At 42.3% G+C, this 1153433-nt stretch overlaps 5 protein-coding genes, 1 long non-coding RNA gene, 1 other non-coding gene and 1 pseudogene across 10 annotated transcripts in view; 4 read left to right on the forward strand and 4 right to left on the reverse strand.

The window, feature by feature from the left end:
- LOC118888386 (non-histone chromosomal protein HMG-14-like) overlaps positions 1 to 1798 on the forward strand; it is a 1957-nt gene extending 159 nt beyond the window's left edge. The window contains exon 2 of the mRNA XM_036839340.1: positions 1508 to 1798. Coding sequence (XP_036695235.1) covers positions 1508 to 1798 — 291 coding nt within the window. The remainder of the gene's footprint in view (positions 1 to 1507) is intronic.
- Positions 1799 to 13996: 12198 nt separating this feature from the next.
- LOC118889365 lies at positions 13997 to 14103 on the reverse strand. Its single transcript, XR_005018501.1, has one exon. It is a non-coding gene; the product is annotated as a U6 spliceosomal RNA (small nuclear RNA).
- Positions 14104 to 23465: 9362 nt separating this feature from the next.
- Positions 23466 to 25217, forward strand: LOC118889253 (annotated as a pseudogene).
- A 302448-nt stretch (positions 25218 to 327665) lies between these two features.
- Positions 327666 to 815406, forward strand: AFF2 (AF4/FMR2 family member 2). Of its 2 annotated transcripts, XM_036840574.1 has the most exons (21): positions 327666 to 327768; positions 485660 to 485780; positions 494552 to 495412; positions 622199 to 622243; positions 656195 to 656281; positions 662220 to 662256; positions 662539 to 662572; positions 708192 to 708288; positions 725951 to 725988; positions 775417 to 775576; positions 777404 to 778402; positions 779863 to 779984; positions 783863 to 784085; positions 788785 to 789074; positions 789646 to 789709; positions 792354 to 792490; positions 796383 to 796454; positions 797573 to 797666; positions 800461 to 800513; positions 806610 to 806800; positions 810914 to 815406. In XM_036840574.1, exons 1-21 carry the CDS (start codon positions 327722 to 327724, stop codon positions 811033 to 811035), a joined length of 3894 nt encoding a protein of 1297 aa, XP_036696469.1. In that variant the 5' UTR covers positions 327666 to 327721; the 3' UTR covers positions 811036 to 815406. The 2 variants fall into 2 exon arrangements, with proteins under 2 accessions (XP_036696469.1, XP_036696470.1); XM_036840575.1 differs by lacking the exon at positions 656195 to 656281.
- On the reverse strand, positions 394438 to 403751 carry LOC118888918 (elongation factor 1-alpha 1-like). Its single transcript, XM_036840442.1, has 2 exons — positions 403670 to 403751; positions 394438 to 395914 (listed from the first exon to the last, which is right to left on the reverse strand). The coding sequence occupies exons 1-2, from the start codon at positions 403749 to 403751 to the stop codon at positions 394521 to 394523; spliced, it is 1476 nt and encodes a 491-aa protein (XP_036696337.1). The 3' UTR covers positions 394438 to 394520.
- Positions 815407 to 997864: 182458 nt separating the features above from the next.
- Positions 997865 to 998393, forward strand: LOC118888738 (mitochondrial import inner membrane translocase subunit TIM16-like). The gene has a single exon (XM_036840127.1). The coding sequence runs from the start codon at positions 997950 to 997952 to the stop codon at positions 998325 to 998327; it is 378 nt and encodes a 125-aa protein (XP_036696022.1). The 5' UTR covers positions 997865 to 997949; the 3' UTR covers positions 998328 to 998393.
- An 81617-nt stretch (positions 998394 to 1080010) lies between these two features.
- Positions 1080011 to 1086640, reverse strand: LOC118888455. Its single transcript, XR_005018296.1, has 3 exons — positions 1086625 to 1086640; positions 1084180 to 1084182; positions 1080011 to 1080101 (listed from the first exon to the last, which is right to left on the reverse strand). It is a non-coding gene; the product is annotated as an uncharacterized LOC118888455 (long non-coding RNA).
- A 63835-nt stretch (positions 1086641 to 1150475) lies between these two features.
- Positions 1150476 to 1153433, reverse strand: part of IDS (iduronate 2-sulfatase) — a 23049-nt gene continuing 20091 nt past the window's right edge. For 2 of the 3 annotated variants that reach the window (XM_036839814.1, XM_036839813.1), the window contains exon 10: positions 1150476 to 1152949. In XM_036839814.1, coding sequence (XP_036695709.1) covers positions 1152899 to 1152949 — 51 coding nt within the window. In that variant the 3' untranslated portion in view covers positions 1150476 to 1152898. The other variant, XM_036839812.1, reaches the window with a different exon arrangement.

The following is a 1153433-nucleotide window of genomic DNA, read 5'->3' on the forward strand; positions in this document are numbered from 1 at the left end:
TAGGAACAAAAGGTAGGGAAGATGGAATTTTTCTATAGTTCTATTACAGACTGGGAACATCTCCCAAATCTCCATGTTCCTCCTGTTCATTTTGATCCTCCCATTCTGTCTCCCTGTGTAGCTCTGCCTCCCTGAAGTCCTGTCAGAGAGCATACTACATCAGCTGTTCCTTTGAGGCAGGACAACGGGACTGTAGGAAGGAGAGTGAAATTCTCTCATCTCAGGAGTAGTTGCCTACATGAGGGTGGTTAGGACTCTGACAATGGAGATAGGTGAGGAAGAGCCTTACAGGTAGAGGGAATGGCAGAAGCAGAGACCAGAGGTGAAAAAGAGTGGAATGTGTTCATGGGCTGGTGACCAGAGAAATATGGCTAGAATGTAGGGTTTGTAGAGGGGAATGGAAGATTGGAAAGAAGACTGGGGAACCGCATGAAAAACAAAGATTGGCAAAATATGAATTCAAAAATATTTTTTCAGGAAATCTTATGAAACTAGTGAGAAATTACTTACAGTTTTCCATCTGATACCTTATTTGGGAAGAATCACTGGATTTTAGTAACTCCGAAAACATTTACCCTTAGAATTGGAACAGGTATCAAGAATTTTAAAAGTAAGATGTATTGTCAAAATAAATAAATAAATAAATAAAAGTAAGATGTATTTAGAAACAATTCAGTTATCAGAATAAAAGTTTTTACAAATGGAAATCATATATCTTCTTATACCTGTCCTGTAAAATAAATATGATTGGCTATGAAAAAGATGTCACTAAAGATGCCTCAGATATTAAAAAAAAATAAGAAATTATTATGAGGAATTGTATGTTGACAAATTAGAAAATGTAGATAAAATGGATGAATTCCTAGAAAATATAACATACCAAAACTCATTTGACAAGAGTTAGAAACCAAAGAATTGAATCACTAATCAGGAGCCTTTCCACAAAGAAAACTCCAGGCCCAGATGGCTTCACTGGCAAGTCCTATGAAATACTCAAGCAATAAAAAATTCCAGTTTTGCACAAAACCTTCCAGAGAACAGAAAATGTGTGAACATTCTCTGACTTGTTTCATGAGGCCAGCTTAATTCTGATGGACGAAAACATTAAAAGAAAGGAAAAATGGAGGGCGATCTCATTCATTGTGATACATATAAAAACTCTAACCAAATATTAGCTAATAGAATTCAGCAATATATAAATAGGATAAATCATCATGACAAAGTAGGATGTATCCCAGGAATACAAGATTACCATTAGAAAGCCAATGTAATTCACTACATCAACAAATTAAAGGGGAAAAATCATATGATCATCTCAAAAGATGCAGATGAATCAGGTGATAAAAACCAACATTCTTTTATGATAAAAATTCCTAGCAAACTAGGAATACAAGAAAATACCTAAGAGGCCAGGCACATGTGGTAAGCTGTAAGAAATCCTGACTTCAAACCAAACAGGATGAGGTATCACTTTTAGTGAGAATAGAAACTGACGTGACTGAGCAAGGTCAGTTCCGCCGAGGGGGCGGCGAAGGAGGAGCCCGAGAGGAGATCGGCGAGGTTGTCAGCCAAACCGGCTCCCGCAAAAGTGGAAACGAAGCCAAAAAAGGCGGCAGGAAAAGGTAAACCTTCAGACAAAAGAGTGCAAACAAAAGGGAAAAGGGGAGCAAAGGGAAAACAGGCCGAAGTGACTAACCAAGGGACTGAAGGAAGGTTACCTGCAGAAAACGGGGGAACTAAAAACGAGGAGAGCCCAGCCTCTGATGAAGCAGGAGAGAAAGAAGCCAAGTCTGATTAATATATCACACCCGGTCCTATCAACTGTTTTGTAAATGAAAGTTTTTTAGTGGCTCTAGAAGCAGTTTTAAAAAGGAGGGAATCCCATCTCATCCCATTTTTTTAAGTGTAAATGCTTTTTTTTTAAGAGGTGAAATCATTTGCTGGGTGTTTATTTTTTGGTACAACCAGAAAACAGTGGGATATTGAATACAGGAGGCTTTGGTTGTCTTGGGTGTCAGCTTAACATTCCATAGATGGGCGGTAGCTTTTATATCCTATAATACAAAGCATACTAAATGGCAGTTTGGAGTCAGTTGTGCATTTAAATGTCTTGAACACTTTAAATTACTTCTCTTCCCATGTTGCTTTTGGTAGAATTGTTTCCTAAGGCAAACCACTCACCCCTTGATCTTGGCTCTCCTGGTCAGAATTTTGTGCACTCTGTAACATCTTGGGTCGTGGCAGTCCAGTTCTTCTAGTAACTTTGTTAATGTGCTGTGAACGATTGACAATTTGAGTATGGACTTACGATGTAACAGCATATCAGTATTGGAAGATATTGGTACTTGATATCTTGTTAAGGAAAATTTGCCTCCACATTTTAAGCTGGAAAGTCACTAGGATAACTGTTCAGAAAAGAATCACAACTACATGAATTTTTAGATTTTTGGTACATATGTTAAGAATTGGGTACAAATTGAAATGTCTGTGTACTGATCCTCAAAACAACCAATAAAATCTCAATTATGAAAGAAAAAAACAACAAAAAACTGATATGACTACTTTGGAAAATAATTTGACATTTTCTAATGAAGTAGAAAATGAAGTACAGCTATGACTCAGAAAGGCTACTCCTATATATATTCCCTCATCAATACATGCTCATCGCCCTGGTAATGAAACAGGAGGGAAGGGGCCAGGGCACAACCTTTAAAAGAATGACATAGCCCAAGGACACGACATAAAATGATTAGAGACAAATAGGTCCAAGATGGCGGATGAGTTGACTTCCACTAGACCTTGAGGCTCATTATACGCTCATTGTAACACATCAACATGCTAAATGACACACCCACAGGCGCCATGACAGTTCCAAGGCCGACCATCAAGGTTAAAAAGTAGGCGGTGGTCCAATTTCTGGAAATCCCCACCCTTCCCCCAAAATAGCTGGAATACTCCTCCCACTCATTAGCCTATGAAATTACCCACCCCTATAAAAACTGACAACCCCATACCCTGGAGCCGCTCTCTCCTTCTGAGATGGCGCACGATCTATGGAGTGTGTTTCTCTCTAAATAAATCCACTTCTTACCTGTCACTTTGTCTCTCCCTGAATTCTTTCTGCAATGAGACATCAAGAACCTGAGCTTCATTAAGTCCTGAGACCAGGTGTGTGATCTCAGTTAAAAGAACGTGGGTTCAAGTCCCAATCTGAGTTGCACAGTTTCAGTAACATTATTCCAAATTTCGAAAAACTGGAAACAAACCAAATGACCATCAATAGATTGTATAAGTAAATTGTAGAATATTATACAACAATAAAAACTGAATTAACTACAGCAAAGCACAACATAGATGAATCTTATTACAACTATTATGCTGAGTGAAACAAAGCAAGACCAAAAGAAACATATAGTGATTCCATTTATAGAAAATTCAAAACTATGGAAAACTATACTGAAAGATTTGGAATTGCATACATATGTGATTAAACCATATAGAAAAGCAAGGAAATAGTTACTGTACAATTTGGGATAGTGACATCCTTCAAGGGGCAGTGGTGATCTGGAGGGGATACATAGGGGCTTCTGGGTACTGGAAATGATCTCTTATTTGGTTGATGTGATAGTGTGATTTATAAGAAATATATATTTGGTCATTCAGATGACCAAAATATATTTCTCATATATATTTAGTCTTCTTTGTCCATGGTTCCTGGCTCTCAGCTCCTAAAACCCTTGGAATTTCCTGTGATAAGAGCCATAAAGGTATCTTTTGTTATGTTAATTAGGTGACTTTTGGAAAGCCCTTAGGTAACCTAAGGGTAGGAGGTTGGTTGCCAGGAGAATCAACCAGTGATTAGAAGGTTGGAACTTTCAGTCCCTCCTCCCCCACCTCTAAGAAGGGGAGATGGGCTGTAGATTGTGTTCAGCTGCCAATGGCCAGTAATTTAGTCAATCATGCCTATGTAATGAAGCCTCCATAAAAACCTGAAAGGACAGGGTTCAGAGAGCTTCTGGCTCGGTGAACATGCGGAGGAGCTGGGAGAGTGGTGCACCTGGAGAAGGCATGGGAACTCTGCTCCCATTCCCCGTGCCTTGCCCTATGCATCCCTTTCATCTGGCTGTTCCTGAGTTATATCATTTTATGATCAACTGCGGATCTAGTAAGTAAAATGTTTTCTCTGAGTTCTGTGAGCTGCTGTAGCAAATTAATTGAACCTGAGGAGGTGGGTCATTGGAACCTCCAGTCTGTAGCTGATCGGTCAGAAGCACAGGTGATAACTTGGGCTTGAAACTGGCATCTGAAGTGGTGAGAAGGCATTCTTGTAGGACTGAACCCTTAACCTGCGGAACCTGATCCTATCCCTGGGTAGCTAGTATCAGAATTGAGTTGCACTGTAGGACACTCAGTTGGTGTCTGGAGAATTGCCTAGTGGTAGTGGGAAAGCACCTCCTCCCCACAATTTGTAATTGGCATCTGGACACTTCTAGTTGGTATCAGAACTGAGGTTTGCTATAAAAAGGTCCTGGCTCATGTAAACATGTGGTTTGGGAAGAAAAAGGATGAAAGGGTGGGGGATGAGGAACCTTTGATTCCTTGGTGGCTACATGGTCACGCGTGGTATGCAGCAGCAGCTGTGCTGCAATCAAGTACTAAGGGTAAAAGTTACCAATAGAATATAGAGGTGGATCCAACTCCTGGGAAGTTAGTTCACTGGATGCATAAGGAAATACATACTAATAAGACAACAGCAAAATATTCAGTCTCTTGGCTATTGTTATCTATAATAGCTAAACTAAAAGTAAAAGAAAATGCTGCGTCCAGCCTTGATGCTAAACCAAGCTCAGATTTGGGTCAGTCTGAGCTTGGGCCACTAGCCTCAGAGCCACCTAGAAAGGGAAAAATTATGTAGGGGCAACAGAAAGTACCTCTACGACCTCTGGTCACAAAGAAAGCCGTCATGTGGGGGAGAGCAAAACCAAGAAACTATTGAAACAAGGGGGGCTAACGTGAAGGAGTTGTTTCATTTTGCAGATTGGTATCATCAGCTTACTGAGGAAACTTTACTAAAATGGATCATGAGAGTAAGTAATTTAGGAGCTATGTCTTTGGTTTTGAACGCTACAGAGTGGAAGAGCAAACTTGGGTGACACAGGAGGTTACAGGTCACTATGGAACAGTCACAGATGGCTACCGTAGAACCAAACTAAAATGGAGTCACTTATGTCAAGGACAAAATGGAGACAGTCAATGCAGGCACATAAAGGAAACTTAACCTAACCTTGCAGGAATTGACAGCTCTTCTCAGAAGAGCATAGGACACCAGCCTATCCCCCAAAGCCAATTCTGTTCCTGTCATCTCTGGACTTCCTTGTTCCTCTGACTCAGCTATCCTGATCCAAATAGGGAAGAAGATCACTAGGCAACCAATCAGTTGAAAAAGCCAAATAACTTCAGCATTTACCCCCTAAAAATCCCTTAGTCTGTGAGCAACTCAGAACTCATTGCTCTTGTAGCCTTGAGTTTTCTGGCTTGCAGGTCAAAAGCCTTGCAAGAAACTCATCTTTCTGCTTTGTTTGATTTAGTATGCAGACTTTGGGTTTTGACACCATACATGATCCAGACACAAAGCAGGTTATTCCCAGGGGAACAGCCAGCCTGGTGGACTGGATAAAAGCCACTCTAAGGTCTGTTCACCCTGAGAAGGGGGACTGTCACCCTCTATGAATGCCAAGTGGAATTCCCCAAATGAAGCAGCTGATATGCTTCGTATACAAGCCATGTAGGACTGGTTTTTTGATGACCAGGATATTCACCCACTGAATATGCCCTTTACCCAGGTCATGGTAAATGTTGTGTTTCTTGGGGCCCCCTTCACATGGGCACCCCATATATAACCTTATTGCTGCAAAATCGAAAAACAGTTCTCGAGGATTTATCAAATTTGCCATCTCAGCTTCCCCTTATGGGTCTTACAGATGCTAATAAAAACATTAGTTTAATTAACAAGAGAATGGGAAGAGGCCTGGGGACAGTCAAGGGACTCTTCCCAACCAGGTGGAAACTTTTAAAAGATTGTTTAGAAATAAGGTGAAAAAAGCAAATACTGAAAGGGGCGGAACAAAGAGGAATCAGAAAGGGGAGAATCACAGGACTTTTCCCAGCAGGATGGAAATTTTTAGATGGTTATTAGGTAATGGGATGAAAACAATGAACATTGATGGGGTTAAAACAAAGGTTGGGCAAAGGGAAACCCTGCTGGTCCCCCAACATTAAAGGGCCCCAACAAGCTCGCTCTATTTACCCGTGTTTGGAGAAATTTTAAAAGCTGGAAGGCAAAAATTACAAGAAGAAACCTGACCAGCAGTTGCTTGGGGCAGCGGTTTGGCTGAACAACGACAAAAGGGCCTGCCTGGGTCCTTTGTCTCGACCGACCCCTTATAGCCGCAGAACTAGCCCAAACTGGCCCTATCCTGTTTCTAGCAAGATACTGAGTTGTTTTTCAGAGACAACAGAACAGAAGCGCGAGTCATGCAGCCAGAGCATGCGCAGAGGAGAAAATTTTGACCTCAAGTCACACCCGGAACCAAAGGACCCCCCCACCCCCCACCCCACGAACCAAAGGACCAGGACATGACCAGAACCTGAACATCGGAACCCTTTCAAACCCTTTCAGAAGCAAAGGGTCCCTTGTCCAGGGAGATCCGGTGCTAAAGCCCCCTTTAACCATACCTTACCATAAATGGCCAAGTTCCAAAGCCCTCCAATCAAAACTTGCCCCGCCAGCGCTTCTGCATACCAACCCATCCTCACCTAACCTAACTCCAGATCAGGGAGACAGCTTTGATCCCTGCCTCCTGTCTCCTTACCAGTGGACCTTGCAATCAAGCTTTTTCTTTTCTCAAAAGCCCGTGGCACAGTATTGGCTTCTGTGTGCATCAGGCAGGGAGACTTTGCTGTAACACCCTCCCTGGGGACCCAAAGCCTTTTGCACAAGGGCAGGTCAAATAATGGTCGGGGTGGAGAAGAGAAGCTTCCAACAACTGTGGTACCAAAACCCATTGATGAAGCCCTGACTCAGGCTACAATTTGATTGAGAGAATTTAAAAGTGTAAGAGTAAATAGGATTATGGAAGTTGGAACGTTTAAGCAGGTATTATGTACAGGAGTTGTGTCAACTTTACCTGAATATTTTATAGGAATAGATATCACATCTGGCTGGGGAACACTTCCGCTACCTGGTATTTTAAAACCCAAACCTGTTGAGGAAGTCCTAACAGAGGCTACAGTTAGGAACGTAATGGTTGATGGAATTAAAGTAAATGTTTGTAGGAGAATTGGAATGTTTGAACCGCCTTTATGTGAAGTGGTTGTGTCTCTTTTACCTGATTGTATTATGGGGATGGACGTTGTATCTGACTGGGGAACACTTCCCTTACCTAATATTGAAAAGCAGAAGGCATGTGAGTCCACCCTTCCAAGCAATATTAATTGGACATGCTAAATGGGAACCAGTAAGATTGCCAGAACCCACACAGTGTAGCATGGAAGCTGGAGTGCTGGTGGGAACAAATTCTCTGTGCGCTAACCCTATGTGGAGTATGGACTGGGGCTTATGGCAAAAACCTGTGAGTGCCTCCAAGTGACAGCTACTGGGACTTTGGACTAGAGAATTTCCATTGGAGTGGCATTTACTACCTCGCTGTTGGACGTTATTAATTAAAGCTACCCCCATGACGGAAGGACATAAAATGATCTTAAAACAGGAAATACAATGTCTTGGGTGATGTTAGAGAAACACTCTAATGGGGATGGCAGTGCCCAGAAGAGTTCCATAATAAAATGGAGATTGTTTATACAGGATCATGCTGCCTGGGGAATGCAAGGAGGAGATACTCACTCTAGCACGGAGCCTCTTTTCCCCCAGGACTGACTCTGGAACTGCAGAAGGAGCTGCCGAATTCTGTTGTCACTTGGATAGTGCCCCATGAACAGCTCTTGACAAAGAGTTGCTTGGTTTGTAGACTGCAGTTCCAAGGTGAATGGACCTCCCTGTTTGGGAGGCCTCCACTCCAGTAGAAGAAGGTAAAAATAAATCGATCAGCTCAGTGGGCTGAATTGCCTGCTGTTTCCCCAGCAGTGATGGAAGAGTTGAACAGTGGTAAAAGCCCACTTTTATGCTTGGCTCTTTACTGATTCATGGGCAGTGGCCAGTGGTCTGTCCATGTGGTCAAGCAGGAGGGCAGTGGAAACCTGACCTATTAAAGGGATGCCCGTGTGGGGCACAGCCCTATGGAAATTTGAGGGTTGCATCAAAGTAGGGCATGTTGATGCCCATCAGAAGAACCCCCTTCCAGGTTAGGAAGGTGATTGGAATTGATAGGCAGATATCCCTGTGTGCTCACTTAAGGTAGCTACTTGGGTCCATGAAATGAGTGGCCATTGGGGGTCTGCAGCAATGCAGAGATGGACTGAATCTAGACATATTCCTCTTGCACCCTTTGAGGCACAAAATGCCAGTAAGAGCTGTTCTATCTGCCAGCAAAAGAGACAGAGAATGCAGATGACTCTATGGCAGATTCCCTGGGGGGGAAGGCCCCGAGCATAGCTGGCAGGTCAGACTGATGCTGGTAGCCCTGGGGGCTGCAAGTGGTCCTGACCGGAATAGACACTGACCCTAGACTGGGCTTTGCTTACCTGGTGGTAGATGCAGATGCTGTGAGTGCCATAAAAGAACCAGAACAGAAGATATTGCGCCAATTTGGGACAGTTAAGCGTCATTTCTTCAGACCAGCCGATCTGGTCTGAATACAGAAATAATATCGGCTGTATTATTACAACTGATAATTTCCAGCAGTGGGCAGAGAGATCTCCTCAGAGTAATAGTTTGGTGAGAATTGGAACGGGTAGTTGAAACATTGGTTGTCTGAAGTGGGGGAGAAATAAAGGCATGAAGGGCTGGGTTATACGCCTTCACGAGTATGTGCTCACCCTCAACGTGAATATGAGTGGGGCTACAGGACTGTCCCCGCTGGATAGATTCTGTTTTTCTGATTGATCTGGGGAAGAGGGAGTGAGGAAGGTCCTGGTGTACTTTCTTCCCTATATCACCCCAACTTTTTCTTTTTTCCCTGCTTGGTGCAGTGGTCATAGAACCAGGGCTGCAACTACAAGGTCTGGAAGCAAGGATGATTCCTCAGCAAAAAATTTAGGATCCCTTACCGCAAGACAATCATAGAAGTCAAAAGATACTGACACATTACTAGACTCTCATTCAGTCATTAATGACTATCCAATCCATCATCACATCTTATGAAAGTGTCTCCCAGGGTGAGGCCACTCAGGTTTGCAGGTTTCTATTTGCTCTGGTCAGGTTCCAAAAGCAGGAGTGGTCTCAGCAATATATGTGTTTTTAACCTTTATGTCACAATTCCTAAGGGCCTGATGGGGCAGGATGTGCCTTCACCCCAAATGCCAAATTGGGACTAACAGTGAATTCAGCTATATTGCCTGGTGGTAAAAATAGCCCGCTAGTTGCACCTATGTAACCTATGTAACGTTAACGTTACTTTATGTGAACAGGAGTGGACTGGGCAGGGAGGAACTTTCTAGACTAGTATTGCTGCCTACTATTGCTTGTTATTGCTATTACTTGCTAGACTACTGTTGTTGCCAGCACAATGACCAAACCTAATGTCTCTTCCAAAGGTGGAAAAGTTTGGGTACAAGTGGAGAAAAGGAAAAATAGTAGCTGATGAATAAATGTTATGTAATGAGGGAAACCCAGTATTACATTAACATCTATCTCAAAAGGGGATCAGAGCAAGAGATGATATTATCTCTTAGCTGGAATATACCAGGTGCCTGAAAGAGTAAAGCCATATATTGCTGAGAACACTCCTGCTTTTGGAACCTAACCTAGAGGGCAGGGTAGACAGGTCATACTCATGAGTGAGGCCTTTTAATGGAGGGATCATTGCTTTTAATGTATCTAACCATTGCACTCAGAATCCCACTTGTAACTCTTCTGATTTCTAGTACATATAAAACACTTTATAAAATGCTCTTGAGGGCAGCCAGGAAGATTACTATAAAAAGCATGAGCATTTTTCAGCACTGGCCCTAAGGAATTCTCAGGGGAGAGATGTCTGGATGTAAAGGCATTATCTTTAAGACCCCGGCTTGCACTATGTGATTTTGCCCTTTCCAGCATTCACAGTTGTAAAAAGTTCAACTGCAGATAATGCCTGCCTGTCCACTTTTAGTTTCTGATCTTCAGCTACTAAAGCAGTCCTGGAGACTGAAACACAAATGAAAACACATTTTTTTCCACCATGCACACCTCTTGCCAGGCTGCATCCACTTAGTAACCAATCTGGTTGGCTCTAGGTGTCTTTTGAGCACAATTTCATTCTTCTTTGAATGTCCAGAGAGAGAATTATCTCTTGGCTGGGGTTAAACTGGTAAGGATTTCATGCTCTCAAGTCTGATCCCTTGAAAATCTTCGGCACATCCATAAGTTTTTTCCCTTGATCTTCAAATAGGCACTGATTAGATTTGTGATGGCGAGTAACAGGGCATGGGCAGAGGCATGGCCACGGGCAGATATAAGTTGGGGGACCAAGCAGGGGCCATAGCATTGGAATATCCTCTCACTTCACACAGTGCAAGCCACTAATGGAATGTGAATGATCAAACTGAAAAGAGGATGGGTCCTGGGGTCAACATACATCCCTCACACCCCTGTCATGGCCAGTCATATTCTCTTTCTCTCCTGGGGAAATGTAAATGGATGAAAATGACTCTGAGACAAAATACACTGATTTCTTTGCTGATATCCGGTATTAGTACTTTGCTTTTTCCTCTTCCCTTTAAAAAATCCATTGCAGGATCACAGTCTGGTAGATAAGGGAAGGATCATAGGGAACTTCTAATCTGGTGGTTATCCAATTGTGCTCTTGGGAGACTTCTCAGAACCATCACAGAGGAGACTCTGGGGACACCCTCTATCCCAATATAATCAGAACAACTCCACTTCCTTCATTTATTCACTGAGGAGGTATTTTCTTAATGACTATTATATGCTGGTCCCCTCTCTCTCTGTATGTACGTGTTTGTGTGTGTGTATGTGAGAAGACCCAGTGGCAAGAGAGAACACTGAAAGGTGGGTCAGGATGACTCAGTGTAGAGTAACCCTGGGGAAGGTGAGAGGGAGCAGTGAAAGTCTGTTTTATGTGGTGGATCCCAGGTCTTTGGACTCACTAGATGTCATTTTCTTTCTTTCTAAAAATATTTATTTATTTATTTGGTTGCACCGGGTCTTAGTTGCGGCAGGCAGCCTCCTTAGTTGCGGCTTGCCAGCTGCTTACTTGCAGCACGTGGGCTCCTTAGTTGTGGCAGGCGGGCTTCTTAGTTGTGGCAGGCAGGCTCCTTAGTTGTGGCATGAGAAATCTCAGTTGCGGCATGTGACCTCTTAGTTGCAGCATGTGGAATCTAGTTCCCTGACCAGGGATCGAATCTGGGCCCCCTGCATTGGGAGCGCGGAGAGCCTTATACACTACGCCACCAGGGAAGTCCCCAGATGTTATTTTCTTGGCAAAATTTGTTTGGGGACTACTGTGACTTATCCATGTCTATCTCAATAGCCCATTATCTCAGACAGCAGATACATTATCAACTGAGCATTTGAGAGAATACCTAGGAGGGGGTGAGGTGCCTTCAATAAAAGTGATTTATTATACTTTAAAATTAAATCATGTTTAAAATTTTATTTATAACTAATTCATTTTCCTTGATTGAGACTTTATGCCCACTGATTAGTAACTTCCCCCTTTCTTGGCAACTACCATTCTATGCTTTTTTTAAAAATTTATTTTATTTATTTTTGGTTGCGTTGGGTCTTTGTTGCTGCACATGGGCTTTCTCTAGTTGCGTTGAGCGGGGGCTACTCTTCGTTGCGGTGCGCGGGCTTCTCATTGCAGTGGCTTCTCTTGTTGCGGAGCATGGGCTCTAGGTGCGCGGGCTTCAGTAGTTGTGGCACACGGGCTCAGTAGTTGTGGCTCACGGGCTCTAGAGCGCAGCCTTAGTAGTTGTGGCGCATGGGCTTAGTTGCTCCACAGCATGTGGGATCTTCCCGGACCAGAGCTCGAACCCGTGTCCCCTGCATTGGCAGGAAGATTCTTAACCACTGTGCCACCAGGGAAGCCCTACTATTCTATGCTTTGATCCTATGAATTTGACTATTTTGATACCTCATATAAGGAAAATCATGCCATATTTGTCTTTCTGTGACCGGCTTATTTCACTTAGCATGATGTCCTCAAGGTTCATCCATGTTGTTGCATATTGCAAAATTTCCTTATTTTTCAAGGATGAATAATGTTCCATTGTCAGAAAAAATCAAAGCTAATAGGTTTTGGTACGGATGTGGAGAAACTGGAATACTTGCACTGTTGGGAGGGAATGCAAAATGGTGCAGCTGCTATGGAAAACAGTGTGGAGGTTTCTCAAAAAATTAAAAACAGAACTACCATATGATCTAGCATTCCCACTTCTAGGCATTTATCCAAAAGAATTGAAAATCTCGAGGCAATATTAGCACTCCCTTGTTCATTGTAGCACTGACTGTTCACAGTAGCCAAGATGTGGAAACAACCTAGATGTCCATCAGCAGAGGAATGGATAAAAGTGCTCTTGATAATAAGGAGGTAGTGTGTAGACAGGGAGAGATCTTACCCTCCAAGTCCTGGCTTCTAATGATGTGAATTTTTCAACAGTTAGTTCAAATCCAGGTATTATTTCTAGAAATTGATTCCATGGGAATCATGTGCCAAAGTGGGAATACGTTGCTTTGGAGCAATAATAGCTATTATATATGGGTGGTAGGCACTTTGCACTCATCTCACTTAATCCTGACAATAACCCTCTGAGGGACACAATATTATTATTATTATTTTACAGATTTTGCAGGGATTAATTAGCTTGCCCAAAGTCCCATAGTGAGTGTGTTGCAGAGCAGGGGTTTGAACTTAGACTGTCTTGGCCTTGACAAGGAAAATACATTTTTTTAAAAAATTAATTAATTAATTTATTTATTTATTTATTTTTGGCTGTGCTGGTTCTTCGTTTCTGTGTGAGGGCTTTCTCCAGTTGTGGCGAGCGGGGGCCACTCTTCATCACGGTGCGCGGGCCTCTCACTGTCGCGGCCTCTCGTTGCGGAGCACAGCTCCAGAGGCGCAGGCTCAGTAGTTGTGGCGCACGGGCCTAGTTGCTCCGCGGCATGTGGGATCTTCCCAGACCAGGGCTCAAACCCGTGTCCCCTGCATCGGCAGGCAGACTCTCAACCACTGCGCCACCAGGGAAGCCCCGAAAATACATTTTTTAAAAATGCTATCACTTCAAAAAAATATTTATTTATTTATTTATTTATTTATTTAATTTCTTTATTTTCTTTATTTTTTTGGCTGCGTCAGGTCTTTTTTTAAAATAAATTTATTTATTTATTTTTGGCTGTGTTGGGTCTTCGTTGCTGTGCGCGGGCTTTCTCTAGTTGTGGCGAGTGGGGGCTACTCTTCGTTGCAGTGCGCAGGCTTCTTATTGTGGTGACTTCTCCTGTTGCAGAGCACGGGCTCTAGGCACATGGGCTTCAGTAGCTGCAGCATGCAGGCTCAGTAGTTGTGGCTCGTGGGCTCTAGAGCACAGGCTCAGTAGTTGTGGCGCACGGGCTTAGTTGCTCCACAGCATGTGGGATCTTCCCGGACCAGGGCTCCAACCTGTGTCCCCTGCATTGGCAGGTGGATTCTTAACCACTGCGCCACCAGGGAAGTCCCTTTTTTTTTTTTAACATCTTTATTGGAGTATAATTCCTTTACAATGGCGTGTTAGTTTCTGCTTTATAAAAGTGAATCAGCTATACATATACATATATCCCCATATCCCCTCCCTCTTGTGTCTCCCTCCCTCCCTCCTTATCCCACCCCTCTAAGTGGTCACAAAAAATATGGAACGCTTCACGAATATGCATGCCATCTTTGAGCAGGGGCCATGCTAATCTTCTCTGTATTGTTCCAATTTTAGTATATGTGCTGCCGAAGCAAGCACTGCGTCAGGTCTTAGTTGTGGCATGCGGAGTCTTCGTTGAGGCACGCGGGATCTTTTGTTGCAGCACGGGCTCTTTGTTGTGGCTCACGGGCTTCTCTCTAGTTATGGCGTGCGGGCTCCAGAGTGCGTGGGCTCTGTAGTTTGCCTCACGCAGGCTCTCTCGTTGAGGCACGTGGGCTCAGTAGTTGTGGTGCGTGGGCTTAGTTGCCCCGCGGCGTGTGGGATCTTAGTTCCCCAACCAAGCATCGAACCCATGTCCCCTGCATTGGAAGGTGGATTCTTTACTACTGGACCACCAGGGAAGTCCCCCAAAATATATTTAATTGAAACACATGAACAGTAACAATGTCAGTAACTCCCGTACTGCAGCTCAGTGTGCCTGGTTTTCTTAGCTTGTGAGCTCAGGCAAATCTATACTCTGAAGTCTGCAGTTACAGCTGCAGAAAGACATGCACGTGGTGTCCTTGGCTGAAAAGACCTTCCATAGAGGAGTTAGTGACATTTTGGTTCTTCTACTTTGCCTGCCTTTGGACTGTTTATGCCCCGCCTCTGGCCTGGCTTCCTGAACCTTTACTGAGGAGTGCTGTAGAGTGGTGGAGAAAAGCATGGACTCTGGCATTGGATGGACCTGGGCTGAACTCTCATTTCTGCCATTCTCAGACTGAATCTCAACGTCCTCATCTGTAAAATGGGGCTCCTTTGAAACAAAGGGCACCTTCTTCATGTGGCTGCCTTGAGAATTGAATGAGATAATATATGTAAAGTGCCTAGCATGGTCTAGAGCAGCACTGTCCAATGGAACTTTCTACATCGATGGAAATGTTCTATATTCGCACAGTCCAATATAGTAGTAATTGGCCACATATGGTATTAAGCACTTGAAATGTGGCTAGCATGCCTAAGGAACTAAATTTCTTATTTTAATGTGAATTTAAAATATAAATATAAATTTAAATAGCCACATGTAGCTACTGGCCACCATATCGGATAGTGCAGCTGTAGATACAGAGCTAAATCATCAATGAATAAATTTTTATTATTATGCAGATATTTTGCTTAGTTCACTGATCTAACTTACTTCCTGGACTCTGGACCTATTTCTTGCGTAAATGGAGTAAGCACAGGATTTCAGGGAAAACTTCATCAAGGAGGGGATGGCTGAGCTGAGTTTTAAAAAGTAAGAAGGAGTCAGGCTGGTAGAAAGGATGGTCCAAGGAGTGGCAAGGAAGGGCATACCAGCATGTGCCAAGGTGTGGGGCATATGGGACAATATGGTGTGCTCAAGGAATTGCAAGGAGCTTGGGATGGCGCCCAAGAGGAAAGGGGACAGAGGCGAGACTGGAGAGGTGGTAAAGGCCAGATCGTGGCCTTGATGCCACATCTCGAGCAACACGGAGCCACTGAAAAGTGTTTTAACCATGAGAATGACACAATCACATTTGTGTTTAAGAAAGATCTTTATGAATGTAAGGTGGAGAGTATATTGATTTCATAGGAAAAGGGCAAGACTGGAGGCAGAGAGAATAATTACGAATCTAGGGCAGTGCTATAGGCAAGAGTTCTGTTTTGGACATATTCAGTTTTATTTGCCTATGTAACAGTAACATGGAGATATCTAGTACTCTGTTGGATATTTTGATAAAGGCTTGTAGTGCTCACCCATACCTGGTTCTCCTATTCTTATCAGCACACTGGAGGATTCCACTTGAAGATGGGATCTTGTGACTACTTCTAACCAATGGGCTGTGAGTGGTAATAATGTGAGTTGCTTCTGGGCCAAAGTATTTATTTAGCAGTATAATTCTCCAGTCTGTCTTCCCCTGTTGCATTGACCAAGCTGGCTGAGTATCCCATCATGTGTAGGTACAGGATAATGGCATTTCCATCAGCCTGAATGCTGGAGGACAGTGCTTTTTAATGTTACCGGATCTATATTTCCCATACAGCATATGTAAGAAATCAACTTTTGTTAAACCACTGAGGTTTTTGAACAATTTGTTTTTAAAACAAATTTGTAACCTATTCCATCCTGACTAATACAAAGCTGCATGTCTAAAGCTCAGGAATGATATCTGGGCTACACATGGAGATTGGGAATCACTGATATATAGGTGTAACTGAAGCCATGGAAATGTATGGGACCACCCAGGGGGGATGAGTAGAATGGAAGCGAAATGGGCTGAGGACAGGAACAAGAACTCCAGAATTTAAGGGCAAGGTAGAGGAAGATAAGCCTACAAAGAAGAATTAGAAAGATTTGTCAGAGAGATAGGAAGAAAGAAAAGAGGAGTGTGGTGTCATGGGAATGAAGTGAGGAGAGTTTCCAGACTGCCAAACATGCAAATGATTTGGCAGCAAGGAGGTGTTTAAAGGTCTGGGTGAGACCATTTTCGGAGGAGGACTGACCTGTAGAATCTAAGTTAACTTTGAACCGGTGATTGGGAAGCATGATAGTTAATTTTATGTGTCAACTTGACTGGGCTAAGGGATACCTATAAGGCTGGTAAAACCTTATTTCTGGATGTGTCTGTGAGGGTGTTTATGGGAGATATTTACATTGGACTCAGTAGACTAAGTAAAGAGATCCACCCTCACCAATGTGGGTGGGAATCATGTGATCCACTGAGGACCCAAATAGAACAAAAAGGTGGAGCAAGGGCTAATTTGCTATGTGTTCTTGAGCTGGGACATCCATATTCTCCTGCCGTCAGTCACTGGAGCTCCTGGTTCTCGGGCTTTCAGACACTGGGGCTTACACCAGTGCCTTCCCTCCCCTCCTCCCAGATTCTCAGACCTTTGGACTCTGATTGAATTACACCACCCACTCTCCTGGTTCTCTATATTCCAGATGGCAGATTATAGAACTTACCTGCATCCGTAGTCATGTGAGCTAATTCCCATAATCTCCTATCTATCTATCTATCTATCTATCTGTCTATCTATCTATCTATCTATCTATATTGGTTCTATTTTTCTGGAGAATGCTGTTTAATATAGGAAGTGAGTATGGCAAGAAAATAAATGTGGGCTATACATTTAGGAAGATTAATTTCAAGTGGAAAGAAAGGGGGGTTGAGAAAAAAAAAGAGGGAGAAAAAGAATGTCATTTCACTAGCTAGAGAAGGATGTAGGGAGGAAGAAGTTGATGATACCATAGTTATTACTCATATAGTCCTGCTGGCATTGAGTTTGGGGCAGTAGTCCAATGTGGCCCTGAGAGGTTTCCATGGTGAACACTCCTGAACCAAGAGGGAGGTTTAGTAGCTGGGAGGAATCTACACAGAGGACTGATCTTTATCAAAAAGATGATCCCTAAGAAGGAGCCCGGGATCTGTCTGCCATGAGAGTAGTACCGAGGATTTAAGGTCATGGGTTGAGAGCCAGGAAGCAGTGACAAGAATGAGCTCTCTACGCACCAAACTGAAGAGCTGCTGGGTCATACAGTTTTCAAACTGGGACAAGTCAGCCTGTGGAGGGAGGACTAGAAGGGCTGAAATCACAAAGCTTAACAAATAGGAGCAAGGGGTGAGCCTGGAACCTAACTGATGATGTATGAGTCAGAGAACAGATCAAGAAGCGGGCCAGGTAGGGACAGGAGGGGCAAGTGAGGAATGACTCATTGGAAGGAGATTTTGAAGTGGGGGCAGTGCCCTTGGCTCCTCCCTTTTTGGCTCTTAAGGTCCTGGCTCCAGGTGTTATGGCACAAGTGAAAGGCACGCAGCAGGACTGTGGAAACTGAGGACTCCGATATAGCTTTGGCATTGCCCTATCAATTAGAACATTTCCCTCAAATGTTAAAAATTTCTGAAATAATACATAATGTAAAAATTGCTTTAAATTTTGGCCAAATTAATAATAGAAATTAGGTAGATATTCTGACTAGACCACAAGCCCCATAAGGGCAGGGCTTTTGTCCATCGGGTTCATCCCTGTATCCTTACTGCTAGGAATAGTACCTGGCTACAAGTAGGTGATCAATAAATGCTGAATGAATTAGCAGCGTGGGTGAATCAGCTTCAATGAAGAAAGGGGATTTGAGGAAACAGTGTGAAGAGAAAATGGACCAAGATGCTGAGAGATAAACTAGCTTAGAAACAGCAATAGCAAAGCCTTCAGATGGATGTTGTGGAAGAAGGTAGAATTTAAGATCAAGAACAGGGAATTGTAGGAATTGTAGCATCTTCTAGAACAGCTGAAAGCCAGGAATGACAATAGCAGCCTAAAGCAGACCAGAGAGAACACAAAAAGGAGATGATTCAGCTAAAGCAAAAAGAAATACCCAATATCCATTCCCTCTCCCAGTAAACTTTGTGTATTTCAAGTACCATCACTGGATGGTCATATAGGTCTTTAACAATGATCTGGAGTTTCAGCTTTGGTGATCTTAAAGAAGAACGTTCTCAAGTAGGAAGTCTTAAACTGAGGAAGAGAGGGAACAGATTGTATTGACAAATGAGTGGCTGCACACGTGTCATACCAACACTAGCCACACTTGACAGACTTCGATGTGTCAGGCTCTTTATATACATTATTTCTAATCCCTTTGGCAGTCCTCCGGCAGTCCTCCAAGGTGAATGTTATTATCCCTGTTATACAGATGGAGAAACTGTGAGGCTCCGAAGGAATAAGTACCTTGCCTCAGGGCCTGCACTAAGAAGTGGTGGAGCTGAGATTCTCAGCCACTGTGTTGGGCTCCTGCCTTACACCCAGACAGTTCTCCCACGAAGAAGGAACAGCAATAGCTGGAATCACCTCATGGATTTCCCTTGTACAGGTTTCTAGGGGATCAGCAATTCACGAGTATGGCTATGATTGTCACAGTTGAACTTCTACTTACTTCTGAAAACACAGGGGTCTTGTGGGATAATGTCAGAGGATGGGGGAGCAAGTACCAGGTTAAATCACCATGATTTCTGGACTCATCCCCCAGAGAGGCTTTCCCTACACAGCAGAGGACACTGGTGCCACATGGCACACAGAAAAAGAAAATGGTTGAAGAAGTACTATTAATCAAGAGCCCTATGCACCCACTTTGTAGAGTTGTCATGAGCATTAAATGAGTTAATACAAGTAAAGCATTTATTGGGTTAGCCAAAAAGTTCGTTCGTTTTTTTCCATAAGATGACTCTAGTAGCCCTTAGTTGTCTTTAACTTCATTTGAAACAATTTTGGTGGTTGTATTGTGACAGCTGTCATATCGGCGTGCATGAAAAAAAAAAGCTTATCAAAATTGGTGAATTTTTGTGTAGCCATTTTAATATTGAAGATGGAAGAAAAAAAGCAGCATTTTTGGCATATTATGCTTTATTATTTCAAGAAAGGTAAAAACGCAACTGAAACGCAAAAAAAAAAAAAGATTTGTGTAGTGTATGGAGAAGGTGCTTTGATCAAACGTGTCAAAAGTGGTTTGTGAAGTTTCGCACTGGAGATTTCTCCCTGGACAATGCTCCATGGTCGGGTAGACCAGTTGAAGTTGATAGCGATCAAATCGAGACATTAACTGAGAACAGTCAACGTTATACCACGCAGGAGATGGCCGACATACTCAAAATATCCAAATCAAGCATTGAAAATCATTTACACCAGCTTGGTTATGTGAATCGCTTTGATGTTTGGGTTCCACATAAGTTAAGCAAAAAACCTTCTTGACCGTATTTCCACAGGCGATTCTTTACTTAAACGTAACAAAAACGTTCCAGTTTATAAAACAAATTGTGACAGGCAATGAAATGTGGATACTGTACAATAATGTGGAACGGAAGAGATCGTGGGGCAAGTGAAATGAACAACCACCAACCACACCAAAGGCCGGTCTTCATCCAAAGAAGGTGATGTTGTGTACACGGTGGGATTGGAAGGGAGTCCTCTATTATGAGCTCCTTCTGGAAAACCAAACGATTAATTCCAACAAGTACTGCTCCCAATTAGACCAAGTGAAAGCAGCACTCGATGAAAAGCGTCTGGAATTAGTCAACAGAAAACGCATAATCTTCCATCAGAATAACACAAGACCGCATGTTTCTTTGATGACCAGACAAAAACGGTTACAGCTTGGCTGTGAAGTTCTGATTCATCCGCCGTATTCACCAGACATTGCACCTTCGGATTTCCATTTACTTCGGTCTTTACAAAATTCTCTTAATGGAAAAAATTTCAATTCCATGGAAGACTGTAAAAGGCACCTGGAACAGTTCTTTGCTCAAAAAGATAAAAAGTTTTGGGAAGATGGAATTATGAAGTTGCCTGAAAAATGGCAGAAGGTAGTGAAACAAAATGGTGAATATGTTGTTCAATAAATTTCCTGGTGAAAAGGAAAAATGTGTCATATTTTTACTTTAAAACTGAACGAACTTTTGGGCCAACCCAATAGAACAGTGCCTGGCACACAGTAAGCCCCCGATAAGTGTTAGCGGTTGTCATTGTCATTGTCATTGTCGCCACCATCATCATCGTCATTGCCAACCAAGCACAAACTGAGCAAGGCTGTACTGAATGTACATTTTTTCACTTGGCATCTCCGGCAAGGGTCCTGATTGACAGCAGCAGAGGCTTCTTCACAAGGTAAGGAAGTGCCTTGGGCAATAGGAGGAAAACTGTGAAAACAGTGGCACTGCACCCAAGTAGAAGTGTTGGAGTGAAGCAGTGGAGAGTTCTTGCCGAGACTGAGGATATCTCTGTCGTCCTGATACTAGGAGCTTGCTGTGCAATCTTGGGCAAAATATTTACCCTCTCTGAACCTCAGTTTTTTCATCTGTATGTTGGAGATAGTTATGGTTGGCGGTTAGAATTCTCTCTGCCCCTTGAAAATCTATGATATAATTATATTGGGTGTAGATCACAGCAAGATGGATTTGATAACCAAATATGATACACTCCTTATAATGGAAACTGCCAAAATCATTTGAACTATTGATTTATAAAGATGGTTTTGTCAAAGAGCTTGAGAAGGAGAATCAAACTGAAAAAAACAAGTAATTACAATGTACTGCATGTCAAAAATGTTATATATGTGGAATAATAATACAACATATAACCTTTTGGGACTGGCTTTTTTGACTAAGCGTAATGCCCTGGAGATTCATCCAAGACGTTGTATGTATTGCTGAATAGTATTCCATGGTATGGATGTACCACAGTTTGTTTGTCTATTCATTTGGTGGAGGGTATTTGAGTTTCCAGTTTGGGATTTTACAAATAAAGCTGCTATGAACATTTGTGTACCTGTTTTTGTGTGAACTTAAATTTTCACTTATTTGGGGGTAAATATCCACGGATGCAATTGCTGGGCTGTATGGTAACTGCATGGTTAGTTGTTGTTGTTGTTGTTGTTGTTTTGAGTGGTTAGATTTGTAGAATTTAATTTTAATATTTTTGAAAAAAAATTTAAATTGAGGTAACTTTGGTTTATAACTTTATATGTTTCATGTGTAGGCCTGTTTAGTTTTATAAGAAACTGCCAATATTTTATTCCAGCATGGCTGTATCATATTACATTCATATCATCAATGGATGAGTGATCCAATTTCTCCACATCCTTGCCACCATTTGGTGTTGTCACTTTTTAAAATTTTAGCTATTCTGATAGGTGTTTAGTGACATCTCAACGTGGTTTTAATTTGTATTTCCCTGATGGTTAATGATGTCGAACATATTTTTATGTGCTTATTTGTCATCTTTATATCCTCTTCCCTGAAATGTCTCTTCATATCTTTTGCCCATTTGTATATCCTGGAGAACAGATTAGTGGCTGCCAGGGGTTAGGGATGGGGTGGGGTGGGTGGAGGAGGAAGGTGGGTATGGTTGTAAATGACCAACACAAGAGATCCTTGTGGTGGTGGAACTAGTCTGTGTCTTGACTGTAGTGATTGTCACAAGAACCTACAAATTGATAAAATTACATAGAACTGAATACTCATGTACACACACACATGTGTGTACACACAAATGAGTACAAGTAAAATTGGAGAAATCTGAATAAGATAGGTAGACTATATCAATATCAGTATTCTGGTTGTGATCTTGTACTATAGTTCTGCAAAACATTACCATCGGGGGCACTGGGCAAAATACATGGTATCTTTCTGTATTATTTATTACAACTGCATGTGAATCTACAATTATCTCAATAAAATTTACAATTAAAAATTTAATTAGAGACAGTATCTGTATTAAATGCCTTGCTCATTTGTTCCATAAGACATCACCCTCTTACTATTAATAAAAATCTGGTAGATAGATTTTTTCAGTGGATTAGGATCATTTGACCTAGCCTAAACAGAGATGAAAGGAATAAGTAGAGTGTAGGTAACCACCTGTAATAGTTTAGGAGATCTTAGGCACCATTAATGATTAATTAATCATGTAATTTGCTTAAGATCTGTCTTCTTATGTAGCTTTTTGTATGCAAAGCCCATGTCTGCATATTTTACTTATTTATTGCCTGGCTACACGCTAGTAGATGCTCAATAAATATACTAGCTGGATGAATGAATGAATGAAAGAATGAATGGATGAATGAATGTTGTCCCAGAGAAATTTGTCAAATGCAAATGCGAACTTCCAGAGGACAATGGAGCACAAGATTAGCAATTACAATGAGACCAAGTTTATTTGGCACCAACATGACTAGCTTTCATTTTTCTCAGATCATAAAACTAAAATATACTCATTGTAGACAATGTGAAAAACACAAAGAGTATAAAGTCATAAATAAATGATTTAATAATTTCACCACTAAGAATTACTTGTTAATGCTTTGGCTTTTTCCCTCCAGTCTTATATATGTATATTGCATACATGCATACACATGTACACACACCTGTACACACATATTTTCTCTTTTGTGAACTGCTGTACCTGACCTTGATCTTTCTTTCCATTGGGGTCAGAGTGTTTTGCTTTTCAATTTGTATTAGCTCTTTATATATTAAGGATAACTACCTTTTGCCACATTTGTTATTAATCATTTTCTTAGTTTATTATTTGCATTTTAATTTTGTTTATGATCATGGGCATTCAGGAGTGTAAGATTTGCATTCAGGCAATGTATGGCTGTTTTTCTTAAAGAGGCAGTGCATCAGAGAGTGTAGCTTTGAGTTGGAAATTGGACTCTGCCAATTGTTAGCTGGGTGACCCTGGGCAACTAAATTACCTTATATTTCTAAGACTCAGTTTCATTACCTGTAAAATATGAATAATGATACCTAAATTATAGTTTGTCAGGGCTAGAAATAATGTCCTCATCAATAACATGGGGAATATACAGTCTCTACTTGATAGCTTTGATGTGAGAGATTCAATGAGATAATGCATACAAAAAGTTAGCACAGCTTTCAGAACCTTCCTGCCTCCGCGTTCAGACCTTGCCGCTCCAGCCTCCGGGCCCCGTCCCATCCTTCCAGCCTGCGACCAGCAGCAGAGAAAAACTAATTACATATCATTTTCTTGCCCCGTACACACTTTGAGGCGAGCAAAAAGATTACGATAAAATTTTTTTTTAATTAATTAATTTATTTTTGGCTGTGTTGGGTCTTCGTTTCTGTGTGAGGGCTTTCTCTAGTTGCGGCGAGCAGGGGCCACTCTTCATCGCGGTGCGCGGGCCTCTCTTGTTGCGGAGCACAGGCTCCAGACGCGCAGGCTCAGTCGTTGTGGCTCACGGGCCTAGTTGCTCCGCGGCATGTGGGATCTTCCCAGACCAGGGCTCGAACCCGTGTCCCCTGCATTGGCAGGCAGATTCTCAACCGCTGCGCCACCAGGGAAGCCCTACAATAAATTTAAAAATGAGGGAAATTGTGCACATCCAGGCCAGTCAGTGTGGCAATCAGATCGGTGCCAAGTTCTGGGAGGTGACCAGTGATGAACATGTCATTGAACCCACTGGCACCTATCATGGGGATAGCGACCTGCAGCTGGACCGCATCTCTGTGTACTACAATGAAGCCACAGGTGGCAAATATATTCCTCATGCTATCTTGGTGGATCTAGAACCCGGGACCATGGACTCTGTTCGCTCAGGTCCTTTTGGTCAGATCTTCAGACCAGACAACTTTGTTTTTGGTCAGTCTGGGGCAGGCAACAACTGGGCCAAGGGCCACTATAAAGAGGGGGCTGAGCTGGTTGGCTCAGTCCTGGATGTGGTTCGGAAGGAGGCTGAGAACTGTGACTGCCTACAGGGCTTCCAGCTGACCCACTCACTGGGCAGGGGCACAGGCTCTGGAATGGGCACCTTGCTCATCAGCAAGATCCGTGAAGAGCATCCTGACCGCAGCATGAACACCTTCAGTGTGGTGCCCTCACCCAAAGTGTCCGACACCGTGGTTGAGCTCTACAATGCCACCCTCTCCGTCCATCAGCTGGTGGAGAACACTATGAGACCTACTGCATTGACAACGAGGCCCTTTACGACATCCGCTTCCGCACCCTGAAGCTGGCCACGCCAACCTACGGGGACCTGAACCACCCCGTCCTGGCCACCATGAGTGGTGTCACCACCTGCCTCTGCTTCCCTGGCCAGCTCAGTGCTGACCTCCGCAAGCTGGCAGTCAACATGGTGCTCTTCCCATGTCTCCACTTTTTCATGCCTGGCTTTGCCCCTCTAACCAGCCGTGGAAGCCAGCAGTATCGGGCCCTCACTGTGCCGGAGCTCACCCAGCAGCTCTTCGATGCCGAGAACATGATGGCTGCCTGTGACCCCCGCCATGGCCGGTACCTCACTGTGGCTGCTGTCTTCCGTGGGCGGATGTCCATGAAGGAGGTGGATGAGCAGATGCTCAACGTGCAGAACAAGAACAGCAGCTACTTCGTGGAATGGATCCCCACCAATGTCAAGATGGCCGTCTGTGACATCCCACCCTGTGGCCTCAAGATGGTGGTCACCTTCGCTGGAAACAGCACAGCCATCCAGGAGCCGTTCAAGTGCATCTCAGAGGGGTTCATTGCCATGTTCCGCCGGAAGGCCTTCCTCCACTGGTACACAGGTGAGGGCATGGACGAGATGGAGTTCACCGAGGCTGAGAGCAACATGAATGACCTCGTCTCCGAGTACCAGCAGTACCAGGATGCCACCGCAGAAGAGGAGGAGGATTTCGGTGAGGAGGCCGAAGAGGAGGCCTAAGGCCGAGTCCCTCTCACCTCAGGCTTCTCAGTCCCCTCCGCCTTCTTCCTCAACCGCCCCTTTCCTCTCCCTCAGAATTTGCGTTTTCTGCCTCTGTCTTGTTTTTTCTTTTTCTGGGGGGGTGGTTCTAGAACAGTGCCTGGCACATAATAGGCGCTCAATAAATATCTGTTGTTTGTTGAATGTCTCCTCTCTCTTTCCACTCTAGGGAACCTAGAGTTCTGCCATTCTGGGTAACCCTGTATTTCCTTCTGGTGCCCACTCCTCTCATCTGTCCAGTTAACATTTCCCTCTCTGTTTTCGAGATAACCTTTCAAGAAGCTGGGTCTCATCAAATCCCATTCAGAACCATGTGCTGATAACCCGGATAGATGACCACCATCCTAGGCCCATGTGGTAGCCCAGGGGAAAGGAAACCAAGCAGCAGGTAGAAGTCCCTACCGGGAAGGGGTGGGGTTTTGGAGAGGGGTATCCAGGCTACTGAAGTCCTAGTTTCCAGATACCTCCCTGCTCCTCTCTCAGCTTCTGGGGAGGTGTTAACAGTATTATCTCCATTTTCAGTCTCCCTCCAAGGACTGTCCTGAGCTATTTCCTTTGCAAGGTTCTGGCCACCACCCTGTCAAGGGGGATCCTTCCCTCTTCCACTTTACCTCCTTCATAATGTTGGATTCCTTCCTTTCCCCTGGTCAGAAAAGGGGGTCAAGAGGAGCAAGAGAGAGACTAGCCTTGGTCTCTAAGCCTCCAGAAAGCCCCTCCCCAGCCTTATCTTTTCTTACAGAAAAAAATGAATATCAGCCCTTCTGTACCTATATGGAAAGCTATGTGCTGCCACCTAAATGTCATTCCCCAGAGAGGGGACAGGGCACCCTCCATCTTTTGGCAACATCTCATCTCTTACTTTTGCTATTGCCTTCCCCCTACCCTTGGTTTTGTCCTATTCTACACTTCAGATTTCTATTGTGTTGAACTTGCTGCTTTTTTTCATATTGAAAAGATGACATTGCCCCAAGAGCCAAAAATAAATGGAAATTGGAAAAAAAAAAGTTAGCACAGTACCTGGCACATGATGTGTTCAATGTTAGCTATTATTCCTCTACTGAATTTACCCATAGGAATTCTTTTTCATTCTGCTGGAGAATACCCATCTATATTTTTTATCATATATATATTTTTTAAACTGTTAACTATTTTTTCCTTTGTCTCTTTAATCCATTTGGAATTTGTTTTGGAGTGATGTTGTAGCTCTCCCACCTGGATCACTGCACAATTTATGGCTATCTTTTGTTGGTTGAAATATCCCCTAGCTTTTTTGTCATTTCTGAGAATCTGAGATGTTTTGTAAACTTTGCTTCTATGTTTCTGAGAGCTGATGCATCAGAATCTGGTGTGGGTATAGATTTGTGACAAGGTCTTCATGATGGAAGTTTTTTGCAACGTTACCTCAGTAAAAATAATTGTAAATGGTACAACACATTTTCTACTCAGAAGAACTGTTTGGTAATCGTTTGGGGTTTGGCTAAGCTAGAACCCTGCTCCCCAAAATGGACCTGCAATATCAGCATAGTGTGGGAGCTGGTTAGAAATGCAGAATCTCAGGCCCTGCTCCAGACCTGCTGAATCAGAATCTGCATTTTAGCAAGAGCACATAAAAGTCTCAGGAATACTAAGCTAGACCACACTTTAATATCTATAAAGACGCACATATACACACACACTTTTTTGCAAAGTAATGCGTATCATTGTATAATATTTGGAAATCCTAGTTAAGTGTAAAATAAAAATTACATAGAATCCAACCACCTAGCGTTAGCTCCTGTGAATATTGTATTTTTCTTGAGAATTTTATTCATTATTTTTTAGATTGGCATTTCAGTGTACATAAGGCTGTGCATCCAGATAATTACCTGGCATTTCCACATGTACCAAATATTCTTTGAAATAATGGTTTTTAGTGGCTGCCTGATGATCCATCCTATGGATAAGGCTTCATTTTCTCAGCCATAACTCCACTGTTAAACAGTCAAGTTGTTTCTATCTCTTTGGTATTGTGCTGTGAACATTCTTGTGCATGCATTTTGAATAAATATCTGCTTAACTCCTAAATATAGAGTCGTACAGGATTAAAGAGTAGGAATGATCGTAGGAATATTGATATATATAGACTAATGGGTGCAACAATTTACCCTTCACGGCAGTGAACAAACATGCCTGCTGTGGTATCTCTTCTGGCCAGCATTTCTTTTTTTTAAGTTCTTGATTTTGAAATGATTATAGATTCATAAGAAGTTGGAAAAGTAGTACTAGAGTCCCTTGAGCCCTTCACCCAGCCTCCCAATGGTGACATCTTATATAACCATAGTACAGTATCAAAGCCAAGAAATTGACATCCATTGGTACAGTACTGTTAATTAGACCACAGATCTTATTCAGATTCTCACCAGTTTTTATGTGCACTTGTGTGTGCGTGTGTGTGTGTGTAGCTCTAGGCCGTTTGATTCGTATATAGAGTTGTGTAATCACCATCGTTGTCAGGATATGGAAGTGTTCTCTCACTGCAAAGGAACTCCCTTGTACGGCCCCTTTAAAGTCACGCTCATCTCCTGCTTCAGTCCCTGTCCCCTGGCAACCATTAATCTCTTCTTCATCTTTATGGTTTTGTCATTTCAAGGGTGTTATATAAATGCAAGCATACAGTATGTAACCTTTTGAAATTGGCTTTTTTTCACTCAGAATGATGCACTTGAGATCCATTCAAGTTAATGCATGTATCAATATTTCATTGCTTTTTATTGCTGAGTAGTATTCCATTATGGGTATGTAACAGAGTTTGTACCAGGGATATTTTGGTTGCTTCCACTTTTCAACTACTATGAATAAAGCTTCATGAACATTCATGTATAGGTTTTTGAGTGGACATAAGTTTTCATTTCTCTGAGATAAATGCCCAAGAGTGCAATTGTTGGGTTGAATGGTAAATGGATATACAGTTTTATAAGACACTGCCATACTCCCTTCTAGAGTGGCTATTCCATTTTACATTCTCACCAGCAATGTATGAGTGATCCAGTTTCTCCACATTCTTACCACTTTTGGTGTTGTCACTGTTTTTGATTTTAGCCATTCTGATAGGTAGGTAGTAATACCTTAATGTACATTTCTCTACTGACCAACCTTGCATACTTTTCCATGTGTTTATTTGTCACCCACAGCTTCTCTTTGGTGAATTGTCTGTTCATTCCTTTTGTATAATTTCTCATTGGATTCTTTTCTTTTTACTGTTGAATGTTAATAGTATTTATATACTCTGTTTAAGGTCCGTAGTCTAGTTCACAGTGTTTTACTGATGTCAGTTTCCTGATTTTAATATTGTAGTAGAGTTATAGAAAATGTCGCCATTGGTGGAGACTGGGTTAATAGTTCTGAGGCTCTGATACTCAAGTGGTTAACTTTTTCAGATATGGCGTTTGCAGGTATTTTCCCTGGTTTGTAATTTTGGGTTTTATCCTCCTAACAGAGTCTTTGCTCTTTAAAAACAGAGCAAAATTTTTACACAGTTTACTGAGAAGAATAGACAAGAAGCTGCAAGTGGAGTGTGGAGAGATGCTCAACTGATAGCTCTTTTGTAGTGTATGTAAGCAGACGTGCAAATATTCCTCGTCACCTTAGTGGTATTGCTCTGATCTGGCCTCATCTGCCTCGGTTGCAGAGCCCACTCTGCTTTGAGATTCCTCTCTTGGGCAGGAAGTATATAAAGTCTCCCTACCTCAGACGGCCTTCAGCTTCTCGTCCAGTTCCATTCTTTCTGCTCGATGTTTTTCGATCTCTTGTTGTATAAGACTTCTGCTTGGCTTAATGCCTCCAGAAGCCTGGGTTCCCAGCCTCTCCCTGATGGCTGGCACTGACCCAATGCCAGTCTCCTTCCTTTGCTTACTCTTCTGGTCTTGGCTTCTAACACACCTGATCTGCAGTGTCTGCTAAGCTGAACTAGAATCACCAAAACCGTTGTAACATATAGCTGCACAGACTAGTAAAATGGTGAATTTAACACTAGACATCTTAGGCTGGGAAAAAGTGAAAGATTAAGTTCCAATCTATATGACAGTTAAAGTTGAGGATGGCATCTCTGCCTTATCCATCCATGATCAAGGATAAAAACACAGAGGGTATGTGAACAAGGCACTGCATCTTATAGCGTCCCTGCCATTCTCTACTTGAAAGAAGAGAAAATGTGTGAGAAAGGCAAGCAAATCAGTGGGGGACAATGATCATATTTATTCTCAGTTCAGTTGTCTTGAACCATATCCAGAGCCAGGATCAGCTTTTGTTGATGAACATGATAAATCCTACAAATGAACAGTCATTAATTAGAGGAAAATGCATTCCTCTTGCCTGTCTTCCAATTCCAGACTTAAAGCCATTCTGTGAATGGAAGAAATATTTCAAGAATGCCAGCAGATCTCTTCCCAACTCTGCCTTCAGTGACATGATGTTGGTAACTTGAATCACCCATGGTGGGAATATTTACACCATGAAATCAGCAAACACTATATATCAGGGCTTTATTTTCTCTTTGGGAGTCAGTTGATCAACATATAGCAGTTCACTACTGGGTGCCTACCAGTGGGTATTGTGTGCACTCTGGGAGATGAGACACAATCTTGCTCTTGCGGACCTCAACATCTAGGAGTCACAATCCCCTTCTGGAGCCCAAACCTCTTCTGTCAGCTCTTCTCTTCAGTGGTCTCACCCTGGCCCACCTTTTCCTTCCTTTCCCTCTTCTCAGCCTTTCCTCTTTGCTTTTGGGAGCTCCCTTTTCATTGTGAAGGAGCTTCCTTATAATCTCAGACTTTCTTTAACCACCTCTAGCATCTCCCTGCCTTGATTGAAGGTTGGATTTCTGAGGGTAACCCCCCCTTTTTTTTGCAAGCCTCTCAAGTGGAGCCCAGGCTCCCATGCCCCAGCCTATGGATCTCAAGGAGCAGCTTCCATTCTGTCGGCTTTCAGTGGCTGTTTCCAGACCATCATTACACCACTTTCATTCAACGGTCCCTCTTCGAGTTCTATCCAGTTAGACTACCTCCCTTTCATTAACCCAGAGAGGGAACACAGTAGGAGGAGCAGAAGATTTTGACGTGGGAGGTACTGGTGGGACCAGGTACTGGTGGGAGGTTCTGCTAGGATGTCCAGGTAGAAGATGTTCAGCCAGATATTGGCAGTGCAGCTACCAAGGGTCTTTGTAAGCCAGCAACTTTGTGGGATTTTCCTGGGATCAGTATGGGGGATTCATTTCCTCTTCCTACTTTTCTACCCATAGCACTGGATAAGGAAAAGACAATGGTCTGCCAGAGATAAGGCAAGATTTTGTTTTATTCTACAGATCATCAAGTTAAAATGAATTTATATTCAGTGATGTTTCAGTAATATATATTTTATTTTCACTTTTCAAAAATTGAGGATCCATTGGTATACGGCATACAGTGGTGGTTCACAAATCATATTGCCTTTCAGAATCATCTGGGGTATGTATAAAACAGTTCACATCCTTGGCAACAGAATATACTTAGCATTCCCAAGTGTTCACTTAACTGGAAATAATATTTTCTGGCTATTCTGATTAATTAAAGTACACTTCAGTGCATAGATCCAGGACAGCAGAATTAAAGATTGCACTTTGACAACCACAATCTTCCTGTTTCACCACAAATAACACAGGTAAGAAGAGAGGGAATCACAGTCTCCACTGGGACCTGTCCCCCTTTCAACACGTGCAAGCTCATCCTGAGAATGCCTACCCCAGTTTGATACAGGCACTTTAGCATCTCCCCTCTTGTTTTCCCTGGAGCACACTGGATGACATTATAACACCAAGAACTTTTTGACAGATTTCTTAGGGAAAAAATCCTCACCTAATAGCGTTATTTTCCCCATCCTACCAATTTCTGTCTAAATGCTTTCAAATTCTGAAAGAGCAAGGCAAGAACATGATACAGTTATCAGTCTAAGTACTTTCAATGCAATCTTCTGTCACCAAAGTGGTTTTTGTTGTTCTTTTATCAGCAATCCAGATTTTATAAAGTGTGTGCTATATTAATAATAGACCATGTTGATGAGTTCCCTTGCTATCAGTCCATTTACTGAGCAATCATCATTACAAACCACTTAATCTCCATTGTGACAGCTTGTGATAACGCCAGAAGAACTTCCATGATTAATTTACAATCAGTTTGCAATCCATATACATCAAACAGATAGTGCATGTAGTAACATTTGCCACAGTTAATGAAAGAAGTGAAGGCAGCAAAACAGCTTCATTATGATGTGGAAATGCACCATTCTAGGGAGAAATAAGGATTTGAAGTAGATTCATGTATCTAGCTCATAAGGAATTCTCCCTGTATCTTTTGGGTTGTACATGCCATTCAGCCTTACACATCATTACCTCATGAATATTTAGCATCCTAAAAGATATTGACCCCGTTTTATAAGTGTAGAAATCCAGGCACAGAAAAAAGTTTGTCAGCATCCTATAAATAAGTAGCATATAACTTTACATTCTTGATGCTAAGCTAGCTTCTGAGTGGTATTGATGTGATAGAAATGTAAACCCAGACGACAGTTGTAAAGGCTTGGAGGAAACCTGGAGACATTTTATTTTTCATTTCTTTTGCAAAAATCTATTAGGATGAGATGCAGTATAAAATAGTGGTTGAGAGCATGGCCTTGAACATGACACCATCTGGGTTCAGATTTTGGTTCCAACATTTCTTAGTTGTGTGATATTTGACAAGTAACTTGATTTCTATGTGCTTTAGTTTCCTCATCTGTAACAATAGGGAAGATGGTGATAATGGTGAAGACTGCATCATTGGATTGCTAAGAAAATTAAACAGTATTTGAGGTGCTTAGAACAGTGTCTGGCACATGTTAAGTGCTGTATAAGTATCAGCTTATATATATAAAGATTTTGCAGATCCCCTAACTCATTTAAGTGTCTTCTGATTGACTTTTGTAGCATGTCTAAACCGACTGTTTTGCTTTATTTGTCTTGTTCTATCCAGAAGAGATAGTCATTCTCATTGCTATGTAGTCCTCCTTCATGTACTTCTTCAAGTTCCCTCCTAGACTTTCTTGCTTCAAGTTTAAATAATTACAGATCTTTTCATTTTTCATTGTAGCACGTATTTTCCTATACCTTAATCATCTCTTTCTTGGGCCTCTAACTCATTCTCAGAAACTATTTTTCCCATTGAGTGAGTATGACTCTGGATGGCTTTTATAATGGAATAATGGCCTTTCAAAACTTATGAAAGGCCCATGAGAGATTGTGTAAGGCAGTGCTCCTCAAAATGTGGTGTGCGTCAGAATCTCCTGTGTCTCTCAATACAGATAAGGATTTTTTGGATCGACTCTGAAAATTCTGATTCAGGAGGTCTGTTGGGGGGCTCCGAAAGCAGTATTTTTCAAAAGCTTACAGGTGATTCTGAAGTATTGGGTTGGCCAAAAAGTGCGTTTGGGTTTTTCCATAAGATGTCACAAAAAACCCGAACGCACTTTTTGGCCAACCCAATAGAAGGGTTGAGAGCCACTGCACTAGGGTATATGCTTCCCTATAGACAGAACCATCCAGAACTACTGGGTTCAAATAGTCAAAAGAGACTCCTCCATGGGAAGCTGGAGCTTAATTAGTCAGCCATTACAGTCCTGTGTTCTCAAAGGCTCTGTGATTATTATCATCATTATTAACAGTATTTAAAATGGAATAATAAATGATTAACATTTATATAGTACTTAGTATGTATCATGCAATGTTCAAAGTACATTATGTTGACATACATAAATCAAGGCATTTAGTCTCCATAACCCTATGGAGGTAGGGGCTCCCTATCTTATCTTATTCAGCAGAACTACCTACCATCCTTGTTTTCAGGTACAGAAACAGAGATTCAGAGAAGATACTAGCTAACCTTATTGACCACTGACCCTCTGCCAGGTGCTGAGCTCAGTGATTCCTGAACAGGCACTTAATTCTCACAACAATTAATGAGGTGACACCACCATGATAGGAGCCCAGGCTTTCACTGATCTAAAAGTCTGTGGGCTTTGCTTATCAAAATAGGTTATTGGCTTTTCTTTCAATAATATGGAGAGTAATTATGGGAGTATAACTGTCACTGACTTGTAGACTCTTTCATGGTGAGATAAAGGAATTGGGAAAGATGACATTGTTTGAAGCCCTGTCTTGATGAAAGTGGGAGAAGTTTCATTCAATATATTCTGGAGACAGGTCCCCCTAAGTGCGAATCCAGTAACTTAAGGCAGAAACCTCTATCATGCCTCGTTCAAAGGGGTGCTTACAGAAATGTGCTTGAAACCCTGGACTTTTTTTTTTTATTAAAAAAAATTTTTTAAGATCTTTATTAGAGTATAATTGCTTTACAATGGTGTGTTAGTTTCTGCTGTATAACAAAGTGAATCAGCTATACCTATACATATATCCCCATAGCCTCTCCCTCTTGCATCTCCCTCCCACCCTCCCTATCCCACCCCTCTAGGTGGTCACAAAGCACCAAGCTGATCTCCCTGTGCTATGCAGCTGCTTCCCACTAGCTATCGATTTTACATTTGGTAGTATATATAAGTCCATGCCACTCTCTCACTTTGTCCCAGCTTACCCTTCCCCCCTCTATGTCCTCAAGTCCATTCTCTACGTCTGTGGAAACCCTGGCTTTTTAAGAGAATGAAACTGTAGAGGACGCTCCCTGGCTGAGAATTTTCACTTACTAAGTCCTGAAAATATCGTGAAACAAACCTCAGAACACATGACAAAAAGTGTTGTGATGCATCTAGTTATAAGAGGCAATACTGTTGGGTGACAAAATATTGAAATTTAGGGAAATATTTTTGATGGATTAAGGAGACAGAAAACCCTTGAACTTGGAACTGCACTGGGAAATCTATTCACTTATGCACTATTTGGGAGGCTTAGTCAGGATGAGAAGGATTTTGAATTTTTCCTCTAGGAATTGTGTGGTCTAGAGACAAGATAGGAAAGCTCTTGCTGTAGTTCTTGGAGTGCCTCGAAGACTAACGATACTGTTCTCTTGGGCAGAGTTTTGGATTGTGGGTAGCTGCATTTTGGGACTGTACATGATTCTACAGACTCAAAGTGGAAAAAATTTTCTTTGGGATACAGGCATTTGTTGTCCTCCAATAAAAATAATATCATAAAAAAGCATAGACAACATTAATAAGAAGTAATAATAGATAAATAGATATGTGGAATAGTATACAATAAATAAATAATCTGCCAATGCATAGAAGGAAGGAAGGGAGGGAGGGAGGGAGAGAGAGAGGGAGAGAGAGAGAGAGGGAGAGAGGGAGGGAGGGAGGGAGGGAGGGAGGAAAGAGAAAGAAAGAAAGAAAGAAAGAAAGAAAGAAAGAAAGAAAGAAAGAAAGAAAGAAAGAAAGAAAGAAAGAAAGAAAGAAAGAAAGAAAGAAAGAAAGAAAGAAAGAAAGAAAGGAGAAAAAAGAAAGAAAGAGAAGGAAGGAAGGAAGGAAGGAAAAGAAGCCCAACAGGGGAAAAAGAACAAATAAAGTGGCAAAGGTCACATCCATCTGTGGTGATGAACATGGGCTCCTTTGCAGGAAAGAGTGGTATTTTGGGGAGAGGGCAGACTCCTTCCTACCCAAAGTGTGATCTGCAGACTAGCCATATTGGCCTTACCTGGGAGCTTGTTACAATGCAGAATATCAGGCCCCATCCTAGACCTACTGAATCAGGCACCTGCATTTTAACAAGCTCGGCAGATGATTTGTTTTCACATTAAACTTTGAGAAGTACTGGGGTAGAAGACTTATTTAAGGTCTCTCTTATGTTTGTGTTTCCTCTAGGAGAAAATCCCGTTTTGTGGGGGGAAATGAACCTCTTGAGTGGTGATTGTGGAGACCAATCTTGGAAAAATCATGGAAGCCTATGCTGTCTCCTTTTCTGGTCCTGACAGTGAAAGAAAAACCAAGCAATGGCTAGGCCTTTCTATTTACATTACTCTACATTTTGTAAATAGGATATACAAAGATCCTCATTACCCTCATTCTCCACAAACATCTATTGGCAAGGCTTTGTGGACGTGGCAGTTACTTGGTTGTGACAGCTTTGTTCATAGCTGAAAAGTACTGAGAAGAATTGCTAAATTGGCTTCAGACTTGGGGTAGGTGAGGAACTGCTGGGGGGGGTTAAGTGAAGTTGGTAAAGAATCATTCTGACAGGATAGGTGTTAAGACTAAACAATTGTGTGATGGCGTGGGACCCTGGAGCATTGCTGTAATTGAAAACCTGAATCTCCCTTTTGTAACCCAAGTTGACAGTGATGGCTTCATAGTTGAAAGTATTCTAAAGTTGTTTTCAGAATATATAGGGATTTTGTCTTATAGTAAAAGGCACCAACATGAAACCTTTTGTTTTTATTCAGTAGACTGTTGATAAACGGGATGTGTGTGGCTTTCTCGTCACGGGAATGAATGAAAATACCAGCTACACGGTTTGGGTTCTGACTGTGGTTAAATGTATATTTTAGTAAAAAAGTGGTACTGGCAGTAAAAAATTCAAGGAATTTGGAATTCCCCCTAGCACTGGGAATGGAGCTGTGCTTCCAAATATGACACTATTTTGAAGGGCTTCCCAGAACCAAAGAATACCATGAAACATGACTTATATGTATAAGTCAATTGTTATATTGAGTCAGTTCCTAGATGGTATCTACAGATAATAGCTGGACTTAGGATCCTCAATAAAATTATAAAGTTTGTAGATAGTCTTGCTAAGTCTGTGACCTCCAGCTACTCAGCCAAGGCTGCAGTTTCTTAAGAATACTTTGGAGGATGAGATCAGGATTTGAATCCAGATCCAACTTACTTGAGACCTCACAATCATGTTTTCTATAAGAGAGTCATGAGCAATGAATGAATGACCTTATTTGGTTACACCTCCTGAAAAGAACTGAAGAATTATCTACTTACATCTAGGAAAACCTATCAGTCAACCAATGAGCCAATCTACCAATTATCCAGCCAATTTACCTGAATACCAATCAACCAACCAACCAACCAACCAAATCAGTTGAATCCCACAAGACAAATTCTTAAGCTCTTAAGATCCCTGCTCTTGAGGAGGAGATAGACATTTGAAGAAATCATCATAATATTATATGATAAATGGTAAAATAGAGGAAACCGTGTTTTCTGCCTGAAAATAGTGGTGAGGTAGAAGGGGACAGGTTCAGGTAAAACACAGAAAGGAGATGACATTTCAACTTTGCTTTGAAGAATGAATCTGAATGGTGAGATAAACCTTTTAAGACCTAGGTGACTGCATGAGCAAGATCATGGAGGCATCAAAGCCCATGGTTTAGAGAACAGTGAGGATTGTGGATAACATGGGTGTGAGAAAGTCATGTCCTGTAAGTGTCAAATTCCATGTGCCTAAATAGGTTAATCTGAGCTCACACTACAGCTGTTCTATGGCTGGATTTCTCTAGAATAACCTAATCAGGCTTGAAAAATTTGTCATTTCCCACATGGAAGGATTTAGACACCTACTAAGCCAAGTGTCTTCATCTGAATATTGAGGGGTTTGAGTAGCTAGATCAACTCGAAGCGCTCTTCCAGCCCTGCCATTTTCATACAAGTTTATATATGAAAGGTGGACAATTGCATAGAAACACTTAAACCTTAAAGGAAGGAAGGTATATTTCAAGCTGAAATGTATCACTAGACGTTTGAATCTGTTCTTGATTTCTGTCTCTGTGTCACAGCCCTAAGATATTAGTTTGAACTCTTTGGTAGTTCTTAACTTTTATAAAAATGCTAAGGAGTGTGTATTGCCAACTTTTTTCTCTATGTTTTGTTTACTTTTTCTGGTTTAAAGAATGGGTTGTAATGAAAATATATTCAAGTGTCCCTGGTGTGTATGGCATTGTGCTGATTTGCAGGAGACCTCTTAGCTGCATGATGATTAGAAATAAGAAAGAACTCAAGGCCATAGAATAGAGAGCTGTTATAAAATGTCAGTGAAGATGATTCATCATAGCAGATGACCAGGCTTATCTTCAGGCATATTGACCAAGAGGAAATTTACCTGTGATACCTTCTAACTTCCCCTTTCTATACTGTTGTCATGTTCATTTTCACTTCCCTTGGATAGTACCATGTAATCATCTGGAGAGAAGAGATATTTTTGGTAAGGAATTCATTGGAATCACTTGAATATCATTACATGGATAACTACTTATTATACCTACTTACATGTTGAGCCTTGGAGAGGCTGACCTGCTTACAAGATAGTCAGATGTCTTGAAAAAGATTCCCTCCTTAACCAGACTTTGATCAGATTCCTCTGAGCTCTCTTCTCCATTAGGCCTTGACCTTGGCCTGCCTAGCCCAGTTTTAGCAAAGAATCTTGCTAAGCCAATTTATTGAGAACACCCTCATTTTTGATATCTAATCAAGCTCTTTTCTCCCATCCCTTATGTATGATCAGGCTCCTCATCCTCCACCCTCTATATCTAAGTCTTTGGCCTGCCTTTAGCAAGAATTCTATTAAGTCAGTTTAGTAAGAATCTCCCTACCCTTGATATCTAGTTAAGTTACTTAGTAATTTATCCACTGACCTCTTCACTCTTCTCATTGGCTATAAATTCCCAACTGTCTTTGTTGTATTGGGAACTGAGTCCAGTTTCTCTTCCTTATTGTAATAGTCTCTCCCCTATTGCAATAATCTTGAATAAAGTCTTCATTACTATTTTAACAAGTGCCAGAATAATTTCTCTTTGACAGTCTGCATGAGTCTTTCCAGTAGGCAGAATTCTAAGATTAGCCTCCATGACCTTCACCTCCCACCCCCTGGGTGTTACTACCATGGTTATATTGTCACATGGCAAAAGGAATTTTGCAGGTGTAATTAAGGAAGGTTACGAACCAGTTGACCTTAAGATAAGGAAATTGTGGAGGCTGGCCTAACCTGATCATGTGAGTCCTTTAAAAGCAGAGAGTTTTTTCCACCTGGTAGCAGAAGAGGAAGTTGTACAGATTCAAAGAATGAGAAAGGATTCAATGTTCTACTGCTGATGTGAATATGGAGGAGCTGTGTAGGAAGGATCTGAGAGTGGCCTCTATGAGCTGAGAGTGGTCCATGGCCAATAGCCAGTAAGAAAATGGGACTTCAGTCCTATAGCTGCAAGGAACTGAATTCTGCCAACAACTTGAATGAACTTGGAGGTAGATTCTTCTGCCAGAACCTCCAGATAAGCGCCCAGCCCAGCTCACCTTGGTTTTCCAATTGTCGATACCTTGATTTTGACCTTGGGAGACCCTAAGCAGAGAACCCAGATGAGCCTGCCTAGACTTCTGAATTACAGAACAGTGAGGTAATAAATGGGTGTTGTTTTAAGCCACCACGTTTGTGGTAATTTGTTACACAGCAATAGAAAGCTAATGTATCTTGTTCATGTATCAGGGAGAGGATTGATTGACTGCCAAACTTCCAGTCAGCTCTGCAGTCCTCTCTATATGGCATGAAACCATAAGGCCAGGTTTTCCTTAAATTCAATCATCTCAGCTCCCTTATTTAAAAGATAGGTAAACTTCACTGTCTAGGATTTCTTGTGGCATGAGACATTGAAAATAGAAGTCAGCCATGTTTATAACAGAAACTCATTCACTGAAGAAATATTTATTGGAGGTCTACTATGTATCAGTACAAAGTGCTCAGTGATATATAAAATCATTCAGGATATGATTGGGGGTTTTATAGGCATTTAATATCTTATAGGTGCTTTTTTCCCCAGAATTGGAACCAACATGAGGATACCTAGCTTTTTGCTAGATGCAGCCTACCCTATCTCTATTAGTCAGGGTTATCCAGAGAAACAGAACCAACAGGACTGAGATATAGACATAGAGATTTAGATATAAATATATATCTAGATAAATTTAGATTAATATTTTAATTTATTTTTATCTCTATATCTGTATCTACCTGTCTGTCTGTCTGTCTATCTATCTATCAGGAGGTTTATTTTAAGGAATTGGCTCATGCAATCATAGAGGCTTGGCAAGTCCAAAATCTGCAGGGTAGGCCATCAGGCTGTAGATACATGGAAGAGTTGCAATTTAAGCTCAAAGGCAGTCTGCTGGCAGAATTTCTTATTCTTTTGGGTGAGGTTGTTCTTTTTCTCTTAAGGCCTTCAACTGATTGGATGAGGCCCAGCCATGTTATGGATGGTATTCTACTTTACTCACAGTCTACTGATTTCAATGTTAATCTCATTTTAAAAATACCTTCACAGAAACACCTAGAATAATGTTTGGCCAAATATCTGGGAACCATGGCCTGGCCAAGTTGACACATAATATTTACCATCACAATATCTATCATGGGTAGAGCAGCGGAAGAAGAGCAAGCTTCTGCCTTTTCCTAACAGTCAACAAGGAGAGCCTTGCTTTGTCTGCTTGCCAGAGAGATAGTAAGAGAATCCTCTTAACACAACACTGTTAATCAACTATACTCCAGTATAAAATAAAAATTAAAAAAAAAAGAGAATCTTCTTCTCTGCACAGTGACTTCTGTCCCATACTAGCACCCTGATGCTCTTCCTCTTTCCTTGGGGAGGATCAAGGGAAGGGCTGGAGAAAAGGATGGAAAGTTTCTCATAGGCTCCTGAGACAACAGAAATGTGCTGACTGAGACAGGAACTTGGAGGAAAGGAAAAGAAGAGTTCTTCCTAAAATCCAGTGCTTGCCTTCAAAGAGTTTATAACCTAATTGGAATAATACAGAGAGAACTGGGTGACCCTTGTCCCCTTTGTTCTTTGGAAGAGAAATCAAAGAATTTGTATAATCAACATTATAAATCATGTAGGGGAGAAATAATTCCAACTGTAAATTACAAACTCGGTGGTTCTCAGCTATCAGTTAGGACCCAGGAAAAGGACCCACTGCTACTGTGTTCAAGACCAACAGTCTTGGGTGTAAGAGCCTGAGCGCAAACAAACTTGAGTGCACATAGCAACTAGGGCCACCTGCTCCGTGTGTATGTGTGTCTAATCTATAAAACAAGGGTATGCATATCTACCTTGCAAGGCTTTTGTGAAGATGGTTTGAGATAGCGTATGAAAAGCACTTCAAACAGTGCCCAGAATATAGTAGGAGATCTATAAACTGGAGTTTCTCTTAAGTGAATTGTAGCAGCACCAGCAGGAGAGATACCAGAAATGGAGGGCGCGTGAAATGAGTCTATTCTCTAACACCTACTGATGAGCGTGGGCTTATTTATAGGCCCACTCACCTTTGCCAGTGGATAGCACATGGGGAGCAATGGATGTTTCCTCAATCCTTCCTTCTTGTCTCATAAGTGACATTAATAGGACCTGTACACAAGAAATAAATATGAAAAATCAAAAGTATATGTATAATTTACCCGTTACATTATTTGCTGCCTTATATTGTGCCATGACTTTTGTATCAAGCTCTGTGACCTTGAATGAAAACGGCAAGTTACTTTGGATTTAATTGTTATAATTTATTGCTTTTTCTGCCTTCAGCTGCTGACTGTAAATTTTTGCAGAGAAACACAAACTCGTTTCCTGTTCTTGACACATAAAGGGCTTTTTTCCCCTAGTTATGTTCATAATTTTTTGTTGGGTGACCTTTGCATCTGTGGCTTGGTTTCATGATTTAAAAACTGTGCTTTGGCTGACAGACAATTCTGGAAATGATTTTCTTTTACCTAATGCAAATTGCCTGAGCCCAAGACATAACGCAAGTTCCTCTCTTTATATTTCCTGTTAGTATTACCAGCATCGTGCTGACTATAAATCAGTTAATCTGCTCTGGATGAGAAGCTCAAGTCCTGTGAAAACTTTGCTTGAGAAAATACTTTTGTCTCTACCAACTTTCATTTCCAACATGGAATTCCTGTAAAATCACATTAAGGGCAGTTGGAAATGAAAAACCAGCAATTCATTTCTTGTTTAGATAAAAGGCTCTATTCTGATCCATAACAAGGTCTGTTGGAGTGGGGGAGAAGAATTCTGGTACTAACAGTACTTGCTTGTGTCTGAAGCTTTACCCTCTCTCTCTTCTCCTGTTGTGTGTGAAGAAAAGGAAGTATCATAGGTAATGGTTATGTGTAGCCCCACTGGCTTTTGATTGTGAAACACAGCCCAAGGCCTGAGCATCTTGCTGACTCAGTTGAACATATGGAAAGCATGGAGATTCACCCTCATCAGCAGTTTAAATTTGGCAATTTGAGTTTATGAAATTTAATATGTATATGAATAAATAATAACGAAAACACATATTTATCCCCAACAAACTTAAATATTTTTCCTTTCACAAAAATGCAATAAAAGCAAAATTAAAAGAAGTATTTTATTTCCTCATAAGCACTAATGAACAAGGGCAAAGTGGTCCTGGACTAGGAACTGTAGCTCATAAGTCCAGCTTAATGCCTATCACCCATAACCCCTTAGCAGGCCAATTTCCTGTTGAAATCCATGGGGAATTCACCGACTTCTGGAGGAGAAGATCAAGTCCTGGAGAAACTTCTGCTCGTGAATTCGTTCACTCCCCTCTCCTCTTTTTATGGTACATACATATGATGATCACTTGTTATTACTGCTAGAACCATTTAAGAGAAAATAGGCTGGCAGATGATAAAGGATGACCGTGTCTAATGATGAAGTTAGTTGAGGATATCTCAAAGGCCTTGCAAAGGCACAGTGCTAACTTACCCACAGACTCATGGGATTTTGCATTCATTTTAAAATATATTATACACTTACATGCGGAACAAAATATGAAAATAAGGGGGTAAAGCAGACATTAAGGGGTTGAAAACAGTTTCATAGCAGTGTCTTGTCAGCTTTCCAGCATCCTCTGACTTATCAAGATCCAAACACTCACAGCTGGTGCACATTTTGATGCCAAATGACTGGATTGGCTGGAATTGGAAGTCACCACATCTCCCTGTTATCAGTTTAGTCTCCTCATTGCCCCATGTAACTTCAGAACATAAGTTTGGATTTTAAATAGAAAAAAAATTTTTGAGGCTTTTTGAGCTTAAGTCTAGGCCAAGTGGATGTATGGCTGAGAAGTAAAGTGAAATGAAAATCCCGCTAAGTGCCTGCTTTAAAATTGTCAGCCAGGGATGTGCCAAAGCTATTGGCAGAATTTCAGGCTTTTCCAAACAAGGGCAACCTACCAATCCAAGAGCCAAGGACAGCAAAAGAACTATGTGCTTGCTCTCTCCCCATATGGCCCATTTAGGTTTGGGTCACCCATTTTTTAAAAAAAATTTTTATTTATGTATTTGATTTTTGGCTGCATTGGGTCTTCGTTGCTGCCTGCGGGCTTTCTCTAGTTGCAGCGCGCAGGGGCTACTCTTCGTTGCAGTGTGTGAACTTCTCATTGGGGTGGCTTCTCTTGCAGAGCACGGGCTCTAGGCTTGCGGGCTTCAGTAGTTGTGACACGCGGGCTCAGTAGTTGTGGTGCATGAGCTTGCTCCACAGCATGTGGCATCCTCCCGGACCAGGGCTCGAACCCATGTCCCCTGCATTGGCAGGCGGATTCTTAACCACTGCGCCACCAGGGAAGTCCAAGCGTCACCCATTTTTTTTTTTTTTTAATTCACAAGTTGGTTTTTTTTTAATTAATTAATTTATTTTATGGCTGTGTTGGGTCTTCGTTTCTGTGTGAGGGCTTTCTCTAGTTGTGGCAAGTGGGGGCCACTCTTCATCGCGGTGCATGGGCCTCTCACTATCGTGGCCTCTCTTGTTGCGGAGCACAGGCTCCAGACGCGCAGGCTCAGTAATTGTGGCTCACGGGCCCAGTTGCTCCGCGGCATGTGGGATCCTCCCAGACCAGGGCTCGAACCCGTGTTCCCTGCATTGGCAGGCAGATTCTCAACCACTGCGCCACCAGGGAAGCCCGGGTCACCCTTTTTTTTTCTTTTTTTTTTTTTAAATGATACTCATTTTTAAAAAATTAATTAATTAATTAATTAATTTATTTTTGGCTGTGTTGGGTCTTCGTTTCCGTGCAAGGGCCTTCTCTAGTCGCGGCGAGCAGGGGCCACTCTCCACCACGGTGCGCGGGCCTCTCACCGTCGCGGCCTCTCCTGTTGCGGAGCACAGGCTCCAGACGCGCAGGCTCAGTAGTTGTGGCTCACGGGCCCAGTCGCTCCGTGGCATGTGGGATCCTCCCAGAGCAGGGCTCGAACCCGTGTCCCCTGCATTGGCAGGCAGATTCTCAACCACTGCGCCACCAGGGAAGCCCCGGGTCACCCATTTTTAATAGGAATCATTCTCTAGGTGCTAACAATATCCACCTAAAAAGAGCATGCCCAAATTTAGGGTTCGTAAGGGCCATTAGGAGGACAAGGGAGCAACTACAACAATACCAACAGAGTGGTTGAGCTAGATGGGGACAAGAGTTGGGGTGTATGTATCTGAGAAAGGTGTTCTGAGTGTCTGTGATTCATGGAGTCAGTTTGAATAGTGAGAATGAAAGCATAAAATGATTTGGGAGGTTTCCAAATCATATGCACACTCATGATGTCTGTATTTACAAATGTGTGTATCTCATGATGTCCTGATGATGTCATCTTTTGGAGAGAAATATTTTTTTCAGCTGTCTATGGGGTTTTGAATGCTAAGTCCCGTCTAGTTTCTGAGCCCCTCCAATGTGAGCTGAGCCAAAAGATCCTTGTGGTTGCTGGATGCTAGAATTAGCCTTATTTTTGTTGACCCTGAACATCTAGTGTGCTTGGTGGTATTCCTTGTTCCCTCCGCCAAATCACATCCTTCCCATTTCCACCATGTTAGTCTAGTCTCTCTGCCTGAGTTCATGTTTCAGTTTCCAGTTCCCCACTGGGACTAGGTTCATTTTGAATAGTTGCCCACTTGGCTGGGTTCTTATACCCAGGTATTGACACTTTCCTTTAACAAGCCATGCATTTAAGAGCTCCTTTAAACTTAAGACATTGCTGTAATAAACACCCTGCAGTTGGATCAGTGCCCCCTTGCCCTGGTTGAACGTACTACAGTCTTCTTTTGCCTACTTACTTGAACAGGTTGAAGAAATCTTAGCGTGCCATTCACCTGAGACTTTCTGTTTGATGGCAATCGATATCTGAGAGTTCATACTTTGACAAAAAAGGGGATTTTTGGGTTAGAATACTTTGAAATGTCAAAACGAATAAAAGTATTTAATAACCACTAATCTTAGTGTGTTGTAGTAATATATAACCTAGTCACATATAATTCTTTTTTTAAAACAACTAATCACTAGTCTAATGTCTACTATCCCTAGTTCTGGCTCTGATTTAGTGATTAAGAATATCATTTCATATCAATTCCTCCATTTTTATATGTTACAAACTTTATTGCAATGCTCACAAGCAATAGTTGTCATAAGTATGCAAAAATGAGGTATATATTTTAATTAAATCTTTCACATATTTGTAATTAATCAAATAAAACAAGTAGGAAACATTGGTTTTATATAAACCAAAATTTAGAATTTAAAGAATTTCTAAGTTGGCGTTCTTCAGAAATGTACAGACCCGAGGGGCAGGGGATTAAAAAGATGAAGGAGTAAGGGCTTAATTATGATGACTTATTTTATTATCAGATAATACATTTCCCCATCATTTCTCTATTTTTCGGGGTTTTCATGTCTGTAAATATACCAAATGTGGTAATTTTATGGGCATGCCAGATTATAAATAAAACCTCGTAACATTGCTAAACAAACAAAGTACTTTTAAAATCTGTAATCAATACTAAAATATTACTTGTATTTCCATTTTCCCCAGATTAATCACTTGTTGCCAATTATTGCTAAAATCTTACAGAGGGACATAGATTTTCTAAATACCCAGAAGAAGGTGGGGTGTTCCAGAGCTACCAGATTTGCTTCTTCGGGGTCTCCTTAGGCATGGGAGGGGCTGATCAAGCAGGAAAAGTAACGAGGCAACTCTGGAGCCCAGCAGCACAGTTACTTGTGCTTTCTGCAGAACAATTTTTTTTGGTATATTTTATTTTAATTTTAAAAAATTTAATACAATTTTTAAAGGTTACTTTCCATTTACAGTTATTACAAAATATTGGCTATATTCCCTGTGTTGTACAATACACCCTTGAGCCTGTCTTACACCCAATAGTTTGTACCTCCCACTCTCCCCCACCCCTATCGTGCCCCTTCCCCCTTCCCTCTCCCCACTGGTAACCACTAGTTTGTTCTCTATATCTGTGAGTCTGCTTCTTTTTTGTTTGTTCTCTATATCTGTGAGTCTGCTTCTTTTCTGTTATATTCACTAGTTCATGGTATTTTTTAGATTCCACATATAAGTGAGATCATACAGTATTTGTCTTTCTCTGACTTATTTCACTTAGCATGATGCCCTCCAAGTCCATCCACGTTGTTGCAAATGGCAAAATTCCATTCTTTTTTTTTTGGTTGAATAGTTTTCCACTGTATATATATAGAACACCTTCTTTATCATTTACCTATTGATGGACACTTAGGTTGCTTCCATATCTTGGCAATTGTAAATAATGCTGCTATGAACATTGGGGTGTATGTACCTTTTCGAATTAGTGTTTTCTTGTTTGTTTGTTTGTTTTTTCGGATATATACCCAGGAGTGGAATTGCTGGGCCATAAGTTAGTTCTATTTTTAGTTTTTTGAGAAACCCGCATACTGTTTTCCACAATGGCTGCACCAATTTACATTCCCACCAACAGTGTGAAGGTTCCCTTTTCTCCACATCCATGCCAACATTTGTTATTTGTGGTCTTTTTGGTGATAGTCTTTCTGACAGGTGTGAGGTGATAACTCATTGTGGTTTTTTTTTTTTTTTTTTTTTTTTTTAATGTCTGAAACATTTATATTAACATATTTCCATACATATTTCCATACAAATACAAATATAAGATTTTTAGAAATTTCATGTAATGTCTGAAACATTTATATTAACATATTTCCATACATATTTCCATACAAATACAAATATAAGATTTTTAAAAATTTCATGTAATGTCTGAAACATTTATATTAACATATTTCCATACAAATAACCCAATGAAAGTTTAGTATTAGTTGTTTTGTTTGTTTTTTTATACTGCAGGTTCTTATTAGGCATCAGTTTCATACACATCAGTGTATACATGTCAATCCCAATTGCCCAATCCAGCACACCACCATCCCCACCTCACCGCAGTTTTCCCCCCTTGGTGTCCATATGACCATTCTCTACATTTGTGTCTCAACTTCTGCCCTGCAAACTGGCTCATCTGTACCATTTTTCTAGGTTCCGCATACATGCATTAATATACGATATTTGTTTTTCTCTTTCTGACTTACTTCACTCTGTATGACAGTCTCTAGATCCATCCATGTCTCAACAAATGACTCAATTTCGTTCCTTTTTATGGCTGAGTAATATTCCATTGTATATATGTACCACAACTTCTTTATCCATTCGTCTGTTGATGGGCATTTAGGTTGCTTCCATGACCTGGCTATTGTAAATAGTGCTGCAATGAACATTCGGGTGCATGTGTCTTTTTGAATTACGGTTTTCTCTGGGCATATGCCCAGTAGTGGGATTGCTGGGTCATATGGTAATTCTATTTTTAGTTTTTTAAGGAACCTCCATACTGTTCTCCATAGTGGCTGTATCAATTTACATTCCCACCAACAGTGCAAGAGGGTTCCCTTTTCTCCACACCCTCTCCAGCATTTGTTGTTTGTAGATTTTCTGATGATGCCCATTCTAACAGGAGTGAGGTGATACCTCATTGTAGTTTTGATTTGCATTTCTCTAATAATTAGTGATGTTGAGCATCTTTTCATGTGCTTCGTGGCCATCTGTATGTCTTCTTTGGAGAAATGTCTATTTAGGTCTTCTGCCCATTTTTGGATTGGGGTGTTTGTTTCTTTGATATTGAGCTGAATGAGCTGTTTATATATTTTGGAGATTAATCCTTTGTCCGTTGATTCATTTGCAAATATTTTCTCCCATTCTGAGGGTTGTCTTTTCGTCTTGTTTATGGTTTCCTTTGCTGTGCAAAAGCTTTGAAGTTTCATTAGGTCCCATTTGTTTATTTTTGTTTTTATTTCCATTACTCTAGGAGGTGGATCAAAAAAGATCTTGCTGTAATTTATGTCAAAGAGTGTTCTTCCTATGTTTTCCTCTAAGAGTTTTATAGTGTCCAGTCTTATATTTAGGTCTCTAATCCATTTTGAGTTTATTTTTGTGTATGGTGTTAGGGAGTATTCTAATTTCATTCTTTTACATGTAGCTGTCCAGTTTTCCCAGCACCACTTATTGAAGAGACTGTCTTTTCTCCATTGTATATCTTTGCCTCCTTTGTCATAGATTAGTTGACCATAGGTGCGTGGGTTAATCTCTGGGCTTTCTATCTTGTTCCATTGATCTATGTTTCTGTTTTTGTGCCAGTACCATACTGTCTTGATTACTGTAGCTTTGTAGTATAGTCTGAAGTCTGGGAGTCTGATTCCTCCAGCTCCATTTTTTTCCCTCAAGACTGCTTTGGCTATTCGGGGTCTTTTGTGTCTCCATACAAATTTTAAGATGATTTGTTCTAGCTCCGTAAAAAATGCCATTGGTAATTTGATAGGGATTGCATTGAATCTGTAGATTGCTTTGGGTAGTATACTCATTTTCACAATGTTGATTCTTCCAATCCAAGAACATGGTATATCTCTCCATCTGTTGGTATCATCTTTAATTTCTTTCATCAGTGTCTTATAGTTTTCTGCATACAGGTCTTTCGTCTCCCTAGGTAGGTTTATTCCTAGGTATTTTATTCTTTTTGTTGCAATGGTAAATGGGAGTGTTTCCATAATTTCTCTTTCAGATTTTTCATCATTAGTGTATAGGAATGCAAGAGATTTCTGTGCATTAATTTTGTATCCTGCAACTTTACCATATTCATTAATCAGCTCTAGCAGTTTTCTGGTGGAAGTTTTAGGATTCTCTATGTATAGTATCATGTCATCCGCAAACAGTGACAGTTTTACTTCTTCTTTTCCAATTTGTATTCCTTTTATTTCTTTTTCTTCTCTGATTGCCGTGGCTAGGACTTCCAGAACTATGTTGAATAATAGTGGTGAGAGTGGACATCCTTGTCTCGTTCCTGATCTTAGAGGAAATGCTTTCAGTTTTTCACCATTGAGAATGATGTTTGCTGTGGGTTTGTCATATATGGCCTTTATTATGTTGAGGTAGGTTCCCTCTATGCCCACTTTCTGGAGAGTTTTTATCAGAAATGGGTGTTGAATTTTGTCAAAAGCTTTTTCTGCATCTATTGAGATGATCATATGGTTTTTATTCTTCAATTTGTTAATATGGTGTATCACATTGATTGATTTGCGTATATTGAAGAATCCTTGCATCCCTGGGATAAATCCCACTTGATCGTGGTGTATGATCCTTTTAATGTGTTGCTGGATTCTGTTTGCTAGTATTTTGTTGAGGATTTTTGCATCTATATTCATCAGTGATATTGGTCTGTAATTTTCTTTTTTTGTAGTGTCTTTGTCTGGTTTTGGTATCAGGGTGATGGTGGCCTCATAGAATGAGTTTGGGAGTGTTCCTTCCTCTGCAATTTTTTGGAAGAGTTTGAGAAGGATGGGTGTTAGCTCTTCTCTAAATGTTTGATAGAATTCACCTGTGAAGCCATCTGGTCCTGGACTTTTGTTTGTTGGAAGATTTTTAATCACAGTTTCAATTTCATTACTTGTGATTGGTCTGTTCATATTTTCTGTTTCTTCCTGATTCAGTCTGGGAAGGTTATACCTTTCTAAGAATTTGTCCATTTCTTCCAGGTTGTCCATTTTATTGGCATAAAGTTGCTTGTAGTAGTCTGTTAGGATGCTTTGTATTTCTGCGGTGTCTGTTGTAACTTCTCCTTTTTCATTTCTGATTTTATTGATTTGAGTCCTCTCCCTCTTTTTCTTGATGAGTCTGGCTAATGGCTTATCAATTTTGTTTATCTTCTCAAAGAACCAACTTTTAGTTTTATTGATCTTTGCTATTGTTTTCTTTGTTTCTATTTCATTTATTTCTGCTCTGATCTTTATGATTTCTTTCCTTCTGCTAACTTTGGGTTTTGTTTGTTCTTCTTTCTCTAGTTTCTTTAGGTGTAAGGTTAGATTGTTTACTTGAGATTTTTCTTGTTTCTTTAGGTAGGCTTGTATAGCTATAAACTTCCCTCTTAGAACCGCTTTTGCTGCATCCCATAGGTTTTGGGTCGTCGTGTTTTCATTGTCATTTGTCTCTAGGTATTTTTTGATTTCCTCTTTGATTTCTTCAGTGATCTCTTGGTTATTTAGTAACGTATTGTTTAGCCTCCATGTGTTTGTCCTTTTTACGTTTTTTTCCCTGTAATTCATTTCTAATCTCATAGCGTTGTGGTCAGAAAAGATGCTTGATATGATTTCAATTTTCTTAAATTTACTGAGGCTTGATTTGTGACCCAAGATGTGATCTATCCTGGAGAATGTTCCGTGCGCACTTGAGAAGAACGTGTAATCTGCTGTTTTTGGATGGAATGTCCTATATATATCAATTAAATCTATCTGGTCTATTGTGTCATTTAAAGCTTCTGTTTCCTTATTTATTTTCATTTTGGATGATCTGTCCATTGGTGTAAGTGAGGTGTTAAAGTCCCCCACTATTATTGTGTTACTGTCGATTTCCTCTTTTATAGCTGTTAGCAGTTGCCTTATGTATTGAGGTGCTCCTATGTTGGGTGCATATATATTTATAATTGTTATATCTTCTTCTTGGATTGATCCCTGGATCATTATGTAGTGTCCTTCCTTGTCTCTTGTAACATTCTTTATTTTAAAGTCTATTTTATCTGATATGAGTATAGCTACTCCAGCTTTCTTTTGATTTCCATTTGCATGGAATATCTTTTTCCATCCCCTCACTTTCAGTCTGTATGTGTCCCTAGGTCTAAAGTGGGTCTCTTGTAGACAGCATATATATGGGTCTTGTTTTTGTATCCATTCAGCCAGTCTATGTCTTTTGGTTGGGGCATTTAATCCATTCACGTTTAAGGTAATTACCGATATGTATGTTCCTATGACCATTTTCTTAATTGTTTTGGGTTTGTCTTTGTAGGTCCTTTTCTTCTCTTGTGTTTCCCACTTAGAGAAGTTCCTTTAGCATTTGTTGTAGAGCTGGTTTGGTGGTGCTGAATTCTCTTAGCTTTTGCTTGTCTGCAAAGCTTTTGATTTCTCCATCAAATCTAAATGAGATCCTTGCCGGGTAGAGTAATCTTGGTTGTAGGTTCTTCCCTTTCATCACTTTAAGTATATCATGCCACTCCCTTCTGGCTTGCAGAGTTTCTGCTGAGAAATCAGCTGTTAACCTTATGGGAGTTCCCTTGTATGTTATTTGTCGTTTTTCCCTTGCTGCTTTCAATAATTTTTCTTTGTCTTTAATTTTTGCCACTTTGATTACTATGTGTCTCGGCGTGTTTCTCCTTGGGTTTATTCTGTATGGAACTCTCTGCGCTTCCTGGACTTGGGTGGCTATTTCCTTTCCCATGTTAGGGAAGTTTTCGACTATAATCTCTTCAAATATTTTCTCTGGTCCTTTCTCTCTCTCTTCTCCTTCTGGGACCCCTATAATGCGAATGTTGTTGCGTTTAATGTTGTCCCAGAGGTCTCTTAGGCTGTCTTCATTTCTTTTCATTCTTTTTTCTTTAGTCTGTTCTGCAGCAGTGAATTCCACCATTCTGTCTTCCAGGTCACTTATCCGTTCTTCTGCCTCAGTTATTCTGCTATTGATTCCTTCTAGTGTAGTTTTCATTTCAGTTATTGTATTGGTGATCTCTGTTTGTTTGTTCTTTAATTCTTCTAGGTCTTTGTTAATCATTTCTTGCATCTTCTCAATCTTTGCCTCCATTCTTATTCCGAGGTCCTGGATCATCTTCACTATCATTATTCTGAATTCTTTTTCTGGAAGGTTGCCTATCTCCACTTCATTTAGTTGTTTTTCTGGGGTTTTTTCTTGTTCCTTCATCTGGTGCATAGCCCTCTGCCTTTTCATCTTCTCTATCTTTCTGTAACTGTCCTCATTGTGGTTTTGATTTTCATTTCCCTGATGGTTAGCGCTGTTGAGCATCTTTTCATGTGCCTTTTGGCCATCTCTGCAGAACAATTTTTGTGCACTTTGCCATAAAACTCCTGCTCTCTGTGTGTATATATTTACTTATTTAAACTATTTGTATGTGTTGTTGATTAAGAGGAGCTAAAATTAAGATTAAGTGGGGCTAAAATGTCAAGCTGAGACATATCCATGAGCATGGAATTGTACATGTGAGGTCACTACTCTAGTACATGTGTGTTGGGCTCAATTAAATGTCAGGGGAGGCTCAGGTACATGCTCTCCTCCAGGTGCGAGGGGAGGGGAAGTTGTATAATAAGAACAAGAAGGTGGTAGTACATCCCATGGTGATAAAATAACATTTTACCAGTTAGTGCTGAGGCCCGTTTGGGATACTCTCGTCTGAATTTTAATAAGCAGAAGGAACCTGGTTAGGCAATCTGTGCTTATATTCTTACAAGGCTTATGGTTGTAATTTTAGCAATGAAATGAAAACCTAAAGTTGGAGTTATTATGGAAAACAAAATAAATTTGGCTGTTTTGAAATTTCCGGGGACTACCTGATAGATAGGCGCTGAAATATCTCATATATTTTTAAAAGGATGCTGTCAGAACAAGATATATCAGGAAACTAATTTTGCCAAATAGTGAAGATTTAAGCTGGTTCTGAGTTCCATTCATTGTTTAATTCCATATTTAGCATTTTTCATTTCAGGGGTTCTAGCAGTTGTTACATCTTGTTGGTGATTCAACTTCCAAAGAAGCATTTCCTCCATAGAAGGCAATGTACCAAAGTGGTTAAGAGCACAGATTCTAGCGCCAGACTAGCTGTGTCACCTTGCATATATTTCTTAATCTCCTTTGTCTGTTTCCTTATCTTTGAAAAATGGCGACTTTAGAAACACCTACCTCATTGGGTTATTAGTAGAATTCAGTGAGTTAATATACACGAAGTCCTTAGAAAAACACCTGGTACATAGGGAATAGTTTGAGCAGTAGCTATTATTATCACCCACTGTTCAAAGCTTCTGGATCATTTTAGTTGAAGTATAATGCTGACATTTCGAGGTGACTTTTAAAGAAAGCTATGTCATTTACAGATTTACATTTACATTTCATTTATCTATATGAATTATACTTTTCTGATACTAGGCAACCAAAGGAAGTCCAGAAACCAATTAGATATTGAGGCAAATGTCAGTTCAGTTGACAACCATGACCCAAGATTTCAAAACTTCATGTATATCCAGACAGTTTCATTCTTGTCATTAACTGACTTAATAATAAAGAAATAGTTACAGCTTTGAACTTGTACAATACACCTATACTAATAAAATCAGTTTGACATATTAAAGTTCCATGCAAGATTCTGCTTAAAAAAAATCCCACTGTTAAAAAACTAAAATGGTTTAAGGCTCACTGATCTAAAGAAAATAATGTCTTTTACTGTAATGATAATGATGATAATAATAATATTATTTTTACAAAGTATGATCTTACCTATGATTTCATCTGTTACAACAGCCCGATAAAATAGGTAAGGTGGGAATTATCATTCCTATTTTAGTGATGAGAAAATTAAAGCTCAAAAAGTTAAAATTACTTACTCAGAGTCACATGGCTATTGTGGCCCAAAGCCAGGATTCCAATCCAATTCTTGATTCCTCATTCAACGTTTTTTACCCTACTTGTCTTACAGCTAACCTGCCTAAATATTCCCATTCCAAAGTGGCGGACCTTTTTTTTCCTGGGTGCCTTTGATGCTATGGTTCACGGGGAGGTGCGCCTCTCTCCCCCTAACATGAGGGAGATTCTTGGTGCCCCCTGGTTCTGATTGCCCAGTGCAGTGAATTGGGTGGTGCCACGCTGGACTTAAATGGTAATGTGAGCATAAGATGAGAAGTTAATTAGGCCTTTCGATATCTAATGAGGTTTCACGTAATTTATCACCAGTAGGGAGCACTGTAAGATTAGAATTAATGGCAACCCTTGCATGAAGAAAGGATTGTTTGTATCATGAATGTATTACAAAGGTAGATTTAAAATGATTGATTTTAAGCAAGCATGATCTGCCCTTGTAATAGTAGATCATTTCCATCAGTTGAATCTTTAGAGAGCAGTCATTCAAAACTTGCATTTAAATGTAAAATCAGGGCTTCCCTGGTGGCACAGTGGTTAAGAATCTGCCTGCCAATGCAGGGAACACGGGTTCGAGCCCTAGTCTGGGAAGATCCCGCATGCCGCGGAGCAACTAAGCCCATGCGCCACAACTACTGAGCCTGTGCTCTAGAGCCCACGAGCCACAACTGCTGAGCCTGCGTGCCACAACTACTGAAGCCCATGCACCTAGAGCCCGTGCTCGGCAACAAGAGAAGCCACTGCAATGAAAAGCCCGCATACCGCAATGAAGAGTAGCCCCTGCTCACCACAGCTAGAGAAAGCCCGTGCACAGCAACGAAGACCCAACGCAGCCAAAAATAAAATAAATACAAAACAAAATAAATAAATTTAAATGTAATATCAACATTAAAAGAAGCATTGCTTGCTTGCTGAAGTTAAATTGAAGAGGTTCAATTCCGAATCAGAACCCAGGCTCGCCTGCTTTCTCCTGAATATCTTGCTTCCAAACCACTGTTGGAGTGTTCATAGCATAGAGCTCCTTCTCTCTCCCAGCTCCTGGGTTGCATATGGGACTTCACACACACAGAATAGGCTCTAACATCGGTTGGTTGAAAGTATTACAGGGCTTCATTCCGATTGCCTTTATTTCTCTCGCTTGGGATTTGCGACTGTTGGGTTTTCTTAAAACATTGTTCTGCTTGTAAATACAAAATGAAGATTCATTTCATAAGTAGCCTTCAGTGTATTCATTCATTGTATTCATAGAGTTTAGAGACATGCAGTAAATACAAATCAGTGCCCACAGTCGATGGACTGAAATATTGGCATTTAGTTGCAACCCTATTACAGTATTTTACTACACACTCAGATGCATCACACAATGACTTTTGTGCTGCAGAAAGCTTTGAAATGGATCTGCCTTAAAGATAGATGCATTTACACTTCATATGTTTTCCATCTTTTTTTTTTTTTTTTTATCATTTTGCCAGTTCCCCAAACTAGCTGTGTTTAAACAAATTCTTCCCCCACAGCCATTTTGGTCTCTGGTTTCACTCTGCCGTGAAGTCCAAATGTGAAATTGGCGATAGCATGATTGATCAGTTAGCTGACAGCATAATCATGAGCACGGGGTAGAGACTTAGCTTCACATCCAGTAAGAGGAGAAGCCGGAATGCAGAGGTATTAAAATATGAATATCTCAAACAAAAACAGAGGTAACCTGAGAGCTTTAATGTTTGAATAAATCTTTTCCCCCGTGATAAATTTGCTTTCCTCTTCAATTTTGTTTCAGTACTCAGGTTTTCTTATAAACAGTATATTTATTGAAAAACGCTCTCTCCCTTTACCCCCTCCTCTATCACAGCAGTAAAAGAATGACCCCCCAGCCGCCGCCTTGCAAAAAGAGCTTGCGAATGCTCTCTCCTCTGAGCCCTAAGTGACTTGCAAGGGGCACGTCTGGAGTAATATTGCATGTTGGATGAGCCCCATTCAGAAAACAATCACAGCCAGGTTTCTGTTTATACAAGTGCCATTAGGTGGACTTACTGTCACAGTCAGAGGTTAGTTAGCTAGCTAGCCAGGTGTACTGCACATGGAAGTGAGGATTTTGCATTTTAAAAAGTGCAGAGAAGCTAGCTGCAGGCACGAAAATCGGGTCCCCCAAACATAGGTTCTATTGTTTTATTTTCCCAAAGAGGCTCTACCCACACTTACCGCAGTATACTGAGCCACTATGCCCATTGTTGCTATTGAGTACCAAGTCCGTTAACAAAGATTTTTATGGCCTCCAACAGGGCTTTCAATTGAGGGTAGTGGTTGTTTTTAATTTTGCCTTTCCTGTAAGGACTGGCGTTTTAAGGCTACTGTGAAAGTTAATTTACTGACAGTAATAGATAGCACCTATGAAATACAGAATACATTTATCTAGAAAATGCTAGTGTGAATATCCACATATCAGAAGAATGTATATGAAAAGTTGCAAATTATTTGTGTTAAATATCCAGTGAGATAATGGCTACAAATGCCCTGTATATACTCTAGAGTGCCACCACAAGAAGATAGTCTTTTTTACAATGAGTTTTCGATCCTTTTATATTTTGAATTTATTATTTGGGACTGACAATTTTATGTATAAATGAGTGTCTCTGAAGTGAAGGTGTGATCAGAGGTTAACTGATAAGCCGACATGGTAAATTCTAGGCACATCCTTTCAGCCTGTGTGAAGAAAGAGGGTAAGGAAATCCGGAAGGTATTGCAAGGCTTTCTGTAAGGTTCAGAACCCCTGCTCTTTCCAGGCCCTTTTGAATTCACTTTTCCTCTTGTTCAAGTCGTTCAACAATTGCTTACTATTTTTGCTTTATATTTGACTTATTGTCTTGTTTTCATAGTGAGCTTATAAATGATAAATAAAAAGCATGAGCAGAGAAACTTACCAGAAGCTTCCATCACTGAGCAGAAGCTCGTGGATTTGGGGTGTGGTTCACTTGTTTCTTTTATGTAATTTTTGCTCTTTTTGCAGGCCAGCCTGGTTCCCCCAAGAACTTGTGGTTGCTGTTTTTTTAAGTAATTTCTTAGTTCAGGTTCCAGCCATACACATGTGTGGGGCTTCTTGTGCCTTATCCTCTAACATACAGCTCAAAGTCCCGGGCATCAGGAGCAGTGGATGCGCCTTGAGACAGCTCAACTTTTTTCTTGTCTGGAAGACCTTACATTACACGATAATATGAAAGTAGAAGATTTGGAATCAGAATACGACATACGGGTCTCCAAATATCATGTGATCCTCTCTATACAGTACATAGCATGGAATTTGGCATTACACACCTTGGACCAGGTCCAATGGTGTTCAGTTACTGGCAGTGCTAGAAACAATTTGGTGAATCATGAACTTGCCACTACTAAGCAGTTCCATGGCTCTGACCCTAAGGATGGTATAACAGTGGAACTTTAGTGTATTATATAGAAGGAAAGACAGAAAAAATATATATGGGAATGTAGGGAATGATCTTGTCTATCTCCTCTTTACTTCCCACCCCGTCCTCCACGGGGTTTAAACACATTCTTTTGTTTAGTCATTCACATTTGTAGACTAGTATTTATGTTTGTTTCAATGACCCTATGACTCTTAATGTTCCCTCAAAGTCGACTTCAGGAAGAATCTGTTGCATCATTCTGCCATGATAGGCAGGGCCACATAGTAGGTACTCATTAAATTTTCATTTTAGTAATTAATGAAGGCATCTGTCGAGATGAAAACAAGAATTTCCAAACTAGATGCGTTTTGTTGGTCTTTCACCTTTCGTACCTCTAAATTATTTTCTCCTTTGAAAGATCAGTCTTAAGCAATATTATTGCTGTTTCTAATTTAAAATGATCCACCTCCTATATTAACTGAGAAAATGTTTATGACGTGCCTGGCACAAATCTTGACGAAAGGTAGGCAGGCCCTGTTAGAATGAAAGTTTGTTGAAAATAATGTGACTTCTACTGGTAGGTTCAATTACATTAAGTAGAATGAAAAAACATAAAAGGTTCCTGATTATGGCATCTAGAAGCTGTAATGCAAACAAAGGAATTGTGGGGCTACAGATACTATAGAGAAAAAAAGATGAAAAGGAAGAAAAATCCAAGAAGAGGAAAGAAAAATTGTTTCGACCTCTTATTGATTAAAATTCCACCTCATTTTACACAAAAATATTGTCCTTTTTTTTTGACATTTAAAAATGTGATAAAATACACATAACATAGAATTTACCATTTTAACCATTTTAAAGTGTACAACTTAGCAGTATTTAGTAAATTCACAATGTTGTGCAACAATCACCACTATCTAGTTCCAGAACATTTTTATTACCCCAGAAGGAAACCCATACCCATGGAGCAGTCACTTCCCATTGTTCCTTCTCAGTCCCTAGTAACCACTAATCTGCTTTCTGTCTCTATGGATTTGCCTACTGTGAATATTTGATATAAACGGAATCATATATTATGGGAAATTTTGCGGCTGGGATTAGATAACATGGGAAATTTCAGATATATATATATATATATATATGTATGTGTATATATATATATATATATATATATATATATATATATATATACACATATATATGTATAAGAGTGGAATTGCTGGGGTCAAATGGTAACGCTATTAAAAGCTTATTGAGGAACTACCATAGTGTTTACAGCAGCTGAATCATTTTACATTCCCACCAGCAATGTATGAAGGTTCCAAATCCTCCACATCCTCATCCACACTTATTATTTTCTATTTTTAAAAAATTGTAGCCATCCTAGTGCATGTAATTCTTTCTTACACTAAATGTTTTCCCATACACGCACATCAGAAGTGTGTAGTATTGTACAGGGCACGCACGAGGTAGTACAGTTGGCCCTCTGTATCTGCAGGTTCTAAATCCTCGGATTAAACCAAGTGTGGATCAAAAATATTTTTTAAAAACTTCCAGAAAGTTCCCAAAAGCAAAACTTGATTTTGCTGTGCTCTGGCAACGACTTACATAGCATTTACATTGTATTTACAAGTATTTACATAGCATTTGCATTGTATTAGGTACTATAAGCAATCTAGAGATGATTTAAAGTATACAAGAGGATGTGCATAGGTTATATGCAAATACTACAGCATTTTATAGAAGGGACTTGAGCGTCTCGCATTTTGTTATCCTCGGGGGTCCTGGAACCAATTGCCCCCGTGGATACCAAGGGATGACTGTATATACCATCAGTGCTGGCTGAGGGCAAATGGTGAAGGTGGCATTGTTTGGCTTTCATGCCTCTACATCCATATTCTGTGTCCTTCCTTTATCCACCTTCATTGGTGCCTCTTCCCTTCTTTTTTCAGGTGCTTAGTGTCTGCCTTGGTCAAGGTCTGACATACTTCAGCAGACTTGTACAGCACCTCACTCACTAGACATTCCAGTGTCAGTCAGTAGACACGCTTTTTAGGAAGCAGGGAGTAGACAGTGGACTTGCTATGAGTGACTGTCATATACACTGGTCATGAGCTCATAGTCTGTTGACTGGATAAATGAGTGATGCCCAGTGTGAACAAGGCTCACACCACAAAGCACAGAAAGGAGTTTTGGTCAACTGTCAGGAGAGCAGTCAGTCATTCATTGAATAAGAATTGGCTGAATGCTTACTTTGTGCCAGAAACTGGGCGACACACTGCTGGTTGAATTTGTGCTGGATCCTGACCTCAAAGAGTTTGTGTTATACTTGTTTTTACAAGCAGGAGGGCTGGTGTTATGGGTATCCACGTTATCCTCTGATAGGGCTGCCTTGTGATTTGTGGAGAACACGTGTTCAATGACTAGCCAGGTATACAAATACAGTCTGTGCCCCTGGAAAAAGCAAAATGAACTCAGCAGTACTGTGAACCTGTGACTGATACAGCAACACTTTGACCCCCATTTCTCACACCCTAGACAGGCACTATCCAATGCAGTAACCTATGTGGCCTTTGAGCACCTGAGATGTGGATAGTGCAAATGAGGAATTGAATTTTGAATTATAACTAATTAAAACATTTTTAACTATACCATACAGTGTTATCAACTATAGTCACCATATTTTACATTAGATCCTCAGACCATATTCATCTTATAGCTGGAAGTTTGTACCCTTTTACCAACCTCTCTCCATTTCCCCTACCCCTCAATTCCTGGCAACCGCTTTTCTACGAGTTTGACTTTGATTTAGATTCCACATATAAGTGATACCATGAAATATTTGTCTTTCTCTCTCTGGCTTCTTTCACTTAGCATAATGCCCTCAGGGTCCATCCATGTTGCCACAAATGGCAGGATTTCCCTCTTTCTCAGGGCAGAATAATATTCCATTATATATAAATCACATCATCTTTATCCATTCATTCCCTGACAGACACTTGGGTTGTTTCCATATCTTGGCTGTTGTGAATAAGGCTGCAATGAACATGGTAGTGCAGATATCTGTTCAATATCCTGTTCTCATTTCCATGTAAGTAATTGTGATTAATTTAAGTTTTAAAACTGGTATTTGATTCAGTTAGTGGAAAACTTTTGTATTTAGAACAATTACATTGTATATTTAGAACAATTTGGGTACGTGAATCTCCTTTGTCAACTGTAAATGTTATGAAATCTAAATATAGATCAAATATTTCTGATGAGCATTTAGCATCTGAATTGGGGTGTGTTATAAAAATAGACTCCAGGTTTCAGAGACTTAGTGTGAAAAAAGAATGGAAATGGTCTCCTCAAATAATTTTTATATAAATTACATGTGAAATGATAATATTTTGGATATATTGAGTTAAAGAAAAAACAAAATTAATTTCTCCTGTTTCCTTTTACTTTTAAAAAATCCAGCTACTAGAATATTTAAAATTACTTCCGTGACTCACATTGAGTTTCTACTGGACAGTACTGCTCTAGAAGAACACTAGGGTCATCTAAATCTAATATTTAATGCAAGTATATCTGGAGTAAAACTCCCCTGTGGAATTCCAGCTTCTTCCATCATAACTTCCAAGGGTACCATCACCTTACCAAGCTTCTCAAGGCTGACTTCAAGCAAAATGACAAAGAAGTGAAGCTAGGTCTGGGGCTTTCTCAGAGCCAGCTCTCTGAACGTATCCTTTCCCTTTCAGTCCATGCCCAGGCTCACTTGTAAGTCCAGTGTGCTTAAATCAAGCTCCCCCAGGCTCCACTTTGGTGACAAAACCATCCAGTAGAGTAATTCACACTAAAATGACCTTAGTTGAATGTGTTGTTCCTCACAGGGATATTTGCATTTTAAAATTTATTGCCATGTTGTGACCTCTAAATTTGAGAGATACTCTGCAGAGGGGACCTTCCTGACCAGTTTCCTAGTTATAATCAAAACAAACAAAATCCCAGGTCTTCCTCAAGATTCTCTTTCTGTCCCACCTCCTGCCCCATGGGTAAGTAGCCATTGGTAGATAAATGATCCTTTGCTGTAGATAAATTTATCTTTTTCGTACTGATAAGTGGGATATTTATGCCTAATCAGAGGCAAGATGTGAAATAAATTAATGTGCCTTTAATTTCTTTCTTTGTTCTGGAAAGGATAATGATGACCAGTTTTCCTTTCATAAGACTGCCAGCTCCTCTAGGGTTGACTGCCTGGAACTGAAAATTCCAAATAAGTATTCAGTCAATTCATTTGACTTTACTTTATTACGAGCTCATTTCTAAAAAAAAAAACATCTAATCTCAGTGGAGCCCAACCTGTTAGCATGAAGAATTCAGGGGAAGGTGATGGTCCATTCTTTACTCTTTCCAAGATGATTTATGGCTGGAAGAACTGGACAACTATTTAAACTATAACCTACAGCATGGACTCTGTCTCCATATTTTATTAGGGAATATGTGATCATAGATATGACGAAATGGATATCATTCTTCCCAGTGTAGGATAAATGTGTAATCTAATTATGTATGTGAATTTCTCTTAGTTCCTTAGAACTCTTTCTTTGGATGGAAGACTGATCTTTTGTATTTTTCTGTGAGAGTTGACAGAGAATGAAAGAATTTATGTTTCTCTTCTTTGAGCTGAAATGGGGGGACCAGTTTGAACTGCAAAGGGAGGAACAGTCTTAGGACTTTGTGGTTATATTGTACCTGTCAAAAACACAAGAATGTGATTTGGCAGTACCCCTGGGAGTGTTCATTTTACTACCCCATTGCCAATGGAGAACTTGAGACAGAATAGGGTTAAGCAGTTTCCCAGTGTTCCACAGTAAATTGGCAGTTGAATAGGGATTAGAATCTAGGTCTCCAAACCTTGGGGACTTCTCCATTAGCTCAGATCATGTACGGCTCAGCAGTTTCTTTCACAAGATCCTCCTGACATGACACATGCCATCAGTCTTATTTTATAACAGATGTTTTGAGGGTGGAGCAGATGGTCTCTTCCCTTCACCCTCCCAGCCCTTGACTCCAGAGAGTCAGATCATGTCAGAGATGGCACTCACAGCCTTCTTTCCCCAGAGGTCCACCTCCCCTTCTGCTCGTCCTTTTTTGTGCGCTCATCTTTCCCATGCTCAGGAAAACACTGTTCTTACTGTTCCTTTTTCTTATGAGGCTGTGTACTTTCCCTTGAAGCTTTTCCTGTCACTCATGTTCTTGTTCTGACTCTTCTTGAGTTTTCGTAGTCTAGTCAATGGGAAGATCACTGACCTCTAAGACATCGGTCTCCACATCCCATCATGGCTCTTGATGTAATGGGTGACATGTGACACATTGCTTTCTACCTTTATGTCATGTACATTTTGGACTAACTTTGGATCTGTGGAGGACCCCTGTGGATACCACTTGGGGAGCCCCTGTCCTAAAGTACTTTGAAATTCAGAGAAAAAGAAACAAGGCTTCACCTACAAGTTCCTGATGATCCATTGGCTGTTTCAGCCATTGTTTACATATGGCTTACTTTTGTTCTTGAATGTCATTCTTTCTACATTATTCTTCTTGAACATCTTAAAATGACCTACTGACATTCATTTACTTTCTTTTTTGCTAACCAGTGAACCTCACTTTGTCTTGAGGGAACCCAGTGTGAGATTTTGTGTGTGTGTGTGTGTGTGTGTGTGCGCGTGCACGCGCGTGCGCACGTGCATGCCTGCATGCCTGCATGTTCATGTGTTCATATGCTTCTACTCATTTCAGGGGATTGTGTTTAGTTGTAGAAACATTGACTCTGGAGATGGCTTTTAGTGCCCATCTTGATACTCACAAGCTGTGTGCCTTTGAGAAGGTCAGTTTTCTTCTTGGTCCTATATAGGCACTCAGGACATTGCTGCTGTTGTGAGGAAGCAATAGAAGAAACAAGTTGTATTAGGAAACCATGCAAGGCAAAGAGAGGAAAAAGTTCCTCATTGGTGAGCCATTGTCCCCAGTAAGGAACTACTGTCCACTCCCCATCCCCCTGCCGCAAAGTGGGCAGTCCTGAGTGGATTGAGAGGCTAGGTTACATGTGAACTTGTTCCATTCTGAAAACTCCTCTTAGAGAACTAGTCATCCTTTCTTTCAGTACTATAGACACACTGTCTCATTAACATTTTAATGCAAGCAGTGGTTGGAAATGATGGCCATTTGCCTCTGACCATAACCAGACTCATTCAGTTTTTAAAAATTTCGTTATGTTAGGGGCTTCCCTGGTGGCGCAGTGGTTGAGAATCTGCCTGCCAATGCAGGGGACACGGGTTCGAGCCCTGGTCTGGGAAGATCCCACATGCCGCGGAACAACTGGGCCCGTGAGCCACAATTACTGAGCCTGCGCGTCTGGAGCCTGTGCTCCTCAACAAGAGAGGCCGCGATGGTGAGAGGCCCGCGCACCGCGATGAAGAGTGGCCCCCGCTTGCCACAACTAGAGAAAACCCTCGCACAGAAACGAAGACCCAACACAGCCATAAATTAAATAAATAAATAAAAATTTAAAAAAAATTTCGTTATGTTATTACAAACAGAACAACCTTATAATTAACCCCAATGTACTTTTCTGTGTTGGGCTGAGTGGATATAATCAGAATGGGGACATTGAATTATAAACTGAAAGATTCTCATTTTCCTGGTGAGTCTATCACAAAGCCCTCCTTTGCCCCTTTGTCTTAACATACTGCAATACTTTTATCTGCAGCCAGTAATGGGCCTTGTTTCTACTCTCTTCTGTCCTAACTTGGGATTCAGTTGCCTTTTACTCTCTGCTTATCTCTGTTTGAGGAAGTGCAGAATGCAGATGGAAAGTGCTGATTCTCCTTGGACATAACCTTGAAGTTGGACCCTAGAGGGTCCTAGGAATTTTCCAATTATTTATTCCAGTGTTAACACGTTTTATGATCTCCCTGGGCTCTTCTCTGCTCATACTAACTCTGTTTAGGAGATTGGATTAAGTGACCTCTCATTAAGTGAATACCATTGCCCTTGGTTTCTTAATTTGGCCACTAGCCAATATCTGTTCCTTTCTACCTTTGGGTCTGAAGTGTGTCAACTTTGGGTCTGAAGCTGACTCTGGAATTATTTCAAGTAAGAAAGGTTTGTTTAAAACAATTGAAGGGATCAATCATTTTTAAAGACTTCATATTATTTGGTCATTGCTTCATCCTCTTTTCAAAGTCTTTTTAAAAAATTCTGGTATAATGGCAGGGAAACCTTGTGGTAACATTGGCTCTCCTGAATATACAGCCACCTTGAAATATACTGATTTTTGTATGATCTTAGAACTAGAGGAAACTTCATGAGATCACTGAAACCAGATTCTGCTTTTAAGGCCTCTTCCTAAATTCTCCATGACAGATGATTGCTCTCAGAGTGTATAAAATTCTATAAGAACATTTGATAGCATATTCCAATGTCTGGGCAGTTGAGGAGTGGAGACCCCTAAAATCTTGTTGTGTTGCACTAGAAATTAAATGAGATTCTTGCTTTCCTAATTTGAGCTAACAAAATACCAGCCAGCATTCTACTCACAGAGCCTCAGATGTGAGGGTTGTGACATCTATCACCAGAGTTGATTCAGCTGCTCTAGCAGACTAAGAGGCTGTCCTCTTCCTCCCTCAGTGCTCTGGGCTCAGCCAAAGAGGACAACCTTCCTAGTTATTTGCAGTGTCGTGGTAATTGGTAGTAACGCCAAGCATCAGCTTGTGAGCTTGAGTTCACAAGAGTCGTCTTATCTTACATTAGGATATGCAAGGAGTTTGAGTTCTCGTAAGCACCAGAAAGGCTGCATAATGATGCCATCCTGCCAACATTGACTCCTGTGAGATGCATTTTGTGCACAGTTTTCTAATGATGCTCCAGGGACTTTCTATTCCATTAGTTCCCTTGGCACCTTCTAATATATTTACTGACTTGTGCCATGCCTCAGTGCTCCCAGAAAGAAGGGTTAGAATTGATTTCCATGTGCTAGGCTGCTTGGTGGGCAATTTAATACCCCAGAAGATTTTCCTTCTGGTCCTTTGTTAATTTCCACAACTTTCAATTTTCTGTGTCACCATGAGGAGATAACTTGAGTAAGCCTTGTCATTGCTGAGGGTATGGTGGAAATAAAGATGTGGCTGGCCCAAACTTGGCCGTGGATCCCTACTTTGGTGCCGATCTACCTCTCAAGGCACTTCTCTCCTCACTTTCTGCACTTGGGATCTTCCCATCATAGGCCTTCATACCTGTTGGTTTCCTATTTCCTAGTTTTTGAAGTGCTTTCCTTTTCTGTTACTTGACAATGTCATTTGCCTGGCTCCTTCACAGTCCCAACTTAAATGTCACCTCCTCAAGGCTGCCTTTCTTAACCTGAGGGATTATGTCAGGCCTTGCTGGATCTCCTTGGGAGGCCTTGTCTGAGAGGGCGATTACGCCTTTACTTGCATTATCACTTCACATGTTGAGGAACAGAGAGCAGCAAAGCTTCCTCCAAAGGCAGATGCTGGGCTGGGCAAAGGGACGTGCTTTTCTGGGAGGCCTTGTCTGAGAGGTCGATTATACCTTTACTTGCATTATCACTTCACATGTTGAGGAACAGAGAGCAGCAAAGCTTCCTCCAAAGGCAGATGCTGGGCTGGGCAAAGGGACGTGCTTTTCTGTAGCTTGTGCTATTCACACATACTTCTGAAAGATTCTTGGGTCACTGAAACCCAATGTTAAATCTATGAATGCCAACAGTCTTTGAGGGTCTGCTGCATGATTTTAATCTGGATGACATGTTGAAGAACATTTGATCCATTTCATATCAAGTTAAATCAGTGACTGTTTATCAAAACCCATGTGTAGTTCTGTGCTAGGTACTTTGAAGTAGAAACAAATGTATAAGACATAGGCCCTACCTTGTGCGCTGCTTGTGTTAGCTTTGTGATCTGGTTAAGATGAGACAGACAACACACTCAAAAATTAATGACTCCCCTACCCACTAAGATAGGTTATTTACTTTCATAGCACTTTGAGCTTTTCATTCATAACACTATTTCAGTTTGCTACTATGGTAAGCAGAATTCTAAGGTGCTCCCCATGATCCCCACCTCCTGGTGATCAGACTTTTCAATAAACTTCTCTCCTTGAACATGGGCATGGCTCATGACTTGCTTCTAGCCAAAAGAATATAGTAGCACAGGAGATAGGATGTCTGTGATTACATGTCCATGCTTGCGTAATCTAGCCTGGTCTTGCTAGGGTCTGTCTTTCTGTTGCTGGCTTTGAAGAACCAAGCTACCATGAATCCTATGGCCAGATGCAAAGAAATTAATTTTGTCAGCAACCTGAGGGACCTGGAAAGTGGATCCTTCCTCAGTGGAGCCTTTATATGAGATCCCAGCCCTGGTCAGCACGTTGGTTGCGACCTTATAAGAGACCCTGAGCAGAGGGCCCAAGGAAGCTGTGCCCATTCTCCTGACCCACAGAAACTGTGAGATAAGTGTGTGTTGTTTGAAGCCTCTAAGTTTGTGGTAATTTGTTACACAGCATAGAAAACTAATACTGCTATTGAATAACTATTTGCATAATTGCAGTCAAATGTTTATCTCACATTTTACAAGTCCCTTGTGGGAAGGAACCGTGTCTCTTTCTCACTGCTGTATCCTCCATGCATATTACAACGCCAGACAGAGTTACCACTAAGTAAATATTGGTTGAATGAATACATTTATGAATATATGAACAAATGAATTGGAACGTCAAGCTTGGTTCTGGGCACCACACATGGAGAGACACGCTTAGCCAATTTTTGGATCTTCAGTTGCAACTTGGAAGATGCTGGATGTAAGGAAAAGAGTGTGCATGGTGGTGGCAGTGGGGTTAACGATTATAGCTGCCCCTTTAGGATTATTCTGTGAGGTAGTAGTAAATTGTGTCACTTGAGGTGCTTAATCAGAGAAGGGCAGCTACTTTTTAAGGATGTTGTAAAGGGGATAACTTTATTTAAGTGACTTGCTGTCCAGTTGGGAAAGAAGACATGGAAAGACGATAAATGTCAACAAGATGTTATACTGAATGTCAGATATGCAGACAGCAAATCAAATCTAAAAGACTTTAGAGGATGACGTGACCCTTAAGGGTGAGCAATTAAAGGATAGTTTGTGGAAGAGACTCTGTTTGAAAGAAGAGTAAGCCTTGGATCTGTGAATCCCATGGGTTTTGGGGGGGATTTCATGCAGGAGTAAGAGTGTGGGCAAAAGGGCAAAGGCGAGCACACTCTAATCCACAAATGACTAGGTCCACCTAGCCATGTCTTGTTTAAAACCATTATAGGCTGCGTTCTCTATCCCTGATTACCAAGTCTTTCTGCAGATGCTAGGCCCAGGTGCCTCCTTCTTTCCACTCAGACACCCCAACTTCTCTCTGGGCCTAAAAGTGCACAGACTACCAGACCTACTGGTAGCTATGTGGGTTTCTTTTTCAATTATGAATGAGATTATATCAGAGCACTTTAACTGAAAACACAGAGTCATTAGTCAAGAGCTTTTCCAGCCTCAGCAGTGAATTAATGTGAAATTTGAACACATTTCTTAGCTTCTCAATTTTGTAATTTCTGCTACAAAATGATAATGCTTCTTGGTTTCTCATTGAAACTTCAGGGTGCCAAGTATTAACTAAGGAGAAATAGCAATAACTGGCATGCTCTGAGTTTACTCTATTAACAAAGATGTCACCAACAAAAACAGTTCCTAGACCTTCATTCTCATCCACCATGGTGGGTTTTTCAGAGAGCTGGGATGCCAGGGAGGGAATTGCTGAAGGCTGGTGATGAAGTATTCCTTTCAGATGGAAAAAAGAGTTCTCCCTATTTCAGAGTGATTTCTTGCCTTTTAACATTGGGTTAGTTACTGATTTATGGAGGAGCTTTTGACAACACCGAGGACTAGAATTCTCTTCACAGCATGGTTACCAGCAGCCTGAACTTTTTCCCTACCCTACTCCTAGGAACTTTGACCCCCAAAGGACCATCCTCATACTTCTCCAGGAGAAACACATATTTCATTCTATGCTGCCAGAACATTTTAAGGCAAGATAATGTAATTTAAGATCACCTGTCTGGGAAAATATCCATTTGAGTAACAGCCAAATCTTTCTTAATATATGGTCTTTCTCACTGATTTGAAATCTGGAACTGTCTTTTCTTGTGTGGCGGCAGGGGACTGTGCCTGGGACCCTAGATGAAGGGTCTTTGTTCAGAAACTTTCTCCATATTCACTTCCTTTGGCTCTCACCCCGATCTTGTTGACTTCATAATGTAGTTTTTATTGGTTTTCATATTTCTATCCCTGAAGTCAAGCACTCCTTGTACTATTTATACTTAGACGTGGTGGACTACCTTAGTATATCATGAGCTATTTTTTATGGAATAGGTTTCAATCCTATAGAAAGAAAAAAATTACTAATTGAGGATCAGTATGTAAACACAGGGATATTACCACTAAAGGCAAATAGGGCGGTCTGTTTGAGCACTACGGAACAAAGAGACGCATATAGGTGGGCCAAGATTAAGAAGGCAAGAATGCAGTCTATTGTTTGAGTTAAGCTAAATAAGCTTGATCTGGAAACACTTAGACTGGAAGATAGATGTCCCCCTACTAGGTCAAGTTTGATTCTTCAATGATGAAACACCATTCTTTAGTACTGAAACATTAGTCTATCTCCAGCATCTACCACAGTGTCTGGAACATAATAGGGGCTCAGTAAATATTCAAAGAAATAATGAATGAGTCAGTCTTTCAATTTATTTGTAGCCCTGACTGTGACTTCAACTTCAGTCTTGAAAGTACTTTAGGTCAAACGGTTTCTTTTTACAGGAAGTGGTGACTAAAATATGCTGATCTTTCAGTCTAAAACTAAAAGTAATTGGCACATAATAAGTGCTTGATAAATGTTTTCCAAATGCAGCTTTTAGTGAAGATTCATATTGCTGCTTTTCAACTTCCAATATAACCCTCTCCCCATTTTATTCAGTTATCTCTTGAATCTTTGTGGAAAGATCAAATGATCTTATACCCAAAGGGAGAAAGTCTCCGAATGCATTTGGTGTACAGTGTATATGGGCTGGATTGGCACTCCCACTCCAATGATAACATTAGAGTACACATACAAGTTATGTACAATTAAAATTAGGTGTGAGCCAGGGTGCTGGTGAGTTCAAAATAATGATGATGGCCAAAAGAAAAGAAGTGAGTGGAGAAATATTCTCTTTGTTGGAAAGTACTGGTCGTATAAATAGCATTTCATGAATAAGAATCATGTCCTTCAAAATGCTCTTTACATACATACCTGAGCTTACCATGTAATGAATGGGCAATGGTGAATGTCACTCATGGGTGATTTGAACTTGCACTTACACCATGCCAAGGGCTTTGTAACGAGAAAGTAATTGCAAAAAGTCAACATCCATTGCTAGACCAAGTATAGGAAATAAAAGTTCTTAGTGCCATGGTAACGTGGTAGGAAGGAGAGTCTTGGGTTTTCTTGTAGTATCTGTACTGAAAAGGCAGTGGCCACCTTCACTCCCCTCGTACTTGTTGAAAAACAGCAACCTCTGTTGACTTAGAGCAGTTTTTCTCAAAGTGTGATTTGGCATTGGAACCACCAGCAAGCATGTTAAAAATGCAGATCCATTTAGAGAATTAGAGAAATGCAAATAAAACTACTACACTTCACACCCATTAGGATACCTGCTATTTTTTTAAAAAGTCATAAAACAACAAGTCTTGGCAAGGATATGGAAAAATTGGGACCTTTGTGCACTGCTGGTGGGAATGTAAAATGGCACGGCTGCTATAGAAATCAGTATGGTGGTTCCTCAAAAAATTAAAAAGAAAAACTATCACATAATCTAGCAATCCTACTTCTGTGTATATATTCAAAATAATTAAAGGCAGGATCATGAAGAAATATTACATGTCTATGTTCATAGAAGCATTATTCACAGTGTTCAAGAGGTGGAAGCAACCCAAGTGTCCATCAACCAATGAATGGATAAATGAAAATGTGATATATATACAATGAAATATTATTCAACCTTAAAAACGAAGGAAATTCTGACACATCCTACAACCTGGATGGACTTTAAGGACGTTATGCTAAGTGAAATAAGCCAGTCACAAAAAGACAAATGCTGTATGATTACACTTGTATGAGGTATTGAAAGGAGTTCAAATTCATAAAAAGAGCAAGTAGAGTGGAGGTTGTCAGGGCCTGGTATACTTAGTACTACTGAGCTGTACACTAAAAAAAACAGTGAAGATGGGAATTTTTATGCTGTGTTTTTTAAAACCACAATTAAAATTAAAAAAAAAAAGAAGACCCCAGACCCTATTGCCAGCCTGCTAACCCAAATCTCTGGGGCAGTGGCACTGGCAATGTGCATTTAAACAAGCCCCCTGGTGATTTCCAGAGACACACCAACATCTGAGAAGAGCTAAGCTTGGCCTTTTCAATTCACAGGGTTCTTATCGCCTGCATTTTCTCATTTAATACACCAACTCTGTAGGTGGCTATTATTGTAATCACTATTTTGCCAATAAGAAAACTGAGGGTCAGAGAAGCTAAGTGAATTGCCTCAGGTCACAGAGCTAATAAGTGGTGGAGGCAGGGTTCACATCTGAGTTCACCTGGCATCACTCTCATCTTCTTTCCATGTGTATCTCAACTTGCTATGCCTGCATGCCTAAGTTTCATTTTGGACATAAAAGTTAGACTTGACCTGCCTTCATGTGTCTGACAAAATATTGAATGTCCCATAGCAGTTTTTGTTGATCTCTTGTGGTTACTCACATTAGCATTTTTAGAGGATGCTCATTCTTATTTATTACACTCTGACTGTCACCCGCTCTGATGTGCAGGTGTTTTTTGATTGTATCTGAGTTTTTCTTCTGTTTGGATTGATGATCTCCATTTTTAATCACTCCGTATATGTAACTTGTGTGGTTCCCTATGTAGATTCATCTGAGGTTTCCTGTATTTTTTCCCCCTAACTTTTGGATATAACTTTTGATTCTGTTGATCTCTCTCACAAGTCATTTATTGAGTTAGTTAATGTCAATCTTCTACTCACAAATCTTTAGTGGCTCCTGAGTAAAATTCTACCAAATTGACTACTTAATACAGGAGTGTCCAAATTCCTTAACCTGGTATGTGGGACCTCTATAATCTGCCTTCAAGACACCTTTCTAGTCTTTTCTTTTCCACATGCCTGACATCTAATTGGATCTGGAATATTTGTCATCTCATGAATATGCACTGGATTTTCCTACCTTCCTGCTTTTGCTCCTAGCATCCCCAGTGTTCAGAATGTGTCTTCCAACCATATTCATCCATTTTTAGAAATCTGGCCCAATTCTGTTTTCTTTGTGACTCTCTTTGCATATGACCCCATCCTAAAACGATTCCTCATCTTGTGTATTTTTATTGCATTTAATTTGTTCTATGCATAAGATACTTTTTATCAACTGCCTTGATTACTGCAATTTGCATGTGTGCCCAATTTCCACTATTAGATTACAGGAACTTCACAACACAGACCCTGAACTTATAGTTCTTAGTTGAACAGCAGTACTTTTGAACCTAGTATGTGTCACCCACTCTGCCCTGAGGGCCACTGAGATGAAAGACAGTTCCTGCCCTCACGGGGTTCAGAGTCTAAAAGAATAGGCAGAGAAGTAAGCAATTTTATATCTTACACAAGTATACCCCCTTGGATTCACCCTTAGAAATGCCACTCTGTACATATCTTTAACCTTTAACAGAGTGGTCAGTAATCTAATTTCTTGATAATTGATTAAATGTTTCCATCAAATCAAAAACTACTAGCCAGAAACAACTTGTAACTTCTGAGCTAAAACAAACTATAAGTGGAAATTCACTTAAGTGGCCTGTGATAATTTAATTCATGTTTCTAAACTTGGATGAGACCCACGAATTCCTCGTCAATAGTCAATAAACCTTTTGCAATGAGGAATAAACATAGGAGAGTGATTACTTCTTATGCACCAATAGATGGCTGTGGATTTTGTACTGACTTATTTAGCGGGATTTTCTTTGTAACCTATGATTGTGCTCATCTGTAACTATGAAAAACAAATCAATATGGTATTGGATTCGTTTTGGATGGGAGGAGGGTAGATTGGGGAAATAAGAAAAGATCAGACCCAAATGCAGTGACTTCATGAGAAAGAATGACAAACAGATACATACAGGCTGATAAAGTCCGAGAGTGAAACTGAAATCACTGCTGCATTCACGTGTTTTTTTTCCTAGCACTTATAGCGAAGCTTAACGAAACCTTTTTTAGGCCTAAGAAAATTGCCCCCATGGACCATACACTTAAGATACATCTGTCAGTTGAGCAGTATCTGTATTCTAAGTGATTTAAAGTTTATTGTAAAGTAAAAATAGCAAGAAGCGTGGAGTGTTTTGAGGCCTTTGTTACTGGAAACGACAATAGGTAGTGTTCTTGGGTGTTGCCCTGCTTTTTCTTTAAAAACAGTGAGGCTGTCATTTGGGCTCCTGGCCCACTGGGGGAGACGGTTGTTTCTGTTACTGTGCACTTGTTTAGCACTCCATGCTGTCAAAGCCCTATCTTTGTTCACCTGCTGGATATGTCAGATGTATTACTGAGATGTTTTAAGTCACAATTCTTTGGTTTCTTTCCATTTTTGGCTCTTGATTAATGTTAAAGGTGGAATTACTAACTGGGTATAAGATCACAATATTTTTAATTAATGGAGCGACTTGGCAAACAAACACTTTTTTGTTGTTGTTTTATAATTTTTTTTTTTTGGCTGTGTTGGGTCTTCGTTGCTGAGCACGGGCTTTCTCTAGTTGCGGCGAGCAGGGGCTACTCTTCGTTGTGGTGCGCGGGCTTCTCATTGCAGTGGCTTCTCTTGTCGCGAGGCACGGGCTCTAGGCGCACGGGCTTCAGTAGTTGTGGCTCTTGGGCTCTAGAGCACAGGCTCAGTAGTTGTGGCGCACGGGCTTAGTTGCTCCACAGCATGTGGGATCTTCCTGGACCAGGGATCAAACCCATGTCCCCTGCATTGGCAGGTGGATTCTTAACCACTGCGCCACCGGGGAAGTCCCAGAAACACTTCTGACACAAAGAAAACTGTATTTAATGATACTCCTCAGCTTGCTAAAACTCTTTTACACATTTTCCCAGGGAAACTGATTCTACTTTTAGGCTTCATGTTTGTCAACTTGTATTTGGCCCTTAATACTATTTGCTTAAATTTTAAAAGTCCAAGGTGAATGATGAATATACATGTTTTCTTAGGGTTTTTAACATGTACTTACATACATGCTTATATATGTATATGTACACACATATGCCTCTCTTGAAATTGTGGAGAAGCTTTGAAGATTCTAGATATTCCAGTGATCACCTAGGCTATCTCCCTGCCCATTCCCCATTTGATCTTGACCTTGACTCTTTTCTCCTTCATTCCATACTGTGCCTCCTTTCCTTTCTCTGGTCACCTTGGGCTTTGACATCCTTCCTTCTGGATCCTCCTCTCACCCTCATGTGTTGTGGTTTTCACCCAATGTTTTAGCTTTTGTGGGTTCTCTTGATTGTAGTGGTTTTGTTGCCTTATAAAAGAAACTTCCTGCTCTAGCCTTGCTGGTTGAACCAGATGCTGGGCATGCATGTCCCCTGGATTACTAGTGTGAGAAAATAAGAGGTGTAGGGGGTGAAAACAAGGAAAAATATGGCATTTCACTTTGTGTGGGGCCTGAATCTGTGTATGTAATTATTGATAAAATAATTTATTGAACTGAATGACCATCTGCAATACTACTGTCTTCCCTGCTTCAATCCTACAATCCAAGCACTATACAGCAGTAGAGTGATTTTGTAACACTATAAATCAGATAATGCCACTCACCTGAGTCAAAACCCTCCAATGGAAAGTGGGATAATAGCACATTCTTGACCGTGGTCTATGAAACTATATGATCTGGCCCCTGCCTACCTCTCCACCTCATCTCAGCCCTCTCTCCACTCTGCTAACTTTGCTTCAGCCTCCGTGGCCTTCTTGCTGTTCCACAAAAACACCAAACTCTTTCCCACTTGAAAGCTTTGCATTTGCTCTTTCTTCTTTCTGAAATACCCTGCCCTCTGATCTTCACACAACGGATTCCTTCTTGTCATTCAGATTTCAGGTCAGATGTCACCTCTTTGGAGAGTTTTCCAGCCACTCAGTTGGATGTGTCTCCTAGTCACTCTCTAGCACATCATCCTATTTTCATCATATGTTCTTGTTCATTCATATATTAAGCTGTTTACTATCACTAGTGTTTGAATTCTATAAGAGCAGACACCTTGTCTGGCTTATTCATTTATGAAAGCCCAGCAACTAGAACAATGCCTGGCATTGAGTGGGATTCAGCAAATATTTTTTATTAATACTTTACCTTTAAGTGATAGCTGGAGTGTATAAGTACTTAACATAGATTAAGTATGCTAACATACTTAACATATTAACATATTCGTTCATTGTTTCTCACAGTGGCCCTGTAAGGTGGTGTGATGAATTGGGAGATTGGGATTGACATATATACACTAATATGTATAAAATGGATAACTAATAAGAACCTGCTGTATAAAAAAATAAATAAAATAAAATTCAAAAAAAAATTAAGATAAATGGCATAATCTCCATTACATAGATTAGGAAACTAAGGTCCACAGTGATATACATACATAGAAGGAGGTGGTGCTAGTGTTGGACCCCAGGTGTATATGATGCTATGTTAATTTTCTGTTGCTGTGTAACAAATTACCACAAACTTAGCAACTTGAAATTACAGTCATTTATTATCTCAGTTTTTGTAGGACAGATATCCAGGCATAGCTTTGCTAGGTTCTCTGCTCAAGGTTTCACAAGGCTATCTATAATCAACGTATCATCTGTGCTGCATTCTCATCTGGAAGCTCAACTAGGGAAGGACCCACTCTCAAGCTCTAATTGTTGGCAGAATTCATGCCAGCTTGCTTCTTCTAAGCCAGCAATGGAGAGAAACAGAGTCTCTGCTCCTTCAAGTCTCTGATTTCCAGGAGGGTCTAGATCCTGTTTAAAGGGCTCACCTGATTAGGTCAGGTCCACCTAGGATTATGTCCCTTCCAACTAACTAAAAGTCAACTAATTAGGGACCTTAGTTACATAGGCAAAATTCTCTCACCTCTGCCATATTCTATTGGTTAGAAATAGGTTACAAGTCCTACTCATACTCAAGAGGAGGAGATTATACAGGGCTGTGCGTCACTGGGGGTCCTCTTAAAATTTTGCCTACCACATGGTGCCAAAGATCATGCTCTTTCTACTCTAATCTGAGTAGAAGATTGGGATCAAGATCCCTTAGAATTTTAAGATATTATAATTGCATAAATAAAAATGAGAAGGAATAACTCCCAAATGAATGAATGGTTTGAGAAGAGATTACCCAAACTGTTGTGCTTAAATATACAATGCAAATCACAAGAACTAAATGGAGCATTGCATAAGATCGAATCGAAGAGCTTGACCCTCACCTCTCATTTTGGATCACAGTTTGCTTTGCAGTTCTTCACTCCTCCTGCCCATCTCATTTTGTCATTCGGAATGGAGACACTCCACTTTAAAGGTAAACTCATGTTGTCAGATGTGTGCCTTACTGGAGCAAAAAGATGGCCTCTATGGGAAGTGAGCAGATTTAACCAGGCAGCTGCGGTAAAGACATGCTTTTGAAATGCCTTTTTGAATTTTCTGCTTTGAAGACTGGAAAAAAGGGATGAGCTGTGTCTAGAGAGTCCACATGTATTCATTCAGTGTCTCCATATATATGTCAATCCCAGTCTCCCAATTCATCTCACCACCTTACAGGGCCACTGTGAGAAGCAATGAACGAATATGTAAATATGTTAACATACTTAATGTATGTTAAGTACTTATACACTCCAGCTATCACTTAAAGGTAAAGTATTAATAAAAAATATTTGCTGAATCCCACTCAATGCCAGGCATTGTTCTAGTTGCTGGGCTTTCATAAATGAATAAGCCAGACAAGGGGTCTGCTCTTATAGAATTCAAACACTAGTGATAGTAAACAGCTTAATATATGAATGAACAAGAACATATGATGAAAATAGGATGATGTGCTAGAGAGTGACTAGGAGGTACCAGACCCACAGAGCCTAGACACAGAGGCCCAGTGATACACAGAAGAGGGCGCCTAGCTTGAGGAGCTTTCAGTTGAGTGGGAGAAATAGACGTGTCAGCTGAGTGGTGTAAAGATGTGTGTGAGCTCAGACATGGGAATGGGGGTGGAGAGCAAGCCCTTCTGCTGTCAAGCTGAGGACAGGGTGAGTATGGGGGACAGCAGGGCTGAGGTGAGACAGCTACACGGTATTTTTGGCACCGGTGCAAGCCACAGTGTGAGAAGAGATTTTACACTGTGGGAGTGTCCCTGGATTGTGTTATGAGTGGCCTCATTCAGAAGTAGGCACCCCGATCAGACTCAATGATGATGTGACATGGTCTGCCATTGTATACTTCTTATAAGCACTATTTGCTGATGTAAGTAGCATGGTGCTGGAGATGCCAAAGGACCCCCTGTGGAGGGTGTGTGATGTCTGGGACTTTCTTCTATAAAGCTAATCAGTGACAACCTGAGAAACTCCTAATGTTGCTTTTGCTTTTCGTACCATTTCAATGGAAATTATTTATTCGCTCAATCCTAAATAACCAACATTGACAGTTTTATAAAATTGGAGTATATGGGAAATAAAAGATACATTTTATTTTTATTCATTTCTTACCCAGTGAAGACCAAAAAAGTGATCCATTTGAATTTATAATATTAAATGTCTTTCAGCATGAATGTGCCTGCTTTTATATTAATATGAAATACATGAAATTGATGGAAGGAACTGAAAGAGCACGCAAGTCCCTTGTATGCCTCAATTCTCACTGGGTGATTCTCATGGCAGTGCTCTGAGTGAGTGATGCCGGGCTGGGTGTTTGCAGTGTGGGTTTCAAATGACGCTAAACCTGAAACCCAAGAGGCCAATAGCCTTGGCATGTGTGTCTGCATTTACGGGGGGGGAGTGGATGGCAGCAAAATTGAAAATGAACTCAAAAGACACCACTCCATCACTTAAAGTCATGTTCCACAAGGATTACTTTTTTTTTTTTTGGTGGCTGCGCCGCGAGGCATGTGGGGTCTTAGTTCCCCAACCAGGGATGGAACCTGCGCCCCCTGCAGTGGAAGTGTGGAGTCCTAACCACTGGACCACCAGGGAAGTTTCTTCTTTTTCTTAAATAGTAATTCATAATTGACAGATAACATGAATATCTTGTAATAAGGGCAGGATTTGGAACTCTCCAGATTCTCCCGCTTCCTAGCTATTTTTTTTAATTGAATAGTAATTCTTTTTTTAAAAAAAATAAATTTATTTATTTATTTATTTATTTTTGCTGTGTTGGGTCTTTCGTTTCTGTGCGAGGGCTTCCTCTAGTTGCGGCAAGCGGGGGCCACTCTTCATCGCGGTGCGCGGGCCTCTCACTGTCGCGGCCTCTCTTGTTGCGGAGCACAGGCTCCAGATGCGCAGGCTCAGTAGTTGTGGCTCACGGGCCCAGTTGCTCCGCGGCATGTGGGATCTTCCCAGACCAGGGCTCAAACCCGTGTCCCCTGCATTGGCAGGCAGATTCTCAACCACTGCGCCACCAGGGAAGCCCCTACCTATATTTATTTGTAGATTTGGGTAAGTCGCTCACCTTTAGCAAGTTCCAGTTTCCTCAATTCTAAAATGGGAATAATTATATTTGTCTCGAAGTTTCACTAAATGAATTATGTGAGCTATCATATATAAAGTGCCTAACATAATATCTGGAGCTAGAGTTAGAGATGGGTCTTAGACAAAAACAGCATGGAGAGTGGTGAGAGCACAAATTTTGGAATTATTTCTTCATTCAACAGGCACTGGTCGAATTAGGCTTTCAGTAAGTGCTAGGTATTGGGCTGGGTACTGGATGCGCAATGGTGAATAAGGTTACATGATCACCTCTATTAGAGTTTGAAGCCCAGTGAGTAGGGTACCAGCTCTGCCACTTAGTTGTGTGACCTTGGAAAACCATTTCATCTCTCTGAGCTTTACTTTGCACCTGTGTAAAGTAAGTATCATAATACCTGCACTGCAGTGTTCTTATGAGATAAAAGGAAACAATGTATGTAAAATACTAGGCTTATTGTAGGTACTCAGTAAATGGTGGCGCTAGATCATCATCATCATCAAAATCCCATTATCGCCATGAGAAATTTAAAGCAGTTGGGGTTGACACTACAGACCATTTTGAATTGAGGTTCTATGGGTTTTCCAATGCCTTCTTTGGTGTTTCAGCACACTGAGTCTTCCCCGTACTCTGCCCTCAGCCCATTTAGGCTCAGGGGATAAATATTAACGTCAACATTCTAAGACCATATAATTGTAGCCCTTGCAGAAGCTGAATACGGAATCTGTTCCAGCCTCCTTAATTAACCAATGAGAAACAAAAGGTAGCTGGTGCCAGTCAGGACCATAACCCTGCTCTTCTGACTCCAAGTTGACTGATCCTTCTACCTTCCCACTGCTGCCTTACAGAATGAAGGAACAATGCAGCAGACATACAGCAAACTGTATATAACACAAAGCGAATGGTGCCCTAAATATACCCGAGCGTGGACTGAGCAAAAAAGAAGGATTGCTTTATAAAGGGATGTTTGTCATCAAGGTTATTGTGGATCACGACTCTAGTTTTGTAGTTCTTGTGTTGGGGAGGTTCAAGTGCAGTTGGTTTCTGCTTTCCGTGTAGTTATTGGATTCTATGACATCAACATAAGTCTGGTTTGTGATCAGCTAATTTATATTTTCTGCTGCATATTTTACTTTGATCTTCAGCTGTAGAATGGCATCATGGAAACACACAGGTTCTGGAACCAGTGACGGTGGTGGACTCAAATCCCAGTGCTTGAAGGAGGAGATATGGGGATATATGTATATGTATAGCTGATTCACTTTGTTATAAAGCAGAAACTAACACACCATTGTAAAGCAATTATACTCCAATAAAGATGTTAAAAAAAAAATCCCAGTGCTCTCATTTATCCCCTGTGTGGATGACTTGAGGCATGTTTCATAACCTCTTGGAGCCTCAATTTCCACATAAGTAAAATCAAGGTAACAGTTTTTATATTGTGCAGTTGTGGTGAGGAATAGATGAATTAATCCATGTAATGTGGTTGGACTATTGCCTGATACCTAGTATGCACTCAATAAATATCAGCTATTGTTGTTGCACCCATATTTATGTGCAAGACTTTATCAATTGGCAGTTGCTACCATCTTAGATTTGATGCAAATATTGAGAAGCATGAGACATTTAAAATCTTTTGCTATGGCGATAATGCTCTAATATCACCCTATGCCTAGACAGCACTCTCACTTTCTAATCTTTCAATATGTGAATAAATATGGATCGAGTGCCTGTTCTGTGCCAGACACTGTTTTATCCCTGCGAAAAAGGCAGGATCAGTGTAATTATCTCCGTCTGAAAAAGGAGAAAGCATGTGTACCAAGAAGCTAGTGGATTTGCTTCATGTCACGCTGCTCTTAGTAGTTCAGGTGGGGCTGGAGCTCAGATCTTAGGACTTTCCATCCAAAGCCCTTCCAGCTTTATCCTGCTTTTGTGCCTAGCACAATGCGATTGGCCAGAGGCAAGCTAAGTGAGTATCAGGGATGCTCCAAGGGGGCTGATAAAAAAAGAAGGCTAGGAGCCACGAAGAGCTAGAGGAGAGTCAGAAATGTAAAGTCCAGGAGGGAAGCAGAGTTCAGAGGAGCGGGGAGAAGTCAGGTGGCCGGAGACCAGTGCGGGGAAGGTGGCAAGGTGCAGCCGAGGACTTTTACAGATGGCCTGGCTGACCCGAGTGGGCTTCCTGTCTCCATGGCAGCTTTTGTCCTGAGGCACCTTCAGTGCAGAGCTAGACTTCGAGCCCTGCGCAGGAGCTTGCTTTTCCTTCAGATGTTCCTCTGTGTAGAGGCAAACCTTTCTCTTGAAAGGGTTTCTCTTGTCTTGATCACAATAAAACAGACTAGCATCATTGTAAATCAATGAAGTTTATCATTACAGGTTAATCACAGGTGAGCACAGGAACCACAGACAACTTTGGCAGTAATTATGCCTGTGAATGGAGTTCAGTGTGGGAGAGGAAAATTCAGCAAAATGGAACGGGCTGTCCTGTGCATATCGAGATGGCCCTCTTGACTTCCCCACAGCCACGAGGATGGGCTGTACTGATCTGGCCACATTTTCCCCTTAGCTCCCGTGGTGACCAACTGCACCATTTGCCAGATGGTTCACTGGGGTGAGGGGACAGCATGAGGCTGTGACATGTGACAGACTGAAGTTAACTGACCCATGTGGGAATTGGACTGATAGCTTTCATACAAGGCTTTCAGGATCTCATTTCACATAAACTATAGAATTAAAAGGTTATGTAAACAGATCCAAACCAATTGACTTTGGAGTAAAAAACAGCATTCATTCTCATTTCTAATCCTCATCAATTTTTTAGACAGATGTCTGGGGTTAGGGGTTCACATGAAGACTTAGTTTGAAAACCACAGGGCCCTCAAATGGACTCCGAGAGGACTTGGGTACCTATCGATTGCTAGCTAGTGAGAATATACTGTTGGTCCTGAGCAGGCAACTTTAAATGTCAAGAGGTTCAGGAGTAAAGGGTTGACTATCCCCTAAGTCAGAGTCTCCAAGTCTCAGGATCCTCAATACGGTTGGTCTTGATCTGCAGCGCTTCCGCGGAAGAAAATGCTGGCTTTAAAGAGCTCCTTGAATGTCTTGAAGTATGAAATTCCTCTCCAGGTTGAAAGTTCTTTTCCATTTCTGTGCTTCAAATCTATGAAGCATAGGAATCAAAGTCAAACATGCTGTCGCACAGAAAGTTCAAGTTCCACCTTTTGCTGCGGATAAGGAGTCTGCTTTGCGGTTACCTCTGGTGCCTTCCCAGCCATACTCCTACTATCAGGGCTAACAACGCACAAAACCATCAGCATTCAGGCTTTCTGTGGTGTCACCCCTATCCCTGCCCTCCTCCTCCTTCTCCTCTGCAAACACCCCCCTCCTCCTCCGCGACTTGCAGGGGTGTAGACTATTGAAATTCACTTGCCCTTCCTTCTCTACATTGTCTCTAAGTCTAGCCCAATTTTTACATTAAGGCTCCCACCTGCTTTCGGTTGCAGAATGACCTTGGAATCTTTTGCTGCGGGAGCACAGCTCTCTTGCCTTCTAGCTAGTAATTAGTGTCAGGGGATGTAAACTGCACGGGTTACAAATAGAGCTAGGAAAGGTGAGACATGCTTTTTGCTTGGAAATGTTCACATCATGGAATAATTGGAAAACTTGAGTGGTGAGCCCATGCTATTATATATATAAGATAAACATGTATACATAATGTATACATGTAAATATACATATCTATATACATACACACCCATATATATATAATTTGTAATAGGATATGGCTAAGGTGCAACTCGCCCTCATTCTTCTATTTGGAGCTGAGTTTCTTCACACTGCAGTATTCGTTTTGATAACCGTGCGGAGACAGATGGCATTTTGTCCTTCTTCCAGAACAGAGGAATAGTTTGCCGAGCTATAGCTAGTATAATGAGAAGCCGTGTTAGATGAAGCTGAGGTAAAACCAGAGCATCTGTCGGTCCTTGCGTGCCAGATTGGAGATGCTGCAGACAAAGTAATATTTCAACAAAAAGTTGAAGTGAGTATAGATTTGTGACCAAAATGATTGCATTTGATAACAATGCCATAGCAGATGTCCTAGAGTTCATGCTTGGTTTTTATTACTGCTCTGTGAGTGTTTTTGGAAGCGAGACCTACCGGCACAGCTTGTATGGAGCGTGTTTGTTATAAAATTTTATTTTACAGAAAACAATGAGATGGAAAATTTGTAGCTAATTTGGTACTTTCCTACTCTATCATGTTTCTTCACTTATTTTATTTAGGGAAAGAGTCTATTCTTGCTTGATTTACTTTGGCGCTTTCTCGCCTAATGAAAGAACATCATGTTAATTTGAAATAGAGAATGAGAAACCCGCGTTAATGTTCATTATCTAATATTATGTTTCCAGTATGGACCATGGGAAGATGCACCTTAACCTATTCAGCACCCTCGTTTTCATCCATTCAGACTTTTGTTTTTTGTTACTGAGGGTAATTTTTTTAAAAGCCTTTTTAAAGGATCCCTGATTAGAAGAGAAACCGGAGAAAGATGATTTGCCGACTGTCTTTCATCTGTCGTTAGATTAATAGTTGATATTGCCTCAGGAAAGCAATTGTTTCAGATCCAGATGATTTAAGGTCTTTACATATGGTGACAAATGTGTTTTAAGTGTACATAACGCCTTTCTGGCCTGGGTGCTGCATAAGGCAGTGTTAACATGACCGTGCAGGAAAGTCCATTGCTCAGAAGCCAGCTCTCACAACGTGTGCATTATATGAAGGACCATTATTCTGGGTTTCGGTGGGATGGGAAACAGCGATATAACCTGATCACTTTATAACAGATTCCTTATTGGGAGAAGGCAATTATTTTCAAAGGTTGCTGAATGTTCATAAAAGGTTAAATGTAGTAGTCAAAATGTTATAGCATCGCGTTTACAGATTGGAAGATAGTCCAATTACATACCAGAATATTTCCTATTACAGGGGCTGTTAGGACCATTCCTGTGCCATCTCTTGTAAGTGAACTATATCCACGGACAAGCGTTCCTGTCTCCCTATACCTCAATGGCTCTTGGGAAACATATGTTTTAGTTTCTGGCACTCCTCTTTTTGCTTCCCTTTGAGGTCTTAACTTGGATTATTCTATTTCCTAGCATTTTGTGGTGTTGGAGTCTTTGGGTTACGATGAAAGCAGTAGCATGGTCGTGGGTTTGCCTGAATGGGTTGATCTGCAGTTGTTTTGTGGAGTGCTAAACCATACCCCTGGCAAGTCTCAGTTTGAATTGGAAATGTTATGATATAGTAACACACTAGTGTGTTAAAATAGATAGGCGTGTAATTAAATAAACATGTCTAAGCTGAAAGAAGAAAAATAACCCATTCAATTTTACTCTCATCTACTTAAAGGCAGTCTCTCGCTTGTCTGTTGTCCTTACATTGCCTGCTTTCTCAAAGCTCTTTTATTAAATGATTTTTTTGTTTTTGGTTTTTTTTTTTTAATTTTTATTTATTTATTTATTTATTTATGGCTGTGTTGGGTCTTCGTTTCTGTGTGAGGGCTTTCTCTAGTTGCGGCAAGTGGGGGCCACTCTTCATCGCGGTGCATGGGCCTCTCATTATCGCGGCCTCTCTTGTTGCGGAGCACAGGCTCCAGACGCGCAGGTTCAGTAATTGTGGCTCATGGGCCTAGTTGCTCCGTGGCATGTGGGATCTTCCCAGACCAGGGCTCGAACCCGTGTCCCCTGCATTGGCAGGCAGATTCTCAAACACTGCGCCACCAGGGAAGCCCCTGTTTTTGGTTTTTAAAGAGGCTTGAATTTTGTGTTTTTTTACAACACTGAATCTAATCTAAATAATTATCAAATACTTCTAATGTTATGAACGGCATATCCAAGGCATTAGGCTTCTGGGGCTTTTAAATTATTTAAATTTGTTTTTTGAAAATGTTTACATTGCATTGCAGAAAAGTTTGGTGTCGTTTTAACTGTCACACCACAGAGAATTTCCTTCTCCTCCCCCTGGCTCTGATCAGATCACTTGCTTGCTTATAATAATTCAAAGGCCCAGAGGAGAAACTTGGCCTAGAGGAGAAACTTCTTTGTATGGCATTCAAGGTCTTTCACATCTGCCCACCACCCCTCCCCATCCCTCTCCCACACTTCACACCCTACGCTCCAATCCTCAAAACCCAAGTCACACCAAGGCTTCCAAGTACTCCACACCACCCCGCCCCGGGCACGTGCCCTAGCCTCTGAGTAAATTCCCCACCCTCTGTTCCCTCCTTTAATTGCCCCTGTGAGACATGACACTCATATTCTGGCACTGAAATTCTTGAAATTCCCAAATAGGTATCCTCGTGTGAACTGTTCTACAAGTTCCAGGTGCAAATATAGCTATACCTCTCATTTTTTCCAGTTCATTGCTCAAGCTCCCACTTGCTCCTTAGCAGGAAATGCAGTATCTCCCTCTTGATACCCCTCCTCCCACTCCCATCACATGTCTAACAGCTCTGGGGGTTCCCACATTCCAGAGATGATGGGCATCCTGGCTTTTCCATCTGAATAAAAGGAAAACTGGAATCTAAGTTCACTCTTGCTATTGTCATGCAGGGGTGCTTTTGAAAGTTATCAAAATTCAAAGGTTTCAAGGTGATTTTTCTTGCACCTCTCACATAGGAAAAAAGAAAAATACACATTTGATTTCCATAGGCCATCCCGCTATCCTAGTATTTCAAAAAAAGAAGAATTTTAGTGGCAAAATATTTGTTCTTGATAACAGACAAGACCCTACATTTGAATAACTCTTTCAAAATATATTCATATGGTATCAACAGAGCAGGTCAAGTTGCCCCTTGGTATAGATGAAAAAAATTGAGGCTCAGGGAAGTTAAGTAACCTGTTTAAGGTTCTAAAGTAAGCTACGTCATAGATTTGGGCCCAGAGCCTGTTTTTTGACTGTGCCTCTCCTTTAGATTTCTCCTTTTGCATTTTGGATCGTATTTGTTCGCCCTTTGGCGGCCCGGCTCTGCCCTTCCCTCAAAGCTTGGGGCCATACTCCGGGCTCTCTTTGCTCTGAGCTACCTGGAAGGTGCACTCCATCTGGCTGGCCCCTCAAAATCCAGCTCTGACCACTGGACTCACAGCAGAGGCAGGGAGGGAAGAGTTAGGCCACTTTTAGACCCATTTTGATCAAAAAAAGATGCAACCAATTGAAAGACCACTGTCTCCTAAATGACTTTTCACGTTATGGTCAAACAGGCATCATTTGCCTTTTCCTACTTTTACTCTAATTATTTAAACCCAAGATAGAAAGTAAATTGTTTTTCTGTTTTACCTGCCCAGATGTGAGTATGCAACTAGCAACCAGGGTGACGATTCTATGTCCATGTGGAGAATTACTGCGCTCAGGAACTTACCTTTAGAATGACTTTTGCCATTATGCCACTTATTAAGCAAAATGTGCTAATTAAAAACAAGAAATCAAAGGACAGTTTGTGAAAGAAACTGCCTGCAGGGTACGAAGAGGGCAGACTGTACTCTCTCAGGGCCAACGCTTGGGTACTATTTCCTATTGGGTAAATAAATGGCGTAGGCACAAGGATGACCCAGGAAAACAGGAGCAACCTTATTTCATCTTCTGATAACTTAATCCTGTACATAATGCTAACCTCAGACCCTGCAGTGTTGCTTTTGCAAGACCAGGGTTGGCTTGAAAAACAGACAAAGAAATAGTAAATTAAACTCAAGATTGAAAGAAATTATTTGAATCCTTTTTTTGGTCAAAATAGGCATATTCACACCCCAAAAATAAGCTCAGTGAGACTAACAAAGTTTACAAATTAGTGACTTGGCAGAATCTATTTGTTCTTCCCTCAAAGAAACATTAACTTTAGAAAGGGTAAGATTCCCCTGGGATCGCTGTGAGGGAAGTTTAACATAAAAATGGGTAGCAATATTGAAGAGATATCTGTACCCCCAAGTTCATTACAGCATTATTCACAATAGCCAACATATGGAAACAACTTAAGTGTCCATCAGTGGGTGAATGGATAAAGAAAATGTGGTATATGTATACAATGGAATATTTTTCAGCTGTGAGAAAGAAGGAAATCCTGCTATTTGCAATAACATGGATAGACCTTGAGGGCCTTATGCTAAGTGAAATAAGCCATACAGAGAAAGACAAATACTGTGTGGTATCACGTATATGTGGAGTCTAAAAAAAAAAAAGTCAAAGTCATAGAAACACAGAGTAGAAAAGTGTTTGCCAGGGGGAAATTGGGAGAGCTTGGTAAAAAGGGTACAAACTTTCAGCTATAAGATGAACAAGGTCTGAGGATCTAATGTAAAAATTGTGACTATAGTTGATAACACTGTATTGTATAATTTGCTAAGAGTGTGGAATCTTTTCACAATGTATGTGTATATCAAATTATCACGATGCACACTTTAAATACCTTACAGTTCTGTCAATTACCCCTCAATAAAGCTGAAATAAAAACAAAAACAAAAAAATGGGTAGCAGATCCCAAAGTTATGTACTAAGTTTGGATGAGTCTCATTTCCAGGGGTCTGTTGAGGCAATCCTGGACTGTTTACAAGTAAGAGGTCACAGCTAGCCTTGTTCCATGTCACCATTCCTTATAATCCCTGTGCCTTAGTAGTGACTTGTGGCCAGTATTAGAAGAGTTTCCATTATTTAGATCACCGTTTTAGACTAATATTCAGATGACTCATTTGCATGCTGCTGACTTTGGGTAGATCAGATCTCTTCTTTGCACCAAGTATGGCTTTTCTACATTTTACTATGTTAACTCCTATTCTTAATAATACTTTTTATTAGTGTCCATTGAAAGAACTCGCAGTTTGTTAGGTTTGGCGCAAAGATATTAAGTGGTTCCAACAAATAATAACATATATACTGTGCAAATCTGTAGTTTTGTGCTTCAGAATGCCAAGTCACATAGATCTGTACACTATGTGCAAATCAGTGGAGAACCAGAGTGTGCACATATTTTACATAAATGGTAGCACACTATATATGTAATTCTGTAACCTACTTTCATCATTCAAAAAACTCAAAAAAAAAAAAAAAGATGGCGGCAGGAAATGGTTGCAGACATACTTCCATGTCCAAAAAAAAATCATCTTTTTTATCGGCTGCATGCTAGTCCAGTGTGTAGCTGTATGTTAATTTATTTAACCTGTCTCCTGTTGAGGTACATTTGGATTTCTTCCAGTTTTTCACTATTCCAAAAAGTGCTACAATAAACATTGTTATGAATACTGGCTTTTTGTATTTTGTGATTGTCTCCTTCAGGCTGACCTTGATCAACGTTGCTTACGTGGGAAGTAAGTGAGCAACGATATCTAATTGTAGTTTTTATTTGTGCTGTTTAGATGATTATTGAAGTTGAATATACTTTTATATGCTTTCCACTTGCTTTGCTATTCTCATTTTAAAAGATACCTTTTGCCATTTTTTTTGTTTTAATATTTTTTTTCCTTCCTAAATTTTCAGTTTGTAAGAGCTCATTGTATATTGGGAATATGTTCTTTTATATTATCATGTGGTTGAAAATATTTCCCCCAGTTTGTCATTTTTCTTTAAATTTTGAGATGTTGTTTTACTATATGTAAATTTTTAATTTTTAGTTTCTGTGTGTTCAAAATTTCCAGACTTTTAAGTTATGCCTTCTGGTTCTTGTGACATGTTAAACGTTTCTCACCTTAAGCAAATGATCTTTTATATCCTTTATGGTATTGCTTTTTGTTGTTATATTTTTGACCCATTTGAACTGAATTTGATATAAAGAGTCAGGCAGAGTTTCAACTAATAATGTAGCTTTTGATTTTATCTCATACACAAACTTTAGTGTTAGTTGGGGTTGATTTTTTTTTATCTTGATTTTTCTCCCATTTGTTATCCAGTTAACCAAATACCATTTATTAAATAATCCTTCTTTTCCTAAATGATTTATCATGTAGGCACATATGATAAAATTACCATATATAATAGGTTTTATTTCTAGAATGTAATGATAAAATTACCATATATAATACATTTTACTTCTAGAATGTATTTAATGTAATACTTATATTTACTTTTGGAGGCTGTGTCACTTATTAGAAAGAGCGTAACTTTGACGCCAGTCATACCTAGGCATGTTTAGATCATTTTGAAAGGAACTTTTTTGAGTGCCTACTATTTGCAGGTATCTTATATACAGTTCTATGATCTCTAAGCTGTTTGACCTTAACTTAACTTCTCTGATCTTCACCTGTGACATTTGGATCATATACCTACACCCTAGGGTTTTTGTGAGTCTCAAATGAAAAAATGTAAGGCAGTCCTAGCTTTGCACAGTAGTGCAGCACCATAAAAGTGACGATGTAAGCTGAAACCATGCCAAGTGTTCCCACTGATTAATGGGAAAAATTGTGATTGTTCCATGACCTTTAAAAATTTTGTCAAAACATTACAAACTCTTTTATTGTCAGTTAAAAATATATAGGGGAATTAAATAAAGCTATAAAATGAATATTTATTTAGTGTACTATAATTTAAAACAGTAGAAACATTGAAAATTAAAGTGTTTATTAAATTTTTCTTTATTAAAAAAAGGTATCAAGAGTAGTTTGAGCAGTATTTGCCTTCTTGTTGTGTAACTTACAATATGGAGCAACCATCTTTTCTATGCCTTGGTGAGTGGTCATACTCTTTTTTCAAGTTTGGGTCAGTTTTCAATATTTTAACCTTTGTGCTTTCAATATGGTGAAATATCTCCAAGAGTCTCTTCGATGTGAAAAATTTTGCCATTGTCACTTCCTCTGGGACTTCATCATCTTTTTCTCACAACTATTGTTTTCATATTTGCTGATTAACTCACCTTCACTGGGGTCCTCTGGCTGCATATCTAGGGTCTCTTGAGTTGCAGCAGTGTCAACAGTCCCGTGGTAAATAATTTCTTCTATAACTCCATTTATGTTTGATTCAGTTTTTACTTCCAGTGTTACCACATTTTGTTTCTTTGCTTCACTTTCATCTTTGTTGGCTGATTCCCTCTTCCGATTATCCATTTTTGTAAAATGTCACGCGGTTTATCAATGACCCACAAGGAGGCAACAAAACCATGACACACTTCGCTGTGTGTCCTTGAACTGAATAACAGACACTCGGTGACCAATCACAGACTTTGAAAGAAGTGACGTAATTGATCAGTAGTCATGATGCACATCTGTTATTTCTGTGGTGATTTATGGGGTGAAGAGCTAACAGTGAAGCTTGTACTTTATGCAATTATTCACAATTCCTATACTGTGATAACTGAAATTTGAACTGTGTTTTGGGGGATTGTTCCTTAACTAAACTGAGGTGACTGAAATTTGTGCATATCAGAATTATGTGAAATGAGGACTGCCTCTAAAGTATATACCATAGTGCTTGACATATAGTAGGTGCTCATGAAAGATAAGCTCCCTTTTCTTTTCCCTTCTGATGGACCTAAATAGCCCTACACAAAACTTTAGTGTTGATTGGGGTTACTCATTGAGTTCATTATTTGAGGAAAGGAGATGAATTTAGAAGGAAATCTGTGAATATATGACCTACACAATATGTTTTGATTTCCATATTTTTGCACCGTAACTATAGCCTTTTCCTTCAGCTGCTACTTATCTCCCCACACTCCCTCCTATCTTCAGGGTTTCCTTCCCCAGTTTGGGGAATTCGTTTATAATCTTTTCAGGTTGATTTCTGCTATCCACCCTGACAATTTTTGACAAAACTCAAACATTTATTGGGCTTCACATCTAATATTTCCAATTATTATTTATAAATATGTGAGTTTTAAAATTAAATCTTCTCTCTCAGAAAAAAAACAAATGTTCCCAAATCACACAGACATTGTTAAGAGAACAAGTGTGTTTTATCAGTAGGAGCAGAACTAGGTAGGTGACCAAGCAGAACGTTGATTCTAGTGATAATGTCTTAAAAATATTACTTTTAATGGTATTGGGTTTGAATTATTTATTGGCTCTAGGAGATTAGAATGTTGAATTTATTGTGGAACCTTGAAATGTGTTGCTCCCTCTTTTTGCTAGCACCTTGGGACAGGTACACCATTGTTGCATTCCACTTCTTCCCCTGTAGGTCTTAATTTAGTATGTGAAACGACTCCAAAATACCAGCTGTAGACACGTCATGGTTTATCTTCCACAAAAGATGGTAGACCACCATTTTGCCATTCTTCAGTGAGATTCCAATTGCTGTTAAGTTAAACTTGCTAGAAACAATAGTAGTTCTCTGGCATGATGACTCTTCATGGCCATCTGTCAGGGTGGCACCGTGCCCACCCATAGGGTGGTATGCCAGTTTCAACAGGGCACAGGTGCCAGCCAAACATAGGTTTAGAAGGATAGCCTGCAAGAACTCAGCAAGGAGATCCTCCAAGTGGTTAGTGATGCCAAATTAGACCCACATGCTTCATTACAAGGGATCACATCTGTTGATGCTTGTGGGCATTATATTGTCAATTAAGGCTTTCTTTTTCTGTTTCTTTATTCATTCCGACTCTGGACTGGGAATACAGAAAATCAGGGGCAAAATTTGTCCTCGACCAGCAAAACAATCAGTATTTCCCATGTCTTCCCCTGATGTCTGTCTTCCACAGTCCCAAACTTTATTCTAAATTATGTGAATACTAGGAGACACATGACGTTAGCTTATGAGGCTCTCTGTTATTAAAGATAACATTTAGGAAATAACCAACCAACTCAGTCTCAGATTATCAGCAACATTCGAAGAATTTATCTGCTGGAACTAGAGACTGTGATTCCAGTTAAGCCTGTGTCTTATGTGTTATCTGTTATTTCGTTATTGAAGGATTATTTTCAACCAAGAATGAGACAGACCATAATGAGTCATTCATTATCCAGTGTTCTTGTTCAGGTCTGGGCTGCAGTGCATGGCTTGAGTCCAGAATAGTGTTATTGCACCTTTGCGTGTTTCAAACTACATTACAGGTTAGGTACATGAGGCATGAGGGAAATACAGCTATCTATGCCATATAGAAAGACAGAAAGCTTGAAATAAACATTTTGGAGATTTAGGAGCAGAGGCAGAGCTGGGGTAGGAGGCCTTTATTGCTGTATAATAGAGACCGTGGTAGTAAGAAAGAGCCTGTCCTTTAATTATGGGGTGCAATTTTAAAGGTTACGTCAGCCACTTTCCTCTCCTCCAAATGTCTGTGCACCCAGATTACAGATAAATTCATGAAAAGTTAATAATATCATAGCTTTCATGGAAAAGAAGCTACAGATTTGGGAATATATTCCTGATTTTTGTGGTTGCTATCTTGCCATGGCAAGTTTTTCTTCTCTTTCCATTTTTCCCTTGGCAGCACTACCATAAGCAGAAATCAGAATTAGCATGGAAACAGCCTGAAGGGATGTGGATGGGGGCGGAGGAAGAGAAAGAGAGCAGAGTGGTAAGCACACCAGGCTTTGGAGTCACAGAGACCTGGGTTTGAAGCCCAGCTTTATTAATTATGAATGCTCCTATTAAGGCTACTAGCTGCTACTACCAGCTATATGACCTTGGGCCAACCATTGAAACTCTCTGGTCCTCAGTTTTCTCATCTGTAAAATAAAGATAATAATACATATATAAGGTACCTGGCACATGGTTGACACTCAACAAATGGTAGTTATTAGTATTAGGGTTATTATTTTTAGGGTGTAGAGTCAAGGAAAGGAAGGGGTGGCAAAGGATTTTATTTTGATTTTATTTTGTCAGCATAGAGCCTAAGAGGGCCCACTGGGCCCTTCCTCAGCCTTATTTTGGAGAGCTGGTGTTGATTTCCCACCACATTCACCACACCCGCAGTGGCTGTCCTATGTGCTCATCTTTCTCCCCCAGCCTCTAATCCCAGCATCATGCCCCTCACCATGCACAGCTGACCATCCTCCTTTTCTGCGTAATTACCCTTTCTCTTTTTTGTGCTATAGTTAAAACACAAATGAATGTATGTATGTATATGTGTGTATATATACAGATACAATAAGTTTTATGTTGGGTATAAAGAAAATTGTGAAGCACACCCATGTACCCACCCTGAAGCTTAAGAAACAAACGTTACAAACACTACTGAAGCTTCCTGTATGCCACCCCACCCTCATTTTGTCCCCTCTGTCCCCACAGTAGCCAACACTACACTACTCTGAGTGTTCTTTTTATCATTTCTATTGCTTCCCGTTATAATTTTATCACATATGTGTGAATACTTGTCAGTGCTTTTGAACATTATATGCATGGTGTCATACTGCCTGTTTTTCCTCCTGTAAGTTGTTTTTCTCACTCAACATTATGTTTGTGCAATTCATCCATGTCGATGCATGTAGTTCCGGTTCATCCATTCTCATTGACATAGTGTTTCATAAAATAAATGTAACATGCTTATTTATCCATTCTTCCTTTGATGGCCATTTGGACTGTTACCTGTTTTTTTGGCTGCTAGTGAACACTCTTAAGCATATCTCTTCATATTCATGTGCAAAAGTTTATTTAGGTATATACCTAGGAGAGAAACTGCTGAGTTTTAGGTTATGTTTACCAGCAACTTTTCAAGAAAAATTTAAAAAATTGTTTAAAAAAAAAGCAACATCGATTAATACATCCACCAGCATCACACAAACTTCTCTCAGCTCCACATCCTCACCAGATCTTAGCATTGTCAGACTTTAAAAGTTTTGCAAATCTGCTGCTGTAAAACTATACCTCATTTGTGGTTCTAATTTGCGTTTCCCTTATTGCTAAAGAGGGTGGGAGTTTTCCATGTTTACTGGCCGTTCATGTTTATTATTTGGTGAAATGCCTGTTAATGTCTTTTGCCTGCTTTTCTGCTGGCTTGTTTGAAGTGACTGTCTTTATCTTTAGTAACACTTTTTGCCTTAAAGTTGATTTTATCTGATATTAATGAGTGGTTCCAGCTTTCTTTGAGGTCACAGTAGCACAATGTAGCTTTTCCCTCTCTGTCACCCTATGTTTTAGATATGTCTCTTGTAACTAGCCGATAGTTTTTTAAAAATTCAGACAACAATCTTTATCTTTTAACTGAAGCATTTAGTTCATTTACATTTAATGCAATTAATGACATACTTGAGTTAAAAAAAACCTATAGTTTTTATACTTTCAATTAGTCTTGCCTGTTCTATTTAATTTTCCTTGCATTAATTGCTGCCTTTCAGAGTGCTTCCATCCCCCCACATCTACTTGTTTAGAAGTTATACACCCTATGTTTATTATTTTAATTATGTATTTTACTTCTATTAATTTAGGTTATCATATGCATATCTAACTTACTTATTAAAGCCTAATGACAATGAATAATTTTACCTTTCCCCTGGGGAACGCAAAGAACTTCAAACATTTTTACTCCATTCATCCTCCTCCCAGCTTATACTACCATCAAATATTTTATTTCTATCTTGTTTTTTAAGCCCACCGGATGTCATGACTAGTTTAATACAATCAGTGCTCATTACATTTGCCCACACATTTACTATTTCTTTTTTTAATACTTCTTGCAGCTCAGACCTTCCATCTGTGATCACTGTCCTTCTGCTTGAAGTATATGTTGTAGAATTTTCTTTAGTGAGGCTCTGCGGGTGGTAAGTTCTGTTTTGGCTTATTTTTAAATGTCTTTATTTCCCCTTCATTCTTGTAATATAGTTTTCTGGGTATGGCATTTTTTTAGCATGTTGAAGTTTTTATTACACTCTCCTCCAGCTTCCATTGTTGGTATTTCTCTGGCTTCTTTAAAGGATTTCTCTTTGTCCTGTGATGTGTCTGGGCATAGATTTCTGATTTTTCCCACTTAGGAGTTGTGCTTCTAGAATCTATGGATTAAGGTTTTTACTTATGGAAAATTCTCAGCCATTATTTTTTCAGATATTGCCTCTCCTCCATTCTCTCTAGTTTTTCCCTCTGAGTAGACTTATGCTAAACCTTTACACACTGCATTCCAGATCTCTTAGCTTCAATTTCATAATTTCTCTGTGCTCCAGTCTAGGTAATTTTTCCAATCAATATTTTAGTTCACCATTTCTGTCTTCAGCTATATTTAATCTGTAGTTTAAACCACCCATTGAGACAGTATCAGTGGTTGTATTTATTTTTAGTTCTGTTTTTAATTCTCAGCTCATTGTGCTGATTGTTGATAGTCTTATTTTCTGTTCATTTTTTTGCTTCTATCTTTTTTTTTGAAGATTCATGTTATTGTATATTCTCTCTTATCAGTAATACCTATAATCCTTAAAGGTTTAACTTTGTTCTTTCTTGTTTCTTCTGAGTCTTGTTCATGGTAACTTGTTCCTTTGTGTGTTTGGTGATTATTATTGTGTTACTATTTGACTGTACTTGTTAGTCTGTGCGACTCCTGTAGGTCTGGGTTGAGGACACTTTATTCATAGGTGACTTATGTGCTTTTGCTGGTTAACCGAGGTGCTACTATACTGAAATATCTTCTAGGCTTGGTGTTTCCCAGTCATGATAGTTGAATAAATTCAAATCTCAGTTCCTTCTAAAGCAGATCTCTAGAAACAAATCCATAATTGGATTTCCCCTTAAATGCTGCCCTTTGCTGAACATCCCGGCTCCAGACTAAAAATGCACACATGGGAGTGTTTCCAGTGTGTGCTGCGTTCTGTCGAAGACTAGACTCATAAGGCTCTATCATCACAGCCGAGGGTCTGTTACTGCTATTACTATTACTGTTACTATTGATTTCTGTTCATCTGCTACTGTGGTGAGGAGGGGTTTCCTTGTGGGCTTGCTCTGATGGCTACCAGGTTTTGTTTCGGGACTGTCTTTCACTGATGATGTACCACCTTCAGGAGGGCCAGATTTAAGTAAGGACCTCAGGTGCATTTTCTCCATTTGCCTAAGTCCAAGGGTTCAAGTTCATTTCCAGCTCCCAAAACTCTAGGTTGCTGGCTTATTGTCACCCTGAGCCCTCTTGCCCTTTTCTTACCACTCTGCTCTGGTTTCAGATTGCTCCTCCTTCTACTTCCCCCTCCTCCTGCCCTCCCCTGCCTCTCTTCATCCCCTACCTCCCCCCTTCCCCCTCCCCCCTATCCTCCCCCTACTCCACCCCCTTGGGTTTCCCTTACTTTCCTGTGAGCTCAGCAGCGCATTTAAAAACATATTGTTATAATTCATGCAGCATTTAGGAGTTTTGAAGTAGGAAAGCTATTTAGAATATCTTATTCATAATATTGCAAGAGCAGAAGTCTACCTTTCTCTTAATTTGCAACTCTCAAATTATAGTGCCTTTTTTCTTGCAAGTTAACACCTCTTCTCCCGTTCTTCACCTTGTCTCTGCCTACCTCTTCTGAAACCTGGTTTTATTATGTCTCTCACAAGTCTATTTCACCTTCAACCTTTCTTCCCTTCTGTATTCAAATACCCTTGGGTCTCCTCCCTCCCAAGATAATCTTCCCACAGCCCTGTTACCTCTCAAACTACTATTATCTCCCATTTATTTAACTAATTAATCAGTAAATATTATTATAAATTTGTCATGTACCAGGAACTACACTGGGTTTTAGATGTTGTCAAATAAGACAGTTAAGGTCCTTTCCAGAATTGGAACTCAGGTTTGTCCGACTCTGAGGTCTAGAATCTTTCTACTACAGCTCATTTCATGGCTTAAGAATGGTCAGATGTATTGATATATTAACTTCAGAAGCAAATATTTAATGAATACCTACTGTGTACCAGGTAATCTTCTAGGGGTTATGATACAACAGGAAGAAAAGGTGAAACATGACCCTCACTCTCATGGAGCTTGTGGTGAGCAGTTAAGCAGAGGAGATATACAGGGTAGCAGGAAATGATATAATAGAGAGATGTGATCTATTCTGGGGGTCAGAAAAGGCATCCCCAAGAGGTAACAAACTCACAGGGAGTGGTCAACCTTCTCTGCTTATACTTCCTCACTACTGGTTCAGCTTCATCTTGTCGCTAAAATGCTATCTTGAGGATTATTAATGACCCCCAAATATCTGAATCCCATGGCTGTTTTCCACATTTCTTTTTCTTTTTCTTTTTTTTTTGATGTGGACCATTTTTAAAGTCTTTATTGAATTTGTTACAATATTGCTTCTGTTCTATGTTTTGGTTTTTTGGCTGCGAGGCATGTGGGATCTTAGCTCCCTGACCAGGGATGGAACCCGCACCCCCTGCATTGGAAGGCAAAGTCTTAACCACTGGACCACCAGGGAAGTCCCTCCACTTTTCTTTTTAAATGTCTCTATAGCAGGCAGCGTTCTTTGACACCAACCCTCTCTCTTCCTTGAAGCCTTGAAATCAGTCTTTGAATTTCTCTCTTACTTTATGTGCAGATGGTGGCCCAATTCTATACGATAGGCCTTCCTCTGCAACATATTTCATAGCCAATGTTTTCTGTCCCAGGAAACGGCTCTAGTTAAGGACCTCATCATTCTTTGACTAACTTTTTGCAACACTGTCTGCCCATTCTCCATCCCCAGCTCTACCCTCACCAAAGCTGCTGCTTCAATTCAGTTGTTCTCAGCCCTGGTTTGCCATTAGAATCACCTGAGGTGCTTTAAAAGACGTTGATACCCAGATCTCACCCCCAGATTTCTGATTTAATGGATTTGCTGGGGGGCTTTGTGTGGCAGGGTTTTCTGAAAGCTCCCCAGGTGATTCTAACATGCGGCCATTATTATGACCTATTGCTCTAATCTCATGGTTCTCACACTTTGGAGCTATCAGAATCCCCTGGAGGGCTTACTCAGCCCGCTGGTCTCCACCCCCAGATTTTCTAGTTCAGTGAGCCTGCAGCAGGCCTGCAGTTCTAACAAGCTCTCAGGTGAAGAGGATGATGCTGGGCCAGGGACCACAGCTCTAATTCTATAGCCATTGTCAAATTTTCCTAAACAAGAGGTCTCAGAATATCAGTCCTCTGTAACAAAACCTTTAAGGGCTCCCTGTGATCTATCAAAATAAGTACAGACCACTCATCATGGACTTCAAAGCATTTTACCACCTGGTCCTCGATTCCTATCCCGCTATATTTCCCATTACTTCTCTGCACCAACCATACAGGACTACTGGCTCTTCTTTAAACATACCCACTACTGTCTTGCCTTTGTATATTTGCTTATGTTGTTATCCTGGCTGATGCTCTTATTTTCACGTGTTCACCCGTTGTAGTTCCATCCGTCCTTCAAGGTTATCTCATATACCTCTCACAGTGATGCTCCCTTACCTCACTCCCCAACTCCCAGCACACACACACTCATTCACTTCCTCTCTCAGTCACTCATTCACTTCACTCGGTATCAAAATTTCCCCATTCCCCACCTGGGTCTCCCCAAAATCTTTGTGCGAGGGCTGCCCAACAAGATCTACCTCATATGTCTTCCTGCTTTACCCTCCCCCAACCTAGCCAACTAAATTATACATGCCTTGAAGGTAAGGAATGCTTTGTATTTCTCTTTTTGTATCCTATAGCCTTGCTACTCAAAGTGTGGTCCAAGGCCCAGCAGCATTGACTGTGTCACCTGGGCGCTTATTAGGGATGTGAAATCTCAGATCCCACCCCAGAAATACTGAATCAGAATGTGCATTTAGAGAATCTATGGGTGATTCTTATGCACATTAAAGCTTGAGAAGGAGCTCTATAGTGCCTAGAACAGTTTGGCACATAGTGAGTACGTGGTAAATATTTGCTGACTTGAATTACCCGGAATAGACAGTACAGCAGAATAGATTAGTGTTTTTCCCACCTCCCTCAGGGATGCAGCTCTTCAAATTGCTTCCTGCATCTTTTTTGCAATAAACAGTAGGACTCACTGAGTCAAGACTGAGTCAGAACACAGGATTAGGTGCACTGGGGAGATATCAGAAAGCAGGAACACTTCTCTGGAAGAATTTGTAATCTAACTCAGCAGACGAGACGGGCTCGCTGGGAGGATAATCTGAGTTTGGGGTGACTAGATAATAGCCTGGTTACAGAACAATTCTGCCAAAATATGCAAAGCCCCCCACCACCTGTGGAGGCTGCAGCACAACGAGGAGTGTTTCTTTCTCTCCTTCTGGAGTTTTGGGCACCTCTCCTCTTGAACAGTTTGACTTCTTATTCAGAATCCTAGGAGGGAGATATTGATCAGGAGTATTGCCTGGTACCGTTAGTCGCCTCAGTGTAAGGGACTGCCCTGAATTTGTGCACATCAAGTCAATGAATAGGATTATCTGTCAGACATTTTCTTGTTCCACACTTGATGGTACAGTCTATGTACATAGTCCATTCCTGGCTTTCACTGACAGAGAGAAAATGTTCATTTAATCAGTAATTATTTTTAAAACATTTATTTAAACACTTACATTTAAAACACTTCATTCTGCAAAGGGTTTGAGACAATTTACAACATTAACATCTATGTGACTTATATGTGAGGAAAATAGAAATGGAAAATTTTAGAACTTAAATCTGTAGAAAGAATAACACTTATACATAGGCATTCTGAATGCATCCATATACGAGGCATAAATATTTTTATAAATGAAAGAATATTTGTGTGGAAATTTAAGTCAAAGTAGGTACTTCAAAACAGTTCATGCTTGTTGCTGGTATAATCACGGGAAAATACACTTAGGCCCTTCTGCAGCTGGGGCACTTTAATGGGAAAATTTAAGACAGACTGAAACAACCACTTGGAGATTACGCCTGTAGAAGTCATATTCCTTCCTTCATTCGTTTACCCGTTCCTCTATCTACCCAAACATGTAGTCAACAAAAATGTATCAAGTACCCAATTACTGGGGCTCCAAATGAGAACAAGTAAGTTTTGAATATCAGATATGTGCCTTTTGTTATAAATATGACCGGTAAGAATGGTGAAAAAATAAGCGAACTAGTTGTTTGATGTGCAAACAACTAGTTTGATGTATAAAATGACTGATCTTTTTCTCCTGTTGAGATGATTGGCCTCATACGGTCACCAAAATAACCTTCATTGGGTTTCTGTTTTTATTGTTACTTTTTAAGATGGCTCCCTTAACTGTTTTTCTCAATGTCATGGCTCTATCTCAATATTAGCAGAGACATTTCCATCTTTCATTGCCTGATATCCCCAAGTGTCTCCAATTAACTTGTGGAAGGTTGTGACTTTTTTTTTTTTTTTTACCATTTTTCATACCACAGAACTCATTTTCAATGGCTGTGTTTCTTAAATAACCACACGACATTTTTTGAGAGAGGAGATAAGTAGGGCATCAAATAAAATAACAACAAGATAAGGTGCTGCACTCTAAAAGATTGGAAATTACTCATGTTATCTTTTTAGAGTCAGCTTCCATCCACGATCCTCTCTCTCTCCTTTTTTCTCCGTCAAAAAAATCACAGCCTGACCCTGTCTGTAAACAATGAATATGTTACTCTAAATTCAATAATATTTCAGCTTAAATAATAATAAGCGATCACTTCTTTGTTGTTAATCACTTGTCCTACTTAATTCATTCATTATATTCTGAAGCTCTGAGATTAAGCCCCCAGGCTGGAGAGCTTCATATGAATCCTTTCTTTTTATCTATTCTAAGTTAGATTAAGTCTAGGTCCTGTTTAATGAGGTGCCACTTGCTAGGTTTTCATGCAGAAAGAATTCCTCATCCTCAATGGTATGTATATACAAAATAAACTATCATTTAAAAAAAATTTCTGTCTACTGCTTTCTGTAGGAATGACTATCACTATAAGCCCCCTGGGATCTGGGCAGCTGGATTTCTTTGATTTGGATTTTTTCTCCTTTCATGAAAACCATATCTTGTTTTTCATTATATTTCGGGGGTGTGAGATCATGAAGTGATTTCTAGATAGCATTAAGCACCATGCCGTGATGAACATGGGGAAGAGGGTATGGATATCAGAAATGAGTCAAGTTATGGGACCTCCCATGCTCCAGGCCATTTGTACTCTTTTTGGTATAACTTGCTTTAGAATGAGCGCAACTAGTTCATGTTTCTGCCCCAAATCCTCTCATATGTGTGTGTGTGTGTGTGTGTGCGCACGCACATATGTGTGTGCATGATTGTAACACAGAGTCCATAATTGGATTTCCCCTTAAATGCTGCCCTTTGCTGAACATCCCGGCTCCAGACTAAAAATGCACACATGGGAGTGTTTCCAGTGTGTACTGCATTCTGTCGAAGACTAGACTCATAAGGCTCTATCATCACAACCGAGAGTCATTCTCCTAGCACAACTGATGTGTTCATTGCAGCTGCTGAGATAATGGTATTACTTCCCCATAGGCCTGCTTGGCTAGACCGGGACTCAGCAGCCCCATAGTAAGGCTGGAAGTAGTCAGGGGGACAGGAAAAAGGAGACAGAAAACATAGAGCAAAAGGTCCCATGGGAGGCAACAAGACACCAGTAGTGCCAGCCGTAACCCCAATGGCGCCATTCCCAGACCATTCTAGCCAGCCTGGATCTTCAAGTCTGCTTATTGGGACAAACTAATGTGTTTGGTAAGAATCCACTAGTGATGAGGCCGGCGGCTTGGGTGATGTTATCATATGGTCCACTTGGCTTTGTATAAAGGAAAAATCATTTCCACACGCTGCTACTGCCACTAATCACCAACTAAGAAAACCAAGACTAAGTGTGAATGGCAGAGTGCAGCTTACTACTAACAACTGCAAATCAAACCTGAAGCAGGTTATATATGATTAAAGACTATTCTCACATATAATTGTAAAAGAACATATGGACTTTACCAGGTTTAATATTCTGCTATTTTACAGTTCTGTCCTAACAATGGCCTTCTAGAACAGTGCTTCCTAAACTTTTTCATGCCATGGAACAACTAGACTGTAATAATGTCTGTTCAGTCTCCTTGGGTAACCAGAAGAGGCTGTACATGATTGGAAAAGACAGGCCTAGGGGCTCTGGCTGGCCCAGGTCTCCCCCAACCGCCATGAAGACTGAAGGGATCAAAACAGGGCACTGTAACCACTAGTTGGGGTTCTACCACTCCATTGTGAAATCGATTTTGAAGTGATTACTCTACCAAGCATATTGATCTATTTAACCTTCTGGCTTGTGTGTGTGTGTGTATTTCTGTGAGTACGTTTTTATTTTTCCCTTAAATCATTCCCCTTTCAAATTTGTACTTCCAAGACTGAGTCAGTCATGAGGTTTATTGCCCCAAGGAAGGAGAGGGCAAAACCTGCCCAAAACAAAGAGGTTGTTGATCAGCTTTAAGTCTCAAAATTGATTATTTTGAGACCATAGAAGGACCATTGTTTTGAAAGCCCCGCTCTGTTGAGAGAGAAAATGATTTCCTAAATCCCTTTAGCTCTCATTTAACATATGACAAACTGGTCACAGCTGACTAGATCATGGATGTTTACTATGTTCTTAAAATAGAACTCAGGATATGAGAAAAGAAGTAGAAACTCTGTTCCGTCTGGTCCTGGTGGGTAGGGGAAAGAAGGAGAGGGAAGGAGAGGAAGGAATTCAGATGCTGGGGTCTCTGTTTTCCCTCTCTTTGGGGATGCAGGTTAGAGTAAGGAGGTTATTTAGATCTTTCCAGATTGGTATGAAGGAGCCTGAAAACATCAGGAGGCAGAGGGACAAGGTATTCTTGTCATAGTTTTGAGAGGCCTCAGACCTCTTGTCAGAGTAACAGTGAAGCACTAGCAAAGGAAGGCAGCCGGACAAGGATCCCCATGGACTGACTGCGGAAGCTGCAAGTTTCCTATACCCGAGTGAGGGAGTGAGGACAGGTTGAGGATGCCTGGAGCTAGAACAAAATTGACTCTGTGAATGAGGACTCAAGTCTGAAGGAGAACAACTATGGACTCTGCTGCTGGCTGTGAGCTGATTGGCCCAAAATGTCAGATGGAACACACTCTACCTTAGTAGATGTCACCAGTCCAAGGAGCAGAACAGACTGCTCTGCTATAGATACCAGCTAGGATCTAGGGGACACTGTATGGACCCCCGGACTCTTTCTTTTCTACTGCTATCATGAGTGTGGCAGAAAGGCTCTAAGATGGTCCCCCATGATCCCCAGCTGCTGGTGTTCACAACCTTGTATAATACCCTCCACTTGAGTGTGGGTGGGACCTGGGATTTGCTTCTATCCAACTTGATAGAATGGGGATGCTGCTCCCATGATAATGTCAAAGATGAAGTGATGCCACTGCTATGACAATGCTATATTACATAAGACTTCATCTTGCAGACTGTCTCTAGTCTCTTATTCTCTGTTGCTGACTGGGAAGAAGCAAGCTGTCACCAATTGTACTGCCCCAAAGAAGTAAATTCTGACAACAGCCTGAATGATCTTGGAAGTGGATCCTTCCCCAGTCGAGCCTCCAGATGAGGAGAAACTTTAGTTGTAGCCTTAAGGAACACCTTAATTGCAGTCTTGTGAGATCCTGAGCAAAGGACCCAGTTAAGCTGTACCCAGACCTCTGACCCACAGAAACAGTGAAATAATGAATGTGTGTTGTTTTAAGCCACTGAGCTTGTGGCATTTTGTTACACAGTATAGAAAACAAATATGCGTAGTATCACATAATCCTCAGCCCCCTTACACACCGTCTTTAAGAGAAGGAGAGGAGGAGAGAATCTAGAAGACGCAAGAGAGACTGAGTTAAAAAGAGACCATTAACATCAGAGGAGACTGGATCAGACTGAGTTTACTCAACTGCAGGAAATTTGTTGGAATATCCAGGAATGTGGGGTGGTTAGAATCATGGGGAAGTTTTTATAGACTCCAGAGAAATATGGCACTTTTTTGTACATCTGAGTCTAGTGGGGGTAAATTAGTAATACACACACACACACACACACACACACATTCAGACACAATATTAACATTATCTTGGAATTTATATCCCGAGTCATTTAGGGGGTTGCCATCCTTCTTGGATTCAGAGTGTTCATGTCTAGGATACCTCTTTACTATAATCTGATGTTAAATAGAGATCAACCTGTGAACATCAAGGAGAATGAAATAGATTAAAGAGCCCCATAAACATCCTGTTTCTTTGAACACAGTTCAATAAAATGAATAAAGCCCAGTATCGATGGCTTTTGTTTGTGAGGTTTGGACTGCTCAGTATAATGTGCCCTCATTTGGGAAATTGTATCTTCATTTGTAAGAAACCTTAAGATATGGAGAGAGCATTAAAATGGCCCAGTTGATTAATTACACTTGGATGGAGTTCAGATTTGTTCATGGCAATGCATCTGGGAAACGGTACCCAGTGACAGAGTTCAGGCATCCTTCAGCAGCCATGTGGCTCGTGTTGACAGTGTGAAATGAAGGCTTTGCCCTCTGACAGGGAAACCAGAATAGATCACGGGTAGAGTTCAAGAGACTGTTCACTTGGGCGTCCCTCGGCAGACTTGGATTTCTCCAAAAATATAGGCACTGATGGAGTTTTGTTAGATTCTGGCAAAATTAAGGTTGGCACAGTGTTTGGTTTTCCTTCCCAGCTCTGCCAGAGCCAATCATTCCTGAATAGCAACCTCCCTGTCACTTTTCAGCAGGGTCGCACCCTTGTTGGGTGCCAGATTCTGTGCCTCCCTGACACCTCGCTTTAGTGTGGACAAGATCACTGAGTTCCCATCCCTCTGATACCTGAGGAGAGATTCATCTCCAGACTCCTCAAGTGATGATCCAGCACTCCAGTGAGCCCTGGGCTAAGAAAATGTCTCTGGGCAAGCATTGCCTGGAACGAAACAAAAGGATGTATTGTTGTCCTTCCAGAAATGGACATGAAGGTGAGGTAGAAGGATTCCATTGTGGAGGGTGAGGTTTGGCAGTGGCTACACCAGCAGCTGGCAACAACATGGGGTGGCAAGCCATGGGTGCAACCCAGGGCCTTTAGTACAACAGAGCAAGGGGAGGATAAATCAAGCACCGGGTCGTGTTGTGAGGTTCTTCTCCCTTCCGGTTCGTTTTCAGCAAAGTTAAATAATCAACTGCTACATTTGATTTTTCTCACATTTGCACGCACCACTGGTGCACAGTAGATACGCCCTGAGTTCTGTTAATTTCCTCAAAAATAGTGCCTTGAAAGAGAAAATGGTCCTGTTGAGACAGTGTGATGGTAAGAAAGAGCTTCCTTTAATACATTTAAAGTGCGATGGATTGATTTATTTTTTACATGAAAAGGTTTAAGTTAGGGAGGGTAGGCATGAAGGTAGGGAAAGGAGAATTCCTTATATCTATGTGTCTGTGTCTGTGTCCGTGTGTGTGTGTGTGTGTGTGTGTGTGTGTGTGTGTGTGTGTCTGTTCTTAAAACAGCTACACTGGTTCGGCTCTTGCCCCATTCATATATTATCCTTCCTAGAGCTGAAGCAATCTGTTTGTTCAGGAGGAATAGCAAAGGCTTTGCATCACTCTGCATCTGGGTACTGTATTGGCGGCGCTGTGCGGGAGGCCTGCTTCCCACTGACTTCTTTATAGAAAAGAACAGTAGCATTTCAGCTCCACAGTGGGCTGTTATCAAATATTTTGAACTGTAATCTTGTAATTACTATTAATGTTGCATTAAAAGATTATTTAATGAAGGAGATCATGCCGGGAACAAGCGTTATAATGGCTCCAAGCTGCCTGCCTTTCACATGCCTGGAAAAATTCCCTGCTCTTGTGGAAAGCGAAGACGAGCCAGTTCTAAACAATAGGCTTCATACTAAATGTGTTAAGACCTGTGGTGCTTTTGGCAAACACACACACACACACACACACACAGACACACACACACACACCCCTTGAAGACATGAATAAAAAATTGATAGCGGTGGCTCAAGGCAAGTCAAGCAGAAGTTCTAGCTTCAAATACCACAGTGTTTAATCCGAGGCCGTGGAGTCAAAACTTCCCATGGAGAAAGTCTGTCTTCAGGTGTGTTTTATCTAGAGAACGATTTCCCCAGCTGATCTCCTACCAGTTTCCGGGTCCTGTTTGTTTTCAGAGCCGGGTTTTCAGCCATGGCCATGTATCTTACAGAGAAATTGGGTGACAAAGCAAGGAAATTGCCCAGTTGCAAACTAGTAGAGGTGCTTATTTGTGCAGAAATTGGGCTCCGTTTGGGGCAAAATGGCTTTTTAGGACATATATTTGATCAGTGTAGTCTACAATCCTTGTTTGGGAAACTCAGTTGAACATTCACCTGTGCAGGTCGAGAAACAGAATTTCTGCAGACCAAACCGGGAGTTTGGTTTCTGTAAGCAAGTCCTCCAAACACCAAGAGCTTGTCTGTCGGCGCCAAGGGAAAGGGACTATCCTTTACTGAACACTTACATGTTCAGTAGCTGAGCTCAGTGCCGTGCACATACCTGCTAAGTGCAGGGCTTCTTAGCTTCGGCCCTGTTGACGTCTGGGGCTGGCTGACACTTTATTGTGAGGAACTGTCATGTGCCTTGTAGGCTATTGAGTGGCATCCTTGACCTCCATCACTAGATGCCTGTAGCACCCCCTGCCCAGTATGACAACCAAAAATGTCTCCAGACATTGTCCCCTAGTGGGGGGAGCAAATTTGTCCCCAGTGGAGAACCACTGCTCTAGTATGGTCCTCCAATCCTTTGTAGCAGGTGCTATTATTCTCCGCATTTTCCAGATGGGGAAGCTGAAGCTCTAAGAGGTGGTGACTCACCAAGAGCACACCACTCGTGTGTGGCAGAGCCCCCAGCTCCTTAAGCTCTGCTGGTGTCTCCAGGTCATTAGGTCTTGAGACTAGCAGAGTGGGCCTGAGCATCAGCTTTCGGCCACCTGGGAAGTAGGTCAGTTCACAGGTTGAGGCCTGAGTTTTGTCCAGTGGAGTTGAGGTGACTGTCGCTTTAAAGGGAGAGTAGTAGAATTATGACTAGAAGCTTGAGGTCCTTCCCAGGACTCGCTGCTTCATATTTAGCAGTGGCCATCGTCATCATGATCATCATCATTGGGATGGAAGAGATTTCAGATTTTGAGGATGAATTCCTTTTTCGAGCTAAGCCCCACTATCTTTCTGGATGTCTGGGATTCACCTAGAGCCAAATAGAAAGAAGAGGGGTGAGGCCTCAGCAGGACTGGCTTCTAATCCTGTGTGACTTTGGGCAAGGCCTTGCCCCCCCACTCTGGACCTCATTTGGATGTGTGTATAAGGACAGGGTTAGATTGATCTCCAAAGGCCATTTCAGCTCTAACCCTCTTACAAGAAGGCTTAGCCAGTATTAATTGTAGCTTGTGTTATGTGCCCTTGGGATCCCGCATTCCTGGCTTACTGGCTATGGATTGGGTGAATGCCTTGGGGAAGACTTATTACAGAGGGGCTCAGGGATACCTTCCTTCAGCAGGACCTAGGCACAGTCCAGTTCTAAGGGGAAATGCACAGAGAGGGAAATTCTGTGTCACTGCTTGTTTTTCCACGTTTTAAAAACCATTGCCATCAACCTGGGGAAATGCCACTGATTTGGTGTCATAAAAAGAGTATAAAGAGGTTTGCTCACAGTGTTATGGTTTTTATTAGGGTGCTGGGGAAAGAACAACAGAGCATTCCTTATTATATATGTTCAGGTCAGAATTTTATTGCTTTTGGCCAAAGGCCATTGCAAGACTTATAGAGCAAAGGGTAGATGCAATGTGATTTTTAAAAAGAAATTATAAAGATCAAAACAGAATTAAGTTACAGTGAATCTCTGAGTGTAAGACCTGGCCACATTTTAGCATTGTTTTCAGAAAAGGAATCAGTACCCTCCGCTGTTTTAACTAGGGTCTACAGTAGCTTATGCTTTGGTAAGTGAAGAATTCAATACAAATAGGCACTTGAAATATATGCCTGCAAAATATAGTGAGTGGTTAAAATTATCCCCCAAACTTTTGGGTTATTTCCAGAAACAGATCATTTTGTGCACAACCAGGGGCTTCACCCACATGTGCCGGTTTCCAAGCTAGGAGATTCTGGCCGGCACTGTCTTCAGTCATGGAAGTGAGTGGGCTTTGGAAATAGAGTTCTGTAAAGCAGTGGTCCTCCACGTTGACTGCTCATCTGAACCCCCTGGGGAGCTTTAGAAGATATTGTTGCCTGGGTCCCACTACCTGCGATTCTGACTTCATTGGCCTGGCATGTGGCCTGGGCATCTGAACAGCCAACGTTAAGATTTGTATCAATACTATGAAGCTTTGTCTCTGAAAGGTAAGTTTTCCCAAGTGATTCCTTTTCATTATTCCACAACCACCTGGGAAATGGTACATGGCATGGTAGTAGTTCTGGGCACATAATAAGTACTGAGTCAATGTGTGTTCCGTCTGAATCTGAATCTAGAAGAATTGTACCTCTAAAAGAGCGAGGTCATCAAACGGAGTATCTGATCAAAGACCTCTTCGTATCGATTCTCTTTGCTTCCACTTCTCACCTCAACTCCATTTCTATACGTGCAGTTGTCCAATGGACACCCCCTTACATGTCCTACGAGGACCTCACATTCCGTATGCTTGAGCCCCAACTCGTCATCATGCTCCTCAAAACCTCTTTCTTTTTTTTGGTTCTCCATTGGCAGTGAGAGACACCACCATTCAACCAACATCTAACTCCTCTCTTTACTCTCTCTCAACTCTCACATCCATTCAGCCAGAGCCTTTTAAATTCCACATTAGAAATGTCTCTGTAGTCTGTCTCCTCCCTTCTTTCTTATTTTTTTTTCTCCATCACCATTATCACTGCTTTAATATAGGCGCCTCTCCTCCCTTGTTGGTAGAGCCCCTGGAGATCACATCTCTGGCTGTTCATTAGAACCATCTGGGGGAACTTTGAAACCATTGTATTGACTGAGATCACCTCCAGATACTAGTTTCAAATGCTCTGAGATGAGTTGGCAAATAGGCATGTTTTTGAAAACTCCCTACTTTCTAATATGGGGCCAGGGTTGAGGATCTCTGAGTCTTGTAAACTTCTCTTAACAGCCTCCCTGCCTCCAGACATGTATATTCTGTTACCTTCTGATATAATCTTAGGAAATTGCCATTTAAGCTCTTCCGTGTCTCCTCATGACCTCTGTGGTAAAGTCCCCACTCCTTTGCAAGGCACTGATGGTCCTTGGAGATCTGGTCCCAGCCAACTTTTGTGTCCCATCCCTTACCATTTCCTTTCTGCACTCTACTCCATGGGCTCACATACCTCTGAGTTTGTTCCTGCTGCTGGTTCTCCCCGAGTGCCTTTTCATCCTTCTCTGCTCAACCTTTCTTTTAGTAATGATCATACTGAAGACTAATTAAAATAGCTTACGTGTTTGTTTCCTCACCTCTCTCCACCCCAACTGGTTGTGGTCTCTTTGAGGACAGGGACCGTGTTGTATTCACTTTGTATCCCCACTGCCTGGGTCACTGCGTGGTGCACTGTAGAGATTCAATAAATTGATTCAACTAATAGGCTAGTGCCTACTTTGACCCTGTAAATCAAAGAAAATAGAATAGAATTGACACAGAACAAATTATTTATAAAATTTGTGCTTCCTATTGTGAAGCTGAAGCCAACATAAATTTGAGACCTAGTTCTCGAGGGAAAATGGGAGTTTCTTTAAGTATTTTATTATGGTCCCATGAATACAGAGTCTGATGCAAATCCAAAATGACTGAATTAGTGCCTCCGAGGTACTGAGAGGTGGTGGTGTTGGTAAATACAGGTGTTTTTCGGAGACTTTTTTGTAACGTTTCCAGGTTCGCACTTGGTTTATTGTCCCAATCCCATTCCTTTGTTCAGATAGAATTTGGGCCACTAAATTACACTGTGGAAGAGTTTTAGAGGAAGATCGATTAAGTGGCCCCCTTTGGTGCAAGAGAGTTTCTCTCTGGCTCCTACAGCTTTAGTGACTGTGGCCTTTAATGTCTTAGTATGTCATTTCCAGAAAGTGCTTAGTTAAAATAAATACCTAGCTATTTAAATACCCAGTACCAATCAATTGACTGATAATATAGAGCCCAACAAATTGCTGGTTTGCCCCCTCCCAAACATCAATTTTCTTTTTGGATAATTAATATTTAATGATGATTCTTTAAGTGAGTCATACCATCTAGAGATACACACACACACACACATACGCACACACACATGTGTATACTGAGGCTAAGTGAATGTTTTTAGATATATTTACACCACTCCTCATTTTACAGAGGACTTGAGGCAACTTATAAGAGGACAGAAAATTACATAAAAACTAGGATAAAATTTGAGGATTATAAAGGTTACAAGCTGTTACAAAATATTGGCAAACACAGGGATAGAGATTCTAGATAGAGCTGAGTCAGGAAAAACACTGAGCAAGAGAGCTTTTGACAATTTGGCATTAGATGGTTATCCTGGATCTTATAGAATAAATGTATGCTATTTTATAAAATATTTATTAAGAAGGAAAAAGTTTCACGACTGATTAGTCTGTATCTTTTTGATTTACAGATTAAAATTGTAAACAAGGATCATTAGCGGTATCCATTCGGGGTATTTCTAGGATCCCATGTCCAAGCAACAAGTTGCAACACTCCAGTGCTACATTGGCAGGACAGCTCAGGACCCAGGACTACCTCACTTTTTAAGAAAATAGAAATAGGCAGGAGAAAAGTCACCAGGAACAGCCACTGCAGTAAATAAACTGAATAATAAACGCAGGCCTAAAACTTTGAAGTTTATTGCTTACATACAACAGCGATTTAGAAATTGTATGGAGGTAATCAAATACCCTGTAATCTGATTTCAAGATTAAGTAGGTCATTAAGGTGAAGGTTGAATAGAAGCGGGACTAAGATATGCCCTTGCTTCACCCCTTGGTCAAAGAACTGGAAATTCCTGCCTTTATTTTATCAAGGGTGCCAGTGAGAACCTGCTGAAGCAGAAGTAAGAGATGCCCATCAATGATGGGGCAAGGCCGCAGGGCCGGAGCTGATTTCTGGCGCCGGAGCCAAAGGCTGCAGCGAAATCTTCAAATGCAGCAGAGTCGTGCTTAATAGCGCTTCATGTACTTTGCTGCACAAAAAGACAAAGAATTGTTTTATTATGTATAAAATTCTATGGGCACTGAGAGCAAGTCATGCTAAACTAAACTTAATGTCTTAAACGTCTATTTAAAAAGAGTTTAAAAGGCTATTACTAGATTCTTAGGTCAGGGGAATGCTATAGATGTAAAACATCAGGTTTTCCGCACAGTGTTTGATATTTATTCATTCAGCAAATATTTATTAAATGATTACTGTCTGCCGCTCTGTGCTACATACTTTTCTAGGCACTAGGGGTACAGCAGTGGACAAAGCAGTCCAAAATCCATGTTTCTTGGAGCTGACATTCCAGCGGGAAAGAGAGAAAACAATCAACTGAACAACTAAATCTTTTTTTTTTTAACATCTTTATTGGAGTATAATTGCTTTACAATGGTGTGTTAGTTTCTGCTTTATAACAAAGTGAATCAGTTATACATATACATATGTTCCCATACCTCTTCCCTCTTGTGTCTCCCTCCCTCCCACCCTCCCTATCCCACCCCTCTAGGTGGTCAAAAAGCACCAAGCTGATCTCCCTGTGCTATGCGGCTGCTTCCCACTAGCTATCTATTTTACATTTGGTAGTATATATATGTCCATGCCACTCTCTCACTTCGTCCCAGCTTACCCTTCCCCCTCCCCGTATCCTCAAGTCCATTCTCTAGTAGGTCTCTGTCTTTATTCCCGTCTTACCCCTAGGTTCTTCATGATCTTTTTTTTTTCTTAGATTACATATATATGTGTTAGCATACTGTATTTGTTTTTCTCCTTCTGACTTACTTCACTCTGTATGACAGACTCTACATCCATCCACCTCACTACAAATAACTCAATTTCGTTTCTTTTTATGGCTGAGTAATATTCCATTGTATATATGTGCCACATCTTCTTTATCCATTCATCTGTTGATGGACACTTCCATGTCCTGGCTATTGTAAATAGAGCTGCAATGAACATTTTGGTACATGACTCTTTTTGAATTATGGTTTTCTCTGGGTATATGCCCAGTAGTGGGATTGCTGGGTCGTATGGTAGTTCTATTTTTAGTTTTTTAAGGAACCTCCATACTGTTCTCCATAGTGGCTGTATCAATTTACATTCCCACCAACAGTGCAAGAGTGTTCCCTTTTCTCCACACCCTCTCCAGCATTTATTGTTTGTAGATTTTTTGATGATAGCCATTCTGACCGGTGTGAGATGATATCTCATTGTAGTTTTGATTTGCATTTCTCTAATGATTAATGATGTTGAGCATTCTTTCATGTGTTTGTTGGCAATCTGTATATCTTCTTTGGAGAAATGTCTATTTAGGTCTTCTGCCCATTTTTGGATTGGGTTGTTTGTTTTTTTGTTATTGAGCTGCATGAGCTGCTTGTAAATTTTGGAGATTAATCCTTTGTCAGTTGCTTCATTTGCAAATATTTTCTCCCATTCTGAGGGTTGTCTTTTGGTCTTGTTTATGGTTTCCTTTGCTGTGAACAACTAAATCTTATGTCTGCTGCTGTTAAGTGCTGGGGGCTAGAGGGACCACAGGGGCCTGGGGATGAAGCAGGGGATATTATTTAATATAGGATAACTGGGGCAGGCCCCTCTATTTTTTTTTATAGTCAATCTATTCTTTTTTTATTGATGTGGAGTTGATATACAATGTTTTATATGCTACAGGTGTACAATATAGTGATATACAATTTTTTTTGGTCAATCCCAAACTCCCTAACTATCCCTCCCCCCCACCCTTCCCCCCAGTAACCATAAGTCATTCTCTGAGTCTGTGAGTACATTTCTGTTTTGTAAATAAGTTCATTTATATCGTTTATTTTTAGATTCCACATATAAGTGATATCATACGATATTTCTCTTTCTCTGTCTGACTTATTTCACTCAGTATGAGAATCTCTAGGTCCATCCATGTTGCTGCAAATGGCATTATTTCATTCTTTTTAATGGCTGAGTAATACTCCATTGTGTATATGTACCACTACTTCTTTATCCACTTCTCTGTCGATGGAAATGTCAGTTGCTTCCTTGTCTTGGCGATTGTAATCAGAGCTGCAATGAATATTGGGGTGCACATATCTTTTTGGACCACGTTTTTCTACAGATACATGCCCAGGAATGGGATTGCAGGATCATATGGTAGTTCTATTTTTAGTTTTTTAAGGAACCTCCATACTGTTCTCCATAGTGGCTGTATCAATTTACATTCCCACCAACAGTGCAAGAGGGTTCCCTTTTCTCCACACCCTCTCCAGCATTTATTGTTTGTAGACTTTTTGATGATGGCCATTCCGACTGCTGAGAGGTGATATCTCATTGTAGTTTTGATTTGCATTTCTCTAATAATTAGCGATGTTGAACATCTTTTCATGTGCCTCTTGGCCTTCTGTATATCTTCTTTGGAGAAATGTCTATTTAGGTCTCCTCAGGCACCTCTATTAAGGTGATTGTGAGCTGAGACCTGAAGGAAGGGAGAGAACAAGCCATGTGTTTGCCTGGGTAGAGCATCCAGGGCAGAGGGAACAGCAAGTGCAGAGGTCCTGAAGTGTAAAGGTAGGTGTTTCTTTTTTTTAATTAATTAATTAAATTTATTTTTTGGCTGCATTGGGTCTTCAGTGCTGCACGTGGGCTTTCTCTAGTTGCGGTGAGCGGGGGCTACTCTAAGTTGCGGTGCGTGGGCTTCTCATTGTGGTGGCTTCTTTTGTTGTGGAGCGTGGGCTCTAGGCATGCGGGCTTCAGTAGTTGTGGCACGCGGGCTCCATAGTTGTGGCACACGGGCTCCGTAGTTGTGGCTCACGGGCTCTAGGGCGCAGGCTCAGTAGTTGTGGTGCATGGGCTTAGTTGCTCCATGGCATGTGGGATCTTCCCGGACCAGGGCTTGAACCCGTGTCCCCTGCATTGGCAGGCGTATTCTTAGCCACTGTGCCACCAGGGAAGTCCCAAAGGTGGGCGTTTCAAAACTGGCAAGGAGGCCAGCATGCCTGGAGCTAAATGAGCCAGGAGGAGAGTGAAGGGAGAGGAGGACAGTGATGCCAGAGGATGGGAAGTAGGGGGCACGTAATGGTGTTCAGTCGTGGTGAGGGCCTTGGAGTTTACTGTGAGTGGAACGGGAGGCTAGGGTCTCTTATGGCATCTTGAAGATGGAGAACTGAATACTGGATGGAAGTACAGTTCAGTAAGTTTCTGGCTAGTGGAGCCACTACATCCAAAGTGATGATTACTGGGTCAATGTTAAAAGTGGAGGGAGATCTTTAAGTGGCATTTCCTGCAGTTCTGCACTTGGCCGCACCATCATATGTGATGCTTTCCTTTGACTTAGGTTAAATAATCATGGTTATATTACTAATAGCTAATACTTAAATAGAAGCTAGTGCAAGCCAAGCACAGTTCCAATTGCTTTACGTGTATCTGCGCATTAAATTCTTACAACAGCTTTGTGAGTAAGCACTATTGTTACCATCACTTAACCGGTGAGGCAACTGAAGCACTGAAAGGCAAAATAAAGTGCCCAAGGTCACAAGGCTAGCAAGATGGTGGCCGGGTTCCAGAGTCCATACCAATCATCATACCATACTCTCAGTGTAGAACACAGATATGTTCACCAAATTTCCAGATAAAGCAATGCTAGACTAAGTGATAATATGTTAGTTGACAAAAGCAGGGCTCATGTGAAAGACACTTTTACATTGTCATCTAGAACACAAAACATACACACATAACCTCCCAAACACACGTCTATGTAACAGTACTTACTTTTACTATGTGAGATGTACTCTGATATCTTCTTTTCTAATTTTATTGTTTTTTAAAGAGGACATGACAACCAAATGAATTCCACATCACACTAATGGGTCCCAGCCCACAATTTGAAAAACACTGGCCTAGAGCAATGCGCTAGTGGAGCCTAACCCTCCCAGGATGCAAGGCACCGCTTGCATTTGTCACCTGACCCATGACACACACCTCCTGTCCAGGTATTTCCTGGGAATTGCATTCAGTAACCGAATAAAGAGGAGCTGATGAATGGACTGAGGGGAGAGCAGCATTTCGGCTATATAGAAATTTCCCCCATGGAGTAGAGGGACAATGACCAGTTTTCTCGTTAGGGAAACCTAGCATAGCTGAACCAGCGGGGACAGCAGGAAGGCGAATTCTGTATCCAGTTGTGTAGCACAGTCTGGGCCATGGAATGTATTGTCCAGTCCAGTGTCAATGACTTTGCAGTTGTACTTGGTAGGAATTCCCCCAGAATTTTGGCAGTAGACCTGCCAACAGCCTAGTGTTCCATCCTTTCTTGAGTGTCTTTATAGGAATTTTAAGAGAGAAAGTGTATCAAGGGCTGATGATCTCAATTGCGATGTGGTAGATGATTTTTGCTAAAGTTCAATATTTATTGTTGAATTTAGTAGTAGTATACTTTACTAGTTTTATATTCCAATTCCTTCCTTGCTTCCTTTCATTTCCTTCCCTTCCTCCCCCCTTCCTTCCTTCCTTCCCTCCTTCCTCCCTCCCTTTCTTCCTTCCTTCCTTCCTTCCTTCCTTCCTTCCTTCCTTCCTTCCTTCCTTCCCTCCCTCCCTCCCTCCCTCCTTCCTTCCCAGCATAGCAGACCATCATTTGGGTCCCAATCATTTATTATTATTTTTTAACAGAGAACTAGATTTGGGGTAATTATTGATTCCTTTGAGGAAACAGTAAATTTAATATCCCTAAATACAGCATTAAAATAGAAAAAAATATCACTTAAAGAGAAATTTATCTTTACATATTTAAAGTACCATTAATTTAACAACTTGGCAGGTACATCTTTTTGCAATGTGAGTGTGTAGTACCTTCTCTGCTGCAGGTTCTTGGGCACTTGCTGCACATGTAGGACCAAGGCCCCATGGCGTCTCCATCCTCCCAGCTCTTGCCCCTCTTTGAATTACCCTCTTTTCCCTTGGTCTTCCATCATGGCATTTGGGCTTCACTTGGTACCAAAGCTCTTGTACAAAAATGCAGGTGTGAGTTCTGAGCATATATTCTAGCACTTAGCTATGAGGTGGCCACCAGATGAAAGTGATTCTTTTAGATTATAATAACTAATGAAAATACACAACTAAAAAATTCTTATAAAACTTCAGGAGCCTGGAGATTTTGTCATCTGATCTCAGTTTCAGAATCATCTAGTTACAGAAATCATGTTTCTAATGAAAGACACTACTACCTCTTCAAGGGAAATAAAGTATTTCATGGTGAGGAATTTTAAGTTTCTCCTGTGGTTCTCCATGGTCGGCACAGCAAAAACAAGGCTGAGTGTCACATAGTTCTTTCTCATGACATTATGAGCTCATTGAGAGTGACTTTGATGGAGCAAAGGCAACATGGTTGAAGCATGCCCCATTCTGATGTCCAGGCTTGATCTCAGGGGAGAATGTGGAGAAGGTAGAAAGGTAGAAAGGTAGAAAGGTGGCTGGTAGGTCATTCAGCATGGTGTCTGGGGTGACACTGTGCTTTAAGAGCACAGGCTTCCAAAAAACAAACAAACAAACAAAAAAAAAAAACCATAGGCTGTAGAGTCACAGAGCTGGATTTTAAAACCCGGGTCTGCATCCTAGGCTGGTCTCTGTTATTTTATCTTTAGCCTGAGACACTTAAAATATTTCTAATTGGTACCAGGTGTGATTGTAAACACAAAAGCCAGCATGGGAGCTGAAACCAGAAGGCAGTGCCAAGCTATAGGTGGTCATCCAGATAGTCTCTAAAATGCTTATAGCTGATATAATTTTTAGATCTTCTGATTGAAATTAAAACTCCCACTTTAAGACATTATTATGGAACTACAGAACCCTAAGAATATGACAGTGGACTTTAGTTTAGGAAACAGTGCACAAGATAAGCCTTGCTAGACCCAGCAAAGTTGGATGACCAGGGTCTAGCTCTAGGGCTAAAAAGAAGATTTAGTCAACCCTGAAATGGATAGGGAGTGGGCTAGAGGAAGTCCCAACATTTTGTGGCAAACCTTGAGTCAGAAGGGACCTTGCCTTATTTGAGGATGAGATAACTAAGCTTAAGATCTAAGAAAACAATGCATTTAAACAAGACCGGGATAGAATGTACCTTACAGCTTGGTTTCTCACACTGTGCTGTGTACAGAAGTCTCCCCATCTTGCAAGATGCAGATTCTTGTTCTGTAAGACTGGGGCAGGGCCTGAGATCCTGAGATCCTACATTCTTGAGTTCCCAGGTCATGTTGGTGCTACTGGTCTGTAGACCATTCTTTTTTTTCTTTTGTAAATAAATTTATTTTATTTTTGGCTGCATTAGGTCTTTGTTGCTGCACACAGGCTTTCTCTAGTAGCGGCGAGCGGGGGCTACTCTTCATTGCGGTGTGTGGGCTTCTCATTGTGGTGGCTTCTCTTGTTGCGGAGCACGGGCTCTAGGCACATGGGCTTCAGTAGTTGTGGCACGTGGGCTCAGTAGTTGTGGCTCGCGGGCTCTAGAGTGCAGGCTCAGTAGTTGTGGTGCACGGGCTTAGTTGCTCTGTGGCATGTGGGATCTTCCCGGATGAGGGCTCAAACCTGTGTCCCCTGCATTGGCAGGTGGATTCTTAACCACTGCGCCACCAGGGAAGTCCCTGTAGACCATTCTTGTGTAGCGAGGGTTTAGAGCCCTGGTTCTTAAATTTGACTACCCATTTAAATCGCCTAGAAAGATTTAAAATACTGATACCTGGGGCCCATCTCCAACTGGTATGGAATTTGACCCGGGCATCATGATTTGTAAAAGAGCTGAGTGATTTTTATTATGCAGCCAAGTATGAGAAACACTGCATTATAGAGAGCTTCTAGAAGTGGATGTATGGAGGGGTGACAAAAGGTTTAGAAATCATGCCATGTTCATGCACAAGTTGATGTTTTCTGAACCACTGGGCTGTCCCACAGAGGAACGAGCTACCCCATGAGGTGGTAAGCTCCTCATCACTCAAAGTGTGGTCTGCTGGCTGGGTTTCAGAACAGTTCATTGCAAAGCACAAGGCTTTGGACTTGTGTGACCTCTCAGCTCCCTCCTGAGGGGCGGGGCTCATGGAAACCCCCGAGTGGACCCCAGCGTCTGCTCTAACCATGTCAGGCTGTGACTCTCGTAGTCACTTTATTCTTCAAAAGTTTTAGCAACTTGGAATATAGATATAGGCAAAGAGACCTCCTTATCTGACTTGGGCTTTAATTATAAGATGACTTTCTTTCCTTTTAACTTTGAATAGTATATCATTTTTATGCAGTTGATTAAATAATAAACCTACCTTCTCACCCTTATTTGTGATTGCATTCATAAGCCATGAATAATTAGAAATAATATTTGAAACAAAGGCCGTCTGGGCTTATCTCATAAAAATAATAATTAAACCATAATGAAACTTTGTAAGAATAATCAGCTTCCCTACCCCCAGCCCTAAAGACCACACACACCCCACTATGTTTAATATTTCTCAAAACCAGGAGAATCGGTGTAGGTAATTGTTCTTCCTTGTAAGGTGTATGTTCTCAGCACCATGGGTGATTCTATTTATCCCTGTTAGATGCACCCTCATTTTCTGTTGACCAAGTCATCAAATCTCAGACCTCTGCCCAGAAGTAGTGTAGAGGAAAGAGACAGGGCCGGGGGTCAGAGGGAACTGGAGTGAACCCTGGGGCTGCCATCTCTTTGTTGCCCCATGGTCTTGGGCACACTGCTTAACCCCTCTAAGTCATGGCAGTAATACTGCCCTTAAAGGGCTGTGGCCATGATCTCCAAGATAACACCTGTTAAGTATCTAGTGCAGTGCTGGGCACGTTTGGGAGCTCAACAAAGGGTACCTCTTGCTATACCAACAGTATGAGGTATAAACCCCTGACTCCCAGGCACCTCACACATATAAATGAGTGGTGGGTAATACTTAATAGTAGCTGCCCCTCCCATCTCAACGTGGCAGCTGTTCTTTGGTTGCTGATTGAGAACATCTGAAAAGTGATGAACCTAATGACATGACTTTTTTGTGCAGATATGGAAAATTAACAAATCCTCGTATCTAGGTCCCTTCCAGTTCCTACTGTTATGGAGGGCAGAAGTGATGCTAATGATGAACTCAGCAGCAGCAACCATGGACTTAGCATTTCTTTCTTTCTTTTTTTATTTTTTCAGTTTGATTGAGGTATAACTGATACACAGCACTGTGTGAGTTTCAGGTGTACAGCATAAAGGTTTTGACTTACTACATACATCGTGAAATGATTACCACAATAAGCTTAGTTAACATCCATCATTTCATATAGATAGAATGAAAAGAAATGGGAAAATTTTTTTTCTCCTTGTAATGAGAACTCTTAGGATCGACCCTCTTAACTTTCATGTAAAGCATACAGCAGTGTTAACCGTAGTCAGCATGTTATGCATTATGTCCCTGGTACTTATCTATCTTATAACTGGAAGTTTGTACATTTTGACCACCTTCATCCAATTCCCCCACTACTCACCCCCCCCCCACCATAACCACAAATCTGATCTCTTTTTATGAGTTTCTGTTTTTTAAGATCCCACGTATAAGTGAGAGCATATAGTATCTGTCTTTGTCTGTCTGGCTTATTTCACTTAGCATAATGCCCTCAAGGTTCCATTCATGTTGTTGCAAATGGCAGGATTTCCTCATTTTTTATGGCTGAATAATATTCCATTGTGTGTGTGTGTGTATATACACACACACACACACACACATATATGTATATATATATGCCACAACTTCTTTAACCGTTAGATGAATGGTTAAGTGTCAATAGATACTTAGGAGGCAAGCATATACAGTGGAGAAAAGACAGCCTCTTCAATAAGTGGTGCTGGGAAAATTGGACAGCTACATGTAAAAGTATGAAATTAGAACACTCCCTGACACCATGCACAAAAATAAACTCCAAATGGATTAAAGACCTAAGTGTAAGGCCAGACACTATCAAACTCTTAGAGGAAAACATAGGCAGAACACTCTATGACATACATCACAGCAAGATTCTTTTTGACCCAGCTCCCAGAGAAATGGAAATAAGAACACAAATAAACAAATGGGACCTAATGAAACTTAAAAGCTTTTGCACAGCAAAGGAAACCATAAACAAGACCAAAAGACAACCATCAGAATGGGAGAAAATATTTGCAAATGAAGCAACTGACAAAGGATTAATCTCCAAGATTTACAAGCAGCTCATGCAGCTCAATAACAAAAAAACGAACAACCCAATCCAAAAATGGGCAGAAGACCTAAATAGACATTTCTCCAAAGAAGATATACAGATGGCCTACAGACACATGAAAGAATGCTCAACATCATTAATCATTAGAGAAATGCAAATCAAAACTACAGTGAGATATCATCTCACACCGGTCAGAATGGCCATCATCAAAAAATCTAGAAACAATAAATGCTGGAGAGGGTGTGGAGGAAAGGGAACACTCTTGCACTGTTGGTGGGAATGTAAATTGATACAGCCACTATGGAGAACAGTATGGAGGTTCCTTAAAAAACTACAAATAGAACTACCATACGACCCAGCAATCCCACTACTGGGTATATACCCTGAGAAAACCATAGGTCAAAAAGTGTCATGTACCACAATGTTCATTGCAGCTCTATTTACAATAGCCAGGACCTGGAAGCAACCTAAATGTCCATCGACAGATGAATGGATAAAGAAGATGTGGCACATATATACAATGGAATATTACTCAGCCATAAAAAGAAATGAAATGGAGGTATTTGTAATGAGGTGGATGGAGTTAGAGTCTGTCATACAGAGTGAAGTAAGTCAGAAAGAGAAAAACAAATACAGTATGCTAACACATATATACGGAATCTAAGGAAAAAAAAAAAAAAGGCCATGAAGAACCTAGTGGCAAGACGGGAATAAAGACACAGACCTACTAGAGAATGGACTTGAGGATATGGGGAGGGGGTGGGGTGAGATGGGACAGGGTAAGAGAGTGTCATGGACATATATACACTACCAAATGTAAAATAGATAGCTAGTGGGAAGCAGCCACATAGCACAGGGAGATCAGCTCGGTGCTTTGTGACCACCTAGAGGGGTGGGATGGGGAGGGTGGGAGGGAGGGAGATGCAAGAGGGAAGAGAAATGGGAACATATTGTATATGTATAACTGATTCACTTTGTTATAAAGCAGAAGCTAACACACTATTGTAAGGCAATTATACTTCAATAAAGATGTTTAAAAAAAAAAAAATAGATACTTAGGTGAGATAACATTTCTTGAGCTCTTACCATGTGTCAGGCACTGCTCAAAGCTTTCTGTGCATTGGCTCTTTTATTATCTCATTTTACAGATGAGGAAAATGAGGCTCAATCAGGTGAGGAAATTGCCCAGGAGTACACAAGTGGTAATGTGTACATGAAGGTATACACAGTTCCTTATCCACAATTCTGATATCCAATACGGATTGGAAACTGAATATGTTTTGCAAGTTTCCAGCAAACAGGTTTCGTGGCAAAAGTTGACCTGAACTGACTACGAGTCTATTTACAATCTATTTATCCTATTTCACCTGAGAATTCATCTGCTTCACCTCAGACATGTTTTTTGTTGTCTTGATTATAGGATGCTACCCCAATGGGGGCATTACATCATATACAGTGTATACATTGAGTTCCATTTCTGAAATCCAAATAATTCTGATTTCTGAAACATTAGGCTCCAAGAATTTTAGGTGAAGAATCATGACCCTGCTATTGGAAATATCCATACTTAAGCTACCTGTGGATCAATTAACCATTTCTGAGCTGGACTGGTAAGCTCACCATGTAAGGGACTGACTGACCAATGGAATTTTGGAACAGAGCCATTCTCTAAATTAGCCTCTCCACCTGCAAAATCCAAGGAACAGAAATTGTCTAATCCCTGCCCTCTGTGATGTGCTGGTGTTGAAGAAAGCTCCTACTAAGATACAAGGTTAAGGACAAGGAAACCTAACTTGCAAACAGCTGCAAGCAACACAATCTAATTTCCATAATTAAAGTTAAATGAGAAATTTGGAGGACAAATATCATATGATATTGCTTATATGTGGAATCTAAATTTACAAAACAGAAATAGAGTTACAGATGTAGAAAACAATCTTATAGTTACCAGGGGGGAAAGGGTGGGAGGGATAAATCGGGTGGGATTGACATATACACACTGCTACATATAAAATAGATAACTTATAAGGACCTACTGTATAGCACAGGGAACTCTACTCAATACTCTGTAATAACCTATATGGGAAAAGAATCTAAAAAAGAGTGGATATATGTATCTGTATAACTGATTCACTGTGCTGTACAGCAGAAAGTAATACAACATTGTAAATCAACTATACTCCAATACAAAAAAGAAAAAAAAGAAATTTGGGGGATTTCTCTGGTGGCACAGTGGTTAAGAATCTGCCTGCCAATGCAGGGGACATGGGTTCAAGCCCTGGTCCGGGAAGATCCCACGTGCCGCGGCACAACTAAGCCCGTGTGCCACAACTACTGAGCCTGCGCTCTGGAGCCCGTGAGCCACAACTACTGAAGCCCGCATGCCACAACTGCTGAGCCCATGTGCCGCAACTACTGAAGCCCACGCGCCTAGAGCCCGTGCTCTGCAGCAAGAGAAGCCACCGCAATAAGAAGCCCGCACACTGCAGCAAAGAGTAGCACCCGCTCACCACAACTGGAGAAAGCCCGTGTGAAGACCCAACGCAGCCAAAAATAAATAAATAAATAAATTTATTTTAAAAAAAAAAGAAATTTGGGAAGGTTGGAAGTGCAGTTTCATTCCCCAGCTCCTTGGAGTGCTTCTACATTTCCTGTTGGCTTTTGCTGCTAGGATTAGGGTAGAAGCTCAGTGGTGAGCAGAGAGAAGCAGCACAGAGCTGTCCTTCTTTATTCCACAGCTACAGCCGTCCCTCAGCCAATCAACAGCTGCTTCTGGGGGATTCTTCAGTGCTTCACCTTGGACCAGGCACTAGGAAAGCTGCTGCAGTAGGTTGCTACTATCCTATATGTGGACTTCCGCTTTGCAGTTTTCAACATAAGTATTTATTTGGTTGAGGAAGTAACTAAACTTTCTGGAGGAGAGAGAGAGGGAGGGCAGGGCGTAGAGGAGGGACAGCGTGGGCAAGACACAGGCAGAGCATCTCCCTGATGATTAATCAATTCCTGAAACACAAACAGGATGAGGTATTTTCCCACCACAGTTGGTATTTCCCACCAAAATATTGGTTTTATTTTGCTTTTGTTTTCCTCTTATTTCTCCTGTGCAATTTGGCACTTCTAGCTGTGTGTTTCAGGTGATAGGATGAAGGGGACTTAACGACTTTCAGGAAAACGCAGTAAAATTGGGAGTGAAAATTAAATGTGATATCTTGTGGTGCCCAAACAAGAACCAATATCCTAAGTCTGTTCTGGTACATTCTTTCTAATCTTTTAAAGCATAAAAATAGCTAACTTGTATTCAGAGCTGAACATGTGTCAGGCACAGTTCTGGGCACTTAATTCATTTATGCCAAACAACAACCTTATGTGGTGTGGCAGTATTTTTTTAAAAACAGAGTTATTGAGATATAATTCACATACCATCTGATTCATCCATTAAAGTACACCATTCACTGGTTTTTAGTATATTCACAGATATGTGCAACAATCACCACAAGCAATTTTAGTGCAACTCATCAGCCCCCAAAGAAACCCCATACTCCTTAGCAGTCACTCCTTATTTCCCCTCCCCTCAGGCCCTAGAAAACACTAATCTATTTTCTTTCTCCGTACATTTCCCTACTCTGGACATTTCATATAACTGGAGTCATATAATATGTTACCTTTTGTGCCTGGCTTCTTTCACCTGGGATAATGTGTTTGAGGTTCATCCACGTTGTAGCATGTACCATACTTCATTCCTCTGTATGGCTGAATAATATTCCATTATATGGCTAGACCTCAATTTGTTTATCCATCCACCCACTGAAGGACATTTGGGTTGTTTCCAGTTTCTGGCCTTTGTCAGTAATGCTGCCATAAACATTCCTGTCCAAGTTTTTGTGTAAGTAAATGTTTTTATTTCTCTTGGGTATAGACCGAGGAGTGGAAGAGGCAGTATTTTCATTATCCTTATTTTACAGGTGAGGGAAGTGAACAGTTGAGAGCAAAAGACGTGGAGCTGGGCTTCAACCCAGGATGGCTGGTGCGGGAGCCTGTGCTGGCTTTGAACCACTAGGTTATACGTCTCTTTTTCATCAGAAAGGCAATGCATTGAGTGTCACTGATCTAGTTGAGCATACTGGCTTTAGAGTTACATGGATTTGAGTTCAAATCCTGGCTGCCCCACTTAATTACAGTGTGACCTTGGGCAAGTCAGTTAATCTCCGTGAGCCTTGGTTGCCTTTTCTGTAGAATTGTAGTGAAAACGACATTGCTGCATCATGGGCCACTGTTTCTGTGAGGATTAAAAGAAATACGACATGTGAAAGGCTGAGCATAAGACTTGCCTGGCACACGGTGCTCAGTAGGTTTTCGATATGATTATTTTAGCCTCTCCTGCAGCACCTAGGGCGGCACCAATAAAGCCTAGTTTGAACATTATCAATGTTGTCACTGAGTGCCAAGACAGAGTTGGAGTCTTTCAAAGGAAAATGGTCTTTATGAATTGCAGGAACTCGAGTAAGCCCCCTGTAAAGCTTGAAGAATGACCCAGAGGCAGAAGAGCCCATGATTGAGCCAGACGGACTTGGTGAGCAGGACCAGGAAGCCAGCTCTGAGCCATTGTAAAGCCTTTCCTTCCAGCGAATAGGTGTTTTCAGGAAGTCCAGGCACCTTGGTAAGGTTTCTCATACATGCTTGATGTACATAATCGACACGAGTGACTGCATAGTGTCATGACTAAAAGCAGGGACTCTGGCACCAGACTACATGCATCTAAATCCCACGCTCTCACTTACTTGCTGTGGGAGGTTGGGCAAGTCACTTAACATCCCTGTGCCTCAATTTCCTCATTGGTGAAGTGGGAATAATTATACTGCCTACTTCACAGGCCTGTTGTGTGGATTAAATGAGTTCGTAGACATAAATCACTAAGAACACTGCATAGCACAGATTAAGTCCTATATACTGGCCCACTGTCACTACAGTTCCTGTTACTATTCCCATCCTGTTGAATTGTAGCCAAGCGTCTTTCCAAAGGCTTGTTGGCCCAGTGAGATGATGTGTACACGGGTTGCTTCTTGTTTCTGTTACTATTACTGCATAACAAATGACCCCAAAACTTAGTGGCTTAAAATAACAACCATTTTATTAAGCTCACAGATTCTGTGGGCCAAGAATTAAGGTGATTCTTTTGTTCCTTATGGCATCAGTTAATGTCCCTCAGTGGCATTCAGCTGGTATATGGACTGGTCTGGAGGATCTATGATGCCGTTACTTCCCTCTCTGGTGGCTGGGCAGGGATGGCTCAGATCAGGACTGCCACCAGAGCACTTTCACCTTGCCTCCCCACGTGGCCTGGGCTTCCTCACAGCGCGGGACACTCTTACATGGTGGCTCAAGGCTCCAAATGTGAATGCTCCAATGCACAGGCCTTTATGACTTAGCCTTGGAAGTCACGCAGCATCACCTTGCCATGGAGCTTGTAGGTCGTAAAGCCAGGATTTGAACACACATCTGTTTGGCAGCAGAGCTTGTATTTGTAATGAGCCTTTCTTCTTGCTCTGGGGAAAAATAGGATGTGTAGAAAGATCTCTCATTGGTATGGTATAATGATAACTACATATGACAGTTTTCACTGAAATTATTCTCTTGATTTCCTCCCGTGGTCACTTTATTACAGATAAATTCAGCTGACACTTCCATTGCATATGATATGATTTTGAGAGAAGGGGAGGGAAACAAAAGGAATTCCTTTTTCTCAAAGACAGTCAGGTTTATTCTTGCTCCCAGAGAGCTCGTAGTTTTCACTTAACTCAAAAAGAAAGAAAGAAAGAGAAAAGAAAAGAAAAGAGAAACCCATGAGCCAATTTGAGGAAGCAGCAGCTGGGAGCCGCTAAGATACATTTCTCTGAATTACCAAGTGTTATGTGTAGGGGGAAAATGGGTTTATTGAAATGCAAAAATATACAGTACATGTTATGCTAAAAAGTGCCTATGGTGTAATTTAAATTTAGTATGCTACCGCCCCCCGAAAAATCTATTGTGGAGTAGGCTCACTTTTTCTATCTTGAGATTGTCTGCCCTTAATACATTACAGTGATTACACAGTCATTGTTTAGAGGGATCAATGATTTTAATACGACTGATGTCATATGTAGTGAGGTCTTTTGAAAACATCATGCTTGTGAATGACTCAAGGCCAAGTGCTGCTGAAAATCAGGTATGTGCAGGTTTCTTTGTTTCATTAAGACGACCTTGTCTGATAACATGGAAAAACGACAATTCACATCACCTGTTTGGCAATTTTAGTGCGTTCGGTCCTAAAAGTGAGCTTTACCAAGCCCTCAAGAAGAAGACAGTTGAGGATTTAAGGTTATCGTATTTTCTTAGGTGAGGGTTCAAGAGAGATTCTCAGTGAGTTGAGATTCAGGTAATATTTCTTGAGTACCTTCTCTGTGTCTGGCACCCTGCTAGGTATTTTCATCTCTGCTAGTTTAATGAATCTTCCTAACAACTGTTTGTGATCACCATGATTAGCTCCAGCTTTGTAGATGAGGCAACTGAGAGTACCCTTTGGAGGGAGGGGTACTGCCTTTGTGATCCTGAGCAGCCTCATTGCTCTCAGATGGGGCCAGGCTTTCCTTCTGTCTGCTTCCAGAAAGCCCATACTACATGTTCATTCCCAGTTCTTTGCATAATTATTAAAGTACCTGGGTGATTCCTTGGTTACTTTGTTTCTCTCGATAGCATTGAAACTCTAGCAGGTCAGGGGCCTGCCTTGTGCTTCACTGTATCCTCAGTACCTAATCCATTGCCTGGTACATAGTAGGTGCTCAATAAACATTAATTGGCAGACTGACCCACAGAGAATGATTGACTTGCCCGTGATCAAATAGTTGGCATCTGCAATAAGGAAGAACAATTAGCAAATTCACGATGCATGTTTCTGTTTGTACTCCAGCAAATAAACTAATAGTTTAAGGATTAGGTTCTGCCTGATCAGAAATATGAGTGTAAGTAGCAGTGGCTGAGTCAGGTTTTCTACTAAGAAGTGTTAAGGCACGAGAAATAGAAATCAAGTTTACTTTTTAAAAAAATTTTTATTTTATATTGGATTATAGTTGATTTACAGTGTTGTGTTACTTTCAGGTGTATAGCAAAGTGACTTAGTTATACATATGCGTGTATTGATTCTTTTTCAGATTCGTTTCCCATACAGGTTATTACAGAGTATTGGGTAGAGTTTCATGTGCTATGCAGTAGGTCCTTGTTGATTATCTATTTTATATATAGTAGTGTGTATCAGTTAATCCCAGCCTCTTAATTTATCCTTCCCCGTCACCTTTCCCCTTTGGTAACCATAAGTTTGTTTTCTGAGTCTGTGAATCTGTTTCTGTTTTGTAAATAAGTTCATTTGTATCATTTTTTAGATTCCAAGTTTGCTTTTGATAGTTATTCATAGTAGATTCTTGCATTGGTTTAGAACATGACCTTTGGAGCCAGACTGTCTGGGTTTGAATTCAGTGCTAGTATTTTCTCTGTGTGTGACCGCAGGCAAGTTACTTAACCTCACTCTACCTCAGTTTCCTCATCTGTAAAATGGGGATAATCATAATAGTATCTACCTCATAGGAAAGTTGTGAGGATAAAATGATTTAATACAAATAAAATGCTTAGAAACATACTTGACATAAAGTAAGTGCTATATAAGTGCTATTTGTAGTTCATTGCATAGTGTCCCCCCAAAACTCATGTCCAGCCAGAACCTCAGAATGTGACCTTATTTAGAAATAGGGTCTTTGCAGATGTAGCTAGCTAAGGATTTCGAGATGAAATAGTCCTGGCTTTTGTGTGGGCCCTGCATCCGGTGGCTGGTGTTCTTATAAGAAGGGGAGAGGATGCAGAGACACAGAAAAGAAGGCCACGTGGAGATGGAGGAAGAAATTGGAGTGACACATCTATAAACCATGGAACGCCAAGGATTGCTGGCAAGCACCAGAGCTAGGAGAGAGGCCTAGGGCAGACTTTCCCCGGCGAGGCAGAGGGGTAGCCAGAGTGCCAGCTGAGAACCCAGGGCCAGCTGCTCCCCCTGCGGCCTTGCCATCCCTGCCAGCGCCCAACTTGCAGGCCTCTCCAGCCCGCTGCTCTCTGCCCTCTTGTCACCACATCCCTGCTGTGTTTTCTTCTCCCACGGCCACCTGACCTTTCTTCCTGTGGTATTTTGCTGGGCCCGTTAGTGGCTTTGTCCTGAGCTTAACTGCTTTCCTTATGGAAGTAACCTCTTCATGGAATGTTCTCCTCCCCCTCCTGCCTCACCTGAATCCTGGCTCCAGTGCAAGCTGTCCATTCTCCACCGGGTTAGGAGTCGTTTCTTCAGCTCCCCATTGACACTTGCTGCCTCTGGCTGCTCTAACCAAGTGCCACCCATTTCGGGGCTTAGAACAAGAGAGATGTATTCTCTCACAGTTTTGGAGTCCAGAAGTGTGAAGTAAGTCTCACTGGGCTGAGGTCAAGATGTCGGCAGGTCTGCACACCCTGTGGAGGCTCTAGGGGAGAATCCATTCCTGGCCTCTTGCAGCTTCTGGTGCGATGGCATTTAGGGCCTGCCCAGATATTCCAGGCTAATCTCATCTCAAAATCTGTAATTTAGTCATATCGGTGGTATCCCTTTTTACAAATAAAGCAGCATTCGCAAACTCCAGGGATTAGTCTGCACATAGATGTTTGGGAGCCACTACAGCCTCTCACGCCACTTCTGACCCATCCTACTCCCTGCAGTCATCTGTGGTGTCTTGGTCATGTCCTCACAGCTCCTCCTCCAGGGCTTGCTCTCCATTCTAAGGCCGGCCATGTCCTGGGTGGTTTCAGTCTTCATGCCAACAGCTCACGTGCCAAGCTGGTCTCACAGCTCTCTGGCCCCTTACAGAGTTTCCAGTTTCATTCTCTGGCCACTCCACTCTTCCATCCGGCTTTCTCACATCCTTGCCTCTGTATTCCTGATTTTTTTTAAAAATTAATTTATTTTATTTTTATCATTATTATTTTTAATTTATTTTTGGCTGCGTTGGGTCTTCGTTGCTGCACGTGGGCTTTCTCTAGTTGTGGCGAGCGGGGGCTACTCTTCGTTGTGGTGCACGGGCTTCTCATTGTGGTGGCTTCTCTCGTTGTGGAGCACGGGCTCTAGGCGCGCGGGCTCAGTAGTTGTGGCGCACGGGCTTAGTTGCTCCGTGGCATGTGGGATCTTCCCGGACCAGGGCTCGAACCCACGTCCCCTGCATTGGCAGGCGGATTCTTAACCACTGCACCACCAGGGAAGTCTGATATTCCTGCTTTAAAAAAACCAAAACTTTAATAACTTTGAACCGAGTGTATCCAAAATATTATCATTTCCACCTGTAATCAATTTACAAAAGCATTATGAGGGATTTTACTCTTTCCTTTATGCAAAAATCCTCAAAATTCAGAGTGTATTTTATACTTATAGCATGTCTCAATTTGATGCTAAGTTTTCATTGGAAGTACTTGATCTGGTTTGAAATGTGGCTGGCTAGTGCACCCGAGGAACTATTTTTTAAATTTTAATTAAATTTAATTAAAGAAATTATAATTGGTTCCATTATTGGAAAACTTTTAAGTATATGTTTGGGACAGCTTGGCTATGTGGACCCATTCCTGCTTATTTGATCCCCGCTTGACCTGTGGTCCAGTTAGCGCCCCCGCGGCTTCACCTGGGGCCCGGCAGCCCTTCCTTGCTTGCTAGTCATCGTTCTTGTCCGTCCCCCAGAACAGTGAGTTTAGATACCCGCTCCCACCTGAAGCCTTATGCCCGTGGGCTACGAAGACCTTTCTAGGCATCTGAATTATCTGCACGAGGTTTTGTAAATAAGAACCCTAGACTCTACCTCTCATGTAGTCTGTACTGTCTCTAGACTTAGACATTCCTCGTGGCTTTTAATCATCCCTAATGTGTTTTATATAAGGAGGTTAATGCATTTACATTTTTCCAATAATCCTCTTACTATCCTATAGGGGAAAGTAGCAAGTTTGTTGCATTAAAATACAAAACAACAAAGCTGAACTCTCTGATATTTGAATCCCAGCCCAAGTTGGGTAAAGATTCAAATACTTGGAATCTCAATCTGGATGTTTAGCCTGTCCTTACCGGAGGAGAAAAATACACATGAGTAGGAAATGACTGTTCCTACTGTATGAAAGTAACCTTAATTTTATCAGGTTCTGTTTATAAAGCTTCCAAAGAAAGGTAATGTTTCTTTATTTTGCAGCCTCATTTTACTGCTGTAGGGAGAGGTGGGAATGTCGGAGTCCAAACAGTTTCTGATTGCATGGGAGCAGTGATCTGCTCCAACACCATCCGCTGTCCCTTTGACCCACCCCTACTGCTGGAATTGGTACATTTGAAACAGCAAGTGGAAGTTTCCTTATACAGTCTTACCTCATCCATTGCTTTCCCTGTTCCTTGATTTAGACCTGGGGACATTCCAACAAATGAAACAAAAATAACTCAAAGAATTCCTGCGGCGATAAAACCAGGCCTCCAAGACCAAGTTGCACTCTGTTCTGGCACTGAATTTACTGTGAGTCTCTGCCCAGCAATGCAGGCCCTTTCCTCCATTCTGCCAGAAACAGGACCTAAGCATTCTTGGTCTTTATGGATAGCTCGTTTTAGATCTTCCCTCAAGGATATGGATTCAGCTGTCCATATTGGGGTTAGGTTCCATGTATATGGCTTTCAGTATTCTAACATTTTAGTTAACCTGTCTTGTACAGGGTACTGAGCTGGGTGCACAGAGATGACTAAAGACATGGCATCTTTCTGCCAAGAGCTTATATAGTTATGTGGAAAGTAGTAGCAGAGGTGTGCTGGAACTAGTTTGAGCCAGCTCATAAGAGCTCATCATTATATTTTTAGGAATTTTTGAGAGCAGGTTGTTAAACACAACCATTATTGAGAATTAAATTATGTAGTCTATAATAAATAAATTTTATTAAAAACCAAGGTAATTCATTCATTTCTAATTGTTTTACTCTATTATTGTCTATGCTCTTGAGACTCTTTACCTCTATTGTATCTGTATGGTTGAAACACTATATAATTGTTTACTACAGAACATCTTTGTCTTCACAACTCTGTGTTCAGTGAGTGACATCAGATTGATGGCTTGAAATTGACCCTGATGGGAATATTTACACCATGGAAACTGGCAAACACTGTAAATAAGGGCTTTTTTTCAGAGTCCGGTGTTAAATATCTACAAGTGCACTGCTGGGTTGGGTGGTGAAGGAGTTAGAGAAACGCCTCTGTAAGCAGTAAGTGCCATTGTAGAAGTTCAGAGCAAGTTGTCCGTTAGAATTAGGGAAAATGCTTCAGGGAGGTGATGATATTTGAGAAAGACCTTGAAGGATGGGTCAGATTTTATCAGGCAGAGATTGAGAGGTCTGGTATCCTTGACAGAGGGAATAATGAGTAAGGTCATGGCAGGCAGAAAGCATTGGACATACTTGGGGAAAAGCTAGGAATGTATTTGGCTGACCTACGAGGCCAGTGTAAGGTGGTAGTGAAGATAAGGATGGGAAAGCCTGTTGAAGCCTAATTGTGGAGGGTTTAAAAGTCACAGTGAGGAACTTGTACAAAAGTCAGTGGGAAATGAGGAATCATAGGAGATTTATGAGCAGAAGCATAACATCTTGAGAGCTGTGCTTTTGAAAGATTATTATACAAGGTATATGCACTGGGGCCAGAAGTGGGCGGTCCTTGCCTAGTTAGGAAGTCATTGCTTCAGTGCTGTGCAGTTAATAAGGATGTGACTAGAGGTACTGGTTCAGGAAGGAGAAAGCAGAATCCGGATGCAAGAGACATTTTCAATGTAGATTTCACAAGTCTTGGCTTGTGATCATCTGTCTTCTGATGCCAGCATTTGTATAAGCTTCTACTATTATCTGGTCTCTTGGCCGTGTGATAAAAAAAAGTATATCAGCAGATAAAATGCATGCTTTTAATAGGAACTGTGGATGAGTGCTTCACTAGTCACTTTTTATTTCTAATTCCTGAAAGGAGATGTGCCTAATATCTTTAAGGTGCATTCAGGAGGATGAATAATAAGATTTAAAATGTTTTGTTTGGCTAAACTAATTCTAGGAGTCAATGTAATAGGCAGCTCCCATGGCCATGGTTCCACAGCTTGACCTTTAGAAAATCAGTATGGTAAAAGGTTAAAGTGGGACCTGGAAAAACCAATCTCTCTCTCTCTCTCCCCCTCTCTGTCTCTTTCTCTCCCTCCCCCTCTCCCCACCCCATTTATTTTTCTCTGAAAATTAAATCAATATTCTTTTTTCTTTAGCAATATCCATGAAATCTGGCTGTGGAGCCATGGGATTCCACGAGAGGTGTTTGGGTGCCCTCACTGTACCCTGAGAAGGAGAATTAAATCAAGTACCAAGAATTTCATTCCCAGGAGGATTTGTGTGTCCAATCTATCTTTTTTCCTTTCCCCCCCCCCTTTCTTCTTCTTTATTGAAAACTCAGGAGTATCATTTGTGTCAAAAGGTGCCTGAAAGTTCTCCAAGGTAGTGATTTGACAAATTCATGGTCAGACTTCAGCACACATGCAGTTGGTACATTAGGTCCCTCAAGAACACCAAGTTTAATGCCTTACTTCTGAGATTTCTTAGCAAAGGCAGCTCCCCATATTCCTCCATCTTGAAATACAAGAGAGATAAGACTGCTGCTGGCACCAGTTTAAGATGATTGTGCTTAAACGTGCCAAAGAGATTTGTATGTGGAATTTACCTTCATGCTGAGTGAGAAGAGTTTGTGGCGATCCATCACATGAGTTGGAGGGGACACTGGAAATGGGGGGTGGGTGGGAACAAGGATACCAGGAGGTGTCTGGAAGAGGCCGTGGGGGAGGATTGGAGTGGATATTGCAGAGGTAGAGCAGGAGAGGGCCTGGAGGAGGATGGATCCGATGAAGTGGTGTTGATGGGCTGAAGTGTGGTGAAAGGCACTGAGTGGGCATGGCTACTGCCCAGGGGGCAGTTGGTTATTTGCTTTATTGCTTGTGGGCAATGCCATGAAGGGAATGCTGGGGAAAGGATATAAGGGTGACCTGCTAGCCTGGTGGTCCCTTTGAAACTTGAGTCCTGGGACCTGGCATCCTGGGCATAGTTTTGCTTAGATAGTGGGTTGTTTTTAGAAGGTTAGTCTGGGAAATAGATTGGAGGAAGGATGCAATGGGCTGAATGTTTGTGTCCCTCCCGCCCAAATTCACACATCAAAATCCTAATCCCCAAGAGGATGGTATTTGGAGGTGGGGCCTTTGGGAGATGATTGGGTCAGGAAGGTGGTGCCCTCATGCATGGAATTAGGATTCTTAGAAGAAGAGGCCAGGGACTTCCCTGGCGGTCCAGTGGTTAAGGCTCCATGCTCCCAATGCGGGGAGCATGGGTTCGATGCCTGGTTGGGGAACTAGGATCCTGCATGCCTCACGGCGTGGCCAAAAAAAAAAAAAAAGAAGAGGCCAGAGAGCTCTGTTGCATTTTTCCACCCTGTGAAGATGCACTGTGAAGCTGGCAGTCTGCAACATGAAAGAGCATCCTTTCCAGAACCCGGCCACGGTGGCACCCTGATCTTGAACTCAGCCTCCAGAACTGTGTGAAATACATTTGTTATTTAGAAGCCACTCAGCCTGTGGTACTTTGTTACAGCAGCCTGAATGGACTAAGACAGAGGGCTTTAGGGGTTCAAGAAAACTCCTTTGTTGAAAGCACTCCTGTGCTCTCAAAGGTAACCCAGAGACAGGGTAACCCAGTTCTCTTACCCTGAAAAAAAGATTTGTGCCTGCCATCACTGTTTGTAATTCCAGGTGCAGGTTTCACACTCCAATTCCCAGAATAAAACTGTCATTCCAGTGGAAATCTCTCTGTGACAGAATCCCCGAGCCTAGTCAGTGGTGCACTTAGTCTGAGAAGCAGTCAGTGTGACCCCATCTTGACATTCCAGGACAACAGAAGCACCTGGACTGTGTCTTGGACTCCATTATAACCAAATTCAGTGTAAAGTAAGCCAACACCAAGCCAGCTTTTTGTTGTTGTTTTGTTTTGTTTTTTTGCTTTTATTTTTGGCTGCGCCCATCTTGCGGGATCTTAGTTCCCCGACCAGGGATCGAACCCAGGCCCCCTGCAGTGGAAGGGTCGAGTTTTAACCACTGGACCACCAGGGAAGTCCTGCCAAGCCAGCTTTGATCCTCCACTGTATTTGAGCGTGATTCTCACGTGGGGGTGAGGAAGCTTCTCATCTCCTGTCCCTGGATAGATAACTACTGTATAAAAGTTCGTCTTTTCCAACGTTGTGTTGGGCAGTGGAGACAGTTACCTAGTAACCTTTATTTCATCCTGAAGCCAGGCCTTGGATTGGCTTATGTTATTCCAATAGCGATACCAGAGGAGCAGTGAGAAGAGGGAACGGGGAGCTTGGCAGCAAGAGATATTAGTGGAGATTTCAGAGGAGGAAATAATTTGTGAACTACATCTTTTATAGTTGTTTTCCTTTGTTCTCATTATAAACCTTGCATTGTCGATTCTTAAGATCACCTATCCAGAGAAGATGGGGAATGTCTAACTCTTTGCTACTGTTCTCTGCCTTATGCTTTGGCCACCCATGTGCTGCTGTTTTATTTGGTGACTCTTCAGTGGTTGCTTCTTCATTGCCCCAGCACGCCAGCATTTATTTTGGCTTAATGGCCCATCACCCCATTTTATATTTCCTAACACCGTAAAACCTGAATTATTAGGTGAAAGAACTCGAATTTACTTTAGGGAATAGTTTGTTTCTCCATTCACAGTGATCCCTTACCCCTTTGCTGGAGGGACTGGTTTAGGTATATCCAGGCCCATAAACCACAGGTTTTAAGATGAGCTGGGTCAACAGAGTCCTTTATTCTTCCAAGGGAGTTAAAGTGAACAGTTGATTCTTTCTATCTGGGATGCCTTTCAGAGAGCAGCTTAAAGACAAAGTGCTATCATCTTTGGGTAAACATTAAAAATCCTAGGACACCTCTCCCAAGGATGTTCCTTACACCTCCCGATTTTGTCTTTCCCCAGATCACTGTGTTGGGAGCTTGTCATTGGTTGCTTGAGTCACGTGCCATTGGCCTCTCCAAAAGTAAATCGTGCCCTGGCTTTTTTGGCCAAAGCAATCCCTCAGCCCATATGTAGAAGTTCCAGTCCAGATGATGGTCACTGCTGTCCTGAGAGATGCTGAGGCAGGCTGGGCCACCCGGCAGGCTCCGCATAAATGGGCTGTGGCCACAGCAGTGCTGCAGCCTCGCTGGAGACTTGTGCACTTCCCAAAGGCTGTCCCATAAACTGTGGATTTCCTTGAGGACCGTTTGAAGAAGCCGACTCCAAAATGGGATATGTAGGCTGTTTTCTGACTGCACAGTTTTTCAGTAAGGGAAACTAATTTCATATCTCCTAAAGCCACTAAGCCTTGACTATGAGAACTTTAGGAACCCTGACTTCTAGCACTCAGCTCTTTGCTGCTCAGCAAACAAGATTGTTCTTGTTGTTGGCCTTGAATTCCCTTTTAGGTTTCTATAAATATATTTGTCCCATTTGTTTGAGTATAAGTGTGTCTCTCAGGAATATGATTTTCTTTTGCCTTATTCCTTTACTGGTGGTTATTATCGTGGTGAGCCTTACAGAAAGACATGATATCAATGGCAGGGGTGTGTTCATTTTCAGAGGAATGAAAGCACAGAATACCATCAAGCTCAGGCAGCCTATGATGTGAGCTTACAGCCGCAAATTTCTTATAACCTTAATTATGATCCTTTATGTTTTTCATCTTTTATCACCTTTCAGATGACATTGTCAAAGCAATTAAGACGCCCAGGACCGTAACTGTTTGAAGATCTCATTCTTGATATGAGGAGACTGACAAATGACATCATTTATTCTGAGAGCGGGTTGAATTTTAGCTTCCCAGTCAACATATTTGCAAGCATCCCTGGCCTTTCGGCTGTTAATTTTAGGGATTACCATAGTTAGTATTCTGCCATTCTTCACTAGAGAAATAAATGTCCTTCATGAAAGAGAAAGTGTGCACCAAACTGGAAACTGCTGGATAGCTATGAGGATTTGGAGGGTCAGGGAAACAAAAGTCCAAATCCTTGCTAAAGCAAACTGTTCTGATCTCTTTGCCACAAAATCTCTCCTCGCTGTTTCCTCTTAGCCCCAATCTTGTATATCCCTAAGCCAAATGCCTTATTGCTGTGAATAAGAAATCCTCTTTTAGAGTGTGCGTGTGTCCTGGCAGGGAGGAGAGAGCCTGGCCTGGCTGCAGCTGTGGGGACGCTGCAAGGCTGAGGTTCGTGGGGGAAGCGTGTCTTGCCCGGAACATCTGGGGCCAGGAAAATCAAGAAGGGGTGCATCCTGAGGGAGGTGGGTGGGGCTGAGGTCAGAATGCCAAAGAAGGGAATAAACCGTTCATTAGAAGAAAAGAAAGGTTGAGGAGCTACTGTGGAGACAGGGAAGAAGAGAGCCGGGGAGAGTGGGTCAGAGGCCATGGGTTGAGAGGTAAGTGAGTGGGTGGACCTGGGAAAACTCTTGTGTGGTAGGGGTAGGGAGCTGTGACTTGCATCTGGCTTTTTATTTGCTTTCCTTGCCAGGTGCCTGGGAGAACCAAGCACATTTCCAACCGTGATCACTGACCCTGATCAACTCTATCCTGGACTTGGGAAGCACATGCCTTCCTCCAGTGGTGAGCAGACTTTTGCTCGTGGGAAATAATTTTAGAAAATAGAAATCTCCATTGGCCTCACGTTTCCCTATTCAAAATGAAAATCGCTGTATGGAGTTCATGGTAAAAAAGGCAAAAACTTACAACTTAGCTTACCAACTTTATCGAAGAACATCTATGAGAAAATCAGTACTGCTTTTTTTTTTAACATCTTTATTGGAGTATAATTGCTTTACAGTGGTGTGTTAGTTTCTGCTGTATAACAAAGTAAATCAGCTATACGTATACATCTATCCCCATATCCCCTCCCTCTTGGGTCTCCCTCCCACCCTCCCTATCCCACCCCTCTAAGTGATCACAAAGCACCGAGCTCATCTCCCAGTGCTATGCGGCTGCTTCCCACTAGCTATCTATTTTACATTTGGTAGTGTATATATGTCCATGCCACTCTCTCACTTCGTCCCAGCTTACCCTTCCCCCTCCCCGTGTCCTCAAGTCCATTCTCAACGTCTGCATCTTTATTCCTGCCCTGCCCCTAGGTTCTTCAGAACCATTTTTTTCTTTTTTTTTTTAGATTCCGTATCTATGTGTTAGCATACGGTATTTGTTTTTCTCTTTCCAACTTACATCACTTATGACAGACTCTAAGTCCATCCACCTCACTACAAGTAATTCAATTTCGTTTCTTTTTATGGCTGAGTAATATTCCATTGTATATATGTGCCACATCTTCTTTATCCATTCATCTGTCGATGGACACTTAGGTTGCTTCCATGTCCTGGCTATTGTAAATAGAGCTGCAATGAACATTGTGGTACATGACTCTTTTTGAATTATGGTTTTCTCAGGGTATATGCCCAGGAGTGGGATTGCTGGGTCGTATGGTAGTTCTATTTTTAGTTTTTTAAGGAATCTCCATACTGTTCTCCATAGTGGCTGTATCAATGTACATTCCTACCAACAGTGCAAGAGGGTTCCCTTTTCTCCACACCCTCTCCAGCATTTGTTGTTTCCAGATTTTCTGATGATACCCATTCTAACTGGTGTAAGGTGATACCTCATTGTAGTTTTGATTTGCATTTCTCTAATGATTAGTGATGTTGAGCCACTTTTCATATGCTTCTTGGCCATCTGTATGTCTTCTTTGGAGAAATGTCTATTTAGGTCTTCTGCCCATTTTTTGATTGGGTTGTTTGTTTTCATAATATTGAGCTGCATGAGCTGTTTATATATTTTGCAGATTGATCCTTTCTCCATTGATTCATTTGCAAATATTCTCTCCCATTCTGAGGGTTTCTTTTCATCTTTTTTGTAGTTTCCTTTCCTTTGCAAAAGCTTTGAAGTTTCATTAGGTCCCATTTGTTTATTTTTGTTTTTATTTCCATTACTCTAGGAGGTGGATCAAAAAAGATCTTGCTGTGATTTATGTCAAAGAGTGTTCTTCTTATGTTTTCCTCTAAGAGTTTTACACTGTCCAGTCTTAAATTTAGGGCTCTAATCCATTTTGAGTTTATTTTTGTGTATGGTGTTAGGGAGTGTTCTAATTTCATTCTTTTACGTGTAGCTGTCCAGTTTTCCCAGCACCATTTATTGAAGAGACTGTCTTTTCTCCATTGTATATCCTTGCCTCCTTTGTCATAGATTAGTTGACCATAGGTGCATGGGTTTATCTCTGGGCTTTCTATCCTGTTCCATTGATCTATATTTCTGTTTTTGTGCCAGTACCATACTGTCTTGATTACTGTAGCTTTGTAGTATAGTCTGAAGTCAGGAAGCCTGATTCCTCCAGCTCCGTTTTTTCCCTCAAGACTGCTTTGGCTATTCAAGGTCTTTTGTGTATCCATACAAATTTTAAGATTTTTTTGTTCTAGTTCTCTAAAAAAATGCCATTGGTAATTTGATAGGGATTGCATTGAATCTGTAGATTGCTTTGGGTAGTATAGTCATTTTCACAATATTGATTCTTCGAATCCAAGAACATGGTATATCTCTCCATCTGTTTGTATCATCTTTAATTTCTTTCATCAGTGTCTTATAGTCTTCTGCACACAGGTCTTTTGTCTCCCTAGGTAGGTTTATTCCTAGGTATTTTATTCTTTTTCTTGCAATGGAAAATGGGAGTGTTTCCTTAATTTTTCTTTCAGATTTTTCATCATTAGTGTATAGGAATGCAAGAGATTTCTGTGCATTCATTTTGTATCCTGCAACTTTACCAAGTTCATTGATTAGCTCTAGTAGTTTTCTGGTGGCATCTTTAGGATTGTCTATGTATAGTATCATGTGATCTGCAAACAGTGACAGTTTTACTTCTTCCTTTCCAATTTGGATTCCTTTTATTTCTTTTTCTTCTCTGATTGCTGTGGCTAGGACTTCCAAAACTATGTTGAATAATAGTGGCGAGAGTGGGCATCCTTGTCTTGTTCCTGATCTTAGAAGAAATGCTTTCAGTTTTTCACCATTGAGAATGATGTTTGCTGTGGGTTTGTCATATATGGCCTTTATTATGTTGAGGTGGGTTCCCTCTATGCCCACTTTCTGGAGAGTTTTTATCATAAATGGGTGTTGAATTTTGTCGAGTGCTTTTTCTGCATCTATTGAGATGATCATATGGTTTTTATTCTTCAATTTGTTAATATGGTGTATCACATTGACTGATTTGCGTATATTGAAGAATCCTTGCATCCCTGGGATAAATCCCACTTGATCATGGTTTATGATCCTTTTAATGTGTTGTTGGATTCTGTTTGCTCGTATTTTGTTGAGGATTTTTGCATCTATATACATCAGTGATATTAGTCTGTAATTTTCTTTTTTTGTAGTATCTTTGACTGGTTTTGCTATCAGGGTGATGGTGGCCTCATAGAATGAGTATGGGAGTGTTCCTTCCTCTGCAATATTTTGGAAGAGTTTAAGAAGGATGGGTGTTAGCTCTTCTCTAAATGTTTGATACAATTCACCTGTGAAGCCATCTGGTCCTGGACTTTTGTTTGTTGGAAGAGTTTTAATCACAGTTTCAATTTCACTACTTGTGACTGGTCTGTTCATATATTCTGTTTCTTGCTGGTTCAGTCTTGGAAGGTTATACCTTTCTAAGAACTTGTCCATTTCTTCCAGGTTGTCCATTTTATTGGCATAGAGTTGCTTGTAGTAGTCTCTTAGGATGCTTTGTATTTCTGTGGTGTCTGTTGTAACTTCTCCTTTTTCGTTTCTAATTCTATTGATTTGAGTCTTCTCCCTTTTTTTCTTGATGAGTCTGGCTAATGGTTTATCAATTTTGTTTATCTTCTCAAAGAACCAGCTTTTAGTATTATTGATCTTAGCTATTGTTTCCATCATTGCTTTTTCCTTTATATCTGATCTGATATTTATGATTTGTTTCTTTCTGCTAGCTTTGGGGGTTTTTTGTTCTTCTTTCTCTAATTGCTTTAGGTGTAAGGTTAGGTTGTTTATTTGAGATTTTTCTTATTTCCTGAGGTAGGATTGTATTGCTATAAACTTCCCTCTTAGAACTGCTTTTGCTGTATCCCATAGGTTTTGGGTTGTTGTGTTTTCATTGTCATTTGTTTCTAGGTATTTTTTGATTTCCTCTTTGATTTCTTCAGTGATCTCTTGGTTATTTAGTAGTGTATTGTTTAGCCTCCATGTATTTGTAGTTTTTACAGATTTTTTCCTGTAATTGATATCTAGTCTCATAGCGTTGTGGTCGGAAAAGATACTTGATGCGATTTCAATTTTCTTAAATTTACCAAGGCTTGATTTGTGACCCAAGATATGGTCTATCCTGGAGAATGTTCCATGAGCACTTGAGAAGAAAGTGTATTCTGTCGTTTTTGGATGGAATGTCCTATAAATATCAGTTAAGTCCATCTTGTTTCATTTATCATTTAAAGCTTGTGTTTCCTTATTTATTTTCATTTTGGATGATCTGTCCATTGGTGAAAGTGGGGTGTTAAAGTCCCCTACTATGATTGTGTTACTGTCGATTTCCCCTTTTATGGCTGTTAGCGTTTACCTTATGTATGGAGGTGCTCCTATGTTGGGTGTGTAAATATTTACAATTGTTATATCTTCTTCTTGGATTGATCTCTTGATCATTATGTAGTGTCCTTCTTTGTCTCTTGCAATAGTCTTTATTTTAAAGTCCATTTTGTCTAACATAAGAATTGCTACTCCAGCTTTCTTTTGATTTCCATTTGCATGGAATATCTTTTTCCATCCCCTCCCTTTCAGTCTGTATGTGTCTTTAGGTCTGAAGTGGGTCTCTTGTAGACAGCATATATACGGGCCTTGTTTTTGTATCCATTCAGCAGTCTATGTCTTTTGGTGGGAGCATTTAATCCTTTTACATTTAATATTATTATCAATATGTATGTTCCTATTACCATTTTCTTAATTGTTTTGTGTTTGTTTTTGTAGGTCTTTTCCTTCTCTTGTGTTTCCTGCCTAGAGAAGTTCCTTTAGCATTTGCTGTAAAGCTGGTTTGGTGGTACTGAATTCTCTTAACTTTTGCTTGTCTGTAAAGGTTTTAATTTCTCCATCGAATATGAATGAGATCCTTGTTGGGTAGCGTCATCTTGGTTGTAGGTTTTTCCCTTTCATCACTTTAAACTCTCTGTGCTTCCTGGACTTGATTGACTATTTCCTTTCCCATGTTAGGGAAGTTTTCAGCTATAATCTCTTTAAATATTTGCTCAGACCCTTTCTTTTTCTCTTCTTCTTCTGGGACCCCTATAATTCGAATGTTTGTGCATTTAATGTTGTCCCAGAGGTCTCTGAGACTGTCTTCAATTCTTTTCATTCTTTTCTCTTTATTCTGCTCTGTGGTAGTTATTTACACTATTTTATCTTCCAGGTCACCTATCCGTTCTTCTGCCTCAGTTATTCTGCTATTGATTCCTTCTAGAGAATTTTTGATTTCATTTATTGTGTTGTTCATCATTGTTTGTTTGCTCTTTAGTTCTTCTAGGTCCTTGTTAAATGTTTCTTGTGTTTTCTCCATTCTATTTCCAAGATTTTGGGTCATCTTTACTATCATTATTCTGAATTCTTTTTCAGGTAGACTGCCTATTTCCTCTTCATTTGTTTGGTCTGCTGGGTTTTTACCTTGCTTGTTCATCTGCTGCCTATTTCTCTGTCTTCTCATTTTGTTTGACTTACTGTGTTTGGGGTCTCCTTTTTGCAGGCTGCCGGTTTGTAGTTCCTGTTGTTTTTGGTGTCTGCCCCCAGTTGGTGAGGTTGGTTCAGTGGCTTGTGTAGGCTTCCTGGTGGAGGGGAGTGATGCCTGTGTTCTGATGGGTGGGGCTACATCTTGTCTTTCTAGTGGGTAGGGTTGTGTCCAGTGGTGTGTTTTGGGGCATCTGTGAACTTAGTATGATTTTAGGCAGCCTCCCTGCTAGTGAGTGGGGTAGTGTTCCTGTTTTGCTAGTTGTTTGGCATGGGGCGTCCAGCACTGGAGCTTGCTGGCCGTTGGGTGGAGCTGGGTCTTAGCATTGAGACGGAGATCTCTGGGAGATCTCTCTCTGATCAATATTTTGTGGGACCAGGAGGTCTCTGGTGGTCCAGTGTCCTGAGCTCAGCTCTCCCACCTCGGAGGCTCACATCTGACACCAGGCTGGAGCACCAGGACCCTGTCAGCCACATGGCTCAGAAGAAAAGGGAGAAAAAAAGAAAGAAAAAAAATTTTTTAATAATAATAAATAAAAATTATTAAAATAAAAAAAGAAGAGGGCAACCAAACCAATAAACAATCCAACAATGATAACAAGTGCTAAAATCTATACTAAAATAAACCTAAAAATCAGAAACAAATCAGTCGCAGACAGCAAACCCCAAGTCTACAATTGCTCCCAAAGTCCACCGCCTCAATTTTGGGATGATTTGTTGTCTATTCAGGTATTCCAGAGATGCAGGGTACATCAAGTTGATTGTGGAGATTTAATCCACTGCTCCTAAGGCTGCTGGGAGAAATTTCCCTTTCTCTTCTTTGTTCGCACAGCTCCCGGGGTTCAGCTTTGGTTTTGGCTCCACCTCTGCGTGTAGGTCACCCTCAGGCATGTGTTCCCACCCAGACAGGACAGGGTTAAGGCAGCGGCTGATTAGGGGGCTCTGGCTAACTCAGGCCCGGGGGAGGGAAGGGTGAGGTAGTTATAATTGGAACGTGGGGAGAGCCTGCAGTGGCAGAGGCTTGTGTGACATTGCAATGGCCTGAGACGCACTGTGTAGTACTGCTTCTTAGTCACTGAAGTGAGTTAGTGTCTGGACACATTTGAGAAATAGCTCACTGGGCAACCACCTTGTAATATTTCCTCCTGAGATGGGAGAACAGGCTATAGTGTCAACACAGGCCCACCATTTCCCTACAGGTCCTGAGTTGCTCATCACTTCCGGGTACACCAGAATGAGTGCTGGATATACTCTGAAATGGTTCCTGATTGGCTGCTGCTAGGGCAGTAATGGTCTCCAGATTTCTGGAAAGTAGGCCTCAGTGAGAAGGTAACATTTGAGAAACATGTATAGGAAGTAAGGACATGACCCAAGAGGATATCTGTGGAAGAAAGTCCCAAGAAGAAAGAACAATAAGTGCAAAGGCCCTGAGACAGAAGCTTTCCTGGCCTTTTTGAGGAACAGTAAGGAGGCCAATGTGATGTGGTCCCTGGGCACTATCCATGGAGATGAGAGTGCTGCAAGGCAGGGAAATCCTTTGACCAAAGGCATTTTTCATTGTTGTCATTGGCACCATCTGAGGCCCTGAGTGGGTGAGAGATGGAGGACTCTGGAATTCAATGGTGACAGACAGTTAAAATGAAGAGATATAGAAAACTGGTGAAAAGCATAGGCTTTGTAAAAAATTTTTTCAAGTTGCTCTGTAAAAGACACTGTTAAGGAATGGAAAGACAAGCCAAGACTAAATGAAAATATTTGCAAGTCACATATCTGAAAAAAGACTTGTGCCAAGAACATGTAAAGAAACCCAACAGCAAGAAAAGAAACCAAGCAATTTTTACAAGGGCAAAATATCTGAGCAGACACCTCAACAAAATAGATATACAGGTGGCCAATAAGCACATGCAGATTAAAACAACAAGGAGATACTAGTACACACCTATTAGAATGGCTAAAATCCCAAACACTGTGACAACACGAAATGCTATGAGGATGCGGAGCAACAGGAACTCTCATTCATTGTTGGTGGAAATGCAAAATGGTGAAGCCATTTTGGAAGACAGTTTGGCAGTCTATTATAAGGTTGAACATATGACCTAGCAGTCACACTCCTAGATACTTATTCAAGTGAATTGAAAACTTATATCCACAGCTCTTGACTGTTGTTTCATTCATAACCACCAAAAACTGGAAGCGACCAAGATGTTTTTCAGTAGGTGAATGGATAAACAAACTATGGTACATCCAGACAATGATATACTATTCAGTGATAAAAAGGAATTAACTATTGATTCACTCAACAACCTGAATGAATCTTAAATGAATATTGCTAAGTGAAAGAAACCAGTTAGAAAAGCCATGATTCCATTTATGTGATATTCTGGGAAAGGCAAAACTACAGAAACAGAAAACAGATCAGGGGTTTCCAGGGGTTTGGGCAGTGATGAGGGTTAATAGATGAAGCACAGAGGATATTCTTGATGGTGGTGGAACTACTGTGTGCAATATTATAGTGGTGTATTTGACCCTACGCATTTGTCGAGACCCACAGAACTTTATGGCACGAAGAGTAAGCCTAATGTACCCAAATTTTAAAAAATCTTTTTGGAAGTGGGAGAATCCCAGGGTGGAATGCAGACCATCACAGGAGAATCTAACTGCATTTACAAGTATATGAAGCCACCTCACTGAAGGGGGTGGCGGGAAAGGTACCTATCTGAGTAACTTTGGAAATGAGTGGAGTTTTTAAGAATATGCACATAAGCATTAAATTCTAGTTAATAAGTTGTTTCCCACAGAGGCATGGATTTACAATTCTGATATGACTATACGTGTATACTGCAGCAGACCAACTAAGTGAATGGATGGCAGATGATGGGCACCGGGATTCTCACTGTTGGAGTGAGAGGAGTTTAGATGAGCAAAGGGAGGAAGCTAGAATGATCCGCATGGTACTGAATTGAAGTTGGAGACATCAGTAAGAACTCATGTTTAGCTTAATATATATACAGATGGTTACATACAGAGCTGTTTATAGATACGTGTATATCCATGGACGAGGTATCCCATCTCACTGGGCCTCCGTTTCCTCGTTCATAAAATGGAATTAGAAGAAATTTGGCCTGATAGAGTTGTGGTGAGAAAGGTCTTGAGGCATATGGGACAGCATATGTATTAATAATACACATGGCTATGTTAGAAAGCACTCAATGAGTGGCGGGTATGGGTACACGTCATGTGTGTGTCTGCTCCCCAGTGGGGAGGCAGGGGCTCGTGGGGTGCCTGAGGATCACCCTAGAATGGGGTCAAAGCAGGGAAGAGGGCCTACCGGCAGCACCTCCCTGGAAGAGAGTATGGAGCCAGGAAATGGGAATGGAGTTGAGAATCTGAGGCTGTGCTGTTGGCCAAGCCACACGTTTAGTTTCTCTCCAAGGTCTTGCTTCCTGGAAGGCCACCTGTGTTTAGGCGCTCCCAGGTGGGAGAGCCAGTAAGCAAGCCCCTTAAAGTGGCACTGTCATTGTCTCAATCAGTATTTCTCTCATCTGCTCCCTCTTTTATTATTCTTTAATCTTTTGGTCTCATGCGATCTGATGCCAATCTTTCCAGTGGGATGAAAATAAAGCCATGGCTCAGAGATCTGAAGATATGTTGCTTATTTATATTATTTGAAAGGAAGTGTTGCTGGCAGTATATTATCCAGTTCTGGCTTGGGTAATAGTAGCCAGGTTCCCAAAATATACGGAGGCCAGCCTCCAAATTTGCATGTACAGAGTTACTCTTTGAAAATGAGCTCTACCCGTCCCTGCTTCATTAATTTTGTGGTGCTTACTTCATTAACTAATTTCGTTTTCACTTCATTAATTTGCCCAGAATCTTTTTAACTTTTTCAATGCCGGTAGCAATTCCTCTTCCACATCTACATAATGAAAATGCATGCTTGCATTTCCCCTCCCCCCCTTTCTTCTGAAGTCTCGCATGCATACCACACTTGATTTTGCAACTTGCTAATTATCTGTGGGAAATGTTTGATCCCAGTGTTTATTCTCAGTGTTCCCAGGATAGTTTTCTGCAGTTTTTTCCTTCTACATTTAGTTTTCATGTTCAGGGGCAGAGCCTAAAAGAAGACCTAAAATGTTTTGGCTTTAAGATCAAGGTCAGTGCCCCTGAATTAGATGTTTCTGGGACCTTTGAATCTAGTTTCTTACCTCTTCTAAAGAAGAGACAATGTCATATTGCTCTTTTGAATTCACTCTGTGCCTATAATATAATAATGACCTATGCAGGTACTATGCACCAGGCACTAAATTCTAACAGGGGGAAGTCCCTTTACAAAATCCAAACCTAATTTGTAATGGGAATTATAGAAAAGCACTTGAAGATGACAGTGCAGACTGTGCTTTTCTAAAAAATGTGTGGCACTGGGTATGAGAAAATACAAAATAGGGAGAAGTCAGTTGTACAAGTTGAGCGCTGCATACCTATATGAACTCAGCCTGTGGGACAATATCCACCCTATGCTATGGAAAACATGTTGGTCTTCTGAGCTCTCATGGGATTCAAGTTGCCGAGGAGCAAAAGGAGTCCCTAGTTATCTCATTACTTCACAGTAAATGCTGTTCTTTGATAAAGAGCTGAGCCGAGACCTCCTTTGCTGGGCTTTCATAATTTAGACTTGATTATTCTTTGTCAGTTCTGCCAAGTTTTTTTGAAAGAACATTTTCTGATGTACCCCACAGCTGAAATCAAAGGCTGAACCTAGTACAAATTTTCAAAGAAATATCATCTGTTTTAAGAAATTACTACAGGAAGCCCCACATACCAGACTGGATGAATGATTTGCCTGACCCAGTAGGGCCTTTCCATCTGCGAAATAGCCCACCATAATGTGTGTTCCTCAGCAGGGGTGGTATATATGGGAGTTCGCAATAAATCTTTGTAAAACAAATGAGACTATCATACAATGAAATTTGGTGTTTGTTATATATGTTATGTATTATATATGTTTGTTATGTATGTTTGTTATATAAGTTATATATAATTTGAACATTTAAGAAGTTTTAGAAGAATTTGCATCCTGGCTAAAGACAGAATTAAGGAAGACAGTTATTAAGTAGCAACATAACAAATTTCTTTCCTGTACAAGTGAGAGTCTGTGCTGAGGACAGCCTCCTAGTCAGTGAAAGCTGCTTCATTTCCGAGGTAAGTTTGATAATCACAAGTCAAGCATTCATAATATAGGCAGGTTCATCCCATTTTTCTTTGGTTTATGACACTTCATAAGGCAGGAGGACCTAATTAAACAATGGTTAGCTTTTGGACTAGGAATATATTCTCAAACACAGTGAATTAATTAAATGCAACAAATTAATTTGATCATTTTTTTTCCTACTGTGGCTAATATTTGACATTTGGTATATTTGTTGTAAAATTATCAACTCCAAATTTTTACTACAAAATGAAAGGGCTGTTTTTCTTTCCTTTCCTTCCCTCTCCTCTCCTCCCCTCCCCTCCTCTCCCCTCCCCTCCCCTCTCCTTTCCTTTTCCTAAACAAATGCACCAGAATTTTTCTTACTCTAAATGAGTATTATCCTTCAGACTAGTCTCCTTGATAAAAACACACTTATTCCAATGATGTTGCAATTGGTCAAACCATTTTGGAGCTCTTCTCTTCATCCATTTATTCCATAAGTATTTATTAAGTGCCTATTTTGTGTCAGACACTTTGATAGGTCCTAAAGACAGAGTAGAGAACAAGGCCTGGCCTCTGACTTCCCACTTTTCTGTCTAGCCTCATGACACTGCCTTCAGACAGTTGTGGTCCTCATAAGAAAACCACTTCATCTAATACTTACTTTTTCTTGCCAAATCTTTTCTATCAGACTGATTCCCCACCTGATTCATTACACATGTATCTGAATGAATTTTTACAAAACAACAACAAAAAAAGAAATTACCACTTCAGTATCCTTGTTTCTGTCCTATACTCTGCCTCCTCTGGATTATTATGACTGGTCTCCCTGCCCACTACTTTAGTTCTCTACCATCTAAGATCCTTCAAAGGCTCCCATTACCCAAAAAATAAAGTCAGCATCACATTTCTGGTGTCATCTCTTGCCCCATCTCCTTATTTTCATTCTTAGTAATCTGGGCCACCTCTTTATTGGGCTGGTGCATTATCTAAGACCTTGCAAATCTCAGGCTACCCTTCTGTTACCTTTATATGTTTAAGACAGCTTTGCTGGGGCTAAATTCTTAGGTCACCAGTACTGTCCCTCAAAACCCTCTAGATATTGCTCCTTTGTCTTTTGGTAGTTTTTGTTGAGAAGAGCAAAGCCTGGATAATTTGATTTGAGTTTTTGTTTGTTACTTGAATGCTAACAGGAATCTTTTCAATAACAATTTTCCAGGACATATCTGGGTATATATTTATCTCTGTTTGGTAATTTTGTCTGTAATGTGTAACATGGTGAGATTCTCCAATATTCAATCTCAGTAATTTTTCTAAATGAGAAAGTTTTCTTCTATTGTAACTTTGATTATTGTTTCTAACCCACTTACTCCGTTTACTACCTCAGAGACATCTGGTACTGGTAGGTAGACTGTGTAACCTACCTTCCACAATGGTTATTTTTTTCTCTAATCTCTACAAAGCACGTCCTTCCATTCATTTCTTTACTTTGGTAATTCAGATTTCTGTGGTGTCAAGTCTATTCACTCCTTCTGATCCATTCTTTCATCTTGACTGTTACACTTTTTTGTTCAGTTGCATCTCAGGAACCTGGTATGGAAGACTGTATAAATTTCTAAATGAATATGGAATATACTTGTTTTTCATTTTCACTTTGGTTGCAGAGAAGACTCATTTTTTTCCTGACTGTTTCATAGCTGTATTAAAGGTGATCTGGGGAGGGATTTTCGGGTGACCTCACTCATGTCTCTGTCTTCCTGGAAGACATTTAAACACAATATAAATGCTGAATTCTGGGAATTTTTTTAGCATATATTAAAAGCACTAGCATGTATTTGCTGCTTTAGCCATAACCTGGATAGGGCTCCCATTTTCTGTAACTATATTGCTAGTTCTTCCCTGTAAGTTATAGTACTTTATGTTGGTTATTGTCTTTGGACAGAACATACACAGCTACAACTCATTTTTCTTCTCCATGTTCTTATTTTTTTCTTATCCTTTCCATGTCTGTTTTCCTTATTTCTTAATGAATTTAGCACCATAATGAATTCTGCTAATAGCTCAATTAAAATACTACATGAAATTTTGATCATTTATTTAACTTTTTTTTCAAATTGAAAATGACTTCATTGTTTTTCTGATTACAAAATTAATGCATACTCATCCTATCAAAACAAACAATACAGAAGCAGGTAACTTGTTCTAAAAAGAAGTTCATAGAAGGGATAAATGATATAATATAGATGATAATTTGACTTCTGGGGAGGTATTAACGGAAGTAAATTAGGATACCTAGGAAAGAAGTAGTTAGGTGGGTAGGTGCTGTTTTTATTCATTTTATGAAATTCTTAAGATAATGTTTGGACCCCTAGAATAAGTAGGAAAATCTTTTGTCTGATAACTCTCAGAAACTGCTAAATACTTAGAAAACACAATTATGTAATGCTCAAGAAGTATGTAGTTCAACTATCCATTTTAAACTCAGATGCTGTGCATGTTTCTAACTAGCTGGGATGCCTGCATGTTTATGATAGAGGGAGCATTTAAGGGGGTTGGACAGACTGGAGTTCTCGACTCCAAAATACGGATGATGAATTGCAAATTCCTCCACTTGATCCCTATGGGTTATGGTTTCCTCCTTAAAAGCTGTATTTGAATGATATATAGTGGCTGGTAATAGCATCTGGCTCAAACCTTGGAACTCCCTTTGGGACTTTGTAAAGCTTATGGTTTTTGTTCATATTCCTTTATTTTAAAAGCATAGCTTCCATGTTCTTCTCAAAAAGACCATTATTTGGGGCAGCAATTAGTTGGGCAATTAATAAGTCCTTTCAGACATAAATGTGTATGTATGCAGGTACAGATGTGAAGGTAAATGTGACTATATATATATAAATAATGTATATTTTCAAGAAAAATAGAAACTTACCTTTGACCAGCTACATGGTATCTTAGCACCAACCAAGTGACTGATGAAGCCATTCTGATTTTATTTCCATTTTTAATGTAAATGTATACCTTTAGCTACCTGATTGATTGTCCATCATTTCCAGAGAGAGTGAAATTCACTGTGGGAAGGTTGCTTCTATGCTCATTCATTCCTTCAGTCATCCATTAATTTAATGAGAACCTATTATGTGCCAGGCATGGTAGTAGCTTCTGGGTAAACAGACAGAAAGGGGGAGAAGGGGCTTTGTTTTCTATAAGCTAATAATACTCTAGTGGAGCCTACAGATAATTACAGCACAGTTTGGTAAATACAAAGACAAAGATGGTTCCATGGTGCCAGGGGAGCACATAGTAGGGACATCCAAGAATGATAGACTAGAATGTAAAATGCATTCTTATCAATGACAACCACTGGCTCAGTTTCTATCATAAGGAGAATTCCACGTGAGGTTCTCAGTATCCAGGGGGTATACGACCTCAAGTTGCTTAAGATCAAGTTGGTGAGAAGGAGGATTTTCATGTTTAAGGAATAATGAATAGAGCTAGTATACAGGACTCTTGTAGGATAATAGTAGGAAATAAAGTTGAGGAGGTAGTTTAGGGCCACACTGTGGAGAGCCTTGAATGTTACAGTAAGAGTTCTTATACTTTATTCAATGTATTAGCCAGTGGGGGCCATTGAAGTTTTTTGAGAGGGGATGAATGTGAATGACTAGCTTCCCTGCTATTATACAAGCTCAAAGAATCAAGAGGCCGTGCCTCCCTTGCTTATCACTGTCAGCCCAGAGCCCAGTGTAGTACTTAGCACATAGTATGTACTCAATAAGTACTTGTTGAGCAACTGCCTGTATACAAAATTACGTCTTAGGAAGACAAGCCTAGCTGTTGTTAATAGCATGTATTGAGTGACAGACTAGAGCCAGGAAAACCAGTGTGGCTGCCTTTGAGTAAAGTAATGAAGACCTGGCCTTCAGTGGGATTACTGGAAATAGAATAAGGAAATTATTGCAAAGAGGAAATGGATAGTACTTTATGACTGGATAGGTTAGTGGGCAAGGGAAATGGAGGAAACAAGCCTTATCCCAAAGTTTTGAGAGGGTAACAGAAAAGAGGTGTTGGCAGATATGTGGAGCCTAGTGAGGAAGCTAATTTTGGGAGAAGGATTATAAGCATGGGGTTTAAAAGCGCAAAAGACATAGTGTCGGACATGAGTCCGGAAGTTTTCAACTAACCTCCAATAAACTAGTCATGGAGATTACAAGTAACTTGTTTGTCTGTTCTCACATCACATAGTGCTTATGTCTGAGCCATCAGTTATAGGTGTGGCTTGATGCCAAGGCCATAGCATTTTCCACAGACGTGACAGTAGGCACAAAGGCCAATGTGCCTTCCAAGGTTGAAGCTTTTTAACTGTGAAGCAGACTAATCAGTTAGATGAAAGTGGAAGTGACTCCCACAGAAACTCGGTAATAAAAATAATAATAACAATAACAATAATAAAAATCACACAGGATATTTTGAATACCTAACCACTGAAATACTATCTTTTGAAATGCAGTACCGCAATTTCAAGGTCCAATTCCATTAACTAGCATAATGAGGAAAAAATGCTATGTATGTCCTTATAGAGAACTAGCAGTTGAATAGTATTTAAAAAATAGTAATAAAAAGACAATAGCGGGGCTTCCCTGGTGGCACAGTGGTTGAGAATCTGCCTGCCGATGCAGGGGACACGGGTTCGAGCCCTGGTCTGGGAGGATCCCACATGCCGCGGAGCAACTAGGCCCGTGAGCCACAACTACTGAGCCTGCGCGTCTGGAGCCTGTGCTCCGCAACAAGAGAGGCCGCGCTAATGAGAGGCCCCTGCACTGCGATGAAGAGTGGCCCCCACTTGCCACAACTAGAGAAAGCCCTCGCACAGAAACGAAGACCCAACACAGCCATAAATAAATAAATAAATAAAATAAATAAACCCAAAGTTTAAAAAAAAAAAAAGTAAGCTGAAATATTAAAAAAAAAAAGACAATAGCCATTTGCTAAAGCAATGTGTCATAACTTTGATTACACAAAAAGTGAAGTGGAGTGTAGTGAATTTGAGGTCAACTTTTTAAACAAGTCATCGGGGGAAAATAAGAAAAGTGCCGAAGACCTAAATATGCATGAAGCTGCTATTGAAGTTTAATGGAAAAATGGGGCTCTTGTCAGCTAGCTGAGTACTTAATAATGTTAACACCACTACAAACAAGTTGTGGTTTATTGCTTCAATTTCCTACGTACTGGCAAGAGAATTAAAAAGACTGATGCATTAAGATCTTAGATTTCAGTCAAATTAGGTGACTAAGAGGGTGATGAAAAAACACTTGTTCTCAAAGGGAACACAACTCTATCAGGAACTTGTTACATTCTGCATCAGATCATTGGATGAGCTGCTGATTTAACAGTTATGCTGAAAATGAAACCCCTTAATCAATTTTTTTTTTTTTGTACAGGAGCTATTATGTATTAGGTAATTTAAAGGAATAATATGCCGAAGTAGTAAGCACAGGTACACCTCTGAATATCTGTGTGTGAATTCAGAGAGATGAATAAAATAACAGAGCCTTTGTGAATACCCCTGTTTCATTTAGAATGTAAGATACTATCAAAGTAGATTTTTTAAAGGTGAACTTACTTTCATTTGCCCTCAGATTTAATGGGGGGAATCTCCAAGCAATTAAATGACCCATAGGGAATCTCTTGGTCAAATGGAAGCTTTCTCATTCAAGCTCTTTCTCAGAACCAATATGGATGACAATTGTCTCTGTTACCCTCAAACATCTACCTTTTCTGGCTTGTAAAACAGACAGAGAAAAAAGGGATTGGCCCATTACGAAATAGAGCATCCATCTGGCCTCTTCAGAAAAAGGGGAATGTGAACAAGAGATGGGAATAGTAGACTGATTGATGAAGGGTTGAAGATGTTGCTGAGACAGACAGCTTCAGCTTTTTCAGTGAAAAATATCTTTATTGTGTACTTGAATCAATTAAAAATCACTTAATCATAGTAAGTGGAGGAAAAAACAGACTGTCATTGTCCAGATATTAAGTTTCCCCTGCAGAATATGGAGACCTCTCCTCATTTGTAAGTTGATATTTTCTCCGGAAGATTTATCTTGTTTGATTCTTTTATTGGAATCAAAATTACAGATTCATTGAATCGTGAGTTGTTAGACCTTAAAGGCCAGTGGTTTAAAAGTTTTAGCAGCAGAATTCTTTGTAAAACAAGATCTTGTGTGAAAGCCCATTATATGTATGGATGAAAACAGAGATGCTTTGGGAAAAATGGGGACGAGAGCTGTATCCACCAGCTGTCACTCCAACTCTGCAGCATCTTAGAGGAACCCTAAAATAGCAGGTGTGAATAGAAAACACCAATTTCATACATGATCAAACTAAGTCTCGGAGTAGTGAAATGACTATGCCCAGGTCATACAACCAACAAGGCCGGGGTAGCAGTTAGAAGCCAGGTCTTCTAAGTTTGGCTAGAGCTAAGATGTTAACAGTCACCTGCTGGATGGTGAAAAGGTGGCTTAGCTCTTCAGCCTCTCAAGCTGGCAACTTTTAGAAATAATGAACACAAAGGGGAAAGATGCATTAATTTCTGTCCCCTTAAATAGCTGCTTTAGGAGTAAAAGGCAAAACAGCTTTAGACTAGTGCATGGTAGCTCTCAATTCCATGGAGGAAAGGAAGAGGTTAGGTACAGTCATTAGAAAGGCTTCTTACAGAAGCTGATGTTGCTTGGGAAATTACAGAACCATTGGCTAGAATACATCAAGTACAAATGGGAGATGTAATAATAGAAAAGAAGTTATGCACCTAAGTCCTGAAATGTCGCATTACATCCATCCTGAGAGGTAATCACTCCTGTCATTACTAAGCTCTGTGATCACTCAATCTGGCATGATAGATGGCTTCGAGCTCAATCCCATCACAGACGGATCTTGCTTCAGAACCCCGGGCTCTTATGGCTCAACCGGGGTTCAGGCAGAGGAGAGAAATAGCCACCTTGGCAGTTTTCCACTGACCTTTAGGTATTGGTTATAGGCCTACTTAATTGAAATAAAGATTTTTTTTCATTAGTGCTTTATGGAGCCATTTAAAATTATAATCTTTCCTGTCCGAGAGTTAGTTTAATATGATCCACTATGATTACTTCTAATTGGATTTAACTTAGATTGAAATGTTTGAGCTCCTATAATGGAGAGGACTCCATTGCAGTGTGTGTGTGTGTGTGTGTGTGTGTGTTTTCAAATTTCAGGAGATTGATTTTTCTTGCTATTGACTGCTGCAATTGTATGTTACTAAACCCTGGGCTAGCAAAACACCCAGAATGTTATTTTACTCCAAAGATAATTTGTCCTTGTTGAAAGTTGTAGTCAGAGAACATACAGTGTACTAAAATTCTATCTTTGGAAGGAACACAATCGAGTTGCATGATTCTCTTCTATCCCTTCTCCCATTCTCAGCCCTGAGGGTACACTGTAAATGTATTTTTGTATCTACACATCTCTCTAAAGCTCTTGACAGTTGGTTGACCATCCCTAGTGTGGATGCTGAAGAACTCTCATTAACAGGCAAAATGGTGAGTGGCATAAGCATTTAATTGGGGGAATAGACTTGGAGAAAATAGTCCGGGGCTCTAAACCCTGGGTGAAATGCTCTTGGTTGTAAACGACTAGGGTCTAATGGTCGGCGTCCTGTGAGAGGCCACTCCCGGCATCTAACAGCGCTGTTTGCTTTCTGCTTGCTTCTAGGTCCTGAGTGGATTTTTGCTTGTGTCTTGCTGCTTCCTTCCTCTATTAAGGCTATAAAATGACTTTTAGTCTTACTGTAATCAAGTGACTAAAACATTTTGGTGCTTTTCCAAACACGTATTTTAAAAGCCATTTACACAGTGACACTGTGTCTTCAGAGCTCAGAGTCTCACCGGGGGCCTGGCCCTCACAGCTCACTAATGCACTGGCCTGGTTCCCTTTCTAAGAGGAGGCATCGGTTAAAAGCCTGTTCCCACCTCAGGCTCCTTGGGTCTAAAATCTGACTGCCCCAGAGGAGCCTTGTTTTAGTGATTAAGACCTCAGATGGGTTACCCCCGACTCGGGTGCTGTGGATGGATTTGGTTATCACAGTGTGCAGATTTAAGGCTTGCTTTTGAAAACCACAGAGATGAGTTATCAGAACTGCTCCCTGTAGAACTGGAAGCGTTAATGTACCAACCAGACCTTCACGTGAAACCAAGAAGGAGCAGGATGAGCAAATCTGGTTCCAAACCGAATGGGTATAATGCCTCCTTCCTTTGGTGTCTATCCAATCTTTCCTAGCATTCTGGGAGCTAGAATTGACAGCCTTGGAACTCTATTAAAATGAGTTTCAGAATATTGTAGGATTGAAAAAATAAGGAGTTGGGGGAAACAGTGGTACCTTCTTGGAACCAGGCAAATTTACTACTGCTTCCTTCACTGTGATTTTGCTCCACCTGAAAACATCTAGACACTAGGGTAATAGAGAAATTGTCTCATCCAGACAACAAGTGAGCTGCTAATATTACTATGGAGAGGTTGGTCCTGAAAACCCAGAAGGGAGAGCTGGAAGTTGGTAATTTCTCTTTGATCCTTCAGAGACTGATTCTCCTTAGAAAGAGTTACCCTTAGGGTGAGATGTTGATTGTAACCAGACTTCGCACTTTACCATGGGATTTTTCTCTCTTGTTTAAGGATAGACAGGAGGCATCAAGGCAGATACCATTGTTGTTAAGAGGGATGGGTGATCCTCATTCACTCTCCAGAGAAAGGCGGAAGTCCAGTTTTCATTTCCTTCTGTGAGATAGAGTATATAAAAAACTGAACACCTCTCAAAGAGCCTCTGGACGCTTCTGTTTAGTCTACAGCCAAGGGTAGAAAGGTTCAGTATGAAAGGAAAGCCATCTATATATTTGGGAACTTATATAATTTAGTGAAGTAGCTCCTGAACAAAATAAATGAAGGTAAGTCCAGTGAGAATCTTAATAGTAGAGAGGAACTGGTAGCACAAATAAATAGTTTCCTGGATGGTCAGGACACTTATTTGTTCATATAAATCCAATCCAGATTGTGAACTGGGGATTCCCCAATTCTTCTGTTGTTGAGGTGCAGTATTCAGTACCCTTTCATGCCAGCTCCTTTCCTCTGAATCAAAGTAGTGAATGGCGTGTATTTTGTTAAGTGTCAGATTAAAATGAACATGCATTATTGTTAGGGTGGGAGAATAGAATTTCACAATGCTTAAGATAATTGGAGGCACTTGGAGGTGTCACGAAACCAATATTGGGAAACTGAACTAAGTCTTCCGTTAAATTTGGTTTAAAGGGTTGGCAACATTCAGATTTGTAATAAGTATGTTTAGAAATCATGAGGACAAACTTCCTTTGGGTTTTAACCAATTTCACCTTTTACTACAGCTCTTCCAACACTGCAACCATCTGTTTTGAGGTGGGGACCGATAAGTCTCATAGAGAACTTCAGATTTTTATCTATTGTTTTTGGTGTAAGAGACGTCCCGGCCTTGGATCCAGATCTTTAAATAATAGCATCCATATTAGAAATCACATTTGGTGATTTTCTGCACCTGAATGGACAAAATAAGAAACTGCTGTGTGGTATTGGTTGATTATTAGCGTAGCCAGTCAAAGAGACCACAGCCAGAGATCCATTGTTTGGTGAAAGGAAGGTGAAAATAGCCACTGGAAGCTGTTATTGTTCCTTTATCATCATCATCATCATCATCATCATTGTCGTAAAATAATACACATAACAAAAATTCTAATAAATCTTATAAAATAAAAAGTAAAGTCTCCCCAACTCTCACCCTCCTCCAGTTCCATTTCCTAGAGAAGCTACTTTTAACTGTTTTATTAAAGATTCTGGAAGATACCACCAAAATGCTAAATAATACAGCACTCTTTCTTGATTTGTCAATCTTTGATATTACATATTTATTGGCTGTATTTTCTATTGGTATGACAGATGAGGAATTTAGCAAACGACACTGTTTTCTACATCTCTCCTTCCTTCAACTTCTTTTTCTTTTAATTATCTATTTTTCTATCAGGTATATTGCAGACAGTTTTTTTTTTTTTTTTTTTTTTTTTGGCCACGCCATGAGGCACGCAGGATCTTAGTTCCCCGACCAGGGATCGAACCTGCACCCCCTGCAGTGGAAACGCCGAGTCCTAACCACTGGACCGCCAGGGAATTCCCTCTTCTTGGCTTTTGTTGATTACACTATTCTAAAAATTTCCTCCAGTGTTTTCATTTGCAAACTTTGAACAATGTATATCCAGTTCTATTTCTTGTTTCATCAAATGTTGACACTGTGTATTTGCTCCCTACCTTGTAAGCAGAGGAAGCTAGCACGTACACACTCACCTCCACTGCTCCTTCTCCCCCTCTGCCTCCTGACTGTTGTCTCCTATGTCATTACTTTTATGTTGTCAAGGTTTATAACATTTACAATCTATTCTGTAACTACTGAGTTGAACCATATGAAATTGTCATTTTTGTATATCAAAATAGCCAAATATCAGCAATTTCCTGTGGTTCAATCTAATATATTTTCTGTGCTTCTCTATAGCTTGATTCTAAAAATTGAAAACCAGTAAACATTCATAATAATAGATACATGTATATAAGTAGTGTCATTGGACTTGTGATTTTAAATGCCATTTAATGACTCCCAAATATAAATCCTCACACCCAACCTCTCCCCTGAAGTACAGGCTCATATCTAACTACCTACCTGATACCTCTGTATGTCCACCTGCCATCTGAAACTTAACCTGTCCAAAACAACTCTTCATTTCCAGCCGGCAAAACCATCTCTCCATCTCTTGCCAGTAAATGGCATTACTACCCATCAAATCCCAAACTTTGGGATCCGAATCATCTCAGATTCCTACCTTTCGCCCCCTACTCCACTCTTATATAAATCTATTGACTCCTCCTCTAAAATATAACCTGAATTGGTGAACTCTCAATCCTTCTAATACAACACCCTCATTCGACACACCGTCGTCTCTCGTATCACACTCCAGCAACAGTCACCTAGTTGGTCTCCCTGTTTCTATTCTTGTTCTCTTCCCTGCAGTCCCTCTACAGTACATGCTCCAGAGGGTAGTTGATGTGATCTTAAAGCAGAAATAAGATCATTTCCCTCCCTTGCTTAAACCACCCCCCCTTGCAAACTTTGCAGAATTCTGGCCCCAGCAAACCTCTCCGATCACATTTCCCATCACTAATGCCCCTCACTCGCTGTCTTCCAGCCCCCGTGGCCTTATGCTGTTTCTGTCCCGTACCACGATGGTTCCTGTCTTTACACCTTACAATGTGCTGTTTTCTCTGCCTGCACTACTCTGCTTCCAGATCTTTCCATGGTTGGCTGTTTTCTGTCATTCAAGTATCAGGTCAAATATCTCCTCCTTCCTGACCACCCATTCTTAAACAGTATATACCGTCCCACCACTTATCCAATTTTATTTTCTTCAGAATGCTTAAAAGTGAAATTTTCTTGTTTATTTTTTTGTGATCTCTCTTCCACCGTTTGAACGTTAACTCCATGAGGGTAGAAAAATTTTTTTCTGTTTCTGTTCACAGTCGTATATTCCCTGAGCATATAGGACACTGTCCAGCATATCATAGGTGCTCAATAAATTTCTTAAAGAATATACTTCATAGAGAAGGACATGTATGTCATCCTAGGTCATTGAGAAGCATCAAGATCAAATGGACTATCATTTCTTACACTCTGTTGCTCATTCAAAAAGGGCTACCTTTTGTTTTGCTTCATATTTGGATCATAGCTCTTTGTTTTGTGCAGCTTTTTTTAAGCCATAGTTTTTTTTTTATGCCCCCGTCTCTCTCTCTTTCTCTCTTTCTTCCTCCCTCTTTCCCTCCCTTTCTTCCTTCTCCCTCTCACCCCTTTCCTTTTCTGAAAGAAGAGACAATTTACCTTCATTTCATCAGTAAGAACGTTAAAGTTATTACACATACACTTTGTGGGATAGAATTTTTTAAATTCTTGAATATATTTTTGAGCATCTCTTCAACTTCCTGTTCATTTATATGCTGTCATTCTGGGATATGTGTGCCTGCCTCGTGGGTTTCAGAAACAGGGAGGAGGCTAGTTTGACCAGAGTGGAGTGAATGAAAGAGTTAGTAGGAGATGAGGTCACAGAGGTCACAGATATGTCATGGAGGACCATATAGGTTGGAATGAAGACTGTGATTTTAACTCTGAATGAGATATGAAGCCACTGTAGGGTTTTGAGCAAAGGCTCCCTTTGGCTGCTGGTTTGGGAATAGATTAAAACGTGGGCAAGAGCAGAAGCAGGGAGACTGGTGAGGCGGCTGCTTCGATAATCCAGGAGAGAGGTGATGATAGCTTGGATAGGGCTGGTGGCAGCAGAGGTAGTGACAGGATATATTTTAAGGTAGAGGCAACACTAGTTTCTGGATATGAGGTATGGGAGAAAGAGTGGAGTAAAGGATGAATTATAGGATTTTTAGCTGACAGATCGAGAACATGGAGGTACTAATTCTGTATGTGTGAGGAAAATTACAGGAGGATGCTTTCTCAAGGGTGAGGTGAATAGGGTGTCAGAAGCCCAGTTTTGGATATCAGTTTTGAGATATCAGGTAAGAACTTGGATATATAAATCTGGATTCAGGAGGGAAATCCAGGCTGGAGATATAAAGATAGGCCTCAGCCTATAAACTGTACTTAAATTCATGATAAATTCCTGGATGATCCTACCTAGAAATTCAGAATAGACAGAAAAGGGAAGAGGGACAGGAACTAAATCCTGGGTCACTTCACTGTTTTAGAGTTTGTGGAGATGGGGAACCAGCAGATGAGACTAGGAAGGAATGGCTAGTGACCTACGAGGGAATCCACTGTGAATGAGGCGTTCTGGAAGCCAAGTGATTTTCTATTTATCCTTCATAATCTAAAATTTCAACATGAGTAGATGTGGGTCATATTTTAAATCCTGTTCAGCATTTTGAGGGCCCTCTATTATAGCCTGCCCTCTAATGTTTCTTTCATTTTAGAACTCCTATTAGATAAATGTTGCACCTTCGGAATCTATGTTCAGTATTTCTTGCCTTTATGCTCATATTTTCCATCGTGTTGTCTTAAGCTGTAAAATTTTTATTATTTAGCCCTTCTACTTAAAACACTCTGTAGTCTTTTTTCTTATTTCCAAAAACTTTCTTACTGTTATTGCTGCCTTTCTCATAGGAGCTCACTCTTGGCTTCTGTTCCCGGCATAATCTATTGATATTTCCTCTGGGGTCATTTGTTTTGTTTATCCATGTTGGTCCTTCTCTTTCATGCTGTTGGATTTCCTCAAACAGCTGGTTATCTATGATGGACCATTTATATTTATGAATGAAGAAGTACATTGGTTAGAACAGTAGCTGGCATGAGTTTCTTTTATAGCTCTGTGTGTCCAGTTCTCCAACAGGCTACTCTCTGGACTGGGGGTGCTGAATGTAGATTCTGTGGAACTGGGCTGGACCTGTCAATTGGCAGTTTCTCTGTACCCTGCCTCTTTACTTACCTGCAACAGCTGTACTATTGGTCCTCTGCAGACGGATATTCTACTCTGATTAGGAAACAATTCTTGGCACTCGAGCTAGGAACAAGTATTACAGTTAACTACTTAGTATACATGAAGAGGGAGCAGAGGACAACTGGCTCTGTTACCCATTGACAGTCCTCTAAGGTGACCACCCTGATTGCTGCCCCACAGCCCACTTTTGCTCCTACCATCTGCTGACTCTGAATTCAGAGCCTCTCAGGGGCTTTGCCAAAGAAAGTGTCTCCCACCTCCCTTAAGTCTTCCGTATATATTTTGGCTGACACCAGGGACTTTGGTCTTAACCAATACACTGTGCTGCTTCCCAATATGGCATCGGGTTAGTTCCTATGTTCTCTGAGACTCTGCTTCCTCATCTGTAAAATGGGGATATTATTCACCTCATAAAGCTGCTAAGGATCTTAAATGAAATACCCTATGTAGCGCACAGACCAGTACTTGTCTCCCCAGCCCTGGCATCCATGTCATTCCCCAGCTAAAGGAAGCAAAGGTAAGCGTGTGGTGGTATCCATAGCTAGAGGTTAAGGACAGAATCTTAAAGAGAGTATATCATTGATAGTGGTTTGATACAGTAAACATATTATTAAATAAGCTGGAAAGTCGGGAAAATACTGCAGTTAAAGTTGGAAAATGGTCTCAGGACTCCTGGTTCCAGATGGCTGCCTGAGCACATGTGTTTACTTCTCTGTCCTGCAGGACAGAGTTTATTTACTGTCAGTGGTCCATCTGGGCCTGGAATCCAAGTCTATTTTACTTCACTTCTGTGCGCTTTCCATTACATCCCACTCCTTCCCCACCTCTTTGCCGTTGTCCTCCATCATAGGAAAGAACACTGGCCAACTTAACTGTAATCTTTGTAGGCATTCAGAATAAAAATTAGAGTGTGAGCTTGGTGTGTGTGAAAAGCATTGTTAGTTGTAAATTTTAATTGGTGATTATCTAGGTTTCTTAGTATTTTACCATCTTTTTTCTTCATCTATGAAACATCTATGAAAATTGTTTTTCAAATTTTATGGAATTTTTCTCAGTGGGGTGGCTGATACTCTGTGCCCCGTATTTCTTTCATAAGTTGAATTAATAATCAATAAAATTCTACCAAAGGGGGTGGTTGCATTAGTACTTTTGGTCGTGCATTGTCTGAGTTTGCATTTCAGTCAGTGACTCCTTTTCTCCAAGTAGACAGCTTTTATAGACTAGGAGAGTGGCTATCTTAAAAGACATTGACGGGGCTTCCCTGGAGGCGCAGTGGTTAAGAATCCGCCTGCCAATGCAGGGGACAAGGGTCCGAGCCCTGGTCCAGGAAGATCCCACATGCTGCGGAGCTACTAAGCCCGTGCGCCACAACTACTGAGCCTGCGCTCTAGAGCCCACGAGCCACAGCTACTGAGCCCACGTGCCACAACTACTGAAGCCTGCACGCCTAGAGCCCACGCTCTGCAACAAGAGAAGCCACCGCAATGAGAAGCCCACACACCGCAACGAAGAGCAGCCCCCGCTCGCCGCAGCTAGAGAAAGCCTGCACGCAGCAACGAAGACCCAACACAGCCAAAAAATAAATAAATAAATAAATAAATAAATAAATAAATAAATAAATAAATAAAAAGACATTGACGGTTCCTGTCCAACCATAACCAGCGAAATTCTGTGGACGTTTGCTCAGTTGTGGAGCTTTGGCTGTACCCGAGAAACAAAGGTCTGAACAGATCAAGAGAAGTGTGTCGTCTGACTCAAGAAAGCAGACCGCCTATAGCAGGAATGACCCTGCTAATCACTCTTTCTCTTCATTTTGCAGCCTCTTCTCCACTGACTGCTACCAGACCACCCCAGTTCCACATGCAAGGACCCAGAGAACACAGGGCAAACTTTACACTTAACTGCAGCAGTCACGCCTAGCTACTGGAAAGATGACATTTGGGTGCTGCTGAGGGTGCTTCTGGCCCTCTGTGACTCGCTTTCTGACCCCCACTTTCCTCTCCTTCAGTGAATTTGCCCATGTTATTGGGGACTGCAGAGCTCAGGTGCGATGTCCTTGCCTATGTGTTGGATCGCCTTATAAATACTTATTCAGTTCATGCTACTTGCCAGACACCACTCAGAATCAAGGCCAAGGCTAGGATGAGGTGAGTGAGGCACTCCACCCTGGGCCCAAAATTAAAGAAGTGCAAAAAAAAAAAACCCTCAATAATCAAGATGATTACCATCTAAGTGCAGTAAATTTTAAAAATCAAAATGAATGTAAAAAATTCCACGATGAACAAAAATACTACAAAGTTAAATAAAGACAGGATCTGACAGGGCTGGGATTTGGGGGAGGTGAGTGAGATGAGGCACACAAGTGCAGGGGCAGATCCTGTCAAAATGTTTTCTTAGAATTTGAAACAAGGGCAAGAAATATCCTCAGGATTGCTCTTTTGCCTTTTATCACTTTCAGTGAGAAAGAAATGCAGAAGTGTTTTCAAAAGAGCGTGAGTATGATATAAATGTAAAATCTGACTGTGTCGCTATTATCATTTGTTCCCAATAATGACGGCCTGGTTGGATTGACATTTTAAGCAAGTCTGTTCAGTTCTTTGAATCACTAAAGATTTACACTAATTTGACTCTTTTTTTGCTCTAAGTCATACAGAAAACAATGAGGTGGCAAACGTATGCCGTAAATGTCACTCTGAGCAGAAAGAATGCAACCTATTAGGGAGCCTTCGATTCAACTTTCTGCCTCTTCTTTCTTTTCTTAATGACCATTTACTTAAAACCCCAAACAGAGGGAAAGCCGGTGCCCAGCTGCCAATCACAGTTAGGCAGATGCTGTTTGCAGTCCCATACTGAGAACGGAGAAGATGGCAATTGCATTTTATACGCCATTAGAGGAACCTATGGCTTTCCACACACTCTGTGACTTGGCACCTTGGTAGAATCTAAAAGACTTTAATGTTATTGCTGAAAGATGGTAAGAATCATGTCTTGTGATGTAGAAAATGGAAGTTCCTTCCGAAGCCGCATCAATGAGCCTATTTCCCTAAACTTCATTAAGCCAACGGTAGATGCTGTTCAGTTCTGGCCTGTCCTGCAGTTATTAGAAAATGGTGTCAAAGCAGCAAAGATTTAGAATTTACAAGTTAGGACTTAGTGTTCAACTCCAGCCTTTGAACTACCTTGAAGTTATCTTCTAATTTAATTAAGGGTATTTGTGAATTCAACAAACTACATATCTCCTGTCCTGGAGTGCATTGCAGGTAGTCTAGGAAGGGAAAAGAGAAATGAAGAAATTATGTTTATATAAATACAACATAGTACAGGTGTTACTGGCTCTTAGAGATATTGGATTCCTGTGAATGAACATACCATAGCAGGGATTTTAGACAAGCCTAGAAAATTACAGATTAGATAATTATGAAATAGAAAAAACAGCTAAAGCCAATGTAAAGAAATCGAAATCAGCATTAGATTGGGGAAAGTGTTCACTGAAGTGTGTGTGGCCTGAAAGTACAAAATAAAACTGACCCCCTAATTGAGATAGCTCAAGTTTGTGTCTGTGGAAGCATGACCTTCTTCTCTGCTGTTTCCCTTGCGATCGATCACGTAGGAGAGTTCAGAAGGTAAGGATGAGGGTCAACCATTTTCCTTTACATTAATTCCAGTTCGAAGGAGGCCAGTTCTTAAAGGTGCTCATTTCTGTGTTCCTTTGTCCACATTTAGAAAAGAAAGGAACACTCCAAATACCCATTTAAACAATCCTATGTTTTACCGTGCTTTACAGTTTGCAAAGTCCTTTAACCTCTCATACGTTCATTTAATGCCACTCAGCAGGCTCTGGGGTCAACTGGCCCTGGGCGTGACTGCTGTCTGTCTCATAGCTGGGTACCCCTGGGAGAATCACAGAATCTGGCTGAGCCCTATTTCTTTGCTTGTTGAAAGGGGATCACAATACCTACCTGCAAGGATGGTTGTGAGGAGTAAAGGAGGGAATGCATGCCAAGTGTCTGGTGCTGTCCCTGGCATGGACTAAGCCCCAGCAAACATTAGCTGTCATTGTTAATGCTCCAAAGATCCCTGTAAGTTAGACATGATTATTTGAAATTTACAGATTGAGAAAGCAAGGCTGGGGAGGTGAGTGACTAGCCCAATTAACAGAACAAGGATTTGAACTCACATCTTCTGACTGAAGTTTGGAGTACAGCCCAGTCCCCATCCCACAACTGATAAGCTAGTATTAGTTTCCTGTAACCGCTGTAACAAATTAACACAAATTTGGTGGCTTCGATTAACAGAAATGTATTCTCTCACAGTTCTGGAGGCCAGAAGTTTTAAGTATCACTGGGCTGAAATCAAGGTGTCAGTAGGGCTCCACCCACTCCGGAGGCTGTAGGGGAGAATTCATTCCTTGCCTCTTCCAGCTTCTGGTGGTTGCTGGCAGTCCTTGGATTGTGGCCACATCACTCTAATTTCTGCTCCTGTGGACATGTTGCCTTCTCCTCTTCTTTCCTCTGCCTCTTTTTATAAGGCTACATGTGATTGTGTTTAGGGCCCACCTAGATAATCCAGTGTAATTTCTCCATCTCAAAATTCTTAATTTAATCGAAACTACAGAGTCCTTTTTCACCATATAAGGTAATATGCACAGGTTACAGGAATCGATTAGGAAGGGGATATCTTGCGGTGGGCGAGGGGGCATTATTCAACCTAGCACAGCTAGCATGGGAAATTTTCAGTCTGGGCAACCTGTGCCCACCTTGACTCATACCTCCTGCCAGTTTAGTCCGATGCAAGCCCTCCTTCTATTCTCCTGCTGGCTTGGGCATCTGGAACCCTGGTAGCCAATCTGGGCCCCTAAAACTGCCTTTGGATAAGCCTAGCACATCAAAGCCTGACTCCAGCTTCACCCTCAAGATCCATAATTGCCTTTCCATCTGGGCCTGGCCCTTGCGGGCTTGCCATGCCCCTCCCCGACATATGATCTATGTGGCCCAGGGGGTACCCTCCAAACTCAGGTTAGTTCCATCCTCACCCAAGGAGGGTTGATATGTATTCCACAGCTAGACAAGAGGATCCTAGTGGAAGGTTCTGATTCACTCAGCTTGGCTAGAATATGAGGCAGGGATTTCAGGGCCTACAACCCTGGGCACCTTCTCTACGGTTGCAATACTCTGAGGAAACCCTGTAGACAACTGCTGCACCATTGCCAGTGCTAGCTAGTCTATAGTTTCCTCTATGGTTTTATTGATGGTTCCAGAAGTATATTTTTATATATATTGTGTATGTGTATTTGTGTGTGTGTATATAATCATACATGCATATATGTGTGTGTTATATATTCTTTACTTTTCAGCAAGATAGCTCATTTATATATATATATATATATATTTTATTTTTGTATTGGAGTATAGTTGATTTACAATGTTGTGTTAGTTTCAGGTGTACAGCAAAGTCAATCAGTTATACATATACATATATCCATTCTTTTTTAGATTCTTTTCCCATATAGGTTATTATAGAATATTGAGTAGATGAAAACTCAGATAATACCTCTCACTGGTTCTCATGCATTCATGTAAAATTTACTGGGCACCTCCTCCATTCTGGACCCTTTGCTGGATGCTAGGCATACAGAGGTGAATCTGCAGTGGTCTAAACTTTTAAGGGGATCACAGTCTAAGGAGTAGACAGATCTAGAAATGGCTAAATTAAAGAATAGTGTGATTAGTTCTGTCAGTCGTTGCAAGGTTAGGACAAGGCTTAGGCACGTGAGGTGCTTGCCTAGGGCACACAATTGAAGGAAGCTTCAGAACTCACTATTGATCATTGAGTTGTTTCCCTTGATGGTAAACAACATTTTAATGCAATATTTTAAAAAAATCAAAATTACTGCCAAAAAATCCATGATGAACAGTAGTGCCCTTATTTGACTTATAAGGTAACACATTCACCGGTTCCAGGGATTAGGGACATCTTGGCTGGGAGGCATTATTCAGCCGACCACAGGTACTGAAATGAGTGAGATACTTTGAGGGACAGTGAGAGGGGGAGGTGGGAGGAGGGTGGCAGAAGCCAGGCCACCGCACCCGCTTACTGGCAGCACTTGTCCCCCTGTTGAGTCTTATAGCTGTCTGGGATGTTGGCTTAGCTTTGGGTGGAGGTCTGTAGGATCGTTTGTCTTGCCAAAAAAGACTAGGCACTGATCGAGTTTGGCAATGCTGCTCTGGGAAATTAAAGCAGGGGCTTGCTTAGAAATGCTCCACCTTGACAGGATGCTAGGCAAATGCAGCATTACGGCCATCTGGAGAGATGACTAGCGATGGGGGTTCCATATGTGCTCAGGGGAATATTTTTTTGGATTGGTCAAGGCAGCGACCGCCATGGTGTCTGAAAGGGGCAAGATTAAAATTTGTGAGTAGATCAGAACTGTTGCCTTCAGAATGACATCCTCGGGACTCGACGTTTCACCAGATTACTGAGGGCCACAGTGGACAAGGGGATTAGTGTGCTGCGAATTTTAGAGGAAGCTTCTAATAGGCAGCAGCTCAAATTGAACTCTCGAAGTTTATCTTGCTTGCATTGAAGAGAATTGGTCCTAGTTTGCTTTAATTTCAAGATAAGAACCACAGCAGTGCGACTCTTGATCCAGTTAGAGCCAGAGAAGAAATAGAAGGCTTAAGAGCTCGAAGAAGGGCCAGGTTCCCTCACCCACATTACCCCTGTCCTCTCCTGCCCTCCCCCACTCCATCCACATAGCATCCACCTGTTGGAGAAGTCTATCTGAAGGTACAAGTTTCATTTCCCAAACAGAAGTGATTTTCAGTCTTCGAGAAGATCCTTAGTCATACTAGTATTAGATCCTTAGTCTATACATACTATCTATTCCCAAGTCAGGGCCACATCAAGATCAGCTAAGAAATCTCTTATTTTTAATGTAGTTTTCCCTTATAAAAGTAATAAATATTCATTATAGAAAACGGGGAAAATATAGAAAAATGAGATAAAAGGAGAAATATATATGCATATGTGTACATGTGGGTATAGATTTGCCTGCATGTATATATGTATATGTGTGTGTCCATATAGTTTATAAACACACAAATATGTATAATTAAGGATGGTTCCAATTTCGTGCTCTAATTTATTTTTTTAATTACCATTCTTTGTTCTCATCTGTTTTGACCTATCAGCATCAACCACACAGTCAACCACTTCCTCCTTGAAACATTCACTTCCCTTGACTTCTCCTAGTTTTCCTCTGATTCACTTCCCACTTGTTCTTAGTGTCCTTTGTCAACATAGCTTCCTTTATCTGGCCGTCAAATGTTGGGATTCTGCAGAGCTAATGTCTTCTCTGTCTTCTCTTCTTACTTTGCATTCATGTTTTCGGTGATTTTACCCATCGCCATGACTTTAAATATGATTGACATGCAGATATTTTCCACATTTCTATCTCTAGCAAAAGCTTCTTCTTTAAGATCCAGGCTCACAAATCCAGCTGCCTACTTGACATCTTGACCTGAATGTTTCCTAGGCATCTCAAACCCAACAGGTCTGCAGAGAGCTCTTGACTTCCCCTTCCTGCACTTGCCTCCTCAGTCTTGTCCATCTCAGCAAATGGTACCACTCTCCACCAGTGACTCATCCAAAAACTAAGGAGTCATCCTTCATGCCTCTGTTTCCCTTATGTCTCACATCCAATCCATCACCAACTCCTGCCTATTCTACCCTACATTATATCTTGAATTGACTGACTCCTTTCTATCTCCATTGCTACCCCTTGGGCTTGACAATAGTCTCTAACTGTTGTCCGCTCCAACTGACTCCCTACACAGCATTCATAATCATCTTTCTAAAAGATAAATCATATTACGTGATAAAAATCCTTAAATAGCTAACTGTTGACTGGTTAAATGCATTTCGGTACAACTATGTGATGGAATACTATACAACTATAAAAATGAATAAAGAAGGCAGCCATGCAACGAAATGGAAAGAGCTCTAGGATATATTATCAAGTGAAAAAAAAATCAACGTCTAGAGTAGTATATATGGTATGTAACTTTTAGCATATGACCCAGAGACAAATCAACAATACGTATTTGTATCTGCATCAGAACTCTGAAAGGATTCATAAGAAACTAATGAAAATAGTTACTTGTGGATGAGTAAGGAAAACTATCCAGTGGGCTGGTGCAGAGGTAAGAGCAAGACTCATCACAGTAAACCCTTTTTATATTGTTTGGATTTTTGAACCATGTGGATATATTCCCTATCAAAAAATAAAAACAGAAATATCTTCCCATTGCACTTAGAAGTGAACTAATATTCCCTGACTTGGGCTACAAAACCCTGCCTGCTCAAGCCTCTGCTCACCTCTCCACTCTCGCCTCCTACCATCCCTGTCACTCTTTTACTACTCTCAAGTCCAAATGATCTTCTTTCAACTAATCAAACTCACTCTGTGTTTTTTCTTCTCAGTGCTTCTGTGTTGTATTTTTCCTTTGCCTTGACCGCCCTTTCAACTGGTCTTTACATGGGTGTCTCCTTCTCATCTGTAAATCTCTGTTAAAATGCCATCTCAGAGATATCTTTGTTGGCTGCTTTATCTCGGTATGTTCACCCCGTCTTACCTTTTATTCTCAATCGTGGTACCATGGTCTCTTCCTCCTTAGCCCTCCTCACCATTGTTTATTATTTGCTTAAATAAATTATTTATTTTGTTGTTCATCCACTAGAGACTAAACTTCATGAAGATTGGAACCATTTATATAATTTTCAGCCTCAGTTCAGTGCCTGGTGCATAGTAAGTGATCAATAAGTGTTTGTTGACTGAATGCATAATTGTAGATGCTTATGTCGTGAGCATTTATGCATGTCATTACAAAGTTTTCAGAAGTGTCCTTGTAATACTTGCATAATATTCCATCCAGTGGATATATCAATAGCACAGTTAACATAACCATTTTCATATTTATTGACACTTAGGTGGTTATTGAAACAATGTATAAAAGTAGATTTAGGGCTTCCCTGGTGGTGCAGTGGCTAAGAATCCACCTGCCAATGCAGAGGACATGGGTTTGAGCCCTGGTCCGGGAGGATCCCACATGCTGTGGAGCAACTAAGCCCATGTGCCACAACTACTGAGCCTGTGCTCTGGAGCCACGAATCACAACCACTGAGCCCACAGCCCACAGCTACTGAGGCTTGTGCACCTAGAGCCCGTGCTCTGCAACAAGAGAAGCCACCACGGGACTTCCCTGGTGGAGCAGTGGTTAAGAATCTGCCTGCCAATGCAGGGGACACAGGTTCGAGCCCTGGTCCGGGAAGATCCCACATGCCATGGAGCAACTAAGCCTGTGTGCCCCAACTACTGAGCCTGCGCTCTAGAGCCTGCGAGGCACAACTACTGAGCCCACGTGCCACAACTACTGAAGCCCAGGCACCTAGAGCCCGTGCTCTGCAACAAGAGAAGCCACCGCAGTGAGAAACCCATGCACCACAACAAAGAGTAGCCCCTGCTCGCCACAACTAGAGGAAACCCACGTGCAGCAACCAGGACCCAATGCAGCCAAAAATAAATAAATTAATTAATTAATTAATTTTAAAAAAAAAGAAGTCACCGCAATGAGAAGCCCACTCACCGCAATGAAGAGTAGCCCCCCGCTCGCCGCAACTAGAGAAAACCTGTGCACAGCGACGAAGACCCAACACAGCCAAAAATAAATAAAAGAAAAAAAGAAAAAAAAGAAAAGTAGATTTAACCTCAACATTGTTAGTATGGCATACTGTCAGGTTTAAAACATTTTGATTTATGTGATAGCTTGAAAAGTGCTATCTTTAAAATTTTTAATTTGTATTTCTTTGATTACTGATAGTTTTACATGTTTTCCATATTAGCCACTTGGATTTCTTTTTTGGATTGTCCTCAACACGTTTTGAATTACGTCCTTCTCCTTCCCCAGTGCTATTGTCTTAAACCAGGTTCTTACCATTTCTAACCTGAGTTGCTTTCACAACCTCCATATTGGTCTCAGGACCTCCGATCTTGCTGCCCTCCACTGTATCCTTTCTCCCAAAGCCAGAATTGTTTTTTCTAAAATGCATATGTGTTCACAGTTTTGCCTACTTACAACTCTTGGAGTCTCCATTGCCTAGAAAACAAACAGAAAGGTCTGCCATGTTTTGGCCTATAAGTATAACTTCAATGGCTTCAGCTAGAAGTCTCACCCCCATTCAACATCACGTGTCGTGTCTCTGGGTCTACTTAAAGTTGCTCTCTCTTTCTGAAATATCCTTATACAGCATCTCTTGTACAACTGTGGAACCTCTACTCATCTTTCAAAACTAGGCCAAGAGTTACTTCTTCCATGAAACTTGATTCCCCCAAACCTGGTAAAATTGACCACTACCTTCCTTTTGTTACACTTCTATTTCATTCAGGCTTCTATCATAGCAACTATGATGTTTGCTTGTGCCACCTTTTTTTTTTTTTTTTTTTAATTAATTAATTTATTTTATTTTTTTTGGCTGTGTTGGGTCTTCGTTTCTGTGCGAGGGCTTTCTCTAGTTGTGGCAAGTGGGGGCAGCTCTTCATCGCGGTGCGCGGGCCTCTCACTATCGTGGCCTCTCTTGTTGCGGAGCACAGGCTCCAGACGCGCAGGCTCAGTAGTTGTGGCTCACGGGCCTAGTTGCTCCACGGCATGTGGGATCTTCCCAGACCAGGGCTCGAACCCGTGTCCCCTGCATTGGCAGGCAGATTCTCAACCACTGCGCCACCAGGGAAGCCCCCACCTTTTTTAATGTTTGTCTCCCTGTAGATTTCAAGCACTTCATGAGGAAAATTAGTTCTTATAAACTTTACATTCTCTAGTGTCTAGCACATGTCTTGAAATATAGTCTGTATCCAATGAATATTTGTTCAGTATTTTGTCCAGTTATTTGAGTATTAGTATTTTCCTTATAGAGTTTTTATGAGTGAATTATATGTTAAAAATAGTAATTCTGGGCTTCCCTGGTGGCGCAGTGGTTGAGAGTCTGCCTGCCAATGCAGCGGACACGGGTTCGAGCCCTGGTCTGGGAAGATCCCACATGCCACGGAGCAGCTGAGCCCGTGAGCCACAACTACTGAGCTTGTGCGTCTGGAGCCTGTGCTCCGCAACGGGAGAGGCCGCGACAGTGAGTGGCCCGCGCACCGCGATGAAGAGTGGCCCCCACTTGCCGCAACTGGATAAAGCCCTCGCACAGAAACGAACACCTAACACAGCCAAAAATAAAGAAATAAATTAATTAATTAATTAATTAAAAAAAAATAGTAATTCTTTGTTTTATTTATTATGAATATTTTTTATCAGTTTTAAACTGCCTTTTAAGTTTGATTATGGTTGACTGAATGGTTTGGTTTTTTAGAGAAGTTTTTAATATGTATAAAGTCAAATTTATTAATGTTCTAAATTATTTCTTCCATTATTTCTAAATTTAGAAATTCCTATTCCTATTAGTGATTTGATAAATATTTATTTCTGTTTTCTTCTAGTTTTATGGTTTGAATTTTTTGAGCATTTAACTCAATAATTTTTCTAGAAATTACTTTATGACATATACTAATAATTTTATTTATTTTTCCCTAGATAGTTAACCACTTGTCCTAATACCATTTATTACTAACTTTTTTCTTCCCTTTTATTTGAGATGCCTTCTTTATCATATATTATTTTCATATACATAGTTGGATCGGCATGGGGGCTATATATGATTTCATTGATTTGTATATCTAAAATTGTTCAGGTATCCTAGTGCTTTAATAATTGTAGATTTATAACATGTATTTTTAATGCAGTAGACTATAAATAAAAATTTTAATATCTGATAGGGCTAATTCCTCTTCATTACTCTTCTTTTTCAAAAGTTTTCTGTGCAATTTTCTTCCATTTGTTTTTCCTACAAAATCTTTGGATTATTTTGTAATCAAGTCCCCAAAGAATCCTGTTGGTGTTTTGATTGGAATTCAACTAAAATTGTAAATAATTTAAGAGCAAATTGATTTCTCTTTACCACATTCAGCCTTCCAATTCAGGAACGTGGTATGTCTCCTTACTTATTCAAGTCTTTTTTATATTTTGTCAGTGAAGTTTTATAGTTCTCTTTTTATAGGTCTCACATGGTTCTAATTAAAGTTACTCCTAGGCATTTTGGATTTCGTTCAGCAAACTTCTCCAGTATGACTGAGAATGCCCACACAGCCCACTGATAAATCTAAACCAGGATATTGGGGCCCATATTTTCTAGGCCACGTGGTTTGACAGTAATTGAGGCCATATAGTGTAGTGGTTAAATGCTTGGGCCTTAGCGTCTAGACAGATCTGGTTCTGAATCCTCGTTCTGTCACTTATTAGCTATGTAACCTTGGGCAAAATATGTAAACTCTCTGTAAACTCTGTCTCAGTTGATTCATCTGTTGAACAGGGCTACTAATAGTACCTTTCCTCACAGGGGTTTGGGAGGCAATACGCAGGTTCATGAAAGTGCTCAACAAGTGTGAACTATGGTACTGGTGATGGTGACAGGAATTGGGCATTCAGAGAAAAATTGGAAACAAGACTGTCTTGAAAAGTTCAGACTGCCAAAACCATAGGGAAATGAAAACGAAGAACGATCCAAAGAAGAATGAAAGGTGAACAGAGAGAGGAAAGCAGGAAAAGGGAGTTGCTTGCGGTAGGGAGTTCTAAGACCCCCTCTTCTGTTGGGAAGAGTATGGAAAATGGCTGTGTCATTGTTGGCCCAGGTATGTGGACCATGCTGGGGAAACCTCCAGAGGCTGAGGAGAGGGAAAGGGAAGCAAACAAAATACGTGGATAGTTGTTCTTCACACATCTACCCTCCTGCCCACCCAGCTGGGCCGTAGTCCCAGGATGGGGAGAGAAGCTCGCCTGAGAACCACTGTATTGGAGGGATATGGCCTGGTGGCCATGGGAACCTGTGGAGCCAGAATTCTACTCGCAAGACATGCTTCTTTGGGATTGTGTAGGTCAGAGTGCAGCTGAGTGATTCTCTGAGAGCAGCCACAAAGGGAGGCGAGCGTGGTTCATGGAAAGAGATGGAAAAGTGTCTGATAAGCCAACCCCTTGAGCTGGGAGGTCATGGATTTGGCTCATTATTATTTTATTAATCGTAGCATATGTTGCTTGAGAGTGTTGGTGACATTTCACTAGAAGGCCAGATCACTTCTTAAATGGTGATGGGCATGAAGTGGGGGAGTGGGGAGGATGGAAGGGGGGAGGGGACAGAGCAAAGAAGAGGAGGGATTGGTGCCTCTATGTGAATGCTTACACAACTCTATACTCAATCGAGCTGTATGCACAGCACAGTGTGAGTTTCACGCTGTAGGTGTTTCTCCACAGCCACTCGCAAAGATGAAGCTTCATTTATTGTGTGTGGCATTGTTTGGGGACAAAAAGAACTACTATCCTTAATTTAGTCTGAGATACAAGTGGGAAGCCGAAGGGTGAAGATCCCTGTAAACAGAATATGAGAAATACCCTATTGCCTAATGATTCCTGTTCTAATTATTTTATATTCCCAAGGATATCCTCAAGATGCAAGTCAGCAATGCTGTTTCCCAATAAAATGCCCATTATTAAATAGCAGATATTTGAGATATTCTTGGATATCATCATATCCTGTAACATTAATGCTGGAAAAGCCTTTTGAGACCAACCAATAGAGCCACTGCTGCCCAGCAGAGGGAAACAACTCACGTGCGGTTGTGTGCTGAGCTGGTGGCAGAGCCAGAAGTGAAGCTGAGGTCTCCTGGCTCACAGTGCCCTTTCTTTCCTCCATAACATCCAGTCTGCCTACTTTTGGAAACTCCTAGGACAGCTGTCTTTTAGCACTTATTCAGCCTTTGCCTTGTGACCTTCTAGTGCATTTAGGACCTGTGTTATAAACCCACCAATGTGATTTTCTTTCTTCAGGGGAATAGGGTGATGGGAACATAATACAGCCCACATATGGAGGAGCAAGGAATATTTTCCAGAAGCTAAATTGTCTTCTTATCTTTTTTTCTTCCCTCTAGAGATATTTCTGAAAAGATACATTAAATTCTATAAACATTTCCATTTCACAGCATCTAAGACTGGCCTATATGGGTGAGGCCTTTGAGGTGGGCTCTGCCCATTCTGCTCCCCATTCAGGCTTCCCCCGGGATGTCGAACACACCTTCTGACATTACCTATCTCACCGTGTGGTAATTAGTTGAGTCTACAGCACCACAGCATTCTCGATCTCCAACCTAGCTGTGATCTCCTCCAGGACCAGGACTGGGCCCGATTCCCTATCCCCAATGAAGGGCAAGGACCCAGGAAATATCTCTGGATTGAATCCCCAGAGCAGAGAGGATATTAGGAAGAAGCTCAGGTTTTAGGCTCTGGGCCTGTAGGTTTGCCATGTAGCCTCAGGTCAGTCCATGAACCATTCTCAGCATTGGTCTCCTTTATGTAAGGGGATGGTGATACTAGCACCACCACTACCTCCCAGAGGAATGTGAGAATAAATGAGATCATGATTACCAAAATTCTCTGTGAACTGAAAGGCCCTACAGAAAAATAAAACATATGATAGTAGTGGCTAGCATTCTGGGAGAACTCGCTGAGTGCCAGAAAGCACGTTCAAACTGCACAACAGCCCTATGAGGAAAGGGCTACTGTTACCCCATTTTATAGATGGGAAAACTGAGGCACAGGGAAGCTAGATAATTTTTCCAGGATCCTACATCCCTAAGGACACACAGCTAGCAAATGATTATGATATTATAAGCTAATGAGGGGCTATAACTTGCTCAGCCTGACACAGCCAAGTTTCAGAGACAGAACTAAAATTTTGGTCTCTTGACTCCAAGTCCAGTGCTCTATCTACCGAGCCTAATGCATGATGTGCTGGGAAAACCATCCAGGTATCTCCTATGGAAGCATGCTTGGTGCATGGTATTGCTGCTCTGAATATGTCCTCTTGCCTGAGGAAAAGATGCAGAAAGTGGAAATGAAAGGTTCTCCCTGGGTTGAAGGACTTCAAATTATGGGTCAGTTTTCAAAACGAGCCACTGAGGGGCCTGGGGGAGGGTCTATCATCCCAGGTGGGTTGGTGAAAGTGAATAAGCACACTTGGCTTAGAAATAAGTGACACATTTCTCTCTCTTCTATATTTCTATCCTAAACAACCTAGATCTAGATCATATATATTTTTTCATGTCAACTTGCTGAAAGGTTATTTGTAAATAAGATATGACACAAATATTATTTGGCCAACAGCAAGCACCTTTGTAATACAATTTGACATTTCTAATAAACACCCAATGATGTGGGGCTTATTACCTGGCCTTTGTGTATGAAGCCAGGACCTTCATGCTGTTTCTGAAAATAAATCCCACTGCTCAGTGCTAATCTAGAGTCCTTTATGCACCAGTAGTCCACACTGTGTGCACATTTCTGGGCTGCCTACCTTGTACTCTGTGTGTGTGTTGAGGATACAAGGGTACAAGGAAGTGACATGTAGTTCCTGTCCTCACAAAGCTTAGCGTCAAGTGAGCCTGAAATGGATTATATCCACAGGACCCTGGTTTTCTTCAAAAAGTCTGTAATAATAATTATAATAATAGCCCTTACAGAAGGATTTACAGTTTTCAAAACACACGCATACTATTTTAAATAGCTGTATTGATTTTCTGGTTACACACGTGTTTGGTCTTTAAAAAAATCATGAAGACTATAGTAACATACAACATAAAACATGTCCCCTATAATCCCACACCATTTAAGGTAGCTATCTCTGTTAACCATTTAGCGTCTCTTTCCTGTAGACCTTGTTCTCTGCATATACACATATAGAAATATAGTTTACTGATATTACAAAAAGGGGAGCATCCAATGCAAAGAGTTTTATACTTACTTTCTTTCACTTGTCTCAGAATGTCTTAGGTGGCTTTCCATCCCCATAAAAGGTGGGAAGGCAAGAACAAGCAAATGGAAGAGATTGTGTCATTGATCTAAACAAGAGCAAAAAGACCTTAATGGCAGCCACCATTGGTGACCACTTCCCGTAAGCTTGGCACCGGGTCAAGTGTGTACCTGCATTACCTTAGTTAAGCAAATCCCGGCCTTGTGCTTTCATAGCAGAGTGGCCTCAGCTCAGTCACTTAGCCTATCTGAGCCTCCCTTTCCTCATCTATAAAATGGGAGTAATAATGGCACAGGCCTCACAGGTTAATGGTGAGGGTTAAATAAATAAAGTACTTCTAAAAGTGCTGAGAACATTGCTTGGCACATACACAATGCATGTTAGCCATTGTCATCTTTGTTGTTGTAGTTATTATTATTATTTTTGTTTGCCTATGACTTGGGTGCTTTTATTATCCCCATTTTACAGATGTTGAAACTGAGGTTCGGGTGGTGTGCATGACTTGTCCAAAGTCTCACGGCGAGTATGTTAGAGGAACGGTGATTCTGATCCTAAGTGACACTGCCCTCTACTCCAGGCCTTTTCCACCTTCAGTGTGCAGATATATCACCTAGGCGGCCTGTTAAAATACAGATCTTTGGGTCTTCAGGTCTGGGGAGGGGCCCAAGATTCTGCACTTCTAAGGGGCTACCAGGTGATGCTGAGGCTCTATTGGAGACCTAGGTCTTCACGCCGAGTAGACTCTTTTTAAGAACCTCTAGCTGAATTTCCCAACTCTCTTCTCATTGAGTTTAGAACATTGGCTGTCAGGGTTTCCGCACCTAGATATGGGTCTCACAGGATTCAATTTAGCTGATCCTGTAGCTTGTCTTCATTTTCAGACATGCCATTTGAATCAGCAATACATTGACACTCACCAAGTTATCCCAGCTTTGTCAGTCAACTGCTTGCAGTACTTATCAGATTCATTTCTGCAATGATAGTTTCGCATTGTTAATTATTACCTTTTTACTTTTCTGAAAGGTAATGTAGGTAACTTCTTTGGTTCTTTTCCTAATCATTGATTCGACAAATACATATTATGTCCCTACTATGGGCCAGGCACTGTTCCAGATAATGAACAGAGACAGAAGTGCCTATCTTTAGGGAGTTTACATTCTGTTGGCAGTGAAGGCAAGAAACAGATAAGCAAGAACACTGGATAGTGTGTTGGATGAGAAATCACAATGGAGATGATAAGTAAATCCAGGCAGGAGGGGAGAGAAGGCTGGGGCAGGAGATGCTCTTTCCTGTAGATGGTAGGGAAGGCCACACAGCTAACTGTGGTGTTTAAGCAGGACCCTCAGGGCGCTAAGAGAGCACAGCAAGTGGCTATTTGGGCAAAGAGTATTCTAGGCAGAAGGAGCAGCAAATGCAAAGACCCTGGGGCAGGAGAATATTTGGAGAACAGCCTGGAGGAGATTGTGGGAGTGAGAGGGAGGAGAGTAGCTGAAGTCATGGGTGGGGGGTCAGGCTGGGGAAGGACCTTAGAGAGCCTTGTGAGGATTGGACTTTCATTTTCCTGATATGGGAACCATGGCAGGATTTTGAACAGGCAAGTTTCTGCAAGATCACTCTGGCCTCTGTATTAAGAATAATGGGAGGGAGAGCTTGTCTTGTCTGGTAGGAATGGAATAGAGACAGCAGTCAGGAGGTTGGAAATATTTGCTTTACAATATTTCATGACATAAGTAAGCATTTAAAAACTGACAGGGTTACTGGGATGAACTCTGTCTAAAGAATCAACAGGAAGGATGTTAATAACAGCTACCGCTAACTGCGGACCTACTGTGTTCCAGGCACGTGGATTATGGCTTCACATGGTGTGGTCTCATGGAATCCTCACCACAACCTTATCAAGTAGGCCACTGCCCCTTTCGGAGACGTAAACTAAAGTTCAGAAAGGTTAAGCCACTTGTTCAAGGTCACACAGCAAAGAAAGGGCAGAATCAGGAGTCAAGCTTAGGTCTCCAGTTCTACAATGCTACCCTTCCTCCCCTAATCATAGGGATTGCAATTGAAGACAGGTTCAGACCACTCTCAACTCTGCAATTTATCTTTATTATCTGTCTTTAATACTTTAAAAAAATGTCTACTATTCCATGACTTTGTGACTAGCTTTTAACTTAACGTGCTGCAAAATAATATTGTGAGTGCAAGGTCCTAGATTGGGAATTAGGTCCAGTTTCATCAGGTGCTTCCCCTGGCAAAGAAGAAAAAGATTCTGTTCTTAGCTGACTGATCAGCTTTTCCAGGCCTTTCAGGACAAACTCATTTGTGTGTTTCCTTTCCTCTAATTCAGGTAATTTCATCACCTACTTATATTAAAAGTAACAGGCCAGTCCCCCGTCTAGACATTGCTGATTGGTTTATGCTGGAGGCCATCTCATCTTCTTTGCTGTGTAGGGTGTCTCACCTCTCTGAAATGACATTAAAGAAGACAAAAGCAAAGCAAAGTTTATACTGCTTTTCATGCCTGCTATTAGAATAGTATCCACAGTGGATCATATGCTCATGAAATTTGCTGCAACTTTTTTAGGAACTCTACAGTGCACACACTGTATCTTGGAAATTTAACTTAGTAGTCAGAAGAAAAAGTTGCTGCTGTAATGTTTAAGATCACATCCAATCGGGAAAAGCTGTGGTAACTTAAACAGGGAAAAGAACTTTTACTTCTAGGTAGAATAAATCTACTAATAGACCCACTTATTTCAATCCTTCCCTGCTCTCCCGAGCACGTGTGCACACTTGTGCACGTGTGTGTGCATGCGCGCACACACACACACACACACACACAGGAAAGGCTGCAAGCTGTCTTTATAGACTTTCTATTGCTTCAGAAGCCACTTCCTGACCTGTGCTTTCATCTGAAATCTCGGTGTGACATCTCAGCCCTGAAGGCAGTTATTTCTGTTGGCCTCTGGCTGGGAGATAGGCAACGTCCCATCTCTGAAGCTTCACTCTGTGGGTTGAGCAGCTACGCTGCCCTTCACCCGCCCCAATCTGCTCCCCGCCCAACAACCCAAAATGAAGAATGAAACTCTGGACTGTACACCTATTTTTTCTAAGACTGAAAATCCTTACTATTTATTGCCAGTGAAAAAGCATCCTGAGAATTTGTGTGCATTTTTCCGGCGAGTGCTCAGAGATACATGGCCAGCTGTTGCCCAAATTCAAGGGCATAAGGTGTTCCCTCTGGGCAAAAACTGCAAGCCCTTTATCTATAAGATGGCAAGCAAGCCTTAAGGCTTTGTCACTTAACTGACTGGTGACCACAAGCTTGTCACTTCAGCTCTCTGAGCCACACCGTCCTCATTGGTAAATGAGGGAAATGGCACTTCCCTCATTTCTACTTGTGCTGGCCCTTGTTTGCTCCAGTGCAGGTCTTCTGGTTTGGTGGTCAGTTTCCCACTGTGCCTTATCTTGAGTGCAGTCTGCAGATAATAGGAAGGGAGGAAGTGGCAGGCGAGAACAAAGACCCGGTGCTCCCCGACTCCGCAAGAATCCTTGGGCACACACCAAGCCCCTTGGTTAGAGCACGGGTCTCCTGCGACCTTGCAGAGACACTGAGACCAGCCTTTGGAAGAGGGTGTGCTGTCTCAAGTGGCCCGAGGGCAGAGCCCCACGGGCCAAGGTGGGTGCTTGCTGTGTAGCCTGGGCATCGTAAGTAAGGATATTCTGTACTTTTGTGCAGTGCTTTTCACTTTATCAAACCTTTTACCACCCACGATCTCGTCTAAGCCTTCCAGCAGTGTGTGACATAGGCAGGCCAGGTGTTACTAGGCCCATTTTTACAGATAAATAAACTGAGACCCGGAGGCTTGAAAGGATTTGCTCTTGGACACAATAGACCAGCTTTCTTTACCATAAACTAAGTGTTTTTTAATTGGATCCCTACCTTATTGCTAGCTCTGTCCATAAATTTGAAATAGGAATGTGGCTACTTTCCCTTCCTAAAGTGTGTGGGAGAAATGATTGGAGCTGAATGTCTTCTCTGTCTACATTTAGTCCTTCACAATTTCAGGGCTTTAAGTGCCATCTATGTACCGATGGCTCCTCCAGTGTGGACTCTTCTAGAACTCCAGATTCATCTATCCAACTGCCTACCTACTGGGCATCTCCACTGGGATTGCTAGGAGACATTTCAAATTTATCAGGTCCCAAACTGTAACCCTGATCTTCCCCACCCCCCTGCCCTCAGTGGGCCATTCTTACAGTTGCTCAGGCCAAAATCCCTGGAGTCACCTTTGTCACCTCAACTCTCACATCCCACATCCAGGCCATCAGCAAGTCCTTCTAAACATATTCCCCAGTCTAACCATTTCTCCGCCTTCCACTTGTACCAGCCTGGTCTGAACCACCATCATCTCTCACCTACATTGTGTAATAACCTCCTACTCTTCTGCCCTCTCCCCCTCTATACTTGATTCCTCCCATGGTCCCCCAATTCACTCAGAGTACAAGTCACCGTGGTGGCTGCTGAGGCCTAATATGATCCAGCCACCCTCTTACCTGGCAGACCTGCCCTCCTATTACTCCCCCTTCACTAGTCTTGCCACTCAATGTACACTGCCCATCTAGCCGTCCCTGGAACCCACCAGACATGCCGCTACATCAGGGCCTTTGCCTTACTTAGCTGGTTCCTCTGCCTGGCCCACTTACGCCCTTCACCCCAATGTCATCAGACCTACCTCCCCCAGCTCTTTCAACTATTTGCTCATGTCTCACCATCTCAGTGAGGTCCCCCCTAGTCACCCTATTTATAATGTCACCCACATCCAACCAGGCCTCTTACTGTGCTCTATTTTTCTCTTAGTACTTATAACTCTCTAACATATAGAATTAACTTGATTATTTATTGTCTGTCTTCCACCTCCCATTAAGGTATAAGATCCACTTACAGGGTTTTTTGGTTTTGTTTTGTTTTTTGTCTTGCTCACTGGTGTATCCCAAATGCTTAAAACAGTGTCTGCCAAAAAAATAGTGATTTGAGACATTTTGTTGAATGAATATTTGTTGGAGGTACTTAGAAAGATGGAGATAGACAGAAAGCCAGTAAGTGTCAGAGATGAAGAATTAGGGGCACCCGGTCATGCTATTCATGCTGATATCTTAGCACTTGCCCCGTTGCATTGTAATTCATGGGTTTGCATATGTGAGTGAGTCAAGTTTAGGGTCATGATTAGAGACAGGGACCTTCTAGGCTTCATCTTTGAAACCCTAGCTTCTAGCACAGTTATTAGGGTAGACTGAGCGCTGAAGGAAATTTTTAGGGAGTGCATGAAGGAGTGATGGATGATCCCATGGACAGAAAGGGTAATTATTACCTGAAGATCAAAACGGTGATGAGAGAGGGACTATATGCTGCATTTATTCCATGCCTGGCGCTGTTCTACATGCTTTACACATATTAACTCATTTAATTCTAAAGTAACCTTCTGAGGTCTATGTGTATTATTATCCTCATTTTTCCAATGAAGAAACACAAGTATTGTGGAGTTAAGAAACTTGACCATGACCACACAGCTAGTTAACTTTAGAGCTAGGATTTGAACCCAGGCAGTCTGATACAGAATAAATGTTCTTAACCCTCATACTATTTAGAAGTAAATATTGTTATTATTTCAAAGTTTATTTATTATAAAAATGATTATTATGAAAAGTATTAATACTATTTTCACATGCTAGAGAAGATTGAAGAGGTGGTAACACTAGTAGACTTCAGTGTTTTCCATTGTTTTTGATACCTTTATTACACCAGACTTTTAGGTTGCCTTCCTGACTAATGTTTGACAAGTTGTGGTATAATATATTATTCTACTTGCTGTTTTTTTTTTTTAAGACAATGATGATGACAACAATGACAGTGATGACAATGCTAATTCTTTTTTTTTTAAGTCTTTTTTATTTATTTATTTATTTATTTTTATTTTTGGCTGTGTTGGGTCTTCGTTTCTGTGCGAGGGCTTTCTCTAGTTGCGGCAAGCGGGGGCCACTCTTCATCGCAGTGCGTGGGCCTCTCACCATCGCGGCCTCTCCTGTTGCGGAGCACAGGCTCCAGACGCGCAGGCTCAGTAGTTGTGGCTCACGGGCCGAGTTGCTCCGCGGCATGTGGGATCTTCCCGGACCAGGGCTCGAACCCGTGTCCCCTGCCTTGGCAGGCAGATTCTCAACCACTGCGCCACCAGGGAAGTCCCTAGTATTTCTTTCAAGAGGAGCTCTTTAGGCTACAGCTCCTGAGTGTTTAATTTATTCATGTTTGAGAATATCTGCCTATTATTATTATTTTTTTTTAATTAATTAATTTATTTATTTATTTTTGGCTGTGTTGGATCTTCGTTTCTGTGCGAGGCCTTTCTCTAGTTGCAGCAAGCGGGGGCCACTCTTCATTGCGGTGCGCCAGCCTCTCACCATCGCGGCCTCTCTTGTTGCAGAGCACAAGCTCCAGACGCGCAGGCTCAGTAGTTGTGGCTCACGGGCCTAGTTGCTCCGCGGCATGTGGGATCTTCCCAGACCAGGGCTCGAACCCGTGTCCCCTGCATTAGCAGGCAGATTCTCAACCACCGCGCCACCAGGGAAGCCCCTACTTGCTGTTTTTTAAGCTCATTGCAACTTATGGGCTTGCATATCTCTGTGAGTCAAGGTTAGGGTAATAATTAGCAATAGGGTTAGGAGTTGCCCTTCAAGAGCAGGGACCTCATTTGCTTCATCTTTGAAACTGTAGCTTCTAGCACAGAGGAGATATTGTTCAAAGAAGGATATATAGACAGTGGTGAACTATAGGTCCAATAGGATGCAACCTAAGTTTTGTGATACAGTCTCTGTCTCTGTGGCCATCTATGTTTCAGTATAATTAAGTGACTGGACCAGGTGATTCTGACATAGGGGGTGTCCTGTGCCTTACGCTGAGAGACAGAAACAATGAAAGAGTTGAACAACATCCTTGGGTAGTGGTTCCCAGAACTTGCTACGGTTTTGCATTCCAAGGTACTGGACCTATGGACAATGTTTTACTAACTTGGCAGAACATATTTCTGTTTTGTGTAGTTTCTGATGCAGAGGTAGTCATCATATGGATATTGGAGAGAGACGGTGACATCATTCGGCACCATCCAACAGCCAGTTACATAGTGTCTGCTCTGTGCCAGGCCCTGTGCTGGGCCCTGGGGACACAGAGAAGAAAAGTCTTCGTCCTGGTCCAATTTGCAGCATTTCTTTGGGATTTGAAAGAGTATCTAACAGCTTTAGCATCCAATGGGAAGCTGATTTGTGGGTGTGGAAGGTAAAGGTTTTGTTTGCTTTGAGGAGGAAGGCCTCATCAGGGTGTTCTGATTTGATTGCTTGACATTTTCTCTTTCACGTTTTCACCAGTGAACAATGGCTTTCTGTGCGGAAATCAGATGGGTTGGCAATTTGTAATGTGGGTGATTAAGGATTTTCCTAAGAAATGTGGAGTTGACAACAGCTATAAATAAAGGTTTAACTACTCATAATTAATTTAGTCATAGTTTATGTATTACTACAAATGTTAGTAATGTCACTTGTAAATGTATCATTGACTTGGAAATGGAAACGACTTATTGAATTTTCTAGTCCGTTCTCTATCAATGCAAAATTGTTCCCTCCTGTATTTTCTTAATTGTTTAAGCCAATCAGTCATGTTCTTAATGACTTGATATATTAATAAATTAAGGTTTGGGGCCCACAGAGGGAAAATGTATACACATATTAGAGTAGATTATGTTCCTTACAGGAGGTTATATTCCTGGCAGTATACGAAATATTTGCTTTGAAAAAAAAACAAAGGAGACTTTAAATTTTAGAAGGGGATGTTGAGCTTAATATAAAGGCTAGCAAGCAAATTATAGTTATTTATAGGCCTTTTATTTGAGTAAAATGGACAGAGTTTAATACTTAGCCTAATCTTGTCACAATATTTTTGTTCCTTTTAGTATTGAAGTTACATTTTGGATACCATGTACTTTGGGAGTTTTCAAAATGTCCTTGAAGAAATGAAAGAACAATTGATTCCTTGGGGTATGGGGTGATTCTTCACCTTTAGTACCCCTGCCTTTATCTAAGACACAGTAAAGTTCCAGGTTTTTCATATCATTCTCCTGTTGTGAACTCCAGTATCCTAATTACCACCCCCAAAACACAGTCTGTTGTGTCCTATGGTCACTAATCAATCAATCTTTTTCTTTCTCTTTCTCTTTCTCCCTCTCTCTCTCTCTCAGTTGTTTCCCTTCTTCTTTCAGTACATCTTTCACCTTCTCAACTGGTGCCCAAGGTAGGAAAATAACCTCTGAACAGAGCCAATTAAACAACTATTAATACAAATCTCAAAAATTAGTCCAAGAATAAATGAATAGAAGATCAACAATTGGACTTGAGTATAATAGAAAATAGAAAACATGAATGAACTGGGGCACATGTAGTCTTTAAAACATGGGATGTTGCCCAATACCCCAAATCATTTGACATTTATATGAGACTTTGTTTTCTTGAACACTTTGAGTACAAAGAACTTCGTGAAAAAAAACAGACACATAGACTAATGGAATAGAATTGAAAGCCCAGAAATAAACCCACACATATACAGTCAACTAATATTTGACAGGGGAGTCAACAATATTCAATGGGGAAAAGATAATCTGTTCAATAAATGATGTTGGGAAAACTGGATATCCACATGCCAAAGAATGAAATTGAACCTCAGTCTTATGCCACTCAAAAAAATTAACATAAAATGGATTAAAGACTTAAATGTAAGACTTGAAACCGTAAAACTCCTAGAAGAAAACATAGGGGAAAAGCTCCGTGACCTTGGTCTTGGCAATGATTTTTTGGATATGACAATAAAACCAAAAATTATCAAGTGGGGCTACGTCAAACTAAAAACCTTCTGCACAGCAAAAGAAATGATCCACAAAATGAAAGGCAACATATGGAATGGGAGAAAATATTTGCAAATCATATATCTTATAAGGGTTAGTATTCAAAATATATAAGGAACTCATACAACTTAATGGAAAAAAAATATAATAATTTGATTGAAAAATGGCCAGAGGACCTGAATAGACAGTTTTCCAAAGAAGACATACAAATGGCCAACAGGTACATGAAAAGGTGTTCATCATAACTAATCATCAGGGAAATGCAAATCAAAACCACAATGAGTTATTGCCTCACATCTGTTGGAAATGGCTATCACCAAAAAGAGATTGTAGGTGCTGGTGACCGTATGGAGGAAAGGGAACCCTCCTGGACTGCTGATGGGATTGTAAATCGGTGCAGCCACTATGGAAAACAGTATGGAGGTTCCTCAAAAAATTAAAAATAGGACTACCATATGACTCAGCAATCCCACTTTTGGGTATTTATCTGAAGGAAGTGAAATCACTATCTAGAAGATATCTAGAAGAGATATCTATACTACCATGTTCGTTGCAGCATTGTTTACAATAGCCAAGACATGGAAACAACCTAAGTGTCTATCAACAGATGAAGGGATAAAGAGATTATATATATATGTGTGTATATATATATATATACACATATATATAATATATTCAGCCATAAAAAGAAGGAAATCCTGCTTCTGCCATTTGCAACAATATGGAAGAAATTAGAGGGTGTTATGCTAAGTTAAATAAGCCAGAAAGAGAGAGACAAATAGTGTATGATATCACTTTTATGTGTAATCTTTAAAAAAGTCAATTTCATAGAAACAGAATAGAATGGTGATTGCCAGGGGCTGGGAGGAGGGGGAAATGGGGTGATGTAGGTCAAAGGGTATAAATTTTCATTTATAAGAAAAATAAGTTCTACGGATCTAATGTGCAACATGTGGCTATAGTTAATAACATGGTGTTGTATACTTGAAAGTGGCTGAGAGTAGTCTTAAGCATTCCCATCAGACACACACAAAAAGAATTAACTATGTGAACTCTTGGATGTGCTAATTATCTTGATCTTAGTAATCATTCCACAATATATATGTATATGAAATCATGTTCTAGACTTTAAGTATATACAATTATATTTGTCAGTTATTCCAAATTATACCTCAATAAAGTTATAAAAAAGTATGTGTTATATAAACACAAGGGAATGCTATTCAGCCATAAAAAAGGAAGGAAATCCAGCCCTTTTTGACAACGTGGATGGACCTTGAGGACATTATGCTAAGTGAAATTAGACAGAGAAAGACAAAGACTGTATGATCTCACTTACATGTGAAATCTAAAAAAAACCAAACTCGTAGAAACAGAGAGTAGATTGGTTTACCAGGGATGGGGAGTGGGGGAAATGGGTGTAGATGGTCAAAGGATACAAACTTCCAGTTACAAGATGAATAAGTTCTGGGGAATCTAAGGTACACTGTCTATAGTTAACAATGCTGAAATGTATACCTGAAAGTTGCTAAGAGAATAGATCTTAAAAGTTATCACCCCCCAACCCCACAAAAGAAGTTAACTATGAGGTGATGGATTTCTTAACTAACCTTATTGTGGTAATCATTTCACAATATATATATGTATCAAATTATCACATTGTACACTTTAAACTTATACAGTATGTCATTATATCTCTATACAGCTGGGGGAAACAAAGAACTTTGTGATAATTACTAAGTTATTTACTTCCATGTTCTGTGTGGGAGTTCAGCATTATATCAAGATCTCTTTTACACAGGGGAACTTGGAGACTTACTTAGGAAGGCTGCACTTTTAGCATCACTGACTCAGGAAAATACAGAGGAAATCAAGGAAAATAGTAATATAGCCTGCTCCACCTCCTAACTTGGACACTGTTTTCATTGGGATCAGTAGATGAAAAGTATTACCAGTGGTTCATGTTCATTGCTTGAATTATGATGAAGGGAAAGGCAGTCTTTTCCCTTCTTGAGTTTGGAGAATAAGAACTTTGCATCCTTACATTCAGCTACAATATTTTCAGTTAACTCTATTCATCTTACTTCTGTATCTCTTTTTTCTCAAGCTGAAAATTCCAGTGATACAGAAGAAGCATGCAGGGTCCTGGCAGAGTTCATTATAATGGGAGAGACTGGAGTACATTTAAATAAATGAAAGAACCATTGTTCTATGTGTCTGTTTTTATGCCAGTAGCATGTCGTTTTGATTACTGTAGCTTTGTAGTATAGTCTGAAGACAGGTATTGTGATACCTCCAACTTTGTTCTTCTTTTTCAGGATTGTTTTGGCTATCCGGGGTGTTTTGTGGTTCCATATGAATTTTAGGATTATTTGTTCTAGTTCTGTGAAAAGTGTCATGGGTATTTTCATAGGGATTGCATTAAATCTGTAGATTGCTTGGGGTAGTATGGCCATTTTAACAATATTAATTCTTCCAATCCAAGAGCATGGGATATCTTTCCATTTCATTGTGTCATGTTCAATTTCCTTTGTCAGTGTTTTATAGTTTTCAGAGTATAAGTTTTTCACCTCCTTGGTAAAGTTTTTTCCCGGGTATCTTATTTTATTTTTTGATGTGAGTTTAAATGGGATTTTTAAAAAAACTTTCTCTTTCTGACATTACATTATTAGTGTATAGAAATATGACAGATTTCTGTATATTAATCTTGTATACAGAAACTTTGCTGAATTCATTTATTAGTTCTAGTTTTGGGGTGGAGACTAGGGTTTTCTATATAAAGTATCATGTCATCTGCAGATAGTGAGAGTTTTACTTCTTTCCTTCCAATTTGGATGCCTTTTATTTCTTTATCTTTTATGATTGCTGTGGCTAGGACTTCCAATACTATGTTAAATAAAAGCAATGAGAGTGGACATCTTTGTCTTGTTTTTGAATTTAGAGGAAATGCTTTCAGCTTTTCACCATTGAGTATGATGTTAGCTGTGGGTTTGTCATAAATGACCTTTATTATGTTGAGATATGTTCCTTCTGTACCCACTTTGATGAGAGTTTTTATCATGATCCAGCAATTCCACTCCTGAGTATATATCTGGAAAAAACAAAAACACTATTGGAAATGATACATGCACCCCAATGTTCATAGCAGCACTATTTACAATAGCCAAGATATGGAAGCAATCCAAGTGCCCATCAACAGATATGTGTGTGTGTGTGTATAAAATGGAATATTGAGGGGGGATATATATATATATATATATATATATATATATATATATATATATAATGGAATATTAATTAGCCATAAAAAAGAACAAAATTCTGCAATTTACAACAATGTGAATGGACCTAGAGAATATCATATTAAGTGAAATAAGTCAGACAGAGCAAGACAAATACTGTATGACATCAGTTATATGTGGAGTCTAAAAAATAAAACAAATTAGTGACTACAACAAAAAAGAAACAGACTCACAGATATAGAAAACAAATTAGTGGTTGCCAGTGGGGACAGGGAAGGGGCAAATTAGCAGTATGAGATTAAGAGATACAAACTACTGTGGATAAAATAGATAAGCTGCAAGGATATATTGTATAGCGCAAGGAATTATAGCCATTATCTTGTAATAACTGTTAAAAGAGTGTAATCTGTAAAAAATACTGAATCTCTATGCTTCACACCTGAAAGTAATATAATATTGTAAATCAACTACACTTAAATTAAGAAAAAAATAACTGAATGAGAGAGCCAGCACACCAGGGAAAGTTGAAAATAAAGGAAAGGAGGGGATAGTCAATGGTGTAAAATTCCTGATAAAGTAGGAAGAGGGATACTTCATCCATAGTATCACTAGGCAGCAAGTAGGATTCTAGGATACTGGTGCAGGAATCAAGCAAAGTCTTTGTCACTTGCATGGTCTCTTCCCTCCCCTGGATTCTGTGCAAAATGCAGATTTTCCATTATATTGATCTTGTCATGGTCATTAGGTTTAAGGAGGGCATCGTGTGTTGATTCTCTACTGCCCATGGCAGTGACACACTTCAGAATAGAACTGGCTTGGATTCCCAGGCCCATGTATTGTACTCTCCCCACATTATGCTGTTTCTGTTGAACACAGTGTTATTTTTTTTAATTATCTTCATTATTTTTAAATTGCTGATTAACAATTTTCTCTGTACTTTGTACATTCTGTCTAACAGTTTGATTTGGAGCTGGTTTCTGCATATGAAATCAATCTGAGGGCCCGGGTCCTCTGGCCCAGATGTCTAAAGCAGCCCTCCTTTTCTTCTCTGCCACCCATGTCCCTCTCATCACTCAGTTCTATTGTCTTTTAACACTTATTACCATTTGAAATTCTCTTAAGTTTTTTACTTATTAATGATCTGACTCCCCTACCAGACTTTGAGCCTCATGAAGATATGAAATTTCTCTGTTCTATTTCTACAACTATATCCAAAATTCCTAGAACAGTGCCTGGCACATAGGAAGCCTTGGATAAGGCCTTACCAGGAGTCTGTAAGAATTTAATACTTGTCCTTTCCCAAGGAATAGAATTTGTAATAAATAAATACTCCATAAAAAGAGTTTTTGTAATAGGGTTGTGTGTTTCATGTCTCACAGCCTGAAATTTAGATGACAAGACTGAATTACCAAATTACCAACTAAAAATCCTTCCCATCTCAGATGACTATTAATGTCTTACTATTTCTCTGCCTCCTGTTACTTCAGTAGGAGACAAGAGCTCTCTCATTCACTGATGATGACTATAGAAACTTAACAGGAGTAAAGCCAAATAAATGGTCAGGAAAGATGTCAAGAAAGAATAAAAGAAAGAATAATGGAGAGAAGGTAGCAGAGATGGTAGAGCTACAGAAATACAGAGAAGAAGTGGCAGTTCAGACTCAATAGACAACAGATCAGCACTCCCAAACCCTTATGCTCATCAGCATGACTGGGTCTTTATTAAAAACACAGACCTCTGGTCCCACCACCATAATCCAGTTCAGCAAGCCTATGCTGGGGCTGGAATCTGAATTTCCACATGGTCCCACCCAGATGCAAATGATCCCCAGCCCACACTTTGAGCAACCCTGCAATAGAGATGACCACGAGGGAACAACGGTACTAGTGACAAAAATGTTGTTTTGTAAACAAAGTATTTTCATGATTTTTTGTTGTTGTTCCTCATACGATCTTAGGAGATAGATTGGACAGATATTTGTCTTCCCCATTTTACAGATGAGTACACTGTAGTTCTAAGAAGTTAAATGATTTGCCCCAAGTTGCACTATAGTAGGTGAAATAGGTGATAGAGTCAGGACTGAAACCCAACTCTTTCTAATCTTAGATGGGCATCTGTTCTATTAAACCAAGAAAAGCACACTAGAATAGTGCAGTGATATGGAGCCATTTGGTGTAAAGGCAGGCATCTGTGCACACCACCCTACTCTCTGTGGGTACTGAACAATAATCGATGCTAAGGCCTGACTCATCAGGAAAATAGTCTTTAATTCAGGGTACTATATCAAGGTAGAAGATAATAGAATATATTGTGGAAAGGGTTTTTTTTAAGTTTTAACATTTTATAATTTAAGATACTTCACGTCCTTTCTTTACTTGGAGCCCTCACTTATATATCGATAGAATAACCTCATGAACATTTATTCATTTATTCAATAAATACACCACATAATTGAGATATTACTAGTATAACTTTCCCACAACTTTGCATTTGTGAATCTTTGGAAACATCCTCAGTTTTGTATATATTATTTCATCCTTATAATTATTATCCTTTATTATTATAAAATATATCTGCATATTAAACATATTTACACTTCAGTATTTTCCATATGTAAATTTAATAATAAGCCTGTGGATAGTATTCAGTAATTCCTTATTAAGTCAGTACTCTCCAGTACTCACTGTTTTCCTACTTCATCCACTAGATGATTTCCAGAATATGAGTCAGCCATTCAGGTGCTCATCATTTTTTCATCCTATAATTCTTTGTTTTTTTTTTTAACGTGATGATTTATTTATTTATTCATTCATTCATTCATTCATTCATTTATGGCTGTGTTGGGTCTTCGTTTCTGTGCAAGGGCTTTCTCTAGTTACGGCAAGTGGGGGCCACTCTTCATCGCGGTGCACCGGCCTCTCACTATCGCGGCCTCTCTTGTTGCGGAGCACAGGCTCCAGACGCGCAGGCTCAGTAATTGTGGCTCACGGGCCTAGTTGCTCCGTGGCGTGTGGGATCTTCCCAGACCAGGGCTCGAACCCGTGTCCACTGCATTGGCAGGCAGACTGTCAACCACTGCGCCACCAGGGAAGCCCCAATTCTTTGTTCTTAATTCTCATTCCTTTACTCTGTTTGAATAGGATCGTATAAACTCTTTGTATGGCCATTAACTTGTTTCTTTATTTTTTTCTCACAGAATCTTGGCTTAAAGGCTTTCTTGTGTGGCACATTCTGAGCCTATGTCACTAGATGGACTGGTGGGTAGACGCTAGCCCCCAGTTCCTTTCTTCTGCCTTCTTAACCTTGCAGTGCTAAAACATGAAGCTCTCAGGTAGTTCTGTACTGATAATTGTGAAGGATTCTGACGAGCCCTTCTACTTGTGCCTCTTATTCCTTGACACATTTCCTTTTGAGTCCCATGTTTATAACCCTATGCTATGTTTCACCAATTTGGGCTCCTTCTTTTTAAGCCTATTCTAGATATTATGAATCCACATTGCCTTTCTTCCGCTGCTCTTGCCCAAATGATGTAACACATCAGCTTGGTCAGCTGTGATTGGTGTGGTTGGCCAAAGGAGGCACCAATGTGGACCAAAATGGAAAACTCGTCGTACAAGTGCAAAAAAGCACAAGATTCAGCAAAGCCAGCATTTCAAGTTTTAATAAAAAGCAGACATTGGGCCCAGATATACACTCTGTATAATGTAAGTTGCCCCAGGGTGCTGAATACAAAATGTCTTAGTCAGTTCAGGCTGCCATAACAAAATACCACAGACTGGGTGGCTTAAACGACAGAAAGGTATTTTCTCACAGTTCTGGAGGCTGGAAGTCTGAGATCAGGGTGCCAGCAAGGTTGGGTTCTAGTGAGGACTCGCTTTCTGACTTGCAGATGGCCACCTTCTTGTGTGCACACATGGCCTTTCCTTTGAGTGCACGGAGAGAGGGAGAGTGAGCTCTCTAGTGTCTGGCACTAATCGCATCATGAGGGTGCCACCCTCGTGACCTCATCTAACCCTAATCACCTCCCAAAGACCCCATCTCTAAATACCATCACACTGCAGGTTAAGGCTTCAACGTGTGAATTTTAAGAGGACACAAACATTCAGTCTATGACACTAAGGGTGTTAAAGACAGCAAACCAAAAGTTCCCAACATCTCTGCCCTGCTGGATATCTTGCTCTGTTGGAAGTGAGCTTCCAACACTGCAGAACTTGAGGCAGGCCTCTGAGAGATGCAAAGGTGACCTGAGCAGCCACGTCCAGCCATGCATCCTTTGAGATTAAACCAAAGAGTGACCTTGGACCTGGACCAGACTTTATGGTTTTGTCTCATGCAACTGTTCAAATGTTCTTTTTTCTTTTATCTCCACTGGTGTATAGGCCGTATCAGCGGGTCCACAGGCAGCACATAGAGGAAGGGGCTCTGCAGGAGGCTCTGCTTCACTCCTCGCTTCACATTCATTTCTCTTCCCACCCCCTTTATTCTAACTTTTCTGTCGGTTGATCCTGGACATGTAATTGCATTGACACTGACTAAATCATTTATTTATTCATTGAATAAATCATTTAGTCTCTCTTGAAATATTTTAAGTGCCCACTATGTGCCAGGTATGGTTCTGGGCACTGAGTCTAGAGCAGTGAACAATAGAGGTAAAAACCCTGCCCTTGTGAAGCTGACATTAGACTATGAGATAGTGCAAAGTGCAGTGGGGAGTGATGCAAGTGGAAATGGGCGGTAAGGAGCGCTGGGGGTCACTTTAAACAGGGTGGTCACCTCACCACAGCTTGAAGAGAAAGTCAAGATTTGTTGAGGATCGAATGGATTTTCCTTCATTCACCCATAATAAATATCCTTTCTAACCTCCCTCTATGGACATTTTCTGCCATGTCTCCAGTCCAAGTCTACCAGTTATCTCTGGATAAGTCCCACTGATAGTCTTGCCTGTCTTGGGTATAAGTTTGCTGCTAATTTCATGTAGTTCACATTCAGTAATGCCAGTGGTATCCGGTTTCTAACATCCCTCATCTCTCTTTTAAAAGCCGTTGTTATACCCAATAGTAGTACCAAGAGCGATCATATAACGAGTGCCTACCATGTGCCAGATGCTTTACAGATGCTGTATCACTTAGTCACCCAACAATTAACCAACCAATTAACCTTTGAGATAAATATTATTATTAACCTCACTTTACAGATGAGCATTCTGGGGCCCCGGGAGGATGAACTCCTTGCCTCAGTGTATAAAGCCAGGGTGGAAACCTGTGCTCGAGTCAAAAGCCTTTTCTCTTTTCACCGCACGCTCTCTGGAGATGGGCCAATTCCCCCACGCTAGAGTTTCATAGATTCATCCCTGGGACTTGCTCTTGAAGGCACATATCTTGAGACCCTGACAACTTTGTCTTCTCATAGCAGGTCCTACCACTCCCTAACATCTTAGAAGACAGAGAGGCTCCACATTCCTTGATCTTTTCTATCACCATAATTTAAATCTTGCTCTGTTCTAATAGGAATATACACATCCTCCCTATATCCGTATCAGGTGTTCTGTCTTTTGATAAATTCATTTCAGTTACTACCAGAGTATAATCAGAAAAGTCAGTACCTTTCCCTTTTGACTATACAGCTCCTATTCTAGCACTTAGTTCCTAGCAATTCTGCTAACCTACTTATTTTTTGTAACTTTTTTCCCAGAGGATACTGGTAAGTAGCCTTCGTTCCTGATTCTTCTATGCCAATCTAAATCTTTGGCATGTTTTTGCTGCTTTCAACACTGTCGTCCTTTTTTCATTGATACAATTGATATTACCTCACACCATCACCCCTTAATCAAATAACCTGAGATATATTTTCTCTTTCCCATATATTTTAGGGGTCATATGGTCATATCCATTCCCAATGTTGATCTTTTCCACTCTCATAACTGTGTGTATGTGTGTCAGGTACCCAAGCAATATATCTTTCATTCTTCTTAAATCATGATGCCCTGTCACATCCTCCATCACCCTCTGCCATTAAATCAGTGGAGTTCAGTGTGTCAAGGAAGGGCAATACTTTTTAAAAACAGTCATTACTAGGCTTTAATCATCAAGTTAGATGTGTTTAAGTCCTCACGGAGCCAGTGGCCTTTGGAGTCAGGAATCTCTAAATTTCCAAAATTCCTCTTATATATCAAAAGGAAAAACTGTTATATTCACTTGGATGGCTATAGTAAAAAACTGATAATCCAAGTGCTGACGTGGATGCAGGGCTACAACTGCATTGCTGGTGGGAGTGTAAAATGTTGCAGCTACTTTGAAAAACAGTGTCACAGATCCTCAAAAATCAAACATAGAGTTTTCTGTGACCCAGCAGTTCAACTCCTTGATATATACCCCAGAGAAAGGAAAACCTATGTCCAAACAAAAGCCTGGATATGAATGCTCATAGAAGCATTATTTATACCAGCCAAAATGTGGAAACAATCCACGTGCCTATCAACTGATGAATGGATTAGCAATATGTGATCTGTCCGTACGGTGGAATGTTATTCAGCCATAAAAAGGAATGGAATTCGGTATAGGCTACAACAGGGATGATCCTTGAAAGCATTGTGCTAAGTGAAAGAAGTCAGTCACTAAAGGCCATGTATTGTGTGATTCCATTTACATGAAATGTCCAGAGTAGGAAAATCCATAAAGACAGAATGTAGAATAATGGTTGCCAAGGGTTGTAGGGAGAGGGTAATAAGGACTGCTAATGGATGTGGGATTTCTTTGGGGCTTATGAAATTGTTCTAAAATCAGATAGTGGTGATGGTTGTATAACTCTGTGAATATACTAAAAACCACTGAATTGTATACTTTAAAAGGGTGAATTTTATAGTAAGTGAATCATATCTCAATAAAGCTGTGAAGGAAGGAAGGAAGGGAGGGATGGAGGGAGGGAAGGAGGGAGGAAAGGAAGGAAGGGGTAAGCCTGGTTAACTGGGACTCTAGAGCTTTACTCTAAGGCATCAGTTGGGAAAACCCAGAATATGATCTATGATGCAAGCAAAGGAACCAAAGTGGAGCACACCGAGAGGTGGCCGAGGGAAAAATGAAAGACAGAAGTGTGACTAAGAAGCCAGGTACCGGTGTTCCACCTCTCCCTCCCACTGCATATTAAAAAGAGTGCAGCCTGGGCAGGGGGGTCGGGGGGAGGGTGGGTGTGGAGGTTTGACCAAAGTGTTCCGACAAGGTTTAAGGAGGAATTGACAACAGACTGGATTGAAGCCATCTTTGCTCTCTAGGACTCTGGGAGACCACCGTTCAGAGAGCTCCTCGTCAACAAGGAGCAATCATAATAGAGGAGAAATCCATGCAAGAGGGAAGGCCACTTCTCCTCCAGCTCCTACCTGGCATAGAGGGATCCAGACGTTTCCATAGGCTCCCAGTGGAGGACATGGAAGGTCACTGAATGTTGAGAGCCAACGGGCCTGCCAGGCGGCCACTGTGGTGAGGGGAAAGGTGGCCCCATGGCAGAGGCTGCAGGTGGACAGCTTAATCCAGGGGCTGAGTGGAGGATATGCTGAGACTCAGAAGACCTGAAGGGTAGTCATAGGCTGAGGCAGGGCCGGGTCAGCAAGGTGGAACACGACGTCGGGCCTGGACTGGCCTGAGAGAACCAACCCTACATTTTGCAAGCCTTGGACCTCATCGCTGGATGCCAGGAAGGTGCTCAGTGATGGAGTGACGGTATCTGGGGACACTACTGTAGAGGCCAGTGAGGAGCCGCACAGGGACCCCCATATCAACGTCCGTCGCCATCTTGTGGAGACTGAAATAGGGGTGGGCTCTGAAACCCTGGAACACTAAGCATTTTCCCAAAGCTACTAAGTTAACCCAGAAGAGACTCTTTTTGATGGACAGAGAACTGAGTTTCCCTTAATTAGGAGAATTTAAGATACCCCTCACCACCTCCGTCCATGGGAATAGGGACTTCAGATGGAGATGAGAGCACTTACCAAGGTTTCTTGTCCTTGGCCGCTGACGCTTTTAGTCGGACAAACCTTTGTTGTGCAGCTTGTCCTGGGCATCGTAAGACGTTGAGCAGCATCCGCGGCCCCTACTCACTAGATGCCAGTAGCTCCCAGTCAAGAACCATGTCCTTATAGCAATAAAGAAGGTTATGCATTGTAAACACATCTGGAGGCGGAGGATAAGTTTTTCACCCCTCTCTCTACATACATGTCCAGCTCAGGCCTCAGATATTCTACATGATGTGAACCGGGCAAACTCCCTCTCCTGTATGACCTCCTCCCCCTCTTGACCACTGCGAAGAGCCTGGAAGCCATGTCCTTTCATGCATAATACATGCCCTTCTTTGTATTCAGCCCTGTTTCTTACACTAAAATTATATCCTGTTTCTTTGCTCTCAGAGCCCCACAGGCTCTGTCTTGAGCTTCCTGTGTTCTTATATTATCTGTTTTACCTGTTCTGAGATGCGCTTACTGCCCCGCCTTGGTGTTATTTTAATTAGTCCTTCCAGGTTTCTTTTGAGCTCCCCCATCTTTCTTTCCTCCTCTACTGCCTCCCCTTACCTGCTACTCTTCCTTCTGCCTTTCTCTCTCTGGTTTCTTGGAGGCCCCGACCTGCCGCCCCTCTGCCCTGCTGCCTCCTCTATGGAATCTGATGAACTCCCTCTTCTGAAGGAAGCAAGGTTGAGCCTTCCCCGCCCGTCCCCACCTCTCCTCTTTCTCCCTAGCTTCTTTCTCTGTTTTTATTCTTTGTTTCACTACAAGCTGAAATCCAGCTTCTTCCTTCTTTTCTACACGTGTGACATGTCCGTGGCCCCCCGCCCCCATGCCCACAGCGAGAGGTGTTCAGCCTGGTGCCGGGAAGAGCACGGTGCTGGGCGTGGGTCACGCAGGGATGAGGACGGAGACCGTACCCTTGGCATCGAGTGGATGTGCAGTGAGTGTTTGTCAAGTAGCTGAAAAGTTGCATCACTGACGTCTGGTCCAAGGCCTGGGGCACAGGAAGTGCTCAAGGCAAAAATGCCCTTGAACTGACCTGAGTATAACTCTCCCCTCCCCCCATTAAATTCGACAGTCCAGACCACAAACCCGAATCTTAACTCTCTTCCTATGTCACAGCCTGTTCTTCAGGTTGAAACCTCTCCTACATCTATGATTTGACTCCTCAAGAAAACAAAGACGTTACCTGAACCTCCCACACAGAATCCTTCTTAAACCATCCTGCTGCCTTTTCTCCTAGTGCACTCTCCAAAATAAATCCAGTTTTTCTGCTGATCTGAAGCTTATATCAAACGCCTTTACTTTCTGGGAATTTAATTACGACAAATATGTCCCTAGGGTTCTTGCCAATTGGATTAGTAATCAGGGTCCCCAGCACAGGATCTCGGTGCAGCTTTTGAAGCAGATCCGCACACCAAATCTTCCCTTGGAGGACCGTCCCCACTCGCCGCCTCCCCCCTTTCCCGCTGTGCGAAGGCTTTCAGATCTTCTCTCTTTTTCTGGCTTCCTCTCTGCCTGCAGCTCTTGTGGAGGGCAGACGAGAGACGCTGCCAGCATTAGCTGCTTTCTTGTTACTTCCTTCTTCTTGCTCCTCATTCTTTACGTTCTCCTCCCTCCACCCTGCTGCCATTCTCCAGATTTTTTTCTTTTCCCTCTGATTTTTTTTAAATACATGTATTTATTTATTTATTTTTGGCTGCGTTGGGTCTTTGTTGCTGCACGCAGGCTTTCTCTAGTTGCGGCGAGCAGGGGCTACTCTTCGTTGCGGTGTGCGGGCTTCTCACTGCGGTGGCTTCCCTTGTTGCGGAGCATGGGCTCTAGGCATGTGGGCTTCAGTAGTTGTGGCTCACGGGCTCAGTAGTTGTGGCACAGGGGCTTAGTTGCTCCATGGCATGTGGGATATTCTTGTACCAGGGCTCGAACCCGTGTGCCCTGCATTGACAGGCGGACTCTTAACCACTGTGCCACCAGGGAAGTCCACCCTCTGATTTTTAAAGTCAATTTAAACCCATTGGATAAATTGAGCAGGTGGTATTAGCTCCACTGGCAGATGAGGAAACGGAACCAAGAAGCAGTTAAGTGACCTGGCACATCACTACCACAGCTGAGATTACAAGTAAAAGCCCCACCTCTTAGCCTGTGGCTTTTTCGCTTTGTTTAACCCATATTGACTTTAAAGATAGTATGGGGATGGCAGAAGTGGACGTTAGCTAGTCTCTCCAAAATCGATGAAATGCCATGTTTTTATCCTTGAAGGTTAATACCAATAATAAGGAAAGAATCTGCATGAGTTCCCTCTAATACTTGTATAGAGTTGTGCTCAAGATCATTAATCCTTTCCATCCACCTTTATCATTTGTTCTTTCAAAAATCATTTATATACTAAACAGGAAGCAGTCATTACAGATTTATAGCACTTCAGATCTATAAAGTCCTTTCAGAAGCCATCATTTCATTTGAATCCTCAAAACAATCTTGAAAGAGGGCCTTATTAACCCCATTGTACAGATCATTAAACTGAGGCTCAGAAAGCTTCAATGATTTAATGCAAGACACAGCCAGGTCATGGCAGTGCAGTGACTTACACTTCCTCTTGACTCTGAAGTTCATATTCTTTCAATTTTAGCATCCTACTTCACACATGAAGGGAGTGCATTTCTAAAACCCATTTAGCTTAGATTATGAATAGTTATTGTTAAGAGTAGAAATGCGTCAAATTTACAGACAAACAAGGTAAAGGCAAATATGTTTAGCTATTGATATGAGATGGAGCTGCTTGCAAAATTAGGATTCATTACAGGCAATAGACCTTCTTCATGACTAGGCTTTGCTGGATCTTATTATCTTGTAAATAGCATCAAAATAACAGACTTGGGTTTAATAGGGTAATGAAACAAGTTGATTTAGTCCCCAGTTGAGCACGGTGGGCCAAGGCCTGCCGGAATGTTCACTCACAGTACCCGAGAGAGCTGTGGCAGGACCTGGGGCACCAGACTGGGCTCTGCAAAGCTGTGTGTGAGTCACTTGCATTTTTGGCATTGGGAGCTTGATCAGGATTTCTGTAATGACGTAAGAAGCCAGGAAGATTGGAGCCTGGATTATACAGCTGTTTGAAAGTTCAAAGTTTGTTTCTTTGAATCACTGGCCTAGAATTATACCCCAAGTTAAAATACGAAATGCCTGAATCCACTTAGTACAAGGAGATATGGTTCTCTCTAAGCCAGAGATTCTTCATCTTGGGTCTGTGGATGGACTTCTGCTGGCCTGTGAGTGTGCTGAAGATCAGGGGCCCCACTGAGGGGTTATGCGCTTAAGTGTGTGTTTCTGCATTAGAGCCTTTGTACCTTTGGTAGGTTTCACAAGGGGGCAGAGAATGGTTAGCCACCGATAGAGAGGGCAGTGGGAGCCGAGGGAGTGAGTGAGCCCACCTGAAGGGAGTGGGGGCAGGCGAAGGTGCAGGCAGAACCTAGGCAATCAACCAACAATATGTCAGATGTTGTTTTTTAAATTTTATTTATTTATTTATTTATTTATTTATTTATTTATTTATTTATTTTTGGCTGTGTTGGGTCTTCGTTTCTGTGCGAGGGCTTTCTCTAGTTGTGGCAAGCGCGGGCCACTCTTCATCGTGATGCGCGGGCCTCTCACTATCGCGGCCTCTCTTGTTGCAGAGCACAGGCTCCAGACACGCAGGCTCAGCAACTGTGGCTCACAGGCCTAGTTGCTCCGCGGCATGTGGGATCTTCCCAGACCAGGGCTCGAACCCGTGTCCCCTGCATTGGCAGGCAGATTCTCAACCACTGCGCCACCAGGGAAGCCCTGCCAGATGTTTTAATAAAACGATTCTCATGTCAGTGTCACATGAATCACAGATGGTGTGATTGGATTTCATGATGAAGGGTGATTCTTGGTGACTTTTGACCTGGGCCCTATGGATGCACTGTGTGAGGTTCATAAATTCTCTGAAATCAGAGGCAACATTTTGCATGTGTGTGCATATGAACGTATTTCTAAGGAGAGGAGCTCCCACTTTCATTAGAGTCTTAGAGAGGGTCCTTGATCCCTGAAGGTTAATAACCACTGAGGTGGAAGAACTGTTCATTAAGCTTTGAGCTTCTGGCAATGACAGTGATTTGGGTTCCTTCCTATGTCCCAGTCCCACCTTTATATAATCTCTTTTCCATCTCTCTCTCTTTTTACTTGATGAAGCAGTGTGCTAAGTGCAGAATAATGCAGTCCAATCTCAGTATATGAGAGCTGAGAAGGGAGAGCTCAAGGGGGGAATTCTGAAGGGATTAATCCAAGAAGACTTCCCAGAAGAGGCCTCTTTGGAAGTGAGGTCTAGCGGGTCTGCTCAGTGCTTGAGTCCTGAACTGGCACGCGGGAAGAAGACCGCTTGGGCAGAGAGGCATGGACAGGAGAACTGGGGCTGACCACATAACTGAGTGTTGAGTTCACACTCAAGACGAGGGATTTCCCCTTTGATTGTGTAAGACACTGTAAATGAGGAAGGCCATTGCCAGACAGAGCACTTCACGGGCTATTTATCATTGTAAATCGGGCAGGAGGAATTGACTGACCTGGTGGGTTAATCAGAATTCTGAGCAATGGCTTCATTACATGATAATTCAGCACACAAGATTTATAGAGCCCCTGTCTTCATTAACAATATAAATATTTCTTTAAAGTAACATTTTGGAATTGAACACAGAATGTTTCAATGTTTCAATGTTTCTTCCCTCAACGAACTGCTATTGATTCTCACCTAGTTGTGTGGATGGCACTTCGGCTTCAGCACCCCCAAGAACCAGCTACAAGGCATGACTTAATGTGCTGTCATTCACACCTTGCCAGGGTTTCTAGCTCTCATAAAAGAAGCTGTCCTTGGCATCAGTGGGAAATCTCCAGGAAAAGACTGGATCTGTGACAGGACTGCCTCAGAATAACCTGGAATCCAAATGGTGCTCTCGAGCTTCCCAGTTCATTCCCACCAAGGGCTGGAGGCTGCTGCCGATATGCCCCCGTTTATGTCATAGGTGTGCTCCTGAAAATCATTGAGAAAATCATACACGTTGAGTAAATTACAAACAGATACATATATAATGAAGCTTTGAGTTGATGTAATATGGTCACTATTGCAGAAAAAGTTTTTGTGAAGTGAAATGTCTTTTGATGTGAATCTTACCACTGATTTTATAAACATGGGTTTTTGTGTATTGAGTTTGCTTAAACTGAAACCTAGTTGTATGTGAGCCTAGGGAACTAGTAATTGCTGTCTTCATGTGTTCAAGCTGATTGGGTCAATATTTTCATCGGGTGTCCAGTTCTTTTGAGTTGGGAGCAGATAGCACTGTTATATGAATAATAAGCTATGAAAATTGAGCACACAAGAAAAAATTAGTATTATAATCAAAACTTACAACAAAGTTAAAATAAGAGTTGTGTAATGATTTGTGTGGTAATTGCGTCAAGATATTAAGTGGTTTCTGTAAATGACTATCATTAGTGTGACTCCTGCTGGCCAGTGAAACATTTGTAGGGATAGAGGTTGTTGAAGAGAGTGTTAAACAAAACTGACTGGCGGCCTCTTCTAGGGCCCCCACATCCATGACTGAAGCCTTTCCTTCCTTCAGCTGGTCATTCCAATGGCCCAGCTTTCAAGGAGCTCCTGATGCAGAGATTTATTGTGTCAGACCTCACCCCCTGAGAGCAAACCAGAGTCACCCTGACCGTGGGCCTGTGCTTCCTCAACCTGAGCATGAGCCAGAATCCCCAGGAAAGCTTGCTGAGCCCCACTCCCAGAGCTCCTCATTCCATAAGGCCTAGGGTTGTACTCAAGACTTTGCATTTCTAACAAGTTCTCAGGTGATGCTCTTGCTGCTGGTCAGGGGAACCACTTTGAGAACCACTGGCTTAGAGGAAGGACTGAGAAGCTCAGGCTACAAAGGGTAGTCAAGAGAAGAGGCCCAAGTAGTGGTCACTTTTACCCCCTCCCCCTGGCATGGAGAGAGAACTGGGTCTATAGTGGGTGGGCTTCAGGGGCTACTAACACTCTTCACTGCCCCTCCTCTATTTGTTCAAAACTTAGTACTGAGCACCTACTAGGATAAAGCACAGAACTAGGCATGGGAGATGCAGCAGACATGGTACTCCAGCAGAGAAGTTTACAGTCTAGAAGGTGTCAAGAGACATACACACCAGTGAGGATCTAGGTGGGCAGTGCTAAGTGGATACAAGAGGTTCAACTGATCCAATGACACCCTCTTGCTTCATTCACCTCCCCTTTCCCAGGTGACAGTTTCCCACGTTCTCTTTCCATAGTCACTCAGCACCTCTTGCCCCATTCTCACTCTCAGCCGATGACTCTACTTTTTACTTCACTGAAAACAATCCAAAGAAGACTTTTGTAAGCTTCTGCGACCACCTCCCCGCAATGAACTGCACCTGAAGCAGGTAGCCACCATCTCTCCCGTTATACTGGATGGGTTAGTCAGGGCTCTCCAGAGAAACAGAACCAACGGGTGTGTGTGTGTGTGTGTGTGTGTGTGTGTGTGTGTGTGTGTGTATTATATATATGATTATATATATTTATATGTAAATATATTTTTAATATTTATTGTATTACATATGTGTATATGTGTGTATATATGTGTATAAATATATATCATATACATTTATATACTATATATGTGTGTATATATATTATATATAATATACATATTATATATATTTTATATATATTATATATATATAAAGAGAGGGAGAGAGGGAGAGGGAGAGAGAGATATTGAGACAGAGATTTATTTTAAGGAATTGGCTCACATGATTGGGGGGCTAACAAGTCCGAAATGTGCAGGGCAGGCTGGCGAGCTGGAGACCCAGGAAGGAATTGATGTTGCGATTGGACTGCCTTCAGACAGTATATAATATATATACACACAGAGAGAGAGGGAGAGGTCAGTCGTTCTTAGTCCTGCCCATAAAAGAGGGGAATACTATGATGTGTGGACCCTGAGGGGACACTACCCACTAAACTTGACTGATCACTTGTGAGAAGCAAGAGACCAGAAGCCAAGAGTGACTCTAGACTTGCCAGACTTTAGATTTGGGTAGCCAAACGAAAAATGGTTGTATGAACAGAAATAGGGGAAACAGGAATTTTTGGATACTATAATGAGTTCGGTTTAGAGTCTTTTGAGTTTAGCTGAACCTCCAGGACAACGTATCTAGATGGGAGATGGAAACAACTGATAGCTTAAAAAAAAAAAAAAGGTCAGTCTTTTTCTTAAGGCGTTCAACTGATTGGATGGGGCCCATCCACATTATGGAAGATAATCTGCTTTACTCACAGTCTGCAGACTGAAATGTTAATCTCACTCAAAACACCCTCACAGAAACATCCAGAATAATGTTTGACCAAATATCTGGGTACCACGGCCCAGCCAAGTTGCACATAAAATGAACTGTCACACTGGGTTAAGCAGTTGTGCTTTTGCCCAGGCCAGCCCTTCCAATGGTGCCCTAGATCCCATGCCCCTCACCTACTCAGGGGCTTCTCTCCTACTGTTGTTTCCTTGCTCTCCTTTCTCATCAATTTTTCTCACACTACTGGATCTTTCCCATAGCATGGGAACATGCTATAATACCTCTCATCATTAAAAACACTCTCTTGACCCTGTATCCTCCTCCAACTACTGCCCCGTGGCTCTGCTCCCCTTTACAGAGAAACTTACGCAGAGAGTTGTCTGTACTTATTAAAGAGCCTACTTTGACTCCTCTCATTCTCCTTTGAACCCACTACAATCAGGCTTTCCTCCCCCCAGACTACTCTTGTCAGGACTACCAATGACTCCCTTGGTGTCAAATACAATGATCATGGCTCAGTCTTCATCCAGCAATAGCATTTGGCACCCTTGGTCACTGTTTCCTTTTTCGCTTGGCTTTCAGGACACCACGCTCTTTGGGTTTTAGTCTTAACTCGCCGAGCGCTAACTTCTCAGTCTCTGTTGCTGGTTCCTCCTCCTCTTCCTGACCCCTAAACATGGGAGTACCCTTGGGATTAGTCCTTGGCCCTCTCTTTTCTAGTTATGTCCACCTCCTGGGTGATCTCATCAGGCCTGATGGCTTAAAATAGTTTGAACATACTGATGACTCCAAAGTTACTCTAATGAATGTATAACCGCAAACTGTGATCAGTGCTCTGAAGAAAAGGGGCACAGTGCTGTAAGATCATATTCCAGGGGTTCTCGTCCCAGTCTAGAACAGGGGGCTGCAAGCTTTGAGTTACACGCCATTCTTCAGCCTGGGACCTGTTTTTGCCAATAAAATTTTATTGGAATTCAGCCAGTCCCATTTGTTTGTATCATCTAAGACTACTTTTGCCCTACAGTGGCAGAGTTGAACTGTTCCAACAGAGACTACACAGCCTGCAAACCTGACAGTATTTACTCTCTGTCCCTTTATAAGAAAATCTGTTGACCTCTGGACTAGAAGATCAAGGAACAGATGATATTTGAGTTGAGGTCAAAAAGGCGAATATGAGTTATCCAGGCAAAGCAGGGGGAAGAGGGTTCCAGGCCACCAGAACAGCACCTGGTAGGAGGCTTGTGAGGGGAGGGAGCGTGGGGAATCAGAGGACCTGATGGAGAGCTGGTCAAAGATGGAGGCGGTTGTGTATTTCACAAACACTGCCTAAAGCAATGCTTCCAAAACTTCATTGTCTAAGAGCCACACTCTTAAAATGTGGATTCTGGTTCAACAGGTCTTGGATGGGGCCTGTGATTTGCATTTCAAACAATAAAGATGTTAAAAAACAAAAAAATACAAAAACAAGCTCCCAAGTGATGCCTAAGTAGCAAGTGCCCTATGCCACCTGGAAGGTAGAAGGGCATGATCTCATTAAAGCTGAATGCTTGGATGAGGAGCTTGAGGGGGAGGAAGGAATCAAGGATGATTCTACGTTTCTAACTTGAGTAGCTCTGCGGTGTCACTTACTGGGAAGGGCAGATTGGGGACCAAGAAAGTTTGAGTATGGAGAAGATGAGTTAAATCTTGGATGAGTTGAATGTGTGGTGTCCATGGGACATTTACATGTGGACCAGCAGGTAGCTGAATATTCAAGGTTGAAGCTGGAATGGGAGGTGGGGTGGGGATTAGGATTAAGGAATGTTTTTTCAAAAGTATTAGATGAGTGAGACTTGAATATTTTTATAGGCTTGAGGGAACTTATCAGTGAGGGGGCAAGGTGCTCCGGGGATGAGCCCAGAGGGATTGCTACCCATGGGCAGGAAAGGGTGGAGGTATGACAGGTAAGAATAGGTGTTTACACAGATGTGTTGGGTGGAGCTTGAGAACATTCTCACTGCTGGCCTCTAATTTTGTGGAAAAGGAAGCAAGGCCTATGAAGGCATAGGGTCGAGAAGAGAAGAAGGGGAGGAATGAATTTAGGGCACGTGTATGTATGTCAGTGTATGTGCAAAATATCAAAAATTTGCATCTTCTGATAAAATTGTATTTTATTGTCCTTCAAGGAACATGGTTAAGTGGTGTTTTGGAAAAAGCATGGAACTTAGAAAGAATCAACAAAACTGCTATTGTCTTACTGTTTGACCCTTGACAAATCCTTTCGCCTCTCCAGGCCTCAATTTCCTCATTTGTAAAATGAGAAGGGTTGGAATTGATCTCTAAAGTGTCATTCGGTTTTATGGTTCTGACTCAATACAACAAAAGATTTTTAAATTTAGCATATAGATAAAAAAATACTTAATGGAAATATTTACATATTATCTTGGATCTTAATGAGGAATACCTACTTTGCCTAGAATTGGATGAGAATCAAATAAACATTTCATTTCAAATCACCCTAAAGGGATTCAATGTATTATAAAGGATAAGAAATATGTAGGGATTTAGTTCTTGCAGAATTTCTGACTAAGCGTGCTTGATACTATACAACACTTATAATCTTCAAAGTGTTCGATAATTGTGAATCTATCTTCAAAAATTGCCCTGGGAGATTGTTACTTCCTTTTAAGATGGTGTGGAAACTGAAACAAGGAAATTGTGACTCGTCTAGTGCTCTGTAACGTAGGGCCTGAAGAAGAGTCACGTTTGGCTGATTTTCTTTACTTGAAGTGACAGGGCTCTGGAGGAAGCCCGTGGGGGACCTGGGCCACATCACCTTCACCTTCACCTTCACGTAATGACATAAATTAAATCCAATCAACAGGGTTTCCTTCTTTCGGGGGATATTTGAGAAGCTCCTGGAGAGAAAAAACCATGTACAATTCATCTTGGTATTTCCTCCAGTAGTTGCATAGGAATTTTTTTCTTTTTAAGCACTATTTTTTAGAATGAGAAAATTAGATTTTTCCCAAGTAAGGTCTGGCTACAATCAGAAAAGTAATGACTATTCTTCAGGTTCAGAGTTTTGCTTACAGAGAATGTGGTTCTTAAACTGAGTTCCTGGCCAGAAATTGGTTTTTGCCCAATCTGCTCTCTGGAATAAGAAAGTAGATCTTGGTCTTTCACTAAGTTCTGTTTTCCCATCTAGAAATCCAGACCAATAGTGCTTCCTCTTATCGACCTTAAAGGCTTTTGTGAAGATAACTCTTAAGTGTGCTGAGCTCTTAGAAAAAAGGTGTTATATATATGCAAAGTACTATCATATATACACGCTGGATACTTTATATGCAAGATAAATTTTAAAACCAAAATAAAAGGGAGTTTGTAGAGTACTTGTTAATAAATATAAATGGATATACTGGGACGTATCTGTTTCACAGGGGAGTTGAAAGAAGTAATTGATGCTTATAAAGTTCCTTGAAGTCTTTGAATTAAAGAGTCTAGAATTTGCAAGCTATGATTACCTTCTTTATTATAAATGTTATAATTAACACACACACATATTTTCCTCAGATGCAGAGCTGGGACTTGTTCAAAAATGAATAAACCCTTTAAAATGAGTATTTTGGGGAGTAGCCTCTATATCCTCCAGAGTTCTGACTCATTTGGGTGAGCACCAATTGATACGGACTCTGGTCTCACCCAAGTACATTTACCACCCGTATTTTGTAATTTTCGTAATCTGCCTTCCTTGCATTTGTGGCAGGAAGAACTGAAATAACCTTGTGTTATGATTTATTCAAGCTTGACAGAAATCAGGAGCCAAATAAAAGGGAAGACAGATATTTCTCTGTCTAACAAGGTTACCTCAGATTGCTTGATGTTCTCTATGACGTTTGCTTGAAAAATATTCTTCCAGCTTCATTAAACTGTCTTTGGTAGGTAGCAACTAAACATTCCCTGTAGTCTAGATTTTCACATTCCCAAATGACTGACGTAGAGTTGGAAGGAGAGGATGGATACACAAGTGGATGGGCTGGAATTGGGGCAGACAGTGGGGGCAGTCATGGGGCAGGGCAAGGGAGTGACCAGTGGTCCTTAAACAGCAAAGACCTTTGGAAATTTTAAGAAATATGCAGTATTAACATTCATATGCTGAGGAAGTAGATACAATTAGTTCAGATTACAAATGGCTGTCCCAATTAGGTACATACTGTTCAGAAGGACAGAGAACAAAATGCCTCTGCCCAAGCTCGCCTGGTCATAGTGTACTAGGGAAAACCAGAAGGAGATTCCTGTTTTTTTCGTTCCAAAACACTTGAATACTGTTCATTGTAAAAGTCTTTCAAGTTTGCTGTAGACTTGAAATTTTTCTAATGTTGGAGGGAAAAGATAAAGAAATGCCTCTTTACTCCTATTCCACGACCATGTCTCCCTGCCTCAGACACCATCAAATACACAGAATAGGAACTCCCCAGATCTATTTAATTGCATTGTAAATTATATATTCTAGAATGTTCTTTGCACTTCTAAAGTGAATATTAGGCATTTCTCTCCCATCATCTAAAGAAGTGACAATAAGGTTATTAGAGCTATGCATGGTTACGGGTCCTTAAACATGTTGAATCATACAGGAAATAGGAAAGATAATGACAGACCTTCACATACCCGTTATTATACACCTAAGTAGCCAAAGGTGACCTGAGATTTTCCTTTTTGGAGATGAGTGAGAAGGAAAGGGCAAGGGGAAAACAGTTGAAAGGAAATTGAAAGAGGTGGTGATCAGCACTTCTCTGGTGGTCCAGTGGTAAAGAATCCGCCTTCCAATGCAGTGGTCGTGGGTTCGATCCCTGGTCAGGGAACTAAGATCCCACATGCTGGGGGGGGGGGGCAACTAAGCCCACGCGCTACAACTACTGAGCCCGCATGCCTCCTCAACTAGAGCCCGTGTGCTGCAAACTACAGAGCCCAAATGCTCTGGAACCCACGTGCCACAGCTAGAGAAGAGAAAACCTGCATGCCACAACTAAGACCCGATGCAGCCAAAAATAAATAATAAATAAATCTTTTTTTTTTTTAAAAAGGCGGTGATCGTCATCATATAGTGTACCCAGTGGGTTCTTTAAAAATGTGGATTGACTATTTAAAAAGTGAATTAACCGAATCTCACTGTTGAATTATTTTTGAAATTATGAAGATTGTATTTTTTCAAACCCCAAACTGGGACACATGCTTTGAAACTTGGACTGCCTAGAAAATTCCGGATGGGTGATATACCAGCGCTCTGATTCCAGTCTCTCTCTTTGTACTTCCTAGGGCTGAAAGAAAACATTTGAGATGAAGTTCTAGGAAGATTTGTCATGAATCTCATTTTATGTTAAGGGACAATTGGCATTTTGAATTGGAGTCCTGGGGCTGAAAGCACACGTGCATAATGTAAATATCTTAATTATCATTCATTATGCATCTTCGGGAGGTACATTATTATACATAATTATGCATATGCCTCTAAAGAGGTAGGCTCCTACCTGCAAGTGACCACATTTCCCAAATCCCAAACTGAGAAGCCTAATTGGAAACGTGCTCTGACAAGGAGATTGGATTTTTTTCAAACTCTGGGCTGTGGTGGAAAAGTTCAAATATCCCTTGGCAGTCACTGTGCCCAATGTGCATGCACTTTTTAACTAAGTACTAGGAGACTTTAAGCTGGGCTCAAGTCTGCAAGATGCTAAAGCAAGGCGGAGAGGGCCTGTTCTTCACAGTGAAAAGGTCAGAAGGAGGTCATGACTGGGTGACCCCAGAGCCATTTGGTTGTGTATCTTTTGCAGCTGGGAGAGTGAGGGAGTCTCATAACGGAAGCTTCAGGAACAAAAGAACAAGGTCTCCATTTGTCAGGGGGAGGGGGGAGAGGAGGAAAAAGAAACTAGTATTTCCAAGGGCAGGCAGTGCCATGGGAGGATCCGCACTTAGACTGGGGGCTGGGGCCCTGGGCTCACTGTGTGTGGGCATGCAAGCTGTTATGCACCGAATCGTGCCCCCTCAAATTTATATGTGGAAGTCCTAATGCCCAGTACCTCAGAATGTGACTGTATCTGGATACAGGGTCTTTAAAGAGGTAATTAAGTTAAAATGACATCATTAGGGTGGGCCTAATCTGATTGGTGTCTTTAGAAGAAGAGGCTATTAGGACACAAACACAGAGGGAAGGCCACGTGAAGACACAGGGAGAAGTCTACAAGCCAAGGAGAGAGACCTCAGAAGAAACCAACCCTGCCAAACTTTGACTCAGACTTCCAGCTTCCAGAGCTTGGAGACAATACATTTCTGTCGTTTAAGCCACCCAGTCTGTGGGACTTTGTTACGAAGCCCTAGCGGACTAGTGCACAAGCATAATGTTGAAGCAATGGAGGGGGTCCAACAGGAAGGGAGCCACGCCCACCTGGCAGAGAATAGGCTGTTTGGGCTGGCTTGGCCCTGATGTTGTGCTCACCTGCTCCTTGGAGCAAGCTTCAAGGGGGAACTTACTAGAAAATGTGACACTCCCTGAGGCCTTACAGGCTGTGAGTTTTCTACCCTTGGCTTCAGCTTCTCCAGAGTGATTTGAGCATCATGTGCATCCAGTATGAAGCTGGACCAGGACCTACATGAAGCCAGCTTGCAAAGACTCCGAGAAGCTTATGTGGGGATACCTGATGATCGAAGTGATAGCTGTTACCCTCTAGTACCCTTAAAGAGGGCTACAGGATCATGAAACGGCATCGTCTTAACTGACACCCCAAGAACTGCGTGAGTTTGATCACACACAAGAACAATGTTCGGTTGTAGTTAGCTTGCTTTCATCTGTTCCTAGGATACCTGCTTTTTCCCTGAAGAAATGGGATGGAGGTTAACCAAGGCACCATCCCATCGGTTGTCTCTCGACTAGGCACAGTGTGAGGTCTGGACTTGTCAGCCTGAGAAGACAAAGGCTGAGAGGAGAAATTATCCGGGTATGCAGACAAAGAGGAAGGAAACAAGAGATGCCTCCTGACACCCTGTCTGTCCCTCCTACGCGTGTCCCCTGTACTAGGGCTGCTCTAGCTGTTGTACTACGTGCTCTGTCTCATTTCCTCCTCCCCTCCAGCATACGAGGTGGGGCCTATCAAGATCTACATATTTTAGGTGAGGAAACAGAGGCTCAGAGAGTGAAAGGACCAGGGGCAGAAGCCGGATTTGCATGACTCAAAGCTTATGCCCCTAATTACCCTACTTGCCATCCTCCCCGCTTAAAGGATATAAATAGATCATCCTGAACGTACTCATTAAATCCCGGGATGCTAAAACGAAAGACCAACTTCTTTCCTGGAACTCCTTGTACATATCCTGAAACTGAAAGGAGGTACTTGAGGACAAATTGAAGGTGGCCGTCTTTGCGTCATGGGGAACAAAAATACTACTTGTTTTTTTAACCTCAAGTTGTAGAGCCTGAAAATATTGGCTTGAGAAGGGTCTGGATCAGGTCCCTAGACACCTGGAGGGTAGAAATGGGGGGATGGCTCTTCTCAAAGCAAAACAAACAAAAATGCTCCCAGCCTGACAGAGAATTTATATATAATCCCCCTAGGACTGTGCAGGCGGTCAAAGCCACAAGTGCTTTGACCTTGGGGTGAGGTTTTGTCAAGTCCATCAATTCGAACTTTGGACTGGTAATTTAGCCTCGTCTTCGCAACCATCCTAGCTAACCCGTCCTGAGCTCTCACCGAGTGCCAGCCACTGTTCGACCTCACTGAATTTTCACATCAACCCTGAGAGACTGACTATCATCACTTCCATTTTACAGATGAGAAACTTGAGACCATCTCACACTGACAAGAAACTGATTGGGAGTTCTCTGATCCTTTTAGAATTCATTCGTTTAAAAGGGAAACTTTATTATTTCAGTTGCAGTTAGTAAAGAAAGTTATTCAAATAATGAATTGCAGTTTGATATGGTGAAATATTTTAAAATGTCTAGCTCCCAATGGGGAAATCCTAAAAAAAGACGCCGATGAGGAGATGGAGCTGCTTATTGGCTTAGATCATGTCATGAGTGATAGGCTTACCGTGGCTGGTAGAGAGGTCCAGGAAGCATAAAGTACACCCCAACCTTTGGGGGCCACCTCAAGGAGAGCAGTGACCACACTCGCTCACAACTCATCCCATGGAGTCTCTGAGCTGGCTGAGGCATTGGAATGACCTATTTCTGATGGACAAGCTCAGAACATAAGAAGTCAGTCATCCTGTTCCACTAAGATAACTCAAAAGTCCAGAAATATGCACAAAAGGGACACACCTGTACAATAAATCTGTGGCTTGGGCCCCACTCCTACACTAAAATGCACCGCTCTCACCTCCCTCCTATTCTACTCACTGTTGCAGGCTACACTTTGCTTGAAAGCTCAGATCCATTGGGGGTGGAAATCCCAAGCATAGCAACAGTGTCCAAGCAGAAGCAGCAGTCAAATGTCCTTAACTAACAGAGGAGAGGCCTGAGTAGCAATAACCAAGCTCAGAAGCCGAATCAGAAGTGGGTTCAGTTATAGCAGGCATTGCTGGGGGGTATGGGGGCAGCGAGGGGTAGGAATGGCAAGGAGGGGCAGGCAGGCCCTGGCTTTTAGGGTTTTGTACCAAACCTATGAAAATCTTGTGCTTCTTGGCAGCCAGTTGAATGCACCTCAGCTAGCCAAGAGAAACCACTGGCAGAGGGGGCCTGATTTTCCTCAGAAGTAACAATAGTTGCCATTGAGTGATAATTTATGCCAGATACTATTCTAAGCATACATTATCTCATTTAATTTTATTAAGGGGTAAACAACAACCCTAAGTGGCAGACACAGTTATTATACTCCATTTTACATATAGGGAAACTGAGGCTTAGGAAGGTTAAGTAACTTCTGAGGTGACACAACTTCAAAGTAGCAGGATTAGAATTTTAATCTTGGTATGTGTGAATTCTGAGTCCAACTCTTTACGCACTAGGCCAGGGGAGAGCAAGCTTTCCTGTAAAGGGCCAGATAGTAAGTATTTTCAGACTCACAGACCACATGGTCTCTGTCACAGCTACTCACCTCTGCTGTCACAGAGCAAAAGCAACCAGAGACAATACATAAACTGATAGGCATCATTATGTTCCAATAAAACTTTATTTAAAGAGATGGTGGTGAGCCAGCTTCGGCTGTAGTTTGCTGACCCCTGAGCTAGGCTATGACACTTCCCTAATTGCCTGCAGCAGCAAGTTGTTCTGGTCTCAGCATTAAGCACTCTAGAATCAGAGACAGTGATCTAATGGAAGGAAACAGAACTGAACCGAAGAGTTTGGGCTCGAACCCCAGTAGTACCATTAACTTTCTGTGGGATTTTGGTCAAGTTATGTAGAGCCTTTGTGCCTTAGTTACCCTGCTTGCAAATTAAAATGAGAATTACTCTCTGGAATATATGTTTCCAGGAGGATGGAGAAAACACAGATGGCCTGCCTGTTGAAAAATGGAATTACCATGCAAATCTTAGGTGCTTACTTTCCTTACACTGGGGAGTGGCCGCCTGGAGCCCCAAGCCATAATTTCCCCAGAGATCACATCCTAAGCCTGGTGCCTTTGGAGCAGCAGCAGGTGAGTCGGTGGCACTTGCATATCTGTATGAAACTCGATTCCTATGGCAACAAACAGAATAAGAAGCAGCTCCCACGCTGTGCAAAAGAACAATGGGAGGATAGCAAACCAGAAAGTGAAAATCAGACGAGATAGGGAATTGCAAGGAGAGACGGTTGAGTTCAGCTTGAGTGGCTAGTGCTGATACCAGAATAAACTGCTGATGTTGATAATGTGCCATCTCTCTCAGCAATAGGGATTGTTTTCATTGGGTGAGAGAGAGCTCTTGCTTTGTCAAAGCATGTGTTTGTGACACCATTAAACAGTCAAATAATACACTCCTTCCTGACAAGGAGCTCTCCTCAGTGCCAATCTCCAAATGATAGCACTTCCTTTTGCATTTCTCTCACATCTGGGCACAGGGAAGAAACTCTCCAACTAGTCCCAGAAAGCTCAGCCCCTAGAAAGAGGTTGCAGAGAGGGGCCCAGAGGACCAGTGCACTTGAGCTGTAATGGCCTGGAGAGATGATTTTGTCCAATGCTTCATGTTTCCAATAGGGAAACCGAGGCCTGAGAAATGGTTGGGTGAAGTCCCTTAGGTGTAAATAGTCCCTGCATTAGAACCCAGGTCTCCTGACTGTCCTGCCCAATGAGTTTTCCCATATTTGGAATCCGAAATGTCTACTTCAATATACTCCTGTGCATTGCAGCTATTTTCATTGACACACCCTGATATTGGCAAGGGAACCTGAGGCAAGAATTTCCTTACATATGATTTATTTTTGCAAATCTTCAATTCACAGCCAATTATTGGGCCTCTTTCCTTCAGAAGAAATAAAGGAAAAGGTCCTCTACCCCTCTGTGTTCCCATGAAATAGTTTGAACAATTAGGCTGTAAACAGTATCTTGTTCTTTTCTCTTTGGTCCAGTTGTTATTACTTAAGGTGATATTTAAATAGTTGAAACTACTCTTCAATGTTTTAAGAGAACAAGCAAGTGGTACTGATTGTAAGATAACTTTGCTAAAGCTTTCCTTTACTAATAATTTTTAGACCCAACCACTGTGTAGTACCTTTTAACTAATACTTGGTGAATTAGGCCATCGAAGTTACCAAACAATAAAGTATTTTCTTCCAGCTTTGCCAGTCTATGAAGAACTCAAACAACAAAACCTCTTAGTGCCTGAACATGGCAGGCAGTGAGAGTTCCCTTTTCCCCTAATTAGCTTCTTGACATCTATGCCTATTTGCACAGAGCTTTCTTTTTTTCTAATATTTCCAGGTATAGTATTTCCTCAGTATCACCAAGGTGTTCATTTGTATCTTATGCATTATACACTTGAGGAAACGTGGGGTCAACAAGAGGTTAAATACAGTGGTTAAATACATGGGATTTGGAATCAGAGTGGGTTTCAAGCCCCAGTTCCTCTATTTTCCTAGTTGTGTGACCGTGGGAGAATCACCCAAACTGCATCCTCAGTTTTCTCATTGATAAACTGGGGCAAAGAATGGTACCTGCCTTCTAGGATTGGGTTGCAGGTGAAATGAACCGATGCAGGCAGTACTTGGCAGAGGTGTGCTCAATAAGTGTTAGCCAGTATTTCCTTGGGGAGCCTGGGAAGTTATACTACTTATTTTCTATGATACAGGATGAAACAGAAAATATTTATTTTGAAGCCACGAATAATGTTAGATAAAAATACAGAAATGCCGATTGTTAGTGCTGACACACGCACTGTCTATGTTAAGCCTACTTAAAGTCAATTTCTCCATCAAAACTTCTGTGCTGCGAAACAATTCTTTTCTTTCTCTGCCAAATGCCTTCCCGTCTTCAATGTAACTGGTGTGTTTTATCATTGCTACATTATTTCCCACTGAAACACCTTTCCTCCAGAGTGTATGATGTCATTTATAGCTACTGGCACAAACATTTTTTCCATATATTGTCAATTAAGCACGTCACAGGATTTAATATTTACAGTCTTGTATGGTTCACTGAACTACTTGGAGGAAAAGAGAAATAATGACAAGGAGAACAAAATAAGAGATTCTACTTTCAGCACCAAAGAACTGAGGGTAGAATCCTACCCTGTTGATTTCATTATTGAATGTTAAATATAATTATGAGGCTTCTAATGAACATACTGATAACTTTGGTAAGCATTTCAAAGAACAGATTAATATTTACTATCTGGAACTCAAACTTTTGCACTGAAGCTTGCCAATTCTCTCATAACAGACAAGACTTGCCTTGGGAAGCAGACGGCACATCATGCTTGTGCAAGGTGAAGTTGCTTATTGCCAAAACCTAGGTGGTACAGAGGCAAACTCATTTGTGTTGGTGAGATTGGTGTGGTAACATGGGCAGGTCACAGAATTCCTTGGTTCTGATATAAGTGGGTATGTCTGAATTGTGTTCCCCTTAAATTCACATGTTGAAATCCTAATCCCCAGTTCTTCAGAATATAGCTGTATTTGGAGACAGGGTCTTTAAGAGGTGCTTGAGTTAAAATGAGGTCATTGGGATGGGCCCCGATCCAATATGGCTGGTGTCCTTATAATAAGAGATTAGGACACAGACACACACAGGGAAGACCACGTGAAGACACAGGGAGAAGACGGCCATCTACAAGCCAAGGAGAGAGGCCTCAGAAGAAATCAACCCTGCTGACACTTTGATCTGGGACTTCCAGCCTACAGAACTGTGAGGAAATAATAAATTTCTGTTGTTTAAGCCACCCAGTCTGTGGTACTTTGTTATGGTGGCCCCAGGAAACTAATATATAAGCCCAGTCACTGATGCCTTGATCACCTCACTTGAGGCAGAGAATCATATTAGTTTCGTATTTGTATATCCTTTTACCTCAGTGACTCAGTGGCTGCCCCTCGGGTAACAGAAGAGCTGGGATTTTCAAACAGAGGTCAGGCATGGGGCACCAGAGGAGGGTCAGGAGGTAAAAAATCTAGGCAGTCAAGGCACAGGGTAAGGGGACAGGAAGGTGTCAAGAGTCAAAGTAGACAGAAGGGCCATAATCCAGGGTCGGGGGGCGGGGAGACTGATGAAAGACTCTCCCCCATGTTAAATTTGGACCCCAAAGGATTATACTCTGATGGAAAGTAGGAACCAAAGGTACTGTTCTCCAGGGTTAACAAGAGCAGTGGAAGTAAAAGAAGAAAAACTTGTCACTGAGAATTATGGCCATGGGCCTGTTCTCACATAGAATTGTAGCCTGAATTTGCATTGCCTGGGTTGTCAAAGAAATATCAAGCTGTGAACTTGATCGAAGGTGGTCTTGGACTGGTAACGCCTCCAAGCACTTGGCAGAAATGTACACAAATCCTTCTGGAAGAAACTACCTTCATCTTCAGCCTAAAAATTTCCCACAAGTGATTCTTTTATCACAACAAGTTGTACACTCCTATCTTAGTTTAAAGAAAAATAGAGAAATATTTGAACAACACATTAAACAAATTTGACCTAATAGATTACATATGAAATATTAATATCCACAACTATAGAATGTATATTCTTTTCATGCACATATGGAACATTTAAAAACTTTGACAACACCTTGGGCCCAAAGCAAGTCTAAACACATTTCAAAGTATTGCAATCAGCTCAAGGCGGTAAGTAGAAATCAACAGGAGGGATTTCCCTGGTGGTCCAGTGGGTAAGACTTCGCTCCCAATGCAGGGGGCCCAGATTCGATCCCTGGTCGGGGAACTAGATCCCTCATGCATGCCACAACTAAGAAGTCTGCATGCCGCAACGAAAGATCCCGCATGCCACAATGAAGACCCGGTGCAGCCTAAATAAATAAATGTTAAAAAAAAAATTAATAGGAAAAAAACAACTAACACATCCCCATATGTATGACTTTTATATTTTTTCATCACTTAACTTTAAAACGTAGACATGAAAATATGGCACAATTTTTACATTCTTTTGGAATTTCTTCATTTTCCATTGAGTTACAATATGGATATAATAATGTATAAAGTACAATTATCTTTGGTGTATGGCTTTTATTTTTTATTTTTAGAATTAACATACAGTAAAATTGATTCTTTGGGTGTATAGTTCTATATACCATTTATAAATTCATATAACTACCACCACAATCAAAATACGGAATTGTTCTATCACCCTACCTCTAATCCCTGGCAACCACTCATCCCTTCTCCATTACTAGTTTTAGTTTTGTCTTTTCAAGAATGTCATTAAAATGTCATAAAAATAATACATGGCATAACCTTTGGAGATTGGCTTTTTTCATTCAGCATAAATCCCTCCAGATCCATCTAAATTGTTGTGTGTATCGATAGTTTGATTCTTTTGCGTTGCTGAGTGGTGTTCCATGGTATGGATGTACCACAGTTTTTAAAAAGTATTTGCTCATTGAAAGACGCCTGGGTTTTGTTTCAAGTTTGGGCTGTTATTAATAGAGTGACTCTAAACATTCATATACAAGTTTTTATTTGGATATACATTTTCATTTCTCTGAGCTAAATGCCCATGAATAATACAATTAGCTGTTTAATTACTGGGTTGTATGTCTTATGTATGTTTAATTTCGTGAGAAACTGTCAAACTGATTTCTAGAGTGGCTGTAACATTTTAAATTCCCACCAGCAATGTTTGAGTGATCCAGTTGTTCTGAATCCTTGCCAGCACTTGGAATTTTCAATATGCTTTTGAAAAACATTTTATTTTGAAATAATTTTGGACTAATAAAAGAGTTGCAAAAATAGTACAGAAATTTTTCATATATCCTTCCCCCAGCTTCTCCTAATGTTAACATCTCACAAACCATGATACATTTATCAAAGTTAAGACATTAACAGCAATGTGATACTCTTGACTACTGACTTTTTTTTGGACTTCACCAATTTTCCCACTAATGTTCTTTTTCTGTTTCAGGATCCAATCCAGGACACCACATTGCATTTAGTTGGTCATGCCTTCTTATTCTCCTATAATCTGGACAGTTCCTCAGTCTTTCCACATTTTATGTGATCTTGACAGTTTTGAAGAATGCTAGTCAGTTATTTGGTGGAATGTCTTTCAGTGTGAGTTTGCCTTATGTTTTCTCATGATTAGACTACTGTTATAGATTTCTCATCACATCATATTAGGGGGTACATGATATCAACATGACTTATTTCTCATCATATTAAACTTGACCACTTGTTGCAGGTGGTATCTGCCAGATTTCTCCTTTGTAAAGTTACTATTTTTCCCTTTATGTACTGTATTCCTTAGAAGCCAGTCATTCAGCCCAGCTCACACTCAAGAAGAGAGGGATTAAGCTCCACCTTCTGGATGCAGGAGTATCAAAAAATTTGTGGACATATGTTAAGGCCATTACAGTAATTAATAAATATTTGGGAGGAGATACCCTGGGAAAGCTATGTAACTATTCTGTTTCTACTTAAAATTTTACCCACTAATTTTAGCATTCATCAATGGATCTAACCTGCAGCAGTTATTGCTGTGGTGTTCGAATGGTGATTTTCTATTTCTCTCATTCCTTCTACATTTATTATTGATAATTCTCCTATAAGGAAGATCTCTCCCTTCTTCCTTATTAATTTATTTATTTATTCATTCATTCAATCATTTATTTAGATCAGTATGGACCCATGGATAATTAGTTCATTATTTGGGCTATATTCCAATACTATTATTATATAGTTATTTACTTTGTTGCTCACATTATTCTCGCTTTGGCAATTGAGAACACTTTCAAGTTGGCTCCTATGTCCTTTTGACATGTCCTCATCCTTTTTCTTGCATTTTCCCTGCCCCAGCCCTAGAACTGTCATTTCCCCAGGAAGCACTGGCTCTTTTGATTTGAGAATGATATTTATAAACTATAATGTGGGTTGGGGTGTGCTCATTGCTGCTGGAGTTTCACTGCTTCTAGGCCCCCTCAGCAGATGGAGCTAGGATAGGAGATATACATATTTATTAATATTCATATATATGTATATGTGTGTATACTAACCCATATATGTACTTACTTCTTTATCCATCTATATGCATATACGTGTGTATATATATACATTTATACATATATAAATGAGTTCACACTGGTGTCTCTGACTGCAGTCTAGCACCTTAAGGTTTATTCCTCTAACTTCCCACGTTGCTTATTTGTAAGTTCTTTCTCTGAATGTGAGAAACCTGACTCTCATCATCCATCCACCATCCATTTACTTATTTGTTCCATCCTAGTGTAGTTTCAGAAATGCTAACCTGTATCCCTGTGAGAAACAAATCTACCAACTGGAGTACATAGTTTATATACAGTTTTGTTTGTCTTTAGCCTTACAGCATCTATTCAAAATATTGTTTTCCAAAGTTACTTAGGTCAGCTACTTTTCCCCCGACTCCTTTCAGCAAAGTTATGTTATACATGTGTAATATAATTAGATTCATCTGCGATGATCTGCTTTCCACCCTAGTTTCTCCTGAAATCCTTTTTGATATTTTTAATTGGCATACACTCTTTGTGGTATACAGTTCTATGGATTTTGAAAGATGCACTCATGTATCCACCACCATTGTACAACAGAGAACATCCCATCACCCTAAAAATTCCCTTGTACAGCTCCGTCTGCACTCAGTCACTCCTCCTACCCCATCCCCTGACAATCATTGATATGTTTTCCATATCTAAGTTTTTGCCTTTTCTAGAATATCATATAAATGGAATCATACAACATGTAGTCTATCTGACTTTTTTCACTTTGCAAAGTACATTTATGATTCATCCATGTTGTTGTGTGGATTAATAGCTCATTCATTTTTATCACTGAATAATATTGCATTGGATGGATAGACAACAGTTTGTTTATACATTCACCTATCGAGTGATATCATTTTTTTTACTTCCAGCTTTTGGCAATTATGAATAAACTTGCTATAAACATCCACATACCCTCCAATAAAGGTATTAAAAAAAAATAACATCAAAGAAAAAGGGAAAAAAAAAACATCCACATACAGGTTTTGGCGTATACGTAAGTTTTCAATTCACTTGAGTAAATATGTAAGAGTGACATTGTTGGTTGTATGGCAAGTGTATTTTTAAATTTATAAGAAACTAACAAACCGTCTTGCAGAGTGACTGTAACATTTTACTTTCCCAACAGCAATGAATGAGAATTGTTACTCCACATCCTTTCCACATCAATTGTTGTCTTTTTTTTTTTAATTTTAGCAATTCTAAATAGGTGTGTAATGATTCTCACCAAGGTTTTAATTCGTATCTGCCTAATGGCTGATGCACATCTTTTCATGTGTTTATTTGCTTATATCCTCTTTGGTAAAGTTTCAGTCCAAGCATGTTGCCTATTTTTTAGTTGGGTAGTTGTTTTCCTACTGTAGAGTTTTGAGAGTTCTTTACATATTCTGGATTCAAGTCATTTGTTGAATATGTGGTTTACAGATATTTTCTCCCAATCTGTGGTTTGTCTTTTTATTTTACTGACAGTGTTTTTGACAGAGCAAAAGTTTTTCATTCTGACAAAGTCCAATGTATCATTTTTGCCATGTTTGAGAACTCGTCTCCTAACCCCATGTCATGCAGATTTTCTCCTAAGTTATCTATGAAAAGTTGTATGTTCTTACGTTATACATTTAAATTTATTATCCATTTTGAGCTAAGCTTACATAAGATATGAGATTTAGATTGAGAGTTATGTGGGGTGTTTTTGTTTTTTGTTTGTTTGTTTGTTTGGTTTTTGCCTATGGATGTCCAGTTGCTCCAGCACCATTTGTTGAAAAGACTATCCTTCTTCCATTGAATGCTTGTGTTCCTTTGTTAAAAGTCAGCTGGTCATACTTGTGGAGGTCTATTTCTGGGTTCTCTATTCTGTTCCATTGGTCTATGTGTTTATCCCTCTGCCATTACCATGCTGTCTTGAGTACTGTAGCTATACAGTAAGTCTTGAAACCAGGAGGAATGATTCCTCCACTTTATTCTTCTCTTTCAGAATTGTTTTGACTATTCAAGTTCCTTTACCTTTCCATATATATATATATTTTTTTTAATAAATTTATTTATTTATTTATTTATTTTTGGGTGTGTTGGGTCTTCGTTTCTGTGCGAGGGCTTTCTCTAGTTGCGGCGAGCGGGGGCCACTCTTCATCGCGGTGCGCGGGCCTCTTCACTGTCGCGGCCTCTCTTGTTGCGGAGCACAGGCTCCAGACGCGCAGGCTCAGTAGTTGTGGCTCACGGGCCTAGTTGCTCCGCGGCATGTGGGATCTTCCCAGACCAGGGCTCGAACCCGTGTCCCCTGCATTGGCAGGCAGATTCTCAACCACTGCGCCACCAGGGAAGCCCTCCATATATATTTTAAAATCCTCTTTTCTATATCTACAAAATGAGCATGCTGGGATTTTGATAGGAATTGTGTTAAACCTATATATGAATTTGGGGACCACTGACATCTTTACTAGGTAGACTCTTCCAATTCATGGACATAGTGTGTCTCTCCCTTTATTTAGGTTTTTTCGATTTCTTTCATCATCATTTTTTAGTTTTCAGAATATAGATTCTGTGCATTTTTCAATTGGATTTATACCTAAGTATAAAAAAGAGTAGGGTAACAGAGTTACAATTTCAGGTAGGGTAGTCAAGGTGATATTTGAGAAAAGACTTGAAACACATGAGGGAGTTAGTCATGCCAATATCTGGGAGAAGATCATGCCCAGTAGTGCAAAAGTTTACCAGTGCAGAATCTCTGAGGCAGGAGCATTCTAGCCTTGAGGACACCAAGGAGGCTAGGTGAGTGGGATAGGATGAATGAAAGAGAGAGTAGCAGGAGGGGCAGTCAACAGAGAGAATGGGAGGGCAGGGCTGTATAGGACATTCTAGTTCAGGCCTCATGTAAGACTTTGGCTTTTTTTTTTAACATCTTTATTGGAGTATAATTGCTTTACAATGGTGTTTTAGTTTCTGCTTTATAACAAAGTGAATCAGCTATACATATACATATATCCCCATATCTCTTCCCTCTTGCATCAAGATTTTGGCTTTTATCCCAAGTGAAACGTGAGCTCCTGGAGGAGAGGAGGGCCATGATCTGACTTTGATTTTAAGAGAAGCCCTCTGGCAGCTCTGTTGAGAATGAACTGTAAGTGATCAAGAATACAAGAAGCAAGACTAGTTTAGGAGGCTACTGCACTAAACCAGAAGCGGTTAGACTCTGAAGCATTTGTTCATTCAACAAATAAGCATTGACTGATGGTGGAGCCTGTAAGAAGTTATCAATATTGCCACCAAAGCTCAGGCAATGATCTGGTAAGTGACAACTGTGAAACCAAATTTGGGGAGGAAAAATACATTACAACAGTATGAATAAACCATCTAATTACAAGTGTTAAGACCTAATTAGTATTCAGTTTATCACACCTAGGGTGCAAACAGCAGCGTGTGGGAAGCCTAGCATGCTGTCGGACCCAGCCTCTTTGCTTGGATTAACAGCAGAGTCTCTATTGTCTGCAATGGGTGTCCACAGAAATATGTGTGGCATGTCTACCAGCTTTGCGAAATTATAAGGACTCGGTATGAGAAATTAGGCAACTGATTTGGCCAAAGTAGTACTATGCCACTGGTTTATTCCTTAAGAAAAGCAAAACTTGAATTAAACTGAGGCAATCCTGTTAACTGGAGAAGAGAAGCAGAATTTTACTTAGCTTTGTTTCTGCTATTCAGCCGATGATATCTGATCCCAAATCACACCTCTGGTTTTTGATGTGTGCATTAATAAATGCTTGTCATGGGGCCTGATATAATTAAATGGATTTTCAAATGTTTTTCGAGGTACATTGCCCCTCCATCCTCAGAGTACTATGACCATTATACCGTAGATCCTCATTAGGCAAAGGCTTACAAATCTTCAGTGACTGCATAAGGATGGATTATAAAATTGAATCAGGGTTTTTAATGTTGAAACTTATGAGCTGTAATTTTATTAGGGCATATTTTTCTTCCTCCTACTGCACATATCTGCAAATAGCATATATTCTTTGTATAATCCCAGTACTAGTTATAGACTATTTACTTCTTTTAAAAAGTAATTTAGACTGGAATGAATAACTGTGACTTAATGGATATAAAATACGTTGCAGTTATTCCTTTGATTAGTTCATCATTTTTTTTGGCATGGAATTATCCATAAGGTGACTTAAAACCTAATGGAAGCCTCCTGAAATAATGAAATAATAAATATGGATTCTCTAGCTTATTATAGAGTCATTGGGTAATATCATCTTAGAAGAACACTTAACTGTTGTCTAGACCCATATTTTCCAAAGGAACAAATTCTTTCCCCGGCTTCCCTAAGAATTGGTCATCAATCCTGTGTTCATACATCTTCATCATTGGGGAGCTCACTACATATTGGCACAATCCAGTTTTATCAAATCAGTCTCACCAGCCCTTCTACCTACTGGTCCCGCTGGAATAAATCAGAGCTGGTCTACTCCATGTTCCACTCGAGAACTCTTCAAATACTTGAAGCCCACTGTCACTGCCCTTGAGACCTTTCCCCAAGCTGGTTGCCTTTTTCTGGATGTGTACACAAAGTTTGTTCCTCACTATTGATATCCTTGATTTGAGGTTTTTTTGGGGTTTTTTTCAGTTTTATTGAAATGTAATTGACACAGCACTGTCTAAGTTTAAGGTGTACAGCATAATGATTTGACTTACATGTATCGTGATATCCTTGACTTTGAATACCAAACCTTTCTCAGTGGACCTTTCCTGGAGCTTCCTGAGGTTTCTGTTTCAGAAGTCCATTTACCTTAATAAGAAAAAAATCTCCACAACGTTTCTAGGTCTATGAGGGCTACAAGGGGAGGGAGCCCAATCATCTGGAAGCCAACCTAGCTCAGAATCATGCAGGATATTCTTCAAGTGTGGACAGGAAACCAAAAACTGCAAATACAATAAGGTTTTTGGGTACCCCTAAGCAGCCTGCCTCCTCAAGTCTAATCAGCCAAATGTATTTGCTTGAATTTTCTGAAACCTTGCCTTACTGTAGCTGACTAACTGCTAGCTGTTATATTTGATAGTAGTGAATAGGGCAAGTAAACATCCCATTTGATTAGTAAGATGATATAACTGGCCCACAAATAGGGTAAAGTTACCATAGACTTCTCAGGGGCTGAACTGGATCAATTCATCAACCATTTGATCTGCTGTTCAGTGACTGACCATCAGGAACAAATGCTAATTTGCTTGGTTTGGGTTCATTAATAATAGCTAATAATTATTTATTGCTTAGTATGTACAAGATAATGTGTTAAGCATTAGGTCATTTAATTCTCATAACAACTTTATTAGGGACATTTCATCATCCACATTTTACAGATGAAAAACTGAATATTCACAGAGGTCAAGGGACTTGCCCTGGGTCACACAGCCAGTCAATAGCAGACAGAGGATTCAAATCTGAATCTGTCTTACCGCAGAAGCTCAAGCTTTTGATCTTTACATATTCCATAGCAGTCTATGAATACAGAGCTATAGTTGTAATATTAGGCTTAAAGCTCATCATGCAAGTCTGTGGTGAGTGTAGAGTTCTGGTGGGTAAGTAGCAGAGATGGTGTTAGTTCACTATTAACTTTTTTTTTTTTTTTTTTTTTGGCTGTGCCACGCGGCTTGCGGGATCTTAGTTCCCAACCAGGGATTGAACCCGGGCCCTCGGCAGTGAAGGCGTGGAGTCCTAACCACTGGACCGCCAGGGAATTCCCAGTTCATTATTAATTCTTTTTCTATTTTCACCCTCAGTATCATTATCCAGGACCTGCTAGGGCATCATTTCCATTCCCACCCCCCATTACTGGATTTCATCCTTCACAGAAAAGTTCTTTCTGGATTCCAAAATGTGAAATATATCATAGGATAAACAAATTCATCCTGATATGTGAATAAGAGAGGGCTAGAGCACATATGACTCCGTGTTAGGTATCTAACCTTGAACAATTGGTGAGGGTTTAGGTGAGGGAAACTCCCCAGCAAGCAGGTGGAGGAGATATGCTGCATCAGTTATGACCTTGGGAGCTTCATTGATTGAAGCTCTTCATAGAGCTAAATCTATAGATGCCTGATGAAGGTCATCAGTTAAGAATTTGTATATCACATCCACTTGGCATAAGACCGTATGCTTTATGTGCAGAGTTTGGGCAATATTTTCATCTGTGGTAAAGCCACTGATCAAGCCACTTAACCAGGTCAATCAGGTTCTTTGGTTTCCTAACACAAAAAATTATACTGAATAATAATGCTAGCTTGTTGGTTACAGTATAAAAGATAAGATGCTGTGTGTGTGTGTGTGTTTAAATACATTTCAGATACCAAGATAACCAGATTACTATCACGAAATTCTAGGGTATATTGGCTGTAAAGTGATATACTAAATATTGCTTTCCAATTTTCAGTTGTAATGTGTGAAATAGATAAAGTACATACTTTTATCAACAGCAATACATAATGCAAATCTATTGGAATAGCAATAAGAAGTATGTGGTGTTAATGAACTCTTTGAAGGAAAGAATAGGTGTTGGGGACTCTTCCTCACCACAGATCTGTTTCAGAAGGTTAAAGTTTATTTTTGCAATTGACTCCATGTGGAGAACTCTTTTCCAGGAATGGTTTTCATGTTATTCCAAAGTGAGCAAAGGGGGGAATGTAGAAACTAGGGTTCTAAAGAAGCAGAGCAATTGTAAAAATGATAAATCAAGAGGAGTAGGTGGAATAAATTTAGCAAACAACAAATACTTTAGCTTGAAGGTCCAGTCTGCACAGTGGATATCTCTAGACAGTTTATTATGAATAAATGCTATAACATAATTAAAGCTTCACCCTAGTGTTTTTGAAAAGTGATGTGGTTACCCATTTTGGGTATCCATCCAGAATGGATTAGTATTAGAACTCCTTTCTTAAACAGAAGAGCCAAAATAATTTTTGTTCAATCGGACACTAACTTTGTTCCATAAGGCAAGCCAAAGCGCCTGTATCAATTTCCTAGGGTTGCCATAACAAATTGCTGCAAACTTGGTGGCTTAAAACAATAGAGATTTATTGTCTCACAGTACTAGAAGCTAGAAGTCTGAAATCAAGGTGTCGGCAGGGCCAAGCTCCTCTGAAGCCTTTAGGGGGAGGATCCTTCCTCTTCCAGCTCTTAGTGTTGCCAGCAATCCTTGGTATTCCTTGGCTTGGAGATGCATCGCTCTAATCTCTGCCTCTGTCATCACGTGGCCTTTTCCTCTGTGTGTCTGTTTCTGTGCCTGCATTTCCACTCTTATAACGATACCAGTCATTGGATTTAGGGCCCACACTATTCCACTATGACCTCTTCTTAACCTGATTACATCTGCAAAGACCCCATTTGCAAATAAGGTCACATTCATAGATCCTGGGGGTTAGGACTTCAGCATACCTTTTCAGGAGATACAATTCAGTCTACAACAGTGTCCTATAAAAGCACTATATTTTTGCAAACCTCTTTATTAAAGAGATGCCGACCAACTGCACTTCAACGATGGGATATCCGCAGGACAGACTTCAGAAACTTGAAGGTGAAATTAACAAAGGGCAAAACCAAGAACTTGGTGGAGAGAGTGGGTAATATCTTCTGAGCGACCACACATCCCATCCCTGAGCTTCATCTGATCCCATTTCTCACACTATCCCTGGTTAAGAGCACTGGCTCTAGAGTCTAATTATTTAAGTTCAAATTTCAGCTCCACCCTACCTGCTAACTGGCTGTGCCCCTCAGTACCAAGTACCAGGCAAATTGGAGAGGCTGGCACAATTTTTTTTAGTTGAGTTTCTTATAAATGAAGTTGTTTCGTGAATTCCATCCTTTGGTATCAAACTCACTGCCACAACCCTGTTATCTTTGGGATACTTTACTTTTTTATGTTTTTATCAAAAGAAAAATACACTACTTGATGCATTACATTCTTTTATTCATATATGACTGGATGTCTAGCTCTCCATTCTAAACCTACTGTTCAGCGTGGGGTCCGGCCCATTGACCTTTACAGTCTTGTGGAAATCAGCATAAAAATATTTTCTGGGAGTTCTTTTATCTAAGTATTATTTTTGACAAGTGCTGGACATTCTAACTGATCTTTGGCTTAAACCCTGGCAGTCTTATCTTTTATGTCCTCCTTTGCTCTTGTGGATGCGTTAGGGTAATTATTCTGAAAAGAATGTCAAAACACAGCAAATGGTTTAGAATAACTCTGTTTATATCCCTTAGCGTGAGAGGGGAAAGGTCTTGGGAGAGAATTAATAATGTCCTATAGCTGCTTGCAGGGGATATCAAACAAATTGATAGTGATCTTGTTTTTACTGCAAGATAGTGCTAAATTCATAAAGATAAACTAAAGCTGCAGAGGCAGAGGCTCAGACCAGATGAAGGGGGTGTTCTGTGGGTCTGGGCTGTTCATTAGCGTAGGATGGGAATTCAGAGACAAGACGGGTGGTCAGTAGACTCATTGGAAAAATGTATTTATGGTTGAGAATTTATAGTCAGCAGCAGAGTATATTTGCTTTTGTCTACATTGTGAAATTATTCTGAACAATTTTGAAAATCACTGGTCTCCATCTGCATCTCAAGGGAATGCTTCCAAGCCACTCGGAAAGGAGTTTTATCTCATTCTTCTCCCAGGTCACTGAGGATTAATGGGACAAATCATCACTCCATGGCACCAGTGTGTGTATCAGAAAGGAGGAAGCTGCCCTTTAACAAAATAAGAAGGCACCAATATTTTCTCAGAAGGAATCACAATTTTCATTTGTAATGTGTTCTGATAAAGTCGCAGAAGATTCAGGGCTTTCTTCACTTCTCTCACGTCAGTCAGGGTCCTTGACTATTATTTCCAGGGCTCTGGTGGAGCCCTTCTCCACCTTCTGGCCTCCCAAAGAACCCAACTTTTAGCCAGGAACCCTATTTTTAAAGCACAAAATGCAGTGAAGGCTTGACCTCTATGTACCCGCAGTAGATATTGTAGGAGGGCATTAGTTCTCATTTCCAAACAAAACTTGCCCCTGGATGGGGGCAGAGCAACAATTTCCAGAGACCTGGGTAGGGAGGCAGGTGACCAGGCTTCCCCATCCAGCTGTCTCAGCAGCGCCCTGTGTGACCACGAGCAGGCAGGCGTCCGTTTCCCACCTACAACAAGAACAGGTTTGACTAAATGAAGTAGGCGCTTTCTTGCTCTAAAGTTGAGGTGCAGCTGGTGTCCCCGTGTGGCTTCTTACATCCATTTCTGGGGCCAGGCTCTGTCCCACACTTCTTCAGTATACGTTTCTGTTTCCTCCCCTCCTCTGCTCCTTCCCTTTCTCAGCATTTTGCTGTTTCTCTTGGTTTTCCTGACCACTCTCCTTCCCTTACCCCTCACCCTAAATTTGGAACACGTCAGCTCCCTTCAGGCTCTGTTTAATGTTCAGGTGGCATTTTGCTCTAACGAGGCTATTGACCTCTGTTCTCTGGACAGTGCAGACTTTTAATTTCAAATAAAAAGTTCAGATATATTCAGGATGCTCCGAATACCGCCAGAAAGCTACTGCCGTAGCCCAGTTCTCGATGTAGCACACAGGGACCCTTTCACAAGGCCGCAGACATTACATCTGCAGTCACCGGTCTCCCCAACCTCATTGCCTACCCTCAGCCCAACTCAGGGAGTTTCCCAGGCCTGGAGAGACAGGCCGATTGTACGCGATTCTTCTCTGAAACCAAGAGTGCAAATGTTGCTTGGCCTGGAAGCTCCAGGGGCCTGTCCACCTCAGGAGGCACTTAGACAGAGTCACGGTGGGTGTCTCTACAAGCTGGCCCTTGCAGCCTTGGTGGTGCCACTACTGTGGACAGCTTGCTATTCTCTCTCTCTCTCTCTCTCTCTCAATCGCCAAGCAAATAGAATTCTGATTTGTTTCATCATTTGCACAGCAGATTTTTGTTGACTTTTAGGTTTCCAGCAATTAAAAGCACCCTCTCCCCTCTGATCCGGGACATTGGGACATGAATAACAGCTAACATGCATTTTCTAAGCACATCACAACTCCATGCAGTAGATGCTCTGATTATCAGCCCTATTCTGCAGCAGAGGAAGTTGAGGCATGGAGAAGTTATGCAGCGTGACAAAGCACATACAGCTGAGCCACAAGCTGAACTGGGTGTCAAGCCCAGGTAGCAAGGGCAAAACACCATCATACCAGTCCCACTTTCGCTTTCCCATAGTTCCACAAGTGGCCCGTGGTGGGGCTGGAATAAGAACACGTGTCTGTTTGGGGCCAGAGACCATGTCCTCAGCTACCACGTCCTGCTGGGGCATGGTGGAGAGAGGAAGGGCCTCACCATGCCCTGCCATTTTCTTGTGATTCTGTTGCTACGATAAGTGAAGTGTGGGGAAAATCCCCCCAGTACAGCCGAAAGTTGTAGACTGCTAGGCTCTGGAGCGTCACTCTGTAAAGGAGAAACCCCAAACTAGATGCATACCAGGAGAATCACAGAACTGCCAAACGAAAATGGCAGGGACATCATGATACCTAAACCCTGTGCTTGAGGCAGAAACTAATACGGGGTTAAAAAAGACTCAGAAAAATAGACTTTTAGCATTCATACAATAAACTATCAAATAAACTTGGCAATTGTCATAATATTTGGTTTCATTGAGAACACAGACTGTTAGCAACAGAGAATAACTTAATCTGTTAATTAAATGCAAAATTCAGTTCTCATAAAAACATAATAATTAGCCTTTTCTTACCTTAGTGTATCTGCGTCAGCAAATACGGGAATCTCTCAAGAAGGGAAAGAAGGGGGTTCTTACGTCTGCGGCACTTACCATGGCTTTGCCACTGTAGCTTTGCAAGGTCAGCGCTCAGGAGACTGATTTTTCCTTCTAGATGCTTTTCTTGCAATTAGGGTATGCTACTGTCTGGCGACAGTCGATGACTCAGTTAAATTCATGTTGCTTGATCTACAAAAGATTCATATGTTATCAGCAAGAGTCTCGCTGTGAATTTCTACTGCTTTAGACCCAACGGACTTCTGCCCACACCCTGAAATATTCCCACGCACCCGGGGAATCAGAAAGGCCTGCCTTCACAGTTGGGCCCTTCCACTTATTTAGCTGCAGGACCAAAGGTGGGCCATTTACTTAACATCTTGAAACCTCCTCCCCTTGTCTGTAGGTAATTATCTGTATGTTTTGTAGTACCATTGTTGTGAAATAAGCAAGATAGTATGAATGAGGGCCTTGGCTCAGAGCTGTAGGAGCACAGTGGGGGCCCCGTGTTCCCATCACTTAACTACTTGTGTTTTTCCACAAAATCGAGGCTCTCTCGTCCCTCTAAAGGTCTTATAGTCCCCTTCGCTCAGCCAGGAACGCAAACTGCTCTGCCTGTCACTTTCTCCTGGCTCACGCCTCCGTGTTCTCTAGGCGTGCATTCGGATGCCACCATCCTTAAGAAGTCTTCCTTATTGTTAATTGGGTAAAGCGTGATAGCAGTTATGTTAGAAGAAAGTCCTTATAGTTAAAGAAGCGTAATACAGTTTTATTTATAGGTGAAATGACATAATGTCTGTGATTTGCTTTGAAATACTTCAGGGAAAAAATGAGCGGAAGGGAATGGGTAAAAGAAGGTTGCAAGATGTTGATAACGTTTTTTTTAATTTATTTTTTGTCATCTGTTTTTTTTTAAATTGAAGTCTAGTTGATTTACAATGTTGTGATAGTTTCAGGTGTACAGCAAAAGTGATTCAGCTATACATGTACCTATATCTACTCTTTTTCAGATTCTTTTACCTTATATGTTATTACAGAATATTGAATAGAGTTCCCTGTGCTATACGGGAGGTCCTTGTTGGTTATCTATTTTATATATAGTAGTGCGTGTATGTTAATCCCAGACTCCTAAGATGTCGATAACTGTCGAGCCTGGGATATGTGTACCCAGGTTTAATATACATTTCTCTTTATTTTGGGGTGTATTTGAAATTTTCCATAAAAATGAACAAATCGTCCTTGAACTCCCTCCCCAAGCTGATTAGGTGTCCTTCCCAGATACTCCTTAACAACACTATGACATCGTCCCCGATGCTCTCCTAATTACCTGTTTCCTGGACTGTCTCCACTATTAGACCATGAACTCCTTCAAAGCAGAGACCTGCATATTGTTCATTATGTATCACCATACCTGGCACGAGACATGAAAATGTAAAAGGATCACTTGGGAACAAATTATTTGTTGAACTGAATATACATTTTGCCTCTTTCATGTTTTGAAGCTTCCTCCTCCAAGGAGCTTGTTTTCAGAACCATCCTAGAGCAATCTCAGGTGCTGATAATCCTCTCCTATTTCAGCCACTGGCTCTTAGAATTAATTAAAGAGAAAAGCCATTATAACACATCCTATGTTAGGAATCGAAAACGCTCCATCATTAGTTGTCTTTAAGCAGAAGGAGGTGATTTTCCACTTTGCTCAAAGAATGAAACATCCATCCACCTTCTCCCGACAGCTTTAAGCTGCAGCTTTGATTTAACAAATGTGTACAGAACACGTCGTTAACAGTTCCCCAGCAATGTCTGTGGTCTCCTAAACCATAATTTTCTAGGTATTGAATGTAAATTTAAGGCATATTTATGACAGTGTCAGTGACGCTGCCTATGGGTGTCCCACACATCCGCTGGCCCGGCGCTTTTAGATTCTGTATAAAAGTAAAGACATGTATTGAGAATACATAGTGTGTTTCCGAAGATCCAAATCTTGATGTTAGGACCCATTCCATTTAATTGTCAAAACTCTATAGCACCGTTCTGCCCATCTTGAAGCACGGAGGCCTTTCATTATCACATAATTAGAAGCAAGTTGGTCAGTCATTCAACAAATATCTTTAAGCTCTTACCACGTGTGCCAGGCCCTGTTCTAGGCACCGGGAAAACAGCAAAGGACCAACCGCACAAATACCTCTGCCCTTGTGGAGCTTACATTTTAGAGAGTCGCATTTTAGAGATACAAATAACTGGTATCAGAAGTTCTCAATGGAGGCTCTCAGTGAGAGTTGTTCATTCTTTTTTATTCTCTCTCTCTCTTTTTTTTCTTTTTTTGACTGTGCTGCGCAGCTTGTGGGATCTTAGATCCCGGACCAGGGATCAAATGTGGGCCCCGGCAGTGAAAGAGCCGAGTCCTAACCACTGGACCACCAGGGAATTCCCCAAGTTGTTCATTCATTCACTACACTCCTCCCTTCTCACCTGCTAGCTGAGGACCTTGTCATCATCATTCTGTCTCCCTCCTGCATCATCAATTTTCTTTTCACTACTGGATCGTTTTCATCAACACCCGCATGTCACAATTTCTCCCGATTAAGGAAACACTCTCAACCTCGCATTCCTCTCTAGTCGCCACTGTTTCTTTGTCCCTCTATACAGTAAAAACAGTAAAAACTCCCGAAAGAAGTTGCCTATGCTCACTGTCTCCATTTTTTTTTAACGTTCAAAAAAATATTGATTTATAAACAATACAATGGGATAAGTTTATGCTGAGAAATGCAGCAATAAATACAGTGGAAGAAAACAGAGCAACTCTACATCGATACATTGGCACAAACAGGAAGAGCAAACATACCCCCAGACCTCAATGTCTGCAGGCCGGCTTTGTCCACGCTCCTTTCGATACACCACTCGGAAGAGATCTTGTCGGCTTCGGTAAGAATCAGTACACATATAATCACAAATGCACACTGATCGGGACTTTATTTTAAAATTAGCAAACAATACTGTAGAAACATTGATATATAAATTTCTAAAATGCTGCATCTTAAATTTAGTTGGCAAAGACCACATTTAGCTATAAGCATGAGTTTAGTCTTCCATGTAGAAACCAGATACTAAACTGTAAAAAAAAAAGCTTCCTATTGTTTGAAAATACCAGTTTAAGTAGAGGATTGGGTTTCACTTCTCTCCTCCTGAGCGGTCACGTTTTCTCCTCTCATTGTCCCTGGAACCCAGTTATATCAGCCGTTCCCCTCCATACAAATGGCTTTTCTCAAGGTCCCTTATGACCTTTTACTGTGTTAAACCCACTCCAAGTCCTTATTTTGATTGACCCGTCAGAAGCATTTGACTCAGTTGATCGGTTTCTTCTCTCTGAAACACACTGAGGACACCACACTCTCCTGAGCTTTCTCTTCCCTCACTAGCCATTCCTCTCTGTCTCCTTTGCTGGTTCGTCCTCTTCTCCCCATCCTTTATCTTTACTCCATCTACGCTCACCCCCGTGCTGCTCTCATCAAATCTCATGGCCCTGAATATCATCTACGTGCCAATCACTCCCCAGTGCCTCTCTCTAGCCTAGACCTCTCCCCCAAACTCGGTGCAGACTTCCACCTGCAGGCGTACCATCCCTCCTTTGGTGTCTAGTAGACATCTTCAGCATCACAGAACCCCTACTGACCTCCTGATCCTTCACTCCCCAGATATGCTCCTTCTGGAGTGTCCTCCATCTCTATAAATGGCAATTCTGTCCTCCCATTTTCCCAGTCAAAAAACCTCAAGTCCTGCTTCAATTCTCTTTCCCTTGCCCGTGTCTGATCTTCTGGCAAATCCTTTCAACGTTCCCTTCAAAGTATATCTAGAACCTGACCATTCTCCTGACCTCTACTGCTTCCATGTTGGTCCAAGTCAGCCTCATCTCTTGCCTGAATTATTATTAATAAAATAGCCTCATAAATGACCTACCTGCCTTTACTCTGCCCTCTACACTCTATTCTCTTCATAGCAGCCAGAGTGGCTGTGTTAGAATATAAGTCAGATCCTCTCATGCCCCTCCTCAGAGCCCTCCCATGACTTCCTGTCTCATTTACAGTAAAAGTTAAGTTCCTTCAGTCACCTCTAAGAGCCCTTACACTTGTTCCTTCTGCCTCGAATACTTTTCCCACAGGTACCCATATGGCTTGCTCCTAACCCCTCCTTCTGGTCTTGGTTCAAATGTCACCTTCTCAGTAAGACTTCCCCTGACCATCCTATTGAAAACTACAACCTTCCTATCCACCACACTTCCTACCCCTTTCCCTGTTTCATTTTTATCCATAGCCCTTGCCATCATTTAACATACTGCATACTTTACTTTCTTGTTTATTGTCCACTCCCGTCCCCACCCCGAAACACACACTGAGAAGGGAAACACGAGGAGAGTCAGGGATTTTTATCTGTTTTATTCATTGCTGAATCCCCAGTGCATAGAACAATGCCGGGCACATGGTAGGCACTCAGTAACTAGTTATCGATTGCCTGAATGAATGAGTGAGCACTTATACTTAGCCAGGCACAGGAGATACAGTAATCAGCAAGACATGGTCCTTGCCCCAAGAAGCTCACAGTGTAAAGGGGAAAAATAGAAAAAGTCAACAGAATTTCTATTCAATATGTTAATTGCAATACTAGGGATGCGTGCCAAGAGGGCTATGGGACTACATGGTAGACATTCAATAAATGCTTGTTAAATGTTGAATGAATGATTTCCGGTTAGTTTTATTAATACCAACAGAAATACTTCTCTTGAAACACCTACACCCACCTAGTGACTTTTGTCCTTTTCAGCCCCTGGGGAAGGGCTGGAAGCTAAACAGACCCTGTTGATATAACCCTGTCCAGCTCTTTTCCGAAAAGCCTAAAGCATTGATCTTTGTTACTTGTTAAAATCACAAAGGAAAAATAGAGTTAAACTGAAAGCAAAAGACAAAAATGTGCCAGGTTAGGTAGTTCCCGAGAGAATTGCAATGAGCCATATTACTCCGCATTAAGATGTAAATTGCATAGTCCTTTGAGTCAATATTTGCTGCTTGTATATTTCTTTTAGCCAAAGGTGAGTTAGTTTGAGGAGGAGAAAAGAGAAAATAACAAAAGCATGAATTGCTGAAATGGAACCTTCCCTGCCCCACCTCCCGCCCTGGCTGCTAAAACTTTGCACTGAAGCTGTGTCCGACAACAAAGCCATAGACTGAAAAATGAAAAACTGAGTCAACCAATTGTTCTGTCCACATGACACATATTCTTTGACTTCTTTCCCCCACTGAACTGATATTGTGTATATGTGGTTTGAAGGTCAGAAAACGGGCCAGTGGAGGGGAGGGTATTATGAGAGGCATTTGGTTCCAGATCCTTCTCTGTTTCCCATTGACTGGCTTTTCCTGGGTGGTGGGAGATTGGGAGTCAACACAAAGTGTTCTGCAGCTATCTTGAACATGGTTTGCATACTGAGGTCCCAAATACTCCTGTTTCACTTTTCTTTACATCCTGGGACTAGTACGCCTTGATCTGTACTAGAAGCAGACAAATGTCACAGGGGCCCTTGGTAGTTGGTACTGTAGAATAGGGATGCCCATCTAAGCAGAGTGCAGGGACTGAAGAAAGAAGAGGACCAAGGCTGGGCTCTTGGGAACTCTGACATTGAAGGGGCCCATAAGAGAGAGAGTATGAGGAGAGAAGTCAGAGGAGGTGGAAGAGTGGTCCATTTCACTAGGCAGAGGAACAAAGGATTGATGATGGAGGTGAACAATGTCACATGCCTCTGAAAGGTCAAATAAGTTGAGGACTAGCCAAAGGGAGAAGAAACCTAAATACCCATCAACTGATGAATAGATACGAAACAGGTGGTATATCCGTACAGTGGAATACTGTTCCGTCTTCAAAAGAAATGAAGTACTGATTCATGCTACAACGTGGATGAACCTCAAAAATGTTATGCTAAGTCACAAAAGACCACATATTGTATGACCCCATTTATATGCAATGTCTAGAACAGGCAAATCCATACAGACAGAAAGCAGATTAGTGGTTGCCAGGAGCTGAGGGGAAAGGGGGTATGAGGAGTGACTGCTTAATGGGTACAGAGCCTCTTTTCAGGGTGATAGAAAATGTGAATGTACTAAATGCCACTGAACTGTACCCTTTAAAATGGTTAATTTTATCTTGTGAATTTCACCTCAATAAAAAAAATAAGCTGAGGGCTGAGATGTGGTCATTGGATTAAGAAGTCATTAGACTTACGTGAGAGCAGCATCAGTGATGCGGTGGGAGCAGAAACCAGGCTCCAGGCAGCTGAGCCATGGCTGGGTGTGGAGAATGGGGATGCAAGGAGTACAGAGAAATCTTTCAAGAAGTAGGAAGATAGCGTTAGAGTTGGAGAGTTAATGGAGGGTGTTGTTTCTTGACTGTAAGATGGGGAGACCTGAACCTTTGTATTAAATGCAGAGAAGGTGCCAGTGGAGAGAGAGGGGTTGAGGATACAGAGAGACATTGGCTGCACGATGGAGCAAGGTCCCTGTGGAGGAGTTGGGGATGGGAGCCAGAGCAAAGGCAAAGGGAAGAGCCTTAAACAGAAGGCAGGACTATGCCTCCCCTCACATGGGGGCAGGAAGAAAGGGTGCCAAGGCAGATGGGGATGTGGAGAGGAAGTTGAGGATATTCCCATCTACTGGCATTGTCTCTGTGAGATGGGAAGCAAGGGCAATACGAAGAAGAATGATTAAAGTTGGCCACTTGACATAGCTCCATGTGGTTCCCAGAAGCTAACTGACTTCCTTTCCTGTAATCCTTAATGAGGGAACAAAGACTGGTCTCCAGAGTGTTTCATTTTGGTTTATTTCAATTGTCTTATTGGGCTCATGACACATGAATTTAAAGTTTGAATTCCATTTGTCTAATGAGTAAATATAATTGTAATGATAAAAATAACAACAAGTTCCGTGAGTACCCCAATTGTAATAATCTTAAAGTACAGTGTCTGAGGCATCTAAAGTTCCGTACCTTAGAGAGTTAATTAAGTCAAGTTAATTGGAAAAGATCTAATCTCCAGATAGGTAACATGGTTGATTATCTTATTTATGCTTAAATAGAGTAGCGGAGGTCATTACAAGACTTTTTAGAAGATTATTGATTGATATATAATTTCTTAATTAATTTTGATTGACAACATCTCTTGCTGCTTGAATCCACCCTCCCCCGTTTTGAAATCTCCTCAGCAGAATTGATCTATTGAAATCATGATGATTTAGTGAATGGTGTATTTTTTTTTTGCTGCGTTGGGTCTTCGTTGCTGCACGCAGGTTTTCTCTAGTTGTGGTGGGCGGGGGCTACTCTTGGTTGTGGTGCGCGGGCTTCTCATTGTGGTGGCTTCTCTTGTTGTGGAGCACGGGCTCTAGGCATGCCGGCTTCAGTAGTTGTGGTGCGCGGGCTTCAGTAGTTGTGGCTCGCGGGCTCTAGAGCGCAGGCTCAGTAGTTGTGGCGCACGGGCTTAGTTGCTTCGTGACACATGGGATATTCCCAGACCAGAGCTCGACGCTGTGTCCCCTGCATAGGCAGGTGGATTCTTAACCACTGCACCACCAGGGAAGTCCTAAATGGTGTATTTGTATAATCTAGTTTTAACGTATTCAAAACCCCTGGTATTAAGCATTTGACTGTGACTCTACAAACCAGCAGTATCACACGTATGTGTGGCATGCTGCCAAAGGCAGAACTGGGAAGATGGACATTTCTGGGCGCAGTGGAGGTACCGATGGGTGGTTGGAAAAGGACTTTTAGTCAACTTTAAGGTCCATAGCTTTGCCCCACTCCCAAGCCACATCAAGTAAACACACACTTCAGGTAAAAACAACGAGCTTGCTTGGCAAATGCAATTTCAAGACAAGTCTCCTAACCCCTCTTCCCAACTAGTCTGCTCTGTAGAAATGCTGGCGCCACTTCTAACAATGGAGCTGGAACAGGCTGCTTTGTCACTGGAAGGTGCTGTACGCAGGAGATAGCATCTGCTTGGAGTCTCTAGAGGGAGTTTGCAGTTCGGATCAGAGTTTAGACTAATGTGATCTTCTGGCTGCATTTAATTTTTAATTCTTTATTTTCAAGATTTACAATAAACTTGAACCAGGTGTTGAAATCATTCACACTTAACAATCTGTGTGTGTGTGTGTGTGCGTGTGTGTGTGTGTGTGTGTGTGTGTGTGTGTGTATTTCACCGAGATCTCAGTAGTATGATACTACGACTATTAAGATCTTTGGTCATCTAGATCCCTCTATTTTCTCCAAAATATTCCTTATCATAAAATTTATTTCCTATCTTTCCTTATGACAGTAGCTATTTCTAAAAATATATCCCTAAAATAAGTTCTGAAGGCAAATTAACTTTCTTTTCTGGAATATTCTATATATTAAGGCTAATGATTTCGAAGCATTTATCTGGGACAAGCTTTTGGAGTAAAGGAGCTCATGTGTACTCTAACTCACTTTGGAGCGCTCACTTCTGCATTTGCAACTTACCTTCACCAAATGTCTGCTATTCTGACAATTTTAGAAGTATCAAAGATGGAGTCCAAAGGATCAAATTGAAAAGAATGGAGAAAATTGACAATAATACATAAAGCAGCTGTGTTGAAAAAGAAACCTTCAAATATTCCCCACCTCATCACTGGCACAGCTGTAGGGGAAACTGCTGTAAATGAGCATGTTTTACATTTGGACAGTATAATGAATTTTCCCATAACACTTAAGCAATTAACTAAGCATTGGTGTTTTGCATAGAATTTTGTCCTTGTTATAATAATTTCTTACATGTTTATATCACTTTAGAGTCTACAACGTGCTTCGATGTATATCGTCTCACTTTAACAAATTACCCAACAGTTTCTCTGTGCCAGGCATTTGAGGCACTCTGTCCTCTATCTCATTTAGCCCTCATGACAGCCCCAAGCAGTAGGGCCTGTGATCTCAGCTTATAAATGAGCAGACTGAGGTGTGGCTTGGCTGAGTGCCTTGCGCCCGATGATGCACGTAGGAGCACGTGACCCGGAGCCCATGCTCTTTACCACGATGCTCTGTGGCCTCTGAACCTTGCCTTCGCTTTCTGCCTCTTACTAACCTGTGGTCTCCTTTTGTACAAAAGCTTTTATTGCTAGTCACTATGGAGAAGGAGTCCTATGAGAAACAAGTGCTAAACATGACAAAATTAATTACAACAGTAATAACAGCAGTTGTTAGTATTTATTGAGCTCAACTGACTCTCTGGCACTGAGTGGGGGATTTTGATTTCTTATCTCATTGAATCTCCACATCATACCTGTGTTGCATGTGAACCTTACTCAGTCCTAGAAGGCTGGCAGAGCTAGTGTCATTCTTCACCTTACAGATAAGACCACAGGTTCCTTGAGGTTAAAGGACATGTCTAAGGTCATACTGCTTTGTAGGATGGATACTAGAATCTAGGTCGTCTATCGTCATGTCAGATACCCTTACTCTCTGTATACATCTCACAAATGCCAGTGTTTGGCCACTGTGCATCCCAGATGATACTCTATACTCTCTACATTTGTTCTACCATTTTATTTCTACAGCAGGCACCAACACTGCAGCAAAATTAATGATTGTGTTCCTCTTTAGTGCTTCTCTATTCAAATTGCTTTATGCCCCAAGGATAAGCAAGTGATGGCCTCTCCGTGCATCTGTGTCTCTTTTTCATTTCATCTTATTCCTGACAACAAATTGAACTTCTGATGGGGATAGATAAGATTCTGACTCACTGAGCTGCAAGGCAAGAGTGACTCAGGAGATTGAATATGTTCTCTGGGAAGTCTGGAGAAGTGATCTTAAGGAAGAAGAGTGTGTACTAAGAAAACTGTTGTTCTCTCCAGGAGGAGTGGCTGACTCAGTGCCCCAAAGCATATAATCCATTTTGTCCAGAGTTCTGTGAGACACCTAGGTACTTTGCTTCACTTGTCTAGGAGGGAGCAAGAGCACAGGGGACAAGAGAAATGGGTTCTAGACCCAGATATACCACTTACTAGCTGTGTGAGCCCTGCTTTAAGCCTAAGTCTCTTCATTGGCAAAAAGAGGATATTGTACTAAATCATCTCTAAATGCCTTCCTGCTTCAAAAATAATGATAGCTAAGGTTTGTAGAAGACTTTATAAACCACTTCTATATACCCCATCTCATTTGCTCATCATTCCAAGCCTGAAAGGTGGGTATTTGTTTTTCTCCATTTTACAGATGAGGAAATGACCAGGTCTCAAGAGCGTAAGTGACTGATCCAAGGTCATACAGCTAGAAGTGGTGGAGTTAGAAATTAAACTCATATCTCGTTGATCTTGAACTCCACCTTCTTTTCACTATCACACATCTACATTTGCTTACTCTGTTTATACGATGGTGCTAAACCATTTGTCTAGATCTTATTGATTGATGTGACAGTCCCAATAGTTGATTCAGTTGTTTGTATAGATTTTTCTTTTCCTAAATGGCCAACCATTCCCTTAATTTGCTGACTTCCAAGGTAGAACAGAATATGCTGTAATTTTGTGGGAGAATAACCTCTTTAGGTAGGGGCAATAGAGAAAGTAAATAATCTCCTGAATAGAAGTTCATATTTACAAACACTTCCCTATATTTAGGGCTTCAGCTTACTCAGAACCCAATACATCCCCCAAAGAATTCCTCCCCTGCAAAACCAACCAAGAGCTGCTTCCCAACTTATTGCAACCTCTGCTTTCCACACAAAAGTCTGAGATAGAGACTATGGCTCATGTGTAGCATATCATTCATACCTGTGACAGAGCCCTGGGGGATGCAGATATAGCTAGAGAAATACCTAGATGGATTTTGGCTGGGTTTCTGTAAGGGAATTCCATCTTCTCTAAAGCAGAAAACAGACAAGTCACTCCTTTTTTATTACTTGGTGGGGACTAACAGGATCTATGGTTTCAAGTGGCCCTAGTAAGTCTGACTCCAAAAACATGCACTGATCTCATAGAAGGCAAGCTCTGTGTTTAAGTGTGGAGAAGAAGAAAGACGAACACATAAAGGGAGGTTCCTATTCATAAGGAGCTTGGATCCAAGTGGAGAAGACAAGCAAATTGTAATTACAAGTTCACACAGGATGGAGTAAGTAATACATGAAAATATGAACAATGAATGGGCTGTGGAAGCCTAGAGTATAGAATAAAGTAAATCTGACTTGGCAAGGGGTGAGGATTGGAATTGATGATCAAGCGATTAAAGAAGGTTTTATAGAGGAAGTGGCTCTGGAATTGTGACTTAATGAAGGTTATGATCGCAAGAGATGGAGAATGGAAGAAACAGCATCCTAGGCTGAAAAAAAACCCAGCATGTGGAAAGTCACATGAATGTGGAAAGAGGCATGAATGTGCATATGGAGATCTAGACTATCTTGAATTCCATGCTTCATTCTGTAGGCACTAGGGAGACATTGCAGGTTTTTGAGCAGGAGATGGATGTGGTCCATGTAGGGTTTCAAAGAAAACCTAAGTAGTAGTATGGAAAAATGGATTAGTGGGCAGGGGAGACACAGGAAAAATTGAATGTAATTATGAAATTATGGGACGATGATGAGATTTTTTGAGAGCCTGAATGGCAGTCATGATGGAAATAGACATGAATGCAGTTTTTTTTTTTTCAGTATTTTTACACTGAGAGGGATAAATTAATCATTTGGATGCGAGGGTGATAAAGACACATCTGGAGTGACTTTCAGGTTTGACACCTTGGGAACTGGGTCCATGGCTTAATTCCACCAATAATAACAATAATGATAATTAAAAAAAAACCCTACATGGTACTTACTATGAGCCAGGCCCTATTCTAAGTGCTCTACATAAATTAACTTCTTTAATCTTCACAGCAACCTTTATGAGATAGAGCCTGTTATCACCCTCACTTTATAACATGAAGAAAGTGAGGCAAAGAAAGGTACAATTACCGGCCCAAATTCACACCGATAGCTTTGTGATAAAATTGGGATTGGGATCCAGGCACTTTGACTCTTGAAGTCCATGCTTTTTAACCACTATACTAAGCAGCCAATAGTATGTGGGAGAGCCTGTAACCCTGTAGCCTTGAATATACTTAATATATTGTCAAAAATTATCGTGGATGTTAAGTACAAAATAATACCTCATGATTGCTTGAATTTATATATTTTTATTGTTAGTAAGATGGAACAGCTTTCATACATTTATTAGCCATTTAAAATGTGTACTGCCCAGTTGTATTATTTGCTCATTTCCTGACTGGGATTTTTCCCCCCCCAAGATTGTAGAGCTCTTTATATATGAAGAATATTAGGTCTTTGTTATAGATTGGGGCTGGCCCAAAAGTTCGTTCGGGTTGTTCTGTAAGATGTTATGGCAAAACCCGAATGAACTTTTTGGCCAACCCATATATATTAATTTATATTAGGTTGAATCGTATGAAACTGCCAACATTTGATCGCGTTTGACCTACAGAAATGGCAATTTAGTATGGTTCAGCCTAATGTAGTCATTCCATTAGTCATAATAACCGATATTTATTTAGTACTTAATATGTGCAAGGCACTGTACTTTATTTACATGCATTACCTTGTTTAATTCTTACAGCTACTCTAGGAGGTATGTGCTCTCATCTCCATTTCACAGGAAACTGAGGGACAGGGAAGTTGAGTAACTTGCTATAGTTCACGGAGCTGGTTGGTAGGCATGTGCGGGGGGGTTTATTTGGACTGAAACATGGTCTTTCTGACTCAAAAGCCTGTGATCTTAACCACTGCACTCTATTGTCTCGCATTCTTATTCTTCCAGATACCTTTTAGAAACAAGTTCCTCAAAAAAATTCCTAGTGGGATTTTAATTGGGGGTGGCATTAGATGTATGGACTAGTACATGGGGAATTAGTATCTTCACACCATTGAGCCTTCCTGTCTGAAAGCAAGCTACATTTCTCCATTAATTCAAATATTCTTTTACCTCCTCTATAGAGCTTTACAGATTTATTCATAGGATTATTCAAAATGATAATTCCAAGGATTTACTTAAGGTTATCCTTTGTGTTTTTTTAACTTGTGTGTTGCTAATGTGATAGGATTTTTTTTTCTTCCCTTGTATGATCTAAATGGTTATTATTTGTATATGGAAAAGCTTTGGTACATTACTTTTGTAGTTATCCATTTTACTGAATTTTCTCTGAGAATCTTTGAATCTGTTCCCTCCTCTCCATCACAAGACCAGCATCCTCTCTCACCTGGAAGACCAAACAGTAATCTAACTGGCCTCCTTGCCTCCTAGCTTGCCCCCCTAAAATCCACGCTGTTGCCACGGTGAATTTTCCGAAGTACAAATCTCATGTCCTTTGCTTTAAACCCTTAGGTGGATCCATCCCCACTGCCTTCAGGAGACATTTATGCCCCGTTGCAAGGTATCCTCACAAGGTATCCGTCTCCTCGAGGCCTGCCCTGGTCCACCGAGCTTTCCAGTAGTGTCTCTTGCTACTCACCCACATGGATGCAACCCTCTAGCTGGACCAGCCATTCACATTTCTCATAATGCAGTGTGAGCACTCATGCCTTAGCACATACTGCACCCTACGAGTGCTTTCCCTCCTTCCTCCACTTCTGCCTGGGGAACTGCCCTTTGTGTTCTGGCTACTCAGCTCCTCTCTGAAGCCTTCATTGACTGTCCCAGGTGGATGCTCCGTGTCTTGTTTCCTGTCTTCACACTGCACTGTTTCTACCTCCATTATTGCAGTTACCATGGAGGACTCTCATTGTTTCTCCACACGGCTTAGTGGTGAAGATGGACTTTAGAACCAGGTAGAACTGGGTTCTTACCTGCTGCAACCTCTTGCTATTTGTGGAACCTTGGGAAGCACACATTACCCCATGTGGATAATAATACACACTCCACAGAATCTAGACAAAATGGTACAGATGAAGTTATTTGCAAAGCAGAAATAGAGTCAAAGATGTAGAGAACAAACGTATGGATACCAAGGGGGGAAGGGGGGGTGGGATGAACTGGGAGATTGGGATTGACAAAGATACACTACTATGTATAAAATAGATAACTAATGAGAACCTACTGTATAGCACAGGGAGCGTTACTCAATGCTCTGTGGTGACCTAAATGGGAAGGAAATCCAAAAAAGAGGGGCTAGATGCATACGTATAGGTGCTTCACTTTGCTGCACAGCAGAAATGAACACAACATTGTAAAGCAACTCTACTCCAATAAAAATTAATTTAAAAAAATAAAATAAACACTCCACGGAGCAATTATGAGGATTACTCAGGACAATGTATTCAAAGTACATAGCCCAGTGCCAGGCACATAGTAGATGCTCGGTATCTTTTCAAAGTAACAGTGCAGAAGATGAGAAGAGGGTAGACAGCCAGATGGTGTGGGCTTCGGGGGCAGAGGAGCTGCTAAGTGAGGTTTAGGGAAGTTACACTGGGGCGCGGGGAGAGGTATAACTTATCTTTTGACCCTGAGGTCTGAGGGCTATGGGAAAATGAGCAGTCTCCACTAAAGAGTATTGCTAGACAATGACATTTTAAAAGAGATCTGAGTTTCAGTTAAGGCAGTAAAAGCTACAGAGGGAATGTTTAAGGTTTCTACTGGGAGCTGCGTGTGATGTTGACCAAGTTGGCCTAAGAGACTAAGGTAAAAATGGAGTCGATGGTGGTGAGTCACGGGAGAGAGGCCAGATGGGCAGCTACCACAGATGCCCAAGGTTGGAGTGACAAAACTCTTACTTCACTAGCTTCTCAGGCTTCTTTGAATAAGCCAGAGGCCTGAAACTACCTAAGGACGCCTTCTGAGTCAAATGCAGGAAATGGACCCCAAGCCCTGCCTAATAGTGAGATTCCCCCCCGCCCCAGCCCTCTATCTGAGAACCTTCTTTCCAACGCCAGTAACTGAACCCCCCTAGTTACTTTGTACCACTTTCTGGAAGAATCTGTTTGGCGTTAGTCATTTGGCAGCTGCTATGCTGTGAGGGTGGGGAGAGAGCTCCACTAGCTTCTCTTATGGTCTAGGGCTCTCCTTGATGCACCTTTTGCTCCATGTATCTTCTGGGGAAGGCCTTTCTGAGGGTTTGGCTGGTATCTTAATTCCTGTGGAATGTATACCCTGATGCTGTGATGTCTAGAACCAGGGCAGGCCTGGATTGGGGTGTTGACCATTTCCTGGCTAATGGTTTTCCTTTTGTTTCTGTAGCTTGAATCTCTGCTCTGGTAAGGGAGGGAGCGAGAGGGATATATATATATATATATATATATATATATATATAGAGAGAGAGAGAGAGAGAGAGAGAGAGAGAGAGAGAGAGTGTGTGTACGGGACGAAGAAACGAGAACGAACAATTCGCTGTTTTTTCTTTTTCTTTAAAGAGATCACCCAGTAAAAACATAGATGTTGGAGACACACCTAGGTATAGCTCCAGCTTTACGACTTTTTAGGTCTGTGTTGTAGGCCTGGTTATTTCATCTTTCTGAGCTTCAGTTCCTTCATCTGTAGAATGAAAATGACGCCACTTCATGAGCATGAACATGAGCAAACAAACCTACCAAAAAATATGAATTTTTTTTCATCTTGTTATAAAGAAAATTTTTAAAAAGCGAAAACTGTCACAGAAATTGTCTGGTTGAAAGCACGGTGGATTTGGGACACACACAGACCTCGGTTGGAGTCCTGGCTGTGTGACACTGAGGCAGTCACGTAGCATTTCAGAGCCTCAGTGGTGTTCTGAGTGTTAATCTTCTTAAATTGAGTTCAAGTCGATCTGAAGTACACAGGAAATCTCTAGTGCACTTTCTGAAGCATAACAGCCCTCAGCAATTGTTAGCTATTATTGTTATCACCATCCTCATCCTCAACACTGTCACATCATCATTGTTTTATGAAAGGTGACCCAAGCAGGGAGATTACGATTTTTGGAATATACACTAAACATCTTTGCTTTTCCAGTTTTGGTGTCAGGAACAGCAACAAACATTTATTTGATGCTTATTCTATTCAAACAGGTATCTTCTGTTTGTTATCCCAGTTACTAATTAAATGTTGAATAGTCTTGAGTTATGGTAATGAAAGCTGTACAGTGGTTTGGCTTGTTATATCTTGTCATCACCTGTCAAGATGACATACTATATATAGAAAGTGCCTAGAAGTCTTTGTCCTCAAAAACATGAATCCTCCCAGCATCACAGGGAACAGGTAACATCTGCAGGTCCTGAAGCAGTTGCTATCTATTTTTAGTGCCCACATTAAAAGTTTTTCTTCCCCTCTCTTTTGTACGCATCTGTGATGAGTGGGGTTGGTGAAGGAACTGAGCTTGAGGATGGAAATGGGCTAGATCTCTTCCCTCTTTGTCATTTAAGAAAATGATTCAACTTTACATTTGGGAAGTATTTAAGGGTCACCTTTAGCCAATTATGACTCATTTTCTGTTTTGTGTTCTATTCTTAGACTTGAAAACCTATACAAATGGGATCTTTTCTATATGTTTTCTTTTTTTTTTAATTTTTATTTATTTATTTATTTACTTATTTTTGGCTGCGTTGGGTCTTCGTTGCTGTGCGCGGGTTTTCTCTAGTTGCAGGAGCGGGGGCTACTCTTTGTTGCAGTGCGCGGGCTTCTCATTGTGGTGGTTTCTCCTGTTGCAGAGCACAGGCTCTAGAGCGCAGGCTCAGTAGTTGTGACGCATGGGCTTAGTTGCTCCGCGGCATGTGGGATCTTCCCGGACCAGGGCCCGAACCTGTGTCCCCTGCGTTGGCAGGCGGATTCTCAACCACTGCACCACCAGGGAAGCCCTCTATATGTTTTCTTAATGGTGGAAGTGACTAAAACTCACTAAAAATCAATGATCTTTGGGTGTCACTTAAAATTGGAAAAAGATATCTTTTATAGAAAAAGAAACTCTTTTATAGGTAGTAGTAATTCACTCTCTTCTGCTAGTGCCAAAGGAGTGAAAGAATTATTTCAGATATTTAAAAAAAAGACGGATGGGCTTAATTTTTCACATCCTGAATTGTTAACAAAAGAACAATAACAAGAAATATTTCAGTAGGCAGACATGTGCATGCACCTGGGACCAATTAAATATTTTTCCTTCATCTTAATCAGAACACCGGGGCTCCTCTCTTCCATAGTAGACCTATATTCCCCAATTTTGAGTTTTTTAAATGCTATTTTTAACAAACCAAATTCACTGGATTTATTTAAATCAAATTTAAATTTATTTAAATCAAATAAAAGACTAAACACCTCACATTTGGATTGATTTTGCAGATTTCAAATGACTCCCGTCTGTTATTTCATTTGATCCTCACGATAGATCACAGATAATAAGAGTCTTGTAAGATAAGCTGGCCAGGCAGTATTATCTTCCCATTTTACAGGTGAGGAAACTGAATTTTACACAGTTCAAGATCACACATTAGCAAGAGTCAGACTCAATGCCAGGTCATCTGATGGCCTAACCCAGTGCTCTTCCAAACGCACTACCACCCTACTACTTGGTCATTCTTTGTTTCCTTTCTACTTCTTTAAAATCGTGAGAAGAACTGTATTAGTTTTCTGTAGCTGCTGTAACAAAGTGTCACAAACTTGATGGCTTACAAACAAAAATGTATTCTCTCATAGTTCTGGAAGCTGTAAGTCCCAAATCAAGGGTGCAGCAGGGCTAAGCTTCCTCTGAAGGGTGAATACTTCCTTTCTTCTTCCTAACTTTTGGTGGTTCCTGGCAACCCTTGGCATTCCTTGGCGTATAACTGCATCATTCCACTCTCTGCCTCCATTGTCACATGACCTTCTCCCCCTGTGTCTCTGTGTGTGTGTCCAACTTTCTCTCTTTTCATAAGGACATCAATGATATTGAATGAGGGCCCACCCTGATCCAGTATGACCTCACCTTAACTAATTACATCTACAACAATGCTATTTCCAAATAGGATCACATTCTGAGGTACTAGGGGTTAGGACTTTAACTTCAGTCTTTTGGGGAGACACAATTTAACCCATAAAAGGAATGAACCATGGCTTCTTTTTCTGGAGTATAATTTGATAAATTATACTAAAAACCATAACATGTTATGACACTAAGAATCAAAGGACATGTATAGATACTGACAAAAACACACAGAAATAACTTAACCAGTGGTAAGTTGTTTGGTGATTGGAACCTATACCACAAATGACCAGTGGGTTGGTACTGTTAGTGCACTTTCTGGGCATTTTCTTGTGTGTGGGCATGTTTTCTCCCATCACTGACCCCTTGTCTTTGAGGGATACCAAAACCTTTTAGTTCCCAATGAGAAGGGAGGTTACTAAGGTTCGATATTTGGGGGAAATGTCTTCGGGTATTTATTTGCATCTTTCACAATGTGGATCTGGATATCACAAGAGCTGGAAATGGATCCAGGTTTGTGTATGATTCTCAGGAGCAGTTGCTTCTGGAGGGTGGTTGGAGGGATTTTGTAATTAGAGAGGAGTCATCAGAAGGTATTTCCTTCCAATTGCGACAGGAGTGTAAGTTTAGCTTTGAGGGATGGCCTGGGGCAGTGCTTTGTAGTGCAAATCTCCATTACATTAGTGACCTCAGGCCTTACAGAAGGCGTCTAAATAAATAGTAGGATTCGATGTAATGAACATTTATTGAGTAGTTATCTTGTGGACACTGACAGGAGACAACCATGGTCCTTACCATCCAGGGAATCTAGCCTAGTTGTTTGAATTAAAAAATACTGGCAACTTCCTGTGTGTCAAGAACTGTATATGCACCAGTGATGTGAAGGAGAAATAGAAGGAAGAGGTGTCACAGCTTGATGTTAGTAATATCAAATAGATTTTTAGAGTTGTCAAATTTGGAGAAAACCTCTATCAAGTTTCTTTAATATATGATGAAAGAAAGGCTTTTCAAGTTTTCTTGTGCAGAGATCACTCTGAATTGATCAAATTCATGAACCAGTTTGTGGAATGTCCTAGTAGTGACAAATTGAGTTTTATATTTTCTTTGCCAGTGTCATCATTTCATGGCAAATCAGAAAGAAATTTTAATTTAAATATTTTCCAGTATGTTTATGTCATTCACTCCTCTTCATTAAGTGGAATATCAAGAAATCCAAGGCTTTTCATTGGATGTTTATAATTAATGATCGTGCCGATGAGTGAGAACTTCCATTTTGATAGTTTCTTTCGAGTGAAAACCAAATTTTCCCTTATTATTTTACATGTTTGGTGGTTGGAAGAGTTTTCCACAGACTAGCTTCTGGCTCTGAATGTTTGAAACCTTGTTTCTTCTTCAATATCCAATGTTTCTGGGGCTGGGCATGGTAGGACACAAAATACTATGATATGATTTCTGTCCAGCACCTTCATTTCATGATACAAGGTAAGTCACTGCAATGGGCAGTGGGAATATTCCCAGAAGCCACTCCTACTCTGGAATGGCTAAGGATAAATTAAGTATGTGCAGAAGTAGCTGAGAACATGTAAAAACATATCAGTAAATCCATACTAAATGTATGAACAACTCAACTCTCCCTTAGCTTGATCCCTAAAATTCCCATGCCACCTGCCATACAGGGAAGTGTGACAGAAGAGATGCCAGATTGGAAGGAGACAGAGGCCTTAACTTAAAGTGGTTAAAATATCTTATCTTTAAAATTTTACAAAAACCTATGACCATGTGAACACATTGCTAGGCCCTTCCTAGAGCTTTGGAAGGAGTTGGTGCCTGTGAAGGACCCTGAAGCTTAATTGAGCTTCATTAGCAGCACAATAAAGCCGAGGGGAAGGATGTCTCTCTTGCTTTTCTGGACATGGTCCCAGCTTTGGTGATACTTAGAATTGGGGCAGCATCTTGCTCCCAGTCCGAGGATGAAGCCAATCTTAAGATGATAGAGCAGAAATGGAGACTACTTGGATCCTTGATGGTATTGTTGAGCCACTGATGAACCAACCCTGGAGCCTATCTTACCTCTGCACTTCCTGTTACATGAGATAATAAATTACTCTTTAAATCATTTTGAGTTGGAGTTTCTACTAGACATAGCTGAAAACATCCTGATTCACTCTGTTTATTTTCCTCTAAGCATTTATTTTTCCCTAAAATTATCTTTTTGAGTTTACTTGGGGTTTTTTGGTTTTATTTTGGTATACCTAAATGTAAGTTACACAAGACTTTATCTTGTTTGATGTGGTATCTACATAACTTAAATCAGTGCTCAGCTCATAGTAGATGCTCAATAAATATTTGTGGAATCGGATGAATGAATGGAGTGCGGCATTAACAGTGAGTGAGGCTGGCAATGAATCTTCACTTTCCTTATGTTTTACACTCCCAGCTATGGACCTTCATAGCAAGGAGCCCATGTCACTAAAGATATTCTCCTGGTATTTTGAGATTGCTCTGCTGAGGCACTGTCATTGCAGACATTTCTCTGTTCCACTCATCCTGTCATCAAGGCCAGTCTGGGGACTGAATATGCAAGCCCTAAAGCTGCACTGTTTTGTCTCATATGAGAACTAAATTATGGGCTATCTAACAGTTAAAGAAACTAGAATACTTGGTGGGGAAAAGCAACAAATTTTCTTTGGAGAGTAACTTTTGGCTCCTAAGTATGCTTTGTTCCTCACATCCCATCTGTCCACCATGTTCTGACATTTCTCCAAACAGAACATCGTCTGTGTTTGCCCTCGTCTCTTTATTCCCTGAGTTGGCTCCTTTCTGGAGTTATCTAGTATCCTCAGCACTTTCAGAAATATTCTCCAACAACCCACTCTCCATCTTTGGCCAGATTCATCCTTAATTTTCTAAGTCAATAATTGCTTTCTAAAAAGGCCTTTAGTAGTTCCCTGGAGTTTTGGGGGTTAAGGCCACATTTGTTTCCCCTCAGCTTTAAGGAAAAGTTATTGGAGACAACAGCTGGGGTCTGTAGTACTAGTGCTAGTGACAGCAGCTCAGTCCGATTAGAGGATTAGCAAAGCATAGGACCATTCTACAAACTGGAGAATACCAGCTAGGTATGGACCTATATGTCTTCCTTCCTTCCTCCCTCCTTCCCTGCATCTCTACATCCCTCCCCTTTTCTTTCTTCCTTTCTTCCCTTCTTTCCTTCCTTCCTTCCTCCCTCCCTCCCTCCTTCCCTCCCTCCCTTCCTTCCTTCCTTCTTTCCTTCCACCTTTCCTTCCTTCCTTTCTTTCTCATTTATGATCTGTCAGACACTATGGTCAGAGCTAGGGATACAGAAAAGAATGACACAGTCCTTGCCCTCACGGTGCTCACTGTCTAGTCAAGGAGACAGACACATAAACTGTTGTTCACAATGCGGTGTGATGGAGGTATGCATTCAGTTTTATGAGAGCCCTTAGAAGGGGCATCAAGCCCATTCCTGGTGATTCAAGGAGTGTTCAGAGAAGGTGAATCCTATGGTAATCAATCAAGGATGAGTACAGATTAGTTCAGTTTTGGTAGAGTACTGATGGACAATATTCCAGGAAGAGAAAACAGCATGAACAAAGGTCTAAAAGCAAGAAACTACATGGGACATTCAAGGAACTAACAAAATCATTGTGGTCAATTAAAGAGCTGGGGGAATAGGGTTGGTAGAGTGGCATTAGATGAAACAAAAGAGGTAAGAAAGAACCATAGCATGGAAGACTCCAAGAGAAATGGATAGGCATTCGTGGGTTTTCAACAAGGAAGAGACATGGTCAGATTGGCATTTCAGAAATGTCACTGTGGCTTCAGTGTAGAAAATGGATTGGAGAGGATTCTCAGAGTTAGGAAGACTAGTTAGGAAGTTGGTGCAGTAGCTTAGATGAGAGATAATGGTGACTTGACCTGGGATGTTAGCAGTGGATGTGGAAAACATTGAATATATTTGGAATATACTTTATAGGAATTGGTACTAATTAGTTGTTGAAGAGTTGAAGGAGAGGGAAAAGTCAAAATAAGGATGCAGGTAGGCACGGATATGTTAAACAGGACACACACACAAAACTATAAAATGAAAGACTGGGACTTCCCTGGTGGTCCAGCGGGTAAGACTCTGTGCTCTCAATGCAGGGGGCTTGGGTTCAATCACTGCTTGGGGAACTAGATCCCACATGCATGCTGCAACTAAAAGATCCCATGTGCCACAACTAAGACCCGGTGCAGCCAAAATAAATAAATAAATATTTTTTAAAAAATAAAATGAAAGATTGATATATTGACTTCATTAATATTAAGAACTTCTATTCATCCAAAGATGCCATTCAGAGAGTGAAAAGGCAAGCAACAGACTAAGAGAAGATATTCACTTACATATATCTGTTAGATAACTCATGTCTAGAATATATAAAGAAATTCTACACATCAAGAAGGCAACCCAATTTAAAGTTTGGAGAAAAGACTTGAATAGTCACTTTACATGAAGGCTTTCAAATGGCCAATAAGCATATGAAAAGGTGATCAAAAAAACCTTAAATAAAAAACATTATTAGTTATTAGGCAAATGCATATTAAAAGCACAATGAGATAACACTACACACACACCAGAATGGCTAAAATTAAAAAGTCTGACAATATCAAGTGTTAGCAAGAATGTGAAACAATTACCCCTCTCATATGCTACTGGTAAGAATGTAAATTGGTACAAGCACTTTGGAAAATTGTTTGACAGCATCTACTAAAGTTAAATATACCTATCTTGTTACTCAACAGTTCCACTTCTGGGTATATACTTGAGATAAATGAATGGCTATGCTTACCAAAAACCTGTACAGAAATGTCTATGTCATTGTTATTCACAAAAGCACCAACTGTCCACAAACAATCCAAATGTCCATCAAGAGTGGAATCGATAAATGAACTTGGGTATATTTATACAATGGAACACTACCAAGCAATAAAAAAAACAAACTATTGATACAAGCAATGGCATGAATGGTTCTCACAGATACAATGTTTGTGAAAGACAAAAGAGTACCTACAATATGAACCCGATTATGTGAGCAGGGAAAACTAATCAAGGGTGATAGAAGTCAGAATAGTGGTTACCTTTGATGCTGGTACATATGGGAAGGGGCACTAGGGAGCATTCTAGGTATGAAAAATTGTCCGTATCTTGATATAGGTGGTGGTTACATGGGTGTATACATACGTAAATATTCACTGAACTTGGGGCTTCCCTGGTGGTGCAGTGGTTAAGAATCCGCCTGCCAATACAGGGAACATGGGTTCGAGCCCTGGTCCGGGAAGATGCCACATGCCACGGAGCAACTAAGCCCATGCGCCACAACTACTGAGCCTGAGCTCTAGAGCCTGCGAGCCACAACTACTGAGCCCACGTGCCACAACTACTGAAGCCCGTGCACCTAGAGCCTGTGCTCTGCAACAAGATAAGCCACTGCAATGAGAAGCCCACGCAGTGCAACGAAGAGTAGCCCCGCTCGCCGCAACTAGAGAAAAGCCTGTGTGCAGCAACGAAGACCCAATGCAGCCAAAAATAAATAAATAAATATATTTTAAAAATATTCATTGAACTTTATATCTAAATTGTTTTCCCTTTACTGTATGTATATAATACTTCAGAAATAATGAAATAGGAGTCAAGGATGACTTTCATATTTCTAATTTGAGCAACTGAGTGGATGGTCATGACATTGGCTGAGTAGAGGAGTATAATTGTACTGGGCTGGGGCCTGCATAGGGGTTGCAGGGAGAGGATGAGGTCAGATTTGGGCATTTTGAGTTGTAGCTGCCTAAACACCCTGAGATATACCAGACCAAAACTCAGGAGAGAGATTGAGACTGAATTCTTCAAATTAGTGGCTATTTTCCACACACAAGTGTATATTGCAGCCATAAAATATGATAAAAGCATGGAGCCCATAAGATTCACAGTCATGAATGATCTTTGCTTTTAGAAACTTTTTTGCAGAAAATAGTGTGAAGTAATGAATAAATAGTGAGGCCAGTTGATGAAGGGTCTTAAATCTTAATCTGAAGAATTGAGAATTGATTCAAGATGTAGTGGGAAGACATTATGGCTTCTTGAGCCTAGGAGGAACCAAATTAAAATTCTCCTTAAGAAAGATTATTCTTGTAGCCATGTGAAAGATGTGCAGAGGCAGGCCAAGGCTGGAAAGGGAAAGGCCAATAAGGAGGCCAGTGGTTATTCAGGCTTGAGGTGAGAGTGCCTGGCCAGAGGAGTACCATTTGTAATGAAGGGGAGAGGATACATGACCAAGAAATGGTGAGGAAAGAATCAACAGCACTTGATGGCTGATGATGTAGGGATATGAGGGAGAAAGAAAAAGTCTAGCTGCACCTGAAATAATATGAGTTAGCAGACTTCTTCAGACCAGCACTTGAACCTATTTCATAGTTATTGAGTATATTTAATGAGGTAACACATGTGAAGTGGTTAGCACAATGCCTGACACATACTAAGTATGCAGTTAAGTTAGCTGCTATTATTCAGTCCACAGCTGCTCACTGCTGGAAGAATTCATGCAACAAAGCAAGTTGGTTCCACTTTAAATGCATCATTGCCAACCTCAAGTGGGTCCTTAACACAGCTTACTCCTTCACTCGCTGTACCTACTGTTTCAGATCTTTTCTACCTTCCTCAAGGGCCTTGCCCCACTTAACCCTTTCATTCTTGGCATGTGACCTAGCCTCTTGCATTGCAGGCAAAATAGATACCATCAGAAAACAGTCTCCCTCAACAGTTCACCACGCAGTCCATGTGTTTGACAGCATCTGACCCATCCTCTCCCCAACACCTGCTGTTACCATGGAGAGGTATGCTTTACCAAAAACTAGTACCCTAGAGAGTACTACTTCCTGCCTACTCTGGATCTTTAGGAAACTTGTGGTCAACCCATCACCTTTATCTTTAACCTCTTTGTCTCTAAGGGAGTAAATGCAAGGGCTCTTACTGCCTGGGTTCACACATTGGCTCTGTCATTTACTAGCTGTGGGATCCTGGACAAGTCTCTTAACCTCTCAGTGCCATCATGTGCTCAACTGTGAACTGTTATCAACTGTGAATAAGCACCACCTTACTGGATTGCTGTGAGCCTTCAGTGAGATCATCCATGAAAAGTACTTAGCCAGTGGCCAGTATGTGTATTATTCATTACTTCTTGAGTCTTTCTATCAGAATTTAAGTATTCTCAGGTGTCTCCCATCTAAAAAAAATAAAAGCCCTGGTAGACCCCACATGCTCCTCCAACTATTGCCTCATTTATTTGTTGTAATATAACAAATGAATGAATCGTCTGTGCATGTTGTACTTGATTCCTCTCCTCCAATTCATTCTTCAAATCCTTCCAGTCTTGTCAAGGTCACCAATGACGAATGTTGCAGGATCCAACAGACACTCTTCTGCCCTCATCTTATTTAACCTTTCAGCAGAACTCCCATTGCTTTTGAACATGCCCTCGTGCTTCAGTGCCTTACTACCTTTGGTTTCAGGGTCCCCCATAATCTTGGTTCTTCTCCTACCATTTTTGCAGATTCTGCACAAGTTTTGTTGCCCAGTCTTCCTCTACCCAATCTTCAGTTCTCAAAGCTCTGTCCTAGACCCTCCCGTGACTTTAATTATCATCTGCATTAGTCAGTATGGGTTGTGTTGTGCTATGGTCACAAATTAGTCCTGAAATCTCAGGGACGGAACACACAACAGTGGTTTTATTTCTCACAATCTTCTCACACTCCCCTCCCCAACCTCTGTCTCCTCCCTGGAGGAAAATATCCAGTCAATCACCAACTTTCAATTTATTTCAAAGCCAAAATATTCCTTGAATCACACCTCTTCTCACAGAAATGGCTCTGCCATCCCCCTGCTCAAAACTATTGAAGAGCTTATCATTACTCCAAGATAAATCCAAACCTTCTCCCATGACCCACAAGGCTTTGAGGGACCAATGCACTGCAGTCTTCTCAAGCTTTATCTCATATCTCACATGGTTCTTCCCTGGTGCACTCTGCTCCTGTCAGTCACACCAGCCTTCCTTCAGTTCCTTGAACTCACCTCAGACTCTCCTCTGGACCTTGTTTCTTGTTCCACAAATACTCTTTTTCCACCTCTGTGCAATTTGATTTCAATAGGTAGTAATATCATCCTGGTGACAAGGGCAGGCTCTGCAGCTGCAGAATCTAGGAGAACTACCTAAGTTTTCTATGCCTCAGTTTCTCCATTTGTGCAATGAAAATTAATGGCTTCTGTGAGGATTAAATGGGTTTGATCATGTAAAGCCCTTCAAATAATACCCTGCACAGAGCAAGTGCCCAGTAAACAGATTCTCCTTCTTATTCATTGTTCCTGGTCCAGTTTTAGTGTCCAGTCCTCAGGGGAGTCCCCCAGATCTGAGTAGCTTCCGTGGTAGATGTGACCATGGTCTGCTTTACGTGTCTTCACCTGACCACAATGGCAATTTTGTGTGACCCTGAAATTAGAGTTCCTCCCTTCCCAGGTCATCTGCCTCTGACAGTTATTATTATTATTATTAATTTATTTATTTATATTGGCTGTGTCGGGTCTTAGTTGCATGTGGGCTTCTTAGTTGCGGCATGCATGCGGGATCTAGTTCCCTGACCAAGGATCAAACCCGGGCCCCCTACATTGGGAGTGTGGAGTCTTTACCCACTGGACCACCAGGGAAGTCCCATGCCTCTGGCAGTTAAACACAGCATTTCAACATATACCATGAAACAAAGTAATACACATACCACACACCACTCACTCCACAGAGATATCATACTCACTAATAAGTGCACCCAGCTCTGTTAACAGACTTTCAACACTCTCATCTTTAAATAAAGTAGTGCATCTAAAAAAAGTAATACCCTATAAAACACAGGGTGTCACAGAAATATTACCACAGTGAATCATTCAGGTACCTAGCTCTGTGAAAAACAGTTTCATTGTGTGTCCCTAAAGAAGTATACTGTAGTGTGGTGTTGCCAAACAGAGTTTCACACAGATACACCTGTAGGGAGTCATTCATACACCTGGCTGTGTTAAACACCATTTCAGTATATGTCATTAAAGACAGTAGTGCCTGTATCACACACTGCCAAACACAGCATCTCACAGAGATTGCACTATATTCAGTAACACATGCATATAGTTCTCTTGAAGAGAGCGTCTTTGGTGGGAATATTTGGGAAGGAAGGAGTGGGTCGAAGTCTATTCCTGAGGCCACTGCTTCTTTGCCTTACTTGTGCCTTCTTGCTGCTCCCATTTCCACCTTCTTCCACAGCCTGCAATTCCCATAGGACTGTTTCCATAGTCAAGGGGCCTGTCAGTGAAAAAAATTATTCAATAGTCAGTCTAAGAAAGAAGTAGAAAATTTTATTTGAGCCAACCTGAGGCTTATAACCTGGGAGACAGTCTTTCAGAAAGCTCTGAGGACTGTTCTGCCTGTTAGAGATCAAAGCACAGTTATATAAGTTTTTGAGACAAAGGGTTATGTGTCAAATGACTTATTGACAGTTGACACAATTGAGATCTACACGTACAAGACCAGTAATGGGTTATCATGATCTCTTTTAAGATGAAGAAGCAATGTTATCTCCTAAGGAGGTCTAGTTAATGCAGATGCACAATACACATTAAAGGAGAGGGAGAAGACCCATTTGGGCAAGAAAATTTTTATGTTTAAATTTTTCTTGTCTTGCCATAAAAAATGAATTTTATTTTATTAATTTCCCCCTTTTGATCATTAATCTTTCTATAGAAAGCATTAAGTGATGAAATATTTGGTCCCTTGATGCCAGGGTGGTTGCTTACCTGCCCTAGGTCAATTGTGTCCCTTGATGTTGGGTCTTAATAGCCTGGTTCTTTCTTTCTTTTCAGGGGGTTGTACTAGTGAGATGTCTGGAAAGGACTAACAGTCAATTCCAAATTGTCCAGTAGGACTTATGCCAATTTTACCTTGCATGTGCATTGTGCATGTTCATTAATTTATAGAGAACTATAGATGTGATCGATAGTTTCAAGTTGTTTAGACATCATTATCTTAGTAGGAGTAGGTGACACACAGCATGAAAGGCAAGAAACTATCACTTTATAAGTTACACAAACTGTAATCAAAATTTCCAATAGGAATAACAATGTCATTAGTAAAGGTTTAAGCCAAGATCCTCCTAAACCAAGCCATTTTCCTAGTATTTCCCCTAAACTGGGAGGAGGATCATTCAGAGCAGAAATTTTTTTCTTCGTATGTGTCATCAAATGAGTTACAGCAGAATATACATATCAGGTATAAAATCTCAACATTCAGTATGTATTATAGCACAAATTCCCCCTTGGGAAGCAGTCAGAATATCAAGGGCCATGAAATTTTGTAAGACTACTTTTCTCATCATGGAGACTTCCAAATTGGGCGAGCTATTGGCTTAACTACTATCATTCAAAGCTCACTGAGTAAACTTTGTTAGAGCCTCTATGTGATTAATGATGTCTTCTATTCCAAGTGAAGGAACAAATATCGTAGCCAAATGGTCATACCATTGGAAAACTGTTCAAAACCCAGCATGCTTGCATGAAAGGCAGATTGACAGGCTACCATAGGTGACCTTGAGCCCAGGGGAAACCACCTGTGCATCTTCCTAACCAACCTGGGTAAAGCCAAGGCTGTAAACTTGTTCCATTAATCCCTTGGGTCCTGTCAGGAACTAAACAGTATTTAACATCTAGTGAAAAGAAGTATTTATGGCCGGGTTTAGAACAGGTGTCATTAATTGGCTAGGTAAGAGGGTCCCACTTAGTGATATTGGCAGTAAGGGTAGCTTGCACAGTCTTCTAAATTAAAATTTCTAAGGGCCATTGAATTAGAGCCTTAGAGAGGAGAAATCCACCAAGGTAACCTAGGAGTACTGGACATAGGTAATTGGCCACAAACCCAGCAATTGGATTGTTTTTTAAAAATTTTATTTATTTAATTAATTTAATTTTGGCTGCATTGGGTCTTCGTTACTGCACGCAGGCTTTTCTCTAGTTGCAGTGAGTGGGGGCTACTCTTTGTTGTGGTGCGTGGGCCTCTCATTGCAGTGGCTTCTCTTGTTGCGGAGCATGGGCTCTAGGCACGCGGGCTTCAGTAGTTGTGGCTCACGGGCTCTAAAGCACAGGCTCAGTAGCCATGGCGCACAGGCTTAGTTGCTCCGCGGCATGTGGGATCTTCCTGGACCAGAGCTCGAACCCATGTCCCCTGCATTGGCAGGCAGATTCTTAACCACTGTGCCACCAGGGAAGCCCTGGATTGATTTTTGAAACTTGTAAATGAATGAACCCAAGGAAGAAATACATTTGGTTCATAAGCAAAAGCATGAGCAATTGTCAAATTGGTATACAGGCCTGGTCCAGCATCTTAGATCACCTGTCTTCTTCTTGTCCTGGTCTGGTAGTGCTGGTCTGGTAGTCGAAGTTGGGTGTCAGAAATAGGAGTTGTATTCCATTCAGGAGAGGACACCTGATATGAGTAGCTATAAAGAGTTCTTTACCTGATGTCTTTTCCAGTATGCATAATATCCTCATTGCAGGTCATGGGGCATCTGATCTTCATCCAAGGTCAGATTATTGTGATAAGCTTCAGAAACAAACTTTAGAATAATGTAACATAGCAATAAGGAACCATCTGAGAAGTGACTCTTAGGCAGTAAATACAAAAAACCTCAAAGACAACAACATCAGAACTTAATGTCCACTGCAGCATAATTTTTTCTCTCTAAAATTACCTTAATGTCTATGAAATATCATCAAATTATGAATAATTTATTTGCAAAATAAGTCTAGATTCAATAAACTTGGCCTGATTATTTACATAAATGTAATTGATAGTACAGACTCTTTTAAGTTGGCTGTGCTGGAACTTTTATGAAGAATATCAAATTAAACTTTTGAGAGGCCTCTTAAGGCCTGGAAAGCCACACCAAGAGTTTGCCATCAGATTCTGCCTGTGATATCTATAGATTTGAGTGGATTCCTTTCTTCTTGTGGTCCTCCAAATATCTCCAGATTCCTGTACCTGCCAGGAGGCAGCCTTTCTTATTTACCTGATAAGGCTGCTAGGAACCTAAGAGTTTCCAATTTCTGGAGGGATCAGGTAGAGAGAAAAGATAAATGTTTCAATTCTACTTAACAAATGTATAGTTTACCAAATTGCTGTTAAGTCATAATGCGCGTGAGGGAAAGGGTTTCCTTATATCTGGAAAACACAGATTAAATACCAGTAATATTTCAGACAAAAAAATATATATATAACCATATTCTTCAGTTCACTCAGTCCTATGTGACTAAACCTTGATCTGAATCTTCTGTTAACAGTTTCATGAAGCCATCATGTTTTCCATTAGAATTCTTTAATTTCTTACCCAGTTCAGCAGTATGATTAGAAAGTTATCAGAAACCTGTACTTATCAAAAAGTCTTTTCTGTGAATCTTCTTGAAGATGAGGCAGGTTTTGCAAAAGCATCATAGTACAATAACTGTCTATAAATGACAAAAGACTTAAAAAGGCAAGGTTAACGATCTGATTACAATGCAATTGACAAAAAAACTTGGTTATTGTGGTGGCATACAACATTTTAAGATAAGAACTAGAATTATGACTGATAACATTTTACCAGGACATATTCAACTTTTAGAATTTTTTATAATTTCTAGAACGTTTATATTAATGACATTTACCCATACAATATTACCTAAGGTTTATTACCACTCATTTGACAATGCTTCCCATGTATTTTAACACACCAAACAAACCTAATTAGTTTGATATATTTCTTTGATAAGGAGAGAAAATAATTCTCTTGAGGTGTTCCAGGGGCCTTTTGGAAAACCTCAAAGTTAGCTAGAGGTCAAATGAACTTCAATTAGAATTTATCTTTGGGAAGTTTGTGAAAAAATATCACAAAGGTTTCAAAACACTTGGTCAAATAGGACCATAGGTCACTATGGAACAATATTTATTCACTTAACCAAAGTGACAATAAAAGATTTCAAAAGTAAATTCAGAAAGTTATAACAGACTACTTAAAAGGTAAAGAACCTTTACAGTCTGTTATCAAAAGCAGATTAATATTCTAAGAAAACTTTGTCCCCTTAACAGAGATAAAACCAAATTCAGGTTTTGTACCACTATGCCTTTAATATTAAAATTCATTTACTCAATTAAATTTATTCTAATCTTAGTCCTGACCACACATAGAATTCCTTTCTAAAGATTCTTTTTTTCCTCACAAACCTTTTACAACTTTATATATCCATATTAATTTGTTCCTTATTTTCTTTCCTATTTAGAAATAACCAGCTTTAGGACAAAATTACTTTCTTTTCCCTTAGCAAAATACATTTCCATTCATTATATTTACCTTCTTTTTTCCTTGCATACAACGATGTTTTCCTTATTGATTTTTAGTAGTTTTAATTATATATTTTAACTAGAATTCTTAACCTTAAAAAACCCTTAGTTTGTAGCAAAAACTAAGAAGCAAGTAATTATGAACTGCTTGTCATACCAGCATTTCCTGATTGGCAAACTTATGAACATATTCTATAACCTAATTTGTTTCCTCAATGGGGTATAAGACATGGCCAATGAACCCAAATATCTTTAGTTTTTCTCTAATAAGACAAAAGTAGGTAGGACTTCCCTGGTGGTCCAGTGGTAAAGAATCTGCCTTACAACGCAGGGGACACGGGTTCGATCTCTGGTCAGGGAACTAAGATCCCACATGCTGCAGGGCAACTAAGCCTGTGTGCCACAACTACTGAGCTCGCGTGCTTCAACCAGAGCTCGCGCGCCTCAACCAGAGCCCGCATACCACAAACTACAGAGCCCACGCACTCTGGAACATGCGTGCCAGAACTACAGAGCCCATGTTCCCTGGAGCTTGTGCGCCACAACTAGAGAAGAGAAAACCCGCAAACCACAACTAGAGAGAAGCCTGCACGCCACAACGAAAGATCCTGCATGCCTCAACGAAGATCCTGTGTGCCACAACTAAGACCCGACGCAGCCAAAAATAAATAAAATAAATAAATAAATAATAAATAAATCTTTAAAAAAAAGACAAAAGTAGGTAAACTTAGACTTGTTTAGCAATTGATGTTCCAGTATCTTATTTGGAAATGATCTGGATATTCAATGAATTCCCACCATTTAACTTAATTTAATAATTTCAAGTTACCAAAAATCTGGAGAAACTATTTGAAGCAGACAGTCCTGAAACATAATTATTCCTAAAGAGTTCACCTAAAAACTTTTATCTCATTTACATTTAATTTACTTAAAAGTTTTATCATTTCAAGTTATTTTCTTGCTGACAAATTTTGTAACAGGAATAATAATATCTTATCTGACTCTAGTAACCCTGGGTACAGTAAAAGTATACTTAATGTTGATGACTTGAAAGACATGTCTGTATTAATTAAACCAACAAACTTAAACTTGTTTTCATTCATTAAAAGTTAATCCTAGATCACATGATCCTGAAATTCATTTGGGTTCATTTCTTTTTCTGAGTATTTATAAGTGCTTAATTTTCTTTTAGCCAATTAAATAGAGGTCTTTTACAAATTAATTTTGCCAATACCACACATCTACAACACACATATAGAGATACATACAAAACACAAACAGCCACAGAGAACCCATTGTTCCCATTCTGAAATTTCAGCCATGAATCAGGTACAATAATACAAAATCCATCAGTTACAGAAGAGGTTGGTTTCAAATTGGGTTTCTTTTTTTCCCCAATATTTATTTATTTTATTTATTTATTTGGCTGTGCTGGGTCTTAGTTGCGGCATGTGGGATCTTCGGTGCAGTTGTGCAGGGTCTTTTAGTTGTGGCCTGTGAACTCTTAGTTGTGGCATGTAGGATCTAGTTCCCCAAACAGGGATTGAACCCGGGCCCCCTGCATTGCGAGCGCAGAGTCTTAGCCACTGGACCACCAGGGAAGTCCCCTCAAACTGGGTTTCTGGCAGATGCAACAAATCAAGGTCACCTGCTTAGATGGCTAAACCCTTTTTATTAATATTTAGAGAAGACACTTAAGATTCATATTTGTCCTTGACAAGTCAAGTTCCAAATCACCTATCCCCTTTGTTTTCTTTGGAGGGGGGAAAACCTTCCTAAAATTTGTATTTTAAAAAGATGGCACTTTGCATACTTAAGAGCCAGAAAAGAGCCAACAGCTAATTTTAAGAGAAATGGTCTTACAAGTTAAAGGAGGGAATTAAGGAAGCTATTTTGAAAAATGAGTTTTGCAGAGAAAGACAAATGTCATATGATATGACTTATATGTGGAATCTAAAAAAAAAAGATACAAATGAACTTATTTACAAAACAGAAGTAGACTCACAGACATAGAAAACAAACTTATGGTTACCAAAGGGGAAAGTGAGGAGAGGGAGGGATAAATTAGGAGTATGGGATTAAGGGATACACACTACTGTATATAAAATAGACAAACAAGGACCTACTGTATAGCACAGGGAACTATACGCAATATCTTATAACAACCTGTAATGGAAAAGAATCTGAAAAAGAATATATATATATATATATATATATATATATATATATATATATATATATATATAAAACTGAATCACTTTGTTGTACACTTGAAAGTAACACAACATTGTAAATTAACTATACTTCAATTAAAAAAAAAAAGATGGCCTAGATAAGAGTTCCTGGAGAAGACCACGTATAACATTTGCATCTTAAAGGCATAGGAGGAGAAATGCAATTTCCTCCTAGGAGCACTTTTGTTCCCTTAAGACCAGAATTTTTCTACTTGCAAGCCTCTTAATATAAATAGGGGAGTTTTGGGGAGTGGTAAAAGGATTGGTGGGCTTTGGATTATTTCTGGAGCCACACCTATGGTCTTGTAAGACTAGAGTTGTAAAACAAGGACAGCTGTTTTTAATTCCTCAAAAAATTGGGTGACTACGTGAATGATATCAAAGGACTGACATACCCATTCACCTATGTTGGAATGTTTTTCTTTCTCTCACTTAGCTTAGGGGAGAAGGCCCCCTCAAAAGTCCTATCAGGCTCTGAATATCAGCTATGGTCAGTTTAGTCAGACTGGTGGCCTCCCATCTTGATAATCCATTTACAGAAACCTTTGAGGATCCTCCCTGGGTTTAAGAAATTCTTTAACTATGACCCTCAGTTTGGCCTTGACCTGAAGAGGATCACCTAGAGCCTCAGGTGGTCCCATTTCTAAAGGTAAGCATTAATAGTCTCTTCAGAGTGGAAAGGCAATTCAGACAGAGGATTATTAGAATGAGTATGCAAATAAAGGAGGACAGAGGGAAGCAGTAGTTATTTCAGTCTTAAAAGTATTTTTGTTTGTTTGTTTTAGGTACCTTTTAATATTTATTTATTTATTTATTTTGGCTGCCCCGGGTCTTAGTTGCGGCACAGGGGATCTTTGTTGCGGCACGCGGACTCTTAGTTGCGGCACGCGGACTCTTAGTTGCGGCATGCATGTGGGATTTAGTTCCTGGAGCAGGGATTGAACCCGGGCCCCCTGCATTGGGAGCGCGGAGTCTTACTTACCGGGCCACCAGGGAAGTCCCTAGGTAACTTTTATATCATTAATCTTTCATTAGTCTTCTACAACAAATCTTTCAATGAGGACTTGAAGACTTTTGGAGCTTCTACATACCAATTAAAATAGATACAACAGTTTAAAATGTGAATTCTCTAAACTTTTCACAATTTAGAAGTCTTTCCAGTTCAAAGGATCCAAGGAGCTAGCCCTACAAATATTTTCTCCTGCTAATCTAATTTTAGAAAAGAGGAAAACTCTTACCACTCTAGTTTCCAGTAGACCCTGCAGGCAGGGCTCCAGGAGACAGACTGACAGGGTAAGAGCTTACCTTCTGCCGGCTTTCTCTAACTGTGTGCACAAAAGTCAGTTTTAGAATGCCAGAAAAGAGCCCCATCTTGGCCGTTTCAGGGCAGAATTTTCTTTAATAGCCGATTAAGTAAGCACTTGCAGGCACACATAAACCCAGCTGGTATAAGCACAGGTGGCTGGCTGCCCTGGGGCTGTTTGGCCTTTGAGGCACAATTTCCCATTATCAATTTGGTAGTCTACTTCAGATATGAGATATTTGCACGACTTTCAGAGGACAGTGTGGTGGATCTGATGTGTGCTGCTTCTGAGTCTAGCTCCCCAGGGAGTTACCCTTGGGTCATGTTGACTCTTTTACGTGTCTCAGTTTCTCCCTCCAACAGTCTAAAACCATGGTGGGTGCGCAGAGCACAAGATGATCAGTCTTTATATCATGTGTCCCCGGAAGGACAGTATTTACTTAATGGCTGTAGTGGGGTTCCCCTGTAGGACCACTACACGTCACATGGATTGATCCTCAGGCACTTCTGCTAGGTTCTCGGTCACCTGAGAACAGCCTGTGGCCAGAAGAAGCAATGGCCCTTGTTCATCGGAGCTGAATAATTCTGTCTCTCATTTCACTAGCAAAAGTTTTGTTCAGACCATATATCAACTTGGTTTTTTCAATCTGAGACAAATTTAACAAAAACCCAGCCACGTATGTTTCCCCGGGCCTCCTGTCCAGATCCCCTTAGGTCCTTGCCTACAAAATGCACTGGTGCCCCTTAAGACACCAAGTCTTAAGTAAAAACAGCTCAAATAAAATTTGAAGGATCATCACTTAAAAACAATGAGATCCTGGTATTAGGAGAACTTACCAGAACACCTGAGGAGAACCAAGAAGCTGGTGGGGCTCAATGGGCCCATGCTGGTACTGAGCACTGGCTCGGGGTGGACTCCAGGTGTCCTCCTGTCAACTACACCACGCATATGTCAACCAAAAAATTAATCAATAATCGATTTAAGAAAGAAATAGAAAATTTTATTCGAGCCAGCCTGAGGATTATAACCTGGGAGACAGCCTTTCAGAAAGCTCTGAGGACTGTTCTACCTGTTAGAGGTGAAAGCACAGTTATATAAGTTTTTGAGACAAAGGGTTATATGTCAAATGACATTGTTGACAGTTGACACAATCCAGATCTACACGTACAAAGTGAGTAGTGGGTCATCATGATCCCTTTGAAGGTTGAGAAGGAAAGTTATCAAGTTGTGGGTCATCCTGACTCTTTAAAAGACGAAGAAGTAATGGTGTCTCCTAAGGAGGTCTGGTTAATCCACAGTACACACTAAAGGGGAGACAGGAGGCCCACAGGAAAAATTTTATGTTTAAATTTCTCTTGTCTTGCCATAAAAAATAAATTTTATTTCAACAGGACACACACACACACACACACAAGCTTTCACAGGAAATCCACTTATGTGTTCACTCCAGTACTTAGGAATGTTTTATTGTCCTCAGGCTGGAGCCCTGCACAGCCCCCATCTCCACAGAGAGCACCCCGACCTTCAGACATCCTCTGTGGGTCACCACACAGCTTTAGAGAGGGTCACCCCTACCCAGGGGGCTACAGTGTTTGCCCACAGCTCACATCCCAAACTCGGGTCTAGTTGAGAATAAATCGTGGGGCGTAGGTCGGGGGCTTCAGCAGGACCTCCAGACAGGCTTCAGCTCTCCCCTCCTAGGCCCTTCGACAACTCCCCGCTGGAGTGAAGGGCTCACGCACATGCCTCCCCCTTCCAGGTGATCCAATGGGTACTTATTGGAAAGAGACACAAGCCTACTTACAGACAGACGTATGCACATCCCCAAAGGACACATACAGATTCTCCAAACAGGGTTGTCTAAATCCTTATTAAGGAAGAGAAATGTTTCCTGACTCCACAGCGATCAGCCCAGCTGACCCAGGATGGCTGTGGAGGTAGCATTTACTCTATTATGCAGAGCTGGGTCAGTCCCCCTTTTAGTGCTTTCAGGACTTTGCCCGGGGGGCCTGTAGGTGCATAAGAAATGGAAGCCATTACCGGGCTGCTTACCTCTTAATGGCGTCCACTTAGCTACACAAACACCTGGCAGAAGCTTTAAAATGAGAAGGGTTTCCTTTGTCTTGCCTTTGTCTTGCCTTTGTGAGTGCGGGGGGCCTTGGCTGGGCAGGGTGCTCAGCTGTGATCTCAGTGAGCCCAGGGGGCTCCAAAGTGAGGAGCCAGTGTCTTGTAGCCTACGTAACTGCCTCGGATGCAGATGCTGATGCGAGAACCTATAAAGTGATTTGAGTGATGATTTAACACCTATGTTTGCCTCAGACAAGATACTCCGTGTTTGTCCCCCTATCCTAGTGCCTGGCACATAGTAAGTGCTTAATGAATATTTAGTCAGTGAATGAATCTCCAGAAGTGTGAGTAGGTGATCATACTTATAAGTGATGAAGGAATTCGGAGAGCTGAAGTGACAGGGTTGGTGGTGGAGGGTACAAAGTGAGCAGATAGGAGACCAGCCTAGTTCACTAAGTGTTAAGGACCAGGCAGTAAAGAACTCTAGCTAGGAGGTGAATTTGTATAGGATTTGTCTTGCCAGTTACTATTGGTCCAGGTGGGGAGGTCAAGTCTAGAAGCCCAGGGCTGGAATGCAGACAGAATCTCAGCACCATGAAGTGGCAACTTTCCCAGGGAACAGACAAATGCAGGGGGAAACGGGTGAGTTCCAGAGGCCCGAGCAATCACCCCAGTGGGGAAACAGTCCTGGAGAACATGGAGCTGGATACTGGTGATCAGAGCAGCTGGTGGGAAGCTGATCCACAGGCCCAGATGAACTCATCAACAGAAATCACCAGTTCACACACCCAGGATATGGATCCTAAGCACAGAAGCATGGGGTCTGAGCAGCAGGCCCAGAGCTAGCAGCAACACTTGAGTTGATATCACTGTGAGACAGAGGCTGTGCATCCTGTCTAAGGCCAGTAGTAGGCAACAAGTGTCGGCAGGATGGAGCACCCAAGTGGAAACTGGCTTGGCTGTGGGTAAGTTTACAAACTGAGGGCAGGGGGCCAGGCAGTTCCTGACAGCAGAGGATGATGGGATTAAAGAGGGCACCGGGGGACTTCTCTGGTGGCGCAGTGGTTGAGAATCCACCTGCCAATGCAGGGGACGCGGGTTCGAGCCCTGGTCCGGGAAGATCCCACATGCCGCGGAGCAACTAAGCCCGTGAGCCACAACTACTGAGCCTGCGCTCTAGAGCCCATGAGCCACAACTACTGAGCCCACGTGCTGCAAGTACTGAAGCCTGTGCTCTCTACAGCCCGTGCTCCACAACAAGAGAAGCCACCGCAATGAGACACCCACACACCACAACGAAGAGTAGCCCCCGCTCGCTGCAACTAGAGAAAGCCTGTGTGCAGCAATGAAGACCCAATGCAGCCAAAAACAAACAAATAAACAAACAAATTAATTAATTAATTTTTTTTAAAAAGGGCACCTGAATTTTTCTGACCTCCTGGGCATGGTCCCTTTATTCCTTATTACTAACTGGGTAATGTATGAATACCTTTTTATGTTCATTTATATAAGATTCTGACTTACTGTTACGTCTCTGAAGTCTAGCTCAAGACCAATGTGTTCTAAGAAGCCTTTCTGACCCTGACCCCATTCTGATGTTTTCATGTGTATCCTTGGAACTTCTAATTCTATTCTTTTTTGGAGGCGTGGTGGAGGGTTCCCATTACTATGACCTCAATTACTGTCACTTTGTAAACTTTCTAGAATTTCATTTATGCTCATTGCAAGCTTTCAAGGACAGGGTCTATTTCCCCAGTAAACCTCATCATCAGTTCATTCATTCAAAGCACGTGTTGAGTACTTATTCTCTACTAGATGTTGTTTAATCTACAGATTAATTGGTTTCAGAAGGAGAAGCTGCTGACCGGCACAGAAAATATATTTATTGTCAGATATCTTTTAAAAAAAAAAATGAAAGAGGAACGTAGTTAATATTGTGAATGCTTATTAAGCAACCAAACTCAGTCCAATTTTATTTTAGGACTAATTGTTGGTCTAGCCTAACTGGATTGGCCTTTTGCCAGCTCTTTTTGCACAACCTCAAATGTAGCCCTCTGATACCTGTTCCCCGACAGGGAATTTAGCTGTTCTTGCTAAAGGTCATCATTACTGCAGGCTGCTGTAGTTTATTGCTCCTAACCTGGGAGAATTCCCTTTAACGGGTTCAATTTTCATAAAGTCTTTTCTGCTCTTTGGAGCAGCCGTTATTTAGTGCCCCCAATTAATTGAGGGAGCTAAATTTTCATACATAGTTAACTACACCTTCAATCAGTATTTGGTGCCTAGAAAATAAGTCCCCAATGGACATTTGCCCCAACAAGTCATGCTGCACCGAAAAATTGGTGCCTGTTCGCCGACTGTTTCTCCTTCAAATGTCCAAGTTCAACAATGATAGCAGTAGGCCAGATGGCGAGTGTTTCCAAGAAAAAGAGCACTCAATGCCACTCCAGGGTATCCGAAAGAGAGATGGAAGTGACTTTAACTTCCTCCAGGTAGATGAGTCAATGGTTATAATAACCACTCTTCAACCCATGCTAAATGAGTGAGGGTCCCCAAGAAGCTATCCATTTTTTTTCCAATGGGTTGTAACTGTTTGGTAGAAGCAGTTACTCAACCCAGTGGCTGACAAGCCCTCACCAATTATGGATTGTTCAGATATGGCAGCTCACCCTCTGTACTCCTTCAAACCCCTGGGAAGAAATATTTTTTAAATGTTCACACAGATTTCTGACCGAGATGGCCGCTGTGGGGAAGGGACCGAGTCCTGGCTGGGAAGTCAAGAGCTCTGGGCTCTGGATCCAGCTCTGCCACTGACTCCATGTGTGGGCTTGGGCATGGCCCTTCCCCAAATCCTGTCTCTGTTTCTCCAACTCCAGGACACTGATCTTTGCCAGCCATCGCTACACACTGCGAGAGAATTGAAAACAGGCCCACACAACGAATGCTCATAGCTGCATTATTCATAATAGTCCCAAAATGGAAACAACCCAAATGTCCATCAACTGACAAATGGATAAACAAAACACAGTATGTCCACACAACGGAATATTATTCAGTATGTCCACACAACGGAATATTATTCAGCCAAAAAGAGGAATGGAGTACTGACACATGTAACAACATGGATGAAGTTTGAATACAGCATGCAAATTGAAAGAAGCCAGACGCAGGAGGACACACATTATATGATTATATGATTTCATTTACATGAAATGCCCACCAGAGTAACTTGTTGCAAATAGAGATTCCGGTCCCCTTCCTTATAGATCTGGCGATGAGAAAGTCAGGAGTGGTTACTGGATAGGCTATATTTTTAACAAATGGCCAGGTAACTCTAGTTACCAGATAAGTTTGTAAAGCACTGTAGTAATGACTTTTTCCTGAGGCTTCTTCCAGGTCTCTACTACTTGACTTCTTTGCTATTCGAATGACTCATTTGGTTACCATGTGCTATGAACTATGAACTTGAATTAGTGCACCAGACACCCACTCCACTCCCCCACCCCCTGCCCAGGAGGTAGAGGTGGGTGGTGTCGACAGTGTTCGTCCTAGTGGAACTTACATCTAGTCCTTTGAGAACACGGGATGTTCTAAATGTCTTTTATATTTTAACTCATGTTCTATCAAACAACCAACCAAACTACTATAAAGAAAGAGCCCAGCACATCTACTTAATAAAATCTTTTTTAGGTGAAAAAAAAAGATGCAGGATATCACAATATGGCTTTCAACCAAATTACTCTCCTTAGGTCTAGTCCCGCCAAGGCTGTGGCCGGCTTTCACAATCCCTTTGGTTAAATTAATAACTGAGGGACTCGCTGATCTTAATATGGAAGACTCCACATTGAGACATCATTTCTGAGGCAGCTCTAGTCCCTGGCAACACAGAAGGCTGAATACATTCGAGGATTGGGGGAAAGCCTTCCCAACTGCCTAGTGGGAGGGGGTCTCATAGCAGATGCCTCTCTTGGCGCTTGGAAGGAACTGCTTCTCACACTATCAGTTGCTGTCACAAAGCCTTGAAAATCCTGAGGTTGGCCTTGAGAAAGAAATGAAACCATTACACAATGGTGAGATGGAAATTTCAGAAAGGGTGCCCTGCTATTAATACTTAAGGTTTGGAGACACATTGCCTGAAATGATGCTGATGTTTTCAAATGCAAACGTATATACTCAATCAAGAATATGCACTAAGTAAATTTCAACAATTGAACTGAGGAAAAAGAAAAGACAGCAGAAGCCTTACTTCTGCTTAGGGAGGGGGCCACCCAAAGAGTTCACAGAGTTTCAGAATTCCTGGCTAATTCTGGTGCCCCTCTTCTCTGCATCTCGGGAGCTCCAGTGGTCTTCAAAGGGACTCTACATAGTTAGAGGAGTGAGGTTACAGGAGGAGGAGAGAATGATGCAACCAAATATTCCTGCTTTGGATAGAACTATCGAAGACCATCCTTTCTTTAACTAAAATGCTGTGGGGCTCATGAAGGCCTTCGGGTTCAATCCCCCCTGCCTCTTGACAGAACTAGGCAGGGCAAACTGGAGCAGGAAACCCCATCTAGGGACTTCCAGCATCTGGCTGGCTGTGCAGGGACCCACCCTTATTTCTCTCCCCTCCCCTCTTCTCCCTCTGTTCCCCTTTCCTTCTTCCTTTTTCTTTTGGTCCCTGATCTAGGGAGCAAGGAACCAGAGATGAGTTAGCCTTGGTCCTTGCCCACAGGGAACTCTGCTGTCTGTGGAGGGACACAGACAGCAGACAATGAATACCAGGCAAAATGATCCCTGCTTAACAGCCATGTGGAGAGGACCCTGGACTTTATGCATTTGTATGAGCCTTTCCAGGATGTAAGAGGCAAAGGAAACTGACTTGCTGGTTTCCACTGGGGACTCCTGGTCCATCTTTTTTCCTTCTTGCTCTGCTCTTTTGGCAGTTAGTTGCAGCAAACATCCTAGGAAGTATTGTTTGTGGGAGCTTTATTAAATATTTCAAACTAAATGCAGTCAGTGGAGGATAATGGAAAGTTTGTTTCGTTTAAGGAGCAAGGGATCCTTTATTTTATTTTATTTTTTTTAACATCTTTACTGGAGTATAATTGCTTTACAATGGTGTGTTAGTTTCTGCGGTATAACAAAGTGAATCAGCTATATGTATACATATATCCCCATATCTCCTACCTCTTGCGTCTCTCTCCCACCCTCCCTATCCCACCCCTCTAGGTGGTCACAAAGCACCGAGCTGATCTCCCTGTGCTATGCGGCTGCTTCCCACTAGCTATCTATTTTACATTTGGTAGTGTATATATGTCCATGCCACTCTCTCACTTCGTCTAAGCTTACCCTTCCCCCTCCCCCATCCTCAAGTCCATTCTCTACGTCTGCGTCTTTATTCCTGTCCTGCCCCTAGGTTCTTCAGAACCACTTTTTTAAAATATATTCCATATATATGTGTTAGCATATGGTATTTGTTTTTCTCTTTATGACTTACTTCACTCTGTATGACAGACTCTACGTCCATCCACCTCACTACAAATAACTCAATTTCGTTTCTTTTTATGGCTGAGTAATATTCCATTGTATATATGTGCCACATCTTCTTTATCCATTCATCTGTCAATGGACACTTAGGTTGCTTCCATGTCCTGGCTATTGTAAATAGAGCTGCAATGAACATTGTGGTACATGACTCTTTTTGAATTATGGTTTTCTCAGGTATATGCCCAGGAGTGGGATTGCTGGGTCATATGGTAGTTCTATTTTTATTTTTTTAAGGAACCTCCATACTGTTCTCCATAGTGGCTGTATCAATTTACATTCCCAACAACAGTGTAGGAGGGTTCCCTTTTCTCCACACCCTCTCCAGCATTTATTGTTTGTAGATTTTTTTGATGATGGCCATTCTGACCAGTGTGAGGTGATACCTCACTGTAGTTTTGATTTGCATTTCTCTAATGATTAATGATGTTGAACATCCTTTCATGTGTTTTTTGGCAATCTGTATATCTTCTTTGGAGAAATGTCTATTTAGGTCTTCTGCGCATTTTTGGATTGGGTTGTTTGTTTTTTTGTTATTGAGCTGCATGAGCTGCTTGTAAATTTTGGAGATTAATCCTTTGTCAGTTGCTTCATTTGCAAACATTTTCTCCCATTCTGAGGATTGTCTTCTCGTCTCCTTTATGGTTTCCTTCGTTGTGCAAAAGCTTTTAAGTTTCATTAGGTCCCATTAGTTTATTTTTGTTTTTATTTCCATTTCTCTAGGAGCTGGGTCAAAAAGGATCTTGCTGTGATTTATGTCATAGAGTGTTCTGCCTATGTTTGCCTCTAAGAGTTTTATAGTGTCTGGCCTTACGTTTAGGTCTTTAATCCATTTCTGAGTTTATTCTTGTGTATGGTGTTAGGGAGTGTTCAAATTTCATTCTTTTACATGTAGCTGTCCAGTTTTCCCAGCACCACTTATTGAAGAGGCTGTCTTTTCTCCATTGTATATTATCGCCTCCTTTATCAAAAATAAGGTGACCATAGGTGTGTGGGTTTATCTCTGTGCTTTCTATCCTGTTCCATTGATCTATATTTCTGTTTTTGTGCCAGTACCATACTGTCTTGATTACTGTAGCTTTGTAGTATAGTCTGAAGTTTGGGAGCCTGATTCCTCCAGCTCCGTTTTTCTTTCTCAAGATTGCTTTGGCTATTCGGGGTCTTTTGTGTTTCCATACAGATTGTGAAATTTTTTTGTTCTAGTTCTGTGAAAAATGCCATTGGTAGATTGATAGGCATTGCATGGAATCTGTAGATTGCTTTGGGTAGTAGAGTCATTTCCACAATGTTGATTCTTCCAATCCAGGAACATGGTATATCTCTCCATCTGTTTGCATCATCTTTAATTTCTTTCATCCGTGTCTTGTAGTTTTCTGCATACAGGTCTTTTGTCTCCTTAGGTAGGTTTATTCCTAGGTATTTTATTCTTTTTGTTGCAATGGTAAATGGGAGTGTTTCCTTAACTTCCCTTTCAGATTTTTCATCATTAGTTTATAGGAATGTAAGAGATTTCTGTGCATTAATTTCGTATCCTGCTACTTTACCAAATTCATGGATTAGCTCTAGTAGTTTTCTGGTAGCATCTTTAGGATTCTCTATGTACAGTATCATGTCATCTGCAAACAGTGACAGTTTTACTTCTTCTTTTCCGATTTGGATTCCTTTTATTGCTTTTTCTTCTCTGATTGCTGTGGCTAACACTTCCAAAACTATGTTGAATAATAGTGGTGAGAGTGGACAAACTTGTCTTGTTCCTGATCTTAGAGGAAATGGTTTCAGTTTTTCACCACTGAGAACGATGTTGGCTGTGGGTTTGTCATATATGGCCTTTATTATGTTGGGGTAAGTTCCTTCTATGCCTACTTTCTGGAGGATTTTTATCATAAATGAGTGTTGAATTTTGTCAAAAGCTTTTTCTGCATCTATTGAGATGATCATATGGTTTTTCTCCTTCAGTTTGTTAATATGGTGTATCACATTGATTGATTTGCGTATATTGAAGAATCCTAGCATTCCTGAGATAAACCTCACTTGATCATGGTGTATGATACTTTTAATATGCTGCTGGATTCTGTTTGCTAGTATTTTGTTGAGGATTTTTGCATCTATGTTCATCAGTGATATTGGCCTGTAGTTTTCTTTCTCTGTGACATCTTTGTCTGGTTTTGGTATCAGGGTGATGGTGGCCTCATAGAATGAGTTTGGGAGTGTTCCTCCCTCTGCTATATTTTGGAAGTGTTTGAGAAGGATAGGTGTTACCTCTTCTTTAAATGTTTGGTAGAATTCTCCTGTGAAGCCATCTGGTCCTGGGCTTTTGTTTGTTGGAAGATTTTTAATCACATTCACAATTTCAGTGCTTGTGATTGGTCTGTTTATGTTTTCTATTCCTGGTTCAGTCTCAGAAGGTTGTGCATTTCTAAGAATTTGTCCATTTCTTCCAGGTGTCCATTTTATTGGCATATAGTTTCTTGTAGTAATCTCTCATGATCCTTTGTATTTCTGCAGTGTCAGTTGTTACTTCTCCTTTTTCATTTCTAATTCTATTGATTTGAGTCTTCTCCCTTTTTTTTCTTGATGAGTCTGGCTAATGGTTTATCAATTTTTTTTTATCTTCTCAAAGAACCAGCTTTTAGTGTTATTGATCTTTGCTATCGTTTCCTTCATTTCTTTTTCATTTCTTTCTGATCGGATCTTTATGATTTCTTTCTTTCTGCTAACTTTGGGGTTTTTTTATTCTTCTTTCTCTAATTGCTTTAGGTGTAAGGTTAGGTTGTTTATTTGAGATGTTTCTTGTTTCTTGAAGTAGGATTGTATTGCTATAAACTTCCCTCTTAGAACTGCTTTTGCTGTATCCCATACGTTTTGGGTTGTCGTGTTTTCATTGTCATTTGTTTCTAGGTATTTTTTGATTTCCTCTTTGATTTCTTCAGTGATCTCTTGGTTATTTAGTAGTGTATTGTTTAGCCTCCATGTATTTGTAGTTTTTACAGATTTTTTTCCTGTAATTGATATCTAGTCTCATAGCGTTGTGGTTGGAAAAGATACTTGATGCGATTTCAATTTTCTTAAATTTACCAAGGCTTGATTTGTGACCCAAGATATGGTCTATCCTGGAGAATGTTCCATGAGCACTTGAGAAGAAAGTGTATTCTGTCGTTTTTGGATGGAATGTCCTATAAATATCAATTAAGTCCATCTTGTTTCATTTATCATTTAAAGCTTGTGTTTCCTTATTTATTTTCATTTTGGATGATCTGTCCATTGGTGAAAGTGGGGTGTTAAAGTCCCCTACTATGATTGTGTTACTGTCGATTTCCCCTTTTATGGCTGTTAGCGTTTGCCTTATGTATGGAGGTGCTCCTATGTTGGGTGTGTAAATATTTACAATTGTTATATCTTCTCCTTGGATCGATCCCTTGATCATTATGTAGTGTCCTTCTTTGTCTCTTGTAATAGTCTTTATTTTAAAGTTGATTTTGTCTGACATGAGAATTGCTACTACAGCTTTCTTTTGATTTCCATTTGCATGGAATACCTTTTTCCATCCTCTCCCTTTCAGTCTGTATGTGTCCCTAGGCCTGAAGTGGGTCTCTTGTAGACAGCATATATACTGGTCTTGTTTGTGTATCCATTCAGCCAGTCTATGTCTTTTGGTTGGAGCATTTAATCCTTTTACATTTAAGGTTATTATCAATATGTATGCTCCTATTAGATTTTCTTAATTGTTTTGTGTTTGTTTTTGTAGGTCTTTTCCTTCTCTTGTGTTTCCTGCCTAGAGAAGTTCCTTTAGCATTTGTTGTAAAGCTGGTTTGGTGGTGCTGAATTCTCCTAGCTTTTGCTTATCTGTAAAGGTTTTAATTTCTCGAATCTGAATGAGATCCTTGCTGGGTAGAGTAATCTTGTTTGTAGGTTTTTCCCTTTCATCTCTTTAAATAAGTCCTGCCACTCCCTTCTGGTTTGCAGAGTTTCTGCTGAAAGATCAGCTGTTAACCTTATGGGGATTCCCTTGTATGTTATTTGTTGCTTTTCCCTTGCTGCTTTTAATATTTTTTCTTTGTATTTAATTTTTCATAGTTTGATTAATATGTGTCTTGGCATTTTTCTCCTTGGATTTATCCTGTATGGGACTCTGCATTTCCTGGACTTGATTGACTATTTCCTTTCCCATATTAGGGAAGTTTTCAACTATAATCTCTTCAGATATTTTCTCAGTCCCTTTCTTCTTCTCTTCTTCTTCTGGGACCCCTGTAATTTGAATGTTGGTGCGTTTAATGTCATCCCAGAGGTCTCTGAGACTGTTCTCAATTCTTTTCATACTTTTTTCTTTATTCTGCTCTGTGGTAGTTATTTACACTATTGTATCTTCCAGGTCACTTATCCCTTCTTCTGCCTCAGTTATTCTGCTATTGATTCCTTCTTAGAGAATCTTAGATTTCGTTTATTGTGTTGTTCATCATTGTTTGTTTGCTCTTTAGTTCTTCTAGGTCCTTATTAAACGTTTCTTGTATTTTCTCCATTCTATTTCCAAGATTTTGGCTCATCTTTACTATCATTTCTCTGAATTCTTTTTCAGGTATACTGCCTATTTCCTCTTCATTTGTTTGGTCTGGTGGGTTTTTACCTTGCTCCTTCATCTGCTGTGTGTTTCTCTGTCTTCTCATTTTGCTTAACTTACTGTGTTTGGGGTCTCCTTTTCACAGGCTGCATGTTCGTAGTTCCTGTTGTTTTTGATGTCTGCCCCAGTGGGTAAGTTTGGTTCAGTGGGTTATGTAGGCTTCCTGGTGGAGGGGACTGGTGCCTGTGTTCTGGTGCGTGAGCCTGCATTTTGTCTTTCTGGTGGGCAGGACCGCATCTGGTGGTGTGTTTTGGAGCATCTGTGAACTTATTATGATTTGAGGCAGCCTCTTTGCTAATGGGTGGGGTGGTGTTCCTGTCCTGCTAGTTGTTTGGCATAGGGTGACCAGCACTGTAGCTTGCTGGTCGTTGAGTGGAGCTGGGTGTTAGCATTGAGATGGAGATCTCTGGGAGAGCTTTTGCTGTTTGATATTACGTGGAGCTGGGAGGTCTCTGGTGGACCAATATCCTGATCTCGCCTCTGCCACCTCCGAGGTACAGGCCTGACACCCGGCCGGAGCACCAAGACCCTGTCAGCCACACAGCTCAGAAGAAAAGGGAGAAAAAAAAAGATAGGAAAAAAACAATAAAATAAAGTTATCAAAATGAAAAAATATATATTAAAAATTAAAAAATATTAAAAAGTAATAAAAAAAGAAAGAAAGAAGAGAGTGACCAAACCAAAAAACAAATCCACTGATGATAACAAGCACTAAAAACTATACTAAAAAAAACAAAAAAACGGACAGACAGAACCCTAGGACAAATGGTAAAAGCAAAGCTATACAGACAAAATCACACAAAGAAGCATACACATACACACTCACAAAAAGAGAAAAAGGAAAAAAATATATATATCTTTTGGGAAGTCTGAGGTCTTCTGCCAGCGTTCAGTAGGTGTTCTGTAGGAGTTGTTTCACATGTAGACGTATTTCTGACGTATTTGTGGGGAGGAAGGTGATCTCCATGTCTTACTCCTCAGCCATCTTGAAGGTCTCTCCTCTTTATTTTATTTTTTAAGGGAAAGACTGTCCTGATTCCCAGAATACCATGAAGTAAGGACACCTGTTTTCTTCCTTGGAGGAAATGCTTTTAAAAAGCAAGACCCTTTCTAGTTTTCTGAGGGCTCCTAGGTTCTTGGATGGTTGTGAAATGAATGTTTTCAGGATAGAAATGTGCCTACTAAAACTCACTGAATAACAAGGCATCTCTCTGACTATTAAATACTTGGGCCGTGGACTGTTCGATGTGACAAGCTAGAATTAAGGCCCAGAATCTCTCTTGCAGGATATAACAGTGCTGGGGATTGGTAATTCACACACTGCTATTGTGTCACACCAGCCAGCACTGAGAAGTCGGGGGCAGGCAGTAGCCAACGTTAGAGGGCTTACCTTTAGGGTGACTTAGAGTTCAGATTGATTAATATTTGTTCAGATTTTATCTAATGGAATCCTTGATTGTACAGAATTGGGAAAATTAGACCTGGACAAACCCTGTAATGTCTTCTTCCTGGAATTGAGACTGTTAAATAGGTCCTTTAAGTCTGGTTTAGGTTCATCAAGCACTGCTTGCATATACTTTATTATTTTCCTCCTTAGACTAAAATCTGAAGAAATGGTAATACAGTCATGAGCTATTGCAAGTAATCTGATGAGAAAAACAGAGACATATTGCTTATTTCTCACTTTTTTTCTCGTGTTACTGAATGCCCTTCCCTCCTCTAGTTGTTTCCTTGTGATTTTGTGCCACAGTTTAACACCGCACATGTCCTAATTCTGCAGTACGGTTTGCTGAGTATCTCTAGGCGTGGAGAATAGAGCTGAAATAAAATGTATTTTTAGCCCACGGTTAACTCCTGATTGCCCATGCACAGAGATGCAGTGCTGCAAAGGACATGGGCTTTGGAGGGAGCAGAAGCTGTGTAAGAACCCCCGTCCTGCCCTTCAGGTAAAAACTATTCGTTGAGCAGCTGCCATTTTTCACTCATTCACTGTGTGAACATGTGTATGATACTTAAGCTTTCAGAACTTGGTTTCTTCATCTGTAAAATGGAATGATAGCTATCACTCAGTATGTGCTGGGGATTGTTCTGAATCATTTACACATATGAATTCCCTAAATCATAAAAACAACTCTACGCCATAGTTGTAATTATTGTTATTATTCCCATTTTACAGGGGAAGAAATGGAAGCACAAACAAGTTAAGTAACTTGCTCCGTATGTAAATTATTTAATCTTCCTTAGCCTCAGTTTCCTCATCTGTAACATGTGATAATAATAGTGCCAAATTTTTAAGATTATTGTAAGGATTAAGTAGGCTAAATAGATAAAGCCACTTAGAACAATGCTTGGCATCGAATAAGTCCACTAGATTTCTATTTTATTACCTTTAAGGAACTTGTCACTTTCTGAAATCACCTTATATATGTATTTACTTGTTTATTTTCAGTCTCTCTTACTAGACTGTGGAGTCCCATCAGATCAGGGCCTCTGTCTGGGTTCTTCCCTGTTATATCCCTAATGCCTATAAGAGTGGCTATACACAGAAGGTAGATACTAATTATTTTATGAATGAATGCATGACCGTGTTAATGACGTCTACAATTATCTGTCAAGGAAATGACAAGTTTGCCACATTTCCATTCAATTCCTCCGCCATAACTAGTTCCCACACAGCAGTGACTTGGTTTGCTACACATTTAATGGCTCCTCCATTTAACAAGGAAAGCTTTTCTACTTTTTAACTAAACCGAACCTATATGATCTCCATTTCTGATTGTACTTGGCCTAGACAATTTATTAATCTAACATAATACACAGCCCAGCACAAATGTATATTTGAATCACAGCAAGTCTTCCCCAGATTGGAACCTTGAGTCCAGGTAATCTGCATGGGCAGGGGAGCATGGAAAAATGATTAGAGATTGGGGTATTTTAGGGACCCAGTCACATTGGGATGTGAGTCCAAATGGACAAACAAGATCTGGAGATTAATTTGTGACATCAAAGGATAGGGAGTTTGGTCCAGAGGCTCAGATTTGGGGAATGAGTTTGATTAAGGAACAACCCAGCTGCTGATTGGCGAAGAGACATCTAGGCATTAAACTAAGAATAGGGGCAAAAATGCAGCTGCTGGGATAAACTGGGTTACTCATCAGGGCTCATGTCACTCTCATGCTCAAACTCCTCCAGTGTCTTCCCATCACACTCAGAATAACATCTGAAGTCCTCAACATGGCCTGGGCAGTGTTTCAGAAACTATCCTGAAGATAAGAATCACCCATAGGTTTTGTTAAAAGTTTTTAATCTCATGCCAGAAGACAATATCTCCCCTGTACCACACTGTTGTTTTCTTCTACCAGTCCTTGCGTGACTCACCCTGGTTTCTTTTTTCTTTTTTGATGATTTTAGCTCCTAGCCCACTGTCACTCTCTCTAATAGTACTCTTTTTTTAATTATTGGTGATTTCAATACTAACATGGATGGTCCTTCCAAAACCCTGGCCTCTCAGTTCCTTGACCTCTTCCCTCCTCCACTGACCTAGCTCCATGGCCACACCCTCACTCTTGTCATTGCAAATAACTGCAATCCCTACAACTTCAGTTTCTTGCATCCTATTCTCTTTCCACCACTTTCTACCTTCGTGACTCATTCCCCCCAATGCCTGATCTCCAACCATCCCTTCAACCATAGCATACCCTACGACCCATTGATCCTACAAACTTTTCACTGTCTCTCACCCACCTGATAACGTCTTTCCTCCTGAATTCCATGGTCAAGCATTATAATTGCTTTGTGTATATATCCTCAATAGCCTTGCTCCCCTCTCACTTTGCTTAACAAGACCACAACCTACTGTGCAACTGTAAATGACTAGGAAAAACCCCACCAAGATTCTGGCTGGTCTTACTTTAAATTCACAGCCATGACCCTCAAGTGGATCCTTAATGTTGCTCAGCAGTCGTACACTATTTGTTAGGTCCTTATACTCTCCCATTGTCCAAGATGAGTATTTCATACCTTCTCCTCACTCCCCAAGCTTCCATCTCTTCCTTTCCATCTTCACTTTCAGCTGATAACCATGCTTTCTCTTCCCTGAGAAAATGGAACAATCAGAACAGTTTCCGCAGACTTGCACCCCATCCACCTGCTGGTCTTCCCTCCTGTTAAACTGATAAACTCTTTGTGCTAAATCTAATGGTCAATTCTTAGTTCTCATTTTACCTGACCTAGCAACACCTTGTCAACACAGCTGAGTATTCCCTCTGCCTGGAAATGCCTTCTTCACTTAACAGTCAGGACACCAGGCTCTTGGTTTTCCTCCTCGCCCGCTGGCTGGCTGCTTGTCCTCAATCTCTTTTGCTGACTCCACCTCACCTCCCCAATCTCCAAACACTGGAGTGGCCCAGAGTCAGTCCTGGGACTTCTTCTCTATCTATGCTCATTGCCTTGGTGATCTCAGCCAGTCTCCCAGCTTTAAATACCATCTATATGCTGACAACTCCTCAGTTTATATCTCCAACCCAGACTTGAGCATCCTATATACAAGTGCAACCCACCTATAGCCCCAGCACTACCATTTCACCTTAGTAGATTTGGTTTTGTTTGTACCTTTGAATGTACCAATATCTAATGTACGATATGATTTTAAGGATGTTTGTTTTCTGTCTTCCCTATTAGAATATGCCTCATTGAGACAGAATTTTTTGTCTGTGTTTTTTTTTTTTTAATTGATGTATTCTTGGTGCCGCAAATGGTACCTCCCATGTAGTAGGTGTTGAGACTATTGAATTTGAATTTCCAGAGGAAAAGCCCTGGTAATTGGTTTACTTAACATGGGCCCAAGGTGATGGCCATATATATCAGGGAAGTTACGGGAGTTCTGACCTAATCAAATTCTCTATTAGCTGGCTACTCCTGATGTCCCTGCCCTAAATTTATCCATTCTCTGTACCGCTCATATTGCTTTACTACACTGGTCTCTTCATGGTTTCTATAACATTCCAAACATCTTCCAACCCCAAGGCCTTTGCACTTGATATTCCCTCTGCTTGGAATGTTCTTTGCATGACTTGCACATTCAAGTTATTCAGTATGATATTTAGTTTATTCATTTGAATTCAGTTAACTTAAGGCTAATAAATATTCAGGATTATGCTTAAAAAACCCCATTGCTCTCAGTCTCCTACCTGTTTTATTGTCCTTCCTAGCATTTATCACTGCCTGGAATCAGGTAATATGTTTATTTTTTGTCTGTGTAGACAACAATGTAAAAATAATAATAGCTAACACTTGCTACCTTCCAGTTACTATATATGCTTTGCATACAATAATTTTTTTAATCTTCACAACAACTCCAACATTAATTATTACTGTTACCATACTCACTTTGTAGATGTTGAAAACTGAGGTATGGAGAGATTAAGTAGCTAGCCCAAGATCACACTGCTAGTGAGTAGCAGAGCCTGGGCAATTTGGCTCCTGAGTCTACCTCTTGTTAGGTGACCTAAAAATAAGGATTTGTGTCTATTTTCTTTACTATTGTATCTCCAGGGCTCAAACAGTGCTGGGCGCATAGGAGGTGCTCTATAAATAATAGTTAAATGTTGAATCATTGGGGCTTTTATTAGTCTGTTAACGCTGTTTTAACGAAATGCCACAGACTAAGTGTCTTAAACAAGAGAAACCTATTTTCTCACAGTTCTGGAGGCTGGAAGTCCAAGATCAAAGTGTCCTGGGTTTGACTTCTCCTGAGGCCTCTCTCCTTGGCTTGCAGGTGGCCACCTTCTCACTGTGTCCTCACATGGCCTTTCCTCTGTTTGTGATACACTCCTGGTGTCTCTTCCTCTTCTTTTTTTTTTTTTAATTTTATTTATTTATTTATGGCTGTGTTGGGTCTTCGTTTCTGTGCGAGGGCTTTCTCTAGTTGCGGCAAGCGGGGGCCACTCTTCATCATGGCGCGCAGGCCTCTCACTATCGCGGCCTCTCTTGTTGCGGAGCACAGGCTCCAGACGCGCAGGCTCAGTAGTGGTGGCTCACGGGCCCAGTTACTCCGTGGCATGTGGGATCTTCCCAGACCAGGGCTCGAACCCGTGTCCCCTGCATTGGCAGGCAGATTCTCAACCCCTGCGCCACCAGGGAAGCCCCTTCCTCTTCTTATAAGGATACCTGTCCTATTGGATTAGGGCTCCACCCTTATGACCTCACTTAACCTTAATTAATTACCTCTTTAAAGGCCCTATCTCCCAATATAGTCACACTGGGGGTTAGAGCTTCAACATATGAAATTTGGGAAGACACAATTCAGTCCATAATAGGACTGAAGCCCACCTCCTAGAGAATTAGGATACCAAGATCAGAATTGCTACCAAGGACAGGACATGCCAGGGTAGAGAGAAATTCATACATCATGTAGTCCATTGGTTTTCAAACTCTTTTATTCTCTTTTTAGAGACTGAGTCCTTTCTCAAAATAATTCTCCCATAGAAGCCTACGATAGCAAGTATGCAAACAGGGGTACACTGTTGGGAGCTGAGGTGGATGGCCATGTGGACCCCCTGTGAGTACTGTCCCTGGAAGATCCCCTGACCAAATTCCAGCACCTCACGTTATAGAAAAGACGTCTGAGTCTATAAAACAGCTCAGACACTGCACGTTTCCCATGTCTAGCAGCAGGCTTGATTTCAACTCAGAGAGGGTGGCTGAATCTCCAGCTCAGGATTTACAGGCTCCAGCTGGAAGCCTGGAGACCGCGGCAACAGGAAAATAGGCGGGCCTTAAACCAGGGGAGTAAGAAAGGTGCCCATCACAACTGCAGCAGGTTATAGCTGGAGAGGCTCGACCTCACCCCAATCAGAATAATGACCAGGCTGCTGTGGCCTTTGTATTATTAGCAACTCATCATTTTTAATGAAAGGTTTAGGTTGAGTTTAAGTGAGACAAAACACTGCAGTTAAAGTTCTCCGATTGTATAGCTCTATATCACCTTCATTCTAAAGCACAGGAACTGTTGAAAACATTATGAATCACTCCCAAGTGCCTCAGTTCAAATATTATTTCAGTATGCAAATTACAGTCATAAAGCATAATGAAGCACATTTGAATATCTAGTACAAAATTCACCATATAAATATAAAATAGGAGTGAATGAATGTGGTCAACGTTTTATTTTATAAATGCAATTTGCCTCCCGAAGCATTTAGAGAGCTTTTGGCCAATATTTGGAGGGCCCAGCTAAATTCCATGACCAGAAATTTCATTGCTTTAATTATGAAAGAAGCAAGAATATATATATTTATGTGTGTGTATGCATATAGATATAGCTACACATAATTTTGGCTTCTTCTCTAAATTTCCTACTACCTCCCCAGTGTTGTCTGGCTTGGCTATTCCTTGACTCAGGGATTCTTACAGTTTGGAAATCAGAAGTATGCTCTGGACCACCTTGCTGGCAGGGCTGGGGTGTGGGAAGAACTCAGAGAAGAATGGCTGCAGGATCATGTGAAAGAGCGGAATATGAGGCTGCCTTGCTAAAGAGTAGGGTTCCAAGTAACAGCCATCTCACTGAAGAGCCCATGGGGACTGGGACAATTTTTGTCCCAGGAAATGCTAGTGGCATAACCTAGAATCTCACTCAGAACTTCGGTGTTAAGTCCCTGGGATTTTTTGTTTAATCCCAAGTGGTAGACTCCCCATGGATGACTGAGTTTGGATAGCCTACCATTCCAGGAGCATAGGCTCTCAGAAGTGGAATTAAGATGGTTTAAAGAGAATATTAAAAAGATATGACCAAAAAAATCTTTCTTGTACTCCTACCCATACCTGTGTCCATCTCCGAACATAGATGGGAATGAAGGTCTCCTCCTTGGTCTTATGATTTGCTTTTGCTCTTCTCTTTCCTTCCTTCTCTGTGTCAGTTATGTCCTATTACATCTCTTCTATTACATTCGTGTTGTATAAGATTCTGAAGTTACCACTGCTTCCGTTAAGACCCAGCTCAACATTGATGTTTTCTAAGAAATCTTGCCCACTCTGCTCCCTATCTGATAACTTAATGTCTGCCTCTTTGGAACTTCAGATGTTAAGTTTGTTCCCTATTACCAGGATTCATTATCTGTCATTTTGAAAATATTCTGGAGTTTCATTTACACATTTTATCTCTCAGAGTAGATTACCATCTTCTCAAGGAAAGGGCTATATAAGGGGCTTTTATTTAGTTAATAAAGTCCCGTGCTCAATTCAGTAATTCAAAGCATTGTGGAGTGCCTGTTTCGTGCAAAACAATGTATCAGGTACTTATAAAATTAATGAACAGACTAATTGCTTTTGGAAGGAGAAGCTTCTGATCAGATTTAGAAGAAGAGAGCCTCAGAGACCTAAGCACCTAAGCTTCATGACCTTCACTGACTTTGTAGTCGCTCCCTTTGCCCCTGGATCTAGAAGACTCTATGGTTCTTGGCTTCAGGAAACCTATCCTTGTCACTGGACCATTCTCTGTCCTTTTCTATTTGTCCAAAGCTGAGTCTCTGTTCGTTGTTAAAGCCAGCCTATCCATTACAAAATGCATCTTTATTCTTTGTTCTAGACTGTTGTTTGGGTCAGTCTCTCTATTATGAGTTCTCTCAAAATGTGGTCCAATCCCTTAGTGTGCTTGATAAAATGCAGATTCTTAAGCCCACTCCTGGACCTTCAAAATATCAATCATGCCTGTGATGGGGCCTGGGGATCTGCATCTTCATATATTTACCCCAAGTGATTCTACAGCACACCAATATTTGAGAGCCCTAACTTTAGTAGCTCTGTGGCCACCGTGGTGAATTCTAGCTCAACTCTCACTGTCCCTGCTTTACCTCCTCTTCCTTCACCCAGAGAGCAGACTGCCTCCTCTTTCTGAATGGCTCTCTCTAGTCTGTGAAATTAGCTCTTGCTTAGATGCAAAGCAGATCTGCCAAACAAGGACTGAGCTCGGTGGCCAACCAAACCCTATGTTGATATAGCCACCTCTCCTGCTCATTTCTTTGGCTATGTTCCACTCATTTCAGAACTCAGCTGTCTTCGGGGGTATGGTCTTCCAGAAGCTTTCATAATTTGGGCTATACTCTAATACTTTTTAAATGAACATTAGTCATGATGTAGGCAACAGTCCCAGCAAGGAAAGAGGAAGTTCTGTGTATGCTCAAAGCCATATACTCACAAAGAAGCCATTTTCAACATATTCAAAATACTGCATATGTGCATTAATTTCAGTACTATTTATCATGCATGCTTTATGTGCTAGATACTACGCTAGGCAATATGGAGATTTAAAAAAGGATTAAGGAGCAATTCTTACATGTGGTCGGTATCTTCACATTCTGATTGGTGTTTGGCTGCTCAGTTTCCTAGAGAGTTGAGTTAAAAGGAAAGAAACCATTTATTCAGTAAATATTTAATGAGCACCAGGCACTGTGCTGGGACCTGGGGACACAGGGGTAACCAGGACAGACATGGTTGTTGCCCTCTTGGAACGGACACTATAATTGGGACACCGGTAATAAATAGATAATGAACTGAAATAATTACATATCGTGAAATGCATACACCATGCAAACAGTGACATGGTGTATTCTAGGGGCTGGAGCAGAGATGAAGAGAAGTGAATGGATTCAAGATATATTTTGGAAGCGGCACCATCTAGACTTGCTCTGATGGATTGGATGTGGGGAATGAAAGACCAAAAAGTAACAAAGCTGATTCTTAGACTTCTGTCTTGAGAAACTGAGTGGATGGTGGTGCCATTTACTGGTACTGCTACCAGCCCCTGTATGGTAGCTGCTGTACTGTACTAGTGTACTTTTCAAGCTACCGTACTGTAAGATTAAAAATGTTTTCTTTATTTTTTGTGTTTGTTTGTTTTTAATGTATTATTTGTGTGAAAAGTATTATAAACCTATTATAGTACAGTACTGTATAACCGACTGTGTTAGTTAGGTACCTAGGCTAACTTTGTTGGACTTACGAACAAATTGGACTTACGAACATGCTCTCGGAATGGAACTCATTCATATGTAGGGGACTTACTGTATTTTGATATGCGGGCATGGAATTCAGGAAAGGACCAGGGCTGGAGATATAAAGTTGGGAGTCATCAGTTTAGAGATAGACTAATTTTCCTGGGTAGAGAATGTGGAGACAGAAGATAGAGAGGAAACAGGAAGCTAGAAAGTATTTGAAGAGATGCTCAAACTCACTAATGACAACAGTGAGACCACCCAGAGGGAAAGGTAAACTTTGAAAAGTGGAAAATGCCAAATGCTGATGAAGATGTGGGATCCAGGAGCCCTCATGTACTACTGGCAGGAGTGGAGACCAGATCAGCCATTCTGGATGGCACTCTGGTAGTACATGGTCAAATTAAACACATGCTCCTGACTTATCAATTCAGTTCCTGGGTGTGCAGCTCAAAAGGTCAACGGGAGACACAAGCAAGGATGTTCAGGGCAGCACTGACGATCACAATGGTGGTGTCTACCTCTGGGGGAGTGGGCAGGCAGGATGTGGAATGCTATGCAACAATAAGTAACAGGCCAGATGAATCTAACTTGTGTTGAATAAAAAAAAGTGCAAAACAGCATGCCACATATGATGCAATACCATTTACATAAGTTAAAATACATGCATACAAGATGACTCTGTATTTTATAAGAACACATACAAACAAAAGGATACACGTTGAGTACATTAGAATGGTTACCCGTGAGGCCAAAGGGAAATGAGATTGGGAGATGGTGATGAACGGGAGTAAATACATAGATGGAACAAGGGAAGGGCCTTGTGCAGGCCAGTGATAATGGGCCATGATCTGAGGACTGATAAAGCCGGATGCTCCACAGGTTGAAATCAGAAGGAGAGAAAAGATGAGAAGATCAAGTTCCGGACTGAAGAGAACCAGCATTTAGAAGTTGGAAGAGGTGAATACACGAGTTCACCAGGTAGGTGTCATGTCCACCAGGCCCTAAGAATACATGCATGAAGCAGTCACGTGTTGGTTCCCTGCTGGGGGTCAGGGATTTCTCCCTTCCTGTTTTTATGGAACTCCAACTATCCCCACCCCACCAAGGTTTTTATGTTTTAACTCTGCAGATAAATGATACGTAAGTCAGAATGACCATTTCTGATTTGTCTCAGGAGATACTATCCTTCAACATTTTAAGAGTAAATGGGGCTACAAAAATATGTTTGTGCCACAGCTTACTCAGATACGAAATGACGATCATTTGGCCCTCCTAAGCTCCTGCTTGGACTATACCAACAGCCTCTTAATTGATTCCCTTGCCTCAGAATTCTCCTCCAATCCACCCTTGATGTTGCCAGAATGAAAGCTCTAAAAATACAAATGTGATCAAGTCATTCCCCTCCGTAAAAGTGTTGTGTCACTCACCAGTGTCTTCAAGAAAAATATCCCCTGCCAGGAGCAAGGCGTCATGATATCAGAAGACCAGGGGCTTGGGGGTTAGACAACTCAACTCGACCATTAACTGGCTGTATGACCTTATGCAAATTAGTGCACCTCTCTGAATTTACTTTTTATACCTGTAAAATATGGGATAAGAGTTCTTAACTTAGAAGGTAGTGTTTCTCACACCTGTAGAGTGCATTAGAATCCCCTGGAGGGCTTGTTGAAAGAGTGCTGGGACCCACTCCCAGAGCTACCGATTCCGCAGGTCTGGGATGGACTTAAGAAGCTGCATTTCTAATAAGTTCCCAGGTGTGCTGATGCTGCCGGTCCCAGGATCACACTTGCGGAACCACTCTTCCAGGTTATTCTGAGTAGGAGAAATGATGCATGTCAAGAGCCTCTCTGCTCTGCTGTCCATAAATGGAAGTTGCTCTTGTTGCTTTCATGTCCCTCCACTGTGTGGTCTCCACTTCTCCAGTTTCATTGCCCACCACCGGCCTGCACACATCCTGTGTGCCAACCACAGCCAACCACTCACTGTTCCCTGAACCTTCTGTGCAGCTTTTGCCCTTGGGGGCCTTCGCCTGTTCTGGTCTTTCTTACAAGAATGTCCCTGCACCTCCTCCCACTCACTTTGGAAGAACCTTCTCTTCTTCAAGGCCCAGCTCAAATGCCCAGGAAGTTTTTGCAAAGCTTCTCCAGTTGGGATTAAATTGGTCTTTCATCCATCTGTTCATTTATTATTCATTTTGTAAATATTTATTTATAAAATATTTATTGAGCGTCTACTCTGTGCCAGCCTCTGTGCTAGATGCTGGGAATGCAGTGGTGAGCAGAAACAGAAATTGTCCCTGCTTTCAAGGAGCTCAAAGCCTTAGAGGAAAAAGGAGATATTATTCAAATAAACACAAATGATTGTCAAATTACAATAGTGAGAAGCAATTGGCAGGGGTTGGCAGGAGCATGCTGCTTTAAGCACTTATAACAGAGGAAGGGTCACAGAGGTTTAGAATGGGTCTTTTCCCATATAAATTGTTGAACTCTTAAAGGTTGGAATGGGGGAACAATCCAAAAATGACTTGGGTTGGCCTGGTGCCCTTTATACCACGAATCTGTTTTCTGGCCTGTCATGGAGATGATTTCATTAATTCTCATAATAGCACGATAAGCAATCTCACAGCTAACACTTACTGAGCACATACTGTGTCCATACGGGTGTTCTTGCTAGTATCAGAGGTGTCAAGATAAATAAGACATTGCTCTTGCTCTCAAGTCTCTCCTAATCCAGTGGGAGAGGTTGTACTGTACACAGAACTCAACCTCAAGGTGGTGCACCTTTTCTCCTATCACACCACAGTTCAAGGTCCAGGCAGAGTGATGGTTCCCCACTTGTGCACTAGTGTTGCCCACGATCAAGACCAGCACCAAGTGGACAGCGGACAAGCAATCACATCTGTGAGATGAATGAGTACATCGCCATCCTCACTGCCCTAGCTCAGGGTTCCATCGTGGTTCACCTAGACTTTTTAACCTGGCCTTCCTGCCTCTAGTGGTGCTGCCTTCAATCCATCCCTCATAAAAAACCAAAACAAAACCAAAACACAACCAGGTAACTCTCCCTATTTAAAACCTTTCAGCTGCTCCCTCAGTGTTCTTGGGAAAAGTCCAGACTCCTCACGTGGGCTATAAGGCCCTTCGTGATTTGGATCTGGTGTATAGCTTCTGCTTCAGCGCTCCCCATGTGTTCCAGTCAGAGCTGTGGTTCCTTGAATGTGCCAGGCTCTTTCTCTCCTAGAAACGCCACCCCTCACTCCTGTGTCCATTGGCCACTGCTGGTGAATATGAGCTAAAAGCTGAATTTCCCTACTTTGGGATAAACGTGCCAAAGACTTCCTTACATCCTGTCCTACATCCTCAGCTTTCAGTCTTGGGGTGGGAGGATGGACTTGTTTATTAATGACGATGTCATTAACAAGTGAAAGAGAATTTCAGTGTCTTAACAGAACTCCAGTCACTTGCAGCTCCTGATTTACCAACCCTATTCTCAAATTAATTTCAGGTGAATATGCGATAGTTTGATGAGTGAACACAACAGTCTCTGCACAAGGTGAGGTAAGTAATAATGACCTGTCTTTAAAGAGAAGCTTCCCTATTTTGGGAATCAATAATGGACCAAGAGCATTGTCCCCTGGGGCTCTGCTAGGGACAGAGCGGATCTCTGCATTTCAATTTTCTTAACTTACATATGGAAAATCGATCTCTCCTTACTTACAGAGTGCTTCAGGATTCCAAAGGGATCTCCCCCATAAAATCAAAGCACAGTGTAGAAAAAGGCAAACATGAAGGTCATGGCCAAATCATGTGGCTGCTCCTCGATGGAAGGTTCCAGTCTCTTAGGAATGTCTGCATCCTCTTCCTGCCATGTTGTTGACTGTTAACACCTGGCTTTCAGTGCCATAAGAAGAAACTTCATTAAAATATTTTGGCACTTCTGCTTTTAGTAGAACTAGGAAGCCGTGAAGCATGCAAACAGGGCATGAAAATGAAATACATCCTGAGGATGGTTATGAAACTTTTTCAGACCCAAGAAAAGTTTCACTTCAGTCTGTATTTTGCTTTGGGTGGGAATCTGCACAATTTCCTTCACTTAAGCCAACAGATCCATGTCTGTTTTCTGACTGTCCCCTTCTTGGCTAGGATGGCCTATTGACCTTCTTGGGACAGGCTTGGGCCTAACAAAGTCAGGCAGTGGAAACTTCCAGGTAGAGACAGGCCACTGCTGTCCACCGCCCCCATCCTAAAAAGTCAGAGTGTGAAGACTGACTTAACAGACTTCTGAGCAACCACTCTGCGAGCTGAGCCAACTCTGAGTGACCAGGACTATATCCTAAAAGGAACCGCAGGCACCAGCAGTCTTTATCTCACAATATGGTTATCTGTGTGCCTATTTTCCCCACTAGCATGTGAGCCTCTGTAAGGCAAGGATTCTGATCAGCCTTAGGTTTTCCCCTCTTCCGATCTCCCTTTACCACACCCACTCCGCTCGCACCCCCTAGCCCCCCGCTTCTGGCACAGTGCCTTACAGGTCTTCAGGAAATTTATTGAATCAAAATAGCTCATATTCATGTTAGTATGCTCGCCCCGTACCACAGACGCACTTGCATTTGCTTATAGAGTAGAAAGCTGTCTGGGACCTCATTCTTCCTGTGGGTTAATAGTGAAGTTCCAGGAAGACTTTTCAGAGCACAGGCCCTGAGTCCAACACAGCAGGGAAGCTTCCAAATAGCAAAATGATGCCTTTTTCCTTTAAAATTTTCTTTTCATTCAATTAATTAAAAAATCGAGTTACTATTTTTCTTTCTTGTAAAGATGAGAAATATGACAGTCATGTCGTCCATTTATAAATATATTGCCAATGAAATATCGTGATGCTTAATTTTTCTATTCTTTTGTCATATCGGAATCCTATATATAAAGTCAATTTTCTAGAAAAAAGAAATGGCCCCTGCTATTCCTCCATGCCTGCTAGTCTGGCAGGTGACACATGAGTTCCTGGACAAATCCAGGCGAGACCGGGAAGCATAGAATGTTCCAGGGTTGTAAATGATGTTGGGAAATCATTCCGCCACAGCAAAAGAAGCCCTGGACACTGCATTCTGACAGGCTGCTGGAAGCTGAAATGTACACAGCATTCCACTGTCTTCTCTGTTTCTAAGAAAGGAGTTATAATTATGAAATGGTGAACCATAATATTTGGATGCTTAGATAACTGTATCTTTGATGAGAATCCATTTTGTCTGCCCATGGGCTGGGAGCCTGGTTAGATGAAAAGGTTCTAGTGATTCTCATTTAAGAACCATTTTGGAAGTTTGAGCTTGGCATGTCCCTGGAAAGACCTTGTGAGTAATTTTCATCTTACCTATGTATTGTTGCTCTGGTTAGCAAAGGCTAGCAGTAAAAGCTAACACAGAAATAGATTTCTACATCAGAATGTTGAGAAATCGTTGGCTCAAGTCTGTGCTGATGGTTCCTATTCCAACTGGGTCCCTTTCGAATGAAAGTCATTTGCCGTATTTCAGCCTTTCAGTTCCTCTGGCCAAAAATTTTGGAGTGATCCTTGAATCTATTCACACAATCCAAATCCAAAGCCTCAAGGAATCCTATTGACGTTACCCTCAAAACATGTCCAGAATCTAACCACCTGTACTGCTACTACTCTAAACTACAATCAACTCTCACCTGGATTACTCAATAGCCCCTTTCTTGGATATGTGGGTTTATACTTTTCATCAAAATTGGAAATTTTTTGATGATTAATTCATCAAAATTTCTTCTGCCCTCTCTCCTCCTTTGGGGACTCCAATTACACAGATACTAGGCAGCTTAAGGTTGTCTCACAGCTCATCAATGCTCTGCTTACTTTGGGGGTGCTTCCTTCTTCTCTCTGTGTTTCATCTTGGATGATTCTTATTTCTACGTCTAACAAATTTGTTAGTCTTTTCTCATTCAATGTCTAATCTGCTGTTAATCCTAATCCAATGCATATTTCACTTCAGACATCATTATTTTCATCTCTAGAAGTTCAATTTAGATCTTTTTTAAATGTTCCATGTCTCTGTTTAACATGTTCAGTCTTTCCTCTGGCTTCTTGAGCATATGGAGTACAGTTTTAATGTCCTGATCTACTAATTTTGTCATCTGTGTTAATTCTGGGTCAGTGTCAGTTGGTTGACTTTCCTCCTCATTATCGGTAGTATTTTTCTCCTTCTTTGCATGTCTGATCATTTTTAATGGGATGCCAGACTTCATATTTTTTTTACTTTGTAAGGTGCTGTATATTTTTGTTTTCCTATAGATATTCTTGAGCTTTGTACTGACCGCATTCCAGCTTTTGGTGGGGGGAACTAAATTTGTAGGCTTCTCCATGGTACCCTTAACCTTTTCCACTAGATAACTAGCATTACTGTGTAGTTTGGTGCTTTGACAGAGACGACTATCTACAAATTATCTCGTCAAGTTCTCCTTTGAACTAAAATTCTGACTTAGAGTGCTCCTTTATTACTTTTCACATCTTGTGGGGATTTTATACTGGTGTTGGCACTGCTCTGTTCATCTCCTTTCCACCTTTGCCTCTCCCCTGTGCATTTATCCCCCATGGTCCATGCAACTGTCTGTAGTCCTGGCCTGTGAGTGTTAATGAACAGGGCTAAAGGGCCTGTCCGGATTCAAACTCTGTGACGCTATGCATGTGGGCATTCAATAGTCCCTGAATGGCCCAAGAACATCAGGAGTATCCTTTTTAGTTGCAACATTTAAGGCATCACTGAAATAAAAAGAAAAAAAAAAACCTAGACATGGATATGTTAATACAAAGAACATGATTATAAGCAGGAGTTTCCAAATTTCTAAAGAAAATCTACTCTACCTGTTTCTGATGCATTGATCATAATCAGTACTTTAGTAAGGTTTGTACCTTAAATATACATCATTTTCAAGCAGATGCAGATCATGTTTGTTAGGGGAGGAATGAATGATGACAAATGGAATGCAACCATTGCATTTCCTGAATCCAGACTATTGAAATCTGCTCTAACATGTAAAAACAATAGATGTCACAAATGTATTCCCTCTTGAAAGGCTTTTGCTGTATAATTTCTGTGTGGGGGAAAAAAGAAGGGTAGATGACAGTTAATACTTTTTGTAAATGGAAACAGCATCTAATGTCTGCCTGAGGAAGAATTGTCTATGAAGATTATATTTCTGAATAAAAACAGGATTTCCTTTGTGGTTTAATTCAATGAGCAATTATGGTAAAACATTATTAATTCAGATATACTCATTTTCAAAATGTGGTCTTTTGGACACAGTGGACTGAAGCTTATTTTTGTCTAGCAAATTTCTTCATGATTTTTTAGATAATTCTTGTCACTGCCATTTGTTTGGTCATTATCCATAACTTTATCTTATTAGGCCCCCTTTCTTATTAATCCTGTTCTGTTTGTCAGCATTCTAGCTACCTACCCTTCCACACAGTTCATTTGTGACTCATGTTCTCATCTTGACTCAAAGCAAAGACCCCATGAGCCACCTTGCTAATGATCCTTTAGAGGTGTAGAGTACTTTCCACTTTACAAAGACTTTGAATTTTTATTTCATTTGATCTTCACAAGAGGTTCTTTTCCTCCCCATTTTACAGAGGTCAACATTGAAGTTCAGTGTGGTAGTCATTAATACTGTTCACCAAATGTTTCCCCTTCTCCCCCTCACGATGGCACTTCCTGGCTTCTTTATGGTTGTGTGAAGCTAGAGGACTGGTACTCACCAATAAGTAGTTAGTGGAAGTGACACACACCACTTCTGGGCTGAACATTTAGTTATCAATGTCATACCCTCTAGAACTCTCTTTTCCCTTTGCCACAGTGACTGGCAATATTTGCAACAGTGGCTCCTAATAATAGCATGAGCTATTGGGATTTGGAGGTTATAAGTTATTGTAGGCATCTTGACTGCTACACTCAGTAATAAATATAAACTGGACCATAATACAAGTCTCCTTACCCATCCCACTTTCCACTACACTGGTGTTTCCAGAAGACAAAAGTGTCTTCTAGTTAACAGAGTTAAACAGTGTTCTGCTTAACTTGGTTTGTCCAATTCTCTAAATATAAAGATGCACTGTGAATTTCTAAGAGGTGAATAGTATACAAAACTTTCCAAAATTACTTGACCAGAAAAACCTATCTTTTCTTGCATAAAAACTTGCAGGATTAGCTTCTGCAGAACATACTTTGGGATGCATTGCCCTAGACGCCCTATGCTAGTCTTCATGTACCTTGCTTCATCTTCCTGGGGTTAAGGGCTTTGGTTAGAGATGTGGTTAGGGAAGTTAGGTGGAGGTCTAGAGGGAGAATAGGGTTAGACTGAAGATCACTTACCAGCAAGATCACCTCAAGCTGGGGAGGGTGGTGGCCAGGGGGAATATCTAAAGGACCAAGACCAAGACAAGTTGTCGGTAAAAGCACAGTGTGAACATGAAGAGGGAGAGGAGGGCAGCAGCCTAGAGAAAGGTACAGGTGACGGCCAGTCAAATGATCCTCCAAAGGACTCTGTTGGTGGAAGAATCTATGGATGAGGCAGTGAGCATGGGAAAGGCAGGGTCAGAGGTGTAGCCTTACAAATAGCTACTCTAACAATTAGGAAAGCCCCTATTTGGAGAACTCACTCAGTGCTCGGTACTTTGCTTAGCACTTTATACATTTCATCACTTAATCCTAAAAGCACTATTAGTAGCCTCACCGCACAGACCAGGAACTTAGCCAGTGTCACCCAAACAGTAGGAGAGCACATCAGGATTTGCATCCATATCGGTCTAATTTCAACACCAGGTTTTTGGTCACTATGCTCTACTGCCCTCCCCCCTCCCATAGTTCATAAAATCCAGTTCTTACCAAAGATACTTCCTGCTTCTTTGGCTTTTCTCTTTACTAGCCGAATTAGTGGAATCTGTGTGGATTAGCAGTGCAGAATCTAGAGCAGTAGACCTATGGGTTATAGAGGACTTCCATGTTTTCGTAAGCAAGTGTTCTACTTTTCTTCTCAAAAGTCAGTCTTATAGATACATCATCTTCCAAAATGGTGATAGTCAGCAAACAAAATACTTTCAAAATACCTTTTGTGAATAGAATCACTTTCTAATTTAAGGCAACATCATTTTGATGTCGAAAAGAAACTGCAGTGTGGTTTATGACAGAAGCAGAAACTGGTGACAAACTGATCTCTCTTCTGCAGATGGTTGTGCTCATTTGTGACTGGAGAAAGAAGTTTTAAATTGCTAGGCCTCTAAAAGAAGGTGACTTCTTCTAATTCAAAAACTCTCTTTCACTGCTAGAAGATTGGATTTGGATCATTTAGTTCCCCCTCTACATTTAGTTTCTGTGATTAGGTCCACAGAGATCAAGAGACATGAGTCATAAACTTTGAAACTTAAAAGGCCTCTGATTCATCTAGAATTTGTTGAATAGATGAGTCAGTGTATTGATTAACTTGAGTGGCTATTGAACTTTTCCCTTTCATTACTAGTCATCCAGACCCAGAATTGGTGGTGAGATACTATTTTGTACTTTTTGATCCTCAGACTTTGCTTGCTGTGGTTTGGTTAGGTTTTTAAAATTTCTTGGTTGGCTCTTCAGCGCTGAAAATCAAGCTATAAACAAAGGCATTGATTGACTCAGTGAGTTGAATCACTTGGTGTTTAATTATGAACTACTTGGAGATTGTTAAAAATTCATGCAGTCTTGTATTTGTGGTGGTACAGGTTTAAAAGTCATTAAGAAACAGCATGACTAGCTTAGATAATTAATATTTGGCTTGAAAAATAAAAACATTGCAATTATGAGCAGCATGACCTATGGTCAATTATCTGTCACATTTTTGCAAGTGAACTCCACAATTCAAATGGAGTTACGATGAAATCAGTCATTCATTCATTCATTCGACAAGCATTTATTATTAATTACTAGGTGTTAGGAACTGTGCCAGAAACTGTCAAGGACACAGAGACGAACAAATCCTTTGTTGTCCTCAAAGAGCTTATTATCTAGCAGGAGGCTTAATACCTCTCACACAAAACACCCTTTAATACAAGATACATGTAGAAAATGACTAATAACAGTAAAGCACCAAGGTAATTCAGAGATATCTTACTTTTGGGGGGAGGGGGAGAAATAGGAGAACCTTCATAGAATATCTTGGATTCTGAGATGCAGTAATAGAGAAGGCATGACCAGAAAGCAAAAAGTTGTGAAAGATAAGGAACATTCAGGGACTGAAACTAAGATATTTTAGCAACTATAAACGCATAGTGTAGGGCAGTGCCTTTCAAACTCTATCATTTGTAAGAATCATCTAAAGATCTTGTTTTTAACCTTTTTATGTTTGAACAGTTTATGCAGATTCTTTTTTGGTAGGTCCAGAGTGCAGTATATGAATCTGCATTTCTAACCAGCTCCCAAGTGATATCCATGGACCACGTTTTGAGTAGCAGGGTCCTAGGGCACTGCACCAGGAGTCAGAGACCAGGGTGCCCTAATGGTCAATGGTGTGAGATAGACAACAGGGGCTATCGGATTGTATAAGAAGGTGAAGTTAATGAACTCTGAAGTGGCTAAAGAATGTTTCAGAGAAGTAGAGCTAGAACGAGGGTGTGAAAGAGTAGAGGACTCAGTCAAACATGTTTGAGGAGGCAGAGATTCTAGGTCGGTAAAATACGGTGAACAAGTGTACAGAGGAAGGAATGCATAATACATATCCAGGCAACAACAAGCAGACCAGTCTGGCTGCAGTGGAGGCATAGTGGAGGGGATTAGTGGGTTATAATGCTAAAAGCATAAGGATAGACCAGATCATGGACGGTCTTGATGGTCAGACTAAGATGCTTGGATATCAGCTTGCATGCAGGCTTGGCATGATGAGAGTACTCATCGAAAAGTCAAAAAAAAAACGCACAAAAGTACCATCCGATTACTAAGCCATGTACCCACAGTGCTGGGCCTGCCTGAAGGGGGCGCTTTTTCTATTTTGTACAGAGCTGCCAGTGTGCACCTGGCAAGGAAGGCTAGTCGAGTGGTGCTGGTTGGTTTGGGTATATTTGCTAATGCTTAGTGCTACTGCATACCAGAAGGAAACATTAAGAGTCAGCTAGACTTAAACGACTGAAGATTAGGAGGAAGGTCAGGTGGAAGATTAAGATTTGGAAGGCCATCACTTCAGCCTTGTAGGATGATGAAATTGCCCAAGAAGGAAGTTGAGAACAGGAGTTCTTAGTATTCTCTGCAGGATCATGGACTCTTTTGAAATCTGATGAAAGTTATGGACCCTTTCGCCCCTGTGAATGCACAGGTGCACATGCAAACACAATCTGGCATAAACGCACCAAGGTTTCCTGGAACTCTCTGAAGCTTGTCCATTTATTTCTAAGTTTGGAAACTCTTGCTCCTAAAGAGGAAAAGAAGAGAGGTGGAAGTACAAAGCCTTGGAAGAGGAAGCAGTAAAGAAAAACAAGGAGCCCTCAAAGAGTAAAAAGAGAATCTAAATACTTCAGTATAGGATTGCCGGAGCCAAGAGAAAAGAAGAGTTTCTAGAAAGGAATAGGATATGTCAACATTATCATGGGCAGTAAGGAACAGCACATTGGATTAGGTCAAGTCAAGGTTGATGGGCAAAAGAAATTTCAGTAACGTGTTGAGAACATAAAACCCTACTAAGAGAGTTAAGGAGTAAGTAATGAGGGAGTGGAGTTGGAGAGAGGGATTTAAAAAGAGAGAGAGAGAGATACTGGAAAAGATGTTATCCATCTTTTCAGAGAAGGCAGAGAAGAATTCTAGGATGAATAGGAAGAAAGTTAAGAAGCTCATGTCAGTCAATTAGAGTGTGAAGTTGTCAACTGAGGAAGGTGTATAGAATTGGCAGCTTGAGAAAATGTTGGAATTGGCTGTTGTGAACCCAGGGAGTGCACAGAGATGGAATGAACATTTGCAGTCAACATTTGATTTAATACTAATGATGAAAGGTCTGGTGCATTTGAGTTTGCGATATTTCTCCGTGTCAAGTGCTCCCCAAGGGACTGACCACATATACCTGACATGGCCAATTGCAGGGCTAAATTCTTGGGACAAAATTCTGGACATACCTGCTCCAAGCTAGAATCTTGTCATGTTATTGTGAGCCCGTTTTCTGTAAACAACTTTCCAAGCGTGGTTATTTCACCCATCTAGCAAATTCTCCCCACGGAGAGGCAGTCTTATCTGTATAACTGACCCATTGGAGAGGGGTCAGTGAAATGAATTAAATACTGTACCTATTGCCCCTAATTTACTAAATTGGAACGACTGTGTACACATGCATATGGGGTACACTTTCGTATGAAAATGTGAATGTAAATCATGAGAATCGGATAGCCCATCAGCAGGAATTTGGAATGTATAATGGTTATTGGCATACTACCCAGTGTGGTGATAGCAGTCCAATTTGGAGAAGACTGAATACAGGCAGATTTCGGTTTCCTCTGCTTCCTGGCTAAGGGTCTGAAAGTCCTGAGGGGGAAGTCATGTGGATCAGGATGGGTAGAGGCTGATCCCGGCTCACATGGGGAGGCACACACACACACATTTTGCAAACAGAATATAAGTTGTTTGTGCCTGCCAAAATTGGGACTGGATTTGTAAGATTGATTGAAATGTAGCAATTTCCTCTAGTGCAGACAGTCTGAAATCATCCCATTCTGCTGTTATCAGCTTTGATGTGCAGCACCCACCAAGCTGGCGTGCAGAAGGCACCTAGCTCGGGCTTGGTATGCACAGCGGATTCTTAAGGAGGGCACTTTCTTCTTTCTCCCTTTTAATTGCTGGTTGCAGGAAGGAAGTGCTGCCGTTTTGATAACGGCGCAGTGAATCCAGCTTTAGCAATTAAGGCTTCTAGCCCTGGTAAAACTGAAATTTAATTTTAATTCATAAATAGTTAGATTTTTGAGCCTCCACACGAATTTTGTCGACATTTGTCCACATTACGAAAACACAACGCCAGATGACGCATTTTGGCACTGCATTTAATCTCCATTTGGGAGACAGAGACTTGTAATGGGGAGTTGGCAGAGGTGTGTATCTGCATTTCGAGCTGGTGGTAGCATTCTGTTCCTCTCTGAAGCTCGAAAAGTCATCACTGTGAGAAGATGGCCGGACTCTCCAAGATGGCAATATTTTACCATCATCAATTCATCCAGGACCTGAGAACATGCCACTCAGCCATCTCTGGCATTCTAACAAAATAACCAAAACAGAGAGCTGGAAAATTTGGGGCCGCAGCGTATTGACCACTCAGCTGTTATGTGTAACATAAACACAACACTGTCTCCATCAAAAAACATTTGCTAAAAAGCTAATTGCCATTCTGGGGTGATTCTAGGAAGACAAGGGCATAAAACCCAAACTTTTCAAGAGGAGGACATGGGCCCTGAGCCCTTGGAGATCATACATGCCCGAGGGCCAGTGGCGCACACTGACAGAGGGCACAGGAAATATGCTTGGCCACGTGTGACCGTCCACTCAAGCATGTGGCATGTAGGATTTCCTCATTTGACATCTTCCCTCCTTTTTGGTTTCTCACAATCAGTTAATGACTACTTTTGAGGGCCTGCTATGTGCTGGGTGCCGTGTCTGTGTCTGTGGCGATCTCCCCAACAGACTGGACTCAGATAAGACAACGCAGTGGCCTTTGTTATAACCTGCCCTCTTTTCTTGAGAATTTTCTAAGCTTCTGATAAAATGCTAAGGAGGGGTGATGGGGGCATGAGCTCAATATTTTCTTTAATTGAAAGAAATATATCAGGCAAACAGAATCTTGTCATTAAAATACTGAATATTAATGTTAAGACATTTCGTGTAGAATGGAGTTAGTTTTGTGTGGGGTGAGGTTCTGTTTTGAGGATAAACTCCATGATAGAGCATTTGAAAGAGGAGATGGGAACTAACATTTAATGAGCTCTGTATCCGTGCTTGACGAGTATGGCAGGGTACTCATTGTGAAGTATTATCTACCTACCCCATCCCCAAGGCATACATATATACATATATTATACTGCGCTCATATCCTATTCTCTTCATCGCCCCAGTGAAAGGATGCTACCACAGAAACGAAAAGGAAATGAGAGCCAAATTCTTAGCTTCAGAATTTCCAAATCAGTTCCCCATCACCCACTCCCTGGATACATATTCTCTGAGAGGTGGGGCATGACTGTTGGGAACAGGCCGCATGAGTTCGAATCCCAACTCCAGCACATACTAGCTGCGTGAGGTTGGGCAAGGCCCTTAACCTCTCTGTGCCTCAATTTCCCTGTCGGCAAAATGGTGATAACAGTAGTATCTACCTCACTGGGTTATTTTGAGGATTCAGTTTATAAAGTATTTAAAACAGTACTTGGCGTATAGTAATAGCCATCACTGTATAAATGCTGGTTGTTCTTAGGTGGGGGGACAGGAGGGGGGGTGACGGGAAGCAAGAGGGTCTATCCCTGAGATGTAGACCCTGATCCCCAGCTCTGAGGTTGGGGATGCGGAGAGGATAGGATTCTGGGAACTGAGGGCAGGTTCTGGGATTCCAAGAAGAGATGTGACTTGTGCTGCACTTTGCAGATGGTGCACTGGGCAATAGCAAGCCTCAGGGTGATTTCCCTCCAAGCCCAGTGTGGCTCAGGAGAAAAAGATTAGAAACCCCTGGGCGGGGGGGAGGAAGGTCCCTAGGCTGAAGACATGGAGGCAGCCTCACCGTCTCCCTCAGCTAAAGAATGGCACGACAAAGCAGTTGAGGCGGAGTTCGGAGCTGAGGAAGAGCCAGGGTGTGGACAGGGCCCGCAGTGGGGCGCGAGGGCTGGAGCAGTGGCAGCTTGTATGGGCGCCAGCAGGGGAGGACGGTGCCTGCTGACGACCGGATGCATTTCACCCTGGAACCCCAGCACTAAGTGAGGAGAGGGAGCCCCTGAACTGAGACAATGTGTCTGCCACAGAGCAAAATGGGGTTCGGAAAAATGAATTAATTTGATTTATAGAAAAAGAAGTCATGAATCTTGCACACCTGTGTTTAAGGTCTGAGATTCACACCTGAGACACATGTTTAGTTCTTTTAATAATCACAACCATGCTAGGCACTAGTTATTATTATCCTCACTTCATAGATGAGGAATGTGAAGATGAGGAAGGTGTAGTCATTTGCCCAAGGTCACGAGGCTAGCAAGTGACGGAGCTAGAATTCCAGCCAGGTCTCTGCGTCTGAAGGCCTAGAGGGACTGTGCAAGCCCAGATCTCAATAAAGTAGGACTAAGCTGGTCTCCACCAAACGATGGGAAGCACACAGCGTGCCTCCTTCTCCGCCCAGGAGCAGATCCACTTTATGTGTCAGAATGCACCTCCCAGCCAGGGCAGTCACCTCAGCCCTGCTTGCCTTGCAAAGCTCACCTGGCAGGTTTCCCAGAACAAAACAAGGCAGGGTCATTTCACTGCCGGGAAAGGAGCTAGATAACACTCATTCCAGCTATTTTCACATGGTGTTATTTCTTACTTTATGAAATAAATATGTCAGGCATCAGACCCTCAGTGACAAGAAATCTCCAAGAACATCTTGGATACAGTTTTTGAAAAAAGGCTTAATCCAAAGATCGGTGTGTCATTGGAACAAAGATACCTTAAACCCTTAAGCCTCGAATTGTTTTGGCCGCTGAGCTCTGTGCCGCCTTCTGATTCAAACAGACAGTTCCTCTAATTGTTTTATATCTCTGTAGGCGATTTTACCATGCCTCTGTCTTACCTTTAATGTAGTGCCTTCTTGAATATGGCTTCTGATAATTTTACATATTGAAGTACATATGAATCATAGCTCAAAACCTTCATTAAAAGACATTGAAAACTGGACAGGAGACATTTCAAGCTAACACGATGAACTGGTAGCAAAGGAAATCCCAGTTCCAGCATCCACCCTAATAATTCAAGACCATGCTAGAACAGGACCCAAGAGATGCAGTGCAAGCATTGGAAGGCATGACTGCATTGGGTTTTGGTTGTCTGTCATTGAAAAGGCCCCTGGTAGACAGTCATTACCTGAGTCGAGTATACCTTATTCTCATCAAGCTTTACACAGCTATCTAAGCCACAGAATTTAAACACTTTGTAGAAGCACACATAATACATGATGTGCTTTTATTTGTAAAAATCTCCCCTACTTATGCAAAGAATATTGAATCTTATTTCCCTTCTATGTTTGGAATTCTGGCTGAGCTTATTTAAATCTTCACTGACTTACCTTTAAGCAGAATCTCATTTGGATGCTTTCATTGTCTAATGCTAATAGTACAGGTTTTTTTCGGTGGGGGGAAAGAGGTGGGAGAAGGAAGGATTTATTAGTTGCAACAAGTAAGGAGAACACCAAGGATCTTTCCCAAAGCAGTGCCTCCCGCCTAATAGTACAATTTTTCTTTATGTTTTTAGTTTCACTTTGCTTCTTAGCAGGATATGTCATTTTTAGGTGTAAATGATTATAGGCAAAATAATGCAATGAGGGATTTAGATACACAGAGAAATATTTTGTACTTTCTGTAGACGGTAAGACTCTCCCCACAGATATGAAGACACAAGAGTGACCAGGCATAACTCTCGCCTTCTGCATATAGTATTGGGTTGGCCAAAGAGTTCGTTCAGGTATTCCATAACATTTTATGGAATATAAAATAGAGTCAACTCCTGACTATCCACATGGACCTTATCCCTTGTGTGAATTTTTTGCATTAATTTTTTAAAATAGATCTTTATTGGAGTATAATTGCTTCACAATACTCTGTTAGTTTCTGTTGTACACCAAAGTGAATCAGCCATATGCATACATATATCCCCATATCCCCTCCCTCTTGCGTCTCCCTCCCACCCTCCCTATCCCACCCCTCTAGGTCATCGCAAAGCACCGAGCTGATCTCCCTGTGCTATGCGGCTGCTTCCCACTAGCTATCTATTTTACATTCAGTAGTGTATATATGTCCATGCCACTCTCTCACTTCGTCCCAGCTTACCCTTCCCCGTCCCCTTCCCCGTGTCCTCAAGTCCATTCTCTACGCCTGCGTCTTTATTCCTGCCCTGCAACTAGGTTGATCAATACCTTTTTTTTTTTTAAACATTCCATATATATGTGTTAGTATACGGTATTCGTTTTTCTCTTTTTGACTTACTTCACTCTGTATGACAGACTCCAGGTCCATCCACCTCACTACAAATACCTCCATTTCATTTCTTTTTATGGCTGAGTAATATTCCATTGTATATATGTGCCACATCTTCTTTATCCATTCATCTGTCGATGGACACTTAGGTTGCTTCCATGTCCTGGCTATTGTAAATAGAGCTGCAATGAACATTGTGGTACATGACTCTTTTTGAATTATGGTTTTCTCAGGGTATATGCCCAGGAGTGGGATTGCTGGGTCGTATGGTAGTTCTATTTTTAGTTTTTTAAGGAACCTCCATACTGTTCTCCATAGTGGTTGCATCAATTTACATTCCCACCAGCAGTGCAGGAGGGTTCCCTTTTCACCACACCCTTTCGAGCATTTATTGTTTCTAGATTTTTTGACAATGGCCATTCTGACTGGCATGAGGTGATACCTTGTAGTTTTGATTTGCATTTCTCTAATGATTAGTGATGTTGAGCATCTTTTCATGTGTCTCTTGGCCATCTGTATGTCTTCCTTGGTGAAATGTCTATTTAGGTCTTCTGCCCATTTTTTAATTAGATTGTTTTTTTCATACTGAGCTCCATAAGCTATTTGTATATTTTGGAGATTAATCCTTTGTCTGTTGTTTCATTTGCAAATATTTTTCCCATTCTGAGGGTTGTCTTTTTGTCTTGTTTATGGTTTCCTTTGTTGTGCAAAAGCTTTTAAGTTTAATTAAGTCCCATTTGTTTATTTTTGTTTTTATTTCCATTACTCTAGGAGGTGGGTTAAAAAAGATCTTGCTGTGGTTTATGTCAAAGAGTGTTTTTCCTATGTTTTCCTCAAAGAGTTTTATAGTGTCTCATCTTACATTTAGGTCTTTAATCCATTTGGAGTTTATATTTGTGTATGGTGTTACGTAGTGTTCTAATTTCATTCTTTTACATGTAACTGTCCAGTTTTCCCAGGACCACTTATTGAAGAGGCTGTCTTTTCTCCATTGTATGTTCTTGCCTCCTTTGTCATAAATTAGGTGACTATATGTGCATGGGTTTATCTCTGGGCATTCTATCCTGTACCATTGATCTATATGTCTGTTTTTGTGCCAGTACCACACTGTCTTGATTACTGTAGCTTTGTGGTATAGTTTGAAGTCAGGGAGCCTGATTCCTCCAACTCTGTTTTTCTTTCTCAAGATTGCTCTGGATATTTGGGGTCATTTGTGTTTCCATATGAATTGTAAAATTTTTTGTTCCAATTCTGTGAAGAATGACATTAGTAGTTTGAAAGGGATTGCATTGCATCTGTAGACTGCTTTGGGTAGCATAGTCATTTTCACAATATTGATTCTTCCAATCCAAGAACATGGTATATTTCTCCATCTCTTTGTCATCTTTGATTTCTTTCACCTGTGTTTTATAGTTTTCTGAGTACAAGTCTTTCGCCTCCTTAGGCAGGTTTACTCCTAGGTATTTTATTCTTTTCATTGCAGTGGTAAATGGGAGTGTTTCCTTAATTTCTCTTTCTGATTTTTCATCATTAGTGTATAGGAATGCCAGAGATTTCTGTGCATTAACTTTGTATCCTGCAACCTTACCAAATTCATTGATTAGTTCTAGTAGTTTTCTGGTGGCATCTTTAGGATTTTCTATGTATAGTATCATGTCATCTGCAAACAGTGACAGCTTTATTTCTTCTTTTCCAATTTGGATTACTTTTATTTCTTTTTCTTCTCTGATTCCCATGGCTAAACCTTCTAAAACTATGTTGAATAAGAGTGGTGAGAGTGGACATCCTTGTCTTGTTCCTGATCTTAGTGGAAATGCTTTCAGTTTTTCACCATTGAGTATGATGCTTGCTGTGGGCTTGTCATATATGGCCTTTATTATGTTGAGATAGGTTCCCTTTATGCCCATTTTCTGGAGAGTTTTTATCATAAATGGGTGTTGAATTTTGTCAAAAGCTTTTTCTGCATCTATTGAGATGATCATATGGTTTTTATTCCTTAATTTGTTAATGTGGTGTACCACATTGATTGATTTGCATATATTGAAGAAGCTTTGCATCCCTGGGGTAAATCCCACTTGATCATGGTATATGATACTTTTAATGTGTTGCTGGATTCTGTTTGCTAGTGTTTTGTTCAGGATTTTTGCATCTATGTTCATCAGTGTTATTGGTCTATAATTTTCTTTTTTTGTGATATCTTTTTCTGGTTTTGGTATCAGGGTGATGGTGGCTTTGTAGAATGAATTTGGGAGTGTTTCTCCCTCTGCAATATTTTTGGAAGAGTTTGAGAAGGATAAGTGTTAGCTCTTCTCTAAATGTTTGATAGAATTCACCTGTGAAGCCATCTGGTCCTGGACTTTTGTTTGTTGGAAGATTTTTAATTACGGTTTCAATTTCATTACTTGTGATAGGTCTGTTTATATTTTCTAATTCTTCCTGGTTCAGTCTTGGAAAATTGTACCTTTCCAAGAATTTGTCTATTTGTTTGTGGTTGTCCATTTTATTGGCATAAAGTTGTTTGAAGTAGTCTCTTATAATCCTTTGTATTTCTGCGGTGTCAGTTGTGATTTCTCCTTTTCATTTCTAATTTTATTGATTTGCATCCTCTCCCTTTTTTTCTTCATGAGTCTGGCTACCAATTTTTTTTATCTTCTCAAAGAACCAGCTTTTAGTTTTATTGATCTTTGCTATTGTTTTCTTCATTTCTATTTCATTTATTTCTGCTCTGATATTTATGATTTCTTTCCTTCTCCTGACTTCGGGTTTTCTTTGTTCTTCTTTCTCTAGTTGTTTTAAGTGTAGGGTTAGATTGTTTATTTGAGATGTTTCTTGTTTCTTGAGGTGAGATTGAATTGCTATCAACTTCCCTCTTAGAACTGCTTTTGCTGCGTCCCATAGGTTTTGGGTCATCGTGTTTTCGTTGTCGTTTTCTCTATGTATTTTTTATTTCTTCTTTGATTTCTTCAGTGATCTCTTGGTTATTTAGTAGCACACTGTGTAGCCTCCATGTATTTGTGTTTTTTACAGTTTTTTTTTCCTGTAATTGATTTCCAATCTCTTAGCATTGTGGTTGGAAAAGACACTTGATACGATTTCAATTTTCTTACATTTTCCAAGGCTTGATTTGTGACCCAAGATGTGATCTATCCTAGAGAATGAATGTTCTGTGTGCACTTGAGAAGGAAGTGTATTCTGCCACTTTTGGGTGGAATGTTCTGTAAATATCAGTTAAATCTATCTGGTCTATTGTGTCATTTAAAGCTTGTGTTTCCTTATTTATTTTCTGTTTGGATGATCTGTCCATTGGTGTAAGTGGGGTGTTAAAGTCCCCTACTATTATTGTGTTACTGTCGATTTCTCCTTTCATGGTTGTTAGCATTTGCCTTATGTACTGAGGTGCTCCTATGTTGGGAGCATAAACATTTATAATTGTTATATCTTCTTCTTGGATTGATCCCTTGATCATTATGTAGGGTCCCTCCTTATCTCTTTTAACGGTCATTATTTTAATGTCTATTTTATCTGTTACACGTTTTGCTACTCCAGCTTTCTTTTGATTTCCATTTGCGTGGAATATCTTTTTCCATCCCTTCACTTTCAGTCTGTATGTGTCCCTAGGTCTGAAGTGGGTCTCCTGTAGACAGCATATATATGGGTCTTGTTTTTATATCCATTCAGCCAGTCTGTGCCTTTTGGTTGGGGCATTTAATCCATTTGCATTCAAGGTTATTATCGATATGTATTGTTCCTATTAATTGTTTGGGTTTGTTTTTTTGGTTCTTTTTCTTCTCTTGTGTTTCCTGCCTAGAGAAGTTTCTTTAGCATTTGTTGTAAAGCTCGTTTGGTGCTGCTGAATTCTCTTAGCTTTTGATTGTCTGAAAAGCTTTTGATTTCTCCATCAAATCTGAATAAGATCCTTGCTGGGTAGACTAATCTTGGTTGTAGGTTTTTCTCTTTCATCACTTTAAGTATATCCAACCACTCCCTTCTGGCCTGCAGAATTTCTGCTGAAAAATCAGCTGATAACCTTATGGGGATTCCTTTGTATGTTATTTTTTGTTTTTCTCTTGCTGCTTTTAATATTTTTTCTTTGAATTTAATTTTTGTTAGATTGATTAATATGTGTCTTAGTGTGATTTTCCCTAGGGTTTATCCTGAATGGGACTCTCTGTGCTTCCTGGACTTGGGTGTCTATTTCCTTTCCCATGTTAGGGAAGTTTTTGACTATAATCTCTTCAAATATTTTTTAGACCCTTTCTTTTTCTCTTCTTCTTCTGGGACCCCTATAATTCAAATGTTGGTGCATTTAGTGTTGCCCCATAGGTCTCTGAGATTGTCTTCAATTCTTTTCATTCTTTTTTCTTTATTCTGCTCCTTGGCAGTTATTTCCACCATTTTGTCTTCCAGCTCACTTACTCATTCTTCTGCCTCAGTTAGCCTGTTATTGATTCCTTCTAGTGTATTTTTCATTTTAGTTATTGTGTTGTTCATCTCTGTTTGTTTGTTCTTTAGTTCTTCTAGATCTTTGTTAAACATTTCTTGTATTTTCTCAATCCGTGCCTCCATTCTATTTCCGAGATTCTGGATCATCTTTACTATCATTACTCTGAATTCTTTTTCAGGAGGATTGCCTATTTCCTCTTCAGTTATTTGGTCTTGTAGGTTTTTACCTTGCTCCTTCATCTGTGACATATTTTTTTGACGTCTCTTTTTTTTTTTTTTTTTTTTAATGAGTGGGATTGTGTTCCTGTTTTACTGGTTGTTTGGCCTGAGGCTTCCAACACTGGAGTTTGTAGGCTGTTGGGTAGAGCTGGGTCTTGGTGCTGAGATGAGGACCTCTGTGAGACCTCACTCCAATGAATATTCCCTGGGGTCTGAGGTTCTCTGTTAGTCCAGTGGTTCTGACTTGGAGCTCCCACCACAGGAGCTTCGGCCCAACCCCCAGCTCATGAACCAAGATCCTGCAAGCCACATGGGGTGACAAAGAAAAAAAAAGAGAGAGAACAATAACAAAGTAAAAAATAAAATTAGACTAGGAAACTAATAGATATGTTAGAAAGAATATAAAAATAAAAACATAAATGAATCAACAACCGGAAGGTACAACAGTACCACAGTAGTAAAAAAGAGGAGGAGGGGGAAAAAAAGAAAAAAAGAAAAAGAAAAAAAGGGGGGGGGAAGGCCTTGGCTGTGGAGGGCGGGGCCTAAGCAAGGGTGGGGTTTGGGCAGTGGGCGGGGCCTATGCTCAGGACCCACAGGGCTGGAAAAGGCCCTGGGGGCTGTGGGGGGGTGGGGCTTAGGCTCAAGGAACAGAAGGGGCCTAGGTGTGCCCCCCACCCCTGGTCTCAGTGGGCAGGGGACCTCACCTGGGAGCCCAGCAGGCTTCCTAGGCCCGAGTGGGTGGGGCAATCACCATCCACTCCTCTCCTACGCCTCCCAGAGGGCCCCTCCCACCTGCCTCTCCTGATCTCCTGGCCTCCCCCCTATGCCCCCAGGACCAATGCAGCCGGGGAGAGGGGTGGGCATTGGAGGGCAGGGGACTGGCCTGGGAGCTCAGCAGGCTCCGGGGCCTGAGTGGGCCAGGCGATCGCCATCTGTTCCTCTCCTGCTTTCGCGGAGGGTCCTTCCTGCCTGCCTCTCCTGATCTCCCTGGCCTCAGGGGTGCTGATCCTGTCTGGCATCCACTTCTCCTCCCCCCTCAGTCCCCACACGTCCTACCGGTTCACTTCTGGGTTCCTCCCGTCTCCTTGGGTGTCAGGGTCCCCCACCAGCGGCTGGCAGGTGCCCTAGTTGTGGGGCAATGCTAACTCAGCGTCTTCCCACACTGCCATCTTGACTCTGCCCCACCTCCCCGCATTAATTTTTTAATGCCTATATCAGCTTCCCACAACCCCATTCACTGTTCTCCCAGACCATCTCTCCCCATTGACTGGAATTATTTATAGTCTCATTTAGTGGGGATACCTACTAAAGTTAAAAAAGTAAAGCAGAATTAGGAAAGTAGGATAAATTAAAAGACAAAATGTTCTAAGCTAAGATAGTACCCTTCCAAAGCCAAATAGAAATGACTGTGGGCTCTTCAGACATCTTGAGTTATCTGTACTATCATTCCTTTCTCCTTTATGGGTTATCAAGCATTGGCTGGAATTGCCATTTGGTGTTGAATCATGCACATACGAGCAGACTTAAGCCAAGCAGCATGTACACCTTCCATATGGAGCTGTTACAAAAATTACCTAGCTGATGTCGAAACAGTGAAAATAAGAGGCCAGTCTTGCTGGAATGGTAGAAATAATGTAAAGTTAAAAGACCAGAGGATAGAAAAGTTAACCTCCATTTCCTTATTTTTCCTATGTTACTCATTTTTGTCCTATTTTTGAAATAAAAATGCTTGCTGGATATAGAGATTTGGGTGAAATTCATTAAAAGTTGCATTCTAGTTCCTCAGCCACAAAAAAAGAATGAAATATTGCCATTTGCAGCAACATGGATGGACCTAGAGAATATTATGCTTCGCAAAATAAGTTAAAAAAAAGTCAGAAAAAAATAAGTCAGACAGAGAAAGACAGATATTATATGATATCACTTGCATGTGGAATCTAAAAAATAATACAGATGAACCCATACACAAAACAGAAACAGACTCACAGACATAGAAAACAAAGTAGTGGTTACCGAAGGGGACAGGGAGGTGGGAGAAGGACAAATTAGGAGTATGGGATTAACAGATACAAACTACTACACATAAAATAGGTAAGCAACAAGGATAAGCAACAAGCACTGGGAATTATACGCCATATCTTGTAATAACCTGTAATGGAATATAATCTGCAAAGAAAAAATCAATCACTATGCTGTATATCGGAAACTAACACAATATTGTAAATCAGCTATACTTCAAAAAACAGTTGCATTCTAGAGGGCAAAGCAAGACAGAGCATTTCAGCACGTGTACACATGTTGACATCTCTCTAAACAGTTGGTCACGGCGAACTAAGCACACTGTGTTTGTGCCATGATTAACTTAGCAAACCATTCTTCAGATATCTGTGAAAAGTTCAAAGGCCTTTCCTCAGAGTCTTTTTTAAATAGAAAAGTGAATTTGCATATTTGAGAAAAATACCTAGGGAGATGTTATGTATTGTCCAAATAACTTGTTAAGCCTTTTAATAGGATTTTTCCTGGAGACTAGTCATCATGTTTGGAAAAATTATACAGGCTTAAAATAAGGTCATGTTCATTCAAGAGAAACTTGGAAACTGGTGTTGCTTGTAAACTTTGGTTAAATTCATTCTTACTTCTTTACTCTGGGTCTGTTTTAGAAGTTCATAAAGAACATTCCTAGTCAATACCTTTAAGCAGTATCTCAGTTGAATGATTTCATTGCCTATTACTAATTTTACAGGTTTCCTTGATGCTTTTGGTTTCACCTTGCTATTATTAAGGAGAATAAAGAAGAAAGTCTAACAGTGGGGTCTGTTTTTTCTATCTATCTTGGTTTCATCTGACCTTACATGGCTATGGCAGAAATATCAGGGTTGTCTTTTTTTGCATTATCTGTTGACCTTGCTTTTATAGGTAAATAGTATTATGATTGTGCTGTTGGCAATCAGCTCTTGGTTTTTTTTTTTTTAATGATTTTTTTTCCTCCATATTTAAAATTTATTTATTTATTTATTTATTTTTGGTTGTGTTGGGTCTTCGTTTCTGTGAGGGCTTTCTCTAGTTGCGGCAAGCGGGGGCCACTCTTCATCGCGGTGCGCGGGCCTCTCACTATCGTGGCCTCTCTTGTTGCGGAGCACAGGCTCCAGACGCGCAGGCTCAGTAGTTGTGGCTCACGGGCCTAGTTGCTCCGCGGCATGTGGGATCGTCCCAGACCAGGGCTCGAACCCGTGTCCCCTGCATTAGCAGGCAGACTCTCAACCACTGCGCCACCAGGGAAGCCCAGCTTTTGCTTTTGATCATGCTATACTGCCTAGTTTATGTGCAACTGGAGAAGAATGAGAGCTAGCACAATAATGACAAGATGTTTTCTTTACTGACAGGAACAGTGAGCCAAAACATTTGATGTTGGATTAATTCCTTTGAAATATTGGTCTCAAGTAGACCACAGGGTTGAGACTTGAAGTTTTTTTAGCACAAGAGAGGAAGTAAACAAGTCAGAAGCACATCATTTCAAAAGCCTGACCCATGAGGTGGTCCAGGAAACAGCCTGAAAGGGTGGAGAGAGCAGTGGATGAGGACTCAGGAAACCTGAGGCCAAGCCCTGTTGCTTTCACTAAGAAGCCAGGGGACTTTGGAGAAGTCACTTCCCCTGTCTGAGCTCACGTTTCTCATCTGCAAAGTAGGAACAATGATACACCTCCTGTTTTCTTGTGAGGATAAAATGAAAGAGTTTTGCAAACCGTAAAATACCAGAGACTTGTACTGGATTCTTATTATTGGGAAAGGGTATTTTTATTCTCCTAAGAGAACAAAGAAACTGTTCATTGTTTATTTTTATGTCATATGTAATATATGACTTGTTGTTGTTTAATAACTATAGAATGTTTATATTCCACTAGGATGCCAGCTGGTGGAGTTTACACTGAAGTCAAAACAGATAAATAAGGAGATGGATCTTATTAGAAGGAAGAGTAGGAGGATTCTTAAGTGTTAATAGTTATGCCTAAATCAGTTTCCATACCCAATTGTTTAGTTAATAATTTATGAAAAGTGATTTGGTTTCTTTGACCTTCTAAATTTTATTTGGATGCACTGTTGTTCCCCAATCCAAGTTCCCTCATTTTGAAAGCCTATAAACCATTAACAGCCTTTACAATTCAGTGCAAATTCTAGGTATTATCAATTGGTAATACTCAAGAAGGAACCAAGTCATTTTTGTACTCATCTTTTTTTTCAGTGACACAATGTCACCGTGACATTCTCAGCCTCTTAATCACTCAAGTCGGACAATGTCACTGTCTCTACACACTGTGCCTTGCATGCAAACTCTCCACACTTCCACTGAACACCCCATGTCATCTTTCCAAACACCCATACATCTGGGTGTGGCTTTGTACCCCTTCCTTAATTCACTTTAGGCCTAAATACAACAGACCGGTCAGAATGAGGAAAACTTTGAAACTCCATGTCTTGGTTATAGTAAGTAGTCTTAAAGGGTTAGTGACAACTGCGGTTATTTTGGAAGCACCTGAACTGAAGATATCCTTGGATGTGTTTTCTAGAACTGCTAGTGGCAACTATTCTGGAATCATTAGCAGGCATTGTTGGTTGGCAAATTCAGTAGCCATTTTCAGCCCCCTCTTCCATTGCTGCCTGTAGATACTGGAAAGCTAGGTTTGGCCATGTGATTCAGTTCTGGACAATGAGACATAGAGGAAATCTGTTGTAGAACTTGAGGAATGCTTGTAGTCTCCTGATAGCAGGGTACATATGACTTCCCCTTTTCATTCTTCCTGCTAAACTGTCTGAAGCTACAGCAGCCTCCTTGTGACCATGAGGTGATAAGACCTCATCACCACCACACGTGCATGTGCATAGAAACACACACACACACACACACACACACACACACGTCAAAACTTTGAGTGTAGCAGAGAGATGGAAAGAGCCTAAGTCCATGAGGACATTGTTGAGCTATCTGCCCAATTATGAGGCTGCCTTATTTCATACCGTCTTTTAAATTAACAGTAAATATCCTTGTGGTTTCAGCCAATATTCATCAGGTATTTGTTACTTTCAGCCAAAAGCATTCCTGATGAGTATATAACACAAGCCTGCATGACAGCTTCAGAAAGGTGGAGACACTTTTACTTATAAATATCCATGACTTCTCTCCCTTGGTTTGCTAAAGAAGCTATACAAATTATATTTTAAGGATGAGTCTGACAAATTTTTTCATTAAACATCATTTTTTAATAAATTTATTTATTTTTTATTTATTTACTTTTGGCTACATTGGGTCTTTTTTGCTGTGCATAGGCTTTCTCTAGTTGCAGCGAGCAGGGGCTGCTCTTCATTGTGGTGCACGGGCTTCTCATTGCTGTGGCTTCTCTTGTTGCAGGACATGCACTCTAGATGCGCAGCCTTCAGTAGTTGTGGCACGTGGGCTCAGTAGTTGTGGCTCACAGGCTCTAGAGCGCAGGCTCTGTAGTTGTGGTGCACGGGCTTTGTCGCTCCGCGGCACGTGGGATCTTCCTGCATGAGGGATAGAACCCGTGTCCCCTGCATTAGCAGGTGATTCTTAACCACTGTGCCACCAGGGAAGTCCAGACATCATTTTTATATCTAAAATTTAAATTGTTCAATGCTAACGGAAAGTCCGCCCACCCCAATTTTAAATCCTTATACTTTATTCTCTGTTAAATTGTAGCAACATTGCTGTTCTTATTACTCCCATCCACAAAAGGGAGCAAAGTTATTTTTTTCCAAGTTGAAATAAAAAGCATCCTTAAATTGCTTTTTGAAAAGTAAGCACAAACAGGCATCAGGTAGATGACAACAATGGTTACAGCATAAATACCTGCCTCCTAATATATGCTACCAAAATGATTTTTTAAAAAAACAGGAGGCAGGGGGCTTCCCTGGTGGCGCAGTGGTTGAGAATCTGCCTGCCAATGCAGGGGACACGGGTTCGAGCCCTGGTCTGGGAAGATCCCACATGCCGCAGAGCAACTAGGCCCGTGAGCCACAACTACTGAGCCTGCGCGTCTGGAGCCTGTGCTCCGCAACAAGAGAGGCCGCGATAGTGAGAGGCCCGCGCACCACGATGAAGAGTGGCCCCCGCTTGCCGCAACTAGAGAAAGCCCTCGCACAGAAACGAAGACCCAACACAGCCATAAATAAATAAATAACTAAATAAATAAATAAATTTTTAAAAAAAGAAAGAAAAAAAGTACTGTTTAAAAAAAGAAAAACAAACAGGAGGCTAAAAGGGAATCTAAATGAAAACCATGCCCTTAGCATAACTTGAAGACAGAGAATGTGCCCAAACTTCAAATAACTGTAAGTGAAAAAAGAAAATTCACCAATTCTCAAAGTGTGATCTCTCACAGTTCTGGCCCATGCGTGGCCTACTGTAAGGCTCTATGGCAAAGAAAGACAGACCAAAAAAAACTTAAAGGGAGACAGAACAGAGAAGTTAGCAAAAGGTCCTACGTTTATTGTAAATCTACTGCCAAAGTCCACACTAAGTCTGAAAATACTAGAAGAAAAAGTTTCTAGGAAGATCAGAGCTTGAACTACAAGGAGGGAACTTCAAATTATACATGATTTCAAGGGGTACACGTGGTTTAAAGTGGTCAAGCCCTATTTAAACAAGCAGGCATGAAGTAAAAAGACAGGCATGATATGAAGGAACAGCTTTCAAAACACATAGCTTTGGGAGGAAGAAAAGACACAAGAAGGAAGGGAAAAGAATCATTTGGAAATTGGGTAGTCAAAAGGAATACAAAGGAAAAGGGGGGAAATTTAGGGTCCTGCAAGACAAAAGAGAATGACAAAATGTAAAAACTTCCAAACCCCACCACCACTACAGAATTACCTGGACTTTGCTATACTGACAGAAGAAGGTGACTGTATTAAGTCAGCTTGGGCTACCATAACAAATACCATAGACCGAGTGGCTTCTAAACAACAGGCATTTATTTTCTCACAGTATTAGAGGCTGGAAAGTCCAAGATCAAAGTCTGGCAGGATTCAGCTTCTTGTGAGGGCTCTCTTCCTGGCTTGCAGACAGCTGCCTTCTCACTGTGTCCTCACATGGCCATTTCTCTGTGCATGCATGGAGAGAGAGAGAGAGAGAGAGAGAGACAGAGAGATCTTCCTCTTTCTGTAAGGCCACCAATCCTAAAGGATTAGGGCTCTACCCATGACCTCAACTAACCTAATCACCTCTTTAAAGGCCCTATCTTCAAATGCAGTTACACTGGGGGTTAGGGCTTCAACACATAAATTTTGAATTATAAATAATTCAGTCCATAGCAGCACCATTAAATTAGAAGTCTTGTAAAACACCCTAATACCATAAAAATGATGAAAAAAATAAAGAAAGCTATGGCAGAATATCAGGAAATAAAATATCATATACGTGAACTGAGGATAATATCCCCCTCCAAACAAAACAAGAGAAAACATGAAGCATAAAAACAACTGTATGTCAACCATCAGCCATAATAAATATACTCAAACAAGCTCTTAAGGCTTTAAAAAACTACATTGAATCAGAAATTCAAAAACTAAAAGTAGCAATGGACTGAAAACAAGGAGAAATAACAAGACTTGAATGGACTTTGGAAATAAATGAAAGGAAAAAAAACAGAATTATCTCATAAAAGGAAAATAAATTACAAGGGGTCCAAGGATGGGAGAATAGGTTGAAATGAAAATTTTCAAATAGGCATTGAAAAATGCAGGGGAAAAGACCAAGAGGATAAAAATGCCACAAAGAAATAAGTAAAAATGGTCAGAGAGAAGACAGTGGAATGGGAAGAGAGGCAAAGAAGGAATAATATTTGTATTATTGGAGTCCCTGGAGAAGAAAAAGCAAAACACTGATCCAGAGCTTAAGATTTAAAACTATAAAACAAGAAAACTTCCCAGAAATAGAAAAAGACCTGAATCAACCTATGGGTACCTAGGGAAATTAACAGAGAATGATCAGCTCCACGACATGATCTGGTAAAACTATTAGGTTTCAAAAACAAAAATAAAATCTTCAAGGCCTCCAGGCAAAAAGATCAATTAACTTATAAAACAATTAGACTGACATAGACTTTTCAAAACCAACATGCAAAGCAGGGCAACGATGGAGCAGCATTTAGAAAAAAAAAAAATGAAAGATAGCATGAACCAAGGAAGATATATCCAACCAGGCTGTCCTTTAAATTTCAAGACTGTAGAAAAACAGTTTTCAATATACAAGAACTCAGGGAATTCTGAATTCATCAGCTTACTTTGAGGAATATACTGGGGGATGAACTTCATCCAATAAGTTATAACTGGGAAACTTCTGCAAAAGGACTAACGGTAAGCATATTAAAATATATCTAAGACAAAAAAGGAAGAATGATGGTAGACTATTAATGCACAAAATTATGTGTTGTGACAAAGTAGAAATAATGCAACTAACATTGGGAGGAGGAAGGTGAATTAAAAAGAAAATAGGAAAAGTCAGTGCTATATAGGCACTAGGTATGTGTTAAAGGAATTGGAAAACAAACAAACAAACAAACAAACAGGTAAACCAAATAGTAAAAGGTTAAGTAAGAAATTCAGGTATGAATTTTTTTAAAAGAAGTGTAACAACAATGATATATACTAGAATAAAAATACAAACCTTCTTACGCAATAGAAGAAAATTATAAAAAGAGAAAAGAATTTACGTCTTGTAGAGAAAGACACAGAAAATATAGCAAAATAAATAATGATACAATATTAAAGCAGATTTGAGAAAAAATATCAATAATATTAATAAATGAAAATAAGTAACTCAATTAATTCTTTTTTTTTTTTTTTTTTTGCCCATGCCACGCGGCTTGCAGGATCTTAGTTCCCTGACCAGGGATTGAACCCAGGTTCCAGCAGTGAAAGCGCCAAGTCCTAACCACTGGACCACCAGGGAATTCCCCAATTAATTCTTACTTAACACTTTAATTGGCTCACAACAGAAGATCCAACTATAAGCCATATACAAAGCTGGACCGAAAACAACCCTATTTGGAAAGGCTAAAAATAAAAGGATGGATAAAAGAATTGCAGACAAATGGAAATCAAAAGAGATAGTCATACTGATTATCAGACAAAGTAGATTTTAGGCCACAAAGTATTAAATGTAAAGTAGTAGAAAACTTTTATTTTTTTTTTAAAAATTTATTTATTTTATTTTTGGCTGCATTGGGTCTTCATTGCTGCGCGCAGGCTTTCTCTAGTTGCGGTGAGCGGGGGCTACTCTTCATTGCAGTGCGTGGGCTTCTCATTGCGGTGGCTTCTCTTGTTGTGGGGCACGGGCTCTAGGCATGCGGGCTTCAGTAGTTGTGGCTCATGGGCTCTAGAGCGCAGGATCAGTAGTTGTGGCGCACGGGCTTAGTTGCTTGGCGGCATGTGGGATCTTCCAGGACCAGGGCTCTAACCCGTGTTCCCTGCATTGGCAGGCGGATTCTTAACCTCTGCGCCACCAGGGAAGTCCAAAACTTTTATTCTTGTTAGTCTTTTCTTGGCTAGAGTTTTATCAAGTTTACTACTCTTTTCAAAGAATCATCTTTTGGTTTCATTGATTTTCTCTATTGTGTTTCTGTTTTCAATGTAACTGATCTTTGTTCTAATCTTTATTATTTACTTCCTTTGCTTTGGGTCTCATTTGCTCTTCTTTATCTAGTTATTGAAGGTGAAATCTCAGGCTACCAATTTTAGATCTTTTTTTCTACTTTATTTATTTAATGTTATAAATTTCCCTCTGGCACTGCTTTAACTGTGTCCCACAGATTTTGATATGCTGTATTCTTATTTTTATTCAGTTCAAAATACCTTTTTATTTTCCCCTGAGAATGCGTCATTGACCTATGGGATATTTAGAAATGTGTTGTTTTATTTCCAAATATTGGGTATTTTCCAGATATTTTTTGTTACTGATTTCTATATAAAAACTGTTATAGTCTAAGAACATACTTTCATTATTTCTATTCTTTTAAATATGTTAAGTTTTGTCTTATGGCTCAGAATATGGTCCATCATGATGAATAGTCCATGTGCACTTAAAAAGAATGTATATTCTGCTGCTGTTGGGTGGAGCATTCTATTAGTATCAATTAGGCAAAGTTGGTTGATAGTGTTGTTCAGGCTAGCTATATACTTTCTGTTTGTCTGCCTACTTGTTTTATCCATTACTGAGAGAGGAATATTGAAGTCCCCAACTCTAAGTATGGGTTTGTCTACTTATCCTTTCAAATTGATTAGTATACTTGCCTCATGTATTTTGAAGTTCTGTTTTTAGGTGCATAAACATTTAAGATCGTTATGTCTTCTTGAAGAGTTGACTTTTTATCATTATGTAATGTTTCTTTTTATAATATTCTGAAGTCTAGTTTGTCTGAAATTAATATAGCTTCCTTTTAGTTAGTAGTTTCATGTTATATCTTTCTCCATATTTTAACCTATTCATTTATTTATATTTAAAGTGGGTTTCATATAGACATAAGGATACATATTAATGCTAAAAGTCATAATTCACAATAAAGATATGTCATTTATGAATATTTATGCACCAAGTAACACATCAACCACCTTTGTGAAGCAAAAACTACAGGAGATGACACTAATAATGGGAGAGATTGATAAACCACTCCCAGTACAAAAAAAGATGAAGTGGAAAAAAATAAGTAGGTAGAAAGAAGATCTAAATAACATAATCAATTGGGTGGATTTTATCTTGAATTCCATTATAATAGCAAATACACATTCTCTCAGTAAACCATGACACAGGCACTATATTGATCAATACTGGAAAATAAAGAAAATATCAGTAGCTTCTATAAAATAAAAATATTACAAGCAACACTCTCTAATCATAATGTAATTAGACATTGTTAACAAAACAAAAAATAGAAAATGCTTTTCAATCTGAAATTAAGAAACCCTCCTATTAAACAACTCTTGAGTGAAATAGACGATGTAAGCTGACATTACAGAACTAAAATAAAAAAATAACTACATTGAAAACACTACATATCAGAATCTATGGAATGCATTCAAAGTAGTGATCAGAGAATAATTCACTGCATTATACACTTTAATGAATAAAAATGAGACAGAGTAATATTCCATTGTATATATGTACCATATCTTCTTTATCCATTTGTCTGTCGATGGGCGTTTAGGTTGCTTCCATGTCCTGGCTATTGTAAATAGTGCTGCAATGAACATTGGGGTGCGTGTGTCTTTTTGAATTATGGTTTTCTCTGGGTAAATGCCCAGGAGGGGGATCAGCATGGCCTCTTTGGAGAAGCAATCCCCAGGAGGTCAGGTGATCAGGCAAAAGTTCCCCAGGTCAAGGCCTCTGCTGTCTCTTCCCCGGTGGAACAACTGGTCTACCTGTACCTCTCATGTCCATCCCTGAAACTTTCAGTTATAAGATGAATACGTTCTGGGGATCTAGTGTACAGGGAATGTACAGTATCTAATATGCAGATCTAATGGTAACCATAGCTAATAATATCATATTGTATACTTGAAATTTGCTAAGAAAGTAGATCTTAAGTGTTCTCACCACACACACACACACACACACACACACACACGCACACACAAAATGGCAACTATGGGAGGTTATGGCTGTGCTAATTAGCTTGATTGTGGTAATCATTTCATGATACATATGCATATCAGACCATCACACCTTGAATATATACAAATTTTGTCAATTACACCTCAATAAAGCTGAAAAAAAGAATAATTCAAAGCTTGAGGGGCTTATCAGTGCATTTTACTTTCTGAAAATAGAAAGGCAGAAGCAGCTAAAAGTTTACCTTAGGCAGTCTTTTCATTTCTTCTAACACCATTGCTCATGATTTGATTGTTAGCAACTTTATAGAAAAATACAGGTTCACATGATACTAAGAACCAGGAAGCTTTAAACAAAGACACTGACTTAAAACGCTTTTAAAAGTTTCAGTATGAAAATCAGTGACCTGAACCCCCTCCAAAAAAATGATTACTGCATAAAAAGAAGTTTAAAGTTTTTGTTTTGTTTTGTTCTGTTTGTTTGTTTTTTTTGTCTGTGCGGTGTGCCTTGTGGGATCTTAGTTCCCCGACCAGGGATTGAACCCACGCCCTCAGCAGTGAAAGCACGGAGTCCTAACCACTGGACCGCCAGGGAATTCCCAGTTTAAACTTCTTAATGTTATTTTGACAGCATCAAAACTTGCAATTTATTAACCAGGCTCCGGGACCCAAGGCATGTGTGCCCATTTGCCAGACAAACAAAAACAAAAAACTAAAAAGGAAGGAAAACCCTACAAGCACAGCCAGTGCACTTAGCGCTGCTGATCTCAGCTGATGGAGAAGGCTCTGAGACAGCAGCCCTAGGGATGATGAGAGCGCACACTTATATAGGGCTTTTTACCATTTACAAAGCACTTTCATATGCATTAGGTTCCCTCTCTGGCCGCTGGGAAAATGCTTGACTTCTCTCTGGAATCCAGCCCTTCGAACCTGCAGAGTGGGCTCCGGGAAGAGACTCTTGGCAGCCACGCTGCGGAATGGGTTTATGAGGGCAGCCCACGGACAGGGCTCTGAGCTCCAGGAAGCAGATTTGTCAATCACTGGATCAGGGATGGAGATGATGTATCTGGGTAGTCGTGGTGACTCTTCACTTTACCTCCCTCATCATTAGCAATGCGTACTCTGCATTTGGTCGTGGACTGCGGGGTTGTGTAAAGGGACTTCAAATCAAGGAGCCACGCAATGTCAGAGCTGGAGTGTTTCCAACCCCCTGAATTTATAGACAAGGGAACGGAGCCCTTGAGAAGTTAGGAGAGAGCCACAGATTCGCAGTTCCCCACTGCTGCACAGTCTTGCGCAGGAGAGAATTCCCCATCGACGCCTCCCAGCCCACCACCGTGCACACCCACAAGGTCGACTAAGGAGGTATCTCAGCCCTAGATTTCTAATCTTCAGGAAAAAGACCCATCTGAGTCTCCTTAAACGATGAAGCAAGAATTACTCCACCATCTTCTTGCTTCCTGTTGCCTATCTGACTGACTTTCTTTAATATGAGGGCAAGGGTCAGCCAACTGCCTTCCCCCAATTCAGCCACAGTTGAGATCAGGGAAATTGCACCATGACAGTTTTTTTTTTCTTTTTTAATCCAACAGTAAACTGATGCCACTGCAGTCCCAGACTCCCAGGGTGTTATAGTTCACTGGAGTGGCCTCGGGAGTATAAAAAATAACGTGGTAGGCAGAACAAGCCCTGGGCTTGGTGTCTAGATGACCGTGGCCTGACCTCAGCTACTCAGCTCTGCGACCTTGTGATCTTGGCAAAGTCACTTAACCTGTTTCCTCAACTGTCAAACTGAGATAATGGTCCCTTCCTAGCTTACTTTCACTGGGCTACAGTGAGTTGAAACCATTTGTGAAGACAGAATGGAGGCTCTGGGGCAGCTCCGATTAGTACATGCGCTTTGGCAGCAAACAAACTTGGGGGCAACACCTGGCTATGGCACTGGTGAGCTCTGGGCAAATGCCCAGCCTCTTACAGCCACAGTTTCCTGTTGCAAAATAGGTATAATACTAGTACCTACCTCAGAGAATCATGGTGAGGTGTGAGATAATGTTTGTAAAATGCTGAGCACCCTGTCTGACATGTAAAAAGACTCAGTCAATGTTATCTCTGTTTATTGTTATGCTAAATATGTACAAGGAATCATAGCAATGCACCATTTAAAATCAGAATAGCATCATCTTCAAGTACCGTAAACGTAGTTAAGCAGTAACTGACATAAAATTATATGGTCTTTCTCCCTCACACCATACACAAAATAAACTCAAAATGGCTTAAAGACTTGAATATAAGACATGACACCATAAAACTCCTAAAAGAGAACCATAGGCAAAACATTCTCTGACATAGATCTTACCAATGTTTTCTTAGGTCAGTCTCCCAAGGCAATAGAAATAAAAGCAAAAATAAACAAGTGGGACCTAATCAAACTTACAAGCTTCTGCACAGCAAAGGAAACCATAAACAAAATGAAAAGATAGCCTACTGACTGGGAGAAAATATTTGCAAACGATGCAACCGACAAGGGATTAATTTCCAAAATATACAAACAGCTCATACAGCTCAATGACAAAAAAAAAAAAAACCAAACAAGCCAATCAAAAAATGGGCAGAAGACCCAAATAGGCATTTCTCCAAAGAAGACATGTAGATGGTCAACAGGCACATGAAAAGATGCTCAACATCACTAATTAGTAGAGAAATGCAAATCAAAACTACAGTGAGGTATCACCTCACACCAGTCAGAATAGCCATCATCAAAAAGTCTACAAATAAATGCTGGAGAGAGTGTGGAGAAAAGGGAACCTTCCTACACTAAATTGGTGAAGCCACTATGTAGAATAGTATGGAGGTTCCTCAAGAATCTAAAAACAGAACTACCATATGACCCAGCAATCCCACTCCTGGGCATATACCCGGAGAAAACCATAATACAAAAAGACACATGCACCCCAGTGTTCATTGCAGCACTATTTATAATAACCAAGACATGGAAGCAACCTAAATGTCCACCGACAGATGAATGGATAAAGAAGATGTGGTATATATAAGCAATGGAATACTACTCAGCCATAAAAAGAAAGAAATAATGCCATTTGCAGCAACGTGGATGGACCTAGAGATTATCATACCAAGTGAAGTAAGTCAGACAGAGAAAGACAAACATATGATATCACTTATATGTAGAATCTAAAGAAATGATACAAATGAACTTATTTACAAAACAGAAGCAGACTCACAGACATAGAAAACGAATTTATGGTTACCAAAGGGGAAAGGGGGAGGGGGAGAGATAAATTGGGAGTTTGGGATTAGCAGATACAAACTATCAATACTATATATAAAATAGATGAACAACAAGGTCCTACTGTATGGCACAGGGAACTATATTCAATATCCTATAATAAACTGTAGTGGAAAGAATATGAAAAAGAATATATATATTCTGAATCACTTTGCTGTACACCAGGAACTAACACAACATTGTAAATCAACTATACTTCAATAAAAAATATTATCTAAATTATATGGTGTTTGATATTTAGGACCCAATAGGAACCCAGGAACTTTGGAAGATCTCTGAAATGGGGATCTGATTATTTTGGATCTCTCACCAAGGGAGACTGGTGAGATGTGAAGGGGGCCCCAACAGAGAGCATGGGAGAAGCCAACAGAGAGAGGAAGGTCAAAGGGGAGAGGTTCCAATTTCCGAAATACTGGGTTGAGCTGAGGCTTGTGTTGTTAGATCAGAGAGGGGCTTTTCCAGGCAATAATCAGAAAACCCAAGAGTAGAGACTTTCACTTGTGATACATGATTGAGATCCAAAGGACAAAGTGGTAGAACCAGAAGATGTGAAAGAAAATTACATGTGGATATTCATGAGATTCATTCCTCAGTTCAGAGAATTGTCCTGATTCAATGTGAAATCAACTCCTGGGATTGCCACCTTCATGGAGGCTGGTTGGATAGACCCCGAGAGGGCCTGCTACATGTCAGATCTTGCACGAGGCTATGATTACGAAGACTCAGGCCCTACCCTCATGAGGCTTACAGGTTCTGGGAGCATTGACATGAAACAAGTAAGTACAGACATTCTCTGAAGTTAGAAAAGATTGAAATCCTCCTTCCACAAGGATCGTTCTGGATATTGTGGACCATGTGTGGAAACCGCCCCAAGTTCAGAGTCATGTTGGTTCACTCCAAACTCACGACAGTACCAGGCTGCTCTGCCAGAGGAAGATCCACAATAATGGAAGTTGATGCTTCTCAAGGGAGCCCGTGGAATTCTTTCAGTCTTCCTCACATGAGCTGTAACCTTGATCACAACAGTTTCCTCCTAGAAAGTAACTCAGCCTGACTGCACATCAGGTCAGAAACAAATGCTTAATATTTTAAGTCGAAATCTGAGGTATGACAGGATGACACATGTATCACATGCTGTCAGTTTGTTCATTTCGTGGAACTGACATTCACAGTGAAACTTTCTTAAATTAATCTTAATTTTTAGACACTATCTACCAGACCCTGCATGACAGTGCTTTTACTCCAACTTTAAGAATGGAGGATTTCCAGTTCTTTGAAACGAAGATCAGTACCTGGAGACTCCAAAGTAAACTCCTTTAAAAGTAATTCAAGTCAAAAGTCCCACTTTAGAAAGTCTGAGGATCAGCATTTCTATACAGTCAGGCCTCTCAGAATGATTTCTGGTTTCACACCTTAGGAGGTTAGGCCACGGGGTCTGAGTTTTGATTGCGTCCTCTCTGCAAAGATGGCCAGGACAGCAGGCTGGCCGACAGGAATCTTCCACCTTTGCTAAGATGCCCCAGGAGGTGGAATGGGAGCGAAGCAACCTGACCCTCAGGGACTAGATGGCCGCCAGTCTGACAGCGGCAGTTGGCTTTGATTCCAGATCGCCTTTTTACTTCCTGTTGCCACTGCTCTCCCTGCAACCTGCCTTCCCTTCCCTGCCAGTGTGGCGGAGGATGCGTGGCTTGGATGCAGAAGGGGGTAGAGCAGATGCTCAGATAGAGCAAGTGCTGGGCCTGGGCTGGCCGGCCGGCCTTCAGGACCACCGTGGTCCCTTCAGTGCGGCCTCTCTCAGCTTCATCCTTGTTCCAGGAGGGTGGCTGGGGGTAGGAGCTCCTTCCACCCAGCCCAGCCTCCCCTCTCGGTTTTGATCTCCGGAAGGGAAAGCCCCAGCCCCTCTTCTGAAGCAGCAGCCGGCACCACTCGTCTCTTCTCTCCTTCCCGCAGGCATTTCTGTTCAGAGTGCTGCCTCTTGCTGTCTCCTTCTGCTTCTGCCGGGTCCTCCTGCTGATTGGGAAGAAAGTGCACCAGTGGGGTGATGGGGGGCCTGGAACTCTTAAAGGAACAGCTTTCTTGCTATTGGAAATTTATTTACCTAGCACAGAATTTTTTTCTGTCTTCCCCCAATCAATATAATCTGAGAAGAAAAGTGAATCAGATACAAAGTGACCATAATCACCATTTAAATGTTAATTGTAGATGTTCTGGTTTTCCTCTAAAGGTTTTCAAGCAGGTCAAGCACTAGCCCAGGCAACAATCATTATTAGCAATCAAACCCAATTTGAGGATCATTTACTGAGGGAAATTAAGGTTGGGGGCCACAGGTTTGAGCAGGGCAGTCTCTGCCGCCTCAAGGGCTCAGAGTCTAGGGCTGAAGACTGGAACTCCACGAGTAAAGAAGGCACAGAGATAATTTGAAGATCCCTGGCACCATTTTTGCCAATAGCTCTTTTGCCCTGGAGTCTTTGACCAGAGGAGTTTACAAGTAGCCAAATAGACAAGGCAGTTTGAAATGTAGTCTTCCCTCGTCTGCCCATTGGTTGATCTGCAGTCAGTTAGCTAGTATTTGTTAAGAACTTGGCCCTCTGCAAAATAAATAAACAAAGCAAAGCCTCATCAGATGCCAAAGTTGCAGTATCTTAGTGTCTTGTTTCTGTACGTTAGTGACATGCTTTTTTCCCATATAAAGAATATGAAAGAGACCAAACTCTGGGCCCCTTCAAGCCCAGATTCTGAAGTCCTCCACCTCTTGGAGCCGCAGCACCTTCTACTGGGTTCAGCCCTACCTAAATGGGCTTCCCAGATTCTCAGTTCCAATCTCAGTTCCCCCGTTAGGAGAAATGTCAGATCCTGGGCAAGTTACCCGGTGTCAGTGCCTCACTTTCTTCTGGAAAAACAAAGTGAAGAAAATCTATTTGGGTGATTTTGAGAATATGAGATAATATTAGAGAAGCATATTCAAATAGAAAGGAGAACGCCAGAGCAGCAAGAGCCAAATGGCACCGCGATCAAGCCTCTGTCTTTTACAAAATGAGCCTCAGAGAAGAGACTTGCTCAGTCACACAGAGAACCAATGACAGTATCTGACAGAGTCAGAACCCAGCTCTGTCAATGCTCAGTCTACTGCTCTTTCTAAGAGGGTCCTCACCTTAGGCTTTCAACAATGCGCCAATACTGTTTTGCCTGCACGATGACATGAAGAAGGCAAAGAAGAGGTCCGGGACTCCAGGGGGCTCTTGCTCCTGAAGTGTCAGACCCCGGTCCCGCCCCTTCCAACACCGCTTTCTGGCGTCAGAGGCCAGGAAGCCTTTCCCCAAGGGCATTGGCTAAAGGGATCCAGCCGATCCTGGACCACCAGTGGAGGCTGAAGGGAGGGAGGAGGCTGCACGTGGAGAGAGACAGATTCTCCGGCCAGAAGGGAGACAGGCAGCCAGAGGGTGGGGTAGTGGGACACACTCAGCGGATTTCCCATTTCCCAGAGGAGGAAAGTGCAGAAGCCTTCTGCCCAAGGCACGCGGTGGTTGTGCGGAGAAGGTGGTAGTGCAACCCAGTTTCCCAGCGTCCTAATCCGGAACCCAAGGACCACACAGGGTGGCCCTCGTGCCTACCCTTGCAGCCTACAGAATCCAGGGCCCAGAGCTTGCGGACCTACTAGGTGCGCAACGCGCCCTGCAGCCCGGCAAGGCACTGCGGCATGCCTGGCCGGCCCGGGTGCGGACGCGCGGCGCCGCGGGGACTGTGAAGGTGACCGCCTCCTCCTTCCTGGTCCCGAGTGCTCTGCGCTGCGGGGCCGAGGGATGCTCGGGCCCACCAAAGTTTGCTCCAGTGCTCGGGGGCCCGAGGTGCGTCCCCGGGCAGGGACTGCGCGCGCCGCAGCGGGGGTCGACCCCCATCCCCGCGGCAGTTTGTGCGCTCTTTTCTGGTTCCGAAGCGTAACTCCCAGTTGTGGGAGGAGGTAGGGGTTCCGAGACAGGGTCTCCTTCCCGAAGCCTGCCTCCTGGCCCCGCCGGCCACCCTCCCGCATCCCTGCAACTGCCCCTCCGGGCGGGACCCGGGCCCGGCTCCCCAGTCCTGCGGCCGCTCCCACCAGCTGATTTTGACAGAGGGGGGTCCCGGGCGGCGCGCGCGGGCGGAGCGAGCCCCTGCCAGATCCGGGGATGATAATGTGCCGGCTCCATGTCGCGGCTTCGGGCTGTCCAGGCTCCGCCCCCTGTGAGTGTGTAAGTGTGTGATGCTGCCGCGGCCGCCGCCGCCGCCGCCGCCGCCGCCTGTGCAGCCGCCGCCGCCGCCGCTGCCGCCCCGGCTGCCGCGCCGCGCCGCGCCGCTGCAGCTGCCCCGGCCGCCCCCGCCGCCGCCGCCGCCGCCGCCGCCGGCCCGCAGCCCGCCAGGCGGGCGGCCTCGCCGGCTCGAGCCCGCAGCGGCTGCCGCCGCAGCGTCGGGGCGCTGGGCGCGCGGGCAGCCGCGGACCGAGCGGACCCGAGCGGGCGGCCAGGCACTTGCCCGCCCGGTGCCGCCGCCGCCGCCCCAGAGCGCAGGACCCGGCACCTCCGGCGCCCGCCGCCGCCGCCGATGCGGCCCGGGCACTTTTAGCCGGGCGGGAGGGCCGGAGAGCGGCGAGCGAGCCGCGCCGAGAGCCGCGCAGAGCCGCCGCCGGCAGGGACGGACGCCCGGCCGCCGCAGCTGCCCGGCCGCTATGGATCTATTCGACTTTTTCAGGGACTGGGACTTGGAGCAGCAGTGGTAGGTGTTGATTTTTGCCTTCTCCTTGGCTGCGCGGGTCCCTGGGCCGGGGCTGGGCTTTTCGCCTTTGTTAAGAGGAGCCGGGGTTTGGTGGGGCGCCCGGGACGCCCTCCCACTTGCTCTTGGCCACCTCTGGCCCCAGCCGCCGCGACTCCTCGGTCGGGTGCCCGGGTGGGGGGAGGTGCGGACCGAGGGAGGGATGCAGGTCCCGAGGGCGTCGCTTGGCACTCCAAGTCCAAAGAGTTGCGTCTGGCCCAAATCGGATCCGGTGCTGCCCGGGGGCTGAGGCGCGCGACCTCCGCCGGGATTTTCTCCCCGAACGGCTGGCCGGGTGGCCTTCCCAGCGCACCGGATGCTGCCCGCCCGAAATGCCCCCAACTTTCCAGGTGCCCGACGCCGGCGGCCGGCCGCGGGGGGCAGGCAGCGGCAAGGTGCCACGGGCGGCCCTCCGCTTCCTCGGCGGCCGCCGCCCCCGCCGCCACCCCGGTGCCCGCACGGCGCGGCGCGCACACCTTCCCTTCCCTGCCACCCGCTCGGCCCAAGTTCCCCGCACTCGGGCGCCGAGCGGCGGCTTCGGGGGCCACCGCGCGGGGGACACCGGGTCCGGGCCGACTGCGGCGTCTGGCTTTCCAGACTGAGGGTTTTTGAAGTTGGCCCCTAAAGTTGGCCGCTCCGACGTCAACGCACATTTAATTAACGGCCGGGCCCCCTGTCCGCCCCCCACTGGGAGGCAGCCGCAGGTTTGTGGGTTTAATGGGCACCCAGCTCGGATTCAAAGGTTTAGTCGGCTCTTCCCCAAATACCGTCAACTTGTCCCCGAGAGGTTTGTGAAAGATGGTGCAGAGGTGACTGGGGAGCCGGAAAGTTGTTAGTCTGCGTGATGTGCGCGCGCGTGTGCATAAATAGTGATATGCGTATCTATTAACTTTTACAGAAGCTTCACCTCCTGCACCAGCGTTATCACTGTTAATTTGTCATAACATTTTAACGTATCGATTTCCCCCCACAGCCTATGGAATTAGATGGGGGGAAGGCGCGGCGGCAGCGACTTCGAATTGCACTCTTGGCTATTGCCTTTTCAAATGTAGTTGGAATAATCTATAGTAGCGACCGACAGTGAGAAATCTTTTGCAATGTTAAACTACTGGCAGCCGTTGACTATGAATGCTGTGTATTTTTACAAGGATTTCCCTTGCTGATGTGATATTTTAGGCAATTTCCTTCTTTAGAAAAGGGTCATACTCTTAGCCAATAGCTTCATCATGCCAATCATGACTCCTTTAGTTGCAAATCCAAGATAATCAGAACTTAAATACATTTTATTTTACAGCGATTCCGGGTAAATCCTTGAAGCCACAAATTACGCTGTATCAGTATTAATCTGTAAGGCATTTTTTATCCCACGCAGGGTTTTATCAGCTCTGCAGAAAAACAGGTTACAGTTTTTTAACAACCATGCTGTTGTTATTTAAAAGTAAAGATCACGGTAAAATTACCGCTCAGTTACATATTACGCTCCTGTATACAGCCTTTACCCTGCTTCGCTAATTTATTTTGCACACCACTGATAACCACAGCATTACTATTTGCATACAATTTGCCTAATATATGGTGTGGGTAACATCATTAATTTAACAGACGTTATAAGTGATTTTGTGGGTGTAGTTCAAATGTTAAACATAGATACAAGGTATTAGGTTTTTAAAAACATGTTTATTATATTGTTTTAATTTCAGTTTAATATTAGGCACATGCAGTTGCATATTTAAAGGAGGTGGGCTCTTTAGATGTGACTTCTTTTTGTCCCTTTTTGGAAACTATCTTTTATTATATTAAGGGATCCTCCAGATCCCTAACTATGCCACATCAGTTAAGAAACATGCAGACTTGGACACTGCGTGGATATTATGTGAAATACCGATGAATTAGTATAACACGTCTGCATAAATAAGCTGGCCTTTTCCCTCTGTGCACTCGTTCCAGGAAAATTTCTCCTTCTTACTGTTCGATCGTGAGGGGCAAGCTTCCTTATGCATCTGTGTTTGTAAACATTTGTAATGCGGTTGTGCGCCTGTGTGTTGTACACCCCGACAGAGAAAAGGAACATCAATGTGAATAGTGGATGAACTAAAAAGCTTGCTATTGCCTTGAATGGAAGCGTGTACCTTTCCAAACTCTCTTTGGACATCCAGAGCATGCCAATTACATGTTCATTATATGTTTACTTCCCCTCCTGGGGAGCAAGTAGTTGCTTAGACTGATGGCATCCATTGCTCCCCACCCCTAACTCCCCAGGAGGTCCTAGCAAGAAAAAGGCGCCAGCCAAGTTAAGGCTCTCATTTCCATTGGGTCTCTTCTCAGCAGTCACTTGTGGAACAGAGAGCTCTGAGCCATCTCTGCCGCAACCCGAGATGTCTGACAATAACTGGATCGGGCCAGCTAAAAGACAAACTCATCTTCCAAGACTTAATGAAGAAAGACTTTACATACGCAGGCATGTGTGTCATTTGCAAACACTAGACTACAGTAAACAAAAAGTGCGTGCCCATTTAGAGACATACACACTTGTCAGGAGGAATGCACATGGAAAGGATGGGGCACGGCTGACTGCGGTGTGGATGTGCCGAGTCTGGGAGTCTGGGAGTGCTCGGTGCCTAACGGAACAGAGCCCTGGACTTCACACACCGCAAGAATCTCTTAATGGGTCATGCTCTGGAGTCGATTAAAGGGCCAAAGCTCTCGTTCTTCAAGATTCCTGGGTGAATGAGCAATGTTCACCTGTGTCTGAGTTTAATATGAACCATTCTGTGAAAGAAGAGGAAGGCGCAGATGGCTGTGTGCACCAAAGGCACCACTTGCTCTTAAAAAAAAGATAAAGGGAAAAAAATCAAATGTTATCGTTGAAATCACTCCATAGACTTGTCTGTGGTAACCCAGTAAATGAATTCTTGAGGTGTCTGGAGATCACGTGGCTAGATTTGGACTTGTTTACCAGCAAAATCCGAGGGCCTACCAAGTGCACAGCCTTTCCACCCTGCAAGCACCGCTCCCGTATTGATTAGGTGTTGCTTCGTGACAGGCCGGGGTTCTTTGCAGGGATGCTTATCTTCTTTTTATTACTGAAAAAGAAAGAAGGAAAGAAGGGAAGATAGATACAGCAAAAGGGCTCATTCTAAAAAATAAAAAAAGAAAAGGAAACCACTGTGATAGCAAAATCACAATGTTCAAAAGCCTGGTGAAAATTGTAGTTAAGCCGTTGTGACAGTGGCCGACTTCTCACTGCGAAGGACGAAGGCCGGCATCCACGGTTTGTAGTTTTTATGTGGTGTCTCACAAGTAGCCTAATTAGAGGCGAGCTTGCAAACGGGCAGTTATACAGGAAGAGACTTAAACTCACTAAACTGTTATATAAATAGAAAGTTCAAAGGTCTGTGTGGGGCCGTCCAGGCTGGGAAGGGGCCATGTGCGGGCCAGGCTTCTCCTCCCCCGGGGCTGCCCCAGCGGCCCCGCTTTCCCCAGTTTCCCTCAGCCATGGGGGGCGGGGACCCTGCTCTCCAGACAAAAGTGAACTGTTTCAGCTCCAGCTGGGCATGGCCCATGCACTGCAGCAGCCCGGCCGCGTCCCCCTGCTCTGTGCGCACGGACCTTGGAGGCCTCCTGCGCTGCAATCCTCCGGAAGAGTGGAAGAGGCCTGTTTATGGATGGGAAGGCCGGGGAGAGACGGGGAACGCAACCTTGGTCTACCTGGGGGTGGCAGGAATGTGGAGGGGGCGGGGCGGCGCCTCCAGGTTGCCAGGATTTCTCTTTCTCTACCTCCAGCCATTTATCTTTCCCCCTCCCCCTCTGTTTGTTTTCCAGGGCAAGGGAGACAGTCAGTGGTCTGTTTTTTTGCCGGTACAATATGCATTCTCCGGCTTGTTTGAGCATTCATTCAGCAAACCACTTGGGCTTGAGCTTCTTAAGGGAGTATATGGGAGGGCGAGACTCAAGGTGGTGAAATTAGCTAGTGATGAGGTCTCCTCCACACCCCGCTGAAACCCCCAAAGATAAATGCTGTCCCCGTAAATCTTAAGAGGCACGTCTATTGGACAAGGAAGAAAATTATCTCATGTTAGAACTCAGTTTAATGATACATGAATTGTTTTGCTAATGAGTCAGTCAAGCATTTAACAACTTTAAAATATACAAATCAAGACTGAAAACGACTGCCTCAAATATGAATCTGTCATTATAGACATAAACGAGATTCCAAACATTTAAGCGTTTTGTAGATGGATAAAAATTATATTGTATTTAAACATGCTAATTATTGTTGAATAGAAATGGTTTTAATGTGCTGAACCTTTATTTCATGCCCATTATTCTTAGCTGAGACTATTTCTTGCATGAAAAATCTGCACATATTTAACAATTTCAGAATCGTAAAAGCCCAATAAAATGGCCATCTCTGGAACAATCTAGAAGCTGTAGTCCTATGAGCTTATAGCTCATACCTCAGAAAGGGAGACTACCACATACTTGATTAGCTTGTCATGTAGACAAAACAACTGGTACAGTGACTACATTTTTCAATTTTAATTTTGTCTTTTTCTGATGTGGGATAAAGAAAGAGATTTTAAAAACTTGTTTACTGATAATGGAAAGAAATGTGTTGCTGATTTAAGAACTCAAGACCACAACCTGGAGAAACCTTTTTGAGGAGTGTGTGTGTGTGTGTGTGTGTGTTTCACCTGTGTCTGTGGTAGGACGCATCATCGTTGTTGCTACTGTTATTTGGGTGTTTACTCTGTGCCCCAAACATGACCGAGTAGCTAGTGCTTTAAATACTCAGCCTCACTTAATCCTTCAGACAACTTTATGAGATGGGACCTATTATGATTTCCATTTTTGGATGAAGAAATGGAGGCAGTAGCTACTCAGTGATGCAATTCAGGTTCCAGCCTAGATGGAGCTGATCCCAGAGCCTACACCAGCAACAACTGACATATTGTCTGAGCCTTTCCAACAGGTGGGATCCTTCTCCATACATCATCTCATTCGGTCATTGTGAATCAGAACGCACACGTGTTATTCCCATTTTACAGATGAGCAAACAGCACTGGAGAGGTTGATTGACTCACCTAAGTTCACACAGCCTGGTTAGTAGTAGGGCTGGGTCAGAAATCCACATCTCCCAATTTCCAGCTCAAGTGCCTTTCTGCAAAACCTCATTGCCTATTATTTATTGTTACTGTGTGGGTTCGAGCATTTAGCTCTCACTGAAACAAATGGATTGGATTGTGTATATGATGCTTGTGTAAAAAAAAATCTGTGGAATTACCATGTAATCGACTAGCCATGGAACTCTGCTTTTTTCTTTTAATTGAATAAGGAACAATTTATGTAATGGTACAATCTCTTAGCACTTCTTTTATGGATGCCCCTTTAATGAAAACGTATGAATGGCAAATTACAATATATATGTGTATTGTAATTTTCCATTCATATATATATTGTATGTATAATATATATATATGTGTATATATATATATATAATATATATATATGGGAAAACTCAAGTCCTTGAGAACTGTCCATTTAAATTCGAATGCCCTAATTTTGAAGATTTGGTACCTGAACTTAAAGAAGACCATGGTATATTGTCTAGTTAATTGGGAGCCTCAAAGCTGGGCATAGGAGGTTGATAACATTTCTTTCCAAAGCTTTATAACTTACCACATCTGTCATTTGATTTGATCCTCACAATAACCATGTGGGTTTGTCAGGACTGGTCTTACTGGCCCCATTTTGTAGACGTGAAAACTGAAGTTCAGAGAGGTTAAGTGACTTGCCTAAGTTTTCACAGTGTGTGGATGGTCTTAGAATTTGTGTTTATTGTTCTTTTCACTGCGTCACTACTGTTGCATTAAGTCGTTTGTGTTTGAATATCCACACCGCTTCCTAGGGAATGGTGTACGCCCTCTCGCATCATTCAGCACAGTGCCTTTCTCATTACAGGTGCTCAAGAAACATGTGTTGATTGATATGAGAGCCCCATCAGCTCCAAGAGTGCTCTATGCAAATGCTTCTGTCTTCCAAAGACAGTTGCTTAGATCCTGGTGGTAATACCGCCCCTCTGCCTGCTTGATAGTGTTTTAATTGTAACTTTTTGAAGGTCTCCTAGCCAGTCTGGTCTCTTGCGCAGAAAGTAACGAGAAAGAAGGATGGTAACCAAGAAAAGCTTAATAGGAAAAGGCAAAATTCGAACCCCTGTTATTTATCAGTGTGCTTAAAAAAATAGATTTCTATGAATTCTAAGATATGCTTAGAACTGAAAAAACCAGGTTTGAAGGTAGAGGGGTACAGGACTGGTATTGTGTCTCAATCTGTGCGGAGAACGTTGAAGAAGAATGTGTGACAAAAATCTGAAGAAGAATTGAGTGGTCGGAGGGTTGGGATTCCTCCAGCTTTCCTTGAGTTTCAGCCTTTATGACTTGTATTTCATCGAGAGAAGCCTGTTTTTCTACTTAACTGTAGCAGATCCACGCCATAAATTATCATGACTGTTAAACAAAGGTCCAGCACTGGGTTCCTCTAATGTAAAACTTTTATGTTGCACTTTAATGAAATTTTATATGCACGTTCAAAGTGAGGCACACTTTATACCATGGAGAGGGCGGTGCTCGGAATTGTTGAATTTATTTTAAAGTAAATCTTTTCGATGACCTTAGCTGCTAACATCCACCTACTTACTGAGCTGAGAAAAATGATCTGAGTGCTTAAATAAAATGGCATGATTTAAGCAGGGCTGACAATAGCCTTCCAGCTAGAATCTGATTTTGATTATGGATTGCTTAGTTTATGGAATGCTATTTTTCATATACCTGTGCATTTTGCTTCATTTCGAAGAGAAAATCAGCCAGTGATTGAAAGTAATCTTTGATTTGCTTGTTCAATAGGCTTGTGCTGGTCTAGGAAGGTATAAAGGCCACACGTTGGGAAATAAGCTAAGGAAACAGGTTGTGTTTTCATTACAAACTTAAAATCACTCATCTGTTTATTTTTTCAATGTTCATTTTGCTGGAGAAAAGGAAAAGAAGAAACCCATCACTTCCATCCTATAAAGAATGGGTTTTTTTTTGCTTAGATTTCCAAATAATAGTTCTTTGCATCATCGACCGGCTTCAGTGAAAACCAGGTCTCAGTAGCAGATACTGGTGGCCTTGATTAAACCATATTCCTGGAGTCCAAATTTTGTGTTTTGTAGGCCACATATCTCCTGGCAATAGCATTGAAATGGTTTCTTTTTTATATAAATAAAAAATAAAACCCTACTCATCTTGTAGTGGTGCTGCATTGTAACCTGGGCTTTAACAGTCACTGGGAGAAGTTTCTTAAGAGTCTGATGTCTCCTTGGTCTTTGGGTCTCTAGTGTGATTTGATGAAACCAACCCACCAGAAGGAGCGTGTTATGAGGACACTTTAACCTTCTGACTGTGGCAATATGTACACGACGACCTAACTGTCTGGTGAACAATGAGAAATGCAATCACAGAGGCTTTATTTCTCCCTCCAGGATGTCAGTCAACTAATTTTTTTTAATAAATTAATATTCCAAAGGGACTGGTGGTTCCACGCCAGGTCGGCACAGCCACAGTAACTAAATTAAATTCCAGCGTGATGGATGTTTCTGATGAAGTGCCATGGAATCCTGGAGAGGTCTCATCAATTAGCCATTATTTATTTGCTGGCAAAAGGCTTGGCTCAGGTGTGTAGATATTCATCAATTCCTCAAACCCAGTGTTTCAAGACTGGAGGGCCCTTCACCGTCATCTGGTCCAGCCTCTTCTTCATACAGATGTGGAGACTGAGGCCCAGGATGGGAAAATAGCTTGCCCAAGGACGTACAGTCCATATGTGACAACGCTAGGTCAGGTCCGGAGCTCTCGTGTCCTGGTTCAGTATTTGTCACCCTCTCCAGCACTGTCTGCATTGTGTACCTGCTCTGTGCCCAACGCTTTGCTAGGCAGTCACTTTTAGGGGGAGATAAAGGAATGTAGTAGATGACCTCTGGCCCCACTGACTTGACAGCGGAATGTAGACCTGGATTGGGGGAAATAGCGTGGCATGGATGTAAGTAACATAGGAATTCAGGGAGAGAGAGAGGACATGAGCTAGAGGAGGAGAAGCAGGCCTCGTCAATGCCCAGAGTGAAATGGAAAGCCAGAAATGGGGGCTGTTTAGAAGACCAGGAGCAGCCAACACTTGCTATTAGACAGTTGCCTTTGGACCTGGAGTTAACTGCTTGAATAGTAGCTCACGTTCATCACACAGTTGCTGAGGTTACGTTTTGCTGTGTGAGTGGAGTGCTGTCATTGCCACTGACCACCATTTGCTGTGGGCTAACCACAAAATTCTGGACAATTATTTGACTGTTTGAATTATGTAAATATCGATGCAAGCATTCTGCAAAGAAATACCAAATGAGAGTTTGTTTTCCTGAATCAGTTGAAACAAATGTTTGTAAGTTGGCACAATTGCTGGCAAAGTAGCTGTTTTCGAAAGAAGCATATATCGTGGCTCTTGAGATGTACCCAGATATATCTGTTCTTTTGTTCCTTCTTCTTTTTTAAAAAAATTATTAGCTCATTTTTGTGGAAGGTGTGTATCGATGTTTTTCCTTTAGTCTTTCTTTTTCCTAAAGCGTAAGTTGGTGCTTTGGTACCATCTGATTGGTGTTTACATCTGTGTTTATGATGAATTGTTTCGGCCACCAAATAATTCTTTGTCTGGCTGTCTCATCCTTCGAATCTCAGCTCTGTCTCTGAGAAGCCACTAGCTACAATCCTCCTATACCTCCTCCTTCCCCAGACTCACATACTCTTGCCCCGTCGGCTTAGACACCCTTCCTCTGAGCTGCCGTACTGTCCTGAACAGACTTCCAATGCACCTGAGTTGTTTTGAGGGATGAGAACATGTCTTTTATTGGTGTAATCCTAGTGTCTGACCCAGAGTAATAGCCTAACGCGGCATCGTTGGCTTATCCGATTCATTCAGGCGCCGTGCTAGGTCTTCAAAATATTACCTCTAGGTGGGAAGCCATAATGAATCACATTAATAATGAGTGAAAATAATAATAATTAGAGCTTACATTTCCTATGTGACGGCTCTGATTTGTGTTATCTGAGTTCCCTATTTTACAGGGCAGGGAAACTGGGACAGAGGACTTCAGCGACTTGCCCAAGGTCACACAGATAGTATGCTGCAGAGCTGCAATTAACGCGCAGGCTGTGAATCCTTAGCTGCGCTGCTAGCCCATGATGATACCCCGGGAGAGATGCTAGAATAGTGGCAAGCCCTGTGTGCTTCGGGGCTCGGCAGCGGACTGGGCTGATGAGGCCTTTGTCTCTCATCTTTAGTATTTGCAAGCCAGCGTTGGGTTGAAGTCCATAACCATATATGAGGTGTAACTGACCTGATATCTACTCCAACAGGAGATGCTCAATTCTGCTCCTCTTTGGTGTAAGCACAAGATTCGGTGCTTGGGAGGAAGGTGCATTGAACGTGGGCTCAATGAGGGTGGAGTTTTTTGGGGGGCGGTATTATTTACCACTGCATCTGCAGTGCTTAGAACAGTGGCACACAGTAGGTGCTCAGTTACTTTTTGTTGAATAAATAAATGGGTTGATATACAGTAACCTGCTTAATGCTTTGTGTGATCAGATTTGTGAAGAGATAGTTCAGAGGTGCAAGAATGAGGTCTAAGAGAAGATCTAAAATCACGATGGTCAGACAGGTAGGTACAGGTAGATGTGTTCAACAGATAGGCTCCTGAAATAGCATGCTTATTAAAGTTTTATAAAGTAAATCTCTCTATGTGCATCTGCTTGCTAGGATTCCTGCGGGGAATTCTTTGTTGATGAGCGTAATCTCTCCTAAGCAACGCTAAACTTATCAAATTTGTGATTTTAGATTGTTACGCATAGCAGTTTCTTTTTGCGAGGTGCACCTACATTTAGTATCTGTAACAATGCTGTAAGGGTAATTTTGCAGACTTTTCTTTAAAAAGGTGTCTTAAATTGTTACTGTCACCAGAATGAGGCTTTCATGTAGTACAAAGGTGGAGGGGAGAGCATGCCTTCAACATTTGCTGAATATTTGTCTCCATACTTTTATAGCATTTTTTCCTCTGAGCCTCCTGCCTTGTTCGTGTTTTTTGTTTGTCCTTCCCTCCCTCCCTCCCTCCTTCCTTCCTTCTTTCTTTGTTTTAAAAATAGTTCCTGCTTTGGAGGCTAACCTAGGATTTGGGTTTTCCTAACGTATTTTTAGACCGAACACATTTTCTATTTATGCCTCTGGAGGATTCAGATTGCAGTTTCATCTCAAGGATGTGCAGAAAAGTTTCCCTATGTGTTCATTTTGCAGCACTCTGTAAGATGGTTTGAGAGCCAGCGTAGGAGAACTCGTATTTGCCAAGCACTATGTTCCATGCTTTACACACACCACCATATTGAACAAGCACCCCGGAAGATAGGTGTTTTTCCCCACTGCCTTCACAGAGTTGGACATCCGCTGTATCAGAATTGATGGGTAACTTAAAACTTCAAGATTCATTAAAATTAACCTTGGGAAAAAAACCCTCTAAATATTATTTTTTTGTTTTTACAGTACACACTTAAAGGTCATGAGATGCAGGTCAAGGAAGACAGAAAGATAAAAGGTGCTGAAGAAATCTAGGACATTTTAGTGGAGGTAAAGCACCCAGTTAGCTAAATTAACCAGGCATTAAGGTACATATTTGGAGGAGAAACTGTAGATACTTATGGGTTTTTAATAAATTAGGTCTCATAATCAGAAATGAAACATATCCAAGTATTAAAGATCCAGGAGGAATGCAGGAGCCATGATGATCTTTTTTAAAAAGTTAACTACTAAATATTAACTATATCCCTTTTGCTACAATTAGACATTTTGGCCAATTAGTTTTTTGCAGTTCTGTAACAGTTTAAACTTTAAACAGTTCACATGTATTCAGACTGCGAGTGATAAAAGTTCCTATCAAGAATGATGAAGACGATTATGGTTGGATTCTGATTAGCATTTTACCCTGAAATTACAATGAAATGCCAATGCACACTCTAATGCCGTTGAAAAATGACACCAGTGGCAGACTTCTACCACAGGCTTTTGTAAACAATCGCAGTTACTCATATATTTTGAACAAAAAAATGGAAATTTGATGAACCTATTTCAAGAGGCTTGAAAAGTTAAAGTGAATTCTAACTGTAGATTAGTAGCAAATGATGACAGCAGAGCCAGTATTACCTCAGTTGATTAATTTATAAGGATACTGGTCAATGATTTTAACCAACAGCTATGCATAGTAGAATCCTAATGGGATCTGTCTGTTAAAATTACATAAAGTAGGGCATTTGATTTATTTCATAGTTTCTCAAAGCTCAATTTTAACTTCATACAAATAATGCATTAGTCACCCGGGATAAATGACACAGTGAATAAAGTTGTGATTTTGTCTGCTTCACCTAATCTGATTTAGCACAGGATTACATCTGGCTCCTTAGTTTCTTCCTATCCTAAACGTCTGTAGTAGAGTGGGATCTTTACGTCGCCTGTTTCGTATCTCATCAGAGGAGACTGGATCATATAGGCCTTGCCCTGCCTCTGGGTTTCTGGGGTGTGTAAAGAAGGCCTTCTGGTTTGGGTGTAGCATTAAGAACTGCCATAGGTACAGCTAGGCAGCAAAACGGTTTATAGACATTGCCCCTCTTAATACACGATTAGCTGAAAGATTGCATTTGGGGTTGGTAACGAATTTGAGATTGGTTAAGTATTCAAGCCTGAAATATGTGTTATGAAAAGTAAATTTAGCAAAATAGCACTGAAATCACTAAAATTCACTCTACCAAGTTAAAATGTGGGAGGACACCAAACTTTGCCTAGGTACCCAACTGTACTCCACCATTTCCAATGCCCTCGACCCTGGGGTTGGGGAGTCTTTTCCTTGGGCTGCGAATGCTACCGTGGCTGCTCCAGGGAAGTACATGCCTCTGAGTCTTACAGTGTCACCCATCCAGTTTCAGTGCCAAGTCCTGACTACCCTGTACACTCTGATCACCATTATTGCCATCTTTCTTTGGGTTCCTTGCCTCAATGGAAGATGGAAAGGTGAGTTTGTCCAACAGAGAACCTTCGAAATCTGTTCGGCCTGCAATTGCATACCAAAATTGGAAGAAGGGGGAAGATTTTAAATTCATGGCTGGCTGGAAATATGTAGGCTTATATTTTTAAGATTTAAAAAACATGATTAGTAGAAAGTCCATAGAACTTCATGGACGTCAGATAACTCTTAAAAATGAAGGCAAATGATGAAGTACGGGGTAAGTTTCCTGAAATTGAACATAATCATAAAAATTCAAGGAAAAGCAATATATTCTGCAAAATTTATGAGTTTTTTGGTGGGGAGAGTTTGCAGAGCTTGACAACCCCCAGTGCATCTGGCCTGGCACATTCCTGTTTGTAATGAGAACCTTATGGGGTGCTGGGCCTCGGTTTTCTTAGGCAGGCCTGCTCCCCAGGGGTATCATAAATGATATGCGAGTCAGAAACTTCATGGCTCATGGCATTTCTCAGAGATGTTTTAGTTAAGCTGCCTCACCCAGCTACAGGGGCAGAAGTTGGGAAATGAGTCCCCTCGTAAATCTTCATTGAGCTTTAATTAATTAATTATTTTTTTTGCTGTCGTTCATAGGAATTAGAAAGGGGGAAAGTAACTGAATGAATGTGCCTATATGACTCCACAGAAATGGTCCAGGTTCTTGGGTTCATGTGACACACATTCATTTAACAGCAACAACGGCAATAAGCAGAAAACCACAGAGGTGTAAATACTGGTAAGGAAAAGTTGAACCTACAGAGCCAAAAAGAGAAGAAAAAGGTGCAATGCCAGCGTTAGGGCTACTTCTGCAGTTTTCTTGTGTCTCCTCTTTCCTTCTCTTTCCTTTTATTCCCCACAGGCTGGGAAAGTTTGGAATCCATCACGATCTCACTTGTGAACTTGGGCCTCACCTTGTGGGCTGTGTGGAGTGGTATGGCTGCTAGGTCATGAAATGGGGATTTGTGAATTCGTGTTTGTTCAAACGTGTGCCAACACCTGGATTTCCTGAATGAAGTTCTGATGTTACTTTTTTCTCAAAAGGAGTTCCAGCTATTTTAGTGGTGGTGATCGGGGGCGGGGCAACCCCACGTTGAATGGGCTTGTGTAACGTGGATCCTTTAACTCACTTCGCCTCTCCTGTGACTTCGGGCTCCTCTGTCAGTGTGCCCGGAGCCCGGCCAGACCTCAGCAGCCATGAGGAAGAAGCCTGACGCTACTTCTAACTCCGCAGCGCTCCCGTGCTCTGTCACCCCCCCGTCCCGTCCCTGTCTTTTGGATTCCTGACATTTATTCCTGTAAACGGCATAGTAGTTGCAGTTTTATTCGCTTCCTTGGGCAGGTCTAATGCACTGAGAACAGGACTGCCCCCCGCGTGAGCATCACTTGCCTCTTCACTGCCTTCCTTTTAATCATACCTGTTACATGTGATACATTTTCAGACTTGTTTACCCTTTATTAGTGAGCTGGGGTACTTACGGCAGTGTTTCGAAAGGGGAAAAGCAACACTGCTTTCTGGGAGCCGTTTAACTAATTTCTCCTAAAGGCTGTTTGTGCATTTTACGAGAGTAATGTATAAAAGGTTGTAGTGAATGAGGCAGCCTACACTGGAAAAAAAGAAAACATATTCTGGGGACAGAAGCCTTTAATATCTTGCAAGCTGTTTCATTGAATTCCAAGTTTCCGGTCCCAAACTGTTGTGGCATCTTGAATTTAAACTGTCAAGCTATTAGACCTTCATGTTCAAAAAAATGGAAAGACATTGGAAATTCTAGCCGTTTTGCTTTGGCAAATTAAGCCGCACTTGTTTCCGTGGCCGGCGTTTAATAATAAGGCTGAATTTTCATAAATAGACAATGGGTGATGAGGCCTTCCTGGAGTCAGTACGAATACTCTGTATCCCTCTGTAACTATTAAGAGGAGAATTAAGGCTCTCTGTGAGCTACAGTTTTTTTCCCCATAACGGTAATCTCCCATTTAAACCCTGAACTGTAAGAATCAGAAAAGCTATAAAAATATAAAGAGAAACAGGAGCAATTTTCATGAATCAACGTGAACTACTTAGAGTGGTTCTCATGATGGTGGAGGGGAGAGGAGAGGTGCCGTCTGCTTCTCCGGACGCCTCCTCCCAGATCCATGTCCCCGCGCTTGTGGAGAGCCTTAGAGCTTCAGACCTTAACGGGGATTGGAGCTACGCCAGCTCCTGGGCCATTCCCTTCCCTCAGTCTCCCTAGCAGTGCTCACCCTGCTTCTGCTGGTCCAAAAAAAAAAAAACAAAACAAAACCAAAACCAAAATGGGAGGAGAATAAAACTCCCTCTCAAGGCAGCCAGTTCCTTCCTATCTGGGCAGTTCTGCTGCACATTCCATCATCTGTGCGAAAGGGCCTCTCTGAGCTCCCAGCCCTTGCTTGTAGTTCTGCCCTGAAGGCCACACAGAGGAAGTATAATGTCTTCTGCTCTCGTCAGCCCTCCCCGGGTCTGGGGGCAGCCCTGCCGTGTTCACTGTGTCCTCATTTCTCAGGGAAGAATGTCCCAGCACTCGGATAATGGCCTGCAGAGACTCAAGGAGACCCTGTCTAGATACGCGGGTGGGAGGTGGCCGGGCCTGGAAGGCTCGAGCTCTATTTTTAGGGTAGATGGAGCCAAGCGAGGCCTCGCCGCCTGGTCCATACACACTTTTTCAGAAGTTCGGTGGAAGAGCAGATCCTTAACAGCCTTTGCCCAGGGAAACCTCCCTCTGGGTATCTTTCCCTTTAATTGCCACAGTATGGGAACCCCAGAGGATCGAAAGGCTAACAGGAGCTTTTCCAGAAGGAATCAAATAACTAATGTTGAACCCCGGTGCCTCCCGGGAAACTGCATCTCTCTCCCTGTGGCCATGTTGGCCTACACTTGGGAGATGACCATGGGTCCCGTGTATGGAGTGGCCGCTGCACAAAAGGCAATTCTCCGAACGCTTTCCACATGTAAACTCTTCAACCTTCCATAACCCTGTGAGGTAGTAGTCGTGTTCATGATTGCCATTTTTATGATGGGGGAATTAAGGCCTAAGAGAGGTTAAGTCACTTGCTCAAGATCACACAGGTAGGTAGCGTAGGTAGCAGCAGAGCTGGGGTTCAAACCCTGGCACCATAACACTGCCCTGTAATATAGCTCCTCAGAGGCAAGGCTTGAGTAGTTGCTCCACACTGGCCACCTCTGCACAAACTACTGCTTGGATGGCGTGAAAAGCCCCTCTTCCTCTGGCTGTGACCATGGCTTCATCTTGCAAGATGGAGATTGGATCCGAATAGCATTCCACTCTGACACTATATCCTTGAGTGGTCCCACTCTCCTTGCAATGTGTACGAAAGCCATCTTTGCGATGGTGAAATTCCAAGCGTTGTGTCTGTCACCTGAAGAGGAGAATGGGCATTCATCCATTCCTTCATTCATCACATATGTGGTAGGTGTCTACATGGGCCAGGCACTGGGGATCTTGTGGTGGCCATTGCATACATGGCCCCTGGAGCTGGATCATTAAATGCTTAAAGTAGGATGAGAGTTGGGCAGAGGTCCATTGGTTCTCTAAGGCTCCCAAAGTCATATCTGAAGATCCTTCCGGTCGCAGGGATTGTGGCCCTCTTTAAGATGACAAAAACAGATACTCCTTGCCCACGCTTGAGGACCACTGCCCTGGTTGATTCCTGCGGGAGATTTATGGGAAGGAGATCGACATGACAAAGAGGATTGGCCGGAGCCACAGCAAACCATTTCCAAAGACACTGTTCTGAAAGGGCTTGAGTCATCAATCATATGGTGAAACGCATGGCACAGGGCATCTGGCTTTCTTTGTGGCTGCCAGGAAGCTAGACTGACCCAGCACTGCCTTGAATAATTTCTTCAGTGTCTAGTACTCATTATTTCCACCTGCTGTGTGAGAGGGATCTTAAGTCAAAATATAGCCCCCATGACATTGCACCGCATTGTTGATTACTGCAACCTTTCCGTCAGTATTCAGCAAACCACTTCCTGTACTGCACTATTGATGAGTTATTGTAAACCCCTGAATTCAGCTGTACAGTATGAAGTGTTTTTGCTAAAGGGACTCTAAATTGGAAAAGAATTTTTTCACACATCTTTGTCATAGGGCATGCCCGTAGCTCTTCATAGGCATCCTAAGACGAATAGTTTCTTGCTACCGAATGCTTTTTAGAAGTATTTAGATTCCAGACTAGAGACTCATCTTGACTTGGGCAAATAGTCTATTAAAGAGACTTTAGATTCCATTTTGTTCTGGGCGAGTCTTGGCCCTGGAGTATGGATTTTGCTAATAAGACCAAACAGAGCCAGCTGTGTTCTTCCAGAGAGCCACCTTGAGTATCAGCATGGGTGACAGATGACAGCCTTTGCGTTAAGAAGTTGATTGTACGTAATTGGGCAGTGGTCTGTTGTATTTGCAGTGCTTCGTCGGCGTGGCCTGTCCCTCCTACAACAGAAGTTAATACATGAATGCCCTGAGCAATGACCCCACATATGACTGAGCTTTGATGGGGAGGGGAAGGGGTGGCCTGTGGTGTTGGGTCACTTTCCACTTGAGTGGACGTTACCTCGTGGAGTTTTAGGTAGAGAGTATGTATGTCTGGCGTTTAAGCTAAGACTGGATGACCCTTATCAGGAATGTTGTAGAGGGGATTCCAGCATTAGATAAAGGTTGAACTAGATGACCTTTGAGGTTGTTTCAACTGCTGAGTTTTTATGACACTTTAAAATTCCTCAGGAGAAAACCTGCAGGAGAGGGCCTTGGCTGTGAATCTCAAGCTTGCAATTGTTGGAAAATAACGCTCAAGTCAAATCACATTAAATTCACTTTAAATTTTAAAAGTATAGAGCTCACAATGTTTTGCCTGACTTTCGGGGCGTGGGGTGGGAGGGGAAGAACAGGAAGATTACTGCCACATAAAATGCAAAAAACAATGAAAATAGCATCAACAGTCCAAATTTTTTAAAAATTTGTTTTAATGAAAAGGATTGGGAATCACTGACATATACAGGCTTTTAAAATTTTTCTTGGCCGATTTGCGAGCTCGACACATGGAGCCTTTTGGCATTTTAACGGCACTTTATCTAAATAGAGGCTGTGCAGCCAGTGGCTTCGTGCGGGGACCTGAGTCCATTTGGCTATTGACGGGCTTGTTACAGAACGCGGTTGACTATTCTCCGGGTCAGGAGTGAGGTGTCAACATCTCTCACGATGGAGAATGGATATTTACCTCCCTCTTCTCCACTCACTTTCTGTGTGTTTTTGAAATAAAACCTAAGCATCTTTTTCATCTTTGCTCGTACCATCATGGACTAAATATTGCAGTCTTTAAACACGTCTTTAGGTGAAATCACTCATAGCAATTTCTGGTTCAGTTTGACTAGTAGTGAATGTCTGTCCTCCACTCACGTAGACGGAATAATACAAAGCGGAAGAAACTACAAATTTTTTTAAAAATGGGAAAAAGAGAGCCTGAAAATTCAAAGAGGAATTTGAACCGTTCCTCGTGTCCATGGGCACATACTCCGCGTGTGGCAGTAAAATGGGCCATTCAAGACCTGAGGAAATAAGTTAATAATAATGTTTAGCTGTGTGGGTATATATGTAGGTACTTATATCCACATGTATAGATACACACATAGGTACACCACATACATGCAAGCGTACGTAAGCTAGCTGTAGATTCTAGGCTTTCGTGAAACTTGAACTCTTAAGATGTATGCTCCTGATACCCTATCCCACCACCCTCTGTTCGCCTTTTTGTCTGGTTGAGGGCTGTTTTGTCTAAACAAATTATGCCATTATTTTATTTTAAACACTCCTTTTTTTAAAGAAGAAAATAATCAATGCCAGATGCCCTGAACACTTGTGCATTGAAAGGAAAAAAAAATCATATAAAACAAGCTTACATCTGAGATGCTTCAAAGAGGGAACTTTAACTCTCCAACATTTTTCAAACTTATAAAACCCATTAACGTCCAGGATGCATTCTGGGCCTGCTGCCTGTCTAGAACTATTTTCAAACGCTTTTGGATTCAGCCCTTTTTCCCTCTTTAATTTTGAGACCCCTGTGTGTTTGGAGGGAAATGTAATCCATATGTTTCTGATTCATTTACACTTAACTCATCAAAACGTTGTTTGTAAGAGCCATTTGATGTTCTAGCAGCGTCTGTGCATTTTAAAAAGTAAGCTTTTTAGAACTCCTCCCACCAGCCCCACTCCCACTTGCCGCGAGAAAGGCATATTTGGCTGAGGGGTAAAATATGAGGCATAAAGGTCCGACCAGGTCGAGTTCAGTTCTGAATTCCTTAGTGTGCCAGGGGCCTCCAGGTGGCAGGCACTGGGCCGCCATGTTTCTGTGCTGGGTTGACTGGACTTGCCAGGTCACAGGACTCTTTCGGTTCTTCTTAGCACTGGCTCAGCCGCCTCTGTTTTGGATGCGATAAAATGACTTTCTGAGTAAATTTAAACTGAACAGGGAATTGACTCCCCTTAACCAGAGCTTTCATTCAGCTCTTCACAGAGGGAAGGCATTTATCCTAATTCGTCATCTGAAATTAAATGTCTTAAAGTGGAAATAACTTCCATGCCTCAGTTACAGTATGTCTGTTACTTTAGACATTACAGCTTTTGCAAAAATGATGATCGCTTCACCTGCAGTCACTTGGTTTTTTTTTTTTCTATTTAATAAGGAATCTGATATAAAATAATCGGAAACAGTCTTGACAAATCTCTTTGATTGCTGCCGGTGGCTCTGGCCTTTTTCCTAAAGTAATTTGTTTATGGTTACAATTACAAAGCCCTCTGACAAGCCCATTCTGTAATGACCCAAACAGTGCCCCTGAGAAGAAGTCTTTGTGTGGAAGTCAAACAGTTGAGTGGAGCATAAAGGCGTCATCCATGGCTAAGGCCGCTGCAGTCATTTATCTGTGTGTGGCCTACTACGCACTGGAAATGAACTTGGAATAGACGCGGCCCTAACCTGCTTCCTCCTCACGGGCCGTGGTTTGAGAGAAGCAGGCCTAGGAGCGTGGAGGCAGATCACCAGACCAGGTACCATCCCAGGGGGCCCTCCGATGGTGCCACCGTCACCATCCCTGCCCCCTCTTACAACGCACAGGACGCCTAATTGCAAACCCAGCGCAGCCTCTAGCAATCACTCCAACTTAAGGTACATTCAGGTGTAGCTCACTAAAGTTCTGCAGCCCGGGGGCAGTGGGGAGGGAACACTTTTGCCTTCCTCTTGCTAAAAATGTTCCCTTAAAAAAGAGCATGTCTGCTTTCAGAAATTAACCCTGAACCATATTTCATATGAGATCGTTTTTGTTATCAAGACGTGTTAACTCTTTATCATAAACATTAAGAAGTTCTTAGAACCAAATTATATATTCCTCTGTGTGTGTGTGTGTGTGTGTGTGTGTGTGTGTGTGTGTGTGAGTGAGTGAGTGATCTTCAGGCATTTCCACCCCTGCTAATGCCAATCCTTGGATTTGTCCTGATGTGAAAGCAAGGGCTGCATGACCACTGAGGTTCTCAGTTGGGGCCACGTGGAACTGCACGTGAATATTTCAGATCAGGTTGGACCTGATCGTAAATTCTCATTTTTCTACTTTTAAGCATGTGGATTCAGTGTAAAAAAGGAAGAGAGCAGTGAAATGAGTTGTGTCCAGGCCTCCCTTGCGCAGAGGTTGAGAATGGCGTCCCTGGACCAGGCCTCGCTCCCTCCATGACCGCACTCCACTCTCCCCCGTTGCATCCGTTTTCTGCAGAGTTCATGTCATTGCCAGGTCAGGGCAGTAAACAGGGGCAGGGAGCGTCCCACGCAGCTTCTGCCAGGACACCTTGCCCTCGGTGCTGAGGGCTGCCCAGGCCGCGCAGCTGGCTTCCTTTGGGCGCCCAAAGCCTCCCCCCCTGTTCTTTTCCTAGGTGTGCCCCGAAAAAAATCTAATGCAAAAGAGTCAAACTGTGGCTGCCGTTTGCTGGCCACCTGCGTCCTGATGACAAGAGGAAATCGGGTTACCCCCGCTGGACCTCAAGTCTTCACTTCTTCTCCAAAAGCTGCAGGTGCACGGTGCGCTATCTTTAACCCTGTGGGCTGTCACAGGGGCACTTGACAAGGCGGCGCTCGCATTTGTGTGGGGCAGGACGACCAGCTTGTCTCCGGCCCATCTGCTGATGGGGACCGTTTCACATTCTGTGTGTCTTCTTGGGCATTTTGTATGAGGAGGTGGGCATGCACTCTCTTGTTTATGGAAACAGGCGTACATTGTATCTACAAAGGACAGAAAAAAAAGGCTTTGAGGGAAAATTTCAGTTCCTTCCTGCTGGGGGACCATGCTGCAGGGACCTTGTCAGTTTCGTATTCACTGTTTTACTATTTGTTTTAAGGCTACAGCGAGGGGGGTTCAATTTTAAATGCACATCAGATCTTTCAAAAGACTTTTAATGTACAGTGGCTGGTGCAGTTCCTATACGTTATAAAATTGCACAGTTTCTTACGATTCATGTGTATTTCGAGTGACTCAGGCTAGGCGGGAGTGGCATCACTAGCTCTGCCCCAGTTTTTGCAAAAAAACCCTCAGCAACCCTATTTTATTAAGATATTCCTATCTTGTTGATATGATCATGTTTATATTTTCATTTATTGCAACTTAAGCCTTCTGGCACATACTCATTTATAAACCATTCCAATACCTTAGTGTAAAGAACCGGGCTATATATATGATCTCACACACACACACACACACACAGAGGCACACCCCCTAATGAAAAGAGAAACTGAGGCACAGAGAAATCATGGAACTTTCCTGAGATCAAATTTTGTGTTGGTGAGAGCACTGAGAAAACATCCCTGAACTTAGAATTCAACTCCAGTCACTAAAACACTCGCTCCCGGCAGCATCTTTGTGGAATGCAAGGGTGATGTATATGCATATAAATCTTCATTAAGATGGAAGTGAGATATTATTCTGTTAATGTTAATATATATTTTCAACATTAATAACCAAATGAGCAAAACGAGGCCAATAGATCTAGGTTCTGTATGTGATTAAAATGATTTATGTTCATTTTAAGTGAAAATGTTAAGTCAACTGCATGGATTCCTTTGGATTTGTGATAGTGACATTGTAAAACATACACGTGCACACGTACCCCATTCATGTAATTAAACCGATTCATCAAACATATTGTTGGAGAATCTCGGAAACATGTGGGACAGAGGATTAATTAACTCAGAAGCATGTAAACTCGAAGTTTGTCAGTCTATTTTCATTATACATATGCTCCTCCATGTATGATTTGTGGCAGCGTAAGGACAGATGGCCCACTGATTTACAACTCTGACTTCAATTATATACCATGTAGTTCAAGTGAAAATAGCTCTCTTGCAGCACAGATAGAGATGTTAGCAACCATTTATAAGAAAGGTTCTGAAATTCGGATCAAAGTTGAAGCCTACTTGGTTTGATTTCATGCAAAGAAAAAAAAATTGGATCGCCTGTTTCTAAAATAATCCCCCAATATTAATCTCTGTTCCTTGGCGGCTTTAAAATTGTGCAAGTTTAAAAGTGAATTATAACTGCTTTGCTTTTCTTTTGTGTAGTTGCATAGCAGATATTTCAGCCCTGTCACTGCTTCAGAAAAATCCTTGGATCCAGTTCCTCCAGATTGAGAAAGAAATGACATACTTCTCAGGGTCATCATCTGGGCAGGGATGAGGAGGGTGGGAGAGGGGAGAGAATTCTCCTCTGTGTACCGAACGCTTCGATTTTCAAAGTGGCTCTTAGCTGTCAGGCAGTATGATTCTCATTCAAAGCATGGGACACCACAGAAGAAAACCCTTCTCTCTTGCCACTTAAACTTACTGTTAGCATTTCAGTACTGATCTACAACTGATCTACAAATTGGCTTAAAGTCTCTGTGTGTGTGTGTGTGTGTGTGTTTGTGTGTGTGTGTGAGGTCGTGGTGGTGGTGATGGTTTGAGAATTGTCTGTCTCCCTCCTGTAGACTATAACCTAGCCTTTCAATTCAAGGTGGGGAGGAGGGTAAAAAAGTACATAAATGCCCCTCAGAGAGAAGAGGAGTCATATATTTTTGCCTTTCCATTTTTAATTTGCCCATTTTATAAATATTGTTCCAGAAGGGTTTGTATGACTTTATACTTTCCAGAAATATTCTATTTTTGGAGGCTAATGGTTCAGTTTACTTCTCATTTCTTCATTGCCTTTCAGATAAAGTACTTCCCCAGGAACTTAGTATTAAAATTTGCCTTTCCAAATGTACCATATGGAATTCCCAAAGGAAATTATTTTTAAAGTGTCAGTCTCACTCATGAATTTGGCTGTAGAATTGAGTTCTTTTCCTAGCACAACCCCCCTCCCCAATTTAAAACATTTTCATAAATAAAGATACAGAGGGACTAAAAAAGGATCCCCGGATACTTGATTTCCATGCACATTTACTCATGTAGAGTTTTCCAGAATATTTCCACCATAAAGGGAATGCAGAGACAAAGTCTGAACTGATAAACTTACGACTACATAAGCAGCCAGGTGTACAGAGCACTTTCTCATTCTCAGGGCTGTTTTCCTACGGAAACTCAGAGACGTTTTATACCCAGGCAGCAGGCAGCGTGTGTGTCTTCTCGACTCCGGGCTGTGGCTGCCACGTCACCGTTTGGAGCCACGACTTATGAAGTACTCAGTCTACTTGTTGACAACTGTTGTGGGCACCTCTCCCTTTTAAGTGTTGTTCTAAAGTAACGAGTTTTGAGAAATTAGGTCAGTCGAATTTTCTAGTATTTTTGGAATGCAAATTACCCGTACAGAAAGCTTCAACTGCAGTTGTAATTGTAGCTTGTTAAAAGTGAAAAACAGAGATGTCAGAATTCTGTTAAGGAAGAAATAGTTTGGGTAATATTTTCCTGCTATATTGGCCATGCTAACTGTATAAAGGCAAGTGAGTACAAAAATGTCATTTGTGTGTGTGAGAGAGAGACAGAGAAAAGAGAGAGAGAGAGAGAGAGAGAGAGAGAGACAGGTTAGCGTCACTGGTTTCTTTTTCTTTCTTTCTATAACCAAACATAAGACATTAAAAGAGCTTTGACATAACATTTAAAATCTAAACTACAGCCAATGTCAATATTGTAGAGCTAATATTTACTTTAATCAAAAAAGGTCTGGCTAATGTTAAAGCTTATAAAGAACAAACAAAATTGTGACACTTATCACTAAACTACCACTATACAAGTATGTGGGTGATAATCTCAGCTCAGTGAATGAGCTGACTTTCAGAGATAACAGTGACATTAGTCAGATTGGGGCATTTACCTTATCTATATTATATATAAATAGTTTATATTTAAGTAATCAGAATGGAAGACTTCATAAATATACGTTAGGTTTTTGGCTATAGATTTCAACACCATCTACCTATAGATATATAACTATAAAGAGATGGATGTAGTAAGTTAACACTTAAATGTTTGTTAGTATCATTGAAAGGGATCACATCCGAGCCATAATTGTAAAGGTTTTAAATGTTAGAGAAACAAGTGAATTGTGAAATCCACAGCCAAAGACAGGAAGACCATTCTGAACAATTCATCCAGTTTGGAGGTGAATTAAGGAAGCAACAACACTTTATTCCATATGCGTGTATGAGGACCCAGAATTAGTGGGCTAAAATGACTTGAGGATCTGGAAGTCCTGAGTGCTCTGAACGCTCAGAACCTCCGCAGGGCACCAGATCTTGGTTGCCAAGTTCAGGATTTCCATGACTCTGAAATTGCCAAGACACACCAGGCACAACTCACAGAGACAAACCCTTAGATCTAGGGACATCTGCAGATGTTGCTGAGAGCAATCACAGTAATCGTTTTGATTAAATGAAATGATCTTCAGTGAACAAGAAAACGTTGGCAGAAATGGATTCTTATTTTTTTTCAGGGAGTTATATATAATACATTACTATCATGAGTTATATTTATTTATTTTATGTAACATCTTACGGAAGATGTGAGAAGTTACGGAAAAACCCGAACGAACCTTTTGGCCAACCCAAAAATATCTTACAAAACTACAGTAGAATGTCACAACCTCATGTTTTAGTTTGATGTGTAAATTGTCTCAGACTTCACCCATGGGGGCGCCTTCAAGTTGGCTCCTGTGTCCTTTTGATCTTTGAGCACTTAATTTCTGGCATAACAAAATAGCTTCAAGCTCCTCGTGTGCTTCTTGGCTACAGCCCTGGAATCAGCCATTTCTCTTAGAACCCCTGATTCCTTTTATTGGAAAATGGTATTTACAGAACAAGATGGGGGGGCCAGGTGTGCTTTTTACTACCAGAGTGTCATTATTTCTAAGGCACTCTGCAGACAGAGCAAGGAGATATTTACGTATGCATATCCACACACATACATACGTACTCACACATCTATATCTCTTTCTATATATGTCCATCTGTATATATATTAAAATACCATGAGGTCATAGGGATACCACCTGCTTCAATCAAACACCACCGCATTGCAGTCTTCCCCCTTTTCTTACTGGTAGCTCCCTTCTCTGAAAGTGAGAAACTTAGCTCTCATTATCCACAAAACACTTACTTATTTGTTCAGTCCAGATGTGCTAACCAAGACCACTGTGAAAAATTGATTCAGGCAAGAGTCATTGATGGAGTCTAAAGACAGTGGATGAAAGTATGAGGAGTAATGAGATATTTACATCATTTCTAAGTACTTCCCCATAAAACGTTGCTTAATTGCAAGAGAAAGAAATGGTAATCTGACAGTACAGAAACCTGGGAGATAACCACCTTACCCAAGTGATCATACGTACCGTGCCTTGTATTAAGACAAGTTGACTTCATATGCCTCCTGATGTGAGGTATTGAAAAGGACACAACATCACTTCTGCTAAACGCGTGTAACCGGAATCTAATCCTGAAGAAACCTCAGACAGCAAACCCAAATTGAAGAGCATTCTACAAAATAAGTGACCTACATTCTTAAAAAATGTCATGGTCATGAAAAACAGAGAAGAACAGAAGAACTGGCCCAGGTTGAAGGAGACTAAAGAGATATGACAACTAAACGTAAGGCATAAACCTATATGGGCTCCTGGATCTTTTTTTTTTTTTCCTATAAAGGATATTGTTGAGCCAATTGGCAAAATTTAAATAAAGTTAGTAGATTCGATCTAACAGGGTATCAATGTCTACTTCCTGATTATTTGATAATTGTATTGTGGTCATGTAAGAGAATGCTCACGTTTTCTGGAAATAGACACTGAAGCATTTAGAGGTAGAGGGCCATCATGTCTGCAACTTCTGCTGGGTGAAGGATGCGTACGTATGGGCTTTTGTTGAATATTCTTGCAACTTTTCTGGAAGCTTGAATTTTTTTCAAAATAAAAATGTTTTACAAAAGAGATGAGAAGTGTAGTTCTCCCTCCCTCCTGGTCCATGCATTTGCCTCTGTTGTTTTCTGGAACAGTAATAGGGTCCTTTCTAAACCTATCTGAGGCCGTCTTGACTGCTTGCCTTAACTCTAGTTTTGGCTCAGACGAGTTGGCCTCTAGATCCCATTTCTCTTGTTGATTTCATGCCTCTCCTGACTGCAGGAAAACAACTGAGGGACAGTGTACACATGGACCCTTTGCCTACCTCTCTTTACCAGCCCTTCAGTGACCATCTGCCTCTAGCTGGCCCAAAAGTGATAGTGCTGCAAACCATAGGTAGTCCTGTAATTGCAGATTTCACCTTCCTCAATATGCAAGTAACAGTTTTGCCAGGGGAGAGAGCAAAGACCATGGTAATTCACTTTGCTTCTTAAGTTCACCTCTAGGAAAGGAAGAACAAGAGGGCCAATAAAAACTGGAGAGATTTGTTAATTTGTTTATTAGGTATTTGCCCTCACAGGTATACCTCACTTTATGTATCCTCTCAACTTTGGGAAATCTTTAGCACATTAGTAGATTGTATACTATTTTTAAGTTATTGTGTTGGGCTTCCCATTTAAAGTGGAACTGAGATAAATACTTTTGTAAAATTAGTCATCCCTTCCTACTTTTGACAAAAGAAATCCTCATGGAGTTCTTGGTGTCCAGCCCGAGACCTTAGACAAACTCCTGGTCACAGGTCTTGAAACGTAGAGAGTGGAGAAATGGGTGCCGGGCATGATGTTATGGGAATCATCTGGATCAGGAAAGCTTCTAGAACTGGGCGGTGGGGGGAGGGCAGAGCCTTCCCAATAACATTTTGGATTCCTTTCAGTTCATTGTTTTTTTTTTTTCTAAGTAGCTATAATTGTTTAAAATAATGAATATTTAGAAAAGAAACCATTGGTCCTCAACTCACTTAAAGCAGTGTATTTAAAAAGCCACATGGATGTTATTTTCATTCAGAAAATGACACAGCTGGCTAGGGAGTTTGCTTCAGCTTCAGCACATTGAATGCAAGTGGCCCCGATTTTTTTTAAAAAAGCATTGTCTTTTGGGTAGATATCTAGCACATCCATACAGATACCATTCAAATGATTGAAGTGGAAAATACCACATGCTGATAAATTCTTTTAAAGACTTTCCTTCTGCAGCTTCTTCAGTTTTCTTTCTCTGCTCATAAAGTAGAAATTCATAACCTCAAGTTATATGGATACAAATTTTGTCCGAGGTTCCACATCTGAAATCCCACTCAATATCAAGATTTCCACACAAGACACTGAAAAGCAGCAGACCAGCTCCAAGGGTGTCAGAAAATCCTCGCTAGCCCAGGGCTGGGAGAGTGAGGGCCACGGCCAGCCCCCGGACTCTCGCCGTTTCACCGAAGCTTTCCTTCAGTCTCCCTCATCCTTCACCGATGACAAGTGGCCGCGTCGACTAGGAGTCATGAGGCTTCGATGGATCGTAGTGATAAAGCTCTGCCACCCGCCGGCCCTGGGCCTCAGCTTCTCGTGGAGGATCAGCGAATTTCTCAGGCACCTTTTCTGTTTCTGTGAAATGGGGCCTTTATACACAAACACAAGGTACAGATAAACATAGCCATGGCAACTGGCTGATGAGGAAATGAGTAGACTGTGGCTGTGTTGACATTTCTGTTTTCAAACCTAATCATTTGTTTGTTTAACTGATGGTTGTTAACATATCAAAACGGAGCTTGAGAAAGTGATAAATCAGGTGCGTGTTTATGCCATTGTCTTTGATGGGAACTGATTTTTGAACATCCACCTTTTGATGCGCACAGATCCTCCTATGGGGTGCGAGGAGGAAATGAATTATGCCCCGAGTAGGAGGGGTCCCAGCACATGGCAACGTGCTTTGAAGTTTTGGGCATCCTCACGACCAGGTTTCCAAACCGAAGAATGAAGCATCTTGGAAACCCACCCAGATTTTCCTAAGCATTACCAGGTGGTCTCAGAGATCGTTAAAACAAAATTGGAACGTTTTCCTTCACCCGCGTTGTGAGAAATGAAGCGACGTAAGTGGCTCGCTTGGAACAGCTCGCTGCTTCCCCATCACTTTCATTCCTAGCTCATGGGGTGCATGTGGCTGTTGGACAGGTTGATACGTAAAAGCGCCAAGAAACGTGCCCAGCAGGTGGCAGTAGCCGGGCCTTCCTCACAGGGCTTTGGGGAACATTCGATGAGTTCATACATGTAAAGTATCTAGAACAGTTCCTGGGTCATACTGAGCACTCAAGAAATATTAGCTGCTGTTACGATGATCCTTCTCAGGTCACCTGCGGGCAGGTTTGCTGCTCGCTTCAACGGAAGAGTAGATGCTCGATAAATGGCAGCTATAATTATTCTATAATCTTATGCTTAGCACCTAATAAGTCTTCAATACATATTAGCATCATTGCTATTAAAGTTGTTACTGCATTATGGAAACAGCAAGGAATCTCCCATTTGGTTGGGCTGAAAACATTTTCCAACGTAGATGACCGGGCAAGTGTCGCCAGTATATTTATTCCGCTCCCACGTCTTCCTCTTTTCATGAGAATTCGCTGTCTGCATTGAGATCTGGCTCTGGTTGCCCTTCTTGGAAATTAGCTCCCCTTTTAGCCTGCTTGCAATGTCTAGCTGCATTTCCCTATGTCGCCAGCAGGGGCTGACGACTAACACTCGGCTTTCAGCCTCAACATTTTTAAGATTAGAAGCTTGGAATTCAGGGAAACAAATGACTGCCATACTTAGCCGATGATGGAACTTGTGTAAAATGACTTGGCCCACGACAAGGAATGCCTGTAGGTGTGGTACCCTGCCTATTTTTGTGAGAGTATTTAAAGCTTAAAGTCTCCTGCTCTTGTTTGTTCGATCACTTAGCAGATGTTTGAGTGCCTACTGTCTGCAAGGTGCTTAGCTGAGTCCTCTGGGGACCGATGATAAGGAAAAGTAGAAAATAGACGTTAACTTCACCCCGGGTTTTTCCTTTGCTATAGACACACACACAGGAAAAATGGTTTTCATGGTAGTTCATTCAGAAAAATAGAACTTCTGTCTATTAAAACAGACTTTCTTTATTAAAGGTGTATCAGAAAGATTAAAGCAAAGATAGATAGTAAAAGTCTGAACATAACATTCAAATGGACCTTGGGATGACGAGGTGGCAGTGAACCCAGATGCCACAATGTCCTCCCATCCCCCATCTGAAACAGTCTTCACAAAGCACTGAATTTTCTAGGAGGACTGAATATTCAACTTCACAAAAGAAGGCAGAAATAAAATGACCAAATAAAATGAACGATCTGAATATTTTCCTACTGTATCTTCCACGTAGCAGTGATATACGTCTCATTTTTCTAACCTGTCCGTTACCTTGTACCTTAAATAGAAAATATAATATTCATCAGCATCACCAGGAACGCTCCCATGAATTCCACTGGGCCAAGAGGAATGTAAATATGCATTCATTTGTGCATGACCACTTTCTATAGGGAAAGCATGACATAGAGGGCGGAGCGTGGGACCTCAGTGAGCCTGAATCTTTTCATCTGTGTGATGGGTTGTTCTGAAGGCCCTAGGAGTGTAGGTGGAAAGGGCACTTGTAGACTCTGAAGTAATACACAAATATAGAGGGGTGGTTAAGGGGTAGTGCTTTTCCAAGTATTGGTTTTATATTTGGAAATATTATGGCCATACAGCATCTGTCCATCTATATAAGTTGGAAACATTTGTATTTTTATTACCAGAGATCAGATGTTTGGTTGCTTTAAGAGCTACACAACTCAGCTAGATTTCCTCAACTTTTAGTTTTATTTATTTTTTATAATGCCTGTGTACCCATGTGGGAAGAAGAAGTATTTACAAGAGATCACGAATTGCCCTTTTAAAAGACATAAAATATTGGACTGGCGTCTGCCTGTCTTATTTGTTCAAGTGTTGTCAACACTCTTTGATGGTGGTTTTTAATCAGTTCATCATCATCACCAAAAAGTACATCATTGAAATCTAGATTTAGTAACACAGCAAGGCAGGACATACAAATTGACATTTGTACGTTTTTTTAATTCCCATTTTGTACAAAGCTAACTTAAGATGCAAGTGACTCACAAAACATATTGTTTAAACATGTTCAGATTGCTAACAGACCATACTGTTATGCCTTTTAGATTCCAATAAACCATATGAAAATGCTAATTATTGAGTCTACATTAATTTGTATAAATTATGCAAATTGAGTAGCAATTAAGCACTACTGTGGTTGAGGTGGATTCCATGCTATTTTTTAACTTAATGTTGGACTGACATAGACTCTGTTCACTAAAATAAATTGTTTTATTGTTGAGTGTTTACAAAGCAATTGCTGATGGTAATTGGTTATAGAAGACACTATTGTGCATTTCAGTAAGATTTATTTAACCATATGCACCACGACCAAAACACATACAGGAAGAACGGTCAAGGCATGGATTTATGGCAGTTCATTCAGAAAAAAATAGAGCTTCTGTCCATTAACAGAGGCATTCTTTATGAAAGTTATTTTACAAAGATGAAAACATAAAGATAAATGGAGAGTACTTAGAGAGATGTCGTTAAGAATATTTGAGAGAAGTAGAATGTAGCACGAGGTCAAGGCATCTCATTCAGTCTTTCGAGTAGAATATTAGGAAGTAATTGTAATTTTGGATGCCTCCTAGGTATGTGGATGAGAAATTCAGCCCTGATTTGGTCAAACCAGTTGTGTGTGCTTTTGCTCTGGTACACAATGGTTTTTCCCAAATCACTTAGAAATAATTTAACCAGATAGCGTGCCTGGACGTGCTCGTGTGTGTGTGTGTGTGTGTGTGCGTGTGTTTAGCAGTGAATGGCACTCCATCATCGTACGCTATCAAACATGAGTTAAATTAAGTGTCGGTGTCTTGGGAGCAGCTTAGCCAATTTTCAGTGGTGGTTCCCAGAAGGCTAACTCTGGAAGACCTCATCTCAACCCATTTCTCTGGAAAATAGGAATCTGCAGTCATGTTCTATTCCTGCTGAACAGAACTCAAGGCCAGCCATCGTTCTGTCTCCGAAATTCAGATTGCATTTTTCAGATGCAAAGGTTAAACACGTTGGCGCGATAATTATGAGAGAAAATAAATCCTTCCTTTTGCCAAAAATTATTGCGTGAAGGAGTGTGTAAATTATGATTTGCAAGTGTGGTAATGGCTGTAATGTTGAAAGGTGGCATTGTGGTGATGAGTAGATATGTCAGCCTTTGGTAATATATTTCATTTTAGTTTCTCTAATCGGCAATGAATTTGGGAAATCTAGATTCACAGCAAGTGATCTTCCTGAGAGTTTAACCAAAATAAAGAGAATAAGTTATGGATTTTCCACTAAGGTCATATTTATGCCATTATTCTAATAAGAACTTTAGTAAGACAAATCTACAAGTTGATTAGTTTTACTGCCTTCATAAATTTATTTTCCAGAATCTCCAAACCGATTTTCATTTGCCTTGGCTTAAAATATATCAGTACTCTGAAAAATTTGAAGAGTAAATCATTACCTTCAGTATTTGTTACTTAATATCTTAATAATGAATGATAAATCTCCTAAGGATTTTTTCAGTTAAAATTTTGTGGTTTGACATACAGCTCAGTAAGTCCTTTGGTTTTCTTTTACAAACCGCACTTAATTGTAATCCCTGTTGTTGCTTTTGCCAGATTTTCCTTTGTCCCGGCTAAATCCATTGGGGGAAAATGAGGTTTTAGAGCAAGGTAGATCTGGACTTTGAAAATTTCATTCACACTAACTAACTAGATCATGACGAGCCAAAGGATTCGAGAAGAATTTTACCTCCAGTGAAAAGAGGTGCAAATCGGAATATGGGTCAGAGCTTTGTTGCATCCCTCAGATAAGATGGCTGGGTGCAATGGTGGGCCAGCCCTGAGCCAAGAGACCAAAGACCTCTGTCCAGGACCAGCTTTCTGGGTTTAGGCAAGTTGTTCAAACCCTCTGTGCCTGCGTATCCTCATCTGTGGCTACCATGACGATCATGTGATACACATATGGGAAAGCTCTTTGGAAACCTGAAAAGGATGTGTAAATGGCACAAATTATGACTTTGTTAACAGAGCAAGGTATTGAAAAGCTGGCATCACGTGTTGGTTCAAGGTCAAACTCTAGTGCCAGTCGGCACTCCCCCCGTTGAGATGTGCAGCCATGGATGTGTCGGTTCTTTTTTTTTTTAAATTTATTTATTTTATTTATTTATTTTTGGCTGCCTTGGGTCTTCGTTGCTGCACGCGGGCCTTCTCTAGTTGCAGCAAGTGGGGGCTTCTCTTGCTGTGGAGCACGGACTCCAGGCACGCGGGCCTCAGCAGCTGTGGCACGTGGGCTCCGTAGTTGTGGCTCGTGGGCTCTAGAGCACAGGCTCAGCAGTTGTGGCGCACAGGCCTAGTTGCTCCGCGGCATGTGGGATCCTCCCGGACCGGGGCTTGAACCCGTGTCCACTGCGCCGGCAGGTGGACTCCCAACCACTGCACCACCAGGGAAGCCCGATGTGTCAGTTCTTTTGGCCTCGCTTTCCACATCTGTGAAATAACAGAGTATCGACCTCATAAGATTGTTGTAAGGATTGAACTGATTGTTGTCTGGCATGTAAAAGGCATTTAAGAGAGGTTAGCTGTTACTACTGGGACGCGTGGTATTAATGATGACAGAATAAAAATACTGCTCATTTGGTAGGTGCTAGATGTCTGATAAAGTTTTATTTCTTTTGTATTCATTGTCTACTTACCAGAAGTTTAGATCCTCACAACTTTTTCGAATTCTCTAGGCTACCCTGGATTGGCCAGTGTAGTTCTGTTTTGTTTCTAAATCAGGGATCCCATCTCGTGACCTGCTCACTCAGTGGAATAGGATGGCCCCACCAGTGACATCCTGAGAGGTTGTGTAGAGAAATGATAAAAAGCATGGCTTTGTGGTCAAAGAGACATGGATGCAGATGCCTACTCTTCCACTTGGAAAAGTTGCTTCATTTCTTCGAGCCTCAGTTTCCTCATTCGTAGAATGGAGGTAACTCATGGTACCCAGGTCATGGGGCTCTTGATTGTGAGGTAATTGACACAGGGACTTGCCATAATACTGACTTTATCATGATCGCTGCTACCGTCATCACTGGTTTTTCTTCTAAAGGTAATGTTATTTTGATTAAGAATGACACCATACTCTGGAGACTGGCATTTAAAAGCCCTTCATAATATGGTCTAGCTCCATCCTTTCTTTCTTTATACATTGACATTTTTAAGTATAATTATGTCCCAAGTATTGCATGGAACATACTTATACTGCTAAATAATAATTTATTGTTCATCTGAAATTCAAGTTGAACCTGGCACGCTGTACTTTCATTTGCCAAATCTGGCTCCCTGACTCGTACGCATGTCCTTCCCCCCCTTCCTCACCTCCGTCCAGGGGTGGAAGGACCTCCGGGAAGGCAGAGCTTCCCCACCTCCCTAGTCTCTACTTGAGGAGCTTCTCAGGCCCCCCATTGCACCATTGTGGAAGAAATATTTTTTATTCTTTTCCTTTATTTCTTTTGATGAACATTTCTTTATTCTTGCTTCTCGAAAGTGCAGTCTATAGAAGATCGGAGGGCCCACCCAGTTTCCTCGGCTGCTAGCCTCAGCCTCCAGCCCGTTCACTGCCCTGCCCTGCCCCGCAGCCCTGGAGCTCTCTCTGCGCTCCTCGCCCCGCTACCGCCAGCGCATCCGCTTTTCTGGTGGTGTGACCAGCATCGGCATGTCAGAAAAGCTCCCCTGTGGGGTGCCCGTGCGCAGCAGGGTGGCAAAGAATTGCTAGGCCCCTGCTGCCAGCTGTTCCTTCTGCCTGGAGGGTCCCCCTCATTCCCACTCCCACGTTTTTTTTCCATCCCTGAAGACCCTAAATCATCTCCCAGAGACCCTCATCGCCACCTGTCTTCCATGGGCTACTTCCCCCGTAATTTGGGGAAGCCTGGAGGTCCAAGGGTGCCAGCTGGGATCCACTGTCCCTTCCCCAACCTACCAAGAAGCTACTAGAGACAGAAACTCGGTATAACTTCTCTCAGTATTTTTTCATGAAGAAACTACTGCAGATGTTTACTAATCCTTTTATCTCAAACTAAAAGAATTTTTAACAACCTGTGTTAACTTTATTATAAAGAGAACAATAAATATCTTCATAGACACCATTAAGTCATATCAGGCTTTGGTTTTTCATTTTACCTTGTTACCCAAAGTCCTATAAAAGCTGTTTCAAAACCAAAAGAGAAGACATTGACCTGGCCTAATTATTTGCTTCCCTTCTGTGAACTTTGGGAATTGTAGTCTCTGTATGTGACTCCTAGATACCCACTATGATATCTGTACTTTTGTTTAAAACAGACTAAGCCAATAGAAAAAAAAAGGATCTTTACCCATCTTAGTGCACAGTGAAATCTGAATCTATAGCTTGCAGTTGAAACTATTTTTTTCCCCAAAGCCTTTGAGGGCTGTTACTCAGTCTGGTGTAAACAATTTATTGTTAAAGTCTTAGAATATTTGCATTTTAATGAAAGAAAAATTTAATTAAGCTTGAAACTTTGCTCAGAAAAGATGAGTTTGGGCAGCTAGCGCCCTTGCATGCTAAGGCACCTCTTCAGAGACGACGAATACTTCAGGAATTCTCTGTTTGGTGCCATTTAAATAGTAAAATGGCATATGTGTCTGTCTTGCTAACTTAGGTGAAAACATCTCTGCCTTTGGGGACCCTCAGCCGAGGGAGGCTGGCCCCTGAAGGGCTGCAGACTGGCTGGGGGCTGAGATGTTTTAGAAAGGCAGACATGGAAATGACAAATCAAAATATCCTTTGTGTGTGGGAGGTTACATAGTGAAAAGGGAAGCTGTCTTAGTAGAAATATTTTAATACATTTACGTCCACCTTGACCATGAGAAATAAATTTAATAGTCCTGAAATTAAATGTTTTTGCTAACTAGCCTCTTACTATAGCACCTCATCAGCAATTACTCAGTGTGACCTGGAGGCGTGGAAGTAGCCCAGGACCTCTAAGAGTAAGAAGGCTACATTCAGGCCAAGGTTCTGCCCCTGTAAAGCTGTGTGACCTTGGACAGGCCCTAGAATAACGATGGCAGAGCTCGCATCTGTCTGGACCTCAGTATCCCCAGCTGTGAAATGCAAATGATAACCTTTGCCCTGTCCACCCCACAGAGCTTGTATGATGCTCAAAGGATATCATCATGTGTCTGGAGAACCATGCAAACACAAGCATGGGTAAGGTGCGCTACCACTTAAAAAAATATTTTGGTAAGATGTCTGAGCAAATTTTACGTAAAGTACAAAAACAGTGAATTATTCAAACATTAGGGAGAAGTTGATTTTGTTTCTAAAGGTAGTCATGGAACGGAAAAGGCTTGTGAATATCCTGCAAGCAAATTCAGTAGAAATGGCAACAGATGTCAAAGAAGAGGTTTGGTGAACTGGGGATGGACAGTGCTTAGGAGAGAACTACATATAAACAGGCACAAACGTTTTCCGAGCACCTGGACCCTAGGTTACAAGAGATCAAAGATAAGGCTTTCCGAGATGATTTACACGGTCCAGGCGTAAGCCGCTGAGAGCCTGGCCTGCGATGGTAGCTGTGGGATTCGAAGGGAAAGGAGGAGAAGGAGATTTCTAAATTCTGATTTGTCCAACGTGTTCTTTCTAGCGAGTGCTTACATGATTGGAACCCCTTGGATCCTGCCATCGCGCTCCAGGGAAAATAACACGCAGCGGCGGTTCTTGTTTATTTCCAGGAGCTTTTACTGAGGTCCGTTCACCGACCGTCCACTGGCGGCGGCCTTGCTTCTCCTCCCCGCTGCTTAGCCCACAGCTGCGTAGAGAGCTCGGCTCATTTGGAGACGTGGGGATAATGAGGGTGCCCCTTTGTCCTGTCCTCCTGAAATGAAGCGCTGAGAGCAGAGGGGAAAAAGGCAGCAGCTTAGTGAGGAGCAGAAATGGCCCCATCAGTAGCATCAAGATTAAACAATTCTCTCATCTAATGGTAGGAAATGAGGCATTTTCAGTGAGGCAAGCTCTGATAGCTGTGTCCTTGTGGTGCCTCACAGGACGTGTCGGGGTGTAGGTGGTTTGTAATGAAGTAAGTTAAGAAATAGACCCAGACGTGGGCCATCTTTCTCCTCCCCAAAAAGGTGGCCTGCAGTGTGATTAGACCAACCTCCCACCTACTATCAGAGTCTCTTAGACAGAGACAGTGATGGACATTTGACTCAACCCAAGAAAAATCTACCCTTTCTAATATAGGACCTGTTTACCAAGGATTGAAATCAAGCAGGTGTTATGGAGCATGTGTTGAATGCTTACCGCATGGAAGGCACTGGACCTCACCCAGTCCCCGGAGAGCTAGAAACATGTAGATTGCCGGGCCCAGCCCCAGACTCTCTTGATTCACTGGATCTGGGCTGGGACCCTAGAAGCTGCGTTTCTAACAAGCTTCTAGGTGAAGCCCATGCTGCTGGTCCCTGGACCGCACTTGGAATAGCAAGGCTGAGGAGCCCCTGAGTAGCACCGATGTGCTTCTCAAACTTTGTGTTAAAAAAATGCAGATTGCGACTCAGTAGATCCTGAGAACTGTTTAAGCAAAGGCTATTGACGTGCTCGCTAGAACAATCTGATCCGTCAAGAATAGCACTGAAAAAGAAAACCAACCCCCGATCCCCAAATCGCTACCACTCATGAATCCTTACATGGGCAAGGTCTTGTGCTAACTGCCCTGCATGCCTTATCCCATTTAGTCCTGACAAGAACTTATGGGATGAAGACAATCCCCATTTTACAGATGAAACAACTGAGCCTCAGAGCGATCACTCAGGTCACATAGCTAAGGAAATTGTCGGCTCCAGATGTGAACCCAGGTGTGGCTGATTGTGAAGTCCTGTGACTGCTCTTTGATACCATACTGTTTCCTTTAATAGCTACTCAGTATCCACTCTGAAGACATTCATTTGATATTCAAACTATCTGCCCTCTGTCAGTCATGTCCCTTTCTGGTCCTTCTTTGACATGTTCTCTGCTAAGCAGAATCTTTATGGCTCCACACAGATAAACAGACAGCCTCTGCCAACTAGATTTTTTTTTTAATCCTCCAATAAGCATGTGGTGGATTATAGAGCTGTAATTTTTCTTAAACTCTGGGCAATCTTTAAATTTAGTTTGTCTTAGGAAAGTTATGGGCAGACAAAACAGTATCATTTATTAAGCCTTATTATGTACCTTGTGCTTTCCTATCTGTTTTCTTTTTTAACTCTCCTTACCACCCCGAGGGTAGGAATTATCCTCCCCATTTTACAAATGACAACTAGAGACGTTACCGACCCGCTCAGCATCATACAGCTAGAGAGAGACTGAGGTGCGATCGGAAGCCAGCTCTGTGGGATTCCAAGGCCGTGCTCGTTCCATCATGTCCTACTGCCTCTCAGTTTCCTCATCTGTGAAATGGGTAGAATAAGAGCCATTACACAGGCAAACCATAATACCTGGCATTCATGAGGTGGTCAATACTGGTAGCTACGTATTGTTTTTATTATTTTGATGAGACTCAACGTGGGCTGGAAGCAAAATAGATCCACAGAAATTCTCCATCACAGCCCCCACTCCTTCCCCACCCAAGATTCTCTAAGATTGAAATAGACCCTACCTAGCCTACAGTTTGGACATATGTGTCTTCGGGTTAGTAGCTTTCACTCTTGCCCTCACAATTTCAAAGAGTACCATTTGCTTCCCATTAATGAAGGGCAAATGCCACATGTCACTTTGAAAGTTTCAGTGTTAGATTCTGTCTGTACTCCTGGTTTAGAAGGACAGGATCTGAGTCGCTAGATATAAGACATCGTTTCTTTCCTTCTCTCATAGCCCTCCACACCAGCTTGTTTCAATTAGAAATAACTGTAAGGCATCTGCCAAAAATATGTGCACTTTCGTTAATCTGGGGTTACTCAAGAGAATGGCAAAGGGGTTTATATATTACATTTGCTAATAAAGAGAAATGTTAAATATAAACAGTATTTCAAGATGAGGATGAAAATGAAATACCTAAAACCTTACCAGGTCCAGCTGGTTCATATTTACATTGCCAGAAGGAGGGATTAGGGAAGCACTGCAAACGCACAACACCTTCTGAATTCTTAAAATTAAAGGGACAAATCGTTATCTGCCACGAGCTGCGTGCCAGAGGGGGAAACGCTAACAATATCAGGAACAAAGACCGTCACTGACCAGCTGAAGATTGACTTTTTTTTTTCATTTTCTCTGAATTTAAAAAACGAATCCCATTAAATTGCATTATAAAATAGGACCAAAGTATAACAAAGAAAAGCCACTCCAGTCACAGATGCTAAGTTTATACTCCCCACAACAGAGATCGTCCTTGAGTATAATTCACATCAACCAAGCCCCTACCCCGGAGTAGACACCACTTCCTGGGAGTTTAAGGAAGCATTTTGGGTAGCTGCTTTCCCCGTTGGTCTCAGGCCACTAGGGTCCCATTCAGTTAGTTATTGCTTCAGGACAGTTAGGGGTGCCCTAGCGAATGAATGCAGCTTCTAAAACATCCTAACTTCCAGGAGTAGCTTGTGCACCAGGAGAATCGTCTTCATCCTAAGCCGGGCCAAACGCATGCCAAGAGATGCTTTGGAAACTTCCAGAATCTTGTTACTTGCAATGTAGAGCTGTGAAGCAGCCATACTTGGTACGTTGGTTAGTAAGAATCACTGACATCCCTGACAAAAGCCAAACTGCCTTCTCACTGCTAGTTTCCCTCTCCGTAGCCAAGATGTGCAGAAAAAAAAGGGGGGGGGAACACCCAAAGAAAAAGCCTGGGGATTTGACTACATAAAATTCAGGTCCTTCTGTGTAACTGAAATTAGAGACAGATAAAATGAGGAAATATTTGCAAAGAATGTTACTTTGAAAAACTGCAAAATGTGAAATATACTATATGTTAAATATGAAAAAAAGGTCTGAAAATTGAAGATCTTTCAGCTACAGCAGATGCTTTTGAAAAGAAAGAACTCAGTCATTCAAACAGCCTGATTTTATGAAGTGACATTTTAGATTATGATATGACATTGCAGATTTGACATGATTGTGCTAATTGTGAGAAAATATGCTACTTTGATCAGAGTAGAAGGAAGGAAATAAAAAGACATTGTGGTTCAACTTGTAATAAAGAGCAGCGCATCCTCACAGCGTTTTGATTGTTGCCATAGTTATCTCTTCAACATGGCATGTACGATACAGTTAACGTGGCATTACCAGTAGCCTGTTGCGTGCTTATTGTTAAAAGGAATTTAACATACAAGCTTTCGTATGGGTGGTTCTCCTGATTCTGATTCCTTGCGCTGACTGGCATGAGACAGGAAGCTGGACTGTATTTAACTGGTTTTATTGTGACGTGACTATGATGGATGTGACAAGGGCCTCTATTATTCGCTGGGGAGCGTGGCCGTTAATGAAGCCATTAGCTGAGCTAAGGGAAGTGAAGAAAATAGGGAAATTACCATTATTCTGAAGCCATTAAGTTGTAATCCACCACTTTCTCTCCTTACTGAAAAAGGCATCTTCTTTTTAAGGCCTTCCTGACTGTCCTTTAAAGATTCATTAATTCATTAACTTTCCAAGGAGATGGGGGTGGATGGCAGAGTTAAAATTTTAAGCAGTCCGGCAGATCATATTACCATTATGCCGGTGTCTGTGTTCATTGCTGGACCACATCAGGTTAATTTTAAACAAACCGCAGTACAGCAGATGTCGTTTAGTTCCGTGGGTAACAGAAAGAGCTGCCATTTGTAGAGGATTTCACAGAGCTGTTTCATGCTCAGTAGGTACACAGGACAGGCACTGTGGACCCCTCTTTTACAGACAAGTGAACCGAGGCTCAGCGTGCCTGAATCACCTGAGGAGTGGCGGCCAGCTGGGCGGAAGTGGGTTTCACACGTCCATTCTCCTGGAACTTCTGCCTTATGACTTGGGCTTTCCCCATGTATATTCTTTACCGGAAAAGTGAAACTAACCTCTAGTGAGCACAGCTCTTTGGAAAATGAATGACTTGTGTTGTATTCTGTGCTAAGTGTATGCCACCAATCTTTAGATCTCTCTGTAGCTGGAGCTAACCAGGGCTTGGCATATTTTGTTAAACAATGGTCGCGTGCTAGTTCTGGCTCCGTGGGGCATAGTCTGCTACTTCTGCGTTTATTTTGAGAAGAGGCATTGCTGTGTGTGCGAGTCATATATGCAGCACCAGGAAGCATGGCCTGTGGGTTGTTTTCAGTTGCCTCCAAAAACGTTTTTTTTTTTCTTTTTTTGGCTCAGTCAAGTTGAGTGAAGTCTACTTCTTGGCAAAGCAGAGTGTCCTTAAAGACACAGGCCTGGGTCCTAAGCCCTTAGGAAGTCACCATTTCCCAAGCCGCATTTAGAACACTTTTCTCCTTTAGAGGGATGGTGCAGTCAATTCCACGCTCAGTCCTTGACGTACTAAGGACGTTTGCCCCCCAGAACCTGGGCCTCAGGTCACTGATCATAGCATGCGCCCAGATGGATGCATCTTCAAACCCATTAGTGAAGGTGTGTTGCACGTATAGTGATTACACACTTTAAGGTATGACTTAAGCTCCTCTACCCTGGGGCATTGTTCTTTAGATCTCCTAAAAGGGAGGCAGATCTGCAGCGCCCCCCTTTGGTTGGCATCCGTCCGTGCACACACGTGCCCGCGGGCTGAAGGGCCGTCATAGGACGGAAGGAAGTGGGATGGGAACTGAAACTCAGAATATTTCTCATCTTATTTTTATGAGTTTCCCTGGGTGGGAGGGGGCGGGGAGGCAAGAGCCTAGCCCTGAGTAGAAACTTGGTACTTATTTGTTAAAGGAATGCCTGAAAAGGAAAGGGACACTGGTGAGAGAGTTCATTCAGCCGTTGGTGGTCTTGGGGGCCATTCCCATCTTCTTTCACCAGTGAGTCCACACATGGAAATGGAGCTTGGTCCCCACATCACAAGGTGGATCACGCGGGGGTAGAGCTGTAATGAAATCTCCCATTCCTCTCAGGTGTGAACCCGGCCACCTGGCCTTGGCATTTCTGTGTGAGTTAGCGAATGCTTTCCTGACACCTTCCTGACAAGTCTTCATACTACGCATGGCAGAGCCGAGGCTGGAATGCGGACTTCCTGAATTCTAGACCCTGGTTATTCAAAGCGAGGTCTGTGGACCGGCGGCACCAGCCTCGCTCGGTGTAGCTTGTTAGCGATGCCCAGCACGGGTCCCGGCCACACCCCTTGAGCTGCCGGCAGTGCATGAGATCCACAGGTGATGCAGATGCTCGGTGCTTTAGTGCACATTGGTGATAAAGTTTGACGTCCATTGACACATAAATCTTATATCAAATGAGCAAAGATTATGTCCTTTTGCTTTACTTTTTGCAAAAGAAGAGAAAGGGAGCTGATCTTTTAAAAAATTTTATTTTGTATTAGAATATAGTTGATTTACAATGTTGTGTTAGTTTCAGGTGTACAGCAAAGTGATTCAGTTATACATATACATGTATCCATTTAAAAAATTTTTATTTTATATTGGAGCATAGTTGATTAACAATGTTGTGTTAGTTTCAAGTGTACAAGAAAGTGATTCACTTATACATGTATCTACATATATCCATTCTTTTCCAATATAGCTTATTACAGAATATTGAATATCGTTCCCTGTGCTATACAGTAGGACCTTGTTGGTTATCTATTTTATATATAGTAGTGCGTATGTGTTAATCCCAAGCTCCTAATTTATCCCTTTCCCCCACATTTCCACTTTGGTAACCATAAGTTTGTTTTCGAAGTCTGTGAGTCTGTTTCTGTTTGGTAAATAAGTTCATTTGTATCATTTTTTTTTAGATTCCATATATAAGTGATATCATATGATATTTGTCTTTCTCTGTCGGACTTACTTCACGTAGTATGAGAATCTCTAGGTCCATCCATGTTGCTGCAAATGGCATTATTTCGTTCTTTTTCGTGGCTGAGTAATATTCCATTGTATATACGTACCACATCTTCTTTATCCATTCATCTGTCGTTGGACACTTAGCTTGCGGGAGCTGATCTTGACTGAGCCGCAGTACCCGAACATGCTTGGTGTGTTAGAGATGTGCTTGCCAACCTTCCAACTACCCTGCAGGATAAGCAGTGCCTTTCTCATTTTATAGACAGGGAACCGAGGCACAAAGCAGCATGCCCATGGTCCCAGGGGAACTGGCAAAGCTGGGGTTTGAACCCAGTTTGGTGAGATAAGGTTCCAAAGCCTTCCCAGGACAGCACGCTGTAGGAGGGAGCAGAGAGAGGTGATCCGGAAAAGGTGGAATTGCCTAGTTCTTCAGGGGACATCTCTGGAGGAATGATGTCATTATTGTTATTTACTAGCCCTAATGATTAGTGATATTTTTTATAGCAGCTTTCAGATCTGCTGATAAACATGCAAGAATTGTTATTTGGTGGTATTGCGAAAAATCACATTGGGCTCTAAAGGTGTTTTAAGGCTAGATGCTTTGGCTGAGTGCTCAATTATCTGCTTGTCTTACTTTCCACTCTTTATGAACAGGGTTAAAGTAACAAGGTTAAAGTAGGTGATCAAGCCCTTTGCTGCCACCCTATCACTTATTTGTTTTTGTCCCTCCATGTTCCATGAAGGTAGAAGTCTTTTAAGCCACAACATCTAATTACCTCCCATGGGAGGGAACTGGAAAGACAAAAGAAGTCGAAAAGGTCAAGTCTGTTTAAGCTGATGATTTGCCACAGTCTGAGGTGAGGTTGTCCCTTTCGAAATTGGAGTGAATGGTCACTAAGCAGGGAGCCTCCCAGGGCCACCCTCTGCATCAGGCATTGTGTTTTATTTCATGTCCTACCTGCCCAAACTCATTCTATGGTTACATTTTTCCTGAACAAAATACTTATTGGTTTAAATATAAACTAACCCTTTCCAAGTTCAAATAATTTTGGGATTCCGTGTTTGCATTACCCACATGACTTCTTTCTTATACTTCTGACTATTTCTTAAAAGCATCTCAGGTGGGAAATGACTTGATGCCCTAAGGAAACAGGTGGGTTTCTATCCTCTCTTTTTTGGGGGGAGGGTTTCTTCCTCTGGGACCGAGTGAGAATCTCACAATGGGTGCGTCTGTGTGTGGGTGCCTGTGTGTGCGTGTTTACATCTCGGTTCATCTCTGTTTTAGGCTTTGGGGCTGCTGCAGAGCAGATTGTAGTGGCCAAGTTTCCCTACGTGTTTATTGCTCATGCGCTTAGTATTTTCTCCTGCACGATGCAGGGCAGTTCTGTATGAACCAGCTATTGTTTTTTTCTTTCATATTTTGAGGCTTTGCCAACTGCCATGCTATCAGGCGCAGGAGTTTCTAAGAAGGCCTCGTCTCACAAAGCCTTTAGTGAGAGAGACGTGAGACTGGGAGTCCACTGAGCTCAGTTCGTATGGCCATTGGCAGAGTGGATGGTCCCATGGGACAATCTACACAGTCAAGAGTAAATTTGGGAGGAGGTGCTTTGACGCTATGGAAATACCCCATTGCTCCTTAAAGGTGCACCCACTAATTTCAGCCTTCCTTGGTGGATGTTGCCTGCAGAAAATATTACTGTGGTGTTCTAATGAAGAATTTCTATTTCCCTCCTTCCTTCTACCTTTAGTAGTTGGAATTCTTTTGTAAACAAGGGTTATCCTTTCTTCCCCTTGATTTGTTCAGTCGTTTTTATTTATATTAGTAGGAACTCGTGGGTGTTTATTGTATTCAATGGCTATCATCTAATATAGTTTTTATTTATTTTGTTGCTCAAATCGATCCACCTTTAGTCATTGCAGCCCATTCATTTCAGCCCGGGAAACAGGCTGGAGAGGGGAATGCCCTGCCCCAGATCACTCCGTGACTTTGGGGCCAGCGCCGGCATTAGAACACCATCTCCTTGAACTCCCGGTTCAGGCCTCTCCGTTATATTGTGCCACTGTGTGAAGCACTGTGAAAAGTATCTAGGTGCATTCTCTCACCCTGCTGTGCTTTCTGTTTATCTTTTGAATAACACAATCTTGATTGTACTTCGTAGTTGGGTACAGGAGGGGTGTTGGTGTCCCTACTGTGTTTAAAAGTCTTTGTCAAATACGCAGGACTTCACTAGCATGAGCCACTGTAGAGTGGAATTGAAAATAAGACCGGGTGTACCTTGTATCCCTTTTAAGTGGATACCCCATGATAAGGCAGCATAGGTAAGGTGACCATGCATCCTGGTTGGCCTGGGATTGTCCCGGTTTGTACCTGTCTTCCAGGTGTAATTGTCAAGGGTGTCCCCTTTCCCCCTAGGAAGTATGCAGATTGGGATGATCAGTTACCTGGCCACCCTCATGCCACTGGTTTTCAATCTTTGGCTCCTCATCAGGATCACATGGAGGGCTTGTTAGACCACAGACTGCTGTGCCCCACCCCCTCGGACTCTCTTTCATTAGGTTTGGGGTGGGGCCTGGGAATGGGCACGTATAACAAGCTCTGAGGTGATGCCAGTGCTGCCTTTTGGGGGCTCCACTCGGAGAACGATTGCCCTAAGCGTTGGACAGACACTCACAGGGCAATGGACGAATGGAGGGACGAAGGGTGCCCGCTATGCAGCGGGAACTGTCCTGGTTGGAGGGGGGCAGACAGGCAGTTAGGCAGGTGAACGGTGACAAGGGCAAGTACAAGGTGCCCTGTGAGTGGACACCAGAGGCAGCTGATGTAGACCTGGGGCCTCTGTGCCTGGGCTCTGAGGGCAAGGTGGTATTAAGGTTTTGGTACCTTATTAAGTCATGTTTTTTTCTAGTCCATTCTACAAGCATAGTAATGATGCAGTTAATTGGACACCAACCAACGAAGAATCTCCATCAGCATTTTTCTACTCTTTTCTTTAAATTCAAGAGATAAGGAAACAAGTGCTGTCAGCGTCTCCCTACCCCCAGCATGGCCATGCAGTAGTCATCTCTGTTCTAAGCACAATAAATAAATACATAGATACTTGCTAGGTTGAATTGGATTAAATTTCTCAGTTATGTCATGAAATGAGGCTAGATTCCTTCCATTCTCCTACCCATCTCCATATACAGAATGGTAAGTACCTTATTACTGTACTTATTAAGGCAGGAAAGTAGAAGGGACATGACACATTTTCAAAGGAATTTTAGCAATAACAGATGAAATGAAGAATTTTCAACGAACCCTTCACGTAACCAGAGGGTGCACTTAGAACAACCTATCCTTCAAACACTGTAGTAAAATTAAGTTTCCTTGGGGCTTCATAGCTTGTATATAGTGAAGGGGGTGTTTGTTTTTCATCATACCATCAGGAAGAGTATTTCACAGGCCAATCACTCTAGTCGTGTGCATTTGCCAGTAAGAGTCTAACCTTCAGACTTTATTCTCAACAGAGTTTACGTTTGCTTTGGAATCTGTCAGTGAACATGGTTTATCCTCATATCACCTGGTTTGTAGATGCAACGATAAGACTTCAAGCCGACGGCATAGTTGTTGGGTATCTAGGCTCTTGCGTGGGGTTAGGGATATTGCCCCACTTTTTCAGGGCTGAGTGTTTGGCTTGGGCTCCATCCATGTCATGTTGAACCACAATACCAACAGATTCCCTCTGCACTGGGCCTATTTTTACAGGTAAGATGCAAACAGAAATGTTGGGACTCATCACCTCCAGAGCTCGGGACATACTGCGTGATTAATATGTTGATTAACATCATGAAACTTTTCACTTGTAGGTATTATTAATGTTTGTTACTAGAATGTAATCTTTTCTACCTTGGCGTGATGCCATGGGATAGATTTATTTCAAAAAATTCTTCACTTTTCCCATCTAGTAAATTATGTTTATAGAGATGTAGTTAGTGGCACAGGCAAGACAGTAGTAACAGCACTGCTAATTATATTACTGTACATAAAAAGTGACATCAGTATTATCAAGTACCATTAATAGTCCTAAATGGGGGGCTTCCCTGGTGGCGCAGTGGTTGAGAGTCTGCCTGCCAATGCAGGGGACACGGGTTCGAGCCCTGGACTGGGAAGATCCCACATGCCGTGGAGCAACTGGGCCCGTAAGCCACAACTACTGAGCTTGCGCGTCTGGAGCCTGTGCTCCGCAACAAGAGAGGCTGCGATAGTGAGAGGCCCGCGCACCGCGATGAAGAGTGGCCCCCGCTTGCCGCAACTAGAGAAAGCCCTCGCACAGAAACGAAGACCCAACACAGCCAAAAATAATAAAAAAAATAAAATAAAAATAGTCCTAAATGCTGGGCATATACCCAGAGAAAACCATAATTCAAAAAGACACATGCACCCCAATGTTCACTGCAGCACTATTTACAATAGCCAGGTCATGGAAGCAGCCTAAATGCCCATCGACAGACGAATGGATAAAGAAGATGTGATACATATATACAGTGGAATATTACTCAGCCATCAAAAGGAGCGAAATTGGGTCATTTGTAGAGACGTGGATGGACCTAGAGACTGTCATACAGAGTGAAGTAAGTCAGAAAGAGAAAACCAAATATCGTATATTAACGCATATATGTGGAATCTGAAAAAAATTGGTATTGAAGATCTTATTTACAAAGCAGAAGTAGAGACACAGATGTAGAGAACAAACATATGGACACCGAGGGGGGAAAGCGGGGGTGTGGGTGGGGTGGTGGTGGGATGAATTGGGAGATTGGGATTGACATATGTACACTAATATGTATAAAATAGATAACTAATAAGAACCTGCTGTATAAAAATAAAATAAAATAAAAATTTTAAAAAGTAGTCCTAAATGGTGTCAGATGCAGCAACCTTTGATTTGAATATAGCTTGTAAGTCTTGCTAAACCTTTTTCTCCCCCGCAGATTTTCAAGTTTGCTTTGGCTCTATAGTTTTTATTTAAAGGGAAACAGAACCACTTAGAAGAGTCAGCCTACCCCCATTTATAGCAGTGGCTTTGGGGTCACAGTTGGCACCTGCCCTCCTAGATGGCCCAGGTAATGGCTGTTCTATTTGGTTTGCTAAAGGCATAAACTGATCTTGTGCCCTGTTTCTTCATGTAAAGGAGACACAAAAGATGGATGTGTGTGCACACACACCACCAACTATGATAATGACCACACACTTAGGAGCAGTCTTTCGTTTTGCTTTTTCTTGATCGAAGCCAGTGTTCTACAGTGGCATCTCCAGCTTTTCGGTGGCTGCCATATGTGGTCTGCCTTGCTCCCCATGTAGGAGAGGAATGTACAGGAAGAAAATAATGCCAGAACTGATTCTGACATCCAGTGTCTATTGTATCATGCTGTGTTTCCATGTTGTTGTTTCCCTGACATTTCCTCCATGTTTGACTGCTTCAACAGCATTCTAAACATAAAAGGTTTTCCTCTTTGCCTCTGAGGGGGAGAATCCCTTGGATGGGATAGTTCTAATCAGTTCATCAGTCAGATGACAAATCCTGAGGATTTGTGCCCTTGTTTTCCTTCTCTGCAGGCCAGGTACGCGTAGCGTCTTGGTGGGAGCATCGTTGAGATGTATGACACTGTTTTGTTTGCCAGAAGATGTTAACACTTTAGCGCTGATTGGGTCTCACTAGTTGTTTGTGTGTTGCCAGACATGTATTTATTGAGCAGCTAGTAAGCACGAGGGGCTGTGAAAAATAAACACGTGACTAAGACATTGACTTTGCGCTCAAGGAATTTACAGTCTGGTTGGGGATATAATACAGCCCACAAACACATAAAAAGTAGACAGGGTTAAGAGCTGTGAGGAGGAGCCTGCTGGGAATTCAAAGGAAGGGCTGCTCCCTTCCCACGGTGACAGTGGCCTTGAGACCGGCTTTGTCCATGAGGAGATAAGGAAGGACAGTCTAAGTGGAGGATACAGGCGGAAAAGGCGAAAACAAAAAAGCATGTCCAGGGAACGGTTTGCATATTCATTTGGCTGGCTGCAGGGCAGGCTGTAGCGGAAGGTAAGGGTGGCACGCTGCGTTGTGGCCCCACTGCTGGCAGCCTTGGCTATTCGGGCAGGGAATGCGGACTCTGGGAGCCAGTGCCAGTGAGCAGGGAGTGGCATTAGAGCTAGGGCAGTTTCCTTGGTGTCCTGGGCTGGAGGGATTGGGGCCGGGAAGTCCAGTTTGGTGACCAGTTGGAAAACAGAAGGTGATGGTTTTAGCAACCAATGTACTTATAAGCACAGGCATTTGGAATCTCCTTGTCGTTTTGGAATGAGCCATTTCTCTTCAATGGATATTTTCATTTGAATATAGTCGTCTGAAGATGTAAGATAAATGATCCGGAACAGGGAACTGTGTGTGCTTAGGATCCATCCTGATCGGATGGGTCTCAAACCCTAGTGGGCCTAAGGATTGCCCTTGGAACCCTCAGTAGAATTTTAGATGCTGTAGGTCTGGGATGTGGCCAGAATCTGCACATCTGCTGAGTGCTCAGGGTCATTCTGATGCAGCTGCTCAGGCCCTGGTGCTTTGAGAAATATTGTGACTGGCCGCTGTGAAGGTAAAAAGGCATGTGTCTCTGCCCATCAGTGACCTGCCTACCACAGAGGCCGGAGAGACCAGGACACGTAGAAGGGACCAGAGCCCCTGCTATGGGCCCCTGACTGCGGTAGGCGTCTTCTGTACCTTCTCTCATTTCAGCCCCACAATGGCTCTGAGGAAGGGAATTCCTTTATTCTCACCTTTCAGGAAGGCCTATGAATGCTTTTCAGGAGCAGAGCTTCCAACATGCTTCCAAGAAGGATGTGGGGGAATTAGGCAATGAATGACCCAGGAAACTGAGTTTCCATGATTTCGGTCTGGTCCCCAGGCTCCTCTATTAAGTCAGAAGCTGTCAAGACAGAAGTGTTGACTTTCCAAGTGTCCAGGTTTAATCATATTCAAACAAGGAGAGAAAGAGCCCTTCCTTGGAGACAAGGATTTTAGCCGGAGGTATCACACCTTCTCTTTGGTGCTACCCGTCTGGCGAGGCGTGTCCTGAGAAAAGAGTCCCATCTCCTCTTCAACCTCCATCTATCACTCTCCTCTGCTCTCACTGCCGAGCTCTTGCCCCTGGACATTTATTCACGATTTGACAGAGGCCACATGCTAAGTAAGCAGGACATGGTGGTGCTGTGTGGCCAGTATGACTCAGCCATCTCGCCACTGCAAGTCCGTTGTGGTTGCCTGAAATAGCTCAGCAAGCTTGGTGCCGTCCCCATGTCGTGCTGTTGGACACTCCTCAGTGGGAGGGCCGAGATCAACTCCTCTGCTCCCACTACCCATGGCCATCGAACCGTGCCCTCTGCCCAGTGGGTTTCACCAGCAGACATTCTGTGCTGGGGAGATTGGAGAAAATGTTTGATTTCCAGCCGCTACTTCCCAATGATTGGCCACACACGGAGTTCTCATCATTTGCATTTTGGCTCTGTCTGCATCTGCAGTGTTCATCCACGTCTAAGGAGGCGACCATATAAAGCAGCCGTTTCCCGTTTCCTTTAAAACATGGTCTAGTGTTGGGTCAGCATCACCATAAGGCGGGGATACCTTTAATGGAATGGATTCTGACCAATTAGCTCACAGACTCAAAAGAAGGCTCAAAATGTAATCTTTTTACATATGTGTGCCTTCATATACACGGGCTAGATAGATCTTTCACCATTTTTTTTAAAAAGACTTCAAATATAATGTCATTAAAAACTGATTGGTATAAAATATTTGGTTTTTATGATTTTTTGGTTTTACTTTGTTAAAAAGTAAGGATCATACAGCTGAAAGAAACTTTTAGAGGTTATCTGATTTGTCCTCACGATATAGGGATTAACAATTCTAGGCTGATGGAGGTGTCGTTTGCTTCCAAAGGTGTCCTGAGAATTAGTTTTCACAACCTTGAGGGGGGGGCGGTGTCAATTGCTTCTATATTTCCTTCCTTAGCTGAAAATAGCAGAGGCTCAACGAACACTCGTCAAATACATGAATGAGCCTTTATTGGAACCACATTGAATTGGCTAGCAAGTAAGTTCCGAGCACATGTTTGTGGAGTGGATGCCCAGGTGAAAGAGTGGACGGACAGCCACTAGGACATTTGCCACTATAGCGAAGGCAATTTCCTCATGTTGCAGATAAAATAAGTCTCTTCTTATTCCGTTTGCAGAGTGTGAGTTCCCTCAACTGCTTACCATCCCCTCTGTGTGTGCACCATCCCCTGTGTGTGCACCATCCCCTCTGTGTGTGCACCATCCCCTGTGTGTGTGCACCATCCCCTGTGTGCGCACCATCCCCTCTGTGTGTGCACCATCCCCTCTGTGTGTGCACCATCCCCTGTGTGTGCGCACCATCCCCTGTGTGTGCACCATCCCCTGTGTGTGTGCACCATCCCCTGTGTGTGTGCACCATCCCCTCTGTGTGTGTGTGCACCATCCCCTGTGTGTGCACCATCCCCTGTGTGTGTGCACCATCCCCTGTGTGCGCACCATCCCCTGTGTGTGTGTACCATCCCCTGTGTGTGTGCACCATCCCCTGTGTGTGTGCACCATCCCCTGTGTGTGTGTGCACCATCCCCTGTGTGCGCACCATCCCCTGTGTGTGTGTACCATCCCCTGTGTGTGTGCACCATCCCCTGTGTGTGCACCATCCCGTGTGTGCACCATCCCCTGTGTGCGCACCATCCCCTGTGTGTGTGCACCATCCCGTGTGTGTGTGCACCATCCCGTGTGTGTGTGCACCATCCCCTGTGTGCGCACCATCCCCTGTGTGTGTGCACCATCCCGTGTGTGCGCACCATCCCCTGTGTGTGCGCCATCCCCTGTGTGTGTGCACCATCCCCTGTGTGTGCACCATCCCCTCTGTGTGTGCACCATCCCCTGTGTGTGTGCACCATCCCCTGTGTGTGCACCATCCCCTGTGTGTGTGCACCATCCCCTGTGTGTGCACCATCCCCTGTGTGTGTGCACCATCCCCTGTGTGCGCACCATCCCGTGTGTGCGCACCATCCCCTGTGTGTGCGCACCATCCCCTGTGTGCACCATCCCCTGTGTGTGCACCATCCCCTGTGTGTGTGCACCATCCCCTGTGTGCGCACCATCCCGTGTGTGCACCATCCCCTGTGTGTGTGCACTATCCCCTGTGTGTGCACCATCCCTTCTGTGTGTGCACCATCCCCTCTGTGTGTGAAGGAAGTTATGAATTCTTTTCTCAGTCTCCTCTTCTTCTGGCTGAATAATCACAGCCTCATTTCCCTTTCCTCATAGGCTCGTCTTGCCAGGCCTGTAAGAGTTTCTGGGGCTCTCTGATCCCCAGGTGCATTGTAATCCTCTCTCTGTTGTGGATCCCAGGCCTGGATATGCCAAAGTGAGATTTACAGAGGATTAGCAAGCGTTTTGTATCTAAACCTGGATGATGGCAATCAGTCTTCATTAGTGGATGGAGAAAACAGTAAGACGATGGAGGTTTTGTGATGAGTTTTTTCAAAATCTGGTTTGACCACTCTTTGCTCTTCCTTCCCCCAGTTGCTATTTCTAGAACTCAGGATCGTGATTAGACAGCATCAGAAAAGGAGGCTATTGCATTTCCCTCTTGGTTATTGAAACCGATATGCTTAATAGTTTATTAAGCATCTTCAAATAGCTTCCTCTAAGGACTGGAGGAAGATTTTCCCTCTCCCATATAATTCTGTGGCTCCAAAATGGTCCTTCAGCTTGAAAATATTGATTCGCTATTGTTTAGCCCCCAGTGGATTGCTTCTTATCTCCAAGACTGGATTTTTGTTACAATGAGAGTTGACAGAATTCAGATTTAACCAAGTGAAGTATGTCAGGGTCGGTGAAATGTTAAAGATTGAGAACAAATGGGATATTAACCCAGGAAATTTCGTGTGAATGTTGTGAAAAGAAGTTATACCAGGAATCAGGACCTTTGTGGTGTACATTTGTAGAAGATAATTATTTAAATGCCCAAGTCTCCTTGCGGAGGTAGGGAATTGATTTCCATGGCTATGTTTAAACAGGTTAAATCATAAAACAGACCTAAAATGGGAAACAGTCCAAAGTTTCAGCAGCAAGAGAAGAAATGCATCAAATTTGGTACATCAACATACTGGGCATTAATTTTTCTTCTTTGGACTTTTTTTGAAATTTCCAGTGTTACTTGACAACGACTGTGTGTTACTTCTTTACATACTCATGTAATAAATGAGTACATTCTAGTGAATGAACCATTGTGCCTGAGGTTAGTCTCTGACACCTCTCATCCAGCCACATGTCCTCTAACTCACAGACAGTGAGGGGGAAGGTTAGAGTTGAACTGTGGTGTGAAGACCCCAAATCTGTGGCCTTGCCCAATGTGTGCCAGCTCCGATTCGCTGGCCTGCTGGAACTGGCCATTTGGCCCTTTTGGAGTCAGGCTCTTCCCGGGCCAGAGGAAAGGTGGAACCCATGCCCCGGACTGGAGCGGGCTCCTGGCCAGTGCCCCTTTCTTTCCCGTGGAGCCAGACACGAGGACGCATTGGCCAGATAGCCTTTGCCAGGCAAGCAGAGCAAAAGTGGGGCCTCTGACTGCCTTTGGTTCTCCGCGTGTTCTGGGCGGTGCTCCTGAACGACCCGCTACACTCGTTGGCTCTGCTCACTTGGCTGTTTTGTCTTTGAGTGGAGGGACCGAGTCTAATATTACAAAGCGAGTCCCGGCTTCACAGCGCAGATGCTTTTGCATGAATGAAAAAGTCATATCTGGGAGAATGGAAGACTTTCTGGTTTTCGATTTTTCTCTAATATGTTTTGTTCAAAGCCTGTTTACCTCTAGATGTGGAAATCAGGACATCCCTTACTCATGACCTTTGTAGGGACAACTGCTAAGTCAGTCAGGGTCTTGGCTCCATTCTGAGTATTTGTTGCTTTGCGGCAGGTAAAGCAAAACAATAGGAAATGAGAGGGTTTTCCCGCAATAGTTTGATCTTGGTGGTGAGGCAGGGAATTGCACCGAAGACCTGACATCTAGTAGGAATTAAAAAACGCGCAGAGTGCTTTTCCCCTTTATGTCAGAATAGTCTTTGAGGATGAAAAAGGATGAAGACTCTTCTGTAGCCTTCTTTCTCTTTCCTGTATGTGTATGTGATTTTTTAAATTGAACTATAGCACAATAAAATGCACAGATCTTAGGTGTTCAGTTCAATTTTTGACAATTGCATGCACCCAGGTGACTACCGCCCCAAACAAGATGTAGACCTGCTCTGCCCAACAGCAATCAAAGCAAGCCACATGTGTCATTTAGAATTTTCTAGTAGCCACATGAGGAAAAGTAAGAAATAGGTGAAATTAATTTTGATACTCTATTTTTAACCCAGTGTATTTAAAACATTATTATTCCAACAGAAAATTAATGTAGAAATTATAATAAGAAATTTTACACTTTTTTGCTAACAAGTCTTTGAAACTTGATATATAGTTTATGCTTATAACACATCTTAATTAGGATGCTAATTTTTAAAAAATTGTATTAAAATACACATAACATAAAATTTGTTGTGACCTTCTCTGAAAGGGGTATAATCAAGTGCTGGAGCTGAGTGAATAGGGGCTGCTCAAACAGAATGCTCTCCCTGGATTTCCATTTTCCAGTGACACTGAATTTGGAATCCTGTGGACAGAGGCAGACAGGTCCCTTCTGTGACATGATCTGAAGACCCAAACTGTACCTGAGCTTCAAGCTCTTGTTGTCCGTTCATTTCCTCCCCGTCCTCACCCCTCAGTTTCCTTCCACTGATATTCCTGAGTGCTTCCTAAGTGCAGGGCATCTACAGAAAACTGGCAAGAGAAAAACAATGACATTGTCCTGGCCCTGGAGTAGCTCACAACCCAGTGGAAGAGGATACTTCCAAGCACCATTTCAGAGAAATAGGACACAGCCCTTGGGTTAGAGGAAACTTCTGGAAGATGAGGCCTAACCTTTAAAGCATGGTTAGAAGTTGATGAGGCAAAGGGACCAGCAGGAAGAACAGGGACTAAGAATGAGTAGAGCATGAGTTAATAGTCAGGCTGATGGCCAGCTCCACCATTTACCGGCTGTGTCACCTTGGGCCAATTGCTTCACATCTCTGGGCCTCTTTTCCATCATCTATAAAACAGTAATAATGATACTTACCTACCAGAGGTGTCAAAAAAAGTGTATTGCAGTGATGGCTCATTCATTCATTCATTTGTTCAGCAGATACTTTAAAACACCCACCCTCTGCCAGGTGTTAGGCTAGTTGCTAGGGATACTGCCGCATGGTCTGCAGCCTCCCAAAGCTTGATATCTGTATGAGGGGTTTAATGGGCAGTAGCTGTTTTCTTAGGAGGAGAGGCAGACGTGAGAAATGCCATGGGCTGTTGGGGAAGAGTGAGAGGTGTAAGTCAAGTTTACATGTGCCTAGTGTGTGTGTGGGCTGGGGATGAGTGGAGGGAGATAAGATTGGAGGGGTAGAATGGGGACCCCCTCGCAGTCTCACTCCTACTGAAAACATTTTGAAAATCTTCTTCAGTATTTACCAATATTTGGGATTATTCAAGTATTTAAATAAAACCAGAATAGACTGGTCGCTTGTTGGGTTGAATTTGCATTTACCACATTTTACCGTCCTGATTTCAGACTCTGTGAGATTAGGGGCCATGCCGTATCTCAGTCTTTCACCCCATTTCTATACTGAGTCCTTTTGCAGTTCTGCTCAGGCTTCAGTTTTTTATTGACTTCACTGAATGTGTAACCCCTGGCACCAGGCCTGGCACACGATGTTTGCTCCATAGATGTGTGTTGAGTGGCTAGATGGGCAAATGGGTGGACTGGTGCCTGCGAGCATCAGAGGAATAAGTGCAGCTCTTCCAGGGCGCTCCGCTGAGTCAACCCCTGCAGAGGCGAGGCATCTTGCTGCCCAACAAAAGGAGCCTCGGCCCAGAAGTTAAGATATCTGGATTCTAGCCCTTTTTCTGCCATTCATTTGCTTTGTGACCTTGGGCAGGTCACTTAACTCCCCTGTGCCTGTTGCCCAACCTGCAAAATAATGGGTTCGCCTCCATGACCTCTGGGATCTCGTTTCACATTCCATGATCACCTGGCTTCTAGGGTTCATTTCTTTCGCTGTTCCAGCCTCTGGCCCCCACACATTGTGTGAGCTGCTCACTACCCTGCAGTTTGGGGAACTGAACTCACACGAGTTAAAAACAGGGCACATTAACAAGAGTTTTGGTGGAGATGTCTGATTCCATTGTTGCTACAAAAGGTAGTGAAAGGGCAGCAAGAGGATTCCAGTCTCTTTTGGAACCTGTGTTTGGTTCTTTGTCTTCTCATCATCCACCCACTGAGTACTTGATCATTGCTGTGCATGATGAAGAGGAAGAATTAATCCTCATCTGACCTGTATTTAAAAATACATATTCATATTGTCCTAGACCTAGACTGAGTCCAAGTTCTGCCCTGATAAGGCAGTTTCGACCACCTTTTCCATCTATAACATGTTCTGCTTCCTGATTGGAGCACCAGACTTGGATTTGTCGAGATATGCCCTTCAGCAAGACTGGCATTTCTTTTGGGGGACAGTGACTGTTTAATCCCCCAGCACTGGGGAGATGAGCATGGAGAAAGAACCACCAAACATAAAGATGACAGCAGCCAATGACTTCGGTGTCCCATCCCAGTCAGTCCTCCCATACAAAAGTAACATCACCAAAAAAAAAAAAAAAATCTTTCTGCATATGTAAGAGGCTGCATTTTCAGCCCTGGAATATTCATTCAGTTTTTATGCATCAAATTATGCACATACCAATAACCTTCTAATTTATGGATGCTTGCTGTTAGGTTTTGTTTAAATGAGTTCCTTCCAAAAGGAACCAGCTTCTGTTCTGAAAAAATGAATAAACCACACAAGGTGAACTTTCCTACAACTGATTTTCTACGTGGAGTTTCCAGGGTGTAATTTAGACATAACTGTGGTGGTTTATGAGCATAGAAAGTATAGGAGGCTACACGGATGTACCCGTGAGTGACTGGAAGCCAGAGGGCAGAGGGAGAGATCCAGGGGGTGGGGATTTCAGCTCAGTTTCACATCTCTACCCTAAGGCATTAGATGCTGCTAATTCTTCAAAAGCCAAAGATTTGTTTTCCAGAAGAAATTCTGATTTGATTAAGATATTGCTTCCAGACCTAATGTTCCTTTAGCAAATCAGGCCTACATCCATGATTGGAAATAAACTGCATGTTATCTAAGCATAAAAAAGCCACATGATTTGGAACTATTCTACAGAAGTAACATTTAGTGTAATTACAGTACATTTAGATTAATTATAGCGCTGGTTCTGGGCGCCACCATGCTTAAGGTCGTATCAGCATTTTCGTTATTAACCCTGTGTGGAAGAAGTTTCTCCTCTGGCTGCGTAATGTTTCCTCCTAAAAATATTTGCATTCTATAGCTGGCTAGATCAAAATTGAATGGCCTTTCCACTTTTAGGGTAACTTTAAAAAGATATGATTTCAGAGGGATTATTATTGCTAAGATTGCTGTTTCTGTGTAAACGCTCAAAATAGGCAGAGAATGATTTTCAAAAAGTGGAAATGGTCACAGTGTTTCATTAGGAAATAGACTTGCTATAAATGGCTGTAGGCTTTCTACCGTTGACCAGAGAGTGGCTTATATTTAACAGCCATGTCCAAAACAGCAGTACCCAGCCAACCTGAGTTTGGCTCCATCCGAACTGATATCCTCTATGTGGGTAAGAGTTGGCAATTTTGTCTTTGTGAGTGGCTTTTGGAATCTGTGCGTCATTCTTTTTGAATATCATTCTAGGCCTCAGGTTTTTATCTCTTGAGAGCAATGGTGTTTTTTGTTTTTTGTTTTTTTCTTTTTCCTGAAACAACCAAAAGTCATTTGGAGCCAGATTTGGTGAGTAGGGAGGCTGATAAGGTCGAATACACATTTTACTGAAGGATGAAATAGCTGTGCCTGGAAAATAATGAGCCTCATTTTCATGCCTGGTTCATAACTATAGCTGAAGGTAATTCCCTCAGAGGAATTCCAAACTCGGTTGAGCAATGTCTGTCTCCTTGAAAACAGGGTACAGTTTCCTCATGGCGCTGCTTCGAAGGTGCCGGCATTCATTTGAATGTCAAATGTCTGCTAGTTTGTTATCTGAAGAGTCTCATTATTTTATGGTTCTACTCCATTTAAATGAAGGGAGGTTTCTTAAAAATTCTAAGCTATTGACTGTAATGACACTAAAAATCATTCTGACCTGTTGTATATGTTAAGAACAGTTCCTAAAATGTATCTTAATATAAATGAATGTAAATATTCTCAAAAATATCTGTTGATAGTAATAGCTAGCATTTTGTTGAATATTTACCATGAGTCAGGCAGTGTGTTTGCTATGCTTTCACTCATTCACCCATGATTTTTTGAGAACCTTAGGCACCCATCTTTTCAAAAGGTGCCGAGGTTAAGTAACTTGCCTGAGGTACAGAGCTCGTAAAGGGACGAGGTGAGATTTGAACTCAGGCTGATCTGAGATTTCACCCCATCCAATGCTTCACTACCTTTGATAAACACATGGGTCTTGGGTAGAGTTGTAGATTACTGGTCCCCAGCATTCTAGCTGTTCTCTTGGAGGATGAAGGCAAAAATCGGGGATGTTCAAGCAAGTTTCACAGAGCAAGTTGTAAATGAACAAAAGAATCCGGTCAAGAGCGATGATTTTGTCAAGCCCTCACTTGGTTTGATTTTTCCTTTCCCTTTCTATTTGCCCTGCTAGGTTATATTTTACCTTTTCCTGGTAGAGTTGTGCAGGTGGGTAGTTCTTATCAGGAACAAAAGATGCCATAAATCTGGACTGGAATCAATGAGGTTATGAGCTCTAAGAGTGAGAGGCAGTTTTGTGGGCCTCAGTGTTTTCCCTGCTCACCATACTGTATCTTTGAAGCCAGAAGCCAGAGGCTCATTTAGAGACCTATATGTATATAGCAGCTCTGTCACCAAGCTGGGTTCCCAATGCCCACCTTTCCCTTTTAAACAAGAGGAATATTTAGAAGAAATAATAGCACGTATGCTCTCATGTCTGTCTCCAGACGTATAAGAAAAGAAACGGAAAAGGATGTGCTAAACAAAACCACCTCTTGGTAATAACACTGTAATGTAAAAATTATAGCCTGGGATTCTTGGAAGTGGCTCCGTCCCCCCACCCGCCTTCTCGGAGGGACTGGCGCCAGCTCTTTAGCTTTACTCAGCTAAAGGGAACTTATTTACCAGCGCCAAATGCATTACTTTAGTAAAAGGGAGGCAAATAGCAATGGATGCCATTCGGCGTTCTGATGAGTGGGGATGGCGATTTTTTCTGAAGTACTGACTTCACTTAGAGGAAAGCCATTGACAGACACCAGAAATCCCGGGAGCTGGTAGGCCAGGGAGCTGGCTGTCGAATTCTGTGTGCTCAGTTCTTGGTGCCTTCTGTGTGCTAGATAATAGAGGGAAAATGGGAGTGACCAGTGAGGCTTCCACTTGAAGAAAACAGGTATGACTCTGAATTTTTTAGGTAATGCCAGGGAAGTTCGTTTGGCAGTTCAAGTTGGTCTGTTCTAGTCGACTGGGTGGAAAAATGGACTGATTGTCTACCTCCTCATCACATAGATTGCTTGGCTTAGGGAAGGGCTATGACTAGGGTGAGGCAGGTCAGACCCCCCAGCCCATCATTTCAGGTGCCACCAAAAATTCAGTCATCAAGACAAATAATATTTTAATGGGGTCTTTGTAAAAAATCAAAATTTAAAAAATATCCACAATGAAAAAAAATCTAATTTTTAAATGCAGACAGGATCAGTAACGGTACTGTTCTCAGGGACATGGGAGCCTGAGGCAAAAGGAAAAAATGTTGCATTAATTTTGATTTAAAAAAAAATTGCCTTCAAATTCCAATTCACTTGATGACTGGGTTTTTTGGGCACCTCCTGCTCACCCTGAAAGCCCAACTCTAATACTCTCTCTCTCTCCCCCCTCCCCCTCCCCCTCCCCCTCCCCCTCCACAGGCTTCTTAGTCAGAATGTATGTTACCTCTGGGCTTCCCCAGTGCTTTCTGCAGCTCTTCTGACTGTGCTTGCCATGCTAGACTGTCATTATTTGTTTGCAGTATCTGCCTCTTCCAGAGGCCTATGGCTTCCTTGAGAATCAAGACCACATCTTAGGCTCTTTGTATCCACTATGCCAGCCAGACATTCAGTAGGTACTCAGAAATATTTGCTGGTTGTTAAAAACAACAACCGAGTGAATAAAGGAGTTCAATGATTAAGTGAAATTAACCTCTGAGTCTTTTAGAACTTGATCCGTGGGTTGATGTTTTCCAGTTGTTCCTAACGACACCCCTGGGTCCGTTGGGACCCTGGTTGGGAAACATAAGTCCCACAGAAGGAACTGCTTCTAGAGACTCTCCCTCCTGAGGGCACGCAGGGAGTCAGGTTCGCCAAGTGGGTGATGACGTGCCCTCGGTGACCCCGTCCCCGCACCCATTTTGCTTCACAGCCTGTGCAGAACCCGAGAAGGATTCAGTCCCAGCTCAGCAAAGCCTCGGGGCAGAGGACGGTTTGCCGAAGGTCAGCGTTCAGCGGGCACTTCCAGAAGCCCTCCTGGCTTTCTCCGGGGGCCTGGGCCCTGCCTCGCCTCTGCCTCGGGACCCTGGGGTGGGGGGCACTTCCCCAACGTGCCAGGCACTGCCTGTGCCCCAGCTCGCCCCGCTGAACCAGAACCTCCAGGGGGTGATGCCCTGATCCTCAAGGGCCATGGAATACTCCAGAACACGTGGGAATCTTGCCTGAGGGTTCTGTGTGGCGAAGCTTTGGGGGGCTGCTTTACTTTCTCAGAGAGCCACATTCTTTAACATATTTTTATGACAGTGGCTCAATGGCGAGTTGCCCTTAACTGAACTGGTTCACCCTAGGGCACCCACTAAAAGAAAAAGAAAAGGTGGGGCAAACTATACAATATGCATGATCACTTCAAATCAGAGACGCAAAAGTCAGTATTGAAATGGCCCCTTGCACATGGAGCTCATGTGATTAAAATTCAGGGTCCATGAGTTCTAATCCTAGTTGTAGACACTGGGAAATTATTGAACTTACTTATGGGAAAATGTTAATGAAAGTGGTGAGTTCCCCAGCCTCCAGTATTGTTAATTTTATAGCAATTTAAGACAACACAGTCGTGCCAGCACGTGACAGCGTGGCTCTGTCTACATGACGTTGAATCTGTCTCGCTGACTGATTTCTTTTTTAACCGCATCTAATCAATTGGCAGGTTGCTTTGGCATCGTGTAGACACAGCCAGTGCTGTCCTGGGGGCTGTGTATTGATTTAGTGTTCAGAAGCCTTGGCTGAATGGTGAGTAAAAGTCATGCAACACTAGAATACAAACCCATGGACACAACGGAGAATCAGCTGCTTAGAGTCTTGCCAAGTCCCTCAGGAGGGCAGCACCTTCGGTATCTCCCCTTGGCTCTTTGACTCATCTTCGTATCTCCCCTTGGCTCTTTGACTCATCTTCGTATCTCCCCTTGGCTCTTTGACTCATGCAAGCAACTCTCAGAAAGAGCCCAAGCCTCACTCATCCTCACAGGTAACAAGCCACCAATGGGCTGTAGTCCTGTCCTCTCACTTGAGTCAAAAGAACAATCTGTCTCCCATGCTCCCTTCCCTGTCCCAAGCCCTATATAGGCAACCAAAGCTACAGACAGGCCAACTCAATCATTCAAGAAAAACGAACCTGAAAACAACTGCACTCAGGTCGAAGGTGATTTCATTGCTATTCCCAAGAATAGTAGATACCACACTTCCTCCCTCCCTTTCCTCCTCTCTCCCATCCCCTTCTCTCCCTCTCTCCTTTCCCTTCCTTCCCCACTTCTTGCAAGGGATCCACTAAACGCTAGGCCCTGAGCTAGGTGCTGAGGGGCCAGTAGGGAACTCGGTGCCGGTTTTCACAGAGCTTACATTCTAATTGGAGTGGGCAGATGTGAAAAAATCAGCAGACAGTCTCATTTTTGACTGCAGTAAGTGATTTGAAGGAAGTCAGATCGGATGATGTGATGCAGTTACAGAAGTGGGAGAGGCCGAGTTTAGCCTGGGTGGCCTGAGAAGGCCCTGGTTGAGCTGAGACCGGAATGACGAGAAGAAGCTGGTGAAGCGAGGATCTTGGGGAAGCTATTCAAGGAGATAGCAGCGGAATACAAAAGGCCCTGAGGCAGGGGCATGCTTGGCTTGTTCAAGGAACAAAATGAGCCTTGTTAAGGAGGGTAACCTTACAGAGGCTGAGGTCATGGAGGTAGGCAAGGACCAGACCAGTGGGTACTTCAGAGGCTGAGAGGAGCAAGTTGAATTTTATTCCACTTGCAGGGGGAAGCCATTGGAGGAGTTGAAGTGGGGAAAATCATGATCTGATTTGCATGTTACAATGGCACCTTCGGAGGACACACCGTAGGGAGGTGAAGAAGGAGGCGAGGGAGGCCAGCTCTTGAGGCTGTTGCAGTGGGGCAGGCGAGTGATGGTGTGCATGGATGGAGAGAAGTGAGTGGATGCACGAGATATGTTGGAGGTGGAGTCAAAAATAGCTGCTGATGGAGCCAGAGTGTGTATGTGGCGGGGAGAGGGTGAGTGAAAGGGAGGAATTGAGCGTGTCCTCTCAATTTTTGTCTTGAGTGGCCAGGCAGATCGTGGCACTTTATGTCTATGTAACTAGAGTCTCTTGGAATGGTTTTTCTAAAACAAAGGACTAGTCTTTGCCAAAGAATGATTGAAGTTTTATCTTTGGTGAGACAAGAGCAAAATAAAACTGTTCGCAGCATGCCATTGGGAACCTTTTACTCCCCATTCCATATACTCATTTGTAAGCTTGCAAACGTCTTGGGACTGAATTTCAACCTGGGCTGTCTCCCCAGCGGAACTGTGAACTCCTTGAAGGTAGACAGGGCGCTCTATCTTCTTCCTTCTGGTGCATCTCATGTCAAAGTCAGTGTCTGGCACGTGACAGGTGTTTGGTAAATACTTGGTGAAAGGAAGGAAGGAAAGACAACGGACCCTCTTTAGAACTTGTCTACTCTTTATTTTCAAAGGTTAACCTGAAAATAAAGGGGGTACAAAAAAGGAAATAAAGTAAAGGAATCTCTGCAGCGTGAGAAGGAAACCTCAGTATACCCAGAAAGGAAAAAATACGATAGAACAACAAACAACAAACATGCTGTAAATAACATTTCTCTCACTGTGGAAAGATTTAATAAATCTATAGTGGCACTTTCCTGTCTGGCAACATCACAGTGTTTAGGACTAAATTTCAACTCTATTTGATCATTTGAATTCAATCCCAGATACGTTTTAAATATATATTTTGTTCATGTCTAAGACACTTTGGATGACAGATATACTATCATTAGACTGTATTCAGTAAGTAATAAAGAAATTATTAAGAAAGTGAAGTCCAAAATGCCTATGTAACTATAGAGGAGCTGCCTCATTCATTTGATACAAGAGAGGCAGTGAACTGTCTGGAAGAAAGGTGTTTTCCTCCAAAGCATTTGGTAGTTCCTTCTTGATTAGAGAAAAAAGCATCAAGATTACTCAGTGTACTGTTTTGGAGGCATCTTGATGTGGGCTTATCTGCCTTCTCTCACCACACCTGCTCTGCCATTTTACACCATTTCACATTTGTAATTACTTATTCTTCATTCTTTCCTTCCTCATCTGTGCCTTTACTCTTGCTCTTCCAGTGCTCAGGAAGAGATCTCCTTCACCTTCTCCATCACCGGTACCCTAACTATCCTTCAAGTTCAGCTCAGGTGCAACCTTCTCTAAGCAGCCTTCTTGGATTTCTCCAGGGTGAATTTATACGTTCCTGTATGTTTCCTCTGGTTTATGTTATGTTCAGAATTATGTCAATGACTGGCCAGTTATTCTCAACCCAGGAAACTGTCAGTGCTTGACTTTGTGACTACAGCCTAAGATTTTGCCATAGTATATAGTTGAATATTTCTCTGCTTGAAGGAGCATTATGTAGTTCATCATATATATGATAAAAACACATGCTGTATCCCCTGTATTTTATTTTCTTGGTTGTAGGAAACTGACTGTTTCAAACACTTTACTCAATATTCCCCTAAAGGCATCAGCAGCAAAAATTTATGAACATATTTTTATTAGAGATGATTTGGGTTTTATTCGTAGGAAATGGAGCTAGAAAAATTTTAAGGTCATTAGCCATAATAATTTAAAATACATAGTTGTTTGAATACGTTAGCTTTAGCTTTTAGGTTCTCTGCTATCTTTAGCTTCTTCCATTTTATTTTAATAATGATAAAAATAAATCTCACATTTGTTAACTTTTTCCATTCTAAGGTGTTTAACAAACTTTAGGGGTGCAAATATAATGAAGTGATCCATATGCTTGCAACTAGGTTTATGACCCTGGAGCATTTGATTACAATTATTTCTATTTCATTGATGTTGCTCAGAGTCAACAGAAGAATTGGGTTCAAACTTATTGGAAAAGTACAATTAGAAACCCTTGTCAACCCAGTTAACATGTCTTTGAAAATAGCATGTTAACACAGAACCTCCATATTTTTTAACTCTAAAATGTACTTTTATTTCTATTCTCCCTTCTTCCAATAACCATTTGTTGCATAACAACTATGTTTTGGGTTCAGAGCTCAACCCTGGGGATAAAAAGAGCAACAAGGCTGTCAGAAGTGTATATATATATAGATATAGATACAGATATAGATATAGATATAGATATATAGATATATAATAGATGTGTTTATACATCAGTAAGGTAGGTTGTATGTTTGTAGTGTCAACCTTAAAAATAAAATTGCCAGTTATTTTACCAGCAAAATGAATTTATTCAGGAATCACAGAGGAATTGCAATTTGGGACAAGCAAACTATGGCAAGCTATAAGCAAGTCCAGAGAACTAAGGAAAGGAGCCTTTGTTTATAGAGGAAAGGAGGCAGTTGGGAGGGGCTGTTTTGAACAAAATTCATTGGAGGAGAGTAGGAGTTCAGGGTGGTGGCAGCTTCTCATTGGCTGACTGTGGTGGTTTCTCATTGGCTGGGCTGTTGCTAGGCAAGGAGAAAATCTTTCTTCCTCCTGCTGGGGTGTGTAAAGTAAGCTTCTTCCAGTTGGGGAATGCAAGGTACACTTCTTGCTGGGGTCTGCAAGTGGCAGAGAGTGGTAGTGCATGGGAGCTCCCCCTTCGGGGCTTCCTGACTCCATTTTATTTATTTTTTTTCACTTTAATTAGTTATTATTATTACTATATACTAGGCTCCCTGCTACATGCTCTACTCCTATAACTGCATTTTTTTAAACTTCTTATTTGTTATTGGAATATAGCCGATTAACAGTGTTGTGATAGTTTCAGGTGCACAGCAAAGGGACTCAGCCATACATATGCATGTATCCATTCTCCTCCAAACTCCCCTCCCATCCAGGCTGCCACATAACATTGAGCAGAGTTCCCTGTGTTATACAGTAGGCCCTTGTTGGTTATCCATTTTAAATATAGCAGTGTGTACATATCGATCCCAGAATGAGGTTTCCTTTATTTATTTTTACGTTTCCCCTTTTGATCAAGATCTTTCCTTTAAAGCATTGCTGATCAGTCAGGTTTTGGTGGGTTTGCCCCTTGGTTCCAGGAAGGACCTTTTCTGGTTGTCATGTCCCTCGTCTGACAAGAAGTACACAGAATGGAAACCACTGAGGCTACATTTGAGTAACAAGAAAGGGTAGGAGGGAGAACTCTCAGGCACCTGTCACTTAAAGTCTGTATCTTATCAAAGTCATAAGTGTTGGAGGTCATTTTGAAGCACTGAGCTAACATCGCTCAATTTGGTGCATCACTTCTGCAGAGATTTGACAGGCAATAGCTATAAAGTTAAAAAATAATTATGCAAAACAGAATGAAAATTAACATGACAAATCCAAGTTGTATGATTGTTCTAAACCATTTACCTAGGCCTGAAGGTAGCCAACTGAACAAGTCAAAGGACCATGGAGAGTTAGGTGAAAGTTTTTTGTAACCAGTGTGCTTGTTCCTTGATCTTGTGTGGTTGAATATCTACCTCACCAGGAGCATTTATCCGTGAGCAGCAGGTGGTATTTGCTATTACACAGACACCTCCTGTTCAGCAAGTAGATAATCAAAGGGCTGTACAATTGTCCAAAACTACTTTAGCCAACGAGTCAAGTGATCATTTGGGGGCTGCTACTGCCTTGACTGTGGAGTTGGCTAGCTAACCTAATGTTAGGGAGAGATTTCTGATGCTGCATTCACTGGCATTTACTTGGATCCATGGGAGAAGGGCTTTCCCTCTGGGGCAAACCTGGAGTCATGTGTGCCTCCTAGAAGTTCCCATTTAAAGTGGCCATGGAGCTTTAATGCGGAGGACCAATGAGAGGCTTCTGATTTGTTATGAATGGTGACTGGGACAGTTAAATATCCCAATAAGCATTGATCTCCAGTTCACCAGCTATCTAAACGTTCATATGCCCATGAGAAATGCCAACCACCACAGGCAAAGATAAAGCCAGGTGTAGCACAGAGGATTCCGGCTAACATATGGTTATTGATAGCTTTGTTGGCTGGAATTTCCTGATTGACATTTTCAAGCCTGGGGTCAGAGGAATTGGGATGACATTCTGTAAGGTACCATCCTAGCCTAGAGAAGTCTTTTCTAAAAGCCTTGAAAAGAGGAGTTAGCTTCTTTGCGTTTCCCTTGGGTGCAGGGTAATGGATCGTATTTAAATAAGAAAAAGAGTGCCAAGGTGGAGGTGTTGAGCTGAGCTAGTATGGTTATGGTTGGAGAATGTTTGAAACAAGGTATGGGAACACCTGGCTGTAACAGCCTAACCAGATAGTTAACACCAGTAGGCTTGTGAGTATAACTGACAGTGGCATTTGGGACTAAAGAGAAATTGGTTACAGGTAAAACCAAGGGATCTCCAACACTGTGAACAGATCAGAGTTTCTGGTGACAGATCCAACAGTCAGAAAGGTTTCCTCCTTTCTCAGGAGATTGGGAAATGCAGATAAGAGTATTGTCTTTCCAATAAAGAGAAGGAGAAAATAGGGTAAGAAAATAGGGTAAGAAGGTGAGAAAAGGTATACAGGCCTGGTCTGGTTATGTTGGGAAAGCTGTCTCCTTCAGAGGCTGTGTCCACTTCAGTTCCTGAAAATCTTTATTTTCAGGTCACCAGTTTGTGTGCAGGTCCAGCCAGGGTTTGGTGTTTTCTTTAGATGTGACACATGAATCCAAGAGTCTATTCCTTGGAGTTTGGCAACACAAGGGTTGGTTAATGGTACCTGATAGGGGCCTTTCCAGTGAGTTTGAAGGGACTCTTTCTGGAGGTGTCTTGTCCAATAGGTGAAATCTCCAGGTGGTAAGGAATGATGTTTAAAGTCTTCGTCTCCAGAGAAGATGGGAGACACTGAGAAAAGATTGCTCTACTAGAGCATGGCTATTTTCAACAGAAGCAATGAAGCCTTTATAATTTTGAAGGATGATCTCCTTTTATCAGTTGTGATCAAAAGAAGCAGGAGCCAGGTGTATTGGGCATCCTGTGATTATCTCAGAGTGAGACTTTATTGGTTCTAAAAGGGTTTAGACATGAGATTTAGAAGGACTAATGGCAGTGCCTTTGGCCAGGATACTACAAATGGAAGGGTTTCTACAAATTTTGCAAATTGCGTCTTTTTTTTTTTTTACTAAACTTTTTTAATGGGTCTCAAATTCTCTGACCGATTTTTGGTCAAGTTGTTTCCATTAAAAAGTATTGATTTTAAAAACTAATAACTTAAAACTGCCACACACAAAACAAATGGTCCACAAAACATTCTCCTTTCCTTCTGAAGGTTTTACGATGCATTGTTATCATTAACCAGTCTTTTGCTATTACACTTAAATGGCCAATTGAGACAAACAGTTCTGAGACCGTTCTTCCACCACTGATTAAGACTGGGGTGGCAGGTATCGGGGATAATATTCATTTAGCGTTCTGAGCTTTCTGGGCAGACTTGGTGACCTTGCCAGCTCCAGCTCCCTTCTTGTCCACTGCTTTGATGACACCCACAGCAACCGTCTGTCTCACGTCACCAACAGCAAAACGGCCCAGAGAAGGATAGTCAGAGAAGTTCTCAGCACACATGGGTTTGCCAGGAACCATATCAACGATGGCAGCATCACCAGATTTCAAGAATTTGGGGCCATCTTCCAGCTTTTTCCCAGAACGACAATCTATCTTCTCCTTCAGCTCAGCAAACTTGCAGGCAATGTGAGCTGTGTGACAGTCCAGCACAGGTGCATATCCAGCACTGATTTGGCCTGGATGGTTCAAGATAACCACCTGAGCTGTGAAGCCAGCTGCTTCCATCGGTGGGTCATTTTTGCTGTCACCAGCCACATTGCCACGACGAACATCTTTGACAGACACGTTCTTGACGTTGAAGCCCACATTGTCCCCAGGAAGGGCTTCACTCAAAGCTTCATGGTGCATTTCAGCAGACTTCACTTCAGTTGTCACGTTGACTGGAGCAAAGGTGACCACCATGCCAGGTTTGAGAACACCAGTCTCCACTCGACCCACAGGGACAGTGCCAATACCACCAATTTTGTAGACGTCCTGGAGGGGCAAACACAAGGGCTTGTCAGTTGAGTGAGTTGGTGGCAGGATGCAATCCAGAGCTTCAAGCAGTGTGGTCCCACTGGCATTGCCATCTTTACGGGTGACTTTCCATCCCTTGAGCCACAGCATGATAGCACTGGGCTCCAGCATGTTGTCACCATTCCAGCCAGAAGTTGGCACAAATGCTACTGTGTTGGGGTTGTAGCCAATTTTCTTAATGTAGGTGCTGACTTCCTTAACAGTTTCCTCGTATCTCTTCCGGCTGTAGGGTGGCTCAGTGGAATCCATTTTGTTAACTCCAACAATGAGTTGTTTCACACCCAGAGTGTAGGCCAGAAGGGCGTGCTCAGGGGTCTGCCCATTCTTGGAAACACCTGCTTCAAATTCACCAGCACCAGCAGCAACAATCAGGACAGCACAATCAGCCTGGGATGTGCCTGTAATCATGTTTTTGATGAAGTCTCTGTGTCCTGGGGCATCAATGATGGTCACATAGTACTTGCTGGTCTCGAATTTCCAGAGGGAGATATCAATGGTGATACCATGCTCGCGTTCAGCTTTCAGTTTGTCCAGGACCCAGGCACACTTGAAGGAGCCCTTTCCCATCTCAGCAGCCTCCTTCTCGAACTCTTCAGGGGTTCTCTTGTCGATCCCACCACATTTGTAGATCAGATGGCCAGTAGTGGTAGACTCCCCCAAATCTACGTGTCCAATGACAACGATGTTGATGTGGGTCTTCTCCTTTCCCAGTTTTGCTTAGGTTTAGCGGTGGTTTTCATGACACCTGTGTCCTGGTGGCAAACCCGTTGCAAAAAAGCACAAATTGAGTCTTAATGTTGCTGTTAGTGCATTGGACCAGCCCTGAGGATGGAGGGTGGGAAGCACAGTGAAAATGCGTTAGGACTGGCCTAACAACACAGACTTGCTGTAATATTTGACCAGTAAATTGGGTTCCCTGGTTGCTATGGAGCTCAAGAGGGGTTCCTGAGGGTAAGGATAATCTTTCCTAAAATAATTTTAGCCACAGAAGAGGCAGTAGCTTGTCTACACAGAAGGGCTTAGACCCAGTGGGAAAAAATACAAACCATGACTAAAACATATTTATATCCATGAGATGGGGGAAATTGAATAAAATCCATCTCCCAAACCTCCAGTGGTCCATTGGGCAATTTAAAGTGTTCCAGAGCACTGCAAACAGGTTTTCCTGAATTATATTTTGGGCAGGTGGGGCAAGCAGAGTAGGCACTTTTTGTGGCCTTATTGATATCTCCTCACCAGTATTGATTCATAAACATTATCATTTTATCTGCAGACCAATGGTTTAATGCGTATACAGTAGTCAGTAATGGGAATTTTAGAGTCCCTGGCTAGGCTGGATTGTTATTTGGCCCAAACCAGAGTTCTCCCTTTTTATCGAATGAACAGTTACTAAATTTCCAATCTTGTGTTTCCTTTTCTGGAGCCAATTCTTGGGCTTCTCTAACCAATTTCTGTAGGTTATTATTTGGGGGAACATCCCTTTGGACATGACAGAGGTTTGATTTTTCGTTCCTTTGAGGGCAACATTCTTGGCAGAAATGTCAGCGATGTGGTTTCCTTTAGCTTCCAGGGAGTCCAGTTTGGAATGCCCAGGGACCTTAATAATAGCTAAAGTTGCTGGCAAGAGTGTGGCATCTAATAAATCCTGGACATAAGAGCCATTTTAAATTTTAGTCCCGTTAGAAATAAAGAGACCTTGCTGTTTCCATAACATTAAGTCATGAGCTACTCCAAAGGCATATCTATTGTCTGCAGTTTTGCCCTTTGCTGAAATGCAGACCCAAGTAAGATCATATAATTCAGCCTGTTGGGCCGAGGTGGCCACAGGCAAAGGTGCCACCTTGATGACTTTAAAAGGAGTTGCAACTGCATATCCAGCACAATATTTACCATTTTCTTTCTTTAAGAACCATTGGTAAGCCATGAAAACTCAGCATTGGTGACAGGAGTTTCCTGTAAATCATCGTGAGGAGGCCAAAGGTGATCTGTCAGAGTCAGTCATGAGGAGTGTTGTCCCTAGAGAAGGGAAGAAGGTGGCAGGGTTAAGGTTATCACAGTGAGAAAGAGTTATATGAGGAGTGATTGCCATGAGGATTTCATAGGAAGTGAGAAGACTGGCTGAAGTGTGTTGGTGTGATGAGAATTCAGGAGGGCTCTACTGCATGGGGTACAAAATTGGTGAGGGGGGATCCCATGACTATCTCTTTGGTGGCCTTAAGTAAAAGGAAAGTGGCAGAAATGGCTCTGAGGTAAGGAGGGGTATCCTCATACCATAGTGTCTATCTGCTGACTGTAGCACCTTATGGGGCGATGGTGATCCCCATGTTTTTGGGTGACTACTCCGAGAGTACTTGTCTCCTTCTCCAAAGTAAAGAGGAAGAGGGGAAGTTGATAATTAGGATGTCCAAGGGCAGGAGGATTTATCAAGCTTTCCTTTAAGGTATTAAAAGCTGGGTCATCCAGATCTTCCCAAGTAGTAAGGGTCAGGTTTGCTGTTCTTTAGTAAGGCATATAGAGGGTGGGCCATGAGAGAAAAGTTCAGAACCCAGCTCTAACAATCACCAGCCAACCCAAGAAAACCTCATAATTGACTTTGCTTTTGGGCTTTGGGAAGTTCAGGATGCTATGAAGCTTATCTGGGTCTAGGTGCCCAGCCCTTTTTCCATGATCAGGTGCCCAAAATAATGAACTTGGGTTTGAACAAACAGCCGTTTCTCTTTAGAAACTGTATGTCCCTTTGAGGCTAAAAGCTTCAATAGGTGGGTGCTGTCTTCCTGAAAAAAGACCTGGGAAGGGGAGCAGAGAAGCTAGCCATCTACATATTGTAATAAAGTAGAGCCTCCAGAACATTTTATATCATCTAAATCAGCTTTTGAGATTTGTGAGATGTAAGAAGGACTTTTGGTAAAATCTTGGGTCATTACTGTCCAGGTATATTGTTGTCCTTCCCAAATAAAGGCAAAGAGGTATTGATTAGCATTATCTGTAGGGATGCTAAAGAAGGTGCTACGTAAATCACTCACAGTGAGAAATTTGCTTTTGGTGGGCATGAAGCTAAAAAAGTATGGGAATTGGGAACAACAGGGTGACAAGGTATGATAGTATAGTTTATGGCTTGGTGGTCTTGGACAAATCTCCATCCTTGGTCATTGGGTTTCTTTTCAGGTAAAATAGGGATGTTGCAGGGACTAGTGCACCAGATAATGAGGCCCTGGGTCTTATAATCATCTATTATTGGCTTAGTGCCCTGGAGGGCCTCTTTATTTATGGAGTATTGCTTAATTCCAGGGAGAGGCTTTGAGGGATCCATTTGCATCTTAATAGGAGGATTCTGCCAATATCAGTTGAGGATTTTGCCCATAAGGAGGGTGGCAGCTGATCTTATAGGGACAAATGATTAGTTTCCTTAGAATTAGCTCCTGTGCCATCAGAGATGGAGCAAATAAAAGATGTTGAAGGGTCATTTGATTTGCTCAGTAGGTGGCTGTTTTGGTTGCTGCTATCAAATTCTAGAACTCTCCCTTTCTGGGAGAAAGAAATTCTAGCATGATATTTTTCTAAGAAATCTCAGCCCAGTAAATGAATAGGGATGGAGGAACTAAGGAGCAAAGGGTGGGTGTCTCTTAGAGGGCCTAAATCAAAGGGGATAGGTTTAGAAACAGGAACCTGATGAGCTTTATTTGGGATCCCCACTATTTGAACCCTTTTAGTACTCTGAGGTAGGGGCTGTTTAATAACAGTGGGGTTGAGCACTGAGAGTGTAGCTCTGGTGTCAATAAGGTCATAGAGAGATTCATTCCCAATCTGGAGAGTGGTTTTTTCAAGCCGATTAAGAGGGAGGATTTGGAAGAGCCCCTGTAGTTCCTCAGAGCCCCATCACTGGGGGTTAGGAGGGCATTGGAAAGGCTGGTTAGAGGGCTGAAGGTATCTGGAGTGCTTAAGCTTGTAACAATCTTCCTTCCAATGTCCTGGCTTTTTGCAATAATGGCAGAGACCGGGAGGGTTTGTTTTTGTTTCTTTAGAGACCTCCATTTGTTGGAGTTTAAAATTGAGGATTTTAGTGATCTTCCTTTTAGTTGAATCATACAGGGTGCAGGTGAGCTGGTTTGCTAAATTAACTAAATTTGGATGGATGTAGTTCCCCATTCCATCCTCTTTTAACTGGAAGAGAAAGATCCTGGTTCAGCCCGTTAATGAACATAGAGTTAAAGGCTACCTGAGTGGATTCAACATCCATAGACCAGAATTGTCCTTAAAAATAATTTGGAGTTGACTGTAATAGTTGTGCAGAGGTTCATTTGGGTTTCTGAGTGCAAGTCTGAATCTTATTCCAATCAGTAGGTTTTGGGAAAGCCCTAGAAGTTGCCAACTGGAGTTACCTGGCGATTCCCTGAGTCTGATCATATAATAAAGCATAGGGTTGGTCTCCTTGTTGTACTTCTAGGGACTCTTCTGGATTTTCCCAATTAGCAGTTTTTATCCAGTGTTTGGCTTGACCTTCACTGACAAGCATGTGAACTAGCTGATGTAAGTCAGAGAAACCAGGCTGATAAGTTTGAATGTCCATATTAAATTCATCAGCAAATTTGTGGGGATCCTCAGTTACTTTGGGAAAATCTGACTATAGCTTGTAGTTCAGCTCTGGTCCAGGGAACATAAGAAATTAGGGGTTTAGCATTTGGATCCTCAGAGGGCCTGATTTAAAGAGGCAGGTTTTAATAGGTTCAGGGGAGGAGAAAGTGGGGAGAAGTTCAGAGAAAAAGGGAAGTTCAGCAAGAGGATTAAAAGGAGGAGATGGGGACAGTGCAGAAGGGAAAGAGGAAGCTGACACCAGGTGGGGCCTTGACACAAGATGGCTGCTGTGTACTTGGAGACATAGAGGATGGGAGAGGGAAAAAGGAGACCTCAGAAGCTTTTTGGTTTTTTCCAATTGTTTATTTGCCACAGTTAATTTAGTAATGATATTTTGTAAAGAGGCGATTTTAGAGTCTTGAATGAATTTGGAAGCCTCCAGGAACTAATTAAAATAGGCATCCCATTCAGTCTGTTTAATTTTAGAGCCATGGTCTTCTAATTTAGTTCTGAGAAAAACAAGTTTGGGGAGGTCAAAAGTTCCCCATAAATGCCACTGGAGTTCTAAATTGTTTTTGGTCAAATTGGTCCATTTAGTTAAAATGTGCATAAGGAGGGACCATAGTTTTTAAACATAAAACCAGCTGGGGTCCCGAAAGCGGGACACTCCCGAGATAATTTAGCCGAGTTGAATCCAACTGCTCAAAACTCAGAAGTTTAGAAAACAGAAGAATACTCACCAGAAAGGGCAATGCCTTCATAAAAACAAAAACAGTTCCCAAATAAAGTCAGAGAGCTTGACCAAAGGAAGGGAGTTTGGATCCAAGGGAAGGCTTACTGAACTCAAAAGAAAACGATAACTCACAGAAGGAGAGAGTGCAAGCGGCTCAAGTGCATACCTCACACAGTTCTGGGAGTCATTAGTTTGTTGATGGGGGGCGGTGTGTGGCACCTCCAGATCCCACTTCTGACACCGTGAAATGTCAACCTTAAAAATAAAATAGCAGGACTTCCCTGGTGGCACAGTGGTTAAGAATCTGCCTGCCAATGCAGGGGACACGGGTTCGAGCCCTGGTCTGGGAAGATCCCACATGCCGCGGAGCGACTAAGCCCGTGCACCATAACTACTGAGCCTGCGCTCTAGAGCCCGCGAGCCACAACTACTGAAGCCCGCGTGCCTAGAGCCCGTGCTCCACAACAAGACAAGCCACCGCAATGAGAAGCTCGCGCACCGCAACGAAGAGTAGCCCCCCGCTCACCACAACTAGAGAATGCCCACGTGTAGCAATGAAGACCCAACACAGCCAAATAAATAAAATAAATAAATAAATAAATAAATTTATTTTAAAAAAACAAATCCTATTTAAAAAAAAATAGCTAGTTATTTTACCAGCAAAATTAGTTTACTTGAGAATAGCAGAGGAATTGCAATCAGGACAAGCAAACTGTGTCAAGCCATAGGCAAGCCTGGAGAACAAAGAAGAGGACCGTTCTTTTATAGAGGAAAGGAGGAAGTTGGGAGGGACTGTTTTAAATGAAAGTTCTTTGGAGTAGAGCAGGAGTTCAGGGTGGTGGTGGCTTCTCATTGGCTGAGTGTGGTGGTTTCTCATTGGCTGGGCTGTTGCTAGGCAAAGAGAAAATCTTTCTTCCTGCTGCACGGGTGTGTAAAGTAAGCTTCTTCCAGTTGGGGAATGCAAGGTACACTTTTTCCTGCTGAGGTCTGCCGGTGGCAGAGTGGTAGTGCATGAGAGCTCCTCCTTCAGAGCTTCCTGACTCCATGTTAAATGAGGTTTCCTTTATTTCTTTTCACAGTAGCAATAAGGTAGGAAGGTATACACACATACATATTTATAAAATATGTATAAAAGTACATGTCAGTTAAAAGTGCATTTTCAGGTGTGTTGCAACAACCTTGTGAGTTATTACCATCCCCATTTCATAGAGAAGAAACCAAGACTTAAAAATGTTACATGAAAAAAAAAATGTTACATGATTTGCCCAAGTTTATACACTAATAGGTGGTACAGTTAGGGTTCAGACCCAACGTGTGTGACCTTAAAGCTCATGTTCTTTATCAATATACATTTGTAAGTGTCTCTTTTTTAACCAGAGACCAACTTCGTCCCAGAAGTTCAGATTCAGAATAAAAGAAAAAAGAATGAAGAGTGTGAAAATGGTAATAGTTGTGTGAATGGCGAAACTGGATCATCATGAATACCAAGGATTTATTTTATTGTGTATGTGCTTTAGGAGTAGAGAGTTAGTCCTCAGACTCTGGTGCTCAGCCTGTATTGGATTCAGAGCATGAAATACAGCATTTCAGTGCAGTTGCATCCCCCCCTCCCCGCCTCCCCAGCTGAAGACCACCTTATGGGTGAATTACTTCATGGTGTGATCCTTTAGATATCTTGGTAGCTAAGAAGGAACTCCCAGAGTTATAATACGTTCAAACACCAGATGAGCCACCAAGGATGTCTGTGAGGCTTCATTCTTAAGAATCTCCAGATTGAGAAAACCATCTATTTGTTCTGAAGAGCTGAGACGTTTACCTCTTAAGATCTCTGACAGTCCTGTGATTTTGCAAAACATGCACAGGTTTCAAGTTAATTTCACCTGAAGCCATTCACCTCTCAAGATCGCTGACAGTTCCAGGATTTTGCAAAACACGTGCAAATTTTGAGTAAATTTCACCTGAAATGGAACCCTACTTTGTAGCTGTTTTATAAGCAAGGTGCTAGCAAAACACCCAGGTGTCTCTGTGATCCCTTAGACTACATCAGAATCCTTCTTAGGCACTTTGGTACTTCTGCTTCATAGGACTTCTTACAATCGTAGTTCATTGTGTGATTATTTGTTTAATGCCTATCTCCCATGCTAGACTATGAACTCTGGGTGGAGAGGGACGGTGTCTATTGCTCAGTGCTGCACCTTACCTGCAGTGCTTGAAACCCCATGACTGGCAAATAGTTGACGCTCAATATTTATTGAGGCAGGAATAAATGAATGGAATCTGACAGAAGACTAGGCACATGCAACCATGTAGCGGATTTAGTCTTGATTTATGCCACAGAGATTCCCATTCTTAGTTTTTAAGCACAGCCCTAGTTCAATACCTCTTTCATGACCTAACGGCTCTGGGGGTTTTATGTGACGGAGGGCAAGTCTGTTTGCTTGGTGATTACAAGAGGACAGATACAATATTTACTAGCCTTAGCAACTCCTGAGCGAATGTGGTCCCTGGAGAAGGGCACATGATAATGAAGCAGGGAAACCCAGCCGTTATCTCGAAGCAAAGCCACACAGGCGTCAAGGCCGTGACTCACGTTCCTGTGGTCGGGAGCCCTGGAGTTCTCAAGGATAATTTATGGTGACACGGATGAGACAGAGTTCATTTAAATACTGTAACTGCTGAAGTATTCTGAAGTGGGAAAGTCAGCGCATGGTGGAGTAAATACCTTGTTGACCCCTTTTCACTCTCCGATACACCATTGTTTCAAGTATTTACTCTAAAATACTTGAGTCCTAATGTGACCCAGGCGAGATGAACTGACCACGGCTGCTTAATGCACGTTAAGATTTGGTTTCTGAACACGGAGCACACGTTCATCTTCACTCAGCCCATTGTTCTTTGATCGGTTAAATGATGCTCTAAATAGAGGACTGTGATAGCAAAAAATAAATGTTTTATACAGTGCTAGAAAAAGCTTTAGGGGAAAATTTTAGCAAAAGAACAGATTCTTTCTTGTTTCTATAGAAACCAGTAGCGATCAGGAGGAGTGAGGTGCTCTTTCATGTGTACATGGTAGTAAGGCCAGCCCAGCGGTCCCCAGCACACTGGAGGGCTAGTTAAAGACCCACTATCAGCGGGGGAGCCTCTGTCTGTGTCCCTTTGATCTCACTGGCAGTGGGGGACATCTTGCTGGAAATCCCGGCTTCCCCATGGGCTGAGTAGGGCTGCGGTCCACAGTCGCTCAGCATCATAGAGCCAGAAAGGCTCTGAACAGGAATCTCTTGTTGAAAGAGGAAGAAAAAGGTAAACATAAGGAAAGCTCTAATATCAGCTGTCAACAGGCCTTTCAGTGTGCTCCTTGCCATCGAGCAGTAAATGTCCTGGTCGTGTCCTGACCAGATTACTGATAAACTGGCCAAAGCAGGCATTTGAGCTGTGGGTGGTAGGATAATTTGTTGCCCTTCCAATTTGTCTACTTCTATAAAATCTTTTTTTTTTTTTCAAATGAAATTAGAATGAAATGCCTCCTTTTTGGTTTCGTTTGTAAAGCTGTTACCTTCTTGACAAGTGAATGTTGAGCAAGACTTAAATCAAATTCCAAGGCAAATACTTTTCTAAAGCCTAATCAATACTACGGCTTTAAAATGATTTCTCCAGTCTTTTAAATGAAGTTTAGGTCAAATGTAATGACAGGATGAGGCAGGCACATTTTGCTTCAATCTGACATGTCCCAGAAGCTAAGAGGAATATCTAGTAACTGACAGAAGGGTTTTCCCTTTGTTTGACATTTACTTTGTATGTAAACAATCCAGTATATTGGCATGTCAGTGTATTAGTTGGTGGTGGTCCAAAACATGATGTGAATTCAGATAGTATTTCTTTCTGCTCACAAATACACACTCTTGATCAACAAGAGAACATTTATTGCAGTCTTGCCTTGCAGTTGGCAGAACAGAATGAATCATTTTGAAATATAAACTTCCTCAGATCTAAAATATATCACTGGAAAACACAAGACAGAAGGGGGAGTGGATTATGAAATAAAAGGAACGTATTTAGGAGTCTATAGGTCATAAACATAATAGATGGTCACTGATAAAATACTGGGACAAGTGTACAAGACTACATTTAGTGAGCAGGTGTTGAAAGCTGGATAACTTCCTTGAAGCTGTACTTTGGAAGCAGCATTTTGCAATGTGGAAGGGTATGAAGTGGCCTCTTACTGGCTGTGTGACCTCAGGTAAGTCACTTCCCCTCTCTGAACTTCAGTTTCCTCACCTATGAAATGGTAATAATACAAATGATGGTGATGGTGATGATGATGAGGGGGAGGAGGGGGAGGAGGGGAGGAGAAGGGTGTCTCCCTCGTAGGGTTCTGTAAGGTTTAAGAGAATTCTAGAAAACTCTGCACAGAGGAGGTACACAGTATGTGTCATGTTCCTTTCCCCCTTCCCCCAAAGTAACCAGATTAATACTGAGCATTTCTTTCTTACCAAGCTTTCAGCCATCATCTTTCTGCTGTTAAATGAGAACTCAGGTTTTGCTAAAATATACTTTGGCAGAAAAGTAAACGAACTTTCCTAAATGGGATATATACATGGAATGAGAAATACCCTGTATTTTCTAGACACATTTTATTTCAGCTTCTTTTCCCCTGGGAGTAAAGTGAGGGTGCAAAATCTCTCAAGTCCTTTTATGAATTTAAGACTTAAAATCCTTAGATTTGCTATGACAGACCCAAAGCTTTTCTGGAGACCTGTGTGTGTGTTTGACCTGTGGGGCTGACACCAGTATTCAGAAGCTCTTCTTATTCATGCGTGGGTCTGGCCTGCCTAGCACACATAATAAGGGCTCAATAAATGTTTGTCTAATGAATAAATGACAATATCATGAAATAAAGTTAAAAATGTAATGCTTACCAAACAAGTCTCAATAGGTTTGTTTCAGTGATTTTTTTCTCCCACACCGTTGTGTGTAATATCAGCCCACAGGCAATGTATGAAAAAGGGATAACTGTAGGTAAAATGGAAAGAATCCTTGCCTCTATTTAACTGGCCTCATTAATTTATACCAACACCGACTTGATTGATTGTATTTGACTTAAATTTGACTGGATCAGAATGCAGACTGTTTACAATTTCTACCAAGCTGAAGTGCCTAGCATATATTTGTGGCGATTTATAATCTCCAGACAGTCATTGTCACCATCATTTAGCCTATTTTGAACCCCGCTAGTTACACAGCATCACAATATCTACATGGTTATGTCCTTCAAGAAGCTCATGATGAAATTTCATATCCCCCAATAAGACATCCTCATTATTTATGAAGAATGAGTTAGGGTGAGGAGGCGGTTATGATTTCTTCGCTGATTTCTTGACTTACTTAGTTCACAAACTCATCAATTTGCCCCAGACAACCATTACTCTTCCTTTATTACACACCGTACGCGCAGCCAGAATGAGACTTGAAGTTTCACAACATTTAGTAAAGTAGAAATGCGCATCTTCAGAGAAGAAATGTGGGATGTGTACTATGTATTGTTCCTTTTCATTTCAGAGATGTTACTACTGACTCTGCTGATGCCGAGGGGACTTGGATGGCCACTGTAGGACATGACAACCCTTCCACCTGAGATACCAAAAGTTCTCCTTTTGCATGGTGCCTAGAGTTGTGTATTAGTGTCCTAAGGCTGCCGTGACAAAACACCACAAACTGTATTTGTGGCTTAGAACAACAGAAATGTTTTGTCTCCTGGCTCTGGAGGCTACAAGTTTGAAATCAAGGTGTTGGTATGGCCACGCTTCCTCTGAAGGCTCGAGGGTAAGAGCTTCTGGTAGCCTCAGATGTTCCTTGGCTTGTAGATGCATCACGCCAATCCTCTGTCTTTCACATAACCAACTTCTTCCTGTGTCATCACATGGATTTTCCCCTGCGCATGCCTGTCTCTGTGTTCAAATTCCCATTTTTTAAGGACACCAGTCATATTGGATTAGGGTCCACCCTAATGAACTCATCTTAACTTGATCACCTCTGTAAAGATCCTGTTTCCAGATATGGTCAGATTCTGAGGTACTGGAAGTTAGGAGTCGGACATATCTTTTTTTTTTTCGGGGGGGGAGACACAATTCAACCCATAATAAGCTTTCATCCCAAAAGTTTATTTGCAGCTGTGCCTCTGATACTTGTGGTCCAGATGAAGCCTTAGATCAAAAAAGCAACTCCAAGCCTGCGGGCTACTTCATTGTTGCCTAGGCCCTACTGTTAGGCCACTTGACCCTGAGGCCTTGCTTCTGTGGATCTTTAAAGATGGACACGATTACCATGCCTGAGTAGCTAGTGCAGCATTGCGTTCCAAATATGCTAGAACTCAGATTTGTCACTAATTCAGCCTCGATTGCCCTCTACCCTGCCCCCCACTGCGGTTAGTCTAGGTTGGTAAGCTTAACTAGATCTGAATGATATCAAGAAAATTTAAACTTTTGGACAAATTTAATTTAAATGGGAAACCAGATGGCAAAGCTGTCTTGGAGTGTAAAGTAAAAGGTAGTATTGATTAAAGAGAGGATTTCTAAAAGTCTTACAGCTATACTGCATTCCCGTGGGAAAAGCTGCTAACCGAAATCCTCCTGGCCAAATAATACCAATTTTTTTTAAAAAGCGCTGAGTTTACTTGCTCTAAAGCAGGCATTCACAATGCAGCATGATCATTTTAAAGCTACTAAAAAGCTTTCTGGGAAGTTTGAGGAGGTTCATTGTCCTAAGGACAGATGGACACCTGATAAAGTATTTATGGTCCAGTCTAACTAAGGATCAGCACAGGGTCAGAGGGTCAGTGGTAGTAGGACTAATATCTCTAGGTCCATCTACATATAGGAGGCACTTTTAGAAACTGTGAAAAATATTATTCAGCCTGAGGCATTAGCGATTATTTTAATTAAAAAATTGATAGGGAGCTTCAAACAACATCATCAAGAAAGTGAAAAGATCTTGCAGAGTGGGAGAAAATATTTGCAAATCACGTATCTGATAAGGTACTAGTATCCAGCATATATAAAGAACAGATACAACTCAATAATCAAAAGAAAAAAGACCCAATTAAAAATGAGCAAAACCTCTGAATAGACGTTTTTCCAAAAAAAGATACACCAAGGACCAATAAACACATGAAAAATTGTTCAACATCCTTAGCCATCAGGGAAATGCAAATCAAAGTCACAATGAGATACCACTTCACACACTCTAGGATGGCTATACTGTAAAAGATAGACACTAAAAAGTGTTGGTGAGGATGCGGAGATATTGGAATCCGCATACATTGCTGATAGGAGTGTAAAAGGTGCAGCTACTGTGGAAAAGTTAGGCAGTTCCTCAAAAAGTTAAACATAGAGTTACCATATGACCCAGCAATTCCACTCCTAGGTATATATCAAAGAGAACTGAAAACACATGTGCACGCAAAACTTTGCACGCAAATGTTCATAGCAGCATTATTCACAATAGCCCCAAATTGGAAACAACCCAGATGTCCATCAACTGATGAAAGGATATACAAAATATGTTTTATCCATACAATGGGATATTATCCAGCCACAAAAGTGAATGAAGTATTGATACATACTGCACCATGGATGAACCTTGAAAATGTTATGCTAAGTGAAGAAGGCAGACCCAAAGGGTCATAAATTATACAGTTTCATTTATATAAAATAACTAGAATAGGCAAATCCATGGAGTGGTTACCAGGAGTTGGGGGAAGGGCAGAATAGAGAGTGACTGCTAATAGGTACAGGATTTCTTTTGGGGGGGGTAATGGAATGTTCTAGAACTAGATAGTGGTGTTGATTGCACATCTCTGTGACTATACAAGAACCACTGAAGTCCATACTTTAAAATGGTGAATTGTATTTTTATGAACTATATCTCAGTAAAGCTGTTACCAAAAAATGTTTCACTTGCTAGCTTTACCATTCATTGGTGTTTCATTGAAACAGTAGGTAGATCCATTGTTTACAACTTAGCCCAACACAAGTTTTTTTTCCAGGGAGGAGTATTTTATCACTGGCATTTAGAATTGCTGCCGCACGGTGATAATAAATAGCAGACAGACTGAAAAATTTGTTAGGGAAATCACAATGGAACACATTAATCAGTCTAGTTAGGTAAGAGTCACAGAGCTTCTGGAAGAAAGGTACACAGAAGGGTTTCAGTGTTGTGCCAGTGAGTCAACACTCACTGGTTTGCTGGCTTTCCAGCTAGCCTATAGCTTCTCACGCGTGTGTCTGTGAAATGCAAGCCGATAGCAGCCTTGTGCTGTTTAAAATGGTGATAAAGACACAATTTTTGTCCCCAAGAATGACCTGGAAATTAGAATCTGTTTGAATTAAACATCAGGGTTATGATGAGTTACATTAAAAAAAAAAAGCATGTGGGGAGGAAGGTTTCCATCTCTCTTATTTCCACACATGGGGACCGTTAGTGTTTTTGGCAGTCCTGGAAACAAGTTCAGATTCAATAATGTCGAGATTTGCAATTTTATCCTCTGGAAAGTGAAACTAAAGGGTGCCAAACGTTGGAATATTTTGTGTATTTGAGGGGAAAGAAAAGTCATAATTTAACAAGAAAATCAGTATTAGCTGTCACGTTCTGATCTGACAATTGAAACTAAAAATATTTGGCAAATTTTCATTTCATAGAATCCAAACTGAAAAGCTTAGAGCTGGATTTTTCCCTCTTGGCATCGCGTACTCTGCCTTGATAAGGAGGAGACAAAGGATAAGCCAACAGTCTTTTAAGAGAATAAATATAGAGGTTATATCAGAAGGATAGAGGAGATTTAGCCCAATCTATATTTCCCACAGCAGCATCAGGATTTATGATGACCTGAATCATCCAAAGAAAGGATAAATTGTGTTCAGTAAGGATTTAGCAACAACTGGATTTTATCATCGTCCGAGTCCTGAAAATGGGTAACCTATGTCTATAGTGTCCTGATGACTCATGAAAATATTCAGTGATCTGAAACAGCTTGTTCATTCTCCACAGTATATCTTTAATTCTCACCATACATGACCCTGATTTTCTGATATGTAGATTACTTCCGGCCCTCCCACCCTGGTGACAAAGGGGAGTGTTAGGGCTTTGTGAATGGAGCTGATTGAATAGCCCTAGAAGTGTTGGTGTTGACAAAGCCAAAGTTAGGCAGCGGCACAACAGACTGAGCCAAGACCACAGCTCTGGGTTTGGTCGCTTTGATCCTACTCAGTGACCTGGAAATCGCTCTTAATAATAGGAGCGCAGGGATTCGTTCTGTAGCCCGGCAACTTGTTTATTCTTGTTTGGGTCAAACTGTTCATGGAAGGGGATGTGACTGAGGGTGGTGGGCTGAATTGGTGGTGCTTTTCCCCGCCCCCGTGCTTCGTGAAGTTGACCGAACAATTCAGTGCTAGGTGGCTTTGGCCTTAGCCTTTACTCACCTGTTAATATCTAATAATAACTATGATTTACTGGTACTGGACCATGCTTTTTATTTACCTTGTTATTTAAGCCTCAGCAAAAAGCTAAGAAGTACACATTATTATTTCCATCTTAGAGATGATGAAACAGGGTCTCAGAAGTCCTTATGGATAGTACCATTACCTGCCTCTGTTGGGATATTGTGCAGATTAATGAATACATGCATAGTGCTGATGGACTGGGGTGTGTGTGTGTGTGTGTGCCTGGTAGCTGAGCACCATGCCTGGGACACGAGAAGGACACGAGGACCCTCAGTAAATGAGAGCCATACTTCTTTTGTCTTGAACAGCACTGAGTATTTTGCCTAACAGGTTCAATAGATAGTAGTTGAATTGAATTAAAATCTCACTAAATAGATTTTGCAAGTTGGCTTTCCTTCTGTAATTAGCTTTCTGACAATTTGAGTGGTAATTGGTTGATGGAAAGAATAATTAATAATAAAGGCTGTTTATTTGTGGGGTAAGCATTTATCACAGTTTTCACTCCTTTCCATCAGCATTTAATTCACGAAAAGGCTCATAAGTTAACTATAGAGAAATTATATTACTAAATATTGAATGGTAATTACAATACATGATATGTTTTCCCTTTAATTAGCAAATAGACTGTTCATTATGTTTTAGATAATTGTTACATATCATTTGATTTTATTTCTTTATCACTGGTGGCAGGTGATTACATTTCCACAGGGTATAATTTTTTATCACATTATTTTGAAATTTGATTGCAAGATTATGCAGTACAGAATTCAGTGTATTCAAATCACCCTGATTTCTCTCATGTTCTTTGCTTCTGGAAAATTTGCACTTCTTTTTTCCTCCCTGTATGTGCATGATAGAAAAGAATTCAGTATTAATGAAGCTGAATAATTGTATAAATCTCTGCAAATCGTAGACCTTGGAACTTGAACTTGGGAACTTCGTCTTGTGTCCCATCGCAATAGCCATCTCTTTGAAAATCAGTCTCTTTTGCTAATAAAGACAAAGAATAATATAATATATAGTAATATAAAATGATATATGATAATACAATGTCATATAAGCATAACACAGTGCTATAATGTAATGTAATATACAACGATACTATAATAAATGCAAGTGAAAATAAATGCAAATGTTGTGTCTAAGCATCTGTGACCCCTGAAGGAGCTCAAGAGCATATAGAGGTGGCTGCTAGCTTCTCCCCCCCGCCCCCCATCTTTGAGTAATTGGGCTGGTAACACCCCTCATTGCCCTGCTACAGGATTGGCACTGTGAGTTTAGCTTTGACAGGAAATCAGTAGCGGTGTGCGTGTTGCTTGAATACACTCAGACCTCCCTGCCTCTGCTTTGATGATGTTATTTATGATGAAGGCAAGATCACAGGCTGCACAAATTATGGTTATTGTGGTATTCAGGCATCGGCGGATATGGCACCCAGATGCCTAGTCACAATTTGTCTTATTAACTTGATTATCTGATCTCCTCTGAGTTCTGCAGTGTCGAAATGGCAGCCTTTGGGGGGAAAGTTTCATAGAAATTAGCACTGTTCTATGCAAGGCAACCAACTTAGTTGAAAATAAGATCCTATCAGAGGAATGAGCAGAGGCTACAATTTTAAGGTCTTACAGAGATTGGTGAGATATTAAATGTGAAGCAAAACTCTTTCATTTGCTCATTTCATTTTGTTCCAAGGAGTTTAAATGATACTGCTTAATGCTATCAGGACGATGTCAGGACTTCAAGGGAATAACTTTCCTATTTAGATTTGGTCATGCAGTCTGTTTAACAGCTATTCCCTTTCTAATGGCATGTTGCGGTTCCCAGCATTCCTTAGGGCATGCAGGGAGAATGGCATGGACCTCTTGAATAATTAATATGGTTTTCAGAGCAGTAGTCATGGAAACCCAAGCAGTGTCACATATTTGGATTATAAGAATTAGGCACATTTTGAGTATAACATTTAACCAAAAGAGGCGGCTAACCCCCAAAGACAAAAGCATTTTCCCCAATTCCCGCAGCACAATGAAATGAATATGGGTCTATTTATTTATTTGTTTTGAAGCGTGTGAAACTAATCCATGCTTCATAATACATTATTTTTATATCTTTGTGTTTGAATTGCTTAATTGGCTTCCTTCCCTCTATATTTGGATTCTCTGTTTAGTTGAGATGTTTTCACATGCAAGCTTCTGTTTTCATACTTTCTCTAGTGCTGTTCATGATCACAGGTTATTACTTTTTTATTAAAGAGAAAATGTAGAACTTAATTTACAATAAAATAGCATAGACCACTCACTGTGTTGAGTATCTCTAAGGTATCACATACTTTCTAACGCTGCCCCAAACCTCTGATGATATTAGGATGTAGGATTTTCAAGTATTAGACAATTGCTATTCACTAAAAAGACTACAGTTTTCCCATGAAGTTTCTAGACCTGTTCTGTCAGAGCAGTTGTACGGCTCTTTTATTTGTCTCAAAAAGTGTCTCTTCAGAATCAATATCGTCATTACCTTGGATTGTGTGTGTGTGTGTGTGTGTGTGTGTGTGTGTGTAAGAAGTCAACCAGGCAAGAGCAAAAAGCTATCATCCAGTTTTCAGTAATAGTGTACGTGTAAAGAATAAGAATAAATGGAAGTTATTTATAGAGTGTAAACCCTCTGGTTTCATAAGCCATGTTATGCTGCTATTTGCTGAGGTTTATTCCACAAACAGCTTCAGTGTCTAAGACTCCCAAGCCTCTGCTTTCCTCCACTGATGAAGGAAGTGATTAGCAAGACCATTAACCAAGACTAGGAGATTAAAAAGGATTAAGGAAAGCAAAGACCTATTTTTGTTGCTACTTCTAGTTTTCTGCTTGCTATTTAAAATGGACTTTCTCCCAGAAATGTGCCATCGCATGGAAGCCCACACGTGTGGACTCTTTGGTTCTGTGCCCGCATGCCAAGTACCCCCGAGTGGGGTCCTCCTCGGAGTCCCTGATTCTCCTCTTGTCTTCCGGTGATCCTTTCTCTCGGGTGAATACGCCCAGCCGTATTGTCTTTCCTCCAAACGTCCCGACAGCAATGCCACAGTGTTTCACTTGTATTAGGTCCCACCTACTTTGCACCTCTCAGGCTGTGCCTGGGCTTTAATTAGGATTCCGACTGCATTGCTGGCCCAGCTTCCATCCATCTGTTGATAAGTTGCAGCTCCTCTGCGATTCTTTTTGGAATTATCAGACAAACGCTGTGCGGAGGCTACAGCAAAAGCCCCCAGTCCTTTCTCTGGTCCCTCAGTCGGTGCGTTATCTTACTGTTTTTACTTAGTCATGTGTTGCACTTACTGTAGCTCTTGGCCTTTAATTTTTTTTCTGTGAACTGATCCAGTCAGAAAATTCTAAATACCTCTAATTCCAAGTGCCCTTTCTTGTCTCATTTGGCTCATGGTTTTCGATTTTGGAAATTTGCAGTTGTGTTTATGAAGTTTACCTGCTTGCAAGGGCTTGTTGACATTCCCATATACCTCTGCCGTATCCCTAAGGCCGTCTCTTTCCATCCCCCGGCCTGTCCTTCCCCTCCTTCGTTGTTTCTTAAAGACCCAGCTGTCATTTACAATGGCTTCCCAGCACCCTCCCTCTCCCCCATCACTTTTTCTAGCTTTTTCCTACCGATCTGGGCAGGTGATATTTGAGGGTCATCTATTCCCTTTCGTGGTACCCACCCCTCGCAGACAGAACCAGATGCCCTTGAGCAGACCGTGCCCAGCACCGGTAGGTGTGTTCTGCACATCCGCTTTCATGCTTGCCCTCACCACCCTGAAACTGCAAGGTTCTTAAGGACGAGGATCTTATCTTCTTTCTTTTTCTATCCCTGGCCCTTTGGACAGTGCCCAGCACAGAGGAGGTGCCCCATAAATATTCTAGCACTGTTGGTTCCATTTCGAACGCTGTAAAGATTGTCAAGCTGCTTTGTTTTATGACCTTGGATAACTTTTGCGACCTCTAGATGTGTCTATTTGGGGAAAAGAAAACCACATCATGGGACACCATATTCGTCACCTACGTAGCACTCTGTAAGACAAAGATATTTGAATACAGACTGTGAAACGTACTGTTTTTTTTAAAATGGAGCGATTTTGAAATTTCTCACTTTAGTATGCATGTTCATTGAAGGGAAAAAAAGGTACCTGGTGACATAAATGTTATTAGAATCTGACCTGTTAGGCAAGTGTTTTAGAAAGGTACCCCTCTCCCACAAAAATGGCCACTGTCACCTTAATTAATTACAAATGAAAAGATCTCCCCTGGAGAGGGCCTCCAGGGGCTCCCCCGGAAAGGACACCTTTTCCCAGAGGCTGTGCTTGAGCGCTTTCCGAGCTGCAGGCTCTGTTTCTAGGCTGGAGCCATTCCTTGCCAGAGCAGTAGCTGAGCTCTTTTGAAGCATCAGACACCAGGGCCCTTGTAAACTTATGGAAAATGTGTCTCTGATCAGGAATGCAGCTGCAGACACAAAGAGTAATTTGAAATAAAAATGTTTTTGTTGTGACAACTAAGCACCACTGTTAGTCTCCATATGCTGAAGTGAAAACCCAAGTTTGTCTGTTATTGATGGCTGAAATGGCTGGATATAGCCTCCGTATTTGTTACCAGATTGTCTCCAATATATTTTGTCTGTAAATAACATTGGAGTCGTACACAAATCTATATGGAGCTAAATTTTACCTGAGATGCACGTGCACAATTTTCTCTGAGTTCAGTGCAAGGCCAAGCACAATTTAGTTCAGGGAATAACAGGCTTTTATCAGCAACATGTATATCACAGCCACACGTGTTTGGAAAAATAAAGTGATTGTTGTCATTTGCCATCGTAGAAAGAGAGTTGTCTGTAGGGATATATTTAAACGATGCTGTTAGTCATCTATGCCCCCAATATAAATGCTGTTTCATGTTTGTTTTATTAAATATAATAGTACAGCAAGAATCTTTCGATCCACAGAGACCTACATGAAAACCGGACTAAATAAAATTAAACAGCAATCACGGCATGCAGCGCGTGGAAACCAAGTTAAAGATAGTTTTATGTTTTGTGACCGAGCCTGGAAAGCTTGTCATGAAACTACCAGCTGGGCTTTATTGCATTCAGTCTGCAAGGTAGTCGAATAACCATGATAAGATATGAATATTTCTTTCGAGTAAATATTGTGAGGTGCTATGAATGACAAGCAGCAGGGCCGGGATTCGGCGCGGGGTTCTCAGTCCGCTGGGAGTGACAAGCAGAAGATGGGCAGCATTTCTTTTGCAGTTACATTAAGCTACTTTCCTTTGGGCCCTTCATCTCTAGCATGTATTTTAGGGATAACATGTGGCTTTTAAAATTTTCCAGTGCTAAGCTGGGTCACTGCTATCTCCTCGCCTGCCAAGTAGTTGTTTGCTCAGAGACTGCAATCTGAGCCAGACATGCTTTGCTGCTTATAACCAAGGTTACTGCTATGGAACCAACACTTACGTTACTTCTCCAAGAAGGGCCAGGTTGGCCCGGGTGAACTTGCCCATTTATACCCAGTGTCTTTGTTCCCAGTGCCTCCTAATTGCCAGGTGGCTGCTACTGGTTACGAGTCGGCGAGGCCAGTATGAACTCAGGAGAGTTCTGGGGGGGCTTATCCTTGGAACAAGCCCATCCACTTTTTGTGAAAGAATCCCCAAAGAAAAAGATCCAGGTCATTGGATGTGTCTTTTAAGGTAAAAATTGTTCAAATAAAATGAAAATGTAATTTTCTTGTTCTTTAAAATCATGCTTTAACCGAGTTGTGGAAAGGCCAAAACAATTCTTTTAAGGAAATTATTTGAAGTTAGTCGCTTTGTTGAAGGAATAAGCTTCTAACAGCTATATTTTTTTTAAAAAAAGAACAACTAAGATCAGTGGGTTAAAATTAAGCAATTTTAATTCTTAATGTAAGTAACAAGAAAGAGCAACTTTACACTACTATTGAAGTTCATGTTTTTCTTTTAACTTTTTATTTTTATATGCTTTCAGACATACAGAAAAGTTGCAGGAATTGTGCAAAGAATTCCCATATACCTGTCACCCAGCTTCCCCCAATGTTATCATTTTACCACATTTGCTTTCTCCTTCCCTCTCTGTCTTTGTCTCTGTCGTCTCTCTGTCTATGCACTTTTTTTTTCTGAATTGAGAGTGAGTTATAGACATGGTACTCTTCACCCCTAAATAGTTGAATGTATATTTCCTGAAAAGAAAGCCATATTCTCTTACATAAGCACAGGCTGTTACAATCAGGAGGTTAACATTGGTACAATGCTATTCTCTAATCTAGAGATAGTCAGGTTTTATCAGTTTTCCCAATAATGTCCTTTTTATAGTAATAGAAATTTCAGGATCATGTGTTGCATGCAGTCTTCAGTCTTCTTTAATCTGGAAACATTTCTTAGTCTGTCTTTGTTATTTCATGACCTTCATGTTTTTGAAGATTACAGGTTGGTTAGTTTTCAGAGTGTCCTTCATGTTGCATTTGTCTGTTTTCCTGTGATTAGATTCAGATTATGTACTATTGGTTGGCAGTTATATCAGGGAATTGAGGTTTTGTTCTTCTCAGTGCATCATATCAGGAGGCACATACTGTTGATTTGTCCCATTACTGGTGATGTTAACTTTGAGCACCAGGTTAAGGTGGTGCCTGCCAGCTTCCTGCCCTGTAAAGTGAGTACTTTCCCCTTTGTAATTAATAAGTATCTTGTGGGGAGATACTTTCAGTCTATGTGAATCATCTTGCTCCTCATCAAAGCTTCACCCACTACCCAATTGAAAAATGGGCAGAGCATGCGAATAGACATTTCATCAAAGAAGATCTACAAATGGCCAATAAGTACATGAAAAGGTGCTCAACATCATTGGTCATCAGGGAAATGCAAATCGAAACCACAGTGAGATCCCACTTTACACCCACTGGGATGACTGTAACCCAAAAGACATACAATTACAAGTGTTGATGAGGAAGTAGAGAAACTGGAATCCTCATACATTGCTTGTGAGAATATAAAGTGCTGTAGCCGCTGTGGAAAAAAGTTTGGTGGTTCCTCAAAAAGTTAAATGCAGAATTACCATATGATCCAGAAATTGTACTCCTAGGAATATATCCAAGAGAATTGAAAACATACGTCCACACAAACAGTTGTATACAAGCATCACTCATAATAGCCAAAAAGTGGAAACAAGCTAAATGTCCATCAATTCATGAATGGATAAACAAAATATGCTGTATCTATAAAATGGAATATGATTTAGCCTTAAAAAGAAATGGAATTCTAATACATGCTACAACATGGATGAACCTTGAAAACATCATGCTAAGTGAGAGAAGCCAGTCATAAACAACAACATATTGTATGATTCCATTTATATGAAATGTCCAGAATACACAAGTCCATAGAGAGAGAAACTACATTTGTGGTTGTCAGGAGCTGAGGGAGGGGGAATGGGGAGCAACTGCTTAATGGGTACAGGGTTTTCCTTGGAGTAATAAAACATGTGCTGCAATTGGTGGTGATGGTTGCACAATCTTGTGAATATATTAAAATCCACAGACTTAGCATTTGTTGATGATTCATTGATGATTCCATGGGATCAGTCATTACGGTGGATGCCAAATGGTGATTTTTAAAATTCCATCATTCCTTTGATATTTCTGTTGGCTTTCTACAGTGAAGACAAATTTTCTTCTCTTCCCTTTCCTCCCTCCCTCCCTCCCTCCTTCCCTCCCACCCTCCCTTCCTTCCTTCCTTTTTTTTTTTTCTGTTTTTCAGTGTGGATTCTCACGTTTCTCAATGGATTGTAATCCTTTATTATTATGTGTTTTGATGCTCGAATTTTCCCTGTTTGACCCGTGAGAGCCCCACTAAGGTGGTTCCTGTGTCCTTTTGACATGCCCCCATCATTCTTTAAGTCTTTCTTTACTTCATGCATAAAATACCCTGGTTCATCTTGTACTTTCTCTGTTCCAGCCCAGGAATCAGCTATTTTCCAAAGAAGACTTTTAGTGGAAAATGACATTTAAAAAACAAGATCTGGGCATTCCCTGTGCATATTGCTGCTGGGATGCAATTGATTCTAAGCCCTCTTCGGAGATAGAGCTAAAACATACATGTGTACAGATATATACATACGTACATACATGCATATATTCATACATCTACCATGTATTTCTATATTTATCTATCTTTCATATAGACTTCAATACATATTCATATAGACTTCAATATATATGTATATATTATACACACGCACAGGCACACACACGTTAAAAACCATGAGTTTGCACTCATTCCTCTAATTCCCATCTGATACCACACGGTTCATTCTCTCCTTTTCCCTTTCCATATTTATAACTCCCTTTTCTGATTTAAGGAAACCTTGATCCCATTACTTACCGTATATTAACTTATTTGCTCAGTTCTAGAATACACAGAAAGTAGTTCCAGAATTGCTAATCCATGGCACTATGAAAAGAAGCCTACTAACTAACATACAGTATTTGCTTAGATTTCTTTTTGTCTTTAGCCTAAAGGTATATTCTTGAAAGACTGTATTCAAAAATTGCCTTTCCCCCCCTCCCACCGCCCCTTGCCCAGTGCAGTTATGTTATTTATTTGAAATACAGTTCAGTTCATTTGTTTCTTTTGGAGTTTTTGAATTTATTTTTCTTCTTTTGAAATCATTGTGAAACATTAACATGGTTCCAAGTGTCAGAACTTTTTCACTTAAAAATATAATCCTGGATCTTACTCCACATCAGCTCATAGAGCTCGTCCTCAGTTTAAAGCTTATTTTAATTAAACAAAGCTCTAGTAAAAGAGGTTATTGCTTCTTTGCCTAAATAAGTCACTTTGTTTTTTTATTTTGAAACTTATTTTCAAATGCCAGTATCTGAGACACTGTTTAAAATGATGACAGAGAATACAGAGGAAACAATAGAATCCAAGAGAGAAAACTAGGAAAATGGCTGATGTAATAATTGAATAATCAAGGAAGGAATTGAAAACCTGAATTTTATTATGTCTGCTTACCAGCTGCAAAAGTGAGGCGCCAAGGTCAGCTTGACCTAGTTATGTGTCCCTGGGGTTAAATCAAATCATCACTTTTTTTTTTTTTTACTGAGTTTCTACTTTGTGCCAAGTGCTCTTTAGGACATAAAAGAAACATGAGATGCAGACCCTGAACTTAAAGAGCATCAGATCTAATTGGAGAAAGAAGCCAAACGTGAACAAAAAGCAAGTCAGATCTTTCAGAATTCAAAAAAATAGAGGCGCCGTTCCAGGATATTAGATAATTATACGACAAATGGATTGTCCCAGCTTCCAAGGCAGTGGCGACTGCTCTGAGAGTTCAGAGCTGAAGAGCTCTGAGGACTGGCCTGGGAGGGGGATGTCCAAAGGATGAGATTTGAGGTGGTTTTGGAGAGCACATGGGTAGGTGAGGGGCAGGGGAAGCCGTTGCAGGAGGCGGGACAGAGAGTGGGTAGGGACAGAGGCAGTACGTCCCAGTGGTTTTGAGGAGAGAGCGCTGGAGCCAGACTGCGTGAATTTCACCATTGGTTCTGCTATCTATTAGCCGCTGCTGTTATGGTCAAGTCAGTTACCCTTCCGGGTGTCAGTTACCTTCATCTGTAAACGGGAAGGATAATGGTGTCTCTCACATAGAGATCTTGTGAAGCTTAAACGAGGTAATCCATGCCACATGTAGCACAGTGCCTGGCACATAATATGCTCTCCATAATATTTGCTATTTATTGGCAAAAGCACAAAGGTAGGAAAGCGGGGGGGGGTATACCTTAAGAAAAGTGAATAAACCAGAATGTTCAAGACGGCAGCAGTGGGGAGTAGAGCCCGAAATATATGTCGAGACTCCACTGTGGAGGGAGCGGCACAGTATTTATATGGGACCGTGTGCTGGGCACTGTTCTATGTGGTTTACATATATCAATCCACTTACTCCTCTCACCAGCGCTGTGAGGTAAGTATCACTAGTTTTCCCACTTTACAAATGAGGGCAAATTGAGCCACAGAGACGTTAAGTGATTTGCACAAGGTCACACAGCTTCTCTGTGGAGGATCCTAGGTATCAGATCAAGGAGTTTGAATTTATTCCGTAGGTAACGGAGAGCTGTTGGTGGCTTTTAATGAATGTATAGGTGTGAGGGGGGTTATTTATATGAACTGCCTTGAGTTAAATAATTGCTCAATCAGCCTCTGCTATTACATGAAAAGAGAAGGAGAGAGAAGGGGAGACAGGGAGAGAAAAAGAGAGAGAGAGAGAATGAGAGAAAATGAGAGGGAGGTAAAGAGATATCAATTGATCAGTGGCTCCAGGGCAAAGCAGATGAATGAATAATGACATTCATTGGTCACATGGTCACCTCCTTTAGCATGTATAGTGGTGCATAATGGAGAAAGTATCTCACTGGGATACAGTTACAGCTGTGAGCACACCAAGAACTTAGTTTTGGTAGGTGTGCATTCAGATGAAGTGTATGATCTTAGAATATTTTTCAAACTTGACAAAATATGCATGTTGTAATATAAGTGCTAGATCAGCAAACACACAGTGTTAACTAGCCTTGAATTATAGGGGTTTTGGGAGACTTGGAGAAACTTGAATTACCTCACTTCCGGGAGACATTCATTTTGGAAGTGGGGGAATTAGTGGTGGCAGTGCTTTAATTAGCAGAAGATAATCTCAGCCGACACCATGATGGAAATACTTCTTAAGCTTTTAGAATTTCAAGAGATTAATATTCCACATGTGTTCATTTTAGGTGACATTAGCTTTCTTTCTTCTTATAAGTGTACATTATTTCAAGAGGATGATACTCAAATTGTTGAACTAGAGCGGTGATAAGTGTTTTAGTAAACCTATGGAAACACTTATGAATCTGTGCTCTGTCAGTCTACAAATTAAGCAAATATATGCCCAGTTCATCTTTCCAGTGCAGTTTAAATATTTCAAACGAAGAATTCTCCAGTGTTTGGAGAATGCGACAGAAACTGGACTAATAAGGGGTGCTCTTCTGCATACTTTTACATATTTCATTGGTGAGCAAAGGACTTTTTTATTATCAGTACTGCCATTGACATCAGTGGACAATTTAAATCTCAGAATCATAGACTTTTAGAGCTGGCAGGATTAGAAATTATCTGGTTCACCCTCTTCATTTGACCCAATGAGAGGTGAGGCTTAGAGGGTCAATGACTTGCCCAAGGCCACACATCAAGTTCAGCCTTTCCTCTTCCTCTGCTCCCTCCCTCCCTTCTCCTTCCCTGCTTCCTGAGTTTCTTCCAACAAACGTTTATGTACTGGGCACCTTCTAGGAGGCAGATGCTATTCTGGGTACTGGGGACCCAGCAGTAAATGAGGTGGCAGTGCCTGTCTTCTAGACTGGAGCTCACACATTCATCTATCACTCTGTTAGCGATTCACTGACTAAGACAATCTAGAGGGAGAGATCACTTCTGTATTAAACAAAAACACTTGTAACGTTACGCAGCCAGCATTTTGCATATTTTAAGGGTTAGGTAGGTAGAGGCAGGAGCTATTAGTTTTAGCTCGTTCCTAACAGTGTTTTCAAAGCCAGAAAGACCGACCACTCCAAGAGTGGATGACCAATGGGAAATTACTTCTAAACATATTACTCATGATGAAAAAGCATGCATTTTAGTGTATGAATATTTTATTGAGCAAAGTGCCTGTGAGTAGCTTCCGAATTTTTGTAATAAGCAGCATGAAATATGGAATAAATTTCATAATTGAAACAAGAAAGGTGATTACAAAAGTATGGCTTTAAGGGGGCTAATAACTCCTAGAAAGAGCACACCAGTGCATAACTGCTGGAGCATTACAGCGCTAGATCTTGAAAAAGGCCTGTCGTGAAAGTTTGAGTTGAGTCCTTAGAAGGTAACATCACTCTGAAGTTACCTTTAGCTCTTCGCTGAGAGAAAGAGGCTGTATGGTGGAAAGTGCCTGAACTCGATTGCATCACCTGGCTCACCCAAAACACCTTTGCAGATGGGACAGATAGAATCCAGAGTTCTGTGCACTCCTACTGAAAAAGCAGATGTATTGGTTTAGAGAGATATTTGTTTTTTCATGCATGCTTAAAGATCCACTCAGTGTTTTCTTAGGTGTTAGTCCAAGTCTCCGTGTTCACGTCCCACAGTCTCCCGATTACCCTGCATGCACTTGGCGGGCAGTAGGCATCCCAGGCAGGCTTGTTGATTGCGTCGATTTTTCATGGGTTTCTGCTTTCCCCCAAAGGCAGTCCGCCGAGGTCCTCTTCAGGGGGCAGCCGTGCATGTAAGCTGTGGTGGCTTCGGTAGTCCTGAGACTGGTTCTTTGGATGCCGTCAGTGGACTTTTAACAGCAGGAAAATAGCCTGCTCTGTTACTCTTTCCAGCACGGGCTCTTAGGCAGCGCATGTACTCGCATGGGCGTATACATAGAGCGGGTTTCCAAGTTCATGAAATGTCAGTGTTAATACAGAAGTGGCAATATTGGTTCATACGTGTCAAAAGTAGACATGTCTAATGAAGTTACGGGAGTCGGCCACAGTCACTCTTTGAAACGATGGAGTGCTGGTAAATGCTGACGCTTTAAGGGTTTCAGTCACGACCCTGGCAGAGGCCTGGGTGTGCCACAGGCAGTGCAAGTCCCACAGCTGTCCCCTCATCAGGCCTCCCCTTCGTTACCCCTTCCGACTTTTGAGCTTGCCACTTTGCACCAAGAGATCAAACCAGGAGGAACATTCTGTAGGCCAGAGGAGAGACTGACCTATGACTTCTGGATTCCAATAAAGAACACAGTGAGGCCGTGCAATTGTTCAGTGATTCAAGTTACAGAAATTATCATGTGAACTTTCTTCCCCCAGACCAATCATTTCCTGTCCACATTAAAGAAAAAATCAAAACCTAAGTGTAAACGGATGAGTAGGCTTTCCTTGCACTGTGAAAAGTTGTGCTGTAAAGTAAAGGCAGAAATATCAAAGCATGAGACAATTGACACTAGCTTACCAGGGCCAAGTTGTGTTTGTTTGGTCACCTGCACGCCCCTGTCTTCTTTTTTCTAATAATGTGCCCCGGAATGTTCGAGACAGCTGGCATGAGGCTAGATTGAAGTGAGTCCCAGAACCCCTGGTCTGTCTTTCAATGGAGAGTCAGCGCTAGGACTTGTAGTAATGCAACGATGCACTCGGAGTTCGGCTCTCCACACCTGCCACAGAGATCAGATGGGCCACTGTGTGCCATTGACTAAAAGAGAGGGAACCCCGACCCTCCATGGATGTACATGGCACGTGGCCAGTTACGAGCTGAACCACGTTGGAATTCGCAGCAGGGGAGCTGGAAAAGTGCCCTGGTCCTACCTAGCCCAGCAGGTCTCAGTGCAGTGACAAGACAAGCAGCGTGGCAGGCTTCGAGAACTTTCCTCTTTCAACAGAAGGGGGAAACACAGAGGCAGTGAGAGGCGTTGCACTGTGCTGATGTGACTTCTTCAATTTGCTGTCACTGATGCCACCGATGTTAATTCTGGCAGGGTTAATTAAGAGAAATTAAAAAGCCACTCTGAACAGACTGTACCCTTCGGTCTCGGAGAAAGAGTAGGCTCTGGCATGAGCACGTTTCTTCATTAATACCCATCCCCAAAGGGCTACTCCATGCAGCGTTCCGAATATGAATCCTGAACTTGCAGGGGCGCTGCAGGAAGCCAGGGAGCTCGGATTCAGAGGAGGGTGACTGCTTCTTCTACCCTTTCAGGAAAATACTGCAGCGCCTGCCTGGAAACCACCCAGCTGGTGACATTTGGAAAGGAGAATATATTTATTTGCATGTTGGCATGTTATGAGATTTGAAATATGGTTTGTACTGCGTTCCGTGTAGACGCCACTGCATCCGGGGTCTCGGGGCAGCTGTGTAATCCATACAGCCGCTAACAGGTAGGTTTGCAGAAGCCCTGGAATTGTTTGACGTTTAGTATGTCACCCAGTGGCTCTAGGGTATGCATTTCCTTCTCAGGAAAATTTCACCAGCTCCTTACAAACTAGGCTCTCTTCCACCAGCCTAATGTATTATACTAAATAGCAATCTTGTTACCCCAGATACATCATAGAAAGTCAGCTGTGAAAAAAAATACCAATATAAATAGTGCAGCTGTAAGGCAGATGCTTAAATTATTTTATTGTAACCTCAAAAGGCCACATTATGGAGGAAACCCACCTAGAAATGGAAGTAGGTAAAACAGTAAAATGCTGCAGCATTTACCTTTCATCAAAACCAGAGCCCCATTGTTCAGCGGATTAGGCGCTGAGGCCGGTCACAGAGCAGCTCTCCATGTCAAGACGGTTCCAGAACCCAAGTGTAGTTCTCCCTTAGTAAAGGCATCTGCTAATCATTAGCACAAAACACACAGTTGGGTAGACATTAAAATATACTACCTTCCACAGAGAGCAGAGCTGGCAGTGTGTACACAGAGCTATTCTTGGATTTGCTGGCTGTCTGAGGAGCAAAGACAGCCATTGGCTATTCGAAAAAAAGAAAGAAGCAAATCCATCAATATGTAATTAGCCCTTCCCTTTTGTCTAAAGATCAGATTGCTCAGGGGGCCTAGACAAGACACTGCTGTTTTTCTATCTCTGTGTCTCCCTAAGCCTCTCCCGTCCTGGTGAGAGGACACCTGCCCAGGCCTGGCTTCTGGTGCCTCACGGCACGCTCTGTGTGGCCAAGCTCTCTGCACGCTTTTAGGCGCCTCTCTCTCTCATGTTCTCCCTATCTCTCCCCACCCCTTTCCCTCTCTCTCTCTCTCTCTCTCTCTCATATTCTCCCTCTCTCTCTCTGTTTCTCTCCTCTCTCTCATATTCTCTCTCTCTCTCTCTCTCATATTCTCTGTCTCTCTCATATTCTCCCTCTCTCTCTCTGTTTCTCTCCGCTCTCTCTCATATTCTCTCTCTCTCTCTCATATTCTCTCTGTCTCTCTCATATTCTCCCTCTCTCTGTTTCTCTCTCTCTCTCATATTCTCTCTCTCTCTCTCATATTCTCTCTGTCTCTCTCATATTCTCCCTCTCTCTCTCTGTTTCTCTCTCTCTCTCATATCCTCTCTCTCTCTGTTTCTCTCTCTCTCTCTCTCATGTTCTCCCTATCTCTCCCCACCCCTTTCCCTCTTTCTCTCTCTCACTCTCTCTCATATTCTCTCTCTCTCTCTCATATTCTCTCTGTCTCTCTCATATTCTCCCTCTCTCTCTCATATTCTCTCTGTCTCTCTCATATTCTCCCCCTCTCTCTCTGTTTCTCTCTCTCTCTCTCTCATATTCGCTCTCTCTCTCTCATATTCTCTCTCTCTCTGTTTCTCTCTCTCTCTCTCTCTCTCATATTCTCTCTCTCTCTCTCATATTCTCTCTGTCTCTCTCATATTCTCCCTCTCTCTCTCTGTTTCTGTCTCTCTGTCTCTCTCCCCCTCTTCTCTCTCTTCCCCCTCCCTCTTTTCTTTCTGTCTTTCATCTCTGGAGCCCTGGAGACGTTGGTGATTCTCTGTGAATGCCTCGTCTCCTCCCCAGACTCTCTGCTAGGAAGTGGGCGCAAACCCTAACGTGGCCTCACTCAAGGTCCCAGGCCGTCACAGAGTGTGGGGTTGCTCTCAGCAGCTTCCTAGTGACTCCAAAGAAATACTCACATACCCTTTTAGAAGCACCAGAGGGCCGTGAGGGCGAGGCAGAATGGAGCCCAAAGGTTACTAGTATCCAAAGTAAGGAATTCTCACATGTATTTTGTTTCTTTTCTTTAGGGAATGTTTCCTACCCCTAAGGCCCAGTAAAATGGGTACTTTTCATTGTGATTTGGTAGAGGTAGAGGGGTAAACACAGGCAGGGGAAGGGTCCTTGCGCGTGGCACCTCCGTGAGGAGATGCAGTTTATACTCTAGAACTCCTGTTTCCAGTTCCCTTAGATGCAGGAGATGGTTGTTTTTGTTTCTCTTTGAATTACTCTCGCTGCCGCGTGGGTATTACAGACATATCAGTGTAAATGAACTTGTACGTTCATTGAAACATTAACAATCCTTGTCCCAAAGTGTGCAGTCTAATTTTCCTTCCCCCTGACCTTAGTGTTCTTGAAGTGCAGCTGTCACTGGTAGTGTCATCAAAAGATAATATTGGATCTCAGGTCCATCCACAGACATGAGCCACCAGGAGTAGGGGGAACATAGGTCATCATAGTTAGCTGACGTCAAGTTTCATAGGCAGAGCTTGAATTGGGAGAACACTTGACTGTGTCTGGAAGCTTGTCTATAAGTCTGTCCCCCTGGCTCAACGGTAGGGCAAAGAGTTCCAGAGCTCTGGAGGCTGGAGACCTGGGTTCCAGGCCCAGCCCCAGTCCTGACAGCTCTGGGTCTTTAGCTAAGTTAATTCACCTGCGAGAGCCTCAGTTTCTTCTGTCTGGAATCAGGCTGATAGTCACTTCTATCCTGCTTTTGTCACTAAGGACCAGACAAAATACAGTTACAAGTGCTTTAAATACCAAAAAGTGTCATGCATATGCTGGTGATTCTTGTGGCTTGTATATTATTATCTAAATCCCTTACTTAATGGCTTCCAGCCATGACCAGCTCCTTCGAGGCATGGACTGGATTTATTGCATCATTAGCGAAGAAGTTTCCTTTTCTGAGAGAGCCAAAATTACGTTCCGTGTCACGTGGCCTTCCCCAGAAGTGCCCACTTCCAAGTACTAATTTTACGTGCTCTTGAGCATTTGGCCAATGAAGTGGAACAGTTTTGAACAAACATCTTTCCATTCAGACAATTGTTTCAAAACACAGACCTATCATTTCTGATCAGAGCAAGACAACGCACCGTTTTCAACGGGACTTTTTTTTTTTTTCTTTCCCGTTAAAAATGCGGCTCACTCACAACTTGTTCCTGTCTAAGGAAAATGCTTCCCGCCACATTTCCTCATTAGCTTTGCCTAAGACAGACGCCTGTGTCACAGCTGATGGAGCCTTTATGAGCCTTTTAGCCAAATGAGTGATGTTTGCCTCGTTATGTCAGATCTGAGGGCACTCCTGGCATCTCTCTTTATTCCCTGTCTAACACCATCAATCGAGCAGCTGCCGTGCACCCATGATCAGGCTGATTATGAAAATGTGCTCAGGAGCCTGACGACGCCAATTGTCTTTTATCTGAAGAGGCCAGTAGACGCTGCCTAGGGCTTGCAGTTCTGTGAACAGCAGATTTTGTTCCAAGACGGGCAGGTGAGAATCACCCGAGGCCGGAGAAACTAGGTGAGGGCCCTGCAGCTTAATTTTGGTTTATTATGGAAGAAGTTCCTTGGAGGATTGATCTTGTTCCTTTTAGCCATTTCCCTCTTCACCCCGTAGAAGATTCTTTGGTCCTTTCACTTTGATTTCATGTGCTGGACAAGGTCATTATTCGTGGGACCATGGGAAGAAAGCTTGTTAAGCTCAAGGCCCGTTAATAGGCAATCTATTTTTTTTTTTCTAAATGCACTTCTTAAAAAGGAAGGGGAACATTTGTTTATAGAACATATCAAATTCCAGCTGGACCTTCACAAAGTTTCCCTGAATGTGTGATGACAGCTTTCCTTTGTTGCTGAAGATAAAAATGATCTGTGGGGTTCTGTGATTCTGGGCCTGCTCCTGGCCAGCCTGATTGCGTGCGATGGGCCCTGGGCTTCCTTAGGACCCCCGGCTCACCCCTGTCGCTGACAACCCTTTGCCCCGTATCCAGCCTCCCTTTGTGTCCTTTCTGGCTTGGAAGACCAGAAGCCTGTTTTAGATAATTTAGTTCAGACCCTCGGGTTGCCCTAGCAGTCTTTGCAATAGATCATTCTGCAGACCCTGTAGGTGGGCCCAGGCTGACCACACAGAACGACCTCCCCGTGCGGTAGTCAGGAAGACTTGGCCAGACTGTAGCTGGAACTTGACATGCTCATTTCTGGTCATTTCTGACCAGCTATGAATTGTCTGGACCAGTGAGCTCGTGCGGTGGTCAAACAGTGGGCGGGGGCAGCCACTTTTAGGTTTGTTTAACACTTTTTCTAAATAGTGTATCAGGATTGCATTTCTGTGTACTGACCAGGGGTCTAGAACACAGGTGTGAATAAGGGTCTGATGGCAGATGAAATACACACTTCAAGGCCACCGGGGAGCTAAAGAGGAAGTTTGGTAAATAGAGCATAGGTTTGCAGGCTGGACTCGGCATCAGCTCGCCTAGGGAGCTTGGGAAACATGCCTGTGTCCAGAATCCATCCGGAGCACTTAAGTCCGAACCTCTGTGGGTGGTGCCTTGGCATGGGGTTGTTATCCCACCTCCCCGGGAGATTTGAGTGTGCAGCCAGTGATGAGAACCACATGTGTGGTAGAAGAAGTGTGAGTTCTGAGTCAAAGATGGGAGTTCTTAGCCTCGTCCCTGCCCCTCATTGGCACTGTGAACTTGAAGAAATCATTTCACCTCTCTGAATCTCAGGGTCTTCATTTGTAGAATGGGAATCAGGGTAATAGCTACTGTTTATCAAGGGCTCCCTATGTACCAGCCACATGCTGCCTGCATCACAGGTGTGATCTTCTTTAATCTTTCCCAGACCCTCAGAACGTTTGAGTATGATAGTGATCTTCATTATAAAGGAGGCTCAGAGAGTTTGGCTAATTTGTCCAGGGTCATCCAAATAGTGAGTGTGGAAGCCAGACTCTAAGCCAGGTGACACTGAGTCCAGAGTCGAAGCTCTTAAACATCATTCTAGAAAGTAAGGATGATCACCATCATGACAGTTTCTTTGCAGGGGTAAGAATTAAATGAGTCAATATGTGTTTCAGTACTCTGTAAACTGTACATGGATGTGCACATGAAGTGGTTTGTTAGCAGTGGTCGTGGTAGGAAGAAGACCAGGCTGGGGATTTCGGTTGATGAGAAGTCAGCCTCAGCTGAGGAGCTGCGGACACGCACGCACGACTGTGGGTGGGACGCGCTCAACGTCCACGGACTCTGCGCCTCGCTTCAAATTACGGGACGGCTGTTTGGAGCTGCTCTTCCTGAGCCAGGCAGGCTTAAATAAGGTCTGGAATCAATTCAGAAATGCATCTGGGACACCCTCTTCAGGACCTCCTTTATCAGTGTACAGAGCTAACTGTGTAACATCAGGCACAGAATTGATGTTTAAGAGAGAGGGAGGGAGAGAGGCTCGTGATTGTCATATGTGAATTAACTGCTTTGACTTTTTTCAACGGCGCATTGATCACACGCATCTAACTTCACTCCTTTCTCAAAACCACACTAAAACTACAATGAAGGGACTTTTAAAAGGGATAAACCCCAAAGGACTGGGAAAATGGGAGAGGAAATAACAAAATTTGGGAAGTTTGAAAACATTGGACGAATAGTAACTGATTTAGCGGATCGAAGAATCCAAGTCCTAAGCTGGCAGTGGGGAAAGTTGAGAATCGATTCACATCACAGAACCCTCAAAAGCCCTGCAAGTGGGAGTGAATAGGGTCTCAAATATAGAGGGTTGGTTGAAAGCTGCGTAAGAAGATCTTAAATCCCTAATTCCCCTCCCTCGCTCTTCCACCCTTGCATTCCCCGACCCCTGCAGAAGATGGGAGGTTTATTCTTGGGGGTGGGGAGGATAAAACAGGCTTAGTGGAGAAGAGCATATATAATCATAAGAATGTAAAAATCAATGTTCAGGTAACTGAACTTTTGCCATAAATATGTTGGAAAGATGGAGGGATGGGAAGGACTTCACTGTGGGGTAGGGGAAAGGAAGAAGGCTATAAATGCTCCTCTTCCGTAGAGAGAAGTCAAGGAGAAAATACCGGAAACTGGAAAATCGACAAATAGCAATACAATTGTGTTATTTAGAGAAAAAGGGCAAGTGCCCAAAGAATGACCTAAAGAAAAGTTGCAAGCAGTTGCCTCTTGAGAAGGGGGAGGGAGACGGGGGTGAAGTGCGGAGCCGGAGACTGCGGTGTATCTTAAATCTTTCGGAGGGACTTAATTCTTTGTCTTCATGTGCGTACAGAAATTTGATAAAATCCCAAGCATCCGCTGCTGCCTTTTGCAAACACAACAATGGAAAATACCCTGAGATAGAAAATCAACCAAGTAATAACAGAAACTCCTACTAAGCAGGTAATGGCCAGGAAGGGAGGAAGGGACAAAGAGAGAGAGAGAGAAAGAAAGCCCACCAGTAGAGAAGCAAAGCCTTCCTCAAACGTTAATTCTGAAGGAGACACCATCTAACACCAAGGAAATGGGCGACAGTGCATCCGAGGAGCGGGAGCCTGGCCCCATCACTTCAGGGCCGCTTTGGTTTGACTGCATAGCCAAGGGGCCAGGAAAGCTGCACAAAGAGCCCTTCATCTAACCAGGTCTCTCCTTTAATTGCTTGCAAATCCAATGGAACCAACCGAAATACAGTGGGCACTTGAGAGGTTGTCTCTGAAAAGAGCATGAAGTGGGACGGCCGTGTTCCCACCTCCTCTGTCTAGGAATCGGGATTTGCCCCAGCTCTCTCAATTTGGCCAAACAGTGACATGCTGAACAGTGGGGCAGATCCTAACCGCCAGTTAGCAGGGTTTAATGAAATCCAAGAGCTCAGCTCACGGGCAAATTACACTAACAGATATTTGTAGACATTTACATCATTGATGGACTCTGTAGTTTAACCGGGAGAATATTGGAAATATTTGTTACTCTTTTCATTTCCTTCTATATTGCTGCACAATAAAAACCACCATGGCAGTGACTGTATATATTGACTAGCTCCTCAAGGATCGTGATATATCTTGCGACAGTGAACACTCCCTGCTAAACTCGCAGCATTAGTAATGAACGACTCTGTGACAATGCTGTGTCAGCGTTTCCTGCCTGTCCCCCGGCGGCGACCAAGGGCTTACTGCAGCTGGCCTCTAGAGAAGGGATTAGTTAGCGACATCAGATGGGGCAGATAAGGATGAGGGTGTCTGAGCTGCCATATTTTCTAGGGAGAAGCTCCAATCAGTTTGTTTGAAATGGAGAGTGCCTCGGTGGAGTTTACCGGGGACCTCTGCTGGCAGGGCCTTGCAACATAGAGGAGAACTTTGAAGCTGAAAAAATGCTTAATAGCATTTAAAATCTCCAGCCCTGCTGTTTTTGGTGTGTCGCCCTAGGAGAGGCCCTAGAAGGGGATGGGGAAGCAGAGGTGGGCAAAGGAGGCAGTGCGGTCATCTCAAGGAGCACGGGAGCTGACCAGGGACTTTCTGTCTGTGCACCAGGTAAAACCCACACAGGAACCCTTAATCTCATGTTGTTCTATGGTATTATTAAGTGAATACAATTGTCATGGCCCACCTGCTAGTGTAACTAATTAACAGCCGTTCTCATTAATTACATTGATCAGGATCATAAAATAATTTCAAATTGCTGAATATGATCTGCAGGAGTAAAATGGTTTCACTTTAATCCCTTAATGATTTTTTCATGATTAATCAAACAAAATATATGTAGTTATTTGAGCCACTTTTTTCATCTTGGAACTGCAACTCAGGGCAATTATAGTAGACATAAAGTTGGTGCAAACAGAACTCCATTTCATGCAGTAGCTAATTAAGCAATAAGGCACAATGGGGTGGGGGGGGTATGATTATCAGGAGATAATCACCCCCCTGAGGAGTCACAAAGGGAAAGGTGGAGTTGAGTACCTCTGCTGCCACAGGTCTGTGATTACCTCCGGATAACCATACACCCCGCCGGTGCCTTATTGCTAATTGGAAACTCTTTCCGTTTTATGCAGAAATAAATTAAGGAAAAACGACTTTGATCATAGGAAATGGTTCACTACAGTATAAAGGTTTCATCTATTAATAGTGACAACACTAATGCGTGCTTTAGAAGGTGAAATAATCCATCGTTCTGTTCTCACGTCATCTGTGGCTATCGGGGGCTACTTTCAGTTTATTGTTTACACCTTGGAGAGTGCGTACATTTAGTGGTTTGGGTGTGTGAAATGTAATCTTCAGATGCTCAGACGTCTAATAATTAATTTTTCATCCAATTGGAAAGTTCTTGCGTTGAAGGTACTAAACTTTTTTGGAACGAAATCAGAAAAGAATAGTAGGGTAACTTATAAAGTCTAAGAAAGAGAAAAAAAATGCATCTGCTAGGCTTCAGCCATGATCTCTCAGGTTGCTTCCAGCTCTGAAACTTTTGCTGCACTATACAGCCAGCTCCGGACGTGACAATGGCAACACACGGCCCTTTAAGCAGGGGAGAATATTCTGGCTCTTTCTAGGACATGCTTCCTCTCCTGTTCTTCCAAAGGAAAAAGGAATGAAAAAAATCAAACCCACACAAACCAAAACAAAGCAGAATGACCAATATCCGTCCTGTGCCAGTGCCAGCTGGTAGCGTAGAAGGTCCTGCTCCCTTGGCATTATTTTCCCCAACCACCAAGCCTAGTTATTTCTTCCTTTAGGAACCATAGCGGGGTTAGAGCAGGGGTCACACAAAAGAAAAGCAAAATAAACAAACAAAACCCCTACTACTCTTACCAGCAGCTTCTAAACAACCAAGAGGAGAGGCTAACAGCTAACGGGGTGCCTGGCGGCGTGTTGTTTGCATTTAACGTCCAGGATAATTTCATTCTTGTTGACTGTAAAGATATAAACTTCGTAGTAGACTTTTTATAAACCTTGTAATAAACTTTATTTTGACCAACTAAACTTCCCTTTTTATTATTAAAAATCACTGTATTTATCTGAGTTGTACCTAAAACGATCAGATTTATTTTATTTCATATCCCTCCCCCCTCTTGACTAAAATCGTTAGGGCTTTCTTAAAAGGGTGTGTGTTTTCATTTTAACTCTAGGAAAATAACACAGAACTTACATAGTTGTTGCTTCTCGAAGATGTTCATCCAAATCGGCCCAGGCTTGTTTTGAAATGAGGATGCCGCCTGGTTTAGCATCTGTGGGCGTCTTGAGGGAAATGTAGCCGTGTACTTACTGTGACCCTGTCAAACGAAGGTACATTTGTCATATGCAGGATACATTACTGACTTTATGACATGCGACATACAGAAATGGCCAGTTGAGTGCGTCTCTTCTGTGAAAGCATCCTTCCATTGCTTATGTTCTGTTTTTAGTGTAACTTTGTTAACAGTGTAATGCCTTGAAAAATATGTAGGTGAAACAGTTGGACACTAGACCCAGGGTTTTCCCTGTAAGTGTCGGTTAGTGCTGTTTTGAAAACAGTCTGACTTTAACCTTGCTAAACATTTAATTCAGGCCGTATGGCTTGATGAAGTCAAACCATTTGGCTCGATGTGGCTCTGCTTGGCATGGGGTTCTCTACCACGTAGAAATACTCTTTGGTCAGGGTGAAGAATGAACAAGACGTTATTGAAAAACAAAATAGGCACAAGAAGAAGATCGGCGATCAGTATGATCTTGAAACATTGGCTTCAGACTGAGTCTCCTGGTCTCCAGGCTTATCTCAGGCTCACAGGGGTCCTCAGACTTATGCATGCATTACAAAAAGGAAATGTCAGTTATTAACTTAAGTAGCGTAGGTGCGAATTGTAAGAGGGCTTTTAAAGTGCCAAAAGTTGAAAAAGGAAATCAAATGTAGTTATTTATGATAGAGCTTTAGAAATACTTCGATTTGTTCTTGGGAGACCTGGCATTTTCAATTTTAAATTGTGTGTGGTCTTCAAAGTGGCCTGATTCATGTAAAAATAATAATAAAGGCAGCTTCCCCTATAATCATCTAAGTGTGCAAGTGTGCGTTTGGCCATGGGTTTTTCTCCCCCAAAGCAATCAACCGTCAGAACTTCAGCCTTCCCTAAAATGAGAAACATTGTTGTATCTGATGAGTTGAAATGATGCCAGACGAAACTTAGCCGAATGAAGGTCATTTGCGAAGCTCTGTCCGTTGGAATTAGTTAAGTTTTTGGTTTTAATTCCTGCTACTCATCAACCTTTGGTGGAGATTATCTAGAGGACTCTTTGCACCTGTAATCATCTCAGGTGTTTTGATCTTTCTAGGCTAACTAAGCAGGCCTGAGAAAAAGTCTTGTGCAGAATTGAGCAGCACAATAGGTCTTTAGGTAGATAGCCTGCCTGGTATCAATGAAGTGCCATTTAGCAATTGCTCATTGGCCCAAACAAGTGGAGGCGGGGGGGGGGGGGGGGGGGGAGGGGGGAGGGGGAGGGGGGGAGGGGGGAGGGGGGAGGGGGGCTTGATGAGACAGATGGAAAGGGCTACTTTAAGAAGGGATCAGAAAAGGCACTGCTCTTCCGCTGGCCTAAATCCACTAATCTGATGTTATTATTAGCGATAAGGAGCAGTGGCCAGAAGAAAATCTCATTCTCTGCAAATGTCATTTAAATAGGACTCTGATATTTTCCGGTCAAGTCGACAGGCTTTAGTCAAATAGTGAGCACTTTATTTGTAAATGCGGGAGGGAAAGAAAAGCTTCAGTTCAGCAGTTCTTAGGATGTCAGCTTACCAGTATTGATTAATCGTTCAGAAGTGGCAGCTGCTTCTTTATTAAATGTGCAGCTCGCCATACAAAAGATATCAGGTGTAGGAAATGTTTGTTGACAATTCACCTTTTCCCCCCAATGTGGTGGAACAGACCCTTACATGTTCCTCAACGACCATTCCTGGGAGTTCACCTTCTTCCCTCTCCACAAGTCCGCCACCCCCAAACTCCCTGCTGACCCGAAAGAGTTCGTTACTAGGGTGAACCTCCCCCAAATAGCTTGTGACTGCACAATTAAAAAAAAAATCTTTGGCAATATTTTATCTTTTTTTTTTGTCATTGTTATGCTCCGTGGGAACATCTTGCTACTTAAGTACTAATTATAATTATAGATGTAGCGCATATATTGTTAAGGAATCATGTTCTCAGAATTGCGACTCTGCTCCTGGCTTGGGGAATGAGGCATCTTAAAGAAGCTGAAAGAACTCTTTGAAACCACTAGGGGTACTATTTAGCAAGCTATCTGCTTCACGATTTGAAATTGTACCCCAGTAAGGGCAAAGCCTGTCTGAAGTTTCCTAACACAGTCAGAGGAGAATTTATGCTTTAGAAGAATCTGGCATATATGTAACTCTTCAATGGGTTTACCCCAAATGCACCTTGAAGAAACACAAATCCAATAAAAAAAGCCTTCTAACCCTTTCCCATCCTTCAAGATCAATTTTCCATTCGTCTGCCTTTAGGATTTCCGAGCTCTTTTAAACTCCTTTGGCATTTAACTTCTGTGGCCCTCACTTGGCACTCAGTGTAAATGACATGTGCATGTGCTATGTCCCCATTATTGATCTACAAAATATGGCCAATGTATTGAGTATTCACTCCTCATTCAATAAATTGATATCTAGTGGTCACTGTGTGCTACCTGTTCTCGTTACTTGATGCAGTAAATGGCAAGATAAAGCAAAAGGCGATGCCTGCCATGGGTGAAAAAGCATTGGCTAATGTGATAGGGAGGGATTGGGTGAAATGGAGTGCAGGCACTACCTTTGACAGGGTGCTCAGGAAAGGTCTTTCAGAGGAGGGGATATTTGAGCAGAGACCTGAAGGAAGAGCCAGGAGAAGAGTATCGCATGCTAATTGTATAGCAAAGGCAAAGGCTCTAAAGTGTGAATGAGCTTGGCAATTTTGAGGGAGAGAAAGGAGGCCAGTATTGACATGAAGAGAGTAATTAAGTTGGAGCATGGCATGAGACGAAGTTCGAAAGGAAAGAAGTAGGCAGGGACAGATAGCTTTCATCATGAGCGCCGTGGGAAGCCATTGGAGAATTTAAGTCAGGCAGTGACAAAATTTGATTTATGTTTTATTAATAAAAATTTGCTCCGGCTTCAGTATGGAAAATGGATTGGAGGGGGTGATGGTGGAAGCAGGGAGGTTACTATGGCAGTTGTCCGGGTGAGAGTTGATTCTGGCTTGGACCAGAGTCATGGAATTACAGATGGAGGGAAAAGGAATACAGTTCGGAGAGAAACAGATGAAACTTGCTCATGGGGTTGAGTGAACACGAGGAATCAAGGATGACTTGAGTGTGGCAGTTGAAGTCATATGGTGAGTAGAGGGTGAAGGGGGTGGGCAGTGTAGAGTCACAGCTAGGAGCTCCAGCTTTGGAACGGAGTGGTATTGTTTTTGATCCTTGGGCAAGTTACTTCGCTTCGCTATGCCTCACTTTCCTCATCTGTAAAAGGTGGATAATGGTAGCTATTCCATAGATTTTAAAAATGGAATCTGTAAGAACTAATGCTGGTAAAATGCTTCGCACAGTGCATCATTAATAAATGCTCAGAAGACAGTTAACAGCCAAGTGTTAGGAGACAGACAACTTTGGAGCTTTGTGTGAGTTTCGTTAACTAACTGATGGGGAACCTCCCCCCCCCCCACCATGTGAAATTTCTGTTTTGACATATTTAAAAGTCGAGTCGGTAATTGCAGTTAGCCAAGGGCAAATGTCAGTGACATAACTGGCTGTCTTGGAATATTTTCCCCACAAACCATGAGAAATAACAACAGAAGAAAAGTAAATTGTACACTAAACCAGACGCTCAGCATCATTTGAAGACAAACAATGCCAAAGGTGTGAAATAACTGTGAGTAAAACGGTAAAAGTTGCCAAATCACAGCGCATGACCTCAGGCTTCTGCCCCACCCCTGCTCTGATACAAGGCTTTTCAGTGATCAAAGGGAGACTGAGAAAAACTTCAAAAAGAGCTGACGAGTGCAGAATTCCCTAAGTTCGGGTATGTTGAGACTTTTTTCCTGTAGCCTTGATATAACAGACTTGAATAACAGACCAGCTAGATACAAAATCTAGTGACTTTATTTCGTTGAATTTTGTGGTTTTTTAATGCTACTCCACTGTTGCCTTGGTTTTGTAAACTCTGATGCCAGTCTCATTCTCTTGCCTTTGTAAGTTATTTGATGGTTTCTGTCTAGAGGCCTTGAGAATTTGTCTTTCTTTTTCAAATCTAATAATTTTACTGCCATATATCTTTAAGCTGATCATTATGGATAATTTTCCCAGGTATGCAGTGAGCCCGTTCAGTGAAACTGTTTTAGGTCTCTTTCTATTGTAGGAACATTTTCTTGCATTACAATTTTAAACGTTATCTGTTCCAGCATTTTGTTTTTCTTTTCAAAGGACGCCAGTAATATGAATATTATTTATTCTTTGCCTTCCTTCCATTTCCACTACTTTCTCTCTAACCCTTTTACTTTTTTTTCCTGTGTCATTGTAATTCTCTTGGTTGTTTTCCTACCTTTCTTCAATATCTCTTATTAAATTTTTATTTGAATCTATTCTCCTCTCTGCACCTTTATTTTTCAGATAATTTTGTCTTTTCCATTTCTTTCCTGTATTTCATCAACTTACTTTTCATTTTTTTCTGTTTTTCTTGTACATTTAAAATTTTAGTTTCTGAATTTCTGACTCATGGTGGTTTTTCATATCTTCAGATGCCTTTTGGAGAATATTCTTTTTGAGTATATTTAATCCTTTTACAGTGTTGGCTTACAGTTTTCTTGTGCTTTGTAACTGTTTCTTGGAAGGAGAATTTCCTCAATTGATAAGTACAAAATTTCACTTCCTGTGTAATGACACATTCACAAAAATTCACCATGTATTAGGTCACAAAGTAAACATCCATCATTTTCATAAAGTAGAAATGGTACAAACAACACTCTCCAATCACAGTGTAATAAAACTAGAAATCACTAACAAAATAAAAACTAGAATGCCACTTTTTTTTTTTTTTTTTAAATTATTTATTTATTTATTTATTTATTCTTATTTATGGCTGTGTTGGGTCTTCGCCCCTGTGCAAGGGCCTCCTCCAGTTGCGGCAGGCGGGGGCCACTCCTCACCGCGGTGCGCGGGCCCCCCACTATCGCGGCCCCCCCTGCCGCGGAGCACAGGCTCCAGACGCGCAGGCTCAGCAGTTGTGGCCCACGGGCCCAGCCGCTCCGCGGCACGTGGGATCCTCCCAGACCAGGGCCCGAACCCGCGCCCCCCGCATTGGCAGACGGACCCTCAACCACTGCGCCACCAGGGAAGCCCCTAGAATGCCACTTTTATCCAGATATTTTAAAAGCCCCAATTGAACAACTCCTGCATGAAAGAGGAAATACAAACTGAGATTATAGATTAAAAAATGGAAATAAAAAAGCTACACATAAAAATCTATCTATGGGACTTGCCTGGTGGCTCAGTGGTTAAGAATCTGCCTGCCAATACAGGGGACATGGGTTTGAGCCCTGGTCCGGGAAGATCCCACATGCTGTGGAGCATCTAAGCCCGTGTGCCACAACTGCTGAGCCCCCATGCCACAACTACTGAAGCCCGTGCACCTAGAGCCCGTGCTCCACAACAAGAGAAGCCACCACAATGAGAAGCCCCCGCACGGCAATGAAGAGTAGCCCCCGGTCGCCGCAACTAGAGAAAGCCTGTGCGCAGCAACAAAGACCCAATGCAGCCAAAAATAAATAAATAAATTAATTAATTAATTAAAAAAATCTATCTATAGGATGCATTTAAAACAGTGATCAGAGGAAAATTAATTGAAGTGAACACTTACCAATAAAAATGAAAGGATGGAAATAAATGAGAAAATACCCAGATCAAAAAATTAGAAAAATAACAAAGTAAATCAAAAGAGAAAGCACAAGGAAGGAAGTAATAAAGGTTAAGATGGAATATAATGAGATCCAGAACAGAAAAAAAAGATCTAATCAATAAATCAAAATCCTGTATTTTAAAAAAATTATGCAAATAGAGAAACCACTAGCGAACTTATTAAAGGAGAAGCAAAACTATGAAATGAAAGATGAGAAGGAAGAAATATCCATTTGAAAAATCACAAGAGAATACTTTTCTGACATCTATGCAAACTTTATTTTATTTTTTAATTAAAAAATTTTTTTTGGCTGCACTGTGGGGCATGAGGGATCTTAGTTCCCTGACCAGGGATCGAACCTGCGCCCCTTGCAGTGGAAGCACAGAGTCTTAACCACTGGTCTGCCAGGTAAGTCCCTATGCAAACTTTAAAACTTAGATAAAATTGATAATTTCCTAGAAAAGTATGGATTGCCAAAATTTAGATCGTTTGATTTAGGAAGCTTAAATAGATCAATATACATAAAAGGAATAGAGAACGTTATTAATGAACTACCTCACAAAAAAGCGCCAGGCTCAGACAGTTCTGTAGTTTTGAAACTATGTGTATATTAGGGTTGATCAAACATGTGAATGTATTGTATATAATGAGTGTAGTTTTCTCACTGTTGGAAAAGGGAGTTACAAAGAAGCAAAGAGAGAAAGCTAGAATGAAGCTTGCAATTGGAGGTATCAATATGAACTCATATATTTTAGATAGATAGATAGATAGATGGATAGATAAATAGATATATGTGTGCATACATATCATATTTTCTAGCTTGATCTGCTGTGAGAGCGTAAAAGTAAATGACATGCTCATAGCAGTGAGCATACCTAGCACTCAGATCTTGGTTTCTAAATACCATACTCTAATAAGTGGAACCAGGAACACTTGGAAAAGTGATTGATTTCAGCTGGGGCAAGAAAAGTATAAAATGAGTCTGGAATATCTTACGGAGCTAGAAGTAATGCAGTCTAAAAAATGATCAAGGCATGTCAAAAGGTCACAGGAGCCAACATGAAAGAGCACAAAATGATCAAATCCCAGACAATTTAAACAATAAAATAAACAATGATAGTAATGGGGTATAACTCATAGAACAAAATAAATATCCATGAGTTCATACTGCTATGAATTGAGTGAATGAATGATGAATGAAATACAAAGTCATGATTTGAGAAAGACCATGGTATAATTGTGGTAGGCATTATTCACCAATGGATACTAAAATCTTTGGATGGATGTTTGAGGAGAAACAAGATGTTAGAGTAATCTCAAAGTATCTCCTCCAAATTTTGATCAGTTACAAAGGAAAAAAAATAATAACTTTAGCAACCTAGCAGACATCTCCTTAACTAAGTGATGGAGGTTCACATCACCAGTAATAAGATATATTGACATCACGACTCCCTGTGGTGATGCACTGAGAAAAGTTAAGATAACTTCAACATCACGGCTGTGGTATTCTTGCCCAGATGCATAACTTCCATATAATCATGATAAAATACCTGACAAACCCAAACTGAGAGACCTTTTGCAAAATAATTGACCAGTATTCATCAAAAGTGCCAAAGTCATGAAAGGCAAGGAAAGATGTAGCATTGTCACAGATTGGAAGAGGCCAAATAGACACAGCTAAATGCAACTCGGAATCCTGAATGAGATCCTGTAACAGAAAAACGGACATTAGGGGAAAACCTGGTGAAATCTAGTTAATTGTGTTTTGATAATGTTGATTCCTTGTTCTTTTGATAATTGTATTGCAGCTATGTAAGTTGTTAACATTATGAAAAGCTGGGCAGAGGATGTACATGAATTCTCTGTACTATGTCTGCAACTTTTCTATAAAGTCTAACGTTCTTTCAAAATAATAAAAGAAATTAAGTCAGCTTTGCAGATAGGTTTATTACACTTTCTAAAGCCAGCCCACTTTCTAGCAGCCTTCATATTTTACATTGTGTTCCCAAGCCTTGTAAATGCTATAGCATGTTGTTATGAACAGAATGTTTATATCCCCCTAAAATTTGTATGTTGGAACCCTACCTCCCAGTGTGATGGTAATTAGAGGTGAAGCCTTTGGGAGGTGATTAGCTCAGGTCATGGGGGTGGAGCCTCATGAATGGGATTAGCGCCCTTATAAGAGTCATGAGAGAGCTTGCCCTCCTCTCTGCTCTCCTCCATGTGAGGACACAACAAGAAGGTGGCTGTCTGCAGCCCCGAAGAGGGCCCTCACCAGAACTCGACCATGCTTGTATCCTGATCATGGACTTCCAGCCTCCAGAACTGTGGGAAATAAATGTCTGTTGTTTAAGCCCACCAGTCAATGGTATTTTTGGCATAGCGGCCCAAGCTGACTAAGACACATACGAAGGGTCTACAGCAGATTTTTCAGTTTCTGTACCATACAAAGATTACCCATTTTCAATCACTTAATGCTAAAACTAGATTGGATATAATTGAATCTTTGCCGATTCAGGTGACACTTCCAGATTTTGCAGTACCTCCAAGGTCATGATTACGAACATCCAATTATCATTGTACAGCAGAAGAGATACACACAGCGGTGCCAATTAACAGAGATTTCTGGTTGACACAATGCCACATAAATGAGATTTTTCCTGATTTAGGCCCGTGTTAATGAGAGTGAAATAAATAACTTGCTCTCCTTTTTTCAAAGCATTCATTCTGAGGGCACTTGACCTCATTTCTGGGCATTACACACCTCTATTGCTCTAAGGCCACGATAAGAATTTGGCTTCATGTGCCAAGCACCTTTTTAGGGTTACAAGCATCAAGATGGAGAGAAGAACACTGAGGTCTTAGGATGAGCCGAGTATTCCAAGAGGAGGGAACAGAATCTCAGATAACTGGCCCCTGTGCTCACTCAGCTAGTATACAGCTAGTGAATAGATCTTTCACCCAAGTGTTCCAGATTCCAAAACCCAGGTTCATTGCACTATCGCAGGTTGTCTCTAGAATGGGGTACAAAATCATTTGACGACTTGGCCCGTCCAGACTAGAGGGCAACAGCAAAGCAGCACACACCACTCTCTCCAAATTCTCGAGGAGTGCCCTGTACGTCACTGATATGTGACCTACTGCAAACCGTTTCTTTCATCATCTGAAGATTCGTATCAATGAGTTTATGACTTGGAAACTTTATTTTGTGTTTCATTATAAGGGGACAAGTCTCTTTGAAATGGTTCTAAAAATCTGTGTGGTTTCTTTTCTCTTTGATAAGTTCTATACTTGGTAGTGTGCCCGTAGGCCTTTGCTGTCTGATCAGACCTGGAAGAGGGGACAGTGTGATCCAATATGAGACCAGGGTCCTCCGTCAGCACGGACGTCTCTCTCCATCTGGTATTTGATTAGAAAGGTTAACAACAGAGCCATGGTCGGTTATTGGATTATACAGTCTGGCAATGTTTACTCTGGAATTCTCAGCCCTGGTTTGCACATGCCCCAGTGCATCAGTGGATTTGCCCACATGGTGTGATAAAGTTATCCAAAGGTTCTCAAAGCAAAGTTAATTTTAATGAGATTTTAAAAATAGAAATACAAACCATGAAGTATCTCTCTAAAGGAATGGAGAGGGTGTCATGAAATCCGAGAAACAGGGAATTGTATCTTCAGAATCCCTGGGAAATTCTGGCTGCCTGGTGACTTTGGGGAAGTTGCCTGACTCTGGAAGAGGCAAAGGTTTCGTTTGTTTGTTTGTTTTTGGTAGAGGAGTTGGTGAAATACTTTAAACTGTTCTGCACTCATCTCCGAAGTCTGCATTTTACATCTTGTCCGGAAATTCAGTCTTAGTTCGTAACGGCATATATGTGTAAAGGTGCTTTTAACAACAGGAATGTTTAGTGCAGTGTAGAAAGTCTTTGAGCCAAATCCTGCCTTCAGTGTGCACTTAAGTTTCCATTAAAGGAGAGCGGCGACTGAGCTTGCAGAGCTGAGGGTAAAATTTGAATTCTGCTGTAGGAAATCAGAGTATTAGGAGCTGGGATATTGAATTTCACTTTTCCGCATGCTGACATTGACTTTTCTCTGGAGCATCACAAACTAGTGAGATCTAGTTCAGTTGCATGATTTTTTAATTTTTTCTCCGCTAACCTAAATCCAGAGATACAAATCCAGAGCTTAGGGGGGTCTCATGTAGATTTGTAATATTCCTGAGGGTCTGTGGTATCTTAATCACTTTCATATTTTATTTATAAAGCAAATGTTCCATGACATTGAAACATTAAATGGATTATACTCGGCCATGTGCAATGTATAATTTTCTAAAATCTCTGATTAATTTAATATGGGTGATTTTCATTCTTTGATATGTGACCTTGCTATAATTTATAACAAGCTATAAATATTTGAAATACCGTGGAAATGTGATTTGGGGAATAGTATTAACACCTGCCTTATATGCTAGTTGGGTTATATTAAAGCTCTGAAGGTACATGGGTATGTTTCTGGGATACTCTTTGATCTGTGTTCCATCTGAGTCTGTGTATGTAATGATTGGCTGGATTATAAGGGCTTCTCACTATTTTCTTAGCTTTTCATCCAAAACCAAGTCGAAATTTTGGGAACTTTATGGCAGCATTCCTTCTTTTCTGCACTTTGTAATTCTTGTCGAAGCAGAGCTGCCAGAGGACTTCCCTTGCTGACTCTTCCCTTCCTCCCCACACATTCCCAACTCAGCCGCTAAGTAATCTGAACTTCGCTGAACCTCGCATCCCTTATCTGTAAACTAGGATGGATTGTTCAGAGAATAAGGGATTGCACACATATAGAGAGAGCGAGAGCCTGGTCCATAGGATGGGCGCATTATTATCATCACTGCTGTTCATTTCCTAGTTGGAAATGACTTGGTATTGAGTCACGGGTGGTGCAGATGGTCTGTGTGTTGATGACTTGGTGACTTGTGTTAATGGCCAATCCGGTAAGAGAATCTAGGATGCCTGAATCCTAGTTCAGGGTTTATTCTACTTGATCATGATGCTCTCTGCCTTGTCAGTATTCCACGGCAGATGATGGCTCTGGTTTTATGTATTTCCTCTCCAAACAATAAAAAACAAAACAGAAACAACAGTCCTTGCCAATAATTAACATTTAATTAGGGCCGTGCAAGTTGTGCTTCTCTTTTCTGCTTTTCCCCTTTTGTTTTGAGGGAGCCATAAAAGATATGGAGTTGCTTCTTTTATAGTCTGCAAGAGTAGTGATTTATGCAGTCAGCTGGGGGTTGATTCCCCCAAGTGAATTTCTGCCTTTCCAACTGGGTTTCTAGTGGATGACATGCCTGGAGAGGCTTGGGTGTTGATGTGGCCGACACACCGGGTGCTGCCACAACCTGGCATTTGGAAAATGACATCAGGTTATCTCCACAGAGAGTTACACTGGCCTCAACTGGTCGTATCAGCCTTTGCAAAGTCCTCTGTGTTAAGAGTTAGAATAAAATATATTTTTCATATATTTTAGTCTCCATATAAACAGTACATTCCCCTTAAAAGGTGATTCAGGGAGCTTGTTAAATGGGAAATAAAGCTAAGGAACTAAAAACACTTTAAATAAACTGTAGTAGTGAACCCTAAAAGCAGTAACTTATTAAAATAATGTTTTGTAATTCTTATTACTCAGCCCAGTGTTTTTCAAATATTTTTCTGTCTTCATAGTGTTCCCAGTGGGAAACAGGAAACAGGCCCGTTTAGGAACTTTATAATATGACTTTGATTAGACAGAGACCTGAAGCTTGGACATTCAAGTTCAAGTGTGCTGGCAGGTAGGGAAGACTCTGGCATGGTGCATTCTTGAGATGCAGCTTTCTAATTCATTCAGATTGACAGCAGCTGATGCTCTGAGAGTATTGTGATTGTGAGAATGTTATCCTTTGGAAGGTGGCACTTCCAGGAAGGTGCTCTCTTGGGAGAAGCTGGCTCGTTGCCTGCTGCTTCTGGATGGTTCTCAATGTATTGCTGTCTTGTCTGCAATTTGTTGAAATAAAAGAAAAAATCAGGTACTGTGGTCTAGTGGTTAGCATAAGTCTGTGAAAATGAGAACTGTATTTGTATATACATAGGCAGTATTAGATGGCTGCTATAACATCACACAGTTAGTGGCTTAAAACAATATACATGTATTATCTTACGGTTCTGGAGGGCAGAAGTCTGAAATGGTTCAGCAGGGCCACGTTCCTTCTGAGGCTCTAGGGGAGAATCCCTTTTCTTGCCTTTCTTTTCCAGTTCCTTGAGGCTGCCTGCGTTTTCTGGCTCTTGGCCCTGCATCACTCTGACCTCTGCTTCCCTTCTCCTCACTCCTTTCTCCTTCCTGACTCTGCCTCCTCTGCCTCCCTCTTAGAAGGACCCCTATGATAACATTGGGCCACCCAGATAATCCAGGACCATTTCCCCACATCAAGATCCATGACTTAATCACCTCTGCAAAGTCCTTTTGCCACGTAAGGCAACATAATGACAGTGTCCAGGGATTAGGGTGTAGGCATCTTTGGGGGGACATTTTTCCAGCCTGCCACACGCCCATCCATCTTCCCATTCCCTTGAGGTTTAGTGAAAGATTTTCCCGAAAGTGCTATAAGCCCCTTGGCGGATCGTTTCTATGTGAATATATTTAAATGGCATAAAGTGCCTGATTAATAGTACAGGAAAATAAATCCCAGAACCATTTAAATATGTTAACAATGATATGCCAGTTGAAATCTGAAACATGGGTAATCCAGAAGTTTCTTGTTTCACCTTGTTTTCTTACCCGACCTTTCATTTGTTATTTGATATCTCCCACCACTGTCTCCCACTGGCCATGTGATACTGCAGTTTTTTCCTGTTTGTAGTCTCTTCCCCTTTAATCCAGTTGACGTGGGATTCCCAGCTCAGCTCAAAGCACTGCTGGCACAGATCACTCCTTCCCTAAGCCATCTGAACTCTTCAGCCTGTATCCCATACCTTCCAGGATGCACTCCCCGAAAAAAACCTGACTTTCCCAAACTTGTCTTTCTCTGCTGCCCTAAATCGGCTGTTTCTTCAGATAGGCTCGGGCACTCGGCATCCCCTGAGTGGTGTGGGTTCCGTGCTAGCCCCGGCTCTCACATCGTCTCCGTCCCCCAGGCCCCCTCCAGCATCCTCCGCATCTCGCCAGGCTCCAGCTCCTATTCCTCCATGAAGACTTGCTTGCCCACTCCAGCCTTCAAGGATTTCCGCTTCCCTGAGCCCTCTGGTAGTTATCTATACCATTCATTTGGCAGTTGTGAGGGGGTGTCTAATTTGGTTAATCATCTTTATGTGTCAATAGGTCTTATTTCTTCAAATAATTATAATCTTGAGATCAGGGGCCAGACTTTCCACATTGGCGAGCTCTCCACTCAGCATTTAGCACCCAGTAAGCCTTAAATACATATTCCTGGATAGCAGTGTGTGTGAATAGGGATTAGCTTTGCAGGCCTTTTGTTCTGGGATTTATTTTCCTGTGCTATTAATCAGGCACTTTATGCCATTTAAATATATTGACATTTAATTTCTTAGCTTGCACATGGAGCCCCCCTCTGTCTCCTATAGAAATTGATGTCCTGGCTCATGTTTAGGACTGCACAACTCTGTGAAAGCTCACGTAAGTTCTGTGCTAAGCTAGACAGACACCTCTTAGAGTTCTGACAATAGAGACTTCACCTAAGCTTCAGTCCATATATCTGACCAGGCCCGTCTGAAGAGATTTCGAATCTATGGAGATTTTTCTCCCCTGCTGAATATGTCTGAAACCCCTGTTAACAAAACTCCCTCTTCTTGAGCACTGTTTCTATAAGGCAGAGTCTTTGTCATTTCCTCCAAGGATGCCCCCAGTATGAGGGCGTGAACTCTCTAGCTGTTGTTGCCAAACTGAAAAGTCTGTGCAGCCATATTAGCCATCGGGGAGACTTTTATTTTTATTTTTCCTCCATTTATTCAATATTTATTAAACACCTACCATGTGCAAGAAACTCCGTAAGGTATAGTATTTACCCTCAAGGGCTTACAATATATCAGAGGAGATGACCACCTAGACAATAAATTTACTGAGAACTTATTATGTGACAGCACATTTAAATGCTTTACAAAAATGAAATTGCACTGCAACTGAATGTACAGAGTTTGGTATAATGACCAAGACATTAATTTCTCACCAAATGTTCAATTTAATCTACTCAGTGCAAGTGAACAAATGTAGTTTCATTATTTTTATTTGTTTTAAGATCTGTCATCCACGATGTCATTAATCGGGGAGACTTTTAAAGACAGACGCTGCGTGGTCAGACCTGTCCTAGGTTTGTGGCCTCTTTAAGAGCTGGATGTGTGACTTGGTTATTCTCCGTGTGGCAGCCCGGTAACCGCAAAGAGTTAGGACCGGACATTTGGTACAAGGCAATTTTCTGTTTAGTAAAAGACATAACTAACGTGCACATATTTATGAGCCTGTGGGTGAAAATCCCCAAGGCCTTCGTGATATGCTTTTTTAAAAAAAAATTTGGCCCTTGAAAAGGAGAAGGGGGGGGGAAGGGGAGGTGTTGGCTCTTCCACAGAAGTTACAAAATAATTGCTGTATTTGTGTCAAAGCTGCCTTTTGAGGCTATAATAATGATCACATCGCCGATTTTAAGACGGTCTTTCACTCCCCTTTCTAAATTGGAGAGGCTCTTTCTGGGACACTCAATGGTGACCATAAGGATCGTTTTTAGACTTCATTATGGCCTGCCTCCATTTTACACCCCCTAACATACGAGGCCTTAGAAATCCGAAGTGTGAATTCAGCCTTTCATTTATCATTGCAGTTCCCCACTTATCATTAAATCCTTAATTTTGAAGGCTCAAGTGGCCTATTGTGCTGGCAATTAGCCAATTGCAGGTGCAAAATCTTGAAGGCATCCGTCGGGAGGTCATGGTGGGAATCGTCTTAAGAAATGGATCTCTCGTTATGCCCTGGGGTGCAGGATTTGTGAGGGGATGGGTGTAAAGAAAATTAAATGGATCCAGATGCTGTCCCAGGAAAGAATTGCTGAAGCGCGTGAAAATGAACATGAAATGGCTTGTCTGAGGGTTGACCTTATTTGACTAAGCAAAAGAGACCATTCACCCTAAGCCCTTTACAATGGAGACATTTAGAGGTGTACTCCAGCTCTGCCACCTGCCTATGAGAGCTCAGTGACGGTGCAGCCTTCCACCCCTCTCTATCCCATTCAAAATCAAGGCCAGATGTTTGGGCTTGGAATTTAAACCCCAGCACAATTTGGCTCCCAGCTTTGTCTCCCATCACACACCCTCAGGAACCCTGTGCTCTAGTCTCCTGTTTTTCCTCAGGCTGTTCCCCCTCTCGGAAATGCTTTTCCCTGCATTATACACCTTCACTAATCTGTCAGAATCCACCTCAAATCCTCATGTCTTCTGAGAAAGTTTTCCAGATCCTTCTAGCCAAAGGGAAAATCGTCTGCCACGTACCTGAACACTTTGCACCTCTTTTTTTTTTTTTTTGTACTCAGGCCTGAATTAGAGCAATTTGTGTTTCATTCATTTGTATATTCCTATAGAACCTAGCCTGGTGCTTGGCACCAATTCATTAAATTAATAACAACAACCATATATCCAGTTTAGGAAAAAATTGGCATAAGAAAATCTGAGCACATTTCTTTAAACAACGTATTTAAAGAGTTGGCAGCTCATTAATGACTTAATAGAAAGGCTGGGAGCCATCTGAGACACGGACACGGAGCTGAATTGTCAGGATAAACTAGCAATTGGTGATCAACTGGAAATGAAGACAAACCATTTTTTAAATGATAGCCAATGAGAAAGTGGAAATTGACGATAGTTTAATTTACATGCAGCTTTGCAAGAGCACAGCGTCACACACACCTGTGACACCGACAAGCTGTGTTTTGCTTGTTTTTAGCCTGCTATGCCTTTCTGAAATCCCAGGCATTGTAGAATTAGATGAAAAGCTGAATTGTCCTTTTGACGGAGAATAGTGTCTGTTAATTTCGTGTGTGGATCTGATGCTGGGGGCCAGATTAAACACATGAGATACAGTAGTCCGGTCTGCAATCCCCTCTGAGGAATGATCCCTGCTTGGTAGCGTGAATGCTTATCAAAGTTCCCACTTACCCTTCTTTCCAGGCAAAGCTAAAGGACTAATAAGTTTTCTTGAATGAATGATTCTGTTGAAGAGATCCTGTACGTCATTTTCCCACACTTGCTTTCTTTTTTCATTCCCCCAATGAAAGTTCATTTCTATTACCTAGAGTCATTTTTTGCGCAGCTCAAAAAATTTTGTCATCGATTCTGGAGTGTCTGCAGCAAGTTTATATGGCCTTTGCCACCCAGTACAATTCGTGCCTGCCTCCTCCTCCTGTCATTTCCCTGCTGAGGGAATTCAAGTCGGTTTTTGGTTAAGAGAGTAAATACACAGTAAACAGACTCGTGAAATGCAGGAATGCTCTCAGAAGCCAAGGACAGGCGCTCCTGAGTTCATGCACCATTGCTGAGTCTCTTTGTCACTGGCTGCCTTGCACATAGGAGGCTGGGAAGAGCTACAGTGGAACTTTGACAGTGTCGTTCTGGGCATTTTCAAGTTTAGCCAGAGTGGTCAACCCATTATCGTGGCTCTGCATCATAATCCCCGAAAGACAATTACTGTATGTGAAATTAAAATGAATTGTTTCCGATTTTCCCATCGCTTTTCTATTTGTGCCTTTAGGGGGCCTTTAAGGACTAGAAGGCAGCATATTATGAAAGGAGATACATTTATTCTACTCATGAGAAGGCTGGATGCTCCTGACTTCACAGCCTGTGAATCATCATGTCTTTCCTCCCTTGAAGGATAAATATGGCATTCATTCCAACCCATTTAGCCCATTATTCTTTTGTGTATAAAATAGGCCCAATTAAGACATTCTTGTGTTAATTTCTGCATTCTATGTATGGCTAGAAAGAGTTTAAAAATATCCATCGCAGCAAACATCTCAAAATGCTTCATGCATACTGAGCATACCACCCCGGCCCCCCACCAACTGAAGGCAATAATTCACCCAATCATGAAGATTTGTGATTTTCTCTTTTCCACTTACCTACATTAAGGCTCTGTCTATGCACAATCCAATATTTAGATGAAAACACGTATTTGTAAATATCTGGGGTTTTGACTAAAAATTTCAATTTTCATCCAGATGTCTGGCGTTGTAGACTAAGCGTCTACTCTCTGCATGTGTTAACTCATTCATGGTTACCCAAGTGCACAGACAGAAAGTGAGAGTGCTGTCTGCCCTTCCCTCCCTCATCTGCCTCTGCCTCACCCCCACCCCCACACCCCCGCCAGTGAGGGGGCAGGCTTATCACTTTCCGAGGTGTCCAACTGCAATGGCATTTTGCGTCTCCCACTGGTTATGCTGATTCATTAGACAAACCGTACTGGAAACTCACTTAACTTCTCTAGGGATCCGGCTTCTTCAACTGTTGACAATGTAGGAGCCCAGGAAAGAGTTGGGACCTTATAATCGCCAACACCCCATGGCAACCCAAAGGTCTGTGAATCCCCTTTGCTGTACCCTGTCTATGAAAATTAACTGTTAATGAAAATTACTGTGCCACTGTGCCTTTTGGTATCCCTTAGCCCGCTTTGAGGTTGTTTTGGCATCTTGTGGGTAGGTTGCTGGAGGATACATGTGTTTCAAAATTTTAAAACGAAAGGACGTTTTTAAAGATACTTCCATTTTTTTATGTTGATGCGATCCACAGTCGTCTTACATTTACTCCTTGTAAAATCTGTCTTACGTATACCTTTTTGATAAACTCCGCGTGTACGAACCGCATACAAAATATCTATCCCCAAGATGCCATAATATTTGGTTACTAGAAAGATTAGCTGCCAGAAGAGATTCAACAAAGTTCCTCTGAATTATGATATAAAGCTTTGAATTTCAAAATGTTGCTTTCCACTGAAAGATATCTTACGGCAGGGAGAACACGATAAACGTTTAAAGAGAAGTGACATTTAGTGAGAGTATATTGAGTATATACAATGAACACCTCTCTCTCTCTCTCTCTCTCTCTCTCTCTCTCTATATATATATATATATATACATATATGTGTGTGTATATACATACAGTTTATATTTATTAGAAGAAGCTGAAAGTTAGTTATAACCTGAATTCTATTTCTCCTGTAGCTAACTCTTATAGAATTCTAAATATCTGTTTGAGCCATTAAACATAACTCATTTTCTTACTAGGGGACAACTGAAGCTTATAACCTTTGAGATTGAATGAATCTAATTTTTTTAAAAAATGTACCTTTTCATTCCTTTATGAATCTTTCCCTGTCTGATGATATCAGCAGAAATTGGTACCAGGTGGATTTTACAAGAGGGCCTCATTTTAGCTGGGGAGGGCTTATTTAGGCTTGGTTATAATTTGATTTATGAAGAAAACAAATGGACCAAACAAGTGGATTTGGGCAAGTCCTACACAGGAAGAGATTTGTACCCCAAATCGATGCCTGTTGACTAAGACTTTTAGAACTGAAGCAGTTTGTCGCCCCTTGTGTGTTGCTTCTGACCATAGACCCACTCCCTGCCAGACCACCTGTCAGGATAAAAGAACTACCCATGCTACCGAGTGAGGTTATGGCCCAACTGTTCAGAGGCCAAAAACTGTTCAGTGGGAATACAGTACCCAAGGATTCTGGGGCCATTCAGATGATGAGTGTTTTCTTCTTTCTTTCTTTCTTTCTTTCTTTCTTCCTTTCTTTCTTTCTTTCTTTCTTTCTTTCTTTCCCTTCCTTCCTTCCTTCCTTCCTTCCTCCTTCCTTCCTTCCTTTTTTTCTTTCTTTCTTTCCTTTCCTTCCTTCCCTTTCTTTCCTTTCTTTCTTATATTCTCTTTTCCTTCACCAAGGCCTGTTATTCCTCTTCGAAATCCCTCAAGCTGGGAGTTTTGGAGGAATCCACAAGTAGCCCTACGTACAATCCCTTCTGGCTTTCAGAAAGACCCGATAATTTGTCCCGCAGGGGTCCCTTCTGACCTCTCTTATCCTAGGGCTACAGACTTTCTTGCAAATGGCTCAGGTGCCAATGTCAGCAAGACAGAGCTGGGCATAGCGGGTGCTAAGTGTAGGAGCACAGCCTTGTTGTTGAAGCAGAACTGGAGCAGAGACTTTTGACCAAATGTATGGCTGAGCCCTGAGGTTGCATGATACACGTGAAACCCCCCAACTGTCCCGCTTCAACTGATTTTCCCAGATAGCTCCAACGTCTTTGCTGTACAATCTCTTTAGCAGAGCTGTTAACAAAGAGATTGAGAGAAAAATGAGTTTCATCTTTTATTCCCGCTCCTAATCCTCTAAAAGGTGGTAGGATGGCTGGAAGATGACAGATGGGTGGAAGAGGGAAAGCTGCATTCATCAAAGACTTCTCTGTGTTGATTATTCCAGCGTATCCCACATGTACATTCTGTAAACAACCACTTGGGGAAGATGTATCGTATTCTGTGTATCTGAGCTCCCAGCTCCACAGGCTACATAGAGTAATCAAAGAGAAGGTACATACCTAAATACATGGCATCAGTTTTTTGCCATCTTGCCTCTATGGGTGACTTTCCAAGGGGCAGTCTTGGTGACTGCTATTTCACACTTGGCTCTGCGGTTTTCTGAGCTCTGTTATCTACCAGCACAGTTTTTGTTTGCTCTAGCCATTTTGCCAAGAAATTCTTAATTGTGATTATTGTCCTGACAAAGCATTTTCCTCAGTGTGATTCGAAGTTCATCATTTGGGAGAGTGACAGTAATTACCACCTCAATGCAGGCCCTTTTGTGCTTAGCTTGGGAGGACTGACTCCTCGGCACGCCACTAACATGAGCGTGCAGATGTGGTTAGCGTTGTCAAACCTTGGGATTTGGTCTGGGCAGAGCTGTCACCAAGACAGGAGTCAAAGGCATTAGTTTCTCTTGGGAAATAGTGCCTCGGGCCATTGGTTGTCAAAAGTAAGGCTTGTCTCTCATTCCTACTCACTGGTCTAGTAAGTGATTTTCTTAGGAAATCCATACTTGGTGGTTTGTGGCTGGCGAATGTGAAGGGAATGAGGCAGATGGCAGGAGACTTGGATTTGTAATAAAGATGGTTTTCATTTTTCCAAGAACTCTTCTCTCTCATAGCATTCTTCTTCACAGCTCTACCTTCAAACTCCCCCCAAATATCAGGTTAGGATCCTCGAAAAAAATCTATGTTAATCCATTCATTTAGGAAACACTGAAATTATAAATTGCTGCATTTATTCTCACCTGATTAATTTCTGGGTCACTCACCATGACCCTGGGCTCAATACAGAACGTGGCCAGATCCTCTTTTTTTATGGTGACTTGGGGGTTGTAACCTAGAGTGGCCTTACTCTGGAAAAGATGTCCAGATTGGAAGAGCTGGATTCTAGTCTTGCTAAGATTCTGATCATGCTTTGTGATTTTGAGCAAGTCGGTTTACGTCTCTACCGGGTCTTCTCTGCTCCTGCTGGGGCTCTTTTTTTTTCTCTAGGAGATTTCAGGACCCCATTGTCCCTAAAGTAAAAGCAGTGCCTGTTTAGCGTCCAAATTTTAGCACCAACTGTGATAACCACTCGTTTCACGAAAACCCTTTATCATAGCTGCCAACTCATACCAGAAAGGATGGATGGGTCTTTTTCAACTCTCCTCTTTGCTGGTCTGCCCTCTGTTGGTGATATCAATGCGTATTCGCACACCTAACAACACTCATGTGAAATAATGATAGAAAGCACTTTCAAGAGAGCTGTCCGAGGCAGTAAAAACTTATGAACCCAACAGGCTTATGAGTTCAGAAGAGGCGATCTCAGAAGCTAGCCTGGTCTGGCTGCTGCAGTAGAAGTGACACCAGAGGTGAGGACATTCTCTTTTCTGTATTATGGTCCCTATCCTATATTAGAGCAGACGCCCTCCTATTGGATGAGTTTGGGACCAGTAGTTGGTTGACTAATCAAAAAGTCAGTTAGAGCAGGGAATTATTGAACAATGATAATATATAAAACATTTTATTTTAACATGTGTAACATATGCATTTATTTACTAATTTTTGATGGTCTTTTTTGAAGTACTGGTGGCTGATTAGCATTCCATGTTGACTCTCTTGTATAAACCACAGCCGTAATCCATTTCCAGTTTATTTCTTTGAAGGGGAACAAGAGCTTAAACGCCCTTAACAAGGCATCTCATCCCTGAAGTCTTCTGGATTTTTTACCTTTTTTTTTTTTTTTTAAGCAATCCTTGACAGTTGTCTAATCCACAACTAATTTGACAGCAGTTTGTTAGTGATGCATTTTAATCAAGTTTGTCCAAACATTAAGCTCAGTTTTTAACAGTAAGTGTGTTTTCCCACTCCTTTTAAATCAGTTTACCTACTATTTGTTTAGTTACGTAGTCATGCTAACAACGACAACTGGCATAAACAAGTTGGAGAACAAACAGAAACTTCCTCGTGGTACGCGTTCAACTCAACTAGTGGAGGAGCCCCTTAGCTCTGGGTGTTGGGCATTTTTTGAATAAAATGAGTTACGATAACCTATTGGTTCATTCATCCTATTTATTGAGCACCTACTCTGTGGCAGGTACTCTGCTAGGTGCTGGGAACATACTCATGAATGAAATAGAAACGCCCATCCACCAGGAGCTTACATTCTAGTGGGAGAGACAGAAAATAAACAAGTCAATATAGATATAGAGATTTATCTTGTTTACTTGGGTCCATGTTGCATGCCTTGCAATGACTATTTTATGATGTTCAAACATTGAGAGCAACGGACTGGACCACTAACTTGCCTTTAGTTACTTTAACACCGTCAGTTGTTTACTTGAAATCTAGCTCCTGGGTGACTTAAAAATTATGTATTCTCACACCTGAAAAAGTCAAGGTGAGGTGGGCCCTTCTGAGAGCTCTGTCAGTGGTTTCCGTTCTTTCAGCGCACACAGGCTGGGCACTCTATTAGTCAGGGTTTTCCAGAGAAACAACCAACAGGAGATATTATATATATAAATAGTGAGAGACAGGGAGAGAGAGAGATTGAAGGAATTGGCTCACAAAATTGTGAGGGCTGATAAGTCTGAAATTTGTATGGCAGACCAGCAGGCTGGAAATTTAGATGAGACTTGATGTTACGGTCTTGGGTCCGAAGGTTGCAAACTTAGACTTCGTGTATTGCAGTCCGGAGGCAGAATTCCTTCTACTCTGGGAAACCTCTGTCTCTGCCCTTCAGGCCATCAGCAGATTGGCTGAGGCTCACCCACTTTATGGAGGGTGATCTCCTTTACTTAAAGTCCATTGATTGTAAATGGTAATCACGTCTACAAAATACCTTCACGGCAACATCTAGACTGGCGTTTGACCAAACAACTGGGCGCCATAGTGTAGCCAAATCGACACACAAAATTTGCACCTTCTCCCTGAAGGTGCAGTGCTCAGTGCTGGGGGCGCACAGAAGACAGGCTCAGTGTCTGCCCTCAAGGGTTTGAGGTCCTGTAAGTCGGGGCTCTCTGCCTCGAGTACCAGAACCCTTCGGTGTAGAAGGGAGTCCATTACCCGTGACCGGTGCTGATGCGGTCCCCGGCCAGCCGTGCCAGAATTGTGACCTGGGCTGGGTTTGCCTGCTCCTGCCGTCCTCCTCCTCTCCGTGTGTCATCGTCATTCTCTTGATCCTTGCACGCAGCCACGCTCAGTGCAGTGTTCCAGCTCAGCCGTCACTAACCTTTCCTTCCAACTACACTGTAAGCGCCTCAAGGACATTGTGAGTTGGCATCCTGGTAAGCGGACGGATGAAATAGGGGCTTGGCGGCAATAATGAGATGCATCGTGTAACCACTGATTCTAGTAGGAATTGCCTGGAGATTAAAAAAATAATAATAAAAAGCTTTCAAGTTAGCCCTTGCTTATGATAGCCCCATATACTATAAAGAACAGTGGGTCTCACGCGATCTGCACTCTTTCTGGGCAAATCAGCACCCCTCTCTGGCCCTTAGTTTTCTCACATGTAAAATGAAGGGGCCAGATGAAGTGTCCTCTTAGCTCTAACTGCCAGGGATTTGAGTTGACTTCCATGCTGAAGACCGTGAATGGTCTTATTTAGTATGAAAAGAATCACAAAAACTGGTTTTTCTAAACATTTCAGAGGCTTAGAGAAAGAAATCGTATTGCTTAAGATCTGTAGGAATGGGTGTTCCTTGAAAGGGTGAAATGCTGTCTTTGCATCGCCCCCGTTCCATTATGCCTACCTTAGTTCCTGGCACAGGGGAGGCACATGTTAATGTTTGCAGAGACCAACTGAAGGAAGAGCCTAGAAACATTAGGACTAAAGCTTTCCTTTAGTCCTAATGTTTTATGTATTATCGCTTCCATTAGGTAGTGTGTGTATATATCTCCTGCTCAAACATTTGAATAAAGCTGTCCTTTTCCACTTGGTCCAAAATGAATGATCACATGTTTTAAACCACCTCAAATAATTTGAGGATCAAGGAAAGTTATGACTATAAAGGTAAGTAAAATAATAAAACAGATAACCTCTTTGTAGGGAAGACCTATGTAGGGGTTAGTCATGAACATAAAAGAAGCTGCAGCTTTTCAAACTGCCTCAAGCAGGAAAGGCCACACCAGATCCACAGTCTGCGGTGTAAGCATCTCCTCTCCCAGCTCCTTTGGAAACCCTGCCTCTTTTAACACGAGGTTTCATAATTTGACCAACACGTGTGCCCTTTAGAGCATCCAGCGTCGGTGGAAGGTCTGCCACAAGCTGGCAGTTTTATATTCAGATCGTGATTTTGTAAGTACAATTTGATAAATGCCACACATTTAATTTAATTCTGAAGTTGTTTCTAAACCAGTAGCTCTAGACATAGCATAGGCTTTTTTTTTAAGGGCCAAGTCTTTAAAATTTGTGTTTTATTGGGCAATTTTGAAGTCCGCAGTCCTTCCCCCATCACCGCCTCTAAACTTGTCACCAGCCACTCTTTCTTTTGGATTTCTCTCCTTTACCACGTACTTTTCCCCCCAAATCTTGTACACACAAACCATAGTGACCTAGCTCTGTTTTTGGTTCCAACACGATTTTTTAAAAAAAGGCTTTCTCTGGATGCAACAGCACTGAAGTTGCTTCCACCTTTTAAAGGTAATGTAGCCATATTATCAGCATTATTTTACTTTCTATACATGCATCAATACACCTCTCATATTGCCTGTGCTGATCATATTTCATTTGCGGACCATAACAGGATGTTTTAACGGATTTTTACATTTTTGCCTTTATGTATAGGCCTACTTTTCATAGAACAATAATGACCAGAAGGAAATAAGACTAGATGGTTCAAAATAAATGTACTTAATCTTCATTTTTCTTTACATTTCGCTTTGCTTACCTATCAGTAGAATTTATAATGCCAAAATAATATTGGCAGTCACTTTCAATATAAGAAAAATGACTGCTGCTGAAAGCAGACAATAGGGCACCCAAAATCCAGAGGGGAACTAAACTTTCTGTCACGTGTCTAATTTCCCCCATACGATGACAGTCCTTTTCATATTTGGAAATTATCGGCATCTTAAAATCGTTTTCAGAAACATTGAGGCGCCTAAGAACGGAGTTATAAAAACTGCCCAAGGATGTCTTAAATTTCGTTTGTACTCAGCTGATAGCACAATACAAGTGAACCAAAGGAAACCACTCCCAGCACTTTGAATCTCTGATTAGGAGCTCCATTTTCTCAACTGTTCTCACCCTTCCCATGCTAATCAGATGACGGGCCCCTTGCTGGGTATCCATCTCTGCAAGGCTTCTGAGCAATTTCCTTGTGACTAGGAGGGACCTGCCACTCTTCACTGACTTTGTCCTAGCAATCTGCTTCCTGTGCAGTCTTTGCTTGTCCACAGGCATGAACTACTCCAAAGAAGGGAGGTCTCTCTCGAGGCTCTCAGCCCAGCAGCCGGGTCCGGTCATTAGCTGTGAATTCGGACCTCTAGGCATTGATCGGCAAGAGGGATGTGTCCGTCACCGGTTGAACGCACGTGCCACTCCTGAAACTGACGAGACTTGTGGAATTGTTATTTTGTCAGTGACAGATACGCTTAGTGGTGGTGACTTTTGACCCCCTCCTCCCCCGAAAAAGGTCAAAGGAGCAAAAGGAAACTTCAAAGCCCAGGAGCGTGGTCAGCTTCATTCTCAGTCACATCTTGCCTTGCGCTAATCGGAGTACACTTTATTTAGTGATCTAGTGCTGTGGGTCCCTTCTTCCTCTGGACTGGACATCGAAGACTTCAGATTCTTTCATTTCTCTAGTCTTATTAATGTGCTGCAAAAAAAAAAAAAAATCACACTTTCTTTCCACCGTTGGAAAAATGTCTTTGTTCCTAAAGATAGAGGATCCTTCAGCCATTCTGACTTAGAAGGAGAAGGTAAAATGCATTAGTTCAATTTAAGCCCGAAAGCCCGTTATCAGCGATGACCTGTTTCAGCAGGGCAGATCGTGGGGATTAATGACAGACTCAGGGGAGCCGATGACCCACAGCAAAACCAAAGGGCCATTAACCCCCATCAGTCATTTAATTCCCGGGGAAAACCCATTCAGAGGTAATTATTGCTGTTATAACCTGAAAAAAAAAAAAAAACAACCCAGAGGTTCATGAATTATATGAATAAGCCTCGATCATTGTCTTTTATAATGTTAGCCCAAGACAAAAGTAAATGGATTTAAAAATGTGAGTTTCCCTTTTTATTTTTTTTTATTTATTATTATTTTTTTTAATTTTTTATTTTTATTTATTTTTATTTATGGCTGTGTTGGGTCTTCGTCTCTGTGTGAGGGCTTCCTCCAATTGTGGCAAGCGGGGGCCACTCTTCATCGCGGTGCGCGGGCCTCTCACTATCGCAGCCTCTCTTGTTGCGGAGCACAGGCTCCAGACGCGCAGGCTCAGTAATTGTGGCTCACGGGCCCAGTTGCTCCGCGGCATGTGGGATCTTCCCAGACCAGGGCTCGAACCCGTGTCCCCTGCATTGGCAGGTAGATTCTCAACCACTGCGCCACCAGGGAAGCCCAGTTTCCCTTTTTAATTTGGCAGGAAATACTCCTCTGGAAAATTTGGTGGTCCCGAGACAAGCCCAAAAGTTTGGCCACTCCCTTTCCTATTCTCTGTTCAGTACCTGATCCCAGACATCGTGGGCCACAGAGAAATTGACTTCAGCTTGTGTTGTTCTAGAACATCATCTCTGTACCGTTTACTTTTGGTTGCTTATTTGGGTTCAGAGTAGGGCTGAGGAGTGTTAATCTAGACAGGCCTTCTGCCTTCCAGCCTACACACAAGTCTCTTCCCCCTACTGCGGTGGGTTGAGGCCTCTTCTTCCCTCCTTCCTGCCTTCTCACTTTTGATCAGCGATATTAAGTGAGCATCTACTATGTGCCAGATGCTGTGGTCTGTGGAACAGGGCAGATGATAAAAATGCATAACTGATATAAAGGAAAAGGAAGTTAGGGGCTAGGATTTCTGAGATGGAGGGGTTTATTAGTTTCCTAAGACTGCCGTAACAAATGGCCACAAACTTGGTGTCTTAAACAACAGGTATGGTTTTCTTTCACGGTTATGGAAGCCAGGAAGGCATTGGCATGGCCACACATCCGGTGAAGGCCCTAGGAGAGAAGCCTTCACTGCCTCTTCCTGCTTCTGGTGGCCCCAGGTGTTCCTTGACTTGTGGCCACATCAGCCTCATCTCTGCCTCTGTCTTCACATGGCCCTCTCCTCTGTGTCTCCAATCTCCCTCTGATAAGGACACCATTTTAACCATTTTCAAGTGTACAATTCACTGGCATCAAGAACATTCACATGTACTTGGATTTAGGGCCCACCCTAAATCCAGGATGATTTCGTCCGGAGATCCTTAACTGATTACATCTATACTGAAAAGACCTTATTTCCAAATAAGGTCCCATTCACAGGTTCTGAGGGGCCGGATCTTTTGGAGGTCGCCATTCAACATACTACAAGGAGCAAGCTCTAGGCATGGACATCAGAGAAGACTTAATGGAAGAGGTAGACTTCTGTTCAGGCATGCAGAAGAAGGGTCTTTCCAGGCGGGAGTGTGTGAGCACAGAGACAGGACAGTGGAGGGACTGGGGCAGGGTTGGGGTTGAGAAGGACTGGATGGGGGTCAGGTTTCCTGGGCACAGGATAGAGAGAACAGAGGTGAAGGACAAGTTGAGGAAGACAGACTGGACCCATGTCATAACGACTGGCCTGGAAAAGACTGAACACTGTCAAATCAGACAGGAGACTGTGCAAGTACTTGGAAGAGAAAGGTAACAGAAACTTGAGTGAGGGCAGTAGCAGTAAGAACTGATGGGGAGACTTGGCTTCTGAAGGTAAAATGGCCTGGGAACACGTACATGTCCCAGAGGGAGGAGGGGGGTGGCCTGGGCAAGAGCAAATGAGGGGAAGGAGGCAGAGATGAGGCCTGGGTGACTGGGAGTCTGGTGAAATCGATGAAAGAAACGAGCAGCACAGGAAGAGGGCCAAGCATGGGGGAAAGGTGGATAATAGAAACTTTGAGACATTGGAAGACCAGGCAGGTAGGACCCTCAACCTGGTGAGATTTGGGGGCTTCAGTTCAGGAGGGTGTCATGGCCTGGAGATTTGGGGGTCTTTTATGTGGAATCCTCTTCCGAGCCCTGAGATTGGCCGAGGTGGGAAAGTGTACGGGGCTGGAGAGAGAGCCCTGGGGGCTTTGTCACTTGGGGGGCGGGAGGGGCAGGAGGTGTCAGGAAAGGAGACAGTGACAGAGAGGGCAAGGCAGCAGGAGGCAGAGCTGCTGAGCTCCACTTTCCTGAAGCAGGCAAGAGGGTGTCAAGAAAGTGGGGGAGGACAGAGTTTTGGAAATAGACAGTGGTGATGGTTGCTCCACCTTATAAGTGTGCTTGAGGCCAGTGAATTGTACACTTGAAAAGGGGTAAAATGGTAAATTTTCTACTTAAGTTCTATCTATCTATCTATCTATCTGTCTATCTATCTGTCTATCTATCATCTATCTATCATCTATCAATCATCTCCACAATTAGAAAAAATTAATCATGTAATATACCCCCCCTTCCCCCAAAAGTGGAACTGCTCAACAATGTCACATACTGTGGATGAGTCTAAGGGAAGGAGAATTGGGAAGAGGAACCAAAGTACCTTTACAATATTTGCCTGAGAGAACCAAGATTAGAAGGGTTGTTTAGTTGCCCCCAGTTGTCCTGCTTTCTTTGGCCGTTTGGGAAACATATTTGCATAGCGGGTTGACTCCTCTGTTGCATATGTTGCTTGGAGTTATACAAAAATTCCCAGGGCTGTGAATGCCTGGTCTCCTTAGAGCCAAAGTGGTCACGTCCATGTTTAAACTTCAGAGCAAGAGAAGGTAGCTGGGAGATAGTCCTTCAGAGCAGTCACACGGCTTATAGATAATGAGATGCTAATTGCTGTAAAGATAGAGTGGCAGTTTCTTCAAGAATTCGCCACCTTCTCTGGATTGATGTAACAGCTGCACTGTAATGGAAAACTCAATTCTGCCTTGGCAGATGAACTGTGGCGATCTCCAGCAAGCACCTCTTGGTGTGTTAAGATGCCAGTTGTACTTGAACTTCTTTTTGATGTGTTACTTGGCATCGCCCATAGGAACGAGCATTTGCACCATACATAAATGTACTTTTAAAATTATTATCATAGTCCTATTAGATATATTAAAATAAAATATGCGTTTCACAAAATATATCCTGTTTTAAAACAATTATCTAAGGCCAATAGAAACCTCGTAAAGAATATTAATTGCCCTCCTGTGGTTTACAAGTGTATGGCAAGAGTGTGGGAGTGTGTGGTATGGGGGGGGGATTGGAGGAATAAGAGGTGAAAACCTTTCTGCGTCTCAGTTTGTTCTCATCCGTAAATGAGGGGACAGGACCAGTTGACCTCTGAGGGTACTTTCAACTGTAAATATTATGTGCTCTTGATATCACGACTAGAACAGCCACAGATATGCCTCAGAGTTTGAGATAAAGCTTTATAGGCTTTGAAGTGGCAAATTGTTACTTTAGTTTAATGAATCAAAACTTTAAAAAGTCAGATATTTGATTAATTGCACCATTAATCTGTTCCTGTAAGTCGATTGAAATAGATTGTTTATTAAGTTAATTTCCAGTTGGTAACGTGTAAATTTCTAATTTAATTAAAATCCCATTATGTATTTTCTTAAGACCAAAGGCACATTGATGTATAGTTTGATGAGTGAAGCATAGCAAATGCTGAAGAATCAGCTCAGTTGCCAGAATGATGATCCCTTCCCAGGTTCTTTGCAGAGGTGGAGCTGGGCCAAGCAACTCCTAGAATTGTGACAAAGCCAGCTTTTTAATGAATGTGAGTTCCACCTGACACTGACCAGGGAGTATGGCTCACGCTGTCCTCAGAGAATCTGAAAATTAGAATTTCAGAAGCCAGGAGCCTTCCCAGGACCCTCAGGCTCTTGTCCTGTTGTTTGCCAGCCCCTCCCAGACTAGCAGTCCTGCAACCTCTGGAGGAGCCCAGCTGTCGCCTCTGTCCCCTCTCCCCTGCCCTTCAGAGATGGAAACGAAGAGCCCGTCTGTGCCCCAAGTCTTGTCTTTCTTAGGGCAAAACATCCCCAGCTATTTCAACCAGTGTCCACAGGCCAGCATTGTGAGCTAGTTCCCCCACAGAAATGCTCCCTGTGGCCAGTCGGGGTGACGCGTTAGACTTACTTTCCTAGGGGCCTGCGTGCAGGCAGGGCGGCCCCCCGAAGAGGGGACAGATTTCCTGCGAAACACCCATAAGTAGGCATTTCCCGGGAGGTGTTTGTCCCTCACTGGGCTTCGAGATGCACTGGAGACCCGGGGCTTGCTTTGGTCTTGATTTTCTGGGTAAATGAGGGGAGCAGTGGTTGGAGAGATACAGCAACTCGCATTTGCACTTCCTTTTTAGTGTAATTACGGGGGAGCGGGGGAAATATTTCTCTTTGTTGTCCTGAAAGACGTCCCTCCCTCATTCTTGCAGGTGGGAAACACCGATGGCCATCTGCGTGCCAGCTCTAATGATGGATGTGGCCAAAATGGGGGACAGCTGCCCCCCCCAGCCGTTCCATTCCTCTCCCCACCCCCCGGTCTAGGTCAAGGTATAGAAAGTTTCCCCTGGGCACCTGCCTTTACTTCAGCGGCCCCCATTCCTACCGGCGTCTGGGGTGGGCCTTGCAGACAGTGACCTCTCCTGCCCCTTCTGGAACCTTCTTGTCCCCGGCCAGCCTGCCCCCTTATTTCTTTTCACTCAGGTTTCTGGGCAGAAAGACAAGAAAACGTGCTGGCCGAGTCCGGGTAGATTCATCCTCGCTGACCCTCCTGGCCCCTCTCTCACCGCTGCTCGGCAAGCCTCTGGTTCAGCCTGAGGTCGTCTTCACAGCTGCCATTCCAGAGCTTTCCTCTGCCCGAGAACCGAGGCCCTTCGCTCTCGCTGCAGCCCTTAGCACGAACTCATCTTCTCTTGCTCTCAGGAGATCAAAGCCGTTTGGCCATTTAGCAGGGGTTTTCTGGCTCCTGGGCTGCCTTCTCACTTTCTACCTCAGGGGAAGGATCCTGCCACTTTCTCCAACTGACCCTCCACTCACCCAACGCTGGGTTTTGGTTTCCCCTTTTGTTAGGGTTCAGGCTTCTAGAGGATTCGATTTGCCTGAAGGCTGACCACCATAAAAGCTCCATCCTGACTGAATAAAGCCCTTCTCAGTCAAAGAATGTGTAGTGAGATTATATTGATAAACTGTTTCTGCTTTTACCCATGAAGGAAAGAGAAAGGAAATTCCTGCTTTGCATAAGGTTGCTTGAAGGAAGTTTTCAGAGAGGGATAAAATATATGTGGTTGTCAAGCGCGCACACACACACACACACACACACACACACAAGGACAAGGCAAAAGCCTGAGTGATCTGACTGGAAAAGATACAGCAAGACCCGTTCAGACTGAGCCAGTTTCGTCCATCCATAGACAGCGGGAAGGAGCGAGAGGGGCTCTAAAGAGGGGAGCACAGCGGGCCGTCGTCGGATACCTCCTGGCTGAAGAGTTCCTTCTAGATGCAGCTAAGGGGTTTTTTGCTCTACAGCTCCATTCGAAGCGGGGTGGGGAGTGGGAGTGGATTGGCCAGAACCCAAGAGTTGCCGAGAAGCTGACTTCTCACAGGCCTCACGCCCTCTCAGATTCAGGGAGGATCCCAAGGCTTCCTCCAAGGCTCCTATCAGCTGTGGGTCAAGCCCTGGCTTACGTGCAGGGTTGCCAGCGTGCCATGGCAGAGCCATGTCCCTACAGCAGCGAAGGAGCCGATAAGGCACTGATAATGATGTTGTGTCTTAGTGTCTGTTTACAAGCCTGTCTCTGTGAGATGCGGAGTTGTGTTGAAACGCACCAGTCGTGACAGACCCCAAACTAATTTCTATGTAACTTAAATGCTAACTTAATAATCATATAAATACCTTCACGTTTAATGCTTAAGCAGAATTTCATTAAAATTTCTTTGACGTTAAGCCAAATTTTGAAGTGAATTGGAACTGGCTTGCATTTCTTAAATTGGACTTTCTTTGGAAATAATGAAAAAGTGTTAGAGTCTTGGCCGAATTCCAGTGACTGTGACTCAACTTGTTAAAGTTAAATTTTAATATTTACACATTACATAGTATAATATTTATACTAGGCAACAGATTGGGAGTGTAGAATTCAAAATAGGATACACTTTGACTTGGAATTACAGTATGGTAGTCATTACACCAAGGGAATTGGGGGTTATCGAATACCGAGACTGGGGCAGCTCGAGCAAAGGAACGTGATATATAAACACTGCTAAGCAGGCAGTTCTAGCGCGTACTCAGGCGTTGGGTTTTATGGTCATTTGTGCTTTGTATACTGGCTGATCACTGATTTCACTCTTGTTTTTTTTTTTAATTCAGATATAGTTGATTTACAATGTAGTGTTAGTTTCAGGTGTACAGCAAGGTGATTCAGCTATACATATGCATGTATGTATGCTTTTTCAGGTTCTTCTCCCTTATAGGTTATTACAAGATATTGAATAGAGTTCCCTATGCTATACAGTGGGTCCTTGTTGGTTATCTATTTTAGGTATAGTGGTCTGTATCTGTTAATCCAAAGCTCCTAATTTATCCCTCCCCCATCCCTTTCCCCTGTGGTAACCATAAGTTTGCTTTCAAAGTCTGTGAGTCTGTTTCTGTTTTTTACAAAATTCATTTGTATCATATTTTAGATTCCACATATAAGTGATATCATATGATGTTTGTCTTTCTCTTTCTGGCTTATTTCACTTAGTATGATAATCTTGAGGTCCATCCATGTTACTAAAAATGGCATTATTTCATTCTTTTTTATGGCTGAGTAATATTCCATTGTGTATATATACCACATCTTCTTTATCCATTCCTCTTGCTGATGGACATTTACGTTGCTTCCATGTCTTGGTCATTGTAAATAGTGCTGCTATGAATATTGGGATGCTTGTATCTTTTTGATTTATGGTTTTCTCCAGATACATGCCCAGGAGTGGGATTGCTGGGTCGTATGGTAGTTATATTTTTAGTTTTTAAAGGAACCTCCATAGTGGCTGTATCAATGTACATTCCCACCAACAGTGCAGGAGGAGGGTTCCCTTTTCTCCACACCGTCTCCAGCATTTACTGTTTGTAGGTTTTTTGACGATGGCCATTCTGGCCGGTGTGAGGTGATAACTCATTGCAGTTTTGATTTGCATTTCTCTAATGATGAGCGATGTCGAGCATCTTCTCATGTGCCTCTTGGCCATCTATATGTCTGCTCTCACTCTTACTGAGATACTTAGGCGCATACACAACACCATCCACTAGCTTGGGTGGTAATGGAGTGAGTGAAGCCCTTGGTGACCTGTCCTGAGCCTGCCAGGAGCTGGACTGGCTCAGGGGTGATTAAAAAAGGGATGAGCTTACAATTGGAAAAGGTAGGGGAAGTTACCAAAAGGTGAATGCAGTCAGAGAAGGACCCTGGAAATTATCCAGTACAAATGCTGTGTTTTACATGTGAGGACACTGCAGCCCAAAAGGGTTAAATAATTTGCTGGAGGTCACCAAGCTAGTTTGTGATAGGTCTGAGGTGGAAACCCAGGTCTCTGGACTCCAATACAGATAGAGGCCCACATGCACTTCCCGGAGGTTTATCAATTCGCAGATGTATAAATAAATAACTGGGGCAAACATCCCTAGCTTCCTTGGCAACGATGCTGTAAAGGGCATTCCAGAGTCAGTTGGGGGGTGGAGTGCAACCGGATGTTACATCTGTTCCTTTCAAAACCCTCAAAGTCAGGGTTCCAGCAGGAATAAAGACGCAGACGTAGAGAATGGACTTGAGGACATGGGGAGGGGGAAGGGGAACCTGGGATGAAGGGAGAGAGTGGCATGGACATATATACACTCCCAAATGTAAAATAGATAGCTAGCGGGAAGCAGCCGCATAGCACAGGGAGATGAGCTCGGTGCTTTGTGACCACCTAGAGGGGTGGGATAGGGAGGGTGGGAGGGAGGGAAACGCAAGAGGGAGGAGATATGGGGACATATGTATATGTCTAACTGATTCACTTTGTTATAAAGCAGAAACTAACACACCACTGCAAAGCAATTATACTCCAATAAAGATGTTAAAAAAAAAAAGGGTTCCAGGAGTGCTGAAAAAATAGCAGCAAAGGCTCAGTGGTGTAGTTTCATACCCTCGGGTGTGAGGTCCAGAGGGGAGGGTTCAACACAACGCCCTTTCTCACCCAGTCACAAGCACGTACACATGGATCACTGGGCCAACCTGTGAGGTCCCTGAGCACCCTGAAAATGAACTTACCTCTTGTCAGAGGAGGATTTGGGGAATTGACTTCTGTGGACTTTTCTGTTGTGAGAGGCTCTCATATAAATCGGCCTCACCCCTCGCATGTGGATGCGTGTGTGCACACACACTCAGGCCGGGTATCGGAGAGATACAGCCCGATGTTCGGCCAGGTCAGCGGCCTCCTAGCCTCAGGCTGTGCCTGCAACATGACACTGAGACAACCAGTCACGAAGGCGGCATTCGGTCCCTCGCTTGGCCGGAGAGTCCGCACCTCCTTTATTTACTAACTCCCTCTGCCTTGTGCCAAACCATGGGCTTTCCTGGAGAGCTTCCAAGTTCCTTCTCTCCGGAAGGAGTCCCACACAGTCTGGAATATGACAGCCTTTTCACATGGAGTGGGTTGCTTGCAGACACCGAATCCTGTTTAGTGTTTAGTGGTTTGTGAACATTTTAAAGGAAACGTCCCAAACTCATTTGATCTATTCAACCTCCTCTTTAGAAATCGCAGGAGAAGGGGAATTTTCCTTTCGCTTCCTCTTCCGCCTTCCCTTTCTCTTCCAAAGCAACGAGCTGAGAGCACTGCATAGGGATCAGGAAACCCGAAGGGTGGTCCAGATAGGAGGGCCCTCAATGAAGAGTCAGGAGACTGGGGCTCCCGTCCAAGTCCAGGCTCTGACCAGGTGGATGACATTGGCTCACCCGCTTGCCCTCTTTGTACTTGATCTTCCCCGTAATGGAAAGTGACAGGTTTGATCTCCATCCCCTCCGAAAGACCCTTTGATTGAAGGTTGTTTTCATGCTCAATTTTCCCCTGTTTTCACGTTCCCGGTTGAACCACAGTGAAGTGTTTTGCAGGTGTGTGGTGCCTTTCAGGATAATTTTGCTCCTGTGGGAAGATGTATTGTCATGTCTGTTGTTGTAATGTCACGGAACCCTCTTATTAATCAATAAAATTGATGGGTTAATGTGTAGGGTTTTATAAATACGTAAGCACAGATTTCATCCTGCTGGACTATGTAAACATGACGAATCCATCTTGGATTGTTGTGCTCAACTACCACGTAAGAGGGCAAGTGTGGTCCCACTTATCTTGAGCAATTGAGCATCTAGTTATTTGAATTAATTTAAATGTCTCGTGTCAGTCTCATAAGCTACTTGCATATGAATAGGAAACATAGTTTCAGGTCACGTTCACATGGTTATTTCTATTTAGTTTTACTGTGTAATAATACCTTACATCTCTGTACAAGTGGGACCTTTTCCCTCTTATCTCCCTCCCTCCAGGGTCTAGTGTCTCTTCTCTTAGCGATGCGAGGATGACGCTAAGTAACATGGAGAAAGCCATTTCCCTTCACAGGCGTTTTCACCTACATTCTCTTATTTGAGGGTCACAGCAATTCCCAGAGACACTTACTGGTGAGAAAAGTCAAGCCCTGGAGAGCCGAAGTGGCGGTAAATGACGGAGCAGGTGTGGATGAACGGGGCCTCGCCCATCGGACTCTCTTCATGTATGAGATACTTTTCAGAAGAGACATTTGAAAGCTCTAACGAATCATTCTTATGCATTCATTCACCTCTGCTAAGGATATCGCAGCCCTACTGTTTGCCATGTAATGGCCTTAGGCACTGGGAGGGCGAGAGTGATTAACGTGTTGTGCCCGTGGTAGGCAGAACGATGTGCCCCCAAAGAGGTCCATGTCCTAACCCCCCACGCCTGTGAACATGTGGCTTAAAAGAGGGACCTGGCAGGTGTGATCAAGTGAAGGGTCTTGAGCTGGGGAGATGATTCTGGATCGTATGCTTGGGCCGTAAATGTAATCACAAGGGTCTGCATAAGAGGGGGAGGCAGGAGGGAGGGTCAGAGTCAGAGGAGACGTGACGCCGGAAGCAGAGGTGAGAGAGAGATCTGAAGATGATCTGCTGCTGGACTTGCAGGTGCAGGAAGGGGCCACGAGCCAAGGAATGAAGGCGGCCCTTAGATGCTGGAAAAGGCGAGAAAACAGATTCTCCCTCAGCACCTTTAGAAGGAACACAGCCCTGCCGACTTCTGACCTCCAGAACTGAAAGAGGATACATTTGTGTTGTTTGAAGGCTTCACGTTTGTGGCGAATTGTCCTTGAGACAGGAACTCCCCTTCCGTTTGGCTCTGAACCCAGCCTGGATGGAAGGTGCAGTGTCAGGCGAGGGCTGCTCAAGGAGGCGACAAGGAAGATGAGTCCCAAACGTCTGGGCACAATTTTTCTGTGTGTCACTGTGCCCCAGGTAGAGCCACTCTAGAGGGAAATGAGTAGCCTGAGGATTCCACTTGTCCTGAGGGGTGGGGGACAGAGCAGTACAGGACCAAGCGTTCCTGAAGAATCTGTACCCTGGCCCCGTCTTGCCACAGTCATGGTATCCGCTTCCTCGGAGGCAAGCAAGCCCACCGGGTGGTCATCAATTATAGATCTGTGTGAAATCTACGGACGTGCAATATATATGAGTGTGCGTATATATAAGTCTCTTAAGATCCATGTGCAACACAGCATATAGATCAGCATAATATTCAACATCCATTAACTTACGGACACACTGTGGAATTCGAAACAGCTGAAGCTTGAAGTTGATCATCTCCTTTCTTTCCAGTTTGCGTTCGAGCGTGCATTACGATGAATGGAAGCAATTATAGACGGATTCAATGGCAGTGCCATCATTTATTGGAGTATAATTCCTCTAGCCAATCAGTGCTCTAAGTAACAATAAATTATATTAGACTTCCAGTATTACTTGAGCGTGTAGGGGGCTACGGATCAGTGGGTATCTGAGACTTGAAAAGCTTCCGCATTCAGTTCTTGTTGAATCTGTAATTAACAAATGAAACTCAACTAATCATAGTAAATTGTTCATCTGACGACATTCTTGTTGTCAAGCACACTGTGTGCTAGGGAACAGGAGTGTGAAGTGCCACAGAGTGTGGGCCTGTGCTCTTGCCTGTCGCGGTGCCCAGCAGCAAAATGAATGTATCTATCAGCGTGTTCGAATGGCGTGTTACTGTGATAAAACGCTCCATCCTTGCAGGCTGCTGATTCATCTGGCTTGCACAGTGTGTGCTAATCAATGATTGTTTTATATTAAAAGGCACAGTTTAATTTTGCTACAGATTGGTTGGCAGTTGCCCAGGAAAATATCAGTAAACTGAGGAGTCCTGAAAGTGATGTGTGAAATGTATGTGAAACAGGTAGAAAGAAACTGCTGGTGGCTTCTGCTAATCAAAATCCTTCCCAGCCCCTCCAGGCACCTGGGAAAGAAAACAAGCATACAAGGCTTCACAACCGCACAGAGTTTCGATTTAAAGACACAGTTATTGGTAGATTAAGTTCCAGTCTATTATTTATTCTCTCTAGTTTCTCTACCTGAAAAAAATGCCTTCACCTTGTAAAATGACATTTACATTAAGCCTGGAATAGTGCTTAGGCTCATTTGAGGTTTCAGAGAAGGGCAGGCGCTGGCACGCACACACTAGCACAGTGTTTGCGATGCTCATTACAAATATTAGGGACCACAATGTTCAGTAACTACTTAGCATAATTTTGTTTTACTTGTTTACTATGCACCAGCGATACTCAATTGAGTCTTAGCATTAATACGCTCGTAATATACAGTGCAGTGCCTCCATATGGCGCATTGGGTAGAAGCATATTAAACATATTACACAAACAGAGCTCAACACCTCACATATTATTGATCAACAATGCACCAATTAGACAATACAGCAGTCATGAAAATAAACACTGGCATATGTGCCCAAGGTCTAAATGAAAATGAGAAGGAGGGAACAAATGAGAATAGAGAAGGGGGGATAACAGAACAGGACCGCATAGGTTAGATCGTTACAATGAACCCAAAGGCACAGAGTCTTCTGTTGTCTGGAGACAGAGCACTGAAACCAATATTGTTTATGCGAAGTGGGTTATTAAGTAGACCTAGAAAATCTCTCTTTTAAGGCCAGTGCTGCCCAATAGAAATATAAGGGGAGCCACAAACACAATTCTACTTTGTTTAGTTTCAATTTTCTAGTAGCCACATTTAAAAAAAAGTGAGAAGAAACAGGTGAAATTGCTTTTCTTGACACTTGATTGAACTCAGTGTATGCCAAATATCATTTCACCATGCAATCTGTTAGAAATTATTAATTCTATATTTAATACTATTTTCATACCAAGTCTGAAATCTGGTGTGTATTTCATACTTACAGCACATCTCCACTCAGACTAGCCATTGCCCATGCTCAGCTTGGCTAGCGGTTACCGTGTTACTGCAGGTTTCCATTTGCCATTATAGTTTATCTCCTCCTCCTATACTGTGTGCTCTTCTGGATCAGAGGGTCTTGGGAGGCTGTGAGCAGCCCAGTGACTGGCTCAAGGTCACTCAATCTTGAAGTGGCAGAATCACTCTCTGAGGTCTTTCCACTAGATGCTCTCCTCCTTCCAAAAGTCCACCTGCCATGTGTCTCCCCATTTCATTGTTTTTCTACAAAGACACACTTATGGATTATTAGTCCATTAATAATGATAGCCCATCAAAAGCTGTTTTCTAAAAACCTTAAAATAATGGCCCTCTGCTCTACCACTTAGCGACTTTTCCCATGTTCTGGAAGAATACGATTAGCAAGCATTTTACAATTAGAGCACAGAGTCCTATAGTAGGAAAAAAACAAACAAACCAAACAACTGCTCCTGGATGCAGACAGCTTGCCTTCGTATCTGTTCCTGCCCTTCATTAGCCGAGCGACAATGTGAACATTGGGCAGTTAGCCCTTCTGGGTCTCAGTGTCTTCATCTGTGAAATGGGAGGTCAGAGTGCCCATCTGGCCTATTTCCCAGGGTTGTTGGAAGTCTCATACCAGATCAGACTTGTGGAAGTGCTTTGGGAAGTGACAAGTACCATGCAAATGTGAGAGTGTTGCTTTTCAAAAGAGAAGCAAAATTTAAAATCCTGCTAGGCACCAGATGCATGCATGCATTTATTTTGTAAGGACATTGATAATATATGAATCCACTCACCTACAAAAAATTACCCCACTCCCGATAAGGCTAAGCCTTCCTCAGTCAGACCCCACTCTCTCCTCCTCCCCCTAAGCACCCGCTGCCGGTCAATCTTACACAGGCATTTTGTCAAGGGGCGGACATTTGGATGAAGGCCCAGCACTAGATATGAGACAGGCCATCAGCACACGCGTGCTTTTGAACCGGGCTGAGCTGGTGACCTCAGGCGAGCAGAGGGCCCTCACCTCCACAGCAGGGCCCATCTGTACCGATGTTGCGGCTCTGTGCTGCCACACGGACCCTGCTTACCCTGTACGGAAGGGGGGGGTTGCGCATGCGCTGTGCTGAGACTCAAGAATGCATTATGCACCGGTGGGTAAATCCCCTGGATCGACACGCGATGCCTAGGACAAACCTGCCCCTCATATTGACTCAAGCATTTTTCATAAGAGCTGGAAAAAAACGAAAAGCCAGCACTTTCTTTCTCATATTAATTGGCAGGAATGTTGGCTGTTAAACCTACTGTGGCAGTATTTCCTGTGGAGAATTTTCTCTTTATTCAGTGAGGACAGTAGAGGGGAAGAAAAACCTGCCACTAGCTGCTATCATGGCAGCTTCAGTGATGATAATGATAATGATGGTCAGGATGGTAGAAATGGGAGCTGCTATTTGATCAACAGTAAGAAGTCGTTTTCGTTTCAGTGTGAGATATTAAAATATTAAATTGCAAGGCATTGTTCATTTTTATTCACTGGTCTTCAGAGATCAAATGCAAAGTGACGGAAGGATTTTAATAACAATAGCAAGCATACCTAGAATGAGCATTGTTAACCAAATTCTTATTATTATTATTAACATGTGTCATGTTTCAAAAGGGGAAGCATCCACAACAGGGTCTCTGAGCAGTTAAATAAAACAGAAACAGTTCATTAGAACAGAAGGAAACTATCTGATGCATTGGTCACAAGTTGCTTGCAAGCATTTCTGACAGCAGCCCTCTGTTGAAGAGAAAATTGCACAAATTGCCAGTTATTATCATTTTTAATAAATAAGCCTTCTATCTTCTCCCGCCCTCCTCTCCCTCCCTCTGGCTTCTCAGTGATTGTGTTCAACAAGCATATTTTCAGTGGGACCATTGCTATTACAGAGTGATTGAGCTCTGATTTACGCATCAATTACCCACCTTCATGGAGATTTTCATGCTCCCCTAGCTGACATCAATGAAGCATAACTGCGTAAACGCTTTATTTCATACCGGTTCTGGATAACTGAGGCTGATAACTAATCATATTGAGAGACAATGTGCTCGAATACAGGAAACAATAAATGCTTCCCTTTGAAATCTCACCTCTTCTTTATGAGCTCACCATTCACGTGCTTATCTCAGTCATCCATTTCTCTGCGAGGCTCTTCCTCTCACTCGGTATCACAAGTGCAGTTCGGGTTTGACCCTTGAATCCAAGCATTTGCAAAGACCAAACTCTCATTTTCCAGCTTCCCCGAAGAGCAGAAAATCTTGCTGTTTGCCCACCACTGTTGTAGACCAATTTTGCCAGACATGGACAGTCCGAGGGACTGAGCTTGGCCGCATCTTTCATCTCTTGTTCACTCATCCGTGTTTGTCCCACGGGACCATCTTTAGTGCCACGTGGTTAGTGTGTACTTGAACGAGCTGATGTGCGGACTGGGAACACTTCCATTCAAGACCCAGCTGGAACACAGCTGCCTGTGTTCCCACCCCACGCCAACCTGAGAATGTTCCCAGGGCACTTTGTTCCTATGGCCATGGTGTGTGTTACCCTGCAGGGTGATGATTTCAGAGTGGATTTACCTCCCCTCCTGAGCTGTGAATTTCTCAAAGACTCATACTGTTTCTTATTTTTTTCTGAGCACCAAACAGGGTCCCTTGTGTGACCTAGGCACCCAGTAAATGTTTGTTAATTAAATAGACACACTAATTAATATCTTAATATCTTGGTCAATATTTGTCACCGAACTAGGGCAGAAAAAATGTTTACCTGTCATTTGTTCATTCATTCAGTCAAAAAATATTTACTGAGAGCGGAACACTGAGGTTGGCACTCTCCCAGATAAATGGGAAGCAGAAATGCGTGATTCCTCTCTGGTGGACAGTTTCATTTAGCACCCACGGTTCTCTCAGAGCGGGAGAGGGGGAAGGAGACCAAGTAGGAAAGCCTAAGGAGAGTTCCGCTGGGATAGAAGCGAGAAGGGTGGATATCATGTCACTGGAGTAAAAAAGATCATTCCTGAGGCCTTGATTATCCACACTGACTGTGATGAGGCCCAACGTTTTCACTGTGAACTGACTCAGAAATGCCATCCGGGGGTGCAGGGGTCTGCCCGTGCTGCCATAACCAAGTCCCGCAAACCGGGAGGCTTAAACAACAGATCTATTGTCTCCTGGCTCTGGAAGCTCGAAGTCTGAGATCAAGGCATGGGCAGGGTTTGTTCCTTCTAAGGGCCGTGAGGGAGAACGTGTTCCAGGCCTGTCTCCCAGCTTTTGGTGATTTACTGGCCATCTTGAGTGTTCCTTGGCTTGTAGAAGCATCACCCCGATCTCTGTCCTTATCGTCACACGGTGTTCTCTCTCTCTTTGTGTCTGTGTCCACATTTCCCCTTTGAATAAGAACACCAGTCATAGTGGATGAGGGACCCACCCTACCCCAGTATGACCTCATCTTAACTAATTACATCTGCAGTGACCCTATTTCCAAGTAAGGCCACATTCTGAGGTCCTGGAGGTCAGGACTCCACTAGATGAGCGTTGGGGTGACACACTTCAACCCAAAACAGGGGGCCACCGTGTCAGGCACCTCATCGAGGCAAGAGGGAGAAGTGTAACCCAAGAAGGAGTCACAACTATGTCCATGTGACATGTGGGAAAGGAGCCTGGAGTCATGCCGATGCAGAGGGCAGAAGCAAGCAGTGCCCAGTGGCTGTTTGCCGTGGGCCTGATCTCATGCCCCGGCTGTGTGCTCAGGCCGGAGCCCTGTGGGGTGCATGTGCCAGGGAGGGGCAGGGGCCTGAAGAGGAAGCCTTAAGGGGGTAGAATTTGCCCGGGCAAAGTTTAGTGAGTATACGCGGATCAAAGGGTTTGGTGAGACTTGAAAATAGAGTCTGCTTAAGACTGTCAATTATAAACTGCTTGTTAAGGGCATTAATTTCCTTAGTTTAAAAGTAATGAAGAATGCGATTTCTGAGAAGATATTGTTTTAAATTAAGTAGTTATTGAAATTGTCTTGCTCATAGCTAACTGAAAATAAAACACCTTTTAAAAGTGTCACTTATGAGAAGCCAGGTTTATATTAGAACTTTGACTTGGCAAAGAATTCCTGATATTTAGTGGGCATGGAGAGGAAATACTTCAGGCAGCTTTTTCCTAGCTTGAAAAACAGAGTTGTTCTGTGTAGGTTGGCGGCAGAAGCAACAGGTATGGAGCGGGGGACGTGGCCCATGGGATGGGGCCAGGATCCACGGGGGCTGGACCAGGAATCGTCAAGAGCAGAGGGCCAAGCTGGGCACCCTGCCTGCCGTGAGGCAGAACTCAAGCCGACCACAAAGAATAATCAAAGCTGGACACCACCTCCTCCGTTTCTGATTATGAGAAGCATCCTCGTGTTTCCTTCCTGGAAGTGGATCAAAATTTAGATCTAGCAGCTCTTTAAAGCTCAGCATTGGCATTGACTCTGATTCGTTTAAAGAGAGAAGTACAAATGAGGGGAACAGGGTAGATGCTGACAAGAGGGGAAGCGAGGATGTTGTCTATCATTTCGATTTTTCAATAGTTTCACCGATTCAAACATAAACGTATCAATAAATACACGTAACTGTATTCACTCTCTGAGTGTGTATTTCTTGGCTTGTGTTATCCATTCCAGGCCCCTACTCGTCTTCAGGAAGTGTCTTTGAAGACTTCTGAGTCATGCAACTGTTTGCAGCTCTCTCTGTGTGGCCAACAGTGAATGTGAGATGCTTGTAAGGCATCGGTTTGTGTTACCAGTGGGTCAGTGAGCCAGAAGGAGTGACGGAGAAGTCTCATTTTTGATGAATGGGTCAGAACTCGAGTTATTTTTAAATGATTTTCTATAAAAATGGAAATCAGACACCTAACCTAAGAAAATATTACAGAAGCAGAAAAGAAACTTCCGCGTGCTTAGATATCTATGGCACAATGGAGTCTTCTTGTAGCGGGGTACCTGAGTATGGAGGAGGGAGGGGATGCTTGAAGAAAGATGAAAGGAGATGAAGGTGCAATCTGGGCTGCTGGGAGAGGAGGGAAGGAACACTTGTTGGGGAGACAGTCATCTCTCAAGCAGACAGGGATATTGGACCGCGTCTCTTAGCCAACAGTCACGTTGTCCAAGGACAAAAGAATTTAATTTCACTGGAACGATTGCTTTTAAAGTACATTTTAACAGGCTTCTAGAAAGTTGAGTTGAGTACTACTGTAGGCACACCTTTGGGTTGCCAGAGTCATGGTCATTCTATAAAAGAGTGGCATTTCCATTGAAAGGGAATCCTCTAAAAAATGGAATTTTCGTGCCCTCTTACAACATTGTTGCCAATCATTATCCGTCTGAGTGTCTACCTGTGCGTGCTGTTTGGAGAAGAATCTATACCATGCTGCAAGAGCCCCCTCTAAGCTGAGATAATTCTGCTTAGATAATCTGAAGCAGAGAGTTCAGATTTTCGCTGTCCCCCCTGGATCCACTGTGCTGTGCTGTCCTGTGAGCAGAGATCAAATGTGTGGATGTGCCTCTTTGGCAGGGACCTTCTTTCCTATCTACTAGCATCTTCTTTCTGGCTAAGAGGGTGGCCTCTGGATAGGGCAGCCTCAGCGCCTCTTCCACTTGTTTCACTTACTCATTGTGTCATTTTTTGGGCATGTCAACCTCTCGGGGTCTCAGGCGCCTGTCACCTCATCTACAAAGTGAAGATGACACTGCCTCATCAGAGTTTTTGTGAGGATTAAAGAAGATAGTCCTCCGAAGATGGCTGCACTGGTTCCTGGCATGGAGCAAGGAATGAACAAAGAGTGCTATTAGTGTTACTGCGGTTGTTCTGCATGACAGTCCAGTCTTGTAATAACTGCTCTTCACCTTGAGGCATTTCTGCCAGCGTAGACCAACAAGGCAGACTTCTGCTTCATAGAATACATCTGTTCCGTAACGGGGCCTGGCTCTTGATTTACCTCCATGTGAAGTCCATCCAATTGAGGCACACCCAAATGGGTTTAATAAAGAAGTTTATATGCGAAGGATCCTATCATGTGCAAAGACTAGAAGTTGTTTTTTTTTTTTTAATTTTTATTTATTTATTTATTTATTTATTATTTATGGCTGTGTTGGGTCTTCGTTTCTGTGCGAGGGCTTTCTCTAGTTGCGGCAAGTGGGGGCCACTCTTCATCGCGGTGCGCGGGCCTCTCACTATCGCGGCCTCTCTTGTTGCGGAGCACAGGCTCCAGACGCGCAGGCTCAGCAATTGTGGCTCATGGGCCCAGTTGCTCCGCGGCATGTGGGATCCTCCCAGACCAGGGCTCGAACCCGTGTCCCCTGCATCGGCAGGCAGACTCCCAACCACTGCGCCACCAGGGAAGCCCTAGAAGTTGTTTTATATTGGACGCCTGGGAACCCCGGCCCGCCCCGTCCCCCACACCAGGAGATTCGCATGCAGTTGGTCTGGCGTGTGACTTGGGCACCGGGATTTATAAAATCTTCACTGGGTGATTCCCATGTGCAGCCAAAATTGAGAAGCAGGTTATAGAAGATCGGTAATATTTAGAAATGTTTTAAATTTAAAAAATTATTACTTTAAACCTCATGTCAATATTAGTTTGTGTATTAATTCCATATATTGATCAATTTCCTGTCGCTATCTCAAGAATCATTTTTGAGCCTATAGAGAACAAATTTTAAAGGCTATCTAATGAGATATACTTTGTCCTGGTCTGTTACTAGAAAAACATTAGACCTCAAAAATTAGGAAATTTTGCTCTAGTTTTTGTGGAATGAAGAGAACTCATGAAAGCTGCACATAAATATCTTTGGCATATGCAGGTCTTGTAGCTCAGACTTTTTGAAAGAGCTCTGGGTTAGGAAATCAGGTGAGCGGTGTCCTGGATGCAGTTCTCATAGGCTGGAACCATTTTCTGAGCCTCAGTTTTCCATCTTTAGATGGAATACTAATAACTGTCTTGCTAATTTATCAGGGGTGTCTGAGGAGCACACGAGTTAATGTGCAGTAGAGTTTTGTGGGATGAAAGTAAAACCTGATCATGTTGACCCTGACCATGGTGTCAACGATCTCATGTGAGCAGACATTACCAAGTTTACAGAAGCCTCCCTCGTTCACTATCACACTTGACCTTGACATCAACCACATGAAGAGGAACTCCCATTTTACACATAACAAAACTGAGGCTTAGAAATGTAAAATGAGTTATTAATGATCAAGAGACTTGTAAGTGAAAGAGTTACAAAGAATCTGGGTACCATCATTTCTGGACACACTATGAAATTCTTTAGAAACAACAGAACCTGTTTCTTTGGTTGGTGTCAGGTTCAGTTTTCACTAGGTTGTTTTTGTTTTTGTTTTTGTTTTTGTTTTACCATTCCTAGATATATTCAATTAGCTTTGCAGCTTGAGTATTTGGTATTTCTTAGAGGTATTGCATCATTTGGGGAATTTGGTAGGCTAGCCAAAATAGTTTTGCCCTAAGCTTCAGTCAAACACTTTTTAAAAGTGTCTTCCTCACAATATCTGTATTTGACATTGCTTATTTATATACAAGAAGGTTTGCTGTGATCACCTGTAGCATGCTGTCAGTGACTTAGAAGCCATGGACCTTTCCCTTAAGAAGTAAAAAGTCTAATGGGAGATATAGAGAACCCCAGTTAAATCATTATCAACTCACGAGATTGAACCCCCTTAATGAGCCTGGTGTAACTTAGGACTGGGAATATCCCTACAGTGGAATATTATTCAGATACTAAAAAAAGGAGTGAAGTATTGATCCATGCTACAACGTGGATGAACCTTGAAAACATTTTGATAAGTGAAAGAAGTCAGGTGCAAAGGACCACATATTGTATCATTTCATGTGTATGAAATATCCAGGATAAGCAAATTCATTCAGAGAGAAAGTAGATTAGTGGTTGTTGCTTAGGGCTGGGCTGGAAGGGAGGATTCAGGGCAGGGGTAATGCCTAAAAGGTACAGGGCTGCTTTTGGGGGTCATGAAAATACTCTAAAATTATATCATGGTGATAGTTGCAAAACTCTGTGAATATACTGAAAACCACTGACTGTATACTTGAAATGGGTGAATTGAATGGTTTGTGAATTATATCTCAATAGAGGTGTTATAATAATTTTTAGAACAGGGTGGGGAGCAGAAGAGAAGGAGAGGAGGTGAGACAAAAACAAAACAAGAGGAGTGGTTCTTGGAATGTCTGCCTGACCCCACTGGAGGATGATTTGACAAGCCTCCTGGGTGAGCTGAATCTGCTTCCATTTTCAGAAGTAGAGGGAATGGGATATCCCCAAGGTGCCCTGGAGGGAAACAGGTTTAATATTCCCCTGTTGGTAATACATCATTTTAAAAAGCACAGATTTAAGGGAACTCTCAGAATGAGCACTGGCCCATTTCCCGAAGACCTAAGAAATTGGCATGACTGGGTGGGCAGCTGACAGATGTGGAAAGTAAATGTCTTGTGTGTCTTCTGTCCTTTCATTCCCATCTTGAGTTTTTCTTTTTAATGAGAGCCAGTGTCTGTGGGGAGAGAATCCATTTCCTGAAGAGAGTGGTTGTATGCAGAGTTGAGTTGTATGTGTGGTTGTACGTATGAGTCCTGCTGTGGAAACAGGACTTAGAGGTTCTCCTGATGTATAGAAACTCCTTTTCAAGGCCATACTCACATCCCCAGATCCAGGGTTCTCGTGTGTCTTCCCTATATGTGCAAAATAAGTTTGGCCTGGTTTTAGCTGCTTAGAATAGTTTGGGAGTTAGCACTTTACATTGCAGTGCTCATGGATATTAGCAGATAAAATAAGGATTTCACTTGGGGGTGATTTTGAAGGTATTGAATAGCAGAGGTTTTCTTTTTTTTAACTAACAGAAGCTGTACAGACATTAGGTCAGTGTCAAATTCAACACAGGGCTAGATATTTTTTAAAAAAGTACCACTTGGAATTCTGGAACATGTAGTAAGTATAAATATCTACACATTTTATAGAAGGCAAAAATTCATTCAGGAGAACCAGAAGGAGTGAGTTATAGCTTATGTTTGTCCCTTGGGTGAATTAAATATGTATTTTTATGCTTTTACAAAGATATTAGCCAAAATAAAGGTGTTTTAGTGCCAGTTGGATTAGAAAACAAGTGAGACTGAGTTATTTACTTTCATTTACATTGTTACTACCATAAATCCTGTATTAGTTAGCAGTATTTTTAAACAAACTTGTCATTTTAAAATATCAGTGTTTTTCTTTATGTGTCCCCAACTAGCTTTGTACAATAACCAAATTAGGCAAGCAATGATGATTATACTTCATGAAATATACAAACCAAATGCACTTAAACTGGTTTTTACTCTCATTTGCTCAGCTTCTTCCCACATATGTAGTTAATTTTTACAATCCCTTTAGGTTCTGTACATTTTGGTGTAAGGAAACTAATGGTTTTTCTATACTCGCATCCAAATGAGGTTCCTAAAGTTTTTCCCTACTGACAATTTCTAATAAAATACAATCCTAAGGAAAGTTGACCAGCGGAGTGCAGATGAGACTAATATTTATTCTTGAGTGTGATGGAAGCATGAGAGTCAGGAGGGACAAACCACGGGGTATTAGGAAGAGAACTAGTTTGGGAAGCAGAAAACCCGAGTTCCCGCCTCCTAGTTCTGCCACAACCCTGCTGTGAGGCCCATTGCCTTTCTGAGCTCAATTTCCTCATCTGGAAAATGAAGGGACCAGAACTAGATGATGGCGACAGTGTCTCTTCTAAAAGACTAGCCAGCATTATCAGCCTGGGGTCCTGCCGCTGTGAGCTAATGAAGACGGCATAATTGAGCTTCCACAATCTCAGTGAAGCTACATGTGTTCCGGGTTTTATCTCCCCATGAATGTACCTGTGGCTCCTACTGATGAAAATGGGAGTTGCTTGAGTCTAAGATCAAGTTTAAGGATGAGGATGGGAGAATATGTGAGAGAAGGAGAAGAGGAGGAGAAGAAATCACTTGAACTTGAAGATGGAAGAGACACAGGTTGGCATCTTCCTTCGCCACTACCTTGATGAGGCCTTGGGATGGCTCCCTTCTTCTCCAGAGGGCCGTGGATTCCTCCTGTGTTAAGAGGGCAGGTTCTCTGTTATTGGAGGCCAGGGAGACCGATGGGTGGGTGAAATCAGAGCTAATATAAAAGACCCATTCTAGAGAGTAGCTTCTCACCATCACTCCCTTGCACTGGAGTGAGTAACAGGGTATAGTTGGCCCTTGAATAACGCGGGCTTAGGGGTGCCAGCCCTTTGTACCCACGGGTTCCTCAGTATCTGCAATTCTGCATCCGTGGATTCAACCAAACTCGGTTTCAACTACCTGTGGATTGCGTGGTACTGTACTATTTACTGTTGAAAAAAATCCACGTGTAAGTGGACCCACGCACCTCAAACCAAACGTGACTCAAGGCCTTGGTGAGTTAAATGTATAGTTAAATGGAACTTGTTCTTTCTGTCCTTTTTCTATCAGCTAGTGGAGATGTCAGTGAAGCAGGGATTCCAAAAAGATAGGCTGAGGGACTTCCCTGGTGGTCCAGTGGGTAAGACTCTGCGCTCCCAATGCAGTGGGCCCGGGTTCGGTCCCTAGTCGGGGAACTAGATCCCTCATGCATGCCGCAGTTAAGAAGCCTGCGCGCCGCAACTGAGACCCGGTGCAACCAAAAATAAACAAACAAATAAATAAATAAAATTTTTTTTAAAACCCCAAAAGATAGGCTGTACAGACAGAAAACAAAGGCCTTTGGTCAATGAAAAGTAAATTGAGGTTTTTTTTTTTTTAGGTTGAGGGGTAAATGCATTTTTAAATTGAGATATAGTTGATTTACAATATTATATTAGTTTCAGGTGTAAAACATAGAGACTCAAAATTTTAATAGAGGGCTTCCCTGGTGGTGCAGTGGTTAAGAATCCACCTGCCAATGCAGGGGACACGGGTTCGATCCCTGGTCCGGGAAGATCCCACATGCCGCGGAGCAACTAAGCCCGCGAGCCACAACTACTGAAGCCCATGTGCCTAGAGCCCGCGAGCCACAACTACTGAAGCCCATGAGCCTAGAGCCCGTGCTCTGCAACAAGAGAAGCCACCGCAATGAGAAGCCCACGTACCACAACGAAGAGCAGCCCCTGCTCGCCGCAACTAGAGAAAGCCCGCGTGCAGCAACGAAGACCCAACGCAGCCAAAAAAAATATATTTTAATAGATTATACTCCATTTATAGTTATTATAAAATATTGGCTCTAGTCCCTGTGCTGTATAATATATCCTTGCAGATTATCTATTTTATACGTAGTAGTTTGTATCTCTTAGCCCCATATCCCTGATTTGCCCCTCCCCCTGGGTTTTGAGTGTTCGGTGTCACCATAACATGCCAGATTTCCTCCTATCCTACAGAAAACAGTTGGAAGAACATTCTCACCTGCTAAGAGTGCAGAGTCCTCGAGTTGCACTTCGGGGCTCAACTTCCTAATACGAAAGGGAGTTTTCACACTGAGAGGACTGGTGCACCCTCTCCTCATCAGTGTGAGGAAACTTGAATCGTTCAGACCAGTAATATGGTGATGAATTCCGATTTCTGGCTTGAGCACTTCCTCGTGGGCCGTGGACCCGTTTCTTTTTTCGTTGGAAAACCAGCCCGGGAGTGTAAAGGGGCATCAGATCATCAGGGGACAGACATCGGCTTTCCTGTGGCCTCTGCAGGGCTCACAGGTTCAAACACAACCTCCCTGAAACCGAAGAACTTTAATTGAGTAGGTAAAGAGGTCCTCATAATTATAAACAGCAGTAGGTGTAACAAGAGGCTAAATACCTAGCTGGGGTTTTAATTAGCTGGTGCTTCAAATTAGTCATTTTGGTTTCAGTCAGAAATCAGTGACGTTCTGCACTGTGAAAAGCTCACCACCCTGTAGTTCGTTCCTCATTATACTTCGCCCAGTGAAGCTTTCAGTACAGCGCCCTGCTGAGCGAGAAAGGAAAAAAAACGGGAGAGATTTGGTTGCCTTCCAAGAGCAGTGAAACTCTATGGAGATTAAGTTCATTCTCACCAGAGATATGAGAATTAACTGTTCTTTGTTATGTGTGTTAAAAAACGCAGCAGATAACACCCATGTGCACGCTCAATCTGCTCTTCAGATTTTTCGTCTGGAATTTGGTAGCTTAATGAAACTGATGCAAAACGCAGCCGAGAGCCGCCTAACAAATCCAACCTGGGTCGAAAGCCCCAAGCGCCCTGACTGCCGGCCGCTTGAAGGGTTGTCATTGCATGTTGAAGCACGTTTCCTTTCTTCTCTTCCTCTCTTTCCTTTCGGGTTTTAATTATCTTGCCCTCAGAGGAGGAGGAAGGTAGTTTGCAAAGCCAAGAGACCAAAGTCCTTCGGTTCTCCTCATGGGACAATGAAATGGGATCCCTGGGACTGTCATTCTGGGCTGTCAGGTGCAAGGAATGAACAGAGAGCTGGAAAACTGACATCTTGCTCGCGGTTCCTTGGAAGCATGAGGCTTCGGCTCTCGTGTTTGTGTGGAGCGTTATGGCTGCAGCAAACCCTCTTCCCAGCTTCTCACCCCCACTGAATATTGCTTTAACTTGTCCCCTCATCCCACCCCTGACACCCCATCGTTCTTACATTTTGGCAAACTGATGCTGGGCTCAGGTTACGCAGGGCCAGTGTATGATGCTGAGGGTGAGTCTTGTGCCCCACGCTTTCTGGACCCCAGATGTTACTGTTGACTCCGCATCAGCCTCCAGCACAGAGACATTGCGTCACACGGCAGCTGTTTGGGGTTCTGATCTCAACTCGTGAATGGGAATGACAGATGATGCCAACAAACGTAATACCTGTGGATGGCATCTGGGACTATGAATGATGGGCTGGCTTTCAGTACGTGGACTCAGCGTCTTTGTTGACCAGGCGGGGCCCAGATGTGAGGCCTGGGCTTTGGGTGGAGCTCTGGAGGGTCTTTGATTTTCCCAGACGGTGCTAACATTTGCTGAGCATACCTATGAGTGATCCGGTGAGCTCTTCTGTATCTGGCATGCGTTGCATTATGAAAGGATAATGTCCATGTAAACATCCTATAAATGTTGCCACGATTTTTAGATGGGGAAATGAAGTGCTGTTTATCCAGGAGATAAGGCTATCAAAGTCACTTAGAATTTGTCAGTTCACGTATTCCTGTGGAGAAAGGCGGATGCTTAGGTGTATTGACCTGTTACACTCCATCTATATCAATATCTAGTTAAGCTGCCGTGGATATTGCATGCTCTGGGCTCTTATTTTGTAAATTAACATTATGATACTCATGAGCAAACTAGGCTACCAATGATAGGTATTAAGGTTTGGAATGTATTCAAAACCTGTCAACTGTACTTATATATTATATCAGTATATCTCTATAGTTCCTTTAGCTATTATGTTCGTTTGCATGTCAATTACCTAATTAAGTCTTCACATGACATTACAGGTTTCGTCCGCTGGCCGAACGTAGAGTGTTCCTATGAAAACTTTCATAAGCAAAATGGTGTAAAAGTGAAGAGTATCCCCCCAATTTCTGCAAGTTCTCATTATGCCGCTTTGCTTTTAAGAAAGACCTATGTTAGTAAGGGAATGACGTTTTTTGTAAAAGAGAAAATCCTCTTCGGATTTTTTTTTTTCGTTAGCGAGAAAAGGTACTAACACAGCTCTCTCGTAAAAGTGGCTTACTGCAAACGTTTGGAAAGCAGGGGATACCTGTATTAACATGGGGAAGGAAAGCAACATTTATACAGCACCTGCTAGGCATTTTATGTACATTTATATAATTGAAATTTTCCCAGTGTATACGTACTCACTTTGAGTGGAATTACAATCAAAAGCGGAGGGGGGGAACCCAATGAACAAAATAAAATCCGGTGTTTATAAAACATTTGTGCCCTAAGGTCATTCAAAGGTTTTTACACCTCTTTTCATTGTTAGTAGTTTGTTGGTCAAGCCAGACCCCTTTCTTTGTGAACAGTTTCCCACAAAACAAAAAGGAGTGTGATTGATTGGGTGACTTGGATTTTTGTAGACTTCTGAAGATGTTCTTAAACTCTCCTTTGATTTTTCTTTTCTTTTCTTTTTTTTTTTGGCAGCCCCACGTGGCATGCGGGATTCTTAGTTCTCAGACCAGGGATCAAACCCGGGCCCCCTGCAGTGAAAGCTTGGAGTCCTAACCACTGGACCGCCAGGGAATTCCCTCTCCTTTGATTTCATTACCACAGGCTAACACTGGCTGTGGGCCCAGGACAGAATTCCAGTTTATCCACAGTAACATATTTGATAATTCCTTTCCCTTAGGACTTCGTGACATCTGTGAATTCTGAGCCCTAGGCAGTTGGCAACACAATGCAACCTGAATTCAGTACTTTTTTGCACAGTGGACTGACTTTGGGGGACTCTGCAGTAATTGCCTGTAGTAATCAAGCAAGGACAAGGGAAGAGGATTATGCCATACTTAAGTGGTCACGAGTACAGTTTCTAATAAGCAAGTTTCTGTTTTCTTCTGTATTCTGAAGAACTGGTCAGGGTCTTAAACCCACTGAGAATAAAGAAAAGGAGGCCTGCTCTCTATGCAGTATCAGTTTGGGTAGCCTCGGCTTGTTTTTTGTTTTTTCTTCTTATTGATAACAAGGGAGATCTAAATAACTTACATGACTAATTCATCTTTGTCTCCTTTTGTCTTTTTCTTTGCATGTCAGTCACTATGAACAAGACCGTAGTGCACTTAAGAAAAGGGAATGGGAGCGGAGGAATCAAGAAGTCCAGCAAGAAGACGATCTCTTTTCTTCAGGCTTTGATCTTTTTGGGGAGCCCTACAAGGTAGCTGAATATGTATGTAATTTATCTTTTTGGAAAATGGTTGCTTGTTATATTTTTGAATGCACTAATCAACATTTAATCTATTTTTAAAACACCCAAATCATCTCCAGGAGAATATATTTTACAAATGAAATATATACATATGCTGTATTTGGGGCAATGGCAAGTTTCTGAGGAAGTCTTCAGAGACAAATTCCATCTTCTTGGGGGAACACAGTAGGATTTGCAAGGGACTTATGAGACTTCCTGTCTCCAAAGAATTCTTTCCTGCCCAGCACTACCTACAGCAAGGAGTGCCCCCCGACACTTTGTCTCACTTTGATTACCAGCATGGCAGCCCCTGAAGACTCCATCAGAATGTCAATGGATATGTCTGTTTCTCCTCCCAATCAGTGCCATCCATCGCAAGGCCACTGCTTTCTGTTTCCATTTTAGGTTGTTAGCAGCTGTTCAGTGGTTTGAGTGCTCTTTGAAAATCACTGTTCTAGGAGAAAGGGAAAAGCCAATCATTTTTTCCCGGTGATTAATAATCATGGGTTGGGAGATTGCCTCAACCAGAACAGGTAGTGTAGCTAGGTTGATTTTCTAGTGGTATTCTGGCTAGTGGGTAGCTCCAATAATGATCATACTTCTATGTCTACAAGTATTGATTTCACAGTGACTGCCTCTGAACTTTCTATTTGGGGTGGGGTTGGGAGAAGAATCTTGGTGAATTGCTGGCAGCTGGTTGGTTTTTATTGAAATTTACTAGCAGTGTAATTTTCTGTAATGAAACACAAATGATCTAAGAGGTAAAACAACAATAGAGAAAATGTTCAAGAGTTGTGATTTTAGAAGAGCACCATTTAGGAGACAGTGACTGGGGTAGACAGTAAGCTGTCTGGATTGGTGACTAGTGAGACCAGAGTCTTGGTGCCTTGTTCAGACTAAGCAGGCAGCTCTTGATTGAGACACTCAGGTGCCTTCCAAATTTGGTAAGTCTGACAAAGAGACTATTAGTTTTCAATTTGTCAATAATAGTATAATCCTTAATAATCCATTTTTCCTATCTCAATTGATTTAATTTCTATACTGCCTTTGAATGTCTGCATGTAGAGATATGGTTAGTTTGACAAGGATTTATTGAAGGCCCACTATGTGCCAGCCACGTCTTAGACTAGTGTCCAAAGGGAAATAAGACGTAGTCCCTGCCTTCAAGGAATTCCTTGTCCAGTGGCAGAGATCATCACGAATGAGTGAGGGCATGACCACATGGTAACTGCTGAAGGGGTAGGCAGGGGAAAGATGCCCGAAGACTTCTTACCTCGTACCAAGGAGTTTGGATACGAGTCTGTACATGACGAGAAGTCATCACAAGTTTTAAAGTTAGGACATGGCTGGGACAGACGAAGAATTGTAAAGATGATGTTGGAAGTGTGGAGAGTGGTGGGTTGGAGGGAAGGGAAACTAGAGGCAGATAAAGAAGCTATTGTCGTTGGCTGAGGGGGGCTCATGGCAGGCTGGATTTAGAGTAGAGCCAGGAAGTTGAAGTGATGGGACAGGTGTCTGCCTGGAGGTGGGGAGTGTGTGATAGGAGTGAATGATTCCGATCTTTTAGACTTGAGAGGAGGCTGGTGTTATTAACAGGTTGTTCAGGAGGACAACAAGGTTGGTGCTTGTAGAGAAAAGGTAATTAATTCTGCTTTGAGCATGCTGGGTTTAAGATGCCAGCGGATGTCAAGGGAGAGATATCCAGTAGGCTTGGGGTGTATGGATCTGGAGCTAATGAGAGTGGTCAGGAGAGAGAGTTAGGTGTTTCTATGTAGGTGGCAGTGGAAGCTGTGAGAACGGGTATTATCACTAAGCCAGATGGCTGGGTAAGAAGGACAAAGAGAGAATCTTGAGGAGCAGCAACATTTAAGGGGTGAAAGGGAGAGTCGTTTTCTTTGGTGATGGTGGTAGTCATTGTGGGTTGGGGAGTAAACGGGAAAAGGTGAAATAAAGAAAGAGAGACAGTGAATGTAGACTTGATCTTGCAGAGAGTCTTTGTATGGAGGGAGGAAGAAAGGAAGATAACGTTAGAACGGAAGGGGAACAATTATTTGGAAGGAAGCTTTTTTTAAGGGGAGAGAAACGTGAACATGTTTAGAGATTGATGGGAAGGAACCAGTGTCAGTGGAGAAGGCAAGGGTGAAGACACAGGAGGGAGAGGTCATGATGAGCAGAGCCAGGTCCCAGAGGAGATGAGAAAATACAAAACTGAGAGCATGTGAAGAGTGATGAGCCTTGGGGAGGAAGACGGGACTGGAATGTTAGGATGAGGAAAAAGCAGGAGAGTGGAAGGGAGACTGGGGGCACGATAAGGAGTTGTGGCCTCCATATTTTCTAGGAAGTGGAAGAGAGGTCAAAGGATGATAGATGCCTCATCCCTTCTTGAGAAAGAGGAATGACCGGATGAGTTTTACCTCTTGTCTTCGGAGTGGTTAGAAAAATGAGCTTTACTCAAAGGGCTCATTCTGAAAATTCAATATCTACTCCATGCTTAACACTATTACGAGGTGTAGAACCCTTGGCTTATTTCCCCCTTTATAATTTTAAGCCTTGTGGAATTAATGGTCTTGTACCTTTAAGGTAAATGCCATTTCTCATTAACAAGCCTGTAATATAGATGCGTATCTGTTTTGAGATGTAAGTAGTGTAGTTTTGAGTAGGCAGTTAAAGAACCTGTTATCAACATTGTCATTTTCAAAAGTCATCTGTCTTGATACGACCGGAGTACATCAGGTACAGACACAGATGGGAGCATTAGTCTAGGGCAGGGCCACGTCTGTGTGTGGTTAGTAGCCTGGTGCCTTTATGCTACTTGATGGGGAAGAGCCTTTGTTCTGGAGTCGAGACTGTGAAGGAAAGGAATAATGCTAACCGTTGATGACCTGGTAATTCTCTTTCTTTCACTGCTGCTTTGATGACTGACTGCCATCTTGTGCTGTGTACATGTTCAGGGTTTCCTGGGAGATCACTGGGCAGTATGCTTCCCCTTTCCCCCATATCATGATACTAGAACAGATGTACACCTCTAAAGGCTCCCTAGACCTGGACTGGTGTGGACACCCTTGGCGTATCTGGACGTGCCAGTGGCAGTGGGAGTTCTAGAGCTGGCCTGTGGTCCACCGGTAGAAATGAGGACATTCCTACCACAACTCTTCCTGAGGGTTGTGGTAGGAATGCCTACCAAATTAGAAATCAAAATTCCTGGTGGTTGATGAGGACTTTCAGGAAACTTCTTGCCATTCTAAATCCTAAAACAAGGCCCGATCGATCGCCTATCCGATGGCTTTGGTAGTTCATAAACTAGCCAATGAGCATCAGTCCCTAGGACCCACGGCCCTTTCTTGGCAGAGAGAAGTAATGGTGATCTCTCATGGTCCTGGCTGATCTCTTTCCCTTCTTGGCTTCATCTCTACCACTCCCAGAATGGAAAGAATGTTGACCACCCCTAGATTGGGGTGCTGGTGGGTAACATCCCTTTGTGGCTGCTTTTGTCACTTTGAAATCTGAGTTTGTGCTGTGCTGCTGAAAAGGAAGTGTCCAAAAGTGCTTGAAAAATGTGAGGCCATTTGACGTGTCTAGATTAGTGTGGAAAGACGGGGAGGGATGAGGAACTGGCATGCACCAAGTGCCTCCTGTGTGCCAGGAACCGTGCTAGAGCTTTCTACATGTGCTTGTTTAGTCCTTACAGCAAATGTGTATGCATTTTCCCCGTGTTTCCCATGAGGAATTTGAGGTGAGCTTCTCCGCAGCTTCATATCCGCATAAGTGTGATTCCATGTCTGTAACAGGAAGCTGTTTATCCTCGACAAGAAGTCAGAAGACCCGATAAGTTTACCTCCTGTGTGACTTTGGGGAAGAAACTTTATTTCTCTGACCTAGAGTTTCCTTTTCTCTGGAGTGAATAATAGTAGCTGATAGAAAAAATAACTGATAGTAACAACAACAACAACTGACATTTTATAGCTCTTCGCAGCTCAACAAGAATGAGGAAACCGAGGCGCAGAGACATTAAGTTGCTTATCCAAGGTCATTTGGGTCAGGGCAGATAGAAGCCAGAGTAGACCAGAACGCCTTTGCTGACTCACACGGTGATTGTGACGATCAAGTCAAACAATCCGCGGAAACCTTGCTTTGAAATCCACAACGTGCTATACAGATTCAAGGTATTAGCATTATTCTAATTAGGGAAAGAAATAGCAACTTACAGCTTAGAGAGATTAACTGTGAAAATATTAGAATTAAAAAAAAAGGAATTACTAAATCACATAATTAGCCACAATGAAATAAAAGAAAAAAATGAACCTCAAAACTTAAATTATTTTGCTACTTTTATTAAAAAGAAGTACCATGGTACAATAGTCTCCTAGCACACTGGTCTTGCAATGAAATTATATTACTGATTTGTAGATAACATTAGAAGCAAACTGAGGCAGCTCTGCATTTCCCGAAGTAGTAAGAGGCAAAAAGCTTAAATGAAGGAGTGCTGTTAGTCTTGAGCCACAAACCAGACATGTAATTTATGCCTGAAAATACTTGGAAAATGCATTTCCTTGATGATGGAGAAATTGTGATTACTTAGAAAATAATGGCTGTGGAGGTTACCTTGAAGGAATCAACCAATTATCAAGAACGGGAAGTAAAGAATTGGCCAAATTGAAGGAAGCCTGTAATTGATTGAAATGGCTAAATTTCCATTTTTGCCATGTTTATAATGTGCAATCAGGACTGCTAAGAATCCCTTGCTCCTTAAAAAGGTTCTTAAGACTCGGGAGGATGAAGAAGACGATTTAGTGCGAACCAGAAGTTGCTATGGTGTATAAGGAGAGTCCATCGTGTAGGTGTACATAAATGTATTTCAGGCCCCGTTGGGTTTTCTAGCCAGTGGATCTGATATCGACATCTTGAGAAATTTAAAAACTGGTTGACAGTTACCCACCTCCAGTGTTGGGAAGGCAGAGAGTTGACTCTGACGACCTGGTCTGTATTGTTAATTATTTTGAGATTGTTGAGTGGTGGACTTCTTGAGGCTGTGTGTCTGTGTGTCCTCTGTGCCTAACCCAGCCTCATGAGTGTTTTGAATTTACCAGTGTGTGTTTTAGAATGACCATGGTAATTGCTACGTGTAGCCACAGTACGTCTGTTACGGGTCTTCCTTCAATCAGCAACTCAGAAAGTGTCACCAGTGAACTCAACCTTGAACTATCTGCTGTGTAGTTCTGGTCACAAGTCCCTCTGAGACAATTACTGTGTGAGGAAGCTAGTTGAAGGGAGTTGACCTCCCTTCATCCCCCCAGGTTATCCCAGCTCCACCCCTTATGCCATTAGTGTACAGGAAGGCCCTACGGTTGGACCTATTAACTTGGCCCCATAACTCCACGTGCAGATGTGCCTTCACCGAGTTAGACTTTAACCCAGTGCTCCTGCTTTTTAGTCATCATAAGGAAAAGCCATGTGAAGAACGTCTTTGCATCTTCTGTAAAATTGGTGCTGAAAAAAACGACCTGTTTTACTGTTCAGAGGTTCTCGTGACCTTGTAACTGAACCAATGAGAAGAATTCCTTTTCACGTTTCAGTATCTGGCAAACGTTTATCTCATTTAATGAATTAGGATGTGCTTCCTGTCATCAGACAAAGAGAATTCTATAAGCTATGAGCTTTTTCTTTTGGCCTTTAGCTACCAAGAAGCTCAAAGTTCAATTTGATGTTCAATCACAGTAACCAAGTTAGCTTAACCTTTGCTTTTCTGGTTATGTACCCTTTACTCCAAGCCACTGCAAATCCTTTATTGATATAGGCAGGGTATGAATTATAATTTGATTCTGGTCAATTCAGCAACAATTTGCTGAGTACCTAGTATGCATCAGACATGGTACTAAGTGTTGAGGACATGAAGATGAATAAAAGGTAGTCTCTGACCTCGAAGAAAAGCTCATAGTTTTGTGCTGGAAAAGAAATCATAACTGTAGTAGACCCTATGTAGTAGGAGGTGGATTTTCTAGACTTACTTGGAGAGCTTTCAATTTTCGTCTAATTTTAGTCATGTAGACAACAGTTTTAGACATTGGCCAGCTTAGAAATTCTCCTAATTTCAAGCATATTTTAAAACCTAGAGATGGAAAAAAATTCTAAGCATGCATCAGAAACCCAGATCAGTAAAACAGTAAACCGAAATGAAGAGACGTTAAAACCTAAGCAGGGTCTCTCCACTGAAGATAAGATGAACATGTCCCTTTTATTTACTGCTGAAATATGAACAGGGATGTGACTAGCTTGCTTGCAAACAAATGGGCCTTGAGGTTCTTGGGTCCTGATGATGCTGGCCCGGAGAGAGTGAATGACTTCTCAGAACTTCGAGGTATTGTGGTGTCCTCTGTGACATCTGGGGGCAAAGTTCTCATTCTCTAGAACTGTCTTTCAATGAAAGTTCAAAGAATTTTCAGTAAATGATCAATGAACTGTCAATGAAAGGGCAATAACTTTGAGCTTCCTGGTAGCTAAGGCAAAAAGGGAAAGGTTATAGAATTCTCTGTCTAATTTAAGGAAGCATGTCTTAATTCATTAAAGGAGACAATATAAATGGAGGCATTTAAAAATAGGAAATGAAATGGTGTTGTTTCCCCTTGTTGGGTCAGATCCTGAAGATAGCAGGTATTAGTTTTTATCAGGCAATCATCTGGTCCAAGAGGTAAACTATTTGAGGGACCAGAACAACCCTGCAAGTATTTACAGCTTGCATCAAATTCTACTGGGCCCTGACCACGATGAAATCTCTTTGTTTTGAATTTAGGGATTGAATAGAGGCCGGTTTTGGCTGCTGCCCAAACGGTTCCTTGTGCACCTCCGCTGAAGGAGACTGCTGTATACAAAGAGTTTATTCTTGCCTTAGCTGAAAAGTAATTTCTGCCATTAAAACTGACAAACCTAGGGACTTTCAGGGAATAAAAGTGATTTCTACCCTTCTCTACCTATTAAATTATGCCTTTCAAATGTACTTCTGAAAATGGAGTGATTATTCAGCTGAGGATTATATGGAACTGTAATTGTTTAATCACTCCTTCAGCACCAAGGTTGCATGTGATGCAATATAAGATGTTCCTGAGGATAAGAAAACTAAAACTGACATATATTTATTTGATTTCTAAAACTCCCCATCCCCCATGGAGCCCTCTTAGCATATCATTAGCATGCTTTTCCTTAGTCTTTGACTATGATTTGCCACGTGACCCGAGTTGAACGCTATATCCAGTATGTGGGGATTATGGTAATAACAAGGCCAAGGTTCCCAGCTTGATTCCCTCTCTGGTTGCTCCTTCTCTGTATCCTTTGCTGGGGCCTCCTCTTCTCCTAGTCTCTTAAAGGTTGACGTTCCACAGGGCTCTCTCCTGAGCCTGATCTTCTCATTCTTCATTTCCTTTCCCGGGGTGATTTCATCCATTTCCAGCACTTCACCCTCCATTCATCCGCACACTCTCCCATCTTGACATACAGAGAGCAGCACGCAGCCATACATCCTAGGTTTAGCCTGAGATGCCAGGCTTGAATAGGCACGCACCCTGTGTACCCCAGGAGCCTGGGCTCCACACCAGGTGTTAAGGGCGTGTGAGCAACCTTAGATGTTAAACATCCGTCTTCGGTGGAGGTTGTACCAGTGGGGAGGTGGTCACCCCCTCCTGTGCCTGGAGAGCTTGCCTATGACTCCTGGGACATGGAGGCTACGCAGGGTGGCCGTCTTCCCCAGGCACTGGCCCTGCTGCCAAAGGGCTCCATGGATGCTGGTAGCCTTCTTTCATTGCAACAGCCTGGGCCGGGATAGCGCAGCCCAGGCGCAAAGCAGCCCTTTGCCCTTCTGAATTCAGCAGCTGGTTTTGATAACACCTTCGGCAGGTAAAGAGAATACTAAAAAGTCCTCCTGTTGATTCTCCATAGAATGATGTAGTTGCCAACTTCGAAAATCCGACTTTGTTTTGATTTACTTAACCAACAGTTTAAATTCTTGAATAAATTCTCCTAAACCCTTGAAAAGACAGAGGAGAGCTGGAGTCACTGTTGATGAACAGTTTGCACCATTTCAAAGTAAACGAGTATGAATCATCAATATGTAAACACAGTTGCCCCCAGAATATGTAGGCAGACACCAGTAATTTATGCAATCTTTGATTAAAAAGAATTGGATTCACTTTAGTCATAAGTTAGCTCAATTCAGTGTTGTTTAAGCCCATGCCTTTTCTAAACTGAACGTAGTCATGATAGCACAGTTTAACTGACTTCCTTATCCAACAGGCTAAGGCTTTTTCATGGTATAATGTAGCACGAAGGGCTGACGTGTCAAGAACAAATATAAGTCGAACATTCTATTATAATTCCAATGATCAGTAAGCGGAAGTTGTTAATCACAGTGTAGAATGTACAGTTCAACTCATTGGACCTAAAATAAGTTATTTTGCTAATAAAATTCGTAAGCAACGTAATTTAAAACTTTCTCCCAATGAGCGTGTTTAAGAACAGGCCAGGGAGTATACAGACGTTAATCACACAGCTCATTCCAAGAGGCCCTTTCAATAGTGTTACTGATTTTTTTTTCTTACATAGCCCATGAAACGTATGAAATTATACGGCAGCATGAGAATTTTAAAGAACCCTATATGCTAGTCTACTTAGGACATCTGTTTGAAACATTAACGTTAGGAAACACAAACCTATTCATTCTCTCTCCTCCCACCCCCATCTTTTTGTTATTTTAGACAAACAAAGGTGATGCACTTGCCAACCGAGTCCAGAGCACGCTGGGAAACTATGATGAAATGAAGGATTTGCTAACTAACCATTCTAATCAGAATCATCTAGTGGGAATCCCAAAGAATTCCGTGCCCCAGACGCCCATCAACAAAAATGAACCAAGCTTTTTTCCAGAACAAAAGAACCGAATGATCCCACCTCATCAGGATAGCACTCACTCCTCGGCGCCAATGCCTCCACCTTCTGTTGTGATACTGAATTCAACTCTAATACACAGCAACCGGAAGTCAAAACCTGACTGGCCACGAGACAGTCAGAACACTAGCATTGTACCGGCCAGCCAGGCTGGGAGTCAGCCCAACAAGATGCAGCCGTCAACACAGGACCAGCCCCCAGCCAGACTGGAAGACTTCTTTGTCTACCCAGCTGAACAGCCTCAAGTTGGAGCCGTTGAAGAGTCAAACCCACCTGCAAAGGAAGACAATAATCTCAAGTCCAATGGAGGGGATACTTTCAAAGAAATCTTTCAGTCCAACTCACCAGAAGAATCTGAATTTACACTGCAAGCGCCTGGGTCTCCCCTAGTTGCCTCCTCTTTATTAGCTCCCAGCAGTGGCCTTTCGGTTCAGAACTTCCCACCAGGGGTTTACTGCAAAACAAGCGTGGGGCAGCAAAAACCAACCGCATATGTCAGACCCATGGATGGTCAGGACCAAGCCCCGGACATCTCTCCCACGCTGAAACCTTCGATTGAATTCGAGAACAGCTTTGGGCATCTGTCGTTTGGATCACTCTTGGATGGCAAACCCAGTGCACCCGGTTCAAAGACTAAACTGCCAAAGTTCACGATTCTCCAAACGAGTGAAGTAAGTAATTTTTAAAGTTTTGTTTTGTTTCTTTCTTTTTTTTTTTTTTTTTTTAGTTCACTGCTCTAACCTCTATACTCAGGTATTCCCAAGCAGCTCTTATTTACCTTCTTGAGCTGTAGATGAGACTCTTCAAGGTCAGAGTCTGAGTCTTGATCTTCTGTCACTTGTGACTTGACTGATTAACACTCTGCAAATACAGTTAAATCTCCATAATTTGGAATGACAAAAGACAAGGTCAGTCTGAGTGAATGAAAAGTTGGAGTTATAAAATACTTTCAGAGAATGCATTTGTAGTAATATTCTGTACAAATTAATCACATTGGAGATTTTCATTGGTCCTAAGCAGGATGAGGTACATGAAAAGACTGTGAGTCACCCTAGGCCTTCACTAACTGATAGCGTATCATAAACATAAAACACAGAAGTTCCTTAAGGTACAAGGATGTACAAGTGTGATTTGCTGGAAGCGGAAGTGGAAGGTATTCTTTAAGAATCGTAGTTTCTTGAGCGCTTGCAGGGCTGTTCCTTGGCAAGATCTTAACATTATCTTCCGTATCCCTCAATCTTCCCTTCTGCATCACCTTCTTCTACAGATGCCTACCTAACCCTCTTGTACTACCTTGATCCCTTCTGTCAAAGCCAAAAGCATTATGCTCAACCAAAATCCCACTGAGTTTAGAATGACTAAATGTTTTTTAAACAGCATTTTTTTAAAATTTATTTATTTATTCATTTCTGGCTGTGCTGGGTCTTCGTTTCCGCGCGAGGGCTCCCTCCAGCTGTGGCAAGCGGGGGCCACTCTTCATCGCGGTGCGCGGGCCTCCCACCATCGCGGCCTCTCTCGTTGTGGAGCACAGGCTCCAGATGCGCAGGCTGGGCAGTCGCGGCTCACGGGCCCAGTCGCTCCGCGGCACGCGGGATCCTCCCAGACCAGGGCTCGAACCCGCGTCCCCTGCATTAGTGGGCAGACCCCCAACCACTGCGCCACCAGGGAAGCCCCTGACTAAATGTTTTAACTATCTCAGGAAGCATTGCCTTATAAAAGAGAAGTCCAGAGGGACCAAAGCCTCCCAAAGGAATGAATCGCTAATGATTGGATCTCGGGCCTTGTGGCCCCTGGGTGGGGGGCATATATTGGGTCCCTCTCAGATGCCACCATGTAAGCGGCTGTCTACTGCACCTCAAGCGCTTGACTGCAGAAGAAACCACTGCTTTTACTGGTGACTAAAGGCTTGATAAGACACGGAGGAAGAAAGTAGGTTGAAATTCTTACTCAATAGGACTCACAGACAGTCTGTCTGAACTATTGCAGAGTCCAAGTTAGTGGTGTCTGAGTTAGAGAAGTCTGACCATATGTGCCCTCTGGCTCTTCTTCTTTTATTCACACTCAGCAGATGCGCTGATTTCAGAGGATGATGGGAACACAAAGGAAGGGAGGACTGGGGTCCTTGGTTTGGATTTTCTGAATGCATGTTTTGAGTATTGTTTCATTTCTCAGGCGGTTTTGCTGTTTGTATCATCATCATTCATCAAGTCTTGTCAAGCTTCCTCCCAAGTATCTCTCCGGTCTGTCACCTCTTCACCCTCACCGCCTTCGAAGCGCCCGTGAGCATCTCTTGCCTGGGCCGCCTCCTGTCTGGTGTCCCTCCCTCTAGTCTCACCTCTCTTTCAAACCATCTTCCATCCAGGCTGATCCATTGGGCAGATCTGACCATGTCACTCTCTGCTTTGGATTCTTCAATGCCTTCTCATTGCTTCCAGGAGACAGTCCAAATTTCTTAGTCCCACACACAAAAAGCTCTTCACTCTCTGATTTCATACTCCCTTCCCGACCTCATACTTCACGACTTCTTCACATGCAGATGAGATCTCAGCCACGCGGAGCTACCTGTGGTTCCCCGTCATGTCCTTCTTTGTCACGCTTCCTTGCTTTTGTGCCTGCTGTCTCCTCAGCCTAGAATGTCTCTCCCTACCCTCCCTTGTCTTCCTGGTGAAGTCCTGTTTCTCCTTCAAGTCTACTCGGTTGTCACTTTTCTTCATGAAAGCTTCCCTGATTCCACGAGGCTTAATGACAAAGTCCTTTCTCTGGGCTCGCCGAGCGCCTTATATACACCTTGGCTGGCACTGACGTCATTGTATGGTAGTTACTCGTTTATGTGTCTGTCTCATTTATTAGACTGTGAGCTCCCTGAGAGCAAGGAATGTCTCGTTCTTCTCTGTATCCCAAGTGCCTAGCAATCGCATGGCACATAGTAGATACTCAATAAATGTTTGTTGAATGAATGAACTTCAAAAATGGTTACTTGATTACATTTTCTAAGCCATAATGTTAATCAAATAACAGGAACAAAGGTAAACAATTGCTAGAAGATCCATCCTCAGTTACATTTCCTTAATTGTACTCTGTCTGCCTGTGTCTTACTCTATTCTTGTCCTGCACGGTCATTTGGAAATCCTAATCCTAATTTCCACCTGATGACTTAATACAGGAGTGTGATACTTAAAAACCAGAAAGCAACCTACTTTGAAAGAGGGGGAGCCTAGTGGGAGGTGGGACATCACTCCTGCCCCTTCTCTTGCCCTGGTCGCTTCTGCTCTTCTTTCTTTACACGGCAGTTCTATTACTCAGGACTGATCTGGAAATAGCATTGGCCCATCAAGAAGTCTGTCATCCTGTATCAACACCTCATTGGCAGAGTGACAGGTCACAGACCCACTGAGATCCACTCCACTGTAATCCTCTCTCTTATACATTCTCAACATGGCTGACCCAGATTCAGAAACGACTCCATGCTTTCGCTCATTGCTCGGGCACAGCAATGAGAGGTACATTTCCAAAGAGAGTCTGAGCTGTCATCAGCTCTGGAGAGGATGCTCCAAGGAGCAGCCTATGTGTACGCAGCCTTTAGTGACGGTGCAAATAGACTTTGGTAGAGCCTTGTCTGAAAAATGGGTCAGATGCAATGAAGTCATGATAAGAGATCAGTGAAGAAAGTACTTATTTTAAAATATAGGTCTCAAGGAAGGATTTGAAGGAGGGGTAGAGAAAAGCTTAGGGCCCTAAGGTCAGGAGAATATACAGGTTTCAAGGGCAATGTGAAAACCAAAAATAGGTGGAAAGGGAATGAGAAGTTAGCCAGCCTAAGAGCGAATTTAGAAGGGTGTAGAGTAAAACGTGGGCGGAAATATACACAGGGGGGGGCCTTATGGAACTTTGAACCTAATGGAATTGATGTGGCTGAAACTGACCGAGTCTGGAAATTCACCCTATTAAATCTTGATGTACTTTTCAAAAGCACTTAGCATTAGAATTCAGCCCCAGTCCCTGGCGCCAAGAGTTCCAGGCCTGGGGTTCTGGGTCCCTGGTCAAAGTAACAATCTATAATGAGTGGTAGCATTATTTTGAGTTATTACTGAAAAGGCTCCTCCACAGAGCAGTCGTAGGATTTCTTTGAGTTTTCCCAGCTCTTTCCCTGGCTCAAGTGACAGGAGGCTGATGTGTGTTCGTGAAGTGCATTTGGGCGGAGTGGCGGGTTGAATGACCAGGAAAAAGACACATTCTAAGATACACGAATAAGCAGATATGATGATATTAGTGAGTTGAGAGATCATAAAGTATTTATTATTGGAATGAAATGTGCATGTGTGTGTGTGCCCATATTTGTTTCTGTGTCTACACCTGTGTACGTAGTGGAGACATTTTAATTATTTCCCATCCTTGAAACTTTCCTTGCTTCTTAGAATTTCTGTATCGATAATAAGGATACTAATAAATACTAACTAAAAAGGATACTAATAAAATCCAGCTTTATTGCCAAAGGTCAGCTTTTCAATGGAAGCATGCTTTTTAAACAAATGATTTGTTTAAAAGCGTAATTCACTATCTTTCCAGGAAACAAACAAACAAAAGACTGATGTGTTCTGCAGTTGCACTTAGAAGACTTTTCTGTGAACTGCATCTGAAAACAGTAAAAGACCTATTTATATCAAGTGGAAACTGAGGGTTGCTTGCAGATGGTGTTTCATTAGGAAACGAATTTGTTAATAAATGTAGCTTTATACATGATTTCATTACAGATGTTTTTGCTTATTTTTTCATTAGGATAAAAAAAATCTGCCTCTACGGTTTCTGTGTAGCTGCCCGGGTGCATCCAGCTCACGAATGTTAAGTTCCCTCCATTCTCTACAGTTCTCACACAAGGGACCTGAGCTTCCTAGCCACGTATAATAAATAAAGCTAATTACACCCACAGTGTTCACTGCATAGGATAGAAAACAAGGCAGGCACAGTCACAAATGTGAGCAATAACTTTTCAGCTGGTTGACAAAGCTAGCCACTAAAATAAGCTAAAGCCAAATCCCATCATTCATATCATGTATTCAGCGTTTCCATCCAGTAAGCTTTCATTCCAATAAGCTTTCATAAGTACAGTATGAATGTGTGGAGTGTCATCACCATAAAGGGTCATTTGCTTTCCAAGGTGCTCTTGGCTGTGACCTAAGACTATCTGAGGTTCCAGTTGCCTCGAAATTAGGAGCCTCTTCGAAAAGTTGAATGGAACTGATATGAATGATGGCATTTGGCTTTAGCTTATTTTAGTGGCTAGCTTTGTCAACCAGCTGAAAAGTTATTGCTCACATTTGTGACTGTGCCTGCCTTGTTTTCTATCCTATGCAGTGAACACTGTGGGTGTAATTAGCTTTATTTATTATACGTGGCTAGGAAGCTCAGGTCCCTTGCGTGAGAACTGTAGAGAACGGTGGGAACTTAACATTCATGTGCTGGATGCACCCGGGCAGCTACACAGAAACCGTAGAGGCAGATCCTTCCAAGAATGGAAGGCCGTCCAGCTGCTGTATGCAACCCATGCTAAGCATTTTTCACTTGATGTACATCGTGAATTTCTTTTTTTGCCCATTCTTATGGAAATACAATAGTATTCAGTCGGAGGCTCTCACTGCTTTAATCCCCACCTCACTGGGAATGAATGGAGAAACCTTGGAAAGGCCTCACACTTTCAAGGGTGCCAGCAGAGACCTTGACCTTAAGATGTATTCCATAGAAGTGTAGGATCCAGAAAGCTTTGTATGTTCTCTGCCATTCCATTACATAGTAGTTGCTTTTTTCTTTATGCTTTTTGACTAACTCTTCCAATTGCTTGGTCTCATTGGGATTAAAATTCATTTTCCTCACCACCCCTCTTCATTTGCCCTCTGCCCCCCTGCAACTCTAGTGTCTCTCTAAGCTGAATGAAGTGGCCTTCGCCGAGCATCTGAAAAGCATAGTCAGTAATGCCAGTAGAACTTGGAGCCTCACATTCTTTATGATGGAGAGGTCAGAGATGCTGGGAGAGGATTTAATTAAGGTTGTCATATTTCGGTGATTACAAAAAGGTGTCTTGGGGAGGGGCGGCTGAGACCACCGTCACAATCATAAGGGTGTCTCACCAGAAAGTGACGCATAGCAGTAACCCCAGAAGGTTTCACAGAGACGGAATGCAAGATAGATTCTTTAATTTAATTTTTATTTTATATTGGGGGATAGTTGATTTACAGTGTTGTGTTGGTTTCAGGTGTACAGCAAAGTGATTCAGTTATACATATATCCATTCTTTTTCAGATTCTTTCCCATATAGGTTATTACAGACTACTGAATAGAGTTCCATGTGCTATACAGTAAGTCCTTGTTGATTATCTCTTTTATGTATAGTAGTGTGTATATGTTAATCCCAAGCTCCTAATTTATCCCTCCCTCCACACCTTTCCCCCTTGGTAACCATAAGTTTGTTTTCGAAGTCTGTGAGTCTGTTTCTGTTTAGTGAAGTCAGACAGAAAAAGACAAATATCATATAATATCACTTATATGTGGAATCTAAAAAGATGGTACAAATGAACTTATTTACAGAGCAAGATAGATTTTGAACTTGACCTTGAATACTGGGTGGAATCACAATAGGTGAAGAGGGATCTGGAGGGCAGGACCGTTCACGTGCGTGCAAATTAGTGATGGGTGGAGAGACTGTCAGGTACAAAAAAGGGAGATGAGAACATACAAGGTATATTCTGAGCATAGGCCGGTTTGTCTGCGACTGAGGGTTTATCGGACCAAAGTGAGATGGGGCTCAAACAGCCAGAGTCTTAAGTGTCTTGAACGCTGAGGTGATGTGGCATCCAGATTGTCATGCTGAACTTGAAACCCCGCTGTCCCAGTGGCTTCATGGGTGGTGACCTAGGAACTCTCAGGCCAATCCCTGTCACCGACTCAAGCAGTCATTTCTGAGCTCCTGCGTTCTCTAGTCCCTTACCCAAAAGCACATCTCATTTCTTGCTCTGTAGGCATCGGTTTTCCTCCGCCTGCTTTCCCAAGGCTCTTTCTAGAGCAGTGCTGAAATGGTTGTTGCAAACGATGCTCTCCTCCCCTGTCCTTCCTTAGCCCCTCTCCCTCCATTTTCTCTAGTGAAACTTGGGAAGAGAGCTCAACTTTGGCCTAGTAAAGATTGTGCAAATGCCTGGGTCTCTTTTTTTTCCCCCTCTCATCTCCTCCAGTCCTCTTCTTTAGCATATATATTTCTTTTCTAAGGCTGTATGTAAGTGATTCAGCCATCAGCATCCTGGAACCATGTCAGCTATTTCAACATTCCATTTTTTAAAATTAATTAGACTGTTTGGTTTCAGCGCAACAGTCTTGGTGCTCTGTGCTTTTAAATCCCTTGTCACTTTTAACACTTTTTTGTTTTTGGTTGGAAAGATTGATTTATTCTTATTCTGAAAGAAAACCTTTAATTTTTATACTATGCCAATTAAAATCATCATTAATAATGATACATTTTAAAACATTGCTATTTATTCATCACTTTGGTAATTCTTTGCGAGGGGATGTGTGGTATATTAACAAAGTACAGTTTGAACAAGGTCTACTGAGATGTGGGTTTCACTTCTGGCCTGGACTTGCTCCCTGAACTTGAGAGAGTGATTTTACCTCTCTAGGCCTCTCGTTAGATGGGGAATTTAGATTAGTTCATCAGTGAGGTTTCTTCCAGCCGTAAATCTCTGAGGGCGTGCTTCTCCTTTGTGGTTAAGCCCAAGCCTACCTTGTTTGTAAAGGTCTTTCAGCTGTTGCCTCCCTCCAAGAGTGTGGGCCTCAACAGCGTGGAGTGTGTGAGCCTTGTCTGCTTACCTCTCACTCCCAACCTTCAGAACAGTTGGGGAATTTTGAAGACTCGGCCAATATGGGCAAACTAGAATTGGATCTTCTTTTGGGATTGGACGCCAATTCAGCGTGGAGTATTATTATATTTCAACTCATTTTTTAAAGAAAGATAAACAGCTATAGGCTGCATTTCACTGAAAAACACCAAGCTGTGAACTCAGGAAATAGCCTCCTAATCCTTTTGTCACCACCCACTAACATAATGAAAGATGGAGAACTTCTATTTTCACATTACTTCTAGGAAAATATTTTGACAGATTCAGTATGCAGTAAAGCGATAAGCTTTTGTTACGTGCGTTCCAAATCATCCTGTTATCACTGGATATATCGATTAGCTTAGTACATTCTGAGCCAGTCATAAAAAACAGACTGTTCACATTCTGTGCTAAAGAATAAGAAAAATTGACAGGTAGATAACCATATTGATTCAAGCCAAATAGTGAATGCGAAGGGCTTTAGAAAGGAGTTATAAAACTCTTTATGGCTGTTGTAAGTCTCTTAAGTATTTTTTTTTTAATTGACGTGAAAGCAAACGATCTTTAATTGACTATCTTTTTAAAAAGTGCTATGCTTTGGTTACCGAATAGAGTTTATAATATAGGTGACAATAACAAAAACCTATTACCTTTATACTTATGGTTTACAATTGCTTTCATATACATTATCTTATTTTTTTCCAGCTTTATTGAGGTGTAATTGACAAATAACAATTGTATATGTTCAAGGTGTACAGCTTGATGTTGTACACCTTGATGTTTTGATATACGTAAACATTGTGAAATAACCTCCACAATCGTGCTAATGATTGTGTATGTGGTGAGAACACAAAATCTACCCTCTTAGCAAATTTCAAGTGTATAGTATGGTATTATTAACTATAGCCACCATGCTGTATATTAGGTCTCCAGAACTTATTCATCCTGCATAACTGAAACTTTGTACCCCTTGACCAATATCTCTCCATTTCCCCCAAATCCCCAGCCATCTTATTTTGATTTGATTCTCACGGGGCCTGGGATTATTATCATTCTCTTTTCACAGATGCAGAAATGTAGTCTGGGAGAGACCAAGGGTTACTTGCCTAAAGTCACACAGCCAGCAAATGGCAATGCTGGGACTAGACCCCAGGTCATCAGTGCCATTTCCATGATGCCATGGAAATTCAATTTTCTAAAATTAGCTTCTCTACTGGCACGTAAGGGGCAAGAGGATAATGAGCTGAATCCAGCGTAAGTTGAAATTCCCCTGATGGGTTCATATTTCAAAAGTCAGGGGCCAAACCTACCAAAAGAGCAATTTTTCCTATGGTGTTACAGGTTACACTCATGTGTTTTTCATTTACAAATATGGTGAGAAGTAGTGTTTTTGCAATATTCCTAAATGAGTAACATATGCCACAACTTGTTAGAGGACCTCTTCTTGGTTCATGAAGTTTCTGAGTTTTTGTCTATTTGGTAGGATGACTTTAGCAGAATGCTCAGACAACAGAGCTAAAATCTGGATTTCTGTGGCTGAAACACAACCATCCTCTAGATAAACCTTAGGTGTGAATGAGGGGTCAATTAAAAGTGGGCATGTAAATAATTGTTATAGAAGGAGTAAGATGTCTCTCAAATGTTTGAGCCCCCCAAGTACAGAAATGGAAAAAACTTACAGATCATCAAATTTCAAGAGTAGTTAGCAAGGGGCAGGAAGGATCCCTGGCTTTTATCCGTAGATGCTGAATGGGTGAGTCTCCCTGTACCTTAGCAAAAGAATGCAGGGAATCCATCGACTGCCTACTCAGAAAATCACTGTGAGAATCCTTGAACTAACTAGCTGTGAAAGTTCTTTGAAAAATTTACCAGGGTCTGGAAATGGGAGATATATTAGTTTTCCATAGATGGCCATAACAAAGTATCATAAACTGGGTGGCTTAAAACACCAGAAATTTATTCTCTCACAGTTATGGAGGCTAGAAATCCAAAAAGGTATTGGCAGGGTTGAGCTCCCTCCAAAGGCTCTAGAACAGGATCCTTCCTGGCCTCTTCTAGCTTCTGGTGGCCCCAGGCATTCCTTGGCTTGTAGCCGCATCACTCCACTCTCTGCCTTCGTCTTCACATGGCCTTCTCTTCTGTATGTCTCTCTGTATCCTCTCCTCTTCTTATAAGGACATCAGTAATTGGATTTAGGGCTCACTCTATATCCAAGATGATTTCATTTCTAGATCCTTAACTAGTTACATCTGCAAAGACCATATTTCCAAATAGTTACATTCTGAGGTTCTAGGTAGACATGAGTTTTGGGGGGACACGAGTCAACCCACTATGAGAAGTGTCATTCTTCACACATCCCAGACTGGGAATGGAGGGAGGCCGGTAGTGTTCATTAGGAAAAACCCAAGCCAGTCCACAAGAGGGAGGTGGGCTTCTGCATCTCAGAACTGAATTCAGGTTTAGTCTGCAAAGGTTCTGAGCCAACTTCTCTTTAAGCTCTTCAGCTTGACTGTGGATAAACTGTTAAATACAGTTGTGGAGAAGTGATTTTTAAAAATCCTTTAGATAGTAGCTATAAAGTTTCTTCCTAATTAAGTAATAGGGAAAAAAGAATTTGTTAATGCAGTTGACTTGATTATGAACTAGAGCTTAGGTGGGCAATTTTTTCCATGAAGTAAATATTTTCAGCTTTCTGGGACACACAGTCTGGCAGATCCTCAACTCTGTCACTGTAGCATGGGAACCGCCATAGCCAATACGTAAATGAAGGGGCATGCTGTATGCCAATAAAATTTTATATGTGAACACCAAAACTCAAATATCCCCTATTTCCATGTTTCACAAAATATTCTTTTGATTTCTTTCAACCATCTTACAGTGTAGAAACCATTCTTAGCCTGTGATCCATACCAAAACAGGCCGTTGGCTGCATTTGACTTGCAAAACAGTGTGCTGACCCCTGGGCTAGATCTAGACAAAGCTTCAGGCAGCAAAAAACATTGGCTTGCTCTACCTGTCATCAATAGGAAGATGGCTTTGAGAAGAGAGGGGAGGAAGGTCAGCTCTACAACCTGCAGAGAGCAGAATCCTGGATCAGGAAAGGTGCTGGTAGTGAAGGTAGAGCTGGCCGGTGGGGGAGAGGCTCCTCCAGGCCTGCAGGCAGATGGTAAGAAGGCTTGGTACCCAGGATTAGAAACAGTCTTCACACCACAAATCACATCTCTGCTCAGGAGGGTTCTCTTTCCTTAGTGACTCATGGGGTGAAGGTCATTTTCTCTTTTGCTTTCTTAGAAATGGAGTGCCTAAGCTCCTAGGACAGGGGACCATTTGCGTGCCCAGTCTGGGCTCAGAATCACAGATGCAAAGAGATGATCTCAGAGATAACCAGTAAAAGGAAGCTGGTCCTATCTTTTTTTTTTTTTTTTGTGGGAGTCCCTGTAGGGACATTTTTTTTTTTTAATTGGAGTATAGTTGCTTTACAATGCTGTGTTAGTTTCTGGTCCTATCATTTTATCGAGGGAGAAGAACCTAGGCTAAACCCAGTTAGGATTCTGGAATCCCTAATGGACTGGGAAGACTAACATGTGTATTTGACTTGGGTGTGGGGTGGAAGGGATTTCTAAGATTCTAGGAATAGCATGTCCTCTGGCATAGACTGTGGCTTTGGGTTAAGTGGGGTGAAAGGGCCGATGGTCTGTGGAAGCCCCTATAGGCTCTTCATAGCTGGCGTGTGGGGTGTTTGTGTATGCATGTGTACATATGCCTGTGCCGTTGTCCGTGTGTCTCTCTGGGGGCACCTGCGAAAGCAGTGGAATTCTGGGAGGAGAAGGCTAGAGAATGATGGCTTTCTTGGTACTTCATGAAGTTTTTGCCCAGCCTCCAGGGCAGTACTAGGGTCTGAAGTGACTTAGAATGAAAGAGTGATAGGAGAAAGGATCTATTTTGTTGAGGTTTTAGAGGTGAGATGAGGTTGAGCTGAAGCTTCAAGTTAAAATGCGTGGATTGATGGAAAAAAGGATGTCGAAATGAAATGGACTGTGTAAAGCCTTGGAAGTTGGTTGGAGTTTCAAGGGCTGTGCTTTTTATGATATAAGCAGTGATAGCTCACTGCTTAAAGGATGTACCGTTGAAGAATGCTACAGCTATGTTGCAATTGCATTAAATAGGGTGGTGATGGGAGAAGCAGCTACTACAATGGGACTGATGACTCCTGAAGCTGGTTAAGGAGATGACCCTGGTTTTAGAGCAAACCTATTCTTTGACCTTCCTCTGCCTCTCAGCATCTCCTGTTCATCCAGGTCTTGATGTAAACTTACTGGGGAAGCCGGCTTCCCAAGGGGCATCCAGAAATGCCCTCCCAGGCACCTGCTGGAAATGAAGATCAGGATGCCCACCCTGAGTGGAGTCTCACCAGTTGGTCTCTCCTTTGTACTGAGACACCCAGACTCTCTCTCTCTGCAGCTCTACTCTACTTACTTGAACAAATGTGGCCTTCAGATCCTTGGGGAGATGGGAAGATCTAACACCCCTTCCCAGGCAAGATTGATGGGTAAAAAGGACCCACATCAGAGATTTAAGTCTGAATCCACAATCCACCTAAAATAAATCTCAAAGAAAATAGTTTTGTTGGATATTTGAGTGCAACATCTGGCCCAAGGCCAAACGTATAAACAACAGTGTAACATTTTGAGTTGTTCACATTGAGTCTGATATTATGAATTGGGATGATTGAAATCTGAAAATATTATCATATGCATTGTTGGAAAGATCCATTAGAAGGGAATGCATATAAGATCTCATATCTTCTTTTATTGATTGATTTTATTTATTCATTCAACAAACTTTTATTGAGCACCCACTGTGCTAGGAGCTGGAAGACTGAGATAATGAAGACATGTTGCCTCATCTTAAGTAGCTTAAGTCAGGGAATATGGACACAAAAGCAGAAAAATCGCAGTGAAGTATAATAGATGGCTGTTCAGTATTCTGTGGGAACTGAGAGAATGACTAAGGGTGTCTGAAATGTTCAGGAAAGCTTCTTGAAGGAAGTAGTAACTTGAGTGCTAGCTCTTTAAGTGTGATTATAAGTTTTCTTGGTGAAGAAGCGGCCGTATAGGCATTCTACCATGTAAACCCACATCAAGTTGTAAGTGAGCCCGTTGACTCCTGGGATTCACGAGACACAAAAGAATCAGCTGTGTTTGGGGAGTTAGGAGGAGACTTTTTAAAATTAATTAATTAATCTCCTTATTTTTGGCCGCGTTGGGTCTTCGTTGCTGCGTGCGGGCTTTCTCTAGTTGCGGCGAGCGGGGGCTACTCTTCGTTGCGGTGCGCGAGCTTCTCATTGCAGTGGCTTCTCTTGTTGCAGAGCGCGGGCTCTAGGTGCGCGCGGGCTCCAGGTGCGCGCGGGCTCTAGGTGCGCAGGCTCCAGCAGTCGTGGCACGTGGGCTCTAGAGCGCAGGCGTAGTAGTTGTGCACAGGGCCTGAGTTGCTCCGCGGGATGTGGGATCTTCCCGGACCAGGGCTCGAACCCGCGTGCCCTGCATTGGCAGGCGGATTCTTAACCACTGCGCCACCGGGGAAGCCCCGAGGAGGAGACTTTCAATGCTGTAAGTACAGCAGATGATGTTTTAGAAAAGTCACGTTGGCGGGGGTGGGGCATTGGCAGGAGAGTAGGGGAAACGGAGTTGATGTCGTCATAGGGCTGGTAAGGTTTTGAGGCAGAAAGAGTACTGAGCAGGCTGTTGAAATATTCCAGGCCAGACACGCTAGCAGTTTGAATTAGGGCCGATTTTGAGATAGATTTTTAAGGTTGATTAGATGAGCTTCGGTGATTAATTAGATGGGCCATTGAGAGGAAGCCCGCGGAGAGGATCTAAAACGACTCTGAGGTTTCTGGCTGGTGACACCATTACCCAAGATTCTTTTGTTTGACACCCAAGTCTTCACAAAGCAGATAAGTTTCTTTCATCTCTTTTATTGTCATGCTGTCATGATATTATAGGCTTTGAATGTCATGATATTTGATTAATGTTCGCACAGTGCTTCTCGCAAAGCTTTGTATGAAAAATCATGATTATTTTCTTATGCTCCAGTGAAGGATTTATTTCCTGTAAATGGCCTTTTTTGATTCACCACTTGAAATTAATATGTTAACTCAGAAAGATTTTATTAGTACTTTAGAGAACATGGGAAAATATGCTGAATACTTTCTTAGAAATTATGGAAGTGGAAATGAAATTTCCTATAAGTTATGGAGTATATTAAATATTAAATCATGTTTTGTATTTTGTAATTTTGGGAAGTCAAATGAACACATTACCAGTTGCATTTCTCTTGTAGTGATAGCTGTGGACTTTGCTATGATCTTCCCCGATTTTTTCTTTTCCTTTAGACTCAAGCTGTCTACACAGGGCACCTGCTTATAATGGAGAGCTGGGGTTAACTTTCCATTCCACACCATCCTCCTCCCCCGCCCCGAGATACAATCTTTAGTGAGAAAGCAAAAACAAAAATCTTTTGTTTTTGGTAGACTTGGTGTAGGGTTATGATGACTGACCATCTATATAAATTGTTACCTCGAAAACTGTTCAGCTCCATTTCCTTGCCTTTGTTTGGTGGAGGTGTTGATTGCCATTCAGTTAAGGTCATGAATTTCTGGTGTGGAGGCAGAAGAAAGGACTAGAATTGAGTTTATGTTTTTGCAGTCCATAGTTTCTAGGATTAAAATGGTGTTCTTCAATGATAGGAGAATTAATCATAATAATATATTTACCTTATTTTACTTATCCACTCCTTTCTCAACTGTTTGAAATTCTCTCTGTAACTTCTCTATACTTTCTTATTTTGAAATTATTCTAAACACAGAGAGGTTGGGAGCTGAGAGCCTCACTGTTTGCAGTGAAGAACATGGAAGCCAGATGCCAGGAGGTCTCACCAAAGGCCTCACCATGACTAGTTATAGAGCTGAGCCTTGCACTCGAGACTGGTAACTCAGTACATTAAGTTAAAAAAACAAAGCAATCAGCATCCTAAAGAACAGCTGTACAAGTTATAGAATTAGAGGTTCTTGATGATGGAAGGACTCTGCAAAGACAGTAAGTCCAGCTGGCTTAATAGAAATGCATTAGTCGGCTATTAGGCTGCACATTTCTCACCCAGGAATGGGAAAGTCCTTAAAAGCCACAGGTGAAACCTTTACGTGAGAGCGCTTGCATCAAAAATAATCAAGTGCAATGTGGCCCTTGGCCACTTTCCACAGCTCAAAGTTACAGATAAAAGTTCCTTAGTTGGGGCACTCCAGCAAATATATCAGCCATAGGGAAAAAACAACATCTAGCTTCTTCTAAATTTTGACTTGTGAAGGAAAAAGCCTCCCTAACACATAAATATGTTCATTTCACCTTCTGGGAAGAAAAGAAATGAAGTTGCAGCTGCAGTGTGTTATTGAATCGTCCTGAAATTAGCCTTTAGAGTTTGGGAAGATTGAAAGATGGAATGCCAGTGTTTTCTACACAGGCAGGACCAAAAAAGGCACCTTCTGTGTTCGTTTCCTCACTGTTTCAACTCTTACATAGAATTGGTCCAAATCGCTGTTAAAAATCGCCGTGTGTGACATAGCAATGCTTTAGCATGTTAAAATACATATTGGGTTGGGGATAAATTAGGAACGAAATTAATATTAGATTTAGTTTGTGGATTTTAATTGTGACATCATTCCTTATGTGATTTATATAGGTAGACATAAATATATTTCTCTCCAAACCACATTAACAATATACACGTAAAGGCCGTATAATAAAACAAGCAAAAATTGTACTTAATCACTGCTGAGAAAAGATGACTGTTAATTTTTTTAATGGCAATCTTATAGGAAAGTCAAATGGCATAGGGAAAAAGAGGCTTCACTAAGAGAAGTTTTTTAAAAAATGCATCTTCATAAATCAAGAGCATATAGCACTTCAAGCTAGAAAGAACTGTGTTGTGCTTCCTGTTTTGAATAAGCCATTAGGCATTTTTGTCTTTGCATTTCTATTTAATCTGTACAGCATTATTTATTCCAATAATTAGTGTTAACTTTCTTGGCAGTAGGCAATATAATTACCTTTAAAATTTAAATGGCATAAAAATGCCTTGAGAACATGCTTTAGGAAAACTCTTAATATTTATTTTCAATTGGCTCTTTAATTATTCATTTGTGTAGTATTTGAAAAAGAAGAATCTTGAGAAACAGAAGGCCACGGACAGAATATGTCCCAGATGAACGGCTTTGGTTTTTCAGTTGGTTGGGTAACATCCTGGACGGCTAGGACGTTAGTGACGCCAAGTGGAAGCTCCACTACCCCTTCACCCCTTGCCAATCTAAACACATTTCCGTTAGAACAGCCCACGCCGCTTTTTCTTCTGATTCTCCTTAAAATAAGTTTCCGTCATTATCCCTGCTCTCCTCCCTTCCTGGGTATGTAAAATCCCAAGGTTGTAGGTCACTGAATTATCAGCTTTGACACCTCCATTCCCAAGGCAAGGAGGCAATGACTTCAGCTTATTTAAAGATTCTCAGTGCCATTTATGTGGCTCTGGATTTCAAGTATAAATACGAAGGTGATTACTTTTTTAACTATATAAATTAATTAGAATGTATTTTTAAGCTTAATAAACCCTATAATTCTGAATAAGCATACCACTTTCAGAGCAAATCAGTGTTTCTAAAGTTGGAAGGAATAAAGCGAGCCTGTTCTGAGCTTTTATGAAGAACAAAGGCAATCTCAGGGTAAGGTTGATACTTACTCGTTCATTTATTATGTATCGGGCACATCTACATGCATAATGTAGTTTCAGTCTTTATCAGGGATCTGAAGATGTTAGAAGAAGAGGTGACTGGAGTTTTGCCAATTCCAGTCAGAGTTCTCGGCAAAGAGTAGGTGCTCATTAAACATGTGCTGAATAAGTTAATGAAGCCTCTGAAGAACGGAAGAGACCATAGCATATTTGAGGCAATTAGACAATAGTCACAAGAACAAGTATATTCAGTTGTGTGATAACGAAGTACAGATATAAGTGTATTTCAAGTGTAGGCCTTTCTTGAAGATGAAGGCCCTGAGACTGGCCAGCAAAGCAGGCTAGGATTTAGGGAGGTGAGGCTTGGGGGTGAGGGGAATTGGATGACCAAAGACCAAGAAGAGAAGTAAGAACAGTTTTGATAAGTAACAAACCAGTCACTAAATCAACCTCGTTTGACCTTTGACAAGCAACTCTTATGTGCAGAGGACTGTGCTGGGGCTTTGAGGGAGACAAAGTTGGACAAGATCGTGCCCTGCATTCAAGAAACTTACTTCTAGCAAGGCAATTAAGATATGTATTCGAATAACAACGAAGCAAGGTAAAATGTTCAGGGTTGCCAGAGTGGCCGAGTTCAGTAGGCCGAGGTGCATTCTGGCGGGCAGATCTAGGATGGGTCTGGGGAAGTATTGCCATCTGCACCAGGTCCTATAAAGCACTAGGATGAAATCATGGTAGTTCACTGTCTTGTGTGGCCTTAGACTTTTTTGAGACGCTGATGAAATCTCTAGCTCCTCACCCCAGAAAAATCTGCTAGTGGATACACCCAAACAATTTTGTATACAGTCGCTTAGACTTCCTGAAAGCAATCTCTGGACCCTCCGGGGAATCCGTGTACCCACAGTTGAGAACTTTGGTATAGTGGGGGGGGAATGGCTTTGGAAAGGGGTAGAGGGTAGAGCCATATTTGAACTGCAGCTCCATCGCCTCTAGCTCTGTGACTGGGGCGAGTTTCTCAAGCCCTCAGAGTGTCAGTTTCCTCATCTATAAAACAAGGACTTTAACCCCTACTTCATAGTATTGAGGCATCAGATGAGTTGACTGAAGTCACATGATTACATGGCCAGGTGCCAGGCACATAGTACTTTTCACGATGCGGCTGTGTACGTCCCCCTGAGAGCAGGGGGCTTGGTGCTTAGCTAGGTTATTTTATCGAGTGCTGTCTCTCCTCTTTCTAGTCCCACCAATCAACAAACTATTTGTGCTTTAAAGTCATCCCCAGTATGTAAAAGAGAATGAGCCTATGGGGCAAAATTAACTGAGAAATATAATCCCACACTGGATTCCTAGGATAATAAGCAAATTCAAAAATGAGCCTTATGTTCTATTTGGATGTTGATCATCATGCACTAAAAGGGGCGTGTATGTGTGTTTGTGTATGTACGTATGTGTGTGAACAACAGAATGTTAAAATGGGATTTCGTGGTCTCTTTGTCTCCCCCTCTCCTGAGGGCTTGTGCTTTTGTACTCCTCAGGGACACCTGCAACCATCATCGTGTGTTTCGCATGGTGGTTTGTTTTGATGTACTGAGGGGTGCCTCCAGATTTGGGTCGGAGCATGCATGCTCACACACAGACACACACTCACACCCACAAACACAAGTGTACACACACGTACACACAAAAGCCTGTACAACAACAGAACAAGAGCAGCAGGTGACAAATACATACTGTAGTTGTTGTACAAACATTCTGTAGCTTTACAAACATGATATTTACTGAAGGAATAAAAGGAGGGTGGCAATGGGTGGTTGGGTTTAAAATCAAAAGTTACTCAGCTGGTCATCGTACAGGTGACTCAAGTTGGCTTTGTGTACGGTGAACGTTTTGATTGCAGGGCTTAAACATATGTAATCCTAATTTTAAGAAAGCTGGTGGAATAAATACTCATTACACAAACAAAAGCCCTTCCATTCAGCTTTTCATTGCTTTGCAGTTATTTTGTCCAAAGTAAAATGAGTAATTATTTGAAAGTACTTTTGGCACACACACCATGTGGGCTACGCTTGTTCCTGACATCTACAATCCTTTGAATGGAAGTGCCAAAGGCCCCCTGCCACCATGGGCCACAGCCAAGTGTCATGTGAATCTGAGTCTCACAGGTTACATGAGCAGGAAAAGACTGCCGGACCAGCTCCTGGGAAGGACGCAAAATGCAAGCACTAGAGAAGAGCCATGAGGTCTTGTCCGAGACTAGACACCGAACAGGTATTTCATGCCTGTGTGTTGGTGACTGGGTGGATGGGTGGGCAGGTGGGTGGGTGGGTAAATGGATGGCTGGATGGGTGGCTGGATGGGTGGATGGATGGATGGATGGATGGATGGATGGATGGTGGGTGTTTCAAGCAAGCCTGATGACATAGCAAGATTCGAATCTTCATAATAGATCAGGGCATGCTTATTCACTTCCATGAAAAAGGAAACTCAAGATTCTTGTGATTTGCTTTACAATAGTTAACACTGTGTTTTTAAATCAAAAATTTATATTAAATGATCCTAACCTGTATTATTTCGGTGGGTTTTTTTGTACTGAGAAATTCCAAAAAGTTGATGATTTGGATAGGTAGTAATTCCTAAACCTCAGATATTACTATTTCCATTTTTGTTATTATTATTAGAAGGACAGTAGTTCTGGAGGGTCAAGAATGACAGTGGATATGCGTTTTGCCACACCAAACCCTTGCCTGAGGTGAAATGAGTGGAGAGATCAGAAGAGAACTTGACCATCCATCATCCAGCTGATCTAAGTTGTGGTTTGGGGTCTTCTTGTATTGGTCATACATACATTGAGCAAGTCACGTCTCTTCTCTGAGCCGAACGTTTCTCAGCCCTATCAGAGGGAGGAGTAATCCCTGCTTTACTTTCCTTAAAAGGCTGTATGAAAATATACTGAGGTTATGGATGTTCAAGTTCTGTGTAAACTGTAAAGTGCATTGTGCATGCAAGGTGAGAGCTTCCCAGATCCTTTTATCTGTCCAAGCGGAGTGACATGTGTTCTTGATCACTGTGGTTGTAAGCAGGAGTGTATCAGTCTACCGAGTACCCCATAACTGAATGGGTTGACATTTGAGGCTAAAGTATCATGTATTGAGCTCTAACATGGGATGTATATGAACTTCAAGAGTTGCCCATGTAGAATTATTCTTTTCCACTTTACTTTCTTGTGGATGGGGGTGTCTGGAGTGGCACTAGATTACCGCTGTGTTAATTTTGCTCATGCTGGTCTTAAGTGGGAGATATGTCTTTTTAAGCATAGAGTTTATATTGAGGGCCTATTTCTCCCCTCTGCATCGATAAGTTGTAACTGCAGTTCTTGTCTGGAAACTTTCCAAACCTGGCTGTCCTTCATTCCACTCAGCCTTTGTCTTGACAAAACACCAGCTCCAAATGCTTTGCCTATTCCTGGTCAAGGTTTAGACTTGAGCTCTTCCGAGGGGTAAAAGACTTTTCTGGCATCACTGACTTTTGTTGGCTGCTGAGACTTGGGGAACTATTTAGAGCATATCTCCTTATGAGGCAACATTGCCCAAGAGAAACTTGCTTTCTGTTGACTTTTCATCATTAAAATGAATTTGTGCCTGACATACATTAATTTCACCCATACCTAATTGCCCAGAAGTTACCCTGTGTGTAAGCCTATGCAAACATTTTAAATGAAGATAGGCTGATGTACAATCTAGATCTGAAAAGCATTAAAAAATGTAAAAGCATCATCATTGGAAAGGAAGTGATGGAGGCTATTTTTATTGAGTAGAATCATTATTGTTCTAAAATAATTCATGAATATAATTGACCCTTACTAATCAGAAGGCTTTTTGAATTCGTAAGAGTCAGCCCTTAGAATTATGGTTTCTTTGAATTCAGCCATGTCCAATAGTTTTGATTTTGAAGGAAGCTTTTGGCCTTTAGATTTGTATGTTTAGCTTCAAATGCAGCATATTCCTGCAATGTTACATGGGAGCCCAAACAGCGTTTTCTGAGAAATGTAATACAGTTCTGCAAAACATTTTTAGAAGGTGATATAGCAAGTCTGATTGATAAAGGGATCACCCGTAAGTACATTGTTAATGAGGCAGAGTCCAATTTCCTAACCTGGGCCCTCTATTCAGAGCACAAATTCCAATAACTGCTCAGAATAGCACTTAGGCACTTAGAACAAATATATACCTGGCCACCTACACACCTATTTGATTTTCTAAATGTCAGAGCAGAGCTCCTGAGTTTGAAAGTGTACCTCAGTAAGAAAGTATCAATTTCCAGAGTGAACACCCCAGTAGCTAAATTGAGCAATGCAATTGTAATTATTTGGTAAAGTAGAAATCAGGTCACTGCAGCTGCACATTGTTGTACAATAAACTCAAAAGGGAATGTCTTCATTTTGACTAACATTGCCCTCTTTTAACCTCGGGTTTGTTAGAACCTGTTTTTCCGTGGGCATTATCTATATTATACATGTTTAGAAACCAAAGCAGTTCTTAGGCGCCAACGGCTAAGTGGAAGTAAATGTGTACTTGAAAAAAAAAAAAAAAAGCTTTTCTGATTTAAGTAGCGTAACGTAGAACAGGATTCCAGGTTAGACATTTCCGACTAAAGGCACTTCTGGAGGTGCTTAAGTTCAAATTAAACGTGTTAAAACCCAAATTAGAGTCAAATCCGATGTGAGCCAATTGACTCTGAACCACAGTCGTGGGCAGTGAGGAGTGATCTGCTAGGTCACAGTGAGCTCAGATCCCAGCGCTGACTCTAGGAGGGAGGGGAGGGGAGGTGGAAGAGTCGTGACCAGTGGCTAAAAGGAATTTAATAATTACCCTCTCACACTGGTTACTTCTCGCATTATTTAAACAAAACTAGGAACGTTCTCAACCCAGTGAGTTATGCCTGTCCCGTGGCAGGAATTATCAGAGGATGTTGAAGGGTCATCTAAAGCATTTGCCTAGAGCTGTAAGGTTTCATTCCTGATTAGCACAAATTACTACAAGTGGTGACTTTATTTTCCTATGAGTTTGAATTTTTTTTAATATTGGATAAGGTGTTCAGAATTCTGAATACCTAAATGAAAGGCCCAAGCTCTAGAATGGGAGAATAAAATCCCATTGGACAAATAGCTACTCTTTTTTATAATGAATAACAGCAATTCTGGTGAAATACCATTGTAAGAGTGAGCCATTTCTGACCTCATGTTCATGTGTATGGTTTTGGAATTTAATGCTCAAAATTGCCAGATAGCTCCTGTTTACTTCATAGCTCCCTGCCAGACCCCTACCAAAATATGACTATCTTTCATTTGAAAATTACAGTTCTATTTAACTCTTTTGTAAACTTTTAGAACTTTAATATACAATGTGTCCAGGTAAGAACATCTATGATTCTCACCCTCCACTCCTCTCTTCCCCATGCCCCCCGCACTTGCACTCACACACGCTCACACACACTCACACATGGATATGTACTTCCATTTTTTTCTTTGAAGCCCAAAGGCCTATGCATTTTTTCAGTTTCAGAAATTGCTGACGTGGAATTCAGTAGACTATTAGTGGCGGAAGTTTTCAAGTCTATGATTTTTGGCAAACATCTAAATGATTCTTTGGTAACTAATAAAAATGATAATGAAATGGTAGGTTTCTGTGATGGTTTCCATCCTGACAAACTCCTGACAATTTCATATATATTTGAAGCCATGCCAAAATTGAGGAATGAGGCGAAATCATCGATCTCATTTTCCATGTAATGCATAATAGGCCCAGGCAGGGAGATGTGGCACAGTTTACAGCAGCAGCGGGCCCTTCTCTTTGCTCTCCGTTTGGAATCAGTGAATCCAGCCACACGCAGGACTGAGCACCTACTCTGTGCTAAATATTGAGAGCATATGGCTCATATGACCATATGAGTTATTGTTCTCAGTGGGACACTTTTTAAAGCAAAAGGGGACATGAACCAGTGCAACAGGCATTTGACCTCAGCTGAGGGACACTTAGGCAAGTGACTTAGCCTCTCCAAAAAGAGTTCATTTCATCCTCTTCCCTGGAAGAATTCCCACCCCTGGAATCCTGTACATTTTTGTCCAGTGCTTAACGACATTTACCAAATGCTCCTTCTGTTGGGGTACTTAGGGTTCATATGTGTCTTCTTCTAATGCTGTTTGGATCATAATTCGTGGGAGAGCTGGGTCTGTGCCTTATTTATCTTTGCATTTCCTATAAAACCATTAGTTAATTAATTCATTAGTTAGCTACTGATTGAACACCTTCCTTTAACGATCAAAAATATTTGGAAAACAAGATAGGTATAGATACATAGGCAGGTGAAATAAAGCATGCCTGCACCGAAGGAATACACAAGAACCTGGGGAACTTAAGAGCTGATGTGGTCTCTAAAGACACTTTAGTCTGATGCTCAAGCAGTGACTTATGACCAGGGGAATTTTCCTGACTTCATTCAGACGTAGGATTCATCAGTTTTGTTTTCATAAAACATGTATTGGCATTTTCATCGGAACAGGGAGAGAGTAAATAAGTAACCATCTCTATATCACAGGGTTGCCATTTCTTAAAAACAGAACAAATTATCAGGTTTCAGCTGCAACTCTTTAAAAAAAAAATCTTGCCAAGAGCTTGTTTTAAAACCTGTAATTTTGTCCATTTTTGGATGCATTTGAATTTTTTTAGATGTTTAAAAATAACTGAGATTATAAAAATCGAAAGTTTTCTCATGGTGGTAGCCTTGTTTCTTTATTTTTAATTAAAGTCAATTAGGTGCACATCAACGTGTTGATTTGGGAGCCTTTCATACTAGAAAAAAATGTTGAAAAGCATGTCTTCAAACGTCATTTAGTTGATGAGATTTAGAGTTTTCTACATATTTAGTTTGCTCCTTAAGACGATATTGGTACTTAGGTAAGAGCTCATTATCTGGAGACTTTGATTTTCCTTCCACTTGATCCTGCTGTGAAGCCAGAGGCTTGTGTCTCTAACTTTCGGGGCTCTTTCTATACAAGGTTTTCCCTTTGTGGCACAGCCCAGGATGTAGGGAGGTGTGCCAACAGGTTTAATAGACACTGATGTTGAAACATTGAAAGTTGTTGAAGAAAACCAGCTGGGTGATGAATTTGGACTTACGTAGGATAAATCTCATTACCCCCTGCCTTTCTCCTCCTCTCCCCCATCTCCTTCCCTTTCCTCTGTACTGAATACCTGCTACGCACTAGACATCAGATATGCATATGCAGCTTCCATCTAGACATCTGGACTTGGATGTTCCCATGGGCACCCCAAATGCAACACAACCAGCACTGAACAACTGGTGGATCCCGGAAACCTGGTAGCATCGCTCCCACTCCCTCCTGCTTGCTCACCCACCAACCGTCAAGTCCTCCCTCCCTCGTTTAATTTAGAACTGCAGCTCCAACCCTTTGGCCATCACTTTATGCCAGGTGAACATCGTGTCTCACCTGATTTCTGCGCCTGGTTTCCTTGCCTCTGGTCCCGCCCCTCCCCACCGTGCCTTCTCCACCTTGCAGCCAGGCTGAGCTTTCAGTGCCTCCCACTACCTAAAGATATAGATGAAACGTCTGGAAATGCTTTTACCCGGCCCTTCTGCACCGGCCAGCTTCTTCTCTTGGCACTTCCTCACACACTGCCTTCTGCCCTCACTTTACACTTCACACGCTCTAGGAAGACTTCCCAAGCCAGGTGCCCCTCTTCTCCATCCCTGGGGCACCCTGTCCTCACTCCAGTGGAAGCGCGTCTCACATTCTGTTTTTGTTTTAACATCTTTATTGGAGTATAATTGCTTTACAATGGTGTGTTAGTTTCTGCTGTATAACAAAGTGAATCAGCTATACACATACATATATCCCCATATCCCCTCCCTCTTGTGTCTCCCTCCACCCTCCCTATCCCATCCCTCTAGGTGGACACAAAGCACCGAGCTGATCTTCCTGTGCTATGCGGCTGCTTCCCACTAGCTAGCTATTTTACATTTGGTAGTGTATATATTCACATTCTGATTGCCTCTTTATATATGTTTCTTTTCCAATATCCTGTAAACTCCTGAGGGCAGGGAGTATAGGTAAGCTTATTGATCATTGTATCCCCAGCACCTAGCACAGCGCGTAGCACTTAGCTAGCGGCGCAGTCAATGCTGGCCGTAGTGTTCTTGCTGTATTAGTCTGCTCGGGCTGCCATGACAAAGTACCGTTGATCGGGGGGCTTAAACAACAGACATTTATTTTCTCGCAATTCTCAAGGCTGGAAATCCAAGATCAAGGAGTAGGCAGGGTTGATTTCTTCTGGGTCTTCTCTCCTTGGCTCGGAGATGGCCGCCTTCTCCCTGTGTCTTCGCATGGTCTCCCACCATGTGTCTTTGTGTCCTAATCTCCTCTTCCTATAGGGACACCACTTACAGTGGATTAGGGCCTGCCTTGTTGACCTTACATCTCTTTAAAGACCCTATCTCCAAATACAGTCACATTCTGTGGTACTGGGGGTTAGGGCTTCAATGTAGGAATTTTGAGTGGACACAGTTCAGTCAATTAACACTTGCCTCTCAGATACGGACAGTCTAGCAGACAATTGTCCTGCCTAGGGCCTATCTTCGTACGTATGGAAAGACATGTGGGGAGTGGAATTCTCACAGTGGGCTCCTGGGGTGTTGGGGAGGCCCCAGGTCTTAAGTGTGTGTACTCTCCGAGACCACTGCTGGGCAGTGAGTCTCTCTTTTCCTAGTTCATAGACTCAGCTGAGTTGGCTTGAGCAGCAATGCCGCTAGGCTGTTGGGGATACCAGAGGTGAACCACGGATGTCCTTTGGTGATGTTGGCAAAACTGCCAGATCTGGAGGGCTTTGCCCTTACCCTCAGTACCCAAAACTATTTTAACTATTTCATACGTGTCCATTCGCAGAATGCCATAATTACATGATCATATCTTCTCATTCATTTTTTGCAAGCATATTTGGAAAACTTTATCCTTAGCTCCTCTGAGTTGACTTGCTGCTGTAAAGCACACTTGGATACTCAGAAAGGAGTTGGCTGGCCTTGGAAAATTTGTCACCTTATAGATGAATGGAATCTATTGGTTATTTGCTTATTGTGAAACATATAAATTATCAATAACCTGTTCTCTCTCTGGTGTGTTCGGTTGACCGGCATTGTTTGCAGTCTCTGAAGTATTCTTTGTGTGTGTAAAATTCCAGACCCATGTGCAGATGAAATATGAAATTAAAATGTTACTGAAAGACTCAGGCTTTCTCAGCCAGGCCTGACATCTTGTCTAATGGAAAGCCGGTTTGAGTCAATGGGCCCCTGATGTCATGTGACCCAGATTGGAGGCGAGGAAGTATCTAGGATCATAGATCTTCCAGAGGAAAGGGGCTGCTTGCCTGCACTGACCGCACTTCGCAGTGAGGGATTGTCGGCAAGAGGGAACCTGGGCAATTCAGCAGTAGTAATCAAATATTTGGGAAAGAGGATGCCTCAAACTGTCAGAATTTATCAACATTTGATGGCAAATCAAGGATAACTCAGTACCCTGGGTAAAAGCTTTGGGTTTCCCACTGGACCTATCCTTACAGCCAGCTCTCTGGCGATGTGGACCGTAGACTCATTGAACCACATAGAAAAAAGGAAGGAACACCATCTAGTCCAAACCTCTCATTTAGACGTTTGGGGAAGATGAGGCCCAAAGAACAGCAGGGACTTACTTGGGGCAATATGTTGTGCCAGCGACGGGGCGGGAACGAGGATTTAGGTCTTGTGACCCTCAGTCCAGCCATCTTTCTTCATCATATCAGAGTGATTAGACCTCACCAGAGGGAGCGTGGCTGACCATCTCAGCTGAGAGGCAGTAGAGCTTGGTGCTTAAGAGCATTCACTCAAGAACCAAACTGCCTGAGCTTGAATCCCATACTAGCGCTGTGACCTTCGACAAGGTACTTCATGTCTGCGTTGGTTTGCTAGGGCTGTAGACTGGGTGGCTTAAACAGCAGTAATTTATTTTCTTACAGTTCTGGAGGCTAAAAGTCCAAGATCAAGGTGTTGGCAGACTTGGTTTCTTCTGAAGGCTCCTTGGCTTGTAGATGGCAGTTTTGTTCTGGGGTTTTCACATGGTCCTCCCTCTCAGCACGTCTGTGTCCTAATCTCCTCTTCTTATAAAGACGCCACTCATATTGGATTAAGGCCCATCCCAATGACCTGACCTTACCTTAATCACTTCTTTAAAGACCTTGTTTCCAAATATAGTCACATTTTGAGATACTGGAGGTTAGGATGTCAACATATGAATTTTGGGGGACACAATTCAGCCTAAGGCCTATCTTCATACATATGCAAAGTTGTTTGGAGAGTGGGATTCTCACAGTGGGCTCCTGGGGTGTTGGGGAGGCCCCAGGTTTTTTAAAAAATTATTTTATTTATTTATTGGCTGCTTCGGGTCTTAGTTGCCCTTTGTTGCAGTGCGTGGGCTTCTCTCTAGTTGTGGCATGTGGGTTTTCTCTCTCTAGTTGTGGCACGTGGGCTCCAGAGTGGGTGGGCTCTGTAGTTGTGGCATTCGGGCTCTCTAGTTGTGACACGCGGGCTTAGTTGCCCCGTGGCATGTGGGATCTTAGTTCCCTGACCAGGGATTGAACCGGCGTCCCCTGCATTGTGAGACGGGTTCTTAACCACTGGACCACCAGGGAAGTCCCAAGGCCCCAGGTTTTAAGTGTGTGTGCTCTCCAAGACCAGTGCTGGGCAGTGAGTCTCTCTTTTTCTAGTTCGTAGATGACTAGAACTAGGCCTACGGCCTGTGACTCTAGGCCTTGGTTATCTTATCTACAAAACTAGAATGATAATAGATCCTACCCCCAAAAGGTATGGGGATTAAATGAGTTGGTTCAGTGTAGTATGCTGAGAACAGCACCTAGTGTGTGGTAAGCCCTCACGACCCTTAGCTAATATTCTGGAAAGTTAGGTTCAGAATAGTTTTGAAGCTGTTTTGCTGTTGACTCTATAGACACAGCAATAGTACATTCCTCACTTCCAATGGATCTTTAATTCATAAACTGACAAAAACAGGATCTAAAGCCCTTTGGTAAATAGGACCATTCCAAATGGATCAGTATAATTGGAGCTTTCATACAGAGGGTTCTGAGAGCTGGAAGCATAGTATGTATATTTAAAGAGACAATCCTAGATAATGTCCCTGAAAGGTAAAAATAATTAACCAAGGATGGAATTGTCATTCTGTTTGTGCTTCTAGTCTCATGGGCTATTATTTAATAAAAGCTTCCTTCTTGATTAGTTGACTAGCACTGGAAAGATATTTTGGGCCTAGGACCCTGGTGGAGGAAACATATGAAAAGCAAACTTAAAATGTAAATACGTTTTCCTATTTTAATCCATTCATTCAACAAATGTTTCTTCTATGTCTGTGTATCTTATGTGGTGGCGGGTGCCATCTCCTCCAGAAACTCATAGAGGGGAGACACCTGCTTGCAATAGAAGTGAGTGAAATGAAAGAGATGTGAGCAGGGAGCCACTAACTCAGAAGAAGTAATTCGGCCTAAAAGAGCCAGATTCCCAGAGGATGTGAGTGAAGAGCTGAATCATGAACTCTGCGTGGGAATTGGCCAGGAAGCCAAGTGAGGAGGAGAAATTAGGGGCACCGTATGCATAAAGGCTAGGGAATCAGAAAAAGCATGTCCGTGAGTGGAGCCACTGTAGTTTGCTACGGCTGGATCATCAGATGTGCTGGGCAAAATGGTGTGCAATGAGACTGAACATTTTGTGTCGTCCTCAGGAGGGTAGACATGTCCTGTACGTTGGAGTTGGCTGACGGTGATGACCGATGTGACTAATTGATAGGCGTATCGATTCCCTGGGAGCCTGAATGAGACCTTAGAGCCCATGGCAACACAGCCATTACTAATCAACTGGAGGTGCCCTCTATCCCAGCTGTAGGCAATGGCAATTGTTAATGAGTAAAGTTAAGTCAGAAGCATTTGCTTTACCTAAAAACAATTAGTCTTGGGAATCATAATCTGTATAAGTTTTTAGTTTCCAAAATGTTCTTCCTTGCCTGATATGTAGATGTAATACAAGCGTTCCTCAGAAGAACTGGAATTAGATCAGATATAGCAATTTGGATTTACAGGGGTTTCCTATGAAAAAGTAAAGATAAAACTGTCCCCACATGTTCATCTGAATTTATAAGGTTCTTAAAGTTCAGTGAAATGTTCGGATAACATCATGATCTTGTGGCCATGGGAATCTTGGCCTAAAACTCAGCATTGTAAAGTTTCAAAGAATGATTCATCTTAGTATTTTTGCTTTTACTCTAAGGGATAAATGATTTTCCTCACAAAATCAAACAAAACAAAATCCCTGTGATTACCCTCTATTGTAATAAGGTAAGCATTTAGAACACAGTATATCGGTCAGTGTTGCCAGTTTGTTTCAAAAGGCCCATGGGCTGCACATGATATTTTGGAAAATTTGGCCTGTTTTTCTATGTGCTGCTTCAATACTCATCTTTTTGCTCAGAAAATAAGACGTTTTTATTAAGGTGCATTAAATGACCACTTTTGGTTTTGCTGAGTTTTGTGTAATTTTTTAAAATCATGTGCTATTAATTTCTAGCAACATAAAGTCACATTTATTTTGGTGCTGTGCATATATTATATATAAACATATAAAACCTAACATATAGTTGCATATCCTATTTACGTTCTTAAGTTACGCTATATATATATGCAGAGGCAAAGGATGCTATTAACCTACAGTGATGCTATCACAGGTCAGTTTCCCCAGGAAGTCAACTCTGAGATGGAGATTTGTACATGGGAAGTTTTTTGAGGAGTGTTTTTAGGATCAATACTTAGGAAAGGGTAAAAGAAAGTGAAATAGCCCTTCAGAGCTGTCCTGAATTGAGGTCAGGTGCCAGGCCTTTAAACCCCTGCATCAACCAGTTACTGGATGTTGGCTGTCCCCAGGGAGTGGGTGCGTCTTTGGGTGAGGCGCTTTCTTACAGTAAGAGCCATTCCCGGAAAGATGACTCAGTTGAGAGCAGTCAGCAACCAACTCTCCCAGCTGCTGGAGGAGGGAGTGCTTCTGTCTGGAATAGGGGCAGGGATCTGGGACACTGGGGACACTACATGGACACATGCACCTACACAAATATGCATATCCCTTGCATCTGATGGAGAGTGGTCTTTACATTGATGGTGGTACATTTAATAGATATTTCGCTTATGACTTTTCATGCCTATTTTTAGTTCTTCCACCATTCCTTTCTGGAGTAGCCTGAAGTATTTTTTCCTTATGTCTTCTTCAGTTGACTCAAACTGATATTGTTTTCTGGCCTCCTGGACCAAGCCACTTGAGGAAAGGCCATCATTTGCTATATATTGACATAATTCTTTCGTTTGTACACATGTGAGAACCAAAGCCCATTGGTTGTGCCTTTCAAAGGAGACGAAACTGTTGGATTTCCCAGAAAGAATCCATTCTTTCAACTGAATGAGTGTTTCTGGCCTCGCCTGGCAATAATTGTCATTTGGTGTCAACTTACATTGAATTCATGTCCCTTTCCTCATGCCACCCCTTCAACATGAAAGTAAAATCGGAGTCCCATTTAAAAATGAAATACCCGGGCTTCCCTGGTGGCGCAGTGGTTGAGAGTCTGCCTGCTAATGCAGGGGACATGGGTTTGAGCCCTGGTCTGGGAAGATCCCACGTGCCGCGGAGCAGCTAGGCCCGTGAGCCACAGCTACTGAGCCTGCGCGTCTGGAGCCTGTGCTCCGCAACAAGAGAGGCCGCGATAGTGAGAGGCCCGCGCACCGCGATGAGGAGTGGCCCCCACTTGCCGCAACTAGAGAAAGCCCTCGCACAGAAACGAAGACCCAACACAGCCAAAAATAGATAAATTAATTAATAAAAATTAAAAAAAAAATGAAATACCCAAGGACAGAGAGCTATGCAATTGGCTAAGACCAGCCTCTTGACAGTGCCTTATGAGGAAGTCTCTTTTAGCTGGCGAAAACCCTTAACTCAAGGTCAGTGCTCTAGGGCCCTACTCTTTTTAAACTTGAAGGGATCATTGCATACAGTCTAGTGTCCATCAAACTTGCCAGGTAAAGGAAGGAGGAGTGAGCAGGGGTGGGAGTGAAGTTCTTAAAGTTCCAAAGCTACCCTTGAGCAAAATGTTTGGGTATATTCAATCTTGAAAGAAAATATTGGCTTTGCTGGGCTCAGATCACCTGGGGTTTGTTTGAATGTTTTGATGCTCTAACACGGGAGGAGAGATACATGCACATAAGCATTTGGCATTTATACTGCAATTGTCGTGTAATTATAATGAATGGGTTTAGGAAAATTACTTGATTAACCATTTCTAGGAAGGGTTTTGAGAATTTCTGTTTAGTTTTTACATTTGAAAAGAGAATGTTTTGAACTATGAATGGCGCATCATAGGCACGTTAGTAATGACCATGCGGCCTGTCCACTCAATTACTGTTTATGCGGACTAGGTTTTACTTCTAGCCTCATTTCAAGTTCACAGATATCTCTCGAGTGCCTACTAAGTAGAAAGCGGTATCTGTACAATAATACCCCATTTGGTAACAGGTGGTGAAGGTGGGCGTTTGGATGGTACTGACACCTGGTCATGATGGAATCTGTGCCATTGGAGACAGGGCCCCAACTCTGTCTGAGATCATGATCCTCTAGTCTAACACACGTATATAGAGTCGGAAGACAGGCCTGATGAATAACAGTACCATCTGACAGCAAATAATCAACGCAGGAAATTTAGGCCACAGCAGCTTGCTTCCTCTTTACACTGTCATGGTTGATTGGTTATTCTCATCACCCTTTGTTTAAAATCATTTCAGAATTAATTGGTGTTCATTAACAAAAGTCTTTGCAGTGGAATTGCAGAAACAGTCATTAATGTAGCTAATAAACATAAAAAAGAAAAAAGGTCCTATTACTGGGTCCCTACAGGCTGTTAACTAACATTTTGAATAAGAATACATAAACATAAATTAAACATTTTTCAGACTGCTAAGAATGTGGGAATTTCACACGGTGGTCTGTAATAATGCTTTGAACTAATTTGTTCCTTTTAAAAAAAGTGTACTCCAGAGAAAGTGCTTCTGGTTAGGTATTATTATCTTGGGTGATCTCTCAGAAAGCCAAGGCAAGGCCGGAGGTAAGCCATCCCATCAGCCAGTAGAATTTACCTAAAAGTAGAGCCTTCTGATGTAAAACAAAAGCCAAGTCTAACATCGTGGCATTATTTGATCACACAGTAGGTTCCTAAGGTAAGCACCTTAATGAGACTTAGAAAAAGACTCATTTTACAAGGCAAAGAAACAAATCTCTTTTTTTATCTCACTTCTTTTTTTTAAATTTTTATTTTATATTGGAGTATAGTTGACTAACAATGTTGTGTTAGTTTCAAATGTACAGCAAAGTGATTCGGTTATACATATACATGTATCTATTCCTGTTCAAGTTCTTTTCCCATTTAGGCTATTACAGAATATTGAGCAGAGTTCCCTGCTGTTATACCGTAGGTCCTTGTTGGTTATCCTTTTTTTTTTTTAATTTTTTTTTTCCTGGTTCACTTTTTTTTTTTAACATCTTTATTGGAGTATAACTGCTTTATAATGGTGTGTTAGTTTCTGCTTTATAACAAAGTGAATCAGTTATACATATACATGTGTTCCCATATCTCTTCCCTCTTGCATCTCCCTCCCTCCCACCCTCCCTATCCCACCCCTCTAGGTGGTCACAAAGCACCGAGCTGATCTCCCTGTGCTATGCGGCTGCTTCCCACTAGCTATCTGTTTTACGTTTGGTAGTGTACATAAGTCCATGCCACTCTCTCACTTTGTCACAGCTTACCCTTCCCCCTCTCCGTGTCTTCAAGTCCATTTTCTAGTAGGTCTGTGTCTTTATTCCCGTCTTACCACTAGGTTCTTCATGACCTTTTTTTTCCCTTAGATTCCATATATATGTGTTAGCATACTGTATTTGTTTTTCTCTTTCTGACTTACTTCACTCTGTATGACAGACTCTAGGTCCATCCACCTCACTACAGATAACTCAATTTCGTTTCTTTTTATGGCTGAGTAATATTCCATTGTATATATGTGCCACATCTTCTTTATCCATTCATCCGATGGTGGACACTTAGGTTGCTTCCATGTCCTGGCTATTGTAAATAGAGCTGCAATGAACATTTTGGTACATGACTCTTTTTGAATTATGGTTTTCTCAGGGTATATGCCCAGTAGTGGGATTGCTGGGTCATATAGTAGTTCTGTTTTTAGTTTTTTAAGGAACCTCCATACTGTTCTCCATAGTGGCTGTATCAATTTACATTCCCACCAACAGTGCAAGAGGGTTCCCTTTTCTCCACACTCTCTCCAGCATTTATTGTTTCTAGATTTTTTGATGATGGCTATTCTGACCAGTGTGAGATGATATCTCATTGTAGTTTTGATTTGTATTTCTCTAATGATTAATGATGTTGAGCATTCTTTCATGTGTTTGTTGGCAATCTGTATATCTTATCCATTTTAAATAAGCAGTGTGTACATGGCAATCCCAAACTCCCAATCTGTCCCTTCCCCCCCCCACCCTTCCCCCCTGGTAACCATAAGTTCCTTCTCTAAGTCAGTGAGTCTGTTTCTGTTTTGTAACTAAGTTCATTTGTATCATTTTTTTTAGATTCCGCATGTAAGCAATATCATAGGATATTTGTCTTTCTCTGTCTGACTTACTTCACTTAGTATGATAATCTCCAGATCCATCCATGTTAATGCAAATGGCATTATTTCATTCCTTCTAATGGCTGAGTAATATTCCATTGTATATATGCACCACATCTTCTTTATCCATTCATCTGTTGATGGATGTTTAGAAGAAGAAGCGGTACTTTCTTGACCAGACACCTCTGTTGTGGCTTAGCGGTCTTATAATGCCAAATCTTCAACCACATCTCATGAGAATAAACTCCAGGAAACATCCACATTATTTTGGAATGATGGAATCATGCTGACCTCTGTTTCTGTCCCAGGGCCAGGGACTAGGATTTGTGAAGACTTTCAAATGAGCTTTGAACGTGTCTCTCTGTATATCTTCATAGGCACAGCTCCAGTTAACTCCCAAAGGTGCACCATTCTCGAAGTGATCTACAACCAGGCTAGAGAATCCATCAAAATTTCTCATTCTAAATTCAAAATTTAAAAATAGTTTTACAAATTCACTTTATGACTCAAAAGGTATTTGTGTCATATGGCAATGCTGTGCTTTTAAGAACAGGGCAAGGAGTGGGAGTGGTGAGAACCTTTGCTCTGATACTAAATACCGGTGAAGCAGCTCCCTTCACTTACCTCCACCCAATTGAGAACTTGCATGATTAGCCAGTATTCTCTAAGCCCTGTGGGAAATCTACTGGCTGCGGCCCCTGACGTCTGCACTAATGGCCCGAGGCAACTTTGGGGTACACCTGCTGCTTCATCTCCCACCAGTTGAATCGTATGGCGAGCGGGGGTTAGCTGTGTTTGTGGTCCCCAGTGCTGTTAATGCCAGCTGTACTTAGTATTGTAATTCTGTCATTTAATTTGGTATCGCATAAACCAAAGAAAAATGAGTGTGAAATGAAGTTGAATGTTCTGGAAAAACTCAGTTCTATTAGTTTCTTATTGCTGGTGTCACAAACGACCACAAACTTAGTGGCTTAGAACAACAAATTTATTCTCTTACATTTTAGAGATCAGACATCTGAGATGGGAATCACCGGGCTAAAATAAACATGCCAGCAGGGCTGCGTTCCTTCTGGAGGCTTTAGGGGAAATTTTGGTTCTTGCCTTTCTTAGCTTCTAGAGGCTGACTTCTGCTTCCATCCTTTCGTACCCCATTCTGCCTCTGCTCTTGTTGTCACATTGCCTTCTTCTCCGGCACTGACTCTTCTACCTCCCTCTTCCACTTTGGAGGACCTGTGATTATATTGGCCTGGGATAGTCCAGGACAGTCTCCCCATTTCAAGATCCTTAACTTAATCACATCTGCGAAGTCCCTTTGGCCATGTAAGGTACCATATTCAAAGGTTCTGGGGATCGAGATAGACATCTTTTGGGGAGCATTATATTCTCTACCACAGTCCAATCTCTGGCCCCCAAAGATTCACGTCCATCCCGCATGCAAAATACATTCCCTCCATCCCAGCATACCCACAAGTCTCAACCTGTCACATCAGTCAAGTTCAGTTGATTTAAAAAATGCAATCAAAATAGGTGTTGGTGAGGCAACCATTAAAGATTCAGGAAAAATGATAAAAATCTAAAAGATTCTGCACTCAGATTGCTTCTTACGTGTCTTTAAGTTCCTACTCCACTCTTAAGAATCTCAAAGGAGCAATCCTTGAGGATGCATTATAGGTGTGGCTTAGGTGAAAAGTATGTGGTGGAAATCCAGTCCATGATCTGTGCTCAAAGGCCTTGGCCTTAGATTAAAAGATTTGTGAATGAATGAACAATTTTATGGGAGAAATTATAACATAGATTTTGATGTACCGAAATTTGTGATACCCCATTTGAATGAAATCCTTTGATTCAGTGGCCAACTAAGGGTTGTAATCAAGTTCAGCTGAAAGAGCGTGTCTAACCATAGAGTGTCATCATTCTAGACTGTGAGCTACTGTCCCAGATGAATAAACAAAGTTGGGAATTATGGCCCTTGTCTTTATGTCTTGCCACTACATTTTCTGCAGCTGCCAGATCGGGCCGTTCACCAACCCCCAAACTCCTCAGGCACATTTCTTTCTCTCTGCCATTGTTCGTAGCACTTTCCCTCGCTTGCAAAGCCCTCTTCTCTCCCCATTTTTTCGGTCTGTCTCCTCCCTCTCCAACAGGAGACATTTATTTTATCTATAGTTCCCTTTAAAAAGGAGTCAATTTTAAGTATATTTACAATTATGAACTTTGGCAATTTGATGAATAGTCTTCATACCTGAGTAGCTGAGATCATTGGGTCTGCAAGGACCCAGTGGGCGTGTTGTGTCTTTGAGCATCTAGGAATGATACAGCTGCAGCTGGTTTGTAATACGTGTCAGAGCTTTAGCCTAGAAAAATGTTTTGCGAATGTATTTGAACATAAAATACCAGGACAGGTAATTTGTAGAGGGATGTTGATACACTTTTAATAAGTGCCAAATCTCCTCAGAAGTGCAAATGCTGAATGTGTTGCAACAAAACATAATTTTATTATGGCAACAAACACACACGTGTGTGTCTAGAGTAGACAAGTAATTGCAGGCATCATAGTACAGGGGATTTAATATTTAACTCTTAACTACAGCTAAAGTCGGTCCTGATGTGATTTAAAAAAAAATGTGTTAACCTTTGGTAATTAGAATATAAAACCAGGAAGACTAAAAACTGTTAGTCTAACTTTTGTTTATTGACTAGAACATCTAAATGGCTTTAGACATCACAAAACAATAAAAAAAATGGGCTTCCTATTGGGTCTTTTATCCATTTTAATTTATTTTTGATGCTGTATGCAGTTTCTGAATATCTTTTGTGGCTTGTAATAAAATAGCCGCAGTGCAATTTTGCATGTATGTCAAGCGACGCGTGACCTGCTATGCAAATTTAATACCAAGGTGCCAAAGCTGAATTCATAATGTTTCCCAGCTACGGAGCTGTTTAAGGCAGTTTAGAACTCAATGAATATGTAATATGAAGGTGATAAGACCTAAATAAAAACCTTATTTATCTACTATGAAAAAGTATTTATACACAGAATACTTAGCACAAGCAGAAAATGGACAGAGTTTCCAATTATATGGTTTGCATAAACAAATGTTAAACTGCATGCTCTGCATAGATGATAATGTAGGCAGTGCCTCTTCATTGTGCTTGGAACTTTGAAAATGTTTACAGATGTGTGCCTCCCTCTTAGGATATAAATAAAATGAAATGTTCAGCTGAAGCAGTGGATGCCCTTTGAATTCCAGTATTTCCTCTACCTAGTATGTTAGCCTAGATTGTATACTTGATATAGGACTGCATTTCTTTAATACCAAGGTAAGCAGATATATATCCTATGGAGTCTTGCAGTTTATTTTGCAATGAGAGATCAATTGAGAGCAATTGATGAGAGTGAGAAAATCTTTTTCCCAGGTGGTTTTGGAATGCATAATGTTATATGGGCCTCGACTTTTGATATGCCACTATTCAAATCGATATAATGCTACGGTTTCTGATGGAGTAGCTAGGCCATAATTCGAGTAAACATTTCAGGAGTTTGCTGACTGGTGCTGTGGGCGGAGATGGATAGGGGAAGACAGGGCTTGATTGATTGATGGGAATCAATCCTAGCTTTTTATCATGAGAAAAATATATTTCTGCTTCTCCCTAGGGAGAGGTAGAAAGCGAGCTAATGCATTTGTGTATATGCAGTGTGTGTGCACACATGCATATGTGTGAGTGCATGCGCAGGCACACACACACACACACACACACACACACACACACACACTCAGTCTGCACTGTTTTATGACACCCCTGCCAGTCAGATTCTAGACACATTTATATCCTTTGGCTTAGAGTAAGCTGCTACAATAATGACTAATCGTGTGTAGAGCAGTCAAGGAAAATGTAGGAGCGGGATTTGAAAAAGGCATCTATAATGCCATCTGGGTGGCGCTGATACTTGGAAGAGTTTGGAAGGCAGTATCTGGAGGCCAAGTGCTATCACAACAAAGTCAGAACAAAGGCCAAGTGATAGGGGAAGTCACGACTCTTGGTAGATAATGATGAACTTTCACACTGGGTCTGTGTTTAGGTCTTTCAGGGGGAAGAATCAGTTTTAGAAATTTAACTCAGTGAAAGCCACATTTGTCCTTAGACAAGCTGCCAGAATAGACACTACTGCTAGGAAGCTGGTGGGTCCCTGCCTTTGCATTTTCGCTTGCCATATGTTTCCTTTGGAAAGCAACATACACACCAAGAGTGCTTTAAAATCAGACAGTATTTCTAAGGAAGGGCAAAATAAAGACTAGATATATCCAATAGCATCTCAAGATTTTAATATCAAATTTTATTTGTATTGGTCTTTGTCATTGTGTTTTCTGTTAAAGCTTAAACACACAGTAATCTATGTATTTCACCTGAAGGTTACATATTGCTTTCTAAATGAGATGTGATGTCAGGCGCTGTTCATCTTATTTAACAAATGGGGGAACTGTCAGGGTAAGTGATGTGATCCTCAAAAGATCGGTGACATATTTGGGTCGTGGAGACTGGTGAAGTGGAGATTTGGCAATTATCTGGGTCATTTCATCAACAGAGACAGCCAAACTTGATAATTCAGACAAAAAATAATCTACCTTGGCCACTTTGATTGAACAGATGAACTGCAAAATTGCCAAATCTCTACTTCCTGATGCTCTGTTCAAAGCAGCCTTCTCTGCAGCGGGGCCAGGCGAGCAGGCCGACTCCCCGGGTAGGCGCTCGTTCTACTTAGCTTAATTAAATGTACCAGGCACCTGAAGTGATGGAGTTCCCCAAGGGAGTATTTGAGCCCCATATTGATCCAAAGAGGGGTGTGCTGTGGAAGTGGATAGATGCCATTCTTAGGGCCCGCCATGTTCCTCAACCAGCCCCTGTCTTGCCACTTAAGCCCCCTCAGCCTCCACAAACTCCCCTCCCCTGATCCATTCTTCCCCCTAAGCTATTCTGACCTTGGCCTTTTGCCGATGCTTCCAGGAAGATGCTCACAAGGGGCGTTTTGGAATATAAGTGCAGTAAAGCATTGGAAAATTTTTCTGTTGTTGTTTAGAAAGAACATCTGTGGACTCAATTATTTTTCAAGATTCTAATTTACTGCTGTGCAAACAACAGGCCAAATTATATTATCTGTATTTAGCCCTACTCTGTTGCTGTACTCCTGAGGATTTAATTGGCAAGCAAATGTCTTGTCAAAAATATTTTCTGTGGCTGGAAATCTTTCTAGCTCTTAGAGATTAGAAGGCTCAAAATTAACTAGAATTCCCCTAATAAAATTTCAGCTTGTCGTTTAGGACCTTTGTCCTTTGTATTCTGTGAAAACCTTTCTTTTGCAGATATGATGATAGAGAGGGAGTGTGTGCACGTGCGTGTGTGTGTGTGTGTGTGTGTGTGTGTTTTGTGCCCGTGTGCCCACAGCATTATGGTAAATTGCCTCTGTGGATCCCACTCAGCTGTGCGAAAATCTGTAATGCTGGCAGGAACAATTATATCATGTCCATAATATTGAAATGGACCTCGTAGGTTTAGAAAAAAGTGGTGTTTGAATGGGCAGACAAAATTGCGTTTTAAGTGATGGGCTAGTAGGCATTTTGATGAGCCTGAGCTTACATGTGGAAAACATTTGACCTGCCTCTCAATGCCTGGTGAACACTGGCCAGCTTTAGCGTTTCACATGCTCCTTTTTTCATGAGACTTTAGAAAGTGTGTAGGGCCCTCCATCTGTTCTGACATCCACTCCTTCAAGGAAAAGAAAAATGTGTCCATTGGTCTATTATTTATTGCCGTGATAAATGACAGAACTTCAAGGGAATACATATAAAGCCCAAAAGACGAAAGCTAATCAATCCAAAGGGACTCTGCATTGAAAATGTAACACGTCGATCATTTGCAATAATTATCCATGATTTTGGATTTTCAAAAATAACAACAACATTTTGAAATGGTCGGCATACTTACCCAGAGGAGAGCGGTATTTTCCCAAAGAAGAATTTTTCTACACTCGTTGCTTTAGAATGTAGTTTCTAGCACATTGTGTGGAATTACCTTGTGGCACACTCATGCATTCATTTTTTAACCCCGAAGAGTAATTTACTTAGCAGTTAAATTGATTTTATTTGTGGTTGTGTGTCTGTACATTAGCCTGTGACTTACTGTGAAATTTGCCATCTTTGCCATGACCAACCCATGAAATTTATCATCTGTCTTTCTGATTTACATAAAACTCCATTTACAATCATCAAACCCAATTCACAAGTGAAAAGTGTTAGACTAAACTCCTCAACGTGGAAGCATTTTGACTTTGTATTTGGTGTGCAGTGAAAAGGTAAATTATGAGAACGAACCATGTACAGATATTTTGACATTTATATTTTTAGGTTTCATTTGATCTTAAGTGTGCCATCATTATGAATTCATTTGCTATTACTGGAAAAGTACTTAGTATAATGGATTCACTTGGTATCCATGTGGATGTCACATGTTCCTTTATACATGTTCTACTATAACTTTATTTCAATTCCACTTTAATTTAGAATTGGTTAATGGACTCTATCATAACTATAGTTCATTTTTAAAAAGCCAAACCTCCTAACTAACTTTTCTCATACTTAAAGCTGTTGAACTATATTGCCCGGGAATAGGAAATTTTCCTTGACCCTTGTCAGAAATATTGAGCCACAGTAGCTCCATTAGAATGGTGTGCACTGTTGAAAACTGGGCAGGATGTGGTGTAAACGTAGAAATGGTGTTAAAGAAGCATTGGTGGGGGGAGAAAAGAAAGAAGCACCATTTCCAAGCATGTTTCTCCGTAATCAGTATTGTTTCCTTTCAGTGCTGCAGTACCAATCCCTCATTTGTTCTTTTTTCCCCCTGTCTTAATGCTCTGTCCCTTCAGTGCTTCAGTAGGGGTACAGGTGGTTCATTTCACCGGGTGAAGGAATATTTAGCACTGTCAAGAGTGTCCCACGAAAGCCCTTCCTGGAGTCTCTAAACCAGGCTGATTTGTCATTCCCTTGCAGAGGATTCTTCTGAGTCACTTGGACACAGTGAAACCTAAACAGCAGAATTATCCAAACCCACACAATGAATGACCAATCTTCTCAACTCATTTTAAACAAAAGTGGCTTCATATCCAATTATACTGGAAAGGGCAGACAGCCTGCATCAAAGCCTTGGATTGTGGGAAACAATGGCATCAGGTCATAATTTTAGCTTGTTTGTAGAGCTGTAGTGAACTGTTTGCCCAAGATTCGATCTTAGGTAAACAAGCCCCTCTAGACTCACTCGGAAAAGCCAGCAAACTCACTGAAGCTGTCTGCCGATTAGGCTCAGGATGAAAAGTGAGGCTGAGAGCTGCCAATATTTATATATTGTATTTGATTCGGTTGCTTTATCTTATGGTAAAACCAGTCAGGGAGAGATAGAGACTTTGAGGACCAGAACAAACAAAAGTACATATAAAAGTATTCAATCAAGGTGTGGTGTCAAGGCGTTGAGACCTCTCTGTCCTGCTGTCAGCATTTCTTGTTGCCTTTAACAATGTGCTATTTTTCTACTCTAATATCTACTATAATCTCCTAGTTCAGGAGCAAATGATGTACCAAAGTTCTTTTCATATCACAGGACCGTGAAGACAAAGTAATGGCAAGCCTCGACCAAGCTATTTTAGGGAATGATTTGCTTTTTTGCCCTGCAATCATCACTAAACAGGAATGGCTCCTCCCATTCATAAACAGAGAACGTGTGCCAGACCAAATGGTTCCTTTAAAATGATACCTGTTTCTGATATTATGGCTGGGTGCGGGTCCCAGGGAAAATGATTCTCATGACTTGTATGCAGCCTTCGAGGTACATTCAACCTGGAACGGGAAGCCATAGGTTTATTCTAGGTGAGTCATGGATTTTGACATTTAGTTTTTGTTTCATAGCTGTTGGAGGGTGAATCCCTTGCTGTGTCATAACTGATCCAGGGGGACAGGCGGAGTGTCAGTGGGGAGTCTAAGGTGATAGAATTCAGCAGGGTGAAGTGTCCACACTCAGCTTTCCAACTGCATGTTATATTTCCACCTGGATGCTTTGCACATACTAAAGAAACCAGCTATTTTATTTATTTACTTAATTTTAAGTTTTTATTGGAGCATAGTTGATTCACAATGTTGTATTAGTTTCAGGTATACAGCAAAGTGAATCCGTTATATGTATACCTATATCCACTCTTTTTTAGACTCTTTTCCCATATAGGCCATTACAGAGTATTGAGTACAGTTCCCTGGGCTATACAGTAGGTCCTTATTAGTTATCTATTGTATATACAGTAGTGTGTATATGTCAATCCCAGTCTCCCAATTTATCCCTCCCCCTCCCTTATCCCCTGGTAACTGTAAGTTTGTTTTCTGTATCTGTAACTCTATTTCCAAAAAACCAACTATTCTATTCTTAAGAGTTACACTTTGGAAATGAGTTATAATTTTTAATGAACCTTAGGTAAGTTGGAAAAGACATAGCTCCATCTTCTCTTATAATGTCATTTTTTCCCATTTCTGTCTGCTGGAGGACCACCATCTCCACAGGCCTCCAGGCTCAAACCCTCCCCCCAACACCCAGTCATTTCATACCTGTTATTTTACCCCCATGGCTCCGCCTCCAGCCACCCTCACCTCCGTTCTTCAGCCCAGGCCTCCTCGTCTCTTCTCTGAATGACTTCAACAGCCTGTCTAACCGGTGGTCCTGCTAGCAATTTTCTACTTTCTCTTCCATCTAAGTCATTTTCCATATTCTTTAATTGATTGATTTTTTTCAAAAACATGTCTCATCGTTTATTTCTCTGCTCAAAAACCTGGATGGAATGGTGTTACCAGCAGAATGAAGTCCAAACTCATCCAAACTCTCCGCCACCACCCCTCCTTAGCTCCATCGACCCATGAACCTTTGCTCCCACCTTCAGTGTCCTTGGGTGCACGAAATGCTTTCACACCTCTGTGCTTCGGCACGAATTTGCTTTCGTTGGAATAACTTCCTATCAAAATCTTACTCACCTGTTAAAGTCATCTACAAAGTTCCTCCTTCTTCTGGGGCATTTTTAGTGTCCCCATATCTCCTAAGCAGATTTGATGATGCCTTCTTCTTTAGACCTTCTTGAATATGTTAATCATAACATATATCACACCTTAATTTTTTTATGGTAACACCTCTATCTTTCCTTCTAGAGTGTGGGTTCCCTGAGTAGGTCCTTTGTCGTATTCATCAAGGTATCCCCAATCCGTAACAGTATTCTTCCTTCGCACAGTAGGTGCTTCATAAATGTTTGTAAATTAAATCTACCAGAATTAAATGAGATCTGAGGAACTAGCAGAAGGTCAAGGTGTAACAGGCATGATGACTTCCTGGCAGAGGCAGTAAGCTTCTTAGTGGTTTTTACGGGATATCTTGTTTTATTGTGATCAAAACAGCAGTCTCTTAGTAGGCGAGTAGGAAGCATAGTATCTCGCAGAAGGGCAGTGATCGTTGCAATTGACTCTGTACTTTTAGAACTGTGACATGAGAGCTTCACTGAGGCCTGGGTGCCCCACATTTAAAGGGACCAGAAACTGGAACGAGAAGGAAGGAGAGGGGAGGGCTCCAAGCTTTGTCATGTGAAGCAGAGTCAGAGAATTGAGGGGAACACAGGCGCTTTCATCGGATAGCTGACAGTCTGTCAAATGGAAGGAAAGAGGAATTAAGCTTGTGCTGGGTGGCTCTAAGGGATGGAGTCCCAGTCATCTGAAGAAAGCTTCAGGGAGGCCAATTTTGGCTGAGTGTTCAATAATGTATGCCTCATCGTGAGGCATAGGCAGCCTGAGTTCCCTATCACAGAAGGAACGTGAAGATTGGCTAGAGAACCCTTTGATAAGAGAGGCTGCCCAGGAGAGTTAAGTATCGGATGAGGATTTCAGCTAGATGACCACAATTAAAAGGTCCTTCCGGGCCTGCAATCCCATGGTTCTCTATGTTTGGGAGGGGCCCTCCTTATCAACTCATACAATATTTATGGACTCAAGTCGTCGATGTACATTTTAATCCTCCATCAAGCAACTGGGTTTCTCCAACTCCTTAATTGGTTCATTTGGTTTATAAAGTATCTAGCCTCTGATGTCACTCTCCTAACGTCAGTGTAAGAAGCACCTGCGCCCTCCAGAGAACTCGGAAAGCTTGTTTCTCTGAGCCTTGCACCACAGTTGCAATTTCAGAGGTGAGTGCTCCTTGTGGCTATCCTAGCTATAGTTCTTCCTCGGAAACCATATGGACGGGATATTGTTTTGGACCCTGTGCATCCAACAAGGAAACAAGTGCTTAACCTTGGCACATGGAGCATAGAATCATAGGTGAGAAGGAACTGTTTATGGTTTCTGTAAAGAATCTCCCACTTGCGAGTCCACCAGCATTCCTCTTAGCATAAAACCTCCATATCACAGTAAAGCTCAGCTACTGAAAACTTTGAGAAAACCCGCCCGCCGTCACGCATTAATGGCGCACACGAGATGAGAACTCCCAGGACTGTAATGCCTGCACTTGAACTGAGTTGTCCCAGATACGTTTAAGTACCTGTGTGTTTCCTTTTCCAGAAGGAGGATATTCAGGTTAGGACCATGGGGTGTGTTGATGTCGGATCTAGCCTGCAACCCAAGGATGCCTTTTCTTTAAGCATAGAAAGAGTAGAATGGGAGAGCTCATTTGAAAAGAATATGGCTTTCTGCATTTCTATTTCTGCTTCACTGCCCGTTTGCAAGGCTCTTCCATAGTCCGTGAGTGAAACTCACTTTTGAGTGTAGTGGGGAAAAATCATCAGCCAATTTAAACAGTAACTGTCTACAAATATGATGTCTGATTTACGCGTAGACAGAAGATTCTTATTTTAGGATAGATAACATTCTTTCGTCTGGTTTTAGAGCCAAGCCGCCTCTCTCAGTAGTCTGTCACCTCCTTGAGGGCAGAGATTATGTCTTGTCTTTCGTTGTGTCCACAGAGCCTGTGAGAGTCACTTGTACCCACAGTAAGGGCCTTGGAGGTGTTGGCTGGAGTGAATTGTTTTAATTGAATTTGGAAAGTTTTGATCTGTTCTAGCTTTTAATTCAGCTTTAGTTTCATACCAATAGGTCTGATTTGCAAATTGGAAGAACCTAGACTGTTAGAAGAATCTCAAAATGCATTACGAATATACAGAGAGACAATCTAATTCTTATTTCTAGGGATGATAATAAGGTGACCTCTGACATTCCTCTCAGTACGTCTGTTTGAGGAGTTAAAATGGCTCTGCTTTCCGTATTTGTACAAAGATATCGTTTATTAAAGTTTTATCTATTCATTGTAGAGACTAGAATCTGTGTATTGTAATCATTAACATATTAATCTGTCTTAGTTCTCCAAAGTAGAATCTCTTTGGCACTTTTGTGTTTGGAAATTCTATCACATAATTGGGCATATTTATCGCTTTATAAGGAGTATACCATTACAGAATTTTAAATAACAGACATTTTTTCTTTTTCTTTTTTGTCATTTGTGGAAAGGAAGGTGAATTACATTTATTGAGTATGTCATGTGCGCCAAAAGGTGTGGTAGGTTCTTGCATGCATCATTTCATTTAATTTTTGTGATTCTTTGAAGCAGGCGCTATCTGCATCCTAATTTTATTAATGTCGAAACCAAGGCTGCAAGGGATTAAGTTATTTGGCCTGAGGTCACAGAATAAAGGATTTGAACCCAAATCTATCCAGTTTCAATATGAATGTTTCTTTCATATACTGCAATATATCCATTCAACCCAACTGGCCTATGGCATGGTGTTTTCATTGTGTTTCAGTCTTGATCCAATGTCACCATTAGGACTTTGCAACGCCTGTCATTTATTCCAAGAACAGCTAAGATAAAAAGAGGTGCAGAAAGGATGGTCTCTCAAATTTTAGTGGTGACAGTGTCAGGGGCTGAGATTTCAAATGATTAGGAACATGAAATAAACTTAAAAAATAATAAGAATTATTTGTTGTCAGAATTACTGTGCAGCACCCCAGATCCTTTAAGCCGTATTAACTTATAGCTGCATGTGTTGGCTTATCATTGTTGCCACTCCAGTACTTCGGTTTTTGTTTTTTGTGCATGCCCACTCATTGCAGAATGTTCTGGTATAATTAGAGCTTTTCAAAATCCTCAGAATACAGTAGCCCCCTCCCTTATCTACAGGGGGATACAATCCAAGACCCACAGTGAATGCCTGAAAATGCAGATAGTGCTGTTCTGCATATGTACCTATGACAAAGTTTAGTTTATGGATGAGGCACAGTGACAGAATATCCGAATTGCCAGCATCACTCCTCTTGCACTTTGGGGCCATAATTAAGTAGAATAAGGGTTACTTGAACACAGACACTGCGATACCATGACAATCAATCTGATACCCAAGCTGGCTACTAAGTGACCAACTGCAGGCAGACACTGGCCAAAGGGATGCTTCCCGTCCCGGGCGGGATGCAGCAGCATGGCGTGAGATTTCATCACGCTGCTCGGAATGGTGCACAATTTAAAACGAATGAATTTATTTCTGGAATTTTCTGTTTAATATTTTCGGGCCATGGTTGACTGAGGGTAAGTGAAACCCCAGAAAGCAAAATCATGGATAAGGGGGGGACTCCTGTATTAGAGATGAGCTTGTCTGTAAATTTGCATGGATTAGAGCCTGAACTGTGTATTTCAACATAGAGATATTTACAGCGTCCTATGAAGTCGTACCATGGAATAAAAATGAATTAAATTGAAGATTTACGTTGCCTCACGTCACTGTATTAGAGACAGCTGCTCACATGCACCATTGTAGTCCAAGTGAAAAGTGAGTTCTACAAGTAATCACTTTCTTCTTATATTCTTTGATCAAGTGAACTCAGTTGGAGATGCACAAGCAATAAAGAAATCTCCAGCAGGTTAACTCTTTGCCTTTCTTCTAATCTAAATGAATGTATTACAGCTACTTTGGCTTGAAAGAGAGGTCTAGAAATATGATGCAAACCAGACCACTTCAGACCAAGATTTTATGAGTCAGCTTTTTTGGTTAATCAAATTTTGGGTCAAGTGGGCCCTTAGCCAAATGTGCTGGAGTCACTTAACTGACAACTATTAACTTGAATGTGAAAAGATAGGATTCGAATGAGTACAATGACTATTTTCAGACATGCCTTCATATATCCTTGGCACCTAGAACAGTGGCTGGCACTCAATAAATGTCTGTTTTCTGACTGTATGCATTAGTGCTTTTAACGTTGAGCACCTACCCAGGGAAAAACACAATATATTATGTACCACCTCTGCAAAACTATACCGTAGCTATCTCATAGAGTTGGTGTAAGGCTAAAATTATATAATCATGTAAAGTCACTTGGATAGTATGTGGCATATTGTAATCACTTATAAATATCGAAGTATAAAGTATATAGTAGAGTAACGGCTTCTTATAATGAAAGGGTAACATACTAGTGGCCCGAAGAACTGGATTCTGATGCCCATTCCACAGTTTGCATGTTCCCTGACCTCAGAAGGCATCATTACCTATATCGCTTCAATTGCCTTTCCTGCAGAGTGGGAATTACAATACTTGAACTGCTTGAAGGCAAGCTTTTAAGACAGACCCTCTCTAGAGGGCTTTTCTAAGATACTTAATGGCCATGAGTCAATGATAAGCTTAATATAAATTGTGAAAGCCTGATGCGAGACTGGATTGATGATCTATAAATACTTAATCTAAAATATGTCATTGTGGTGATGATCAGAGACTCTAGAACAGTCACAGATTATTTGAACTGAAAAGATTCCTCAAACAGCAGATTTGGAAATGGAGACCCAGTTAAATAAATTCTCCAAGGCCAGTTCACAATTTCTAAAGGGGAGATTCTAGGTTAGAAATTAGGCATTCACCTGGTGATGAGCTTGATCGAGTTATTCTCGTTGCATCAGTGACTTGGATGAAAAAAATGGCACAACAGAACTGAAGACAAATAAGGCTCTTAAAACATATGCAGTGATAAAATGGATCTCTTTGAAAATGGATGATTCCCTGTACCCTTCCTCTCTGCCTCCCTCGATAGAACTTTCCATCCATCATACAGGCAATATAGATCTGAGAGCAACATTTATCATTTTTCCAGGGTTCTGTTCTATCTTCCTGCTTAGACGAATGGAAACATTTAAATTCTTACGATTTTGTAAATCACATAACATTTAAAACTTTTTCATTGTGGTTATATGTATATATATAACATCAAGTTTACCGTTTTAACCATTTTTTGATACACAATTCCATGGCATTAAGTACATTTGCAGTGTTGTGTAACCAGCACCGCTATCATTTCCAGAACTTTCATTATCCAGCAGAAATGCTGCAATATAGTATTTTGGGAAATAAAATACATCTTGATTTTTAGAAAACTGTGTTGGGATAGTGCATTATCTCCACATAGATAATTTGCACAGTGGGTTTATTTTATGTGTTTTTTTTTTCCCCTGCTAAATTCTATTTAAATGATCGGTTTTATCTTCTAGGCATATGCCATATTCCTCAGAGGGAATTCTCACGTTTTTACATCTGTGAAATCTTCACAGTTCCATAGGGTGGGAAGAGCCACTGGTTTTAGGTCAATTGGCTGGCTGACCTATAATTATTATCTACCTTGAAAATAATGACAGGGCTCATTTTAGTATTCTTCGTACTGATTGCTGTTTTTATATGTTGTTTAATTATTTAGAAACCTCCTTTTTCAGTAACGAATTACACCTGGTGAAGTTACAAGCATTAACGTGTGTTTAAATGTGCCAACCGTAGTCAAATATAATCGTTAAAATGCTTAATATGCCGAGTTTAGACAGCAAAGTCAAGAGCAACTGAGTAGACAGGGAATGAAGACGTTGGCTCTAGGTAGAATAGTTTTACCCTTGCTTGAATGTATCATAGTTAACAAAATCTCTAAAAGAGAACAAAAAGTCTTCAATCCAATTTGGCTCTGGGGAAAAAAAAATCTGTCTGTAAAATGGATAAACTGCCATTTTCCTTACCCAGTGATTCATCATGTATTTCTAAATTCTGGTAAGAGTTGTTACAAGTCTTTTCTGTAGCATTATTTGAAAATCTACGTTATTTTGTATGACAGACCATGTCAAAATAATTGTGTGTGGGACTAGTCTGGGTTAAGGGGAATCATATTTGATATTACTAATTTTCACATTATTTCATCCATAAAAATTCTTCTAGCAGCAAAAGTTTTATTGCACTGTATTTCAGAGTCTCTAATTTATTCATGGGATAAATGTTTCATATAATGAATTTTCAAGTAAATGTATTCTGAAATTCATGCATAACCACGGCTGCTGTAAAATCATAAAAATTTGGTTAAAATTGAGGCGTCTCTCCATTCCCCTTGGAAAGTGTAGTGGGGAACCTGGAAGATTTTATGCTAATGAAGACAGTATCGTTCGGCTTTCCTTTTTATCCAGTGTATCCCTTTTACTGAGTTCAAGCCATTATGGCAATTAATAACTTCAAATGGAAACACTTCATCACTTGGGTTGAGCCACTACCACTGCTTAAAGGGTAGTGTGTGCTGGGCCCATTTTGTGTCATTTAACAAATGCCTCTTGCTAGAGGGATACTCTCTACATTGCCTTCAGAATGTCTTGTGTGGTGCTAGTTCAAGAGCTCTTTGCCATTCGGTCTCATACCCGTCCTTCTCCCCTCACCCCCTCCCTGCCCCATCTACACTTCTGGATTTTTGTGGTGGCAGTTACTCAGCTGTCCACTGAGCTAGAGTCCGTGGGCGTTACTAAGAAGCATCTCCCTACTGTGATCCACGTACAATAAACGGGCATGAATAAGGGTAATGGTTTTCGAGCACTTGGTTACACCTGCCTCGTCCTCACCTAGAAGAGTGGGCTCAGATTACTTCACCAGGGATTTTATTCTAGTCTTTTTCAACTCGCAGTTGTAAGAGGTAATCATAGGATTGGGAAGAATAGAGTCTGTGTTTATCATTAAGACCAAGAATCCTTGTGACTTGGGAATGTTGCTGCATGCCAAACCCATGGAGTTACATCTAAAGATTAAGTTCACAAAAATAACTCTGATTTTGAAAGCACACCATTATATTGCATATGAAAAGTTTTTAAGTAGAATTCCGTATCTTAAAAAATCTGGAGTTCACTCCTCAAGACAGTGAAGGAGGTCCCTTATCCCTAGGGACAAGGACAACCAATGCAAAACTTGAAAGATCACGTGTTTCTCTGTCTAGACAGCCTCTTTGGTTTGGAATCCTTCCCTGCAAGCTGAACAGTGGTCAGAATGGAATGGGCAGCCCCCTTCTCAATTAAAAAGAAAAGTAAAATCAGCTGTTAAATGTAGTTTTTAATAAATACAATCAGAAATTTAATAGATAATGATTGGTCTCATTTGAAGAGGGGAGCTGTTGTGCATTCTTATTCATCCATTCATTCATTCAGCAGTGTTTATTGTGGACCTACTATGTGCCCGTTACTTTTCTAGGCACTAGAAATGTGATAATGAATAAAACCAGCCAAGTCCCTGCCCTCATCCACCTTACATTCTACAGAGGGGTGTGGGTGGGAGAAGAAAATAATCTAAGTATGTAAAATGTAGAATATTCAGGATGCAGTGGAAAACAGGAAAGCAGGGAGGAGGTTGGGGTGTGGCTCCAGAGCCTAATGTTTAAGAGTGGTTAGTAGAGGCCCCATTAAGAAGACGACACTTGAGCACATGGGACTCTGTGTGGGAAGAGCCTTCCAGACAAGGGGAACAGCAAGTGCAAAGCTATGTCCAAGAAATATGAAGCAGTCCACTGGGGCTGGAGCAGAGCATGCAAAGGTGGGCATGGCAGGAGGCGAAGCAGGAAGGTGGAGGTTGTGTTTGGGGTGGGTTGACAGCGGGTCCTGGAGCATCTTGCCGGCCATTTGTAAGGGCCCTGGATTTTACTCTAAGTAACATGGAGAGTTCTGAGCGACGTGAGCTAGGTGTAGCATTTTCGTGAATAAAGAAATGCATATTAGTGTATATATGTCAATCCCAATCTCCCAGTTCACCCCACTCCCCTTTCCCCCCTTGGTGTCCTATACCCCAATAAAAATAAATAAATAAAAATTAAAAGAAAAAGAAAAAGAAAAAAAGAAATGCATCAAATTTAGTCCTTTCTCTTGGTAAGAGAATTTTCTAAAACCCATGTGTCCTAGAACCAGCACCGTCAGTGGCGGAGGAGGTCGGCCTTGCAGTGAAGGATGCACAGTTTGCCGTGATCTTAAATAATTAGCAGTAGATTTCACAGGAAACGCCTCCAGTATAGAATTTCCAGTGCTTCCTATTCCACTGGATATGCAAAATTTCTAACAAGAAATTACATTCCCAGAACCACTAGCAGTCAGCCTAATTAATTATAGACATCTAAGCAATCCCTTCTATCCATCGGCAGAAATAAACTTGAAAAGGCTGCCCAGTTATTGATGCTAGTCCAGAAATCAATGTGAGGTAGTCAGTTCTCAAATAGAAGGGGCTGAGAAGAAAGCATGAAGAAGATTGAAAAATTTGCCTCTACAGAAATGCAGGAAGAAGACGTTTGCAGTCTTCGGGGGACATATTTCCTAGTAGCCTGTCTTGTAGGAGCCTTATTTAGGTAAATGAGTTAATCTTAGCCTGCTCAAGGAGTTCTGTTATAATGGCACTTTCGGGGTATGAAAATGCAAAGAAGTGACTCCTTGGGTGACCAGATGCACGGAAGCATGTTTTAAATGACTACAATGTAATTGATATATGCTGCTATCAGTTGTGACCCAGGTAATAGTGGAGCTAAAACAATTTCAAGTGGGTCAGGCTATCCCGGGAGTACTTGCTGCAGTGATAGAAAATCTCCCAGCAATGTGTCTTAAGTCCTGTAAATCATGTTAGACTTAATGAAACCTTCTGCGGGAACATTCTATTTCTGTGATGCATTTAACGGCAGTTGTTGACATGTTGTATCTGGATTGAAGAAATATGTAAACTTTTGATTAATTGCTGTGGTACTAGGAAGATAAAATATACAGAACACTACTTTTTAAAGGAAGATTCAGGGTATGTGTCTTTATATAATTGCTATAATATATATGTCTGTATATAATTGCTTCCTAATTATTTAAAACATGCTCCCTTAGACTGTGTCTTCCTTCTCAGACTAACATCTGCATCTCTACTTTGTGGCTTTAGTTATGGTGCATTTTTTTTTAAGATAGAAAACTCTGAAACTCAAGTTTGAACTAGAGTATGGTCATCATGTTGATTTTTATTGCTTTGACATAGTTGGGTTTGATTTTAAAGTAATGCTAGTTCAGTTCGGTTCTGTCGGATGGATTCAGCGACTGGAGTGCCTACTATGTGCAACTTGGTGTTCATGGAGCATCTTCATGCAGACTCTTCGAAATGAACCGGTATATACCATGGCCCTAATATAAGAAGGTTACTGAGAACCAAAATTTTATGGCAGTGATCGGTTTACAGTCTCCTTCCCTCTTAGAATGTCACCTTCTAGGTCCAAAGTCTATATGTGAAACAAAAACAAAAACAAAGTCTATACGTGGACAGCCACTGACCCCGATTGAAACCTCATAGATCTTCTTCGGACATATATGTTCAAGAGCCTCCTGTGTTTTGTTCACCGCCATGTCCCCAGCCAAGTTGACACATAAAATTAACCATCCCAATGTTTGACACACAGTAAGTGCTTGAAAGAATGAATAAATGCAAGAGTGAATATTACTGAATAGCTGCAGGCTGGGCTCTGAGGTAAGTCAGAGTTCCTGCCTTCAAGTAATTCAGAGTCTTGGTGGAGTGAGGAAGGATGCTGAAGATGAAGATAGGAATCGGAGAAAGATAAGGGAAGCGTAGCATGAGCACGCGGGGGTGAAGAATGAAGAAGTCTGCCAGCAGAAACCGGGAATGCCTTCGCCGTGGTGGTGGCCTTCAGGAGGCTTCTCAGTCACCTTGAGCAGTAGAGGGTGGAGAAGGCCAGTCTATGCTGGGAGAGTGGCACTGATAGAAGCGCTGAGATGGGGAAGGACATGTTATGTTTGCCGAGCAGCAGGGGATCTGGGTTACTTATCAGGCGATGTGTAAAAATGGATTTCAATTACTGTGTTCTTCTAGTACCTTTCATATCATTGAATTCAGCTTCTGGTTAGACATACAAACAAAGGGGAACAAGTTCAGTAGGTATTCCACCAAGAAAGGCTAAGGTCAGCATGTATATGTGCATCTCCCCAACCCCTGCAAGCTTGTGCGTGTGTATGAGCACGCACATGCTCACACACACACTGGCTGCTTTTAAGTACAGCTTTTCCCTGATGCTGCCAGACTTGGCCTCTTCTTCTAATGATGGAGAGCAGACCACAGAGAAGGCTTCTTGCACATCTCCCAACACAGTCTGTATGTATGTGTTTGAAGATGACAGGGATCATGTAAACACTTATGTCCAAAGAGAATCTGTGAGATTTCAGTTGTGGTCAGTAGCTATCCACATACAGACTTTGGAATCTAGATAGATGAATTCACTGGTTGATAGCCTAGGTGTGAAATTGTTCAATCAGCTCCCCATGAATCAAGATTCAAAATGTGGCTACATTACCTCTTCAAGGGCTCATCTTCTGGATAGATTCCCCTTGACTGCCCAGGTCTCACCACTGAAGTTGTCTGTGGAAGGCTTTCATCTTAGACAGTCTATGTATGTTTTAGATGTTGCCTGAGCTGTGAAAGTCTTTTGCAGCATGCATCCTTTGATTACAAGATGAAACACTTTGTTACCATATAATTAATAAGAAAAGTATATAATGTGTTGGAACATACTAAGTGCTAGGCAAAAAAAAAAAAAAAAAAAAATGGGGGGGGAGAACAGTCTGGCAGTTCTGCAAAGAGTTAAACATAAACTTACCATTTGACCTACGAATTCCACTCCTAGGTATGTATCCAAGAGAACTGAAAACATATGTCCACACAGAAACTTGTATGTGAATGTTCATAACAGCATTATTCACGATAGCCAAACACTGGAAGCAACCCAGATGTCATCAATGAACGAATGGATAAACAAAATGTGCCTTATCCATACAACAGACTATTATTCAGCCATGAAAAGGAACAAAGTACTGATACCTGCTCTAACGTGGATGAACCTTGACAACATTATGCTAGGTGAAAGGAGCCAGACACAAAAGGTCACATATTGTATGATGTCATTTATATGAATTGTCCAGAATAGACAGATCCATGGAGACAGAAAACAGATTAGTGGTTGCCAGAGGCTGGGAGTAGGGAAAATGTGGAATGATTGCTTAAAAGCTACAGGGTTCCTTTTCAGGGTGATTAAACTTAAGTGAGGCAATCAGGTGACCTGTGGAGAGCAGGAGATTGAAGAAGAGAAGTGTGGGTTTGAGGCCCAGCCCTTGTGTCTGTCAGCTGGACGGCCTTGGACAAGGCACTTAACCTCAGAGCTACACGTTCTGCATCTTCATCTAGAGGTGAAGATACCATCCCTCCCTATCTCATGGGGTCATGGCAGAGCTCATATGAATCAAAGATGTGAAAATGCATTGAAAAGTATAATTTGCTTACATAAATGAAAAGTATTGTTATTAGTCATCAAATATAAAAGCTGTTATTCAGAAAACTTAAAATCTTATATCCTTTCTCTATAGAACATCTACTGGTGTTTACATGTTGATAAGAATTTTTTATTTTGTGACAGCACATGTGTGGAGACTCTGACCCCTTGAGAACAGAGAAACATGTCTTATTCATCTCCGTTCCCCGGGCGCCTAGCAAAGGGAGTGAGCACAGTAGGGGTGCAGTTAGGCTCCGTTGAGTAAATGGATAAGTAAACCAACTGTATTTTCAGTTACACTAATCAAGTAATTGCATACAGGGTCCTAGGATTGACCAGGGTCCCGGTCTGATTGAGAAATTGGGCACTCACATGGCCAAGAATGGACGGGGCATGTTGACAATCCAGGGTTGAGGTTGAGGTGATGTCATGATTGGCTTCTTTATTATCACCTAAAATGAAGAACATGGTGAGTCCACAGCAGCTCTTGGGGCCAGTAAACCTAGGCTGCTTGGAGCAGTATACGTGACTTTTGGTTGTGGTTGACCCAGGGGAAAGTCACAGTGTCACATCTGTGTGTTCCAGACGAAGAGTGGCTTCCCCTCTCTCTGTTGGTCCCTGAAGTTCTGAAGGTGGCGCCATGCATTCCAACCCTTCTTTAAGAGGAAGGTGGGAAGTATGAGTAGGCAGTAGAAGGTCTGCCATCAGCCGATGCCTTGACAATGAGCTTTCTTCCCTCTTTACATTTGAAATCATGAGTCGTTGGTCATAGTGAGATGATTCCTTTGGCTTAAGAGTATCCAAAACACTGGCTTAAGTTCAGTTCCTTGTAGGTAAAATTTTGTGGCTCCTCTGCTCACTCAGCAGGGAAACTCAGACAAGCACTAGTTAAAGGAGTGGGGATGGTGAGAACTGGCTGGCTGTCCCTTATGGAACTAAAGAAAACCAGGGCTTAATGGATTGCATCTGAGATCCTCAAGTTGTTAACAGTGGACAGAAGAAACAAAGTGAATATCATTCTGAGACATGATGCTGCAGAATCCTTGCCCCCCAAGTGGTTGTGGGGACCAAAACCAAACCACCCATTTATCTGCTCTTTAAGCACCCGTGCGTCTGAGAGTGATGGCGCCAGCTAACATCACGGGGTTGAGGTTGAGGTCGTAATTAGCTTCTTTATTATCGCCTGGATTTGTTATTTTCTCAATACCAACAATGACGATAGCAACAAAACAGCCTATGAGAGCACCTAGCTGAGCTCCTGGCACATAGTAGATGCTCATCGGTTAAGAAATACAGACGAGCTGCAAGGAGCGATGCGTGGCAGTGGCCACATGGAATGCTACAGAACGCTCATTTTGCCCAGTTAGATGACTTAGACCATTGCCTCCGTGTGCTCTCCCTGCCTCTTCTCTTCTCCTCATCCTGTTTCCCTCCTGCACTTGCCATCTTCTCTGGAGTCTTCTTCTCTAATCCTTCCCTTCAACTCCACTTTGTCTCCCCACGCCATCTTTGGCTTGGCTCCCCAGTGACAGTGATGGACACCGTTCACCCCATCCACAATAATCCTCCTGCCCCAAGTGGCTGCTGAGTTGTGTTTTGAAGGGAATGTATTTATTTCTTTTTGGTGGGGAGAGGTTGTTGCTGGACAGCTCATGGAAACGTAGCTCTCGTTGCTGGGAATTTCTAGAGAGGCCACCAACCCATAACCGTGGGCACCATCTCCTTGCTCCTTTCCTCCTTTCTTTTCATCAGTCATCTAGCCATAAACCTACGTACACATATATTTAATCTTTTGCCTGTAAATCTTGTCAGTTCTTTGTTTTTTTCCCCTTTGAGCTTAGTAAGTATCTATGGTCAATGCTCCATAAATGTTTATTACGAGTAACGGTGATAATAGAGGTAGAAAGAGCAACACATGCGCTATTCCTCATTGCTTTTTATCTGATGTACCAAATTAAACATTCATGTTGCCATCAATTACTCCCCAAAAGATGGCGGCAGCATATTTGTTAGCAATATTTTGATAATAACTATATAAACAGATATTTGTCATGCTATTCTGACTCCTATATTTTCATTCACAGAACACTTTATTTACATTGTCAAGTAAGAGGGTGGCAATTTAAGTGAGACTTGCAATTTATCACTTGCTTTGCTTTCCAAGGAAGGTCCTGGGAATTGTGGGATGTTTTTTTTTTTTTTTCCTGAAATGGATCTAGGATTATTCTTTTGAAATGTATGTTTTCTGGGATGCTCAGAAGGGAAAAAAAAAGATATCTATATTGATATATTTATATTTATATCCGTATCTATATAACCTCTCTCAGGACCCTGGGATACTTTCCCTGCTTCAGGAAGCTGAGTTGGTTCCAATCCACCAGGGTTACAACACGTCGAATTGCCTCTTGACATTATAGGCTTAAAACCTATGCACAGAGAGTTCATCTCACTTTCTTTTGAGTGTATATTTTACAGTCAAAGCAAGATGTTTCACAATGTGAAGGAATATTTCACACACAGGAAATAGCACGAAACTGAACACAATTGAGCAAGGCGAAAAATAATTACATATGGACAAATGGAAACTTGAACATGGCAGTGAAGAGCTCAGGCTGTGGAGTGGGACATAACTAGCTCTACCACTTATTTGCTACGTGGCACTAGGGAAAGCCCTTCTCTGGGCCAGTGTTTGTTCACCTGTAAAATGGGGATAATGGACACTGCCTCATGGTGTCATCGTTTGGCTCGAATAAGACGAATGCATTTAAGATCACTTGTGAGGATCACACAAGAGACTATTCATCACAGGGTTATCACAGGAAACCCACTAATAATTGAGAGCCGTAATTATTACTGTCCCAGGAGATAGGTTGCCTCTGTCAGCCCCCTATGGGGATGGTACCATCCACCTAGCAATGGAGAGCAAGGAAGGACTGTGGACTGATGATTGTTTTCTAACTTTTAAGAAGGGATGGACTTCCCTGGTGGCGCAGTGGTTAAGAATCCACCTGCCAGTGCAGGGGACACGGGTTTGAGCCCTGGTCCGGGAAGATCCCACATGCCGCGGAGCAACTAAGCCCGTGTGCCACAACTACTGAGCCTGCGCTCTAGAGCCCACAAGCCACAACTGCTGAGCCCACGTACTGCAACTACTGAATCCCACGTGCCTAGAGCCCATGCTCCACAACAAGAGAAGCCACCACAATGAGAAGCCCGTGCGTCGCAACAAAGAGTAGCCCCTGCTCGCCGCAACTAGAGAAAGCCCATGTGCAGCAACGAAGACCCAACACAGCCAAAAATTAAAAAAAAAAAAAAAAAAAAAGAATGGGTGATTTCAGGCTTGAAGAGACAAGTTAAGCTTCATGGAGCAGGCATGATTCTATTTGATTGTATCAGTTCACAGGTTTATTCATTTGCTAGGGCTGCTGTAAAAATGTACCACAAACCAAGTGGCATCAAAACCAAAAACGTATCATCTCACAGTTCTGGAGGCTGGATGTCCAAAATCAAGGTGATGGCAGAGTCACAGTCACAGCCAGGCCTTGTGATGATGGGGCTCACACTGGCTGACACCTTGCGCCTTACTCCCCAACTGGCGGACTGGCCTTGCCTCCACTCAGGCTCGCAAGAACAAAACCTGCAAGAGGGGGACTTCCCTGGCGGTCCGGTGGTTAAGACTTCGCCTTCCAATGCAGGGGGTGTGGGTTCGATTCCTGGTCAGGGAGCTAATATCCCACGTGCCTTGCAGCCAAAAAAGCAAAACATAAAACAGAAACAATATTGTGACAACGAAGACCTTAAAAAGAGTCCATATCAAAACAAAAAATCTTTAAAAAAACCCACAAAACCTGCAAAATGTTCTAGACCCTCCTACCTCTTCCCACCTCCACTCGCTCCTCTTTAAAGGGTCAGTCATTACAGGCTGTCAAGCTGACCCTCATCTCCCCGCACCCTTCCTGCCTGGAACACGGCTACTTCTTTCTCACTTGGTCCTCCGCCTCCAGCCTCTTCTCCCTCGTTGACCCTGCACCCCGTCCCCCGTTGAAAATCCCTTCAGAGATTCTCCAACACCTGGTATGATACAGTTCAGACTCTTTGATTTAACACAAAGGCCACACATGCCCACCCTTTCACTACCGGGCACCATTTCCCCAGAAGCACCCTTCATTCCCATGGTGCTGAACTACATCCTGTAGAGCTTCAAAGCCCCCATACTGTGTCATGTTCAATGCCTTCTTACACGCTGTCCCTCTGAGGAGCTCCCCTTCCTTTCTTGAGTTTCATGGTCTTGTTAATTCCTTCTCTCAACCTTCAGCACTCACGTATCACATCCAGGTAGCATTCTCTGGCCCCCTTTCTGGTCTGTGATAGGTGCTCCTCCTTCTCAAGCTTCAGGACTAGAGAGCTCTTGTCACTTCCCTGCCATGTCACACAGCACAGTGTGCCGCAGCACTGATTGACTTGGGTTTCCACTCCAAGCTTGAGAAGGGCCCAAGGTTCATGCCTATCTGTGGTCCCCACGCCTAGTGCTGGGCACAGCCCAGGGAGGGCAGACAGGAAGTGTCCACGGGCTGGGGAGTGGGAAGGCAGAGGCAGGCCAACCTCACGGCCCACGAGTTACCCCTGAGAGGACTGATCCCTTCATGTCCTCTGGCAGAATTGCAGGTAGAAACATCGTCTGCACCACCTACAAACACTGGGACAAGGGAGGAATTTAATGCAACTGAGAGATAAAGGGGAGAGTCTTTCTAATTATACAGCCCAGGGGCCCTGGCACTTGGCAGGGATTGTATGCAGTGCTCACTTTTCTCGGTTTTAATTCACCATTTTCCAAAGTCTAATTATTGAGAGCACATTAGGCAGAAGATGCGGAGTGAAAAAAATAAAAACCTTCAGTAGACAATCACCTTGTAAACATCTTGTGATGGGGATGGCTATTAAACAGGAACGCTCAGTACCAACTGAAGCTCAGGCGAGTTTAGCCAAGCAAATCAATGCAAGTTAATCTTTCAGTGTCAGCTGGCTGAGTTTTGGACGAGTGATGAATGCCTTGACTGGGAGGATGGAATGCTGGAATGCCAGCCAGTGCTCTGACAGCTACAGATGGTGCCAATTACTGCCGGTGGAGCCTGTCCTGCTGTGAGCCCGAGATGTCTGATTTGTGGCCACAGGAAAATGAAAAAGAGGCCTTCCAGCTGGGCCTGTCACCTGTCCTTTATTGTTCTGTAACCAAAATTGTATTCAGGTGTGAACACCTTTTTTTTTTTTTTTTTTTTTTGGTGATGGTGGGGCAGGAGGAAAGGGGCCCATTCCCTCGTGTTAATTACACAGCCATGTTAATTGCCAAGCAAACGCCTGAGAAGGGTGGGGCAAGTCACTACCAAGGTCAAGGTCAGCCACTTCTTCCTACCCCATTCCCAGGAAACAGAAGACTAACTGTAAATAATCCTGGAATACGGACAAAGGCAAATGAAAATATCCCACATCCTCGAGCTTTCCATGGGCCTTTATACACACCAGCATCGTCTAGTGCATTGTTTGATTAGGGTGCCCTTGTTAGAAGGACCGCTGTGCTTCTGTCGTATGGCAGATTTCAGAGCTATGCTCTTCCCATGTTTAGATCATGGTAACAAATGAGCCTGCGGTGCAGCAGATTTGGGGTCTAGCACCCAAAGGCCCGTGAGTTTGCCCCGCCTCTGAGAGAGTTCTTTGCATTCATACTATTGAGGCAGTGACCAAGGGTGATATCTTGGCATAAATTGCTTCATCATAAGAGGAACAATAATAAAAAATTCCAAAAATAATAACATCAGCAACATTATTTGTAGTCACTCTCATTGATTGAGAGCTTTCGATGACCTCTGGGAAAGCCTCAGAAACTTAACACAGCATTTTAAAGGGTGTTCCCTCCCCCTTTGTGGGCAAGCAAAGGTGGAGCTTGAGTCCTAAGAAAACTTGGCTCACTAAGAAAGAGCTGGTCCATTCTCTACGTCTGCGTCTTTATTCCTGTCCTGCCCCTAGGTTCTTCAGAACCTTTTTTTTTTTTTTAGATTCCATATATATGTGTTAGCATACGGTATTTGTTTTTCTCTTTCTGACTTCACGCTGTATGACAGACGAAGTGAGAGAGTGGCATTGACATATATACACTACCAAATGTAAAATAGCTAGCTAGTGGGAAGCAGCCGCATAGCACAGGGAGATCAGCTCGGTGCTTTGTGACCACCTAGAGGGGTGGGATAGGGAGGATGGGAGGGAGACACAAGAGGGAGGAGATATGGGGATATATGTATACTATAGCTGATTCACTTTGTTATAAAGCAGAAACTAACACAGCATTGTAAAGCAATTATACTCCAATAAAGATGTTAAAAAAACAAAGGGTTGGTATCTTTAGGACATTTTCACTTTTCTGATAGAATGTTCATCTTTGATAAACTTTCAACATATTTCTCCCTTTTCCTGCTTTCTTCTTCTTTAAAAAATTTTTATTGGAGTAGAGTTGATTTACAATGTTGTGTTGGTTTCTGCTGTACAGCAAAGTGAATCAGTTATACATAAACCTGTATCAGCTCATTTTTTAGAGTCTTTTCCCATACAGGTCATTACAGAGTATTGAGTAGAGCTCCCTCTGCTATACACTAGGTCCTTATTAGTTATCTATTTTGTATATGTCCATACTTTTTTCTTTTCTGTGTTTTTTCTTATTCAGCATAAATGATCACTTACTGAATGATTTCTTTCTCTTTCTGATAGTTAATGGAATTAGTCTAGACATCTGTAATTTCTAAATGATTCTTTTCCCCCAAAAGGTAATTAGTTATAAGAACTTAAGCAACTCCAAGTTATTTTATTTGTCATATTGAAACCTTTGTGGACAGAAAACTGGATTACTTTAATTTGTCTTCCTGGCTTTTCAAGATGGCCAAGGGTATCCTCTAGACTGTGTTGAAGAACTAGCAGCAAATATATTTTTGAGGAATTTTAAATACAAATAATCCAGTGTCTGAAGGGCAGCAGGCCAGTTGTCCTCAGTGATGTTCACGTGGGGATGGTTTCAGGGGTTTCCGAGATCACCCAGGGGTCACTGACTTGCTAGAAGGGCTCTTAGGACTTAACACAGTCATACTCATGGCTCAGGTTTATTCTAGAGACACAGGCAGGATATACAGGCAGGTGTGTAAGGGAAAAGGTACATCAGGAAGACTCTGGAGGAATCCATATGCAGGCTTCCTATGCTGTGTTCCTCCCACGAGGGGTACACAAAATGCTCTATCCCTAGCAGCAAAAATGCAACAACACGTGTGAGACGTGCCCAGGAGAGCCCTTTTGAGACTGAGTGCCCAAGGTTTTTCCTGGGGTCTGGTCTCGTAGGCCCACTCTACTTAGCAACTCTACCAAATTTTCAGACTCCCAGAATCTGAGGGTGTTCAGTACCCCAAGCAGGCAAAACAGCAAAAGTTTCCTATCAGCGTAGGGAATCATAACGGCCTACCTTAGAAAGCTGGCTGGCTTCCTTCTTAAGTTTCTCCGGGAACCTTTTTGACCTGGCCTGGGGCGTTGCTTCACGTACAGCACAACTCTGGCCAGACGTTTGAGCTGACCTGAACACCTTCCACGGCTGAGGTGGTGTCGTGATCGGGGACACATAGGAAGTGCAATATCTGAGGGCGCACGTGGTCCCCCTGCAAACAGAGTTGACAAGTACGAGGTCCCCCCAGGCAGTACAGGTAGGAGTCGGGCTTTACAGTCAGATTTAGATGTTTGTTTATCTCTAATTTATTTAAAATTTATAATGACCACTAGGTCATGAACCCTACTTAAGCATAGTAAAATGGAGATCTGCTCCTTTCTCCTTGAAATTATCTGTCTGGAATTACCTAACTGCTAAGCGTTTGTAAACTGAGGCAGAGAAGGAATCATTTTGTTCTCAGTTTATTACATCTGACCGATAGGAATTGAGCTCTTTTGCCCAACACTTCCAAGACGCATATTTAGCAAATTTTAAGATCCATTTAACAATAGAAATATATCAGTAAACAAATGGCCCTATAAAAATGACCCTCTCAGCATCTGGGAATCAGGTCAGAGGTTCCAGATAAGCCTTTGTTTGCCAGTTGCGCGCCTTACGTTTGCAACCATAACGCTTTGAAGAATTGGTGGTTTCTGCTCCAAGTGACAATGGATGCTAAATTGCAGTCTCTTAAATGGGAAATTGGCTTTGGCATTAGAACATTTGGAGATGAGGTTGAATGGACAGAGTGAAAAATGGGTCCATAATGACACAGCACTTTATAGTTTACAAAGCATCGTCCCATGGATTCTCACAACTGTCCCCTGAGGTTGGCATCTTCGTTCCCACTTTAGAGGTCAAAAAAAAAAAAAAAATGGAGCTTGGAACATACTGAAAATCACTCCGAAGAAACAAGTAACGAAGTCCAGATCCAAACACAGATATTTTGATTTCCAACTCTATGTACTCTTTTCACTCTGACCGCAAGGCTGGCTTTTGCACCCTCAGCCCCTCACCTTGCTTTGGCGTGGGAATAGCTTCCATTAGAGAAAAGCTAGGTGGCTCTTTGCTAGCACTGTTTATAGCCTCCTAGTGTCTCAAGGCTGAAGTGTCTGTTGCAGACGTTCCTCGCTTTTTCAATTCGAGGATCAACAGAGTTCCTATAGGAAGAGGCTGTGTTTTGCATGTTTTTGGTAGTTGATGGTGTCGATGCTTTGGGAAGAGGAGTGCTATAGAAGAGCTGTTGGAACAGGGAAGACTCACCAAATACTGTCCAGAGAGCGGAACTAGTTGTTTTTGAAGACAGACCTCTGGATGTCAGAGGGGCTGGCAAACACTCCTGCCCACAGAGATGGTCACCTACGAGGCTCTTGGGTCTGTTTGCCTCACTAGTAAAAACCTCTGCTCTCACCACATCACCAGGTTGACCGGCCGTTTTCCTTTGTTTTAGGCTATTGAACAACAAATCTGCAGACTTTAGCCCTCCCCAGACCTGGCTTCTTGTTAGAGGAATCTCTGCCGTCTCCTGAACCCATTTCCTGGTGGCAAGAAGAGAGGGGATAAAACTAGCACAGTCCACAGGCCGGAGGCCCCAAGTGGACACTTGGCTGGGGAGCTGGGGAGGACGATGGGCGGGTTTCTGTAACATTACACCCAGGTGGGCACTTACCCACTTTGCTTCGGTGCAGCGCGTCTAGGACTTGGCACAAATTCGGGTGTTTGCGTTTCATTCCCCTTGGCCCTTGAGTAATAAAAAGCAACTTTTCCTGAAAAGTAATTATGTTTTTAGATGAATATGCCAGCTGTTTGAAAACGTTCTGGTCACGTTAAAGCATATTTTAATAGTGTGCTTACAATTGCAGATCCAATTGTGAAATCCTTTTTGACAGTAACTTATAAGCACTTTATTCCAAGGTGCCTCTAAGCCTAGTTCCATGCAGCTCAAGCAATCTGATAAATGGAAAAAATATCCACTCAATGAGTAAATCAAATATTTGGGGAATGGGCAAAGATTGTAAAATTCAATACATAACTTACAATGTTTTTTTCCTTAGGAGCTAAGACAGACAAAATAAATGTAGATTTTGTGCATTGAGCTTAAAAGTTTCAAGCTTTTAGAAGGAATCAGGATCTAATGACCCGGGAAGGTTTGGGTTATTCTGAGTACACCTGGTTTTGTGTTTCATTACTGGGGACACCTCTGTGTCTTTGGCTGTGTCCACACACAGGGTTATTGTGCGTTTCCTGTGTTCTAGGCTCTGAACTAACCACTGAAACACGGAGATGAATTAGACATTGTCTTTGTGACTCCGTGGGGTGGCTCCGAAGAGGGGTGAGAACAGAAATGTAAACAAGCCGGGATGATGTGTGTGTAAAATAGAGGTTGAAGGGAAGACTTGGGCCAGCAGAGCCTGGGGAAGCAGAGCCTTTCTGACTGAAGGGACCAAGGAAGACCATTGGAGCGAGGCCTTGAAGGATGTGATTCCTGCTGATGAGTAGAATATGGAGAAAGGCCATTTCTTATTGAAGGAACAAAAACAAAGCACGAAGGAGTGGACGGGCATGGTGTCCACGGGAGCGTGTGAAAGGCGATGAGGCGGGATGGAGTGGATGGTGAAGGTCTAAATGTCCCCTCCGGAGCTTATGGTGTTTTCTTTTTTTTTTTTGAACATCTTTATTGGAGTATAATTGCTTTACAATGGTGTGTTAGTTTCTGCTGTATAACAAAGTGAATCAGCTATAGATATACATATATCCCCATTTCTCTTCCCTCTTGCATCTCCCTCCCTCCCACCCTCCCCATCCCACCCCTCTAGGTGGTCACAAAGCACCGAGCTGATCTCCCTGTGCTATGCGGCTGCTTCCCACTAGCTATCTATTTTACATTTGGTAGTGTACATATGTCCATGCTACTCCCTCACCCTGTCACATCTCACCCCTCCCCCTCCCCGTATCCTCAAGTCCATTCTCTAGTATGTCTGTGTCTTTATTCCCATCTTGCCACTAGGTTCTTCATGATCTTTTTTTTTTTCTTAGATTCCATATATATGTGTTAGCATACTGTATTTGCTTTTCTCTTTCTGCCTTACTTCACTCTGTATTTCAGACTCTAACCCCATCCACCTCACCACAAATACCTCCATTTCGTTTCTTTTTATGGCTGAGTAATATTCCATTGTATATATGTACCACATCATCTTTATCCATTCGTCTGTCAATGGGCATTTAGGTTGCTTCCATGACCTGGCTATTGTAAATAGTGCTGCAATGAACATTGGGGTGTATGTGTCTTTTTGAATTATGGTTTTTTTCTGGGTATATGCCCAGTAGTGGGATTGCTGGGTCATATGGTAGTTCTATTTTTAGTTTTTTAAGGAACCTCCATACTGTTCTCCATAGTGGCTGTATCAATTTACATTCCCACCAACAGTGCAAGAGTGTTCCCTTTTCTCCACACCCTCTCCAGCATTTATTGTTTGTAGATTTGGTGTTTTCTATAGAGGTTTGTGAGAAGGGGACCAGGGTGCTCAGGCCTTGTTTGGATTCTGGTGGAGGGTGGGGCATGCACTGGAGGGGCCTGGAGATGGGGAGACAGACCAGCAAGCTATTGCACTGGTTCAGGGGAGGGGTGATGAGGGCTGGAAGGGGGAATTAGAACAATTATCCAGTGAATTTAATCTACGCAGAGAGTGATCTGGCTAATTCCAGGGTGATGGTGGGGAGGGAGACCGTTTCCTCTCAATCACTTGTTTTTATTGGCTTGACTTGGCCGCATAATTGTCTCAACCCTCCATTGTACGGTTGGACAAATTACTTGGTATCTCTAGGTTTCCTTTTCACCAGCTGTAAAATAGGGATAATAATTCTTGCCACCAATGGTAATTGCCTTGTAGGAATGCCCTACGCATTTGTGTGAGTGCTAGCATATTCTTGGCGTGAAATCATCGTTAATAACATTGCTAATACTTCTGCTAACGGGCTTCGAGATCTTCAGAAAAGTCAACACCCCCCCCCGCCCCCCCCCCCACCCCCCGCCCCAGTACTGAATATTTTAAATATGAGGAAACATTCGGAAGTAATAAAAGGGTGACACCATTCTGTTAAGCAATAATCCCTGATGGGTTCCCTTTCATTTGCAAATCCTCTCGGATCCATTTTCATTTAGTTCACAGAACTTCATTTTATAAAACAAATGCAACCTCCAAAGTTGTCTTGAGAACCTCTCTAGGGTGTTTGCAACAGATTGGAGGCCGCCTGCCACCAGCTCACAGGATGTTCCGAACCCCTTAGACTGCTGGGTGGTGAGTTTCCCTGTCTGTCTGTGGGTCTCAGTTGAAGTGCAGGACTATCTCAGAGTTTGGCAGACACCTTTGCCTGTGGCCCAAGGACCCGGTGACTGAAAGATGCTTTGTTATTTTTCGAAATGGTGATGGCAACTTTAAGAACAAAATGCCTCTGCTAACTGACCTCAGGCTGTTACAGTGGGTTAGGGAAATAAATAGGCTGAATTAAGGGAAGATTTAGATTACATTTTCTTTCAGGAAGCCAGCCTACTCCCCCATGCCCTCCCTGCAAAAGGCAAAAGTGCACATTCATGAGATGCACATGTGTTGTGGTATGTTGACGTCAGAATTGCATTTTTCAAAACATCTGGGGTTGGTTGGCCAGCATTAGCAGGGCTGAAAGAAAAAAACATCTAAAGCCAACGATGCATGTCAATTTTACCACCAGCAAACAAACAAGTGAAACTATTCTTGGGACTTAAAACCAGTTCAGGTTTTAGGAGTTTGGGATTAACAGATATACACTACTATATGTAAAACAGATAACCAACAAGGTCCTACTGTATGGCACAGGGAACTGTACTCAATATCTTGTAATAGTCTATAAGGGAAAGGAATCTGAAAAAGAATAGATATATATGTGTGTGTGTGTGTATAACTGAATCACTTTGCTGTACACCTGAAGCTAGCACAACATTGTAAATCAACTATACTTCAAAAAAAAAAAAACTATAGAAAAAAAAACAAAGCAAAAATAACAGTTGACCAGGAAGTTCAGTCAAGTGAGAGCTGAGCTCCGCACTGCCAAAAAATGTGACTTTCTGATGGTGGTGTGGCCTCAGGAAGGCAGGCTATGGAAACTGCATTTGAGCCACTGGCAACCCAGATGATGTTGAATCACCTGAGTCCAGGATAAGGAGTTCAGTAGCCGAGAGGCTTCTCTGCATACATATGGGCAAGATCCCAGAGGCCACTCTCCGAGATCAGCTCTTCCCGACAAGTCATTTCAGCCAAACAGTCACCTCCAGGTGTGGCATCCAGTTCCCAAATTCCTGAGTGGCCCAAATTTCCCTGATGCTCCTCTACCCCGAAAAGACCCCAAAGGATTTGTCTCTGTGCTTCTCCAGGTGCCTTAGGCCAGCTTCGAGAGAAGCATTCCTCTGCACGTGTGCACACGTCAGGACTCGGCAGCGCTAAGCCAAGTTGCATATATGCCTTCCCAGCTGGTTTTTGGTGAAGGACCAGTTCCAAAGAACCTAAACCAAGGTGGCGACATTTGAATCCATCTAAATGGGTTGCTTTAATAGGAATGGGAAGATTTAGTCTGTGAGAGTGTGGGCCTGGCCTTGACTTGATATCAGACCACTGGTTCCCTTTTGTTTTGGGCCACGGCATGCGGGATCTTAGTTCCCCAGCCTGGGATCGAACCCGTGCCCCCTGCATTGGGAGCGTGGAGTCTTAACCACTGGACCGCCAGGGAAGTCCCAGGTTTACTTTTTATACCCCACCCCCAAGCATCTAAGAAGTAGAATTTTCCTTCAGAGTGCAACCTCCACCTTTTCTTCGAAGTAACAGAAGAAAGGGAACATTTGGGACATAGCACTCACTTCTGAACAGGACAGAAAGCCCTGTTTCATTTTAGAGAGGAAGAGTTTAGAAAGCAGTTTGGATACAGATTCAAAAGGCCCAGAGTGCAAGGGGAAATTCTGCCTTTTTTTTTTGATTACTGTGATTTGGGGTAAATCACTTCATTCTGATCTTCGGACTCAATATAAAATGGGAATGTCTAGTACCTGCTCCACTGGCCTCTTAGCATTAGTTGGAGGGCTAAAGAAGATGTCCCCTATACTCATTTTTTGAAAACTATTAAGGGTTATTTATTTGGAAATTTCTGTTTGAGATGAGGAATGTACTTGGAGCAAAGGGCGCGTGATTGTGCAGGTTAATTCCCTGTCACTAGAGGCAGGAATAAACCAATAACCCAGCAGACCACTCTTGTATTCAAACAATACTGAATGACATATTCGTGGCTTCCTTTCTCCTTGTGTATAAATAGCACCAGCTTAGAAATGATTTGATCTTTGGTCAAGAGGTTATCACTGACTCTGATTTAGAGATGCAGTTAACTTTCCATCAGTGACAGTGGTCGACCTCAAACAAATTATAATAATTATTCTTTTCCCTGCAAGGTTTTGTCTGGAGGTGGGGTTCACTATTTTTCCCCATCAATGAACTGGCAAGAATAAAATAATCAAATATTAGCTTATTTTCACCACTCATGCAACATATTGCCCATATGCTTTATGTTATCTGTTAAGGACATTTGATGATAGATGGGTGAAATTGTCATGCATTTAGTCAATAGATTATTTGTGACACAACACTCGTGTCTCCAGCACTGTCACCTTATGTAGTACATACTGTAGGATTTTTCTGCCATAAAATATTATGTTTCTGAAGCCTACTATACTTTTCTTTCTTTTTGCATAAACCTTCAAACGAACGTTTATTCCGTCTAAGGAACTGGGCTAGTACTCTGCAGGTGGGCGTTCAGTAGGTTTATCTATGATCTCTGACACGGTAGAGTCCATAAAGTGACTTTTCTGAAAATGAAAAAATTAAAACACTACTGACGAGCAAAAATACAATTTGATTAAAGCAGAAGTCACACTTCCTGAAACTCCATGATTTGTGTTTTTCTGCCTGTAGGTTGTTCCCCCCCCCCCTTTGGAGTGCTGCCATTGCGTTAACGTATCAATAGATGCACAACCCACCACTGGATATAATTAATGCTTGGAAATTGTGGCTTTCAGTCTCACCAAGCACAGGAAAATGTCTTAATTTGACAGTGGGCCTGACCAAATGCTAATTTGTTCAGGGAGACAAAAGTAGCCTGTTCTGTAGCTGTGTGAGTATAGTCTGTAATCTCAACGGAAGGAGACCAACACCTACCCAGCTATTTCCATATGGTGGTCTCAGTTCCAACAACAGTGCCATTCTCAGTAAGACTATTAAATATCCTTGCATGGCATCAGCTTATATAAATATAATGGTGTGGGACCAGAAGCCTGGGGATAGAACTGTGTACCCTGGCCGTCTGTCCGCCCCGCGGGGACCTCCCAGGCCACATGAGGCTCACACAGGGAGGGTGGTGGAGAAGCAAACATCTGCCTTCAGATGTTGTCTGTGGATTCCTTTCCTGTAATAGGCCCTTCTTTGGCTCTTGGCCTTGAGGTCTTATCTCTTCTCAGCTCAGGAGTTCCGCCCAGGTTTGGAGGAGGGACGGTGGGGATGGTGGTACTTTATGACTAACCATCAAAAATGGAAAAGGGAAGGAAGAAAGTTACTGAGCAGTCAGCTGTGTGCTTGGCACTCTGCTGGGCCTTCATGCACATCATCTCATTTGAACCTCCCAACACCCTAGGAAGTAAAAGCAAGTATTATATCTCCACTGAGTGATCAGCCAGTCTTCCCAAAGCCATGAAGTAAGCATGGAACCAGAATTCAAACCCAAGTCCATGTGGACTCCCCACCTTGTGATCTTTTTACTCCATCAAACTGGCTCCCACTCCATCTTTCCCTGTTGAATCCAGAAATGACGTAGATGATAGCTACTGGAGACAGGCCATTCTCTTGGTTGGCTTAGGCTGACCAGTGTCAATGCTGAAGATGTTCACCAAAACCATTTTAAGAATTAAGACGATTTAAAAAGTCCAGCTCAGTATTTACCAATGAGAGAGGAGGCCCCCTTCCCCACTACTTCCACCAAATAATGGAGGTCATGAAACCTGTCTACCAAAATAGTCCATTGTAAACTTGGTTTTCTGTAAGTTTTGTGCCTTCATATTTTTTGTGTGCCTTCAACCGGTTTGAATATGTACAGAGAAACAGGTGTGAGAACTGGAAGACCCTCTGAGATCACCTAGTGTGTCTGATAGGTGAGTCAACTTGGATCCAGAGAAGGAGACTGTTATTTCTTCCGAAGTCACACAGCAAGCAAGTGGCAGCATTAGGACCTGACTCTGAAGAAAATGTCAGTGTGTGCCTACAGCTATAAATTAGATCACCCAAACTCCTTAGGCGGAGGTTCAGATAAGAATAGACTGTTGAGTTTGCAGTGACAGGAGCAAGTGGCTTGTGTGGGAATCACATACATCTTAGGCATTAAAGCAAGAGACAGCATGTTATCTTTGATGGTAGAAAAACCAAAGACCTGGTAAAAATAATTATTCATCCAAGAATGAGTACAAAAGTATTATCTAAGATTCTCTGATGCCCAATTCTATTTGAGGTTCTGTGGATATTTATGTACATACCCACCCTTTCCTTAGTTATTCTGTCTTTCAGTCCTACATTTAGCTGTTAGGAATTTAAACACAGTCTGTGTTTTTTATTTCATTCTGTTTTGCATTTTGTTAAGTCACATTAAGACTATGCTGGGGGTAGAACACGGCTGAATCATATAATGGCTCTATCGTGTAGTTTATAATTTTTAAACAGGTCAAAGGGTGGAAACATATTACAATATTAAAATTTGTTTTTCCAGTATCTCCACCTTTTTCCTGCTTATTTAAAGAAACGAATGCAATTCATCAGAGACGTTTTTATTGGAAAAATAAGTGAGCAGCACAGATACATTTCTCTTAGTGCACATGAGTTAAAATCAGGATTGTAGCTCCGTACGTTTCAATCTATTAAATTCAAGACTTTTGTGATAAGTCTTTTATAGGTTAAAATACAAATGAATACCTGGCAGTATTTTCCTGTGTATGGATATTTTGCTCTTCATGTCTTGTTAAACAATAAAAACTAACATTCAGTAATGAACCTTTGACCTGTGGGTGAAAGGTGGGTGTGTTTGTAAGTGTGTGTATATGTGTATATAATGGTGACGGGGGTGCACGTGATGAATTTCCTATTTTCTTCCTCTTTCTGCTCTTTGCATTTTACTGGGGGGCCCTGAATTCTTTCTTCTCTTGAACGTGTCTACTCACCCAACAACAAAGAACATTGACTGAAGATGTACTTGGGTAGAAAAGGCAAAAGCTCTAATGTGATCTATAAAAAGGACTTTGGGGATCAGGGGAGGGCATACTAGTTATATGATTAAAAATGGAGTCCTTAATAGCTTCTTTCACAAATAGATTCCTAAGTGATTTAGGGGTGTGGCATCCTGGCAAAGAATGGGAAAAAAAACTGCTAACTATAGAATGGATTTGTTCGAAAGGCTTTTCAAAGAGGGGATAGAAGCATAAATAAATGTGTTCATAAGAAATGTATAGAAAGAAATGGGTAAATGTGTGCTTATATTATATTCTTTTCATTTTACGGGTGTTTCTGTATAGAAACAGCCTAAGAGATCCTAGTAAGAGGTGGGACTAGGGCTTGACTCTGGCTCATAACCAAAGGTATTGTCTGTTTTTTCTGATAAAATTTTATTATTATATAATGTTAAGAACTTTGCATGTATATAAAAGTATACAGAAGAAAACAAAGTTAAAGCATAATATCACCACCCAGAAATACTGACCAGGCGGCTTATTTGTGCATGTATGTGCATATGGGAAATAAGAATTGAGATTTCCATTGCAATCGGTTTTGCACTTTGTTTTACTCCTCTTAAAGTAATATCATGAGCATTTTCCCATGTCATTTGATCGTCTTCAGAATTATAATTTTAAACTCTAGTGCCTTTCTCCTGGCATGTGCTGCCCTTTTTCAAGGTTACAGTGCCCCAAATGGAAACATGGCGTTTGCTGACGTTCTAAGCGCCTTTGAACATTGACAATGGTATTATTGTACGGAAGAGTCACCTTAATGTTTTGTTTTTGTTTCTTTTTTGTTTTGTTTCTGCATCAGGTCCAAAGAAGGAAGGCATGGAGAGAGAAGCCTCTGCAGCTGTCAGGTTTTAAGCTGACCGGGCTTCCCTTTTTACCCCTAGACTTGTCACGATCACCTTCTGATTTCTTATCTGTAAAGTAGGAGTGCCCCTCACTGGTGAAGGGAGGATTCAGTGAAGATTCAGGATCCTTTAACATGTAGGACTTTGGCTAAGGAAATAAAGGATATGCTAGGATTTCCCAAGCTGTCTCTATATGGCATGGCAGGGGGTGACCTTTGTGCCCGGCTACCTGCTTTCCTTAGATGAACTGTTGGCAGATTATCGCTCTTATAAATATCCCTTTATCAGTGTCCTTTTGTACATCAACTAATGATCAGCCCTCCTAGGTTTCCATGTTGTCGTGTTTCTAATTGCTGTATAACCTTGAACCAATCATTTGCTCCCTGTGGCTTCCTCTCTAAAATGTTGGACTGTCTAAAGATTGGACTAACTGATCTCCCCACGCCTACAAGTTCTAAAATTGTTACACATCTATCATATTCCGGACAGTGAATGGCTGACCACATGTGAGCTCTCTGATGCTCCACAGGCAGGGATGTGGAGGTGGAAGACATCTTCTAATTTCCATTCACCACTTCCCCCACGTGCCACCCCCCCAACCCCAGATTTCTTTTAGAAGTCAAGTGCTTCTTGGCTTCTTGCAAAGCAACGTTTTGATGAGTTAATTTAAAATGGATCAGTAACATACGGGCTTTATTTTACTTGAAATGTCCATTGATTTAAAAAAGAAACAAACAAACAGAGACTTTGGCAAATGTCTTTAAAAGTATTTTGAAACTTAACCCAGACTTCCTGCGCCTGTGCCTTTATACGAATGTGATGATTATTGTTGCCATCTCTTTAAATCCTGAGGCCTGCAGTGTCTGTGACAATTATATGTGCACTAAGAACCAGTAGGTATAAGCTGACAGTCAGACTGTATTATTGGAAGGGAAGAAAGCATGCACCGTGTAGCTTGTCAATTTAAAACAATAGTAGCCAAAGCTAAAAATGAAGAAATATCAGTAGAAATGGCTGCTTTGTTAGTAGTGTGTGATGGTGCTATAGGCAGACAAGAAGCTATAGTCTTCTACCTACGTCTGTTCTTCATCTTGAATCCCTGATCGGCTTTTCGCTGAAAATTCTCTTTTCCTCCTTTGGATTACGGCCCTTGTTTATAAGATGCCACTTCGTTTTCGCTCAGCTATGGACTAACCTTTTCTCTCTCAAGCCTTTAAAAAATGAATATTTCATAGCATCCTTCGCCTTCCTTTATACTCGGAGTGTTTTGGAAGACGAATAAGAGAGCACAGGTTGCAAAGCCAGGCAGAATCCCTCCTCTTACTGTCATTGTATCAATCCAAGTGTTGGTTTTGCTAAAAGGATCAATGCCATTTATCTGTTGGAGCACATTAAACCCCTGTCTAAGGGATTTAGGCTAGTGTTTTCTCTTCTACAAAGGAATTACAACAGCCATACAAATAAGCGTAGTAAGAGGTTAAAGGCATTTTATCGATTTATTACTTCATTCATTCCTTCATTCATTCATTCTGCATTCCCTGCTACCTTCTGTCTCATGTAGAAGAGAGACAAGTAAATGAGCCGTGGCCATACCATCCCCTCTAACAGAGAACTGGCCAGGACGCTGTGGGAACTCGAGCAAGGAGGGACTCACTGCCATCAGGAACGGCTTCTCAGAGTGGATTTGCTTCTTGAAGTCTGAGGGCCAATTCACTGGTAGATTTTGGTTGGGAATAAGATCCCAGGAGGCAGAAGCAGATTGTAGCAAAGCACAGAAATGTGAAAGGGTCTGGCTGAGTTTGGAAAGAAGGAAATTCAGCCTGTGTTAGTCATTGGCATGGTGGCAGAGAGGCAGACAGTGTGGGGCGGGCTTCCTGGACACACGAGAAGCCTTAGACATTTGATTAATTCTCTTAGAAAAATACAAATCTCTTTCAAGTACATCTTTCACTGTTACCCTGTGATTCTGCGTGAAGCCTTCCTGACTCACACACATGCAGAGACAGAGGTATCGAGAAAACTTATTGTTGGCAGTAAAGTAGACTATTCCTCACGGACTCCTACGCACCCTTCAAAACCTAGCTGAAATGACACTTTTGCAAGGAACTCTCCCTTGATCCCTGACTGCTGGTATCCTCACAAAGCACTTATCACACGTTATGGGTGTCACTTTTTTGAATTGCCTGTCTTGCTCCCTGCTGTATCTCAAGGCCCAACATAGTGCCTGATCCCCAGAAGGAGCTTAATAAATAATTTAAAAAACATTTTTTTAAGTAATTTTTGAATATACATTAAGTCCACTAAAGCTCTATGAAGGATACAGGTACAGCCTTGAACATATATGCAAAAAACCAAATCTTTTACCTTAAGAGAGCCAATGGACACAGTTTGAACCTTTATCACAAGACATGAAACTGTAAAGCGCCAGGTTGAAGGGTTTTGGTTTTCCATTTGCCTTTTATAGCCCAGGGTCGCTTCCCAAATATTTCTGCCTGGGAATATTTTGTTGTTTGCAGGTTTCTTTTTTTTTTTTTTTCTTGCTGTTATTTTCACCAACAGCCAATACTTTAATATGATGCTAAACTGAGCTATATTAGATCAGCTAGAAATCTTTTAGGCTCTCAAAGCGTGGGCATTACATATTCAAAACAGGACCTAATGTTTCAGAGCTTCATATTCTACTATAATTATATGGTTCAATGCAAGTGATTATATCTCTTCTTCAGTAACGGGCTGAAAAGTTTTGGTTTGCTGGTTCCCTCATAATTTACTGCCTAGGTATAATAGGCCAGTCTTGCGGAAAAAAAGATGATAAATGATGCTGGCTAGGATTCATAGATTTATTAAATTTCTATCAAACAGTGCAACAAAAAAAAATCTGCTTAAGTTAGAAATGGGCTCAAATTTTTTAATCAAAATTCATGAGTCCTGATGCTTGGTTCAGTAGGTCCAAGGAAGGCTTGAATTGAAGACTGATTAAAGAAAATAAAAGGCTTATTTGAAGTAATTTTTCAATGACGGCTTTTAATTGGATGTTAAATCAAATTCTTATCTGCCTTTCTGCAGATAGCACATTATATAAAATACAGTTAGCGCCACTACCACTGTAACGGATACACTGAATAACAATTCACTTCTCACTTTACACTGAGGGGGAGAAGGGCTGCAGTTGTCAGCCTGTCAGAAATTAAGTATGTAAATTAATGCTTAAGTATATGAATATGAATATGATTTACAAGAGGCTCGGAGTGTTGCTGGGCGAAAATCCTGAGGTTTCTCTTTCCCCTTCAAGGTTAACAAGTGCTCAGTGACCTTTACAGACTGTGCGCGGGCATGGGTGTGCCCACGTGTGCACTTGGCCACCGAGCTTTGGCCGGGAGCTGAAATACTCCCGAAGAGCAAATCCTGGACTCCTTCTGGAACGTCCCTTTCTGCCATCCATGAATGTCAGCCCATAAGAGCAGTTTCATTAGCATTGCCTCATTTTCCAATGTAAGCAGTGAGTGTGGCCTAATAATATGGGCCCTCGTCCATCCTTTGCCGAGGATGGGTGCTGTGATCTGGAGAGGGAGGGGGCGTTCGGACAGCATCCCGGTCAGCACACGGGAGCGCTCGGGGCCCTGTCTGGGGACAGCCGTGGACGTTTCTGGAAAAGCGCGTTTCCCATTGGAGGCCGTTGGTGGGGGGAGGGTAGAACAAAATGCCTCCTTCACAGCTGACTGAGATCGCGGTGGTTTGCAAGAGTTAATGGAACTTTCGTTAAGTGCTGAGTTAACTCCCAGGATAGCGTTTACGCGCGGGGGGAATGGAGTTTGCATAGACCGGTTTTCTCATATACATTTTTAATGGTAGATCTTTAGTAGACAGCTCATTAATTTCATGGTTCTTTATTGCCAAGAATAATATCCTTTAGGCTTGGGAAAAGTTCCTCCCATTTTTGTTCTAATTTTCAGAGGAACAGTAAAAGCTGTGCTTCATAGGATTTTAAAAGGGGAAACCCCAGCCCAGAGCTCAGCCACAAATACGTCTTAGTTTTCCTGTTGCCCTAAATAGAATTGCATCTGTATCGGCCTTCCATGTTTGAGATTACGCACAAAGTAATCATTTTGTTGCTTGAGAATTGTTCAAGGTAGTGAAATTTATGTTGCCTGACTAGATAGTCTGTTTTTATTGCGTATTTTGTTGACCTTTTTTGAGAGTAGACTTCAGTTTAATTGCCAGATTTTAGTTTCATTAATGATAATACTGGCATCTTCTCCACCGTTCCTTGAGCGCCTCCTTTGGGCAGGCTAGTCACTTTATAAAATCTGGAGCGCCTGAGGAATGGCCCAAGGCCACATGGCTAGAAGTGACCAAGCTGGCACTGCGACCCCACTTGCACTGAGCCCAGACCCAGTGCGCTGCACCACCATGCAGCACACTTTCTTCCCTCATCTCCGCCTGCAAGGTAGCTGGCATGAAGCCCATTTTACAGATGAGCAAACCAAGGCTCGGGAAGGTTAAGTCATTAAGGGCGTAGCAACTAAGATGCTGATGTGGAATTTGAACCAAAGTCTTTTCATTTCCTCCCTTCACTCCCATCTCCTCCCCTTGTTTCACAGCGGGCACTTTCTCCACCACGACGCTGGATGCCTGCACCCCTAATATTCATTCAGAGTGATGCCTTCTCAGACCTCATCTTCCTTGATTTTGTTTTTTTGGGGGAAAGCATTTGCCACTGTTCCCCACCCTTCTTTCGAAAACTCTTTCCATGACATTGTATGCTTCTGGTTCTCGTCGCACCTCCCCATCTATCATTGGATGTCTTTCCCTTCCATGCCCCAGCCTGGGGGATCATTTCGGCGTTTTGACCTTGAGCAAAGTCAGTCATCAGATTTATTTATTCCCAATGTGTCGATTCTCTTAACCAATTATTTCTACCTGTGCCATCTCTCCCAGACTCGCTTCTTGCACCTCTAGCCGTCCTCTGCTTGCACCAGATTAGGATTTAAATCTGGATTGTGCAAAGTACTGACTGTGTAACCTTGGGAAAGGCAATGAACATTTCTAAGTCTTACTTTCCTCAGTTGCAAACTGGGAATAATGATAGTGCCTCGTAGAGGTTTTGCAAGGATTAAAAATGAGATAATGGAGGTAGAGGACTGAGCACGGTGCCTGTCACATAATAAGCACTTAGCAAATGGTAGCTGCTGTTTCTGTTATTAGCACTCACTGTTAGGTCACATGTCACAACCTGTCTTGCATTGTCACTTATTGATTGATTGATTGATTGATTTGAAGTCTAGTTGATTTACAATGTTATGTTAGTTTGAGGTGTACAGCAAAGTAATTCAGTTATGCTATATATATATGTATACACACGCATACATACCTATATATATTCTTTTTCAGATTCTTAATGTCCATGTCTCGTCTCCCTGAGAGACCATGAGCAACTTGAACTAGAGATATCAGTCTATCAATCTGTCTCCATAAAACGGCATACCCTTGACTCTTCTTTTGACGGCAAGCATTTACCAGAGTGCGTTTTCATGCTATGAGCCGAGTAGAACAATTTATGCTTACTTCCCAATTCTCCAGTGTTTACGGATTATAATTGACACTGCGTAAAGATATCATGTTTGCAACACAGATACGTTGAAAATTCTGTGCTAGCAATATTGTCTAATATTTCAGGGAAAGAGCCAGTTTCTGTACAGAACTGTTAGTCTCACCAGCATTTTGGATGACGTTACCGACTTGGTTTGTTCACATGGGGCCAGTTTACAATGCTGGATTTGAACTGCTATGGACAAGGGGAAAGGACCAAAAGGGCTGTTCAGCTAATTCATTAGCTGCATTCTGCTGTATGTGAAAGCGAGATCCTTCCCTCTATGCTATCCGTAGTGTTTGCCAAGTGAGAGAATTGCCTTGGGAATGTCGGGCTGTGGTACTGGGATTCCTGGATTCGTGATGCATTTATGCACAGCTCTGAGATGCCCTTCTGACCGTGGCGGACAGCGTGTGGCCGGCTCGGCTTTCCTGTAGGAGAAAGCGCATTAGAGTGTGAGAAGGTGCTGAGCACGTGGCCTGAGCATCATTGTACGTGTGCGGGTACCAGTGGATATAGGAGCTTCTGAGTACAGAATCCATCTTGTGTTGGGTGGCCGCATGTCTAAATAATTGTGGTATAGACAGCCCTCGCCCTCTTAACTAGGCCTCTTGGATTCTGCCGTGACCTGTTTGTTCATTCTCCAAGCCCTTGCGTGCGCTTTTCCCACCCCTTCTCCTCTGCTAATTCATAGCCACCTTCCATACACAACAGAGCCGACAAGTTATTATCTGAACTTTGTGACTCCTCGCCTTTATCTCCTGCTAGACTGTCCACCGACCTCTGTATGTCCAGTATTCAGCACGCTGCCTTGAACCAAGGATGAGCTCTCGTAATGTTTACAGATGGAAGGAAGAGAGTGGGGATGGGAGGGAGGGAGGCTAAAAGGGGGGCAATTTAGTCAAACCACTGGGGAATCAAACAACTCGTTACTAATCCAACTATGGAGTTTGCACATCTAGTTTTATTCCTGAATAGCATTCCAATTAAAAAAAAAATGGGATTTCAAGTGAGAGAATGTCATGGTCACATTAGTATTGAACGAGCCACAGCACGCCCCTGATTTAATTATGTTATGTGAAAAGCTAAGCAGTGATGTAAGAACATACCTCTTTTGGGGCATTTGCTGTTTTTTAATTTAACCTTTGTGGCAGCTGAAACCATCTCCTCAATAAGGCAACGTTATCTGGTGAAGACCCTAATGAACGTTGGCAAAAAATCCTGTCTTTCTTTTAACGGCAGAGAAGAAAAATAGTATGTTAGTCGCACAGATATGTTTCTAATTATAGCTTTTGCATTAAACTGTTTTAATTGTCTTCTTAAATGCAGGATTTGACATCCTGCCAAGAACTTCTCAATGATTTTTCCATTGAGAGGATTTGTAGACATCGACTCCGTTTCTTAAAAACTGTACATTTTAAGGTTCTGAAGAACCTAGGGGCAGGACAGGAATAAAGACGCAGATGTAGAGAATGGACTTGAGGACACGGGGACGGGGAAGGGTAAGCTGGGACGGAGTGAGAGAGTGGCATGGACATATATACACTACCAAACGTAAAATAGACAGCTAGTGGGAAGCAGTCGCATAGCACAGGGAGATCAGCTCGGTGCTTTGTGACCACCTAGAGGGGTGGGATAGGGAGGGTGGGAGGGAGACGCAAGAGGGAGGAGATATGGGGATGTATGTATATGTATAGCTGATTCACTTTGTTATACAGCAGAAACCAACACACCATTGTAAAGCAATTATACTCCAGTAAAGATGTTAAAAATAAAACAACTGTGCATTTTAACAACATTCAAATCCCCTCTTTCCTCTCAGTCACGTTGCATCTGATGCTCCTCCTTCCCCCGGACACCTCACCCCCTGTGCCCAGATGCAAAGGCCAGAATCAGGAGAGCTTGAGCAACCATTTGTAAGGCTCACTTCTCCTTTTTCCGTGCTGAGACCTGGGGGAAGCTGTGGTGCCATAGCTGTGTCTGTGGGGGAGGAAATAGGATGAAATGAGATGAAGCCGTACCAGAATCACTCAAGCCCACAGTTTTATAGTATGCATAATCTACTTTTTTTTTTCTGGAAATCATGAAAGATGTTCTTTATTTCTTGGTTTACAAAAATAGCTGCCCCTGGGTGTTGATAATGCTAGTTTATATTCTTCAAGAGAATCCGTGAATTGTAACTGCTCTGATTGTTCTGAGGCTATTTTTAAGTTTGTGTGTTTGCTCAGAAAATTATACACTGTGGGGTAAATTGTATGCACAATTATGTATCGCTGGAGGAATCTTTTGAGGCAATAGCGCAAATGGAGTTAGGAGGCCACCTCCCAGTCACAGGGCCCAGCTGATTTTGTCACACATGCATCTGGTCTTATACGCTTTGGCAGATCTTCATTTATCTCATTAAACTTAGTCTGACATATTTTTTCCCTGTGATAGCTTTTCTGATTTCTTTGGTTGGCAAAACATCAACATTGTGTCTTTTGAGGGAAGATAGTGCTGTCTCTGTTTTGGTCTCCTGGAGCTCTGATGTTTATTCTGCATTTTACTGAGTGGCAGAAGGGCCTCTTGTCATGGTTGATTATGGCTGGGATAACTTGTGGACTCTGAGAGTCTATCCAATGCCCTGGACTGAAAATTTTTTCCTAGATCGCTGACACAATGTCGATGTTTCGTTCTAAATTCCACGGAAGCCATTCCTACCTGGTCTGCCACTTAGACTTCCAAACATCTCTCCCACTCTTTCTGGAAAAATCATTGGCTCCCAATCTTCCTAGATGTTTCTAGCTGAGATGTACATAGTGCAAACTCAAAAATTTCCCTATATTTAAGCAAACTCTGTTTTTGCTCATGAAGGAACAATGTGATAGTGGGCCTTTTGTTTCTGATCAAGATCTTCCCCTTCATTCAATCAGGGCTCTGATCAAGAGTAGACCAGGAAAGCAGAAAGCACAACTATAAGCTTCCAAAATCACTGAACCTAGTAAAATAATGTTCCAAATCCTGTTAAAAGGGCACTAATGTACAATGCACATTGATTATATGAGACCTCATTATGCTACATATAATATGCAACACACACGAGCAACCATACCGTTGACTTTTTATCTCTACTAATCTAATAAGCTAACTCTAATAAGCTTTAATTCAACATTTAATTACCAATAATTGTAGTTGGCATCTTTGAATCCTAAGGAACTTCGGGGGATTGACTTGGTTTTCCACATCTCTAAAAAGTATTTTTTTTCTGGGAAATGTGAGCTGATATCTGTTTTTTTTTCCTCTTAATAAATTTCCCTGTAGCAAAGACCATCAGGATCATGCCCTTGACCTTAGAATTGCCCTCATATGTGTACCCATTCTTCAGAAATAGCCATCGTAATATCAAAACCCCTGGAGGCCTCAGAAGGAGTTTCATGATAACAGCCTGGGGACCAGAATACTCTTTTTTTTTTAAGATTTTTTTTTTATGTGAACCATTTTTTTAAAGTCTTTGTTGAATTCGTTACAATAGCACTTCCGTTTTATGTTGTGTTTTTCTGGCCTCGAGGCATGTGGGATCTTAGCTCCCCGACCAGGGATCGAACCCGCATCCCTTGCATTGGAAGGCAAAGCCTTAACCACTAGATCGCCAGGGAAGTCCCCGGACCAGAATACTCTTGGTCTTCTTATTTTCTGGGTTTTGAACCTTTCTTCCCCCTCAAAAAAACTCCCTAAAAAATTCAGATTTATCTCTGAAGTGACCAGAAATCACAAAATGTCAATGCTTGTGGTGGTGGAAATAGGTAAGAAAACGGGGAAGAAGATTTACTTGTTTGCCTTGAGGATCCCAGGGCTGTTTATGGGCTCCTTGTATGGATCCAAACATCTGACCTTTCTTGATGCCAACTAATGGAATGAATCAACTTTGACCCTTCTTTCTGCTCTGCCCCTCCCCCCATTTCCTTTCCCAGCACCAGAGGATTGAGCCCTGTTAGAGAATCCATTCAGCCTTAGTGTATTGATTACACATTGTTGAAGGAACAATTAGCCATTGTTGAAGCGGGTGTATAAAGTGCTGAAAAGTGGTAACTTCTCAGAGTAGAGGCACTTTTCTTTCCAATGAGAGACTGTTCAATTTAAATGTACCATTAAGGAATACAAGAGGAGTAATATGTAACCCCTGCCCCCCACCCCAGATGCTCATGATCTATTAGGAGGGCTAAGAGAAGTATACAAAGAATTACAATGAAATAAATAACAGGGCTGTTCCCATAGCATCTTTACGGGCTGTGGCTAAATCTGATGAACACATGGACATGCTGATTGGGTTCACGCTCGTAGATGGGGTTTTTCATGTTCCTTGTAGTGATGATTACATTTTTGCAATTGTCAGAACAAGTTGAGGAGTTAAGGGAATAGACTAATACTTGAAACTTCCTGATCCCTTTCCATCTTGGCATCAGGTTCTCGTTTTACCTGCACTCACACCAGAAACTCCCATGTTCAATCAATTCTTTCCATGTTATATATTTACCTCTGTCTTGATCATGACTGAAACTGCTTTTGTCACTTCTGTTTTCAAATCACTGTGATGCTGAGGCAGTTCAAGGCTTTGTCTGTGCTTAATTATGATATTTAGTTACAGAAAAACGTTTTCATTTTTCCCAGTCTACCTTAATCAGAGCCTCGGGTCTGACCTCCTAGCTCTGGATCACGGTGTATTTGTTCCTCAACAAAATAGCAGAGGGGTTCCTGTTCAAGTTACACTAAATCACAAACTGATGGTGGGGGGGTGATAGGTTCTGCAGTTAGCTGAAATCTCCTGTTGCTTGATTTTTGCCTCTCTGGGCCAAATTTCTCGACAGAAAACAAAAAAGACAGAGGAGGTCACAGCACCACGGTGACAGCATCTTATTCGTCAGGTAAAGGAAGTATTTAGAATTTTCTAACAACAAAATCCAAATACCTAAACATTGTCAAAACTATCATATAGTAAAATATCCATGTATATGCTTATACTCATGGGTATATGTATATATAAAATATATATCATATATCATATATTATTAATTATATAATATAAAATATTAATTAACCATATATTACAGTATATTATGTGATTAATGTTTTATATATAATTAATAATATATATAATAATATATAATATACACACAGATTGTGTGTATATTATAATATATAATATTATACACACAGATTGTGTGTGTGTGTGTGTGTGTGTGTATGTGTGTGTGTGTATCCATCTCTCTGTCTGCTTCTGTCTACCAAGCCATCTTATGTGATGTTGCCTAAATTTTGCTTGGAACTCCCGAATACCTTCCCTGAAACAAACATGCCGTTGGTCATCTGAGCCCTTTGCCCCTTCAAGGAAGATTAGTGAAGCAGAACAGCTGAAGTTGAAACATCGGCTAGTTTTAATGTTTATGATTAGTGATTATTTACAAGTGTGATGGACCGGGCTTGACCAACAAAATATTTACAGAGAGCGAGCCTGTATCAGTGAGGAGCAGCGTAGGATAGGGGATTAGCATATAATAGGCTTTAGAACACAACAGCCTGCACTGACATCCAGGAGCTGCCTCATACTAGTGTGGGCAAGATATTTAACTGCCCTGAGCCCCATTTTCATTATGTGTAAAATGGGGACGATAACAGTGCCTACCTTAGACAGTCAGTAAGGGTCACGCGGAATAAACCATGTAAAGTACTTAGCATAAAAGGTTAGCTATGTTTTCTATGGGCTAACATTTAAATAGAGCTGCCTTGGCCGAAGAACAGAGGTGGCTAAGGTTGGCAGAAGGCAAGAACAGTTAACAGGTTAATACAGTAAATGTCTCCCCTCATTGTGCCGTGTACCTTGAACTGGGATGATCTTACGTGAAGGAGTTAACTATGCTTTCCTCTTGGCTGGTGAAGTGTGAGCCTTCTGAATTTGATGCCTTTGGGATGTGAACATTTCATGTGATAGTGGTTACTTGTGTCCTTTATAGTTAATAAACAGTCAACTTATTTATTTGAAATAAAAAAGACAAATCAAAAATTGACTTATTTCCCTATGTTATCTTTTTTATCTTTTACTTTTTTATTGGAGTATAATTGCTGTACAATGTTGTGTTAGTTTCTGCTATACAGCAAAGTGAATCAGCCCTGCGTATACATATATTCCCTCTTTCTTGGATTTCCTTCCCTATTAGTGAATCTGAGTATTTACTCACCATGTCTGAATAGTATTGAAACCTGCCTGGGCACGATGACCAAAAGTATAATTTTGAATTTTAAAAATAAAATCCATGAAGCAAATATTTTGCAGTGAAAGCTTCCCCACTCTCTGGCTGATTAGATCTAGACGGTTGAGAATGAATATTTTGAGGGCTCATGTGACAGCTTTGCACAATGTCTGTTCTTGGAAGTTATAGTTTTGGAAAGCAAGTAGCATATATGAAACTGAGACACGTAAATGTAAGAAATGAACTCTTGATGTCTCGTCATTACTTTTGACCCAGTGACCCTGGTCACGGTGAATGTTCAGAAATGTCGGGGAGCCATCACGTGACAAGAGTACATACATAGTGTCCAACGAAAGGGTCAGAAGACCTGAATTCTTGTCCTGCAAAGGGGAAAATAATATGAGGAGGTCAAACTGTAGAAGTCTATCCCATCCAATTCCATCTGATGTGCGTAGGGAATTTTATTCTATAACAATCTTGCCTCAGAATATAACTTTCTGGCTGTGGCCAGTACTGTATGTGATTTCTTTTTTTTTTTTTAATTTTAAACCATTTTATTGAGGTATTATTGGCATATTAAAAGCTGTATATATTTAATGTATACAACTTGATGAGTTTAGGGATAAGTGTACACCCATAGAACCATGACAACAATCTATGCCATAAACATATCCATCACTTCCCAGTTTCCTCCTGCCCCCTCTAAAAACAATTTCTGCATCCTGTTTAAATTTTAAACAAATACCTACATTTCATATAATATTCATTGGTGTGAACTCTATTCAATTTCATTTGGTATAGAGCAGACACCTACAACTACAGGCACCTGGTTTTGTAAATAAAGATTTATCAGCACACAGCCCTGCCCATTCATTTATTTATTGTCTGTGTTTGCTTTTATTCTACAAGGGTAGTGTTAAGTAGTTGTGACAGAGACCATAGGGCCTGAAAAGCTGAAAGTATATACTACTTGGTCGTTTACAGGAGTGGTTTGCTGATTTGTATGTATGTGTGTATATGTGTGTGTGTGTGTATATATATGTGTGTGTATATATATATATACATATATATATATACACACACACATGCACACACATATATGCATGTTTATGTGTATATACATGTATATATAATATGCATGTAATATATACATATATGTATATATAAATATTTAAATTTCAGAGCACCATACATACAATATTAATTAGAAAACAATATAGATTACTATGCCATGCTCCTAACATGGTATTTGGCTCCTATTAGGTGCCCCCAAAATGAGAGTTATTAGTAGATTCTAAGACATAGAGATACTCCTCAAATATTTGACAGCTGATTTTGTGGTTTTGCTTGTTTGTTTTTTGGGGTGATTCTTTGGCAGACATTTCCAATGACTTGGTTTAATAAAAGTGATAGAAGTTGACTGTGGAAAATTGGGAAACTGCAGAAAAATGGAAAGAATAGAATAAAAATTACCCATAATCTTACCAACCAGCAATGACCACTGTAGATATCTCAGTGAGATGGCTTTCTCCATCTGGTTATCTGTCTCCCCCAAACAGAATTGTACTGTGTATACAGTTTTCTGTCATGCTTTTTTGAGCATTCTCACATATCATTAATTTTTAAAACTTTATTTTAAGGCTTCATTATATAATATTATGGAACATGATTACATCATATTTGATTTAACCACCCCCTTTGTTGAACATTTAAGACTGTTTCCATTATTCAGCACTGTAAATAGAACACTTCAATAAACAGCATTATGCATGTCTGGCTTTTTTTCCCTTAGGATAAAATTCTAGAAGTGGAATTATTGGATTGGGGGGTATGAACATTTTTAAGGCTGTTGATACTTGTTGTCAAACATCCTCCAGCGGGATGAGAAAATGCCAGTATCCCCTACTCCTCCTTTTTTTAAAAAAATTTTATTGAAGTATAGTTGATTTACAGTGTTGTGTTATTTTTTGCGGTACAGCAAAGTGATGCAGTTTTACATGTATATTATATATATATATATAATATATATTCTTTTTCATATTCTTTTCCATTGTGGTTTATCACAGGATATTGAATATAGTTCCCTGTGCTATACAATAGGACCTTGTTGTTTATCCACCCTATATATACTAGTTTGCGTCTGCTAATCCCAAACTCCTGATCTAACCCTCCCCCTCACGGCCCCTTGGCAACCACAAGTCTGTTCTCTACGTCTGTGAGTCTGTTTCTGTTTTGTAGATAGGTTCGTGTCATATTTTAGATTCCACACATATAAGTGATATCATTGGTATTTGTCTTTCTCTGTCTGACTTACTTCACTTAGTATGATAATCTCTAGGTCCATCCATGTTGCTGCAAATGGCCTTATTTCATTCTTTTTTATGGCTGAGTAGTATTCCATTGTATATATGTTCCACGTGTTCTTTATCCATTCATCTGTTGATGGACATTTAGGTTGTTTCCATGTCTTGGTTATTGTAAATAGTGCTGCTATGAACATAGCATGTATCCTTTTGGACCATGTTTTTCTCCAGATATATGCCCAGGAGTGGGATTGCAGGATCATATGGTAGCTCTATTTTTAGTTTTTTAAGGGACCTCCATACTGTTCTCCATAGTGGCTGCACCAATTTACATTCCCACCAACAGTATAAGAGGGTTCCCTTTTCTCCACACCCCCTCCAGCATTTGTTATTTGTAGACTTTTAGCATCACTTGGAAAGTTTTGTTATTTTGAAAGTTTAAGCATATCAAAAGTTTCTAAATGTTTGTTCCAAAATATTTTCCCTTACCTCTCTGTTAGCTATTACTGATGCATTTGTAGATGATCCAATGTCTAAGGCTGAGTCTTTGCCACTCAGGAAGCTTTGTGGAAAAGGTGTCTCTCAAAAATAGGAACACACTATCACTTTTTATTTTTACCACCTGAGCCCAGGCCCAGGCAGTGATTCAGCCCCTGCTGCCCGGGAAGGTGGGTATGTCCTGGGTAGGAAGACCAGCAGTCCCGCATTTTCAATGCTAATCTAAGCAGTCCTGGACAAACGAGGACAGTCGTTTGCTTTGTTTTGCTCGGTGTCACCGGGTCACTGGACTTAAATCCTGGAAATGTCAGAGAGCGGGTTTCTCATGTGAGGGAGACCTTTCAGAAAGCTACATTTCTATGCAAGAGTCTTTCCATTGGTTCACTTGATCCTTAAAGATATTTACAAAATTATAAACCATTCTCCTTTGGGAGCTTTGAAAAGTTTTCCTACTGGACTTAATTATTTGCATGACTTTATGCGTTCTGGGGCCTATTTTATCTCTTTTGAACTATGACCTAAAGCCACTTTTAAACCCAAACCAGAAAGAATGAACAATTTTGCTTCTCAAGAAATATGTGGACGGAGTTCAAGGATTGTTACTGAGATAAGGAGGAACGAACGCAGCGTGACAATGAGGGCACAATGTATTCAGAGAAGCAAAGTGGTTCTGAAAGTGACATTTTCTGACATCGTTCTCAACTGACATTATTATAATCACAGAATGCAGTGTGTGCAGTGTTGATTCCAAATCACAGTAGGGGAAATTGAGGGTGGAGACATTTTTCATTATATTTTGAGGATGGAAGGAGCATTATGTTATCCTAGGGATAGTTTTGTTAATGGAAATGCCTGCGATCCTCCGTATATCCATCATAAATAGATTCAAATCGCTTCAGGGACATTGATCCTGTGTTTCACTTCACTTCCCCTACGTCCTGTGATTATGAGAAACCCAAGCCACACTCCATCTGGGATGAGAAATCATTGTCCCACCAAGTGAATCCAGTAATTTCATCAATTCTCTGGCGCCTCGTGAAAGAACCCGTGAAGCAGCTGACTAATGAAAGTTGCAGAGCTCCCCCGTATTGATGAAAGAGGATTTCTTGACGCCTTTTGCTTTGAGCCACAGGTAGAGAGCGTAGAGAGTGGAAAATTCACCCGAAAGAGCTTATTCGTTTTTCTAACAAACTGATCTGCCCAAAAACCAATTTTACCCTTTTCTTAGTAATAAATAGCATTTTTAAGTTAAAACCAAAACATGGAAACTAGGCCATTTGTGATTTTCTTCGTTCCAATGTGCCATAGTTGGAATTTTCATCCGATTGGAAAAATAAGTCACTCCCAAGCTGAGACCTAATATGCCAGGTTTAATAACCAAACCAGGACCTCCCCAAACCAGGATTTAGAATGAAAACAGTGACACACCTCTTGAAGACTGTGAAGCGGCATTGAATAGAGATGCTTGAAAAGCCAAGGTGGAGTTTTGATGGGCCTCCTTTCAAAGGATTCTAACTCCTGCCTCTGCTACCTGATTACAGAAAGCAGCATAAAGAGAGAATCAGAGATGCCACCTTTCTTCCTTCTTTTCTGACAGAATTCACAAACATTTCCCCCAGCATTCAACAGTGTCTCTCAGTGTCTCCTCAGGAAGAAAGATGGCCTTCAGTCATTGTCACATGTCTACAGGGAGAGAGGCTTTAAGTGCCAACTGCATACTCACGACTGGACGGACTCAGTGAATTACCGCACAATGGAAGGGCTGGCTGTTAGTATTGTCGAGAAGAAGCAAAATCACTGAAAAGAAATTGGAAATTTTCTGTGTGTCAAAGAGTGAAATACTCTGATGTGTAGGGTGCACACTGAGAGTTCATATCCTTCATTGACTTGAACACTTAAAGCATTTTCAAAGTGCCTTAAGCAAGGCATTGTCGGCGAGTTTGTCAATACGGTAAATAGCATATGCAGCTCTTATGCTAACACATATATATGGAATCTAAAAAAAAAATGGTTCTGAAGAACCTAGGGGGCAAGACAGGAATAAAGACGCAGACGTAGAGAATGGACTTGAGGACACGGGGAGGGGGAAGGTGAAGCTGGGACGAAGGGAGAGAGTGGCACGGACATATATACACTACCAAATGTAAAATAGCTAGCTAGTGGGAAGCAGCCGCATAGCACAGGGAGATCAGCTCGGTGCTTTGTGACCACCTAGAGGGGTAGGATAGGGAGGGTGGGAGGGAGACGCAAGAGGAAGGAGATGTGGGGATGTATGTATATGTATAGCTTATTCACTTTGTTATACAGCAGAAACTAACACACCACTGTAAAGCAATTATACTCCAATAAAGATGTTAAAGAAAAAAAGTTTGAAATCATTTCTTCCAAATATAAATATTCTGGATTTTTCAATATGGCTATATTAAGCTGACACTCAGTGCCAAGCCTACAGTTATGGAACCTAAGCACCTCTATTTGCCAATAGAGGATTTCAGTGTAACTCTTCTGCTTCCGGCTCTTTCCATGTTACTTCATCCATCGGTGCAGCCTTAGAAGGAAAATGTAAAGCATAGTCTTACATTTGAATAGCATTGTCTCTATGTGTTCTGGCCTCAGTTACATGATCTGAAGATAGCTTTATAGCTCCCTACCACTTCATGGATTTGCCATTGACACCGAAAGCTCAGGCCGGATTCGGCTTCATGGTGACAGTCAAGAGCGATGTTATGGACAAAAGCGTGGGTGGTATCTGCTGTGTTCCCTCTTGTATCCTCAGGATCAAGCCCGTCGCGGGTGACCATAAGAAATTTGAAAAATGTTTTATTGCTCTTGTACATTCAAATAAATTAGCTTTGATTATTTTTTTTAAATCACAGAAATAAATTTTTAGTAAGAAAAAAACTCCAACTACAGTTGAAATATTTAGCTATTTGGAAACTTTTAGAGATTGTAGTATTTTTTAAATTATTTTAAACTATTTTTTGGTATTTTGCAGTTTGAGGAAAAAGTCATTGTACTTACAGCTTTGTCTGGTGTGTCTATATTGGGTGGGAGTGGGGACACAGAGTTATAAAGAAAGTGAATGATTGTGACAGCACCACTCAACTGTCTGTCAAAATCAAGTCCCAAAGCCTCTTCCATTATTTCCTCAATTGAAAGCATTCGCTAGCCAATCTCCTGCTATTTCCTGTGCCGTTCAAGCCCTGATGTTAGGTCAACTCCCCATGATTCACTAGGTCTTTAGACTCATTCATTGGTTTATTCCACACATGTTTACGGAGCCCTAATTCTATGCCAGGCTCTGTGCTAGGCACCAGGAATGTTGCAGTGAACACAGCAGGCACTGTCACTGTCCTCATGCACTGGGAACAAAGCCTGTGTCTTCCATTGTGTTTGCCCCAATGCCCAGCATAGTGTCTGCTGCACAGGAGAACTTAGTGATGTTTGGTGAATAGACGACAAATCATCGAATGAATTAGTATATGACTGAGAAAGGGAGTGATACAGTTCTCAGCAAGTTTAGACTTTGTTAGCTCCCGGCACCTTTGTCTCCAATTATGAACCTCACTGTGCTGCTTATGGTATCACGGTGCTACTTAGGCACGAGCCGTAGTGTCATTCAGCATCTCATCATGAAGAGTCGGAAGAGCAAGTTTCCTCTGATCTCCGTGCGAGGAAAAGGGCGCTTCCTTAGCATCTCATTGGCTGGTTCTCATGTCAGGCACCTTCTGAATCTCCCAGCCTCTTGGGAGCATCTCTTTGCTCTGGCTGCCAGGAAACGGCTCCTTCTTTTTGACCCACCTGGAGTAAGTATCCCCGGCTTTTGTAGAAAACATTTGGGCTACTTAATCTTGACCCGATCCCACTGTCTTTATTCCTTCCATTTTTTTATATCATTGTGTTATGTTTATCTCCATAAGCAGCCTCACATTTTGTGACAGAACAGGATTGAACTTGTAAAATATAACGTAAAAGTGCAGGCAGCATGAAGTTACTGACCTTCACTGGCCAAGCTGGTGAAGCTTTTTCTGGATAACTTACTTCTTGAACTCTGGCTGTGCTTTGCTGAATTACTTTATATTTTCAAATAAATGTACCATGGCCATTCTCAAAACAACAGATATTGATTTTCAAAAATCTTTTTGAGTATTGAGAATCTCAAAGCATTTTATAGGCTCAAGGCATCTAGATTTGCCCATATTCTCCTGGTAAAAACTTTTCTGGTACTTGGTAGTGAGTGTGCTACACAGTCAAAAAATGTTTGCTGAATTGAATTATACTTTAATTGAATAATACTTTAATAAAATATACTATATTTTACCTCCTGGGCTTTTCTAGCGGAGTAAAAACCAAAACCTGAAATCCTGATCTCTGAGATAAGTGTAGAACATGTTTGTGGAGGGTTAAACTTCAAGTTTGGCACTGGATCCTAGAACCAGTATTTCTTTTATGATGCCACACCCCAAACATTTTCTACTTAGAACAAATGAGAAGACCTTAGGACAGGTCTGATTTGCTATTTTCTACTTCTTTCCACCTGATTGTGTTTATGAGAGAGCAAGGTAGGAAATTAGTAAGAGAAATTGAGGACGAATGCAGGGATGTCAGGTTCTGGACCTCCGGATACATAGCTTTGATACCCAAGTGATTAAATTTTTATTTTTACCACCCCCCTCTCTAGTGGAGCCGGTTGGAAGCGTGGCATGTAAGGTATCACCCAATAAAGGAATTTGCTCAGGGAATAAACTAACAACCGTAAGGTTTTCCTGGGAGCAAAGGGAGTAATTAGAGCAATAACTTTTAGAGACTTCATTTCAGAAAAGTTCATGCTTTAATATTCAAATAATTATTACATTAATCTGTAGATTAGTCAGCTGAAATATTAAATCCTTTGGCACAAGCTTAATGAAAATTGTCATAACGGTGCCAAAAAGAAATCTTATGGTCGCCTTTTAAATACCAAAGAAATTCCCCATTGTTGTGATAAAATACAGATGTGGCTTAGAAAAAAAGTTGCATAGTGAGCAGAAATAGAATATATAATTAGAACAAAGAGGACTTAAATCAAATTAATCTTCATCTGACAGGAACAGTTACATTTACATCATTGACTGCAAAGTCATAGCCAAAATTGAAATTAGAAACAGATAATTATGATAAGAGAGGACACTTATGCTGACTTTTCTCATGCATAATTGGAAAGCATACAAAATGCAATGCTTGTTCTAATTAGAATTACCATTAAAAGATGCCAGTTTGGATGAATTCTGGGTTTTGCCATAAAATAAGTTGTTGAAATAATTGAACTCTGGACATGCAAATTTATTTGCCTGTTTGTTCAAGATCAGAACAGGAAGTGAGTTCAGGAACACCACCTTAATAGTAGCAGTGATAAGAATTATGTTCATTTTTTTTCTGTCAATGGCATATTATAATTGTGTTGGCTTTGTTTTGTTTCTTTTTTTTTTGAGACTCTGCTTTTATTGTTAAAATCTGCCTTTCATCTCCTTTTGCAAAGTCTCTTTTTGTATGTGTACCTACATACACACATGCCTTATAAAAACAGAGAATCCAGTCATTCACTTGGCACGTACAAAAAGTGTTTGTGACAGTTTCAGAAATGCAGATGTCAGAAGACCTTGTGATACAGTCCCGTTATTTCATCTTGAAGTTCAAATTTGCTATTTCTGAATGATTGTACTCAAAGGGAAAATTTGCTTCCCATTGACAGATCCTTTTGAAACATTTGTTCCTGGATTCCTCACTAGAATCAATCTCTTTGACTGAGTGACATTTCCAGTGATCCTGGCAGTTGGGAGAAGCAGGGTGAGGTGTTGGCCAGAGTTCTGGGCCTTCTAATGGGGCCCCAGGGGTCGTTACTCTATGGTATTGCTTTACTACTCAGTATTCTTTGCTTTTCTTGATCTCTTGTCCTGTTTCTCTTATTTTCTTTTTTCTTCTTACCTTTTCCTTCTTCCAAGATGACGCTTCTGGTCTGTTCACTAGCAGCGGTGGGCCTAGCTGCCTAGCTAAATCTCCAGGGCCCTTTGGGGGTAATTTCATTCTTTTCCATTAGATTCACTCTATCATATCATGATACACATTACTGTGGATTGGGAAACTCCTGATTCTATCTTTGTTGGAAATGTATCAGCTCCTGGCAAGAGAGGTGGACCCGGACACACCAAAGGAAATTTTTTTCAAAGCCCTTACTTCCTGACTGTGGTAAAGAGTTTTCTCTCTGCCTAAACAAAGTGTACCTTAGTTGCTTTCCGAAAGTAGATGGATCGGGGTTTACAGAACCCCTTTTTGCTTAGCATACAGGATTTCTGTTTAGGGTAACATGGAATGCCTTACTATCTAGGGCCCTTTACAGCGTTGCAGAGGATTGCTATATGAGGTTGTAGATTTCCTTCCTAAGAAGCAAGGAGGATTCTGATCTGTCAAGGGTTACTTACTGAGGGTGATGCTGCCTGAGGTTTCTCTAATTCTATGATCCTGGTCATTGTCAGCTTTCTTCTTGGCTTCGTGTTCTCTCAGAATTTTCCAGTGCTCAGAAATGCCAGAAGAAGTACTGAAGGGTGGTTTCCCCCTTGATTATGGGTAGCATTATCTTTCCTTGGCCATCACATTTTTGTTTGGGTTGCGTTTTTGTTTATTTGGTTGGTTTTGGCCAAAGGGCAAAGAGCAGAAGAGAAAGTAACTAGTTCTGATTTTAAGGACCACAACAGTAGAAACCCAAAATGCCAACCGAATATAACTTCTCAGATGACTCTTTTACAGGTGATACAGTTTTTGCCAGCATGAATTATAGAAGTGATTCCTTATTGTACACAGTGTTTAAAAAAGGCAATTGGAAGGGAGAGAGGATTTTCAAGGCCAAAATAAAAAATGACGATTTATCATAAGGTCCAAGTTGTATTATTAACATAGTTAGATGATGTAGGTTAAATGACCACAGTCAGTTAAGAGGTAGTTGTAAAAACTAAGCATTAATAACTTCTTAAGTAAGGGGACTTTATTTGAGAAAACAACATCATGGAAGAAAGCATGACTGTGATGTAACAAATGGCATCAATGTGACCATCCCAGGAAGATTTCTACTGTGAAGAAACAAACAAACAAAAAAACACCTCCAATGCTGGACTCAGAAGAGAGTTTTCAATTGAGAGATTTAGACATACAGGCCGATTGATGGCGAGGCTCACCAACAAAGGCCTCCAGCATCCTAAAGCCCTGCCTGTCTTAAGGGAGAAAGGCATTCCAAAGCCTGTGATTTCCTAATATCCTTGCAACTACACGCTGAACAAACGAATTTGCTAAGAACTTAAAAAGGCTGACAAACAAATTACAACCATCTTGATAGAGGGTGATTATTGGCATTACCGACTCAGTTGCTTATTCTTAATGAAATAAGACAGCTTTATTTTCACAACTTGGCTTGTAATATTGGTGAAGGATATTGAATGCTTTTTTAATGAGCAGTACTACGCAGCTAGATAGCCTTTTACATTTGCAGACATCATCGAAGGCAATTGTATTCCATTTTCTTTCTAAGGCTTCTGGGAAGTAGGTCATGTTAACCATGCCCATTGTATAGAAAGAATGATTGTAAAGTGTGGCTCCGATATAATGAGACTTGACAATGTAATCTGAATGCTTATCTCCTAACGGCCAGGGTCCCCGGGAGGCTGGCTATAAATGCACTGGCTGGTGCCTAACTCAGGCCACACGCCTCCTTTGGGTTGTTCCTTCTTGCTTGGAGCATGGGGCTTGGGCTGGCCCCAATTTCCCTGCCTGGTGAACTCGTATTCACCCCACAAAAGAGCCTTCTCCTGGTCTCCCTCCTGAAGTTTGCTCTGCTTCCTTCCCTGCCCCACCCCCAGACGTTCCTCCCAGTCTTCCCTGGCCCTGCCTCCCTCTATTCCTATGAAGGTTAGAGCATCCATCACGCAGACTACAGCGATCTCGTCACCTAGGCTGCCCAGATTAAACTTGTGAACCCTTGTGACCCCTGCATCTGGGACGTGTGTCCCAGGTACCTGCAACTGTCTCTTCTCCTCCAGATCTCAGAGCTGAGATCAAGAGGCCTTCATTAAATGCAGTTCACACCTCGAGAACCACACTCGCAGGTCCTCAGTGGTGCAAGCCTGCTGTTCCCACCCTGCTGCCCTGACAATTTGATAGAGTATCTTGGTTGGGGTGAGGGGGTTCTCTTTCCAAATGGAACAAAAATGTGTATGTGCTCGCGTGCGCACGTGTGCGCACACACAATTTCTAAGTCACTGTGGTCTGTAGGACCTTTCATTTTCAGAGGACTAATGGCTTAGGCTACAGATAAGGCTTTCCCGTAGACATCACATGGAGAATAAATTCAAAAGAAAAGTTACTGTCTCAGGTAGAGATTGGGAGAAAACAAAAGCCCAGCATTCTGGGTATGCTGACCAAAATGTGTTTTTTTTTTGCCTTGGCAGAAAGTCATGAGGATGTGTTTTTGTTTCTTTTTGTTTGTCGTACAACCGATCCTTTCAGTGGAGTGTGGTTCCTCCCAGACACCACGGACTTAGGAATCAGATCTTGCCACCATCTGACTTCTTTTTTATCCCAACGTTTCTTCTTGTATTCCCCTCTACAGCCCTTTGAAGGAGGTGGTGTGCTCTCCCACTTACAGATGAGAAAGTTAAGATTCAGAGAGGCCGAGGAGCTGGGACTGTTGCCCAACAAAGTGCAGCGGGGACCCTGCTGGAGGGGAACTTGATGGATGAAAACTCATATGCCAAAACACATAAGTTAGGCTTTTTCATCATAAAAAGGCGTGCCGTAAAAACCTTGACAACGCGGACTTCCTTTGTGGAAAGCAAGACGCACCGTCCTTACGCAGGGGCTCTTTTGAATACGTGGGGAGAAAAAGGCAGCGGTGGTGGCTGGTTTTCACGAATGGCCAGAACGCAAACCTGTAGCAGAAGAGGTGGCAGGCAGTGCTGACAGTGGTGTATTCTTGCTCCCTATCGATAAACTTTAAACAGTTTTAAATGCCTGGTACTTTATGTCCAAGTGTGTCCCTGGGTAGCTCAGTCAGAAACATAGAGCCATTTCTTAGAACACAGGCGACAAAGACTTTGGTCCTGCCCTTCCACCCTGGACTTGGCTCCCATTCCCCTCTGGGGCTGTTGTTTCAGTGGGAATCCAGAACAGACGCTCTGACCGTTTGGGGAGCGAGCCAGGCTTGTTGGAGTCTTGTGGAAAACGACACTCCTCCGACTCACGACTCGAAACTGATTGAACAGCTTCCAAACCCAGGCCCCTTGTCATTGCCCTGTTATGCAATTTTGGGCCGATTCCCAGGAAAGATCCCCAGACTTTCAGCTCTCCAAATGGGAAGTTCATTTCAAAGAAGTACATTTTGCATTCCAGTAAAAAACGGTTCTACAACATTGTCATTTCTGCTGCCGAAGGCAGCGCGTTCCCTGTGAATGTGTGCCTTCTCTTTGAGTGCAGTTATCAGCGAAGCTCATCTGGGCCGGTTCAAAGCCTTTCCAGATTATTCAGCCATCCATCCATCCGACATCCACTTGGGCAGTGCCTACTACGTGCGAGTACTGGGTTAGACACGAGCGGTGTGTGTTAGGGGAAAGCCTGGAGAGAACAGAAACTTATCACGATTGTCCGTGGCAAGATATGCACACAAATAACTATAATTCAAGATAGAAACTGCTATGAGAGGTGCAGATTAGCGCCAGCCAGGGTTTTGGGGGAAGGCCTCAGAAGCAGGAAATGATATTTGATCTGAACTTTGAAATATCAGTGGCGTTTGTAATTGTGGAGTTGGAGGGAAGTATGTGGTTTCGCAGGAGACAAGGATGGGATCTCATGCAAATTTCAACTGCATCATAAGCGATATGGCTAGGTCATCCATGGTCCAATGAGAAGTAGAAGGGATGACCACGGCTCCTGTAGTCTGGAAAGGCCTCATGGAAGCCTTGGATAGAACATTCGAGGAGCCTGAATGGGGCGGGTCTCTCACTCCTTCATGAGGATCAATCATAAAACATATTTTAACACAGAGACTCCTTTGACCTGCTTGTCATGACTTTTTGGGTACATACTGCAATTATTTGCAGTTCATACAGTATAAATGCATTTCACGGCAAGTGTATTCGTGCAGAAAAGACTTAACATTGAAGTATTGAACCCGGAATCTTTAGAAGGGCCTGCCTGCAAGGTTGGCCCTTGGCTGGCCTCTGGGAACTTGGCTTTGAAGACATTCCCTAACTGAAAAAGTTGGCTCATTGGGCCTAGACTGTTCCTACAAACAGTGTGATTTATGCTGAACACCTGCTTTCTTTCTGGGAGTCTGGAATTTGGGTACAGTTTAGGCAGAGAGGGCCCACGTGGCCAGCCCCCAAACCGTGAATGCCAAGTCTCCAACTGGCTGCAGAGGAATCACGGGCATGTGACCACATTTTCACAGTTGGGGCAGAACTTGCTCTGTATGGCCCTTCGCAGAAGGGACAGCATATAAGGAGGCCTGCACATGGATTTCTCCAGAGGTCACCTGTGTCTTCTCTCCTTATTATACTGTCAGAAACCTTAGCTGTGAGCTACAACTATATGCTGAGTTCTCCGACAGTGTGGGTGGTTTTATGGACACTGCAGAACAGGATTACAGTGTGCCTGGGACTAATTGGCTTCTTTGTGTCATCTAAGAGAAGAAAATATCAGTTCTCAAATACAGTGTATCAGGTTATAGAAGGACCTGATGATTTGCCACAAACAGGACCAAGACCTGCATTTCTTCCTTATAACCACTTTCTCCTCTTTTCCATCTGTAATTGCAAGAAGATGACTCCTGATTTCCATATTGTACTGCCTTCTAATGAACGTTCCTCCAATTCATTGAATTCCCAGAATAGAAGCCACCTTTGAGCCCCATTACCATTTTCTCTGTGTTATGACTGGCAGTGACCCAAGTAAAGACAGTAGTAAATATTTTTTCTCCTCTCACACCAGGTGATCCTCAGTCAATCTGATTGCTGACTCATTTGCTCTCTAGCTCTAACAGATGTTGCATTTGGAGATGGAAATCAATGTTACAAAATATTAACAAGGGGAGAACTTACAGGAAAGTGAACCCAAACGACTCCCTGCTTATTTAATACAGCAGGATCTTGGCCTGTTGTTGTGCTAGGTTTTGCCAATAGATTTCAAGGGACGTAATTTTAAGTAGGCAATTAGTTCTCTGAGGTGCCTACATGCATCCCAGATACCCGGGAGTCGTGAAGGTAGGAAGACGACCCCAATTGAAATGAAAGGACAGATCGAAAGTTTACTTGGAGAAGACACCTGCAGAATTCATGCAAGACTGGACGTAGGCAGGGGACTGCTGGCCCTACAAATGTGTTTTTTGACCCATAATAGGTTATAGCCTGATTTAATAGGTCACATTTCACTGCTTTTATGGGCATCCTTACATCTTCTTTTCAGGGTAATTATCTCAACACACATCTGATGTGGCAATGTAATTGACTCGCTTTGGTACAGTTATAGGTTAATGAAGCAGACTGACTTTTTCAGACTAAATCACTCATGTTTTGTTTTTGAAATGAAACAGAAATGTATTTAGAAGGCGATGCTTGATACATTAACAATTCTCAAATGGCTGACAACTTTGATTTCTCCTCCTTTATGCATCACAGTGTGTAGCCATGAAGAAAGGATTATAGAGGCATCTGAAAGCAGCTTGGATGTTTGAAATGTAGAATCCAAGAGGAAAGAATGGCAAAATGTTGTTTTTGATGAGTTTAACGTTGGCCGTTTAAAATACCATGTGATTATTATAGAAGAGTGGTTTTCATTTTCAAGGTATTTTTTTTTTTTTCACCTGAGCACCCAATGAATTTCAGGTATAATATTTGGTTACTTTAAAATTTTCATCAAACACCGTTCCAAAAGTCTGTTTGGGATGTAATCTTTTTATCCTCTAATGACAGCTGTGTGACGATTTCATTATTAGGAATTTCCAAATAGTTGAAGGCAATGAAGAAATAGGAGACATTTAAGCTTAGAATTGGGATTGAGGAAACAGATGCCTTATACATTTTAGTTTACATTCATTTGTTTGTCACAGAGTTAAAAGTACCATGGATTCCAAACCAACATAAGAAGACAAAGTATAATAACTAATCATCCATCCATTGATCAAGGAGCAGTTGGTTATGTATGGTATAATTATTTTTGTTTAAAAAAAACCATATGTATGTTCAAAAAAAAGAAGCACTAGAAGACCATATGCCAAGATGTTAACTCTAGTCATTTCTAGGTGGGGGGCTATAGAGTCTCCTTTTTCATTACCTGCATTTCCTAAATTTTATATAAATACCATGCCCTTTTTTGTCATGAGATAAAATAAGATTATGTATCTTTTAAAGAAAAGAAGTAATTAGTGTGGGAAACTATGAAAGTAATAGTAACTGTACATTGGTTGTGGTTACATTTTTTTTTTTTCAAATCTTTATGAGGAGAAAGTGGCCCTCCGATGAAGGCCATTTCCAGCTCTTATTAAGCAGCCTCTTATAACCAAATTGAGGACCAGGGCAATTTCACAAGCATTTATGAAGAGGGCAGCGTCCTGAGTAGTAAATGAGATTCATCCTGGAAATATGCAAAATTGGGGAGAGAATTAATCAGAATGACAAATGCAAATTATGAGTATGCTATAGAGGTGTAAAGCTGCTGTTGAAAAAAGAGCGTTGTCAAAGGGTTAGTGAAATTAGCTCACATTTCAGGCGCAGGGAGATTTTCTGGTGGAAAATAGGACAGAAGGTAGTTTTTCTCTTTGTGCGGGGTGGAAACCATCTAGGGAAGGATGTTGGGTCTCCAGAGTTCCTCCATATTAGAAATATATAGAAAACAGGAACGAGGAGGCCCCCGAATTCACAGGAAACTAGGCTTCTCTCAGGAAATCAGAGTTAGAAACCATTCATCTTGCAAAAGGTTAGAATCGGGAGATGAGTGACCACCATGCTTCAATAAGTTATTTCACATACACAGTCTTGAGCTTTTGGGAGAAAACTTCCATTTCAGAGAGATTGCTCTTCAAATGAAGATGCTGGACTCATCTTGAGTTGTTGCAGATACAACTAGCAGCATATACTGGTCAGAAATGGTGAGTCAGGATGACTGCCTATATCCTATCATTTTTTAACTCACTTACCGTTAGTGGTTTATGTCCCAACTTTCTCCAAAAATGAATCAAGGCAGTCAAAAAACTTAAGATGAATATTAGCAAAGACAATTCAAATAATGATTAAAAAGTTATAAAAATTATTTAGAAGGAGGAAGAGACATACCAGGAACCTCACATATAATCACCAGCCAGGATTGAGCACTTATTTGAGCTCTGATTATTGTCTTTTGCACATGAGATAGATGTTATATCTTCCTTGTATGAGCACAGGCTGACATGGAAGAAAATAAAAGTCTGGAGCAGTTTGTGTCTAATGCCTCGTTGACCCATACAGTTTTCCTGCACTTAATGACAAACACTTTAATGGTCTTATCTCTTCCTCCAATTCTCCCTCTTCCTTCCCACTCTGCTGACTTCATATCCTCTCTTATTCATTAACCTTTCTTGTGTCTCCCATCAGATTTATATCTATACAAATACAGGTATACTATATAGTTGGCAACTGCTATCGGAATACTCACGGCCACTGCTTGCAAAAGAACAACCAGACAAAGAGCAACCTGTACAATTCTGGAATTCCTCTCTCCTTCTCCGTCATGTTTATGGGAACATACTGCTTTTGCTTAGGGGGAAATTTCATTTATTTGGCCTCAGACCAGTGGGTTGGGAGTGCAGTTTATAACTAACTGGACAGGCTGCTCTCTGCAGAGCAGTTGCCCAGTGCTGTTCCTTGTTCTTAAGCCAAATGGCAGAAAAAATAAAAATCAGTAACTGTTTCATCGTATAACGAACTTTGGGGGCCTTTTGAGCTATCAGAAAGAGTGAGTTGGACTTTATTGGACTGGAACCTGCAGAGTAATTTTTATTGATTGGGTAGTTCAGCTCTTTTGCTTGATTCATTGTAATTATGCACAATCAACACATCCTTATTTTGAATGATTATTCATGCAAATGGATCTGCCTTTAGTGAAAAGCTCTACAGCGTAGTGGAGCCTTCTTTGTTCATTTAGATACAGTTGATGTCAAGGAAGGCATTTGTTACAAAAGTCGATTAGGTGGCCAGGAAAGAGTTGTCCATTTCTTTTGGTTCACAAGTTCCTGCAAGTTATACCTGTAACTTCTATATGAGATGCTCTTCTATTGTGGTATCTGAAAATAGCTTATAAAATTAGAACTACTACAACTGACAGGCTGGAATAATAGTGACCCCCGTGCTAGCATGCATGTTGCTTTCCTCAATAGCACATGGTAAGTGCTATGTAAGCACTAGCCTTTGTTATTTTTACTTATTTGGAAGCTTATCACATTGAATCTGTGAGGTTAGCCCCATTTTCTAGCTGAGCAAAGTGAGGTCCAACGTTGTATTAGTTTCCGACGGCTGCTGTAACAAGTTACCCCAAACTGAGTGGCTTAAAACAACAGAAATTTATTCTCGGATAGTTCTAGAGGCTAGGAGCACTACCGGAAGGTGTCTGCAGGACCTTCTGGAGGCTCTAGGGGAGGATCCATCCCTGGCCTCTTGCAGCTTCTGGTGGCTGCCGGCAGCCCTTGGCTTATGGCCCCATCACTCCAATCTCTTCATAATGACTTCTCCTCTGTGTTTGTGTGTCTTCTACTCTTCTGTCTGTGTCTGTCCCCAAAATCCTTCCGCCTCTCTCTTGTAAGGATACGTGCGATTGTGTTTAGGGCCCACCCAGATAATCTAGGATAAGCTCCTCCTGTCAGGATCCTTAACCTAATCACATCTTTTGCCATAGAAGGTGATGTTCACAGATACCAGGGACTGGACAGGGACATACCTTTTGGAGACCATTTTTGAGTCTACCATGAAGCAGATCCAACTGATAAACGGCAGAACTGAGCCCAGCTAGAATCTAGTATCTTAATACCAAAGCCTGTGTTTTTTCTAATACTGTCTGAGACAACACTTTATCTCTACCCTAGAATAAAACTGGAGATCAATCAATGTTACCAACTTTTAGAAGTTAGGACACTGAGTCCCCCTGAGGAGAAATGTTTTGGAAATATTGTTTAAAAATCACAGTAACAAACATTAAAACAAATCAGAGCCACAGTTAATACAGCAGAACGTTATTTTCCCATTCCTCTATAAGGAAGTAAGGGTTTTGCTTGATATATTTCATACTAAAGACTTTTGGATATTATTGGGACTCAACTAGGCTAAAAAGAATATTTTATTTCGTTATGCATTTTAGTGAGCTTATCATCAGTAATATGTTTAGCATAAAATTTATTAGTGACATGCCCTTTAATTTAGCCTGTCTAATTGGTGCTAATTTAGTTAGATTGCATTAAATTACACCATTTAATGTAGCTATACGTGGGTCAAGAAATCTATTCCAACCAGTTAGGTAATTTTTCATGCAGCTGAACAGTTTCAAAAAATGGCATTGACGTGGCTGAAAAATGCAATATTCCCAAATAATAATTTTCCTGGAGTCTTGTTGGAAAGAGCTTAGCACACAGAGCTTATCTTCCATCTCCACTCATTTTCCCAGTCTGTAAAAATGAGCCAAAGCACAAATGAGGAAAAGTGGATTGACACTTTTAAGCATACCAGAATCTTTACACATGATCCTTGTTCCAGCCTTCATTTCTGATTCGCCATGCTAAGGAGCAAAGAACACTGGGGGGAGGAAAAAAAACGTTCTTCCCATCTTTGATCTGAATGTCTTTCTATTTGAATCTTATTGGCTAGATGACGGAAGTATGAAGTTATTGACATTTTCCCCTCAGTGGTATTAAAAACAACACTTGGCATTCAGAAAACATAAACACAAAACCAAAACATGACCCCTATCCTCTTGGTGGTTAAACAGAGGATGAAAAGCAGACCCGTGCCTCCAGTTTCCTCTGACCTCTGCCACACATCTCCCGTAGATGACTAAAGCTCATTCTAGAACGTAATAACCATCTCCAGATGTGACTTTTTAACTAACTGTCTCTAGAAGGAAGAATTGTCTTGGTTTGCGGAGGATCTCCGATAATTCAAATTAGACCCATAGATGGCTTTTCCTTCTGTTTCTTTGAAGATAGCAAAACACTGGGCAGAGTTGATGAACTATATACAGATTTGACAGGGATTTGTAGCTGCTCCCGAAGGGATCTGTGAGGTCACAGGAGAATCAAGCACTGGGCCACTTGTGAACAGAGGGGACACCACGAAGTGGTGGCAGTGGCTGCAGCCACCCCGGTCTCTGCATGGGTTTCCAGCACAATCTAGCTTCTGCCTCTCCTCCTGAGCGGTCCACGGTAATGGGCCCGATTGGTTTTGCCGTGATGCACGTCTGAAACCCGCGCCTTTAGCGAATGTCCTTTTCAGTGGCCAGAGGGACCCCCAGCCTGGGGGTGACCAGAGAGCAGAGTAGACAGAGGAAATTTTACCTAATGCCGGAGAACTAGGAAGGTGTGCCAGCCCTGACTGTCAGCATCTGACAGCGCTGTCACTCCTGGCTTCGCGCTGCTCACCTGGGCACTTCCACGGCATTTCCGGGCCTTTGCCTGGCAGGAGGCGGCTGGGGTGATGCTTTTGTTCGGCCTCTAGTGCTGGCCTCTTGGATCCCCCAAGCTAAGACTCAAGAGAGAGGGGGCTCCGTTAGGAAAAGCCCCCTGGAGCGAGCGAATTGGTAGCAGTATTTTAAAGGAGAGTTAAAACCAAGCTGGGAAAGGCATCCCCCGCTCAGGAAGGCAGGGGTTGGGGGAGAGTGTGCAGGCCGGCAGGGCCGCCTGCGTTTGCTGAACCCCCCAGCTGAATACCTTGAGGAGGTGCACCCTTCCCAGGTACCTCAGAGTGCTATGGATTAGATTGCTCTCGCGGAGTACCCGTTCCTTCTAATAATAAAATTAATCTGACCATTTGGAAGAAGATTTAGTAATGGGCCTCATCCAAGCCTCTAAATATGCATATTCCACTTTGGAACCGTACATAATTGCTCAATTGCACCTGCAAATCATGTTGTTAGCTCACTAATTATTCAAATAGTGGGGGCAATTCCACAATTGTGTGTGTAATTGTGTTAATTGTTAATGCAGTTAGGTACAGGTGCACCGTGACTAATTACACATACAGAAGCTCTCCGAGTAGCCCACTGTCTCCAGGCCTGGGCCGCCCTGCTCCGAGACGGACAGAAGTGGGTGACACACACAAAGCCACAGGCCATCAACGGAGGTCGATCTGGCGCGGCTTTCGCTGGGGAGCCGCAACATATACATTTGAGAAACAATCAGGTCTTTGACTGAATTCAGCTGTTTAAGCTCTGGCTTCTCTGGGGCCCGGCGCTGCAGCAGACAGAAGCGCGCACACACAGGCACACACAAACTAGTTTGCGGCGCTGGCCCTACTCATCTTTTTGCTGATGGTTCCCCTGCCTGGTGAGATTAGCTTTTAGTCAGGGGTTCATAGTCACCCATATGGTTTCAGGAATCTTATTTATCTGAAGCCAATACCCGAATATTTATGCCACTTCTAGGGTAAGATGCGGCCTGGGAGGTGAAATGTAGGTGATCTCTGGGACATTCTGATGGTTTATGTCAGTAGGAGTAAAATAGGGACTCCTGTCACATCCGCGCTCCACCTTTTCGCTCCTGTCTTCACCTGGTTCAGCCTCATTTCACTTGTGTCCTGGGCACAAGGCACTGGTAAGAGCCTCCCTGGCCACAAGACAGGACTGATAAATGCTGAAGTCGTCCGTGTCTGTGGTCAGGAGCCAAGCGCGTGTCTCACGCTGTGGAAGTTATACAATAGATACGCCCTCGATTTTTCAAAACTGACCTAATTTCAGATATTCTGCCCAGTAGTCTCCATAAACCAGAAGTTTTTAACTTTTGATGAATTACAGTATATTTTGCAAGTGATCAGACAGAGCCTCTTGCCGGAAAATGCACACACACACACACACACATATATAATTTTGCATACGATTTCAGACCCCCTTAAGCCCATTCATGGATCCCAGGTTACAAACCCATTCCACAAACACTCCAAGTTTTAGCACCTAGCAAAGTGCCCAGTTTATAGAAGAGCTTTCGTTGAATGAAATATATGAAGGAACTCCGATTTTAGGTATATGAAAAGTGAATGAAGTGGGTAAGAATTACAAGGCAAATATACTCAACTCCCTCCCTCCAACCCCACCTCTCTCTCTCCCCCTCTCTCTTCCCGCCCCCCACTCTCTCACAGACACACATACACACAGACACACAAGAAAGAACTTTGAGATGATAATTTCTACTTTTTTGTTTGGAAAGATATGGTCAGCATAGCTATAGGTTTCTGTTATTGTCGCGACCATCTGTTAGTTTCATAACACAGTTGGTAAATTTAAAAACGAGTATTCACAGCCAAGTACGCATTTGATGATCTGTAGTTTGTGTGCTTGGAAGGGGGGCGGGGAGAGGATGAGTTGTGTGGGGAGGTGTTGCAGGGGAGACGTTCATGGACTCGTGTAACCAGAGCCCCACTTGTACACAGAACACGGACTCCCAGGCTGCACGTGCCACGTGCCCGCTGTACCTCAGGCCCGTCTAGCAATCAACATCTATTTGTTGTTTGGACTTTGTGGTCTGTAAGCTTAGCTGTAAGGAACTGGCTCTCTTAGGAGAATCTTTACATACCCTCCCTGCTATAACGAAGGCAGGTCAGCTGTAAAAAATTAACACTGCCTTGTGAGCCCAATGCCAAAAGGAACATGGACCACACAAGACAAATCAGTCTGTGAGCAGTACAGCAGAAACTTTTTAGGGGGCATAGAGGTTAGGGGCAAGGGAACCCCCTGAGCGTGGGCTTGATCTGGAAGAAGAGATGCCCTGTGCATCACTGCTGTGTGGGGAACGGGCTCGGCCCCCCTCATACCCAGGTTTCTGGCTCCACAGGCGCCCAGTGGCACGTAGGGATAATGCTAGAACTCACATCACAGGTTGCTGTGAGGATTAAATGAGATAATCCTTGTGAGGCATTTAGCACAGTGTCTAGCACATATTAAGGACTTAGTAAATGTGGCTACAATTTGTATCATTATTGTTATTGCTGTTATTATTTCTATTGTTGTTTTAATCTGTAAATATGGGAAATTAACCCGGCAGTGCTGTTACTCCCTCCTGCCTCCCCCATCCATTAACTCCATCCCCCCCCCGCCCGCCATTAAATACTGTTCATACCTTCCTTTTGTCATTTTCTATGAACTGCCTTGTAGCTCAGGCATTCACATACTTGGTCTCATCCCACCAACTAGGCTATATGACTGAATTAATTTGCTCGGGCTGCTGTAACAGTCCCACAGACTGGGGGGCTTAAACAACAGAAATGTTCGTCTCCCAATTCTGGAGGCTGGAAGTCCAAGGTCAAGGTGTGGGCAGGGTTGGTTCTTTCTGGGGGCCATGAGGGCGGGATCTGTTCCTTGCCTCTCTCCTTGGCATGTGGATGGCTGTCTTCTCCCTGCGTGTTACATGGTCTTCCCTCTGTGGGTGTCTTTGTCCAAATTTTCCTTTTATAAGGGTGCCAGTCATATTGGATCAGAGCCCACTGTAATTGACCCAATTGTAACTTGATTATATCTGAAAAGGCCCTATCACCAAATAAGGTCACATTCTGAGGTCCTGGGGGTTAAAACTCCAGCATGAATTTGGGGGTGGTCAATTCAACCCATAACAATGACCATTAATGATATGGCCTGTGTTTTATATGTCTTTGAAGGTCCTACAGCATTGTCTAGTGCCACGCTTGGACCACAGTAGGAGAAGCAGTGGGCCTGATGTAGTGGAGACCAACAAGCCTGGGTTCTAATCTCATGTCTTTCTATTCATGGGCCAGTTAGCCGGTCCGAGTCTAATTTTCTCTCTAAATTCCTATATCATGGGCATTATGAGCGTCATAGCACACACACACACACACACGCACGCACGCACGCACACATATATACCAAGTACCTCCACATAATAGATGCTCAATAATAGATGCTCAGTAAAGGGTAGTTATTACTCACAAAAGTTTGCTGAATAAATGAATGGAAAAAATGTATGGATGACTAAAACCTAGGTGTCTAGTCACAACTGTGGGCCAGAATTAGGTTTTTAACTTCTTTGTTAAGGTGGTCTCTTTTTCATCACATTTCTTGGTTTTGTGCCCAGTACTTGTGTAATGGCAAGGAATTTGGGCAGTGGTTTAGAATGGTGTGAAAAGTTAGTCAGCTTTCTGAACTGATTTTTCGAACAACAGTCAACACTGTGGCCTCCTTGAGATGTGATATTTAATTTGTAGACAGGCAAAGCCAGTTTCATTATCACTGCAAACTGAAATATGTCTACTAAATTTCGTAAATCTGTGTCATTTTGTAACAAAAAAACTTCCAATAACAGTAATGTAGCATAGATTGGCCACAACATCCAATAGTTATGAAGCAGAAAATAGACACTTGTTTTGAGACTAGGAAAATTGAAAGTTCACACTTGACATTGTTCTTCATTTATAGTCTCAATTCATTAGCATTGTCTCAACATTGCAACAGTGGCTTAATGTGTATTATTTGCTGTTTGGTTGAAATAGATCAGAAAATCACTAACACCAAAAAGCCAACCTCATAATCACTGATTTTAACACTTTGTCAATTGCTGTAAATCACAGAGATATAGCCACGTGTAGTTGTCATGTTGAAGGTGATTAAAAGCTGCTGAGTCTCTAATCACTACAATGAAAAAGGTTGTCATCAATAAAGAGACTCCAGAGCTGGGGCGTCTTATTGATCTGAGCAGAGGAATTTGCAAACTCTCTTTCTCAGTTACCTTGTCCTTCTGCAACTGGAGCAGACACCTTTAAAGGTATAGTAGCACATTTGGTGGAAGAAGAAAGTCCACATTTCAGTTAAGGGGACTTTGTTCATTTTCAGCTTCCCGGTCCTAATGTGAGCCTTCTTAGTGGATGGCTAAATCATCATCTGTGTTATCTAAAAGTGGATCTATCTCTCCCTACTAAGCACAGCTCCGGTACCTCTGGCAGCACGTTCTAACTGGCTTAGACATAACAGAAAAATCATTTTGGGAGGGGCGGGGTGGGAGGGAGACTTCAGCAATTGTTTCTCTTTTGTCAGAATTATCCACAGGTGGCAATTGCTTTTATTCTCACTCGAAAGCAGTATTGAATGGTGTGTAAAAATGCATACTTAAACGGCCCAATGCAATAAAAATGAAGCACAAACACCGTTCTCCCATTAGGTTTTCTGTTTTCAGTAATTCCACAAAGCCACGTCTCAAGAACTGTGTCTGTGTGGATCCCTATTCATATAAAATCTGCGTGATTGCAGGTCCCAGGGGCCATCGCTATTTCTATTTGGGGCCTAAACCGTCATTCTTTGTACAGAGGCGGCTCACCTTCCCACTGTCCTGCCCCTGTCCTCACCCCCCTCTTCTGTATGCTTGGGTGGTCATATTTTGAAATTTCCCCAGGCCCAGTTTGTCATTCAGTCACGTTTCTCATCACATCTGAAGGATGCTGTGCTTGGCATGGTAATGAGGCCCTCTTTGTTTCAGCGGCTGCTCTGCTCTGTGTGCCCCATCAGCTCCTGCAGTCTGGGGGCTGGGGATGTGACGGCACAGCCCTGGAGGACCTCTCAGAGTAAACAACTCACCTATTACTCAGTTGGTTTTTAAAAACTGATTTACATCTATTTCAGGTTTTAAGCTGCAATGTTTATTCTGGTTTTTTTTTTTTTCAACGTATTAAAACAATTTATCAGCACTGCGGGCCTTGCCTGTGTGTCATGTGTGTGTTTGCCCAGATTATTGTGCCCATGTATACAACTTCCTGCATATTTACAAAAGAGGCTGAACTCAGTGACACCCACTTGAATATGTTCTAGAGAGGGAAATGACACTCCTGGAAGGCATTAATTTCTTGATGAATTTAGGAGCTGTGATGGTGTATTTCCCACCAGAACTACTGAAGAATATGATTTTCTGTCTTCTCTTGAAATGATTGTTATTTGCTTTTAAATTGCTTTGAAGTGTATCCTAAGAACATGTTGCCTCTACAGAGATGCGGTCTGTCAATTTCATAAAATACGTACACGTGCCTTATCTCAGACAATTACGAATCTACTCCTGCAGTCCTTATCTAGACCCCAGAAAAGGAGTAGGAACTCGATGCAGTAAAAGGATGGTGGGTTTAAGTTTTCTATGGCCCCAATTTGTTTTCCCACTGGCTCATCATACTGCCATTCTAACAGGATCTGTGCCCCCTGAATTAGGACAGAAATACTGGTTATTGCCAAAGGTGATGATTTCACCATAAAACTTCATGAGTCCTTAAGAATCATAGTTATATAGGCTCCTATATAATATAGGAGCCAGAATAGACCACAGAGAGAATCAGACCCCTTTATTTCATAGTGAGGAGACTTTGGCCCAGAGAACAGAGGTGATTCACCCAAGACACACAGCCAGATGTGTGAAAAATGGCCCCCAACTACCAGAATAAAAATAGGGATGGTTCAAATGATGTATCTTGAGGCTCTCAAAAGTTGCCTTGACAAAATGAAGGCCTAATAGTCTAGCCTTTATGGACTGTTCTGGATGAAAGCATAACATACCCTCCTAAAAGGAATCATTACTTGTAGATTATTATGAAATGACTTGCAGTCTTACTGATTATCAGCATCATCAATCTATTTGATCAGCAATCTTACTTTGGGAAGCTCTGCAAAATCGGAGATACCTGCTCTTCCAGTCTGTTCATTTCATAGGTGGAGAACTTGAGAGAGATCTAGAGAGAAAAATAGGACCAGGGCCCTCTGACCTCAGCTGCAGGGTTCTTTCCCATTGGCCACCCCTCTCTTCCCACGGTAAACCATACATTAAAAAAAATCCCCTCTTATGGATAGAATTAGGCAGGACCATTATGAGACATATTTATTGTCCAACCTAGAGCTCCGGAAACAGAGATGGAAATACAAGTCTATTGGTATTTTGAATTGACCAAAGAGTGGAACTGGTTGTCAGAGGGTCAGCTTGGCCACGAGCAAGGTCAAAGAAGCATTTCAAACATGATTGGACTACAAGATCTCTTCACTTTGAAAGCTGTGAGTGATGATAATACTGAAAAGAGTAGGTTTTCTCTGATTAGAGCCAAATAGATTAAACAAACTAGTAGTGAACCCATTAGAGGGAACGTGTGAGAAAGGCAGGCTTTGAAAAATTAGATATCATTTGTGGGCTGATGTATATTTATTCTAGATACACTGTTACATACATATTTCACATTTACAAACACCAACGTTTCAAATACAGAAACCCACAGCAAGTCAATTAAATCTTTTTTTAAGCTTTCCCTCCTGAATTACTTGTCTTTATTCAGCAGTCTCAACAGAATCTTACCTTCTGGTTTGATTTAATTTGTTATATAGAAAGAAAAATGGCACCAAATTCTCTCATGGCCATTTTAATCAGTTTCTCTTTGAGAGCTTATGAAATAGCTCATTGGGCTACACACTGTACTTTGTATAGATTAATTTGAAGTGATTGTATTGGCCATAGTAGTTGTGAGTGTAAAGAAATAATCACGATAGCTTGTTTATCCTACAGAGTCTGGTATATATAACCTTATGCTCATCAGAACAATGGGAAAGTTAGGCTCACTGAATTCCAACTTGTATTTTCATGTTCACTACATTATCTTACATTGGCACAACAAAAGACTTTTGCAAAGTGAAAATAATGTAGCATAACACATATTTTTAATAGGGGGTACTACATCCCTTACTTTTTGATAATACAATTGGGAGTCAATCTTCTTATACAGTGGTCTGAAGTCCGAGAGACAGGGTTTTCTACGTTGGCTTTATCACATCTGAACTGTGTGACCTTTGGCAAATTGCTTAACCTCTCTGAACCTCACTTTCATCATTTATAAAATGGGGATAATAATTCCTACATCATAGTGTTGTCATGGCGATTAAGTGGCCCATTGTTAAGTGCTCAACTAACATTTCTGTGAACAATAGCCATTTATATGACCATTTTAACACTAAAGCTATAACAACAAAAGGCTTTGTTGACACATAGTTTTCATTTTTGCACCTTATCTTGAACTTAGTATAGTAAGCATTGTGAAAATAATTACGTAAAACGCCAGTGGTCTGCAGGTGGTAGTCAGTGTGCCTTGGGGGCAGCTGCCACCAAGTGTTCATTCTAGAGTCTAGATGGACTAGGCCTGGAGGTTGCTGTTAGGTCAGGGTTTGGATGATGGCATATAGCGCAATGCATAATTAGGGAGCCCCATTAAAACCGATCATTTCCCCTTTGGGGTGGCTCTTCCATTTAAGGGCTGGGTGTCAGGACTGCATTAGTGAAATTGGGTAGACAAGGAAAAGGAAGGAAGGAGACAAGAGACTGACTAACCTTCCAGAAATACCACTCAATGTGCCAAATTTCACTTTTGAAATAAACATCCTTAGAGAGGAGTCAGGGATGGATCATTTACGGTAGTGGGGGCACTTGCAGCTGCTCCAATGCATGCCTCTCCAGAAATTAACAATTACTGTTATTTTCTGCACTTAAATCATAATTTACAAAACGGGTTTATTCATCCAACCTTGTCTTCTCAATGCTTCCAGTTTGCTGGCTTTGTATTTCCTTGTCTCCTTGCTTTGATTGGCTCAGTTGTTTAGACTGAACACGGTGCTATGGAAGCCAAGGCAATGACCACGACCCATAATCCCAGTGAACCTCACCGTGCTCTACAGCCAAAGAATCTAAGTAGGAGCTCCATCCAGTCTGTTGCCTACCATAACTGGCTCAAGGCAAAGCTGGATTCTGACTTTCTGATGGTCCAGCCTTTGGTGGTGATGGTAGGGGAGGGTGGGGTCTGCACTGCTGGATACCCGCAGAGCAAGCGTATCAAAAAGTGCCAGGACTTCACTTCCCTTTTCTGTGTCTTCTCTTCTTGCTTGCCCACTGCTTTCTTGGACATATAATATTTTCCTCACAGTCTTAATAATCACCATGTCTTCACACTATTTAAACTTTTTTGAAGAGCTGCTGCACTTAGATACCGTTTTCAGAGGTAAGGTAAGGCACAATTCCCCTGTCCTCACTGCCCAACAGAATATAGAGGGTACCGTGTGGATAGATCTATTTGATCTTCCAGTAGAAGGAACTCAGAGTTTCTTGAGTTGCTTCATTAAATTGAAATAAATTGACTTAAATGAAATGGAATCAGGAAATAATGAGTCCCCTGTCATAGGAGCTATGTAAGCAGTGGTAAAGCCAAGACTACAAAAACTTGGCTTTTTCAGCCCGATGGACCAGAGTTTCGTCCCAGGCCCTCCATTCACATGGCTGTGTGACCTTGGGCAAATCATTTCACCTCTCTGCACTTCTTTTGTTCTCATCCTTTAAAATGGGCTGCACGTTAGAGGTTGGAGTATATAGCCTCTAGGGCCCTTTCTCTGTCAAGAGTCTATCAGGAGATGAATGTATCCATTACTGGACAAGCAACTGAAAAGTGTTCCATTGAGAAGGAACCAGTAGCATTAGCTTTGCATGGGACAGATGACACATTTATCATAGAGTTATTTCATTTCTTACCTGGTCCCTCTCCTCTCTGCCCTTCAGCAATTTTAATAGATCACGGTCAGGACTTTAATGCTCTGGGCCAAAGGCCTCTATCTACCTGTAATGGCTGTCAGGGGCAGTCCTTTTTCAGAGTGCCCATCTTACTCTCAGTATCCAGATTTCTCAGGATGGAAGGGTTGCCCTTGCCAGCTCGATTTGGCTGTTTCCCCGTTCCTTGAATGGAACAATAAAAGGGGAAGAGGATGTTGGGCTTCAAGGAGAAAGCAGACATTCAGTAAGATAAGGATGCAGAATCGGTTGGGTTCGGCCGATCCTAGGCCATCTGGGCCATCGGCCGCCTTGGACAGAGCTGTCTCAGTGGCATGCTGTGGATGTGAATCTCACCTCACCGAGTGTGCTGAGGAGAGAGTGGGAGGGGCGGATGCAGGAGGGAATAAACAATTCCCGCTGTGACAGGGAGCAGAGAGATGGGGTGATAGGATGTGGGGACGTGGTGTCGAGGTTTTCCTTTGTATTTTAAGAGGGATGGTACTAAGGCATATTTATATACCAATGGGTATAACTCAGTGGAGAGGGGAAAAAAACGTATCGCAAAAGAAAAAATGGATGATAGTAAAAGCAAAGTCCTTGAGAAGGAGCGAACAGATTAGAACACAACTGGAGAGGCTGGCGCTGGTAAGCTCATTTCCCCACCAATTCATGGCTCCTCAAATCAACACTGAGTTCAGGTGTTCGTGGGAGGCCAGTTTTCATGGCATATTTGGACAGCCAACGAACCTGTAGGAACTTCCTTCAGTTGGCTGTAAAATGGCCGAGAGCTAAAGCTAAAGGACAGTCAAGTATCGGAGTAGCAAGGTGCTGACCTCGGTGTTGAACCTGAGTTCTCAGTGCTTAGCATCTGTGGAGGCCTGGCCGGAGGAAGGAGCTGGTCTACCAGTGACATAGCAGGTGCTCTTCAACGCCCAGACTCTGAGTCATGATGCTACAGGTGACGTTCCTTCAAGATGCTCTTCCTCCTCCCTTAACTTTTCAATGTGCGATTTTGTAGGTCTCATTGTAGGCCATCAGGGTTTTTTGGCCTTGTCGGTTGGTAGTCAGTTTGGAATCGGGGGTAACATTGTTTGCCCTGTAACAGAGATAAGTATCCTCTCATCTTAGGGGGGGAACCTTCATTGCAGTTCATGAACTTGGCTTCTGAATTCTTCAGGCTTTAGTGGGCACTCTGAGTAAAAGTCCATGTTTATAGACCAGGAGCATGAAATAGCAAAAGACACACTGGATCGGGTAGCTGAAAACCTAGGGGCTAGTCTTCACCGCTAAGTGGCCATAAAACCTCAGACAAGTCATGTAACCTTTTGAGGGCCCAGATTTTTTTCATCTTTATAATGAAGCTTATTGTATCTTCTTTGCCTACTTTACAGGGCTGTCAGGAGGAACAAATGATACAGGGTGGCAGGTGGGGAGCAGAGAGGATGTGAAAGGACTTTGTAGCCCAGCAAGGACGAAACTTCCGAGGAATTATGTATCTGAGCCTTGGTCTTAGTAACAATAACAGTAGACCATATTCTTAATATTGCCCTCATATAAATGGCCTCATTCCCTTTTGTTTTCATATGCCACCAGGGTGCTGTTCTTAGAGTTTTGAATTAAGGGGTTAATATCTTCACATTAAGGATTAAGGAGATCTCACTGGGGGTTAGATTATCATTTATAGAGACGAGAAACTGAGAATCTTGAAAATGCTAATTGCAAAGCTTATCTTGACAAAATAGATGTTAGATGCTGCCTAAAAGCCTTGTAGCACCCTGATAAGGTGTCGCGCTTTCCTTTTGAGCACATATTGTAAAACAAAGACAAAACATTTAGAAATTAATGAAATGCATTTTATAAGTATACCTAAGTGCTCAGCTAGATAATTTCAAGATCAGTGTGATCATAATAAATGTTTATTTACAGCCAGCCCTCAGCCCAGAGCCTTTTGGGTACCCAACTAAATGCACACGAAGTATTTGTAATCGCGTCATCTAAATTGGTATATCACTTTAGATTTAAAAAGTCCCTCTTCTTTATGATAATTCATTTGAATGAAGAAAGACCTTCAAACTGATTGTAAAGATCTTCAGATAACACTTTATAGTGTAATATATATCGCTGGGTTTATTCATCTTGTGTTGGGAGCTTTTATGGATTCCAGCTATATGTCTTCGCCACAAATCTTGTTTTTTGTGCTCATGGCCTCCGTGAGAATAAATGGAAGTTGTGGAGTCTATGAAGGCCGCTGGAGGGAATCTCCCGATCTCCTAATATATCAGTGTCTCTTCGTGTCTGTTTCTGATGGGGTCCAACAGCAGGTCAACATCCTTAGGTAAAGAAAGGCTTCCTGAGAGTGAGCAGCAGTCATTGAAAATAAATTAATGAAAGCCAGTGACTGCCGATCTCTTTGACAAGAAGGAATTCTTGCTGCCAACATTTAGAAACCACTGGAAGTGGTCTCCATTGGAAACCAGGTTTTGACTTTCTGCCCTGGGCTGCCAAAAGTATTGTGGTAGAAAATGCGAAAGTAAGTTGAACTTTGAATTATAATTTCAATGACTGTCTAGTGAAATGGATTCACGCTCTGGCACTGCACCTTTGAGGCTTTGGGTTGATTCACATAAGATAAAAATCTATCTGGTCTGACAGTTGAAAAGGTCGCAAGCACACTTGATGTCTGGTGGTCTCAGTACATTCCCAAATCTTGATTAAACACGGAAGATGTAGGAGCTATTATGGGATTTTTCAAAGTCTTTTCAAACAGAGCCATTTCTACATGCTTTGGCTTCAAGTGTATGGACTTTTAGCCAAGTACCGATTATATTTTCACTACCATTTAGCGAGAACTTCTAACTTAACGAGAAGCCCTCACGTGATTGAGGCACTCTGTCTTTGTGGCCAACATGTTATTTTTGAGAATGACATCTAATAGTCATAGTGGTCTCCCTAATATGAAAAATGGAACTGTCCACATTTTAATGTTTCCACTGAAGTCCTAAAGCATGTTATCTGCTGCCATTTTGAAAATATTTGCCAGGATGGCTTGACATTTTTACTTCTGTAGATCATGCAGGCTCTGTACCTGTGAAATTTATAGCTCTTCATTTTCGATTGGAGACTTCTTTTAATTAGAGATCAGCTGGTGAACACAAGTTCAAGTTTTGAAATTAATTTGCTTTGGACCACGGATTGATAGACTCATTTTAACAGATTGGAGTTGCTTTAGAGACTAGATCCTAGGCCAATCCGTCGGTTTTATAGCTAGAGAAACTGTGACTTGCCCAAAGTCATACAGTGCCATAGTCACTACCTATATGAATCTTTTCTCTTATTCGAAATTAAGGTCAAGTCCCACTTCCTTGCATGATCACCCCAGAGCCATGGACAGTTTTTTCATCTGTGACTTCCTATTACAGTTATTGTGAAAGCCATTCATCTGTCTACACAGTCTGGGATTTCTAGGAGAGTCCTGATTTGAAATAATCACTTTCATTCTCCCCATATTAGATAGTCTGGACATTCCCATATTTGGCCATCTAAGTCATGTCATCCCCAAACTAAAATCCCCCTTCTGCCCATGTGCCTGATTCAGGGATCAGAAAATATGTGCTAACTTGTACTGTCATTACTCATTTTTGGTATATAGGTCCTGTCTACTCTTAAGTAGGTGTTCCTTGTGGACATTTAATTCTTTATCATCTACTGAATTTCCCATAATGCCTAGTGCGCTGTACTGTGCGTAGTGGGAATGCAATGTATATTTTCCATTTGGGACAAGTTTCTTAACATGAACAGATTTTCCAAGCACCAAGTTTGGAAATACCCCAACACATTGATCCCGGTCAGGAGTAAGTGTGGTTATTTCACTGGATGTATTCTATTTGTATCAGTAAGTTGTTGTCATTGTACCTGGAATTATAAGCACCTGCCAGGTGTCTGTTTATCTTGCTTACTTTCACAGCTAAGAAATAATCAGTCCCTGGTTTTCATGTGGATGTGAGACAAGCTAGGATCGTTGGTGTCCTGCATATGCTCTTCATGTTAATTGGCATAAATTGTTTGGCTCCATAAACCATGGGACTCCATGTATCATTCCCTCTCTGGTCTTCAATGTATGAGGCAGTGGGCTCGAGACGCTCCACAGAGCGGGCCCACACGTAATGTCACAGACCCTTTCTTTATGACATGGTGTCGAGGGTCTGTGTTTGCAGAGTGATTTTCTGGAAAAGTGCCATGCCCTTCTATGAGCCAAGTGTTTCAGAGTGTCCCATAAATGCTGGGCAGAAGGGGTCTTAGGGCCATCTCTCAAGCTAACTGGAGATACTAAGTAAGGCCCAGGGGAAGTTTAAGAAACAGGAACTTCTTGTGTTTCTTCTATTGATTTTTCTGCCAACAAAAAAGTGTAACAAATCGTGGTGTTTTCAAATAAAAGCATCAGGAATAAACTCGAATTTTAGAGAGCGATTTCCTGGGCACACACGCAGGTGCATTTGGGGGAGGGCTGGATGAAGCAGGAGATAGGTAACCATGCCAGGTCGGTAAGGGCCAGGGTCGTGAAGCATTACTTATAATCGAACAAAGTGGTAATTTTGCCAACTCTCCATTCTCAAATATGACATCCTCTTCATGGTAATCAAACTATTACTCTGACACGGTTTCCTTATCAGGAAACCAGTCTGTGATTGTGACCTGAAAATGAAGGTTGTCTTTCAACTCATTTGAATTGCAAACAGGAGAGACAACCTATAGCTACTGTGGCATATTTTTTAAGCAAAACCAGGCACCTACATTGACCTCCTATTTACATTCCTTTGAGAAGAAAAAAAATCACATAAAAGCTACCAAGAAACACATTTCACAGCAGGCAAATTAATTGGTTTTACAGTATTTGAATGGAGGGTTTGTCAAATAAAACATGCCGTGACAGTTAACAGTGTCATTTAGAGCCAGAAAATTATTGGCTTATTTGTTATTGGATAAAAGGAAGGCAAACATTTTGTATTAGGAAGTTTTAATGTGTTTAAAATCCTCATTAGGGATTAATGGACATGCTTGCTTAGCATAGCGCCTCATTAATTTGAGGCTAAACAGTTACTTCTGTGTTTCAATCTCAGTGTTGTTTCTTAACATTTTTTTTTTTACTTCTCTTTAATTAGATCTTGCAGTTGAGTTTGGTCTCTACACCATTGGAGATGTAGAATTAATTAATGAGATTTATAAATCTAATGGAAGGGAGTTATTCTTAGCTATCGTTTCATTTTAGTGAGCAGTTAAACCACATGTAAGTGGGCGCAGATCTGAGAGATTTCAGAAGTGTAGAAAAAATGTGAACTTCCCTGAATATATTTAGTAGTGTCACTTGGCATTAATAGATAAAAGTGTTTTAATTAGAGTTATAAATAATAGGGGAGCTGGCGAGGATTCACTTCCCGTGCACAGGGCTTGTTCTCTCGGATCATCACTGTCAGAGAAGAGCAATTGTAGGTCTCTTTCCGTGGCATCGCGGTGTCAACCACTGGCAATTAAGACAATCCTAAGTGCAGGATTTAGAGAGTCAAGAAGGCGCCAAGTTCGTTAGAGGTTAGTCTGAAAGAGGAGACACTTTCTATCAAGTGTATTCTGTTGTCACCTTTTTATTGAGGACATGTATGGGTACAATTTGTAAAGTCTATTCCACTGACGTTGCTTTAAGGAACATGTAGCTATAGAGCAAAATCAAACTGAAATCTGGGTTTCTTGTTTTAAAGCAGACATTTAAGTCATTAGCTATGTATTTAGAAGAAGACGGGAGGAGTTTCTTTAGGGTGAGGGATTGTGAATGTCAAGGGAAGACCTTTCCTTTCTGAAAGATTTTCAGAAAATAGGAGCCAAAGATACATATTTAAAAGGTTCTTTTCTAAATGGGGTTACAGCACGTAATTTAAGACCCCATAATATGCCTGTGGCAATGTCTTCAGAAGCTACCAGAAAAATCTGAACTCCCACTTCATTTTTTTTTCCCCCTGGTGAGGAAGTCTTGTATCTTTTAGAAACCATAAATGCTTAGAAGAAGTTATCAATCCAAGATGTATTATAAAAGATAATCGTATTTTAAAATGTCTCCTGCTAACATAGTAAATGTGTAAAAGTTTTCTTAAGGACAAAATATTTAAGTGATTAAAAACAGCGCTTCTTTAAACAATTTGGAAACTCCTTCCAATGCTATGTAGCGATGATCTCTCTCAGGAGGATACGGGTTAATGGAGTTCTCTACTTCCCGAGGGACAAAGTTGAATTCATTTAGCCCCCAGAGAGGCGTTCCTCAGGCCCCGCGCCTCACTTCATCCGGGCTTGTGGGTCACGTGAGGAGAGTCACCACTGTGGGATCCCAGAAAATCATTACTCCTGCTCCTGGGCGCTCTGCTTGTTCCATTCAGAATGAAGCCCCTTATAGATCAGAGCAGTTGGAGAACTGTGAACTGTGGTTAATTAGCTAATCAGTGTTGGAAAGTGCAGTAGCTAATAGTGGGGAGCAGAGTGCCACCTCCTTCTAAATCCCCAGAGGCTACTTGGCCTCCAGTTGTCTCCCTTCCCCTACCTCCTCCTTCCTTTATCTCCATACTGCAGGCATAGACAGCATCTCCTTCAGTGTTTCACACGGTAGCTCGCTCTTTCTTGCCCTTAAATATTGCCAGAGAGTTCTATTATACTTTCCTAGCCTACCCCTGTTCCTGTTCTCCAACAGAACCATTTTCCACCTTTCCTTTCTCCGCACGTTTCCAATAACCAGCCCCGTTCTCCACTGATGACCTTGCCACATACTTCATAGAGAAGAATAGATACAGTCAGACAAGTACCCCCTCATCTTCTCGTCTTTAATTTCTCCAACCCAACTGCTTATGTACCTAAGGCACTCTGCCTTCCCTCCCGTTACAATGGAAGAAGTGTCCAGAAGGGTCCACGCTCCTCTTTCAGGCTAGTCTCTCCAATTGTGTCCTAATCTGTTCGCTCCTTCTCAAGGACTTTGCTTTTACAATCATCCATTTTTTTTCTTTTGCGATACGTTTTTTTCCCCTCTCCACTGAGTTATACCCATTGGTATATAAATATGCCTTAGTACCATCCCTCTTAAAATACAAAGGAAAACCTCGACACCACGTCCCCACATCCTATCACCCCATCTCTCTGCTCCCTGTCACAGCGGGAATTGTTTATTCCCTCCTGCATCCGCCCCTCCCACTCTCTCCTCAGCACACTCGGTGAGGTGAGATTCACATCCACAGCATGCCACTGAGACAGCTCTGTCCAAGGCGGCCGATGGCCCAGATGGCCTAGGATCGGCCGAACCCAACCGATTCTGCGTCCTTATCTTACTGAATGGGTGCTTTCTCCTTTGAAACACTTTCTTCTCTGGGCTTCTGGGACACCATGCTTGCCTGATTTTCCTCCTGTCCTCCTAGCCACTCCTAAGGATTCAGGGGTGGCTTTGCAGTACATGATGTGTGATACATCATATGCCATGCTATCTGGACTGTGGACTCCTCACAAAAGAAACTGTAAATGGTCTTTTGGTTCAGTTTCATCTTAGGAGGACTAAGGTGTGAAATTAGTTTTATAGCTGAGGCCTATAGTACATGTCTGCTACATGTTGTATAGGAGTTGCCTGCTTCCTCATGGTTTTTTTTTCTATTGAAGTCTAGTTGATTTACAGTGTTGTGTTAATTTCTGCTGTACAGCAAAGTGATTCGGTCATACATATCAATACATTCTCTCTTAATATGTATTCTTTTCCATTATGGTTTATCATAGGGTATTGAATATAGTTCTCCATGAAATAACTCTTTTCCTCATGTTTGTATTAGTTAGTACAAAAATCAGTTTGCGTTTCCCATGCATTTAAAAACCGTCAGCAGAAGAAGAGGAAATGTACCCGGGATTTGACAATTAGCATCAGTGAGAAAATGGTCCATGTGTAGGAGGGAGAGAATTGAAGTTCAGATGTGGATACTACATATGGACCTGCACACAACATAGCCATTAATGTTGATGGGAGTGCAGTAAGTAGGGATTTCGTGGAATGAAGACTTTAATCTTAAATGGTCCTTGGTTTCGGTGCTAGGACTTGGATGGGACAGAAGTGGGTATCCCGCGGGCCCTGAGGAGGCGTAGGCATGCCTAGGAATTTCAAAAGGCAGGGACCGTGGCTGGGTTGTAGGGCAGACACGGAGAGCAGACAGAAGGCTGAGAAGAGCACAGGCAGGAAGGGGCAAGCAGGTTGGGTCGGAGTCTGGGAGGCCGGCAAAGAGAAGGAGGAGAATGCAGCTTGAGTGAAAGCAGCGGGATTAAGGCATCTGGGCGAGAAGCCTGGAGAATGTGGGAGGAGGGGCTCCGTCCCTGGGGAGCCTCGCCGCAGAGAAGGCACAGCTCGGGCATGTGTGTACTGGCAGCGGCAGCCGCCAGAGCCGCCCCTACCCAGCCCCGGTGACCAGAGGCAGGGCGTCCTGGGGGAATGTGGGTCAGGCAGCCAGCCTCTTCCAGAAGGGCTCTTGGTTTCTTAGGGTAATCTTTCTAGATGTGTACCTTACTTTTCTTTAAGACTTTCACCCTCCCTCCCCGTTTATAGCTCACTCTTCTATAGAAACTAGTTATTAGACCAAATAAATGAACAGTGAGCTAATGGCTATTCAGAGCCCACTGAATTAAGTACTCTTCACTTCAAATTCCATCTGCCATTAGGTCCTCTCCGCTGATGATGGGCCTTTCTGCATATGCATTCCGCCGTTGCCCATACCTAATGTAATCAGCGGAGAGCTGCCCCCATAATGAAGCGCATCGCCCACCCTTCCCCTTCAGCCCCCCTTCGCTCTCTGTTGTCTTGCCCCCTCAAGTCCCATCTCCAGCCTCCTTTGTCACCTTCAGTGAGAGCCGCCAGATGGAGCAGCCTGAGGCTCGGCCCCTGAATAGGGTTTCATAATTAGCGACATTCGCAAGATGTCATGGGGGCCAACTTCCAAGGCGACTAAACTATGTACTCAGTGGTTCCAAGGTTCAGGGTGCTGACAACTTTCCAAGAGCCTTAGAGGGAACTTAGAATAAAAGGTGTTGATGGAGACTTCAGATGCACCCACTGCCAGGCTAAGGTGCTTTTATATGACTCACTTCATCTCAACCTCACGACAATCCTCGAAGTGGAATTTTATTCCCCTTATATAGATAGAGAAACAGAGGCTCAGAGAAGTTCAAGTGTCTTGACCAAGTTCACAAAGCAAGTTAAGTATCAGAGCTGGGATTAAAATCCAAGTCTCTCCAGCTTCAAAGCCCATGCTCTTTCCCCTACCCCTTTATGCCCTCAGAAAACACAGTAAATTATCTCACTGATGTGCTCAAATAAATAAAATGTGATCGCTGAGTCTTCCTTTTTAGTTTTAGTTCCATGTAAGGTTCTAGACACAGGGTCACTTTGTGTACTTGGCTTAAAATGGCAAGTGGTATATTCCTTTGATCTTCATGCTCTACTTTTTAAAAATTTATTTATTTTATTTATTTATTTTTGGTTGTGTTGGGTCTCCGTTGCTGCGCACAGGCTTTCTCTAGTTGTGGCGAGCGGGGGCTGTCATGCTCTACTTTTTATTGCTTCTTTTCTTAGAGTGAATGGTGAATATTAGCTTGTTTTACATGGGGTATTTTGACCATGTGACACCCTTAAAAATTAGCCGGCAGCAGTATTTTAAATACCAACTCCTTGGACACCCAGGACTTTTGCTGTATTAAAATGAAATGGGAATATGAGCTGGTTGGCTGTACCATGTAACTGTTGTGAAATCTTCTTTGTTTTGATTAAAGTTATATCACCTGAGGATTTCTGTCTGCAGTTTATGTTAACTGTTCCCGTTTAACCATAGACTCATGAATACAAACTAGAATAGGGACGGGTTAAGGTGAGGCAGGAAGCAAGGGACAGAAAGGTCTTAACCTGAACTGGGTTCGTCCTTTTCCAAATTGGAAAACGGGGACTCCCTGGATGGGGAGGGGAAATAAAGGGGTCTCAAAGCGAGTGCAAATAGGAACTTCAGAGGCTGCTGCTACTTGTTTGGACAAATGACCGATGATGGGGATTAAACATTTTAAAAAGCCGGAAAACTCATTTGCTACTAGAATATCATAACCTGAGTTTTCATTTTGTTAGTAATGCCGTGTCAGGGGATCTCTGTCTCGTCAGTGAGTCATGGGGATGAACGGGGCAATTTGTTAATGAAAATACAAATGGAATTAGTTTGGAAGCTGCCAGCGGTGTCAGTCGTGGATATTGTTTAACTGGGCCGGTAGCATGGATTTTGGTGTTAGTGATGTGTCACTCAGTGTCACTTGCACTTGTTAGGAGAATCCAAGCGTTCACTGGCAATTAAACTTGCAATTTGTGAGTTTTACTGGGCGAAGTCTTTGTCAAGGTGGAACATGCCTAGAATAGTGGACTTAGATGGCCAAGTTTTGTGGGAAAACTTCAGGGTGATTTTAGAAAAAAAAAAAATGACCTCTTTTCCCTCGCAATCACTTAATAAAAATGTACTCAGAGACACGCATCTCGCTCTACTGGGTTAACCATGTGATGATCATGATTCTTTTAATGTTTTACATGAATCTTCGTGTTTTCTATCAGTGTCTCTCAATGCCACAATCAGGGTATTTTTGATATCTTGTATTACCCTAATCGCCAAGAAGTATGCTCCAAACTGATTAATTCCAGAATGATTAAAACATCCTATGCAATTCATTTATTGTTGCTGCAGTTAATTGAATATTTGATGATTTAAAGGTACCCTGATTATTTCCTAAGATATGTCTTTATCACCAGGCAGATGATCTGCGCGTGGTCCCCGTGTGGCTACATGGGGTGGCAGCCCGCACTGTCACACGCCGAGAGGGTAGGCACTCGGGAGGGCTCTCAGTCAACTCAGCACCTGCCCGATGGGTGCCTGCCTTCCCTGGCCCGTAGAGGACCCCATCCGTGCCCAGCCCGAGAGGGTCGTCTGGGGCCAGCAGTGAGAGCACAGCCTCCCTGGGCGGCGTGCAGCTCGCTTTCTGCTCCCGGAGGAGGGGGCGGAGAGGGGGATGCACGAGATCGCCGGCTCTGAGTGGCTAACTTGCGCTTTGTGGACTCTCTGAATACTCAAGAGTGCATTGAAAGGGAGGCGAAGGTGGCTCCGGAATTAAGCGGCAGCTTGGCAACTCGTCAGGCGGCAGTTCTAATCCCAGTGTCACCACTACTTCTCCTCCTGTCACACCTGTCCGAGTGACTCCTCCATAGTTCCTGTGAGAGGACGGGGCTGTGAGAGACAGACTGACAGACAGACAGAGCAACTAGGCAGCCGGGGCTGAGCCCCAGCCTGAGCCCGGCTTCTGTCCAGAGCGCAGCGTGAGTGACCTGGGTGCCGTCCCTCAGGGGGCTCCGAGCCTGCAGCGGCCTCAGGTGGCCCCGGCACTGCTCGGCCATGTCCGATCCTTGGCCTCTCACCCCCTTGTGGGCCGAGGACTGCGAGGGGGACCTCGGCGGCTGGGACCTCCTGTCGGACATGGCTCTGTCCGTGAACCCGGTAGGTACCCCTGACACCCAAGTCAGACCTCCTGTTCCGTATTGTCTGTTTCCCCTGTAAATGTTTGTCTCCCTCAATATGCGTGGAGTCTCGAAGGCAGAAATTATGTTGTCTTCGGTGTCTTTAAATCCTCCCCTTGGCACCATCCTGAGCACAGTGTGAGCTCAATCAGGATTTGTTGTCTAAAGAAGTAAATGGGAGAACTGATGAATAGGCGGACGGGCGAATGAATGCGATCCTATTACCCTTGTCACCACCTTACAATGTATGTCCCAGTGGGTCTCAATTGTTTGTTTTCCCGTCCCATCTAGACATTTAACTCCGAGAGAAAGAGGCCAAGTCTGATGGTTCTTTGTGTCACCGACCCCCCTCGCCCAGCACTGTTCTAGGCACAGAGGAGATGCTCGCTGGTTAATTCAAAAGCACTTGCAGGGGGGGAAAAAACCACTTGCGGCTCAAACGAGTTGTCTTGCGGTGAAAAGAGCAGCGGGGCAGGGCTAGATGACTTTGCGGGACTGGTGACTCCATGTCAATGCTGGATTCCAGTATTTTCTAAAAAAGAAAAAAAAATCTGCACGCTCGGTATGGATGCATATTTATTTGACTGTCCGTGTCGGCAGAGTTCTTCCCCAGAGTCCACAACTCTTTCTATTTTGACAGCATTTCCCCATAAGGAAACGGATATTTATAATACCAGGTGTAGAGATGATACTTGCGGTTGGCAAGAGTGAGTCAGATCTTACCTTGTGCAGACGAGAAGACTGGGCTTCGTAATAAAGCAGTGAGGAGACCAGCAGGGCAGGGGCTAATGACCCAACGCACCATGAGGGGCTTTGCAGGTTACAAAGCACGTTCACATACCTTATTTCATTTGCTGCTCGCAGAAACCCTTGTGAGATTTGAAAGGAGCAGGTATTACTGTTATCGTCCTTTTATTTTACTCGATTTTATTTTATAGTTGGGCGAACTGGAACTCAGAGGGGTAAGGTTGTGAAGTCCTGTTCCCAAGGGGAAGGACCAGCCTCCCACCCAACTCTGGAGACTCATAGGCAAATGTTCTCACTGTGTCTGCATGTGGCTGATACTTTTTTCCCACTTTTATTTCAGAATTAACATTTGTGTGTTTGTGTGGCAAAGGGAAAACAAAGACCTTTTCCTGAGAGTTGGGCAGCCCAACAGATACAATGTGACAACCACACTGAAGATTTAAGTCTTGGCTGTAATCATTTTGACCTTTGTGTTTGGGGAAGGTATATGTTAGAAGTTCAACAACTGTCTTGGAAAATACGGTTGCTAGAGCCTTGAGCAATGGAATGAGATTTTTTTTAAAATTTATTTATTTAGTTAGTTTTGGCTGTGTTGGGTCTTCGTTGCCACGCGCGGGCTTTCTCTAGTTGTGGCGAGCGGGGGCTGCTCTTCATTGCGGTGGCTTCTCTTGTTGCGGAACACGGGCTCTAGGCACGCGGGCTTCAGTAGTTGTGGCACAGGGGCTCAGTAGTTGTGGCTCGCGGGGTTAGTTGCTCCGTGGCATGTGGGATCTTTCTGGACCAGGGCTCAAACCCGTGTCCCCTGCATTGGCAGGCAGATTCTTAACCACTGCGCCACCAGGGAAGTCCTTGGAATAAGATTTTATTTGATGTTAAGAATAATCAGCTGAGTTCTGTAATCCTGTAATATGTTAGACCAGCCTCTCCTAGTGTACATTCTGCAAACACCCATTCTATGGAATGGTGATCATTGTTAATCGGGAAAAAAAAAACACATGAAAACTAAAAACCCAACAATCAATAGTCAAAAAAGTTGGGAACATCCTGCTTTAAACCAATTACATAGGTGTCTCAGAGCCTTTAAGCTGCATCATGGGTTGCCAAGAGGGGGATGGATGGCAGCGTTTCCCATACTTTTTTGGACACGGAACCTCTCATTTTGCAGGACTGGTGTCCATGGGATGTTCTGCTTTATAGTACTTACCATGGTAACAATCGTCCATTACCTATGTGATTCTTCACACCCGCCTTCTTCCCGAGTCTACAAACTCCATGAGGGAGGAAACTGTGTCTCCTTTTGCTTCTTTCCGTTGTGTCTTTGCCGATCACAAGCCTGGTGGCACAGTCCCTGGCCCTCAAAGAATATTTGTTGAATGAATGAATGAATGAATGATCTCTGCTAGACCAAACCACGTGTGGTTCCCTATCAGGAGCCTGTATTTAAGGTTCTTTACCATGTCTGCCCAGGCAATTTGTCAGCCTTTCCTTCTACTGTTCTTTCCGCTCAGTATTAGAGTATTCGTGTTCTTGGAAGGGTGACTGTATAATTTGTCTTCCGAATCAGGACATTTTTGAGGGTGAAAAGGGACACTGTCAGTAATGACAGCAGAATAACATGTGTACACTGGAACCACACTGGATAACCCAGGCTGGATGGCCCCCTCATTATTGTTGACTCTCTAATCCCCACTGGGGAGTTTATGCTGCTTGGAGCAGGGACTTTTACATGGAGTAGGTAGTCAAGGTAGTCGATAAATATTGGTTGAAATTAATGTATGTACAGTAGTGACTGTTACGCTCATTTAAGATTTACTGATGATTGTAACATGTATTTTTTAAGATTGAGGGAAACTGGCGCCATATTCTCTTCCCCATTTCCTCAAATATAGTTGTGTTTACACCTTAATCTATCAGAGTAACTAGGGGATTAGGACTTAATTGCCCTTGCGAGAGGCCTGGAACCTACAGCCTCTCTGGCAGTGCTGTCTTTACAGGACTGGCCTTTTACCTCCCAAGGCAGTGAGTGAAAGAGACCAATGGTCTCCCTACTGGAACTGGAGGGAAGTGGAGGTGATCAGATTGCTATCGTGGAGCAGGTGAAGGTGTGAAGGAGAGAGTTCGGAAGGTTTGGGGGATGCCCGTACTTGCACAGGTGACATCACACCTGGTAGACCTTCCTCCAGCTGGTGGTCCCACCCTCAGGTCCCTCATCAAGCACAGCTTTAGAGCTGGTGTTTCACTTTGGCGTTTGGCTTCTTGCTTTCACTGACTATGGAGCTCCTGAAGGAAAGGGCATGTGCCAGACGCAGAGTCAGTACTCGGTACAGTTCTGCTAGTTGCTTGAATTTTGATTGATTAGGAAGGTGTCACACTGAGGAAAAAAGCTCAGGGCATTCACTTTGTATATTTGTGAGATTCTCTCTGTAGGCATCTGATTGGACTCCTGAGTTAAAAGGGGACTTCAATTAATCACAGAAGTGTTTTCATATAGGCGTCCTCTTTTACAAATCTGTGATTATGAATAACATGGTAAAGTATGTCAGTGGGTGGAAGAGGCCTCAAAGATCAGGAAGGCGAGCTCCTTCTTTGGATGGATGAGCGAAGTGAAGCTTGGGGGACAGGGGAGGATGGTTCCGTGTCCCAGAGCAAGTCAGTGACAGAGCCAGGCCCTCTCTGCATCTTGTACTGTGGTCTTACTGCTTCAGTAAAAGAAAACAAAATTGGCCGTTTGCAGATATTTACTGCTTTGTATTTAATAGGGGAAAAAACCACATGTATAGCTATATTTACTTCCTTTACAATTTTTCCTACAGGGTAAAATATTATACAGCATGCTTTTCTGAGAATAACTAGATTATGCTTAATTTTCTTTTTTTGTTTATTTTGTTTTAGGTGAGCCTTCCCAGTGACCCAAGCTGTGTTGAAGAAATCTTGCGGGTGAGTTTAAACCTTTATCTCTCTGCCTTTTGATAATGAAGCAGTCAGTCTGCTTAAGCTGTTTAAAGTCATTCCTCTTCTGTTTCCGGGAGTGTCTCATTTCTTACCTGGTCTTCTTGCTCTCTAATCAAGCTAGTCTCCTGATCTCACCAAGCTTCTGTCGCCTTCTTGCATCCTTCTGAGTGTTTCTTTTCAGGGCTGAACAGAGACTCACCACCTCCTTTAGGAAACGTTTCCTGTTCAAGCATCCTACCCGCAATCTTTGCCTTTCTGTTCTCTGGGATCTCAGGTCAGCCTCATTGCTGCCTCCTGCTATGTTGCTGATGGGACATGGTCATGGAGATTGTGGCCTACAATGAGGGGATGAGAAGTGGCAGGGTGGAGGGGAGGAGACGAGGAGAGACCTGAGAATGCTGGCAAGTTGTGGGAGATGGTACTAATGGGAGTGAACTGGTGCATGAGAATGGCGCGGAGGCAGCACAGAGCTGCAAAAGGTAGCAATGACCTCTCCCAAAGCACACGATTAAACTAAAAGGAGAAACCAAAGCCAAGGCAGAGAAATGTATGTCCCGTCTCTGGCTGTTGGCATCCTAAGGCGTTGCGGTATATGAAGAATAGGAGTCATGGGAGTGAGTTCTGTCTCCACCATTTGTCACTTCTGTAATTTGGACAGATAACTTCATCTTTCTGAATCTCCCTTCCTTGTCTGTAAAAGAGGACAATAACGCCTGTCCTAATTCCCTTATAAGCTGCCGAGCGGTATCTAAATGCTCCTTACTATGAGAAATGATCAGTGTGGCCAGGAGAAAACCATGCTGGCTTTCCACTGGGGAAAGAAATCCATCTCTGTGCCAGAGGAAATTCTTCATCCCCTTTCCTCACCTCCCCAAGTCACCCCAACTCCCCCGACACTCTCCCTGGTAAGTGTTGGAAGCAAACCCTGTGAAAATGCAGCCAAAGGAATAAGAAGGAGTAGAAACCTGTTTACCATTGAGCTGACCGGGCACCTGATTTCCCCAACTGTGGATATTCGTGCACCTTTTCCAGCCCAAGAACATTGTTACTGACTGTTAGAGAGAGGAGTCCCATCCCTCTGATCAGAGATGAGACGATCTGAGTTAGGGGTGTACTGGCTACTTCGGTAAGACTCCAGGAACCCCTCCATCATCTCTCCCTGGGATCCAAGGGCCGGGCGGGGGGAGTGTGGGCCGCCGCCATGAAATCCACAGCGTGATGCACCCTCGGAACCCAGCCGCTTGCTCCCTGCATCCCGCATCGGGTGGAGACGGTGCAGATGCACCAAATACACCAAATACTGTGAGGGTCGTGGCCACCTGCCTTTTAAAGAAAGGCGATGCTGAAAGAAACCTCTTCCTCTAGCCCCTACAGTAGTCTGGCTTTTCCAAATGAAGTCAGTGGTCTTTTCTGAACCCTAAAGGAATGCCAGACCCGTTTCAGAATCACCACCTCATGTGTGACAGTTGGAATTCTCCACTTCAGAGCAGCCTGGCCCTGGAGCCTAGGTGGCCCACACAGTGACTGAGCGAGGGGAGCCGGCTGGACACCTGGCAGAGGCTGACGACTCCAGGCTGCTGGCGAAGCCACTTAGAGAAACAATAGAATGTCACTTAAACGCGCAAAGAAAAGAAGTAGTTGCCTTAATAAGCTCATAAAAGGTAGCTCCCTTTGAGAAAGTAACAAAAGTCTTTCTGTTGTTCTTGAAAGAGAATCTAGGGGAATGGGCTTTTTTTTTCTTTTTTTTCTTTTGAAGGGCTATACATTGTATAGAATTCTGGGCTTTTTGTTTTGTTTTGTTTTCTCGACAATACCATTAATGAGTGGGCTTTCCTTTATTTAAGAATGACATGTTTCAATCTCCATGCTTGGAATAAAAATCAGCTTTCTGAAGTCTATGCCTCAGATTTTATGACTACTTCTTAAAACTTTATAGACCACATTACACGGCACAACAGAGTGCTTGCTGGACATTTTTGTTACGGCACGTTCACGTTCCTGTTTGTCTGAGGGCCTTGGAGCCCTGCAGACGATCCCACAGTAAGTCTGTTGGTCACCTTGCTCCCCATCTGCCTCCTCCTCGCGGGGGGCGGAGGTGGGAGATACCTTTCCTCTTTCTGGCCTCCTCTCCCTGATCCCCTCAGTGCTTTTCCAACCAAGCAGAGTCCAAAGCGAGGTCGTCTTCTCTCCCTCACTGAAGGGGACTCTGCAGAGGCAGGTGCTCTGGCCCAGGGATGGGAAAAGCTGGCCGCCAGTTGGTCCTGACGTTCCATCACTTCCTAGCTGTGTGGCTTTTCAATTTCCTCGTCTGGAGAACAGGGGGTCATTCTGCACCCTTGCACCCCCCTTCTTCCTCCGTGAACGAGTCTGTAATGTGTACACACCGCTGGCATGTGTAACGGGGAGAGAGCTCCGTCTGTCGGCTCGCCCAACTTTCCCACCTCCCCGAGTCCCCCTTTTGTCCCTCTACAGCCCAGCAGGCAAAGCCACTTCATCGCACATTGGCACAGACCAAGTAGGCCACGACTGGCCTCTCCCCTTCAGACCCACTTCTCTTTCCACGCGCTTCTGGTTCTCATTCTACCCGGGAGCCCACCTTGTCTGGTCTCCCGGGGCTGACTTGACCTGATATGACGAACTTATGTCCCTCTAGCACGTGACTGCCTTTCAGAGTACTTGAACCTCATTATCTTATTTTGATCATAGGAACCATGGGTAGTCCCTTATTATTGGCGTGGCCAAAAAGTTCGTTCGGATTCTCCGGAAGATGTTATGGAAAAACCCGAATGAGCTTTTTTGGCCAACCCAGTGTTTCAGCAGATCGGGGCCCAGAGAGGTTATACATGACCTGCCACCCTGGGTGAGGCTTGTATATGGCAGAGGCACAAGGAGAATCTGGTCTTCGCTTTGCACTATACCTGTCAACCACCCTGTCACAAACCTACGGTGAAAATCCCTGGATTCAAAAAAAATTGCCTCAGATGCTTGGCAGACTTACTTCTAGCAACTCGAACTGGGAATACCAGCAAACCAACAAAATTTGAGCCGGTTTTAGGAATTAATTCTTTCTTCCGGACATCTTGAATATTTTCAAATCTCATTTCAAACAATAAAATAATAACAATAACAAATTACTGCTACTAATAAAAAAATAATAGTAGTAATGTGCCACTTTATGCAGGCAGAGTACTTAAGTACATTATGTCATTTACTTTTCACAACGGAACTAAAAGATTTTATTATTAGTTACTTGTTATGGAAACCCAGAGAGGTTGAGTAATTCGCCCTCAGGGCAAACCACCGGCTCTAACAATTCTCATGCTGCCCACTCCTTCTGTTCTCTGTTCCTGTTGGCTTACCTGAATCCATCCTTATTTCACAAGCTCCGGGTCTCTTTTATGGTTAACATTACAATGGCATCAACCAACAGTTCACTTCAGCTTCTGTTGTTTCCTTAATTCCTACACACTCAGTTATGCCAAAATAATTCCACGTAGTTTCTCCAACAAACCAGAATTCATCAGCCCACAACACCTTTCCTGCCACCTGCCCTTCTTCCACAAAACAAGCTGTGGAAATTCAGCTGGCTTTGCTCCTTGTCAAGTATATTATTGCTTATTATAAATTTTACAGATCAGAAACTTAAAGGCAGCAATCTGTGCAGCCCAGCCCAGCCTGCGTACCTGTTTCCATCAGCATGCCATTTTCTCTTTAGACTCAAGCTACCCTCGAGTACAAACAGAAATGAAAAATAATAATAACTCTGGCCCTAGTGATGGCGTTCTGCAGTTACAATTCATCTGTCATATGAGGGATTCCTAAACTGCTCATATGTAATAATCTGGGCCGCAGTGGCGGCTTCTTTTCTAGCTCTGCAGGGTTTTATGGGTCCTAGAGTAATCATTTCTGGAAGAGTTAAGCCAAGGAGAGCAGTCTGCACTAAATGCTGCTAGCTGAGGATGGATGTTCAATGATTATTTCTCCTGCAGTGGTATGATTTATTTGTTCTTAGCAAGAATTGACTTAAAAATATCAACAGACTATCAATTAAATCCTTTCTAGAGTCGCAAATGCAGATACAGCACTTCTCTTAGATTTGACGCCGAACAGATTGTGTTTCCTAGCTAAGTACCTTCCGTAGTTGATAATTTCATAAGCAAACATCTGTATGGGTAATTCACTGTTTACGAGGGATGCTGAATTTGCTAGCTAGGATTTAGGGAACTTGATTTGATAAACTGTCGTCTTACAGATCTCTCCCTGCCGTACGGATCAGGTTTGTAAACACCGGCATGGGCACCTCTTTTGATTGCAGCGTGATCTGTGTTTACAGCATTCTAAATTATGGCAATTCTGCTTATTAGGTCTATGTTTAAGTGCACAGTTTTAGTGTGGAAAGAACTTACCAAATAATTAGAGGACGACCATGTACAGTACTTGCTAGTTTTTACTTTTAAAGGGGAAACGAATGAAAAAGCCCATCTTAAGAGTGAGAAAAAAAATGGATTGGGGAGCAAAATTGATCAGACAATTACGTCTGAAAGGAATTTTGATTATATTATCATAACTATGCAGCATAATCAAGCACCTTTCAGTAGAATTTCTTTGATAAATTTAACCAATAATTAGGCAATTGATTTTATATCCTGTCAAATTAATGTATAAATAATGTTCAAATTGGAATCATGCAAACGATTTTCTACATAGCCGTCTTAAATACTAATCCTCCTAGGATGATTCAAAAAGCATCTATCCTATTCTGGTGTGGACTTTCAAAATTATAGTTTCTTGAAATAGTAATATAGTGTTCCATCCAAGAAAGACAACAACTGCTAAATATAATTTAGACTATAATTAACATTAACACTGATGGAGTCAAATAAACGGACTAACTAATGATTGCACCCTCTGCTATTCTGATGACTAGTTCTTACCTAATGACATTGGGAAATATGTAAATTTGTCAGCAGGTGAAAATGCCCTTGACTGGGTAAATTATGTGGAGTATTACCTTTTCTGAAGCTAACTCAGAGCACTAATGGACTTAATACGTAGCATGCATGTGTGAGGTGAGCTATTCATGGAACCAAATTAGCCCATAAGAGATATTACCCATTATTTGCCTCCCAGTAATCATTTCCTCCTTTCTCACACACAAACCAACCCAGAAGAAAGATGCTAAATTTAATGATAACAACTATTATGTGAACAATGTAGGTAAGCCGTCCAGCGGGCTTCCAAATGCACTTAGAGCCTGTAAAGCAGTTTAAATATTTTCATGTGGAATCTGGGGGTTTGCAGCTAGTGTATGATGTGAATTTTAAATGATTATCCAGACGTCATTGGGTAAATGAGTAACGTGGGTAACGAGGTGACTGGCCCAGTGAATCATGGGAACCTGTCAAACCTGGGACATGTCAGGGAAGAGATGATGTCAAATACCAGTAACTTAGCAACTCAGCATTTAGCTGTCCAGGGAGCGAGCAAGAGTAAGCCCTTTAAAATAGCTGAGTAAATATATGAGTCCCTATATATCTTGGGTGTGCTATAAAAATAAGCCTGTTTTCTGTCAACTTGTTTCTTTTTGAGAATATGGTGATTTATTATTTTCTATTGAGTTGAATGAAAGCAGGTGAGAATTTAAGCCACGTGTAGAATTTACACCTGCTTTCTGTATCTTGGATGTACAGGGAGGGTAATGAAACAATGTATTAGTTTGCCAAAAAGCAGTCTAGGCATATCTGAAAGAAGTAATAGCTTCCAACTGTTGTTTAAGAACCAGTTTTTTTGTCCTAGCCGTGCTAGCGGGATTGGGTTGGGGAAAAATTTCTAATGCAAGGAGGTTAACCACTCCATGTGCATCTGTGTAAAGGTAAAACCAGTGTCTCTGGAAAATGCATGGAGAAAGTAGCCTCTCAGAATCAATTTGGTAGGCATCTTCCAGTTTTGAAATGAAAGCACAAAACAAGGCTTGCCCCATTCTCTTGTTACTCACCAAAAGCATTATGGAGAATGAGAAAAAGAAATGTAAACTCCGTAATTGCTCTAACCAGGAGACATCCATAAGCCTAAATCACTATTTTGTACAGATCAAACAGGGAAGAATCCAAGAGATGATTCCCATGGTCATGGACCTGGGGCATAGATGATGAAGTACTGATTTTCAGTATAAGAGGCACACCACAAAAGGCAAAAAAGATATTGCAATAATGGGCATGGGTGTGAAGGTTTGTGATGGGAGCTTCCGTGGACCAACTCTGAGACATGCGTATTTTGAGAAGTAGGAAAGGCAGAACTGGATGAGAAATTACATAACTAATCCACATTTGTGGAAAGCACGTTGTTGCTGAGGCAAGGTGGAAGAGAGCCAGAGGCTGCTTTGAGAGCAGCTTGCAGAGCGTCTCTTGATAAGGCAGAAGTAAAGGCCGAAGCACTGGGTGACACACCCTGGTGTTCAGAAGAGAATTCCTGCTAGTCTGGTAATAGTAAGCCATGGCCGCCACTGCCACAAACATATCCTGCAAATAACTGATCCAGGAAGAATGCGTGTCCCTAAAAAATTAGTAATAATCAAAAAAGGAATCACTATGAGAGCTATGCAAAACTTTTAAAAAATAGCATATGAAAAAATGTAGCAAAAGAAACGTTGCTAGGGAACAAGTTAAAGCTATGACCAACGTAGTGGCATGAATTGTTTAAAAATGAAGCAGTTTTATCTAAAAAACAAGAGCCAAAGCAGTGATACAAGAGCTTAAAGATGCTATTTAAAAAGTACATAAATAAAGAACTGCAAAGTAATGGATTATGAACAGAAAATCATTAGAATTAGCACATTTAGGATCTGTTTTTTTTCTAAATGAAGGAGTAACAGCAATAAATAATTTGTTAGTTATCCTCATCAAGAAAAAAAGGGCAAAAACACAAATACATAAAACAAGGAATGATAAAGAGAAATAACCTCTCAGATACAGAGAAAATAAAATAATCACAAGTGGCAATTTACTCACCTCTGTACAAATAAATGTAAGCATGTAGATGAGGTGGACGATTTTTCTAGTGAAATATAATTGACTGAGACTGACTCCAGAAAAGAGAAAATCTAAACAGATTTATCACCATCAATGAAATGGAGACTGGTCCCACCCATTACTGAAGTCATCACCCCCAGAAGGGGTTTCATAGGAAAATTCAACCAAACCATTAAGGTATAATATAGCTCAACTGTTCCAGAACATAGAACAAGAAACATTTGCAAAGTATTTTTTTAGAAAAGCTAAACTAGTACATAATATTGATACCAAAATCTTACAAAAACAGTATATAAAAAAGAAGATTACAGAATAATATCACTTGTGAATATTGATGCAAATTTCCTTAATGAAATACTAACAAAGAGAATCAGATAGTATTTTCAAGGATATGCAGCATGACTTAGTGGGTTTTGTTCCAGGAATGTAAAGCTGGTTCAATATTAGGAAATCCATTAATGTAATGTCTTTTATGAATAGAATAAGAAAGAAAAAAACTACATGATCATCTTTGTAAATGCTAAAATATACTTGACAAAACTCAACACTTACTCTTGATAAGACAGAAGAAGATGGAAACATCCTTAATGTGATAAAATATATCCACCTCAACCCAAAAGCTAGTGTCACATTTCACAGAGAAACTCTAGAGACATTTCCATTACAGTCGAGAAAAAAGATTAGGTATTCTTTATCATCCTTATTATTTAATATTGTTCTGGAGGTTGGCCAAGGTGATTAAACAATCTAAAGAAATAAGAGGTATTAAAATGGGAGAGAATGTGTAAAATGATTATTATTTGTAGATTATATATATTGTTTTCCTGAAAACCCCAAGAGAAATAACCAAAATGATTATTATGAACAATACAATTCTGCAAAGTTTCAGTATGCAAAATAAATATATAGAAATTGTCTTTATATGTAAGGCAATCAACTAAAAGATATAATGGGCAAAAAGACTCCATTTATATCTTATGTGTTCATTTACAAGAAATGTGCCAGAGCTATATGAACACACTAAGTCACTACGAGAGATACCAAAGCATATTTAAACAAACGGAAAGTCATACCATTCTGAGATAGGAAAATGATATTTCAAACATTTCTATTCTCCCTAAGTTAATCTTGAATCCTTACCTCACACCACGCAACAATATTAGTTCCAGATGTATGAAAGATTAAAAACAAACTCATAAAATATTAGAAGTAAATATGGGAGAATTTCTACATTTTTCATTTCCTGCCTGTCTCCTGATAAGCTGGCAGGGGTAGGAGGCAGTCAGGGGAAAGTTCAGATGTTTGAGGAGATTGGAGAAGGTTTGAAATAGTCATTGAAAGGGAGAGAGGGAGCAATCTAAGGGATACAGTAAGATTATGAGGCAATGTCAAGGATCGGGTGATCCTGAAGACGTGAAGTTTGCATAGGTTCCAATCTGTAGATTGTGTGATTTTCTCCAGCAGTGCTTAGCTCATTACCCAGGGACCACTGATTAATGGGTCAAGGGCAACCTGGAGGCCTCAGAGAGGTTGAATAAATTCCCCCCAAGTCACATAATCATACAGCTACTAAGCAGATGAAACAGGATTGGAACTCAGGTTGGCCTGAACTGAATGTACACACTAATAATAATATCAAACAATTACATAGCAGTTTTTTGTACCTGGCACTGTTCTAAGGATTTCACATATAGTAACTCATATAATCATCATACCAATGCCAGGGAGCAAATACTATTATCACCCCCCTGATACAGATAATGAAATGGAAGGACTTTGGGCTTAAGTGACTTTCCAAGTTCAACAGCTAACCAGTGGCACAGCCAAGATCTCGACCCAGGCAGTCTGGCTTCAGAATCCATGCTGTTAACCGTTACGCATTCTGCTTTTCACCATGAGGATACAGGGATGAAAGAGTAGGTTTTAAGTGATTATTACAGAGCACAGACCCTGACCCACTGGATAACAATAAAGCTAGGTGAGATTGCTAATAATGCCACAGGTCAGAATCAGGAAACCAGCTTACCAGATGGACTAAATCTGATAAAATGAAGTTTCATAGGAGTATAACTATATGGTAATTCACTTGAGTCCACCAGTGTTTAGAGTAGACGTATATTGCTGCCTAAAACTGTATTAATTAAAGACAAGTATCTAGAGCAGGGCTTTTCCTGTAAAGGAAAACTTTTCCTGTAAAGAGCCAGATTATAAATATATTTGGCTTTTTAGGGCATATGTTCTCAGTCTCAACTACTCAACTCTGTTGTTTTAGCATGAAAACATCCATAGACAATATGGAAAAGAATGCTGGTGACTGTGTTGCAATAAAACTTTATCTACAAAAACAGTCAGTGGGCCAGATTTGGCCTGGGAGAGGTAGTTGGCTGACCCCCAGTCTAGAACACCTAGAAATAAGAGGGGGATAGATCCCCTCTGCTTTGTTCTACTTAGACCACACTTGGCATGTGGTATTGATTTCTGGCCAGCACATTAAAAAACTTACATTCAGTAAAATTTAGCTTTTATTTTTTAGTTACCATCCTTTGAGTTTTAACATATGCACAGATTCCTGTAATCACTACCTTTAACAGAATACAGAACAATTCCAATATCCCAAAGAGTTCCTTCACATTACCCTTGTGCAGTCAGACTCTTCTCCCCACCCCCAAACTCTAGCAACCACTGACCTCTTCTCTGTCCCTACAGTGTTGCCTTTGCCAGAGTGTCATATAAACAGAATCATACAGTAATGTAAACTTTCCATAGTGAGTCTTTCACTCAGCATATGACTTTGAAATTCATTCAGGTTGTTGCATGCAGCAATAGTTCATTACCTTCTGAGTAACAATCCATTACACAGATACACCACAGTTTGTTTATCCATTCACCTATTGAAGAATATTTGGGTTGTTTCTAGGTTTTTTTGTGATTATTAATAATGTTGCTATCAATAATCATGTACAGAATTTTGTGTGGACATATGTTTTCATTTATCTTGGGTATATACCTAGGAGTGGGACTGCTGGGTCAAGTGTATGTTTAAACTTATAAAAAAGTGCTGAATTGTTCTCCAGCGTGGCTGTACCATTTCCAGAGTGGCTGTATATATGAGACTCAGTTGTTCACATCCTTGCTAGCCCTTGATCTTATTGTTATTTTTTAATCTAAGCCTTTCTAATAGGTGTATAGTGGTATATCACTGTGGTTTTACATTGCATTTCACAAATGACAAATGATGTTGAGCATCTTTTTTCATTTTTGTATATCTTCTTTGATGAAGTGGCCATTCAGATCTTTTGCCCATTTTTTTAAATTGATTTTTATTGCGGTAACATTGGTTTATAACACTATATGTTTCACGTGTACCACATTATATTTCTACTTCTCGATACACGACAGCATGCTCACCACTAAATATTTCATTTCCATCCATCACCATACAGTCAATTCCCTTTACCCATTTTGCCATCCCCGTGCCCTGCCCCTTCCCCTCTGGTGACCACTACTCTGTATCTATATATTTGTTTTTGTTTGGTTTGGTTTTTAAAATTCATTTTGTTGTTTGTTTGGGTTTTTTCATATTCCACGTAAGTGAAATCATATGGTATTAGTCTTTCTCCATCTGACTTATTTCACTGAGCATAATACCTTCAAGGTCCATCCACGTTTTCGCAAATGATGAGATTTCATCTCATGGCTGAGTAGTATTCCACTGTATATATGTTCCACGTCTTTATGCATTCCTCTGTTGATGGACACTTAGGTTGCTTCAATATATTGGCTATATAATAATGTGGCAGTGAACATAGGGGTGCATATATCTTTTCAAATTAGTGTTTTCATATTCTTTGGATAAATATCCAGAAGTGGGATTCTGGATCATATGGTAGTTCTAGTCTTCATTTTTTGAGGAATCTCCATGCTGTTTTCCATAGTGACTACACTAATTTACATTCCCACCAACGGCACATAAGGGTTCCCTCTTCTCCACGTCCTTGCCGACACTTGTTATTTCTTGCCTTTTTGATAGTAGCCATTCTAACAGGCATGAGGCGATATCTCATTGTGGTTTTGATTTGCATTTCCCTAATAATTAGTGATGTTGAACATTTTTTCAGGCGCCTGTTGGCCATCTGTATGTCTTTGGAAAAATGCCTATTTGACTCCTCTACCCATTTTAGTCAGTTCTTTGGTTTTTTGTTTCTTTTGTTTCTTAATATATTTCTTATATTAACCCCTTATCAGATATGTGATTTGCAAATATCTTTTCCCATTCAATAGGTTGTCTTTTCATTTTGTTGATGGTTTCTTTTGCTGGGCAGAAGCTTTTTGTTATGATATAGTCCCATTTGTTTATTTTTGCTTTTGTTTCCCTTGCCTGAGGAGACATATCCAGAAAGATGTTGCTAAGACCAATATCAAAGAGTGTATTGCCTATGTTTTCTTCTAGGATTTTTATGATTTCAGGTCTTACATTCAAGTCTTTAATCCATTTTGAGTTGATTTTTGTATATGGCGTGAGACAGTAATCTAGTTACTTTTTTTGCATGTGGCTGTCCAGTTTTCCCAACACGATTTATTGAAGAGACTATCCTTTTCCCATTGTGTGTTCTTTGCTCTTCTGTTGTAAATTAATTGTCCGTATATATATGGGTTTATTTCTGGGCTCTCAGTTCTGTTCCATTGATCTATGTATCTGTTTTTCTGCTAGAACCATGCTGTTTTGATTACTATAGCTTTGTAATATAGTTTGAAACCAGGGAGTGATACCTCCAGCTTTGCTCTTTTTTTCTCAACATTGCTTTGGCTATTTGGGGTCTTTTGTGGTTCCATATAAATTTTAGAATTTTTTGTTCTATTTCTGTGAAAAATGTCCTTGGGATTTTGATAGGGATTGCACTGAATCTATAGATTGCTTTAGGTAATATGAAATTTTTAACCATGTTAATTCTTTCAATGCATGAGCATGGAATATCTTTCCATTTCTTTGTGTCTTCTTCATTTGCTTTCAACATTTCTTATAATTTTCAGTGTACAGGTTTTTCACCTCCTTGGTTAAATTTATTCCTGGGTATTTTATTCTTTTCGCTGTGATTGTAAATGGAATGGTTTTCTTAATTTCTCTTTCTGCTAGCTCATTGTTAACATGTAGAAATGCAACAGATTTTTGTATGTTGATTTTATACTCTCCAACTTTACTGTATTCATTTACTATTTCTAATAGGTTTCTGATGGAGTAATTAGGGTTTTCTATATGTAAAAACTTGCCACTTGCAAATAATGAGTTTTACTTCTTCCTTTCCAATTTGAATGCCCTTTGTTTCTTTTTCTTGACTAATTGCTCTGGCTAGGACTTCCAATAACAGTGGCCAGAGTGGGCATCCTTGTCTTCTTCCTGATTTTAGAGGGATAGCTTTCAGTTTTCCACCACTGAGTATGATGTTAGCTGTGGATTTGTCATATATGGCTTTTATTATGTTGAGGTACATTCATTCTATACTCGTTTTATTGAGAGATTTTTTTTGGGGTAACAAATACGTGTTGAATCTGGTTAAGTGCTTTTTCTAGATCTATTGAGATGATCATATGATTTTTATCCTTCATTTTTTTAAATGTGAGTATCACATGGATTGATTTATGGATGTTGAAGCATCCTTGCATCCCTGGAATAAATCCCATTTGATCATGGTGTATTATCCTTTTCAATGTATTGTTGGATTCTGTTTGCTAATATTTTGTTGAGGATTTTTGCATCTATGCTCATCAGAGATATTGGCCTGTAATTTTCTTTTTTGTGCTGTATTTGTCTGGTTTTGGCATCAAGGTAATGTTGGCCCCATAAAATCAGTTAGGAAGCATTCCCTTCTCTTCAGTATTTTGTAAGAGTTTGAAAAGGATAGGTAGTAAATCTTTTTTGAATGTTTGCTAGAATTGGCCAAATTCTACCAAACTGTCTGGTCCTGGACTTTTGTTTTTGTGAGAAGTTTTTGATTACTGTTTAAATCTCTTTTCTAACAATTAGTCTATATTCACGTTTTTTATTTCTTCATGATTCAGTCTTGGAAGGTTGTATGATTCTAACAATTTGTCCATTTCTTCTAGGTTGTCCAATTTGTTGGTGTATAGCAACTCATAATATTCTCTTATAATCCTTTGTATTTCTAGGGTATCCATTGTTATTTCTCCTCTTTCATTTCTTATTTTATTTATCAGAGCCTTTTCTCTTTTTTCTTAGTGAGTGTGGCTAAAGGTTTGTCAATTTAGTTTATCTTTTCAAAGAACCAGCTCTTAGTTTCATTGATCTTTTCTATTGTCTTTTCAGTCTTTATTTCATTTACTTTTGCCCTGATGTTTATTATTTCCTTCCTACTGACAGTGAGAGCTCATTTGTTATTTGTTTAATTCCTCTAGGTTAGATTGTTTATTTGAGATTCTCCTTGTTTATTGAGGTAGGCCTGTATTGCTATAAACTACCCTCTTACTACTCCTTTTGCTGCATCCTACAGATTGTGGTATGTCATATTTTCATTTCCATTTGTCTTCAGGTATTTTAAAATTTCTCCTTTGATTTCTTCATTGATCCAGTAGTTGTTTAGTAGTGTGTTTTTCAATCTCAACATATCTGTGATTTTTCCATCTTTCTTCTTGTAGTTGACTTCTAGTATCATACCACTGTGATCGGAAAAGATGCTTGATATGATTTCAGTCTTCTTAAATGTATTGAGATGTGTTTTGTGTCCCAACATATGGTCTGTCATTGAGAAACTTCCATGTGCACTTGAGAAGAATGTGTATTCTGCTGCATTTGGATGGAATGTCCTGTACAAACCTTTCAAATCCATCTGGTCTGGTGTTTTCATTTGTGGCTTCCATTTTCCTTGTTGACTTTCTATCTGGGTGATCTATACATTGATGTCAGTGGGTGTTAACATTCCCTACTATTACTGTGTTGCTGTCAATTTCTCCCTTTAGGTCTGTTAATAATTGCTTTATATATTTTGGTATTCCTATCTTGGGTGCATATATATTAATAACTTATGTCTTCTTGATAAATTGTTCACTTTACCATTATATAACGTCCATCTTCGTCTCTTGCTACTTTTTTTTGGCTTGGAGTCTGTTTTGTCTGATATGAGTATGGCTACACCCACTTTCTTTTGGCTGCAATTTGCTTGGAGTATCATCTTCCATCCCTTCACAAACAGCCTTTACAACTGAGGTGAGTCTCCTGGAAGCAGCATATAACATGTGGGTTTTGTATTTTAATCCATTCAGCCACTCTGTGTCTTTTGATTGGTGAATTCAATTCATTTACATTTAGGGTGATGAATGATAAATAAGGACTTAGTACTGCCATTTTATCTTATGTTTTCTGGTTGTTCTATATTTCCATTTTTTCTTTTTCCTTGTGTTTCTGTCTGCCATTTTGGTTTGGTGGTTTTCTATGACGTTTTTCTCAGTTTCCTCTTTTTTTTGCTTCATGTCTCTGCTGTACATTTATGTTTTGTGGTTACCATGAGGTTTGTATAAAACATCTCATAAACAGAATAGTCCTTTTTCTGCTGATAGCATCTTATCTTCATTTGCCTATACACTTTCCATCCTTTTCCTCTTCTCTTTTGCTCATTTTAAAAATCAGGTTGTTTTTTATCTTATTGTTGAATTTGGGGAGTTCTTTTTGTATTTTGGATATAAATTTTTGGTCAAATATGTTATTTGAAAATATTGTCTCCCAGTCTGTGGCTTGTCTTTTATTCCCTTGATGAGGCCTTTCTAAGAGCAAAATTTCTTAATTTGATGAAGCCAAATTTATCATTTTTTTCTTTAATGGATTGTGATTTTTGGTGTCAAGACTATAAACTTGTTTAACCCAAGGTCATAAAAATTTTCTTCCATGTTTTGTTCTAAGAGTTTTATAGTTTAATTTTTTACATTTATGTCTTTCATCTGTTTTGAATTAACGTTGGTATGTGGTGTGAGGTGTAGGTTGAAGCTTGTTTTGTTCATTGTGTTGTAGCACTATTTGTTAAGAAGACTATCGTTCACTATTGAATTGATTTTGCATTTTTGTAAAAAGTAGATTGACCTTACTTATATGGGTCTATTTCTGGACTCTGTAGTCTCTTCCATTGGCCCATGTCCCTGGCCTTTCACCAATACCATAATGTCTTGAATATTGTAGCTTTATAGTAAGTCTTAAAATAGGATAGTGTGAATCCTCCAACTTTGCTCTTTTTCTAAAATGGTTTGGCTATTCTAGTTCCCTTTCCTTTCCATATGAATTTTAGAAACATGTTGTCTACATTTACAAAGAATCCTGCTTGAATGCCTGTTAGCACTGCGTTACATCTATAGGTCAATTTGGGAAGAATTGACATCTTTACCTTGTTGTATCTTTCAATTCATGAATATGGTATTCCTCCCCATTTATTTAGGTTGCCCACCCTGTTTTTAGAGGGACATTGATAATCTATCATTCTATTTTGGGGAATGTATGCTTGGGGGAAATCCAAATCCCTAAAAACCTATATGAACATCATTACAACATTATTTGTAATAGCAAAAAAAAAATGCTACTATATATCCAACAATAGGGGAATAGTTAAGAAATTCTGAGTTATACACTCAAAAAAATAATTGACCATTAAAAAGGTGGCTTTGAGGATGATATGGCGACATGGGCAAAAACTTACGATATAATGTTAAATGAAATAACCAGAATATAACATTTTATGTGCTTACATTTTGTAGCTATGTAAAAATATGAATAAAAGAAGCTAAAGGAAAATACTCTGAAATAATTGTTCTTATTGTGTTAGAGTGATAGGATTATGGGTGAGTGTTTTCTTTTCCAAATTTTCTCGATTTCTATAATTTACATTACTTTCATAAAAAGTTTTTTAAGAGGGATGCTGCTGAACTGAAATACATTTAGCAAAGAGTAAGCAGGATAGTGAGTGGATTCACAATCAGAATGGCTGAAGAGATAAGCTAACCAGAAGAAAATTGAACTAGAAGAGGGAGCAGGCCGAAGCTGCCTGAGGGAATTGTCATGTGGAAGCGAGACTCAGAGGCCGGATTTAGGCTAGGAAGCCTCAAATGGTGGAACCCCTGAGGGGCAGTTACAGGGGGATAGTATTTGAGCAATAAAAGGAAAAATGTTCTAGGGAGACATCATGGTTAAGAAAGTAGAGCTTGGCTCTTCTCACCAGCTAAACATTCTTGGGTAACTTAACCATTGTGGATCTCCTTTACAAAATTGAGATACTACTGCCTAATTTTCAGGATTAGTGGGAGGGTTGAATGAGTTGATGTATGTGAAACCTGTAGAATAGTGCTTGGAACACCCAGTGTTACCTCCTCCCTCTCTCTCTGATCCAACTGGTGGATCTAAGGACTGAAGGGAGGTGCGTTCTCGGTCACCAAAGGTATTCAAGCAGAGGTATTGTGCTTCCCCAGCACCTAGAGGTTGGTGTCAAACTCATCACTCTGTCCCTTTGCCCTAGCCCAGCATCTCCTCCTACACACACACACGTATACACACAAAGGTAACAAGTGTAGGTGTATAAAAAGTGCATAGAACAGGTACACTGTGTTTGTTGAATGACTTAAATTTGTAGAGGAATGGTTAGAGAAAACCACCTCATAGTGTTATTTTCACCCACCGACAGTAAAATTATTATTTGATTTTCCATGAAGATATTGTAAGTTAATAAGCAGATAATAGTGTTTAGTGAGTAGAATATTCATACAAATATTAGGCATTATAATGACTCCATTACTTATTTCTCCGAACAATATATTTAGCGTCGCTTTTTGTGCTAAGGTTTTCCATTGCCAATTATTATTTAATACCATTGCTGGAGCCTATTTTTCCTATTGGTCCTCAAAGTACAATAATGTTGGCATTATCACTTTAAACAAGGCATTGATGAGAAGACAAGGTGGGACCCCCATATGCGCCTATAACCAGAGAGAAGAGAGATGGTACCATTCACTATGCTTATTATTATTGTGCTCACAAGAAAGAAGCTTCCATGAGATGTGTTGTTTCCTCCAGAATGAGTTTCCCAGACCTTTTTGTTGCTGGAAGCCTGTATGTTGCTGCCATCAAACACTCTCAGCCTCACAGCAAAAGTGGTGTCAAAACACAGCACACCCCCAAGGTCCTTCATCCCTGGGATGAACACGCTAACACCAACAGACTCACCCAGCTCTCCCCTGGCACTAGGTTAATTAGAAATGGCCGAATCACGGCACACAGGGCAGCTGTTCTCCCCTTCTTGGCAAATCATAGACTCCTTGTTATTTCCAGTGATTCAGGCTTGGCAGAAGCTGGGGCCACAGTCAAGGCTCAGGGGTTCTGTCAGAAGCTCCAAGCAAATGGGGCAGGTCACCTCCTCCTGTATGTTCACGAGGATTCCTGAAGCCATGGCAGCTGCTCCCCTGCTCCTACCTGTCCTGACTTCTGAAGGTTCTCTTGCTCACAGAGCCCTGCATGATTGGAAAGGTTAGAAGTGGGCAGAGGAAGAAAGGTAGAAAGAAAATGACACTAGTTGTGTAGAAATCAAGGATGAGCCAAGAACAAAATATTGAAGGACAAAGAAGAAAAGGGGGAGAAATAAATAAAGGAGCTTCTTGACCTGGTTTAAAAAAAAAAAAAAAAAGAAAAAGCAATGGCCGGATCACAAAATAAAGAAAGAAGGCCCATCTAAAACTAAGGCAGACGAAAACATCATGGCTGTCTGGGTCTCCGATCATGTTTATTCAGTTTGCTCTCAACTTCTCAGGACCTGTTGTCACTGGAGGAAACCTGAGAACCTTGTCCACCTCAAACTCTGCAGTTTCTTTCCTGCTCTTTAATGCAGGGTCCCCATCACAGCCTCACACACCCAGCACTTACTATACAAAAGTGAACAGTGGTCTGCTACAGTGGCTCTACCCTGATTCTGTCGGAGTCTGGCCTGTGTTACAGAGTAAAGCCCACCCAGCGCCAGCCTTTGGGACAACTGGGATTAAGAAGAAAGCAATGTGGCAATGACACTGGACTGGGCATCAAGGGACCTTAAAGCTAGTCTTCAGCCTTCCACTACCTTATTTTATGATGCTCAGCAAGTCACTTAAGCATTACGTACTTGGCAATTTCCATCTGTAAAGTTGAAGTGTTGACTGTTCCAAGCTGCTCAGTACAGCTGCTTGTTTAAACTTAATTACAGTTTAATATAAGCTTACTTTCTCAGTCCATTAGGCACATTGCAAGTGCTCAGTAGCCACATGTGGCCAGTGGCTATCATTGGACAGTACAAAATACAAGATTTGCATAATTGCAGAAAGTTCTAGTGAACAGAGTTGCCCCTACATTATCTCTTTTTTCTTTTCTAACTCTATCTCTCTCTCTCTCTTTTTTTTTTTTTTTACCTGTTCCGATGAACCTAGTGGCAGGACAGCAATAAAGACGCAGACATAGAGTATGGACTTGAGGACATGGAGAGGGGGAAGGGTAAACTGCGACGAAGTGAGAGAGTGGCATGGACTTATATATACTACCAAATGTAAAATAGATAGCTAGTGGGAAGCAGCCACATAGCACAGGGAGACCAGCTTGGTGCTTTGTGACCACCTAGAGGGGTGGGATAGGAAGGGTGGGAGGGAGATGCAAGAGGGAGGAGATTTGGGGATATATGTATATGTATAGCTGATTCACTTTCTTATAAAGCAGAAACTAACACACCATTGTAGAGCAATTATACTCCAATAAAAAAAAAAAGAGAGAGAAGATTGGTTCAAGATGGTGGAGTAGAAGGACGTGCGCTCACTTCCTCTTGCGAGAACACCAGAATCTCAACTAACTGCTGAACAGTCATCGACAGGAAGACACTGGAACTCACCAAAAACGATACCCCACATCTAAAGACAAAGGAGAAGCCACAATGAGACAGTAGGAGGGGCACAATCACAATAAAATAAAATCGCATAACTGCTGGGTGGGTGACTCACACACTGGAGAACACTTATACCACAGAAGTCCACTCACTGGAGTGAAAGTTCTGAGTCCCACGTCAGGCTTCCCAATCTGGGAGTCCGGCAATGGGAGGAGGAATTCCTAGAGAATCAGACTTTGAAGGCTAGTGGGGTTTGATTGCAGGACTTCGACAGGACTGGGGGAAACAGAGACTCCACTCCTGGAGGGCACACACAAAGTACTGTGCTCATCAAGACCCAGGGGAAGGAGCAGTGACCCCATAGGAGGCAGAACCAGACCTACGTGCTAGTGTTGGAGGGTCTCCTGCAGAGGTGCGGGTTGGCTGTGTGTCACCGTGAGGACAAGGACACTGGCAGCAGAAGTTCTGGGAAGTACTCCTTGGCGTGAGCCCTCCCAGAGTCTGCCATTAGCCCCAACAAAGAGCCTGGGTAGACTCCAGTGTTGGGTCACCTCAGGCCAAACAACCAACAGGGAGGGAACCCAGCCCAACCCATCAGCACACAAGTGGATTAAAGTTTTACTGAGCTTTGCCCACCAGAGCAACAGTCAGCTCTACCCACCACCAGTCCCTCCCATCAGGAAGCTTGCACAAGCCTCTTAGATAGCCTCATCCACCAGAGGGCAGACAGCAGAAGCAAGAAGAATTACAATCCTGCAGCCTGTGGAACAAAAACCACATTTACAGGAAGATATACAAGATGAAAAGGCAGAGGGCTATGTACCAGATGAAGGAACAAGGTAAAACCCCATAAAAACAACTAAATGAAATGGAGATAGGCAACCTTCCAGAAAAAGAATTTAGAATAATGATAGTGAAGATGATCCAGGACCTCGGAAAAAGAATGGAGGCAAAGATCGAGAAGATGCAAGAAATGTGTAACAAAGATCTAGAAGATTTAAAGAACAAACAGAGATGAACAACACAATAACTGAAATGAAAAATACACTAGAAGGAATCAGTAGCAGAATAACTGAGGCTGGAGAACGGATAAGTGACCTGGAAGACAGAATGGTGGAATTCACTGCTGCAGAACAGAATAAAGAAAAAAGAATAAAAAGAAATGAAGACAGCCTAAGAGACCTCTGGGACAACATTAAACACAACAACATTCGCATTATAGGAGTCCCAGAAGGAGAAGAGAGAGAGAAAGGACCTGAGAAAATCTTTGGAGAGATTATAGTCGAAAACTTCCCTAACATGGGAAAGAAAATAGCCACCCAACTCAAGGAAGCGCAGAGAGTCCCAGGCAGGATAAACCCAAGGAGAAACACGCCGAGACACATAGTAATCAAATTGGCAAAAATTAAAGACAAAAAAAAATTACTGAAAGCAGCAAGGGAAAAACGACAAATAACATACAGGGGAACTCCCATAAGGTTAACAGCTGATTTCTCAGCAGAAACTCTACAAGCCAGAAGGGCGTGGCATGATATACTTAAAGTGATGAAAGGGAAGAACCTACAACCAAGATTACTCTACCCGGCAAGGATCTCATTCACATTCGATGGAGAAATCAAAAGCTTTATAGACAAGCAAATCTAGGAGAATTCAGCACCACCAAACCAGCCCTACAATAAATGCTAAAGGAACTTCTCTAAGTGGGAAACACAAGAGAAGAAAAGGACCTACAAAAACAAACCCAAAACAATTAAGCAAATGGTAATAGGAACATGCATATCGATAATTACCTTAAACGTGAATGGATTAAATGCTCCAACTAAAAGACACAGGCTTGCTGAATGGATACAAAAGCAGGACCCATATATATGCTGTCTACAAGAGACCCACTTCAGACCTAGGGACACATACAGACTGAAAGTGAGGGGATGGAAAAAGATGTTCCATGCAAACGGAAATCAAAAGAAAGCTGGAGTAGCAATACTCATATCAGATGAAATAGATTTTGAAATAAGGAATGTTACAGGAGACAAGGGAGGACACTACATAATGATTAGGGGATCAATCCAAGAAGAAGCTATAACAATTATAAATATATATGCACCCAACATAGGAGCACCTCAATACATAAGGCAACTGCTAACAGCTATAAAAGAGGAAATTGACAGTAACACAATAATAATGGGGGACGTTAACACCTCACTTACACTAATGGACAGATCATCCAAACAGAAAATTAACAAGGAAACAGAAGCTTTAAATGACACAATAGACCAGATAGATTTAATTGATATTTATAGGACATTCCATCCGAAACCAGCAGATTACACTTTCTTCTCAAGTGCGCTCGGAACATTCTCCAGGATAGAGCACATCTTGGGTCACAAGTCAAGCCTCAGTAAATATAAGAAAATTGAAATCATATCAAGCATCTTTTCTGACCACAGTGCTATGAGATTAGAAATCAATTACAGGGAATAAAACGTAAAAAACACAAACACATGGAGGCTAAACAATACGTTACTAAATAACCAAGAGATCACTGAAGAAATCAAAGACGAAATCAAAAAATACCTAGAGACAAATGACAATGAAAACACGATGATCCAAAACCTATGGGGTGCAGCAAAAGCAGTTCTCAGAGGGAAGTTTATAGCTATACAAGCCTACCTCAAGAAACAAGAAAAACCTCAAATAAACAACCTAACCTTACACCTAAAGGAACTAGAGAAAGAAGAACAAATAAAACCCAAAGTTAGCAGAAGGAAAGAAATCATAATGATCAGAGCAGAAATAAATGAAATAGAAACAAAGAAAACAGTAGCAAAGATCAGTAAAACTAAAAGCTGGTTCTTTGAGAAGATAAACAACATTGATAAACCCTTAGCCAGACTCATCACGAAAAAGAGGGAGAGGATTCAGATCAATAAAGTTAGAAATGAAAAAGGAGAAGTTACAATAGACACCGCAGAAATACAAAGCATCCTAAGCGACTACTACGAGCAACTCTATGCCAATAAAATGGACAACCTGGAAGAAATGGACAAATTCTTAGAAAGGTATAACCTTCCAAGACTGAACCAGGAAGAAATAGAAAATATGAACAGACCAGTCACAAGTAATGAAATTGAAACTGTGATGAAAAATTTTCCAACAAACAAAAGTCCAGGACCAGATGGTTTCACAGGTGAATTCTATCAAACATTTAGAGAAGCGGTAACACCATCCTTCTCAAACTCTTCCAAAAAAATTGCAGAGGAAGGAACACTCCCAAACTCATTCTATGAGGCCACCATCACCCTGATACCAAAACCAGACAAAGATACTACAAACAAAGAAAATTACAGACCAATATCACTGATGAATATAGATGCAAAAATCCTCAACAAAATACTAGCAAACAGAATCCAACAACACATTAAAAGGATCATACACCACGATCAAGTGGGATTTATCCCAGGGATGCAAGGATTCTTCAGTATATGCAAATCAATCGATGTGATACACCATATTAACAAATTGAAGAATAAAAACCATATGATCATCTCAATAGATGCAGAAAAAGCTTTTGACAAAATTCAACACCCATTTATGATAAAAACTCTCCAGAAAGTGGGCATAGAGGGAACCTACCTCAACATAATAAAGGCCATATACGACAAACCCACAGCAAACATCATTCTCAATGGTGAAAAACTGAATGCATTTCCTGTAAGATCAGGAATAAGGCAAGGATATCCACTCTCGCCACTCTTATTCAACATAGTTTTGGAAGTCCTAGCCACAGCAATCAGAGAAGAAAAAGAAATAAAAGGAATCCAAATTGGAAATGAAGAAGTAAAGCTGTCACTGTTTACAGATGACATGATGCTATACATAGACAATCCTAAAGATGTCACCAGAAAACTACTAGAGCTAATCAGTGAATTTGGTAAAGTTGCAGGACACAAAATTAATGCACAGAAGTCTCTTGCATTCCTATACACTAATGATGAAAAATCTGAAAGAGAAATTAAGGAAACACTCCCATTTACCATTGCAAGAAAAAGAATAAAATACCTAGGAATAAACCTACCTAGGGAGACAAAAGACCTGTATGCAGAAAACTATAAGACACTGATGAAAGAAATTAAAGATGATACCAACAGATGGAGAGATATACCATGTTCTTGGATTGGAACAATCAATATTGTGAAAATGACCGTACTACCCAAAGCAATCTACAGATTCAATGCAATCCCTATCAAATTACCAATGGCATTTTTTACAGGACTAGAACAAAAAATCTTAAAATTTGTATGGAGACACAAAAGACACCGAATAGCCAAAGCAGTCTTGAGGGAAAAAACCAGAGCCGGAGGAATCAGGCTCCCTGACTTCAGACTATACTACAAAGCTACAGTAATCAAGACAATATGGTACTGGCACAAAAACAGAAATATAGATCAATGGAACAGGATAGAAAGCCCAGAGATAAACCCATGCACCTATGTTCAACTAATCTATGACAAAGGAGGCAAGGATATACAGTGGAGAAAAGATAGTCTCTTCAATAAGTGGTGCTGGGAAAACTGGACAGCTACATATAAAGGAATGAAATTAGAACACTAACACCATACACAAAAATAAAGTTAAAATGGATTAGAGACCTAAATGTAAGACCAGACACTATAAAACTCTTAGAGGAAAACATAGGAAGAACACACTTTGACATAAATCACAGCAAGATCTTTTTTGATCCACCTCCTAGAGTAATGGAAATAAAAACAAAAATACACAAATGGGACCTAATGAAACTTAAAAGCTTTTGCAAAGCAAAGGAAACTACAGAGAAGTCGGAAAGACAACCCTCAGAATGGGAAAAAATATTTGCCAGCGAAACAACAGACAAAGGATTAATCTCCAAAATATATAAACAGCTCATGCTGTATTAAAAAACAACCCAATCCAAAAATGGGCAGAAGACCTAAATAGACATTTCTCCAAAGAGGACATACAGATGGCCAAGAAGCACATGAAAAGCTGTTCAACATCACTAATTATTAGAGAAATGCAAATCAAAAGTACAGTGAGGTATCACCTCACAGCAGTTAGAATGGGCATCATCAGAAAATCTACAAACAACAAATGCTGGAGAGGGTGTGGAGAAAAGGGAACCCTCTTGCACTGTTGGTGGGAATGTAAATTGATACAGCCACTATGGAGAACAATATGGAGGTTCCTTAAAAAACTAAAAATAGAATTACCATACGACCCAGCAATCCCACTACTGGGCATATACCCAGAGAAAACCATAATTCAAAAAGACACATGCACCCGAATGTTCATTGCTGCTCTATTTACAGTAGCCAGGTCATGGAAGCAACCAAAGTGTCCACCAACAGATGAATGGATAAAGAAGATGTGGTACATATATACAATGGAATATTACTCAGCCATAAAAAGTAATGAAATTGGGTCATTTGTAGAGATGTGGATGGATCTAGAGACTGTCATACAGAGTGAAGTAAGTCAGAAAGAGAAAAACAAATATCGTATGTTAACACATGTATGTGGAACCTAGAAAAATGGTACAGATGAACTGGTTTGCAGGGCAGAAATAGAGACACAGACGTAGAGCACAAACATATGGGCACCAAGTGGGGGAAAGCAGTGGGGGTTGGTGGTGGTGGTGTGATGAATTGGGAGACTGGGATTGACGTGTATACGCTGATGTGTATAAAATGGATAACTACTAAGAACCTGCTGTATAAAACAATAAATAAAATAAAATTCAAAAAAAAAAGAAACCAAATTGAGTTATTTGTAGTGAGGTGGATGGACCTAGAGTCTGTCATACAGAGTGAAGTAAGTCAGAAAGAGAAAAACAAATACCGTATGCTGACATATATATATGGAATCTAAAAAAAAAATGGTTCTGAAGAACCTAGGGGCAGCTCAGGAATAAAGACGCAGACGTAGAGAATGGACTTGAGGACACCGGAGGGGAGGGGTAAGCTGGGACGAAGTGAGAGAGTGGCATGGACATATATACGCTACCAAATGTAAAATAGATAGCTAGTGGGAAGCAGCCGCATAGATTATCTCTTAAGATCTGCTCTAGGTCTTCATTCTGAGTCTTATCATTAAATAAAACCAAGTCTAGATTTACATTTTCGACTAGTACCCTTGACCATGTTTAGAGTATGTCTGAATAACTTATTTCCATCCTGAGGCTTCTGTAGAATATATTGGTCAAATGCGATTCTGGTTCTGAGCAGTGCCCCTACTACATAAAAAAGAACTAAAAATCAGTCTAAGTAGGGAGAAAGAGATAAGGTGAATGTTCCTGCAAAAGAGAGATGAGAAAACTTAAGGCATATACACCTGGCTCTGTGGGCAGTACCTCGGGCAAGTTCAGTGAGAGTGATGATGCCTTCATCCCCAGGCTCTGGGGAGGAAAGGGCACAGGAGGCTCTAGAAGGGCCCTCCCCCAAAAACAGTACTCTCAAAACCCAGAACCTGGGAACTTCCCTGGTGGCGCAGTGGTTAAGAATCCACCTGCCAGTGCAGGGGACACGGGTTCGAGGCCTGGTCTGGGAAGATCCCACGTGCCGTGGAGCAACTAAGCCCGTGCACCACAACTACCGAAGCCCATGCGCCTAGAGCCCGCGCTCCGCAAGAGAAGCCACTGCAGTGAGAAGCCCACACCCTGGAATGAAGAGTAGCCCCCACTCACCGCAACTAGAGAAAGCCCACGTGCAGCAACGAAGACCCAACGCAGACAAAATTAAATAAATGAAAGAAAGAAAGAAAGAAAGCTATCATGTTTGAAAAGCTACAGCAGCCCTTAGAAATGGAATACTAACATCTTGTGTAAGTCTTTGAAAAGGCTTAGACTGGGATTGAGAGAAATGTATCCTTCTGTCTCCCTTTGTCTGGAGTTGTCGTTCTCCAGTGCCTTTCACTTATAGTAGAAGCTGGCTTTCTAATGACTGCTGTGTCACTGCATACACACTGTGTATCTGTCCAGCAGTGAGAGATCAACAAATCTCTGGTGATTCTGGGAAAATGATAACGAATTGCATGTTATTCTTTAAAAAAAAGCCAAGTCTGACAAGTTTATTTTAGTTCTACTTTTGAATGATAACTAATAAGTGTCATTATCTTACACTCATTCTTATTTTGAAGACTCTAGCTACCTAGAGTCCGGCCACACCCTGAGCCTGGACCTGGTCTAGCGGCCCACCTCTTAGATGCCTTGCAGAGAGCAGACGCTCAATAAATGTTTTTAGAATGAATGAAATTAAAAGTAGATCATTCAAGATGTTGCTGGGGGGAGAAGCCAGTGAAGGTGTGTAGGTTTTATCACATTGGTTTAGCTGACCTGGAGCTGAAGGAGCAAACTGGAGGTTAACTGTAAAGAAATATCTCATGCTAGGAGGATATAGCATGTCATTCCATCCAGTAAAATGGCTCTGAAAAAGAAAAGACAAAAAACAAACAAACAAACAAAAAAAACATGGCTGTAACATTATGAAAGCCCGGAGAATTGTTTCAAGCCAGTATATTTTATTTTTATTTATTTATTTGTTTTTATTGAATCATAGTTGATTTACAATGCTGTATTAGTTTCAGGTGTACAGCAAAATGATTCAGTTATACATATATAAAACTGAATATATATATTCATATATATGTGTATGTGTGTGTGTGTATATATATATATATGTATATATTCTTTTTCAGATTCTTTCCCCATATAGATTATTACAAACTATTGAGTATAGTTCCCTGTGCTATACAGTAGGTCCTTGTTGCTTATCTATTTTATATATATAATAGTGTGTATATGTTACTCCCAAATTCCTAATTTATCCCTCCCCCACCTTTGCCCTTTGGTAACTGTAAGTTTGTTTTCTATGTCTGTGAGTCTGTTTCTGTTTTGTAAATAAGTTCATTTGTATCATTTTTTTAGACTCCACATATAAGTGATATCATACGATGTTTGTCTTTCTCTGTCTGACTTACTTCACTTAGTATGATAATCTCTAGGTCCATCTATGTTGCTGCAAATGGCATTATTTCATTCTTTTTAATGGCTGAGTAGTATTCCATAAACAAAACAAAAAGACAACCTACCGAATGGGAGAAAATATTTGCAAATGATGCAACCGACAGTGGATTAATCTCTAAAGTATACAAACAGCCGCTCACGCAGCTCAATATCAAAAAAACAAATAACCCAATCAAAAAATGGGCAGAAGATCTAAATAGACATTTCTCCAAAGAAGACATACAGATGGCCAACAGGCACATGAAAAGATGCTCAGCATTGCTGATTATTAGAGAAATGCAAATCAAAACTGCAGTGAGGTATCACCTCACACCAGTCAGAATGGCCATCTTGAAAAAATCTACAAACAATAAATGCTGGAGGGGGTGTGGAGAAAAGGGAACCCTCCTGCACTGTTGGTGGGAATGTACTGTAAATTGGTGTAGCCACTATGGAGAACAGTATGGAGGTTCCTTAAAAAACTAAAAATATAGCTAACATTTGATCCAGCAATCCAACTACTGGGCACATACCCGGAGAAAACATGCACCCCAATGTTCATTGCAGCACTGTTTACAATAACCAAGACATGGAAGCAACCTAAATGTCCATCAACAGATGAATGGATAAAGAAGATGTGGGGTGTGTGTGTGTGTGTGTGTGTGTGTGTGTGTGTGTGTGTATATATAATGGAATAGTATTCAGCCATAAAAAGAATGAAATAATGGCATTTGCAGGAACATGGATGATATATATATATATATATATATATATATATATATATATACACACACACACACACACACACACACACACACACAATCAAGCCAGTATATTTTAAATGATGGTCATTTGGATGTACTTAATGGTAAACTAATTTGAAACAGAAGAGCTAGACACTCGAAAAAGGTAAGAAATGGCCTTTGAGAAACGTCAGATTCCTCTGATGCCTGAACTGGACTCTTGAGCAGAAGCCCTCCAGCTAGGTTTCCTTTTCGCCCCTGATCTTTGCAAAACATTTCTCAATGGCCAGTTCTTACATTTCTTACCCTTGAACTGATATGAATATTGCCTTTACCAAAGAAGGCAATTTCAGTCTAACAGCATTTTCTAGTGGGACGGCCAGTTTTCTGTTCTGATTGGTTCAACTAATTGAGACAGATGTCCTGATAAGGATCGATATTTACAAGGCAATCATCTGTTGGGAGTCAAATTCCATTAGTTGCATGGGCTGTGGCCTCAGGTTGCTGTTGCCGAAATTTGCAGAACTCGATGGATCTGGTTGAATTCTGCCCAGTATATCACTGTGGTGGTCTGTCCCCCTTTCGCAGCCTTTGGGGTAGCTGGTCCAGAAGAAGTTGCATGGCTAGGTCCTGCATATGGCCATCCACATCCCATTACATTCAGTGGATGAAGTGGAATTGATTGCATCTGGCAATGGCAAGAAGATGAATAGATTGTCTGAATGAGCACATGCTGAAGCTGCGGGGTCACTGATCTCTGTGCTCCCCGATTCTAAATTAGAATTAGGCTCTTTTTTAGTGGAACCCTGGTTTGGGGGCTGCCAGGACAAAGGCATCCAGTGTGAGCTGGATTTTTTGCATGTACTGTCCAGGGGCCAATGCAGAAAATTTCCAGATTCCCTGAAACAACTGCCAACACTATAAAGAGTTTTGAATAAAGCAGTCATTTATTTATTTGAAGGACTAGTGCCAGGGTTTTTACACCACGTCAATGAAATCATAACTTACTGTTAGAAACTTTTAAAAGATTTACGCTTTTTTGTTTGTTTGTTTTCCTGGTGGCTTGCATTTTGTGTTGGCTCCTTGTTGGGAAGTCTTGTCTAATGTAACAGTTGATTTTATACTTCTTCCCTACCAGCACTTGCATAGAAATCAGAGATACAAGCTTGGGAGACTGTCTTAAGAGCATTCCAAACAGAAGAATATTCATTCAATTAAATGGAACAGGGTTTTGAGACCGCTAGAGAGGTTTGGGAGGAGTGTTAGTGATCAAACCCAGGAAAGTCTATGGTTCCACTGTTGGTGGACTTCCCAAGAGCCGAGCAAACAAACAGACAAATTGGGCTGTTAGCCGCCTCACTGTGAGACAGCAGGCTCCCCTCGTGCCCAGCACTTCCCCACCGTCCCTGAGAACAGGATCAATTTCCTTAGCCAGTTTGGTCAGCCATGTTTATATGTCACGTAAAAAACCCCACTGCTCCATTTTCAGTTTTGCATCTTCTCATCAATATCACTGACTTTACAGAGATAAAGAATATAATCACATGATTGTGTAAGGCAGTGCAGTTGGTCCACTAGCCCCACCACTACCCCTGCCTTTCTAGGAATCCCTTTCCCAGTACCCTAGCCAGGGGCTATCCCGCCTTTTAGATATGGGCTACTCACTGCCTTCTAAAGCAGTAGGCTCTGTGGTTGGAAATCTCACACAAGTGGAAATTCTTTCTTAGTTTGAGCTAAAATTGTTTCCCTAATAACATCTACCCATAGGGCTAGTCCTAACCTCTTGGTCCACAAAGCAGGTCCCAAATCTCTTCCATGTGCCAACCCTTCGGGTATCTGAATGCACCTCTCACACCTTCCCTCAGCCTCCCTTTTCCATAGACTAAACTTTCCCCCTTCTCTTAAAGGGCATTTACAAATGTTGTGGTAACCGTCCCTTTTAAGAGATTCCAATGCCCCTGCTGAAATGGGGCATCCCGGTGGCACGCTCTGTTTCAGATGTGGTCTGTCTCATAAAATGTACTGTTATTGTACAACCGACTGTTACCTTCCACATTCTGGGCATCATGCTTACCTAAATATCACCTGAGCTGACATTGGTTCTTTTGGCTGCCAAATCCCTCAAATTTACTTAGGAGTCAACTAAAATCTTTAGGTTTTTAGCCCATGAATTACAGCTAAGTCAGGTGGTCTTTCTCGTTTTGCAATTTCACACTTGGTTTGTAGAATATAATTGCAGTTTTCATTTACCTCTGTTAAAATTCATCTTATTGGCTTCAGGCCAGTTTTGCAAGATCTTTCTGAGTTTTGAATGCTCACAGTTTAGTGTCACCTGCAATTTTGATATGCAGACATTCTATATGTTTTTTCTTAAGTTATTGATTGAATGACATGTTTCTGAAAGCGTTTGTTTCAACCAAAGGGCTCAATAAAACGTGAGCCATTATTATTATTATTATTCACACACAGACACACACATACACACACGTACGTGCACAGACACTGCTCCCCTCGCCTTCACCATGAAGCCTTTCCCAACGCCTCACACAGAGAACTCCTCCCTGACACCTTAGTGTGTCAAGCAGAGTGAGCTCTTCACTGGAAGGAACTTGACTTTTTATGCTTTCTGGATCCTGGTGACTGGTACATAATAGTACAAGTTAGTAGAACAAAATGCAGGGAATCCATCAAAGGGACTTCACCTCTTTGTGCCTGTTTCCTCATCTGTCCAACAAGTATGATGCTAATCCCTGCCTCTTTAGTTTGTGGTACAGAAAGTCCAAGAGTGAGAACTAAGTGCCTGACAGACTGTAATCAGTTGGTAAATCTTGATATTATTCTTATTAATAATATGGTAATTCACACATAGAAACTTCAGAAACTAATGATAATATCTCATATTAGCCAGTTATTACGGACTAGGCACTGGAGATAGGTGAATAAGACAAGGCTTGGGACAACATACTAGATACTTGAAATAACAGCCAGCTCTGTGTTCGATGAGTATGGGATGCATTTGAGATCAGCAGAGTCTGGAGTTCAGACTGTGTTCTGCCCCTCGGCACGTGGGGCACCCCGTTTCTGTTTCTAAGTTGGGCAAAGCAGGGCTGCCCACAAGTTCTTTTGGCTTTGCTCAAGTCCTAGTCCTGGAGGATATGCTTGGAAAATAACCGCTGGTGGAAAAGGGCCTTTTCTGATTTTTCTGGGTTTGACTAGGGAGTCTTCAGATCACAGGAGTGTAAGCATCTGCCGTATTGTCAGAAATTGTGTCGAATGCTCTACTGCTTGTGAAATACTGAAAAATAAACCAGCATTGCTTACTTGGTCCTTTCTCCACAAAACACGTTAGTCAGCCTCACGAAGGGGAGACACATGTAGTGTCGTGGAAAGGGTGTGCACCGTGGACCCGATCCCCAGCGATCGCTTACGGCCAGTGTGAGGCTCTACCTCTTGCAGCCTCCACTACGTCGACTGCCCAGTGGGGGGATGAATCCCTGCTTTGTCTCTCTCGGGGAGGATCAAAGGAGCCCAGAGATGAAGGAGTTTCAGACCAATATCATGTGTGTGTGTGTGTGTGTGTGTGTAATTTTGGGGTTAGCAGAGCAGTCATGCTTGTGTTGAGTACAGGTGCTCAGCCCTGGAGCCTGTTGCCAAAGCCTTGGCAACACTTTGGAGCAGGTGCTCATCCCCACCTGATGAACAGGAAGAGGATTAGTACAGGTGGATCAGGGTGGGTGCGTGTTCTTATCTTGGGAGTAGCAAGAACATAAAAACAGATTAATATCCTTCACGTGTGAGTGAAAAGAATAACAATGAAAAATCCGCTGTGAGCTTCGTGCACGTTCCAGGTCTAACTCATTTTGAGAAGTGGAAGAGCTTGCACCGAGGTTCTTTGCTGAAGACAGTCTTTCAGGAAATTATCTTCCTTTCAGCTGCCTCCTCCCTATCTTAATCAAATGCATTGGTGGTGCCGCGGAGCCAGCTTGCTGCTTCATGAAATCTCACGTTCTCAAATACAGAGACTCAGTTGTCATTGAAAATGTGACAGTGTACGTATCAATAGCTTCGTGTGGATTGGCCAGCGGGGCAGCGTGCTCCGACAGTAACTCAAGATCATCCCATTCTGCCGCCCAATAAATACAGCAGACCTGGGGGAGAAGGTACACTTTCGAGAAGCGATTCATCCATCCAGGTGTCTGAAACACTTTTGAATAAACCCAGAGGCACACCTCTAAAAGCCAGTGATGGAAAGGGATGGATAAGGAAGCCTCTCATTGATCGAGGCCTGCTCCGTGGTTGCTGAAGAGACAGTACGCCTATCCCAGGCTGGGGCTTACTGCCCTTTGGTTGACTCTGGCTCAGTAGGACCTGTGTCTTTTAAATCAGTGGTCCCCAGCCTTTTTGGCACCAGGGACTGGTTTCGTGGAAGACAGTTTTTCCATGGACGGGATGGGGGGGATGGTTCAGGTGATACTGCGAGCGATGGGGAGCCGCAGATGAAGCTTCACTCACTCGCCCGCCGCTCCCCTCCTGCTGTGCGGCCTGGTTCCTAACAGGCCACGGACCAGTACCGGTCTGCGGGCCAGGGGTTGGGGACCACGGTTTTAAATGATGGGACTAATATTGGAGAAGACCAGCCTTACTCAGGAAAAACTATATAAGATTTAAAAGAAATCATTGAGTATTTTAAAGACACAGAGTATCTGGAAATTCAGCTTTAAACTGTTGTCACGTAGAGTTACTTTGGGCCAGTTTTGATGAATACATAAGTAGCATTTGTCACGAACGTTATCAACTGCGTACAAATGCACAACTCGAAAACACTTGGAAATAGTCTATCTCTTAAGTAGGTTAAGCATCCCCTCTAAATCTTGTATGCATTTTTAATGTACTTACAGCCTCTTTTTAAATAGCGCCAGGTAGAGTAATCTGTGTCAGGGCTCCTCTGAACCGTACTTACAAATTCTGCTGCAGCAGTGCCACTGTGAATGAATCTGTGAAGTATCTCGTTGCATTACAGCTCTGCATACATCAAAGACTCTTTCTGAACTGGATAATTATAGAAGGGGAAAAAAACATGTTTTAGTGCTACCTGAGAGTTATTAATATTACCTTTGAAATGACTAATTATGTTACCCATAAACACTGGGAAAAAGTATTATATAACTGACTCATTAAAAAGGCCTTTCATAAACTTTGATCCACCCCACCCTCCAAGCTCTCCTTCATTTCCATCATTACATTGATTTTTAGATTTAATGTTTATATACCAAAATGTTTGATGAATCCAGCACAGGCTGGCACCCTCCTGCTTCACAAACTTTGTCATCTCTCTGAGGCCGGGGTGTTGAGCATGTGATTTAATTATCCCCACTCTTCAGGTAAAGCACGTTGGCCACGAGCCCTAAGACTCAAGCAAGATTTGAACAGCACCTCTTTTCAAAAGGAGCGTTTGAAAGAACTGAGAAGGTGCCCCCGCTGATAGCAGAGAGTGGGCACCAGAGGGGCTTTTCCAACGTTAAGACTTGAACTCACAAACACACTGTGTCAATAGCGTGGCTGCAATCTTGTCACTATCTGTTAGGCTACATCAAGAGAAATGACTATCAGAGCATCCAGAAGGAGGGTGGTGATGGTACCCTCCCCTGAGCCGGCAGATCACACCTGAAACAGGATACCACGAGTTAGAGGAGCCCCAGGCAATGCGGACTCCCTCCTGGGAGCGCCTGAGATAGTTGACAGAACGAGGAACTCAAGCATTAGAAGAAAAGTAGAAGGTTCTTGATCAGTGAATGAACAAGCCACCCATGTGTCCTCCTGGCGAAAAGACAGCACCAGGGGATATGGCTGCTGTCTCCCAACAGCTTCTCAGGCGAAAGAAGAGGTGATGAGTTCTGTGCGGCTTCAAAATACGATCCAGAGGTAGAAACTCCCGGGAGACAGGCTTTTAGCTCCCAGCCAGGAAGAATAGTGTGATCTGGCTGTCTCAACATGGGACAGGCTGCTTTGAGCGGTAGTGAGCTCACCGTCACTGGCAATGTGCAATTGGATGTGGGATGGCCCTTTGTCTCGCAGATAGGCTTCAAGCACCAGTGTGGAGCAGTGGAAGGGACCGAATGTTCCCCTGAAAAAAAGTAGGCCAATTAAGTCAGTAAGTATTTAGAAAGGGCCTACCATGTTTAGTGCCAAGAAGGTGTTTCATTTTTCGAAGTGCCCGCAAATAAAGTTGCTTTGTTTTTCCTCATCAGGAGATGACCCATCCCTGGCCTACTCCTCTCACTGCCATGCATACTTCTGGAAACTCTGAGCAGAGCACATTTTCCATCCCAGGACAGGTCAGTTATCTTCCTTGCTCCATTTTCCTTGATCTGATGTCAGTTATACCAATCTTCCCGTTGGATTCTTAAAAATAGAAATGGCCTTGGTGTTCTAAGCGCCATAAAATGTAGACTCTCTCGTGTCCCTCGGGCTGTTAATACAAATAGCATTTTATTGAAAGAGCATCTTTAAGAGAATGTCCACCAGACGCTGGCATGCGAATCCTAATGCCTAGAGCACCGCCACTGGCCAAGCTACTGTGCCCAGAGCTCGTGGACTGGAGAGAGGAGTGAACTCATCCCTTAAGAAAGACCCAGTAGATGGTGGAACAACATCCAAGATTGTTTTTAATTAGAAACCCCTATACTCTTCAGTCTAATGGATCAGTTTTCACTTTTGTGTATCACTTGCAGTCCTCGTTCACAAGCAGGCAGATCTTCACACACCAACACACCATACTGACAGAACTTTTTCTCCTACAGTTCTAGTCAAATGTTTCATATAATTTTTTCCCTCACTTGCTCTCAGTAAGAATTTTTTCTCACCATCAGTTTTTAAAATGCCTGAGTAGACATGGATATTCTAATAACACACTTTAAAAGAAAAAAAATAATGTCTTCCTTCTTTTCTTCCTTCCTTCCATCAAATTAACCATCCATCCACCCATGCATCTACCCATCCATCCATCCACCCACCCATCCATCCTCCCATCCACCCTCCATCCACCCACCCACCCATCCATCCACCCACCCATCCATCCATCCACCCATTCATCCACCCATTCATCCACCCATCCATCCATCCACCCATTCATCCACCCATCCATCCACCCATCCATCCATCCACCCATCCATCCACCCATCCATCCATCCACCCACCCATCCACCCATCCATCCACCCATGCATCCCCCATTCATCACTCATCCATCCATCATCCATCCACCCATCCACCCATTCACCCATTCATCCACCCATCCATCCACCCACTCATCCACCCACTCATCCACCCACCCACCCATCCACCCACCCATCCACCCATCCACCCACCCATCCACCCATCCACCCACCCACCCATCCATCCATCCACCCACCCATCCACCCATCCATCCACCCATTCATCCACCCATCCATCCACTCATCCATCCATCCATCCATCCACCCATCCACCCATTCATCCACCCATCCATCCACCCACTCATCCACCCACTCATCCACCCATCCACCCATCCACCCATCCACCCACCCACCCATCCATCCACCCACCCACCCACCCATCATCCACCCCATTCATGCCACCCATCCATCCACTCATCCATCCAGCCAGCCATCCACCCAGCCACCCATTCATCCACCCACCCATCCACCCACTCATCCACCCACCCATCCACCCATCCAACCACCCATCCACCCATCCACCCACCCATCCACCCATCCACCCACCCATCCACCCATCCATCCACCCATTCATCCACCCATCCATCCACTCATCCATCCATCCATCCATCCACCCATCCACCCATTCATCCACCCATCCATCCACCCACTCATCCACCCACTCATCCACCCATCCACCCACCCATCCACCCATCCACCCACCCATCCACCCATCCACCCACCCATCCACCCACCCATCCATCCATCCACCCACCCATCCACCCATCCATCCACCCATTCATCCACCCATCCATCCACTCATCCATCCATCCATCCATCCACCCATCCACCCATTCATCCACCCATCCATCCACCCACTCATCCACCCACTCATCCACCCATCCACCCATCCACCCACCCATCCACCCATCCACCCACCCATCCACCCATCCACCCACCCATTCATCCACCCATCCATCCACCCATCCATCCACCCATCCATCCACCCATCCACCCATCCATCCACCCACCCATCCACCCATCCATCCACCCATCCATCCATCCACCCATCTACCCATTCATCACCCATCCATCCATCCACCCACCCATCCATCCACCCATTCATCCACCCTCCCATCCATCCATCCACCCATTCACCCATTCATCCACCCATCCATCCACCCACTCATCCACCCACTCATCCACCCATCCACCCATCCACCCACCCATCCACCCATCCACCCACCCATCCACCCATCCACCCACCCATCCACCCACCCATCCATCCACCCACCCATCCATCCACCCATCCATCCATCCACCCACCCATCCACCCATCCATCCACCCATTCATCCACCCATCCATCCACTCATCCATCCATCCATCCATCCACCCATCCACCCATTCATCCACCCATCCATCCACCCACTCATCCACCCACTCATCCACCCATCCACCCATCCACCCACCCATCCACCCATCCACCCACCCATCCACCCATCCACCCACCCATCCACCCATCCACCCACCCATCCACCCATCCACCCACCCATCCATCCACCCATCCATCCACCCATCCATCCACCCATCCATCCACCCATCCACCCATCCATCCACCCACCCATCCACCCATCCATCCATCCACCCATCTACCCATTCATCACCCATCCATCCATCCACCCACCCATCCATCCACCCATTCATCCACCCTCCCATCCATCCATCCACCCATCCATCCACCCACCCATCCATCCATCCACCCACCCACCCATCCATCCATCCATCCACCCATTCGTCCATTTATTCAAAAACCACTTACTGAGGACATATGATAGTCTTAAAATTAGGGATGAAGAAAAACACAAAACGACAGAACAATGTAGCATGTGTCTTCATAAAGAATAAAAGGCCCAGGAAGGATCTAAGACTCCCTGTGGGCACTGACGAAGTGCTCAGAGGTGGCAGCACCTGGAGGCTGCTTACAACTTTGACAGGTGGAGAAGGGCCCCAGAGAAGAACGCTCCATGCAGAACAGGGTGGCAAAGGCACCCAAGGGATGTGATGGGATGCAGACTATTACAGTCTCAAGTGGCTGGATCCTGGTTTGTGTGATGGGGAGCAGAGAGACACAAACCCCAGGCAAATAAGTGCATCTCTGGGAAAGGCCTTGAATGCCAGCCAAGGAGTTTGGACTTTATTTGTAAGAGAAACCCAATCACATCCTTTAGTTTTCAGAGTCATCGTTTTGAGAGTAACATTGGCCTAAACTGTGTTTAATTATCCCCTCCCACCTTTGAAAGGGGTCAGAACTGTGAGCGGCCACCCCCTCTGTCCCTGTCCTGGGGTATGTCATTCCTTCCTGGAGCGCCACTCTCCCTCGTCAGACATCCCTGGGCTTGGTATCCTTCTTCCTGGCATCTCAGCCAAGGGATCAATTCATCTGTTTTGGGCACTGAATCCAGCACTTGTACAGCGATTGCAGTGTTTTTAGCTGTGTTCTCCAATTTTGGAGATAATTCGTGCAAGTCGCAATTTTGACATTTGCAAGTGTTTACAATAGAACTGGTTGTTGAAATGGGCTCTTGTAGTAAGTGCACAATTTGGAATCAGGCCTGATTTGCATTTTCAGCCAATTATCTGTGCTACCATCAGCCACATGATAAAGGTAGAAGCAAGTGGGATAAAATGGTGAAGCCAGGATGGCTACCCACCCACTCTTTTGTTTCGCTTGATTCCTGCCAAAATGTTGGTTTGAAAGAAAAGTACATTTTAAATCACAATAATATTAACAATGCGTATAATGCTTCGATGTGCCTCGCCTGGTTCTAAGCACTTAATACATAGTAAATAATTGAATCCTCACTATCACTCAAAGAGGTCGGTAATTTGACTCTCCCTAATTTACAGAGGAGGAAACTAAGGTGCAGAGTCAAGTAATATGCTCAGAATCACTCAGCTAATAAACGAGTGAACCAGTCTTCAGATCCAGGTGTTCTGGTGATGTTTTATCACACCGATTTGCAGATGCTCCAGTTCAAATTCCATCTTCCAAAACGTGGGTGTCTCCAGCAAATACATGTACCTGGGGTGCTGGCCCTTTCCTCAGTGCTTGCACCAGGACTAGGTGACACCACCCTCTCAGAAAGCATCCGTTTCTTCCACTCACGACAGAGCTTGCACGGCGGAAGGGACCAGCACCCCAGATATACAAGCCCAAACTTGCCCTATACAATTGTAATGAAATCTCTTTAAAAAAATAACAGGTAGAAATATTGGTATATCATTAAGGACGTGCAAATGGTTAACTCCTCATTTATTTGGCACTCTGGGAAATGAGGTGATCTGGATAATTGCAATTCTTGGATAACCAAAGGTTATCCTTCCATAGGAATCACGTAATAGGAATCATTTTGAAATGTAATTCATATTTTCCTGACTTCCTATAAAAGTTATCCTGAACATGCTTTAGCCTTTCTTGATCACTTGTCATTATTGCATCAGTTGCTGTAGAGTGCTGTAATATTACACTATGCTCTAATTGTGTCCTCGGGAGCTATTGCAATGGCTAGGAATGCTTGCCTCTATATTGAATGGCCATAGACTCTTGTGCTTTTTCAGTTCTAACTTTGCTGTGTCATTTTCTTTGGCCCCCTGTGCTGTCGGTTTTCTCGTCCCAATTTTCCTAGTGGCTGTGCCTCTAGAAGTGTTTCCCCTTTCTCACCATCTATGATTTGCTAACGGGTGGGAATCAAATGGCCAAGCTTGTTAGGGTCTAATGTCAAAAGTCAGTTGTCTAGCAGCGAGGGGAAGAAGGCTTTGAGCTACGTGGGCTTGGTGACAGCCCTTTAGTTGAGAGGCCTTTTCCATCTCTTGTGGAGTTTATGGTCATCTTCTGGAGGAGTAATCATGCCAGAAGATAAGTCTCTTGGGCAACAGAATCATGCTAAATCGATTGGAAAGTTTACTTTTGATTCAAACACAGCATCATTGTTCTTGCTTACTTCTCTTAAAGATAAATGATGCTCTGATCTTATTTTTATTCCATAGGGTGGCAAGATTAGCCTTAAAGAGTAGATTACTTGCAGCAGATTGATATAACTAATTCTTCTTTTTAAAATTTTTTTATTGAACTGTAGTTGATTTACAATGTTGTGTTAGTTTCAGGTGTACAGCAAAGTGATTCAGTTATACATACGTGTGTGTGTGTGTGTATATATATATATATATATATGTTCTTGATATAACGAGTTCTTGTATTTGCTTGAATTCATTGTCTCCAGTTTCGGAACACTTGCTTTGCCTTTGATATTCTCTCCTCCATCTGCAAGGAGCTGTGCGCGCCCTGTGCATCAAGGCAGAGCTTCTGCCTGCAAGTCGTGTCAGGATCCACACAGGTGTCCATGCTCCCAGAAAGCCCGATGTGTGCAAATCCGGATTTCTCAAAACCCTGAATGAATTGTGTTGAGGGTGACTTTCAAATAAAATTTAAATCCCTTTAGATAATTCGTTCCACTTGCATAGTTCAAATTGCTTCCTGTACTTCACCAAATTTGTGATGAAGTTTTAAGAACGTGTCTCTTGTGAAAATAAGATACATCTACTGCATGTGTGTCACCGTCAAGGTAGAAAATTGGAGTTGTTTCTATAAAATAGAACAACTGAGCAAATCTATTAATTACAGTGTTATTTACACTTCTACAAAAATCACAATCACTTGTTTGTTTGAAACGAGTCCCCTTTACTTCCATAGAGGTGTCATTGCCTAGCTAAGTGAGAAATTATACACTTGAATCTCACACATATGGGTCATTTGTTCCCATGTTGCACACATTTCCAGATAGATACCAGTCATGTGTAATTCTGATAAAATGGCAGTTATGGCCGTGTTGTAGCTGGTTTGGCTGGCAAATGTTTATCCTTCAAATAGAGCTGCAGACAGTAGCCTAATTAATGGAATCCTTAACAGTGGTTTCCTATTGGCCAACATCCATCAAGTTATATCTTCAGCGATAACAAATAGACCTTTTGTTTCTCTTGTATCATTTAACTAATGTTTGTACTGTATGTGTTCTTCCTTATAGGAATCCCAGCATCTGACCCCAGGATTCGCCTTACAAAGTAGGTGTTTTGAAAAAAATCCTTGATCCCAGCATCTCCTCTCCTCCCTCACTTTCTTCTCTTTCCTACCTAATATCATGAAAACATGGAATAACAACAATAATAAAAAGTCACATTGTGGCACATCCAATTGGTTTCTTTTTTCTCCCATCTGTTATTCATGGCAGGATTCTGTGAAAGGGTATAACTGGAAGGGCTGCATGTTCAAGACCAATTTCATTCAGAATGATCATCTGACAGTACAAAACATGGATGGTAAATGTCTGTGCGTTTTCTTTTCAGAGTGGAGCGACCCGACCAGCAGAGCTTCTACAAAGTGAGTACCGTTGAAGTCGTAAGTACTCAGGTTTCTGAAACACGCTTCTTCGGGGGCATTTCACAAGGAAAAGGTGCTTCGGTGCTGAGCGAATCTTGTTCTCTCTTGTGCTCCTTGAAAGCAGGAACCTTGCCTCATAATAACATGGGGTGTGGTTAGAGGGGAGAATGAGATTTCCCACGATAGGCAAGTGGCAGTCAAAATGAATGACATCACCACTAGGCTCTCTGATGGTGTAGAAGATACAGGCTGGGTCAATACCCGGGACACCAGCACAGCTGTGATTCTTGAGTGGTTGTTGGAGCATTGTGTAACTTCAGCCACAGACATCGTTATATGTAATATTCAGCCACCGCCGATTAGGATGGAGAAAGGACCCGCCTAAGCAGCCGTGCTCGGACATGAGAGGTTGGGTGGATTGCTCCGGCCACTCAGCCCGGGACCTTGCTGTTTGCAGGTCGTCCGGTGACTGTATATTAAAGATAAACAAGGGCAGCCAGAAGGAGGTGGAATAAGAGGTTACGTGACGCTAGGTTGAAGTTCAGAAGCCAGGGCCCTGCAATTCTCTCCTCACTGTCTTCCTTTTTTATTAATGTTCACTGAAGGAGGGGTATGGAGAAACCAATTTCCTCAGATTAACCGTTGTAGATTTTGTAATAGCCATTTGTCCAAGAGAGTATCAAGGGAGTAGTTCTCTCACAACTTCTTTCATTCTTAATAATAGAAAATGGAAGCTGACTTTTCTATGTGAGTAATAGTCACATACTTGAAATTTTTCAAAATGAAATAATATATGACATTCAAGTGGCCTAATGGCACACTTGAATTGCTCACCTTTTGGAAGATCATGAATAATTGCATAAAACAACTGGGAATGACTCCCAAATAGACTGAGGCTCTGGGAAAGTCCATGGTATTTCCACATTCTTGGGTCTGTTTAGTGGCAAAGCCCCCAAAGCCCTGACCCCATCACCAGACCTCTTATTTGGTTTTCTGGCCTGATCTGTGCCTTCTAATTCAAGGTTCCATTTCAACAGCCAAGAATCCTCCATTTAAAGAATCGAGGAAAAAAAAAAAGAGACAAGAGGAAAATAAAACTATAACCTTGATTTAAGGACCAAATTATATGGAAACGTGGAAATCAAAATCATCTTTGATATTGTTCATTTCAGCTTTTCCAGTAATCATTTTGAATTGCCCTCCCCCTTGTTATCCTAGTAAACAATAGACCTTATTCTCCTTACCTCCACTCCTAACTTGCCCCACTCTTATTACAAAGCCAGTAAACTTCACACACACACACACACACACACAGTTGAGCATTCAGGAAATCAGTGCAGGTTTCCAAATATGAAAACACATAAAAATATTTTTCCATTGTAAAATGATCCCATTCCTAAAGCAAGAGTATCAGGCTCCTGCTGTGAAATATGCTGATTTCCATATAGACCATAAAATGCAATATTTCAGTAGTTTGTAACTAACAGAAATAAACTTGTCAATTGTGGTTTATAGCTAGAGGCTGCATTTCCAGAGAACAGCACTTCATAGCACAGGGTATATAGTGCATTCAGTAGGACTAAGGTTCTCTATAGGAGGCATCCATAAAACTGGAAGACACTGAGTCTGTTTTATGAATGAACTGCTCTCTTTTTAGCTGCCTGATCCAAAGTCCAGGCACTGTTCATCAGACTTCAGCTGCAGTAAATTCCCTTCTTGTGGTAGGGTATAGGTTTAACACAGGGCAGGTCAGAGTTATAATAATTATTTTTACTTTTAGCTTCCAAATTATTATCAGCTTAACCATTCCAGTCATTCTCGCATATTTCACTACGGTGTGCTTTTTAAGTCAGCTTCTAGGATTTTCCATCTGGCAGGGCAATCCTCTAGGCAACTAAGAACATCCTGAGTGTAGACAGGCTGCTGGTGGCTAGAGCTTGGTGGGAAGCAGCCCCAAGTCAGCCCTGCTGCAGGGGAGACACCCTCCCAATGCTTGTGAACGTCCTGGGCAAGCTCCTACCCGTCCCTGCAGTAGAGAGAGACGGGAGTCTTGTAAATCAGAATCCCTTAATTCCTGGGCTACTTGATTTGTTTTCCTCATCTTGGCCTCGTTTCCCTGGATAACAAAATGCAGATCTTCCATTTGGGCCTGGATTGTTTATAAGGACTGCACGCCCCGGCACCAAGTCTGAGAAACACTGGTGCAGGAGTCCCTGAGTGCAAGCTGGGAACCGGCCAGGCTCTGTGCTCCCGGCTCAGCAGGATCACTGACCTTTGGAGAAGGGGAGCTTTTCTCGCTCAGCATACTCCGTTGACACACAGTGCTTTTTATGGGGTGTCCATCTAAATGGTGACATCCTACCTGCTCCAGCTGACTGCCCAGGAGGCCAGAGCATGGGACTGGGGGAATTTCAAGATCTGGGCTTGAGCCTCTGCCCCATGACAGTGATGGTATTGGGGGAAAACACTGACCTAGGATTCAGAGGGTGCGAGTTTAAATCATGGGGGAATTTATTTTTATTTCAGAGTATAGAGATAGAGTCCCTTGAGGGAAATGAAGCAAAGTAATGAGCAGATTGTATACGCATACAGGTATATACGCAAACACTTGTCACAATTCAAATGTAAACAGCTATACTCATTAGTAATTAAACTCAAGGTCAAAGTGCATTTAACTTTAACCCTTAATAATTCCTGGAGGAAAGAAGACCTGGCAGGTGTTGTTCCCCTCAGCCTGCATGAGTCTGAGTTGTATTATAGTCTCGGAACAGGCCTCACCCAGGTCTTCTAAATCCAGTGGAGTTTCAAGCCTCCTTCAACAAAGGTCTCTCTCCCCAAAAAGAGAGTGGGGCATGGGCTGTCGAAGGTCAAATTGTATTTCTCATGCTGTGGAGTTGTGTATTTGTACAGTAATATCACGTTCGTTCTGCGTCTAAAGCACCCATTTATTTCAATTGGAAGATTCAGGGATTGAATGGACACCCCAGACACTGGGTTACCTTCTAGTTTCTGCATGAAGCCATTAAGGAACAATGGAGGAGAAAACAGAACTAAATCCAAAGAACTTGGAGTTTCCTCATTGGGTTGAATGGCCTCATCTAGCTGGTTATGACATCTTGTCAATTACTCGTCAATACAGTGGCTTTACCAAAATACATGACTCTGTTGGTCTTTCGTGAGCTGTCCTGAATAGGGACAGATCAGATGCTTCCTGAGAAGCATTTTCAGACAGCAACCATGAGCTCAAGGGTTTCCATCGAGTCAGTCCTTGACTTTAGCTAGTTTTGTGAGGACAGTTGAGAAAATGGCAGTCCCAGATATGCAGTTCCTTTGTCATCCTCGGCTGTTTGCATTTAGACTCTGTCCGGCTGGAAATCATCCAGACCCCCTTTTAATCAAGTAGCTCCTGTGTTTTAGGGCACGCTGTTGAAACTTCCTGGATAATTTCCATAAAAGCTCAACGTAAAGGCAGATGTAGCCGTAGGCTGTTCTTTCCTTGCCATAATACCAGTTCCTCCACTTACGGTATTAGGTATGGGTCTGAAAACATCACAGCCATGGACCCAGAGAGCTGACAAAAGGCCTGACAAAGACAGTCTAGTTGTGGCCAGTTTACCTGTGGGTGACAGGTAGGCATGCCACATGGACAAATGCTTGAATGTAGCACTGGTTAGGAGGAAAGGACATTATACTCTCACAGGAATGGCGGGCACCTGTGACAATAATCATTGTGCTGTTGGGTCGTGCGCAAGGCTAGGTGCCAGGTCCCATGCCAGGTGCTCTTATATACATCACCCCATTATACTTAGCAGCCACCCGGAGGGGCTCCAAATTATTCCCATTTTACAGATGAGAAAAACAAAGCTAGAATATTGTCCCTCCTTATGAAGTATACACAGTCCAGTGGGAGGACAAATTGACTGTTTATCTCGAATGGACATGTTGGCTATGAGTACACAGAAGGGCCGAGTCAGTTACACTGCTCTTCATGGGAAAGCTTGAATGCACAAAGCCCCCTCTTTTCCCACTGGGCTGTCCCTTCTCACGGTATCTGTTGGGGTCGGGGCACAACCTTCAAATAGACTTGAAGAACTGAAGTTGATGGGAAGCAGTCCCACAAGAAATTATACCTCTCTGTTTTAGATGATTCAAAACCTCGTCAAAATTGCTTGATTTAACTGAAAGATCATTATCTCTAAACTTGTATTGATGTGGTATGAAGATTTCATTACCACAGGGAATAGAAATAGTATGAGAATGTTTTCTGGTTTGCTATGACCAGTAACACATTACATCATTTCTTAGATGAATTTTGAAACAAATTTTTTTTACCAAAAAACCCCAAGAAATGAAAAACACATTCATGAAAATCCTGACCATCTTTCTACCAAAATTTTCTTCATTGAAAACGTTTGCTCTGAGAATCTGATTTGAGATTTGAGAAAGAACTCCCACCTCTAGCAATTTCATATATTCTTTCCTAAGTAGACGTCTGGTCTGCTACACACTTTCTGTAGCAAAGTAACTGTGTAATGAGGCAGGGGGAAAAAAATGACTGTTATTTTCATAATCAGATTAATTCTTAATCAGAATACATGATTTGGTACTTGGAATTTAGAAATACTACTAATCAGTTTGAGGCTTACAAAAGCCAAAGTAAACTCTCCCAGTAAACTGGGAATCTTGGTGACTGTCACTGGTTGCAGCCATTCTGGCTTTCAAACTGAGACGTGTGCCAACTCTTGCTTTTAACCTGTCTTGTATGCCCTGCGTCGTAGAGCTTGCCAACTTTTCCTAAGGACTTAATATATTTTTGGAAGTTCTCCACTGCATCAGGGACAGCCACCTGGGAGCAGAGAAAACAAAATTTGGCAGCCTGTTCAAGCTGTGAATTAAAGGTAATTCACAGTTTGAAATGAATCAGCATGAGGTCCTTAAGAAGAGTAATCAGACCTCAAGAGGATTTTATTTTGAGGACTGTATATTGGCTAATGTGACAACAAGCAATATTGGCATTTGGAATGTTCGTGTCAAGAAGCACCGAAGCTGCTGGTGCTTGACGGGCACCAAGACTGAAAACTGGGCCCCCTTTGACGGCAGCTTTGGATTTCCACTTTCATTACAAAAGCTGCAAACGTAGCGTTTGTGCTCAGGGAGCGTAAATCTTGAAAGATCAGGTTGGATTTTTGTGTCTTTGTTCATGTGCCCAAGATTTGTATGTTTCAGGTGGATTATGAGACATGTCTGTAGTTAGAAACAAACATCTCTCTCTCTTTCTCTCAGGGAAAAGTCAAGTATCTCCTCTTTTCTACCTGATTTGCATCCATATGTATATTCATTCGTTCGCGATTTCATTCCTTTCAGCAAAAATGGGTTGAGCCCCTACTGTGTGTAAGGCTCTGAGCGAGGCAGGGTGGTACCTCAGGGTGGAACACTGCACATCCTTCCCTCAGGGAACTCACTGAGGATTAGACTTGCACGGATAACGCCAATACCTCAACTAACTCATAACTACTGAGTGCCTACAGCGTGCCAGGCGCTTTCTTTCTTTACAGGCCCAAAGGAGTCAGCCGTATTATATTCTACAGCAGCAGAAACCAAAACTCAGAGATATTGAGTGAGTCACCCAAAGGGCCACAGTAACAAAACCACAACCGGACAGACTCCAGAGCACATGCTCTTAACCCGCATTAAAGCCATCGCATGGGCTGTTTGGAGAGGGCCCTCCCGATTTGAATTCAGGTGTGATCTTGCCCTGGTATCAGACCAAAGTAAACTGGCCCCAGGGCAGGCCAAAACGGTCCCTGTCATTTTGGTTTTGGTCAGGGAAAGGATTGGATCTGAACACTGTCATTGAGTCAGGCCTCTCATACACAGCACACGCTGATGGGTGCTGATAGGTACTCTGTACGCAGGCACCGGTCCAGCCTCAGCTCAGGGCCTGCGGCCCGATGGTGTCACCATGCCTGTAAGATGCTTCCTTTGGTGAGGTGCAAAGATCCAAGCCTGTAAGGGACTTTACCGCCACTCAAAATCCCCTTGAGGGTGATATCGGTGGCCTGTGATGGGAACAACATCCGTCTCCAGAAATCTCCATTTTGCCATATTAAAGTAGAAAGAAGAGAACTGGTATTTGGGTCTGTTTTTATGACAGGTTTGTCCATTACTTTTCATGCTTACCAATGTGGAAATTGCTTTATATTATTGGAAAGTTGCTTTATTTTATTGATATATCCTCATGGCAGAATAATTTTTTTTTAATGTGTTGCTATTTTTTAATTTTATTTTATTTATTTATTTATTTATTTATTTATTTATTTATTTATTTATTTATGACTGTGTTGGGTCTTCGTTTCTGTGCGAGGGCTTTCTCTAGTTGCGGCAAGCGGGGGCCACTCTTCATCGCGGTGTGCGGGCCTCTCACTATCGCAGCCTCTCTTGTTGCGGAGCACAGGCTCCAGACGCGCAGGCTCAGTAATGGTGGCTCACGGGCTTAGTTGCTCCACGGCATGTGGGATCTTCCCGGACCAGGGCTCGAACCCGTGTCCCCTGCATTGGCAGGCAGATTCTCAACCACTGCGCCACCAGGGAAGCCCCAGAATAATTTTTAAAAATTATTCCCAACGTTATCAACCAGTGGCCTTATTTCTAAGTTCTCCTCGAGATTTTGAACAGTAAATGGTACTGAAGCAAATGATGCTGGTGGAAGTTGTTGAAGTTAATAAGCAAGAGACCAAAGTAAAAATAATTCCAGCTGTATAACTGAACATAATGTTTTGATCACACACACGCATGCATGCACATCCTCTGTCTCCCAGAATATCAGACCCCTCTAATGCATCTGATCTAATGAGATGCACACTCTTTTTTCAGTTACTAGATTCTAAAATGCTATGATCAGGGCTACTTTTCATGTGCCCAGCGATTGATAATCTTACAGCATTTTCACACAATGTATTAGCCTCATGTGAGTGCCGCAGCAATCCTGTTAGATAGCCAGGTGCAAAGAAGCCAGGCTTGGGGGTGTGGGGGGGAAGATATTTACCAAAGTCCCCCAGCTAGGGCGTGGCGGAGCTGGGCCTGGAAGCGAGGACTCTGCACTTCCATCAGAACGTGCTGCCTTGTCCCCATGTTCCCTAGATGGCTGCAGGGCCAGAACTCCTCAATCAGAGCCTGACAGGTCTTCCAGGCCCAGATGAAGAAAATATAGCAGCAGTGCAGGAAGCCCCATGGATCATTCCTAGAAATTAAAAAGAAACAAACATCCCCCCCCAAAAAAATCCCCACCCAACTGAGCCTGGAATAGATGAGAAGGAATATTCACCACGCTTCTGAGCTATTCATTCTGCTTTTACATCCTATCAAGCATTTCACAAACAGCCAGATACTTTGCCCCAGTTACATTACTGGGAACGTTCTGTTTAAATGGTCTGCTCTTGATACCTTCTCAGAGCCGCTAAAAGCCCTTCCATTTTGCTGATGAGTGGGGAGCAGTGTTGGTAGAACACGGCAGATGCTTGCACGATGACAGTAGTAAAGTCAGTTGAAAAATTTGACAAAAGCCTTTCTTCGTGGTTCTTCTGTCCACTGTAATATGAGGACCAGAAAAGGAAAAGGTCTCAAAACTATTTGATTGACATCTGCAAATATGCTGCCTATATTGGGACGGAGCAGGGTGGGGTTAGAGTATGCCTTCTAAAACCCAAAGGAACAAAATTGTTTTTCTTTGCTACCCTGTGAGATCTTGGCATCCAAGTACAACCCATAATACACTACTTGGTCCTTGGCAAAGTTTCCAGGGTGCCTGAGAGAGCAATGAGGGGGAAGAGGGCATAGAAGGTCATGATTTACAGAGCAACCAACTTACAATTCTGCCACCACCATTGCCTAATTTCAGGAGTGACCTCATTTCTGCATAAGTTGCCCACTTTTTAAAAATCCCAGATAGATAGCTCAATATTATAACTATGTGGGATATTTCTAGATTTTCAAGAGAAAAATCCAAAAAAGTACCTAATGCTTATAGTATCTAGAAATTGTCTAGTATATCTAGAAATTGAGAGGGTCATTCTATATTTCTCCAAAATCATTTTCATGTATCATGTAGTACAGACAGAAGGGCAGCAAACTAACTGCATGTGAGCTATGTGCCTGGGTCATTACGGTCACTGCTTACAGGGGCCCTCTGTGGGCCAGGCACAGGGGCGAACATTTCACAAGCATTAGCTGTTTCATCCTCATCGCATCTCTGAGGTGGGATGTCCTCATCATCACCGGTCCCAGGATTGTCCTCTCAAAGGCTCAGAGAGGGCACCTAGCAAATACCCCAAACTATAAAGTTTCAATTGAACAATTACGAATTAAGTACAGAGACAGATAATACTCTTCTAGTTCTATGACATTTTCCATTTCCACACAGAGCATTATCTTCATTACATTCAGGCTTGACTCAATTCTGGGAGCCAGGAGAGGGGAGGGACCTCAGCTGCCAGGTGGCTCAAATCCCAGCTCCCTCACTTCCTGCTGTGTGACTTGATGAAGTCACCTGGTGTTTTCTGAGCCTTTGTTTCAACAGATACAACATGGAGAAGCGCTATTGCTCAGACTCTGTCGTGAAATGCGCCGCCCTCGGATGGGCTCCTGAATGGGCTTTGACGTCCATCATTCGCATTGTTCTCTCCCCATGTTAGCAGTGAGGAAAGTCGTGCTCAGATGGCTTAAGCGCGGGCCCCAGGCTCACACAACTCACTGTTGCAAGGCTCAGTTCCATTTCTTGACTCCTAGTTAAGTGCTCTTTTTGCTGGTATCTGCCATTACTTCTCACAAGTGTTGTGTCGCTGTGGTTTGAATCAAAGGATCAACTCCCAACGCCGAGGTCAGTGGACTGAAAGCCAGTCACTTATGCAGGCCACTCCTCTCCTGCTTAGATTAGATGCCCCCAGCACGCTTCTGGATGTTCCACCGTGTTGAGAAGAGTGAGTCCATTCTCCTACCCACCTACCCACCCACAAGGGATCATCATTTGATTCAGTGATAGTTTGAGCATTTGCAGAAGAAATTGAACAGTTAAAAAAAATCGAACATGTTTTACAATCTCACTGTCTTAGAGAATGGAATTTGGGGGTTAGGTCCACCCTTTATCTTCATGCTTTTGGGGGGGAGCTGTCTCTCTTATTCTGAGGTTGAAGAGGACCTGAAGCCAGTGACCTGTCTTGACCTTTACAACGAGATTAAAATTCCAGGTTGCTACTGTGGTAACCACACCTTGAAAATTAGATCCTGACAGTCACTGAGAAATTTAAAAGTTCACCGCTGCCATGAACTTTGAAGAAACGTTGCTTACAATTTCAGTGGCAGCCTCTTGATTAAAATAATCTGCCTTTCTGTCTGCTAGAAAGAGTTTGTGTGTGTGTGTGTGTGTGTGTGTGTGTGTGTGTGTGTGTGTGTGTGTGTGTGTTTTGGGGGGCGGTGCTAAAAGATTATATCTTGATGGATTTTTTAAACATAAAAAAAATGGTTGTGGTTTGAAGCAAAGTGGTTTTCTGCATGAAATTTAAATCAACTTCAGCTCAATTTATAGTATTCAGAGAGAGCTGTGATATTCAGGGTGGCAGGAAGCCAAGAGACACAGAAAAGATGTAAAGACACTCAGAGAAGACACTCAGAGAAGATACTTCTGTGGGTCCTTCCCAGACAAACCTCAGTGACCCATGGTCCAAATGGCAGCCACTTTGAAACCACAGGTTGCTGGGCCCAGGTTCTGCGCAGGAGGGAAATGCAGAGCAGGCACACGACAGGCTTGCAGATCAAGAGGGCAGGCAGTCACTGATTTGCCCGGTGGCATAAAGAGCTGGAAGTCATATTCATGCTCCTAAAGCCAGGGCAATAGGAACCAAGCAATAGAGGGCATCTCACCTCTGAAAAAGATGAGGGATTGAGGCATTTGAAATTCCAGGGATTCTCCAGCCTTCCTTCCTTTTGTATTTCTCTCTCAAGACAGCAGTTCATGGTGAGTCTGGCTTTATAATTAGTTGTGAGCTATGCCTGTGGTTCCAGGATTTTAAAAAATTTGATTGGGCTTTTTTTTTTTTTTTGACATGCTGCAACAGGATTGGAATGTGTGTTTCTTAGGCAACACATTAAAAAATACCTCTGTAACTCTCCGAAAGGAGCAGTTTCACACCAGAAGTGATGATCTCACTCTGAGAAAGCTGGCAGACTCTTTCCCATGCAACAGAGAGCAAATATTAAACCAGTTGGACAATATCAGGTAGTTAGGAGGGAGGGGTGTGGAGCAACAGAAATTCTCAGCCTGCACAGAGGGGCAGCTCTGACTGAAGACCTGGGGGGAGATTGCCTCTCATGTCACTTGAGGGTCTCTTCAGTCTGGTTTGGTCAGTCTGTGTGCCGAGGAGGCTGGAACAGTGATGACCAAATTGCGATACTCCTCCAAACCCAAGGAATGCTTGGGAAAGCCCAACAAATACCACCAGTCTTCCACTCCAGAAGGTTCTAGAACCTCAGGTAGCACCTTTGGCTCTACTGACATGATAGGTTCACAAGTCTGTGAGCTCCTTAGGGAGAAGTGTGGTATGGATTCGCCTGTGCTTCCGTAGCAACTAGTACAGGACCTGCTACACAGTAGATAACCAGAAATTGTTATCGAGTGAATGGTACATAGTAAAATAAGGATCCAGAAGGTGTCGGTTATTCTGAATTAATAATAATAACATTTTTAAAAATGTTTATTTTATTTATTTATTTTGGCTGCATTGGGTCTTCGTTGCTGCGCGCGGGCTCTTCTCTGGTTACAGCGAGTGGGGGCTACTCTTCGTTGTGGTGCACAGGCTGCTCATCGCGGTGGCTTCTCTTCTTGCGGAGCATGGGCTTCAGTGGTTGTGGCTCGTGGGCTCTAGAGCACAGGCTCAGTAGTTGTGGCACATGAGCTTAGTGGCTCCGCAGCATGTGGGATCTTCCCGGACCACGGTTCGAACCCATGTCCCCGGCATTGGCAGGCGGATTCTTAACCACTATGCCACCAGGGAAGCCCAATAATAACATTTTTGAGATCATTTATTCTTAGATTCTTCAATCCATATTGAAAAGGTAGTATCATAAGAAGAAATAAAAATGCTTGAATGTGTGCACGTGCGTGTGTGAGTAGTTTAGTCATGGAAAGCCATGTAACGTAGAGATTGAAGTGGACAGGCTCCAGAGCCATATTGCCTGGGTTCAAATTCCACCTTCTCCATCTTTTAGTCATGTGACCTTGGCCAAGTTACTTAACCTCTCTGTCACTCAGTTTCCTCATCTGTAAAATGGGGATGGTAATAGCACCTGCATGGTAGGACTAAATGATTGAAGTGCCTCTCGCAGTGCTTGATATATAGGAAGCTCTCAATACACGTTAACTATTGCTATTCATTACGCTTAGGGTTAGTACTGTCGTTATCACTCAGTGCTCTGAATCAGTGACATTTGCACTACATTCCAATCTTCAGTCACTTGGGGGACCTTTCCCTCCCTTCCCTGACTTGTCCCAGAGGCTCCCAGTTGGAGGAAGACGTCTCCAGAACGAGCAAACCTGGACTACCTTGAATCTTTCCTCTGTTGACCCAGCTACCCCAGGACCCGAGGATAAAAATGAAGAATAGCAGATATGTCTTAAATGCATGCACTTTGGGTACTAGGCACTTTCTTCTTCTTGGGAGCTCACCACAGCATCTTATCACAGCCACACTTGTGCTTTTAATTCTGTGATTATTTTTAAAAAATCAAAGCTAGAACTTATGAAGTCCAGGCACTATGCTGAGTGTTTTATGTCCACTAGCTAATTGAATATTCACAACCCGATGAGATGTCGGCACCAGTCTTACACATTTTACACAAAAGAAACTGAGGTTCATGAATGGAAACTAAGTTCTTGCAGCCAGTAATGGTGGGCTCTGTGTCGGGCTGACTCTGGTAAGAGAGCCCAGAAGCGCAGCCTTCCTGCCTACCCGTGAAATGGCCAATCCCGGAATCCACCCGGACTCCATTGTCTTGGGAAATGGCAACACCTACTCAGAGATAACAGAGGACCAGAACTTGACCAAAGACGTTCTCTGCCCCTGATTCCCTGGATAGCCTCTCACCTTTGGTAAAATCATCACTGGGGTAATTTCATAATTGTGGAGTCATAATTGTGGATTGCTTGGTTCACATCTGTATGAATAACTATTTCTGAAATATTATAACAAGCACGTTGGCAGTTTTCTAATCAAGTAGCACAGAATCCTTTTCTAAATTCCCATTTTTTTGCATGCATAAGGGGATTTGTCTGAATAACAAAGAAACGTGAATAAAATTTCATGGACTAGACCCCGCCATTCTGTGAAACAAACACTCTGTTCCCTTGCCTGGGCAAATCATTCCTGATGCTGCAAACCTGCTTCTGTTTCCTTGGTCTAAAAAGACATTTCAGACTCTGCCTTTAATTATGATCAGGTTTGACTCTGAATCCCTTGAGAAATAAGCTTGTTTTTGCTGGGAGGGATGGTAAAATAACATTTAAATAGGTTTTAAAAATAAGAATGAAATCTCAGAAGACACACTATTGTAGAACATACTGTATATCAAAATATATCAGCACGTAGTTGTAACAGTGACTTAGTAAACACATTGCTGACTGAACTATGAAAAATAATCCACTGAGGTGCTATTTCCCTCACTCCTTAGCACTGGGTTAAGAAAGTATCACCGTAAAGTAGATATGCACTGTGTAAAAATATTTGTGTGTGTGTTTTTTTAAAATATCTCTTTCAGACCCAACAGACTAATCTTTCTTCTTCCCTTGCTAGGAAAAGTATACTATAAGGGATTTAGTTAAGTGGTATATTAAGTGAAGGTCTAAAACAGTTTTAGAAGATAACAATTCTGAGCAAAAAAACTGTCTTTAGAAAATTGATTCTGAATGTGACATAAGTATAAAATACGGTCAAAGGAGGTTCAATGAAATCTTTCCAATCTGTCACCTAATTTAGAATCTGACACCACTTGTATTTTCTACTGGCACCTCTATTATTATAAGAACGTGAAACTGTAGGTAAAATAAATATATCAGTACAAGTAAATGAATTTCCATGTTCTGGAAAGTGATCTTTTCTCTGGATAGCCTGAATTATCCTGGTTAAGAGACCACCTCTGTGGAAGAACAGGCTTCCTGAAGACCATTCTTTTGCATAAAGTTTTATGTTAAGTTCCTAGAAGCCCTGTTGCAAAATTATAGAATATTAGGAGTTATTCCTAAGAATACATCCATTACTCTTGCTAAAACTTTTAGATCTAAACTAAACTAACTTGACTTTTAAAGTCATGGTTCAGTTCAGATCTGTTGTCTTTAATTCCATGTAAGAAAAAGTTTGATGAGCTACGATGAGACACTTCGTTACGTGCACCAGAGCGTGTCAAACCATGTCCAGTTTAAAGTCATCAGATAATTTCCCCCATTTGACCCTATGGTATAAAACGATTTTCTTAGTTTAATTCCAATAATGTGAATGGTGCATGTGTACAAAGGTTTCAAAGCAGTGTTTCTCATAAATAGCATTTAAATAGCTCCTCCTTTGCAAAAGAAAGCAAGGGACAAAGCAGACGAATCATGATGGTCTCTCATAATGAAAAAACTGAGAAAATGCACATCCACATGCCCACTCCTTCCCAGTGTAGTTTGACCACATGATGGTTATCACTGAATGATTGGAACTCACAGTTTTACGTGGGAGAGAAGAAGAAAAGCCATATAGAGATGTTTTCCCACTTGAAGCAAACCTGTCACAAAAATTCTCTCATATATTTCCAAACAGACAAAAAGGTAATTTTTCACCCTTAAAAAAGAATCCTTCACTTTGAAAATGATTCACCACAGGTTTCCTCTAAATAGCAAGCTCATGCCATGCATTCACAATATGGTTTGATTTTCAAAACATCAATTTACATGCACTATCCAGAAACAAATCTATTGTGCAAAGTGATGCTTACTTGTATAGCATAAAAAGGTAAAAATATGTTTTAAAAATTGGGGTCCATGGTTTATAGAGTGTTTTCATCATTAATATTAATTATGTATAGTCCAGCAGCTTTCGCTAACACAAGTAGAGATGGAGATGCCACAGGCTGCCTCAGAGGTGGTTCCATAATGCTCATTCATAATTAGCAAAATGCCATATTTCGGCAGCAGTCAATCAAACACGGCCTTGTTCTTGTTCTCATGGGAGCCTAATCCATCAGTCCCTTCTTCCCCCTTCAGTTTGCCTGATTCACAGACATATTCCATGAGCTGAAAATCTAACAATAAATTAGGGAGAAAATTAGAGCCGTTTTCACAACTAACATTGGAAACGGAATGTAATCCTTGGAGTGCAGAATATTCACAGCCAAAGTGAAGTGGAAAGATCGGTAACTAGAGATGTGGTGTAGCGTCGCTTGGAACATGAATTCTCTAAAGAACCCTGGACAGAAGGGGAGAGGCAGCATGTCCAGGGAGTGCCTCCGGAGTGTGGAGTCCTGGAGTTTGGAGCCGTGTGCCTGCCAGGGTCTTCGTGCTCCGGACGGGTGTCAGGCCTGTGCCTCTGAGGTGGGAGAGCCGAGTTCAGGACATGGCCCACCAGAAACCTCCCAGCTCCATGTAATATTAAACGGTGAAAGCTCTCCCAGAGATCTCCATCTCAATGCTAAGACCCAGCTCCACTCATGAGCAGCAAGCTACAGTGCTGGACACCCTATGCCAAAAAACTAGCAAGACAGAAACACAACCCCACCCATTAGCAGAGAGCCTGCCTAAAATCATAATAACGTCACAGACACTCCAAAACACACACCAGACGCGGTCCTACCCACCAGAAAGACAAGATCCAGCCTCATCCACCAGAACACAGGCACCAGTCCCCTCCACCAGGAAGCCTACACAACCCACTGAACCAACCTCACCCGCTGGGGGCAGACACCAAAAACAACGGGAACTATGAACCTGCAGACTGCAAAAAGGAGACCCCAAACACAGTAAGTCAAACAAAATGAGAAGACACACAGCAGATGAAGGAGCAAAGTAAAAACCCACCAGACCAAACAAATGAGGAAATAGGCGGTCTACCTGAAAAAGAATTCAGAGTAATGATAGTAAAGATGGTCCAAAATCTTGGAAATACAATGGAGAAAATACAAGAAATGTTTAACAAGGACCTAGAAGAACTAAAGAGCAAGCAAACAATGATGAATAACAAAATAAACAAAATTAAAAATTCTCTAAGAAGGAATAGGTAGCAGAATAACTGAGGCAGGACGGATAAGTGACCTGGAAGATAAAATAGTGGAAATAACTACCACAGAGCAGAATAAAGAAAAAAGAATGAAAAGAATTGACAGTCTCAGAGACCTCTGGGACAACATTAAACGCACCAACATTCAAATTATAGGGGTCCCAGAAGAAGAAGGGAAGAAGAAAGGGACTGAGAAAATATTTGAAGAGATTATAGTTGAAAACTTCCCTAACATGGGAAATGAAATAGTCAATCAAGTCCAGGAAGTGCAGAGAGTCCCATACAGGATAAATCCAAGGAGAAACACACCAAGACGTATATTAATCAAACTAAAAAAATTAAATACAAAGAAAAAATATTAAGAGCAGCAAGGGCAAAACAACAAATAACATACAAGGGAACCCCCATAAGGTTAACAGCTGATCGTTCAGCAGAAACTCTGCAAGCCACAAAGGAGTGGCAAGACATATTGAAAGTGATGAAAGGGAAAAACCTACAACCAAGATTACTCTACCCAGCAAGGATCTCATTCAGATTCGACGGAGAAATTAAAACCTTTGCAGACAAGCAAAAGCTAAGAGAATTCAGCACTACCAAACGAGCTTTACAACAAATGCTAAAGGAACTTCTCTAGGAAGGAAACACAAGAGAAGGAAAAGACCTACAATAACAAACCCAAAACAGTTAAGAAAATGGTAATAGGAACATAAATATCGATAATTATCTTAAATGTAAATGGATTAAATGCTCCCACCAAAAGACATAGACTGGCTGAATGGATACAAAAACAAGACCTGTATATATGCTGTCTACAAGAGACCCACTTCAGACCTAGGGACACATACAGACTGAAAGTGAGGGGATAGAAAAAGATATTCCATGCAAATGGAAATCAAAAGAAAGCTGGAGTAGCAATTCTCATATCAGACAAAATAGACTTTAAAGACTATTACAAGAGACAAAGTAGGACACTACATAATGATCAAGGGATCGATCCAAGAAGATTTAACAATTGGAAATATTTATGCACCCAACATAGGAGCACCTCAATACATGAAGCAAATGCTAACAGCCATAAAAGGGGAAATCAACAGTAATGCAATCATAGTAGGGGACTTTAACACCCCACTTTCACCAATGAACAGATCATCCAAGATGAAAATAAATAAGGAAACACAAGCTTTAAATGATACATTAAACAAGATGGACTTAATTGATATTTATAGGACATTCCATCCTAAAACAGCAGAATACACTTTCTTCTCAAGTGCTCATGGAACATTCTCCAGGATAGAGCACATCTTGGGTCACAAATCAAGCCTTGGTAAATTTAAGAAAATTGAAATCATATCAAGTATCTTTTCCAACCACAATACTATGAGACTAGATATAAATTACAGGAAAAAAGACTGTAAAAAATACGAACACATGGAGGCTAAACAATACACTACTAACTAACTAAGAGATCACTGAAGAAGTCAAAGAGGAAATCAAAAAATACCTAGAAACAAATGACGATGAAAACACGATGACCCAAAACCTAGGGATGCAGCAAAATCAGTTCAAAGAGGGAAGTTTATAGCAATACAATCCTACATCATGAAACAAGAAACATCTCAAATAAACAACCTAACCTTACACCTAAAGCAATTAGAGAAAGAAGAACAAAAAAACCCCCAAAGTTAGCGAAGGAACGAAATCATAAAGATCAGATCAGAAATAAATGAAAAATAAATGAAGGAAACAATAGCAAAGATCAATAAAACTAAAAGCTGGTTCTTTGAGAAGATAAACACAGTTGATAAACCATTAGCCAGACTCATCAAGAAAAAAAGGGAGAAGACTCAAATCAATAGAAATGAAAAAGGAGAAGTAACAACTGACACTGCAGAAATACAAAGGATCATGAGAGATTACTACAAGCAACTCTATGCCAATAAAATGGACAACCTGGAAGAAATGGACAAATTCTTAGAAAAGCACAACCTTCTGAGACTGAACCAGGAAGAAATAGAAAATATAAACAGACCAATCACAAGCACTAAAATTGAGACTGTGATTAAAAATCTTCCAACAAACAAAAGCCCAGGACCAAATGGCTTCACAGGAGAATTCTATCAAACATTTAGAGAAGAGCTAACACCTATCCTTCTCAAACTCTTCCAAAATATAGCAGAGGGAGGGACACTCCCAAACTCATTCTATGAGGCCACCATCACCCTGATACCAAAACCAGACAAAGATGTCACAAAGAAAGAAAACTACAGGCCAATATCACTGATGAACATAGATGCAAAAATCCTCAACAAAATTACTAGCATACAGAATCCAGCAGCACATTAAAAGGATCATACACCATGATCAAGTGGGGTTTATCCCAGGAATGCAAGAATTCTTCAACATATGCAAATCAATCAATGTGATACACCATATAACAAATTGAAGGAGAAAAACCATATGATCATCTCAATAGATGCAGAGAAAGCTTTTGACAAAATTCAACACCCATTTATGATAAGAACCCTCCAGAAAGTAGGCATAGAGGGAACTTACCTCAACATAATAAATGCCATATATGACAAACCCACAGCCAACATCATCCTCAATGGTGAAAAACTGAAAGCATTTCCTCTAAGATCAGGAACAAGACAAGGTTGTCCACTCTCACCACTATTATTCAACATAGTTTTGGAAGTTTTAGCCATAGCAATCAGAGAAGAAAAAGCGATAAAAAGAATCCAAATTGGAAAAGAAGAAGTAAAGCTGTCACTGTTTGCACATGACATGATACTATACATTGAGAATCCTAAAGATGCCACCAGAAAACTACTAGAGCTAATCAATGACTTTGGTAAAGTAGCAGGATACAAAATTAATGCACAGAAATCTCTTGCATTCCTATACACTAATGATGAAAAATCTGAAAGAGAAATTAAGGAAACTCTCCCATTTACCATTGCAACAAAAAGAAGAAAATACCTAGGAATAAACCTACCTAAGGAGACAAAAGACCTGTATGCAGAAAACTATAAGACACTGATGAAAGAAATTAAAGATGATACAAACAGATGGAGAGATATACCATGTTGTTGGATTGGAAGAATCAACATTGTGAAAATGCCTATACTACCCAAAACAACCTACAGATTCAATGCATTTCCTAACAAACTACCAATGGCATTTTTCACAGAACTAGAACAAAAAATTTCACAATTTGTATAGAAATACAAAAGACCCCAAATAGCCAAAGCAATCTTGAGAAAGAAAAATGGAGCTGGAGGACTCAGGCTCCTGGACTTTAGACTATACTACAAAGCTACAGTAATCAAGACAGTATGGTACTGGCACAAAAACAGAAATATAGATCAATGGAACAGGATAGAAAGCCCAGAGATAAACCCACGCACATATGATCACCTTATCTTTGATAAAAGAGGCAAGAATATACAATGGAGAAAAGACAGCCTCTTCAATAAGTGGTGCTGGGAACACTGGACATCTACATGTAAAAGAATGAAATGAGAACCCTCCGTAACACCATACACAAAAATAAACTCAAAATGGATTAAAGACCTAAATGTAAGGCCAGTCACTATAAAGCTCTTAGAGGAAAACATAGGCAGAACACTCTATGACATAAATCAGAGCAAGATCCTTTTTGACCCACCCCCTAGAGAAATGGAAATAAGAACAAAAGTAAACAAATGGGACCTAATGAAAGCTTTTGCACAGCAAAGGAAACCATAAACAAGACGAAAAGACAACCCTCAGAATGGGAGAAAATATTTGCAAATGAAGCAACTGACAAAGGATTAATCTCCAAAATTTACAAGCAGCTCATGCAGCTCAATATCAAAAAAACAACCCAATCCAAAAATGGGCAGAAGACCTAAATAGACATTTCTCCAAAGAAGATATACAGATTGCCAACAAACACATGGAAGGATGCTCAACATCACTAATCATTAGAGAAATGCAAATCAAAACTACAATGAGGTATCACCTCACACCAGTCAGAATGGCTATCATCAAAAAATCTACAAACAATAAATGCTGGAGAGGGTGTGGAGAAAAGGGAGCCCTCCTACATTGTTGGTGGGAATGTAAATTGATACAGCCACCATGGAGAACAGTATGGAGGTTCCTTTAAAAACTAAAAATAGAGCTACCATACGACCCAGCAATCCCACTACTGAGCATATACCCTGAGAAAACCATAATTCAAGAAGAGTCATATCCACAATGTTCATTGCAGCACTGTTTACAATAGCCAGGACATGGAAGCAACCTAGTGTCCATCGACAGATGAATGGATAAAGAAGATGTGGCACATATATACAATGGAATATTACTCAGCCATAAAAAGAAACAAGATTGAGTTATTTGTAGTGAGGTGGATGGACCTAGAGTCTGTCATACAGAGTGAAGTAAGTCAGAAAGCGAAAAATAAATACCGTATGCTAACACATATATATGGAATAAAAAAAAATGGTTCTGAAGAACCTTGGGGCAGGACAGGAATAAAGACGCAGACGTAGAGAATGGACTTGAGGATATGGGGAGGGGGAAGGGTAAGCTGGGATGAAGGGAGAGAGTGGCATGGACATATATACACTACCAAACGTAAAATAGCTAGCTAGTGGGAAGCAGCTGCATAGCACAGGGAGATCAGCTCAGTGCTTTGTGACCACCTAGAGGGGTGGGATAAGGAGGGTGGGAGGGAGACGCAAGAGGGAGGAGATATGGGGATATATGTATATGAAAAGCTGATTCACTTTGTTATACAGCAGAAGCTAACACACCATTGTAAAGCAATTATGCTCCAATAAAGATGTTAAAAATACATAAAGAAATAAAAAATAAACAACCCTGGCAGCCAATGTGGAAATGTTACCTGGAATCATTATTTCGAATAAAGCAAAATGCCCCGAAAAGAGAGCTGGGGCTGAGCTGTGCAGCATCGTTTGATATCTCTGCACCCAGGAACTCTAAGTGCATCTCGGGTGAAGAAGACAGAGCTCCCTGCTTTCACTGGGGTGCTTTCAATAAGGTGCTGACAGCTTGGCTTTTTAAAACAAAGGTGTTTAGTCTCTGTTGGAGAGACGGTCAAACCATGCAGGAACATTTACAGCGATACAGAGATTGACGTACTGTGGATTCGCTAGTCCTCTGAGGTGATTTCTCTGGGAAACTCATCTCCCTCTGCATGAAACTAAGCAGCCTCTGAAACAAATGCAAGCCTTTGAAGCCGTCACCCAATCACTTGACCAAACACAGTTTTGAACTTCCTTATGGAATTCAGCTTGAACAGTTTTACCAAAGGTTTTTCTGAGCTGATTATACAGGATTAATCCTGGGTCTTTGATTTGTAGAGCACTAATTTCAGACTTATTTTCAGATGCAGTTGTCTCAGATAATTTCGAAGAACACATTGAACTTCTCCACTTTAAAAAAAAAAGATCCATTTCTGCATTCAATTGTGACCGCCAGACAGGTCTGCGGGAGAGTCATGAATGTAACGCTGGGTGATTATTTTGAGAATTTTAGTATATTGACTCTCATCTCCTAGTTGAAAATCGGGATTATTACTGTGGCTTTAAAAAAAATCTTATTAGTGTCAAACAACTTCCCTCGGAAGCTTTGGCTGTATGGTCTTATTTATGCCATGTAAATGATGTGAATATTTGAGGCAAATCAATTCAGAGGGAAAGAAAATAACCTCACTTTTTCTGTCAATTATGTGGATGTGTAAGGCAAAATTATTTTAGATATGAAATGTCTAGATTTCACCTTTCCTAAGTGCTTTAGCGTAAAATATTAGTATGAAAGGGTTACCATGGAATATTAGTTGTTATTCAGAAAAAAAGGGACTTTTATGATCCAATATATTTGGGAAACAGTGGGTTAAAAAAAGCCTAACAAGTCTTTTCATTGTAGGAATTCTTTGAGCTTTTAATATGCTAATGTTCACTGCGTTTCTACTGGAGGGGTGTAGAATAGGAAGTGTTTCCCAAACTGACTTGGCCACAGAATATTTTTCCCAGAATAATTTGGGCTTGTGCCCATCTAGATAAACGACATCATTACCGAGTTCTCTGTGCATATATATATATATATAGACACAGCTTCAGTTATCTACCTGGAGTGGAGATGCTCGTTCTTTTTTATCTTACCACCCTCACGCCCCTTCTCCTCTAGTTGCCCCGCCAGATCAGAGAGTATGTTTTAAATCAAATGTCCCTTTTAGGCAGCTTAGTGAAATTGCAGTTTGTATTCAGAAATCATGGAGGCTTTATTTTTGAATTCATGATATGGAGGGTGTTTGAAATCTCACCAACTTGCTTCTGGAAGATTTCTTTTGTGAGAGCCTTTGGTCAGGTTTCCTTTTTTTCTCTCCAGACCACCTGCAGCTAGAAGTTGTCTCCTGGGTGGTTGACTCCAGTGATCCCCATCATATTCCCTCACTGTGGGGAGAAAAGCTGTCTGAATAGAGAAAGAAAGGCTGCAGACTCACTGAGCATTCTTAGGAGATAATTTACTGCCATGTTTTATAAAACCAGGAACTGGGATGTGCTTAATAGCTTTTTATTAGATATTGCCGAGAGAGATAATAGTCCTATTATCCTGGTGACTTTTGAGACCATTCTGAGTGCTGATATTTTCAATATGAAAATGCAGTAATGAAGTCACCTCTCAAATCTGAGCGTGTGGATTGTCCACTTCAAACTGTGTCTTCCCCAGCTGGCTGGCTTCTCTGGGCTGTCTTCCCTCCACCCTCTGTGGGAATGCGTTTTTGGAATGCAAACTTGCATAACCTTAGGTTGAGAAAAAAAACACAATTAAAAGATAATTTATTTTTCAATTTGGGGAGGGAGGTTGCATCACACCAAGCCAGAGTCTAAAGGAAAGAATTTCCCATTTTGCCCTGGTTTTCTGTGTGCTACTTGGCTCTAAAAGCACGAATAATCTAGAGCTGATGTATTCCCTCCCAAACAGTCAAATCATATTTTCAGTGAGGCCAAGAACGTGTCCTTAAGTACTTCCTTGATAACAGATCTCTTATTATGAGGAACATTTACCACGTAGTTAAACTGGGATTATAACCCGCTACACTGGTATTTCTGGTCTTCTGAGCCACACACTTAAAACAAGATGTTTCTGTGTACACAGTACTCCATTTAATTATCATTTTTAATTACTTTATTGACATAAACATTAGTTCTGAACACATTTTACAATAATGAATATAACATACAAGCAATTTATAATTTTCATTATGTCATCTCATTCACATTGTGTGAGGCTTGATGGTAGATAATTAGTTGATTGGATATGAAAGCACCCAAAATACTGATGGGTAGCAGAGATGAGCTCTGATTAGTTGGCTCTTTCTGCCTTCACCAATTATATATTGTTCTTTGTATTTATTCCTGATGGATGCTCGATATTAGTAATATGCAGCTTGTAAAATTTGTAGAGAGAGATGGATCCGTGATAGTATTTTGGCATATATTATAACACCTACTTTATAATATGGAGGAACTCAAATATTGACATTTTTATTTCTGGGATTAACTCTCTGCCTTTAGATTTTCTCATGCGTCCTTATCACTACTGATTTTATGCACGTGTGTCAGACGCATTTTTGTAAATATCATGTTTCTCAGCAAACTAGTAGGGTTAAATTAAGAAATTCAGCAATGGAAGAATGAGACGCACACACACTCAAAATAACAAAGATGAAAATATAAAATGCTGCGAGACGATGGTACAGTAGTACTGTTTGTAAGGCTGTGCCCTCCTTGAGGTTGGAAGTGGCCAGGGGAAGGTGATGACAGTCACACACCTAATCTCATTAAACTCACTGTCCAAACATCAGAGCTCTTCTTTGTATTATCTTGGTTACTGGGCTAGGAAGGGGCCATCTAACTGCCTTTAGTGTTTACAACATCTGTGGATTGATTGCTTATCCACTGAGGTCGCGATCTCAGATTGAAACATCATCTGAGTAACACGTTACTTTTTCAAGGGCATTCGAAGGCACACCAGTAAACTTCCAATCTAGATTCACGGTTATTCTTTGAGGAAATACCAAGCGTAGATGCAGATGCCCAGCTTATCTCGTCAAGTTGTTAAGTTATCATTTTGTAGGGATGCGAGTTGAGCCTTCTCATGTATTTGCTTTGTGCACAGGGGGAAAGGGGATAGGGCGGGAACGATGCTGGAAGTCCAGGTGGCCACATGAGAAGGAATGCATATTTTCAGTTACAAAGAGAAGTAGAAATTCAGTTCTTCGAAGTCGGAAGATTCTTATGTTTGCCATAAGATAAGATTCTGCCAGCAAATCAAGCCCAGGGTGGATCTGGCCTTGGGGTAGAAGATCCTTATTTTGCTTTTCTTTCACTGAACTGAATTCCGATGAAAGCCAAGGCAGAAGCAAATTGAAAAGTATCAAACCAGGGCTCAGAGGTTCGCTGATGCTGCACTGTGTGTCCTTCGTTGAGGTCCAGTGCCCTCCGACCACATCTTCATCATTTGGTGCATGGTGATGAGGGACGTTTAACTCAGAGAGGAGCAGGCAGAATACTGATCGAATGTCACTCTGCCAGTTGGCCTACCTTGAAAGCCCCGAGTGGGTTGGCTTCAGATGGGTAACCGATATGGTTTTTCAAAAGGATGTCCAACTCCAACTGGTTGGGGATCCAACTCAGCGATATGAGTCTGTAACTTCTGATTTAGCGATGGAGAACTAGGCATCTCATTGATGGGGTGTAGAGACAATGGGTGTTGCCTCTGGGGAGGTGAGCATTGCTATCTGAGGTGAAGCCCAGTGGTTTGACTTTCCCCCAAATTCCACCAATACAGCAGTCTGAATGTATTTCTTTTTCACGAACGTTCATTCCAGTGTCCTAGAAACACAGGTATAGATTGATGCAGATTAATTTGGAATAGTGCAGCAAATTGCTGCTGGGAGATATATTTCAGAATTACAAGGGCTCAGGCTAATGGCGAGAATCAAATAAGACATAAAAATAGGTTTACATAGATTGTTTTATAAATCAGATAAAGCTTTATGTTACCTACCGTTGGAACTGGACACGTTTTGCAAGCAACATAAGGGTTGTTCATGTAATACTTTCATTATTTCCAGCAAGAGTAAAACAAAATAGAAACAAGTCCATTGAATTTTGCCACCATTAACTACCATTAACTGTAATTTCTCCTGACAAGCTCTCTCATCTGATGATGAGTGTAACATTGGGAAGAGTCGCCTGAAAAATTGCATAAACGCTAATGAAATATGCCCTTGTATTTTAAGTGTGCCCGGTTCAGACATTTAAAATAGAGCAATTTATAATGTGTTAGCAGCCAGAACTCCATCTTGTTTTAAATAAATTTATTTTTCTACTTCTTGTGAGACTCTAACTCACTCTGAGAAGACTCATGACATTTCACTGCACGAGGCGGGTCACAAATTGAATAATGTGAAATAACATTATTAGAGAACTGAAGAAAATGATATGGCAATAATGCGTTTTACAGTAAAATTTGATAGTCCTCTAAAGATCAATGAGTGTGTTTGTTTACTTTGAAGTGAAAGGACAAAGGCTTCATAATAGAATCCAGAAAAACACCAGAATTAAAGGAATCTTTGCCAGATGAAATGAACAGCTTTCCTAGTCTGCGGTGAATTCAGAAAATATACCATGTTCTTTGCAGTAGGAAGAAATAGCCTAGGTACTGTCCGTGATAACGTGTCATTATAAAGCTACCCTGCAATGAATGAAAGTCCTCTCGTGGCCACACAGAATAAAACAAGCTGCAAGTCACAAGGGTCCTGTCCTGTCCCAAACATTGATTGAAAGGGCACTTTATAAAGGGAGAAAGAAACAGCGGGGCACCTTCATTTGCATGACCAAACGCTAATGATGGAGGCGCCTTTATGGACACACTGTGTACACAGAATAGGTTCAATTAAAAAGAAGCTATTTTACACTGGCCTTTACCCCACCGGGATTAAAAAAAAAAAGACAAAACAAAAACCATTTATCTAGGTAACAATACATTGCTTTTAAAAAAATGAGGCAAAAAAAAAAAATGAGGCAGACTATAGGGTAAGCCAGAAACGTGGGTCTCCCGTGGTTTTATCTTTGCCACTTCTCTTCTTGACCAGGGCATCTTACACCTCACGAAGACTCATCTTTGTCAAAATAAGGTGAATATGAATGACAATGAGCGTGTACAGGAATATAGTAGCTGACCCTGACTAAGAAGAACAGGATTCGGAACTTCTTATGAGTTTAAAATCAAGCTGTGTTAGCAGGGACCAAAATGAATTGCTGTCTGATATTTTGGGGCTTGATAAAATGAGTTGGGGGTTTGAGTTCAATGCCTATGGACAGATGTTCCACAGACAAAAAAATGAGGCTCTTAATTGGCACTAATTAGCACCCTTGTTGGCAGGGAAGGATTGACAAGGTTATTTCTATGGCATCCCCCGCTGACTCCCAGAGCTGTTCTTTCCAGGACAAGGGGAGGGCAATGTAGGTAAACTTATGTTCTTAGCCTTCAAGGAGTATTTGTGCCCCTAAACAAAGAGAGGCTTCACATTTCTAAGCTGTCAACTTAGTAAGATTCTTTGCCTAGGATATACATTAGCTTTTATTTTTAATTAAATAAAGTGTAATTAGTAGAAAAACAATACGATAGAGTGACAGGCACTTTTTGTTGGTTTGTTTGTCCCTGCTTAAAGAAGCAGAAGCAAAAAGAAAAAAAAAAAAGAAGCTGTATTAAGGATGAGAAAAACAATCTGAGCACATTCTAGATGTTCACACTAGTATAGAACATAGAAGATGTTTTGTATTGGCACAGACCTCTGTGATGTGCTGTGTGAGACATCTTTTCAATGCTCTGTTTCTAATCACTTGCATCTGTAAAATGGGAAGTACCACTAGCCTTGTAAGAGGGCTGAAGTATCGCGAGAACGAGTGATGGTGGAGAGTCAGTGTGGGATGAAGGAGCTTGTGACTGTGTTCTAATAAATATTAAGCGAAGGTCTGTGGAAAGATGCTTTACATTTCTGCAAATGCTCCTCGCTGTATAATTGCAAGCTTGGGAATTATGCAAAAGTAGGTATTTTTGCATGTATTCAATTTAGTGCTAATAAGGAACTCAAAGAATGGATTAAAGCCGTTTTCAGTAACACAACAGACTTTTCGTATGCTTGTAGCATGATGGCCTTTCCTGAGAACGTGTGGTAAGGGAGGAACCTTGAAGAAAGTGAAGATGAGCGGGGGAAGACAGCCGAGCAAGGAGCCTGGCTTCAGCCCGAACCCACGGGGAGTTCTTCGTCCCTTAGTCATTGGATGGGGGATTCCTATCCAAGAGCCAGGTGGCTCTGTCGGCCAAGGGCAGTTCTCCGGAGAAGAGCCCATCTGGGGAAGACCCACAACGGCTAGAGGCACCAGCCTGGTGACAGGAATGTGGGAAGGCTCGGGGCTTCAGGCTGGTAGAGACAGGTAGCTCTCTCCCCAAGCAGGACCTTTTGGTTACTGAGCAACTTTCAGGAGAGCCAGATTGTGTTCAGCAGAACGAAGTCCATCCCCGACTAACACAATTAAAATAGCCTTTCATGATCAGCCAAGTCTGCACATAGATGAGCCGAACAGTATTTTCTTTCATGTGAACAGTCCTGTTTTAAGTACCAGATGGCGACCCGGAGGTTCTGTGGGGTTCTGATGTGTTCACATGCTATAGAAGCGGAGGAATTGGCAGTTCTGCAGACGAACTCTGCTCTTTCATCCTGGCCTGTGCCTCGTGGGGCACACCTTGTCTCTACGAGTCCTTGTCTCGTAGTCATCCCTCAGGGTGGCACACGAGCACCTGACCATCCCAGCCGGAAGGCACTCCGGATGCTGTATAATTACCCCTCGTTCCCAAGGCAAAGCCCTAGAGCCAAGGGCCTCGACTCCTCCCAGCCCTCACACACCCTGGGCCCCTCAAGGCATCTCCTTTCTCACCAAACACCTACCCTGAGTGGAGAAGTAGGTGCCATCAGGCCCAAGCGATGCTCCCAGGTTCCTCTCACTTTCTCACGGGGAACACCGGGCAGCCCTTCCTGGTCAGCACGCTGTGATGCTGACCCCAGACCTCATTCGATATGTCCCAGGGCCAGCACCCCCGACCACCAGCCCCTGCCAGACCCTTTAAAACAACCTCCTCCAGAGGCCCCAGGCCCCACTTCCCTCAAGGCCACACCACCCTACAGATTCCAGACATCCCAGCACTGATTTCCCGAGACTGTGGCCCCCGTTGCCCTCAAAGGATCTTAATTGGGAGAATGACATGGCCAGAGTCATGCTGTAGAAAGATCGCTGTGGCCCAGACGAGAGATGCTGAAGGCTTGCAACAAGGTAGCGATCGAGAAGAGTAGACACACCAGAAAAGGATGGTCTGTGGTCCCATCAGGAGGAGTGAGTGATTGATAAGATATGTGAGCTGAGGGATAGAGTAGAAATTTTTAAGTGACTGCCAGCTTTCTTGCTTGGAAATGCGGGTGGATGGTGACACTTATGGAGAAAGGCAAAAACGAAGCATGAGAATGAAGTGTTGATCCACGCGACAACACGGGTGAACCTCGGAAACTTTGCGCTAAATGAAAGAGACCAGACGCAAAAGTCCACCTATCGTGTGATCCCATTTATATGTATTGCCCAGACTGGGCAGATCTGTAGAGGCAGAGCACAGGTTAGAGGTTGCCTAGAGGCAACCTGGAGGGAGGGATGGAGGGGTTGGCGAGCGGGGGAATGGGGGTGATAGGAGAAGGGTACGGGATTTCCTTTTGGAGTGTTCAAAATATCCTGGAACAAGATAATGGTGGTGGCCGCACAACATCGTGAACGTACTAAAATGCACTGAATAGTACATTTAAAAAGGGTAAATTTTATGTTGTGTGTATTTTACCACAATAATAGATGGGTGGGCAGGTAGATGAAACAAACTGAATGAATGAATGAATGAATACTTAAATGAAACAAACCAGGCGGAAGAGCAGGCTGGAGATGGTGGGTTCAGTTTCAGCTTTCTTGGACTCAAGGCGTTTGCGGGCCATGGTGGTGGAACTGTCCAGCAGAGAGCTGGATTTGTGAGTCCAGAGCTCAGGGAAATGTCTGGGCTGAAGATGGAAATGTGAGATGTAGGGCCGTGGATGACGTTCCCGGGAAGAGCAGAAAAGCAAGCTCAGGAGGAAGAGTGCCACTGCAGGGGGGCGGGCACGGGAGGGGACGGCAGGCGGGATGGCCGGTTCGGAGCAGCCCGAGCTGGGGAGCTCAGAGCCCTGTCTGCAGGCCCGTGCTCGCTCACTCCTGGCTGGGAAACAATAAGCCCCATTGCTGGTTGTGCCTCCGGCATCAGTGATTATCTTGCATTCTGTTCTGGGCTTTTCATTTATGTCATACTCTCTGGCATTTGACCTCTTGTGTTGTGTGACTCACCTCTTATTCTGAGGTCTTCTGCCAAGTGTGTGCCAAAAGGGTGAGATTTTAAGCTCTCTAGGGGACAAAAATCATGGCGTAGGAATGCTTTCAGTTCTAAACTACTACTCATTTAAAGAGTTTGAATCTGCCCTCAGATGGCACTGTCAGAAGTCACTGAAAGCAAAATTCAGCCTTACAGCTGGCAAGAATAGAAGCGAAATCAGTGAGGCTTACCAAGCAAAATAACAATTAATACTCTTACTTCAGTAGAAGACAACCTCCTAAACAGGGTGAGGAGTGACCTGGAGTTTGGTTAAATGTTAGCTTTGGAGGTGCTCTGTCAACTCAAGAGGCTCAGATGACCCAAGTTTCACTTATTTTCCACTTGAGAAAATTGGTCACTGGGATTTCCCTCCCCTCCCCGCTCACCTTGGTTGCTACTTTCTCTTAGCAAACATGTTTGTGTCACGCCCGCCCAACTGCTTCTTTTCCCCATGTCATTAGATGGTGAGGCGAGTACATGAAGAGACAGCTATTTGGGATATGAATGCATTGCCCCCAGTGCACATATTTGTGGGCCCTGGGAACTGGGGTGTAATCCTGTATTCCTTTGCTGGGGCTGCCGTGACAAAGTCGCACAGACTGGGGGGCTGAAACCACAGAAATGCATCGTCCCCCCGTTCTGGAGGCTAGAAAGCCCCAGATCGACCTGTGGGCAGAGTTGGTTCCTTCTGAAGGCTGTGAGGGCAGGATATGTTCCAGGCCTCTCTCCTGGGCTTGTAGACGGCCATCTTATCCTTATATCTCTTCACATCGCCTTCCACCTACAGGTATCTCTGTGTCCAAATTTCCTCTTCTTGTAAGGACACCAGTCATGTCGGATGAGGGCCCACCTTCATGACCTCACTTTAATTTGATTACTTCTATAAAGACCCTATCTCCAAACAAGGTCACATTCAGAGGTACTGGTGGTTAGGACTTCAACATATGAACTTGGGGTGGGGGGAACCCAGCTCAACGCATAACCAGCCCGTTTCCTGAATTTGCCTTTTGTGAATGGCAGCAGTTCTCACGACCTTTGTTAAATGGGCTCCTTCAGATGGCAGGACGTAGTGATGGGCTGCAGGGTTCTGTCCCATCCCAGCCAGTGGGAACCCCCGGGAGCGTGAAATCTGCGCCCCCCTCCCTGGGAAAGCCACCTCTGAGCTCCCTTCTCCTCCACCCTCTCACAATGACACGGGTTTAGGGAGCTGACTCAGGCCGTATCTGCAAGCAGTAATTTCCAGATAACATTGTTACTGCAATTACCAAGTTAAGAAAAGGCTGCTCAGCCCGCAACTTGGGCAGTGGAGAAAGTAATGGAAAGAACAAACAGATTTACTTTTTCCTGTGGAGACAGAGCGTTCAGAGGAAGCAGCCCTCACCTTCTTAGCCAGTGCTCTGGGCCACTGGTTTTGCCAGCGTCCTGAACCAAACCCAGCTCCCGACTGGCCTGTTTCCCTGTGGCTGTTCCATCTTTGGCTCTGCGGCGGGAGTCTGTCAAGAGAACCCACTGGAGACCCAGAGACAGATCAAGCTGTTGTCCCACATTCTCTCTCCACTAAATCACAGTTTTCTTTCCAGGGAGGGTGGCTATTTGTGAGGCTGTCAGAGCGAGGCAAGCGAAATGGGCCCGAGTGAAGGCGCCTGTTAACAGGAGCAGCTATCTCTGTCAGAGGCAAGCTCTGCGGCCAGTGACAAGGCAATCTGGCCCTGATAGGTGGGCGATTAAAAGTAACAAAAGGCAAGAAGAATGAGAGGGGAGAACCCCTATTACCTCGTGGTCCCCAAACCGAGGGGGCAGCCGAAGACTCCACATATGGACAGAGCCCCCGCTTAGGGCGGCGGACGAGGGGGCAGGGCATCTTCCCCGAAGCAGCCCTGGATGTTTTCCTTGGCCAGGTCCGGGGATGCAAGAGGTGGGGGAGATGCAAGAGGATGGCGGAGATGGCAGCAAGGTCTGGGTCGGGTTCAAGGTCTGGGTCAAGTTCTGAAAATCGATGATTGGAAACAGAGTGTTAGCGGTGGGGTGTGTGTGTGTGTGCCGGGGACTCCCTCTGCGTGAACAGGAGCCGTGTGGACATATTTTACAGTGTCATATCTCAGATGGGGAAGTTAGACCATAGACAAGCGGAAGAGGATTAAAGGCAAATTATCTCTCAGCTCAAGGGAGCCCCAGGTTAAATTGGCTTTGTGATCTAACATTTGCATGAGTGTAGGAGCTGCACCACCAGCGCTGGGCCCTGTTAGGAGCCCGGCTACCTAATCCCACGTGTCAGCATCTGGAAAACCCATTAGGTAGCAGAGCCCCGGGCCTGGAGAGGCCTCAACAGAGGAGAAACCGCCGCAGTCCTGGGCAGACTGCACATCAGCCCAGCGAGAACTAACACCTTTTCCCCACCTCGAAATACGGAAAAGGAGTTTCACAGCCCCATTTTCCCTGTACTTAATGAATTGCCGTATACAATGATCAGTTGAGGACCGAGTCTGCATTCTCACCTCGCTAAAATGTGAGCCTCCCGCCATCGGTCCTGATGTCCGCTTAGATCAACTCATCCAGATTGTCGGGCCACATGATACACATGCCTGCCCATGGGTTTACTGAGGGGGGACAGGTGATTTGTCCTGTTGAGAGGGACCTCTGTGCAGATGGATTCCTTTCTTTACTAGCCTCAGGTTTGGAAAGTCTGAAGTCAAAGAGGGATAGAGCATCTTTGCTAAAGGTTTCTGGGCTTGGTCCCCACCCCATCCAGACAGCTGTCTCTTTAATGTAATGCTTTGTCTCTCCTGGAAAACACAAAGCCCTTTTCCCCTGGTGAAGCTTCTGCTGGCTCTTTCAATTGCAGTTTTAACACAGGAAAAATGGAAGGAGAAAGGGATTATGTGGGGGAAAAAGAGCCCTTTTTCTCATGGCGGTTTTCTCCATAGATGCGAGTAGAAATGCATCTAAGACCTCCCATCAATCTCCATCAAGCAGGGCAGTGAGTGGAGTGGTTAGGGACGTGGGCTTTGGCATCAGGCAGGTGCAGGGGGCTGTCGTCCCAGCTCTCCATCCCCCCACTTGCCCAGCCGTGTGACTTTTTAAAAATAATAGCTTTATTGAGATTCAGGTACCATAAAATTCACATTTTAGTGTACAATTCAGTGGTTTGTGGTAGTCACAGAGTTGTGCAACCATCACCACTCTCTAATTCCAGAACGTGTTCATCACCCCAAAAAGAATCCTTGTGCCATGAGCAGTCATTCCTCACTCCCCCTCCCCCCAGCCCCTGGCAACTAGTAATCTACTTTCTATCTCTATGGATTTGCCTATTATGTACATTTCATATAAATGGAATCATTCAATATGTGGTCTTTTGTGTCTGGCTTCTTTCACTCAGCATAGTGTTTTCAAGGTTCCTCCATGTCGTAGCATGTACCAGTACTTTGTTCCTTTTTATGGCTGAATAGTATTCCATTCTCTGGCTAGACCACATCCTGTTTGTCCATTCATCACTTTATGGGCATTTCTGCTGTTTTCACTTTATGTCTATTTCCTGATGGCTAATGATGTTGAGCATCTTTTCGTCTGTATGTTGGCCATTTGTATATCTTCCTTGGAGAAACATCCATTCAGATCCTTTGCCCATTCTTTAATTGCGCTACCTATCATTTTATGGTTTAGTTTCCTGGCTTCTTTATATATTCTGGATACTAGACTCTTATCAGATATATGACCCACAACTATTTTCTCCCATTCTGTGGAGACTTTTCTTAACTTTTCTGAGTTTCCTTGCCTAAAAACGGAAAATACAAGTGCAGCCTCCCAGATTTCTTGGAAAGAGTCAATGAAGTGATCCATGGGCACACGTGGCAAAGCGAACGTCTGGCACACTCTGAGCTTACCTGAGTAAGTCTTGTGATCATCAGCTATGGTCGGCCAACTTAGATTCATCGTGAAACAGAGGCAAGGTGGGAGCTCTGGAGGCATCAGTTTACATCTGATGGGTATAAACTGGGTGACATTCAAAGAGCTTTGAATTGACTAACATGTTATTCCTCGAATGACTGGAGCTGTTTTATTTGGGTTGATTATACTTTTGTTCTGAATACACTTTAAAGTTTTAGAAATTAGCTGATAACTCCCAGCCGGTATTAGGATCTGCCACTCTCCATATATCTACATTTATACCTCTCTGTTTGTCTCTCTGTCTAGACAGCTAGTTACCCATCTATCACGAATGTGAGTCTGTGAATAACAGGATAGAAATAGCCTAGTGTTGAGGCAAGTATTCAGAATTGGCACTTTCTTACCTAAAGCCACATCATGAAAGAATAGACCTCCAATTTCTTAAGATGTTTACCTACTATATGTAAAACCTACTGATGGCTCTCTGTTGCGGCTGAAACTGCTTTCTTCAGCAAGAGAGCTGGTGATTTCATCTGCAGGAATTCTTTTAATGCTGCTTCTGAACGCATTGGTATAAGAACCAGGATCCAATTTGTCCCAATACCGGTAATAACAGAAGTGGTAACATTTATTAAGCACTCACAACCTTTTCACGTTACTCTTCACAAAATCCATGCAAAGTAGATATCAGGGACCTTGTTTTAGAGACCAAACTATGGAGGCTCAGAGAGGTCAATCAGTTTGCCTACATTTGCACAGCTAGTCAATGCAAGAGCCCGGTCTGGACCCCTAGTCCATGCAACTCCCAAATCTTTGCTCTTGCCTTTATGTAGTGTCACCCTCTTAGGAGATTAGATTTACCAGCGTTCTTAATCATTAGGCACCTGGGTTATTTCTGTGTTTCAGAATCAGAAAGTCAATCCCTCCTAATCCATTGATAAGTGGTAGTACATAATGATTTAGATCTGTATGCCACTCACTTATCTTGAAAATCTTCCCATCTCAGAAATTCAGCTCTTCTTACGGAGACAGTGGCAGTGCTAAGATGATGGCCTTACATGGATTCATCAGGGTCCCAGTGTTAAGAAACACCCACGCTGTGTTGGTGAGCCACAGAGAATTCATTTGCACCAAGTTAAAGTTTGGAGAGAGATGGCCAAAACGATTCAACATGGCTGGCTTTCCGCATCAATGTGATTGTGCCATGTGCTGTAATTTATAGTGTAAACAAGTTTTCTGCAAAAGCTAAATATATCATGCAACTAATTTAACATGCACAGAAGGAGCCGTTAAATTATTTCAGTCCCATTACTCAAAATGTTCAGAAAATTCCTCTGTATTAGAGCCAGTGCAGGACTGGCTCTGCAGCCAAGTGCATCAACATAAATGTTGAATTCCTGGGGGAAATGCTTGCCTCACACTGTTACTTAGAGAAATATATGCCCAGACATTGTGGAGCCCCTTCTAAAACAATTCTCATTTTGTTAAAACAATAGGATCAAGTTTTCAATCGTGTTACCCAGCATCTCTGCATTTATGAAGCTTGTAGGCAGACATGAATGTCAGTAAAATGGGGATGTGTTTTTAAACGATTAATACTTTATGAAATGTGGAAGTGGAAACTGAGGGTTTTCGTGTGACTTTATAATTTTGTCTTTACCTACATGGAAAGAATTCCTCGTGGAAGCCATATGTGATGCCTCAAAACTGTTTAAATTGGAGTAATTATCAGAACAAATGGTGTCATTGGATGATATTAGTCTGTTTGTGTTCCTTCTGCCTACCCAATGAATCAACATTAATACAGATTTTTAGAAACACTTGAAACAGTCATCTGCAATCCCATTTTTGTGTTAAAATACATATTTAAGAATTGATTAAACCTTTTTACCTACTAAAACATACCTTTAGATTGACAGTTTCCATTACATAGTCCTTATCCAGAAAGGATGTATCCTTCTCTACCTAGTTTTTAAAGCTCTGAACCAGGAATAGGTATGAAATTTCATCTGGTGTGTGTTTGGCATCTACTGAGATGATCATATGTTTTTTTATCATTTTATTTGTTGATGACGTGATGTAGCATACAAACAGACATCTTGATATCAAACTGTTTATGCACTCCTGGAATCTGGTAGATTAATATTTGATGATATGCAGTTCAGTTGTATTTTATGTAGATTTGAATTTTACAGATTTGAAAAAGTGGATATAATAATATTAATACACTCTCTTTGTACTCAAAAAATTGATCTACTTCTGCCTCTGACATGCAAAAGCTGTTTGTGGCTTTCCCTTCCTGCCACTTTTGCTTTAATGTGAGAACACGCTTCTCTAATTTTACTTGTTTCCGAATAAAAGTGACATCTGATGTGTTCAGGATAATCCAGGCTGAACTATCCTGGTCCAAGAATCACAATAAATGAGAAAGATGGGGGTGATTCCTATGTGTTAGGGTTATCTCATTTAATAGTTCGAACAATCCTATAAGGTGGTGCTGCTAGGATCCCTCTTTCACCAAGGGACTCATGGAAGTTCAGCGGATTTGATCCAAGGTGACACAGCTAGTGAGGGTTTGAACCTGGGCCTCTCTGACTACAGAACAGGCTCAGGCTCTACAACGAGCCCTGCCCTGTGCTGAGAAGGCACGTGCAACTCAGCTGGCTGTGCAAGGAGGCAAGTCACTGGTCTCCAAGAATTCTGAACACTGGCTAGTTCTTGAAGATGTGTGTCCTTGGACTCGAGCTGTGGCTAGCCCAGCCCGCATTCATCACTCCTAGCAGAGAAACAAGTCCAGTAGCTATTGTTCTGCTTCTGGTAATGATGCTTCTTCCTAGCCTTCGTTACAACTTCAATGTAGGCAGCACGTTTGACATGAAACCTTAGTAAATGAGCGTGTTCAGCGTGGTCCCAGATCTGAAAAGCAGGTCCCCTAAGGAGTAGTGAGCCACTGACTAGGAGGTCTGGCGGTGCAGGGAAACAGCTCTGCTGTGGCGCTGTGGACACCCCACAGGTATTCCAATAGGCCACATAGGACAAGGCTTGAGCCACAGATAATCTGAGTGTTGGCAGAACACCTAGTGATCGTCCCAGGACAGGAGGGCACAAGAAGATCTTGAGGATGTACTCCAAGGCCATCTCCCACTCACCCCCAATCTCCTCTGGGAGCCTGTGATAACACAATTTCCCATTGCCTCCCAAGTTTTGATGAGGTATGGAACATTCTGTCCCACTCCCTCGCAGAAGAGAACGGCAGCCTATAAAACCTCTTAATGGAAGTCTAGAATGGGCTCCTCGATCACAGAATATCGTACAGCTTGCTCTGCCGTCATCGGGTCCCATTGGTTTCAGTGGCGTCCTTTTCGGTGTGTGGGACAAGGATCTGCGGAGCTGGCACACCTTCCTTACTTTCATTATGTAAGTACGCAACTGCCTGACTCGAAAAGTAACTGGCTGGATCTTTACCAGTCAAATCACTCAGGCCTCGCCCTGTCTCATATGTGTGTGCATGACAGGTGCTCACCTGTGCTCACCTGATGGGATGCTAACGGGGGCCCTGGGCTCCATGTGCCCCAAGAAAGTCCAGCTGTAGGATTTTATAGGGTTGAAACACTGTCAATATGGGTTATAAGACAGTCTGCCTCCTTTTACCCTAAACAAAAGAGTGTGTGTGTGTGTGTGTGTGTGTGTGTGTGTGTGTGTGTGTGTGTTGGGAGAGGGGTGTCCTTTAGATGAAACAGAAAGAGCTGAGCATATAAATCAGGTTGGATTTTCATAAACAACCGGGCAACATTGCTGTCAAGATTTTAGATGGGCCTAAATTGTCAGGTTTGACTATTGTGCTTAAACAATGTGAAAGAAAATGTGAATTCTTTATGCATCGGCCTCCAGGAAATCCCATCTGCTGTGTCAATTCAGGTAAACATCGCTTCTCGACAACCTTTCTCTAGAAAGGGGTTTGAGAAACAGTTTAATGCACTCCAAGCTGAAGTGCTGTGTTATCAGCGGCTAAGGATTTGCAGTGCCTCAGATATAACTAAGAATTGGTCCCAGCTCCTATCGAGTTTAATGGAGGACACAGGGGCTGTCAGCAGGCACGGGCTGTAGGGTGCTTAATAGCAACTTAATATTTCAGTTGTTTTGAAGAGTTTCCTTAGATGGAGATTAATGGACCAGCTTGATAAAGGAGTTCTTTACTTAATCCTTTAACAGTTAGGAGCTGATGTGGAGAGATAAGTAATGAAGTACCCTGTGTGATTGGGAGGTACTTTGGAAGGAACCACAGGGGTTTCTACTCTCTAATCAGCCATGGTCGCTCTAAGGAGCCTTCATGGAACGAAATCTGCCTTGCTTTCATCAGTTGGGAATGGAACTTGCGAGATGTGTCTCCAGAAAGAAAGGTTGAGTAGGAGAGACACTCCTTCTGCCCTGGTAGCCAAGGTCCCAGTGTAGGTATCCAAGCCGTGGGACAAGGAGGAGACACTCATCAGGAGAGAGGGACAGCCTAGTGTGAGGCAGTGTGTGTGTGCTTTGGAGATGGGCAGAGGTCGTGACATACGTTCAGTGCCCTCAGAGTGGCTGGGAAGACATCGGACGTGAGGATCATCAGTGTCCCAATTCCATTGATTCTAATTCCATCACGTCTGTAGAATCTGGTCCCTTCTCTCCCCCAACCTGACTTGTCAGTGCCCTGGCCCAGGCCACCGCCCTCTGTTCCCTGGCCTATGACAATGGTGGCCCAACAGGTGTCCGTGCTACCTCCTTCTTCCGGTCGATCTAGGTTCTTTGCTCTCAAAGATCTCTACCTCTGGCTCTCCATGTCCCTCCTCTGCTTAAAAACTGTGCTTCTTTCCCCTCCCCGTCATTCTTTAGAGCAAAGCAAGGTCCGGTCTCACCCCAACTACCTCCTTAGACTCAGCCCTGTTCACTAGTGCCGACATGTAGTATATTCCAGCCAGACCAAGCACCCCACTCTTCCCCAAACCTCAGGTCTCTTGGTACCTCTGCTTGTTCTCCTTAGGCTGCTCTTTCCTTCTTCCTTCCCTGGCAGTTCATTCTGCCTTGGAGGCATTGCTCGAAGGTAGCCTTCACCAGACTCTCTGGGTAGACTTCAACATTCCTTCTTTGAGTCCCTTCTTACATGCCTCTGACACTGAACGTACAACATTACATTGTTATTGTTTGCTTATCAAGTTTTTGTCCTTCTTAAAGTGCGAGTTTATTAGGGGAAGGGACCATGTCATCCTCATAGTTGCCACCCCAGGGCCAAGCACAGTCATGGCAAGTAACTGAGTGTTTACCAACCATCTTACGTACATAATCTCATCTAATCCTCATACCAACCTTCTGAAATAGGTACTATTATTGTTTCCATTGTACAGATTAGGAAACTGAAGCTATGGTAGGTAACTTGCCCCAGTCCATACTCAGTATGTTTTAGAGCTGGGGCTTAAATTCAGCACAGCCCAACTCCAAAAACTGTGCAACATTGTCTCACCCACAAATACCAGGCCCAGTAAATGGTCTTGAATGAATCCCTATCGCTCCGCACGGATGACTTTCCAGATCGCCTAATATGACTCAAAGGAAATTCATTCAAGATGCCGCGTACGGTCCTACTGAAGAGTTGCACCATCTACTATCAAGATGCATCCTTGGGATAGTTTTTAAAACAAAAGATTCTCTTTTCCCCTTTGGAATTGTCCCAGCAGCTGTTTTCAGGTCCAGGTTGGTTCACTGGTTTATAATCTTCTTCAGGGAAATCCACTCTTAGATGTTTTTACACACACCCCTAAAAAATGATACAGTAGTGTCTTGGTGTGTGTAACATTCTTGAAAGCCATCTGAATTCTATTAGGCAGTTTGTCATTTGCATGATAACTTGAGTTCCCACATTCAGAGAAAATTACATAACCCAGAGAAATATACCAAGAAAATGAAAATCAAATTCAAAATAATGCCCATGGAGCAGAAAATTGGTATTGTGCTGAATTTATGTGATCAATTCTAAGGAAGTCCAAGGATGAAGAGGTGGCAGTTTGATACAAGTCAATAGTCATATACATCAAGGCTCACACTATTAGCTTTGGCTTATGTATGCGATATAGATATAAATCCATATATACCACATGTGCAGCTAGAAACAGGATGTTTACTCTTTTATTTCCTACTGTTGCCTTGTCTGTACTCAGGACTCGAGCCAAACAGACTGTTCGGCATTCCCTGAATCTCTGAGATAGATATTCTTTTTATTCCTATTGTACAGAGGAATAAACTGAGGCTCAGAGAGGTTAAGTAACTCACGTTCTCTAACTAAACCCTGTGCAATATCCATGGAGCCATAATTACCTCCAACAAATAAGACTTGACCAGATGATTGTTTTCACACTATGTTCATCTAATCCCTGGGGTACCCCAGAGGTCGCCCAGCCTGGCTGTGGGCAAAACACCATGGCTTTAATCTTTAAGCATGGGTTTCTTATACGATTTCACCTGGCAGGGGAGGATTCGTGTGTGTAGGAAAGTTTGAAAACCATTGGCTTACAGCAGGGGTCAGCAAACTTTTTTACGTAAAGGCTCAGATAGTAAATATTTCAGGCTTTTGGGGCCCTATGTTCTCTGTTACAGCTACTGAACTCGGCCATTGTGGCACAAGAGCACAGGCGATATGTACATGAATGGGTGTGGTATGTTCCAATTTGACTTTGTTAACGGATAAGGGAATTTGAATGCCATATAATTTTCATATCTCATGAAATACTCTTCTTTTGATTTTTTCTCAACCATTTAAAAATGTGAAAACCAATCTTAACTCACAGGCAGTACGAGAACAGAGGGAAGGCTAGTTTGGACTGAAGGCCTCAGTCTGCCAAAACCTGGACAAGATGGTCCCTAAGGGAACTCTCAGTTCTCTTGTTCAGGAACCACAGTAAGCATATGAGATGCCCATTTTCTGAAACCCTGAGAACGCCACCAGCTACAGAAGATACTCCTTCTCTGGTCTGTACGCCCATGGCAGGGTGCATGATCTAGTTTGGACCCAGGCTGTGGGCCCACTGGGTGATACCAGGCTAGAGGTCCCACCTGATAGATCTTGGAGATTTATCTCCATAGAATACAGTCTGGATCTTCAAGCTACTTGTCACTGCCTCAGCCCTCAGACTCGGAATTTCCAGGATCCCCAGTGGGGTGGTCATGGAATCTGACTTTTAAGTTAAAACCTTGAGAAAATTAAATGCACTTTCTACCGAGAAAAGAGCCTGAGCACCTTTACCTCAGGGAAACAGAATGAATACTTTGAAAAATATCACAGCCTCTTCCTCATCACCTGCCTTACTACCCACAGATGATTCAGTGCTGCAGAGACTACAAAGCACTAGGTAGGGAAATACAGAATTCCGTGAGTAATTCTAATCAGGTCATGTTTCATTCCTCCCAGCCTACTTTATGAAGAGGAAGTGTCCTTTAAGGAGTCAATAGGACTAAGATACTCTTCTAGAAAAGGGGCCACGGTAAGAGGCTGCCTGACAACAAGGCTCAGGTCTCCAGGCACCCCCCAGGCTCTCTGGGATGCCCAGCCCACCTCAGCTGTGTTATTCATTTGGAGCCAAAAGCAACAACCGAACACTTGATTGCTGTCAGCTCTGAATACTTAGGAGGACAATGGTAATTTAAGCTAGTCCTCTGAAAGCCCCGGAATAGTTGGGACAAAAGCTATGGTTCTCAATTTTGGAGAGCCTGGAGCCTGACTGGGACAGCCCTTCCCCTGCACGATGGAAATAGCAGCACCGCCTCTACCTCCCATCCCCATTCCACGTCCAGTCTCCCGGTGTGGCTTATAGAGAACAGGGCTCAGGCTACGAGATGGAAGCTACAGGACAGCACAGCGCAGCTCCTAACCGGCAGAACTCAAAACGATGAAAGCTACTGCACGGTAGAAACGAACGCCTAAGAGCATCAGACAGAGGCCGTGGCCGTACTCTGGGGATGCTGTAGGTATCTGCACCTGGTGACAGGTGAGACGAGTAGCCCTCTAGGCACTTCCAACCGGAAGAGCCGTAGTCCAGCTCGCGTCAGCCACCAACATGGCAGCTCCTTCCACTGACACCTGGAAGCTGGAATCCAGCCCATAATAACTAATGCACCTGATGGGCTGTCTGCCCAGAGGGGCACCATTTTTGTAATTCACAGAAAGGCACTGTGTTGGCTTGCAAGCCCGGAGAACCGCTCAGGATTCGGAAGGTTGCTTCTGAGCAAGGATTCCGTATCAACTAACAGCCTACGAAGCCCAGTGTTACATACAAAGGTTAAAGTCACGTGCGTCTTGGAACAGCCTCCTGAGGGTGGCAGGCCCAAAGACAGTGCCCAAGGTGAGCACAGCGTCCAGTGGGGGCCCTCCCTGGCCCCTTTCTCTGAACCTGCAGGTCGCTCCACAGCTATAAGGAGCAGGACGTCAGCGCCACTCTTTTTTTTTTTTTTTTTAAACTCTCGCTTGAAACTGGGTGTTTCCTCTTGCAACTGGCCTCCAGATATCCAGGGGATCTTAGGCACTCTGGGAGGATCTCAGGAAACCCCAAACAGCCATGATGTGTTTAGAACATTCTAGAGAATAAATCCAAGCCCAGAAACTTTGCAGACTCCTTAAGGATCTCTGAACCTCTCCTCACCTGGTCAGGGGCTTCCAATGATGCCTGCTAGCTGGTACCTCTGCCAGTTTTTGGGTCACCACCAGAGCTTTTTAAAAAAATTGTTCCAAACTCTACAGCACCATTGCTCAGATAATAATAACAACAATAGCAATAATAACCAAGATGAAAGCGATAGCTACCTGTATTGACTCCTAGGCAATTTGTATAAACTTTCTTTTTCTAATCCTTCCAAAAATTCTCCAAAGTAGGTATTATTGTTACTGATTTTAACGTGTGAGAAAATTGAGATTCAAAGAGTTTTATTAACTAGTTCAAGAGAGCACACCCATTAGAAAATCCAGTATTTGAACTCAGGTCTGTCTGGCTCTCAAGCCCTTGCTCTGAGGCTCATGCTGCCACAACTAAAGTTTTCATTTCCACAGAACCTTCCGGAATAATGTTTGTAGCTCTCTATTTTTTCCTCTTCAAAATCACCCGAGCTTTCCACTCTGTGGAGTAGCAAGGTTTCTGGAGAGCAGATGTTACAGTTATAAGTAATATGGGGCCTGTCACACTGTAGTGTCCTAGGATGTCCCAGTGCCAAGAGCCCCCTGAGGCCACCAGGATCAGCTCGAGGCCCAGAGCATTAGGAACAGAGAAGACCCTGAACATGGCTCTCCCTTCTCCTCCAAGCCCTCCCCAGTCTTCTTCTTGTTCATTCCATCTCATCTGCCCCAACTTTCAGTATTTGAGCTTTGCTAGGATCAGGACTTTGTTTTGTTGACACAGTTTTATGGACTATTTTACTTCTTAATACTCAAGAAATGATAAGTCATAGTAAAAATAAAAACAGAGTTTTCACACAAAGGCAGATCTCGTGAACCACTGGATCCTGAACAAACATCTGAAGTCACTAAGGAGGGCTGCTTTGTTCTGTTTTCATCTAATTGAAAAGCGGAAGAACAGTTGTTGTTGTTGTTGACGACCACACGCGTAGGCAGACATTCACGTCAGCATGGGCTGTTCACATTTGGGGCTGTCCAGTGTGTGCTGTATCTATGGAATTATAACCTCATGAAAAGAGATTACCATTTTTCTGCTGAGACCACCTCAACTGCAATGGGCATGAATGGTGCTGCTATAATAATTAAATCCCAAATCTTTCATAATCCTCCACTTTCCCTAGAGTAATGTTCAGCATTAGCTATGGATGGAAACGCAAACAAGTCCATGTAGATTCAATAATAAAGCTTAATAGGTCAGGGAAGGGGTGGAATGAAACGAGTGCTTAACACCTCCAGAGAGAACGCATTAGTTTGCCTTCCCAGTGACTTCCTTGACTTGTGTTTGCCAGGACTTGAATCTATGCATCAGATTGTCCTTTATTAACAACCAGATCCATACCAAGCTTCTTGCACGGGAGATGTTTAATGTCAATCACTGTACAGATTGGCTGCCTATTTCCAGAACTGTACATTGGAGGGTCTTTCATTTCCATATTAAGATCATACAGAGTTGATTGGAGAGTCATGTAAGTGCTGAGTTCCGGTCTCCGCGCTCTGGTTCTAACTGAAGGAGGGTAGCCTGAAGACCCTGAGGCCATTTGTGGATCCAGCTTTGAGACACTGACACGTTTCCCGAGTCACCACGGCTTACCTTCAGGTTGCTTGGCAAACTAAAATGAGAGGAACAAATTCTCACTAAGAGTTGGCTTGTGATTACTTGCTAACAGTATTAATGCTGTACATTATTTCTGACTGTGGTGATGTTTCCAAACTAATAAATGATACCCTGCATTATTTTGCGTTTTCATAAAGCATTTCACATGCATTAATTCATGTTATGCTCACCACCACCACTGTGTGAAAAAGTTTAATTATTATCCCATTTAACAGATGGGGGACACAGATGAGGCACAGAGACACCAAATGACTTACCCAAGATATCAGAGTTTATGATTAGCCCGCAGTTGAACCCAAACATCTTGATCCCATGTCAATGTGTTTTGTTTTGTTTTGTGGGGTTTTTGTTGTTGCTGTGGATTTTATTTCATATTCTGTCCTTTGTAAGTTACATCCTCTAGGAATACATTATATACTCTCAAGTTCTGGCTGGAGATGGTCTGGGTTCCATGTTTGCTGTCATGATTTCCGAGCTGTGTGACCATGAACAAGTTCCCTAACCTCCCTAGGCCTCAGTGTTTCCATCTGGAAAATGGGACTAATCATTATTATTATTATGGGAACTTCCTTCATAAGGTCCAAATCACAAATTACATGCAGCTGGTCAAATACTTAGCACCTTCCCTGACACAGAAATGGATCCTCTAAAGGGTAAGAATCATTTATCATTTATTTTGCTGAACACTTAGGTGTAAATTAACACTGTATTCACAGACACACATACACACGCACACACACAGAAAATGAGGCCCAGCATAGGTTGTTTTTAAATGTTTGAGTTCTAAACTTGTGAGAATGATACTGTCTCCATGTAGCACAATGTGCTGTAAAGAATTATTTGTTCAGAGTTATAAGCCTGCAACTGCAAAAGCAATGCCAAGATACATTTTGTCTCCTCTAAGATCTTCCAAACATCCATTAGTCTCTTGAAGGGCAGTCATAAATCCTACAGATTTCGTTTATCTGAAACCAACTCTAACAACTGTCCTTCCCACCAATCATCCTTTATATCCGTCTTTGGGTTTCAGACCTCAGTGAACACATCCTGGTCTTACGTGGCTGAGCATGCAAGTGGAGGAGCTGGGCTTTCTTTGGAGAGTTTCCGGAACCCACTCTGACCTGAATCTCTTTCTAACGTTTGGACATAACCTCTGACATAACACGCTCCCCTATTTATCAAATTAGAAGCTACCTTTCGCTTTCCAGCTTCCCTTCTGGAAATAACACATAGGTGGGAATCAGGAGGTGGGAGTTTTAGGACGGGCTCTAGCACTAACTAGCTGTGTGACCTTGAGCAAAGCACTTGGCCTCTCGGAACCTTTCTTTGCCTTGTCTGCAAAATGAGGCTGGTGGACTGTATCGTTTCTGGGAAGACGCTGTGCGGAAGGCAGAGTTAGATAAGTTACCGCGCCTGTGCACGTGGGAACTGGGGGCTGGGGGCGGTGCTCTGAGGACAACCGGTGCTGAGATCAGCCGGAGCTGGAATCAGCCGGAGCTGGGGTGGGGAGAGGGAAGAGGGATTCTTTCTGAGGTGGGGATTCTTTCTCAAAAGCTTTTGTGGCGGAGGTAGGATCTGACTGAGCCGTGGAGGAAAACATAGGACTTCTGGAGTTGAAGAAGGGACTTCTAGCCTGAGAGGTGAGCCTGACGCTGAGTCTGGAAGCAAGAAAGGGCAAAGCGTGCTCAGAAACTAGTAATCAGTCCAGAGAGGCTGGGGATGAGGTCTAAACCTGCGTTTAAGAAAAGAAAATATTAACACCAGTTGGTCTTTGGAAGGAGTGTAACTGGAATTTTAAGGTAATAAGTCACTCTTCCTGCTGTAGCTCAGATTTGGAGCTGGAGAGCGGGTGGCACTGGAATTAATATCCCTATAGAAACAGAAGGCTCTGTGTGCTCGATAAACAATTTTGAAAGTGCTAGTTCATCACCCGAATTCAGACCACTGGTATTTTTCAGGTACCTTGCCTTAGGAGAGAAAGATTTCTTATCCACATCATGGGCTTACGTCTCTGGGATCAAATTTTACGGGAAGAGATGGGTCATGTATCAAAAGGTTAACGACTAGCCGTTTCTCGCCCAGCTATTTTGTGGCCACCGAGCTGCCACTGTGCAGAGGGCACGGAAAGCCAGTGGAGGTTCACTGGGCCTTTTGCCTCTGCCATCCGGAGAGCCCCAGTAGGCTTTGACAACAGCCTCTAGAGCTAGGGGCTGCCGTCATGCCCCTATTCTTTCATGGGAGACTTGGAGCATCTTTTCCTGTAGAGATCCACTGGCACGTTCCACCTCCACAGTGATTGATCTGTACATTTATTACACTTTCAGTAGTAAAAATATATAGACTCCAGTCATCTCTAGAGATGCTGAAATAGTGCTTTTTTTTCCCCCCTTGATTTAGGGGAAGGTAGAGAGGCAGGATGTGTGCAGAGTCTGACAGAAATATAAGAGCTCAAATATCTAATTAGCTGAAAGAATCTTGGTTCCCTCTGCACCTTTGACAGAATTGCAGCTGTCAGATTGGAGCTCCAATATTTTATCCTCGTCGCAAGATGTATCTGAGGATGATTTAGAAGAGACGCTTTTTAACGTCAATGCCGCTCGGCTTTTCTTGTAGGATGCTTGAAGACGACCTGAAGCTGAGCAGTGATGAAGATGACCTTGAGCCCGTGAAGACCTTGGCCACTCAGTGCACTGCCACTGAGCTCTACCAGGTAGGAAGAGTTTAGGGCTCGGTTTGGGACCCACGGGGAGGGAGCTAGAGGAACTGGAATGGTTTTGCCATCCAGAAGCCTACCCGCTTTATCTCTGAACTTTGGAGAGAGGGAAAGAAGCAAGGGCAGGCCTAGTGCTCTGGAACAGGTCGAATCAGCTCACGCTTTCACGTTTTTCCCTCTCTTGGACTAAGTATGGTCTTGAGTGCGGTGTAACTTTCCTGTAGTGACTCCACCACGAGGCCTAGCGCCCACACTCATTCATTCATTCCTTAGGGTATAACCGTGAGTGCTCCGTTCACCTTTCCCAGGGGCGCCACTTCAGAACACAGCTGACAGTCAGTGCCCAGCAGCTTGCAGCTCACATGAACCTTCAGGCAAAAGGCATTTGGCAAAAACTTGCCGCTGCCCTGTTTTCTTCCGTTCTGCATCACAAGTATTTACAGTACTTAACCACCAAATTAGATGGCAAGAATGTGTGTTTTCAGCATTTCCAGTGAGCCTGCACCTCTTGATTTGAAAAGGCCAGGTACCATGTATGAATCATGAGAATGGCAGTGTGGTGTGTGATATGAGTGATGCTGATGTGTCTCCTCTGGGACAGAAAACCGTCTCGCGTGTGGGGTCCTCCTGGGTGTGCTGAGAGCCTCAAAGAAGGAACACAGAAGGATCGCCTTTTTTTTAAAGCCAGTACCTGACCATGTTCTTTCTACCACGAAATCTAAGTTATGAAACTGAAACCAGGGTGTTTCAAGGAATGCTCACGCACTAGTGTTTCAAGATAGCTAACAAATACAGAATTCCATATTCACTAAATATTTTCTGAGGAGCCTGCAAAGAAAAAAGCTTAGGGAAAACTCTTCAAGGCTCATCTACTCCATTTTCATCTACAATTGTTGACCGCACGAGAACTCCTACCATTCCGCGTAATTTTAAAATTGAGTACTTCTTCAATGTTAATGTAGCCAAAACTTCCCTCTCCCTTACTTTCTCCGCTTTATTCTGCTTGCATTTTGGATAATATGTAAAAATTGTATCTTTGCAACTTTGGTGCTTTATCAAGAACAAACACAATCGTCTCCCAGGGGGCTTGTGGTACGTTTACCGAATGCAAGCAATCCCTTTCCTGCTTGGGTCATGGACTCCAGAGCAAGTGTAAAATGCACACTTAAATTCCTGTGTCTGCCATTCCTGCTTTCTGCATTTAATATGTCAGTGACAAGAACATTATAGTGGTAAATAACCCCTCCCCCCCAGTCCTAGGTGATTGATTTTGACAGATGCAAGATGACTTTTTAATGAAAATGCTTCAAGCAAGTCATCAACAGTAAATGAAGGTAGAGTTTGCATGTTGACGTCTTCTCTATGTGATTACACAAGTGCAGTCTCCTTTTTTTGGCTTCTCGAGTTGTTATTTTCTGTATTTACCTGAAGAAGTGGCATCAGGTCAGTTGGCCTGAATCATCTGGGGTTTTAGGACGTATGCGGTGACCGCGTCGATGCCGAGGCCCTCAGGTAATCCCGGTTGGTGAGTGGGAAGCTGCCCTTAGCCTGCCACGCCTTCCCCACAGAGCTTCTCATTTGAAGGGGAGGTTGAACTGGGATACCTGAGGTAAGGCAAAATGACAGCTTACTCCCCGTAGCTGGGTCCAGGAAGCAAGAAGCTGGAGCAAGGTTATAAGCATTCGCAAATGAGCGCTCGAGTTCGAGGACTAGTTACAAAGCCCGAAGGCTAAAGGCCAGGAGAGAATGCTTATGCAGTAGCACAAGCCACAGTGGCAGCAAGTGCCATCATTTTCCTTTTTTTGTCGTTGTGGTAAAATCCACATAACATAAAATTCACCATTTTAAAGTCTCCAATTCAGTGGCATTTAGTCCATTCACAAGGTTATGGATCCAACACCAGTTCCAGAATATTTTCATCACCCCAAAAGGAAATCGTACATTAAGCAGTTACTCCCCAGTTCCCCTCCTCCCAGCCCTTGACAACCACTAATCTACTTTGTGTCTCTGTGGATTTGCCTATTTCGTTTGAATGAAACATACAATATTGTGACCTTTTGTGTCTGGCTTCTTTCACTTAGCATCATGTTTTTTAGGTGCATCCATGTTGTAGCCTGGATCAGTCCTCCATTCCTTTTTTATGGCTAAATACTGTTCTGTCATACGGATATATACTGCCTTTTGTTCATCCATTCATCAATTGATGGACATTTGGGTCCACCTTTTGGCTTTGCAAATAGAGTTCCTATGAGCCTTTGTGTATACAGTATATATTTTTTGAACACCTGTTTTCAGTTCTTTTGAATTGAATCTTTTAATTCTTTTCAGTTCTTCCGATTCTTCCCCCAGAAGTGGAATTGTTGAGTCCTATGGTAATTTATGTTTAACTTATTGAGGAACCACCAAAATCTTTTTCTTTTCAGGTGAGATAGCATGGTGCCACATAGGTCATATGGTACTATTCTCTCATCTTGTAATTGGGACCATCATATCTCCGGCCACATCTATTTGTGGCAGGATGATTGGAGGGAAAAGCATCCGAACAAATGCATTGGTACAATAAATGATGTGTCCAAGGGACCAGACCACGCCATTGGTTTGAGCCGTCATTATACTTAGAAACGTTCTCAGAACCTGATAGCTACATTCAGGCACATGTGGTTCAATAGAAAAGCCATTAGCTTTCTGGAGACATCCTCAGATCATCTCATCCATAATCATTGCACCCAAATTGCCCAGATTTGGTGAGTACACACCAGTCTTTTCCCCAAAGCTCTTAAGACCTAATGCTATGGTTTACAACATAAAGAATCCCAAGAGAATGCATTGCAAATGCACGTATGAAAATGAAACACGGGGTCGAGATGTGTCAGTTTCTAATTTGACGTTTCAGTCCCAAGTTTCTCATAATCAGAACACTCTCCCCTCTCCCTGCCCCACCACGAGCGCCCCCAACTGCAGTATTGGCCATGCTGAGCGGGTCCTGTGCACAGACAACAATAGAACAATTAGGATGTGTTTAAATGCTAAGTATTATCCCTGCAAATGGGAAAATACAGCAGGAAGCCTGAAGGGGAGAAGCATCATATATGAATTAAAGATGCCAAATGGTCGGCCATAGAGACTCGGGGATGTAAAAAATATTTTTAGCAAGATATTTTACCTTCTGGTGACTCTTTTTTTTTTTTTAAAGGGATTTTCAATTTTACTCATTTTTTTTTAAATTAATTAATTTATTTTTGGCTGTGTTGGGTCTTCGTTTCTGTGCGAGGGCTTTCTCTAGTTGCGGCAAGCGGGGGCCACTCTTCATCGCGGTGCGCGGGCCTCTCACTATCGCGTCCTCTCTTGTTGTGGAGCACAGGCTCCAGACACGCAGGCTCAGCAATTGTGGCTCACGGGCCTAGTTGCCCCGCAGCATGTGGGATCTTCCCAGACCAGGGCTCGAATCCGTGTCCCCTGCATTAGCAGGCAGATTCTCAACCACTGCGCCACCAGGGAAGCCCCTTCTCGTGACTCTTTAAAGTCAGAGATGCACAGTCACATATGCACATAGTTTCAGTGGAAAAGCCATGGTGATTGTACCCTGAAAATATTTGTTACAAGTTTGCGTGCTCTCTCCGCATTCCCCATTGCATTTTGCTCCCTCGGTTGGGACTATTTGGGAAGCAGCTGTGTCCATGTGGCTTGGACATCAGTAGTGTGGCAGTACTGGCGCCATGGAGGAGAGTAAGCGAGAGAGCATAGGTGTGTAGTCGAATGGCTTTGAATCCTGGCTCTGTCACTTGCTGGTTGATCTTGGACTAAAGACCTAAGTATCTGTAAAACGGAGGTAACGGAGGTAGCAATAGCACCTACTTCATTGGGTCATAGTGAGGATTCAGTGATTAAGTGAATGAATACAGGCCAAATCATTTGCCTCTATGGTTAGCACATAGTAAGTACTCACTACTTTACATCATCACCATCATCGTTACTACTACTAGTAACAATCTAAAATGCCTCATATTTGAGAGACTAGATCCATTACTTTCCTTTTTCTTATAAGGAATGGGATGTTAAAGAGAGCTGCTGAAATAACTACCTGGTAAACAGCCAGTATGTGGGAAACTTGAATGAAAAGATTCCGTCTTGTCCTAACATGTATTAGCTGTGTGCACCTAGCCATGAGGAACTGTAACAATATATGTAAGTATAATTGAATCACTTTGCTGTACACCTGAAACTAATGCAAACTGTAAATTAACTATACTTCAGATTTTAAAAATGGTATAAAAAGAGCATGGTTTTTGGACTAGAAAAGCCTGGGCTTCAATCCCAGCTCTGTCACGTAATAGCTGCATGACATCGGGCAAGTCACCTAACATCTCAAAGTCTCAGATCTCTCACCAGTACACTAGAATAAACCACTGTCACCTAACTCACTGGAGTATTGTGAGGACGAGATGAAGATTGTGTATAAGAAAATGCTTTGAAAGCCACAAACGCTACACAGATCGGAGGTTGTTCTTCCTTATGGCCCTTTTAAACCTTAACTGGAAGCCACGTCTTTGGGGTCCATTGGTAAATAGATCTTGCCCTTCATATTGGCCTTGGTGCCCAGAGGGATCTGCTAGGAACTGGGTTGAATGTCCTAACTGCACCCAAAAGACATCCACTGGGTATGAATGAAGTTTCCTCCCCTCTGAGCTCTGACAAGTTTTAACCTCGACATCCCAGGAAGAAAGGCCAGGTTGCCAATGACACTGCACCAAGTCCTCCAGGAAAATTATGTGTCTCTGAAAAAGAGTTTTTCTTCAAAGAACTGACACGGGTGGAGAGTTGAGTCATACCTTCGGATCGCAGTTCTTATTTCTCTTTCTGAGTTCTCACTGTGCCCTGTAGAAAGGCTATAAGGGTCTGCTGTGACACTCTACTCACCTTGGTGTTCTCTCAGGAACTTCCCCTGAATGGAAAATAAATAATTACTTAAAGTTGACATCGGACATTGGAATGTTCCAGAACAGTGTTTGAATTGGATGCAGTGTTTTGAACTTAGTCTGCATGAACATGCGAGTTGCAGTATGTTCTGTTTCGTTTTTGAAGTCAGCTATCAATAACAGGGTTGGATGTACAGCGAAGTGATTCAGTTATACACACACACACACACACACACACACACACACACACACACGTATTCTTTTTTGTAAATCAACTATATTTCAATAAAAATTTAAAACAATAACATGATTGGGATATGGGGGGCTCCATGATGTCCGTTAGCCAGCTGACTGCATTTTCCTTCTCAGCTGCCACTCTTGGCATCATAAATATAAAACCCAACCCTGGCCTTCTCCATACAACAGTTATTGAATTGCCATTTTCAAGCCGGTCATGCACGGCAGGCAGTGATCCTGTGATGAATCTCCTGGGGTTTGGCTTGAGCACAGCACGATCCAGTAGGACGGGCTTCCTGCATGTGCATCGGTGCGGGGTTCTCTGCACACCCTCGCCCCTCATACCACTGAACCTGCAGTTTTCCTTTTGGTCCATTTTTCTTCTTATGTTTCTCGGGATTAAAAGAACTCCTGAAAATGAGGGGTTAAACCTGGAATCAATTTTCATTTACAACTGAGAAGCAGTTATTGATGCTGTGTTTGCAGTTCAGTGAAAGATCTAAAGATATAGACCTGGTGCTTCTCTTTCAATATGAGTAGCCTAATCAGTCACAAATGTTTTTTTAACAAAGAAATTGTATTGACAGCTTTATTAAAATTGCCATCTTTGAAGTTTTAACCTATCCACAATTTGACCTATTCCAAAGGCTTCTAGAATGTGTGGTGGCCCAACTCCAGAGCCCCCTCCAGTACATATTCATAGAGCCAGGTAAACATCTTCTTGATGTTTCCTTGCATGTTATCCTGGTGTTTGATTTACGCAGCTTGAAGCATGTAATGTCTGTTGTACTCTGGCAGCAGGATGGTCTGTGATGCCTGGGTTTTGAAGCTGGGTTAGATCCGGGCACGGCTCCCCCATGCCCTAATCATCTCGGACTGGCATTAGCAGCATCAGACTTTAGCATTATAAAGGCCATAAAAGAAATAGGTGTTGTTAGAAACGACCTTTAGGGAATTCTAATATTAATACTATCTTATGATTAATGTGAATGAAACTGAAACCTTAGGTGACTTCATTTAGCCCAGTTAGAAATTCCGAAAACCGGCACTATGGCTGGAAATGTTCAGTTAGTGACCAGGCTCAGCTAAAGGACTCTATAGATAAAGCTTGGAGTGGTGTGTTGATGCTTTAAAAACAGAGCTGAACAATTTCAATTTGCTTTGAGCACAAAGACATTCTAATGAGTTGTGTCTGGACACATTATCGTAGGTAGCTCCGACGTACCCAGTTTTATTTAACCCAATCTTCTTTCTTTTTCTGCCAAGGGATTGCCCTTAGAAATGTGGTACTTAATTCAAAGCATGTTACTGGGGACGTGTGGACTTTTCAACTAGATGCTAGTAGCAGAGCTGCACCTCAAGCCTGTGAACATTTACAGAAAAATATTGTCTTCAAGCTCTTTTCCTCCACTTCATAATTTTACTTTTCGTCTGAAGATCACTAATTACCTCACACACAAAACAGCTTGCTTTTAATCCAGGTTCTTGATTTGGGCTTTATACTTGATTCATTTTTGTTTATTTGTTTTTGTTCTTACTGTGGGACCAGCTCACTGGCTAGGTTGTTGTCTGATAGTTGCATGTGAAATGAATTACATGGTAGCAGAAACTCTGAACATTCTGGCAGCTTTGGGATGTGTTCCTTGTACCTGGGATGCATCCTGAACTTTCCAAACCTAGTGGCTAAGTGAAATTCAAGCCCACTTTTCTGTTTAAAGTTTGCTAATGAAAAGGGCTGCTCTCAGCTGGCCCCTGATGCGCTACAGTGAATTCATTCGCTGTGACAACAGATGCTCTTCCCTGCTGTAATGCTTCCTATTTTGTAGCCACAGTTCTTCTCTCATCACGCTGAACAAGTTGTTACCTCCCCAAGGTTTCTCTACATTTCCATTTACTTTGTTATCAGCAGAAAGGCTTGGGAAGGCCTCCTCCATAATGATATCAATATAGCACCCACAGCAAGAGAGGTCAGCCCGTCAGGGCTATAGAAACAGCAGATGGATTAGGATGAAACCGGCTGCAAAATAACTTTGATAGAGTCTTTTAATGTAAACAGTTTATCTGTCATTGCCTTTTATTGAAATCTCCCACAAAATGATGGTGTTTGGGCTGTGAAGGCTGCAGAAGGTAGCAGAATAAAATCCGTACGGATATTTTAATTTATTCATTAAAGACAGGAAAGTAAATAGGATAACATATAAGGTTAATAGAATAACATTGGCCTTCATATTCCCAAGATTGTGTTTTCCATTTGGCTGTATTAGCATAGAGACTAGATTAATAAGAAATTGCTTAGGGCTTGTATGATGTGATTTTTAATATGCTCCAGGCAAGTCTATGACTGTTTAGAAACCTGTTTGCTGAATTTTTTCATTGTAATTAGGTCTTCTTTTAGTGCCAAATATTTTGACTCGTAATCTCCGTAGATTGCCTTTTTATTGTAATCTTCATAAAATGCTTTGAGCACACAGAGATTCAGAGGAGCACAGCGTTTTCCCACGTGTCATGTCCGTCACTGCTGGTGACCGGATACTGACTAACATCCACTACCACTTACGAAGTGTCCATCTATGAGCATTTCCATCGCAAACCCAATGGCTGTTTTGCTTAGCATAACGCTTTCTCACCATGACCTCAAATCACACATTGGCGAGGATGTGCTGCTTGCCCCAAGGTCCAAGTGGAAACAAAAATGTGTACAGTCTGTTCTTTCAGGAGCGATAACTCTCCAGTAGGGCAGGGATGACCACAGCCTTTTGTCTACAGAGAGCACACGGCACATATCTGGCGCTGTACAGAGGGTGGTAGGGGGACTAGCAGCCGAATCATTAAGTCAATTGGAATCAAAGTGCTGGAAAGAACAGGTGTCACCATGTTACCCTTGTCACTACCTCTGGGCTGCAGGAAATGGCTGGACAGCATCGTTCCTCTCGCCACTCTCATCCCCACTCTTTCTTTGGTCCAAGCTTGCTCTTTTCCTTAAGCCCCTTCATTGCCCCAGTTTGGGTCCCAAATCCATGGCTGCAGCCTGGAGGTTCTGTCTTAGTCATCAGCTAACAATCCCCGGGCAGTGTACCACGTGTACCTAAGTTTATTGGAGGTGTCCACGTTTTGAGTTCAGTCAGGGTTCTAGCATCTATTAGAGCTGTACGAATGTCTCCAGTAATAAAACTCTTTGCCAAACTGAAAATGTAAGATTTTGAAATTTAGATCCTGGCTTGGAAAAATGTTCTGGGGCTTTGGTTTAGGGCCTAGGCATGCTTTATTCTGTTCCCCCGATATCTGCCATCTGCTGGAAAATCTATCAGGTAGGCTGCAAACCCCCAAGGATCTTGTCACGAATGGAAAGCAGAATCTGTCTTCTTCTTAAGCAGATGTATTTATTTAGTTCTATTTATTTAGCAAGAGCAAAGAGCAGAAGAATTGCAAGCACACAGAACAGGTATCCAAATTTGAGATTAGCTAGCAATCCAAGGGTAAAGATTCAAAATGCAAGTGGGTGGGCAGATCAAAGCAGCAGACCTTTCCAAAACATATGGCATGGCATAACCCACGTATCATGAAGTATCTCATAGGAGTCTTTGGAACATTAGATATAAACATTTATAAACTTGCTAATAGATCTTATTTCTTGCTAATGGAGGTTGACTCCACAATGGAGGTTCCATATTTATCCCTGAATCTTATATGTTGTGTGTGTGTATATATATATATATATATGCTGAAATACTTGTGTGTGTATTAAATCATAGACTACCAAACCTTAAAATGACCACGGAGAGTCTTTACTCCAGCTGCCTAATTTTGCCGACAAGGGCACTGAGGCACAGAGAAGTCAGTTGTATTGTGAAATAACAGAGAATATACACATTGGTCTCTGCCCCTGGTTCCCAGCACAAAGCTCCTAAATCCCTCGTAATTTCCTAAGTAATAAGAGGACTAGGAACATCTTCTGTTCTAGTATTTGGTCTTTGACCCTGGTTCCTGACCCAGGGTCCTAAATCCCCTGGAATTTCCTGGGTGATAGGAGTGTCTTTCGTTCTAATGAGGTGACTCTGGGTGGGCTCCTGGATGTGGGCCGGCTGGTCACCAGAAAGACCAAGCCATGACTGGAAGCTTGGCATTTCCAACCCCACCCTCCCATTCTTTACGGAGAATGTATGGGGTTCGTGGAGCTTCCAGGGGGGCTATTGGAACCTCTGATATATAAGCCGATTGATCACAAGCCTAGGTGACAACTTGGGCTTGAGACTGGCATCTGAAGTGGGCGGAGGCAGCCCTGTGGGACTGAGCCCTTAACCAGTGGGATGTGACGCTGTCTCCAGGTAGACAGTGTCAGAATTGAGTTAAATGGTAGGAAACCTAGATGGCGTTGCAGAAATTTGCTTGGTGTGGGAAAACCCCACACACATCTGGTGTCAGAGTGTTGTGAGTGTAGTCGTAGTGTGAGAATAAAGGAGAAACGAGGGTGGCAGGATTACTGGGTTTTCTAATACAGATTGATGATAAAAATGGATGTAGCATCCTTGGCCAGAGTATAATATGCTCTAAAGGGACAGAAAGCCTGAATACACTAGTATGCTAGTACCGAAGGTACATCATCAGTATTCACTCCCATGTAGGTTTTGGAATACTTATATTATTGGGTACCTACTATGCACTAAGAATACTCTTCCCATTTTCCTGGTTACACATAGCAGAGAGAGCGCCTCTATTAGGTCTTTATCATCTCCCAGCAAAGGACACGTGTCATTTTGTGAGGGGTGCCTCCCTAGTATCAGGGGCAAGAGGGCTCGGATTGGCTGGGGGAAAGAAAATTGAATTTTCAAATCCACAAACCCCAGGGGAACAGAATAACTGAGTGCCACTTACCTTGGCCCTTCTAATGGGCAGAATAAATAAGCCAATGCTGAGATGCTCTGCCTCGTGTCTCCATATTTACTCCACTTAGAGAATGATTAGTGTCGACAGATGACTCTTAGGGGCGAAACGTGCTTCTTCACCAAAGACAGTTCATTTTCATTAAGTTACAATATATCAAAACCTTAGTTATAAACAGAATCACCAGTTGACAAATGAATCTTGCTAAAGGATTTTGTATCCAGCAAAAGAGTCAGCCTAGAGGGAGCAAGCCTTAATGGAATGCAGGCACTTCTGAATCCTGTTATCACATCATCTTTGGGCCAGACACTCAAAAAACTCCTACTGGTTGCCTTGTTAGTGAAATACACATGCAGGGGCAAGTAGGACCCGCTATGAGGCCTGTATTCAACTGGCCTTGGCAGGGTCTTCAGTGGCAGGTTGGGTGAAGTTGATCAGGAATTCGATGAGCCTTGGGGAGCTATGAAGGGTTCATGATCAAAGGGAGCGTAAAATGGGGTAACACTAGGGAGACCAGCGGCCCAAAGAGGAGGCAGTGGCTGTAGTCCCAGTGAGAAGTAGTAAGTCTCCAGCAAGACCATAGCTGCAGGAAGAGTGAGGAGGGCACAGCCTTCTGCCAGAAAGCAGGATGGAAATGTACCCTGTCTGGACCGCTCCGTACTCCCTCCTCGTTGGGGCGTGAATTCGAGCCTCATGGGCAGTTGCAGGATGGATCCAGATGCACACGGTCCTGGAGCCCAGCTTTTCCTCCAGAGGCCTCTTCTCTTCTCTTCACAGAGCTGGGGACCCGCCGGAGCAGTGCTCAGGCTTCTCAGACTGCACAATCAGCCCCGATTCTTTTACCCAGCCCATGTTTATTAAGTGACTATCAGGTGCCGGACACCTGGAACAAATTCCCTCCAATCTCTGCCTGTCAAAATTTTAATCCTGCCCCCATGGTGTCTAGCACAGGCCTACATCATGTATGCATCGAAAACAATGAATTAAATTAAAATCGGAGAAGCCCAATACTCTAAAGCTAGGGAAGGTGTTCAAGGTTCAAATACAGGGTGTTTCCATGTTCCCTCCTGGGCACTCATCCAGAGGGCTAAATATAGTGGGGAGTGTCTTCCTAGAGATTGTCATCCCTGGCTGTAAAGTCAGAAATTCAGGCGGGCATCCAGGTGTTGCAAAATGCTGAGTGACATCTTCTCCTGTTAAGCTGCAGTCCTGGGTGTGCGTGTGTGTTGCCAGCTGATACCTCAGCCCATAGGATATAATATAAGCCTCTTGATGTTTTACTCGTTCCAGTGAAATCTATTTAAATGCTGTAATTAAGCAATTCATTTTTATATTTGTGCAAGTGCTCTCAGGATATGTCTCTTTAATTGATTTAACCAATTCTGTAGTTATTGATTTTTGACCATCTGAATACCCTAATGATGAGTTCATTTGTTAATAGAGGAGTTTCTCTTCTGAACTTAGCAATCAATGCAGTTTACCAGTACATGCCACTAAATGAAGGTATGGCTGTGTCTCGCAGAGTTGCCCCATGAAAAATTAAAGGTAAAACATAGAAATACAAAACCAGTGCAATCGATTGCTCTTCTGTCTTCTTTCCATAATGCGTAGTATCCAGTTATTTGAAACTATCTGAATGATTGACTTTTCACTTTTTATCAAGAAATGTATTGTATAGATGCAGTTTGGGTGTATCTGCTAGTAGAATGCCAGGAAAAAACATATAAACAGGAAATGTGAAAGACATGCAAAACAATGGTAATAGAATCGCATTTTATGCTTGACTGACAGTATGCTTATTGATTACGGAGGAAAGCAGTCCCTGACTACGTAGCCTTGTAAAATGAATCCATGGCTCCAATCTCTCTAGGCCTCCCAAGTGCTCACTTTGATGGTCTCAACAGACAGGAAACATACTGCACTGAGTTTGTTTTCTGTCAGTCTCAGGGGGGTGTAACGTCATAAGTCTGGATATAAATGTTCAGGGCATGCTTCTTAAAAGCCCAAAAATATTCTCCAAATATTTTTATGAATATAGTATACTTGTCTATTGGACTAAAGTAACAGTTCATGATATGTAATCACTGGGGCAGAATTACCTTACCGAAGAATTTTGTAAAAGTTCAGTCAGTATATAGAAGATGACTAGCAAGTTTCCTAAGTGCTTTATATGTAGCATTTTCTCCCTAAAGAAATATGATGTTCTGTCTGCCCTGGAGGATGGGGCTCAATGGAGAGCCACTTTCCTTCCTTCCTTCCTCCCTCCCTTCCTCCCTTCCTTCCTTCCTTCCTCCCTCCCTCCCTTCCTTCCTTCCTTCCTTCCTTTCTTCCCTTCCTTCCTTCCTTCCTTCCTTCCTTCCTTCCTTCCTTCTATTTTTTCACGATAACTACATTTGATGGTTCATGTAATTCACTGTGGCCCTTGAGTCACTTCAGCTTTGGTGCAGCAAAAGGATTCTCCATGTAACAGAAAGACAAGGTCCTTCTTCTTTTTAGGAAGCTAGATTTAATGAGTGAGCAACTCTAAGGCTGTCCTTAGCCACATCATCCGTCCTGAGGAAATAAATTTGCTGCTTAGCAGGATACCAAGAAGAATACAATGCTGGTAATGAGACAAGAATTGGCTCATAAACACCCCTTGGGACGAGATGAGTGTCTTCTCCCTGGGAATATAATTTCTCAAGCTGCCATATCATGGAGGAGGTTCACTGAGGGCAGCGTCCTCAGGGCTTCCCAACCTCAGGGTCAAATGTTAGTGAAAAAGCAAAGAGCCCTCCTGATGGAGCGGGTGTGAGAGGAGGGATGGCTGATGAAGAAGTCACTGCGAAAAGAATGATGCTTCCTAGACTTCCTTGCAGGAGGAGAGAGTGGCGGTGGGGGGGCGGGGGGAGTAGCGTGTGCACTTGTGCCTCCACAGTGTCGGGTATCCTGACCTCTCTACCACCAACGCCAATCCCAAGAAGGTTCAGGGCAGAGGCCTGTGTGAAGGTAGAGGGCCCTCTCTCCTGCTGGGCTAGGCCTGGCAGGGTCTAAACACATCAAAGTCTTCATCGAGTAGGACTTTACAGACAGAAGCATTCTGTTCACCCCAGAACTGCTTCTGATATGGAGAGAGGAACTGAATGGCTTCTGTAATCCTCGTTGGAATAACTCCATAGATTTGATACTACAACCTGGTCACTGGTCAGAAAGCCCATCAACTCTCTGGCTATAAAAATGTATGAACCATAAGTTCTGGTTACCAAAGGGGAAAAGGGGTGGGGGAGGGATAAACTAGGAGTTCGGGATTAACAGATGTACGCTACTATGTATAAAACAGATAAACAACAAGGACCTACTGTATAGCACAGGGAACTATATTCAATATCCTGTAATAAACTATAATGGAAAATTTTGAAAATAATATGTATCTGAATCACTTTGCTGTACACCTGAAACTAGCACAACCTTCTAAATCAACTGTAGTCCAGTAAAAATAAAAATGTGTTCAGTTTCTGCAGAGCAAAATAAAAATATCCATCAATGTGCCAAAAAAAAAAATGTATGAACTGATGCCTATGTGGAATGCGGTCGCAATCAAGATGCACTTTTTTGCTTAGCATGCTGTGGTTTCTAGAGCACTGTCGTCGATGTTGGCTACTCACAACCAGCCTTGATGTAGACAGGGCAGGAATGATGGTCTTCATTTTTAAAATGAGGAAACTGAGGCTCACAGGCCTTAGCCGCATCGCTAACGCCATGATGATAGGAAATGGCGAAGCTGGTAGCAGAACCCAGGTCTGCGGATTTCTAGCACAGCACTCTTTCCAGTTATAGCCCATTGCATCTTGTTGCACCATATTGGGGTATGTTTCTTAACATCTTAATTTATTTTATCATCCTATCTTTTTAAAAATTTATTTATTTATTTATTTTTGGCTGCGTTGGGTCTTCGTTGCAGTGCGCGGGCTTCTCATCGCAGTGGCTTCTCTTGTTGTGGAGCACGGGCTCTAGGCATGTGGGCTTCAGTAGTTGTGGCTCACCGGCTCTAGAGCACAGGCTCAGTAGTTGTGGTGCACGGGCTTAGCTGCTCCGCGGCATGTGGGATCTTCCCGAACCAGGGCTCGAACCCATGTCCCCTGCATTGGCAGGCGGATTCTTAACCACTGTGCCACCAGGGAAGTCCCTTTATCCTCTTATCTTATGTTGGAACTTCCTTGATGGCCAGATAAGTATCATGTTAGGGAAACGTGGCACAAAATAAGTAGAATATAGGTTTTGAAAAGCATATAGACATTACAAATTAAAGCAGCATAAGTGTTAACTATCTAGCCTCCATTTTCCAATCAGTTTAAATTACTTTAATGTATGTTTTTAAACTCAAAATTAGCTGTAATCCCAATATGTAACCCTCTTAATGCTTGGTGAATCACACTGTATCATTTCATTTTGATTTCCCTCCTTTTGCAGGGTATATCACATTCTTGATCATGTATCTGGAACTTGTGTAAAAGGAAAAGAGGAATTTTCTCCTTGTATATTTTCTACACTAGTTCTTTTACCTTAAAGCCATATATATTTTGCATGCAAATAATTCACTTAACTTTTCTTCAAAGTCCCTTAATAATTCCTTATAGCGTGCTTAAAACAAAGTCAAATTACAGTGAAAGTGGAGATCGCAAATGGTGAGCCGTTTCTCATGCCTGGCGGACACCCCCTGCAACCATTTCATTTGGAGATGAGCTCACAGGAGGGTGACATGAGAGCATCTCACTAGAGCTCTGGGAACTCTGGAATGATCCTGGGTTAATCTCCAAAGAAAACCTCTCAGCCTGTTTTCCATCACTATCCAAGCAACCCAGAAAAAATTAATTTGAATGAAGTTATTTTCCTATAATGACTGTATAAAAAGACATATGTTTCAAAGAAACTGGCCTTGAACATGATTATGTGCCTCCTGATTAGAGAAAAATAACTGGGTCTAAGTGACAGTCCCGACACGCAGAGAAGAGAGGACTTTTCAGAAAACATGTCACTGAATCAAAGCTAGGTTAAGCAATGTCGCTTTGATTTCTCTCCTCCCCGTCTTCTGCCAGTGGCATGCTCAGCCCATCACATCTAGCTCGCTTTAAAAGGAAACCACTGGAACACCGTGTCCATTACTTTGTGATAATCTAAGTCTTCTTTAAGAACAGATTTGTTTGGATTTTAAGGGGTTGGGAAAAGTGGATTCACGTGATTTCCACAATGGCCTGTCTTCAGCCCGCTGCCATATCCTATTCCACCAGCCAGGACTGGGGGAGAAAAGGTGGTAGAAAAGGCCAGCGTGGGCGTGCAGACTGGCTGCGCTTCTGTAGTGAAGGTCAAGGTCTCTCCCCCACTCCTTGCCGGCATCTGGCTCTTCCTTTCAGCATCCCTTAAGGGACTGCTCAGAGACAGGCATTCATACCCTAAACACCTGTGAGAGATGACTGGGCCAGCCAGACGCATAGTCCTTGTTTCCTCATTTTCACCTGTTACCTCATTCCCTCTCTTTCTCACTATACTTGCCAAAATTCAACCTCAGGCACAGATGGTGAGAAAATGATTTTTGCCTACCGAGCCAAAGAAAGTGCCCAAATATTAACGGGTATTTATCTAGAAACAGAACCTGAGACTTAATAGAAGAGAAGGACTTGGATTTCCAACACTAATGTCTAAACTGGGGAAGTATTTCATTGATTTAAAACAAATTGCTTCCAAGTGCACTGAGTTGTTGTTATGCATAGAAAGGTTCAGTATGCTTATGCCTTGGTCATTCAGAATGTCAAGTCCAATGTTAGATTATAAATTGTTACAAGTGGTTGCCTCTGCCTTCTAATTTATAGCAGTATTCTCTTCATCTCTTAGCCCTCACCCACCTCCAGGATTCACAGATATAAAGGTCTCCAAATGGATACCTTTTAAAAGAGTCTGAAGAACCCTGAGGTTGGCAAACCGCTGCTTCAACGCTCCCCATACTGAATGTTATTTCTACAGCCTGAAAGAGTTTGGCGGGGTACAAGTTTGGTTCTGATTACATAATTATGCTACAGAAGTATGAAAAAAAATCATCACTATAACCCTCCAGGTGCTTAAACAGTTTGATAGACTGTAGCCATTCTGCCATCAGCGCCCCCAGCGGTGTTGCCTAGCAACATTTTAATTCCAGAAGAATCGAAGGAGATGCAATCCCTGTGGAGAGGGAAACAGAAATAAGAGGGCTGTTGACAGATGATCTGAGTTGTTTCTTCTAATATACTGTGAAGATCACTAGCTCTTTCCATGAATGATAAATGGACTGTACACAGATCAATGGGTTCAGCAATAAACTGGGACCAGCCTCCATATCTAAGGCACACAGGCCGAGAGGCCCAGAGATTTCCTCATTTCGATGATTTGGTGTGTGTTTTCTTAAAGGTTCCACGGGAGGAAATTGATCCAAGCCATCGGTCAGCCCTTGCCCTTTTGTGGTATCTGCTAATAAAAATGATTTTAGAAATGGATACTTTGGCCTTTCTATCACCGGGCAGGTGCAGCCAGGGGGCCGGAGCAATGCAGGGTAAACGGTTTCCCACCAGAGATCTAAAAATCCCCAGATGTGCCCATGACCATTACCTCTGTGTCTGCCTCCACACCCTGTCATAAGCCAAGCAGGCGCACGCGGAGGAGGGAGATGAGATATTTCTGAAATATTGAGAATGGCCAATTATATGAATACTTACTTATCTCTAAGCCAATCACAATGGGCTCCTTTAGTGTAAGGGATTTAAAATCTAATTGGTTGGTATTATCTGGAGGTAGGAAAATATTACATATTCACATAATTAGAGGGAAAGACTTTTCTGAATTACAGACATATAAACATACAGACAGATACAGAGAGCTTATAGTTTTAATTCTAAAATTTCAGACATAAGTCAAGCGTATACAAAGTTCACACGTCCATTTTAAAGACCTGGTCTCTTCTCGGTATACATTCTCAATTTATTTGAGCTCAAAATACACTCACAAAAAAGAACAATAAACCAGATTCTCTGTCCTCTTTCACCCAACAGAGACAAGGTCTCAATAAATCATCCATCCCTTTCTAGCGATCAACAGATGGTCAGCCCAAACAGAAAGGAGAACCATCCAGGAAACTTAGGGGAGTCATGAGGAAGATGGAGTTGAGTCTTATCTCAGAATGTGGATGGCAGTGTGGTCCTTTGAAATTAGCCATTTTCCAGAACATGAAAGGATGGAGTGGGAGTGGGGGAGTTCTTAATGATCGCTGTTTTCCACAAGCACAGGGCTCAAGTTAAAAAAAAAAAATCAGAGGGAAAAGTGGAGAGAGGAGGATGGAGTTATGACCCTAAGGGCCCACTGTCACAGGCACTGCTGAATTTCCCAGGCAGCCCTGGCAGTGCCCGCCTGTGTCTGAAAGCTGCACTTGGACCAGTAACCACGCTCCCCGGGAGAGGAAAATTGCTTTCTGGGTCTCCCGTCTGCTTATCTCCAGCAGCCTGCCTTGGTTAGCTCCTCATGTTTCTGAAGAGCATTTTATATTGCTTATTGTTTTGATAACTAGTTACAAAGATTATGCCTGCTAATGTTGTCTAATTGCATTTTTTTTCTTCTGTTCACAGGCTGTTGAAAAGGCAAAATCTAAGAATAATCCTGGAAAGTAAGTTATTTTTTTTTATTAGTTGGAAATGTTCATTTGAATGTACTCCAGGCATGTGAAAAAAGAAGGTCATAAAAGAGACCTTGATTTTGAGTTCATCTCTATTCGTGACAATTTAAAAACAAAAACAAAAACAAAACAAGCAGAAAAAAAAACCCTCCAATGAGCAGGGACCAGCTTTTTGATTTTTCCTGTGGTCCTGATGAGGAAGTGCTCCAAGTTATGCCCAGTTTACATAAATTAATATGTGCCGTCCATGAATAGCTGCCAAATACTATTATAATCATATTCAATGCAGAGTACTTCAAGCCTTTGGGTTTTGCACATGCTAAAAAGATTACATTTTTAATTGCAAACCTTGGACCTATGACAGAGACGTAAATGGCTGAAAATGTGCCAAGTGATTTCCAGCCACGTGGGGAGGTTTGGCACCTCAGCATCAAGGCCTCGCTACTCTGTTAATGAAAAGCTCATAAAAATATATTTAACTGAAGGTTTTTCTAGCTAACAGAGAGCTATTTCCAAGGCATTTTATGAGACACTCTTAAATTATAAACAAGCTGCATGGCACTCTTTTAAATATAGTACATCTTAGACAGCCTGTCTCTTCCAGAAGGGAGACTTTCAAATTAAAGATGGCTGTCTTGTCATTTGGGTTTGTGACATCTGATTGCAGTGTTATGATGCATACCAGTTCCACCAGCCATGTGGCCTAGGGAAGATCTGCTCTATTTGCCAGGTTACTACAGGTCTGGTAATATCACATCTCTAGGAACTATGTGTTAACTTATGTCAGCCGACTTCCATTAGAGTGGATAACAAATGCAGAAATGGGGAGTGCATTGATTTGTTTTTTAATCTGTATCTTTTAATATAAAGTGTGTCTCCTGTAGATGGCATATAGTCAAATCTTGTTTTTTTCCCCAGTCTTACAGTCTCTGCCTTTTGACTGGATTGTTAAATCCATTCACATTTAATGTTATTATTGATAGAGTTGGATATATATAGTTAATTATACAGTTATCTAGTTGGGACTGCATTGATTTTTAACAGTTTCTGGGAGAATGGTTCAGCTAATGCCAGTGACAAGAGGGCTGCTTGTGTTTTATAAAATAATTAACTTTTCCAAGTCACCAGGGTAGTGTTTAGCACACCATTAAATCCAAGCTCCAATTCATCTTTCCAAAAGGTTTTGTGTACTTTGTTTTTAAATTTAATTTTCTTAGGCCATGGAATATTCCTTATCAGCCTTCTGTAGCCTCTGGAGGGCTATCTGTGGTCTGGAGATGTATTATGCTATAGTCGTCCTATGGGAGCATTTTTAGTAGCTGAATTTTGGTCTGGTTGTTTGGTTGGGGTTGAAATCTTCTCTGCAGCCTGCTTTCTTTTCTGTCTTTGCCCGGAAGGCTTCTCTACTGCGAGCCCATGGCAGGCAAGCTCCATGGATTAGAGGATGGTGCTAATGAGGCCAAGGCCAGGTCTTGAGTCCCTGGGTGGGCCATTAGTGATCTTCTTTCCCATAGTCCGACTGCACCCCTCCCTGCAGTCCACCCGCGGGCAGATGCATGCCCCAGGTCACGAGGGATGGGGCAGAGGCTGGCGGAGTGTAAATCTGGCCCTCAGTGGGACAGACATCTCCAAGTTCAAGCCCTCCCGATAGGAAGTGAGTCCCAAGCTCCATCTTTGCGTGCACAAGACAGCCTATTGGCAGTGTGCGGGGCTTCATTAAATCGTACTGATGGCCTGGAAGTGGGACGAGTTTTCTGTCTGCTCCTTGTGAGAATTCGACCCTACAGATAAGTATATTTTTTATGAGCTCTGGCTAATTCACAGTACAGACTCTATCGAATGTCTAGCACTTTAAGGAATGTTGTAAAGAGAAAACAGAAAAACTAGAAGAGCCAAAGGATTACTAATAGAATGTGGAACAATGTTTTACTTTTAAATATATTTGAAGATCTGTCCAGTAACAAACCTAAGTCACAACCAACTGGTAGGTGTTTAGAATTGTCTTCTAATTAAATAAGATACCGCTGTCAGCGTGAGTTTGAGTGTCGTGTTGCATTTGGTACCTAATACCTGATACCTAGCTCAGTTGCCCAGCCACAGCCATCTGGGTACTTTAAGAAGACAGCCTTCTTCAAGACCTTAGCTCAGGGACAGGAATTTCAGAGCACGGCTCAATTAAACTGCCTGACAGCAGAGCAGAAGCGAAGTTTTTTAAAGTTTTACGTATAGTGGTCCTCCTTCCGTTTCTGATGTCTGCCAGAGAATTTCAGTTACACACAGTGCACTGCGATCCCAAGTAGAGTCAGGGTTTGTTACGTGTTTTCTGAATGAACGAACAAGTAAACAAATTGGACACATCCCAGAAAACAGTCCTTTCAGGAACATGGCCTGGAGGCTTAATAAGACTGGTACCTACCCTAGTAGAGTGTCAGGGCCAAAGGGTTCGTATGTTGTAACTGACCAAGGCGTCCATTCTCTTCTTCTGATTCATGCCATGTGTAAAATGTTCCTACGTTGCTCTGGTTCATACTAACTGCTTTGCCTCTGACCAGTTATTGGCTTGATCTTGTATATGAGAATTAACATGTGATTGTTTGGGCGTACAATGAAAAGTGTGTACAGCCTTGCTGGAAAAGTAGAGGTCTGGAGGCATCATTTACAACTCACGTATGAACACAGATTGGTGAAGATGATCATTATGTGTGATTGGATGTCATCCTCTGGTGCAGAGTTTGGCAAATGGTTGGGGAAAAAAATCAAAAGAAGACTATTACATGGCATGTGAAAATTATATGAAATTCAAATTTCAGTGTCCATAAAAGAAGTTTTATTGGCACACAGCTACACTCATTTGTTTCAGTATCGCCTGTGGCTCCTTCTGTGCTACAGTGGCAGAGTTGAGACTGTACAAACCACCAATCCAAAAATATTTACTATCTGGCCCCTTACAGAAAAAGTTTGCTGACCCCTGCTCTGGTTGGTCAGGTAGGAAAAGGCGCAGATGTAAACTTTTCCATGACAGTGAAAGTTAAACTATGAACCCTTTCTCTTTTTGTCCTCTAAAACACTGAGTAGGTATTTACTGAGCCCTTTATCTTGTGTTCAGGACTTTCTGGGGCTGAGGTATCACCTAATCCTTATTCAGAGCACAGAGACCATTCTGAATTCAGGATCATTGAAAATCGTTATGGATATGAGGTCCATTGACGGGGCAGTGGTGCCTCAGAAACCCGTAAACACATAGCTGGAGCATGTTGGTAGTCTTCCAAGTTGTGTGTAGATGGATATATTGCAAATGGCATATACATTTTCTAAAATTCTATTACTTCCCAAGATCTAACTAAGGCTAATTAAGCTTTCAATTCAAGTGAGGGTAAATGATTCACAATGTTATTTACTTTGTATATTTTCTTCTCTAAAGGTTCGCCTCCCCCCTCCCTATTTCTCAACCACTTGTTTAATTTATTTTTAATACCTTCATGGTTGTAAGCTTCTTTCATCACCGTAGGGAGATGGTGGTACACATTAATTACACTCCATACAAAGGAGAAATTAAATATATGCTTAGTGAATGTAAGCACATAATGTACCTGGATACACTAACGACTTTACCTTGAAACATTCAATATTACCTCTGAGGATAAGAATCAAAATTGTACGTTCTTAAGATCAGTGATCAGGACAAGAGATGCTGGTGTACCTATCAGTCAACTGGAACCATGCCCGTATCAAAGCTTGATTAGTATGTTCAAACTGTGCCTCTTTAATGTGTCAGAGAGACTTTCGCTTGTCTGTGAACGTTCTGCAGCAATTATCTGCAAGCTTCATTGTGGCAACAAGGCCTGAGAGATGTACAGATTTCTTTTACCATATGTGACTTATCACATACATTTTTTTAAAAAACACATTTCTGTTATTAAGACATATGTGGTAGTACACTTCTGCAAATGTGAATTGCTTTTGGCTAAAAGCCATGCACTAATAAGTTGAGTTGAATCTAACCGAGGTTGACATCTGTTACCAAAAGGGTGGGCAGCAAGCAGTTATCAAGCATAAAATTCTTCCTTGCGTTTACACGTTAACAACGTTAAGCAACATGGTGGTTGTCTTTCACAAATCGGGATCCGAATCCACTCTGCTTAGGAAATTACAGCTTTCTTTAGGCACTGATCCATCTTATAGATATGGTGGTTTCATTATTGAAAATGACAAATAGCCACAAAGATTTTCCTGACCACGATGTTTGTGCATTATTCATTTATTCATCCAGTGAATATTTATTGAGGATCGCCAGCATTCCAGGAACTGTGATAGATGCTGGGGGAATTAAAAATAAATCTGACACAGGTCTTACCCTCGAGGAGTTTAGAGTCCAGGAGGAGAGATCAAATCGGTTTGTAAAGAACTAAATACAAGATAGAGAGACATATGTTTGTTAAGTGGGGACAGATAAGGTACAAGGGAAGCTCTCGGGATGGAAAGTGCTTCTGGTTATCACTATTGGAGAAGATAGGGGAGGGGGAGTGGAGGAAGGGACGTTAGGACCAGGACTTCAGAGACTGCTGGCTTGAGACACTGGTGCTGAGGTGGCAGACAGTGAAAGGACCGGCTGGAAACTGAGGCTCCCAAGAAATGATGGCCTAGGGCCCTCGGAGCTTATCCACATAAAAGAAATGAGCTTGGTAGAGTCGCATAACATTGAAGACCTCTACCTTGTTACTGTGAATCATCAATTAGTCCACTAGTTATTAAACGTAAACAAAGAGCCCGTGGACCTGGGGTCTAGTCCTGAATCTAACACTAGCTTGTGGTGTGAAATCGGATATGTTCCTTCCTTGCTACACACCTCAGCTAGATTATTTATATGGTTCTTCCACCTCTTAAACATAAACCAAAGCTTCAAATTTTGTTTTATAATGATGCTTATTTGAGGAAATACTTGATGTTAAAGTTTGATGTAGATGCGTACCAGCCCATACATCATAAACATTGCATATGTGATATATGCGTTTATACACACACATGCACACGGGCACACGGGCACACAATGCCTTTTCCCATAATTTCTGCCTCGTGCATTCATGAAATGAGGGACAAGCCACATCACTAAAGTTTTAAAGAAATATGTTAGATAGATTAACATGGCTCCAAGGATGTTGGGTTGAGCCTTTTAGATGACCCCTGTGACCAAAGGTGACTTGCATCCCTGCAATCTCCATGTCCTCTCAGAATGATAAGGCCATGGAGTCTGTACCGTGTTCTGCCGAGTCTTGTGGGACTGTCTCCTTTTGGAACAAAAGGCTCCAGCACCACGGAGCTTTGGCAGACACTGTGCCAGCCCTTTCCTGGAGCACCCTGTGAATAACGCAGGCTCAGAGAGGTCCTGTAGAAAGAGGCCAACTTATCTTTGTCTTACCCAGGGTTTCCCAAATGTGTGTGTTGGACCAGAGGGCACCTTTATCCAGCACAGTGGTTCATGGGATACAGAATCGGATGCTCCGGTCTATGCAAAATAAAAGGACCACATGGAGGCCTGGCCTCCGTAGGTGGTTTGAGAAACCTAGGACCTATTAATTGGTGTCCAGTCTCTAACGAGAGTATTCGAGGTGAGCAGATGATTGAAAAAGTCCACCACGGGAAGGAAAGAAATCCCCCATGTCTGAAATGATAGACTATCTCCTGTGTCTTTTACTGTGTCACACTGTCAGTGATTTTTATCAGTTGTGGGTGTCCTGCGGAGCAGTTCTCAATGAGGGGAGGGGACATTTAGGGTTAGGTCCCTCTGAATGAGATCCCTGAAGCCAGCAGTCATCAGTGTGCTCTCTACGATGTCAGCTAAAGCATAGTCACCCTCTATTCGGCTCTGGCCATTTTAAAGGTAGTTAAAGGAAAGATAACAATAAAACCTCTTTTTAAACAGCTACGTAAAATAAAATGTGCTCTCTGTGTCGTCCAGATAGCTATAATTGGAGGCAGAAGGTTCTAGCAGTCATCTTCATAGCTAATGAAACTTGCACAGATTTCTGGGCACCCTCCTTTTCCTTGGTAATTGGAGTAGCATCATCTAGGGAATCTCAGAGGAGACAACTGAGACCTAGAGAGTGGACTGCCCAGAACCCCGAGATTCCAGCAACTCTTTCCACTTTGAACCTGCTGCCTTGTTCTCATCACCTCTTAGGACACACATGGTCACTTTCAGTGCCTATAAATTTGTTGTTGGCTTTAGAAGTCTTATTATCTAACCTTGGTAACAGTTTGGTTTCTGAGAATATGACAACAAATGCTTCAAAAATTAATGAATCCGCACATTTGCAGGCACTTTAACAATTATGCCAACTTCGATTATGTTAACTTTATAAGGAAGAGTTTCTTCAAAACTTCAAGCATGTTGGTTTGTCTCATTATCACCACTCATCTTTCTAAAAGCTTGATGAGAACGTTTCTTCTTTAGGTGGTCAATTAACACTAAGAACCATGATGATAAAATGGAAACAGAAAGCACCCAGTTATTGGTGCAGCAGAGCGGCCTCAAGCAAGCCAGCAAAGGTGCAGTCAAACCATTTTAAAGGAAATTCAGCCACTTTTTTAAGCAACATTTTGAAAACACCTTTTTTTATCCTGTACTTCATTAAGTAACATGTTACTTTCTAACTCTGTGCTTCGTATAAGCATTTGCTGCTTAAACAAAAATGGACGACTTTGTTTAATCCATGCACACAAGTCAACTCAGTTTTTGATACGTAAGAGTTACACCTAGAATTTTATTTTACTTTTTTAAATTTTTATTTTAAATTTTATTTATTTATTTATGGCTGTGTTAGGTCTTCGTTTCTGTGCGAGGGCTTTCTCTAGTTGCGGCAAGCGGGGGCCACTCTTCATCGCGGTGCACGGGCCTCTCACTATCGCGGCCTCTCTTGTTGCGGAGCGCAGGCTTCAGACACGCAGGCTCAGTAGTTGTGGCTCACGGGCCTAGTTGCTCCGCGGCATGTGGGATCTTCCCAGACCAGGGCTCGAACCCGTGTCCCCTGCATTGGCAGGCAGATTCTCAACCACTGCGCCACCAGGGAAGCCCTAGAATTTTATTTTAACATTACCATTCAGCGATCTTTCAGAAAACTGTTGAAAACTCAGAATCACATGGCTGATCTGCTCGAAATTCCAAGAAGTCATGCCATGTGTTCTTTTAACCAACATGATTTGTGCACCTACTGTGTGCCAGGTTCCATTGAAAGGGAGAGGAGTTAGGGAAAGCTTCTGCCCTGAAAGTTGGCACACTCTGGGAGGAAACGGACACATCGTGCCCTACAGGCTCTGCGATTGAAGCATATGCAGCATCTTCCGTGGATGGGATGCAGGATCGAGCACCTGCTTGGAGGGGGCTCTCCCTAGCTCAGCAGGGGCCCCAGTGAACAGTGGGGATGAAGCCATTCAAAAGAGAACAACACTTTCAAAAGGCACGACGAGAGGAAAGCACATGCGTGTTGTGAGCAATATCTGAGAGGTCGAGGCAGCTAAGGAGAAGAGGCGTTTTTCACAGGAGCAGGAAATACCAAGCTTACTGGAAGCAACACACCGGCAAAGACTCGGGCCCCACTTTTAGCATGAAGAGGAGAGTAGTACAGTGTAGACACAACTAAGAAAACGCTAAACAGGATTCTTTTGTTCCAGAAAGTTAAAGGTGCGAGGTAGGGATGGATTATAAGGCACCCTTTAAAAAATGTTTGTGGGGAAATAGACATCAAATCCTTTCTGATTACATCTGGCTAATCCTTCTCTGTGGACTTTTATGTAACTCTCGCTCCTGCAGGGCGTCTCTGAGCCTCCAGCTGTTCCCTTGTGGCTTTACCAACCCTTGATTGTTTCTTACATTTGAAAAATTTTAATTTTCATACAGTACCTTTCACGTTATTCAAACATCTAGGCTACACTAAGACATACTATTTTCGGTAGGCATGACACATAACACTATTATTCTAGCTTCGTTTTCTGAATCCGTTCCACAGACATACAAATTCTTTCTGAATGTATTTTTATCATCCACAAATGTAAGCACAGTAGGGCTGTTTTTATTTCTAGAGAAACGATGCATGGCCCCCCTGGTAACTATGCGCAGGGCTCCAAAACGCTAAATCCGTCCTGCATTTTCCACAGAACACGTTCAAAGTCAGAAGCCGGGGATCATAAGTTATTTCGTTGACCACTAGTTTAGGGAGACTGAGGACAGGAGGAATGACTTACTTTGGCCAGGGACTGAAATAGGAAGCAAATAGTTTCTGCTTTATTAAAGCTTTTGCCTAAACCAGCAGCAGTTATCTGGAGAGTCAACATTAAAAAAAAGAAAGAAAAAAAAAAAAGGTAAATCATTCTTCCACAGGAAAATGTTTCCATTTGTAGAATTTGTAGCATGGCGGTAGATCACGTGTCGTTATAATCCGGTTTTTACATGCACACACATCTGTATACTCTGTGCATCCGTCTACCCTCGTGCTCCGAGGTAATTTAAATCCGAGATAAAATTGTTGCTGATGACGTTGCAGATCTTTTCCTCAGTGTCCAGTTCCCTGTCCTCGCCACACCCAAATATTTTGACCGCTTTCCTTCTTCTCTTAACCCCCATGTTCCCACAAGTGGGGTCCACGTAGTTAGGGAAAATATTTCAGAAAACTCTGGATTTTTGCTTATTTTGTTAGCAGCTTCAGGGAGCGGATGGCTGTCTACCTCCATGGCGGCCCTGTGAGTTACTGGCCGGGCAAGCCCGGGGCAGCCGAGAGGCTCATCCACACCCACTGGTCTCCGCGTTATCAAACCCTCTAAGTGGGAGTGGCCAGGAATCTGCTAATAATAGCATCTCCATGGAGAAGCACACCTTATTCATTTCTCTACCACCAGCTGGAGATGTGTATTACTACCCACATTGGCTAAGTGAAAGGTTAACTGGCCTCAAATCATGACGCCAGGGTTTACTAAGCAAATTCAACAAGCTGGTAAGCTTACTTTGAAGATCTGCGTAGACGTGTATATACTCTCTCTACACACGTATATGCATTCATATGTAATTTAAACCCCACCTACTTCCAAAAATAGATTTGATGTGATTGAAACAAGAGTGTAGAGGAGGATGTTTAAAAGAAACAGGAGACCCTACTATTTCCTAGCACTACAGAAACATCTGTTTTCATATATGATGCAACTAGAAAATGCTATGTGTTTTTAAATCTACCCAAATGAGGGCTGCCCTGCAATAACGGAGATGAGCATTGCCGGCCCCATCTTCAGGGACGTCATGGCGGTGCAGAGGCTTTTGGGAGATCCTCTTGGGAAGTTCCATCACGCATGTGTGAGGTTCTTCGGCTGGTCCTTAGTGATGGGTGGTAGACCTTTGAATTGGGGTTTAACTTTTGAAAACTAACTAGTCCAGGACAGTGATTTAGAGTCATGGATGATGAAAAAGTGGGTAATCAAGACAATCAATGTAATATTGTTTCAAGATATTAGTGATTTTCTCTTGTGGATAGTGAATTCCCTGAAGAGGAAATTTACAAAGGCTTTGTAAAACCAGAGCAGCAGCATTGGACAACCACCCCGTGCAAGATAGCAACCCCTCCCGCATAGACACTCCCCATCACCTTGACCCTGCTTTAGTTTTCCTCTTTAGCAACTGTTAGCATGCCGTATCTCTCCTTCTGTCTGTCTCTCTGTCAGATCGATCTATTTAGCTAGCATCTATCTAAGCTTTGAAGCATCACTTTCCGTGAGAATGTCAGGTCCATATGAGGGAGAACTTTGTTACTCACTGCTGTAACCTTAGTACCTCAAACAGTCCCTGGCATACAGTAGGAGCTCAGTATTTGTTGAATGAATGAGTGCAGGTGTCTAAGGATATGACTTTGAAGTTCCACTCTCATAGTTCAGCATGAATCTGAGTTGAATCTTAGAGGAAGCCTGATTTTGCACTCTCCTTGTTAGCCCTCATGTGAGTTATAACTTTTCCTAGAAAGGAACCAGGCGCTCCTTTAAAGGAGTCAATATTCCATATGGGCTTAACTCTGAGGCATTCTAAAGTGACCTGTCCTGTCTATATAGAGCTAGAAGGGAAGGTGCCGGTGTGGGGGGGGGGGCGGTGGAAAGATGTCAGTGTCCCTGTGGGTGGGGCTTAGGCGTAGGCAGTTGCATTTGATGTCATTAAGCATTCTCAAGAATGACAGAAGGCACATTTTTACCACTCTAGGACAAGGAAACAGAGCATTCAGTTAACAGGTGACAACACGTAATGGTTCCTATTTTTTGGAAAGGCCATCTTGATGCTCAGAAACTAGCAGGATGGGACACACAGCAGCCAATGCCAAAACGCGCACACTTGCCCTCTTCCTCAGCGCTGGGGAGTCTGAGAAGCTCCTGATCTCCGGTTCCTCCTCCCCCCATACTTCACCGTCACAGCATGAAGAAGCCTTTGGCCAGTGTCCGCATTGACCAATAGCCCTGGCTCTCTCTTTAAGGGAGCTGGTCTTTAAGCCACAAGGGTTCAGGCAGTAACTTCTATGGAGCAGTAAAACGAAACAAACCTTCTTTCATCTCATGTTATTTTCATGAATATGTAAGTAATTAAATCCTTTGGTCACATCTCAGTAGACGGAGTTTAAAAAACAAATTTCTCACTGGATATCAATGTGTCTGAAAGAAACTAAAAAACAAGACCGTGTTTCAGGAAATAACACTGCTTCAAGGTTCATTTTGCCCCATACAGCAGTTCCTAGAATTGAATTGCCTGATCTCCTCCCTCGGGGATTGCTCTTATGCTTGCAAAAATCGAGGCTGATTTTATTGGAAAATCATCTCTGGATGAGGAACGTACTCCAGAGGAACCTTTGCATGGGACGAACAGGTTTCTGGTGCCCATGGCCCGTTATCCAGGCCGGTGCTGTGTGAGTTCCCAATCTTTCTGTTCATTCAGCCAGCACATTCATTAGCGATCCTTCAGGCAGGGTGAAAGAACAAGACAGATTAGGGAAATTTACTTTGAATTGTTTGGGGGACTTATTGACTAACAGGTCAGTAATCAAATTCTAGCTTTTAACATACACATTAAATATTTTACTCGTCATGGCAGGACTCCCTGTAGTTTGTACTTCAAATGCTGATCATAAAACAATTTGGCACAAAGATCTAGGACGTTGAAGCTCTTGGATGGATGACAGGGCAGAATTATGGAGGGAGAATGGTGACACTGAGTAGTGAAGCTCTCATACTACCTTTGCAGGCATAGCTCATCCAACAGTCATTGTCTGCTTGTTGACTTTTTTAATTATGAAAAGAATCCAGAGTTATCTTGACAGCACAGCTAAACAGGAGACCCCAATTCAGAAATGTACCCCAGCTCCCAAACTACACCAAGTGCAAACTGAGACTACTATAGACACAATATGTCGAGCCTCCAGGACAGAGGAAGGGAAGGAGAAAACTGATGTAGAAGCCACACATCAGGGGGCTCTGGTAACCTTGGGGTGACACTGACTCTGGAGACTGAAGAAAAGGTACTCAAAAGCTTATTTGATTCATGGTTATGGGAGAGTTGGCGGGGAGGGAAAGACAGAAAGGATAGTTTTATGAACAAGAGTGGGAGACAGAGCAGAGTGGACCCTCATCAAAGTATATACTGCATCTTAGCCCTTGAACTTCTTAGGCAAAACCTACACTAGGAAGGAGAGAGAAGATTCCCTTGTTGTGTTGCTGTTAAAAGTCTCTCTGCTTACGGCCACTCATCAGAGCACAAGAAAACTTGATCAGAGGTGATGGGCTCGATGCCTACCTCTAGGTTTAAAATAATTCAGACGTTAAGTGTAAAAGCCAAAATGTCGGTCTGTGCTGACTGGTTGGGACCCTTCTTCTATGAATTTTGTGCCCAGATTATTACTACCATTACTTTAACCGAGAGAGGGAAAGTAAAACAATTCCCAGGATCCAGCAGTCACACAAAGCTCTTTAACTACTGATGTACCTGACATAAGGCTTAATACTTGGGTTTCCAGCAATCAAGAAGCAGCCCTATGCAGTAGCACCGGAGCTCAGTTCCCAGTGGGCATAACGGAGCTGATTAGATATATTGAGTTCTTTGTGTCATTCAAAGAAAGCAGAATCTCATACACGTCGGTGTTAGCTTCCTCTCACTTCATTTCAATTTTCAATAACCAGTGTCATCACATGTAACAGTTTCTTCATAATGAAACTTCATGTCGAATTGGATTTGTCTTTCAAGTGAAAGCACGTGGTGAAGCCTTCTGAAATCTGATCCTTGAAAGAATTTTTACTGCTACAAAAATCTTCAGTATACCTCAAATTCCCCAAAACAAGAATAAGGCAGCAAATGAATAATAAATACAAAATTGCTATGTTTGAAAAAAAAGTTATATTTCTTCTTTCGCTATTTGAGAGGCCTGGGGAAAGAAGTGCTCTGGTTCATCAAAATAATTTGGCTAATGGAACTACCACATGTAGAGAGAATGATTTTCAAGGAGTTACAGGAGTGTCTGATCCAGAGACCATCCCACACATAATCTAATCCTTCGTCGATGATTTAGGAAGACCATGCAAGATTATCACAATGAACAGTTCTCATCGTGCCATTTGCACAGGAATCCTGGTTGCTTAAAAGTTCTCAGTGTTTACTGTTGGTAGGAATGTAAATTGGTGCAGCCACTATGGAAAACAGTATGGAGGTTCCTTAAAAAACTAAAAATAGAGCTACCATATGATCCAGCAATCACACTACTGGGCATATACCCAGAAAAGATGAAAACTCTAATTTGAAAAGACACATGCATCCCAGCGCTCATAGCAGCACTATTCACAATAGCCAGGACATGGAAACAACCTAAGTGTCCATCGACAGATGAATGGATAAAGAAGATGTGCTGTATGTACAGTCGACCCTGAACAACACGGGGATTAGGGGCACCAACTCCTGCACACAGTCAAAAATCCAGGTATAACTCCACAGTCATATTCAACAAACTGTGGATCATGTAGTACCACAGTACATATTTAGTGAAAAAAAATCCATGTATAAGTGGCCCCATGCAGTTCAAACCCATGTTGTTCAAGGGTCAACTTTATAGCTGATGGAATCTTATTCAGCCACACAAAAAAGAAGGAAATCCTGTCATTTGTGACAGTATGGGTGAACCTTGAGGTCATTATGCTAAGTGAAATAAGACAGAGAAAGTCAAATACTGTATGATCTCACTGATATGTGGAATCTAAAAAGAAAACCAAACTCATAGAAGGAGAGAGTAGATTAGTAGTTGCCAGAGTTGGGGGGGACATGGGTGAAGATGGTCAAAGGGTACAAACTTTCAGTTTTAAGATGAGTAAGTTCTGGGATGTAATGTACAGCATGGTGACTATAGTTAACAATGCTGTATTGTCTACTTGAAAGTTGCTAAGAGAGTTGACCTTAAAAGTTCTCACCACACAGACAAAAAAAATGTAACTATTTGAGGTGATGGATGTGTTACCTAACCTGATTGTGGTACTTGTTTTGCAATATAGTATATCAGATCATCACGTTATACACCTTAAACTTACACGATGTTATATGTCAATTATATCTCGCTAAAGATGGGGAAAAAGAGAGCTAGGTGTGTAGATACAACCATGCTCAGTCTCACTCCTCAAAGAATCCAGTTCTGCTCCTGGATTTGGCAGTTTGGTGTTAAATCACCCCTATGCTTCACCTGCTTCCTACCGCCTCGACAGAACTATAGTCAATCTCACAGCGATGTGAAAAACATTAATCTAGTGTCCGCACAAATTCTCCAATGTCCAGATAAGTCAAGTATCACCTAGACAGCTTGTCTACTAATTCTCCGACATGAAAATAGTTGAATTAGGGTGGTTTGGCTATGGATTATGGAGAACAGAACTTCCCCACAGTTTTTTAGTGGCATAGATTGCAGAAATGCAGGTCTACTGATCCTTGTAACACTTGGGGTGGCAGGACCCAGGAGCCCTGGAGTCTCTTGACTACAAACCATACTATTCCAATCCTTTCCTACATGGACTAACATGTGGAAAAGGTTAGAAAACACTGTTCTAGGGATTTGAGCGTTATGCACCCATGTTCATCTTTTTTAAGATTAAAATTTTTCAAAGCAAGATAACGTCCTCAGATAGTGAAAGCTTCAAGGTCATAGTTCTCTCTTCCTTCCGCCAATTGTTGATGGGCTAAGTTAGCATTTCCCAAAGTGTGGTCCATGGATCGTGTTTTGAAGGATGTTAATAGGTGTTATGCAGGAAACAAAACAAACAGGTGCATGTGTGGGTGTGTGTGTTTGGTGCAAAGTGGTCAAATAAATACGGGAAATGCTGGGTTTAAAAGTTTTCTTCTAAGTTGAATTTTGAGCCCTTAACGTTCTAATGGACATTGTGCATCTCTCAGAGGGGGAATATAGGTTATTGCAGTGGTTCCCTAGCATGTTTGACCTAGAAGCCTTTCGTCTATGGAATATCACAATCTACTTAGAGACATGCTGGGATCAGTAAAGCTGGGTTGCATTAATGATGTCAACTCAGTAAGTTAAGCAAAGTCATTCTCATTTGAGGGTACCTCAGTGAGCCAGAAGCAAGTTTCTTTAGCCAACCTACTGTTGATATATGGAGCCACTGGGGCACAACCTGGAAGGTTCACCAGCTTACCAAGGGGGCTACTAAGGGGGCCACTAGTCTGAATCAACTAGACAGTGGTCCTAAGCAGTCTTCAAGCCACAGCCCCATTGTAAGCAGGTAAAGTGAACTGGAAAATTGGAGTTATGATCTGATGAATTACATAAATATGAATACCCATACTGTCCAGATCAGCATCTCCTGTAATGTCTATCCCTCTCTTAAAACTGTCTCTATTTTAGACATATACATTGGTGTTTTTGAGATGATGACACAATTTTTAAAACTAGCTATTTTAAGATATAATTCACATAGTATATTCACAGATTTGTACAACAGTCACCACGATCAATTTTAGAACATTTCCACCATCCCAAAATGAAACCCTGTGCCCATTAAGCAGTCATTCGCCATTCTTCCCTCCTCCCAGCCCTTACCACTAATCTACTTTCTGTATCTACGGATTTGTCTATTCTGGACATTTCACATAAGTGGAATAATACAACATGTGCTCTTATGTGTCTGGCTTCCTTCACTTAGCATCATGTTTTCAAGGTTCATCGATACTGTAGCATGAATCAGTGCTTCATTCCTTTTTATGGCTGTATAATATTCCATTTTAGGGATCGACCACATCATGTTTATCCATTCATCAACAAGGGACATTTGGGTTGTTGTCACCTTTTTGACTGTTATGAATAGTGCTGCTATGAACATTGATGCACAAGTTTTTGTGTAGTCATTCTTTTAGGTATATACCTAGGAGTGGAAATGCTGGATCATATGGTAATTCTATGTTTAGCCTTTTGAGAACCTGCCAGACTATTTTCTACAGTGACTGCCTCATTTACATTCTCACCAGCAGCGTATGAGGCTTGCACTTTCTTGGCACTATCACCAACATTTGTTATTATCCTTCTTTTTGTTTATTGTCATTTTAGTGGGTGTGAAGTGAAATCTCATTACGGTTTGGATTTGCATTTACCTGATGGCTAATGGTGTTAAGCATTTTTTCATGTGCTTATTGGCCAATTCTGTATTTTCTTTGGAGAAATACCTATTCAGATCCTGTGTCTTTTTATTATTGCGTTGTAATAATTCTTTATATATTCTCAATACAAGTCCCTTATCATATATGATTTGCAAAAGTTTTCTTCTATTCTGTGCGTTGTCTTTTAACTTTTTGATGATGTCCTTTGAAGCACAAAAGTTTCTAATTTTTTTTTAAATTAATTAATTTATTTATTTATTTTTGGCTGTATTGGGTCTTTGTTTCTGTGCGAGGGCTTTCTCTAGTTGTGGCAAGTGGGGGCCACTCTTCATCGCGGTGTGCGGGCCTCTCACTATCGCGGCCTCTCTTGTTGCGGAGCACAGGCTCCAGACGCGCAGGCTCAGTAATTGTGGCTCACGGGCCTAATTGCTCCGCGGCATGTGGGATCTTCCCAGACCAGGGCTCAAACCTGTGTCCCCTGCATTAGCAGGCAGATTCTCAACCACTGCGCCACCAGGGAAGCCCAAAAGTTTCTAATTTTGATGAAATCCAACTTATCTATTTTTTCTCTTTTATTGATTGTGCTTTTGGTGTCATATCTGAGAACCCATTGTCTAACGTGAAGTCATGAAGGTTTGCACCTATGATTTCTTCTAACAGTTTTAGGTCTTAGGTCTTATTTTTATGTCTTTGATTCATTTTGACTTGATTTTTATATATGGTGTGAGGTAGAGGTCCAACTTCATTCTTTTGCATGTAGAAATCCAATTGTCCCAGCCCCATTTGTTGAAAAGACATAAATGTGAGAGTATTTCTGCATGCTTATTTCTGGTCCATTGATCTATATATCTATCCTTATTCCAGTACCACACTGTCTTGATTGTCTTGATTACTATAGCTTTGTAGTAGGTTTTGAAATGGCTTTGATTACTCTAGCCTTGTCATAGGTTTTGAAATGGGGAAGTGTGATTCCTCCCAATTTGTTCTTTTTCAAGTTTTGGGTTTTGTTTTTTTTTTTTTTGGCTATTCTGGATCCCAACTACACATTGTTTAACCCCATTTTACTTGTATAGACACTGTCTTTTGGTTTAGAAGGCTAAACCAAAGAGTAGGTATTTAGACTTTGCATATGTGACACAGAGACAAAAGCCTTAGCAATACAGAAGTGGATATTTCCAATTCTGAATCCAAGAGCCCCAAGAGAATGGGATTGGGAATCAGGCCTCAGATCTATTCAATAGTCTGTGAACTAGGGTGTAATCAAGGTCCTCTCCAAATCTGTGTGTTTACACTCATGAATCACTGTGATTTGGATTTCTCTTCCAACTATGCTGGAGACTGAGAGTCCCCATGGCCTCCATTGTGGATGAGAACCACTAGCTGACCCTAACTAGGGAATGTCAACAGAAAATTTTTAAAAGTCTTCCCTGTTCTACACTCCAAATGTATAGTGAGGAGGAATTAATAGCATTTTAAGCGTATTGAGAGATTTCACAACAAAAGAAAATTATTACTTGATATGTTCAATGCTTGGAATAAAATTATGTGGCTCTTTCTCAGAAGCATCTAACATCTTATGGATTGGTAAACTGGTGTTAAGTATGAAGGGTGTTCTTCAATTCTGTAAACTATTCATTCTACTTATAAAACGGGGGGTGGGAGGGTATGGCTATTGTATCACATATCCAAGGCTTCCCAATCCATGTTCTTACTTCTTGGCATTTTTCTATAATTTTATGAAATATTTTAATATGACAAAGTCACTTCAATTACACAGTCATTATAAGTTTTGCCAAGGTTGAGTGTGGATCGTTTTGTGTTCATTAGAGCACAAAATTAGAATTTTCATTGCTGCAACTGTAAACACTGTTTGGCTCAAAGGAATCAAGCATTTTCTCATAAAATCTTGGAGAGCTGATAATTGGCATTTTCCCTGTTTTCCAGCATATTTTAATTTTTTGAAACTATTTTCTGTTTTCCGTCCCTTGGTATATTTCTTTTGGCCTGGAAGTTGCATAAGTGAGCTCTTCCAAATGAATGGCATTGCATGCAGTGCATGAACTAGTGGGCACAGAGAGAACCGTCCCCAGAGTCAGGAAAAAGAGAATAAATTATTTCTTTAATTTTCTAAGCTTTCGTTGGCCCAAAGTCTGGCAGTTAGACCTGAGTAAGTCTGGGAAAACCATCTGGCACACCTACATCTGTTCTCACATTTGCCAATCAGGATTTATCAAAAATCAATGGCTGAAAAGCATGAAGCTCTTAAGAGGTGCTAATTTGTGGCTAAAGAATAATTCAAATGCCACACCATTTGGTCCTCCTGGAGTATAGTTTCAGTTTGGGGGAATTCAATGAATCCGTTTCATCTTTCTTATATTTTCTGGAAAAAGTAGAAAGTAGTTCATATCTACGAACCCTCTTTTCCCTCCCTTTGTCTTTTCACATACTGGAATGACTTTGCCCAGGGGGTTTAGATACCTTGGTGGTACTTATTAATGGGCACTTAGACATCCCTGCTCTCTTCCCAGTGATTAGGATGTTCTCAGCAAAACACCAGCACTTGGGCCTAAATCATTTCCCACTTACCGTTCCTGTTCTCCAACCTTCTGCCCGCCACTCAAAGTCGGTCATCTACAAGGAACCCCTCCCATCCCCTTCCCTCCACGTCAGCAAAGGGGAGAGGTCATTCATTATTCATTGCAATGCTTCCTCTTTGCCAAGGTATATTCTCTTGCTTCAGACTCGAAACAGCTCATTGGCTTGCGGGGATCCAGCAGCCACTGGCGGAAGGACAAGTTTATTATGGAAAGCACATGGCTCTGCCAGATTTCACTGGCAGATTCTGAAGCCAGAGCAAGAAATTGGCTGGCACTCTCCATGCATAAATGTCCTTTGGCCTTCACCGTGCTCATTGTTACACAGGAGCCCCTTATAAAGTACACAGACATTTTTCAGATAATAAAACAAGTAATACCGTTCACATACCAACACCTATAGGGAGTTGATGCCTCAAAACCAAGTCTATACCATGATGGCCCATATGTAATTGACTAAATTCTAGTTTGATGCAGTTAGAGTTTGCTTTCATCAGACTTTGTCGATTTGGGGATTAAAATGGTTTACTTTTGTACCTCATACGCTTGGCACGAGGGGTTTTGTCCCTGAATTACCAAAAGCACCTTGTTAAAAGGTGATTTCCCTAAAGATGCCATTCTTCAGTATTCCCTTTAGGGTCAGCTTTATGATGTGAGATCTAAGTGCATGAATAGTAAACTCTACTACTGTGCACTAAAATTTGGAAACGGAAACATAGCAAACCATATCTAACTCACTAGTAAGTAAAAACAAAGCATGTGTGATAGATAAAATATGGGCATGTGTTAAAAATCGCAGTGTGCATTAGCGGAGTTGAACAGGGTCCCACAGATAGAGCCTAGGGAATCGAAAAATCCTTCAACTCCTAAGAAACACATGATCGTTTGCTTTGAAGGACACGTATACCCTTTGCCTAGAAGGGTTTTCTTCTCTGCCAGGAAATCCACAGTGTACCAACTCTCACAGGGTCCCAAATCACTTTCTAAATCCAACCAAAAGCTTATCTGATTATACGTGTTTATGAGGCTGGTGAGTATCTAGACCTTAGAAGGAAGAGGAGGGTCCGTGTGTAGTGTTTGTTACAGAGAAGGAAGTTAGGGGTGATTCTCCGGGGCTGTTTTTCTTTCGTGGAAAATGTAGAGTATGTCAAAATGGAGCCACAGCTGAGACTTTGGCAGTTGCCAGCAGATACATGGGGCCTAATTATATTTAAGACTTCAGTTCTATTGACAGAGATAATAACATTAGAAACGACCACCAGATTTTAGATTTTTCTATAAAAAGTGAATTGAATCTCACCTTTATATAGATGGATGAGTCTCAAATCCTCTTGGTACGGTGGCAGGGCGACTATGGGAACTCAAAATGTGACACTCTTTTTACTGTCTGCACTTTGATTTGTTTCAGGGACATAATTAATGAACGAAGATAGTGATTAAACCTTCCAGCTAGTGAAAAGAGACTAATGGGACTTGTAAAAAGAATCCATCATGTGTGTACATGTGTGTATGTACGTGTACATACTTTTAGCAAACATCAATTTTCTGTCACTGAAGGCAAAGCTGTTTAGCTTCGGGGTTCTTACCTGCATCTCATGCCTTCCATCTAGATAAACAATGCTTGACTTTTATGGGATTATGAAAATGGAGATAACTTGGACAATTAGTACCTCTCCCAGGGAAAGCATTCTGCGTGATTCTTGGACTTGAATGGAAATGTGTTGCACCTCTGCTCTGCTAGACGCTGAAGGGGATTCCAAAATGAGGCCACCAACCTCTGCCCACAGGGGCAATGGAGTTCAGTTGTGGGAGTGGGGGAGGGGAGTTCAGATACACAGAAGCTTCTGCTTCTGGATAGAGGTCAACCCAAGTGTGATACAGAATAATTTTTTTTGATCCTTCTTTTTTTTTTTTTAACATCTTTATTGGAGTATAATTGCTTTACAATGGTGTGTTGGTTTCTGCGGTATAACAAAGTGAATCAGCTGTACATATACATACATCCCCATATCTCCTCCCTCTTGCGTCTCCCTCCCTCCCACCCTCCCTATCCCACCCCTCTAGGTGGTCACAAAGCACCGAGCTGATCTCCCTGTGCTATGCGGCTGCTTCCCACTAACTATCTATTTTACATTTGGTAGTGTTTATATGTCCATGCCACTCTCTCACTTTGTCCCAGCTTACCCTTCCCCCTCCCCGTGTCCTCAAGTCCATTCTCTAGTAGGTCTGTGTCTTTATTCCCATCTTGCCCCTAGGTTCTTCATGACCATTTTATTTTTTTAGATTCCATATATATGTGTTAGCATGTGGCATTTGTTTTTCTCTTTCTGACTGACTTCACTCTGTATGACAGACTCTAACTCCATCCACCTCACTACAAATAACTCCATTTCTTTTTATGGCTGAGTATTATTCCGTTGTATATATGTGCCACATCTTCTTTATCCATTCATCAGAATAATTTTTTAAAATGTTAGAATGAAACCAAGCCTCCCCCACAAATCCTGCTGGTTCCAGCAACCTCTGGGTAACGTGGGGTTCCGTTGCTTCTGTTGAGTTCTAATTTCTGTGCTCTTCACCCCTCTCAGATTTTACCAGAAAGTTCTTCATAGGCTGAATATCAACAAACAACTCAGCAAGATCTATTGAATAAGAGATGCATATAACAAGACACTTGCACACACATCCAGATCTAACCATTCCAGAGACAGTGATAAAGAGTAGGTCCACGTGCTATTAGATGGAATTATTTTAACAATTGGCTTTTAAGAGTAGCTGTCTGGTTTGCTTCCATTTTCTCCTGAATCCAATGAAAGAGGCCTGCTGGGCTCGAAGGCTCCAGGCGGCTCTCATCCTGTCTAATCTATGGATCCTTTCTGCTAATGTATAGCTTCCTGTCAGTGGACAGCCATAGGGATAAATTTGAGGATATCCAGTTGTTTCATCCCAAATTTTAAAGATACCATCCTAAGGACACAATGTTATCATCTCTACATTTTAGAGAAAATTAGAAAAATTGGAAAAATAATTTGAGCTTTTTAACCAATTTATGAAGAGTAAGTGCCTAGCACACAGTAGGCATTTAATGTTTGTTTAGATGAATGGATGAAAGAAATAGTGAAGTTAGTCTCAGCCTTTAGGACACACACACACGCGCGCGCACACACACACACACACACACACACGCACGCACTTGTCCCAAGGGATACTACTAGGTCACCTCCATGGCAAAATGCTGGCCGCTGGCACTGGCCTCGGGAGTCCAGGCTCTCTGCAAGGCTTTTGAAGAACCCAAGGCACAGTCTGGAGAAGTGAAGAGTCTGGGTTCAAATCTTAGCTCTGCTGCTTCCCCACTGGGTAGTTCTGAGCAAATTTGCTTCACCTCTCTTTGCCTCCCTTTCTGCATCTGTAAAAAGGGGATAATGATATCACCTGCTTCATAGGCTGTGATGGAGATTAAATGAGTCGATATGCATACAATATGCATTAAATGAGTTGATATGCATATGTAATGGAGATTAAATGAGTTGATATGCATGTGTGGAATAGTGTAGCTATGCAAGGGTTTGCTATGATGTTCATCCCTGTATTGGAAAGCCTACCAGCTGGGTTCAGTGGCAAGAGCTCCTTACTTGGCCTTGAGCAATTTTCTTAACTTTTCTCAGCCTTCGTTTCCTTATTTCTAAAATGAGATAATGCCTCTTATCATGTGGATAAAAATCCCTGGCATATGGTAAATGCTGGCTAAACATCTGCTGAATCTGCTGGATGCAGGTTCTTAGTGCACTTGCTACAAAAGAAGCCACAGTTCAGCGGATCAGATATTTCTAGTATTTTCCTTGCCTTGTCTCGCAGCTCTCCTGCTTCCCGTGTACTGTGCCTTTACGTAAAGCGTAAGTCCAGGGCTGGGGAAGCATCAAGGCTGGACTGGAAGTTCTGTTTTAGTTCTAAACTTGCTGTCATAAAAGAAAATAACAAAGTATGTGTTGGTGTCCTTTGCCAAAAGCAGCCTCACCACATCAAAGCCCGACAAGTCTATTTATTTGGTCTCTTCTGAGATGAAAAGGGTGAGTAGAAATTCTCCCACTCTGCTTCACACTGGTTGCATGAGGTCCCCACTACTGGCACCAGCCAAATGATGGTATAATTCAGGAGAGAGACACCCCCTCAAGTCACATCACCTTTCCTATGCAAAGCAGAAAGGGAAGTCATTCAAGTTCATATGAGTCACTCTTCTTGAGGATCTATGGGGAAATCAGTTTCATTGCAGAGCTGAGATGGAAGTAGCCGTGAATGCCGTGGTTTCTAAATGAAGATGTAGCATATGGAGAACACAGAGTGGAATTTATAGCTCATAATTATAGACGATACGGGATAGAGTCCATCTTGCTGGTGTTTGCAGCAGTCCACATCAAAGCTTTGCCAAATTGCCGTGACCTCCTTGCCATTTTCCCAGTGATTGAATCTTGCATACCGCTTCAATCCATATTCATTGATTTTTGTTGCTCAAATGGAAGCTTATTGGTGGATCTGTTGGGCTGACCTCTTAGAATAAAAGCCTTGATGTCACATGGAAAGTGCAGCTTGGGACTTCCCTGGTGGCTCAGTGGTTGGGAGTCCGCCTGCCAATGCAGGGGACACGGGTTCGAGCCCTGGTCCAGGACGATCCCACATGCCGCGGAGCAGCTAAGCCTGTGCACCACAACTACTGAGCCTGCACTCTAGAGCCCGCGAGCCACAACTACTGAGCCCGTGCGCCACAACTACTGAAGTCCGCACGCCTAGAGCCCGTGCTCTGCAACAAGAGAAGCCACTGCAATGAGAAGCCCGCGCATCGCAACGAAGAGTAGCCCCCGCTCGCCACAACTAGAGGGAGCCCGAGTGCAGCAACGAAGACCCAATGCAGCCAAAAATAAATAAGTTAATTAATTAATTTTTTAAAAAAAGGAAAGTGCAGCTTATGTGTCCTCCCCTGCTGCTCTACCTGAAAAGTGTACAAAGCATTCAGCTGGTGCCCTCTTCACAGTTCTGTTTCTTCCCAGATAATTTAAGATTCTCCAACCCTGAGACACCTAAGGTTTCATTTTTTTCTAGTGATTGTGTTTGATTTTTTTTTAATGAATTCTAGTCATCGGTTTACCTTTCAGTGCCACTTTGAGTAATGTTGAGGGTTTGTTTTTTTTTTATGGTAGTCTTGAGACTTACACTTTTCAATTTATCCAGAGAACTGCTAGATTCTGGAAGGAAGAGAAGTTGGGACCTTGAACATAGACATTTATTAGTAACTACTAATGCTATGGCTAGAGAATTCTTTAGAGAGAGGGACCTTACAGCAGCCAGGCCAAAAAGCTTCATAATTTTCCTATTTAAATGAAGAACTCTATTACCACAAATCATTCTTCCGTTTCTACTTTCTTCTCTCCCCTTTCTGTCTTGTATTATGTTTTCTCTTTCTTTTTCCTCTATGCCTGCCTTCCCGCTCTTATCCATTGCCTCAGAATCTCCCCTTCTCTTTTCCTTTCCTTTTCCTCCAGGACTGAAACTCAGCCTGATTCTCATCACACTGTCTATAGCACAAAGGCAAAGATAACTGAAGGCTGGACTAGAGGTGTGGGGCTTCCAACTAGTTTCTTGCATTTGGTTATTATTTTGAGCACTAAACAGCCATTCAATCAACCTCACGTTCCACATCCCAGCCAGATGTTGGCTTCTTTCATGGAGGGTCATGAGAAATGTTTATAACAAAAGCACTGCCAAACTCCCTACTTTAGTAGACTGAACAAATGATGTTATAATGTTTTTATGTATTCTCAGTTAAATTGCACCTCATTTGAATGTAACAGTATTGGAGAAAGAATGACTAAGTAGACCAAATTGTCATGTTTCCGGCGGTATTGCCACGTGCTCAGTTTATGAGATGAATGCCAAGATGATTAGGGATTTTCCTTGTATTCCAGAACATACAAATGGTATCCAACATCTCCTCCATGGAAGCTTTGGGTCTGTTTTTCATAAGCTTCCCACTCTGTTCATATACAATACTGTATCTTAAATATAAACCTATCATCAGGTTTAGCAAATCAATACCATAAGAGTATGAAATGGTCCCCAGCACTCTCCACAAGGGCATTTCACAGTAAAAGCAATTGAAAAAGAAGCGGCAATGGAATATCTTATGAGATAGCCATTTAGATCACAAAAGGGCCATAAAAGTCACAAGCAGTTTGTGTGAAGCAAGGATCATAATATAACCATACAGGACTTGCTGGGAAGAAAGAGGAAAATTGCAAACCTAATTTGTGGTTATAGGCTTTTCTGTCAATTCTGTTGGGATTTAAAACTTGTAAAAGGTAGAAACTTCTGCCAGCTTACATTATGGAGAGAGAGTGTGTAACTATAATCATAGCAGCCAGACAAACACCACTTATTTGAAGCCAATAAAGTCTTTATTAACTTCAAAGCAATTAGTGCTCCTTGGGTTCATTTAGCCCCAGAATGGGAAGTTGCCACCCAAGATCATTTGTTAGGAACAAATTTGGGAGTCATCCCAGGATGTTTCATTTACATCTTTCAAAAAAGGGGATAATGTTTTAGTTCTAAACTTGCTATGTCATAAAAGAAGATAACAAAGTATGTGTTGGTGTCCTTTGCCAAAAGCAGCGAAACAGCAAAACAGTTTTGCAAATGATGGATGAGTAGTTGTGAAATAGAGTAGATGAAAGTGTGGGCCTGCCTTTGGGAGCCCATAGAGACTCCAAGATTGCAAGACGGCGTGCAGAGGCAGGCCGTGCTGGTATTTCCTACTGTCAGATGGCCGGCCTTGTCCATTGTGTTGAGCTCTGCAGACCCAGCTCGCCTTCTGAAAGCAATTGCAGCAATAATTGCTGTCTATACTCAGCGCCCGTTGAGCATGGCACATTCTATATGCATCATCTCTCGTTAGTTCAGCAACTGTGCAAGGCCTTGTCCTCTTCCTGCAGATGAGGAAACTGAGGTTTAGAAGGTTAATTAATAGTAGTTGAGACTCCAACCCAGACTTGCTTGGGTTCCCCACTTGGAATCTTGCCCGGACGCTTAATTAATTAATTAATCTCTCCAAACAATAAAGAAAACTAATTAGATTACAATTGCATGTCTTTTAGCATGAATCTTTATGATTCACTGTCAATTACAAGCTAAGGCATCGCCAGTTTACCCGGGTCTTTATTTTCATCTGAGCAATAAAAGTAGTTTCTGGTATCCCTTCATTTAAGCTTTCTCTTTAAAGAACAGCACTCCGTTAAGGAAGATACATGAGATGAAATTCCATCTTACTGTACTCAATCAGATTTCTTCAAACAAATATAAAGCAATGCTGCATCTTTTAATAGAATTTTAAAAAACTGACATCCTATAATTATCTTTAGGTTACAGTGTGGCCAAGTCAAGAGTCCTAGTATTTTCGTACCACTTGTGATTCACTGAAGTACTTCATTCAAATGGCAAAGCAGATTCCCCGGGCGCGCTTGTCACCTGTCTCTATCTAAAGTAGCCTTTCTGAGACCAGACAGAAATGTCTGTTTCTGTGTTTTGTAGAGTCCCCGGTCATCCTGATCCCATGACTGAAGGGTGCTCTCTGCGGACAGCTCGCTAGTCTGCACTTGACTGCAGGCCCGTCCCGGATCCAGGGCCCAGTGGGTGTTATCCCCTTTCCTCGCCTACAAAACCAAAGATGAAAAGAGACCCAGATTCATAGGTAGTCCGGAAGCATTCTGGAAGTTCCCAGCCGGGGCTCACAGCCAGCTTCTGGCAGGCCCTACCAAATGGGTCAAGCCCAAGTGCGTGAAGTGGGTAGGCGTCCCCTTCCTGGACCACTGAAAGGCACAAAGCCAGCACATCTTGCCTGGGTGTGCCACCCAGCACGACAGCCCCCATCAGAGCTCTGCCACGAGAAGCCAGGTGCCAGGCAGACCCGGGCCGCCCCTCACACTGCTGCGTACTAGCTCTGTGGCCTTGAACTAGTCTAGTTTCCTTCAGGGCCATCAGTGTCTTCATTGGTAAAAGGGGGTAATAATCTCTGCACTGGCTCCCTCACAAGGTTACTTCAAGGAGGAAGAGATAATATTCTTTGTCCAAATGCTGTGTAAACTCTAAGAAGCTGTAAACTAACATGAGATTATTCTCATCATACGTTGGCCAGAGGGGTGGATAAAACATCAGGCCTCAACATGTCCTGGCCTCCAAGAGACATTAGAGAGGGTTCTCTGAATCTCCTGGAAACCTCTCACCTTGAACCACACCAGCGACTCTCGGCAACGGGGGAACAAAAGCAAAAGTGGAGGTCCTGGTGGAGATGGGAGTCATGCAGGGCACTTGCCATTTCTGTGCTGGAAAGGAGCTACTCAGGGGCTGGGGGGAGAGCTCTGTGCCCCTGAGCCAGCCTGGACCATTGTGACCTGTGTGGAGCCCACTGTCCTGGCATTCCTTCCCCAGCTGGAAACTGGTTCGCCTCAAGTAGCCAGGGCCAATCTGTACCACGCCTGCAAGTCACCCGATGTGTCCTCCATCCCCATTCGCCCCTGGCGTTGTAACCTGCAAATTTCAATTGCATTGGTCCCAACCCACATACATACGTCACAGATAAAGCAAGGACCCTTTGAGGCCTCTGGCTAGTGGAACTGGAGAAATGCCTGGCATCTCATGAATCACTTACCTGCGACTGATGGGGGTTTAAATAACCCAGTGCTTCCACTTCCCCGGCCACTAAGGCAGCGCTGTTTCGGCAGCTGCTGCCGGCTGACTTCAGATGGGGACTCTAGGGATGGAGTGAAATTTTTGCAAACTGCAAGTGCCTCTGAGTAATGGGTTTCATTCATTTCCTCAAAGACTACATGCATTTTCCAAGTGGTTGTGCTAATATGAGAATTTGAAAATTCATAAGCAAGCCATGGTTGTGATTTGCATTCTCAACACTGAGTTATTTCACAGTCCGTGCCTATTGCAGTGCATTGATGTTTTAAACAATAATCTCTGCTTCTTAGAGTAAAAAGGAAAAAAATGTGAAGGTTTTAATTGCCATCATAACCCATTTATCAGAGTGGTACAGTTATAAATAGTACTTCTCCAATTAATTGGTGGCCTTAGTCATTAGAGAAACACAAATCACACCACGCTAGCATCTTCTAATTTCCATGTCTCACGCCACTGTTATCATCTATAAATGACCAATTTTGTTGAAATAAATTTGTTAACATGACTCAGAAAGATGAAGGTAAATTATCTTATTTTCCCTTGTGCTTGTTAAGAAGAAGGCTGAAATGCATCTTTTTATCCTGCTCCAAGTACTATATCATACTCAGAGTGGAGGTGGGGTTCTCTTTCTGAAAGTGCATTAGAGAGTCGAGTCTTTGCACTGGCTGAGCGCCCGAGGACTAGCTCAGAACACTATTATGGGAAGGATCCACTTCAAAAGGAAAGGAGAGGCGATCACAGTGTGTTCACCCTTAAAGCCAATCATTCGTGTCATTCATTTGCTATTTATGTGCCAGTGGGGCTTTATTTCTGTCTTCTTTGCTGCTATTGCTGCTATGGCTGATGTCAGCAAACACGACTCGGGCCAGTGTCAGCCTCAGTATGGCAAGTATGTAATAGACACCACTGGAAACCAAGAGACTAGCAGTCTCCCACCAAATCTGCCCCCCACCCTTCCCCTCTCTGGGCCCCAGTTTATTCTGCTGTCAATCCGGAGGAACGGATGACACATTCTCCAAGTGCAACTCTCGAAACTTCCATGTGCACGCTATGAGTTTGGATTTTCTTCTGAGGAAGAATCCCATGGGACTGAAGGTAGCGTAGTTCGAGATTGAGTATGGCCTGGGGCCACTTCATCTCCTGAGAATTTTCCAGCTGCGTGATCTTAGGCAAGCTTACTCAAGTTACCTGAGCTTCAGTGTCTTGGAAGCTGGATCCACCTGCATACCCTCTGAGGAACCTTCCATGCCCACCCTGCAGCATCAAACTCATACATTCCCTCCCTCCAGTTGGGTTCAACTGGGTCCCATCTCTTCAGAGAATTACTGTGAGGATTACGGTAACCGTGTCAAGTACTCAGCCCCTGGCACAGAGTAGTTGCTCAATAAGCAGGCACTCTTATTCCCATGATCTGTTGTTAGTGTTTTCCTTTGTCAGTCATTGAATCCACCAGCCTTACCTAATTCACAAAACACACACTTACATTGATTCGCATTCATTCATGCATTCGTGCATCAAATATTTATGGAACACCTTCTGTTTTGTTTCCTGCTAGAGATATAGCAGGAAACAAAACAATCCAAAGCTCTGCCCTAGTGGAGTTTATATTCTGTTGGGTGGAGACAGACAAGAAATAACATCAATATACCATGATAAAATATGTTGGAAGGTGATACGTGCTATAAAGAGAAATCAGGGGAGAGTGCTCTCGAGGGGGATGGAGTAGAGTCGCCGGTTTAAATAGAGTGGTCAGGGAATGCCTCGGTGAGAGCTGGCATCTGAACAAAGATCTAAAGGAAACAAGAAAATGCACCCCACAGAGATTTGGGGGAAAGAGGACTAGCACATGCAAAGGTCCTGAGACAGGAGGGTATCTGGTGTGGCTAGAAACAGTAAAGAAGATAGTTCAGTTGAAGCAGGGTAAATGAGAAAGAGAATGGTAGAAGAGGAGGTCAGAGTGTTCCCTGGGAATCATTGTACAAGAGCTGGTAGACCACTGGAAAGACTTTGGCTTTGAGTCTGACTTGGGAGCCACTGGAGGATTTTGAGTTGAGGAGAGACTTGATCTGATTTATGTCATAACAGGATCACCCTGTGGCTATTGAGAAGTGACTGTGGAAGTCAGGGATGGAAGCAGAGGGAACTTTCTGTAAGGAGACTATTGCCATAACCTAGGTGAGAATGGTGGTGGCTTGGACCAGAGTAGTAGTGGTGAGGGTGGTGAAGAGTGGATGGATTTGGAGATATATTTTGAAGGGAGAACAGATAAGATTTGCTGATGGGTTGATTGAATGGAGCTATGAAAAAAATATACAAGTCAAGAATGATTCCAAGATTTTTAGCCTGTGATTCCAATATGTTTAGCCTGAGCACTTACAAAAAATGCTATTGCTATTAACTTTATAATTCAGTATAATCATTAGCAACAGCGTGATAACAATGGACCATATGGAAATATCTGAATAATTTTTCTAATACACGGACTGGGAGAATGTTAGTTGCTTATTATCTTTCTAATGCCAATATTAAAGGGGAAATGTCCAAAAGAAATAAGGACGTTTCTCCTAAGCCAGAGGCTCTCCAATTTGGATGTACATCAGAATTACCTTTGAAGCTTGTTAAGAAATCTACGGAATCAGATTCTCTGCTTTAAGCACATACACGCATATACAACTACACACACCGTGTTGTCACTGCTATGTTTTTATACCACTGAGTCGTCAGTCAAATGCCTGGTTTGTGGCTGATAATAACCAGCTTTCAAAATAAGATAGCTGGTTGTTTTAAATAAAATATTGTCCCCTCTCTGGGTTGTCTGTACTCATCAGCTCCTGTCTACCACCAAAGCAAAATGGCCCCAGCTGATCCTATCAAGATGGGGCCTTGGGACGTTGTTTGACTCACTCATGTGACCTTCAGCTCACTGAACATACATACTGCTGATTGGCCTCAGTTCCTCTTCTGACAATTCAGAGAGAGGTGGATTCGCATTCCCAAGATCCTCTACAGCTATATGATTCTGTGATACTATGATTCTGCTCTGTTATTACGAAATTGTTATTTTAGAAGGCCCTTTGCCTCTTAGAACTGGGTATTTACAAAACCAGAAATCTAAATGATGGTGGTGGACATTTTACTTAAATTACATATTGGAATTAACCCCAAGTCAATTCAATATAGTGTAGTAGCAAAAGATCACAGCCTTTAGAATCAGAAAGACCTTCATTCCATTATTGGAGCAAGTTGCTTCACCTCTCTAAGCCTCACTTTTCTCACCTGTAAAATGAAGATAATAACAGTGTATACACCATAGAGCTATTGTGAGGATTAAGTGAGATTTCATGAAAAGTGGTTGGCAAGGGACCTGGAGCACAGTATGTGCTTAATAAATAGTCATCGTCACCACCCCCGTCATCATCTTCATCATTGCTACTCGTAAACATTATGCCTTTTCAACTGTCGTTAGAGAAGGCTGCAGATAATTTTATGAAAGCATATATTTAAAGAATTTAGTACTTGCTCTCCAATAGATCTGTCTGAAAGTACACATATGGATGGGAGATTGGCTAAAATAGAGCAAAACTTTTCAAACTGTGTTTCAGCCAAACAGAAAAACAGCGAAAAAGTGGGATTGTTTCCTCCTAGCCACTTACTGGCTATGAGACCTCAGACAAGTCACGGCACATATTAAGAACTGGATAAAATGAAATATTATGAGTATTATCATTATTACACATAATGTGGGTGGTAATAGTGGCAAAAGGAGATTTTGGTAGTAAAAGAATGTTGGACAAAAGAAGATGTGCACGCATCAGATCCTAACAACATGTGTAGATCTTGCACTCAGGCACCAAATTCGGAGGAGAGAGGAACCTCACCTATTCTGAAACTAGATTTATTTGAGGCTTTCTCTTCATAAGCTGCGGATTGCTGATAGGCTAACAATGAACTTCATTTTTTTCTCATTTGAAATTATATGTATATTAGGAATCTGTGTGTTTTTATACAGTTCTAAGCCCATTTTCAGGGGTGATGCCGTTGGTGATCTCTGTTCTCAGGGACAAGTTAAGGGTCACCTCATCCCGGACCTTTCCGCAGCTCACTCAGCAGACCCCCCAACTCTGATCTTCAGTCGCAGGCCAATTCGCCTCCCCCTAGAGGCTGGAAAGGAGAGGAGGACTTGGAGTAAGCACAGCGTCCCATGTCCCTGCCATGTAATCAGAAGCTTGCCTGCAGTTTGAGTATTTCACTATAATTGCCATGTTTTCAATACGAATGATAAAAAGGGAGATATAAAGGCAAATATCAAGGCCTCTGGCTGACAAAGGCAGATTTCAGAGAGAAATGTGAAAATAGCAACTTACTTCAGCAATAAAGGGAGTATATTTTATACTCCAGGTTTTTTTTTTTTCTCGTTTTGTAAAATCATGACTTTCTAGTAAATGACATCCCAGAAGATATTTATCAAAGCGGGAAAGCTGTGGAGAGGAGCACCTCGCATTCGCTTTAATATTTCGCCTTTTCTTTTGACATTTTCTTGCCAAGAGATCTAATTCTATTAAATATGTACATTTTTTTTTGGCTGGAAGTCTTCTTCATGTATCTTTCAGATAAATCTTAAAAGTACATAAGGTCTGGAGGGCAGCTTTCTTGAAGTGCAAATGAGACACACAGTAGAATATTGTCTATGAGGGTTTCCAAATTATTTATATTCCTGCAGAGCTTTCTGTTGCACTTTCTGTGATAATGATAAGGGAAAAGGTAAGGTTCCAAAGTCCTTCTGTGACCCACTGTCAAACCACGTTAGGCATATTTCATATCTGGCATGCAGGAACTTACTTTGGCTGATCGCTACCTTGATTGGCTTTATTAAGCATGGTCATGACTGAAACCTCGCCTGATGGACAAGGTAGATAGAAGTCATGGCTTTGCAAATGGACATGGGTTGCCTACTCTGCTTCACCATTGGACTTCTCTAGGACCTTGGAGTGTGTTTGCTAAAGTGGAAGAATTATCTTCCAGATTCTATAAACACTGTGGGTGAATTGGGATGTCTCCTAGTAGAGCTTTCGAGCCTAAAACCTTGCATCCATAATTTCTTCTCTTGGTTTTATTTTTCATTCCCTCCATCTTCAACTATTTCCTGCATGTATGTGAAATCAAACTCCCAGCGTAAGGACTCGCGAAAATGGGATTTTTTGAGCAAATGTGTATTTATTAATGTTCACAACACTGGAATTACAACAGAAATGAGAAAAGAGTCTACAGTGAATTAAGACTGTTGAATTTGTTCTTCTGCTGTGCTGGTTTCCCCCACCCCCTACTTCTCCATTCCCTCCCCTTTCTAAGGCAGCCGTGGAAAAGAGGCCATGTACAGGATGCTGATGACGAGCCTGGGGGAACAGGAACCATTCTGGAACTTTCTGTTCATTCCCCTGCAGGCCTGCAACAGTCTGGATGAGGAGGCCCTATTTGGGGTTTCCTGATCTTTAAGTTTATGTCTTTCACCCAATTTGGGACATTCCAACATGGGATTTTAGAATGTCACCTTTTATGGTAGTCACTGTGGGTGGAGTGCCAGTTGGAGATAAGCGTAATCTAGATTTGTTTTCTGCTGTACTACCGCTTTGTTACTATGTATTTTCTAGGAGTTATCTTTACATCAGGTAAGACCTCAGTGAAACGAGAAAATGCCAAGTCGTTAAATAATTAAAGTTAGTCATAGCACCGAGAAGCTACTGCAGGGCTGGAATATTCAGGTTGGCGTGTGACGTCACTCAGAAGCTCAGGACCGCAGTGCGGGCTCCATCGTCCTCAGGTGAGCCAACTCAACTGATGGCTGCTGGCCTTTGCATTCTGAAAGCAGGAAACAAGTCTCTGTGATTATAAGGTTCTCTGCTTTCAGATGACCCATCTGAAGACAATGAGAAGGAGAGTAGATCTTAAATGTTCTCAGCACACACACACACACACACACACACACACACACACACATTGTAATTCTCTCAGGTGATGAAGTGATGGAGGTGTTAACTAACCTTAGTGTGGTCATCATTTCACAATATATACATATACCAAATCACCATGTTATACACCTCGAACTTACAGTGTTATATGTCACTTATATCTCAATAAAGCTGAAAAAAAAGACAAGAAGACTGGACATTAGAAAGACACATGTGAGAACCCAGAAGAAGGGCAAAAGAAAGGAAAGAAAGGGAAAAAAATCTCCTGGTCCTAAACGCAAATAAACCATATCCCCCGTCCACCTGAGATACTTGGTTTGTCAAAGCTCTTCCACGAGAAGAGATGGTTCTTCGTTTCTCTCTGTCTGCGTTGTACAGTTCTGTGTCTTCTCTTGTCATTGGATAATTACCATAGCTTGACTCAACTCATTTTCCTATCACTGAAGACAAGGATGTGTTGAAGTTACTGCACGATGGAGGGGATGGTGAGAAGGAAGGGAGTGCACAAAATCTGTTGCTTTTGCAAAATTGTCATCGAAAGGATAGCCAGAACATAAATGATACTGTTTTGGCTTCAAAAGGGTAAGCAGGTGTCTTCGAAGTCCCAAATGAGCTGTGTACAAGCTTGTACAAACAAGTGCAGAATCAGGCCTGTTTGTTATTCACACAAACAGAGTTGAAACCATCTGAATTCCACAGTTCCCAGAATTCAGATGGTGCACAATGGTCCATAATGAGCAGCACCTGTGCTTACCTCAATTACCAGACAGTTCTGAACAACGGCAGAAAGGGCTTACTAGAATTTTTTTTTCAATAATAGATTTAGTTATGTCTTTCATAATTGGATTCAAAAGCTCAAAATTTCATTTTGCAACTTGTTCATAAAATGTGTATGAAAAGTCTGGCATTTATTCAAAGGAAATAGTCTATGAAGGAAAAATTGCAAAACAGCCAACCGCTGGTAACTAAAGCAGCCAAATTATAGTCCAAGCACTTGGCAAATACACCATCTTTTTATTATTTCAGTAATTGAATTTCTGTTAAAGCGTGGAGCATAATTTAACATGAGGAATGTATTTATAATACAATAGTGTTTCAGTAATAAATGCATTATTATTGTCACTTTTAATGGAGTCTTATGTATTCCCTCTGAGACTGTGCGGCAGACTTGAAGACAGCCACTGCACCAGTGCTGTTTGTAGACAATTGAATTAATTGGAGACAGGGTCATTAACTCGACCTGAATACCTCTGATTGCTTCTGTAAATAAGGTTAGAGAGCAAATGGCTAATCTTCGTTGTCATTATAGATTCCTCTTACACTTTCACACTGCCTTGTATATTAAGATCATTTTGCTAAGCAGCTTTTCAGACTCTCCTCATATTTACAGTATTATCTTGCGTGGCACATAACCATAATTGTATCAGACTTATATTACATTCTCCATATCTTTATAAAACATGATACTCGTAAAGAACCTATGTTGAAGCACAACTCATAAAAACCATCAGACCAATAAATGAATAAACCACAGTGTATAAACCATCATATTAAAGGAAAGTAAAATCACAGAGCAAAAGTGGCTTTGGTCTCCTCTTGCAGATCCGTATACAATTTGGAAACACGATTAACACAGGATGGGCTCCCAAAGATGCAATCTCTAAAGAAAAAGCACAGCAAAGGAAGCATTGATTAAAATCTCTTCATGTTTCAGTTGACGCCATGCCCTTTCTTGCCCTTCTCTAATGGCATTTATAACATGCAAATTACAGGAGGTTGGATTCTTTCTGCCTGCTCATTCTAGATTGGAGTTAACTGAGAACTATTTGAAATATAAATCTTAAAAACTTTTAAATATTTGACTTGTTCTTTTGCATATCAGTATCCTGTTATAGGCAGACAAGATATTTAGAGGGGATTGGGGGAAAATTCTCCCATTCTAATGACTCAAATAATTAAAAAACATGTACTGGAAACATTTCTATAAGTGAACTTCGTCACGTCCCTTTGTAATACAATTCAGAAATAAAGGACCATTAAAAATGGACAGTATTATGAATATTGAGTCTTCTACAAGTAAGATGCCAGAAAGAGAGGAGGAGGAGGAGGAGGAGGGGAAAGAAGAAAGAGGAAAAAAAAGTAATGCTATGCTTTGTTATTTTTCCTGATAGGATTTTTTTAAATTACTGAAAATATCAAAGATGTCATCAATACTAGATCTGTACTGGTTCATTTATACTGCTAGAAGAGTAGGTTGGTTCTACATAAACCATAGCTCCAAACCAGGAATTTATCATTGTCCTGTGACCAACTGGAAGCCTATCAGTTTTTTCCCCAGCTTCACTGAGCTATGATGGACAAATAAAAATTGTACACGTTTAAGGTGCACAATGTGATGTTTGAATATACACGTACATTGTGAAATGATTAGCACAATCAAGCTAACAAACACATCTGTCACCTCATGTAATTACCCTTTTTTTGCTGTGAAAACGCTTGCGATCTGCTCTCTTGGCAAATTCCAAGTATACAATACAGTATTATGAACTAGAGTCACCATGCTACACAGTAGGTCTCCAGAACTTATTCATCTTGTAACTGAAGGTTTGTACCTTTTGACCAATTTTTCCCCCACCTCCCAGCCCCTGGAAACTACCATGCTACGCTCTGTTACTATGAATCGGATTTTTTTTCTTTAGATTCCACGTATAAGTGAGAATATGTAGTATTTTTGTTTGTGTCTGGTTTATTTCACTTGGATAATATCCTCCAGGTTCATCCATGTTATTGCAAGTGGCAGGCTTTCCTTCTTTTTTAAGGCTGCATAATATTTCTTTCCTATAGATAGATAGATAGATAGACAGATAAATAGGTAGATAGACAGATACCACATTTTCTTTAACCATTCATCTGTCAATGACCACTTCAGCTGTTTCCATATACTGGAAGCATATCAATTTTCATGAGTTTCATGGCTAACTGAAAGAGAGTTGACATTTACCTTGAATATTTAATGAGTCACGTTCAACAGATAGAAAAATAACCACCATTTGAGTTCTTTTAGACTTTTTGCCTTTATACATTCTTATTTCTGCAACTAACTTTCGCGTATATGATGAGAACTTGAGTAACATTTGACTCTCATACATGTAAATGTACATTTGTGTGTGCTGTCAAAACATGGCTAGAACCCAAATGAGCGTTAATGTAAACATTGACCAACAACAATATCTTCTTTATTCAATGACTTAATGTTCAGTGTGTACCACTGAAGTCAACATTTCTGTTCTTAGCCAGCTAGTAGCAACATTATTTTTAAAATTTAAAATCAATATTGTGCACCTCATTTGAGGAATGGTACTTCTCTCAATAGTGTTTTACTTCTTAGGCAACCATCTTAATTGATGCTGAAATTATTTTACTTCTCGGTATTAGCCATCTTGGATTTTAGCCAATAGATGCGTCTACTCAGTCACATGCCCATGCACACATACACTCACAGGCATGTACACGCACTCACACATGGACACACGCGTTCTCTATCATTCAAATACCTTGAATTTAGGCGTAGTTGTCTGAAATACGTAGTGAAATATAATTGTACTCAAAGAGAACATTGTTAGCGTGTAACCTTTCTGGAAAATACTTCCCCACCAATTTTTTGCCCAAGTTTCCAACCGGCAGAGTAATGTACCTCGGTCTTGTCATTATGAAGCTAGAGTAGTGTAGGCTGGTGGAAAGTGCATGGGAATTTGAGACCTTGATAACATCAGGCTAGCAAACACATCTCACTAACAGTACACGTCTCATGTGGTTTGCAAGTGAGCGTATTTTTCTTGTTTGGGACATTTAAAATCCCCGCCCCACCCACAAGTTGTGAATGCCTTTCTTCACCATAATTCCTAAGATGTACATTTGTTTGGGCTTAGCTGATGGGCACCCTGTATAACTGTGACTTGCTATTGACATACTCTCAGGATAGGCAGATTCCCAGGTTTTCACATGACCACAAATGTAATTTGCTTAACTTCGGAAGGTATTTTTAATTGTCTGTTTGTTTAATCCTTTTTATTCAAAATTCTGCCTTCTTTGGAATTTCTAAATGTCCCAAATTCCTCTGCATGACAAATTCCTCCACATGACAGATTCCTCTTAATGACAAAACCAAACACCCCGACCTTGTTATTACTTGCCTGTTTGTCATTATCACAGATCCTGCAAGTTCTTGGAGAAGTGCCTAGGTTTGTTTCCATTTCTTTCTAGATCAGCTTTTAAGCGGCTCTGTGTTCGTTTGTAATACGGGATTGCCATTCTTGTTGCTACTGATCTAGATTCGAGTGTAAGCCCTGCCGTTCCACGTACAGGAGTCAATGTTGAATGAGGCTGGCTGTACTTAGCTATCTTATTACTGGTGGCCATGATCAGCCTTTTCCTCTTGACGTCAAAAGCATGTTGGGCTCAAGATCAAAGGAGCTCCCCAAGTATGAGGAAAGTGTGGTCCCCTCTTCTTCTCTCATTTACACTTGACCTCCTTTCATTTAGCCTTGATGAGAAGGGAGACTGTTAGCTGGAAGGCAAGATTTTCAGGCAGATAACATTACAGGATTAAAGATCCAGTATTTCCTTTGCTGTCATTCAAAATAACAGGCGTAGGAAATTCTGTTTAAAATAGCTGGGCTTTTGACTTAGAGGGCTTCTGTATAGAAGACTTAAGATGTCAGCTTTAAATATGACATTGATAGTCTTAGGCAAAGAATGGGAGTGAATTCTTGTAGAATCTGTCTTTTTTTGCCTTGCCTGTTTATTAATGGTCTTTGTGATTTATTGTAAATGCTGGGGAGGATTTTCAGGCCCACTTATCATGGGAAGGGAACACCTTCTTGTTCTTAATGTGAGTGTGTCGTAATTAGCAATGCATGTGGGCTAGGAGATTTAGTTCTGTCTTTTGTGAAAGTCCTTCAACCTCAAATTTAATCCCAAATTGATTGAATACTTTCTCTTCCATGAGGAAATTAATTATGCCACTAGAAAAATCATCAACTAGAAAGGGAGTTAATATCAGGCACAGTGTAGACCGGGCTGGTTAATGTATCAAAATGATATGACGAGGGTAGCTCATGTTTCACACAAATCGAAATAATGGAATCATCATTTTAATTAAAAATGGGAAAGTCTGTGTATAGATGGCATTCATTTTCAGTAAGAGCCACACCATTTATTTCTTACGTTCGTGCATGTACATTGCACCCTGTGACCCATGGACAGCTGTTGCTCAAGATACCAATTACATTAAAACTGTCCTTCCAAATATGTTACGTTTTGTCAGTAGAACTGAAGCTGAAGAAAGAGTCAGGCACTGTGACGGGCCAACAGCCATCCAACCAGTTGAAAGGTTACAAATCCATCATCAGACAACCTATTTGCTTAATTATGTTCATCAAATGAACGTCTGACTCGGGATGTTTTGGGGTTGGGTAGGCTGGCCCAAGTAGGACTTCTGTTGAGAGTCGGCAGTACATAGACATTTCATAGTTAAGTATTGTTCTTTACCAGGTGACCTTGTTTGTGCTGATTTTCTGTTCATTGTGAGGCCATTTGGAGTGTGTTTTCATAATAAGAAGATTATATACAAGTTAGCGTGCCAGCGATACAGAAAGTGACGGTACAGTCTGGCCCCTGCCATCAGGGAACTTACAGTGTAGGTGAGCAGGCAGGAGGTTAGCACAGTGTCATAATTCGAGAATAATGAAGTGATAAACTGTGATGAAGTTAGTGAAAAGAAATCAGAACAGGGAAGTAGTATCTGGGAGAATTTAAAGTCATGGAGAAGACCTCAGGTTATTGGAATTTGAGCTTAAAAGATAAAGATTTAAGGAAGCAGAAGAGAAGGAAAAAGTGTCATTCTAGACTGAAAAAAACAGGGTAAGCAAAGGCATGGGAAGAGAGGGAAATAAAGACTGGCCCTAAAGTAGAGGGGTAATGGAAAAAGATCTCTGAAAATCCTGTAGAAAAAAACTGCATCTCTCCGTGAGGAAGTCATGGTAAATTCTGAAACCAAGAGATCTCGTGCCGTATATGGTCACTGGGGCCAAGTACAAAATAACTCAAGGCTTCTAGTCTAATACGGAGCGAGACCGAGGAAAGTAAGAACATCTGATTTGCAACAGGGAGTGGGCAGGACAGGGGCTGTTGGTAGCAATTAAGAAAGCAGTTTCACGAAATTGGGTCATTTGTAGAGACCTGGATGGATCTAGAGACTGTCATACAGAGTGAAGGAAGTCAGAGAGAGAAAAACAAATATCGTATGTTAACGTATATATGTGGAACCTAGAGAAATGGTACACATGAACCGGTTTGCAGGGCAGAAATAGAGACACAGATGTAGAGAACAAACGTATGGACACCAAGGGGGGAAAGCGGCGGGGGCGGGGGGGCGTGGTGCTGTGATGAATTGGGAGATTGGGATTGACATGTGTACACTGATGGGGATAAAATGGATGACTAATAAGAAAAATAAATAAATCATAATAAAAAAAGCTGAATTAGAATGGATTAACGGTAGAAAAGAATAAGTTGGGGTTGGGACCGTATGAGGTCCAAGTCAGAAGGAAGCAGGTACTATGAGGGAAGAAGAGCTATAAGGTAGAGAAAAAATAATAGAAGGAATAAGTGTGTTGGTGATGTCAGGCACCAACACATGCAGAATAGCCGAGTCACATTTCTGGAGCACAAGAGTGGTCCCTCCTGCTGCCGTTGGTCCCAGGTCTGGTTTGCACGCAACCCCAGTTCCTGGAGGCCTGAATGTACAATGACTTCTGTTCTTGGTTTTTCTTATTGCACCACGTACCTCCTGACATTAAACTTCCCATTAGACAAAGTACCTGCAAGACACACACACACACACACACACACACACACACAAACATACACCACACACACAAAAAAAGAAAGCAGTTCCAGTAGGCCAAAGAGTTACAAAGCCTGATTACTGGGCCTATAGAAGTTTGTAGCGGTGAGGAAGTGAAACCATCCTGTGTTGACCACATCTTTAGGAAGTGTCACGGTGGAGGACAGTCAGCAACTGTTTCTTGATGGGGAACCTGCAGCCTGGTCTCACCCAGAAGGGCTGTCTGAGCAGCTTCCGCCCCTCATGGCTCTGTGTTAACGTTACTGCCTCTTCCTCGTGTTAGGGTTAGACGCTGCGGTTTTGCAAGGTGCAATTTTTGCCATTCACTTAGGTATTCTAATGCTTTTATTTATATTTCAGGCATAATTATGAAGGCACATTCAGTAAGGAAACTGTATAGGTTTTAGTTTAGAAATTGTGTATATGACTTGAAATGCCATTCACTGGATGCCCAGGAATTTTATTTTGCAGGTATTACTTTTATAACTTAAAAGCTTTTCATTGAAAAGCACACCTATCAATATTCATAAATATAGGAAGTACCATTGGAGGAACCATAAGAAACTGATAACAGTGGAAAACTTTGGAAAATTGGGTGACGTGACAGTAGAGGGGCAGAAGGTGTACTTTTCATTGTATCCCTTGCTGTAGCTTTTGAATTCAGTACCATGTTTATTACCTGTTTAAAGACAAATACAATATTTGAAGAAACACAGTGACGTGAAACATAAAGGACATTTAAATTTCCCCTATTTCATCTTTACAAACTACTACTCTGTGTGGAAAGAGTTATCAGCTGTAAACTGGAAATCTTTTCCTCTAGCCTCCGTGAGTTTTGTCATTCTCAGGAGTCAAATGCAACAGGCTTTTCTTAGCCTAAGGGGCGGATTGCCTTCAGTGTTTTGAACACTGAATTCTTGCAATACGTCTCATTAGGTCACGTGAAGAAAACATTTGGGATTAATTCTGTGTTCCTGTTGCTTTTTGGTATGATTACAGGGTGGATTTTGTAGTGGATCCTGGATTCTTTTCCTTTCCTCAAGCTAGACTTGCAGTTTAAGAAAGCGTCCCAGTAGCCTGGTGAAACCCACCACCACTCACTCTGCCTCAGAGCCCAGCCACGTGTCATGGCTAAGAGGTCCTGGAGCATCATGGGTAAAGTGGGAGGATACCCGTTCCCATCTCTCCCCCGACCCCCGCCCAGTGTTCTTGTAGCAATCACGTGAGGTCGTGGGAGTGAAAATACTGGAACATTATCAAGTGCTCTGCACTTAAAAAGTATTTGGTCTTGTTGCTCCAATGATGACGATCTCCTATTGGAACCATAGTCAGTGGGTGCACCCGGGGACAATTCTCCTAGAGATCTTACAGAGAAGACCTCTATATGGCTTTACTCTAGGGTGTCTTAAGCGCACCAAACATTGTACAGAGTGTGTGTGTGGTTGATAAAGCCTCTGGCCTTAGAAGCTCACCCTCCAAATCAAGTGTCTCTGATACATCAGGTAACAAATCAGACATGAAGGGGAGCAGACATTACTGATAAGGAGATTGGCGTTGGGAGACAGCAAAGAAGAAATGTAGTCTAGGGAGAGATTGGACGAGGGGTGCCCACTTTTCCAGTCGAGAGGCAGCTCTGAGCATGATGGGTGACAGAAAGAGGTCCTCAAGCAAGGGCAAAGGCAGAGGCTTGTGCTGACGGCTCTGAGCCTATCAGCAGCCTGTTTTGTACTCTCCTAGGGAACTCAGGCTGCCCATGGCTGGGGCTCTCCTGACGGGGAGCTGGGCCCCATCTCCAGTCCAGTCCTATAGACACAATGGCAAGATTCCTGCAGGGGAGCAGCCCGTGGGTTTAAGTCACCCAGTCAAAGTCATCCACTGCTCCCCCTAGGATCTGTGACTGATGGAATTCTTTATGGGAACGCTTTGACCTTGTTATGGATTCCTGACATCTGGCCCTCTCTGGGTTCCTTATGAATGTGAGCTGCCAACCGTTCATTCTCTGCTTTGCTGGAGATGGGGTCACGGGAGTCGGAGTTCTGTCCACTTGCTCACCTTCATTCTCCCCCTTGCCCCCATTTTCAAAAGTAGACTTTAAAGGCAAAACGGACAAAAATACTTGGCTGTATACAATTTTTTTCACCTGTTTACCTGTTTGTTGAAACAGTTCTGACCGATAGCGGAAAAGTCACTGTGGCTTTTAATTATTTCCCGAAAAAATTTGAATACCGGTTTATTCTCCCTAATGCAAATTGTGATGTTCTCAAGACATAAATGGCCCATTAGCCACCATTGACCAGCCTTGCTGGCAACACGCTGGCACCCTCCGTAGCGCCACCTCACTTCATACTGCAGTGAGGCAGGATCCAGACGCCTTGGTTTTTTCCATTCCTTTGAACCTGCATGTTGAAGTTTGCCCCCTAGTATCCTTAAAACTATTTTTCAACTTGCTGTTGTTTGGTGCTAAGTCTCGGTATTCTCAGCTGTAAAATGGGAGTATTAAGAGTGCCTGACTTACGGGACTATTGTGAGGATTAAAAAAGAAGATTCAGGGAAGGTGCTGAACCTGGTTCCTGGCGCACCTCGCATGCTGCATCTCTATTAGCCATTATGAATCATGCTCAGGGTCCCAGCCGTGACCATGGATGCAGTCTAATACCACCCTGACCCTTGGCGGTGATAGTGGCAAGCTGCCTGAGACCCTCGTGGTGATCCATGGGGCACATTTGGAGGAAAGAATTATGCATTTAGTCAACTACCAGTGCAGGCAGGTAGCCTCAGGAAAGTTGTAAGCTGAAGCTGGTGCTTATCACAAGGAATCGGATAAAACCTCTTCAGGAATAATTGCCCAAAGGAAGCTTCAACTTGACCAGGTTAGATTCAAAATGACATAAGGCAGTCAACTTTCTTTGTTGCTAAAGGAATACAGAATAATTATGGAAAAATAAAATCCACAGTTGATCTCAAAACTGTGTTTTCGGCATTAGTTTCCAGTTCACCAACTTATTTTTTTTCCCCCCAGCAGTTTGTATCTGAATAGCCTCTGTAGCCTTGGTCCTCTCAGTGTGGTTCACTGACTGGGAGCATCTGTAGCGCCTGGGAATGCAGAACTCAGGACCCATTCCAGGCCTACCTAATTAGAATCTGCATGTTCCAAAGATCTCCAGGTGATTCGTAAGCACATTAAAGTTGAGAAGTACTGGTTAACAGAGTTCTCTCACCTCAATTTATTGACTCAGTCCTCTTAAAGCCTATGTGATGTATTACCCCATTTTACAGATGAGGAAACTGAAAACCTTCCGTTAAGTGCTTAGCCTAAGGTCACACAAAAATAAAGTATCCAAGCATGCTCCTCTCACTGTACTAAAACTACCTCTTTAAAATCAGTAGGGGAAATGTAGCTGTTTAGATATGTGAAATAGACTGAAAATGGGAGAAAGGGCACAGGCAGGAAAAGATGACAAGGGCCTGGGTCTGGTCAGTCCACCAAAAGGGTAGCCAAGCTGTGATGGATTGTGAGTCAAATGTAACTCTGAAAAGCCATTGCCAAAATCACTCAACATTATGGCCTCAGAAAAGAAGTAAGATGCCACGTAAGTTAAGATAAATAGAACTAACTGCTGGTGATCCAAAAATGTGAGAAGCCATTCATTTCGAGTTTTCATGAAAGTTCCAAATGGTCAACTTGCAGCTTCTTGGGAAGATATAACCTCTTTGATTGCCCATTGCTGTGGCAGTAATCTACTAGAGCCTTCCTGACACCAAGCTCTGGCTCCCAGAGACCCTGGGATGACACTGGGGCCACCTAGATGATCCAGAACCATCTCCCCATCTCAAGATCCTGAATTTATTCATATCTGCAAAACTCGTTTTTCCACATGAGGTACCATATTCACAGGTTCCAGGGATTACGATTTGGACATCTTTGGGGGAGTCATTATTTCACCAACCACATATCTCTTCAGTCATTCAGGGCTTTAAACTATGTCATATACGGTAACTTGCCCATTAAACTATGTCATATACGGTAACTTGCCCATGAAGATGAACGTGAGTGGATAGGTGTGCATCTCCTTCTTATGCTTTGCAAATAAATTGAGCAGACTCCATTTCAAACACCAGAATCAGACAAAAGGACAAAATCCCAGTGTACACACACATTGGACAAAGATTATCTCCTCGGAGCCATGCCAGGGTGTAGCCCGAATTACAAGTGGATGGCTATTCACCATCTGCTCGTCAGTGGCACCAGTGCATGAACACAGAACATACTTGATTCTGAGCTGCTTGTGATAATATTGGGCTATGCAGTCTTTTATTTTCAAACTGTGCTCAGGGGCCATCCCAGGGTGGAGGAAAAGCTGCTGGGGACTTCCTCCCCTACATTCTGCCCCATCCCTTGTTTCCACCAGAGCAACTGTGTTTTTATCTGTCTTATGTATTATGCTTCTGCCTACACTTTCTATTGGACAGTGGGGCTAAATGGGTTTTCTGGGGGAGGGTTGGGGTAGATTTCAAAACTACTGACTCAGACCGAAATGGATTCGTCCCATCCCCGGGCTGGAATAGGCTCAGGGCTCAGAGTGTTTGCCTCTAGGGGCCTAGTATGGTGAGGCACATAGATTGTTCCAGTTTTGGAGCCCAGAGTTCAGAGAGGAAAAGGAGGAAGAGAGGAAAGATCAGCTATAAATGTTGATTCCTTTGCCCCAGGGCCATCCCTTTACAACTTAATGATGGAATCAAGTATAGAAGCATTTCAGATTATCTGGTAGACAGACATTTGATCTCTATAAAACCGGAAAAGGGTCATGTTGATGAAATTCGTACAAGTCTCAACCAAAGACGAGGGTTTAACAACATCCTTGATAGACTCCCCCATCAAGCATCTCATGCTACGTCTCTTTGGCAAGGTCTGGGCCTTGTGAAATATGCTGCCAAGATCAATACCCTGGGGACTTGCTTGTCGAATCCTTCCCATATATGTTTCCCACTACAAAGTCATTACCCCTTCTGGAACCTTTCCTTTCTGATGCCCACACAGCTTGATTGAGCAGAATGGCCAATTCATCATCCCTGTTTATCTCCTGAGAGAGGAATTTACAGTTAAATTAGGATTCGAGTCAGATAGCACTGATGCAGATGTTTGGTTTTCCGGAGACCGTTAATCTGAATTAGTGAAAAGTCTGATTTATGAAGTAGCTGTACAGAAAGGCAGCTGTAATCCTCTGAGGTTCATACAAGAGCTCTGTGACTGTGTTGCCAAGAATAGGTCATTTCAGACCTGCCTTAAGGAGAAGATTGGATTGGGCAAAGGTCTCCTCACACATTTTCTCTAAGGTCCAAACCATCTCCCTTAAAATCCCCTATGCACTTTCATTTCATGAGGATCATAATCTTTGAGTTGGAAGACACCTTAAAGATCATCCAACTCCTCTGTGGATCAATAATAGGAATCTTTATTGCCGGCTGTCTGGTCACCTAAGGGTATCAAGCTCACTGGCCTACAAAGCAGTGGCTTCTTTCTGTGGCCAGCTGTAGATTTTTAAGTCTTCTCTGATGTTGAAGTGAGATCTTTCCTGGCTAGATCTCTAGTTCATTGGTCCTAATTTTACCTTGGAAGACTCTCAGAACTAGCCCACTCCCTTTCCCATAGGACAGACCTTCCGGTTTTTGAAGACTGTCATCACATGAACCGCCCTCCTCCCTGCCCCAGAGTCTCCTCTAGGCAAAGTAGTCCCAGTTCTTTCATATGGCTTCTGGACTGTCTATCTAATGGTGTCACATACATATTGAGCCCTTGACTGCACAAGAGGCCTGGTCAGTATAAGCATAGAGAGACTGTCAGGTCTAGAGATGAAGGTGCCTGAACTACCTCTTAAAACCCATCTTTTGGGGCTTCCCTGGTGGCGCAGTGGTTGGGAGTCTGCCTGCCAATGCAGGGGACACGGGTTCGAGCCCTGGTCTGGGAGGATCCCACGTGCCGCGGAGCAACTGGGCCCGTGAGCCGCACCTGCTGAGCCTGCGCGTCTGGAGCCTGTGCTCCGCAACGGGAGAGGCCCGCGCACCGCGATGAAGAGTGGCCCCCGCTCGCCACAACTGGAGAAAGCCCTCGCACAGAAACGAAGCCCTAACACAGCCAAAAATAAATATAAATAAATAAATAAATAAAACCCATCTTTTACATGATTACTCCCATTCTTGAAGTAATAGAATCACAGACAGAAATAGGATTCTGTGGAACTGACCTATACTTCCAACGAGAATCCAATCTCTGTCCCAGCTAAAAGCACTGGCGTTTATGCAACCTTAACCAAGCCAAGAAGACAACTGCAGAATTTATATGGGGAGGGAGCTCCACAAACTGTGTGGAATCACATAATTATTTCACAGGTAGAAAACATCTTTCAAAAATGGGAATATTTGAAATTAAATATAGAAAAGTTTGACAGTCAAAACCATCATAATAATACTTTTGTGCATATTATGTAAATATAATTAAGCAATTAATTTTAATTTTGGTTTATGTATATGGCAATGGAGCATTTAAGAACTTAAATTTTACCATTAAAAAAAAAACACACAAAAAAACCCCATCTTTTCCCCCTAGTACTCTCAAGCTTCCACACTAGGGCCAATGCTGTCTGCAGAAGGCATCTTAAAGACCTCCCAAACTTCTCTCCCACTGGCCTGCCCTTTGATCCCCTTCTCTAGCCCTGGATTTCCCCACTAGGGTCATTGACTTGCTAAGGCAGCTTCTTTGCCCTCAGTCTGGCCCGTGACCATGAAGACCTACTAAATGGGATTAGGATTAAAATGAGGCTTCGCTCCACTCAGTACAGACTGCTCACCCCGATGAACACAGTGGCAAAATCTGATCTTTGAAAAGGTTGAGCAGTTCACTTTGAAGTTGTTCACAAACGTGGGTCCTTTGAGAAGTTTTATTACATTCGGGGTGAAGTCACAGAGTACACTTGTAATATTTACAGACTATGGAGTAGGTAGTGTAATATATTAAATGTTAATGATTTTTAGTATCACCTATTATCTTTGTTGTAACCACTAGCATTCTTTTTAAAAGGAATTTATTAAAATATGAAAGTAAATGGTGCATGGGAAATAATTCTAATGCAGTTGGGGAACGAAGAATGTGGAAATTGCACATTCGTCCTTCATCTCCTAGGCGGAATCAAGTATTGCGTGGGCTAGCATCCCTCATAGCCACTTTAATATACATTTGAAAAATAAACTAGCGACATATGAAAATAAATGTAGCAGAAGTGGGAATTTAACTAGCTGAACAGCTAACGGGTTTCCCTCCCACCAATGCTGGCTCTTCCCTGTTTCCAACTGTTCAACTGCTCGGAGAAAGCAATTCTTTCTCATAAAGATGTTGAAGTCCTTCACCCCCCGTCTGAGTTCTCATGGTGTCCTCTTTGAATTCAAGTCCACCGTCCCGCTCATCCCCAAGTATTTCTGTCCATCAGTGTGAGCATGAAAAGCTGATGTACCTCTCCCTGTTCTTTCTATACTTGTTTCCCCTAAGTGGTCATTGTCAGCGTTGACTGGCCGTGGGATCCTTCCCGAGAACACAGCAATAGGTTTAGCTGTAGGAAGACTTAGGGAAAATTATTTCAGTTCTCATTTCACTGGATCTCAGTCAAGGTTACGCTTAGGTTTCAAATCATCTTTATTTCGTATCTGCGTCTATACATCGATATTTACTTATATTTACAGTCAATTTTTTATATGTGGGTTCTGTCCACATCTACAATCTCTTAATCACAATTCTGAAATTCAAAAAGTTTTGAGAACTTTTATTTTCAGACAGACTCATTTGATGACAAAACCTGACCTAAACTGATGTGCACGTATTAATTTCAAGTCTTGATTTATTTTTCTCACTGTGACTGTTAACTGCAATAATATTAATGAGTTTTATTAAAGGGTGCTTCCCAGATCCCACTGGGGGTATTATAGATATGATATAGCTACCATATTACTTTTTTAATTTAAAAAAATGTGAATATCAAAATTCATCTCCCTTCCAAAGGCTTTGGATAAGGAACACCTGTATACAAACACATACACACACAAACCAGAAATTAATGTATAGATAGGAAAGAAAAGTAGGAAACAGCCTTTTCACGTGAAAATCATAAACATGGGAGTACAAGTTAGATCTTAACTCTCAATCCACCAGGCCATAGTCTGAGTATTGCTGCTGCTGTGTGCTGTATCTGAAACTTTACTTGGGGGGAATTGAGGCCAAGCAAGCATAGCCTCTGGATTAGTTGCACTTAAAGCTGTTCCCTCCGTCTTTATTTAGTAACCAAAGACAAAAACAATTGATTAGATTTAGAGGGTACTTTGCATAAATATGCAAGGGTACTTTATGCATAAATACTAAAAAGGAATGCAGGGAAAGAGGCACTCTGAGCTGTATGTAGATCCCTGGCTCCACTGTCTCTCTCTCTCTCACACACACACACTTTCCCAGGGGATACAGTCCCCTATTTCTTCTGCCTCCCCTAATCTCTTGGTGTATTTGGCAGACGAATGTACTTGCAGATAGCATTTACTTAGCAGATAGCATTTTTAAATGAGCTTCGGCTATATGAAAGAAAAGAGCTACCTGGGAGCTTAAAGGGGCCGTCTTCAGGGACACGAGGCACACGTAATGCAAAGGCTCTACGCATTGGATGGTGACGGACGAGACACCCATGCTGGTTTGAAAGGGATCCTATGCCTGTCCGTGATTGAACTCTCCAAAGAGGGGCCTGGGCTGATGAGACACAGACGGACAAGACTCCCCATTTTGGAGTGAAAGCAGAGCAAAACTAGTCCAAAGAGACGATGAACAGAAGGACAGAAGGGCTATGACACACCCCAGAGTGCCACGAGGCAGCTGAGGTTGATTTGTTACGGGGCACAGAGGGCAAGCGATTAGTAAGGAAGAGTGTGGATTATCAATAAAGACAGAGCGGCAAGAGGTGTCAGTGTCCCAGTGCTTTGCTTGGTCAGCTTTACAGATTTAAAATCAGTCATTAGAGATGGTTGGTCCTTTATGATCATACCTCCTGGTAAGAGTTTTAAGAAGGGTTTACAGAAATTCTGCTGGAGGAGGCCGAGAAGTGCATCCTGTCATCCCCTAATTCACATGGTCAGCTCTGCTCACCTTGGGGCCGGGCGCTGGACACCTGGCCGCGAATATCTTTACACAGCCCTGCCCGTTGAGGGACCTGAGAGGCCACGGTCCCAGTCTCACTTCTCTGTCTACTGATAGCTATGAGGCTGAGGCAAGCCCTCCCACTTCTGTGAACCTCGGTCTCCCATGATGAAAGCGAGGATTCAACTCGCCCCTTCTTGCTGAGAGGACAATACTGTGCATATGGCTAAGATCAGAGCCCCTTGACAGACCTGTGGGTCACTCACGGGGCCTCCTGAGCCTCACGTTTCCCACCTGTGAAATGGGATGGCAAGCTCCACTCACCTGCCCCCCACAAATCATCAGCCTTTATGCTGACCTGGGCTCTTTTCCAGCTGGTCTGAGACCGAGTGGTGTCATTTTCCTTTCAGTCCGCTCCTGGCCATGCCGCAGCCCACACCCGCAGCGCCAGCCAGCGGGGGATCCGGCAGCTCCAGTGACTCTGAGAGCAGCTCAGAGTCAGACTCAGACACTGAAAGCAGCACCACTGACAGTGAAGCCAATGAGGCGCCGCGCGTGGCCACGCCAGAGGTGGGTGATGGGCCGGGGCCCCAGCCACAGCTTACCTGCCCCGAGGCAGCACCTCCGACCTGCACACACACAACAGTACAACAATCACAGTATTCCAGCGCGATGAGGGCTTCAGCACGGTATACCCGTCAGAAAAGCACTCAGGTGTTTGATAGCATTTTTTTCTTCTAACTCATGTACTCGCGTGGTCTCTAACAGACATTTCTTTGCCGTGTGACTGATTTGCTGTGTGACTCACTCAGCTACTCTGAGCCTTGAGCCTCCCCATTACTATTACACTGGACTAGTAATCACTGGGCTCGCAACTTCACTTTCCAGAGAATCAGCAAAGCCAGTCCAGACCCGCTTCTAGCTCTGGGGACACCACCCCTTCCTCTAGGTTGAAGTGATGAAAGTCACTCGGCAAGTAAGACCCAAGAAGCGTGATGGTTGAAAGGTCACAGGTATTTTTTTTTAATTTCAATTAATATTCTTCAAGTGTGCTCGATGGTAATTCATGAAAACATTTCACACAGCCCCACAAAATACCAGAATTATAATTTTGAGTTAAAAACCCTGTCCTTCCACTCTCATCCTCTCTTTGAGTGCCAGCCTCTCAGTTCCCCTGAGCCTGCACCTCGTACAGCAAGAAAATCCCTCCACGGCTCTGGACACACTTGTTTGTCAGTAATCAGAAAAGAATAACAGAAGAAGATGCCATAGTAACATTACTGATGATCATAATAGCTCACACTTCTTGAATGTAGATCACACGCCGGGCACCGTCAGAAGCTCGTGACTTGGATTTTCTCCTTTCATCCTCATAACAGCTCTATGGGGTCCTTGCTATTATTATCCCATTTTACAGATGAGAGAATAAGGTTCTGAGAGGGTAAGAAAGAACTTTCCCAAGATCTCACGGGCAGGACTGAAACCAGGGTCTATGTGCTACCAGAGCTGGCGCCCTTAACCTCGCGCTCTGCTAACGACAGTAGCAGCCGTTGCGATTGCCTCGACGCTCACCTGCCATTGCTCTGTGTGGGTTGGAATCACGTCTACTCAGAGTCTTTTGAATTCTGTCACCCTCTATTGGCTGGTGCCATAAGCCTCAGCTGATGCCTTTCAAAAAAGAGGAGTTCTAATAAAAATGATGGCTCTTTTAGTTCAACAGGCAGAATTCAGACTTGGGAATCAGGCACCCGAATTGTACGCATCATTTCCATGGCTTAACGGCAGACGCTAATGTCTGCATGCATGTCCCCATAAATTGGGTATTGCCCATACACCGAGGAAAGTGCAGTGGTTTTTTATAAGTCAAATCTTTTCATCCTTCAGTGAAAATACAAAAGGCCTCTTCTTTTTGCCGTGAATTACAGCATCGTATAGGAGGCCCTGGCAGCTTGGCAGAGAGAAAGCCTTTCCTTTTGAGTTACACTTGAGGCACGCTCACATTTCCTTTCAGGACCAGAGATCACTACCTCGGCCTCCTGGTAAGAGGTTGAGTAATGAGTCCCACCAAAGGACTTTGGGAACCAGATTCCCTCCCAGGCCTCCCTGCCCACTCTCTGGAAAAACTCTCTGTGAATAATTCCTTCCTTGCTGGCCAAAGTAGGGGATAGTTTCAGAAGAGCAGTGGAACTTAGTTTAAATAAGTAGATTGGAGCCCGTTTGTGGAGTATTTGGCTAACTAGGGAACGTGATGAATGTGAATTCCATGTATGTTTCTAAATGTGTGAATGGTCACTTAACAGCCCAAGCTTTTATCAGCCAACAGTCAGTGCACTGAGGGTCCTCCTGACTTCTTCCCAAAGGTGAAATTCATTCTTCCCGCTGTTTCTCAATCTGCAGCCTGAGCCGCCCTCCACCAACAAGTGGCAGCTGGACAAATGGCTTAACAAAGTGACATCTCAGAACAAGTCGTTTATTTGCGGCCAAAATGAAACACCCATGGAGACGATTTCTGTACCTCCTCCAATCATACAGCCAATGGAAGTCCAGGTCAAGGTGAAGGAAAACCCCAGCCAGGTCCTGGCTGAACCCAAAGAGAGGCCTCTCCTCAGTCTCATCAGGGAGAAAGCCCATCCACGGCCCACCCCGAAAATTCCAGAAACAAAGGCTCTGAAGCATAAATTGTCGACAACTCTCGAGACAGCATCTCAAAGGACAATTGGGAAAAAACAGCCCAAGAGGGTCGAGAAGAACCCCAGCATTGAGGAATTTACCTGGCCCAAACCAAATATCACCAGCAGCACTCCCAAAGAAAAGGAAAGCATGGAGCTTCCTGACCCCCCGAGAGGCCGCAACAAAGCCACCGCCCACAAGCCGGTCCCCAGGAAAGAACCGAGGCCCAGCACCCCCTTGGCTGCCGAGAAGAAGAAGTACCGAGGGCCTGGCAAGATCGTGCCGAAGTCCCGGGAATTCATTGAAACCGATTCGTCTACGTCTGATTCCAGCACAGATCAGGAAGAGACCCTGCAGATCAAAGTCCTGCCTCCTTGCATGGCTCCTGGGGGCAACACTGCCAAGTCCAAGGACACCTGCGGGGCCAGCCTGACCCTCAGCACCTTCAGCAGCGGCAGCAACCCGCCTGTCCCGACTGAGGAGCCTACTTTTTCACCCATTTCTGTCACGCAAACCGAGCTTCTGTCTCCTCTCCAAGATCACGAGAATCTGAAGAATCTCTGGGTGAAGATTGACCTCGACCTACTGTCTCGAGTGCCTGGCCACAACTCACCGCAAGCGGCGCCGGCCAAGCCAGACCACAAGGAGACAGCGTCAAAGCCCAGGCGGCAGGCAGCTGCCGCGGCTGCGGATAAACCCGCCCCCAAGGGCAAGCGTAAGCACAAGGTAAGCCGTCAGGTGTGGCCTGCCACGTGAGCGCGAGCAGCGGCTGTCTGTGAGCTACTTGGGTCTTGAGTCTCCGTTTCCAGCAGACTGGTGGCAGTGGATTGCAGTCTTTGGGGAAGGCAACGGTGCCTTCCGTGGGAAATGCGGTATTTGACATGACCAGGGAGGAAGTGTTAGGGATAATCAAGGTCTGACAACCAATGTCAAGAGTATCCAATATGGCACGTGATGTGTAGCGATGAAGAATATGAAGAGGCTCCTTCCCCAGGCAGCCAGTCCCCCAGGTTGGCTCCTTAAGCTGTTCCTGCTTCCCAGATTCATGGGTCATTATTCTGTAGTCCCCCACCCCACCAGCAGCAGCAGGGCACCAAGGACTCCTAAGGTCAACGTGCATCCTCTAGGCCTTGTTAATTTCTCCATACAAACATCAGGATCCCTGCAACTCAGTTATATTTTGATTATCCTGGCTCCTACTAGACACACGTTCTGTCCAACCTGCTTGGCCCCCTGACCTGTGTGGTCGGCTTGACTCGTGAAAATCTCACCTGCAAGACATTAGGGTTGGATTCCAGGGCTACAGATATAATCAGAAGGTGAAACCCACAATGGCCTCTTCCATTTCATGTGCATCTGGGGAAGGGAGTTTGTGTCCAGTAAGTTCGTTGTGTTGCGTCTCTGGATCTCACAGTAGTCTTTTAGTGTAACATCATCTCATGGTGATATTTGAGTAATATTATTTTGAACGGCTGCCATGGGGAATCCTGCAAGGGTGATTTAAGTCATCATTCAGCTTTAGAGGTTCACAGATGGTTTTATCTCTGAGCTGTGCACCAACTTATTCAATGAGAGTATTCCAAAATAGGGACCAAAGTCTGGTCCAAATAGGAGGACCAAAAAGTCTGATAGGGCAAGGGACCTTGCCCTATCACTGTTTCCCTGCTCTTAGTGATGACAGCAGTAAAACCAGGAGTTAAAGTGTACCTTCAGAACCAGTACATGAAGGTCCAAAGGTGTGCCTTGCGTATGGTTAATTTCCTTGCATATTTTTGGTTGTAGAAGTGACCTTTATATGTTACCCTAAACCCCCAGGGTGCTTGGACAGGATTTATGCCGTGTTAGAATTGCAGTGTTTGTTAGTTTCTAAACTACTCATTTGTGGAGGCATTGTTGCTGGGAGAAGTGTCTGAAAATTATAGATTCTCTTTACTTTTGGTATGAGATCCCTGTGCCACCCGATCAGAGGCTCACATCACAGCTTCACCCTCTCAGATGCCAGCTTCTTGGTTGGAGTAGGCGAGGCAAGACTGATCGCTTTTCCGTCTGATCAAAGGTGCACTTTTAACTCCCCTACCTAATCTAGGACTTAAAATAGAAGCCAGCTGTCTCCCTTGCTCATTGTTTTTAAATGTCTGCATGTGCCGTGGATTTCAGACTCTGTGTATTTTTTCTTCCTGTTAAAGCCAACAGAAGTTGTGGAGAAAATCCCTGAGAAGAAGCAACGCCTGGAGGAGGCGGCCACCATCTGCCTGCTACCACCTTGCATCTCACCAGCTCCCCCCCAGAAGCCTCCCAGCACTAAAGAGTGAGTTTGCCCTGGGCTGTAGGATACTTTGCTTGTTCAGACTCTTAAGAAATCCCAAATGAACCCTTGGCCGGGGGCAGGGGGTCCTGTCCCAGAGGAATGTTAGGTAAGAAACAGGAGTCTCTCAGTCCTGTCCTGACAGCCGTCTCTGACCACCAGTCTAACAAGGGTGGGATAAAGGGTGGCGCTCAGGCTGCCAGATTTGGGGTGACTCCTTGAGCTTTTTAGCAACATTTCTTTATTCCAACTCAGATTGATGACCAAAATCGGCGAAAGTGAACTTTTAGCACTGAGTGAAGGGTAAGAGGAAGTAAATGAATTTAAAAGGGGCAGCTTCAAGAGACACCTGTCCCTTGAGCCAAGTCACCTCCTTCTGGGCAATTTCCAGTTCTGATGGTGATAAATAAAAAGGTTTCCCTGGAAAGCAACCCCTTGGCCTCAACAGGATGGCTCAGCTGCCGCTTCCTCTTTGGTGTCATTTCTCAACGCTAACGTGAAGCTAGAGGGCTAGCAGCTCCATGCTGAACTCCTCAGAGGCCAAGGGGAGGCCAGAGACATGAGCTCTCTGGGAGTGCCCCCCAACCCCAGGCAGTCCTGTGCTGGGAAAAGCCGGCTAGGGATGGACGCGTTAATGCCCATCAGCTGGCACCTCTTCTTCCATCTCCCTCTTTGCAGAAGGTGCCAGAGTCAGGCAGGAGGCCTCCTTGTCCTGTCCTCACTCACACGACCCCAGCCTTCCCTACCAAACATTGTGATGGAGTCCCTCTGTCTTATACCTATCATTCCCCTAACAATCGTGTCAGCTACCGGAACCATTCCGTCTGGATTATTGCCATAAATTCATTCAAAATTAGAGATTACTTCCATCAAAGACCAGTTTTGGAGCCTATTAGCAGCCCAGAGCAGAGAGGCAATATGGCTAACTGCTGCTAACAATTGATTTCACAGATTACTGTTTAACATCAGTGATAGGGCATCAATCTGCCACAGATAAGATGTCGGAAATAAGTTATCAGCTTACATTTGTTTGGATCCTTGTTGTTTAGAGATGAAAGGTAGGAAAAGACCAATGACCGCTAGATCCGCTCAGTATAATAAGGAGATTTGGCCCTAGGCTGCCCGTCTCCCTGTGGACCCGAAGCTCTTTGTGACAGGCATCTGTGTTCCCTGGCATAATTTGATTGGAAATATCCCTTCACATACTTGGAGTTCTCAGAATTAGTAACTCTTCCAGTGGAGCAAACCAACCCTTTTTACCCCAGGGTGGGCCAGGCATGTGGGGAAACAGACTTCTTTCCCAGTGGTCAAACACTGTCATTCCAGGGCCCTCCTACTTTCCAAGGAGGAAGGGCTAAAGTGGTATCCCTGTAGTGGCGGTACTGCCCCAGTTCCCAGATTCTATCTATTCGGGCCAGGTCTCCTGAGGGCACAAGGCAGAGCCAGGGAGCTGTGGGGCATTGCCACACCATCAGTCCCCATTGCGAGCCTCCTTCAGCGACCCAGTGATCTGTCACTGGTCCCCATTTCATGGAAGAGAGATGATCAACTATTAAATCAATGTCTAATAATTCAAATTCGTTCTCATAAAATGGTGTTTTACCTCATGGTCCTTACGATCTTTCTGCTTTGGTAGTAGTTCGGAGAGCAGTGATTACCTAGCGTTTATCATTCAGGAAGGGCCTGGATCGGGTTCTTAACACTCGTCCAGCAAATCCATGTCTGCGGGAAAATCTCGGGAGTTGAGGGAGAAGGAAGCAGGACAGACCTCTCGGAGGTCTTCTCCTGGAAGCCCTCTCCTCAAGCTTTGTCTGCTCCTTTGTGCTTTGTTGACCCTTCAGACTAAATCCTTGGAAATTTCTATAAGACAACATTCACTTTTCTCAATGAATATTCTAAACCTAGCGAAGGATGCCACACCAGACTATGACAGCTGGAGTTGCCTGTCGTCCACCAGAAGGGCCTTGATGAGTTCCTTGCCCTTTCTTTGGAGCTTGAACCATCAGAAGGGCCTCTGAGGCATTAAATGGGGGACTCTCTTGCCTGCTGTCCTCCTATACAAGAGCCAGAGCCTATACAAGCGGCGCCCTTATAGTAAGAAGCCATAATGGTGACAGAGTGGTCTCTAGAAAATGCTCCCTGGGTGTCTTTCACCCAGGAAGTCATTAAAGGCCACATGGTTCCAGGTCACTATCATACAGATGGAAAGGGGGCCAGATGACTGTGCCCATTGCGCTGAATGTACTGTACTGGGAACGGTGTACTGTGTACAATGGCAGATGGGGAGGCCTAGCACAACGATAGTTGCCAATGGCAAATGGACTGCCTGTAGGGAACAGCTTTTCCCCTTGCAGCCCACCCTCTTCTCCGGCAGCTCAGGTAGTGCAGGAGTGGTCATAGGTAAGGAACCCAGTCGCTCCTATAGATGCCACAGCAATGCTTGACTCCTTTCTATGTGAATTCCCCAAAGTCCGATTCCTCTGTGATGATTATACTCAGTGTGGGCTGATGTTGGTGGAGCCTCCTCGTGGCCGTGCATCCTAATCCATATTTTCACCATTATTTTCATCAGGCATCACCACTATCTTAAAATGATTCTTCATGCCCAAGCAATTTAAAAAATCCATTGGCAAATATTTTGTAATTAATTTTAATCCATTAAGGTAATGGCAGAAACAGTGAATTTTCTGAAAATTCGGCTGCCTGACAAAAATTGACATAGGACCTCATTTATGAAACAGAAGATGACAAATATTATTACAAATGGCAAATTTGGGCAGCAGAAGTGGAACGAGGGGACTGCATTGACTTCTACCATTTCAGGAAATCAAACCACTTGAGTGCTTGTTCATCTTTGATTTGTTGCTTTGAGATATTGTAAATCTATATTTCTAGACACTGACTGAAATTGACCAAGAGGAAACCATAAATTCTTGTTGACTTAATTTGCTGTTGAAAATTGTAGTCAATAATCATGAAAAGTAAATGGCTGCACAGTACAATATTAGTTGTCTAAGAAAAGATTAAAATTCAAGTAATCTTCATTGATTAGTCGAAGACAGTAACTAAAATAAAAATCCATGGCCCAATTACCATGTTAAGCAGCTAGCATAAGGTTTTAGTTGTTCTGTTTTACTTGAAGTCTCAGTCTATTTGATGATGCCCACTTAATGGGCAGATAAATCAGTTTGAAAGCACAGGAGCACTTCTAGGACTGCAGATGTCTTATGGAAAGATGACAAAATATTTTTCAAATGGACTTTTGTAAACCGGAGTACATCAGTACTTCAGTATAACAACTTAAGGTCAGGGGCTCATTATGCCTTGGGTAGAACAGTTGGAACATACAATTTGCAATGTAACCCAGAAGTATTTAGTGCATTATTTATTTCTGTGTAATGTATAAACATAGTATTTCTTAAGAAAGTATCCTTCCACTAATTGTTTATTGTACCATTTATTGTGTGACTATGCAGTTAAGTCGTAGGGCAGAATAAGTAGGAACCATCCTAAAAAATGATGGGATTACAGTCTGCATTGGATTTTCCATAAAAATCTACTTAACAGTAATCTTAAAAGGTTACAAGTGTCACACTGGGGCAACAGTCCATTAGACATTTCCATTTATCCTGGAGTTCTGTTTCAAAGACCCGTGTTTATTCTTAGATACATATGGTTGCATTTACCTATAACTCAGTCGATAGGGAGGGCTCCCTCTCTATAGATATCTATGTCTCTATGCATTTTTATGTATACTGTTCACCACAAGTAAAGGACCATCAACCAACATATTACTTTAGCTGAAAGTACCAGCATCATGGGAAAGATCAGAATAAAGAGAGACAAAATTTTCTGACACCCTATACTTTTTGTTTACACAGAAATAATTCATCCAGGAGAGCAAACAGAAGAAAAGAAGAAAAGCTGTTTCCCCCTCCACTTTCCCCACTGCCAGAGGATCCTCCACGCCGCAGGAACATCAGCGGCAATAATGGTCCCTTCAGTCAAGACAAGACCATCCCTATGACTGGACAGACCACCTCGACCAAACCTAAGAGGAGTGAAGGCAAATTCTGTGCTACTTTCAAAGGGATATCTGTAAATGTAAGCATCTTAGAAGAAATCTTATCATTGTCAGGTGGAAACAAGTTGACCCAGCTTATCTAACTGAACTCAAGATGAATTTTTCATTCCAGTCTTACTTCTCCAAACAGATTATTATGCAGGCATTCAGGGCCTTGGACGTCCTTTGGTCCAGTCCCTTCAGATCTTGGGGGTGGGGGACACTTCCACAATACTGACCACAGCATCTGGCACATGGGAGGCACTGATCATTTACTGAAAGGGAGAGAACAAATGGACGGAATTGCCCAAGGTCATGGAACTGGGGCCGGGACTCCAAGTTACATCTTTCCACCACCCAGCTTAGCAGGTGTGAATTGTGTTTTAAAATAGTGACTCAAAAGGATGGAGTTTAAAAGGTGAATCTGTTGCTAAAATCACACAATTGTGGTTCTCTAAGCCAAACTAAAGGATTATCCCATCCTTTCGATTTTCTGCACTGCTGCTCGATTAGCATAAATAATTGAGAAGTTGTATCACTTTTCACATCTATACACAATGTCTTTTTATCTGCCCCAGGTATAGGTACCTGAACCGTGAAAACCATGAGCGATAGTGTCGCTAGTGAATATTAATGGCAAATGTACCTGCCTTTTTGGGTAAATGCACGTATGCGGAGATACAGCATCCATATGCACCTGATCTCCTTTAAGTGTCGTATAAAAAGCAAATGCGTGAAAATCAATGAGTTTTCAAATGTCTAGCGCCAACCTGGTGGCCCCTGAACCAAAGGCGCCCATTTAACACTTCATGAAAAGCCACGAGGCCTCTGAGCTTTAAGGACCACAATTTAAAGTCCTCCATCGTCTGAGATGACTAGATGACATACATATCTAGGTAAATTTTATTGGTGACATCAAGAAATTGCTCTATTACAAAGTTGTCATTTTCCAAATGAAACTTGTATGTGTGTGTGCCCACATTATATTTGCATTCACATTTAAAGATGCTGACTTATAATGTTAGGAATGAAACTGTCTATTCTAAACAGTAATTACACTATCAATCCTATTTTTGATACTGAATGTAATTAATGTTATAAACTCCAACGGAGGCTTTCTTCTACTGCAAGCTTTTGGAGGGCATGCGCCATATCTAGACAATTCTCTTCATATAGGGCCTAGTACATGGTCGCAAATAATTAGATGCTTAATACAGATGTTATTACGACCATGATAATAAGAGGATCCTGCAAAGGCATTTCCACAAGAGCTGAAAACTACTGGGGAAACCTGATAAATATGATTACATTTCCACCTAGAAATGGATCATTCTTCTTAAGGAAATCACCGGGGTCCCCATGATGGATTGAGTTCCTGTTGCCTCTTCTTTGGCCATTAGTTTTTTCTATTAATGGCTTGAAATCTGGGAGACTTTGTGGAAGTTAAGAGACTTGCTTGACACATAGTGCCAACACTGCGGCAAATCTGTTCTGTGACCTTGGGCAAATTATGAAACCTCTTTGAGTCCATGAAATGAGTAAATATGACTAGATGATCTATACAGGTTCTTCCAGCTCCAAAAGCGTTTTCCATTTTCTGCTCTCAGAGTCTTCTCTGTCCCATGTATTCACGAAGTCCTGTTTATTGACTCAATGGATGAGTGAGGGTCAACAGAGGACGTGTTTATATGACTTACATGATCATGGCTGAACGCAGCCGTTTCCAGTTAGATGTGCCAGGACCGACATCACCTCCATGTGCGTGGTGGACGTGGTGTTTCAGGGTTCTTGTCACCTATCTTGGCCGTAGAGACACGTGGCTCTCTCTGGGGCTGACTCAGCTGTTTGGTCTGGGTCATCTGGCTTTGGCGGTAGAAGCGTGGAGCTGGCTTAGGAGTTCAGAAGCCTCTGAGTTTTTTATGTGTTTGGGTTGAATAAAATCCGTGATGAACTTTAAATGACTTTCTCCGTATCCACCATAACCATTTTTAGATGTGCAGTCTCTCAGCACAGTTACCGCAATGAGCTCTTGATGGTAAGAATTTTTGAAAATCGGAAGGTCCAGGATGAAGTGGAAAAGATAAGACTTTCATGGATATAAGAAATGTTCACATTTGACTTTTCGCTGTAAAGTGGCCCTTTTGATTAAGGCAGGCAGGCCTGCGTTCAGCAAATCACTGAGTGCACTGGGCAGTGGGGTAGCGGGACGGGGCTGGGGTGGGAGTGTCATAAATCAGAGACGGCCCCAGCACTGAAAGGGCTCCCAGTCTAAGGTGAGCAATGAGACATGTGCTCAATAAACTCGGATACGAAATAGCTGCTGATTGGTGTCTTAGGGGAGGGCTTGAGACACGCCCTTCCCATCTCTAAAGGGACCAAAAAGGTTTAAAGCACTTCTGGCCATATACATGAGGCAGTTTTCCTGGGAAGGCATTTGTTGAGCTGGGTTGAGCTGAGAGTGTTAAGTAGGGTTTAGTAATGAGGGGAAATGATTAAACTAGAGTGTGGTCTCTACGCACAGTGGAATATTATCCAGTCTTCAAAAGGAAGGAAATTCTGACATGTGCTACAACTTGGGTGAACCTTGAGGACATTATGCTAAATGAGATCAGCCAGGCGCAAACAGACAAAGAGTGTATGATTCCACTTACACATGGTACCTCGAGGAGTCAGATTTGCAAAGGCAGAAACTAGAAGGGTGACTGCCAGGGGCTGAGGGTAGTAAGGGGATGGAGGGTTATGGTCTAATGGGCACAAGAGTTTCAGCTTTGCAAGATCAAAGAGCCCTGGAGATGGGTTACACGCTGATGTAAATGTGCTTAACACTAGCGCACTGGACATTTAAAAATGGTTGAGATGGTAAATTGGATGTCATGTGTATTTTACCTCAGTTTAAAAAATGAAAAAATACAGTACATTATCGCAAGGTGAAAAAAGTAACGAAGAGAAGGCTTTTTCAACCCTAAGACTGCGAAGGACCCAGAGCAGGGAAGTGGAGAAAGCCTGATGAGTTCAGTTTGGTGGCAGGTTCGTCGGAGGGAGTCGGGAAGGGTGAAGCCAGGTCAGGAAGGGCCTTACACACCAGCAGAGGAGCTCAGCCTGGGGTTTGCACTCAGCCGCAAGGCAGTGAAATGCAGGGAGCTCGGTTCAGGAAGCTCAGGCTGGCAGGCAGCAGAGGGAGGGTGATTGGAAAAGCTGGCTCAGAGGTCGGGCGTTCGGCCAGGAGGCCATGTGATCGACTCTGGCTGAAGCCACGAGAGCCTGTACTTTGAGGCTTCAGAGGAGGAAGGGACAGATTGTGAGACACTGGGGAGAGGGAGTGAATAGGACTTTGTAATGGGTTGGACGAGGGTGATGGAGAAGGAGAGATAAGAGGTGGAGTAGAGCAGTGGTTTTCAAAAAGAGTTTCAGGGGCATGATCATGTTTTGAAATGAAATAATTTACAGAACTTCAATATCTAAAACTGGTTAAAGCAGAGCAGCTCAGATGGAAGGCAAGGCGGGGAGACGCCGGTTCTGATGCTCCCAGCCCGGGGATGACCACCATGCCCTTACCGGCCTGGAGAAGTCCAGCCTTGGTGACAGGGGAGACCATCCTGCCATTCACAGAAAAAGGGGACTGCTTTGGATGTCAGTTTGGTTTCAGAGCAATCGGAGGTGCTAATGGGCCATCTTGGTGGAACTCTCCAGAAGTGATCACTGCAGGAGCATCAGAGAGAGGGTAAGGTGGAGGTTCCCCTTGGGGAAAACCTTATCTGCTTATTGTCAGATCTGTGCCAGTGCACACAAGATTGGCAAATCCTGTCAAGGTCAAGGGAGAAGAGCTGAGGAAAGAACGTTGGGGGATGCCAACCTTAGAGCAGAGGGCAGAAGAGGCACCACGGCAAGTACGCTCAGAGGTAGAACAGTCAGGATCGTCCCGCAGTTGCCAGATGGGGGCATGGGGGCAGAGTCAGCGGTGTGAACACGGCAGGTGGTCTCGTGACACAGAGTGTCACATCGTTACAAATCTTCCCACCTGCTTCATTCATCTGGATCCCATTCTTTCTATGGCAATGACGGTTCAGGGTGGAACTCAGAAGTCTCTGACTCCTTTGATTTTTGACCTGGTACAGATGAGCTTTCACTCTCCCAAGGCTTGGAAATGAAGAGGCCTTCCTGTGGCATCCCCTAGCGGGAAAGCGGTCAAGGCCTCGGGTGAACAGAAAGGCAGCCTCAGCCTCGGTCCCAGGGTACTGACTGTTGCAGTACGATGCCTGGTGTGCTGGCATTTTGCTGCCCTGGATCTGGTATTTTGCAGAGTGACTAGAGTACTTTTCTTACCCTAGAGAAAGTTTCTGGGCTGGTTCCCTTATCAAAAATACACACGTCGGGGTGATACTCTCTCTCTCTCTTCTCTCTCTCCCTCTCTCTATCCTTCCCTCCCTTTCCCATTCTTCCCCTCCCCCCTCACATCCCCAACTGGATTTAGACCTTCGCCAATGACTGTCTTACTGGGATGATGGAGCTATGTAGTCACAGCACGTGACTAGCTTGGTGTTTGGTGTCATCATAGAACAAAAGCTGGTGATTCCCGGAGTTCATGACATATAGCAGGGTCACCTGTGTATCCTCCAGCTGTGTGCATTGTTTTCTTTTCTCTCGTCTCGTTTCCTAGTGTGCTTGACATGCAAAGCATTTATGAAAAGATGCTCTAAAAATCTGGACCTAATGGAAATTCTTTGTCCTCCTTTTTCCCAGGAGGGAGACACTCCAAAAAAGGCAGCCTCTGCCACCATCACTATCACCAACACTGCTCTTGCCACTGCCACTGTCACTGCTACTGCCACTGTCACCGCCACTGTCACGGCCACTGCCACGGCCACTGCCACTACCACTACCACTACCACTACCATTTCCACCATCACCTCCACCATCACTACTGGCCTCATGGACAGCAGTCACCTGGAGATGACATCCTGGGCGGCCCTGCCCGTTCTGTCCAGCAGCACTACCAATGTCCGGAGACCCAAGCTCACTTTTGATGACTCGTATGTTGTCCCCAGATTCTCTGGAGTGGTGAATGGGGGTGGGGGCAGTATGGCTTTTCGAGCACCGCGCATGTGTCACCCGAAATAAGACCTCAGAGGCAGCAGTGCAGCTCCTATAGCCTTGAAAGTAGATTCCTCCTCCTCCTCACACACACCTCTATCCCCATCGAGAAACGTCGCTGGCCCATTTTAATCGTGGAGCTCTGTTACTGATTCTGAAGGCAGGTGCTGAATCCCAGCTTGCTTGGTCCTCCTTGCTTACCCGTGTCCTCAGATAGAACTGTGTGCCAGCAAAGAGAATTATAGCTAGGTTCTCTTGGATCTGTTTGGGCAGCTGGAATGGTTGGGGTTGGAGGATGTGGGTATTTATCCTAATGGGCCATTAAGCACTTCCGATTTCATTCACTGGACTATTTCAAGCTTGGTTATTGTATGCATAACAAGCGTTCATTGGCCCTGTTCAAGGCATTGTATAGGAATGGATTTATAGCCCCCCAAAGTTGTGACTATTCGGTCTTTTAATGAAAAGATGAAACATTGCTTTCTGAACATGCTCGTTTTGCTTGTTTAGGGTTCACAACGCTGATTATTACATGCAAGAGGCGAAGAAGCTGAAGCACAAAGCTGATGCACTGGTAGGTTTCCTTTCTCCCGTTGCTCTCCTCCCATTCAGGTATTAGGCTTTGAAGGAAAACAAAGAAGCCACTGCACAAACGAGTCCAACCTTTTCATTGCTGCTGTGACATAGACAGATTGGAGCTGGTTAATTCCTTAGCACCGGGATTCCCCAAGGTCTTGGTGCCATGTTGCCCTGCCATTCTTGGTTTTCCCACTCTTCTTCCCCTTGCTCCAACTTCAGAAGCTCAATGGCTTGTACTGTCTTTCAAGTGACTTTGAAATGACCTTTGAAACTGCCCTGGGGAAGGTGGGAGCTCCCATGGGTTCCAGTAAACCCGAACTGGTGTGGGCAGTTAAGTGGCCTCAGTCATTGGCTCTGGGAAACTCAGGTCTGTAGAAAAATCTCAGCTCCTTGCTGCATTTGATGACATGTTTCCAGAGTGAGGCCCACAGGCAGCCTAGGTCCCTGCACACAGAAAGGAAGTTCTGTTCTCTGGATTTCCCCCGACACTTGGCCTCGCTGCCTCCAGGGGTTGTGAGAGCATGGGGGGTCGTCTGATTGACTGAGCCACCTAACAGGGGATCTCAATCATGTGGTACAATCACTTGGGGAGCTTTAAACTAGCCCTGATGCCCAAGCCACACCCCAGAGAAATGGAATCAGAATTTCCGACACTGGGACCCAGGCATGGGTGTTAAAGCTCCCCCCGGGTGATTTCCAAGTGCAGCCAAGGTTGAGAACCACTGAGCCCTAAATTCAGGGTCCTCACCTTTGACTAAAGCCCAGCATAATTAGAGGTGTCAGTTCAACTCCGTTGGGTTAAAAAAAAATCACATCCTCCATAATCACATTGTGTCCAGCCAGGACTTAGCTGCCCTGTGCTGTTTGCCACTGGGAGGGCTGTAATGGAGGACCACGATGGTCTCTGCGCCGTGACTTGCGCGTGACCACCATCCACTGCCCTCCAAAGGGCCGCGGTACATAAGGAGATAATCGGTATGTCTTTAGTATTAAAATCTCCATGGGGTGTGTGAAAAAAAAAATCTAAAAAAATCTCCCTCGGTGGGGGGGGTGGGGTGGGGAGGAATGATAAGAAAAAAAGAAAAGGTTGAGAAATACTCATTTAGAGGAAGATGTCTTTGCTTGGCTTATGTCTACACCAGAGCTAGGCACTCCTTTGGAGTTCAAGCCCCTAATTGGCCCTGTGGCCCATGTAGTCTTCTCTCTGGACTTCAGTTATTCCTTTTGGAAAAAGAGAGATTTGGGCCAGGTGATCTTTAAGGATCCTTCCAGCTATGGGCTTGCAAATGAAAAGTCAGTTTCAAAAATCAGGATGTAAAGCTTAATTTCCACAGGGGAGAGCCAATCAGAGTCAGATGACCTAAGGAAATTATCTTGTAAGGCAAGAGAAGATGGAGGTTTTCATAAAATCGCTTTGAATTGGGCTGAAACTGCTATTTTTCCACAATAGCTTACAGAAAGGAAACCACAGAATTCCTGCAGTACATAAAAGCTGGAGAACATTTATTGCAAAGAGAGTCATTTACAGCAAGAGATTCTGCAGGACCTGTAACTCATCATTTTATAGATGTACTTTAATCCTTTGCTAGGGACAGCTACTCTGACGTTTTGAGAATTGAAACCTTCACAGTTGCATAGAAAATATTTTGATAAAAGGTATACAAGAAAATTAAAATAGCTCGATCTGCATTCTATTGGTTCTTTCACGTAAAATTCTGCATTAGTGGAATTCTTCCATCCAGCTATCAAAAATTGAAAATGTTAAATACTGTTAGAAAATGCTCACTATAAAGGTGTCATATATAATATTCATTACACATAAAAAAGAAATCAGTATGTCTAAGTCAGTTTAATCGTGACCATTATCAGGGCTAAAACCTTCTGCAATAAAATTTTACTAAACTAAAATATTTAGTAGTGCTATATTTGGGGGCTTTTTGACACACTATTTCAGACCATCATTTACAGTGAAAGTGATGTGATTATCGTCAATAGTCACACTGCAACTTCCCATTTTTCATGGCGATAGCATCCATTTGTTACTCTTCTCCTGGGCGTGGGGATGATGTGCTCATCTAGAGTTCCAAGCAAAGACTAAATGGGTTAGTTGTCCAGGAGGCTTGTAAAAAGCAGGGTTTCATTGCAAGCTCTGTCTAGAGGACATTATGATGACCAGTCTAGTAAATGTAGTCAAGAGAAACTAGTCGAGGCAGTGATTTGGATCCTGGTCCACCAAAAAGATAACAACAACAGGAATACCACAAAGACATGATACCTTGGCTGCAGTTTTCTCTCCTCAACCAGCCTCCATGTCGTGGCGATAGAACCTGAAATCAGTTACATCCTCGTCTAGACAAATTCCTAATTGCTCCCCCTCCATATGTCAACCTTGGCACTGTTGGGCTGGGCGATTCTCCACTGTGGGAGCTGTCCTGCACATTGAGGGATGTTTAACAACATCTCTGGCCTCTGTCCACTAGATGCCCCTCATCCCTAGTGGTGACAACCAAAAAGGTCTCCAGACATTGCCAGATGTTCCCTGGGGGAGGGGTGCAAAGTTGCCCCGGGTTGAACACCACTGCTTTTGATGAAGGAGAGAAGAGGAACCGTCATGTTGACAAGTCTTCTTCCTGTTTCAGTTTGAGAAATTTGGCAAAGCCGTGAATTATGCCGATGCAGCCCTGTCCTTCACCGAATGTGGCAACGCGATGGAGCGCGACCCTCTGGAAGCCAAGTCTCCGTACACCATGTACTCAGAGACTGTGGAGCTTCTCAGGTTCGTGCCTTTCTGCTGCCTTCTTCCTGAGCTCTTTCCAGTCATAATTAGAAGCTGCTTGCTATGTTTGAAAACTATCACCTCCACATAATAATGATTCATCCAAGGCATCTTCTTCTTAGAAGTCATCATAATTCGTTCTTGCCATTTTATTCATGTCATGGAAAATTTATAACTGATGGACACTGCTTGTATCAGTTATCCCCTTCAGAGGTTATAACGTGAGTGTTACAATTTGCAATATTCATAAAATTAAAATGGAAAGGTAGTGGATGCGAGTAAAGTATCATCATTTCACTGTTTGGCGTGGACACTTGTCTTTTCAAAGCGCAGTTTTATAATTCACAAAAAGCGGTGCTATCGGGATTTCTGTTATAAACCATGTTTTCTAAAAATTTCTGCCTCAGTTGTTAAAAACGGAGGGGCACTGTTCCAACACAAAGTCAGCTTTGGAGGCCGCAGCTGTGGAGTAGACGTTCCATGCATCTGGAATTTGAGGGACAGTCAAGGTGGTAGCAGGGGGAGGGGAGAGATGAGGTCGATAATAGGGAAGAGTGTATTAACGGCACAGATTATTGGTTTCATTTGCATTTTGAATGAAATTTTCTGGCCTGTTGCTCTTGGTGCAGTGGAGTTTGTGGGTAATCAAAAAATTCTTGTAAGAAGGGGAAAGAGAAGAAATGATATCCATTCTAGTGCTTTCCAGTCATCTGCAGGTATTTGTACAAGAATTTCCTCCACCTCTGAATAGTGGATAAGCACCCTCATTTGCAGGATGGACTACATCATGGCTTTTGATTGAGTGAGCAGTTCTTTACCTGATAGGTCCTTGTATCCCAGCCACCTCTGGCTTGATTAATCAATAATGCCAGGCCTGCTTTTTATTGTGTTCTTGCATCAGCAATAAACTGTTACAAATCTGAGGACTCTTGTACCTAAACCTTCAGACAGACATTGGACAGATTTAGCATGCATATTTTCCCAGGAAAGCATTTGAAAAGATCAGAAGAATGGGAACCATTATAAAGAAGAAGAAGGAAAAAAAACTATGGTTACATAGAATCAGAAGATTTAGTTAAAGCCACCAAAGTAGGGAGATTATGAGGAAAGTTCCAGCCTTACCTTGACAGGCCAGGCAGCCATCTTTGGCTTTTCGCTGCTCTGAGAAGTATATAAAGTATCTCTCAGACTCTATGCCCTGTGAAAGCCACCACCGCCATTTGTAGCTTTCAAGGGGAAATTGATTTCTCAGTGTCTATAAGAGGCTGCCTGCAGTTTTCAAAGATGCACAAGATGAAAATCCTGGCAGAAACGGTAAGGATTCAAAATGGAGGGAAAACTTTAATGAGCAAACCTGCAGAAAAGCCATGCCTTCTACTCATCCCCAAATGCAAATTAAAACAAGGCACTTTTTAAATTGACAGGAAAGTGTAAAAATGTTAATACCTAGTGTTAGCACTTACGCAAAATAATGGTGAACTGGGCCTCCTCCATGCTGTTGATGGGAATGGAAATTGATCGTTGTAAATTGAGGGCAATTTGGTATTGTGTAGGAAAACCTATACAAGTGAGCATTCATATCTTTTGAGCCAGTAATTCAACTTCCAGAAATTTGAATTTTCTATACTGAAGAAAAGACTTGTAAGGGGAGAACGAGTTATCTGTACAGTGTTCAGTTTGGCCTATATTATAGCACCCAATTAGAAGCAAACCAAATCATCAACAGTAGAAGGGTAATTAATTACATCGCAGTACACTCAACAGAATGATTTGCAGCCATTGAAATGCAACAATGATGGAGACTATGTAGCTGCACGAAAATGTTTATAATATGATGTTAAAGTAAAAGCAAGCCACAGAATTATAGACACATTGCATTTCTGACCAGAAAAAGCATGTTTCTGCACGTGGACCAAGCTGGAAGGGAAATAAGGTCATATCTGTAATTGGGGGTGAAATTATGGGTGTTTTCACTCTCTCTCTATATATTTTTTCTTGTTTCCTTTTAGGAAAACACATGCTCTCTAAATAGAAAAGCAAAACATCAAATTTCATTTTTGGTAAAAATGCCATGTGAATCGCTGAGTGATATTTATTTCCATTAGAAAACACTTCTTTTTCCTTTATTATTTACAAATTTTTTTTTCTTTTTGTCTAAGCACAGTTGTTTTTTTTACATGATGCGATAGTTTACTCCCCATAGGAGTATATTTTCAGTGGAACCTGGTGAAAGTCAATGGAGAATTCATAGCCATTCACTTTTAAGTCGGTATTTTGAAACTTTATTTTGAGATAATTGGATATTCACATGCAGTTATAAGAAATGATACAGAAAGTTCCTGTGTACCTCTCCCCCCGCCAGTCCATCTGCCTTACTCAGATGTCATCAGGTCTTTTTTTCTCCCAGATTTTACCAGTTCTACATGCGCTACTTTGTATGTCCTCTATATATGTAGAACTTTACATTTTCTAGTATATGTGTGTGTATAATTTTTTTTTTTGGAGAGAAATTTCAGTTGGGAATAAAATGGGCTAAAGCAACTAAGTCTTCTGGCCCATGTAAGCCATTGGAAGTCCACTATCAAGGCACTTCCACAGTGGCTGCAATTAGAGGGTAACTGTAAGAGGAACATGGTTTTTAGTAGCGTCATTTTATGTTGAAGAGATTTTTATTACTCTCTCCCTGACGGTATGCTGGCTGCAGAGAGAGCGCCCCATTTTTTTCATTCAAGCAATTATGGTTGCTCTGAGCCTTGGGAATCTGCAGTAGACATATACTTGTGAAAACAAGTGGGGCATCACAATGACTTGACATTTCAGTGATCCAGCTGTCAAAGACAGATTTATGACATCATAAGAAGCCTTTTTGCTTAATATGGCAACAACAGGAGGGACCCACATCAAGTGCGCGGGTCCTTTTGTTGGAAAATGTTCACTGGACAGAACTGGGGCAGTTAACTGGGGAGAGCAGAGCGATAGGGGGCGCCGGTGTTCCGGGGAGGCTGCTGAAAGTGCGGGCTCGCCATCGCCCCCTCGTAATCGAGAGCTAGTCGGGGCTGCCTGCACATCTTCAACTTCCCACTGCAACACTGAACCCTGTTACTTATTCCACCACGAGTACCTGTGAAATTGCATTAAAGCTCAGACAATGATTTTATGCAATGAATTGATTTTCAAGAGTCTAAATGCCCAGAATGGAATCTGCTCAGCTCGAAGAAAAAAAATGGCAACTACTCAACCTTTGATCTCCCCGGTGTGGGACAGTAACAATTAAAGAGAATGGAAAGACAAAATATACAAGCACCATAAATTAGGGGCGCTCAGACCTCTACCTGCTGTGAAATTTACCTCCCTCAAAAAACAAAAAAAACACTTCCTAGAGGAATATGTCCCACACCTGAGCCATTAGAAACACACAGCTTTTGTAACTGTGTGTTGGAGGCCTCTCTACACTCAGGTCAGACATAGCTGTGTTATTATTTACCTCATCTGTCAAAAACGCAACTGAAACTGACATATGTGTCCACGTCTCATTGAAAGCCAATAATATTGTTTAACTAGAGTGTTCTTAGAAACAGTATTTCGCCAGCATTTATACACACGCCAGACCCACAGTAGTTCCACAGCACTGTTCTGGAACATGGGCTCCGGATATAGCTGGCTTCTCCAGAGCTAGCTTCCATCCGTCACAGCAGTGCCATTGTGACACTCCTGTGGTCGTCATTTTGTGTATGTTTTCAGGAAAGCACACTTTTGCCCACATGCCCTTCTCAGTCCTCCCACCCAGAGCAAACGTGGGGCTAGCGCATTTAGGTGATGAGAACACCAATGACTTTGGGACTTTCTGAAGGGTCAGACGGATTCCACTTGAGCTTGTCCTTTCTCTTCAAAGGTATGCAATGAGGCTGAAGAACTTTGCAAGCCCCCTGGCTTCGGATGGGGAGAAAAAGCTGGCCGTACTATGGTAAGCCTTCTGGAGGCCACCAGGAAACAGCTGAAATGTTGCAGAAGGATTTGAAAAGTCCACTTAAGCTGCTTACCCCCAGATCATTATTCTTGTCTTCCATTAAACTCTGGAAGGCTAACTGGTGGATTTCTTCAGTCGTTGACTAAACATTTACTCTCCGAATTTATACCCTTATCAAGATGGGATCTTAATGCTTACCCCTTCTTTTTTTAAAAAACGACACATATTTATTATCTTACAGTTCCGAAGGTCAAAAGTCTGAAATGTGTTTCACGACCCTATAATCAGAGTGTCAGCAAGGCTGCATTCCTTCCAGAGGCTCTAGGGGAGAATCAACTTCCTGGCCTTTTCCAGCTTCTAGAGGCCACCTGCACCCCTTGGCTCATGGCCCCTTCGTCCATCCTCAAAGTCAGCAGTGTAGCTTCTTTTTTTTTTTTTAAATTTATTTTACTATTTAATTATTTTTATGGCTGTATTGGGTCTTCATTTCTGTGCGAGGGCTTTCTCTAGTTGTGGCAAGCGGGGGCCACTCTTCATCGCGGCGCGCGGGCCTCTCACTGTCGCGGCCTCTCTTGTTGCGGAGCACAGGCTCCAGACGCGCAGGCTCAGTAATTGTGGCTCACGGGCCTAGTTGCTCCGCGGCATGTGGGATCCTCCCAGACCAGGGCTCGAACCCATGTCCCCCGCACTGGCAGGCAGATTCCCAACCACTGCGCCACCAGGGAAGCCAGCAGTGTAGCTTCTTAAAATAGCTCCCCGACTTTGACATTCGACCTCCTTCTTCCATCTTTTGTGAACTCTTTTTTTCTTTTTTTAAAATTTTATTGAAGTGTAGTTGATTTACGATGTTGTGTTAATTTCTGCTGTGCAGCACAGTGACTCAGTTATACATCTATATATATTCTTTTTCATGTTCGTTTCCATTATGCTTTATCACAGGATGTTGAGTACAGTTCCCTGTGCTATGCTTACTCCTTCTTTTTACAATTTTTTTCTTTTTTCACTTATATTCCTCAATAACCGTAGGAGCGTAACTGCAAAATAGGAATCAGTTTTTAGTTTTATAGGTTTGATTACGCATCGGCATTAACATGGTCCTTTCCTCATCACCACAGCTACCGATGCTTATCACTTCTCTACCTGCGGATGTTCAAACTGAAGAAGGACCACGCCATGAAGTACTCCAGATCACTGATGGAATATTTTAAGGTAATCCTTATTTGGTATAATTTATAGGCCCCGGGCAATTAAATCACTAATGAGACATGGCAGGCATGTTATTAAATGTCAAGGTTGCTGCTGCCAAAGGCTTAACCTTCCTCATCCTGGCTCCTCCCACCTCTCCTTTGGGGCTCAGCAGAGAGCTTTGGTTTGATTTGATTCCAGAGAGAGAAGGTACAATAGTTCAATCCCCTGATGATTCTCTGGACTGAACAAATGGCCCCGGGCAGCTTCCCAGCTGCAGTCAGGGGGGCGATGCCTTCTGCCCACCCTGCACGGTGGACCAGCCAGAGGACGCGGCTGGAGCTGTGGCCATGGGTATGGCCGGTCTCATGTTACATGAGATGCCAGCCTAGAAATTTCTCGGCAGTGAGAGAAGTCACTGCAGCCACCCTGGGTTCTGCGGGGACAGCCACAGCCCCTGTGACCATGGGGAGTCTTGGAGGACAGTGGTTGCACTTGAATACGACTGATTGCTTTGGCTGCCAAAATAAACAAACAGTAAATAAACAAATGCATCGTCTAGGGAGCTGAAGTTTTTAATCTACAAGCAAAACAAGGTATTTCAACCACGAGATGCAATGCCGAAATGTGGGAATGAGCCTGAATGAAAACTGCAAGCCTGGAGCTAGGCCTGGCCACTGTGCCAGGTATCGCTGGCTTAAGGGTCCGTGGAGCTTCTGTGGCTTCTACCCCCATAACACTGGTCACGTTTTAGAGTTGAGGGGGCTCAAGGCTCCTGTTGGGCAGGTCTTGAAAGGAAAAGGACAATTCTATTTATTTATTTAGTAGTAGTATTTTTTTTGCCAAATTCATCAGACCACTTGGCTCAGTTGCACCAAGGCAGTTGTTTGAAATGAATCAAATCCTGACCTTACTTCAAACATCAGAACCCGGTGAGAGAGGGTGCACAGGTGTGCTAGGACACCAACTCGGGGAAAGGAGCAGGTTCCCCAGCTATCGTGTGGTGTGGCCATAATAAAGCCAGTGCCTGTGGAGGTGAACATGGTCAGATGCAGCAGCTGCCCACGACCGTATGTCTACAGTGTCAACCTGGGCTCCGGAAAGGCGTCTTGATGCTGTAGGTCTGGGGCAGGTCCTAAGAATGGGCATTTCTAGCAAGTTCCCAGGCGATGCTGATGCTGATCCTGTGGTCGCGCCTCGAGCCCCAGCCCCGCGTCTGTCCTCTGCGGCCTGTCCCGTGTAGCTGTCAGGGCGTTGCAAGATACCAAACAGACGTTAAGTAACTCACTCCTCTGGCAGTGCGTTGAGCTTCTTTGAGGTTCAAAACTGGAGGCTCCCACCTGGTGAGGCCATTGTAACGAGCGGACCGCTGTCCGCGTGGGGCGGTGCTGAGTGTCAGGTTTTCCTGTGCTCCACAAGTGTACCGCCACTAAAACAGAGGAGGCCCATTCTTTTTTTTAAAATTTATTTGATCGAAGTATAGTTGATTTACAATGTTGTGTTAATTTCTGCCGTACAGCAAAGCGATTCAGTTATACATATATACATTCTTTTTCATATTCTTTTCCATTGTGGTTTATCACAGGATGTTGAATAGAGTTCCCTGTGCTCTACAGTAGGACCTTGTTGTTTATCCCTTCTATATATACTAGTTTGCATCTGCTAACCCCAAACTCCCAACCCATCCCTCCCCCACACCCCCTCCCCCTTGGCAACCACAAGTCTCTTCTCTATGTCTGTGAGTCCGTTTCTGTTTCATAGATAAGTTCATTTGTGTCATATTTTAGATTCCACATATAAGTGACATCCTATGGTATTTGTCTTTCTCCTTCTGACTGACTTCACTTAGTATGATCATCTCTAGGTCCATCCATGTTGCTGCAAATGGCATGATTTCATTCTTTTTTATGGCTGAGTAATATTCCATTGTACATATATACCACATCTTCTTTATCTGCTCATCTGTTTATGGACACAGGTTGCTTCCATATCTTCGATATTGTAAATAGTGTTGTGATGAACATTGGGATGCATGTATCTTTTCGAAGTATGGTTTTCTCCGAATATACGCCCAGGAGTTGGATTGCTGGATCATATGATAGTTCTATTTTTAGTTTTTTGAGGAACCTCCATACTGTCTTCCATAGTGGCTGCACCAATTTACATTCCCACCAACAGTGTAGGGGGGTTCCCTTTTCGAGGAGGCCCATTCTTTAAACCAGCCCATCAGAGGGAAAAGATTGTTTAGTGCTCCACTGCAATGCAGCCCTGGGCCAGTTGCACCGCTAAACAAGGAAAACCATCAGCCATGAGGATATGCATGTGATGATAGCAAATCAAGGTGATTCACACACACACACACAAATGCTGCTTGGTCCTGGCGAGTTCCTGGGATTTCAGAAATGACATCCTACCTTGCATCCCAGGGAAAAAGTTTGTAACTGGAGCTAAAGGTGAAAAGCTTGTCTGTACTCTGAAGAGCTTGTTTTGCAGAATAAATTTCAGATGAGGATAATTAAACCACTTCTTGGAGAACTGAGTCTGATTTCACTGGGCCTTTTAGTATATAAGATCTTTCATCAAGTGACTTTCATGGTCCTGATTGGAGCCCACTAATTATCCCAACCAGCTATTTTCATCGAGTGCGCATCGTGGTGTGCTGACGTGCACATACATTCCAGCTCTGGTAAGGAAACAGGAGGCATCCCGAAATGCTGCAATCAATATTAATGTACTCGAAATCACAGTTCCATCTGTTTCTGAATTAATAAAACACAAGATAGATGTCCTCATTTCCCTCTCTCTTTCTCTCTTTTAGCAAAATGCTTCAAAAGTCGCTCAGATACCATCTCCATGGGTAGGCAATGGAAAGTAAGTATCTTCTGAAAATTACTTTTTCATGAAAATCAGCGATTGAATAGACCCCAGATATTTGGTATTGACAACCCCAGGTGGAAAGGTCAGTTCTGAATCTACAGTCATTTTGGTGCACGCAGAATTCTAGTCAGGTTTCAGCTAATAGCAGGACAGAAAAGTTTAACATGATGTGATTCCAAATTTCTTTCACTATTTGATCTTTAAGCCAAACGACGGCCATAAAAATATCAGTTAATGAGATGGCAAGCACCATGCCATTTCGGGGAGGCAGGGTAAAGTTACCTCCACTGCAGTGATTTTTCAATGATTCACTCAGTAATGAAAGACCAATGAAATATTCATTGATATATGGTAAGTGCTTTAATAAGACCAAAGGCATAATAGTGCTGAAAATGTGAAGGCACTTCGTCAGCCAATTATCTGAGCCTTCATGATGATTTTTATATTAATACTAAAATACCCTGACCTAAAAGTAAAAGCAGCTACTCTACTGCTGGTCTGAGGCTCAGTGAATGCACCCACTCTGCGGCCGTCCTTAGAGCCCTGTCTGCTCGGGGCAGCTCAGCCCTCCAGCAGTAGGGCAGGAGCTGGGAAACCAGCTGACGTGGGCCAGAAGCTGCCCTTAGCTCCCAGGGTAAACTAAGAGAGCCCCTTCCTCTCTCTACAATGAAAGGGCCGGACCCAGTGACATCGGAGGCTCATCTGAAGACAGGTTCCTTTTCAGAGGGCGATTTGGAATCCTAGTTCTGTCTCAGCCCTGAACTGGCTACATGCCCACACTTAACTGCTTGAGCATCCGTTTCTCCTGTGATTCCAATACCTCCCTCACCACCCCAAGCCCACTTCCCACCAGTGGATGTTTACCTTCACAGAGAGCTGGGGTTTTTTCCCCATTTTTCATCATTTCAAAATTCTTATGTCTCTGATCAAAACACTTTCTTGAGCAGTGAAATAGTCTCCTTTGCCACTTTATAGTTTAAAGCACACTCCCGAAGCAGTGGGATTGTGAACTCTAAGATCAGAAAAACATTCAGAGTGAGGGAACAGATCCATTAAAAACTACGTGTTAACTCAATTACTGTATTGAAAGGAAGTACCGTTCAAACTGTTGAATTAGGTCTCACTCTTATACTGACGGACAAAAGTGAAAGAACGCTTCTCTCTGGAAGCTCAGAAAATAAAAATAACTATTGAAAGGCCCAGAGAAAGCTATTTTCTCTGAGCACGGAGTAAAGCAAGGGCAAATTCAGGTAAGCAGCCATTAAAGAATCATTGGAAAAAAATTTTTTTTAATTCTGCAACGAAAGAACTCAAACACATTCTAAGCTTGTGAAGTCACATTAAAAGCCTCCCGAAATGATTTTTAAAGCAGCTTCTGTCTGAAGAAAGCACATTCCCTTTGGTAGTCCAGAGAGCTTTTGAATGAGGCAACTCAAAACGGTCACCCAGGGGTTACAGCCCATTCATTCAGCAAATACTTTGGGTACATTTCCCTACAAGAGACCTGGGACGCAGTGGAATTCCAAGGGCTCCCTGCGCTCGAGAAGCCCGCAGTCCAGTGGAGGGAGGTGACAGGTATGAACAAAGTTATGCAGATACCCAAGAAAAAGAGAGCGTGGGCCTCCGTGGGTGGTCAGGGAGGGCTTCTTTGTCTGCCAGCAACACTATAGCCTGCTTCCCCCAGCGAATGATGACAGCTGGCCCCGCACCAGACCTCTCACGATGCCTTCCAGAAGCAAGCTTCTCTGACCCTGACCGTGAAGAAGCAGTTGGAAGAAGGAGAAGAAAAATCCGCTTGATATAGAGCAGGGGTCGGCAAACCTTTTCTGCAAAGGGCCAGATAGTACATATTTGGGGCTTTGCCGGCCCAGAGGCAAAACCGAGGGTGTCATGTAAAGAGAATATAAGAGAAAACAAGTTTCCACAAAAATCTTACTGATGAAATTCAGAATATAATAGCAGTTAAGTACAAGTTTTATAATACAAGTCTGTTCAGGAGAGGAATGGAATTTTGAAAAAAATAACATTTTGCGTCCCTGGCGTTCAAAGGTGGCATTCTCGCTCATCCAATTGATTGCAAGTGTCCATCTTTTCACACCATTTATAGCTCACAGGCCATACAGAAAGAGGTGGTGCGCCAACTTTTTTGACCTCCACAGAGAGTCATGGAAACCATGTCATGGAGAGTCTAAAATGGCGGGGCAGCAGTCTCAGATGTCACCCAGAGAGAATAAAAAGAAAGAAGGCTGGGAAGGCTATGGAAGGAGGAAAGAACGAGCCCATCTGAGGCCTTTAGAAGAACTCTTTCAGTAGACAGGTGGCCGTGGGTACCATACTGAAAGAGTTGGAAGAGAAGAGATATCTCCACATGTTTGGGACATTGGCCAATAAAAAGATTGTGAGGAGTTTGGTGGTCACTGGAGGGGACATGCCCATCAAGCAAAACTTCTCCCCAAGATTAGGGAGGGCTGTGCCTGTGTGAACATGGCATGATCTTGGGGGGAGTGGTAGAAACAAGCCAATGCGGACTCAAGGGTGAGGGTCAAGATGGACGCCCAAGTCAGGTGAATCCTTTAGTAGAGGGAGTGTAGGACTTTGAGGTAACTTGATGGAATGGAAGGAGAGTGGACTTTGGAGGAAAACAGACCTGCTTTCAAATCCTGGCCCTTTGACCGATTTGCTGTGTGACCCTCAAAAAGGAGCTGAACTTCTCTGAGCCCTTTTGCCATCTGTGAAACAGTGGTGGCAGAAACTCACCCACAGAGTTGTCACGAGGCTTAGAGATAATATCGGTGAAGCCCAGAGCACTGTGCTTGGTGCACAGCAACTTTAACAAATAGTGGCTACTGCCACTGCCATGTTTTGTTGTCATTGTTACCTTTTTGAGTTGGAAAACATAAGTGATGTCGCCCCTAGAACTCCCACAGCTCTTGGTCTATACTTCACTTTTGGCACTTAGCCTAGATTGCCAGAATTTAATGGATTTTCCTCCTCATTAGACTATTTGCTCATTTCAATAAGGGGCCGTTCATTCTTTTATTCACCAGATATTTATTGCATGCCTACTGTGTATGAGACACTCTGCCAGGCACTTTACAAACGTATACCCTCTCCATGTGCTGCTGTACGTTATTCTTCTTCCCTCCCCAGAGCACCTCATATGTAGTGGATACTACGTAATAACAGAGGGATGGCTGGAAGGTAATCCATTCATTTATCTAACTGGTATTAAGTACATAGTATGTGCACCAGGCACTGTTCTAGATGCTGGGAACGACGCTGGATGAAATAGACGAGGATCCCTGCCCTCCTCAAGGTCACATTCTTTTGGAAGAGAAAGGCAGTACAAAAAGAGTGCATATGCTAGATGATAAATGTCATAGAGGAAGTCGAAACAAGGAGGGGGGATAGAAAGGGCTGCTTGGCATGGGGGAGGAAGATCCTGAATAGGGACATTAGGGAAGGATGATGGGAGAGCGAGCCATGCAGGTCCCTGGGGGGAAGTGCATTTCACACGCAGGGACTGCCACCACCTCCAGTGGGGACATGACTAGTGATTACCAGGAACAGCAGGGGGTGAGTGGGGTTGGGAGGCAAGGGAGCATGGTGGAGGCCCAGGGTGCTCATGCTGTGAGTGGTCGGAAGCCTGTGCTGGTGTGTACACGCTCATGGCCACGTGCCACGGACGTGTGAAGAAAAGTACCAGATCTGAAGCAGATCCACAGAGAGAGAGCTGAACGACGAAGCCCAAGCTGTGGGGAGAGCCAAGTTGGAGTTGGAGGCACACCAAGATGAGCGCGGCAACAGCCCTCTTTTAGCCAAAGGCACAGTGTCTTAGGCAGGTTTTGATTTGTGGATTTCACGCATCTGATGCCGTGTGCAGGGTATGCAGCCGTGCTCTGCGCAAGGTCAGCTCACAGAGCCTCGTGTCAGGTCAGTCGTGACCAAAACCGAACGCATGCCCTTGCTCTCCTCGCCTCTACCGCTGATTATTTAAAAGAAAGCGCCAAGTGGAAGGGAAAGAAAGCCCCTCAAGAGCTCTTCAACGTTATAAACTGCAAAGGCCCTTTCAGGATGTAGGAGATAAACAGAGGTGATTTGTTTCCCCTTATGACTTCTGGACATGATTGGAAATCACTGAATCCAGCCTTTTCTTGCGGTCCAGGGAAGGTCCAGCGAGGGAAGGGGGCTCGGGAGCACACGGTAATTGTACGTAAGGCAGGGCCAGGCTAGAGTCCCGGTCCTTGGGATTCCAGAACTTTCCCAGCACCACACAGTCCCCCTCTCAACATTGGTGACACTGACACCTTTGCAATCTTCTCTAGAGATTACAAATGAGGACGTTTTCCTTTCTGGCCGTAAATTGACATTTACCGGTTAATGACCACCACTGGGGGGAAAAAGACTAGAAAATAGCATTTGCAACCTGCCATGACAAAAAAATCCAGCATTCACTGCTTTTTCGCTAACACTTCTGTGCCCAGGTCCCTGAGTTTAACCATTCCCCTGACCGCACCCCGCCTTGAAAGTAAACCTTTCCATCAAGAAGTATCAAACATCTCAGAAATTATAAACAGAGCAGGAAAACCTTCACACCCTCTTACATCGCACAAGTGCAGAGCACTTGCGCGGAGGATCCACTTTCCCCCTCATACCAGAACGTACCAGAAGATATACCCTGTTTGCGGAAATGGACCAATGCCCTCCCGTGGCTGTAGGCACAGCCTGCGGGAGTCTCATGCGAGTGCGTCAGTTGAGTTGCTCCCAGGCCGAGTCAGCCCCGCTTTGGCATTTCGGTGCGTGGTGACTGCCGTTCCCCCAAATCCTCTGTGTATGCAGCCTGTCAGGGTGCGTATCTGTTCTAGGAGCAGGGATTGGCTCTGAGGAATACAGCCTCCCTGGAAAGGTAGTTGCCAGCAGGTGGCTGGTAAAGGGGAGGGGCAGTGAGAGAAGGCTCCTGATGATGGGCAGAGTGTGTTGGGAGGAAGGAGGGGTCCCAGACACAGCTCTCCCCCATTTCTCTTACTCGCCCAAATGTTCAGTCATAATAAAGCGGTGCATTTGCCTGGGCAGTCGTTCGAAGGCTGGCTGAACGAGGACAGGGAGGCTGGGGGTGTGTATAGGTCTTGCTCGTGGGCGCAGGCAGCCACCCAGCCTTTGGGACTGTCCCTGACCCTCCATGCGATGTGCAGCCAGCCGGCAACTTCCTCTTGCTGATATTAAAGAATTAAACAAAAATCTACCTCCGAACATTGGTCCTGCCCAAAGTAGGAACTCCCAAAACTTCTCTTTATAACCCAGTGTGCAGGTGAAGTGTCAGCAATTAACAGCCATCCTGTAGCACGTCTTAAAGAATCCTGAAGAGATATTCATAATCTTACTTTTTCCAGCTTCCTTAGTACTGCTCCTTGGGGGGCTTTTCAGGATTGCACTTTGCTTATTGTGGCGACTGTATTTGGAGCAAACTGTCACCATGGTTTCCACAAACCACTTTGATAAGAGACCAGTATTGCACATCAAGTCTTTTCTAAGTGCCAATATCTATTCTGGCAGCAGGTAGAGAAATCATCATAGCTCTGAGCTGATGCTTTCTCTGGAACATCAGAAGACTTGTTAGATGTATTCAAAGTAAGAGCTACATTTGTGGGTAGAATTAATGCCAGAGAAAGATTCACCCAGCTCTCTCTGTGGTATTTTAAAACAAAGTAGCGATGTGCATGGAGTCATCAATGTTTGCCAAAGGCAGTCAGACTTCAGTGTTTAATGTTAGAAAAGGAGAAGGATGGCTCATTCTACAGCCTGGCACTGTGGCCCTGTGTGGGTTGGTCTGATGAGGCAGGAACAGGGTGATAATAAGTTTTCTCTACACTGGGGCCTCTGGAGAAAGCTACTGTGCTGGCAAAAGCCATAGGATGTCCTCTGAGAGGAGTCGGTGGGATGCAAGAGCAAGCTTCATATATGTTCACCATGCTAAAACTCACTGTGGCAAATCACGTCCTCGTGAGGTCCCAGTGTGATGAGGGAGGCCTAGAACGCCGCTGTCACTCTTCCCGAGCAGCCTAACAAAGCCTGTCTCTTCCCATCCCCCAGAAACACTCCGTCCCCAGTGTCTCTCAACAACGTGTCTCCCATCAACGCAATGGGGAACTGTAACAACGGCCCGGTCACCATCCCCCAGCGCATTCACCACATGGCCGCCAGCCACGTCAACATCACTAGCAACGTGTTACGGGGCTACGAACACTGGGACATGGCCGACAAACTGACAAGAGAGAACAAAGGTATGCTGGTCTGCTCGACCCATTGCTCACGGGCCATTGCAGAGTCAACTTGCTTTCAGTGGCTTGAGTTTTCCATAGTGGCCTCCTCTTTCTGTCTGATTTCCAGGGCTACATGAGGGAAGAGGGGGTTAGCTCAGGGCTGACGTGGTGACCAGTTTTTGCTGAGAGAGTGAAAAAGGCCTAGCATTGAGTTCTCTTTTAAAGTTTAAAGTGATTTGAGCTATGATGTGTTGGCAAATGTCTGTTTCACATTTTCACTCAGTGGTAAGGATCAATACAGAGAAACAGAGCAAAGGAGAAAAGAATGATTTGCAGATTAATTGGGATTAAGACACTTGGCTTTTTTTTGGGGGGAGGGAGGTGAGGTTGAACCAAGGCCTTTTACCTTCGTTATAATCGTCAGCTCCAGTGAGTACGTGACAACGTGGCTTGCAATCAGCTAGTGTTTTTCACCCACTGACACCTGGGCTGAAGGATCAGGGCCCTGTTCATGGGAACACATGAGGTTGGCTACAGAACAGATGTGAGGAGGACCCTGCTTCAGGGTGAGTCAGTGGTCCTCAGCCACTCACGCTGCCATCTGTGCCCCTAGCTGTCACACAGGTTCACCCCAAAGCCTCCTATCCTCATGAAGATGGGAAGTCCAAAGAAACCATACTTTTGCCCTGGCCGTTCAGTTGACTTCGGTGATTCTGGCCCAGCAGTCAGCGACAGACCCACTCTAGTCTAAGTGAGGACAGATGTGGGTCTTTCCGAATCAGACTGCAAAGAGGTGACCTGTGGTTTAGAGCAGTAGAAACATCTGACTAGGTACAGGCAAGAATTAGCATCTCGCGTGGGCCGGTGGCTCCTGCTGGGACATGATATGGTACAAGTTGCACGGAGTGGGCTTGGGTCCCAGACAGTGACAGGACTTTCTTGGAATCAGGCTGGGGCTGCAGACTACCTAGATGCAGAGGGACGTTCCCGTGGGTTACCGGCCCCTCCTCCTGGCTGCATCTCTGTTGCGGCATCGCTAAGCGGGCGGGGAGACTGTCCCACAGAACTAGGAAGGGTGCAGGTTTTGAAGCCTAATCATTTAAGCTTGAATCCTGTCAGGCACTGGCTGGGTGACCTCAGGCAAGTTACTGAAATCTGTGAGCTACTCCCTAGCTTCCAGGATGATGATGAAACTACCCAGAAGCATGGTAGACATGGGTGGAATAAAATAAGATGTGTAAATCACCTAGCATAAAATATCAGGTGCAAGGTAGAAATCCTACAAATATTTCTTTCTCTTTCCTTACTCTATATGATGATATAGCTATATAATTGAAAGATTCTGTGGCTATCAAAGCATATTCCATAATTTGGGACTCCGACCCCTTGACCCAGCTCTAAACTTTTACTGACTCCTAGGGCTATTTGCATGTGTTGGTTCTGTGTGTTCATGCAGTAATTTCTATACGCCAGGCGCTGTACTATTTGTTTTATCATTTGTTGTGTCATTTAGCCCCATTTCCTAGCTGTAGAAACTGAGGCTCAGTGAGATGCAGAAATTCACCCATGATATCACAGCTTATCATATTGGAAGCAGAAATTGAATTGAGAAATGTCTGGTTTCAGAGTGTGAACTTTTATCCTATAGGATGCACTGCCCATCTAGAGGGCAAGATTAACAACGGGTCCTTGGAAGCCTTCAGTGAGCACCTGTCCTCAGTTATCTGAGTAATGGGCAGTTCTTAACTTGTCCACTTCCCTAGGCTTCTGGAAATCCAAAAACAACTAACCCAGACAACCAGGCCAATCCAAGGGTTCTAGAGTTGCCTATGAAGGCATAAGCATCTTAAGTCTTGCCTAGCTTGTCGGCCTCCACTCTTCTCTATCTTATTTTGTATTGGTAACTGCAGAACTGTTCAATATTTATGGATTTCCTTCATAATTGCATCCATTTTCAAAATCTGTTAAAGTAATTGCTTCTAAATTAACCACAGAACTTTCCAGGAGCAATGTAGCGGCTGGGCTGATGTTTGACTGAGATGGTGTGCATCTTGGCCTTAGCACAGTGTGTCAAGGAGTTGTTCAATTCCCTGACTAATATTGAATCAAAGTGACTCTGTCACTCTACCAGCAGAAAGATGCTGCATCCCGCTGGTGTGGTCCTAGGGCTGTACCAGGGGCCGGGGAGAGGACCTAGTTTGGAATCTTCTGTTTGCGACCCTGAGTTTCACACACTTTGTCATTTCTGAACTGCTTAAAGTGGGGGATTCTTCCCACATCTGTCTTGTCTACATAGACATTGGGAAACCGAGGCGCTTCCCTTTTGATTGGTACTCTGCCTCCCATTGGAGACCACCATGTACTTGCACCTTTTTCCACCCAATCATGCAATGGAGATGGCGGAGGTTGGCTGTCCCAGTGGAAGGTCTCCACTCCTGCCCCATGTCTGCCCACCTGTACAGCTGCAGATGGCTCATTGCAGAAGATTCTGGTGCTCAAGTGGGCCAATAGGGCTGATTCTGCCCTCTGGCCTTTGTTCTAGAAGCCCGGTTCCTTACCTTCCCAGCTGCTGACTTGAAGCACTTATTAAAATGGTGACCTGGGTACCCAGTTAAGAATGCCACCTGCAGACTTTGTACAGAATATCCAGGGCAGAATATCCAGGGGACATCCTGCTCACATTCACTCGACAACAGCTGGGTCCTTTAACATCTCCCTTAATATTGTGTTACGGAAGAAAGTATTTTCAATGCCGAAAGTAATTTACTCCTTTATCAGCAGAAATTACTTTTATTGCATAGTACAGGTTAAAAAGTATCACATAATCAAATGAAGCTGATACGTGGAGAAGGAGCCCATATGTTATACATAACGTGAAGAATCAATGCATTGTTTAGTGAAATACCATCTGCTGGGCAATCAAGCACACGTAAGCCGTGCATGGAAATTGCTTTCCAAGAAGGCAGGAGAGCATCCCAACCCCTTGAAGGTTGTCTCCAGCGCCTCCTCCCTCCCCCCAGCGAGATTCCTCACCCCCAGCCAGCACAGGAGTGATTTCCTCGTGGCTGAGGGAAGAGGACGCCCAAGAGATACCTCCTCACCGAGGTCAAGGCAGTGCCAGACGGACGTGCAAAGGGGAAGCCTAGCTGGTTTCTAGACATCATAGAGTTTTTCCCACATACCTCCCACCCCGCCCCAAAGCAGACAGTCGAAGACTCGGGTCCCACTGCTTAGTAGTAGGGCCTCAGTGCCGTTCCTTCCCCGAGTCAGCTGGAGGGGAATCGGCCAGGCAGTCTTACCATCCGTGTGCCGGGGGGCAGGGGGAAGTGCTACGCGACAGATCCTTACAGGTCATTTTCCTTCCGTAAAGGAATAAGACTTACCAAATCAGATGCCTCCTAGACATTTATCTGGCCTTAGAGGCCGATGGCGCTAATGGCTGTCTAGGCTCACCAGCTGTATCTACGTCAAGCCAAGAAACATCGATACTCAGTTCATTTAGACAAAAGGGGAAGAGAATATTTTCAATTCCATAACATATAGAATGAAAAACAGCTTGGTATCATATAGACCATGGCTCCCTACCATTTTGTGTATAAAGACCCCTTTCTAACTATAAATTTATAATATATAAAAATACAAATTCCATATTTTATATAAAATATATTTAGATACATTTTATTTTAGATACGTAATTTTATGTGTATGTTTTCAATATATAAATATATGTTTCTAGAAACATATATAAATATATAGACAAATATATTTTATAGGTAATATATGCATATTATGATGTGTGTGTGTGTGTGTCTCACAAACCTCCACAGGATTGTAATGTACTTTCAGAATCTGTCGTCTGAGAAAACTTACTATGAATTAACAGATTTGAATGAATTTGTGTTTCCTTAACCGCAGTAACACAGACTTGATTTATGCTGTGGAGTGTGGGGCGCTAACAAAAGATTAAAATAATAGAGCTTGATATCCACATGGAGTTTGGGTCACCTAGTAGGTCCTCTGGACATTTGTGTCGAATGAATGAATGAATGAACAACGGATAACCTGTCCAACGCCCGCGTGGTTGTGGTCCTGCTATCGTTCAAAGGCCTGACCGAGGTCTGCTCTGATTTTCAGAATTCTTTGGCGATCTGGACACGTTGATGGGGCCCCTGACCCAGCACAGCAGCATGACCAATCTCGTCCGCTACGTTCGCCAGGGACTGTGCTGGCTGCGCATCGACGCCCATTTGTTGTAGTGGGCGCGCCCCCACCTCCAGCACTAGTGGAACTCCACTCACTGGGGAAAGTTCTCTTTGATTATGTTTGTTTTTATGCTTCTTTTGATATCTGTGAAAAACAGAAGTCATTGTAAGTGGACACTACACCTTGAGCAGTGTATCTTTTATCACTTAGTCATTTTTCAGTATTTTATATGCATTTCACAGATCCCACCATCCTTTTGTGCTTGATGGAATGACACAGTCCCTACAGTATTGTTTTAAGTCCACACTACCCACAACAAAGAATGGAAAGCAATTGTGAGAACAGGTTCCTGAGAAGTGAAACGGAATGTCATATATAGACATACATATATGTATATATATATATATGTGTGTGTGTGTGTGTCTATATATGAACGCAGACACAGAGGACCTGCAAAGATTCAAATTTTCAGCAATAGCCATTCCCCAAACTGCGCTCTTCTGTCCAGACAAGAACATATTTCAGAATCCTTTGTTAAACTTTTGTGGTTCCCACAGACTCGGTTTTCAGATGAGAATTTTCATTGTCGAAACCCACTGGTTAGATGTTGTAGCAACATCAGAAAGTCAAAATTAAGAAGATAAATGAGCACGGCAATGCCACTCTGAAATGCAGCCAGAGGACTTTTTAGTTAGTACCCCTTTCCTGATTCCCTATTTGAAAAACTTCAAGGATGAGAAGGAGTGGCAACATTGATGTCGACAACTTTAAGGCATCAGCTGGCATAAATATTTTTGAATTCCATGATTTGAAGCGTAAATCCTCACCCGGCATTCTCTTTGTGTAAAGCTCTCCTTTGGAGGGCAGTTCAGTCAGCGCACGCCCTAGTAGCCAAAACGCTACACTCCAGTTTTAGAGCTGAGAGACGGGAGGGGTCTGGAAACCATCCAGGGAATGCACACCTCTGCCTCTTTTGCAGTTGGTCGGCGGGGTCCACAGCTGGCAGGACTTTTTTTCATTGTGTTTTGCTCAAATCTCTGGAAACAAAAGTCAAGTTATCACTACCTAGAAGTAATCATATACAGTTTGCTTCCTAGTGGCTTTAAAATCTGGACTTCCCCAATTATTATCCCCATTTTCTATTTTACAGGGTTTCTTTTTTCACTTCTTTCTGTTTTCTTCTACCTTTCTTTTCCTTTTTCTTTTCTTTCTTTTTTTTGGGGGGGGGCTCATTAGCTTTTGACGGAAATACAATCACTGATTTTATTCAAGTCTATATTAGCTTGAATCATTTCCATGAAAATCCCGAAGAAAACTTCAAACTCTCTAAGTAGTAGCTAATCTTTTAACAAAAAAATGAGTCTCGGGGTAATGCTTCACCCTAGGGTGGTTTTGAAAGAGCCCTGAACATTGGGAACAGTTCCCTTGATTTGGAGATATTTCTGCATCAGTTGCGACTATCCCCACCCCTTTATGATCCTCTGCGTTCATTTTATGTCCCTAAACATCACAATGTAAATATCATCTTTGGTGTTCCAGCTCACTAGAAGAATTCCCCACACGTAGTAAAAACTATCCATACGTTAGTTCCTTGCAATTACCTGCCGGTATCTAATTCCACATAGCCCTTCATCTGCTGAGTTATTGGATTCTCTTCACTGAGTTATGACCAGATAAATAATAGATATACACACACATGAAAGATGCAAACTTGTATGATTTTGAAAGCAAGTCACGCAAGTCTGTGATAAGAACGGCAAGGGATCACTCCACACTCTCATTGTCAAGGTTAGCTGTATCCCCAGTTGCAAAAGAGCCAGACTTGAGCTCCGCTCTGGTCATCTTTGAGTTGAAGGCCCTTTGTTGTATCATAAGGGCTGTGGAAGTTGTCCTCCAATGGCTGAGGCCACGTTGTGAAAAGTTGACAGCTGGGAGCGTCCCAGCAGCTGAACCAGCACTTTCCATGCTCCCAGTGCGGTTGAGCTGGACGTTGGCAGTCGCAGCATCAACCCTCACACACGCAGACACACACACAGACCAATGAAACCCGAGAGAATCTTTTCTGAGCCTCTTAAATGAGGAAAATGATCCTATGAACCACTCCGAACACCCAAGGTGGGTGTCACCTATACAAATGAAGCTGATGGCTCTGCAGTGACTCAAGGTCTCTGTTTGTTTTCCATGGCTTATCAGGTAGAGTGCCTGACTATGACTGTATGATGAAGCCCACTGGCTTGCCTTGCAAGTTCAACCTAGACCACGATCCTAGACCATCATGGATTTAGGAGTAGATTCTTCTTGAAATTCAACCTCCGGAAAGTAGACATTAGAATGCTAGGGGCAGTTTCCCAGGGAAACTAGCATATTGCCTCATGAATGAAAGACTCGTAGCTCTAGTTTCAGTGAGTCAGAGCATCCTGCTTGCTGCCTGATGTGTCACCTCTGGTGGCTAAATGTAAAGTGTGTGCCAACTCAGCAGCACAGTGATCAAATCTGACAGGCGAGCTCAGGATCACCACCTGATTATTTAGCAGACCCATTTGTAAAGCAGCTTAGAAACCAATTAAACATGGAGGATGAATTGCCTTCCTCTCCCTGGAGGTGAGACGTCTTTCGGTTTCCTGATTAAGGATTGTTGCTGTTTTCTAGGCACTCTATTCATCACACTGTAAATGGTGATGTGTGTCGTAGGTGTGCAGCTATTTGAGGGATTGAGGGATTTTGTCAAGTAAATCTCTTCGGTGTACCAGTTTGTGGGAGGGATACAAGACACGTGGATGGCGGTGAGAGATCCTGCCTCGAGACTTTGATGGAGGCTTGGTGAGACGCATCTCACAGTAAGCACATGGAGTTAGGGTAATGGGCAGAGAAACGGGCAGCTCCACCTGAGCGAGCAAGTACACAGAAGGATCTCAGCCCTGCAAACGGGACCCCCGTAGGGCCACCACTATGCCTTCACTTGTCACCCAAGCTCCAACCACAGAGAGTTTGACAAGTTTGTGTTATGATGTTGGCTTGGCTTTGTATTTTAATTAACCTTGGGTTTTTTAGTGGTTTTGTCATATTACTGTCTGAGTTTGGTAGGTAGGATTAATTTGAAAAGAGTATACTAGTGTGGTCCTCAGGGTAGAATTTAGCCGTGAGCATGTTGTTAGCCAGCCTGTAGACTGTTAATGACTTAATAATGTCATTGGGAAAATACTAGTAGTTTTCTATTTGGATGACAGAATTGGAAAAGCAGATTAGCTGCTGCTAACTTTTCAAAGACTTGAGATTGGGATGCCTTTTTTCCATGTAATGACATCAAACGATTCAAATCTCCAATCAATAACCAAGTTGCTTGATTCAAAGCCGTTGGCTAAAATGTGTTTTGTTGAGTTTCCAAATGGTGGGTTTTCCTTTGGACATCACCTTGCTAGATGCATTGGATTGGGTCTTCAGTGGGAAGATACTTGTCCTCTCGGTATCTTTCCCAAAGCTATCTAATTTGGATTGTGTTTTATTCAAATTCGCATCCCGGAGGTTGAAGTTGGAAAATGAAGTTGGAAAGCATTTCTGAAGGCAGAATTGATTTAGCTGTGAGGGAGGAGCCCTCACGTACTTCTCAACAGACATGATAAAATTTCACCTGCGTGAGTGGCAGGTGGGAGACAGCAAACTGGACCACTGGGTAGGACTACTCAGTAAGGCAATGAACTGCTTGCTTAGAGAGGCGTCACTCTCCCCATGGAGAAAATGTGTGGCGAGACACTAGAGCTACACAACATTGAATGGATGGGTCGATTCCGTGCCCCCAAATTCAGTTCTGTGGGGAACAAATATGGCGCCCGTTGTCGCTTGCTCTATTATGCGACTGGCGGACTAAATTCTTCTTGGTTGTCGTTGTCGTTGTCGTTGTCGTTGTTCTCATTCCCACTTGCACAGCCTTATTCTCATAATGGAACTCTGATTCATTTGCTCTTCAGTGTTTGCAAACTCCAGCGACAGAACTGGCATCTGTGTATTGATGAGCATTGACCCTGGCAGGAGGCTAATCGGATAGGCTGATCTCAGACATTAATCCCACCATCTGATATTTTCGGGGAAAGAAAAAGTATGAATTCCCTTTCCGTTCTCCTCCTCACAAGTCTAGAAGCCCCCCTTTCCCAAGAGCATCACGTTTCCCTCTGTAATCCATCAGCTCAAAGCAAATTGCATTGTGGGGAGGGCCGAGGCAGGTGGGGACGAGGGTAGCGGGTAGGGAAGCCCTTCCAGGCCAGGCTGCAGCTCTCGCCCCTTTCTGCTTCTGACCTGAGATGGTAATAACTCCTTCATCAGGCTCACAGTGGGTTTAGGGGACACGGATCTGCTGTTCCGATCCATGATCAATCATCGTTCTTCTAAGAGATTGGAGCTTTGCTGTTTCATTAACTGTGCAGTGTAGACTAATGGTGTTTAATAAAAATCATTCAAAATTTCAAACTCTTTTGCCAGTGACCTCAATTTTGTTGGCTCTTTGATTCATACCAGACTCTGCGGAGGGCAGGGGGAGACCCAGGAAGCCTGCTGCCAGGCCCCTGGCAGGATGCTGCGGGGAGCACCCCCAGGGCCCGCCAGCACTTGCTGGTGAGCTGCCACGTGCAGACCAGCTGGGAACCCTCCTGAAGGAAGAATGCCCCCATGGATGCTTGCAGCTGCGGCTAGCCTGTGCCTACCGAGGGAATCATTATTCTCCAGCCTCTGCAGCACGAAGCCAGCTGCCAGATCAGGACCTTAATCGGAATTGCAGGCACTTTACCTGTTTGGTTCTGGCCTGCATCGCTCTCGTAGCTACCGAACAGGGGAAACATCTCAGAGCCTAGAGCCCAGCAGGGCGCGGAAGGCTAGCCAAATGCACCCCAGAAGCACATGCCCTTCTGTGGTTCTGCGGTACTTGTGACATCAGTGGAAGAGGAGCCCCTGGGCAGGAAGCAGCCTTGGGGAAGCCCCCAAAGAGACTGAGTTGGTGCCATGTTGCCCAGATACAGAGCTAGCTTCTCCTTTGATCTGCCCGGCATGCTACCGCTGGTCTATTGCTAAAACGTTTAACAAGCTCTCTGAGAACAGAAAGCACTTGATTTGTAGCATTTGCCAATCTCCATGGTGTAACTGCTCCCACCATGGCTAATTTCCAGCTACTAGGATGTCACTGAACACAGAGTTGGGAAGAGATGTACGCAAAGTTGGGAGTACACAGTACTGATTGCAGCCAGTCAAAGAGGGCTCGGATTTCACATTTATGTTCTGTGGACACACACACACACACACACACACACACACACACTTTAATGACAAACTATTACATCATTTTCAAATATGAGTCAATCCTCTGGGAAATGTAGATAGTTTATGATGAGGCCCTGGAGGTGTGGGTTTTAAGCTGGAAGGGATGAAGACCTCTTGAGCCCAAAGCACAGATGCATCAGCGGGGGTGAGTGGGTCATCTCCATATCTCCAAGGTAAAATGGAAGTGAGATAAGTGTTTAAAAAACCCTCGTGGTTGGTTAAAAATAAGGATAGGTGAGTATTGTTTTTTATTATTAAAACATCCAAGTAGCACTTCAAACTTGTAAATGTAACTTGGATAACTGATTTACTATATTCCTACTAATGACAGCCTTCGTCTAGTTAGGAAACATTAGGGCCTCTATGGAGAACAGCACAATCCAAAATGCAGTGTGTTGTTTTCTCATAATATGGAAACAGTCATTCTCCCACCTCCCCGTTGTTGTTCAGAAGGTTTTCACTTTTGCTATTAGGGATGGAAGTTATTTAACATGTGTTTTTACTTGAAAGTACCTACTTACTGTCCTTGTTCTGAATTCAAACCAGAATGTCTCCTGGATCAATTCCATGATTAATATTCAGAAATTATCATGCAAAGCAAAACAATTCCCTTTTCTACCCAATATAAAGAAAACCAAGGTCACTAACAAGTAGGCATAAAGTTCAGTATATTTTTCTAAGAGAATGAGGTTTCCGTTAAACACACACACACACACACACACACACACACACACACACACAATGTTTCTTTATTAGACCTCCTCATCATAAATCATCCTGAGAGTAGAACAGAAAGTCTCAAAGGACCCGTTCTCCTGGTCCCGTGCATCTTCTACAGTTAATACGAGGTTTGTATCTGGAAAGGTTGAAGAACTTTCCCTAAAATCCTATTTTTCTTTAAACATTTCCACATTCTGTCCGAGCCTGTGTCCACAGTCAAGTGTTAGCCCTGAAGGACACCCGTGTCCTTTACTCTTTCCTTCCAGCCTCACTCTCTTTTGCCTCCAAGGTTCTCTCTATGACCAGCACAGCAACATGGTTGGTGCCAGGGGCGGGGGGGTGGTCTTCCAGCCCCTCGTGGTTTTCCTGCAACATTCATCCTGACTGGGTATGGTCCCATCTGGGTCTGGTTTAATTGCCATCACAGTCACATGGGGACTTGGTGTCCCCCAAGGCAATGGACAGGTTTGCATGGATACAGAGAGCCAGAAATGTGTTCGTCATCATCCGGTGATTTTCTGTTTCAAAACCATCCTCATGAATCAATCATATTCACCCACAGATACTACAAATGAGATTGATTCTGTCTCAAGACAATTTGTCAAGTAGATTTCTTCCTGGATGACTCTACTCCCTGGGTATTTTAGAAAGCGAAACGTTTGAGATGAAATCCCTCACATTTATTCAGTTCCACAAATGGCTGTTTTTATTCCTATTTTCCTCGGAATAGCGCTTTTGAAGATGGTTTGGTGTAGTGTTGTCTTCGGATAAAATGAATCCTTTAAACGTGAGCCCGGTAGAGCTACCGAGCTCAGAATGCCCCTGGGGATCAAAAGATCCCTAAGATTCTTCCCGTTGGCTCGCTTGGTGAGTTGCCTGCCATATCCTTAGGCTCCTCCAAGAAGAGACTGCTTTCTGTTCTGTTCTGTGATGGTGATCGTGGTGGCCGGGTCTGTTCCTTGTTTCTCTCTCTCTTTCTGTCTGGCTCTGGCTTTTGCTTTCCTGCTCGGGCTCTTTCTGTCTCTAAACACATGAATAGTTGGATTCAATGTGAGCTTCTGAATCGTAACTTGTTCATGCTTTTCAGACAGATTAATAAAAATAGGTGTGTTCTGATTTCAAACATGCCACCTGAAGGGGCATGCCGTATTATGAAACCATGATATTATAACAACTGCATTATCATGTGGCAGTATAAATACTCGTCTGTTGAATTCATTTGTCCAATTGTAGAACTTTGTGGAGCAGTGTTTTGACCTTTATAACGTCATTTTGGAGTAAGTGCAGTGGTTGCAGGCAGATGAGACAGTTTACATCAGGAGTTTTCAACGAACTTTAGTTGGAGGCCTGGCAATGGCACACAGCTTCAGATGTTGCTGTACCATAAGTGTGAAGCCAAAATTTCTGTTCCAGAAATTTCCCATAACACTTCAGTCAGGGTGGTTTTTTTTAGGTTCATCTTTTTCTTTTTTTTTCTTTCTCTTTTTCCTTTTTTTATTTTGAAGGGGTTTCTTATTATTGACTGAAGAAATATTTTGATTGATTGCAAAATGTGTATTTCTCCTCTCTCTCCCTCCCTGCCTCACTCTCTCTCTCCCCCTCCCTCCCTCGTTAAAATAGTGAAATCTGGAGTCTTTGGCAAGTCTGCATTAGATCAGGCCAGGAATGAAGTCTAAATCTAAGCAAACATTGATGGGTTTTCAAAGAGGAACACTCCCTGTTCACTGGGCCCTTCCACGCCCCACACTGACAAATGGTACGAAAGACAGAAGGGCACTTTTCTAACATCGTCTGAGACCTAATGCAGTTTAACAAATGACTCCACATGTTTTTCCAGTAAAGTCATTTGACTGAGACTTGAAAAATACCCCTGAGACTTGCCAGGGGTGTCTTCTGCCTGGTCTGCAGCGTGTGTGTTTGCTTTGTATCTAAGAGGCATATTCCTGTCTTGTGCGCTCATTTGAAGTATTTCCTCACATTCGCATTAGCCTGTATATAAGAACCAGAAAGATCACCGCAACATGTTGTAAATGAAGATGTGACTCTATAAACCTTTCTCTCATTCTTGAAAATAAAAGACATTTTCTTGCATATTTTAAACAGAAAGTTTGTATATTTAAGTGTCATGGAAATATTTATTGAGTAACCAGGATACAAATGGAAATTTAATTGTCATCATGTGCTTTGTGTAGGGGGTGCTCGCCAACACCGTGTCACTGCCCACGTAGAACATGTCATCTGTGTGTGTGTGTGTGTGTGCACATGTGCAACACGTCTGGCTTGCTGTCCTTCATGGGATTTTAGCTTTTCCTTCTTGAAAAACATTCTTGTACGGTTCCAGGAAGGCCATGGCTACATTGCTATATGAAAGCAGTGATTTGAAACGGAAACTCCTCTCCCCTTGGAAGCTATTGTCATGATGTTATGGTTCAGCTACATGAATTCCACTGGATTTTGTGAGGGAAGGGGCTCTGTTCAAATCCAACTGAGTTTCCAAGAGAAAACCATAGGCTGAGATGCACAGGGAGAGGGGGAAAGATAGAGGCCACTTCAGCTGCAGCATTTGAGCTCAGTCGAGCCCTTAGGGTTGGAGTGAACTTGCCCCTGAGCCACAGCTCAAATCCCTGGGGCCAGTTTCCTGGCCTGGGCTCCCTCCGTGTCTGTAGATGAGCAGAACCGTCAGAAATAGCCTGGCCTGGTTCCCGAGAGGCCTTGCCCCTAGTGGAAGACCCTTTTCACACCAAGGGCACCCTAGGTGGCCATGAAAATGCGGTGGTCATTCATAAAGCACCCCCTTTGTTTTACCATAATCCAATTCCGCTTTTGAACCACTTTTTTCTTGGGTGCAGATTTCCAATATTCACACTCATTGCAGATTCACCATTGCTTGTCACTGTTCTTAACAAGCATGCTCGTCTTGTCAAAATTTCAGTAAGTTCCGATGCTCTGTATCGACCAAGGTAACTGTTCAAACATCAAGGAATGAATGCAATGGTACCTGGTTCCTAAAAACTGGTTTCGTGTGCTTTATGTGAAGAAAACTGTATCTGCCTGTGTTGCTTTGCATTTCAAATGTGTGGCACACAAGCGTTTTGTTGGTGCTTTGTTCTCAGTATGGTAACTCTGTATACAAACGTTTTCATGTAGTTTTGTTGTTTTCCAACACGATGTCTCTGTAAAAATGATATTGGCTGAGCTGGTGCATTGGTCTCCCTCATAGAGGCATTAACTATACTGCCAGTGCATTGAATTATTGAAAAACGCAAAATAAAATTTTTATGAAACTCTCATTTCAGACAGGTAGATGATTCTGCTTACAGACTTTCCAGCCAGAAGTACCAAGTTACCACCCCTTTTTGCCTTCTAAGGTATAGTCAACCCTCCCACTTACCTCAACGGCTTTACAACTGAGGGCCAGGAAGAAAATACTCTCACAAAGCCACCTGATTTGATGAGAGACCCTTGGACTAGCATTCGAAGCCCACTGAAGAGGAAATGATCGAATGTTTAGTTATCTGGGTTCCTAGCACACAGCGCAAAAAGGCTTGCAAAGTATGAAATTGCAACTGCAGTGGCCGTTGAATTGTAAAACTAGACTAAAAACTTAAAAGCACAGCTGACTATGGCCATTTCTGGCAGGGGCGTGCAGCCACTGGCGTGGGAGAGAAGCATAAGCAATCATTTTAGGTCGCAATAATGACGTCATCAGGAAAAGGTTCAGTTAACTTCAGTTCAGTTATATAGTAAGAAGGATATACTAAGGCAGAAGAGCCATATATTTTAGAACTATTTCCTTCAAAATGTTTAACATTTTCCAGGCGGCGCCAAGGGAGTTTCAGGTACCTAGAAATTTCATTTATACCGAGTCTCTTTCCTGGGCATGCAAAGTGAGAAATTGCAACGCTAAGACACTACACGGCACAAAGCACTTGTACGTGAACATGACATTAACAATCAGCTGAGCTGAATTTCCTGTGAACAAGCAAACGGCACTTGGTGTGGCCGGATATTCTGACACTGCTGTAATCATAGCCCAGGTGTGAACACTGATGTAGCTAACTGTGGCTGAAACTGAAGCTTGTAACACTATCACCAAGAATTCCAAATCCTTTCCAAAATTTGAAGCCTGCGGTATGGGTAAATATGAACATTTTTCTTAGGAGATAATAAAGAAATATTTAATCTGAGTAAATAGAGCTAAACAGATTACAAATTTGTTCTCAAGCAAACAAGTTGTTTTCTCCTTCATTCAAAAAAAAAACACCAGATGTCATAAATTATAATCATGCCTAGGTAAACGTGTGCCTGCGTGCAGAAAAGAGCTGGGAGGAAAAACACAGAATGACATTTTTCAAAATTGGAGGGCTGGGATATGCTAACTGATCAGTTTATGCAGCAGTTACTGTGTGCCAGGCACTGTTCTAGCACTTTCTTATATATTAACTTCTATAATCTTCCTAATGACCCTATGAGACAGGTACTATTACATTCCTGTTCTATAGATGACAAGACAGAGGCGCAGAGAGATTAAGCAGCTTGCCTAAGGTCACACAGCCAGAATTTGGACAGTGTGGCCCCAAAGCTGTTGATCTCAACCATTGCCACCTACTACTTCTCACTGTCATGCAGAATACTATTGCTGCTAGGGCATCATTTCATTCTAGAAACAAAAGTAAAGAAGGGCCCTGAGCCCTCGGGGAGGGATGTCCTCTTGGTCCTTCCAGCGGACTCTAAAGGAGAGGCCTTGGGCCAGCCTTCCAGAAACGCCTCCTTCCATGAAGACTGAGATCAGGACCTGACTGGAGTCAGCAACTCAGGAAAGATGTGGTGAGATGGGACCCCTTATGCTTGGAAGTAGCAAAGAGAAGAGAAAGCACCACCTTCTCGGCAGGCCAGACACTCTGGCTGAGGTCAAGGTCAGGCCTTGGACTGGCTGAGCTTTAAAGACAGGCCTGGTGTGGCTTAACTCCTTGTTGATGACACGTGGGCACCAGCGCAGAGAGGAGGCAGAGCGTCACTGGGGAGCAAGTGCCCTGGGCTTTGAAATAGGACTTTAGCTCAGGCTCTTGCTGCCTGGCTTAAAGGAAACACTTAACCTTTCCGTGCCCCACTTCCTTCCTCTACAAAATGGAGTTGACGATATCAGCCTTCTGCCAGAGACGAGCAAGGCATCACAGAGACAAATTTCCCCCAACACGCTGCCATTATCAAGGTCAGCAGTGTTCACCCTCTGAGGGTGCTAGTGAGGCAACTGCACACGGCCGCCTTGCTGGCAGGGGCTGGGCCACCAGTGGGTAGGCTGTGGCAGAAAGCACCGCGTGGGCCGGGCGGAGGGGAGGCTGGGAGCGCACTGAGCCTCATGCTTTGGACAAAGAATATGTTGAGCTCTGTGAGTTTCTCCAGGAAACACCTTTCGGGCTAGCTAGGCAATTTTGTACCCTTTCCCCCTTCTTTAGTAAAGGAAATAAAATCTAAAACATTTAGCTGTAATAGAAGCGAGATCTAGGTAATTTGTTAAGGGGGATCTTGCTCATAAGTTTCAGGTACGGTCATTGGAAATTGGCATGCGTTCTCCAGGGTCTTGGCAACTGTGACGGGTTCTGTGTGCATCATTAGCTGGGGGTCTACTGGGCCCAACAGTCACAGGACCTAGCGTGTGAGTTCAGGAGGCAAGTCGGGGGCAGGAATGGACCCTCAAGCCCTGTCTTTCTAGCCCTGTGACTCTCCACGCTTCATCCTACCCGCCTTCTTGAGTGGCGTAGGGGAAAGATTTTGAGAGTGGAGAGAGAACAGGAGATAACGGTGCTTCCAATGCTCTAGAGAAGACACCCCTCAGGAATCCAAGCTCAGAGTACTTTTCTCCAAGGAAGAGATTTCCTCTCACGCTTTCGTAACTCTCCAGAAATTGCCCAGCTGGTTTCAACCACAGTTCACTTGAACATATTCTCATTTCCCAAGTAAGACAGGCCCTGCAGTGGCCCAGAGATGTGAGGTTAACCCCCAAGAGGGGGGCGGCTGCACCTCTCTGGAAACATTACCTTGGGCAGGGCTGGACCTGGGCAGATGGTGATGGTGGCGAGCTGAGATTCTCCCAGAATTCCCAACTGTGAGGACACAGCATAACACAGGGAGCAGGAAGGGAGCTTCCCTCACAGAGGTTCACTTAGAAAAGCATCCTCCCCACCCCAGCCCCCGACCCCGCCGCAAACTTTAGTTGGGCTGAAGCATTTGCAGGACAGAAAACTCCAGACTAAGCGGAAGGGGCAGAGCTTCCCAAGAGTCTCCAGGTACTGAATGAGGTAAGGCTGGCCTCTGCGCCAATGACTTCTTCACAGTCGGCTGAAACTGGTTAGCTCAAAAGCCCACTGGCAAAAAGCTCAAAAATTTTACACATCCATCGGTTTCAAACAGAGCCCAAAGAAGCAGATTTTTACCCAGCTAGAGGCTGCTTGCTTTACAGAACCCAGAAACTTTGCCCGACATCTCTTCACCATAGATAAGGGGAAACCCTGGGGCTATAAAGACCCCAAGGCACTGAGCACATCACCTAGACACTTCCGCCCACGCTCTGACCCCCTCCCGAGAGTTCCCTTCTCTCTTCCTCTCCAGGGTGGAGGCCTCTGGAACGTCTCGTCCTGTGAGGGACATCCCCACGCCCATGCAAACCTGCCAAAGTGTCCCCCAAATGAAGCCTGCTGCAAACTACTGACACCTTGTGGTCATGTCTTTCTCCTCGTTCACACCCCACCCCCATCCCTCCATCAGTCCCTCAAACTCACTAGACCCAGGTGTCAAAAAGAGCCCTGAAGGATCAAGTGACAGGGAGTGGTGGCAGGCTCTATGTGGGGTCCCCTCCTGGCACCCCCCAAGCACCCCAGACACCCCCTAAGCCAGCCAAGTCTTGGCCTCGACTCTCTGAACACCAAACACATCCTGAAGCAGAGCCCTCACTGGGAAACAGCCGCTCCCCCCAGGGGTGGCGCAGATACCCCCAGGGCCTCTTGGCACTCAGGCCCGGCTCCTGCCCTACTGGCTGTTTCCTTGGCCTCTGCGCTGGCTCTGGACTTGGGGCGCAGCTCTTCTCCTGCCCTCTGAGCCGGGGCGCCTCAACCTTGGCTGAGCTGGACGGCTTACCAATTCCTGGAGCCCACCCCCAGAAATTCTGATGATCGATTTGGGCCCACCCTCAAGGGAGCTTACACAGGGCATGTACACTGGAGGAGTGGGTCTTGGGGGCCATCTTACACTTCCACCCTCCACAAGCCTCTTCGGCCCCAGAAGACTTCACCTCCTTTCCAGCGGACTCTTCGCCCTCTCCACAACCCCTGGAGCGGTGGACCTAGAGCTTCTGGAACTGTGACCCTGCCATCCATCCATTTTTCTCTCTGCCTTAGTTTCTCCAAGCAGAAAACGATACAAGCAGACCTTACTTCTGTGCTACTTAGGGGAGCGTAACACATTAATGAATTAATTGTGTTAAGCTTGTTAGTTGGAAGAAAGGTGCTATCAAATGCAAATTATTATTATTTTGAAATCCGGTGGCTGTCATTGCAAAGTTTGCCCTTAGTTATTAGACACTGTGCCTTTGCCATCTCTCAGCCCCCAGTTCAAAAACAATGCTCGTATTTTGCTTCAAACCATTAATTTGAAAATAACCACCTTGGTGCTCATGATGTGCTGATGGGGAATTATCTGCCCTGGGAACTTGCCAGCAAGAATTATAAAAAAGAGATTTGCATTAGCTGAAGCTCAAAGAGGAGAACCAACCCGAAAGCAGGAGGAAAATATCCGCATCAGATGCCTCCCTTCCCTTCCAGGGTCTCCCGCCACCTGGAGGGGCCCCCGGTGTCTCGATGGGTGGCGTGCAGCCCAAGGGCTCTTTCCGTTTGACTACAGCTGCAGCCTCCCTAAGATAATTTGGGGTTTCCTGCCCCGGGAACTCACCAGGGACAACTTGCCTTCCTGGCCTCCACTTCCCAGGCCCTCCCGGAAGAGCCAAGCTCTGCTCCCCAGAGAGCATTAGATTCACCAAGGGGCCAAGCCGTATTCCTCCCAGCCTCCCTCTCGAGTCCCTGCACGCTTCCATCCCTTTCCCTTGGGCTGTGCATCCCCTCCTGAGCTGTTTCCTTGCAGCACTGCCTCCCATGTGGCTCGTATGAGATTTCTGTTCCGTGGGCTCAGTCCTTCTCCCTTCGGGAAGCGCCCACCTCATTCCCAGCCCAACATAATCCTCCTGAGTCCATTCTCCTCCTCAAGAGCGCTCCCCAGGGCCCAGCTCCTGCCTCCCTAGCCCACAGTAGGAGCTAATTGTCAACTGCAGGACAGAGGACCGGGTGGGTGGGGAGCGAAAAGAAAGCAGGCCTTGACCTAAAGACACCCAAGCCTGAGGCCTCTTGTCTGGGTCCATACCTTTGGGTTAGTCCCACCCTCCACTTAGCTGCAGGAGAGCCCTGTGCAGCCCTGGCAACACGGCTGTGAGGCTCAGTTGCAGTCCCACCAGGGACGGGTGCCTGGACTTAAATGTGCAGGGTGGCAGGAGCAAGCTGGGGAGAGACCTCTTATTCTCCTTAGCTCTGACCTGGAGAACAATTCTAAAATGTTTGTCATTGAGGCATCTAAGGAATTTCTGCCCCTGGGTCAGTGGCCTCTAGATATGGATTGAATTGTGTCCCGCCCCCGCAAAAAAAATTCCCATGTGGGAGTCCTAACCCCCAGTACCTCAGAATGTGAACTTATTTGGAGACAGAATCTTTAAACAAATTAAAATGGGGTCATCAGGGTGGATCCCAATCCAATCTGACTGGTGTCCTTACAGAAAGGGAAATTTGGAAGCAGATTTGCACACAGGGAGAATGCTATGTGAACATGAAGACAGCATCTACGAGCCAAGGAGAGAGACCCGGAACAGATCCTTCCCTCTCTGCTCTCAGAAGGAACCAATTCTGCCCACACCCTGGTCTCAGACTTCCATCCTCCAGAACTGGGGGACAATGCATTTCTGCTGTTTCAGCCCCCAGACTGTGGGACTTTGTTATGGCTGCCCGAGCCGATGAGTACACCTGTCCTCATCCATTTATTCGGTAAATAGTCACTATATGCACAGGATGAGGTTCTGGGACCTCATGAGGGAGCAAAACCAGGCCCTCCCTTGCCTTCATGGAGATTATGGGCCAACGGGACAGAGAGCCATTTAGCAGTCAATCACACAAATAAATGTGAAATTACAACAAAGGTGAATACTGTCAGGAAGAATTGCCCAGAGCTCTAAGAGCCTGTAAGGGGGCATGTGACAAGTCAAGGAAGGCTTCACCGAGAAGGTGCCAATTGAGCTGAAATATGAAAGTAGACAAGGCAGAGAGGAAAGAGCAGTTCAGGCCTAGGGAGCAGCAGGTGCAAAGGCCCTGTGGTAGGACTTGCCATGGGCCCTGCTCAGGCTCTCAGATGGCCCTCAAACATGCACATCAGCTTCACAGCCCACGCAACAGTGCCATTTAGCCCTCGTCACATCTGTGAAGGCACCACCAAAGGACCTTCATCAGGTGTACCTATCGCCAGGGGAGGGAAATTCAGATGAGAAGAAAGCCAGCTAAGGCAAGAATGGGCATGTCCAAACACTGGCTTCCGTTCTCAGCAACTTGGGTCCATGAGACCTGCCTTTATAGACAGCAGAGGTGTCGTGAGGCGGAGCCGTGAGGTCAGCATTGACCTGAATCGCCACTCTTCTGCTTGCCAAGTCATCTCAGACACGTCATTTAAGCTTTCCGAGTCTCAATTTTCTCATCTGTAAAAGGGGCATCAAAAAAATGGCTCCCAGTATCGAACCCATTTAAAGGGTATAGCACAGGAGAAATAGTCACTCATAAGTACGGTTATTATTAACAGAGCAATCCTACCCCACACACACTCCCAGCTGGTATTGGTGTTGGTTCTAGAACTGGAGAATGGCAGAGAGACCTTACCCACAGGAGCAAACTTCCTTAGATTGATAGATTGATAACAGACCACAGGTGGTGCAGGGTGACAAGGCAAGCCGAGCAAGTCAGTCCCCTGAGGAGAAGGTACCTCCCATCAGGTCAAAGGGCACAGGGAGGAGGATATAGTGGCCAAGGGGAAGAGACAGGGCCGGGGCCCTCCCCAGGGCATCAGGGAACCAGTTGCTCCCTAGACTTTTCCCCAACCCAGACTGGGCCTGGCCTACCACCTCTGGCCGTGTGGCTATAGCTCCCTCCTGCCTTTCAAGGCCTATAACATATGGCCCGGCAGACTCTGACTTCTTTGTAGTGGAGCCATTGCTGTTTGTTAGCATAAGCATTTCTCAGAAAGCCCGTCAATAAAGGCTGGGGAGTGAAACAGAAAACGCTCCCACCACCCCAACTGCTAAATAATTTCTGGAATGAGTTGTCAGGAACCTTTTATTTACTGATTTCACGCATTTCATTTATTTCTGGCACAGGGCCAACCTTCCTGACAGTTAAGATTTATTGATTTAATTGCCTAGGGTAACCATGCAATAAAATCATCTCAAAGATAAATTTTCATGGCACTGTGCAGCACGGAGGTAATTTTTCAAATGCTACGGCTATATTTCTGCAGGTTACAGGTGCAAAATTTGCTTAAAGCACGGATGTCTCATTATTGCAGCTCGGGAACATCGGCGGGGGCGGGGTGGCCAGCTCTTTGGTGGAAAGTCTTTAGAGAGAGAAAGAGCAAGTGACAGAGAGGAGAGAAAGAGGGAGAGACTGGGCGGCGGGGGGGGGGGGGGGGGTGGGGGGATGGGGGGGTGGGAGGGAGAGAAACACAGCCCTTTCAGGAAAGAAATGATATTTCCTTAATTGGTTCATAGATTCAATACCCATGAGAAAGTGGGGCTTCACTTTAATTAGGAGTGGGCTTGGAGGTTATTTACAGTGTTCTGAGGAACCATTTGTTTCCAGCTGTGCAACGCTTTGTACCACACGAGCCTCGCAAGGTAGATGATTGCCACTTGTGACATTCGCGTTTATTGCTTCTTTAGATCTTTTTATTTACCCTGTTAAAGTGCTCATTATGTCTCTGAACAACGGGTAAATGAAAAACTCTGATTAACTCCCAGGTTAATGGTAACATTTCGGGAAGTCAGAAATAGCATAAACTTTTAACAATGTGAAATCTTTTCTTATCTCTCTTGATTTATTTTACAGTGTTTTTGCTTTGATTGCAGGTTTCACATGGTGCCGTTTAATAGCTTATTCAACTTGCAGCCTAGCAGCTTTGCCGTTTGGATAAAATTTTCCTTTTGCTCAGGTGTAAATTTTGGAGCAGGTAGGGATTTTTTTTTTCACCTCGTTGAATTCCCAGGGCCTGGGTCTGGCTGGTTTCCTCAGATGCCCTTGGTGGCCCCCAGGACCCCACAGGAGCCGGTCTGAAACTGTTGTCCTGGAAACCTCACCCTTGCCCATCATCGTGGACAGGGTGGCAGGTAGGGGTTGGGGGAGGTACCCGCGGGCTTCTCAGATGAATCTGGATGAGGAGACAAGGACCACATGCTGTGTTTGAATCCCAGCCCGAGCCCCTCATTGCTCAGATGGGGAAACTGAGGCCCAGGGAGTTCAGAACAGAGAGAGGTTTAAAAGCAGATCTCCAGACGCTCGGGGCCGACTTTCCCATCTTCCTGCTTCCCGGGCTGCCCCTTCGCCTCATTTGGTCATACAGTACAACTACGCGTGGTTCCCGGCAACCCCTCGCCCCTCCCTGTACTTCAGTTTCTCTGTCGACAGATGAAGGGGGTTGGAGTAGCTGCACCTTAAGTGCTCCCCCAGCTCTGACAGTCTGCAGCTGGAAGACGTGTGCACATCTGGCCAGCCTCACCCCCACCACCCGGCCATTAGTACGGCTGAACCCCCATCCCCCTGAACCATTCGACCCTGTAAGTTCAATACCCACACTCCCCAGTGGTCCAGACTCACGCCGTCCGCTGTGTCATGGCTACGTTTTCTCTCCCAGTGGAGTGGGCTTGGCACAGTGCAGAGGCTGTGATTTGCAGAATTACAACAGAGACATCTTTCTAACATGCAAATCTGATTATGCCATTCCCCCTTTCAAATCCTTCACAGACTCCCCATCACCCCAGGATCAGGTCCAGAAGCCTCAGTGTGACTTGACAAGGCCCAGAGGACCTGGCCCCTGCCTGGCTCTCCAGCTGTTTTCTCCCCTTTTGTCCAACCAGTTACCAACTCCTTTAGAGCTTCGGTGAATGGGGCAGCGATCAACTCAGGTACTCTCAGACACACACACACACACACAGAGGTTATCTTTCATTTTTCCCTTTCCATAAACATTGATGTCCATTTCATCAAGAAGTCCTATCAACCCCACCTCCAATACAGAGCCATAAGCCATAAGCCATCTCCTTCTCTCCACATCCACTGCCTCCACCCCGGTCCAAGCCACCATCATCTCTCACTTGCATGTTAGCACATTAAGGGCTCTTCGAAATCTCTGGAGAAGGAAAGCTGTTTATGGTTAACCCTCAAGTTCTCAGAGGTATTTGACAATGGCTTTTGTTGAACAACTATTAACTTCATTCAGCAACTATTGATTGAGTGCTTTCTTTGCCCTGTCAGTTGTCTAGGTGCTGAGAATACATCACTGCAAACAAAAAGACAAAGTGAAGCTCATGGAGCTTCTGTGCTGCTAAAGCAGGGCATGAGGATGACGGGGGGAGGGCATGGGCCGGAAAAGAGGGGGCTGTGTGCTGGATGGGAGCGCCAATGGCCCAGCCATTGTACCAGAAGGGAAGGCAGTGTACACGGGCCCACACAGCATAGAATGGAATGTTCCAGCGTTCCAGCTAAGTCTCCCATTGATCTCAGCTCTCACCACCCACTGCCCCCACCCGCCCCTCTGACATGCATTCCACTCCAGTCACACCCAACCACTTTCCAACTTCCAAAGAAAATACCCTGTGACCTTCTTTGCCATTGTCCTGACCTGAAATGCTCGGCCCTCCATCTCTGCCTGGCAAAATCAGATTCACTTTTTTGTCCCCCCTCTCCTTCTTCCTGGTGGTTAGCACAAGGCCTTGCCCAGAGCTGATGCTCTGAAACGGACTGTTAACGGGAAATCTCCTACTGTTTCCTTTGTCGAGTCAATGCTTTCCTTCCCAGAGCCACACTACTTACCCTATTTTTCAAAAAGAGAAACCTAAGCTTCCCCAGAAGGTCGCCCAGGCCAACACCCAGACCAACACCAAATGATATCTTAAGGCCCCAGCCATGCAGGGCCCCAAATCTCCCTGGGAAGAGGGTCTGTATGAGGCATGGGAAGCTCAGAGTTGCTCTGCCCCCTCTCCCACACAAGTCCCGAGAGCGAGGGCCCAGCCAAAACCGGCACATCCGAATCTCTGGTCCTTTCTGCTTAGGCCTGGGTTACTACAAAGGGACATGTGAAAGCAATCAAGATCGTACCCGAGGCATATAAGACAATGGCCAATAAAGGACTAGCTCAGGCCAAGAGAGGGGTTTGGGGACCACAGAAGGGCCAGACAGAAAGTTGATCCCCAGGAGGATTTCTGGGAGCTTGTTAGGACCCAGTTAATCCAAGGTAAGGGGTGGAGAAATGAAGGTCGCCCTCATATGGAAGACATTAAGATTATAAAGCAGGAAGTTCATGGTGGGGAGGATATTAAAAAGCACACACTTGGGCTAATTTGGAAGCAGTCAATTGGAAGAATGTGCGGAAATGGGGCAGATCTGGCAGCCCCTCTCTGGCCCAGAAATCTGGGAGCATATTTCTCAATTGATCAAATTCCTATGGGCGTCGGGCAGACTTCAGCTGCTGCCCCATCAAACAACAGCCTGAATTCCAAATGCACCAAACCATTTATGGCTCTGCATTAACATTTTAAAGTCCACTGAGATGTTCATGTCTCTCTAATTAGAAAATTCCCATCATCTGGGGTGCCAGGCTCTGGCCCAGCCGAACCACGAAGGATCTTTCCATGGTGGCGGCCTATCTCCACCTGCGTGGCAGGCATGGCCAGTTTCCTTGGCTTGTCTATGCGGGACCTTGACCAACATATTTGGCCAGTTGCATATGACAGTGGCCATTACAGAGCGTGTGTGACTCACATAAATTCAGGTGAGATGGGATGAAATAAGCCACACTGGCACGGTGTCAAGCCCTGTCTGTCACCAAGTGGGTTCCACTCAGAGGTGTGTGTCCACGCGGATTCTACGTGAGCCAGGTTAGTATGGTGGCAGCAGACAGGACGATGCTCATTTCCCTTTGAATTGGGTCATTGCTACGGAGCCAAGCAAAACACATCAGTTGAGGTTTCTTCGTCCTGTAACAGTCCTTCACCAGCGGACCCAGGACTCAGCCTGGCCAATTGGATCAGCCTGAGAGAAGCCAGGGGCATAAGTTGCACTTGTCAAGGAGCTGGACTTCAGGTACAGGCTCTTTGGTGAGTACCACCCAGCCCCTTTCATGCTGAATTGAAATGCTCTGCCTGACTTCCCAGTCCCCATCTTCTCTGAAGCTCTCCAGTGTCTTATCCACTCATTTCTCCATGACCTCTATAGTCACTGGATGCCCGCTATGTGCCAGGCACCATGCCAAGTGTAGAGGATACAAAAATGAATGCGACAGGCTCCCTTCCTCAAGCAGAGGCAGAGAAGAAGTTCCCACACAGCCTGTGCTAAGCGATCTGTGAGTTTTAACGCCTCACTCCTTCCTCTCCATCAGTAGATCGCCAGCTTTTTTTGGTCATGGGAACTTTTTCTATCCTTCAAAATTATTGAGGACCCCCAAAGAGCTTGTATTTATGTGCATTATGTCCAGAATCATCTATCATCTTAGAAATGAAAACTAATTAAATTAAAAATTAATTTAAATTTTTAATTTTTTAAAAATATGAATGTGTTCATTCATTTTAAAATAAAAGAAACCCTGTACCTGGTAACATAAATAACATATTTTTAAGAAAAGTAACTAAATATATATTTTCCAAAATAGAAACAATTTAGTGACAAGAGAAGAGTTTCATTGTTTTACATTCTTGCAAACTTTTAATATGATCTTAATGAGAGATCCATCCTCACATCTGCTTGTGCACTGAATCTGTTGCAATATGTTGTTTTAGTTGAGATCTATAAGGAAAATACACATAGATATGCATTCGGAAAAGCAAAAGCTGTTTTCATAGACTTTCAGATAATTGTGGATATTCTTCTTTGCTATGACATGAAAATCTCAACAAGAGGGAGTTTTTTGGAAAGGTTAGTAACAAGAAAGATCTGAAACCATAGCAATGCAAAATTTGCACTCTGCCATGTTAAAACCCACTGGTCTCTTTCACTTTGAATGGGTCATTTGAGCCATCTTGATGTTGTAATGCCGTGCACTAGGCATTGTGGAAAACACTGGTGCCCCGACTTAAGCCGATCTTCCAAATGATGACACCTTCCGCCACGCGATACCTACAAGTCACCTTTGTTAATAGCACCACCGATCTGATGGGGAGAGTCTAAGTACTGGGAAGCCATCAAGCTCACAGTGGTGGATCCAAGTTTTCCAAACTTCTAACTAACTTTTGCCGGAAAGCTCAGATATTATCATTGGAAAAAAGTGAGTGCCAGTTGTTTTCCTCGAAGTGACAGGCTCACTTTGTTCATTTCCAGGAAAATGTCTACTAAATGCCCAACTCTACGTAACCATGGTTTGTCCCTCTGTCTGTCAAGGAAAAAAATAGAGTTCTATGAAAAAATTAAAGCCAGCCTGTTCGGTTCACAGCTCAACTGCACAAGTACTTGTCTTTGAGTCAACCATGGTACCACGCTGTTTAACGATGGCTTTACAGAGTTCCTGCCTCATCACACAGAGCAGTAAACAGACACGGACTCAAGGGTTGAGCTTTCGTAAGATTAGTAATTGTTTTTCTACTTTATCAAGGATATTCTTAAGTGAAACTGCCTTTTTTTTTTTTTTTTTTCTAACTGCAAGCACATGGCAGTGAAGAATACAAAAACTCCTAGTATGTTTTGGGGCCACTGGCTTGGACTCACTGTTGCTTTTGCACTATCGGTGAAAAGGGCAAATAATAATGCAGGTGGGTTTGACCTCACAGGATCCCCCCAAAGGGTCTCAGGGCTCCAGTGGGTGCACGTTTCGAAAATCCCTGTTTGGCTTCATTTTCATGCCCCTCCCTTGAAAATGGGTAACTAGGCCTCCCAGCCTCTGGGACCTGTGTCACTGTGTCTGCAAACTTTGTGAGGTTGGGGTTCTGCTCCCCACTGTTTCCCTGTCCCCTGGCACAGGGTCTGCTACCTGTGTAATATTTGCTGAATGAAGGGATGAATGAATGAATGAATGAGTGAGTTGCCTGCAGCAGGACTGAATACAGGGCACTATGAAAGGTTCACCGAGAGGCGGCCGCTCTGCTCTCCAGCTGTTTCTCCCCTGGTGTGCTTTGTGCACGTGGAGGAGTGATGCATTCAGCCTGAGATGAATCAAGGCTACGTCCGCAGGGGGCTATGTCCGCAGGCTCCCAGGCCCCCTCTGCAGGAGATGTTTGCAGCTGTCCTAAAATCACTTGCTAAATGGGAACTTGGTGGGGAAAATGAAAAGTCCACTCTTTTTTCTTGCAAAGGTCATTTCATTTTTCATGTGCACATACTTATGATGCCAGCCCAGTGAGGTCTGATTGACAGAGGAGAAGGCAAGGGGTGGTGGTGGGGGGGGTCCCCTCAGGCAGAGAAGGCTGTGCGTAAAGGGCGGGTTGGAGGGAACCACAACGAGCCACTCTCCAGAGTCTCAGACAGGAGAGCCGCGCATGAGAACAAATCCCACATCTCAAAGGGAGATCACAGAGATCACAGAAGAAGCAGGAGCCGTGAGCAGGAGAGATGGTGACCCGCAGGAGGTTTTCTCCTGTTCTGAGCTGCATGGAAGCATTAGCAGCCATCACGGCTGTTGGGGAACGCACGGGTCACACCTGCTGGTGTAGGAGAACTTCTCTCCCATCCACTACAGCCTGGCACGTGCCTGGCCAATGCTGGGCCCCTGTCTACACAAACAGCTTAATGAAAACATGTACAACAAAAGTCATGGGCCCTTGAATCACTGTTCAAGCTATAGTGATTCAGTGCCTAAGATTTAGGACAATAGGGAAAAAAGAGGGAGCTCCCTGTCTGCTTCTTTGTCCCATCAGTACATGTGGGGGGGGTCCATGTAGGATTCAGGCTCCATGTCTTCCTGTTCACGTCCAGGAACCATCTCTTCCTGCTCCTTATTGTCTGGTGCACGGAGCATGGATAAGTCAACATCTCTCACCGAGAAGAAAAGGAAGTACTGCTGTTGTTACTCACATGCCATGGCTCTTCAGAAGCTGCTTGTATTGGAACAAACTAGATCTTCTTGGCTCTGCAGGTCCCTGATGTCATTAGCTCAACGCTGGCTACACCGTTACTCATGACGCTGCCATGATCCATTGGGCCACCTGTGGACACCAGCTCTGAGCTTACTCTCAGACGTGGTGGCTGTGATTCGTGGATGATGGTCTCAAATGCAAGCCTTCCCCAGAGGATGCCGTGAAGTGTGAACGATAAGTCATCTTCTGGTCACGTTCAATTTGCTCGTCACATTTTGCAGTGTAGATGAAGAGCAGCACATCTTCCAGCCATGTCCTCTCTTGAGCTCCCTAGGATGGAATCACTGCTTTCCTGGAATGGGACCTTTTTCCATGTTGACGACACTCTGCAGTCCACATACCACCACGGCCACCAGAAGGGAAGATAGGTGAGGGTGCCATCTTTAGAGCAAGAAGAGTGGTGCCATTCACGCAAGGAATGAACACGACTTCCCCACATGACTGAAAACAAAAGAGGACATTTATCAGAAGGGTCCATGGAGAAATGAGGCATCAGTTACCCCCATGTGACTTCTTGACAAATGGCACAGACCCACAGAAGGGATGGTATCCTGGGTGCTGGTGACAGGGGGACACGCCATGTAAAGGACTCCTGCCACTACCCCACCTCAGGTGCTGTAGACTGGAGATGAGCAAGGGCCCATGCATGGACTTTTACACATTCAACTCAAGTCCAAGGGTTGCTGGTGAACTGATAGGAGCCCAGAGCCCTGGGCTCGTGTCAGTCACGAATGAGAGTCACATCAAGTCAGCATGTCACACTTTTCTCACAACCCAATCTTGCACAGGATCGTGAAAGAAATGCCACACAACTCACTGGAACAACCCACAGATACGAGTCCAGGAGCTTCTTGGGGCATCTGGTTGCCTCCATGATCAGGAGTGAGGGCACAACAGCGAAATAGTTGAAGGGTACCCAGAGAGAAGAAATGGGGGCTGGGACCAACGTGGGTCTGTGTCCAGGCTCAGGGTGCCCTGTTCAGATCGCAATGCCAGTTTTGCCGGTCCCTGTCAGGGAAGAAGACTTAGACATTTTCAAGGAAGGCCTTTGTACTGATCAGAGCCCTCCCAGGACCTCTCCTAGGCCTGGAGGGCACTGCTGGCCCTGGCTGGTCCCAGGCACCGGAGGGGCATCTTTGAAATTATTGGAAAGCATTCCAAATGAGATGACCTCCTGAGGGATGGGCACTGGCACAGATGACATGCTTGTTCATGTCTGAGGGAGGTATGACAGCGCGAGACTGGATTTCCAAGCTCTCCTTACATCTAGGTGGGGTTAGGAAACCAGTTCCCATCAATGGAATGAGTAGAATGGGAGTTGGCTGCTTCCAGACCAAGCTAGCTAAAGAGCAGGTATGACTTTTGCAGCTTTTATTTCCAGTTCCGCCAGCTGGAAGCAGAGTTCTCTGAGGTCTTAGCCGTAGCCTAGCCACAAGATGGAAAGACTCTGGGTCCCTGGGTGGAGGAAAGGCTGCCAGCCAGCAATGTCCATGGTGCACTGCTACTGAAATGAGAAACAAACGTTTACTGGGTTAAACTGTTGACATTGGGGAGGTTTATTTGTTAGAGAACCAAGCGTTATCCAAAATGTACAGCCCAAGTTTACATGAGCTTGCCTTTAAAATGGGCACGATACAGTGTTAAAGCCCTCCAAATGTGTCTTCTAGCATCTGGATTACCAGCGACCTCGTTAAGGCTGACACAGCTTGAGCTTCAACAGGACTGCAGTGGATGAAGATACCAAATCCCTAGAGGTCACAGCTCAGGAAAGAAGGATTAGCAAGAGGGGTAGGTCTGTCTTTTTAGAATGTTTGCATCTGTAGTTGTACTTTGCAAAACTGACTCTGCTCTTCTAGGTTCAGACAGCTGAGTCTGAGCTCGCCACAAAATTCCCCCAAAGTTAGGGAACCGTTTTAGAGATAAGGGATCTAGGACAACGGTGGTTAACTCTGGGGCCAAAGAAACAGATGGAGAGAGGTACTGAGGTTGATTTGCATTCCCTGATTTTCTTAGGCAAAGCTTTGATTGACGACATGATTTCCTGGCCCTTCATAATTTCCATTTTTCTGTGAAATATAGCATATAGAACACTAATAATGGATGATATTGATTTAATGGGGGATTTTCATGAGGAACAGATTTTTATGAGATGCAACAGTACTTATTTGAAACATATTGACATTTTTAGTGGTTGACAGGATCCATGCTGAGCGGCTTCCAGATTTACAAGGATGCAAGCTTGTAATAGGAAAAAAGACAACGAGAATCATTAAGAATCCTAAATTAAATTGGGAATCTTTAAGAACTGTAAAGTTTTAGTCAGAAAGTAGCTGTCAAGAGGGCCCCAGGTATGAACTCTAGGGTTTCCAGCCACAGCAATCATGCCTTAGAAAACAAAAGAAAGGACAATTCATTGTTGGCTGTTTTAATACAGGAACTCATCCCAATAGGAAATGTCTTGGCTTTACTCCAACCCTGGGAGTTTCCAGCAAGTGTGATTGCTTCTTTTGTGGTTATCCAGCTATCAGAGCTCAAGAAACACTGCAGAGCTAAATGATGCAGTTATGTGAGCGAGACAGAGAGCTAGAGACAGCATGAAAGGCAACATCTTTATCATCACCTGGGTTGCCAGCTTCTAAAGATATCACTAGTTCCTTGGACCTGGAATATTGTCAGCCGCCCATCATTGTACCTTCCTCCAAACAATCACACAGTAAGTCTAACTCGATGATGTGCACATAGTAGGAAGCAAAGGTCACTTATTCATCGACTCATTCATTCATTCAATACATATTCCCTGAAGCCTGCTCTGTGCTAGGCCCTGGGGTTAGAGAAAGAGATGAACGAAGCCTACCCTAAGCCTCCAGTGTCACAGTCTAACAGGGGACATGCATGTAAATAACCATGATCTAGTTTGAGCAGCATGAATAGAAGTGTGCTGTTGTAGAATAATATTTAATGGCATGTGGAAATGTTCAAGATATAGCAGATTATAAAAAAGAATAGATAGCGGTGATTCACTGTTATACAAAAAATAATAACGCAAGAGTATTTTTGTGAAGAAAAAGTTGGAGACTTCTACTCCAGAGGGCATTGTAGGTTCATACTTTGAGCTTTGTCCTGCCACATCACCCCTTCCCTTCCCATTCTCCACACACACACACCAATGTGAAATGACACGTAGAGAGAAAATTAAAAAGAAAATATAGCCACACTCCAAAAGAAAATAATATCTCTGGACTGAAAATGGTATAGAAAGAGTAGCGAACAGGGAAGAAATGTCCAGAAGGGTCTGCAGGGCACAGGTTTTTAAAACAACCAGAAGTGTCTAAAAGTTCACTACCTGATGGGTAATGGATATAGGAATACACCACACAATATGGAAACAGAGGCAAGGCCTTCTGCTTGGAATGATGGTCAGAACAGGGCTCCCCCATTGAGAAAGGAGGCTGAAACCAGCTGTGACTCACTGTACCTGGAGCTACGGCTTATATAAAGCTCCACTGAACATCCAGGCACATGGCGGAAGCAGAGCAAACTGCTCATCCAAGCCTTGGGCCAAGCTGCTGATGGTCTTATGGTTGGACCTGTGATATTCCCAGTATCATCGAGGACAGGGGAGCCCTATGCTGGACTTTGGGCCTGGGAGGCTGGGTGAAGGCAAGTGGAAAATCATGAGATAGGGACTTTCAAATAAGAATGTTTATAATCCTCCAAGAGAGAAAGGGAAGAGTAACTGATAAAATGAACAATAAATTATGAAAAAGATACATGGAGAAATAAAATCATTATAAATTTGAATTAGCGGAAATTATATATAAATATATATAGGAAAATACATATAGAAAGAGACAGAGATACAGAGACAGAGAGACAAAGAAACACAGAAAGAGACAGAGAAACACGTACACAGAGATTGAAATAAAACTCAATAGATGGGAAAGAGTCAAGGGTCAAAGAGCAAATTAGTAAACTGGAGGATAATACTGAAGAACTCATCTAAAAGTCAGCACAGAGAGATGGAGATATTAAAAAGTATATGAAAAAAGTAAGGAAAAAAGAGACATAAAGGATAGATTTGGAAATGCCAACATACATGTCTGAAGAGTTACAGAAGTAAAGAAATGGCATATTTGAAGGAATATTTGAAGAGTTAATGGCTGAGAATTTTCCAGAACTAAAGAAGGATATGAAAGTACACCAAATCAACTTCACATGGATTTCTGATTTAAATGTTAAAGGAAAAACGATAGAAGTTGTAGAAAATAAAATAGTAGTATAGGGCTTCCCTGGTGGCGCAGTGGTTAAGAATCCGCCTGCCAATTCAGGGGACACGGGTTCGAGCCCTGGTCCGGGAAGATCCCACATGCCGCAGAGCAACTAAGCCCGTGCACCACAACTACTGAGTCTGCGCTCTAGAGCCTGTGAGCCACAACTACTGAAGCCCATGCTCCACAACAAGAGAAGCCACCACAGTGAGAAGCCCGCGCACCACAATGAAGAAAAACTCAGTAACCCTAAAGGGAAAGATTGCAATTTGGACTACATTAAAATTAAAAACTTCAGTTCATCCAATGACACTATTAAGAAATCAGAAAAGCAAGAGACAGAGTAGAAAATATATTTGTGATAAGTGTAAGTGATAAAAAACATATCTATAATACTTCAAGAATTCCTGCAATTCAATAAGAAAAAGATATTTTTAGAAAAATGGGAAAAGGACTTGAGCATACACTTCCTAAGAGAAGTTATCCAAATGGCCAACAAACACGAAAGGTGTTCATCCTCATTTGTCATCAGGGAAGAGATATTAAACCACAGTTAGATATTACCACACCCCTGGCAAACTGGTTAATGAAAGGAAGATTGACAACAATATCACGTGTTGCTGAGCATGTGAAACAACCAGAACTCTCAAACACCAGTGGGAGGAATAAAAATTGGTCCAGCTATATTGGAAAATCTTCAAGATCTACTAAAGCTGAATATATGCAGACTTCATGACCCAACAATTATACTCTTAGGTAAAACCACCAGAAAAGGATATATGGTGCACCAAAAGACACAAACCAGAATGTTCATAGCAGCACTATTTTTAAAGCCTCAAACTGAAAAACGCCCAAATGTCCATCAACAGTACATATCAATGAATCATGCTCTATTTATATAATAGAACACTATCCAGCAATAAGAATACATTATTTGCTTCCATATGCAGCAACATGGATGAATCTCACAAACAATGGTGAACAGAAGCATCTATCTACACAGGAATCAGTAGATAATGTGTGATTCCATGTATAGAAGCTTCAAAAAACTGGCAAATGAGTCTAGGGTAGTAAAAGTTATAGACTCATGGTTACCTTTGAGGAAGAGGGTATGGAAAGTGGGAGGATGCAAGAGAAGGGCTTCTGGGTGCTGATCATGCTGTCTTTCTTGATCTAGATGGGGTTCACATGGATGTATTCACTTTGTGAGAATTCTTCAAACCATACCCTTAAGATTTGTGCATGTTTCTGCATATAAAAATTTGTAATGGACAAAAGGCATCTAAAATCTCAAGCTATACTGATATGGAAAAAAAAAAGAAGGTTGGAAAAAGAGTTTTTATGTTCTCATTTATCTAAAAAGGGGAAAGATATAAATACACACACACACACACACACACACAAATCTGTGTGCCTTTGCTATACTCTCCTCCCCGTGCCTCCAAAAAGGATAGCCATATCATAAAAAAGACCACAGATAACAAATGTTGGTGAGGATGTGGAGAAAAGGGAACCCTAGTGCACTGTTGGTGGGAATGTAAACTGGTGTAGCCACTGAGGAAAACAGCATGGTGGTTTCTCAAAAAGCTAAAAATAGAATTACCATATGACCCAGCAGTTCCTCTCCTGGGTGTATCTGAAAAAAAAAACAAAAACACTAATTGAAAAGATACATGCACCACAATGTTCATTGCAACACTATTTACAATAGCCAGGACACGGAAGCAACCTAGGTGTCCATCAACAGATGAATGGATAAAGAAGATGTGGTACATATATACAATGGAATACTACTCAGCCATAAAAAGAACGAAAATTTGTCATTTGCAACAACATGGATGGATTTGGAGGGTATTATGCTAAGTGAAATAAGTGAGGCAGAGAAAGGTAAATATTGTATGATGTCGCTTATATGTGGAATCTAAAAACTAAAACAAACTAGTGAATGCAACAAAAAAACAGACTCACAGATATAGAGAACAAACTAATGGTTACCCATGGGGAGAGGGAAGGGGGGAGGGGCAAGATAGGGGTAGGGGATTAAGAGGTATAAACTACTGTATATAAAATACATAACCTACAAGGATATATTTGTACAACACAGCCAATAGTTTATAATAACTATAAATGATGTATAACATTTAAAAACTGTGAATCACTATGTTATATACCTGTAACTTATATAATATTGTACATCAACTATACCTTAATAAAAAAAAAACAGTAACCATAGCATTTTTCAAATGGCCACTTATAGGGAAAGAGGAGACACAGGATGAGAGTAAAGGGATAAAAGCCATACATCTTGTAGTATATTTGGATTGTATATTGGACTTTGGAATGATATAAATGTTTTGCATAATTACAATGCAAAATTAAATGAAACTGAAAACAAAAGCCATTCCTACCAACTGAAAATGAAATTTAATAAATGAAATGAACTGTGTTATTGAGTTGGTGGCAGAACCAAACAGAAAGGAATTATTCCAAGTGGTGGTAATTTGACTGTTCATCCCTAGTGGGATATACCCTAGGAGAAAAAAAAGCTAAACAAACAAGAACAATAAAAAAACCACAACCAAACCCAAAACCCCAGAACAACAAAACAAAACAAACAAGCAAAAAAACCCTCTTACACTGTCTTCAGTAACCATATTGGTAATTTAAAAATTGGTATTATTATCCTGAATCTATATATCTATCAATCGACCTATCAATCAATCCATAGACATATAAAGCAAGTAAGGAATTATGTAGATGTCATTAGCAATTAGGATTTTCTGCACAAGAGAGAAATAATAGAAACATAATACTAAAGAAAGTAACTATAAAATCTATAATCCTGATTTTGAATTGGAAATAATAGTATAAATTTATAATGTATGTGGATCCTGATTTGAATAAACCAAGTGTAAAATATTATAAGACAATCTGAAAATAAATGTGAAACATGACTAAATATTTGATGGTATTAAGGAATTATTTTAGGTGTGAAATATTCTGTAAAAAAAGTTTTTAAAAGTGCACTTAAAAAATCAAAACTACAATGAGGTCTCACCTCACAGCAGTCAGAATGGCTATCATTAAAAAGTCTACAAATAAATGCTGGAGAGGGTGTGGAGAAAAGGGAACCCTCCTACACTGTTGGTGAATGTAACTTGGTGCAGCCACTATGGAGAGCAGTACGGAGGTTCCGTAAAAAGCTAAAAATAGAGCTACCATATGATCCTGCAATCCCACTCCTGGGCATATACCCTGAGAAAACCATAATTCAAAAAGAGTCATGTACCACAATGTTCATTGCAGCTCTATTTACAATAGCCAGGACATGGAAGCAACCTAAGTGTCCATCAACAGATGAATGGATAAAGAAGATGTGGTGTATACACACACACACACACACACACATGCGCGCGTGTGCGCAAAATGGAGTATTACTCAGCCATAAAAAAGAATGAAATAATGCCATTTGCAGCAACATGGATGGACCTAGAGTTTATCATACTAAGCGAAGTAAACCAGACAAAGACAAATATCATATGATATCACTTACATGTGGAATCTTAAAAAAATGATACAAATGAACTGGTTTACAAAACAGAAACAGACTCACAGACATAGAAAACAAACTTAGGGTTACCACAGGAGATAGCAAGGGTAGGAGGAGGATAAATTAGGAGTTTGGGATTAACGTATACACACTGCTATGTATAAAATAGATAAACAACAAGGACCTGCTGTATGGCACAGGGAACTACACTGAATATCTTGTAATCACCTATAATGGAAAAGAATCTGAAAAAGAGTAGATATATGTATATGTATAACTGAATCACTTTGCTGTACACCTGAAACTAACACAACATCGTAAATTAACTATAATTCAATAAAAATAAGTAAGTAAATAAATAAATAAAAGTGCATTTAAAATGCCACACAGGATAAATAAAACTGAGTCCTCACCCTCCATACCTATACACATCATAATAAGTCTCATATTCTGATATGGAGGAAAAAGAGAAAATCTTTAAATACTACCATAAAGTCAGTGTAGTAGTTACCTATTGCTGCATAACAAATTACCCAAAGTTTAGTGGCTTAAAACAACAAACATTTATTATCTCAGTTTCATTGGATCTGGAATTTGGGTGCAGCTTAGCTGGCTGGCTCTGCCTCAGTGTCTTTCACAAGGCTGCAATCAAGGTGTCAGCTGGAACAGCAGTGTCATCGAAGGCTCAATGTGAGCTCACTCACGTGAGCTTAACAGGATTCAGTTTCTCACTGGTTATTGGACTGAGCCTCAGTTCTTCTCTAGCTGTTGGCTGGAGGTCTTCCTCAGTTCCTTGCCACGTATGCCTCTCCATAGGGAAGTTCACAGCATGGTGGCTGACTTCATTTGAACAACCAAGTAGGAGAGGAATAGAGGCCATCCAAGATGGAAACCAGTTTTTCTGTAACCTAATCTTGGAAGTGACATGTCGTCACTCATATTCTATTCATTAGAAGAAAGTCACTAGGCGCAGCCCACACTAAAGGGCAGGGGGCTACACAGGGGACACATACCAGTAGGTTGAGATCATGAAGCACCATTCATTTTAGAAGTGGCCTACCACTGGCAGATTACTGATAAAGAAACAGAAGTTAGATTGGCAGATTTTTCATCAGCAATAATGGATTCTAAAAGATAATGGGGGAATATCTTCCAAAATGTCCAAAGAAAAATAGCTGCCAATCTAGAATTTTATTCCAAGCTAAACACGGTATAATAAAAGAGATGTTTCTTCAAAAGTCAATGAGAAGTTAATATATTTTCTTAAAGATCATAGCTTGGGAGTAAGCAAAACCATTCAGTATATCTAGAGTTTTATATCAAGATAAACTGGTATAGCATTCATGACTAAAGGTAAGATAAAACGTGTTTTTTTTTCATACAAGAAATGAGAGGTGTCCACCTATGCAGGGCAGAGCTTCTCCCTTCTACATTCCCTTCCTGGAAGGGGCCTTTGGGAAGTCATAGGAAAGAGTTGGAGGCTGTCGATATAAAATCTCACTGGAATTATTCCATAAACGTTGGTAAATATCAGCCAAAGAAAGTTTTGCTTATAGATATTTCACTATGGGCTTTCCCTCATAGCTCCATCAAGAGGAGGACAGGAAAAAAATCAACATGCTCTGAGAGAGGGCTATGGAGAGTCCAGAGGAGAAACAAAACTAAGACCAAAAAGTAGGGAAGTGAGAATGCCCAGTCAAGATCATGTAGTTTTAGACTTAGGAAAAGAAAAAACAGGGCAAAACAAGACAAGACAAGAGAATAAAGAGAAACTTCCAAATGCCTACAAATGCTTATCTCTGGATCATGTGATTACTGGTGATTTTTATTTTCTTTCTTTTTATGTATTTGCATAATCTTCGACAGTAATGCTGTTTTTTGGTAATAAAATAAGATGTCTCTTCAAAAATGAGAGAACAGTCAATTTAAAAAACCACCTTTATCTTTTCAGAGACCTAAGGGATAGAGTTGTTGAAAACGGTATGGTCCCTTCTTACCCTCCCCCAACTTCCCTACCCTTTGAAGCTACGTTTGCTTATGTGACTTGATTGGCCCATGAAATATGAGTGCAAGTTACCTTGTCACTTCTGGATGTGATTCGCTGAGTTGTCTTCCTCTTACTGAGGTAACGATGAGATCACATGCTGAGGTGGGACCTCCATCGTCCTGAGTCTCAGAAGGGCTGGGACCAGCAGAGGGACTCGCTGACCCCTGTCAAACACGTAGCAGGAGCAAAACGCACACCTTTTTTACGTTACACCGCTCAGACTGGGGAGCTCTGCTCGTCCCAGCCATCCAGAGATCCTCTTGAGATATCCATGCAGGTGATGTCCTGTTGTGGTTCGGACTTCTCATTTTCCTCCTGATAAATTTGAGAACCAAACGAACTGGAGCCCCTCCTAACATCTTTCAAATTTCATGCTTAAGATCACCTGATGACTTCGCCGTAAACTTTTAAACACTTCATGCTTAGAAGATTTGCTCCAATGGCCAGGGTTTCAGAAGGATCTGTTCCTATTATTTACTCGTGAAATGTCTTCAGTACTCAGCAAAAAAAACATCTCAGGATTGCTGCACATTAAGGCCTCCTTTTCCTCCATACAAATGGCTAATTACCTCGGAATCCCAGAGGCAGTGCAAGGCAAAAGGGAGATGGAGAATAAAAGAAAATTGCTTTAAATGGGCTAAATATACCTATGAAGAAAAAAAAAAAAAAGCAAATTTTCCTAGAAGGCAAGTGCATCAACTAAACCTTTCAATGGGGTGATCTTACTTATGCTCTCGGCATTAGTCTGGAATATATATTACGGAACTCTATTTACTCCTCTAATTAATATAAATGAGCAGTTACCATAGCAATTATTGCATTATATGATGCACATAAAACTCTGGCTATGCTTCGAGCTAGGGTCAACATTTTAAATCACTCTTGACTCATCATGAATCAAGTGTCCCTTTCCGGATATTCCGATGCTCGAAGGTGGGGCATTTATTAGTAATAATGGAATGTAGAATTAATGTAGCACATTAGATCTTCAAAGTGCTTTAACTATTTTAACTAGCGAAACTCCACAGTGTCTCTTCTGTGAGCCTCTGTCTCGCCCATCTTTCGAATAAGGAGCCACGATGAGGCCTGCCGAGGGGCCCGGGAGTCATTCCCAGACAGGGGCATGGCGCCCTTTCCTATGGTTTGGAAATCCGAGGTAGAGAATTTTATTATTTGTCACGGGAATGATAGACGAAAGAAGAGTTTACCTCGCACCAGAATTCACAGCATCTTTTTGGTATGTGCCTGAGAAGAGTCTGAGGAGATGTAAGAGGCGTTGGGGGAGGGCGTTTGGCCTGGAATCCAGCCTCATGGCCTGGAGCCCGGCCGGGACTGGGGGGGGCGCGGGATGGATGCCCTGCTCTTGCCTCTGATGTGCGAGCCTCTCTGCACCCTTTCAGCGGTGGATCCCTTCCTGGCCAGAGGCCTACACCGCGCGCATCACAGCCCAAATGTGCCGTCTCTGCTCTGGGTGGGCTGATTCCCCTCTGAGGTCTCTCCAGCAACTGGCACGCAGCCTGGGACTGAGGAGGTGCTCAGCTTTGTGGGCGAGTGGCCAGGGTAGCTGCCTGGGCCTCTGAGCGCAGAAGGCCTCCGGGCTTGGTTTAATGCTCTCTGGCCACTGTCTTGAAACTCTAAATCAGTTTATCTTTGACTTTATGTTTGGCAAGTGAAGTCTGGTGGGATAGTAAGCCCGGGAAACTCAGCCTGCCTCCCATCCCACTCACCTCCCCGGCACAGGCTCTCGGCTACCTGCTCCCCGGGCCCTGGTACCCCTGAGCACCACCTGGCCTCTCCCTGCATGCCCTCCCAGAGACCCCTGCTGCCCCCTGTCCCCGGCAGGGGCTCGGTGTGGGCATGGGGAGGGGCAGAGCTGGGCACGTGCTACGGAGCGTCAGGGTGGGATGTGGCAGCATCATCATACGTTCAGAAATTAGGCAGAGGTGCGCCTCTACCTGCCCTGATCCAGGTATCGCGTCTGCCCTGGGGTGGGGGTCTCCTGTATGCCATGGGTTGGGGTGACGGACTGGTGGCAAAGACAAATGCCCAGCTTGACTTCCCTGCCCTCAAGCCCTCAGCCGGGACCCTGTGTGGCCACCTGGCAGCTGGTGGGAGGAGGAATCTGGCAGCTTGTGGGCCTCGTGGGACCCTCTGGGCACCTTTGAGGGTCTATACTTGCCTCACAAGTATCAAGTGAATGTGACATTAAATAGCAAATAAAAATCACCAGGATAGGTCCAGAAAGAGATGGTGGGAGAAAGGAAATAAGTTTTATATTTTTGTAACTTTAATGGCACCTTTACCCTGACTTTTGAACAAGGGGTCTCACGTTTTAATTTTGCTCTGGGTCTTGCAAGTTATGTAGCTGGCCCTGTCCTCAGCAAAGATTTATCAGTAATAGTAGCTATTATTTATTGAGCAATTACTCTGGCTAGGCATCATCTCATCTAATCCTTCAGACAACCTTAGGAGGTAGATATCACTTCTTACTAGCTCTATGACTCATGAGTTTGGGGTCCAAGTTTCTTAGCTTTTATCAATATATGCCTCAGTTTTCTCACCTGTAAAATAGGCCGTATTAGATTAACTACATGAAATTGCAATTTTGTAGGTCAGAAATGGTCATATAATGGTAATTCTGTATGATTCAACTTAACGTTACCTTCCTCATTGGAGTGCAGGGAGGATTCAATGATACAGCACAGGGAAAGTACTGAGAAAAATGCCCAACTCAGAATAAGAACTCAACTAATATTCACTATTGGGTTTTTATTAATAGTGATCATCTTATTAGTAGTGTAAGAATCTTCTTTTTGTATAAAATTGGGGCTCCTAAAGTTAAGTGATGCAGTCAGAAAGTGATAGGTCTGAAATGGGAATCCAGGCCTTTACTACTCAAGCGGCAGCGCCTTGCCCCCGTGGGCTATTTGGAGAAAGCACAGGGCTCTTCCCGTCCTGGTGTGGCCTAGGGAAGTGTGTCCTGAGCTGAAATGTATCCTGTCTCTGAGGCTGACCCAGAGTTTAGAATCCAACCTTCACACTGTCCTTCAAAGCACATGTAGCACTGCTGTTTCCTCATCTCTAAAAGAGAGAAATTTCTCCGACCTGCAAATGCAGTGTGTGTGCATGCATCAAGGGAGGGAGGGCAGCTTGCCAGAAAGGTATTATCTAAAGAGAATGAGTGTTTTCCTCTATTTAAATCCAGTTTTCCAAGGACAGACACATCTCAAGATTTGTCCTCTGTGACAGTTTCCTTCTTGGAGGACTCATGAGGATTACCACTGCAATTGATTTCTTTTTATTAGCTGAGGATGAACTGAAAAAAGGGTAAAGGTGCATGTTGGATAAACCCTCAAAAGTTCGGAAAGCTCCCAAGACTCCTGTTGAACTTTCTTAATCTCTCGACAGCTTTGCATTCTGTGTGATGATCCACGTTTTCGAAGAGGAAACTGCTCTTGCCTGAGGGTGCCAGTGGGGGAAAAGTCCTAAAATTAAGGAGATTTTTAAAATGTAAAGCCTTTTGAAAACGAATGTGGTACTAAGTCTTCCTGGTACGACCTGAGTTATGGTCACCGTATCTCTTACTCATGGAAGAGTGAACAGAAACATCTTTTCCACTCTCATTTCCAAGAATTTCCTGACACAGTCATCGCAGCAGTCTCATGGAGGAATTTTGAAAAACGCATTGTGATCCAGCCTCAGTCCTAAGATGACACTGCCCCGACAAGCAAGAGAGAAGGTAGGTAAAGTGACTTTGAAATGCTTCATGTTGAATTCTGTCCTTTCACCCAAGGCAGTCATGGGTGGGAAAGCTCACAGTACCACCTGAGCGTCAGGAGCCCTGCTTTCACGTCCTTGCCCCAGTCATTCCCTTTTCTGGGTCTGTTTCTCCATCAGGAAAGTGAGGGCTTGGATGCAGCGTCTAAGGAATCCTTCAGATTCAACATCTTACTTCAAAACTTTCAGCGACAATAATATTCATGACAATCATATACGAATACTACGTGTTACTAAGAATTTATCATGTGCGATGTCACTTAGCAGCTGTGTGAATTTAGGGCGTTACTTAAGCTCTTTGTGCCTCAGTTTCTTCATCTGCAAAATGGGGAAACAGAGCTCACCTCCTACATAGAGTTGTCATGAGAATTAAATGAGTGAATCCATGTAAAATCCTATGTGCCTGCCACATCGGAAGGCCTCAAGAAATGTTATCATCTGTTCATTATTATGCTGTCCTGGATATTATGTGAGGTATTTCATGCAAATGTAGACTGCCTACTACTCAAATTAGTGAATCTGGAGGTGGGGAAATAGGCTGCCTGCAGGGGAACAGAATCAGTGCAAAAAAGGATATTTTAATTAGAAACCAGGATATTTAACTAAACATTTTAATTGTCTTTATTATTTAATCTACACTCAAAGATAAGTGTCAACGAGAAGTGACAGTGTCTTCACAAAAATTCTGGGAGCCACAGCTCTACTAGTCTCTAGCTTTGGGCCTGGGAGGAAGGCTTCTCTTCTCTGAACCTTGGTTTCTCTGGCTAAAAAATGAGGAGGCAGCCCAGGCAGTATGATCAGTCCTTCCACCATAAGATTAAATAGTTCTAGATGAAATTTTATCCATAAACTTGTATTGATGGCTCTGACTACTTTAAGGAAATTACTACCTTCTTTAACAAAATAAAATGTACATCCTTCAAGGCTGGCAATCCCTGTTATGAACTGAGTGTTTGTATCCCTCCCAAATTCATATGTTGAAGCCCTAATCCCCAACATAATGGTATTTGGAGGCGGGGCCTTTGGAAGGCAATTAGGTCATGAGGGTGGAGCCCTCATGATTAGATTAGTGCCCTTACAAGGAGAGACACTAAAGACATAATCCCTCTTTTTTCCCTGTGAAGATACAACAAGAAGACAGCCACCTATAAACCAAGAAGAAGGCCTGCACCAGAACCCAACCATAATGGCACCCTGATCTTGGATATCCAGCTTCCAGCAAGGCCAGTGTATGAGCCATGTCAGGAATCAGTGAGGAGGTCAGATGATCAGTGGGGCTTTTTGGTTTCAGGTCGATGTTCTCGCTTGAAGGGTCTCCCTCTGGTATGAGGCTGCTTTAACAAAAATATCATACACTGGGTGGGCTTAAACAACCCAAATTTATTTCTCTGGAGAGTGTCTCGGCCCTGTCCCTTCCTAGCTCCCGGCCCACCTACAATCTCCCAAAAGCAATCTTGGCAAGCACCCAGGAGTACTAGCTCAGAGAGCTGACACCCTAAGCAGCAGACTCAAAAATGTCAGTTTAAAGAGAACTCAGGTCCCTCTTCCCCTCTCCTGACCTCCTCAAGGCCACCTGCCTAGTTATAATTGTCTAAGAATCCACCTTTTCTAGGGATAGACCCAGGAAATCAGGGTAGAGCACAGCTACCAGGGACCACCCAGACAACTGGATTGGAATGGAACATGGTAAGGGCAACCCTTACAGCTACACTAAGAGCTGACAAACGTGAGTGCCTATGATGCCCTGGCACTGTTCTAAGCATGTTACACATGTCAGCTAAGGTACTTCTCACAATAAGCCTATGAGGTTGCTACTATTATCCTCATTTAACAGATGAGAAAATTGAGGTCCAGAGAGTGGAAGTAGCTTGCCCAAGGTCACAAAGCAGATCGTAACAGAGCTGGCATTCAAACCCAGGCAGTCTGGCTCCAGAGCCCACACGTATAACTGCTACACTGGGCAGACACACACCCAGAAACAGTGCAGAGCTAAGCAGGCCCTGAGTGAGTTAGAGCACTGGGCTCAGATCTAGTAGGTGCTAGAAAAATGGCCACCTTGCCTCACGCTGCTCAGAGGCTAGAGGAGAGAGACAGACATGTAGACAACTGACAACAATATAATGCCATGCAGCCCAAGGGCCAGTTACTGCTGCCCCCTGGAGGCTTTACAGAAAGCATCAAAGAAGAGTAGACTTTTATGTCCATCAACAGATGAATGGATAAAGAAGATGTGGCGCATATATACAATGGAATATTACTCAGCCATTACAAAGAATGAAATAATGTCATTTGCAGCAACATGGATGGACCTAGAGATTATCATATTAAGTGAGGTAAGTCAGACAAAGACAAGTATTATGTGATATTGCTTATATGTGGAATTTAAAATATGACACAAATGCACTTATTTATAAAACAGACCAACAGACAGAAAACAAACTGATGGTTACCAAATGGGAAAGGGGTGGGGGATAAATTAGGAGTTTGGGATGAACAGATACAAGCTATATATACAAAATAGATAAACAACAAGGTCCTATTGTACAGCATGGGGAACTATATTCAATATGCTGTAATAAATCATAATGGAAAAGAATCTGGAAAAGAACAGATATAGATATATGTATAACTGATTCACTTTGCTGTACAGCAGAAACTAACACAACTTGTAAATCAACTAGACTCCAATAAATAAATAAACAAATAAATAAATAAATATTTTTTTAAAAAAAAAAGAAGAAGAGACTTTTGCATTAGACATAAAGCTTAAAAGAAACAACTACTAGGGCCTTCCTCCAGAGTAAGCAAACCAAGTCTCCCAGAGCACGCTGCTGCCACACATACAGAGAGTATATTGTCCCTCATTATTTTGGTGAAATTCTGTAAAGTAGGTCACATTTGATAAGTTAAGAAATTATTGCAAAGCAAGAACAGAATTTTAAAATACATAAATATCCTCATAACCATTAGGATGGCCACTATGAAAACACAAAAAATAACACATGTTGGTGAGGATGTGGAGAAAATGAAACCCCTGTGGGTGGGAATGTAAAATAGTGCAGCCACTATGGAAAACGGTATGGCAGTTCCTCAAAAAATTAAACATAGAATTCCCCTATAATCCAGAAATACACATCTAGGTATATATCCAAAAGAACTGAAAGCAAGATCTCAAAGAGATATTTGCCCATCTGTGTTCGTGGGAGAATTATTTACAATACCCAAGAGGTGGAAGCAACACAAGTGTGCATCAGTGGATGAATGGATACACAAAATGCGGTATATGTGTACAGTGTACTATGATTCAGCCTTAAAAAAGGAGGAAATTCTGTCACGTGGTACAACATGGGTGAACCTTGAGGACATTATGCTAAGTGAATTAATCCAGTCACAGACGAATATTGTATGATTCCGCTTACTTGAGGTACTTAGTCAAATTCACAAAGATGGAAAGTAGCACGGTGGTTGCCAGGGTCTGGGGGAGGGGAAATGGGGAGTGGCTGCATTATGGGAATAGAGTTTCAGCTTTGCAAGATGCAAAACTTCTGGAGATTGCTTATGGATAATGTGAATATGCTTAACACTACTGAACTGTATACTTTGAAATAGTTAAGATGGTAAAGTCTATGCTAGTGTGTTTCTTACCACAATTTTTTAAAAGTACACATATAAACCATGGCAGCTGTGCTGTAATCTTGATCGAATACAAAGCCATAATTTTGAAATGATGTCCAGAGTATTGCTGATTCCTAATGGACCTTTGTTCATACTGATGCTACCTTGATTTCTAAACTTAACATGAAATGGCAGCCGGATGCACCTAGAATCCACTAATGACTCCCTCTTTGCCCCTTCTTTTGTTTCTAAAAGATTTTTTCCCATATTAACACATTATTAGCAACATAACATGCCACCTGCTCAGTCGGGAAGACTCAGCCACAGCATAATGATCAATGGGTTCAATAACCCTAACAGTATTTATTCTGCACAAGATAAAGATCACCAGAGTCTTGTAACAGACCTCAAACATGGAAGCGATCGTCTTCCCGTTTAAATTGAAAAGAGGAATCTACAATCTGTGCTGCATGTTAAACAATCAAAGCCCTTAAAAAGGCAAATAATGGCCCCATGGAGTGAAGACTGGGACCCTCCAGAGTTTGACTCCAGCAAACCTCTATCACTACCAGCGTCCAGTGAAGCGGTCTTGGCAGGGGGACTTCCCTGGTGGTCCAGTGGCTAAGGGTCCGTGCCCCCAGTGCAGGGGGCCCGGGTTCAATCCCTGGTCAGGGAACTAGATCCCACACGCTGCAACTAAAGATCCCGCATGCCCCAACTAAAATCCGGTGCAGCCAAATAAATAAATATTTAAAAGAAAATGAGGTCTTGGGGATTAACGGAGCATGGGTGTAGTCCCGTTGGGAAAGACAGTGATGGTATGGCTTCTGGAGTCCAAAAACCCTGGATTCAAATTTCAGCCCCTCCACCTAGTGGTAGCGTGCTATTAGAAAAATCATTTTCCTCTGTGTTTCAATCTCCTCATCAGTAAAATACGAAGAATAACAGAACTGGGCTCATAGAATTGCTGTGAGGATTGATGGGATAATACACGTGAAGCACTTAGCATAGTACCATTACATCCTTAATACATTATTGCTACTGTTATTGTTGTTGTCATTTTAATATGGTGCTCAGAAAAGGGAGTGCTCAACGACCTTCCTGAAGTATTTTTGTAGCTTAGATTTCCTGGAAGGGAAAAAGGTGTCTTCATTAATTGTTATGCTTGGACATGGTTACGTCAGTCAACAAGTAGATCCCGGGCCTCAAGGGGCTATAGTCCAGTATTTCCAGGAAGTCTGCTGAATCTACCCCTTGGTCTTCCCATCAGCCATGCTGCTCTGAACTTAGTAGGCCTCAATAAATGTGGCTGAGCAAGCACTGCCAGGGCTTAGTCCAGAGATTTCCACCCCATCAGTTGAGGCCTTGAGCACCACACCTCCTCACCACCACCACAGCATTTGCCAAGCTTCTGGGCTTGGAGTCAGCAGTAGAAAGAACCAAAAGCCAAAGTCTCTCTCCTAGAGCCAATGCAAGTGTTTCTAGATCAGCCTTGAATGGTCGCACCACCGAAGAGGGAATGCCTTCCTTACTAGCTAGAGCTTAGTCCCTCCTCAAAGAATTACTAGGGCTTCCCCAGGCCAGTTGGGCAGTTGTTTGGCTCCAGGCTGCACCTGAAATAAACCAGGTCTTAATTATTTCTCATAATTTTTTTGGCTGCGTGGCATGCAGGATCTTAGTTCCCCCCATGAGGGATTGAACCCGGGGCCCTTGCAGTGGAAGCATGGAGTCTTAACCACTGGACCGCTAGGGAAGTCCCAATTTCTCATAATTTTAAATATTGGGTAGGCCAAAAAGTTCCTTCGGGTTTTTCCGTAAGATGTTATGGAAAAACCTGAAGGAACTTTTTGGCCAACCCAATGGTATCTTTCATTCCCAAAGCATTTACCCCAATTCGGGCATAGTTCTAAGCACTTAATGTGCTTAGAACTCACTTAATGCTCACAAACAACCCTATGAAGTAGATGCTCAAAGGGGTCAAGTCTTCCAGCTACCTTCCCTGAACCTCAGCTGGAATAAGGTTCCTGTAGCTGCTTAGTTCCTCAAATAGCCAAATAACCCTGATGTAGGAGATGCTGCTAAGTCATCTTCCCAGTCCAGACAAACTGCCTTCTGCTTGTGAACTGAGGTCAGCTGAGGTTAAAGTACAAAAAAAGAATCAGGAGAAGCGTTATTTTTTCAGTGAGTTATGGAAATGATGTGGAGCCCCAGCACCTGGTGTATCTCCCAGCATAGAATATAACACAGAGAGTATGTGTGGGCTAGGTGAATAAGTGAATGAATGAAGCATACTAATTTTTTTCAGCAAAGATTTATGTTAAATAATTCATGCAATGGTCCAAATGTTTGTGTCTTCCCAAAATTCATATGTTGAAATCCTAACCCCCAATGTAATGGTATTAAGAGTTGGGGCCCTTGGGAAGCGATTAGGTCATGAGGGTGGAGCCCTCATGAATGAGATTAGTGCCCTTATAAAAGAGGCTGCACAGAGATCCCTCACCCCTTCCATCACATGAGGAGTAACAAATCGGATGTCTGTAACCCAGAAGCAGGCTCTCACCAGAACGTGACCACATGGCACACTGATCTCGGACTTCCAGTCTCTGGAACCTTGAGTAATAAAGTTCTGCTGTTTATAAAGCACTCAGTCTGTGGTATTTGGTTATAGCAGCCTGAATGGACTAAGACAATCCAATAGCTAAATAAACAAATAGAAGCACATAAGTAAGAAGAGACTTTTCATTTCTGCTTTTTAGGGCCCAGAGCCCAGAGCACAGAGAAATAATTCTCTTGGTTCCCAAACCTCTGCTGTGGCCTGTAATGGAAATGGGAGAGTAACTGAGGACTCAGGAACAGAGGAGCACGATGCTTGGGGCAGCCAGCCACTCATGATGGGACAGTGGGGTGGAAGTTCGCTCTCACCTCTCAAGCCAGAAGAGGTCTTGACCCCTCTGTCTGTCGCCAGAGCTATTGAACATGAAGTTGGGAGATGGCTGCAGGCCTCCCAGGGTCTCGCATCTGGCCAGAACCCCCCTGAAAGCCTCATCTTTAATGCTATTTCCCAGGGAAGAGCCTTCACGGGCAAGTCAGCCGAGCCCTGCACTATTAGCTTCAGACGATCTGGGCAATGCAGCTTTGTCACCCTTCATCTAGCAAGTTAGCCTGATCCCCAGGAAAGAGCTTTGAATCCTGCTTTCAGTAAACATCTTCTCTCTAATCTGTAAGCTAGTTATCAAATATGAATGTGCTTTTTGAAATGAGTAACTCATTTCCCTGGCGCTTTTGTTCCAAAAATAATTGGAAGTGACAATACAAAGAATTACACATGGAGTTGAGTCATCATAAAATAAACATAAAGTTGGAACTGCCCTTGGAGGCTTGCTCTCTGGTGTCGCTTCCTCTCCGAGGAGCCGTGGGTACTTCCATAGGCAGAGCTGTGTTCCATTATTGATTAGCTTTTAGACTCTTGTTACATATTAGATTAGCATGGCTCTGTGAATAGAGAACGAATAGTCCAACCACACATACAAACATCTTAAGAAAGAGCTTCTAATGTTATTTTTTTAAAAGGGAAACCTCATTTGGGCAAAACTGGAGAAAATGACAGAGCCCATTAAGCCCACGCTCTAGGTGACTTCTTTCATTTGTATTCTGTTCTTCACAGAATGAAGCTCAAGATCACTTTTACCCAATTTGACATGTCAGCACGTGTGTGTGATAGTGTGTGTGTGTGTGTGTGTGTGATACTGTGTGTGTGTGTGTGTACATGTGTATACACATCAACCACTTTGGGCAGTAATTTGAAATGAAGACATTAGAAAACATGCTCAAGGAACATAAATGATGTATATTATGAGACTATTCTTTAAGATTAAGCCATTAAAACTCAAAATGTATGTTTAAAGGGGTTTTCAAACTCAGATAGTCTGAATTGAGCCAAAGACATTTGGAAGCACCCTCTCCTGCTCTCTGTGAGCCTTCCTTTCCTGTTCTTGGAAGTATATCTGCCTCAGAAACTGGATGTGCGCCTGTTTATTCAGAGCCCTTCTTTGGCATTATCCCAACCACAAAATCCTGGTGGTTGGACTGAACTCCACTTTACTCATTCTAGAATTGATTTCTACCGGTTAGAGAGGCGCCAACTATACCCTTCGATGCTGCAGTTGTCCTCTAGTAGGGAAAATAACCTTCCTGACCAGGTCCTTGTTGATCAATATCTGAGCTTGTACTGGTTTATATGGCTGCTGTAATAAATTAGCACAAGCTTAGTGGCTTAAACCAACAGAAATTTATTATCCTCAGTTCTGGAGGTCAGAAGTCTGACTTGGGTCTCTTTGGGCTGAGATCAATGTGTTAGCAAGGCTGTGTTCCTCTCCAGAGGCTCTAGGGGAGAATCTGTTTCCTTGCTCTTTTTAGCTTCTAGAGACTGTCTGCATTCCTTGGCTTATGGCCCATTCCTCCATCTTCATAGCCAACAACATTGTATCTCTCTGACCCTTCTTCCATTGTGACATCTCTTTCTGACTACAGTCAGGAAAGGTTCTCTGCTTTTAAGGACTCGTGATTTGAGTCAAGTCAGTCTGGGATCATCTCCCCATCTCAAGGTCTTTAACCTTAATCATATTTGCAAATTCCCTTTAGCCATGTAAGGTAACATAGTCACAGGTTCTGGATTTAGGACATAGATAACTTTGGGGTCCATTATTCTGCCTTCCACAGAGCTCCATCGTTTTTGTTGGTGGTGTTTTTCTTAGTTGTGGTGATGGTAGGAGAACCTCCCCACTACCGATGGATCTGAAAAGAACAACAGGGCTCACTCAATTCAACAAATTCAGGAAGAACCTCTACTCTTTTGCTCATCGTGGTGGTAATTGAGATCCTCATTGGCCAAGGCCCAGCAGCAAGGTGAGATGCTCATCTAGTTGGCTCTGATGGGCTGTCACACTCAGGCCCTCCAGTGTTTGGGGGCCATGAAATAACCTGACTACCTAATAGCTCTTCCTGAGATAAGAAATTGTTTCTGCATGGACGGACATTTTCAACTTCCCCAAAATTATATTTTTCAAGTTGCCGGTTGTTCACAGATATATAAAGTGTGTGTACATTAATATAGAAACCACATTTTCTTTTGCCAAATTAGCACATTACATGTTTTCGCGTTCACTTGATAAACACCCTTTTCCATTTAAATGCCTACTAAATGGCAATGTAATTGTACAGAGTGAAGGGAATGCAAAACTCAGCTGAGATGCCATAATCACCTTTTAAGTGAAATTACTAGGCTTTCATTGAATCATGATTCCAGGGCAGTTAAAACAAATTTAGGTGGCTGATGCAGAACAGGAGATCAATTGCATTTTTCAGCACAGGATGGTAATGTATTTGCCCCCCAAAAGGCACTTAAGAAATAAAATATTTCACAATACAAACTGGCTGGTGGAGGAGGGGGAGGCAGTAATTCCCAGGCAGGCCCAGCATGGGAGTTGATCAAGGCGCTGCAATTCACACAGACCAATCCAGGCTGCCAAGTCCAGAGGAGTGACGACGTCTTGTAAATTTGGGCAGTTCACACTGTATAATTCAGGCTGAAGAAATAAATAGTCCCCCTTTTCTTTCATTTCCTGTGTAATTAAGGAAAACGCCGACTTCGTGGTCTGTGTAATTACAGGTCTGGAGGCCTGGCCTCAGGCTGTCTACACAAGTGTCAAGAGAATCACCGGAAAAGTGAAAAATATCAGACAATCAACTGGTGGCTTTGTCACACAACTGGTTTAAATGATTTCCTTCCACCTGTCTCTTTCGAAATGGGGACAGAAGGTCGATGGGCCTGAAGTGTCTGCTGCGACACCTGCACTCTGCCTCGCCTGCACACACACCTGACCTGTGGAGGGTGCTGGCAAGGACACTCCTGGATGTCTGGTATTTTACACAAGCTGGCTCCCTCATCGACCCGGACCTCATGACGACACCTATTCCCTCCTGTGTTCCTACTTCATTGAGGAAATTGAGACAAAAGACATGTATTTTATAATACTTCAAGCTTCTGCCCTCTGCCCATCTGCTGCCCCTTAATTCTGTCCCTCTTTTTACCCATGTGACTTTGGACAAGCCATTTCACATCTCTTTGTGCATCTGTAAATGGGGGTGATTTGAAGGTGCGCTGCATTTAGTGCTGTAGGAAATGTGAACGAGGAGGAGGATGGGGTCGTGGTCATACTGACTCCTCTGAGTCTCCTGAGGGAAGGAGAAAAAAGACGATGGCGAGTCACCTGCTTTGGCAAATCTCTGCTTGCACCGTTCTCCATTTCTCCTCCCTCCATCCCATCTCAACTCACTCACAGAGGGGTGATAAGTGGAAATATTCAGTACTTGGAGTCAAGAGAGACTTTGGGGCCATGAGCTCCCTTTCCTTTGGAAAGAATTATATTGAGTGGAAAGATGTGGGAAGAAGACAGCTTTGGAGCTGGAGGTGCCTTCTGGATGAAGAGTGGTCCAGGTGGGTCTCAGAGGGTAACCTCCAGGTCCTACCTCTTGGTCCTGAGCCAGCCTGGAAGTGATCTCGATTTGTAGTTGTACCCACATCACCATTCAGTTCTCCTCCTCCAGGCAGAGGAAGAAGGCTACAAATCTCATCCTGTTCAAAACAACGATCTTTACTTTATTGCCATCTCTTCAAGTGTTATCTGTCAGAAAGTCTCCAGATTATGAAACCCAGAAAGAAAAAAAATCAACCAGAAGCAGAACCATCAACTTCTGATCCAAACATGCAAACCAAACAGGGCTTACAAGACAGTAGCATTTCTCTACAACCTGGCTTCCTGTAATTCAGCTAGAGATAGGAACACCATGGGCTGTGGAATCTGGGGTGTGCTTTGAAGTCGTAGTTCCTCATGTACAAACCTCTATGATATTGGACTACTTAGAAGCCTTGGTTGTCTTACCTCTAAAATGGGGATGAGCATTATAGGTGTCCTAGCCACTTTGGAACATATGGAACACAGTTATACTAGCTTATTTTTTTATTTTAAATAAACCTTTAACTTTAGAATAGTTTTAGGTTTACAGAAAAATTATAAAGATAGTACAAAGAGTTCTTGTGTACTCCACATCAATTTTCTCCGATTGTTAACATCTTACATTAGTACAATTGTCACAACTCATGCACCATTACTGATGCATTATTATCACTGAAGTCCATATCTTATTCAGATTTTCTAAGTTTTTACCTAATGTCCTTTTTCTGATCCAGAAGCCCTATAGGATTACATGGGGTTGTCATGGCTCCTTAGGTGACTCTTGACTGTGATAGTTTCTCAGGCTTTCCTTGTTTTTGATGACATTGACAGTTTTATGGAGTACTGCTCAGGTATTTTGTCAAATGACACTCAGCTGGGATTTGTCTGATATTTTTCTGAAGATTGGGCGGGGGTTACGGGTTCTGGGGAGGAAGATCACAGAGGCAAACTGCCATTTTTCATTTCATCATATCAAGGGAACATGCTATCAACATGGCTTGTCAGTGTTGACGTTGACCCCATCATCTGGCCGAGGGAGTGTTTATCAGTTTCTCCACTGCAAAGCTACACTTTCTTCCTCTTCATATTGTCCTCTTTGGAAGGAAGTCACCACACACAGCCCACAGTTAAGGGGGGGGGGGGAGTTACACTCTACCTCCTTGTAGGGGTAGTATCTATATAAAATATTTGGACTTCTTCTGCATGGGAGGTTTGTTTGTTCACCTTCATTTAATTCTTGATTCATCATTTATGTCAGTATAGACCCTTGAATGTTTATTTAATGTTTTGAGTTATAATCAAATGTTTCCTTATTTATTGTGTTGCTTAGTTTTTTCCAGCTCCTTCAGGTTGGCTCTTGTGTCACTTTGACATGGCCCCATCCTTTTGTATTTTTGAGCACGTCCTTACTTTCTAGCACTACAAAATGCTCCAGGCTGATCTTGCCTATTTCCTTCCCCAGCTCTAGAATCTGCCATTTCTCGAAGGAGCCCTGGTTTCTTTCTTTGGATGATGGAATTATAAACCAAGTTCTGGATGCTAGGTATGCTATTGCTATGGGGGTGTCATGGCTTCTAGTCTGCCTCAGTGGAAAGAAGCATGTACTATATCTATGCATATGAACCTGTGTATATACATATATCTGTAGTTATTTCTATATCAATCTGTGTATGTATCTCCATCCATATCTATATCAAGCGAAACATGAGTTCGTACTATTGTCTCTGACTCTACTCCAGGGCCATGGGGTTCATTCTAGCCTTCCTTCCTTGCTTGCCTGTATCCTCTCACTCCAACACTGAGAAACCTGGCTCCCACCATATGCCATATATTTCTTATTTTTTTCAAACCCATTATACATGTATGGTGATTTCAGAATTAACTCATACAATCGGAAACAACTTCACCAACTAGAATACATTGCTATGTACAGTTCCTTTTGTCTTTAGACTTAACATTTCCACTCATTTCCAAAGTTACTTAGGTCAGCACCTTTGTCCCCCACCCCTTCAGTGAAGTTATGTCATACATTTGTAATACATTTAGATTATTTTGTCATAGTCTGCCAACTGGGGTTTGTGATCTACTGGTTGATTTTTTAAAAAAAAGGATTTGTACCTTGTGCTGTAAAGTTCTATAGGTTCTGACAAATGCACATCGTTGTGTATCCACCACTATAGTATCATAGAATAGTTTCACCAGCCTAAGAAATCCCTTGTGCTTCACCTATTGAATGTTACCTCTTCCCCAAACCTCTGGCAACTACTCATCTGTTGTCTGTCTCTATTGTCTTTTCCAGAATGGAAAAGAAATGGAACCATATAATGTATACCCTTTGCAGACTGGTTTCCTTCATAGTGCGTTCCTTTTCATCACTGAATCGTATTCTATTGTCTGGCTGTACCACAGTTTGTTGATCCATTGTTGATCCTCCCAAAAGACATCTTGGTTGCTTCCAGTTTTTGGTGATTATGAATAAAGCTACTTTATTCATATGATTATGAATAAACATTCATACATTACATAAACAAACATTATTCAACTGATTATGAATAAGCATTCATGTACAGGTTTTTGTGTAAAATAAGTTTTCAAACCAGTTGGGTAAATAAGTTTTCAAATCAGTTAGGAGCACTGCTGGTAGACTCTATGGTAAGACTTTATTCAGCTTTGTAAGGGCTGCCAAACTGTCTACCAAAGTGGCTGTCCCACTTTGTGTTCCCCCAGCCAATTGGTATACCAACCAGTTGGTGTTGGTTTTTTGGATTTCAGCCATTCTAAGATGTGTGTAGTCGTATCTCATTGTTTTGATTTACAATTCCTTAATGACAGATGATGTTGGGCCTCTTTTCACATGCTTATTTGCTATTTGTACGTCTTCTTTGGTGAGGTATCTGTTCAGATCTTTTGCACAATTTTAAATTGGATTGTTTGTTTTCTCATTGTTGAGTTTTAAGAGTTCTTTGTGTATTTTGCATACAAGTTCTTTTATCAATCCGTGGCTTACCTTTTGATTTTCCCAAGAGTGTCTTTTACAGAGCAAAAGTTTTTAATGTCAATAAAGTCCAACTTATCCATGTTTCATTTCATGGATCGTGTTTTTGGTGTTATATGCAAAAACTAATCACCAAATATAAGGCCATGCAAATTTTATCCTGTTTTTTTCTAGAAGTTTAAACGTTTTGTATTTTGGGCTTAACTCCTTATTTAAAAAAAATTTTTTTTTGCATTTTACATTTAGCTCTTTGATCCATTTTGAGTTCTTTACTGTTTAAGATGTGAAGTCTCTGTCTAGGTTCACTTGCTTTTTGTTTTGTTTTGTATTTTGTTTTGTATTTTGTTTTGGTTTTTGCATATGGGTCTCTAATTGTGCCAGCTCCATTTGTTGAAAAGCCAATCTTTCTCCATTAAATTGCCTTTGTGCCTTTGTTAAGAATCAGTTGATTCTAATTGTGTGGGTCTATTTCTGGTCTCTCCATTCTGTTTCTTTGATCCATATGCCTATTTTTCACCAGTACCACACACACTGTCTTGATTACCATCAGTTTATTGAAAGGCTTGAAATGGGGTAATATGTATCTTCCAACTATGTTCTTCTTTTTCAGAACTGCTTTGGCTACTATAGGTCTTTTGCTTGCCATATAAGTTTTAGAATCAACTTGCCAATATCTACCACCCCCCAAAAAAGCCTTACTAGGTGTTTAATTCAGATTATGTTGAATCTACAGATCAACTTGAGAAGAACTGGCATCTTTACAATATTGAGTCTTCTAATCAATTAACGTGGACTATCTCTCAGTTTCTTTAGATCTACTTTGATTTCTTTCATCAGTATTTTATAGTTTCTGTGCACAGATCCCACACATATTTTATTAAACCAATACCTTAATATGTCATTTTTGGGTGTTATTATAAGTACTGTTTTTCTAAAAAAATCTAATTTCAATTATTCATTGCTGGTATATAGGAAAGCATTTGACTTCTGTATATTGTGTTGTATCCTACAATCTTTGTATATTCACTCATTAGTTTCAGGGGTATTTTGTAAATTATTTGTGGTTTTCTATAGATAATCATATATCTTTGAATAAAGACACTATTCCTTTCCAATCTCTACACATTTTATTCCTTTGTCTCATTTTATTGCACTAGCTAGAACTTCCAGTACAATGTTGAATAGGAGTGGTGAGAGAAGACCTCCTTGTTTGTTCCCTATCTTAGAGAGAAAGCATCCAGTCTCTCTCCGTTAAGTATGAGGTTAGCTATGGGTTTTTCATACATACCCTTTATTAGGATAATAAAATTCCCTTCTATTCCTAGATTTTTGAGAGTTTTTATCATGAAAGTTGTAGAACTTTGTTGTATGCATTGTCTGCATATGTTAATATAATCAAATTGTTTTTCCTATTCAATCTATTAATATGATGAATTACACTGATTGATTTATTAATATTGAAACAGCTTTACATTCCAGGAATGAGCTCCACGTGGTTACAATGCATTACAATCTTTTTATGTATTGCTGGATTCAATTGCTAGTATTTTATTGAGAACTTTTAAATCTGTGTTCATGAGAAATGGTGGTATGTGGTTTTCTTTTCCTGAAATGTCTTCTTATTTTGGTATTAGGGTAATGCTGGCCTCATAAGATGCATTGGGCAGTGTTTCCTCTTCTATCTTCTGGAAGAGATTGTGTCAAATTGGTATTATGTCTTCCTTAAGTTTTTGATAGAATACACAAGGAAAACCATCTGGCCCAGGTATTTTCTTTCTTTTTTTTTTTTTTTTGGAAGGTTTTTAACTACTAATTCAATTTCTTTTCATGAATATAACACTTTCAGGTTACCTCTTTCTCATTGAGTGAATATTCATAAGTTGTGCCTTCCAATAAATTGGTTCATTTCATCTAAGTTATTAACTCTATGTGGGCATAGAGTTGTTCACAGCATTCCTGTACTATCTTCTTAATATCCATGGGATCAGTAGTGATGAACCTTTTTTTAATTCCTGATATTGGTCATTTGGGTCTCTCTTTTCTGTTTTCATTAGCTCGGCTGGAGAATTATCAATTTTATTGGTCGATTCAAAAAAGCACCTTTTAGCTTTCATGATTTTCACTAATATTTTTCTGTTTTCAATTTCACTGATTTCTGGCTTATTTCTTACTATTCCCTTTCTTCTACTCACTTTAGTTTAATTTGTTATTCTTTCTCTATTTCTTAAAGTAGAAGTTTCGGTTATTAATTTTAGATCTTTCTTCTTTTCTAATATTTGCATGTAATTCTATAAATGTCCCTCTAAGCATTGTTTTAACTCTATCACAAAGTTTGATAGGTTGTATTTTCATTTTCATTTAGTTCAATATATTTTTAACTATCATCTCTTGAGACTTGTTCTTTGACCCATGGTTTATTTAGAAGTGTGTGGTTTAATTTCCAAACATGTGGGGATTTTCCAGCCCTCCTTCTATTATTGATTTATAGTTTAATTACATTTTTGTCAGAGAACATACTTTATATGATTTCTATTCTTTTAGATTTGTTAAGGTGTATTTTATGACCTAGAATGTTGTCTGTCTTGGTGAATGTTTCATTTGAACCTCAGAAGAATGTGTATTCTGTTGTTGTTGGATGGATTATGCTATAAATGTCATTTAGATCAAGTTGATTGATAGTACTGTTCAGGTCATCTATATCTTTATTGATTTTCTGCTTGCTGGATCTATCAATTAATGACACAGGGGTTGAAGTCTCCAACTGTAATAGTGGGCTGTTTCTTCTTCCAGTTATATCAGATTTTGCCTCATGTATTTTGATGTTCTGTTGTTAGGTACATAAATGTTAAGGATTGCTATGTGTCTTTGTAAAAGTAACTTCTTTATCATTATATAATGTCCCTCTTTATCTCTGTTAATCTTCCTTATTTTGAAGTACGCTTTGTCTAAATTTAATATAGCCCTCCAGCTTTCTTGTGATTAGTGTTGGCATGATGTCATTTTCTCCATCTTTACTTTTCACTGATTTGAATCTTCATAATTAAAGTGGGTTTCTTGTACACAACATATACTTTGGTCTTGTGTTTTGTTGTTGCTGTTGTTGTTTATTCATTCTGACAACCTCTGCCTTTAGTATATGTAGAGAATTCACATTTAGAATAATTAGCGATCTACCATCTTTGTAACTGTTTTCTATTCAATCCTTTCCATTTTTTCTTTGTTTCTTTCTCTCCTTCTCTTTCTGCTTTCTCCTATTTCAATTGAACATTTTGTATGATTCCAATTTATCTCCTTTCTTGACATAAAAGTTATATTTCATTTGTAAACATTTTTAGTGTTGTACTGTGGTTTACAATATACATTTTAAAATAATATATGTCCATCCTCAAATAACATGGACATATATTATTATATCAAATTACGTGAAATGTAGGTACCTTATACCAGATTATTCTCATTTACTTTATCTCTTGTGACACTGCAGTCTTTCATTTAACGTATTCATTTGTTATAAACACTCAATACATTGTTACTATCATTGCTTTAAACAAGCATTTATCTTTTACCAATTAAGAATAAGAAAAAAGCTTCATTTTATTTTATCTTCATTTATTTATTTTATGACACTCTTCCTTTCTTTATTTAGCTCATAATTCTTGTTTAATATCACCTTCTTCTGTGTGAAGAACTTAAACTTTTAACATTTCTTACAGACCAGATCTGCTGAAATAAGTCCCCTGAGTTTTTGTTCATATGAGAATATCTTTATTTCTCTGTTATTTTTGAAGGATGATTTTTCTGGACATAGAAGTCAAGGTTAGTGGTTTTTTAAAAGCTTTTTATTTATTGACATATTGTTCACATACCATAAATTTACCATTTAAAGTGTACAGTTCAGTGATTTGTAGTTTATTCACAGCTTGTGTGACCATAACCACTACCTAATTCTAGAATATTTTCATCACTCCGGTGGGAAACACTGTACCGGTTGGCAGGCACTTTCCATCTCCCCCCTCATCTGGTCCCTGGCATCCACTACTCTATTTTCTGTCTTTAGGGAATTGCCTAATCTGGGACATATTCAGTCATATAAATGGAATAATGCAATATGCAGCCTTTTGTGTCTGGCTTCTTTTAATTAACATAATCATTTCAGAGCTATAGCATGTTATAGCATGGATCAGAACTCCATTTTTTTTATAGCCAGATAATTTTCCATTGCATGATTTATTTATTCATTCACAAATTGATGGACATTTGAGTCGTTTCAACTTTTTGACTATTACAAATAATGCTGCTATGAACATTCATGTGCAAGTTTTTGGGTAAACATATATTTTTCATTCTTTTTGGTATATACCTAGGAGTGGGATTGATGGGTCATATGGCAACCCAATGTTTAACTTTTTAAACAATTTCCAAAGTGTTTTCCACAGGGGCTGTACGATTTTGAATTTCCACCAGCAATGTATGAAAGTTCCAATTTCTGCACATCCTCATCCACACTTGTTCTTGTTTGTTCCCTCATTATAGCCATCATTTAGGTGTGCAGTACTTAGTTGCCATCTGTATATCTTTTTTTGGTGAATTTCCTGTTCAAATCTTTTGTCCATTTTTTACATTGTTGCCTTTCATATATTTTGTCAGATCCTTAAGTTTTTCATACTTTGATGCTATTGTAAATGTTATAAATTTTTATTTTAGTTTTCAATTGTCTATCCTACTATTTAGAAAAGCAATTAATTGAATTTTATATATCGACTGTATATCTTGCAATAATAAGTAATCTTAAATTACTAAGATTACTAATAAGTAATCTTAAATTACTTATTAGTTTTAGTAGTTTTTTTGTTGTCGTTGTTGTTGTAGATTCCACTGGATATTCTACATAGATGTCTGCAAATAAAAACAGTTTAATTCCTCTCTTCCAAACTGGATGCCTTCTATATCATTTTCTAATCTGATTTCATGGACGGAAATTCAGTATAATGAGAGTAGACATCTTGTTATTGATCCTGATCTTAGAAGTAAAGCATTCAATCTTCTACCATAAAGTGTGATGCTAGTTATAGAGTTTATTGCCTTCATCAGTTTGAGGAACTTTTTTATTTCTAGTTTGCTAAGAGTTTTTATACAGAATAGATGTTAGATTTTATCAAGTTATTTTTCTGCATTTATTGAGATTATCCTACTGCTTTTCATTTTTAGTTTTTTGGTAAGATGAATTACACTGATTGATTTTCAAATGTTTAACCAATCCTGCATTCTTGGGGGACAAAACTCAGTGGATCATGGTGTATCATACTTTTTATGTATTGATGGACTCTGTGCTTCAACCTGGACGGCTTCTATTGCTATGTCTTCAAGTACACAAATTTGTCCTTCTGCCCTGTCTAATCTGCCATTTATTCTGTCCACTGTGTTTGTCATCTAACACTATAGTTTTCATCTGTATAAGGACAATTTGGGTCTGTTTTATAATTTCCATGTCTCTACTTAATTTTTGAACATACAGAATACAGTTATTACAAGTATTTGAAAATCTGTGCCAGTGCCGGGTCAGTTTGACTTCTCAAGGAGTTTTAATTTGATTTTTCTTACCTTAGTGAGGTTAAGTATCTTTTTAATATGGTTAGGGGCTAGTTCCATACCTTTCTTGTGAATTGGCTGCTCATGTCTTTTAAACATCTTTCAATAAGGTTAAAGGCCAGTGCTACATCTTTCTTATAAATTGCCGGCTCGTGTCTTTTTCACATTTTTCTATCAGGTTTTAGGTTGTTTGCTCTAAAAATTTTCAGTCAGTCATCTTTTGGATTTGTTTATGGTTTGTTTGTTCTACCTCTTAAGATTTTAAGCAGTGTGATGCATCCTGGGTGAAATAGCAACCTGTGGACACCAGGAAGTGACTGAGCTTCATAGGAAACCCAGAAAGCACCACTAAGCCAAAAGACTGTGTCCCCGGGGGAGCACCTCAGGCTGGCTGACCCTGCTAGTTGATTAGGAACACAAGGCATGTGGTGAAGCACACAACTCTTTCCCCTTTCCTCCAGGGCTGATAACTTGAATGAGAGACCTTGGGAGCTAGATGGACAGGACTTGGTCACACAGCATCTCCTCCAAGAAGTTGGAAGCTTGTGGTAGCTATTCACAGAAATGAATTCCACCAGGGCCTCAATGGTGAGGTAAGCTCCAATGGAGGTGCCAGCAGTAAAACAAGGTGAGAAAAGTGTCTGGTTTGTGAGGACACATGTTGAGAAGACCTTTGCACGTGAGGCTCACACACCTCTGGTAAGCTCTGCCCCTCCCTGGGAACACTCATCAGTCTCAGGCTTGGGTTTTAACAGGATCTCAGGTGGTCATTTCCTGCATCGGATCACCCAGCACAAACCATCACCCTGTTAAAACCCAAGCCTGGGTAGCACACCTAGTGAGGTGACCATGAGCCCCAGATTTGAAACAAGACTAGATTCCAAGTGGAGAAAGTGTATTCACTGCAGTCTGACAGCCTGACGACAGTGGTTTCAGAATGGAAAATAGAAAACTGAGGAGAGCTACGTGAACACTGAGAAAAGGAGGTGGGATGGAAATGGTTCCTCGTAGGTGGCCGAGAAGTAAATGGTCTTCAAGGTGCATAAGAGCACCTTGTAGGAGGAAAGTGGAAGGACTATCATTTCCACAGACACTTAAATACAGCCTCATTACCATGGAGGGATTTTAGGCAAGACATACAAAAACTAGGTAATGGTGAAAGATGGGAGCGGACAGAAAGAACCCCCGAATCGCGTGGCAGTGGGGCAAGGTTTTGAGGAGACACCTTCTCCCTGCCATGTGACCCATCAGAACTGACATGGGGAGATGAGGATGGTAGGTGAGTTTGGAGGGCTCTTTAGGGGTGCTAAAAATGCCCCCTTTCTCCCACCAGAACATCTGGCTTGCTTCCCATCCTCCCCTAGAGGTGTCAGGATGGGGCTTTGTGATGTCAAGGCCCACCCAGAGCCACCATTGGCTGGGGGAGTGACTTGCTGACCTCATAAAGCTGAAGGACGTGGCCCCGCATCACACTGGGGAGGGGTATATAAGGGTGGTCAGGGGCTCTGGGGCAGACCGCTGGGAGTCTTCAGAATGACCAGGGTGACTAGGAAGCCACGAGGCCCTAGGGCAGTTATGGACTCCGAGCTGACTCGAAGCACCAAAGGGATAAAGAAGGAGAAGACTCCCCATCAACAGAGACCCAAAAGCAGTGTCAAGGTGAGCTGAACCCACCCAAGCTCCTCTTGCCCATTGACACCCCCCATAAGAACCCCTCCCCTGTCCTTGCCTGGCACATACCCTGTCTCAGCCCATATCCCTTCTCCTGAAGCCCCCATTCCCATCCATACCCCACCCTCTTCCCCAAACAAGTGCCCTTCTGTGCTCACCCGCTTGTCTTTCTAGGTGGCCAAGGCAACCAAGAGATTAAAGAGGCGCCTTCCAGGGAGTCGGACCAAAAAAGCCTCTCCAAAAGCTCACGCCCCATCAGAGAAGCGTAAGAAAGTCAAATTGTTGGTGCTTTGCAACCGCTCTTCCAAAGTGAATGAAGAGCTGGATCAAGAGGAACCCACGCAGGTCCCAGAGATGGCGGAGGAGGCCGCTGTTCCAAGTGAAACAGTGGACAGCCAGTAACTTCAGAGCAGGGCCAGAGACCTCAGAAATCTCCAGGGGTCTCACCACTGAGAAATGGCCAACTGTATAGACCCTGAATCTTACACCGACAGGGTTCATTAATTGTGAAAATTAAATAAAATCCACCTGATTTGAAAATGTGTGTGTCAGAGTTCTCTGATGGTGGGGAGCAGAGAAGGAAGGGAAGAAGCAAGTATGTGAAGAGGGAGGGAGATGGGTGCTGCAGCGTTGGGGGTCGGACCAGAAGGTCCAGTTAGCCAGAAAGTGGGGAGAAGGACTCGGTCAGGACTGAGCCCCAAAGATACACTTCCCATGGGACAAGAAGACAAGGACTTAGTGTTTCTGTGTGTGTGTGCAGGAGAGGGGACTTTTAGCTGGGGAGTGGTGTTATGTGTGGAGTGGCAGTGCCATCTCCTAAAAAGGCATACAAAGTAGTTGCCCCCAGGGCACCTACCTCATCGTAGTGTTTGTTGCATCTCACCATATGATGTCAGCAACTAACAGCCCTCAAAAAACCCAAACATCTTGCCTTACTAAAAGCTAGTCCAAAGGACTAAAATAATGGTGGTTTTCAGTATGGAGATTTCTCAGAAAACTAAAAATGGAACCACCATATGACCCAGAAATTGCACTCCTGGGTATATATCCAAAAAAAAAAAACCCACACTAATTCAAAAAGATACATGCACCCCAATGTTCATAGCAGCATTATTTACAATTGCCAAGGTATGGAAGTGTCCATCCACAGAGGAATGGATAAAGATGTGGTACATATATACAATGGAATACTACTCAGCCATAAAAAAGAATGACATTTTGCCATTTGCAGCAACAAGGGTGGACTTGGAGGGCATCATGCTAAGTAAAATAAGTCAGACAGAGAAAGACAAATACTGTATGATATCACTTATGAACTCTAAAAATACAACAAAGTAGAGAATATAACAAAAAAGAAGCAGACTCACAGATATAGAGAACAAACTACTGGTCACCAGTGGGGAGAGGGAAGGGGGGGAGGGGCAAGATAAGAGTGGGGAAGTGGGAGGTACAAATTATTGGGTGTAAGATGGGCTCAAGGACATAGTGTACACCATGGGGAATCTAGCCAGCATTTTATAATAACTGTAATTGGAAAGTAAACTTTAAAAATGTATAATAAATAAATAAGAAAGAAAAGGAAAGAAAGAGAGACAGGGGGAGATGGGGGGAAGGAAGGAGGGAAGAAAGGAAAGAAAATAATGGTGTTTTTGGAGGTCACAAACCCAACACTGATTAGGCCCTTTTTTTGCTAAGAAATTTTGAGTGGGGCAGTATTACCACCTCCATACTCCAGTATTCTAAAATAATGTCAGTAGTTAAATACCTTTCCTCCGCAAAACCAAATTTTGTTGGTTTAAGTTCTAAAAGTTTGTTGCCATTTATGTCAAGTTTTAATATTTTATATATTATTCAAAAGGTACGAACGTCTAGTATATATATACATACATATGTATATACTTCTAGTATATGTGTGTGTGTGTGTGTGTGTGTGTGTGTGTGTGTGTGTGTATATATAATTTCATATGGCCACAGTTTTAGTACTTATCCTTTAAAAATTCATTGTCTTCTATGAAGGAGTTAATTTGGAGAAGATCCTGTTATACAGTTGTCCCCAACACAGGCTGCCGCGGTTACCACTCTTCCTTTCCATACAATGTTCTTAATGGTTTGGAAGGCTTTGAGACCACTTCCTGTACATCCTGTAATCCCTGAGGGAATGTACTAATACACACACCCTAGATTCAAACAGTAGATTCTAAATACACAGTGATATCACAAAGATTGTCAAGGTAAAGACACACAACTTGTTTTTATTTATGTCTAAATCAGCGAAACAAAGTATTAACTGCAAGGTACAAGCTCTTTTGGTTTGAGAAGTATAAAATTTTCTTCTATTTGAACATAAAATATCTTGCTGAATTTGAAAAATAGGTTTTAAAGTGAAATTCATTCTTCTTTAATTGTCAGTTATTTTGAGACTATGGAACAAAGAAAGAAAATAAAATTACATTAATTGTGGCTGCTTAAATTGTATCTTTTGCAGATGTTTTGTTTTCTTAAGATTCCCTTATACATTTTACCGTCATAATTATATATAAATAGATCAAAAGATTTTATACTATATTTATTTTCTGGACATTATTATTTTCTTTAGTTTATGAATGTTACTAGAAAGTTGTTCTATTGAGGAGGGGGTATTAAAAGTTACTCCTTTCCAGTGTGGAATACACTGTTTATGCTACTGCTGGGAGACACATTTTACTGCCTAAAACCTTTTATAATTCAGCTTTAGTGTCTAGGCTTTTTGTTTTGCTTTGTTTAGGTTGAGGATTTTCTCATCTATTCCCAGTTTCCTAAGAGTTTCTGTAAGGAATGTGCGTTGCATATTGTCAAATACTCTTTCTGCATCTATTGGTATGATCACACTCATTTAACTTTTAGCTTGTTAATGACATGAATTACATTGATTGATTTTCAAGTGTTTAACCAACCCTGCATTCCTGGGACAAACCCCACTTGATTATGGTGTATTATCCTTTGTATACACTGATGGACTCTGTGTGGTTCATTCTAGATGGTTCCTACTGCTATGTCTTCAGGTACACAAACCTTTCCCTCTGCTATGTCTAATTTACTGCTAATCCCATCAAATGTATTTGTCATCACAAACACTGTGATTTTCAACTTTATGAAGATAACTTGGGTCTTTTTTATGTCTTCTATGACTCTACCAAACTTTTTGGACATATACAATACAGTTATAACTATTTTAATGTGCCTGTCTGCTAATTCTAAAATCTGTGTCAGTTTTGGGTCAGTTTCCATGTCTCAGGATAGCTTTTTTTTTTTTAATTAGCATTTTTCTTACTTAGCGAGGTTAAACTGCTTTTAATATGGTTAAAGGCCAGTTCCGTATCTTTCTTATGAACTGTTTGCTCATGTATTTTTCACACTTTTCTATCAGGTGTTGAGTCCTTCATTCAAAAAATGTTCAGTGTTTAACTATTAGAGATATTAGCCCTCTACTGAAGATCTAAGTTACAAATATGTTTTGCCAGTTTGTTAGTTGTCTTTTGATTTATTTTATGGTGTGTTGTGTTCTGCCTTTGAAAATGTTAAATAGAGTGATGCATCCTGGGTAGGTAAGCAATCAGTGGACACCAGGAAGTGAGTGCTTCACAGGAAACCCAGGAAGTCCCACTAAGCCATGTCCCCAGGGGTGCACCTCAGGCTGGCTGACCCTGATAGTTAATTAGGACCACAAAGCCTGCAGTGAAGCACACAACCGGTTCCTCTTTCCTCCAGGGCCATAAACCCAAATGAGAGACCCTGTCCCTGTGGAGCCATATAGACAGGACTTGATCACACAGTGTCTCCTCCAAGCAGCTAGGAGCTTGTGGTACCCAGAGCCGGCTTCCTGAGAGTGTGACCCATGCATTCCCACAGGGCCCTGTGTCTAGAAGGGCTGCAGGTACTTGTTTTGAGGCTCTGCTGTTGGAGTGTTGAAATGTATGATCATTTTTGAACAAGGCCCTGCATTTTCATTTTACACTCAGCCTTGCAATCGATGTCATTGGCTTTGTCCCCACCCTCAGACCTCTAAGTGAAAGGTCTTGAGTCCCGTGACTGTACGGCTTCCCAGCTGCACACAGCTCTCTCGCTCTCTCATCCCATGTCACATGGGGAAGATGGAAAGACAGAAATAGATGCACTTAACGTAGACAGCAAACAAGTAGGTGTTCTCGGGATTCTCCTCCCACAGGGTCCACAAGCCGGCCGGCCACGGCTCCCAAATCTGGCAGGCGTGCAAAACCAGGATGCCAGCTGCTGGGGTCTCCTGCTGCATCTGGAAAACACATCTGGAACTCGTTCCCTCCCACACCAGTTGAACCCATACTTTGAAACTCAGGGCAGCCCTGCAAGGGGGCAATATGGGCGCCTGCCGGAGTTGAGAGCCTTAAAGGCTCTGGACTTCTAACTTCGGAAATGAAGCCATGACCCACTGGAGCCTTGTGGTGGCCTCTGCTTCTGAGTCAGAAGAAAGGGCCTGGTGAAGGCTTTGTCAATCGTCAGGACATCAAAAGGCCCTTAGACCTTTTTATCATGCCGAAGGATTCAACAAGATCTGGATGAAATTTCGCCTCAAGCACTCACACATTTTAACACGAGGAAAAGGGGATGAACAAAATAGGCTAATCAGACCCCAAAAGAAGCCGAGGATGTGGGGAAACCCCAGATGAAACTGCCCTGGCCTCGCCCGTGTGTAGTTCAAGCCACATGAAAGTGCTTTGTCCTTTTCGGAAAGCCCGTTTCTCACCATCTACCCTAACTGCCTTAGAGATCAGAGAAAGCAGATTTCAGACTCTGATGACCACATGCTCTGGAGGATGGCACATTCAGGGCACCCCAAGCTGCTCCTTTCATACCTTCCTTTTCTAACTTACTAGGGACAAATGGGAGCTCTCACCTGCCACGCAGAACAGAAACCGTATCCTCTATTCCTTTCAGAGTCTCTCTAAGTCGAAAGTGACATAATTACAGAAACGGACAGTTTGCACCGGCCAGCAATTTCCCCTGGAGCAGCTCCTTCACACTGCATCCTCTGCTAAGCTTCTTCCAAGGCTGAGGGTGAACATGAGGGTCCTGCCTCCTACGTGGCTCCTGGCGCAAAAGTGCCAGATCATACCAGCATTTCCATGTCTGCTTCTGTTTCAGCATTTCTTTTAATGAGTTGAGCAGGAACATCTGAAATTTGGAGGGGAATGGATTTTGTCCCTGAACCCACCCCACCCAGTGTCTAGAGCTGAGGCATCGTGACAGTGGCCTTCGCATTCTGACTTGTGACAGCGCTCCTGGGAGCGCTGGATGAATCAGCCTTTCTGCTCCTTCATCTATGACATATAGTCAGAGAGGCGCATTCACAGGGGACCAAGATCCAAGCATGGTTTGCTAATGGAGGGCTGTTTGACCTGCCACATGAAAGAAAGGGAAGAGCTCATTTTTGGGTGCTGAACCTTTGAAGCCCCATGATATGACTTGTTGGTTACCTGGTTTGTGAACCACTATTGTCACCATTTCTCACCAACAGGAGCTGGCCCATTTAATTGAAAAGACTGCCCAATACCGGTTATCAGACAACAATCTCTGAGGCAGGCTGGGCCAGTAGCTAGCTGTTTCTAGCCCTCGGCCCAGCTTTCTCTCATTGGAGAGACCAGTTCCCATAAGTACATGAATCTCTGGAGGCTGATTGATAGATTCTATTCAGGAATAAGGACACATTATTTCCTCTTACAAATAGATATACTCCAAACTGAGAAGGCAGAAAAGTGAACACAATTCCCTTTCAAACACAACAAAGCCTCGAAATCATGGGGTGTCCACACTGGTCCTTTGTCTTTCCTGCCTCTGAGGATCTTGCCCAACTCCTGCAACGTGCAAAAATGCAATATGCAAATAATAATAATAATAATAAACTAGCTTACACTTCCGAGTATGGTCATTATTTTTTAAATAAATAAATAAACACAAAAACCCAGAAAATAGCAAGTGTTGGCAAGGATGTGGAGAAATTGGAACACTTTACATGGTTGCTGAGAATGTAAATTGGTAGAGCATTATAGAAAACAGTATGGAGGTTCCCCCCAAAATGAAAAATAGAACTATCATAGGATCCAGCAATCCCACTACTGGGTATATCGCCAAAAGAATTGAAAACAGGATCTCAAAGAGATATCTGTGCTCCCAGGTTCGTCACAGCATTATTCACAATAGCCAAGAGGTGGAAACAACCTAAATATCTATCAACTGATGAATAGGTTTTTTTAAAAAAAATGGTCTATACATACAATGGAATACTGTTCATCTTCAAAAAAGATGGAAAGCCTGTCCTATGTGACAACATGGATAAACCTGGAGGCCATTATGCTGAGTGAAATAAGCCAGTCACAGAGGGACAAATACATGTCCACTTACATGAGGGACCTAAAGTAGTCAAACTCACAGAGCAGAAAGCAGAATGGTGGGTGCCAGGGGGTGGGTGGGAAATGGGGGATTGCTGTGCAATAGACACAGTTTCGGTCGTGCAAGATGACAAAGCTCTGGAGCCGCAGTCCGCCATCGTGTCTGTGGATGACACGTGCACGGAAAATTTTAAGAGGATAAATTTCATGTTATGTCAGATGATATTCCCCAGCCCAGAAGAGTCAGGGGCACAGATCTCACTGCCCTGCCACCTTCACCCACTTTTCATTATTTGTTAGGATATATCACTCTTCCCCTTAAACGAGACAGATGAGAGTATAAGGGTAGCATCATTATGAAAGGCCGCTTGAATCACCGACGCCTTCAAACACAGCTGAAGTGCAACATGGACCCCAGCAGGCACCAAGGGGAGACGCTGGCTTGAGAGAAGATTGGGAATAAAGTGCAGATCCCGGACCTTGAACTTCACCAGTGGGCCTCCCAGTTCTGCCGAGACTGTGGCCAGCTGACCTCAGGGAAGCTTCTAGCTGGAATGGCTAGGGTTTGCTGAGGAGGGTCCCACATTTCTGAGCCCGAATGGCATACATGACTGAGCTCGGGTCTGTCATTCATGACTCTGGCCCCTCGTGCACTGGCTCACTCATTCGCGCCGCACACATTTGCACACCGTTTGTGTGCCTGAGACTGTGCTGGCCCAGAGCAAGTGGCTGAGGGCGGTGGCCAGAGATGCCCAAGAAAAGTAGATTCATTGGCCTGGACTCGAGACCAGTGTTCCCCAACCTGCAGAACTGTAGATCTTTGAGGGGCTTTGGTGTTAATGCAGAAGGTTCAGCCTGGAAAGTGGACATCAATCCCGGACTGAATACATCACACAGGTGCTCCATACAGGTACTATAGTAGGTGACCAAGAGCACGGCCTTGGAGCTGGACCCCTGGGTTCAACCTCAGTTCTGATATTTTGGCAGGTTCCTCACTTTGCCATGCCTGTTTCGTCATCCATGTAATGGAGACAAAGACTAATATTTACGCAAGAGCTAGCATATGTGAAGCCTATAAGTATTTGATCACTATTACATGCATGTCACACATTTTCAAATGTCTATAGATACTATTATGATAAATGAAACATACATTTATTTCAAAATAGAACCGAATCTAAAGTGGTTTATTGTCATTCTGTATTTTCTCAATCAACTGATGCCAAAAAAGTATAATTACTGCCAAGTGAGGGCCTCGTGATTTATTTGGATGGACAGCATAAAGGATCACAGGTCTCCTTCATGCCACGACCCTGGTGTTTCTCCAGCCATTTCTCTAGCTGGACAGAGTCTGAGGTTAGGGACTGGCTGGGCCCAGATTCTCATCCCAGATCCACTCCTTTGTCGATCATTCAAAAAACATTTATTAGAGCCTAATTATACTAGAGCCGAGATGAGACACTACTTCTTACCTAGGAAACTTGCAGCAAATTACTTCACCTGCCTAAATCTCATTTCCTCACCTGCGAAGTGGACTTCTAACCCCCAGCTGGTTTTGAAAATTAGATAAGTAACTTATGGAAAATCATCTGGCACAGTGCCTGGCACAGACAAGATGCTCAATAAATGTCCACTTTCTTTCCAGTTCATGAAATGGCAATTGAAAAAGAGCTGTATAACTTGCCTCATCTCCTAAATATGAGAAATCACGTATGGTGCCACGGTAGTCACGAGAGCTGAAATGTGTCCTGCCCTCTTCCAGCAGGGGCTGGGATGTGATAAAAATTAGATTCCACAAAGCAGATCTTAGCCAGGGGCTGCAGCTGTTCTTTGAGGGACAGAATCTAGCCCGCAGGCACTGTTAGGAGAGATCCTAGACCGGAAATGCTCAATGGCTCAGAATTTAATCAGTGTGGGTATCAACATTTAGCTCTGGATGTGACTCCTAAAGAAGTTCTAATCTGTGTAAATATCCTTTAGACAAACATGTGGGGCCCCAAGGCCAAAAGGAGGAGGAGTGAGACTCTGAGTGCTGGGATGAAGGATGGGAGGACGGCTGGAGGGAGACCAGGAACATCCATTAACCCCAGGCACAGAACACTCATTTGTAATCTCATCCTGTGGTTTACGTGACGTTCAAGTACTATGCATAAAGGACGTGGCAGTAATGATGATAAATTCCCACTGCAGCAGGCGTCAGGGTGACATGTGCTATGAGCTTTCTAGGAGCTAGCTAGTCATCCCCCAACCTGGTACAGAGGATACAGGAGTGAACAAGTTGGGCAAAGACCCTGCCCTCAAGGAGCTTGCAGTCTAGTAGGGAGACAGGTAACAAACACACGAACGTATAATGTAATATCAAGGGGTGATCAGCACTATGAAACTAAATAAGGGTGAAGGGTCCGTGAGTGACACAGTAAGTGAGGCTGGGGGTAGAGGTACCGTTTTCAGAAAGAGTGCTCAAGGAAAGTGTCTCTGAAGAGGTGGCTTTTGAACAGAAGGGTGAATACCCAGAACAGAAGGGGAACCAGCCCTGCGAAGATCTGGGGACAGTATTCCAGTCAGATGACCAAGTAAGTGCAAAGACTTTGAGGCATAAATGAGCTGGTGAGTCAGGAACAGTGAGGAGAGCAGCATGGGGGTTGTAAGGGAAAGGTCAGAGAGGAGGTCAGAGAGGATGCTGAGATATGACCACTTCTGACCACTGTGATGGCTACCATCTTGGTCTAAGTCTCCACCACTCTTGCCTGGATTCCTTCCAGCTTCTTCCGTGGTTTCCTTCAAACTCTTCTGCCAGTTCCCAAACTTTGCTGCATATCAGAATCACTTGGGGAGATTTTAAAACGTCCCATATCCACGTCACACTCCAAACTAATTCGATCAGAAAGCCTGGAAGTTCATGCCAGGCATGACTTTTCTTTAACAACCCCCAGGTGATCCCGGTGTGAGGCAAAATTTGGGAATCATGGGCCTGTTCCCAACACTGCAGCAAGAGCTGAGATGTGCAGGGCTGGTTCCTTCTTGCTAATCAGACCTCAGCCCTAATATCATCTCCCCCAAGAGGCCTCCCCTGACTCTTCTAGCGAATTTTGTACACACACACAGACCCCTGTGGATGCCGTGATGTGCTATCCAGACTCCCCTTTGGGGACTAAAAATCTTATTACCCCAGCTTCTGGGAGCGCTGATGGCACTTGACCTTGGCTGGAAAGACTGCGCCTTCTCAGGTGTAGTTTGCATTGGTGAAATTTAAGGACATATATCACAGCCTAATGTCTCCCTCTGTGGAGTCCTGCTTCCTGCCATTCTACAAGAGCACTCCCTAAGAATATTCTGGAACACTAATTTCCATCTCAGAATCCAAGATAACTCAAGCTGCAGATTTTGGTGCCAGTAATCTGAGGGAGCTAACGCTAAGACAGCGTTCTGGAGCTGAGCCACCTTCACTGGAGATGGTGGCCCAGGAAGAGCCCCAGCACAAGGGCAATTCAATTGTTACCATATGTACCCGTGGGACCTGGGATGTGATATTTGTGGAAGGAAGTTCACTAGCAAGAGTGGAATGGGGTGGCCTTTGCTAAGCGTGATTAATGTTTGGAGAAAGATCACAAAAGGCTGTGAGTGATGAATCGACAATTAAAAGCTAAGTGTAAAAACCAGAGGGCTTCCCTAGTAGAAGGTAAAGAGCTTCTCATCTCTTGCATCCAGAGAACAGCGAAAGCTGAGGTCCAAGCCTAGAAATTAATCATCAGAGCAGCAGAGGTCCAAAGACCTCTTGAACTCCCAACCATAAGTCTGTTAGGCCAAGGTCAAGGCCCTGGTTGGGAAAGAATGGGGCCCCAAATCATGGGATGGGGGACCTGGGTTGATGCACTTGAAAATCTGGAATCTTCTGGATCCCCCTGAAACTTCTGCATGTGCAGAAGTGGCCCACTCTTCTATTAATGTTCCCTCCTTTATTGAGGGTAACACAGAGGCTTCTCCCCTGAAAGTGACATGTGCTCCCTCGGGATATGCATCTGTCTCCTCTCCCGCCAATAGGCCACTAGTGAGGATTACATCACAGTGTAACCTGACTCGGGGGAGTGCTGGGCCTGGTAAGGGAGGAAAGGGACTCGGCCTCAAAGGAACTGCGGGACCTAGTCAGCATGACCCCGCAGGAGCCACTATGGTACGCGTGGGACTGAATTCTGAGTGTGCTGGGTCAAAGGGGCGGGGCCAGGTGTAACACTGGATGGAAGATACTGAAATGGGGGCACTCTGTACGGATACAAGATTGAACAACCTGGCAAGGACCCTGAGAGACAACATGAAAGTGCTGCTTATGATGAAATATGGAAAAAGCGATTGTCCACACCAAGCAAGGTAGAAGTGCCAGGACTGTGGAGGCAGAAAGTAGAAAAAATGACAAAAGACTCCGGGAAATGGACATGATAGAAGAGCTATTCCATGGAAATCTGGAACCTTACCAGATGACTATGCTCTACAGGAGGCCTGAAGAATATACCATTCTCCAAGGCCATCCGGAAAGCACCTGCAAGAGAGGCAGCAGCAGCACTAAGAAGGTCAGTGGTGGATGTCCCTTATAGGACAGGGTAGATGGCAGGAGATGTGATCATAGAGCTGTGTTCACTGATAGCAATGGAGATGACACTAAGGGCCAGGTGGTGACATTTTGCCATCAGAAACCACATGCATGTGATTGCTGTAGTGAACAGCAAGATCTGTGTTGCCAGGAGGGCCTGACCCGTAGAGAGCTATGGAGATAGTTAACAAAACACAGGATCCCCAGAGACAAGATAGATGGGCAGCCAGCAAGGGTAGTACTCAGTCTATGCAATCAGAAGAAATCAAGAATGGGTGAGCAAGAGGAGGTGGGCAATCACACCAGAAAAAATCAAAATCCCTGGCTTAGTTTCCAGACCTGAGCTACTTTTCAGGCCTGAAACCCATTGACCGAAGGAGAGACGAGGTCTCTAGGAGGGAAGATCTTCTATCACCACACCAGCATATATAGTCATAATTCCTCTGAGTTTTCTCAAAAAGGACAAATGGCCATTTACTTGGGTAACTGTATACTTGTGAAAGGGGAATAGCCAAACATTTCACAGACTCTGTTTCCACTGATACTCAGGTACTTGAAGTATCATCACGATCCCCCCCACCCCATGGAGTAGGGGCATATGAGAACCAGAGAATAAATGTAGTCCTGGCTCAGGTCTGGCTCCCAATGTGTTCACTGGATCCACAGACCCATCCGATGATCATTTTCCCAGTCTCTAAATGGATAGTAATTGGAATGGACATAGTTGGGAGTTGATACAAGCCTTGCATTGGTTTCTTGGCCTGCGATAAAAGAGGTACCATAGTGGAGAAGGCCAAATGGAAACCTCTTGTGTCAGTTGGGTTTATGGCAAGCCCAAATAAGAGAATTACAACAAAGAGCACTAGGGTTCTGGAGAAAGGCCGTGCCATCTATGGTGGAGAATTATACACGTTTTATAAAGCAGTCCCTAGCATGCTATAGGGACGAAGTGCCTGACCATGAATCATCCAGGGACTATGCAGCCAGAGCGGCTCTGCATGAGTTGGCTTCTTTCAGATCCAGATGACTTCAGTAGAGAATTCTACCTTCAAGAAATTATTCCAGTGCTACACAAACTATTCAAGAGAAAAGAAAAGTAGGATACATATCCTAACTTATTTTATGAAGATGTCATAACTATGATATAAAAGCTGACAAGTACAGTACCAAAAAATTACATGTCAGTCTCACTCATAGACACAAATCTAAAAATCTTAAGCAAATACTAGCATATCAAAGCAAGCAATATATGAAAAAATATAATACATCATGATCAAGTTGGGTTTATCTCAAGAACTCAGTTAGTTCAACATTAGAATATTAATTTATGTAAGTTATTATTAATATAGAGGAAAAATAATATTAAATTAACAGAGGAAAGAAATCATATGCCTTTATCAATAGACGAGGAAATCATGTTTGATAAAATTCAACTAAAAAAATCTCTTATGTGGAAGAGAACCTTCTAAATCTGACAAAGTGTGTTTCAAAAAACCTACCACAAACATAATGGTGAAACACTCAAATCTTTCACTTCATGGTTAAGAAGGAGAGAAGGCTGTCCGGTATCACCACTTCTATTCAACATTGTACTGGAGTTCCTAGTCAGCAAGGTAAAGCAAGAAAACAAAGTACAAGGGTTTTAAAGAAAGAAACAAAACTATCATTTACAGATGATATACTTATATACATTGAAAATCTAAAATTATTTACAGATAGACTATTTGAATTAATAAGTTATCAGTTTTACTAGATTCAAAAGCCATACTCACAAATCAATTGCCAACTTTTTAAATACAACTTTTAAATAGATATCCTTTAAAATAGCAGACTGCAGCCACTCCCCACGGTGTGCTCTGAGGAAACTCAGGATGTGAAAACGCAGGATACTGGCCCCAGAGAGCTGAGGTGCATATCAAAGGAATGATTTCAGTGAGCCCAGACTCTTGCGTCTTCCCATACATAGAAAAGCGCTAAATTCCTTAACTTGAGATATCTAGTTTTCTTTTATTAACAGTTATCTTTTGTTCCTACTACCTGCCCTCTGTTGCAAAACTCCTGTATATCCTAGCTCTCCCCTCGCCTCCTCAGAGCAGTTTTCTCAGGGTTAACTTGAGATGCTGACTCCTGGGCCTGAAGTCCTAAAAATTTCCACTGAATAAAATATAACTCTCAAAAAAATAGCATTAAAATTATACAAAATCTAGGAATAATCTGACAAAAATGTGCAAGTCATCTGTACAGATAATTGTAAAATAATATTGAGAGAAACTGAAGAATATGAAGATAGATGGGGAGATATTCCATGTTCATGGAATGGAAGACTATTACAAATAGATTTATTAATTCTCCAAACCAATCTGTAGATTCAGTGCCAATTCTACTCAACAGAGGGGTGTGGTGGGGGGAGGGATGTAGAAACTGACATGCTGATTCTAAAATGTATATGAAAATGCATAGGGTCAAGAATATGCATTGAAAAGAACAACATGGGAGGATTTGTTATATTGTATATCGACTAGTTATAAAACTACAGTTGTTAAGACAGTATGGCATGAACACATAGAGAAATAAACAAAGTGATCAGAATAGAAAGCCCAGAAATAGATCCACTTATATATGGACACTTGTTTTATGTAAAAGGTGGTGCCTTAGAACACTGGAGAAAGGACAGCTTTTCGAATAAATGGTGTTTGATTAATAGGATATATATTTGAAAAGAAAAATGAAATTGGGCCTGTTCCTCACTTATGCACAAAAATCAATTATTAGTGTGTCATAGAACTAAATGTGAATGGCAAAATAATAAAACTTTTAGAAATTAATATAGGAGTGTATCTTCGTAACCTGAGGATTCAAAATAATTTAAAATGGGATACAAAAAGCACTAAACAATCAAGGAAAAGATTAATAAGTTGGAGCACAGTAAACAACTGATTTTTATGAAAAGACCTCATTAAAAGAGTGACAAGGCAAGCAATGTGTTCACCCTTACCCCTTCTAATCCATTATGCAGATAGCAGACAGTGTTCATTGAAAAACAGAAATCAGATTATATCACTCCCTTGCTTAAAACCTTGCAAACTTCTTACCCTACCCTATACTTCATCCAGTACCACTCTCTCCTTTGTCCATGATAATCCAGCTACACTCTAAACTCCTTTCCTAACTGTAAGACTTGACACACGTCGTTTACTCTGTCTCTCTTCCACTCTTCACTTGACCCTTTCATTCCAATCCTTCAGAGCTCAGCTTCAATGTCTCCTCCCCAGAAAAGCCTTCTTTGACCATCTAGTTTAAGTCTCCCCATTACCTCTTAGAACGCCCTGGCCTTTTCCTTCATATTTAGTGTATATTTTCATTGTATATATCAGATATTTTACTTGTCCACTGCCTTTCTGTCCTATTGGACGTAAGTCCCAAATATTTGTTAAATATGGATGGATGGGTGGGTGGATGATGGCTAGACTAATAACATAATCATCTTCTTAATCCAGAATTTTCTCTTCATTTCTGGTAAAAAGTCTCCATTTTCAGACCCCCAAATCCAAGAATTTTCTATAATTGAATAGTTTTTCAGGTATATAAAGGATCAGTCTTTTTTTTTTATTCAGTCATCCATTCAATTATTCATTCAACAAATTTTTTAAAATTTATTTTATTGAAGTATAGTTGATTTACAATGTGTTAATTTCTGCTGTACAGCAAAGTGATTCAGTTATACATCTACATACATTCTTTTTCATATTCTTTTCCATTATGGTTTATCAGAGGATATTAAATATAGTTCCCTGTGCTATACTGTAGGACCTTGTTGTTTATCCATCCTATATGTAATGGTTTGCATCTGCTAACCCCAAACTCCCAATACATCCCTCCCCGCAACCTTGGCAACCACAAGTCTGTTCTCTACAACAAATGATTTTAAGAGGCTGTTTGAATAAGTGGATGTGGGTCAAGACATTGAATGAGCAGATTTAGGATTGAAAAAACAAACAACCCAATCAAAAAATGGGCAGAAGACCTAAATAGACATTTCTCCAAAGAAGACATACAGATGGCCAAGAAGCACATGAAAATCTGCTCAACATCACTAATTATTAGAGAAATGCAAATCAAAACTCACCTCACACCAGTTAGAATGGGCATTATCAGAAAATCTACAAACAACAAATGCTGGAGAGGGTGTGGAGAAAAGGGAACCCTCTTGCACTGTTGGTGGGAATGTAAATTGATACAGTCACTATGGAGAACAGTACGGAGGTTCCTTAAAAAACTAAAAATAGAATTACCATATGACCCAGCAATCCCACTACTGGGCATATACCCAGAGAAAACCATAATTCAAAAAGACACATGCACCCCAATGTTCATTGCAGCACTATTTACAATAGCCAGCTCATGGAAGCAACCTAAATGCCCATCGACAGACGAATGGATAAAGAAGATGTGTTACATATATACAATGGAATATTACTCCGCCATAAAAAGGAACGAAATTGGGTCATTTGTAGAGACGTGGATGGATCTAGAGACTGTCATACAGAGTGAAGTAAGTCAGAAAGAGAAAAACAAATATCGTATATTAACGCGTGTATGTGGAACCTAGAAAAATGGTACCGATGAACCGGTTTGCAGGGCAGAAATAGAGACACAGCTGTAGAGAACAAATGTATGGACACCAAGGGGGGAAAGTGGCTGGGGGGTGGAGTGGTGGTGTGATGAATTGGGATATTGGGATTGACATATATACACTAATATGTATAAAATAGATAACTAATAAGAACCTGCTGTTTAAAAAATAAAATTAAATTAAAAAATTAAAAAAAAAAGAAATATGATTTAGGGGAGCAGTTTTCTGTGTTCCAGCTGAGGCTTTCTTGGCAGCTGAGATAGTTAGAGATGGCAACATGCTCTGTAGTGTCAACAACTTTTTATTCCCCTAAGTTTGCAAATGAGTCATCAGTTACTTCTGTTGATTTTTCTCAAGTATCATACAACAGCTGCAGTTTGGAAATTACATTGTTTCACGAGTCAACTATTGTTTCCTGGGATTGTCTAAAAGTGGTGTGTGAACCATTTTGACAGCATCTTCCAAGATATCCTACTAGTAGGTGCAGAGAACTGTTAAAAGAAGTTATGATGGTGGTAAAAAACATGGCTGCAAATTCTTTGATACTTTTCCCATTGAGATATGGAGTCCATGCCCCCTCCCTTTGAGTCTCGGTGGGCCTGTGACTTCTTTGACAATTAGAGAGTATGGCAGAAGTGACACCGTGTTCCAAGACTAGGTGATAAAAGGCTATGTAGCTTCTGCCTACCTCTCTTGAAATATTCGTTTTCCTTGAAAGCCCCATCTCATGATGATCCCTCTCAGAAAACAGCTGTCATATGATAAGAGCTGCAGTTCATATTTCTAGGCCACATATAGGTGCTCTGCTCACCTGTCTCAGCTACACTTACCCTTGAAGACATTGTAGCCCAGGTGCCAGATGTGTGAGTGAAGAACCCCCCAGGTAATTCTAGTCACCAGCTGTTCAAGTCACCCTGGTCATACAAGTCTTCCCAGCTGAGGCCCTAGAAAATATGGAACAATCCCCACTGTGTTCTGTCCAAATCCTTGACCCACAGCATACAAGAGCATAAATCATAAATTCTTGTTGCTTCATGGGCTGGTTAGGGTAGTTTATTATGCAGCAGTAGTAACTGGAACAGAATGATAAAATGAAAATTTTGGCTGAAGCACTGAAAGGTAGCCACATCTTAATATGGAACATTGAAAGATGAATAAATAAGTGAATACACTGTAAAAAGTTTCACAAGGCAGAAAGGGAGGAATGGCTTGTTGGCAAGAGCCTTGTTTTCAAGGTTAAATTATTGGACAATGTCCCTGTGTTGTGGGACTATTAGTGTTTGACCCATAGTTTTGGAAGAATCAAATACTATTATATATTATTTCAATTACCCAAAGGTCAGTGTTCTGACATCCTCAGGCATCTGGAGCACAGCCATCAATCTAGAAGTGAAAAAAGATATGTATGCAGTCATAAAAAATAACAACAACAAAACAAATAAGATGGATTGATGGATGAGTAGAAGGATGGATGAATAGAAGGATGGATAGATGGATGGATACAGCAAGTGTAGTGATAAAGCAAGTGTAGTAAAAGATTAATTGTAGAATATAGATATATGGGAGTATATTATATCTATTGTTGTATAACAAATAATTCCAAAAGTTAAGATTAGCAACCTAAACTTGGGAGTGATACCCCATCACTTCAACCATATTCTATGCATTAGAAGCAAGTAATCAGGTCTGGCCCATGCTCAAGGTGAGGGGACTAACTACACAAAGTCCTCAATACCAGAAAGTGAGGGTACAGGGGGTCTGCTGTAAAATGCACATTTACATTATAAAGTATTTGGGGAACATTTACATTATGAAATGTTTGGGGAAAATTCTTATATATATATCTCCATGTTCTATACTCTGTAGGAAGCCATAGCAAACTTCAGGCTTTCATGCGATCAATTATATTGATACAAGTTAAGGTACCAGTCTAGAAACATTGTGGCCTGTAGACAAAGAGAAAAGCAACAGCTAATACATAAAATAAAAGAAGAGAGAGAGTGTGCTCTTGAGAGATAGAAGGAAAAAGTTATCTGGGGCTATGTAATGTTCAGGCAGGAAATACCACTGAGCACATTGCTCCTAAGAGTGTAGGTAAAATAGAAGACAGTAAAATAACAACAATAAACAACACCCACAAAACACCATGAGGCAATGAGGCAGATGCCATTCTAAACCCTTTACACGGATTAACAGATTTAACCCACACAACAAAACAACGAGGAAGGTAATATTAATATCCCCATTTACAGATGAGGAAATTGAGGCACAGAAGGGTTAAACAATTTTCCCAAGGTCATAATGTCACTCGGAAATCATCAAGATGAATTTATATTCATCCTTTTAAGAAGGCAAGGAAGCACGTACTATGCTTTAGAAAGATTTCCAAAGGAAAGAGCTCAGATCCAAAGCATTCTTGAGCTGAAGCCTATCAACTTGAGTTACCTGAAATGTTCCCTTCTGTGGAATAGTAGCATTCTGCTGCTTCCCTGAAGAGGCATTCCTTCGCCTCTGAAGGTTCCATACTTCCTTCTTAACCCCTGCCTTTCTGTTCCAGAGTCCTTGCAGCCATGGCAACCTGCCAAGCCTGTGATCCCTACCTAGGGTTGGGAGGTAAAACACAGAACTCGGGATAAATTGTAATTTCAGATAAACAACAAATACTTTTTAAAGTGTAAGAATGACCCAAATATTGCATGGGACATATATGAGAAAGTATCCATTGTTTATCTGAAAGTCGACTTTAACTAGACACCCAATATCTTTATTTGCTCATCTGGCCACCCAATCCGTTGCAGAACCCTCCTGCTGAAGCCCTTGAACGTCCCACGCCCCTTCTTTTTGATTCCCCCAGGATTTTCCACCTTTCTACCTTCCAGCCTGAAGGAAAGAAGGACTGGGGAGTCTAGGCTCCAGCTGCCAGAGGCTAGAAAGGGCTGGGGAATTGCTCCTGGCATCCACAATTAGCCTGGGGAGCACATTTTCCCATAGAAACAATGATCTTAATGGCGACTGGCTCCCTAGTGCTATGGGCCCTATAGTCCAACCATATTCTGGGTTAAATAGGCTTTTGTGGACTGGCCTGGGAACCTTCTCATCATTTGTAACATTGTTTCCATGGGAAAAATGCTTCTCCAGTTCCAAACAACTGACTTACAAACAAACTTTTGGAACAAAATGCCTTGGTAAGTTAGGGAAGACCGTAGACTCTCCCAGAGTCATTCAAAGGCCTGTGACTTCACTCCAAGACGTTAGCATCATTTAGGGCTACTTAGCATACCAAAGGGAGGCCACTGGGTTTGCCAAAGAAACTTTAATAAGCAAACAGACAAGACTGACAGATCCATAATAGACAGGCTGACTCCGCCTTTGATTGGCTGCACAGGCCAGCATTTACATGGAACGATTTCCCTTAATCAAACACAGGCCTTATCTGGGCAGGCAGGACACTTATCCGACTAAGTGGGTGGTTATTAAAGAGATGGCAGGTACTCTGTAGCTAATTGTACACTGAGTACCCTTTCACAGACACCAGCGCACCAGAGGAAAGACAAGCTGATTTTTTCCCTCCATTGTCTGGTACTTTCAATGTTTCGTTGGTTCATTCACCTTGATGAAAACAGAGCAATTATGCAGCTTTCATCTGCTTCTTTGAAAGGCATATGGAAAATTCTGCTTTCAGGAATAAAATGTTAATTCCAAAAAAAGTACTTCAAGGCATTCTGAGAGGCGGCCTCCCATATTGCTGAAATTACAGGCAGTGCCGGTGCATTTGCATAGCAAATGTGACAGGAAGGCTACTTCAGAGACTAAAACCGGAGGAATAAAATGTATGGCGCTATCTCATTTCTCATTAATTATTATTCCAAATGAAATGTAATGCCAGGAGCTAGGGTGCCAGAAGTAGAAGACTGAAATATATCATCATGTATTTAAAACCCTTTACAGAGTATAATAATAATTAAGAGATTATGACACTACTGATCTTTTAGAAGCAGTGTGGCCACCTGTTCACGCCTTTATTAATCACCAGTTTTCTTTTTCCTTAACGCTGCACAGCAAAGATCATTAAAGGGAAGAATTCAAAAATGGAGGAGACATAATTTATATCACACAGCAAAGTATATTAAAATGCATCGTTTTAATTAAGACTTTCACTAGTAGAGAAAGTCATATTTTAGGTCTGGTTTATAGCAACATATAATTTGACTTAAAAGAAGAGCAATGCCTATTAGTAATTATTATTGTTGATATTATTAATTTGCTCTAAACTGAGCTGTAAGAGATTCTTTTTTCTCCTCCAAGTAGCAAGCAGTCACTGCCATAAAAGTGTGTTTACTGGGTAGTTCAGAGGGATACACTCAGTGAGGGCTGTCAGCAGGGGAAAGGAAGGTACTGAGTTTCTCAAGGGGGAGGGTGAGCTAGGGCTCCATCTGTGCAGGAAAGCTTGATCCCTGAGACCAATTGGCTGAGCTCCTGCCCAGGTAACTGGTGTGTGATCCTCATGGCTACTGGGGAGACGCCGTGCCTGGCGATGCCAAAAGCTCAGCCTCTGTACACCAGTGCCAAATCGAATCTTGGAGACGGAGTTTTGGATGAAGTAGAAAAGAATAGTTTTATTGCTTTTCCAGGCAAAGGGGAACACAGCGGGCTCGTGCCTCTCAAAAATGTGTGTCCCAACCCGGGGGTGGGGGGTGGGGATTTGATGAGTTTTATAGCAATGGTTCAAGGGTGGGGTCGCTGATAAGGGTGTGTGCAGGGCCTGCGCTCCTTTAACCTGGCCTCAGGTGGTCTCTTGATGAGCTTCTAGGGGTTATCTGGAATGAAGAATGCTAACATCTTCCGTTTGTTGGGGGGTTTAGTTCTGTAAAGAGCTCAAAGATATTGTTACGTGTATCCCTTGAGGAGGAACCAGGACGCTGCCCCAAGGCTATACTATTGTTTCCGGACTGCTCCTCCCCTGTCTCTGCATCCCCTCACTTCCCTGATTAGCAACTGTTTGAACCTGCCCTTTGGAACACAGTGAGGGTCATGGAGGCTGAAGGCCATTCCCTACAAACAGGAAATGGGGACACAAAGGCTTTCTTGCCCAGGAGTCCCACAGGGTCCTGCTCAGTTTCAGTGATAGCAACAAATGCCTGGGAAAGAAAGTGGGGCCTCAGTAAGTTACTTAACCCCCCTCAGACTCAATTACTTTGGTTTTTCTTTTTGCAGAATCTCTCCAAACTTTATTGAAATGTCCCAAAGGTCTTGGTTATCGTTATTTTTAAAATTATGAATTTGGAAACCGCTTACTAACAAATGAAAGCAATTGAGATAAAATATTACAGCAATAATGATCATATAAACACTAAATTGTTTTATAGGTTGAATCACAAATTTGATTATTATTTCATTTTTTAAGTCAATGTAAAGTAAAATTGACTCTGGGGGTGTATAGTTCTGTGAATCTTAACACATGTATAAATTCATGTAACTACCACCACAATCACGATACAGAACAATTCTATCACTCCATAAAATTTCCCCCATTCCTGCTATCCCTTTATAATGACACTCCTCCCCAACCCTAGCCCCTGGCAAACACTAATCTGTTCTCTACTACTACAGTTTTGTCTTTTCAAGACTGTCATATAAGTGGAATCACACAGTATATAACCTTTTGAGATTGGCTTCTCTCACTCAGCATGCCCTTGCCATTCATCCAAGTTGTGTATATCAGTGGATCTTCCCTTTTTATGGCTTTGTGATATTCCACTGTATAAATGTACCACAGTTCATCAAGTACCCACTGAAGGACATTTGAGTTGTTTCCAGTTTATGTTTCCAGTTGACTACTCAGGTGATTATAAATAGACTCAAACGTTCATGTGCAGGTTTTTGCGTGAACATAACTTTTCATTTCTCTAGGGAAGGGTGATTGCTGAACCGTATGGAAAGTATATGTTTAACTTCATAAGAAATTGCCTGTTTTTCAGAGTTGACTCTACAATTTTGCCTTCCCACCAGCAGTGCATAAGAGTTCCAGTGGCTCTGCATTCTTTTTTTTTTTTTTTTAAATTTATTTATTTATTTATTTATTTATGGCTGTGTTGAGTCCTCGTTTCTGTGTGAGGGCTTTTCTCCAGTCGCGGCAAGCGGGGGCCACCCCTCATCGCGGTGCGCGGGCCTCTCACCACCACGGCCTCTCCCGTTGCGGAGCACAGGCTCCAGATGCGCAGGCTCAGTAGTTGTGGCTCACGGACCTAGTTGCTCCGTGGCATGTGGGGTCCTCCCAGACCAGGGCTCGAACCCGTGTCCCCTGCATTGGCAGGCGGATTCTCAACCACTGTGCCACCAGGGAAGCCCCGGCTCTGCATTCTTGTCAGCATTTCATATTGTCAATATTTTTTATTTTAGCCATTTAATAGGTTTGTAATGGTATTTCATCATTGTTTACATTTGACTAATGTCTGATGATGTTGATCATATTTTCATGTTCTTGTTTTCTATCTGTATATCTTCACTGGTGATGTGTCTGTTGAAGTATTTTGCCCACTTTTTGTTTTCAATTGGGTTGTTTCCTTCATGTTGCGTTTTGAGAATTCAATATGTATTCTGCATACAAATCCTTAGTCAGATATGTGGTTTAAAAATATTTTCTCCCAGTCTGTGATTGCCTTTTTATTATATTGACAGTGCTTTGGCAAAGCAGCAATGTTTAATTTTAATGAAGTCTGATTTATCTTTTTTTTTCTTTTATGGATCGTGTTTTTGGTGTTGTGTCTAAGAATTCTTTGCCTAAACTCAGCTCAATTTTTCTTTTTCTTCAAAGGTTTTGCTGTTTTAGGTTTTACATTTAGATCTATGATACATTTCAGTTAATTTTTGTATAAAGTAGAAAGTTTAGGTCAAAGTTTATTGTTTTACCCATGTATGTGCAATTGCTCCAGCACCATTTGTCAGAAAGGCTGTCCTTCCTCCATTTAATTGTTTTGCACCTTTGTCAAAAATAAATTGGCAACATCGTCTCTTGCCTAGACTGGAGATCAACAAACTATGGCCTATGGACCAAATCTGGTCCACCACCTATTTCTGTATATACAGTTTTATTGGAACACAGACAGTCATTTGTTTATGTACTGTATTGTTTACATATTGTTGATGGCTACTTTCATGCTACAAGAGCAGAATTATATAGTTGTGACAGAGGCCATATGGCTTACAAAGCCAAAACTCTTTTCTATTTTGCCCTTTAAAGAAAAAATTTGCCAACCCCTAGTCTAGGCCACTGTGGTAGCCCCTGCAGTGCAATGAGTAGGACTGTCAAACTATGACCTTAATAGTTCGTTCTGGGTTGCCAGGAGAATGAGCTAGCTGGGGCTGAGGGCTCCTCCTTCTCCTAGCAGGGAAGGGGCTGTACCTGAACTAGGTTCCCACGAGACTGGCGTCTTCTTCACTCCAGCAGTGGAGATCGTAACATTCCTCAGGCAGCAGGCAGTCCCAGACAACTCCTGTAAACCACTGGCACCCCAAATCTAGTCTGCCTGTTGCACAGAGGCTTGTGTAGTCTCCCATTGACAAGACTGTTCCTTCACGTCTGCCCTATAAAAAGGGGGACTGTCAGGGGGTATGTTCTCCTTGCTGAGACCCAGTAGTGCTCTGGCCTTTAGCTCACTTCTCCATGCGATCACAGGAGAATGGAGGGTCTGTGCCTTTTTTGTTTTGTTCTGGCTCTCCTGGCCCTGTAAATTTCAATGACCTTCAGTAAAGCCCATTCCCTAATTTACACTATGTGGTTTTGTGAAATTTACCCTGAAGGCTGGTGCATAATAGCTAACAGACTAGACTCATCTTGCACGCCAGTGGGGACCCCAAAGGCACCCACCTAGCACAACGGCCTCCTAACTGACCTCCTGTATCTACATTGACTCTCCTCCAGTTTATTTTTCACACTGCACCTGGAGTGGGTCTTTCTAAACAAACCTATTTTTTCACCCACCTTCCCTCCACAGCCCAATTTAAAACACTGCAGTGACTTCTTATTGGTCTTAAAAGAGACCAGAATCTTTAACATGGCTTAATACAACACAACGCGATCTAGCCCCTGCCTTTCTTCCAGCCTAATCTCCTATTATTCTTCTTCCCTCTCTGAACTCCAGCCAAAGAAACCAGAATTTAGTCTATCTCTGTGAATGTTCCACATGCACTTGGAAAGAATATTTATGCTGCCATTGTTGACTGGAGTATTCCATAAATGTCACTGAATTCCTCTTGGTTGATGGGGTTATTCAGTTTTTCTATATCTTACATTGTTTTTGTCTATTAATTCTATCCATTACTGAGAGAGAAGTGTCGAAATCTCCAAGTATACTGTGGATTTGTCTACTTTTCTGTTCTGTCAGGTTTTGCCTCATATATTATAAATAGCTGCTGTTGGTGCATGCACATTTTATTTGATTTTTTTAATTGAAGTATAGTTAATTTACAATGTTGTGTTCAAGTGTACAACAAAGTGATTCAGTTATACATATGTGTGTGTGTGTGTATATATATATATATTCTTTTTCAGATTCTTTTCCCTTATAGGTTATTATAGGATATTGAACGTAGTTCCCCGTGCTACACAGTAGGTACTTGTTGTTTATCTATTTTATATATAGTAGTGTGTATCTGTTAATCCCAAACTCCTAATTTTTCCCTCCATTCCCTTTCTTCTTTGGTAACCATAAGTTTGTTTTCTCTGTTTGTGAGTCTTTTTCTGTTTTGGAAATAAGTTCATTTGTTTTGTTTTGTTTTGTTTTTTTTAGATTCCACATGTAAGTGATATCATATGATATTTGTCTTTCTCTGGCTTACTTCATTTAGTATGATAATCTCTAGGTCCATCCATGTTGCTGCAAATGGCATTATTTCATTCTTTTTATGGCTGAATAATATTCCATTGTATATATATATACCACACCTTCTTTATACATTCATCTGTTGATGGACATTTAGGTTGTAATTGTGTTATGTATTATATTTTGGTACATCAAAACCGAATCAGACAATGTAATAACTTTTGATTGCAAGTCTCAAATATATTTTAAGAACTCAAGACGGGAAGAATAGTCTATTATACTTACCCATTTATGTTGCTCTTCTTTCATTTCCTGGTGTTCCAAGCTTCCTTCTGGCATCATCTCCCCCACTGAGTGGAGAACTACCTTTAGCAAATCTTTAGAGAAATTATATTGGCAATGAATTCTCTTAGTTTTCCTTCACCTGAGAATGTCTTTATTTTACCTTCCTTCCTGAAGGATATTTCTAGCCAGAATTCTTGGTTGACAGTTCTTTTCTTTCAGCACTTTAAAAATGTTTTGCATTTTCTTTCTGGCCTCAATAATCTCTGATGAGTGTCAAGCATTCACTGAACAGCAGCATGGTACAGCTGCTAGGTTGGCACATCACACTTCCATAGATTTGGCTGGTAAGGAGACAGCAAATCCAGATGGAGTAAGACAGTTGATTACTTAGACAGCGTAAGCAAGATCAGCATAGTGTCAGCTCTCTGTATCCCTAGTCCTACAGAATGACACTGAACTTGATGAACCAAATGATTAATGGCATGAACAGATGTCACTCATGGAAGAGCCAGTTCTGGACTGTAGCTAAATAGCTTTACTGACTGCAGTTTTTTCTTAAGGGGGGGAGGCAAGGTGGACAGTCCAGGAAGGTAGATGAGGACCTGGCTTGTGGCAGCCTCTTACAAGATAGGGAGGCAAGGGATACCTCCTTACAAGTTTGCCTATTTCACCATGTTTTGGGAGAATCACAGGATGGTCTCCCCAGGCTTATGTCAAATTATGGTTTAACTTTGCCTATGTGGTCTATGTGCATACAAGCAAGGTGGCCAGATTGCCATGATGGAGCTGTTCTACTACCATGAAAAAATCATCATTCAAGTCATTGATTACAAGTAATGTGTTGTTATTTTTCTGGCTGCATTCAAGACTTTCGTTTTAGTAGTTTTATTATGATGTGTCTGGGCATGGATTTCTTTGGGTTTAACCTGTTTGGATTTCACTAAGCTTCTCAGATCTAGAGGCTTATGTCTTTTGCCAAATTTGGGGATAGTTCAGTCATTGTCTCTTCAAATTTTACCTGCACTTAATTCTTTCTCCACAATCTGTGGGACTCCTATGACCCCAGCCCCTCTGATTGAAGAAGAAGGTCCTCCTTTCTCAGAGTTTTAGGCTCTAGGAGCCCTGCTGCCATCATTGCTGTTGTCACCACCACTGCCCCTGTGGTATGGTCTGGGGCTGAGATGAAAAAGAATGTTGGAAAGAAAAAAGGTAAAATTGGAGATTTCTCCCGCTCTCTTTGAAGTGTCAGTTATCCACTTTCCTGCTTCTCGAGCCTGAACTTGAAGTTTTCTCCTGGAGCCCTCTTTGGGTTCCAGGCTACCTGGGGCCCAGGACTGGAGATCCAGGAGGAAAAAATGGGAGACTCACCACCAGTTTGGTAGTACTTAAAATTCTGGTCTTCCTCCTCAATCTATCCTCTACTATTTACTTTAAAGCCCTCAAATAGCTGCTGCATGTATTCTGTCTAAATTTTATAGCTACAGTCAATAGGAGAGACAGGGTGGAGTGTGGTGACCCCATCTTACCTGAAACCAGAACTCTCAGCCTCAATTCTGTCACTGGAGAACTGAAACTACCTAGAGGTACGCAGCTTAACTGGATTAAGGACATGATAGTACTTTCCATGAAATTCTTATCCGGGAAAATGAAATTAAACATAACTTTTTGATTGTTTCAGGGACTGAAAATTCATTTATTTGAACAAGCGAATACTCAAGTAATCCTCAACGGAGTAATAATTCCCTTCTCAAAATGACAGATCATTCAATGGGCTTTTGATATGATTGTTACACTTCAAGCCTGGCTTCAAAACCCTCACCTCACTGTGTCCACCAATTCCAAACTATTAATATATCACAAACTATGTCCAATCTTCATCATGCCCCAACACTGAGTTATCTACCTTAAATCAGACTTTGCTTGATCAACAGATTATTATGGTGGTGGGTTTTTAATTTTTTTTGTGTTTTTGAGGTTGGTGGTTGACAGACGTTACCCAAAAATAGTCTCAAGAAACCGAAGTAGCAATGAAAAACCCTTAACAATACTTTCTACTTTCATGAAAATAAAGCAGTTAAGACAGATCACTAAATATAAATATCTCAACAAGAGTTTATACATCACAAATGAGAGACGTGAAAACCGCCCAATTCATTTACATATACCAACCTTTACTAACTAGAAAGTTCCCTGGATCTCACTCTCCCAGCACTGCCAATGAGAGTTTTCTACATTTGTTTTGCTTTGTTACACGTGATATGGAGAAGACAATTTTATTTTTTATATGTCTGGTTCTCCATTCAAGAACTTTCCTATATTAAAGTCATGTGGTTTACTTTCACCTCTTGGGTCTCTCCCAAGCTCCCAGACACCCACCTCAAAGCACATGTTAACCTCTGTTCCCTTCCTCATGAAACCAATGTTCCTTGTTTTTATGTGTGCAAACCCATCACCTGTTTTGTAGCGAACCAAGCCATAATTATTTTATGCTTGCATTGTAAATGCCACACACTAGTGTTTTAACATAGGCATGTGTGTAATTAAATAAATATGTCTAAGCTAAAGGAAGGAAAATAACCCATTCAAACCTTACTCCAGTTTATTTACAGGTAACTGTGCTTGTCTGTTCTGCTTATTTTGCCTAATTCCTCAGAGGTTCTTTTCTTCCCTTTTTGCTTTTTATTTTAAAGAGGACTAACACTTTAGAAAATTATCATGTAAATATCATATTAGGCATGGTGTCATCAAGATGTGAGGTGTTGTGACTTTGAAATCTTTGCCTTTAAAATTTTGCTTCACATTTTAGAGATGTTTGCCCTAGTTGTAACTGTCCTGTTGCAGAGTTTCCTTCCACTCTCCAGTTTCATTTCCTTACCCCAAAGGCTCCACTCCTGCTCTACTCCCCTCTCATTCCCCACCTCTATCAGGAATGACTCACATCTACTCACACGGAGATTTGTTTCTGGGTAAGTATACAGAGATAAAGCTGGGTACAGTAGAATTTTGCTTGAAGGGAACTCACAGTGGGGAAAGGATTTGTATAATTCCATTTTTTGGGGGGGGGAGGGGACTTTGTTCTCTGGGCTTCTTATCAAACAAATTCACAGGGCTCTTCTGTATAATATTCTCATTCCCCTGTTTAAAAATCACTTCAATATGCATTTGATCCTCACGAAGACTGCCTGAGACAGGAAGCATCATTGCTCTTCTTGAACAAATTAGGAAACTGAGGCTCACCCAAGAAAGAGGGCTCCACGAGCTACGTGCTAAACCAGGCAGCTTGCTCATGATTGCTTTTGAATTTATTCATACATTTATTTATTCGCCAGATATTTTCTACACTCTGAGAATGTGCTAGTTTCTGAGCTAGGTGGGAGGCCCAGCTCCTGTGTCGCTCCCAGACTCCTGAAGCAGACAGATGAGACACCTCCCTTTATAATTTGGGCAACAAGACTCTTTGGCTTAACTGACTTTTTCTTTCCAGATCAAGCCCAGCCCAAGTTGAATTGGAAATTAATGAAAGGAGGCAGAAATAGCAAATTGGGGCTCAAGAGCTATTATGTACTAAATCTGACTCAGCCTTTGACTTTTTTTTTTAATAGATCTTTACTGGAGTATAATTGCTTCACATACTGTGTTGCACAACAAAGCAAATCAGCCATATGCATACACATGTCCCCATATCCCCTCCCTCTTGAGCCTCCCTCCCACCCTCCTTATCCCACCCCTCTAGGTCATCACAAAGCACCGAGCCGCTCTCCCTGTGCTATGCTGCTGCTTCCCACCAGCCAACTATTTTACGTTCGGTAGTATATATATGTCGATGCTACTCTCACTTTGCCCCAGCTTCGCCCTCCCACCCCACGTCATCAAGTCCATTCTCTATGTCTGCCTCTTACCTGCCCTGCAACTAGGTTCATCAGTCTGACCTTAGACAATACCATTGCCCTCTCTGGGCCTCAGTTTCTCCATCTTTAAAGAGAAATATTAGAATAAGGGTATTGATAACTCTAAGAATCTGTCTTTAAAGATTCATGTTAAGTGGCTCTTATGATCTATTCAAAGATACACTAGGTCAGTGGCTCTCAGTGGGGAGTAGGAGCTACATCCCCCAAGGTGAGGGTGTGTCAGAATCTGGGAGCTGTGAAATTTGAAAAGACATTCTAAATATTATAACTGAATATTTTTAAAAAGCAGGGGGAAGGGGGAACCTATGGGTTTTATATTGCGAACTGCAGAATGCAGAGTTAACGGAGCGTCCTGGACTGATGAGAACATATATGCAACTTTAGAGCTGATATGGGGGTGGGAGGGACAGCAGACTATCTGTTGACCTAAAGCGTCCTGGGTTTTAAAAAGCAGAAGATGCTCTGCTTGGCTGCAGACCCCTTGACCATCCCTTTACCTCCCGGAGCCCCTGGTGGGGAGTGTGCTGGGGGTGACACCCTCCTCCTTCCTCGAGGTCCCTGCCTGTCACGTGGGGAGAGGGGGAGGGATTTCTCCCGTAGCTGTCTCCCTGCCTCAGCCTTCCCTCCCCATTGAATTCCTGATTGAATTCCTGCCTTCTGCATGCCTAGAGCCTGATGACTTAACGACCATTTACCTTGTTTTGCAGTCTTCCTCTATAGACAATTTAATTTCGGTTTTGATCTCCATATTGTGCTTTTTCCTTTTGGTTCTCCCAACTTGTTGATTTCAGCGCGCGTGCCCTCGCTGCCCAATCCACTCTTTATTTCATCTCTCATTTCATTTAATGCACTCACCCTCACCGTTTTTCATCTCCGCTTGGCCAATGATCACTTTGGTTTGCACCCAGTCGCCCAGCCTCATCCGCAGCTTTTGTCTATCTAGCATTCATCCATCCATAGCTTTCTGTCATATTCGCCAGACCTGAAGCATCGATTTTCCCCCTTTTTGCCTGAGAAAATAGTAGCTAAATGATTGTGCTTTTCAAGCCTCCCCTATGAGAAGCCCACAAATGATCATTGATCAAGGATTTTCATTAAGGGCATCATTAAGCAAACACTATTCTTTAACACACCCGAAATCTGTCTTTCCCAGAAGGAGCGGGAGAGAAGACCAGGGCGATTCTGATGCTGAGTTCTTCATCCGAATGCGGCGTGAAGAGCAGCCCTTCATCTCTATGGGGTCCGCTCTGGTTTCCACACGAGCACATCACCGGCAGTGACATAAATCAATTTTTTACGGATTAACATAGGCCTCCGCGCAGAAGACAGGCAGGGCTCCTGGTGACTCGCGTCTGAAGAATGCTCCCGATTTCTTTTATTGCCCCCTTTAACATGAAATAAATGCCGAAGCTTGGAGTTGAAAGTCTCCCGAATGCTGCCCAAGCTCTGTTGAACGGAGCAACTCGCCACGCACTGCTGAACTCTCCTTGGTCCCAGAAATGCCCCTCGAGCCACCTTCCAAACCTCCGCCTCGGTGGCACCCCTTTGAAAAACCATTGTTTCTATTTCAACAGCTCAATATGCCCACTGACTCCTCATTTACCCCTTTGAAGCTCAGCAAAAAGGGGACGTTGGAGGGAGGAAAGCACCTGGGAAAAGCCGCCCAACAGCAAACATCAAACTGTCAGCACCCTGCCTGGGTTGAAAAAAAATCAGGGAAGCCCAGGGGGAGCCAATAGCGTGGGTTTCTTATTCCTGAAACTCCAGCAGGCTTCACTCTGCCCAGACCAACTTTTGAAATGGAAAGGAGAGAAAAGAAAGAGGGCATGATTAACAAAGAAGAAAAGCCATGCTTAGATGATGATTTCATTTCCCAGATCCGCCTTTCCTGCCTCATTAATATACCTCTGGAGTGGATGAAAGTACTTGGCATCCAAAGCAGGTAGTAATGGTCCGTCAAGAGATCCCATGTCAGTTTCCTAATGCCTTATCAAAGGTTTATTGAAGAATACAGTCATCTTGCTACTCTCGCTGGTTTTAAAGAGTTACATGAAGACAAATGAAATGCCCCTTTCCTTCATGCATTTTTCCCCAACCTTTTCTGACAATATCTTTCATGTATAAATCATACTTCTCTGATAGCATTTGGCTGGGTCTATCATATTAACAGTGGGACTGAGACAAGGCCAGAGGTCTGAGGAAAAGCGTTAAGTTCGTTTAAAGATGCAGAAGCGTCGTCACAGCATATTAACCCCCAGAGAGCGGCGGGCTGTGTGCATGCTACAGTATTACTGGTGCTGGAGCTTGGGATTTGCAGAGTGGTAAATATATTATTGGGAACTGTCTCCATAGATGGAGTTGTGACTGTGTTATTAGCAACAATAGAATGGAGAAGCTATGCTTACAGAGGTTTTATTCCACCCCAACTTGAGTGACCTTTTGCCTCTATGTTCCTATTGCAGTAGCAGAAGCAGTTTCACCTGGGTGCCCAGAGTGGGAGGCTCAGTGCTCCAGACACTAGCAGGGGGTCTAAAGTCTCCTGTGTACTAAAGACCATCCCACCACCACACTGTCTGTTCCTCTGGCCCTAGGCATTGAGCCATCTTTGGCTCCTTCCTATTCTTTGTTCTCTGCTTCTCATCAATTGCTATGGCTTATTGTTTCTATGTCTTATAGACCCTTCTGGCTGCTCCATCCTCTGTGGCTACACCACTCAGCATCACCTCTTGTTGGGATACTGTCAACTTCTCCCTGAGGGTCTCCGCACCCCCGCCATTCTACACAATGAATGCATCTGTGCCGTCACCCACCACACTGTGGCTGAGTGCCTATCCTGAAACACAGTTCTAATCACAGGCCTCCTTACTCACCACTTCCATGGCAAAACCTTGAAAGGTTTCAATTAGTTTGCAACTAAAAAAACCCTACTGCCTTGTCCTGGCATTCAAAATCATCCTCCAGGGACTTCCGTGGTGGTCCGGTGGTTAGGACTTCGCCTTCCAATGCAGGGCGTGCGGGTTCGATCCGTGGTTGGGGAACTAAGATCCCACATGCCTCGCGGCCCAAAAAGCAAAACATGAAACAGAAGGAATATTGTAACAAATTCAATACAGACTTTAAAAATGATCCACATCAAAAAAATCTTAAAAAAAAAACCCAAAAAACAAAAAACCCCAAATCATCTTCCGTGGGAGTCCAGATGACTCACGAATACCACCTTTCTGCATTAATACTTTGCTACTACCCACCCCCTCATGTACCTCCTCTTCCATCCAAACTAAGCTACTTGCTGTTCCCCATACGCGTAACGGGGTTTCCAAGCCTTGGCTGGCTTCTTAAGGTAGTCCTTCCCTCTTTCACATCCTGCCTCACCCCACGCCTGCATATTCACATCTCTCTCATCCTTCAAGACTCAGTTCAAAGGTCGATTTCCCCATGAAGTCTTCTGTGTCCTACAGCCAGAGGTGATTGTTCCCTCTTCTGAGCCCCCCCAAATATTTGTTCTTTGCCCCTGTTGTGCTGTCACTGCTTAGCCTATAATCGGATGATTCCTCCTTACACATGCAACAGCATTTTTTTTAATTTTCAAAAACTGTCTTACGTCTCAGTTCATATGATCTTCTTAACAACCCTGTGACATAGGTAGGCTTTACTATCCCTATTTTACAGATAAAGAAACTGAGGCTTAAAATGATAAAAGGACTTATCCAAGGTTCCACAGTTTGTGGCAAAGTCAGGAGCCGAATCCAGGTTTGCTCTTCCATTTCCAAGTCTTTATAACTCCTGCTTGTCAATATGAAAAACACAGTGGGGTTGAAGTTTCTTTTTGACAAGAGAGACAGATTTTTTTCTTTTTCTTTTTTTTTAAATTGAAGTATAGTTGATTGACAATGTTGTGTTAATTCCTGCTGTACAACAAAGTGATTCTGTTATACATATATATATTCTTTTTTTATATTCTTTTCCATTATGGTTTATCACAGCATATTGAATATAGTTCCCTGTGCTATACAGTAGGTCCTTGTTGGTTATCTATTTTATATATAGTAATGTGTATATGTTAACCCCAGACTCCTAATTTATCCCACCCCCCATCCTCTTTGGCAACCATAAGTTTGTTTTCTCTGTCTGTGAGTCTGCTTCTGTTTTGTACATAGATTCATCTGCATTATTTTTTTAGATTCCACATATAGATGATATCGTACAGTATTTGTCTTTCTCTTGACTTACTTCACTCAGTATGATAATCTCTAGGTCCATCATGTTACTGCAAATGGCATTATTTCATCCTTTCTAATGGCTGAGTAGTATTCCATTATAGATATATACCACATCTTCTTTATCCATTCATCTGCTGATGGACATTTAGGTTGTTTCCATGTCTTGGCTATTGTGAATACTGCTGCAATGAACATAGGGGTGCATGTATCTTTTTTTTTAATAGATCTTTATTGGAGTATAATTGCTTCACAATACTGTGTTAGTTTCTGTTGTACAACAAAGTGAATCAGCCGTATGCATACACATGTCCCCATATGCCCTCCCTCTTGAGCTTCCCTCCCACCCTCCCTTTCCCACCCCTCTAGTTCATCACAAAGCAGCGAGCTTATCTCCCTGTGCTATGCGGTTGCTTCCGACTAGCTAACTATTTTACATTTGGTAGTGTATATATGTTGATGCTACTCTTACTTTGCCCCAGCTTCTCCCTCCCTCCCCATGTCCTCAAGTCCATTCTCTATATATACACGTCTTTATTCCTGCCCTGCCACTAGGTTCATCAGTACCATTTTTTTTTCTTTTTAGATTCCATACATATGTGTTAGCATATGGTATTTGCTTTTCTCTTTCTGACTTACTTCACTCTGTATGACAGACTCTAGGTCCATCCATCTCACTTCAAATAACTCAATTTTGTTTCTTTTTATGGCTGAGTAATATTCCATTGTATATATGTGTCACATCTTCTTTATCCATTCATCTGTCAATGGACATTTAGGTTGCTTCCAAGTCCTGGCTATTGTAAATAGTGCTGCAGTGAACATTGGGGTACATGTCTTTTTTGAATTATGGTTTTCTCAGGGTATATGCCCAGTAGTGGGATTTCTGGGTCATATGGTAGTTCTATTTTTAGTTTTTTAAGGAACCTCCATACTGTTCTCCATAGTGGTTGTATCAATTTACATTCCCACCAACAGTGCAGGAGGGCTCCTTTTTCACCACACCCTTTCCAGCATTTACTGTTTCTAGATTTTTTGATGATGGCCATTCTGACAATTGTGAAGTGATACCTCACTGCAGTTTTGATTGGCATTTCTCTAATGATTAGTGATGTTGAGCATCTTTTCCTGTGCCTCTTGGTCATCGGTTTGTCTTCTTTGGTGAAATGTCTATTTAGGTCTTCTGCCCATTTTTGGATTGGGTGGTTTGTTTTTCTGATATTGAGCTGCATGAGCTGTTTGTATATTTTGGAGATTAATCCTTTGTCTGTTGTTTCATTTGCAAATATTTTCTCCCGTTTTGAGGGTTGTCTTTTCATCTTGTTTATGGCTTCCTTTGCTGTGCAAGAGCCTTGAGGTTTAATTAGGTCCCATTTGTTTATTTTTGTTTTTATTTCCATTACTCTAGGAGGTGGGTCAAAAAAGATCTTGCTGTGGTTTATGTCAAAGAGTGTTTTTCCTATGTTTTCCTCTAAGAGTTTTATAGTGTTTCATCTTACATTTAGGTCTTTAATCCATTTGGAATTTATTTTTGTGTATGGTGTTATGTAGTGTTCTAATTTCATTCTTTTACAGGTAGCTGTCTAGTTTTCCCAGCAGCACTTATTGAAGAGGCTGTCTTTCCTCCATTGTATATTCTTGTCTCCTTTATCAAAGATAAGGTGACCATACGTGCATGGGTTTATCTCTGGGCTTTGTATCCTGTACCATTGATCTATATTTCTGTTTTTGTGCCAGTACCATACTGTCTTGATTATTGTAGCTTTGTAGTATAGTTTGAAGTCAGGGAGCCTGATTCCTCCAGCTCCATTTTTCTTTCTCAAGATTGCTTTGGCTATTCGGGGTCTTTTGTGCTTCCATATAAATTGTAAAATCTTTTGTTCTAATTCTGTGAAGAATGCCATTGGTAGTTTGATAGGGATTGCATTGAATCTGTAGATTGCTCTGGGTAGTATAGGCATTTTCACAATATTGATTCTTCCAATCCAAGAACATGGTATATTTCTCCATCTGTTTATGTCATCTTTGATTTCTTTCTTCAGTGTTTTATAGTTTTCTGAGTACAAGTCTTTCGCCTCCTTAGGTAGATTTATTCCTAGGTATTTTATTCTTTTTGTTGTGATGGTAAATGGGATTGTTTCCTTAATTTGTTTTCCTGGTTTTTCGTTGTTAGTGTATAGGAATGCCAGAGATTTCTGTGCATTAATTTTGTACCCTGCAACTGTACCAAATTCATTGATTAGTTCTAGTAGTTTTCTGGTGGCATCTTTAGGATTCTCTACGTATAGTATCATGTGATCTGCAAACAGTTACAGTTTTATTTCTTCTTTTCCAATTTGGATTCCTTTTATTTCTTTTTCTTCTCTGATTGATGTGGCTAGGATGTCCAAAACTATGTTGAATAAGAGTGGCGAGAGTGGACATCCTTGTTCCTGATCTTAGTGGAAATGCTTTCAGTTTTTCACCATTGAGTATGATGTTTGCTGTGGGTTTGTCATATATGGTCTTTATTATGTTGAGGTAGGTTCCCTCTATGCCTGCTTTCTGGAGAGTTTTTATCATAAATAGGTATTGAATTTTGTCAAAAGCTTTTTCTGCATCTATTGACATGATCATAAGGATTTTATTCCTTAATTTGTTGATATGGTGTATCACATTGATTGATTTGTGTATATTGAAGAATCCTTGCATTCCTGGGATAAATCCCACTTGGTCATGGTGTATGATCCTTTTAATATGTTGTTGGATTCTGTTTGCTAGTATTTTGTTGAGGATTTTTGCATCTATGTTCATCAGTGATATTGGTCTATAATTTTCTTTTTCTGTGATATCATTTTCTAGTTTTGGTATCAGGGTGATGGTGGCTTCGTAGAATGAATTTGGGAGTTCATTTGGCTTCGTAGAATGAATTTGCCACTCCCTTCTGGCCTGCAGAGTTTCTGCCGAAATCAGCTGATAACCTTATGGGGATTCCTTTGTATGTTATTTTTTGTTTTTCCTTTGCTGCTTTTAATATTTTTTCTTTGAATTTAATTTTTGTTAGTTTGATTAATATGTGTCTTGGTGTGTTTTTCCTAGGATTTATCCTGTATGGGACTCTCTGTGTTTCTGGACTTGGGTGACTATTTCCTTTCCCATGTTAGGGAAGTTTTCCACTAGAATCTCTTCAAATATTTTCTCAAACCCTTTCTTTTTCTCTTCTTCTTCTGGGATCCCTATAATTCGAATGCTGGTGTGTTTAGTGTTGTCCCAGAGGTCTCTGAGATGTCTTCAATTCTTTTCATTCTTTTTTCTTTATTCTGCTCCTCGGCAGTTATTTCCACCATTTTGTCTTCCAGCTCACTTATTCGTTCTTCTGCCTCAGTTATTCTGTTATTGATTCCTTCTAGTGTATTTTTCATTTCAGTTATTGTATTGTTCATCTCTGTTTGTTTGTTCTTTAGTTCTTCTAGATCTTTGTTAAACATTTCTTGTATTTTCTCAATCCGTGCCTCCATTCTATTTCTGAGATTCTGGATCATCTTTACTATCATTACTCTGAATTCTTTTTTAGGAGGATTGCCTATTTCCTCTTCATTTATTTGGTCTTGTAAGTTTTTACCTTGCTCCTTCATTGGTGACATTTTTTTGCCGTCTCATTTTTTTTTCCTTTTTTTTAATGAGTGGGATTGTGTTTCTGTGTTACTGGTTGTTTGGCCTGAGGCTTCCAACACTGCAGTTTGTAGGGTGTTGGGTAGAGCTGGGTCTTGGTGCTGAGATGAGGACCTCCGGGAGACCTCACGCCAAATAATATTCCCTGGGGTCTGCGGTTCTCTGTTAGTCCAGTGGTTCGGACTTGGAACTCCCACTGCAGGAACTTCGGCCCGACCCCTGGCTTGTGAACCAAGATCCTGCAAGCCGCCTGAGGCAGCAAAAAAAAAAAAAAAAAAAGGAGAATAACAAAGTAAAAAATAAAATTAGACTAGGAAACTAACAGCTATGTTAGAAAAAAATAAAAATATAGGTGAAACAACAACCAGAGGGTAAAACAGAACCACAATAGTAAAAAAGAGGAGAAAAAAAAAAGATGGAAAAGGTCTTGGCTGTGGAGGGCGGGGCCTAAGCAGGGGTAAGGTTTGGGTAGTGGGCGGGGCCTATGCTTAGTACCCACAGAGCTGGAATGGGGGCGTGGCAGGGGGCTTAGGCTCAACAGAACAGAAGTGGCCCTGGTGTTCCTCCTGCTCTGGTCTCAGAGGTTGGAGGGCCCCACCTGGGGGCCCAGCAGGCTTCCTGGGCTTGAGTGGGCGGGGCAAACGCCCTCCACTCCTCTCTTGCTCCTCCCATCCTGGAGAAGCCCTCCTGCCTGCCTCTCCTGATCTCCCCGGCCTCCCTTCTACGCCCCCAGCACCAACCCAACCCAGAGGGGACCCCTGAGGGCATAGGCCCCGGCCCAAGAGCTGGGCAGACTTCCCTGGCCTACTGGGCAGGGGAAACACTGGGCCTACTCCCCCCTGATCCGAGCCCCTGAGGGTCCCTCCAGGCTTGGGAACCCCTTCTCCCTCTCAGCCACCCCTCAGGGGCGCCAGTCCTGTCTGGCCTCCACTTCTCCTCCCTCCTCAGTTCCTCCATGTCCTACCAGTTCGCTTGGGGGTTCTTCCCATCTCCCTGGGCATCGGGGTCCCCCATCAGCATCTGGCAGGTGCCCTAGTTGTGGGGAGATGTGAACTCTGTGTCTTCCCACACTGCCATCTTGACTCTTCCCCTTGCATGTATATTTTTGAATTGTAGTTTTGTCTGGATATACGCCCAGGAGCAGGATTGCTGGGTCATATTGTAGCTCTATTTTTAGATTTTTGAGGAATCTTCATACTGTTTTCCATAGTGGCTGCACTAACTTATGTTCCCACCAACAATGTAGGAGGGTTCCCTTTTCTCCACACCCTATCCAGTATTTGTTATTTGTAGACTTTTTAGTGATGGCCATTCTGACTGGTGTGAGGTGGTACCTCATTGTCATCTTGATTTGCATTGAGAGACAAATTTTAATTTGGATGGTAATTTCTTATTTGACTCAATTCATCTACCTATCTCCTCCCTCTAAGTGATTTGGGTGTGTAATACCATAGGGTAAGTTTTAAACTATGTTCTGCCACTTTCAACTTATATGTTCTTGGCAAACTACTTTCTTGCTCTGGTCTTCACTTTCCTGATCTGTGAAATGGACATAACTGTGCTAACTTAGCCAGGACCAAGAGGAGAATATATTTGCTATGCACATATCCGGTATTCACAAACATCAGTCACGACCACACTTTTGCTTATGTGCCCTGGGGCCAGAGGAATTCACTGCAGTGCTCCAGCCCCTTTGGGAAATGGGGAGTGAGGAGAGAAACACCCTTCCCCCTGCCACCAACTTTTACCTGACTTCTGGCCTGGGGTAAGTCAATGAAACAGATTGTTTTCTGACCTTTTCTAAATGAGATGTGCTCAGAAGTATCATGAAGAGCCAATTTTCTTTTTTAGAAGCAACTTCATGCAAATGATAAGGCTTTGCTCATAGGTCTGACCAGAGCACACCCAGGGTTGGGAGCCAATCATTTGGATTTGCTGCAAAAGACCAATTTGTGATAGGGCCATGCTGTGGGGACTGGCTAATTTATCTCAGTCATCTAAAGAGCACAGTGCTGAACAGAACCAGGGTTCCAGATTGATCTATGTGTGGGCTGCTTGGCCATGTAACATGCTATTCTCTTAATCCTATCCAGTCTCCTGCTACTTTGTCATAGGACCTTTCTCTTGGCCAGTTAGCAGGACACTGAATGATTGATTCAAAGTGGGAATAAATGATAGAGACAGAGATCAGGGGAAAATAAGGTAGAATTTTTTTAAGTACAGTATACATACAAAAATATAAAAAACAATGAATTTTCAAAGCGAACACACCCACAGAACTCCATCCAGGTCAAGAAACAGAACACTACCTGGATTCCCAAAGCCTTCCTCATGTCCCCTTTTAACCACTACTCTCTCCTCTAGGGAGGATTAATTTTGCAAAAAGCCAGATCAGGAAGGGGTGAGACGTCCTGAAGGCCATCAGTATAGAAGGCAAGACGCAAAGCAGCGAGTAGGATGTGAGCATACGGTTCTTAACTGTTAGGCCAGTCTCCCTCTAGTCACACACAGTGACAAGAGCACAAGTTCAATGGCAGCCTGGGGCAGTGCAGTGAGACCTGGACCCGCTGGCAGTGTGACTGCAGACAAGTTACTTCCCTTTTCTCATTTCCCCCCATTGTAAAAAGGAAAAATAGAATGTCTACCTTGAAGGCTGCTGAGACAATTAAGTAAAATCATGCATTTATATTCCACAATATTAACTTAGTAGGCGCTCAATGAATAGGAACTGCTGTTTTGCCATCATTATTATTGGTGAGTTACATTATACAGCATCACCCCAAACCCAAGACCTGTGTGTGCTGCTGGAGGGATCGCCTCTGGTTCCCTTCGTCTACTACAAAGAGCATGTTATTTGAGCAACCTATTTTTTTTTTTTACAGTTTATTTAAACCTTATCAAGTGTCTTGAGTGGAGAGTGCCAAGTTCAATTCGGAAGTTGATGCTGCACTCTACCAACTGGTTTGTATATTTTATTTAGCAAGCAATTATCCTTATTAATTGTCAGGAAAAAAAGTTTTCATTCCATTTCACAAACATTGTTATTTGAGGACCGTGTCTTCGGGGTGACACCTGTAAAAACAACACAGTGACCCTTCTACACACTTGGGCTTGTTTGACATCTTGGAGACTACCTCCCTTTATTTCAACAGGCCTCAGCCCCAACCCCTGAGAGTCCCCTTCACTAGAGCTCTAATTGCCACCCCAGCTTTAATCTATGTTATTAGCAGGGACGGCAAGAGGTGAAGCCTTATGTCTGTGCTCACCGACAGATACAAGGCTGATTCCTACAAACATCCCTGAGGACAAGGCTACAGATGCCCAAGAGTTAATTCAACCTGCTTCATCAAATAACCGAATTGCTTCTGGGCAATCAAGGCCCAATCTCAGCTCTGCCACTAGCAGTTAGTTAGGACTGCTGACAAACATTGAGCAGAGATGGATGGCTGTTCCCCATGGGGAGGGCTACAGGAGCCCTGCGGGAGTGTCGGGAAAAGAGGAGAACACAGAGGGTCCAAGAGCTGTGATGGGTAAACTGAAAAAAGTAGGGTGTCATGTTTAGAATGTCTTCCTCAAACCATTTCTGTGAGTTGTTCAAATCTTGTTATGGCCACTCTTTTTAGTCATATGTATTGTGGTGGGTTGAGAAACATGTTCCCTATTCTGTTCTTCAAAAGGACACAGAAGCAGGTGGGGGTAGTGATTGGTTCAACTTCTTCTTAACAATTAATGACAAGTTTCATGGCCTCATTTTTCAACAAATGGTGCTGGGAAAACTGACTATCCACATGCAGAAGAATGAGATTGGACCCTTACCTAAAACATATACAAAAATTAACTCAAAATGGACAAAGACCTAAATGTAAGACCTAAAACAATAAAACTCTTAGAAGAAAACTGGACAAAAGCTTCACAACATTGGATTTGGCAATGGTTTTTTGGATATGATACCAAAAGCACAGGTAACAACCACAAAAACAACAAAATAGACAAATTGGACTTCATGAAAACTTAAAAATTTTGTGCATCAAAAAACATTATCCACAGAGGAAAAAGGCCACCCACAGAATAGGAGAGAATATTTTCAAATCATATATATTATAAGAGACTAGTATCAAGACTATGTAGAGAACTCCTAAAACTCAACAACAAAAAACCAAACAACCTGATTCAAAAATGGGCAAAGGACTGGAATAGACATTTCTCCTAAGAAGATATCCAAATAGCCAATAACGTGAAAAGCTGCTCAACATCACTAATCATCAGGGAAATGAAAATCAAAACTACAGTGAGATACCACCTCATACCCATTAGGACGGCTACTATCAAAAGAGCATAAAACAACATGTTGGTGACTATGTGGAGAAATTAGAACCCCTGTGCACTGTTGGTGGGAATGTAAAATGGTGCAACTGCTATGGAAAACAGTATAGCGGTTCCTCAAAATATTAAAAATAGAATTACCATATGATCCAGCTATTCTACTTTGGGGTATATACCCAAAAGAATCAAAAATAGTCTTGAAAAGATGTTTGTACAACCAGGTTCATAGCAGCATTATTCACAATAGCTATAACGTGGAAGTAACCTGTGTCCATTGACCAATGAATGGATAAGCAAAATGCAGTCTATCCATACAATGGAATACTATTCAGCCTTAAAAAAGAAGGAAATTCTGCTACATGCTACAAGACGGACAAACCTTAAGGACATCATGCTAGGTGAAATAAGCCAATCACAAAAGACAAATACTGTATGATCCCACTTGTATGAGCTACTTAGGGTAGTCAAAATCCTAAAGACAGAAAGCAGAATGGTGGTTGCCAGGGGCTCGGGGTAGGAGAGAATTGGGAATTATTGTTTAATGGGTATAGAGTTTCAATTTTACAAGATGAAAAGAGTTACAGGGATAGATGGTGGTGATGGTTGCACAACAATGTGAATGAATTTAATACCACCAAACTGTACATTTAAAATAGTTAAGATGGCAAATTTATGTTATGTGTATTTTACCACAATGGAAAAAAAATTTTAAATAACCATGGCTTCCATGATCCCTCGCTCTAAGCCTTCAGAAAGCACTTAGTAATATCTGGTCAGATGCTTCTTGTCCTCAGAAGAAAGAAAAGATATATTCTTTGCTCTCTGGCTTCCTTTTTACAATGCCCATCCTCTCCTCCCCATCCAATTCCATCTCGTCTTCGGGCTCATCCCACCTCGAGGCTCCTACAGGTGGCAGCCCCCGTCCTCCCCCTACTACCTACGGTCCTGACTCTGCAGGGCCGGACACGCTGCGCTTTTCAGTCAGGGCTGCTTGAAGTCTTCTCTTTGTAAACACTGGGATCCCTGGCAAACCTTTGCTTTTCACAGAAACAAGATCCAGCTCATGCTTCTGCCCCCTTGGGAAGCTTTCCCAGACCTACGTGAGAAAACTTGATCTCTGCCCTCCTTGCTGCTGCCTTTACAGGACGTGGAGCCCAGCACTGACCCGTTTGCATGGGAATGGATTGTTCATGTTTTGGTCTCATACTCTGCGACCCTCTGAAGGCTAGGGGCACCATTTTATTATTGTCCTCTACTTGTTTGGCTTTGAGCTCAGTGCCTGGCACATACCAGGCACGTGGCCATCCCCTAGACGGGTGGATGGATAAGTTTCTGTGCTGACCATTCACCATAAAAAATGTCAGTTACCTGCTTCTTTTGTCTAAATTTTTCTCTACTGAGCATATATCTGAGTAAAACAGTAATTGGAAAAGATACATGTACCCCAATGTTCATAGCAGTGCTGTTTACAATAGCCAACATATGGAAACAACCTAAATGTCCATCAACAGAGGGATGGATAAAGATGTGGTATATATATACAATGAAATATTACTCAGCCATAAAAAAAAACAAAATAATGCCATTTGCAGCAACATGGGTGGACCTAGAGATTATCATATTAAGTGAAGTCAGTCAGACAGAGAAAGACAAATATCATATGATATCACTTATATGTGGAATCTAAAATATGACACAAATGGACTTATTTACAAAACAGAAATAGACTCACAGACATAGAAAACAAACTTATAGCTACCAAAGGGGAAAGGGGGGTAGGATAAATTAGGAGGTTGGGATTAACATATACACACCACTATATATAAAATAGGTAACCAGTAAGGACCTACTGTATAGCACAGGGAACTATACTCAGTAGTTTGTAATAACCTATAAGGGAAAAGAATCTGAAAAAGAATATATATATAATCACTTTGCTATACACCTGAAACTAATGCAACATTGTAAATTAACTCTACTTCAATAAACAAACAAACAAAAAAACCCAAACCAAGTTACATTTCCAGTAGCCCCCTTGCCAGCCTCCCTTCTCTCTTGGCGGCCTTACTTCCCTCTTCCCTTTCAGCTCCCCCAATGGAAAATCTAGGGCCTAGTCTTCTAGGCCCATCACACTCCTTGACTTTGGGTTTGACTATTTGACTGTATGCTTGTGGGGCTGGAACAGTAACGTTCAACTCTCACGTTAGCTGGGCATTCAACATTGTCCTACAATTGGCCCCCAAACTACTTATCCAGCCTCACAGCACAGCACCCTCTTTTATTACATATATCATCAGTTTTCATGCCTTCATACTTTTGTTCAAACTGGTCACTCCTGTAACTTCCTTCCCTGTCCTTTTGGCACCCTGCCATCTTATCCCGGTTCATACCAACCTCTAATGTTACCTCCACTGCCAAATGAGCTGCCTCCTTCTCTATGCGCCCCTAACACTTTGTACACACTTCCTGGATTGCATGTACCCTTTGTATCTTACAACGTTGCTATTCGTGTGCCCGCCTGCTGCCTGCGCTACTCTCCATAGTTCTGTCTTCTCCATGTCAGCATCTCTAGTACCTGTCCCGAGTGGGTACCCAGTAAATGCTTGTGAAACCAAAAAGACCCATAATTTGTCCTCCAAACGTCATTTTATTTAACGTAGATTTTAGGAAACTTAAGATGCGCTTAGATAAAATCAACAGAGTGTAATTTTGAAAGGATTTCTCTATTAACTTTTTCTGACAACAGTTTTACTTATCAAGAGAAAGCAAGCCCATCATCATTAGCTGGGAATTCTTTTGTAAGATTTTTTCAAATTAGTAAAGCTGTCACTAGCTGAATCACACGGCCCTCATTACTTGATCATATGTGACGATGATTCAACTGTCATTAAATAAGAATTAAAATATTTCTCTGATGACCTTGATTTTAACATGCATTTTAATATGTATTGATGGTGCTCTAATAAGGACTTAGGCCGCAGAGTTACCACAGATTAGAAATCATTTTTTCCCTAATGCCAATTATTAAGGGTCAATTGACATTTTCATCTTGTGATTTTCAGGTACAACTGGCCCAGAGATGCCAGCTGAATGTGAAATACTTGATTCTGAAATGCAAGTCACAGAAACCGTGCCGTGTTTTGGAGATTAAAAATTGTTGCTTTATTTGGGGTTGGCCATGAAAAGAAATAGCCACATATGGAATGACTTTGCTTTGGAGGAATTGCTTTGTTTTTCAGTAGGTAAACCGGATTTATCTTCAGAAATGAAATGTTTCTCTGGATAATGTCTGATGGATGCACTGTGATTGAAACTTGCCCCTTCGGCAATCAGTTTGCCCTTTCACAGCACGCCACGCTCACTCACAACTTCCCCATAAACCAAATACTGTAACCAGGAGCCTCCTGCCAGTAAGAAGAGAAGGAGAATGTACTGATGACTTCTCCCGACAAGGCCTCTGGTTCAGAAACTCCCCCACCCAAGTCGAGGGGAAAGCCTGTTTGAGGTTCCTGAGCTGTTTTCTATCCATTTAGGTCACTTAACACCTTATCAAGCCAAGGCATTTAGAGAGCATTAAAATTAATGTCCAAGAACATTAAATGTAAGTGAACATATCCGGGAGATTTAATCACTCTGTCTAATCAACCTAAAGGCTCTAAAAGCTAGACAAGCAGTCCGTGCCAGGAGTTCCAGCAGAAAGATCAACGGATGCCAACATCCCTAACACCAGATCGCAAGCTTCAAAACAAGGGCCAGTCAAAAGTGACAGACTCCAACCGTGATGATGTATGGAGACCTTCTCGGGTGACCTGAGGTGGCAACCTGCAACGTAATGACTCATCAGTGAGGAAGAAACAGTGGAGAGGGATCAGGGAAACAGGAATCTGGTTCTGACATGTAATGTATGCCTAGAAACGAGTGTCAATTTCACCCAGACAGCCTTTTTAGCCTTGAAAAATTGGATCAACACAAATGAATGGAGTTCTGAAAGTTCAAAAGGTTTTCTTTGAGGAAAAAAAAAAAGAAAAAAGAAAGAAGAAAAGATTGCTTCCTTAAAATCAAGCAATCACTCAGGAGGCCTACAATGCTATTTCTTCCAAATGTCTCTCATTACCACTCCGAATATTTTTGTCTCAGATTTATAGCAGTTTCGGTTTGTTTTCCCTCAAATCTTTTTCTTATCCAAAGAACCCCCTTTTAATTTGCAACTCGGAAAAAAATAAATTCCCCACAGACACTCAAAGGCAGCTGGTACCTAGTGTTGCAAATTCTACTTTCAAATGGATTCAATTTTTGCTCATTTTCAACCTGAATCCTTTTGTTCTGTGCAGCAGAAACATGTATTCCTATTTCCACTGCCTTTTGTACTTCTCTTGTTAAGACTTCTAGGCCCTGACTAAGAAATTCAAGCTTTTGAATGCAGATTAATAAAAATTAGAAACAAGAACAGATTTCTGTTCTCAAGAACACACACAGCTATACTGAAGTCACTGGGAGCAGTGAGTATCAGACTGGAGTCTGACTTGGCAGACAAATGTATTTATTGCATCTACATCTTAGTCACTTGGATCGAAGAGGCAAACTCACTTAACGATTCACTTATCGCACCAAAACCCCAAGGCTTGTTTCATCTTGGAAGATGTTCACGTGCCTTCTAGAGTGTGGGAGGTAGCAGAGGGTGTCCCTCAGGAAATTCCTCACTGGAGAGGCTTTTGTGTGGCAGTGATGTCCTCTTTGTGTTGGTTGGAAGGCTTTTAAAACGCAGAGTCTGCAGAGAGAAGACGATAAGACAGAGTGGCCCCAGCCCATCCACTGTGTAATTAGTTTCTGGTGAAATTAAAGGCTCTTCCGTGATATGTTATCTTGTTGTCAACTTGAACACAATTGCAAGAGATTTAACGCAAATCACACTATCCCCCCTGACATCCCCTCACACCTCACCCCCCAACACACACACACACACACACACACACACACACACACACACACACACACAAAGGATTTGCAGTTTCCATTTAGAGTAGGTCTGCCCTTCCTCCATCCTGCTGAGTAAAATTTGCTACTTTTACAAGGTGGATTGTCCTTAGTCAGATCAATACAGATGAAAGCCATACACCGAAGAAGCCCACATGTAAACTTTCCTTTGAGTTGTAACTGATGTTATTCTCTGTATATTTAGGTCTAGCAAATGTAGCTCCGAGCCAGTTTGAGCTAGCTCAGTTTTTAAGAGTATTAGAAATATCCCACTTTTTTTTGGTGGGGGAAGGGTTATGGTACGTTAGTTACACTTAGGATCTGAGACTTTGAAATGATTCCCTGGGTTCATTTCCAGGTTGGGGGCGGGGTGAGGTGGAGATGGGGGATCGCAGGCTGGTTTCCAATTCAGTCCTGTTTGCAAGGGCAACCTGACCCCACGTATACAGGGCTCCACACAACAGGCCTTTGCTCTTCGAGGTAGGGGTCTCCAATTTCAATTATTTTTGAAAAGGGAAAACCTGGACTCAATCCATCTAAGTGAAGGGCAGGTTTTTTAGTTTATTTAACTCTCAAAGGAAAAAAATCCCCCTTAGACACATCTCTTTGGTTACAAATCTATTTTAACCTTTTCCAGGCACGACATATTTCCCTTCCCAGTTTCCAATCTGTAAACCTAAGGGGTGCACGGGAACAGCCCTTCCAGATCGTTAAAGCATAAAGTTAGTTGTTCCTCTATCACGTGTTGACCAAGATGGCATCCTCACCACAGGCGCGCGTGCGCACACACACACACACACACACACACACACACACACACACCGTGCTAACTCCTAATGGATTGTTGTCCTTGAACGTAACCACCTGCCTCATCTGTGGGATTATTTGCTGCTCCTTAGAGCATATATTACTTGAATTCTCAAGAATTAAGTGTCCAGACCGAAGGGAACCTTTCACAAAGCAAAGGGAAAATGAATTAGCAGAAAATCAGCAAGCAGCGAAGGTAAATCTAAATTGCATTCCATAGATATATGTATACTTGGCTGAAACATGGCAAAATGGAGCCAAAAAATGGAATGTTTTTAATCTAAATACTGCATCAATCCATTGGTTTAATATAATACCTCACTCCTTATAAATATGGTTAAAAGTGATGAGTACAACCCTGAAAAAATGATCACAGCCAACAATGAATGCCTAAGAAATGGGCTGCTGGGTTTAAGGCACTGAGTCTGTCAGGCAGGAAGGAGAAAGCTCCTCTGGGAGGAGAGAGACTGTTACATCATCTGTAAATTGGTCCTGCTCATTTTATGAGGTGTATGACAGAGTTAAAAAATCGTCTACGCACAAATGTGTGGTCCATAAATCAACAGACAGAGGTATCATATCATGTCTAAAGGACAGTGCAACACAGATTCAATGAATTTTCCTTACTAATAATATTAACTTCAGAAATTGTTTCCATCCATTCCAGATTTTTATGAGGAGGATTTACAACCAGATCTACATAATACTTCATGCAAGACATCTTCGCTGGAGGGAACATTGCATTGGGCCAGAGTGCGTTGTCTCAGATCCGACTCGGTGCCTTGACTTCTTGGAATCAGCTAACAGAACACCAGGATGAGCACCTCCAAGCCATGCCCCAAGAGACTCTGGCATCAAGGTCAGTGATCCACACGCAGGCTTCAAGACATTTTAAAAGATCAAGTGGAGAGAGGGCACCAAAAGTTATCTGACGTGGAGGTAGGGTGATATAGTGGTCCACGTGCGGACCTTGGAATCCAACTGCCTGGGTTGAAATCCTGGCTCTATTACCACTAGCCATGTGAACATGGACAACTTAATGCCCCTGAGCTCCAGTGTTCTCATCTGTAAACTGGAGAGCACCATAGAGCCTGCCTCAGAGGGTTGTTGTAAAGATAAAATGAGGTTATACATATAAAGCACTTAGAATGTGACACAGAGTAAGCACTAAGTGAATGTTAGCTCTTGATTTTTGCCAGTGGATAGGGGAAGTACCACATAGGACCACTGCTGGAAGAAGACTTCACACATGGCTGCCTCCAAGATTGTATCCACAGGGTACACTGGTGAAAAGCTCCTTCTGGCATCCATATAAGAGCAGGAAAGGATGTAAATCAAATACACTTCAATAAAATAAATTAAAAAAAAGAAAAAAGATTACTTCCATGTCCTGGCTATTGTAAATAGTGCTGCAATGAACATTGGGGTGCATGACTCTTTTTGAATTATGGTTTTCTTAGGGTATATGCCCAGTAGTGGGATTGCTGGGTCGTATGGTAGTTCTATTTTTAGTTTTTTAAGGAACCTCCATACTGTTCTCCATAGTGGCTGTATCAGTTTACATTCCCACCAACAGTGCAAGAGGGTTCCTTTTTCTCCACACCCTCTCCAGCATTTATTGTTTGTAGATTTTTTGATGATGGCCATTCTGACTAGTGTGAGGAAGCAACCTAAGTGTCTATCGACAGATGAATGGATAAAGAAGATGTGGCACATATATACAATGGAATATTACTCAGCCATTAAAAGAAACGAAATTGAGTTATTTGTAGTGAGGTGGATGGACCTAGAGTCTGTTATACAGAGTGAAGTAAGTCAGAAAGAAACACAAATACCATACGCTAACACATATATATGGAATCTAAAAAAAAGTGGTTCTGATGAACCTAGGGGCAGGATAGGAATAAAGACGCAGATGTAGAGAATGGACTTGAGGACACGGGGAGGGGGGAGGGTAAGCTGGGATGAAGTAAGAGAGTGGCATGGACATATATACACTACAAAATGTAAAATAGATAGCTAGTGGGAAGCAGCTGCATAGCACAGGGAGATCAGCTCGGTGCTTTGTGACCACCTAGAGGGGTGGGATAGGGAGGGTGGGAGGGAGACCCAAGAGGGAGGAGATATGGGGATATATGTATATGTATAGCTGATTCCCTTTGTTATAAAGCAGAAACTAACACAACGTTGTAAAGCAATTATACTCCAATAAAGATGTTAAAAAAAAAAAGAAAAAAGAAATCAATTGACCATATTTTTTAAAAAGGAGCAGGAAAGGAGAAGCGTGAAGAAGGAGAAGCATAACTGATGCCTTCTTGCTGAGCAACAACTGCTTTTTTTTTTATATATATACATATATCCCCATATCTCCTCCCTCTTGAGCCTCCCTCCCACCCTCCCTATCCCACCCCTCTAGGTGGTCACAGAGCACCGAGCTGATCTCCCTGTGCTATGCGGCTGCTTCCCACTACCTATCTATTACACATTTGGTAGTATATATTAGTCCATGCCACTCTCGAAGGAACAACTGCTTTTTTCCATTCATTTATTGAGCAACAGACATGGCTCAAGGACAAGTAATAGACCAATGAAACAAATAGATGTCATCCCTTGATGGGTGAGTCTTATAGTTTACCTCTTCCTCCCACTTGTAGGCCTGAGGAATCTGAACTAATCTTCTGCCATGCAGAGATCACCACGTTCCTCCTTGGAGCCCCTGTGGTTTAGGACACAAGCCCCCAAACTGTCTGTGGTATAACACATGACCAACCGCTTTCAGAATTTCAGGGGTTTGTGGTAAATACTGGTATGAAAATGAACAGGTAATATCTTGATAATTTCTACGTTGTTTAGTCATGTTTATGTATTTGTTATTTTTAACCTTCTTAGTTCTCCAAAGGTCGTGAGCCAACATAAATTATATCCTCTACAATAAGACAAAAATAAAGTGGAGGCTTGGCTCAAGATAGCAGATTAAGAACATACATCTTCAACCCTTTCTGCCTAACATCATTAGAAAATACATAAGAATATGTTTTATAGGAAAGCAGTAAGTGAAAAGCAGTGCTGATAAACAAGAAAGATTCCCATCAGGAGACAAGAAATGTTCAGGAATCTCTGGAAGATAGAAAACAGATTGGACTGAAACTAAAGCCAATATACACACAAGACATCACTCCAGGCTCACAGACAATAGACAGAAGTAGCTGGAGAGGCTCCAGGATAACTCTAGGCGTAACTAACTGGACAACTGTTTCCAATAAGAGTTCTAGAAAAAGAGATGACAGAGATGACAGAGGGAAAAGAATAGAGAAATAATAGAAGAAATGTTTGCAGAGCTAAAGAAAGACGTGAGACTTCAGCGATGCAAGGGACTACCAAGTGTCAAAGAGAATGAATGAAAAAGACACTCAGATGTGTCCTGGTGAAATTTCAGAACCCCAAAGATAAAGGAAAAACCCTAAAAGCTGTCAGAAAGTACATACAAAAGAACAAGAATCAGATTCACATCAGACTTCTCATCAATAATGCTGGATATTAAAGGATAATGAGATACTGAAAAAGAAAATGATTTTGAATCTTGAATCCTATCCCTAGCTAAATAAGCTTTGATGCAGAAAGGTAAAATAAAGTAATTTTCAGGCATATTTGGACTCAAAAAGATTACAATCCACAGTCACTTTTGAAATTCTTGATGCTGTAGTTCAGCGAAATAAATAATACAGCATAAGGAATATAGTCAATAATACTGTAATAATTTTGTGTGGTGACAGATGGTTTCTAGATTTATCCTGGTGATCATTTCATAGCATATCTAAATGGCAAATCACTATTGTACACCTCCAACTAACATAATATTGTATGTCAACTATACTTTGATTTAAAATATAAATAAATAAATATGACTATAATAATAAATAATAAAATAAATAATAAATAAAAAATAATGATAAATACTAGAACAAAAGATGATATGGGATGCAAGAAAGAAAAGTGAACAAAGGAATCTGTGAAAGTTAGATTTGAGTCCAAGAAATAGTTAATGGATAATATTTTTAGAAAGAAAAAGAATAACAGTAAGAAATTAAATATCAAATGACTTAAAAATGGAAGAAGGGAAGGGCAGTCAGTGAATACACGTTAAAATTCTTGTTATGGTCCAAAGGCCATCAATACAAAGTCAATCACTACAGAGAAGCAGGAGCATGGTGGCGGTGTAGAACCTGGGGTGCAGAATCAGACTGGCTGAGTCAAATCCTTAACCTCTGCTATTTGCTCACCATATGACTTTGGGAAATTTACTTCTTTTTTTTTGGCCTCAGATTTTTTTATCCGTAAAATGGAGCTAATAATTCAAACTACCTCACAAGTGCTGTGAAGCTGAATTTAGTTAATATTTGTAGACCACTCGGAAAAGTGTCTGGCACCCAATAAACATCAGCTATTATTATAATCACTGTTAGTATTAACTTGAGACGTTGACTTTAGAACTATAAGATGAAATATGTGGAAAGAATTTAAGGGTTAGCACAACATGAATAGAAGCAGGGCTGCATAACTTCCAAACCACTACAGGAAAAAAAACCCAAAAAAACATAGAAGTAGGAAAACGTGAGCCAGACAAGAAAAGGCCAAAGAGAGAAACAAGAACAACAATAACAAAACAAATTAAGATAGCATGAACCAGGAGCCATAATAATTGTGAATAAATCCCTTTAGTAAAGACAGAAATGCCTTCAGGGATTCCCTGGCGGTCCAGTGGTTAAGACTCCACGCTTCAGCTGCAGGGGTCTGGGTTCAATCCCTGGTCGGGGAACTAAGATCCCGCAAGCCGTGCAGCAGGGCCAAAAATAAAAAAATTTTAAAAAACAAAAGAGGGCTTCCCTGGTGGCGCAGTGGTTGAGAATCTGCCTGCCAATGCAGGGGACACGGGTTCGAGCCCTGGTCTGGGAAGATCCCACATGCCACGGAGCAACTGGGCCCGTGAGCCACAATTACTGAGCCTGCGCGTCTGGAGCCTGTGCTCCGCAGCAAGAGAGGCCGCGATGGTGAGAGGCCCGCGCACCGCGATGAAGAGTGGTCCCCACTTGCCGCAACTAGAGAAAGCCCTCGCACAGAAACGAAGACTCAAAAAAAACAGTCATAAATAAATAAATAAATAAATAAATAAATAAATAAAAGAACGTGAATTTCTTAAAAAAAATACAATAAAATAAAAGAGAAATGCCCAGATTGGGTGTAAAAAATCTAATTACATCCCGTTTGTAAGAGATGCACAAAACAAAATGACACGCCAAGGTAGAAAATGAAAAAACAGAAAAGATATTCCATGCGAATGTTCACAAAAACAAAACGTATGCAGTGGTATTAATATCAGACAAGATAGAATTCAACATGAAAAACAATAAAAGTGAGAAAATGCATATTTTGTACTGACAAAAGGAGTGATACTCAATAAAGACACAAAGATGAATTTCCCACACACTTCACAACATACCTTTGAAATATATAGTATAAAAATTATTATAAATGGGAAGAGAAACTGAAAATTCATCGTCCACAATCATAGTGGGAGACTTTAACTTAGCTGTCTAAGAAATCAACAGACTGAGTCAACAAAAATATAATTAAACATCTATTAAACCACACACACAAAAAAAGTCTCAACAAATTCTCAAAATAGAGACTGCATAGGTCATATTCTTTAACTTATTTCAATAAAATTAGAAATCGATCACCAAAGGGTGGACAAAAATACTTTAATGCTTTTCTAAATAATTGTTGGGTTAAAGCAAAACATGATGACTAAAATTTATAAACTGTTTAGAAATAAACAATAATGAGAACACTATATACCAAAACCTGTGGGATGCATCCGATGTAGAATTCAGAGGGAAATAAATGTCTTCTATCACTTATTAGAAAACATGAAATAATCAAAATAAATAGCCTAAGTTTTTCACAAGATCATAGAAAAAGCACAGCAAACATAATGTCAAAGAAAGTGATACAAGTAATTAAGACTAAGCACACATTAATAAAAGATAAAAGTTAGGCTTGATCAATAAAACTAAAAGCTGGTTCTTTGAAAACATACATAAAAGAGACAAATCTTTGCAACTGTGTCAAGGAAAGAAGAAAGAAGACACATCTAAACAAATTAGGAATGAGGAAGCACATATAAGTACAGTTATTGAGGAGATTTTGTACACTGCAAGAGAATAGACAGGCTTATTCCAATAAGTTTGAACATCAAAAAGTTCACCCGTGTTGTGGTTTCCAAGCCACATAAGATGGACAGTTTACTTTTGTGTTCTACAAGGCTGCGTTACCTTAATACCCATAAAAGGCAAGTTTAGCATGAAAGGACAAACTATGGCCAATTTCACCTTGGAAATAGATCTAAAATTATCCATCTCCTCTTCTTCCTTTGTAATAGAATCTTGATTTTATTTGGTGGGGAATGTGCTCAGCTGAAAATTTTTTAAAACACCAAAAACCAGAAACTGAAACAGAAAAACAACTACACTGCCCAGTCTCACCTACAGATGGATGGGATCATGTAACTCAGTACTGTGAAGGAGAAGGAGGTGTATGTGGAATTTCTGGGTGGGGATTCCACAAAAGCCCTTCAAGTGGGGCCAGGCAGCTGGCCCCATCCCCCTCATCCTCCCCCTCCCTCGTGCTGTCTATTCTGCATCTGTTCCTCCAGAGCTGCTCTCCACCTTTCTCCCTCTGTCCCTCTGCTCTGGGTCCAGGAGGCTGACCTGTATGGAACCCATCAGCAAGTATCCTTGCCCTCTGAATTTCAGCAAGAGGTGGAGCCTGGAAGGGCAGAGAAATCAAAATATTTTTTCTCTGGGCTCCCTCTCTGTCAGGCCACACGTTGACAGTGGCTGCTTCCCTCTGTCAAAGGGCACAGCTCTGGTCAGGCAAACATCTCTGACCACTACAGCTGCAGCTCACTCTGGATTCCTGCAACTATTCCCCGCCCTTACCCCTTCACACTTAGGAGTGGTAATGGCTCCCTGCTGTTGCTAACCCCTGGGTTCCTTATAATTCCTTGCTCATTTCCCTTCACCTTACCCACACCTTTGTGAAGAATCCATCCATTAAAATCAACCAGTTACTCCATCTGTTTCTTGCCAGGACCCAGACTGATACACTCATCCTGTCTCTTGTCTGGAATACAGATGTGTTAGCTGGAGTACCTGCAGCCCTCTCAGATACTGAGGCAAACTGGAGAATGGAACAGCAAGCTAAGGATGGAGAGGAAGAAGACGGGAGTCTGGGTCCTTGATAACTTCCTATAGCTCCAGATTAGCTCTGGACTACCTTTATGTGAGAGAATTAACTCCTAATTTATTTAAGCCACTCTTATATTTATCCTGAGCAGCCACAAGTAGTTCCTAATTAATACATAGGATTTATCTGAAGAATGAAATATTAGTTTAACATTAAGAAATGTATTAATCCAGCAATCCCACTACTGGACATATATCCAGAAAAAACCATAATTCAAAAAGAGTCATGTACCACAATGTTCATTGCAGCACTATTTACAATAGCCAGGACACGGAAGCAACCTAAGTGTCCATCGACAGATCAATGGATAAAGAAGATGTGGCACATATATACAATGGAATATTACTCGCCATAAAAGGAAACGAAATTGAGTTATTTGTAGTGAGGTGGATGGACCTAGAGACTGTCATACAGAGTGAAGTAAGTCAGAAAGAGAAAAACAAATACCATATGCTAACACATATATATGGAATCTAAAAAAAAACACCAAGGTTCTGAAGAACCTAGGGGCAGGACAGGAATAAAGATGCAGACGTAGAGAATGGACTTGAGGACACAGGGAGGGGAAAGGTTAAGCTGGGACGAAATGAAAGAGTGGCATGGACATATATACACTACCAAATGCAAAATAGATAGCTAGTGGGAAGCAGCTGCATAGCACAGGGAGATCAGCTCAGTGCTCTGTGACCACCTAGAGGGGTGGGATAGGGTGGGTGGGAGGGAGACGCAAGAGGGAGGGGATATGGGAACATATGTATATGCATAGCTGATTCATTTTGTTAAATAGCAGAAACTAACACAACATTGTAAAGCAATTATACTCCAATAAAGATGTTAAAAAAATAATCCATGTGAAAGATGACAGTAGCTTATACTGGGGTACAGTAGTGGAGGTGAAGATGAATGGTAAGTTGATGGATATATTTTGCAAGTAGAGCCCATAGGATTTGTTGATGGACTAGATATAGGAAAGAGAGAGGAGTCAGGAAGGACTCCAAGATTTTTTGGGCAGAGCAACTGGAAGATTGAAATTGACATCTATTGAGATAAGGAAGATTGCAAGTATTATAAGGACTGAGATTGACTATTGCATATGATAATATGGAGGTCATGTGTGACTGTGAAAAGAACAATTTCAGTGGAGTAGTGGGGTCAAAGCCTGCCTGAAGTGGGTGCAAGAGAGAATAGGAGGGGAACAGTGGAGACAGTGAAAGAAGACAGCTCTTTGTAGGAGTTTTGCATAAAGGGAAATGGAGAAATGGGACAGAAGTTTTACAGAAATGTGAGGTCAAGGAAGCCAAGGTCTTAGTTCTTTTGGGCTGCTGTAACAAAATACCACAGACCAGGTAGCTTATAAAAAACAGACATCTATTTCTCACAGTTTTGGAGGCTAGAAGTCTAAGATCAGCATGGTCAGATGAGGGCCCTCTTCTGGGTTGCAGGCTGTCAACCTCTTGCTTTGTCCTCACATGGTAGAAAGGACGAGGGAGCTCTGTGGGATCTCTTTTATAAGGGCACTAATTCCATTCATGAGACCTCCACCCTCTTGACCTAATTCCCTCCCAATGGCCCTACCTACTAATACCATTACCTTTGGGGGTTAGGATTTCAACATATGAATTGAGGGTGGGGAGGGTCACGAATGTTCAGTCCATAGCAAAGGCATTGCTTTAAGATGGGATGTGTTCACATACTGAACATAGCAGGTATATTTGTTGATGCAACTGATCCGATTGAAAGCAGAAAATTACTGATGCATCTCTTTCTCATCTACACTTTGGGCCTTCTCCGGGGGTGTGGGTATGAGTACAAGAACTTATGAATTCCCTCTCCTGCAATTCTGAGTCATAGAGACTAAACTTGGCCTTCTCACTCTTAGACAGAGTGCTCTTCCATTTGCATTCAAGGGTCTGATCTCTAAACTTGAAGGGGGTTATGTCATGCCTATCCTGGGCCTTGGCTTGGTGGAGGAGGTCATGGGATACACGTGGGGCTCCTGTACAAAATATACTCTACTGCTTCCTCTCCAAACTCTCTCCCAGATCTTTCTGCCCAGAAAGCTTATGCCTCCTTTCCTTCCATATAAGTGTAAAACTAGCTAGAAGCTCGGAAGTTAGGATTTATGGCAGAGATTGTGGTGATGGTTTCAAGGGTATATACTTATCTCTAAACTCATCAAGTCGTATACATTAAATATGTAAGGCTTTTTGTATGTCAATCGTACCTCAATAAAGTGGGGTTTTTTAAGGGAAAAAAATTAACTTATTTTGTTTTTCTAATTCAATTGTGACATGCTTTCCCTGAGTCTGCGGAGGCCAAAGTCTAGTTTGAGCAGGGAAGTGCGATATGACAAATAAAGGGATTGCAGGGACAGAAAATATGTAAAATGTCATTATTTCACATATCATCCCACCACATCCAATGATCTGTCATAAATGCCTTCTTCCACAAGTGAAGGTAACAAATAAGTGGTGAGAAAGAATCCAACTCTTGGAGATCAAGCTACTTGAACCAGTTTGTTTTTAAGGACTCCCTGGATCTTAGCCTTCACACAAAACATCATGCCAGCTTCACCCTGAAGGGGTCAATTCAGACTCTTCTAGTTAAAGAACCAATCACTGAAATGCCCCACTTGAACAGGTCTCTCAAAGTCAGAATGGTCTTTACTGGCTTTGTTTTGGTGTCTTGAGATCTCATTCTTTGTTGCAAAAACACATGTAGCATCTTCTTTAATTAATTTTTTTAAATTGAAGCATAGTTGATTTACAATGTTGTGTTAATTTCTGCTGTACAGCAAAGTGACTCATTTATACACATATATACATTCTTTGACACATGAAGCATCTTGTCCCTTGACAGCCACCATACTTCACCATAGAAAAGCAAAGTCTTGAATTCACTGCTTGATTCTTCTCACAATAGCCAGGAAGGAAGTGAAATCAGAGGCCATGTTTGATCATCTTCCTGATTGTCACCCTTCCTTTAAAAACTGAGACACGATCAGGAGACGGGTTGTTGACCATCAATAGTTTTCCATGAATAAATCTGCTTGGGCATTCAAGCACAACCTCTATTTTTTTTTCTTTTACAACACCCTTCCCTGCTGTACACATCACAGATTCTCTATCAGTACTCAGCCAGATGCACTGTTTTCCCCAGTTAAAATCATCACTCACAAAATAATCATTAACTAAATGAAGAAAAAAAACCCCTCTCCTTCTGTACTCTGGGTTGTCAGTGATAAACAGAACAATAATAAAAGTCATTGAATGCAACAGTCATATATGCCCCACTCATATGCCAAGAGCCCCGATTTATACTCTACACATCAGTGGTTTCATTTAACTATAGTGTGAAATAGCTGCTTTCACACACACATGATAGTAATTGCTCTTCCTTTTGTTTGTCATTGATGTTTTGTAACATCCAACAGTGTCATTTAACACCTTTTTATTCTTTCTCTCTAAATAGAATATTTATCATTAAATGTACAGCTGTGATCACAACCTTCTCAGCAATCCAGTAGCTTATACCTGGGTATTAAGTCTGAGTATGTGTTTAACTGTGTGAAATAGAGAACAAAATTAACAGAGGCTTCAACAGAGTAGAAGTTGATTTCCATCTCATGTAACAGTCTGGAGTTAGAAGGTTCAAGATTGCCTTGGAGGCTCTGCAAGTCATCCAGAGATCAGACTCCTTCTAGCTTATTACCCTGCCTTCTCTCAAGTGTTGGTCTCACCCGTATGGTCCAAGATGGCTCACAGTCACATCCACATCCCAGGCAGGAGATGGAGGGTGTCCCTTTAAAGACACAGTCCAAGAGTTGCACACATCACTATCCCTACAATCCCACTGGGTGAAACTCAGTCACATGACACATGGCTGCAAAGAAGCTGAGCAACTGTCTATTTAGGCTGAATGTCCATGTACCCAACTAACACATCAGTTTCTCTTTCTGCAAAAAAGTGGGGAACATGGATCTGAATGAACTCTAGGAGCCTCTGTGTCACACCCTGATTTTGCTACAAGGAGCAAGTTCTTGAATAATGCGCCTCTAGTTTGGCCTATTCTTTGCTTTTAGTGAAAAAATTATTAATTTATTACTGGAAAGCATTATCACGTACTTGCATCGGAAATAGTCAATGTTGTGTGCTTTTTTAGAAAAGGACACGAAAGCTGTGATACCTTTATGCAAACTTTTAACAAAGTTTTATTTTTAAACATAGTTAGTCATCAGCATATTTCTTAGTCACACTTTTCTTCTTTTTTTCTTTTTTTTGGCTGCTTATGTGAAATCAAAATCACACATTCACTTGTTATAGAACACACAGATACACAGTCTATATTTGTAATTGAGTTCTACTCACTAAGTTTACACTATTTTGAGTTGTATTTATGTTACCATTTTCTTGAGTTCTTTTATACCTCATTGGACCATTTAGAGTCATTGATCTATTTTTTTGAAGTGAGGATATATGAGCCCAATAAACAATAGGAACTACAAAAAACTAACATCCACAAAAAATAACATACAAATCACATGAAAATGTGACAGTGAACAGCCATCTTGTAACTGAATTATTAGATAAAACAAGCTGATAAATTCCATCCTTTAAGACTGTAATGATTATTAGGAACATTAAGGAATTTCTGAGACCGTCATAATTGATCTTACATTTTGAATATCAGGAGCATATGTGAATGAATTAATTTCATTGCCTTTTCCACTAAAACTATGAAACTCTCTTGGAATCACTTGAAGGAGACCATCAGGGATCCATTAGTGGTCGGAGGCCTGCACTTTGAGAAACACTATTTCCTTAAGTTGGCCCTAGTGTGGTTTGCAAATTCATTTGCAGGGCTCAACTAATCAGTTTCAGTCTGCTTGAGGCAGAAGGGTGTGTGTCCCTGTTTGGGGTGGAGGTGGGGTGGAGGGGAGGTTGGGAACAAGGGATGGAGACAATCAATAATATTTAACTCCTATATAAATAAAAATCCTATTAACAGAGCTTTTAATATCTCTGAAAATTAGCTTTAGCCAGTCAGTGGTATAGTGGATTACAAAGTCACCCTTGTTACCCAGTTGTTCTTTTCCATCTTTACAAAGTTTTGGAGAGATGCTTTAGATATATATGCAACCTAGATTTCAGTGATCCTTGAGTTTTTTAAACCTATGGCAGCATTACTAATAGACTGACATCCCAAGACCAAAGTCCTTATGAAAAATAGAGATCAAAATAAATGTCGACCTACCATTGCTCCCTTGTGGATTTCATAGGGTTGGGAATTTACACGGGTAGAATATAATCTGCTAAAGGAAGAACATGTCCCTGGCGTGTGTTAAAGTTGAGGAAGGCATGGCTAGTGGATGGCTTCCCTCTGGGACCTGGAGAGCTGACTAGGTCACTTTGCTCAGTTTCCTTCTCTTGACCTTCACTGAATCATAGCTCCAGTGCTTTTGGAGGTGATGAAGTTGATCTAGAGCAGCAGCATTAGATACTTTCCAACCTGTAAGAAATCTGAAAGATTTTGAAGAGCTGGAGTGATATTGATATCTACTTTAATTCATTGGACTCAATGGAGTGTTTTTCTGATTGAACTAGAATTGTGAAAATTGATGGGCCAAAAGCCATTTGCTCAGTTCAGAAATTGGAGAATCTCAGGGCTATAAGAGACCTTAGATGGATGTATAATCAAACTTTTCTTCTACTCTACTCCATCTGGTACTAATGATTATAATATGGTACTGGTACTATGTTACATCTAAGTGATCACTGTCTGTATTAGTTAGCTATTATCACAATAATGCTGCATAAAAAATCCTTCTCCCCAAATTCAGCACAATGCAGTAATAGGCATTTGGTTTGCATTCATGTATCCATGGATTGGGGTTCAGTTCATCTAGGTTAGGCTCAGCTGGGCTTGGCTCTGGGCTGGATACAGGTTTGCTCTATGGGTCTCTCATTCTCCTTGGGTCAGGAGCTACATGAGCACGTTCCCATGGTGAAATGTAGGAGTACAAGAGGGTAGCCAAACTTTAAGCTCTGTTTGCGTCACATACTATCATATTGGCCAAGACCAAAGTCAAGGAGCAGGAAAGTATACTCGGCTCATCACAAGACTATGGCAAGGATGTGGATGTATTACAACATTGTAGAGGAGTGGAGAATTGGGAGCAACAATTTAGTTCCTTCAACTGTTCTTCATATAACATAGTTCTGAGACCCCCTCCTCATTCTGATAACTCACCTCTGAGCATGGTCATGTTTCTCCTTATTCTCTTGTTGATGCACTGGGCCCATGGTTATATCACATTCCAGGTAGGGTTGATAATCAGCAGATACATACCAGGGATCATCTTTTTATATTTATTTTGGTGTCTATTAGTCCTGGGTCTCTGTATTCCTGAACTATACCCAGTAGACCAGACTTACCATCTCTCTACTTCTGAAAATTCTACTGTATGTAACATGAGATTTCATTAAGTTTTTGGTAGTAATACATTGCTAACAAGTTATTAGCCACAATACTCTTCAATTAACCATCTCAATTATAAAGTTTCTACTTCCATTTTCACGTTGCAGTCACTCAATGCTCCATTTAGGAAGAACATATCTGATAGAATATTTTGTAGGCTCTATGGAAGTAGCATGATTTTTAATGAATCAATCAGAATATATGTGAGTGTTCATATGTGTGTGTGTGCATGTGTGTGAATTTCCCAAACGAAAAAGGTCTCATTTATAGCAGGAGGTCATAAACTTATTTAAAACATTTGTGAACACTACTTTGCACATTACCTTATGAGTCTACAGAACATGCCATAATGGTATAAAATCTATGGGCATTGACAGTAGATTTTGATGCAGCTCCTTAAAGAATGTAACTCTGCTTATGCAGAAACAGTAGTCAAGTTCCCTCTCTTTGACGTTCTAATGGGTATATTGTTCGGTCTTATGGAGGAAAATGAGGAAATCATATTAGCACTGCCATTCTGTAATACTAACACCACACACCTTTTCTTTTTTAGAGTTCTGGAAAAGTAAGTAAGTAGGCTCCAAATCCCCAAATAGGAAGTAGCTCTCAGAGACTGGTGCCATGATGAATGATCTCAAGATAATTTAGCAATATTTCTGGACTATATGCTCTTGCAGGACATTGCTATTTCCCTATCAAAAGGTGGAGTGTATTTTCCCTCCTTTTGAACCTGGTCAGGCTTTTGTTACTGCCTTCACAATGCAGGAGAAGTAACACTGTGAGGCCAGGTCCTAAAAGGCAATATGACTTCTACCTGCCCAATCCATCCATTTCTTGGGATGCCTGACCTTGGAACCCAGCCACCATGATGCGAGAAAGCCATGTGGTCACATGGAAAGGCTACTTGTAGGCAACTACAAGACATTGTGAGTGAGTGAATGAGCCCTCAGACAACTCCAGCCTCCAGCTTTTGAGACAATTGGCTGAGGCTGAGTAGAGCAGAACCCTACTCAAATTGCATATTCATGAGCAAAATAAATGTTGTTATGTTAAGCCACTATCTTGAGATATTTGTTACGCAGCAATAGATAACTGGAACGGAAGAGTAGCAGAGAAATTTTTTTTTATTTTTTTTTTTTATTTTTTTTAATTTTTTTTAGTAGCAGAGAAATTTGACAGCAGCTTGAGGGATTGTGAGGAAAAGGGAGAGTGGAGATGGAAGATAACAGAGGGTGTTTAGGGAGGCACAGGCTGGTGATAATAAGTTTGGCTTTAGGTGTGCTGTGTTCGAACTGCCTGAGAGGAGTATCCGAGTAGAGATGTCTGATAAGCATTTGGATAAATAGGTCAGAGAACTAATATATAACAGGTAAGAGAAGTCACCTCTCTGAAAAGAATACTAGCCTGGGAGGCGAGAGACCTTGGTTCATTTCTGACTCATCTCCTAACTTTCTGAATGACCATGGGCAAACTCTTCTTCCTCTCTCAGAATCAATATCTCTTGTGTACACTAAGAGATGTGGAATTTTAAGGTCCTTTTCTTCTCTAACAAACCTAACTTGGATTTCTCAAAGTAACGTCTCCAATGATCACATAAGAGGCTCTTATGTATTCAGAGAATATAATTTGCCCTCAAAAAATCAAACTTAGGAAGTTCCCATGTTATAGTGTGCTGACCCAGCCACAAATAGGAATTATATGCTGCTTCTACTTTTCTAACCAGTCCTAACCTAGACAGGTTGGAACATATTGTAACCATTACTCTCAAACTGATTATACTAAATAGTTTCCAAAGTTGGCTTCCTGCCTATATCCATGGAGCTATTTCCAATATCATGAGTTCAATGTGATTCTTAACCTTTTGGGACTTCTTAAGAAAGCTAGGTGGATTCTCTCCAGAAAAATGAGCATATATATTTACACGACTTTTCAAAAAACCTTGATTAGTTTACATACCCCTCTCCCCATGTTGAAGCCAGAACACAGACCAGCAAGCTAAGAGCCTACATGAATTAAGACCATTCCATTCTCTTTACCATTAGAATGACTTCTAAACAGTACTGTGTAATTATGGGGAGGTTTCTTAAATTCCCTTCCCTGCTCTCTCATTTACTGTTTCATTATAATCTTTTTTGAATTTACTTTATTTTTTAGAGCAGTTTTAGGTTCACAGGAAAATCGAGTGGAAAGCACAGAGTTCTCATGTACTCCCTGCCCCCATACACTCACAACTCCCTACACTATCAAACTCCCACACCATGTGGCACATTTGTTACAATCAGTGAACCTACACTGACACATCACTATTACCCAAAGCCCATACTTTACATTAGGGTTCACTCTTGGTGTTGTACATTCTATGCATTTTGACAAATGTATAATGACATGTATCCACTATCATATGTATCATACAGAAGAGTTTCACTACCCTATAAATCTTCTGTGCTCTTCCTACTCATCCCTCTCTCCCTCCTAAGTCTTGACACCACTTATCTCATAGTTTTATCTCTTCCAGATGTCATATAGTCAGAATCACACGGTATGTAGCCTCTTCAGACCGGCTTATTTCGCTTAGCAATATGCATTTAAGTTTCCTCCATGTCTTTTCATGGCTTGATAGCTCATTTCTTTTTAGCACTAAATAGTATTCCATTGTCTGGATGTACCACAGTTTATCAATTCACTTACTGAAGGACATCTCGTTTGCTTCCAAGTTTTGGCAATTATGAATAAAGCTGCTATAAACATCCCTGTGCAGATTTTCATGTGGATGTAAGTTTCCAACTTATTTGGGTAAATACCCAAGAAGCATGACTGCTGGATTGTATGGTAAGATCATGTTTAGTTTTGTAAGAAACTGCCAAACTGTCTTCCAAAGTTGCATATTACATTCCTACCAGCAATGAACAAGAGTTCCTATTGCTCCACATCCTCACCAGCATTTGGTATTGTCAAATGTTTTAGATTTTAGCCATTCTAATAGGTGTATAGTGGTATCTCATTGTTTTAATTTGCAATTCCCTAATGACATATGCTGTTGAACATCTTATCATATGCTTATTTGCCATCTGTATATCTTCTTTGGTGAGATGTTGATTAAGGTCTTTGGACCGTTTTTTAATCAGATTGCTCATCCTCTTATTTTGAGCTTTAAGAGTTTTTTGTATATTTTAGATAACAGTCCTTTATCAAGTGTGTCCGTTGCAAATATTTTCTCCCAATCTGTGGTTTGTCTTCTCATTCTGTTGACATTGTCTTTCACAGAGCACAGGTTTTACATTTTAATGAAGTCCAGCTTATCAATTATTTCTTTCATAGATTATGCCTTTGGTGGTATCTAAAAAGTCACCACCATACCCAAGGTCATCTTCATTTTATGTTACCTTCTGGGAATTTTATATTTTGTGTTTTACATCTAGGTCTATGATCCATTTTGAGTTAATTTTTGTGAAGGGTATAAGGTCTATGTCTAGATTCATTTTTTTTTTTTTGCATTTGGATGTCTAGTTGTTCCAGTACCATTTGTTGAAAGACTGTATTTTCTCTATTGTGTTGCCTTTGATCCTTTGTTAAGGATCAGTTGACTATATTTATGGAGGGGAAGTCTATTTATGGGCTCTCTATTCTATTCCACTGATGCATTTGTCTATTCTTTCACTGATACCACACTGTCTTGATAACTGTAGCTTTATAATAAGACTTGAATTTGGGTAGTGTCAGTCCTCAACTTTGTTCTTCTCCTTCAGTACTGAGTTGGTTATTCTGGGTCTTTTGCATTTTCATATAAACTTTAAAATCAGTGTGTCAATATCCACAAAATAACTTGGAATTTTGATTGGTATTGTGTTGAATCTGTAGATCAAGTTGGGAAAAACTGACACCTTGACAATATTGAGTCTTTCTATCCATGAACATGGAATATCTCCCCATTCACAAATGAAATATCTTAAGTATTTTATTTCTGGAGGTGCTAATGTAAATGGTAATGCATTTTTAAAAATTTATTTATCTATTTTATTTATTTATTTTTTGGCTGTGTTGGGTCTTCCTTGCTGTGCACGTGCTCTCTCTAGTTGTGGCAAGCGGGGGCTACTCCTCATTGCCATGTGCAGGCTTCTCATTGCGGTGGCTTCTCTTGTTGCAGAGCATGGGCTCTAGTCACGTGGGCTTCAGTAGTTGTGGCTCACGGGCTCTAGAGCGCAGGCTCAGTAGTTGTGGCCCGGGCTTCATTGCTCCGTGGCATGTGGGAACTTCCTGGACCAGGGCTCGAACCCAGTCCCCTGCATTGGCAGGCAGATTCTTAACCACTGTGCCACCAGGGAAGCCCAGTAATGCATTTTTTTAATAGTAATATTTTATTTATTTATTTATTTTTATTTTTATTTTTGGCTGTGTTGGGTCTTCGTTTCTGTGCGAGGGCTTTCTCTAGTTGCAGCAAGCGGGGGCCGCTCTTCATAGCGGTGCGTGGGCCTCTTCACTATCGTGGCCTCTCTTGTTGCAGAGTACAGGCTCCAGACGCACAGGCTCAGTAGTTGTGGCTCACGGGCCTAGTTGCTCTGCGGCATGTGGGATCTTCCCAGACCAGGGCCCGAACCCGTGTCCCCTGCATTAGCAGGCAGATTCTCAAACACTGCGCCACCAGGGAAGCCCTGCATTTTTAATTCAAATTCCACTTGTTAATTACTGGTATATAGGAAAGTGAATGACTTTTGTAAATTAAACTTGTATCCTATAAACTTGCTATAATTGTTTATTATTTCCAGGATTTTTTTGTCAATTCTTTTGGATTTTCTACGTAGACGATCATGTCATCTGTAAACAAATACAGTTTTATTCTCTCTTCCCAACCTGTATACCTTTTATTTCCCTTTCTTACCTTATTGAATTAGCTAGGATTTCTATTACAGTGTTGAAAAGAAGTGCTGAGAGAGAAACATCCTTTCTTTTTTCCTGATCTTTGAAGGAAAGCTTCAAGTTTCCCACGATTATGTATGATGTTAGTTGTAAGGTTTTTGTAGATGTTCTTTTTCAAGTTGAAGGAGTTCTCCTTTAGTCTTAGTTTGCAGTGAGTTTTTTTTTTTATCATGAATGGGTGTTGGATTCTGTCAAATATTTTTCTATATCTTCTGATATGATTATCAATGATACACCAATATCATTTTTTTAAATTTAGCCTGTTGTTCCATACTCCCCAAAGCAACCTACAGATTTAATCACCCAAATTACCCATGACATTTTTCACAGAACTAGAACAAATAATCCTAAAATTTATATGGAACTATAAAAGACCCAGAATTGCCAAAGCAATACTGAGGAAAAAGAACAAAGGTGGAGGCATAACCCTCCCAGACTTCAGACAATGCTACAAAGCTACAATAATCAAAACAGCATGATACTGGCACTAAAACAGACATATGGGTCAATGGAACAGAATAGAGAGCCCAGAAATAAACCCACACACCTATGGCCAATTAATCTTCAACAAAGGAGGCAAGAATATACAATGGAGAAAAGACAGTCTCTTCAGCAAGTGGTGTTGGGAAAGCTGGACAGCCACATGTAAATCAATGAAGTTAGAACACTCCCTAACACCATACACAAAAATAAACTCAAAATAGCTTAAAAACTTAAATATAAGACTTGACACCTTAAAACTCTGAGAAGAGAACATAGGCAAAACATTCTCTGACATAAATTGAAGCAGTGTTTTTCTTCGGTCAGTCTCCCAAGGCAATAGAAATAAAAGCAAAAATAAACAAATGGAACCTAATCAAACTTATAAGCCTTTGTACAGCAAAGGAAACCATAAACAAAATGAAAAGACAACAAATGGAATGGGAGAAAATATTTGCAAACGATGTGACTGACAAGGGTTTAATTTCCAAAATATACAAACAGCTCATACAAGTCAATAACAAAAAAACAAACAACCCAATAAAAAAATGGGCAGGAGACCTAAACAGACATTTCTCCAAAGAAGACATATGGATGGCCAACAGGCACATGAAAAGATGCTGAACATCACTAAGTATTAGAGAAATGTAAATCAAAACCACAATGAGATATCACCTCACACCAGTCAGAATGGCCAGCATCAAAAAGTCTACAAATAAATGCTGGAGAGGCTGTGGAGAAAAGGGAACTCTCCTACACTGTTGGTGGGAATGTAAATTGGTGCAGTCATTATGGAAAACAGTATGGAAGTTCCTTAAAAAACTAAAAATAGAGTTGCCATATGATACAGCAATCCCACTCCTGGGGATATATCCGGACAACGCTATAATTTGAAAAGTTACATGCACTCCAATATTCATAGCAGCACTATTTACAATAGCCAAGACGTGGAAACAACCTAAATGTCTATTGACAGATGAATGGATAAAGAAGATGTGGTATATATATATACAATGGAATACTACTCAACCATAAAAAGAATTAAATAATACCATTTACAGAAACATGGATGGACCTAGAGATTATCATACTAAGTGAAGTAAGTCAGGCAGAGAAAGACAAATATCATATGATATCACTTATCTGTGGAATCTAAAATATGATACAAATGAACTTATTTACAAAACAGAAACAGACTCACAGACATAGAAAACAAACTTATGGTTACCAAAGGGGAAAGAGAGTAGGGAGTGATAAATTAGGAGTTTGGGATTAGCAGATACAAACTACTATTTGTAAAATAGATAAACAGTAAAGTCCTAGTATATAACACAGGAACAAGATATTCAATATCTTGTCATAAACTATAATGGAAAAGAATATGAAAAAGAATATATATTTATATATACACACACACACATAAAACTGAATCACTTTGCTGTACACCAGCAACTAACACAACATTGTAAATCAACTATATTTCAATTAAAATATTAACTAAAAGCAAAAAAATAATAAATTTAGCCTGTTGTTGTGATGGATTATCATTTGCTTTAAAAGCGGTAAATAAACAAGAAAAATAATATCTACCTTGCAGTGGTAATGTAAGGCCTAAAGTGAATAATACATGTAAAGGACCTAGCCTTGTGTCTGGTATGTAATAGGCGTTCAGTAACTGGGAGTTTCTCTCTTTTGAACCACTTCCACAAAGGTGGAAACCACTGACACTCAAGCCCCAATCCCCAGTCTGCTCCCAGAGAGGCTCTGAATCCCTTGACAGAGGAACATGCTGGCACTTGGGAAGAAGCTACCGTCATATCACAACCCTAGCCTTCTGATTCTTGAAAACGTATCAAAGAACAGGTCTCATGGTATAGTCCTTCTACTATGTATTCAAAACAATTATTGTCAATACATCTCTAATAGCAAACACAAAAGGAGTAAAATCTGCCTGAAAATCCTTAGTTTGCCTAAGTATGAAGTTCACTTTTTTGGAACACTAATTTCTCCCCTGACTACATCATCACACATAGAGTTTTCTTATGCTTAGTAGTACAAGTGTCTGCCAAACTAATTAGACATCAGCTTATAAATGGATTTGACCTCATAGTCTGTGAAATATCACCGTGGAGCAAAATGTCCATGGCTTAGAGTCCACCAATGTTTAATTCATCCCAGAGAGTGTTTGCAGGGAACCAGATCCAGGGCCGTGACTCAATGCAGCTTTCAAACGTGTTGGCCAGAAAAAGGATAGACTCCAATAGGAGTATTGTCAGCGATAAATCACATGCAAACTTTGAGAATCAGGGTGAGAAAGGGTAAACATTGTCCTGGGCTAGTTGTCATGGCATTCTGAAACGGGCGCACTTGAAAGAATAGGGCTTGTCTGCTCTGTCTTCGGTACCCTGATGTTGTGTATAACACGGAACCAGGGGTGTCACGGGGAGTGGGTTCAAGCCAGAATCTACCAAAAGAATATCCTAAGGCAGACTTGGATCTTCCCCGTGTGTCCCAGAGCCAGGCCTGCACTCTGAGGAGCCCTACCGGATGGAGGCCTATGCCTATGGGTGTGGGTTGTGGTCTGCTGAGTCATCACTCTTTATTATAATTGCAACTCATGAGGCTGTGCTTTATAGGCAATTCTGTGAGCCTTCCTTCAGTTTCCTTAGTTAGGAAGTGACTTGTAACTCTAGGAGAGTCTGCCTTCTTCCTGAATTCATGGGCCTAGGGAAAGCCATTGACCTATGTCAGAGGCACCAAAGAAACTGTTAGAGCAAAAGTCAGTTCCCATTCCATGCAGTAAACATCCACTGGCAGCCCCCGTGGGGTTAGGCCTTGGGGTGTGGGTGGCAGGTTCCAGGGGCTGCAGCCATGAAGTTGGCACAATCCCTGCCCTCGCAGAGCTTGCATGGAAGCATCAACGATGAAAACAACTAGTTCAAAAATGAAGGGGACCTGGAAAATCTCCTAAAAGCCCTGGATGAAAATATCTTCAACCCCAGGAAAAGAAGGCCAGCTCTTCTTATGCCATTTCTCTACTAAAATTTTGCCATGGCTTTGAGCAACTTCGAGAAAACAATTCAAACTCTAATCGTTACTCTCCATAAGTTGCTCCCGTTCTACTTTCTCCCCAGCTTTATCAAAATATAATTGACATATAATGTGCAAATGTAAGGTGTACAATGTGATGATCTGATACATGTGTATATTGCAAAATGATACCACAATAAGGTTTGTTAACATCTCCATCACCTCATATAATTACCATGTTTTGGGTTTGTTTGGTTTTTGGTGAGAACGTTTAAGAGCTACTCTCAAGTACACAATACGGTACTGGGAACTGTAGTCACCATGCTACACATTAGATCCCCAGAACTTATTCAAGGAACATGAATGAGTGTTTTGTATGGCTGATGGCACTTTGAAACTCTTCTGGGCCAATCTAACTTCTGCTGTGGCTTAGGTTGTGGAAGTAGATGAAGCAGCTGTCCAGAGGCATCATGGTTAAAGCATGGACTCCAAAGCCAGATTGTCTGACTTCAAGTTTTGGCTCTGCTACTTACTAGCTGTGTTACTTTAGGTAAGTTATTTAAGGAATCTGTGCCTTAATCTGTAAAATGGAGGGGATTATAGTACTTATCTCATAGTGTGAGCAACATTGTGAGCGAAATTCTGTCTAAAAGGTGAACTTCTTTTTATTATTATTGAAGTATAGTTGATTTACAATGTTGTGTTAGTTTCTGGTGTACAGAAACTATATAAACTATATATACTATATATATTCTTATAACTATATAAACTATATATATATATATATATATATAATTTTCCATATTCCTTTCCATTATGGTTTATTACAGGATATTGAATATAGTTCCCTGTGCTATACAGTAGGTCCTTGTTATCTACTTTATATATAGTAGTTTGTATCTGCTAATCCCAAACTCCTAATTTATCTCTCCCTCACCCTAAAAGGTGAAGTTTTATCTGGGTAAAAATACTGGTCTGTAAAGTCAGCTTTAATAGCATTATTAATTTGTCTATAAGCTAAATTATATCAGTCTTACTTTAATCAGCTAAACAGAATACAGAAGATACTACAGAGCCACAATCTTGAACTGTATCTAGTAAAACTCTAGCAAAGAAAGTATGAAAGTTAAACAAGGAAACATATGAAACATGCTATTCGTAGACACCTCTACACCTCTAAGTATTGTAAACTCTTACCTTTATTAATTTAGATTTCTGGAAAGCTCTATGCTTGGTCTCATTTATCTTGCTGTAGAAACACTTTCATTGAGTCATGCTTTATTGTTTTGTCCTTGGTCTTTATCGAGATTACTGCACAAACTAAATGCCAAAATATTTCTTAAAAGAATGGCTAGAAAGATGGATGGATTGATTAGCTGCTGCTCTTACTGCAAAACTATCATGTAAGATATTGTTGATTATGTTTTTCAGTGTCCTCAGTGTAAAAACCACACCACACTTTTTTTTTATAAAAAAGAAAGTTTGATTTCCTTGAGGAATTGATAGGCTTCCTTCTGTCAGAAAATAACTCTAAAGCAAGTTTTCTCAGGTTGCCTAGAAACTCAGTAAAGTTTACTGTCCAATCACTGTAACTCAGAGCCCTCAATGTTATCTTATTTTCGCTTCTCCTTTGCATATATTTGACTTTCCAGTTTTATCCTAATGATTTCAGTGTGTATTTTTATAACTATAATAACAACAAACATTTATTGACTTCTTACTATTTTCCAGATAATGTTCTACGAGCTTTGAATAGATTATCTCATTGTAAGCTGCTGCAAACCTTTCTGGAAAGTATAGGGATATAAATCAATAAAGATGTGGTACATTTATACAATGGAATATTACTCAGCCATAAAAAGGAACGAAATTGGGTCATTTGTAGAGACGTGGATGGACCTAGAGACTGTCATACAGAGTGAAGTAAGCCAGAAAGAGAAAAAAATATGGTATATTAATGCATATATGTGGAATCTAGAAAAATGGTACAGATGAACCTATTTGCAAAGCAGAAATAGAGACACAGATGTAGAGAACAAATGTGTGGACACTGGGGGGGGGGGGGATGGGAAGAACTGGGAGATTGGGACTAACATATATACACTGCTGGGTATGAAATAGATAACTAGTGAGGACCTGCTGTATAGCACAGGGAACTCTACTTGGTGCTCTGTGGTGACCTGGATGGGAGGGAAATCCAAAAGGGAGAGGATATGTGTATGCATATGGCCAGTTCACTTCGCTGTGCAGCAGGAGCTGGCACAACATTGTAAAGCAACTATACTCCAATTTAAAAAAAAAAGATTCACGTACATGGCAGTGTGAATTGATTATTAAATGAGAATGAAATTTTATGGTGAGAAATAAGAATACTCAATATTGATATACTCACAATATTGTACCAGTTGACCACTTTTGTTTAAAGAAGAGTCAGAGAACTTCAGTTTCCAGCAGTACTGTACATTAGATATTCTGGACAACACTCCTGACGAATATAACTAAAATACTGGATAACACACATCTCTCCCTTAATGACTTCAATTTGTTCCGGAAAACCCTACTGCTAAGTGAAAAGCTGTTACATGAAAATTTTTTCCATTAATTTTAATGGGAAAAATTACTATGCATTCATCCCAACCTAAGATACCCAAACAATTGTCACCTATATTGAACAGTGAATTGAATAATTTGACAATGAAAGCAAGTATATATAAGTAATAAACAACAATGTGAAAATAAATGTAGTTTGAACATAAAGTGTTAAAGGTCTATTATACTCATTCTTTTTTTCTTTGTACATCATTTTCTTGATCTATTTTTCAATATTTGGGGCAGGGGAGGTTCTCAAGCTCATCTTGTACTGATGCTGAACCTTTAGAAGAAAATAAAGGCAAAATACTAGACCGTGTTGAAATATGTGGAATAGCTCATGTACACAACAGAATGAAGGGTAGTAGAAGAAGCTACCTCTTTATCCCTCGGACTTGATATATGTACACCAAGTAAAATGTTTGGGGTTCATTTAAACTTAATGCACAGTTCAACTTTGTTCCTTATCATATTTTCTGACTAAAAACTGTTGTGTTGACTATATTCATGAGGATGTCTTTGTCTGAAATTGTAATTTTGAAATATCACTTTTTATAGCAATTTATTTAGTGCGATTATAGTGAATTAAGACAGTGGCAAAAACTGTACTAGTAGCCATTGTATTCTTCACTCTCACATACTTGCAATAAAATTGAAAAAGCCAATTTCACGTAAGAATGTCCTTGATGAATCATTAAAAAATTAATTATATTAAATCTTGATCTTTGCCTTTCTGAAAGATTCTGTGTGGTGAAATAAGTACATATAAAAGGGTTTCTTCTGTTTTATAAATAAGTTCATTAGCATAACATTGTAAAATAACTATACTTCAATATTTAAAAATTGTGTTGCATAGTTTAAAAAAAATTTTTTTAAGCTCTTCTTCTGCATACCAAAGTCTAATGAGTTGTGAACTGAACTAACTGCTTTTCTTATGGGATAACTATTTTACTTGAAAGAACGAATCAGAGATAAACTGTGGTCATTCAAATTTGGATACTTAGGAGACATTTCCTTGAAAGTGAACAAAGTGAGTCTATCACTTCAAGAAAAACAACTGACAGTATTTTTTGCCCGTGATAAAATTCCAACTTCAAAATGGAAATTAGAATTTTGGAAAACTTGAATCTACCACCTTGAATTTAATAGCTTCCAGGCGCTTATGGATTTTTCTAATAAGTTGGGCAGTGATATTAATGAATGTGAATTTCTGATATTATATAATGGAATGCATCAACATTTGGAAGATCTGCATAATCCAGTGAACCAGTATTTTAGAAAAATATCCCTAATGTATAATGTTACAAACTTAGGCACGGGTAAAAGGTCCACTCAAAGTGTACCTAAGATCAATGTATTTTAATTTAATTTAATTTAATTTAATTTATTTTTAAATTGAAGTATAATTGACTTATAATATTATATTAGTTTCAGGTATACAACACAATGATTTGATATTTTTATACATTACAAAATGATCACCATGAAGTCTAGTTACCATCTGTCACCATACAGAGTTAGTACAATATTATCAACTATACTCCCTATACCGTACATTATACCACTGTGATTTATTTTATAACTGGAAGTTTGTACCTCTTGAAGTCCTTTCCTAATTTTGCCCATCCCCCCACCCCTGCCCCTCTAGCAACCACCAGTTTTTTCTCTGTATTTATGAGTCTGTTTCTATTTTGTTATGTTTGTTTGTTTAGATTCCACAGATAAGTAAAATCATACGGTATTTGTCTTTCTCTGTCTGACTTCTTTCACTTGTCATAATACCCTCTAGGTCCATCCATGTTGTTGCAAAAGGCAAGATTTCATTCTTTTATATGTCTGAGTAATATTCTACATTGTATTCCATGTACATACTCTACATGTATTCCTTGTGATAGATACCACATTTTCTTTATCCATTCATCTATCGATGGACACTTAAGTTGCTCCCATATCTGAGCTATGGAAAATAGCGCTGCAAAGAACATAGGGGTGCATATATCTTTTTTAATTAGTGTTTTCATTTTCTTCAGGTAAATATCCAGAAGTTGGATTTGCTGGATCATATGGTAGTTCTATTTTCAATGTTTTAAGGAAACTCCATATGTTTCCATAATGGCTGTGCCAATTTACATTCCAATCAACAGTGCACAGTGAAGGAAACCATCAACAAAACAAAGAGTCAGCCTACTGAATGGGAGAAGATATTTGCAACTGATATGTCTGATAAGTGGTTAATATTCAAAATACATAAAGAACTCATACAACTCAATGTCAACAAAACAAACAATTTGATTAAAAAATGGGCAGAGGACCTGAATAGACATTTTTCCAAAGAAGACATACAGATGGCCAACAGACACGTGAAAAGATGTTCAACATCACTAATCATCAGGGAAATTCAAATCAAAACCACAATGAGATATCACCGCACACCTGTCTAAATGGCTATTGTCAAAAAGACAACAAATAACAGGTATAAGTGAGGAAGTGGAGAAAAGGGAACCCTTGTGCACTGTTGGTGAGATCAATGGATTTTAACATAATCGAGTATGAAAGATTCATTAATATGGTTTCAGAATACACATTTTAAATTTTAAGAAACTACCACTTGTTGAGTTTGGTAAAATATAAAAGAATATCCACAACTATATAAAAAGGCTATTAGAATATACCTCAGTTTTCCAACCATGTACTGTGTGAGGCCAGATTTCTTTTACATACTTCAGCCAAAACAATATAATGCAACACACTGAATACAAAAGTGGTTATGACAAACCCACTATCTGTTATTAAACCAGACATTAAAGAGATTTGCAAAGAACTTAATGCAGTTCTGACTAAATGTGTACAGATTCAAAGTGATTCCAATAAAAATTCCTATTTTTTTCCCAGGGGAAGTTAAACTTCTACATTTTATATGAAATCATATAAAAGATTCTACATTTTATATAAAAAGAGCAAATACCTTAAAATAGTCAATATACTCCTAAAAAAGAACAAGGTAGGGAGACTTACCCTACTTGATATCAAGACCTAATTTTAAGCTGCACTATATAAGATAGTGTAGGATTGGCACCAGGATAAGCAAATATACTAGTGGAACAAAGTAGATATCCTGGAAACCAACCCACACACATGTTGAAATGATATATGACAGAATTGACATTGCAGACCATTGGAAGAAATAGCAGCGGGGAAAGGGGGGAAGGATAAATTGGGTGATTGGGATTGACATATATACACTACTATATATAAAATAGATAACTAATAAGGACCTACTGTATAGCACAAGGAACTCAATACTCTAATGACCTATATGGGAAAAGAATCTAAAAAAGAATAGATATATGTATATGTATAACTGATTCACTTCACCGTACACCTGAAACTAACACAACATTGTAAATCAACTATACTCCAATAAAATTTTTTTAAAAAAGAAATAGCATTAAATATATATTACTGAGACAATTAGCTATTCAAATAAAGAAAAACGTAAAATTGGATCCCTATCTCAGCATACTAAAAAATCAATTCCAAGTGGAATAAATAAAGACTTGAATGTAAACTGTAAAACTGTAAACTTTTAGAAAACAATATTGGTAGATATCTTTATAACCTCAGAGTAGAGAAATTTTAAAACAAGTTACCAAAAGCATAAATTATAAAGAAAATAACTAATAAATACATGAAAATTAAGATCTTTGGTTCATCAAAAGATACAGTAAAGAGGGTAGAAAAACAAGCCACAAATATCTAAAGATATTTGTAACACCTATTACCTACAAGTAATTCGTATCCAAAATATATAAAAGACTCTTACAAACCAATCAGAAAAAATATACATAACCCAATAGGTTAAAAATGGGCAAAAGAACTGAATAAGCAGTTCCCAGAAGATGAAATATAAATGGCCCATACACTTATGGAGAGATGCTTATTCTCATTAGCAATCAGAGAAATGCAAATTGAGAGCACAAGGACATATCATTTCACACACAAAACACTGGTAAATATTAGAAAGTCTGACAATACTAAGTCTCAGCAAGGATGTAGAGAAAGAGGAATTCTCGTCCACTGGTGGGAGTGTAAATTGGTACAACCAACGACTGTGGTAGCCATAGACGTGTGCCACTCAACTTCCCTGCAGGAGAGCCTGCTGCAGAGAGCATGGCTGACTGACAGCCCCAGCTGCCAACCTTCTGGATCTACCACCACGTTTGCCCCAAAGCCACACTTCCCCCGGGTTGCTCCCAGCCGATGACTGAGCACTGCAGGAGGAGTACTAGCGGTGGACCATTCCTGTGGGATGCAGGACTCCTCTAACAGTGGAGTTTGGCACAGAAACACTTCATCAGCCTGTCTGAGATCCTTCTTAGTCAATTCTGCTTCCTTCTTTCTCTCCTTTCACAGAGTCCAGACCAACACTGAGGTCTGAAGGCTCTCTCTGCCTACATCTCTCTGCTCTTTCCCGTTTACCCTTCATGGGCATTCCCTCAGTAGATCCTTCCCACACTTAGTTCCATCTTGGTAATTCTGCTTCTTCATGGACCTAAGCTGACACAACCACTCTGGAAAATATCTTGAGATTACATGGTAAAGTTGAACATGGCTTATTCTATGATCCCACAATTTTACTTCCAATGGTGTGCCCTAGAAAAACTCACGTACAAAAATGTTCACAACAGCGTGGTGCTAAATAGCCCCAAACTGGATAACTGTCCAATTATTGGTCAGTGGTAGAATGGGTAAATGAACTGTGGTTTATTCATACAACAGTTACATTCCAACCTGAGCTGCTGTATATTGATTCATAGGCTGCGTATAGCAGAACTCTGGAGAAGGAGGCAGTCACACAGACTAAGAACAAACTACGCTTAGATGCACTGATATGGAAAATCTCGAAAATGACAGTGAGTAAAAGAAGCAAGTAACAGAAAATTCCCTAGAGTAGGATTTCATTTAAAGTTCAAAAACAGGGAAAACTGAACAATACGCTGGTCAGGATTTGCGACAAAATGGATGGACTTCGAAGGTATTATGCTGAGTGAAGTAAGTCAGATGGAGGAAGACAAATACCATATGATCTCACTCATATGTGAAATATAAAGAACAAACAAACAAAAATAAATGAACAAAGCAAACGAAAACAAACACGTAGATACATAGACACAGAGAACAGAGAAGTGGTTACCAGAGGGGAAGAGGTGGGGGGAAGGTGAAATGGGTAAAGGGGAGCAACTGTAGGGCAATGGATGGAAACTAAATTTTGGCTGATGAGCACACTGTAAGGTATATAGAAGTAGAAATATAATGTTGCACACATGAAACTTGTATAATGTTATAAACTAATGTTACCTCAATTAAAAATACATCTAAAATTAAAAATACACTGGTTAGAGATGTATGTATAAGCGCAAAAAGCAAAGGAATGATAGATACAAAATTTAGGAGAAAGGTTACCCCTGGGGTGGGGATGGAGGGACAGGGCCTACAGGGGGCTTCTAAGTTACAGGTAATGTTCCATTGCATAAGGCGGGTGGTGGGTTCTAGTTATTACTTATTATTATTTTGTGTGCACATTTCACAATATTTTGAAGGCATTGGAAGCCCCAGGTCATAACAATTTAAAACAACCTATTTTCTAGTCCCTTTTAAAAACCAACACTAATGACTGTCAGCACATCCTTTCCTAGGTTGATGGGCTAGACCTGATTTGGGGAAAGGAAACCATAAGCAGTCACTCATGCCAGTTTCCACATTTCTCCTCTTCACACACAGTGAACACATTCTCTGGGGAGCAGAGATCACCACAGCAGATGAAACAGGTGTGCTGCCTGGTACTTCCCTCAAGTCCCAGTTAGTCATGCAGCAAAAGGAACTCAAAATAAAGCAGGCACATGCTTTGCTATTATTAAATAGCTATAAAGGTATTTTTTAAAGTATCATGTGTAAATGTTTCCCTTTCAGAGCTAGAGAATTTGAGGAAGTGGGTTAGTTAGGGAGCTCTCTCATAAGAAATCACTGGAGAAATGACCCCTCCCTTCATTTCCACAGACAGAGTTGTCTGCAGGCTGAAGCCCTCCTTAACCAATGGCCCTCACTCTGGGTATGGCCAGATGCTGGACTCCCCTCCCAAGACCATTAACATCCTCCACAGCCCTGGAGTGAAGATGCTCCAGGAAGGTCTCTCACAGGGATAGGAATAACCCCCACCATTGAGTGAGAACTTTCCAGAGTGATCCTGTGAAGATGGAAGATGTAGTTTCAAGCGGTCCAAGACTTGCAACTGCTGCAGTCATTGACTGCCACTAACTTCATTGTCCTGGTAATAATATCAATACACTTTTTACAAAATTATCACATCAAAAGATAAGAAAACAGAATGGTGTTTCATCAAATCTAACTTTCACAGCAATCTTATGAAGCAGATACCTATTGTCCCCATTTTGCAGATAAGAAAACTGAGGCACCAGAGGGGAAGTGACATGCCCAAGGGCACCCAGCTGACGAGAGGTATAGATCTTGTAGCATTGGATCCCAGAGCTAAATCCTAGGCTCAAGCCCCTCCAGCATGGTACTTAATATGTCCTGTGGATTCTGTAGCTCAAACCTCTCTTACCTATCGTCTCCTTTCCATTCCTACCTGCACTCACTTCCCTAAGTCTCTCAGGACTTTTTGACTTGACTATTGCAAGAGCCTTCTGAAAGCCTCCTGTACCCTCTTTCTCACCTATTCTGTTCATCCACGAATTCCTGCACACCACGCTCCTTCCTTTGAGTTCCCGTGGCACTATGCTTGAACCACTTTTGAGGACTTATTTCACCCAGCTCTGTACATAGCTATCTCTCCTAAATCCGACACTTCATATACCATTCTAGGTAATGCAAATGCACTTGTGGCTTTTTAGCATCAGTGTTAGTTTTAGTTCCAGTGCATCTGAATCAAGGGTCATTCTTATTGACAATAGTTAAAAAAAAATGAAAAGAAAGAAAGAAAGAAAAGAGGAAAGCAGAGAAAGGGACAGGAAAAGGGAGGTAAAGAGAAAGTCAAAAGAATTGAGAGTCTCACAGTGAAGCTTGGGAGAAAGAAAAGAAGCTAAGGAAGGGTTAAACAAGGCCAAGCCAGTCAAGGCTCTATATTATGGAGGCATGGGCAACACCTCTATCACTGTGGAGATTAGGGCAAATAGAAGTTGTCTAATGGGGGAAAGGACCCACTGATGGGAGTCTCTACAGCCTTAGATCAGCCCGGAGAGGCCCTGAACATGATTCATGACCTCAGTCCCCTTAACCGGTTTTTTCCCCATGAGGTCTAAAATTCTTCAGGAATGAAGAATTTTGTGTAAGTAAACATAATAATGGCAGCTTCAATGCATTCAATACTTACTGTGTGCAGGCACTAGATGAAATGCTTTGTGAACATTATCTCACAAGTCAGGCACTATCATTTTCTTCACTTAATAACAGAAGGAACTGAAGTTTGACAGATGCAGTGCCTTGCCCAAGGTCACACAGCGCATGAAGGAAAGTTCTGGAATTCAAACCCAGAGCACTGGGACTCTGACACCCATTAGCCTCTGGTGTCTCACAGAATATACTCCAGGGCGAATAAGACTAGAGTGATAATGGGGTATACTGCAGCAGTGCCATGGGAGGGCAGGGAGAGACTGTTTCCAACTGGGTAAATCCAGGAAGACTTTGAGGAGGAGGTGGGTTTCAATGAAATATACTGTCATTAGAGACACATCTGGACTGCTGCACCTGGCAGGGTCAACCCTGTTAATTTCCTCTAGCAGAGACCATCAGGAGCACATCTATAATTAAAGAAATCAGGGTTATTGACTCTTTGCAATGAGGTGATCACACACCATAGGGATCTGTGTGGTGTCACAGTAAAAGGGGGACAGACAGCACTCATTGCAAGATTTCAGATTGCATTAGGTGATTTGGGGAAGTGTTCAGGAAATGGGCTCTGCTATGGATTGGATGCTGTCAGGAAACTGGGATAATTTTATGACTAGGAATAATAATATTTATCTAGAAGGTGGGAAAAACAGAATGAGGCTAAGGCTGTAATTTTGTTTTGTTTTGTTTTGCTTTGTTTTGAAGAACCTAGGGTCAGGACAGGAATAAAGATGCAGACGTAGAGAATGGACTTGAGGACAGGGGGAGTGGGAAGGGTAAGCTGGGACGAAGTGAGAGAGTGGCATGGACATATATACACGACCAAATGTAAAATAGATAGCTAGTGGGAAGCAGCCGCATAGCACAGGGAGATCAGCTCGGTGCTTTGTGACCACCTAGAGGGGTGGGATAGGGAGGGTGGGAGGGAGGGAGATGCAAGAGGGAAGAGATATGGGAACATATGTATATGTATAACTGATTCACTTTGTTATAAAGCAGAAACTAACACACCATTGTAAAGCAATTATACTCCAATAAAGATGTTAAGAAAAAAAAAAAGCAGCGGTTACTCATGTTCACCAGGATAGTGAGATGTTCAGTCAGTTTAGTGGTTTGGACAATGTTCTTGCTTCTGCCTGTGCTCAGATTTGATTACAAGTAGTCTTGATCTTGTCTTGACCCATCAGAGTCACAGAATGGTCTTGTATGATGTCGATGCTCTGGGAAATTATTTCTGCTCAACACCAAGGTCTAGATGAGCGTGCCAGGCTAAGCTTCTGGCTGTCAGGGGCTGCTTTTCTCTTTCTCAACACTTACTTCTGCTCAGACTAGTTGGGTCTGGGGGTTTGGGGTACTTAAAGGCAAACAGATGCATTTTATGAGACAATGCATACAAGAAGGATGCCTACCATTTGTAGAATACCAGGTACCATCATAAGGATTTTGCATGCAGTAATTTATTTAATCCTTACACAATCAAGTGATATAGTGTCAAATATCTTCTCCATACTTTAAAATATTGTTGTGGTAAAAAGTACATAACATAAAATATACCATCTTAACCATTTTTAACTTTCTCCTCTTGCAAAACTGAAACCATACCTGTTGAATCTCTTTTTCCCCTCCCCCCAGCCCCTGGCAACCACCATTATATTTTTTGCTTTTTAAAGTTTGACTTTTTGCTCTTAAGCGTTTTGAGTACCTTAGATATCTCATATAATTGGAATCATGCAGTATTTGTCATTCTGTGACAGGCTTATTCACTTAGCATAATGTCTTCAAGGTTCATCCATGTTGCAGCATGTGACAGGATTTCCTTTTTTAAGGCTGAATAACATTCCACTGCATGTATATACGACATTTTCTTTATCCATTGATCCAGCAATGAATACTTGGGTTGATTCCACCTCTTGGATATTGTGAATAATGTCACAATGAACATGGGTGTACAAATATCTCTTTGAGATCCTGATTTCAAATATTTTGGACAAACACCCAAAAGTAGGATTGCTGGATCATATGGTAGTTCTATTTTTCATTTTTTGAGTGATGTCCATGCTGTTTTTCCATAGCAGCTGCACCATTTTACATTCCAACCAACAGTGTACAAGAATTCCAATTTCTCCACATCCTCCTCAACACTTATTATCTCTTGTTGTTGTTCTATTCTTGATAAAAAGCCATCCTAATGGGTGTAAAGTGATACCTCACTGTGGTTTGGATTTGCGTTTCCCTGGTGATTAGTGATGTTGAGCATTTTTTCATTTGTATATCTTCTTTGAAGAAATGTTTATTTAAGTCCTTTGCCCATTTTTAATCAGATAATCTGGGGTTTTTTTGTTGTTGTTTGTAGTTCTTTATATATTCTAGATATTAATCCCTTATCAGACATATGGTTTGCAAATATCTTCTCCCATTTTATAGGCTGCGTTTTTGCTCTGTTTATTGATTCCATTGTTGTGCAGAGTTTTTAAGTTTGATATAGCCCCATTTGTTTAATTTTGCTTTTGTTACCTGTTTTCTCAATTTTCCTCTTTTGTTGCCTGTTTGTCCCCTATTATTTTCTTCTACTAGTTTCATAGCTTCAGGTCTTATGTTTAGGTCTTTGATTCATTTTGAGTTTATTTTTGTTTATGGTGTAAGATAAGGGTCCAACTTTATTCTTTTGCATGTGGATATCCAGTTTTCTCAACATCATTTGCTAAAGAGACTGTCCTTTCTCTATCATGTAGACTTGGCACTCTTGTAGAAGATCATTTGACCTTATATGTGGGGATTTACTTCTGGGCTCTCTATTCTGTTCCATTTGTCTATATGTCTGCTTTAAAACAGTACTACACTGTTCTGATTACTATGGGTTTGTAATATGTTTTGAAATTGGGAAATTTGAGGTCTGCACCTTTGTCTTTATTTCTTAAGATTGTTTTGGTTACTCAGGGTCCTTTGAGATTCCATATGAATTTTAGGATTTTTTTCCCATTTCTATAAATAATGACACTGGAATTTCTATAGGGATTGCATGAAATGTGTAGATAGCTTTGGGTAATATCAACATTAACAGTATTAAATCTTCCAATCCACGAACATGGAAATCTTTCCATTTATTTCTGGCTTCTTTAATATCTTTTATCAGTGTTTTGTAGTTTTTGGTGTACAAGCCTTTCCCCTCCTTTGTTAAGCTCATTCCTAAATATTTTATTTTATTTTTAATTTATTAAAAAAAATTTTTTTTGCCACACTGCACAGCTTGTGGGATCTTAGTTCCCTGACCATATATTGAACCTGGGCCCCAGCATTAAAAGTGCAGGGTCCTGACCACTGGACCACCAGGGAATTTCCTTAAATATTTTATTATTTTTGATGCTATTATAAATGGGATTGTTTTCTTAATTTCCTTTTTTATTGCTCATTGTTAGTGTATAAAAACATAACTGATTTTTTGTGTTAATTTTGTATACTGCGAAATTACTGAATTCCTTTACTAGTTCTAATATTGTGTGTGTGGAATCTTAAGGCTTTTCTACATATAAAATCATGTCATCTGAAGACAGAGATGTTTTTAACTTCTTCCTTTCTGACCTGGATGCCTTTTATTTATTTTTTCTTGCCTAACCGTTCTGGCTAGGACTTCCAGTATGGTGTTGAACAGAGATGGTGAGAGTGGGCAACCTTGCCTTTATCTTGATCTCAGAGCAAAAGCTTTCAGTTTTTCACCACTGAGTATGATGTTAGCTGTGGGCATTTCATATATGCTCATTACTATGTTGAAGTAACTTTTTTCTATTCCTAGTTTGTTGGATTAAAATTTTATCATGAAAAAATATTGAATTTTTTTCAAATGATTTTTCTACATCAATGAGATTATCATGCAATTTTTGCCCTTCATTCTGTTAATGTGGTGTATTACATTAATTGATTTTCATATGTTGAAACATTCTTGCATTCCAGGAATAACTGCCATTTGGTCATGATGTATAATCCTTTTAATGTGTTGTTGAATTCAATTTACTAGTATTTTGTTGAGAATTTTTGCATCAATATTGGTCAGGGATACTGGTCTATGGTTTTCTTTTCTTGCAGTATTTTTGTTTGATTTTTGTATCAGGGTAATGCTGACCTCATAAAATGAATTTAGTACTGTTCCCTCCACATCAATTTTTCAGAAAACTTTGAGGAGGTTTTGCATTAATTCTTCTTTAAATGTTTGTTAGAATTCACCAGTGAAGCCATCTGGCCCTGGGCTTTTCTTTGTTGGGACGTTTTTGATTATTGATTCAATCTTCTTACAAGTTATAGGTCTATTCAGATTTTTTATTTCTTCATGATTCAGTCTTGATAGGTTACATGTTTCTAGGAATTTTTTTCATCTAGGTTATCCAACTTGTTGGGGTATAATTGTTCAACATAGTCTCATGCTTTTTTTTTTTTATTTCTGTGGCAGTGTTTGTAATGTCTCTTTCACTTCTAATTTTAGTTATTTGAGTCTTCTCTGTTTTCTTCTTAATCTAGCTAAGGGTTTGTAAATTTTCTTAATATTTTCAAAAAAGCAACTCAGTTTTGTTGATTTTTTCTATTGTTTTTCTCTTCTCTATTTTATTTATTTCTATTCTAATTTTTATTCTTCCTTTCCTTCTGCTAACTTTGGGTTTTGTTTGTTCTTTTTCTAGTTCCTTGAGGTATAAAGTTAAGTTGTTGATTTGAGATCTTTCTACTCTTTTAATGTAGGAATTCATTGTTATAAACATCCTTCTTAGTACTGCTTTTGCTGCGTCCCATAACTTTTGGCATGTTTTATTTTTGTTTTCATTTGCCTAAAAATATTTTCTAATTTCCTTTGTGATTTCTTTTTTGACCCATTTGTTGTTCAAGATTGTGTTTAATTTCTATATATTTGTAAAATTCCCAGCTTTCCTTTTGCTATTGATTTCTAGCCTCATTCCATTATGGTATTGAAGTCTCCTACTATTATGGTGTTGCTGTCTATTTTTCTCCTCAACTCTGTTAATGTTTGTTTAATATATTTGGGTGCTCTGCTGTTAGATGCACATTTATTTATAATTGTTATATCTTCTTGGTTACACTTTTATCTGTGTATGATGTCTTTTTTTGTCTCTTGTGACAGTTTTTAACATAAAGTCTATTTTGTCTAAGTGTGGCCAGCCCTGCTCTCTTTTGGTTACCATTTGCATGGAATATCTTTTTCCATCCTTTCACTTTCAGCCTACATGTGTCCTCAAATCTAAAGTGAGTCTCTTGTAGACAACACATAGTTGGATCTTCTTTTTCCATTTTTATCCATTCTGCCACTCTATGTCTTTTGATTGAGGAGTATATTAGTCTGCTCAAGCTGTCATAACAAAATATCACAAAGTGTGTAGCTTAAAAAACAGACATTTATTTTCTCAAAGGAGAAAATATTTTCTCCAGTTCTGGAGCTAGAAGTCTATGGTCAAGGTGCCAGCAAATCTAGTTTCTGGTGAGGACTCTCTTTCCTGGCTTGTAGATGGCTATCTTTTCTCTGTGTCTTCATAAAGCCTTTCCTCTTTGTTTATATGTCAAGAGAGAGAAAGATTTCTGGTGTCTCTTCCTCTTCTTATGAGGACATCAATCCTATTGGATTAAGGTCCCACTCTTATGACCTCATTTAATCTTAATTACTTCCCTAAAGGCCCTATCTCCACATACAGTCACAACTGGGGTTAGGATATCAGCATATGAATGTGGTCAGGGGCACAATTTAATCCATAACAGGGAGTTCAGTCCATTTCCATTTAAAATAATTACTGATAGTGAAGGACTTATTTTTGCCATTTTGCTAATTCTTTTGTTATGTCTTGCAGTTATTTTGACCCTCTTTTCCTCTCTTGCTGCCTTTCTTTGTGTTTTGTTGATTTTTTATAGTGACATGGTTTGATTCCTTTTAAAAAAATGTTTAATTTACTTTTGGTTCTACTCATACTTTTTTTTGTTTTTTTCTTTTAGTTGAGGTGTAGTTGACGTACGATACTATATAAGTTTCAGGTGTACAACATAGAGATTCACAAGTTTTAAAGGTTATATTCCATTTATAGTTATTATAAAATATTGGCTATATTCCCTGTGTTGTACAATATATCCCTGTAGTTTATTTTATTATTATTTTTAAATTTATTTATTTTATTTATTTATTTTTGGCTGTGTTGGGTCTTCGTTGCTGTGCGCGGGCTTTCTCTAGAGGCAGCGAGCGGGGGCTACTCTTTGTTGAGGTGCGCGGACTTCTCATTACAGTGGCTTCTCTTGTTGTGGAGCACGGGCTCTAGGCACACGGGCTTCAGTAGTTGTGGCTCGCGGGCTCTAGAGCGCAAGCTCAGTAGTTGTGGCGCACAGGCTTAGTTGCTCCGCAGCATGTGGGATCTTCCCAGACCAGGGCTTGAACCCATGTGCCCTGCATTGTCAGGTGGATTCTTAACCACTGAGGCACCAGGGAAGCCCTAGTTTTTTTTCTACATACTGGTTTGTACCTCTCTCATTTCTTTCATGTATCTCCTATAGGTATTTTTCTTTGTGGTTACCATGGAGATTACATAAGACACCTTATATTTATAACAATCTATTCTAAACATAACAATTTAACTTCAATTGCATACAAAACCTCTACTTTTTTACATCTCCTCACTTTGTTATTGATGTCGCAAATTACATCTTTTTGTATTTTGTAGCCATTAACATGTGTTTATCCTTATAATTATTTTTATGCTTTTATAATTTAAAGTCTATACAAGGATCAAAGGGATTAAAAGTGATTTAGGCACCATTATTATACTATTACAGGTGTTTACTTGATCAGAATGAGCTGTGTCAGCTTGGGAAAGGACTATCATGGGTAAAATGCAGTGGATTTTCTCACCCATTTTAGTGTGGCCGTTCTTGGCTTTGTGCTTGCCTGAGGGTCCTGCAATTTCTTAACTGATTTCTGGAATACCCAAAAAGGCTTTTTGGATCAGATATTGTTGTTAGGTTGGCATCTCTGTATGGGAACAAGGCCTGGGGCTTTCTATTCCATCATCTTCCTCTATCGTCATGTCTTTTAAGGAACGATAAATTTGAGGCTAAGAGAGAGATTAAATGAATTGCCCAAAAATACACGGTGAGAAAGTTGTAGTCTGTGTGCTTAGCATCTGTACCCTGTTGTGCAGCTGGCAGTCAAGGAAAAGAAGAAGGATCACGCAGTCTGAGGCCATTCTGTGCAGGGGCAAAAAAGGGCTATCACGCTGAGTCAAATAGGAAAAGGTCTCCTTTCCCACTGGGCGTTTTGTTTACATAGGCAAACTAATAAGGAGGGTATTTGTTTTTCTTTAACGGAATTAAACAGGTCTCCAATTGTGAATCTAGAAAGTCTTCTTTTCATTAAAGTGTATTCAATTTTATTACATGTTATTAGGTATCAGGCTGCTAAGAGGATTTATAAATTGTTGACTCATGAACTTTTTTTTTCATTGAGGTATAATTGACATAAGATTATATTAGTTTCAGGCATAAAACATAATGATTCAATATTTGTATATATATACAGTGATGTGTATAAAATTGATGACTGATTAAAAAAACAAAATAAAAAATACAGAACAACAAAAAAATATTTGTATATATAGCAAAATGATCAACATGAGAAATATAGTTAGCATCTGTCACCATGCATAGTTACAATTTTTTTCTTGTGATGAGAACTTTGAAGATCTACTCTCTTAGCAACTTTCAAATATGTAATGCAGTATTATTAACTCTAGTCACCATGCTGTACACTACATCCCCATGATAGAGATCATTTTTGAATGGTTTACAGTAACATATATTTTATATATAAAATAGTCTTTTTTAAAGTTTGAAAAAGGGTAGTCTTTAAGGTTCTTTTTCAAATCATTTATTCGAAAGGTGCTTTCTGGCCTAGTTCCATCACTACCTCCCCATATAACCTAGAGCAAGTCACATGGCCTTACAAGAAACACTAAAGGGAGTCCTCCAAGTTGAAACAAAGGATGCTAGCTAGACAGTAACACAAAAGCATACAAAAACATAAAGCTCTCTGGTAAAAGTAAATACATAGGGCTTCCCTGGTGGCGCAGTGGTTGAGAATCTGCCTGCCAATGCAGGGGACACGGGTTCGAGCCCTGGTCTGGGAAGATCCCACATGCCGCAGAGAAACTAGGCCCGTGAGCCACAACTACTGAGCCTGCGCGTCTGGAGCCTGTGCTCCGCAACAAGAGAGGCCACGATAGTGAGAGGCCCGCGCACTGCGATGAAGAGTGGCCCCCACTTGCCACAACTAGGGAAAGCCCTCGCACAGAAACGAAGACCCAACACAGCCATAAATAAATAAAAATAAATTTAAAAAAAAAAAAAAAAAAAAAAAAAAAGTAAATACATAGACAAATACAGAGAAAGGAGTCAAACAGGATGCCATAGCCAACGGACAACCAGACTTTGAGTCTTGAACCTGCCGCTCCCTAGACAGAGCTGCAGAATGAGCAGAACAGGATCAACCTCCCAGGGCTGTTGTGAGCATTAAATAAAATAATGTGCGTAAAAGTACCTCATAACTGTACTTTAGTGGGTACTTTGGTTATAATTATTTTTGCCTTTTATATTATCTTCCAGATCTTGCCCACAGGCACAGAACCTTTCCCAGCTATGATACTTATACCCACAAGTTCATTGCTTGCCCCTTGATCTTATCGTGGACTTGCATGCCTGTTTCTATACCATCACTATCATCATTTTTGAAAGTAGTGTGCTGTGCTATCCTAAGTGGATATGCCAAAATGCATCAAGCCATTTCTCCACTCTTGGGTGGCGTATCTATTTCTGAAGCTTTGCTATATAGATAACAATGAGCATCTTTTAATGGTTTGTATTTTTTGAACATCAACAGGAAACATTAAACTCTAGTTTAGAGGTCTGTAAGGGCGAACGAAGTTCTTCTTCTGAGAACATAATTGGCCAAAGTCAGGCTTGCTGCCAGTGAGGCTTTCATGAGCCAGAGCCTCAGGACCCATCAAAGGTGCTTTGTGCCCCCGCAAAGTCAGGAGACAAAGACAGTGAGGGGCCCGGGCAGTGATTTTTCAATGTAGCTGTGGGAATTGCTGTGCATGTGGCTTGGAGCACTCATTTAGAGATTGGAATAGATGTAAACACAACTTGCAAGGACCAAAAGCCAAAAAGTCTTGGTCCACAGAGGTTACAATTCAAAACAGTCTAATTGGATGTGGGAACAAACAGCAAAATGGCCCAGGCTGACAAATCACCAGGCATCTAAAGATGGGGTTGGTGCTGTCAGAGGCTTGGCCAGGAGGCCGGTCTGAGACAGGCCAGACTCGGAGGAGCAGTCGGAAGGAAAGGAGGCCAGAGCCAAGCACCATTCAAGGGCAGGAAAGGCTCAGAGAGCAGAGGCGGGGCAGTGCAGCAAGAGGAATCCAAATCCATTCACAGAGCGTAAGGCCTTTTCTAAGCTGCCTCGTTAGGAAAGACCAGGGGGAGTGGAGGGAAGTGGCCTCTCCTGGGAACGGCAAGAAACTCAGATGGCGAGTGGTTTCAGGAACAGAAAGTGGGCCCAGAGGACAAAGTTTCCGGCAATTGAATAAGCCCAGGGAGGGTCCATGCTCGGCCTGGCTCCCTCCACTCTGCCACCTGGAACAGATAACAGGGGCAGAAGCAATCACAGGCCAACCTGATGCGTGTTATCTCCCTGCATAAAACTCTTCAAAGCATCCCCTTTGCTCTTACTATAGATAAAGTCTGACTCCACCCCGTGGCTTAAAATGCGCAGAACGTTCTGGCCCCTCCTGTCTTCCCCCGACCCAGTGTGCCAGTTCAGAGTCTTTGAACAAGTCATGTCCTCTCTCACTTTCCAGCTTTCTTACATGCTGCTCCTTCAGCTTCCAACACTCTCTCTTCCCACCTTCCTCACCTGGCTGATTCCTACTCATCATTCAGCTCAAACTGAAACGTCACTTTCTCCCGGCAGTGTAGACTTAGGCACTCCTCGGCATCCTGGGCATATTCCACAGTGACACTTGTCAAACTCTTTGGTAATTGGTACCTTCCTGTCTCTCCCATAATCCGTGAGCTCAAATGGGGCGGGCACTACGTCTGTCTTGCTCACCACTGACTGCTGGAACAGAATAGGTACTTGATAAATGTTTTGAAAAAAATAATAAATAGATGAAAGCAAATTGATCGATTCCTTTTAGTCTAGTTACCACTTACTGAGTTCATGGTCTGTAGCAAGTTTTGTTCTAAGAGTGGTGAGCAAGACGGGCACGGTCCCTGTCCCCATATGTGAGCCCATTACCTATCTAGCGGGGAAACAGAGAATTCTGTTATAGGGACTTCCCTGGTGATCCAGTGGTTTGGACGTGGCGCTTTCACTGCCAAGGGCCCGGGTTCAATCCCTGGTCGGGAAACTAAGATCCTGCAAGCTGCGAGGGGAGGCCAAAAACAAAAACAAAACAAATCAAAAAGAATTCTGGTATAAGTGCTCCAGAAGTGATGCAGAGTGCTCTTGGGGAAGCGAGGGTGCAAGTTGAAGAGAAAGACAGGAGAAGGTTCCATGGAAAGGAAAGGATTGCAACTTAGCCTTGGAAGTCCAATAATCCTTTAGCAGACAAAAAGGGGGAGGAAGGATGTTTCTGGCAGACCGAGCAGCTAGAGCAAAGTCATGGAACCGCAAGTAATGGAAGATGTTCAGGGGAGAGCAAGCAGGCTGGGTGACCACTGTCAGAGATACCCATTTTGCTTTCAGGTGAGGATAGAAAGTAGGCAGCAGTCAGATCACAGAGGACCATCTTTTCCAAGCTAAAGAAAATGGACTTCATCTCCCAGTCAATGGGGAGATATAAGAAGAGCTATACTTTGGTTGATGGACAGATTGCCTTGGGACAATAGCCTGCATGGTTGGGAATCTTTGGTCTGTAGGCACCAAGGATGGGAGAAAATGTTCTTAGGAAAACCTTATGGTTTGTAGTCTAAACTTGTGTAACTGTTTATGAAACTACAGAGGATGTAGAAAGGATGTTGGCTGCGTCCTGGAATACTCACATGAGAGGGGCTGGTTTGGGGTCAAGTCTATGATCCACATTTCCCTGGTACAGGCCAACCACACAGAAGGGCTAGAGTACTGGCACGGGTGAGAGGTACTGAATGGGTGCAGTGGAAAGGGCAGAGGGCAGGAAGACAGGTTAGGGTTCCAACTCCAGCTCTGCTGTGCAGCAGCAGGCAACTCCCTTCTCCCCTCTAGGCTTCTGTTTTCCCTGCTAAGTCCTTTTCATTCTAAAGTCATATGGTTTGATGGGCAGCTTGGATACACAGTTGAGTTATGGGGGATGACCCACTGCAAGGTAGCTGCTAGCCTTTGTGCAAATATGAAAAAAGTCATCCCTTTCACGAGACATTTTACTTACATAAGTTGGAAAACTACTCTAAGAAATATATAATCCTTGCTACCTACTAAAGGAAGGGCATCCTCTACGGTGGTGTAGTATAAAATCTACACAAATGTTCAGCAACCCTGGATCCACATGGTGCTCATGTCAGAAATCAGGGGCTGGCTATGGAGAACAGCATGGAGGTTCCTTAAAAAACTAAAAATAGACCTACCATATGATCCAGCAATCCCACGCCTGGGCATATATCCGTAGAAAACCATAATTTGAAAAGATACATGCCCCCTAATGTTCATAGCAGCACTATTTACAATAGCCAGGACATGGAAGCAACCTAAATGTCCATCGACAGATGAATGGATAAAGAAGATGTGGTATATATATACAATGGAATATTACTCAGCCATAAAAAAACAAAATAATGCCATTTGCAGCAACATGGATGGACCCAGAGATTCTCATACTAAGTGAAGTCAGAAAAAGAATGACAAATATTATATGATATCACTTATATGTGGAATCTAAAAAAAAAAAGATACAAATGACCTTTAATACAAAACAGAAATAGACCCACAGATATAGAAAACAAACCTGTGGTCACTAAAGGGAAAGGGAGGGAGGGAAAAATTAGGAGTTTGGGATTAACAGATACACACTACTATATGTAAAACAAATAACCAAAAAGGACCTACTGTATAGCACAGGGAACTCTACTCAATATATTGTAATAACCTACAAGGGAAAAGAGTCAACAAAGAATATACATATATGCACACACATATATATATATATTATATATAACTGAATCACTTTGCTGTACACCTGAAGCTAACACAACATTGTAAATCAACTGTACTTCAATTTAAAAAAAAGAATTTGGTTTAAAAAAGAAAAAGAAAAGAAATCAGGGGCTGGGAAGGCCATCAGTCTGGCCCAGTGAGGTATATCTTACTGGTCCAGGACCAATGAGGAAGAACGTGGCTTTTAGGATACGCAAAGTAGATTAGAAGAGCCTGCCATTAAGCAAGAACCCGAAGAAGTCCCATCAACAGAGTGATGGTGGCAGTCCCACAGCTGTCTCTTCTTCATGGGCCAAGCAAAGCCCTCCAAAATGACACAGCCAGAGGCTACAGTTGGATATGGGATCGGGCTGGGGGACGGAGGAATGTGGATTAGTTAAATGGCCCAATTGCTGTACGTGATAGAAAAGGGATACATTTCTGTCATTGGCCCTTTGTGGATGACAACAAATACTTGACCAGGTCCTCTCAGGCAAGACTTTCTCAAGTTCATTTCAAAGACGCCCTAGACACCTCAGATGCCCAGACATAGCGAGAAACAGTGGACTTGTCCCGGAAGTCTCCTGAATATTTTAAAGAACTGGTGTTTCTTCCTCTACGAATGAAACCTCCACAGCACATGATGGGTACATTTATCTAGGACTGACTTATTTACCAGCAACTAAAAGTTGAAATTAGCTGGTCCCTAATGGCAACTTTGTCCTTCCCTGCCTGATGCTTTAATAAATCATCCCAATCAAGGAGGTCGGGAGGCATTGGGGGAAGGTACCACATTTGCTTTCCATATTCTCACATTCTGCCTGAGCAAGCATTTTCCATTTAGGGCCTGTGATGATCCCCTTGAGACCATCTGTGTGATCATGTGATTTCTAGTTTCTGGGGTACTGGCCATGTGTTTGCCTTGGCCAACTATAACAGGAAACTTTCTTTCGCTTTTTGGGGTTTCAAAATTTAAAGTCCTGGGAATGTTTTAGAAACAGGCCCCTGACCAGGACAATGTTTCTACTGTAATAGAGCATAACAGGGATGATTCTCAGGAGCATAATCCTTCTCCTTCCCCAGCCACACTTTTGAAGAGAGCAAAAGAGACCTGATTTGAATGTTCATATTTCTGTCCATTCCCCGGCTGCTGTGAGAAATGTGAGTGTGCACGAAACACTCTCTTCTGGTGTTGGCAATCCAGGAGCCCCAGAAGATGCCATTTTTTCTGCCAAATAGTAAACCCAGGAGCTGCTAGGAGAAAGAAAGACTTAGCGTGGTCTGGCCCTGAGGATGAGCACAGCCACAGCTTGTGTTCCAGCAATGGTTCAGTGATAGTGATGGTGATGGTGGTGGGGATGGTGATGGAGGTGGGGATGGTGATGGCGGTGGGGATGGTGATGGAGGTGGGGATGGTGATGGAGGTGGGGATCGTGATGGAGGTGGGGATGGTGATGGAGGTGGGGGTGGTGATGGAGGTGGGGGTGGTGATGGTGGTGGGGATGTTGATGGTGGTGGGGATGGTGACAGAGGTGGGGATGGTGACGGATGTGGGGATGGTGATAGAGGTGGGGATGGTGATGGTGGTGGGGATGGTGATGGTGGTGGGGATGGTGATGGAGGTGGGGATGGTGATGGTGGTGGGGATGGTGACGGTGGTGGGGATGGTGACGGAGGTGGGGATGGTGATGGAGGTGGGGATGGTGATAGAGGTGGGGATGGTGATGGTGGTGGGGATGGTGATAGAGGTGGGAGTGGTGATGGTGGCGGGGATGGTGATGGAGGTGGGGATGGTGATAGAGGTGGGAGTGGTGATAGAGGTGGGGGTGGTGACGGTGGTGGGGATGGTGACAGAGGTGGGGATGGTGACGGAGGTGGGGATGGTGATAGAGGTGGGGATGGTGATGGAGGTGGGGATGGTGATGGTGACGGTGTTGGGGATGGTGAGGGTGGTAGGGATGGCCATGCTAAGGCCAGAGGGACCTTTCTCCTGGGCTGAGAGGGCGGGGGAGGACCTATAAACTGTGAGCTTTAGCGATCCATCTGGAAATATAGGCAATGTGCAATCTGGTCTGGAGCTCCGAAAGCCAGGAGTTCAAGACCTCTCGTAACTAGCTTGCTCGGCAATGGAAGAGAGCCCTGGAAATCACAGGTTCCCCCTGAGACTTTTAAAAGCCAACAAGACATGAAAGCAAAAGGTCCTTGGCCTTCCTTGGTTCCTCTTCTTAGGTCGGCATTGCAATAGCTGAATCGCAGTTTCCTTATTAGGTATTTGTATTTTCTTCTAGTTGTATGTTTTGGGTTTTTTTTTTTTCCTTAACAAATGAGTACCCCCGTTGCCAGGATCTGGGAACGAGGCAGCTCATTAACTGTTATGATCTTAGAGGGCATTCTTCTAAATATTTAAAAACAAATCACTAAATCTTTTGTTATGCCTTCAATAAAAATTTCACAAATCAAATCACCACTCATGTCATTTGATAGCTATTTTCCCTCTTTACCCCAACAAGGAAGCCATAAGGAAGCTTGAAATTTCACTATTTGCTTCCAGGTTTGCAAGAAATTAAAAAGTGAGACTGTTATTCCACATTTTGTACTTTTTTCAAAAAAGATTAATTCTTCATGGTGTTCTTAATGGAAATGAAGAGAATAAAATTAGCGTTAGCATTTTATCACGAAGTTAAGAAATTGAAGGAAAATGTCAGAGTGCCCATTCTAGCTGGAGCCCAAAGGAGAGAGAGAGAGAGACAGAGACAGAGACAGAGGCAGAGAGGTGAGTCCTTGGGCCTCAGAGCCTCAGTTGTTTCTGTTGTAAAATGAGGATGTTAACCTGGGTAGGTAGTGGTGTGATTAAAGCTGATGTACGGTGCCGCACCCAGAGGCAGCCTGATCCGTGCCACTTGCTCTGAAGGAGCTATTTGAGGCGACAAATGGGACATCATTGTCTAGCCATTTTCTGTGGGCCTGCCATGCACTACATGCTGAACTGGGTATCCATTATCAAGCCCTCTCAAGTCCTTTATGGAACCAGCTGAGAAATAAACAAAAACATTCTGTGGTTAATGCTTCACATTAACTCTATGAAGGAGATGCTATGACTGCTCCCATTTTATAAATAAGGAAACTAAGGTTGAGGCAGGTCAACTAATTTGCCCAAGATCACACAGTGACTAGAAAAATTTGTGCTTCTAACCCAGGACTGTGGATGTCAGACTCCATGTTCTTTCCTATAATCCACTTTCCCCAGAATTTGTATGACTGAAATTTTTCAGTGGCATCATTGAATCATAGAGATATCACAACTGGAAGGGATCTCAAGACATGATCTAATCCATCCACCTATTTTCACAAATGGGAACATTGATGTTCTAAATTGGGTAAGTGGTTTGACCTAGGTCACACAGAAGATGATTGGGAACAAGAATCAGAGTATGCAAGCCCAGGAGGGGCCCTCCCTAGGAAACCACACCCCCTCCAGGCCACACTGCTCAGAAGAGTGTGACCTAGGTTCCTGCCCCCTGGCCCAGGGCTGGTCCTCCTCTAGCAGGGGTGCTTGACCTGTGAACTAGAAACCTGGATTGGACCAAAGTTACACTGTTAGTTTCAGCAGCTTCTAAGTAGAATTTAGAATTTCCCCCAATTAATGAATGTAGGTAATAAGCCACAGTAGAATCAGCGGTCAGAACTTGTCACATGTTACCAAGAGCAATTACAGATCTTTGCAAATCACTTTAGAGTTGTTGAAGATATCTCCAAATGTCACTTATACTCACGACTCTAAAATTACAGTCGTTGTTCAAAAATCCTTGATGAAGAAGTGCATATGCTACTGTATCACACATTTGTTTGCTAAAACACTTTATAACTATGTTTCAGTATTATTGGTTCCCTTTCTAATCTCATGTGTTTTATACATTTAAAGACCTTTCTGAAACGGGCCTATAGGCTTCAACAGACCACCGAGGGGGCCAGGGCACAACCAGGTTAAGACCTCCTGCCCCACAATAAATGGCACTCTTAGTCCTGGCAAGGCTAACCTCCAAGGGTGAACAGTTCAGCACAAACTCGTCACCATAGTAGCACAACTCAGAGCTATTCTGCAACAGCAGGCCACGCACGGGCTTGGCTCAAGGAAGAGCAGTAGCCATGCTGGAGGAGCTGGAATTGTGCCATCAGTCAACACCAAAACTCAGCCGCAAGTTCAGTCCCTTCTTAGTAACCCCACAGGAGGTTTGCTACATGATCTCCTGGGCTGCAGTGTCACTGGTCTGTATAGACTGAATTCTCCCCTTCAGTGGGTAAGACCTGATTCTTCATTCCAGCAAGAAATGATTGTCCCTAGACTTGTGCAAAGAGCATGACCGCAAAATAACTTGTCATTGGAAACAACCTAAATGTCCATCAACAGAGGAATGGATAAAGAAGATGTGGTGCATATATACGATGGAATACTACTCAGCCATAAAAAAGAATGAAATAATGCCATTTGCAGCAACATGGATGGACCTAGAGATTATCATACAAGGTGAAGTAAGTCAGCAAAAGAATGACGAATATCATATGATATCACTTATGTGTGGATAAAATATGACACAAAAGAACTTATCTATGAAACAAAAACAGACTCCCAGACATAGAGAACAGACTGGTGGTTGCCAAGGGGTAGGGGTGGGTGGGGGAGGGATACAGAGGCAAACTATTATATATAGGAAGGATAAACAACAAGGTCCTACTGTATAGCACAGGGAACTATATTCAATATCCTGTGATAAACCATAATGGAAAAGAATATAAAAAAGAATATAGATATATTTATATTTATTTATATATAACTGAATCACTTTGCTGTACAGCAGAAATCAACACAACATTGTAAATCAACTATACTTCAATAAAATATATATTAAAAAATAACTTGTCAAATACACATTAGTCTATGCCCTATAAAACCTTCCCACCAAGGCTGGACATTGGGCGTGGGTGGGAGGAACACACCTAACTCTGGATACTTGAAGGATGTTTCTCACTTGCACCATCACTGTGTCCGTTACTGCCACCTCCCTTCCCGTTTCCTGAGTCTGTGCATACTGAAACTGTGAGGGAATGGGGGGCATTGCCCTGGGGAGAACTTAAAACTGTGAAAAATCTCCCCTCATCTTCCAATGTTTATTTTTAATCGAAGAACTAATGCTTTGTTTGTGCAGTCAATTAACACGTGAATTCCTCTTGTACCAGGATTTGTATTTATATACATTATTTCCTCATCTGGACAGAAAACACTCTAATTTTCATGAGAGAAATTCCCACAGAGTGAGGATGTAGCAACTGTCCCTGTAAAGGAGTGGCCATGTGTAAAGTACTGGAACAGTACTTCACAGTTTACACAGCACTTCACAAACATCACCCCAATTAATCTGCACGACTGTCTGGCAGGCGGTACTACCTCCACTTTAGACAGACAAGGAGATAAGGTCACATGCCTTGCCCAAGGTCACACGGGCAGCCAGAAGCCGAACTAGCACTTGGACTTGGCTCTCTTACCAAGGCGCTCCACACTGCCCAACAGCCCCAGTTTATTTGCACCCCTAAGACGGTACTGGTGAGAGGACAGCCACACTAGGCCTGTCTCACCAATGGATGACATTCTCTTCCAAATCCTCAGATGCGTGTCTAGTGACATGCCCAGAGAGAGACCTGGAAGTCAGTCCTTCCCGCGATTGGATTTCAGCTTTACCCCTTTCCCCTCTCCCAAATTGAACACAGATGAAGGATCTCAATGAGCCAATGAAGACTGAGGGATGAGGAGAGATATTGCCCCAGCTACAAATCCTTTTGGAAGTCAGAGAGCTGACTTTTCCTCCTCGGACACAACTCCGCCAACCAGCAACAGAGTGTGTGTTCCCATTCCAAGATTTCTGAGACACACAGTCACTGGGACCTCAGAGGGGCGAAGTCAACTGGATAGGAATTTCCCACTTGGAAGCACAGAAAATTAGCAACAGAGGAATCAGGGGACAGATCATTTAAAGGTCCCTGCCAAACATTCTCTCTGGATGTAACTGTGGTTCCCACGGCAGTCTGATGGGAAATGTCCAGAATACACCTGCAAATACTCAACTGCTGGGGCAATTATAGGAGTGAGCTGACCATCTGTCATTTGGGGAAACAACTGCCTAATTGCATCCTTAACTGAGTATTTGCAGATGTGTTCAATACATGCAAAAGAGAAGGCCACTCAGAGTCATGACCAAGGGCTTCATTATCACATTAACAGATCTTTCTTTGACAACCAAGAGGAGACCTGAAAGTCAGCAGCTTTCCCCCAGATCAGCCATCCTAGTGGGACAGGGAGGAACAGGATGAGAGAGAGAAGGAGGGCAAGCCAGCTTCTCCTTCAAGGGCCTGAACCAGGCTTCTGGGGTGGCCAGCCTCAACCAGGCACACTTTCTGCAAGAGAAGTGGCCCAAAGGCATCGGCTGGGGAAGGAGAAGGGAAGGTAGCTGGCTCCCCATGTCCTCAGACCTGGCATGAGACAATAATACCGGTCCAACATGTGTAAACTTCGGTCAGATCCTCCAGAGCAACCCCGTGTTCATTAACAATGCATCACACTGATTGAAACATGGCTGTGGCTCTGAATTGCTAGATATACCCACAGAACTGCCTGGGAGCACATGATACCTAAAAATGGTGGCAAAGCCCAAGAGTTGGCTCAGACTATCTTTTATGATCACTGACGGAATTGCAGAAGGGCTTCACCTGCCCGTGTGTCTCTCAGTACCATGATCATACTTACCTGTTGGTCAGACAGCTGCTGATTGTCCCACCTGACAAATCAGAGCATCGAGAAATGCCAGAGCTGGGAGGACCCTTGGTGAGCACGTAGGGTCACCCTCATTTATTTTGCAGATGAGAAAGTAGAGGTAGGGAGAGAAGAGACTTGTTTGAGGTCACACAGAAAGTTAGGGGCAGCACTGAGACTAGAATCCAGGTCTCCTGGGGCAGGAGCTGGGACACCACCTGCTCACCAATTGCTAATATTAGACGGATATGTGTGATGTATCCTTGACAGAGCCAAGACATGTCATTTCCGGCCTCCTCCCCTTTCCAAACCTGTCCTGAGGAGCCCTCAGCTGCACCTCAATTACGATTAATATTTGGCAGATGGAATTTCCTGTACCTGTGTTGTCCCAAAGATTTCCTAGAGTTAATGGCACTGGAGATATGCATAAATTAATGATGAGTATAGATGGCAGAATCTCGTGGCAGGCAAAGCCATAAAAATCTAGAACGAGTCCCTAGGTGTAGATATAAAAACTCCTCTGGGAACATCTCTGCAGGAAGAGTGTTTCTATGACACTGAGTTAAAATCTAAATTACATTATCTGGAGCTCTACAAGTGTGGACTAATAAATAACACATAAAATAAAACAGCACTTTATGAGAAGGCTCATTCTGTATTTCAAGCATTTCCCCACTCTTCAATTCGTTATTTAATACGGACACTTTAGCCACAAAATTTCTAGAGTTTATTCAATATTTTTTATGTGTTTACAAGGTCATTAGAGAATTTATTTGCTCTTTCCCTTACAGATTGGAAGGTGGGCAGTGATATATGAGGTTTCACATTTTATTTATTCACCAAACTGTTCCAGATGTGATCCCATCATTTATCCACTGACACATCAAACCTGCTGGGTGCCCTGCACACTGACCTCCCCCCTACGTTTGCTTTCATGCTCTTAAAGTTACAGCACAGCTCACTTCGATGAGAAGACAAGAGAATTGTTATTTGGGGAGAGTTGGTGGCAGGAGGGAGGCGATCGAACTTCAGTAATAAAAAATTTAATTGCTCGGCTACAATTTGAAAACGATATCCAGGTGGAAAACTGACACAGTCCCTTTCCCCCCAAATCATTGCTTCCCACTTGCCCTCCAACCAGGGCTGCATGCCTCAGATTTGGAATGTGCAGGATCTGAATAAGTGGAATTGAGCAGGTACTAAATCATTTCCCCCTTCTCCTAGTGATTTGTCACTGTAATAAGCATTCTGAGGGTGATAGACCTTTTATTAATATACACTGTTAAGCAGGAAGGAGGCTGCAATGTATTCCTGGTGCTCTTTAGGGAAAATAATTACCCCATGAAGACAATTTTTTAAAATGTCGATTTAACAGAGTTATATTTAAACCCAAGTGCTTATTTAGTGCAAAATATGAAACGTTGTTATGTTTGGATTGGAGATACATACCGTAGTCCACGAGATGCAATCCACACTTTCCCAGACACCTCCCTATATATTGTTTGGTGAGGGCAAAGGGAGGAAGGGGTGTTCTCACTGCAGGAGCCCCTGTATAATGCCAGTTTTACTATATGCTATATATACTATATACTATAGTATATATATATATATATATAAGTACTGGTATGACCATCTAATATTTGAAGAGCGTTTTATAATTTGCCAAACAGTATCATATGCATCATCCCATCTGATCCCCACAATAGCCCTGTGAGGGCTTCAGGGCTGATGTTATTAGTTCCATTTTCCAGCGGAGAAGACTGAAGCTCAGAGAGACTGACATGAGGATGCAAAAAGTATACACGGAAGTAGAAATGGTGCTGTAGCTCAGGTCTCCAAATTTAGCAAAAAAAAAAAAAAAAAAAGCAAAAAGCAAAAAGCATATTACATGGGACATACTTATACTAAAAAATTATTCATCGTTTATTTGAAATTCAAATTTAACTGGATATCGTGTATTTCATCTGACAACACTAAGTGGAGTGGACCGCCAAAAGGAGAAGTTCCAACCTCTTCTTGCTCCCATGGCTTTGTTAAGAAAGCATGGGTGATTTGCCCACAGTCCCACGGTGAGTAAATGGCAGAGTCGGGAATTCAGGTCATTTCTGTGACTTCTCAGCTGAGTAATTTGAAATTCTCCCTTGCTTCCCCACCTCCACCCGGGACCAGAGGCAGGAGAGCTGGCACAGGCTGTGACATGCTCAGCCCACCTAAGTGGGAAACGGTTCTCTCGTGTCTTTGAGGTCCCCATGCACAGGCGGCTGCCATGATCCAAAGACGACCTTGGTGTGGCACCCTGCACACTTCGCCCGGTAGGGCGTCTTCTGGAGGCAACCCAGCCCAACAACCAAATAGATGGTTCTTTTATATGTACAGCTGATTCACTTTGTCATAAAGCAGAAACTAACACACCATTGTGAAGCAATTATACTCCAATAAAGATGTTAAACAAAAAAAATCAAGTGGGCCCAAGAAAATACGTTCAGTCTCATGAACAAATACAGAAACGTACATCAAAGCAATGCAATACCATTTTCTGCTTAGTGGATGAGCAAAACACAAGGCTATGTTATGTCCGGTGCTGGTGCAGCTGAGAGGAAACAGCCCTCTCATACAGAGTTAGTAAAAGTGTAAATAGATGCCATCTTTCTAGGGATCAATTTGGCACTGTCTGTGTCAATTTAAAACTCACATACCCTCTGGCCCGGCAATTTCACACTACAGGAAATTAACTTGCCCACGCAGAGGCTTACATGGTCCAGCCCTATCCATTGGCCATAGACCTGACTAGACATATTCAACATGACCTTCTTCATCCCGCGAACAAGAGCACCCACCGTTAGCACCAAGCATGGGGCCAAGTTCTCCATGTAAGTTTATTTCATGTAAGCCCACAAAGTCAACGCCAGTATGAACCCCATTATACACAGGTGGAAACTGACACTTGAAGAGATTCAGAAGAACTCACTTCAGATGACATAACAAGTGGAGGACCAGGGATTGCAACCCAAATCCGTTTTACACTAAAGTCTGCTCCTTACCCCTTTCCACACTGAAGTTCAGGGAGAAAGCAAGGAGGGGGCCATGGCAATAGACTCCCGAGGGAAGAGGAAATAGCTATTCCTCTCCCTGGTTGGATTGTGGTATTTTCTGTTATGGTTCAGCTGCTTAAACTTCTGGAACAAGTCACTAACAGGTAGGGGAAGTCTGCACAGAACCCAGGGTCCCCAGTGACCCTCCTGGGGTAGAGAGTACAAATGAATGAACGCATCAATAATAGATTTCTGCTCACCAAAGGAATCCACTTCTTTGCTTTCAGTCCAAAAGTATAACAATCTTTTTTTTTTTTTTGTAGTCAAGTCATTTCATCAAAAGCAAATGACAGCTTGATGGTATAAATGGTAAATTTTGAGGTGTCAGCCTGAGGAGACAGTGAAGACATTTGGAAGGGCTGACACTCCTGTGAAGCCATCAGGGAAAAAAATTATTTTGAAAAATGTTCTGGTGACATGATTAACCCTAAAGGTAAGAGAGATGTAACCTTGTTAGGTTGGTTTGTTATTTTATGAAGTAAAAGATGAATGGCTTTAATGAGCAAGCATTGAAACATTTCAACTCTCCTCCCAAGCAAAAAGAAAAAGAGAAAAAAAAAATGGTGATTGAGTACTTACAGTATGCAAGGAAGACACTGTGGTAGGCTTATGCCCTAAGAGACTGTCGTAGTCCTGTCCTGACACATGTCCTAAACCACAAATCAAAGCAATATGGTTGAGCGCAAAGGGCTTTAGTCTAGTATTCATATTAGAGGGGGATTGGTCAGGTCTTGAGCAAGTGCCTTAGCTCCTCCAGACCTCAATTTCCTAATCTATAGCACGGGAATACTCATGCCTGTCTGATATCTCACAGGGCCATTACCATTAAAAGTAGAATTAACAGAAGTGAAAGAGTGTTGACAAAAGTAAAAGCATAATACGGCTGTCTGGTGGTGTAGTCACAGACTGGTACTGGAGAAGTATGTCTCAGTCCTGGGCGGGCTGGCCTCATGACCTTAGAAAAGTCGCTTCATCGCTTCCAGGACTTCCTAGGTGGGGGGAGAACAGAAGGGCCTAGTTTGGCAACTATTCAGTTGCAAACACATAAGACGTGATATGGGCTTGGTAAAAATAACAATTTCAGCCTTGAACTACTATGTCTTCAGAAAAAATTTCCAGAGAACTAAAACGCCATGGTTTGCAGAAGATGTCATTTGTAAGTAGTGGGTGGCTCATGTCCCAGGATCCATTGGGCTGCCTTGAAGGCTGGAGTGTCATGTGTTAACTGGTCCTCCTAGAATGGTCCCCTCCTACCGAGGTGTCCACAGAGAGCCTCTTTGGATGACCATTGCTATAATTTCCTTTTCATGTGTTGTAGTTGGGGTATAAATGATATATAATAAACTGCATTTATTTAAACTCTACTCTTATTTTTGAATATATAAAAATGCTTTAAATGTTGCAATACTTGTATATTTTATCTGCTTCACCTGTTAAGTCACCTTTCTATGTACATTTCTTCATCATAGATTTACATTTCTTCTTATGTAGCCTGCACAGGAAGACTTTGTTCTTGGCAGCTGTCGACTTTGTATTTAGCTTTTCATTAGTTTTCGCTTTGGGTAAAATAGAAGCATTTTTGCACACAGTTTTACTTTATCAGTTTACAGATGTTTACTTTTGTCATCTCTGTAATAATATTTGTGATCTCTTTGTAATCATTTAATATCCACATCATTGAATTTCCCCAATTTAGTAGGTCTTCTTCGGGAAATAATTTAAGTAATAAACCACTAGTGTACTCACTGAAGAATATAAGAATTTAGCTATGGCAGTTTAATATTTTTGTTCTATGACTAACTCAGTATTTCTGAGTGGACCCCAGAGATGTCTGCAGGGAGGTTGCCAAGGCCTATGTCCATCTGAGGGCTGATGTGAGAGTTACGTGCAGCCGTGACACGTAATTCTGGACAGTGCTGTCCACATGTGAGGAATCATTTTGATGTAAGCCACTCATACTGTCAGCCAGAGGAATCAGACTTTCAGAAGGCCAAAGATGACAGCATCCAGGAAGACATCACCATGCTGTTAAATTCAGAGTGGTGTACACCCCTCTCAGATCACAGGTGCTGAGTTCTGCAAAGGTTTCTCTTGTACAGGGCCAGGGCCCTTTTTTTCTTTTTTTAACACCTTTATTGGAGTATAATTGCTTTACAATGGTGTGTTAGCTTCTGCTTTATAACAAAGTGAATCAGCTATACATATACATATATCCCCATATCTCCTCCCTCTTGTGTCTCCCTCCCACCCTCCCTATCCCACCCGTCTAGGTGGTCACAAAGCACCGAGCTGATCTCCCTGTGCTATGCGGCTGCTTCCCACTAGCTATCTATTTTACATTTGGTACTGTATATGTGTCAATGCTACTCTCTCACTTCATCCCAGTTTACTCTTCCCCCTCCCGGTGTACTCAAGTCCATGCTCTACATCTGCGTCTTTATTCCTGTCTTGCCCCTACGTTCATCAGAAAAATTTTTTTCTTTTTTAGCTTCCATATATATGTGTTAGCATACGGTATTTGTTTTTCTTTCTGACTTACTTCACTCTGTAAGACAGACTCTAGGTCCATCCACCTCACTACAAATAACTCAATTTCGTTTCTTTTTATGGCTCAGTAATATTCCATTGTATATATGTGCCACATCTTCTTTATCCATTCATCTGTCGATGGACACTTAGCTTGCTTCCATGTCCTGGCTATTGTAAACAGAGCTGCAATGAACATTGTGGTACATGACTCTTTTTGAATTATGGTTTTCTCAGGGTATATGCCCCGTCGTGGGATTGCTGGGTCGTATGGTAGTTCTATTTTTAGTTTTTTAAGGAACCTCCATACTGTTCTCCATAGCGGCTGTATCAACTTACATTCCCACCAACAGTGCAAGAGGGTTCCCTTTTCTCCACAACCTTTCCAGCATTAAGGTAATTATCAATATGTGTGTTCTTATTCCCATTCTCTTAATTGTTTTGGGTTTGTCATTGTAGGTCTTTTCCTCCTCTTGTGTTTCCTGCCTAGAGAAGTTCCTTTAGCATTTGTTGTAAAGCTCATTCGGTGGTGCTGAATTCTCTTAGCTTTTGCTTGTCTGTAAAGGTTTTTATTTCTCCGTCGAATCTGAATGAGATCCTTGCTGGGTAGAGTAATCTTGGTTGTAGGTTTCTCCCTTTCATCACTTTAAATATGTAGGGCCAGGGCCTTTTGATGTGTTTCATGACTCACCAAGCCAGATGAATATGACCCAGCCCCCTTTGCCCTGAAGCCCCTTGTGGTACAGACCCACCTCACATGAAGCAGGTGAATGCAATTGAATGGCTCAAGAGCAAACTGAATCAGACAGTGGCTAAGTTGATGGTCTCTTTTTGTCCAGTGATGAAACACATGCTTGGCAACTGACACTCTGGAATACAGGAGGAATGATTCTCTAAGGGAAAAGCCTAGGGCCTGGGAAAACCTGGATATGAAGGACTGATTCAACATAGTCAAAGACTAGAATGCCCCTTGTAATGCCAGCAAGTCTCCTACCTTCAAGAAGTCTCCTCATTGTCAGCTTCATGGTCAGAGGACGGGCTATTGCAACATTCAGGTGAGAGGCGATGGTGGCCCTGACTCGAGCAGCCAGCTGTAGGGACAGATGGGAGAGGAGCAATGTGAGAGCTATGTTGAGAACAAGTCCTCGGTTGCCTGTTTGCATTGTCCAATTTCCAATAGATCAGAGCATGGAATATTTCTCCTTAACTATGACAAAACCCAAACTGAACTTGAGGCAGCGGGGATTTATAATCTTCATTTATCCTACATAATGTGAATATTCATACATTTCACTGCAGAAACATCACTTGTTTGACTACAGGCTCCTGCCCTAGTATCAGGTAATATACAATATAGTGCAATGTGTTATCTTTCTAAAATTTGAAATATTCAACTCTCTGAACAACCACACATGGCTCCTAGGTAAGGGATGGTGGACGTGTGTAGCATAGTGGTTCAAAAGGTGGGCTCTGAAGCCAGACTTCCAGTTTCTAATCCAAGCTATACCACCTAATAGCTGTGTGATGTAGGGTAAGTTACGTTACCTGTCTAAGCACTGACGAAAATAATGGCACCTACTTCATTGGATTGTTGTGAAAATTAAATGAGCAAACAAACATCCAGTGCTAGAAGGTGCTTGATGCTATGAAGAATGACCTGGGGGCAAGTGACATAAACCAGGAAGCCAGGCTCCTACATCCTAAGAGCTCTCAGCCATTATAAAAGAGGTGAACGCTACAGGGTCTGGGGACCCTGGATTCTGGAAGGGAGCAAAGGGAAGTGTTTACTGGTAAAACTAAGCATCAACAGCCATCGCTTGAGGTTACAATGTTTGAGACCTGACACGTTCTTTTGGATCTAGACTTGACTCTGCTATCACTTTATGCTTTGACCTTGAGAAAGCCCCTTGCCTTCCCTCCTCTGGACCTTTGAAAAGAAAGGAACACACCGCAGAAGAGCAACTCTGATCATGGATTTGAAAACATCTCACTTGCTAATTCCTGGGGGCTAAGGCAACACAATCCTTGTTTTCATAACCCAGAGCTACGTCCAGGGCCAGATCAGAGCAGCAGATGGACAGACCCAACTCCTAGATGTTTGTAATTGATCAGGACACACTATAATGAAGTAATTTTCTTGTCTTCATTCTCCATGTCAGCAGTGATCTGTCTGCCACGCAGGAAGAGTGACAGAGTAATCTGAGCCGCAGCTGAAAATCTGCTTTTTCTCCACAGTTATTTAGCCTGCCATGAGCTGGGGCAGGTGGCGGGAAAGAGTCCAGACAAGCAGGAGAATTTGGCTGTTCTCAAAATACCATACAGGAACTTTAAAAATTGAACTGATTTATTTTTGTAATGTTTTCAATAATGTTTAAATTAAGGTAGAGTTTAAATCTGGGCTAAAGGAGAAATTTTATTTTATTTATTTATTTTTTTCTTTAAAAAAGTTTTATTTATTTATTTATTTATTTTTGGCTTCGTTGGGTCTTCGTTGCTGCACTCGGGCTTTCTCTAGTTGCAGCGAGTGGGGGCTGCTCTGCGTTGCGGTGCGCGGGCTCCTCATTGCGGTGGCTTCTCTTGTTGCAGAGCACGGGTTCTAGGTACAGGGCCTTCAGTAGCTGTGGCATGCAGGCTCAGTAGTTGTGGATATCTTTCTTTTTTTAAAATTTTTATTTATTTATTTATTTACTTATTTAGTTTTGGCTGTGTTGGGTCTTCGTTTCTGTGCGAGGGCTTTCTCTAGTTGCGGCAAGCGGGGGCCACTCTTCATCGCGGTGCGCGGGCCTCTCACTATCGCGGCCTCTCTTGTTGCGGAGCACAGGCTCCAGACGCGCAGGCTCAGTAGTTGCGGCTCACGGGCTTAGTTGCTCCGCGGCATGTGGGATCTTCCCGGACCAGGACTCAAACCCAGGTCTCCTGCATTGGCAGGCAGATTCTCAACCACTGCGCCACCAGGGAAGTCCAAGGAGAAATTTTATGTGTTACCAACCATGAAAGGGCCACAGATAAATCTCACTGTGTGATAATGTTCTCTCTGATGTACCAAGAATTGCGCTTTGCATAAATAATGGGTTCTGGGGAAGAATATGTAACACACATTACTTTCCAGGATCCAAGAATGCTGAAAATTACCTGGAGATCTGAAGATGCCACTGGGGTTTACAAATCTCTGGGTAGAGGCAAAGGGATCACTATTATATAACTGATTTACCAGCTCTGCAAGCTCAAGGCTCTGCCATGGCAGCTTGACAGCTTGACACAAGCCTCAATCTTGTCAACTGAGGCATGGACATCCCAGACCCATAATCTGCCTCAAACCAGACTCTGGACTAGGAAACAAACCACATTTCCAGTGGGAACCTATGTGGAAGATGATGCCTCCACCACCATAAAACCTGTGTTAAAGGCCAATTTGTGTGAATTCAAGTACCTAAAACCCTAGAATGCCTCTCTAAGCCAGTGGCTCATTTTTTCCCTAAGGTTTTATTATCTTGCACTTTTTTGACCTCCGAGAATTTTACAATAGCTAGGATTGAGACAAAACAAAACACGACAACAGCAAGACCTGTCGCAGATAATATTGAAACAAAGAGTTAGAAAATAAAATAAAATAAAAAGGTATCACAGACTTGCACATTGTAGTCCATTTGTTGGCACACCCATCCCCCACCAGCCCTCCCGAAACCCAGACACCCTGAGTTGGTCATTGAAATAAATTCCATTTGTTATTGGTCTGATTTGAGGTAGGCATAACAAACATCCCTGGGGGCATTGTGCTTCTGATTTGCAAAATCTTCAGCACGGCATCTGTTGGTTCCTATGGGAACCTTCTAATAGGATCTGTCCAGCTTATCAAAAGGCAAGGAGAACTTGACATTTGCATTTCTAAAAGCCTTCTCTAGAAGTTGGCATTCTGGCTCGTTCTGAAGAGGTCTAGATGTTTTTTCACACTTGAGTGAAAACCCTTGGTAGAGCATAAAGCACTGCATGATATATGGATGTCATGTGGAAGCTCTGACATTGCACAGGTTACCCCTGTTGTAATTATCCATCATAGTATTTCAGTTACAGTATGTGAAGAAGAGTAAACATCACTCAAGGACTTTACCTCCTCTTCTGGGGAAGGACTTAATGCATGTTCAGTTGTGTGCAGGATAGTCGCGTCATGGAAGGCAGAATTACCACCTTGTTATTTTCTTCATTTGGAGATTAAGTATGGTTTACAAAGATGTGGATGGATGCCAAGTTGACAAGGGGTGGACTTGGGATGGCTAATTTTAAGTGTCAACTTGACTGGGCCACGGGGGGCCCAGATATCTGGTTAAACGTTATTTCTGGGTGTGTCCAGATGTATCACAAACTTGGAGACGCGTGTTAGATGCAGGATGGGCCAGGACATGAAGAAATCAGAGAGAAGGTGCTGACCATCGATGGAGCAGTCAGAGAAATGGGGTCCCAACAGTGGGAGGGGGACACCTGGAGCTCAGGCTCTGGATACAGTAGGAGGGGCTGTACCCTGTGTAGGGCCAGTGGCAAGTTAACAACGGTATGGATAGGAAAAATTAGATCTCAAACACACTGGTGAGGCAGGCTTGGTAAGGTGAAGGCTGAATGGGTGAGCCCTCACCAAGGAGTCCATGCCTGGAACCCAAGACCCACAGCAGCACTGGTAGATCCAGACAAGCTGAGGCCTCAGTGTCATGGCTGGTGGCCCATATATATGCACAAAGATTCTAGTTACACTCACAGCCAGCCCATCAGATGCTAGAAGATAATTATTAATGGTAATGCAAGCCTGGCACAAATTCAGAACTTGTGCTTTACAAAGCATTTCTCCATCAATGAATTTATTTTTCTCTTCATAGAAAATCTTAAAACAGGTAAGAGAGGAGATCTTCAAGATACAAAACCAGACAAAGATGTCACAAAAAAAGAAAACTACAGGCCAATATCACTGATGAACATAGATGCAAAAATCCTCAACAGAATACTAGGAAACAGAATCCAACAGCACATTAAAAGGATCACACACCTGATCCCAGGAGTGCAAGGATTCTTCAATATATGCAAATCAATCAATGTGATACACCATATTAGCAAACTGAAGGATAAAAACCATATGATCATCTCAGTAGATGCAGAAAAAGCTTTTGACAAAATTCAACACCCATTTATGATAAAAACTCTCCAGAAAGTGGGCATCAAGGGAACCTACCTCAACATAATAAAGGCCATATACGACAAATCCACAGCCAACATCATTCTCAGTGGTGAAAAACTGAAACCATTTCCTCTAAGATCAGGAACAAGACAAGGTTGCCCACTCTCACCACTATTATTCAACATAGTTTTAGCTACAGCAATCAGAGAAGAAAATGAAATAAAAGGAATCCAAATCAGAAAAGAAGAAGTAAAACTGTCACTGTTTGCAGATGACATGATGCTATACATAAAGAATCCTAAGGATGCTACCAGAAAACTGCTAGAGCTAATCAATGAATTTGGTAAAGTAGCAGGATACAAAATCAATGCACAGAAATCTCTTGCATTCCTATACACTAATGATGAAAAATCTGAAAGAGAAATTAAGGACACACTCCCATTTACCACTGCAACAAAAAGAATAAAATACCTAGGAATAAACCTACCTAAGGAGACAAAAGACCTGTATGCAGAAAACTATAAGACACTGATGAAAGAAATTAAAGATGATACAAACAGATGGAGAGATATACCATGTTCTTGGATTGGAAGAATCAACAATATGAGAATGACTATACTCCCCAAAGCAATCTACAGATTCCATGCAATCCCTATCAAACTACCAATGACATTTTTCACAGAACTAGAACAAAAAATTTCACAATTTGTATGGAAACACAAAAGACCCCGAATAGCCAAAGCAATCTTGAGAAAGAAAAATGGAGCTGGAGGAATCAGGCTCCTGGACTTCAGACTATACTACAAAGCTACAGTAATCAAGACAGTATGGTACTGGCACAAAAACAGAAATATAGATCAATGAAACAGGATAGAAAGCCCAGAGATAAACCCACACACACATGGTCACCTTATCTTTGATAAAGGAGGCAAGAATATACAATGGAGAAAAGACAGTCTCTTCAATAAGTGGTCCTGGGAAAACTGGACAGCTACATGTAAAAGAATGAAATTAGAACCCTTCCTAACACCACACACAAAAATAAACTCAAAATGGATTAAAGACCTAAATGTAAGGCCAGACATTATAAAACTCTTAGAGGGAAACATAGGCAGAACACTCTTTAACATAAATCACAGCAAGGTCCTTTCTGACCCACCTCCTAGAGAAATGGAAGTAAAAACAAAACTAAACAAATGGGACCTAATGAAACTTAAAAGCTTTTGCACAGCAAAGGAAACCATAAACAAGACGAAAAGACAACCCTCACAATGGGAGAAAATATTTGCAAATGAAGCACCTGACAAAGGATTAATCTCTAAAATATACAAGCAGCTCATGCAGCTCCATATCAAAAAAACAAACAACCCAATCCAAAAATGGGCAGAAGACCTAAATAGACATTTCTCCAAAGAAGATATACAGATTGCCAACAAACACATGAAAGGATGCTCAACATCACTAATCATTAGAGAAATGCAAGTCAAAACTATAATGAGGTATCACCTCACACCAGTCAGAATGGCCATCATCAAAAATCTACAAACAATAAATGCTGGAGAGGGTGTGGAGAAAAGGGAACCCTCTTGCACTGTTGGTGGGAATGTAAATTGATACAGCCTCTATGGAGAACAGTATGGAGGTTCCTTAAAAAACTAAAAATAGAACTACCATACGACCCAGCAATCCCACTACTGGGCATATACCCTGAGAAAACCATAATTCAAAAAGAGTCATGTACCACAATGTTCATTGCAGCTCTATTTACAATAGCCAGGACATGGAAGCAACCTAAGTGTCCATCGACAGATGAATGGATAAAGAAGATGTGGCACATATATACAATGGAATATTACTCAGCCATAAAAAGGAACGAAATTGAGTTATTTGTAATGAGGTGGATGGACCTAGAGTCTGTCATACAGAGTGAAGTAAGTCAGAAAGAGAAAAACAAGTACCGTATGCTAACACATATATATGGAATCTAAAAGAAAAATAAATGGTTCTGAAGAACCTAGGGGCAGGACAGGAATAAAAACGCAGACGTAGAAAATGGACTTGCGGACACAGGGAGGGGGAAGGGTAAGCTGGGACGGAGTGAGAGAATAGCCTTGACATATATACACTACCAAATGTAAAATAGATAGCTAGTGGGAAGCAGCTATCTAGCACAGGGAGATCAGCTCTGTGCTTTGTGACCAACTAGAGGGGTGGGTTAGGGAGGGTGGGAGGGAGGTGCAAGAGGGAGGGGATATATGTATACATATAGCTGATTCACTTTGTTGTACAACAGAAACTAATACAGTATTGTGAAGCAATTATACTCCAATAAAGATGTTAAAAATAAATAAATAAAACTCTGCCTTTTATCAACATGTTAAAGAAAACCAAGAAACAGGTAAGGAATTTTGCGCGGAGAAGATTTTTTTACCTAAGGTTACCCACCCAGCCAAGGACAGAGGAAAGTGGCCCAACACCTAGTCTCAGATATTTCCACCAAACTCATTCCCTTTGTAAGGAGAGACTGGCACAAAATCAGCCAGGTTTATCACTGGCAAACCGTTCATTTCCACAGGGCCTCCAGATCAGGGCTGCTTAGAACCCTGCCCCTCATTTTCCAATCAGTCTGCGATTTAAAGACTGGATTCTGATGAGAAGTACTGGAGTCTGATAAAGGCTAATTACAGTTAAAGATATGAAAATTGGGAACTCAGAAGAAGATTGTCTCTACTACTGCCTCGGCAGAATAATCAAGAAATTAGCAGAAAGTGATGGTGACCATAAAGAGGCACTAGGGGATAATTGAAGTATTAAAATTAAAGATAGGCTGGCAAGTGGTCTATCCCTTGAGGATGCAGGCCATCTTCTTTGCCATCAGGCCATAATACAACTGAAGAGCTTTTCAACAAGGAAAGAGGGGCTCTGTAGAGGCGTTGTCTCATAAGCTACCTCTGGGGCTAGAGCTGACAGACACTGGCTAGTGGGTAGGCTTTTCTGGATGACATGTGGGGACCCTGGCTAGGCCCCCCACTTTTAGGGTTGCTCCGTCAAAGCAGATCAAGTCCAGAGAAGGTCAATCAGAGAAAGGAAGGGTCTGAACTCACAGCATGGGAAAGCCTTTCAGGATGGAAAGGGTTTCAGCTAGTGAGGCGATGGTTCCAGATGGGCACCGTCAGTGTGTTCATTCATTTTAGTGGGGACATCACAAGGAGAAGGGATTATATGTAGTCACTAGGCTACCAGAGAAAGAGCTCAAACTACATGTAAAGCATTTTGAACCAAGCATCATTGAACTCCTTTCCCATGCCACACAACGGACATACACTTATATGGTCTCCTTTAATCCTCAGGACAATCCCATGAAGTCAGTACCATTATCCTCCTTTTAAAATCAGTAGAACTGAGACTTGGGGAGATAAAGGGACTTGCCAAGAGTCAAGTGAGGGGAGACAGAATCTTGACTTCAGTTCTGTCCTCTACCATAGCCAATGCTCTTTCCAATTACATCACACAGATCTTAATTTCACAGAAGAGACACAACATTTAGAGAAGTTCAACAATGGAATCCACGCTTCACGAGGTAGTGAATTCTCTATCATTTGAGGCATGCAAACAGAAGCTGGATGAAAACTGCCAGGTATTCAGACATTAGGTGCAAGTTAGACCCCATAGCCTCCAATGTCCCTACCAACACTGAGCTGTTCGGACCTGACCACCTCGAAAGCACGTATGAAGTGGGTGGGACACGTCTTGTAAAGAAATCACTGATTGATCCTCGCTAACTGGAAAGAGGACAGATCAATGACTCACAAATCATTCTAAATCCTTCTTTTAGCCTCCTAATCCACAGGCTATTTACTTCCCACTTCACAAAGTTCACTAATTTTGACGGCAGCCTTCTGTGTTCTTGCCCTTTAAGACAAGGTAGAAAAATGTCCATAGGGGAAAAGAGGGTCAGATGGTCCAACCTGGATACCCAGCTTAGCACTGAAAACAGTTGCAAAAAGTCCAGGGGACAAAAGTGAGATGGCCCACCTTGACATGGGACCTATCAGTATTTTCACCAATTGACCATTTTCCAGAAGGCACAGGGTCTTACTATAGCTAATACATCTTAATCTTCACCCTCCAGCTTCATAATAGGATTATGAAGGGTATTAAGAATAATGCCCTTTCCTCTAAATCACCTCCACCTCACCTTCCTGTCATCCTTCCAAGGAATCGGGCCCCAACATTTCCATCTGATCTCTGGCCAACTTGAACTCTGTGAGCTCTGAAAGTGCTTGTTGGCTGAGCTTTAATGTGAATTCCGACACAATTTCATGGGGTAGTGTGATGAAAGAAACCACTCTTAAATAATTAGCCTTGGAAATACAAATGCATGTGGAGGTATAAGCAGTGTTTTGGGGTCTTTTAAATTTTTTATTTTATTTTTTTATGCTAATCAACTTTTTATTTTAAAACAATTTTAGGTTTACAGAAGCACAAAGATAGTGTAAAGATAGAAGGTAGTACATATACCCCACACCCAATTTCCCCTATTATTAACCTTTTACATTACTAAGGGGCAGTCTCGTTTGCTTTAAAATTCTGCTTCTAACCAGTTCTCTTTGTCCTCTTCTTCTATAACTCTCATTAGATGTATATTGGCATTTTTACTCTATCTTAAATGTTTGCTAACCATTCTTTCATATTTTCTATCTCTTTTGACACCTCTTCTTCCATGTAATTTATAAAACTTTTATTTTATATTGGAGTATAGTTGATTTACAATGTAGTGTTAGTTTCTGCTGTACAGCAAAGTGATTCAGTTTTACATATACATATATCTATTCTTTTTCAGATTCTTTTCCCATATAGGTTATTACAGAGTATTGAGTAGAGTTCCCTGTGCTATACAGTAGGTCCTTATTAGTTATCTATTTTATATATAGTAGTGTATATTTGTTAATCCCCAAATCCCAATTTATCCCCCCCCTGACCTTTCCCCTTTGGTAACCTACTTCTCTAGAAGGATTTTAGGCAGCCTAAATACAATATTTGAGTGGCAATACAATGAAACCAAAATTGTTTAAACAAGAGTAAAAAATAGAAGGTCCAAATATTAATAAGGAATTGAGGGGAGGAAAAATATTTACATGGGAAGATCTGGGTCAGAGGTTGCAAACTCTACAGGGACCAGGCAAGTAGCATAAATGTGCAAATCAGGACAGATTTAAGACAACTGAGAGATATCTTAAATGTATATATATTCTACATCTAGATATATTCATCCCAAAAGCCATGTGGTTATTTTTAAATACAAAGCTAGCTGAATGTTATTCATCTATAGGTAACATTTGGGCCCCAGTTTGTGACTCCTGACCTAGATGAAGAGAAACTGTTGAAAATGAGCAACAAATTGACTCTGAGGTTCCTGGAAGATAAGGCAAAGACGGAGGGGTGATGGCCTAGAGGACCTTCAGCAGCTCACAAAAGCAAGTACACTAGTCTGTCAAGAAAGACAACCTGTTTCTCATTTCAGAACTTTAAGAAAAATTGTTTCCTAGGTCTTTGCTTAAGGAAACTTGCACCACATAATGGATGGTATATTTAACAGGACTTTTACCCAAGAAATGTACTGATATTCCACATATGGTATCTATTATGTGGACCCTCAGGAAAATCCAAATGTATAATGTTAAGCTATAGTTCTGTAAAGGCAATTCCACTGGGGGACAGAGTGATAGAGACCAGGTCTGTAGCTTCCTGGAGCTCTGGTATGATATAGGGATACAGCTTTGAAATTTTGGAGGAATTCCCTAAAACTAGCACTCTTGAATATCAATGGCTTCCTCTGGGTTTTTGACAGGAACTGTAATGCGGATAATTCAAACTACAGGTCCTGAGAGATGGCTGGAAAGAAGGGGAGGTGCTTTTCAATGTTGACAGAAAGAGGATCCATCTCCAACTCAGCATGGTGGTAGCCAGTGGATCACATGCAAGCTGGGCTCGTGCTCATCTCAAAGGGCAGGTTCATTCATACATTTGGCATGGATTCTCTCTTTCCCCAGGCAGCCTTTGGCTCCAATATATGTGTGCATACCACAGACACAGAAGGGGCCAGGATCACATCCATTCCTATGGCTTTAAATACCAACTCTATGCACATGGTTTCCAAATTGATGTCTCCAGTCTAGACCTCTTCCCTGAGTTGCAAACTTGCATAGTCAACTGCTCTCTTTATTTCTCCCCTTGGATGTCTCATAAACATCATCATGAACATCTCATAAACATCTTTGTATGGGCCAAGCTAAACTTGATTTTCTTTCTTTCTCCAAATGTATTCCTGTCCCAGCCTTGTCCACCTCAGTAAATGGCGTCAACATCTCCCCAACTGCTCCAGCCAGAAACCTGGGAGTCATTACCTTTGATTCCCATTTCTTGAGATCACACTAGGGCATAGAAGAGCAGAGCCTGGGCCCTGAAGTCCAATGCCTGGGTTTGAACCCCAAGGCCACTTTTAGGCAGTGGTGTAACCTTGGGGATCTCATTTAAAATCACTATGGTTCCGTTTTCTCATTGCCAAAATGAGAAAAATAATAACACCCATTTTATAGAGTTTTAGGAGGATTAAATGAGATAGAGCATGGCAAGCTCTTGGGATAATAGCTGGTACTTAGTAACATGTTCAACAAATGGTCGCTGTTATTAACCTCTGTCTTGCCTTGTATTCTCTCTAATAGCAGTCTTATTCCTCTGTAAAATGTAGATAATACAGCCTATCATACAGGATTATTTGGATGATTAAATAAGATGAAGCACACACAGCACCTGAGTGGCAGACCCTCAATAAATACTAGCTTTTTTTTTTTGGCCACACCCCACGCGGCATGCGGGATCTTAGTTCCCCAACCAAGGATTGAACCTGCGCCCCTGCAGTGGAAGCACGGAGTTTAACCACTGGACCACCAGGGAAGTCCCAATAGTAGCTTTTATTAGTGACAATTATTATTTTTGCTGAAGCATCAAGGAGTAGTAAAAAGAATTCTTTCATTCATTTATTCATCCATTATTCAACAAATATTTTTCAAGCATCTACTAAATGTCAGGCATTTTGATAGATGCTTCGAATAGAGTGATGATCAAAATGAAGATCCTTGCCCGCCTGGGAGTTTATTTTCCAATGAGGGTTTGGGCAGACAATAAATGTGGTAAATAAGTCATGACACAGTATGTTAGTTGGTGAAAAGTGCTACTGGGAAGAATAATTCAGACAGGGAAAATAAAGGGACAGGGCAGGAGTATAATTTTAAACAGGATAGGCAGGGAAGTCCTCCCTAAGAAGGTAACATTTGAGTAAAACCATGAAGGAGGGGAAGAGAAACCTGAAGAAAGAGGATTCTAGGCAGAGGAAAAAGCACTTGCTAAGGCCCTGAGTCAGGGACAGGGCCAGCTTATTTGAGGGTCAGCAGAAGTGGAGAGAGTGAGGGGGAGAGTGGTAGCAGATGAAGTCAGAAAGACAGCAAGGGACCAGAGCATGGAAGGCCTTATAGATCCCCGTAAGGATTTTAACTGACTCTGAGTGAGATGGGGAGCTAGTGGAAAGTTTCAGTGATAGAAGAAACAGGATATATTTTCAAAGTTTCTTTCTGCCTGCTCTACTGAGACCAATTGGAAGGGGACTGGGGTAAGAACAGAAGCAGGGGGTCCAGTCAGGAGGCTATTTGCAATAAGGCAAGCCAGAGGTGATAGCAGCTTGGAACAGAGTGGTATCAATGAAGGTGGTGAGAAGTGTTCAGATTCTGGATATATTTTGAAAGTAGAGCTCATAGGGTTTGCTGACTGGCTATGAGGTATATTGAAAGAAAAGGAGTCAAGGATGATTTCAAGTTTTGGAGTCAGAAATGACTGGTTTTAAATCCCAGCTCCACAACTTATCTGCTGTGTTTGCATCTAGGTGGCAAATTACAGTCACTGGAGCAGGGCCCACAGGCACCTAAAACTCTCAGAGGTGAAACTTCTTTGGTTCCAAGGGATGGGGAACTAAGTGAGAGATCAATAACAAAGATGTCTGGAAAACCCTCAAACTCTTGGAAATAAAATAATAGGGTTTTAAATAATCCAGTCAAAGAGGAAGTCTCAGTTAAGTAGAAATATATATTTAACTGAATGAAAATGTAACATATCAAAATCTGTGGGATGCTGTTAAAAGAATGCACAGAGAAAAATTTATAGCACTAACCACTTATTATAGAAAAGAAGAAAGTTCTCAAATCAATAATCTAAGCTTCCACTTTAAGATACAAAAAAAAAAAATCAAACGAAAGAAAGGACATAGTAAAGTCAAGAACAGAAATCACTGAAATTGAAAACTAACAGAGAAAATGAACAAAACTCAAAGTTTACTGAAAAGATCAATAAAATTGATAATACCCAACAAGATGTACAAAGAAAAAGAGAGAAGACATATTATCTGTATCAGGAATAAAATTATGGCTATCCCTACAGACCTCTAAACAATAAAAGTAAAATTAAAGAATCGTATGAACAACTCTATTTACATATATTCAACAACTTAGATGACATGGACTGATTCCTTGAAAATCACAATCTACCAAAACTCATCAAATGTGAAATACATAATCAAGATAGCCCTATATCTATGAAAGAAATTGAATCTGTATTTTAAAAATTTCCCCCAAAGAAATCAGTACTCCTAGAAGGATTCATTGGTGAATTGTACCAAATACTTATAGAAGATATAAAAACCATTTTATATAATCTCTTCCCAAAATTAGAAGAGAAGGGAATACTTCCCAACTCATTTTATGAGGCTAAAAGTAATTATAAGAAAAGTACAGACCAATATTCTTCATGAATGCAAAGTTTCTCAACAAAATATTAGCAAATCAAATTCAGCAATATGTAAAAATAATAATGTTGCAACCAAGTGGGATTTATCCTGGAATTGCAAGGTTGGTTCAATATTCAATAATCACTGGATAAAATCCACAATATTAACAACCTAAAGAAAAAAACCACATGATTCTTTCAGTAGGTGCAAAAGAACCACTTGACAAAATCCAATATACATTTGTGATAAAAACTTCCTCAACTGATAAAGGGCACCTACAAAAACACTTACAGTTAACATCACACAGTGGTGGAAGACTGAATGCTTTCCTCTTAAGACTGGGAATAAGGCAAGAATGTCTGCTTTCACCACTCCTATCCAACATCATACTGAAAGCCTTAGTGCAATAAAGAAAGAAAAGGAACTATAAGGCGTGCAGATTGAAAAAGAAGGTTTAAAATTGTCCCTATTTGCAGATGACATGATTGCTTAATGTAGAAAATTCCAAGGGATCTAACAAAAAAAACTCCTAGAACTAGTAAGTGAGTTTGTCAAAGGCACAGGATACAAGGTCAACACACAAAAATCTGCCATATTTCTACATACTAGCAGTGAACATTTAGGAACCCAAATTTTTAAAATGTACCATTTATAATAGCTTAAAAAATGAAGTACTTAGGTATAAATCTGACAAAACATGTACAGGATAATATGCTGAAAATTATAAAACACTGATAGCAAAAATAAAAGACAAAATAGATGGAGAGACAAACTGTATTCATGGATTGGAAGGCTTCGTACACTAACAATGTCAATTCTCCCAAAATTATTTTACAGATTTAATGCAATTCCAATAAATATCTCAGCAGGACTTTTTGTAGATATAGACAAGCTGATTCTAGAATTTACATGAAAAGGAAACAGAACTAGAATAGCCAGAACAATTTTGAAAGGATAAAGTTGGAGGACTCAACTAACCCTTTTACAACTTACTATACAGCTACAGTCATAATCAAGACAGTGTGGTACTGGCAGAGGGATAGACACATAGATCAATGGACCTGAAGAGAGTCCAGAAAATGACCCTCACAAATGTGTTCAATTGATTTTTGACAGAGGAAAGATAGTCTTTTCAACAAATGGTATTGGAAAATTTGGACATGTATAGGCAAGCAAAACAAAACAAACAACCTTCCCCCACCCCACCCAAAGTCTAAAAATCTCTTTCTCCCTAACCCACACTTTATAAAAAATTAAATGGGGCATCAATCTAAATGTAAAACATAGTACTATAAGACGTTTAGAAGAAAACATAGGAAAAAAATTCTGTAACCTGAAGTTAGGCAATGAGTTCTTGGGCATGACACCATAAAGGAAAAATTGATGAATTGGACTTCATTAAAAATGAAAGCTTTTGCTATGCAAAAGATACTGTAGGAAAATGAAAAGACAGTCTAAAGACTGGAGAAAATAATTTTCAAATCACGTACCTGATAAAGGACTTATACTGAGAACATAGGAAGAAACTCAACAATAAGAAAACAAGCAGTTCGATTAGAAAATGGGTAAAAGACCTGAACAGGCATTTTACCAAAGAGGATATCTGGATGACAAATATGCACATGGAAAGATGTTCAGCATCACTAGTCACCAGAGAAATGCATATTAAAACCACAACGAGATATCACTACACACCTATCAGGATATCTAAAATAAAAAATACTGACAAATGAAGTATGGCAAGCATACTGAGCAACTGGAACTCTTCCACATTGTTGGAGGGAATTCAAAATGGTACAGCCACTCTGGAAAACAGTTTGGCAGCTTTTTAAAATAAAGTCAAATATGTACTAACCATATGACCCACCTATAGCACTCTTGGGCATTTTTCCAAGAGAAATTAAGACTTAAGTCCATACAAAACCCTGTATATCAATCCTTAAAGCAGCTTTATTTATAACAGTCACAAATTGAAACCAATCCAAATGTCCCGCAGCAGGTGAAAAACCAAATAAATTGTGGTACATCCATACAGTGGAATACTACTCAGCAACAGAAAGGAATCAACTGCTGATATAATTGCCAACTTGGATGAATCTTAAAGGCATTGTGGATGAATCTTAAAGGTATCATCCATTTATATGACATTCTCCACAAGGTAAAACATTAATGGTGGAGAACAGTATATGGGGGTGTCAAGTTCTAGACTCTATTCTGTTACGTTGATCTATATGCCTATACTTACTGCTAGACTATGAGCCCCTCAAAGGCGACAACCATATTACACTCACCTTTGAACCTCCAACACCTTGCACTTAGTAGGCACTTCTTAAAGGTTGCTGGATGGAAGAAGGCTGACTTCCAAATCCACATATGGAGACACAGGTGGGCAGATCCAGAAACAGAAGCCAGGTCATGGCCCTATATACCCACACTACACATCTTCTCCAAGATTAAGCACTATCTCAGCTCCTCACATTATAAATTGCTGTGCACAACAGCCAAGCTCAAGGATAATTCCATCACAGAAGTGGCCTGGCCCTGAGCAATTCTGAATCTTGACAAGCTGAGCTCTTACTGAGATGGTTGAGGGGACTTTCATTGGTTCATCTGCCTCCTTAGACTGGGAAATTTGTGGTAAATTGGCAAGGCACCCTCAGCCATATTGCAAACATTTTTTTTCAAGAGCTGCCAGTGGCAATTTTCAGATGGACCTTCTATCATCTCAGATTTTGTTGCCTGCAGGCCAAATCTTTAGCATAGTTTTATAGACGGCACAGAGTGTCAATTTTGTGAATCTTGGCAAGTCATGTGTTGTTTTTTTCTTGGCTTAGAAAGTTGGTCTGCTTTATGTTTTTGTGGATCCAAGGCCAGAATTCTGCTGTTGTCCGTTTGCTCATGTTTACAAGATTGGTAGCTGATGGTTACACATATATATCACATCACCATTTGTGGAGATTGTGGCAGTCAGATTATGGCCACATTATGCTATATCAGGTAATCAAACTTCGTTTGACCATCCAAAACAATCATATGCCTAATAAATGAAAATAGGCTCTGGTTCTAGCCTTCTCTGTTGTAAACACATTCAAACATTCTTAAGGCAAATCACCCAAAATAAATGAATTCACCAAAACAAATCATTTTGCAAATTAACATTACAAATTTATTATTTACTCACTCAAATAGCTAATCCTGCAAACCACTATCTCCATGGAAGCACCCAGCAGGGCTCCTGCTCTCTGTTGCAGATATTGCCCATGGAAAACCCATACGTCCACAGCCAGTCTATTGTCAGAGGCTCACGTGTGTCTAAAGCTTGGTGGTGTCTGTCTGCCCACGCATCCAGGCTGGTTGGGTCACTGCTCTGGAGAGTGTTATGCGTGCCATATGATGAGTGGTGAATTGAAAGAAATGGAGACTACAGAAGTTCCCAGGTTGTCTACTTAGTCTAGATCACTTGCTCTTGCTTTGCCATTATCTTTAGCTCAGTGGTTCTCAACCCTGGCTACACAGTTGAATCGACCGGGGAGCTTTTTAAACATACCTATGGCCAGAATCCTCACCAACAGTTAATTCTGAATCTGTGGAGGTGAGACCCAGCCATTCATATGGTACAAACTCTCCAGGTGTTTCTAGTGTGCAGCCATGGTTGAGAAGTATACCTCTGGGTCAACCACGGTTACAGACCCTCCTGCTCAGTCATTGTGGCTCCCGTTGCAACTCCAATTTCATTGGTAATCTTCAGATTCCAGAAGGACTTGGTGAAATGGATTTACATTCAGGGAGGGGCTTGGACTTCCAAAGGAATCTCTATTGGTAGAACTGCTATAGGAGAGGAGGGAAGAAATTTGTGGTTAAATGGCAGCCCCCAGGCTCTCCTTGAGTTCAGTTCTCCAAGCTGTGTGTCCCTCTTATGCACAGCTCTTTCACTCCAGGTGTCTGGGGAGTTCTCGACGATGGCATAGGCTCACAATGCCTGCTGGTAAGAGTGGCAAGGGGATGGAAGCTCTCCTTCAAGCTACATACTCAAAATGGCATCCTTGGGGATTGTCACAAAACAAGTCCAGTAGCCCTCCAGGCTGAAAAGGGAGCTGATATTTTGTCTTAGTCTCTTCAAATGACCTCAGCTTACTAACACAAACAGAACTTAGAAGTATGTAAAACATTAGCTATAATAACAGCTAACACATATTGCCAGGTATTAAATGCTCTATGTATATTAATTTATTTAATCTTTACAATACAATAGTAGGTACTATTGCTATCCCCAGATGGAGAAACTGAGGTACAGAGGAGTTAAGTAACTTGCTCAAAGTCATTAAACTAGCAAGTGGCCAAGCCAAAATTCAAATGCAGGCAATTTGTCCTCAGACCATACAGGCTTAGTCACTTTGCTGTCCCCACTCAGAAACCCTTGTTCTCATCTCCCCTGTGTTTGATCCCTGTTTGGCTTTGTTCTTCAACTTCTGTTCCCGTCTTAGCCCTGAAGCTGTTGCCCTGTTTTAGACTCGTTTTCTGCTTTGACGTTGACCCTCTCCTTATAGTACAGCCCATCCGATCGTTACCCTTGAGCTCCATCCACCAGGACCGCACGTCACACCCGTTCCCAGTGCCTCACCTTGGCCCTGTGGGCCTGACCCCTTGGGACTGCTCCCTGCTCACCCTCCCCACTGAGGATCGGATACTTAGTGAAAAGCAACTAGTTCTCACCAAGCCTCCTCTTTTCTGGGTTAAATATCCTCAGATACTTCCATCTTCTTTGTTAGCTCATGACCTCATGCACCCTCTCCATCCTGGATCCCCTGTTTCAGACATGCTCCATCCAGTATGTCCCTAACCCTCCCAGAGTGTCATGTTCACTGACCCCACCACTGGGTGAATGTGACTAGGGTGCTGTGCTTCTCCCCCTACACTGGGCTCACAAGACCACTATGACATCCCCATCACCACACTTGCCACATTGTGCATGGCTTGGCCCTTAGGAGCCATCTAAGAAATATTTGCTGAATGACTAACTGATATTTTAATTTTCTGTGTATGTGTCTCTCTCCCCTACTAAACTCTAAGTGCCTTGAGCTATCTTGCCTTATTTATATTTGCATAAATTTTTCCATGCATATTGTAGTTAGTCAATACATGTTGAGTGAAAAAATTATTTCTAGTAGTTTTATTAATAATAACTACCACCAACACCATGACTTTACTATGATTTTTTCCACCCCTTTTTGGGCAACTTCTTATTGAGACAAAATTCACTTGACTTACTAAGTGAAAGAAGCCAATCTGAAAAGGCTACATACTGTATGGTTTCAACTATATAACATTCTGGAAAAGGCAAAACAATGGAGACAGTAAAAGGATCAGTTATTGTCAGGATTGGAGGAGAGGGAGGGATGAATGGGCAGAGCACAGATTTTTAGGGTGGTAAAACCATTCTGTATGATACGTCAATGGTGGGTACATGTCATTACACATTTGTTGAAACCCATAGAATGTACAACACCAGGAGTGAACCCTGCTGTAAACTATAGACTCTGAGTGATTATGATGTGTCAGTGTAGGTTCATCAGTTGTAACAAATATACCACTCTGGTGCAGGATGCTGATACTGGAGGAGGTTGTGTGTGTTGGGAGGTGGGGGGTAGGGAGTATATGGGAAATCTCTGTACCTCACTTGCTCAATTTTGCCATGAACCTAAAATTTAAATTAAAAATATAGTCTATAAAATTCATAAACATTCACCATTTAAAAATGCACAGTTCAGTTTTTTTGTATGTTCACAATGTTGTACAACCATCACCACAATCTAATTCCAGGGCATTTCCATTACCCCTCTTCAAAAAACCCCTTACCTGTTCCCAGTCATTTCTTACCCCCCTCCCTACACCTCCATCCCCTGGCAACCACTAATCTACCTTCTGTCTCTATGGATTTGCTTATTGTGGATATTTAATGGAAATGGAAATGATACAATATATGGACTTTTGTGACTGGCTCCTATCACTTAGTATAATATTTTCTAGGTTCATCCATGTTGTAGCTGTGTCAGTACTTAACGCTTTTTATGGCTGAATAATATTCCACTGTGAACATTTGAGTAGTCAGGCTCTTATGAATAATGCTAATATGAATATTTGCATACAAGTTTTGTGTAGACATATGTTTTCATTTCTCTTGGATATATACCTACGTGTGGAATTGCTGGGTCATATGGTAACCCTATGTTTAACTTTTTGAGGAACTGCCAAACTGATTTCCACAGCAGCTGCACCATTTTACATTGCCGTCAGTGGTGTATGAGGGTTCCAGTTTCTACACATCCTTGCCAATGCTTGCATTTTCCTTTTTTAAAAAAATTATAGCTTTCCTAGTAAGTGTTAAGTGGTATCTCATTGTGGGTTTGATTTGTATTTCCCTAATGATGTTGAGCATCTTTTCATGTATTTCTCAGTCATTTGTATATCTTCTTTGAAGAAGACTCATATGCCCATTTATTAATTTTATTTGTCTTTTTATTACTGAATTCTACTTTGGATACAAATCACTTATAAAAATATGGTTGGCAAATATTTTCTTCCATTCTGTGGGTTATCTTTTCATTTTCTTCATAGTGTACTTTGATACACAAAAGTTTTGTTTTTGATGAAGCTTAACTATTTTTTATTTGGTTGCTTCTGCTTTTGGTGTCATATCTAAGAAATCATTGCCTAGGCAAGGTCACACTTATGTCTATATCTTCTTCTTGCAGTTATATAGACTTAGCTTTTACACTTACGCCTTTGATCAATTTTGAGTTAACATTGGCATATGGTGTGAAGTACAGGTACACATTCATTCTTTTCCCAACTGGATATCCAATTGTCCCATTTGTTTAAAAGACTATTTTTCACCATTGTATTTTCTTGCCACCCTTCTCAAATATCAATTGACCATAAATGTACAAGTTTATTTCTGGACTCCCAATTCTCTTCCATTGATTTTTATGTCTATCTTCATGCTACTACCACACTGTCTTGATTACTGACACTTTGTAGTAAGTTTTGAAATCAGTAACTGTGAGTCTTTCAACTTTGTTCTTCTTTTACATATTGTTTTGGCTATTGAAGTTCCCTTACATTTCCATACTAATTTTAGGATCAGCGTGTCCACTTCTGCAATAGATGCAAGTTTAATAGGGATTGCATTGAATCTGTACATCAATATGGGGAGTATTGCCATTTTAACCATATTAAGTCTTCTAATCCATCATCATGAGCTGTCTTTCCATTTATTTAGGTCTTCTTAAATTTCTTTCAACAATGTTTTCTTGGATATAGAATTCTTGGTTGAAAGATTTTCTTCTTTCTGCACCTTGAATATTTCATCCCACTACCTTCTGGCCACCATATATAGTTTCTGATGAGAAATCAGCTATGAATTTTATCGAGGCTCCCTTGTATGTGATGAGTCACTTCTCTCTTGCTGCTTTCAAGATTTTATCTTTGTCTTTGTCTTTCAACAATTTGATTATGAAGTGTCCAGGTGTGTATCTCTTTAAGTTTATCCTACTCAGAATTCATTGAGCTTCTTGGATGTACAGATTAATGTTTTTCCAAAAATTGGACAATTTTTCAGTCATTATTTCTTTAGATGTTCTTTTTGCTCCTCTGTCTCTCTCCTCTCCTTCTGGGACTCCCATTATGCAGATGTTGGTAGACTTGATGGTGTCCCACAGGTCTCTGAGGCCCTGTTCATTTTTCTTCATTCATTTTTCTTCCTTTTCCTAAAACTGGATGATCTAAATTTTTGGAGCTTTATACAGCCCTTATAGACATCTCATCCCCCAGCCTTTCCTCCAAACCTTTTTGGTTAGTCTAGTGTTTGCCCCAATTGTTATCCATTGCCTCAAGCAGCAGAGTCTAAAACATTTGCCTGTAAATATTTTTGACATATGCCCCAGGGTAGCAACTTTAGCACTGGGTGACTTCTGAATCAGGTGAAATAAAGAGAAAGCTTTTGACTAGGTCTTCCAGGGAACCACCAGACAGATGAAATAACAATTCTTTGCTTGAAATCTCTTCTGCTCCCTCCAGAATCAGGAACATGGGCTGTGAATTTCAAGGTTACCTCTGCAGTGGGTAGTGGTGGATGGGACTAGGGTAAATGAAAACACCATAAAGCCTGCTGTTCTTACTGAGATTCAGTTATGCATTTTTAAAATAAGTGTCCTCCTGGGTTGATGAAAACATTATTTAACTTCCAGATTTCCAAAGTTGATTCTGATAGTCTTTGCCATTTTTTTCATTCTTTTTCTGGAGGGAGGGGCATAATTTTAGGTTTCCTTATTCTGGCATTTTGCTGAAGTCACCTTTCATACCATTTTTGAACATTTTCTATGTTACAAGCACAGAAATATCTATTTTTATAAAGATCTCATTTCATCCTTATAAAAACCTTTTAATATGGGTATTATTCTTCTTTAATAGATGAGGAAAGTATGATGAAAATGTTCTAAAACTGAGTTATAGAGATGGTTGTACAACACAGTAAATTTACTAAAAGTCATTGAATTGTACACTTAAAAAACATATGAGGAAACTGAGGATCAGAGAAGTTAAGAAACTTGCTCAAGATCACACTTAGAAGTTGCAGAACCACAATCTGAATCCAGACCTGTCTAATTTAAAAGAATATTTTCTTTCCACTATGTCTTGTGGCCTCCATGGAGAGGTCAAGTTGAAAGCTTGCTAAATTAGAATCAAGGAAATTTAGGAGGGTTGTTACTAGTTGAGGATGAAAGTAGGCAGCATAGATGCTCACTTTCTCACAGGGAATAAATACTCCCAAATGTTTGGCTCAAGCTGTTATCAGAAGTAACGTCAGATGGGGAAAGTATACTTAAGACAAAGCTGACGCCAGCTGTAAGCTGCCCCACGCAATTGTTATGTAGCCGTTCCCCTGGTTTGCCAAGGGCAGTGATGTTGTGTGTAAAACTGACCTCTGACTCCCTGCAATTGTCCTCGAGGGCAGGCCTAGTATCTCTGGCTGCCTAGAGAGTACTTCCTCAGAGAGTCTTTCCTGATCCTTGGGTCAGAACAAACCCCTTACTTATAGGCTGTTGAGGGTCTGGAACTTTCACTTGGAGCACTTGTCATCACTGCAATTTTACATTTATTAGTATGACTATTGATTATCTATTTCCCCCACAAAAATGCAAGACCCTTGAGGGTAGGGACCTTGACTCTCGTTTCACCTCTATCCCAGTGCCTGATACACAGAAGGGGCTTAACAAATATTTGTGAATGAATGAGTGCAGGAATGAATGAACAGGAAACTCAGCTTCCTTTTTTGATACAGGCTGGTCTTGTATCTCCACTTAAGAGGCTAAAAGGTTAAAAATACAGAGCATTGGTAAGAATAAATCAGATGAAATATAGTACAAATGGAAACAGAAGAAGACAGTCAAATCATCCTGCCAAGAGTGGATCTACGTCTTTGTTCCCATCTTGCCCCTAGGTTCTTCATGACCTTTTTTTTTTTTTAAGATTCCATATATATGTGTTAGCATACGGTATTTGTTTTTCTCTTTCTGACTTACTTCACTCTGTATGACAGACTCTAGGTCCATCCACCTCACTACAGATAACTCAATTTCGTTTCTTTTTATGGCTGAGTAATATTCCATTGTATATATGTGCCACATCTTCTTTATCCATTCACCTGTCAATGGACACTTAGGTCGCTTCCATGTCCTGGCTGTTGTAAATAGAGCTGCAATGAACATTGTGGTACATGACTCTTTTTGAATTATGGTTTTCTCAGGGTATATGCCAGTAGTGGGATTGCTGGGTCGTATGGTAGTTCTATTTTTAGTTTTTTAAAGAACATCCATACTGTTCTCCATAGAGAATGGACTTGAGGACACAGGGAGGGGGAAGGGTAAGCTGAGACAAAGTGAGAGAGTGGCATGGACATATGTACACTACCAAATGTAAAATAGCTAGCTAGTGGGAAGCAGTAGCATAGCACAGGGAGATCAGCTCGGTGCTTTGTGACCAGCTAGAAGAGTGGGATAGGGAGGGTGGGAGGGAGATGAAAGGGGGAGGAGATATGGGGATATATGTATAACTGATTCACTTTGTTATAAAGCAGAAACTAACACACCATTGTAAAGCAATTATACTCCAATAAAAATGTTAAAAAAAAAAAGAGTGGATCTAGGTTTTGTTTGGCATAAACCTTATACAGTTTGAGGGGACCCTCTTTAAGAAGAAGAATTCTCCCTGGATTCAGAATTGCTAGGATTCCCTCCCACTCACAGACACAGGCACAAGGCAGCAAGCACTTTCACCTGGGCAAGAGCAGTTGGAAGCTTCTGCTAAGAAGCCATGCAGGGCCCTTAGCGGAACCCCACCTGGAGCCATGATCCCTGGCTATGGGCGCAGAGAGGGAGCATGTGATCTCCAGCAGCCGTGGAAAGGGTCAGTATGCTGCCATTCCCTTCACAGGTTCCCAGGCACCTGGCAGTGCCACCTTCTCATCAACTTTACTGGGTTCCAGCTACCCTAGGTAGCTATTGTGATCGTCCCAAATTGTAGAGTGCTCAGAAGAGTCTTCTGGTTGCCAGCTCTCTACAGGCATAGAGAAGAGAAAATAAGCCTTCCTTTTAGGGAGAGAGAGAGAGAGAAAGAGAGAGAGAGATGGGTTTAAAAGGCATACGGTAAAGACTGAGGGGCTTCCTGAGAACAGGAAGTGGACCAGAGACATCACCTCTGGACATGATGACACATAACAGATATTCAGGAAATACTTGTGGCCTCAAGGTGGTGAGGGCCTAACAAACGGAGCTGCCCTCTGGCTCTGTTCTAATCCCAACCCTCGATCCTAGCAGGAGGCTGCAGAATTACTTGCGGTTTGCTTAGCAATCACCAAAGTTTCCCTCCATCTCAGACCAAAGCTGCATCCCTCTGGTTTAACATAGCCACAGAATACAAAATCCTCCTGATATTACTTGAATATAGTACCCTTTGCAGCAATTGTGCCATCAATCCAAAGGACATGCCTCCCTCTGGGAACAGCAAGGCCAGAGACAAAGAAATGGCCAGTGAATATCATGAGTCCCCCTGTGACAGGGCAGCTCAGGGAAAGGGATGGAGTTCAGCACATTTGTATAAAAATAAAAATGGATGATATCTGTTCTGCAGCAATCTGAATTTCAGCTGCCCTGGCATCTAAAAAATGGCTTGCTGGTCTTCTTCAATGTCAACTACTTCAGAGCACAGGCTGTTTGTCGTGACTTCCTAGTGGAAATATAAACCTAAATGGATAAACTTCTAAAAGGATCCCCACACCTTTAGCCAACAGCAAGGCAACCAGACCTCCCAATTTCTGCAACACAGGGCTTGCCTGTGGACCCACGTTATCATCTACAGAAAGGAAAAAGAAGCACCAGGGCACTGGACAGGGGAGGAGTGGGGCATCCAATTTTCACACCTGGAACTTCTTCCTCATTTGTCATTTCTCCATTTATGTTACAAACATTTGCTGTGCCCAAAGTGGCAAGTGACTTTGTGATCTCCTTGTGGGCAGAGATCATGTAAAGGACCGCAAATACAGCATGGAAGAAGATGTGGCCTTGCACTTCAAAGAGATCACAAGGTAGCAGGAAGAGACACATATAACCCAATTAAATTTCATTATGATCAGTGTGGAGACAGGCAAGGTGCTATGCCAACACTTAGAGAAAGCATTTAGTGTCAAGAGAGGATGGGTGAAGTGGCATCTAGGATGAGATCAGAGAAAGGAGTAGCACTATCCCAGATGAAGGGGAAAGGGTTTTGCAGTCAAAGGCCTGGAGATGAGTAGGAACAGGACATGTTTTGGGGACCTAACGAATCTTAGTCTGGTTAGAGAGACAAGTCTAGTCTGACTGATGGGGAAGAAACAGGAGACGAGGCTGGAGAAACAGGCAGGAGCCTGATCATGAAACCATGTTAAAAGTTTTATCACTGCAGTTCCCTTGAACTTTGACCCGCCGGCCGCCCTTGAGCCGGGGCCGAGGGGCCGGCAAGCCGGAGCCCGTGCCCCCGAAGCAGAGTGGCCGCCATGGCCAAGTACCTGGCCCAGATCATTGTGATGGGCGTGCAGGTGGTGGGCAGGGCCTTTGCCCGGGCCCTGCAGCAGGAGTTTGCAGCCAGCCGGGCAGCAGCTGACGCCCGGGGACGCGCGGGACACCAGTCTGCAGCCGCCTCCAACCTCTCCGGCCTCAGCCTCCAGGAGGCACAGCAGATTCTCAACATCTCTAAGCTGAGCCCTGAGGAGATCCAGAAGAACTACGAACACCTATTCAAGGCGAACGATAAATCCGTGGGTGGCTCCTTCTACCTGCAGTCAAAGGTGGTGCGAGCGAAGGAGCGCCTTGAGGAGGAACTCAGAATCCAGGCCCAGGAGGACAGAGAGCGAGAGCAGCCGCCCAAAACGTGACCAGTCAGTGCCTCACACCCCACCCGCCCACCTCTAATTTATAGCTCGGTAATAAATGTCTTTTCTGCAAAAAAAAAAAAAAAAAAAAAAAAAAAAAAAAAAAATATAAAAAAGTTTTATCACTGCAGTAATGGAAAGCTATTGAAAGGTTTCAATCAAGGAAGTAGCTGGTTGGATTTTCATTCTAGAAAGATCCCTCTGGTTTCCAGAAAGAGTGGAGGATGGATTAAAGGAGGAAATACTCTACCCACATGGGAAGATTGTTGAAATAGTCCAAGTAAGAGATGATGGGGGCCTGAACTGAAGTAGAGATAGTGGGGAATGGAGGAAAAGCAGACAGACTCAAGAGGGATTTTAGGAGCTATATTCAGCAAGACATGTAGGGTGAAGGAAAAGAAACAGGGCTGGGTATCTCCATTCCACAGGGCTGAAGTGAGACAACGGGAGAAGTGTTTAGAAGGAAAAGCAAGTTCAGATATTGGTCAAGAGATTTCTACTACCAAGAGGTCCAAGGAGGTGAAGGTTAGCAGCAGGACTCAAGGGAACAGACCATTGTTGGAGCCAGGGAGGCCATGGTCTGGCTAACCATTGTGGAGTGGAACCTAGCTGCCAAGAACTTGAGGGTGTCATGAACTGTGTCCTCAAGGAATACCTAGCTCCTGTAGCCTGAGCAACAGGACCCAGAATCATACCATGCTGTTCCATGTTGATAGTTCCAATCAAGATAATCTCAGGAATGAGAGCAAGCCAGAGCCCAAGGTTGATGTGCCTAAAGTAGATTCAGCTAGAGGAGACAAAGGCAAGGCAAGACTTCATTGTGTGAGTAAACAAATAGCTGTTATTTGTCGATAGACGATGGCAAGGTTCAATTGCACAAAACCATGAATTGGAAGGTTTCTCCGTAGTTCGCAAATTATCGTGGCTTTCCACTAGTTAATATCAGTCACTCCAGTGCCATATTCTGCTCTCAATTCTTTGAACGGTTTTATAATTACATTTTCTGCCTCTTCACAGTTTTTTCTGAGATTCTCTACTGAAGAAGAAATAAGGTTGTGGTAGAGAATAGGGGCCGTGTGCAAAAATGGAAATCTACATGTCAGTGTGTCATCAAAATCGGTGGTCAGGAAGGAAAAGAGGCAAAAGAAAGCCAGCACATGCCATGGCAAAGGATGTGGGCTCTTGAGAGCCCCTGATTCATGGATCTGAGATTGTTTTTGGTTCCAGGGTTTAATGCCGGAACTTCAGAGATGTCCTGAGACTATGAGGCCTCTCGGTGCCAGAAAGGGCCACATGCCACACATGGTGGATGCCCTCCTGAAACAATCTTCCCATCCAAATGCCTCCTTGCAAATCTCAACTCAAATGAAAAAGTAAGAGCTGTCAACTCTGATATATTAGGAAGACAATTCAAACAGCTGCTATTTGTATTTTATTTTTAGACTTCTTTTCCTTCAGACTGATCACAATTTCTATAATATTATTCCTTCTTCTAGGTCAAACAACATCTGTTGTATAAAAAAGAAAATAAACTATTTCACACTGTCAAGTTTACAACTTCCATTTTTATTGTGTTGCAGGAATATCATGCAGTTATTTTATTTCCCCTCCGAAAAAGTCATTATAGTCAATGGTGTCAATATCCCATGGATTAAGGGGTCCCCAAGCAGATTGTGACACATTGTTGAGGCTTTTAGTGTCAATAATCTTGGGTTCTGATGTGATAAACTACAATAGCTCCAAATGAGAAGTTCCTGTTTATCATTAGAATGGAACCCTAATTATGCCAAGGGATACCTCCAGAAAGTTCCCTCTCACCATGTTTGTGTTTCCCCCTGTCTTAGAATCTCTGGTATATAAGAAATGTGAAAGGGAGGGGATATCTGTATGTGTATGGCTGATTAATTTTTTGTGCAGTGGAAGCTAACACAGCATTGTAAGGCAACCATACTCCAATAAAAAAAAAAAAGAAAGAAAAGAAATGTGGGTGAAGACATTCCTGCAGCTTGGTCCTAATGATGAGGAAGGGATGCTATTAAAGGAAGCAAATGAGCAAGTTTTTGACTAATGAGCAGGTTACTCTAGCTAAAAATTACCAAGGAATCAACCTCTCTGGCCTCCTTTCGGTTTGACACGCATGCTGTTTGCTCCTTCTGCCTGGAAAGCTCTTCCCCCTTCCTTACCTAGCTAACGCCTACATATCCTTCAGACAGCAGAGCTGCCACTGCCATCCTTAATCCCCTCCCCCACAGAATAGATCAAATCCCCTTATTATATATTCTCCCCACGCCATGTACCTTTTTGCTTTATCACTTACCACAGTTGCAACTTTATTTATATCTGTGCAATTGTGGAACTGGAAGTTCAGAGTGCGGGGACCATGTCTGATTTGCTCATTCCTAGAACTTAGCATGGTATGGGGAATATAATGGACATTCAATAATTATTCAATGAATCATCAAAGCTCTCTGTTCCTGTATTGGTCAAAGCAGGTAGCACTAGCTGCTGTGACATACAACCCCTGAATCTCAGTTGTTTAACACAATAAAGATGTATTCCTCATTCACATCAAGATCTAATGTGGATTGGGCAGTTCTCATTGGTGGTGCTTTTCCACATGATGATCCAGGGATCCAGGTTACTTCCATCTAGTGATGCTGCAGTCTTCAACAGAGAACTTCCACTGTCTCTAAAGAAGGAGAAGAAAGAACACGGACAGCGTGTAGAAGATTTTGTGGCCAGGCTTAGAAATGGCACACTGTCACTTCTGCCCACATTCTATTGGCCAGAACCTGGTCACATGCCCCAACGTAACCACAAAGGTGGCTGGGAAATGTAGTCTTCCTGTGTGGCCAGGAGAGAAAGCAGGATTGGTGAGTATCCAGTCCATCTTTGCCACACTCTCTGCTGTAACTTACCATCTTCTACAACCATGGGCACTGTATTAAGAGTTCTCTGGAGAAACAGAACCAATAGAATATATATATGTGTGTGTATATATATATATATATATATATATATATACACACACATATATACACACATGCACATATATATATACACATATATATGTGTGTGTGTATATATATATATATATATATATATATATATATATATATATATATATATATACACACACACATATACACATATATATAAATAGGAGTTGGGTCACACTGTTATAGAGTCCGAAAAGTCCCACGATCTGTGTCTGCAAGCTGGAGAACCAGGAAAGCTGGTGGTGTCATTCAGTCTGAGTGCAAAGGGCTTGGGAATCAGGGAGCTGATGGAGTAAGTCCTGCTCTGAGTCCAAAAGCCTGAGAACCGGAAGCACCTACGTCCAGTGGCAGGAAACGATGGATGTCTTAGCTCAATCAAAAAGACTGAATTCACTCTTCTGCCACCTTTTTGTTCTATTCAGGTCCTCAAGGGATTGGATGATGCCCTCCTGCATTGTTGAGGGTGAGCTTCTTTTCTCAAGTCTACTGATTCAAATACTAATGCCTTCCAGAAGAGACACCCTCATGGACACACCCAGAAATCATGTTTCACTAGCTAACTGAGAATCCCTTAGCCCAGTCAAGTTGACATATAAAATTAACCATCATAGGTACCAACAAGAAATCCAATCAAACAAGTAAACCCCCAAACATTCTGCCCACTTCCTCTCCCACCCTCATCCCCTACCTCAGCATTCCTGATCTCAGCTAGCAGATGGGGGTTTTAAATTGCTGGTGTCTTGATTAAATCTTGTCTAAGAATCAAGTATCTACCCAGAATATTGCAGAACACTAACCACCGAGGTCAGATTCCCTGATCAAAACCTTTCATTAGGTCCTCATCACCTAACACTGGCTTACAAGCTTTTCTATGATTTAAATCTTAATGCCTTTCAAGGAGCAAGCAGCCAGTTTGTTTAAGGTAACTCGCCACGTCTTAAATATTCATGTGAAATTTTGGTATTCTGCTCCAAAATACACCCGTGGATGTTTAAATTTAAACTATTTCCCTTGAAATTTCTAAATACAATTATGGTTCCAAGAAGATGCCCTGCATTTATCCAATGATTTAAGATGCTGCAAAGGATTGAGCAGTAAATCCCTGTAAGCCCTGAATAACCATGTGGTAAACTGACTCTACTAGAAAGAGCCCAGCAGAGATGGCCCTGACTCCCTGCTGCTAGGGCTGCCGGAGCAAAGTCCCACAGACTGGGTGGCTTAAACAAGAGACATTTATCTTCTCTCAGTTCTGGAGGCTGGAAGTCCAGGATCAGGGTGGTGGCAGGTTTGGTTTCTTTTGAGGCCTCGCTCCTTGACCTTGCTTTATCTTAATTACCTCTTTAGAGGCCCTATTTCCAAATAGTCACGATTTGAGCTACTGGGGATTAGGACTTCAACATAGGAATTTGGGGGTTGGTCACAGTTCAGCCCATACCAGACCCCAAGATTAATCCACAGAGCAGGGACAGCCATTGCATTGCCAAAAGAAGAAAAATTCCCTCCTGAATTTATTGCAAGAAACAAATGGCCCCTCCCTCCACGTACACACACAGCCATCCGCCCACGTTTGGGCACGTTTAAGTTCCTAGCATTTTGATTCAGGGAATCTTTGCATCTGCCTACACAGGCTGTGGAGTTCTGTGCTTTGTGGCGCTGTTTTGTAGTTGGTTTTGCCATGGCCACTGCATATCTCAAGCAATAAAAGGGATGTGAATTGCCATTGTTTGCCTTCACTCTGTCTTTCACATCACCCTGACTTGTTTCTCAAGCTTTTGAGGAAAATCACAATTATACACACACTTTCTGTGCCGATACCTGCCACCCCCTCTTTTTTTTCTGATAAATATGCCTTTCCCTAGAATTCTATTCAAATGCCAGGCTGTGATCGATTTGGGTGCCTGTCTCGCCTCTGTGTTCTATGACAGCCCTGCCTGCATGAGAGGCCTTGCCCCTTTGGAGAGATGCGCGCAGAACTCAGGCTCCATGCTCCTCCCCCAGCCAGCGTTCAGCAGCTGTGGAGCAGAAATGGGTTTGGGGAATGGCAGCGTGACAATGACACAGGTATCTGGGAGGACCTGGAGCTCTGGTCTCGGCTGTGTGACGGCTTCAGGGAAATGAAGTGCAAGCTATTTGGAGACTATTTCTCCGTTGGACATTATGAAATCCCAGAGGTGGGAGATCGTGGACAGTGCTGGTCTGCTCCCCTCTCCTGCCCTCCCCCAGCTTCCAGAAAGAAGAAAGAAAAAGCTGCAGCTCAGTATTTGATATTTAGAATTAATTAGAGCCCCAAATCCCAGACCAGCCAGCAGGTTTCTTAATGAGGCCCATGTATTCATCTTCTTCAGCCTACTTCTCCAATCCATAGCCAAGCCACACAGGGATCATTACGGTGCCTCGAGGTGCCCCGTGGTTTTCAAAGCGTTACCTCATGCTGCTGCCTCATCTGGCCCACACAATCGTCCCGGTAGGTGGTCAACACAGGAGTCATTCTTCCCACTTCCTAGATGAGTTTTCAGGGAGGTTGAGTCACTTTCCCAAGGTCACACAACTAATAAGCGGTAGACACCGGATTTGAACTCAGCTGGTCTAACACCAGGGCCCACGCAGTTAACCACTGCTATTCTGCCGCCTCCCCAGGAAGAGACATGTCAGGGAGCCAAGCCTGACTCCCAGGTGACAGAGCTACTCAGCTAGGGTTGCAGGAAAAAAGGCAGGAGGCCCAGCTGAATTTGAACTTCAGATGAACAAAGAATAAATTTTGAGTATACGTATGTCCCACAGTTACGCTTATGTCAACTATTGTATGGTTTATACTTGAGCATCCTAAAAATTTATTGAATGTTTATCTGAAATGTAAATTTAACTGGACATCTGGTTTTGCATTTGCTAGATCAGCCGGCAGCCTCCTCGGCACCATCCTCACAAAGCTGGCCGGCCCCCTGGTCTTCTGATTAGCTCTGCTCCGGTCCTCCCCGTGCTTGTCTAATGTCACCCTTCCCCAGTGATCCTGGCTTGAAGCCTGCCAGACATGCCTTCTCCTTCCTCCTGAATTCACCTGTCCAACCCGTCATCAGGCCCCAGAGAGTCAGCAGCTGCTTTGGTTCTCCCATCCGGTCCTTCCTCTCCACGCCCCTGACCACCGCCCTGATCCAGAAGCCTAGTCCCGCTCGTCCAGATCATGACCAAAGCCCTAGCCACCCCACTCGACAGACAATTGCCAGACGTTTTCTGGGCCAAAGCACGGTGCGCTCTCCTGTTCGAATTCCTCTGAAGACTCCCTAAGCGTCTCCGTGTGGCTTCCAAAGCTTTCTGGATCGAGGTTCAACGTGATGCTGTCACTGCTCCTGGCCCCCCACCATGTTGAGTGTGGACCCCAAGCCTGAGCCACACGGAGGACCCCAGCTTCTCACAATACTTATGCTTGGGTCTGTCTCTCTCCACTGACCTTGAATCCCACTTCCTTGACATCCCCAAGTCCAGCCTCCAGGAAATCTCACACCGTCTCCACTAACAGCCACAAGTGAAGCTGCCTCTGGCTCAACCTTCACACCATTTCCTAAGCCTTCCTGTATGCACTATATTATGTTGTGCCTTGTTATTTCGGCACATGTCTTAGCTCCTCTGTCCACCGTCTTACACATCCCTAGGGGACAAGAGTGATTTCGTGTGATTTGCTTCCCCTCTACCTGGCCTTGCACAGTTTCTGGCACCTGCTATATGCTCCATAGAAAGATGTGGATACAAGTGAATGGCTTGACCCCCCACCAGACATTCTCCACTCTATGATACCTACTCTAGATTTGCCAAGACTGGGCCAAACCACGGGGGTAGAGTGATGACCAAGATCTGGTCCTCAAGGCACACGATGAAAGCAGAGCAACCTGTAACTAGAAGGAAACTGGGTTACTCTGAGGCCAACCTCAGCCCAGTGTCTCTGCAAAGGGATCACATACTCAACTCCGGAACACTTTGAGGGGTAAGGCAGGACTTTCCTAAATGACCCTGGAGAAGGCTGGAAAGGGTAGGGGGGAGCAAGGAGAAAAATTCATCCCACAGCATATGCAACACAATATCCCAAGTCCTCTTTCCACCTTTCCACCCCAAACCCACTCTTTGTGGTCACTACTCGCCCCGCTTCTCTCTCCCCTTTCTCCTTAAACTCCAACAGTGGCTCTCGGTCAGCCTTGATGGTGCTCCCATCCTCGTTCCTCCATTCTCCTGGGACTTTGGTTCATTTTTAAGGACTGCTGCACGCTTTCTCATATTGAGACACTGAGTCCTTCTCTCAATTTCCATGGCTGCATGGCCAGACACTACCTGCACAACTGAGTTTCTCATGAGATCAAAATTTTAAAAGTGATTCATTTGTTCCCACCATAAATTGATGAGATACCCTGTGAGGGTCTTCAGGAGGTGAGAAGTCCTAGAAAGAAGAAAAGGAGAGAGTTTGAAGGAAGATCTGAAAAGGGTGTCAACTACTCCTCCATCTTTGATGATACTTTCTCTTCCAAGGCCTCCTTGCAAATGGCAGTAAGTGGTATCGAAGGTGGCCTCTTAGATGTCTCCCAATGGTCCCACCTCCTGGTATTCATGCCCTTGGATAATATCCTCATCCTAAATTTGGGCTGGACTCAGTGACTCACTTCTAACAGAACAGAATATGGCGGAAGTGATGGTGTGTCATTTCTAAGATTAGATCATTGAAAGACTCCAGCTTCCATCTTGGTTTCTTTTTCTCATGTACTCATACTCTCTCACTCTCTCTTGGCTCGCTCATCCTGGGGGAGGCAGCTGCCCTGCCAGGACACAGCCATTCAGAGAGGGCCACGTGAGTGAACTGGGAAGAGGGTCCCCCCACCTGAGGTGACTGTAGCCATCACGACTGAAACTTCTTAAAAGGCTTCGAGCTAGAGGCCCCCAGCTAAGCTTCACCCTGATTTCTGACCCACACAAACCATGAGATAACGATTGTTCATTGTGCTAAGCCAGTAAGTTTTGGGATGATTTTGTTCTGCCTCTGCGTGCTCCTCTGTGACTCAAGAGAGAAGTGATGCCGCCGGCTTCAGGATCCCGGCCAGCAGGCAGGGTACCCACCCGACTCCACATCCAAATGTCATTTTACAACGCTGCAGTCAGCATAATCGAGCCGGTGGTCCCCAGAGACAGTCGAGGGGAGTTTATAACTGTTAGAAATCCTGCTTCATGAATCCCAGACCCGTATGCAAATGGGAAGCTCAACCTTTGATAAGCCATTTGATTTCCCTTTTAGGTAATGAAGTGAAAAGTACACGATTTTACACTAAGATTAAATTGCTAAAATGTTTCACTCTGGTCCCCAGTTAGTTGTAATTAAACGTAGAAACAGAACAGGAAGTGTCACTCGCTCTCTGTCAGCATCTTGAGGCTGAGTTGAAGGGAGAGGGAGGGAGGGAAGAGGCGAGTGACAGCAGAAGGCGGGCCCCCATGCCTGCAGCCCCTCACAGCTCAGGATGCCAGGCGAAAGGCCACACATGCCTCCCGGGAGGAGGAAGGGACGGAGGGCGCTTCGCCTGAGGCCCACAAACACCGAGGACGACATGGGTGGCTTTCAAAGGGCCTGGAAACACCTGACGCGCAGCAAGAACTCGAATGTATGAAAAAGTGCGTATGTGTGCGAGTGTATGGGTGATGATGGTGTATAGGTACGCGTGTGGGTGGGAGAGAGAATGGGTGAGGGTGTGTGTGTGTGTTGTGTATAGGTGCCCGCGTGCACGCGAGAAAATGGATGACGGAGTGTATGAACTTGGCTGCGTGTGAGTGTATGGGTGATGATGGTGTACACATGCACGTGTATGTGTGAGACAGAACGGGTGAGGAAGGCACCCATTGGGTACCTGTATGTGTGAACAGTATGTAGGAACCCATGTATGCGTGAGAGAATGGGTGAGGGAGTGTATATGTAACTACGTACCTGAGAGTGTGTGTGTGTGTGTGTGTGCACGCACACACGTGTGTGAAAGAGAGAGAGGGAAGGAGAGAGAGAATGGGTGAGAGGTGCATATGTACCTATGTGTGCCTGCGTGTGCATGTCTGTAAGTGTATGAGTGAGGGGTCTCTACATGTATGCCTGTGTGGGTGAGGCGTGTATATATATGTGTGAACGTGTGTGTATGGAAGATTAGGCGAGGAACTGAATATGGGTGGTGTTGGTGCCAACACAAATGCAGGGCGGCTACGTGTGTGGGTGAGGTGTACGTGTATGTGCAGGGTGACGTACGGGCGAAGGAGAGCACGTATATGTGTGTATATGAGTGTGTATGTGGAGGATCGATACACAGGATGTGTGTTTGAGTATCTGAGTGATGGGGTTTGTAAGTACACACGTGATGGTGTAAGGAGTCCTCCGGGGCTGTATGGATGCGTGTGTCACTGTACGGGTGAAGGAAATACATCTGGACTTGTCTGTGAGTATGTGGGAGGGGGAGGGGTGTCTGTACTGAGTCGGCACGTGTGAATGTGTCTGGGAGGTGCACGTGTGCATGTGGGTGTGAGTGCATGGGTGGGGCGGTTGTATTGTAGATAAGTGTGGATGCATCTATGCACAGCTGAGAGAGTGTATAGGAGTGTGGACATGTCACTGTGTGAACGAGGGAGTGGTACGCACGTGTGTGAGTGTCTGGACACCTGGAGAAGTAGTGTATATTTGTAAAGGTATGCATTACAGGAGTGTGCATGTATAGGTCTCTGTGTGGGAAGGTATGGGCAATGGGCTATATTTGAATATGTCTGCGGGAGATTGGGTGAGGGTGGTGTACATGTATATATAGTGGTTGTGTGCGGGTGTGTAAGTGTGTAGGTGATGGATATGTTTATACTTGTGACGGAGAGATATATACATATATTTATACACACACACACACACACACATAAATCTGTGCATGAGAGTGTATGGGAGAGCGTGGACGACATGTATGTGTATACGGCGGGGCGGTGGGTGGAATGTACACGTCCACGTCTGGGAGTGTCTGAGTACAGAGAGTGTGTGTGTGTGGAGGGAATGGGTGAATGGTTGTATATGTATTTCTGTTTGTGTGTAATTTGTGGGTGAGGCGTGGGTGCATATGAACGAGTGTGCCTGAGTGTGTTTGTGAAGGGTGAGTATAGGTACCTGTGTGTATATGTGAGTTTTTGCAAGAGGCAGGTGTGTACTTGTGTGTGTGAAAGGCATGGATGAGGCCAGGATATACATATGTCTTTGTGTCTCAGGGTATGCGGTAGGAGGTTTATATTTACACGTGTATATGTGTGAGTGTACAGGTGACGGTGTAGTAAGAGTATGTGCAGCGTGTGCTGTGAGGTTATAGTTGAAGCTGTACATTTATGGGTCTGTGTATGTGAGTTGAAGCATGATAGGATGGAAATATATGTGTGAGCTTGTAGGTGTGAGATGTATATACATACATGCCTGAGGGAGACATGGCAGAGATAGGGTTATATGTATGTGTGTGAGAGTGAGTGTAAATGTACATGTGTGAGAGATGTGTATATATATGTGTGTGTGCATAAATGTATGGAGGAGGAGGAGTATAGGTATATGTGCAAGTGGGATCTATATGTATCTGTGTGTTAGTATATGGAGGAAGGGGTGTGTGTACGTGTGTGTCTGTGTGTGTTTGTGTGTGTTCCAGCTGACATATTTATGTATGTGTTTGTGTGTGTGTGTATGTTAAAGTGTGTGACTGTGGAGCGTGTTTGTGTACGTGTCACTGTGTGAGTATATGTCAAGGGGCATTTATGTATGTGTTTCTGAAGAGTTGGGTGAGGGGCATATATTTAAGTCTGTGTTTTTGTTTGTTTGTTTTTAACATCTTTATTGGAGTATAATTGCTTTACATTGTTGTGTTAGTTTCTGCTGTATAACAAAGTGAATCAGCTATATGCATACGTATATCCTCATATCCCCTCCCTCTTGCGTCTTCCTCCCACCCTCCCTAACCCACCCCTCTAGGTGAACACAAAGCACCGAGCTGATCTCCCTGTGCTATGCGGCTGCTTCCCACTAGCTATTTTACATTTGGGAGTGTATATATGTCCATGCCACTCTCTCACTTCGTCCCAGCTTACCCTTCCCCCTCCCCGTGTCCTCAAGTGCATTCTCTACGTCTGCATCTTTATTCCTGTCCTGCCCCTAGGTTCTTCAGAACCTTTTTTTTTAGATTCCATATATATTTAAGTCTGTGGATGTGAGTGTGTGGATTAAGGGGCACATGATTATATCCTATGTGTAAATGTATGGATGAGGGAGTTCTGTACATAACTGTGAATGTTTGCAAGTGTATGGGTGGGATATATGTATGTATGCATGTATGCATCTATGTTTATACATATATCTACACACGTGTGCATGTGTATTTATGGGTAGGGGTAGAAGTAAGTGTGTGAATAGTGAGTTTATAGTGGAGACAGCGTCTATATGTGTATGTTTGAGTACATATGTGAAGGGGTGTATATGCCTGTGTATACTTTGGTGATAGGGTGAGAGGATTTCTTTGGAATTGTGTGTGTGTCTGTGTCTGTGTGGATGTGTAGGACAATTGTATCTGTATGCATGAAAGTGTTTGAATGTATGGATGAGGGATTATGTGCATGTGTGTTTAAAAGTATATGGCCTAAGTGGAGTATGTGTATTTGTGCATATACATGTGATGGGTTTTAATTTCATGTGTGAGAGTGCAGGGGTGAAGGGTGTACGTATAAGTGTGATTTTTATGTATCTACGTGTGGGCATATGGGTGAGGGGGTGTACATGTCCGTGTGAGTGTGTGTTTGTGTGGACTGTATATGGATCTGTATATGTGTGTGTGTACTGACAACTGAGATGTATACAGATGTGTGTTTGTGAGAGTATAGTTGAATGGGCTGTATATTTAAGTGTGTGTTTTTAAATCAGGGCACTGTATTTGTATGTACGTGTGAGAGAGGCTACGGGTGAGAGGGTGTTTATGTACATTTAGTGTGTGTGTGAGTACATATTTGTGTGGGTTGTATATTTACCTGTATGTGACTATATACTTGAGCGAGTTGTAGATGTATCTCTGTGTGTGAGCGTTGGAGGTGTGAGAGGCGTTTATGCACCCTCATGTGTTTGTGCTCTGTGGGTGTGTGTCCAGTCTCTTCATGGCATGCCTTGTATGGTGTGGAGTTTCAGACCGCAGCTTCAAGTCAGACCAACGTGGGTCTCACTCCTGGCTCTTTTACTTGATAGCTTTGTGACCTTAAGCAAGTTACTTGACCTTCCTGTGCTTCTGTTTCCTCATCTGTAAAATGAGGGTCATAATCATACTTACCTCATAGTGTTGTGATAAGGATTTTTTTTAGGAGGTCTTTATTTTTGGCTGCGTTGGGTGTTCGTTGCTGCGCACGGGCTTTTCTCTAGTTGCGGCGAGCGGGGGCTACTCTTTGTTGCAGTGCGCGGGCTTCTCATTGTGGTGGCTTCTCTTGTTGCGGAGCACGGGCTCTAGGCATGCGGGCTTCAGTAGTTGTGGTGCACGGGCTCAGTAGTTGTGGCTCGCGGGATCTAGAGTGCAGGCTCAGTAGTTGTGGCGCATGGGCTTTGTTGCTCCATGGCATGTGGGATCTTCCCGGACCAGGGCTCGAACCCGTGTTCCCTGCATTGGCAGGCGGATTCTTAACCACTGCGCCACCAGGGAAGTCCCATGATAAGGATTTTAAAAGATCATGTATAACACTATCTTTGTGAAAATGCTCAGCTCAGTGCCTGGTTCTTAATGAACTCATTCAATAAATGTCACTTGTCACAGAGATATTGTTATGATTTTGATTATTAGCAGCAGATTCTCAGAGGAGCCCGTCGAGCTAATGGGAGTTGTATGCATAGACCCCTGCCGGACATGGGGGGCGTGCAGAGGAAGCTCTGAGGAGAGGTGTGTGCCCTGGTTGTCCCCCCCTCCAAGGACGCTGGCCTACAATTGCCTCAAGTCCGAGTAGTGGCCCGAAGGACCATCTCAGGCTCAAATGGCTTCTGGTAGGACTTGCTTCCAGCAAGTCCGAGAATCAAGGTTGTCTCTGGACAACACCAATCCACGGAGAAGCACACCACTGAGCCAGACGCCAACACGGGTCTGGGACTGTGGGATAGTGGGGGACACTGGACCGTCACCATCTGAAACTGGTAGCTGGCCCTTTTCATTAACTCCTTTGTTGGAGCGAATACACACTCCATTTCAGGCAGTAACTCATGGGAGCATTTAGGTACCTAATACCATATGTTGTAGAACAGTGCTTGCTGCAAGGGGTCTGCGGTCACTCATTCAACGGACACTTTGCGAGCACCTACCTTGCGCCAAGTACTGTGCAAGGCACCAGTGTAAAGAAGTGAATCAGGAGAGGCCTCACCCCCAAGGAACCCTCAGCCTTCATTGGTGATTCTGTCTCCTGCCTGCTCCCTTCTCCACGGCTGTCTAAGAACCTCATTGCCAGCCCAGGCCTTTCACAAAAGTCCCTTCTCCATGCAGGATGGGTAGAAGTCTACATGGAAACCAAAGGTCACACGTGGCCTTTAAAGATGGACACAGGACAAAAAGGTCCTACTGTATAGCACAGGGAACTCTATTCAGTATCCTGTGATAAACCGTAATGGAAAAGAATATGAAAAAGAATGTACATATATGTCTAACTGAATCATTTTGCTGTACAGCAGAAATTAACACAACATTGTAAATCAACTATACTGCAATTAAAAAAAAAAAGATGGAAGCATGGGGGGAACAAAGGCATGGCCCAATGGGTAGGCGCTCTGTTAACCCGCAGCACCCATCCGGGGAGGCCAAGGCCCTTTCCACAGGCAATACAGCAACAGGGCACACACTGCAGCTAGCAATCTTGTTATAGATGCACATCTACATTACACAAGGGGCGTGCTGGGCAGCTCACTGGGAGACGAGGGTTCACAACATGTTGAAAAAACTACCTTGTCAGAAAGGTTGAAAACCACCACATTACTGACACGAGGGCCGAGTGGTTCTCAGGTTCTGCAAAGCTCACGAATCCTTGGGCAGTTTGTTAGGCGTGTAGGGCCCCAAGCCCCGCCCCCTGAGAGTCTGAGTCAGTAGCCTGACAAGGGACCCAGGGATCTGTGTCTTTCTACCCTCAGGTGATTCTTAGGCGGGTGGATCCAGAAAGAAACACCAGTAGGGAATCACAGAGAATTGGAGTGAAAGGAACCGCAGAAGTCATCGCTCCACAGATCAGGAAACCAGGCCTACAGAAGGGAGGCCACACGGCTAACAGGTGATAGACCACAACGCAAACGCCGCTCTCCTGCCCACTCTACAGCAACACTGCTCAAATGGGGGAGGCTGGAGGACAAAGTGCAATGACATGGGGGTCTTTCCAATGCCCCCCCCATTCCATCCTGGCCCTTGAGACTTGCTGCCATAGTGAGCATCGGTTAGCAGGTGTTATTTAGATCCTGCGAGCACATTGGGGAAGAAACAGTTTATTGGAAACCAGGCTTGACATCATATTGCATCCCTGTTGGGGTTACTGTATTCAATAGCTAAGGCAAAGGGCAACATAGAAACATGAGCCCTGCGTCGGAGGGAATCCTAGCTGGGAGTCCAAAATATTGTGCCCGGGTATACCCTTTCCAAGGTCAGGGTTACAGAGCCAGCCCTGCAGCCGGGCTGAGGGGGCTGAAGGTCTGTTGGCAAGAAATAAATGGGCTCATGAAGGAGTCTGGCTTGAGAGAAACTGGGTGTAGCCAATGGCATTTCGTAGGAGAGACCCTTCAAAGACACACAAAAGGGCCAAGTGCTATTTTTAATTCAGCCCTCACACCATCTACCGGCCTCTCCCATTACCCTCCATGTCGCCCATTCATCCCAGATGCCGAACACTGTCAGATGCTTTTTAAAAATCTAAGCACACTGTAGCCCCCGAGTTTCCTTTATCTGCCACGACAGCGATGTCTTCAAAGAACTTCTGCAGGTTATTTTAAAATGACCTCCTCTAGCTGGGAGCTTAGTTTCCCAGAGAGTTTTCACTACAGCCCTGGACGCGAGAGGGGAGGACGAGGGGGACTGATCTGGCAGCCCCGCTGGGGTAACACGGCGAGCCCTGGCCGAGGCCTGCATGGGGGACCCCAGTGTTAGGGCTGGTGGCCGGGGAAGGCTCTGCCCCCACTGTGAGCTGATCTCAACTCCTTAGATCTTAGTGTTCTCGCCTCCACAGTGCCTAGCAGTGGGAAAGACGGAGCTACCCTCACCCTTACTCCACCAGCGCATTCCTCATGGCACCACTAGGCACACAGAGGCCTCTAGTGATTGCTAGACCTCTAGATTGCTCAGAAAAGACCCCAGCTGGGCCACAATCCCATACTCTGCTTACTCTGAGCTCATTCCCCTGGCTGGGCCCTGAGGCAGGGGGCTAATCAGCCACTATGCAACTCGGGAGTAGAAAGTGGATGGTGGGGCACTGGAAGTCGCCTGTATGGCTCAGTGAAGGCTGGGCCCGTGGAGGGACAGCATCTCCAGGACAGCCAGGCTTGCCATCGGCTTTACTGGCTGGAGCACAGAACTGTTGACTCTGTTGGGATTTTCCCATGATGCATTCTGCTCCACATGGAGATTGGCTGACACCTGATTTCCAAAGCTCTCTGGCCTTCACCGCCCAGCTCCATCCTTTGGGGTCTCATAGCTCTTTCCCTGAGTCTTTCTACAGCCTGTGCCCTCTAAGCCCCCTACATTACTACCGCTCTCTGTTCCTCTGTCAGGATATAGCTCTGGAAGGCAGGGCCTTGCTGTCCTGCATGCACCTTGCCCAAGCTCCTGCAAACTGCGGGTGTCCAGAAACGTGTGCATCCGTGTTGTTGCCCCCAGATTGGATGCTCGGAGCCCCCTCTACTGTGGGCCAGGATGTGTTCACTCTGTCGGTGGCCACACACCATCCCATGACAAGGGACCAGTCCTAGGGGAACAGAGCAGGACATCACATCTGTAGGGCGCCACCTGCCCCAGGAACATGCATAGTTTCTCAATCCTCACAGCAGCCCTGGGACTTATTCCCAGATTACAGTTGAAAAAGATCAAGGCTTGTGAAGATTCATTATTTGCCCACAGAGGTAGTAAATTGGCAGAGTTGGATTGGAACCCAGAGTCTAATGAAGATTAAGCGAGCCTGTGCAGGTACAGAGTTTGCTGGGCACCAGGCAGGGGTCCATGGAGGCTGGCGATCATCACTCCTCTCAATTCCTCATCACTGAGGAATTGCCCCGCTCTGGGCCTCAGTTTCTACACCCAAAAACTAAAGGGGGTTTGATCACTATAGTCTCGCTCTCTGAAATACTGGGTGCTGGCGGGTGAATAGAAAGAAGAAAGCAGCAAGGCAAGGGGGTGCAAGGCCTCTAAAGCCACGAGGTTTTCCTTTCCCCACCGAGCAGCAATTTTTTAACTTGGTTCGTGGACAGGCTTCAAGAGACCTACAGATCCCTGAAACAGTCCACACAATGCTGTGTGCCTATGCCTGGGTGGATTTTTGTGGAGAAAGCAGCTCTAGCTTTAATTTGAGTCCAGGACCCCAAAGAGGGTAGTAGAGAACATAGTCAATCCCTCAGGAAGGCAGCTTCTCCCCATTGGCCGTTCATTCCCCAGCTCAAGTTTCCTTATCGCTGTGCAGGTCTATCCTGACTTAAAGGAGCTGGACTCAAGAATGTGGGGCACCATTTATGTAAGGATGAAGTCAATCAATAGATGACCTTGGAATCAGATAACCTGGCATTCAATGGCAGCACTGCCACTTGCTGGCTGTGTGACCTCAGCTCAGTTACTTCCCCTCGCTGAGCCTCAGTGCCCACACCTGTGTAGTGGACATAATACCGAGAGAACTGTCATGAAAGTTCTATGAGGAAAAGTATTACTACCTGGCATGTGGTAGGCATTGGGTAAACACTCTTTTCCTTTCCCTTCTTCTGAGTCTAATTATGAAGTAAAGTTCGAATTATTCTTCAGAATTGGCACTCTCAACTCTGAAATGGTTATTAGTGCCATTGTTATTAGCTAACATTTATGGAGTGGTTACTGTATGCCAGGCACTGTCCCAAATGATGTACATACATTTACTCCTTCAATCATCACAACAACCCACCAGGGAGGTGCTATTTTTATCTCCATTCTATAAATGAATCAATGCAGGTACGCACTGAGGTGTTGAGTACCTTCCCCAAGGTCACCCAGCTTGTAAGGGGGCAAAGATAGAACTCTCACCCAAAATGATTCCAATGCAGACATGTGTCAGCCGTTACACAATACTGACTCCTGTTGATTATCAGTAAGTGTTCATGAGCCTTGGCTTTCCTCTGGCTTCTGGAAAGAGCCTGAGCTTATCCCACACCCCAGGTCCCTGGACTCTGGCGAGGACCTTCAGGTTCATGGCTCGACTATTGATACCAGCCCACTCCCACCCCAGGCTGGACTCATGTTCAGGAAGCCAGACTCATATCAATCCTGCCATTACAATCTGTGGTTCAGTCATTCACTCCTCCATAGGTAAATCCACGGCATTGTTCACTCATTGAATATTTCTTTCCCTTTCTGCATTACTCTCCTCCCTCTGCTTTCACCTCCACTCACTTCTGTCTCATCCTCTGTAACACATGTCAACCTGGACTTGATCTTTCCATATTTTTCTACATGCTCACATAATCACATTCAGATATATGCGCATGTGCACACAGACGCACGTGCACACACACTTGCACACACACACTCAGATAAATACATTTGGGCCGGTTGGTCATTGTTGTACAAAATCGAGCTCGTATTGTGTACGCTTTTCTGCACCTTGCTGGCCTTATTCAGCAATCCCTTACAGAAATCCCGCCAGGGCAACCAGCGGAGTTCTGGCTCAGTCTGTTTCGTGGCTGCGTTCATATCCATCAGCCACCTGGATCTTTCAGACACACTGAAGTACTGGCAGTTCCCTGAATACCCCAGACTGTGTCCTGTCCCTGTGCCTTTGCCCCTCTTGCTCCCTGAGCCTAGAGGGTCCACTTTTCTGTCCACCTAGAGGATATCTCCTCATCTGTCAAAACTCAGCTCATGGTAAGCCTTTCCTGGCCACCAAGTGACCTGGAAGTACTAACCTTGCTCTTCTTCTCCTTCCAGTCTTCGAGGTTCCCTGGACAGACTGTTATCTGAGAACATGTACACTGTTCATGAAGTCACGTGTTGATGTCTGTCTCCCCCGACTAGACTCTAAATTCCAGGAAACATGACTGGTCTGTTTTGCACACTGCTGGCACCCTGGAGGTCCCAAATAAGTATTTGTTGACATGATGAATGAATGAATGAATGAATGAGGATGATGAGAGCCTGAACCAAAGGACCGGCAGCAGAAGGGGGCAGCGTGAGTGGACCTCAGAGCTATGATGAGGTAGACTGACCGGACTTGGCAACTGACTTGAATGTTTATTTCCACAAGAACATAAGTGACATGGAAGATTGTGTCTGTCTCCTTCACAGTTTCGCCCTCATTGCCTAGATTGAATAGTGCCTGCTATGTAGTTAGTGCTCCATAAATATTTATAAAATAAATGAATTCCACTGGATCCAGGGATCCTTGTTGGGCCTTGCCCCTGACCCGGAGGCAGGCGATCTCCAGCAACGCAAGTCTCTGACTCTGCTGGATCTCAAAGACTTCTGCCCTCTGCTTGCCCACCTGAGCTGTGATCGCAAGGTGCATGACAATTCCTCCGCGGAAACTTCCTGTGGTCTGCTCCTCAGTGGGTCCCAGCTGTCTCCAGCCCAGGTCCAGAGCCAAGGAGTGGCTGTGTGTGCATGCAGCCGCACGTGTGCAGATGGCTTGTGTGCATGTGATGTGGGATCCCCAGCAGGGAGGCTCAAGGTATTGCCATCACACAGAAAACGAGGAGGCAGAGCTCATGGGTTCTCCTGGGAGCACCAGAGGAAACCAATGTTCCTGTGCTGCTGGGACGGGGATGGGCAGAGCTGCCTCGTTCTCCTGTCACCACCAGGCCAGAATCTGGGCTGGGGGGGAAACCTTTAGCCCAAAGCAAACTTGGGAAGTAGACCTAACGGAGGGATATTCACCCTGGGGTGCTCTTAGGAACTCAGAAGTCTGAGAGCAGGTATAGAAGAAAAGCAGCACAATTTATAAGCCAAGCCCTAGGAGAGCTTCAGGAAGAGAAGAGCACACCCCTCCCCGGACTCATAGCTCCATCCACAGGAGGGGTCCCCAGAGGCTGAACGCTGCTCGTGTGGTTGAATGAATAGGGTAGGGAAGAGTGATCCTTTGTGGGATCCATGGCCACTCTCGCCTACAGCCCCTCTCATAAATCAAGGTTAGAGGCCCAAGGAACTCATCATCCTAGGACAAAGCAATAGCAGGAGCAAAGGCACTGACGCTGAAGAAATTTCCGCAGGCTACAATGGGGAGCTCAGTTTATCTGGAGATACATGCAGGGCAGGTGTGAGAAATTAGGCTCAACTATAAGGTGGGGCTTCATTCTGATGCGAGGGGGAGAGTGGTCTATGAGTTTAGGCAGGGCTGTGGCATGACCAGCTTTGGGTCTGTAAACAGACACTCTGGTGGCCATGTGGAGAACAGACCAGATGAAGGCAAGATTTAGGCACAGAGGGACAAAGAAGGGAGACCATGATGGTTAAGGACATGGGGAAAAGCGGACAGATGATGGTTGAGGAGATGTTTAGGAGACAGACTTAGCAGAGCTGGGGCAATACTGAGAGGTGGAGAGCAGGTCAGGATGTCAAGGAGATGATGGTGAATTGTGGAAGATGGGTTTGATTTGATTGTGGGAGGCAAGAGTCCAGTCAGAGGTGACTCAAGCTTTACAAAGAGCCTGGAACAGAAATGGTGAATGGAAGAAGAGCCGCAGGGTGGTGTTTGTGTGGTTGGAGGGGCTTGGGCGCAACAGGAGATCTCAGCAGCCAGCTGAGTGCACACGCCCAGCAGGCAGTTGGGAAGAGAGGTCAGTTCTGGAGAGAGCACCATGACCTTGACTGCATGAGATGACTCAACCCTCAACCAGGCCAGAACGATGTCACTGACTCGGAACGGAGGCTCAGACAGATTGGGCAATCTTGGCCTTCAACTTGGCATGAGGCATGTGCCGTGAAGCCTCACGGTGATGAGTTCTCATAACGTAAGATCCACCTCTCACATATATGGCTTGAAGGAGGTGCATTTAACTAGGGTTTGGAATATAAAATGTTTACACAACCATTTATTCCATTAGTACATTCACTTCTCACTTCAGAACTAAATGTCTCTACTAATTAAATACATTTATTTTAACTGCAGAAGCATTTATTTCCAAAATAAGGACATGCTAATTACCTGCAGAGTGAAATTAACCCCAGGATGCTAATCTATACATTCATCCGCCTGGATATATATTACCCACGGACGCTTGGTTGCACTGCCCACCGTTCCACAGGCCCTCATGCCACCTGGATCCACATCCTTCTTGCTATCCTTTCACGGAGAATTGCATGGTGGTGTGGAAGGTGGAATTTTAATATTACCACGCTCATTCCAAACCTAAGAAGACTATAGAGAGTCAAGACTTGCAAACATGTGCCAATGTAATTCAAGGGCATTTTTGCTTGGAGAGAAGGTAACTGTCTCCAATTACCCTGAGGAGTTTTTTGCTCGTGTTTTATGAGAACTGACACCTTAATTCTCTTGTCACTGACACTTCCCAGACACGGGTACATATCTGTAATTCTCATGATAAGCCATTAGTATTAATTAAGCCACATCAATAGCATAATTTAGCTAGTCAGTCAACATCTTCTGAGAGCTCACAGTGGGGGCAGCCCCAACTCACAGCATTGGAGAGTTAATAAGGGAAGAAATGCAGCATGGGAAAGAGAGTTTTCTAGAAAGATGGGCATTCTTGCCTTCACGGCCACTGGGTAGTCACCTGCAGAAACCTCAGGGAGTGAGGTCCTCTTTTACAACATGACATGTTTTCCTCATCTGCACAATGGAAGCAGCAATGCCTTGTAGCTGCCCAGCACCAAAGGGGAGGAGCTTCAGAGGAAGTGGGAGGCAGGGGGCTTCAGCAGGGATTTGGCAACTCCGTGGGACAAATTCTGGCCTTTGGTCCACCAAGCCTGGTCAGTCAGAAGTAAAAAGGTGAGAGTGCCCTCATAGTGAAAAGGATCCCCTCCTTCCTCCTTCTCTCCATCCCTCCCTCCTCCTCTCTCTCTCTCCCTTCCTTCCATCCTTTCTTCCTTCAAGAATATTTACTGAGCATTTACTATGTGCCAGGCACTGTGCTAAATAATGGAGGGACATCAGTGAGCAGATAAAAGTCCCTGCTCCTAAGGAACTGAGCTCCGAGTGAGGGGAGATATTTGTAAATAAATGAACAAACTATCAAACAATCTGGTGGGTGGTAAGACACATTATAAAGAAATATAGAGGAGGATAAGGGGACAGATGTGATGAGAGCAGATGCTATTTTAGCATCAGGTAGTTCCCTAGTTCCCCTGCATCGCAGAGACATACCAGTCCAATGTGAGGGTTCCCTGCACGGACAGATGCACAAGTCCAATGAAGTGGTCCTATATATCATAGACCTACCCTGGCTCCGTGGACGGGGTAGGTATTCATTGACTACCAGAGATCATCAAAATCTTCTTTTTGCATCCCACTCCCAACCTGGGATGATCAAAATATTGCCCGTTGCAGGGACTCCATGGGTTGGGCCCATGTGTCTTAATTGAAGTGTGGAGCCTTCTCAGGTAATTGCTGCGTGTCCATTAGACTGGACGCTCCCGAGGGGGCAGTGGAAGTCAGCAGGAAGGAGGATACACCCGCTCTTGGATACCCAGACTCAGGATGTGTGTGTGTAATGTTAGTAATGATTGGAATAAATTCTAACCTTTCTAAAGTGCTAGCTGGGTGCTGTTGGAACTACAGACTTTAAGCACTCAAGTATCATGTGCCAATGCCTACAGAAAAACAGAGGCCGTTACCATCTATTTTTCCCCTGGGGTAGATTCCCAAGGTTTCCCTTGGGGATCTCCTGGCTCCTGATGAGCAGTAGGACAAATAATAAGATGTTTCAATTTCCACAAATGACACATCGGTTGGGCTCAAGGTGAGTAAAAGAGGCTCCAACTGAATGGACCTTGAGCTTTTAGAGAGCGATCTAGAAGATGGCATTGTCTAACTCAAGAACATGCAAGGCTATATTAGAGAGTTCCAAATTAAGGATTTAAGCCCCAAATCCTGTGAGCTGATATGCATCCTTGATTGTGGTGTGTGGAAGAAATCTGGCAAAATACGGATGTGCGTGGGCCATTTTACACATACTTTTTTAAACACACTAAAGCAGATTCATGTGTTGTACCCTAAATTCGAGGTGCTTGAAATTTGCTTGGCAGACAGTGGTTCTGAGGACTAGACTCAAGGGGTGTGTATTATCAAATACCTCTAATACACGAGGACTGAGGAAAGATTGACTTCAGATGCCTATGGATGTCTACAACTTGGTATCGTTGTAGGATATCATTACTGAGGCTCCTGTCTTCTCAGTGGCAATGGAAAATGTTAACTGAAGATGTAATTATCTGGAAGACTTAAGTGTAAGTACATTACAATTATACTGTACCAATCCGTTCCTTTGTTTTTGCCCATCTCTTCCCACAAGAATGAGTGCTCCATGATTGTTTTGTGTACTGCTGTATCCCCTGTGCTTGAATAAAGTCTGGCCCAGAGTAGATACTCAACAAATGCTTGTTGCATGAATGAACGACATAACTGTTTGCAGCAGGTCTCTGGGAGAAAACAAGCTTCAGTCCCTGAAGGTACTAGGCTGCCTGGAGAGGGCTGTTTGTTTTCTTACTACACACTTTTGAGAGTCCTCTATGTATTCTGGATAGAAGGCCTTTGTCAGATATGTGCTCTGCAAATATTTTCTGTGCCTTGTCTTTTCATTCTTTTAACCGTGTCTTTTGAAGAGCTGAAATTTTTAATTTTGACCAAGTCCACCTTATCATTTGGCTCTTCTATGGCTTGTGCTTTTGGTGTGATATATAAATTTTTTTGCCTAAGCCAAAGTCACAACGATTTTTTCCTATGTTTTCCTCTGGAAGTTTCACAGTTTTAGGTTTGACATTTTGGTCTGTAATTCATTTCAAGTTAATTTCTGATAATGGTGAGGTAGCGGTAAAGGTTCAAGTTTTTTGCATTTGAATATCCACTTGTTTCAACAGATGCAGCAGTATCTGTAATAGCACACTGTTGGAAACAACGTAAATGTTCCTCAGTAGGGGACCAGTTAAATAAACTCCAGCACATCCATCCAGTGGAAATCCATGGCACCATTAGAAACAATGAAACAGCTCTATATACACAGTTAAAAGTAAAATTCATCTGCATTTCTATTTCTATGAACTGTTCTTTCACATCCTTTCATTCAATAAATATTCATTGAGTTCCTATTGTGTGCCAAGCACAGTTCTAGGCACTGAGGACACAGCAGTGACATCTAGTGGGAGGAAACAGACAACAAACAAAGACCTAGCAACACAGTCTGATGACGATAAGAACCATGGAGAGAAATAAAGCAGGGTAAGAAAGGTAGGCAGTGTGGGGTGGGAGGGTTTCTGTTGTAAATACGGTGGACATGGAAGGCTTTATCAGATCATGTAGGCTTGCAGTTTACTGTAAGGACTTTGACTCTGAGTGAGATGGGGAGTGACTGGGGGGTTTTAGCAGAAGAAGGACAGGTTTATCTTGTTGATTTTCAGGCACTCTTTATATATTAATGAAATTACTTGTTCATCAGCCATATACTTTAGAATTTAGTATTCCCGTTTGTCATTTATGTTTCAGCTTTGCTTACATTTTTCCATGTAAAACTTGTTAATATTTACTTAGGCAAGTTTGTCAATCTTTTGCATAATGGATAGTTTTTGCTAGCCTACCCAACATTAATTTTTGCTTCATCCAGTAATAGGCCACAATTTTCATTTGGGATCCACCCCTCCCCACCCTTGCAGTATGCATGGCTTAGAAGCCTGAGGCCTGCTGGAAATAATCAGACCTGGACATGCCAATCACGGCATTCCCTAGCACCTGCTTTCCCCACAACAGAGACTGGATTGAGACAGGCATCAGACCTCAGCTGCTGCCAGGGTTCAGCTGTTGCCTTTGGTTGCATGTCCTCCTCTGAACCAGAGATCCAACTCTACAGCAGGCTGCCTAAATTACCCTGCACCCAGCTGCTTGCAGGGGGCCTGGGGGACTGAGATCCTGCCTTTCTCTACTCTATACCTCCTTCATATATGAACAGTAGAGATAGGCAACTTCATGATCTAATGTCTACGTTATCTAGAGCCAAATCAGAGGGAGAAGGAACAAGTCAGCAGTACCCAAGAAGTTCTCAAGCCCTCACGTTGAACTTGACATATATATATGTATATGTATATATGTCTTTCCTTTAACTATTTTACTCACTCCCACTATTTTCCCACCCAGTGTATAATAACAGTAGCTACCGCATAGAGTTATTATGAGGTATTGAGTTATATCTAAACCACCAAGGGCCTGCAACAAGTGCTTAAAAAGTGCTATTGAGCTATTATCATTATTATTATTTTTACCTTCCTAGGCTGAACTTACAGTATCTCCTCTTCCAAGACCATCTTAGGCTGATGTTTCTGGTTCTATTACGTCGTTTTAATTTGGGCAGTGATTTAGTGTCTTACATGACCTTTTAAGTACCTGATCAGTGTTTGATGATAAACCTAACAGAACTGTTTTTCCTCCGAGTGCGTGAAAATGCATTCCATTTCTATGGTTCTGTAAGGACCTAGATGTTGCCTTTCAATTCTATCTTGCTGGTGCCAGTTGGCACTCAGCCAATCTGATTTTTTTCCCAGTGTCTTTGTACTTTTGGTTTTGCTTTTTGGCAGAGACCTCTTTTTTCATATTACTTTTTGCTGTGTCTAGTTTTTCCTAAAACAACATTAAATAGTAAAGGTATTGTTTATTTAAATTGATTTTATGTATCAAAAGTTGCACTGAACCTATATGTTAATGTAGGGTGATTTGACATCTTTGTATTATTGAGTCATTCTATCCAATACCAAGATGTGTCTTTCCATATGTTACAATCTTCTGCTATGTCCCTCAGTTTTCCTCATATAAATATTGCATATTTCTTATTAAGTTTATTCTTGTTTTTTTAATATCCCTTTTTGGACGATTTTAAATGTGGCCTTTTTTTCCCTTTGTTCTATATCAGGGATAGGCAAACTATGGCCTGCAGGCTAGATCCAGCCACTGGCTGATTTTGCAAATAAAGTTTTATAACAAAGTTTAAATAGCCATACCCATTCACTTGCATGTTGTCTGCGGCTGCTTTTGCACTACAGTGGCGGAACTGAGTAGTCATGACAGAGACCATATGGCCTGCAAAGCCAAAAATATTTACTACTTGGCCTTTTACAGAAGAAAGTTTGCTGACCTCTGCTCTATATTTTCAATCTGGTTGTTGTTTGAATAAAGGAAAACTATTAATATTTGTATATTAATTTTATACCCAGCTATGTTACTAAGTGCTTTTACTTTTTAATAGTTTTGCAGTGTTCTTCTTAGGTTTTCCAGGTATAACATGTGCAAATATTAATAATTCTATTTGCTAGTATTTTATTTAGAATTTTTACTTCTATATTCACATGAGAAACTGGCTTTAATTTTCTTTTTTGTTTATCAATCTGGGTTCACTCAGAAAAACAGAGCCACTTAAGTATCCTAGAAGTATTACTTTAGAAATCTGGGCTTGTTTTAATTTGGAATTATTTGAATTATTTAGATTACGTGAATTATTATTGCAGTAATACTGCAAGGGGGTAAGAGTGGACTCCAAATGAAAATTAGGGCCTATTACTGGATGAAGCAAAAACTAATTTTGGGTAGGCCAGCAACTATCCATTGTGCAAAAGATTGATAAATTTGACTAAAGATTAATTTGAATTATTTGAATTAATACAGAAATCTGGGCTTACTTAAATTTGGGGAAAGCTAGTAGTGCAGGTCAGCAGTAAAAGTTGCGGTTGGAAGGTCCAGGAAGCAGACACTGAAGATCCAAGTCTGAAGCATGGAAGTGAGGGCTCCTCGAATTCTTACTTGGAAGCTGTTGAAATTCTCAAGAAGCTCTGAGAAAGCTTCCACTCTGCAGCAACAAAGTGGTGGTTCTCAAGCTATCAATAAGTAGCCATCATGAATCTCTCATTTGTCCCTATGTCTGGTTGCACTATATCCAGAGACAAATGATCTCTGCTTCCCTTCGGTCTCCTAAATCTCATGAGAGTCTCACTTGGCCAAGTCGACCCCAGAACACTTCCAGGGCAGGTGATTCTGAGAAATGTAGTCCCTTTTTTCTCCAAGGGATGAGGGTGATGCCAAGTTGGCAAGAGACAATCTAGCATCTTTTTTGGTATCAGTGCTTCCTCCGTACTCTAAATATACAATCAGTTTTTGTGATTATTCCAAGGGCCCTTGTAAAGAAGACATATTCTCTAATTTCAGAATATAGAACCAATCTACCTTATGGATTAGGTATTAATAAGGAAGATTTAAAACCTGAGTTTAATAATATACCTTATTAATTTGGTTAAGTCCTCTACAATTACTTATTTGTCATGGAATAATGGAGCTAAATTTAAAACTCCTACCCTGCATGTGTTTCTAATTCTCTTTGCATTCCTCTACATTTTGTTTTATAAGTTTTGATGACATGTTACTTAATGCATAGATATTCACTGCTCTTAGACTTTCATTATGTATTGTACTCTGCCCTTCTTTGTCTCATTTTTCCTTGAATTCAACCTTGTCTAATACTTGTCTAATAGTAATTTTCAGATGTCTGCTTTCCTTTTATTTTCATTTGTCTTATATGTCTTTGCCTATTTTTTGCTTTTGATTTTTCTGAGTCATTCCATTTAGATAAGTATCATATAGTTAGTATTTAATTGGGTTTTGCTTTGTCAATTCAATACGAGAATCACTTTTTCTGTGTATTATTATGGTAGATATGTTTACTATAAGTGTTACAACATTTAAAACTTTGAATTTCTGCTTTGTTTAGTATGGTGTTTCCTTCTGTTACTTTCAAAGGTGTATAGTCTCTTTTTAATTCTAATGAAAGTTTTTGTAAGAATAATTTTATATATTGTATGTAATTCTCTATTTATTTAGCTAGTATCTATTTACTCTTCAATAACAGTAATAAACTAAATGAATATACCCTTACTTCTAACTTCCCCTCCCCTCCATCTCAATTTTGTAGGGTATGCTGTTCATCTTAGTTCTTCTAGTTCTTTTAGTGGTTAACTTTAAACATTTAAATATATTTATACCTTTTAAACTTTAATTGCCACTCTTAAAAATATTTTTTGACCTCTACTATGAAAAATAAGAAAGCCAACTTATATACACAATCTCACTTTCTCTCCCCTTATACTCCCTAACTTTTGTTGGTTATTTTAGTATTTCTCCATTATCATGTTTGGCTACATTTATGTTTTGTCTTTAATGGTAATTTCCATAATTGTTTTCACCTTTATCCACAGTTTTATATTTATTTTTGCCACAGGCTTCCCCCTTCGTTTTTTTTGGTTTAAGTTCATCTTCTAGTAGTTTCTTCAAAAAGAGTGTTCATGAGAACTATACGCCTGAGTTCTTGCATATTTGGAAATATTTGCCTGTTGCCAGTAAAATTGAAAGGCAATTTAGCTAGGTAAAAGTTATTGGGTCATATTGTCTTTTGCTGAAAAATTTGTAAGCATTCCTTCACTGTCTTCTAATGTTCAATAGCGGTAAGTCTGAAGCCAACTTATATTTTTTTATTTTACTATTATAGGTAATTCAATCATTTTTACCTGGGTGCCCATAGGATTTTTTTCCTTTATCTTTTTTTTTTTTTTAAGATAGTAGTCATCTTTTCTTTTTAAAATTTATTTATTTACTTATTTATTTTTGGCTGTGTTGGGTCTTCGTTTCTATGCGAGGGTTTTCTCTAGTTGTGGCAAGCGGGGGCCACTCTTCATCGCGGTGCACGGGCCTCTCACTATTGTGGCCTCTCTTGTTGCGGAGCACAGGCTCCAGACGCGCAGGCTCAGTAGTTGTGGCTCACGGGCCTAGTTGCTCCGTGGCATGTGGGATCTTCCCAGACCAGGGCTCGAACCCGTGTCCCCTACATTGGCAGGCGGATTCTCAACCACTGCACCACCAGGGAAGCCCTCCTTTATGTTTTAATTCAGGCAATTTTACTAGACTATGGTTCTGTACTAATCTTTTTTTTTTCCTTAAGACATACTGTGTCCTGTCACTTTTTTAAAATAATTAATTAATTTATTTATTCTTGGCTGCATTAGGTCCTCGTTGCTGCTCGTGGGCTTTCTTTAGTTGCGGTGAGCGGGGGCTACTCTTTGCTGCGGTGCACAGGCCTCTCATAGCGGTGGCTTCTCTTTGTTGTGGAGCACAGGCTCTAGGCACATGGGCTTCAGTAGTTGTGGCACGCGGGCTCAGTAGTTGTGGCTCACAGGGTCTAGAGCACAGGCTCAGAGTTGTGGCGCATGGGCTTAGTTACTCCGAGGCACGTGGGATCCTCCCAGACCAGGGATTGAACCAGTGTCCCCTGCATTGGCAGGCAGATTCTTAATCACTGTGCCACCAGGGAAGTCCCTCCTGTCACTCTTTAGATGCAAATCTTCTTTAATATCAGGGAAGATTTAAAAATTACATCTTTGAAAATTTTCTAATTTTTTTACTTTTTTTCTTCAAGAAGAAACCATTTATGCTTATGTTGCTTTTCCTTTGCCTGTCTTCCATATCTACAATTTTTCTCTAAGCACTTTAAAAATTTTCCATTTCATTTTGTTCAATTGTCTCAAGGCTGCCATCCATATCCTGTTGTCATCAGTGTTCACTACTACGTTAGCTAACAGTATGATGATACTATGATGATTTTAGTTTTCTTTTCCACTTTGTGACCTAGACACAGCCAGCTCAATTTTAATCTCCTTCTGCTGCCTTTCTTGATTCCTTACACCTCTGCATTGACCTTTTAATTCACAAAATACTTTTTATTAAGTTATTTGAGTTCTTAGACAAATATTTATTCATGACTTGCATCAGCTCCACATCAAAATGCTCATACTATGTAGGCTTAGTTTGCCTTTTTGTCCACCATTTTGTGATATGTTTGTACCAATCTCCTGGTTCCTTTTTCATTATTAGTCACCCTTGAGTGAGCAGAACTCTCCTTAGACCAGATATTTGAAAGGAATAGTGTGGAGGAGGGGCCAGGGCAATGTCTGGGTTAGCAGAAAATCCCCTGATTCCCAGTAAAGTCCTTTATGACTCATGGTCTTGTGGGAGAAGATGGGGGGGCTGGGTTTTGTGGATGTGTTTTGTGTGTGACAGACAGCAAGTGACCAAGTGGTGGTTTAACTTTTCTTTGATTTTAGCTCACCAAAAAAAAAAAATGGCTGCCAGTAAGTTGCTTAACACCTGCCAAGTTTTCCTCCACACACTGCACATTTACAAAGATGGACTGTGGGTTTTCTCACTCATTCCTACCTTCTCTGCCAAGAAGGTTCAGGAGGCTCCTGCAGCCAAACATGCACCCAGATCTTATTGTTCCAAGTAAAGGGCTGTTGCATTTGCCCTCAGAGTAGACTACCTACTTTGGAGAATTTTCTGCTCTGCCAGATCTCCCCAAGATCTGGAAAGGCATTTATCCTCTATTGGCATCCACGTCACTTCAATCCGATGTTCACAGCACATGACATCCCATCTTATTTTTGCGGTTCATGATTATAGGTGTTTTCATTCCAACAAAAATAGAGTTTTCATTTTTGTTTCTCATTCTTTTTTTTTTTTTTCCAATTGGCTTCAGACACAAGCAAAGACCTTTTTACTCCAATATCTTAAAATTAATGTCTGGAAGGAATCTAGACTGCTCAACTTATATCTGCTGTGCTGTACATCAATGGTCCCCAACCTTTTTGGGGTTGGCACCAGGGACTGGTTTTGTGGAGGACAATTTTTCCATGGACGGCAGGGTTTTGAGGGAGGGGGTATGGTCCAGGCGGTGATGCGAGCTATGGGGATGGATGGGGAGCGGCAGATGAAGCTTCGCTCACTCGCCGCTCGCCCGCTGCTCACCTGCTGCTGTGCAGCCCAGTTCCTAACAGGCCACGGACAGGTACTGGTCCATGGCCCAGGGTTTGGGGGCCCCTGCTGTATGTGGTGCGGCAGAGACTGTTCATCAGAATCTATTTCCTCTTCTTAAATACACAAGAAGACTACATTTCGCAGCATCTCTTGCAATTATATGTGGCCATGTGATTGAGATTTAGCCAATGGAATTTAAGCAGAAGCAAGGTATGCCAATTGTAAGCTTTACCTATTAAAACCCCCCAACATCCACTCTTCTATGCCTTCCTCCTTCTGTCTGATTAAGCTGGAGATAACCCAAGTGACACTGAAAACCATATGCTAAAGAAGGCAGAGCTTCCTTCAGCCTGGGCCCCTTAATGACTATGTGGAACAGAGCTCCCTGCCAATCTGGGACCATCCTGGATTATTACACGAGCAAGAAATAAACTTCTACTGTGTTCAGCCATGAGATGTGTGAGTTTATTTATTACTGCAGCCTAGCCTAACCAAAATAATACAGTGAGGAAGGCAAGACAACGGGGAAGCCTATTCAGTGTGTAGTTATCCCTAGGGATGAGTTATAAAAATTATAAGGATCAGATACCAATGCTGGTTGACTCATCATAGACCAGAATAAGCAGTGATATGATGCCAGAAGGAGGTGTCATGGCTATAACAAGGGACTGACAATTGCTATGGTCAGAAAAGTAAGAACAAAGTAGCCATCCACTGGAATCCTTGTATTATGGAAGATTGGGATCTACTTGTATATAAAATACAGGAAGGAAATGAGACAGGGAAATCAAGGTGAATCACAGATATAACTATCTGCCTATAGGAGAATTGAAAAAAAAAACACTTCCTTTACCTATTTCACACTGAAGGGGTCTTCCAGCTGTTAAACTATACCTAAATAAGAGTGCATAATCCAGACTTTCTGGGACTCAGACATGAGTTGGACCAGGTAGTTGATGGATAGGAAGGAAGAGATCCAGCCCCCAGAGCAGCCCTTCTGGCCATTGCCATCCAGCCAGCTCATGTCCTCAGAAAAATGGAATAACGAGGCATCGTTTGCAAGCTTCCCATTCCCCCAAAGTGGGTTTGAGTTCCAGACTTCCTCCCAGGCCCTGTTTCTGCTTCTTTTCATATAACCTCCAGTCAGTGAGTATCTACCAGCCACTACGCGTCATACTGATAAGAAGAAAGACAATGACCTTTTACCAATGCCTGATGGGAATGAAGACATGGTCTCCCTCTCAAGGAGCTCGCAGTCTCCCTTAGGCAGTGCCCTCACTCCCCAGGCCAGACGGACCGGGGAAAAGCAGCAATCTTCCGTACATTGATTGGGAAGCTAATGAAGATTCAGCAAATCGGTCCTAATTTGCACGGACCGCCTTCCAAGGCTCTGCAGTTGATTTTGTATTTATGATTTTGAATTATTTTTCTCAAAGAGGTCCCCCAAATTATATAAGCTTCAGGCCCTATAAAACCTGGATCTGCTCCCTGGAAACCAAAGAACAGGATCAGAAATAACTTCCAGGGCTCACCGGGTGCTGGAGCAGTCGCGGTTAGATATTCGAATAAAAATGCAGAGAATCTGCAGGAGCTTCAGGCTGAAACCAAGCCTTTTCTGCTGATAGCGTGACTGCCAGAAAACAGAAAGCAGGCCATCTCCATCTGCTGGCAGCAGAGCAGAACTGCAGCACATCGCCCTGACTGCAGACAGCGGGCTTTGTTTCCCTTTAAGTGAATAAATAAAATCAATCAAGTGACATCACATGGAGTTAGGAACATAGAAGGAATCAAGACCACTCCCTCCACAACAAAACCATCACTTCCATTTTGAGTAACCCCTTTCCAGCCCCTGTTCACAGCACTCAGTTTTACATGGATAGAATGCTGTCTAGACAGTCCTGCTTTGGAGAAGGCATTTTTTTTCCACTGATCATAAGCATTTACTTGTTTCTAAATTGTCTTCACAGTCCGCTGTTTTAATTGCTGCATCAGTGATGGGCCCTGAGTGATTCTGGCAGCCCTATGCAGGTAACTTCCATATACCATTTTTACAAATAATGCTGCCGTGGCCACTTTTGAGTAGAGAACTTTGTCCTTCCCCGGGATGACTTCCAGGGAACTGCGACCAAATCCCACTCCATGGCCTGGCTGAGGGGAAGCAGGATTTCAAAGGAGAGGGTGGCCCGGCCTAGACTCAGAGCTTAGCATATGCGTCGTGGGTGAAAAAATGAAGAAGGGGACGAGTGAGCCTGTCTGTAAGCGAATGACACGCAAAGCAACCCCAAGGGGGTTGTTCCAATTTGCACAATCCGTGGACCATTCTTACCAAACTCTCATCAACACTGACAACCATCATTCAGAGAAGTTCGACCAGGAGGATTTTGCCGTTCTGCTCTGGAATCTCTCCTTTAACAATTTACATACTCAGTCAAATGGAGAATCTAGTGAATTATTTATAGCAATTTCACTTCACATATTGAAAGGGCATTCTACATTAATCAAGTACAAATCATGATAAATGGCTTTCTAAAAATTATACACGCGGAATGCAGAAATTGCCAAGCCCTTTTCTCGGGCACACCAACCACCAGCGCACAGGCCTCCCTGGCCACAGCTGGCTGGCTGAGCGATGAGGAAACAGGCGGCAGGATGCACCGAACAAGCAGCAGTCATGGAGTCAGGGGACCTGGCTTTTCTTCCTACTGCTACCATGGCTTTGCTCTCTGACCCTGGGCAAGTCATTTCCCCTCTCTCTGTTCCCTTACTTCTAAACTTAAGCGGTAAGACTGCTTGCTTTCTGAGGCTCTTCTAAAACTAGAGTTCTATTAATTTATTGGATCAGATAGCATCTTGGACCTTGCTGAGATCCCTAGGCATAAGAAGGCCCAGGGACATCCCCTTTCTGGACCAGCCACTCCAAGCTGAGAACTTAAGAATGGGCCTGTGCTATTATCCAATTTATACAGGAGAGAGGACGGTACAGGCCACGTGATAGCCTGTTGCCCACCCAGGAACTAGGGTGCAGTTCCAGTAACCATTCTCCAGGAAGGAAACTCACAGAGGGCTGGCCCAGCTCAAGAGGATTTGGGGTCCACTACACGCCCACTAGAGAGTGTGTGCCTTCATGCCAGGCAGTGGGGCACGAAGTGTAAGGCCAGCAAGGACCACACTTCAGCCCACCTCGGTGAGCCTGGGATGGGGTTACCAAGCTCAAAAAATACAACTCAGCCCCTGGAGAGCTCCGGAGACAGGAGGCAGGATGTTTGTCCCCAGGCCACTCACATTCTAGCGAAGAGATGGGCCCACAGCACAGTTTCGAATGTCCAAAAGGACTTGCCGAGTTCTTCAAGAGAGTTCCAAAAAATACAGGGTGAAATTAATTTAGACGGGGTGGGGAGGTGCCAGGAATGGCTTCCTGAGGAAATGTCACTTGTGACCCTGTAGACAAGTTAGATTCTGATGGAAAGCAGTGAGAAGGGCAGGGGGGTGGTCCTGTCAGAAAGCACCACCCCCATCCTCAGCAGGCTCTCTGGCTGGGCTGCCCGGAGTCCCTAGAAGCTGGATAAGGATCACATAAGAACGGGTCCTGTTGGAGGCTTGGCCTGACGACAAGGCCAGCTGCTGACCATGGCTTCCTGCACCCTTGGCTTTCCCTTCCCCACCGTCATCCCAGACTCTGAAGGCCGTCCCGGGATTGTGCCCAGATGGCTGTGCGTTGGGATGTGGTCATCCAGAGGCTCTGTCTGGTTTTGTTTGCTTGAAGAACACATAAGTCGTGAGGTCTCCCAAGAGAGGGCAGAGCCAGGGTGGTCCCTGAGGAGGAGGAGGACCTTCCTCCGCCCTGGCTGTGCTCGCCACATGGCAGCTCTCCGCCCGCTGGCCCTGCTGCCAGGCCTGATGCTTCCCATATGGTCAGCTCAGATGCACGACGCGCCTCGATTTTTATTATTTGAGCAATATAATCATTATTGCTCTCGTTACCCCAAATCATATAAACACCCGTTTAAGAGAAATGGAGGGATCGTTTTTCTCTTTTACTTGATGAGGTCATCTTTCTGGTTGGCTCTTCTGCCTCATCACACTCTCTCCTGGGCCTGCTTTTCAGCCCCACGCCCCGCAAACCCCATCCCTGCAGGCTGGGAAAAGGGCCCACAGAGGCCTCTGATGACTGAGCAAAGCCGGAGGTTTGCGGCCCGATACTCTGGAACGCCCCCAACCAGGAGTCCTGATTTGTTTAGGCTAGTGGGCGACCTAGCGATCCACCTACGACAGGAATGGTCTCGGTTCTGGATGCCAGAAGTCTGAGATCAAGGTGTCAGCAGGGGTCGTCCTGGACCCTGCCTTCATCTTCACGTGGCATTCTTCTGACTTGCAAGCCCGTCTCCATTTCTGAATTCCCCTTCTTGTGAGGTCACCAGTCATACTGGCTTAGAGACCACCCTGATGACTTCATCTAAACTTGATCACAACTACGAAGACTCTAATTCCAAATAAGGTCACTTTCTGAGATACGGGGGGCTAGGACTCCAACATACGAAGTGACGGGGACACGATACAACCTATAGCAGCAGCTGTAGTCAGAGGCCAGAGGTCAGCAATGAGCAGTGAGGTCATACAAACCCCAGTGGCTTTCTGAGGGAGAACCTGTGGCCCAAAGAGAAGGGATTTACCTACGTTCACATAGTGAGTTAGAGACAGACCTGGATGGAACTCGATCCCGTTTCCAGCATCTTATAAGAAATCCGTGCTCATGGCGATGGCCAAGTCCAGTGTTCTCTCTACCCGTTCCCTTCCGTCCAGCGTGCCAGCTTGCTGGTCTTGCTAGGCAGGTGGTAGCAGGTATCACCCCGCCATGTGGGCTCTGGGTATTGTCTACAGGGGCCTCCTCGAGATGTCACCTTACTCCAAAGAAGGGGCTCCTGGTGGGGTGTGTGTGTGTGTGTGTGTGTGGCATTTCCAGCGTTGTACTGAACTACAAGCTTCGTGCAAGCTGTGAGTCCCCACCTACCCTGTCAGGTGTCACTTCCTACTTTTTGGCAGCCTGCCCTTGGAAACGTGTCACCCCACAGCTCATGGCTACTTCTGCTTGGCTGGGAGGCGGACTAGGCAATAGACATCAAGTCCAGACTACGACGTGCAGGCTGTAAGAGGGACTTGTGAATGCAGCCACGTGCCCCGACGCATGGACTTGGCTAGAACTACTCCAGCTGCTGGGCCGGGGGGGCATTTGCCATTTTCTCCTTCTTGATTGGATACTGCACAGGTGGCGGCAGAGCTGAGTTTAGGACCGTAAAAGGTGAGTGAGGAAGGGTCCGTGGAGGACGGTGTCCCAGCTGAGAGCCAGGGCACGGCAGAGGACCAGAGCTGCTTGTCACCCAGGACAAGGGGCTCTCGGTAGTCCCAAGGGAATAGCGTGCTCTCCAGAGGCACGTCCTCTTCTCTGAGGGAGTCACTGACCCCCGTGCCAAGATGCTTGTCAGTGAGCCATCTGACGAAAAGGCAAAGCCCTGTAAATGTTCCCTCGGCAAGACCCGCAACACACAATTTGTCTGGGGACACTTGCATTTGTCACCTTTCTAACTGTCAACTATTATTAAAGGCATTACAATAGACCTAGAGTAACTATTGCACCATTAACAGAGATGGCTTTTACGTTGTCCTGGAATAAAGAAATCAGGAGGCCCTTCAAATGCCTGGGGTCAAGCACCTAAGTGAGTCGATGTTCCATTTTTGAAAGTATCTACCAATTTGCATGTAAGAGATTTCAGGCAATAGAGTGAACTGAAAGGGGAATGTGGGAATAATGTTTATCTTAACTTTGTCAGCCACAAAATGTTCTAGAGAACTGAGATGTCATGCTAGCACAGTGCATTTTTATAAGCTGCCCACTCTACATTGGCTTTTAAATAATACCTCTCCTAGATTCATCATTAGAAATTCCCCACAGTCATCCTTATTTTAAGGTCTAACCAGAAAATGCAATTGACAACCAATTCATTGGCTGGCATTCTGTTGGCATGTGTTGAGCTGTATGGCAGGTCCCACGCTGGGTACCTTAATATTTTATCTCCTATGCTCTTGTCAACAACCCAGTGAGTCAGATATTAACACCATTTTACAACTGTGGCAACTGAAGCTCAGAGAAGTGAAGCAACTTGCCCCGGCTCACACAGCTAGTGAGAGATAGAGACAGGATCTGAACTGGTGTCTGTGCTCTTTTGTGCTACTATCTGTCCAATAATCGACTAACAGTAGCCATCTGGCTCTGCATAGACCACCCTGGGGAATTACTAGGCCAGGGCTCTTTTCCCCTTTGGAGGATGAGGGACCAGTCTTCATAGCCATGTAAATTGTGAAATGCCTCTCCCATATCATCTCCTATCTAATCTCACTGACAAGCCAGCCCAGCAATTCCACCCAAGAAGACAGGGAGGGAGGGAATTTTCATGAGAACGAGTCTGCATCACCCTCCAAATGGGGGCAGGGCTAAGATGCCCTGCTTGGGCATCCTGGCTCCATGACTCATGGTCTTCTCTGGATTAACACCTTGGGATGCTTCCTATCTATGTATGCTTCCTATGCATTTATCGAATGAATAAATAAGTGAGAGAATGGAAAAAATGAATGAATGGGCAGGCTCCTGGATTCCCCCCTAGATTCCTATCCTTGGAAATAAGTTTCCAGGGCTCTTCCATCATTCCCAGCCCATAGCAGGCAGCACGAGTTTGCACAATAAAGAGGTAAGGACAAAGGCATCCTGGAAATAAATAGAGAAAAACAAGGAAAATGCAAGAAACTTTGCATTAAGACAGGCTGAGTTTTGCCTTTGAATCGAGACCACCCCCCCCACCCAGTTTCCCAGCAAGGCCTTTTCCCATTCCTCTCAGAGTTGGTGGCTTTCTAAATGTCTGAGTATACAAAACCTTTCCTCTGGATGTAAAAATAATCTACAGGAAAATTTCCCTCCCCTACACACAGCTAAGAAGCAACATAAGGGTTATGGAGGTGGGGTGCTGGTCGGGGCGGCAGGGGTGGGGGCTTGGTCCCTGACAGCGAGTTGGGTGCGACCTATAAATGGGATGAAAAAGTTTTAGGAATGAATCAAAGTGTGTTGAAGGAGCATCCAGAGTCCCCAGCCCCCGATACCCTTTATAGAAACAGACTGGGTTGGAATCGATGCGCTGTGTTGATGAATTCACTCATTACAACTTGCATCCTGGCTCGGATGCAGATCTCGGATTCTCTTCTCTCCCTGTGGGTAGGAAACATTTCCGGAAGAAATGGAAAACATGTGGGGAAAAACGCAGCCCGGCAGTGAACCTCAGATGCCATCTACCAGATTAGCTCCTGAGATACATTTTCTTTGGAAGAACAATACGCCCTTAACGCAATTAGATCACGATACCGCAAGCCAACCAAGAAGCTAAAAGGCGTAGCTATCTCCCTAAGTTCTAAGTGGCTTTGTGTGCACCGGTTTAACTTTCCACCAAGGTTTTAGGGGTGTGACATCGGAGACACTAACCACGCACCGGTATCAAGTATGTTTTCAGATCCCTCAAACATGAGGAGAATTCAGGTAGGGTACCACATGCTACTACCAACTGCAGACTCAGACGCAGCTCTGAATTTCTATTACGGCCTTCGCCATAACATTCAGACTTCATTAATTTGGGTAGAATTATGGTTCGGCTTTGGCTTTTTTTTAAAGGTTGTGTGTGACAAAAAAATTATGCTTTCAATTTGTAAAACCAAATATCTACGTGGGACCTGTCACGGCCAGCGTGAGCTGCAGACAGTCATAGTAATGGGGTTAATTGCCATTTTAAAATAATTCACTGCCTCCAGATTGATTCTTCTGTTTTTTGTCTTTACACAACATTGCTGTGTCTGACTCTAATTATTCAATGCTAAGTTCATACTTCTGAAGCAGGAGACTGGAGTCAGAGGAAATGGTGTTTGATTTGTTGCCATGGAAACGTCTCGCTGTAGATGGACTCTAATCCCATGACAACTCTCTCTCTCTGAAGAACCATTTTTTTCTGACATAATAAAAATCTGATCAAGGTCAGATTTAATAACCATCTCAATTCCCCGACTTTCCCCTGTATTTGGTGTCAGAGAGTCATTTCTGACAAAGAGATGCTTAAAAGAACTTTTGCTGGCTTGCTCTATAAAATTATTGTTTATGCCTCTCAATGCATAAACCTGGCTCCATGTCACATGAATTTGCAGCCATACCTTTTGTGATTGCATAATTTCTGCATTAAACGAAAGTTACTTGTAATTGTTTGCACTGCGTTGGCAGATGTTAACATTTTGTGGTGCATTGTTCTTGCTAATACATACATTAGGGGTATCAATAAAGCTTATCGTTTGCCAGCAAATGGTGTTTACAGTATTAACAAATGCCACGATCATTTATCTTTCGTTTTGCACTGTAATAATTTTCTGAACTGATTATCATGCAAGCGTGCAGCTCAGTGAGACAGGAACTGCGCAATATCATGCTGAAATGAAATAGTACATATTGGAGAAAGGTAAATGAAAAGTGCCTGCTGTGTGACCTTAAGCAAAGCCCTTGCTCTCCCTGGGCCCTGTTGGCCTCATCTGTACAATGAGGGCTGAGACCACATGGTCTCCAAGGATCCCTCCCGCATCTGACAGCCTCCAATCTATACCAGCCCTGCCCAGTAGGGGTTGTAGGCTCCTGGGCTCCTGCCTGGTCCCCCCTCGTGCGGATTTCACAGAGTCCTAAGCCGATAATCAACTCTTCTAGTTGCCAGGCATATGGTACTTGGCCAATCCCAAATGCCTTTAATTTGCTTCATTGTGGCCTTATGGTCATCCTGCAAAGGCGGGGGCAGGAGTTTTTAACTCCAGTTTACAGGTGAGGAGCCTGAGACTCAGAGAGGTTAAGCCACCTGCCCACCATCACACAGCTTCTATGCAGCAGAAACAGGTCTCAGATCCCCACTACTCCCCACCGCCAAGGGGGTTGGGTTAGTGAAATGTTGTCTAGGGATACAGATGCATCCAACCCCTTTCATTTCAGGATTTTGAATCCCAGCTCTGTGTCTTACCACTAATGTGTCCTGGGGGCAATTATTTCACCTCTCTCTACCTCAGTTTCCTTATCTGTAAGAAGGGGAAGCTAACACGCTTACTTCACTGAGCTGTAGAGAAAACGGAATGAGATTGTGCATGTCAAGTGCTGAGCTCGAAGCCTGGCACACAGTGGGTGCTCACGATGGCGGTGACGATCAGCATCATCCAGATAGAGCCAGCACACCCCTCACTGCTGCCTTTCTGTCATCTTTTCCGCAATCTCTGGAGATCAGGGGGCTTTCTCTTCCTTTTCCAGGCTTTGGCGTACCCGTCATTCCCAGTGACTACAAATCTTGCAGGAAAACACCAAACATAAATAAAATAAAGCAGATGCCTCCATGCTTAAATCATTCCACTCCTTGACAGTTGTTCTGTAAACAGGGTTCTGATCTCCCTTTAGACATAAAGGCCCCATGATTTGTGTGACAAATGTAGCAGACGCGAATATTTTTCTTGCCTACTTTCCTGCTTTCCTTCCACCTGTCATCAAGCTCATTCCACAGAAATCTGTGAAGGTGGCGTTCTTGAGAGTGAGAGTCACCACAAGGCCAGGCCACCTGACAGCCTGTACAGCTGGACAGGGGGCTTTTCTCCCAGAAGACTTCACTTATTTTGCAGTTCAATAAATGTCTGAATGCTCTAGCTTAGTGCCAGGCTTGGAGTGGTACAGAGGGAAGAGGACAACTTTTCATCGCTTAGGAAGACACGGATTCGTTGCCTTGCCTCCCAGGAAGGGAAACCCTGGCCCTGAGGACCTTCCGTTGTTTCTCACATTCATTGTCGTTTGGGGGTTGCCAAGTACCAAGGGACACAGGATGACCCGAGTCTGGCTCTGGGGCCTCCATGAATTGACCATACAACTCTCTTCCTCCAGTTTCCCATCCATCCCACTTCTCCACTATAACCATCCTCAAAAATAAATGGATTGGACTACCCTCCTCCACTGTTGGTGGGAATGTAAATTGGTGCAGCCACTATGGAAAACAGTATGGAGGTTCCTTAAAAAATCAAAAATAGAGCTACCATATGATCCAGCGATCACGCTACTGGGGGTATACCCAGAAAAGATGAAAACTCTAATTTGAAAAGACACATGCATCCCAGTGTTCATAGCAGCACTATTCACAATAGCCAAGACATGAAAGCAATCTAAGTGTCCATACACACACACACACACACATACACACACACACACACACACACAATGGAATACTACTCAGCCATAAAAAAGAATGAAATAATGCCATTTGTAGCAACATGGATGGACCTAGAGATGATCATATTAAGTCAAGCAAGTCAGACAGACAAAATACCATATGATATCACTTATATGTGGAATATAAAAATATGATACAAATGAACTTATTTACAAAACAGAAACAGACTCACAGGCATAGAAAACAAACTTATGGTTACCAAAGGGGAAGGGGGAAGGAGGGATAAACTAGGAGCTTGGGGTCAGCAGGTACACACTATTATATATAAAACATAAACAACAAGTTCCTACTGTAGAGCACAGAGAACTATATTCAATATCTTGTTAATAACCTATAATGGAAAAGAATCTGAAAAAGAATAGGTATATATACACATATACTTATAACCGAATCACTTTGCTGTACACCTGAAACTAACACAACATTGTAAATGAACTAGACTTCAATTTAAAGAATAAAATTTGAAAGAGAAAGTGGATTGGACTAGATCGCTTCCAGTCACCCCCCTGCGCCGCCAGCATGGACACAAGTCTGGACTATAATTCACTGCCCTCAGAAGACTCGAGACGAGACAAACATGGAGTCACTCTTGGCCACTGTTCTCATAAAACTCACTTTTCTTCCTTGAAAGGAATCAGTGAAGACATATGTTAAACAAGGAGTAAAACACTGTACAGAGCTAGGGCCTGGGCTTTCGCTGTCTGAACATTAGTGCAGAGAGTACCCGAGTAAAAGGTGTGCTGGAAGGCTCGGGGAGGTGAAGGGACCAGACTTCCCGCATGCTGGTCAACTGCCCCTCATGGATTATCCAGTCTGATTTTGGGGCAAGTGCAAGTTTACCAAACATTTTTAAAGTAGGACTACTTCCCTAATATCCTCTAAGTTGGCCGTCTCTCCCTCTCCTGTGCTACGGCCATAAATCAAACCCTCACCCCTTCTCTCCTGGTCACTGTACCAACCCCCTAGCTGGTTTCCCTGCCCCCTGTCACTCTCCTTCCGACTCTACTACCAGGGAGACCTGGCGAAAACACAAATGTCTCGAAAATTAAATGTCTACCTTATTATGTCCGTGCTCTGCTTCAAGTCCTCAAGCAACTGTACTGTCATCAGAAGAAAGCCTAAGGTCTTACACGGGGCCCACTAGGCCCACCTGATCCGGCCCAAGCAAGCTCTCCCAAGTCAACTCTTGTCTTCTCCCATTGCCAAGTTATATCACTCTCTGGTTCACTCATCAGTTAATTCACTAATTCTCTTCCTCTGCTGACCCCCAGCCCTATCCCTGGCCGAGGGGTTCACTAGCAGTCATTGAACACCCTCTCTGGTAGATTTTCTGCAAAAATGGTTGTGAATCATTTCTCTCATGCCTGTAAACACATGCCCCTCCTCCCAACAACAGGTCGAGTCGATTTGCCCCTTTCCCTGTGCCTGGAATAGCCCTGTGACTTGCTTTGGTCAACATAATGTGACAGAAGTGACACTATCTGACTTCCGGGGTTGGGCCTTAGGAGGCCTGGGGCGCTTCTCTCTTCACTCTTAGCGCACGCTCAGCACCGTATAAGGCCGCTCGGTCTAAACGACTGCAGAACAAGAGAACACGTGAAGAGGCCCAGGGACCACGTGAGGAAAATCAACCACTCACCCCAGCATCCTGGCCAGCCCCCGGCCAACCCACCAGCTAAATGCAGCCGCATGAGGGAGCCCCATGAAGATCTGCCAAAGAATCACACAGCCAGCCCGCAGAGCTGTGAGAAATAATACACCGTTGTCATGTGAGGCCACTAAGTTGCGGAGTACTTTGTCACCCAGCACTGGATACTAAAATGGCATCTATGTGCCTAGGAAATTTCCAGGGTGAAAATTGTGATACGGATCCCGTCTTTTAAATGCATACAGTCTAGTTACTCTGACCTCTCTCGCACACAGACAGCAATTAGAAGAAGAGGAGACAATCTCTAATTATGAGGCCGGATGGTGTTGAGGAAAATGCCAGAATCTGGCTTCACATCCCAGTCTGGCTGTGTAGCCACTGGGAATTCATCTCCCCACTCTGGGTCTATTTGCTTCCAGGGACATGAAGGGGTTGCACTCAAGCTCTGAAGGACGTGGCAGCCCTGAGTCCACCCACGTGTGAAATGCTCTTGGTGGACCATCTAACGGCTGTGACGTGGGGAGTGACATGGGAACAGGTCTCAGAAAGGAGTCCAAAAATAGCCTGTGACAAAATACTTCACCAGCGGGCACCCCAGTGTCAGGCACGGCCCTCGCGAGCCTCTCATGAGCAGCCTGACGTGGCTGTGACTGGGGCAGGGATGGGGCTACGGAGAACAGAAATCCTTCAAATCCTACCACTTACACCACCTCTGTGACCTTGAAAAAAGCACATCACCTCCCTGGGCCTCAGGCTCCTTGACTGTACAATGGGCGTGAAAGTGACAGCCCTGCCTCCCTCGTGGGGATATGGGCCAGACCCAGGGGAGAGTAAAGGGTTCCATCCACCATGTACCCAGGGAAGGTGGTGCCCCTGTTGGCTCAGCAAGGACTGAGTAGTCTTAGCAGGTCCCCCAGAGAAGGTGACACGTGGCTGAAAGGTTGGCAAGGATTCCACAAGGTCAGAAGGAAAATAAAGGAGCTTCCCTGGGTCATAAAGCTCCATTACCGCCACAGAGAGACAAAGTCTGTCCCATGACAAGCAACCTAGCCGAGGCGGTCTCTGTGGCCGAGAATAATAACAGCCCTTTCCCCTTTATTTGCCCCAAGGATCGGTACAGACTCAAAAGCAGGTTATCAGACGCCTAGTGCTGAAAAGACAACGAACAATCGAAAGGGGTTCCCCGACCCTGAAGTGCTGTCAACGGTCTGGTGACCAAAGCCATCATTTTTATCTCGTACTGCTCCAGTTTCTACATCCCAGTCTCACTATTTTGTAAGAAAACATGTCAAATAATTTATGGCGAGAGCCAAGAACTGAAAGGAAATTGGCCACACGCACATTCGAGCCACTGCTGTGAGAAAACACAGGCAGATTGGTTTGGGCAAATATTGGGGAATGTCTCACCATGTCCCAGCGAGCACTTGGAAAACTCCCGAAAGAAGCCCTGCTGCCAGGAGGGGTGGCGAGGGAGGGGAGGGCAAGGCTCAGGGGCAAAAGAAAGTCCTGTAACCCAAACCACCAGTACGTTTCCCCATGGGCGCGCTCTCCCTCCTCTTAGGGGAAAGCACACGCTGGACCAGGAGGCGGCAGATCCCGGCTGGCTGGAGTCCTGCAAGCTGAGTGATCTTCAGCGGAGGCCTGGACCGCTCCGATTCTCAGTTCCGTCATCTGTGAGATGACGGGGGCCTCTACCCACCCCCCAAGCTCCTGTGAGAGAGGAGAAGGCAACGTAATTTGAAGGCTGTAAAAGTGCGAGACAAACGGAAGTGATTTTTATTATTAAATCAAGCCTTGGAATTTACACATTCACGGCCTGCTCTCAAGGTTGAAAACGGAGCTCAAAGGTCAAGTCCAATTCATTAAAGCCTAATTAGAAGACAAATTGTCTTTCCTTTGAACATGGGCTACAGAATCCAGCAGCTTAAGCAATAAGGATGGTTTATTTGAAACTCTTTGTGTTAATTCAAAGCTGCCAGGATTTGTGGAGCCCACAGTTCAACATGGATGAGAAGGCCACACATAAACACGAGACAGAGCTTGGGGGCTGGCACTGCCTGAGGCCTGATGCCCTAGGCCAGGGTTCCCTTGGGGACTGCAGTCTAATTGGGAAGAAGTCAAGATAGTTCTAAACGGAGGCCTTGAAGGACCCAAAGGGAGCATGTGGGTTGACAGAGACAGGAGGCAAAAAGAGGAAGAGCAGACAAGCAGCAAAGCAGCAGAGGTAGGGGCATGTGGGCCTAGGACAGAAACCGCCTGAGTCTGCCCTGATAGTGTCACTTGCAGCACATGGAAGCTGGGAAGATGAGACTAGGAACCTGGCCTTCAATCGGTCCTCAGCGCAGAGCTGTCAGCAATGACTCCATGGGTTTCAATTTTCTTCTGCTGGCCCCAGTGACTCCAAAGCCTTCCTGCTTCCCTGTCTCGGCCCCAGTCTGCAACAACATGGCTCTTTTACTCAGCCAGTCTTCCTTTCCTTCCAGAATCATCTATTGAGCGCTCTGACAGCTTTTTGCTATGTCAGTTTGGTTAGGCTCAACTGTAGTCCCCAGTTAGGCAATGAAACACTAATATAGGTGCTACAGTGAAGGGGATTTGGCAGATGTGAATAAATTCCATAATGAGTGGACTTAAATTAATCCAAGAGAGATTACCCTGGGTGGGCCTGGCCTAATCAGGCAAGCTCTTTAAAGGAGGGTTTAGGCCTTCCCTGAGGCAGAGACGCCAAACAGCTCCTATTCACAGGGCTTCAGCCTGCCCATGACCGTCCCCCATGACTGCTGCCTGTGGGTAACAAGCTTTAGTCAGGGCCTTTGCAGCCCCGCTGGCCTGTGATTTTTCCCTTCCTGACTGCCTGCTCTACAGACTTCGGACTTGCTTAACCGGCCCCCATAATAGCGTAAAACAATTCCTTGTATACTAGTGTATATAACATATAATGGTATAGTTACGAGGTACACACACACACACACACACATCTTACTGTTGTTTCTGCTTCTCTGGTTGAATCCTGATGGATAGCAACTACCCAGTACCAAACTCTGCAGGGCAATGAGGGTACAATGGTGAGCAAAACACAGCCCCGTCCCCAAGAAGCTCAAGATGCATTCGAGATCAGACAGGCAAATCAACTAGCATTTTTCAAGACATTAGATCTATTCAAGGGGTATAAGCTTTCAGTTACGCTAGATGAATACGCTCTGGGGGTCTGCCGTACAACATTGTGCCTGTAGGTAACAATACTGTATTGTGCACTGAGAAGCTTGTTAAGAGGGCAGATCTCATGTTAAAGGTTCTTACCACAATTAAAAAAAAAAAAGCAGCTCAGTACCAGAAAAGGGTGACATATGGGACCACAAACAAAGAGCATTAAGCCGGAATGAGGAGGTAGGTGAGAGATGCTTTAGGGAAGACATGATGAAAAAGTTGCAACCTGAGGGATAAGGCATTGGCCATGTGAATGGGGAGAAGGAGGAGTTCCCAGACAGAGGGAGCTCTGTGGTCAAGACGGTAGCTGGTACCGTCTCATATACTTGAAAGTTGCTAAGTGAGTAGATCTTGAATGTTCTCACTGCAAAAAGAAATGGCAATGATGGGATGAGATGTTGCTGAGCTACCGGCAGTAATCATCATGCAATATCTAAGTGTATCGAATCAACCCATTGTGCAACTTAAATTCACCCGAGGTTATGTGTCAACTCTATCTCAATAAAGCTGGGAAAAGGAGTGAGAACCACTTCCCGAACTCTGAACTAGGTCAACTGGAAAGAGTCCTGTCTGGTCCAGAGGTGACAGTGTAGTTACAGGATGAAAAAGGCCCCGGGAACAGGAAGCATGTGGCTGAATACAGGCCAAAGGAAAAGCATGTGATACTCATACAGGAAGCAAGGAAAAAAATGTAAGGGGAAAAAAGGTCTGGCTGCCTTAAGTTTAAGAGGACAAACTGCAGTACTGCAAAAGAAAAAAAAAAAATCTGGCTCAGAAAGATCTAATAACACTAGTGGAACCTGTTTAATAGTGCTTGACACTGCTCTGCAGAACAAAATTGGCGAGCTATTGATCCCTTGGGGAAATGACTAAGTCCCCCAAGCAGCTCTCCCCAGGAAGATTTCTCTGAAAAAGAGGGAAACCAACCAGTCTTGTTCGTGGTGGTCAATCCCGCTGATCGGAGTGACATTTAGCTGCTGACTTTTTAGAGTCTGAAATCACACTTAGCAAAAGAAAATTGCTCCGACAAAAACTACTGATGTATGTAATAGTGGTGCTACACCTTGTGATTCCTTTTGTTTTCCTTCCAAAATCTCCAAGGTTAGGTATCCTGTCCTCACCCGCTTTACCACGCCTCATGCCAGGCACCAGGGCTTTAAGGACGAAGCAGTCAAGGAACATTCCCCTGAGACCTGAAGGAACAAAAGTGGAGGAAACACTGGGAGAAAAATCTGTGTGGGGACCCAAGGATGTCGGTTCTGCTGAAGGGGGGATGGTTCCCAGATGGGGTGGCTGCTGGCTATGTAGACAACCATCAGAGGAGGGAAGGATGTTCCAGGCAGAAGAGCTCACGGGAGGGAAGACTCAGGGCTTGGCAATTTCTTGAGCTAGGAGTGTGTCCTACCGGCTGGAGTGTTGGGTGAGAGGGAGGCCAGCATCGGACCATTCAAGGCCCATCCGTGCCACGTTAAAGAGGTTGGAGTTGATCGTGTAACTAGTGCTTCTCAGCTCTGTATGTGGGTCTCACTTGGGGACTTCTAGAAAAATGACTCAAGACCCCCGAGCCAGGATCAAGGCCAAGGGTGGCAAAGCCAGGCTGGAGACACTGAAGAACCATTGCAGGTTCTTTGACGGTGGAGGCCACGTCCGCCAGGCCTTGAGTGATATTTAGAGCCTTCACAGGCATTTCAGCTCCAAGTATTTTCCATTCAAACCTTTAGATGTGATGACTGATATTAAATTAAAAAAAAATTTTTTTTTACCTGCCTTCTTCACAAAGCCTGAAGAGTATTTCATGTGAGACTGCCCTGACACGACAGGGACGTGCCGCTATAATTCATCTGAGTCACAGACAAGCCTGACCCTTAATGTCATGAGCCTCTCGTTTTTAATTTTCCTACTCTTGCTTGACGGGACACAGGACAGAGGCCTGCCCTGTGACCTCTCTTGGCACCAGCCTGGGCGTGCAAGAAACTGGCTTTGCTTGCTGCTCCCAGGAGCTGTGGGCAAGAGGCGAAGATGTGCGGGCTTTCCCGAAGCTGTTCCAGGGGAGGGGCTGCACCGGCCTTGGACTTCATCTGAGCCATTGGCTCTCTGGAGGCTCCAGCCTGCCGGCCCGCACTGCAGAATTGGACTTGTCAGCCTCCATAATCACGTGAACCAACTCCTTGTAATAAATATCCTTATATAGACACACACACATCCTATTGGTTCTTTGTCTCTGGAGAACCCTAATACACAAGGCTACGCCCACATGGTGGCAGTGGGAACACGGGGGAAGCCAGAACCCCACCTCTGCCCTGCAGTAAAGAGGGGCTCTTTGGGGACCTCCCCGGCGGTCCAGTGGTTAAGGCTCAGCGCTCCCACTGTAGGGAACGCAGGTTCGATCCCCGGTCAGGGAACTAAGATCCCACATGCCGTGCAGCACAGCCAAAAAGATTAAAAAAGAAAAAAAGAAAAGATAGGCTCCTCCCACTCCCTGCCAGAGCGGAGTCTTAGAAGGCCAAATGGACAGCCAGGACTCCCACGCCCTCGGGCCAGGAATCAGCCCGGCCCCCTGTGCCAGGTGGAGGGTGGTAGGTAATGAACTCCTTCCTTCTTCTCCTCACCAGAGGTAGATCAGTGGAGACCTAGTGGGGAGCATGAACTTCCACCCTCACCCAGTAGTAACAAGAACCCCTACCCAGCTCTGGGTGCCAACAAAGGCCCAGGGGTAAACTGAGCATTCCACCCTCACCTAGCAGTAACGAGGTGGTGCCTCTGTCCCCAGTTACGCTGGAATCTGATTGAGTAGGCCTGTTGTGGGTAATAGCATTGGTGACAACTCCAAAACTACTTTTAGTGTATCGAGCAAATGAGTACATATACTGATATTGCTGGAAACCGAAGTTCTCACTCTGGAAGAAAAGAGATACAAATATGGAATTGAGGAAAAAGAGATATAACCTGAGATTAGAATTCAAGGCATCAGGATCAAGTTGCAACTTAAAATTAGACGCTGGGGTGGGGGGCACGCATACACCTGTGTACTTCCCATCCCTGTCCACTGAAAGTAGCTAGACCTACGGCCATCCTACTAGCAGTGAGTTCACCTAGGCCCCAGACATAGGTTTAAATTCCCCACTCAAAGGCATCAGAGCTGCTTGGACAAATGGCAGATTCCAGGCTGGGGCAGGATAGGGTACTCCTGTTGACACGGCTGCCCAACTGCAGTCAGAAGCGTGCTGGCAGTCTCTACGGTGACACACTGGAGCTGAAGGACCCTGGGCCAGAAGGGCAAAGGAGAACCAGCCACTGGGGTTCTCCTGAGCCTGCATGTGGCTGAGGGGAACCCAAGAAGCTGGACTTCCTGGGCTCCCGGTCAAGGCATCCTGGCCACGCTCTCTTGGTGTTCTGTTCTCTTGAAGACTTCGGGCTGCCTCAGGTGTACCGCAAGAAACCAAGGGAAGGGGTTTGTGTCCTCGCCTGAGCTGGACATTTAGCAGGAGCTGGACATAGTTTGGGGGCATCCAAAACCAGGGCATTCCCCAGAAGGACCTTTGGTTACCCTCCCGTCTTTCCTGAGAGTGTCTCTTTCTGGAACCCTTGTTTTCTTCCTGGGAGGCCCAGATGACTCTTCCAACAGGAAAGGATGGTCTACAACAAGCTTGTGTGAGGCCTAATGTAATTTGATGTTTTTGTTATTGATTTTGGTTCCTGGCCACTTTCACGTTGGGAAGTGGTTCTCACTCCTTTATACAGTGGGAGCCTGGGGAGGGGAAATCAGTCTGGAGTCAAGCTTTCTCGGCATCTTGTATGACAGATGTGCCGAGAGGAGGTGACCAGGATGTGGGCTCTAACCTGAAGAATGGCTGGGCTTCTCAGCTAGACAGTCCTTCCTTCGGCACCTACTTTTTAGTGAGCACCTATTTGATGCCAGCTCAAAAAATTCTGAGCAGCTATTTTGTGCTGGGAACTGGAGGCCAAAGATAAGGAAAATGTGCCCTGGCTCCGTCTGCTCCGGCTGTCACGACAAAATACCATAGACCATTTTCTCACAGTTCTGGAAGCTGGAAGTCCAAGATCAGAGTACCAGCACAGTCCAGTTCTGATGAGTGCCCTCCTCCTGGCTTGTAGACAGCACCATCACACAGTGTGCTCACATTTCCTGTCCTCAGTGTGTGTATGCGGAAAGAGAGAGCAAGCTCTCTGGTGTCTCTCCTTATAAGGGCACTAATGCCATCATGAGGACCTCACCCTCATGACCTCATACAAAACTGATTATCTCCCCAATGCCCTGTCTCCACATACCATCACATTAGGGGTGGGGCTTCAACATATGCATTTGCGGGGGAGGGGGGGCACAAACCTTCAGTCCATAACATGCCCTGTGCTCAAGGAGTTCATAGTCTTTGGTCACAGATAGATAACTAAATCAACAAATGCAACATGGCGTGGAACATTCTGTAAGAAAGGCAAGGTCAAAATGCACCATTACACTGAGGGACCACTTTTCACCTCCTGATGGGCAGAATTCCCAGAAAAGACAGACGTTAAGCAAATAACACCACCAAGACAGGCATAATTACAAGCCATGAGAAATGCTATCAGGTGGAGCCAGGATGCTCTTCCAGAAGGAACAGCTCTGGGGCCAGAAAGTAAACTGAATTCACTTGGGACGTGTTGAGTTAGAGGAGCCTGTGAGGGGGGACCTGCATTTTGTATTACAGAAGGGATTTTGATTAGGAATCAAATCCGAAAATAAGGAGGCTTGTTCCTGTGCCTCTCAACCCCCTCCTCACTGGCAACATAAGTAACAGAACCAAGAGTTGCAAAGGATGCAAAATGCCCTTGGGCAACTGTGAATCAATATGATGAATTTTATGGCTAATGAATCAAGGCTATTCTTAGACCCACAGATCCTCTGACAGAAATACAGACTGATGGAGTTCCAAGGGTCTCCGAGATTACCTACTAAAACCCCTTCATTTTATGGCTGAGAAATCCTCAGCCCAGAGAGCAAATCTGTTCAAGTTCCTACGGCTGGTTTCTGAGATGTCACACACTTGGCTTTTCCTCAGCTACTGTGTGACCTTGAGGAGGTCCCTAAAGTCCCCTCTGCTTTAGTTTCCTCAGTAGTCAACTAGGAATGGTGACAACAACTACTCCCTAGGCATGCTGTGCCACTTCTGCAGACCCTTCTGGTGGCACCAGGATCTGTGTCCTCTAGCTGAAGTCATCCCTCAAAAGTTCAGCCAGCCTGATGAATAGCCCTGCAGGAAGAAGGTGACGGGGCCCTTTGCTTGTCTGGAGGCAGTTTTAGTATTAGGGCTTCCTGCACAGAGATCTGGGCTGTGGGGGAAATGCCCAAACAGCCATACCCATACGGTGTGGATTACAAGTCTAATCGATGACAACAATAGTAATAGCTACCCTATACTGAGCATCTGCCATGCCCCACACGGTGTGAGGGACTTGACTCATGATGGCTAACCATCAAACCAGCCTTGCAAAATACACAGAATCATCCCTATTTCACAGAAGAATCTGAAACAAATGAGAAACAAAACAAATATTCCAACAAATATGATGAGTGTGTATCCTTCATATACAGAAAGCTCTCATAAATCAATAAGAAAAAAACTCAGCGCAAAAGAGACGAAAGACAGAAATAGACAATTACAACATACACATCATACATGTTCAATAAACATTAAAATGCCTAACAAAACTGGTAATCAGAGAAATGTAAAATGAAAATGAGACACCAATTTTTCTTTTTTGCCTATCACGTTGGCAAAGATTTTAAGCACGAGGATACATACAACTGGCAAAGGGGCAGGGATATGTGTATTGAGACACTAGTGTCAAATACTAACTGGTAAGACTTTTCTGAATGGCAGTTTGCCAAATGACATAAAAAGCCTTAAAAATCTATATTGTTTGACTCAATATTTCTACTTATAAGAATTTATCCTATGGGGGTAATTAGAAAAATGCACCCATTTATGCATTCATGTATACATCTGTGTGTGCATAGAACAATACTGAAGGAACACAGAAAAATATGCTAACAAAGGGACCTCAGGGAGGTAGGGTTACTGGTGATTTAAATTTTTTCTTATTTTTCTGTGTTTTCCAAATTTTATTCAGTAACTTTGTAATCAGAAAATACATATATTTTACCAAAGGGCAGCTGTAAGTTATTCTAAATAAGTTCCTATCTCCTGGTCTGGCAATTGGCCAACATAGAGCGGGAACAGTTGTAGTCTGTCAATCCTTGAGGAATTTCTCTTGTAAGACTAGAAGTGACACGGGAAGAGTAGAAAAGGCAAAATTCAACCCCAATTTTCCAAAAAGAAGAGGTGGCCAATTCTTTACAACACAGTGCAGTTTAGTGAGTTTATAACTTTTGCACCCACAATTCTAATGAACTCCATCGTGTTAGCTGGAGGGGAACCTGGAGCTTGTCTAGTTTGACAATTTCCAACAGACCCTTGGAGGCACATTGATGGCTTGTAGATGAAACTTACAGAGCTCATGAAACTGGGAGGGAAAGAAACTATATTGAAGAGTATAAGGACACATGGTCATTTGAAAGGAAGAGCTGCTAAACTGAAACTCTGAAGAAGAGGCTTAATCAAGTTAGTGCAAAGTTCTGCACTTAGGTCCGAAAAGTCCATGTTTTTAGGGGAAGATCTGAATTAACGGCATGCATGAAGATGACAGGCCAAACGGAAGGGACGCATCCTCACTCCCTGCCCAAGTGTCACTGCACATTCCCGCCTCCATACATCTGCTTCTGGCATGTGCCTGCCTGGCAGGACTCCCCGCCCTGCCCTCCTCTCCACCAGGCTCACCCTCTTTCCCTGAGCCCCGTCCCCCCTGCAGACATTCATCCTGTGGCCCCTTTACGCCAGTAACCAAGGATACCGGGCAGCATGCATTCTCTCAGAGAGGCTGGAAATCCCTCACATTTGTATCCTGCACCCCAACATGGTCCCTGCTCAATAGATGTCTGGCCGGGAGAGCACAGATGTGGCGATGCAGCCACGGAGATCTGGGAAGGTCATTAAGTCGGATAATGTTCCAGAAGGGTGTGTGTGCTATTCTGTTCCCTATTATCCTGCTAGCTTGTACCTTTCAGGTCCTTGACAATTTATGGTACAGCAAAAATCCCATTAGAACAGGCTACGAGAAGGTGTTCAAATTATGTCACTGTACTGGAATCTGGATTGTTGAAGGCAATTCAAAATGAGAGAGCCACTGGCCAGGACTTTGGCGGTTCCCATTCGAGTGTAATTTGCCTTGTAATGTCATTAACGGGAACCAAATCTCCCTGGTCTTGAGGTTGCCTATGGAATCAAGTGATAAATGTGGAAATCGTAACTAGATTTTTGTAAAAGCTAAATATAGTTCTTTGAGTGTATAATTAGAGTGCGTGTTAGGTGGCTGAGGATGGGTGATGAATGGGAATTTGGCTCCCCCGACTCGGGGACCTGGGACAGCACGGTTACGCATGTAGCCCAGCGCAGGTGACTGTCAGATGACGTAGCTTGTGATCCTCACACCGGCTGGATATTTGTATTTTGTGTATAAACATGACGGCCTCTCTTCCGTTACTCTGAGGAATCTTTGATAATTCACATGTGAAATTCGAGGCGTCTTATTCATTCCGTTATTTATTATTCTCTGTAAAATGAGTTAGGAATTTGTCCCCGTGAATAATGTTAGCCATAATAGTTAATTTACTCCTATTCATTGGCAGTAATAAAAATGTACAAAGGGAGGCAGAAACATTATTTCTTGCTTGAAGTGCAATTTCATGTGGTGAGAAAAACATGTTAATATGCTGCAAAGTGCTACAGGAATTTAGTTCTCAAAGGAATGGCGGTATTAAATGTATTCTGACAAGAAGGCGCCTCGGAAGGGAAACATTTATCTTCATAAAGTCATTAAATTTACTGAGCAGCATCGCATTCTTCCTGCAATCTGCTCACTCCATTAAAGGCGAAGCTGAGGAACTGAGTCTGTCACAGGAGAGGCCCCTGCATCTCTGAAAAGAGGAGGAATAGGGCTCTTTCCCCTAAGAAGAAGTTTCCCCCTCAAAACTCGTGAGCTCAAACCAAGACACACACATGGGTACTCTGTTACCTCTTTCCAAACTAAATAAATGGGGTACTGACAAGGTTCTTCCTCTCCCCATGGTCAGATGATTCTGCATGGGACTAAGGAAGGACAGATTTTACAAACCCTCCTGGTCCACGATTTCAGGAGACTCTTGGCTCTAGGGGATGGGGAGGGGGGTTTCCCATCGTGCTGAGATGGACCGCAGGCGGCTCACACAGGCCTGGGTCTGCACTACGGCGTGAGCCGTTGTGCAGAGCGGTTTTTCTCTATGTGCGTTTCTCAGTTGAGGTAACCTGATCCATTCAAAAACGTCATGAATCCGCATTCTTGAAAAATCACGGACGGAGAGAGGGCTCTGGTTCCTTGGAGTCGTGTGTTTCTCTTGTATTTCAATAGGTCCATGTCCTTAATGAACTAAAATCACCACGAAATGCAAACAGATTTCAGAACCAAAGCCGTGCTGCCCACTTGGACACATGGTAGGGAGTGAAAACAAACTGAACAGCTTTCAATACATCGGGAGAACGTGTCCCACTCACCTGATGCCTTGTCTTTCTAACGTTTCACAAATAGCTGCTGTTCTAAGGATGAGGACAAACATCCTACCTGCCTTCGAGTCGTGAGAAAGAAGACCATTTCAGGTGCGGTTCAGAAGAGGACGAGGGTACGGAGCACAAGATAAAGATAGGAAATGAAGAAGGACTGTGGTTAGTGATTTTAAGGTCCCAGGGCAAGTTTATCTCGAGAAGAAAATGGCTTTGACTGAAACAAGAGAGCTAAGGCGTCCTCCACACCACATCACGAGCCACGGCTAGGGCTGTCTCAATACAAATCCAGAAGAGTCAAGCCATTTATTTGATGACATGAAAACAAGGTCATTGAAGGGAATTAACTATAAGCTCCAAGAGGTCGGAGACAATACTGGTCACTATGATAGTCGCAGCACCTCACTCATAGGAGGTGCTCTATAAATATTTGTTCAGGAAAGGGATGGGTGCATGCTTGCCTTGTTCAGTTGTGCTCTGGGGGGTGGCGGGGCTAGATGGATACCTTCCTAATCCCACACTCCAAGTGATATTGGCCTGTCCAAAGGACAACTGCATTTTATTAGCAGGATGGATTCCAAAATGTTTGACCAGGTTGATAGAGTTTTCAGTGACCGATTCCAAGAATTCTGACTCTGTTCGGAGAAAAGACTGATATTTGTTGAATATCCATCATAGGCTAATTATTTGACCTGTGTTTCCACTGAATCCTTAGAACAGCTGATTTTACAAGTGAAGAATCTCAGAAAGGTTAAGTCATCTGCCTAAGAGCACACAGCTAGTGACTGGTACCTCCAACACACCAGGCCCCGTTCTCAGTGCTGGGTTTACCATAGCAAACAAGACAGCATGTTCTCTGCCTTCCCAGAGAGGCAGTCTCTTCCCTCTGCCAACGGTCTAGAGGGGGAGACTGTCATGAAACAATTAAGAATCCAATTAATGACATGGCTACCCTGGTGCTAAGCGCTACAAAGGAGAAGCACACAGCTTCCAGGAGACCAAACAACAGCCGAAACTAACCTCATCTCAGAGGAGGGTCACAGAGGCTTCCTGGACAAAGTGACATTTGAGTAACACTTCTAAGGATCAATGAGAGTTAACTAGATAAAAAGAGCAGAAGGGGGTATTCAGGTCAAAAGGATCACGTGCAAAGGCAGGCCCAGAAGCAGAAAGGAATAGACATCTTCTGAGGAATCCAAAGGCAGCCCGTGTGACTGGACGGCAGACGGTAAGGAGGGAAGTGGCCCACAATGAGGCTGTAAGAGGCAAAAGGGACCATGGAGGTGGTGTTAAGGATTTGGGGATTTAGCCTAAGAATCATAGAAAGACACTGAAAACTTTTAAACAAAGAGAAGGAGACCTGATAAGATCTGCATTATTAAGAAGTCTCTTGAGCCACTAAATGGAGAACAGATTAAAAGTGATTAACAGTGGAATATTACTCAGCCATAAAGATAAACGAAATTGAGTTATTTGTAGTGAGGTGGATGGACCTAGAGACTGTCATACAGAGTGAAGTAAGTTCAGAAAGAGAAAAACAAATACCGGATGCTAACATACATATATGGAATCTAAAAAAAAATGGTTCTGATGAACCTAAGGGCAGGACAGGAATAAAGACACAGACGTAGAGAATGGACTTGAGGACACGGGGAGGGGGAAGGGTAAGCTGGGGCGAAGTGAGAGAGTGGCATGGACATATACACACTACCAAACGTAAAATAGATAGCTAGTGGGAAGCAGCCGCATAGCACAGGGAGATCAGCTCGGTGCTTTGTGACCACCTAGAGGGGTGGGATAGGGAGGGTGGGAGGGAGACGCAAGAGGGAGGGGATATGGGGATGTATGTATACGTATAGCTGATTCACTTTGTTATACAGCAGAAACTAACACACCATTGTAAAGCAATTATACTCCAATAAAGATGTTAAAAAAAAAAGTGATTAACAGAGCAAACTGGGAAACCATGACAGTTCTCCTGAGGAGAGGAGACGATGGTGGCTTGGCTTAGTAGGGAGGATAAAGGAGGGTGGATGGGAGAGAAAGTTATTTAGGGGATAAAATCTACAGGGCTGGGTGGTTGATTGGCTGCAGGAAATCGGGGAGAAGGAGGTGTCAAGGATGGCTCTCAGATTCTAGATTGAGGAACTGAATGCAGGGGACCACTGTCCATTGAGATAGGGCCTGGGAGAGGGAGGACGACATCCTGCCTACCTGGCATCTATTTCTTCTCTATTCCAGCAGGAAATCCCTTTCCACTCAAACACTGAGAGCACTCCATCCTTGGCCTGGTGATTGGCAGCAGTTTTCGAGGTGAAATGTTATTCTCATTCAGGAAGGTATCTGAACTGGTCAACGGAAGGTCAAACAGCATCACGTGAGAAGGCCAGTGCCCATCAGGGTTACAGACCAAGAGGTTTTTCTTTAAAAATGATGCTAATTGTGTTGCGGAAGACTCCCCATCACCGCCAACAAGCAGCCTAAACCTGTTCGGCCTCTTCATGGTTTCACCGCTAGGTTTCCCAGCCTTAGCCAGCATGGCTCGGTTAATGGAGTTCTCAGAACAAGACACCGGTGACGCGCCCAAGTGCTGGTCTACACCTCACACAGTCTGTTCACTGATTCTTTTAAAGACATTTGAAACATTCAAGGGCATAGAGGCCTTTTAGACTATCTGCCGTCTGTAACTGATCTGGCTGCCAGCCCATCTGAAGGCCCACAGAGGAGAAAGCAGAAGAAGTTTCAAAAACCGGACTGTGCAAAGCTCAATGTTTAACAGCCCAGTGACTCCACGACACAACTTATCAAGAGAGAACAAGTTGAACAATCTTTGCCTGAACAGAATGATAGCCGGATGGCCCTTCATAGAGGTACTTTTCCCAGAAAGCAAGATCACTTGCTTTTAGTGCTATTTTATTCCACATTTCTTGTCGAGTCAAGGACAGAATCTGACCTGACCCTAAGCATACATTATACAGAACATCAAATCCCTACAAACATTGTGTGTCTAAGTAAAGGAGATTCATTTAGTCAACAGATATTCGACATGAAAATGTAAAATTAAATGTTCAAAAGAGTCGCTCATCGTGTCTGAGCGACAGGGCCATCATCCCGCAGACCCTTCATGTGTTACGACATCGGCCATTGCTCCCCACGCACTACTCCATGCCAGGCTCCGTGCCCCAACTCTGCCTGCCTTGGGGCCCCAGCTTGGCTGCCTTTTGGACTACCTTCTCTGGCTTTCTGGATTTGGTTTCCCACTTGGCTCTCAATTCTGAATGCTTTTATTACCTCAGTGTTCCTCCATGAGTTCAAAAGCAAGGCTTCCCCACAATCCGCAGCTTCTTACAGCTCTTCCAGGTGGACCACACCCAAGAACGAAATCTCAGTCGCCCCACCAGTAGTCCTTGAACCCAGCACTACTTTAACTAGTAGCAGGCGGAGCTATACACATGCATATACGTGAAACTGCTCCCACACACATATCCCTCCCAATCACCTTTCTTACCAGTCACACGTGTGGGAGGCTACTGACGTCACTCAGATTGATGTTTCCCGGGACGGCAGAGCCTGTGGCACTATGATCTCAGCAACCCAGATGAGCTAGACCCACAGTGACCGCATATCCTGGGAGAAGGCTTAGGATGTGAAGAGTCAACGGCTCAGGGCAGGATGGCTGAAGATCTCGCTACTGCTGATGGCGGGGCCGGAAGAGAGAGGAGAGCCTTCTCTGAAGGAGTTCCTGGGCCAGTGGCAATGCTGTGACAGGGTGTGGCACACAGACTCTAAGGTAACCCCCAATGATCCCGCCTCCCGGCGTTCATGTCTTTGCCTACTCTGCTGGCTCTGAGTGTGGGTAGTATGTGTGACTTGCTTCTGACCTACAGAATATGGCAAAGGTGACTGTATGTCACTCCCACAATTATCTTGTTACGTAAGACACCACCTCACCAGACTGCAGGAGGCTTCTCCTTGATAAAGGAAGCAGCCGTGTTGAAGAAGCCACATGGCAAGGAACTTCAGGTGGCCTCTGGCCTGCAGCCAGCAAAAAGCTCAGGCTCTCAGCTGTACAGCCACGAGGAAGTGAATTCTGCCCACATCCTGATGCTTGGAACAGATTCTTCCCCACTCAAGCCACCAGAAGAACTCTCAGCCTTGACCTTGATTTCATCCTTGTGAGACCCCGATCAGAGGCTCCAACTAAGCTGTGCCCAGACTCCTGATCCGCAGAAACTGGGAGATAATAAACGGGTATCGGTTTAAGCTGTTCAGTTTGTGGTCGTTTGTTACACAGTAATACAAAACCCGTACACAGGAGTTATGGGAAACAAGGATTCCAGAATCAGTCAGGCCAGGCGGACCTCGGGCTGTGTGGGAGGGAGGAATGGGTAGGCAGTAGCTGGAAACATCCCAAACATCAAAGCCAATCAAACACCTCAGTCTGCAATCCTAAGTCCTCCCTGTCTTGACCCCTGCTTCCAAGCTTTTGTTCAGATATGCACACATCTGTACCCTCCCTCCTGTCCATTCAACCCAGAAAGCCTAAGCACCTCTTCTGTGCCAGGCCCTGTCTTAGATCCAGCGGGGAGGAGACAGGAGAAAGTCAAGGTCACTGGCCTCTAGGGGTTCTCGACAAGAATTTGAATCCCAAAGGGAACCGATAGGCTCAGGATGCTTGTTTGAAATATGATTTCCCGGGCTCCACCCACAGAGATTCAGTTAGTAGATCTTAGGCAGGGCCTAGGCATTCATATATTTTTTTAAAATGTCTCAAGTAATTCTTATGCAGGTAGTCCAAGGACCATACTCTCAAGATTAAACACCAACCAGCAGGGCCAGTGTTAGGTTTTCAACAGAGCAATGACAAGATATGGCTTGCATTTTAAGAGGATCACCCTGGGCTGCTGCATGGAGAATAAACTGATTAGGAGCAGGGATAGAAGCAGGGGGCCAGCAGGGGCTGTGGTCCAAGAGAGATGATAGTGGCTTGGCCAGGGTAGGAACAATGGGATGAGAGAAAAATAGATGGATACAGGTTATATTATGGAGGTGGAGCCAACAGAACTTAGTGATGCTTTGAATGTGAGGAGACAGAGAGGGAAGTGTTGAGGATGCCGTCATTATTCAGATCATCACGTTTGTGATTATTCAAGTGACATGCCCATTGTAACTGTGGTCACTCCACAGGATAACACTCATGAAAGGGAAGAAACAGGTCAATACAAACTCAATCTTTTTCCCATCAAAATAATTTGAGTAACCAATTGGAACACACTGATTTCCTTAATAGGTGAGTCCATCATCATGAATGAATCAATGGTTTAAATATCATTCCCCAGACAAAATAGCAGAAGTACCTGCTCATTAATAAAACATAACTCTTTCAGAGAAGTCAACTTTGGGCTTCCCTGGTGGCGCAGTGGTTAAGAGTCCGCCTGCCAAGGCAGGGGACATGGGTTCGAGCCCTGGTCCGGGAAGATCCCACATGCCGCGGAGCAACTAAGCCCGTGTGCCACAACTACTGAAGACCTTGTGCCTAGAGCCCATGCTCCCCAACAAGAGAAGCCACCACGATGAGAAGCCCGCGCACTGCAACGAAGAGTAGCCCCCGGTTAACCGCAACTAGAGAAAGCCTGCGCACAGCAACAAAGACCCAATACAGCCAAAAATAAATAAAATAAATTAAAAAAAAAAAGAGAAGTCAACTTTATTCAAATTGTTTCAAACTGTTCACAAAATGTTTCAAGGAGAAATCATAAAATTCTAAGAACTGAAAAACTAGATAAGGGCCCTTCTTCTCTCTAGACCAGGAAGCAACAAGTACAGAAGAGAGTTATGTAAATATACGATTGCCATAGAAACCTTTTCTGAGTGGGGCAGATTGATTTGGAGAAAGAGAATTAATTCTTGTTGGGTGCTGGTTTAATTTTTTACTTTGTGTGTGTGTTTAAATTTTTTTTTAATTTCACTTTATCTTAACAGTGACCCCATGGAGTAGAGATCATTATCATCTCCATTCTACACTCAGGATTTGATAACAGTGGCAGAATGTCAAACAACTATTTAATAAGTGAAAACTTCCACCTCACCTCTTCCATCCAAATAAACTCCAATGAATTAAAGAGTTAAGTTTTAAAAGAAAGTTATCAAACAGTCCATCAAAACATAGGTAAATATTTACCAGCTCATGGTATGGGGAAAGATTTTCTAAACATGAAGGAAAAAGAAACGTAAAACAAAAACACTGATAAATCTGACCCCAGATATGTATTTAAAAATCTCTGTATAAAAATATCACAAGCAAAATTTAAGACACAAATGACAGAGTGGAAAATTATCTGTAGCTACTATAACACAGAGCTAATACCTTTCCACAGTGCGGTGGCTGCTTTGGTGTCAGACTATTTCAGTTTGAATCCTGGCTCTGCCTTTTACTAGCTGTGTGACCTGTAGCAAGTTAGTAAACTTCTCTGTTCCTATTTTCCTCATGTGTATGATGGGGATGATAAGAGTACTTACCTATTTATGAGCCCTAAAAACGCTCATGCCCTTTGACCTACTAATGTGACTTCTAGGAATCTAGTCCAAGGAACTTATTAGATAAACAAATAAAAATGTGAAAAAAGCCTGTAGCCCCCCAACAACAGAAGATTAGATTATGGTACTTCCGTATACAAGAATAGTACATTGCTGCTAAAAATCACATTTTCAAAGAGTATCTCATGATACGTGGAGATGCTCATAATACAGTTAGGCTGTGTGCAGGTGTCTATGTGCCCAAAACGTTCCAGAAGAAAATGTACCATCATATTAACTATGGTTATCTCTGAGTGATAAGATCATGAGTAGTTTTTCTTCCTTCCTCATACTGTAACACATTTTATACAATGAGCATGTATTGTTTTTTTAACAATGAAATAATTAAAATACATTTTGGGTTGGTTCTAGGATATTTAGAATTTTGAGAGAAATTCTAGGAACCCAGAAAAGGTGAGAATCCATTCAAGTTTCCCTCTTTCTAGTGCCATGATCATCAGAGGTTATGGAGGGAGCCTTGGCATTGACTCCTTGGTGATCACAACTTCTCTGGAGCCAGGAAGGCAAAGTGGAGAGACCATCCCAATAGGGGCTTGTACAGCAAACTTCTTCTCTTATTCCCAGCTTCTCCTCCCTTCTGCGTGCTCACTCCCTTTCCACCATGTTGTAGGGTAAGGTGCAGCCCTTTCCCCATCTACCTGGTAGAACTCTGACCTTGGAGGCTGAGAAGCTCATTCTTGCTTTTGTGTTGAGATAATTAAATTTGCTCTTAGCTCTGCTGTTGGGCTGGTGCCTGGGTCTGGGATCTTAGCTATTAACGGTGTTAGCTCTGTGTGCTATAGATTCACGGTGCCTGTATCCTCAGTGCTGTCCCTTAGAGTACAAAGAACACTACGTTCCTATAGATTCTCTCAGCAAAGAGGGAGTCATTCGGCTACTTGGTAAGGACCCAAGCACAATATTAACTAAATTTTTTCACTCCCCCAAGGAGCCTTCTAGAAGAGGCAAAGCCTGGGACCAGGCTGGGACTAGGGGTGATGTCAGAGAGGCATCTAGTGCCTCCTTGAATTGTACGCCCTGGGTGCTTGCTTACTGCACCCTAGTCCCTGCCCTGAAGCATGAGGCTAACATTTATCCCTAACGAAAAAAGTCTTACGACTTCAAGTTAGAAAAAGCATCGATAGAAGAGAGTTTTTCATTTCTTCAAATCTTGGTCCATGAAACAGGTCAGGCTTTGAAAGCATTCATTCAACAATTCGACAGGCCCTTGGGATTTCCCTGGTGGTCCAGTGGTTAAGACTCCGTGCTTCCACTGCAGGCGGCTTGGGTTCGATCCCTGGTTGGGGAACTAAGATCCCACATGCTGCATGGTATGCCAAAAAATTAAAAACAAACAAACAAACAAACAAACAAAGCAATTCGACAGGCCCTGTATGATGTTCTAGGGACCCAGAGATTGACAGGATGGGGAGGGGTGGGCGTGCACAGGGTAATTAACAATGTGTTCACAGGGCCATATATTTTTGTTAAATTTGCAAAAGTAAGATGTTTTCATCACAGTTGGTTAAGTCTACTGCTCCTTTCCACTCTGACTTGCCCCTCAACCCCATTTCCCCTTGTGTCCAGTGGCATTAGAATGGCCTCAAGCATTTTGGGGAATGGGCTAGGGGAAGCTGACTTGGGATAGATCAATTTTGAGTTTGGTAGGGTATATTTATGGGGTTTGCAGTTACTTCCATGATTAGTTAAATTATCCCTAAGCATCTTGCTGTAGGAATGACTTCTGGGACGTTTCTACCATCCACTAGGCTGACTCACCTGGGGTCATGACATAAAGGTCCAGAAGCCATATTGCTTGTGCACACATCCTATAGCAGCTGGTACCAAAAGTGGGCAGATAGTGGAAGACGAACAGGGCTTGAGTGTACCGAGTCAGAAGCTTAGTCTTTGGAAAAGTCTTTCAAATCTTATATAGAGATTTAAAATGAGAGAGAGAGAGAAAGAGGTTTTCCTAAATTTGACAACAATAGAAACAATTGGTAATTAGACGAATTACCCACAAAAAGTTGTGAAGCTGGGAGGAAAAAAAAAAAGGTTTTCTAAACGATCAACAGTATAAAACAAATTTCAACCAAAAGTGATAGAGGAAAGAAAAATGATCTTCCAACTCTCTCCACAGAAAATACTATAAAATTGTCATATGCAGAAGTGATTAAAGAATATGTCAGGCAGCTGCTTAGTGAAAATATTGTGCTATTTTTCTGGATTTTATGATGTCTCTGGTATTTGTCAGCCTTCCAAATTTGTGATTTCTGTGATTTATTTTCCCTAAGTAAATATTGACTTTTGTACCTAATTTTGAATTTGTGATTGGGGTTGCTTTTCTTAAGAAGGGTCACACAAATTTGGTAAGCTTCAGGCCCCCCAAATCTGGACGTGCTTCTGGTAGGAGATGAAAGATCGTAGAGATTTGTAGATGTATTCATGATTTGTGTAGGTACTCTACAAAACATTTTTAATAATAAAAAATGAGTTATGTGCTAAATTCCTATCTTGTCTCAGTTACCCACACCTGGGGAAAGGCTTGCTCGATGAGCCAACCAAGCAGAGTTGGGCCACATAGGACCTCCGCCTGAAGACCCTGCACCAAGGAGGAAATCATTTCCACAGGGAGCAACAAATGGCCCATCATTCAGAGCATTGTTTTTCAATTACATACAGAAAGAATTTCACCACCACCTCCCACTTCCTCTTGCATATGGATTCAAAGCAAAAATATTTATTGAGCGTGCAAGACTCCAGGTCACCTTGGGATCAAGCCAGGCAACAGCGTCCAGGAGAGACAGCATAACTTTGTGGTAGGAATACAAGAGAGGAGGTGAAATCTGGAGAGCTCTGCTAAATTTTGGAAAATCAGGCGGGCAAAGGCCTAAGGGGAGGAGGTTCTCCCCTCAGCAAGGGTTAAGGCTTCCAGCCAGGAGGCAGAGGGAAGAGGGCCCAGGAAAACCAAGGTCAGTCTTCACTCTTGATCAGGCCCCGCTCATAACAGCCCAGTGGATCTGTAGGGATTGAGGGAACGTGGCCAATTTGGCCGCAGATTGAGGGGCAGGGAGCATGGCAGGCCTGCAAGAGTGGTGTGGTACCCAAGACAGTCCCTGGAAGGGGGTTGGAGCCTGGATTATCCCCGGCTACCTGTGCCCCGGCTCATCCCAGACTGGCCCTTTACAGGAAGCCTGCAGCACGACATCCCTCCAGATAGCACAGGCTTTGCAGGCAGACAGGCCTGAGCCTCAGCCTCACCCCTCCAGCCTTGTGACCCAGGACAAATGATTTCATCTCTCTATGCTTGAGTTTTTTCATCTCTACCCAGGGGCTGATGATACCCACCTCAGAGGGTTCTTACAAGGAGATTTTTAACTAATACTAACTGTAACTATCGTTTACTCCATGGATACTTCGTGCCAGGCAGAGCACAAAGGGTTTCACTTGTTTGCTTATTGCATCTAATCAACCAGAACAACCCTCTTAGGAAGTTTTCCTCACTTCCCCATTTTACAGATAAGAAAACTCAGGCACAGAGAGGTTGAGTAATTTGCTCAAGAACACACAGCTACTAAGTAGCAGAGCCAGGGTTTGCGATGCAAGCAGTTCAACCCCAGAGTCTGTATGCCAAATCACTCTCTCTCCTGCCTCTCACTATCAATACTTGCAACTGGCTTTTCAACAACAGAAAAAACATGGAAGGCTAAATTACAGCCACCAAAAAGAACGTAAATGCTATCAACCTTCCTGGTGGGGATGTAAAATGGTACCCCATCTATGGAGAGAAATGTGGCAATATTTAGCAAAAATATGTGTATATTTACCTTCTGACCTGACAGTACCAATCCTAGGAATCTATCCCACGGATACACTGGCAAAAATATGAAAATGCATATACACAAAGCTATTTGATGCAGAACGATTTGTAAAAGCAAAGACTGGTATCAGCCCAAATGTTCCTCCATAGGGGATTGGTTGAACAAACAGTGGTGCATCCATATATCGGAGTCACGCAGCTGGTAAACAAATGAGAAGATATTATAAAGTGATTTCCAGGATCTATTTTTAAGTGAGGGAAAAAAAGCAAGGTGTAGAAAAATGTGCATATCATGCTATCTTTTCTCCAAGAAAGGAGGGATGCAAAGATATACGTATATGGAGAATTCCTTGGTGGTCCAGTGGTTAGGACTCAGCGCCACTGCTGAGGACCTGGGTTCAATCCCTGGTCGGGGAACTAAGATCCACAAGCCACCCGGCGTGGCCAAAAAAAAAAAAAAAAAGATATACTTATATGAATATTCTCAGGTTAAAACATTAAAAAATGGAAGGATGAGCCCTAAGAAATTTTGAAATGGTTGCCTCTAAGGTGAGGAGGAAACAGGATGAAAGGGGCAGGGATAGAATCTAGATTTATTTGAATATACCTTGGCTTACAGATTTGACTTCGGAATCATGTAACCATATTACATAATCATAAAAGAACATTTATAACACTATAAAACAGAAATTCCCGAACTGAAAGCAAAATGAAATAGATGAATCTAATTGTGTGTGTAGCTGGTGGCAGAGAGAAACTATTCCCAATGACTTTTAAACACAGTCATTTGATAGTATATCCCTAGTGAGATTTGCTTTAAGTGTAAGAACTACAAAAAAATGTGTAAATTATTTATAGTAATCATATTGTGGTGGTAGCACTAGTATTGTTATTCTGAGACAGTTTTGTTTGTATGATGAGATAAATTGAATAAGTAACTGTGTGATATTTTAATTCTATTATCCCCCGTGGCCTTGAAAACTGGGATTCTTAGTGTAGGAATAGAGATGTGGATGTAAGATAGAAGATGTTACATAAATGCCCTGTAGTCCTGAATTTGAATTGGAAGTATCAGTATGAACTCATGATATATTTTACTTTAAATAATACACTTCCTAGCTCTTCTGCTGAAAAGCTCTAGAAACAATGACGAACCCAGTAGCAATGAGCAACTTAAAATGCAGACTGTAGTCTTGAAATATCATTTATCACTAAAAGAAACAGGGCTTCTTTTTTTTAACATCTTTATTGGAGTATAATTGCTTTACAATGGCATGTTAGTTTCTGCTTTATAACAAAGTGAATCGGCTATACATATACATATATCCCCATATCTCTTCCCTCTTGCATCTCCCTCCCTCCCACCCTCCCTCTCCCACCCTCCCTCTCCCACCCCTCTAGGTGGTCACAAAGCACCGAGCTGATCTCCCTGTGCTATGCGGCTGCTTCCCACTAGCTAGCTATTTTATGTTTGGTAGTATATATATGTCCATTGGAGAAATGGCTGATTCTAGGTCTGCAGCAGGAAATGTACAAGATGAGCCTGAAGCACCCTGTCTTACCGGAGAACAAGGAAACGATCAAAGGCTCTCGGGGTCAGGGCAAAAGAACTCAGGGAGCCAACTTGAAGAGGCTTCCACTGGCCAAAGATGGGACAATTTGAATATCAAAAAAATAATGACCGTCATGGATTGGCAAATTTATGGTTACCAAAGGGGAAAGATGGGTGGGGGGAAGGATAAATTAGGAGTTTGGGATTAACATATACACATTACTATATATAAAATAGATAACCAACAAGGACCTACTGTAGGTCCTTGTATAGCACAGGGAACTCTACTCAGTATTCTGCAATAACCTACATGGGAAAAGAATCTGAAAAAAAATGGATATATGTATATGTACAATTGAATCACTTTGCTGTACACCTGAAACCAACACAACATTGTAAATCAACTATACTCCAATATAAAATAAAAATTAGAAAAAATAATGACTGCCAATGGATTGAACACATCAAATATATTTAAACCCATGATTTCATTATAAAAAAATCTACTTCGTCACTTTAGTGCAATGAAAGAGAGCCAACTTATTCTTTTGGAAATTAATAATTAAAGGGAAAGAATCAGGTATTAATCCTGCATTTCTCTATGGACTAAACCAGTGGGCAACCAAATAGTAGATGAGGGAAATTTCTCTTGTATTGGAGCTATATATAAGATAGATAACCAACAAGGACCTACTGTATAGCACAGGGAACTCTCCTCAATATCCTGTGATAACTTATATGAAAAGAATCTAAAAAAGAATATATGTTTATGTATAATTGAATCACTTTGCTGTACACATGAAACTAACACAACATTGTAAATTGACTATACGCCAGTAAAATTTTTTAAAAAAAGAAGTATTGTAGCTAATAAATGAAGTAATTAGAGTTAGAGTATCACCATTACACAATCGGTAATGAAGTAATGGATCTAGGCATTGAACAATAATGATTGCTTAGCATCACCAAAAAAAAGGAGGCACCTAGACAGGATGTAGGGTGACCAACATCATCTATGACGTATCATTCTTGCTGGCCCCAAATTAAATTTGCATCAGATCAAGCCTCGAGATACAACAACCAATTCATAAGAAACACTAAGGACAGAGGAACATCTTAAGGTAAGCCATGGAGATTCAATCAGCCAAATCCGGATTGTGAGACTCTATAGGAAAACACCTTGGCTTCTTCAGCAAATAAATTATGAAGGGAAAAAAAAAGATGGAGAGGGTTCCTACAATTTTAGAGTTCTGAAAGACATATTAACCTTAACCAATTGTAATATATGGGCTTTATTTGTATCCTGATTCAAACAAACTGTAGTGTGTGTGTGTGTGTGTGTGTGTGTGTGCATGCACGCGCACACGCACACACGTGTATAATTGGAAATTTGAACACTGATTACTGCACTATTTATATTTGATAATGGTATTTTGGTTTTGTTATAAAAATATTTCATGTCTTTTAGAGATACATACTGAAATATTTATGGATTACCTGATTTATGAAGTCTGGGATTTGCTTTAAAAAAATACAGGAGATATGAAGTAGATGGGGCCAGAGGTGCAACAAAACTGGCCCTGAGTTGATAATTATTGAAGTTGGATAATGGGTATATGGTGGTTTATCAAACTATCCTCTCTATTTTGTATATTTTTAATTTTCCATATTTTTAAGCTCAAGGTCAAGCTGTTGGAAGTTTAGCGGTAGAGAGAGGAGGGAAGGTGGAGGTCCTCTCAGGACTGAACCCTCCTGTAAGCAAGGGAGTTGCCATCATTGGAAAAATCTGCCTCCTGGGACCTCCTTCTATTTGGTGCTCAGGGGCACGTGACCCCTGCCTGGCTAGACCTTCAATGCCCTTCCGCCACTCTGACTCCCATCTCCAGTGATCTAAAGCTTCTCAGCAGAAGCCCTTACTCCTGAAACAAGGAAGATAAACTTTCTAAAAGAGCCTCTCCGCTCAGAAGACTAATCTGAAACACAGCTTAGTGGTGCTGGGAGTTTTTAATTATTGTGGCTGTCAGTTGATGTAAATATTTTAATGAATGGTTTTATTATGCTTCTATCTTGAGGCCTTAGGCACAAAGCCCACTTCTAAAAATCAGATGTTCTTGCAACCATATTTCTTTAGCATTTTAATAGCTTGCAGAGAACATCCCAATCATGGTCATTTGTTATAGTTCATACTGAGAGATGACAGCAGGGGCAGTTTTGTGGAAAGAACCTTGAACCAGATCTCAGAAGTCCTCAGTTTAAAGTCCTGGATATCAATTTTGTGACTTACTGGCTGATGAGCTGGGGCAAGCATCTTAACCAACGTGAGCCTCTTTCCTCATCTGTAACATGGAGATGAGGAGCCCGACTGAAACTGGTGTTTGGAGAATCTAACTGAATAATATGTGAACATATTTTCTAAACAGTAAAGTGCAAGATACATAAAAGACAGATGCTCATTTATACAAGTGAAAAAAAATGCACAGTAATGTGAAAACCCACATTACTAGCTATTGAATTCATCAAGACATACTGAACTTTCCTCATCCTCTTAGGCAGAACTCTCTACGCTTAATTCTTGGAGCCTGCTTGTCTGCTGGGTCTGTGAGGAACACACACCCACATACCACACACCACATAACCACATAGACACAGGTGATGCCGAAGTTTGGCCTCTGTACACGAGTACCAAATTGAATCTCAGAGACAGAGCTTTGGGTGAAGTAGAAAAGAATAGCTTGATTGCTTTGCCAGGCAAAGGGGACCACAGCAGGCTAATGCCCTCAAAACTGCGTGTCCCAACCCAGGGGGCGTTGTGAGGAGTTTTATAGTCAAGGGGCAGCGTTATCAGGGTGTGTGCAGGACCCATATTCTTTTCAATCTAGAGATCTTCTGGTGTCAGGTGGTCTCCTGATCTGTGGTTCTCGAGGTTACTGAACTGTGACCTTCTCTCTGGAACATCTTCCATTTGTTGGGGGTTTTAGTTCTTTAAAGAGCTCAAATATATTGTTACGTGTATCCCTTGAGGAGGAACCAGGACGCTGCCCCAAGGCTATACTACTGTTTCCGGACTGCTCCTCCCCTGTCTCTGCATCCCCTCCCTTCCCTGATTAGCAACTATTTGAACCTGCCCTTTGGAACTCAGGGGACACAGAAAGGCTTTTGTGCCCAGGAGCCCCACAGGGTCCTGCTCAGTTTCACAGGGGCTGCCATGAAGGACCCTCAGTACATACTTACTACACTAGAATGAACTGGAACGCTCTTTTGGCTCTTTCCCCATCCAAACTGCATTAAGCCTCCAGTTCCAGGGCCCTCTGAAGGCTGCTGCACCCCATCGTCCAGACAGATCCCACAAGCCAGCACACAGCCCCTTCCTTGCACCCATGGGCATCTGCAGTGGCACCTGACAGCGGGCTCTTTCATCTTGGATGGTAATTTGGAATTACCCAGATTTCCAATCCACTTCGTTTTACTGACTTGAAACTTCTCCTTTTATTAGAATTTGACTTTGGTATGAATCATAGATATGAGGTTCTTCTCTTCATTTTTAGAGATTGGTTATTACACCAGGAATGCTGCTACTTTAGAGGGTTCTTACTCTTGTTCCAGAAAGGAAAGGTGTCTAGGAAACAGGACCTGTACACGAGTCACAGCCATAGTCATGAGCAGATGGGATTGTAAGTAAAATTGGACTGGGCCCAGCTTGGGCAAACGACTGGCACAAGAAGTGCCAGAGTGTGGGACTTCCCTGGTGGCGCAGTGGTTAAGAATCTGCCTGCCAATGCAGGGGACATGGGTTCGAGCCCTGGTCTGGGAAGATCCCACATGCCGCGGAGCAACTAAGCCCGTGCGCCACAACTACTGAGCCTGCGCTCTATAGCCCTCAAGCCACAACTACTGAAGCCTACGCGCCTACAGCCCGTGCTCCACAACATGAGAAGCCACCGCAATGAGAAGCCCACACACTGCAACGAAGAGTAGCCCCCGCTCACTGCAACTAGAGAAGCCCACACGCAGCAATGAAGACCTAATGCAGCCAAAAATAAATAAATAAATAAATTTATTTTAAAAAAAAAGAGAAGTGCCAAAGTGTGGCAAAAGTCCTATAACTGGTAGAACCGGGCAAAGTTCAAGGAAGTTGGAAGCAACAGGTCCAACAGAGTCTAAGGTTTCTGTTTACCCTTTGAGAGAGGAGTGGGCAAGGACATCCGGATATCCTGGCTAGCTTTTTGTAAGTTGCTTAGACTAAGGATGTGTTTTGACTACTGCCTCTGAGCTTCACCCTAGTCACTTTCAAAGCTGATGTTGACCACCTCTGGGCTGGCTTAGAGCTCCAAGACACCTCAAAAATAAAATGACGCAGAAAGGCATGAAACAAAGGGCAAAGATATACCTACAAATGCAAAGTAAACAGGATTGGCACTATTACTATCAGAGTGAGTTCAATGCAGCAGAATTAAGCAGAAGAGAGATTTTAAATAAATAAAATATATGATCCACCAAAAAGTAATAATAGTTATGACCCTAAACACACCAAACAATCCAGCATCAAAATTCATAAAGCAAAAATTCTAGAATGGGGGGAGATGAAGCCAGAGAGGTAGACTGGACCCACATGGTAGAGAGCTTTGAATACTTCTGAAGGAATCTGCATCCTATAGCAGACAGGAAACCAAACAATCTCTCTGCTCCTTGGCTACACCTTATATGTTCCTGTTTGTGTCAAGCTGTGTCTGTAACCAATACAAGGGAGCTGCGCCTTACCTCCAGTATCAGCTACAGAGGACACCCAGCACGCACTACTCTAGAACGAATGGGAATGATCTCCACAACCCTTTTCTCCATCCAAACTATGCTCATTCTGGAAGACACAGATCAGAGCCCATCTCCTAGGTGAAGTCTTCCCACCCCAACTCCTCCATGGCCTCTTCGTCTCACCTCTGAGATCCTGGCATGATGATCAGTAGAACTCTTTGGGAAATTAATCACACTCTGCCTTGTGACTTATCTTCTTTTGTATTATCTATGTGAACTAGTTCTTGAACCTTGCCTTGTCATTTCACAACTTTTCACAAGTTCATGTTCATCTCCCCAATTTGGCTATACACCTCAGAGGTCTGACCTGGTCTGCTATTTCTATGCACAGAGGAGTGTCACACAGAGTGCTTTTTGAGGGAGAGGACTCTGGGGCAGTGAGTGGATGGGCCTGAGAGTCAAGAGACTTCCTCTGATAGGAACATGCTGTAATCATCCAGGACAGTAGTAAGGAGATGATATTTGCTTGTGCTATAAGAGGCATGGGAAGGGATTCAATGGGAGTGAATTTTCAGGAAAAATCAGCAGGACTGAATGGGCTAAGAAGAATAAGAGTCAAGGATATCTTCCACTGAGCTGGTCACGATCTCCAAGGTTCCAAGCATGAGGCTGACACCCATGACCCAGATCAGCTAAGCCCTTCACACCACGAAGGCACATATATGAGACTTAGACTCTGAGCCATTTTCTTCGTTGGTTGAGGGCCAAATGATCCAGTGGCTCTGATGGAACGAGGTATGGCACGAAGACAAAGGAAGAGGAGCCCACCAGAGGCCACCCTCCAGCAAACCTTCTGCCTGCGGTCCTGACACTTCCAACTCCCCACCCAGATCATCCAAGCCCTTTGCAAACCAGAAGGTAAAGATCCCAGTTGGGCGGGGGGGTGCACAGGACACCCTTGGGCTTCCAATACCAAAGATAAGATATAAGCCGACCCTGGCTGGAGGCCACCAGCTCGAGATGCCAGACCAAAGGGGCTCCCCAGAAAGCACAATTTCCCCCACTCCCCACGTGTCCCTAGCAACAGGCATATGGGTCACCAACACAACTGCCACCCTGCAGTGCCTAAGAGAACAGGCCCTTGAGAGCTGGCCTGGGTGCCCCCAGGCAAAAGAAATGGTTCCCCCCAGACCACTGGTTTGGACGTCTCTGGGAAAGGCAGCAATGAAAGAAGGAAACCCACAGGGACCTGGGAGCCAGAGAAACCTGAGAGAGTAGCTTTGTGTCCTTGCGCAAATCATTTCCCATCTCTGGGCTCGAGTAGCCCTCTCTGTAAAATGGCAATAAAATGGTAATAATACTTACCCAACAGGTTGTTGCCAGGGTTAAACGGCGCCCAGCACAAGGAGGCACTCAAAAAAGTAAAAATAATTATTGCTGTCACTCTGCATCGTGGTAAAGCCAGTCAAGGGAAAGTCTAGAAAGGGAGGCAATCTGTGAGTCTCTGGAGGACTGAAACGGGATTGCTGGAAGTCTTCCCCTCCCCCAACACGCCGCGTACACATCCGCGCATGCTCACACAGGCCGCCCAAGGGCTGGCCTGAGGCCTGAGCAAAGCCCCGCCCCACTCTGCCTCTTGCACAGGTGAGGCTCCTAATTGCGGAAAACATCTCCCCCGGAGACCCAGCCGAGGTTAACTCCCCTTCCTGCCGGTGGGGCCTGGAGCTTGCATCTTATTTGCATACTGATTCACAGCAGTTGGAGAAGTGTGGGATTTTGAACCTTGTGGGTGTGCCAGGGTATCCCTTGCCAGGTAGAAAAAATTTCAACGTGCAGCCGAATTTCAATCTTCCAGCCAATTCGATCTGCTTTCTCCCTGGAGCTACAACCAGAGAAGTGGCTTGAACTCTGCTAGGAGCTTGCTAGCACCACAGGAAATTCTCTTGCAGAGATTCAAAGAGTCAGTGACCCAAGGGTTTTCCAGTGCTTTCCAGATTCTAAGGCACTTTCACAACTATTATCACACTTAGTCCTCTGAATAACCCTGTGAGGTAGGTATGAATAAACCCATTTTACAGAGCAGGAGACTGGGCTTAGACACGTAAAGTGCTTCATCTGAGGATGCGCGCGCGCGCTCTCTCTCTCTCTCACACACACACACGCACACGCACACGCACACACACACAGCCCTAGTGGTTTCCAAGCTCAAATTCAAACACAAGTCTGGACTCCACACTCCTACCCCGCTCCACTACCTCTTTTCACTTCCTTCTTTCTTCTTTACTACCCAGCCAACAGTCTCCATCATCCCCTAATTTAGTCTCCTTTTCTATGGCTCCCGGTCACCTAAGGAGTTTTATGGCCAGACTGCAGCCAAGCCCTCAGGCCAGGAAGATGAAGATTCCTGCAAGTAGTGACCTGGCAGCTTCTGTTTTTAACAGTTTAATTTCAAAGGAAATGGACCTCACTTAACTAAATTTCCTTTTCTATTTTTTTCTAGCTATTAAAGAACTTGCATATCTAATAAATATTTAATAGGAATTCCCCTCCAGCTGAATTCAGGCCCCTCAGCATCTCATTACCATGTCTTAGAATAGTATCCTCATTGTCACTTGCTTAATTATGCTAAGAAAGAGTTGAATTGTGTAGCTGTTGGGATCAGAAAGCGATTAAATTCACTTGGCAAGACGTTGGATATCTCATTATGATCCTCATTTAGCACTTCTAATGGAGTTATTTTTTTCCCCAATACTGACTTGGGAAAGGCTTGCTTGGTGGAGCTAAGTATTTCCTTAAGCCTTGCACAACTTCGCACTGTGCCACAAAAGATCAGAAGTTACTTCACACATCATTTGCACTCCCAAGAACACCAGCCGCCCGACGAGCAACAACACAGGAGCCTGAAGAAAGGGGTGGGGCAGGTGGGCTTTTCAGATCAGGCAGTGCCCTCTGATGTTTGAATTCCTTCTTCAGCATCATCCTTGAGGGCTAGGCTTGGATTCCTCCAATGTCAGGAAACTGACTTCTCCCTAAGGCAGCCTGTTGGCTCTTTGGACCCCTCAGTAAGTTCTTCGTTGCTTTCAGTTACTGGTCCTCTCCCTGCCCTCTAGATCTTCCCTGCTTTTTTGGATAACAGAGAACTCTTACCTCTCTCTTAGAAGATCCTTTGGTGATTTGGAGATTCTGAAACTCAGCAGGACCCTGTGGGGTCCTCCTGGATACAAAAGCCTTTATGTGTCCCCTGTTTCTGGCTTGTAAGAAAAAGGCTTCAGCCTCCTAGACCTTCCCTGAGTTCCAAAGGGCAGATTCCAACAGCTGCTAATCAGGGAAGGGAGGGGATGCAGAAACAAAGGGGGAGCAGTCAAGAAGCAATAGTGCAGCCTTGGGGCAGGGTCCTGGTTCCTCCTCAAGGGGTATATCAATACATAACAATACCTTTGAGTTCTTCTGCAGGAACTAAGGCCCCCAGCCAGGCGGAGGATGGTAGCTTCCAGCTGAGCACAAGATTCCTGGAGGCCCGGCCTGTTACCTCACCACCAGCAGTCAAGTTTGCCAGGCTCACTGCTCTAAGCCCAGCACCTACTCTCATGGGTAGGCACTAGAGAAGAAAAGAAGGGAGGGAGGGAAAGAGGAAGGGAGGAGAGCATAATTTGGTTGAGGAAGAGACTGGAAATCATGTCAGATGAAGAATGAAGGAGACAAGGATGCAGAACCAGGAGGAGAATACTCAGAGGGGCCATGGGAGAAATTGTTGTTGAACACAGAGACGCTGATGCTAGTGACAGAAGCAGCGTGTGAGTAACGACAGGAGCAGCAGCTAGGATTTATTGAACGTGGACTCTGCACCCACCCTGTGCTAGGAGCGGCCCACGGATTACTTAGTCCTCACGACCCCATTCTACAGAGGAAGCAACGGAGGCACAGAGAGGTCAAGTAACTTCTCCAACGTCACACATTAAGTAGCAGAGGGAGGCTGTAAACCCATAGAATAAATACACTGTTATTCGGGCCTCTGAGAATGGAAACAAGATTTGGATTCAATCCCCCGAGAGTCCTCTGACCAGTCGAGACAGAGCACAGCATTTCCCTCCTGAATGCCCTCTGTCCTCATTCCCATCTGAGCGCCTCTTTCTTCTCTTAGGGCCATGACCCCTCCTCGTGTTGGTTCTTCTGAATGTGCTGACCACTGAACCCAGAGATGCTGCTGGTCTATTGCTCACCCCAGCGGCCCCTCACTGAGCTGCCACCCTGCCCTGCCCCTCGCCTGGACCGCCTCTCAGCTCCTTCTGAAACAGGAGGGAAGGGGGCAGGGCACAACCTTTAAAAGAAGGACATAGCCATAGGGCATGACAAAAACTGGTTAGAACCCACTAGGTCCAAGATGGGTGGAAGATTTGACTTCCAGGGGACCTTGAGCCTCATTATAGGCTCACTGTAATACATTAGCTGCTAAATGACACACCCACCAGCGCCATGACAATTCTGAGGCCAACCATAAAAGGTCAAAAAGTGGGTGGTGGCCCAATTCCTGGAAATCCCCACCCCTTCCCTGAAATATTTGGAATACTCCTCCCACTCATTAGCCTATGAAATTACCTGCTCCTATAAAAACTGACAACCCCATACCCTGGGACCGCTCTTGCCTTATGAGATGGCCCACACTCTGTCTGTGGGGTGCATTTCTCTCTAAATAAATCCACTTCTTACCTATCACTTTGTCTCTCACTGAATTCTTTCTGCCATGAGACATCAAGAACGTGAGCTTCATTAAGTCCTGAGACCAGGTGTGTGATCTCAATTAAAAGACCGTGGGTTCAAGTCCCAGTCTGAGATACACGATTTCACTTCCAGGCTCTTGCACCCTGGCACATGTGCCTGCAGGACCAGGGTTTGGCCAAAGAGAACTGGCTCTTGGAAGAGTGACGTAAAAGGAGGTTCCCAACTCCCCCCAGCATCCCTGGGCCTTATGCTTTGGAAAAACTTGCTTCTTCTCCACACGAATGAAATAGACACAAGAGTGGCAAGTACACCTTCTCAAGCCTGAGCGAACCGGATTCTGTTCCCGTCTCTTCTGTGGGAGACCCCATCTGAGAGAAGGTGCACATCCCAGGGAGGGGGGATGGGTGGCCAAGGGGCCGAGTTAAAAAGCGTGTAACCCTCTGATTTCCAAAGGGAGGCTACTTTTTGGATAAGGAGGATCACCTTGACAACTGAAATAGGCAGCCCCTGTTCTGCCACCAAGTTGGAGCAAGCTGACCTCTGTGGGCCCTTCCAGCTTTAAGATAGGATGGGTTCAAGCCCAGTTATTAAGTGCCTCGTCTTCCAGGAACATCCTTGCGTCCCTGTGGAGAAGGGGTGAGCCGGGCTCTAGGGAAGAGTGATGGAAGAGGTAGAGGCAACCCTCGGGATGCAACACTTCAGCCTCCCTGAGACCCTCCTTTTTGCCCCTTGCTGGCTGTTTGCGAGCCCGGTCCCAAGCCCTGGGAAGCACTGACACCATGCCGCAGGCCAGAGGGAGGGAGGCCTCACCTCAACCACAGGCGGCCTTCTGGCAACTTCCAGGATGGCTGACCCAGTCCTTGGCCAGCCACCTGGGCTCCGAGACCAGAGCTCCTTCTAGTCGTCCTCTGCCCAGACCAGGGAGGAGACAGAACTTTCCAGAAACATACAGAACCATTGTTAGTATTCGCCACTCGGGGTTATTGCCTGTCCTCAAACAGAATATGGAAGGCAGCGTGGTGATGTTTGAAAAGAAAGGGTGTGACTCAAAGCAACACAGAGAGGGACTTCCCTGGTGGTCCAGTGGTTAAGACTCTGCACTTCCAGTGCAGGGGGCACAGGTTTTTTTGTTTTTTTTTTTAAAGGAATTCCTTTATTTTTATTTTTTATTTATTTATTTTTGGCTGTGTTGGGTTTTCGTTTCTGTGCAAGGGCTTTCTCCAGTTGCGGCAAGCGGGGGCCACTCTTCATCGCGGTGCGCGGGCCTCTCACTATCCCGGCCTCTCTTGTTGCGGAGCACAGGCTCCAGACGCGCAGGCTCAGTAATTGTGGTTCACGGGCCCAGTTGCTCCGCGGCATGTGGGATCTTCCCAGACCAGGGCTCGAACCCGTGTCCCCTGCATTGGCAGGCAGACTCTCAACCACTGCACCACCAGGGAAGTCCAGGGTTTTTTTTTTAATTAATTTATTTTATTTTATTTATTTTGGGCTGCGTTGGGTCTTCATTGCTGTGCACAGGCTTTCTCTAGTTGCGGCGAGCGGGGGCTACTCTTGGTTGCGGTGCGTGGGCTTCTCATTGCGGTGGCTTCTCTTATTGCGGAGCACGGGTTCTAGGTGCGTGGGCTTCAGTAGTTGTGGCACATGGGCTCAGCAGTTGTGGCTTGTGGGCTCCAGAGTGCAGGCTCAGGAGTTGTGGCGCACGGGTTTTGTTGCTCTGTGGCATGTGGGATCTTCCCGGACCAGGGTTCGAGCCCGTGTCCCCTGCATTGGCAGGCGGATTCTTAACCATTGCACCACCAGGGAATCCCAGGGGCATGGGTTTGATCCTGGTTGGGGAACTAAGGTCCCACATGCCACGCCACGTGCACGGCCAAAAAAAAATATATTTTTTAAAATATATGTATACAAAAGGAACGCAGAGAGTGTCACGGGGATTGACCTGCCAGCTGACAGACCAAAGGCCAAACAAGCTGGCACTCACTTGGGTGAATATACGGGGCCTGGTCCACATCTCTAAGCTTATATGCTGATATTATCATGACCTCAGGGTTGATTGGATGGGGCGAGCTCACCCACACCCCGAAAGCTGTCAAGATCCTAGGGAAGGAAATTAAAAGACTCCTACTGGATGACACTAAGAACTAAAAGTGCCAAGGAGCCTAGACCGTCTCATCCATGGGTCCCGGGGAAGCCAACTTGTCATGAGAAAGTCACTTGAGGAACATGGAGGCACAGCCGTGGGTCCTTGGTATGTGCGCCATCTCTCAGGGGCTGGATGCCTCCCTGCGAACGTGGGGAAGTTGAACCGGCAGTCTTGGAGGTCCCATTCAGCCCTTCAAATGCAAAGGCTGACCATAAGTCGTTCTCAGGTTTACAAACCACATCACAAGAGAGCCCTCTCTCTTCCTCTAAACTTGCACCTTCTTACCAATGCAGCCATCGCCACTTGGCGGCCAAGGCTTTGCAGCCAGGCTCCACTCAACAGTCTCTGCTTTCTGTCCCCAGCTCTTCCTCCTAGGCCTCCCCATCCTCCGTGTAGTAACACCAACATACAAACAGCCCTCAGTACTAAAGTCACTCCGAGAACTGCCTTAGACTCTGCTGCTGCTTTCAAGAAAATGGAACATGTTATGAGATGTTCCTACCTGAATAGTCTTGTTATCCAATGGCCCAGACCTCTTCAAACAGCCACAAGTGATAAGCACAGAGTTCTAATAGATCCTAACGTTGAACACAGTGACTTCGTTTACAAGACCCTTTCCCACAGGCTCACCCATCCCAACCTTGCGCTAATAGAGGACGGCAGGGTGGCAGCCTGGAGCTGGGAGAGCACAGCACAGGGAGTCAGAGGCCTGCATTCCAGAGCTCAGGCTGGCCTTGATGAGGTGGATGACCTTGGACCAGTCCTTTCACCTCTCAGAACCTCAGTGTCTTTATCTGCAACATGCTGAGAACAGACTTGGTATGAAAAACGCAAGAGAACAAGGAAGGAATTTAACTGACAGACAATGAATAACGTGCTCACGATGTACCAGACACTGTCCCAGACCTTTTACAGGTATGAACTCATTGACTCTGCATTACAATCCTTTGAGGTTGATACTATTGTTATTCCCTTGTTACGGAAGAGGAAACTAAGGCACAGAGAGGTGAAGTAAATCGCCCAAGGTCACACAGTTGGTGAGCAGTGGAGTTGGGATTTGAACTCAGCTCATAGGTCCAGAATCCACGATGCTACGCTGAGGAACGGAGGCTGTTTGCACTGTCTGTGCTTTACAGACTGCTGATAGCTTTGGACTCCACCTCCAGTGTTCCTTACACCTGAAAGAATCTGAATATCCTCAAGGCCTCACTCAGACCAGAGATTAGTACTCCAAGGGAGTGGGTGAAACTCCTGTGACGTCTCACAAGAGACTGGCTTCTGAGGTCCAGGGCACTGATTTTACTTGCAGCCGTAGCATGTATCATGGATTTTTAATCAACAGCAACTTCAGCAACTGGAAATTTGGGCCAATATTTGCGGAGATGACATTTGGCTGAGGCCGGTGCAGGCCCCCATCAGGCACGAGCCTTTTCCTCCTCCGAATGTGAGGTCACAATTTGAAGGTGTCACTTGGCTTTCGGATAATAAATGTCTGTCTTGGGAGATTAACGGACTTCATTTCCTTTTCTCTCATTTTATGCAGCCTGCTTGGATTACCCGTAGTTTTAATAGCAAGAAAAGGAGTTGGAAACACCTTTTGAAAGCAATACAGAGCTCTGTCGGGTCTCTGCAAGACACTTTCCAGAATCTTCTCCTCCTCCACCTCCCCCTTCGGAGAGCAGGGCTATAAAAGGCAGAGTGCCTCCTGTCAGAATCTGCAGCCTGGCAGATAATTCTCCTGAGACACACAGCAAGTAACCAGCTCAGAGCACGTGCCTGCCCCCAAAGCTTCAGAATATATTTCACAGCCTTCTCAGAATCCTCATATCTAAATACATTCAGGTAATAAAACTACTATAGAACTACAATGGCATAGTTAAACAAAAATGCCTGATGATTTTATTCTTCTTTTACCCTTCCTCTCTGGGAAGGAGAAACACCGTGCAGACACTTGAACGAGAGAGCCCTGCCTTGAGAGCAAATGATTTTAATCCACAACGTCTTGTCTTCATCACAAAGGTTGTCTTTCTAAGATCACTCTGGCCAGGAGAGGCAAACCTGCAACGTAAAAAATAACTCCCACGTCAGGTTGTTTTTCAAGTCTGAAAGGATTCCACACATGATCAGAAATCGTCTGTGATAAAGGGCAGGGAAACTACCGGGAAAGGAGGAAATGATTACAAACAGCCCCACCAGGCGCTCTTTAAGAAGGGGCAGGACAGGCTCCTTGATGGCATTCAATCAGGGAAATAATGGATGGAAGAAAATCAATACTCATTGAGTTTCTACAGATCCGAGGGCACAATGCTAGATGCTTTCCTATGCACTGCCTACTTTAAGCTGCAGAAAACTCCTGTGAAAGAAGTATTATCCCCATTCACTCAACAGATGAAGAAACCAAGGCTCAGAGAAGAAGTGGCTTACCAACGGCCACGTGACCGGGAAGTGGCAGAGCTGGGTTCAAACATCATGACGCCTCTGTTCTTTCTGAGGAGACTATTGGAAATACAGCTTATCCTTTTGACTTGCAGGACACCTAGGGTTTCATGGGGTCTGAGTCCCACTGGCACAGAACTGCCTATTTATCTAACACCTTCACTTAATGATCAAGAAGATGCTTGCCTGGGTCCCCTGTACTCTGATGCAGTGCCTATTCTTGGTAAGTATCCTTGGAGTTTCAGCTATTCAGTTATGTGCTTCATTGTTTTGGTATTTTCCAGAAGCCATAGAATAGATCCCTGGCCACATGCATTGCTCAGGAATCTTCTGGTTGCAACTGACAGTCCTGCCCCAACCAACCCAAGGGTCATTAGGGAAACACTCTTACAAGAAAATCTTGCCATGAGAAAGTAGCATGAGTCCTACTCTTCAGCTATTTTATTCAATTTCAGTCCATTTTTCCGTATCCACAGAGACTATATATGGCCCGCTGCATATGGCCTCCACTTCTTTTCCTGTCACTAGCAACAGAATTGGTGTCCATGTTTGTCTTACTTGCAGTGAAGCTCCAAAATCAACTTAATTCTCATTGCCATCTCATCTCAGGTTCTTAGAACTTTCTATTCCTTCCCTCATTATCAGAAATGGCAAACCAGTGGTCCACTAGCTGACTCTGGTCTACGGACATGCCTTGTGTAGTGTGTGGTGTTTTTAAAAATCTGAATTACTTGCCAGCACTTAGAACTTAGGAGATTTTTAGGTGAATATGCAAGTGTCCAGCTTCTTATGAAAACTTGGGAGACCTGGCCACACTTGGCCTGCAGCCCCTCCTGGCAACAGCGGCCAGAGCCGTGTCACTTTTGCTGTGTAACAAGGTCATATATTTGTCTTCCACCTTAAATCATTTTGGGGAGAACCAGTTAGGTATAAGTTATAAACATAATTCTTTAAAAAGAAATTACTGCAAAACCTTTGATGGCTTCACAATACCTTTGGGATCAAGTCCAAAGTCTCAGCATAACATTCCAGACCCTTCATGATCTAACTCCAAATATGTATCCAGAGGACCGCCCACCACGACCTACCACGTGTGCTCTGCAGCACCACTCCCAGCCACTCCTCATCCCGCAGGCACCCCACTGTGATTCCCTGCCTCTGTCTCAGCGCACGCTCCCTCTGCCTATAGAATGCCCTTTGCCTGGCCAGCCAACCCCTCTGACCCTTGTACAGCCCTGATGCGATGCCATCTCCCCTCCACAGCCTTTCTGAAACTGAGCGAGGCCCTGTGGGGCTCCCTGTCCCCCATTTCTTGTAGGCAAGACTCCAGCCTCCATGACCTTCCCTGAGTTCCAAAGGGCAGACTTGAACAGCTGCTAATCAAGGGAGGAGCAGCCAGGAAACCAAGAGGCAAGATTAAAGGGACCAGAGAAGCTCATCAGGATTAGGAGACTGACCACCAGAGAAGAGATGAAGGGAGCGCAGGCCCTACACACACCCCTAATGTTGTCAGGGACCCCACCCTTGAACCATTGCTATAAAACCCCTCATCAAACCCTCCCGGATTGGGACACACAGTTTTCGAGGGCAGGAGCCTACTGTGGCCCCCTTTGTCTGGCAAAGCAATAAAGCTCTCCTTTTCTACTTCACCCAAAACTCTGTCTCTGAGATTTGATTTGGCGCCGGTGCAGAGAGAAACTGAGCTTTCGGCATCACTTCCAATCCGATGCCGTCCCAGGGCCACCTGACCTGTACAGTGCCTTAGTGAAAATTTTAAAAATGTGCCTCTTCCTCAAGACATGTTTTTGATGACTACAGTATGGATGGTTTCTACTTAAATTCAGCACCCTTGTGCAGTTCACAACCTGCACAGCCGTACTGTGCAGTCTGCTCCTGCCAGAGCAGAATCAGCCACTCTCCCATGTTCCCGCATTGGTGCTTCATACCTCTACCACGGAGGGCCTGTGTCTGTCATCCCCACAGACAGGTCACACATTCTCAGGGGACGGGAACCACATCTCGAGGATTTCAGTATTCCCAGAACACACGGAAGGCAGTCCATAATGGGCATTGAATCAGTTTGTCAACTATTGACTTATGAATACTTGGCAGCTGGATGGAGTAGGTGGAAAATAGCGAGATCAGACCAACAGTCCAAAGGCGGTACTAGAGGGGAGTTCAGCAGACACCAGCTCCAAGGCAAAGGGGCCCACTTGGTTTAGGATTGTCAGGAACAATATTCGATTGGAGATCTACAACGCCATGAAAAGAAAAATCAAGAAGACTGAACTAAAATGTGCTGTGTTATTCCACTCTCAAAAGGGATTTTTCTTCGTATTTTCCTGACTCCTAACCATAAAATCACTTCAGCCTGACAACCCTCTTACTTAAATAAAAACATGATTAAACAAGATGGCATTTGGTGTGCTGTAAACCAAGCAAATATTTGACATAACATGGAGAGGAGGGGAAGAGGAAGGAGGCGAGGGAAGACTGCTTCCGGGGGAGCACGCAGGCCCATTTTACGGCTGCCAGGTCTCCAAGTAGGTCTGCTGGCTGGTCAAAGGGATGAATGAAGAGAATGAGGTCGAGCGGGTATAAAGCAAGAGACGGGGAGAGACACAGAAGGCAGCACGGTCAAGGCAGTAAGCTCTGCTCAGCAGAGACAACAGCAGGCCGGGAAGCGCACTGTGAACAGACACCACCACTGACCACAGAGGACCTGGCGTGACAGGGCCTTTCTCTGCAGCCCAAATCTATGCGCTGGTTGCATCCCCCAGGGCAATACCTCCAGGTCTTCAAAGGATCATGGCCAATCAAGGTGGTATCTTGTTCCTCTGAGATCAGGAATGATCTTAATCAACCACTTCTGAAGCCAGGACCCCATCTTCCAGCTTGACTGGAAGCTCAAGGTCTCGATGGGTCCAGCCCTAGAGAAACAGTCCAGGCGGTAATTTGCTCTTTGCAGAACTTCCCTTCCCCCAGCGCTGAGGCGAAGGCTCAGTCCGCTTATGCTGCAGCTTCTTCTTGAAAAAGCTCGTCCTGAACTTCTCAAGGTCACCCTTCCAAACTAGAAGTTGAGAATAGGCGCAAGTTATCCCTTTGTGGGTCTTTTCTCTTTAGAAAACACAATAACGTTTCAAATGTTTCAGAGACGTAAGGACAATGAAGATCTTCCATTTCTTGGCCCGCCATTATGCAAGGAGCAAACCCTAAGGTAAGGGCATGACAGTGTGAATTCCCAGCAGAGGTAAAGCATGAAAGGCTCTCGGCAGACTTTGATAACTAAGCATGTTTCATTTGCTCTTAACAATGTTGTTGTGGTATCTTTCAAGGAGGAATTCTACAACCTGCCTGCATCTTCCTAGTTCCACAAAGTCTCGGAGTTGACAACTAATAATTAATTAACAATGAACACTGTCTTGCTGCCCATCACAGTGATTGGCACGCTCGGCTCTGAAAAGAGAAAGACGTGCTAACATGGCAACTTCCTAATCCCCACAGCTTTCAGCTCAGTGTCTGATGTGACAGGGCACATCCCTGCTCAAGACAACTCGGCAAAGGTGGGGTGGGGAGCGACAGCTTTCTGGAACCAGCTTACAGAAGCCACCTGCCCATGGGCAGAAGTTCATGGTCCAGAAGCTCAGGAACCAGCCCCTTTCATTCAGTGATTGCACCATCTTCCTCCAAGGTGCTCCTCTCGCCCATCAGCTCAATTCTGCCCAAACTTACTGAGCGTTTTCCATGCATAAAGCCCTAGGGACTCTGGAGATTAATGGGCCAGGGGCCTCAAAGGGGCTTGGCCACTAAGCTGGGCTGTGGCTAATGGGAGCACAGGAAAAGAGTCTTGCTGACTGTCCCTGAGCTAGTCCTGGCACGGTCCTTTCCTGTTCTCTCCTTTGAAGACATTGCCCACCTCATTTGAAGATCTATGGGCTTAGACACACACAGATGGGCAGACCTATTGCAGGCCCTCCAGGTGACTGGTACCCAGAGCCATCTATCTGCCTGGCATGGAAGCTGGATTTTTTTGGTTGGGAGGACGGGGAGATGGGGCCATTTGCTCAAGTCACTTGGGGTAATCTAACGACGGCTGAAGCACAACCAGGAGTAGCAGCAGAGTTAAGGGTGCCAGGGGCCCTGCGTTCCAGCCCAGCCCTGCGGTGGACTTGCTGTGTGACCTCAAGCAAGTCCTCTCCTCCCTTTGGGGAACTGAGAGGCCTATCTGCCACGAGAGGGGATTGGACTGGAGGATGGTTGTTCCTCACCGCGTCCCCAGCCCCCAGAACAGTACGTGGCCGTGTACAAGATGCCTTGAAAGGTTTGCTGCCTGAATGATCTGCTATGGCTCCTTCCAACGCTAACATTCCAGAACTCTGTGGAATCATCCCCCTTGGAACTGTGCATCTGCCTTCACAGCTAGGCCAGCTAATGACAGAACCTTCACTTGAAGGTTTGTTGTCTGTAAACATAAGGAAAGCATTAGAGAGGAAAACCTGGGTCCCCTAATCCCCAGCCCAGACACCACATCACACAGCCTCACAGCCAATTCATACACGGAAGGAAGGCAGCAGACAGAAGAATATTAACACTGTCAATCTAAAAATGCGGGTTTAAAATTAGGAAAGGGAAAAACACATCAATCATGACTCAGGCAGCATCACCGATTGCTTTGCGTGTTCACTTCTCAACCAAACAACCACTTGAAATCCTTCATATCCAAAATGTCGACTGACAAAAATCAATGCTAAGAATATCAGGCTTGAATGAACCAAAAAACAAAGAAACAAAAAACCCCCCAAAAACTAAAAACCTCACAAAGAAGAAAGACAGAACCTGAAAAGAGAAATTTAAATCACAGATTAAATGTGTGATTACTACAATTACCTTTACCTATTACCAGAGAATTCTGGATTTATTGGAAAGTGTAGCCAAAAATAAATAAATAAATAATAAAAATGTAAAAAGAAGAACTAGGGTAAAATTTGCTGCTGAGGGAGGAGGACCCGGCGGAGGGGGGTAGTTTTCATGAGATTAAAGCAATTCTTGAGGTCCCTTCCACCTCTGTTCTCAAAAATATAAATGGAGGTTGGGATCAAGCAGCAAGAGAGAGAAACGCAGCACTCGCGTGGGAGCCCTTCACTTCGTCCTGCCGGGAGTGGATGTGAAATTCTTGAGGATGCTGAGTGACACAGGACCTGCTGGGACAAAAGGCTGAGAGAGAAAGGAGCGCAGCCTGCCCTTGAAGCCCATCCACTCACCACCCTCCTCACCAGTCAGAATGTGGGAAGACCCCTGGAAGGAAATCTGACACTGACCACCAGCGCTGGCATGGCCAAGGCCCCAGGAGCTGCCTGCCCAGTCCCAAAATGCACACTTATACATTCCTCAGATTAGGTGTAGCACAGGCATCTAGAACGGATATAAGCCTGGGAGGCTCAGTCTCCGCTCTGCCATGGACCCAATGTGTTCTTTCTTGGGCAAATCCGGCCCGTTTCTGTCTTCCATGTCTCCACTGAGGGCCAGCAGGTGGTCTCATAGGGATCTTCCAGACTGGTCATGACATGACTAAAGCAAGCTCAGTGCTGTGGAAACACAAGAAAAGCCCCACCCTTGCCTGAGCCAGGTGAAATTGGGGGTGCATGCTCCAAACAGAGGCCCAGCAAGGCTGCAATGCAGTTGCCCTGCAAATGGCAGTGGGCTTGACCAGAAGCGTCTAAATCCAGCCCTGGCCTTAGAGACACTTCATTAGCCCAGAGCAAAGTGTTCATTATCCAAGTGACCCAAAGACACCCCCTCCCTCCCCTGACACCAATGTCCCAACTGATGCAGGCCCGCTCTGTCATCCCACGGACAGCCTGGCAGCATCTCATAATTAGGAAAAAGCTGTTTCTGCTGTCATCTGGAAGATCCATTTCACAGAGACAGCTTCTGCATGGTGAGTCAGTATTTCAAACAAGAACGTTTCAAATACCCAAATCCAGGCACTTCAGCCAGTCATGTCTTGACAGCCTGGTCTTAGATGACTCAGTATCCTTAAACTTGCCTTCCTTTTGCTCTAGACAAGAAATTGCCCTGCTTTTTTCAGGACCAGGACTGTTCGTACCTTTAAAGCAACTCTTGTCAATCTGTCTGAAAATAACATTTGGCAAGGGGAAAAAATTCTTAACTGAGACGGTAGAAAGATGTTACTTCCTAGACATAAAGAGTCCTCTTAACTAACACACACACACACACACACACACACACGCACACATGCACACACACACATACTTTCCAACTTTGGAATTTTTTTTAATAAATGTATTTATTTATTTATTTTTGGCTGCATTGGGTCTTCGTTGCTGCAAGCGGGCTTTCTCTAGTTGCAGCGAGCGGGGGCTACTCTTCATTGCGGTGCACGGGCTTCTCATTGTGGTGGCTTCCCTTGTTGCGGAGCATGGGCTCTAGGCACGCAGGCTTCAGTAGTTGTGGCTCGCAGGCTCAGTAGCTGTGGCGCACAGGCTTAGCTGCTCCACGGCATGTGGGATCTTCCTGGACCAGGGCTCGAACCCATGTCCTCTGCATTGGCAGGTGGATTCTTAACCATTGTGCCACCAGGAAAGCCCCAACATTGAAATTGTAAAAAATAAACTACAATGCTTATAAATAGGGATATTGTATAGCAGAGTTTCTGAAACACCATTTAATAAGAAATCGAATATGAAAGGCGAATATTTACTCAAAGTAAACGTCGTCCCTCAAATCTTGGTCAGACGCATGCCTGCTAATTTAGGATTCGCAGCAGACAAGAGACCATTTCGACCTACAAAGTGAGTGTTAAAAGCTCTGAAATGGGTATTGGGTGTTTAAACAAGAACCATCAAAAAAGCTGCCCACCTGACTTTCATTTTAGTTCTGTAAATCATTGCAGATGAAGGACTGAGGGCTTTCTGCCTCTAATCAAAGGAAACTTTCTTTTCAAATGAAGTCTAGAGTCACGTGATTTCATCTGCCAAATTTAAATGATGGTACATCTTAATCTAAGCTCTCAACTCTTCACAGGCTAATTGGAGAAAAGAGGTGGAGGCAAAGCAGAGGCGACAACGTTATTTTTCCCATCTGACTGTGCAAAGCCATAGTATTCTGTTGTCACTAAACTCTTTTCTTCCAAGACTCCTGCGTGAAAAAGTGATCACTTCCTCCTACAAGGACTTGAAGGCAAACATTTGAAGTGCTTCCTTCACTTCTCTTCCTTGTCCATACTTACTATAAATAAACAAGGTTTACAGCCTGTGGTCCAAAGGCGAATGGAATGGAGGCCACTTTGGTGGGATATGATGAAGGGGGTTTCCCTTGATGTTCCCCTGTTCAATGACAAGTTCAATAGCAGACACATTCATTTATATTATAACTCGTAAACGCTCATGACAGAAAATGTGGAAAATACAGAGAAGCGTAAAAGGAAAATTGAGTGTTTCCATCCCCCAATGACCAGTGTTAACATTGTTATATTTCCTTCTGCCTTTTTGGTTATAAATAATTGCTGCTTGTTCTACGTGGTTATAATCGGTCATATCTACAAGTTCATATCTTGCTTTCTTCACATACAATTATAAGCATCTCTACATGTTATAACCATCATTTTGAGAACCACATAACAGTCCATGATGTGGATGTGATAGAGGTGAAAAGTGCACCACATGTAGTTAAGAGCATGGACTTTGGGGTCAGATGGAGCTGGATCAAATTGCACCTCTACTATTTACTGGTCTATGGTCTTGCACAAATGATTCACTCTGAACTTCAGTCTTCTCTTCTATAAACTAGGGAAGACAACAGCATAACACCCGTCACATGGTTGTTTTGAGTCCTGAGGGGGTAATACCATAAAACACTTAGGACTGTGCTGGCAGTAACTCCATAGTACATGTTAGCTGATATTGAGACAGGCTGGGACCTGGGACCTGGGGCCCTTTGCTGCAGTGCTTGCACCTGGACAAACATCTCCCCCAGCAACAAAATACAAAGAAAACTATAAGGGACTAAAAACCTGTGTGCATGCACAGGTGGGGCAAATTATGGACAACAAGATACAAAAAGACCAAAAAACCCCAACTGCCACTTCTGAAGAGCCAGGAGCAAAAACAGGGTGTCAGCAGCAAAAGCAGAGTGCTGCGCATGACCCCTGCACTCAACACCACCAAAGGGGTAGACAGACCACCTAAGCCATCCCTCCAGCCCGACCCCTAGACTCACCCCTGCCCTCACCCCATATAAAGACCCAGCTCACCACCCCCCCAGTGAGCGAGCAATGGAAACTTTCGACAAAATTCAGCACCCATTTATGATAAAAACCCTCCAGAAAGTAGGCATAGAGGGAACTTACCTCAACATAATAAAGGCCATATATGACAAACCCACAGCCAACATCGTTCTCAATGGCAAAAAACTGAAACCATTTCCTCTAAGATCAGGAACAAGACAAGGTTGTCCACTCTCACCACTATTATTCAACATAGTTTTGGACGTTTTAGCCACAGCAATCAGAGAAGAAAAAGCAATAAAAGGAATCCAAATCAGAAAAGAAGAAGTAAAGCTGTCACTCTTTGTAGATGACATGATACTATACATAGAGAATCCTAAAGACTCTACCAGAAAACTACTAGAGCTAATCAATGAATTTGGTAAAGTAGCAGGATACAAAATTAATGCACAGAAATCTCTTGCATTCCTATACACTAATGATGAAAAATCAGAAAGAGAAATTAAGGAAACACTCCCATTTACCACTGCAACAAAAAGAATAAAATACCTAGGAATAAACCTACCTAAGGAGACAAAAGACCTGTATGCAGAAAACTATAAGACGCTGATGAAAGAAATTAAAGATGATACAAACAGATGGAGAGATATACCATGTTCTTGGATTGGAAGAATCAACATTGTGAAAATGACTATACTCACCAAAGCAATCTACAGATTCCATGCAATCCCTATCAAACTACCAATGGCATTTTTCACAGAACTGGAACCAAAAATTTCACAATTTGTATGGAAACACAAAAGACCCCGAATAGCCAAAGCAATCTTGAGAAAGAAAAATGGAGCTGGAGGAATCAGGCTCCTGGACTTCAGACTGACTATACTACAAAGCTACAGTAATCAAGACAGTATGGTACTGGCACAAAAACAGAAATATAGATCAATGGAACAGGATAGAAAGCCCAGAGATAAACCCACGCACATATGGTCACCTTATTTTTGATAAAGGAGGCAAGAATATACAATGGAGAAAAGATAGCCTCTTCAATAAATGGTGCTGGGAAAACTGGACAGCTACCTGTAAAAGAATAAAATTAGAACACTCCCTAACACCATACACAAAAATAAACTCAAAATGGATTAAAGGCCTAAATGTAAGGCCAGACACTATCAAATGCTTGGAGGAAAACATAGGCAGAACACTCTATGACATAAATCACAGCAAGATCCTTTTTGACCCACCTTCTAGAGAAATGGAAATAAAAACAAAAATAAACAAATGGGACCTAATGAAACTTAAAAGCTTTTGCACAGCAAAGAAAACCATAAACAAGACGAAAAGACAACCGTCAGAATGAGAGAAAACATTTGCAAATGAAGCAACTGACAAAGGATTAATCTCCAAAATTTACCAGCAGCTCATGCAGCTCAATATCAAAAAAACAAACAACTCAATCCAAAAATGGGCAGAAGACCTAAATAGACATTTCTCCAAGGAAGATATACAGATTGCCAACAAACACATGAAAGGATGCTCAACATCACTAATAATTAGAGAAGTGCAAATCAAAACTACAATGAGGTATCACCTCACACCAGTCAGAATGGCCATCATCAAAAAATCTACAAACAATAAATGGTGGAGAGGGTGTGGAGAAAAGGGAACCCTCTTGCACTGTTGGTGGGAATGTAAATTGATACAGCCACTATGGAGAACAGTATGGAGGTTCCTTAAAAAACTACAAATAGAACTACCATACAACCCAGCAATCCCACTACTGGGCATATACCCTGAGAAAACCATAATTCAAAATGAGTCACGTACCACAATGTTCATTGCAGCTCTATTTTCAATAGCCAGGATATGGAAGCAACCTAAGTGTCCATCGACAGATGAATGGGTAAAGAAGATGTGGCACATATATACAATGGAATATTACTCAGCCATAAAAAGAAACGAAATTGAGTTATTTGTAGTGAGGTGGATGGACCTAGAGACTGTCGTACGGAGTGAAGTAAGTCAGAAAGAGAAAAATAAATACCGTATGCTAACACATATATATGGAATCTTAAAAAAAAAAGGTTCTGAAGAACCTAGGGGCAGGACAGGAATAAGGATGCAGACGTAGAGAATGGACTTGAGGACATGGGGAGAGGGAAGGGTAAGCTGGGACAAAGTGAGAGAGCGGCATGGACATATATACACTACCAAATGTAAAATAGAAAGCTAGTGGGAAGCAGCCACATAGCACAGGGAGATCAGCTCGGTGCTTTGTGATCACTTAGAGGGGTGGGATAGGGAGGGTGGGAGGGAGATGCAAGAGGGAGGGGATATGGGGATATATGTATATGTATAGCTGATTCACTTTGTTATACAGCAGACACTAACACACCATTGTAAAGCAATTATACTCCAATAAAGATGTTAAAAATAAATAAATAAAATAAAATAAAATACCTTGTTTTAGTTCACAGGAAACTTCCTGAGCAGCCCCACCTGTGAATGACTGCAGGAAGGAAGAAATTAACACATATCCTCTGGAGGCTGACCAGAACCAGGAAATGTTTGACTTTACTCCCTCCCCCATATCATAAGGGGCACAACAGGGACTGGAGCCCAGATTTTAGGCTCTTTCCTGCTGTCCTACACATCTTTCCTTTATTCTTGCTCTGCTGCACCAGCCTTTTCAGTTTTGGCTTATGGGAAGCATCCTGAGGAGTATGCTGTAAAGCAGACGAAGTCCACACAGATGCTGTTACCGAGTCCAAGCTCCTACTGCTTGCCACACGACAGGTCAATAAATTGAGAGACGAGTTGCTGGGGCATGGAATAGCGACTTTATTCAGAAAGCCGGCAGACTGAGAAGATGGTGGACTCGTGTCCCAAAGAACCATATTGCCCAATTTAGAATTCAGGCTCACCTCATCCCTGAGCCTCAGTTTTCTCCTGAATAGCAGTAGACAGTAGAGTGTTCCCTGCTTCTTGGGATGCTGCAATGATCATGTGCACAAAAGGTGAGATTGCAATAGAGAGGCCAAGAGCTTATTTTGACCAGCTGGGGAGAGGAGGAGTCTGACAGCTCAGTGGCCCCATGGGCCCCTCTGGAGAATGTTGATGGTGGAGACAGAGAGCCATGCCTCCTGTATCTAGACCTAGTCTTCTTGACCAAGGAATTCTCAGGCCTCTTGAAATAGCCCCCAGGTTAGACTTCCTCCTGCACTACGAAGCAGCTACTTGTTTTCTTCAAGGCAAGTTTTGTAATCAAATAGGCAGTATCTCTGCAGCAGCCAAAAGAGATCTTTAATTGATGAATGTAAAAGCTCAGACAAACCACAAATGCCCCATTCACCATGTCAGTCCTGCAGAGGAAGTGGTGGTTCTATCAATATCCTCTGCCATGTCCAGCTGCAACACTGGCTTCTATTCCTAATTCCATGCAGTGTGTGTGTCTCGGGTTATAACAGATGGTGTTTGCGATGCATGCAAAAGCTTCAAATAGCCAAATGGTGCAGCCGTGGAGATTTTCCAAAGAGAAGACAAAAACAACAACAACAAAAAATACTCTCACCAGTGAAAATCTGAAGAGTGTTTATATTACTTCCTACTGTGGCAAAATAGAGAACATCTGATTACTGCAATGGCTCCACTGACTGGGAGAAAGCAGCCAAACGTGAAGGGGCTGATGCCACTGGAAGGCTGTACCTGCGAGGCACATTCTAACCCCTTCAAGAAGAGATATTACTTAAAAGAAATTAAAATACAGAATCTAGGCCTCCTCATCCTGCCAATAGAGCTGGAACTTTCTCTACTGGCCAAGGTTGCCAGCTCCATGAGTTGACGGCTCTAATTGGTAAAACACTCTGTTCTAATAAAATACTCAAGATTTCATTCCTGTAACTCATAAAACCAGAGCTAAAAAGGACCCTGGGGGTCACCACTTCAACCCCTTACTTCCCAGCTAAGGTACCCGAGACCCAGAAGAGAGTCATCCAAGGTCACATGGCTAGATAATGACTTGCCCTAGCCCTGTATACTGGTGCACCCCACCAGGCTCCCCAAACAGCTAGAGGCAATCAACAAGCACCTACTCATGTTTTCACCAATTCCTCAAGACCCACCTGTCTCCACTTATTCGTGACCTGCTCCTGCTCTAATATCCCTGTGATTTTTGCCTCTGGACCTTCAAAGTGGGGTTTGGATTTTGTCTCCAGCTCTCTGTAAAGAACTTACACTTGCTTCCCACCCTGGCCCACACACCTTTGGCTTCACTGACTCCAACCCCCAATCCCAGACATCTCATCTGAGTCATGGCCCAGCCAATCCACACCATGGCCAAACCACCCTAACAAGGAGGAGATTCAGACAAAGGCAAAAGCAAGACTAAAGTCTAGGTCTCCTGCTTCTAAGACCAATGAACTTTCCACTCATGATATTCTCTACCCCCTGCCCCTGCAATGCTGTTACTTCCATCTTCCACAGCAGCCAGGAAATCTCGTCCCTCTCCATCATACAGAGTTTTCACGTCCCACACCACCTTAACCCTACCTGAGCCTTCTCTTCTCGGCATAAATCATTCCCAGCTTCTTCAAAATGACCTCATAATTCATGGTTTCCAGATCTTCAGAGGGCTCATAAACTCAATCACCATTCTCTTAAAAAGAAAAATAGAGAAGACTTTGAATCCATCACATCTTTTGATTTAGACAGTCTGCTTTTATCAATGCAGCTCTGATCACGGTCACATTTTCATCAGCTGCATGTCACATTATGCCAAGTTGTGGCCAACTAAAACCCTAGGATTATGTTCAGATTCAGATTCTTTCCTTAGGGATGTTCAAATACTGACAAGAGAACAAAGATGCTTTCTCTTTCCTCTGGGGTCTCCAAGATGGAATTCTGTAAATCCAGGGATGCCAGAAACCATGTTCTCCACCAGAAAAAGAAAGCTCATCTGCAACAGGAGAGTTTGGGGCCAGGAAGAAATGAGCAGAGATGAGTGTGTGTGTTTGTGTGTGTGTGTGTGTGAGAGAGAGAGAGAGAGAGAGCCCACACTAACACGTAAGCACACATTCACTGGTGCTATCAAATCTCCAATTTCAATCCTTGAAGTTTCCTGAGCTGCTTTGGTTCCTGCAGTTCTTCCACTGATTCTGGGAGCTACCTCAGTATTCTTCCAATAAATTCTCTTGTATGCTTCAACTAGGAAAGAAGGTTTCTGTCATTTATAACAAAAAGAAACTTGACTCCAAATTTTCTGAGATCTTCACAGGGCAGGTTTCTTCCCTCCCTTCACATCACTGATTTAGAGCCAGTGTGGAGGCTTTCCTTGCTGAATGAGACAGCAGATCGGGTATCTGGACAGTAGGAGGGGTAGAGAGAAGAGAAGGTGTGACAATGCTAGAGACCAAGTCTTCTGCTTACCACTTTGTGAAGCATCAGCCCAAGTCTTCTCTGGGCTCCTCCAATGATTCCTCCATCCCAAGAAGCTCAGATGAGAGTGCACAGGACCCATCACCTTGCTTCTTCCAAAGATCTCCACTCCAGATGGCAAGCTTGGTAGAATTGGGGTTCCTGTGTGGAAAAGAATGCTTGGGAAAATTATGGGTCTGTGACACAGTCTGAATTTATCCTGTTCCCAGGCCCTGCATAATGTCAAGGCTACCCACTGAACATGTGAAATGGAACATCCTCTGTGTTCTGCCAAAGAGAATCTAAGCCACCTTGAGCTGGAGATGGCACAAACTAATGTTTGGGTTTGTAGCGACTGACTGCAAGATAATCAAGTTGAATCCCCTAAGTGCCTTGGGCTCTTCCCCTTTTAAAGTGCTCTGTGTCTACCAAATGTAAAATAGACAGCTAGTGGGAAGCAGCCACATAGCACAGGGAGATCAGCTCGGTGCTTTGTGACCACCTAGAGGGGTGGGATAGGGAGGGTGGGAGGGAGGGAGACGCAAGAGGGAAGAGATATGGGGACATATGTATAGCTGATTCACTTTGTTATAAAGCAGAAACTAACACACCACTGTAAAGCAATTATACTCCAATAAGGATGTTAAAAATTAAATAAATAAATAAATAAATAAATAAATAAATAAATAAATAAGTGCTCTGTGCACACGGACAAAGTGATTTGGCTGAAAGACCAGCAGCTAACAAGTCACACAAGGATAACTTCCAAGCCGGCTGTTTGCAAACATGAGCAACATTATCGAGGAAGATAGTCGATATGATGTTGAGTAGAGAGCAATGTTCTTGGCGTAACTGTCCCCAGTGTGGCTAAGATATGGGCCAGCATGTTCCATTACAATTAGTACTTAGAGGAACTATGGCCGCCTAATAGCCTTGCAGTTGTAAACTCACTCAGAAGGGATTATGTGCTCTTACTAATACAGTAGTGTTGGAGTGAGCTTTGCTCGATTACATACTTGGCCTCAGGCCTTCTATTCAAGGCATTACAGAAGCATCTCTCACAAACTCATCTACCAGGAAATCTGGCTTTTCCTCCTACATCAGTCCTAGAAAACCACCAAAGAAAGATTTTATTTGCTCATTGAGTTTGCACTTTCTTGCTCTATTTCAGGAAATTATGATGCTTCCAGAAGCACTAAAGGATGAGGTACATGAACATAATGTCACTCATTTAACCCAGGAAAACACAGTTCTTACATATTTATAAATTATTTCTGCACACTAATTGATTACCAATCTTTGGAGGAAATGCTAAGAGCCCAGACGGCAAGAATCTGAAGGAAGGGGAGCTAGTAAATGGCTTCAGATTAAGCTGAATAATAATAATAATGAAGAGGAATTTATAGACCCACTGGGGTATAGGTATTTCTTTTCCAGATGGAAAGAAAGAATTCATTTTTTGTAGATTTTTAGCAACGACTTTCCCACTAAGGAACCTTTGATGCAGTAGCCTGCTAACCTAGTTACAAATTACCTTAGAGTCTGTACAGGCAGACTTCAGAGATATTGCAGGTTCCGTTCCAACCACCACAATAAAGTGAGTATCACAATAAAATGAGTCACACAAATTCATTGGTTTCCTAGTGCATATAAAAGTTATGTTTATACTATACTGTAGCCTATTAAGTGTACAATAATATTATGTCTATAAAAACAATGTATATACCTTAATTAAAAATACTTTATTGCTAAAAAATGCTAACCATTATCTGAGGCTTCAGCATGTAGTAATCCTTTTGCTGGTGAAGGGTTTGAAACATTGCTAGAATGATCAAAATGTGACACGGAGACGTGAAGTGAGCAAATGCAGTTGGAAAAATAGTGCTGATTGACTTGCTCGATGCAGGGTTGCCAAAAATCAATTTGTAAAAAAAACGCAATGTCTGTGAAGCTCAATAAAGCAAAGCTCAATAAAATGAGGTATCCTGTACTTGGCCCCTTAGAGCTATTTAAGAAAGCACAGAAAATAAATGGGTGGTGATTATTAAACTCATATTGATCTGAAAATGAAGCACTTTATGACTCCTTCAAAAATGGTGTCCTGAAAAACATGTGAGGCAGTTACAGAGAAGGCTTGGGAATTTGGTAAGTGTTCTAAGCATTCTCCTTCCTATTATTGGTGCTATATCACAAAAGCTACTTGGAGAATGGACTTGACAAAGCTTCGGCCAATAAGCTAGAGGAATAGATTCACACTGAAGTCTTCTGATGTTAAATTTTGTGGCCTACTACACATCCAAAATTCAAGTCATGGATCTCTGCTTTCAAGACAAGATTACAGCTACCCTTATTAAATGTGCAATCATCCCAGAAACAGACAACAGCCAGGTACATGAGAAAGAATGTCAGGAGACTGTGAGTCTTTTCCAAATGAGTAATGCAGATAAAGCAAGCATCTGGCTCCCCTTTTTCAGGACTGCCTTGACATTAAATACCCAACTGGATATTATCCCCATAAACCTCTCAAGTGTCCTAGAAATGCCAATACTTCAGCAAATAGTGACAGAATTGAGTCAGTAATCATAGCAATTCCAACTTCAACAACTCACAGGGATCACATCTCAGATCATACGTCCTTTGTCCCTCACTGGTATTGACAACATAACGCTCCAAATTTGAGAGAGGCGTTCATTTTTTTTTTTTTTTGGCTGTGCCGTGTGGCTTTTGGGATCATAGTTCCCCACCCCCTTCAGTGGAAGTGTGGAGTCCTAACCACTAAACCGCCAGGAAATTCCCAAGAGAGACATTCTTATAAGTAGGTTTTCAGCTGGAGATCTTTGATTGTAAGCAACAAAAAAAGAATTCTGTGTAACTTGAGCAAAAATGAAAATGTATTGGAAGACTATAGGGACATCACCCCTAGTCCCAGCCTGGTCCCAGGCTTTGCCTCTTCTAGAAGGCTCCTTGGGGGAGCGAAAAAATTTAGTTAATATCGTGCGTGGGTCCTTACCAAGTAGCCAAATGGCTCCCTCTTTGCTGAGAGAATCTATAGGAATGTAGTGTTCTTTGTACTCTAAGGGACAGCACTGAGGATACAGGCACCATGAATCTATAGCACACAGAGCTAACACCATTAATAGCTAACATCCCAGACCCAGGCACCAGCCCAACAGCAGAGCTAAGAACCAGGCTTGGAACAGCCAGGAACCAGGGACTCCTGGTGATCACAACTTCTCTGGAGCCAGGAAGGCAAAGTGGAGAGACCATCCCAATAGCGGCTTGTACAGCAAACTTCTTCTCTTATTCCCAGCTTCTCCTCCCTTCTGCGTGCTCACTCCCTTTCCACCATGTTGTAGGGTAGGGTGCAGCCCTTTCCCCACCTATCTGGTAGAACTCTGAACTTGGAGGCTGAGAAGCTCATTCTTGCCAGGAACCAGGGACTCCAGAGGGTCTGGCACCACTCAGCAGCTTGACCCAAGCATATACCACCACTGGAATACATTCACTCATCCAATACATATTTACAAGTACCTACCACATACCAGACACAGTTCTACATGCTAGGGATACAGCAGTAAACAAAACAGACAACATCCCCATTCTTGTGGGTCTTTCATTCCAATAAGGGGAGAGAGACAATATTCCAAACAGAATAAACATTTTAAAAAGCCATGCTAGTCCAGTGGTTAAGACTTCGCCTTCCAATGCAGGGGGTGTGGGTTCAATCCCTGGTTGGGGAGCTAAGATCCCACATGCCTCGTGGCCAGAGAAAACAGACATATTACATACAGAAGAACAAACATAAGAATACAGTAAACTTCTCATCAGAAACTATGCAAGCCAGAAGACAATGGAACAACTTTAAAGTGCTGAAGAAAGAAACTGTCTACTTAGAATTTTATATCCAGGGAAAATATCTTTCAGAAACAAAAGCAAAATAATTTTCCAGACAAACAAAATCTGACATGATTCATTGCCATCAGACTTGCACTGCAAGAAGTGTTAAAGGAATCAAACAGGAGGAAAATGATACCAGATGAAAACATGGATATATACACAGAAATAAAGAGATCTGGAAAGGTTAAATATGTAAGTAAATATTTAAACAATTTCTTCACATTATTTTTAATGTCTTCAAAAACTAAGTGACTGTTTAAAGCAACAATATCCTATGCATTTTGGTGTTAATAACATACGTAGAACAAAAATCTATCAAAATGATATCATGAAGGATAGGAGAGGAAAATGGAAGACTATTGTTGTGGGCTTCCCTGGTGGTGCAGTGGTTGGGAGTCTGCCTGCCAATGCAGGGGACATGGGTTCCAGCCCTGGTCCGGGAGGATCCCACATGCCTCGGACCAACTAAGCCCGTGCTGAGCCTGTGCTCTAGAGCCCACGAGCCACAACTACTGAAGGCCACGCACCACAACTGCTGAGGTCCGCATGCCTAGAGCCCATGCTCCGCAACAAGAGAAGCCACCGCAATGAGAAGCCAGCGCACCACAATGAAGAGTAGCCCCTGCTTGCTGCAACTAAAGAAAGCCCGCACAGCAATGAAGACCCAATGCAGCCAAAAATAAATAAATAAATTAATTAATTTTTAAAAAAAGACTATTGTAAGGTTCTCACGTTTACTAAGGGGTATAATATGATTTAAAACTAGACCATGATAAGAAAAAGATGCATATTGAAAATACTAGGGCAACTACTAAAAGGGTAAAAGAGGTAGAGCTAATAAGCCAAGAGAGGAGACTAAATGGAATACTAACAAAAATATTCAAATAATACTAACAAGTTCAGGAAAGAAAGAAAATGACATTTATAAGACATTCCATCCACTAACAGCACAAAGCACATTCTTTTCAAGTTCACATTGGACATTTTACCAAGATATACCATATGTTGGGCCATAAAACATGTCTCAATATATTTAAAATAATTGAAATTATACAGAGACATTTCTACAGTCACAGTGGAATTAAACTAGAAATAAATAACAAAAATATCTGGAAAAGTCCCAAATATTTGGAAGTTTATAAAAGCTACTGAACATTACTTTTAATTCCAGTCAAGACAAAGTATGGAAGGGATTTACCCTCCCACTTGAAACAACTGAAAACAAACTAGACAAAATATGCAAACCATGTCACTCAAGACATTGGACATGAGGCAATGAAAAACAATTATCTCTGAAATATAAAAAACAAATGAGGTGAGTCCTAATATTGCTTCACATTACCAGCTGGAGAAAGTTTCCAGGGTACAGCAAGGGAGGGGGAACCTAGGCAGGCCCCCTGAACTGGGTACACAGAGATGGGAGTCTGACGAAAAGAGGGTGACTAGAGTTCATATGATAGAGTACGAGAGAGGTGAGAGCTGAAAATAAAGAGGAGTACAGAGATCTTCAGGGGTCTCCCTCAAATATTCAGAAAAGTACTGATTAGTGCATGCAAGTGAGAAAACTACCCAAGACCAGGGAAATAACCACCAAAAAAGATTACAGGGAACAGTGCTCAGAGATCACACACAGTCAGGAATAGTACCTCTTGTCTACAGTCAGTGTGGGAAATCTCATAATTAAGTGAGCATCAGTTAGAGCTGTGGTTCCCAAATGGAAGGCACTTTTGTCCCTAAGGTGACATTTGGCAATATCTGGAGACATTTTTGTTGTCACAACTGGGGGCATGCTACTGGCATATAGTTTGTAAGGGCCAGGGATACTGTTAAACATTCTACAATGCACAGGACAGTCCTCCACCACAAGGAATTATCTGTCCCCAAATATCATTAGAACTGAGGTTGAGAAATCCTAGGTTAAAATAATAAAAAGAATGTTGCCTCGGTAGTGGTGAAAAATAAACCCCAGACTAAACCCTATTCTTGCCCCAACTAACAAAATTTAGCTCATGCAAGACCTGAAAGGATCAAACTATTTCCACATAACTGCATCCCAGAACAAAGCTCAAGAATATTTATTCAATATCCAATAAGGTAAAACTGACAATCCCCAACATCAAATAAAAAATTATGAGACAGGCAAAGAAGAAGAAAAACATAACCCATAATAAGGGGGAAAATCCATTGAAGTTGACAGAGAAATAATAGATGGTGAAATTAATAGAAAAAGACATTAAAATAATTATTATAACTGTATTCCATATGTTCAAGAAGCTATAGGAAAGGTTGGACATGTTAAGTAGAGGAAACATGTGAAATGATCCAAACTAACTTCTAGACATGAAAACTAAAATGGCTAAGATGAAAAATATACTCGATAGGCTTAATGACAGACTACACATTGAAGATGAAAAGATTATGAAGACAACAATATATACCATCTAAAATGAAACACGGAGTGAAAACAAACTAAAAGCATAAATAAATAAACAGAGCATCAGTGAAATGTGGCACAACTTCAAGCAACCAAATATATATACAATTGAAGTCCCCAAAAGACAGAGGAGAGAGGGGCTATTCAAAAAATGTTTAAAGAAATAATAGCCAAAATCTTTCAAAAGTTATTGACAACTATAAACTAGCAGATTCATGAAGCTCAACAAACCCAAGGATAAGAAACAGAAGAAAGCTACACTAACACATATCATAATCAAATTGCTTGAAATCAGTGATAAAAAGAAAATCTTAGAAGTAGCCAGAGGAAAAAAGAATAATATACTATGTATAGAGGAAAAAAGGTGAAGATAACAGAAGATTTCTCATTGTAAATCATACTATGTGATTCCATTCATATGAAAGCCCAGAATAGGGATCCATAGAGACAGAGAGTACATCAGTGATTGCTTAATGCTGGGGGCAGAGTGAGGACAAGGTGTAGGGAGTGATAGTTAAAAGATACAGGGTTTTTTCTTCAGGTGATAAAAATAATCTAAACTTGACTGTGGTGATGGTCGAACATACCTCTGAACATATTAAACACCATTGAATTGTATACTTTAAATGGGTGAATTATATGGTATATGAATAAATCTCTGTAAAGATGCTTAAAAAGATAATGGGCTATTTTAAAGACAAAAACAACAACATTGTACTGGGAGATTTATAATATAGGTAGAAGTATAATGTATGAAAACTATAGCACTAAGGTGAGGAGGGGAGAAATTGAAGTATACTTCTATATGATTCCCATACTTTATTTGAAACAGTATAATGTCACTTGAAGACAGATTGTGGTAAGTACAAAATGTATATTATAAACCTTAAAAGAAACACTGAATAACAAAACAGAGTTATAGCTAATAAGCCAACAAAGGAGATAAAATGGAAACATAAAAAACACTCAATTCATCCAAAAGATGGCAGAAAAAGAGAAACATAGAACAGATGGGACAAATAGAAAACAAACAGAAAATGATAGGTTTAAACCCAACAGTAGTGAGAATCAGATTACAATAAACAGGCTAAACACCACACACACAAAAGGCAGACATAATCAGATTGGATTAAGAAAAAGCAAAACCTAACTATATGCTGCCCACAACAAAGCCACTCTAAATATAAAGAAAAAATAGGCTAAAATTTCATTCTGACACTAGTCCAAAGAAAGCTGGAATTGCTATATTAATATCCGACAAAGTAGATTTCAGAAGAAAGAATATTATTAGAGATAACGAAGATCATTTTATAATGTTAAAGGTGTCAATTTATCAATAGAACATAACAATCTAAACATTTCTGAACCTAAGAACTGACCTTCTAAATATATAAAGAAAAACTAAAAGAACTTGAAAATTAACTAGAAAAATCGCCATTATAATTGGCGATTATAATACTCCTCTCTCAATAACTGAAAGTATGTACATAAAATTCAGCAATGCTATAGAAGACCTGAACAAGAAAATCAGTCCATTGGACCTAATTGACATATATAGCAGAACACACACTTTGTTTTCAAATGCACATGGAATATTTACCAAGAAAGCCCATACTGTGGGCCTTAAGGCAAATCAAATTAAATATTAAAAGATTCAAGTTATATAAAGTAGGTTCTCTGACTGCTATAGAATTAAAGTAGAAATCAGTTAAGAGAACGATATCTGAAAAATCCCCAAATATTTGTACTCTAAATAAAATACATGTATATAACTTATGAGACAAAGAAGAAATCAAAATGGAAATTTTAAAATGTATTAAACTAAATGAAAATGAAAACATACATATCCAAATTTATGGGAGACAGCTAAAGCAGTACTTAGAAGAAAATTTATAGCATTATACACCTCTGTTAGAAAAGAAGGTCTCAGATCATTGACCTCAGCTTGTACATTAAAGAACTAGAAAAAAAAAAAGGGCAAATGATACCCAAACTAAGCATAAGAATGGAAATAATAAAAATTAGAGCAGAATCATTGAAATAGAAAACAAAAACAATAGAGGAAATCAATAAAATAGATATCCGGTTCACTGAGTCAATCTATAAAATTGATAAACACCTAGCCATGATGATGAGGGAAAAAAGTGAAAAGACATAAATTATCAATATCACAAATGAGAGAGGTAACATCACTAAAGATTCTGCAGCTATTTATTAAAAGACCACAAGAGTATATCATGTTTCAACACATGAAAATCATTCAATGTAATACACCAGATTAACAAAATAAAGGAAAAAAAATACATGATCATCTCAGTTGATACAGAAAACATTTGAGAAAATTCAACGCCCTTTAATGATAAAAACACTCAATAAACTAGGAATAGAAGGAAACTAGCTCAGCGGGGACAGAGTTTTAGCTGTACAAGATGAAAAGAGTTCTGGAGATGGATGGTAGGAATGGTTGCACAATAATGTGAATGTACTTAATGCCACTGAACTGGATAATTGTAAATGGTTAAAATGATAAATTGTATGTTATGTATATTTTACTTCAATTTAAAAATGAAAAAAGGTATGAATAACTTTATGCCAATAAGTATGTCAACTTGGATGAAATGGACAAATTTCTTGAAAGACACCGATTACCAAGGCTCATTAAAGAAGCCTGAAAAGTGCTGAACATACTAAAGAAATTGAATAGCTGTTTAAAACTTCCCACAAAGTAAACTCCAGGCCCAGATATCTTCAGAGGTAAACTTTAGCAAATATGTTTTAAGAATTTATATTCAAACACTTCCAGAAAATTGAATAGGAGGATCTACTCCCCAACTAATTCTATGAAGCCAGTATTACTGGTAAACCCAAACCAGGTAAAGACATTAAATGAAAAGAAAATTACAGGTAGATATCCTTCCTGAACATAGCTATAAATTTCTAAGACAACATTATCAAATCAAATCCAACAGCATGAAAAAAACATCATGACCAAATGGAGTTTATCCCAGGAATACAAAGTATATTTAACATTCAACAATTAGTTAATGTAATTTACCATTTTAACAGACTAAAGAAGGAAAACCATGAGACCATCTCAACAGAAGGAGAAAAAGCCCTTAAAAAATTCAACATCCATTCATAATTGAACCTGTCAACAAAACTAGGAATGGAAGGGAACTTCCTCAATCTAAAAAAAAACATGTTAAAAAAACCACTAAAATTAACATCATACTTAATGGTGAAAGGCTGACTGCTTTCCCCTTAAAAGCAGGAACAAGCAAGGATGTCTACTCCCATCACTTCTGTTCAACACTGTACTGGAGCTCCTAGCTATTGCAATAAGGCAGTGAAATATATGGGAAAATAAATACATATATAAACAAATTCCTTTCCCCCACAAACAACATGAACATGTACACAGAATATCCTAAGAAACCTATAAGATATCAACTAGAATTAGTAAGTGATTTTCGCAAGGTCGAAGGGTACAAGGTTACTATGTAATAACCAGTTGTAATTCTAAATACTAGTAGAAAACAATTAGAAATTGAAATTTAAAAAACAATACAATTTACTACGGGATTAAAAAAACCCAGAAAATATGAGGGATAGACTTAATCAAATAAGTATACTGAAAACCCCAAAACGCTTGTGAGAAAAATTAAAGGCACAAGTAAACAAAGAGATATGTCAAGTTCGTGGGACAAAGGCTCAATATTGTTAAGATGTTAGTTCTCCCCAAATTGATCATTAGATTCAACCTAATCACAATCAAACCCTAATAGGATATTTTAACAATAACTGGCACACTGATTCTAAAAGTTATATAGAAATGGAAGGACTTAGAATATCCAAAGGAACATTTAAAAATAAAAAGTTTAGAAGACTTACCCTATTTAATTGCAATGCCACAGTAAGCAAGACAGTGTGGTATTGGCAAAAGGATACATGCATAGATCAATGGAAAAGAATAGTCCAGAAATAGAGCCATGTATATATGACCAATTGATTTTCAACAGGTGCCAAGGTAATTCAATAGGAAAAAAAAATCTTTCAACAAATAATGCTGGAATAACTGGGTGTCCATATGGAAAAAAGCAAACCTTGACCCTTACATCACACCACATGCAAAACTAATTCATGAAAGGATTATAGAATAAAAGCTAAAAATATGAAACTTTGATAAGGCATCACAGGAGAAAATAGTTGTGGTTTTGGGGTAGGCAAAATTTTGTTAAATTGGATGAAAATAGCATGATGTATAAAAGAAAACTTGATAAATTGGACCTCGCAAATTAAAAAGTGTCTGGTCCTCAAAAGAAAACATTAGCAAAATGAAAAATCAAGTTAAGGGAAAGGAGAAAATATTTATAATACATATATCTGACAAAAAGAATCGTATACAGAATGTACAAACAAATCTTACAGCACAATGATAAGAAAACAAACCACCCTATTAGAAAATCAACAAAAGATTTGGATAGACTAGTCATAAAAGATGATATACAAATGGTCAACAAGCACATGAATAGATATTCCACACCACAAGTCATCAGAAAAATGCAATTTAAAACCACGTGAAGCATCTCTAATAACTAATACTAAAAAGATTTTTAATACCAAGTGTTGGCAAGGATGTGAAGTGACTAAAACTCCCATTCACTGCTGACAAGAATGTAAGATGATGCATCCAATTTGAAAAACTGACAGTTTCTTAAAATGTTAAGAAACACCTAACTTATGACCTAGCAATCCCACTGCTAAGTATTTACCCAAGTGAATTAAATATAAAATGTTCACAGCGTATTTATTCACAATACTCAAAAATTGAAAACAGCTCAGATATTCCAAAACATATGAATGGGTAAATAATTGTGGTGTATTTATACAATAGAATACTATTACACAGGTGTATACCATCCAACTCTAAAATAAAATGTACCCATTTAAAATGTATGTAAACTATATATCTGGCTAACTTAAAAAAAAATGTATGAATGGCCAAAATCCAAAAACTGACGATACCGATTGTTGGCAAAGATGTCACATAACAAGAGTTCTCATTCATTGCTGGAGGAAATGCAAAATGATACAACTTTGGAAGGCAATTTGGCAGTTTTTTCTTACAAAGCTGAACATAGTCTTATCATCCAGTCCACTAATTGTGCTTCTAGATATTTACCCAACTGATTTGAAAATGTATGTCCTCACAAAAATCTGCATGTGAATGTTTCTAGCAGTTTTAATCATAATTGCCAAAAACTGGAAACAACCAAGATGTCCTTCAATAGGTGACTAGATAAATATACTGTGGTATATCCACACAATGGAATCCTATTCAGTAATAAAAATCAATGAGCTGTCAAACCATGCAAAGTCATACACAAAAATACCTAAGTGAAAGAAGCCAGTCTGAAAAGGCTAAATACTGTATGACTCTGTTTATATGACATTCTGGAAAAAGAAAAACTGTAGAGATGGCAAAAAAAAGCCTGGTTTCCAGGGGTTTAGAGTGAGGTGGGAGGAGTTGAAGACAAGGGGTGTTTTTACATCAGTGAAACTGCTCTGAATGATACTATAATGGTGGGTACATGATGCTATTCATTCTCAAAACCCATAAAACTTTACAGTACAAAGAGTGTACCTTAATTATGCAAATTTTAAAAAGCATTTATGATGTCAAGGGATCTCAAGACGAAATGCATAATGTAAAAAAAGAATCTAACTGTATTACAAACTTATGAAACAACCTTACTGAAAGGGGTTGGGGGAAAAATGCTGACCTAAGGAACTCTGGAAATGTATGGAGTCTGTAAAGACTAAAGACAGTGGGAACTGTACATAAAGCACTGTGCTCTAGTTCATACATTTGTTTCCCATAAGGGTGTGGGTTAGCAATTCTAATACCACTATACATGTATACTGGAATTGAACAATCAAGGAAATGGTTGGCATATGGTGGGAGCCAGGTTTCTCACTATTGGAGTGAGAGGATACAGGCAGGCAAGGAAGGCTAGAATGAACACCATGGTCCTTAGAATTGAGTCATAGACAACAGTATGAACTCATGTTTAGCTTAATATAGATACAGACGGTTACATATAGAAATATTTATAGATATGTGTGTGCATATACTCAAGTTAGTATTTGCACATAAATGTCCTTGCTCTGTCAGCTAAGGTCCTAGAAGCAATGACACCCCAATAGCAACAAGCACACTTAGTGCCCAGTTCTTGGTTTTACCATTCTTTAATAAGAGGAACCAAGGCTCTTTGGAGAAATGGCTGATTCTAGGAATGGGTCAGGATATATACAAGATGATCTTACTAAAGGAAGTGCTAAAAAAACAAAATAGAACAAAATCCTAGATTGATAGGGTTATGTCAAAGGGATACACATGTCAACTGAAAGAGCTTCCAATAGCCAGAGGTGGAACAATTTGATCAACAAAGTAAATAACTTAATTGGATTATATAACCAGAAGTATAAAGTAAATGTACGTGAGTCCATATTATATAATCAGATGATTGAATAAATTAATGGAAGAGGAGAAACAAATCTCCCATGTAGAAGAATTCCAAATAATGTATGTAGTCACTCATCCCTCAAGGAAGTGCAGTGTAACGCCCCCACTACTTAAATGTGGGCTGGGCATGGTGCCTTCCTTCCAAAATGGTACAGCTGGGAAAGGAGGAAATAGATTAACTTTACAGTAGACAAACCTAACAAACACTACCATAACCAGTTCAATAGTCATGAGTCACATTGACAGTATGTAGCTACTCTTGATAAAATGTGATGAAAATGGCACTTTTCTCTGTGATCTTCCCAAAACCCATAACCTCAGTCTAATCATGAGAAATACATCAGACAAATCACAACTGAGAGTCATTCTGCAAAATACCTGACCAGTACTCTTCAAAACTGTCAAGGTCATCAAGAACAAGGAAAGTCTGAGAAACTGTCATACCCCAGGGAGCCTCAGGAGACATGACAACTAAATGTAATGTAATATCTGCCCTGGATGGAATCCTGGAACAGAAAAGGGAACTAAGGAAATCTAAATTAAGTCTGGATCTTAGTAATAATCATATATTGGTATTGGCTTATTAACTGTGACAAATGTACCATACTAATGTAAGATGTTAATAGTATGGGAGACTGGGTGTGGGGTATATGGGAACCCTGTATTATCTTTGCAATTTTTCTGTAAAACTAAAATTATTCTAAAGTAAAGTTTATTTAAAAAAAAAAAAAACTTGTTGCCTGATCCAACTCCCCAGAAATTCTGATTTAATTGGTCAGCTTTGCGGCCTGAGCATTGGGAGTTTTAAAATCTCTCCAGGTGATTCTAAGGTGCAGCCAGGTTTGAGAACTCTAGGATGAGAGCCTGAGGGTGCAGACTCCAATCTGGACAAGTGCCAGGAGCTATACACATATCCACAGTGCCTACTGGCCCAAATTTAACCTCATAAAATCATATTGCCTCAGCAGATAATGTTGCCCTTTTTATAGAATAAACAGGTGGAACCAGACAAAATATCTTTTCTTATTATCCTAGATTAAATAGCGCTGTTCCAAAGAGCTTTCTGTAATGATGAAAATGTTCTATATCTACAGTCTCCAATATGGCAGCCGCTAGCTGCCATGTGGCCATTGAGTACTTGAAATGTGGCAAGACTGAAGAAGTGAAATCTTCATTTCATTTCATTTCATTAATTCAAACTTAAGTAGCCACATGTGACTAGTGACTACTGTATAGGACAGCACTGCTCTATAAAAACACAATCAAGTCCCTAAGAAAAGACCTCTCAATGTTCTTTTTGGTATTTGGACTAATTTTTTCTCTCTCCAACTTTTTTCTTCCTACAGTTGGAGTCTCCTATTTGCTAGGAGGCACTTGTACTTTAAAACAACCTCACTCCCCTACCTTAGCAGCAGAAGGGTTTGGCATCCTTCCTGGGCCTCCCCAACCTGTGGTGGTGCCTGGTGCCGCTGTTGGCTGCAGGAAGCAGCCACTGTGCCCTTGGAGGAGGGCATCTCGCCCCATCCCTGACACCCCTTCCTGGAGTATTTTGGTTCAGTCCAACACTAATTTTTCAACTGCTCTCTCTGGAGTTAATTCCAAACTCCTAGAGAAGAAGGGAAAATAGGGTCCCCTGGCAGAGGGATGCAGATGTTCTGTTATTTACCTCCGTTTAAAAAATAGCTTCTCCCCAACCCTCTACCATATCCACGAATTTCTACTATACTGCACAGCTAATGACTACATTAAGCATTTGGAAGGTCTGCATTATTGTATTGCTGTTAACTCCATGGCAGAATACAATTATACTATAGATTGCTTAGGCTGTCTGGGTGATGGGAAGAAATAAACATTCCGGAGGGGCAGTATAGATTGAGCTTTATCACATACAACTCCCCCGATTGCCAGCTCCGTATCCTGAATACTGAAAGCAAAAGAACAAAGGCAAGATTTTAGAAATACTGTTGCTGTGCTGGGACCGCACACCTTGTCACTTACACATTACAGGCGGAAGTTCAGCTGTCTGTTTGTAATAGGTGTAGGGTATGTGTGGTTTTTAATGATGCAAAGAGGTCAGGTGAGGATGGTTTTTTTTTTTTAAAGTAACAGCTTCCACTGTCAGAGGCTGTTCCAGGCTTATCTCACAGAGATCAGGAAGAAATCTAGATTATCATGAGCAATTAGCAAAGGACAAAAAACTGCGATTAGCATTAGAATTAGAAATTCTAAATTGATTTAGAATTGAATTCTAAATTCAGTTTTGCCACATCCTAGGCAGGCCTATGGTTTCAGGGTTTGTTTTTTTAACAGACTCATTGAGATGTAACTTAAATACTATAAAATCATCCACTTTTAATGCACAATTCAATGATTTTTAGTAAATTTATATTTTTGCAACCATCACTACTCTCCAGTTTTATAACATTTCTTCCACTGCAAAGAGATCTCTCTTGCCTGGTCAGTCACCACTTATTATCCCCACGCTTCTCCCAAACTTAAGCAACCACTAATCTACTTTCTGTCTCTATGGAATTGCCTGTCCTGGATATTTCACATAAATGGAATCATGCAAGCTGTAGTATTTTGTGACTGGCTTCTTTCACTTAGTATAATGTTTTCTTTTGGTTTGTTTGTTTGTTATTGTTTTCTGGTTGTTGTTTTGTGGTTCTTTTATTTATTTTTTTGGCTGCAGCATTGCAGGATCTTAGTTCCCTGACCAAAGATCGAACCCTTGCCCTCTGCACTGGGAGCGTGGAGTCTTAACCACTGGACCACCAGGGAAGTCCCTAGCATAATGTTTTCAAGGTTCATCCATGGCAGAGCATGTATTGGTACTTCATTCTTTTTTATGGAGGAATAATGTCCAATTGTGTGGCTATACAACATTTTGTTTATCCATCATCAGTTGATGGATATTTAGGTTGTTTTCACCTTTTATCTATTATGAATAATGCTGCTGTGAATGTTTGTGTACAAGTTTTTGTTTGGACAAATATTTTCAATTCTTTTGGGTATATACCTAGGAATGGAATTGCGGGGTCATATGGTAACTCTATGTTTAACTTTTAGAGGAACTGCCAAACTGTTTTCCAACGTGGCTGCACCATTTTACATTCCCACCAGCAATGTACGAGGGTTCCAATTTCTCCACATCCTTACCAACATGTTATTTCCCATTAAATATATATACAGCCCTCCTAGTGTGTGTGAAGTATGCATCAGGATGTTGTGACTTACATTTCGCTAATGACTAATGATGTTGAGTATCTTTTCATGTGCTCACTATTCATTCACAAATGTTCTATGTTAAATTTTTAGTTGAATCAATTGGATTGTCTTGTTATTACTGAATTGTAGAAGTTCTATTCATATTTTGGGTACACGTTCCTTATCAGACATAGTATTTGTAAATATTGCCTCCAATTCTCTGTTATCTTTTCCCTTTCTTAATGATGTTTTTTGAAGAGGCTAAGTTTTTAGTTTTGATAAATTCCAATTTGTAATTTTTGCCCTTTACTGATTGTGTTTGCTTTTTTTAAAGTCATATCTAAGCAATCTTTGCCTAACCCAAGGTCAGGAAGATTTTCTCCTATGTTTTCTTCTGAAAGCTTTACAGCTAAGAAAATGTCCTATCTTTCTACCTCAACAAATAATACCCTCATGACAACCTGGAAGGCCAGGTTCAAATGTAAAATTCTTGGACTCAAAGTTCTACATCTCAATATAGAATACTAACCCCCTGCAATGGACCCAACACCTACCCGGCTTCCCTTCTCACTCTGGGCTCACCCCTCACTGTGAGGGGCTGCACACGTGTTTATGTGCACTTACTAGCCCATGCTTCTAAATTCCATTCCCAGGGCCCCCAAATAGCAAATAGCTGCCTCCTGGCCACCCCTCGGGAACAGAGGTGCCCCCACCAACTGCAGCATGTGTCCCTGGGGAGACAGACACAGGGAAGGAGCTTGTGAAAGCTCTGGAAATGGGCTTGTGGCCATCTAGGCAAGGAATTCCAGCCTCCCAGGTATCCACTGTGTGGTCTAGAAAAGGGCCAGCTGCTCTGTGTGGACACATCTCCTTGATTCCACTGTCTCCTCCTCAAAGTGAGGCCATCTAAAGCACAGGGACCAGAGCGGGGCTCTTTTTGCGTAGGTCCGAGTGTGGTACTAAGCCTGCCAAATCCTCAGGGGGAGGAAGACAGGAGGAAGCTGATGGCCAGCGATCCCAGGGAGTTGCCCACGGAGGCCTTGCTCCTCCGCGGGCTCCTATCCAGCCTGAAAACAGAAACGGGCAGCTTGTGCCAACAGGAGCAATTCATTTCCATCAGGGCAAAGGGGGGAAGCAACCTCAGAGAGGAGGATTCAGTCTTGGGCCTAGCAAAGCTGGACTACAATATACCTCCACTTTCCTGTCTTCTCTTCCACAATCAGATTTCAACCTGCATTCTAACAGTCCTATCCATAGACCTAGGTTTAACAGGGCTGTCTATGGGGCTCCAAGATCTTCTTGCTAGGACAGTGGGACATCTATTCCGGTGTGAGGATTTCCTGGACCCAGGTTCTCATCGCTGGTTGCATCCAAAGGCAGTGCCCCTTTATTTTATAACTGAAAATTTGTACATTTTGACCCCCTTCACCCATTTCAAAAGGTACAAACTTCCAGTTATAAAATAGATAAGTCATGGGATGTCATGTATAGCATGGTGACTATAGTTAATAATACTGTTTTGCATATTTGAAAGTTGCTAAGAGATTAAATCTTAAAAGTCCTCCTCACAAGGAAAAAAAAAGAAAAGAAAAAATAATGTCATAACTATGTGTGGTGATGGCTGGTAGCTATACTTATTGTGGTGATCACTTTGCAATGTATACAAATATTGAATCATTATATTATACACCTGAAACTAATATAATTTTATATGTCAATTATACCTCAATTAAAAAAATGTCTCCAGACATTGCCAGATGTCCCCTGGGGGACAATATTTTCCCTGGTTGAAACCACTAGGACTAGATAGAATATTATACAGCCTTGACAATGACAGGTTTACAAATTTTGTGTAATAAAAAATGCTTATGTAACAACATAAAAAAGCAGAATAAAAATATACTCACAACAAGGCCACAATGAGTGATAAAACAGTGTGTGAATAAAAGTTGTGACTGTAGGGCTTCCCTAGTGGCGCAGTGGTTGAGAATCTGCCTGCCAATGCAGGGGACACGGGTTCGAGCCCTGGTCTGGGAAGATCCCACATGCCGCGGAGCAGCTAGGCCCTTGAGCCACAACTGCTGAACCTGCGCATCTGGAGCCTGTGCTCCGCAACAAGAGAGGCCGCGACAGTGAGAGGCCCGCACACCGCCATGAAGAGTGGCCCCCGCTTGCCACAACTAGAGAAAGCCCTCGCATAGAAACAAAGACCCAACACAGCCAAATAAATAAATAAATACATAAGTCAGGAGCTCTTAAATAAATAAATAAATAAATATAACAAAAAACTTCAAAAAAAAAGTTGTGACTGTAATAAAACACTGAATGAAAACAATGCCCCTTTAAACAGAGGGTGAACACCAAGACACTGCATAGTAACTGTTCCATAGGTGTGTGGATGACAGCTCTGTTTATTCATGCTTGAGTGAGAGGCTGATAGGCAGGTAGCGCAATGCAGGGGGACATTCACCTCTGGATGGCCCACGGGTGAGTATGCGTATGTTACAATTCCTTTGGTACAGGTGGGACATCTGACACTTATTCACTCAGGACCAAGGGCTGGCCCAGAACTCAGGACCAACTCAGCAGCAGCAATCTGTCATCTTTCACATTCCTTCTTAGGTTGCCTTTCTCAGCTTGGCTGGAGCCTCTGAGCCAGGTAACCATTTCAGAGATTGCCATAGACACTAGAACTCTGTTGTGGTAGAAGCTTCCAGAAGACAGATGCCTCCAAGAGAGGGATGGCAACCAAGATTTTTGGGCACGCTGATACCCAGCAGCAGAGTATAGACTGGCACAAGCTGGAAAGATTTTGAAGAGGCAAAGGAATTGGAATAGTCTCCATGCACAGTAATGCGGACAGGTGCTTCCAGGAACAAAGAAATATATAGTTGCCGGGGCCTCAGTTAGCTCCCTGTCAGATGCATCAATATGGCAGAGACAGAGACGGAGAGAGAGGACTGAACCCGAGTGTGCGAAAATGATGAGGGACAGAATGTGTTAGATCGCAGCATGCCCAAGAATGGCTCCCTAGGTCCCGTTCACAACACTGATTTCTATTCTTTACGGATTCCTGGAAGTTCTAGTACTATTACTCCATAGAACGATTATAATCAAGCTCCCAACTTCCTAATATTTTCTCTCTTCAGGGTTCTGTTCACCATCCATCTTCCTTTCCATTGTTCTGTGTCCAAAAATGAGATAGCATATGATGTAGAAAGTTCATCTCAGTAAATTTAGGGTTTTTCAATTACTTATTCATTTAACAAACACTTCTTGAGGTTCTACTATGTGCTAAGCCCTATGTTGGATGTTGAGACTCTCATGATGAACGTAACCAACATGATCCCTGATCCGGTGGGATTTACATTCTATCAAGGAAGAAGGATAGACGGAAGTAAACACATAAGCATAATAGAAATATCATCAAATAATGAAAATGACTTTGAAGACAGAGTAGCAAAGTGACTATAAAGACAAAATAGCACAATGGCAGCACCGGAGTGAGGGTGGTCAGAGAAAGCATCTCTCGAGAGATAACCTTTGAGCTGAGAATTGAATGAAGAGAAGGAGGCAGCCACGCAAAGACTGGGGGGAAAAAGCATTTCAGGCAAAGGGAACAGCTGATAAAAATGGCAAGGCAGAAACAAGCTTAGGTTGTCTAAGGAGCAGCAAGAAGGAGGAGGAGAAAGAGGAAAAGAAGAGGGGTAGGAGATGGCACTGGAGAAGCAGGTAGAAACAGGTCATCTAGGGCCTGGTAGTTCATGTGTAATATGTTAAGATTTTATTGCAAGTAAAGTTATAATGCACAGGAGGAGTTTAAGCATCCATCCCTCCATCTTTCAGTAATGGCGCCTCAATTTCCTTACTGGAAATGTCTTCTATCCCCATTGGACATAGTTCAGTGGGACTGTCAGTCTAGGTGCCCCAGACCCTTGGCACAAGACCCAAGCTAAATCAATAGGGTGTACTCTCACTGGAGGTTCTTCCTGTTGACCTTATAACAGCTTTATTGAGGTTAAATTCACAGACCATACGATTTACCCATTTAAAGTGGAAAATTCTATGGTTTTTAGTATATTCAGATTTGAGCAACCATCACCCCAGTTGATTTTGTAACATTTTCATCACCTCAGAAAGAAATCCTAGGTGGGATAGGGAGGGTGGGAGGGAGACACAAGAGGGAGGAGATATGGGGATGTATGTATATGTATAGCTGATTCACTTTGTTATAAAGCAGAAACTAACACAGCATTGTAAAGCAATTATACTCCAATAAAGATGTTTAAAAAAAGAAAGAAAGAAATCCTGGACCCTTTAGCTCTTACCCCTCTACCCTCTTCTGTCCCTCTCCTGCTCCAGTTCTAAGCAAACCCTAATCTACTTTCTGCCTCTGTAGTCTTCCTTTTTCTGGACCTTTAATATGAATGCGATCATATAACGTGTGACCTTTTGTGCCTGGCTTTTTTCACTTAGCATAATGTTTTCAAGGGTCATCCACGTTGTAGTATGGATGAGTACATCATTGCTTTTAATGGCTGTACATATATACCGCATTTTGTTTATCTGTTCTTCAATTGATGGGCATTTGGGTTGTTACCACTTTTTAGCTATTTTTACTAATTCTACCATGAACACTTGCATACAAATCTTTGTGTGGCCATATGCTTTCCATTCTCTTGGGTAGATACCTAGGACTGGATTTGCAGGGTCATATAGCCACTCACTTTGAGGAACTGCCAAACTGGTTTTCACAGTGGCTGCACTAATATACATTCTAAAGAGTGATGCACGAGGTTTCCAATTTCTTTACAATCTCACCAACACTTGTTATTTTCCATTTAAGAAAAATTATAGCCATCCTAGTATGTGTCTGATTGTGTCTAGAAGTGGTACCTAATTGTGGTTTTGATTTGCATTTGCCTGATGCCTAATGATACTGAGCATCTTTTCATGAGTTCACTGTCCTTTCTATAACTTTTTGGACAAATGTCAATTCAAATCTTTTGCCCGCTTTTTTTTAAATTTGTCTTTTTCCTATTGAGTTGAAAGAGTTTTTTTTAAAACATATTCTGGATACTAGATCCTTATCGGATATATGATTTGTAAATATTTTCTCCAAAGAATTTAATTATGATGCACCAAAGGTTTTAATCATGATGAAGTCTAATTTATCTGTTTTTTTTTGGTTGCTTGTGCTTTTGGTGCCATATATAAGAAGCCATTGCTTAGTCCAAGGTCATGAAGATTTATAACTACGTTTCATTTTCTTCTAGGAATTACATAGTTTTAGCTCTTATATTTAGACCTTTGATCTATCTTGAGTTGGTTTTCGTATAATATATGGTGTGGGGAAGGGGTCAAAAATCCTTCTTTTCATGTGGCTATTCAGTTGCCCCAGCACCATTCACTGAAATAGCGAATCTATTGACTACAGATGTATGGGTTTATTTCTGGCCTCTCAATTCTGTTGCATTGATTTATATATCTATCTTTATGCCAGTACCACACTGTCTTGATTACTGCAGTGTTGTCTGAAAGCCAGGAAGTGTGTGTCTTCCAACTTTGTTCTTCTCTTTCAAAATTGTTTTCATTATTCTTGATCCCATGCATTTCCATGTGAATTTTAGGATCAGCTTATCCATTTCTGGACATATCTTTTTCCATCCTTTTACTTTCAACTAATTAATGGCTTTCAAACTACAGTGTGTCTCTTGTAGGCAGCTTATGGTTGGATAATGTGATTTTTAAATCAATTATACTAATTTCTGCCTTTTAATTGTGCTAATCATTTACATTTAATATAATTACTGATGAGGTAAGATTTGTGTCTGCCATTTTTCTATTTGTTTTCTACATTCCTTATGTATTTTTTGTTTCTCAATTCCTCCATTACTGCCTTGTTTTGAGTTAAATATATATGTTATAGTGTACAATTGTTTTCATTGTTATTTATTTTATTCTATATTTTTGAATTATTTTCTTCATGGTTGCCCTGGGGATTACTATTAACATCTTAATCTATAAATGTCTAGTTCAGATTAGTGCGAACTTAATTTCAATAATGTACAAAGACTTTTCTTCTTCATGGCTCTTTTCCCCATATAATATTATCATCAAAAATTGCCTCTTTATACATTTTGCACCCTTCAATGTGTATTTATAATGATCACATTATGCAGTTGTCCGTTAAATCATATAGAATATAAAAGGAGTTGCAAACAAAAATACATTTATACTGTCTTTTATATTTACCTATGTAGTTACCTTTACTAGTATCCTTTATTTCTTCATGTGGATCCAAGTTACAGTCTAGTTTTCTTTCATTTCAGCCTGAAGGACTTCCTTTATTATTTCCTGTTGGGAAGGTTTGCTTGTGATGATGTCCTTCAGTTTTTGTTTATCTGGGAATGTCTTAATTTCTCCTTCATTTTTGAATGATATATTTTGTTCTGTATATGTAACTCATGGTTGATAGTAGTTTCTTTTGTTTCCTTTTTTCCTTTCAGTACTTTGAAAATGTCATCTCACTGCTTTCTGATCTCCATGGTTTCTGATGAGAAATCAGCTTATCTTATTGGGGATCCCTTGTAAGTGAAGAGTCACTTCTCTCCTGCTCCTTTCAAGATTCTCTCTTTGTCTTCGTCTTTGGACATAATTTTATTACGTTGTGTCTAGATGTAAATATCTTTGAGATTATTACACTAAGAGTTCATTGAGCAGATATACAAATGGTCAATAGCACATAACCACATGACCATAATGATGGTCAACATCATTAGCCATCCGGGAAATGCAAGTCAAAACCAAAATGAGATATCACTTCACACTAAGTAGGATAGAAATAATTAAAAGGTCATATAATAACATGTTGGCGAGGTTGTGAAAAAAATTGAAACTCTCATACTCTGCTTGTGGGAATGTAAAATGGCACAGGAGTTTGAAAAAGAGTTTGGCGGTTCCCCAAAAAGCTAAACATAGTTACCATATGACCCTGGAATTCCACTCCTAGGTATATACCCATGAGAAATGCAAAGCATGTCCACACAGAAACCTGTACATGAATGTTCATAGCAGCATTAGTCATAATAACCAAAGGGTGGAAAAAACCCAAATGTTCATCCACTGATGAAAGAATAAATAATATGTGGTACATCCATACAATGGAATATAATTTGGCCATAAAATAAATGGAGTACTACAACAATGCATGAACCTTGAAAACATTATGCCAAGTGAAAGAAGCCAGTCACAAAGGACTATGTATTATAAGATTCCATTTATATGAAATATTCAAAATACGCGAACCTATAAACAGAAAAGATGTTACTGGTGGCTTAAGGCTGGGCACGGATAGGGAGATTGGGAGGTGATGACTGTGGTGTGTAGGGTTTCCTTCTGGAGTCATGAAAATATTCTAAAGTTGATTAAGGTGAAAGCTGCAGAACTCTGTGAATATATTAAGTCATTGATCTGTACACTAAAAATGGGTGAATTGTATGGTATATGAATTATATCTCAATAAAGCTGTTTAAAAAAATAGATGAACAAGAACTGTCTTCGTGAAGGTAGTTTACTAGTTAGTGCTTTGTAAGCATAAAATGCTTGGCAATAAGACCTGGGCTTGAGTCTTTACTGCTCACTAGCTGTGTGACTTTCGGTGAATCATTTTCTCTTTCTGACTCTCGTTTTCCTCATCTGTAAAATGGGGTTAATAATAGTACCCACCTTATAAGGTGATTGTAAGGATTAAATTAAATATTGCATAAAAGGTGATTTCCAAACCTGAATATATGAAGACCCCAAGAATATATCTGTGGACTCCTGAGAATATGTTCTGTGGTCTCAAGTTTGAGAAACACTGCCATTTCTATTTATCACAATCACCAATACCAGTGCTAAAGCAGACACGGAAGCCAAGTATCACAGTTCACTTATGTGTGGTCCCCAAGATCATCCAGAATATACTTACTCATCAAAATTATAGAGAACTCACTGACCCTAACCCCCTTGAGAATATATCCACTGCAACTATAACTCTCATTACTGCTGGAGGGAGTGTAATGTGTTACAACTACTTTGGACAACTGGTTGGCAATCAGTATACCTACAATGGAATATTATTCAGCCTTATAAAGGAAGGAAGCTCTGACACCTGCTACAACGTGGATGAACCTTGAGGACATTATGCTAAATGAAATAAGCCAGTCACAAAAAGACAAATATTGATACTACATGATTCCACTTCTGTGAGGTCCCTAGAGTAGTCAAATTCATAGAGACAGAAAGTAGAAGGGCAGGTGCCAGGGGATGTGGGCAGAGAGAAACAGGGAGTTGCTCTTCAATGGGTATAGGGTTTCAATTTTGCAAGATGAAAAAATTCTAGAAATCTGTTGCACAAAGGTATGATATTGTTAACACTACTGAACTACACACTTAAAAATGGTTAAGATGGTAAATTTTATGTTACGGGTTTTTAAACCACAATTTAAAAAAAATAAAAATAAAACACTTTCAAAAGAAAAGAAAAGGAGTATTTGCTGTTGGGCCACAAGAGCCAGAAGAGCTGGCAGCTGGGAAGCCATGTGGTACCAACACAGCCAGCACTAAAGTTTCTTCTGTCTATTTGCTCTGGCATCAGGGTCCAGCTTCTCACCTAAAGTCCAACGCAGTGGTCTTCTATCTTGGTTGCATGTTGGAATCACCTGAGGGGATTTGACATGTTCTGATGTCTGAACCCCACCCTAGAGATTCTGACCTACTTTATCCAGGGTATGGCGTGGTAATTTAAAAAACAAAACCAAAAAACAGGTATTTCTCAAATACAGCCACGATGGAGGACCACTGATCTAGAGAGATTCAGAGTTGGTGTGCAGGTCTCCTTGGGGACTTGTGATGGGGTTTCCAGGACTGATGCACTTTAAGGGCCTGAAATGAAGTAGGTAGTGGCGACAGAGAGAAGGTAGAATCAGCTGAGCTTGGTGATGATTGGAGTGGTTGGGGGGAGTCAAGGGTAACTTCCAGGTTCCTGGTTTGAACAACAGAAAGATGGTAGTGTGAATCAATGCGGTAGGGAAGACTGGCTAGAGGAACAGTATTTGCAGGGGAAGACCATGGATTCAGGTTAGGAGAAGACTTATGGAGCTTGAGATGCCTATTAGAGGTCCAGGTAGGGATGGTGGGTAGGGAATTGGATATTGTAAGCTGGAGCTTGGGGAGAGGTCCATGGCAGAGGTAAATCTGTGTATCATTGAAAGGTATAGGGATTGAGGAAATCACCCTGGGGAGGAAGTGTAGAATGAGAAAAGAGAGCTCAGAACCAGCTTCTTGAGTACTCCAGTACTGGCTTAGGGAACTGAAAAAAAGAAGTGCCTTTAAAAATGGTAAAAATAATAACAGCTAATCTTTATTAGAAATTAATTTGTGCAGAGCCCTGTTCTCCAACCCTGTTCTAAAGGCTTTACTTGTTTTAACTCAATGCTCACAACAACTCTGAATTAGGTCATTGTGATCAGTGTCTAACTGCATTTTGGTTTTTGACTGCTTTGTTTGTTTTGTTTTGTTTTTTTCTGGCTGCACTGTGCTGCATGCGGGAATCTTAGTTCCCCGACCAGGGATCAAACCCACGCCCCCTGCATTGGAAGAGCAGAGTCTTAACCACTGGACCACCAGGGAAGTCCCATGGTTGTTGACTGCTGAGAGCTTTCAAGCCCCATTCCTCCTCCTTTCCCTTTGGCCCCATACCTGAGCAAGTTCAGTGCTCTGTCCTGGGCACCAGTGGGAATTTCAAACCATGAAAGGCCCAGCCTCCACACACAGATTCCCACCCCAGCTCCACCCCCTCACCACAATAAAAGCCTGAAGCCATCCACCATCACCTCACTGCTGTTTTGCCCTAAACTGAACCTGAGCCCTTCACCTTGGGGAATCTTTGTGCTGTTCACTGTGTGAGTAATCGACTATATTAGTTTCCTGTGGATGCTATAACAAACTACCACAAACTTGGTGGCGTAAACAGCAGAAATTTATTTTCTTACAGTTCTGGAGCCTGAAATCAGTTTCACTTGCCTGAAATTAAGGGTTAGCAGGACCACACTTCCTCCGGAAGCTCCAGGGCAGAATCTGTCCTCAGCATCTTTCAGCCTCTGGTGGCTGCCAGCATTCCTTGACTTGTGGCTGCATCCTCAGAAAACTAGAATCTTCAAATCGTTCTCTGTTCCATCTCCATATTGCCTTCTCCTCTGTGTGTGTGTGTGACCTTTGTCTCCCTCTGATAAGGATACATGTGACTGCACTTGGGGCCCACCTAAATGGCCCACCTAAAGATAATCCAGGGCAACGTCTTCATCTCAAGATCCTTAACTTCATCACACCCACAGAGATCCTTTCTTCAAATAAGGTAACATTTCCAGGTCCAAGGGATTAGGGCCTGATGTCTCAAGGAGCCATTTTTCAGCCTACCACACATGCATTGGTGCCCATGTGTCATTGTCCCAACATCCAAAAATCCTTGTGTGGAAGAAGCCTGTCCAGTATCCAGCAGGGGATGGCAGGCTCCCAAATAAAACAGCAGTATTATTCCCAATTCACAGATGACTGGAATGAGGGAACGGAGGAGCTTGGGGAAGTGAGGGAAGATGTGTTGTTTGGTTTTGTTTCTGCCCACAGGACTACTCCCTCATTACCTGAAAAAAACTCTTGGATCCTTAATAGCAATCAGGCAAGAAGTGAAAAGGCCATCTGTAGTGCAGTTTGCTGGCCTGGAAGTATTGGAGGAAAAGAAAAGAGAAATTCGAGACCCAAAGGACCATACCAATTCCTCAGTATAGAATGAGCTGATTGTAACCGTAACCTCTGAGCAGAGCGAATACCTTGAACGCCTGCAGGGAGCTAGCAAGCAGCTCCAAAGCTACAGTGGCTGTTCAGATCTGTTTACATGGAATTAAAGCTATAGTTGTTATCCATCACCCTACTTTTAGTGAGCAGCACATACTCAATTCACATCAGTAGTTACCGTGACAGTAGTTACTCTGATGTAGTTTTTCATAATTATCAGGCTGACTTTGACGTTTGCTCTTCACAGTTCCTTACCAGTTTCCCCTGACAGTTTATCCTGCACGTATGGTTAGTTGCACCCTTTGACATTCCTCAGTGAAGTTGGATTAAGTTCAGTTTCCCCACAGAAGTTAGAAGATCCGGTTTCAAGTCCTGGTTCTGCCACTCTTGCTGAGCGACATGGACCAAATCCCTCCTCCTCTCTGGGTTTCAGATTTTGCATCTGAAAAAGAAGGGAGGTGTATGGCCCTTTTCAAAAGCACACAATTCTTTATAGTGGCTGAAGCATCCTGGACCTTCCCTGGAGAGAAATGATCTAAAAGGCAACTCAAACCACAGCACCGCTGACCCACACAGGAGGCTGCTGCCTTTGCAGTGTCTCAAGTTGGTCCTGAATTCTAAGACGTGGCATTGGGCAAAGAAAGGTCATCATTCTTCTTTGCAATGACTGTAACAGAGCTCATTCTTGGCAATTACTGTAGGTGGGAAGGAGAAAATTCTTTCATGATGAACAAAAGCTTTTGTGTCTCCTCCAAGCAGTGGAAAACTGCCTAGATGGACACACCAAACCACCCTGATGGGAGACTTTGGAATGTCTAATTTGAAAAACAGGCACGTGGCAAGCCAATGAAGGCTTCTGCTTCCCTTCTTCTCCATCTCTTTGCCTCTCCCCTACTTGTTCCACTGTGCCAAAATTAAACCGTCTTTTCTCTGGAAACTTTAAAACTTTACCATAATCATTTTTATTGGTTTTAAGCAATTACTAAATTAATCAGCAAAATAGTACAGCCAGATAACCAGCTTAACGTACTCCTGGGGTAGACAGCCTTTAAAGAGGCTCTTTATTCCATAGCAGCTAACCCATTTCCCTCTAGGATAAAACAGTTGGGACATGGGCTTTGAGCCTGATAAAGTCAGGCTGTAATCCCAAGTCTCTTATTTCCTGTGTGACTTTGGGCAAGTTGTTAACTTTTCTGGTCCTCCATTTCCTCATCTATAAAATCAGGCTCATAATAGCTACACCCTATGGTAAGTGGTTTACATGGATTCTATCCCTTAATGCTCACAGTAGCTCCTGAGGTTGGTGTCATCCGCCTTTATTGTGAGGATTAAGTGAGATAACTCAGGTAGGCAACCAGTATGTAGTAGGATGCTCAACAAAATGGTGACCAGTTACCTCTGTGTGCTCAGCTTTGTGGCAGGTACTATAGAGGAAGTCAAGAAGTATTTACTCACTAAACATGAATTGAGCACCTACCATGTATTCATTTTAAAAGTAGAGAGGGAATGTTCAGAGAAAGTACACAACTCAGCTTCTCAATCTTGACTGGTTCTCTTCCATTGGGAAGGGTTTGGATGAGGTTGGATTAAATACCCCTACTGGCCAGATAGCCTCCAAGTGTCATAGGTTTCTCTCCTGTATTTCCTAGTTCAGAGCTCAGGGCCACAAACTGGGACTTGATCCTCTGGTGGGGTGGGGTTGTGGAGGAAGCATCACTGGCATTGCTGATGAGGCTGGATAGAAACCAAAGCAAAGGCAGAAAAGATTTGGGCCATTCAAGTGGTCTCTGCAAGAGAAGGCAGGGGCTTGCACTCCCTCCTGCACAGAATGGTCTTCCCCCAAGTTGGCTCCGGTCCACTGACTCTCCCTCCCACATCCCCCCATCTGTTGCACATGCTCCTTGCAGACCTTGCCAGACTCCCACTCTTTGATCTTTTTGGCATCTTCAGGTTATTCCCTAGGTCTGGCAGGAGACTTATATGCCCATTGAAATTCAACTCATCTTACGAGTTTGAATGGCCCCTCTGGGGACACTATAAGGACTGACATTTGAGGCCACCTTTCTATGGCATATGGTGAGAATGGCAGCTCTTTAATATGATATGAGCTGATGAGAGAAGTTTAATCCCTATTAAAGCCATCACAAATGTATGGTTATTTTTTTAATAAAAATAAGAGTGATATTTATGTAGTATGCATAAACCAATTATGAACATAAATCAATAAATAAAAAGTATCTGGTGGTACGACACACCAGATGTCAGCTTATTGCCAGATGCCAATATTTATAACCTTATCTATCTATATCATACACATACCCTGCTGCATTGATTAACATATAAACACTTTTGAATTACATGATTACATGTGATTTATAGATTTATATATGAGAAAACACAATTAACCAAGGAAAAAAACTATAAAGATGGTTGAGGCACTAAACAGCCTAAACAACAAAGGAATGCCAAAGATTAGACTATGGTACATTCAAGCATCAGTGATTTAAAGTGAGAAATGTTGTGTATAAAGACCTCACACTTAGCTTTCGGGCTACTGGTTCCAAAATGCAAAAAAATAAAATAAAAATTTTATCCGCTTAATTTTACTGAGCCACTGTAGCAGGTTGAAGAGCACCACCCTCCACCCCCCAATTCATGTCCACCTGGAACCTCAGACTGTGATTTTCTTTGGAAATAGAGTTTTTGCGTTATAATTAGTTAAGAATCTCAAGATGAAATCATTCTGGATTTTGGGTGAGTCTTAAATCCAATGGCTGGTGTCCTTATGAGAAGACAAGAGGACACAGAGAGACAAACAGGGGAAAGCCATGTGAAGACGAAGGCAGAAATTAGAGTGATGCATCTGCAAGTCAAGAAATGCCAAGAATTGCCAACAACCACCAGAAGCTAGGAGAGAGAGGCACGGAACTGATTTCCCCTCAGAGCCTCTAGAAGGAATCAACCATCTCTACACCTTTATTTCAGACTTCTGGCCTTCTGAACTGTAAGACAACAAATTTCTGTTGTTTTAAGCCACCAGTTTGTGATAACTTGTTACAGCAGCCATCGGAAACAAATACAACCAACCACCTTAACTTTTATATCCAAACCTGACAAAGCATCAAAAATGAGAACTAGGGCTTCCCTGGTGGTGCAGTGGTTGAGAGTCTGCCTGCTAATGCAGGGGACACGGGTTCGCGCCCTGGTCTGGGAAGATCCCACATGCCGCGGAGCAACTGGGCCCGTGAGCCACAACTGCTGAGCCTGCGCGTCTGGAGCCTGTGCTCCGCAACAAGAGAGGCCACGATAGTGAGAGGCCCGCGCACCGCGATGAAGAGTGGCCTCCGCTTGCCGCAACTAGAGAAAGCCCTAGCACAGAAACGAAGACCCAACATAGCAATCAATCAATCAATCAATAAATCTTTAAAAAAAAAAAAAAGAGAACTAATAAGCTATCTAATTTGTGAATATAGAAGCATAAATTCTAAATAAAATATCAGCAAAGCAATTCCTGAAAAATAATAAATTTTTAAGACTTGTTTACTAGGACCAGGCAGGTTTTATTTTAGATGTTTATTCGAAAAATCTATGATTAGTATTCATCACATCAGAATCAAAGCCATATGACCATCTTAATAGGTGTTAAGAGGGCATTTGTTAAAATCCACATGAGTTCCTAATAATCATTCTTAATAACATGTGATCATGAACATATTTCCTTAGCAGGACATACAATATGCATCTGAATGTGTGTATGTTGTGTGTCTGTGTATACACACATGTTCTTCCTAGCTCTATCTACGGAGAGGACCTAGAAGCAATGACCCCAGTGGCAATGACCACACCTAGTGCCCAGATCTTGATTTCTGAATACCATTCTCCTTGGAGAAATGGACTGGGGCAGTAAATGTACAAGATGCGCCTGAAGCATCTTGTATACCAGAAAGTAGGAAATGCTCAAAGAATAAAAGGATGAGGATATGCCAAAGGAATTTAGGAGCCAGCCTGAAAGAGCAGTCAATGGTTAAAGTTGGAACAATTCGAGCAACAAAATAAAGTAGTATTGGAGTATAACCCAAAGTATAAAATAAATATACATGAGTTCATACTGACATACTTGATTGAATAAATAAATGAGGTAGAAAGAAAAGCTCTTTCAATTCATAAATATAGGCAGAATAATGGACATAGAAAATCACCATTTGGCAAACGCCACCATTTTTAAGAAGAATCAATAGCAGATGCTAAAATCGGTGCATGAAAGTATGATGAGCAACGGGATATTTACATAGTCTCAAAATATTTTACCACAAGATATTTATTATTACTAAGGGAAGCATACTAACTTTACAGTGAAGAAAGCCGGCAAACAATGATCAAAGTTAACATGATCAGCATGGGACATATCACCGTCACGCACCTCCTGATATGATGCCCTAAGAAGCACACAGAATCACTTCTGAGGCATTCTTGCCCCAAATGCAAAATATGAACTTAATCAAGGAAATGTCAGACAAACCCAGCTTGAATGACATTCTACAAAATAAGTGGCCAGTTCTCTTCAAAATTTCAGAATCGGTAAAAATAAAGACTAAAGGACCATCCCAGATCATAAAAGATGCAGGGGACATGACAACTACATGCCATACGTGATCCTGGATTGGATCCTGGACCAAAAAAGAACAGATAACAGTGGAACAATTGTTAAAATCTGTGTAACATCTGTAGATTGGTTAATAATATTGTATCAATGTTAATTTTCTGGTTTGGATACTTGTACTATGGCTATGTAAGATGTTAACTTTTGAGGAAACTGGATGAAGGGAATATGAGACTCCTTTGTACTATTTTGCATATTTTTGCCAATCTGAAATTATTTCAAAATCAAAGGTCAAATTTCAAGACGCGCCTCTCAAAGTTTTAAAATTATAGTGTATATCATACAATGGAATTTTATGCAAATGTTAAATTTAGGGTTTTCTTAAAGTAATAAGGTACCAATGAGGAAATGCTCACACTATATTAATTGAAGATATACTATGTATGTAAATTTTATGTTCTATATGATCCCAATTCTGTATAATTATTCATAGATATACACATAGCAAAGCAAGAAAAATGAAGGTAATACTGCAAAGGAGAGGACAAAATGATCATATTTGCAGATGTTATCACACTCCACTTCTACTTAGAAATGCAAGAGAATCAACTATAAGAACTCTTAAGAGAATTCAATTAGGTGGTTATAAAATAAATGTACAGGATTTAGAGCATTCTGTATGCCAGCAATAACAAGTTGGAAAATACAATTTTAAAAGAAAATCCCATTCACAAATAAAACCTTTAGAGTATTAAGGGTAAACTAAGATTTTAGCAAGAGGGATTTGAAATCTAAGCTAGTAAAGAGTTTGGATAGAGCTGGTAGAATTGGTTAAATATGGGGAAAAATAAAGTGAATCAGTATTCTTGCACTATATGCCATTGAAGAGTAGCAGAATATGCCACCCCAAAATATGACTCTTTGTTAAGGATTATTTTGAGCTGATTATTTTGAGAAACTGCAGACACAGGAGAAGCTCTAAAAACAGAGTAGAAGCTACCCTTTTGTAAGAGACATTTACATTAGAAAGTGGTCTGTACCAGGAAGAGAGCTATTACTAGAGATCATTTTTTTCATCTGAGACACTTACCTACATGGCAGGGAAAATTCTATTTACCATATATTTCCTCTTCTCACCTTCCTGTGAGTGGCCTTCTTCCCCTTTGAAACCCCAGAGCCCTGTCCCTTTCCTTAGCCCAGGATGGTATATAAGCCTGAATTGCCTGGCTGCCTTTTTGAGACTCATATCTTTGTGGGGCTCCTGTACATACATATGTGCATACATAATTAAAATCATTTTTCTCCTTTTAATCTATTTCTTATTACAGGAGGGTCTCATCCAAGAATCTAGAAGGGTAGAGGGAAAATTATTTTTCCTGCTCTACACCATTATAGATATCCTATGAAATAAATAGTTAAATGTGAAATGTTTAACCATTGGGGGGAAATAACTAGACATCATTGAGGTGAATATTTAATCCCAGGGGAAGGAATAATTCTTTAAGCATAAGTAGGTAGAAGATATAAAGGAAAAGACTGCTAGTTTTGACTACATAAAGTTTTAAATTTATTTACTTCAACAAGACCATGAATAAGAATAAGAGAAATAACAAATTTGGGAAAAAATTGTAATATATTTGACAGACAAGGGTCAGTAACCTTAATATGCAAAGAGTGCTTACAAATAAGCAAGAAAAAAAACTCGAACAGAAAAGAAGAGAATCCTAGAGTCTCCACCCCAAAACTATTGGAACTAATAAATAAATTCAGCAAAGATTGCAGGATACAAGAGTAATATACAGAAATTTGTTGCATTTTTTATACATTTATAATGAAATATCAGAAAGAGAAATTTAAAAAAAAATCCCATTTAAAATCACATCAAAAAATAAAGTAAAATACCTAGTAATAAACCTAACTGAGGAGGTGAAAGAATTATACACTTAAAACTATAAAGCATTGATGAAGGAAATTGAAGATAATTCAAAGAAATGGAAAGATAGCTCGTGTTCTTGGATTGGAAGAATCAGTATTCTTAAAATGGCCATACTACCCAAAGAAATCCACAGATTTGATACAATCTCTATCAGAATATCCATGACACTTTTCACAGAACTAGAACAAATAATCCTAAAATGTATATGGACCCAGAAAAGACCCCAACTTGCCAAAGCAATCGTGAGAAAAAAGAACAAAGTTGGAAGTTTAACCCTCCCAGACTTCAGATTATACTACAAAGCTACAGTAATCAAAACAGCATGGTATTGGCACAAAAATAGACACATAGATCAATGGAACAGAATAGAGAGCCCAGAAATAAACCCACACATCTACGGTCAATTAACAAACAAGGTAAGAATATGCAATTGAGAAAAGACAGTCCTTCAATAAGTGGTGCCAGGAAAACTGGACAGCTACATGTAAAAGAGCAAAATTAGAACAGTTCTTCACACCATATACAAAAATAAATTCAAAATGGATTAAAGACCTAAATGTTAGACCAGATACAATAAAACTCCTAGAGGAACACATTGGCAGAACATTCTTTGACATAAATCACAGCAGTATCGTTTTGGATCCTTCTCCTACAGTAATGGAAACAAAAGCAAAAATAAACAAATGGAACCTAATTAAACTTAAAAGCTTTTGTACAGCAAAGAAAACCATAAACAAAATGAAAAGACAACCTGAGGAATGGGAGAAAATATTTGCAAACTATGCAACCAACAAGGGATTTCCAAAATATACAAACAGCTTACACAGCTCAATATCAAAAAAACAAAAAACCCAATCAAAAAATGGGCAGAAGACCTAAATAGGCACTTCTCCAAAGAAGACATACAGATGGCCAACAGGCACATGACAAGATGCTCAATGTCACTCATTATTAGAGAAATGCAAATCCAAATTACAATGAGATACCACCTCACACTGGTCAGAATGGCCATTATCAAAAAGTCTACAGGGCTTCCCTGGTGGCGCAGTGGTTGGGGATCTGCCTGCTAATGCAGGGGACACAGGTTCGAGCCCTGGTCTGGGAAGATCCCACATGCCGCGGAGCAACTGGGCCCGTGAGCCACAACTACTGAGCCTGCGCGTCTGGAGCCTGTGCCCCGCAACGGGAGGGGCCGTGATAGTGAAAGACCTGCGCACCGCGATGAAGAGTGGCCCCCGCACCACGATGAAGAGTGGCCCCCACTTGCGCAACTAGAGAAAGCCCTCGCACGAAACGAAGACCCAACACAGCCATAAATAAATAAATAAATAAATAAAGTAGCTATTAATTAAAAAAAAAGTCTACAAAGAATAAATGCTGGAGAAGGTGTGGAGAAAAGGGAACCCTCTTACACTGATGGTGGGAATGTAAATTGGTTCAGCCACTATGGAAAACAGTATGGAGGTTCCTTAAAAAACTAAAAACAGAGCTACCATATGATCCAGCAATCCCACTTCTGGGCATATATCCAGAAAAGAAAAAAACTCTAATTTGAAAATATACATCACTGCAATGTTCATAGCAGCACTATTTACAATAGCCAAGACATGGAAGCCACCTAACTGTCCAACTGTCCATTGACAGATGAATGGATAAAGAAGATGTGGTGTATACACACACACACACACACACACACACACACAATGGAATACTACACAGCCGTAAAGAAGAATGAAATAATGCCATTTGCAGCAATATGGATGAAACTAGAGATTATCATACTAAGTGAAGTAAATCAGACAGAGAAAGACAAATATATGATATCACCTATATGTGGAACCTAAAAATATGATACAAATGAACTTATTTACAAAACAGAAACAGACTCACAGACATAGAAAACAAACTTACGGTTACCAAAGGGGAAGGGGGAGAGGGATAAATTGGAAATTGGGGATTAACAGATACACACTATTATATACAAAATAGGTAAACAACAAGGACCTACTGTATAACACAGGGAACCATATTCAATATCTTGTAATAACCTATAATGGAAAAGAATCTGAAAAATAATATATATATGTATGTATAACTGAATCACTTTGCTGTACACCTGAAACATTGTAAATCAACTATACTTCAATAAAAAATATACTAAAAAATGAAACCAAAAACGAGACAGTTGGATTAAGAAGATATGGTATATATATGGAACACAATGGAACATTACTCAGACACAAAAAAGAATGAAATACTGCAATTTGCAGCAACATGGATGAACCTAGAGAGTATTATGCTTAGTGAAAAAAGTCAGACAAAGACAAATATTATATGGTATCACTTATGTGTGGAATCTAAAAAATAAAACAAGCAAAGGTATATACAAAACAGAAACAGACTCACAGACATAGAAAAAAAAAACTTGTTGTTACCAAATGGGAGAGGGAAAAGGGGAGGGACAGATTAGGGGTATGAGATTAACAGATACAAGCTACCATATATAAAACAGATAAGCAACAAGGATATACTGTATAGCACAGGGAATTATACCCATTATCTTGTAATAACCTATAATGGAATATAATACGCAAAAATACTGAATCATTATGCTGTACACTTGAAACTAACACAATACTGTAAGCCAACTATACTTCAATTTTCAAAAAGTGAAAAAAACATACAACAGTACTTACAGGAACAAAATATCAAAAACGGTATAAAAAATCCTGGTCCATTTATCTTATAAGATAAAATACCACACATCAAAAATTATCTGACAAAAATATCGTAATTATAAAAATAGTTACAAAATACAATATATTGCCAAGTAAAATACAATACAGGGTAAAGTAATAAAAACATGTTATAAAATAGTATTAAAGTATAATCTCAATTTAAATATATATATATTTATATTATATATTTTAAATATATAAGTACCTCCACCATTTGGCTTACTTCAAATATAACAAGAAAGTCTGTTTTGAATGTATTGGGAAGCCACTAAGAGTACAAAAATTTAAAACATAATTGAAATTGAAACTGTGATATTTTAATAAAAGAAAATCTAATTATATGATTTTAAATCACATATATATAAGTTCATTTATTCAGTAAATATTTATCAGGCACTGATTATGTAGCAAGCACTCTAGTAGGTTCTAGGGATACAATCATGAACAAGAACCCAAACTTGACCTGTGGCATTTACACTCCGGTACAGCACATGTATTCAGCCTACAAATACACAAATAAATATATTACTACAGATTTCAATAAGTGTCTTGAAGAAATATTACAGGTTACTACTATGGCACATAAAGGGGGACTCATTTGTTAGGAGGGTGGGCGTGGTGTGAAGAGCATAGAAAAAGAACTAAAAGTTGTTTTTCAAACGTTAAAAGTGATGATGGGCCTTCCCTGGTGGCGCAGTGGTTGAGAGTCTGCCTGCCAATGCAGGGGACACGGGTTCGAGCCCTGGTCTGGGAAGATCCCACATGCCGTGGAGCAGCTGGGCCCATGAGCCGCAACTACTGAGCCTGCGCGTCTGGAACCTGTGCTCCACAACAAGAGAGGCCGCGAGAGTGAGAGGCCCGCGCACCGCGGTGAAGAGTGGCCCCCGCTCGCCACAACTAGAGAAAGCCCTCGCACAGAAACGAAGAACTAACACAGTCAAAAATAAATAAATAAATTTATTTTTTTTAAAAAGTGATGATGATTTTAATATGATCATTAGTAATCATTAGTGATTTTTCCTTTTTATAACTTTTGCTATATTTCCTTAAATTTCAGCAATGAACCTGTATTACTTTTATAATCCAAAGTGAAAAAAATACTTAGGAGTACACTTAACCAAGGAGGTGAAAGGCTTGTACACTGAAAATTATAAAATACTGACAATGGAAATTAAAGCAGACACAAGTAAATGGAAAGATACCTCGTGTTCATGGATTAGGAGAATCAATATTGTTAAAATGTCCATACTACCCAAAGCAATATACAGATTCAATGCAATCCCTATCAAAATCCCAGTGGCATTTTTTACAGAGATAGAAAAATCAACCCTAAAATTCATATGGAACCACAAAAGACTCCACATAGCCAAAACAATTTTGAGCAAGAACAAAGCCAGAGGCATCACACTTCCTGATTTCATAATATATTACAAGCTACAGTAATCAAAACAGTATGATACTGGCATAAAAACAGATATATAAACCAATGGAACAGAATAAAGAGCCCAGAAATAAACCCACACATATACAGTCAACTGATCTTCCAAAGGGTGCCAAGAATACACAATGGAGAAAGGATAGTGTCTTTAATAAATAATGTTGGGGAAACTGGATATCTGCATGCAAAAGAATGAAATTAGACCCTTATCTTGCACCATACACAGAAGTAAAGTCAAAATGGATTAAAAACTTAAATGTAAGACCTGAGACTGTAAAATTCCTAAAAGAGCTTCTTGACATTGGTTTCAGCAATGATTTCTTGGATATGACATCAAAAGCACATGCAACAAAAGCAAAAATAAACAAAGAGGATTACATCAAACTAGAAAGCCTTTGCACAGCAAAGGAAACAATCAATGAAATGAAAAGACAACCTACAGAATGGGAGAAAATGTTTGCAAACCATGTGTCTGATAAAGAGTTAATATCCAAAATATATAAGGACCTCTTAAAACTCAACAGCAAAAAACCCAGAAATAATTCAATTAAAAACTGGGCAAAGGACTTAAATAGACATTTCTCCAAAGAAGACATACAAATGGTCAACAGGGACGTGAAAAGGTGCTCAACATCACTAATCACCAGGGAAAAGCAAATCAAAACCACAATGATATATCACTTCACACCTGTTAGGATGGCTATTATTAAAAAAAAAAAAGATAGCAAGTGTTTTCAAGGATATGGAGAAAAGGGAACTCTTGCATACTGTCAGAGGGAGTGTAATTTGGTGCAGCCACTATAGAAAACAGTTTTGAGGTTCCTCAATAAATTACTTTTTTTATAGACTTATTTACTTATTTTATTTTTTGGCTGTGTTGGGTCTTCATTGCTGCATGCGGGCTTTCTCTAGTTGCAGCGAGCGGGGGCTACTCTTCATTGCGGTGCAAGGGCTTCTCATTGCAGTGGCTTCTCCTGTTGCAGAGCACAGGCTCTAGGCACACGGGTTTCAGTAGTTGTGGCACGCGGGCTCAGTAGTTGTGGCTCGCGGGCTCTAGAGCGCAGGCTCGGTAGTTGTGGCGCACGGGCTTAGTTGGTCCACGGCATGTGGGATCTTCCCGGACCAGGGCTCGAACTCATGTCCCCTGGATTGGCAGGCGGATTCTTAACCACTGCACCACCAGGGAAGTCCCAAGGTTCCTCAATAAATTAAATAGAGCTACCATATGATTCAGCTATCCTACTGCTAGGTATATATCCAAAGGAATTGAAATCAGGATCTCAAAGAGATATCTGTAATCCCATGTTCATTGCAACATTATTTACAATAGCCAGGACATGGAAGCAACCTAAATGTTCATTATCAGATGAATGGATAAAGAAAAGGTGGTTGTCTTAGTTTGGGATGCTATGACAAAGTACCATAAACTGGATGGCTTAAACAACAAACATTGATTTCTCCAGTTCCAGAGGCTAACGGTACTGTATTGTATACTTTAAAATCTGCTAAGAAGATAGATCTTTTGTTAAGTGTTCTTATCATAAAAAATAATAGTAAATAAAGATGGTGGTAAAAAATTTTTGGAGGTAATGGGTATGTTTATGACATAGATTGTGGTGATGATTTCATGGGTGTATACTTGTCTCCAAACTCATCAAGTTGTTTATATTAAATATGTACAGCTTTTTGTATGTCAATCAGACCCCAATGAAGTGGTTTTTTTTAAAAGACATAAACAGTAAATGTAAAAGAAAACATAACAAAAATAAAACAGATATTTTAAGTATTACTGCTTACTTTAGCCAATCCTCCAAAAATCATACTGTCTAACGAGGACAAGCTGACTTGCCTAAAATGTGTCCCTGTGTACATCTCCCCCCGTGGCCTGATGAACACAAAGGGACACCTGAGCCTTGTCCCAACTGCTCTTCAAGTCATTTTTTAAACTTTGTCACGACGTTGACATCTCCACCATTGGCTTACCTCAAATGCAAAAAAGAAAGTCTATTTTGAACATACCGGGAATCTTCTAAGAGCAAAAATTTTAAACATAGTTGAGAAAATAAGATAATGAATATAAAGCACTTGGCCCAGTGGGCGGAAGACGGTGACTGTTCAGTCAATGACGACCAACACCATCATCATTGGTATTACTTCTCAGTATATATTTACAATCCTCCTTTTGAAATACCGTTAAGACCAATAACTTGGTAGCCTCATGGCTCTCCACATATTAGGGATAAGCATTTTTTTGCATGCAAATACGCCATATTTATTGATTCCTCTGTCTCTCCTCCATGGAAGAAAATACTGTTGGTAGAAATAAAATATCAGCCTCAACTTGTACGGATACCCAAGATCTTGTAAGTCATTACAATGTGTTTTTGAGAGTTGCCACTTCACTGCTCTATAAAAAGCTTCCTGAAAAAGTATTAACAGATGGCCTCTGTTAGTAGCACACCAGATGGCAACCCAAATGAGAAGATTCAACTTAAATTCTCCAAACTGAAGGAACTGTGACACTAGCTTTTTAATAGGTGTGCAGCATTAGAGGTAGCAAAGAAATGATCAGTTAAGATAAAAACTCACTTTCTCTCCTTATTTCAATGTGGAATACAGTCTTCATTGCCTTACCAGTTTGCCAGATCGTTCTGATAAAATGCTGGAAATGGTTTGCCCCACACAAACAGAAATTTTATTTGAAATGACTGACAGATTTATGAGGTGTAAGGCTAGTCTAAAGAATGAAAATACAAAGCAGTGCCCCAGGGACGAGTGATCTGTGGCACAGACACTCCTTTTTCTCCAGGACCAGTCAGTCATTAGTTTGCAACATTTTGCTCTTATTGTTAGAAATATTAGGCCTCAGCTCAACTATCAAACTTTGGACAGGGAGGTAATAACTGTTCTGAGATACTCATCTTTCCAGATGTCCAGTGCACCTACTGGTGAATAAAAGCCTGGGCTGCAGGTTCCCTTCTCAGGCATCGCTACTATACCAATTCTCTCAGGTTTCCCTGCGTGCCAAAATAACATTGCCTCATGAGGGTTCAGAAAAGGCCAACAGAGTCTTCATGTTGGCTTAGGAAGGTATCCTTCTACGATCTTAGGTTACATTAGTCAATGAAGATGTTTCTGGATATCAGAGAATACCCAAATATCAATGTTTCAAGACACCATGGAAACCCCCCCCCCCAAGTTGGCACTCAACCATTTCATTCTGCAGGCTACCTTGGATCTTCAAATATGGAAGCCAATGGGGCACACTGTACAGATGGATTTTTGGCAAAGTGGCTGGAACTATGGTCTGCAGTACAAACACACCGCATTAGAATATGCATATATATGCTCTGAAGCAGTCATTTGAGGGACATGGTGGATCACAGCCTCCCTGACTGCACAAGGCTGCCGGCCTCTCCTGCCTCAAGTGCAACTCTATTGCAGGGCTGAGGTAGACACAAAGGAAACATGAAGTCCACAAACCACATCAAACTGTCAGGAGTTCCTTCCAGTTTTCTTGCAAGCTCCGAGGACAGCTAGACGCTGTGAACACCAGGGATTGGGCTCCATCCGCTGCTCTCACGAACCCTCCATGCCTGTGAGTTTTAAGCTAAGACTGTGAGCACCCTTGCACAGTCACACATGGCTCCTGGGTTCCAGAGCACAGGTGCTGTCTAAAGAAAGAGCGAGTCCATCAAGGGGGCTGACCAGCCTGGAAAACCAAGTTCAAAGAAGTGCAAGTCGTCATGCATATCCAGCACCATCTGAAGGAGAGAAATCCTGGATCTGGGGTTGCTAAGGAGATGATCCTTGCTCAAGACAGGAACAGAGCACCGAGCTCCCTCAGTGCTGGAGTAAAAAATGCCCACCCCCAGGCCACCCACCTCTCCAAGCAATATTTGGCTTAATAACTCTGCTTCCCAGGTCTCTGGATACCAAGAAGGAGACGCAAAAACATTCTGGCTACTGGAAAGAGGGAAGTACTGTTATAGATTCTTTGACTTCTTGCTTTCTATGTCACTGCCTAGTATTTCAGTTGGCATGAGTCTGTCCTCACTTCTGGCACCCTGACATGACACAGCTTAAGACTGAGAACCAGCCTGCAGAAGTGGAGTTCTTCACCTGGGGTTCATGGCCTTTTAGGATAGGTCTTTAGGAGTTCAAGGAATTCCACGAACTTATATGTACAAATGTGTACACAGGTGCGTATGACCATGTGGGGATATGAAGTAAAACAAAAATTCAGATTCCCAAAGTGGCCCATGACTCAAAAAAGGTTGAAAACCACTTCTCTAGCTTCCTGGTTGGTGAACACACATAGGTGCTGGGAGGGTGGCATGCCCGGAGAAGTCACAGAAGCTCCGTGCCACCCCCTATCCACCCACAATACCCTGCCCTGTGCATCTCTTTCATTTGGCTGTTCCTGAGTTGTACCCTTTATAATAAACCAGTAATAGTAAGTTTCTGTTTTTAATCACTTCTCTAGAATGTGGTGACCCAACCAAGAAGCTGCTCTTGGGAAACCCTGCCCACCACTAACCATCACCCTTAGATGGCACCTAGGTATCTAGACAGCATCCCTGCATCCCCTTAAATTGCAACAGTGCAATGCCTAAACCATACCAGGCATGACCATTTCTATTATTTCTAAAGACTGTCAGAAAAGATTTTACAACGCCTCTCAGTTATAATCCAAAAGACAACTGTCCTCAAAGTAAAATAATAATTCTATTATTTGCTACCAAGCCTCACCCCACAGAAAGTTTGTCTTTTCTGTACTTCTAAGTCTTAGTATAATTGACTCATCTTCTCCAGGAATTATAAGGGCGGTCTGGTGGAAGGGTAGTTCTTCTTAATCCAAGAATGCCTGGGCTTTCTTTACCACGTGATGTATTAGAGCTCAAAAAGAGGTGGCATTAATCTCCTAATAATTAAATGAATCCATGATTGCCAATGAACAGCAGAGGACAATGTATGAACTTGCAAACCACACAGATGTCCTTTCAGACAAAGAAAGGATTTATAGAAAGTCAAATATACTGAGAATAACATCACATATTTATCATGGTGGTGGACGCAGGCAGAATCCCACAGAGTAAGCCTTCCTCTTGGCTTCGGCATTGGCTGCCAGCCAAAATTCACAGACTGTAAACAATGAAAACCTTTCCATGAAGAAAGTTAGGAGTGGAACTCGCTTGGGGTCCCCAACTTTCTGAGGAAGTGCTCAAGCCATAAGTCAAAGCAACATTTTCATCAGCCCAAGGTGGCAGGCAGGATAAATGACCTGGCCCTGAATGCACACGTTGAGAGGGAACTGTGAGAGGGGCCCTCAGGAAATACCTGAGGAATGCTGACGCCCATCTCTGTGGGCCTGGGCTGGAGACGAAGGCCCCAGCGAAGGTGTTAGCCCACCGTGGGAAGCCGAGCTCCTCCGAGCCTGTCTCGCTCCAGTAAAACACAACGGCTTCATTGTTGACTTTCTGTGGAAACAAGGTTCTGGTTTTGCAAGCAGCCTAATTCAGGGAACGTGCTGCCTGGCCTTGTGTGTTATGCGAAGCTAAGAAGGTTGAAGGCGGCCCTAAGTCGGGTCGTGGGCCCTAAAGCCTAGTGACGGCCTGGTCCAGGAGATTACAATTCATGAGAGCAGATGTCCCCAGATTTTCCACTCTACTTTCCCAAGGTGTTGACGTTTCCCAGCTTTTGAAGATGCAAATTTGTGACGTGTGAAATGAAGAGTCCAGTACCCGTTCCTTTGAAAACCTAAAAGAAAAAAGTCACTTAGAAAAACGTCTTTCCCCTTGAGGTCACTGGGTTGATTCCACCCTCGACTGGTTGTTACCAAAGTTCATTACTCAGACTTAAGTTCTAAATATTAAGGTTTCGGGGCATTGAGAGATGAGGGGAGAAAGGGGGGCTGAGAGGAAGCTGGGGGAAAGATGGGGGCACCGGAACTCTCAGCGGCTGGGCCAACTGGGGTCCAGACCCCAAAGAAGGAGTGCATTGTGGCGAGGGGGCCCAGAAGAGTGGTCTCAAGTCCATGAGGAGCTTGCGGGAATGAACCCTCCTTATTCTTTTTTTCCCACTGTTGAAATATCTGCAGGATGTTCTTGGGATAAAGAAGGGGAACAGGTCCTCTCCTCCTGCCCAGTGAATCACAGTCACGCTCTGCTCAAGAGTTTTTTCAGGATCCTGGTCTCCCACTCGGGACGAGTGTAGAAAGTCAGAGGTGATGATGGACGCCTATGATTCCCAGAATACTTGCCATTATAGAATTGGGGTTCAAAGAAGACTGTAATACATAGGGCTCCCACAAAAAAGAGGTATCACTGGGAAATTTAATGGGCACCTTCGAATCCTTAATAGAGCTTTTCTGTGGGCAGGAATGGGTAGACAAGGGCAAAACCATGTGAATCTGCAGATGCTAGATGCTGGGCTAGACTCCTTCCTGTGTACCAACCTCCCAGTGCCTCCATCAGAGTTACAAATGGCTACATGTTCTGAAACAATCACTGAAACCACATAAAATAAATACACACCCAAAGGTCAAAGGACTCCTCAATTTGTCAAGTGCCTGGCACAGCATAGAGGAGTCAGCACATGGAAGAAATTGTTATGATCACATAGTTGTTTGAAACTGTTCCCAGCTTCTCCAACTGGACTGAGTTCCTTGAGAGCAGATGCCTCTTGTTATCTCCCTGCTGTACAGAGCACAGTTCTCGAAAGATAGAGTCAATGTAGGCAGCATTCAGTAAGTGTTTTTCAATGACTGAACGGAAGGAAGAAAGGAAGGAAGGAAGGAAGGGAGGGAGGGAGGAAGGAAGGAAGGAAGGGAGGAAGGGAGGAAGGAGGGAAGGAAAGAAGGAAGAATGGAAGAAAGGAAGGAAGGAAGGGAGGGAGGGAGGAAGGAAGGAAGGGAGGAAGGGAGGAAGGAGGGAAGGAAAGAAGGAAGAATGGAAGGGAGGAAGGGAGGAAGGAAGGGAGGAAGGGAGGAAGGAGGGAAGGAAAGAAGGAAGAATGGAAGGGAGGAAGGGAGGAAGGAAGGGAGGAAGGGAGGGAGGGAGGGAAGGAGGGAGGAAGGAAAGAAGGAAGGGAGGAAGGGAGGGAGGAGGGAAGGAAAGAAGGAGGGAAGGAAAGAAGGAAGAATGGAAGGGAGGAAGGGAGGAAGGGAGGGAGGTGGGGAGGGAGGGAAGGAGGGAGGAAGGAAGGAAGAAGAAAGAAAAAGCACTACATAGTCACTGCATGAAAAAAAGAACTTTCTCTCATCCGCCACATCAAATCAGTACCGCTGATTTTACTTCGCAACATCTTTAAAGCCATTCCTCCACTTCCTCCATCGCCGCTGCCACCATCTTGTCATGCACTCTAGCCTGGCCTCTTCCAGTCTCATAACTGGTCTTTCTTCCACCTATCTCAACTCCCCTTCCAATTACACTCCACTCCGCAGTCCAAAGAATCTATTTAAGATTCATATCCAATCATCGTGACGGCCTCCTTCTTAAAATATTTCGGTGGATCCATTGCACACTTGGGATAAAGACCAACTCCTTACCACGGTGTGGCCGATTAAATGTGTGCTGAGAAGACCAGCATGGCCGCAGTGACGGGAATCCTAAAAGCAGAGCACATAAGAGGCTAGTTCAACTTCCGAGGAACAATATCCATTCCAGGCGGAGGCAGCCAGGGGGCAGCTGCTGAAGAAAGCCCTACTCTACCCAGACACGGAGGATACCTGTGGCTGAGACTGAGCGGACTAAGAAATCAGAGAGAAGAAATTTTGGACTTTAATTCTTTGGAATTAAGAATTCTAAGCTTTGGACTTCACTCAAGTACTTTAAGAACACCCATTTACTAACCAAGAATTGCCATGTTGAGAAGAAGTCATTATTGTCTCTCTTCTTTTTATTTTATAAATTTATTTATTTTTAAAATTTATTTCTTTATCTTTGGCTGTGTTGGGTCTTCTCTAGTTGCGGCGAGTGGGGGCTACTCTTCGTTGTGGAGCACCGGCTTCTCACTGCGGTGGCTTCTCTTGTTGCGGAGCACGGGCTCTAGGCACGCGGGCTTCAGTAGTTGTGGTCATGGCCTCAGTAGTTGTGGCTCGTGGGCTCTAGAGCACAGGCTCAGTAGTTGTGGCACACGGGCTTAGGTTCTCCGTGGCATGTGGGATCTTCCCGGACCAGGGCTCGAACCCGTGTCCCCTGCATTAGTAGGCGGATTCTTAACCACTGTGCCACCAGGGAAGTCCCATTATTGTCTCTTCATTAAAGCAGGTTCTCAAAGATACCTTTTGATCCCGGTTCGAGTCACTGTATGAATTTATTTTACAGCATTTGCCAATGTAATGTAATGGATTCCAAGAAAGGTTTTCTGCTATAACCCCTTCATTTTTTTGGTCAAATATTTATTGAGCACCTACTATGTTTCAGGTACTCTGCTAGGTGATGGGGTATCAATAGTAAAAAAGAAAGATATGGTTCCTTCCTTCAGGGAGCTGGGAAGTGTTCTGAAGGAAAAGAACAGGGTGCTTTGAGAGTGTATAACATGGGACCTGACCTAGCCAGAGGGGACAGAGAAAATATGACATTCTCTCTGAGACCAGAAAGATGAATAGGAATTACCCTGACATGGCACCTGTCAGTAGGATATTGGTTAAATAGAATATTCAAGAAATATGGTATTTAGGTTAATTGAAAGTTCTAGCTTTTTAATTAAATAATTAATTATACCTCATTTATAAAGACTAAAATTCCAGTCCTTTCATTTCTATTTTCTCATTTTACTGTTATAAACCCTCAATGAGGGAGATTGAGAATGTATCATTCTCTCTGGTTTTGTAGATATTTTCTGTGTCCCATCCACGTCCCTCAGCCCTTAGCATTTCCATGCACACCGGCCCTGCTTCCTGCTGCCAGTATGTGTGTCTCTTTGCCTGAGCGCTATCTCTGACCACTAGTGTCTGCTCCCCCTGCCCACGTGGCAGGCCTGAAGGATGAGGAATTAACCCTGTGCTGGAAGCAGCTGTGAACCAATGACCGGTGGGAGTCAGTATATGAACGACCTAGGCCTTCATCCCTTAGGCAGGACAACTTGGAGGCAGGTATTCTACTTTGGTACCTAGAGATCTCCAGAGGGATTAAGCTGCCATTGTCCACAGTGGTAACTGACCTCATAACACACACTTTGGTGGTTGCTTTCCTGCCTTGTAGCATTTCTGTATTCCTCTGTAGGTGTTTCCTGAGATCACCTCTCTAATGGTTAATTTTATATGTCAACTTGGCTAGGCCATGGTGCTCAGCTGTTTGGTCAAACACCGCTCCACATTTTCTGTGAAGGTATTGTTTAGATGTGATTAACACTGAAATCAGTAGACTTTGAGTAAAGCAGGTTGCCCTCCATTGTGTGGGTGGGCCTCATCCAATCAGTTGAAGGTGCTAAAAGAAAAAGGCTGAGGTTCCCCCAAAGAGGAAGCAGTTCTGCTCTGGATGGCCTTCAGACTTGAGCTGCAACGTCAATACTTCCCTGCATCTCCAGCCTGCTGGCCTGCCCTGCAGATTTCAGGCTCGCCAGCCCCCCAAGTCTATAGCTATATCTATGCAAATATATACATGCAAATATACATATAGAAATGCATACATAAATACATACACAAATATATACATATATGCATTATATGTAGAACATACGTGTGTATGTATATATATGTTTGGATAGATAGATAGAGCTAAGTGACTTACTGAAGTCACAAAATGTCTTCGACATAGAGTTCAGACGAGAAGCCCCATCTCCTCACTGGCACGTGATTTGGCAAACACTTGCTTCACCCTCCTATTCCCATGTCCACGCAGACATGGTGAGTTGATCTTTTCCTCTGGGCCCAGTCGCATCCTCAGAATCTCTCTCAAGCCTCACTCTGGGCAGCCTTTTGCAGTCAGTAGGGCCTGGTGTACAAGAAGAGACCCGTTCGCCACCCCTGTTCTGGACCGCACTGAGAACCTCTCTGAAACACATCGCCATACTTTCTGACTTTGGTAGCGGCTGGCAGGATCTGACTAGTTCTCCCCACCTCTGACGCCCGACCAGCAACTTGAAGCTGGAGTCAATCGTGCATTGCAGACCCACCCCACCCTGCCCGCCCCTCCGCACACTTACATGCCCATTCAAGCCTGCTCCATTTCCTGACAGCACCCCTCCCCCTGAACACCCACGCCCAGGCCCTGAGCTGGGAATTGTGTCACTCCCAGAGCCCAGATCTGATGGCCCAGCCAGAGCTGAGGCTAGCATGGGCCTGGCCAGGAAGAGGTGGTACTCTATGCTGATGGGCTGAGAAAAGCAACTCAGGAGGGAATGAACTCCTCTAGACACAGGCGGTTATTGCGGTCCCTCCTTCCAGTGGCTAAGGGGAGCTGGCTAAGAAAAGAACAAAAAAGTGTCACAGAGCTGATCCTGTTCTTCTCGAGTCCTCACACATGAGCCTAGAGCTCATTCACATATTTGCCAAAGTGCTTGCAGGTGCCGCAACTTCTCTTCTTATGGAATCTAAGGCCACGGATTTGGGAAAGTGGATTCGCAAGATAAACGCAGCAGAGGTGGCAAACCCTAGTGGGTTAAGAGCAGCAAAGGGAGCTGGTGCAGGGACCCCTGGCCCAGCTGGGAATCTTCCGACTGTCCCCGGAGACAAAGCTGCCCATGTTGGTCCGGGCGGCTCCTGGAAGATGGAGGCGTGGAACCAGCGGGCCCCTCCCCCATCCAGGCTGCGGGTCTGCAGCACACACAGCTGCAGCGCATCAAGACAAAAGGGAGAAAATGAAAGGGCTCTAGGCTGCAGGTTGAGTGGGACACGGTGACGAAGACAGCAGGAACCTTCCACGAGAGGAAATGCTTTAGCAAACAAGGCCTGGCCTCTGAGCCCTCACCCCCACCTTTGACCTGCTTTGATCAGCACAAGCCAGCTGCGAAAGCGAGGATGCTGGGAACTAGCAAAGCCGAGGCTCCCATTCCTAGTGGGAAAACAGTCCACCTTTTCTCCTACGTGGGTACATAGTTTGTCAAGGTCACGTTGATGAGACCACAAATAGTGAACCAAAAGCCATCTGGATCAGAGATTAGGAGACCAGGGTCCAAGTGTCAGCATGACCACCGACCCCCAAGGTGACACACCCAAGGTCAAAGGCCGTCCACATGCAGGGTGATATTGCGGTAGCATAACCACTCTGAGGCTTTGTGTTTGGAAAGTCTGTACAGTTCACTGGTCTGAGCAAATCCTGAAAACAACCCAGTGAGACAGGCAGGTGTATCATCCCATTTTACACATGACGCGACTAAGACTCAGAGAGGTTAATGCACTTACCTAAGGACACACAGCTAGTCAGCAGTGGAGTCAGAATTCACACTCTCAAATCAGGGCCCATTCTTACCTGCCATGGTTTCTCTTACAAGCTCTCAGAGAGTGATCAAAAAGTGATGCAACAAATACTTTTTCAAGCACTCGTGAGGCCCTGATCTGAGTGCTGAGTGTGAGAAGGCAGTGGTAAAGAAGATATGACAAGGAAGATATGCCCCAGGAAGTCAGGAAATGTGTGTGTGTGAGTTTGGTTTGAGGTTAAACTCATCCAAGTCTAGTTTATAAAGAAAGAAGGAAAATAAACCCAGGAGATTATGTTGCTGCTCATAGTGAACACAGCTCCCATGCGGAGAAGAGCAGGCCTTTTGCAGGACTCCTGAGTGTGACAGCTGGGAAGGATTGGCCCCAGATGGGGAGACCCAGGCCCAGGAAGGAGATCTGTCCCAGGTCACCCCATGGGTCACGGGCAGGATCAGGGTCAAGGCTTCAATCTCAGGACTGGGAGGGCAGAGATGGGAACACAATCCCTAACCTCCAGGCAAACAATGAAGAAATGTTATAAATAACTGTCAGAGACCTTAATACTTACAAAGTCATTATTCCATTAAGTAGCTTCTTTTTAGCAGAAGTATCCCCTGACCAGAGACCCCCTTCCCTCTTAATGTTTCTACTCCAGCAGTGGCAGCTTGGAGTGTGCAGATTCATCAGAGGGTCCCTGATCTCATGGAGCTTGGAAAAAAAGAGGGGACATACTTCTGGAACAGATGCCAGACACTGCCCGGGCGTGACACGTTCTCAGGCCCGAGAGGGGGCGTGGCTTGCACATGGTCATCCAGCCTTCAGGCAGCAGAACAGGATCAACCTGGATCTGTGTGGGCTCTTCCGGACCCTCGTGGGAATTCTGCTTGGCCACCTGAAGGTCCAAGCTGACCCGAAAAAGGGGACCAGAGGTGGGGGGCTCATTGGGAAATCTGGTTTAGTTGCCAAGACCAGAAGATAGAAATTCCATGGCTGCACATCCCCACTGAGTCCTGGAGCCCTCCAACCAGATGGGAGAGCCTTGTGAAGAGTCTGGAGATGTGGACATGAATGTGTTGGGACCCCAGTGATTTCAGGAGCCCCCCGTTCAAAATGCCCAATGTTGCCACCTATAATACCAGGCAAATGCCCCTTGGCAGGCTTCACCTCCTTCTTGGGCTTCCCAGAGTTAAATCACTGCTGGTCCTTCCACTGTGTGGTCTGGGTGCCCACGCCAGGGGCACGGCCTGTATCAGTGCATCCTGTGTGCACAGGGCCTCCCAGAGCCCAAACCCGGTGACCAATGGTTGAACTCCGTGGAGCTCGGAATAAAGTCCCCCGAAACTGGTGTGCCCGCGTAGGTGTTAGAGCGAGGGCAGTAAACAAAGAGAGAAAAGTAGAGCATTACCTCCAGTTGCTGCTTCTAACTGACTCCTAACCGCTAGGCGGGTCTAAGGACCTATTTGTTCTCTGCCTGAACACGTGGACTTATCACCGCCCACCTTGGACCAGAACTCCTGGAGCCTGGCTTCAGCCCTAACCGCTCCCAGGCTCTGAGTCCCCTCAGGGCAGCTCACTGCTACCCCACCCGAGTCACCCTGCCCGTGGAGGGTGGCCAGAATTGGCAAATCATAATCCCGGATGCCCAGTTAAATTGGAATTTCCGATAAACAACAAATCATTGTTTAGTTAAGTATGACCCATGCGATATTTGGGACGTACTGATAGTAAGCAATGTATTCATTGTTCATCTGAAATTCGTAGTTAACCAGGCGTCCTGGATTTTATCAGGCAACCCTATTCCCGCAGCCCACTTGGTGGCTGGCACCTGCCGCCAAAACTGGTTGAGGGAGAAAACAGTAAAATATCCTGCTTTGCACAAGTATTGGGGGATACATACTACAGGCTGCAGCCGCGGCTTTTCTTCCTCTTGTGTCATTTTTGGAGGGCGTTTTCACCACATATAAAGCCTGCATCTCATGGCATGCAAATGAGACCCAGTCCCAGAGGGGGGAAAATGAGTTAGAGAGTAGTTAGAAAACAACCCCAGGGAATCCGAGACCCGCGCTTCATCTGCCGAGTCTTTTCTTCTCGTTAATTCATAACAGTGTCTTTTAAATCCTGGACTAGAATTCGAGAACAGTCGGTGTGCGAGTGTGACAGTCATTACTTCTAGAAGACGCCCGCTCCGCCAGCTGGGCGCCCTCCGCGTGTTCTTGGTGCCACAGCGGCCTCCAGTGGTCGCCCGAGGAACCGCACGCCGTCTCCACCGCCGGCCAGAGCCCGAGCCAGGCCCCGGCGGCTGCAGGGAGGAGCGGCGCCGGCGGCCCCGCGGCCCGGGCTGGGTGGGAGGATCGCAGCCGAAAGGCACAAATCCAAGCGCGCCACGTGGAAACAAAGCTCTTCCCTGTGGCTGTGAAGCTCCGAGCAGACCAGGGTTATATTTCATCTTGTGTGCCAACGTGCAACGTGTCTGCTGACCCAATTTTACAGACGTTCTCTTCAAAACGGACTCGGCTTTGTGAATATTTTTCTTTATCAAGCCATGATGATGGAAACGTCAAAAAAAAATCCTTTAAATAGAGAGAAGGTTGGGCTTGGAATTGATTCTTATTCTACCAGGTGGTGATGCTTAAATGGATAGTTGGGGAGATGTGGTAAAACCGCTGGAATTAGTACTCCCACCCCCACCCCTTGCCTCTTACCTCCAACCTAGCAACAGTCTCGCTTCATTTCCGAGCAAGGGCGGCACGGCTGATCGATTATTGAAAACACACGGCTCCCAGAACCTTGTTCATTTTCATATATGCAGCTCGGGGCAAGAGGTTCTCTGCCACAGCTTCCCTTTGATTTGAAAGCAATACAAAGAATAAAGGGAAATGAAAAATATGGCCATAGAGGGGCCGGCGCTTGATCCTTACACACACACACACACACACACACACACACACACACGTGTGCGCCTTCCAGGTACATACAAAGGCAATTTTCCGAACGGGTGGGTCACCAGCCTTTCCCCTTTCACAAGTTGACATTCTGGCAGCTCCACAGCTTTGAGTTGGCTCGTTTGCACGTTATTTCAGCTGAAATCTACCTCCTGGGTGGGGAGACCCAAGGAGAGCAACGATGCCCACGCAGCAGCCCCTGCAGCGGGGCCACGGAGAACCGGCTCGGAGGTGGCGGGAGGAGAGACGCGTGGACCTGGGTCTGAGGCCTGCCCGCCCGGGCACCTGCGAGTCCTTGGCCCAGCGGCTTCCGGGCTCTGCGCTTCAGCGCCCCCTCGTGGAATAAGGAGCTGCCTGGGCGTCCTCCCAACTCTGAGTCTCTCTCAATGCCCTCAAGACGCCTTCGGTCTTCCTCAAATTCTTTTTTAGAAATTCCTTTCGTTCATTCATCTCGCAAACACGTATGTGCCTAAAATGTGCCAGGCACTGGGTTAGAAGCTTAGCATAGAGAAGTGAATAGGAAATGCCCCCTTCCTGAGAACAAGGTCACTGCAAAGTGACAGAAGGTGTACCAGAGGAGAGGTATCAACCCGGGTACCCTGCTCTGCTGCTGGGGGTGTAAATTTGGGCCACCTCTTCGGAGGCCAGTTGGGCACCAGCTTCCAGATTGTCACGTGCACAGACTGCATGAGTCAGGAGCCCCAGCTGCTTGACTGGCTCTGGTTAACTGAAGCAGAAAAGATTCTGGCTTTTTTTCTTTTTTCCAGGTTATTGAGTAACTCACTGAGTCCCAGGGAAGGCTGCTGTCTCAGGATCAGGTAGGGACGTAGGTGACCAGGCAGCTGCCATGACCATAACCAAAATCGCACCACAGAGCGGTCTGGCAATGACACTGCCGTTGTCCCTGCGGGACGCGAGAGGCCGCTACTTGCCGGCTGTGAGCGCAGACCCTGTGTGCTGTGTCATGCCACCCTCGCCTCCTATGGCAAAGTGGGGAGAAGCGCGTCTGCTTAGCTGGGTAGACGTCGTATACCCGCTCTCTAGCCACAAGGAAGCCACAGGGAGGGTGGGCACCCGATATTTTCCGCTTCTCCGATGGCAAGTGGGCTGTGCCTCCCACCCAAAAAAAGAGCGTGGGGAATTGCCGCAGCAGAGGAAGACGTTTACGATGCTGGTGGCCAAACTTATGACAAATGTCTTCCACACGTGCCTTTGACCTGGAAATTCCATTTCTACAATTTAATCCTTTAGTGTTACATTAATACTTACACAGGTGCTCAGTTATCCCACAAACATTTGTTGTGTGTGCTACCATGTGCTAGGCACTAGGAGATAAGGGCGCAAAAATGGACACTCTGTGCCCCCATGGAGCTTCCCGTGAAAACAGATACAAATGAAGTCATTCCCGAAATGAGTGTGAAAGTACAAGTGAGCTGAGGGCTACGAGGGAGTGGGGTGGGTATGATGCAGCAGGGAAGGATGCTCTTGGGACGGGAGGGTCCAGCTGGCCTTGAGGACAGAGGAGTCCGGATGGGGGAGACGTGGCAGGTCTGTAGGGGCCAAACCACGCAGGGTCTACACGAAGTCCAGGTTGAAGTGTTTTCTGCGTGTCCTTGTTTCACTGGGAAGCCACTGAAACATTTGGAGGTGAGGGAGGTGCAAACAGTGACACGATCAGATTTGCATTTGCAAAGATCAGAACTGTGTGAATTGGATTGCAGTGCAGCAGGAGTGGGAGATCCCTTAGGAAGTGGCTGCACGTCCAAGTGACTGGAGATGGTGGCATGGACGGTATGAAGGTCAAGGCTGGGAAGAGCAGCAGTCTTGATGTTAACCTTTGTAGAAATATTCACATGGATTAGGTGCCACGGGAGACGAAGGACACACCGAGGTTTCCGGCTTTGTCCTCCGGGAAACAGCATCACGTGCTCACATCGTGTCATAGAAAGCTGGGGTTGGGGAAGACCTTAGAAATCATGCAGCGTGAAAAGCGGGTTGTAAAACAGTATGGAGAAAAACAGGATGCAGAACAGGGTCCAATTGTTGCATAGACTGTGCACAGGAAGGGAGGGCTATGCCGAGTTAACGGTGGAGTCAGATTGTCTTTGCTTTGTACATTTTTCTAATTTTTCTGTGATGAATATGTAAATACTTTCACAATAAGGGAGGAATCCGATCTTATTTTTTAAAAGAAATTACCTAGTATATATAACTCCTCTGCGATCAGAGAGAAAACTGAGATGGGAAAAATCTCTCTGGACAGGAAGAAAGAAGAAATTCAATCAATTACTACTAGAGAAACTTTTTTTGTTTGAAAATCTTCATCTGTATTTGAAAGCTCCTTGCCCTCCTGAAAGATTTTTTTCAGCGTTATTTGCAAAGGGCCACTCCCCTTATATAGTCAGCACATTATTTTAATAATTGAGTGTGTATTCCCCAAATCATAAAAGGGTCAGAGACAGAAGGGGTTTTGGGAGTTAGTCCTGCTCCGGCAAATGATTGCCTGCCAGGGTCTCTGGACCTCAGCACTCCTGCCCGGGGGGGCCTGCTGGGTTTTGTCCTGTGCATGCGTCCTATCAGCCCTGGCCTCTCCCCACTCAATGCCAGCACCCCGGCCCCAGTTGTGACAACCAAAGGTGACTCCAGACATTGCCAAATATCCCCGAAGGCAGAATCGCCCCCGTTGAGAACCACCGGCCTAGGTGTTGCTTACATACCTCAGGTGACAGAGAGCTCACCACACCTAGAAGCAAGCTCTTGCAACCCGGAGTCGCTGTTGGAGAGTTCAGCCTTCCACTGAGCCGCCATCTGTCTCCCTGCAGCGTCAGTGCTGCTTCTTCCTTTGGGCCCATCAGCAAGCGTGTCCAGTCTCACTTTCGCATGATGCTTCTGCAGAGATTTCAAGACAGTGCCCTGCACTGCTCCCCATCGCCCCCCTCGGCCTGCTCCCAAGTCATTTGTCTCCCAAGTTGAACATTCCTCCTTCAGCTGTTTGCCTCACAGGACATGCTGGGTCTTTTGTTGGTCCACATTTCCATGACCGCTCCAGGTCCCCGGCTAAACATGATTCTCCAGGTGCTGGCTGGCCGTGGGGTGACCACCTCCCTCCTCCTGGACGCCCATTTATGTAGCCCGCAGCTATGTCACACCAGGTCTCCGTACCAAGCTGCTGGCCAAAATGCTGAAGGTTTGCCTGTGTGACTGCTTTCTTGGGTCACCCCCCAACCCAGCACCTTGGATCTGGGCCCCCACCCACTCTGTTAGGACTGACTACGTTTATCCTTCTCAAATTTCACCATTTCACAAGAAATCTGTAACCATGCTTGCCTCAGGGGACGGCGGGGGGGCTGAGGACGGGATGGAAGAGAAAATGACTCTTCATTGCACACACGTCTGTGCCTTCTAAACTTTGTACCGCACATATGTATTACCTGGTCACAGTAAACAAAATTTCACCCCCAAAGACCTTCCAAATCTTCACTGAAGGCCATCCGCGAGGCAAGCCTCACCAAGGCACTTTTAAGTCAAGGTACTGAGTGATGACTTTTCCAGTTGGGACCCCAGGAACTCACCCATTTTCTTCGAGAAGACAAGTCAGCCCTCCTCTAAGCGATCGCTCTTGCGTATCTGGTCTCCCTAAACAGAGGCTCACCTGACTGGCCACCCTACTTCCTCCTTTCTGGGGAGTCTCTAACTGCAGGGCAAGCCGGGAGAAGTATCACCACGCGGAAAGGCGCTTCTACGCTCCGGTGTAACTCACCCTTACCACCATGAACCCGGCTCCTGCACCCATCCCACGGCGCACCTGCGCTGCCCTCACCCGGCTGCGCACCTGGACTGCGGCACTAAGATCTGCTAAAGGCCTCCATTTATTGATATTTTAAGGCAGCAGCGAGCAGTCCTGAAGTAGCAGCAAGAATTTCACACACTGATAATGGCAAATGTATATGATTTATTCATACAATAACTCATGCTGCACTTAACACACATACAAGGCCACCTTTTCAATAGTGTGGAAGAGATTAATTGATAAAACCTGTTAGGTAAATAATGAGTTTTGAATATAAATCACCTGCAAAAGGTTCTTTCCAAAACACACTCGGAACGACGATAAATTAGGACAAGGGTTTTGTAAATGCCAGCCTCGGTCCTGCTGCAAACCGTCTTTCCAGCATAAATCACACAGTCCCTGTCACAGGCAGGAAGAAGCAAAAGTGGTTATTAACCCTTGGCTTTTGCCCCTCTCTTTGTCCGCATCCTAACTCTTGCTTCCTAGCAAGTGCCAAGTACACTAGACCTCGTGGCTTTGTTCCCCCCGGCAGGGGGTCTCTGCTCCTCCTGTGATCCTGTGCGGGCACCCGCAGGTGGTCTCCCAGACACCTCATTCAGAGCCAACCCAAGCCACGTTTGTTTCCTCCAGCCTGGACTCGTCCCCATCAGAGGCCTAAAACCATCGTCCGGAATCCAGAGCCAAACAAGGATATCCTCCGGTGACTGGTGCCATTGGCTGCCAGGGCTCTTGGGCAGGAAACTCTGTCCCAAAGAAAACCCCTTGAAGGTGGGCTCCCCACCACATCAGACGCTCGACAGGAAGGCAGCCTCTGCCCCAGCAGGTAGGTAAATGAGAGAGACACCAGCACAAGCTTCAGTAGCACGTGGAGGGCAAGTCCCGACAGCAGTGAGGGCTCTGAGCGTCACAGCAACAGTGCGGCTGACCCGAGGGCCCCAATCAGCGACAGCCCTCTCGGCTTCAAGGTCTCGTTCACAGAAGAGAGAGACTGCCCAGAAGAGCCAAGGGGACACCGAGGGCATCGGGGTGGGAAGGGGCTAGGCTGAGAGCAGGTTCAACCACAACGGGCTGTACCTAAGGCCCAAAGAGACCCTGGGTGGAGGCCGAAGTGGGCAGCTGGGTTCTAGCCCAACACCCGAGCCCAGGCCAGAACTTGAGACTCCTCAGAGGAGCTATAACCTGCAGGCTGGACTTGGGCAAGGAGAAGGCGCTGAGCCTCATTTAGGAATGTGTACCCCCAGATTCTCACACAGTGAGCTATGACAGCTGGGGCGCCTGGCAGGCATCACTGAGGTTGGCCTGAGGGGGAAGGGCCAGCCCCTTGCTAGAGTTCAGAGAAATTCTGCCCTCTGTAGCCGGGGCGAGTCACCTTGCTCATCTCTCAGCACACTCCCCACCATTTTTTTAAAATTTATTTATTATTTATTTTTGGTCACATTGGGTCTTTGTTGCTGTGCACGGGCTTTCTCTAGTTGCGGCGAGCGGGGGCCACTCTTCATTGAGGTGCGTGGGCTTTTCATTGCGGTGGCTTCTCTTGTTGCGGAGCACGGGCTCTAGGCACGTGGGCTTCAGTAGTTGTGGCACACAGGCTTCAGTAGTTGTGGCTCACGGGCTCTAGAGCGCAGGCTCAGTAGTTGTGGCGCACGGGCTTTGTTGCTCCGTGGCATGTGGGATCTTCCCGGACAAGGGCTCGAACCCGTGCCCCCTGCACTGGCAGGCGGGTTCTTAACCACTGCGCCACCAGGGAAGCCCCCTCCCCACCATTTTTAAGTGATTAGAGATGAGCATGGGCTGGGTATCTGCCCAGAAGAATTAAAAGCAGACACTCGAACAGGTATTTGTACACCCATGTTCAGAGCAGCGTTATTTGCGATAGCCTAAGGGCAGAAACTCCCCAAGTGCCCATCTGGGATGAATGAATAAACAATGCAGTCTATCCACACCATGGAACATTATTCAGCCTTAAAAAGGAAGGACATTCAGACACCTGCTACAGCATGGGTGAACCTAGTGGATATTCTAAGTGAAAGAAGCCAGACACAAAATGCAAATAAGTGTGTGATTTCACTTATATGAGGTTTGTAAAGTAGTCAAGTTCAGAGAGACAGAAAGTAGAATGGTGGCTACCAGGGGCTGGGAGAGAGGAAGAATGGGGAGTGACTGTTGGATGGGGACAGAGTTTTGGTTTTGCAAGAGGAAGAGTTCTGAGGATGGATGCTGGCAACAGCGGCATAACACTGTGATGTGACTGTGCTTAACGCCACAGAACTATACACGTAATAACGTGTGAGATGGTAAATTTGATGTTATGTGTATTTTACCACAATTTTTTAAAAATGTGTACAAAAATTTGAGAATTTCGGTCAAAAAAAAAGGTTAATGTAGGAATGGTGGTGCAGTCATGACAACTGCTAACCAAGAACTGTCAACAACATGAAAAAGCAGGCTAACGTTACTTTAGACCAAAACAGCTGGACACGGGATTCTACGTGGTAGATGTGAGCTATGTCAAGGTGAACGTGTCCATATCTGTGCACATGGACGTGGGCAGGAGAAAGAGCAGAAAGCGATGTCCCCACGGCAGCGGTGGCCACGTTCTGGAGGCGCGCTTCTGTTCATCCTCACCACTTCCTGCGTCTTCCAAATTTTACAAGATGAGTATATACTATTCTGATAATGGGGTGGAGAGACAGGGTAAATTAAGTATAAAAACCAACCACAAGAAAAGCTAAGGAATATGAATATTTATTAAATCTCTAGATTGGCAGGGGTCTCCATGTTTACTAGGAAAAGACAGGAAAAAAATCACGTAGGAAAAGAGCAATTTGTTTGATTACTTATAAAAGCGAAACCTAAAATTTAAAGGCAAATTCACACAACTAGAAATACAAATGCCCAACAATCGTACAGAGAGAACAGTGATCAAGGTCATTAATAAGCAAAGAATTCAAAGCTCACAGAGGATGCCACTTTCACCTATTATTCTGGGGGTTAGGGTTTTTGTTTGTTTTTAAGGTTTGTATAATCTGTACGCTTGTTTGCTTTATTTTCAGTTTTACTACCTTAAGGAAGCAGGAGAGTGGGGCAAGGACTGAAATCAAGATGCTTTTGGTAATTTGGCACTGAGAGCCCGTCCTATGGGAGTAATGTGAAGTACACAAAATCATTTTATTCACAAAGTTGCTCATCACAACATTATTTACAATACTGCAAATTTGGAAATTGACTAAATTCCCAATAACTGAAAGAAGGTTAAGTAAATTATGATGAAATTACACAATAAAATATACTACCACCAGTACAAAGTATCTTTGCAAAAACCTGTAATAATCACATGTAACAGTGAAAAAATAGGAATATAAAATTGCACGATACAGCACACGGTATGATCGTAACAGTGTAAAAAATTTACACCCCCAAAAAGACAAGATATTAAGTGACTCTTTTGGTGTAAAATACTGATGCATTTTCTTACCTTTTACTACATTTGTATTTTCCAATTTTTCTAAAATTAACACGTTAATTCTACAATCAGAAAAAAATACTTTTAAAGTAAGGTGCCCACAAGGTTCCTCAGCGATGTTCATTTCATCCCATGATGCAATCTAGAGAGTTCAAACCCCTCAGCCTCTCAGAAGTGGGGGTATGGGAGCGGGCGGTGCAGAGTGATCATGGATGGATGGATGGATGGATGGATGGATGGATGGGTGGATGGGTGGTGAAGGGAGGAGGGGACAACCTAAGGGTGGGCAGGGAGGCAGGGATCGGCAAGGGACAGTCAGGGACCAGCGTGCAAACTGGTCAGCCGAGGAAAGGGGCTTTGTGGAGTCAGGGAAGACTCTGACTGCTCAGCGGAGGTCTGTGTAGACCCAGTAGTAGGCACTAACGGTGTTCTTAAAGGGCAGGACCAAAGAAGGATTTCAGGAAGACACATGGATTCTTTGGGAGCAGGGGAGGAAAGAGGAGGGGGAGGTAAACTACGTGGGAAGGAGGTGCGAAGGGCTAGGATGATGGCGGTGGGAGTGGAGGGGAAGAGACCGATTGCCAGAGGGAACTCCCTGCGCTAAGCTTAAACCAAACGTATGTGGCTCACTACCGGACAAGTCTTCGTGGGCAAACAGAGTAGAGAATCAGCCCATAGGAGGAACCTGCCAACAGCTGGGTGGATCAGCCCAGAGTTAATCTAGGGCAGCTCCGTTCAGTCCACTTTCTGGCACAACTGAAAGGTTGTAGATCGGTGCTGTCCGATACGGTAGCCACGACACACACTGGCTCTTGAGCACATGAAATATCGCAAGCGTGACAGAGATTCTGCTTTTGAAATGTTTATTTCATTTTAATTAATTGAAATTTAAATAGTCACATGTGCGTAGTGGCTACTGGTCAGCACATGCCTAGGGGCAGTGGTTTTCAAGTGCGCTCTTTGGAGGAGCAGCGTGATGTGTCCGAAGTGCAGCCTCTCAGGCCCCAGCCCAGACACCCTGAAGCAGAAGCTCTGCAGGCAGGACCCAGCAGCAGCCCTTGGGGTGCTCCTGCTGCACCCTCGTGTTTCTGAGCCACTGAATTAGGGCCACTCAAAATTTCTGAGATCACTGGTCCGGGTTTCAACTAAACTGCATAAAAGGACCCCTGGCTCAAGTCTACAAAGAGTGACTCGAGAACCATTAATAAAACGTGTCCAGCTCAGCAGGATCAGAGAAAAGTTACGTCATGCAACGAAGATGTGGTTTCTCAAAGCCGAGTCAAGATAAGGAATGTGGTTGGCTTTGAAGTGTGAAAACCAGAGAGCAGCCGCTCATCCCAATGAACGCTGCAGACGTGCACAAGTGGCTCTAAATTGGGTTCAGTGTCAAAAACACAAAAAGCGACCGTCGCCCGTGAGATGATTTAGAAGAGCACGCCCCTGAACGTGAAATGCAGCCGCGCTTCTAAAAGGAGAGATTCGTAAAGGGAGGCCAAGAAAAGCTAAAACCTAAGGAGAGAGGAAGCATTCTGAGGCTACGCCCTCGCGGAGAAAAGAGGACACAGAAGCACTTCCAGCAGAGCCAGATCTACACGCAAAACACCCCAAAGCAGACCCAGCCCCGGCTGTGGCTTCGGTCACATGATGGCCAGAATGCATGTCACTTTGCTCTCTTTGGCACGGTTCAAATTACGCCTTCCGCAAGAGTAGAATTTGGAGATTCTTGATACTGAAACTGTGCTTCAAGAAATAAAGAGAGAAAAAAATGATGAAGTGTACATATAATAGTCAACCAGGAATGCAAAATAAAAGCCTGGGTGAAAACTTCTCGTTGTAACCGTGCAGTAGGAGATGAAGCTAAATACGCTGAAAATACATCATGAGGAATTTGACCGGATTGTAAAATTCTTAGTGGAAGTGATGTAAGTGATAAAGAGGATAGGATGAAGAAGGAGAAAGAAAAGGCTGAAGGAAACCATCTACAAAGCTGAGGCTTCCCAGAAGAGACTCGAGCTTCGGGATCAGGAGAGAGGAATAGGGCCCTCCACTCCTCAAGCAGATATCGTTGCCAGAACACTAAGTCACTTAATCGCTTAGAAGATTGTTGTGTTACCATATATGCCTCCACTGTAGGCTAATTAGTAAAAAAATAAATAAATAAATCTGTATTTGAAATTTTACTGATTTGAAGTAATCTTATAATATCTTGCCTTTTTGTTTACAA

This window comes from Balaenoptera musculus, chromosome X (genome assembly GCF_009873245.2).
Source record: "Balaenoptera musculus isolate JJ_BM4_2016_0621 chromosome X, mBalMus1.pri.v3, whole genome shotgun sequence".
NCBI lineage: Eukaryota > Metazoa > Chordata > Mammalia > Artiodactyla > Balaenopteridae > Balaenoptera > Balaenoptera musculus.

Excerpts from the sequence above, each read along its gene's own strand:
- LOC118888918 (XM_036840442.1), bottom strand. The coding sequence starts at position 403,751 with ATGATGCTGAGCGACTGTGGACCGCAGCCCTACTCAGCCCATGGGGAA. Across the intron at positions 395,915-403,669 it reads CAAGATGTCCCCCACTGCCA|CAAAACTGGGAAAGGAGAAG; the intron begins GTGAGATCAAAG and ends GCTAAACCTAAG.
- AFF2 (XM_036840574.1), top strand. The coding sequence starts at position 327,722 with ATGGATCTATTCGACTTTTTCAGGGACTGGGACTTGGAGCAGCAGTG. Across the intron at positions 622,244-656,194 it reads GTGTTGAAGAAATCTTGCGG|GAGATGACCCATCCCTGGCC; the intron begins GTGAGTTTAAAC and ends TTTCCTCATCAG. Across the intron at positions 775,577-777,403 it reads CGCGCGTGGCCACGCCAGAG|CCTGAGCCGCCCTCCACCAA; the intron begins GTGGGTGATGGG and ends CTCAATCTGCAG.
- LOC118888738 (XM_036840127.1), top strand. The coding sequence starts at position 997,950 with ATGGCCAAGTACCTGGCCCAGATCATTGTGATGGGCGTGCAGGTGGTG.